The sequence below is a fragment of the Ammospiza caudacuta genome, chromosome 8 (assembly GCF_027887145.1).
Source record: "Ammospiza caudacuta isolate bAmmCau1 chromosome 8, bAmmCau1.pri, whole genome shotgun sequence".
Classification (NCBI taxonomy): domain Eukaryota; kingdom Metazoa; phylum Chordata; class Aves; order Passeriformes; family Passerellidae; genus Ammospiza; species Ammospiza caudacuta.
In genome coordinates, this window is record NC_080600.1 from 8726693 (window position 1) to 9880125 (window position 1153433).

The window sequence follows — 1153433 nt, forward strand, 5'->3', positions numbered from 1 at the left end:
CCTTTCACCTGCCTGCTACCTGCCGCTGTCCCCTCCCTCGAGCTGCCAGCCAGGAGGAGCAGCGAGACAGGAAAAACACCTCTGTATCTACAGCTCTGTGACTCTGTGCACTGCTCCTCATCCTCACCCCAGCCCTCCAGGCAGGTCCCAGGGGATTGGGAAAGAGGCAGGAGCTGTGCCAGGACAGGATTTAATTCCAGGCAGCAAAGCCTTGGAGCAGTGTCACAGTTGGGTGCCCCATCCCCAGCCATTCGTGGTTGAGGGATGTTTTGACATCTTAAAGGAAGGTGGAGTTTAGGAAGGTGCCAATTCAGAGCTGCTGAGAATTTGGCTCCTGGAACATTGGTTGCCCAGCATCTCAACCTATTTTGAAAAGTTTTGGTCTCAATTGCCTAAAAAAACCCCAGCACAAAGCTGCATGTACTGGCAATCTAAAAATCCTCATTACCAGCAGGGATGGTATAATGAACATCCTTTTTATCTTGGGGTTTTGTCTGATAATGAGCAATAATTTTTAAAACACTGGATTTGATAATTTAAAAACAAGTGGAATTTCTTCACTGTTGAACACACATGCTGCTAATTGGCCAGTTGAAAATGCTGGTTACACAGGGCCTCCCAAAGTAGCAAACCAGAGCTTTTATTTGTTTATACCTTCAGCATTTGAAAAAAATATATTTGTGAGCTGTTTTTGTTTGTCAGTCTTCCTGGGAAACATTTTTGTCAACTTAAAACAGCAGTGAAAGCTGAGTTTAATAAAGAAAACATTACAAAACCAGCCTTTCTTACTCACTCTGTGAACCTATCCAGGTAACAATGTTTATGTTGACTGCTGATAGCAAAAGGGTTGGGATATTTGTAGAGCCTCTGCAGCTTGTTCTCCACACACTTTAAATTGCCTGTTGACTTAGGAGAGTTACATTTGCCAGCCTAAGACAAAAGTCTTTGTAGGAGATGATGGGGATCAAATTTAATTTCAGTGGGATTTGGCATTAGGTACCCATTTCCTACTGAATTTATTTTTTTCTAGCAGGAGTTCAGCTGCCCTTTGCAAAACCTCCTGTGTTTTTATAGAAAATAAACTTTGGTGCATGACAAATCCGGGCTTTGATTTGAACAAATTGTTGTGGAACAGAGAGAGATCTGTGCCAAGGTGCCTGACACCATCCAAACCTCAGCCCTTGGCACGTTGTCCCTTACAGTGCCACCTGTTATTTAAAGCCACCTGATGAGTTTGGAAAGCTCAGAGGCAAGAAGAGAAATCCTTTTAGCTCTGCTGCTTTTTGTGAGCACGGAGGTCAGCGTTCAGCAGTGCCTGTGCAGAGCTGCCCCTCGCTGTCACGGCTGTCAAACCGGTTCTCATGTCACCAGAATGCATTTTGGTGGAACTTCATAGGGCAGGCTGCCCAAAAGGGAGAATAATCAGGATTTCTAAGCGAGTTTAGCTGCTGAAGTAAGATCCCATGTGGGGAAAACGCTGAGTTTCTGAGTGCAGCCACAAGGAGGAGCTGGAATTTGTTGGATGAGAGCAGAGCCCTCGCTCCTTCCAACACTCGGGGAGGAGTAACTGGCTCAGAATTTCTGTTTATGGACAAATCACAACAGCAATAGAGAAAAACCTGTCAGTCCCAACACTCAGCTAAAACTGGTCATGGGGTATCCTGAAAATATTGCAGCCTTTGGTGAAGTAGAAGGATGCAGAGCTTTGGAAAATCTGCAGCTTGAAAAATTATAGGAACCAGCAGAAATTATTTCCATATAGATGCAAGCTCAACTTGGTCATTCTGTCCACCTCCATAGGAAATGTCCTTTCATGCACTCGGGTCAGGAGACCAATAAACAATATTTCAATTAGCAAAATGCAGAGAGCAATTTGCCCTTTCTAAATTCCACAGAAAATACCAGGGAGATGCACAATGGTCCTGGAATTCCTGCCCTAACAGAGCAATTCCCTTCTTCACTAGAAGCCATCTGGGATTTGATGCACCACCACCACCCAGGCCTCCAGCTGCCATTCAGATGAGCTTGATATTTGGGGAGACGTTTTGAGCATCCTGTAGGTGCCAGGTGCCTCTGGGGAGCCAGACTCTTGGATTAAGTTCTTTTCTGACTTAGAAATGGGGTAACTGAGAAGGGCTTTAAAAACTTTTATTCTATTTTCAGTCTCATGAGAAGGGTGAGACAATACAGATGTTATAAATCACACCATCACAATCAGAAGCTATTTTTAAATTACACTACATTATAAGTGTTTCTTGGTCTATCAGCTTTAGCCACAGCATGCTTTAAATACCTTAAAGACAATTATCTAAAACTACCCCTCATGGGTCCCACTACAATGCATCTCTTTTTAGTTCTATTTCTCCAGGGTATCCAGCCTTATTTGTAAGGCCATCCTTTGAAACTTGTTTCTAGCTCCATTTCTCTCTCAGCAATGTCTGCCCTATTCCATGGCATTTCTAAGTCAGCATTTCTTATCCCAAAGTTTGCATACAGATATGTGAGCCTTCTGTCAGGCACTGAGAGTTCTCTCCAAATCCATTTCCCACAGGCATCCTGCATGTCCCAGGTGCCCCTGGGGAGCCAAACCCTGCCCAAGTCCAGGGAATGTTCCAGCAGCTGCCTGGGAAGCGGAGGCTGTAGGAGAGCCCAGCGAACAGCAGATGCCACTGTTCCCTCAGCATGGGAAAAATCCTGCTTACCATGCAGGGGGAAATATTCCCAACCTTTTCCCGCATGCTTCGAGTCTCTGGAGCCTGCAAGAACTGGATTTCTGTTAAAGGTTGGGGTTTAGACATTCAATAATGACTCTGGCTCTTTCCAGGAGATGGTGCCCAGCCCATCTCTCTTCCAGGGCTGGGGCCAGGGCCTGTGCTCCTGCTCGGAAGTGCCACTTGCCCTAAGGCTGTCTGCTGCAGGGATTAGCATCTTCACTAAGAACATTTATTTTTCTAAGTAGAGTGGTTTTGGTATCCCTTCCTTCACAGAATCACAGAATCACAGAATTTTCAAGACTGGAAGAGACCTATAAGATCATCTAGTCCAGCCGATGTTCTAACTGTTCAGCTAGATCATGGCAGCAAGTGCCACATCCAGTCTTTTTTTAAATTCTTCAAGGGATGATGCCTCTACCACCTCACTGGGTAAATGATTCCAGTTTCTGACCACTCTTTCTGTGAAGTATTTCCTTCTTACTTCTAACTTACATCTAGCTTGACGCAACTTGAGACTGTGTCCTCTTGTTCTATCTGTTGTCGCCCGGAGAAAGAGGCCGACCCCCAGCTCACTACAGCCACCCTTCAGGAAGTTGTAGAGAGTGATGAGGTCACCCCTTAGTCTCCTTTTCTCCAGGCTGAACAACCCCAGCTCCCTCAGTCGCTCTTCGTATGGCTTGTGTTCCAAGCCCCTTATTAGTTTCGTTGCTCTCCTCTGGACACGCTCAAGTAACTCAACGTCCCTCTTAAAGTGAGGGGCCCAGAACTGGATACAGTACTCCAAGTGAGGCCTCACCAGTGCCGAGTACAGGGGAAGAATGACCTCTCTGCTCCTGCTGGCCATACCATTTCTGATACTGGCCAGGATGGCATTGGCCCTCTTGGCTACCTGGGCACATTGCTGGCTCATATTCAATCGACTGTCAACCAGCACCCCCAGGTCCCTTTCCACCTGGGCACTATCCAGCCACTCCATCCCCAGCTTGTATCGGTACAGGGGATTATTATGGCCGAAGTGCAATACTCGGCACTTGGACTTATTGAAGTTCATCCCATTTGATTCTGTCCATTTGTCCAGCCGTTCCAAGTCTCTCTGGAGAGCCCTACACCCCTCTAGTTGATCTACACTCATACCCAATTTGGTATCATCAGCGAAACTACTAATAAAAGACTCTAAGCCCTCATCCATATCGTCAATAAAAATATTGAACAAAACTGGTCCCAACACAGAACCCTGAGGGACACCACTTGTGACTGGTCGCCAGCTGGATGTGACACCATTCACCAGCACTCTTTGGGCCCGGCCATCCAGCCAGTTTTGAACCCAGCAAAGGGTATTCCTATCCAGACCACGGCCAGCTAGCTTGTGTAGGAGTATGCTATGGGAAACAGTGTCGAAGGCCTTTCTGAAATCCAGAAAAACAACATCTACAGCCTTCCCTGCATCCACTAGTCAAGCACAAAAGGAAAAAGACCAAGAATTCTTTAAAAAGAGTGATGTGAGAGAGTTTAAAGTACATCTGGGTTTACTTGGTTTCAGATATTTTTTTCACCCTCACTTGACATTACATTTAGCTAATATTTTATCAGAAGAGAAAGAAAGAAAGAAAGAAAGAAAGAAAGAAAGAAAGAAAGAAAGAAAGAAAGAAAGAAAGAAAGAAAGAAAGAAAGAAAGAAAGAAAGAAAGAAAGCATTGATTTTTTTTGGTTTTTTTCATTGCTTCACTCGGATTTCTTCTCCTAGAATCACGGGATGGTTTGGTTTAGAAGAGACCTTAAAAATGTTCCACCCCCTGCCATGGGCAGGGACATCTCCACTATCCCAGGGTGCTCCAAGCCCTGTCCAACCTGGCCTGGAACACTTCCAGGGATGGGGCAACCACAGCTTCTCTGGGCATAATATTTTAACATTTTTGGGTCATGGGGAGCAGCACTGGAAAGTTCCCTTCCTCCAAATTAAAGCTAGGAAGTCAGGATAGTGTAATTAGTAGAGACCAGCTAGAAAAAAACCACAAAAACCCATTGTGCATATGCATGTGTGGTTTCTTCTTTGTATTTCAAGTTTTCCTAGGACATATATCCAGAATTCAGCAGGATGAGCAAAAGAAAAACTGAAGTGTGGTGGAAATTGAGCTGTGAGCTGTAAGCCAGGCAGAAGGTGGCAGTGCAGGTGTTTGGTAAAGGCTGGAGCAGGAGCAGCAGGCACAGGAGATGGAAGCAGTGGCCTGGAAGTGGTCTGGCTTATCCATTTTACTTGTTAGGGATGTAAATCACAGCCTAAGTTCTGATAAATAATGAGAATGGACACAGGAAAGAAAACTGTCATCTTTTAAATTTCAGCTGTAGGAAAAATTACCATTTCAAACTGCTCAGTTTCAATCATTTCCAACGTTAGAAATTCCAACACTTACACACTGTTCCTGGAGGGAAAGCTTGTACTTTTCTGGTCTAATGAGGATCACTAACGTTGAGTGACTGGCCACAAAGTAGCTCTCCAGAAAGCATTCCTTTGAAGACAAGCAACCATTTTTGTATGGGGAGTCCTTGTTAAGCAAGTTGTGGATTATCAAAATCATTTCTTTGCCTCACAAATCGCAGACCTTGAGGACACATCCATCAGGAAGCTGTCCTTGCACAGGGGAGACCATGGAGAAATCTCTTAATAAAACTCTAAGAAAAGGCTGGCAGAGCAAAAGCTTGGCTGCTTTGCCTGTCTTGTTTGGCCTGATAAAATGTGCTACACCTCTCTCTGTAAGTCTTGTCCTTACTTTTGGGGAGAACAGAGGTTTTTCAGAGTGATAATAAATTTAAATGAATATTTTGTTGGACTTGGATTAGGAAAGGGAGACACCATGGAGGCTGTGGGTGCCTTTCATAGGATCTCAGCAGCATTAGAATAAACAGCTTTAGGCAGCCAATGATAAAATAGATGAGACAGAGATAGAGATAGAGATAGAGATAGAGATAGAGATGATATAGAGATAGAGATAGATAGAGAGAGAGAGAGAGAGAGAGAGAGAGATAGAGATAGAGATAGAGGGATAGATAGATAGATAGATAGATAGATAGATAGATAGATAGATAGATAGATAGATATAGATAGATATGAGATAGAGATAGAGACAGAGACAGAGAGATAGAGTTAGAGATAGAGATGATTAGAGATAGAGATAGAGGGATAGATAGATAGATAGATAGATAGATAGATAGATAGATAGATATGAGATAGAGACAGAGAGAGATAGAGATATAGAGATGATTAGAGATAGAGATATTAGAGATATAGAGAGATAGAGATAAATATAGAGATGATACAGATAGAGATAGATATAGAGATAGAGATGATAGAGACAGAGATAGAGCCACATGTTTGGATGGGGCTTGGAGCAGCCTGGGCTAGTGGGAGGTGTCCCTGCCCATGGAAGGAGGTGGGCTTGGAGCCCCCTTCCACCCCAAACCGTGCTGTGATGTCAAAGCAAAGGCAAGAGGGCAGCAAATGGAGGCACAGAGGCCCAGGCATGGCCCAAGGGGAGGGCAGAGCATTTATTTGGGCTATACAGAGGGTACAGCACTGGTGCCAGGATCTGTTGTGATGGTGCAGCATCATCTGGGTAGCAGCAGCAGGAGGAAATGTGTTTGTGCATGCCCCAACAGCCAGCAGCAAAACTCCAGCCTGAAGAGAGCCACCAGCACGTCAGAAAGGAGTAAGATTTATGAAAGGATGTGTTACCAAAAGTTTCTCCTTCCCAGAGTGGCAGCTTTATATCTGCTAAACTGCTGGGATTCTTTCCACTGGCTTGAGCTGGGTTTGAGTCAGACTTTGGAGACACAAACACCAGAGCAAGTCCAGACACCACTGCAGTCATAAACAAACCTCCTGCCAGCTGCCCATCTACTCTTCTTCTGCATCAAAGTCACAAAAATAACAAATATGGTTCCTGAGAGGACTTTTTACAAGGGATGATAGGATCTACCTGTACTTCCCTAAGGAATAAAAATGAAGCCAAAACCATTTCTCCCAGCCAAGGTATCATAAGGAAAATTCAGGCTGGAGGAGACCTCAGAAGGTTCTCTCAGCCAACCTCCTCCTTGCTTGAAACCATCTTCTCTCCCCTTTTGAACATGGCATGGAAAGCATTGTTGGCATGCACAGTGCTTCATCTCTCCAAAGCAGTACTGGCTGGTACAAAGAGAATAAATTTCTTTTTTGTTTGAATTAGGAGAAATAGAAGATCTGTGAAACCCATCTGGAGGGCAGGTTTGGAATGGATTCATCCCTCCATGAAACTGCTTTGATACCTGTTACTCAAGTGACCATGGGCAGGTTTAAATGTGCATTTTCCCATTCCTCCCGAGGTGAAGGAGCTGGAGGGAGGAGTGTTGGGAGCCTGGAGCCACCCAGGGCAGTTCAGCCAGCCTGGGCCATGGCCAGAGGGGTGATGTGGTCAGCAGGGAGCCAGCAGCACCCACAGGGTCAGGGTGAGCCTGCTGGGGATGAAGGGGGAGGAAGGGAAGGGCTGGGTGTTATCTCAGTGATTGGGAGCTGGCCCAGGATTTGGAAACTCAGCTGCCATTCCCGGCCATGCCTCATCTGCCTCTGCCCCCCAGGTCACCCAAAAGCAGATTGGAGAGGTTGTGCCTCCTAGAACTGGTGGCAAAATGCTCTTCCTGTGCTGGAGGTATTGTCAAGGTCTTGATATTTCTGCATCTGTCTTCAAGTAAAGCTTTGTATCTCTAAAATGTTCACCATGCTATTATCCAAAAGACTCTGCTATAATACTTTCAAGATGTTTTGCTTCAATTTTGACTTTTCTTTTTTTTTTTTTTTTATATAATGCTCTCCAGCTTTTTAATATAAGCCAAATCAAGCATTGTTTCTATCCAGAAAATAGCATTTCAAATTTAGATCACAGCAGTGCTGAACCCATTGGGTTCTTTCTAAATTCAGGGGAATACCTATTCCCCCAAATAGTTTCAATTCTGATAAATCAGAATTGCCAGGCAGAATAGCAGTCAGTTTAGTTTTAAGTGCTAACCCTGCCCAATACTTAATTCTTTTTGTGATCTGCTTGGGGATGCACTAACACAGTGTGCTGCACAGCTGTCAGGAACATCCCAACCATTTTTCGAGGGAAAATTACATTTCAAAACAAAAGGGAAGGGCATCTTTTAATCATTTTGACTATGTTTAAATGAGATCACCAAGAGAGACTATAGCTCTGCATAGACATGTGCAGGCATGCCTAGGAATTTGGCTTGCCTGCAGTTTATCTGTCCCAATTAAAGGCAGATGCAGCCTTTTGCTTCCATGGACATTTATGAACTGGTAGATGTGCTAACAGGGAGAGAGCTCACACACAGCAACTGCTCCTGATCTAATCACACACATTCCTACAGGGCTGTTTGGCTCCAACTTGCCCAACTGCAGGAATATTTCAGTTTTCCTTCCTACCTCCTTGGACAGGAATCACCCATGTTTGGGTAATCAGGCAGCTTGCAGTTTGTGTCACTTCTCCCCAGTCTGTGGCTAAAGAGGGGAATTACAGCATGGGAAAGTGGCTTAGGCTCCAATTCTGCTTTGCAGATGAGAAGAAGCTTCCCTAGAGTACCTGCAAACCTACTGGGAATGCTGGTGAGTGGCTCAGAAAGCTGGGCAGGTACTGAAACGTGCCTTGTGCTCAGGAGTTCACTGGAGCTGAGCACCATTGTCACCCTGAAGGGCTGGGGATGCCCTGCTGAGGAGCACTTCAGGTACCTGCTGAAGCTGCCAGGCTGCAGCTCTGATGGAGGGGGGACAGCAGGAGACAGAGAGACCTGACCAGCTCCCCTGTTGGAACCCTGGTTACCGAGAATTTTAGATTTTCTGTGCTAGAACCCGACCAGCTCCCCTGTTGGAACCCTGGTTACTGAGAATTTTAGATTTTCTGTGCTGGAACCTGACCAGCTCCCCTGTTGGAACCCTGGTTACTGAGAATTTTAGATTTTCTGTGCTGCCAGGCACTGACCCCCTAAAAGAACACTGCATTTGACCTGAGGCCGTGGAGAAGGCTTCCAAAATTGAATGATATAACTGGGATTGTGGGTGTGGGGTTTGAACAGAATTGTGTAATACCACATGGTGGGAAACTTAGAGTTTAAGGTTTTGGAATATAGAAATAGATATAAAGCAAGATGGAGGTTTTAGGGTGGAGGCTGGTCCTTCTTCTTCTCCATGGGTTTGGGTGGTTTTGTGTAATTAGATTAAAAAGTCCCCATTGTGGGGCATGGGTGGTTGGTTATTGGGTTAAAAGTAAAAATAATTTAGGTGTCATTTCTTAATTGTACAGTTTATCCTTAAATTCTACAGTTTATCCTTATTTCTTAATTGTACAGTTTATCCTTGTAGAGAGAGAGATAGAGCTCCATTTTCACTTTGTTAGAGAGAAGTGCTGTAGGACTCAGGGTTTGTGAGACTGTAACATAGATAAGAACAAATAAACATCTGAGTCCCAACAAGAAATATCATCTCAAGCATTTAATCCCAACCCTGGCAAAAAAAGAAGTAAGACTCTGCACTCCCCTGCTGCCCTGGTGTCACCCATAAACCCAATCTGACCCAGACACTCAGAGGTCACTGTCAGCTCCTCTCAGCAGTTCTTGCTCTGAAGAAAAGGATTAGCCTCTGCTTTAAAACTTCTATCTTGCTCTCTGTATGTTACTTTATCATAAAACCCCAAACTCCAAGTGTTCTACCTTGTGTGATATTACACACTTCTAATCAAACAACACACTCATAATCTCAGTGCTATTGGTCAATGTTGGAAGTTTTCTCTATGGTTTCAGGTTAAATGTAGTGCTCTCCTGGGGGTCAGTCTGTGAGTACAGAAAGTCTAAAACTCCCAGCACACAGAACTCCACACCTGAACAGCGGCAGTGCTCAGCAAGCTCAGTTTCCAGAGGCAAACACCCAGCCCATGGATCCAGCCCCCTGGATGGGAGCCAGCACAAACCCCTCAGGCAGGCCTGGCAGACAAGCAGGATGTCTCAAGGTAAGCTCAGTGCAGTTTTTGTTCCTGTGCTCATACATACTCCTTGCTAATGCTGATTTCTCTCTGAGCTACATACTATCAAGAGTTTCAAGAAGTCTCACAGCAGTGCCCCTGCTTCACACCACTGCAGATCATATGCAGGACCAGAGGGCCCTTTCCCACCCTCCCCAGCCCTCATTTTTCTTACCAATGACAATTTACATCACTACCCACCACCTTTTTTCAGATTCTTTCCTTATCTTTATTATTCTTATTTCATGTTATGTTTATCTTTATGTGTTTTTTGCCTTTGAGCTTTCCCTTCCCCACCTCTCCATTTCCTAGTTTGCAATATTATAAATCTATATATTGTAAATCTGCAAGGTTTACAAGCTGATGAGGTGGTAGGGGCTGACTGGGAACAGGATCCACTGATGGCAGTGGTTACCAGGCTTTTCCTCTATTTAGGAAAAGATGTAACCATGGAACTATGTGAGGTGACAGTCAGCAAACCTACAGCTCTGCTGTGAATTATGTGCACAGACGTAAGCACCAGCCTGTGACTGAGTCTCCCACACATCACCCTGTGCAGGAGAACTTGCTGGAAATAGCAAAACTCTTCCCTTTTTTAATGATTCATGCAAATACAGCCACTGAATTGAGGGGAGAGAGCTCGAGGTTTGAATCTGGGGGGGCTGGTAGTCACTGAGCAGTTTCTAGATAAAAATAAACACATTTCCCAACACTGAAAAAGGATCATCCAGAAGAGATGAGTGGCCACTCCACCCAGCTTTTCATTCCTGTGTTTGCAGCTACTTTTGGAGATGCTATTCTCCATTCTTTTTCATTTATTTTAGATTAGAAACCAGTTGAACTTGATGAACTGGATAAAAAGGTAGGGGAAAAATGAAGATGAGCAAGGAGAGGGATGGCTGTGAAGTCCTGACATTGGGTTTTGACATTGGGCTTTCCCTTGCTAAGCTAAAACTTGGAGAACCAGCACTGCAGAGTAATCCCTCCAAAGACACAAAAGGCCGTAATGCACCCATTTATTCTTACAGCCTTGCACAAAAGGGGTTTTATGTGCAGGGAGGATAATTGTGGGTAAGGAAGAGGTCAGCATGGATCATGGGACTAAGCTGTAAACACACCTGACTGAGGCAGTTTATCTTCCTGCTTTAAGTGCACCAAACACTATTTTTCACTTGGATTCCTTTGTCCAACACCTCCCTGATTCAGCAGCATGTGAGCCCACATGCCCCAGCCAACAGAGCACCATCACTCATGGCAAGTGATGGCACCCTTGAGACATTTCTGCAGCTCCAAAGGTGGGTGAGCAGCAGCAGGTGGAAGGATGCCCAACCCTCCATGTGCCAGGGCTCCCAGGGTGACATCCCATCCAGCTCCTTCCTGTCCTGCAGTGAGGATGGATCAGGTCAGGACACAGCCCTCAGTGGCTTGGGGAAGCTTTCCTGGTGACATCAACTCTCTGACAGAGCAGAACAGAGGGTCTGTGCCCTGGAGCTCCTCACATAAATCACCACAGCTCTGCTGAGCCCAGGTGTCCTGGGGCCTGGCCCCAAACACTGGGCTTGTGCAACTCCTTCTGGCTGTCTTGGGATGATTTGTGCCTTTTGAAGGTGCAGAAGTGGCTCCATCCTGAGCCAGGGCCAGTGACCTGTAGCTGGGGTTGGTATGTGATAAATGACAGCGAGGAGTGAAGGGCAGCTGCTCTGACTCTCACATATGTCTGCAGTAAACAAGGGGTGGAGGCAAACACACTTTCAGCTATTTTAACCTGCTATTAACTTTCCAGTTTGAATTTCCAGCACTTGTTACAGCCTTTTGTTGGAATGATTTCCCACCCCAGGAAGAGGCAGATGTGATGTTTTCACAGGCTGCAAGTGCTTTGTGCTTGCTTTGCCCTGCATGGTTCCTTCAGCTTGTCTTGATTTGAACAGACAGGTGTCTGCTAAGGAGGGCAGGAACCTCTATTGAAATGGAAAATGTAAACCCCTCCCTCCAAATTGTTATAATTTTGAAATTAAGAGGATTTCAGGCAAAGATATGGGAGTGGGAATAATAGCTCTTTACTAGGAAAAATAAAATTAAAATGCAGTAATACAGAACAACACTGCCAGAGTCAGATCAGAGGCTGCCCCCCTGTGGGTCAGGGTGGTGGCACAGTCCCATCCCGTGGTGGCTCAGCCCTCCTGCAGTGCCAGCTGTGGTTCTGCTGGAGCAGGGATCCTGCACAAGGGGGGAGTTTTCCTCTGAAGGTCCAGGGCTGCTCGAGATGGGCCTGGGCTCCCTCTGGGAATGCAGGGGAGCAGAAAGCTGCTCCTCTGGGAATGCAGTGGGCAAAGGCTGCTGTGCTGTTCCAAACCTCAGATTGTATCCAGGTAGGAATGCTTGGCTCCTCCCCTGGGCAGAGCATCTCCCCATGGGATGATGGAATTTTATCAGCCATGCAGGGACACTCACTGGCCATGAACAGCAGAGATCTGGAGGGAGGATTGGTGTGGAAGAGATAAAGAAAACTGCCCAAAGAACAGAAGAGAACTGCCCCACCTCTGACAGATGGGAATAGAATACACAGCCCCATTTGTAACCTAAGACACAGCTGGAGACCATCAGTGGGTACAACCAGAGCAACCATTCCAGCGGAGGATTTTATTTAATTTTAGTCTTCTTTAGTATTTTATTTATTTAGTTTTAGGAGTGAAGGATGCCTTGCCAGGCAGAGGTGGGCATTGAGGCAACACAGTTTGATGGGGGAGCTGAAAAACAAGTGTGACCCAGCATTTGCCCACTGTGGAGCACAGAAACCTCTCCAAAAAGGACTCTGGAAGAGGAGGGGGTAGCAGGAAGCTGTCTCCTTCTACTCTTACCAGAGGCACTAACCCCTCCAGAGCTGATATTATTCTCTATGAATAGCCTATAAAAGATTAAATTCAAGCGATCTGTTTCTATTTGTATTCCTCCTGTGTAGTCCTTTGAAGCATATTTTAATTCTCCCTGTTCCCCAGCCTCATTTCAGCTGGTGGTGGTGGAAGGTATTTAAAGTTACAGCCGTAATCCCATGGGCCACCATGAAAGAAATTAGAAAAAAAAGAAGTAGGAAGAAACCCAGAAAGAAACCCCAGGTCTGTCTGATGCACAGCAATGCTTATATTTCAATTACAGAGAGGGAGGGGCCAGACTCAACAGAGTCTGAGACAGGGAAAGGAAGAATTATGTTGGAAAACCAGACAGGGAATCCATAAAAGAGCAAGTGGCTGTAAATGGCTAACCCAGGTAAGGCAGTGGGCAGGTGGTGACTGTGCTTCCCACCAGAACTGAGCACCCCAACCCAACTTGTGAGAAACAACTGCTCACTTTGAAAATTTAAAAAGGGTTTTAAACCTTAACAAAAATACAACAAAGGACTATATAAGGAAAAAGTTGCAGCGCTGGGAACCACCCTCGTGCACGCCACATGGCTCGTTCGTCTTCAAGATGGATGCTCAGTCTTTTATACCCCTGGGGTTGCATCAGCCAGCCCTGGCCCCTCCCAAAGTCTGTCAGGCAGCTCTCCTTTGCCATTTATCGGTGGAGGCCGCTTTCTTGTAACTGGATTGGAGGTCAGGTGTTGCCATGCCTCACCCCCTAAGCACCACCACCTGCCCCATGCAAGCGACACATGTGCAGCCTTCTTTGTACCTGTCCCAGACAGCCCAGGCTGTCTGATGGCAACAATACAGGGAACTGTGGGGAGAACAGAGGACATCTAAACTACAATAACATAACTACACATCACTAAAGTCTTTCTGAATATTCACACAATAGTTATCTTTTAATTGTGAGAACCAATCGTCTCATGATCCATCTCTAACAGCCTGACACTGCCTGAGGGTCTGACCTGCAGGGCCCTGGGTGATGGCATCCAAAGAGCAGCATCACTCTGGAAATGCAACTGCACAGAGCTGGTGTGGGGCAGACAGCTTCCCAACACCATTTCCTTGCTCCAGATGTGGGCAGCAGGGGATTTCTGTCCTAGCACCGCTGTTTGCCTCCTGCTGCTGCCAAGCCCCGCACCCGGGGGAGGCACAGGCTGCTCAGGAGAGGCTATTTTCCATTTTTAAAATTCAGGCAGGAAGGGATGAAGGAGGGATGAGGGAGGGATGAAGGAGCTCTCTGTGCTGCTCCCCCCGGGCACAGCCCCTCTGATAAGTGATCCCGCCCGAGTCCCAGGCTGACCTGGGCACGGCTCCCCGCACAAATGCACAAATCCAGGCTCCTGTGGGAGTTCTCAATGGGGCTGGGCAGGGATTTGTGCCATGGCCGAGGTGACATGGTCCAGCTGCCTTCCCCGGGGAGGCTGGGGGCAGATAAACAGCCCGACTGGCTCCTCGATTCTCTGATTAGCCAGTGTTTTCCTCCGGGCTCTGCTCTCCACGTCTCATAAATCCCCTCGCTGCTTGGCCCCTGGGCAGCCCTGGGGGCTGTGAACACCCATCCTGCGCAGCATCCTGTTCCCGGGCTAATAAGGGAGCGTTTCAAGAAGCTCCGAGCAGGGCGATGCCAAACCAGAAACCTCGCAGAGGATGTTGCAAGTCGGGCTTTGAAGGCAGGGTTTGTTTAGGGACGTCAGGTTTCAGCTGGATCCACTGATACCGGACGTGCCAAGGAGAAATCCCAAGTACCGGGCAAAACTGAGTAAGATTTTGAGGATTTGGGTACCTTTGGCTGAGCAGCACATAAACATCCTGGCCTCTCCTCAGCAGGGAGGGGAGGAGAAACCACTGTGCCCTGGGGGCTCTGTCCGGGTTAAATCAGAGCTCTCAGACTTCCCCAAGAAGCACAACCATCAGCACCTCTCCCTTCCCGTGTGCCCAGCAATCACAAACCAGCAGGGGCTCGGGATGGGCTGTGAGTGTTTGGAGAGTGCAGAGCAGAGCCGAGAGCTGAGCTGGGTCAGGTTCCACCGTGTTCACACAGAGATGTCAGTCAGGCTTACTGGAGTCACCAGGAGAGCTGTAAACACACAGTGCTGCTTCATCTGTATAAAGGAATTAAATAGAGGGAAATCCTGCTTGACAGCGAGGACAATGAGAGAACGGGATATAGCCTCCTGAATTTCCAAACTCTGCCTTGGATCTGATCCTGTTAACAAGAGGGTTTCAAAAGGGGTTTAATTCTCTCTGTCCCTGTCTGCCTCTGGCCACGCTTTTCCAACAGGAGATGGGACCAGAAGGCAGTCCAAGTGGGAGATGCTGTCTTTTTGGTGTGCTGCTCTCAGTCAGGTCACATCACAAGTCCTGGAAGCTGTATTGAACAGCTTGATGCTTTTAGGAGATGCAGCAGATGCAGGCAGGCTTTTATCTTCCAGAGCCTCCAAATGGCTGGATCTGTATTTTATTTCAATGATCTCTCAATTGCTGGTGATTACACAGAGCAGGAGAACAGACCCATTTGGACAACTCCTGCTTGGTCAAAGCCTATATTTAACCTCAATCCCTGTCTCCCTTTCCAGCACTCCATGATAAGGCTTATTTTCCAGCCAGCACCTGAACACTCAAAAGTCCTCAAGAAATGAACATTAGAGCTGGAAATGCTCCAAATCCCTGAGCCTGCCAGGAGCTGAGGGCAGCACCTGTAATTGCTGTGAGCTCCCTTTAGCCAGTGAATCCCCATCTCTAGGAGTGGGAGCAGAGCACCAGCTCTGCCTGTGAATTGTATCAGCTGCTAGTGGTCTCTGCAAACAGCTCCATTTAATCCCATCACCATCCATCTGCAGCTGTATTCCCCAAGTCACTCTTTGGGAGCTTGATGACCTTATAAAGCATGACTGGGTTTTGTTTAAAGAAACAAAACCAGCTGCCTGCAGGGTACTTTGATCCTAAACAGTATTTTTAAGTACTGGGGCTGGGTGAAGCTGTGAAATAATCTGCTGGTGGGTCAAATCTCTCTTTGCAGGGACTCTCTCTGTCAAATAGCACACCTGATTTTCCTGCTCAGTGTCAAATATTTGCTGTCTGTCTGAGTAGAAAGGCAATTTCCCAGCAAGCCCAAATATCTGTCTTTGCAGCGGTACATCCTTTCACTGCTGCCTATTCTTCCTCACACATGTGATGTGTACACACACACAGCTGTCCAGAGGAGCCAGACACAAAGCCAAGGTGAAAAAGCAGCAATCAAAGTTGCACACAAAGCACAAAATGCCCCCAAATGCCATTAACTTCCAGGAAACAGTAAACCTTGAGATTCCAAATCACCCTCGGTGAGAGCGAGCCCAGCTCCATTAGGTTCAACAGGCTCTGTTACACTTCACTGAAGTAGGTCTTTGGGGGTTTATTTGAGGTTAACTGCCCAAATCCCTGGCTTGCAGAGCTCTTTATGTCCAAGATAACAAATGCAAAGGCAAATAGGAGCTAAGAAAGGAGCTGTGCCAGTGCCTGGTTCCCTGCTCTGGCTGCCTGTGTTTGCTGACAGCACAACTATGCGAAGCATTTGGTTCCACACACAGCGTAGCCGTCCTGCTTTTATTCCAGCAGTCCCAAAAATGGCCCATTTCTCTTCTGTTTGCTCTTGGGGGCTTTGCAGAGCAGCCAGGTGGGGATACCCACAGAGCAAACATGTCTTATCAGCACTTTTCCTTGACAAGGAGAGTGAACTATAAACAGGACCTGGCCACCCTGGGCATAAAAGCTGAGCTTTGTCTGCACCTGGAGGATGCTGCAGTGGGAAAAGCCAGGCACTGGTCAAACTGGGACAAAGCATAATGGTGCAAGAGGCCAGAACTGCCCCATAGGATGGATGCTTATCACTGGCCAGGAGTCTCTGTACAAATCACAAATGAGACGGGGCTGCTGTGGAATGTGCCTTGAGCTGTTTTATTTTCCAGCATCAGTCTCATTACATGGTTATGGCAATGGGAAGATGCCAGCAGCTCACATCCCTGGCAGCAGACCAAGAATTTAATGTTATAATTTATTTTATAAGTTTTTTGACCAATCACACAAAGCACAAGCATATTGACAGTAGTTCAATCCAACCACCATAAGCACACGTACCTTTGGTTAAAACAATGCTTGCTTATTTCGAATACAATACCTACTTGTAAGCCTTAAAACACAATGCATAGAGCTCCATTATTAAGCTTCAAACTTCCTAATATCTTGCTAGATAAACTTTTCTGTAGCTTAGAGAGTTATTCTAGACAAGCGTTAATACACAGACCATTGTTCTATTTGTCCTTGCTTTTCTACTTTTTAAATAATTTTTCTGCTGACCTAACTCATGGCTGCTGCTTAGCTCTAATCACAGTTCTGCTGTCTCTGAGGCCTGCCTTTTGCAGCTTTCCCAAAACCTCTGATTCTGTGGATTCCCACAGATGCTCCCAGAGCAAGGACAGTGGCACAAGTGGCCATGTCACTGCTGCACCATGGTGTAGTTTTACACCACTGCCCAGCTCCAGGCACAGTAAATCCAGAAACAGATCAGCACCAGGCCAATGTCTCAGTGCCTGGCACCCCACACCACCTCTGTGTCCTGCTGGTTTCTCATGCATGAGCAAGTCTGGGCTCTATTTGCAAGTGCACCAATTAAGCCCATGTTCAAGTGTCTGTGTGATCAGGACCCAGAGCCATGAACCTCCCAGTGAAACACCAAACCAGTCTCTCTTTAACACATACTTATCTCATAGATAAAAATGGCCAGATGAAGTGGGGGAGGAAGAAGGAACTTGCCTTAAGGACTAGGAACTGGGAAGAAAGGATTTTATTAGTCATGTCCTCAGGGTCCAGCAGTGAAGCAGCCCTGATCTCAAAAGAATACACATGTTGGGGAAGCAGGAAGGGGGGGTTTGTTGGAGAGGAATGTCAGCACTCAGGGGATCTGATCAGTTTGTTCTGCTATGGTACAGCTTCTCCTGGGCTGGCAGTCAGGCATCCCCTCCCTCCTGGGAGCTCTGCTCCCCGTATCAGCCACCACTGAGCAGCTGCTCACACACCCTGTCCTTTACTTCCATTTTCCAAGAGGCAAATTTCCATCCCACCCTGGGTAACCCCAGCCCTTCACTTTCACCCAGCAGTTCCACACCACAGGCTGTCCTTTCACATCAAAGAGGAAGCTGGGAACGTGGTGACTGCTCCCAGGAAGCAGGATGGGAATTAACTGGAGAAAGTCCAACAGGGTTCAGTGAGAAGAGTAAAAAGACATTATTTATGTGGAAAGAGTGAAAGAATGAGGATTGTTTAGTCTAGAAGATGGATGATCATGACCTTCAGATTCACTCAGGACAGAGGAATGGATTCATCCTTTCCCAGAGGTTGTGGTGGATGGTAGAAGTAGTAAGAGAGAGGCTTAAACTGCATCAAGGAGGACTTTGGTTATATATTAAGGAATACTTTCATGCTTTCCTATGCTTGTTCTCCAGATTTACCTGTGGAGCCTTCCTCCCTGGATTTTTAAGAATGGGATTCATTGGTTATATATAAAAAAATCTATTAAAATATATAAATACTATATAACTATATATATAAATATATATTATAGATTATATAAATCATAATATATAATTTATATATAATATAATAGATAGAATAATATACACTATAATTTATTAAAATGATGTATTTTATATATTTTTATATATAATAGTTATATATAACATATATATACTTTAAAAATCTATAATATATAACCAATAAGTTAATTATAACCATTATTGGTTGTAAATATTGGTTTATTAAATTACTAATAACCAATACATTATTTATAATCAAATATATTTTCCCCCTAGTAGGGCCTAAGTCTCAGCCTCCTCCCACCTTTTTTTTTTTTTTTTTAATGAATAGCACCAGTGCAACCCTCGCTTACCAATCAGGTTCTTGTTATGGAAGGAGTCCCCATGTGGGAAGGGGTTTGGGGACCAGAGCCCATTATCATCTTGGGGCAAAACAGGGTCCTTTATGAGTGGAAAACACTCCCAATTCCCAGTTGTCTCAGGGAAATGCTGTGGTGCCTCTCCCAAAGAGAGAGCACAGAGCCACAGCTGGATAAGGGCTCAAGCACCTGACACTTCAGGAACATCAACATCTCCCTGCAGGGCTCCAGGGAGGATCTGAGCAGTGCTGCTGGTACCTGGCATTCCCAGCATTTTCCTTCTTTCTCTCTGTTTTGGGATCACCTCCCTTCACTGTCCCTGAGGCCTCTTACAGCTATTTACACTTCCAAGAGGAGCAGCTGCTCAGTGAGGACGAGGCAGGGAGCACTGTAGTGAGAGTCCCTACAAAATCTATGTATTGGATAAGTGGGTCCTAGTTATTCCAAATGAGCCACAGCTGTGAAGTCCTTAGTTGGGCAGCAGCTGTGTCTTGCAAAGATAACTGGGATAAAAGGGGTTGGGTCGAGAGCCCAGGAGGAGCCTCTGTGAAGCCATGAGGAACTGCACAGCAGAGAGGAGCTGCATGGTAGAAAACCAGCTAGAAGGTATGGACTTTAAGAATATCATAAGAAGAGTATGGGACTCTAGAAATATGAAATACAATAAGATAGCAACAATAATTGGTGACCCCGACGTGATGGAGGTATGCAGCCTGAAGAGCTGTGGAAAATAGGACAGCCTGAGAGCTGTAGAAGATCGTGTATATTGTACTTGTGTGAGGCCTTTGAGTCTTGGGATAAAACATGTATTGTAAAGGAAATGAATATCTTGTACTTGAATATCTATATTGTATTTGAATAGAAAAAAGGGGGGAAATGTAGTGAGAGTCCCTACAAAATCTATGTATTGGATAAGTGGGTCCTAGTTATTCCAAATGAGCCACAGCTGTGAAGTCCTTAGTTGGGCAGCAGCTGTGGCTTGCAAAGATAACTGGGATAAAAGGGGTTGGGTCGAGAGCCCAGGAGGAGCCCCTGTGAAGCCATGAGGAACTGCACAGCAGAGAGGAGCTGCATGGTAGAAAACCAGCTAGAAGGTATGGACTTTAAGATGGGACTCTAGAAATATGAAATATAATAAGATAGCAACAATAGAGCACCATCCCATTTACTCACTCCAAATAAACTCCATTTCTCCATAATCCCCAGAACCATGGGGGATGCAGAGCCACACCTGCTGGTCCTGCCCCTGCCAAAATTGCCTGAGTGATTACAGATAGCCAAGGGCCCTCCTGGATTTTTTGTCTGGTAAATACCAATTTATGATCACATCTACACCCCCTATGCCATGCTAGCATTCCTAGGACCCTGATGACCCTGCCACCTCTTCTTCTTCTCCTAGCAGGCAAGGTTCAGTGGTTTGGGATAGCTTTTTCTTTTGGCAAAGAGATTTCCCACCCCCTGCCACACCAGACACCCCCATTTCCTGCTCCTTGTGTTTTAAACACAGGTCACAACAGCTGAGGAACACAAATTCTGCCCAAGTCCCTGAGGCCTGGGAAGAGATCTGTTCTAGCAGGACTCTATAAAATTATCTTCTGATGGGAAATCCTGAAAAGATAAAGCTTTTGCAGGGTAAGCTCATGGGATCCTATTTAAGTGTAAAACAGAGGAGTTCACCATCCATTATTCCCCAGGGCACCCAGGTCTAACCCAGGTTACTGATGGGCTGCAGAGGCCCTGGAAGCCACAAACCAACATTTTTCTGATTTGGGGCTGGTTCCTGGAGCCATGGACACTGAGGGAAAGACATAATGAGTGCTGCCCTTGTGCCTCAGCAGGAGATGTGCTATCTGAGGGCTGCACAGGGACAGAGGAGGCTCTGTCCTCATGTGGGACAGAGCAGTTCCCAAGGGATGCTCTCATGGAGGGAAGGCAGCTGGGGAGGGATGGTGGGAAGGGAAGGAGGCAGGGGGGAGGGCAGAACAATAGTTATCTATCTCGATTTGAAAACCCAAAATTTCTAGTTTGTTTATCCTGCACTCTGCAGAGGGAGCACAGATTCCCAGAAAAAGTGTCTGGGAAAAAGAGGCTCCCATGTCTTTCAACCATTCAAAGAATAGGACTACAGTGTTTATTTGAATAAAAAAAAAAAAACCAAACCAAAACAAAAACTAAAAAAAAAAAACCAACAAAAAAAAAAACACAAAAAACCCCTCACCAACCAAAAAAAAGGCCCAACAAAAACCCCAAAGACAAAAAACAAAAACTGAAGCCAAGCAGCAGCCCCAGTCCTCATCCACACATGGATGATGGCACTGCTTGTCTGGATCACAGAATCACAGATGGGCTTAGGTTGGAAGGATCATGCCATTCTACCCCCTGCCATGGGTAGAATAAATATAAATATAAAATATTCATTTATTTCATCATCCCAGGGTGCTCCAAGCCCTGTCCAACCTGGCCTGGGACACTCCCAGCGATCCAGGGACAGCCACAGCTGCTCTGGGCCTCACCACCCTCACAATAAACTCTTCTTCAAATCTCCCCTGGTCCCAGAGCAGATCTGGGTCCCCCCCATCTTTTACTCACCACCACAAAATTTTGGAGGGAGGATGGAAACCAATGAACAAGTACCTTAAGTGACAATCTCAGTGGTTCAATTCACATAAATCCACAATTTCAGTGTTAAAGGGGGAATCTCTCCTCAGCCACTCAATCACATGCATGAATCCTCTCCCTTTTCAGAGCAGCTCACCTGGTCTCCAGCCTGTCTCAGGAGCTGCCCACACTCTGAAGGTGTGAGGCACACCAGGTAGTGAAAGATGATAAAGGTGGTGAAAGGGAGAAGTCTATTAACAAAAATCACACAAATGTTACAATAAGATGTACAAAAAGGCACTGCATGGGTTTGTACTCATTGCCAGTAATTCAGAACATAGAGCAGCCACCAGCCTGGATGAACAGCCCAACACCTCCTGCCATTAGACCCAGAAGTCCAGAGGCAGCAGAATTAAATTTATTGCATTTTTCCTGGATAGGTTTTAGCCAAAGCAACAGCTTAAGTCTTTGGTGTCCTAGAGCAGGCACTATGGAATATTGTACATTGTTCTGATGTGGGAGCTAAATGAAAAAGAGCCTTTTTTTGGCTTAGACCTCAGACTGGAGAGGTTTGATCTGGCACTGCTTTTCAGCAGGACAGAGCTCACAGCTGGCAGGAAAACACCTTTGAAATGAGACTTATTGCAAGTGGAGCAGGAACCTTGCCTGCCATTCTTCATGAGCAGTTGTCTGGTACACCCAGCTCTCCTGGGGACAGCAGCATTTGGTCAAATTTTGGTTCCCAGCAGGGGCTAAGGGAAGGTTGGGAAATCACACACCAAGAGTTACCAAAGGCTATTTTTACCCTGTCTGGGTTTACACCCACCCATGTGGGTTTGTTGGTTTGGTTCATGAGCCAGTTCTCAGCTGGTTTGCTGACAAAAGCAAGGAGCAACTCATTCTGAATGGGAACACCCTGATTTAAGGCCATGAGTGATCTGGTCTCTGAGATTTATTGTAAGAATAAAAGTGGGCATTTCTTGCTTTATGGAGAAAATACACTGACAATAAACTTATTTCAGTGTCATTAATGTCTTTATATATTCAGCCTCATAAATGAAAGCTATCGAAATAATTTCTGGAATGGAAAATGTTGTCATGAAGAAAAGGAACATACCAAAATTTATCCCAGAGGAGACTAAAGTGGCCCAAAGATGTAGACACAGCCTTTGGGGCTTTGGAGCCTCCCAGGCTGGGTTGGGGAATGTTGGTGGGTCAAGCCTTGGGTGCTTCCCCTCTGCACCCAACATGGGTCAGTTGAAGAGGAAGGATGATGGGCAAAATGAACCTTTGCTCTGGACCACTCAGAGAGTTGCCTACATTTGGTAAACAATGATGATTAGACTGAGCTTTTATTCCCTTCCTCAAAATTCTCCTGTTTCCCTTCTAATAAAGTAACCATTACAGAAATAGCCTTAGGAAATGAACCACAAGGAGCAGCCTTGTCTTGTTTTCCAGCAGCAAAACATGGAACAAAGCACAAGAAAATTCTCTTGCTTTGCAATCCTGTGCATCTTTCAAAATGTTTCTCCCACTGCAAGGAGTCCTGAGGATTGACCACCAGTGTTCCCAGCCCATGGAAGTGCTGCAACAAGCAGCATTTACTCCATGACGTTCCCTTTCTTCCTACCTACTCTCCCTGAGAGACCTACCACTGATTATCTACCTCCAGAAGATCTCTGAGGAAGTGGAAGATAAAAGCTTCTCCTTTGGGGAGTTTTGGGCTTGTTGGCCTTCTAAAGGCTGAATATCTCACCCTCCTCTATCAGAGGCAGTTCACATCCTGCTGACTCGACCCTGCACACAGCAGTTCAAGCCAGAGACAGCCCTGACCACATCTAACAATGACAGCACAAATTCAAGATTGTGTACATACCCCCCAAGTTTCCATGCAGTGTGATTGATCAAATATTTGCTTTTCTCAAAGCAGATAACATTTGTGAACTTACAATCTTCAGCCACAAAGCCTTATCCCCCTGTGCTATTTATCTCCAGAGTACAAAGGCCAATTGATTTCTTCCATGACAGCCAGACCCAGGCTCTCAGCTTTCACCCCTGCTGCAGTTCCTGGTTTGAGTCTTTGTTTTGAACTCATTTGGAGAACAAGGGAGGATAATGGGGAGAAGAGGGTCAGTAAAGAATGGAAGTGTTTGGAGTTAACCAGTCATCCGAGTACAAAGAAATCATTCAGCCCCTCTCTGCAGTGAGGGACTCATTTAGCCCATGGCTCTTTAAGGCTCTCACACCAATTTCTGCTGCTCTGAGTGGAGCTTGGCACCTGCAAAGGGCAACTCCAGCCTCTTAAATGAGTTAGAGAAACTACCCAGTGGCTAAAGTTACCCAGCCAAGGAGTGAGTGCCATCCTGCCAGGTGCTGCACAGACCCTGAGACACAAATACAGTCATGGTGTCTCAGGATTAACTTCTGAACCTTGAACCACGAGGTCGAATTTCCATTTTCAATTGAGAATCAGAAGTGACGTGCTGGTCTGTGAGCCCCAAAGCACAGGAGGGGATAGCTGCAGACACTGGCAATAATAAGAAAAGCACAGCTTGGCACAGGGACAAGCTATCACTGCTTCTTAGCTTCCATCCCAAATCTCAGATGCAGGCCCACTGGGCCAGGGAGGCTGCTGGAAGAGTGATACCACAAGGATCTGCAGCCTTAGGATGACCCCGAGGAATGGAATTGCTTCAGGAAATGGAGCTATGAGAAAGAGATCCATTAAAAATACAGTGGAAAAAATGCATCACTTGGCTTAGTTTTAGTTTTGAAAGTAGAGGAAAAGGTTTAAGTTTGAAAAGCCTCAAGTTTCTCACTCTTGCATTTTGTTCTCCTTAAGCCTTTGCTACAGAGGAAAGATCCTTTCTGCCCATGAACTTGTGGCTGTTGCCTGGACACATGGAAAGTTGATCCACTGCTGGTGGAGGTCTTCCTTGTTCCTCCAAAGGGCTTGAGCGCCAGGACTTTAACTCTGCGTTATGTCTGGCTTTAAAGTGCCAGGGAACTCCTGCACAGGTTTCCTTGCTGCCCTTGTAACCCTTTCCACTCTTCAGCTGAGCTGCCTAGAAGGGCAGTTGGACATCTGGATTGTGACAATCTCCTCTCCCTTTTAGCCTGTTTGAAATTGTCCCTTCTGGGGCACCACTGCTGGGAACAGAAGGAGGGCAATGAGGATTAATCCTTCCCAGGAGTGCCACCAGCAGGGGAGCTGTCAGAGGCAGGGCTGGACATGCAGAGGGCTGATTATAAAATCAGGTGGGCTGGAGAAGCTGGTAGAAGTTAGAGGGCAGAGAAACAGCCTCCAGATTCGTTGACAGATGGGGAAACTCCTCTGGGAAAAGCAGCTCTTTGTGACTTTAAATTTGGTACCTAAAGCTTTGGCTTCCCCCTTCAGGTTCAGCATACCCAGAACCTTCCTTTCCTCCTTTCCATCAAGCATTGGAAAAGATTCCTTTACATCACAGATCTAATCCAGGTTTCTCTTGCTTCAGAGAAAAGGGAGAGGATTCTTTTTTGTGTTTGGGACACGCTGCTGAGTCCTGTAGCCACAATGTGAACACAGGAGATGCTCCTGAGCAGGTTTTCAGCTGATTTTCTTTCCTCACTACATCCATCCCTAGAGTTACTCCCCACTGGAATAACAGCAAGAGTGCGTGTTGTTGGAAATTTCAGCCTTGGAGGACCATGGACTAACAAGATCCAAAAGCTCACTAAGACCTGCCTGGCACTGAGGGGCAGACACACCATTTCCTATTCAGCCCACTCAGTTTTTCCTTGTGTTCTCTCATTTAATCACAATAACGTCATCTGCACAGCACAGATACAGGAGAAAGCACCAAGCAAGGGCTACATGCTGGAAGGAGAATATGAGAACCAGCCAAGAACAATAGCTTATGATAAAACTCTTCACTTTTCAGATGTCTTACCCAATTGTTTGAAAAGTATGATGGAAAAGGAGACCTTTCATTGCTTCCCTCCCAAAAAATCCCTTCGTTTTGCAAAGGACACTGAAAATTCTGACTGTGGTTGCTTGCTTAAATCAACATATAGCCAGAGTCAGGAAAATTCCCATTAAATTTAGTTTGCATCAGTTCAGAATATGCCCCTCAAAGTTTTAGGGTCACTTAACCCTGCTTTAAGGAGCTCTGTACTTTGGGATCCCGTTCATGCTATCACCATGAAATAACAGATCTGGAATCTGGGTTGTTTGCACATGGGCTCAACAGCAAAGATAAATGAAGTGGGAACTGCCCACACCTCTTGCATATGGAAATCTGTGTTTAAAAACAAGAACACCCACACAGCTCATCATCAGGAGATGAGTTTCTTCTTGTTTTGTGGTTGCACTCACAATAGAAACACTGTTCTGTCATGAGCACTTTCAGCCTCAGGTCTTGTGATTCTCAGGGAACTTTTTATTTGCATGTCCAATCCCACTGAAGCCCAACAAGCCATGATCCAAGGGATACTCACAGCTTATTGATTCGCACTGAAGTTCTTGGTGACTCCCCTATCAGAACTATGCATTAAAGGTGGGGAAAGGAAGTACCTTGGCTTTAGAGGATGTAAGAACCACCCCGTGTCAGATCCACATTGAACCAGTGACAGCAATAAGTGATGGTTTTCAATCTAACCTCCCTCACCCAGTTTCTCCATTTCACCTCCTCATTTGAAGAGTTTTGTAGGAGCTGTCAGGCCCAGTCTTTGCATGAATTTTGTCAGCTGCACTCACACCAAGTCCAGAGGCCTCACACACAGGGCAGCCAGCCATGTCCTGCTGCCCAGGCTGGGGCCATTTCTGCTTCCACTTGGTCCAGGGTGGGACAAGCTGCTTTCTTTAGGGACCTGCCAGCACACAGATGTGGTTTCTATAGCATCCCACTGGTGTGGGCCCTTACAGTCTCTGTAGGAACAAAAAGCATTTATCCTTCCTCATATTTTATAGGGGAAGCAAAATTGAGCAGGTTTACCCAGGAAATTTGTGGTAAAGAAGAAAAACTTGGGGCAACATCCCCAGTTTCTGCTATTCCTAAATGCTGGGTGAAGCCTACAAATCCCACATTAAAACAAGATTTAAACAAGGATTTGATAAGTTATTTCTTCATTTGTGCTTGCAGTAGCACATGAGGAAGCAGAAGGTCCAAGAGCCTCTTGGAAGCAGATGCTCACGTGCTTTCAGCTGTGCTCAGGCCAAGGTGCTCCGTGGAGCCCCAGGGGAAGGATGCATTTCTCTGGAAGCTGGGCTGAAATTAATAATGTTTGACAACTGGGTTGGATAAAGGGAATGCAGCCACGTCTCCTCCCCAGCCACTCAGAGAACATGAGGAGAAGGCCCGTCCTCATTTCTGTGTCCAGACTCAGCCCTGCCCACAGCCACGTCCCTCCACAGGAGGAGGAAGTCAGTAAAATCACTGCTCACGCTTGTCAACAGCCCTTCACACTCAGCTCTCCCCAGAGAGCAGCAAAGTGTTGCTTTCAGGAAGAAAAGCACATATTTTTCACAGTGATAAACAGGAGAGGTTCTTCCCTGGCAGAGGCTGGAACATCCCCCAGCACACACACACAGCTTGGGGGGAGTCATGGCTGGCTGGGACAACAGAGCTGGGGTGGTGTCAGGCACTGACCATCACTGGGAGTCCTCATAAAGCTCCTCACATCCCACACAAGCTACTGGGAAGCTTTCATTAGACACAAGGGGATGGGGGTGATGCCTTGAGAGGCTGACCTGGAACAGAGGCTGGGCAGAGTTAAAGGATAAAATAGGGATTTATTAAAAGGCCCCAATGGTTACACCTTGGGCAGCACAAGAGCCCAGCCAGGGCTGCACCCAAGATGAACCCAAAAATGGTCACAAAATGGACAACTGGCCATGAGGTCTCTCACTTTTATAAATTCTGTTCCATTTGTATATTGGAGTTAATTGTCCAATTATAGCTTTAGGCTATGAAGTCTTCTTGTTTTTCTCTCTTAATTCTGCCACTGTTTATACTTTTGGGGCCTGAAATTTGTATCATTTGTCCTTGGTCTCCAGCTAGAGAAGGAATTATTTTGTCTCCCTGCTGTGTGAAGAGAGCCCACCATCCCTTACTACAAAGCTCAGAACTACACACTAAAGCAGAGCAGAACCTGAAAAATATAAAAGCTGAAACCTGAGGCATCAGGAGGGTGTGATTTTCACACTCTCCTGGTTGGGGAATAAGGATCTGCTGTCACCAGGCTGAACCACCCAGCAGCCAATACAGCCCTGAGCAGTGTTTTCCCTGAGCCAAAGCACTGCCACCAGGGCCTGGGGCACAGCAGGAACACACACCGTGCTGCTGGTGTTAATATTCACTGCTGGCTCATGGCCTCAGGCCATTCCTCCAGAGCAAAGAGGGTGTGAGAGGGGAGCAGGAAGAAGCAGCAGCTGAGAACAGGATTGGGATCTGCTGTGCAGCTCCCAGGACTTGTCCATTCAAGGGTCTCAGTCAGAGGCCAAGTCCACACTGACTCCTGGCAGCACAGACACCTCTGAGAGAGGACAGAGAGGTCACAACCTCTGCTTGAGTGGCTCAGTACATCTTCCGAGAGACAGCAGCAGGAAAACCAGCCCAAACAGACAGCTCAGCTACTCCAAATGCTCTTCATCCCACACTCAGAGGTGAGTCAGTGGCCTTTGGACCTCTGGGGCTGTGGAGGCTCTCCAGAATGCTTTCAACTGCCTTGACCCTTCTGGCTTCCCAGATCCCAAACTCAGGCAGCAAAGCCAGCATTAGCATTTCATAGGGTGGCTTTAAAGCCAGGGTGAAGATGAAGAGAGGCTGATATGCTTTGAGCTCCAAGTCAAACAAACTGTAAGAAACTAAACAGGGCAGAGGAATCTTTTTGTTTTGCAAATCATGGCAAGCACCAGCTCTCCCTTACCTGCTAAACCCATCTCAAGCTTATGGAAAAGTATTAGGGAATGAGCTGATGCTGGAGTAATCTCCTCACCTCTTGGGCCAAGCTGCAATCAGCTCACTTGGGAGCAGAGTGTGCTTGGGGCCAGGAGCAGGAAGGAGGACTCACTCCTGCAGGAAGCTGACCCGGGCAGGATGGGCTGATAGCCACCTATCAGCAAGCTTTCCATTGCTGGCAGCTGGCAGAGTCTCAAATTTGCTTGGATTGCTGCTCTGCTGCCTCTTCACTATCCCAGAGATCCTCTGGAGCACCCTCTCAGTGCTGCCTTGCCAGGCACTGTCCCAGGGACATCCCCTCCCCAATCCCATGGTGCTCTCCCATGGACAGCCCCCTCCCCATTCCCACCCAAGCCCCTCTGGAGGGCTGCACACCCTGGAGCAGGGCTGGATCTGGCATTGGGAGGGAGGACCTCGCTCCTTGAGCTCCCTGTGGTCCCACCAAGGCCCACACAAATCACACACGGTGACAGGCAGCCACGTTTCGCTCCTTCCACCCTGACAATTCTTAGAGTGGATATGAAAAAAAACCCCAAACTTCAGGAAAAAAGGCCCAGTGGACATCTGTGCAAGCTCTGTCCAGATGTTTGTCAGAGCTGGCTGCTGGGCTGGGGTGTATTTGACATTTGCATTTAACAAAATATCCAAAGAGCTGTGATCACAAAGGGCCTGTGGAGACACTAGGAATGGGAAGGAAGGAGTTTTTCCTGTTTGCAGTGGATGGATTTTTCTGACACTTGGGCATAACAAATCCTTCAGAGACTGGCAGCAAGGGAGAAGGGAGCTCTGGCTTAGCCCATCACTCACTCAGCATTACAACCAGATCACACTTGGCCACAGAGGAAAAAAAAACCAAACTAAAACACACCTCCCAAACATACATCACAAAACTAAACATTTTGTCATTTTGTAAAAATAGAAGCTAAGGCCAGGAAAGAAGTCCAAATAGTTCCACTTCAGAGACAGCAGGAGAAAGAAGGAGGAGAGGTTAATCCAGAGAATGTAAAGAGATATTTTAATATCTACTTTTCAGCCTGGACTTAAGGTGAATAGTTCCCCTTGTGTCGTATGAAGAAGTTGCCAAAGGCTGAAACAAAACCACAAACAAACCCCAAGGCATCAGCCTGGAATAGCAGAAATCCCTGTGCTGCAGACCATGAGCTGCAGTCAGGCACTCCTGAGACCCCAGCTGCACCCAGAGGAGGCAGAGAGATAGTGACAGACCTGATGGAAAACTGATAAAGTCACATTTTTAAAAAGAAACATCTGGACTGTCCTAGGCTGCCCAGCTCCCTGGTCAGACTGCACACAGGACAAATGCCCAACAACAGCCCAGCCCAGCCAAGGATCAGCCCTAAAATACCCAGAGCAAACTGCAATCACCAAGGCAGCTTTACCACTTCAGTACAGGAAACCAACAGATTCATTTTCCCATTTGGATTTATCAGATTTCTATTCAACTCAGGTGGGGGAAAGCACTTTTAATGTGCTCTGATAAAGGAATAAAGATGAGGCACTAAGAGATGCTGTGACATGTGGAATATCTTCTCTATTCACTCAGCACTGGTCTTCTCTATCCCAGGTTTGGTGAAGGGATGTGGCAGAGGGATTTATTCCTGCAAGTTTGCTTGTCTGTGCAGCACATCTCACTCACTGCTCCTCCCAGGTAACAGAAATTTAATTCCAAGGCCAAACCATGGCACCTGATTGGGGCCATATGCAGAGAGGACAGAGGCAAGAGCCCAGCATCCCAAGCATTAAATTGTCTTGCCAGAAGGAGGACAGGCACTTCCAGGCAGGCTTGGCTTTTGTTTCCTCCCTGCTTGTCTACCAGGAGAATCTCCATCAAAGATGATATTTTTTATCTGAGGACATTTGAAGTGTCCTCTTTTAGCAGTTTGAAACACGCACATAAACTTTTCACCGTGAACCTTGCACGGCCCATCAGCAAGATCCCAGTAATTAATTAGACAAACCATTGATTTAGCCACCAAATCTGACCAAGCAGTTGTCAAAAGTTCCAGGCAGTGCACTGCAATTCCCAGCCCATGATAACAGCGTGGCTCCTGGGGAGCAGGGCAGTCAGGGATCCAACCTTCCAGAGAAACAAGGCATCCTTTTGTGAACACAGCCCTCAGGGCTTCTCTTTGTCATCCAAGAGTAATTATTTTGCATATCTCAGCCTGGGTGAGCTCGAGGATTGCATTTCATAACATCCCAGGCACAGGTGTTATACCAGATTTTAAGGAGGATTTTTGATCCTGAAGGGGACAAGGAAAGCTGGATATTGAGAGGCTGTTAATAAAAATGCACCACTAGAAAGAACATTGTAGATAAAACAAATATCACCCCTTTAATTATTATATATAGGCAGTAGTTAATTCATGTTATTAACTAATTAATGACTCACTTCAAGGACAAGGGAAAATGGTCTGTTTATAGCTTAAAATGATGTTATTGCTGCTTAGAAAACAAAAACAAAACATCAGCTGAAGATCAAACAGCTCTGTCAAGTCCTGAATTTGGTTCCAGGAAATCCTGTGCTCTTCTCCCCAAGGAGCAGTGATTCACAGTTGTCTTGCTAAAGAGACTGAAGCTGGGTGCTCTCATTTGCTCCACTTTGACAAGTTTTTACATTTTTTTGGTCCAAATTTGCAGATTCTCAGAGCCAAAATAAGCTGCGGAGTGTGAGACAATAATAAAAAATTGAGATTTATTACAAGGTTAGTAATATTTTAGCACTTTGGAGACCTGGTAGAGAGCCAAGACAGCCTTTTCTTTGCTCTTTGCCAAGTATTGTAAGAAACAGAACAAAACAATATGGTGCCTGCCCCAGAACACTCAGAGCCCAGCAAGCAGAGAGATGAAAAGCACTCCAGGTCATGGAAAAATTGTGACTTTCCCAGGAGACTGGGACAGTTCACACAGTCCCACACATGGGCTTGGTGCAGCCAAGTTTGGGAGAAATGGAGGAAGATCTTGCAGACCTGCTGCACTTCTGTCTCCAGTAAAGACCTAGAAAGGTTTAGAAGTGTTTCAGCTGTCTCTCAGTGTGCCATAAATTGAAATGGTTGTGAGGAGCCATGTGTTTGTGTGCAGAGGGAGCCCAAGTTCAGGCTGGTCCTTGGATGGAGAAGCAACACCTTAAACAAAATGAGTGTGTCATTTCCCAGGGAGGTGTGGGGGCAGAATTCCCAGCTGCCCAAACCTGTATGAACTCTGCTGATCAGTTTGTGGGTGCTCAGGTTGTAAACTGCACTTCTGGCCAACTTTGTTTGTCTTCCCAATCTTCTCACAAGAAGCCTTTCTGAGACAAGGCAGGAGATTCAGCTTCAGTCAATCTTGTTCCCAATCCTCCTTGTTTCTGTCAGGATGTGAATTTTGTCACTAAACTAAGCACAACCAGATGGGGACAACAGCCAAATAGGTCTATATATAACATCACAAATCTCAACTACCACAGAAAAGAAAAAAAAAAATACAAAAACCCCTCCTGACAAGCCTTCCCCAAACCTCTCTAAACTCCCTCACTCTCATTACTTCATTTGCACTAAGAGACAAATTGGTCTATACTGAGCATCCTGCAAGAAATACAACCCCTACCTCAATAGCCTGTGATTTCCAGGTCCCAATTAAGGGAAAATTCCAGGAAATGGAATTATAGTCCCAAAGAGCACATGTGAACACTGGCAACAGGGGTGTCAGTAGATAAATTAGTACTGGACTCCCCAAAATGCTGTGTAGAGCATCACTTTCCACTTTCCAGCTGAATTCATGGACTCATCACAATTCTAAGAGAACAAACCCACAAGAACAAGCAACAGAATTAACAGTCTCCAGCCATTATTAGAAAAAAATACACAAGGGATTTTTATTGGCAACACCAGTCTTTAAAGATATTGATTATTCAGCCTTATCACACAACTGAGTATGACTAACTTGTATTTTTCATGACTTCCTCTGCATCATTTTGGACACAGCTTTTCTGTTAAGAGAAAAGCCCCTCAGCTGAGCAGGGTAGAGGGGCAGAATCCTCTCCCTTATCCTCCTGCCCACACTTCTTAAAATAGTAAGTGAAGTATTATTGTGTTTTTTCTCATGTTTTCTAGATGTTTAAAAAAAAAAACCCTTTAGCATTATTAATGTTTGGTGGGATTAAGAATCCTCTGTCCCCTCCCACCACTTATCCACCCTGCTTCTTCCCAGCAGAGGTGCCTGAGGCCACCAAGTCAGCCCAGGAATTCCTGACCACCAAGGGGTTTGTTGTTCTGGAAACAGCAGTCAATGACTAGAGCAGACATGGAAGACCAGCCTGAAAAGAGATGATGGATGTGAGGACACTGGAAACACAACTTGGTTCTGAAAGTCTCTTCTCCTCTGAGCAAACCACGTTCCAAAGATGCTCAGAGCACTTTCCACATTAGCTTGCACTGAGAACACAGAAAAAAAGGGGAAAATAATCTTCCAAAGGGAAAAAATATCAGAGGCCTTGATTTAGCAACTCTTAGAACAGATTAGCCTTCATCTTGCAAACAAATCCCAAGTAAAAACATCAGTTCAACAGGAAAAAAACCCACTCCAAAATAGTATTGTTTAGGAAAAATAGCAATTGAATGTTTAAAGTTGTATTGTTTTCCAGAAAGCTTTGAAATAGAAGTAGCTTTGAAACATTCACAATTCTCACCCAGACTCTTCTCAAGTCCTTCGCAAGGGTAATTAGGGAGAATAACATTCAGGTCTGCCTTGCACATGGTTAGATGTGTGTGCACTACAACACAACTAGAGTTATTGGAGGATTTTTTTTCCAGGCACGATTTTTCTCTAGTCTTCCATCTGTTCCCAATAGGATTAGAGGAGACCAAACACTGCCTTCCACAAGCTATACCCTTTTGGATGTAGTTTTATTTAAAAAAAGAAAAAAATAAAAATTGGGAAATGACTGTCAAGGGAAATAATGCCAGGGGTGGAGGGTGGAGGAAAAGGGAATTGCCAAGAAGGCTGCACTTTCCAGAGAGCAGAGCATGAGTCAGCAGAGTAATTTTTTTAAAATATATATATTGCAGAGCACAGTGATGCCCTGAAGACCACAACAGATGAAACCTCTTTACTGTGTGTGTTTTATCAATCAGGCAGCAAGATCTCATTACTTCCTGACAGAGGAACTCCCTGCAAAAACAGCTGGGATGCTTTTTAAAAATCCACAAAAAAAACCCCTCCACAACTTATTTATATTTTAAGAGGAGCTTGGGCAATCTTTGCCCTTGAAGGGCTTGCCAGTATGAGCAACTTCTTGCACCTCCCTATATCTGATTTATCACCACAATATAAAGAACTTGCTTTTCTCTCTCCCTGACCTTGCAGCTCTGTAGGAGTCCTCAAGGGCTCCTTTTATTTGCTCTTAAATCCTGCTGAAAACTTTCCCTTTTGGAAAACATTGCCATTTACCAGTGGCTGGCTTTGGTTCCCACCTCCCACAGCAGCCAGCCCCTTTTATTGGTGTTTACTCCACTTCCTTGGCACTCACACCCCACTCCATGCCTATGGAGGAGCTGGGAAAGCTGCATCATCCCCAGGAGGTTGAAAAAGGCACTCAGAGCCCCAAAAGTGGTGGAAACACCTCACTCTCACCACTCAAACCCTCTGGGGAGTCAGGTCCAGGTACTCCAAGACCCCTTAGCCCAGCAAACACCTCTGAGATCTCACAAAACCTACCAAAAAAGGTTTTTTTCCTTTTTTGAAAAAGGTTGCTTTTTTCCTCCTTAGACTAAAATTACAATTTCCAGTCCTTCATCCTTAGCAGCCTCATTGTACCACCCAAATGTCCAAGTAGGGCATTGGCCACTTGGTTACCAACAATTCAGTGTGAAACCAAAGACTGGCAGACCCCTGCAAGAAGGGTGGCAGGAAAAGCAAAACCTGCTTATCAACAGAAGGAAAACCAACACTGTAAAATGATGAGTACCTGCTATAAATGGAAGCTCCTAGAACATCTCAGCAATCCTCATGCTGTTTCTCCTAGCTGTGCCACTGGGGACAGGCAGGATCCAGGAATTAGAGGTGTCTAAGTGCTGGTGGAGCAATTCCAGTTGGGGAATGCTGGTCCCAACACAGCTGAATCAATTCCCCAGTTAGCAGCCAGGGCAGGTGTCCTCAAACACATTCCTGCTCCTCCAGACTTCCTCAGAAAGCATCAAAGGTGGGTTGTGTTTGGCCATTTACCTCCCCAGGACTGTCTCCAGCCCCTCCCTGCCTTCAGGGCTGGGTCAGGGCAATCACAGACACATGGTCCATGGAGATGGACAATTTTTGAGCAGTCAGGTCTGCTCCTTCACATCACAGGGATAGTTAGAGCTCTTCAGATGAAACCAGACTTCCATCAAAGTGACCCCCCAACTGTGACACTCTACAAAGGTGGCCATGTCTAGTCTGTAATTTCTGTAATTTCTCTGGAGCACCAAGAGAAGCTGCCACTCTACCCCTGCCAGGAGCCTTGGAGGAGCTGCTTTGTTCCAGGTGTCACTCCTCAGTGTTGCCAAGAAGAGTGTTATTGTTAGAAACAATAGAACTTTAAAATAATTTTAGTTAATAGCTTTAATGAACTTGTAAAGTATTTGTTTTAATTAATAATAATAATCAGTCAATATCAATTAAAAATAGTGTGTTAGTCTTAAATTACTCTTAGCCAGCATTTAGCAAAGTTGTCATAAGCTACTTTTGGAGCTTGGGGAAAACTACTGAAACTTTGAGTTTTGATAAACTAACTTTGATGAGCTTCAATGAACAAAGCCTGGGAGAAGAGAGGTGTATAAATTGAACAATCCAATTGTTGAAATTAGATACAAGGAATCTAGAATAATGGGCCACAAGGACATGTTGCAGAAACCAGAAGATAAAGAAAATATTAATAAAGACTTGCTATATGTGTGCTGGAAAGTCCCTGCTGGAGGAAAAAATACTAAAAATAAGGAGTAATTAGCATGAGCAGTGAAAAATCAATAACCAATAGAGGACAGAATACTAATTAATGAATGATGTAATTTTGAACCAATGAACATTAATTTCTTTGTTTGCCAAAAATGTATAAATAAGTGGAAAAGTTTTGTATCAGTGTTTGTGTGGAGGCCAGAATTTTGTTGGCCGCACACACAAACCTTGGCCAAGAATAAAGTAATGCCTGACTCACTAACACCACAAAGTCAGTGTTAGAAGGTTTTATTTATCCTGATTTCAGAGGATTGGGTGACATTATTGTGAGTGATAACCCAGGCAGGCTTTAGGATAAAGGGTTTGTTTTCCTGTCCCATCTGCATGAACACATGGAATTCTCAGGCAAGCATTTATTCTGGAGCAGCTCACCCAGCCTGGGCTGTGCTTTGCACGTCTCAGAGGATTCCTCCCCATGTCTGTGAAACATCAGAGCTCTCTGTTCAAGCACATGTGGGCTCCTGCCCAGCTCATCCTCTCTTCTCCCTCATCTCTGAGCAGGGCCAAAGAATTTTCTGCTCTATTTCTCCTGACTGAAATGGGGTTTGACCCCAGTGCTTTCAGACCTGGGGCCCTGAACGTGTGACTTCAGCACCCATTTGTGTGAAAGCAGGTTGTGGTGTCACAGTGAGGAGGTCCAGCCTTGACCCAAAACCTATAGGGGTCAGTGGGAAGGCATTTGGGGGATATTACTGGGCTGTGGGTGCCCAGTTCAGGGGTGAAATCACTGGGCTCAAAAGAAAGCAGTAGAGTGGTTCTGCTCTTGCCATTTGGCTGCTGGGTCCTTCTGCATTTCATCATTCTGCTTCCTTAAACATCTCTATCATAGTACAGGACCCTTTGAAACCTTTCAGTGGAGGGAATTAAGAGTCATTAAATAAACCAGCTCAGAAATGGAGCCTCCTCAAGTGAGCTGTGCCACCAAAATCAGTCACCAAAGTAGTTGTGAGCTCTGAAAGGATTGGGGAACGTCTGGGTCAATTTGCAAACAGAGGGAACATCTGTTCCTTTAAACGTCTCCATCGTGGTACAGGACCCTCTGAAACCTCTCAGTGGAGGGAGTTAAGAGTCATTAAACAAACCAGCTCAGAAATGGAGCCTTCTCAAATGAGCTGTGCCACCAAAATCAGTCACCAAGTAGCTGTGAGCTCTGAAAGGATTGGAGAAATTTGGGGTCAATTTGCAAACACAGGGAACATCTGTTCCCTTAAACATCTCCATCGTGGTATAGGACCCTTTGAAATCCTTGGGTGGAGGGAGTTAAGAGTCATTAAATAAACCAGCTCAGAAATGGAACCTTCTCAAGTGAGCTGTGCCACCAAAATCAGTCACCAAGTAGCTGTGAGCTCTGAAAGGATTGGGGAAAGTCGGGGTCGATTTGCAAACGGAGTGAACGGGAGGAAATCCGATGCATAAATAATCTGTCATGAACTCTTCACCCTCTGCTCTCCCTGCTGAAGCCTCCATGAGCTAATCAGCAGCTCTGCTCCTCAGTGAAGGCTGACAGTGTGTGTGTGCCTTCTGTGGTGTGATGTGATGGCCCCTAATTGATTTTGGCCACAGACTGGCTGTGCGTGCTGCATTGCTGGGAAGAGCAATAACTTGGACATGCAATCATCCTGGGCAGTGACCAAGACAAGTTGTTCTCCAACAATCTCTGGATACCTTCCTCCCTGCAGCCTCAGTGCTCCAGCTTAGCTCATCCTTTGGGAGACTTTCCTCTGCTGCCTAAAAGCACCTGCTGGCTGGAAATGAGGCTTCCTGGCTATTTAACCTTGGAGTTCAGGGCTTTGGATATTTGTGGTGAAATTTTGTGTGAATTTTTCTTTGGAAAAGGTAAACAGCTCTTTTAAAGGGACTAAAAAATCTCAGTAAAATAGGGTTCTATGTGGCAGATTTTGGAGGTCTGTAAGGACACAGCTGAGAACATTGTTCTGTGATGCTGTGATGCTGTGAACACTGATGTGGGTGACACACTACAAAAATAGCTGGAATCCTTGCAGAAAGACAGTTCTCTCCTCTGGTACTGTGTTTCATTAGTATTGCCACCCCATTACAGCCCCAAACATCTCCCTCATCATCAAATACTCTTCCATGTGGCCAGATCTTTCAAGATCTACTGCTTGCCTTGTTGGACTTTCACAGTGAGATTGGTCACAAAAGACATTTCACTCACTGCTCTACAAACAGCCATCCTCAGCTCATGGCATGTGTTCATCCACCACCAGATTTTTAGGATTTCTTAGGAAGAGTTCCCCACTAGGGTCTCTGATGGGAGTTTAAACTGCTGGCCTGAGAACAAGGATAGATAACCTTACCCAGCTTTTGTTTCGTAAATCAAAAGTACTGGCTGAGCCCAGATTGAAATGAAACCAAAATTCATTGACCAGAAAAGGTGATTCTAACAAAAATGTGGATTGATTTATAAACCAGTCCAGGTTCTATACCTGCTCTTGGGGAGTCTCTTTCATCCTGTAGCTGTGCCCTTAGCTTCTCACCACCTGCCTTTTAGCACAGGTTGATTCCCAAAGGCATTGCCATGCAAAATGCCCCTTTGGCTTAAAGTGACTTCACTAACACACAAAAGGCTTTGGCTAAGAAGGACCAAGGGCAATTTGTGCTGGAAAAAGGGAGGATCATGTTTAGGAGGTGCTGCTGTAGCAGGCCAAGCCAGTCAGGTCTTCAGCTAGAAAACAGATTTGAATGGACTCAGATGGCAGCTAAAAATATGGCAGAGGACAGGAAGTATCATGGGAACAGGTCCTTTGGAGGTCAAATGGAAGGCCCACCACCGGTGGGAAGAGAGAAGCCTGCAGGGATCCCTCCCTCCCTCCCTGTCCTACTCCTTGCTGCCACCTTGCTGCAGGTCAGGGACTGCCAGCAGCATGGATGAATGACTCTTCCCAAACCTGAATCCTCCTCCATTTTCAGTGTCTGAAAAGGGGTTTTGGTGTTATCTCCTCCATGCTGTGGGTAACTGAAAGCCCTCTCTCATATCCCCTCAGGGCAGTCATTCCTTTACTTGTTTTTCTCCTCCATAGCTTTCTATAGCCTTCCTGAGGAAGATGAATAGGACTGCTCACAGAATCTCAACCCCTGGGATTTATTTAATCGCACAGAGTGTTTTCTGTGCTGTTCACTATTTGCCTGTGATAAGTCCTACCTTTTGGTCTCTGGTGAGCACTAAGCTGATGTTTGTACAGGCTGATCCACAGTAAATTCTCTGCAGCAGTGATAACTGGGTGTGCTTGTGCCTGGGCTCCCTTTCTGCTGTGTGATTTACCTTGCACTTGACAAAATCCAATCCCATCTGCCATTTTCCCAAATACCCCCCAACACTAGGACATCCTTCTACATCTCTTTGCAGTCAGCTTTAGCTCTAGATAATCCTCCTGAATGTTTGGAAAACACTTCTCTGTAAAACCTAAATGTTTCCTTCTGTCCTTTGTTTGCTTATTATTATACATTTGTAATTGATGAAAAATCTTTCCCTCCTGGGGAGGGGGCTTGTCAAAGCCTACTGACTCTGTCAGCCTTAGCTCAGGGTTGTTTGACAATTCAAATAGCTGTTATAGATTCGTGAAGTGTGATTTCTCCCTACAAATGCCAGACTAGCTCCTCCCCAGTCTATCAGTTTCAACCAAATGCCTACTAATTCCAACATTCCTGCCAGCCTGTCTGACAGACAGATCAGGATTCCTGGTCTGTGGGTCCCAGGAGGTGTTTTAGGAACTGGTGACATATTTACCACACTCCAAACTTCCAGCACAGAGATTGGTTTAAGCAAGAGGCTTCACACCACAGATGTGGACCAGTAGTTTCCTATCTAAGCAACAGCAGAGCTTCTGGGAGAGCAGCAACTCTTTTAGCAAGTCATTGCTATTGGTTTCTTGGCTTGGTCTGGCCAAGGTTTCATGGGTTAATGAGCCATCACCCAGCAGGCAGACTGCAGTCACATCTCAAAATGGGGGTTTAAGCTAGTGAGTTTTACTTCACAACAGAATTGGAAGAAGAAGACACATTTATTCCAGCTTTCTGACAGGCAATAAACAATTTGGTTGGACGATTCTGTTGCTCCAGTTGTAAATCACTGCCCTTGGCTCACATGGTGCTCATATTAAGAGCAGCTGTAATTGCCCCAAAATATTATGGAGTCACAGATGGGTTTGGGTTGGAAGGAACCTTGAAGCCCATCTTGTTCCACCCCCTGCCATTGGCAGGGACACCTTCCACTATCCCAGGCTGCTCCAAGCCCCATCCAACCTGGCCTGGAACACTTCCAGGAATGCAGGGGCAGCCACAGCTTCTCTGGGCACCTTGTGCCAGGGCCTCAGCATCCTCACAGGGAACAATTCCTCCCCAGTATCCCATCTAACCCTGCCCTCTGGCAGTGGGAAGCTGTTACCCTTGTCCTGTTACTCCAGCCATTTGTCAAAAACCCCTCTACAGCTCCTTTAGGCACTGGAAGGGCTCAAAGGTGTCCCCAGAGCCTTCTCTTCTCCAGGTGAACACTCCCAGCTCTCCAGCCACCAAAGAACTTTCACCCAAGGACGGGATGGGCAGAGGCTATAGGTGTTTTGCAAGGATGGGGGAGTGTGCACAAATCCGTGTCTTTGATGTAGGGCCTGGATTTCAGACTTACAACCTCAGCCACTCAGAGAAAATTATGCTGTGGTAGGATAAGCTGGCTCTGCGGCTGCAGGAGTGAGAGGTTAAAAAACTCTTGAACTAGACACGAGCTGAAAGAACTGCTGCCAGGTTAACTCCTAGAAAATCAGCCTCAGTCCAGAGGGCAGAACATGAATTAGTGTATAAGCTAAACCAAGTGCTGATGCAGGCTTTGCCAGGCTGGCATTCCACCATCACTGGCACTGCCATCACATAATTTGTTACCAACCCCGCTTGTCCTCCCTTCCTCTGTTGTCACTTCAAGGGACAGGAGCTGCAGCAGCACAGCCTGCAGAGCCCTGCAGACAGGGGCTTCCATCTGTCTGTCTCCATTTGAGCATCCTCCTCCTGCTCCCAGACACAAAGCACCGCCTTTTGGGCTCTTGCAGGGGAAAAGCATGAGGGAATTATCTAGTGCAGACTTTTTGGCAGGCTTTCTAAACTCTGCATTACAGTGTATATTTCTAGACAATGGCTTTGCCCTTTTGTGGTCATTTCAGAACAAACTCAGCTGCCTCCTCAAATATTTTGGTACCTCTGCAAGCTTGCCTTAGACCAAACAGAGGTTTGGAGCGAATCAAACTTTGGTGGAATTATTTTAACATATGTGCAATAAACACTCCCCTTCTCTTTCTGCTTTGCTACTAACTCACATCACAGTTACTCCAGGATTTTGCTACAGGAAAACAGCATCAGACACAACAAATGGGAGGCACAAGTAGAGTCATGGCTGCTGCCTGTGTTTATGGGAGCTCTGCATCTATCCCACGCTTGGGTCTTTAAAACTTGAGCTGTACAAAAATGTCTGTAGTGAAACATGAAACCAAATGAGACTGACCCAGACTGGGATTTGGTTTTACATGGGAAAGTCAGGCAAAGTTCACCTAGAGAGCTGTGAAGGTTCATGAACCTTGGGAGTGAGCAAAGGTCCAGTTCTGAACAAGCCTAGACAAACCTTTTCCGGAAATTTTAAACAACTGGGCATTTGGGAACACAGATCCTTTAAAAGAAATACTTCTGATAGGAAATCCATTGGAGTGAAACCTGGTGGCTTCAACAGTGCTTAACATTAATATGTTGAATGAACTGCAAGTTCAAGCTCACACAGAGCCTGAGAAGTGGGAATGAACCCCTTGTTCCTGGGGCTCCAATTAAAAATTTGTCATTTGCAGCTCTAAAGAGAGGTGTATTTTGCTTGATTGGATACATGTACTACGTCTGAAATAGGGATCTCTCTGGGTGGGACCTTCACATACTCAAAGCATCTCTTCATTTTCTCCTGAAAAGCCTCTCAGAAATAATTTTTTTACTGTAAAATACCAGTCTGACCTTCCTGGGCCTTCTTTTGGCCATGCTTAGCAAAATACTTCAGAAACATCAATGCAATGTAACTAAGGGCTGCCTAATCACTACTGTTAACAGCTGAAAATCTGAAATATTCTGGGGAACACATCCTTAGAGACAGGTCCTCTGACTATCAGTGTTATGATACCATGAAATAAAACCCAGGAACTCACCAACATAACAGAGTTTCCCTGAGGTAAAGAAATATTCCAGCAACTTGACAGCAGTTAGGGATTTTGCTTTGGGTCACGACTCCAGCTTTTTTTTCCAGATTTGGCCAGGAGAAATGGAAAAAGATTTACAGTACAGCTAAAGGCCAGACACCAAACCTCTTGACTTATCGTCTGGTATCTAATCTTTAAATTAGAAAGGAACTGAAGGCACGGCTTCAGAAGTTACCACTACTGGGTTCCTAAAGCTGGGGGGGGAAACACAATAATGTCATTTTTAGAAGCCAGATGGGTAATCCATAGTGTTATTAACATGTGGAACACTAGCTGGTCTGCAAGGGGCTCTGCTGTTCCTTTCTCTGGGGTCGGGGCAGCAGTGGTGCTGCACAGATCTGAGCTCCAAACACGAGCACAATGGTGGTCCTGGCCTCATGACTGGCAGCAGCATGAGGGCCTTGGAGCTCTTTTGGTGATGAACCTACTCTTGATACCCCTGTTTCCTGCCCTGCCTGCCATAATCACTCCAGAGATGAATGGAGATGGGCAGGGCAGAGCAGGGAGCTCGTCTGGCAGCTTAAAAACAGAAAGGAGCAAAACTTCCCAGCCAGCTTTTTCTTTGTTCAGCAGTAAGGAATAACCCTCATTCTCCCTAATAAAACTCTCCAGCCATCCTGTGATGGGCAAAGGAATAAGGATTAAGAGATGGAATGGTGGTGCACATGCCATAAACATCACTTCCATGTGAACTCCACTGCCAGAGCACACATAATAAAGCTTCATTTCCTGGTGCTGTGCCCTGACTGGAGCACACTGCCCAGATCTTCCTCTTGCTCTCAGCTGAGAGCCAAGTCATTCTATAGGATTATTTTGTTAAGAGCAGAGCTATTTGATCTGAAGAGATTTAGCAGCAGATTATGGCCACAGCTTTTTCTGGATCAGCGGCAGCAGGGGAAGAGGGCAGGAGCTGTCTGGTGATTTGAGTTGGATCCTGGACCTTGGGACACCCAGGTTCAGTCCTTTCAGCAAGCTCCCCCCACATCTGGAGATAAGATACCTCTCCTTCTGTTTGCACACTGAACCTCACACATCTCCTCTGCCATTGGGGAAAGCAGCTTTGGATAGAGCTGCTGACTTGGGGAGAATTCCTGGTTTTGATAGAGCTGCTGACTTGGGGAGAATTCCTGGTTTTCATTTCTCACAGAATCACAGAATGGTTTGTGTTGGAAGGGACCTTAAAGCTCATCTCATTCCAAGCCTTGCCGTAGACAAGGACACCTTCCACTATCTCAGGTTCCTCCAAGCCCTGTCCAAATTAGCCTTGAACACTTCCAGGGATGGGACAAATTGCTGTCCTTTGTTTCATGAATTGTTTAATGAAAATTACTCTCCCCTGGACTCCTTAAATTTCATCTCTTTGCACATAAACATTCCCTTTATAAACAGACAGCTCTAACTCGCATAGGGAATGGGAATAGTCTTGCAAATTTCATAGTGCCAACTTCCCAAACCAGCCAGTTCCAGACAGGGTGGTTTATTACAACATCCTTTGGACTCTCACACTGTTGGAAAGTGTTACCTGAGTATTTCTAGTGAAACACATGAATGGACATGTGTCTAAAAGAAATTTTTAAAGATGGGTGCACACACAGGCAGGCTCTGCTCCTGAAAACATCTGTGACAACTCCTTCCTTGTCAAAAATGATTGTTGTTACCACACAACTGCTCTTGGGCCACACCTGCAGCTCTACAGGGACGAATGTTTATCTCAGGGTTCTCACTTGGGCTGGCACCAACAAAATCATCGCTGGTCCCACCATAAAGTCTTTTGGTAGAAAGTACAAGTCATGTTATAGAGAGAAAATCTTCCCAGAATTTTAGATAAGTTCTATGATGAGGAAAAGGAGAGGTATGACACATCCCTTCCAACCCATGGGCTGGAAATGCACCTGGAGTCCCCATCCCATCCCATCCCATCCCATCCCATCCCATCCCATCCCATCCCATCCCATCCCATCCCATCCCATCCCAATTTCCCCAGTCTGTCTCTATTTCACACACCAAAGCCACATTTGGAATGTTATGCACCTGGAGCAAGCTGCAACTCCAAAAACAGCAAGAGAAATCACAACTATAAGTTCCACAGCCCAAAGCAGCCATCATGAGATGCTCTGAGTCTCTTCCAGCTTCATAAAATGATGGCCAAACCTCCTTTGATTGCTCTGGGAGCAGGTTGTAGCTCTTTCTGAACCAATTAAATACTTCTTTCTCCAGGGCCATGCCTTAGTGTTAATTCTTTGGGAAACACTGACAAAGCTGTATCCCTCTGAGGACCAGAATGCACTGGGTAAGCTGTTGCCAAATCTGCTTCAGTTTTGGTGTGTGTGGAACTGTGAAGCAGCAACAGGGCCCATCACATGCTGGGGTACACATCTAACATGCCAAGCCCTGTGGCAGAGGGACAGAAAACATTTCAGCTCATGGGGGGCTCTTTGGATCTGCAGCCTGGTGCAAGCCATGGACCAGCTCTGGATCAGTCACCCTGCAGGGTTTTGTGGGCCTCAGTTTAGAAACCACGGGACTACATCAGAAAAGTAACATAGTAATTTCACTCAGACTGGAAAAGAAAAAGTTAATTTAAATAAAGCATAATGGAATATAAATATAATTATGACTTTACTGACTGAGTCTCCTCTTACACAGCCCTAGCAGTAACTGGAAATACTGATTAACTTGAAAATACAAAACAACTGCTCTTAGAATTGGATATTCTAGTGAATCTTCCTTCCCAGCTCCATGACGAATTCTTAGATGGTTAAACAAGAAATGAGTGCTGGGCACTGTTCACATTATGGGCAGAAACAAAGTCATGGTAACATGGAGTTGATTGTAAGCCTGGATTGCAGGCACTGTATCAATTCCATGGATTTGCTAAGAGCTTGGGCCAAATGATTACATTTGTACTGCTATTTATGGATCAGATGTTTATATTTCACTTACAGGTCAACTTCAGTGATGTAACGATGTCCCCAGGCCTCTGTTGAAGGGCTGGCCAGGGAGATGCTCACAGGGTTTGACAACTTGAGAAACCTGGCACAAACACGGGCTCCTGAGACGTGTGAGGAGGCAGAGGCTGGTGGTCCTGAGCCTCCACTGGCCCTTGGGAAAAGGTGGGGCTGAAAAGGGGGTGCAGAGGCCACCTTTTCAGCCCCACCTTTTCCCTGTCCCCTCTGCTGCACAAGTCATGACCTCTCAACTACAAGCAACACTGTGGAGATTGTGGGTATCATGTTGCTTAAAACTGGATGCTGAGGCAATTTATTGCTTTTCACAGAGGAAATGAGTACAAATTTGGCTGGGGACATAAATAAATATGAGATCATTTACTTGGTGCTGACTTACGTGATGAATGGTTTGCATTTAACCGTTTCCATCACACGTTGTCCAAATCCTGGAAGCAGCGTCCTTCTTCTGGGATCAACAGGAGCTCTAGGTGCTCTGCTCCTCAAAACACCCACATTTCTCAGTGCCAAAACAAGCAGCAGCCACTTCTCAACTCTCTCTTTCAGGATTTTGTGCTTGCACCATTTGTTACTATTTTTTTACCAAAAAATCAACCTGATCATTGCTAAAGCCCTGACTTGTCCTTTCCAAACTTCCATTTTTCACACTTAGACTGAAATGGTCACCAGGTCTACGTGTTTTGCACCAGATCTTTCTTTGTGCATCTATGTACTGAAAGAAACCTTTAAAAGTAACAGCTGGTAGAACAAATGGCAGTGTGATTTTCAATGTTTGAGATTCTGATTATTCAAAATTTCATCACAATGCCCAGATCAGAATATCCAGCATTATGTATGGGGTTCTGACTGAATGGATCTGATTTTGTGGGCACAATAATAAAATATAGAATAGAGCTATAAATCAGAGTTTGCAGCACTGCAAGCACCAAGTTTGGTTTCTACCATCAAACCACTCTGAGAACAATAGAAGTCTGCATTGAAGTAGTTTGTGCTGTCAGATGGAGGGAAGATGTGGATGGTCTGGGGGAAGGAGGGAAGCTTGGAGCTGCCACAGATTTGCTTTAACATAAATCTGAGCATAAATCTGTCCTTCATGCCCCTGAAGACACATAGCCAACAACCTTTTGAGCAAGAGACTACATCACAGGACACAAAGGGAAAATTTCCAGCCCAAAGGACCATGACTGCCCCAGGAGCAGCTGCAGCAATGATGTAAGTTGGAAGAAACGTGGTAGTTTAAAAGCTATGGGCTTTTGTGTTCTTAAGGTGAGATATATCATGGAATCAACCCCTGCAAGAGCATCTTGGCCTTATGAGTGCTTCACTTGAAGCTTCAGTTCATCAAGCCATGTATCAAAGACCTGTGAAAGGCAGACTGGGGCTCAGTGGAGTGTTTTGAAGCTCCTCTGCAGAACCAGAGAATGGTTTGTGTTGGAAGAGACCTTAAAGGTCATCTAGTTCCAATCCCCTGCTCCAGACAGTTCCTGTGGCCCTGGACAGGGATGCTTTCATGTGAATGCCACCTGCCTCAGGTCCTGTGCACCAGGAACTTAGAACACCTTCCACTCTTGATCCAGGTCTTGGAGAACCTGCTTCCCATTCTAGTCCTGAATTTCTAAGAATCATTTACACATTCTCTGACAGCAGCCAAGGGAATCACAGGTTATTCTTGCATTCCTCTGCAGGGTTTGTTCCACCAGCCTTTGAGAACTGATGTCCCTAGAGAAAGCTCAGGTAAACCAAGCAGAACCTTGTTATCCTGTGGGCTCTCCTGAGATCATCCTGTTCTGCATCGTGTTTCTTTAGCCTGACTGCAGCCAACTTGATTTAGCCACCATGAGCTATGAGCTGTCTCCCCTGGTGTTGTATCCATTGGGCTCTGGAGCACAATGTGTTCCTTGCAAGTGGATCTCCATGCAGACAGGCCTGGAAAGAAAAACAGACCAAGCCAGGGTTACTTCCCTCCCCCTAATGCCAGTCCATAGTTAGGTCTTTAAAAAAAATAAATGTTGTTACAAGCACCTTGCTGACAACAAATCCTTTCTCATCCATCCTTTTAGTGCCGGTGCCCTCCCTCCAGCAATGTCAAATGGAAAGAGTAAGGTTTCAGGCTCTGTACCAAGAAATTCCTGTTTTCAAAAGGCCAGACACAACAGCTGGGAAATTTTTGGTTGTTGCTGCCTTGTCTCAGTTCTTGCCCATTCCTGGAGTGGGGTGTAATTTCTGAAGCCTAGCAGCATTTGCAGCAGGCTGAGCAATCTTTGAATAATATCTTGGCTGACATTTCCCAGAGGCAGGAGTGTGTACTAACACAGAGCTATATGTGTGTTTTATGGCTGTCTATACACACACAGGCCTGGGGGGAGGAAAGGGGGGTAACTCAGCACGTCTGGCTTTCAAAATGCTGATTCAGGAGAGCGGAAGCTACCCCCAAGTTGCTGTTCTAGCCAACCCTGCCCTGTTTTCATCCAAGATGAGTCTAGGGGAGCTGAGATGTCTGTTTAGGGTGAAGGTCCAGCCCCCAAAAGCAGTGACTGCCAGCAGCACTGCCGGGCTGTAATTATGAACAGATTTGTTTTTGTGATATTCACATTCCCAATGCTCCCCCTGCCTTTCCCCCTCTCAGGGAGCTGTCTCCTCCTCCTCCTCACATACATGCTGAGCCCCTGTGGGGACACACATTTCCATGGGCAGCAGCAGTGGAAACCCATGTCAGCCCAGTCACTCCTGGAAGCAGCCTCCTACTCTCTCCAGCACCACATTTCCATTACAGCAGCAAAGCTTTTTGTCCTCTCACGGGTGACTTGCCCCTTGGACCCTGTCAGGAGTGACAAAAAGGTGTCATTTTGTCTGGCTCCTCCAGTGTGGCTGCCCACACACATTCCCACAATCGTTTCTTCCCCCAGACTCTTTGCAGACACACATGTGCACAGAGGAGGAGGAGGGAATCCCCTCGTTTCCAGGAAAGGCAAGGGAAGCTGGCTGAGCATTTAGCACCAGAAACTTCAGCACAGGAGGTGTGATCTGAACTGAGGACTTGAGACTAATCACACCAAGCTCTGTGTTTGATCAGTCCTTCTCTGCCCTCCAGTTTAGGTGAGGTCTTAGGGGGCTTTGTCCTGGGGTTTTCATCCCAAGCATGCTCTGCCCCAGGTAGGGATTATCCAGCCTCAAGATGTGGAGGAGAACACTTCAGAATCACCTCCTGATAAAATATCTGAGGCATTTGGAATCCACATCCATCTTTCCTGGCAAAGTCTTTGTATCTCAGATATTTTGCTTTCAGAAGTTCTTTGGGCCTGAGCCCAAGAAGGAACATCTCCTCCTCTTCCTCCCACCCACCTGAGCTGACAGATGCAGCTGGTGGGGGCATTCCTTGTTTGTGGGATCGGGAAGGAGATCTGCAGCAAGTCTCCAGTGCTGGATGTGCCTCTGTCCCTTGGGGATCAGGACTGTGCTGAGGAAAAGCAGATAGGGTTTCACACAATCCAAAGCACATGGACAGGAACTAAAGCTGCGTAAGCACTTTTCTTTCCCGGGGAAATTTTCCAAACGTATGTTTCAAAGGAATGTGAAAATATCCCCCCTCCTTTCTTGCTGGCTTCCTAGAAGCTCAGCCTAATGTGGACAATCCCCTCAGACTCTGCTCCAAGAGGGATTTAAGGGTTGGGAAGGGGTAGGGATGACAAGGCTGGGAATTCATGGCCTGAGCAGCCAGTGCAGAGCAGGCCCCTAGGAAAGGACTTATCAGTCATGGAAACCACTTAAGGTTAATCATACAGTGCTGCTGTGAGAAAACACACTCAGGCACTCAAATCCAGTGAAAATTGATGTGTTTGGGGTCATTTCCCTCTGATGTTTGTATCCTCCACAGACAATTTAGCTTTTTGGGCATCCCCTCCTCCTCTAGGAATGTCCATGCAAAAGGAAATTTCTCCATGGGAAGTAGTTTATTTAAAAGCCCATTTCCATGGGGGAGGGAAAAGCAAAGCCTTGACCAGACATTCTGAGCAGCTGCTTTGTGCACATATTGGCTGCAGTGCTGGGGGCTGCTAAAGACAGAGCTCCAAGGGGATGAAGGAAAGGTCTGGGGTCCCCAGCACAGGAGAGACATGGACATGTTGGACTAAGTCCAGAGAAGGGCCATGAAGATAATCAGAGGGATGGAGCTGCTTTGCTCTGAGGAAAGATTGGGAGAATTGGGATTGTTCATCCTGGAGAAGAGAAGGATTTGGGGTGACCCAATTGTGGTCTTCCAGTGCCTGAGGAGCTGACAAGAAATGTGAAGACAGACAAATTACAAGGGCCTGGGGTGACAGCATGAGGGGGAATGGCTTCCCACTGCCAGAGGGCAGGGTTAGATGGGATATTGGGAAGGAATTTTTCCCTGTGAGGGTGGTGATGCCCTGGCAAAGGTGCCCAGAAAGCTGTGGCTGCCCCTGGATGCCTGGAACTGTTCCAGGCCAGGTTGGATGGGGCTTGGAGCACCCTGGGATAGTGGAAGGTGTCCCTGCCCATGGCAGATGAGCTTTAATGTCCCTTCCAACCCAGAGCACTGTGGGACTCTGTGAGAATGTTTGATGAGCAATGCCCACCCTTCTGCAGGAGCTGAGCAGGGGAATCAGTCCAGAGAAGCTGTGGCTGCCCCTGGATGCCTGGAACTGTTCCAGACCAGGTTGGACAGTGTTTGGAGCACCCTGGGATAGTGGAAGGTGTCCCTGCCCATGGCAGATGAGCTTTAATGTCTCTTCCAACCCAGAGCACTGTGGGACTCTGTGAGAATGTTTGATGAGCAATGCCCACCCTTCTGCAGGAGCTGAGCAGGGGAATCAGCTCTCCATGGGGATGGTGCCCATGAACATGGAGCCATCCTGCCCTGCTGATCCCATGATGGCTGATCCCACATCCCACACCCTTCCCTTGCTCTGTGAGACACAGACCTGCTGTGCTGAGGTGGGTATGTCCATGTGCACTGACACGTGAGTGTGTACATGGATTTACAGATTCCAGTGTCTCCCACTCGTCTCCAGGGGCTGAGCATGGCCCTTGTCCAGGGTGAGGGATACAAGAACCCCCAGGGCATGTGGGAAGCAGTCATCCCTTGGGAAATGGCTGAAAACCCCATCTATATCCCTGGCTTTGCACTACATATCCCCAGCACTGAGCTGAGTCATTCCAGACAGGCTTATCAAAGATGATTTCCCCTTTAACTCCAAAAGCATTTGCTGGTTATAATTACTCTTCTCTTAGAAAACCCCAAAAACCAAAACCAAAACCAAACAAAAACCCCAAGAAAAAATTCCAACCCACTGAGAAAAAGCATCCTCCTCCAAGCACTGTACACATAAATTCATGGAGAAGGAATGACAAACTCCCAGTGGGAGTTCCTGGTGGGTCACCACATTACTTTGTAGACTTTTGTATTCTTGTAAATTGTCATGTAAAATGACATTGAAGGTCTGCACAAAGTTCCCATTGTGGCCATTTTGTTTCATATCTAGATTTAACCAGTAAACCTACAGATCAGCTTCAACAGAAGAAGAAGAGCTATAGGTTTTTGCAGGAGGTTAAATTCCAAATCCTTCCCAATGTCCCAGTTTGTGTGTGACCGAAACAAGCACCAGAGGTGAAGAGAAGGAATTAAATGTTTGAGCCTTATTCCCAGGGAATGTCTCTCAGCAGAGCTGCTTTGTGTATTTGTGTCTATTTACACCCACTGAGGATCTAAAATTACAGTTTAAGCAGGAAGCTAAACCTGGAGTTTTTAACAAGCCTAAGCAGTTGAGTTTCATGCTCAGGAGCAGGGGGGACTGTTCTGGTGCTAACTGGGAGGAGAACTAGACTTGAGAAATTACAATAAGAGACAATTTTCACCTTATTATCCACCTCAGGAAAACCAAGCCTTTTAAATATGCCTCAGGATAGAAGCCACAAAATGTTATTTAACATTGGAAAAGCCTTTCTGGGACTTAGAGCAGCTTTCAGTCATGGAAAGGCAAAAATACATCCAGATCCTCCTTTTTTTTTTCTTTTTTTTCTGCAGACAACTCCAGATTAGAAACTCCTGACACCAAACCTGCCAAAATTGTCCAGACTTGCTCAAAATCACAAACAGCAATGAACAGCAGTCCCAGAAATGGGAAAGGCCAGAAGCCACTAAGCAGGAATCTAATTTTGTAACCAGGAGCTTTCTTTGATCTCTTTTACAGGTAACGGGCAGACCTCAGGCTCAGCATCCCTTTGGGAGGGGTGAGAGAGGCAGGAGCTGAGTGATCCTGCAGAATTCCTGGCGTGGGGGAACTGAGGTGAGCAGCTGTGGAATGACTTACTGAGGTGCTGAGGGCCAGCAGAGCTCTGCAAAGGAAATCTGCCTCTCCCAAGGGCACAGGAGCTGAGCCCCACATGGCCTGCAGGAAGGAACCTGAGCAGGAGCCAGGTGAAAGGGCTGACCTGTCATCAGCTCCCCCTGCCAGGGCAGAACAAAAGGAGATGGCAGGAGAGCTCCCAGCCCTTCCCATCTCTGTGCCCCCTCCCAGTTCTGGAACCCTTGGCCCTGCTGTGCTGGCCACTGTTCCAAAGCTCAGGTGGATTCTTACAATTCCAGGCAAGGAATCAAGGGAAAGCAGCATGGAGAGAGCTTCAAGGTCCCATCCTCAGCAACAGAGCTGGTATTCCCACTCTGGCATCCAGGTTTTTAGCTGGAAACAGCCTTCCCTCTGCTACAGCTGTGCCCCTCCAAGCTTGTTCCAGAGGGATCTGGTAAGGATTTGTCTGTGTCTGAGCTCAACACACAACCCTCTGGCACAGAGGGAAAAAGCTTCCTTCAGTAGCTCACAATCAGATTTCAGTGTCAGTTTAGTTATTATTCACAACAGCTCTGCCTGGAAATCTCTACAAACACAAGCAAAAAGTACCAGACTGTGAGGATGACCATGCAAAGTTCCAGGATGAAGTTTCTGTCTGTCCCACCCTTTCTGGGAGAGGCTGAAACACTCCAGGACCCCCTTTCTCCCTGTGCTCCAACAGTGTGATCCTAAACCAGCCAGGACCTGGTGCAATTCCCAGGAATGAGATTTCCTTTAATTCACAGGCTCTTGTCTTTGCCCTCTCAGCAGTGTCTGCAGCAGCTGAGTGCACTTCACAGCACAGCCTGATTCCTGAGGGATGCACAGAGTTCATAAATGCTCAACAGAGCTCCTTGAGCACGTTACAGACAGGAAAATTATACTGCTGCTGGGTGCTACCCATTGATTACTCATTTATTAAAACATTCCCCCCCTTCCAACCACTTGTAAATAAAAGCCTTGCTATTAAAACTCAGCTCTCTTGAAAGCACAGAAGCGCACGGAGATGAAATTCCTTCCCAGACGTGGAGGTGACCTCTATTTACTATAAACATTATCCCACATTTAAATTTGGAAATGAAACAAGGGTGAGGCAAGGAGTCCTGATTCTGGTCAGAGCTTCCCTGCAGTCAGAGGTGAGCTCTGGTGCCAGGGCTTGCTCCAGCCCTCCTGCCTGCCTGATTCCACAGGATCTTTGGATCACTCTGTCCATGTTTCAGACTGGGTGGGGGAAAGGTTCCTTTGCACAGACATCTGATGAGGCTTACTCACAAGTGTTACTCACCAGCCACTTGCTTGTGGGCAAGGAGAAGTTCAAGCCCCATTCTTTGCTCAGACCCAAGAAACAGCCACAAATCACCTTAAAGCAAAAGGGTTGGGCTCGACTCAGGATCGTGTACCCTGTGGTTTGTATGAAAAAGCAACATCAGTTGGAAGGAATTTCTCTCAGCTGAAAGTCAGGAAAAACATTTATGCCACACAACCTCTCTGCAGCAGCACAAGGGTAAGCCAGGCCTCAGTGAAGATCCTACATCCCAATCCCTTCATGGGTGTGCCTGCAATTCCCAGTCAGGCTCTTGCATCCCACACTGACAAAAGTGAACAAAAGCTGATGCTGCCAGCTTGAAGCCTGAAGCTTCAAATCCTCCCATTCCACGAGGGGCTCAAGAGGAAGCTCAGCTTGCTGCAGCCTGGAGGTCCTTTCATGTGAAGGAATTCCATGTGCAGGTCCTGCTGGCTTTGGAGAGCCCCTGGATCTAGACTCAGCTCAAAGCCCTGTCTATAAACACCCTCTGCAAACCCAAAGCTGAAGCCTGGTGGCTCTGGTGTGGCATCAGCCTGTTCTCCTGAGCTGAGAGAACTGAGCTGGAGTGAGGATCCAGGCAGCCTGCAGAGTACAGGTTGTCCTTGTGACTGCCATGCCTCACCTTGCACAGCTTTTCCTTGAATCAAGCAGTATAAAGGCTTCAAAACCCTTTAGCAAATAAAAAATTAGCTAAAATCACTAGTAATTAAAAAAAAATTAAAAGAAAGGGGGATATTATTTCACATATTCTTCCACCACTGCATAGACTCTGTTTCCTATTAAAGGCAACTGTGTGTAGTGTTTCCATTAAGATTCTGCTTCCTGTTGTGTAATATGGAATGTTAAAAATCTCAATATCGCTTCAGAAGTTGTTACAAACTCCAGAGAGTTTTCTATTCCCAAGAAATCTCTCCCAGTGGGAAGCTGGAATAGTTCCTGCAGAATTTACAGCGAATGCCTCAGACCCTATGTAATATTTATGGAGTCCCTCTCATCTTATCCATGCTGGTTTGCTGCTCTGCTGCTGTGAAAGAAAAGCCTGTTTCAATGGTTCAGGGCTGTGACATTCACTTTGAAGGATATTGAAGTGGATATGACAGCCACAGGAAATGTTCCAGTCTCACTGAGGTACCTCATAGAGGTATTCAGTCAAATGAGAATTCACTAATCTGATTCCCAGGGAAAAAAAATAAAATTAAAAATCACTGTAACTTAATGAAGAAAGAGAAAGAAACATGATAGATCTGCATTCATGGTTTCCCAGAGCTGGATTTCATGAAAGCCAGGAGAAAAATTCCCATTCACTTCCATGGGAATAGGATTTTGACCCCAAAGGTCTTCCATTCAAACAGAATTATGATGCATTTTGAAACCTTGTGAGAATTAGGTGAGAATTGCATTAGAAAGAAACCTCTCTGTGCTAGGATATATTTGCATGGCCACAGCTCACAGATCCCACAGCCCTTCTTATGCAAACATAAATTGGGGCAGCAGAACAAGCCAGGTGGGGTCATCACTACTTCAGTGACTGACAAAAGGGCAGAGGTGCCGCCTCCAAACTGCTGCTCCACATATCAGAGTGCCTGGGCTCTGTGCACTGCAGAATAAATGTCTGCTCCAGAGCTGTTCCCAGTTTGCTGTCTGTGGGAGAAATGAATGTACAGTAGCAATGAGCTGTGTGTTCTAACCTGCCAGAAGAAGTGGAGATAAAGAAAGATGCTCCTTTGGGTTGAGCTTGGTACAAAATATAAATGACAAACAGATGATCAAACTGACAGAGAGGAGGTTTAGATGAGAGATTAGCAAGAAATTGCTCCCTGTGAGGATGGGGAGGCCCTGGCACACAGAAGCTGTGTGGAAGTGTTCCAGACCAGGCTGGACAGGGCTTGGAGCACCCTGGGATAGTGGAAGATGTCCCTGCCCATGGCAGGGGGTGAGACTGGACAAGATTTAAGGTCCTTTCCAACCCAAACCATTCTGTGATTCTCTGATTCCATGTGTGCATATTGACAACTCCTTTAGTGAATCTTTTTGCAGCCCTGCATCCCAACCTAAACTTTCAGAATTGGAGGCCAGAGCTCAAAGTCCATATTGGAGTCCCTAGACCAGACCATGATTCCCCTGTGCCAGGCACTCAGCAGCTTTCATTCATCCAGAGGGAAGATGATGGGTACACAGTACTTGTTAAATACAGGTATTTTCTGAGGAGTTGTGAAGCTGTCACTGCAGACAGCTCGTCCCAGAGGTGCTGGAGGCATCAGTCAAGTTGAAAGTTAGGGAAATGGGATGTGACACCTGGATGAAAGGGATGAAATGAGCAAAGAAGGAGCCAGGGGCCAGAGCTGAGTCCTGGCTGTGCAATGTGCTGGATGGGACATTGCTCTCCAAGGAGCCTGAGTCACTGCAAGGTGGTCTGAGCAAAGTCCTGGGAAACACTGCCAAGATCAACCTGCCCTGCTCTCTGTGCATGAGAGACACAACCCAAGAGGGCAGCCCATGTCTCTTGCTGTCTCCACAAACAGAGAGGAGATTATGTGGGAAGGAGGAACCTGCATTAGCTGTATGCTTGAGGGCAGATTATAGTTCAGGAGACAAACAGTCCTAGGAGCAGGGAACAGCAGGAGTGCTAAGCCTGCATGGTCATTTTTAGCCTCCTTTGCATATTCACACGTACACAGGAAGAGAATTCATTGCACCAAATAAACCACAGCCCTGGCTTGGACATGGACAAACAGTTCTGGATGATTGGAGGGTGATGTTGCAGTGAAAGGAATCAAAATTTTAGCACGATGTCTCAAGAGACATTTAGAGTGGGGAAGATGGGAAACCCTTCACCCAGAGAGCACACTGATGGAAGATCCATGGGACAAGAAGGAATAGTAGCTGCTCCATATTGAAAAGCAGAGATGCTGAGGGGAGCAGTAAAAAGATTAAAGTCGGTGTCTGGTTTTATTTAACAACATCATTAATTCCTTGAGAATCAAGAGAAGTGAGTACATTCACATCTGAAATGACTTTGAGACGCAGCCAACATCTCTGTTGCACTGAGCACTCAGAAATATGAGGAGGAAACAGTGAAACAAGATTCAGCTCAGGATAGGGAATGCCAGTCAGGGAGAGTGATCCAAACTGCAGATATTCTGTGGAAGAAATACAATTTGAGAGTGGGGATTGGGGTGAAAGTTGTCCTCTGAGACATGGATTTATAAAACAGTAAGGCAAGACAGCTATAATAAATTGGATGTAGTTGCTGTGTGCATCAGAGAAGGAGCATCTCTGGCAAAGGGATCACTAGTGAGATTACAAGTATATTACTGATGAATCCAAATTTAAATGAAAAAGAAGAAGAAAAGGCAGGCAAGAATAATAGGAATGATTAAGGGATGTGTGCATATAACTTTAAGGCTCATTGAAATAAATTTAGAAAACTCTTAAGAGAAGACAAAATCACCTTTTACTTTAAAAACATTGATAAGCCCTCACTAGAAACTAAATATTGAGAAAAATGTGTTCAAAAGCTCAGGATTTCATAAACCTAGTACAAGATGTAGATGAGGGAGAAGTCAACTAATCTTTCTGTGAAATGGCAACAACCACAGTGCAGAGATACACCCACTGAGGCACTGAAGACAAGTATCAAATCCTGGTATCCAAAATGAGTCCCTAGCCAGGATAAATGCCTGTTTTCCTATCTCCTGGGTTTTAAGAGGGAATATGTGAATTTACTGTTTGGGAGATATGGGGAAAAAGCTGAATTTAAGGAGAAATGGCCTCTCTCTCTACTCCTGGCTTGTTTATATTTTCCTTTCCTGGGATGATTTGAAATGAGTTTGCTGCTCATGGCTGTCGGCTGCAGTCGGAGCGTGCAGTGAGAAGGAATTGATAAAAATGCCACTTGGGATTTCCATGCTAAATATCAGAGCACTCCCCTCGTGTTCAGCAGCCTGATTAGAGCAGACAAAGCACTTGAAGAACAGAAGTCTAATGCAGGAAACAAGTCTGTGTGGAAGGAGGCAAAGACAGGCCTGGTTCACATCACCAGCAAATCCTGCACCCCCAGGAATCCTGGATTTCTCCATGGAAGTGATACCTTAAGTTTCAAGTTTTTCTGTTCTGTTTTGGTGTTCAGCTTTTAGCTTTATATTAAGTGTTACTAGGATCTTTCCACAGGGTGGTGATGACAAAACAATCCTGTTCCAGCTGGAGACTCAAGGACAATCTCTCCAAAAGTGAGAAGAGGAGGGCGGGCAAGCAAGCAAGGAGGATGCTACTTCATAATCTGAAGCTATGAATTGGACAGTTAACTCCTGGCATGCAAATGGACTAAAACTTATAAAAATGGGAGATTTTGTGACCAAGCCCTCTTTTGCTTCCATCCTGGAGCCATCCAGGCAGAGCTGGGCTGGGGTTAGACAACTCGTGGTTGAGGTTGCTTGGACAATGTGGTGTATCCTATCTTTCCTGCACGACGTTAGGGGATTTCTTGTGGGACTAATGGCCTGATTGTTCGCCAGAGAGGGGCTGAACTGAGCACGCATTCCTCTCACACCTCATTACCGCCTCTGTTTGTTTAAGTGCAGCTCCTCAAGTCGGAGGATGCTCGTTAGGAGCCGGCTCTGAAAACACAGCACTTGTGCACTTGCCTAATTTGGTACCTCTGATGAGCCAGAACTTAATAAATGCAAACTGCATCCCAAATTACTTAGATTTGTTCAGTCATTTTCTGTCTTCCTCAGCATATTCTCTGCGCTGATCTCATGACATTCTCCTTCATGCCAGGTTTTTTTTTGTCTATCTGAACTTTCTTTTTCCACTAGAAGCCTCCAAGCTGGGCTCCTCTCAGGCACTTTGCATATATTATTTCACTGCTCCAGTGGAATGGTTCAAATTATAATTTTCCAGCTGAGATACAAAGACTAATTCATTCAAGACCACCTTTTTTTGTTTGTGTGTGTGACAGTGTGGATTTCTCTGTGGTCCTTGAGGAGATAAAATGCATCCAAAGTGCTCTGGGAAAACTGGGAGAAAGGCAGGGAAAGCAAATTGTGGAGCAAAGTCATGCTCTATCAAGTGTATCCCATGCACTCTTTGGGGATGAGCTGATGGTGGGAGAGAGGACAAGAAACCAGACACAGAAAATGCTGATTGACATATGAATCTGGGCTGAAACCCTCTGCTGATACTGATCAAATCAAACCCACAGCAGGAATCCATACCAAGAAATTGGCTGCTAATTTTTGTGGCTAAGCATCCAGCAGTGAGCACCAGTGTTATACTGGGGAGCCCAGGAAGGGATGTGCATCCTTCTCCTTGCTCCTGCTCTGAGGAAGGCAGGAGATCCACCAGGAGCTCCCCAGCAGAGTCCAGAGGAGGTCACAGAAATGATCACAGGTATGGAGCATCCCTGCTATGAGGAAAGGCTGAGACAATTGGGAATATTCAGCCTGGAAAAGGAAAAGGAGACCTCAATGTGACCTGGAAAAGGAGACTTCAATGTGGCCTTTCAGCTCCTAAAGGGGGCCTGTAGGAGAAATGGAGATGGACTTTTTAGCAGGGCCTCTTGCTCTGGGACAAAGGGGGTGCTTCTAAACTGAAGGAGGGTCAGTTTAGATTAGATGTAAAGAAGAAGTTTGTAACAATGACGGTGCTGAGGCCCTGGCACAGCTTGCCCAGAGAGGCTGTGGCTGCTCCATCCCTGCACGTGCCCAAGGTCAGGCTGGCAGAGCTCTCAGCAACCTGATCCAGTGTAAGATGTGACTGAAGGGGTGGGACTGAATGACCTTTGGAGGTCCCTTCCTACCCAAACTACTCTGGGATTTTGTGATCTCTGCTCTGGTGCTTGTGCCAGGGGCGATCTCACCCCCAGCTCTTGGGAAACCAGGCTTAGATGCCTCTGATCCTTCCTGGGATGGACACACTGGGCAGGGAGGGCTGGTGACATGCCATGAGGTCTCTGGATGCAGCGGAGTGCGTCACCATCTGAGTGTCAGCACGCAGGGTTTGTGGCTCCAGGGACTACTCCATGGCTGAAATCCCAGAAAAGTCATTCAGGGCAACAGAGAAACGTGCCAGGTAGATGCCTAACATGAAGATGGAAGTGTCTCTCATTGCCTTGGCCCCTCATTGCTGCCCAGCCTGGGAGGACACCAGGGAGATCATCCATGAGAGCAGGATTGGCAAGCAGAGGAGCAGTGTGGGCAGTGGGATGTCACAGGACAAAGGGAGACACGTGGAAAAGGCTGAATCCAGCTTTATTTCTACCATTTCATGGCCATAATCCTGATATTTGACAAGTAGCTCAAATTCACTTAGAGTAATCTTATAAAGTAAATAGCTTTGATCCAATGTGTTTAATTTAAAGCACTTATGTTTTATTTATTCTTTTGCTGTGAAGAACAGACTGCACTTTCTTTAATAATGTCTAAGAAACAAAGGTTTCCAATCCCCACACAGAGCAAAATTCATACCAGCAATACAACTGTGAAAAGTGATTTCCTTGAGCCTCTTTTCATGCAGAAAAAACAATTCCTGTACCTCAGGAATCAGTGTGACCATGTATTGAAATGTTGTGCTTCAAATAACTGGATATTTGGGAAATTAACTCATGAATGATTTGTGAAGTTGAGAAATTGATAAGTGCTCAGTCACAGCAACAGTAATGAGTTGATATGATGATAAAAATCGTGGAGAATATATTAAGGGCCTCAGGGGAAAAAAAAAGAAAAAAGGAGAAAAAGAAGGAATTAGTTTGCAAAATATGATTGTTTTTGAAATGTTTGCCTAGCAACAGCCCAACAAATGCTCCAAGTATGGCTGTATTTCATATTCTCACAGCAATACCACATCATGTTTCAACACCAGCCGGCCCTGAAATCCACCCTGGTGACCTCAGCTGCCCTGCTCTGGTGCTGGGGCATCTGGCAGCTCCCACCCTTCCCGAGCCGTGGCTGATTGCAGCCCTGCTGGCCATGGCAGGGCACACAGCACATCTGTTTCCTCCATCCTACATTGCAACAACCCATTCCCCCCTTTCTGTCACCTGGCACCACAGAAGAAAACAACTTGATGTGTCAATTTCCCTGTCTGTGCCCACCTCTGCCCACTCAGCTCTGCCTGACCTCACGTTCCCCATGTGTCTGAGCTGGAGGAGTCAAAGTCGGGTCAAATCCTTGTGTTCCAAGCCCAGGTAAAATCTCTTCCTCACAGAGTTCTGTTCACTTTTCCCATCATCTCACTCATGGCTTTGGGATCATGGCTTTGCTTTTCAGAGCAGACTTGAAAATTTGAGTCTAACAGCAGAAATTAATCAGGGGATTTCAACAAAGTCCAGCAAACTGCTAGAAAAAGGGAAAGGGGAAAGGGGAAAGGGGAAAGGGGAAAGGGGAAAGGGGAAAGGGGAAAGGGGAAAGGGGAAAGGGGAAAGGGGAAAGGGGAAAGGGGAAAGGAAAGGAAAGGAAAGGAAAGGAAAGGAAAGGAAAGGAAAGGAAAGGAAAGGAAAGGAAAGGAAAGGAAAGGAAAGGAAAGGAAAGGGAAAGGTGCCAATCTGTCAGAAATTTAGCCTGTGGAAAATAAGGTTCAGATCCATTTGTGTCCCTGCTACCCCACAGAACTCAGATGTAAATGAGAACAGTTTTCAGCACAAATAGTGGCTATGATGTGAGGAGAAGAAGTTGTGTACATGGAGAAAGGCTTGAGCTGGCACACAGCTCACCTGAGCTCTGAGCCTGCTGCTTGCCAGAGTTACACCACTATTTTCAAAAAGAGGGTGGATTTAGGTGCTCCTGTCTCTCAGCAATGGTATTTGTCCCTGAAGATGAGCTCAGGCTCCTGGATTGCCTGCTAAGCCCTGTCCTCAGAGGCAGCTGGGAGACCCTGGTGCTGTGGAGGCATTATCTCAGGAGAACAGAGCTCCTGCTGTACTCTGAGCTCCAAGTGTGATCCAGAAGCCTCCATCCAAACACACCTCTCCTGTCTACTCTCTTGTCTCCTTGGGCAGCAGAGCAGAGCTCTCATGGCAGGCAGAAGGGACAGCACAGCCTCACCACCCCAGAAAGGGACACGAGCACATTCTGTCTCCTGCCAGTGTGGCTCTGGAGAGGACACCTCTGCCAGAGGGATGAGGCAAACAGCCAGGCAGGTACAGCTTTAATCAGGTCCCCTTTTGAGGCAAAAGGCATTTATTTCATCACCTGTGTCACTCTGCAGTTTGGGCAGGCTTTGAGCACAGGGTGGGCAGCAAACACAAGGCAGCTGCAGGTACCTGCTGAGCCTGGCAGCTCTCTGTGCTCAGTGCTGCACCTGAGTGGGAGCTCCAGCTGCAGATCCTGGGCCAGTGTAAATTTTGTCCCCATCAGGAGGGCCAGGCAGTGCAATCAGATCAGCTGACCCTTAAAACACAGACAAAGCCCAGCCCAAGGCCACCCAGGAGCAATTCTGAAGTGAGAGCAGTTCAGCAGCTGTCCTTGGGTGGCTGCAATATGCTTTTATGAGCCCACTTGTGGGAAGCAGGGACTGCACATCATCACCTCTGTTCTCCAGGTCCAGGTCCTGCAGGCCTGGGTTTCATGGTGACTGGAACCAGATCTTTGTTGTTGCATTTGTGTTGATTTAACACAATCACTTTTCTGTTAAAATTACCACACTATATGAGTTAGAATTTTTCCTGACATCCTTCTTTTACATCTGTCAGACCCCAGACAATTCCTATCACACCATAACATTTACCAACATCGAGTTTACCCAGCAGCATTTTTAGAACATTTCTGAGATAGAAAAATGACTTTGCATGGGATCAACTTGTTCTGCATCACACTGCCATCAGATTTTACCTAGTGCTGGGAACCTGAGAGCTGGAATCACAGTCTTCACATCCCTGTCACAAAGTGGATGCAGAGGGATCAGTGCATCAATGGCTCATCAGCTGCTGCCTGCAAGGCACACTGAGGCCCACAGAGGAAAGCATGGCAGTGACAAGTGTTGTTTATTAATATCTGAGTTAATAACCCCTTATTTTGCAGCACATCTCTGACTTTGGTCATCACACCCTTCCCACCTCCCCATTCCAAACCACAGAGAGTTGCAATACAGAATACATCTGTTTCCTGTTTCAGAAATTGCAATTACACATTTACAACCAGCACCCTCAGCTGAGATTCAGAGGCAAGCAGTTGTATTTACAAGTAATGTGTGCTCCTGAACTATCAGGCTCCTTTGCATTGCGCTGCCTGCTGAAAATGCAGAATAGACAAATAGAGGAGAAAGAACATTCCTGTTATTTGGAGAGCTTTGCACCATCCTCTTTTTCTCTTACTGCTATTAAAATTAAATAGGTGTTGAGGATAATTTGCTATATTTAACAGAAATAAGTAATTGTAATGACACACAGGGAGAAAAGACAATAATTAAATTGGTAATAAATGCTCCTTACTATCGAATCAGGATGACCCCTGTGGCAGGGAAGAATGGTGAGGAGGACTCCATCTTATCAGAAGGCTAATTAATTACTTTATTATACGATATTATTCTATTTAATATTACACTATATTGCATTACATCTAAACTGAATCTGTCAAGCACTCAACTCAACTGCTCAGAATCTCGTGACTGTCACCCCACAGTCCTGACACACACATAGACTTGGTCCTGACAGGCCAAGGAAACAAAACACCATCACTCTGGGTAAACAGTCTCCATGTTGCATTCTACTTTTGCACAAACACAGGCACAGCAAATGAGATAAGAATTGTGTTTTCTTTCTCTGAGGTTCAGAGGATGTGAAACCCAGAAATATTCTTGGGAAGAATTGTGTCTTGCTTTTGTCCGTGAAAAGAAATGTGGTGACACCTTACTAAGTTATTATTATTACTATTATTATTATTATTAGTAGTAGTAGTAGTAGTAGTGGTAATGAGAACCTGCAGGCCAAGTAAGGGTATGTGCTGCCTTCACTACTTCACTGAAGCAAGGCCAAAGCCTGACCAGCCCACAATTTATGTTTCCCATCACCTGCTGACATGTTGGATGCAGATTGGAAGCTCGGCCTCCTGCCATTGTGGTAGGCAGTGAGGCTGAGGGAATTGCATCCCTTTGACCACTCCTCTCCCTCTGCCTCCTCAAGTTAAACAGCTTGAGACTGATGGGCCCAGCCCTGTGCTCAGGGATAAACACTGGTGAAAGTATTTGCAGACACAGGACCATAATCTAGAGGCCAGCGTTGATCCCAGATATCATTTTGTTTATGAGTGTCAGTCCTGGGGAATGACTGAAATCCCGAGGGAAAAGCCTGTGTTTCAAGATGCTTGCAACATCTTATCCCCCAGCCTGACTCAAGCCTGACTTGCCAGAGCAATCAGCATCTACAACAGAGCTAAAATCACATGCTGGTGTAGGATGGATATGTTTTGCAAGCAGAGTTGGGAGTTGGAAACATGCAGACCTGCAAAAATGCTGGCACTTTGCAGGATGAGAATTTGCAAATGCTTTGGCCAGCTCTAGGTTCTTCCACACTGAAAGCTTGTGTGGACTGGCTGTGTAAGGAAAGAGAAAACAGAAAACAGAAAGACTCCTGCACAGGCCTGCTGCTGCTTGAGCAAGGGAATCACCTGTGTCCTTGGCTCATTACTTGTCATATTCCCTTCTCCTTGCTGGTGAACCAAATGCAAATATCTTGATTGCTCATGAGCTCCATGGTGTGTCTGTCAATCAGCTCTCTGCTACCAGCTCTTCCTCTCCAATTCTTTCCTTGAGCTCCTGAGTGCAAAATAACTTCCAAAATTCTCTTCCAAAAGAGTTGCTGCTGCCCAAATGTGGAATAGGAGCCAAACCTCTGAACCTCAGGTGCACACAGTATATACACCCTGCTTTTCATGCAGTGATGCTATTTATAAATAATATAAGCTATGACAATTTAGCTTTTCGCTTGGAAAACAGTGGTCTGGATTTTCAGGTTGGCTTAAACCTCAGCACACCCATCAACACAAATGGCCAGCACACACAGCTTCCTGCCAGGGTCTGATCTCTTTAATTAGAGGGAATTTTAGCAGGCTCTTCCCAACCTCAGAGTCACAGTGCTGCAACACTGACAAACCCATCAAGAGAATGGGCAACTGGAGGGATTCCTGAATTGCAGGAGCTCACTTGTTTTTCCTGGGCCAGCAGCAGAGTTTGGGAGCTCCAAAGCTGGCTTGGTGTGTTTACAGGGAGATCTGCTGCTCTCACAATTTGCTGATGTTTCCCAGGCAGCTTTGCAGATGTGACAGGGCTAAGGAGAGGCCCCTGGAGACCCAACTCGCCTACAAACAATGCTGCTATCTGCATTGGCTCTTCCCCTTTGGGAAAGCTCAAGGCTTGGATGGGTGCACTGTTCTCTGAGGAAAAACCTCTGGATGACTGAGCCCAGGGAGTTACACCTAGCTGGTGACTGCTCTGCAGGGCTCAGTATTGGGGCAGTTCTGTTTAATACCTTTACTGACAACCCAGATGAGAGGATCAAGGGCACCCTTGGTTAGTCTGAACCAAGCTGGGCAGGAGTGTTGATCTGCTGGAGGGCAGGAGCTTGGACTACTCTGATTTTAAGTTTATTTCACGAAGCCATAGCAGATTAAGGGGAAGAAAAGAGAAAGCATTGTGTCAGATCAGCATTAATTCCAAGAGAAGGAAGGGGGCAATCCTGATGTGCATTTTGTCTGCCCCAATCAGGAAATGCTGCAGACATCTACTCAGCATCATCTGCTGTCCTTATTTCTTCTCTGGGGTTGAGGCACACTGGAGACAGAAGATTTTGCAGCCCCAGCAGAAATGTTTGTGGAATGTTTATCTGATCAGCTAAAGCCTTTGAAGGCATGCTTTGGTAAAGAGTTGTAACACTTCATCATTCAGATGCAACTGAAACACTTGGTGTCTCCTTTTTGCAAGAGAGGCTTTTTTTAGGACAGCAAATTGGTGTTTTGTTCCAACAGCAAGAGCTGGGATGAAGTCAGGGAACCAGAGTTCATGGAATTATTTATTTTTCTGGACAAAGCTAGAGATGGGGCGACATGCTGTTTCATGTTTGTCAGACACGCTGCACTGTCCACCAAACAAAAGGAAAAAGTGTCCCCACACCCCAGTTTTGCCGCTAATTGTGCAGTGAGATGTAAGCTCCCTCCCTCTGCTCTGCAGGGAAAGAAAACCTGATGCCTGTTACTCCTGTCTGCATCCCAAAGGAGACTGCACAAAAGGGAAAAAGCATCTCTGCTAAGAGTAAGACTGCTGGATTTCTGCATGGAAAAAATTATGTCAGACCCACAGAAGCAGTTTGGGAAGAGGCAGATTATTGGCCTGCTCCAGTTTGGGAGTAACCCCTGGGCAGCCAGGCTCTGCTTCCTGCCCCATCCCATGTGATAGGGTGAAATTAAAGCAAACCTCATTATCATCTTTTAACACCACTTAGCACATCCCAATTTTGGGGCTACCAGAGAGAAATATGGAAAGGTTTTGGTGTCTCCAGGCTGGAGAATTACAGCTCACATGGGGCAGGGCAGGGCTGTGTGGGTCTGCACAGTCACGTTCTGTGGTCAGGGTGACATTTGCATCTGTGTTTCCTGGTGCTTTCTCTGCCTGGATTCCAGGTGTTTGTACAAGCTTGGCTGCTTGATGCATTGCAAGGGACAAACAGTGCTGCTTTTCCATATGATGCCCAGCAGGAACACTCCTAAATGGCAGCTGCACTGAGCTCACCTTTCTGACCACTGCTCCAGCTGCTTTCAGCTCTCTCCCCAAGCTAAATCATTGATCGCAACATTTCTGTGTGCCTGCAGGTGCTACATATTCATTCATGTCAGCTCAAAGACCACGAGCTCAGACGGATGTCAGGCTGAATTTCCAGCTTCAAGGGGAAAAACAAACCTCAGGGAGACTATAATGTGCCTGCTCCTACTTCTAACCACTTGGAAAATACCATTTTGTCACAGGACATCAGCTCACCATGCTGAGCTACAGAAAATTTGCTTTTAAAGCCCTCCAGTCCATTTTCGTCCAGGACATGTGCCCTGTTCTGAGCTCAGCCTGGCAGTGGTGGGGCCATAGTAATACTTCAGCTTGAATCCAGCCCCTTTTAAAGCCCAGTTCTGCAGGAGAGGCTTCATCTAGGCTGGGTCCGGCCTAGTAGTTCCTGAACTGTCAGCAGAAAAATGCACACCATGCACATACAAGACTGATGGCGGGAAAGTCTCCCAAAAACCACTGGTGATCCCTGTAAGTGCCACTAGCAATAACTTGCTTCAGTGCAATTAATTCCTGTAAATCTCCTGATGGTACCAGCTATCTCCTACACTGCTGTAGTCTCCTCTAATCTTCAACTGCAGAAAGAATGTTCCTTATAACTTCCGTGTCTCTATGGGGAACATTGTCATTTCTGCTTTCTGACTTTCAGTGTCACAGAGCTGCTCTGGACCTTCTCCCAAGTCTCTATCCCCTCACCTTGCTCTTTTTTTTTGCCTTCTTTTTAAAACATTTTAGGCTTTTAGTTGCATTGTTCCTGGTATTGCTTCATCTGTGCAACTTTTGTTGCTGAAGCAAATGGGGCTGGAGCTTGAGCAACGCAGGCTCAGAGCAAGAAATGAGATAACCGAGGCAGGAATTAGACAAGGCAATGCCCTGCTCTTGCGAAAGAGAAATAGAAAATATAAATTTCTGAGGTTGCAAACAAGCCATTTCTGCTGGATCAAACCACAGCATTACAAGCTGCAGCAAAGGATGGTTTCAACATTTTCAGGGCTGTGGTGTTTAGGATTAAGTTAGGGTATTTTGCTTTTGCCATGATTTGAAATCTTTCATACCCTCACAAGGCAAAGAGCAACAACTGTGTACTTTAATCTTTGCAGTTCCTCAAAGACATTGAAATGTTTGAAATCCAGTGCACTCCACGGGATGCTTGAAAATATTCCTTTAAAAGGAAATTATGGTTGAGATATCAATGTCAATATAGTGCTAGCTTCACTAAAGTTCCACTAGCTACAAAGAAAATGTTTATTTATGTACCCTTCCATGATTCCTTGCATGTACTGAGCATTATAAACGTTTCCAGGAAAAATTACTGCTTATTTACAAGTTTTATTAGCACAGCACCAAGTGACCTGATGTTAATGGGCTGGGGGGACTATAAAGAGGCAAAACCATTTTGCTTGGAGGAGAATAAAGTATAAAGAGACAAAATATGATTGAAATGATGAGCTGCAGCCCAGAGAAATGGAGGAATCTGCCCAAAGTCCCACAGACCCATATGATCCTACATTTGCACATTCTTGCTCTGACTTCTGTCCAGGGTGAGCACCATGGATATTTCCCAGGAAGAACTTTGGCCCCATTAGCTTAGATTTTAGAAAATCTCAGGCTATGCTAATTAATTAATTAATTAATTAATTGCCTCTGTGCTATATACAGGATGAGGAGCCATTAAAATGAGCACAGTTCTGCTCTAGGGTTATGTGTCTGCAGGGCCCATCAGACATGCTGCATTGTTTTTCCTTGCAGCCATCATGCAGGAATTAATATTGGACTATGAACTTCCCAAATTCACTCACAGTCTGATCTCTGCTAAGCAGATTCCTACAGACATTTCTTTCTTCTTAAAAGCTACATTCCAAGCTCCCTAATAAAAAATGTATCAAGGTAAACCACAACCAATGATATTTTTTTCTAACTTCTACCCAGTTTTATTTTGAATTTCTATATTGAATTTTAGACATCAGTTAATGTCACGAGTATGATGACATCTATCAGTATGATTTGCCATTTGACTTGAACTTTGGATAAAAATTTTTTCTGTCCCATATCCTTGCATTTTGATTACTACAACATGGAGGAAAATAAAAATAAAATAATTTTCCATTGGTGTATAGGTGAGCACCCTGAATTGTAACACAACTATGGAGAACCACATGTGGGAAGGAAGTGGGAACAAGCAGTACTTGTGAGTGGGTGATTTTAACTTGAGTGAAACATCCTTTTCTTATCTGTACCCCCTGCTGAATTCACTTTGGCTCTAACCACCCCCACGAGGCTTTGCTGTGTGGGGAGGCTGAAGTCAGAGTTCAATCTCAGGCTAAAAGTGCAGTGGAAACTCATTCTGTGTCAGGGAACAGTTCAGAAACCTTTAGATTTTTGGCACCCACATTTCTAAGATGTCATGAGCTATCCCAGTCATGCTGGGGGAAAAAAAAAAAAAGAAAGAAAAAAGAAGAAAGGAAAAAGTGTTTCTGATATTGCCAGTACTGCAGACCAAGCAGAAATGTTTTTTTTTTTTTTCTGGTGGTAGAAAAACACTTGGATGCATTTTTTTGAGAGAAAATGTTGTTCTCTGTTGTTGGAAGCAGCAGAGAGAGTATTTTTTCCCTATTGTAGCACTACCCTGCTTTCCACAAAGCTTCCTGACACAGCTACAGGTAGGATGAACCTCATCTTCCTCTGCAGGCATCTCTGCCCTGGGAACATCCCCCACAGGATTAATGAACTGCTCCCAGCTTCCCTTGAGCACAAAAGATATTAATTTCCAGCAGTTAATGCCCGTTTCTGGGGGAAACTGCCCATTTTCCCCTGCAGGGCCCAGCCAGCCCCTGCCACAGAGGAACATGAGCCTGACAGCTTAGCAGGGATGAAAGGAAATTATGGATGACAATTATATCCAGAGTTATCTAAATCAAGCAGAGGCACTCAGGAAAGTTATAATGCATAATTCAGGTTGAAGCTGACCTTTAACTACTGCAGGCTGAAATCTTTTCCTGAAGCAGAATATCTTGAGAACTGGTTCATAAAGGGCTTTCTACACATTTCTCTGATGCCCTGAGCAACAACACACTCTGGTAAACAAGAAACCAGCTCCAGGAACTGTTGGCCTAATCTGGACTTGCAAGCCCTGACTGTTAAAAGTTTCAGGTGAATATTTGTGTGTAGTTTAGGAGAGAAAATGAAGGACAGATGCTGCTAAAGACTCACAGGCAATCAGGATATCATTACCAGAGTTGTAGTCAAGTTAAGCTGTTACTATTCTCAGTTTTATTTGGATTTTACTTTAATCCCACAGAATCCAATAAAATATACCTTCTTGGAAAATATAATATGAAAGGATCCTATTGAAGCACCTGCTGTCCTTGCCAATAAGCTGTAAAAGAGGGAAAGACATTTGGAAACTAGTGTTCAAAGACTGGGCAGGAGGACTGGAAACTTTGCAGAGATGCTGTTGTGTTGTCCTGTTTATCTTCTTTCCCTCTTCTTGCTCATCTGGCCAGCAGTTAAGGAGAAGTATTTTGCCTCTTGTGAGTCACACTTACCAGAAACATTTCGCTTTGGGCATCTCCTTGTTGCCACAATCCTGGTCCCCCTTCTTTCTGTATTTCCCATTTAAATGGAAAGACACAAATTACTCTTTGGAAATATTACATGCTCTTGTGTGAAGAGCACTGCATTGGGCATGTCCAAATCTTTCCATTACAGCAATCCAGGAACAACTGCAAATAACATTTGTAATCAGAGTAGGACCCATAAGATGAGTCACTGATGTCTGAGAAGTTCCTGACTATGGCAATTCATGGGGAGGGGGTGGTTAAAGAGAGGGAGAAAAGGAAGAAAGGAAGTTTGGCTCTGATCCAGACTCATATCTGTACTGGAAGAGCTGGAGAAATAATAAAACCTTTCCAAAAACACCACATGGGAAAACACCCATTGTTTCCTCCAATCTTTACTATCCTGTGGGGCAGAGCAGTAGACTCAGCAGAGGAACTCTCAACACGTACAATCAGCTGTTCAAGAGGCTTCTAAGAGGGTTAAAGATTATGCTTCCAGTGCAATGTGGTGGAAAAGGAAATGAGTGGCCACCATTGCCCTGTCTCTGCCCTGTCTCTGCCCTGTCTCTGCCCTGCAGGACCTCCTTGGGCAGGGTGTGCCCTGCCTCCTGCCTTGGGTGCTGAAATCAGTGGAAAGTCCCTCAGCACTTCAAGATCCAGTGAATCACGTTCCCTTTTCAATTTGCAATCAGGGGAAAGGAGTTCCACAGGCTTGGCCAGCACAGGAGCTGTGAGAGCCCCATTCCCACCTGATGGAAGCCATAGGCCTTCACCAACCACCAGAGAAGAGGCACCAGCTTAGAGCTGGTGACAGTCACTGCCAAAACGGCCTTGGAGGCTTCCATGCCTACCTCTGGCCTCTCCTGGATGCAGGATGGACCATGACATTCCTGTAGGCTGGCAAGTCTTTCATTTCCAGCTTTTGGTTCCAAATAAGCGAAGTTCTCCTGTTTCTGGCATTCCATGTCAAGAATTGTGTTACAGTGGATGGGCACCCACCAAACAGCCACGTTGAGAGCAGCCCCAAGTGACTTCTGATCCACCAGAACTGAGAGTTGTGAGGTATCCTGACTCTCTGAGAAGTTCTGAAATTCAGAGTGATTTGCTAGCTCAGGCATGGGTGAACCCTCAGCAGATACCCCCAAAGTTTCTACAATGTTCCTCACCATCCTTTCCAGTACTGCAAACTTAACTGAGGGCAAGCACATCCTCCTTGTTGTCTGCTCGTTGCCAGTGCTACTGCTGAGTGGATCCCAAACTTTCCTGAGGAAGGAGCCCTTCCCTGTACTCAGCATGGCTCATTTTTTAACATGTGCAGGTGAAGGATGGTGTCCTGAAGGTGACCCACTCTACATGGCCTAGCAGACAGATCTTCAAAGCATTTCTGGAACCACTGTGCACAAGGAAAGTATTAATAAGGAAAGTATTAATAAAGAAAGTATTAATAAGGAAAGTTTTAATAAGTCATCCACATGACTCCACCCAACAACTCAGTGGGGTTATCCTTCCTTTCTCCAACTGCTGCCTCTGAGCTATGGGAACTGTTGGAAAGAGCTGGAGGTTTGGATCATAACCATTGCTTTTTGCAGCAGGGCATGTTAGAAATGACAATAACATGGTACAAAACCAACCTTTTCCAGGGCTTCTTATTCCAGTAGTAACTTGTCCCTCACCCTGACATGGGTTTTGCTGTTGTGCTGCCACTGCTCAGATTGCTCAGCTGCTCCAGTCAGTTCCCAGAGCTTTCTGCCCCCTCAGAGTCTTATCATAGTCCAGAGTTCAGCAAAGGATCCCTGCACCAGAAGCTTTTCCTTTTTTTCTCCCCATCTCATGCTGAATATCTATCCTCTGCCCCCTGAAATTACTGAAGAAGGCATTCCTGTGTTATTCCTTTCCTGATCAATCGAAACCATGCAGATCTGTTCTCACACTCATTTTAGTTTGTCTGCACCAGGACCTGAAGTTCAGACTTCTATTTAGACCTGACTCTGCTATGCTTAACTTCACATTATATTTAACCCTCTGAGTTTCCTGAAGGAGCACAGATGAGAATTTTCAATTATGTACCTTTCCCAGCTGAGGTGAGGGGACCAATTCCTGCCCCTTTAAACACTGAGATAACCTTTCCAAGACAAACTCAGCACCCTGTACTTTGACACCCATCTGAGGCCAGCCTTGGTTGGAGGGACAATAATTCTCACCCAGGCAGCATGGACACGTTTCTCTGCTAGAATAGGAAAAGTTTCTGTAACTCTTGTGGCCTGACACCTGGTTTGAGTGTAGGAGTCTGGTTTAAGTCCTGGAGTCAGGCCCTGGCCATCTTTGGTACAAATTTAAACCCAGCTTCTGGCTGCTGTAATTTATGCTAAGAGTCAGGATGAATGCCAAGCCAACTCACAATGCAGGGATTCAAAAAGTGACTGAGAGTCACATTCTGTCCATTATTCTTCTAATGATGAGCCCATTGCTCAGATCTGAGCTGGGGAATGAATACCACCGGAAGGCAGCAGAAAGTGAAATCATCCTGACGTGCCTCATTGCTTACCTGTGGTTTCTGCAGCAGGCCCAATGAGCTTTCAGACCTTGGGGCAGAAATCTGTAAACTTGGCTGCTTCAGCTCCAAATGAAATCACTGCATGCAGGGAAATGTCTGCATCCTACCCCAAGAAAAGACATGATGGGAAGGCATCCAGGGAATGTGCTTGGTGCTAGAAGGCAAATGTGTTAGAGTTCCCATGAATTAGCACAGCATTGTTTCCAGATAAAAAAACTGAAGTGGTATGGATTGCAAACCAGAAGCACTTCTAGATTTCTTCACTGCTCATCTTAAAGGTAAAAGTTTTCCATGGATATTTGTCCATAGTTCACAATCTTTTGGTTAAACAAGCCAACATTTACTTATTTTAGAAGTCTGGTTCTTTGGCCGAAGAGCCGGTAGGGCCAGAGCACTTCTGATCAACTGCACATGGTGCAAAGTTATCTGAGGTATCACTGAAGGATCCTTAGCACAGGATGAAAATCAATATTCCATCTTAGGTCAGCAGATGATGATTATTGTAAGGAGGGCGAGGAATATTGTAAGGCAAAGGGAAATGGAGGGCATGAATTGCTGGGCTGTGGGCTGTTTATCAGCTCTTGTCTCACTTTTCTCATGCAGCTCTGTGGGAGGCATTTCTGTGGGACATGATAATAAAAGCTGGGATGTTTTTCCACCCTATTTTTTTAATGCTTTCTTTGATTTTGCTGTAGATCCCAGAGACCAGATGTCTCATATTAAAGGAAGAGTCACTCTGCTTCTCTTTGGGGACATATTTGGGGAAGGAAGGGAGGAAGAGTTTTTTTCTTTTTGAAATGAGAGTTAAATTGACACGCAGTGGATAAATGGCAGGCAGAGGCTAAGCATGCTGTTGATAGAAAAGATAACCCTGAACAGTAAAGTTGATCTGAAGGATCTGAAGATATTTTATTAAAATAACTTACAGAAGCTTCTTGGGCCATCTATAACTAAGGGTGACCTGACATTGTGATTACCTTTGTCTCCCAGGGGATCCTTCCCATGTCCCCAGTGGGATAAGGATGTGAGGGATGACGTAACTCCCTCCTCTGTGCAGCTGCCTCAGCTCTGACAGGAACAAATGATGGCAGCCTGCTGATGGCAGACACGTTAGTCATGCTCCCACTGTTAATTGGGCTTCTGCATCTGGCTGGCTTCATCTGCTACCCCTTGGAACACACTGACAGCATAAGCCATCTCCTTGCCTGAGGAATTCCTGTGCTTCACAAACTGAGACCCCAATCCTGCATTTGAGCTTCTCGCTGATACTTTGTGTAAATGTCATCATTCTTCAAGGAGGCTGCACTCAATAAATCACTCCCTTGATGCTGCTCTGAGAATGGGATGTGGATGTCATTTATCTCCCCTGGACTGGAGAGCAGCTGGGCCACTGACATCACTCCCCACAAATCCCAGAGAAGCCCAGCAGAGGTGCTTAGCCCAGTTAAAATCTGCAGCACGTCCTTTCCACACTCACCACAACCTTTAGGCAGACTCACAAAACAAGGCAGTGACATGAAATGCCAAAACCCTCACAAACTAGAACGTGTTACTGGAAGGGAGTGAGGCAGCACAGGCATTTTGGTGTCCTGACGTCCTGTGGTCCTTCAGAAGGAGACTCCAGCTCATTCCTGCCAACGCAAACTCAAGGGAACGGCGGCAGCGGCGCGGGGAAAGCGAGCAGAGAGCACTGCAGTGCTGCCAGCTCCAGATGTGCCCAACAGCTGGAGCACCACCAGGGTCCCTCAGCTCTGCCCAGCTCCCTGCAGTGTCGTCCATCCCCCAGGAGTCCCAAGGGAGCTCATTTCCTCCATCTTTCCTAGAGGCATTCAGTGGCAGCTCCTCTGCTAGGATTTATGGCGCTTCCACTGGGAACACGGATTCACATGAGTCACTAAGCAGGATGACCATGAAAATGGATATTTTAGAAGGGTTTTTGTTGGCACTGCTTACCCAGTTAAATGCTTATAAAATAATTACTAAGGGGAAAAAAAAAGGATGTTTTCAGGAAAGAAAAAGTACAACCCAAACAAAAAATACTTCACAGAACCCAAACAAACGACACACATTTCTGTAAATTATTTATGGTGGAATTGGCTGTTGGGCTCAAGCAAGTTACAAGGATAAGGTTGTCTATGTTCACAAAAGCAAGATCCTGCACAGAAGTTTAATTTTTAACTTAAGGGAAAGCAACAGAAAGAGCTGCTGCAGAGGGCATTAAAATAGAAATGAAAACAGACTTGGTCAGGTATTATTCTCACAATATCTTTGTCATTAAAGGACAAACTCAAAAGAATGCTTGATTCTTGCAGGTCTGATTTTTGCAAGTCTGATTTTTGCTTTCAGTCAATGCTAGAAAATCTGAACCATTTAGCCAAAAATTGTTCATTCATCCCATGCAAATATTTGAATTTTTTCTTTTTTTCCGATGTTTTGACTAGATTGAATGAAAATATATCATAATTATAAGTAATTATTACCAAAAGTCACCACCAGCAAGTTAAAACTCTCATCCTCTCTCTTCCACTGAATTTTTCCCTCCTGCAGTTTCAGTATGACCAGAATAAGTAGCCCAGCTTCCCAAAAGACTCGGATTATCCAGCTGCCTCTGCACTGACTCACAGGGAAGCTGTGGACAGCAGCTTGCAGACAATGCTTTCCATCTGTCCATAAAATCCCCCTCAGTGAGCATGGCAGAGCTGTGCTGGTGCAGCACAGACACCTCACGTGCTGTACCTGCAACGTGAGCTGCTGTCCCTGCATTTGGGAGTGCTCCTCCAGCAGGGATCCTTCTCTCTCTCCTGCATTTCTCAGTCCCTTCCCTAGAGTGTCGGAAGGAGCCAAGAAAGATGGAGAGAGACCATTTGCAAGGCCCTGAAGTCACAGGAAAAGTGGGAATGACTTCCCACTGCCAGAGGGCAAGGTTAGGAGGGATATTGAGAAGAAATTCCTCTCTGTGAAGTGGCAAGGCCCTGGCACAGGTTGCCCAGAGAAGCTGTGGCTGCCCCTGGATCCCTGGAAGCATCCAAGGCCAGGTTGGACAGGGCTTGGAGCAGCCTGGGACAGTGGAAGGTGTCCCTGTCTATGTCAGGGGGTGGCACTGGATGATCTTTAAGGTCCCTTCCAATTCAAACCATTCTGTGATTCTCTGATTCTGACACAGTGATGGGTACTAAGGAAGGAGTTTGAGCCCCTGATCCCACTGCTACTGTCCAGCTGGGAACCATCACTGCTTCATAACACAGAGAGAAATGCAGGTTCCTTGGATTCTGGCTCAGCCAGAGCCATTGGCTCCTGCTGACCACCTAAGTGATCCCACCAGAGCAACAGAAGGAATTGATTGGATTGAGAAAACAGCTATAATTAGAAATGGGTTAAAACAGATGAACAGACCTCATACTTGTTTTTTGTTTGCTTTAGCAAAACCAATACCAAGAATGGTTTGGCCGCAGGCCTCATTTCTGAGCTCATAATATTCACGGGTGGATCTGGGAATAAGAGAAATGGTTTCTGTCAAAAGCTGTCAGCAGAGAAAGAGCAAACTATTCTCCATTTCAGCATGCTCCCACTTGTGTATAGCTGAACCCGCTCTGACCATCACCACATCTGTCACTGTGGCTTTGCAAATTCAGTGGCTGGATGAGCCTGTGAAGCTGCTTCTCTTCACTTCAGCGGCGGAGAATTCACTCTGAATTCAACCTGGGACTCTACAGAAGGGGTCTCTGCTCCTCAGCCAAGGATCATCAGCTCTGGGAAGTGTTTACAGAGTGGCCCAGTGCAAACTAGCACTGCAGGCTCTGCTCAGGTGTCACCAAGGGGCTTTGGTTGTGCAGGAGGAAGTAAATTATAATCCAAAGGCAGTATTAATTCCCCCTCTGCTTCTCTCTCCTTCCTTCCCCTCATTTCTATGCAAATCCACACGTACATGAGTATCTGACTGAAGTCAAGTGCCACCCAAAGGTAATGCTACCAAGTTCAAGGGTTTTATTTAAGCTGCAGCTAGGCAAGCCAACATTTGCATAAGCCCCTTCATTGTAGGAGCTCTGGCTGACATGCAATAAGACAGGTTTAAGTGCTATTACAGCTCCAGAATTTCTTATGGGTTCTACAATCTGAAACTAATCCAGGAAAACACTTAACCAAAATTTATCTTCCACACCACAGACATCCATTGAGCTACATCTCCATCAACCCGCTGCTTTATAAAGCATTAATTAGCAGAACCAGCCCTGATATTTTTAGTGTATTCACTTTTATGGAAAAAACATCCTCAGCTGTTTGCCATTTTACCATTTATCAAGGAAGGATGGAATGTTATTATTAAATGTGTTTCCTTAGGCGCTATCACTCTCACACATTCCCACATCAGCTGCTTTTTAAAGTTCTTCATCTGTAAGGAAGCATTAAAGCATTGCTGCAGGAACCAACCCTCATTTGTTGGTCCTGGAAGTCCCAGGGTGTCGGAATTCAGGACATCCCTCTGTCTGTCCTGGATGGCTCAAACCCCTGCCAGGGGGCTCAGAGACCTTGGCACAGAGCCCAAGACGCCTGTGACTTTGATTATGGCCCATGGAGCAAATTACCAACCTTATTTGAGGATCTGCAAGCCATCAAAGTCTAAGTAGAATAATAATTAGTTTGTCACAGGGTGAAAAATAGATTTTTTGGGGTTTTTAGGATGGGGGCTCAGGAGGCAAAATGGAGGAATCTGGGTGTGTCCAGTCTTTCTCCTTCTTCTTCTTGGCCTCCATCTTCTGCTGTGATGTTGGCACGTTTGGGTTGGTTTAAGGTAGAAGCTCACTGTCTAACATAGGTGATAGCTATTGGGAAGTTATGATAAATAATGCAAATGTAGTTTTTAGTATAAAAAGATAACATCACCCTGGGGGTGGCCAGAGTGCCTCTGTCTGACCTGCTGAATGGATCTTGGTGGGTCAGAGAAAGAATTTTATAGATAAGAAACAATAAACAACCTTGTGAACAAGACCAGAAGAGTTCTGACTCCTTCTTCGACAGCCAGGTTTGGAAAAGAGACTTTCTAACCCACCTTGGGGTCACTCTGAGCAGCAGAAGTCCCGAGACCAGGGACCTTTTTTGCAGCTATTGGAAGTACCAGCTCTGCTCCTCTGTCCCATTCCCTCGGCAGAGCTGGGCCATTGATGTTTGCAGCTGCAATCCAGCCAGAGCCACGCTGAGTTTTACTAACAGAGCATCTGATCTAATACGTCTGAACTCCTCTGCTTGCTCAAGCAAAGCTACAAAGCCTTTGCTGTGATTGTGCCAGCTTTCATCAGCTACCTTGGTCAGGGCTGAACTCTTCCTGGATGGGAGTTTTCCAAGAAAAATGCAGGCAGCAGCCAGCCCTGCAGCACAGCGCTGGCGGATTTCAGATGTGGTCATCGGCAGGCGTGGGCTCAGCCCTGACTCAAAGGGAAGGATACCACCCCCTGAATCACCAGCACAGCTTCCTCCAAGCCTGCAGCTCTCCTGGCCCTACATCACAAGAGGTTTCTGTCCCTTCTGACATTTTTTGTTTACTCTCTGTAATTTTCCACTGTGCTAGACATCCATGGATTTTTCTCACTGGAGCAAGACAGTGGCCCAGTCAGTTCACCTGGATGCTGATATGCCCAAGCCCTGGCATCCCACCACCAACCTCTCATGCCAGAAGCTGAGGCTTAGCAGCCTGTTAAGGTGCAAATATTATTATTGAATATATTCAATATTCACTGAAAGTCTCGTAAGGGAGATTGGTCCCACTGCCTCAACTTCTCTAGACCTTCCCCAAGGTTAATGAGAGAAAAAAAAGAAAGAAAACAGGGAAAATACAGAGGGAAAAGAACAAATCCACCATTCTTGCTACACCTCTCCTTCAGAGGCTGTGTCTGTCCAAGCAGCACTCACTACAGGCCCTAGTGCAGCAGGAGTTGTGCATCCAACACTACACAAGACCAAAAGCAAGACCCCCTCCACCTGCACAAATCTGTGCTTTCTCTGGGTTTACTCCAAGCTCAGTGCCAGGCTTTGCATCTCTGCATTTGTGGGTGGCATGAAATGGCATCCATAGTTCACAATAATGGATAATGGATCTCCTGCTGTTCCCTGAGCTACTGAAACAACTTTCCAACAAAGAAATTTTTCCTCATCTCCAACCTCAACCTCCCCTGGCACAAGTTGAGGCCATTCCTTCTTCTGCTGTCCCAGTTCCCTGGGAGCAGAACTTGATCCCCACAGCTGTCCCCTCCTACCAGGACTTGTGCAGCGCCAGAATGGCCCCCTTGAGCCTCTTTTTCTCCAGGCTGGGCCCCTCCAGCTCCCTCAGCTGCTCCTGGTGCTCCATTCCCTTCCCTGGTTCCATTCCCTTCCCTGGACACACTCCAGCCCGTAAATGTCTTTCTTGTCATGAGAGGCCCAAAACTGGACACAGGGTTTGAGTGCCCTGCACAGGGGACAGGCACTACCCTGGGCCTGTGGCCACCCTGTGCTGCTTCAAGCCATTGATCTTATTCCCCATGAACCAACTGACCCTCAATGGCCAAGAGAAAGAGGAATATGAGACCTCTCTCATCATATTTCATCCTGAAAATGAAGGTACATGGGTAAAGGCTGCTTTTCCCTGTCCTGGGAAGAGAGCTGCTATTTCTTTTGAGGTTGTGAGCTTTTTGTGGGCTGATGCCAGGGGACCTGGGAGATGGGGAGGTCCTTATAATAAGGGAAACATGTGCAAGATTCTGTAAATTCAGAGTGAATCTGCATTCATTCATTGCACTCCCTGTGCTCTTTTCCATTCAACGCATGGATGCAATGGCCCAAGGGCCCCAGAAGCTGAGCAGCATTCACAGAAGGTCCTGAAGGGGCATAAAATTCCTGCAGAATTTTATGAAGCTGGGATCAAAAAGCCCACACATCTTTCTGTGCATGCCCTGAACCTCATCATGATGTTCAAAGGAACAAACCAAGCTCTTTTATGAATCTTATTTATCTGAGACAGATGCTTTCCCTGCCCTTACATTTAGAATACAGGATCCAGTCTTTATTCCAGGACATGGTTTTCAGCTCAGAGTTGGTGGGCTTCTGGTGTCTGGGTATGTACTCAAGGCTGCACAAATCCCTCCCACTCAGAGACCTCTTTAGCCAGACTGGTGCTACTGTTCATGACTCGAGGCTGACTCACTTAACCTCTTGCTCTGCTGACGCTGCAAGACCATTTATGTGTGCCTTGATTCCCTCTTTGCTGCAAGAGAGGGGATGGAGAGGCACCAGGAAATGGGCAGTGTGGCATTCTCACTTGTGAATAAAGAGGAGTAAATCAGGGAAGCATTTACAAGGGGGAAAGGAGAAATTAAATATGAAGGCACCCTAATAGAAAAGTTCCCAGCCTTGATAAGGACTCAAAAGAAAAGCAAACACAATGATTTTGAATCTGTTGGTCTACCCTGGGTTATTACTGTTGGAAAACACTCTATCAGTAAAGGAAAAAACAACAGTGCCAGCAGAGGCCAAGGAATGACAAAAAAACAGTCTAGAGGTAGGAAAAGGAGGAGAATTTCTTGTTGCGGAAATATAGACTTCCCAAGAGAATTCCTCTGCTGAATTTAGTAGATCCTGTCACTAAATACCTTGTAAAGGAAGGCATGCCTTTGCATATGCCTTTAGTTAGCTTAAAAGAACCCATGCTAGCAAACCTATTGTTTCTCAAGCTGACTCAAAATACTTTCTGGGAGGGAGTAGAAGCTTGCTGATATGGTTTTAAGTAAAGGATCACCTGGTAAGTGAGGCAGCTGAACTATTCCCCTGCTGAAGTGCTCTCTACACCTAGGTCATATTTGATCAGCAAACATTTCCCTTTCATGCTGTTCTTACTAAATCTACTTACTGCAAGATGTGCTGCAGCCAACTTCTGTGTGCTGCAGCTCTTCCTCAGTTCAGCAAGAGCTTTGCTCAGGCCAGGGGAAATTTGTTGATTCAAATATTTTCCAAAGGTCAGAAAGGACCCATTTGCTTGTACACCTTCACCTCTTCCATCATCAAGACAATGAACCTCTGTTATAACTTCTCTGTGGGTAGAAATAACTTTCTTTTCTACCTAAACCACCACTGCTGGGCACAATATTTGTGACTGACTTGGGACATGATTTTCAAGAACAAATACTTGAACTTAGGGATGAATGTGATTTTGCCAGAATGGGTAATTTTGGAAGGGAGGTAATCTAGCCCAAACTCCCTGCTCAGGCAGGGCATGTTACTCAAGATTGAGTCCAGACAGCTTTTGAGTATCTCCTAAGAAGGAGACTACAATGTCTCCTTCAAACACATATTTAATCTCATGAGTGCAGGAAGAATGTGATAACACAATTCCTCTTCCCTGTTGCCACTCTGCAAAACCCACAGGTCATTCAGACTCAGATTCCTGCTTAAATGGGTAAGAAACTCCACTGATTTCACCTGGATTTTTTGAAGGGGAGACTTCTGTATACAAATACCAGCTTTATGGTCTTGTCCTTATACTCCATGCCTGCTTAGGTAGCATCAACCTGACAGAAAGGAAAATATCCTCCTTTTTCTCCACTAATGCCCTTTATTTGCTCCATCCAGTGAAAAGTGATCCAAGACATTTATTAGGCTAAGGCACTTGTTTGGTTTTCCTTGCTCATAAACTCGTGGGAATGGTCAGAAGCATTTCCTGTTATTTCACCAGGCTCCACACAGGTCTCCACAGGAATCCTGGAGAGAGGGAAGAAGAGAAGAGTCCAGCTCCTGCAGTTCTTGGTGAGCACTGGGGTGGACACACACACACAAGCTCAGCCCCATGGAGATGGGAAGAAGAGCTCTGTGCTGGAGGAAGGAGCCTTGGCAGCTCCAGATTCTTCTGTGGCTCACCTGAGCTAAACCCTCTCAGAGAAATGGTGGGATAGGGAGCAATCTGAGAATATTGGCCTCCATAGCAAAGGAGCTCTCCCCTCCCTTTGTTCCTTGTGTAAAACACAAAGAGGTAGAAGCCAAGCAGGTATGAAGTTACTCATGGAAACACCAAATCACTGCTGGAAATGAGTAACACAGGTGAGGGGAACACTCAGACAATCACAGCTGCACCCACAGATGCTCACAGTGCAAGAGAAATGTGTCCAAATAACAGAGGCAGCTGCCCATAATCCCAGTGTTTCTTGCCTCCCTGAGGGCAGTACCATCCCTGTGCCAGGCATGGCAGAATCTCATCCCATGGAAGGACTCCTGTGCTGGCAGCAGTTCCAAAAATACTTCCCCGGTGCTGATGGCATCTGGGCATCTCTCAGACAGTGTTGATTTATTCCCCTTGCAAGCCTTTGAGGTGAGAAAATGCTGGTTCCTGCACTTTGCACAGGAAAATTCAGGCATTAAAAGGTCACCAAGTAGCTTTGTACATCACAGACAAGCCAGTGATGCAGGAGAGCTTCCTTCCCCTTTCACTGGGAACATTCTGCTCCAGCTGACCCAGGGGAAAAGGCTCCAGCCCTCTGCCACCCATCCAAGGGTTACTCCAGCATTAGAACAGTTATTTCCCAACAGCTCCAGAAAAATGACCCTGGCTTGGCTTTAGTGAATTCTTCTCTTCTCCACCCTGCCCCAGGTCATTCTGAGAATGGACTTCATGAGAAAAAGGAACTGAAACACCAAGATGTGGCTCTGGCTTTTGAACATGGTTTGGGGAATTTCTTTAAAATGCCTAAAGAATTAAAGGCATGCTGAAGCCAAGAGAGCTGCTCCAGTCAGCTTTGGGAAGCACCAGGTCAGGCAGCCAAGCCCTGCTTCCACACCATTTGTGCTCACAGATTTTGCATCAAAAAAATCTCAAAGACAACGACATAAATGCACTTTCCCCCCCACTTTCTCTGCTTCCCCTAGCAGGGCCTCCTGTTTCTTTTGCAGTTCTGATGGGACTTTGACTGGAGGCTCTGGTGCACACATTAGTAACCCTAGAGCCTCTGTATCCTACAGCAGGCAGGAGCAGGCAGGTAGGGAGAAGTTGTAAGGAAACTTTGCTAAAAGCCAGAGCCCTGTTGTTGTGCAGAGCCCCAGCTTTTCAGCCCTCCCCTCCTCTCCCTGCTGACACTGTCTGTGCACAGCCATCTGTGTCAGGACAGCTGGGAGAACAGGCATTCATGTACACACAGGGAGACACTGCCAAAAAACTTCTGCAGAGTCACCAGATCAGCCATGTGGCCAGATAGTCCATGAAGGAATAAATTCAGCATGCATTTCCCACAAGAGCATGACGCTAAATTCACCCCTTCCTATTTTTTTTTTTTTTTGTGTGTGTGTTTCAGCACCTTCTGCATCTGTCAAACAAAATATCTTATAAGGATACAGAAGTAAAAAGACTCATCAGTGTCCCTTTAGCATAACTAGTTGCTGCTTGTAGAATTATATAATAACATGCAGGAAAAGAAACCCTCACTTAAAATGAAATTTTTTTGTAAAGCCCCTTTACTTTTGTTCAGTGGAAACTCATTTAAACTTGATTTATTGCACTTTGGAATGCAAAGCTCCAGATGAGATTAATGGGCTGTTTTTTGGTTACATCATCTTCATGGATTGTCAAGACAAGCCTACAGTGAATTCACAAAGGAAAGTTTGGTTACAGTACCCTGTTAAAACACTGGAGCAATTGCTGTTTCTAAGTAACTCAATTGGATAACATAACAGATAGGCTTCATGAGAATAAATATGGAATTTCCACTGTATTAGAACAGTGAGCTGTGGCCATGTTTTACATTACAGGAATAGGTCATATATTTTTAAATACATCAGACGTGACTCATTCTTCAGCCCACACTCTGATTGGCTGACAGAACATATTTTTCCCCTTTTGGACTGTGTTTTTGGGAGATTTTGAGCTCTGTACTTACACTTTTTAGTGTGGTTAGGTAGGAAGTTGACAGTGATGGCAGAGAGGCTGGAAAAGGAGGATTTTCAAAGGCAGGGAAGTCCATCCTGTACCCCGCTGCCATGATCTAAACCAAGGCTGTAGGGACAAGCAGCACTCATAGAGCAAAGGGTTTGTCTATAATAGAGTAGCACCCTCAGACTCCTTGGAATTTGGATCCCATGGGCTCAAAGCCAGCAGCAAACCCATCCTCCCACCCTGCAAGTGAAACAGCATTTTTCATTGCTGCTGGAAAAAAAGAAGGTTCATCCACAACCATGTCCAGCAACTCCAACTTTGACACATTTTCTGAGGTTTCCTTAGGGAGAGAGTGTGATTTCCATCAGATAGAGTGATTTCCATCAGAGGATTTTCAAAGGCAGGAAAGGCCATCCTGTACCCTGCTGCCATGATCTAAACCAAGGCTGTAGGGACAAGCAGTGCTCATAGAGCAATAGAGTAGCACCCTCAGACTCCTTGGAATTTGGGTCCCATGGGCTCAAAGCCAGCAGCAAACCCATCCTCCCACCCTGCAAGTGAAACCTGCATCCAAACCCTCCTGCAAGTGAAACAGCATTTTTCATTGCTGCTGGAAAATAAAGAAGGTTCATCCACAACCATGTCCAGCAACTCCAACTTTGACACGTTTTCTGAGGTTTCCTTAGGGAGAGAGTGTGATTTCCATCAGATATCCACATAAAGAAGAATGAAAACAACTCCAAATCCCAGCTTCAGCCAGCAAAGCCTTAGGAGCAGATCACAAGTGGCACATGGGGGCTCAAGCCCCCACCCAGAAGGGTTGGACAGAATTCCCCTTGCAAAGAGAAATTCCCAAGGGGCTACAGGACACATTTAAGGTGGGAGCCTCCCCACAGCTCTCCAGCAGGCTCCACGTGTTCTAACAGCTTGACAGGCTTCCAGGAATGCAGCCTGGAGCCAGTAAATAAAGGGCTTAGTCAATAGGAGATGCAAAGAGTGATACTGTTTGCTAACTTACATCCAACCCATAGAGATAGCCAAGCAATTGGATTTGGCTTCGTTTCCACACAATCTCCATCCCTGGGGGTATCTAGTTTAGAAAGCAAATTTCTTTACAATGAAATGGATTTGGCAGCCCTGCTGCAAATGAAGTTCATCTTGAGGGCAAAGAAAAAAACCTACCACCACCCTCCCAACACAGCTAAGCAGTTACTGTGTAATTTATGTCAAATTATTGGTTGCTAGGAGGAATAGATCCAGATTTGCCTACATTTGCTATAGGAAAGGACTATAGATCTTTCATTCAGCCCATCAGAAGCATTATCAGAGCTGCTACTTAGTCTGCCAAATGTCTGATAAATGACCTTTTGGGGATTTTGTCCTTAGAGGTTTCGTTTCTTTAACAGCCTTGTTTAAACCATGGTGAAGGACATGAGCAGGCTGTAAGGCTGAGCCATACATGGAGCCTTTGCAGGACCAATAAAATCAGAGTATTTGAGCTTATAAATATCTCAGATTCTCAAATCTCCAGAGGGGAAGCTGTGAGAAAGTGCAATAAAACCAGAAAAGTTGGTATTTCTCAAAGATACAAACTAAAGAGGGGGAAAAAAAAGAAAAAAGGAAATTAAACCAGACTTCAAAATACACAGTTTCATAGGAAAAAAGAAGTTTTAGATTTCTTTTGGGATTAATGGTGAACCAGCTTTACTTCCTACCCTGCTATAAAGATCTTGTATTCAAGGAGGAGTCGGGTTTAATCAAAAATTAGCAGCACTGCAATTTTGTTTATGGTTTCACATCTACAGAAGTGCTCACACTTTGCTTGGTGTCAGGTTTGATCTGAAAGAATTATAGGATCCTACCAAGTAAATGAAAGCCAGCTATCAACACAGGCCAGACTGTTCAAAATTATAAAATATATATCCTTTCCCAAAAGGATGAATCTCTGCAGCACATGAGCAGCTGTTATATCCAGCTCTGATGAATTTTCTTTGCACACTGGAAGCACCCAGCAAAGCAGCACATGGTAATTAAAAAATTAAGCCTGAGACTAAAATCCAGCATATTTATGGGCCTTAGTAGATGTTTCTCAGGAGTTCACAGGGCTCACCATAAATTTACATGCTTGTTTAACTTAACTGGGCCTATATGCTGGAGGAGCTTTTTCTTCTGCCTTTATAGATAATTTTTCTAATATAAAAAATAATAAGTCATGCAAAAGCAGCCTGGTGCAGCACAGGATTCTGTGCTCTGGCACAAGTGCTGGGACAGACAGAGATCAAACTGAGCTCCCCAGTGCTATTGGCCAAAGACATTTAGACTGTGGCCCATGCCTTGACCTGTGGTTTGCACAGCAGGAGCCCATGAGCAGGCACAGGGGAGCCACAAGAGGGTCCTTTTCCATGTCCTTGGGGGCCACCTGCTCCCTGCCACTGACCTGGGGCCAAGCTGTGCTCAGCCCAGAGGGGTTTATTGGTCAGACTGAAGGTTGTGGCTCCAGCTGCTGAACAGAGGCCATCAAATCACCAGTGGGAGGGGAGCTGGTCTTGACCCTGTGAGTTTACCTTAGGGCCACATATGACTGAGGATGAGAACTGTTGTAAAGCCAGGATAGAACAGTTAGAAGATAGAACAGTTTGAAAAGTTGGTATTAGTTTGAAAAGTTGATATTCTGTAACTTCAGCTCCCACAATCACCTGGATCACCCTGCACTGTCCAACTCAGCCCCTCTTTAGAGCAGGTTACCCTCACAACTCCATGGTGCAAAGAGCAGTGGCATTGCTTTTGAATTAAAGCAAGTGCCTCCATCCACATACTCCATAAGAGTGGAAAATCAGTTTTATGGAATGGAAATTCCCTTAGTCTTAGGGCCTCCTCAATGATCCCATCAACAGAGTAGGGGCTGAGAAATTCCAAAAGGGTTTGTATGTGCATTTTCTGTCCAGCAGCTGAGGCAACTCCACCAGCCAGGCATTAAAGGTCACCTGCCCTCCCCTACAGGTGGGCTAGGGGACAATGTCCCATTGAGCAGCTCTAAGTTTGCTTTCAGGTAACCATTAACAGGAGCTCAATGCACAGACAATCAGCTCCTCCTGCCACCCACCCCTCCAGGTGCCACAGGGATAAACCCCAGCAGTGTCTGTAATTACAGACCAGTGTGGGGCTGGGGGGTCCTTTATAATCCTTCCTTTGACCCTCCTTTTGCCCTGGTCCAGCCTTGCTCAGGAATTACTTAATACCCCCTAACCCCAGCCCTGTTTTCTTGTGGGGAGACAAATCTGCATAATTCCTGAGCAGATTTTCCTTTGAGCTGGAAAAGCACATGGATTTGACTAAAAGACAATGGAGGCTGTAGAAATGAATGATGTACTTGGGACCAACAAATCTGGTGAACACGTTGAATCAAGACTTTGAATGCCCTATTCTGGATGCTGATAATTTCTTTATGTGACTTTGGATGTGTTTTTTAACAACAAACCCTGAAGCTGTTTGTAAGTGCTTTGGTTTTCTGGAGCCTTCTGCCACATAGTCAACTGATAGGTGAGGGTGTGCAAATAGAGTTGGGTAAAACTGGAGAATTTTTGACCAATTAGTTTGGTCAAGAAAAATGCAGCTAAGGCTGCATTTAAACCAAAATAGTGTTGGTTTAAACCAAAATACCAACCAAGTGATGGTTTAAACCAAAATCAGTGTCAAAATGAACAGGATGACACTGATTTGTCAGGATTTCTAGTCTTTGTGTTAAAATATGTCGTGTTAGCAGCAGTATTTGTGAGGAGACCAGGTGCTTTCATTGTACCTGTTCACAGCACCTGAGTGAAAGGCGTTTCAAAAGTCCCTCAGAAAAAGAATCTCTTTTCTATTCTATATGTTCTTCATGCTTCCCTGCTCATTTCATTGCAGGGAGGTTGGACTGGATGACCTTTGAATGTCCCTTTGAACCCAAACCATTCTATCATTCTTCAATGGCACCATGAATCACTGCCCAAAACACAATTTCTGCAGCTTGCAAATGTTTATCCTCTAAATTACTGCAAACTAACTAATGGGAATGAAAACACAGTTAAGAAACTTTCACGGTAGCCCATGACCAAGTCCTTGATAGCCTTCTCAGTGCACACACACGTGATTTGGTTATGTCATGTGTCCTGCTGTTTGCAAATATTCCATAGAAACCCAGAGAACTGTGGGCATGAATCACCTCAATACAAATTCTGTTACAGGTTGGAAAAGGAAGGGGAGGGAATAGCCAACCTAAACAGCACAGGTAATTGATCTCACATTCTTCTGTTTATACACCCACTGCCCCAAGGCACATTGTGAGTCCCTCCAGATTGCTTGAAACGTCATTTCTTTCCCGTGTTTCCTTAGAGACAGAGGTGAATCAGCCTGGAGAAAAGCAGCTGGAGTCAATAAAAATTCCAGAGGGATAACCTGGCCCTCCACCTCAGACTTTCAGAGCAGGACTCTGCTTTCTCCTGTTACTTCTGTTTTGAGGGAGGAATGCAACACCCTCTCATTAAACGGGAAGGATCTCTGGGGGTTCCTCTACCCTTTCAGCTGTTTCCCTGTTTTCCCATGCTGTGTTTGCCCTCTGCTATCTGTTGGTAAGTGAATGGCTCAGGCACTCCTGTGTGCCTGTCAATGCACAGTCTGAACACCAGCTAATTCCTCTGTCCCTCTGACACAGAGTTACCAACCTCTTGGTGAGGCACTCAGGGACCAACGATTCCAGGTGACAGCTGCAGCCCACTGGATTGGAGGGAATCTCTCCCTGGGCTGGATCAGGACCAGGTGCAGCAGAGCTGAAGCTTTATTCCACCTCCCAGCCTCCTCACCTTCAGCCCATGTCCCCTCCAGCTGTACCTTGGAGGTTACTCAGGTGATAAAATACAGTCCTGTTCAAATCCTCTCCCTTCCAGAGATGCTGTGCTTGGTGGAAAATGCCCCAAATCAGCAATGAAGGACGTGAGATGTGGCCACCCTTGAAAGGCTTAATAAAACATTCATCTGGAAGCTGCACAGCTCCTGAACCTGTGGGGCTTTGTGTAAATGCCACTCAAATTGCTTAACTGCTTCATTTCATTCAAAAAGATGAGGGATAATCACAGAGGGGTCAGGACATGTAAATACAGTTAAAACAAAAAGAAACAGATGCCTCTAAAAGAAATGGTGTGTTTGTTATCATTTACTTCTGGGGTTAGAGTTAATAGAGAAATACTTTCAAATTGTCTCAGACAATTCTTTTAAATTGATTTCTTCCAGGCTTAAATTTGCATTTTACCTTTATCTCTTTTATGAACTTAAACACCATCTATAGCTCCACTTTTTTTGTCCTAAATTCTAAGCTTTGAAGCTGCTACCACACAGCTCCAGCCGTTGTGGGTGTATATTTAGCGTGTTAATGTGTAACAGGTTTCATTCATAAGGTTCAATATATTCTGCAGCATAACACTGCCAGAGTCATATCTGCTGTGATCAGCAGAGGCTCCATTCAGGAAGAAGGAAACTCAGCCTCCTTGCCTCTCTCTTTCTGGGGAAAGCCTTTGAAATTCACAGCAGAGCAGAAAAAATGAGAAGTTCCCTCCTACTCCTTCCAATTTCAACAAGTTGCCCTTTTATATTTTTTTTCATTCATGAACATAGAAGCTATTAATAAAATCCTTGAATGAGAGTGGTTACCCCCCAAAAGTGACACATACCTTAGGCTTTGCAAGCCAACATGACAACAGTCAAAACAGAAATCAGCCTCTCAATATCTCAACACATAACTCTGTCTGCACTTTAAAAAAACCCATCAGACTGCATCGTATCAGCTGCAGACAGATGAGTCACTAGAAAGCCTGAGACAAGCAGACCCAGAGTCACCTCCAGCCTGGAAAACACTTCCCGTCTTTAATGAAGAAGTGGAGGGTTCTGTCAGTGAAGCAGAACTCCTGGCAGGCAGATGCCCTGTGCTCCCCATCCCCTCCTGGGGAAGGGGGAGCTGAGGGCAAAGAGGAGCAGTGGGGAAAGGAGGAATGGAGCTCTCTGCAGCTGGGACAGCAGCAAGGTTTGCCCATGAGCAAAGGAACAGGAGAACAGCCCTCCAAGGGAAAATATGGCATGAGGCACAGACGTTTTGGGTCGCAGGGCAGCAAAAGTTTTGGCTGGTTGGATTTCTTATTCCTGTCTCATCCAGCTCAGCTGACATTATGCTTTTCCTCTCCTGAAAGCACCTCTCTGTGGCAAGGTTTAGTGCCAGCAAGGAGTAGCTTCTATCCAAGTGACCATGTGTGCCCCAGCAGGCAGCGCTGGAGGGATTGCAGCAGGACAGGACATCTGTGTGGAGCTCTCTGCCCTTAGCAGGTCCATCTGTGACTGCAACGCCTTCTCTCTCCCCCAGGCACTCTGATAACAAACCAGCAAAAGCCCCAATTACCAGGTCATTCCCCTTTCCTGGTGCTGGAGACCTCCCAGGTGGGATTCACATCCCAGCTTTCCTAAGGCAGTGTGGGGCTGCCCTCAGCACAAATGGCTTGGGTTAAAACCTGCTTCTCTCTTGACTCATCAGCATTATTTACATGGTTCCTCTGTTGACAGACAAAATCTCCACCAGTCCTACTCTTCCAGATTTTTCAGGAGAAATGCAAACAAAATTTCTTCAGTCAAACTGCCCTTAGTTCTTATTAAAAGAAATCAGAAAAACAGCTCCTGTCACTACCTCTGCTTGCACTTCTCAGACCCCCTTGCAAGTTTTAAAGAGAAAAGGGGCTGCACAAGCTCAGAGCTGTCCTTTGAGACTGTCAGACCCAAGAGCCAGCCCAGTTACCCCCTTTTCCCTTGGCAGCTGTGCCCTGCAGCACCGAGCCTGCCATGAGCAGCTTTCAGGGTGGAGCAGGTAGGGCACAGCTCCCAGCCCCTGGAAAAACGTCCCTGAAAGTTTGGCTTGCTCCATCTCCAATAAATCCACACCCAGCAGGGAGCAGCAATCCAGGGAAGTGAGTGCTCAGCCCAGGAGGGAGCAGGAGAGGGGTGGCAGGGCTGAGCCAGGGCATTTTGCTGGGCATGGAGGGAATCAAGCACCTTTCTGCAGCCTGGTGGACATAGGGACAGGAACTGTTTTGACAGGAGAAGAGAAATACTTGGAAATACTTCCTACTTCCAAATTCCTGCTCAGCAAAGTTCCTCCTACAAAGTTACTACTACAAAGAGTAGTACAGCATCCATTCCTCTCAATGGGATAAATCAAACACCTGAGTAACCATAATGCATGAAACCCAAATATTTATGAGCTCTAGCTTGCTCTTCCTTGCCCCTTTTATTTTCTTCTCATTAATGCCTTACCAAGAGTCAGCTGTGCTGGGCACAGTACAGGTCTACATCAGGATAAAGTTCCTGAACATTGCAGAGCTCAAAACAAGCCAAGAGGAGAGGAACATGCACCAATAAACTACAGAACATCTACAAGTTTTCCAGCCCTATAAATCTGGAAAGCATTTGTCTGGGAAAATACCTGCTCAGGTACTTTATGGTCAATGTGGCCTTTTCTCAAACCCCATTGTCTGGACCACAAACTATCCCCTAACAAAACAATTTCTAATAGGAAAAACCACAGCTTCCTCACCCTGTTTAGCTCCATGGGATAAAGCAGCCCAGATCAGTTTCCTTCATGGACATCTGTGAAGTGTTTCACTTTTGAGGACAGTGTAAGTGGCCTGTTGCCATCATTTGAGTGGAGCTGGGGAGGCTCCTCATTCCCAGGGAGGCTTCCCAACTGCTGGCTAACTATTTCCCTGCCATATTCCAGCTGCTTGGGCTCTCAGCAGAGCTAGAAACAACATTTCATGTTGCATTCAAAGCACTCCACAGATAGCAGTTGAATGGAAGAGAGAGTTATTAGTGTTTTGCTCTTGGCTGGAGGGATTTCCCCACAAAACCCTGAATGAGGAAGGAGGGGGTATCCAGTGCTGTTCCCTTGGGGACACCTGGCCATGCAGCAGCACAAGAGCTCTGGGTTACACTCTGCAAAAGATGGGGAAAAAAATTAATGCACATTATCTCCTATATGCACTGCTGATCCCAAATATCTCACTCTCCAACTGCTGAGTTCCAAAGAAAACAACATCCTTTTAATCCTGTGAAAAACATTACCTCAAAAAATTGTGTTTAGCCATAATCTCCAAGTTTCTGGCAAAGAAGAAGAAGCAGGTGCTGATTTTTTTAATCCCTAGGTGAAAAGGAGAAAAGATTACCTGCCATAACTCCATCCTTTGCTGCCCTTTGGAATTAAGACAAGGAATTATTTTTGCACAGCAAAGGACCAGCCCATCCAAAACAAAAACAGATACACACACCACCCAACACCTCATTTTACTAACACAAGTGCCTTGAGTGCTGTAATGGTAATTTCTCTGTAACTCCAACAGCCTCTGAAGAAAAACAATAGGCAGGAAGAGAGACAGGGAACACAAATGGTGTAAAGTTTTAAGTGTGGATACAAGTGCTTTATTAAATATTGTCTGCCAAATGCTCTAATGCTGGAGGAACTTTGCCAAGCAGGAATTTGGCTCTGTGTGCTTCTTTGTCTTCTTCTTATTTGGTTTCTTTAAGCTTTATCCCAGCTCTCAATTTAAGGTATTCTGGATGCACAAGTAGGTCTAAGACAGTGATGCCCCTCTTAAATATTTATCAAGAAACTCACAAACTGGTCCTTTTCCAGGGAAACCCTTGAGCAGAATTTAACTTTTTTAGTAAAGGTGCCACTGCTCCATGTGATGGTTGCACCTATACCTGTGCTGAAGATTTTACAGATACTCTGCAAGCCCCAGTTTTGCTTTCTGACAATCATGAATATAAAGAACATTCCTTCATCAATTCACTGGTATTTACAGCAGCTGATTCTTTCCTTTCTTCAACTCAAACCACAACATCTCTTTGTTTGACTAGATAATAAGCTAGCAGCAAGTGCTGTTTGCTTAAAGCATCTTCAAAGAGTCTCAGAGCACACAGGCCCCAAACAAAGCTACTCAGCACAATCCACTTGCCCTGTTTACAAAACTGCAAAGCAAACCAGTGTTTTCTTGTTTTATCTGAGATAAAACTCATTTTGGGTACTTTGAACAGTGCACACAACAATACCTGATACCTTGGTTAAAACAAAACCACGGGTCAGAGTTGTCAGTGTGAGTAAAAGGAAGCTTTCATTCTTTCTGCTCATCAGCTGCTCCTGTTTGCACTGGAGCTAAGGACTGATGCTGAATGTATGAAGTCCTTAGAATCTTTTTATCCCTTCCATGCCAAAGCCTTTGGAATCCCCTCTAATTTTTCCTCCCAAGCCATAAGAAGCAAGGCCACCCCTCTGCTACAAGCTAGGCATGATGATCCTCATAAAGTGGTTTTCAACAGCAAAATTCAAGAAGCTGAAAAAATGCTCCAGGGTCACAAAGACCTTTCTGGAGCAGGAGGATCAATCACACAGAGGTCAACAATACCGAGCATTGCTGGAGGCTGGTATTTCCTATAATTAATAGCAAGTATTTAAGAATATAATTACCCCTCACCAACCAAGGGTGCAGAGTTACACTTTTACATACTAAAGTTCAAGCAGCCAAGTCAGATGGACTGTTCCAGCCCACCACCAAAATTTTAGCTACTAGCTTGTGAAACAAAAAGCAAAAACCATCAGGAGGTGAATGGGGATGATGTGCTGGGTTTGATTCACCCTGAGAAGACCTGACCAGCTCAGCCATCCTTTGAGTGTGCTACAACCATAAATTCTTGGCTAGGGGCAGTGCCAGTGGTGCCCTGTGAGGTGTGGGAAGGTGCCCTAGTTTGAGCCCTGTGCTTGAGGCAAACCAGAGCTAATTTATGGATGAGGGATGAAGCAAATGCTGCAATGCCTGGCTGCCCAGCCCACAGGCATGCCTCACTGCCAGCAGGATTTTGGGTCCAGCAGCTACACCAGCTTCAACAGCTCCACCTTTGCCTGTGCGCCATCGATCATTCCCTCTGCTCTGACAGCCCACTTGACCTCAGGGCTTGCCAGGACACAGCGCTAGGGAACAGATCAGCTTAGAGTCACTTCTAGGATTATTTTATAGCCTGGAGCAGTTCACTGATCAAATTTACCTGCTGCCTTACCAAATGCATGCCAGGCACTGGGTCACGGGGGATGCTTTAGGCTGCTATTGCTCCTGGGGAAGGAACAGTGGATCTACCCCTGGGATTGGGGAGCAGCTGCTGAGGATGTGGGAATCCTTTCTGGATTCAGGTGCCTTCAGCCTCTTCTGGGCAATCTTCTTTGAACCAAGAAGAATCATAATTTGAACTAAGAAGAATCATACTTTGAACTAAGGAGTCACTAGCAGACTCTTTAGTTCTTTCGTGCTGCTCAGTGAAGTTATTCATAATTAAAACTTCAACCTTCCCTGTGATAATACCACTGTGCCAGCCTTCTAGATACTCTTTTCCCTAAAATCCCACTAATTTGCCAGTATCATGCTGTTGATGAGTTGCTCAAAACAGAACACATGTTGCTAAGAGCCATAAACACAGGGCTGTTAGCTCCTTGTCTCAGAAGCCAGTGCTTGAGGGCACTGAGCCTACCATTTAATTAACAGCCAGAGGAGCTGGGAATTGCACGGGGCACAGGAGCAGCCAGTGTAGAAACACCATCTGTGCAGAGGAGTCAGAAAAGGAGATCTCTCATCCCTGCAGCCCCGGGAGCACAGAGGTGTCTGGGTTGGATCTCCACGGCTGCCTTAGCACCACACTTGTAAATGCAAGGCTGGTGCCAGCACACAAACTGTGTGTGGTTTAAGGCTCTGAGGCAGCTCCAGGTAAGCCACAAATGTTTGTGTCCCAGAGCAGGCATTTCCAGGGTGCCCAGACAATCCAGAAGAATGCCTGTGATTGAGCTGTCAGGCAGATGCACAGACTCCTGTCTAGACACACAGAGCACACGCCAGGGCAGGTGGATGGACACAGGATGGAATGTGGGTGGCAGCAGGAGGCTGAAGGGAGCAGTGTTCCACAGCACAGCAGATGTCCCAGCTTTCCATCTGCCTAACCAGGGCAGATGCCCTTGCAGGGATTATCTGGCACGTGTCCTTCCTCCTTGGTCTTCCTTCAGGCCACATCCTGTCACAAGCCCATGTGAGATTTGGTGTTTGCTGTTGCGTTCAAGAGTGCAGCATCATGACCATGGGAGTCAAATTCATATTTTCTGAAAAATCTCTTTGCCCAGGATTTTTCTCCTGGGAAGCTGAGAAGCCTCAGAGAAAAAGGGAAACAATTATTATCTGATTTGCTTCTCCTGTGTTTTGCTGCTTTGGAATGTGTTTGGAGATGGTTCCATTGGATTCTGCTGTGAATTATTTTGACTCAATGGCCAATCAGGGCCAAGCTGTGTCAGACTCTGGAAAGAGTCACGAGTTTTCATTAGTATCTTTTTAGCCTTCTGTAAGTATCCTTTCTGTATTCTTTAGTACAGTTTAGTATAGTATTCTTTCATATAATATAGCATCATAAAATAATAGATCTCTCTTCTGAGAACATGAAGTCAGATTCATCATTCCTTCCTGCCACGGGGCACCCCACAAATACAATACATGAGCACAATACATCAGGACAAAAGGATTTGAGCAGAAAAAATAATTTGAAGGTAAATTCAGCTTTTGAACCTTTGCTCCCAAGTGATAACTCGTTTCCTTGAAGGGAAACCTATGTACACAATTCTCAAAAACTGGAGCCTCAGCCCTGTGTTGGAGATTCACCTCTTTGGGATCTAAAGTGGAAATAGCAATTGGATTGCAATGCACCTTTCCCTCCTGCCCCAGATTTAAGTGGGACAGATGATCCCAACCAATGCTAAAAGCTCAGGCTGGGCAGATTTCAAACCACTGCTGAGCAGGATTCACCAGTCAAGATATAACTCAGCAACAAAGTACCCATACATCCAGCTGGATATCTGCCCAGACCACAGAGCTGTTCAAACAGCCTTGCTGGAGAATTCAGTGCCCCAGCAGTCAGTCTCCAAGCCAGAGTCTCCCAATAACTTGAACAATAAAATCTCTGCACCCAGTCATTAAAAGGAGGCAATGCTGTCAGTGACTGAAGGAAATGGCAGGTCCCTTGCTAGTTCAACAAGTAATTACATACCCTGTTTGTGAAAATGTTCCCTGCCAATGGAAACATCATTTTTAATAATTTTTAAGAGGCTGTTTTTTTAATAGCCACTCTATAAAGCAAGCTGGGAATAAATAGTCATTAAAATCAGATCTAGAACTCAGTACTAAAGCAAAAAGCAAATGCAGAGGGTTTCACTTGGTAAACTTTCTCTCCCATGGTCCCAGGCCCCACAGAGCTGCCTCACTGTGCTGTGCTCTCTGCAATCCTTCCAGCAACTTCCCCATCTCCACTGAAACCCAAGCTCTCCAGTGACATCAAATCACATGGCTTTGTACAAATTATCTGGATGCTTAGCCTAGTTTTTTCCCAGCCCCTTTTAGTCTCATTTCCCTCTGCAAGGAACACAAACCAGTCCTGAGACACAAAGTGGATCAAACAGGTGCCACCCATTACAGCACTCTGGACACAACAGGCTGTGACAGAACCACAAAGAAGAAAAATGTCTTTTTTTTAAAAAAAAGCAGGTTTTTGCACTCATATCAAACAAATCCCTAAGCATGAGCATTAAAATACAGCCTGCCCATGGGAATTCTGTTTTAAATAAGGCTGATCAGGTCCAGACAGAGCAGAAACTTCTACCTTGCCCCATGAGCTCTCCTGAGGTTGCTGCTGCCCACTTCCCTTGGGACACTGGCTCAGACTGGAAGCCAAAGGGACAAGCTAGTTAGATTATATAAACTTATTTTGCTAGTATAAAAATAAACAGAACTTGATTTTTTTTTTTCTGAAAGCACTTAAAGCAGACGTTGTTTTTTCAAGCCTTCCCAAAGTTTTTAAGGATGTTCCTCAAATTTTTAATGTAAATACCAAGAGTACATTTTGACTACCAGAAATGAAAAATGTTTTGAAAAACAATTTTGCTGGAAGTTTTATAACTTAAAAAAAAAAAAGCTGTCATAAAAAAATACTTCACAGAGAAACCCTTCTGTGGAAAATTTTGTTTCTAAAAAGCCCATTGATTTTTCTCATAATTCTTTGGACTGCTGCTAAGAGGAGAAAAGCTGCTCCCATTCATAAAGAGGAATTTGGAGGCAGAGGTTTTGGGGTCTGTGCAGGTAAGTCCATCTTCACCTTGGCTTTCAGCTCCACACAGGCTCACCTGGCTGCATTTCCTGACAAAAGAGTGAGGCCATAGCTGGAGTTTCCTCCTGTAAGGTACAACCTGTTGGTCAGGATTCTCCAGCCATCAGCAGGGCAGGGGCCAGTCCTGCATTTCCAGGGGTGCAGAGCTCCTGAGGGCTGGAATGTCCTCTCCACGCACCTGGGACCCCAGGAAGAGTCATGGGCTCTTTTGAAGTGTGATTACAGCTGTGCAAATAATTACATTTAGGTTCCCTGGCTAGACTTGAAAACATACTATTCTGTTTCAGATTTCAAAATTTTGAGTGCACCAAGAGATAGAAATCATCCAGCTCCCACCTGGGTCAAATGAAACATTGCATTTCCAGAAGGAAAGAGAGAAAATATAATTTTAAATGTGAATTGTTGGTCAGCAATGCTTCCCTCTGCACACAGCAGCAACGATACAGCTTTGAGGGGCTTGCAAATCAACATTGCAAACATAGAGTCCTTCCAGAAGGCACAAAGATTGTCATAGGATGGGTGAGATGGGCAGGAGGCACAACAGAATTGCTGCAGGGCTCGTGCCACCCTGGCACCTTGCCTTACCCTTTTGTCCCATCCACACACTGGCTCCTCACAGCAGGCCCAAGCTGCAACGTTGGTTCTTGACTGGATTTGCATTTGGGTCCTCTTCTCCTTTGCAGGAAGGATTTGCAGAGGGGATTTCTATCAATTCCTTGAAGTTTGTGGCAAGGGAAAGGCCATGCAAATGCTAAACAGCAAAATATTAGATGCTAGAAGTCCAACATCAGCAAGTCCAATGGTATTATGCCAAGGTGAGTGCTGATCCCAGCCACAAAGTATTCCCAAAGAAAATTCAGAACACAAAATTTGCTATTTATGTTTTTCCTGCCAGTATCATCTTAAAATAATCTGGAAACTGATTCTGACTTATTAAAATTAGCTTTTTATTAGCTCTTATCTGCTTCCTAAAGGCTGAAGAGGCCACCAAGAGCGCTGCCATCACTCACTGTGTGACCCCACACGAGACACCAGCTGGGACACACATGGAGCACAGCAGCCAGTGCCCTGTGAGGCCTCAGGGCATGGATCTCCTTTTGGAGGAGCCCCTCGTGCCAGAAGAGCCCCAGAGGAATCCATAGGACTGAGATTTTGTGGCCTGATCTGGGCTTACATAGGTGGGGTGGATGAAAGATGACAAGTGCCATTTCCTGCCCCAGCAAATGCCGTTCTCATCCCCTGGGATTGTCACCTGAGCCTGGCTGGAGCAGCCCAGCTCCTGCTGTTATCCTGAATATAAATCTGCACTGAGCTCTCCTTCAAGTAGTTTGCATATAAAGTGAAGCTGGCATGCTTTGGCACATGACAATGGATTTAATGAAGGCCTGGTTTAAAACTGCTTGGTGCTTGCCAAGAATATTTCACCAAATCTGAGCAGGCTCTGGGCCAGGCTCTGGCTGTTCCAGATGCATCAGGCTCCTATTCTGAGAGCAGGGATGAGTCAGCCAGACAAACTCCAGTGTGCAGGGTGGAGGAAACAGCCCAGTCCAGCACAAAGACACCGAGGCAGGGGGAGCCTGGGCACTGCTTCAGCAGCCTTGCATCTGCACCTGGGAGTGTTTGTATTCCCAGCATGCATTCCCCTAAAAATATCCCAGGTCTGGGACACCTTCTCCACTTCTCCCTCTGCCATCTCCTCTGCTTTTAGTTTGATGATCACAAGTCAAACTTCTCCTGTATTTTTCCATGTTCATTCTCTGTTTCATAGCAGAGAATAACCCCAAAATCCCCTCCAATGTGCTTCAGTCCCTGCAGACTCAAGTCCAACAGTGAGAATGAGATAGTTCAATTTGTCTTTATTAAAATTAAAGCTGCTGTATTATATTGAGAAGAACTTTCCCTCTGTTAATTGTTAAATCAGATTCCTAACATAACATCAATTATGATTAATTGAGAGTTACCTACCTTGCATATACAACAGAAGGAAAAAGTGACAACATAAAATCCCGTAATAAAAATCTCCAGGCACCACTGTTTGGAGATTTGTGATTTAAGATTTAAATTTGCCTTTTAACTCCTGGCTGCAGCAGAGGATTGAACAGAAATGGTCTTGTATTCAACAGCTTTAACAAGGTGTGAGGAAAGGGCCTGAGGTGAGGATGCTGGACTGGAGAAGACACAGATGGAGGATCAGTCACAGCAGAAAGGGGACCTGAGTTTGAGGCTTGCTCACACCCAGCCTAGCTCAGTCTGGAACTGAGGATAGAGAACCATGAAGACAACATGCATGGAATGGGTCAGCTCCTCAGTTAATGCACGATGGTGCAGCAGTAAATTCTTTCAGAACACAACTCAGTTCTCCTTTGGGCAGGACTTGCCCTGATTTCCAAGGACAGCAGCCCCCCAAGCCCCCGGCCTGCAGTGCAAGGCTCCTTTGCACTCTGGATTCCCAGCCTTACAAACTGAATGTGCCATAATCACAGCTTGCTGCTGCAGTCTCTCCTTCACTCCTTGTGCTGCTGCTCCAGGCAAAGTTTCACTGCAATGCACATACCCCCAAAAATGTGCCCGTGGTTCTTGGAAGCCTAAATTTGAACTTCTAAATAGCATAACAAAAACAACTGAGAAGTAACTCAGTGCATCATCCATGGCATTTATTAATCTTAGATCACCCATGCTCACTGGCTGCTTTTCTGAGTTGCCATCAGCAGAGATTTATTTCCTTCCAAATGATTTCTCCCTTCTTGAGTCAGAAGGGACCTATGTGAAAAAGTCATCCTTTGGAAAAATACAGTAAAAGAAAAATCCTGTCCTAAATTGCTCCTTTTCAACACAGTCTGCATTACAGTAGCTTGTAGCAGAATAGCTCCAGAGACAAAGCTGCCTTTCTGCCACAGAGGAGGCTGAGAGAGACAGTTAACACTTAATGTTTACATCCTCCTCTAGGCAGATGGTTGTTTTTCTTGCCCAACCAAATATGTATATCTGGCCCGGCTCCAGTGCCCCGGTGGTGCTGCTGTCATACTGCCTTTTGAAAAAATAAAAGAGAAATGCCTGATGCTTTTCCTAACAACCCAAGCCAGACACTATTTCCCGAGCTCACCACTTGAGCAGTCACTGCTTGCTCTCTGAAAATCCTGGAAATGCAATGACAGCAGCTGAGTACTCATTACCAGCACTGTTGCTTCTTCTCACGGCTCAGAAGCCTTCAGCAGCAAAACTGCTGCAGATTAATTTTCTGCAGCTCCCTCTGCTAAACAGGGTAAAGTGTCAAGTGCCCATTTACAGCTTTCTCCATAAATCTGGCTTTTTCTCAGGGCTGAGAACTTTGCTGATGAAGAACTCCAGCAAGAGTTGGATCAGGCCTAGAGCAGCTATAAACAGGAGACTTCCCTGCCTCTAACAAAACTTGTGAGCTCCTGGGCTTGGAATTTTACACTTTTCAATCCAAGCTCGTCAGAATCTATTTCTGGAAGCTTTCAGAAACATCCCAGGGAGCCTTTCTTGGACTTGCAGTTGTACAATGTATCTTTACATCCAGCCACTGAGGAAGTGAAGGCAATAAATAAATAAATCCATGAATTCTCCTTTTCTTCAGCCTGTCATTCATTTTTAAGTGCCTCAGACAGCAGAAGGTTATAACCACCATTAAGCTGGATTTCCCTGAACCTAGAGGTTGCAGCTCTGATTTTTATTATGGGTTGATTGAGCCATTTGTAAGATTTTACCTTAAAGCAGAAAACCTGCCAGAACCAGAGCATGGCTGGGCTCATGTTCAGTCAAAGCATCAGGTCCATGAGTTTCCTTGGGCCCTGGGAGCACATCCTGAGCCCAGCCCTTTCCAAACTCTTCATGGACTGAGTTAGGCAGAAATACTGCCATTAAGGTTGCTCTTGCAACATCTCTTTTCCTTCACATTACTCACAGAGTTACTTGGCCTAAGCCATGTGTGCTTCTCCAGCTGAGGTTCATCACTGCCTTCCCAGCAGCTTCCTTCCAAACTAGCACTGATGACATGAACATAATTAAGACACTATAATCCTCTTAAGTTTAATTAACACCTCTTAAAGTAATGGTTCCCCACCACAGATCCCAAATCAAGGGGAACTTCATTCAAGTACCCAAATTGGTTTGGGCTGGTCTCCAAAAAGCTGATCCATGCACAATATTATGTATTTGCACAGGAGAAAAATAAACTAAAGCTATGGCTAATGCAGGATTTTCCTAGGGAATCCCCCATGTCCTTTCTCCACCAGCACAAAGGATGAATCATTTGTAAAATGAGACCATATAGTACAGACACAGGAAGATTTTTTGAAGATGAATGGAGGGATGATATAAAAACTGCACAGATTAAATGAGTGTGTATTAGTCAGATATATTTACTTTTCACAGGCAGCCAATTTCACCTTACTGTCACATAAAAGCCTGGCAAACTTTATGTGAAGAGTGGGGTTGTGTATCAAAGGAAAAATTCGCAGAATGTGCTCCTAAATTTAGTATTTACATTAAGTGGAGCTATTTCAAAGAGTGATTTTTTTCCCATTTTAAATTATTAATAAACTCCACCATAAGATCAAAAATCAGAACTTCAAATACTCTGAAATCATTCATACTCCCACCTTCATTGAAAGAATGATCATGCAAGTGTTAGCAAGCAGAGGGATAAAAGGGGAGGTATATAATTGGGCCCATTGGTTATATATAGAAAAAAATGGCACATCAGTTCAGCCCTAAGAGCTGGACACTGAATTCCTAAAGAAATAAAAACCAGCTTATATTTTTAGTGAAGAACAGAGAAGATACCAAGGAGCAGTCTCAGCTCCCTGCTAACAAAAGAACTAAAAGGAAACCTAAAATCTTTGAGTTTGGCTGCCTGGCTGTGCTTCTAGACCTAAAGAACAGACACTGAACATTCACAAGGCAGCATCTGTCTGGAACTCACACTGAACATCAGCAACAGGAATGCAGAGTGGAAACAAAGATAAAGAAAGACATTCATTTGTACTGCCAGCAGAACACCAGAGTGTAGCATATAACCTAGCAGGAGTGCACACCACAGCCAACAAGTGCTGTGTTGGCTAAGTCCCTTTCTAGAGCCCTCATCCCTCCTTTTCTTGACAGTCCATGGAAAGATGAGAATGCAGCAAAACTGGGATGAATTCTGCAAGGATTAAGTCAAACCACCTCTGCATTCACCGACAGGTTGACTACTGGTTTTTATGTTAACCACTCTGAGGGTGCTATAAAGGAAGGAGACAATTTCAGGTGCCTCCAGCAAATGTTAGAGTGTGCAAGCTCTGGAGAGTGAGGGGATGAGATCCTTCAGGCTCTGCCATGGGAAGGATGCAGCACAGAGTGGACCAACCCTAGATAATGAAGCTGCATTTTGATGTGGTGCCTCTTGGAACAGTCCCCTAGTTTCGCATTTTGCATCAGCACATCCACTCCTTTCAGGTGTTCACACAACTATACCTATGTTGCTTGGCAGTTCCATGAAGATATCTTCAGACTGTTGGTAAAACAGCAGAAAATTCCAGTCTTTCTGGATCTGAGCCATGGTTTCCTGCTGTCCCAGGAACCTCTGTGGACTTTTACCATTAAGCTTTAAACAGAAAGTGATAGGAAGTGGATGTAAATCCTTGGAGGTGAAGCTGAACCATTCCCATCAACCAGATATTGTCTCTTCCCCTCATCAAGACCTCCGGGGCCAACTCTTCCCCAGTTTTCATAACAGCAGGAGTTTGGATTCATAGTTCATAATTCCCATTTATCCCTGAAACAGATTACAGAACTCAGGATTTAGGATCCTTGTGCACATAGTAAGCTAAAGACTGTTAACTTACAAGCACCAGCTGAGTTAAATAAATTTAGGCAGCTACTAGATGGGGACAAAGTGTGCACTGATGTACACACACCCTCTGTTAATCAGGATATCCCAGATGAGCTGCTGCTGCTGCCTTGGTGACTGAGAGGGAGGGACTCAAGACCTCTTTTTCATCCCTGGATTCACAGACCTGCAGAATGACTGCATCCCTGCTTCCATAGGAGGCATATCTCAGAAGTGTTGCACATCAGGATATCCTGATAGGCAGGAGGGAATATTTTTGGGCAAGAATCATAATTCTTTCCTGACTGCTAACATCTGTTTGCTAAAGCCTACAGAACTTCCCTGGAGTTTTGAGGTTTAAAAACATTGCTTGAAGATGACATACTAAATATTATTAAAATGTGCCTCATAATCCACACCCAAAACCCCCCAAAGAACATTTCATATTTTCAGTCTTCGGTCAACAAAATTTTTTGGACTGTTTTTAGCTCCTTAAATGATGGTTATTTAATTAAAAACTAGTCCATGTACCAGTATGGAGAGGGAGCTAGACAGCCATAAACCCACAAGACCAACTTGGAACTAGGCTAGGATTGGAAAATAGTGGTTACATCCAACATCATCACCTTCCTGGGAACTGGGATAACTTGCAAACAGGCTCACTGAGCCACTGTGCATAGGTAAACAAATGGCAGATGGATATTTCTCTTCTCAGGCATCCTTGGAAGGTCTGCAATGGTGCAGCATTACTCCAGGAAACTGAAGTCACCATTCAGGAGCCTCATTCCTCTCTGGGCAGGGCACAGCTGGGACTTGGAGCACTCTGCTGACCTTCTGCAGCCACCACTCCTCCTCCTCCTCCATGATATGCATTAACACTCATCTCTCACAGTCTTGGGCTGCCCATTTCTGGGCTTTTTCTCACTCTTCCCTTTCCCCTAAAATCAATTCCATTCACATTTGTGATTTATGAAGCTTCTCCTTCACCATCCCTCATTTGCTTTGTGTCACTGAGTGACTGGCTCAGGTGGATGGATGAGACATTTTGAAGATCCCAGGTAGAAACTGCCATGTCTGTAAACCCAGGAATTGGCAGAATGAGATGAAGAGAGACAGACCTTCACCAAGCAGCCAGAGAAAGGCACTCCTTTCTGCTGATAACACAGAGCATAAAAGAAATAGATGTACACCACTATTTAAACATAGGTGACTCGTTTTTGGAAATTTTTGGAGGTTCTAACTAGAAATGTAGCCTTTGATTTTTAAGTCATGAGTGATTACACCTGTCCTGCTGATCTCCTCCCTGAAGGTCATGCAGATAAAGAGAGTTCTCTCTTGTACCTCTCTTCAAGCTAAAATCATTAACACTTTCAGTCACCTCTTACACAAAAGCCATTCTGCACCCTTGATCTAGTTTTGTCCTTCTCTCTACATTTATTCTCTTTTTGGGTATCAAACAGCACACAAAGTCCTTAAGGAAATGATGTGCTGAGGATCTATGCATTGCCACAAGTTTAGTTTATTGTGTTTTCTGTTTTGGTAATTCTTAAAATCATTTGATCTGCTTCTGGCCTCAGCTGAATGGCTACTTTCATACAATCACCTATTGCAGCTTTTCCTGAAAAAGCTGGGTTTCAAAACATTCCTACTCACTAGGAGTTGGAGTTGCACATGGATGATGAAATCCCAGGACACCATCTCCACCAGCAAAAGACAGGGCAGGACTTCACCCTTTGGGCAGGCAACAGGCAAACATCAGCCTGGCCATAATGTGTTTGTGCATGTATAAATACACGTCTTTATATAGGTACACATATAGGGAGATTTTAATAAAGTCACTTTGAACTTTATTTTTAGCCCAGCTGAAAGCCACAAATGAAGAGGCCTGCTTTTTGGCAGGCATCCAGCTGTGCACATTTTCAGCATCTGGAATGCTAATGAGGCCAGCTCTATTTAAATGAGCTCCTTAGCACTGCTTGTGCCAGCTTCCCAAAACAGCAGCCAAAGAGCACTTAGCGTAACGTGCTTCATAAAAGATGAAAGGGTGGCTCAAATATCTGGTTAAGCCTGGAGTGAAACCCCTTTCTCCAACAAAATCCAGGTTTTTTGACAAGGTCAGAGCTATTTCTCATGTTTGTTTCCCTTGGACCTATTGGAGTCTATCAAAACTCATTGGACTGGCTCAAATCAGCTCTGATGCTCCATGTGCTTCCTGTAAAGGCTGCCCAGCACACAGCCACCTCTGGGGTTCCTGTCCCCACTTTTCCACATCAGCAAGGAGAAATCACCTCCAACCAGAGCAGCAGAAGGAATTTGCCTTGCCTGGGCATGCACTGAGTGTTTGGAAGCTTCATCAGTGTAAAGCCTGGGGCCCAGCTTGCACAGGTCACCTTCTGCCTTTAGGGTTCTGAACAAGCCATGCTATCCCCAAGATATAAAAATCTTCCAGGTCCAAATTCATCTACTTCTCTCCTCCATATATCTGATACCTTTGACAACTTTGCTTTGGTTCAGGTTTATGCCAAGACCTGGCACAGTGCAATATTTCTTATTTATAGACAAAATGGGGTAAGATTTTCCCAAATATGGCAGCCTACAATAGGCCAAGTACATTTGCTGTAATTGAACTCCAAAAAAGAGGCAGGAAAAGGTTCTCTCTTTTCTACCCAAAGTCAAGGCCATTTTTCTAATTCCTTCCCACTCTCCATTTCCAGTCAAGCTGACAGTAATCCATGGAGCTTCATGCAGCACCAAGACAGCCATCAAACATGATAAGTATTAACTTTTTATATGAAATCTACAAACTAGCTCTGTCTAGACAGGAAAGGATGAGTAATCAAGCTTGCCAATCAATCCAGCTGCATAGGTTTGTGAAGATATTTGTTTTAGTCAGCATTTCACTTCTCCCTGGCAAGTTCCACCTTCTGCTGATACTCCTAATATGCTCCAGTTTAATTTTCTCACCCCAGGCTCATGAGGCCTCCAATGAGAGGTGTCCCTTTACTTCCAACTGGCCATGCCTGCCAGCTTTGCACAGCTCCTGTTTCTCCTGGCCTAGAGAACAGAGAAAACCTTTTCATATATGGTTAAAATCCAACCTGGTGAGTTACCCTAATATAGGAGTCATCTCAGTCAAGTCAGCAGGAATCCCATGGGAGCATATTCTGCACATATGAGATCAGCCACTCCACCCAGTGCCATTAGTTGCTGTTCTTTTTGGTGTCACCTGATTTTTCAAAGCTCAGCAGAAAGTATTAATATTCTCTGGAGGAGAGGGGAGCCTCAGCCTTCAAAATCTTTATGGGAATATTCTGAGTGTAATAATGAGATTTTGATCTTTCCTTTGCTTTCCAATAGCAAAGAAAAGGCAAAGGTTTTCAGAGGCTGTTCAAGCCTTGATTGGTAACTTTAGGAATTTTAGGAGAGCTTAGGACTAACCACTGCTCTCAAGACACAGTGCAGAAGAGGTTTCAACCCATGGGGCCCTGTTTGTCATCAGCTGTTGTCATCTTATTGCAAAGCTCCCATACCTTCTCAGTGATTTCTCATGGGCATTTCCTCTCGGCACTGACTCCTCCTTCTTCTTCACAGCTCAGCCAACAAACTCCATCTCCCTCGTCACCCAGCTAACCCACCCTTCTATAGCACTCATCATTATTGGACACACCTGTGGCCTGTTTCTGATCTCTGGTAATTAGTACACCTGCAAGTCCTCAGGTGTGAGATTGCCTTCTACACCATCTTTATTTTCTTACATTCTATCCCCCCACAATCAGCTCCTTACAGATTCACTCATCTATGACCCTGAACCTGGGAGGTGACCCCATTTGTGGCCATTCCTGTTGGCTCCCTGCAGACACTTCCAGAGACACTGCTCTGAAAGGAGGAGGTCTGTTTCCAAGACTGCTATAAGAGTTCCCCAGATGAAAACACAACTTCCAACAGTTTTGGTTCCCCTAAGGGCACTGGCTTGGAGTGAGTGGCCAGTTGAAAGAATTGCTCAAAAAGGCCATTGCAATTTTTTTTCCCATGTGTGTATAATGTAGAAGAGTACCTATGTAATGTGGTAATATGGGCAATGTGGTAAATTTTGAAGTGCTTCAGAATTTTTCTTCTATTATTTGTGGAACATGAGTATTCAGTATTGTCAGATACTGGATAACAGCCTAAATTCCCAAAGTTTCACTACAAATCTTTGTCTGAGATGTCATCCTAAAGTTTATTATTAAGTGCTTGGTGCTGTCACTCAGAGGTGTCAGTCACTCAGCCAGGGCACAGACACAGCTCCTGATGGCAGAGGGAACTGTGTACAGCTCCTTCCCCTCTCACCTCCAGCCTGCCTCAGCAGAACCAAGAACAGCCACAAGCAAATTCTCACTTGCCAACCCACCTGTGGGTGGGCTTCAGCACAACACGTGATATTTCATTTCCCCATGTCAGTGGTGGAAAACTACATGTTTGTGTAGAAAGCAAGCAGCCAATAATCCATATTCACATTTCAGTTACTTTTGGATGAGTTCAACTTGTTAGAAGAGGGCTTTTTGGCTCTGATAAGCAGAGGAAATGGAAAAGCCCAGCTTGGCCTTTACCTGAGATTTGCCTGTCTCAGCTGCAGTAGGTTTGAAACTCGTGAGTTTTTTGGATAGCACAGGGGTTGGCTCCTGCTGCCATGGCAGGTTTAGGCTCAGCTTGAGTGGGATTCAAAAGAAGAGCTGGTAGAAATGAATGGCCAGATAAAATGCTTTCTCTGGAGAGTTTCCAATACTGCCACCTATACATACTGAACTCTGGCACAAAATCTGGAAAAATAGTTGGCTTGGATTAGTCGTGTTTCCCTTGTACTGTGGGAAGCCTGTAACCATAGGTGGTATTATTATCACCTCTGCCTTAAATATAATACCTAGCTCAGCTTAGTTTTGTCTACAGTGATAAATGCCAGCTCAAAATGTACATTTATACACCAAATTTCATCATAGGATCACAGAATGGTTTGGGTTGGAAGGGACCTTAAAGCCCATCCAGTTCTACCCCCTGCCATGGGCAGGAACACATTCCACTATCCTAGGTGGCTCCAAACCCTGTCCAAGCTGGCCTTGGACACTCCCAGGGATCCAGGAACAGCCACAGCTTCTCTGGGCACCCTGTGCCAGTGCAAGGAGAAAGTTGGATGTGAAGGATCCTATGCCATTTGTTACTTTAGGACACGAGCTGTACTAATACAAAGTGAAATTTTCAAGGTAACTTAGAAGGGCTTAAAGGGCTCATTTTGGGAATGGGACATGTGGCTCTCCAGGCTGTTGAACACACCAAGCACCTTCTTTTCCCATGGAAACAGCAACAGAACAGGCACTCATATGAAAAAGTACATGAATGACTGCTGTCTGCATGACAGCATGGATGAACATGAAATTAAAAAAAACACCAAAGTGTTCAAACACAGCACTGGAGAGCCAAGTCACTGCTGGCTCACCACTGTGGGCTGAAAATGGGCCAGGGAGAGAGGAGCACAATGCCATCCTTTCCTCAACACTGCATATAAATACAATCACTATTGTATTGTATACAATCACTATAAATACAATCAGCATTGTTATGACAATAGCATGAGAACTGTGGAAAATGAAAGATGCCTTGAAGAGAGGCACAATTTCCAGCCCTTAAACAGCACATTTCAAAAGTGTATTTAATATAGGCATTTCCTCTTTCCACACAAATCTGGCTCTGGAGTTTGATGAGTTTGGGACATGGGAAGTTGGAGGCTTTCAGTTCAGGCACATATTTAAGTGTGTTTTGAGGCTGTTGAAGAAGTCTATATTTCAGGTATTAATATAATATACTATTTATATAAAGAGGTTTGGATCAAACACCCCCTCCCCAAGTTTAAATGTGAAGAACTGATCACCAGCTTAGCCTACCAGCTCTTTGCATGGCACAGGCAGCATAAAAAGGATCTTTTCTGCAATCTTCCCCAAAATCATGCAGAAAGATCATTACGCCTCAAAAGGTTCTTAGTTTCAACACGTGCATGACAGTAATATACTGACAGATTTTTACTAGGAATCTCAATGCCCCACAAAAAGACACCATAGACATCATAAAAGATCATGAAATACTCTCATCACTTTTCCAACAGCACAGTCATAGCCAACATTTCCATCCACACTGGGTTTGCATGTGCAGAGCAAGAGTCACTAAGTAGGTTCTGGTGACTTGTGCAGATTTGTTAACATAGCACCCCTTGGTAAGTGGAGAAAGCAGCCAAAGCACACCAGTAAATTATTTGCTAAGATTATATTAAAAAATACCAAGCCTTACTGAATAATAAAAGAATGCTAATGATTAATAGAAAAAGCAACCACAAATTTATGATTAGACAGGCAATCAAATCAACCACAAAATGGATCTGGTTCTAGATAAATCAAGTTATTTATCCATGATGGAAAAGACCCAATAGGATAAGTTTCTGGAGGTCAGCAGTTGGACCACCATGAATTCTTTTACACCATCTAGCTAAAACGTTATCTATGAGAAAGTACCATTGGATTTCAGAGTCTAGGTCTCATTTTCTTTTAGATTGAATCAGGTCAGTGGCAGATATCTAAACACCCTAAAGGCTCTTGGGCACGGGACCAAGTTAGGAGCTGCTCTAGGCACACTAAGATGCAGACTGACACTGATTAAAAACTTTTGGGTTTTTTAAACTCTTACTGAAAGTATGGTCAAAATTTTCAAAGCATCTCAGAGTCTTGGAGGATTAAGTGATTTGTATTACCTTCAATATATTTTAGTCTCTCTCAGAAGATACATAAAGAACAGAACACTTAGTTTAGCTCACTCATTTTCACTTTTCTTCCAAACACGATTATTTTTGGATTGCCCATCTGAGCTAGCTTAAGCTTCAGGGAATATTAGGCATAAGTGTAGCTAAAAACACTAAGACTTTGAAAAAGCATGGCTGGCGTTGCATCCTTCTCTAGATCAGGACAAACAAAGGATTAAAAAAATAGCAATTCCTGGCTAATGAGATATGGTCACAACTCATCCCTCACAGCATTCCTAGTACATTGTAGCAGATACAATAACTGAAAATAATATTTACAAAAACAAAAGGACACCAAGACTATTTCCATTCCCTGGCTCCTGTTTCACTCTCCAGTAGGAGCTGGTTATTTATCTGAGTTGCTGGTCATCAGGATTCAAAGACATTTTACAGCTCCTTAGTGTGCAAAAAAACTTAACGAGATGTGAAACAGGTCAAGGATTTATCAACTGCTTATTGGGTAACCTTTCATCAACCTCTCAACTTCACACCTTTTTTATATATATTATATATATTTATATTTGGCTTGTAGCAAAATAGGTCCTGTTTAGTAAAGAGCATATTCTAAGTTTTGCCAAGTCAGTCATTGCACAGAATTCCACCCAAGCTGTTTCACTTGGAACAGGAACTCAGTGAGGGGACCCCTGTATGTCACATTAGTATTTTCTGAAAAATTCCTTTGCCCAAGATTTTTCTCCTGGGAAGCTGAGAAGCCTCAGAGAAAAAGGAAAACAATTATTATCTGATTTGCTTCTCCTGTGTTTTGCTCCTTTGGAATGTGTTTGGAGATTGTTTCATTGGTTTCATGTAACTTGTTTTGACTCATTGGCCAGTCAGTACGAAGCTGTGTCCAGACTCTGGAAGGAGTCACGAGTTTTCATTATTATCTTTTTAGCCTTTTGTAAGTATCCTTTCTGTATTCTTTAGCATAGTTTAGTATCCTATCATATCATAAAATATTTAATTAGCCTTCTGAGAACATGGAGTCAGATTCATCATTCCTTCCTACATCTGGGGCCAACACAAATACACCACCTGTATTCACTCCCTGAGGTTTCAGGATGTTCAGCTGGATGGGGGAAGAGAAGCAGCCTCACACTGCTGGCACTTTCCAGGCAGAGACATCAGAGGTACAAAACCCACAGTGAAACTTCTTCAGCTCTGTTACAGTCATTGTTGGACGGTATTGAAGGACAAGACTGACTCCAGCCCTATGCACCACCAGAAAAATAATGTGTTCAAACCTCCCAAGGTGTTTTGACATCCTCTGCAGGTTTCAGTGTCCCTTGTCTTTCAAGGCTGAGACTCTGGCTGTGCCCTACAGCATCACTCAGGCAGGGAGTGGTGGCAGAGGTTGTCCCCTTGGGCCCACACAAACAGAGCCACATCACTGCAGCACAGGGAGGAAATGCCTGGAGCCTCCAGGCTGAGATGGGGCATTTCTGCCTCTGCAGACAAGGCGTTCACAGCAGTCAGCTACCAAGCCTGTGTATTTAAGGACTCAGTAAATAACTACTCAGGGCTTGGTTTTTTCAAACATACCAATCGTATTTTCATCAAAAGACCCTTTCTACAGAAATAGACGAAAGAGGAAAAAAATATTTATTCAGAGTGTGTTTCAGGGAAGCATCACTGGCTGGTGTTTTATGGTAAATGATTACGGTGTTCTGGGACAAACAGACCTGGCCAGCCAGACTTACTGCTGGGACAGGTGCAGGGGGAATAGCCTGGGCCTTGTCTGCTCAGGCCCTGCTGAAGGAGAAGGGATTTTTCCATCCAGTCTGCTTGAGAATAGCATTTGAATGTCCAGAGTCACTAGAACACAACATGGTCCCCATCATTGTGACTCTCCCTCCACCATCTCTTACTGAACCTTCCCAAAGAGGTATTGGAAGTGATGGGTTCACCCTCCAGAGCTTCTGAGCTGCTGGGTCACACAAATATCCAGCTGCTCTTTTGAAGAGAAGCTGCAGACACATCTGTGCCTGGTATTCAGTTACACGTTCTAGGCCCCAACAGAATGAACTCTTAACAATATAGCCCAGAAAAGTTTCTGAAAAATGAGAATAAAGTTGTTCTGAGGAGTAGGCCATAATCTTCTCATCTACAGAAGGTTCTTCCCTAGTCTTCCCAAGACTATTCCTGTCTTCAGGCAGGAATTTAGGTGGCCTCTCTTTTAGGAACTTAGGAAATATCCCTCTAGTTCTGCAGTCAGCAGCTCTTAAGTCTGCCTGCAACATCAGATGCTGGGAAATGGCAGGAAAGGATGGATCCAGTTGGAGTAACACTCTGAAAGCTGTTCCTACCAGGACCTTTGTCACAATTGCTCACACAGCCTGGAACAGTGTTACTCTGAAGTGACTCATAGTCAGTAAGGCTGGGGCCTCTTGTACAGGGACACAAGGCCATGCTGTGCCTCTCCTGAAAGCAGGGAGACACGCCACAACTGCTCCACACCCATGAGCAGGCAGACTCCCTGCCAATTGTGCCAAAAGGGGCACTTCAACCAGCCAGCAACTCACTCTGCTCTCAGGAAGGCACACAACCAGCCGGGCACTTGCAGCAAGCTCTGGAGGCTGCAGTAACGCAAGGAATTCTCCACATACATATTTTTGGTCAATCATGACAGCTAAATTTTGAGTTGTGTGTTAGGATCGGAGACCAGACTCCTGCATTGTAACCACCTGTATAAAACAGGGGCTCCAAGGAGGTCAGATACCTGTAGAAATGTGTATGCTCTGGAGCTCAGCATGCTGCTTGTGACCCATCCATTTTGGAGGTCTAACCCTTGCAGCTGCCTCTGGCACTCCAAGGACAGAGGCACTTTCTGTGTGGCTCAGCCCAAGCAGATCACCTCATTCAGTGACAAGCACCTCGTCCTGGTGATGCCTCAGGTTTTAACTTTTATGTTTTTCAGATTCTATTCTGCTTTAGTGTGTAAGTCTAGGCTTCATATCAGGTCATAGTAAGCTCTCTTCACATAGCAGGGAGACAAAACAATTCCTTCTCTAGCTGGAGACCAAGGACAACTGATCCAGATCTCAAGCCCAAGAGCACAAACAACATGGACTGAAGAGAGAAACAAGAAGGATGGGACTTCATGTGCTGGAGCTGTAATTGGAGAATTAACTCCAATATCAAATGAACCAGAACTTATAAAAGTGTGAGACCCTGTGACCAGTTGTCCATTTTGTGACCATTTTGGGTTGTGCTGCCCAAGGTAGATTTATTGAGGCCTCTTAATAAATCCCTAATTTATTTTTTCGCTCTGTCCAATCTCTGTTCTAGGTCAGCCTTCACAAGGCATCACTAGTCAAGGCACACAAGTTTCACAGGGGACTAATGAAAAATACCAATCCAAGGAAAATGCAGTAGGATGGGCCTGGCATCCCAGTTTGGCTCATCTCACTTGACAGAGTGCCTGGTGAGTTACACAACTTCACTATGAAGGATCACAAATGTTTATATCCAACAGATTTCCCAGCATTGGCAGTTAAAGCATGGCAAGACTCCTTTGCTCTGTAAGTGTCCAACAAATAATCATGCAAGCCCCTCCCAGGTGACCTTTTAAGGCAGATGTGGACAAAGATCCCTCCAAACTGTCCATAACAGATTGTTATTTTACCAAGAAGCATCCTGAAATCACTTAGACCGGTAAGAAAAAACCCTACAAGGCAGTGGGCATCATATTTCAGCCCACTCATTCCATGATGGGATATTTATAATATATGCACCAGTCTCTCATAGCTGAGCTGAAGTCAGCTACTGCACAGTGAGCACCTGCCCACAAGCCAGGTTTAAATCTAAACTAAATCTAAGTGGGAAACCAACTACTTGATTTGGTCCTGGGATAGGTAAGAAGCTGTATGCACTCAAGAGTAGCAGGGGGAAAAGAGATGTCCAGGTGGCAAACAAGACCAACAGATCCTTACACCAGATTATCTGAGGCTAGAAGGTCACCACTGACTGTTTCATGTGCTGCACAACACAAAACTTTCACTCCCATGTTACACTTTGCCATGTGCTTCTTGCATTTACAAACTGCCCTGAATGAACACACAAAATGGAGTTAGGGTTTCCCTGGGAAACAGCAAATCTGCTCAGAAGAGCATTTCTGGGAAATGTGGACAAACACTGGGCCAAAGCCTCTGCTGGCCCAACTCCACTGAAATCAGAGCAGCAGCAGATAATTCAGCCATACATTCTTAGAGCGTCACTGCTCAAAAATCTCTCCCACATGGGAACAAAGAAACAAACAAGAGATATTCTCATTAAGAAGAAATTAGAGAAATTTATTTAATCAGAGACAGAAACATTCAACTCCTACCTCCCACTATATTAAGAGTTTCCCAAATGACCATCCATTGACACTACAGAGCCTCTGAACTTCAGAGGAACCATGAAAGAGAAACAAACAGAAATGAAAGGGAGGTGCTGTTAAGGGGAAAACAATAAATTGTTTTTCTCAAAGCCAATATTCCTTTTTAGGAGACCAAATTGACCATTGTTTCACTCAACAAACACCAGACGTATAAAAAAGGCTTTTAAAAGCAAGTAGAAAGTCCTTAATATACCCTAAGCAGCATAACTGCAATAAACAAATAAAATGAGTGCTGCCAATTAGAATGCCACAATCCTTCAGTCAAATAGGCAATAAATAACTACATCAGTCCTGCTAATCTTTGTGATACTATCAAAAAGAGGGACTTCAATTCATCTTCTCCCCCCCTTCCAGACAAGGTGGTGTCATTCACAGGAGGGGAAGCAGGACATTCCTGCCACCACTATAAGTGTTTGCAAGAGTTGGCTCATGCCTCAAATGAGTGGCACCACAACTTTGTGGCTGATTTACACTTCTGTATTATATCACAATTCACCTCAAGGAGAAAGTGTGTAATATTCAACCCAGGTAAAATTTCCCCAAGACCTGGAAACTCTTCACATACCTGCCAAGTCCTGGAGTAAATGCTCACAGCATCTAGGAGAAACCAACTTGTCCCTTACCTCATGAAAATGAAGGATGAAAACAGAAAATACTCCAGCACCCTATGCCTTCTCTGTCCACAAACCAGTGGATAGACAAGTTTGTCTTCCCAAACCAGTGTCCACAAATCCTCCATCACTCTGACAACATCCTCATTAAAGGAAGCTAATTCCCTGCCACTGGTACATGCTAAGGCAGGCCAGTAGCAACAAGAATTAGGATGCTTTAGCAGGTTTGAAATGGCCAAAATATATACTGAAGTGTTAATTTTTATGTTTGTTATATCACCAAGATCCAGAATACTCTCTCCTGCAGAGCAATGCACCAGATGTGCTCAAACTGTGCATTGCTCCCATTAAAGAGCATCATCCCTGCACTTTGAGAGACATTGAACAGGTCTGAGTGTATCCAAGACCTGAGGTGTTCTGAGGTATCTCAGATTGCAGGCTGCACAATGGCTTCTGGCTGCAGCCATCTGCAGGGCTGCAGCCTCCAGGTTTTGCTGGAAGACCCATGGATTATGACACCTCATCCTTCAAGTGAGGGTGATCTTTCAAAGCAAAGGGCTCCAGACACAGATGCAACTGGAAACAGAATGTCGTCACATGGAAGAGATGGAGCCTGAGAATATCCAGCCAAAAGATTTGAGCTCATTTCAACCTAAGTTCTGAGTCCTTTGATGCCTTTCAAAGCTTTTACAATAACAACATTTTTGGTACTGATTTGGGTTTGGTTTTGTTTTTTCAGTGCCTGAATTCAGTTCCAGTTAGAGTATTACAGTTCTAAAAACTCCCCTTCAAGATACCACGAAGTGATGTCTCAAAAAAAAGCTGACATCTCAAAAAAAAAAAAAAAAAAATAGAGGTTTCATTAGCTATGTGGTACCTTAGCACTGCAACAGAGGGGACATTTGCCTTTCTGTAGTTCCAAGCAACACTTCCTTCACCCTCTGTACTTGGTGGGACAGATTTCCCTTTCCTGCCTTCTGGGCACAGAATTGCTGCCATAGAAATTAATCACCGGAGTCTCACAGTGGTTATCAAGTTTATATATAAAGTGATGATGGTACATGATTAGTTTCAAGCACCTGTTATTCATTGTGCATTATTCTCCACCTTCTGATTTAATGAGCATTTGTGACAGCTCAATCAGTTCCTGCTGAGACATTTGCACTGTCCCTGACTTTATCCAACAGCTCCTGTGAGGCAGCAAAGCAGCTGGGCACAGAAAAATATCCACTTGTCAGTCCTTACATTTCTCAAGAGTTATGTGAGGCTTCATTATAAACCTTGGAGGTAATTAGAATTAGAGATTTGATTAATCTGTCAAATATGAGCTACCTAAGCAGTTCACACACTCTCTCAGGAAAATTAACCTTTAGTTCTTATTTTTCTATCAAGAAATATTTGGGAAGGAAAAGTGGGGCAATCTGTTCTGCTGGAATTATGAGATAAAAAAAGTTTTATTTGTCCCTAAGGTAGAAGAAAGAGGTATTAAAAGAACCAAATATTATTAAGTGCTAAGATTTTTACCGCTAAGTACATTTGTTCTCATCCCAGTTGTGGAAAACAACTTGCCTCTTCTAGCAAGCAGTGAAATTCCAGCAAGAGAAGCCAAAAGAAGTGAATGAATTCAGCTAAGCCTGGCTCCCCAAAGCTAGCTTTGTTCCACCTCTGTCTGGATTTCTCAAGGACACCTCAGACCCCACAGTACATCCAATACCATGCAATAGCATCTTTGCCATTTGAAATTGGGAGCACTCATATTTGGACATAGGCTAAGCAAGGTGAGATTAAATTCCTCAGTTCTGAGTTAAGCTGTGTGATGGCACTATTATGTAGTTTTTTCGGTTTCAAAATACTGCCTGCATGTTCTACCGCATGAGAAAAATCACTTTCCCCTGTAACAGCAGTTTTTAGCCATGAGAAGCTGCCTTCTATCTAAAATACAGATAGAACTGAGCACTAAATAAATTTATTCTCCTAGTGTTCTCTTGGATAACTGGGCTTTTTTAGAATTTTGTTGGTTTGTTTTGTTGCTACATGAAGTACACCTGCTCTAGAGAGATGTCAGGAAGTTTCACCCTGCTCAGGTCCTTTATTCTGACATTTGAACTGGAGATATCAAGATCTCCCAAGTAAGTTTTATTCCAAATCCATCTTACCTAGCAATCAAAGTCTGGAGGTTTTAGCTGTTTGTCTGCTTTTTCTGAAAGAGTAGAATTCAGCTCAAAAGCTGGAAAATAAAGAGAGCTGAAATCCCAAGCTCATCTTTAGGCTGGTACTGCAGTCTGAGACATCTGACAATACTAAGAACAGTCAAGCTGAACTCCAACCTCTCAGCCACATCTTACCATAACTGAAATCAAAAATATTGAGAGGTGATGCCACTCTGGAAACTTCTCCCAAAAAAATGCTCTGGTTTTAGAGACTCTAGTTCTGTATTTTATTCATTTTTTTCCTGTTGATTGCTTTGACTTATATGATGCCAATTCACATCTTGGGCACTCTGCAGTTGGGTTTTTGGGGGGTTTTTTGATAATTCTTAACCCAAGGGCTTTGCAAGCAGATGGGTAGAAAGAAACATGTTCCTAACAGCCAGATGAGATCATCCTGTGTCATGTGTGATCTCTCACCCTCCCAGATTCAGACAATACCCTATAGACTTTGAATGTATCCATGTGATGCAAGTGTGTATCACAACAGTTCTCAGAAATGGGGGAATCTGGAACATCTCTTTTCCTGCACTCAAACTGTTGATATCTTACTGAAAAAGGACATTGTGAGGAGACACATGCTGCTCTGCAAGACAAGGGGGTAGGCAACAGCTGCATGGTATCCCTGCAAATCCAAGCATTTAGGAACAGCTTAACCCAAAGAAAGTCATGGCTGTCAGTGCATTTTGAGATGCCAGACTGGGGCAAAGTCTCTGCCATCCTTCCTCAGTCTGTTTTATCAACACCTGGAACAATTTGCTGTCAAAGATGAAGCTGCCAGTGCCAGCATGGTGTGGGAGGGTACAACCCAGCACTGCCCCTTTTCCATACCCCAGGGCTGCTCAGCCCACCCTGCCACAGCTTTCTCTGCATGAAGCACAGCTCAGCAGCCACTCTGAAAAGTAATGCTAATTTCCTCCTTAATTCAGAGCTAAGCATCACACAGGGATTTATTGGTACAGAACTGCTGTAAATAAAGACTACATGCTCCAAATACGGCATAATTTTTCTACCATGAGTGCTACAGAAAAAGGAGTCTTGCCTGAAATATATTGGTTAAATACAGATAAACACCACAAATATTAATACAAGAAGTGTAGAGCAGAAGAGGACTCAGAGCCAGCTCAGGAGCACAGGGAGAGAATCCAGCAGTGTAGAGCCACCAAGCCATCCCTCTGGAAGTTTGATTGTTTAGTTATTAGTTAGGTGGATGCTGCTTTGGACATGACCCCAGGATGGAACTGACTTTGAGATTTAAGAGAAGCCAAGTGTTTTTAAGAGCATTCAACAAATAATAAAGGCAGATGAGCAGTCAGCATTAAACATTTCACCTGTCCCCAGGTATGTACAGAAGCATCTCCATGTCTGATTAGCCTGGAAATCTAAAAATCTCATCTCCAGCTTCAACTGCAGCTTTTCCTCAGCTTGGAGCATTTACAAAAGCTCTCCCTAGTGGGGAACTCCCAGGTATCCTTTGAGCTGGAGGTTACAATTCACAGCCAAGCTGCTCCACATATGTTGAGTAATATTCAAAACTCGCATTTAAAAAGTGATCAGGTATCAGCAGTTTGGTTATTTGATAATTATACAGAGTTTTAGAACAGAGCTTGCTTTTGGGATTTAAGCACCTGCTAAAAGAGACAGAGTATGACATCTAAAGAGAAACACTTGGAGATTGGGGGAGAAAAACAACAAGCTTAGGAATTGGACAAGGATGGCTTTCTGCAGAAAATCCAAGTGTTCAAGAGAAACACTGGCAGGCAGAAAGCAAGGAGAAATGTGTGGAACAGATGAAACTATGTGTGGATTTACCAGTCTCTAAGATCATCCCTACTGGAAATTCACTGCTCATCTGCAAGAACAAGGGATTATTTGACCATAGCTGGACAGAAATCAAAACCCTCAGGAACACGGTCTAAAAAGCAGGACAACATCACTCTTGATATTTTTCTATTTTGCTCCTTACACAACAACAGTAGGAAGACTGGACCCACTGTGTCTTTGGACTTCTTATGGAACACAGATTATTGTGCAAGTGTTTGGAGCTGGAGAAAAGCCTGTAACAGCTGGAATGCTATTGAATGACAAGCCATGGCAGGAACAGCCTGATCTATGAAATAAAGATGAGAAACAGCACAAGGTCTCAGAGAAAGGCACTTGAAGGCTTGTGAGACACCACAGAAGGGACCTCAGGAGAGGTGCCCAGGTGAAGGTGGAGCCCTGGAAGCAGCAGGGTGGCAGGAGCTGGCTGGGATTGAACAGGCAGCTCTAGGAGAGGCTGCCAGGGGTGTGGGGTTTGCCTTCCACCAGCAACCTTCTCACAGCTGCACAGGAAAACAGGAAAAACCCCAAATTGCACTTAAGATGTCTCTAGCTCTTTGTGAGGATCATGCTTTTTTTCTGACAAAGACAGGCAGAATTTATGTACTTTTCTTCATACCAAAGCAATAGTACAAGGCTTTACATAAGTGTTTAGATAAATGTTTGTTAGTCTTACAGTCATAAGTGATGACTAAGCCCAGATGAGAAGTCTTGGCAGAGAGCAGCAGCCAGGATTGAAGGACTGTTTTACCAAAAAGACAATAATAAGCATTTTTGTTTGCTTTGGTTCAGTGGATAAGGCATTCGGGGATATTTGAAATCTTAGTTCAGATCCCTGCTCTACTTTGCTGTGCCCAACACACTGGGCTCCTCTGCAGGATTGCCAATTCTGATATTGATCTTGTTATAAGCTTCTGAAGTAGACCCTTAACTGAGGTGGTTTGGGATAAGCTTTTCATCAAAATATAGATGTTTGTGGTGAAGTTTTGGGCTGGGGAGCCTTTCCTCCAAAAATATAGTTTATTCCTCAGAAAAGAAAAAGAACCTCCACATTGATCACCCAGGGGCTAGAAAATAAATCTGAGCAAAGTGTAAATTATTCAAGAAATCAGATTATCTTCTAAATCATACAAATAGATACACCCTTTTCTATTTAAATCATTGGATAAAAGTAGAAAATTATGGGTATTTGACACACACAGAAGTAACAAGAATGGCTGAGACCTGCATGGTTATGGTTGCTGTGCCATAGTGCAGCAAGCCAGGACAGTTATTTTGATTTCTACTTTTTCAAAGTGTTTTTTTCTGGCAGAAAATCAATCATTTTCTGAAAAAAAAAAAAAGTTCTTCAAATGCTTCATTTTAGTTACAAAACTGCATCCTACCTGATCTGAAGAAAAACCAGGTGAATCCAGATTCCTGATTTGGAATGAATATTGTCATAAATCCATAGTGTCCATCACAGCATGTTTGGGGGAAGAATTTACTGGTGTTTTACATAATTTTGACAATGATTTTACAGCATTTTCTTGAAGATGCCCTTTCAGACCAAGTTTTCTGTGTTTCATGTTTTTAAGGCTTTTGTTTTTAACATTATAGGAATTTCAAAGCACCAGGTATTTCCACATGAAAAACCCTCAGTGTTGACTTCCAAAATCAAACACTAAATCCCACAAACTCCAGATAAAACCATGGATACCACAACATTCCCCCCAAGCCTTTCCCACTGTCTAGTTGAAAAACCACAGCTTGAAGAGAAATGAACTCAGTGGGGTGGGTGTCTTATTTTAAGCCTGAAATGCATAGTAAAAAAAACCCCTTTTACTTGTGTTTATTTATAATGACATTGATCAGACCAGCATTGGGGGATATGCATAAATTCCACACTGTCATAGGTAAAATAGCATCCAAGATCAAATAATAAAACCTGGTTCTGAACATAGAGAGTTGATTTAAAGCTGCACAACTCCACAGCCATGCCATTTTCTGAGGCACAAACTAAATTCTACAAACTCAATTTGTCATTGTCTTAAAGTGCACGCTCTTAATTATGCTCCTGTTCAAAAAGTCTTATTAGTGCTTTGTGAAATGTGTGTATTGCAAATGGAAAAAATTAGGGGAAAGAGACATTAAATGTAGACCAAATAAAAGATTTTCTCATGAATAGTTAAACTGACTGTATTTAGTTTGCTTTTCTGTTTGTGTGTTTTTCTCTTAGCAACAAGGGGAAAAACAGCCTTTTAACCATAAGAAACCATAACTGTAAGAGCATAAAAATTGACATAGAAAATAGGATATCTGAAAATACCTACAACAAATCACTTACACTGTTTAGGTTATAATTGAAGATATTCCTCTAACTTTGAAAGAACTCAGATTTGTGTAACTACAAACAAACATTTAGAATTGTATTTTAAAGACATTCTCCCCAGAAAGCTTTACATGTGGAACCCATTCAAATCCTAGGAAAACCCTGAGGACTTTTATTCAGTCTATTTCCAACTCAGTGAGATTATTCATTTATTTAAAATTAGTCACCAGTTTATGTATTTGCAGAAGTGAGTGGGCCTGAAAGATTTCTTACATCCCACTGAAATGCAGACATCTCTGCAGCAAGACAAAGCTGTTCACAAGCTCTACACCACAGAAGAAATAAAGCCATCAGGTTCAAGGAAGGCAGAACACAACAGCCTAAATTAAAACTTCACCAGGACTAGACTTTACATCATTTCCCCAGGCAAAAAGCACAACACAAGCTATTCAGCAATATGTTCACAAGTCAAAACTTTGCCTCTGTATCTCAGATGTGGTTTATCTTAATTTAGCAAACCCCAGAGGAGAGTGCCACTGATTTGAGTGCTATTAGCATCACCTGTATGGGATGAGATACTGCACAGCAAAGCTGGGAGGGGAACATGCTCAAACATTTCCCAACCCGGGGGCTGCAGAATTTCTGAGTAGCTACAGGAGGTAAGTTTTACTAAAGTATTAGCATGCAGGTGACAGAAAAAAATAACCCTCTGAACCTGTTATCATGCTGGGAATGACTGCCATGGCCTGTTAGGCAGGTCTCACACAGCCCTAAAGTCTCCCAACACCTCACCACAGAGTGGTGTGATGAGAAGCTCCAAGGCAGTCCTGGGCTCTGCTTTTCACCAACATATTCCAAACAAATATTCGTTGGCAGTAATCCACCAAGGAAAACATGCACACCTTTGCACCTTCCAGCATGGGCTGGAAATTAATGACCCACAGCTGGCAGCACACCTTCTCCTTCCTTGAGGTTTGAATAACTCAAGTAAACCACAATAGCAAAGTGCAAAACAGGGTTTTAACAAGAGACTTCCCAGAGCATGGAGATTTCCAGCAAATCCCTTTTTCTTAATCTCCATTACTGTATAACCAGCTGCTGTTTGGCAGCTTTCTGAGGAGGCTCTTATCAGGTGAGGGAAATCAAGGGTCAGAAAAAGAGCTGGGCACTGCTTAAGCCTCTCCCAGGTTTTCTTGCCTCCATCACCGTGCTAATCTCAGGCTGAACAGTGCCCACAGGTACGAGCCAAGCCCCCTGCAGCTAGGAGAACAAAAAGGCGAAGAAGATTATCATCTTGAAGGAAGGTGGGAAAAGCAGGTGGAATTTGCTGCAGTGGCTTGAGGGGTCAGTATGGCCTTACAGGACCAGCCATATGATTTAGCTGACAGCAGGGATGGGGTTATTTCTGCCCTTTTTGCTGTACAAACTTCAGCAGGCTCTGGGAACCTTGCAGCATCGCCAGGACTTGGACAGCTCTTAAAAACCTTGACTGAGCAACACTTAAGGCTGCAAGCAAGTTGTGTACACCCAGCATTAAGCAGGTTCTGCAGCATTTAATACCTGCAGGAGCTCTTTGTAGGGCCCAGAAGAGACCAGCAGGTGCACCTGTACTGTCCCTGCTCCTGGGCAGCATCTTATCAACAAAACACCTTTTTTGCAGGATTTGTGGAACAATAACTTCCTCCCACAGCCTGCGGCAGCTTTGTCTAAACAGTTCTGCACACTGAGCCACACTATCAGTCTTGGAGGAGATAGATTGTCACAGAAATGTGTTTCCTTTTAGCAAACTCACTGTCTCTTGTCCAATTTCAGAGTGGAAATAGCTGCTTGAGGTGAACCTTGCAGCACCACCAGGACTTGGGCCTGAACATTGCCCACAGGCTCTTGCCAAGCCCCCCTGCATTTAGGAGAACAAAAAGGCAAAGAAGATGATCATCTTGAAACCAGACCATTCTGGATTTTCATTTTGACTCCAGCCCACAATTAAACTGTGTGTAGATTTGAGCTGTACATCCTTATTGGAAGTGGCAGGCTCTGGAGGACTGGTGTGCCTCCAAGTTTGGGAAATAACCACACCCACTGCATCCTGCCACATCCAGGGGACTTGGAACAAAGTGTCACCAGCCCCTCTGACCTAAAGCAGCCTCACAGTGTGTTTGGGCAAGCCCACAACCATCAGTGGTACCTGTGAAGATCAAGGGGACGTCACAGACAGGATCAGCTGATCCAGAACGTTGAAGTTCACATTTCCTGGAGGGTTTTTGCTCAACAAGCTGACTGCATCTCTGGCTTAGATAAAACAACAGCCTGATCCCTGATGTTCTGCTGCCTGTGGTACACACACAGAGCACTGCTTTTAGTCCTTTTGGAAACCAGATCCACCTCATTCCCTCTAATGCACCCTGGAAACAATCCCATCAAGGAGGAGTTCAGGACAGGGAGGCAAAGAGGTAACAGCATGAGCACAGGGTCTGCAGGACTCAGCCATAATCTCTTTGGGGTTCATTTGTGACCTAGAGAATAGAAGGAATGGGATGTGTCGCAGACATCTTTTATGAAAAATTCTTCCTTGAGGACTTGTCCTCTTGAGAAGCTGGGAGGCCTCAGGAACAAAATGTAAACATTGATTATCTGCTGCTGTGGAATGCAACAGGTGGATGTGTGATTGGCCCATCCTGGATGTTTCTAATTAATGGCCAATCACAGCCCAGCTGGGTCAGAGAGAGCCGAGCCACAAACCTTTGTTATAATCCTATTTTTAGCTAGCTTTCTGATGAAACCTTTGCTTCTATTATTTTAGTATAGTTTTAATGTAATATATATAATAAAATAATCAAGCCTTCTGAAACATGGAGTCAGATCCTCATCTCTTCCCTCATGCTAAGACCCCTGTGAACTCAGTCACAGGGATGGAAATCTTGGATGCCCTATGAAGGCATCAGCACTTGATACAATGGAAAATGATACAAGGCTGTTTCATGAGGGCTGGGGCTTCCAGCACTCAGAAAAGGGGGGAGGTAGAGGCAACACCTCAGATGCATTTAAATAAAGCCTTTCATGTTCTAAATTTTAGAACAGATAAGTTGAGAATGTTTAGTTCATAAACATTCTAAATCCTGTGTTTAATTTTAAGCTTTGGTTTACAGGCCCAAAGTTCTGAGAATTCCTTGCATTTTGGATTTCAACATCTCCCCCTTCTTTTTGCCCCAAGAACACTCCTTTGATGGCTTTATCACCTTTTTATGCACTGGAGCAGGCAAGGCACAGCTGTAAGTACAACTATGATGACAAAAGCTTTGCCTGCATTAGGACTGAACAGACATTTATTTCAATGGGAATATAACTGAATTCATCCTTAAATTAGCTATAGTCTGAGGTTCTCACATAGCAAAGCCAAAAGCAGTTTAAGAAAAAGTCCTGGGCAGAAAGTATTTTGTTTGGACACACAGAGAGAGCACCAATATGACCCTACTGCTGCTGACTAAACCTTTTCATTACGAAACACAAGCTCAAGTACGTGCAGGAGCAGGTTTTTAGCATGAAACATGGAACTCAAAAATCAACTGTGCACACATATAGGAGATATTGGAGAGAGAACTGGCAGGATTACTCAGAGGTGGTATGAAAAACACTTCCAGGACTTGCTTTTAACAAGGCTGACAACCTTCTGGTTTCTTAAATTATTGCATAGAGGGCTTTGAAGAAACAAAGAACACTGTAAAAACACATCACAGAGCTAAGTAAACACTCCACCCTAATAGGAAGTCTCTCCCCCTGCTCTGATCAGACATTTTTGTGTGTTTTCAAGGCTGAATTTCAGATCCAACCTCAGAAGTTCCATTCTAATGGCTATTGGACAAATCCCCAGTACCATGCAGTGAGGAACCTTATTCCAAGCATTGTCGTCACAACAAAAATAAATTCAGTTCTCTGGCTTTATGTTGCGTTTCCTGAGTGACATATCTTGGTTGCAAGGTACACAGGAAAATTCAGACTCAAGCTAGTTGCAAACAACAACTTAAAAGCCATTAAAAACTCCAAAGTGAAAACAAAGCTTCAAAAGTCAGCATCAGACTTACACTGATTTTAATCCTGAGGGGTTTGTGACAAACTCACACCAATACTATACATGAGCAGCTGCTTCTAAAGTCTGGTGCAAAATACATCAGTTTTAGAACAACAAAACCATCCAACCCCCTCTTTATTTTGTATTAAAACAAACCTATGCATGATGTGCCTTATTTTTCTTCCCTGACATCCTCCTGGAATGCCAGTGAAGATTTTTGCCTTCATACCATTGAACATTTCTTAGTGCTGCTTAAGCCCTTCTGCACATTTCTGCCTGGGATTGTGCCTACCACTCAATTCCACTGCCAGGCTTGCACCAGGTCTTGTGGCTCAATTCATGTCCAAGTCCAGAGTTACCTGCTCTAAAGTGAAAGGGGAGGATGCACTTACAGCTACAATAGCCAGAGATATTTTTTCCCCCAAAAATGATTAAGAGAAGACACTTTAGTACAATTACTACAGGGACAAGGAGCCTCACTCTTGTAGCAGTCCTCAGATAACTTCTTCACCTCGAATATTAGTCATGTCCAGAGCAGAATATGAACCAAAACATTTGGACATCACAAGAATGTTTTCTCCATTTGTGCATTTGGAATAAGCAAGATTACTTTTGGCTTGTAGAGTGTGAGAAAGTTCCTTTTCAAAGCTTTTCCAAGAGAGAATAGGAGAAAAAACACCTTCATGCAAGAAATATTTGCTTCCAGAACATTATGGCAATTGTTTGTAGAGGCTGTGAAAACTGGGACGAGCATTAGTTCTCCTAAAAGCAAGATCCAACTTCAAATTTTCTGAAAAGGTCCAGCCACAATAATTAGTGCAATTGTTTTTTGTTCAATTGTTTTTCAGTTATTGTATGATCTCAGTACACATGCTTGAAAGCACAACCCCGAATTCTTCAAAGATTGAAAAATTAGGAAGTGACTTTCCACTGTTTTAGCCAGTGGACCAGTATGAGCTGTCTGAACATTACCATAACAAACCACCATTACACCACTTTAAAATAATATTTGTCTACTGAAGCTGTCTGTTACAAAGTCATCAACTTTGAGCAGTTTAAAAAAAGGCACCAAATTATAGGGTGGAAGTGCTGAAACACAGTTTTATTTGCAGGGAATTTGCAGGACAGCTTTGCTCTTTTATCAGGAGCTGGCAGTCAAGGATTTCACATGTTTTTAAGATCCTGGCATGATTCAAGCACTACCAAACTTTGCCATTTACTGACATTCAGTGCACTCAGACATTTACCTCTAATCTTGCAGGAGTAGTCCCAACAGCCCTGGTCCCAGAGGGACTGGCTTGTTTTGGTGACCTAAACACCCAGAGCCAGCCAAGTGCCATTAGTCTGGATGTGGGGAAACATTGCAGGACAGGCATCAGCACCTACTCCACCCTCCTCACAGCACCCAGAGCCAGGGCAAAATGAGGTAGGAAATGCTGTTTCTAGGCAAGTTTCACTAGGAATGAAACCCAATCTTATTTTCTCAGCCCAAACCCAAAGTTTTATGGCTGATTGGATGGACACTGACTTATAAAGCAAGATTTCTCAAGTCTGTTCCTGGTCCATCAATACCTTGTGATCTAGGACAAATTATCTTTGCTCCCTCTGCCTCAGAAGATTTCTTATCTACTTCAAGTTCCTTTGGAGAAGCCAAGGACAAGGAAGAAAGGATAAAGCTCCTGGTTTATTCATAATGACCCAGAGGTACAGGATTCCTCCCACATTGTGACTAACATCAGTAAGATGTATCAGTATTCCCCCCCATTAAATCTGCAAAGCCCAACATCATCAAGAAAGCTTTAAGTGAAAAATGTAAAGTAAATTTCACTCCTCTCAGCATGTGCCATTCCCTGTGCATCACAGAGCTCTCACATTAACTTGCCCAAAGAGGAAGAAACCTTGCAGTGAAGAGAAGCAGAGACCAGAGCTGGCCAAGGAGACAGACACACAGTACATAATATTTTAAGTCAGGGAATTAACTCCTCATTGCTGACTGCAGTATTTTGAGGGCAGCAGGAGGCTGGTTTGCAAGGCCAGGCTCTCACCTCTCCTGCCATGCTCCAGTGATGTGTCAGCAGGCTGATTTTTAGTCAGCACAGCTGATATGTTTCTCTTTTGCTGTCCCCACTCACTATGCTCTGGAGCAGAGTCACGGTCAGCTGCTGTGGGATGAGGCAACAGCCTCCAGCCCATCCTACAGCTGGAGAAGGGAGCACTCACAGCTTCCCCTGGGGCATTCCCAACAGCTTGGAGAGCACAGCTGCTGGGACACAAATGGCACACGAGGAGAGGGAGCTGTGCTCAGCAATCATGGATAGCAACAGCTGCTCAGCCTGGAGGTTTCTCTTCAAGTGCCTTCCCTTTCTGCTCACCTTTGTGGCTTCCCTCACAGGCAGACTTGGCTAAAAAAGCCCCCGTGGGACCTCCTCCCTCCATAACCCACTGGAGCAGCAACTTAAATCAATTCCTTCTATTGATGTTTTCTTCACAGTCATCACTCAACGTTTAAATTCACCCCCCCCAGCTTCAGACACACAGGAGCTCGGCTGATTCCTGACCCTAGCATTGACACTTGGAATTGGCACACAGGAATTAATTCCTGGCAATCACATTCTTGGAAGCACATGTTTAACACAGGCTTTGGCATTTCCCCTGCCCTGCCATTCAAAGTTCCCTTCCGTGTGTTGAGCATGGTCAAAACTCCCAACTGGAGATTTCAATTTTACTGGAAACCTCCAAGTTAGTTCTCATTCCAAATTAGAGAAGTTTTCTGTTTCAACAATTCAATTACCATCTCAGGAAAATATCTGCTGGAGTAAAAAACCAAAAAAAAAAATCATTCTATTTCAATAAAATTGAGGAGGTTTGTTCAAACAATGGTGTTTTGAAGCTTGATAATACAGTAACTCAACATATTCCCAGTGAAAGCATTATTATGAAAGGAAATCCTTCATCTTTGTTTGCTTACATGAGAAAGCAACACTAATGCCAGCATTTTACCATCAAAGTTTTGGATTTGTTAAAATAAATGTGTTTTGTGTGGAAGCTTTCTGTCAGAAGGCTTCCTACCACATGTGCTCTCCAGAGCTGTCAGCACGAGGCTCTGTGGGGCAATGGGCTCTGGGAAGGGGAGTCAGGAGGTTGCAGACAGCACCTCTCCATTGCTGAGGGACCATTGTTTGTGTGTCAATAAATGTTCAGCAGCACAAGCTTTATATTCCTCACACTGACCCCAGCTTCCCACTTAGTGCTTCAGCTCCGTTTTTGCATGGTTTCCCCACCTCAGTGATTTTTGATCAATAAACCGAGCAGAAAAAATAACTCACAGTTTATAAATACATCATTTATAAAGCTTCTCATCTCAGTTTCTCCCAGCCATGCCTCAGGGTGGCAATTACCCAGGCAACATCTCTATTGAAGACACCAATTTGCTGCCCTGCAGGCTTCAGCCAGGTAAGAAGAATGCTCTGTGTATCCATAAATCATATTTCTATCCAGGCTTTTGAGAGAGATACATAACATTTAATAAATGGTTGCCTTTTTGTAACTTAGGACTAGAATCTTAAAATATTTGTTAAAAGAACTGATGGCAGATACTGTTTTCCTACTCATGTAATTATCATTAAATGCTTCAAAGAGGTAGATCTCAGATGTATGCAAAGGAATTAACTGCACTGATAACTTTCCAACGAGTGGAAATTGTGCTTCTTCAAAAGTAGCCTTGATATTTCAGCTGTAGAATCAGCAAATAAGCCAGAAAAAAAGTCAAAGCAAAAAAAAAAAAAATAAAGGGATGGCCAAGAAAGAAGAAATGAACAGATACAGGAGCAGTAAAATTAAGATTGGGAGGATTCAAATAGTGGAAGGAAAATGAGGAGTATTGGGTCACACTCTGCAGCCTTTCTGCCTCTGCCATGGGTGTGGTGCAAGGACAATGCATTTCAGCCACAGCTTGGAAAATGAGAAATCTTCTGTCTGGGTGTGAAGCCAGAGGCAGCTGCAGGGAGCAGGGATAATGTGTGGATGACCATGGCTCAATCTCCCAATGATCTCCTCACAGGGAGATTTTTGTTTGCCATCACTGCAGAAATAGCACAAGCTCCAATTCTCTTGTTCCAGCTACTGCCTGCACCAATACTCCAAACTGACTCTCAACACAGACTGGGCTCCCAGCTAGTTAAAAAAAGGAATAATACTGAATTCTATCAAGCTTGTAACCACCCCAAGGCTCTGAATATCCCAAGGTGAGCTGAACACTGCTTTCAAAAGCTTGACACTGATAACCCACCCCACCAGCTGGCAGCAGCTCCAGGAATTCATTTCACCATGGGTGAAGCCCAAAGACTCTGATGGCTGCAGCTGAGTGCAGCACAAGCATCTGGAATTGCCTGGGCTTGAATAAAAGTACCAATATGGCATTTCAGCTTAAATGGGTGAAACTCAACATGACAGTGGTTCACACTTCACTTCCTGTTGAGCCCTTAACAACCAGCCCTGCCAGAGCTGTAGAAGTCAGGAATAGCCAGGGTGAGGCCATAAATCTCCAGGAGGGATCCTAGAACTTCACAATATATAGGAGGTATTAGAATTGATGATTTCGTTTATGTCTTGCCCAAAATCCATCAGTCCTGGGATAAATTTCCCGCCAGTTTGTATGACCACAACCACCAGCAAACAGTCATGAACTTGGACAAGACTGCAGCACAGCTCCTTGCTCACAGATAACCCAGATGAGATTTACCCAGCTCATCTCTAAAAAAAAATATTTACAAATACTGCCCATCATCTATTTAATTTTACCAGATACAGTTCCTCAAACAGGCAGTGAACAACAGGAATGAGAAGAAAGAGTGGTTTGCATTGGGACTTCTCTCTGCCCGTCCCCCAGGCACCAAAAGCATACAAGATAGGTGAGTCTGTGAGTGGAAGACAGAAGAAACAGAGGATTCCTCAAACCCTTAACTGCTCCAGCTGCTCTATGTGCCACCCTCCACAAACAAGCCAGTCTTTGTCCCAGCCTGGACTTCTGTGCTTTGCTCAAAAAGGGAAGTAGCACTCTGTCTAGACTCATTACAAAAGCACTTCCACTGGTTTCTGCTGAAATATTAACACTTCTCCATATAGGAAAACAAGACTTTCACCATTTGCTTACGAGAACAAAGGACTGAGTTTAATTTTTTTTTAACCACTAGAATTGGGATAGTTGGGATAGATAAACTCCTATTTATACTCAACACTTGTTCTTCAGAGAAATTCAGTTCATTGTCATGAAGACCACAAACTGAAAAATTTTTTTCATGACAAAGAAATAAACTTCATTTTTCTTTTGTTTAATAACAGCAAGTTTTCAAGTGCCGTGAGAAAGCAACTCCATTACCCTGGCCAGGGAAACGACAAGGAAAAAAACCCCAATATTTGTAAAGCTCTTTCTCAAGAACATCATGGGCAATGCTTCTAGTGAATCAGTATCTCCATGGTCAATCACTGACCATCCATTTGCTCATTTCCCACACACAAGGACATGCTGTCTTCAGCCTTCTGTACCATGAGTGGGCTCAGCTTCTCCACATAAGAACATGGAGAGATGATTCTGAATATCTGTATTTATACAGCTTATTTTGCTCTTTTGCACATCAGCAGCAAGAATAGCTGCCTTACCTGCAGAACTCATGGAACTACAGTGAAAAATCCCACAAGGACTATCCAAAACTTGATGAAAGGCATTACCTGCTAAAAGCTTTGAGGCTGCTCTCTCTGCTCAGTTACAGAGCTGTGGCTGAGGACTTGCTGATATCAAATGCAAGTTTATGCACAGGAAGGCACTAAAAGAGAGCACAGGAAAAAACCACCATTAAAGCGCTTTCATAATTGATCTTCACAGGGGTTTTTAGCCAGTCTCACACTTCAGAGGTACTCAAAGCAAGCAGGGCAAAAGGAGTCCAAGGGTTTATCCCAGTCATCCCTGGTTAGCACCAGTAGAAAACACAGGCAAGAGATTCAATATTCTCTATTTAAAACATCCTCCTAGACATAAAGGAGATTTAAACAGTCAGCTCAGCTCTCTGCAATACTTTTGAGTTTTTAAGGAAAGTGGTGCATAATCAGAACAAAGTAAATTAGTCAGCATCTAAAATTCCCCGTTCACACACAGACACAGCAGATTCTGCAACACAAGGTTTTCCCAGAAAAAACTCACTGTAGGAAGTTTTTACACTTTCGAGCCTGGAGGAAACTTCATGGGAGTTGGATGAAGCAACTGAAAGCCAGGCGAAAGGGACACCATAGCCTATTCCAGGAATAGCTTTTCCAAACGAGGATTTACAAAGAATTGTACACCAACAAGGCCAGCACCTAGAAAAGACTCTCCTTTACAAACTAGCGGCCGCAGAGCTTCTCCTCCACTTAAAGGCTGTGAACAGGAGGAGCTCGGTGGTGCTTACCATGGAATCCACCTGGCGGCCTCCCCTCATCCCGTCCGGTTCCCATCCCAGTAATGAGCTTGCTAATGAGCTCGCTAATGAGCTCGCTAATGAGCTAACCAGCGTCAGCTTTCTGCTATAGCTGGGCACGAACGCCGGGCTGCAGACTGACAGGAGCTGAGGTTGATTAATTTCTCCCTTCCTTTTCAAACAACTCAAATGGCCCAGTAAATTCAAAGCTTAATTTGGTTCAAATTTGGCTCAGTACACGCTAAAATTTTGTATTTCAGAGGCCTCTTGCACTGCCCTCCCTTGTGGGTCTGCTGTCTCAGCCCCCTGTCATGCACAAGAGTTTGTCCACCTAAGCCATGCCATGAGGGCTTGAGAAAGATCAACATTTTCCACCAAAACTCTGCTTTGACCACATATTTCCAACCAGTTTTCCTTAACCCCAAACATATTGAAGGCAGCAGGAAGGGGGTCTCTGTTTCAAATCACACTCCTCGTCCAATTTATTTTTCATCCTATTTATCCATTTATTTCTAATTACACCCTTTAGAACTATCAGTATTAATATTACAACCCATTTGATTTTAATTATCACTTATTTACAGGAAGGGCGTGGGCAAATTAAATTGTAATTTGTGAACTGACAACTCTTATTTGCAAAAGGAAACAGCTGTGAAGGCCAGATTTTTTTTCCTCCACTAAGAAAAGCTGGGAAAGAGAAATCCAGCAAGGAAAATGTATGACAAAGAGCTTTATTAGTTCTCCTGAACACTACTATCACATTTTAAGCAGCATATCCAGCTCCCAGAGGGATGAAGAGCAAAACTCTCCCTGTTTCGGTGGCACGAAGGCTGACTGGAAGGGAGCCACAGATTATATTTCCAGGTCAGTGCTCCAGGAGCATCCCACATCATCTGCTACACAGATGTGTCCAGATGTGGGGATGGCAGCCTCCTGGAATGAGGCAGACACCTTTCAGAGGAAGGCAGCTCCCAGGCAGGGCAGGGTATGGCAGCAGACCCTCTGAGCTTGGGAATTCCAAGGAGAACCCTCACCTTCATCAGCAGCTTTATCATGAACCTTTTACATCTAGATCATATGTAAATTTTCTAGAATGTAAATTTTCTAGGGTCAGTAGATCATGGAAGATGTAGAAAGGGATTTTTGTTAATTTGCAGACAAAAATACCAAAATGTGCCAAAGGATGGCTGCACAGGGGCCCATCCCATGGCTGCACAGACAAAAGGGCTTTGAGAGGAAAATGTATCCACAGAGCTGCAGGAATGATTGCTTCCAGAAGAACGTAGGAAATCCTCACCAGAGGGAGGTCTGAGGCCACTGACTCATCTGGTGCAAGGCAAAATTGCTACTTCACAGTCATAAACCATTTGGGTTGGAAAAGACCTTGAAGATCATCAAGTTCAACCACTAACTCAGCAGCACTTCACATCAGTGAAATTATGCTGGTTTGCAGAAGCAGATACTCTGTGTCTACTGCAGTTGCACAGACAAGTTTTCTCAGCCAGCATTTCCCCCCGCACTCTCCAAGAACTTGTGTGTCCCCCTCAGACTGGCTGGTGGGTTTATTATTTTACCACCACCCCATGGAGGAGAGTTGAAAGTTATCTTGGAAATATGCATTTACTCTCAGTTAGAATCAAAACATCAGAGGCTCTGCCTCAGACAAACAGACACTCTGGAACCAAATTTGTCACATTTCTCACAGACAGTCCTTGCTAGTAGTGCTATCAAAAAATATTACCATTTCTTGATATTTTAATGATTCTTTCAACATCTGGTTATTTTCCTAAACACCCCAATTTCTGCATAACATGGTAAAAGACTGGTGCTGTTGTTAAATTCCTGTTTCTTTTTAAAAGATACATAATAAAGCTGGGATCTAATCTAACATCTTTGAAGATATCACTCAGTAGGGAGGAGGAACAGGATTTTCTGAGCCAGCAATGTCCCAAGAGCAGGAGCACCAGGCTCAGACGAGCATCAGGCTCAGGCTGATATGGATCAGAGGGGATTTCTGGAAGTCACCTGGTGCAACCTGCCTCCCCTTCCATGGAGGGACAGCCTTGCTCAGGTTCTTAGAGGCCTCTTCTAGGCAGGGTTTAACATCTCTAAAGCCACTTCAGCTATTGCAGGAAGCACAGAGACACCTCAGAGTAAATCCAGGGAGGCAGGAGAATGTCCATTGATGGGAAAGTATACAGAAATTGATGGAATTGTATCTAAAAAGCTTTATTTTTTTTCTATCAATCCTACCTGAAATAATGACCATTAAATTGTATTCTGAGAGTTCATAGATTCATGGAGCTCCTGTGGCACATCACCTCTGGATCTCCATACCATTATAACTCAGGATTCTCCAAAGACCTCTTCTGTGCCGTCAACACCTTTAATTTTACCATTCATCTCAATTTATTTGGCATTTTCCTTAACAGCTCAGCTTCTAAAGACACGGAGCACTAGAACAATGTCAACTTTCATGGTGAAAACCCCTGCTAGATTGTGGAGGAAAGCAGAACAGAGAACCTTACAGATTCCAAGGCCACAAGTCAAAAGCAGCCCCAATTAATTTTATTAGTTCAACAGCAGTGAAAGCTGGTTTGCTACCGAGCCCCGTCGGATACGGGGATTCTCAATCATTTCCACATTAGTGGAGTTTTCATAACTTCTCTCTTGGGCACATTCAGGCTTACTCACACCTGAGCTCACACTTCAATCTTTCCTTTCAGTCACAAGATCTCTCTCTTTCCTACTCAACAATTTATTGCTGACTCTTACACTGACAGAATTATCCTTGACATTTGTACCCTTCTGGTGCAATGGGTTGGCTTTAGTCAGCGGGTTCAGAAGTTGAGGGAGAGGAGGATGATGATCACCTAAGGAAACAAAGTGTGGGCGACGCAGCTAAAAAGATCTCACAATCTGTAATCCAGCCTCATCTTTTCTAGGGATGTGACTCCCTCTGGAAATGACTGCTTGCAAGTAGCAAGACTCAAAGCAAGGCTGAGGCTGAGAGCAGAATTTGTCACAAGGAGGCTCAAGTGGGAAATTTGAGTGTTATTTTTTAGCATTATTGTATGGGTGCATAGACAGATAATATAATGTTTTATCTTAGGGAGTGGGAGGCATGGCAAACATCTGCTGAGAGCATGACCACTTCTTTAATATATTAAATACAGGCATGCTATAAAGGCAGATCCCCCCATGTACTATTGAATTAAAAAATAAATATTGCAAAGCTTTATGTCCTGGTTTCCTGTTGCTCAAGAGACATTTGTGACGAGGATTCCAAGAAGCAGTTTCACAAGCAGTTATCTAATTCTAGCTGCTGTGTCATGTTATAGAACAAGACTTTCTTCAGTGTTGGGTTCACCACCCATTTGTCTCAACGAAATTTCCTACAAATCTTTTTCCTTTTTTTTATTCTCTCTGCTACCAATTCTGCACTTCATGTCTGGGTGATGTTTCTCTACAAAGAATGAGAAACCCTGTCTTTTCTATGATTGCTTCACTCCTTTTCTAATAAACACCAACTGCTATTAATCACTAGCTACCTAATTAAGCACTCTGCTTAATGTCCTATGGTTGGAAAGCAAAATGTTATTGCCTGGGTTTCTTTCCCTTCCACTGTAGAAAGGGTTTAGCTTTTGTCCTATCCTGACCCTGCTTTTTGCAATTATTTTTGCCCTATAAAAGGCAAATTCCCAAATCCTTGTTCTCAGAAACTTCTAAGGGTCCCAAAGCCAGGAACAGAACAAGGTCTTGCTGCAGGAATTGGGGTAAATCTCCCCATTTGCAGACATATTGACTGGTTTTACACTTCTATCAATTCACCCATCATTTAATCCAATTAAGAGTCACTCCCTGGAGTTTTACGATCTCCACTGTACTCATCTCATCCTACCTCTCTGATCTTATGTTATCTTGGTCCACCAGAGACTTTCACTCATAATTCTGCTCTGCCTAGTTCACCCCAGTGGAGGATTGTTATTTCATTTGTGTGGGTCCATCTCCTTAGGATCCTTCCTCCTGAATCACTTCCTCTACAACAAACTCTTTTTTTTTAAATTAGAGAGCTGATGGTAAACTGATGTAAGAGCTGATGGTAAAGCATTTTCCAACATGGGGAAAACAGTTGTATGACAGTATTTCTGAGTGCAAGTTGCTTGTCAACAAGGACTCCACTTAAAAATTATGTTAATGGACCCACCCAACTTCATAAAGCCAGCTTTGGAGGCATTAAGGAGACCTTTGGTGGTCAAGACCAGCTGAATGTATTCCAGCCCCAGAATACTGAGTAGGCTGTGTAAATGGCCTCTGAACTGCTAAATTACATGGCATTGTTTTTACTGAATGATTAAAACACTCCAACACCCACAAAGAACTTCCAAAACAGCTGAGCAAATGCTTTCAGAGGGTGTCACACTTTTTCCTTTCCATTTTTCAGACATGCTCCTTTCCAGTTTTATAACTGTTGTAAATAAAAGCAGCCGGACAGATGTTTGGAGAAAGCAAAGAAAAGGGGTCACAAAGCAAATTAAAGCAAAACCAGCCTGTTCAGAGCTGGAGATATGGCTTCCAGTTTCTCTTCAAAAATAAATACAGATTCATGTGTCTTTATTTCAGTGAGCACAACCCAAGCTCATTTTACAATGTCTGCTGAGCAGAATGAAGAACAACAAGGCATCGCTCAGAGAAGGAAGAGCACAGAGGAAAGAATAATAGTGGAGTAAAAAGGCCAGAAATCCTTCTAAAAACAAAGCACATCATTAAAGGAGAAAAAAGCTCCATTAAACATAATATCTGAGACAGCAGTGTTTTTTTACATCTTACGCTAGTGCCATGAGGCCTAAAATGATGATTGAGAATTCTAAAGCATGATGTTTTGTAAAACAAACTACAAGACAGTCCTTGCCTTGAAGTATTTACTGCTTCAGCATGGAAGGAAAGAGGCAGAGGAGAAGAAAATCCAAAGAGTTGTAGGAGAGGGAATGGGAACAGCACACTTATTCCCCTGACACCAGTTAAATGTTCAGTGCAACAACTCCCTAGTCTGTTATTTTCCTTCAGGAAGAATAGATCTCAGCCACTTAAGAAGTGTTTTTAATTTAAAACTATTTTTACTTCAAAGCCTGAAGTGCTGCTTTGTAAACCCACCAGGCTGGTCTCTCACCAGTGACATTTTCCTATCAATAAGGAAAATAAGAAAGGCAGCAGGAAGGAATTGATGAGAGGCTATCCCAGGACACAGGGGTGGCCCAAGAAAGCTGCACTCCTGTGGTCACAGAGACCAAGGTTTTCCAAAATCAGGAGGTGCACAGACAGGATTGCCAGCTGGGCTGTCCTGAGGTGGGAATCAGTGTCATGGTGACAAGACCTTGGTCATGCCACACCACAGTCACAGTTCTCAGCTGTTCATCACCATTTACCAGCAGCCATCAGGGCAGGGTTTTCCATACTGGCGTGTTCCTGGAAACACTTGGCATTCCCACAGCACAGAAAACAGGGCTATGGAGGACACAGAGCACATTTTGGGGAAAAACCTTCTGGTCTTCATCAACTCCAGCTGGTGCCCACCAGGACAGTGCTGAAAGTGAACGGGCACCAGCTGAACCTCTTGAAAATGAATAGCAGACTTTGAAGAAATAGAAGTGAAGGGAATTTTGGTATCCACATGGCAAGCATGAAAATAACCCCTCTTTGTACCTAAATGCAGCAACAATACCCCACTCCAACAACTGGGACCAACACTGAGTTGTGTCAACACATGACTCAGAAGAGGAGGAGGAGGAGGAGGAGAAGATGGAAAAAAGGCCAAAGGAAGGCAAGGCTGCTGGAAGAAAAGCAAACAAAAAGCAGCAAAGGAAGCAGCTGTGTTCTGAAGGGAGCGTGTGCGACTGGGAAATCGGTTAAATTTCGGGGAAATTCGCCTTCCATACTCCCAACAAGCCTGCCTCACATTCTCAGAGGGGGCAGGGGAATGAAAAACATACTTGGGGGTAATTAAGCAAACACGGGATGATTAAGAAGGTAAAGCTGCTCTCCCTTCGATCCAAACCACCGTTCCCAGCACCCCAGCTCAGAGCACATTCCATCCTTATTTTTCAAATCTGCCCATTCCTGTACTGCCAGCTGCTTCCCTAAGCAGGGAATACAGCAGGTTGTGCAAGCAAGAAGGACAGAAGCCCAACCATGCAGGAAATCCATCAGGAACTGATAAACCCCATACAGGTATGGGATTTCAAGGGAAATGCAACCCCATCCCTTCATGTTACAACTCCTATTTAATAGAGCAGGACAACCAATGCCAAAGATCTCACCACCATTTGAAAGATCATGAAAAAATAGAGACAATTGCTTTTTATGGTGGCCTCTCCAGAAGCAGCATTTAACAGATTCAGGGACATACCTGTGCAGAAAGTCAGCCCCAAGTCATTGGAATTTCTTACGTGTCACCAAGGCTCAGTACAGACCTGTGTTTGAGGTAATAAACCAGCAATCTGACTTTTCAATCACAGCAGACTCACATCCAAGGCATTTCAAAAGCCCTGCAATTTCAGCATTTATTTTCATTCCAAATCAAATGGGAATATTGCTTTTCAAGATTCTAATCAAAACAGAAGCAATCTGACTTTCATGCCACGTTTTAAAAGAAAATTTTCTTTAAAATTTTTAAATTAACATAAATTTAAAAATCAGATTTTCTGCATTTTCAGGGGTATTTGAGATTATTAAAATGCTAGATCTGATTGTCTGGGAAATTTGTGGACATTTTGCTTACATTTCCAAAGTTCTGACTTTGAGGATACAGTACCTTCCAACAGCAAAATATTTCATAATAGCATTTGAGTCCCACAGATTCTCACCCAGGAGTGCACTCAACACCTTGGGTCATGAAAGAATTGGAAGTAATAGCTATTAAGTTAAGCAAAAAGAAATAATGCCGATTCCTAAGAGACACACAGGGCATTGCCCAGCACTTTTAATGTCAATGACATTAAAATGACAAAGACATAGGATAAAATCCACTAAGGAGGCAGGAAAAGTCAATTGAAGGGGATCTCCCAGGAGGCACCACTCTGCATCAACAGTATCTCATCATTAAAAACCCCATCCCATTTGCCACAATCGTAGGAGTGAAAGCCCGCAGCCCTGGCTTAGTTTCAAATGGGATTTCACCTGCTTGTAATTTCACTTGTGGTTTCAACCAGAAAAAGTTGCTGTTCCCCTCTTGTTCCTGTAAATGCTGCTCTGCAGGGATGGATATGGTGGATATGCTGCTTCATTCCTCCTGATTCTAATTTCTCCCAAGTAATTATTTCCCTTGAATAAGTGTTTCTACTAAGTAATTATTCTAATGAATAATCATCCTCATGAATAAATAAAGCACTTCAGGACCTTACAGGGTAGGGCTGTGGAGCACTTCTCCCATCCCAACTGTGGAGCAGCTGGAAGAGCTGTACCCTTGGCCTCTCTGCTGACCCCTTCATTTCCATCCTCTTTCAGAGTTGCTTATGATAAGAACAAAGCTCTGTAAGAGACATCTCATGCACAGCGAGGTCCTTGGTGCAACCTTTCTGAGGATTTCCACCCACTCTGTTTCAGGGAGAGTGGCTCCTCTGGAATCAATTAAATGACTCCCAACTGCACCAGCTAAAGATCTGCTCAGGTTATTCTCATTCCTGCCTCTTGCCCCAGCTCTGCAGCAGAGGAGCTCATGCCTCCACAAACACCCTTGGTCATTGTCTCTGTGAAATCTGTCTCTGGCTGGTTTGCCCTGCTTTGTCTACACAACATGCTGGCTGCTGTAACATCAAGGTATTTGCATTACCAGAAAAATCTTGGGTGTGAAAGGAAATTTTAATTTCCTCCTTAGCTGAGCACTTTACAATATGTGTTTTAATAAAACAGAGAGAGTCAAATTATTGCTTGTAAATGCCAATGTGCAGGAGAATTAATTAGGGCAGCAGCAGTCTGGCTGTGGAGCCTCTCTTGAGGGGTTCACGTGCTCAGGACAGCCAGAGCATGGATTCCCTGAATAAATATCTCCTAAAATTGCAAGCTTATGCATTTAATCTTGATGCAAAAAATCACTGCTTTTGAAATCAGATTCATGATACACCAAGGGCCAAGTTTATCTCTGTTCCCGCAGTATCATCCATCAGCCCTGAAGGAAATGGTGATCCTGATATGAGGGAGGTGTGTCTGCCAGTGTGTCTGTAACCTGGAGGAGATTACAAAATATTTTTATAGCTCCTAGTCAGAATAAATCTTGAGAGGTATTAGGCAAGATGGCATAATAGTCCTGCTAATCTTCTCCTCCAGAGATTGGGTTTAGGCCAGTACACAATGGTTTAGTCAAAATAACCCCCAAAAATGTAGAGGACAATCATCTGCTATGAGCTTAGATCCAATAAATACCCAGGGTGTTTAATTGTGCATCGTTTTACACGCTGTAATCCCTCCACCAACACCTCAGTGCGGCTCAAAATGCTGTCAGTCATCTTAAGCTTTTGCAAATCCTTCAGCTGACTGTAGGAGTGAGACACACTTTTTCTGTCTCTCAGAGGTCTGTAGAAATTCTGGCCCACCTGCCAGAAAAATTGGGATACAAAATTAGGAGGAAGTGATGGTGAGATAGGCAGGATGAGTGTGGCTCCCGAGAAGGGAACAGGAGTAAGCAGGATCTCATGCCCAAAGGTGGCTGGGCTGGGTCAGAGGATGGAGGATGCCCCCCTGGAGGCACTTGGGTGCATGAGAAGAGTGCCCAGCAGGAGAAGCATCACCATATGGGACTCTAAAGTGAAGGCAAACCCCCTCCTGATTCCTGCAAGTGATTGCTGTCCCTACCTGCCTGCAGGCAAGGGGTTTTGCTGTGAGTCTGCTGTTCCAGGGACACAGCCTGTGAAGCTGTTCCAACGTGATTCAGCCCAGTTTGTTTTGAAAAGCCCCACAAATACACAAACACATGTACAGGAGGCACATAAACTGCAGCTTGTGTTGAGAGCACAGTTGCTGGGTTTATACACTTGAGCCAGGAAGAAAGGAATTCTTGTTGAAACTTGTTCTGTCTGTTGCTCTGCATGTAAACTTCACATATTTTGTGGGATGCTACATCCACAGAGAGAAATCAAAATGCATGGGGGGAAAAAAGGAAACATTTGCACATAGTCCAGTCTCCATTTCTGCTTTGCTGCTGCACATTATTAGCACACTGAACAGAACTGCTGGTGCTCACTTACAAAGACTATGAATAATTCACTCCTTTGATCTCTTTCAAAAATCAAGAGAAAGAAGAGATAGGGTAGGATAAGGATTGCATTAAGTATGGTAGTGTTTAGAACTTCTTGAGTCTTGAATGCTCTTTTTTCAGGGACCAACATATTAAAAATTAAAATTATTCCCATTAAAACATTGTTCCCTGGTACAGCTGTCAAGAATAAATAGAACATAACTAGGGCATTTGTGTCTGGCCAAAAGTCACCAAAATTTCCAAGAATTCTCAAGGAGAGTGTCAGAATCCCAAATGACCTTGACATCACCTCTGAACCAATAACTTGACATCTGATAGAGACAAGTGGAGAATGCTCAGTGATAAAGGGAGCTTATGTGCTTCAGCAGCAGAACTCAGGCAAAGAAAGAAGGGATAAGGAAAACTTCAGACTGTAGAAATCAGTGAGATGCTGTTGCCAAAATTTAAAATTCTCACTTTGGGCTGTAGGAAAGGAGAAAAGCAGTGGAATAGTGTAGGCAAGACTCAGAGGCTGATTCCCATCCTCTGTCTGTGATGTTATTCTGTTATTCTGAAGCCATTCAACAAGATGTCTAGGGACAAATTGTAAAGAGTCTAGAAGGGAGCAGTAGGAAAGGAATAAAATACGATCAGATATGAAAGTGAGTTTTATCTGGGGAAAGAAGGAAGAAGGAAAGGGAAAGGGAAAGGGAAAGGGAAAGGGAAAGGGAAAGGGAAAGGGAAAGGGAAAGGGAAAGGGAAAGGGAAAGGGAAAGGGAAAGGGAAAGGGAAAGGGAAAGGGAAAGGGAAAGGGAAAGGGAAAGGGAAAGGGAAAGGGAAAGGGAAAGGGAAAGGGAAAGGGAAAGGGAAAGGGAAAGGGAAAGGGAAAGGGAAAGGGAAAGGGAAAGGGAAAGGGAAAGGGAAAGGGAAAGGGAAAGGGAAAGGGAAAGGGAAAGGGAAAGGGAAAGGGAAAGGGAAAGGGAAAGGGAAAGGGAAAGGGAAAGGGAAAGGGAAAGGGAAAGGGAAAGGGAAAGGGAAAGGGAAAGGGAAAGGGAAAGGGAAAGGGAAAGGGAAAGGGAGGAAGGAAGGAAGGAAGGAAGGAAGGAAGGAAGGAAGGAAGGAAGGAAGGAAGGAAGGAAGGAAGGAAGGAAGGAAGGAAGGAAGGAAGGAAGGAAGGAAGGAAGGAAGGAAGGAAGGAAGGAAGGAAGGAAGGAAGGAAGGAAGGAAGGAAGGAAGGAAGGAAGGAAGGAAGGAAGGAAGGAAGGAAGGAAGGAAGGAAGGAAGGAAGGAAGGAAGGAAGGAAGGAAGGAAGGAAATCAAGATCTGTCACTGAGGCTGTGGGGGAACAGCCACAAGGAGGATAATTGAGCAGAGTTTTTATCTTTAGTGGTTTAGGAAGAAATTTTTGCAGTTCCAAAGTGCAGCCCTGATTACAGAAGCAATCTCCTCCTCAGGAGGTGCTCGAGTCAAGCTTAAACCAACATCTTCTGGACCACCTTACACCTCTGCTGTGTTCAAACCCCAGGCTGGAGCATGGGATTTTTTGGATCCTCTAACCTTACTTTCCAAGGAGTACAAGCACCTGCAGTAACCAGGTGTACATGCAATTCCTCTCTGCAGTCCAGATTAATAGTTGAAGTCTTGAACTTTTAAGAAGTAAAGGAGTTCTGCACCAGGCTTGAAAGTAGTCCAGATCTCGAACTTTGAATCCCAACATGTTTGCTGTGAAAGTGAAGGTCAAAACCCAGTGAAATTCATGGGTTCAAGTTCTGTCTGTTGCAAAGGGCTCACATCCATCCTTTCACCAGTGAAGCTGAACAGACATAAAACTGGAGACAGAAATGATAGTTCTTGGAAAATAGTATGTTGTTTTCTGAAATGCAGAAGTGTTATTTTGAAGACTTATTTTTTCTACTGTATTTGTTCCCAAGGGTGAATTTTTTATAAATCTAAATACACCTGAGATGCTGAATGTTCTTTCTACCTTGAAAACAAACCAGGGTGAATTTTCATATACACAGATCCATTAGCAGAGCAGAGATCTCCATCTTTTCTTCCATTTGTTGTACATTATGTCACTTTCACTTACAACATCCAAAATAGCTGTGTTTATAGCCCTTTGCAAAAAACAATCCTTGCATTGACACCTTTCCTCCCTGAGTCCCCTCAGTATTGTTTTCCAAGTGAGCATCAGGATACCTAGAAATTGTAATAGATATCAAACTGTTTTAATTTTTTTCATTTATTGCTAAAACTTGCTATGACATTGAAGTTGAAGCATTTATCTTTTTTCTTTACATAAATTATACATTTAGTTTGTTCAACAGTAAGATTTTTTCCCTATAAAGATGGATCTGTAAACTGATTTTCTCCCTGTTAACTTTCAGTTTTTCAAAGGGGACAGCTGCCAGATTTTGCTGACTTGAAATGGACTTAAAATTGAATTTGAAAAGAATTTCAAAACTTGAAAAGAGCATAGTTAGCATCATGTTATTCCATGTAGCACCTGACCCTAGAGGAAAGTGACCTGTGATTTTCAGAGATGCATTTACTTCAGAAAGGGCAGTGGGCTTTCAGAAGTATCTGGCCACAAGTGAATTCCTGTGGAACACAGGAGGAACAGTTCTTGAAATCCAAGTACTTCAGTTCTTTTTAAAAAAGGAACCATATTTCTTAATGCTGCAAGCTGGATAAGGGAAAATCTGCACAATAATGGAGGTGTGGTCAAGGGAGGATTCCTGCAAGAATGGGATAGGGATGGCTGAAAATACAAAACACACAAGGAGTCAAGGTATTTCACCATGGTGGTAGGAGAGATGATTAAGACAGAGGTGTGTAAGCCAAGGTTTGCCCATAAAAGTCTTTGGTCTTTTAAACAAAGTGAAAACAGGCTCTCACACCAGCAGAAAAGATGGTTATTACTGTAGACATAATAGACCCATTATAAATTCACTTTTTGTCTGGCTTGGCCCTCTGCCACAAACGTGTTGCAAACCATTACAAGGATGCCTCATAGCCTTCCTTGACACAGCATCCTAAATTTCTTCCTTAGAAAGTGTGCCTCCAAACTTCCACATGCATGCTGCTTTAATTCTTCTGGCCATTGAGACAGAAAACAATATTTTTCAGATGTCATGTAGGTGCAGAGAGGTGCAGAGAGGTAAGTATACACTAGATTAGGAGAAATCCCACTTGTTCTCAGCAAAGTTTCTCCAAGGTCTTGGATATTGGATCCAGGCCATATTAGAACCTGTCCACCAAAGCACTACAGAGCAATAACACCACAGTTAGCAGATAAAATTCACACCTTCTGCCTGTGTACTGCCTCCTGCTCTGAGCCCACTGCAGCAAAAGGGAACATTTGCTAAAAACGTCACAACCTTAATTTTAAAAGAAGTTTTGTGGTCCAGTGTAGCAACAGTTTTATTTCAAGAAGCATCTGGATTTTATTAGATGCAAACACAGTTGGTAGACGTTGAGGAGGGGGAGAGATAAAAAATGTTCTCCCTGGAATATTTGAAACCAGAAGCATTCATCATGCACAGCATACCCTTATAATCTAACACAGGGCTTTAGGGTGACGGTGCAGTTCACTGCAAAGCTCTTGCTACTGCAGTGAGTTATTGTATTTATCCTTCCATTGCCTCTGGCAACTTGCAAATGGTGGCAGGTGTAAAGTTTCCTTTCTTCTTTGCAGGATTTAGCAGTTGCTTGCAGCCTCATTCAGATTCCTTTGCAGCAGAAAAGACTGAAGAATGATTTCTGGTCCTTTCCAGACAGTTATGGACATTTGCTGAGCCTTTTCCCTACAAAAAACCCCTTTATATTTGGAAAGGCATCACTCACAGATGATGTTTGTGGTGCTCTCCCTGATCTTGGCTCTTCTGGCACCAGTTTAACAAGGCCATGTCTTCTAGTTCCCACTCAATAAACATTATGTAGTTTGTTCATTTAGACTGAATTTATATTTAGTAGACACATCAATAAAAATTTGAATGTGAATCTAAATTTAAAATTCCCAGGTCACAACACCCCGAAGTTATGCTTGGACTTAAAATCAATATCAAAAATCAGTTTTGTAAAGGAAGTTTCTTCTTTCAATAAGGCAAAACAAATCAGTGACTGATACCTAGTGTGGCATTTGGGCACCAGAAAGTGTAACCTTCCAAGGAGGTGAATGTGGTTCAGTTTATTTATATTCTACCATTTAGGAGAGAATTTCACCTGAAAGGAGTTAAAGATGTGAGCAGTCACCCTTAGCTGAGGCATGTCTGCAGTGTTCCTGTGCACTCATAGAAACAAATGGTGTGCACAGCACTGAACACACTGTGGGGTGTACTTTTAAAATGAATTTTATCTCTGTGTGACCCCTGATTTAAAGTGCTGTGACTTGCAAAATTTTTCCAAGTGTGCATCCCACCAGCAAGGCATTAATTGTGCCTGGGATGCTGTGGCATTTTCTGCCATCCCTAAAAAAAAGGCAGTAATGTATGCAGCACCAATAAATAAACAGATTTCTGGAACAACTCAGTAGCACTGAAACCTGCTGTGTGGCACTCGAGGACAGGCACAAATTAATCACTTTAAGATTGTCCTGAGGATGGATTAAGCTCAGGCCATTTCCTCTTTCCTCCTGCAGCTTGGCTGGAACCAGCAGTGTTGGAAGGCACATTTTGTGTATCTGAGAACTGGATCTAAAAAGCCATTTAGTACCACTCAGAGAAGCTAACTAAGAGCATGAGCACACAAATATTAACTCATGAGGTCTCACTGATTCATGGGATGAACCTACACAGCTCTCCAGGGAGGAGCTTTGGCCAATATGCTTAAATCATGGGAGGGATTTTTCAGGATGCCAAAAGGATTAGGATGCTCCATTTCCATTAATAACCAGGCACTGTGCAAGGACCCACAATGTCTTTGAAAATTCTTCTCCACGTGTTTGTTCAGTATGAAATCATCTGGTGGGCTGCATCCTCCAGTGGGTGCATATCTGTTTGTTTCTTTTAAAAAGCTTGACTGCTTCCAAGAGCAGGAATAAACTCTTAGAAATACCTAATCAGTGTGTTCAGATCATAACCAATACAGCATTATGGGCTTTTATTTCCTGTTCTGTGTTGATTTTTAATTAACGTTGACATTTATATATAAAATACTTGGTTTTCAAAAGGCCAACGGGAAACTCTCTTGTGGATTACCTCATCCAAGCACAGATTTTTTTGGTGTGCATATTTGTAATTGTTTGAAGGTTTTCCAAGTGTATCTTAAAGTCACACCACAGTTTTCCAATACACTTACGAGAATGTTGTGAGTGTATGAATCTTCAAAGAAAAAAAATTAATTTTACACAGTAATGGTGCTTAGAGTTTGTGATGGACACTGGATGTGGAAGGAATATTTAGGCCCACATCCTGTGAAGGCTGACACACAAATTTAGGGATATAGCTGCAGTCCATGGATTTGGAGATGGGCATGGACAGTGGGTATTGAGAGCAATTTTGTGAGATTACTCTGGCCTGCTTCAAAATCAGTGCCACTTTATGGTTTTCACTTTGGCTTTTCTATAAAAAAGGAAGAATTTCTAATGGTCTTAAAGCATCAATCCTTCCCTGAGAGCTGAGACAAAAAGAAAAACATTAAACAGAAATTAGGAGACTGAGCCTGCTCCCAAAGAAACCAAGGTCAGAAATGGTCTCATTTCAATGGAACAAAGTCTAGTAGTAAAATTTCTGCCTTCCTCTTAAATATTAGTCTTCCTTTGCTTCTCTCCTCATGTGTCTGCCACAGCTCTCATCTCTCCAGTAGCTGTGATCTGCTGCCAAGATTTGCTCTACTCTCCCTGTAATTTATGACCCTGTCATGCAGTTTATTCCTCCACACTTTCCCAGTGGCAAGGCTGAGGATACCAAGGTACCTAAATGCTGCTCACAGAGAGCAGGGAGCAGAGAGACAAAGCAAATGCCTGCCTTTATTTAGGTGTGGTAAATCAAATTGTGGAAAAACTGCAGGTTTTACTGTGGAGCAGGTAAAGCTCCACACTTTAATAGGTCTTTGCAGGGTCACAATGTGAGCCTTTCAGCTGCAAAACCGCACAGATCTGAAAGCTGAGAGCCAGCAACAGCAAGGAATTCAGTGCCTTGAGCTGCCTCTGGCCTTACAGTGCTCCCCACAGCTGATCTGCCTCCCACTGGCAAAGTTTCCATCAGACACTGTTTCTGCAGGAGCCAGGGGCATAAAGGGTAGGGCTGTATGAACTCAGGCACTGGGACACCTGAATTTACTGCCTTTCAATGAGATTCAGGCTCACCAGTCTCTGGGAGCTGGCCTGTCAGACAATCTTAGGTCATAAATAGGATATTTATGACCTCCAACACATGGGAGGTAGATGTCCTTAGGCTGGCCTGAGCCCCCTGCATTTCAGAGGGGCTTAAACAGCAGCACCCAGAGCCCAAAGCTCTGCCACATCTTACAGCAATGCTGGTAAAACACTACTGCTTTTTCTGTGATCTGTAGGATTCTGTTGGCTTAAAGATCTCTTTCCCATACACAGGTGCTCCATCTTCTGTAAAAATTCCTATCAAAGCTATGTGTCTCTCTTCCCACTTTGACTTCCCTATAAGAAATGCCTCAGGCTGTTTTATTTATGAGACTTATACAGGCCCTTTGCAGCCTGCCATTTCTGTGTCCCCGTGCACCACTGAAAAAAAATTTTAAAAAAGGGAGAAGGAAGAGTCCATCAAGAGATAAATTCTTTGTGTAGCACTAATTTTCAATACTACACATGACATTTTTGACTGAAAATTAATTGAAGAGACCTTCTGTCAAAACTTTCCCTTCATTTTATGAGCACCTAATCTTCACTTTACAGTAATGCACTCTGTGGAAAATGTGAATGTTGTTCCTGGAAAGTGAGCTACGACCTCTTTCCACATTGTATATAAATCTGGAGACTATAATCAGATGCAGAAGCAATGTATATCTCCAGACTCTAAAGCTTCTACCTTCCCCAATAAATCTTTCAGACATAGAATAGACAGCAAGTGGGTTTATACTAATCCTGCCAGATTAATACCCCAATCTGATGATATGTATTTAGGTAATGTTTACTTCAATTTCTGCATGACCTGGCTAAGCAAAAATGTGCCTCCAATAAATATAGCTGGCTTGGGACATATTCAATCAGTACAAACACCAGATGCATCATCAAGAGCTTTGGGATATTTGTTTTTAGCATATGACCAAGATATGATGCATCTTTGAAACACTTCCTACTTCACTTAATAATAATGTTCAGCTTTTTTGGTCTTGCCAGAAGCTATCCTGGACAACATAAAGAGAAACTTTCCTCTTCAGACAGTGTCAAACTATTCAGGCTTTTTTTTCCCCTTTAGAACAGCTTTTTTCCCCCCTCTGTTTTCATACCTATGGAAATGGTAATCATTACTCTAGAACATTCTGCTAACAGGCTGAAATTCTGCACCTTTTAAGAAAAATGTGAATTTTTTTTCTCAGTTCAAGGGGCTGGACTGCAACTACCTTATTGCAAGATAAGAGATTTAGTTTTCCGTCCTTTACATGGCTAAGTACCTGCCTGGCCACTGCTCCCATGCCATTACAGGAAAAGTGTAGCCAAGAAAGTCTAGGCCAAACTATGAAGCACTCAGAGGTGCTGGCTGGGCTTGAGAGGAGAATTCTGCAAGAGAAGAGATGTGTCTGAATCACCAGCTTTCCTGCAAAACACTGTGAAGCTTTAAATCAGTGTGTAAGTGTTTGGAAGTAGTGAAACAGATTCCTGGAATATGGGCATGGCTCCGTGTTCCAGGCAAACTGACTTGTTTTCACTTGTGATGTCCCAGTGGAAAACCTCTTGCAGCATCTCTAGCTGAGCCAGTCCTTCACAGGGCAAGGCTGAATCCTATCAGTGATAAAGTTTCCATTTCCACACAAACTCCTTTGCTGGGGCTGTATCAGGGTAGATAGCAAAAAGAATGATATAAAATGGCTCATGAAAACCATGTATATTTATTGTTACTACACTCATTCATCATCTCAAGAGTGAGCACACTGCAAACTCTATAAATGCTGTCAGAAAGGCAAATGAAGTGAGTGACAGCTGTTGGAAAGCTCCAAATCTGTATGATTTCATGGATAGGTGGCTCACTACAGACTGAAAATACGAGCTCCAAACCAGTCCAAGATGTAAAGAATCCCCAAAACCAGAACAAGAATCAGAATCGAAAAACATATGCAGACTAATATCAGTTTTCAGTGCCAGGGGAAAAAAAATCTAACTCACTATAATCAACAGCTGAAAGTAAAGAAGGAAGTCAAAGGATTAATGACAGAGCAGAAATTTTCTGAGTCAGTATAGGAAGTCCTTTGCCATGAGGCCCAAATTTCAACCAAAATGAATCCAAGCACAGCTAGAAGATAATAGGAAGCCACCCCAGAAACAGTTAGGCAATGAGACATTAAGACTAAAGTAGCTCCATTTGCCAGCTTGAGTCCCATTTAGAGGTTTCCAATGGAAGTGATGGGAGGAAAACATAATTTCAATACTGATGTCTATAAAGAATCAAAACTGTCCCTTGGCAAAGCTCCTCAGAGAAGAATCATACCTGTAAGAAGCCCTGGCTTCAGACTAATTGTGAGTTGACATTGACACAGAATGAAACTCCAGCCTGCTTTATTACAATTTCTTGCTAGAAGCTCAGCCTCCACAGAGGGTTTGAATAAGTCAGAAGCAGCCCTTCTGCCTTATTCTGGGCCTCTCTCTGGGCTGGATTCCCATCCACAGAAGAGAAAGAGTTGTGAAAGTCCCACAGGAGAAGTGACACTATTGCTGGGCCATAGAAACGGCCAAGTTAAAATAAATACATCAGAAACCAAGGAACATCTTGCTGGCCTGGACCACCGGAAGGCAGAGGGTGGAAAAGCAAGAAGAAGAAAGTGAGAATGAAGACAGGGAGAAGACTCAAGTTCTATCCCAGAAGCTGGGAAGTATAGAGTAGGAGGCCAATGAGAACTTCTGGGCAGGGCTGAAAAACAAGTGAAAGTGAGAGCTTCTCTCATCTCTGAGAATGCAGCCAAAAAATCAGATTATTTACAGTAAAAGAAGAAGAAGGAAACGAAGAAAAAAAATTTAAAGAAAAACTCCTCAAAACTGACAGCAAAGAACTATCCACACTCTTGGCTCCATATAATGTTGGGTGGAAGGGTAAGAAAGAAACAGGGGACAAACTGCAGCTTGGAGCCAAAACATTTCCCTTCTGCATGCTCCTGGCTCAGTTCAGCCCTTTGTGACTCTCAATTTCAACCCCTTATGCACTCCCCTATAATCATCATAATATGTGGCTGTTTGCTTGCTCAGTGTATTCAACTTCCTCACAGCAAGCCAAGCTCAACCCAGCACTAACATTTATTTCTGGATTGTAACCAGGCCTGCCTAAAACCAAACAAGACTCAGTGTGGTTTGCCATATTCACTGGGAGAGAATAAAAGGAATTGCACTCAAACACCAGGGTTTGTGGCCAAGTTCACCTCATGCTGCTGGTGGTGATATCACCGCTATTTCACTTTGCTTTAGTATTTTTAAAAGTGCTGTGGAAAAAGGGAGGGTTTCAGGTCTGTTTCTGGGCTTTGAGGGAGATGCAAGTGATCCTAACAAAATGGACATAAGTGACTGTTGCCCTTTCATTAAAAGAAAAAAACCCTTTATTAGTCAAAAGTCAAATTATTGTTAGAGACCCGTAATGACTAAATAAAAACAGCCAACAGAATGTGAGCAGGGCAGAAATCAACTGGGAGATGGAACAGCCCTTGAGACAAAGTAGTTCCAATTCTGCCTAAAATAACATTTTTTAAGAGCTGGCCCCACTGTGCTCGGTGTGGGACACTAAGCCAGGTCCCAGAGTCCCAATCAGCAGTGCTCTTGACGCATCCTGAAACAGAAACTCAGAGTTCCAGAGCTCTCCTGAGAGTTCCCAGAGCTGCTGCAGAACTCCTGAAACAGCAACTCAGAGCTCCAGAGCTGTCCTGAGAGCCCCCTGAGCTGTTGCAGAACTCCTGAAACAGCAACTCAGAGTTCCAGAGCTGTCCTGAGAGCCCCCAGAGCTGCTGCAGAACTCCCTGTATGAGCATCAGGATGGGGTATCCAAAGTATTTAGGGCAGCACAGGTAGGATTCAGGCATCTGTGCAAGTCTCTGCCAAACATCTCAAATGTGATGAAGAACAGGTTTTGAGCTCTTTGAAGCTGGTGCTGCCCATCTGGAAGCTTCACCAGGGAATGAGTGTCCCATGCCACTTGCCTGCCAATTCCCATTGTTGTGGGTCTAATGAGAGTTCTCATTTTTGTTGATGTTTTGGCAACAGGAAGCACGTCAGGATCTCAGGTTCTGTTCTTAATTCACTAGTATGTGATGTAAACACCTCATTGAAAGTTGGGAAAACAAACAAACAACCTGAAAGCCCAGGAGAACTCTTCTACCCGGGAAAGAATGGAAATCTCTTCCCCCTTGCCCTCCAAAGTTGCTCCCCTGATTTTGCAGGGAGTGGCTCACAAGGGTTAAAAGCCTGGGGCTGACAGTACTGCAGACTCTAATGCAAAACAAGAGCTGTGGCTGCAAACTTCTCAGCACTGGCAAACTACAACGATTTGGGTAGACCAAACTAAATCTCCTAATCCACGGACAGCTAGAGAAAGGAAATGCATTTTTCTGTGTTGATGACACTGAACAGTTCATTGGGAAGCACTAGGGAGGAGGGAGAAGAGAAGGAATTTCCATTGATAGTGCCAGAGATGCAGTTAATGTCCTGTCAGAGAGCATTTATACCCCATGAAATTCATTCCTGTGCTGAGTCCCTGAAGCTGCAGCTAAGAGGCAGAAGGAATGGATTTCATTTCAAGAGCCCTGTTCCGGATTCCTGGATGAGACACTCAGCAGTGAATGAAGCACTGTGCAGCACAGCCTCAGCAGCCTTGAAGTGAATTTTGCTGTGACCTAACAAAAACCACAGACTTGAAATTGTGATGATTCAGAAATTTTCAGCTCGCAACAGGGGTTCTTGCAAAATATTTGGGAACTGCAGGAAGCGTTTAATGGTCTCCCTGTGTCAAGGAGAGGAATCCTGACCTTTTCTCTTCATGGTTCCTGTTCCTTATAAGCAATAATTTTAGAAGGATATAATTAAGCCCAAGTGGGCTTTTTTTCTAAGGTTGCTTATAGAATAACAAGTGACTTGGATTGGTCCTTTGTGTACTGATTGACCCTCTCTTTGCTGTTGGAATGTGCTGAAGAATGGCTACAGGGACAGACCTTGCTCCCAGTCACACGTGTGGCTCCCTACAAGTGTGTGCAGTAAAGGAAATCAAGTGGAGAGGTTTATCTGCAGAGCAATACAATGGAGCAAGAAAAGTCAGGAGAGCCTTATAAGGGTATGTGCCTTTCCTAGCCAAGAGTCAAAAAGGTAGGATTTCAGTAGGGAAAAAAATTTGAATAGACCAAGAACATGAATCAGAATACCAATGTCTAAAGCAGAGGTTTGGGACATTCCTAACCCTTATTTGGATGCAGAACCCATGAACGGGTGGTTTATAAATTCAAACTGATGTCATCTGAAGGAAGATTTCAGGTGAATCTTCCTTTCATTTCCTGTTAGCTTGAGGGACAAACTGACAGAGGGACGGACAAAGAGCTACATCCCTTTCCTGAAATAAGAGACATCTCACAAAGTTTAACAGCATGCAGTATAATAATTACTACATGCTTGTATTGTAATTACTGTCAGAGATTCCTTTAAAAAAGAAACCAGGCTGTTCCAAATAATTTTGAAATACTACTTGTAAGACTATTTCTGCCAGCTTGTAAATGATGGCTATGCAAGAAACTAATTTGAGCATCAGTGGAAATTATAATTTTGTTTTATGTTCTTCCAGTAATGTTTTCTCAAACAAGGATCTTACATTTGTCCCTGTATTTGTGTAACTAATTCTGTGGAAAGCATTAGCACAGTCACACGCTTGCTGACACCGTCTTTTCTCATTCAAATTTCAGACAAACAGTTTTCAGTTTGTGTAAGTACTTATACTGCCCTTGAAGACCTAAGTGCAGTGCAAAATTATGTGAACTGGACTTAAAGTAGACAGAAATGAAGTTAATGTCAATAATTTAACTTTCACGGGAACTATACCTGATACATGAACCTTTTATTGCCACTTGCAAATAATTGCTAAAAGCAGATATTTCTTCCTCATGTTTGCTTATTCCACTGCATCCTGCTCCTTAGGTAGTCAGCTCTTACATTTAGCAGATTTCCCTGAGCAAAGTTTACATATCATAACCCTGCTGTCCTTGAAGGCTTCTCATAACCCTTTCCTTTTCCATGCCAACTGAGCTCAATTAGCAGCTTGGTCTGGTCACACATTCATTGGCTCTATACTCAGTAACTGGAAAAATGATCTCAAATTGCCTCCTCATTGCATGTATGGATGGAAACTCCTCTTTTCCCTCTTTTCCACTCATTTCCACTCAGTAGTTCTTCCTTTGGAGCAAGCTAGGTAAAGTACATCCAAAAAGTAGGTAAAGTACATCTCAACCAGCAGCATTTTCTGACTATGTGCTTTTCACCTGGCTTTTATCAGAGAATTCCAGACATAAGGTGGAATGTGAGATGGAATTTGAGGATGACACATCATATCTTAGGTCTCAGAAAAGAAGGAACACTTTCTGAAAGCAGGTTCTCATTTCAAGAAACTGGATATTTGCTGGTTTGTGATGCTGTGTCCTGCTTCAAAAGCTAATACTTACCCTTGCTATGGCCACCTAAGTTCTGTGAATATTATGTGGGATAATGTGTGTCTGGTGACTCAAAAATTAGATAAATTTTAAAAAAGGCTGTGCAGTGGATCTAAAAATAAAAATTAGGAAAGGTGGGAATTAGCTCACCACAGCTCACCTCAATTGCCAGGTCAGGTTTCAATTTCCAGTAAGTTTTCAGCAGAGTAGCTTGTGTAAATGTATCTGTGGGCAATCCTCATACAGGGGAAAGGAAATTTCCTTGAAAAGAGATACCTGACATCACAAGTAGGTGTTTTCCTGGAATGGAGCACGTTCTGGATCAGTACTCTGCCTGCTGCCATAGCCTTCATCCCAGCAGTGATGTTACTGCTGGCATGTCAGTAAAGAGAACACAGAGGGTTTGCAGGAAGTGGAACCAGAGCGTGGGGCTCAACATGCTGAAGAACTCTTATGGAAAACTGTGGATGTGCACCTTAAAGATGTCTGGAAACACTGTAGGCTTCTTCACACTCAGGTTTGTCTGAAGAGTTGCTTTTATACATTGGGAACCGCAGCAGACTTTTTAGATTAACAATCCCTTTGCCAAGACAAAATAAGTGTGAGAAGCATGAAGCCACCTTCCTGTATGGTCTGAGCTTGGGTGCTGGTCCAGGCAGCGTACCAGAATGGGGCATGCACTGTGTTTTGCTCACTGGCAGCCTGAGAGCAACACTTGCTGTTCACACTCTCTGCTTTGCAGTATTCCTTCAAACCAGGGAAAAGAACCCCTCCCCACAGCACCAGAGATGCCCATGGGAAGAAGACAGATGGAAGAGGTTGACAAAATTCATGTACAGCAAGGTTACATTGGGGCATCACATTGAAGAACCCTTCTACTTAACAAAGGTTCAACACCTAGTACTTCTTTCACTTTTTTTTTTTTTTTTTTTTTTTTTTTTGTTCTCAGAGTTGATTTTGGACAGCAAGAAATAAAGTCAGACAAAGAGGGTGTTAAATTTATTTTGAATGGAATGCAACGACACCGATTTTTCCAAGCGATGTGTGAAAGCTTTTAACCTTGAGTTGCCAGCAGTAGATAAAACATCACTCAGAGTTGCTATTCCCAACCCGTATGTCACACCTCACCTTCTCCCCCGTGCAGAACATTACTCCTCCTGAACGGAGCAGTATCCGCTTACAGGCAGCGCTGCTCCACGGGAAAAAAAAAAAGAAAAGTTTGCCTCTCCCTTCAAAAAAAGCCATTTTGTTCAGCCAGATGTTCTACAAAATGGCACGGCCGCTGTGCTTGACGGGGGCCGGGCCTCCCACCCCGGCGGGGCTCGGCGGGGCGGTGGCGGCCCCCGCCCGGCCCCCGGCGGCCCCGAGGCCAATGGGCGCTGGGGCGGCGGCGGCCGCCTCCTCCCGCCCAGCCCGCCCTATATAGCGCCCGGCAGCGGCGCCGAGCCGTCCGTCGGGCTGTCCGTGCCGTGCTGAGCCGTACCGAGCCCAGCCGTGCCAGGATGCCGGGCCGCACCGTGTGGCGGCTGGCGCTGCTCGCCCTCTGCCTGGGCGCCGCGGCGGCGACGGGGGGACAGCGCCGCGGGGCCGGCGGCAAGAGCCGGCGGCAGGCGCAGACCCAAACCACCTCGCTGCCGCAGAACACCGCCGCGCAGGGAAAGCGTGAGTACCGCCCGCGGGCACGGCAGGGGCAGGGCACGGCGCGGGGATTGGCACGGTGGCCCCGGGGCGCTTTGTCTGACCCCCGAGCTCGCCCCTCGGCTCGGCGGAGCCGCACACGTGTGCGCCCCGCGCCCCTTCCCTCCCGGCTGCCGCCCTCGGTAACGCCGAACTTTGCTTTCTCTTCCCCCTGTGCGTCCCCGTTCCTCGTCCTCTCCCCCCAGAGACCTGCTATGACAATGGACGGTACTATCAGATAAACCAGCAGTGGGAGCGCACTTACCTGGGGAACACTCTGGTCTGTACCTGCTACGGTGGGAGCCGAGGGTTCAACTGCGAGAGCAAGCCCGAACGTAAGTTTGGTGGCCCCTTTTGTCTGCGCCGAGACCCCAGCGCGGCTTTTGGTGCCGAGTAAGCCAAGCCTTGTACGAGTTAGGGCTGGCAGCCCAGGCTTTCCACTGAAGTTTGGTACTTAGGGTCAGTAATGGGATCTACACTCAATTACACTGAAGATCTGGCTTGGGATTTTAAGAAATGCTTTTCATTAGCGATGGGCCTGCCACCAGAGCCCTGAGCCAAACATCACTCATCTCTCTGGAGGATTGGATCTAAACATTAATTTTGGAGCCAACCTCTTCTTTATAATGAACTGAACTGACTCCTGGACTCGCACGGGGAAGTTCAAATCTGGAGTCACTTTGCAGCTCTGGCTCTGCTCTGCTTGATTGCTTCACCCCAACTTTTCATAGCTGTGCAGTGTCGTCAGCTTGTTTAAAAATATTTCAACTTACAACTTTCCACAGCCTCCCGGCCGTGCTGTGAGCTTTCTATAATTGAGTGTAAAATGAGATTGTTTAGTCTGTACAGAAAAAGTTTAGGGAACGGAAAGAAGTTTAAATGCAAAGTCTGCTGGAGGATGCGTCTCTCCAGGATTCGGTGTAGTTCAGTTTATCAGATGCAATCTATCTGTATTTATTGGGCTGAAGCCACTGGTTTGCCATAATTCCTTTATGTTGCTCTGGAGATAGAAGAGATGAAAAGCTGGTTCCTGGCTGATAGCGTTCATGTAAGACAGATGTGAGCATCTCAGCCATCTGTTCTGCATGGTTTGTGTGCTGCCTTTCTCATGACTGGAGTATTTTAAGGAGTACTCAGTCCCTTTACTCCATAAAAGAGGGTTCAATCTACTTTTCCTTCCCCTGCAGAGATTCCCAAGTTTTACAGTGTTGAAGTCCAGTAGGAAGTTTTCCTTATGATACAATGAACTTTATCTGTCCAGAAGTGCAGAAAGTTGTTCTGCTTCACATCTCGAGTCTGGTGGCAGCACTGATGTTCTGTAATCACTCACCTGTGCATCAGTAGTGAACTTTGCTGTTGACTTTGGTGGGACTGCTGCAGAATTTGGGATTAATCTACACAGTTTTTGCTAATTCAGAGTGAGGAGGATTAGCATGACAAAGCACACAGTTTCCAGGGGTTGTTTGCTCCCTCCTGTCTTCTCTCCTGTTGGCTTCAGACAGCTGGGATTGATGCTTTCAGGCATGCCTGCCATGTGCAACTTTTGGTTCCCTGAGGGAGGGAAAAAGAGGTTATTGAGGTTGTTGAGCATCATGGGGGCCTTGAGGGGCCAAATTTCACCCAACTTCCTCTCTGCTGTTTCATCCCATGAGGAAAGAGGAGACTGATAGACATTTTTCCCCAGGATAAAAGGAGTATCTGTGTGAGGAGGCAAGGAATGTGTTTCTGTTGACTGTGCATGTTACTGGTGTGGTTACATGAAGCTGATTATTTGATTTTTATTTTTTTCTCCCTCATAGCTGAGGAGACTTGCTTTGACAAATACACTGGATCCACCTACCGGGTTGGGGAGACCTATGAGCGCCCCAAGGACTCCATGATCTGGGACTGTACTTGCATTGGAGCTGGACGTGGGAGAATCAGCTGCACCATTGCCAGTATGTAACTAAGAGCCTCTTCCTAGACCTATTGTTCCTTAGAGTCATATTTTCCAGAGCAATTTACACACTATTCCCAGTGCCTGTTAGCCACAGTTGCATTGGGGTTTAATCCAAAGCCCACTAAAGCTTTAAAATTAAAAGTCCTTGTGCGGTGTACATTTACACAACGAAACTCGTCTTTTATTTAAGAGATCAAGTGCTATGTCCTATGAGGAAGCATAGGTCAAAAATTACTGTTAGTGTCCAGCCATACAGTCTAGTAACTTATGTACAAGAGTGCGTTACATCTTCACAGGTGCAAGTATAAAAGTAGTTTTTTGACTGGAGAAAAAGTCTGCTCTGCAGCTGATGGGTCAAAACAACACAGACAGCATTAATGGGACTACTCAGAATAAATGATAATAAATGAATGTCACCTGATAACCAGTCCTTCATCCTCCAAAAATGTCATTGACCACTGGTCTCTAAGGGAACTGGGATTTGATATCCAGACAGCAGCTTAACATGTTTCTGCAACTCCTTTTTCACTAGCCTGACCCATACTTTCCTCTTGCTCTTCCCTCTCTTCCCTTGGTCCTTTCTCCCCAGCTCCTGTTTCACATCTCTGTCTGGAAATCCTTTCCTTATTGAGTCACTGAATTGTTCACAATTTCCCCTTAGTTCATAATTGGACTTTCTGTGAGCCCAGAGGAAGATTGCTGTATGTCAGGATTTTTAGACTGAGGTTTCAAAGTCTCTGAGGTACCTTTTGAGAAAAGTCTTGCTGTTAAAAGTATCCAGTTTCTTGTTTAAGACACACATGCAGACTTTAGTAGTGTTCCACAGAGGACTCGGAAACCAGCCATCATTGTAGCATGGGAAAAAAATAATGCATTAAATCTAACAAGTGAAGCTGGAGCCCTTCTGAATTTAATGGCACTTTATTGGGCAGGGATGATAAGTGTTGTAAGAGAAAGAGTCAGTAAGGAAATTGCGAGTGTAAGAGCAGCCTTGTTTCCTCATCATCAGCCTGGTTTAGAGCTCACTGGAGAGTCTCACTGACTGCAACTGGCTTTGAATCAATCTTCAGAGCGCTGAGATTCCCTGCTTTCACAAATGAGCCCACAAAACATTTTACTGGTTCTTACTAAATGATGGGATGTGGCTGTTTTTTTCTTTTTTTTTTTTCTTTTTTGTCTCGGATTCTTCCAAAGAAACAAACCCTGTGTTTGCAAACTGCCCTGCACCCTGCTGCCCTCCCTCAGCCTGGGCTGCCTCAGAGCTGTGGGGCACTGAGGGGTGGGAATCTGCCTTCCCAGGGCAGGCTTTCCAAACCCCAAAAGAGGCCTGATTTCTCACTAGGCTGTCACAAAAGAGGCACCTCCTTATCCTCCACGTGCTGTCCTGGCCACCATGTCCCTTATGAATGGCCACAGAGAAGCCCAAGTGGCACTGCCTCAAACAAGATGGAGGCAAACCCTCTCTTGCCAGCCCTCAGCCTGAGGGCAGGATCTGAGGGAGAAGCAGGGCCTCATCAGTCCCTGGCACTCCCTTTTCACCAGCCGGGCTTTGGCTGGGGTTTGGAACATGGAGAAGTTAGCTGAGGGGAGAGGACAGGGCTTGGGAAGTGCAGAAAATAGTGGGCTCCCACAGAAAATGGCGGGAAATGTTGAGTGCCATTTTACAGGCTGATGTCCCCCCTCATTCTCCTCAATGTCCCTCCTCCTTCTTGCTGCCCCTTACCCCAGCTGACCCCATTTGCTCCTGGCCAGATAGCCCTTACCTTGTCGCCACCATGCTGTCCCTGGTGTGTCCCTCACCTCGGCTCCCCTGTGTGCCACCACAGATCGCTGCCATGAGGGCGGCCAGTCCTACAAGATCGGCGATACATGGCGCCGGCCCCATGAAACGGGCGGCTACATGCTGGAGTGTGTGTGCCTGGGCAACGGCAAGGGCGAGTGGACCTGCAAACCTGTGGGTGAGTGGCTGCTGCTTCCTTCTCCCTGAGGGCATGTGGGCCCTTTCTCCTCGTCCTCCCTGTGGGAATGCCCTGGGCGGGCTCTGATGCGCTTTCCCCTCACAGCCGAGCGATGCTACGACAACACGGCCGGGACATCCTATGTGGTGGGAGAGACCTGGGAGAAACCCTACCAGGGCTGGATGATGGTGGACTGCACCTGCCTCGGTGAGGGCAGCGGCCGCATCACCTGCACCTCCAGAAGTAAGTGCCAGCCTCCACTTATTTTGGCTTACTTCTTTTTCTTTTTTTACTTATTTTTCATCCTGCATGGGCAAGGAAAGTTATTCCTTCGTCTGCCCTGTGTAAGTAACAGTAGTTTGAGAGGGACAGGCATCCCCTGAGGAATGACGGGAAGCAGATGAAGGGACAGAGGCCTGTGGTGGTGCCCCGGTCACCATTTGCAGTCTGGGAACACTCCTCAGAGCTGGTCATCGGTGCTGGGACAAGGGTGCCTGGATTATTTGGGGATTTAATCTCATGGAGAGAGAAGGGTGTAAGAGATGTGTATTTCAGCTGAGCCACAGCCAGGCATCTCCCAGGAAATCAGGGAAATGGCTTGGCCCACAAAATGGCAGAGCATTTAGCCCAGGACATCCATTTCTGTGCTTTTGAGGAGCCTTCTGAGGGACAGTCAAGTGGTTTTTAAGTTAAATACCCTTTCCAACAGCAGGATCTGCAAGATTAAAATATTTTCTTACTTCTTTCTGTCTTACTGTTTAATTTGTGTTAGGGCTTGTTTTGCCTGCTCTATCATCTCACCTATCACTTTTCCCATCCCATTTCCCACTCCAGCAGCACAGGTGAATTTTTTAAAAAAGTTTTTGCATCATTGAGGGAGATTACCTCATTAAATACTCCATTTTATTTGCATTTGTAGAGCAAACAAGACTTTTAAAACACAAAATCTTGCTTGTTTATTGACCTTCTGTTCCAGTCCTGTTAGCTCTACTACAGACCTTACTTCTGTCTCGGGTTTACACCAGTTGCCTCAAGAAAATTTAACTTTGTACCTTATACCTTGGTTATGCAAGGTTTGAGAAACTCTTCTGTAGCTTTTCAGTTGCCTTGGGGCACACAAATAATGGATTTTTGCTGATATAAACAGCAGAGCTGATGATATAAGCAGCAGTAAAGAATAAGACACTAAGGAAGACCGAGATTAAAATGTAAGATCTGGACAGACTTGGTCAAGAAGTGAGCTATAAAAATCAACCCAGCCTTGACAATATTAAGTCTGTTAAAGACATGTGGGGAAAAATCATTAGCTATCAAATGGGAATGAATAAAACAGAATGTGTTGTTTGTGAATTTTGGAGGAGTTATTACTACTAATAAAATGCATTTGGCAGTAGCTTTCTTTCCATCACTCAGGTCTGTGCTGTTGTATCATGGGGGAAATTGCAGTATAAGGAGCTGTTCATTTTTCATTTTGTTTTCCAATTACATTTGAATAGAGAAATTCAAATTTATGTCTATAAAATGATACCTCTAGCCCACAAAATGACTCTTCAAGTGTGTGCTGCTGTTGTATGTCTTTTATGGCCAGCATTTTCCAGAATCACAGCTGGTTGCTTCCGTGACATTTCAGCTTTTTGTTGAGAATTGTGTCCATTAGACACATTTTTTTCACATTTGCAAAATTGCATGATGAATACCTCACCAATTTACCATACTTCTGGCAAATGCCCAATTCCTGGTCATTCTAGCAGTGTGAATCAGTAACATGTTTTCTACATTCACATTCTGTCCCATGTGCTCTCTCAGTGGCAATCTGGCTTAATGCATCTGTCCTTCCACAGTTCTTCATAAATCCATGTTCATTGATCTGTGATTATATTTGAGCCACTGTATCAAGTTTCCCTTGAATAAGAAGGTAAAATGTTGTAATGGAAGAAGAACTAGTTAATCCATGTGGATCTGGCATCCAGACAAAAGTAGTTTGTTGTGCTGTCCTTTGAACCCATTTGCTCAATTCGTCGGGGGCTGTGGGTTATTAAAGAGATTTAGGAAGTCTGGTACTCCTGGTATTACTTGAGCAGCTTGTATTAACTTCTCTGCAGCTTCATGCAGGCTTCTTTTGAAAGAAATGGGATTTTACATGTTACCCTCAAACAGGTTTTAGTCCCTACCATATAAGAGAGAGAATTTGAACTGAGCCCTGTGTATGAAATGACCAAGCTGCAAAGACTCTTGTTTTTTTTTTCTTAAAAGACAAAAAAGGGTCATTTAAACAAGTTTAGCTTTAAAGTTGTGTGCTGGACAGAATGGGTTTAGAATGACTTTAAAAAGTAGCTCATGTTGACAATGGCTGCCAAGTGGAAAGCACAGTTCTGGAAGTGAATGGAAATCTTGCAGGATTTTGGGATGCTCTCAGCCTGTGCAGTTTAGTTCATGTAGGAATTGCAAAAGTGGGCTCTAGAGAATGAGGTGTGCTTTTAATTCAGGTTTTAAAGGATGAGCTTGTTTGGTAGAGTTGGTGGTGGAGTGCTGGAAGCTGCCCAGTGCAGGCCCAGCTGAGTCCTGTTCCTCACACAGATCGCTGCAATGACCACGACACCAAGACTTCCTACAGGATTGGAGACACCTGGAGCAAGAAGGACAACCGTGGCAACTTGCTGCAGTGTGTCTGCACTGGGAATGGCAGGGGAGAGTGGAAGTGTGAGAGGCACACGGCCCTGCACACCACCAGCACTGGTAAGTGGCACATCATGGCCTGGAACAAGAGCAATGGCATGTTTGGACATGTCAGGGCTTGGAGTTGAGTTGTTCCATCCAGTTGAGTTTTTTGGAGTCTTGTCTGGGAAGGATCAGCAGCAAAGAGGGTCAGAGTTCAGAAGATGCTCCTTGTTTTTGCATGTGGAGATAAGATTAATTGGTACCTTGTTTCCATGCACAAATGGGGCTGGCACATACAGGTGGGATTGCCTGCACAATCACAGGGCAGTAAATCACATCCAGGGCCCTGCATCCACAGGAGCATGGCACTCCAAGTTAATGTTTGAACTTTATGTATTCCCCTCAGGGTAACGTTCTTGAAATGGCCTTTATTTAAACCCCACTGAGACCATCTGGTTTCTTTGACATGATAAATACACCTACTAATGGCTGAGCTTTAAAAACCCAGAAATGTCAAGGAATGTATACAATGCTGTTTTGTATCTGTACATGAGATAGCTTGTAATTTTGGTATGAAATATTGCCTTGTTTATGTGTAGCATATTTTTTCTGCCCAAGGTTTACATCTTCAGCTCCTAAGTTCTTTTTTTTTTGTCATTTTAAGGATCTAGGTTTCTTATCAGTGAGTGCAATGTAGGGCTTCTGTTTTCGTGCAGTGCCTGCACTAAATTTTTCTTGGTAAATGACCTTTAACTGTTTGGTACCAGCAGGTTAACTTAAAACTTAGAAGGTCTAAATTTCAAAATGAGTAGCACTTCAAGGATGCCAGTATTTTCAAGGGTTTCCATTATTACTTCCCCTATTTCAGCAGAGCTGAATTTGTGGAGGTTCCTGTGGGAATCATTAGCAGAAGTTCATATGATGTAGACAACAACAAGCCTGTTGTCTCTCAGTATTATTTCAAATGGTAATGTGCTAAAAACTTAGATTCAAAATTTAAAAATTGCTGAGTAAAAGAATACATTTTAAATTTATTCTCCTTGTTTCTCAATGAAAAATTCAAAATTAATACTTTTTGCCTTAGCTCCCTACTCCCTTGATAATTTTTATTCTCTTGTCACTGATCTTGATTTTTCTATTCTACATTTCCCTCAACTAACTTTTTTCCCCAAAAAATTGTTTTCTAAACAATTGTACGAAAAAGACTTTCTAAACTGTATGAAATGCTTTCTAAAGCCACTCTACAGGGTTGGCAGCCAGAGGCTGTCATTAGCAGAGTGGGGGCGTCGTTCTTCTAATTTCAAAATTTGTAAAGTGGAATAATTAAGCCGCGTCTCGGGAAGCTTGAGAGCGTCGTGCCTTCCGTCTGCTGGAGTGCCTGAGGTTTTATTATCTCAGCACTTAATGGCAGCCTTCTGTTGCTGAGCTTTGAGTGCCACATGTCCCTCCTGTGCCACGTTGTGCTGCAGGCTCTGGCTCCCCCAGCATCACCAACGTGCAGACAGCGCTGTACCAGCCCCAGCCGCAGCAGCCGCAGCCCCAGCCCTACGGGCAGTGCATCACCGACAACGGCGTCGTCTACTCCGTGGGCATGCAGTGGCTCAAGACACAGGGCAGCCAGCAGATGCTGTGCACCTGCCTGGGCAACGGAGTCAGCTGCCAGGAGATAGGTATGAGCTGCTCTGAGGTCTCTGGGACTGTCCTGTGGCTCAATTTCCAAGTAGAACCCTTTGTGTGTGTGTCAGAAGTATCCTCTCAAGAAAACATGCTGGAGAAAGGTGCAAGAGGCAAAGAAATGGTTTGGTTATTTGAAGCCTTGTTGTTTAGGGCAGGAATGTTTCTCAGTGAGCTGTATATAACCTTCTGAGAGGGAAACAGAGCCCTTGGGGAGCAGCACCCTTTGTGTGTGTGTGCGTGTGAGAAATACCCTCTCAAGAAAACATACTGGAGAAAGGTGCAAGAGGGAAAGAAATGGTTTGGTTATTTGAAGCCTGGTTGTTTAAGGCAGGAATGTTTCCTAGTGAGGTCTGTATAACCTGCTGAGGGGAAACAGAGCCCTTGGGGAGCAGCATTAATAACTTCATTCAAATGGATCTGCAATAATATATGTTTGGAAAAGAATGTGGAGGAATGCCACAGCTATGGAGCTGTCTCTTGGTGTGTATTGGCTCGGCTCCTTGGCAGTCAGTGTGGGTTCCCAGCAGCCAGCAACTTGGCCTGGAGGGACTGTTGCTGTTTTAGAGCCCTGAAATTTGTGAATTGCTTTAAACTGCAGTCTAATGCTGTGATTGTCTTTCTGAAGCCGTGACCCAAACGTACGGCGGCAATTCTGATGGGGAGCCCTGTGTGCTGCCTTTCACCTACGATGGAAGGACCTTCTATTCCTGCACCACCGAAGGGCGCACGGACGGGCACTTCTGGTGCAGCACCACTTCCAACTTCGAGCAGGACAGGAGATACTCCTTCTGTACTGAGCAGAATGGTGAGCTCCAGTCACAGGATCTGCACATGCACATGACCCTGGTGGAGGGATGGAGGAGGGAGCAGAGGACTCAGGAACAGGCTGCCTACCAGTTCCAGCTGTCTGGAAGGACTCAAGGATAGGAATGGAGGGCTGTCTGGTGACAGAGCACTTGTATGGTCTTGGTGATTTTGGAGGGTGCAACAGAAGGACCCTTGAGTGTGACCGTGTTCACAGGGGTCCGAGGATGAGGGAAGAGACGAGGATCTGACTCAATGTTTCAGAAGGCTTGATTTATTACTTTATGATATATATTATATTAAAACTATACTAAAAGAATAGAAGAAGGATTTAATCAGAAGGCTAGCTAAGAATAGCAAAAGAAAGAATGATCACAAAGGCTTGTGGCTTGGACAAAGAGTCTGAGCCTACTGACTGTGATTGGCCATTAATTAGAAACAACCACATGAAACCAATCACAGACCCACCTGTTGCATTCCACAGCAGCAGATAACCATTGGTTACATTTTGTTCTTGCGGCTTCTCAGGAGAAAAAATCCTAAGGAAAGGATTTTTCATAAAAAGATGTCTGTGACACTTGAGTCCTGTTTTCTGAACTGACTTTAGAATGGGAGTACCTGATCATGGTGGAGCTTTGGCCCAAGGGATGCTTATCTTTGGCTTTGCTTGGGTGAATTGCTTCAAGCAATGTCCATATTAGGCTGCAGAGGAGGATGCCCATGGAGTACAGTCTGTGCAGCCCTGTCACTCCCTCCATCCTGGCTGCCTAGCCAGGCTGCCATATATAGCAGTGCTCTTCATGTGATTTGTGGTCACTGATCAAGAGCTGGGGCATGACTAAGGCAGCAGCATTGCCTCTTGTCTGGGGATGGTGAGTGTTCACAGCACAGATCTGTCTACCTGTGTGGTTGCACTTCCTGGAGTGCCTGTCAGACATCCATGGAGCAGTGTCCAGGCAGCTTCTTGAGATCTTGGAAAGAATATTTCATGTTCCCACATGAAAATACTGCTTCTTACACTGCATAGACACTGTCTTTAAAATTCTATTCTACTCTGGTTGCTTTTCCCTGATAAAAGTCAAGCCTTTTTCTGCAGCACTTATAATACTTCATCAAAAAAAAAAGACACCCAAAAAAACCACCCAAACACTGTCCCTGTCCATGTACATGTTCATGTTTTAGAGAGGCTTCTTGTGATACACTGTGGAAAAGAGAAATGTAGAAATGTGATATAGAAAAATCTCAGTAATTGTCTTGTTGTTCTACAATATTTGTAAAGCAGAGTTGCTCAAGAGGTGATTAGTTCAGGTAGATTACAGCCCTCTTTCCACTGCTGCTTGCAAAACATGAGGCTTCCAGCCTGCAGAGAGGCTGTGGTTTGTCCTGTTGTACATGACTGAGCTGTAACCCTTTCCTGAGGGTGAAGGCTTCCCTTAGAGCTGAGGGGCACCACTGGGAAATGGCTTCAGAGACAATACAGGTGTGCTGAGAGCTGTGAGTTTATTTCATTCCCTAGGCCTTGGGAGAAGGCATCTGCAAAGCTACTTCCCAAGCACAGTAAGCTTTGGTTTTCCCTGTTTCCTGGGAATTCCCATGGCTGGCTCTGCAGCTCATTCCAGAGCAAAGCTTGAACTGAACTGACCTCGTGCAAAGCTTGTTTTTCCACATTTGAATTAATTAAAGCCAAGAAAGGAGGCCTGTGGATTATATACAGGGCACACATGGGAAAAAGTAGTGCTAGTGCTTTGTTTTCCAAGCTCTTCTGTGCATGCTAAGAGAAGAGTGCAGGCTGAATTTGCATCTGTTCCTTTCACTTTTTGTGCAGTTCTGGTCCAGACGCGGGGTGGCAATTCCAACGGTGCTCTGTGCCACTTCCCCTTCCTGTACAACAACCGCAACTACACCGACTGCACCTCGGAGGGACGGAGGGACAACATGAAGTGGTGTGGAACCACGGAGAACTACGATGCTGACCAGAAGTTTGGCTTCTGCCCCATGGCTGGTAAGGCTGAGAGCCATAAAGGGCTTGTGGAGCACGTGGTTCTTTGAGCTGGAAAGTGAAGATCTCTCTGTCAGATATTGATGACTTCTAATGAGCTGAGTCTCAGCCCAAAGCCCTTTAAGGCATTTCTGAAGTTTTCTTTTGTCCTTTTTCCCCCATTGACCACCTCTAGCAGATTTAGCAGTCAATTTTCCCCATTGACCACCATTTTTCCCCATTGACCACCTCTAGCAGGAGAAGTCAATTTTCATTACTTCTTTGCTACAAGCCAGTGGTAGGCATGCTCCTCAGCTGGTGTGAGTCCCTGATACTCCATGATACTAGTTAGTTTATTTTTCTTTTTTTAAATTAAACTATTTCTTTACCCCTCCCTACTCTGTCACAAATAATAGTTGTCAGTAGAGGTTATTTTTATCAAATCTTTTGGTGAATTTAACTTTTTTGTTGTGAGACTTGCTGGAATTTGCTGTTAATTTTTTTCTTGTCTTTCATCTACTTCTTCAGATAATGTTGGGTGCTTGGAGTTTTTCCTTTAAGTTTCTCTGATACTCCCTGTAATTCTGATTTTGAGTCCTTCTACAAAGTTAAGAATAGAATCATTTTGTAAATTAATTTTACAAAGGACTTTGCAACAGTAGGTACTTCTACAGCTGAAAACTTCAGAAGTTTATACCATCAGATCTGCTGGTGTAGATCTGCTGGAGAACCTAAATTTGAGTGTGTGCCTAAAATTTCCTTGTTAAGATGCAGAAACCATTACCTGGTATGAAGGGGCATTGCAAATGGTCTCAGTCCTCAAAATCTTGTAAATTATGGCCTCATAAATATTCTCTTGCTTTCTTCTCACCCAGCCCATGAAGAAATCTGCACAACCAACGACGGTGTCATGTACCGTGTTGGGGACCAGTGGGATAAGCAGCATGACATGGGCCACATGATGAGATGTACTTGTGTAGGAAATGGCCGTGGAGAGTGGACCTGCATTGCCTATTCACAGCTCAGAGGTACTGAATTTCATGTTGATATCACCACTTCACTCTAAGAAGTTGGTATCCTTTTCTATCATTGTGGGTTTGAGCCCATACTCAAGAACTGTTGTTTACTTTTTGGAGTAGTAAGGGGATTAGAGGAGCTGTGAAGTTCTTGTCTTGTTTATGTGCTGGAAAAGTATATTCCAGCCTTAACAGGCTCTGAAGCAGAAGCAAACCTTGCTTGTCTGGATTGTGGTATCCCTCTCAACTTTTGTCTACGTTTAGGAATTGGCAGCACTGTGATTTTACATGGAGCTCAGTATAGGCACCTCCCCGCCTCAAGAACAGACAAAACTCCAGACTAGTCTGAAGTTTGAAAGCAGAGCTGTTGTGTTTTATTGTTCTGCAGTGAAATTTTCAATTCCTTTGTGCTGGATTAGCCTTTTGCTGGTTAATCTATATGGAAGGCTGGCAGGAAAGCATGGAGATTACTCTTATTTATTTACTCATTTGTGTGAGTGGTCCAAGTGGAGAAGCACTTAAGCAGTACCAAAAAAAGAAGACTTAAAAGCACAGACATTTGATCATCCTACAGCTAACTCACATCATTGGCTTCATGTCTGGAAAAAGCAGGGGGGTTGCTGTCAAGAGGCCAAGAAAGGACTCTTTTAACACCACTGCTGAAGTGGGATATAATTTATAGGAGAAGGCTCACTCAGGGGCTTTGGAAGGGGTTTTTTAAATGTGTTCCTTCAGCATGAAAAGGACTGCTCAAAGTTCTGGGCTGTGCAAGTCCTGTTTCTGCTTACACAGCTCTGCAGTTCCTTTCTGGAGTTGAAGTGGTCTTTCTTGCTGAGGAGAGGGTAGAGATACTTTGCTTTTTCAAAAGGCAAAGGTTATCTGAGTAGAGCTGTTTAAACACAGCAGCCAGACCTTGGCACCTGCAGGAGGGTCTGAGCACTCCTTGGTTTATCCAGATGCTGTGCCCATGGTGTGGGAAAATATCATGGGGAATAAAATCATGGGAATCATGGACTCACTTCCCCAAGGACAGCTGGTCCAGGATTGACTCCAGATCTGAACTTGGGTCTCTTGGGTCCCACTTAACAAAACAACTTGCTTCTGGGCTTGTTTTCATGTTTGTTTTGTCTTTCTGCTCCTTGCTGTGATTAGACTGGCTTTAGGAATTCTAGGCCAGATCCCAGATGGACATTGAACCTAATAGAGTGATACCATTGTACTACGGCATGGAGTCTGGTTACTGTGTTATGAGGGAAGGGTAGGCACCAACAGCATCTTGTGTGTGGGAATGATGAGCCTCTGCCTTCAGATTACTACAGAGGGTAGCAGAGATACCTAGCAGAATAACATCATGAAGATGGCTGTACTTCCTCATTGTATTTTTATAAATTGGGAGCAGCCCTTTTCTCCTTGTGTAGTTGCAGTGGTTTGAGGCTGAGGAGTTTGAGCTGAGGTGTTCCTTAGAGGAGATGATCAGAGAGTCAGTGTGGTGGTTTAGAGTTTTGTTCACACATGGAATCTGTCTAAAGGAACAAAAAGGCGGTTCTGTAGCTGGATTGTGTCCTACAGACCTCTTTTCTGCAAGTGTTTCTTATTTGTACACTGCTGGTAGATGAATTTGAGAGCTGGGCTGTGTGTGCAGCCCTGTGAGGGTCACAGAGTACAGAAAGGAGGGCTCCTCTCTGCCTTGGATGGAGCTGCTTACAATCAGTCTGTGTGCTGATCTAGCAAGGGAGTGATGTTCCAGGCAGAAAGGTTCTGTCTCAATGCTTACACCTATTGCTGATGAGCTCTCTCTCTCCCCCAGACCAGTGCATTGTGGATGGCATCACCTACGACGTGAACCAGACCTTCCACAAGCGCCATGACGAGGGGCACATGCTGAACTGCACCTGCTTTGGCCAGGGCCGGGGCAGGTGGAAGTGTGATCCTGTAGGTGAGTCACTGGCTGTCCCCCCTTGCCAGACACACTTTGTGCCTCTGTACAAACTGGCTGTGGTATGGACAAACTGGCGTGGGAGTTTGGGCCCAGTCTTTGTCCACTTTCTGTCTTGAATTGTACAAAAGCGAAAATAGAAGCAACACTGCATTTGCTGGAGGGTAAGTGAGAGGACATTTGTTAATTTAAGGATATATGCTTGGGTTATCACACCTGCCACAGAAAAACCACGACTGTGGCAAGCATATGGTGTAAAATATGGTTATGGTAGCAGGGCAGTTAGCCTGTGGTGATCTGGCTGGATTCTGGTACCTCAGCTGTCAGCAGGGCTCTCAGCCTGAACACTGATAAAACATTCAGCTGGGCCCTGATGCTAGGATCAGTTTTCTTGCCTTTCTCTATCCTAAAATCTTTCAGAGTTTGCTCCCTGAACTGAGGAAGGAACACCAGCATATATTAACTTACCTTGGACTGAATTGATTTTTTGGCTGCCCTTTGTTCTAGCAAAGAGAGAGCTCAGGATGAGAACATGTGTTAATAGTGCTCTGGAGGTTAGCTAAAACCATCATGATTCTCTGCAGGAAGGAGATTTCATGTCTTCTTCCTCCCCCCCTTCCCTAGAAAACCTTGATTGTAGGATAAGACCTGACTGTTTGGTTTGCAGTTACTAAGTCCAAGAGAGCTTCAAACTATTGCCAAGAAAACCTATTAGAAATTGCTGGTTGTGAAGCTCTGCTTTATTAAGAGTAGTATCTCTGTGTGTTTACTCAAGGAACACAGATTGTAAAGCTCCAGAGAATTACTAGTTTGAAGGAAGGGGTGGGGGCATGATTTCAGCTATCTGTATATGTGCAGTTAAAGTTTTAATTTTGTTGGCTGTCTCTAAACAAAGCTTTTCTTTATCCAAGCAAATGTAATGCTGGTTCTCACTGAAGATTTCTGTGGAGCCAGGCACACATGCAGTTGTCAGGGCAGAAAGTGTGCTGAAGTGCTGAACTGTTTTGTATTTACACTAGCTTAGCTGATTTCAAGATCTGATCTATCCCCCTTTGGTTTATACAATGGTAAATCTGGAAAGATTCTGCTGAAAATAAAAACATTCTGGGGACTATTAAAACATAAATGAATTCTGAAGGCAGGAGGAATTTTTGCCTTTTATCTCCTTGAGAGCAGCATGGTTTAGCTTTGGATGAGAGATGAACTCAGTTGGCCAAGGGCAGGATTAACCTCCAGAGTGGATGACATTCTTTCTAGAAGGAACACCCCACGGAAATGCATCACAGCTGAATTAGCCCCTAATATCCAACCTAATACATGCAGTGCTGTATTAAGAACCTTGATTTGAGACTCCAATTCTGTTGCCACTTTATTTTTATGTACCTCTATTTACAAATAAACATTGGTGCTGCATTTCTTTGTGCAAAAAGGGGGGATATTTTTGCTTTTTTGATATTTTTTGTAGCTATTCCAGTGTGGTTTCAGTAACACTCAGTGTGAACTGTCCCTCTTGTGCCTCCAGACCAGTGCCAGGACTCAGAAACCCGGACCTTTTACCAGATTGGAGACTCCTGGGAGAAGTACGTGCATGGGGTCAGGTACCAGTGCTACTGCTATGGTCGTGGGATTGGAGAGTGGCACTGCCAACCTCTGCAGACCTACCCAGGTAAGAAACCAACAGAAAATGAACTCACCTGCTGAGTGAGACCTGAGGAAGGCCAGCTTTCCACTCCTCACCTGTTGAGGTTTCTGTACCTAATGTCTTTTGATTTCTTCTTAAAACAGAACAGATTCTCCTGTCCCTTGGCAGACACAAGCAGTGGTCAGGGACTGATAAAGAGAGGCTCAGGCTGTTTGCAGCTATTCCTGAGGCCAGGGTTAGTTCAGAGAATGACCCTCAGTGCACACAACAGCTTGGGCTTACATTGCCTCTTGGTATTTAGTGGTATCACATGTGTAATCTTCAGTTTATATTTCCTGAAACTCACATGTGTGGTTCTTCCTTTTCCACCCATTACAGAAGCAAAATCCATCATGGAACAAAATGTTTTTCCTGATCAGTGCCCCAAAGACATTAAATATTTGAACTCTTGTTTGTCCAGGCAATTCCAGGAACTCTATAGGAATGGGCAATGCCTGTTTGTTGGTTGTTCAGCTTCAGTTCCTTGAACAGAACATGAGGAGAACTTCTCTACTTTCCTGTTCAAGGTTGCAGCTGCCACTGTCTTAATCTGAATAAGATGAAGTATTAAGGCTTGCTGAGCTTCATTTACTCCTGTTGGACTGCTTAAACAAACATCTCCCTGAGCTATGTGAAATATGCATGCCTCCAGCCTGGAGACCAGGCTTGGGGCTGCTTTAGACACAAGAGTGACTGAAAATGTGTAAATAAACCAGATCTAATGTTTCTGAATGTAGGTTTGGGGTTAGGTGAGCTTTGAAATTTTCTGCCTGCGGGCAGAAGTTTGTTTTTCTAGAAATCCTGTTAAATGGGGAACAGGTATATATGTTACATGGTTGTCCAAATAAATTATTATTAGAAATGTTGGGAATGGGGTGAGGGTGCAGCTATTTAATGGCTTAAACACTTTTCTGCAGATTCCAGGGATCTCTTTGCTGGGATTTTCTGAGAACTAACATGAGGACAGTGCTGCTGAGTGTTCAGTGACACCTCCCCAGTGAGCCCAGGTTCTCTGTAAAGAGAACCATAGGGTCATAAAACCTGTCCTTCTCTATTGGAGAGCTTGTTGGAGGAAATAGGCCTGAGCCTGACCTAGCTGAATGCAATCAGTAGTCTTAAGCATTAGAGCACTGCAGAACTTGTATTTTCATCAGTTCATGGCCCTCTTTTGTCTCAGGACTTCCACCTACCCTTCTGGTGGGGTGAGTGTGCAAAAGAAAAGTCTCGCTATCTGTGGAGTCCTCCGCAGAGTCAAGAAAATTTAGTGTTTCAAATGAACTAATGAAGAAATTTAGTAAAATAGTAGAAGATTAGTGTCTATTTTCAGGTTGTATTCAGTGTCAGATCAGAAATTTTCCCTCACCATGCTGCATGATTAGACCTGGATTTGGCAGATGGTTTCTATCAGCTTCCCTGCTCCATTTCAGAAGATATTAATGAAGAAAACAGTTATTTGCTGAGAAGTTCCCCCCATTTCTTTGAAAAGCAAGGCTTTGCATTGCAGAGTTTTTCTGTACTAGACCTCTTGCATTTTCCATTTCATTGGTAGCTTACAGGAAATGGACCCAAGCAGTGCTCATTAACTTCCCCACAGAATTTATTCTTACTCACTGGTTTTCTAGGTGGCAATGAAGGATAGAAAGACAATAGAACTGATTTCCCATGTATATACTATGTGAGCCATGTGATTTTCTTGCTTTTTGATGACTCCACAACATCCCCAGCAGGTTAAAACAGCAACTCTTGTTTTTTTTCAGGCTCAACAGGACCTGTTCAGGTGATCATCACAGAGAGCACCAATCAGCCAAACTCCCACCCCATCCAGTGGAATGCTCCTGAACGGTCTCACATCACCCAGTACATCCTGCGCTGGAGACCCGTGAGTGCCACATGTGTCATCATTTGTTCCTCAAGAGTCCTTTATTTGGCTTTTCCTGGTGTCTGAAAGAAGTGGCTGACACAACTTCTGCAAACTTGAGTTGCTTATTCAGTGTCTTTGGCCTCTTGAGGTCAACAGCTACTCTTGAGCATCAAGGGGAGAGCCAGTGCTGTATAAACACTTCATGTTTTCTTGCCCAAACTTCACTGGTTGCTGTGTTCATAAAATATTCTATTAAACAAAGCACTAGTACAGCAAGCAGGCAAGTTTATATCCTTAGGAATGCAAATCCTTGTGGAAGCTTCTTCATCCAAAGAAATGCTGCCTTAGTAACATGTACATGTGCAGAAACTACTGGGATCCATTTTTATTCTGTTAATGTGGAGGTAAAAATGATTAGGATATGAAGTCATAAACAGCTTGTGTAGGATTAAATAAACAGTCACGCCCATCTTCTCCAAAGTCTAAACCAAAACTGGTTAACCACAGCTTGTTGGCTGGCTCCTCTGTGAGGAATGATTTGGTTTAACCAGCACAGATGAGCTGAGTTCCAGCTCCCCTGAGTACAGCTTCACAAAAGACCACTTAATGATTAAGAACATTAGTACCTCAATGCTGCCTGTTATTAAGAGAACAATAAAGGCCCAGATCCAAATCCATTGAAGGCACTCAAATATTTTACTGATTTCAGTGTATCTTGGATGAAGGCCTGAATGAAATGGACTTTAAAGCACTGGAGTACAAACCTCAGAGGATGGAGCATTATTTTAAAGCTTCCCATGGAGTTCAAACACAGGGTAGAAGGGAAGAACCTCTCTGTATATTGTTTTCAGATGATGGCTTTAGAGTGTTATTATGAACAGGCTTCAAAAGTATCTTTTCCAGCCAGTACTTCATGCCTTACTGTGCTTTTGGTGAAGGAATGAGTTGAATTTATAACAAATAATGCTCCTTTTAAAGGGTAAAGTTCACAGCTAGGTTGTTTTTAGTTTAACCCTGTAAAACCTAATAACTCAATGCCATTGGTCCTGCTTCTTGGCATATTTTTCTCATCTCCTTTGACTTGCTTCTGTCTGTGCACTAAAGCCATTCAAGTCACACTTGTGTTTGAATATTACAGGGAGCAGTGGCCACATAGCAGGTTAGGTCACTAGATTGCCCTGCTTGCAGCCTAGGGAATCTCTCACTGTCTGAGTGTCCTTTTTCTTGCAGAAAAACTCAGGCAGGCAGTGGAAGGAAGCCACCATCCCTGGCCACAGGAACTCCTACACCATCTCAGGCCTGAAGCCTGGTGTGATTTATGAGGGACAGCTCATCAGTGTGCAGCAGTATGGCCACAAGGAAGTCACCCGCTTTGATTTCACCACAACCAGCACCACAGCAGTGACAAGTGAGCCGAGCAGGGGGACATCCAGGGAAACCTCATCTCCTTCTCCCACGTCCTTGCTTTGTGCATCCCACTCAACACAAAATTGTAGTGATGCTTCATGCAACCTCTCTCTCCTCTCTCTGACAGGCAACACTGTTTCAGGAGAGACAACTCTTCTTCCTCCCGTGGTTGCTACTTCAGAATCAGTCACTGAAATCACATCCAACAGCTTTGTTGTCTCCTGGGTTTCTGCTTCTGACACCGTTTCTGGATTCCGTGTTGAGTACGAGCTGAGCGAGGAGGGTGATGAGCCCCAGTACCTTGGTGAGACAGTGCTGTGTGTGCCAGGGCAAAGCAGGGTGATGAGCCCCAGTATTTGGTGAGGCAATGCTGTGTGTGCCAGGGCAAAGCAGGGTGATGAGCCCCAGTACCTTGGTGAGGCAATGCTGTGTGTGCCAGGGCAAAGCAGGGTGATGAGCCCCAGTGCCTTGGTGAGACAATGCTGTGTGTGCCAGGGCAAAGCCCTGCTCACAACCAGGGCATCAGTGCTCTGTGGCACTCAGTAGAGCTGGTGTGAGCATCACAGTGAGCACCTTCCTGTCTTTCAGTAGGATTCAGTGAGGATGTGAGAGTGGCAGGAGCAGCTCGGATTAAAAGCTCAGTTCCTTGTCTTTTCTCCATTAATAGCTGTAAGAGAGCAAGGCAAGTAAATAGCAATATCCCCTCAGAATGTTGTCCCAGAATTCTGCAGAGGAAAACTGCCTGAGCCAGGAGTGGTGGATGGGTAATAACTCTGAGTAGATATAATTATTCTTTTCATCTCCATGAATCTTTGCTCCATTTTCTTTGCTCAGTTTTTTTTTTTTTTCATTTTACAATCATGTAAAGTTACTGGCTTCCACAGCATCCTGAAATGAGCAGCAGTGCAGATGAGACAAGAACCAAATCTGTTTTTCTGAACCTGCCTCTCAGCTGGTTTCCTTTGGCATACCTTTGTCATTCCATCGGAATGGACAGAGAGAACTCTTTCCCAAATGCCTTCTCTAGGCTGCTTATCTCATGGATATCTCATCATATCTTGACTGCTCTGTCAGTTGTTTTGTTTGGATCAAATCTTCCTCATCTTTGATAATATGGCAGTTCAGCTGAGCTGAGAAGCTGGTTAAAGGCACTGGACTCAGACACAGGAATTGAAACTGGTTTTCTAAAATTTTCTGTAGAGCCCATGGCACCACTACATGTAATTTCATTTTAACATTTTTCCTAGTTTCCTGTCCTAACAGGTAATAGCAATATCTCACCTCAAGCATTTGAAGTTATAATAGTTACTGGGACATAAGTGTGGTAGAACATGACAAAAAGAACAGCAATCTCCTGACCTAATAATTCTCCCTGGACTGTTGCTCCCCTGAACTCACAGGCTTGGGCACTGAGCATTGGTGGCACTTGTGGGGACTGCCAGCACTGTCACCACCTTTCTTTCTGCCCAGACGGCTGAGCTGTGAAGCAGCTCCTGAGCTCATCTGTCTACAGACAGGGGTTTACAGGCAGACTGAAAGGCAATTCCTAGTTTTCCCCCAAGATGCATGGCTTCAGTCTGGTCAGCAAGGAGCTGCTTCTTGGGGAGTTTTCTACATCTGGCACGTAGGTGAACATCTGGGAGAAGGGAAAGAAGTTCACTAGCCCTCATAATGTCATTCTTCTCACTCATGAGTCAGTGTTTCCACATAACCTACTCATGTGAAAGTTTTTCCATATATTTCTGTACTGAAAGTTCAACAGTGAGGGTATGAAATGAGTGTTCAGCTGAAATGGCTACAGTGTGCAGGGGGCTGCTGCTCAAGCTGCCTTGCAATACCTTTGGTTGCTGCTCCAAACTCTCCACACAACTCTTCTGAGGTGAACCAACCGCAGTGCAGAGAAACTGTTGTTTTATTGCAGGAAGACTCTGCTTCAACCTAGATTAGAACAGGCTTCTCAATTATTTAATTTGGAGAGAAAGCAAGAAGATGGAATTGCTAAACCAGATTTTTCTCTCCTGCCTTCCTCAGATCTTCCAAGCACAGCCACTTCTGTCAACATCCCTGACTTGCTTCCTGGTCGCAAGTATATTGTTAATGTCTACCAGATTTCTGAGGAGGGAGAGCAGAATCTCATCCTGTCTACTTCACAGACTACAGGTATGTGTTGGTGGCTGTTGCTGCACTTTGAGAGCTGTTGTTACTGTTTGCTGAAGATGTTTTTGTTACCTCTCATCTCACACTTGCTGTCCTCCTGTGTTTATTGTCTTAAACAGCTCCTGATGCACCACCTGAGCACACAGTGGAAAGTGTGGATGACACATCCATTGTCATCAGCTGGAGCAGACCACAGGCTCCAATCACAGGTTTGTCCTGTTGGAGTGCACTTATTCTGCATTATTGATAGAACCTAAAATGTAGGTGAAAAGGAAAATATAACTCTGGGACAAAGGTATTGAAAAAGTCCGCCTGGTCAGAGAGACCAGCTGGAAAGCACATGGGCAGTTCAGCATTTCCTTGGCTTCAGTGGCTGAACCAAGCAAGGCTGGATGTAAAACAATTCCTTCTGGATTTGTGTTAAATAAAAACAAGCCCTTATATTTGTATCTGTCATCCAGACCATCCCATAGTGAGCATGAGAACAGTGCAGGCCTAAAGCCACATGTCAGACCTCAGAGAGATCCTAACCCAGGTCAGGCTGTGCTTTGGAAGGTGGTGTGGGTGTGTGGTCTGTAAGTGGGACGTGAGCACAGGCAGGCCACAGGTCCTGCTGCAGTTCAGGACTATTTTTATCAAAGCTCAGGAGGGAGATCAGTTCAGCCCTCATTTCTAGCATTCTTTGTGCTTGCTGCTTGTGCTGAGGGTTACATATTTCTCTTGCTTCAGGCTACAGGATTGTCTACGTTCCCTCTGTGGAAGGCAGCAGCACAGAGCTCAACCTGCCTGACACTGCCACCTCTGTGACACTCAGTGACCTGATGCCAGGGGTTCAGTACAACATCAGCATCTATGCTGTGGAAGAAAACCAGGAGAGCACTCCTGTCTTCATCCAGCAGGAAACCACTGGGGTCCCACGCACAGGTAATGCTCATCTTCTGGGGTTCAGTCACTGAGGTTTCTGTTGCTAGCTAAGGGAGCGCTTAAATGAACTCAGTGATGGTTTTGTGGGCTTGAATTTAAGTTTCACTGGTATTGAAGTTCTCTAGTAAAATCATACTTATTGACACAATTAAAACACCACTCTGCATTAAGAGGGTGTAATTCCCAGGGACTGGACTGCAGGCAGGTCTTGCACTGTCTTCAGAACAGAGATCAATTTCCCAAGTCATCTTAGGGGGATTCTGCTAAGAAATCCTCTGAAGTGCCTGGTGTATTATTTTGACCCAGCACTTGGCTCACAGATGTTCAAGGTTATGTATCACACACCACAACACAATGTTCAAACTGCTCACCTGACTTTTACCTCTCCCTTCCAGTCCTACCCATTATTTTCCTTTGCAATCAGTGGGAATGGGAGATTGCTCAGCATTGACTGATGTGCCAAAACAACACCATAGGATCTAAACTTGAGGCACTCAGTATTTAAAAAACTTCTGGTTTCAGGGTTAAGTTTCCAGTTGGACTGAATAACCAAACCAAAAGAAGGGATAGTGAAAGAATTGGGATTTGATGTGGTAAGCAGTGGAATTTCATGGTCCTGCAAGTTGCAAGCATGTGTTCGCAAATGGGAATTTACCAGGAATGAACTCAGCTCAATGATTTTATGCTTTGGCCTCTGCATCTTCCAAAAATGTGCACTGGTTAACCTTAGGACAGTATCAGTCCTAGTCTCAAGAAACTTGATTTAAACACAGGAATTCAAGGGTGCAGTACTGTGGCCCAGCACTGAGGGAACTGCATTTTGCATTTGATTGCAGTAAGGCCAGATCAGCCCCTGTACTTGTTTAATTATAAAAGGTGGATTTCAAGTTAATCACAGACATTCAGAACATGCTGTGGGTTTTGAAAACCCTCTCTTTTAATTTTAGAAGGAGGTTACTGTTTCCAGCCCCTGGAGTACTTTTGCTTCCCCTCAGGCTTTGGTTCTGCATGTACTTGAAGTTCTGTAGCATATCACATCTGGTCTTTCAGTTCTTTCTGTCACAGCAAGATACCTTCTGAAGACATAGTATACTTTAAAGTAGAAATTGATGTTTAGAATTGCAGTCTGCTTAAATATTGTCTGGGAATGTGTGTAGGCATGTTTACAGTGAGGTTACCCTGATTTTTTTTAATTTGGTAAGTAGTCTTGGGCTAGCCATCGTTCAAGGAAAATTCACTTTTTTTACCTTCCATGGAAACCAATAACTCCTCCTCCTGCTAAGGACTGCTTCTGGCAACTGTTGTACCCCTGTGCTTTCAGATGAAGTGCCTTCCCCCAGAGACCTGCAGTTTGTGGAGGTTTCTGACATCAAGATCACCATCATGTGGACCCCTCCCCAGAGCCAAGTGTCCGGCTACCGGGTGGAGGTGATCCCTGTGAACCGCCCCGGCCAGCACGGCCAGAGGCTGCCCATCACCAGGAGTGCCTTTGCTGAAGTCATTGACCTGATCCCAGGAACAACCTACCTCTTCAAGATCTTTGCTGTAAACCAGGGCAGGGAGAGCAAACCTTTGACTGGAGAGCAAACCACCAGTAAGTGTCTTTGTCTTTCCTCTGTGCTTTTTTTCAGCCTTTTGAAGCGTGGATTTTTCTGTCACTTGGAGAAATGTATAAACAGAGCACTTGAAGTGCAGCAGTTCTAGCCCAGGAGGTATCCCATCAGTAGGATGACAGGGCTGGGAATTCATTCATTCTAACAATGATCTTTTCAGCAGATTTATCCTCCTCCAGGGCTTTCCAATGGGAGTTCAAGTCTCATGGCACTTTAAAACAATTTCGTATGGCTGGAATTCAACTTTTTTATTACTGGCTGAGAATTGATGGACCCTGCAGTTCTTTTACAGCACAGATCACAGCCTGTGACTTTTATAATTTTTTCTTTCTTTTGCTGGTACCTTAGGGCAGATTTCAGTATGACTTAAAAGCCTTGCTGAGGTTCCTCTGAAAATCCCCCTCTCCCTTCTGACAGCTCCATACCTATCTGGCTCCCCTGGCAGCAGTAGCTGTTGTGCCTGCACATGCAAGGAAGGCTCATGCAGGATCCCTCAGAATCTGATTGCTAATGATCTAGAGGCAGTGCAGCTCCTCACTAGTGTGAGGTGAAATGCATTTTGTCAGGCACTGTTTTTTGCTTTGCAGCAGTGCAGAGAAGAGAGAGGAGCAGTGGCTGGGCAAGGTGTAGGTTTCAGATGGAAGAGTAGGAATTTTATCTGGGTGGTTATCTTTGTTTTTGGCCCAAGAGGAGCAGATCAGACAGAACATGGGAGATAGTTTGTTTGATCAGGTCCTGTTTATTGGGCAATTGAAGGGTGAGTGGGTATTTGTGATGGGTCACTATCCAAAGGGACAAAATTCAGCCATGTGCATCTGCTGCTCTTCTGCTACTTTTCAGTAAATAAGAGTAACTTCTGAGAACCCGGCCTGGCTCTTTGTAATATGAGAGGGAAGGAAAGGAAATGGGATAATCTGTGAATATAGCCATGCTGTTTGAGGAATATCCTTACTTCCATCCATAAAGTTATGAGCAGTGAATAGTGCCTGTCCCTTGGCTGTGCAGGGAGAATGGGATCCTTATGTCCATCCTTTGCCACAGGTGTTTAATTTGAGCCCAGCACAGATGGTGTGAGCACCCTCCCTGCTCTTTCAAGCGAGGCTTTCAAAAGCAAGGATGCGACTTAGGAATCTGAGCCCTCTTGGAAGCATTTAGAACAAGAGGGGCTCAGTTCCCAGCCAGATCTGTAATTTTCTGTGGTTGTTTTGAGGAGCCTGGACTAGGTGTAGGGTTCCTCTGACACTGCACAGAGAGGTGTACATTGGAGTATAGACATTTAATTCAGACAGCACAGTCACAAATGTCTGGAATCGTTCTCCATAGGCTGTGATCATCTGCTTAACTGCTTGGCCTAAACCACATTGCAGAAACTATTCACATAAATTGCATCCTGTAATCGAAAGTCCTGGGAAACAGAAATCATTCAGGGTTCCCAAGGAAAACCCTGCAGCAAAAGTCTCTTCCCACGGTGTAAATGTGATTCTCTTTTTGGCCTTCCGTTTAAAAGCAGTCTACAAATAAACTCTGAGTGTGCGTGTGGCTTTTCAATCTTCCCCTTTTCCCTCTGCCATGGGGAGAGGAAGTGATAGAAGCCTAATAGAGCTGGCAAATTAAATGGTGCAGAAAGGAACTGACTTTAGGCTACACATTTTAGGAAGATACAATCTTTGTCAAATGAGACTTCGCCCAGATCTAAGTACCAGCAAGGGATAAAGTTGACTTTCAGCCTGTGGGTTGGAGATGGGCTTAAGCCAGGTTACACTCATCCTTTTCAAGTTCTCCCCAGTTTTTTCTAGTGGTGGAAGAAGGAAGACTTCACTTCCTTTTTCCTCCCTCCTCAAAAATGGAAAAAACAAAAAGGACAAAAGCATCTTCCTGCTGAATCACTGGGAGAGTGATGAAAGCATTAAATTCTTTTGTCAAAATATTACTTCTCCAGGAGGAGAAAAAAGAGCATTGATGCAACTTCACTGCTCTTAAGTTCAATATATGGTTAGAATATAGAAATGGTGGGGAGACTGTGAACTCCTTGCTGCAGCCAGTGCTGCCCTCTCTGCTGTGGGGGCAAATTCCTCTGCAGAGCCTCACCTTGCCTCAGCCCAAGGCAGTGGCATCTCCACCAGTCCCTGTGGCTCCAGTGAAGGAGCTGTGCTGCCTCGGCCTCTTGTTTATGGAGCTATCTGGGTTATCAGCTTCAGCAGATTCCCAGGGGCACTGATAAAAAGGGGAGGAAGCCTGGTAAGAGCTGTTCCCTGAGTCCCAGGGCAGAGATGAGCATGCTTGGAATTGTTGGATGGTTGGTTCCATGGTGTGAATATTTTTAAGTAGATCTAGGAACTGGTTTTCTGCAGAAAGTCGCTGACTACTACTTATTTTGACATTCAAATGACAAAGTAGGGCTGGTTTATTTTGGGAAGGGATTTTGAGAGGACTGGGCAAGGATTTAAAAGAATAAATCTTTTTCATGGAAAAGGGCTAAAATTGGGTTTCCATGCTTACACTGACAAGTCTAAACCAAGCTGGTTTTTAAAAAATGCTCTGCACTCATGAGAAACTGTTGAAATTCCTGAGTGTGTTGGGGTCAACCTTTAGACTGCCTTCCCCATGGGATGCAGAGATGGCAGAGACCCAAATCAGTGCAGCCTGGAGCACTCAGGTCTGCCTGTCTCAGTGTATTAATGGATGGCACTGAGGCGTGGATGCAGAAGTGAAATAACTTCCCAGCTCTCTCACAAGTCCCACCTTCTCTCCTCCCACAACCCATCAGAAATCCAGGCCATGGTTTGGAAGTGGGGGTGAGGTGGAGGTTCAGCTGTGAAGCTGATGGGTGTTCTGCTTTGCCTCCCCAGAGCTCGACGCCCCCACCAACCTGCGGTTCCTCAACACCACGGAGCACTCGGTGCTGGTGCTCTGGACGCGGCCCCGCGCCGTCATCACGGGCTACAGGCTGACAGCAGGGCCCACCAGGGGAGGGCAGCCCCGCACTTACAACGTGGGGCCCTCTGCCACCAAGTACCTCCTGAGGAACCTGCAGCCTGGCACCGAGTACACCGTGTACCTGGTGGCCGTGAAGGGTGACCAGCAGAGCAACAGAGAGACCGGCGTCTTCACCACTTGTGAGTGAGGCACACACACGTCACATCCCCCTTTTATACCCTGGCCTTCTTCAGAACTTGTGCTGAAAGTGCCTATTGTGAGTTGATTTACAGGGGCAGCCTTTTGAAGTAGCATTCCAGCAGCAGAACAGCTTGGGAAATGCTCCTTGTTGTTCTTTCTGAACTCGTTGGCAGGAAAAAGGAGCTATTTGCATAAAAAAGCTTTTAGTAAAATACATTTCAGCTTTTCCTGATGATTAAAAACAAGAGGGAGAACTTTACTACTGGTACCTCACTTTTTGCTTAGCTGGATGTCAGAGAAATTTAATTTTACTTGATCTTCCTAATTGCTTGGTTTTGGCATGACAAATGAAGGAAAGAATACAAATCCCTTTAAAATGGGCAAGGAATGATTAGTCTGGTACTTACATAAAGCTGAAAGCAGTCATTTCTCAAGCTCAGCCATACCATCTAAGGCAGCTCAACTGCAGTTACCCAAACTGACACAAACATTGTATTCTGTGGGGTTTTTTTGGGGTTTTTTTTTTGCATTTCAGTCATCTCTCTTTGTGATGCTGGTTTGGAAGAAATATTAAGCAGATTTTGGAAGGAAAGGGAGTTCTGTAACAACCCGCACACACTTCTAAAAAGAGCAAATAGATCTAGTATTTAAATAATGATGATGCCATCACATAAACTAGCAAAAGTCAAAGCCACCCAAGCCCAGAACCACATCCTCTTTTCAAAAGAGAATGTGGTTTCTTTTAGAACAATGTGAAACTAAAATAAGGGCTCAAACTTTCAATCAGAGTACCATTGTTGACATTGGCAAGGTGCTTTTTGCTGACAGTCCTATCTATAAATATTCCTCAAGTAGAATGTGATTTGATATCTTAGATTTAATATTTTCTGGCTTGTCTGAATGAAACCAGTCCAGTTTGAGACTATAGATCTGATTAACCAGGCCTCTTCATTAATGGCATTAATGAAGGCCATTTTGGATTAAACTCAGTGTTGTTATTTAGGCTGATTTTGGCATGCACAGAGGCTTTGGCTTCTGTGTGATGCTTCTGACAGATGTCAGTGAGACCACAGATGCCTCAGACTGACGTTGGCTCCTTTCTGCTGACTTCACAAGATGTTGGTGAGGGATGAGATGGTCCTTGCTGGGACAGCTGGATGACAGACAGGAGTGTGCTGTTCTGCTGATTGGAAGGCATATGGTGGGTGAATCAAAAAAAAAAAAGTGGGTTTTGAGGAACACTTTAGATATCATGCCAAAAAACAGGATTCCCAAGATTCTTGGAGCTGGATGCATAAAGGATCATGCATCCACTTGAGTATTTTTGTTTGCCTCAGGAATAAAAGCTCTGGCTGTGATTAGACCACTTGCATACTGTGTCTATCAAGCCCAGCAGCAGACAAAAATCATCTGTCAGATCTCTCCCAAATCACTGGATTTGGGATCTAGTGATCTAGTTCAGCACTCATTTCATACCTCTGGCTATTTGTGCTGCTGTAGGTCAGGTTTTCAAACTGTTTGGAGCCCTCCCAGCAGGTAGACTTGAACTCTGGCCAATTCACTCCACAGATCAGCCTGCTGGCTCTGTTCCTCCTTTTAACACAGAAGTGACTGAGACCTCTATTGTCATCACCTGGACACCTGCCCCAAGGATTGGTTTCAAGGTAGGAGGAGATAAGTCTTGTGTTGGCTTTTCCTCTTACTTCACTGTGGTGGGGAGGGCAGATTGAAGCCATTTCCTATGGACTGTGGTGAAGATGGCAGCACAAAGGGGAGAGGTGCAGAGGGCCTGTTGCTCACAGGGAGCCGGTTTAGGTGACAGAGGTCAGTGCAGACATGGGGTTTCAGCTCAAGTGGGACATCTAGAGCACGAGTTACAGGGCTAACAGCTGGAGTTCAGCCCTAGTGGTGCTGCTGGGTGGTCAGTCAGGTGCTGACAGCTTGTGACTGAAAAGCACAAACCCCTGTGCCCTGCAGCTGGGAGTGCGGCCGAGCCAGGGCGGGGAGGCTCCGCGCGAGGTGATCTCCGACTCCGGCAGCATCGTCATCTCCGGGCTCACCCCCGGCGTGGAGTACACCTATAGCCTGACAGTGCTGATGGATGGCCAGGAGAGAGAGACCCCCATCATCAGGAGAGTCACTACACGTATGGCACCTGCTCTTCCTCCATCATTCCCTTTTCCACTCCTTACTGCCTTCTGGGAGGCAGTTCTGGCCTTTCCACCCTGTCGTGGGCTGGTTTTTCAGTGGCAGCAGCACTGGCTCATGCAATGCAGGGTCACAGCTTCAGGGGTGTATTTCTGGCTAATTCCAAAGGTTGAGGATATTGTGGGGAGTGGGGTGCTGAGGCAGCCAGGATGGCTCTCAGTGCCGTCAGTGACCCATTTGTCTGAACACTTGCAGCACTGGCTCCACCGACCAGACTGCGCCTGAGGTCCAATCCTGACACTGGCATCCTGATTGTGTCTTGGGAGAGAAGCACATCTCCAGGTAACCTTGTGAACTCACTCTCTGCTCAAACCTCCTCTTGGAGCAGAATGCTAGCTAACACTTCTGTGGTGCCTTGCAGTTTGGTGGGAAGTCACCTGCTGATTTAATTTAAAGAAAAATGTACCTGTTTCTAGATATATTTAAGGATATAATTTGCAGCTAACTATAACTTGCTGTAGGACTCTTAATGGTTTACATTCTGTATAAAATGCTGATTTGGAGCATGAATGTGTTAGAATATTTCAGCTGTTTTAAGAATTTGAAGGGTTTTTTCAAGTATCTCCAGTGGTTGAAAAACAATCTGAGGGAAGGAAAGCAGAATGGACCACAAAGATTTGTGGAAGTGACAAATGGAAAGTGAAAGTTCTGACAATGTTCAGAATGAACTCTTCTCCCACAATATCTGATGAGAGCTGCACAATTGACTCCCATAAAAAGTGGATTGAAAGTTTTTAAAAACCTCTGTTGGTAGCTGAATCTTTTCCTGACAGAGTCCTCAGAGAAGTTCCTCTTAAAACTCCTGAGATTTTCAGTTTGATGAGGTCCCAAAAGGAACAGAAATGCCATGAGGATGGCACGACTAGCTCCTGGGAAGCTCAATTAGGGGTGCTTGACAAAGCAGCCTCTTTCCTGCTGGGCCTAGGGTAGCAAAATGACTTGTAAAATGTCACATGTTTGTTTCAGCTGTTGCACTGAGGACTGAGGTAAGTGGATCCAATAGGAAACTCCTGACTCTGGCCTCTGTATTTCAGGCATCACTGGGTACCGTGTGACCACTGCTCCCACGGATGGGCAGCAGGGCTCTACCCTGGAGGAGGTGGTGGGTGCAGATCAGACCACCTGCACCTTTGAGAACCTCAACCCTGGCGTGGAGTACAATGTCAGTGTCTACTCTGTCAAGGATGACCAGGAGAGTGTGCCCATCTCAGAAACCATCACACCAGGTAACCAAAGCTTGAGCAGCAATTTCAGCTGCCCAAGCTCAAATGGCTGAGCCTGAGAGCTCTATAGTGCAGAGCTTGTATTAGTCTGCTGGTAGAGAGCTTAGACTTCACATTTAGTCTCAAGAAGCAGAATAGCCACGTTGCAGTCTGTGACAGAACTTCTTACACCCATGGATGGGCAGCCTGTGTGGTGCTCCACAGGCTGGTCATCAGCACATGGATCTGCTGTGTCAGTACACTGAGCTGGGCAGCAGCAGCAGGGATTTAACTTAGCCTTGAAGTGCCCCAGCATCTGGAGCACAGCTGGTGGGAGCAGGAAGTAGGTGAGCAGAGGTATGAGTGGGAAAGAGCACAGGAGAAATTCTGGCAGCACTGGTGGCAGATGATCACTTGAGCACAATGGAGAGGAAAGCCAAGATGGAAAGGTCCATCACTGTGGCACTTGAGGCACAGGGTGGAGTGTGCCACCTCACATGACATCTGTGGGGACTGCAGAAACTGCCTTTGTAGCCACAGTAGCAAAATTAATATGCATTTCCCCAAATGGTTGCATTTAGTTTTCCCTTGTGAAGGCTTTGTTTGTTTTTGTTTCTGCTCTGAGATGATGCCAGCTACTGTGTTTGCTTGCTCTTGTAACACTGCTTTAAAATTTCTGTGCTTCACTGAAGTGCTGTGTGCTCCCTGGGGTGAACTAATACTGTGATGCTGCATAGTTATGCAGGAGTAGCTTTAGCCCTTCACCACCTTCTGGTGAGGGAAAGCTAAGAATGTATGTGTCTGGCTTTTACAACTCTTAAAGGTGATATGGTACATGCATTCCATGTGGATAAACAACTATTTTACAGAAAACTGGCTTTTTTTTGCACCTATTCTGTAAAATAAGTGTTTTCCAAGAAAGACATCAAAATAGAGCAAAACCACTATTATTAAAGCAATATTTCTGTCCCTTAATTTCTTTTCAAACTAACTTGTAATGAACAGAATGGACACAGAGACAGAGTCCTGCATCTTTGACTCACTGATGTCTGATCCTGAGTGAGGGAGAGCATCCATTAGTTCCCACTGGTTTCAGGATCACCCTGATAAAATTACACAGCCAAATCTTGTGGCTTCAGTCAATACCAATTTATTGACTTGAGCAACTGAAGGTTTGGCCATTGTCAATTAAAGATGCATCTAAAGTTCCCCATTCCCTGCCCAATTCTGCTGGTCCTAACATGCAGGAAATGAGCACCTTTGCTAATGGAATAATCAGTAGGGAAAACAGTCACAGCTGGGCTTATTTTCCCTACAGAAATTTAGCCAGCATCTTAAAGGTCATTAAAGGGCATTCTTATTCAGGGGGTAAAACTTGGGATTTTGAACAATTTTAGCCACATATGTGAGGCTCTTGGGCACATCATATGCTGGGTGTAACCTCTGAATTCGGGGATGTTGTCACTCAGACAAAATAATACCATCTAAAGGTCATTTTTAACCATTTCCATGTTTCCAAGGGAGTGTTCTGTTGCTTATTGTTTCACATCATCTGTTTTTAGCACATATATTGCAGCAGTTAGTTGGTAAGTAGACCTTGAGGAATTCTGGGCCAGATCCTCAAGCCATTGCAGGGATTTGAGGCTTTTTTTTAAGTGCAGTGGAAATAGTTCAGACAGTGGATGATCTGCCCTGGAACTTTGTGAAGGTTCTCAGCAGCCAAGGGTCTGATTTGGCCTTTTCCAGTGAGTTGATGTTTTTATCATCCCAGTGATAAAAGATTGACCATTTGAACAAAACAAGAGTTGCAGAGGGTCAATCAGAGCTGTTGTTTTATTTGCACTTTAGCAAACTTTGCTCTCTTGTAATTTACCTGTAGAAAGAAAAAAGGGCTGTGTTTTTTCTGCTTCTGTTTTTGTCAGAAAACGATGGGTCTTTGTAGCTCATCATTGCTCAAAGTTAATTTGTTGGAAGTTAAGTGCCTCTTGTTGGGCTCTTTGAAAATTTTATGTCGAAAGAGAACTGGGGTTTCAGCTTCTGAGGGGGATCGGTGTTTTAGCTTCTGTCTGCCCAGGGAAGCAGCTGGAGACTGGTAAATCTAAGAAAACAAGCTGAAAACAACAAAAGCAAAAACACAACAAAAACCACCCCACCAAAATCCTTCCTTTTCCCCCAAACCCCAACAGAAATTGTGCATATCACCGCAATTGCTTCGAGTTCTGTCGATGTTAATAGTGATGAACACTGCTTTTTTCTCCTTGTCTTTCTTTTGCCTCTGTGTGTCTCTGCCTCTCCCATTTGCTCTTTGCCTCATTAGAGGTGCCCCAGCTCACTGACCTAAGCTTTGTTGACATAACTGACTCGAGCATCGGCCTGAGGTGGACCCCGTTAAACGCCTCCGCCATTATTGGGTACCGCATCACAGTAGTGGCAGCAGGAGAAAGTGTCCCTATTTTTGAAGATTTTGTGGACTCCTCAGTAGGATACTACACAGTGACAGGCTTGGAGCCGGGCATTGATTACGACATCAGTGTAATCACACTCATTAATGGCGGAGAGAGCGCCCCTACCACTCTGACACAGCAAACGGGTGAATTTTGAAAACTTCTGTGTTTTGTGACGTGGATGGTGTCACTGGCTGTCACTGGCTGTCGGGGTGCTGGGGCTTTGTCCAAAGAGGAAATGAGCCCCTTGCTGCAGGGAAGCCAGGCAGACCCAGCTGGCTCCTTTCCCCAGATGGCAGCTGGGGATGGATGTGGCGCTGCTCATTTTTGAATTGGAAGCATTTTAATACCATGAATGACTGCAGACTTGCCAGGCTCATTCACCTTCTGCTGTCCAGATTTCCAGGATCCAGTTGGAATCAAGAGCCTGAAACATGAGCTGTGTGATTGCCAGATTTTAAAACTGTGGTTCCTCAAAATAGGAGTGCTGGAGGGCAGAGCAGATCAGTGGACACCCTCCAGCCTTGACAGCTGTTAGAGCTTCCAGCAGCCCATTTCCATGGTGGCTCCACTCTTTCCACAATGCCCCAAAGGATGCAGATGGGCACCACTCCCTGAGTATGTGCCAGTGACAGCCATGCCACACCATCAAGGGTTTCTTATAGTGCATGAGCTGAAGGAGAGCTGGAAACTGGTTCTTGCATGAAATCCTGTTGGGTTTGAAAGTCCTGAGGCTGTAAATCCTCCAACATGAGTAGAAGTAGAGTCATAGGAAATTAGTGATATACCCTCTCCTCTCCTGTGTGTGCATGTATGGATTCTAGATGAGATTACTTTTCCATCTGTAGCTGCTGTATGGCAACTTTAAACCTCTCTTGGCACCACATCTGTAATACAAAATCCAGCTGCTAGAAGCACATCCTTGAAACTTGCTACCTTGTTTTTAAATTAGCCCCACGGGGTACATTTAACATATCAGGAATTGCCAGGAGGTTAAAGCAGCCTGACAGCAGTGCAGACACATTTTTCTCTTAACTGCAGTAGAACCAAATGTAGTTTAGAAGTCTGCATGAGTCTGATGCCGTAGTCAGTTGTGCATGAGATACCTTCTCTGGTGGTTGATTCCCTGAGCAGACCCCTTGCTCAATATGAGTCTGAGAGCTGAGGTGGGTTTGTTCTTTGCTGTGCAGCTGTGCCTCCTCCCACTGACCTGCGCTTCACTAACGTGGGGCCTGACACCATGAGGGTGACTTGGACTGCCCCGACCTCCATCGTGCTGAGCGGATTCCTGGTGCGCTACTCGCCCGCCAAGAAGGAGGAAGATGTTGCAGAGGTCACAGTCTCACCCTCAGACAACATGGTCATCCTAACAAGTGAGTGGGTTACCTGCAGAAATCAAACAAACATGAGAAGCCCCTCATCATAAAATCATAAGATTAATAAGAGAAAAGACCTCCAAGGTCTTTGAGTCATCAACTTTGCGCCACCATGTGCAAATCCACACACACCACCTGAACACTTCCACTCCTGGCCAACATTTCAGTGAAGAAATTTTTCCTGATATCCATTCTCAATCTCCTCTAGTGCAGGTTGAGGTCTTGTCTTTTTTTGTTACCTTGGAGAAAAGACTGGCCCCCACCTTGCTACAGGTTGTAGAGGGTGAGAAGGTCCACATAGCACAAGATGAGGCAAAAAAAATTGTTTGAGTGTGGCTGGCCAAATTCTCAGCTGATGTAAAGTGATGTTGCAAGCAGCCTCATAGAAACTCACACCAAATGGGATTTGGCCTCTAGCTTTACCCAAGTTAAAGCCAAACCATGGGCAAGTTTTTTCCTATCAATCCAAGGACAGCGATGAATCAGGCTGTGAGGCAATTGCATTGATTTGCGGCCTGGTTAGGTATTAACAGTAAATACGTGTTGTTCGCCTGGTTTGCCAGTAATGTCAAGGACTTGCAGTGCAGAGGTTCAGAAGAGGATAAGAATATGCAAAAGGCCATTGCTCCTTTGACTTTGTATGCTCAGACCAGAAAGCACATCCTGTTTTGGAACCTTACAGGACATGGCAGCAAAAATTGGGCATTTTCCAAAAGCCGACATTAATTTTTGGGGCAAAAGCTGTGTTGTATTTATAGTTGTTTTTTGTTTTTTTTTCTCTATCTGAGAACCTGGTTGGTTACGTAAGAGACAAGACCTGTTTTCAGAATAAAAAACTAAATCTAGTTTGTCTGAGTTAGAACAGCTTTGTTGGAAATCTTTGGCCCTTATATCAGCTAAAGCTTTGGCCTGGTGCATAGATAAACTGGTAGATAACCAGAATGGACCTTGTAAAAAGGTAATTGCTTCTAGTCAGTCTCCACAAACTGATGAAGCGATGATATAGGATCTCATGCTCGTCGAGGCTAAAGCATTGCAAGGAGCCACGGTGCCACAAAAATAACTGATTTAAACATTTGATTGTCCTGGAAGTTCAGATCTTCCATCAAGCAAAACCTGATTGTCTCCTAAGAAGCACAGTTGAAATTGTGTAGGTCGATTAACTTCTTGATGTTAGCAAAGAAACATTAGCCCACATTCCTGTTCTTCAACTCCACAGACCTGCTCCCTGGCACTGAATATCTGGTGAGGGTCTACAGTGTTTCTGAGCAGCACGAGAGCGCACCTTTGTACGGAGTCCAGAAAACAGGTACTTGGATGCATCCTTTAAAAATTCATTAGTGGGACTGAATTACTTTTTTTCTCCTGTGAAGATGCCAGGCAGCCTGGTTGAGCTCACCCTTGTGTCTCTTGAACCACCCAGGCCTGGATTCCCCCACTGGCCTGGACTTCTCGGATATAACGGCGAACTCGTTCACGGTGCACTGGATCGCTCCCCGTGCCACCATCACGGGCTACAGGATCCGCTACCAGCCCGAGCAGGGCGGGGGCCGGCCCAAGGAGGAGAGGGTGCCCCCCTCCAGGAACTCCATCACCCTCACCAACCTGCTGCCAGGCACCGAGTACGTGGTCAGCATCATCGCTGTCAACGGCAGGGAGGAGAGCCTGCCCTTGGTTGGCCAGCAGACAACAGGTGAGGCTGCAGGGACTGCTGGGTTTGGGGTGTCCTCTAGCAAAGTCATTCCTCTTAAACTGCATCTTCCCTGCCAGCTTCACTCATGAGGAAATGCCTATATGCTGAGGTAGGGCCTGATTTAGGAGAAGATGGGAGAACTCATGCTGCTTTCAGATGTTTCTAGGGCCAGCAGAACTGTTTTCATTAAATCCAGTCCAGTGCCATATGGTTTTTAACCAGATACATCTCTTTGGCTCAGAGCACGTTCCTCTTCCAAGGACAGACAGATGAGTAGCAGAGGAGCACGGTATAAGTGGAGTATGTAGCTGATGTACAACTGTGTTTAAATTCCTTCTCTTCAAATTCCTTCTCAATTCTGTTTTTCTAGTGTCTGATGTTCCAAGGGACCTGGAAGTCACCCCTACCAGCCCAACCAGCCTCAAGATTTCCTGGGATGCTCCTGCAGTGACAGTCAGATACTACAGGATCACTTATGGTGAAACAGGTGAGGGCAGGCTGCTACAGCTGGGCACAGATTAGAAACTCTGTTCTGAGGCCATTAGAAAGCAAACAGCAAAGGCACCTTGGGCTGTAGCAGACATATAGGTGCCTTTTTTTTAAAAAGAGCAAATCATATTTTGTCTACCTAAAAGAAAGAGTATCTAGAGTATTCCAGTAATTTTAGAAGTGGTTCTATGTGCACGTTTCATTCTGTTCCTCTAAACAATTTTGACCCAACAATCACTGAAATCAACAGGGTCCTGCTTTCAGCTTGATGCATGTAGGACTGTCCTGTTTTTTGTAGAGATGTTAGTTGTATGCTTTACAGGTCCATCACATTTCTTTCTTAACCTACTCTTGCTAGGTGGAAGCAGCCCAGTACAGGAGTTCACAGTGCCTGGCACAGTGTCCACTGCCACCATCACTGGCATCAAGCCTGGTGTTGAGTACACCATCACTGTGTATGCTGTGACTGGCCGTGGAGACAGCCCTGCCAGCAGCAAGCCAGTCACTGTCACCTACAGGACAGGTGAGATCTGATTAAACCAAACAAGGCAAAAACCCCACAGCTTTGTGTTGGCTTTTCCCCATAAATGTGTATTGCTGACCCCTGGTTTCTTTTAGAAGCCATGGGCTGTAGGGCCATCAGTTTGGGGAGCTGTGTAGCTTGGTGGCACAGAAGGGGTCTGTGGACCTGGAGAAGGAAAACCTATGGAGTCCAGATGGAGATAAAAGCAGTGCTCAGCTGCTCACTGCAGAATAGAAATCCTGTTGGGCTCTCAATGTGGGGTCACTGCTGGCTTAACTCCAGTGCTTCACTGTCAGATTGTGATCCTGAGGAGTCTTGCCATTTTTTCTAATGCCAAGACTGTTGTCTCACTCCTGATTTGGATATAGCCAAATCCTACTCCTTCTGTAGCTGCAGATAAAGGCATTAAGTAGCCTTTAAAACAACAAAAATCCTCAGCTAACATTGATATGAAATAACTCATCCACACATCATGGTTGAGGCTAGCGTGACAGAAAAATAAATAGCAACATGTGTTTTCTCTTCCAAGCAGTGCAGAATAAAATTCAGCCAGGACACAAAAGTGGAGGGAGGGTTTCCTGTACCAACATACTGAGAAAAATTATTTTTGTTGCCCAGAAATAGACACACCATCCCAGATGCAAGTCACTGATGTCCAGGACAACAGTATCAGCATCAGATGGCTCCCTTCAACATCCCCAGTCACAGGCTACCGGGTGACTGCTAATCCCAAGAATGGACATGGACCCTCAAAAACAAAAAATGTCCCTGCAGGTAAGAGTTATGTCATCTGTAAAGAGTGCAACATGTGACCACTGAAATCCTGCTGCTGGTTGTACCTTTTTTTTTTTTTTTTTTTTTTTTGCATCTTGCTGATTTTCAGTTATGTCTCATCCAGGACAGATGAGCTCAGGCAGATTTTTGTCCCAAAACCTTCATATTTCTTTGACACCACTGTACTGCAGAAGTTTGTTCTTGGCAGTGTGCATAAAAAGTACCTGCATTTCAAAGAAATAACATTGGATTTTCTAGCATCCAGCAAAACTTGCTCTGAAATCCTTTTGGAAGTCACATAACGTGACCCTTGGTCACAGCATGTGTTCAGTCACGTACACTACAGGTTTGTAGTGTAGTACCTGTGGAACCTGCCATGTCAGCTCTCAGGAAAACTGCATGTTGTGGGATCAGCACAGCACTTGGGGAATGTTTGTGATGCAGCTGAACTGGTGGTCATTCTTATCCTAAAAAGTGGTGAAAGCTGGTCTCCCTGTACCTAGTTCTACCCACTGTGCTAACCTGTCCTTTCAGCTGTGGAGCCTTGGAGCAGGTACAAATGGCAATTGTGCACTGCCAGAGAAGCATGGTGCAATTTAAGGGCAAATTTAATTTGTCAGTCCCACCTTGTTTTAATAACATTTATTCACTGTATGGCTTAGACAGGCCATTCATTCAAGGCTACTTTGAGGCCAGCTTTGTGCTGTTCTTTCTGACTGATGGTGTTCTCTCCTGCCAGATCAAACTCAAGTCACTATTGAAGGTCTGCAGCCCACAGTGGAGTACGTGGTCAGTGTCTATGCTCAGAATCAGAATGGGGAGAGCCAGCCCTTGGTTCAGACAGCTGTCACCAGTATGTATTTCACTTCATGGCAACAAGCACGTGTTTTCTATTGATCTCTGAACCTACCACCACATTCCCAGGGAAAGCAAAAGCCAGGGGCCTGGTCTCCAGGAGAGAGTGATGTGGTCTGCCCTGTGAGAAGTACCATGCACCCAAGCTGCAGATGCTGGCAAAAATGCAGTCCCTCTGCCTCAAACACTGCCAAAATGCAATTTCCTGCCCCCTCAAAGTGCTGCGCTTCTTATTTTCTTTCACTAAAGCTGCAAAAGCCTTTTGGGGTTTCCAACAACCAATTGGGTTTGCCATCAGCCAATCAGTGGATAAAATGTGCCGAGATCTCCTTTGTGTGGAGCTAGGTGGCAAAGGTGATTGCTGTTAAGGGACTGGACTGGGCTTGGGAGCACTTGCCCTGTGTGAGAGAGTAAGGGAAACCATGTGGGTTATACTTGAGATGAAGCACTGCAAAAAAATGAAATTCCAGGACTGAGGTGCTGTGTAGAAAACAGCAGTCTTGCTCAGGTCACAGGAGAGACAGAAGACCTTGTAACTCAGGGATATGTTTGAGCTAAAGTGCTTTTGAGGGATACCTCTGGGGTAGGGATTTGATTCTTACTTCCCTGCTCAAGCTTGTATTCAAAACCATGACTCATCCTCAAACACTGCAGACAGCAGGGGCTTCTCCAGAGCTTTGCAGAGATGAGTGAAGAGTCCACATTCAAACCAGCAAATTCCTGGACAAAAATCACCTTTGCCAACTAGAAAATGCAGAAAAATGAGGACTAATACAACATGGCAAATGAAAAAGATGAAGCTTTCTAGAAAAGCATGGTTCTGATTGAATATAAAAATCACATGCTAGATCCTCCCATTTTGTGTATTTCTGTGATAGCCACTCCAGACTTCTGAGGAACAAGGCTCACTTCCCCTGCTCTGAGCTCCTACCTTGCCAGGAAATCCTGTGAATTGGTTTAATTAATGGAGGTGTGCATATCACCCAGTTGCACCTGTGGACATTCCCTGTGCACTGAATACAAAGCTGAAAAGTTTGTTTCTAACTGATTCTACAATATAATATGCTGAGTAATTTTGCTTTCTTGATGAGTATGTTAATTGGATCTTAATTTATGAAAGAAAATAGTGGGATGGATTCTCCTTGGACTGGCACTTAGCACAGCAGCTCCCAGTAGTGAACAGCAAGTGCAGCATGAACCCAAACTTACAGAGCCAGGTGGGTTCTCTGGCTGCCTTTGGCACCAGCAACCATTTACATGGCAGAAATGGGTCTTAGCACTCCCATTCCTTTTTTTCTCTTGTCCCCTTTTAAGGTAGCTTAATGCTACTGGAGTTGTGTGAAGGGGTTTTGGTGCCAGGGGGACTCAAAAATAGTTGAGAATTGGTGTCCTGGCTGCTTTGAAGGTGGCAATGCAGGTGCTTCTGGTTTCAGCAAAGCCAAGATTGCCTTCCTGCTGCCTGGCACTGCAAACTCAGGCTTAGGGATGCAAGCATGCGTGCAAGGTGCAGCACAGAGGAGAATCCAGTGCCCCCCTTGCCACACCAGACTGAAAACCGCTTTGCATGTAATGGAAATGCTTTTTATTTTCCTCACCCACAACCTGCTTTTTATCACTTAACCTCTTACCGTTAATTTGCCTAACAGACATTGACCGCCCTAAAGGACTAACATTCACTGAGGTGGATGTTGATTCCATCAAAATTGCTTGGGAAAGCCCTCAGGGGCAAGTCACCAGGTACAGGGTGACCTACTCAAGCCCTGAGGATGGAATCCATGAGCTATTGCCGGCCCCAGGGGGCGAAGAAGACACTGCTGAGCTGCATGGCCTCAGGCCAGGTTCTGAGTACACTATCAATATCGTTGCCATTTACGATGACATGGAGAGCCTGCCCCTCACTGGGACCCAGTCCACAGGTACAGCTCCCACCACCCCCAGCAGGCCATGGCAGCAGCGGGTTCTGCCCCCAGGGGTCGAGTGTGCTTCCGTGTGCAACTGGTGCTCCAAGTGGGGCAGCCCAGGGGATGGGATTGCTCCTGAGGGATGGCTTAGCTGGGGCCAGAGAGCTGCCTGGAGCAGTCAGCCTGCATACATGTCAGGGAAGGCAGGCAAGAGAGCAGGATTGCAGATCTCCTCCTGAGAGAAAGGAGGCAGGGTGTCCAGTGGTTTCATGTCCCTGGTCACGGAGCCTGAGCCATAGTGAGCACTCTCGCAATGCTCTTGTCTCGCCTTCAAGGTATGGGACGCTCAAAGCACAGGTAGGGACCAACAAGAGAGATGAGGGCAGCTTTCATGGCCCAGGGACCTTGCTGTTGGAGCCAAAGATCAGCAGGAAGGGCTGGCAGATTGCTGAACCCTCAGGTCTCACAGAGATCCCTTACTGGCACTGCCCTAGGGACCACAGCCCACTGCATGCCCACACCCTGCACCTCATCACCTCCACAGGAGACTCCCTTCTGTGCCAGGCTGATCCAGCTGCAATTCCATGCATTGAAAATTCCTTGATGAGAAAGGAAAATTACTGCAAGGAATTAGCTTAACTTTGCTTCCAGCAGTATGGAATCCATTGCAATCTTCCAGCATTACCAGATGTGACTTTATTACAAAGACAGGTAGCACCTGTGTAATAAAGGTCTCCCATTCATTTGTGGCTGAAAAGTTGGCACTTTAATTCCAGGGGTGGAATGAATTCAGTGGGTCCTTGTGTATGGATCTGCTGTGCTAAACTGAGGCAAAGTGATGTAATGATGGAACAGCTGGCTGACTACCTGCCAGAAATGCAAATATAATGCTTTTTCAAACACACCCTCTGTGGTTTACCTTTTGAGGGCTGTTCCAAAGTGGATTTGAAATAATTCAAGACTTTCCATTGACTCTCATGGGCTTTAGATTAAACTCTGAGCTAAGCCAGTCGGAAGAATTATCCTGTATTTCCACTTTGTAAAACTGGAAAGCGTGGATAGCCATGTGCCATAGTGGGCACTATGCTAAGGTGTATCTTTGCTCTGTTTACAGCCCCAGGCTTACCAACAGTAAGGCAAGAGACTATTTCAATGGACACTCCTTTTTTTAGGCATGAATTTGTTTCTAAGGGTAGTGGATGTGTTAGCTACTGAACAGGCTCTTGTGTGCTGAGCCTTATGGCCACCACAGCTCTGCTTTTCCATTGCCTTGCTCGCTGTGTAAGTGGCTGTAAAATGCTTCCCCTCTCCATCTGCAGTATTTTTATATCTTCTCTGCAATTCCTGAGCCTGCTTCCTACTCACTTTTGTAAATCATCCATGGTATTTTGGAAATGAACAGACCGGGGCGAGTGGAGCAGGACTAAACCGTGAGCTGTGTGATGAAAAGCAGAGACTGGTAGAATAATTAAAACAGCCTGGCCTGCTAGAGATTTAATCACCTTCCCAAGCCTTTACCTTACATCACAGCAAATGTCATTGCTCACTTAAATTCAGGATTGAAGCATTGATATCTCCTAATTTCTGCTGAAAAGTGTTTCTGTAGATTTGAACAACACATCCATTCCCACAGTGTTTTATGCCTATGTTTGTACAAGGCACTCCACTTTCCTGGCCTAAACCTGTCTCATGTTCAGGAGACAATACTGTCTTACCCAACTGTCTTTTTTTAAAGTAACCCCGTGCCTGTCTGGATTTTTGCAGCAATTCCACCTCCAACAAACCTGAGGTTTACTCAGGTAACTCCCACCAGTCTCACCATCAACTGGAATGCGCCCAACGTTCGCCTCACTGGCTACAGAGTCAGAGTGAACCCCAAAGAAAAGACTGGTCCTATGAAAGAAATCAACCTTTCTCCAGACAGCACATCTGCAGTCGTGTCTGGCTTGATGGTAACTTTTTTCTTTGTGTTGTGGAAATGAGATTTTTGGAAAAAATGTCAGATTCCTGGGTCAGGAGCTTCATTGGAGTAGATAATTTCAGCTCCTGAGGGTCTGGCTCTGAAGCTCATGGCAAGTCAGCCTGCAGCTACTCAGCACTGTAGTTTTTTTAAAAGGCAAGTAATTGGCCTGCTGAAGCTGCATTCTACCCCCTTCCTCATCTAGCACAGGGAGACTGGATGCCTAATCAAATGCAAATTACCAGGTTCGCAATCAAAAGTAACCCAGCAAAATGCTTTTACTCATCTCTCACAAAAGAGGTCAGATAAAGTGATCTGATGCAGAGATTTCAAGCTGTGATATGGGAGCTCTGGCAGTCTATTGCCTATTTTTAAGACATCTGCAAAATATGCATTAAAAATACAAGTCTTTTGTGACTTAGGCTTAAATTTGCTATATAGCTATCTTCTCCACTGGAAGCATTTCATGAGTTCCTGAACTGGAGAAGGCTGAAGATAACTGCTTTTATGGTTTCTGCGATCTTAAAAAGCTACTGATCTGTTTTTAAGGAGTTTTATGAACCATTTTCAAAAATGAGCCTTAAAAACATTCTAATCTAAGTGGACCCATGGTCTGATGCAGCCAAGGACAAAACCCCCCATGCTGATACATTCACAGTTATCTTTTATTCACATTATTTTATTCTTTATCATAGCAAATGGCATCCATTAACCCTGGGAAAAATAGGAGGGAAATTAGAGTTTCTCTGAAGAATCAGCTTTAAAGCACAGATTTCTAAAATGAGGGGTGATAAATAAGCTTCTTCCAGGATTTCTTTTCCTCCTGAGTGTGCATATGTGCACAGTGTCTCAGGGTCTGTGCCTACTCTTTTATTCCAGCTGGAAATAATTAAAATTATCCCACCAGTCCTTCCCTAATTTAAAGGCTTCATATTTCAGTAAGTGATGACTTAAAAACATGGCTCCACCAAACACTGACTAAGGGCAGGAATATTTCCCTCTGTGCTGGGTCCTTCTCTTGACATGACACAACTCTGTCCATTCTAGGTAGCAACCAAGTATGAAGTGAGTGTGTATGCCCTGAAGGACTCCCTGACCAGCAGACCAGCCCAGGGGGTGGTGACAACCCTTGAAAGTAAGTGGTGGCCCTCCCCAAGTGACCACTGAGTGCTGTGTGGGTGCAGAGGAGCTGTGCCCAAAGTTGGGGCTCTGTCCAAAGCTCCATCCCAGGCTGCACCAACCCTTGGCTGGTACGATTGCCATCCCCCCTGTACTGACAGGACCCTTCCCTTGTGTGCAGATGTGAGTCCCCCTCGCAGGCCCCGGGTGACAGATGTCACTGAGACCACCATCACCATCACCTGGAGGACCAAGACTGAGACCATCACTGGCTTCCTGGTGGAAGCTGTCCCTGCAGGTGGCCAGAACCCCATTCAGAGGACCATCAGCCCTGAGTTCAGGAGTTACACCATCACTGGTAAGTGAGGGCTGCTCCAGGGTCACATCAGAAGCTACACTGGGTTCTTGTTTTGGATTTGAATATCCTTGATGAGAAATACTACAGGAGCAAAAGGTGGGAAAAAATATCTGAGGCATCAAGAGTTTATTGAAAGACCTTCTGATGGCCATCCTAGTTGGCTTCCTCTCCTTAGCTAACATTTGTGTTTCAACTTCATTTTAGGCTTGCAGCCTGGCACTGACTACAAGATCTACCTGTACACTCTGAATGAGAATGCACGCAGCTCCCCGGTGGTTCTGGATGCCTCCACTGGTAATGACCTTGTCTGACCTTTTTGCAATCACATATGGCCAGTTAGGAGTTGTCTATATCTGATCACATTTAATATTCCCTGGCAATAGGTTTGAGAAGGGTGTCAAGCAGCTCTGGTGAAGAATATGCTGGTGTTTTCTGTATTTGATGTTTTAAACCCTTTTGTTTCCACCCAGCTATCGATGCTCCTTCTAACCTGCGCTTCCTCACGACCACGAGCAACTCCCTGCTGGCCACGTGGCAGCCTCCCCGAGCCAAGATCACGGGCTACATCATCAGATATGAGAAACCTGGCTCACCTGTCAAGGAGGTGCTGCCTCGGCCCCGGCCCGGCACCACCGAGGCCACCATTACTGGTACCTCTGTTCTGTCTGGGAGCTCTTCACCTGAAACCCTTGAATTTTGAGAGAGATGGAGGGGGAAGGCCTAATTATAAAATGTGATTATAATTCATGATTAGCTAATAGGGAGAAAATTGTGTTCCTTTATTGTGGTTTCCAGTACTAGAGAGTGGTCCTGTAAGCACACCTGTCCTACAAACACATTGCACCTCACTGATCAGAACAACCTCCACATTTGAACAGTCTGGTGCTTGTTTCCACTATCACCACAGTTGTTATCCTTTCAAGAAAGAAATGCCCCTGATTCTGGCACCCACCAGTCACATGTGCTAAAGATCCCTTATGTTTGGGTTTATCATCACAGCTGACATGGTCAGACTACAAACTTGCTCTGAGGAACAGGAGACTGAACTGAAAACCTCGGGTGTGAAATGCAATACCCAATACTGCAGCCATACCCACTTCTCATTCTGCCTTAGTTCTCACAGATAATCATAAAGAAAAGCAACTCAGAAATCTAAAATTGTTCTTCCTCCCTCCCTAGGTTTGGAACCTGGCACTGAATACATCATCTACATCATTGCTGTCAAGAACAATCAGAAGAGTGAACCACTGGTTGGCAGAAAAAGGACAGGTAAAACAAAGCTCTGGATTGTTGTGTGCCAACAGGAGAGAGCTTTAACAGTGTGAAATACATTGAAGGACATTTGTGGGGGACTCAAATAATGTTTTTAAACATACCCTGTTCACACACTCCTTTTCTTTGAAGGCTTTGTAAGGAAGTTTTCCTTTCTAAGGATGCAGGAGGTATACTTCTGAATTTATATTAGTAACACTTACCTGTTTGAACACTAGCAACAGAACAGTGTGCTTGATGCTGAATTCTTGCTTGGGTACCTAATGGATAATTTAATCAGGGTTAACATGACTGTCTAACACTTGATAGTGTCAAATGCAGAACCCATTCAGTTTGTTACTTGTTGCATTCCTCTCACTTTGCAACTTTCACAGTACAAGATTGACCTATCACAAATTACCAGCTGGTCATCCAAATATGATCAAGTAACAAGTTTCTTCCTGCTTACCAGTGATTCCTCTTAAAATGAGAACCTGCAACTATCTCTTGCAACCATTCCTTCTCAGTTTGAGCAGTGATGGTGGGTTGCAGTGTTCAAAAGTGTTGCTCAGCTGTATGAAAATTTCACACCAGCATACTTAGGTGTGAAAGATGCAGAGAGGGAAATTACCTTTACAATCAGTGCAAGGTCATGAAAAGTGTAATATTTCATGCTTGGAGTGGTGTAATGCAGCTTTTTTGTTGCTTTACTTGATGGCCTCCAACCTTTGTTTGCCAGATGAGCTCCCCACGTTGATCAGCAGGCCACACCCCAACCAGCCCGACATCCTGGACGTGCCTTCCATTGACGAGGGGACCCCTTACCTCACCAACAACAGGTACGACAACGGCAATGGGATCCAGCTTCCAGGCTCCTCTGGGCACCCTCAGACCGTGGGACACCAGGGCCAGCAGATCTTCTTTGAGGAGCACGGCTACCGGCGGCCCGGGCCCACCACAGCCACTCCCCTCAGGCCAGGCTCCAGGCTGCCCAGCGTGGACGAGGCCATCGAGGTGCCCGGCTACCAGGTGCCCATCGTGGTGGAGCCCTTGTACCCGCACGGGCCGCGGCGCAACAACAGCCAGGAGGCCCTGTCCCACACCACCATCTCCTGGAGGCCCCTGCTGGAGAGCTCTGAGTACATCATCTCCTGCCAGCCCGTCAGCCAGGACGAGGACACGCTGCAGGTAACGGGCTGCCTCAGCACAGGGGTGGTGAAACTTCACCTGGGGCTCTCGGGGTGCCTTTGCTGTGCCAAGGGGTGTCAGAACCCAAAAAATTCCTCAGACTGCCCTGGAGGACTCAAGACCCTGCCAGGCACCTCAGAGACCTTGTGCCTTTGGCACCCCTGTGCCTTTGATCTTGACCCATGGAAAAAATTACCAACCTTATATGAGGATTTACAAGCCACGAAAGTTTGAGTAGAAGGATAGTGAATTTATCACAGAGTGAAAAATAGATTTTTTTGGGGGGTTTTTAGAATAGAGGTTCAGGAGGCAAGATAGACTGGATTCTGCCCAGATTCCTCCTTCTTCTTGGCCTCTTTCTTCTGCTGTGATGGTGGCACTTTTGGATTGGTTGAAGCTAGAAGCTCACTGTCTTAACACAGGTGATAGGTGCTGGGAAGTTATGGTAAATAGTGTACATGTAGTTTTTAGTATAAAAAGATAACACCAGTGCGCCTCAACCTGACCTGCCAGACAGACCTGGAGAAAGAATTTTATTGATAAGAAACAATAAACAACCTTGAGAAGGAGAACAGAAGAATTCTGACTCCTTCGACTGCTGGGCTGGGAAGAGGCATGTACGTGTTTGAGTCACTCTGAGCAGCAGAGATTCTGAGAAAGGGAGTGGCAGGAATTAGCCTAAAGAGTCTGATTAACACGTAGCTGAGACCAGGGTGGATGAAAGCCTCCTCATCTCCTTTATGGAAAAGGCTGCAGGATAAAACTGCAAAACCAGAAAACTTAGAAATGCTGTCAGCAGTGATGTTTCACCAGGGAAGGGGGCAGCAAGCTGAGTGGGAGTTTCAGAGATTGAGGTGCTGCTTCTCTAAGCTGCAGCTACCTACTCTTCCAATGAAGTCTCCTTGAAATAGCAAAACTCACCCCTCATGATCCATAGTCCAGGGTAGCTAAGTCTAACTTGGTGTTATCTGAAGTTCTTAGAGTGTCTAAGGGGAGTGGTCTGGCTCCATCATGGTACAGAGCATAGGGGTCATCCTAAACCTTTCCTATGAGACAGGTAACACCTCCAGGGTGTTATCACCTCTCTGGTGACCTGGCATTGTCTCTTGTTGCAGTTCAGGGTTCCTGGCACTTCCTCTAGTGCCACGCTCAAGGGTCTCACCAGAGGGGCCACCTACAACATCATAGTGGAAGCTCTGAAGGACCACCGGAGACAGAAGGTGCTGGAGGAGGTGGTCACAGTTGGCAATACTGGTAAGGAACAGCCTGAGGGAGCCTGGCTGGACCTGTGCAGCCCCTGCCTCATTCCCCTTACTCAAGGTCACCTACCTGGTGCCCAAGCTTGACAACAGATCAGAAAGGAAACTTCTGACAAGGACAGTTCATAGCAGGAGACTGGACAAGTGATTTGTGAGGTTCTGGACCATCAGCTGATGATCACCCCCTGAACTGGTGGCTGTAAAGCACCCACCAGCCAAGGCATGCTCCTAAGGTGACAAATCTGACAAATCACTCTGCCTCACCACAGGGTCTGCTCTCCTTCTCCCATCCCCTGACGTGCCACAGAACCCACAGCAGCCCAAAAAGGTGCACATGCAGCTACCACCCCCCGCTGTTCCTCAGCATCTTACAGCACATTTTCTCCTAAAAACAGGCAAGAGTCAGGTTGTTGCTCACCAGCAGCAAATGCAGAAACTCACACTTGCTTCAAACTTGGCAAATCAAAATGAAAATAGCCTTCATGTCAGTTTTTTTATCATTCAACTGTTCTGACACATGCAAATGGAAAATAAATCACAGGGAGCTGGGCTGCTGACAACCATCAAGGATATGCCCATGGGGTGACTCCATTACTGCCAGGATATTACAAGAAGAAAAACGTGTGTGTTCACTGAAAATCTGTCAGCAGCTGCCATTGCTGTGTGTGATGCCTGTTTCTCCTCTTTCTGTTGCAGTGTCTGAAGGATTAAACCAGCCAGCTGAGGACACCTGCTTTGATACTTACACCGGCTCCTTCTATTCCGTTGGCGAGGAATGGGAGCGCTTATCTGAAACTGGCTTTAAGCTCTGGTGCCAGTGTTTGGGCTTTGGCAGTGGCCATTTCAGATGTGACTCTTCTAGTGAGTAGCTTGCTGTTAACCATCCCCATCCCCACTCTCCTCCAGCAGCAGTGCCATGTTTGACAGACTCAGCCTGGTCCAAACATGGAGCAAATGAAGGCAGGATCTTAAACCAAAGCGATGTTTTGCATCGTGAGAAGTGATGGAAAACTTTGGTTACCTCTGAGCTTTGCAGCTAATCTAGAATTGCCATCAGCAGCAATCAGTATTATATTGATAAGAGACATTTTACCTTGCCAGACCTATCTAGGTAATATGGGAAAGTGTGGATTTCAGTGGGTATTACAGCCAGTGCTGGTATTACAATAAATCTGGTTTGCATTGCAGGCAGCTTTTGCAAAGCAGCTTGCAAAACCAGTTTTTAACTAATTTTTCTAACACTTCTGCCTAGGGCATTAAGTTTTATTCTTTGCAGAACTGTGTGGTTTACATGGAAAAAAAACCAACTTGACATAAGGGAATGGAACAAAAGTCTGTGATTGAGCAGTTTAACACAACACATACCCAGCTAATGGAAATTAGGCTTTTAAATTGTGGAATAAGCTCAGCAGAGAGAGTATTTCTGCAATTTGCATAGATTCAGAGGAGTCTATGTAGAGACACCTAATTTTACAGGAAAAGATGCTTATTTTACAGGATTAATATTTATATTTCATTATTTGATACACATGGCTTACCCATGGTGTCTTGTGAGATTGTGGTAAATTTTATGCTGGGTATTTGCACAAAAAAGAGCATTTAAATATTTTTCTCTCCTATCCTGCCCCACATCTATTAAATTCCTTTTCATTTCTTTTCATCTCCTGTGAACCAAACCTCCTTTCCCCACTCTTTGTCACATCCTGCTTTTTTCCCATTTCCAGAGCTGGAACAGCCTTCAGCAGTTAAAAACTGCAGGAGCTGAACCCATTTCCTCCTTGAGACTTAGATGAGCTGAGAAGATTCTTTCTCCTGCCTTTCCTGAGACAATGCCAAGCTCTTTTCCTCCTGCTGCCTGTGGGATAACTCCTGATTCTTGTTCCCCTGCCTTCTCCAGAGTGGTGCCATGACAATGGAGTTAACTACAAGATTGGGGAGAAGTGGGACAGGCAAGGGGAGAATGGCCAGATGATGAGCTGCACCTGCCTTGGGAATGGAAAAGGAGAATTCAAGTGTGAACCTCGTAAGTGTCTTTGTGCTGTCAGTCTGAGCTCTCCTTCAGCAGGTCTCAGCTCTGTCCTGCCAGGAGGACAAGCAGACTATCAGTGTGTCTGGTTCAGGCTGAACTGGTGACAGCTTCAGGCTGTTCTCACAGGAGATGAAGGCATAAATCTCACATTCCTGAGCTTGAAAAGAAGAAAACCTTTTGTTAGCTCAGGTCACAGCACACTGAGCACCTGTGTGCCTCTGGCCCTGGAGCTGCACACCAGGGACGTGTCACTGTCTCAGAGGGGTGGATTGCCCCAGCTGGACTTTCCTGCAGGGCCTGCTGCCTCAAGCTCCTCTGGCCTTCACACTGTCACTCAAACTGCATTGCTTGTGTCAGGAGAACACCCCCCTGCTGGAGGTTAAATTGTCTGGGGAGCTGTGAACATGTCTGATGTTCCCCTGCCAGTCAGGGAGCCTCTGCTCAGACAAGGGGAGCACACTCCCCCAGGGGCTCCCTGCTGATCACCAGGCTGCTTTGGGAATGCTTTGGGAGTGCTTAAAGCCCAGCCCAGGCCCTGCAGCTGAGCTCTGCCTGTGCCTCCACAGATGAGACCACGTGCTATGACGATGGGAAGATGTACCACGTTGGGGAGCAGTGGCAGAAGGAATACTTTGGGGCCATCTGCTCCTGCACTTGTTATGGAGGACAGCAGGTAAGCAGCAGGGAGGTGGGACCCAGGGGAGGCTGTGCTGGGCTGCGCTTATCAGACACTTATCAGGGAAGGGGCCAAAACAAGCCCACATAAGGAGAAAAGTAATTAGGAGAGCTGCAGTACTTGCATTGGTGCTAGTCTGGTGTAACACAGGAGCAGCCTCACTGGTGCTGGTGGCTCTAGCCTCATGTATGAATGATCATGAATTAATGGCTTTAAGCTGAAGGAGAGTAGATTCAGATTGGATGTCAGGAAGAAATTCTTCCCTGTGGGGGTGGTGGGGTCCTGGCACAGACTGCCCAGAGAAGCTGTGGCTGCCCCTGGATCCCTGGAAGTGTCCAAGGCCGGGCTGGATGGGGCTTAGAGCAGCCTGGGATAGTGGTAGGTGTGGAAGGTGTCCCTGCTCACAGCAGGGGGGTGGAATGGGATGAGCTTTAGGGGCTGGATTCTGTGAGCCCTGGCAGCTCCTTGGCCATGGCACTGATGGCCCCGTTGTGTCCCCGCAGGGCTGGCGCTGTGACAACTGCCGCAGGCCCAGCGTGGAGGTGGCCCCCGAGGGCTCTGCTGGCCACACCTACACCCAGTTCACACAGAGGTACCACCAGGCCACCAACACTGTGAGTACAGCTTTCCTTCTCTGCCCCATGCTGCTGTGAGGCTGGCACAGGGGCGGGGTGGCTGTGGGTTGGTGCTCCCCTGGTAGTGCATGGCAGCCCCCAGGACACACACACCTGCTTGAGCTCACCCCCCACACACATGGGCAGTGCCACAGTCCCACAGGGCAGTGCCACAGTGCCAGCAGTCCCACAGGGCCTCATGCATGCTCGGAGGCAGTAGTGCATGGAGTGGTTTCCACTGTGTGCTTTGTGCTGGGAAATGTCCCCAGCAGCTCCCAGCACAAAGCACAGCCAGGACAGAGCTCTAACTGATTTCCTTCCCTCCTGACAGAACGTCAACTGCCCCATTGAGTGTTTCATGCCCCTAGATGTACAGGCAGACACACAACAGCCACGGGGAAAGTAACATCCAGCGAGACTGCTTGCGGCCATGGCAACAGACAAACCAAAGTGTAAACCCCAATGTGCCACGAGTACCATCCAAACTGGAGTGATGCTAGCAAAAAAGTGCATCTAGTGACAATGGCCCCCTGCTCTGGAGCCATTTGCCCAGCTTAAGCTCAACTCACAGCTTCTCCAAGCGCCACTCTTGGAGTGTTTCAGACTTTTCTCATGATTGATAGCGATTGTCTTGGTTTTGCTCAAAGGGTTGAATTCCAGTTGATATTTTCAAATTTCAAGAGGGCAAGGGAAAAAAAAAAAAGGAGGGGAGGAGGGGGAGAGGTTGTAAATCACAAATTTGGTGGGGGATCAAAATACTGATGGGAGGGTGGGTGTAGAAATTCAAGGTTCCCGTGCTATGCAAGAACATTTGAGTACAGCAATACTGAGGTTTAGGGATAGGAAAGTCCACCAAACACTTCTGCTTTCACATAAGCGTGCAGCCAGCAATAAGATAGGAACAGCAAATCCAATCACTGTGATATTTAAAATATGCACAGTCCTAATTCTTTCTTGATGATCCTAGTATTTTTCTAGCTGTATCTTTATATCTCATACTGTTATTTATCAGTTTTGTTCCCCTGACCTTCCAAGTGTTTTTATATGGGAATAAAATGTATGGAAGACACTTAGTATGCAGTTGACAAAAGAGGAATTTGGTGTAATTATGATCAGTGATTATTTTTATACTGTAAGTGCCAAAGCTTTACTACTGTGGAAGAGGAAAAAAAAAAACCAACTCTTTTAATAAAAAGATTTACAAACCAGACAAATAGTTTAAGTGATTCTCTTTGCTGCCGTGGAATTTAGGATGAAGATGATTATTCTCAGCTGGATTATTCTGAGGTGGATAATTCTGAGCGAGATGATTCAGAGCTGGAGTAACACAAGATGGAGCAAACATCCCCAAGAAGAGTGGAGTAAACCTGGAGAGAATATTGCTAGAGCAGTTTGTTAAAGAAAGGCTTCCAGCTGCACCCCTGCCCCCGTAGAGCACAGACAGTGGTAGGTATGGCACGGGCAGGAGGCACAGGCTTGCTTTGGGGCAACAGGGGAAGGGAGGGGAAGGCAAACAGCCCCTGCTTTGCACATGAACTGAGCTAGAGCTCGTTCCAATAGCTAGAATTCAATAAGCTTCCAGTGGCTGAGGTGCCAGAATTAGTGAGACAGTCCAAACCTGTGAATTTCAATCTGTCCAAAGCTACAAAACCCAGCAGGAGACAGGCACCAGCTGTGGGTCTAAGCCTGGCTGTTACAGGCACAGACCCTTTTCTTGTCTCCTGTGCCTCTACCTCATGGTGGGGAGGGAGGTAACAAAATGCTCCTCACAACCCTTTAGCTGAGAGTGAGCCAAGCCAGCAGTGAGTCCCTTTGCTTGCTCTGCCAGGACCTGTCCAGCCTTTGCAAAGGCCAGGCCAGGTCCTGTCAGGGTTGCTGAGCCCCCTCCCCTGGGCTGCACACGCACTGTACCATGGGCTGTACCAGGCACTGGCATTCTCTGCACCCAATAAAGCATCACATGAAAACTCCATTTGGCTTCTTGGCATGTGGCAGCTGCCAGCAGGGACTGATACCTACAGAGCACCCCAGAACTCTGCAGAGCAGGATGATTGCAGCAGCGGTCAGCTCTACCCCACCAGTGCTCCAAAGCCAAACGTGTCCCTAAAAAATACCTGAGAACTGAAACTGGCCTAGACAGACACACAGAGGAGTCATTTCCCATTAAACCAGATTGGTTTTCCCAAGTAAGGGCTACAGATTTGGGACCAGAGAACAACTCTGCAGTGATCCTTTCACTTTGTCACTAATTCACTTCACTTCACTGTTGTCATTACATTGCAGAGGTTCCATTACATTGCAGAGTTTTGTACCTCCCTGATGTTTCTGGCAGGCAGCTCCTCCAGGCACTGACTCTTCCTTGTCCTCACAGCAGCCAGCTGACTCCAGTTCCCCTCAAACAACCAATCCACTCTTCTATAACACTCTTCTTACTGGCTACAGGTGTGGCCTGTTAACATCAGGCCTGCTCCCAATCTTTAGTAATTGGTCCAGCTGCAACTCTTTAGGGGATAAGATTACATCCTATGCCACCTTCATTTACCCAAACTGTATCCCCCTACACTTCATCAACAAACTGAAGGGAGTCAGAGCCCACCTCCTCTCCTCTGCCACATCTCTTGTACCAGCAGCAAACACCTCCCCTGCCTGCTGGGAGCATTTCAAGATAAAATCATTTGAACAGCACTTTTCCCCAAGCTCCCTGTTGAGGTTTGTCTGTGCCTTAAAGCACACAGTGCTCACAGCTATGCCAAGCCCTGCAGAATTTAAGCCCTTGGCAGTTCATTTCCAGAGCAGGAGGCACATCTCCACAGGGCTTGTGTGCTCAGCTTTGGGTAGAGCCCAGGAACAACCAGAGCCAGGGCTCTGTACTCCAGGGAAAAGTGCCTTGGTGGCTGAAGAAGAAAATAAAACCCCTCTGTTACTGCTTGCCAAGGCCCAGAATGGTTCCTCCCTGCTCTCTGCTCACATCCACATTTGAGAGCTGTTGTCTCCAAAGTGCCACAGGTGACAGATCCCAGCCTGGCAGCAGCTGCTCCTTAGGACACAGCAGCTGAAGGGACATTCCCTACATTCCCTTCCCTCTGGGCAATGACACCAAGCAGAGCTCACAGTGTGCTGGTAATCCCTGCAAACATCCAAGGCAGAAGCAGATCAGCACACCTCAGGAGGGACACCTTGACACCACCACAGCCCTTTCCTACAACCACTCCCACAGCTTCAGGGGAAGCTTCCTTTGGGGGAAGGTGCCAGGCTGGTTGGAATTGTCACTACAGGGGACAAGGCATCCCCAGAGACATTCCTGTGAAGTCACCTCACACCTGGAACCAGATTTTTATCAACCTTTATCCACTCAAGTGAGGCAAGCATGTCAAGAGCTCTCGTTTGGGACATTAAACAATCCAATTTCCCCCCTCTGACAACTCCTGCCTGTCCTTTAACCTTACCACAGGCACAACAGGAGGGAAAGCAGGTGCTGAGATGTTGTGTACCAGCCATGCAGCACAAGTAAAGCAGCAGGCAGGTCCTACAGAGCTATCAGCTGAGGCAGACATTCCCTGTCTCCTGCAGATCTCACCTGAAGATCAGTACCCATTAACTGCCCTCAGTAAAACAAACAATGCCCCAAGGACAGCAAGCAAGGATCAGGGGAATCCACAGAGGAGCTGCCAGGGTTTTACTGCCAGCCTCTGTTTTAGCCAATGCTGCAGAAGATGCAGGTGAAGAATGCACAGAGGGATTCCCTGGAGAACCTCACAGCCACAACAGCAGGACACAGAAGACATGTAAGGAACATTGTGGACTCCCTTCTGTGGAAAAGTCCCCAACCCCAACTTTTAAATTCCAAGCAATGACACTTTAGTGGAAGCAACAGCACAGAAAACAGTCAGAGGCCAGGGTTGGGGTTAGCACAGCAAAGGGGCCAGCCAGGAAGAAATGGACAATTTTTATTTTGGATTGCAGTCAAAAAAGTAGAATGCTCTCTATGCTGTCCTGTCTCATCCAGTCACTTGGAAATGATCCATTGTAGAGATCAGAAATGACAAAATGATCCACTGTAGAGATCAGAAAAGAGAGGACTCTGCTCCCTTTCAGGCTGGAGCAAGGGCAGATGGAGTAACAGTGTTAAAGGAAAACCAGTGTGTGGATTGTGGTACCTTAAATAACTCAGCTGGGAAGTGTCTCTGCTGTGCTCCATTTGAACCAGTCTGGATCAGACACTCAGGTAAAACAAAAGCCATGGATGGCCACAGTCACAGCAAGTCAGCAGCATCCCCAGATTTCCTCTCTCCCAGGTCCATCTCCCACCTGGGCAGCCCTGCTTGAGCCAAGGGCACACATGCCCACTCCCTGCTCTGCACCAGCTGAGAGCTGAGCCCAAAGTGTTCCTTGAAAAACTCTGGGCTGCTCCTGGGCAAAACTGAACAGATTTTATAAAATGGAACCAAAAAGAGAAAATCCCTTTGGAACAGGCACAGTGACTGCCAGCAAAACTGTGTCTGGGCTCCTCCTGCACTTCTCTCACTGTGCTCCACATTCTCACTCTGCTTTTTCCCAGACTTATGTTCAAATGTGCTTAATGCAAACTGCAGACAGCAGAGAAGAGAAGTGGCTCCAGACACTTTCCCCTTCCAGCCTGTGAACTCTGCTCTGCTCCCAGTAAGGGGACAGGCCTGTCAGTGGCTCTTCTACCTTGGAGAAAGCAAAGTAGCACTGCCAAAGCAGAGTCTAGGGCAGGGTTCAGAGCACCAAACCCCACAGTGCCTCATGCAAAGGAGCTGCTCCCCTCTCCTCCCAGGGAAGAGGACAATGGTTTAGAAGTACCTGCCGACCCAAAAAACCCCACCAACTCCACTTAGTTCAGGACAATGCTGATCTTTATCACTTCCATGAGAAGCTGAGCAGAAGCCAGGCTTTCACACCATTCCACAGGCCCTCTACTGAATTTGTGGACCATAAAACCTACCTCAAAACTAACCCTTTTTTCTGAGGACACAGAATTTGGGAGACAGAGACCACACAGCCAGCAGGTAGCTAACAACTGTACGTTTATTTGCAAAAGACACTGATTTTCTACACTGGAAGCCAAGCTGTACCTCTTCCTTCTCCCTGACCAAGGGGAAAGGCCCCTTCCCAGGCTGCAGGAGCCTCCCAGTACAGCAGTGCCACGTGGCTGCTGGTGAGGCCGTGCCCAGAGGGCTCAGTGGTGGAACAGACGGAGGTTGGTGTGGATGAGGGTGATCCCCAGCTCGTTGCAGGCCTCAATCACGACGTCGTCGGCAGCCGAGCCTGAGGGGGCAGCGATGAACTGCACTCCACTCTGCACACACAGGGGATGGAAACACAAAATCCCCCTCAGAATGAGCTGGCAGTCCCAGTTTTTTATCCACATCCTACTAAACAAAGGCTTCCAGTCCCAAAGATGCTCCTTAAGGGAGCAGGAAGTTCTCTGCTGCTCAGAGAACATAAAATGGTTCCTCTGGAAGCAACAGGCCTTGGCTTGATATTCCTAAATGGTTTAATAAACTTTAATCCTCTATTCATCCCAAATCAACAAAATGAGCAGTGACTGGATAATTACTGTCCATGTGAGAGCTGTAACCACCAAGAACATCCTTCCCAGGATCTGCTCTCCTAGTGCAGGCATTTTGCTCAGCAGTGCACACACAATGAAAAGGACAAGCTCGGGCTGCACAACCATTCCTCTGGAGCCACCCTCAGCCTCCTGGAGCCAACCCCATTCCCCTGGAGCCACCCCCAGCCTCCTGGTGCCAACCCCATTCCCCTGGAGCCACCCCCAGCCCCCTGGAGCCCACCCCAGCCTTACCCGCTTGGCTCTGTCGACGTTATCCCTAAAAGGGAAGAAGGCATCAGAGCTGAGGGACACAGCAGAGAGCTTGGCAATCCACTGCTTCTTCTCTGCTTCTGTCAGCTGCTTGGGCACCTCTTCAAACAGGGCCTGCCACTTCACCAGGTCCTCATCCTGCAGGCACGAGAAACCAGCTCAGCCCCAGAGCACACAGCTCCCCCTGTTCCCTGCCAGGGGGATGAGTGATGGCCTCCCTCTAATCCCAGGATTTGTGCTCCATGATTCTGCTGCTGCTGGGAACTTCATACCACAGGGTTTAAACACATCACCACCATCAGTTATTTCTGCACCCTTTTAACTCCTTCCCTCTCTCACCACAGGACCTGAGGGATTCCTCTTTTCCCTCCTGAATTTCCTCTGCCTGCAGTGTGCTGCTCCATAAATGCCAGCAGGCATCTGGTAGATAACTTAACAGCAGCTCAGTTCATGATTAACCTTCTAAAACAGCAACTGATCCAGTTCTTACCCCTTTAAACAAGCAACTGCTCACTAGGTGATTCACAAGGTCCCTAATCCAACTCTTGGCTTACTTAAAAAGGACATACTATGTTGTTGTCTCACTATGGCCCGTAACAGGAAGGTCAGAATCTGGATTCTGAGAATCCAAAGTGCCACACAAACCAACAGCTCTGTGTGAGGAGGAGCCAGTGACAGGGCAGGGAGAACTGGAACATCAGCTGGAGCTTTAGCCCATCCTCACTGCTGGGAAGAGCCAGGAGGTGAAGCCAAGGTGCTCAGTGGGGCACCAGGGCTGTGGGTGCAATATGGGAGAGGCAAATGAGGACACTTTGCCATGGGGCCAGTAAATGACCTTGGGGGATGGAGCACTGTCCTGTGCCTGGGATGCAGTGAATGACCTTGGGGGATGGATCACCACCCTGTGCCTGGGATGCAGTGAATGACCTTGGGGGATGGATCACCACCCTGTGCCTGGGATGCAGTGAATGACCTTGGGGGATGGATCACCACCCTGTGCCTGGGATGCAGTGAATGACCTTGGGGGATGGATCACCACCCTGTGCCTGGGATGCAGTGAATGACCTTGGGGGATGGATCACCACCCTGTGCCTGGGATGCAGTGAATGACCTTGGGGGATGGATCACCACCCTGTGCCTGGGATGCAGTGAATGACCTTGGGGGATGGATCACCACCCTGTGCCTGGGATGCAGTGAATGACCTTGGGGGATGGATCACCACCCTGTGCCTGGGATGCAGTAAATGACCTTGGGGGATTGATCACCACCCTGTGCTGTAGGTGCAGTAAATGACTTTGGGGGATGGATCACTACTCTGTGCTGTAGGTGCAGTGAATGACCCTGGGAGATTGATCACCACCCTGTGCCCAGGATGCAGTGAATGACCTTGAGGGATGGATCACCACCCTGTGCTGTAGGTGCAGTGAATGACCTTGGGGGATTGATCACCATCCTGTGCCTGGGATGCAGTAAATCACCTTGGGGGATGGATCACCATCCTGTGCCCGGGATGCAGTAAATGACCTTGGGGGATGGATCACTACTCTGTGCTGTAGGTGCAGTGAATGACCCTGGGGGATGGATCACCATCCTGTGCCCAGGATACCCCAGCCCTGGAGTCACCCATTCCAACCCACAACGGGCACAAGGGGCCGGCGTGGCAGGAGCTGTGGTGCCCTCACCTCTCCGATGGTGTCGGTGACGTACTGGTCGATGGCGTTGGAGATCTCGGCCCTCTTGACGCCGGCCTTGAACCTCATGGCCAGCACGCGCGGGTGGTGCCGCAGCCACCAGTTGTTGGCCTTGTCCCCCGCCAGGCGCGTGCAGTGGATGCGGGACTGCTGCCCCGCGCCGATCCCGATCACCTGGAGCACAACGCCGGCGTCAGAGCTCCCCCAGTTCAGCTGCTCCTCACCCAGGCAGGGAAAGGGTAGGTGGGGAGCGGGGGAATGCCTGCGTTCCTGATCCTGTAAACTGGTTACAGGGCCAGCTGTCGGCACTGCTGACTTGTACAGCTCTTTGGAGCTGACAGTCACCCTCAAACACTGATGTGCTTTCACCCTTCTAAATAACACTGCCCCAGCATCAGAGTCAAAGCTTTAACCTCAGGAGAGGGACACAACCATGGTTTCTTTTCCAGCCTCTTCTGGTCAGTGTTAATGCCTGAGACCAGGTCACACAAACACCATCATCTTTCTGCTTAGACACAAGCTTAACCACATCAGCTGAGAGGTGCAGTTTGTCTGGCAAGGCTGCTAAAGAAGTAAACCCACTGCTCACTCAGGAATGCTGGTCAGTGGCACTGTTACATCCATGGATTCTCTACCACACATCTCCTGTGCTGCCATGTGCCAGAATCCAGGCTTTCTGCTGCTAACCCTATTTAACAACACTTGTGCTTGATCTCTAACAGATAAGCAAAATCCACACAGTGGTTTTATCTCAAGGAAGCTGCTATGAAAATACAGCACTGGCTCAGCTCCTGCAGCCAGGCCCAGCCATCAGGGATGTCAGACTTGGGTTAGAAACTTCTGTCCATCCTGTGGGTCCTATGGAGAACTGCTGCCATTCCAGTCTGGAGATGTGACAGGAAACAAGTATCTCCCATCATTTCCTGCTCAGCCACAGCTGAGCTGCTCCCCAGAGACATGATGCTGAGGCTTGAGGTGTTGGCCAGTGCCTCAGAGTTCCCAGCTCAGCCAGGGACAGATGGTAAAGCCATAAGCTGCAGGCTGCCCTCAAAGGAATGACTCATTTGTCTTCCCATTCATCAAGACATGGTGACTTCACCTCTTACCAGAACCGTAAAACATTCTGCTGGATCCTGTTCCCCCAAGGAGCAAATGAAAGGCTTGGGCTGCTATCAGATATAGTCTGCTCAGCCATAACTGAAGTCACCAGTGTGTAATAAACCCACAGGGATATTGCTGGTACCACAAACACTGGACAGACACAAAGTTTCTTACAGTTTAGTGGCACCTTGCCCCTGACAAACACTGCTGATGTCCAGCCTCTGCTCTCAACCCACCCACTTCCACTTCCAAGGGAGCCTGGACCCAGAGGAGCTGGGGCCAAAATCCCATGGAACATCCCCAGGTTCTAATGCTTGGGATGTCCTGTGTCCTTTCCCAGCCAGAATGGTGTCTCAGTCTCCATCAGGTCTTTGTGAGCTGTGCCTGGCACTCCTGTGATGGAATGAGGTGGATGTGCAGCAATAACTCCTGCTACCTGTCAGAATCCCAGAACCTTTCTAAAAAAGCCTTTTCCTTTCCTCTGTGAGCCACTCAAAGTATTTCACTTTTTCTGTGACCTAAATTTTATCAAGAGATCAGTAACTACATTTTGGCTTGTATTCAACAACTCCAAAATGGCAGGAACTTTGTACTTCAGCTGATCAAAGTGATGCAGCCTGTGAATTCCTCACAAGCATCCCCACATCTGCAGAGCTTTATCTGTAACACTGGTTCAAGCCATTGTTTTGCCTTTTTTAAAAGCACAGGTTTTGATGGAACATTTCTGGGGAAGATTTTCTCAATCCAGCCTGGAATTTCTGGTCTAGAGAAGGGAAATCAGGAGGTTTTAGCTTTTCTGCTTGATAACACAACCTTGAGACTTGTACCTGCATCTCCCCTCACACTGGCCTGTACCAATTCCCTGCCCTTTTCACTTTATAAAATCCTTCTTCCTACACCTCATCGCTCCCTGCCCCACATGGTGCCCTTCCCCCACAAAAACACAGCCAAAACCTCAAAATCCTCCACTAAGGAGCCATTCCCCCCCTTTCCTACACAAAAATTAATTATGTTTCTTTCAGAGCCTAATCTCCTGGGGATCCAAAAGTGCTTAAGCAGAGCCCATGAAGTGTGAGCAGTGAAAGGAGACAGCAGCACAGGGTGAGTAGAAAAAAAAATAAATCTATCACTTAATAGAAAAAAGATTGGGTGAAAATTAAGAATTACTTGACTAGAAACACTTTGGTTCACAGGAGAGTCAAACACACTCCATAGCTGGAATGCTGTGCAATAGCACAGAGTGGATGAGATGGATAATGCCCAAAGGATTCTTGCAAAATGATCCAGACTGCTCTGGGTTTACTCAGATTTACCCAGGCTAATGAATGAAAACAAAAACCCTAAAGACACCTGGAAATATAAAAATCTAATAAAGGACTTGACCATTGGGAAGACAAAACAGGGAAGTCACTGGGAAAGCATAAGGTAAATTAACAGGTTTGTTTTATGCTAGTGTACAGAGAATAAAGGAAGAATAATTTTAAATTGCTAATTTAAAACATGATGGTGTCATTAAGTGTAAATCAACATGCTACAAGCTGAAAGGCAGCCAGAACAAGTGCAAGTGTTTATTGCAATTAGTGGCAGCTGGCTTCCTGCAAATGAAGTGACACTCAGCTCCAGGAACGCTTCCCACCCCACACTGCTGGAATGTACTAACACAGCCACCTTGCTGGAGGGGCTGATGTCTCACACACCAGAGCTTTCCAAGGTATCCCCATTTCTTAGGGATGCTGTGAGGCTGAAATACCAAAAAAAAAACAAACCATTGCATGATTGCTAGATCCTGGAAAACCAAAAACAATGAGACTGAAAGCAAGCTGGACTTCCCAGGTGTAGCCCAAACCAGATCAGATCCTGGAGGAGCAGATGAAGAGCAGCAATGTGGAAGGTGAAATGTGGGGATTTTCCACATGAAAATCTGCAAGCCCCCTGTGCAGCCCAGCCAGCTGAATCCCTGCCTGCCCAGGGATTCCCTGTCCCTGCTCCCCTCCATATGGCACATCCATTACCACACACCCTCTGCAAAGAGCTGCAGCACCAGACTTGCAAAAGCTCCAGGGAAGTTGGAAATTGTTGCTGTGATGAGGGGAACGGAGCAAAGACAGGGACACCTTTGTTCTGGGGCTATGGGATCTAACACTGCTGAGTGCAGACAATCATTTGAAAGTGAAGAAAAAAGAAACCCAACATAAAGCAGAATAAAAGACAAATGCTGGATCCCCAGAGACATCTTGTGAGGAACCACAGAGCACAGGACCAGCACTGCAGCCTTTTCAGGCTGTACCAACAGCCTGACAAACACACATCAGTGCCAGTGCAGGAGAGCACTGCAGCTCAGTCTCTACCTGTGGGCTTCACTCTTTGATCCATTTTGCTGATATATAATGTACCAAAGCTCAAAAGCATTCTGTATATTTTTCTTCTGTACTAATCCAGGCCTACTGAAAACCTTCCATGGAGAGCAAAGAGCCAGCTAAACAGCACCATTACAAGAATGATCTGCTGGGTAACAATACAACTTTCAATACCTTTACACCAATTTTTAGATAAATTATTTAGGCTGAGCACCTGGTGATGACTAGGAAAGAACCGACTTTTTTTTTAAATTCAAGATTCAAACTGAAAGAAGGGAAGTTTAGGTTAGATATTAGAAAGAAATCCTTCCCTCTGAGGGTGGTGAGGCCCTGGCACAGGCTGCCCAGAGAAGCTGTGGCTGCCTCATCCCTGGAATTATTCCAGGTTAGGCTGGACAGGGCTTGGAGCACCCTGGGATAGTGGAAGGTGTCCCTGCCTGTGGCAAGGAGTGGAATGGGATGAGCTTTAAGGTCCTTTCTAGCCCAAAACCACTGTGTGACCATATGATTCATAATCTCAATTACACATTTGATAATGCCCCTATGAATTCCAACATCCATCATCAGCTTTTTAAAAAAATACAACCAGGGAAAACAGAAGATTTTTGTTATCCCAGAGGGATGAGAAGAAGAAAGCATACCCCATCTTCCTAAGGAAAAAGTGAAAACCAAGAAGCATTTGGGCAGTCAGAATCCAGCTGAGAAACCTACTGTCATTTCCTAAGGGCTCTACATAGACTACAACACTCTCTGAGAAAAATGATGTGAAAGAACAGAGTAGTTAGACAGAAATGACTCAAGGCCACAGTGCAGAAGCATGTAAGAGCTTTTCCAACGCCACCAACGAAAGAGCCAGCCCTGCCACGACCATGAAAAAACAGCAGCAAGGTTTTGAAGCAGCTGCTCTGCACAGGGCAGCTCCTCTGGCCCTGCCCAGCAGCTGCCCAGGTGCAGGAGGGTTTTCCTGTGGGCAGGGGGTGGGGCAGCCCTGCTGCAGCTCCTACCTGGCCATCCTTGGCGTAGCAGACCGAGTTGGACTGGGTGTACTTGACAGCGATGCTGGCCACGATCAGGTCCCGCACAGCGGCCTCGGGCAGCTGGAACAGAGCACCCCTGTCAGCACCCCCTGACAGCCCTGCTGCACCCACACACAGGGAAAACAAGGAGCTACGAACACCCTGATGTGGTCAATTACCAGCTAGTTTTGTTTGGATTGAAATCCATAAATGATTGGTCTTCCAACTCTCAGGGTAAGACTCAATCTCAGTAGGTTCCATCACTGTCACTGACATATTTTATGAAAAATCTTTGCATTAAGATCTTTTCTCTTGAGAAGCTGAAAGCTTCAGCTTCTCCATGTTTTGCTGCTTTGGAATATGATTTAGAGAATTGTTTACCTATCATGTGAAATTGTTTTTACTTGATGACCAATGACAGCCACCTGTGTCAAGGCTGTGAGCAGTCACAAGATTTTATCATTCTATTCTTTCTATTCTTTTCAAGCCTTCTGATGAAGTTCTTTCTTCTATTTCTTTAATATAGTTTTAATATATCATTTTCTTTTAATATAATATATATCATAAAAAAAAATCAGCCTTCTGAAACATGGAGTCAAGATTCCCATCTCTTCCCTTGTCCTGAGACACCACCACATATCACTGGCCTTCAGCCTGAGAACTCCTCTGCATTCACTGTCATCAGCTGTGCTCACAGGCAAAAACCAGGACCACAACAATTAGAGCAGCTCCCAAAAATCTGTATTATTTTTAAGTTTTCCATTCCTAATTTAGAAAAGCGATTTTTATTACCTCAATATCTGAACTCGCTTCTGAGCCCATGACTAATTGTGTGCTCATTAATGTCTGATCTCATTCTCATTAAAAAAACAGAGACAAAGAAATCACTGAGAACTTTCTGGTGATGTGGGCTCTAATTGCTGAGCAATAGCAGCCAGGCCAAAGTTTATACAACACCATGCACACAAAAGGGTGAGCTAAACAATGAGTCAGGAGCTGTGACGGATCCTTAGCACATGGCTGTCTCACCATAAAAAAATTGCACATGGTAGCTTCTTGTTTACAAAGAGCATTTACAAATATTGTGGTAGCCTGAGATAATGGGAAAGCTCCAGCTCCTCTTATTTATCCAAGGAATCAAAACAAAGGAAAGCTATCTTGATTTACTCAAGTATATGAGGTGCAGAAAGTCTGCTGCATTGTTTACTAAGAGCCAGTTAAACCTCACTACAACAATTTAGGAGCTCTTGTGGTAAATTCCCTGATGAAGGCACAGCAGCTCATTCACTGCATGTGTGTTTAAGCTCATTCATCCCCCTCACGTTTTTGTTCTTGGTGACAATGTTCTTGAACAGCGAGCGGTCGATGACGGCGTTGTTCCTCTTCTGCATCAGGTTCAGCCCGTAGAGGGTGCGCACCTCCAGGTCCTCGGGCTCGTAGTGGGGATCCATCTGAAAGCCACAGAGAGCCCAATGAACACTTCTACACCAAAACCTGCACTCTCCCAGTCCTCACACAGAGGGGAAAACATGCACACACACACAGAGCCTTCCAGAGGAAGGCAGGAATATCTGGAGCTGCTTCCTACCTGCCTCAAGCTACAGCTCCCAGCCCTCTGTGGCATCCAAGGACAGTGAATTTGGAGCTGCTTCCTACATGCCTCAAGCCACAACTCCCAGCCCTCTGTGGCATCCAGAACAATGAATGGGATTTTTTCCAGAGCTGCACTCCTGGGGCACATCTCCACCCCAGCTGGAAGCACAATTATTAATTTATACTAGCCCAGGGATCAGGTTAACTGGAACTGTGATGCTGCACTCAGGTCCACCCGTGCATGGCCTTACTCAGAATTTTGGGGGCCCTAGCTGAGGTTTCAGACAGGAAACAACCCAGACTAAGGTGACCAGCTCTAAATAGGAGGGTGCACATGCTTTATGTGGTTTGCCTAATTCACTGAAATGCTTCAGACCAACTTTCCTTAGCTTTGCTCTGCATTCAGCCCTGAAGATACAGGCTTCACAATATGACCTCATCCTTGAGAAGTTAATTGAATTCCAGGAGGTAATCAGCTGCCAAGACTGTCTGCAATTCCATTCCTTCTTGCCTGAAGCTCCTGAGCCATCTCCTCCAGCTCCCCTGGCAGCTACACTACAATTGCAACCTCAGCTAAGCCTTGGATTTTCTTTTTGTGATGCTACAGTGAAGTTCTCTGCTCATTTGTCTCTCAGAGGCAGCAGAAATAGGCCCTGACAACAATCTGTGATCCATGAGTCATGTTCAACAAAACTGAATTTGGAATCCCAACAATGACTGCAGGAACCAGGAAGGGAACGTGACACTGACTTGAGCACAGCATGTAAAGGTCCAAAGTGTGTGTGTTTTCAGCTTCATCCCTGACTGGAGCAGGGGTACAAACCTGGAGCACACAGTAAGCACCATTCTTCTTTTTGGAAAGGATTTTGAGAGCTTCTTCCTCATAGCCAGGAGCCACCACACCATCAGACACCTGCAACACACAGAGATTTCAGCTTCCACAGGAGAAAAATGAAACATGGGCTAAGCTAAAGCTGCACCAGCCATTTCCTACACTGAACACACCTCTCTTGGGGTCTGTCTGTATCCTACAACAGTAAAAACACTGTTACAGTCTGTGTGTATCCTACAACAGTAAAAACACTGTTACAGTGTGGGCCTCAGTGCTGGAAACAAAAACCAGCAGAGCATTGTGAGCTCTTGGCAGAAGTTAGTAAAAAGCACCCTACATCCCTCTAATCAGAATGGAGCTAATAACTAATATCCTCCTCCTAATATCTTCCTCCAGGGGGAAACAGCTTGACCATGACATCCCCACTTCTCAGCCCTAATGGTAAACGTGGCTTAAAATCCAATCAATCCTTATTTCAACAGTGATACTCCTGGGGAGGCAAACACCCTGGAAAAAGAGCTGTTAAGAGCATGGAAACTGAGAGTTTACATTTATCAGTGCCATGAAGCCATACACAACTTCCACATTTGTGCCTTACAGTGTGGGTGAGAGTTTTTTTAATTTTCAGCAGCACTGTACCAAAAGTTACCCTCACAAACCAGCTGAATATGTTCTCTCATTTGTTTGGCATCACGAAATCACAGAATAGTTTGGTTTGGAAAAGGCCACCTCACTCCATCCTCCTGTTGTGGACAAGGACTAGAGCAGGCTGCTCCAAACCTAGAAGATTCTGTGATTCTAAGGAAAAAGCACAGCCTGGGAAGTGGCTGAGCCTACATTTAAGTGGCAGGTAGCAACCTATTTCCAAATTCCTGCCTCGGGCAAGGGGCTGGCCATCAGCATTCCAGCCCATCTTTTCTCCCCTGACAGCTGCTCAGCCAAATATTTGCGACAGCCTAAGCAGGGCTCCTTTCCAGAGGTTTGCAATCATCTCCTGGAAAGCAGCATTGCCAGCTCTGCTGTTTCACAGGCTCCAGCACACAGCCAGGTGATAATTGGTAGGGAAAAAAAATTTAATCAAAAGACTGGTGTAAATTCTGCATTCCAGATCAGAGGATGATGACAGAAATGGCCCAGTAAAAGTCCTCCTGGTAAAATGGGTCAATTTCCAACAAAAAGGCTGTCACAGAGCCATGGCTGCATCTGAAATGATTCTCCTGGATAGCCTGGAATGATGTGCTGCTGTCACTGACCTCTCTGGAGATGATCTTGGCAGTAGCCACGTCACAGACATCAGACAGAGCAATGAAGTCACCAAAGGAGGACATCCGATCAGCACCTGAAAAATCCTCATTTCACTCATCTGTCACATTTCAGCACCTGACAAAGAAAACTCTCCACTCCTACAGTCCAGTCAATTGCTGTGACAGCTAGGAATTTAATCCCACAGCAAAAATAACCAAAAAGAGGCCATAAAAACAACAAGGATGAAAAATCCTACCTCAAACACATGGACCTTTATATATCCCATAGTTCAGATATTCTTCCTTCTTCACTGCCTCTGTCAAAGCTCTAACTCTGTAATGACTACCTCCAGCTGAACCCTTGGTGGCAGGAGGACAAGGAGAGGCAAGGATCACACAGAAAGATTTTAGATGGGAGACAGTTGGAAAAAGAGGAAAGCTTTTAGATGGCTATGCTCCCACCTGGTTTTTCCTGCAAGAAAGCAGATCCAGAAATGTGGCAAATTTTTTCTTCTTCTGTTTTAAAATAAGTATTTTCTATTTAATGGCATAGCTAAGGTGACATCAATTCCTATCAGAAATGCTCCACTACTCAGCAAGGTCAATTCTTCTGTCCCTGCCATTCTAGGGGTTTATTTTTCTGGCAATCATGCAATGGTTTTGTGAAAGCAACATTCAAAGGTGGTCTGTGAAAAATGAACCCAAGCCAATGTGCTCCTTATCAAGTCTGCCTTGTTTTTTGTAATCTCTGCAGATTTTCTAGGAATGCCATGGAAAATGAGAGATGTAGCAAAGTATCTCAGCTAAGCAGAGGAAGGTGGTTTTGTTTACTTTTTTTGGTGAGCTCTGCAGTACAAAAGCATTTTTAAAAACCCCATCAAATAGCAGACAGAAACATCTCTACTCAAGTTAAACATTCCTGAGCAGCCCAATGCTGAGTGTGCTACCAGCAGTGCTGTTTATCCAGGTCCTTTAGTCAAAGCCTCATATATATACATATATATATATATGTGTGTGCGTGTGTGTGTGTGTACAAATTTAAATGGTCTTCTATATTCATCGAGGAACAGAATCCAAAGTGGTTTTATCTCTTTGAAACCGTATACAAGGGCTGCTCTCTTGGAAAGCAACTTCTGATAGGCAGTCAGGAAGACCCTTCTGGAGAAACCCCCTCTGGAGGAGGAGTGTGGTGCCCAGGGAGGAGCAGGGCAAGAGCCGAGGATGCTGCTCAGGTTTGCTGCGGTTCTTTGGAGCCCTCACCTCTGCTGCGGGCGTAGGCAGAGGCCAGGGGCGTCAGGCTCTTGTGCAAGTCGTGCACCATGCACACGTGGGCCTCCTCCTCGCTGAGCGGAACTCCAACAGCAGCACCTAGTGGGAAACACGAGCCAGGGCACTCGGGCTGCCGAGCCTGCCCCAGGGCCTGCCCACACGCCGGGGGCGGGGAGCAGAGCCCAGCCTACCTGCGGGGCTGACGTGCTTGAAGGAGGCTGCGGCCGGGATGCCCAGCGCCTGCTTGAGCTCCTTCACCAGCTGCCAGGCGTTGAGGGCATCGCAGAGGTTGATGAAGCCCGGGGAGCCATTCACCACTGCAAACACAGCACATGGACGTGTTAGAGCAGGCAAAGCCTCTCCCCAGAGCCTGGAGAGCCAGCACAAAGGGTTTCCCCAGAGAGCACTCAAATCACTGCAAACTGTTCTTGTTCAATGACCCTGGCTCCTCAGCAGCTGGTGGAGTGCCCAGAAATCCACACCAAGAGTAAAGGCCGTTTAAAAGGCAGCTCTCAAAACGTTTTGCTCTGGTCCTGAGAAAAGAACTGCTTGTACTGACATGGCAGCACTGTGAGCATTTCAGAAGACTGGAGGACAAAAGATCATTTCAACAATAATCCAGATTCAGGAGGAGTGAGCATAGCACTGCTCTGCTGCCATTCTGGGAGGCAGACTTGCAAGCAAATCAACCTCCAGTGCAGGAATGGAAAAGCTTCCTAAGAGGTCCCAGAGCTGAAATGGGGAAAATGCTGCAACACAAAGCTTCACTGCTTATTCAGCAGGACAATCCTGCACACATTGAAAGGAGTCTCAAGAACAAGAGTAGCCAGACTTTCCCTCACTACAACAATGCTCTGGCAAGTGGCACACCCTTGTAAAATGGCACAGAGACACACCAGAACCATCCCAAATTTTCAAGTGGAACTAGTATTCTACAAACCCAAGGTAATAACCCCCCCTGCTCAAATCCACCAAAGAAAGAAAGACCAAAAGAAGAACAAAACCAGTTCAAACCTAGGGAAAAACAGCTTGGTTTCTTGGTTTCTAGGCAGAGTAAATAGTGACACAAAAAAATAGGGAAGATACTAAACAAAGAAAATTGCAAGCAGAAAAGCATCTTAAAAGGATAACAAGGTTTTCCTTTGCAAAATCAGGATCTAATGTCATATAGAAAGTACACTACATAAATCTGTTCACAGCATCTTGGACACACAATCCTACAGGAGCAGAGAACAAGGAGCTCCAATTGGTCTTGTGGGGCTCAACAAAGCAGCTTTCCTGTCCCATACAGCTCAACTTTGAACTGCAAAGTTAGTGCCCCTCAGTAATAAAGCAGCTGTGAAGACACTGCTGGCCATCCCCCGCACTAAGGTACAAGATGGTGTTCCAGTTTCCAAGGCCTGTCCAAGCACCTCCATTCCCAGCTCTCCCAGAGCCCCCTCCAGGCCAGCAGAGCTGAGGGCTCACCTGTCAGGGGCAGTTTGGGGCTCGTGGTGTAGAGCTGAGCAGGACTCTGGTGAGGATTCATGCCGTACCTCAGGGGCAGCTGCGACACCCCCTTGCTGTACTCCTTCCTGAAGTAGTCAGAGATGGCTGCATCGTACTGAGCAGTGTGGGTGAAGGCCTGGGGACACAACAGGGGACATTTGTCTACTCAGAAACATCACCTCACAGAGGATTTGGTGTTTAAAGGGGTACAGAACCTCTTTCTACACAAGTTTAGCCTGGTTCTTCACGGCAGGAAAGCGTGACCTACCTTGAGTGCCAGCAGGCGCCGTGTTTCCATGGCAGTGTCCCTGTCCCTGGAGGCTGCCATCTCTTTAGCCACTGCAGCATAGTCTGCAGGGTCACACAGCACTGTCACACGGGCGTGGTTCTTGGCAGCTGCCCGCAGCAGGGCCACTCCCCCTGCAAGAGAGGGGCACGGCATGGAGCACTTCCCTCCTGGACACAGCACCGGCAGCAGGTGAGGCCAGGCAGGGACAGGAAGGGACTGCACCATGGCTCCTTTGTGCCAGATGTGTCCCTCCCTTCAGCACAGAGAGGGGAGAGAGTGCTCTTCAAAATGCTCAAAGCTGGTGGGTTTGACTCAATACTGACTGGGCTTGGCAGACACCAGAACAGAATGTGGGCTGTGATGAGCAACTGGGGCAAGAAAAAGAAGATGGCTGTCCCCACACATGGCCTAACCATCATCCTCTGCACACAGAAAGATTTGCTTCCACGCTGCCACACAACAGAGGTTCCCAAATGTCTCTGCAAATAATAATGAATCTTGCCCAGGTCCTCTGCGGGAGATAAAACACCATGCTTCTCCCTTTGGTCTGACTGCACTGCTATTGCAACTCTTTAAATCATACAAGATACCAGGCTGCTGCAAAGGAAAAGCAGAGGCTGGCATTGCTTCATGCAGAGCAAGTATTACTCCATAAAACATTTAATAGAGAGCTCTGCTGGGCATCATTTGGACTAAAGTACTGCAAGAAAATCCAATCCCCATCCCAGCACAAGGCACAGAACTGTGCCTGTGCTGTTCACAGGCTGCCAAGCAGAGATGCTGCAGTGAAGGCACAGCAAGCCTTTGGGGTTAATAACCAGCAGCAGGAGAAAACATGCTGATGTCCAAAGCAGGGGTCCATGCTTCCCAGCTCAGGTCCTGAGCACTCTCCCACATGTTCAGACAAACCCCTTCCCTTCTAATGCCTTCCTGCAGTGAAGTTCTCACTCATCCTCAGAGCACTTCCAGTGGCTCAGCTCTGCTCTCCAAAGCTCGTTTTTTTAAATATCTATTACATTGTCAAGCTGTAAAAGAGGTTTAGTCTGTTCTTTGTGTTTCAGCAGGAAGCATGGACCACCTGGCCTTTCCTAGCACAGCCCTCAGGCTCCTTTTTTAGGGCAGTGCATGCCTTGCCAGCCTGTTATGGACACTTTAATTGCTTAAAAGCAACGAGGCTTACCCAGCTATGCCTTCAGCCTGCTCCTTGCAGCTCCTGAGCAGACTTCCTTTACAGGTGTGCAAAGAACACCAAACAAAAAAAGAACAGCTGAGACCACTCAGAGTTCAGAAGCAAAGAGTCTGTCTGGAAAGCAGATTTTCCCTTCTTTACTTTCCCTTCAACTTACCAATATCAATCTTTTCCACTGCATCCTGGACAGTCACACCAGGAGAAGACACGGTCTTCACAAAGGGGTACAGGTTGCACACTACAACTCTGAGAATTGAGGAAAACTGGGTTACTCAGCAAGAAATCAAAGTGCCAAACTGGGCTTGGCAAGCACAAGATATCACCAGTAATTTCATGGTCTTGTCTCTCAGATAAAATCCTGTGGCCAAGAGTGGTGCTCAGCCCAAGGGCAAGTGATGGTACAGTGCATTAAAACATTCAGCTGAATTCTGTGTATCAAACAGTGTCAGAGCCACAGTTTGCAGCAACCAGATTGAAGGAAAAGCTTCTTTAAATACATATGCCTGAATATAAATGTTTAGTGATTTTGGTGCCCAACCCGAGCCATTCCAAAGGACTTCAAAATGGGCTCTCAGCAATACTGAAAGTGGGCATCCACCAATTCTCCAAAGACTGTAAGCACCCAAGAAAGATCCATTGCAAACAAAGTACAATCTAATTTTCCACAACTTTTCCAAGAGCAGAAAATGACCTACGTGTCACCTTGTGGACTTTTAAAATACCAACAATATATGAAACCTGAGTGTGCAGCCCAAATGCCATAAAGCTTCTGTAGCACATGAAAGTGGAGGAGAAAATCGACTTTTCCCTCTCAAGCTAAGACTGGACCTTATTGGAATTAGTTTTTCCATCTGATCTAGAAGCAGGTCTGTATTCCAGCAAGCATGATGGAATAATAACTTGCCTGTCCTATCCTACCAGAGCCACAGGAACTGCAGTGAGAGGAGGGATTTGTTCTGACCTTCACAAGCAGGGTTTTTAATCCAAGAGAATTAATTTACTCTCTTGATCTGTGCACATGAAGGTACAGAACTCCAAGGCGTGCTCAGCATGGCACAGAACTGCTGTGATGAGTACCCTTGTGTCCAACTCACAACATTCCTTTGTTCCCATTCCCTGTGAACTCCAGCAGAAGGGATGAGAAGCTTCCAGTATGGATTTCAGAAACCCCCCCATGTCTCTAAATTTCCTACAATGTCTTTTATTGTCTCTTGTGTTTCTGATGCCCCCTTGCCCCCGATCCATTCGTGCTCCTGACCTGTTGCAAACCATCAGGAACCTGTTGGCTTTAACACTGCTAAGGCTTTTATTTGTGCAAATCAATATCAGGCTTTCCTTCACTGACTTGGATATGCAAATTTTATGCAACTATGCAAAGGCAGTCCTGCTGAGGATCAGCTACTTCTGCTTTTTGCAAGAGAACCTGAATCCAAATTACCAGTCTGGATGCAAGTGCACCATAAGTCACTGATGTAAGGGCACGTTATTCCCCCTGCAATTCAGCAGAGCCTGATTTAATATGCAGCAGGCTCTGAAGAGCCACCACTGCTGAGCCATCTAAGAGGATTCCTGTGGTTTTAAATTTCAGGTTTTCCAATTCAGCCCAGAAATCCATCCATCAGTTTCTAACAGTAATTTTAAAAACTCCAGATGCATTCTGGCCCACAGTTGTACTGTACCTCCCACCCTGGCTACACCTGCAATTTGCTATGTCCAGCTCAGCCATTTGCTTCTGAACCAGGAGCTACTCCCTGATGTACAACTGGTTATTCACAAGCAGTAGCTGGATGTTAACACCAGTTAGTTACACACAGCCCCCAGCTGCTCTGTGTGACTGAACTAAGTAAACACATTCTAACAAAAACTGAAAAAAGCACCCTAAACTTTGCTACATTAGTGCAAAGTAGCAAACTCTGTCACTTCAGCTTCTGGATGCAGCTCACTTGCTCCCAAGGTGGCTCTCAAAGTTGAAGTTTTCTGTCTCTTATCTGTGTGTTTTCTGTCTGAACAAACACAGTGTTCCTGACCCATTTTCCGTGTCTATTCTTTATTTATGTGTTGAAACTCAGTAAACATTATGCAAATATCAAAGGGTATATTTACTAAGCAAGCATTTCAAAATCAGGAATTGCCATCTGATCAGACACGTGGAACCAACCTGAGGGAAGATGAGGCAGCTTCAAAAGCACTGAAATCAACTCTGCAGCACGTGTAACGTGGCCCTACACTGACTGAGTGTAACGTGTCAGATTTCCCAGGGAACCAGCAGGAATTCAGACCTCTGAGTTCCCTGTGGAGATCACAATATAACTTTCTTGTTTCAGCTTTCTCTTACTACAAGTGGAGAAGATGATCCTGTAGAAAATTATGTTTTTAAATACAAAGCATGTCATGCCAGGGCAAAGAAAGGAGACTGCTGATCTGCTGGTGTGCAGAGGTCACAATTCCTACTGCTCCCCTTCCCTGGTGTTGACTGGACTCTGCTGCTGGTTTTTGATTACTGATGGATTGCATCACATCCCCCCACATTTACCTTACAAGGCTGAAATCCTGTTTCTTCATATCAGCATTATCCTCTGGAATATTGCGAGCCAAGATGCCTAGTTAAAGAAAACAGTGCATCTTCATTAAAAAAAGAACTAAATAATAACCACCAGGTTTTTAATGCAACATCTCCCTTCACACTGTGCTTTTTTCCTCAGCCTTTCTAGCTTAACTTTTTCATTTTAGTTCAGACAGCACCCTCAGCCCTGCTCCTTTATTCCACTTTACAGTCTTTGGCTGTTTAAATTCCATGCTAACAGGTGGAATGCTAAATCCTAAAGTACTCCAAATACTGAGCAGCAACCTCAACAACTTTCTAAGCACTCAGTTGCTACCCTTCAAACACTGAAACCATCATCAGGGACTTCAGGGGAGAGGAAAAGGGCACCTGCCCTGTGAGACAAGGGAAGCAAGAGAGGACGGGCAGTGCAGGTGGCTGGTGGGGTCTAGAACTCAGAGAAACATGAGGGTGACAGGCTGGCACAGTGTGAGGAGCAGCACAGTCCTGTGTTCAGGAGATTGTCTCCAGCCCTCATGGGCTGGAGGTTCCACTTGAGGTACCCCAAGCACAGCAACAGGAGAGGGAAGAGCAGATGGATTAATGTGCAGGCAGAGCAGATATCAGAGATCCTCCCTCTGAGAACATCAGAGCATGCAGGAATCACCCCTAAAGCCTACACTGCTGTATTCCTTGTGCTGCACACCAGACCCACCCACAGTTAAACTCTGTGCAGCTGACTCTGCAGAGGCATTCACAGAGAAGCTCTGTTACTTATAGCCCCAGGGAGAGAGCTCTGCTAACTGCAGACATGCCAGCAATTGCAACAAGGAGCCAATTCAGCCACCCTGCACTTCACCCCGTGGCTTTTCACCTCTCCTTCTGCTCCTGGTACTTGGTTCTTCCACACAACCCTTAGAAAAGGCATCTGTCACCTCCTCTTCCCACCCTTCCTGCCCTCTTTTAGAGTGAAAGATGCATTAGCAGAAACTTACCAGCATGGACTGCAGGATGAAGGGTTTTCACACGCCCACCCAGCATCTCAGGGAAGCCTGTCAGGTCTGAGACATCCCTGCCCAAGAGGAAAACAGCACATGTGCCATTCTGACTTTATCTAGAGGCTGAATGACCCAAACCAAAGAAAACGTATGGATTTCACTACAAAACCCCCCTATGGTAAAGGGGCAACAACTGCTTTTCCCATGGATGGAAATGGAGTTCATGGGTCACACCCAACTAAGCAGTACAGCTTGAACACACTGTAATCACCAAGATAAGCAAACCCCAAATCAGAATGGTTTACATAGAAAATGGAAGGCCATGTGGAGGTGCTCTTCCTCCCAGCTTAGTTTCACCACTCCTTGTGACTATTTAGGGTGGTAATAACAATAATGAGGGAAGCATCATTTGCTTCAGGCTTCACTGACAGCACAGCCAAAGAAATAAGTTGGAGACACAACCAAGGGCTGGGTAGCAGTGAGCTCTGGAGGTGATGTAGATTTGTGCTGATGTGTCCCAGGGGCCAACCACTGTGCTCACAGGGAGCAAAAACAGAGTCACAGCCACCTGCCCTACCAAATAATTGACTTTTTTTCATCACTGCACTAAAACCCATTTTTATTTGGCCAGAGCTGTTTTGGGTTTTTTTGTAATAACAGCATGGAAGAAACCAGAACAAATTTCCCCAGAATCATGGGCTAAACCAGCCAGTGACTGTACATGACCTTTTTCCAACAGTGGATGTGCAACTTAGAGCCTTTAGGCTCTGTCTGCATTAAATGAATTGCGCTGGGAAAATTATTTGTGACCAGTGAACTCCAGTGAGCTTCAACATGTTCTTAACACATCAGTGCTGTCCCAGGAGCAAGCAAAGATCAGCTTCACCTGGCTGTGAGGAGCAGCACTCAGGGCAGATTATGAAAATCAAGGTAACTGATTGTCCCATGGAAATAAAGTTGGTTCAAGGCAGACAAGGAATGCCAACAAAAACCTCCTCATAGTAATCCACCTCAGCCAACAGATATGTAGACAAAAAGGTTCTGAAGTTTGCTTTGGGGGAGGGTTTTCTTTTTTTGTCGTTGTTTTTGAAGGGAAGACTCCTTTCAGACCAGTTTTCACTCATTTTTGTTCACAGAGAAAACAATTTAAGCAGCCTCAGGGCCCAGAAGAGCATTTTTGGCGATGTACAGGGGTGTGTGTGTACCTGACCGGCAAGCCAGCATCCCTGAGGGACTTGGCCGTTCCTCCGGAGGCAATCAAACCCAGGCCGAGCGCGTTCAGGCTCTTCGCAAACTCCACCAGGTTGGTCTTGTCAGAGACGCTGAGTAAAGCTGGCAGACGGGAAGAGCACGAGTGGTTGAGTTTTAACGGAGAAAACAGCAGGATTAAGCGAGTAAATTCGGCGTAGTTCAGGAGCTGCGTAGTTTAGGAGTTTACGCGGGGCCAGATGCCTGGGGAGGGGACGGGGAGCAGCACCAGAGCCTCGCGGTTCCCCTCAGGGGAAGAAGCCGCCCCTCAGGGAGGCCACGGCCGCAGGGCGCGGGCCCGATCGCCTCAGCGCCTTCCCGCGGCAATCGGTGCACCGGGAAGAAGGGACACCCGGCCCGGGGGACACGATCAGTGCCCGCCCGCCCTCGGCACCCTGCGCGGGAACCAGCGCTGAGGCGCCTTCCGGGGCCGCGCTGCCGAGCCCAGCCGAGCCGAGCCAAGCCGGCGGCCATTGCGGCGGCAGGGCACCCCCCACACCCCTCAGGGCTACCCTCCCGCCGCCATCGCCCGCCCTGCGTTACCGAGCTGCTGCCGCGCGGCCATGGCGCCGTCGGTGGGTGCAGGAGGGCGCGGAGGAAGGGAAAGGAAAGGACGAGCAGCGGCGGCCCGGCGGGATTTGGGCGCACGGGGGCGGGAGGCGGAGGGGGCGGCCCGGGCGGGGCGGGGAATGGAGGGAGGCGGCGGTGGCGGGCATGTGTGTTTTGGGACACACGCGTGGCCTCGGGGTGAGGTGCCATGGAGGGTGAGGATGTTCCGTGGGCCATGTGTGGGCGAGCGGGTGTTCCCGCTGCACATGTGCTCAGGGCGTGTGTGTGCACGGCATCAGACACACAGACATACGCACACACACTCGTATATCTGTGTGCTTTGCCATGGATGTACCGCACCCACACAGAGGTACTTGTATGTGCACACACACACACATACAGAATGTTCCCTGCTGGGACACCCAGCTTGGTGCACAGGTGAAAAGTGGGGGGCAGGTGAGGCAATAACCTGCCCCTTCACAGTGGAAGGTGGTGCAATAAGGATCATTCATTTTTCCAGGAGCACTGACAGGAGTTTCATCTCTGGAAAGTCCTCCCGCAGAGCTTCCACACGGGCAGAGGCAAAACCCTCGTTTGCCAAGTCTGAGGTAAAAAAATAATTTGCAAATAGCAAAGTGATGCTTTTCTTTATTTATTTTCTATTTGTCTCCCTAAGGGGAGCTTTTCCCCCCAAATTTCCAGATACTCCTTGCAGAAGAGCTTTGTTTGTTTTCCCTGTGGGTCACAGGTGATGCTGACTGAACTTGTTGGCTTTAAGTGGTTAAAATCTCTGTTTTGCCCCTGTACACCCAGCAGGGTTTAGCTGCAGCACTGGGACAGCAGTGCTCTGTACATAGAGAGCTCTGCAGTTCATTTGCAGCACAAGCCCTGGCCCCACCTGGTAATATTGAATGGGGAATTCTGTCAGCACGGGCAGGCCCCCGAGGCATCCCTGCCTACTTCTGTCACATTGTCATCGGCCACACAGGGGTTCACTGCACACCTGCAGCTCCCAGAGCACTCAAGCTGCATTAAGCTCTCCACTGGCATTACAAAAGAAGGAATAAACGGGAATTTTTAGCTCTTGCAGGCAAAAAGGTGGGAAGTACAAAGTGCAGCTGGAAGGCCCAGGCACTTGGCTGTTGTGATTTGTGAGTCTCTGGGCTTGGGCAGTATTGTCTGTGTGAGGAAGAGTCAAGCCAGAAATACCAAATATACTGAATAAACCCAGTGTGTGTGTTACTCTCAGTAGCAGCTAGTGACAAGCAGCAATAAATTACTGCTCAGAGGGTGGCTGGGGCCAAATGAAAATATACTGTTAAGTAAAATACACTGTTAAGAGCACTATCATTATGAAAATACACACCTTGGAGAGAATAAAAGTAGTGCACAGAGTACAGCTGAGGCAGGCTTTGGTGATGATGAATGTGTGAGCAAATGAACAATTTGACAGAGCCCTGCATTTTTATCCAACATTGGAGAGCGACTGTGAATTCCAGCAGGGTGCCTGGTGGCCCTGTCAGCCTGTGCACGAGGATAGGGACACTGCTGCCTTCAGACAAACAGTGGGAGGGACATTGTCAGGGTCAATAATGGTGTTGGCTCCGTTGCCTGTCCAGCAGTTCGTTGTCCCTTGGCACCTGAGGTGAGGCTTCTGTTTGTGCAGGAGTGGCAGGGGGTGGTTTGGGCTTAATCCCTGTCCCAGCACAGGAAGGACATGGAGCTGTTGGAGCCAGTTCAGAGCAGGTCACCAACATGATTGAGGGATGGAGCACCTCTGCTGTGAGGAAAGGCTGGGAGAATTGGGATTGTTCATCCTGGAGAAGGATTTGGGATGACCTAATTTTGGCCTTCCAGTGCTGAGGAGCTGGAAAGGTGGAGACTCTACAAGGACCAGGAGTGACAGGACAATGGGAGATGGGGTCAAGCTGAAAGAGAGCAGAGTTAGATTGGCATTGGGAAAAAATTCTTCCCTATGAGGGCAGTGATGCCCTGGCACAGGGTGCCCAGAGAAGCTGTGGCTGCCCCTGGATCCCTGGAAGTGCCCAAGGCCAGGTTGGATATTAGGGCTTGGAACAACCTGGAATAGTGGAAGATGTCCCTGCCCATGGCAGGGGAGTGGAACTGGATGAGCTTTAAGGTCCCCTCCAACCCAAACCACTCTGTGTCTGAGAAGGGTCATTCTGGCTGTGTGCTAAGGGGTGTCTGGATTTGGATGTGATTGATATCTCCTGGTTTGGAGATGGCTTTGCAGGGAAATCAGACAGTCTGCCTCCCCAGAGGTTAAGTTTTGCTTTATAGAGCTTAATTTTAATTGCTTTTGGTGATGTTTAAAGGATATTCAAATATCCTGTGCTCTGCTCATGTCCCATCATTTATTCAATAGGAATGAGGTCTCATTGGAGCCTTTTCCTGGTGTTTTAAAGCACTACAGAAGCTCTTCCTGAGCCAAGAATGCAGTAACATCATATTGGAAATAATGGCAAGAGGTAAATGCTAGAATTACAAATACCACATTAAGGTTATTTCTAAATCATACCAGGGCCTACATCCAAGAAAGAAAAATCAGCCTTAATAAGCACTGTGCTCTGCTGTGTTAATAAGGAGAAGTAAAAAGAGGTTGAGGCTGAATAGAGGCATACAAAAGGGATGGTGTTAGGACAATACCTTAGATTCTCTTCTCTTTAGGCTGTAGGGAGCAATGGTGCTTTTTAGCTTGGCTCTGAGTCTCTGTTGTGAGTCTGTTTTCTATTGTTGGGGGTTTTTTCGTGTAGCAGACCTAGAAGGGTGTAGATAAGCAGGTCAGTTTGGCTGTTGGTTAATTTGTTAGGGCAGGAAGCAAACAAGGCAGGGTTCTGCAGCTCCCTGCAGCTGCCTGTGGGCTAGCAGAGGGTGGAAGACAAGGAAGACTCAGCCAAAAAGTAGGATTCCATTCAGAGTGGATTTCTGTGGCTGGCCTGGTTTGGGGCTTCAGAGGTGAAGTGTCATGAGTGGTGAGCATTCCACTGATCTGGATCTGTCCTAGCCCAGGAAAGGTCTCTCATCTTCACAAGGCTGCTTTGGAAAAACATGTTATTGTGGGCATCTCTGCCTGTATGAGCACAGTCCTCAGCTTTGAAATTCCCCATCCTGCCCAGCTTATCTGCCTTAACCAGGCCCTGCTTTCATTTACATCCCTCCCCACGCCTTTCCTCAAAAGCCCATGCCTGTGCTGTGCTCTGTGGTGCCCTCAAGCAAAGGCTGTGGTGCTCAGCATGATGAGAGACAAATTCACCTCTGTCCTGCTCAAACTCCTGTTTTCCTCCCTGGCAGCAAGGGGAAGCAAGGAATTGTTCTGATATCTGCTATCTCCCTTGAGGATGCTGTTTGCCAGGCACTGAGCCTCAGTTTCTCCAGTCTCCCAGAGACTACAGCCTTGCAAGCACTTATCTGTGCCCCTTAGTGAGTATTATGGGATTGCTTACTGCTCAAGTCTCCTGGAGGCTTCAAGTGCCCTGTCTCAGATGCTGCACAACAGTGGAGGTGAGAGTGGAATTGAATCCTCTCAAGGCTGCCTCTCAAGGGTTACTGCTGTATGCAGGCTTTTGGTTTGTTTGCCTTTTGCTCTCAGGTTCATGAGAACTTCAGGGTAAAATCTTTTTGCAGTATTCCAGGAGAAGAGCTGCTAAGTATTGCTCTGTTGAGCCTTGTTCAAGAGCTGCATCACACAGCCTGTGCCACTCACTGTGGGTAAACTCTGGGGTAGCTTCAGCACTGAGCTGATGAACAGGCTGGCCAGGAGTGTTCCACAGTAACAGAGAGGCTCAAGAGCCCTGATGCATTCTGAGTTTCTTTTTCAGCCCTTATCAGCTCGGAGCAGCTTTTGTTTCACTGTGCTCCTCAGAGGTCCCAGTTAAATCACATCCATGCTGTGCTGGCTGTCCTTGTAAATCCCTGCTCAGGGTCCCACGGAGCTGCTGAGGTGACAGTGAGCCTTCAGCTGAAGTTCAGACACCCCACTGAGCTCTTCAATCTGACCTGGGGTGTGAAGGTTACATCCCCTCTTCACTCACCAACACCAGTGGTTGCTTTTCCCAAACCTGTGGTATCAATGTCTGATGCTTTTCCTGCAAAAGAACCAATTTCCTTGTAATAGAATAAATCTTGCAGATTTCAGCCTGAGTTGTTCTCCTAATGCTCTGGGTTATGAATGAGACCCAAAGGTGCATAAACTGAAGGACGATTTATTTTCTGAACACTTCCATTCCTTTCCTCCCAGAGGCTGGTTCCTATCCAAGCATATAAGGAAAAATAATAAAAAAAAAAAAAAAAAAAAAAAAAAAAAAAAAAGTTTCTCTTGTTGGCAACTCAGTGCCTACTCTATGATCTGTACCCCACATACAGGCTGTGGGTGAACAGGTCTGTTTGCAATTGCAAATATGGGGTTTCCAATATAAAAAAAATCCCATCCATTTTGAGGTTCCTTGCCTTGTCAGGCTGTTTGTGTGAAAGGAAGAATTCCCAGAGGAAAGGAAAGAGGAGGAAATATTTGATTTGGGTGTTTTTGCTGTAGGTACAAAGAAATAACTTTATCCGTAAATAACAGGCTGCTTTGCCTTTTCACAGCACCATGGAATCCCAGAATGTTTTGGGTTGGAAGGGACCTCAAACTCATCTCATTCCAACCTCTGCACTCAGCAGGGACACCTTCCACTATCCCAGGTTGCTCCAAACCCTGTCCAACCTGGGCTTGGACACTTCCAGGGATGCGGCCACAGCTTCTGTGGGAAATTGAAATCACTGATTCATCGGTGTCTCCCGTGCCCCCAGCTCTTTGGACACGAGTGTTTGTGTCCCTGGGTGAGAGGGCTGCTGCCGGGAGAGCTGTCCTGCCGGGAGATCTGTCCTGCTTGATCCCGCCGGGATCCTGCCGGGACGCTGCCAAACGTGCAGGGAGCCGGCTCCCACTAGGGCGCGCTAGGACAGTTAAAATGGAGCCGGTTTTCCGCTGGCATCGGGGTGGAACCATCAGAGATCCTATGTAAGGAACGGCACTTCTGGCTTTCAGCAGGGATTCTGGCTGAGTTCCCCATCTTTTGAGTACATTTCCCTGGATGAGTGTGCAGCAAAGCCAGCTGTAGCTGCCTCAGAGCACTAAGGTTTGGGCTGGGACAAGTGCTGGCAAAAACCTGTTGGAAAGCCCTGGCCTGGACAGAGGGCAGGGAGAAGCTTTGTCCTCAAGGCTGTCTCATCCCACAGTCCCTTTGTTTGCTGCTCTGTAAGGCAGAGGGAGTGGAAATCTGTGCAGTACCTGAACATGGACAGGAGTCCACCTCAAAATCCCATTGTTGGTCTGCTGTTGTCATTTGTGCATTTTGAAACAACCCCTAACAAGTTGCCCATCTTCACAGGAGAATTTCCTGCCTCCACCCAGGCCCTGGGACCCCTGTCTGCTACCCTGGTTTGCTTCATGTTTACTTAATTAGCCAGCTGGAGCATAATTCCTTTCATGATCCACGGTCTAATACATAAAGATGACAGTGACACGAATCTTGGCTCAGGTTTCAATTTGCATGTTAATTCATTGTGGTTCCCCAGATGGCTGGAATTTGCTCCAGCAGGATCTGGGAGATGATGAAATGGGTGGGTGTGCTCTCCTGTGTCCCTGTGAGAGCCTGGAGCGATAGGTGACACAGTTTTACTGTCCACCAGGCATCATCTCTGCTAGATCTCCAGCAAAAAGCAAAGCAGAGGTGAAAAGCAAAGCAAAAATGCTAAATGAGGAGCTTTTCTTAGTACAGAATGCAAACAGAGTCATGGCTCTGGTAGCTGAGAAGCATCTGGAAATGGGCGAAGCTTGATTAGGAAGGAACAGAGTGCATTTTACACAGCAACCCAGCCCCAGTCATCACTTGTGTAGAGAAGAGGGAGACTCCAGGCAGGGAGAAAACAGTGATTTCCCTGAGTGCCAGACAAGCCCATGTTGGCTGTGAAGGGTTTAGGCACAGGCCCCACCACTCCATGGGACTCCTGTTTCTGTGTGACATCCAGGAGAGGAAATGCTGCGAGCCTGTGTTCAGTTCCAGCGCTCTGGGGCACCACAGGACACTGACAGCAAACACAGGCAGAGCTGCCATTTCCCTGAAATGCCTGAAAGAGCAGCACCTTGCCAGAAGTGGCACGAGCTCTCTGGGGAGGACAGCCATAGGTGGTTATTTTTCTGTTCCATTAGAGCTGAGTGAGATCCAGGCCCTGGAGAGCCGGGATCCAGGATGAAAACAGGGCTTGCCGCAAGACCCTGTGAGCTGAATAGAAATCATGGCTAAACAGGAGGATGGGAAGGGAGACAGAGTTGTGGGAAGAGGCATGGGCAGCATCACACAGCAGGCAGTGCCACAGCCAGCGAGGCTTGGAGCATTCTCTAGCTGGCAGATGGATTTAGTTGCAGCAAATCATCCATTTTCAGATTTTGCTGATTTTACACAGTCTAATTTTAATAACAGAAGAAAAGAGTGAGACATTTTTTCATAAATCACTTTTTCCTTTGTTTTTCCTTCCAAGTAACTGCACTAGGTATTTGTATTTTAGTCTTAGAAGCATGGATAACATTTTAATGAAGAATTTGTGGGGACAAAAAATTGAAAATAAATGTTGTCTCTTCTCTGTGTTCAAAACCCAGTGGCTTTGGATTCTCCAGGAGTTTCTTGTGCTTTCTGAAAACGCTGTTATCTTGTATGCCCTGCATTCATAATCTGTTGTGCTTCCTTCTTTGTGTTCTGACCTTCCTTGCTCAGAGTCTCAAGTCACAACAGGACAAATTCTGGCTTTTCAAAATCATCTTCCTGATGCTTTATGGCTAGAAAAAGAAGGGTGTTTTTTTTCCCCAGAAAACATTGTTAAATCAAGCCTTTTCATTTTTCACCTCAATCAAAGCCAAGTTTCTCAGCTTTTCATTAAAAAACAAGTATTTGAAGTTGTTCAGGAGGCCTTAAAGTGAACATTTCCAGGTTCTAGAATTAACACTGTCATTTTTCAGATACTACTTTTCAAGGAAGCAGGATTTAATCATGTAGCTTCTGTTCCATTAACTAGGTTCCATTAATATTTTGAGCTAGCTTAGTACAGCTGCTTGGGAATTGGAAAATGCAAGGTTATGCAAATTCAGTGAGGGGTGTTGGTGTTTCCCTGCATGAAACAGTGTCTGGGGGAAAAGCCTGTTCACAGCTGAAATCTCTTGTTGCAAAGCCCTGGGCAGGACTGGGTTCCATCAGTCCTGGGCACAGAGCACCCGTGTTCATGAGGCAAATCCACCTGGAAGCAGCAGGGAGCCTTCAGGATGGGGAGGACAAACAGCACCCCTCATTAGGCAGAGCTGAGGCAGGTACTAATTATACTAATTAACCTGGAGCTGCAGTGGGGCTGCTCCTGCCTCGTGCCCTGATGGTTCCCGGCTCTCCTGGGGCGAGGGCAGGATCAGTGTTGGCTCTGCTTGTGGTGCAGCTTCCCTCCTCCTTTTCCTCCACCTGTCTCCGTGCATTTCAGGCATGGAAGCTGTGTCCCTGTGCCCATCTGTGCTCAGTGGCTCTGGAGCCACTGGAGCTTTAATTGTGTAGAGCTGTTTTCCTGAACTAAATTAGCAGACACATGGGGGTGACAATTTGGGCCCTGTATCAGTTTGGTGGTACAAACTGAGCCTGGGACTCAGGCCAAGGCAGCAGGGCCGGAGGGAATTTAATGGGTCTTCCTGCAAAACACAGCTACAGACTTTCAATTGACTTTCTTCAATTTGTCTAACTAATGTCTTCTCCAGCCCTGCTTTTTAATTCATGATACTATCATCAATCACATAATTATGACCTCATCTCATTCTCTGTGAAGACCTGGGTGACAAATAAGGACAGGGTCACACTTCAGTTTGTGTTGCTGTGTTTTATTGCCTAGATGAAAAGAAGCAAACATGCTGGGGACAGAATTCCCCAAACATAAAATCCTGCTGACAATATGCAACATTTGGCTATTTCTGGAGAGCTGGAAAGCAGGACTTTTTGGTTGGTTGGTTTTATTGACACCGTTTTCCACATAAATACACACCTTGGAACAGACTCCTTTTAACTCATCTCAGGAGCACACATCAGCATCATAACAAACACATGGGGAGAAGAACTATTTCTGCAGGCAAGTGGCAGCTTATCCAGGGTCAGATAAAAATCCTTCAGAGAGAATATGGGAAGTTCTTTTCTAGATTAACCACTGCAAGGGACTGAAATCCCAGTGTTAGGCAGCCTCAAATTCCACTGATGCCATAAGCCATGGCAAGGAGCACGCTGACATTAGGAATTAAGAACATGATTGAATCATGTGAAAGGGTTTTTACTCCTGAATTAATGTTAGAAATTTGGTTCTAAAGTTATAGTTAATTCTTCACATCCTGCATTTTTGTTCAGCTTTGACATTTCCCTGCCAAAACCTCCCTTTGCTGAACCACTTCATAATTTTGCTGGGTCATCAGCATCATCCCATCTGGAAAGAGGGTGGTTCTGTTCTTCACAGACATTTTAGGCCAAAGAGATCTTCTAAGCATCTTGGGAAGACCCTGGATGCTGAATTCCATGGGGTTCCTTGGATTCCCAAGGAGGGATAAACCACAAGGGAAGTCTGGTGTTTGAAGTCTGATCTGTGGCTCTGTTGCAGACACTTGGAGCAGACTCCACCCTTGCACAACAGGAGAAAACCATGAAGGTTGGAAACTAGAGTAGAAACATTTAGAATGTATGGAGTGTTTTTATAAACCCATCCATTTTCAAGCCACTTTCACAATTTTCTGAGCCTAACTTGTAAGTTCTGAGTGTTTGGGGTAGGCAGTAGCACACAAACAATATCCACTTCCAGCACATGTGCATTCACAAGCTTCTCACTCTTCCTCCTACAGATAATGCCATGCAATCCTCTTCCTAATGGTTTGGTGGCACAATGCTCAGCCAGTTTGAGCTGTGCCATGCCATGCCATGCCATGCCATGCCATGCAGCAGTTTTGCTGCTCATCTCTTGTATTCACATTTGGTAGCTGAAATACTGCAGCCCTCTGAACCTGCTTTCCTGTTTCCCCCTGATTTTCACTCATGCTCACATTAGCACTTAGTCATCTTTACAATCCTTGCCTTTCCCTGTGTTCTCTTCTCTACAGCATGACCAAAATTTGTTAGCACAGGGTTTTTATGAGCTCCTGCCCTCACTAAAAAAGGCCCAACTTGTCTTGGGAAGTTTCCCCCATCAGTTTTGACATCTCCTGCAGCTTGCCATTCCTTAGCATTAATTTCTATCGCTTTCCCCCATTTCCCTGGCAGAAATTCTGATTAGGCAATAAGTGCTGGGCCATCCATCATCTCCTGCCAGTCACAAGTCACAGGGTTCTTCTCAGATCGTTCTTAATCAAGCCGAGAGTGCCACGGGTAGCAGAGCTAAAGACCCGATTTCCGTGCCCATCCCCTGGATCCCGTGTGAGCACGGCTGTAAGGCAGAGCCATTGTGAGAGCCCTGTCACACAGCCCCGCAGCATGGCTGATTAAACCCCTGCAGAGCTCCGAGGGCTTCACAAAAGTCCTGTCAGTCAGCTTGCATTTGATTTCAGGTCTGATTTTCATTTGTTTACAGTGTCGCCCATTATGTGTAGAGTGTTTGCTAAACACTGAAGAATAATGGTCCTGTCCCAGGTAGCCGACAGCAGAAGGGCTAACAAAGGGAAGGAAGGCAGTAAAAGAGGTAATTTATGTATGAGTCATGCTTCCCAGCCAGCTGTGCTGATAAAAAATGGCCACTTTTATGGGAAGGCTGGAAAAGAGCAACGAAATTACCTTTCTGAAAGAAAACCAACCCAAACCAAACAAAATATTTGGACTGGCAGTTTGATTAAAGGTGACTTATTGCAAACAGCGCAGGGAAGGGAGTCCTGGGGAGGCATTTGGGTTTATCAGGGAAAGATGTTTCTGGCACAGACACCTGCACCTAAAACAATACTGAGACAGCAGCAGGAGGTCCTACCTAGGGCACAGAAAAACCTGATATGGAGACAGGAAAACAGAGGATACCAAGTGTGAGATATGAGAATTGATAAGCAGGAGTGGAGTTAGGATCTGGGAGCAGTCGCTGAGGCAGGGGAGGAAATCATTGGATGTGGTGTTGTGGGAGATGAGAATTTGACTCCATGTTCTCAGAAGGCTGATTTATTATTTTATGCTATTATATTTAAAGAAATGCTATACTAAAACTGTACTAAAGAAAGAGAAAGGAGACATCAGAAGGCCAAACAAGAATGATAATGAAAGCTCGTGACTGACTCTTCAGAGTCTGATACAGCTGATGGTGATTGGTCATTTATTGATAACAATTCATATATAACCAATCAAACATTCACCTGTTGGTAAAGAATCTTCAGACCACATTCCCAAGTAATCAGATAATTATTGTTTTCATTCTTTCCTGAGGCTTCCCAGGAGAAAAAATCCTGGCAAAGGGGTTTTCCAGAAAATATCATGGCGACACTTGGAGGTACTTTTTCAGCAAATTGCCAAGCAGTCCTGTATCCACCTGATGCACAGAGCTCTGCAGGAAGATTTATGTTGTCATCCAGCCACGTGACTTGGGGCCTGGCTTTGCTCCACTTAGAGGCAATGACAGACTCCTATTGATTCATGGGAACCATAGAAATCAAAGAAAACTTGCTGTGGCAACTGGCTAATTCAATAAAAGCATTGATTTTTCCAGCTGGACAATTAGAGAGCATGAATGCAGTGTAGCTGATTTCTGTCCCTGAATTAATGTAACAAATGACCATTGATTCAAGGGAGAGGAAACTGTACCCCAAAGGAAAGGAGCTTCCACAGTAAAAATCCCCCAGCCTATGTGTGCTGGTCCTTAATGTGCCAGAGACAGAGCTGGTTATGATTGTGTGTCTCTCTTGGTTAGCACACTCTAGGAGTGAGTTACTGTCACCTCACAGAGCAGCCAAGCTAAAGGCAGACACACAGAGCCAGGGAGAGCCCTGGAAAAGTGATGCAGGAGACCATGGAGTTCAAAACAGGTACTGGGAGCACCTCATAGCATCCCTTCAGATGAATGGCTCTGATTTTGCCCTGGGTTTGAGATGGAATCATGGAATGGTTTGAGTTGGAAGGTACCTAAAGATCTTCCTGCTGCACCCCCTGCCATGGGCAGGGACATCTTCTACTATCCCTGGTTGCTCCAAGCCCTGTCCAACCTGGCCTTGGACAGGGATGGGGCAGCCACAGCTTCTCTGGGCAGCCTGTGCCAGGGCATCACCACCCTCACAGGGAACAATTTCTTCCTAACATCTGATCTAAACCTACCCTCTGTCAGTGAGAAGCCATTCCTCCTTGTCCAGTCACTCCAGGCCCTTGTAAATGTCTCTTCATTTTTGTTGTCAGCTCCTTCAGGTGCTGGAAGGTTCCAATTAGGTCACCCCAAAGCCTTCTCCTCTCCAGGCTGAGCAATCCCAATTCTCCCAGCCTTTTCCCACAGCAGAGGTTCTCCATCCCTCAATCATGTTGGTGCTTCCTCTGGACTGGCTCCAACAGCTCCATGTCCTTCCTGTGCTGGGTCCCCAGGGCTGGAGGCAGCTCTAGAGGTGAGGTCTCACCAGATTGGATCACACAGCTCTCTCTTCCTCCACAGTGAGGAAGATACTTTAAAAGAGGAACTTTACTTACTCCACATGCAGTAGCTGTGAACTGGCCCCGAGATTTTTGGGGCTGTTGGGTATTTGCAGACTTAAATTATGGCTCATAAGGTATGGTTACTTGAGGTTATGGCTTAGGGTATTACTGCCCTGGCTGAGGAGTCAGAGTTCCAGGCAGTGTGAGGATTTCTTTCACAGGAAACTGGTGTGCCACTTGTCCATTGTCGGAAGCCAGGACATTCCTCTGGCTGCCCTGGAGGGCTCGAGACCCTGGCAGAGGGCTCAGAGACCTTGGCACAGAGTCAAAGCCACCTGTGCCTTCAATTTCAACCCATAGAAACATCTACCAACTTTGTGTGAGATTTACAAGCCACGAGAGTTTGAGTAAAATGTTAGTGAATGTATCACAGGGTGAAAATGTAGAATTTTGAAGATTTAGAATGAAAGTTCAAAAGGCAAAATAGAAAAATCTAAGCGTGTTCTGTCTTTCTTCTTCTTCTTCTTGTCTTCCATCTTCTGCTGTGATGGTGACACTTCTAAATTGGTTTAAGGTGGAGATAAACTGTCTAACATAAGTGATTGGTATTGGAAAATTATTGTAAATAAAGTACAGATAGTTTTTAGTATAAAAAGCTAACACCACCCCAAGGGCAGTCAGTGTCCAACCTGCTGGACAGACCTCCGCAGGTCTGAAAAAGAATATATTAAATAAAATAATCAACCTTGAGAACCAAAGCCAAAGAATCCCAACTTCTTCTTCGAGCACATGGCTGGGAAAAAAAGACTTTTTAATATCTCAAAAGCCATTTCAGCAACAACAAACCCAAGAGTCCATTTGCAAACCTCCTTTGCTGTTGGGATTCGTTCTAATGGTGTTGAAGCATCTGAACTCGTTGCACCATGGAAACCCCCCAGCCTGGGCTGAGGAGTTCCAGATGCTGCCCAAGCCTCCCCCAGGGCTGACCCTCCTTGCAGCAGGGTGTGCCCAGCCCCTGATTCAGGCTGGCTGCTGGCTGTGTGGGAGGTGCCATGTGCCTGCTGCAGTGCTGGCACAGGGGCTGCTCCCTGCCGGGTGTCACCGGGGCAGGACAGGCAGTGACATTTTAACAGCTGCCCTGTTTGCGTCAGTGCCTGCGAGTCAGGGCCCTGACCTGGGGGGTGTTTCACCTTGCTCCCTGGCTTTGACGTGGATGGGCATCCCAGCACCCCTGGCCTGCCAGAGACAACACCCACACCCCTGTGGTGGTGTTTGTAGGGGGTTTAGGATGAGGGAAGAGATGAGGATCTGACTCCATGTTTCAGAAGGCTGATTTATTATTTTATGATGTATATTATATTGAAACTATACTAAAATAATAGAACAAAGGATTTCATCAGAAGGCTGGCTAAGAATAGAAAAGAATGATAACAAAATCTTGTGACTGACTGAGACAGTCCAGACAGCTGGGCTGTGATTGGCCATTAATTAGAAACAACCACATGAGACCAATCACAGATGCACCTGTTGCATTCCACAGCAGCAGATAACCACTGTTTACATTTTGTTCCTGAGGCCTCTCAGCTTCTCAGGAGAAAGAATCCTAAGGAAAGGATTTTCCATAAAACATGTCTGTGACACTGACCTGCCAGAGACATCACCTCCTCTCCTCTCCTCTCTCCACTGCTTCTGCTCTGGGTGCTTTTTTTGTTCCATTTCTAATGGCCTGTACCTGCAATAGAGATGTTCTGAGAGGGCCCAGCAGACACAGTGCACCTCCTGCCCTTCATCACAGCAGCAGCAGTGAGGAGGTGTGATAAGAGTCGTGCAGCATTAATGGAGCAGGATGCTCAGGCCTGGAGGGGAGGAGGGATATTTCCATCAAAGCTAAGCTGCTTTACAGCACAGCCTGCTAGAAAGTGCTGGTTGGAAACACCTGTCTATTAAAAGGTCAGGTGTGGTCCTGAGTTCTGGGCTGACACTTGCTCAAGCTGGTAAATGATACATAATGATCACTTATTAGATTATTTTTGTCTATTTGGGGTCGCTGTGAACAGCCCATTAGAAAATAGTAGGTTTCTCTGAGGCTGCCAAATGCTGGTTGTTATTATTTCTGCAGATAATACTGAATCTGTAACTTGTTTGAGAGCAGCTTATGCAATATTTGGTGATCAGATTTGGAGCATTAACTGGATAGCTCAACTACTTCGTGTGCTTCTCTTCAGTGACCATGGGAGTGTAACTCTTAGAATCAGATTTCAACAATCAGGGGGACAGCCACAATTAAAGTTCCACTTCCCTAAACCACTCAAAAATTGTATTGGCCTCTCTGATTACCATGTCTTTGTAGAGTCTCTGGTTTTCAGCTTTTCTTTTCAGTCATGAGAGCTGAAAATTAATCTTTTGCTTCAAGTGAAGGAGTACTCTCACTTATATCCCAGATGCCAGCACCAGAAACACCAGGGAGAAAAATGAAATACCTGAGAGCATAAAACTGCAAATGTACTTTCAGAATACAGCGCAGGATTTGCTCCCAGTAAACTGTCAGAGCTCCTGCTGCTAGTGGAGAGTGCTTGCTGAAAAACAACGTGAAAGGTGCCAGACTTATTTAAAAATTCACAGCCACATTTTCATACTCAGAATTCTCTCCCAGTGTAGTAAGAGAGCTCCTGGAATGGTTGGTAGCTGTCATGGAAGCTTTTTGTTTCCTAGCAAAAGGCACAGAGGCAACAGTAGCACAGGCAAGAGAGCTTTGATGCACAATGTTCAAAAGCCTGATTTCTATTTCCTCTCCAAAGACAGGCCCTCCAGAAACCTTCCTTAACCTCTTCCAGGTATGAAATAGTCTGGGATGGGCTTTGGTGCTCTTCTTCACAAGATTCTTCCATGTCCTCCCTACAGGCATCTTGCCAAACAGCCAAGGAAAGTGTTGCTAGCACTGCTTTCTTCTGTGGATGGATTTTGATTATTAATAACTTGGTCAGGATGAGTGGAACTAGTTCACATCTTGTCAAAGCAGCATGCTGCTTTTATGAGACTTGCCACTGCCCCTTCCTCCTCCAGACCATGCCTTTCATGTGCCTGAGCAGCACTGAGGTGACTGCCTGCTTCATTAAGAGCTGCTGCAGCACAGGAACCAGCTCAGGAAGTGGTTTACAAACAGCAAAGAGAAACTCAGAGACAGAGTGAAAAACAGGGGAAGAAAGAGATGATTGCAGTTTTAAGTTGAATTTCCGCGACCTTCCAAGCAGGCATGTCAGTATGAGCACATTAAATTCATGTATTTCTCAACAGCAAGGGCTGTTTAGCAATAAAGACCTTTAGCACTGAAAGAGGCTCAAAACAAATCTTTGCAGCCAGCAATAAAACACAAGGAGTGCCATGCTGAACATCACTGGGTGGCATAGCTTGTTAAGGCAAGAGGCTGGAGGCTTATTTGTGCAATCCCTGCAAGAAATGCTGTCCTGTGATACACTCACTGTCAGAGATAACTGCCTTGGAGATTAAAAAAGAAAAAATTTAATGTGGCCCTTCCAGTGCAGTGCTGTAGCCACACTAAGGGAAAATGTGCACACCCACAGATAGACAGTGTGAGAGCTTTTTGAAACTTGAACCAAACTGCATTTGGAATTGGGTTTAGAGCTGTTGATTGTTGCCTGTGAAAAAAAAATAACTGTTAGAGATGCTTGCTGTGCATCCTCTGAACAACCTGATTCAGGGGAAGTGGAAAAGTGGTCCCCACCTTTGGCAGGGACTTAGACTGAAGGATCTTTAAGATCCTTTCCAACCCAGGCCATTCTATGACTCTGTGATTCTAGAAATTAAGATTTAAAAAAGTCTCAAAACCAATGCATAATACAGGGGTTTGTCTGGAAGTTCCCAACATCCAGTCCAGGAAAAAGGCAGGGTGGGATTTTCACATTTTCTCCTGTAAAAAAGGAGACTTTTGACTCCGCAGCTTTCCTGAGATCTGAATAATGAAATAGTTCTAGTCAGTGTTTATAGGAAGGTTTGACTTTGGTGGTGCTTTGCTTTGCACCCACAGAATGCCAAGAGCCTTCCTGCCATCCAGGAGAGGCCTCTGGCTCCCACAGGCTGCTGTCCCAGTCCTGCAGGGATTTTTTCCACAGGCTTTTCTTCCTCTTTGTGGGGAGCTGTTCCACTTCTCAGTTGTCTGTGGAGATAAGCATGTGTATAAATGATTGTAGAAGTGGGTTATTGAAACTTTGGGTTATGTAAGTGCTGTACATTTTAGGATGGTTTCTACCAGGGATTTTGCAGGCAGATTTGAGTTTGCCCTGCTCATGCTCCAAGGAAAAGTGAGGAAATGTGGAAATGTGTCTGTGGTTAGCTGACACACCATTCCAGCTCAGCTCACAGTGAACTCCAAGCATTGCAGCCACAGCTCTGTATGCCTTTAAGAATCAAAGCAAATATAGAAATTCTTCAAGACTCAAGGCAAGGTGATGCTGAAACTCCCTGTGCTCTCACACCACAATGTGTAGCTATGTGTATGGGAGTTACTCCATGTTCTTACATGCAGGAGAGGTTTTTACCAAAATCTCTCTCCCTTCCCAAACCCACTGTTTAACCAATGCTTGATAAGGATGTTTTAAATTATTGTTTGCATCAAGTTTCCTGTAGAATTTAAGATAATTTCACTGTCACAAAATATCCAGTTGTATCCAAGTGGCACTAACATATGGGACTGGGGGAGATCCCATAAATCCCAGTGGTGTAGGAACACAGTGTTTTACATTGGTGGGGCTCCTGCCTGTCTCCAAGTGATGAGCTCCTGGCAGCCTTTGTGCCCCAAGCAATCTGAAAATAGTCCTGCAGCACAGAATTGCTTTTTGCAGTGTTTTGTCTCATTGCTAGCCCACTCTTGTTCCAAATTATTGTGTCTAATTTTCCTCATGTAAATGCAGGAGATAGATTGTTGATTCTACAACAGCTGGATTAGTCAAATGAAGACCATGTCTAGGTATCATGGAATCCCCAATTTTCTGTTCATGGGCTGAGAGGAAAAATGTTTCCAAAAGGAGACAATCACCTGTTTGCTGATTTCTGCTATTACTTGTTATGTTATTTGTGCACCTCAGGTCTCTTCACCCAAGCCAAACAGCCTGAACTGGTGAGGAGGTTCATGCCTTGCTGTGTCACCTGTCTGATGTGGATATTACATCCACATTTATCCTCTGGTTTAGCTTCTAGGAAGAGCTTATATCCCAGATAAATACACAATCCCATTTGCCAATTGTCAGGATGGCAGAACTGAGCCTTGCTCACCCATTTCTAGTGAGATACAGGCATACATCTCTCACAGTCTGTCCTGGAATTAGTTTTGGAAAAACAGGAATCAGTTATCTCCTTCCCAGGGGTTTACATGGGTTAGTGTCTACAGAGGGCACCCTCTTCCATGGCATTGTTTCCTCAAGCACACATCTGATGCTGCTTCTGAGTTCTTGGATGCAATGAATGTTGCTTCCAGTGCATCATCAAGTGTCTCATTATTAAATAATTAGAAAAGGTTTTTTAGAAGCATTTGGCTGTAAAGAGCCCCAATTACTGCTGTTACCACAACCTTCTGGCAATGCAGAGGAAGACACTGGTGAATCTTCCTTTGATCTTTGTTGAAACAAGGTGGAGAAAATGGGCAGACCTTTGGACTCTAAATAATAAAGCTCTTAAAATAAATAATAAAGCTCTATGAGGCCCTTTGAAAACAGACAGTAACTTCCTGCCCAAAGGTGCTCATCTTCACCCACAGGCACAGTGTCTGTCCTGTGCTGTCTTATCACTGGTCCTGCTGCTTACATTTCTGATTGTGGTATTGTAATGGCATCCAAAAGGACACCCATCCTTTGGCATGGGTTTGAGGGGTATTTTATGAGGGGTTTTTATAAAGTAAAAGTTTTTCTGGACAGAAATTTTGGGGGGCAAGGAAAGGAAACCAAAAGGTTACAAACAATGTCACTTTTTGGAGATTTTCAACATCAGGTTGGCAGTGAGGGGAATTCTGGCCAGAAGCATGTTTGGGATATTTTGGACTGCAGACCAAGGAGCCCAGAATACAGTGACCAAAGAGCCTTGCTAATAATCAGAGGGATCTTCCAGGCCTGCCAGACAGACAGAGGTCCTGGAGTTGTGGCTGTGGACAAGTTGCCTTTCAGCTTTCCAGTGCCCATGGAGTGGGACCAGCACAACAGGACCTGTCTGACCTGCTGAGGAGGTCCTGCAGGGTGCATCACTCTGTGCCCACCAAGCATGGCTTGGTTTGGGTGTGATTGACCATCTGTGGCTATCCAGAAGCTGCTGGACTGGCTGTGCAAATCCATCCAGCACTGCTGGAGCTTGATTCTCCTCTTTCTCTGTTCCATGCCCAGGATAACTTCCATGTGACAGCAAAGTCCCAAGATCAACTCAAGATTTCATTTCTGTTTGAAAAGTGAAACTGCAGCATGAGCCAACTCTCTGAGGTGCAAATCTAGAGTGGGGTCTGCCTGCTTGGGCATCTCCCAGGACACCTCCCAAGGTAAGGACACATCATGGAAGCCCCAGTGAGCAGGGAGAGGGGAATGCAAACTCAGGGTGTGCAGGTGAGGCCCAGCTGGGTGGCAGCACATCCTCCAGTCCCTCCCAAGGTGCTGCCTCTCCCAGCACGTGTCCCACACCTCTCCCCAGCTCTCCAGGGATCAGCCTGGGTGCCCTGTGCTCAGGCACACACGGGCTTGGACATGCAGGGCATGCCTTATAATGAGCCCTTCTCTGTGCCCTGCACTTCCTGAAGGACCAGGCTGATTCTTCCCAGGAAGGTGCCTGCTGCTACAGTCATTAGGGAAAGGAGGGGTGAGCACTCTCTCCCAGGCTGATTGCAGAGCCACCTTCCTTTCTTGCCCATGTCCACCCTGGGAGTGAGAGAATCAAACCCTTTTTTGGGACAGCTGCCTTTTATCAATGATCTTTAACCTTTCCTTTGCTAGGAGTGAAGGAGCTCTCAGAAACATTCTGTAGGTAAGCAAACCCATCACTGTGGTGCTGGTGAGGGATTATTACAACACCTATTTTTCTCCACAGCAAGCAAGTTCCCAGCTCCAGGAGGCTGACAGGCCTTGTGTAACTTGTTATTACTCATCAGCACTCCCTATGCTCGTTTAGATCCCAGGGTGGGGTTTTAATTAGCTGATTTTGTAACAACACCCAGGTGACTTGGTGATGGACAGTCACCCTAGAAACCTATTAAGCAGGAGTGTGGTGGCTGCATGTCCTTAGAGTTTGCTCTCAGATTGCTGTTTGCTTCTAGATATTGAGCTTTTTGGGGTTGCCTGTCAGCCCTTCCCCATAGCTTCCAAGGCTGTTGGTGGATAAATACCACAGAAATGAGCTGTAGGTTCTCCACTGAAATGTGGAACCTTCACTGAAATGTGCAGCCAGGTAGTAGAGGAAGAACATGGTAAGTGCCTGGGCTGGAAATCCTGTGCTTCTTTTAGAGAGTCCACATGGGAAGGAGCATGTGTGAGTGCACTCCAGCTATGGGGGGAATAAATACTGCTCACAACTCAGTTGCTAAATCTGAGCAAACCTTTAAGTAGCTATTTTATTATCCTGTAATATAATAAAAATTATGGTTTTTCCTGTGTTTTGTATAATTATGTATATATTGGTCAAACAACTGCATTATGGAATGTAGAAAAAAAGCCTTTACTAAAGCCACATGACTGAGGGTTTAACTTCCTTTGATGTGCAAATATAGTTAATTTTTAATTTGTTACTATTTTAATCTTTCATGAAATATGGTTCCATTGCATACAGAACAGCCCACCCATGATACAGCTGTTGTCCCAGACACATCCTGCCTCTATTTCCTTATCTTTACAGTCTGTTCCTAGGCCTCTTAACTTGGAAACTGTTTTGTTGGAGTTTTTTTGGGCAGCTTTGCTGACACTTTGGCTTAGAAAGCACAACTTGTGCCCAGCCTTGGAAATACCAATTGTTCTTTACAAAGTCAAATCTATTTTTCCAAGTGACCTTGCTTTGACCTTGTTATCAGCCTTGCCATGAATAGTGTGGTCCCTAGTTAGTCCATCTGTCAGCTGTCCATGCCCACATGATGGGACAGGAGCATTGCTGGCAGATTGGAAACCAGCTGAAAGCACCAAGAATGATAAATGAGAAATGTCAGGATTTGGGCACTGGCATCAGATCTGGGTTTAACATTGGTGAAGATCTGAAGGAAGGGTTAAAGGACATCCTAATGAAACTCCCATTTCACCCACTTGCTCCAGCCTTGGGATTCAGTGGGTTTGTGTAGACTGGGAGTGGGGCCCCCAAAAATAAGACTTTTGAGAAGGGGTTTGTTGTGCTCACACAGTTATGGGTGGGGCCTGATTCATTAAAACCCTAAGTTAGTGGCTTCACTGCATACTCTGAAGAACTGTGCATTGCTGAGCAGGAATAGAGTGGGGGATGGCTCTATTGCTGTACCAGGGAGAGACTAAGCTGGGGTTCTTGGTGCCTGCCAGGAGCTCCCAGCAGCTGCTGCCTTTCACTGCTCATTTTGTGCCCACAAGTCTTTGCTGACTAACTTCTGATCCTGATCCAGGCTTGTGTGTTGGTGGGATCACAGGAGTTTGTAACCACTGGAAAAGGGGCAGTGTGGAGCCTGCAAGCAGCCCTGTGGTAAGGTAGGTGTGTGTGTGTGTGTGGGAGCCTCACAAATCCAGCCCTCAGTGCTGGGTGTGGTGGGAAATGATTCATGCACCTGTAGGTTTGCTAGGACCACATGTGGCTGAAGGTGACCTTGGGAGGAAAGGAGTAGGGTGAAAGACTGGCTGGGAACAGGGCACCATGGCTTTAAACCCAAAAGCTGCATTTCTCTGCCTTTTCCTAAATCTACTCTGGCAGAGCATTGTTGACATAAGAGGAAAAAACCCAATGGTGAGCTCTTCTGCAAATCCTCTCCCTAATGTTTCAGCTTGTCATGCCTCTAATTCATTTGCAGGAAGCTTGGACTTAGGCTAAAATAAAATTTTTTTTTGTGCTTATCTGCTCTGTTATCAGAGTATCTCCAAGCTCTGCTTGGTCTGGGGGCTTGTTCCTGGAAGCAAGGCTGCCTTGCAGGAAAAAGGAGTTAATATCCAAGAACTCTGAGCCAAAAATCAGCTGCACAGTTCTCCTTGACCTCTTTGGAGCAGGCCCTGTGTGAGATAATCCTTGTTTTGATGACAGTGAGAAACCATTTGAGGGAAAAGTGCTTCCAGGAGAGGCTGCTTTGCAAATACATTTTAATAGGGGGGAAGAAATCACCAATAAATAGTGGGAATGTGTTTGGTGGCAGAGTGGTACCATGGTGGTGCCATATCACCTGCAGTTTCATGGGGACTATAAATAGTGCTGCCCGTTTTAGTTTTTGGAGTGTTCTGAATGTTTTTAAAAATGCTGAGTGAGCATATCTCACAAAACCATGTCTTGTGCCTGAATTTGGGCACCCAGGAAATGTGTTGGAATTTGCATTTCCAGGCTCCTGCCATGCCATTGGAAGGAACTAGGAGCAATTCCCAGGGAGTGTGTGCAGCCTGTCCTGGGGGATGCCATGGGCTGCTCAACCAAAGCCTTTTTTTACCATTTCTCAAGTGGTGTTTCAGTTTGTCTTACACCACTGCAGCATCATCCACTGCTGTGCACTGTGTTGCCTAATCCTGGCAAATCCTTACGCAACTGCTGCTCCACCTGTGAGGGAGTCAGGGCTTTAAATTGGTTATAGACTTTTAAATGTTACCTTCCTTGGTGTGCTGCAAGGGCGTGTGATGTTAGAATCATGGAACTGGTGAGGTTGGAAAAGACTTCAAAATCCAAGCATCTATGCAGCCACCACTGTGTGCACCTCAGAACCACATCCCAGGGATAGAGACTGGCACTGACTTCAGGGGGGTAAATCAAAGGAGATCAAGCCTGCACTGTCAGGTTTGATCCCCTTGTATTTCACAGCCAAGCCATGCTGCTGCTGCTGTGTGGAGCTGTCATTTTGGCCAAGAAACCAGTGAAATATGAACGATAAGTGTGGCCATTTTTGTCATTCCCCTGCTGTGTTAGGGCTGGAGAGAGCCCCCAGCAGCCCCTGAGTGACCCTGTGCAGCAGCTCCTCCACAGCACTTGGCTCTGTCGATGGATCCCTGCCTTGCTGCTGCCTGTGGCACTCTCAGCAGCCAGCCCTGGCACGTTGGATAGGTAAGGACATGTCCTGCAAGAATGTTTCCAGCATCTGGCACATCATTCCCTCACGGGCTTTATTCTGTCTTGCATCGCTTGCCTCACTTTTCATTTCTCATAGAGGTAACTGGGCACTCTTGGGAAGCACAAATGCTGCTGAAATAAAAACTCCTCTATTTGAAAGAGCATCCCAAGGAAAGGTCTGCTGGTGAGTTCTGCCTCTGTGGGGTGATTCTTCCTGCCCTGGAAGCTGCAGCCCCTGCAGGGTGATGAGAGCTGCAGTACAGGGGATGAATCATGGCTCTAATCATTTGCATTGGATAAAAATCAGATTTCAGAGCTCCCCTGAGAGCTTTCTCAGCTCTGTGGGCACAGAAACAGATGCTGCTTTTCTTCTCAGTGATCTGAACCACCCCTCAGTGGTTTGCCCTTCAGCTCAGAAGAGCCCTGGTTGTTCAACCAGAGGAATAAACCAACTGAGGATGTATTAGGAGAGGGAAGAATCTGGCCTTTCCCTCCTTTCCCCCTCTGGCTATTTGCACACTGGCACACTGGGACGTGTTCCTGCTCCAGTCACTTTGTCCCCAGCCTCCTGTGCCATCTGCAGGAATTATTAAGTACAGGAATTAAAAAGCAGAAGATTATAAGGGTTTAATAAAGTCCTCATCCTGTCTTCTGGAATGGGAATGCTGTGGTGTTTGGGGAGATGAATGCAGGTGCTCTGAGAGCCAACTGACACTGAGTTATTCTGATTTTACAGTGATGATCTTGAACAAATGATCCTTTGGGTACTTCCCAAGGGGAATGTTTGTTGACTCAGTTCACAAAGGAAGTAAGGATGTGCATTTGCTTGGGAAAATTATTATCCAAATCATAGTGCTCTTTTGAAACAGTTGTTTGACTGAATACCAAAAAGAAGCAATCAGACACTTGCCTTAGAAGACCTTGGCAAGGCAGTGAATGGTGAAATTATAAATTTCTTCTCTCTTACCCCCTCAGAGCAGAATTATCTATATTTGGATTTCTTTTTTCAGCCCCAGAGAGGAAGTGAATGAAGTTTGCAAATCCTGTTTGGACCAAATGCAGTGAATCCAGCTGTGCTTCCTATGTGGAGCTGAACTAAAAGAGTGTCCCAAGGAGCAGTGCTTGTTCTCAACTCCCAGCCCCAAATGGGATCCCTCTCCCTCCTAAGGATATTTGGTAGAGAAATAAAAAGGGAATGTAGAGCTGGAAGGTTAAACATTTAGGTTTCTTCCCATTGCTATTAAAACTATACCAGGGAAGCCTTTTAGGTTAATTTTAGCTCCAGCTTCACTCCCATTGCTGGAATGTCCAATCTATTTAGGCTGGAGGTATGTGGGGCAGGGACTGTTCTGGGTCTGTTGCCATTCCAACCTTTGCAGTGTCTCCTTACCAATCCAGAGAAGCTGTTTCCCTTCACCAAGTACCACATGTCTCTCTCCCTCTCAGTGCTTTCAGCAGCCCTTGGAGTCAAAACTCCTCTGCTGCCACCTCCACTCTGGTCCCTGGGTGGAGTTTGGCTAGGACTCCTTCAAGATGGTTTTCATTTTTGAGGCCTGAAGTTAGTTTGTGGCTGAAAGAAATGCCATGCACAGGAATGCTTTTGGATGTCTTGTGGAATATGCTGAGAACAGTGATGTCTTCCACAGCTTGCCAAGTGCTTCAAGGATGTCTTGGTATTAGCAGACACCCAAGGGGGACCAGAGCTCTTCCAGCTGAGCAGAGCCCATGAGACAAATCCATATTTCAGATTTATGCTGCTCCTGTTGTGCAATGAGCAGTTCCCTGTGCTGTCATTGCTTTCCACTGTCCCTGTCTCTTCTCATTCCTCTCATCTTTGTTCTTTTTAGGTACCACTAGCTTGGAAAATTCAGTGATTAGTTGAATAATGAGTATTTAAGCCACACTAATGCTCTGAAATCTTGTCAAATCTGGCCCATTCTCAGGGGACTTGGTGTGTTTCATGGAAACCAGCCAGTGAGAGCCCCAGCATTCGGTTTCCTGGAGGAAAGGGAAGATGCAGGGAGCCAAGCAGTTGGATCAGTCCCTGAGATACAGGCTGTGGATGCTTTCTCCCCAGGCATTCCCTGTGAACTCAGGGAAGTCAGACTGGCCTGGCAAGTGGCCTAACTCTGCTGCTGCTGATGACACCTCTCCAGCAGAAGCGGTGTGTGGGCAGACAGGGAGTTTCATCATGGGGAGGAGGAGGAGGAGGAGGCATGCATCACCTTTTGTTTAAGCAGCAGCATCTTTTTGGAATGCTATCCATTTTATCTGGGAGGGCTTGGACAGGGAGCATCCAGGAGAGGCTGGATATTGTAATTAACACAAGTGGAGGCAGGCTGCTGCATCTGCCCGCCCGCCCAGAGAGGAAGAACCTGTTGAATTTGCTAGGAGCTATTGCTGTGAGGACAAGAGCCACAGTTCCTGGGAGTACAGCAGCCACAAGTGGATGGAGTAGCTGCTTCAGAGCTATGCTGTGGGGAAGAGGCAGAGGCCTGGATTTTGGACACTGGGTGCCCTTTTGGGTTAGAGCCTCCACTTTTGCCTCCTAAGCGTGGGGAGGAGGAACCCGCAGCCCCCTCGCTCTCGGTCGGGTGAGCCAAGCATGGCTGCACTCTCCCAGCACCTCAGGATCCTGCTCTGGAAGAACTGGCTCAGTGTCAAGAGGCAGCTGGTGAGTGTGGGAACAGAGGAGTGCAGGAGGGAGAGCCTGGAAACATCAGGAGCTGAGGAGCAGGGGGGGCACTGCAGAGAGGGAGCTTGGGCTGTTGGAATGGGAGAGTGGTGGTCGAAGCAGAAGGAAGGAAGGGAATGGCACAGAAGTGAAGATGGATTTTGTGTGAAGTCAGGAAGAGAAGATGGGTCTTGTGTGAAGCTCAGGAAGTGCAGATGGGTCTTGTATAAAGCTCAGGAGTCCAGACTGAGTACCATGGATGCCTCTCTTGTTTCCTCAGGACAATGTCTGTGCAAACAAAACCGTGCACAGACTCGTGGGCAGAACCTGCAGTTCTGTACCTGCTGCCATGTGAGTGACCCTGTGCCTGCTGCACAGCCTCTGAGGAGCCCCTGGGATCTGGGGGTGGTGGAGCTGCCCTTACACAGAGCCATTTGTAAAGGATGGATAAAGAAAAAGTAGCTCAGGTGATACTTTTGTTATCCAAGAGGGATGCAGGTAGGACAGGTTTCCAGTGGAGTCCAGCGTGCTGCGAATCAAACAGCCCAATCATCTTTGTGTCTGAGAGATAAACCATTGGCAGAAATGTCCAGAGAGGGATCTGAGCTGCAGCAGCATCAGGGAGCAAACATTCCTGTAGGAGGTATAGCATGGCCAGGCAGAGTAGTGTTGTCCCAGTCCAGTTTTGGTGTGTGGTATTTTCAGCAGAAGCCTGGGTAGTTCAGGGAGCTGCACCATAACCTGTGCTCCAGAAACCCAAACGTGGTGGGGTTTGAACTTGCCCTGGTGGAATGGAAACCTTGGCAGGCACAGGAAGTGCTGGCCAAAGAGAAATGTCCAAGGAGGGTGTGATGTGAGGGTGAAGTGAAAGGCCTTGTATGACTATATGCAAAGTCTGTTCCAGCTCACCCTGCCCAATCTCCTGGTTGTGGAGCCTGATTCAGAGAGGTGCTGGGTGCCTCTGACTCCTGTGGAAATGCTGTGTGCCTCAGAGCCTTCTTCACTGCTGCACAATACACTTTTCCTGAGATGCAGAAGAATCCCCATAAATTATCTCTAATTTCTCAAGAGAAATTGTAACAGCCTTGTTAAAAGCAGAAGGCTCGGGTCCCTTTTAGCTCCTGTGTACCCTGAGTAAATGCCACCTAAGCCCTGCCTGTGCTTCTGACCACAGTCTGACTTGCTGTAATTCTGGTTTCCTGGGAAGTTGAAATATCAACTCTGTAGAACTGAAATGTCAATTAAAATAAAATCTGGCCACTGCTGACTGTTTTATGGCAGGCATGCCTTGCAACCCTCCTTAATTTCCCTCTCTTGCTCCAAATTAGGGAGCTTTCTCAGGCTGAGGAGGGTGTGAGGAGGTAAACTCAGATCTTTTTGGGAGCAGAGTTGGGCCTGAGTGCCAAAGCGAACTGGAGATATTGGTGCCTCTTGTGTCTTGCACTTCATTATTTCAACAGAGGCAGGAAGGGGAGAGAAAATGTGCACTCAACCAGAGATCCTAAGTAAGCTCTGAGAGATTAAATCAACTTTTAGCAGTGAAATAATCCAGCAATTGAGAAATTATGCAATCTACATCACAGTTGTTAATGTCCCAAGAGCCAGATTGAGGTTGGTTGTGGTTCCATTGGAGTCAACATGTTCTACCTGCGGTGTGGCTGGGGTGGTTCTCTTGTTTTTGTTTATTAGAAATGCCTGGGACAGTGGGAATGCTGTGATGTTGCAAGTGATGTGCCCAGCTACTATTAAATCCAATTAAGTCACAGGACAGAGATACTGAGAGAAGACATGTCTGGAAAGTGAGGAGTGTAAGCTCAAAATGGGGAGGGACAATGATTTTCCTGAGTAGGAGCAGCCAGTATCCATTTAGTGTCCCAGGAATGTGACAGATGTCCAGCCCTCCCTTTAGGCAGTTTCTGACTAATATCAGTTTCTGTGCTGTTACCCCATAATTTTACTTTAGCCTGTGTGGTGCTAAACTAGGAGGACACATTAATAATACCATTTGCATGAGAATTAATCACAGTTCAACTGCATGTTTGGGGACTGATTATAGGGAAAGCATCTGATATAAAAAAAATTACTAAAATATGTCAGTGCCAAATTTGCTGCTACTTCTAAGCCTGAGTCACCTCATCAGGGACCATAGGGATGGAGTTGCAGTGGAACAACCATCTTTGGGCTGAATTGCTCTCCAGGATTTGTCTGTCTGTCTGTTTGGCTTTATGTTCCAGTGAGTGTTACAGGAAATGAAAATTCGGTTATGGGCTTGGAATTACTTTGGAAAAACAGCTTTGGATAAGATGTACTGATCTTAAAAAAAAATAGCAACACAACGATGAAAAATGGGATTATTTTGAAGAAAGACATCTTTGCAGTTCCTAAAATGGGCATGAAGATAGAACAGCAATTTTGTAGCACAGAGGAGTTTCAGTTTAACTACTGATAAATGGAAAACTCTTAATCTAGTAAGCATGGGAGCCAGCTTTCCCCTAGTGCAAAACCAAGGGATTATTTGAATAATTACAATTTCCTAGATCACAAAACGCCAAGGCTTGTATTTTAAAATTTTGGGCATCCTCCCTAGATTGGTTTACTATACTTAATCATTAATTGTAGTGTTTTCTTAATTCTTGTCCATTGAAAGGGGCAACCCTCATGTCAGAGGCAAGAGTGCTATACATGTTCATGTACATTAGGGCAATATTACATTATTTCTCTTCCACCTTAAGTTAGATATATGGAAGAAAGTCTTCCCTGTGAGGGAGATGAGGCCCTGGCACAGAGAAGCTGTGGCTGCCCCTGGATCCCTGGCAGTGTCCAGTGCCAGGTTGGATGGGTTTGGGGCACCCTGGGGTAGTGGAAGGTGTCCCTGCCCATGGCAAAGGGTGGGACTGTATCAACTTTAAGGTTCCTTTAACCAAAACCATTCTGAGAATCATCTCAGCTCATGTGTATGGACTGGTACAGTCTGTAGAGGGAAAGGTGGCAGAGATTTGGGCTGCTGGGGTCAGAAGTTCTTATAAGGGTTTTGTTCTTGAAGATGTGTGTTCTGTAGGCAGGTTGCACAACTCCATAAACCCCTTCCTCTGCCATGCTTGAGCTCCACATCTTGTGGATGACCACTGTGCAAATCCTTCCTTCCAGCTCTACCATGAGGATCCACTGCTTGTGAAAAACAGCTAAATTTTTTTGGGGGGGAAAACTGCTGTAGGCTTGTCAAACACTTCAATTTTGGGGTGTAGGTCAATTGAAGTTCTATTTATCCATCATTTCACTGAAAGTGAAACCAAGCTTTCACTCTGCAGCTGCTTTATCTTCTGGCTGATGCTTCCCAGCATGCCTTTACTGTGACATAGCAGTGTCTCAAAGCTGGGTAAACACAGTCCCCCATAATTACCAGCCAAACTGAAACCCTGTGCTGCTCTCAGCCTTGTTATTTGCTCTTAAAATCTTCAGTAGTTTTTCTTCCTGAATAGATAATGCTTGGATTTTAATTGTATGCATGCCAGGACAGGTGTGATTTACAATGCGCCTCATAACTCACTTAGGGCCCTGCTTGTGCATTCCAGACAGGCTCTGGGTGACATCAATGCCACAAACGTAACCGATTTATTTTCATTGCTCTTTTATAGGTATGGTCGTTTGTTTTAATTTCCTGGCCCGTGGTTGTTTTCATCATCTTGGCCATTATCCGTCTCAAATTCCCTCCAGAGCCACAGCAGAACTGTAAGTAACTGGTTTGTTTTTATGTCTGTGGGGTTTAGCTCTCATTTCAGTGGCTGATGTGTTCATTTGATGTGTTTTGTTACTTTTACAAATTTGGCTCCGTGTAGTTTCCAGTGGAGATTTCCTGGGATGCATCATGCTGTAAATAAAATGTGTGTGCTCCTCTGAGGTTGTTTTTGCTCATGGTTGTTTTTTTTTTCCAAATTAGCTTTATAATTAGAAAACAACCTTAAAGAACTGTCTCATCAAGATTTATTTGGATACTGCAATATAAATTTCCAGGATAAACTGAGGGAGAAGAGGGCAGCTGGGGGGAGAGCTTACTCAGTAAAATGAGTGAGGGCAGAGGCTGCAAGTGTGATTATGCAGGTGAGGTGGCAAACATGAAAGGTTTTACCTTGTGCATGCCACATGCAAAATGTGCACATTAAAGTATCTCACTGCTAAGGCTCAGCTGAAGAGTGATAGCTTGCTTGGCTCCTGGGACCTGATGGTGCATGTGAGCCCCTTGTAAAAAAACCAGCAGCTCCTAGGGTGGCTCAGGAGTTGTTGGGGGTCAAATGGGTTTGCACAAGCTGGTTCTGCTTGCAGGCCTCTCTCCTTGGGTCAGGAAGTGTCCATTTCAGAGCAGGGATGCACTTGGGTCTGCTCTAAAGCACTTCTGCTGAGCAGTGAGTCCTTACCACCATCAGAGGCATGTCCCAGCCCTGGGCACTTTTGTTCATGAAGTAAAGCAGAGCAAGGAGTTCATCCAGTTGGGAGCCTGTTTTCCTTTCACAGTGTTGGTTTTGAGTTGAATCAAATGATAAAGCCATAGAATGGTTTGGCTTGGAAGGGAACTTAAAGATTTTCAGCACCTGGTTATGGCAGAGACACCATCATGGGTGACCCATATGGGGCGGCAAGAGCAAAGCCCTGGCATGGGCAAGGTTGGAGGTTTGTATTTGGGGCAGGGAGACTGATGCAGGAGGACAGGAGACAGTGCCTGGCAGCAGAGGAGACAAGCATTTGTCTCCCAGTGTTTGTAGCTGTCCCATGTGTGGGATGTGGCTGGGAGGGATCTGCCTCTGAACACTGGGATGTTCACCCTGGTGTGATTCTCTGGTTAGAAACTCCTCTTCCTCTGTGAGGTGTGAGGCAGGAGCACATTGTGACAAGTATCAGACATGCAATTAAGATTGTCCTTGTAGCAGAGAGTCCTTGTTACAGCCTAATCCCTCTGAAGCATTGTGTACCTCCTTCCATAGGCAGGGATGTAGGCAAGTTCTTCCTGAAAGTATTCTTTAATGGGAAAGAACATTCTTGAAATGTTGGGATAATTTTTGAACCCCAAGCCCATCTGCTGTCAGCAAAAGACCTCTTTAGGCATGTTATATATTCCAAGTTCTCCCAAATTCCCTGGAACAAGTTGGAGCAGGCAAGACAGGACATGTTGTGCTTTGTGAAAACCCTGGATTTTGTCAAGTGTGGAAATGGCAGACCTCCCACACTGCCCCACCAGTTGTACTGCCTGTCCCAATAAATCAGATAAGTTGGATGTCAAGGGAGCCATCTGGATGGGGAAATATTTATTCTTTTATTTGACATGGTTATTAGTTTGAAGCTATATTTATTTGCAGCATTTTTACTCTGCATGATCACATCTCTGCCTTAATGAATTAACAGCAATAATCTCATGACCTGCAAGTAGCACCAGCAGTTGTGCTTTGCAGGAAAGGGGAAAGTTGGGCAGTGTCTTTGGATGAGTTCCCTTTCCTTGTGCAGATTAATTTTATTTCCGTGCAACTCTCAATAAGTGTGTGAGTAGGAGTCTGTCTCTCTTAGAAGTGGATGATAGGAACTCTCAATTGCAAGAGAGGTTTTTTGCTGGAAAATAATGGTTTTGGTGTGTTCTTGTGATCCAGATGTTCAGAGACCATCTAAGAATCCTGAGGGAATAACAAGGATGCTAACCAGAGCATCAAACAGCCAGTTTCTGCTCCTACTATAGTTAAATAAGAACAGTTCCTTGACAATTGAAAAGCAAAAGATAAATCACTTGGGAACTTTCCTTTTTGATAGAAAAGCAGGCGGGGGTGGACACATCTAAGAAAACTATTACAGGAGGGGATTTTATTCATTTTATTCATAAAATTCACCTTATGCTGAGTTCCAGTGCCTGGCTTAAGACAGAATTGTTAAGTAGTGACAAGAAATTGTTTCCAGTTCTGCTGTCAAGAGATTATTGCAGGTAGACAAAAGTCAGGAAGCCCAGAATCAGTGGCACAGAGATGGAATAAGCTACTCAGATGCTGATGTTTGGAGCCTTAGAGATAATCCCACTCTGTAACCTTATCTTGTGTATTCAGGGCCACAGAAATATCATGAAATCTATTAATTTTTTTTCAATTAAAGCAGCTCAAATTGAAGACAGTAATTTCTTCTGAAGGGCAGCTAATACACATTGAATAGGTGGAGGATTATGTAGAGAAATTACCTGGCAAATATCAGTCAAGGTGAACAAATGGCAAGGGTTTCCTGCAGGAGCAAGTTGCTTGTGCTGAATTATATTGTGTAGCACTTAATGCAAAGGGAGCTTGTGCCAGGCTGAGCTTCAGAGGGAAATGACATGCCAAATAAATGTCACCACTCCAGAGCTGCTCATAGGAGAGCTAAGAACTGAGGGAAACAAGGAGCTGAGGTCTGATAAATAATTTTCTTCACAACTAAAGCATCCTGTATCTAGGAGGTAAAAAACCTATCTCTCTTCTTTATTCAGGGATTCTGTTTGATGATGTGTTTCCAGGTCAGCAGAGATTGTTGTCAGGAGAAATGAAAAAGAGATTTCAGTGTCTGCATACCCAGTTTCTGTGATGATCCCAGAGTCTTACAAACGAAATCCCCATCCAACTTACTATTCACATTGCAGTTGTGACTTCTGACCCTTTTATTCCAGCTTTTGTCTTTGCTAGGACACATTGGGATGTGTATGTGTGGAATAGGAAACTCTGGACTGGATCCTGCAGGTGAAAGCCACCGGGTTTGATGGTATCTCCCAGACTTTTGTGCCTGTGTCACCTGTTTTCTAGAGCAGGGACACAAATCCCTTTCCATCCTGCAGGTTTTAGCAAGGTATGGGAATTGTGTGCGAGATACAATCTGTCCCTCAGGGCTCAGCCCACTCAGTCTGCAGAGGAGCTCAATTACGCTGCTTGCTTTAACGAGCTGTGACACCCTGTCACACCCTCCCCGCCCGATTCCTTCCTTTCCTGCTGGCCTCCTCTCCCTGCTGTAAGTTGAACCTCGTCAGAATTCCCGGTAGGAGCTCTCCTGGGTGTGGTTACAGAACCCTGAGCTGTGGGGAGGATGTGGGGCAAACCTCACCCCGGGTCTGCTCCTGTGGTGCTGTCAAACCCACGCCTCATTCACAGACAGTTCTTCATGAAAAGCAGCCGTGCTCTTGGGTCTGCTCTTAAACCCACCAAATTCTGCCAGGGAATTCCTTGGCAGAGCTTTCCCAGTGAAGCACTTTCTACCCTTCACCTCTGCCCAGAATTTCCCCCCAAGATTTCCCCAGTGTTGTGGAGATGCCTGCAAGGGTGCATTGCATTCACTCAGAGATGTTTGTCAGAGTCTCAGCAGCAGAGTCCTCCACGAGGCTGCTCTTTGCAGCCAATATTCTGGGGGAATATCATCACAATTGGTTATCTGGTCAGTACCAGCACAACTCTTTGGGTCTAGCTTAGAGCCAGAGCTATGTAGGAGTAGACTCTGCTCTCATTCTTGGCTCCAGTGCTCCTGGGAGAAGGAAGGCCCAGGATAGGCTCTGCCTCTGAGCTGCATCCCATTCCCATTGGACCTTTGAACAGGTCCAAAACTGGCAGGAAAAATCAGAACTCTCTGATGCCTTAGAAGGTATCTCACCTGGAGGTGAGAAAACTCAGAAAATATGCTGTACTTTATAGGAATTTGCCTCTTAGTTGGAGGCACCTGTGTTCATCTCTTTTCCCAGTAATGTGGAAAAATTAATAGGTTCCCATGCTAATTACAGGGAGTTGGGATGATGGCTCAGCTGCACAGGCCACTCCATTCATTTGGATAAGTCATGGATATTTATGCAAGTCATAATCCACCCCCAGGGTTCAGCCTATTCTACACACAGCAGACTGCAGGCTCTCCTTCACCACTTGCCTGTGGTGGAGCAGCCCCACTCCTTGTGTTCCTTTACATTGCTTCATTTTCCTCCCTTTCTTTTCTGTCAGTCTTTCCTCCCCTTTCTGGACATCAGATTTTTGTATCTGATGGAGTCTGCCGTGATGAGGGAAATACCTCAGCGAGTCTCTTGCTTTGGTGTGAATGTTTTGTTTCATTCTGTTCTGCTAGGGAGCAGACTGCCATGTAACCCTCTGTTTCATTAAACCAGACCTGAAGAGGGTATGGATTATATTAATTAACCCCATATTTGCTGGAATAGACATCTACACTGCTCTCCTTGCATGCAGAAGCAGTGCCCAGCCATGTAGTACCTTGTTTTCCCCTTGGCTTGGAGATCAGCTGCTAAAGAGAGCACTGGGATGTTTGTAATGCCTCCCTTGTCTTAAATCTCCACACTTCCCTTTCTTCCCACAGACTCTTCTGCCTTCTGGGGTGTGACTGAAGGATGTTCAGGGCTGGAGCTGGGAACTCCTGACTTCTCACTGTGATTTTTCCTTCCTCATTGAGCAGGGCCTTGGGGTGATCATTTCATTCTAACTGACTTCCTGAAACATCTCGGTCCAGGCTCTGGGATCTAAAAGGGCACAGGTATTTTTCCAGAGGTGCTGAGCAGCTTGGCTTAGACTGGAATTAGCAGTTGTTGGTGCCTGTGTTTCTGGGAAGGAGGTCACTTTTGCTTAAAGAATCTAAACCTGGGCTCTGGAGGCACTCAGCATTGAAAGATGTTGGTTGGTTAAACACACTTTCTGTGCAGGTGTTTTTCCAAGAGTCTAGATATGGATTTAAGTTTTTAGGTTCCAGTTTCTTGCTGGGAAATGTCCTGACTCTCATCTTAGGTCCTGTTTGGGTAGGGCTCATACAGACAAGATCATCTTAGCTGTGTTACAAGACCAGGTTAGCCTTGTCTGCATTAAATATTGCTTTCAAAGAGCCCTCTAGGAAAAGGGCTTGTGTGCAGGTACTGCTTTCTCCTGGTGTGTTTGTGCTTCAGGCAGTGGAGCATCCCTTGCTAGCACTGTGAGCCTCCTCAGCTCTGCCCTCATCTCTGTCATTTCCCCACCTTGCCCTGAGTTTGCAATACCTCTCTGAAGGGTTCCAGGTTCCTCCTCCTCTCCTTTGTTCCTGCCTTTGGTTTGGAAGTCCTTTCTCCTCCCTTTGCACCTGCTGCTCTTTGACTCCTTTGTGATTTTTACGCTCTCTGCTCTTTATGATCATGAACCCGATGTGATCAGATTGCAGCGCTGATTTTTAATTTATTAAATAAGGAGGTGGAAGTGGAAGGTCTGTGGCTGAGCAAAACCAGCTTGCCCAGTCTTAATAAGCATGGAAGTGGATTGTGTGTGCTCTGGTTGGTCTCATTGCAGAGCCTGAAGTGCTTGGGGGAAGAATTGGGCAACAAAATGAAATGTTTCTTGCATGGAGGCCTCAGAGGGAGGGAGGAGTGTGGCTGTGAGTTGTCTGCTGCTTTGATTGCAGTGTCCTGGGCAGGACATCATGAGAAAACAAGGGTCCTGTGGCTGTAAAGATTAAAAAAAATGCAAGGCTTTAAATCTCACCCAGCCACACTGGGTGTCCAGGGGGCTTGGATGGATTTATCTGGGGTCCTGCTGTGCTTCCATTTCAAAAATCAGGAGATGCAAAAGGAGGCTGTATGAGGTGGGGATCAGTCTGTTCTGCCATGTCTCAAGTGAAAAGATGAGAGGTAATGGCCTTCAATTGTGCCAGGGGAGGGTCAGATTAGATATTAGAAAAAAAATGCATGGAAATGTCACAGTAATAGAAGTGCCAGGGCAATTAAAGATTCTGTTTTAATAGGTAAGGCATGAACCAACTGAGTATTCATGTATAAAGAGTGCCCTGCTTAAAAATTAATCCCATCCCATAGATTTGATGATTTAGTTTAGTTTTTGGAGAGCGATTCAAAGTCCTAGCATTAGCATAAAGCTTTGTACAATAAAAAAAATAAAAATAGGCAGCTTCGGTTGTTACAGATAAATAGATGTGAACAAAGCTGGAAATGGACAGTTGCATGTGGTTGGAGGGAAGCAGGGTCTTTGTCATGTCATGAAACAGGCACTTTTGTCGTTTTGGCTGTTGAAAAAAGCAGAAATTAAAATTTAAAGTGATGCTGTGTGACAATGAGAAAGACTAGAGGGGAAGCCAGGAGGTTGTGTGTGCACAAACACAGCCAAACATTTGGCACAGAAAGTTGGGAGGAGGTGACCAGAGCAGGACATATTCTCACTAGGAGCTTTTGTGACTCTTGAGATAAATATGGATCACAGCTGATAAACAGTTTGGGGTCTTTTGCTGCTCTGGGTTAGACCCCACTGCTCAGGGGTGTGTAGGAACACAGCACAGAGTGTTTCCTCCACTACAAAAATCCTGAAAGGTTTAAGCTTTCTTCAGCCAGCAGCTGAAGGGGTTTGATCCATGTGATCATTTTAGTAGCTGCTGACAAATCTATTTTTGTGAATTTGTCTAATTCTTTTGAAATCAATGTGTGCTTTATCCCATGGCAGTAAGTTCTACAATGTTTTGATATTTGTTACAAAAATCTGTTTTCAGTCCTGTTTGCTGGTTATGCCCTGATCTCACTGTATTTTGCTGTCCCTGTGTTATGAGGAGTGACCATTTTTTCACCCTTTTATTCACTGATTCCCAACTTTATTCATTTCTTTATCAAACCACTTTTTGGCTACTTTTTCCCTAGCTGAAAAGTCCCAGTTATGTTGTTGCCTTGTATGATTTGGCAGTGATTGAATGCATTTCCAATTAAACACAAATACTTCCTAATGAAACCATTAGCTCATTAGTGCCTCCATTTCACCAGAGTTTAGATTTATATGGATTTTTTATGAACTATGGGAGGAATCTGGAAGGACTTAGAGCATAGGTAGTGTCAAAATGTGTGCATTTTGAAGGCAATTGAATTTTTTTTCATGCCCAAGTAGTGGTGATAAAACCCTAAACTAGAGGTGGGTAGAAACCAGAAAAACTCAGCTGGGGGCTGCTGTGGTCATGGTGCTGATCTGCTGAATTCCTGGCTGGATCAGCAAATGGCTGGACTCAGCTGTAATGCAAATACCACAAACCTCAGAGCAGTGGAAGCAGCAAAATCAATGTGGCAACGTGAAACACGGTCCATTTAGGTTTAAACACTTGGGTCAGTTTCAATTAATCTTCTAGACCACAGTGAAATAGTCATTGTCATCCCTTTTGTATGACATTTAGAACCACCCTGACATTTCTCATTGGTATTATACCAAGCACCTTTACCTGAAGAAAACAAAATGTTTTGCTCATGTTGAAGGGAAGTGTGCTGGAATTTACAACATTCAGAAAAATAGGAGAAATTAATTTTCTTTTTTTATTCTGCATGAGAGCAAATGGGGAAAAGCTAGAATTACCAGTGGCATGCATGCATTAATTGGTATCTTATGTTTGTTGTTACTGTTCTGCATGCCTTGTTTCTTTCCAGCTCTTGGAGATGTGGTTAGATGCTACTGAACAGGGAGAACCAGCCCATGCAGCTCTGAGCCCTTGGCCTCCTCTGCCCTTTGGGATGCCTCTGTCCTTCAGTTCCTGAGCCCTTCTCTCAGTGGGGACAGGAAACCAAAACTCTCTGTCTGAACACACAGTGAAAACATCTGCACTTGGGATTCTGCTGCTGGCAGACCCAGAGTCAGGCTTTGCTAACAGGATACAGATCTGGGCTTGGATTTTGGTTGTAGATGTGTCAGTTTGGCCAGAAATGTGAGAGGGTGATCTCTCAGCTCAGACATGTGGCAGCAGGGGGTGCAGTGATCTCTCCCCCTTAACTCATGGGCACTGATAATGGAACCCTTCAAGGGAAATTGGAGTTTTAGCAAATTAGGAGGTTTAAAGCTAAAGGCAGTAGGAGGATTGAAAAAAAAAATTTTTGTTATGTGTTGTGGATCTGCTCTAGTGTGTGATGAGGGATCATAAAGTTGGGGCTTGGATAGGGCATTGCCATAGGTTTGAGTGGGAGAAGGAGGTGCCTGTGGAAAACAAAGGGATTTCCAACAGTAAAAATACAGCAAAAGTTTCTAGTGGGGGTGTTACCCTTCAGGAAAACTATCACCATGGAAAGACTGTCCTTTAAATTTTACAGAGCAGGCACAACTCTCCTTCTGTCACATTTGCTAGCTGGTGCTTAGGTTGTGCGCTGGTGTCACTGGTGTGCTGGATAAACTCAGTATGGAGATCTCCTGGAGCAGCTTCCTCCCTGGCCATCCATGCAGGGGTTACAGGGCCAGCAGGGAACTCATCTGGCCCTGGGAATTTGGCTCTGCAGTAACACCAGCCCAGAGCACACACAATCCACTTCCATGTCTATTAAGACTGGGCAAGCTGGTTTTGCTCAGCCACAGACCTTCCACTTCCACCTCCTTATTTAATAAATTAAAAATCAGCACTGTGATCTGATCACATCAGGTTCATGGACTGATCATAAAGAGCAGAGAGCATAAAAATCACAAAGGAGCCAAAGAGCAGCAGGTGTAAAGGGAGGAGAAAGAACCTCCACCCCAAAGGCAGGAACAAAGGAGAGGAGGAGGAACCTGGAACCCTTCAGAGAGGTATTGCAAACTCAGGGCAAGGTGGGGAAGTTCATCTGGGTGGGCAGGACAGCCCCTATGGCTCTGTGGGGTCACATCTCCTCATCCTCAAGGGGATGGAGGGCAGGAGGAAGGAGCAGGGAGATAGCGTAAATCTCATGGCTCACCTTGGCATCAGTAAAGTCCTTTGCAGGAAGCAGGGCTGGAAACCAGCTTGGGTCTAACTCACACCACATGGGAATCTGGCCCAGACATTTTGGGTTTTTCTGCGTCATGGTCTTTCTCAAAAAACTTCATTAATTCTCTAACTGCTGTCAGAGCCCAGGCCTCTTCCAGAAGAGTCCTCCCTGGCACTGCCACTGCTCCTGTGCCAGGAGCATCGTGGGGTAACGCTGGTTTGTGACTCAGGAATGGATCAGGAGACCCATGGCTGCATCCAACTGCCAGCAAACTGCTCAGCATCTGCTGAGAGCTGGCAGAGCCTCACCGAGTGCCTCAGCCTCATGGGCCAGCAGTGCCTTCACAGGCGTTGTGCCACCACCACCGGTGGCAGCACTTCCAAACTTCAGGTCACAAATTCCTGGCTCTTTGTATCTGGGGCTGCTGTTTCAAAAGAAAAAGAAGAACCTTTTGTACAATACCATTGCTGTGTTCTGATGCTAAACACTGTGATAGAGCAGCTGATTGTTTCATTGCCCACTTAGTTCAAAGTGTGTCACCTTTGAGTCCAATTCTTTGAGTCCATTTAGGGTTGTTTCACCACTGCTTGGGCATGAAAAAATTCTCTTGCCTTCAAAACCCACACACTGACACTACCTATGCTCTAAATCCTTCCAAATTCCTCCCATAGTTCATAATTCTAGAATTTGTTATTGCTGTAATTGTACCTCAAGGAAGGGTCTTCCTCTGATCTGGATGCATCAGGATCTCTTGCTTTATCACCTCTGTAAACATCTGGCATGTCTCTGGAGAAGACCAGTGCTCTCCAGACCCATCCTTGTGTTCCCCTTTCAGCTTTACCCTGGGGAGTTACACAGCTTTGGCTGCTCCTGGTCTGCTAAGAGACATGAGCTGTGTGGATGTGGGTAGGTGTGGAGGGCAGTGAAGGGTGGAGCTCCTACACATCCTGGTGGCTGTGCCCTCCATCCCAGGCCCCATGGCTTCCCACATCTTTGAAGCTTCATTTTGGGAGGGACACTGATCCAGTGAGGTCTGTGGTGTGCATTTTTGGATGGGTGTGCAAGTCAATGCCCTGCATGGCAATGAGGGTGTGGGAGATGAGAAGGAAGATGAGAGGAAGGTGCCCATGTGTGCAGAACGCTGGGCAGGGCTGTAATTGGTGATCCCAAAGGGCAAACACTGCAGACATGACAGGGATATTCACACAAGGATGCTTCCAGATTAAAGTGCCCTGCTCTAAAGTTTCCCTCATGGACAGCAGATTAATTACCCTGCAACACCTTTAGAGTGGTGGATGCTTGGTCCTGTGGCCCCAACAGCAGAAGTTCTGCCTGGAGGGATAAGGGAGCTCTTTTGCTGCCCTTGGTGCTCTGAGATTACTGAGAGCTGGTTCAGCCAGCTGTGTAACTCCTGAGGGAGAGAGGGAGGGAGGGGTATAATTCCTGAGGTGGCTTGAGGGATGCAGGGATTGTTGGGGGAAGCTCCCCACAGCAGGGAGCCTTCTTCATGTTCTTTAATTTTCTCTTGTACTCCTAACTCTCCACTGAGAATCACACCACCATCAAAGTGGGTGCCTGTACCTCTGCAGGTCTCAGGGGCCTCTGTGCTGGTTGCTATTTTGACCAAAGCAATGGGAACTCCTTGCTAAACCATGAGCTCTTGTGTTCTGACAGAAAAATGCAGCAACCAAATGTGCTGAGGAAAGCTCAGGAAAATCCACTCTCCATCAAGGAGACCAACAGCCCTGGAATCCACCTACCCCTGCTAAGCCCTCTGGGAGCATCTGGGGTTTGACCACTGCTATAATGAGTAAATGTTGTGCAAATGTAGTTCTGTGTCCTTGCTGGAGGGGTGAGAGATAAAGCTGTGCCTGAGAGAGAGTCTCAGGTCATCTTTGAAGACTAAAGAGCAAGGTAATCAATTACCACAAGCCTGCCTGCAGGCCTTCAGCAAATCTGGCTCCTTTCCATAGCAGAAATAATAGCAATGTCCTTTGCCAGGTAATTTTCCAAATGATTATTTTAAATAATATGTTGCTGTGATCCAGCAAAAGAGTTTGGAGATTTATGAGAGTGTTTGTCTGCAAGAGGAAGAGCAGCCATGAACTCTGCGGGCTGGCAGCGAGCAGCACGGGGCAAGAGGCACATCCAACACTCCCAGAGTGTCTCATTGCTCAGGACCCCTCTGTGGCTGGAGAAATGGACACAGGGACACACATCCCATCCCTCAGCACTGCCTGCCAGCATCCCAGGTCACCAGGCAGATGGTGCTGGAGCTGCTCTGAGCTGGGAGGACGCACGGGGGGTGGTGGTGATGGATGGCTCCTCTGCCTTCCTGGGGCAGCTCTGCTCAAAAGGCAAAGGATGTTTGTTGGTCCTGGATCCATTGCCCCTGCCTGTAGTAAAAGCAGAGATGAAGCCCTGTTTTAACAGCAGCAGTGGGTGCAGTATTTGGCAATGCATTTTATTTCCTGGCTTGGAAATGAAGATCGTGGCTTTGTGTAGAAAACAATCCCACAAGTCTTGGAGAACATGTTCTCATGGGTACTTCAGGTTACTCTGGCCATGTGCCTGCTTTCACTTTGTTGTATTTTTTAAAAGACACAATTAGAATACCTTAATCTAAGTGGATTTTTGTAATTTTTTTCCTGTTGTTGGATTTGGGAGAGAAGGGAGGGAATGTGCAGTTGTTTCAGGATCAGCAGGTATCCTATGAACAAATATCTTGGCTCTTCTTCCTACTAACTGGGACCCTGAGCAACTGGGTCTGGTGGGACGTGTCCCTGCCCATGAAAGGCATGTTGGAACTGGGCTACCTTCAAGGTTTCTTCCAAGCCAAACCATTCTGTGATTAAATAGCCTGTGATGGCTTTGTCAGTGTTGAGGAGGTGCTTGTAGTGGGATTTGGCAGATGATACTGCCAGGGTGGAGTCAGTGAAAGGAGCCTCAGTGGAACTGAGAATCTCTCCTGCTGTTTAAGAAGGGAAAATAGCACATCCTGACAGAAACATATGGCCAAAAAGTGCACGTCCTCATCATCATAATGGCATTTTGTCTCTCTTTCTTCCTCCAGGTTACCTTGCACCCCGAAACCTTCCCAGTGCAGGCTTCTTCCCGTTCCTGCAGACGGTGCTGTGTGATTCCGATGCCAGGTGTAAGGGCACACCATACACACCAGAAGATCTGCTGCCAAGACTTAATGACATCTCACCCCTCAGACTGTAAGGGAATCTGAATATTTCCTGGTGTTAGGAGGTGTAAAACAGAGTCTGTTTTGAGGGGGAGGGAGCATCCATGCATGTCTGTGTGTATGTACAAATTTGTCCACAACAGATATACCTCAACTACCTGTTCTAAGAGATGTCTGACACTTAGAATATCAGCTGCAACTGGACACTTCAGAAATAATCACATTAGGGACAGCTCTCAGTAATGTGTCCACTGATTCAGGCTTGAATCTTCTACTGAAGGGAATTTTGCTCCCTGAGAAAAACTCTTCAGCTCACCCAGATCAAAGCAAAGGAACATGGTTTTGCATGGCTGTGGGTCAGATCAGTGATAAGACTTGCACCCAGAGCAGCCCAGAATGTTGATCTGCCACTGAGAGGGATCAGTTCAGGATACTTTGGCTGGAAGTTTGGATGTTAGTTCTGGAGCAGCTGCTGTTTGAGCGCATCCTCCAGAATGGGTGTCCTCTCTGCAGGCCATCAAACATGTTGGGAAACACATGAAAATGCAGAAACATTTTTTGCCCATGAAAGCCAGAGATTTGCAGCATGGAGCTGGCTGGGCATGTTTTATTGGAATGTCCATTTGCTGAAATGGAAATGTTCAGTGGGACCATTTCAACTTCTTGATGTTCCAGTTGAAGTCAAACAGGATTTGCCTTGAGACTTGCCAACCAGGGTGGTTTCTACACCTTGGCTGCCCAGTTCTGACAGACCCCTGGGGAACGTGCCCATGCTGAGGCCTGGCTGGTTAATGGAGAGCTAAAAATCTGAGCATCTCACAATGGCCCTGGTTACTCATCTTTGCTTTTAGGTGAGAGGCTGCTCCATAGTCAGAGTCTCAAATCCCCCCTGGCGAGAGGTTGAGATTCTGAAGAGCTAAAATGGGCCCACCATCAGGCAGTCCTGAGGTTGGTGGCTCCTTAAAGATCCTCCCTAATGCAGAGGGAGTCATTTCTTAGGCCAATTCAGTGGTCAGAATCTCTCCATGGGTGGGAAGGATGATTAAGGATGTGGGCAACTGAAGTTGCACAAGGTGAATCCTAATTGAATGCAAGGTCATGCAGCAGAAGAGAGGAGGGAAGGCAAAGCCACATGGAGACTGGATGCCTGGATTCACAGCTCTGTTCCTCAGTGTCATTGTTTTTTCCTGGGCATGTTAAACAATGGTTCATTTGGGGTATTGAAATGAAGAAATGGGAGCTTCTAGTGCCAAGGCTGGAGGTCTTCCATGGGTTTGAATAGCTGCAAATCCTCCTTGCTTTCTGCTTTTGGTTTCTGAAAAGCTGTTTAGGAAGTAAGTGACTTTTCCTGCCAAATGAAAACCAAAGGATTTGGCCAGATTTTATATCAAGAACATGAGTTATTAACAAGCATCTTGACAGCTTTTGATGCTTGAGATTGTGTGTGGGAAGTATCATTATAGATATGTGGCCATTCCTCCCCTTGCATGGTCAGTGTCAGCCTTGGTGTGTCCTACAAGGAAAAACACCAACTATTAAGTAGCCACACCAAAACTAGCAGGATGCAGCAGAGTCTAAAACCTCAGGAAAAGATTCCTTGGGAAGGGGAAAGCTCCAGATGAATAGGTGCAGCTCTGCCTCAGGGGTGCAGGATCCTCACTGGTGAGTTTGTCACAAAGTGTTTGAGCCGTGGCCCTTCACTACCTGGATCTGTTGTTTTGTAATATTCAGCTAATCCAGGCTGGTTTTCTCCTCTCCCTCCCATTGTGCAACTCACTGAAGCTCTTGTTAAGCTGTTTTATAACTTGCCCTAAAACTATGTATAACCAGAGGTCAGCAGGGAAGATGGGCAAGGTTCTCCCCTTTGATTCTGTTCCTTAGAGGCATTTACCAAGGTGTGCATGGTAAGGTTGCTTGAAATTTCCCTTAATAAAAGGGAACCAAGTCCAAAAACCAAGCTCAGCAGCCTTTTCTCCTGTAGTGGAATGTTTGGGAAGGATGAGTAAGGTCCTGTTGTCTGGAAGGATTTCTTGGTAAGGCCACACACTTTATAGCCATGGAGTTCTGGACTTTTGCTTCCCCAAGAGACGTGCCAGGCCTCCAGAAGGAACCAGGCTTTTGCATAACCCAGATTTCAACACACCTGCCATGAAATCCAGCCACAGACACATTCTGAGTTAAAGCAGTAAGTTAATTATAAGAAATTCTTGCAGTTGTTACAGTTGTCTCTTCTTTTTTTTTCCTTTTTTTTTCTTTTCTTTTTCCTCCCAGCAAGCGCAGGAGCTCATCCAGTGTAGCCAAGGACAGGCAGCCATCGCCACGGAGTGCAGAGGTTCCTGAAAGCAGGAGTGCTTCACTGGGTAGGTTCTCACTGCTCTTTTGAAGATCTCTGGACAGAGCTGCAGTTCTTAGAGCACTGCTGAAATGATTTATGTGTTTCATAGAGGCACGTGACAATGGCCACGACATTAGTGTAAATTCTTGGGGACAAGTACAAGTAGCTGTAGAGAGGACTTTGGAATTTGGCCAAGTAACCAGGATTAAATGGTTGTATTTCACAGGAGCAATGCAAGATCACAGATTGATTGGACATTAATTAGAGACCTGGCTGTTTATGGAATATTGCCCTTTCACTACCCACAAATTCTCCATAAACAGCTTATGATTGTTTTTTCAAACGGGTTTTTATCCACAGTTATCCAGCAAATAAGTTGTCTTCTGTGCCAGAGTGGATATTTATTGTTGGTGATGCTCTCCTCTGATGTGATTCTCTTTCCTGAAGGAACTTTCAGCCTGAAAGTTTCCATAAAATCATTACAATTATTATTTATTGGTGGTAATGGCTGGTACAATCTGCAAGCCATCGTGATGGATAGTCCTTTCTGCAGGGAGTTCACGATGAAATGAATGATTACAGATTTGCATTTGCCTGTTCTGCTCCAGCCATTCACTGTTCCAATTAGCATTCCTGCCAGCACCCTCTGTGGTGCACAGACAGAAAAAGGCAGAATGCAAAAGGGACCAAGTGCAGAGGCGTGGGGAGGGGAAAAACAAATCAATGAACAGTTATGGGAACTATTGACTCATGCTGATGGTCAGGGAGGAACTCAGTTCTACATTTTATTTAAAAGTAAAATTTAAAATGATAGGTTGTGGCCCCATATAACAAGTTACAGTGTCATCCAGAATTTCATTATATCAGGAAAAACCCTAAAGTACTTACAGGTAGCCATTGGTTGTACCTTTGGAAACAGTTTGCTAATCCACCCAAAGCTGTAGGTAGCTGTCCTGTGTCCTGCTTTTATGGAGCAAAGAGGTTTGAAAAGCTGTAAGTGAAATACAGTGTTTCAAACTGTTGTTGCAGCATTTGGGGATTTGGTATCTCATGGAGAGAAAAACCTTCAGAATGTTTCATCACCATCCAACTTGACTTCCAGCACCCAGACGTTCAACAAGATCTTCAGTTTTGGGAAGGTAAGTCTGTATTTGCATAATAGCTGAGTATGAACATTGTGTATTCTCATATTTAAAGAATTAGAAGCTCAAAGAACCAAGACACAGCTTTTATTGCTTTAGGATCTCCCTTATTATGTGAATGAGCTTTATTTGGGAAACACAGTGATTGTGGGTGGATTTTTAAGCTTTGTGGTGAGTTTTTTATCCTCTAGGCAGAAACCAGGCAAACCTTGAGACATAATATCATGAAATACTAAATATATATAAATACTCTGAGATACTTTGTTCAGAACTTGTGTGAGTTAAGGTATTTGCAGTATATTTTCTTTCTTATGAAATTAAAAATATGATGTCAGAGGCTTTGACATTCAAATATTTATTTGCCCATGCTAGTCCTGCAGTGGCACCAGAGGCACTGTGTGTTTATTGTATAGGTATTTCATATTTATAGAATCTATTGCTTTGTAATAGAAATTTGTTACAATTTAGTGGACACTGCTTTTGTGGTTTGGTGTCAAGGCCTACAAACACTTAAGCACACAATTTCTCTTTGTAATAGATGAGGAACTTGAGGGGTTTTAGTGACACTGTTCAGCTGTTAGAATTCTGTCTATGCTGTAACCACAGTTTTTTTCATTTACTGCTATCCCTTAAATAAGTTTCATCACTGCATTTAGCACCATCCCAAACACAATATTGCTTCACAGCCCCCCTGAATGTTTTTTGTTCTTCCAGAGGCAGGCCCAACACTCCACTGCAGGGAGCCTCAGGGCCCTGCTGTGCCAGCTCTTGTCGCGGTACCTGGCACATCCTGGTGCCATGGGAGGGAGCATGGCAGCCAACATCCACCACACATTCTGCTTCACCAACTCCTCGCTTCTGGAGGCCTTTGCCCAGGAGTTCAGGAGCCAGCTGTCCCAGGTGAGTGCCTGGGACCTTCCCTGGGGGCTGCAGCTGGGAGCTGTGGCAGTTCAGACACGTCAGGCAGGGTTTGGAGCTACAACACGGCCTCTCGTGGGCAGGAGTTGCTCATCTCTGTGCCCAAGTGCAAGTGGGGCACAGTGAGGATGAGTGAATTCTTGTGCATGGGGTTAACCCAGACACCTCCAAGCTGAGAACATGGCTTGGAAAGCCAAGGGTCATCCAGCCATCAGCTCATGGCTACCAAGGGTTCTCACCACGCCTGGGCCTTGCTTCTCCTCTTTCTTTGCAGGTCAGTAGAACAGCATGAGGATGTGGTGTAAATAAGAGTGTTTAAACCTTAGGAAGGCAATAAATTTAATTGTGTATTACCTCAGCAGTATCACTTCATCCAGTGACTCCTGCATCTGATCCAGCAATTCATGATTGAAGCAGTACTTGTCTCTGGGAAAGCAATATAATTAAAGCAAATTAATCCTTTAAAGATAAAGCCTTCTTTTTTTTTTTTTTTCTTAGCCAAGGTTAGAATTGATACTAATTTTCTTATATTCCTAGTCTTTGGACTCTTTAGGACATTGTGAATTGTAGGGCTTGTCTGAGCAGAGAATTTATTGTACAGCCTGGGGTGTGAAGGTAAAACACAGTCACACTCTCAGTTATTACCTGTCCTTTGAATGTATTGTTTGCAAGCTTGCATGCACATGCAGTTCCAGCTAAAAAACATAGAAGTACTCCCCTGCAGCAAGACTTCTGGTTAATAAATAATTTCTTCTGGTTCTTAAATAATTCCTTACATTTTTGTTTGTTAAGGTGCAGCACAACCCAGAGTACCAGGAGACTTTTGTCAATGAAATGGTCTCATTTCTGACACTCATCTCCCAAGTGCAGAATGACACCTCCCTGTGGCACCTGCTTTTGCTGGCCCCAGATGTGTTTCAGGACAACATGCAGCTGCGAGACATCATTGATTTCCTTCAGAATCCAAGCAGGTAAAACAGAGAAAATGGCAGGAGAAGCACTGAAAGCTGCTGGGCTTGTGTACTGACCTCTAAGGGCATCATCTTTCTTGAAAGAAAGGTGTTACCTTAAAAGCATGATTTGTTTGGGGAATGATGCAGCTCCATGCTAATGCATCTCTAAAGGTGTCTGTGGACTGTGAGCAGTGTGTTGTTTTTCAGTGACTCTTGTGTCATTCTTTTAATGGGAATTTGATATAAACTCTTGAGTTTTCTCCCAGCCTGCTCAGAGGCACTGTCATGCCCTTGTGCACATAGAAAAGCTGGTGAGTCACAGGCACTGCCTTTGGTGGAAGAAAAACCCTCCTGGCTGGATGAAGAAAGCAGCCAGCTGCTTCTTTCCAGAAAAGCACAGAGCCAAGTTCAGCTTGCTTTGGAACACCTCAAGCACTTGTAGGGGAGCCATAATGTTGGTTTTTAAAACTGATTTCCTAATCTACTGCTGGGTTAATCCTTCAAGACTGGTCCCAAGAAAGCAGAGAAGAGAGGGAGCCTGGTTTTCTACCATATGGGCTTTAACACATCTGACTTGAAGAAGAGAGTGCCAGTTATGCACTTGCTCAATGGTTATATTAAAACAGAGATGGCTTAACTGCATTATTTAACTGCACTGAAATATTTGATGCAGTTTGCACCTAGGGCAATACAAATTTCTAAAATGGGCTTAGCCTTGAAATCCCTTTCCTGGGCTGTAGTTTGGCTTAACTCTCCCTGATCTCCAGAAGACACAAGTTACTCAAGATTAAGGGACTGTGTTCCAAATCATCTTCTGGATGTGTGACTGATCCTGCTTGTTACAGTACATGGAGGACACCAAGAAATTGAGAGTCTTCAGAATGCTTTTTGTTTTTATCTTGCATACATGAGCAGTTGGGTTAAGATGCCAAAAGAAGTTGTAGAAGCTTTGATTGCACCCAGGCTTAGAGGGACTCACTTTTGATCACTGGAGTGTTGCTGAGGCACTTAGAAACCTGTACATTTAATATCAAGGTAATTTTCCATGCTGCATTGTGAGACCCATGTGTAAGCTGTAATGCCCTTATCCTTAAAGGAGTCAGCAGTAGTGTGGCAAGAATTGTAATTTTATTCAGAAGCATTTTGTTCATGCTGCTGTTTCAGTCACAGGAGTATTACATTTGGTTGCATTTACTGGCTTGCAGAACCCAGCCTGAGAACCAGCCCTGTTGGAGTGCCCAGGGAGAATTAATATTTACTGTGCTGCCCTGCTTTGCTCTCCAGCTGCAGAGCTGGGGGAAGTTATCATAGGCACAACAAAGAGGCACATAGAATTTCATCACCAGAGCTGTGCAGTGCTTTTATGCCTGGCATCTGGCACTGTAAATGCATGAGTAAAGAGTTATTGCAAAGAGATTGCACAAATAGTACTTTTAATGATGCTTACAAAAGCACATCTTAGCCAGCCTGCCCACGTCTCTTACTCAGGCAGGACTGAACTCCTAAAAAAGTGCTGTACAGGGATTTTTTTTTTTTTTTTGTGGTTGAAATATGAAGGTATAGAAGAACTTTTTGCTCATTGTTGCATCTGTATGAACCGAGTGATAAACACCACCAGTGTGAAACAGTAACTTCCAAGTCATGAATCCTACAGAAAGTTTAGCAGCAAATTTTATTGCCCACAAAAACCTGGTTTGCAGACTGATTTCACAAATGTTCCTGTTTGTTGCTGAAAGATAGTTTTTCAGCTAAGCATATAAGCTGAGCTTTTTCTCCACAGCCAAAGTCTGCAGAAACCCTGCAAGACTGAAATTAAAGGGCAGCAACAACACTTGTTTCCATGTTTGCTGCCTTCTGATCTGTGTGATGTGCATCCATTTCTGGCAAGTCTGTGCCTGCCTCCTCCTTGGCTCTGCCATTGCTCAGCTAAATATGTCATTTGTAACTGGGTTTCTTCCCCTCTAAGACTCTTCCAAGCACATCTGCAGAATGAAAATGATGAGCACCAAGCCCAGGAAGCCTGCATGGAGACATTATGTTAAATTAGGAGAGAAGAGATCCCCAGTGCTCTGCTTTCAGTAGCAGCCTGTTCCCACAGATCAGTATGTATTTATTCATGCCACTGAGATCTTTGTGTGTCACCTGCGCAACCTGAGGCAGGTGAGAGAGAGATGGTGCATTTCAGTGACCCCACAGCTACTGTGAAAGCTGCTCTTTATACAGGAGAAGAAGAAGGGACTAAAAATCACAGTGATGTTTTCAGTAACCTGCACACCTGAGCAGGCAGTCCTTTAAATTAGTTCCTCTGTGATACAATATGCCTGATTATCAGCTTGTTCCTTCCTAAGCCTGGAAAACATTCCTTGCTTCCCTGACAGCCTGGATATTACAGCATGAAAAATGAAAGAAGGAGAATTGGAAATGGTACCAGTTATTTGTGATCACTTCTTCCTTCCACAGATGTTTTCCCCCCTGGGATCCCTGCTCTCTCTGGAGCCTTGTCTCCTTGGTTCTTGGGAATTTTTAGGAGGGAATTCCCCTGCAGCAGTGAATCACATGGCTGCTGTGTCACCTGTGTGTTTTCTGGATTTTAGTGGCCTGTAGATTTTACATAACTCTGAAAAAGTGCACCTAATGGGTGCCACACGAGTGTTTGTGCCGATATACCACCATGGCTTTCCCTGGTGTTTGTATCTTGTGCATCATCAAACAAATCACTAAAAATAGAGGTGATGTCTTGTCTGTCAGACATTTTAAGAATGATAGGCTGTATTCCAGCTGTTTCCTGTTAAAGCATGTAAACCTGTAACCACAATTTATTTTCCTTTTTTCCCCCCTCCTTCAGTGTTGTGCTGGGAGCTCAGAATGTCTCTGCATCTCCGGTGAGTGATGATAGATTCAAAACTGTTCAGAATGAGGTTACAGATTCTCCACTTCCCCTGAACTGCTTGGAGCAAGGTAAGACTCCTCCATTGACTCATATCTCTGCTGAAAACCTGTGGTGCTGAGGAGAAGCAAACTGCAGGCTAATGAGTAACCATACAGATTGCACACTGTTCAGGGCTCAGCATAATGGCTTCTTCCTTCAGCTTTTTACAAACGCAAATAAAATGCCTCATTTCAAATGGAAAAGTAAAAAAGGCTTGATTTTGTCAGTAGACAATGAATTAACATGAGTTTGTAGCCTCAGTGTAAATGGGGAGCAGTAATGGTTCACTTTGATTTGCTTTTTTGGGGGGGTGATGTCAAAATCTGCCTCTAGTTGTGGGCTCTGTCTAACTCAGCTTGGTGCAGCAAGTCAGGGGCTGCACAATGAGCTGTTTACATCCTGATGAGCCATTCCTTCAAATCCCTGTCCCTTCAGCAGAGAGATCCCCCTCTCACTGGGGATCTGGGAACAGGCAAGGGAGAGGAACTAAATGCTACAAGGGACAGATGGGGATTGCTGTCCCTTCTCTACTTGTTTCATGCAGATTGTGGGAGTTGAGGTGGGTAAGAAGAAAGATGAGGTGTGCAAGAAGGGAAAACATGGAAAGTGGCTGGTGAGAGGATTGGGCACATGGGGATATCAAGATGAGTGTAAATGGCTGTGGGGGACATGAATGATGCTGCAGACAGAGCTTATATGTGAGCAGTAAAAAAGCAACCCTAAATGAAGGGAAAGAAACCATAATAAATCCTTGGCCACCTTACTCTGCATTACTGACAGCAAAGTGCCCCTAAAGCAGGAGGAGACCTCTGTCAGCATCCAGATCACAGGAGCATTGAATTGTTCCTGAATTATTTCAGCACAGAAAGGCACTTCTAGGATGCCATCCTCACTTCCCTTGAAAGGCCAAGAAGAGTTACACCCCAAAAGAAAACTCAGATTTGTAACCAGGTTATTGTGGCTTCTGGTAGGAGCCTGACTTCATATGTGCATATTGTCCTGAATAGATTTGCAATTATAGCACCTTTCATGTTCCAGAATTACGTGATCTTTACTAATATTCTTTTCACATTTTTGTTGTAGATAAAGAAAGAAGTTGGGTGACCAGATCTATTTGTAATTCCTTTGTTCACTGGAGAGACAATCACACTTTAGTATCTGAATTGGAGGAAGTTCTAAGGTGAGACATTAGGTAAAGGGATATTACTAACAGTGTAATTCAAATCTATGATCTTTGCTCTAAATCACCTTACATTTCCACTTGCATTGATTTCATATTCACTAAAACACTTTTTTGTTCCCCTCCAGAAAAATAAAGTCACCAGAGATTGGTGGAAAGCTCTCCAAGAGGTCCGTTAATTCAGATGATTTAGAAGCCATACAAAAGCATCTACAACATTTAAAAGGCTTTGAGGAAAAAATGAATAGAAGTGAATTAAAAAGCTTAAATCTATTCAGAAATTTGAACAATGAAACATTACAGAAATTGTATGCATTTCTTGAACTGGGAATGAATCCACACCATGATTATAAATTAAAGGAACCATATAATAAGGAAATAATTGATGAAATCTATAACTTCACATCACTGCAATTACAGAGTGACTTTAATGGGACTTCCATTTTCAATACAATGACCCACTGGAAAGAAATTCAGAGGGCTTTAAAATTAGCTACAAAGCTTTGGAATCCAGCTCTCCTAAGTAATTCCAATTTTAGTGCATTGAAAACTAAGGATGCTCTCAAAATGTTGCTCTCCACAAGCATGCCATCGCTTCTGGAAGGTCTCAGAGACGGTTTGAGTGGATTGGAAGAGATGCCATCTGTGTTTTCTGATGATCTGCTTGAGCCTGACTCCTACAGAAACTTCCCAGAGCAGCTCCTAGCTCTCGAGGAGATGTTTTTTAGAATGATGGGCACAAATGTAGGCTATCAGTACCTCCTGCTGCCTGTGTTTGAGCTGATGAGGGCCGTAGAGAAGTCCATGGGGGAGGCCTGGTGGGATGAGCTGAACGTCTACTGGCGCATAGGGGAGAAGCTGAGATCCATGAAGTGGAATAACACAGCCATTGTCGCCTATGGGCAGTTCTTGGAGGTGCTAAACAGCCATTTGCAAAAGCTGAGTAATAAATCAAGTGGTGTCTTCAGTGAGGAGCTGGATCAGCTGTCAGAGCTCATAACAGCTGTGTTTAAAGAGTTTGGGGAAAGCTCTGGAGTAGCCAATATCTCACAAGTCACTCAAGCCATCCAGAAGACGTTGAACATCTTAAAAGACTTACAGCTGAAATATAATGTCAGTGCATTAAAATCTATAGATCTTTTCTTTAATTTTAACAATAAAACCTTGGAGAGCTTGTCTGAACTTCTGAGAACAGGAATGAAAATCCTTCATTATACAAGTGCCACTGAAGACTCCAGTGAAGACATAATTAAACCCATCTATAATTTAACACATCTTCTACTGCAGGAGTTCAGCCAGTCTCTCTCACAGCACAATTCCTCACTACAGGCAAAAGTTTGGGAGTTCTTGAGATCAGCCTTGGATCCTTTCCTTGAGCCCAGCAGCAATGGCTACAGGACACTCCAGAACTGCTCCTTTGAGCATCTGCTTGACATGGGCCTTGAGGTGCTGTTTGAAAATGCCACTCTAAGGGAGTCCTCAGGCAGGAGCCCCTGCAAGCCCCTCTTGCATTCCTTGGGCATGGAGGGTGGGACAGGGAGCAATGAGACCTTTATCAGGCTGTTCCAGCTGGCCATAAACAACCTGCAGCTGTCCCCAGAGTTTGCTGCTGCCTACAACAACAGCAGGGAGAGCTTTGCCAAGGAGCTGTCGTGCCTCACCCGAGCTCTGCGTTTGTCCCTGAGTTTCCTCTCCAAGTTAGACCTTGTCTCTGGGCTGGGAAACTCGTGGCTGCAGGAGAAGGTGAGAGCTCTGAGTGCAGCCACGGAGGGGCTGGTGCAGGGTGATGCCTCGTGCCCCATCCCAGCCCAGGATGTGGGTGATGTGTCCCCATCCCAGCTTCTGAACGTGCTCCTCCCTGCCCTGCTGAATGAAACAGCGCTGAGCTCCCTGAATTCCTCTGGCAGTGCCACAGGCTGGGATAACCTGACCATGCTCTCCAGTGTGGCACAGGATGAGCTCCACAGCCTGCTGCAGAGGCTCCAGCAGAGCCTCACCATAGGCAGCTACTACACCAGTGTCTGGGATGTGTTTGACAGCTTCCTCAGCACCAAAAGGAACCCAGCTGAAGGAGCTTCCCTTGCAAGGCTCTTGGAAGCCATGGCAAGTGACTCTGCCAGTGATCTGTCAGCTCTAGAAATCACAGAAGCCACCTTCTACATTCTCAAGGCGCTGAACATCCCTGGCCTGCTAAATGAATTCAATATGAGTTCCAGTTCACCTCCTCTCTCCAACCAAACCAGTTTTGACACTGTGATTGATGTCGTTGCTCATCACTTCACTGTTGTGGCAGAAACCCTTTACAACAAGACCCTGCCTTGGACTCTGAGTGACCACACTCTGTCCCCAGCCAGCTTGATCACACAGTGAGTTTGGGATTTGGGAATTGTAATTCCATGCGTGGGTTGTGACCACCATTCTCATTCCAGCATGAGAAGTGTGGAATTTTCTTCCAGTGGAACAACCTAAGCCTGCAATCGCTGTAATTTAGGACACAATGTGTAATGTGGGTTAAATTGAAGAAGAGGAAACTTCTCCTTGAGCTGAAAGTACAGCTGAAAGTCAGACTAACAAAAAATTTTGTGTGTTGGCACACGTATCAATGCAGTGGAACAGAGTCCTGAAGGAGTCTCACCACCAGTGGTAGGCTCATGGGAAAACCTTCCTTTGTGGGATGACTCTCTAATTTTTGATCCTCAGTCTCCCTTAGGTGTGCCTTTCCATCTGTGTAATGCATCCATCACATAGACGTGAACTTTTCAAGTGTGTTTTCTTATTTTGAGAGTGAATGACAGCTTTGGGAAATAACAGCAGAAAGAACTGATGGAATAAAACTGGGGGGGTACCCACTTAGGAGAGATGGCTTTCATCTGGAATTCTTATTTACTCTGCTGAGGAGTAGCATCCACAGCTGACAGGTCCCTCACTAATACATACCTTGTTTTTGAAAGTGAAGCTGATTTAAATTCCTATCTTATTTTTCAGATTTCTGTTTTTAGAATTTCAAAACACCATCTTGCAGGTGACAGCGAACAACAGCTATAACCCTTACCTGATGTGTTTAATAAATTCTGCAGAAGCTGAGGATGGGGAATTGACAGGTGATCATGATTTCATTAATGCTCAGGGGCCTCAGCTGCAATGTGTTTTGTCTAATGGTGGGAAGGAATGGTGCTGCATGGTTTTATCTGCTGGCAATTAACTGGAGCTGTGAGACATGGGCAAGCCAGACTGGGGTTTTGTTTGAGTTATGTCGCTTTGGGATTATGAGTTTCCATCCCAGTCTCTCCAGAAGGTACATCTCTTCTTCTCAGTGTGATGACAGGATGCTGACACTCAGACAAAGCAATCTTACAAATAGAAACTTCTTTCCCTTCCCAGCTTTTTGTAGCTGTAATATGACAGCAGTTATTTCTGAGAGCTAACATGGTGTTTCGCATAGATACTCATCTTGTGTGCTTGATGTAACACCCAAGAGGTTTTACCTGTGCACCAGCATGGGCTGGATTTCACTAGGAACAGAGCACCTACTTGAACTCAGTCCCTTATAACCCAGATTACAATTTGGGCCTTGCTGTGTGATTTCAGAGGTCCTCAGCCGTGTGGGTTTGGTGGAAAATAGCAATGCTCAGTTGGCCACAGAATAAAAGTGCTGATATTCCCTCTGTGAAGTTTCTGGCATTTTTGTCTGGAGTAACTATTGTTTTTTTTCCCCTGCACAGAAAACATCACACTGCTTTTGAAGCAAACTCATCTGAAAAAGAATTCTTTTATGCAAAATAATACTTCTGAGAAACATTCATCCATACCAGAGCTCCTGAAGCTAAAAGTGAGTCTGCTTTAAATGCTGACTTGAAGGACATCCCGCAGTGATACATGAATGTGCAATGGTGGTTTTGAAAAACAGAGTATGGAAAAGAGTTTTTTTAAGAGAACAGCTGATAAAAACTAGGGCTGAAACTCTGTGTTCTGGGGGCTGCCTAGATTTGAAGGTCACCTGTAAACTGGGTTGAGGAACTTGTTCTTTTATCTGTCCCTACTGAGTGTACATCCATTTTTCAGAGAAGGTAGAGGTGTTCCTGTCCTCCCATGGATAGGATGGCTCTGTTTGCCACCAGCTGTCCCAGGAGGATGAGCACTGCAGAGATGGCCAGTGACAGCATATTCCTCAGTGCACCACTAGTTTTAAAATTCAATATATTGAGACTTCCTGAAGCACCTTGCAGAGCTGCAATCATTCTAGGATGCCTCAGCTTCAGTTGAGGAGGAGGCAGGGAGGAGTTCTGAAAGGCACAGATAGGGATTAGATACCTCTGCCCTGCTGAAAATCCATGGAATTGTGCACTCCTAAGTGGCAGTTAGCAGCATGACTAACTGGGTAACTGCTGTGCCTAAGGAGCTGTACCAGCCCCAGTGTGGCTGGAGTCGAGTCCCCACATGCTCCTCTGGCCCCAGATGTCACACAACACCAGAATGGCTTCTGAGGTGAAGCACCAGGATTGATTCATGGAGTTCCCTCACCAGCTTTGGGTTTGGCAGTGCCTCATTTGAACAAAATGCTTCTTCATGACTGCACTAATAGCATGCATGCACTTCAGTCTATTGCTCCATATGAGAAATAGCATTTAAAAGTCCCTTTAAAAAAATACAGCAGTGTGCAATGTTGTTGCTGTGTAATATATCTGTAACAATAATATGATGAGCCTCAGTGTGACAGGTACTTAAGGGCATAAAGCTGAAAATAATACTTCCCCTAAGAGCCTGATAATGTAAATAATGATGTCAGACAAGAGGGAAGCCCATAATAGCAAAGGACTATAATTTGACACAGTTTGGCAGATGAGGAAGCTCTGACTTGTGGCCAAGTCCCTTTCCTGTGCTGCAGTAGATGACCAGGTGGTATCTGAAAGGCTAAACCTGTTGTGCAAGGTAGATTTATTTGGTCTCTGAGAAGATTAATTAATAAACAGGTAAGTGCAATGGAGTACTGCTGTCTTAAGTGTGTTGGGCAGGGGAAATGACATGTTAAGGTTTGCAAGGTTTATTAGATTCAGCCAGGCTTGCCAGAAGCTCACACAATGATTGTCACAAGCTGTTCCATTGGAGACCTTTTGAATGAACTAAATATATATATATATTTCAAAATCCTAGTCCTAAGGAGACAGAGAAAGGGACAGCTAGACTCTTTAAAGCTTGCCTGTTATAATTCTGTCATCTAACTGGTGTTTGTGCATTTTTCTCCCTTTTTTTCCCAAATGTCCTTTGAAGATCTCTCGCCTCCGGGATCTGACAGCACTTCTGTGTGACCATGAGAGCTTTCAGTCCATCCAGCAGCTCTGCCACCTCCCTGAGGCTCCCTTTGGGGAGCTGTGTGAGCAGGGCCAGGCTCAGGAGCAGCTCCTCCGTGCTGCTGAGCTGAGCAGCCAGCTGGTGGCCAACGTGCTGAGTCACAGGAGGATCTCCCAGGAGCTCCAGAATGTCCTCATTGGGGATGCCACAGACATCCAGGCACAGCTCAAGTGGTGAGGCTCTCTCTCTGAGCTAGACTGTTTTAGTATTCTGTTTATGAGATGACTTCTTGCCTTCTCTTTGTATTCTCACTTTTGTTTGTTGTTTTGTTTTTCCAATTCAGGCTTCAAGAAAATGTGCCAGAAATTGGTTTCTTTCAAGAGATTCCTCAGTATGTGGCTACTTTGAATTCCATGTTGAATGTCACTGAGGGTTTAACAGACTCCAGCAAGCAAGGTACTCTTCTGTATTTTCTTTACAATGTTGGTAAACATCACCACTGGTACCACACTTGCTGCTGGAAGTCCCAGAACTGCCCAGCTGCCAGGAAGAGCTGATATGAATGAAATAACCATACAAAATGACCTTGGGATCCTTTATCTGGGGTACTTCCAGAGCCTGTTCAAGACCACACTTTGTTTTCTTTACAAAAAAAAGCACCAAGTATTTCCATCTGAGCAAATTTTGCTGTCCTGAGATGTGATAACTTCAGCCCAAAAACCAGACTGTAAAATGTAGGGAGTAATGACTGCATGTTCCAAGTTTTTTTGACTTTTTTCTTATGAGCAGTGAGGTACCACACTCCCATACTTCACATAAGTGCTTGAGATTTGCTGTGTGTCTGGAGAAAGCTGTAACATCAATTGTTCTTTGACTGTTTATTCCAGAAAAGTTAAGAGATGTATTTAAAAATGTGGAGCAGCTCAAAGAGGACCTCAGAAACACAACAGGAATGTCCACAGCCAGCATTGATGCTCTTCTGGAAGCATCTTTCCCAGAAAATAGCAGTCAGGTGAGTTTGCTGTTATCCTTTAGGGAGGTCTTGTTGCTTTCTACTGCTCAGACCATTAAAACTATAATTTGAGCAGGTCATTGGGTGTGTGACAGCACAGATGACCCCACAGGGGCAGACAGAGGATAGCAGGGCATGTTATGGGTTGGGAAAGCCCCCAGGAGCATCACTGTTGTCAGCCCAGCCATTGGAGACTGGGAGCCATATGGTCCCTTGGGCTGTCACCAGGAGCTGGGCAGCAGCCAGGCACTGCCTGGAGAGGGGTGGCTCTGATTTGGAGCAGGGCACAACTCTCTGGGACACACTCAAGGGGGCTGAGCAGGGTTTTCAGTTGTCCTGGTCACTGGGGAATTGTCCCAGTCCAGGTGGAAAAGCACATTTATAACCACAACGTGTGAGAGCGCTCAGGGTCCAAAAATACCCTCCCAGAATGAGAGAAGAGCTTCCCTTCCTCAGCCTCCTGCTCCTGCAAGCAGAGCTCCAGATGCTTTCCCCCTTCCCAGCCATCTTGTCTGGACTGGGCCCCAAAGAGTGTGCTCTTTTCCAAACTTCACATGCATCAGTCAGTGAGAAATTGAAGCCACAAAAGTTTTTACTACTGTGCAAGCTGGGTAGTAAAACACAGTCCTTAGGATTTGTCCCTGGGAGCAGGAGTAATGAGCAGGCATTTTCTAGTTCTTGGGTGGTTGAAATATGGCACTGTGGAAAGAACAACAGCCAGGCAAGATAAACCCAGGCATGGTGGAGTGTGCAGTACACCCTTAATAATTCTCTTTTCCCTTTGTGCACACCCAGCTCCTCTCTCAGGTGCTGCAGCTGGAGTCCTGCAGTGCCCATCCCACTGACCCACAGCTGCAGGTGGTGCTGCAGGAGCTGTGCAGCCTCCCTGTGCCAGAGAGGACTCGCAGGACCTACCTCCTTGGGGTCACCCTGCTGAGACACTTGGACATTTACAATTTCTTGTACAAGGTTAGTGCTGGATTTTTGGAGTGCTTTCTGCACGCCCTGGCTGAAAGGTTATAAAATATCATTGCAGTGGCCAGAAGCTACACTGATTTACACAAGCCAAAGATCAGGCTTTGCTCATGCAGCAAGTTTTATTGCATATCCATGCTGTGACAGCGTGGATATAAATGAGAATCCCAGCTGGTGTAAAGCAGCAAACCTCATTTAAAGGCACTGGACCTACTCTAAATGCCTCCCTGTCTGCTAGTATCCTTTATGTGCTGTCACAACCTTTTGAACACTCCCAGCTGACCCAAAAATGAGCTAAATTTTTTGATGCCTTGAAAAGGGAAGCCCTGGAAAAAGTCCTGTAACATATCTTTTCCCTATCTATTTGGAACTACAAAGTTATTAAATGATTGAAATTCCCCCCACCCCCCAACTATAGCAACAGCATCTAAGAAAACATTCATGAAGAAGTGAATAGTGAACATGTATTTAAAAATACAGGAGTGATCCTGGGCAAAAAAAAAGTTGTTAAATGACAATGCCAATGAATTTGGGCTCAGGTCAAAAGTCACTTGTGGTGTTTGACACCTGTGCTCTGTGAAATGGGAGATTTGGTCGTATCCCAGCCAGTACATGACACATATTTCCCAACTGCAGATGTTTGGAAATACACTGTTAGATTATGTAATGTTCAGGTGAATGGTTTGCAAAAGTGCTTGGGGATTTAGGAATACTAATCCCATTCATTTCCCATGGGACACCCACTCTGTAAAGCCTCCTTGCAATTTTGAAAATCCCACAGTGCTCATGTTTGACTTAACACAATATGGGCGTGTGCATGCCTGTGCATGCAGATTCCTGCTCATCATAATTGATTTCCTTCCTGCCTCTTGCAGATGTTTTTCCCTAAGGAACTCCAGAAACCTATGGACAAGATGTTAGGCCTTCTGACAAAAATGAAATATTTCAGACACCAGGTTGAATCTGGCATTGATCCATTGCTACAAGCTATTCATTCCCTGAAAAAGCTCCGACAGTCCAGGAAAATGCCACTGACTAAGGTATGTGTAGCCTGCATGTGCTTTTAAGGCAAAATACCACTGAAATGGTTTCCACAGTAATTTCTTATCCTAGAAACCACAGGTGCATTAAACATAGATTCTGTTTCAAAGCAACAGTGTTCTGAGGAAAAGCTCTATCAAACTTATCTGTGGAAGTGTTCAAGGCCAGGCTGGATGGGGCTTCTGGTAGGTGTCCCTGCCCATGGCAGGAGGTTGGAATGAGATGAGCTTTGTGGTCTCTTCCAACCCAATCCATTCTGTGAGTCTGTGTTGCCTTCCTGGGGGAGTTTTGATTTGGAGCACTGGGACCATCATGTGCTCATGAGTGGAGGGGGACACTTGGAGCAAGAATGTCTTAAAGGAGAGAGGATTTGCAGCAAAATACTGGAAGGATCAGCTGGAGAACTGCCCACTAAAGGCAAACCCTCCAAAGTCAGCAGCAAAAAACTGCCTTAGCTTTAGTGTGCATTAGATCACACCCAAAGCCTCAGAGTGCCCAAAACATTCAGTACAAACCCATTACTGCTCTGACAGCTGCAGTAACTCCAGGGTGCTCTGCCTTCATCCAGCACAGTGCCCAATCCATCTCTGATCCATGGTCCAGGAGAGCACAAGTGACAGGAATTGTTCCTGGTCATCATTCTGCCTGCACATTGCAGAGCCACGTGCAGCCATGGGCTGGATGGGGACAGTGATGTGCACATCCATGTGACAAATGTGTGTTGTAACCCAGGTGTGTGAATGTCACCAGGCACACATTATAGGGAATTTCTCTGCACACATTGTAGGCACTTCCCACATTGGTTGTCATACCTGGAAATAAATGTGCCACCTCTGTCATAACAAAAAAATACATGATTTCCATAGAAAGTTCCTATTTTGGTAAATGCAAACCTGTCATAAGAAAGCAGTATAAAAAAGTTCAGTGCTTTCCTTCTCATTCTTTTATTTCTCTCCAAGGGGGATGCTTTCAGTGTGCAGGATTTATTTGTGTTTTGTCTTTTCTGCAGGCATTATTTAAACCAAACAACTCTGGGATAACACATGGCACTTTTAAATCCATGTCAAAAATCCTCTGTAACCAGGAGATCACACCCTTGTTTTTTGAGTCTTTGCTTCCAGACTTTGGAGACCCTGTAAGCAACAGTTCTCATGCAGGGGATGTCTATGTCCAAAAGCTGATGAGGAAATATGGGATTCCTCAGGATTCCAGTAAGTCTGGCTTTTCCCTAGGGCACAAACGTTTCAGAGCTGAACTCTGCTATTTCCAGACAGATCTAGTGCTGAGCTATTCTCCACATGTCTCTGAGGGCTGTAAGTGCTCATTATTTATGGTAGCTGAAGATCTGCACTGCCCTAATTATTGGTGGTTTATTTCCATAAATGTTCAAAGGGAAAACTGCCTGTGCAGCAGAGCAGTGCTTGACACTGCACTGTCTCCCATTTGTTGATGATCTGGTCCTAGGGCTCGACAGGTCACTGCTTTTTCTTGATGTGTAGTTTTCCTGACTGTACTGACATTATTAGCTCCTCTGAGTTCACAAAACTCCATTTAACCTTCAAGCAGATAATGTTGGCTCCAACAGAGAGACTCTTGTTGTCTTGAGTTCAGCAACAGGAGATCTTGGGGGTGGATTGCTTTTGTCAAGATGCATTAGATCAGTCAGTGAAGAGGGCCCTGAAGGTATTCACTGGCCACAGCAACAAACTGGGCAGATGGGAGAAAAAACACACTGGCAGCTTTCTTGTGTCTGGTCTGTTTGTTCTCAGTGTAATTTTTTGCTTTTCTCCCCTTGCAGCCCCATTTTGCTTATCCTTTTACCTGGACCTGGTCAAGACCCCCACTGGAGCTTTGATTTGGTCTTTCTTAAAACCAATGGTGCTTGGGAAGATCCTTTTCACACCAGACACCCCAGAAACTCGAGCAATCATGGGAAAGGTATGGCTCTGCTCCAGGACATCAGCATACACCCACTGCACAGGGCTGTAATTTATCTAGCACAGGCTTGTTTCCCTGGGAAGCAGAGGGCTGCTTTCTCACTGTTTGGAGTATTCATCACATTATCTTTTCCTACTTGCCTTGCTGGCCATATGAGTCATCTTTTGTCTTTGGTTGAATCTTCTCTCCAGAAGCTGCTGTTGGTCTAATATTTATAGGACAATTGTTGAAGGCCTCCAGCTTATAAAGTTTCACCCCCATATTTTCAGCCAGTAGGAGAGATGTGTCTCCCAGGACAAATGCTGTAACCAGTGCTTGTTCACAGGCAGACCAGAGGCAGAAGGAAAGCAGATATTCAAGACATGCCCTAAATATAATATTTTTAAGTACTTGCATAAATCCAGTGTGTTAAGACATTTTGCCAAACAATGAGAGTATGCTAAGAAAAATCCTAAGGAAAACAAATTTGATCTCAGCAGTCTTATTGATTTATTTATTTATTAGTTAAAATCTGTAAGGTAATGAATAAAGTAATCCTTTTATGTTGTGGGCTTCTTTTGTAGTCAAATGCAACCCTGGAGCAGATGGCTGAGTTAGCCCTGAAGTCCCAGGAGTGGCTGGACCAGTCTCCTGTCATCCTGAATTCACTGACTAAGTTAAACCAGACAGTTCCAATGATCAAGGTATGACTTCCAACCTCCCCTCTGCCTCTTGCCAGGAGGGAATCTGTTCACTGAAGCAAACTGGGGTTCCAGGGACATCTTAGGTCAGCTGGGGAGGCCCCTCTCAGGGTGTCCTGGACTTCACAGTTTCTGCCTGTTCCTTAACAGAGATGCTCCTGCCTCACCTTTCCCTGCAAATTCTCTTTCTCAAATGAACTGTTTGTAATATGTTCCCTGACCCTGGCTGTACTGGGGCCTGCTGGAGGGAACACTCTTCAGTTTGCAAATTAACTTTCTGCTTGATGGACTGATCCAGCCAGCCAAGACCAGGCAAGAAATGAATTTTTCAGAGAATGAAACAGTATCTATAATAAGCATGTAGTTCTGGGTACACACATAAGAGCTGGAAGATGTTTTGTACCTCAGTGAATGTAAATAAAATTTCTTTTTCCCTCTCCTAAGAAGCCTAGCCTTGCCTGGATACAGAAGGCAGTAGACTGTAATGTTACACACACTTGTTTACCATTCTCTGTAGTAAAAATTGTCTCCTTTTCTTACAAAAATGAGATCTCTGGAAGCCAAAAGCATTAGCAGTTAATTTTAGGGGCTGGAATTCATTCTAATTTCCATGGCACCAGGAGAAAATCCAGAGTGGAATATGCAAAAGTGAAATGAAATGCTCTCTGCTGATTGCAGTCATTGGTGGAATAATGAAATATTCAGCCAAACAAAAACCTGTGCTGATCTCCAAGTTAAGTTTTGGTTGCCTTTGCATTGTGCACTGGCTGTGTTCACAGGACTTAAAACAGACACAAGGGAAATTTACTTCTAGAATAACTAAAATCATCCATGATTTTTTTGATGGGACTCCAGTGCCTGGTGGAGACTCAGTGGGCATCCTTTCTTGACTCAGAGAAGCACTGACTTGGATTTAGGGAGCTTTCTATGGTGTTTCCATTGCTGACATTTCCCCATCCTGATGCAGAGTGAAGGGAGTAGGGAGGGGGCAGTGCAAATACCCAGAGCAGTGAAGGCAGCTGCTCTGTGGTGGTTTGGAATTGCACAGTGGGTGAGCTCAAGGAGCTTCTGGTCAAACTGATGCTTTGTCTTTCTCTGCTTGCTGGTAGAATGCCCTGCAGAACCCCTTTGTGCAGGTTTTTATCAAGCTGATGGTGGATCTGGACGCAGCTGAGCTCCTGAGTCAGATAAATGAGCTGGGTGAGTGTGTCCATGATGTGCTGCCCTCTTCCTTACTTGTACTTCAGGCCTGGGAGCTCCAGGTTCAGCCAGCTGCAGCCATCCCATAGTCTGCTCTTCTCTGGCCCATGTTGGAGGCTCCAGGGCAAGGCAATCGCAGTGATGCAGAAATCTTGCAGGGAAAAGGCTCTTAGAGAGCAGAGCCCTGGTGTGGAGAGGTGTTTCCCCTGGGTGTTCGGGCTGCAGGGACGGGAGCTTTGCCGCGGTGTGTGGCCACTGGAGGACACTGTTCAGCCGTAATTATGGCTTCAAATGAGCTACCCGGGACTCGGCTGGAAAATGTCGTGGAGAGCTCCCTTGCATCGAAGCGAGGTTCAGATCAGAACTTCTCCAGAGCAGAAGAGCCAGGGATCACATAAATGTAGCCAGGCTGATGGAGCCAGGGGCAGCAATGCAGGAGATGCTCTGCTGCAGTTTGGTAGGTCTGCAAGGCCCTCCAAGGTGACATTTGGAGCTGTGCACTGTGAGAATCACCAGTAACAGTGGTGGTAGTACATCCCTGTGAGTGCATGGGGGATCCCAGTCCCTTCCTGCCAGCCTTGCTGTCCCTACCTGCTTTGGCAGTGAGTGGCCAGGCATATCACCATAGATCTGGACTGTGCCAGCAAGGCCCAGCAGCAGCCAAGAGTGATTATGGTCTGTTGCAGCCATTTACATGCAGTTGGTGCTGACCCCTGTGTTATTCATGAGCAACAGCTCCTGCCTAAACTCCCCATAAAGCCACGGAGCCTGCAGCAGCTGTTCCATATTAGTTACCTTGCATTATGCAGCCACCTTTGAAACCTGCCAGCAAACAGCAGCATCTTTATTAACTGCAGCATCAGGTTGAGTCCACACATCAGCACAGCATTCACAGCTCTGCCTTGATGTGCCTGGATAAAGCATGTCCTCCCCTGAGACACAGCAGCTCAAAAGGAGAGTTGATTACCTACTAAACCAGAGGGTGTGGAAGGAATGGGGAAAGGATGCACCACGTGCATGTCTAAAGCCTCAGCAGGTTAGTGGGGACTTCTGATTTGGGATGGCTGTCACATCCCATTGCTGGCATCCTCCCAAAGGCAAGCTCACGAGCATATTACAAATGATTAACATAAAAACTGGGTCAACAGCATGCCTCCATTGCATTGCTGAGTGCAGAAATGTATTTCACACTGCATATTTCGCAGGATGCCTTTTGGTTTGTTTTCTTTCCTCCTTTCTGGTGTCATCAGCAGCGTGAAGGAGTGGAAAGATGGAGTGGGATTTCTGCTGGGTGTAGTGATGTTGGAGGGGTTGTTTGTGGGGTTTTTCCCTAGATGATATCCGGCTGGAGCTGCAGAACAATGCTGATGTTGTTGAGCAGCTGAACACTTTGGCTGCCCTGGCTGTGAACGTCTCCTCCTGCGTCTCCTTCAACCGCATCCGGCCAGTGCAGGACTTGGACGAGATGGAAGCGGTGGCTAAGGAGCTCTTCCTGAAGAACGAGCTGTTTGCAAGTATGCGACAGTCCCAAGTCCCCCTGACAGCTAAATTCTGCCTGATAGAGTGTGGGAATGCAGCATAAAATATTTGGCTTTTCTCCAGCAACTGTTGTGGTCACAGCTCCCACCACACTGCAGTTGATTTGGAGCAGGTGTGTGTGGGACCTGCACATTGAGACCTCCTTTTCATACCTCCTCTTCCCTTGCACCTCCCCTGTCTGTGGTCAGCTGGTGATTCTCTTGGTTAATTCTCAGTTTGAATAAAATCCCACTGGCCCAAGGTGATCTTTGTGCAGCCATTTCCTTTCAAGCTGCTCTGGGAAAAGGTGCTTTAATCAAGAAAGGTATCACAGAATCATTCAGGTTGGAAAAGAACTTTTAAGATCCTCAAGTCCAAATATGAGACAATTCAATTTATTAGAAGGTCATAAATCACTTGAGGTATTCCAGCCAAGCACCATAATGGTGTACTGGGTCTTCTAAGTCACACTTTTCACATTTGTGGTATTGGATTGTGGGATCAAACTGCAGAGAGGGGTAGAGGGAGCAGAAAATAGGAACTTATATTTGTATCATTAACATATCTTAATGTTTAAAGATTAGATCCACTCATAAATCCTGTGACCTGTTTGCTTTTATACTTCATAATTGAGGGGTAGATAGAAACTTCTACCTCTCTTGGAACTTCAAACCTTGGTAGTATTTGTCCTTTCCCATAGCAGCAGTTTTCTTCTCTGTTCATCCTCCATTCTATCACATGTTTTATATATGGAAAAATCAGGAAAAATGTTCTGGATAGAAAAATTTCTGTGAAGAGGCCTTGTAAAAAGGAGGAGTTTCTACATATCTGTGTGTGCTGTCGACTCCAAAGGAAATCCTTTTCCCTTTCTTTTCCCAGGTATCATTTTCAAGCTGCCTCCAAGGCCTGGCCAGTCAGTTCCTGGTGGCCTGTCCCTCCCTCCTGTGCTCAACTACACCATCAGGATGAGCAGCAGGATCACCCAAACCACCAACAGGATCCGCGAGCGCATCTGGACCGTGGGCCCGCACAACTCCACCTCCCAGAGCCAGATTTACAGCAGGGCCTTCATCTACATCCAGGACAGCATTGAAAGGGCCATCATTGAGCTACAGACTGGCAAGAAACCAGAGGAAATAGCTGTTCAGGTCCAGGCCATGCCCTACCCCTGCTACAACAAGGATATGTAAGTTTGGGTGGCTTTTGCCTTCGTGTTTTGTGGCAACTCATCTTGTCCCTGACTGTTCGAGTTCACCATTCCTTAATACCATACTCACATGGCATAAAAATAATTTCATTCTGTTCAGTTGGGTTTTTTCTCAAGAAAATTCCCAAAAGAGAGAATTTTTGACTCTAAGATGGTCTGTTTAGTTTGCCTAATCTTAGTTTTCAGTGTTTTTTTAATACCTGGTTTGTGGTGGTAACTGTAGGTTTTCCAGCAGGTAAAACTCTCTGTCCCTGTTTTGCTACACATAGTGGGGTTGAGATTTGCCAAAACTTGATTAAATATGAGTCTTGGCTTGTTCTGCAGGTGTTCACATGCAGACAATGCAGCAGAACTTAAAAAACTGATTTTTTTGGGGAAGAAAGGGTGCCTAGGTTTATGAGCTTTACAGTGGCCAAACTGAGTGGAAAACACACAGGGAAGGGATTTCAGGGTCCGTCAGGGAGCATTGCAGGATGTTCAGCAGAAGTATTGATGTGAGGATCACTGTGCCCTGACTGAGGGTCTCCCTTGGAGCAAAGGGATAGGCTGGACCTAGGAGTTTTTCCTACTGAAAAACCTCCATGCCAACTGCATGAGCCAAAAGATTGTTTGGGAGCTGTAAAATATCATTTTTGAGCCACAGCAGAGCTGTTCATCTCCTGTGTCAGCTGGCACTGAAGAGAGCTGGGCACCTAAAACCTGTAACCCCTTCTCAGGACAAGTGAGGTGCCCAGGAAGCAGGAAGGAAGCATCCAAACCCAATTCTGAAGCAAATTCCTGGGTTATTGCTGAGAGAGAGTTTTGTGCAGTAATTAACTCCTGGGAAAACCACTTGCCTTTGGGTTTCCCTCTCCCCAGCCCAGGTTCAGAGGGAGGTGTTTGCTCAATTATTGAAATACCTCAAGGCTTTGGATTGTCATCCAGCAGAAGTCATCACAAAATGTCTGCTTATTGATTATTGCACAGTTATTGCACAGTTATCATACTGGAGAGAAGAGGGGGGGGAATATATATATATATATATATATATATTTATATATATATATATTTATATATATATTTATATTTATATTTATATTTATATATATTTATTCATAAATTTATACATTTATATATAAATATATATTTTATGTATATTTATATGCATTTATATATAATATCATTATATATTTTTATATTATCTATTATAGATTATATATAATAATATATAATATATGGTATATAATATATGTTATTTATGTATTATGTATTATATAGTATATAGTACATAGTATATCATATATAGTATATTATATAGTATATATAAATATATATTATATAATATTATATATATATATATATAATTTATATATGTTGTTATTTTTATATATATAAGCGCCAGTACACAAGAGGTGTTGTGCTATGCTGAATTTTTAGGAGAGCCTTTCCTGGTTCTTTATAAATAAGGCTTCATTTGCATGGAAGTATTTCCTAAAATGCTGGTTTATAGGAAATTTTCAGCTTTACATGGAAAAAAAAAGTTTGAAAACAAATGTAATGTTCATTTCTCACTGTTATTGTACATTATTCCAGGAATACACTGGTTGTGGGTTTTAAGTCAAGTTTCTAAATTAAGGAGGAAAATGTAAACCCTGCAGATGGAATGAAGGGGATCCCCTGCTATAAAAACTTGGTTTCCATGTCAAAAACAGAAATTTATTTTTGACCATTGCATTTGGGATTTTTTTTCCTCACACATTTGGCACTGGAAGGTTTTAGCTAAAATGAGGAGCTAAGAAATATGCCCTGGGTCTGCCTGTCCTGTGGGGTGGTGGGACAGACAACCTTTGGGAAAACACCCACATCCAGACTCCAACACAGGAAATATAGCCTGATCATGAAATTTGGCCATTAGATCTGGGTATTATGTGGTGTTCCCAAATGGAATGCAGTGCATCAGAGAGCCAGGAGATGCTACTGCCCATGGTGCTTCTTGCCTCTGCCAGTGGTGCTGCTGAGCAAGGAAATCCCTCTGCAACATTAAAAAAAATATAAATATTCTGAGCAGTCAGGAGTTTGATGAATAGAAAGTCCAATGCAATGGCAAAGGAGTCTTTTTTAATAATTATTAATTTTACTCCACACTTTGAAATATAAGCATGTCTTTTCCTGTGCCATAGTATTGTTCTGAAAAATATATTCTTGTACAAAGCCTTAATCCTCAGAACATTTTGTATTCAGCTAAAGCTTGCTTTTGCCTTTTACAGGTTCTTAACCAGCGTGACCTACTCTCTTCCATTTGCTCTGATGGCTGCCTGGGTGCTGTTTATAGCTGATTTTGTTAAAACACTCGTTCAGGAGAAAGATCTCAGGCTTTATGAGGTATGGGGAAACTTTCTGGGGCGTGCAGAATTATAAACAGATTTTCCTTATTCGTGGTTGGCGTGTCTGATGTGCAATATTAAATGGAGCAAAACAAGCATTAAGGCAAATATTCCAGATACCTATTGTTTGACCTGCAGTGTGTGAATTCTGACATTATAACCAAGCTCAAAGCCATGGAAATGCAGGGTGTTTGCCCTTCAAGTGGAGGGAATATTGCTTTGCAGTGCTGAACACAGGAAACATGGGCACCTCACAAAGTTACAGAGTCTCTGAAGATTTAAAGCTCTCTAAAAATTGACTTTGAGTCATACCTACTGGGGACAAAGATATGAAAAGTGACTTATTTCCTATCCTTGAAGTTATTATACTTAATATTTCAGAAGGTGCTACATATTACATCAGCTCCTCTGAAATGAAGTTCTTCATTCAGGCTGCCTGTTGGAAAAGAAATGACATTGAGACATTGGGAATTTATGAAATTAACTCAGGTTTTCAGTGTGATCACTGTCAACAGAGATGAACAGCGAAGAACTTTTGTCAAACTAAGCCTCAGCAAGCAACAAAAGCTTTGGGCAGATTTGTTTTTTATCCAACACCATGGAAACAAATACTGATTCACCAAAAACACTTCCAAGAAAGGACACTCTGACCTGTGAGGAGATGAAAAATGAATGAACCCCAGGGTGTGCTCTCTGGCAGCCCCCTACTCTAATTTAGACAACCATTTTCGCTGTCTCCAAGGACCAGGGCATCACTAATCTTTTTAGCTGTGTTATAATCCACAAGAAAACACCAGCACATGTAGTTTCTTCTGGGTTTATCAATACAAATTTGCAGTTTTATGCAAGTTGCAAATTTGCAAGTTTCTTCTGGATTTATCAATACAAATTTGCAGTTTTATGCAAGGGGGATTAATTATCAGCTAATATAAATTAATATTTTTTCCTTCTGACCATAGTAATTTAGCTGTTATTTTTTTTTGTCTTGGGGTTGTGTGAGAAAGGTCTGGTTTCAAAGAAATTTGAGAGCTTTTAGGCTTAAGCCACTGGATCTATTATCATTATTTTAAAAAACAACCAAAAGGCTTTAGAAAACTTACAAATCTAAGGCCAGAATGTGCTTTGGAGCTTGTGGGCTGTGACATTTGATCCTTGCAGGTCCTCTCTGGGTTGTTCTTTTCCAACAGACTGCTCTGCAAACTGTGGGCATTCCTGAAATGGGAGTGCAGGGTTTGTCCCTGGATAGAATGAGCGTGGTCTGGTTGCAGGTCCTGTCCAGAAGCTGGAAAAAGAAATAATTCTTCATTTCTCTGAAATGCCACTTGTGATTGTTATTTTTACCTTCCTCTGTGCAGTACATGAAGATGATGGGGGTCAATGCCAGTAGCCATTTCATCGCCTGGTTCATCGAGTGCGCCATCTTCCTCCTGATTACCGTCACCTTCCTCATTGTTGTTCTGAAAGTGGGTGACATCCTTCCCAAAACAGACACAGCCCTCCTGTTCCTGTACCTGATGGACTACAGCCTGTCCATCATAGCCATGAGCTACTTCATCAGTGTTTTCTTCAACAACACCAACATCGCTGCCTTGGTAGGCAGCCTGGTCTACATCCTCACCTTCTTCCCCTTCATCGTGCTGCTCGTCATTGAGAACCACCTGAGCTTCTCTGTCAAGAGCCTCCTGGTGAGTTCTGCTTCTCCATATTCCCAGGCAGTGTGTGGAGGCAGGGACCTCAGTACATTCCAGCTTTTATTGTACCTCGTGCCTTTCTGAATTCCATCAGTGGGTGGTGACAAGCACGCTAGGAGAGTTGGCCATGGACCTTTTGAGGGACACCTGGAGTTAGCTGTGTCCCCTGACTGAAGGCACTCCTTGTGGAATTTTAGTGAGTTCCCACCTGCCAGCTGAATCACAGTAGTTTGAGCTATGTGTTTTCATTGCAAAACAAAATGAGCTGCTTTCACCCACTCTGAAAAGCCAGGCTGTCTCAGTGAGAGGTTTGGGTTTGCTCATTGCTGCCTCAGATCATCCCTGGCTTCCTGTGTCTCAAATCCCTACACATGGGAGTAGATGTAAAGCCTTGTTTCTTACCAAGGGGCAGAGTAGGTAAGTGTTAGGTTCCAGAAGCCAGACTCATCACCAAATTCAGGAAATGAATTAATGCAAGTGGTAAAAGAATTAACCACATGGCTCCATGAGGTAATTCTCAAGCACTGCTGTATTTCAAAAGCCTAAAATAAAGCCCTGTATGAGGGAGGAAGCTGTGTCCAGAGTGTGGATGCAAAAGAAAGTCAAGCCCTAAGGAGACATTTCAGCCTGTCACCAGGTAGCACTTCCCATCACAGGCCTGGTCCAGTGCTCCCTGTGACTGCTGGGGAAAAAACAAACCCAGCACTCATTTTTCTGGCTATTGGAATAACCCAGTGAGGTACCTGATTGCTTGACTGACCTGACTTCTCTTAGAGACTAATTCAAATGTTTCTTGTTTTCAATTTTGTTTATCCCCCAGAGTCTGTTGTCTCCAACTGCCTTCAGTTATGCAAGTCAATACATTGCTCGCTATGAGGCACAGGGCATAGGTGAGTTTGTGGCTGACAGAGCCAGGCTTTGAGCTCTCCCAGGGGTGGTATTTCACTGGCTGAGAGGGGTTCTGATTGTATTTCTCAATTCCTCTCTGCAGGACTGCAGTGGGACAACATGTACAAGTCCCCAATGATTGGAGACAACACTTCCTTTGGCTGGATGTGCTGGCTCATTCTGATAGACTCCTTCATTTACTTCATCCTGGGCTGGTACATAAGGAATGTTTTCCCAGGTAAGGGTGCAGAGCATTGAGGGTGGTGCTGTAGCACCTGTTTTGGAGAACAGTGAACACAGAGCTGGCTGAGGCAGTGAGACAGGGCACACACTCTGTCCCAGACCAAAGGGAGCACAACATTGTGGATGTCTGAGCCTGTTAATGGCACTGAGAGCGAGCAGAGCAAGGGAGAATTAGGGTTTCTCAGCCTGTCACTTGGCTAGGTAGGTCTCCTGAAGAAGCTGAAGCCAAGGACACAGGAGGGTGTCACTGCAGTCTGGTGGGTGAGAGTGGAGCATGTTAGACTGCATTTGTCAGCTGAGTGATTTTGAGCTGTGTTACTTACATCATTTGGTTTCAAAAAGTAATTCCTGCCTTGGGCAAGAGCCAGTACATTTGTCTTTTGCTTTTCTTCCCCACCTAATGAAGCAATCCACTGGCATACGGAAATCTACCCAGTGGAAAATGTAAAGTTCTCCTGCCCTCCAGCTATGGAGTTACTCAGAATAACAAATTAGTGACTGCTTCCTATTGTGCCAATCAGAAAAGTCTCTACAAAGTCTTGGTGGTGCATGAACATATCAAGAAATCTCTGTGAAGTTAATTTTTGCTGTTTTGAGTGCACCCCACCAGTGGCACTTCCCGAGGAACAGATAGCTGAATGAGACTCCTGTTCCTGCAGGTAGATATGGCATGGCTGCTCCCTGGTACTTCCCACTGCTTCCATCTTACTGGATTGAGTACAACAGCTACCTGCCCTTCTGGAATGAGAAACAGAGATGCCTGCTCTTCTCCAAGCTGATGTTGAGGAAAGAAGTCACCCTCCCCAACAAGATATGTATGTGGATGCTAGAAGGGGTAGCAATAATAATTTATATTTTGGGTAAACAAAGCCAAATTTGTGAAGGGGCACCATAGTCAGAAAACACCATTGATTGTTATTTTGAAGCACAGGAAATATTGAAAGCTGGTACTCACATGAATGGAGATCTGGCCCTTAAATTATATTTGCTCTTTCTATTTGTTGTGCGGAGTCAGTACTGATTTTCACACTCATATTTGTGTGTGTTGTAGTTGGCCAGTTACCTTCCATGCCTGTCTGTCTGTGTAGAAATACACTTTTGTCTGGGCAAGCAAATACAGGTTTCCACTTGGCAAAGGACACGTGTTCTTCTTTGCTTATCTCTTTAAATATTTAGCCTGTAAAATATTAGGATCACACATAAAACCTTGCTGTTTCCACCTAACTGAAAATAACTCTGTAGCTTTACTTCATGTCCTCTAACTTTCTGTGCTTGTTTAGTATAAATGAAGTTTGGTGCTCTGAAAAACCTAAATATGAGACCTTTCCAGAAGCGATTAATGCCTGTTGTCAGGAGTTGTTAGAAGCTTCAGAAGTAAAAAGGAAAAATCCCAGAGAGTTCAAAATGATACACATCTGGTGGCATGTTCTCAGTGTTCCTGGCAGAAAGACACCTGCTTTTCTGTATTTTGGTTTGCTCTGAGATGAAGAAAGTAGCACAAGCACTGCAGTAGCTGTCCCTGACCCTTCTCTTTGGTGTCCAAGGTGCCCCCCACCCTCATGTGGAACCAGAGCCCACCGACCTCCCCTTGGGAGTCTCCCTCCACGGCATAACAAAGGTTTATGGATCCAAAGCTGCAGTGGACAACCTCAGCCTCAACTTCTATGAAGGGAATATCACTTCCCTGCTGGGACACAATGGAGCTGGGAAAACTACAACCATGTGTGTATCCTTTAAAGCAGCTCTTTTTTATCCTGTGGGGTGTGGCTGGGTGAGCAAGAGGGCAAGTGCAGCAGTGGGAGACTGAGGAAGGTGCTTCACTAGGCCAAATCCCTCCTGTAGTTTCACCTTGCTCATGGATGACCTCAGGAGTTCCTTCATCTGTTAGAATTCTTTAGGTTCTAACAGGTCCTTTCCTGCTTAGGAACATGCTTTTTAATCTGCTGAGATAGCTGGGATACACAGCACAGCAGCTGTTCAGGGGTTTTGTTCCATGGCCTGGGGTTAGGTTGTTCTGGAACCTGTGGGGAGCTCATGCACACACCAAAGCTGAAGTGATGCCAGCAAGAAAACTTAATAAAGATACACTTCAGCTGTACAGAGGCATGTGTTGGCTGGGCTGGAATGGCAGGGGATTAATGCATTGGCCTTTCAGCCTTGCTGTTTATAAATTATTATTTGACTTGTTAGATAACAGCACTAAAACAGACCTGTAGAACTTGATTTCTCTACTGATATATATGTGCATATCTCTGAAAGGAACATTAAGCTGATAAATAGAAGACTCAGAAGAGCCAAAATCAGTAAGACAGATGTGTGCTTCACCTCAGCTTATTATCAATTCACCTCATATTCTGTTTGCAAAGTGTAGCAAAGGTGATATGCAGAAAAGTATAAAACCTTCCTGAAACTTAGCAGAGGCTTCAAATCCTGAATAAGGTCACAAATTACTGCTTTTAAATGATGGTTTAAAGTCTCAGGAGAGAAGAAAAACTCTGTGAAGGTGAAGGGTGGTCTGAGATGCATCTTCTCCCTTTAGTCCCTGCAGGACAGCACCAAAAATGAGCTGTAATGTGCAAGTAGTTATTCTGAGCAGAGGGAGTTTGACTCAGCTCCTGCTTGGTGGGTGATTATTTGCTTGAAGTAGATGAAAGTGCTGCCCACTGTGAGGTGTCTCATGGAGAAGTCCTCTCCCATTTCTCATGAATAATGGCAGTGAAATCAGGTCTGCATGCTCTGCTGGGATTAGGCAGATGAAGAGGAGGTTTTCAGTCCCAGCTGTGGTTACAATATGAGGCCCTGTGGGCACTCCAGGCAATCCTCAGAGAACAAGGAGTCACTGCATTCTGGGAATTCCCAGTAACTAAACTGGAAGTCAAGGGCATTCCTGGGTGTGGGGGATATGGGTCTGAGCTAGGGAGAGGGAGGCTGCAGCAGGTAAAAGCAGAGGGGAGGAGTAGCCAGGGTGAGCTTGGAGCTTGGCCCTGCAATCCCACAGAGGGGAACAAGGATGTCCATGGATGTTAATTTGCCTCTGCTCTGCCAGAACCTGGCACACAGTGGGCAGTGGTGTCTGGCTGGAAGGAATGGGAAGGGACACAAAAAAACCTTGGAAGTGGTGACAGCTCCAAGGCCACGTGAAAAAAATTACCCATGGCTTCCTCCTTTTTCTAACTTCCCCTTTCTATTTCATTTTCCTTCAGATCTATTTTGACTGGGTTGTTCCCTACATCATCAGGCACAATCTTTGTGTATGGCAAAGACATCAGGACTGACCAGGAGGTGATCAGGAAGAACATGGGGGTGTGCATGCAGCACAACGTGCTCTTCAACTACCTCACCACCAAAGAGCACCTGCTGCTCTATGGCTACATCAAAGTCCCTCACTGCAGCAAGCAAGAGCTCTACCAAGAAGTGAAGAGGTAGAAAAGTAGCAGGAATGGGGGGGAGGAGGGAGAGAGGGCTGTCAAAATAGTTGTGTGGTGGTGCCAGTGCCCCTGCAAAGCTCAAAATGGTGGATTGGAGGTCTTGTTGCAGCTCCAGCTTAGGGTTCAAATGGTGCCTTGCTCTGACTAGAGGAATATATTGATACCTGTGCTGTAAGAAAACAGTATCTCTTCTCCAGGGGGTTTACAGGCTGCTGTGGCAATTATTTGGAGATGAATTTATAGGCCTAAGGGGCTACTCCTTGCTGCTTTACAGTTTGCCCTGGGAAGAGATTTAATCAACCAGTCAGAAAGATGATGTTGGCTTTATTGGTTCTGCAGAGAAATGAAGCAGCCAGAACATCCCAGGGACTTTGGATCTTGGTGTCTCAGTTGATGGGGTTGAGCCTTTAACCTTGACTTGTCAGATGAAAACTTTGAAAACATCCTCAAAAATGTTTTAAATGAAAATCCCAATGACTGAGCTGCAGGGTGACTCTACACTGTGACCACTCAGCAGAGCACGATTTCATTTCCAGTTACAGTTTTTTCAGGTATTTTCAGATTCCCTGCTTGAAGGACAACTTTTGGGAGTTTTCCCTCTGTTTTGCAGGACTTTGAAGGAGACTGGGCTGTACAGCCATCGACACAAGCTGGCTGGCACCCTGTCAGGAGGGATGAAGAGGAAGTTATCCATAGCCATTGCTCTGCTGGGGGGATCCAGGGTGGTGATCCTGGATGAGCCAACCACGGGCGTGGATCCGTGCTCCCGGAGGAGTATTTGGGAAATAATCTCCAAGAATAAGAAAGGTACTGTGAGGAGAGATGATGTTGCCCTCCAAAGAGGGACAAAGGTGATTTGTGTCATTTTACAAAGATGGTACCAGTGGATTTGAATTGTGGGTTTTGGAGGCCAGAGAGAAAAAAATTTGGGAGACTGGGATTTTGCAATTCTGGAGGGTCCATCCTGGTTGGTTTCTGAAATTCAGGGTCATTTAAAAAATAACTTCACCATAGAACACAGCTTACAATAGTGTAAAATTTGTCTCTCTTGTTGCCTTTCATTCAATTTCAATAATAACTACCAAAAAATGCAGTTGATTTTCACCTGATACTCTGTGTTCCCTCATCCAGTGAGGCTTTCGGCTGTCTCACTGTTGAGATAAGGGCAGATCTGACCAGAATGTGATAAAATAAAATTGCTATTAACTTTCATTGTGTTGGTTTAATAATGTGGATTTACTTGCCATGGGCTGATCCAGAGCAAGGGGAAGCTCTGGAACCCCTGCAATTATAATGATAATATCATTGTGTAGGGAAATACAGAAATTTTTGAGGAAGAAAAGAAAATAACCCAAACCCTTCTAAAATCCAGTTTTGCCATAAAACCAGGTGTCCATTCTGTGGTGACTTTGTTTTCCAGGCAGAACCATCATTCTCTCCACACATCACCTGGATGAAGCAGAAGTGCTGAGTGACCGGATTGCCTTCCTAGAGCATGGAGGGCTCAAATGCTGTGGCTCACCTTTCTACCTGAAGGAAACCTTTGGGGATGGCTACCACCTGACCCTCACCAAAAAGAAGGTTTGTGTCTGAGCTGATCCCAGAGCTCCTGGCAGCTCTGTCTCCAAGGGAGTCATCAGGGCTGGTGGAGGGATGTATGGGCAGGAGCTGAGTGATCTCCATGCCTTGTGAAAACAGCAATGGCAGGGCTCTGCTTTGGTGAAAAAGAACAGGGTCTCCTTGAAGGTTGAAGGCAAGGCTGCAGAATGTGAGGAATAAAGCAGATGGAAAGAGCCCATCCATAGTGTCTGGCTTGGGCAAAGAGTTCTACTTGCAAGGAGTGGGGAACTCTACTCTTGCTAGCATTTATTACAGTGCTGTTGGTAGCCCCAGCACCATGAGATACCAGCCCCTCTTCCAGACTGCTGGCACTGGAGACAGAGAAAGTAAAAATAGTCCCATAAGCAAGCCCTGTTTCCCATGGGAAAAAGAGTGAGTTTGTGCTGGCAGCCACGTTAAGGTCTCTGCTGGCCAGGCTTTTTCTCTTTTGTACTACAAACCTTTAGCACTGCAAAGTAGTTGATTCAGCCCAACCTGCTGAGGTTATGGATGGACCAAGATGGGAGACTGTCACACATCCCTTTTTCAAGGGCCAGAAATTACCCACTTTCATCTTCTTTTGATATTTATCCTGTTGGATAGCTGGACTGAGATCACTTACCCATTATGCTCTGGGACAGGATTTGGGCTACATCCTGCAGGAGAAAGGTTGACCTTGCAACCTTCTCAGTGACCAGAGTGTTTTCCTCTTTTTTCAGAACATGATAGAGGAATGTGACACGACAGCAGTGACCTCCTTGATCCAGTCCTATCTCCCAGAGGCTTATCTCAAGGAGGATATTGGTGGAGAGCTGGTCTATGTGCTTCCCCCCTTCAAGTCCACGGTGTCAGGAGCCTACCAGGCCCTCCTCAGAGCCCTGGACACCAGCTTGAATGATCTCCACCTGGGTTGCTACGGGATTTCCAACACAACTGTGGAAGAGGTATGAGCTCAGGAGCTGCTGGATTTGCTGGAATGTCATGGAGATTCATTTCACAGCACTGTGTGGCTCTGCTCTCTGGGCATGTTAGGAATTCCATGAGGGTTTCAGGCAGGGAGGAAGGGGTTACACTGAGGTACACGAGTGTGTGGATGCATCTATAAATCTATATATATACTAATGCACTGTCTCACCTGGCTGTGACAGCCTTTTGATGTTTTACCCAGAAAATGAGGCTCTGGAGTTTGACTGAGGAGAAATAAACACAGGCACCTTTCTGCCCGTGGGAAATCTCTGGTCAAATAAACACATTTAATTGCATCAGAAATAAAAAGTAAATGATGAGCAGTGATGAGCAGTGATGACCCATGTCTTGCAGAGGGGAAGGAGGGAGATTGTTACCTTCCTGCTCAGAATTTCTTAGTTTCTTTTGAGATGTTTTCCTAAAGCAGCAAGAATCAGGTGTACATCATGTCCCATGTGCCATGACTGCACACTCCCAGCATGGAGGTAGTGGGATTGTCAGGAGCTAGAGGGTGAATATCCCAGGGAAACAGGTTTGACTTTCCACTGCTGCAGGAGAACAGAGACAGGAGTATATGGGAAAAAAAAAAAAGTTAATTTCTCTCACTGAGCACAAAGGGAAGAGAAAGAGGATTCTTGTACATAACTGCTGCACCAACTACAGCTACAACGCAGGAGAGTGGGTTCTGGTAATTGTTTTGGTAAATGGAGTCATTTGGGCAAATTTCCCTTCATATTTTCTTGCTCCATAGGTGTTCCTGAATCTGACAAAAGAGCTGGTGAAGGACCAGCAAGAAGATGCTGTGCTGCCCCATCAGCTGCCTGGAGTCAGTGGTCACACTGGTGGTGACGAAATGTCTGTGAGCACAGACACCTTCACAGAAAGAGATGGTACTCAGTCTCCTACAGGGTTTATTCCAGATTTACTGCAGATGCAAACACTGACAGATGGACTGATTTGAGCTCCCTGTCTTCTTTCTTTGTTGAAAGCCACATTTCACCCAGCCAGGAATCACAAAACTTATAAATCACTGGAAGTACAGCACTCATCAGTCCTTTAGATCCCCGGCTTTGGAATAGTCTGAATCACAGGATAAATTACTAAAGGGGTTTTGTTTGCACCTGCCTTCCTTTACATTGATCCAGGTTTTAATCTAATCAATATAGCATGTGGGTGAAAGAGTAAATGTGTACCTCTGAAAGTAATTGCTGTAATAGATGTAGAGGATTATTTCCCCATAACTAGTAGAATTGGAAAGAAACTTCATGGAAATTCTTTAGTCTGTTGGAAAAGCAGCACAGCTCTGAGCTGGGTCCTCCTTGATGCTTTTTGCTGTGCCCCAGACATTGCAGTTTAGTAAAGGGGCCTAAGGGAGCAGACAGTGGGGTAAATTCAGAAGAGAACCAAGCTACACCACTATCCCTGGGGGTCTGAGACCTCCTAAAGGTGGCACAACCCAAAAATGAGACATACCTTGGGTTAGAAGCACTGTTTTGTACTTATAAATATACCATTTATAGTCAGGAAGGCATCCAAGGGACAACACAGAGGTATTTTTGTCCTTCTCAAAGCTGACCTGCACTATAAATGTTACTGTAAACAGTCACTCAAGTAGAAAAGTGTTTTGTTTCACCCTTAAAGAAGGCTGAGAAGGATTTGCTTCATGGTGTATTATACAGGTTAATATTTCATAGAGAAGAATAGCTGGTACAGGATTTGGCTCTGTTTTTAGTATACCACAAAACCTGTCCATGCAAGAGGCCTAGTGGCTTGTGCTTATTTTCTTATTTCAGAATTAATTCTGTTATTTTTCTGAGGACCTGCTTTTTAAATTATGAAAAATTTCAGCTTGCAAATCTAAAAGAAAAATATGTTTGGCCTGAAAGTTGGAGTGAGTAGGTTGGATGTAGATAACCTTTTTCATCTGGAAGCCTGTGTTCCTCTTGCAAGGTCTCACACTGAAGGTCACTACATGTACACATCTGAAATTTAACAAAATACTGGTGTTACATGAGCTTATGACTGGAGCCCTGTCCCACACCTGATCCTGTGTTTGGTCCACCTTAGTAGTTTGGATTTGCTATCTGTAAAAGTGTACAGGAAGTGAAACACCCTCCCAGAGTGCTCTACCCACCACCTCCCTGCCTTGCACAAACACTGAGCCATGACCCAGTGCCATCCTTTGTGCCCAGACCAGCTCCTGATCAGGTCCCATCTCCCCATCACCTCCCTGCACTGCACAAATGCAGAGCCATGACCCAGTGCCATCCTTTGTGCCCAGACCAGCTGCTGATCAGGTCCAAGAGCCTGCGGGGTTTGCCGCTGCTGCTGAAGAGAACCTCAGCGCTGTTCATCAAGCGGTTCCACCACACCCGGCGGGACGTGCGCGGCTTCATCGCCCAGGTCATCCTCCCCGTGCTCTTTGTGATGGCTGCCATGGGCCTGGGGACACTGAGGACCAAGGAGACCGAGTACCCTGAGCTGCCTCTGTCCCCCTCCCTGTATGGCACAGCTGACCAGGTGGACTTCTTTGGGTGAGTGCTGCTCCTCGGGACCTTGTGAGGCCTTGTGAAGGCTGACCTAGAACAGAGACCAAAGAATTAAAGAGTTGAAGGATAAAGTAGAAATTTATTAAAAGGGCTCAATGGATCCACCTTGGGCAGCACAAGGGCCCAGCCAGGGCTACACCCAAGATGGACCCAAAATGGTCACAAAATAGACAACCGATCACAGGGTCTCTCACTTTTATAAGTTCTGCTCCATTTGCAGATTGGAGTTAATTGTCCAATTACAGCTTTAGGTTATGAAGTCCCATCCTGCTTTTTTTTCTCTTTCAGTACACTGTTGTTTGTGCTCTTGGGCCTGAGATTTGGATCATTTGTCCTTGGTCCCCAGCTAGAGAAGGAATTGTTTTATCTCCCTACTCTGTGAAGAGAGCTCATCATCCCTTTATATAAAGCTCAGACCTACACACTTAAAAGCACACTTAAGCACACTTAAACATAATCTGAAAAATATAAAAGCAAAAACCAGAGACATCAGTTCAGAATGAGCTCTTCAGGGTTATTTCTGAGCACAGCCAGTGTCCTACACATAGGACACGTGGTTATGCTGTGCAGACAACACAGAGAAACCCTGTTCCCAAGGGATCTCTGAGGACATGGCTTGGCTCAAACCAGAAAGCTTCAGAAAAAACAACCTCTGATTTGGATTTAACTATGAAATATCTGAGAATAGGCTGTAGATGTTGTTTTTCTGGATTTCAGCAAGGCCTTCGACACTGTTTCCCATAGCATACTCCTGGACAAACTCGCTGGCCGTGGTCTGGATAGGAATACCCTTTGCTGGGTTCAGAACTGGCTGGATGGCCGGGCCCAGAGAGTGGTGGTGAATGGTGTCACATCCAGCTGGCGACCAGTCACCAGTGGTGTCCCTCAGGGGTCTGTGTTGGGGCCAGTTTTGTTCAACATTTTTATTGATGATATGGATGAGGGCTTAGAGTCTTTTATTAGTAAATTCGCTGATGACACTAAATTGGGAAAGAGTGTAGATCTGCTTGAGGGGTGTAGGGCTCTCCAGAGAGATTTGGAAAGGTCAGATGCATGGGCAGAATCAAACGGGATGAACTTCAATAAGTCCAAGTGCCGAGTATTGCACTTCGGCCACAATAACCCCCTGTACCGATATAAGCTGGGGACGGAATGGCTGGATAGTGCCCAGGTGGAAAGGGACCTGGGGGTGCTGGTTGACAGTCGATTAAATATGAGCCAGCAGTGTGCCCAGGTAGCCAAGAGGGCCAATGCCATCCTGGCCAGTATCAGAAATGGAGTGGCCAGCAGGAGCAGAGAGGTCATTCTTCCCCTGTACTCGGCACTGGTGAGGCCTCACTTGGAGTACTGTATCCAGTTCTGGGCCCCTCACTTTAGGAGGGACGTTGAGTTACTTGAGCGTGTCCAGAGGAGGGCAACGAGGCTAGTAAGGGGCTTGGAACACAAGCCATACGAAGAGCGACTGAGGGAGCTGGGGTTGTTCAGCCTGGAGAAAAGGAGACTAAGGGGTGACCTCATCGCTCTCTACAACTTCCTGAAGGGTGGCTGTGGTGAGCTGGGGGTCGGTCTCTTTCTCCGGGCGATAACAGATAGAACAAGAGGACACAGTCTCAAGTTGCGTCAAGCGAGATGTAAGTTAGAATTAAGAAGCAAATATTTCACAGTAAGAGTGGTCAGATACTGGAATAATTTACCCAGTGAGGTGGTGGAGTCATCATCCCTTGAAGAATTCAAAAAAAGACTGGATGTGGCACTTGCTGCCATGATCTAGTGAACAGTTAGAACATCGACTGGACTTGATGATCTTATAGGTCTCTTCCAGTCTTGAACTTCTGTGATTCTGTGATTCTGAGAAATGTTCTTGGTGTTTCCCATTGGAGTCTTTCAGCCTTATAGCAGCCACAGAGTTTTTCTTAATGTATACATACATGCTCCTCTCCCAGTGTGAAATGAAGTACCCAGATCAGTTGCCTCCAACATTACAATTTTGAGATCAAATTCTATCCATCTTGTGAGCATTTCCTTCCTCTCTGTTAGCAGAGGATGTTCTTTCCTGGTCAGGCCCTGCTGGTCCATGGCACTCAGGCAATTGGAAGAGCATGTGCTTTTCCAGGGTTGTTAGGATGCCACCACTGAATTATGTCATTCTCCTTAAAAATCCTGTTACCAAAACAACTATGATTGGAATCATTTGGCTTTCATGCTGTGCACCTCTTTCCTTCTCCAGTAGTTCTCAGCTCTAAGTCAGAAATACAAAATTCAGCTCTAAAGCCATCTGCTCTAGGTGTTCTTCCCAGGATTCCTCACACCTTTCCACTTCAGTCCTGCTAGATGGGGGAATGAGCCAGAGTTGCATGCCTGAGTCCTCTGTTCCTAATGTTCCCTGCTTCTCCTTTTGGATCATTGCTAGAGAGCAGGGACAGAACCAAGGACAATCTTCTTGAATGGTGTGAACCAAGTGGATGTCATGGATGAGAGACCTGATTGATCAGGGCTGCAAGCAGTGCCTGGAAATTGCAGGAGATTTTTTTTTTCCCCATAAAGAGAAATTTGATTGTCCAAAAGTATCTTGCTTGGATCTAGAGGCAGCAAATCCCTGGAGTGGCTGAGGTGATGAGGGCTCCTTTTAAAGCTGTGTGACTGTCCTCACGTACTGCGTGTCCTTCAGAGCTGCTTCCACAAATACTCAATTATTCAACATCTTAAATCTGTTTCATTCAAGCACAGTTTTCCTCTACACAGTGGCAGTGGAAATTCTTTGAACCTTCTCCTGTTTTCTATTTTTCTTTGTTAATTCTTAGGAATTTTAATGAAACCACAGCTGCTTTAGTTTCTTCGATGCTGGCTTTCCCTGGGACGGATAACACGTGCATGAACGAAAGCAATTCGTAAGTATTGGGGTTTTTTCCACTTAAACTCCAAACCTGCAAGAGAATTGGCATGACACTATTAGCCATTAGACCTTAATAACCATCTTTGATCATGGGCAGAATCCTCATGCATTGGACTCCTGCATTATGAGGAGTGATAAGGAAGCAGCTTTGGTGGTGGCAGGATGCCAGGAGGAAAATGAGCAATTCTCCTCTCTGAGAAGTGGTCCTTGCCGCCCCAATAATTCCAATTATAACATGAGCCCATGCAGCAAGTCCTCAGCACAGGGTTTGTTACCTCTATCTAGAAGCTGTGCCATGAGGGCTGGTTTGTTTTGGGCTTTGCAGATAAATTCTCAGGATGGTAAAGTCCTGGGCAGACTTGAATGGTCATGCAGGCAAATATTTACCCTGTTTGCAGTGACTGCCCAGGCAATACAACCCATCACAGAATTGCCCAGGGATTGCCACAACAATAGCCCTTATTTCTGGACAGGTTTCAGATGCTTTTGGCCTCTGAGTGCCCATTCCTTGCAGTGCCTACTGTAGGAATGAAGTGATGCCTGGATTCCATCTGATAGCTGAGCGAATCCAGGCACAGGGAGGGCTCTCTGCCAAGGGGCACAGGAGGCAGCAGCAGGCTGGGGATTCCCTGGACCACCCAGAGCTGACAGGAAGCTCTGCATTTCTGCTGGAGCTGCCCAACTGCCAGCCTTGCTGTCATTAAACATGACAGCAATTAGCTTCGTTTGCACACCTGAGCCCAGAGAGCCTCAGAGGAAAATGTGTTCCTTTTCAGGCAGTGCTTAACAGAGGACAAGCTTGGCCAGTGGATTACCAGTGGAAACCAGAGAACTAAATATTCTGCCTGCAACTGCACAGATGGCATCCAGGTAACTTGGATAAACCCAGAAGTGAAGGGGCTTGGGGGATAATTGGGGGCCTTGTTTGTTGGGAGGGGTTTTATGGCTGGGGCTCAGCATTCCAATCCCTCCTGTCTCTCTTTGGCCTTGTTGAATTTACACACTGGATAACCACTGTCTGCACCAGTTTGGGGACAGGAAAGGAGACAGCATCCTCAGAATATTCACACCCTAACATCCCTGGGAAAAGGTTTAATGGTGTTTTTGAGTGTTGTATGATTGTCCCTTTTGACAGAGGGGAGCATGTGTTCAAGAGGAAGATTTCATCTTATACCAGCACTGTCACTATATAAAATCACAGCTACTTTTGCTGCTTGCTCCTCAGAATTTAACTTTATGCAAAGTCTAGATCTGCTCCTTGTTCTAAAAATTAATATTAATATTAATAATAATAATTTGCATTACAGTGGTACCTAGAGAGCCAGATATGGGCACTGCTGGGATTTGCATGCACATGGGGAAAAAGCAGATCCTGCCCCAAGGATGTTACAATTTTAGTTTAGTTTGGGGTTGAGCTCTCCTCCCTCTAGTGCTGCTCACCAGTCCTCAGCTTTTTGCCATAGCAGATAAACTCATGGCACCATGTGATGCCTTTTAACATAAAGGATGTACTTAGCTGAACGTTTCTAGTCATTCTTTAAAATGCAGCAGCTATTTTGTGCAGTTTTCTGGACATACACCTAATTTCACATCATTAAAAGTATTGGCATAATTTCTCCAGCAAGTTGGGATAATGTTCAAAGCTGATTCTCACCTCTAGCAGGCACAGGCAGGTGTTCCTCAGCATGGAGGAAGCTATTTTGTGTATTCAGATGAACAGATGCACAATGGGGGAGTCCAGGGCTTTTGTTATGTATGAGCTGAAGGAAGAAGCCAACATGCTGTCTGGGAGGACACTTCAACCTCATGAAACACTGATGTGACTTTGGCCCTCAGCATGTGAAATTATATATTCAGGACTAATTCAAGGTTTCTCTGAAGCCCAGGAAAACATTTGCAGTGACTGACAGTAAAGCAGAAATGTAGAGTGTAGCTTCTGAGAAATGGAAGTTGAGAGTTTGAGGCCACCACAGAGTTTTCTGCTCTGTGAGTTGTTTTGCCTTCTGCAGTTGTCTGTGCAGTCACTCTGCTAAGTGGGATCAGCTTTAATTCAGCCAAAATCTTCCTCCAAAGCATGAAGCACGTTTCAAGGTCCCACTGATGCCAGGAGAGCTGAAGGGTAGATTTAAGCAGAGGTTGTTTTTAAGCAGCTCCCTGAATGTTGGGGACAGTGTGCAGGGATGTGTGCTGTGTGTCCCTGCACCCTGGCTTGGGAAGGAGCAGAAATGCTGCCATGGCAGGCTCTCAGTCTTGTCCTATTGTGGTGGTTTTTAGTTAAAACACAAACACTGAAGTTTTTTCTTTGTTTGTCTCCCCTCAGACTTGTCCACAGACAAACTACACTCCCCCTCACAGAAGGACCTTCTCCACACGGACCCTTTACAATGTGACAGGGCACAATGTGGAGAGCTACATCCTGGCAACCACCAAAGATTTCCTGCAGAAAAGGTACAAACCCCTCTCTCTGTGCTGAAAGGCACTGGGAGCAAGGCAGGACATCCCACATCCCCTCTGCATGAAGAGGTGGCAGGGCAGTGGGGGTTTGGAGTCTGCTGAAAGAAGCTGAAGTGCCCTGCAATCATGGATAAAATAAAAAAATTAGAAAAAAAAAAAAAAAGAAAAAAAAAAGATAAAAAAGAAATAAAATAAAATAAAAAATAAAAATAAAATTAAAAAGGTAAAAAATAAAATAAAAAAGGTAAAGGCTCATGCAAGTGTTCGGCTTGACACAGCAGATCATAGCCTGGGGATAACGTGTCAATCAGTTGGCATGTTGGGGCTGCATCTGCAGACAAGCCTTTTTTGTCTGACTCAAATCTTTAAAAAGAGGAAAATCTGATACAGCCTGTCATGAAGTAAACCCTGGGGAGAGATTTTCCTCCAGATTTGACTCTCTGAAGAGTCTCAGTGAGAGCTTCACTTGGAGGAGTGCATCCATTGCAGTGAGAGCAGAGCCTGAGCATTTCCTTGTGCTGTGGGGTGGCTCTTGGGGCAGAGGTCACCTGCCACTGAGGCTGGCAGGAAATGTGTCCATCTGCCACTGACAAACTGAGCTGCTCATCTCCTGGGTCAGAAGCAGTATCTCACTCCAGAGTGGCAGGCACACAGCTCAGGAGTCCACTGGGCTCCAGGATCTGCCTCAAAGGGAGGCTTTCAGCACCTTTGTGACAAGTTTGCCAAGCTTCTGGGGGCTTTTACCCCCCAAAGAAAGGCTCCCAGGGGAGAGGTGGCTTGGCTCCTCACTGGGATAAGCTCTCTGAAGTCAGGGGGCAGTGACATGTAGGCATGGCCCATCCAAGGCAATCAGAGCTTTGGGATGAGGGCAGTGATGCATTTCCCTCTGGTTTTCACTCAGGTATGGTGGCTGGAGCTTTGGGCTGCCTTTGACACCAGATCTGCGGTTTGACATCAAGCCAGTGCCCCCCAACAGAACACTGACTAAGGTAACCAACCCCCACCTGCTCATCCTGGCATGGGAAGGGTGGGACTCGGGAGAAGGAATGCCAAGTTCATGGATATTCCAGAAAAAAAGGCAAAACCCTCTGAAATCTGCAGCTTGGCATGACAAAGATGACTTGCAGTTCATTTTCTTTTCTCTCCCCATTCTTCTTTATTGGTTTCACTTCTCTTGCTAGCAGGAGGCAATTTTTCTGCTGTCATAATTTTATTATACAGAGGTGAAAAGATCAATTAGTAACACTTTTATCTCATGAGGGGATGTATGTACCATAACAAGGGCTGGCTGGTGCATTCTGATATGCCCATTTCTCTGGTTCAGCTCAGTGAAAATGTTGTAAAACACCAGGGCTAAAATTTGAGGTAGTTTGCACAAGTGAAGCAGGACAAACCAACATGTTGTCAGTAATAACTCCCAAATTGTTTCAATTTCTCAATTGTGTGCAGGTGTGGTACAATCCTGAGGGTTATCACAGCCTCCCAGCCTATCTCAACAGCTTGAACAACTTCATTCTTCGAGCCAACTTGCCAAAAAATGAGACTTCCAGATATGGTAAGTGTCCCTTTACAGGAGCAGATAACTTCTCCCCTTTGGAGGGATATCCTGCTTCTGCTGAAACCAATGCCAACACTTACCTTGGCTTCAGTGAGACCTTTTCTTTATTCACTGTTCTGCAATTCCTTTCAAAACAGAATTCAAGAGGATAAATAAATCACAAAGCTCATTTGTGTTAGAGGCTCAGGGGAGCTGGACAGGGAGCCCCAGCTCCTACGTAAAACCCTTCATCTGAGACATGGCAGCAGTTCCTGATTGATTTATTGCCTCTCATGTGCCACTGCCAGGTCTGTCTTTGATAGGTGCCCATCAGTTGTGCACAGAAAAGTTCCACTAGGTCATCTCCAGGGGTGGATTAGGAAATTTTAGAAAATTAGATTAGGAAATTTGAATATGTCACCCTTCTGCTGAGAGCAGCCCAGGGTGAGTGGGCATCTGTGTTTGGGTTTGAGTGAGAGTGGGGAGGGAGAGATTAAAGAAGAAACAGAATTTCCAGCTGTGTTTTTCCTCTGACACCTGACTTACACCAATCCAAGGAGAGCTGATGGCCCATTTGGGGTCCTCATAGTTTCTCCTCCACAACACACTGCAGCAAACCAAATTCCTGCTGGTAAACCAGGACACTTTGCCTTTCCCTTTGCAGTTTAGCACCTTTCAATGTGCAGTGTGGGCACAAACCTGTCTGTGGGTGTGTCTGCCGCCAGAGAGTGCCAGGGTGCAGAGACAAGAGAGAGATTTGTCTTGCACAGAGATGTCTGGGCTCTGCTCAGCAATTGTGTGCAGAACACCCTCCTGATTGACTTTCTTGGAGCAGCAGTGCCCTTCCAGCCACGTCCTGGCCAGGCCCAGCCCTGCTCACCTCAGAGGGCTGCTGTCCCTGGTGACACAGGCACAGGTGGCAGTGTCTCTTGGCTCACAGGACATGTCTGAATTGAGCTGTAATGGATCCAGCACCTGGCCTGGAGCTTTGAGTGTGACACCCTGAATTCCAGCAGCAGATGCTGATCACAAGTGGCCCCCAGTGCTTCCCAGTGAGACTGAGACTCCCTCCCAGCCAGCTCAGCTCACAGGGAATGACACAGAGCCTTGTCCTGGCTGTCCCCCCTGGGCTTTGCAGTGTGCCCTCAGCTCACACATCACAGAGCTGCCAGAGGGGAGACCCCAGCCAGGCACTTCCAGCAGCAGCAGCAACATCCCAGAGCAGCTGAATTATTAAGCAGTGAAGCTCCTTGCTCTGTCTCTCTATTCCCAACACATGCTGTGTTGGGAAAGAGCAAAGGCAGGAAGCTCTTGTGAACAGCCAGAAAGTTCTCACAGGGAAAGTTTTCTACCAGCAAAACAGCAATTTTCAGGGGGAAAGAATAGCAGCAGGTTTTGTTCCATCTGTCCTGCTGCTTAGGTGTTTTTGGAAAGAAATACTTAGTAGTAAATGACCAGACAGACAATTCTGTGCTTCCCACTAATCATCCAAGCCAGAGAAAGGGAGAAATAAAATGAGTGGATGAGGCTGGTTCCCCTGAGGTGGAGTAAACCCAGTCTGAAACACAACTGAAGGCACGTTCTGTGGGGTGTGCTCCTGGCAGCTCAATGGAGTTGTTGTTGTGACAAATAAATGATGGTTTAAGAGCCATTGAAATGGCCAGATAAAAGTGTGTTGTCACTTCAGCAGTCAGAAAAAGGTGCCAGTCCTCCTTTAGAGGTTTGACTTAGACTGGGTATATTTAAAAAAAAAATACATAAAAAGCTTTTTACCCTGTCACTAAGCAAGTCATAATAGCTTTTGACTTCTGTATATTGTGCTTTCTCTTCTCTCAATCCCAGCTAACAAAAAAGGAGGAAGCATTGAAATGGAAATGTTGACTTCTAGCCTAAGCTGCAGTAAAGGAAAATGGCTTTATAGTGAAGTATTAATAGATTAGACAGACAGTATCTTTCTTTCTCTCTCTCCTTTTGGAGAAGGGAAACATTTCCTGGCTATTTGTATGGCTTTATCAGCAGTCCAGGATTTTAATCCCATTTCTCTCACTGATGACAAGACTGAGGTTTGGTCAGGTTTGTTTTTTTTTTTTTCCACCAAAATTAATTTCTGATTAAATCCTCCCTTTCAAATTCATTTGCTCAGTATGGCATTTGGTCAGCTAAACCCTCAGGCTCCTTCCTTCTGGTCCCCCCTGTCAGAGTGCCCATTCTTAGGGAAAATTACCCAGAAAAATTCTTCATCACATCATTCCTAAGGTCTGCCACCTGGCTGTGAGGAGCTTAAATTCCCCAAGTGGCATGGTATAGAAAATCTCTGAATTTTAGAGCAGCTGGAGGTCCCCCAGCACTCCCTGAGGCATTTTTTTAGATGTCAAAATACGAATTGAGAGCCTCATTTTTAGGCACATAAACCTGGGAACCCTTTCTCAGGCTCTGGAGCCTTAGAGACTGGGCTGCCCTGCTGGTGGGGCCAAGGCAGAGACCTGAACTGGAGGATGGGACTGGCCCACCAGAGCCCCTCCATGCTCTGCCTTTTGCTTTTGTGGGCACAAAATGCCTCCAGACGAGGCAGAAGCACTGTGGTGAGCAATACTAGTGAGTTTTGGGCTAGGAGAAGGAGTGCTTAAACCTCATCTGAAGATACCTGCACATAAGCAGAGAATTTCTCATTTGCAGTTTGAATTTCTCATTTGCAGTTTGACTTTCTCAGAGAATTTCTCAGTTGCAGTTTGGGCCTGATACAAACCCATTTTTAATGGATTAGTTTTTTGGAAAACATCACAGGGACTTATCAGTGTGATAATTAAATTTTTGCTAGTAACTTTTTGATCAAAATACTCTTTATTTTATTTTTTCTGTTTTTTTTTAAGACAGAACAGTTCAGAATTAACTCACTGCCACGCTAGGGGCAAAAGTAGCTTGCCTGGGTTTCTGCTCTCACCTTCAGAGATCCCATATGGAGAAAGGCATCTATGACAGGCAGGTAGCAGTTGTGGAGGTGGGCAGCAGGGAAGGGATTGTTCCTGGTGATAAAAGAACAAATGGGACAAGGTGGGATCAGCAGACAGCAGCTCTGAAGCAGAACACATCCATGAGTTTGGAAGGTGGCAATGCTGAAGGATCTGAGCTGGAATGCACAATCAGCCCCACAGTGCCTGATTGGAGTGTGGGGAGGGAATGGGGCTGGCAGCCACACAGCTGGAGGAACAGGGCCCAGGTTTGAATTTCAGATCTGCTTGCAGCCAAGTAAAATCCAGGGAAAAGGGGGAGGCTCAAAATCCTGCCCAAGATCACACAGAGATGACAGAGCAGAAACACTCTTTTGATCTGCTTTTCGTCTCTTTTCTCTCAGTTTTCTATATTGTTGTCAATATCAGGAGCTGCTGAAGGAAGCTTTAATTTGGACACATTTTCAATTTCTGTTTTCCCTCCCATAGGTATTTTCCTATCAGCTCACCCATATCCTGGAGGACAGAGTCAAGAACAAGTAATGTAAGAAGATTCATTTGGTTGATGCCTGAATTTTTTTAGCTTTAAAAGGAGCAAACCACTTATTGCAAACCATAAACCAGCCTAAATTATTGGATATCTTTCTCTAAGTGATGAAACTGTTCTCACTTGTGTTCATTCCCCCTATACATGAATAGTGTCCTACTTGCCACCAGAGCTGGGGATTCCTGTGGGGGTTTTTTGGCAGGATCTCATGGAGGTCTGGAGGTCACAGTTACAGCCTCACACATTTGGGTGTTTGGCCATATAAACAAACAAACAAAATAATAATGATGATCATGATGATGGTGACATAATTTTCCTTTTGGCCCTTCCACTCCATGCTGGGGTCCAGCACTCCAGCTCAGTCCTGTGAGTCCCTTTTGCTGGAAATCATTGCCATCAGCACAGGGAGCAAAGAAAGGAGGAAATTCTCTCTGAGGGTGGTGAGGCCATGCTTGGAAGTGTCCAAGGCCAGGTTGGACAGGGCTTGGAGCAGCCTGGGATAGTGGAAGATGTCCCTGCCCTTGTCAGGGGGTGGAATGGGATGAGCTTTGAGGACCCTTCCAACCCAAACCATTCCAGGATTACAAAAGATCTGTCCCAGAATCAGGACCTTATTCCTTCTGAGCCTCAACAGTGAGGGAAATCTGCCACTTTCACTCACCAAATTCATGTTTCTCCCCCTTTTTTCCCAGGCTGAACAGCTTATTGGACATCATAGTGTCCATGTCTGTTTTAGTGGGCTACTCCATCACCACAGCAAGCTTTGTGCTCTACATGGTCAAGGAGCACCAAACCAAAGCCAAGCAGCTGCAGCACATTTCAGGCATTGGGATGACAACCTACTGGGTGACCAACTTGGTTTATGATCTGGTAAATAATTCACATTCCTAAATGCACCAGGGGGAGCATTACACACCATGAGGGGAAAAAAGTTCTTTATTTAAAGTTCTTCTTATTGCTACCAAGAGTGTTGTATAGTAATTGTTCTCCAAGGCACTGGGGAGGATTAAATGTGAACTGCAGCACTGGATTGTGCCAAGCAAAGGCATTCCTGCTCTCTGGAGTGTGTGTAAAACACCCAGCACATTTATACAGGAGCAGCAGGGAGCAGGCTGCAGCCTGGTTTCCATCCCAGCACCCAGTGCTGCTCTGACAGCTTACAGGGCTGGATCTGCTGTCAGCCAGGCTCCACAGGTCTGGGGTGAGGCTGTGGGGCTCAGGGCTACAGCCACTCTGGGATCCCACAGCAACAGCTGACACAGCCCTGCTGGGCAAAACCCCACCTCTGGCTGGAATGCTGTCTGTGTTATGAAGTTTTTAAGCCAGGAAAAGCTACAAATGCAGCCTTGCAGGACCTGAGCAGTTCTTTTTCACAGTGCTGCAAGGATGTGCCTTGCTGAGCTCCCAGCACTATTCCCTGCTAGAGATGTGCCCTTGTTTCCCCTGAAGTTGTTTCCTCCTGGTGCAGAGGGCTCATGGCACTGCTGGAAAGCATTGCTGGGCCAAGGGGAAAAATGTTTGCAGTGTGTGTAGGCTGAAGGGCTTTGTGTGTTCTGCATTCCCTGTGGTGCAGGTGTCAGACCCTCACACAGGGAATGGACAGTACAGCCAAGCTCAGCTCCTGAGCCTGGCACTGCCAGCTGGGCTGCAGTGGTGACCAGCTCCACTTATCCCACACATTTCTGCTGCTGAGGCACATCTGCAAGTGCCTAAAATCCCAGTGTTCCATTGCTTCCCAAAAGCAGGAAATCCTCAAGGACATTTGGGTGACTGACCCTCTTTGGTGCAGGGAGAGCCAAGGGCTGGAATCCCATGGGGAATGTGAGCCAGAAGGGCCTGCCTGGAGGGGCTGATGAGTGCAGGCAGCAGCACAAGGATCCCCTGCCCTGCAGGAGGAATTGAGAGGATCCCAAGGCAGCAGCACAGGATGCCCTGGCCTCCAGGAAGAATGAAAGGGAGCCCAGGACAGCAGCACAAGGATGCCCTGCCCTGCAGGAGGAATGGAAGGGATTCCAGGGCAGCAGTACAGGATGCCCTGGCATTAGGAGGAATAAAGTGGGTCCCAAAGCAGCAGGACAAGGATGCCCTGCCCTGCAGGAAGAATTGAGGGGGTCCCATGGCAGCAGCACAAGGATCCCCTGCCCTGCAGGAGGCTGGAAGGGATCCTAGAGCAGCAGCACAGGATGCCCTGGTCTCCAGGAGGAATGGAAGGGATCCCAGAGCAGCAGCACAGGATGCCCTGGTCTCCAGGAGGAATGGAAGGGATCCCAGAGCAGCAGCACAGGATGCCCTGGTCTCCAGGAGGCTGGAAGGGATCCCAGAGCAGCAGCACAGGATGCCCTGCCCTGCAGGAGGAATGGAAGGAATCCCAGAGCAGCAGCACAAGGATGCCCTGCCCTGCAGGAGGAGTGGAGGGGATCCCAGGGCAGCAGCACAAGGATGCCCTGCCCTGCAGGAGGAATTGAGGGGGTCCCAGTGCAGCGTGGCCCCAGGCTGGCTCGGCAGTGCACTGCAGGGAGGGTGGAGCCGGTCTGTGCCTGCCTGCCCGCTCCGGGCCCTCCCTCCAGCCCTGCGTATTTGTAAATCAGCCTGTGGCCAAATCCCCGGAGCCCTTGCACAGTCGGTATTCAGCGGGCTGAAACTAATGCAGCGCTCTCGGCAACTTGGTATTTCTCAGTGAATCCCTGCCAGTAAATTCTGCAAATCCCGGAGCTGGGGAGGAGAGGGAGCTCTCCAGGCAGACTTTTGGTAGCTCTCTGGCTTGACTCAACACTATAAAGACTAGATTTACAGGGCACAGTGAAGTGGTGTGACTGCAAGGCTAACAGAAAACCCAGAGGGGTATTTTTCATTCACAATCTTTTTTAAGGTACTTTCTGCCCACTCTCCTCAGTGCTGAGTCTTTGCCTATTCAAAAAGGCTTTGTGGGAATTCATCTGGGGGGAATTGAGAGCCCACCTGTGTTTGGCTTCCCTAGAAAAACCATTCCCTTAGAAAAACCAAACCAAGCTGCATTTGTGGGACCAGATTCAGTCCTGGCATTGTTTCTTCTGTTTGGTTGCAGGAAGGTGTTTCAGAACTGTTGTCCTAGTAACATCTTTTTAATATCATTTTGCAGGTACTTTTTATGGTCCCTATTGGACTCTCAGTAGGAGTTATTTCAGCCTTCCAGATCCCAGCTTTCTGCAACAACAGTAACTTAGTGGCAGTATTTCTTCTGCTGTTGCTCTTTGGGTAAGTGTGGAGCTTAGTTATTTAAATATCACTGCACAGGGTAAGGAACTGGCTCTTGCAGACTGCTGCAGTCTGAGATCCAGGGGGGAATATGTGGGCTTTTCTCTTCAATATGCCCTTCACAAACAGTCACTGAGTTGCTCCTTTCAGGAGCAGGGAGGTGAAGCATTGTTGTCATGCCTGCTTTATTCAAAGCAATCCCTACATGAGGATATAGAAATCTCCAAGGTCCCAGAAACAGCCCAAGCTATAAGCAAATGCTTGCTGACCTCTTGCAAAGTTCAAGAGCATTTTAATACCACAGAGCAAAATAAACAGCAGTAGCACAATTCTGGAAAACTTAGACTTGAATCCTCCAGGCCCAGTATCTCTGTTTTCAGGTGGGGTTCCATGTTCAAAGTATGTCTCATAAACCTTTTCTCCAAATCCTAACAGACACAAAGGCATTTTTCCTTTCTTTAAGCTCTGTCATGTGGAAATGTAATTACATGCCAAAACAGAACTGTTGTGTTCCAACTCTGGGAGTGTTCAAAGCCGGGTTGGACAGGGCTTGGAGCAACCTGATCTGGTGGCAGGGGGTGGAACTGGATGGGCTTTAAGCTCTCTTCCAACTCAAACCATCCAATGATTTTGTTGTCTGATGTCTTCAGTGGTTTGTTTTCAAAGTAGCCTTTGAGTTACCATGGTTTTCTCTGCACTGTTGATATTTGTAGATATGCATCATTTTCCTGGATGTACCTGCTGGCTGGGCTGTTCAAGGAAACAGGGATGGCCTTCATTGTTTATGTTTGTGTCAACCTGTTCTTTGGCATCAACACCATTATCACTCACTCTGTTGTGTTCCTGCTCTCCCAGGAGAAGGCCACGGACCAGGTAGGAGCCCCACAGGTCCTGACCCTGTGGTGAGCCAGCAGGAGGGTCCCTGTGGGCTTGGTGGCTTTGATCAGGTCTGTAGCAGCTGGACACAGCCACAGGATTTCATGGGCTTCCCTACAGACAGGACATGAGTCACATATGGATCTTGCTTGGCTGTAAATCTGCACCCCCAGCAAAGAAAGAAATGATGGTGACAGAGGGGAGAGCATGAAAAGAGAGGGAGAAAACTGAGGACTCTCTTTATAACCACCCTGGTGATGGAAGAAGGAGGGCAGGAGGTGGTGGAGATGCTCGATAAGAAGTTGTTGATGGACACTTCAAACCATTGCTGAGTTCTTGAGCGTGAGCTGTGGGGAGTGACAGCTGAATGTCCCTGCCCTGAGTCTGACATGTGCTGCAGCTAACCCAGCACCAGCTGTCTGTCATTCCAGTCTGTAATGCAGTCATCTTCTCCCTGCAAGGATGAAAAACAACCCAGAGACAGTGATGATTCCCTAAAGTAAAGCCCTCTCTTAACCTGAGATCTGCCTGGGTATGGCTGGGATAAAATGCACATCTTACACTTAGATTTCTTTCTTTATGAAGAGCAATTACAATAGCTGGGTTGGATTTTTCTCTCTGTCTGGACAGAGTTTATTCAGCAACCCCTTGGATTTTAGGGATATGCAATTATGATCACCATTCATCCCCCTGTGCCCCAGTGGCAGGGAGTCAGTTCCCTTCCATGCTAATTTAGTGCCTCTCCAGTTTGCTTTGTGCCCTAATCCTTTCTTCTGCTAGAAATGTACCAGAGTTCTTTACTGTGAGACTGCACTGGGCTGTTCTGCTGTGAATTAGCTGGAAAAGCCAAACCTTTTGTTTTATGGAGATGTTTGTCCAAGGAAAACAGCCAGGGCAATGCTCCAGGGCAGCAGGCTGTGCTGGACAGATTAGGGGGGCACAGTGGCAGGGCTCAGCTTTGGCTCATGGTGGGTTCAGGGTGCTGGAGCAGCAGCAGGGACCATGCTGGGAACTGGCTGCTGTTTACTATGGGTGATCACAACCTCAGAGCTGCCTGTTGACTTTTATGACCTTGTGTCTGTGAAACGAGCTGTCTGCAGAGCTCTTTGCTCTCAATTTATCTCTGCTGAGACACAGGCAAATCCCAGTGTAATTGTTACACTTCAGTCCCACAGTAAAACCTATGAATTTATTCCATGAATAAAAGCAGTGACTGACTGTGCTGCTCTTTGTTTTTCTTTTCCAGGGCTTGCATGATCTTGCTGAAAATTTAAGGCATGTGTTCCTCCTGTTCCCACAATTTTGCTTTGGCTATGGCTTGATTGAACTCTCTCAGGATCAGGCACTGCTGGGCTTCTTAAGAGCCTATGGAGTGGACTACCCTGACAAAACCTTTGAGCTGGACAAGACCACATCCAAGCTGCTGGCCATGTTCATCCAGGGCACTGTGTTCTTTGCCATTCGACTCACAGTGCACGACAGGATGGTCCAGAGAGTCTGGAACAAGGTCCTGGAGTAAGTAACATCTGCAGCCTCAGTCCTAAGTAACATCTGGAGCCCAAGTCCTAACTTGTGACCGTGTTCACAGGGGTCGGAGGATGAGGGAAGAGATGAGGATCTGACTCCATGTTTCAGAAGGCTGATTTATTATTTTATGATATATATTATATTTAAACTATACTAAAAGAATAGAAGAAAGGATTTCATCAGAAGGCTAGCTAAGAATAGAAGAAGAAAGAATGATAACAAAGACTTGTGGCTCAGACTCTCTGTCCAAGCCAGCTCACTGTGATTGGCCATTAATTAGAAACAACCACATGAGACCAATCACAGACCCACCTGTTGCAATCCACAGCAGCAGATAATCAATGTTTACATTTTGTTCCTGAGGCCTCTCAGCTTCTCAGGAGATAAAATCCTAAGGAAAGGATTTTCCATAAAAGAAACACTAAGTAATATCTGGAGCCTCACTGGGAACAGCCACAGCTCTGTGGTCTCATTCTGGGTTCCTGCACCATCACTGGAAATTATGCAGGACATAATTTCCAGGACAATTTGTGAATGTGGAGTGAGTTTTCTCTCAGTTAATATTAGAATATTAACTAGGGTTAATATTCTAATATTAACTGAGGTTAATGTTAGAATATTAACCTGGGTTTGGTGGGTGGATACTCAGCTGTTGGTGAGGGCTGTCATTCCACTGACAGCCTCCTCTGTTTGGCTCTCCCCATCTCCTCTGCCCTGGGTGCACACAGAGAGGAGTGAGAACATCCCTGTCTCCTGCATTGGGAGCTGCCAGCAAGGCAGGACCTGCTCCAGCCCAGAATATTTGCTGAAAAATAGGAGGAAAAAACAGGCAGTAAGAGAACTGGGTGGAGCAAATACCAGGAGAGAATAGAAACTGTATATCTGAGTATTGTGTGCATGTCCTGGGGTTTCACAGGGAGGCTCCCTGGGATCCACCCCGGCTGGTGCCTGAGGCTGAGTCCCTCTCTGCCCTCCCCAGGTTCCTGTTTGACAGAGTCCATGGCAAAGCCTCCCTTCTGCCCCCTGCGGCCGTGGAGGATGGCGATGTCCAGGCTGAGAGGAGCCGGGTGGAGTCTGGCAAAGCGGACTTCGACGTGGTGCAGCTCCAGAACCTCACCAAGATCTACCACCTCCCTCACAAACGCATCACAGCAGTGAAGAACATCAGCCTGGGCATCCCTGCTGGGGAGGTGAGTGAGGGGAAAGGCTGCAGGCACCTTCCCCTGTCACTGCCATCTTCTGTAATGGTTTGTGTTGTTCCGGTCTCTTCCTTTCTTTGCCTCATTTATTGATTCTTGGGGTCACAGAAGGCTCCTGGTAGATTTGGGATATCAAGTGACAGTTTAGAGGCCCTAGAAGGAGGGAAAGTGGATGGAATTGATGGAGCTCTATATTCAGAGCAAAATGTCTGCATGCTCTGCTTGTACAGTGCAGTCTTGGGGGGGGTCACTGGGGATCACCAGGTGGTAAATAATGACAGCAGAACGTGTCCAGCTGAAATTAGACACCTGAACTGCATGGGAGATGGTGAGTCAGGCTTATCTGCTTGTGTTTTCCCATCAAGGGAAGACAAATCACTCCAGCTGAACACACATTTTCATGAATCAGGACCTAAAATTAGCTCCAAAGAAAGCAACATTCTTTGGTCATGTCAGTGCAGTGAGAAGTGAAAAGACAGGAGTACACAGAGCACCTCTGAGATCCAGAGGAAACTGGAGACCAGACTGTACCTCAGGCCGTGCACCTGACTTGTGGGGAAGGTTGGAATTAATCCTTGGCACCTGGTTTATTTTAATGGCCTGGGTCCCACTGAGATGAAAGGACAGTATCCTCACATGGACACTGTGCATGTCTTTATGGCTGAGGATTTTTTTACAAGCCAGGACTACCACTGAGGTCTCTGACTTCTAGCAAAATTCACCCTGATGCTGGTGGGACTCAGGGCACCATTCCCCAGCTGTAAGCAGGAGCTGTGGCCCTGCAGTGCAGACTGTGCACAGCTCCTGTTCCTGTATGGACCAAGGTGGGGAAGGGCCATGGGTTGCTGTGCATCCCCAGCACAGGAGGGCTTCCACATCAGCTGCTCTGTGCTAATGATGGCAAAATAACAGTAATTATCAGCACAATGGAAATGGCTGATGCAACACACAAGTGCCTAAATCCAAGTTTAGCTATAAAATGTGGATTTTACCATGATATGCTGGAACTACACTACAGGGAGATAATTCTTCATCTTTTTAAGGTAGTTCTTTGGTGATGCTATGTGACAAAAACCTTGTGTTGATGAAGGTTTTAACCAGTGCCAAACCTGACTCACCCCATTCCCAGGAGCAGCTCTGTCCCTGTCAAGGGGAGGCTTGGCACAGATGAGCTAATGGGGATTTGGGCCTGAGCTCCTGCAGAAATGCAGCTCACAGTAAAAGGATTGACTCTGCTGGAGACATATCCTTGGTTCTTCACCACATTAAACAAATGGTGCTAATATAAGCTGGAGTATATTGCACCATAAACAACCTCCATTATAACACTGGCATGCTCTGAGCTCCTCTGGCAATTCATCTTGCTCAAGGGCTGGAAAAAGAAGGGCCAAGGTGCACTGAGCACCCATCTCAGAGCAATATTTCTGCATGTTTACATTTTGACTTTCCTTTCCCAGTGCTTTGGCTTGCTTGGTGTGAATGGAGCTGGAAAGACAACAATCTTTAAGATGCTGACAGGGGATATTGGAGCATCCAGTGGAAGGCTGCGGGTCCAGGATCACTCTGGGTATGGAGGATATGATTTCTGGGGAAGCAAATCAACCTGAGAGCAGTTTTTAAGGCTGGGTGGCAAAGGAAAAGAAATGTAAAAATTTGAAATAAAACACTCAAGCCAGAGCAAAAGTAAATAAACCAGGGAATTCATCCTTTGAAGGTAGCATGGTTGCTTCCTGGGGGGGGGGTTGCATTTTGCTGCTCAGAGGTGTTTGTTCCACTTCAACCCATTGCAGATGGGATCGGGCTCAGATCCTCAGCAGTGGGATCCCACTTCTAAGCCAGACCTGGAGCCCAGCAGGACTCACCTCAAAGCTTTCCTTACCAGGTGTAGGCTTGGTGGCAGCTGTGCTGGCAGTAACTGGGGAGCTACATGCAGCCTCTGCAGAACTGGGGGCCTGAAAGCTGGAGCTCTGCAGATCCATCTTGCATTTTCCTTCAAGGGTTGGGGAGGTGGCTAGGGAGTAGGAGAAAGGGATGTTCTCCCTCCTATTTAATTCCAGAGCACACTGGCAATTCAGTGAGGTTACAGTGATGTGCCATCTCCTTCCACAGGTCCTTGAATGACATCAGTGAGGCCCACTGGTCACTCTTTGGCTACTGTCCTCAGGAGGATGCCCTGGATGACCTGCTGACCGTGGAGGAGCACATGTACTACTACGCTCGGCTGCATGGCATTCCAGAGGGGGACATCAAGGGAGTGAGTAACAAGGGCTTTGACTGGCAGCATTTCTGCCATTTGGAGCCTTTAAATCAGTCCTTCAGTAGATCCATGTGTGGTAATCCATGGGCTGGGCATGTTGTGGAAGCAGAACTCTTGTCCCCTAGGTTGTACTGCAGCTCCTGCACCGGCTGAACCTGATGGCCTACAAGGACAGAGTCACCTCTATGTGCAGCTATGGCACCAACAGGAAACTGTCAACTGCTCTGGCTCTCATTGGCAACCCATCCATTCTGCTGCTGGTGAGAAATGGGGTCTTGTTGAGAGGGAAGAGGAGCAGGCCCTTGGGCTGGCAGGAGAACTTGGACAGTCTCACAAAACCTCCTCAGGCACAGCTTAAGGGACACTCCCCACGTGCCCATAGTTGGCCTGACAACAGAAACCATCACAGGGAAGTTCAGATTCCAGCAAACAGCCATCTTTTCTTTGAGGGCATAAGTGAGTGGCAAGTCTTTCAGTTTCTCTGGCAGCACCTTCCAGAAGTCAAAATTAGACCATATATTTGCCAATTAAACTCTGCTCTCTCTTGTCTTTTATTTCTATCAATTTACCTGCACAGCTTTGCAAGAAAAGCAGCAGCCAGGGCTCCAGAACTGTAGGAGAGCAGAGGGGCCACTTTGCTCAGGATTAGAACGTGACTGCATTTTTAGGTTTGGCTTCCTGACATGCCTTTCACTCTGAATTTCTAGTTCTTCCATGGGCTTACCCCATTGGTAAAAGCTACCTTTTTGTGCAGTTTTCCCACTTGCTGTGCACTCAATGTGTGCAGACCTCTGTGAGCAGGATTTCCAATATTAAGTTTGATACCTAGTGGACATAATTATCCCTTATCCTGACTTCTATTGAGCCCAGCAGTGCTGCCTTTACTTCTGACCACCTGCCTGTGCTCCTGCTGCTTTGTGAGATAAAATATCTCTATAAAAATAGGAGGGGGGAATTCTCTCTATACTAAACTCCTGCCTGAGCCCAGGCTTATTTATTTTTTGAGTGCAAATTTCCATCCAGTCCTGTCTTTCCCAACAGGATGAGCCAAGCTCTGGAATGGACCCGAACGCGAAACGTCACCTTTGGAAAATCATCAGTGAGGAAGTGCAGAACAAATGCTCAGTGATACTCACATCCCACAGGTAGGGCTGGCCTGCTCTGCCTCTCTTTTTGGGGTCAGCACAAGTGTGGAGAGACCCATCCCTCCCTGGTCCTTGCACAGTTTCAGGGCACCAAGCTGTGACAAGTTTGGGGGTTTGTTGTGGCTGAATGTGGTGTCCAGAGAGACCCACAACACTTTAGGGAAGATCAGTGGTGTTCCCCAGGTATTAACCATATTTTTACACTTTCTCAATGACTAACTAGAGTTTCTTGGTTGGTTTTGCAGCATGGAGGAGTGTGAAGCCCTGTGTACCAGGCTGGCCATCATGGTGAATGGGAGTTTCCAGTGCATTGGCTCTTTGCAGCACATCAAGAGCAGGTCAGTAAAGTGAACCTATTTCACTTTTACTGAACAGCCTCTGGAGTGCTCAGAACATGAGACCTGTGTTATCAAAACAATGACATTTCCTGGTTCATGTCCCTTAAACAGTGCTGAAATTCTGTGTTAACTAATGCACTTTCTACTCCCTCACAACCTGTCTTCCCAGAATGTGTCCCCCAAAGTATTCTGTTCACTGCTACAAATGAGAAATGTGTATTAGGGCTGAGCTTTGCTTTTATTAGTTATAACAATAGCTCAGCTTCTTACTAAGTTTCACTCCAGGTTAACAATCCTGACCCCATTCAAGCTGCACCATGCCTGGATTAGATTTCCCCAAAGAGGTTGTGCAGCACTCTCAAAGGAGTTTCTTCATCTGTTTTTCTCTTTCCTACAGTGTTAATTGTGAGTTTCTTTCTCCCCCAGATTTGGAAGAGGATTCACTGTGAAGATGCACTTAAACAGCAGCACAGTTTGCACTGAGAAGCTGACAGAGTTCATGAAGTCACACTTCCCAAATACATGCCTGAAGGTAAGCCAGGCAAATGCTTTCAGGAGAGACTTTCAAAATCCCTTCAAAGTGACCAAGGAGATCCTTGCAAGGTGGACATCTTGTGACAAACTGTGCACATTGACCTGAGCTCTCAGAGCCACACTTGTCACTGCTTTCAGCTGCATTTTCTGAGGGCTGGAGCACTCCAGTTCCTGGTGGCTGAAGTAACACCAGCCAAAGAGCTGCAGTGATCCTCTAAGGCAGCTGTTAGGTGCCCCTCTGCCCTGGGAATGCCCTTCCCTCTGAAGCCTGGAATGGATAGAAACCCCCTTTAGGTTCAGTGGGTAGAGATGCTTCCAGTACTTCCAGTAACTGAGTAATTGTAAAACCAGAGTAACTGAGTCACAAATCCCATCCATTGGCTGTAGCCCAATCTCTGTGTGAATCAAAACTGCACACCTGGAGCTGGAAAATGCCATGGGCACTGTTGGATCCAGCTGTTGGATTTGTTGGCTCTTGGCTTTCCTCCACCACTCCTGTCCCCACAGGATCAGCATTTCAAGATGGTGGAGTACCACGTCCCGGTCTCTGCAGGAGGGGTAGCAAATATATTTGATCTCCTGGAAGGCAACAAAGCAGCCTTCAACATCAGGCACTTCTCTGTGAGTCAGACAACGCTGGAGGAGGTAAGGAATTAAAATGTGAGGCCATCCATTTAAAACTGCTAACAGGGGAGCAGAATGATGGTTACACATAATGGACTGCTGCACACAATAGACTACAGTTTGAAAGGGATTTCCGTCTATATTCCTCCTGGGGCTACTTTGTCAGCACTGCTGCCTCCAGGTACCTCGGCTGGTGCTAGGGAAACACACACAGAAAGCTGCATGGAGCATAAAGGATCTATTCTTCCCTCTGCCACTGCTGATTTCAGGAGCCGTGTGGGTGAAGGGCAGGACTATGAATCACCCCCAAGTCCAGGGCTAGGCTTTCCACCAGTCCTGAAAACATGCTTAATTTCACTTTTCAGGTGGTAAGTTCACTTAGCATTACTCCAAACTTAGCTTTGGGGTTCATTCCATTTTCCCTGGGAAGAGCATTCCCAATGGCAACAAAATCTCGTAGGGAGCACATCAGCTGAAGGGATTGCCACAAGGACTATCCAGCAGAAATCACCCTGTTGAGCATCAGCACCTGGAATGTTAGGTTTGTCCCAGACAGAGGAGCAGAGCTGCAGCCCTGCAGTGCCATGGACTGTGACACAGCAGTCTGGGAGGGATTCCCTCAGTGCTGCTCCAGTAAGGGGCAGTGGCTGTGAGAGAAACAGGCAGGCAAAGCACAGGAAGCCCCAGCTCAAATTTTGTGGGAGGACAGCTTGGCTCTGTGAATATGCAAATGTGATTGCAGGGAGTGTTCTGGTGAGAGTCCTTTCTGTATTCATTAGCTGCTGTTGAAAGGAAGGCTGTTATGTGTGGTTTCATACACCTCTCTGTACACTCTGCAGTTGTGCGTGAACAGATGTCAATTACACAGGGACAGATGGGTTTATGAAGTAATCATGGGACTGTATTACAGTGTGATTGAAGGGAGCACTGCATGGGCAGTGCCTGGCTGGCTCCTGAGGAGCCTGAGCTGCAGGACAATGAGGTTCTGTTCAGGAATGTCTGCACATCCATTTATTTACATGAGCCCACAGAAGCCCAACCATTTGCAATTCTCAAATTCAGCGTGAATCCATCCCCGAGCGAGCTCTCCAGGCTCACAGTCAAATGAACAGCCATGCCTTTTTTATATTCATTCATGTCATAAATTATTTATGCTGTCACACACTGACTGTTTTCCTTTAAACTTGCAGGTTTTCATCAACTTTGCTAAAGATCAAGCAGATCCTGATGGCGTGGACGCGGGTCCTGATGTGACATTGGACAGCTCTGACACAAGTAGCCAGGCTAGCACCATAAGCTCCATCTATTGAAGGGATCATAGAAGCTGGGGAAAAGCCCTGACAGCCCCTCCAACCCTGTTTTAAGTGATTTTAGGGTGATGGGGATAAGCAGTCCCACTTTCTTAAAGTACTTTGTTTTTTTGATAAGCGCTTAATTAACGTCACTAGGAACATGGTAGGTGTTTGAGACTGGCACTTGGTTACAAATCAGATTGGGCTTTCCACAGGTTCTTTCCCCTCCACCCCCAATTCTTGTTTTATGATCACTGTAATGGCTGTGAGGATTTAAACACCACAGCTTGTGGCTGTGATGGAGCAGAGGAGCTGTGGGCAGTGCAGGTGTCTGACCACAGAGCAGCCCCACAGCCACAGAGGAAAGCCACACTCCTCTCCCTGCTCAGCAGCAGACTTGCTGGGTGAAAGTGGCTCAGTTCTGACAGGCTCTCCCTGGGGAAATGGGGCTCATGGCCTTGCCCCTCCTCACAGGGGGGTTGTGAGGATGCAGGTGTTAAATACTGACAGTGGCAAAGGCCACTGCTGGGGGCCATCTTTGGCAATGACACAGAGCTTCTCTGGTTATGTCAGCACAAATATAATTATTTTACAAGTTAGTGCTTCCAGTGGTTTTGGTTTGTTCCTGTAGCTTATTCCAGCTCTGTATAACTCCTCGAGTGAGTCCTCTGGTCCCAGGCAGTTCCTGGCTCTTGGTACCCAGTGGAAGATGATTCCCCCAGGAGCCCTTTTCTCCTTCTGGCTGGAGTTCAGGGCTGCTCTGGAACAGTTGAAGAGTGGAACAGGGCAGGTCTGTTGGCTGAATGCTCTGACTGGAAGAAGCTCTTTCCTTCATAAGATTGTATTTCCCTGAGCACAGCAGAAGCAAGGAGCATCCCCCTTGCTCATACAGCCTCCATCTCCAGCAGCTCTGCCTCTCTGTGTCCTCTCCAGTGACCTTCCACCTCAGCCCTATGTGCTGGCTGCCCCCTGACCCTGGAGCTGTGTTTTCCCACATAACAAGGCATCATTAGCTCCTGCTTCAAAGACTCTGCCTGCTGGCTTGGAGGGAGTGCTCTGCCCATTCTGAGAGCAGCTCCCAGCAGCTGAGTTCAGCACACCACCACACACACCCTGCTCTCTTCCCCCAGAATGATTAATACATAGGATAGTTTAATATGATTCTTTATTAGATGTATCAGCATAAGGCCCCAGAGACTCGGGTTTGGGTCAGGGCATTGATGTACCTTCAAGCACAAAATGAACTTCAACTCTGAGCTCAATAAACTTGCTGTTGCTGGTAAAACAGATTGCAGATAAAGCCTTACCTTGTGAGACCTGGGGTGGCCCACACAACTTACCTGGGTTCACCCACACAATTCCAGCCAGGTGGTTTCTTCTTCCTTTTCTTCTCCTTCCCTCAAACTAATTTAAATCAAAGGAACCTTTGATGAAAGCTGCAATGACACATCTTTGTTACCCTGACCATGAGTTTGACTAGTTCAGCTTCTCTGTGATGCCAGGATTTGCTGTGAGAATTGTGCAAGGAGTAGGCACTTTGTAAAACCCCAAACACCCTTGGTATTCAGTGGCATGCTGAAATTCAAGGTTTAGCTGCTGCAAGGAGGTCATGTCCTCTCCTTGGTCTTGGTGGAAACTTCTTACTGATAGTAGGAGGAGTTTTATTATGGATTGAAAGTATTATAGAGCTTTGAATTATGCCTTAACCTGCTGACTGTAATTAAAACTGGGATTCAGCTTCTTTGCAGAATGCATTTGACACCTGCAGTTTATAAGTGACTGAAAAAGCTGCCCAGACATCCATTGTAGCTTCTATTATTATGTCTCCAGCTCTGCAAAAGCTCTTTTTTCTCATTTTCATTGCACATCTTACACAGATCATAGTATAAAATTAAGCTTTTCGCTAATGGAGGGCTTGTGCTCCCTGCAAAGGACTGAGAGCATGAATGCCAATGATTTAAATGCAGCCTTGTAATACCAATCAGAGTATTATTTTATTATGTCGATGGCTTTGCAACTGCCAGTGAAAGATGGATCTTCAGACTCTGTCCAGATGTATTTTACATGTAATTGAGGGAGACTGATACAAAACTATTCTTTTGTCCCTTTAGAGCCTACTAATCAAACAGGGGGGGGAAAAAAAAGGAAGTGATTCATTGATTCATTGGAATACTTCAGCAAGTTGCAATTTAATTGTGTAAAATAGAGTTTTGAGGAGAAAAAAAAAAGCCAAAAGCATCCTTTGAATTCCCACCCAATTCTGGCATTAATAGAAACATCTGCTCCGTGTGAAATGTGTCACGGCCATGATCTACAATCCCCGCTCTCACTCGCAGGTAAAAATAAACCATCTGCTCTTGCAATCAAACTCTGGGTATTGGTCCAAGCGAGGCACAGTTTATTTACTGGGGGAATTGAACTGAGGCCCGTGGAGAAGCAGCTACATCCGTTTGGGGGCTGGAAGCATCTGGCAGGGAGCTTGTACCTAACGTCACCAGGGGCTGAATTAGCATTCCTGCCACTTTCCAAACATCCCATTGCCTGCAGAGCCTCAGATCCGTCCCGGCCCTTTTGGAAGAAGGACATGTTCTAAGCTCAATTCGAGGCAAAACCCTTGGAAGCCAGCACTCTCCTGCCTCTGAACATCAGCTCCATGCCTCCCATCCCCTCCTTGTCTCCCTGAGAAGGTCCCAGGGGTGGCCAGGAATGCAGAGCACTGACTGAGAAACCACTGGTGAGAATCTGAAAGGTTTTGAGGGTCTGCAGGAGAGGGGTGTCATACTGGGTGCCTCCCACTGCCAGCCCTCTCTGAATCCCCTCAGAAGCCAAAATTTCTGCTTCCAGAATGAGCCACCAAGTTGCCTCCTTCCTCTGGCCTGAGCAGGGAGCTGGGATTGCTGCGTACCACGGCACACACCTCTCCAGGAGGCAGAGACGAGCGTGTGTTCCAGGGGAAACAAGCTTTTCATCTTCCTCCTTTAAAGCAGCGTCACCTCAGTCACCTCCAATATCCCCCGAGGGGGCAGCAGTGCCAGGGCGAGCCCGCCCAGCACGGTCACACAGCCCCGGGGCGTTAATTGGCACCGGCTTCATTTAAAATGCATTTACAGCAGGGACAGGCAGGGCAGTCGCTAAGCAGGGCCAGGGAGTCAAGGAGGAATTGCAGAATTGGTTGTGTGCATTGGCAGGCTGATTGAAGTCAGGTTTGTAATTGGAGTTGTGGACTTGGAGACAGCGATTCAAATCTCCATCCTGCCTTTATCACTTTGTGCTGCTCCCTTAGCTCTGCTCTCGGTGCAAACGGCACTGAGGGCTGGTTTGGCAGGGTCAGAAAGGGTCTGGCAGGGCTGGGGAAAACTCTTCAGACGAGTCGGTGTTAAGTAAAATATTGTAAATATAAATTCAAGGTCTCTAATGGGATTTTTTGGTCCTTTCACGAGAGCTGCAGGAGTGGTTTTGTTACTGGGTCAGTTCAGTACACATGTTTACAGCTCAGATGAACACATCCAGGTAAACAAAATTCAGTGACTGCTGGAGCTTAGGGGCTGGTGGTGCCCAAGGACCTGCAGCCTGTAAAGAGTCACTCCTGGGTCCAGAATTTGAGGGATCCATCCTCATAACAGGCTCACAATGGGGTTTAGCCTTTTGGAGGAGCTTCAGCTTCCTTCCATTGCTGCAGCTTCACTGAAGTTGCTGGGAGGCTTTTTGCAAGCCAAGAAAAATATCTGTCTCTTCAGTTAATAGTGGAAGGGTTATTTTGTGAGCTGGTGGAGAAAGAAAAATGGGTTTTGGATGGCAACAGCACATAGCATGATTTTACTCTTTTTTTTTTTTTTGTGGACAACAGCTGTGATCTTGCATAGCTCTAACAAAGTATCAACAGCATATTAAAAGTGAGCACAACACAGAAAAGCAGCAGTGGGGAATGACAAAAAAAATTGAATTCACCAGAATTATCATTCCATGGCAGTATTTAAAGAAAAAAAAATCACTGTAATTAATTTAGTTGTTCGGGGAGAGGATGGAAAGAAGGAAGATGGCACTGAAATAATAAGAAGACCATTAGTAAGGGACACAGCCAGCTCTTGCTGTTGGCTCTGCTCCTCATGCTGCTCACATACACAGCACTGGGAAGGAGGGAGTACAATGGTGAGTGCAGCCCATTTTGGGCCAGACCTGACTCCTCAAAATATCTGTAGAATGCACAAAATCACCACAGGGAGTGTGAGAGTTTTGGGGCTGGAGGCTGCCCCAGGATGGTGGCACATGCCCAGAATGGAAGAGTCCCACTGGGATGAAGAACACAGATCCTTGTGCCTGCAACCCATGGAGCAACACTTGGAACCAGTTCTCCTTCCCAGGTGCTCATCCTGGGGGGTGCAGCCCCCACTTCACTGCTCATTGCTGCTGGAAGATACTTCTGGAAACAAGGAATCCACCAGGGAGAGCAACCCTGAGGGCCCCATGCTGGGGGTGAGACAAGGACATGGCAGTGCTCCCATGAGCTGTAAGGCTCAAAGCAGCAACCCCACCATCTCCCCAGCCTTGGGTGTCATGGAGGTGCTTTGCTTTAAGCAGTGAGGCTTTCACTAGACCTGCAGGTTGGGTAGAAATTAAGCTTCTCTTGGAAAGAGTTCAGGTCTTCACTGACAAAGAAAAAAACAAAGCACGGGCATGGCAATTTATGGTAACGCACATGAGATGGAATCCAGGTGAAGACAGGGGAATATTTGAGGCTCTTACCTCCATGAGCAGGTCAAGGTGAGCTCTCAGCCCTCTACTCTCCATGTCCTGGTTGCCAGGGGAAGGGTTTTTTCCCAGCCCTCTGCCTCTTTCCCAGCCAGACACAAACCAACTGAAGCACATCCAGTGTGTGACAGGGAAGAGGAAGCAGGATGATCTCCATTACCAGACCCAGCTGAGTTATTCCTGCACAAGACAGCAATGAATCTAAGTTAAAATGATACCAACCAGATTGAAATGCAATTAAAGGAGTCCCCTTAGGGTTGTGCATCCAATTAGTGGCATACCTTTAATTACACCAGTGCAGTTCCAGGCAGACGTGTGCTGAGAGGGCCAGCAGCCCAGAGCTGAAGCCTGCCTGGTGACCCATGTCCCTGAGGTCCCAGAGGAGGGACATGAGGGTTTGCATCACCAGCAGTGGCCTGCTCCTCCCCTGGGAAAGAGCTCCCAGAGGAGAAACACAGGAAGGAACCTTTTTCAGCTTTGTAAGAGCAATTTTCTCCAACAGACAGTTGCTGGAAAACAATTAAGATCCAGGTGCTTCTAAAAGGTAAGAGCTTTTCACACGTTTTTGTACATGACATTTCCCTCTTGCAGTGGCAGAATGTACCCTGCCTCCAGGAACCGTGAAAGTTAAAGCAACAGAGTTGACTTTGATAAGAAAACTCATTAAAAAATTAGCAATGCAAACATTAGGAATTGCTAGAAACACCAGAGCACTTCTAGGTGTCCCTTGGCCATCTCTGTGGAGTTACATGAGGTAAAAGAAGTTTAGCCTTGAGCATAATTCCATCCCCAAAGCAGCCAGTCTGGAGTATGGCTCTTGCTCTGGAGCCTCAGCTGAAGTCCCTGTCAAAGCCCGCAGTCAGGCTGCTCTGGACAGCAGCAGGCTGTGCAACCACACCTTGCTCCCCCAGATTCTTATTTAAAATCCTGTGAAAGAGAGAAAATAAAGCTGAAGGAGACTCTCCTTTGCCCATTGTACCACAAAGCCTGAGGGCTGGCATGTGTTGATAATCCAGGTACCCCGTTTTAATGCAAACTCACATCACCACATGGAGCCCTGGGATCAATTCTGAGAGCTGCATGGAAGCAGGTGCTCCATCCATCTTCATATGCTCCTCCTCAGGTGTTTCTTTAGGTACCTTCAATGCCAGTAAAACAAGCAAAAGCTGAGAGCATAGGCTTAATCAGATTAACAATTATAACCATTCCCATCCATCACTGCAAAGCAGCTGCAGTGCTGCCAAATCCATTCTGCTGCAGGAACCTGGGGAATCACAGCCATGCCTGATCAGCCAGGCAAGGGCAGCTCTGGGTTTGCCATAAAGAGGAAGAGAGCTGTCAGGCCTCTAGCTGGTCAGAGTGACCCCAAGAAATGTTAAAAGTCTCTTTTCCCAGCCCACCACTTGAAGAAGGAGTCAGGGCTCTTCATTTCTCAGTCTCAAGGTTGTTTATTGTATCTTATCTATAAAATTCTTTCTCCTGCCCTGCCGAGGTCCACTCAGCACGACAGTCAGAGGCATTCTGCCTGCCCCCAGGGCTGTGTTATGTCTTTATACTAAAAACTACAATGTATACAATGTTTACAATTACTTTCCAATGCCTATCACCTATGTCAGACAGCGAGCTTCTACTCTAAACCAATCTGTAAGTGCCACCATCACAGCAGCAGATGGAGGCCAAGAAGAAGGAGAAAGGCTGGACATGCCCAGATCCCTCCATCTTGCCTCCTGAACCCCCATACCAAAAACCCCAAAATCTACTTTTTCACTTTGTGATAAATTCACTATCATTCCACTTAGATTGTCGTGGTTTGCAGATCTTCATCTAAGGTTGGTAACTTGCTCCATGGGTCATAATGAAAACCACAGGCATTTTGGGCTCTGTGCCAGGGTCTCTGAGACCCTGGCAGGGGTCTTGGCTGCTCAGGACAGCCAGAGGGATATCCTGGCTCCTGACAGAGAGCCATTGCTCAGCCTGACTCCTTTTCTCATTTTTTATGAGCCTCCAGAGCTCCCCAGAATTCCCAAAGCCTCTCTGAGGAGCCACAAAGGGCGTGATCCCTCCTGGGCTGCTGCTCATGCTGCAATAACACCCTGTGAGAACATTCCAGAGCACGGGCAGTGAGGCTTCTCCTCCCCCCTGCCTTTGCCATTCAGCATTTGACCATCCTCATCAAACACTCAGCAAGGACCTTTCTCCCCCACAATCAGCTCTTTGCCACATATGGGTGGATGGCAGCAAAGGCAAAGCTGGGGTGTTTGTTATAAACCACCCTGGCTGCTTGTTTGAGGGACCCTCCTGCTCCTCAGGGCTGGATGGGTGAAATCAGGCAGGATTAGGGAATACCATGCCATTGCAGCCAAGGGGACCTTCACTGGGAGGATTTGGGCTGCAGACCAGGCAGTGTAAAAGCATGTGCAAGCTTTAAAGGTCCTACACCTATGGCTGGACCCCCAGATGCCTGCAGGGGATGGAGATGCTCCAGGAGGAATGGGATGGTTTGCTCCATGCCTGCTGCCCTGCCTTTCCTGACAGTGGAGGCAGCACAGCAAGGGGATGCAGCTTCAGACTGAGTTCATATTTCAACCACTCTGGGAATCCCATGTGCCTGAACCACATAACTCTGTCAGCCTGCAGGAAAATGTCATTCCTGGGTGAATGTAAGTGACCTGTGAGAGCAAGAAACCTTCACAGCTCCCTTGGAGAGTCTTGATGTTGTAAGGGGTCATTTTTCCACTGTGAATATCCCACATGAGGTGACTTCAGGGCTTGAAATCAGCTCATATATGATGCTAATATAGTGCCCCTGTGAATAATAGAGCACCACTTCTCCCAGCAAGTGAAATGGGAGAGATGAGTGTCCCCCCTGGACTGCTGAGTTCCTGTATTATCTCAGCAGCCTCATCCTGATCAATCAAAGCTGCTGTGTTGTACTTCCCTCCCAGCCCCTTTGGCATTCCTGGCTTGGGTTGTGTGAGGGAGCACTCCAGCCTGTGAGGTTATAAAGTCCTTGAAATCACCTTGGGATGTGGGAAGCTGTTTTCCCACCTAGGCTGTGAAATGCAGAGGTGCTCAGCACCCACCTGGTGCAAACAGGAGGGTCTGTGCCAGAGCTGTCCCATCCCCACGGGCCTGCTTGCAGAGTGGGGCAGGAAAAATGAGCCTGTGCAAAGGGTTTGGATGGCTCAGGGCTGGAGAATCCCAGCATGGGGCAGTGCAGGTGCAAGGCTGGGGATGGGCACTGGCTCTGGGAGGGCAGAGGAGCTCGCAAACCATCCTGCTTCCCTCAGGTGGATCAAGAGGAGGGATTGCAGCAAAACCAGGGCACAAAAATAGGAATTGTGCTTGCAGCATGGTGCGTTGGAGTGACAGACCCTGACAACCTGGAGGGGAGGGCGTGATGGTGTCATCCACTGTCACAGCTTGGCTCTCTTCCCTGCAGAGGCTGGAGAAGCCAGACCTGCTCTCAGAGGTTCCCAGAGGGAAACAGCCCCCCTGGCTCACAGGTCAGACCACTGTTTTCTCCTGGAAGTTTATGGCAATCCTATTTGTGGATTAAAATGCAGCTGCCGAGGCTGCTGGCACAGGATTTACAACGTGGCCTCAAAATACAGGAGGGAAGGAAAGCTGAACTCTCCTTTGATGTTTGCAAGTGTAAACTGCAGACCTGGGCTGAGCACACTGTAAATAAGGATCATTAATCATCAGCTAAGTGCCGTGCAGTTGCTGTTATTTACTATAACAACATAAATCACCAGGAGCCACTATCATGTTAATTTGGATTTAGTATGGATTAGGATGGAAAAAATAATATCCTCACCTATTTGCAGAATCCATAACTTTACTTGTAAACACGTACAGATGTGGCTTTTGTTCCTTGGTTTCCTCCAGGCAGGATGAAGTCAGGAAAATGTTCTGGGAGCTCTCCATGTGAGGGACTGCCAACAGTTCAGGCCAAGCTGCAGCCCCACAGAATCTCTCTTGTGCTGACACGGTAAATCAGCACCGAGGGGCAAAGCAAGACCAGGAGGTCTTGGACCTGTTCTGCCACCCCCAGCCCCAGTGCAGGGCACAGTGCTGGCACTTGGCAGCTGCTGCATTGCACCCATGGATCTCTGCAGTAACTCCACAGATTTCCTTATTTTTTTTATCTGCAGCTCAACCCTGGCTTTCACATTTAAAAAGCACCAGGCATGGGTTTTGTGGGATGCTGGAGCCTGCTGCTCCTCCCTTTGGAAGGAAGGCTTAGCAGGGAAGGAGCATTTCATTTTAAATCAAGGGAGCATTACCCACATAGTTCATATTCCCCAGAAATGCCAGCTGCAATCCTTGCTGATGTATTATTTTTTCCCCTGATTTGACTTTATTCAAGCTAAAGGTGGGGCTGAGACACTCGTGCACCAGAGCAAGGCTGGCAGGGCACCAACATGACAGTGCTTGGTGTTTTGGGTGTGGAGCTCATGCCAGATTGGCTCCATCCCTCTCCACAGATCATTTCTAAATTTGGTGGTGGCACAGCTTCACTGCCCAGGGATCCTTATCTCAGTGCTTGGGCACAGCATCTGTCTCTGCCCTCAAGCACTCAGACAAGGTCCCCACTTCTTCTCTAGCCTCCAAAATAACTTGAATTTTTTAAAGTGAGGCAAGTTTGTTGCTAAGAAATCATAGCATATTTCTTCCCAAAGTCAGTCCTGGTTATCTGCTTTATCCTGGTGGAACTGGAGGTGCTGAGCCCTGACTGAAGGTGTGGAGATCCCTGACTGACCTCATGGAGGTCACCAGTGCTGCTTTAGCTGCAGGTTAGTCCTGATCAAGAATTAGGCCTTGATATCTGGGAAACAATTATGGTTTGCATTTTTAAAATGTAACTGGAAGGGAAATAAAAAGAATTTGATTTTTTTGCGGTGTCCCAAAGATTTCTCTTAGGCTTGAAGCTGCAATGATACTTTTAAAAACAGTCAATGATACGTTTAAAAACAGTCACAGGTGAAAAGAACAAAAGCAATGTTGCACCTGCACTTTGACTCCACTGGGTCTAAAAATGCAAGTAATTGCCTTTAATGGTCTCTGTCATTTTGAACCTGTGTTCTGTGTGTGCCAGATGAACAGACATCAAACCAGGGTGAATCTCTCCAAGCGTTGAGCCAGCGCTGAGGTTTGCATGAATTAAAACTGGGTTAATTATAATAATTCTACTGCAATAGGGATAGTATAGTAAGATTAATTAGAGGGGGGCTAATAAGAGGATTCAAGCTACACTAGTACAAAGCCTGCACCCAGGTTCTTCAGTGGTTTTCTTGGACTTTTCTCCCACTCAGCTCAAGGGCAATCCAACATCTAAAAGCTGCTGCAGAGCCTTGCCTGTGCTTTCCTGAGCAGCCAGGCTTGCCTCACACCCACCATATGTCTGTCTCTGTCTGCTAGCAGCTTGCACCAAATATTTTCCTTTTTCATGGTGCCTGAGCAAACAAACACCATCTGTGTGGCTTGCTGAGGGAAATCCTGGCCCCCTGGTGCCAAAGAGAAGGCAGCCACACGCGTCCATGGGGCTGACATTTCTGACATCCACAGCCTGAGACAAGAACTTCCCTCTGCTCCTCAGCTCTGCCAATCCAACCAGCAGAGTCAGGACCTGGCATCTCCCAGATTTAAATTCGGGTTTTATTGAAGAAAGGCTGGGTCCCATCAAAGCAGACTGCCTAGCCTGACCCAGGTTAGTTGGGACTGCCTTGGGGTTATGGTAGGTGGAAGAGGACCAGAAAACTGTTTTTTGGGTAACTCTGTCTTGGATGTACCCACCCTGTTGGGGGCTTTGGGCATTTTCCAGCTGTGCTGAAATCCCTCAAATCCCAGCACTGATGGGGATTTTTGGTCTTGGAGGGCAGCTGATGTGGGATGCAAATTATTCCCTGTTCAGACTTTTTTCCTTCAGAAGTTAAAACTCTGGGGGGCACCACCTAGTAGAGAGGTCTGTGCCATCTCTCCATGCACCCCAGCACTGGAGCAGGGGAGCATCAGCAGTTACTGCAGCAAAGGTGTGAACTCAGCTGGGCACAGGGTTTTCTCGTGCTTTGCTGTTCTCTGTTACTTGCCTTTCTGCAGGAAATCCCTTTTCTGGTCAAATCAGAAGGGTAATTTCAATTTTGTAAAATCCCCCACAGCTTTTGACCCATGTGAGCATTGACAGAGATCTCCTGCCAGGCGATGGGCAGGTGGAAATTACCTGTCACCTCTGGTGCTTTTCTGCAGTGCTGGGCCCAGAGCTTGTGCTCTGACCAAATCTTTTGTACAAGTGCCCTTTGGATTTAGCAATTCACACGGTGAAAGCAGAACCAATGAACCACAGGCTTCTCTGCTGCTGCCTTTAATTAAAAATGCCATGTCTAACACCAGCAGATGTTCCTGCTATCGAGACTCAAGGAATAATTTAATGCCGTGCAATGCAATGCTGGCTGTGCTGCTTAGTCTGAAAGTGTAATAGACTTTTTATTATTATTATTATTATTATTATTATTATTATTATTATTATTATTATTATTTCCTTTGAAGGATGAAATCCTTCAGTATTTGAAATCTTAAAATTTGGTAGTCTAACAGCCCTAATCAATTCCTGCACTGAAGGATCTCAGCAGCCCCATGTCTGTCAAATGAGCACTGCAGTCCATGATGCCTCTGCGACCACGGTGAGCTCACAGGGCTTTGGGTGTGGGGCAAAATTGGCCCCAGAGGGGTGGCTGAGGAGCAAACTAAGCCTGTTAAAGCCTGTGATTCAGATATTTGGGAAGAGAGGGAATTCAAGGATGAGGCTGTGCCTCCTCCAGTTTTTTCTGCAGTCTTCTGATGAAGAGGATCCATCCTATCACTTGCTGTGGGTGTGCAGCACGTCAAGCTGAGCATCCTTTCCTGGCAGGGTGCAGAGGTTTCAGGATGTGCTCTGTATTCAGGTGGATGAGAGCAGAGTGATCCCCTCTTCAGGGAGCTTTGGCTCTTTTAACCCCTAAGAAAACAGATTTACAAAACTCAGTGGAACTGCTTCCCTCTGCACACTACACAGTGCATCACATAATAATTGTATATTTGTTGAGAAACAGCTGGGGAGCTCCATTAAATGAATAAAATATCAGGTAGCAGTGCATTTCCATAAAAAGGTCCTCACCAGATGGGCAATGCTTTGAAATTAAGCACGAGGCAGGCGAGGATTTTTTCCCTCCCTCATCAGCCAGGGAGCTGAGCCATCCTTCAGCATGGCTTTGGTTCTGGAGCTCAGCATTGTTTGGAAATCCCATTTCCAGCCCAGCACAGTGAGGATGAGCCCTGCCTCAGCAGGGTGCAGAGCTGCTGATTCATGCACGCACCAACGCTGCTGCCTCACTATATCACACCACTGCTGAAACCCCTTCACTGGCTTTCTGTCATGCAACAAATTTATTTTAAAGTCTGTGGGCCTTATACTGCCTGGAATGGCTTGACTTGTGCTTTAAATACTGCATAAACCAAATTTAGAGTTATATTTCTTCCTTTCCTCTGTTCCCCCCCATCTTTTTTTTTTTTTGCTTCTGACTGTCCAATTGGTTGCAGTAATTCACTGCTGAAGAAGACATTTTTTAGATTTCCAAGACTGCCAGCTCCTTAACCTTTATAAAATTAAGGAGAATGAATCATTTCTGACTTCTACATCTTTCTGGAACGCAAGCATTTGTTAGATGCAGGCTGCCCAGGGCAGTGCTTTGCCTCAGTTTAACTTAGTTGTAAATGTTTGTAAATTCCCACATAATGTCTCAGCACAATGGAAACTATTGCATCTGTGGATTTATTGAGAGAGGCACTAAACATATTTCAGCTGGAGGAAAGGAAGAGGAGGCACTTATCTGCTTTACTGTGCTATACACTATATATCGGCATCTCATATTTTGTGAACATAAATGCCAGGTTGACTCAAGAGATCTATGGATCAAGTGTGGTTTGTAACCTGCTCCAAATGCTTCAAACTGCATTGAAGTTTCATCTCAGCTGTGAGGCCTTTTGCCATCTTTCAGGATCCCTGGTGCACGGGGAGCTGCTGGGAGCTGGGTTTTTGGAGCACAGGATGAGCCAAGTAACAGGGAGTAGGTTAAGGTAGGTTAAGGTTAAGGTGGTTAAGGCTGCACTTGGCAGTTCTTCATTCTTAAGGGAAAAATGACAGGCTTGGCTTATTTTCTTAACCTTATTCTTATTTTCTTAAGCCTTATTCTTATTTTCTTAGCTTATTTTCTCAGCTTATTTTCTTAGCGTATTTTCTTAAGGAACCTAAGTCCCCTGGCTTGCAGGGCTTGGGGACAAACTCCTCTGTGGGCAGCACACCCAGGGCACCTCTGCCTGCCCCTTTGCCTCTGCCAAGACAGGAGAGGAGGATGCTGTGCCCTGCAGCAGCTCACTGCCCTCAGATGACAGCAGGAAACCTTCTCCAAAGTGCTGAGAGATTTCACAATTCCACATCCTGTGTGGAGCCCATTTCCCTGTGTGCACCTCTGCTTCATATTAGTAAAAAAGATAAATATTTAGCCTTCCCTAAAGAAAGAAACAAAAAAATAGAAAATTCACAATTTCAAGCTGGAAAGCAAAGGAGTGTGACCCTTGGAAACTGTAGAACCTCCCTCTTGGAAGACATTAATAACTTATTAAGAAATACTTTCAGCTCTGATTTAGCACCCATTTAAGTAGAACTCCTTCTGTCTAGATGGCTGGGACACCCCTCTGATGGCTGTTTTCTATGATTGTCACAAACCAAATTTTGCAGCCATGTCCTTTTATGATGAAGTTCCCTCAAAGAATAACTTGCTCGCTTTAATCACGTTTTCTCTGAGATTTATGGCTTGATGCTTATTCACTGGCGGAGCTTCTCCATGTGAAATGTCAGTAAGCCCGTTATAAATTGCTCCTGGCATTCCTGCTCTATCTTTTACTTGGCCAGGAGTATTTCTACCTGAAAGTGATAAATTCCTGCTATAACTACTTTATGTGCTCCAGTAATTACGCTGCAGAGGGATGGTGGGGGCTGCATCTCTGTGCAGGTACCACCTAAAAAACATCAAGCTGCAAAAGTGGGAGACTGGGCTGGGGCTGGGGTGCTGCAAGACACACAGGCTGAGGGAAAACCACCCTGGAAAGCTGAAATAACTGTGACTGGTAAGGTATCTCTGCCTGATATTTATGTTTATGCTGTGTTAGACATGTGAAAAATGCCAAACACTTGTTTTTAAAATTTTAAAAGTTTAATAGTAATAAAATGCTTATAAAATAGTAATACAATTAGAGTAATAATAATTTGGACAGTTTGAATAAGGATAATATGAGACAGTAGAGACAAAGAGTTATGGACAGTGTGGGTACCTTTTTCTGGGCAAAATAAGCTCGAAAAAGGACCCACGTTAACAGAGGACTAACCCTTAAAAACAAGAACCTGTTGCATATTCATACACCTCATACATGATGCATAAATTCCATTCAAACACAGCATTCTGTCTGGTCAGTGTCAGCTTCTTCCTCTGAATCCTAACAGAGTCTTCATGGCTGAGCGAGGTGGGAAGAAGTTCATTTGTTCTGATAATGGAGCAATAAATTCTTTTTCTCTGAAAGATTTAGGTGTCCTGTGGCTGCTACCTCGATGCGAATCCTTTCTTTAGAAAAAAAAGTATCCTATATAGCATAGTTTCTATTTTAACATTTTGTTATAATCTAAAACTAAATTTAACACACTACTTAAGAGAATTAATACAGCATAACTTTCTAACATAACACATCTAATATTAATTTTAATATTTGCAAAAAGCCAATCATAAAATACACATTTTTCAGAGACATTTTTGTTATAGATATAGAGACACTGGGAAGACGTACACAGGAGCATCAGGTTTGGGTAGGAGATCAATTCAGATGGTGTTGTGGTATCTAGACGGGCAGAGACCAACAGCAGGAGGTTCGAGAAGGCCAAGTGTGTCCTGCACTTTGGCCAGGATAACCCCCTGCAGCTCCAGGCTGGGAAGCTGGGAAAGGTGCCAGAGGCAGTGGCTGCACAGGAGCCCAGGTAGGCAAGAAGGCCAATGGCACCTGGTCTATATCAGGAATAGCGCAGCCGCAGGAGCAGGGAGGTGATTTTTCCCCAGTGCTGGGCACTGCTGAGGCCACACCTCGGGTGCTGTGTCCAGCTCCGGGCACTTCAGGACACCATGGATGTCGAGGGGCTGGAGCAGGTCAGAAGGGCAGCAGAGCTGGGGAAGGGGCTGGAGCACCAGGAGCAGCTGATGGAGCTCGAAAGGGGCTCAGCCTGGAGCAAAGGAGGCTCAGGGGGGACCTTGTGGCTCTGCACAGCTCCTGACAGTAGGGGACAGCCAGGGGGAGTCGGGCTGTGCCCCCAGGTGTGAAAAATGCGTATTTTATGATTGGCTTTTCACAAATATTGAAATGAATATTATATGTGTTGTGTTAGAAAGTTATGCTGTATTTATTCTCTTCAGTAGTGTGTTAAATATAGTTTTAGGTTATAACAAAATGTTAAAATAGAAACTATGCTATACTTTTTTTCTAAAGAAAGGACTCGGATCAAGATGGCAGCCACAGGACACCTGAATCTTTCAGAGAAAGGGAATTTATTGCTCCATTATCAGAAGAAACAAACTTCTTCCCATCTTGCTCAGCCACGATGACGCTGTTAGGATTCAGAGGAAGAAGTTGACACTGACCAGACAGAATGCTGTGTTTGAATGGAATTTATGCATCATGTATGAGGTGTATGAATATGCAACAGGTTATTGTTTTTAAGGGTTAATCCTCTGTTAATGTGGGTCCTTTTTCGGGCTTATTTTGCCCAGAAAAAGGTACCCGGACGTCCGTAGCGCTTTATTTTTATTGTCTCATATTGTCCTAATCCAGATAGTCCAAATTATTATTACTCTAATTGCATTACTATTTTTATAACCATTTTATTACTATTAAACTTTTAAAATTTTAAAAACAAGTGATTGGCGTTTTTCACACAGGGAACAGGGATGGGATGTGATATGAGGAAATGGCTTCGAGCTGTTTGAACTTGTATCGTTATTTGCCACTAGAGTTGGGAAGTTCAGACACTCTGAAGTAGAGTTAGAGACTCGTGCGGAGGCATTTCTGCCATTACCCTGAAGTTCAGAAGTTTAAACTACAACAAGCTCCCGCAGTTTGATGTTCGTAGAGACAAAAACACTGTCAAGACTGTCGAGCTATTCTTTCAGACCTAGTCGATCCTGAGGACATTAACAACCTATTTTCCCTGTAATTACTGCAGACTCCCACCCATGGAGTCGCACGTGAAGACATTAACACCCAATTTTTCTGCCACAGCCCGTGCTCCTGGCTCTCCACCCCGAGTTTCTCCGGGCCCGCCATTTCCCCGGCCCTCCCTCACGGCCGGCCCCGCCCCGCTCCCGGCGCGCGGGAAACGCTGAGGGCCGGCAGCGCGCGCGCGGCTTCCACGCCTGCGCAGAATGGGCGGGCGGGGGATTCGGAGCGGCGGCGGGAAGCGCTGAGGGAAGGAAGGGCTCGGGTCGGAGCTGATGAGGGAACCGCTGTGAGGGGAGCGATGAGGGAGCCGCTGCGCGGACGCTCGGGCAACCAGCCGGCCCCAAGCAGCCCCCTCCGCCCCGCTGCCCCCTCCATGGCGCCGCCCGGGCACACCTGGTCCCACACCCGCGCCGCGCTGGGGCGGCTGGAGAAGGCACTGAGCTGCTCCCGCTGGTAATGGACGTCCTCCTTCCACCTTCCCCCCACCCTGTCTTCCCCCACAGCCCCTGCCGTGTGTGTTAAAAGTGCCGCGTTTCTCCTTGCTCTGCCCACAGCGCCGGTGTCCTGCGGGAGCCCGTGTCCCTGGGGCAGTGCGAGCACGTCTTCTGCCTGTAAGTACCGGGGCCGCCGCCGTGCTGTGGGAAAAGACCGGGAATGGGCACGGCTGGGGCCTGCTGCTCCTCCCGGGGAGCTGAGGGGGACAGGAGAGCGGGAGCCGCTGTTCCCCTGCGGGTCTCATGTAGAAATTCTGGTTTAGGCTTCAGGATGCTGCTGGCCAGGTGTGAAGGGGGCTTTCAATGTGGTGGAGGGAATTGTCCGCTTGTAGTGAGGTAAAAATCCAAAACAACCTGCAGTTCGCATCACCCTCAACTCCTTTCTTCTCACATAAATAAAAAAGAGCGGCTTGGAAAGGTGTTTCCTGTTTTCCGAGGGGGGTTTTCCTCTGCTCCTGAGGGCTGGGTGGTGCTTGTTGTTGGTTTGGCCTTCTACCAAGGCTTTGCTCCTTCAGTTCTGCTGTGCCTGTTGCTGTTCTCACACACATCCAAACTTTGGCATAGGCAGGCTTACCTCTGCTTAGAGCTGGTCAAATAATCCGAGTGCTTCAAAAAACTGAACTTAATTTAACTTCAACTTTTAACTTAAACTAACTTTAATTAGAAACGTTCTACCAGCAAAGCGCTTCTGAGGTGGCGGTGGTCAGGTTACCTGTTGTGGGACAGCTCACTGCATTGTCAATACAGGCTAGGGCTGAAATATTTGTGCCCCAGAGCCGCCTTTGAGTGAGGCGGGGGAATATTTTGGCCACCGTGTGTGTCACTGCTCTTCAGGGCATGCACATGCAAACACGGGGAGTTAAGAGGTCTGCTGTGTATCTTAATGAGTCTGTAAGCAGTCTGATAAAATCCTGCCTTTGTCAGGGTGAAGAAGAAAGATACTGTCTAACCTCTACTTGTAAACTGGCATAGATGCTCAGCTTTATGTCCTGTTATAGTCAGTATGTCCGTAAAAGCTGAAGAAACCCTCATGGATGTGTATCCACTCCCTCTCTTCAGCTGCACTTTTCTAATAGGAGTTTACAGTGTTGAAGGCCTGAAAGGCAAAATACAAGTAAAATATATTTACTGGCTTTTTAAGGAGTACCTGATTGTGGGACAGGTGCCCTCAGCATCTCTTCCCCTTTAGTATGCATGCACTAAAAGATGCACAGGTGATTTATTTCTCTCCAGACACGTCTTTTTTCCCAGCTGTGGCCACTAATGGCTGTAGAAGGCTCTCGAAGAGGGACCTTTTACAATTAAGGGGAATGGCTTCACGCTGAAAGAGAGCAGGTTTACTTTGGATATTGGGAAGAAATTCTTCCCTGTGAGGGTGGAGAGGCACAGGGTGCCCAGAGAAGCTGTGGCTGCCCCTGGAAGTGTCCAAGGCCAGGCTGGACATGGCTTGGAGCAACCTGGGACAGTGGGAAGTCCCTGCCATGACAGGAGGTGGAATGAGATGGGCCTTAAGGTCCCTCCCAGCTGGAACCATTCTATGATTCTGCTGTTTGAAGGAATTATTTAAATTATTTATTTCATTTATACAGCATACCTACGGATCATTTTGGAAGTTAACCCGCAGAAACTTGTAAAGATTATTTATAAGCATGAACATGTGATTTAATAAATGTAATTGTTCAGCTGTTGGGCATCTAAGGCCTTGTGGTTTTATTTTGGATAACCTCTGTGTATTCTATGTGATAGATTTCAATCACCCACTGTTCGTTAGAGTTTTGTGGGGTTTTTCAAGAAAAATTTTCCAAATATCCAGAGAACAATGCAGTTTGTATTGATGAGGCTGGAAAGAACAGCTAACAGGACTTTTAAGCACTCATTAGCAGCTATTTCTTGCTCCAGAAAAAGGAGTTTATTTGCTGTTATCTGAGTTATTGTTGTGCCTGATCTTTTCTCTCCTTTATCCCTGACCTTTTAGCAGCAATTCCATCTGTCCTTTGATGATTGAGTCTTGGGCAGTGGCTATTTTTTAAACTTAACCTAAGGACATTCAGATTAATTTCTTTAGAAGCAAATTTGATATTTTCAATAATATTTGCAGCCACTATGAACTATTCTCAAAACTAAATTACATAAAACCACAACGTATTTGCCACACCTTTATAATCTCTCCAGTAAGTCCAAGTTGCTGCTATTTCAGTTACAACTCAATTGTCTGCCTGCATGTTGTCCATTGATGTTTAACTGTTGAAATATAAATTTCCAGTACCTTTGATGTAACCCTGGAGTAAAAATGAGTTAAATTCTGTTGGATCTGGAACTTTTAAAGAAGCACTCTCAACTCTGACTTTAGTTTTGTTACATTTACGTGACGTTAGGTTTATGTTCTGTGAAGTTGAAGTTCTGTTACTTTGAAGTAACCTGGTTTAGCTTCTGTTAAGATTTAATTTCTGTCAAGTGTGAGTGTTTAGAGCTGATTCTGGTTCACTGCTGAGGACAGACATTTTTTAACACACATGAGGAGGACTGGCGTGAGGCTCCTGAAATACGGAGTGAAATTTCTGAAACGAATGAGCTGCAGTACTCAGGTCACACCTAAAACAGCTGGTTCTCCCTCACCATGGGTTTGTCATGGACAGGGGTATTTATCAAGATCAGTTTCTGCAGTTTTGGTGGGGTAGCTGTGCTAGGTTACCTGCACTCATTACCATTACCTGCTAGCTGTGCAGTTATTACCAGCTGACTACAAAACCCCAACAAAACAGGTAATTAAGAGATGTTGTGGTATGAAGGTCATGCTGCATTTCCTTTGCAGTGCCATTTACAGGGGTGGGAAGCCTGAGGCCAGCTTCCCTAGAGAAGATCTGGTTGGCCCTTCCCTTTGCTCCAAGGGATTTGTCAGATATCACCTAGGATATGTTGGGGCCAAGAGCTGTGCTTCAGTCTGCCAAGCACAGCAGTGCCTCAGGCACAAGGACCTTTCCTTGTTTAAAGCACAAAACACACCTAACAGCAATTTTTCCATGAGTAGTGGTCAGGTCACTGAGACTGTACAGACTGATTCAGTTTTGGCTGTGTGGAATTGTAACCTCTATTTAATAGGATAGATGGGAGATGGGATATAAATAACCCTTGAATGTTGCAGTTCAGATGACAAATCATAAGGTCTTCTCACTGCCTGATCAAAGAATAACAGATTTTAGGCTGCTTTGGGGAGAGTAGTATTAGTGAGTAAATCTGTTTCCCCACCTATCCCACCATGATCATCTGGCATAAATGCTGGGAAAGAGCAGTAATAAAATACTCTGAGCACCTGGAGATCCTCGTGGGACTTCATACAGAAATGTTCACACAGGTGAAAGTTCTTCACAGCACCAAGCAAATTTTAACTAGGAGAAAGTGGAAATTGTAGTTTACTATGGGTTGGCTTTCTGGCACTTATTTAAAAGTGCAGGAATGCTGCAGAATAGATGTAAAAGAATTTGTGGTTTTAACAGTGAAGCCTGATTGTTACCTGGAGTCAAACAGCAGTGGAGCATTTGAAAATTTGGGTCAGCTTGTGAGGCGCTGTGTTTTCCATGGCTGTCCTGACAAGGCTTGGGAAGTGGGTTGCTTGATTTTATGTTCAGCCATGGCAAACGTGTCCTGTGTTTGTGACTAACTCGTGTGGGCTTTCTGACATTGCCCCAGTAGGAGATCCTGGCTGGGCTGTGGAATGGCTGATGGTGGGTGCAGTGGGTAACTCCCCTGGATGATGGCTTCTCCCTGTGCCTTGCAGGTCCTGCGTGGGTGACAGCGTTGGCAGCGGGTGCCCCGTGTGCCACGTGCCAGCCTGGGTGCAGGACGCGCAGATCAACCGGCAGCTGGATAACATGATCCAGCTGTGCAGCAAGCTGCGGCAGCTGCTGAGCACCCACAGCTCAGGTGAGGCTCGCCCCTGGGGGCTGCACACTCCAGGCCACCCCCTTTCATTGTCCCGCAAATGAGCAGTGCAGCCCTGCTTAAAATTCCCTGGGGCTGCTCCAAATCGTGTTTGGAAAATGTGATTTGAAGAGAGCTGTCTGTGTGGATTGCTCGTTCTTTGAATCTGTTTTAGTAAGAAATCCGTGTGAGCAGGTTAGTCCATCATCCCTTGAAGAATTCAAAAAAAGACTGGATGTGGCACTTGCTGCCATGATCTAGTGAACAGTTAGAACATCGGCTGGACTTGATGATCTTATAGGTCTCTTCCAGTCTTGAACTTCTGTGATTCTGTGATTCTGTGATAATTCATTAGAATCAGTTTTCCAAAATGAGATGAAGGTGGGAGAGATGGCTGAGTCATGGGGCACAGCTTGCCATGTCTTATGGGAGCCCCTGTGTGTAAAGTTCTACATTAAAGAATTAATGCGTGTCTTCTCCTGCCTCTGGGTTGCTGTGCACTGACTGAGCCGTGCCTGCTGTCCCAGTAATTTTCAGTTCAGGTTTTTTGCACGTGGGAAAAATGATCTGTGTTCTTTGCCTAAAAACAGGAAAGAAGCAAGTCTTAACTCATTTGTTTTCTGGTCCCTGACAATCAGCTAATCTGCTGCAGTGAAGTTTTGTCATTGCTGACTGTGCTAGGAGATTGCAGGGAATGTACTCTGGGAATGAATCTCCATCAAATTTTAGGTTGTTTGTCAAAGTGGGAAAAAGTGTGGTGAAATCCACATAGGTGATTGTGTGTTTCTTCTGCAAGCTCAGAGAGGTTTATGTAATACCAAGTTTTAGAAAACATTCATTTAGTTGTCAAATACAGAATAGGTAATTCTTCCTTTATTGTTGCTTTCTAATATGTTTGTCTAAGTTAAAGATTACTTTTCTGTGTGCAATCTCATCAGCACCTTCACTCATTTATGGAATATCTCTTTATTGACACCAAAATGGATTTTAAGTGACGAGGCTGGAAGCCTGTGTCCAAGTGTAAAGGAATACATTTTATATAGGTATAAAATCCTATGGTGATTAAATCTTCTGGAGCATAGAAAACAGATGATGGCTTGAACAGGATTTCAGGGAAACATTTTAAGTGATGAAGGCTTTTAAAAGCGCACTTGGAAGAGAATAATTCTGAGAGGAACTGTTTGTGATGCTATAAATAAACCATTTAAATTACAACATGGTAGCATTATTGATACTGTTTAGATGTTTTGGAGAGCTCTTAGAGATGGATTAACTCTTAAAAATGGGTCTGATGTTTAACTGTACTAAAAATTGAATAGTACATTTAATCCCATAGTTCTTCTAGAATGAAGTGTGTGTGATGTGGCTGGGCCACAGAACTAAATGAGGTTCTTTTTATCCCTTGTTCTGACTTAAAAGCAGACACAAAATAGAAGTTTACAAGAGTGTTTTATAGAAATTATTTGGGAGATGCCTTCCTGTCACTTGGAATCTTTGCAGCATGCTAAGGATTAGCACAGTGGCCTTTGGGATGTTTGATACTGAGGGCAGGAGAAAATCCTCCCCAGCTGTAATAGTTCAGGAATGGCCTGAATTGATAAATAAATGAGCACACCTCTAAGAACAGCCAGTTATATACTGGGAAAAAAATATGGGTGAAAATCACAGGATATTGCAGCTTTAGAGATTTTGAGAGCAAATTCTTCAGGATGTTTTGGCCCTCACCTCCCATAGATGTCTGGAGCCATGAAGTTCTGCCTTGAACTTAATGTATCCAAAGAGAAATACGTTTGAGTTTGGAGAATCATTGGTTCTCTTCTCTTGTTAAGGACTTGCTTCATGTTCTTACAGCACTTCTGTCAACAATGTTTTCTTTTGTGTTAGAAGGTAAGAAATTGTACATTCATGTTCCACTAAAGGAAGTAGACCGAAAAATCAATCTTACAGTGCAGGAAATGAAGAGAAGCAGTTGAAAATAATAATATTTCCATATATTTATGTTTTATGTCCCTTTTGCACATTTGCTTGTTTTGAGACAGTGTGGCTTCTCTTGAATCTTGTTGGAGATCCTTGTTGACACTGAAATTTCTAAGTGCATCCTGCTAGTAATTTTTTTTTTTCTCTCTGACAGAGCTAGTGCATGCCTTGAGTTGTGTTTTTTTCTTTTAAAAAACCCCATGGAAGTGCTGTGACTGAAAAGGATAGGGTTAAGCTCACACTGAATATTTCAAATACAAAAATCCCTGTACCCTGAGGTTCCACAGTAGACATGAGAGGGATCTCACTTTGTATTCCATTGGGATAAAAATAGCTCCTGCCAAACAGCATGTGCATTGTAAGGAGCAGCAGCAGCAAATAATTCAAGAAAGACTGCACAAAACAGCTAATACTTCCCTTTTAAATTAGAGGGAAACACAGCCAGTGACACTCCTGGAGTGACTGAAGATGAATTGACAAACAAACCTGAAACTGGCTGTGGAAAATGCAAATTCTAGGTGGAAAATTCAAGCTATAGGTAGGAAATGCTGAGCCTCCAAATGAATTCACTTGTTGGAGGTTTTTTGTGCCTAGTCCCTGGCAAGATGAGGAGAGGTGCCTGAATTTTTGGCTGCCCTGTGCTGTACCTTCCTAAGGGTGAAGGGAAAAGCTGCCTGCAGGCACCACAGGTAGGATGTCTGCACTCAAACCCTTCAGCTCTGATGTTGAAGTGTCCAAGGCATGTTGGGAGCTGACACTGCTGGGATGATGGGCTTCATGGGTGGAACCATGGGCATAGTGCACATAAAACACTAAATTTGTTGATTTACAGTGATCTTTTTGACAGAGAAGTTGTAAATACTTTTCTGTGTAATGTTCTTTAAAAAGAAGGGATTGTGTTAAATTCTCAGAACCATCACCAAGCATTTATAGTTGATTTTACCTTATTCTTTGTAGCAATCTGCTTCAGTTTTACACATCAAACAGAAAGCCTTCCTCCCTCTGCTCCTGCAGAGCTGCACCTTGCAGGAGTTGGTCAGAGCTTCCCAAGCTGATGCTGGTGGACAGTCAGTGAGATGACTCTGTTTCACATTTACTGGGTGTGGAACTCCTGTTGTAACAGATTACATTGCATTTCATGGCTGCTGGGACATTTTTCATGGCATCTAAAGATTAAGTTTTGAATAGCTGGAATTTCTCCCTTTCCCCTTCAGTGTTGAATACTTAACTTGCAAAATGATCACTCTTCAGTGAAGGCACTAATGTTGCACAGATGGTACCAAAGCTCTTCCCTTTGATTTTTAATAAGGGACTAGTTTGTCAAAGAGATTTCTCAACTTCTGTTCTGAAACCCATAATAGAAAATAATTGGAAAGGCATACAATGTGCATCATTATTTTCCTTTGATGCAGATTAATGATAGCTAAACCACATTTTCTAATTGCTCCTTTTTTTCCCCCCTGCACTAGCCTGCTATTGCACTGCAGCAGAACTTGGAGCTCTGGTTGCAAGGCCCTGACCATGTCCTGGTATTTTTGTGTACTCTCAACCCTTTTAACACTTAAGAAATCCAACTCTGTTAAATGCCAGCATTGAGAAACTTGTGCTTATTAACTCTAAATTAGAAACAATTCAGTTGCTGCATTGTGTATCTGAATGTTACATTTAATAGGTAATGGAGACTAAATTTACTGCATTTATTGTAGGCTGATTCTAATGCTGTTATTGTGGATGCTCTTTATGCTATTGCACATGCTTAAAATCCAGAATTAGTAAGGAATGCACTATTGATTTACCTTGTCTAAATTCCTCTCTGAAAATTTTTGTGAGGACACTTATGTATTAAAAAGACAAATCAAAATCATAAAAGTAATTTTTTTCAATCCTGTTAAAATCCAAGCTCTGGCTTCAAACACAGAGACAGCAGAGAATTCATTGGGATTGATTTTATTGTGAGCAATTTTCTCTGAAGGTACTTTAACTGAATGAACTTAGCTACCAGATAATACCCTCTTTATATAAATTAACATTTACTTATTAAATCATAAGAACTTCCTTTCAGGTTCTTGGCTCTGCATCTCCCCTCTTTATTTCTCCCTCTCACAGCTCTGGGTCCATCAAAAGGTTTGATTTTCAGGGAAGTAGATTGGCCATTTGTCCAAGTTGCTTGGGCAACTTGGACCTTGCTTGTACCTTGCACACTTTGGAAATGGAGGAAGGGGTAGCAGAAAATGCAATTTCCTGCCCTGGTTGTGCAGGGCTGGCCTCTGGATGTGTGGATCTCTTTGACATCTTTTAATCATGTCCCCTGAGTGCCTCCCTGTTCTAGAACATGAAAAACACTCCTTGGCAAGTATTTATTTAGCATGTTATGTTTCCAGCAGGTTTTTAATAACCTGACTGGTAAATCCCTGCTGCGCAATGAGCAATGAGCAGATGAGTGCAGGAAGCCTGGTGGTGGATTTTTCACAGGCTTTCCTGCTGCCACAAGTGGTACAGCCAGTGTAAATGCTTCATTGTGTTCTGCTGCTGATCATACTTCTGAAGGACTCTGCCTTTGATTGAATTTGTCACTTGGACTTTAAAGTCTTGCTGTGCTACACACATCAAAAAGAATTCTGGCCATCATAAAATTGTTGCACAAATGACTTCTGCAAGCTGATTTTATTATTTCTCTCTACTTGGGGATGACTGATTCTTTTAGCAAGGTAAATATTTGACAAGGAGATCTGCTAGTTTGTGTAAACACTGGCAAGATGAGAAAATAGTCACTTGTGTTTTATATTTTGATCTGCAATCAAGCTCTTCCTTTTTTTAGATGTTATTGGCAGAATGAGAGTGGATGTGTTCTCAAGGCTAGCTAGTTCTGAGATTTCAGTCTAATTTCAGTGCTTTTTCTCTTGTTTGCACCAAGCCCAGCCTTAGAGGAAAACCAAATAGCTGCAGTTCTGTACTTGATGATTATTCTTTAGATGGCTAAATGATTGATTAACTAGCCTCCAGCTGTATTCTTAATGACACTTTTGGTCTGATGCCTTACATATTCCTCTAGCTGAATCTAATATGTAACAGGATTTAATTCCAGGGGTAAGTAGGATAATTGAAATCAAGATTAAGGAAACATTTAACTTTGCAATATTGCTTTAAAAGACAACTGTGAATGTCTGTTTTAGTGTTGAATTACTAGCTGCACAGTTCTCTTTTAAGTGGAGTTTCAAAAGCACTTTTTGTGACTAAGGGATTGGAACCAATGTGTTGGTTGCTATGAGTTTATCCCAGCTTGCTGTGAAAAACTGGCTGTAGTTACTAACACCAAAAATAGAAGGTGTGGAGATAATAAATTAGCCATAGAAACTTCATGCACTGAAGTGCAAAGTGATAGATTGTTGCAGTGAGTGTCTGTCACTTTTAATAATTGAGACTTTATTGCTTGTTTTAAGAATACTTAAAACCCTCCCCTCCCTTCTAATCTTGGTCTTAGTGCTGCTTCAAAACAAAATTCATATTGGTTTTATGTTTGGTTGTTATTAATCACCAAGACTTTTGTGAGTGGTAGTCCCTGAAGTTTGAGGCAACAGGAGGAGTGAGTTGTGCATTTACTTTGTCCAAATAACCTAAAATAACACCAGTTCAGAATGAAGGAATTGGTGAAAAATCTGCTGTGGTTCTTTTGTGTCAAAAAATGGTGAAATTAAATTAGTGTCTGACTTTGAGGTCACTTAATACTCCTTAATTTATTCTTAGGCCATTGAAGACAATATTTATGTGCTCAGTCCTTGTTCTCACTGTTATTTCATGTGCTGGGGGTACAGGATATTCCTGCATCATCCTGCTCATTGATTTGTAATGTGCTGTATGATGTGATTTATAAAATTGCTCCACTGCATATTTTTAAAGAAATGTTTGAGATCATCAAAACGCTTAACTTCCTTGAAGTTATTTACTACCCAGGGGTAGAGGATCAAATGACAGGACACAATTGCTTACAGATTTTCTATATATATTCCTTTGCTTCATCTGCTGTATCTGTGGAATCAGTCAAAATTTCTCAGGAATGTTTGACATTTTTATAAGGACATTGTTTTTGCTTGCTTACACCTATTTTTCCTTTCCATCTTTGGATGAATTCTTATACCTCTTTAGAAAATTGTTTCTGTGCTCTTTTATGTATGCACATGCCTCTTTGTCAACCCTATTTCCAAGGAAAACTCAGTGAGAAAACCAACTTGTGTCCTTTCCTGACCTGCTCAGAACTCTGCTGTGCTGTGAACCCTGACTGCTGAAGGAATTTTATTTGCCAGGATGCTCATTGGCCTATTGGATCTCTGAGCTCCACAGTGGCTTGTGGCCTGGCCAGGGCTTTTAAAGTCACTGTGTGTGCCTTCTCAGGAGTGTCACCTTGCCAGGGCTTTTAAAGTCACTGTGCCTTCTCAGGAGTATCACCTTGCCAGGGCTTTTAAAGTCACTGTGTGTGCCTTCTCAGGAGTGTCACCTTGCCAGGGCTTTTAAAGTCACTGTGTGTGCCTTCTCAGGAGTGTCACCTGGCCAGGGCTTTTAAAGTCACTGTGCCTTCTCAGGAGTGTCACCTTGCCAGGGCTTTTAAAGTCACCACGTGTGCCTTCTCAGGAGTGTCACCTTGCCAGGGCTTTTAAAGTCACTGTGCCTTCTCAGGAGTGTCACCTTGCTAGGGCTTTTAAAGTCACCACATGTGCCTTCTGAGAAGAAATGAAGGCACTCATAGATTGTATTTGGTAACACTTCATCAATCCTTGCAGTTATGTTTTTTTTTGCTTTGTGAGGTTCTGAAGAGTACTCTATAATTATTTTTCCCCTTTGCTCATGCACTTAGGTTCAGCAGAGGATCCATCCACACCCCCTGAGTCAGAGTTGGAGAAGAAGAGCAAGAAGGAGCAGATAAAAATGTGGTTCAGCCCCAGGAGCAGGAAGATTCGATGTGTTGTGAACAGGAGTCAGGCTGGCACTAAAAGCAGTAACCTTGCTCAAGACACATCTTCAGTTTATGATTTTTTTCCTTCCCCTCCTCATGAAAAGCCCTCTAAGCCAACAAAAAAACCAACTCAGAGACAGATGAAGAAGATGAAGAAGAAACATCTAGCAGACATTAACAAAGTGTGGAGCTTAGAGAAACCTGAGCACAAAAAAGCTGAGAAGGCTCCCAAGGAAAAGTGTGTGACCATCTGCAGTCAGCCAGTAGTGCTGTGCACTCAGCAACCAGAGAGTCCTGAGCACAGACCTCAGCAGGAGCCTGTGAAGGAAGCTGACTCCAGCAGTAATGCAGAAGATAAGGAAGTTCTACCACAGGTGGAATCCCCAGAGAAGAAAGATAACAGTGAGGTTGTGTGCCCTGCAGCAGAGAGCAAGGAAACACATGGTGCTGCAGAGACATTGCTGTCAGCAGCAAATGAAGTTACACCCTTGAAGCGTGGCAGGGAGCAGTCCAGACTGCAGGGTGCTCCTCAGTCCAAGAGAGCAAGGAGAAGTGAGAGGGGCATTCCTGGGAACAGGCAGGCTGATGGCTCAGAGGAGTCTCTTCAGGGCTCCCCCATCTCCCCAGCCACTGAGCTGACACCAGTCCAGATTTCCTCCTCTGCATCCAAACTCACTGACACTGGAATGAAGACAAGAAGATCTGCAGCCCTTCAGGCCACAAACAGTCCTTCACTTTCAGAGTCTCCCTCTACCCCATCCACTTCCAAGAGTTGCAGTCAAGGAGCAACCCCACTCAGTCCTTCTGTGGTGAAATCCCCTGGTGTCAACTCCATTGCCAGAAGGAATTACAAGGGAGAGACTTTGCTCCATGTTGCTTCCATCAAGGTAGGATCTTCATCTTCTAGTTCAGCTTTAAGCAGAAGTTTAAAAAGACAATGTTGTTTTAAAAATATTCTGAAAACCTGTTACTTCAGAACATCCTATTTCAGGGAGGGAAATCTCACTCTAGGTTTACTGAGAAGTTTCCAACCTGGTTCTCTGATTTCATCAAGAAATGACTGAATGATCAAAGATGATTGTAGTTGAAAAATGTCAGAGCATTACAGTGTCAGTTATACCTGTGATAGTTCTGCTTTAAGCAGAGGTTTAAAAAGACAAGGTTGTTTTAAAAATATCCTGGAAACCAGTTACTTCAGAGTATCCTATTTCAGGGAGGGAAATCTCATTTTATGATCTTTTTCTTCTGGGTTTACTGGGAAGTTTCCAACCTGGTTCTCTGATTTCATCAAGAAATGACTGAATGATCAAAGATGATTGTAGTTGGAAACTCAAAGCATTACAGTGCCAGTTATACCTGTGAGTTTTAGGAAGTGATAAGCATTTAAATGTTTTGGCCTCGTGTGCCAGGAAGCTGTCTCTGATTTGTCACAAGGAGTTTAGGAAGTATTTCAGATCTCACTGAGTGACCTTGATCAGTTCACTGGTAACTCAGGCGGGACAAGCTCTGAGTTATGTACATGAGAATAACTGTGAAACATTGGTCAACATTATAAAAGTGTTGAGATCCACCACCTGATGCAAATATGATTCCCATGCTGAGCCCTATGCTCTGAAGGGAAGGACAAGAATTGGGGTTTTCTCAGTTTTATGTAAGCCAAATATTATTCTTGGAATGACAGCTATCACTCATTATGCTGTTATATCTTAACCAGTTCCTGGAGTGGTAGAACTTCATGGCTTTGCTCTTTTCAGGGGTTGTCCTTGCCCATTTCTTTGTAAAACATGTCCCACTCATCAGGTGGACTCATGGCAGCTCCCTTCTGAGAGGTCATTTCAAAGAGTTTGTGCTCTGGCAATTTAAATGTACTTTGTGTTAAATCATATAACACAAATGCTGGGTGGTTAATAAGCTGCATATACTGAAGAATTGATTCCTCTGTAAGCACCTGACATTTATACAGCACTTCTGGCTGCTGAGACAGAGGCTGTTCTTGATAAATAACTCTGTCCTCCTCCAAAGGCATTCTAATAAGCCACTCCTGCTGCAGGAGACCTTTCTAAATGGAAGTGTCAGCTGAGCTGAGTTCAAATCTCATATTTGATGTCATTAATATGGAATTAGGGGGGAGAAAATGAAATGCTGTCCTCACAGGACTCAAAAGCTTTGAGGGAGAGATCTCTTGTTACCTCTTGTCAGAAGTCCTGCATATTCCTCTTTATTAAAACACTGTTTACAAATTACCCTTCCATGATTTCCTGAGAATTTGTAATGAATGCAGTCATGACTGACTGGTTCTGAAAAAATGGGTCTGCCCTGACAAGTTTTCACACAGGTGTGGCTTGCAGCAATGTGCCTGGTGCTCCTTTGGAGCACAGGTATTTCATCTAAGGAAACAGCATCCCTGCAGCTTGTGGAGACTTGGAATATTGGCATGTTGGTGATATGCCAATAAGGTTTCATTGCAAAGCATTTTGGTGATAAATGAAAAATTAGGCAGTTCATGCTGTAGACAGAAAGGATGATAATCATGTTTTGATTATTGAAGTTCAGTGGTGTTGCTGGCATTCCTCACTGGCATTGGTGCAGCCAAAAAAAAAGCTGATTTCCAACTGGAGTGTGGGCAGTGGGATGGGCTTTTCCAGTCCTGTGTGTGAGTTCCTTTCTCTGTTGTCTTTTGATGTTTATAATTATCGAGCTAAAGTGGGAAATGGCTTCTGTTCCTCATTAGCTCTGCTGAGGTTTTTATCCAGCTGCTCCATCCTCATTGAGGTGCTCATTAGCAAAGCCTTGTGTAGCTAGGTAGGGCTGCAGGGTGATCCCAAAGTTTCCTTTGAAAAGGAACTAAAATAACACAAGGAAAGTGATCCCTTGGTTATGATCTTTTAACTTGCAGGAGCTCTCTATGAACTGATAAAACTATTGTGTCAAACTAGTCTTGAAAATACCAGGCTTTATCCTCTTTGTGTATTTTCAGTGTGGGGTTTAGATTTGTTGGTTTGGGTTTGGTTGCTGGTGTGGTTTTTTTTTTTTTTTCCCTCAAATTAGTTGAGAATTTTTTTTTTTTCCTGAAAGAAGCATTTCTCTTCCAGTTTGATTTTATGGGCAATTTTTTTTTCTTGTTGTTTTCACAGCCAGTAATGTTTTTCCATGTGTGTAAAGGGAAACAGACTTGTAGCTGCCACCCTACCCCAAAGTAAAATGAAGTCTAATTCTCTGGGGCTTCATTAGTTATAAAAACAAATCTGTATCATTTTCATTAGCTGTTAGGGTCTAATACCCAGAATATAATTAAAGCTAATTGAATTATCCCTTTTTTTCTTATTTAAAAGAGATAAACAAGGTTAGCAGGCATGAAAACTAAGAGTGTTGTGTTGTTTATAATGATTCTGAAGGATTGTCCCCATTTACTACTACTACTAGTTATTATTTTCACTGAAATCAAAATGGTTCTCAAGAAGGGTTCTGGTGGGGATGAACTTAAAGTTGAGTTAAACTAATAAATGAAAATAAAAATGAAAATAAATGTGACTCTTCCTGTAGCAACCAGCAGTCACGTTTATCTTCATAGTCATTAAAGAGGAAAATCCAATTAGTTAAAATACAAAATGTGACCTGTTCAACTCTGAATATTCTGAACTAATGGGAAATTGCCCCATCACACAGCCCTTCCACATGGGACTATTTTTTACAGTAAGAACAAATTGTTCTAGGACCAGCTCTTCCATGGCAATTAGAGATTTAGGACTGAAGGAGTCAGTGCAGAGTCCCAAATCTGCTGTGGAGAGAGGAACCCCCTGTAGGGGGATAGAATATCAGAAAATAAAGATAGTATAGAGAGTAACCTTACCCCTAAGGAGATTATCAAAGATGAGGAGCAGGCCTGAATTTACCAGGCCACAGCTGTGACCAATGAGAAGAAGATGCTATAAAAGAGTGGGGTGGCTGGGTGAGAAGGGAACTGGGGTCAGTGGCTGCTTTGTGAAGAAGAAAGAGTCAGTGCTCTGAGAGATGCTCATGAGAAACACCAAGAAGGTGTGACACTTTAGTGATAAGGAGACAGCAGCGTGGAACCCCTGTGATAAGGTGACAACAACCCCCAGTGCCTGGGCACTCCCTTTCAGGTCTGGGTGCTGCCTGTGCTTCTGCTGTGCTGAGGGAAGGGATGGGGCAAATTGTGCCACTCAGGGAGAGGGACAGTGAGCTGCAACACCAGAGGGTGACAGGAGACCTTAGCACAGCCAGGCTGTTACAAGGAGTGGATGGGAAATAGCTGGGAGAAAGCTCCTGGTGCTTCAAGGTAGGAGGAAATAAGGAGTTCTCCTCCCTCTGAGGAAGGAAGAATTTGCCTCTGTGCAGAGCATCTGCTGAGTTTGGAGAGAGAGGTGCTGTATCTGGACCAGTTTTGGTGATCTGCTGTTCCAGGAGCCCTTTAGTTTTCTCAGCTCATGACAGCTTTTCCCTCCTTGCACTCTCAGGACACTCACAGAAGGGTTTCACCCATGGCTAGCCTGCTGTGCTGGACTCTGCATGGTCATTATAATTAACCCAGTAAAATAACTAAGATAATTCCTTCTGAGCCTGTGAGAGTGCTCCTTTATTGCTTTGGTACCAGTTAATGACACATCAGGAAGGAGAGCAGAGAAGGTGGTGTGCTTGTGTGAGCATGTGATGGCAAACAGCAGGATGGCTTTTAAATCTTGTTTTCAGGTGTCTGAGCTATCAGCTGTGCTCTTCCTTGCCTTTGGGACTGGATCTGTGTGTGTCATGGTTGAGAGATGGGTCACAGATTAACATCTGCCTTCCTTGAGGGGGGAGGTCAAGGCAAATGTAACATAATGCAATGGTTTCAAATGCAGCACTTGAGAATATGGAAACTGGCAGTGAGTCAAAGCAATCCATCTTCCCAAGTGCTGATTTGGAAACCTGGAAACAAATGACCATTTCTTTTGCAATAATGCTTGCTTGTCACTTGTCTTGTTTCTGAGGCTGGGTAACTTCTTGCATGTTTTCCCTTTATTAAAGGTTGAGCACAGCTTCTTGTATGTTTGTTATTAGGGAACACTCTGCTGTGTAGGAAATTTACTTGGAGGATTTTGAGGTGAGAAACTTGCAGGATCCTGGAAAGAATTCACAATTCATAGAAGCTCTTTAATGCATATTTGTCCTCCTTGACCATTTATGAGTTGTAGATACTCTAGTTCCAGTTATGATAATCCACAGTTCCATTTATGATAACCATTCAACTATTTTATGATAACCATGATAATCTAGTTCCATTCATGATAACCATGATAATCCATAGTTCCATTTATGATGATCATTTAACCATTTTATGATAACCATGATAATCCACAGTTCCATTTATGATAATCCACAGTTCCATTTATGATAACCATTTAACCATTTTATGATAACATGATAATCTAGTTCCAGTTATGATAATCCATCGTTCCATTTATGTTAACCATTTAACCATTTTATGATAACCATGATAATCTAGTTCCATTCATGATAACCATGATAATCCATAGTTCCATTTATGATAATCCATAGTTCCATTCATGATAACCATGGTAATCTAGTTCCATTTATGATAATCTAGTTCCATTTATGATAACCATTTAACCATTTTATGATAACCATGATAATATAGTTCCATTTATGGTAACCATTTAACCATTTTATGATAACCATGATAATCTAGTTCCATTCATGATAATCCACAGTTCCATTTATGATAACCATTTAACCATTTTATGATAACCATGATAATCTAGTTCCAGTTATGATAATCTATTCCTCCACAGTTTAAACAAGCAAATGGCATTGTCTTTGAAAGAGGGATTTTTTGGTTCATTTGTTTGACCTAAAGATTGAAGTTGCTTGATTAAATTTGTAAATAAAAGAAGAAATATTGGTTGAAGGAGTACAGCTTTTTAGCTTCACCTTCATGTACTCTCCTAATTTGTTGGATCTCTCTCATTAACTGGTAGAATGTGTGTGTGTGTTTTCTGGTAGAACATGTTTCCATTTATTTAGCAATTTGACTTTTTGGGTGGAAAATACCTTGCTTAATGGAAGTTGTAAAGGGCAAAATGGGAAAAAAACCCTGTAAAATAGGACTAAAAGGACACTTGCAGTTCTTAACCATATGTATTAAATTCAGGACTTGAGGGAAAAGGGAAAAAAAAGCCTCCAACAAGCTTGTGTAAGCCAAGTAGAGATGATTTGTGGTCTTACGGCAGCCGTGGCTGCAGGAACTAAATTCTCCTTGGGAGGAGGAAGTGCTAAAGGCCTGTAAATGCTCCTCTCTGTCCCATCTACTGCCAACAGATGGCCCCAGCGCCTTTCCTGCTTCTCCGGGAGCTGCGGTGCCGAGGAGCAGCAAACCCGAGCCGGCTTCACGGCCTTGTCACTACAGCTGAGCTTTGTTGTGAGCGTGAAATGTCCTGAGCTTTGTTTGTTCCGAATGGATAATTCTGCATTCTGCACTAGCTCCTGCCTTTTCAAGAGCTGGATGTAATCCTTCATTGATAATTAGATTCCAAAATAAATACATGCCTGGGAATTCTTAATGGTAGGAGCATTTCTCTACCTGCTGTTTGCCTTGTTCTCCTTTTCTGAACAAGTGTCTCCACTTAACGTGTCCCCTCTGCTAAGAGGGTCTCTCCTTGTGTCCCCTGGTTCTGGCTTCTTGGTGCAGCCTGGTGATTTTCCTGCTGCCTCCAGTATACTCAAGGAACTCAATGTGCAAAATTAATTTCAGCATTAGTCAAAGCACATCTTTATGCAGCATGTTGGAATTAGTCATTCCATACTGCTAGGTGTAGTTTCTTCTGCTCTCTTGTGGAGGGAAGAGCTGGCATTGACATATTTGTGTCTGGATTTGCACCTCTGTGCTCCTTACTCTTGTTTAAGGTTTAGCAAAGCATTTTTTAGCTTATAAATGTTAGTAATTCCATCAACTTGGGTAGAAGTGGCCAGTGTAAAAAATAACCAAGCCACTTTTTTTTTTTAGTATTGGATCACAGTTATTTGGCTGGACTTGTCATCAGCCTCTGGAAGATGCAGGCAAATGTCAGAGGCACTATGGTTGGATTTGATAATCTTACAGGTCTTTTCTAACCATAATGATGATCTTATAGGTCTTTTCCAACCATAATGATGATCTTATAGGTCTTTTCCAGCCATAATAATTCCATACTAATAGGTGTAAATTTCTTCTGCTCTCTTGTGGAGGGAAGAGCTGGCATTGACATATTTGTGTCTGGATTTGCACCTCTGTGCTCCTTACTCTTGTTTAAGGTTTAGCAAAGCATTTTTTAGCTTATAAATGTTAGTAATTCCATCAACTTGGGTAGAAGTGGCCAGTGTAAAAAATAACCAAGCCACTCTTTTTTTACTCTTGGATCACAGTTATTTGGCTGGACTTGTCATCTAAACCTGATATCAGCCTCTGGAAGATGCAGGCAAATGTCGGAGGCACTATGGTTGGATTTGATGCTCTTAGAGGTCTTTTCCAACCAAAATGATTCTGTGATTGTGGTCCTGCTTGATAACATGTCTATGAATGATCTGCCACTTGAAATTTAGTCTTCTGCTTTTTGAAGCTAAATGTTCACCTGGTGGCTGAGGGAAGAGCCTCTGAGGACACAAAGGCCCGTTCTCCTGGCTCTGGTTTGTTAACACCTCTCTTGTAATCCTGACTGGCAGCCCCCATCCAGTCACTGCACAGCCCATGACAGCTTTTCCTCCTTGCTGTCACTCTCAGTGCTCTGTGCTGCTTGTAGGGAGCGGGTTCCATTTACAGATGACATGATGACAATATTTATCTTCTGTTAAGCAGCAAAACAGCAATTTTCTAATTTTGACATGGGCCTGGATTTAAGTCTGGGGATGTTGTCAGTCCTGGTGTCCACACCAGCAACGTTTCCTTTGATGTTTTACAAATCAATGCTCACATAACTGATGTGAAAAGCTGTGCTAGTATCTGATGCCCACACAAATTATTAGCTGTGCTTCCTGCTTTAAAGCAGTACTCCTGAAATGTCAAACCCTTTGCAGTGCATGTTTGCAAACTGAACTTTAAATGATAAGCTCAGCTCTCGCTCATTATAGATAATTGTGTTCTCTGTGTCTTAATGCTGAGCTGCCTCTGAAGAACTCCTCAGGTTGATCTATGTCTGTTACCTTGCAACCATAAAGAATATGCTGCTGCTCGAAGCCTTTAATTGCTTTGAAAGGTAACATTTTGCTGGGACATGCAGCAAAATGTGAATATAGACATGAAATTCATCTCTGATGTGTTAATTTGCTTGATGGTTGTAAAGCCAGCGAATCTCAGAATTTATTTCGGTGAGTTTTGAGTTTACAGTTGTTGCTTGCTGGATTTATTTTTGCAGAGCAGTCTGTCTTAATATTTTTTCTAATTTAAAGAGTAAAGATTAAAGCTGTTTTGTTTTTTCAAAGAGTTTCTTGGTAACAAAATCGGATTAAGTTTGTTTTTATTGTATTTAAAGCTTAATATGATATTCTCTCACCTTTTCCAAGGCTTGCTTGAAATTCCTTGACTTCCCATTACTTAAAGGCATTAAACTTGGTGCATATCATGGATTAAATTTCTCTCTTTCAGATCTTTTTTTATATTGTATATTTAGCCCTGGCAAGAGCTACATACCACTTTAATAGTCTCTTCATTTGGGATCTCAATACCCTGGTCTAGGCAAAGTGTCTGCAGTTGTATTGAAATACTTCATTTTGCCTAAAATTATAAGAATTGAGGCCTGCACTGCAGAGATCTCCTTGCCTCAGCTTCCACAGGCGCCTTCTCCTTACCTATTTATAGCTGCATCTGGATATGCTCCAATCTTATTACCAGCTTTTGTTTTCCAGGGTGTCAAAACCTCTGATTCACAAATTCTGCCCTTTTGCTTCCTTTGCCTCATCTCTATGCAGCCTCTTTTCCTTAGGCTCTGCATCAGTTTCCACCCTTTCCACACCTCCTTGCTTACAGTGAAAGCTGAGTGTAGTATTTTTCCAAAAAGCAAATTAAAACTATTTTGGTAGATCACTGTCAGAGAAAGTGTCAATGAGATTCAACATAAAGTAGTAATTGCAGTGTTAAATAAAACTCTTTTCCTTTCGTGGAAAACCAATTTCTAGAAGCTTGTCAGGCTTATTAATTTATTTCACCTGTGTTTTCAGACCGTTACTTTGATTAACTTGAAAAAAAATCCAGTCTGAAGGACGAGGAAATTCTCAATAAATGTTCCTGACTTTAATCCTTGCAGTTTGACTGTAGTGGACAGATTGCAATTTGTTCAAACTTTTCCATTTATTTTGAATTAACTCTGTTACACACGTAGTTTTTATCTAGAAATATGTCTTTGTGTAAAGTGTGTGGGTGGTTCTAAATGAACAGCAATGATTAACTGTGATCTCCAGGTCAGTTGAGCTTTTGTTATCCTGACAATATCTACATGGAAGGCTTACATTATAACATTTTTATTGCAGCTAAATTTATAATTGTGTTGTATCTATGTATTTTCTTCATTACTTTTTCACAACTCTGTTTTTTTTTATCCTGTGTAGGGTGACTTAGCAGCTGTGGAGGAGCTGCTGAAAAATGGGGCAGATCCCAATGTCAAAGATAATGCTGGCTGGACACCACTGGTGAGTGTTGAAGGCTTCTTTCTGTCATCTGTCTTCTAATCACATTTCACTTCATCCCTCCTTTCCTCTCTGATATTTTACTTCCCTTCACACACGTTTAGGTGACAGAGAATTATGCAAAGTGAAGGAGTGATGATAAACAAGGTTGAAATAATTCATCAGCAGCCACTGACCTGCCCAGGTGTCATTGTCCTTTGCTGGGGTGTAGGGCAGGCCACAAAATTGATCAGCTGGTAACTCTGCAAATGCAGACAATACAGCTGGGATAACTCAAAAATTATCAATTCAAAACAATGCTTGTATTTAATGGGTTCCTAATGTCCTCAGTGGTTTGGAAATATATCAAGTAGTGGTGTGAAAAAATTGCTCGATTGAATTACAGAAAATAAACAAAAGGTTCTTGTCAACCATGACTTCTTCCTCTCCTGCAGAATACTCCTGGTAGCCTGTAATCTGGAGGGGTTTGTTCCCTGTGGTCTAACTCACACACAGTTGGCCTTTGTTCAGTTCTTCTTGGGGCTTTCTGTCAGTGTTGGGCTGGCACAGACATATTTTATGAAAAATCTTTTTGCTAAGATCTTTTCTCTTAAGAAGCTGAGAGGCCTCGGAAACGAAATGTAAACAATGGTTATCTGGTGCTGTGGAATGCAACAGGTGCATCTGTGACTGGTCTCATGTGGTTTTTAATTAATGGTCAATCACAGTCAGCTGTCTTGGACTCTCTGGTGAGTCACAAGATCCACTCTCTTTTTCCTCTCCTCTCTCCTCTCTCCTCTCCCTTTTTCCTCTCTCCTTTTCTTTTAATATAATAAAATAATACATCAGCCTTCTGAAACATGAAATCAAGATACTGATCTCTTCCCTCCTCCTGAGACCCCTGCAGACACCACCACATTCGGTGACCCCGAGTGAAGAACATTTCCACATGGGGTTCCCAGGTAAATTCCTGTCAGGAATGTGACAGAGCACTCTTGCATCATCTTCCCTGCCATCTGTGGCGTGCTGCCATGGGTTCTGGAGTCCCCCTGTGGGTTCTGTTTCACCTGAGTCCCTGTCACCATCTGTCCTTAACGGAAGGGTTTCGTGATGGTTCGTGGATTGATCTCAGGGTGCAAAAAAACCAACACAGCACAGGGAGATTGCAGTAATAATCAAAACAGATTCACCTTTATTGAGTGACCACAGCAAAATGTGATAGAGGGATTAAGGGAGAGAAAAAGATAAAGAGGGGGATATAGCTACCAAATGTAGAGATAGTCCTTTGGTCCACTCCAGTTGAGGATCCGCCTGTTACGTCGGGGAGATCTCGAAATCTCTAGCTAACTCAGAGGTTTTTATTATGATAACTCTTTTGGAAATTGTGAAGGGGAGGAAAGAGATGCCATAAAGAATAGTTGTAACAGGTAGTCCATGCTCTCAGCAGTAAGCAAGAGCCATTGTCTCCTTGGTCCAGTGGTCGCACCTGTAGGCTAAGATATAGGTTTGGTCAGCTTGCCTCCCCCACGCACCTCCCCTGGGTTGGGGGTTTCAGTCCCAGTCCTTGGAAGGAGGAGAGGGGCCTTTTCACAGAGGGATTTCATGTCTTGATCTTTGATGGAGAGGCTCCTTACATCTGTCTGTCTGTCACAGTGCTGTAAAACAGGTGAGAGTCTTCTGCCAGGCCGAGAGGTGGGACAGCTTCCAAGGCTATTGTTACAAAAAGCACACAGTGCCCCCTTCTTCTCATTGGGCTCAGTGTAACATACAGCAAACACACCTGTGAACAACAGCTTAGCACTGTGCTCAGATCTCAAGCCCCGTGGCGTGTGTAACTTTCTCCCACAGAGAAGACAGGAGGGGGCTTCTCTTCAGTGATCCTCAGATGAGGGATAGACTCTCACAGCGCCCCTGTGTGTTTCCCCGCAGCACGAGGCGTGTAACCACGGGCACAGGGAGGTGGTGGAGCTGCTGCTGCGGCACCGGGCGCTGGTGAACACCACGGGCTACCAGAACGACTCTCCGCTGCACGACGCCGCCAGGAACGGCCACCTGGCCGTGGTGGAGCTGCTGCTGCTGCACGGCGCCTCCCGCCACGCCGTGTGAGTACTGACTGCACCCGGGCTGTTCCTGCCCTTAACCACGGCTGCAGCACCCACTGGGGGTGTTAGAGAATGTGAAGCACTGCTGGTGATAAATGTGCTTTGTGGGTGTTCAGTGTGTGCTGTTAAATGTGTGCTCTGCTGTGCATACCAGGTGGGTGTTGCCTTTCCTTTTGGTTTTGTCCTAAGCTTTTCTGAGGATTGTCTGAGTCATAGATAGCTGGAGTACTGGAGAGGAATGTAACAACATATGCTCACCCTAATCTTACACTTTCCTGTTGGCATCTTGTTATAGCTGCTGTCAGCTCTAAGATGCTGAGCTAGATGAGTTTTGAACTGCTACAGCTGGTTTTTGTCTCTTTACTTTTACTACACTACTTGCTAGCAGAAGGCATTTTGCTCCAGTCTCTTCTGTTTTCACAAATGACATAGAGGCTGAGATTTGGGAATTTTCACTTTTGCCTTTCTGGATCAAAGCACTAATCCTTGGTACACCTTTTAATTAAAAAAAAAAAAAAAGGCAGCTAAGTAATATTTTCAGTTGACTCTTCTATACATTTAAGTCTCCTGAAGATTTTGGCATTTGTGTATAGGAGGTGGTAAAGAATGTTTCAGTGTATGAATAACCCCTGTTAGCATTCCAGGCACTAATATAATTTTAGGGGTTGTATTGTTGTTGTGCCAGGGCCTGTGTGTATAAATTTGAGTCCAGTGCAAATTGTCTATAGGTGTGTGCGTATAGAAACACAACAGGATGAAGTTTCTGTGGCAGCCATATGAAGAAGCATAAACAAGTTCAGCTTAATCACTTCAGCTCTCAACATTCACACTCTTGAAGCTTACAGAATTAAAGTACTTGGTGAGAAAGCACAGGGTTCTCATAAAGTCCTAATCTTGAATATACTAGAGTTTAGAAAGCAAGACAAAGGCAAAGCAACAAGACTTTAGACTCAAGACTTGAGCATGAAAAAGTAAAACAAAGATCAGTTGTTCATCTTCACTTTGTTCTTGAGCAGCAAGGAGTGGTGCACCTGGAAAAGCTGACAGCTTCAGAGATTTTCAAGCCCCTTGAATACGAGGAGCTGGTTGTGTCACACTTAGCACGTGTGTGTCTGCTGTTGGAAAGCACAGCCAGCAGCTTTGCTGTGAGGTTGTGGCAGGGTTTCAGCTCTGCTGGCTTTGCTCAGCCCAGGTTCCAAGTGCCAGCCATGGACTCAGCAGGGCTCCTGTTAGCTCTGCTGCATGTGCTCCCACAAACAGAGGTCAAGCTGAACCTCTTTCAGCTCATTATATGTGAGCAAACATGACTCTGTTGAAACAGAAGCTTTTTAATCAGGGAAGGGGAGATTTATGTAAACCTTAAGCCCTGCTTTAACTTTTCACTGAATGTAGATAACATTCAGTTAAAATCTCTGAGAACAAATGTAGCTGCCATTAATCTTTGTGTGATTTGTCTGGGTGCTGTGGCACAAATTCAGTCCTGTCCATCCTTCCTGGAATAACTGAGGCTTCCAGATCTTCTGTAGGCTCTCTGGCTGAAATGCCACTGTGTGTGTTGCATGGAAAAGGGGTTGGGGTTTCCTCTCCCCCATTTTTACAAATCGCATTCGAGCCACAGAGAAACAGATGTACAAGCCAAGTTTTCAGGCTTGCTCTGCTCACCTCTTCCAAACACTGTGAAGAAACAGCAGAAACAAGAACAGTGTGTCTGAGGCTCCTGAGAATGCCTTGTGCCTCCCTTCCCTCCTGTGCCCCAGTAGCTTCCAGCAGGGAATGGTGCTGTGATCTTCCCCTGGATCATGACTTTGCAAATATCACAGGATATTTTTGCAGCCTCTGCCAGTTGTAGTCCTGATGAGGCAGTGGTTGGATTTGGCTAGGTAAGGGGTTTGAACATTCTTGCATCTAGAAGGTTTAGTTAATTCTTTTTTCCTAGTGGATGCAGGTATCCTTGTAATGGAGTCACATCTGACAAGAGGCTTGTTTTTCTTCAGTGACTTTTTTCCTAGATCTCTGAAACCAGCTGGCCACAGTTCTGAAAACAGGAGATGAGAACAGGCTGATCACTTCAAATGGTGCAATTACAGTTCATTTCATTATGGCTAGTTATAATTGATCTCTTTCTACTTAATGCTCACCTTCACATTATTTTAGGGTCTTTACAGTAGAAGTTGAAGCAGTGATGAGTAGAGTTTGCATCTCCAAGGTGTATTTTCTTGAGGAGTGCCTTAACTTGAGAGGTGTGCAGCATGTGAGCTAAGACTACACCAAACCAGTTTTGTCAAATGGATAAATTGGTCTAATTTTAGTTCACTTTTTTTTTTCTCTTTGGTGTATAAACCCCATTCTAGTCCTTTTGTAGGCTCTCCAGGCTCACAATGAATTAACTTTCAGCCAAGGAGAGGTCTCTTCTTAATGTGGTGGGATAAAGTGATTCTTCTTTATCTCACAGGAGCGGGGAGGAAAGTTTGATTAGTTCACTGTGCTTACTTAAGTGTTTTACTTTAACTAAACTAAGTAAAATGTGAACATGACAAATGCATTCAAATCTTACTTGGGACACCATGAAATATATAGCATGAAACCTCCCAGGAGTGACTGATGTCTTGCTGCTGTCTTAACAGTAGAATTAACTCAGTTTGGTGTCTTAATGCCCCTTGTGTGTTGAAGAGTTAATCTACTGGAACAAAAACAGAGCTTGCATCCAACAGCCTGCTTAGAGCACTAGTTTGGAAATTGAGCATGATACTCGGTTGTGCCAGGTGAAATTGATTTTAAAGGTGTGCAGGAATGACTGACAGCAGGTCCAAAGGCAGGTGAGACACACTGGTCTGTGGAGGGGTGTAGGATTTATCTGGGAAACCTCAGTGGGTGAGGTACAGCCCTGTCCAGAGAGCTGAGACTGCCATTTCAGATTTTGATGTCAGACACTCACAAACTCTTCCAGTGGGCACATTCCAAGGGCTTTTCAGGCTGTGTTTTTCTCCTTTCATGTTAACTTGTAGTGCATTAAGAAATGGCTCTATATAACAGGAAGCAGCCTTGTATCTTTTGGACCAAACAGGAACAGATGAGGGCTTCCTCTTTTGCCAGAAATTAATCCTGGTATTTCCTTATTCCTTGGCAAAAGTTCTTTTTGGAAATCTGTGAGATTGAATAGTTGTGGCACTGCAGTTGTCCACAACTTCATTGAAGTTTTCACTGTCTGGGAGAGACACAAACTACAAATGAAAAATATTACATGGACCAGTGGACCTATTTAAAGGTGTGCAGTAATGACTGACAGCAGGTCCAAAGGCAGGTAAGACTTGCTGGTCTGTGAAGGGATGTAGGATTTATCTGGAAGCAGCTACAGCTGGTCCCTGAGAAACCTCAGTGAGTGAGGTACAGCCCTATCCAGAGAGCTGGGACTTTGCCATTTCAGATTTTGATGTCAGATATTCACAAACCCATCCAGTGGGCATGTTCCAAGGGCCTTTCAGGCTGTGTTTTTCTCCTTTGATATTAACTTGTAGTGCATTAAGAAATGGCTCTATATAACAGGAAGCAGCCTTGTATCTTTTGGACCAAGCAGGAACAGATTAAATTAATCCTGAGATTTCTTATTCCTTGGCAAAATTTCTTTCTTGAAGTCTATGAAATTTAATAGTCATGGCACTGCAGTTGTCCACAACTTCATTGAAGTTTTCACTGACTGGGAGAGACACAAACTACAAATGAAAAATATTATATGGACCAGTGGACCTATTAATTGTCCTACTGGTCCTGTTAGTTTTTTTACATTAATCTCCTACACATAACTAATTTTTATTTTTATGGCTTTTTTCAACATGCTTGAATTCTTCTTTCTTTGCTTCACAGCAAGCCAAGTGATTTGAAAAATTAGATCTGTGCATTTGCAATTTCACAGTACTTCCTAAATGCTTTCACTCAAATGGGCTGTCTTTCCAGTTCTTCATGCACACTAAGTTTAGCATTAGCAGAAACTGTCATCTTGCTCTGGGTTTTTAGGTATAGTGGTTGTGAGTCTGACTCTGAACAAACCTGTAGGAGTGCTAAGGGGAAGACCATGGTCCTCAATTATAAATGGCACAGGGACAAAAATGATTATAACCTGCAGTCATTCCAGGAGGCATTAGACTCATGGCACTGATACCATTTTGTCTCCTTATTCTGAGTCAGGATAGTGCAGGTCTTTGCTGCCCAAGTGCAAGACAGTGTGCTGAGCTTCCTGCTGGCAGTAGGTTAATTAAATTCCTGGCTCTGTTTGGATATCTCAGATGGTCTTTCTGGCTACACAGATGAGGTTTTCTTCCCTGTGTCAGGTTCAGAAAAGGTTTCTACTTAGCACTGATTTTTAAAATCCAGGTGCTCTCTGGGGAGCCCTGAGCCAATCAGATTTGCATGTCTGGAGTTAGTGGGTAGTGCACTGAGACCTGGCTCCTTCACTGCTGAACTCTTCTGTGGGACCGGGGCAAAACTTGGTTTGTGGAGCAGCTTAAAAGCCCTGATTATAAAGAATTGCAAAGTATTATGTCATTTCATGGAAAGTCACACTCAGATTTGGTTGTGTTGCTCCTCACTGGGCTCCTCTTTGTTCTCAGCACAGCCATCCTGCTGTGGGATTGGATTTGTTCCAGCTGTAGAAGCCCCCTACTGATTATTCAGTACCTTGACACTGGCTGACAGGAGGCTGCTTGCACCCAAATGTACACTTGACTCTGGAACGTTTGAAAAAACTTCTAGAAAGGCCACTTGCCTTCTGGTAGAAAGAAGGGTGCCTTGGGGACCTTGTGTTCCAGCTTAGGCACCTCAGTAATTTCTCTCCAGCAGAAACACTTGTGTGTTCCTGCTGAGTGTGGAACTCATCATGTGCACTGGAGCCATTCCCAACAACCTCAGATTTGTAGGAGGAGCACACAGCGTTATTGGTATTTCTGAAAACACTGTTTGTGTGTTAGGGTGGATGTAATGTGCATGTCTGATTTGGTTTTGAAAATTGGGTAACAATTAGTCTTAGAACAAGGTGGATGATTTCCCTTGTTCAGATGGATGAGATAAAGATGGATGTGAGCACCATTTCCCTAAAGCTTCTGCTCCCCATTCCCCTGCCTTACTAAAAAAGTACAAATGTAGTTTTCATCCTTTCTCTTTGAAAAGTAAATTACAACACTATCCTCCTTGAAAATCTGTTGTTAGGATGTGTTCCTTGTATTGGTTTTGATTATGTAAACCCTCTTTTCTCCTGTTTCATCTACACTTTCACACTCTCTTTAAGCTCAACAATCTGTTTAGTTGCAAATATTCTAAAGTCCTAAACCATTTCTTGTGCTGGTGTTCCTTTTTCAGACCTCAGCTCTAAAACTTGTCACAATTTAACTATGCCACCTTAACATGCAGTAAATAACCCTTAATTTTTCAATGCTGAATAATGATGGGACAGCATGTCACAACACTCTAGTGTAAGAAGCAACTAAAGCAAGCATAAAACTGTAGCAGAAAATTGTAAGTGAATACAGAAGGAGGAGCTGGAGCTTGTGTTTGTACAGTTCAATTGGCAAAAAATGTTCTATATTTAACTGGGGTGGTCTATGTCTTTTTAATGGTAAACATTGATGAGGGTTTTCTTTCTAGGGTAAACATTGATGAGGTTTTTTTCCTATGGTAAACATTGATGAGTTTTTTCCAACAGTCAAGAACCTTACTGTGCTTTTGGAGGGAAAAGCACTCCCAAATCTGTGCTACTGACATGCAGGGATTCCTCCCTCTGCTTAGCTCACAGTGGAAGGTCAGCCAGCTAGTCTAAAGGTGATTTGGGGGTGTTTGATGATATTTATATGCATTTCTCCCCCTGTCTGGATGCATTGTTCAAAGGAGCTTTATCTTGCAGCAGTTTGAGTTGAATATTGGCCTTATTTAAGGAAAGGGCAAGAGCTACCCTGATGATGCATGACAAAGCAGGAACAGCATGACAATATTTAATGGGCTGCAACTCCCAGCCTGGGCAGAGATTTAACCAATTATCTTTCAGTCTGCACAGTTTCTATTATGCCTGCACTGTGCTCATTAGTAGCACAGAAGAGCTTGGGGTTGGTAATAGTGTAAAACACCATCCTGGACTCTTCTGGGGGGGATTTTTGTGGACTGGTGTTTTCCCCAGGGGCTGTGTTAGTGAGCAGGGCTACAGAAGGGTGCTAAGGTCAGACTTATCTTTCAGCTCAGCACTGGCCAAAGCCTCCTAGTTAAGTCAGAGTGGAGACTTAATAATTTGAGCTGCTCTTTGGGCTGGATTGGGTTATGGCCTTCTGTGGAATTCCCTGTAAAGCTTCCTGGATTCCTACTGCACAGAAATGTGTGGCCAAGAGAGAGCTCTTCAAAGCTGCAGTGGTCCTGTGACCTCTTTAAATGTTTCATTGTTTGATGACTAAGCTTGCCAGGTTTCAGACACTGAGTCAGGGCTTTGTTCTCATGACGAGCTTCCCCTCCATAATGAGCTCTCATTGTGCCTTTGGAGAGCCAGAGCTGTGTGAGGTGGGCAGCAGAGGATCAGCTGCAGCAGCCATGATTCTCACAAAGGGTGAAGCAAGCAGAATATTTCCCCAGAGTGCTGGCAGAGGCTCCTGTTTGCTAATGGCAGTGATACCTGTTCTGCAATTTCAGGCTTTCCTCCCCTCACTGCTGTCCTGCAGCAGCAAAGTTGTGTGGAGAAGAAATTGAAGCCATGGCTGAGTTTGATGTGTTTATAGCAATCACCTCTGTCTGAGGAGTGCTAAAAGAGGAAATCAGTCTGGAAGCACAGCTAATAACTAACTATGAGGTGCCACCTGCAATCAATAGCTTTGAACAAAATTGGCAAACCAACTAAAATCTGACTGAATTGGCTCTAATGTGTTCTGTGGAACAGTACACTGAGGGAAAATGAGATGCACACACAGAGTTGGAAGGGCAAGGGAGCTGTGGTTCCCAAGTAGGAAGCAGATAGCTTTTCCCATAAAAGCACTACCACATCAAGCTCCCATGTTTAATACACTATGGAGAGTCTTCTGACATGTCTTTTATGGCAAATGGATAAGCCAAAAATACATTGCTTGGTTCTATGACTGCAATGAAAGATTAAAGCTGAAATTTCTGGGTCTTGCAAATGATCTCAAAGTGCATCTTGAGACAGTTTAACAGAGGCTGTGGTTTATTTAACTGAACATTCTGCTCTGAGCATCCCTTACTCCTCAGCCGAATGCAACAGCTTGTAATTCAGTATCCATCTGTCTTGGATGCAATTCTTACTTGAAGCTTTGTGCTTTTAGCTGAAATTACATATTAATAAGAAAGTGGGAGGGAAAGCTACCCAGCTAATATGCCTGGTTAGTTAAGAATCAAGTCACATTTTATTTACTTAAACCCATCTGTGCTTGTTTTGCCAGTAATATATTTGGTCTGCGGCCTGTGGACTACGCAGAAAGCAAAAAGATGAAATCTCTGCTCATGTTACCAGTGGAGAATGAATCATTTTCACTCACCCAGCCCTCTGAGGTAAATGTCTGTGTGGGTTTGTTTTTGTGTTTTGCTTTTTAACAGAACAACAAGCTGTGAGTTCTTCCTTTAAATATTGAAGGCTCAGATGTAAGTACAGTACATCACCTCCTTTACAGGGAGGCTTAAAATAGGTTGGGAGCTGTCTTGGACAGTGTTTCCAGGATGTGTGTGGAACACTGACAAACTATGAAGTTCTGTGTTACAGCTTTATATGGGAAGACAAAAGATGTTTCTTGTCATGTGGTTTTATTACAGGAGAACGAGCCTGTGTTATTCCTCAAGTATCAGTGCTTGAACTTTGCTGTTGATGTTGTTTTTCTGCATACCTAAATTTGTTCTGCTTTCCAAACTGTCTGCAAACAGCAGCAGCCTTTGTTCCAGGTGCTTTTTGTGTGCCTTTAAAAGGCTGTTCCACTGTCATCCTTTGTCCAGCAATGGAAATATCAGGTCAGCACTAGAAAATAGCTTTTGGGAGGTTGTGCTGGGATTTTTGTTTTTCTCCTCCTTTGGACAAAGACTTCCCAGGACTTGTAACCAGAATCAGGTGCTCAGACCTAACAAATGGCTGCATTATGAAATGCTTTGTGCTTCCCAGTGGAGGAGGATTAAGCTGACCTGGCTGATAGAAACAGCCCATATCTACTCCAGCCCATACAGCCTGCAAAGATCCCTCCTCATTGAGGTCACAGGTACCCAGTGGCCAAAAGTAAACTTGCTGCTAAACCAGGACTGATGTGGCTGTTCCTTCCACCTGCAGCAGGTGTAAGATGTAGCTCTTCTGTGCCAAACAAACCATTTTGGTATTTGCATTTGCTTTGGGGTGAGTGTGTGCTCACATGGATGACTTGATCCAGAGCCTGAGGCTGTGGGGTAACTGGAGCTCAAAGGTCTGTCTGGGCTATGGAATCTGGAGTATTTAGGAAAATCCAGGAGCTGCAGTATCCTAAAGCTCCTCTTACTTTGCATTAACACTACCCACATCTGAAATCCCACTTCAGCACTGGTTGCTTACAGGGTAAATATTAGGGCCTTTTACTAAAAGGAAATGCAGATATTAATTATATAGGTTACTCAATAATGTTCTGTTAATACTTTGCTAGAAGTAGGAGGTTTTACTACTTAATTGGGATTTTTATTCTCCTTCAACACTGCAGTCTGCCAGGCTGTTTACACAGTGTTCAACCAGCTCTGTGTGTGCCCCCCAGTGTCTTTAAAAAGCACCAAAGAGGGCAAGGGAGGAAAAACTGATCCATGGTTTGGTACCTTGCATAAGCTTCATGAAGTATCTCTAATGTGGAGCTGATTTGTTACATGGACATTTATTCATGGACCCTGTCCACTAAGCTTGCCGTGAATTGTTTCAAAATGCTTATTCTTGAAAAAGAAAGCTGCCCAGTAAGTAAGTTGCTTTCTTTATGTTCCCAAATATTGAGCTGATTGCAGAATTTTGTGTTCATGCAGGTGCTGAGCTCCAGCCAGCCAAGAAATGGACCCCTTGGTATACTGGGGAGCAATCTTAGTGTGGAGCAGCAGAAATTGCTGAACAAATTAGCAGCAGTCCTGAAGGCCCAGAGGTGCACTGAATTTAACAGCAGAGGTAAGGAGTCCTGTTGAAATGTCTCTGTCCAAATATAAGTAACTGCAGTCCTGCACTTTATGGTTTAAGGTACTACCTGCAAGAGGCTTTTTATCACTGCTGGGAAGGGCAGTTTCTGAAACCCCTGAGCTGTAGCTGCAGTGGGGTGAAGGTGTGTTTTGCATGTAAACACATAATAAAGCTTGTCTGGCTATCCGGGCAGGAGGTTTCAGGGGGAGCCACAGTTTGGCAGTTTATTGTCTGTTATTTAAAATCCCAGAGTCTCCTCAGAGGCCTCTTCTCTTTACACCCCTTTTACCAACTTTAAGGTATCTGCTTGTGAGACATCCTGTAAAGTTTTTACTCTCCAGAAGTGAGCCTTGGGGAGAAATGAGCCTTGAGAGAAGGGCATGGCATTGACTGAAGGTTTACATATCTTCTCACATGCTGCCTTCCTTCAGATTTTGTACTTCATTAAGATCGGTGAACCCAAATTATGGGGTTTGGTGGAGTTCTTTTCCCCTCAATGAGGACAGCAATATTGTCTTTAATCCCTCCTGTTTTTCTTTGGAGTGCTTGTGAACAAAATGTTAAGATCATTTCCCCCTACCATCTTTCACTTCTGAATTACTATTCCAGAATGTTGAGTGGAGTTCTGTTAGCTTTGTATTAAAGGCAGTGAGATCCCTCAATAAGATTCCTGTCAGAGTTATATTTTACTCTAAAAGGATTGAAAAAAAATGCTGTCCTATAAACTGGAGCCTCATCTGAAGATTTAATTTAAGTGTTAGTGTAGAACTATAAAACCATGAGTTCCCTTTTTCACAGCAAGTGTATGTTGAAGCCCACAAAATTTCTAATAGCTCTCCTACTAACTCAGATCATAGTCTCAAAAATCACCTCCTTGTGCTGGAAAGAGTACTGATAAATTATTATAGTCTGCTTATTCTTTAAATAATGATTACTTGCTTTTCAGCCAGGCATGGTTCTGATTTTTCTGTGCTTTTAGTTTTACTGATGTAATCTCTCTCCTAGTAACTCACCTTGTTATCCCTGATGTTCCAATGCCAACCACTGTCAAGTGCATGATGGCTGTTCTGGCTGGATGTTGGGTCCTCAAGTTTGAATGTAAGTATTAAAGATGTGGCACTCCTTGGGGTTTTTAAGGAGAAATTGTAGATGGAATTCCAAAGAAACTTTCTTTTTCAACAATATCAATAGCAGTGCTATCTTGACACGAAGTGCAAGGCATTGTTTTCAATTCTCAGGAATGACTAGAAATTTACTTGAATATATTTGATTAAATGTAATTACTACTTCCTTGGTAAGAGTGCATTTCATCATTAGGTGTGTTGAAGAGATCATAGCCTAAGTATCAGTGGGGAGTGAATTTTTTCATTGCCACATTAAGACTGATTTGGAACATTATGCAAGACACCCTGGGAGAGAAGGAAGGGTTTTATTGAATTCTAGGATTTGTTATGAGCAGTTTGCATTGAAATTGAGAGGAGACTTTGGCTTGCTTGGGATATGTGCTCAAGGCCTGTGGGAAGTGAGCTTATGTTCACATACAAGCTCAGATCTATTGGAAGTTGGAACTTTTAACCTCCTTCTAACTTCTAATTTAGCATGCAAGTCACGTTTCATGCAGTCTGTAATTTGTGTTTATACAGTGCATGCTTTTTATACAGCTGTTCTGTGGACTTAAACCCTAAATTTTGAGTTTGTTTATTTATTCTGATGTATTTCTTACTATCTGCCTTCACAGTAGATGCAAAACACATCTTCTTCCCCTTGACCTTTATGGCTAAGTCCCTTTAGCTAATAAGGACACTACAAATGAGTTAATTACCCATGGAAAACTTACAGACAGATTTCATTCCAGTTTTCTACTGTGTGACTAAATGTCAGAACATAAGGATTCTTTAATGGCCTGGACACTAATGTTTATGAAAACACTGTGCAAAGCCTCAGAAGCTGCAAACTAAAGCACAGCATCAGGTTGGACACTGGACTCAGGGTGTTCATTTGGCTTCCAGAGAGTTTGTTCCATGCTTTTTTTCCCAAGACTGAAAACCCTGTTTTTGTGGTGAATTCCTTGGCAGGTCCTTGCCTTCACTCAACCCAGAAGGTTTGCATACATTCTATCCTGTGTGCTTCCTTTATTTCATTTCATCTTCCTGCTATTCAGATGCTTAGAAAACTTCTGAGTGATAGAGAGATTTCATTAGTGAGACCTGAATTTAAATCTTCATGAAGAACTTTCATATTTAGAGGCAATTGGAAAAACTAAAAAAAAAAATATTATATAGTCCAGGGGTTATTCAGGGAGTATTTTTGTGGTTTTTTTTCACAGTTGAGTTTTATTTTATGCTGTTGGTACTGATTAATACAATCCTGGCTGCTAATGCTCCCAGCTTAGTAAGCAACATACTACTTAAAAGCAAGTGATTCTCCTCCCTAGTGGGAAATGTTAGCAATAACTCATGGGGTCTGATGCAGCTAAGTGCCTATAATTAACAGCACCACTCCATCTGTTCCCACCAGTCTGTTATCAGTCTTCTTCAGAGTCATTACAAGTTAAAGATTGTTATAACAAATAATGGGACTCCTGCTGATGGAACATTTGTCTAGGAAAAAGAGGTCCTTGCTTTTCCTTTTCATTTCCATTTATCGTGCCTTTTTGACTTCTATTTGGATAAGTTTCCTTAAATGTGATGCAAATAAACTTCCAAAAGTATGTGCATTTCCTGGTTATATAATAAATATAAGTTGTTGTTTATGGTTCACTGTTCTAAGCTATTCACTTAAAGTGAATTCATGTTGAAAAAATTCACTAAAATATTTGAAAAAACAAAGCTCAGTGAGGCACTTAATGAAATGCTGACTATGCATAAGGGAGTGTTTGAATTTTTTTTTTTACTACCAGGTAAGCTGCGTTTGACTGCTATCTTTAAAGTTATATTTATAGCCTACACATTATACCTCTTCTTAAAAAACATCAGAAGCTTGCAAAACAGTATTTTATTTGAGAGTCTCTTATGTTAACTCTTGTGTTACAGCAAGCTGTGAATATTATACAAAGCAGTTTCCTTCTCTTGGGGTGATTCTGTGATACTCCTGTTTCCATGTGTCCATGCACACAGATCCAGCATCCATTCATATTGGTAGAGAGGTAATGTGGAATATTCCAGCAGGGTTTGAGCTGTTGGGGAGCCAAGATTTAAGTATGTATCCCCAGTTTTTGTCTTCAGGGAGGAGATTAGGATGAAAGGATGTCACCACTGAGCAATATTAGATCTTCACAGAAGAACAATTGGATGTTACCAGTTGCTTTGCCACCTTTTCTGTACTGTCAGCAGTGCATCCACTTGCAAGGCAGCACAGAATTGAATTGAGGCAGTGTTGCCACAGTGCTCCTTGCCCTTGGCCATATCTTTCACTGGTTTCATTATTTTATGGCCTTTATTATTTCAGGGATGGTAATAGGGCACGAAGTGGCCAGTCATTATCCTTCTGCAAGTGGGCTGAGACAAAGATTCAAGCAGCACTGTATTTCCTCTCAGCTTTATGTGCAGCATAGAACAGTGTAATTAAAACCAGCAGAAGTCTTTAATAGCTTTTCAGCTTGTTTTTTTTCTTAAAGTTATTGTCATCTTTTAAAGCAGGGAATGAAAAATGATCTCAGTAATGATATGCATTGAAACAAGCTTGTGTCAGTCCTGGCAGAGAAGTGTCTGGCAGAATTCTAAGCATCTGATTGCTCATTCCTTCCCCTGCTTTGCTTACCTGAAAGCAGCAGCAGTGATTTAGTTCTGATCATTATAAGGAGGCAGAAAAAACTGCTTTTCCTGTAAGGACTCACAACAGCAGGGAGTTGACTGGAAGAGCTAGGGGACTGCATGACTGACATTTCAAGGTGAAAACATCTTTCTGAATTTTCTATGCCCATCCTTGTTTAGGCTGTTAGAGCAGAGGAGTGCAAAGCTGCTTGAGCTGACTGCTCCTCAGGCTGGACTGTCTCTCTTTCATGCAAAATCATCTTTTAGGTGACTGGCTGGTTCTCAGCAAAGCCCTCCCTCCTTGAAACACCCAAAACTTTTGATCACTGGAGTTTCATTCTCTTTCTGTACTTGGAAACTTCCTTCAGCAGCCTCCTACAAAAGGACTTTACCTCTGAGAGCCTTTAGAACTCTCCCAAGTGCAGGTTCTGGTTGTATGGGGTGTGCAGCTGAGGGCAGTTCTTCAAACCAGCAGGGGCTGAACTTCTGCACTCCCTCAGTGCCTGCACCTGCTGGGAAGGAACTCACAGCTTTACACAGTGAAGCTGCTGGGGTTTGCAGAGGAGAAAATGGGAGTGAGAATATCTTCAGTGTGGTGTCTGCAGAGATTGGAGGTGGGTTGGTTTGAAATAAGGTCTAGAAGAAAAGGAAACCTTGGTGTTTCCAAAGCTCCCTCTGTTCTGTGCCATCCAAGTACTCAGTTTTCCATATTTGTGGAGTTCTTTGTTCTAGCTGGCTTCTGGTTTGAAGAAAACATGGCATCAAGGAAGATGATAGGAAATACAACCTCACTCATTAAAAAGCCTGTGATGGAATCCAGAGGATGAGCACTCCTGGGGGAATTTAAATTTAACCTGACCTTAGGAAAGGCTACCTCCAGTCACTTTGATCACTAGAAAACAGCTGTGGCCAGCAGTGTTTCTTTCCAAAGCACATAGAACTCCTGGGGCTCCAAGTGAAGGAATAATTTTAAAATCACATGCTCCCAGCTGCTGGGAATGTTTCAGGACTTCCTAAGCACCTGTTCCACGCTGTTCAATAAATACCACCTGGATTCACTTGCAAGCTACCATTCTTAAGCAGATGCACTTCAGTCTCTGCAGATCTTGTGTCATTTGCATGTGATGAGCAAACAGACTGCTCTTGTTTCACCAGTGAGATCTCTACCTCACTCCATGGAAATCTCTGTGTCTGAAGTCAGTTTATGAGCATATGAGAGACTGTGTGAAAATTCTTTGCTGTAGCAGAGGCCTGTAATGCTGTTTATGAAAACAAATTGAAGGCAGCTATGCCAGATTCCCCTAAAGCTTTCTCAGTCCAGATTTCTAGGTTAAAAAAATCCCATCAGTCTTTACTCAATCTGCATGTAAGTTGTAAAACCTATTGCAGACTGAGCTAAGGAAGTATCAGGTGCACTCTCTACCAGATCTTGGAGGTGTAGTATTTAATCTTCTTTGTTGCTATCATGTATTCCTAAATTACCTTTAGCCATTCTGAGAGATTTTTGGGACTAACCCCTGCTCTTTGCCTTATTAATGCAAATCCAACACAACTCCACTAAGGCTAATTGAGTTACTGAGAGATACCCTTGGGTATCTGTGGGTGATTACAACTTGTTCTTGGCAACCAGGTTTTTTTTGTACTTCATTCTCATCAATGTTTTTGCTGATGCAGTTAGTTTCATTACAAACCAATAAGACTTACATGAATAAGGATTAGAGGGCTCTGATGTTAAATTTTGCAAATAATGAGTTCTTTTATTTCCAGTGCTAGCAGCTGCACTTGTATCAAAGGTCAATTAGAGTGGGCACCCTGTTAACCTGCTTGCTCCTTAGATCTCAAAGGTGAGAAGGCAGGGGCAGCTGCTCAGTGAGGTAATCAGGATCAGTGTAGGTAGTGATGCTTTACTGATCTTGTCAGTCAGGGGAGAAAATGAGCAGTGCTCTGTGTGCCAAATGTGGATGCATTAAGCTAAAACTTCTTCCTGCCAAGTTTTCTAGGGACTTCAGTGCAGGCTTGGATTTTGCTAAATTTTGGTGCAAATTACCTAAAACTTGCAGGTGTGAAATCAGCTCTTTAGGAGGCTCTGGAGCTTGTGATGCTCTGTATTTCCAGGGCAGAACTCTGCACAGCTCCCCTGTGCCCATGGGAGCTGACCCCACAGTGGTGTTGTGTCAGGCCAGCTTTCTCCATCAGGGCTTGCACACTGACCTTGGCACTGCAGGGCAGCTCTGCTCTGCTCCATGAGCATTAAAATCCCACTTGCACTCACACAAGTCTTGCCCTTCATGGGTGATTGATGCAGCTACTGAGGTTAAACTAAAGGGCCATTAACACCTAGCTGTAATCATCACCCTCTTCTCTCCAAGAGCAAGGATAAACCTGAACAGCCTCAAACTTAGATGGTCCACAGCTCTTACTGGCTGTAGTGTTAAGGAATAAATCAAGAATGGCTGAGACCCTGTGCAAGTTGGATAATCTTATGTTAGAACAGAACAGATTAGATTTTTAGTCAGGCCTGCTGGTCAAGAGTGCACAGACTCTGAATGTGTAGAGGAAAACAACACAAGCCTGATCTCTGCTTCCTCCTAAAATTACAGGTGTCTTTTCAAAAGTAAGTTTAGGTTCCCTTCCATTTTCAGAAACCTTCTTCAGGGCTGTCCTTGTCCTTCTGAGATTCAGTCCTATTTTGAACATTTTTTGCATAAGTACCTAAGGTGTCCATCTCAGTTTCAGAAGGGAGATGGTATCCTGGTTATTTTTAAATTAGGGTAATAGCAATTTTTTCAGTCCATTCATGTGACCAGTGCCTTGGCATCAGGTTCTCACTGGTGGATTTTCAGTGAGAGTGCTAAAGAAATGAGAGTCTGATGTCAGGAGTTTGGGGAGTCAGTTAAACATGGCTCCTGTTGGAAATCAAAGGGGCATTTTGACTTAAATGATGTAAGGTCAAAAGAGCTTCTGGAAAAGTTCCTGTAAAAGTAGCAGACTGATATATCTGTGAGTAAAGTATGGAGTTTTATCTCCTTTTATATGTCCTAATCAGGATGATACTGAGTTGGATGAAGAGACCATTAAAATGGAACTGTCTTGTTATCTAGCCATTTATACATGTTAGCAGTTTTAAAATTAATGCCTACTGAAGGAAAAGACCTGGCCTATACTGAATGGACTCAACACTCATTTTCAAAGAAGATAAAATCTGTAGCAGTAAGAAAAAAAAAAAACCAAAAAAAAAAAACCCAGGCTGGAAGGGTCTGCAGTGTGCTGCAACCTTCTGTTTGTACCCCTACTCTCAAGTGTGAAATTGGATATCATTGTTTTTAGCACAACATCATCTTGTGGTTGGTCATACAGTCTCCTGGAAGAAAGGTAAAACTTGCACATTCCTGCTGCTTCCAAGTGACACCATAACACAGCCAGAGCTGGTTGTTCTGTCTCTGAGAACCTCACCTGGGCTATTGCATCCAACAGGATTCACTGCTCCTGAAAATGATAATGGAGATTTAGAGATCTAGAAGCAAATTTTGTGTGGAGAGGGGGTAAAAAAGAACAGGAGAATAACCTTTTGTTTAGACAAATTAATATGGAATTAGGTATAAAAACAGTTTGAGCCTTCTGTCATTTTATCTCATATATGAGAACGAGGGCATGTTTCCCTTTTATTTCTTTTTTTGTTCTGATATTTGACTTCCTTAGTTCTTTAATACAAACTCTGTAGCATGCAGGAGTCATTGAGGAGAAAGGAGCCACTTGGCAACAAATCAGTCTGAACAAAATCTGCAGTTAAAGGCCATACTGGTCTCCATCACTTAGATTATTTGCTTTCCTTCTTCTAGTCAGGAATTCTTCCTCCATGGATAAATAATCCTTGACCGTTCCCCTCAGTGTTGTAAGCACCTTTCTCAAAACCTGTAACACTCTATGTCAGAGCAAATTCTTCTTCTAGATCTTGTATGGAAAATATGTTCACTAATTGAAAATGTACTGATTTTCCATCACCAAAAAAAACCCCAGAGGTTTTTTTTGCTCCATGAAGGTGTGTGTATGTAGACCTAGCTGTTGCCTCCTGAAATATTTATAGTGAAGGAAGATACCTGGGCACTGAATTTGTGCTCTTGGCTCTTTAAGCTATTTGGAAATCACATCCTTTGTGTCACAACCCTGTTAAGACACAGATCTGGCCTGTTTCTAGCTGGGAAAGAAAAGTTGCAGTTAATGAGAATGCTGCTCATGCAGACACTCGGCAGTTTGCATGTCTCCAGTTTCTGCAGGAAACAGATGTGTGCCTGGTGGTTCTTGTGGGCACGGGGAGAGCAGGATACAGGTGGATGGGTCTCTCTTGTGGCCCTCTTGGAGGGTTGTAATCAGGTGTGACAAGGAACTCTGAGGCTTTCAGCTCCTCACAGGAGCTGGCACTGTGAAATGGACTGATGTGTGTAGGCAAGGCAGACCTCACTGATTCTGCTTTCTGTGACATCAGCTCTCCGCTGACATTAGTCATTTCCCTGACTTCATCCGTTTTTTTTTCCAGGCAAGCAGCAGTTCAAAAAGACATTGTAGTCTTTTGTATTCATTCAATCTTTTATTACTTTTGTATCCCATTTGCTTCATTTACTGATGCTGGCTCTGGATGCTCAATTTGTGATGCACTTATTGTATAAAAACCTCATCTCTGTAGTGAAAGTCCTTGAAATCGAGCTTTTGATGGTGGATTGAAATAAAACATGCTCTTAATGAATGGACAGTTCCATTCTTAAGATGAGATGAGAGTTCTCCCTTTATGGTAAGTGGCACCCATTAATATCTGTATTTCCTTGGAGGGAAGGAACAGCAGTGTAAGTTACAGGCACATTGACACAGGAAGTCTTGTTGAATTGTGGTGATTTAAAATAAATAAATAAAATGTGAGATAGCTTTTAAATTTATTTCTGAGTTATGAGTACTGAAATTAAGTTATCAGTATTCATTGCTGTTATCAATAATGAATATGTAAGTTGCCTTTCTGGAAAATCCATGACTAGGTTTGCCCTTCTAGCTCACGTTAATTTTCCTTGAAGGAATGAACAAGTGCAAATAATCAATCTGATACTTGCACAGGGAGGCAGATATTTGCTGCAGTGTTCAGCCAGTTGCAATTTTCTGTAGGGGTTTATCTTTTTTGATGTAAGCACATTGAAGTACTTCTACCTAAAATGTGAATTCCTGTTGCATTTTGTGAATTTGTATGAACTGACAGCAAATTACTGCGAGTTTCTTTCAAGATCTCTCCAGATTAGATATTCCTGTCCATTGTCTTCTTACTGCCATGGCATCCAAGTGCCTTTGTCAGTGATATTTCTCTTCATAGCCTTGGGCTTTTTTCCTTTTTAGGGCCAACCCTCCACAGTTCTCTTTTGATTTGGTTCAGTTTATAGTTTTTATATACTGTGGGTTTCCTATTTTCCTGGTGCAAAGAAGTTGCCTGAATTAGAAACACGATGGAAGGAGTGAGGTGCTATAAAAGTTACAGCCTTGGCCACATTGTAAATCCTCGTGGAACCCTTTGCAAAATCAGCTTTGCAAACTTTTTCCTGGGTAATTCTTATTAATGGCTTCAATGTACATGCAGGCAAAATGTTACATCCTTGAATGGGTGACCACAGCAATTCCTCTCCCCGGAGTGAGGTCAGGCAGTACATTTTATGGATGTTAGCAATGCATTACCATCAGTGCTTTCTCCATTGGAAAAAATAACTGCCCTTAAAACAAGGTAAAAACATGTTGACTCTAAAGACAAATCTCATTATGCAGCAGTGCTAACAGAAACGAATGCCACTGTTAAACCCCAGCATAAATCTACAGTTTGTGCTGATCCTGGAGACCTTGAAATCCCATCTGATTTGTAATTTGAGGCTGTGGCTGCTCAGGAGCAGCTTTGTGCTTGCCTTGTAATTGCTCTTTATCAGGCAGTTGTGTCCATTCCATAAGTGCCGTGCTGGCTCCACGCACTGCCTTTGAGCTCCCAGTGATCAGCAGTTTGACATTTGACATTAAGTGCTTGACCTTTGGAGGATAAGAAGAAGAACTAATAATTCCTGGTGTTTATAGCACTGATTTTAGTGTGATACTACTTCTCACCATCTCACTTGCATCTTCAAGCATTGTTGTAAATTTTTTCAGGTTTTAAAAGCAAATTGCTAAAGCACACCAAATGTAATGTCTTGCATTGTAATAATTTTCTCTTAGACACATTTTAGTCCCTAAAATGACATGCAAGCCTCTCTTAAAGCTTGGGGTGTCTAATTTCTGCCTCCCTTATATGGTTTTTGCAGGGGTACAAGCCTGCCTGCAGAGCTCAGCTCGAGAACAGGAGGAGAAGTACGAAGTGCAAGGTGGCCCCCGGCGCGGGCGGCTCAACCGGGAGCAGCTGGTGGGTTAAATTTAGTGTTCCACACAGCCTGGATTAATGACCTGGGGCTGGGCAGCTCTGCCCTTTGCCACACAGAGGTGCAGGGGATGTAAAACTTTAATGTGCTCTTGGACAGGAAATTTGATTATGTGCAAGGTGATCCAGAGAGCCGTGAACACCCATAAAGCTGTCATTTTTCTCCATTAGTGGAGATGTTGCTGTAACCTTGTCAGGGGAACACTGTGTTGCGCTCTGTAGTATCACACCTGATGGGACAAGAGGTGATGTGCTTTGGTCTTCTCTGCTCAGCTTTAGAGCATAGTTCTGAAAGAAAAATGGTTTTATTACTATTTATTTCCATTTAGGACCTTTTTTACATTTAACTGGGTTCACTGCTGGTTGTTTGCTGGATTACACTGTAAGATTTACTAACTGCATTGTAACAGTAGCTGTAAATACTCCTAACTCATAGTTCAAACCCTGTTGTGCTGGAAAGTATTTAAACATAAGCAAGAATTTACCACATAAACAAGCTTTTCTTGGCTGCATTCTTACCCTGAGAACCTTGCATGTTAAGTTACTGTTCTACTAAATTGTAGGGGTTTAGTATGCTCTGTGTTTTCCTTTCCACTTTTTTGTTGTGAAGTCCTGTATTCATGCTTGTTTCTCTTTTCTTCCACACAGCTGCCTAAGTTATTTGATGGATGCTACTTCTACTTTATGGGACCTTTCAAACAGCACCAGAAGAGTGACCTGCTGGAGCTGGTGAAAGCAGCAGGTGGCCAGGTGCTGGTTAGGCAGCCCAAACCAGACAGTGACGTGACCCAGACCATCAACACAGTGTCCTACCACGCAGAGCCCACCTCTGACCAGAGGCTCTGCACTCACTATGTCATCTATGACGGGGCTTCCAAGTTCCAGCCGCAGAAAATCCGGCAGGGCAAGGTGTGGATGGCCCCCTCCAGCTGGCTCATAGACTGTGTGATGTCATTTCAGCTCCTGCCTGTGAAGGGAATATCAAACAGCAGCAAGGCTTTAAAATAGGCTCAGTCTGGGGCAGCTGGGATGCTCTGACAGGCTGCTCTGGAGCTGGGATTTCTGGTTTGGATTCAGCAGAGCTTTGAGCATTTCAGTGAGTTACTAAGGTGACTGCTATGCTGGAGCATACAATGGAGGAAAGGATTGAAAAATTGCCTTGGCTTATTTGATATGCTTTATTTTTACATTGAACTTAATAAATGCTTAATAAATAATCACTGACATTTCCTAACTGGGATTTTGCAAAATGAAACCTTTTGCTTTCTTGATTTGAACCAGCCCTTTGTAGGCAATTGAGCTTCACTCCATTTATGTTGTGTTTAGCATCCATTGATAAGGATCTGCTGCAATTATCAGGATTTCCCAGGCCAGAAATTGTATTTAAAAAAAAAAAGGACTCAATGCATTTGAACCTGTGCAGACATGTCAGGTGACATTTATTATAACTTCTTACAATTGAATTTTGCTGTAAATTCTTAGCATGGGATAAGTCTTGTGAAAATCAGAGTTAAATAAATGACACGAATTCTTCTGGAAGCAGACACTTTTGAGAACACTGTATTTAAATATCTTGGTCTAAAATTTACTTAATTGTAACAAGATTCATGCTTTACTCACTTCTGCCCTCATTCGTGCTTGTAAACATGTAACTAGAATTCAGTTCTATTTTCTGAAGGCTTTTAAGCATTGAGGCACTTATTTAATTATTATAGTAAATATTTTTGTAAATTTGGATGGCTGCTCTCATAAGAAAGAAAAAGAGCAAAACAGTGATCACAAAAGAATTGCTTCACTTTGCACCCTTGTACCTGAACAGCTGGCTACACTGGATGAATGTTTGATTATTTCCTATTTGTTACAATATTTCCCATAATGGCTCTTAAGTTATTGTCAGAAACTTGTGCCCTCACTCTCTGTAATGTTTTGTATCTTAGCTTGTGAAACTGTAATTGAGGAATGGTTTCCTGGAATTATACACAATAAGAATGATGGTTGTGGGCTAGTACATGAGTTTTGTGTGTTTGTTTTTGTATTGTTTGTAATAATGAAACTTTTTTATGTGCAATAAGTTTGGAGCATCTGTTGCATGAGCTTGGCTGCAGAATAAGTGCATATCCCATGCATATCTTAACAGGTAGATGAAAACAGTTTTCTGTGAGCTCAGTACAGCTGTGAAGATGCTGTGTCACACCAAGAGCTGTTTTTGCAGAGGAGGAGAGCTGTTTTCTGTTTCCATTGCTGCTGGAGGTCCTGTGCCCTGTAGAACCATTAGAAGTGTTCACAGCAGGTAGAGCAGGTACAGTTTTCAATAGCATCTGCTAGATTTGAGTAGCTGGAGTATCTTAATCTTATAATTTATGTTAGAGTGAGTCATTGCTGTTCACTAAAAGCAGGGCTCATTAATAAGTGGAGCAGCCCATGGGATTAATGGAGTTTGGGGTTTTGTGCAGATGAACACTGGCAGAGAATGAGGCACCCAGTCAATACTGTGTGGGCTTGGGCATTTGTCTTAACAGTTATAGCACATTTTAACTTGGCATTTCATAGCACATCAGTACACCTAATGCAGTGTTCTTTGCAAAAGTAGCAGTGAATCTCTGCAAAATTCTTAGGAATGGAGCTTTTCTGCCCTGTATCAGGAAGAAATTCGACCCATCAGTAATCCTGCTCTGTGTTCTAAAGTGGAGGCAGCACTTTTACAGATTTTAAGAGCTGTTGTTCTATGGCAGATGCAGAGAAACTCAGAAAATTGCCATGAACTTTTTGGGTTTTTCCAAACCATGCTCTGAACCTCAGCCTTGTTCCCTTGAATACAGGTGTGTTAGCAAGCAGTGCTTCTCTCCAGTCACATTAAGAATCACCCCATGTCACACTGAGGAGAGCCCCTTACCCCAGATTAACTCTGGCCCATCTGCTTCAGGTCTCTGCAGGAATTCAGAGTGATCAGCTCATGTACAGGTAGCCCTGAGGAGCCTCACAGGAGACTGATGCCAGAGCTACAGCAGGTGCCAAACACTACTGAATGAAGCACTGCAAGTACACAACCTTTAAGGTCAGTGACACAGTAATTACACAGCAATTTGCTCTTTCTCATTGTTGGAAACAAACGTATAGCACTTGATAGAAGAGCCCTGTGGTAAGCATAGATCAAATCCCTTCATCCATTGGATGGAGATTGGCTCCTGAAAGCAAAGCTCTAAACTCCTGAAGTGAGCTAAGGAGTGTGTAGGGATCGTTTCTCACTGTATCTTCTCGTCTAAAACCCAGGGTGCACTAAAGGAAGGCAAGCTGAAAATGGAAAAGGGATTTTAGGAAGTGTGAGAGACTTGTGGTCCTGATGGCCATGGGGGCTTGGCTTAGAAGCAGTGAGTAAATGAGTTTATCAAAGAAAATCTATATTAGAGGTTAATGAAGAACTTAAGCTGTAGCATCAATTTATATTAGTTAATGTTCTCCTGCTAACCTGCATATATTTAATGTGCACTCATGATTGGGGCATTTCACAGGAACAGAGAATGGGTTGGAAGGGACCTTAAAGATCATCTAGTGATCATTACCTCATGTGAAGAGGTAGAAGTTCAAGGCTTGCATTCAGGATTGTAGATATTTTTATTGATCTTGATCAAAACCACTGCATCACAGGATGGTTTGGGCTGGAAGGGACCCCAGAGCTGATCTCATCCCACCCCCTGCCATGGGCAGGGACTTCCACTGTCCCAGGCTGCTCCAAGCTGGCCTTGGACACTTCCAGGGATCCAGGGGCAGCCACAGCCTCTCTGGGCACCCTGTACCAGGGCATCACCACCCTCACAGGCAAGTTCTTCCTCAGTTAATGATTTTTAAGCATCTTTTCTTGAAAATTATCTGTTTCTCTAAATTAATTAGTTGATCTGGGACACCTGATAACACCTTCAATAGCAGTGTCTGGGGTTCAGTGACAACATCAGTTTAACACCCCTAATAGTTAACAGAAGATAACATTTTAAGTAAATGCTGTGAAATCTTTTTGAGAGGTGTTTCAATATTTCTGCAAATGGTTCAGGGAAACAACAGGCAACCAAGCAGAACCAAACAGCAGTAGCTGCTTTTGCTCTCAAATCAGAAATGGCTTTACCTGGGAGGTTCTGTGACTGTTTCTCACAGCCCTCCTGTAATGATAACAAGCATGGGAGTGTCCAAAGATCTCTGGTAAAAAAGATGTCAGCAAGTGCTTCACCCAGCTGGCACCTGCACAGCCTTTAGGGGGATAAAGCCCCTTTCTTCTGCTCTGTGCTAAGCTGTGAGCTGAGGCTGAACCTGACCCAGCATGGCTATCCCTGATCAGCCTGGGCAAGGCTCACTGGAGGGAATTAATTCAAGGAAGGGAGTAATTCTAGGTAGGGGATTGAAGCTGGTTCTGTTTCCTCCATAGTTCCAGTGTCTCAAGACCAGACTAACTCTGGAGCAGTTATTTTGTGTGGCAGTGTTCCAGGAGAACTGCATCTTGGCTGATGCAATCTCTGCATTCTGCTCAGGACACGGAAGCTGTGGCCTGGTGTAAAGCTGCACGTTGGTGTGGGTTATTTAGGGGAAGTGAATAAACACAGGGATGCTCTGGTGCCCCTGTCTGTGCTTGCTGTGCTGCCTGCAGCTCCTGAAGGCTGCCTTGGCTGCCAGGGTGGCACAGGGCAGGCAAGCAGCAGCTCCTCAGTGCCAGCCCTGCAGTGCTGACAGAGCTGCTGGGCAGGAGCACTTCTGGCCTGGCCTGGCCTGTCCTTTGGCTGAGCTGCCAGCAAAGTCTGGGTAGCAGCATCTTGGTGTCTTGTTGAGGATAAGTCTGTGAAACACAGCAGAACAAAGCTTTCCCCTTTTCCTCTTTAGGCTATTCTGTCCTTCAGTGCTGGAAGATCACCAGCAAATGGGGCAGATGTGATGTCACATTAATTGGTATTTATCAGTTTGGCCCCATGTTCTATTTCTGCCTTTACTTTGATAGAAAGGTTTGAATCTTTGATGTCTAAGGGGACTGCTTTGTGTTTAAAGAGCCAACAAAGCAGGCTTTAATACCAGCTTAAAAACAACAGCAAGGGGTCTTTGGACAGCTGAATAGTACTGGCTTGGGAATGGGCAGCAGTGTCTCAGTGGAACATGAAGATTCAGTTGTTTTTAATAGCAGTGCAGCATGTTCTATCTTTTCAGACTTGTTTGATTTAAATTAATGGTAGTTTAACTAGTGTTAAATTGCCCTTAAAAGCAGAAGAACATTTTGTGTGCAATCAGATGGAAGAAGGGGAGGAAGCCTCCCCACCTTTATTTGTTTTTTTTCCTACGGAGAAGATGCACTTTGTGTGCTTCAATTGAATTGCCAGCAGGAGGGCTGGGCTGATGAAGGAGCAGAGAGCCGTCAGCTCCCGCTGCCTGTGTGCGACCCCGCTGCCATTCCCTGCTCCGAGATGCCGAGGGCCACGGGGAGGCGGCGTCCCAGGGCTCGTGGTGCGGCAGGGGTCGGGATTTCTGCCTCCAGCGGGGTGGGGACAGCTCTGCTGAACGCCTGGGAGGAGCTACGGGGCAGCTCCGCCCTCGGCTGCCTTCCAGAGCCTGCCCTGCGTGTCCCGGGGTGTTCCCGAGGCAGGGATGCTCCTTCCCAGAGAGGTGTGGGCTGCCCTCGCGGCTGTGCCTGCCCGGGGACACTCACTGCAGCAGGGCAGGGCTCCCTTCTCGAGCCCTGCAGCAGAGCAGGTGCACAGTGACAGCAGGGTTAAATAGGGATTAAAAAACAGAATGTGAAGCAGCAGCTAAGCTGGCTGTCTTGCTCAGCTCGCTGGACTGATAAAAATGTACTTATTTCTACAGCTAGTGTGGGGCTGGGTTAATTTCCTGATAGTTTAGGGAACTGCCTCTTCTGGGGGCTCAGTTGCCATAGGAAGGCCTCTGAGCTGAGGTTTTTACATTGCCATCCACAGCTGTGTGCTTCCCAATCCCCTGAGGGGGTCCCAGTCTCTCTGCAGGGTTTGTGCTGGGTGCTGCTGGCAGCCTGGCCAGGGAAATGGTTCTTCCTGCTCAGCTGGAAGTGTCAGCTTTGAACAGCTGGTGCCAGGAGAAACCCAGAGCAGCTATAGTTTGGGTCTAGCTGGAATTCGTGGTCTAGCAAAATTTAATTCTGCAGCACAAAGGATCTCAAGGAACATTTAAAAAAATGGTGAGCCTTTTAATTGAATTAAATATTAATATGGATAATGCAATCAATGCTTTATTGATTGCAATAGCCACAATAATGTTTAATTCAATAAGTCTGCAGTGCTGGATCTTTTTCTTCCCTTGTGCAGCAAGGGAATGCCATATGCTTTGCCTGGCTGTGTCCCCCAGGCTTGTTCAGGAGAGCAGGAGGTGATGGGATTGGGAGAGGGCAAAGGAGCCAGGCTGTGCTGGGGGTTGAACTCCTTCATGTGCCCTCAGGTTGGCTGTGTAATGCCAGGGTCACTGGCATGGCTGGATTCAAACCAGCTGCTCTTAGCAGCATGCATCTTTCCTAAAGCCCTCTTACAAACAATATTGTTATTAATGCCATATTGCCCCTGACCCTGTGTGCTCCTGGAGCCCCTGCCCAGTGCAGTGCCTCATTCCTGCCCTCAGCAGCTGAGCTCCAGCAGCTGTGTCTGTCAGAATGGGAAGATTTTCCACCCTCAGCTCACTAACGTGCTTCTGAAGAGGTGCCAGGTTCTGGTTTTAAACCCAGCCGAGCTTGAACAATTTTATCTGTGGTTGTAGGCAGAAGGCTTTTATTAAATTAAAGTCACAGTTTTGTTTCACTGCAAAATCAGAGGCAGATGTTCTCCTCAGCTCAGTCACTCACACTACAATATTTCTGGCCTCTGCTTCTTTGCTTGCTGTGTACTTGTTGCACAAGGTGTGGTAAAAACATCTGGGAAGAGCCTGGAATAAACATTTGGGGTTTTTTCCAGTGATGTCTTTTAGAGAGTTTGATGAAAGCACCCTTGACTCAGTAAGGAGAGATGTAGGAACTGCCCATAGAGAATTGGCAGCTGCTGCAGTGCTTGGGGCTCAGAGTAGCCTGTCCCTACCCAGGCTTGGATCCTGGAAGCTGCAGATGTGGTGTCCCTGCCATCAGCAGCACACCAGGCTTGCCCAGGGAGCTGGCTGGGTGTCTGTGCCTACCCTGCACCCTGGGCCAGCCTGGGACACTCAGGCTTTCACCAGTCTCTGGGGCCCCTGAGGAGATTCTCACCAACAGGCAGAGGTCAGGATTTGATTTGGTCTTGTTGCATTCCATCTACACTTGTCAAATCCTAGGAAAAGCCCCTAACCTTGCTTTGATTTCCTCCTTACAGGGCCCATGTGTTTCACCACAAAGCCTTATTGGTGTGCAGGGAATCTGGGTGCACAAAGGATGGGCTCAGCTGCAGTCCATCCACCAGGACCAGGTTTGGACACAGGTTCATGTTTTCTCTTGGTTTTGGGAGCATGCAGTCAGGTACTTTGGGCAGGATTTGGACTGAAGGACAGGCTGTGAATGCAAAATGCAGTAGAAGCTCCCAAATTCACACATCAATGAGTGAGTGATCAGGTGCAGCAGCTCCTGCTGTGGTTGTTGCACACTGTGATCCACAAGCTGGAAGGAGCCACAGTTCTGAAGGCCAGGCAAGGCTCTGGATCAGTCTCTGGATGGCACCACAGGGAGCTGTTAAATTGGGGGTGGCACTTGCACTGCAGGCATGAGCAGTAATGTTTGACCATGGCAGGTAACCACACCTGAATGCAGCAGGGAGAGAGGCTCCAAGCTGGCCTGGGGATGTGCTGCATAGTCCCACACTTAATTAGGGCACATTAATGTAAGTATTGCAGCTTTCTTTGTGTATTATATATTCACTTCTGGTCTCATTCTTTCCCCTTTCTCTTCACATCACTGAAAGAAAAGCACTTTAGTCTTACAATTTCAAAGCAGATGACACAGCAAGTGAAAAACCCCTCAAATAAAGGCATTAGAGGCTGGTCTGTCTCTTCATTGCCACGGTCACTTTCACCTCTTCTGTTCCTTCTTCACTCTGTGTCCAGGCTGCTCCTGGTATTTCTTTCATCTTCAAAGAGATGATATTAAGGATAATTTTGTACCTGCTGGAGGAGGGAAATCATTGTTTTGGTGCTGCCCAGCCCAGCACAAGAACTTGGGAAGGAGCTCATGTTGCACTGCCCATCAGCATTTGTGTGGCAATGGAAGGGGTTTTATGGAAGGCTCTGCTCTTGGCATGAGCAACAAAATTCACCTGCTAAAGGGGCACTGCAAAGCTCACTTTGTGAATCCTCACCTCCCCAGAGCCTGTTCTGCAGGGTTTCTCTGCCCAAAGCAGATGGGAGAGCTCTCTTTGATCATCTTGCACCTGTAACCACCTTTGCATGGGTTCCTGCTGTGCCCACTCCAGAATTTTGGCCTCATTCCCTGCATCAGAGCAGTTCCACACTCTGCTTCCCAGGTGTTTCCCTCTAATGCATTCTGCATTAGCAGCTAGTATCAGGAAATCTGGTACCAAAAGGTTAATGTTCATCCATTAGTCCTCTTCCCCCCTTCTTCTTTGTGTGCAAGTAGAAGACAACCAGTTTCATTAAATACATTAAGTCTGGAAGCACTTGAAATTCTGTATGTGCAGAGCTCTGGGGCTGTTAATATTGTCCTAAGCACACAGGTAAAATGGGATTTGTGGATGTTGAATGATTCCTTTCAGGTGTTTCCAGCCTTCACAACCTTTTCTTCCTCTTAAAAGGAGTTGGGGGTTTTGGAGACCTGCTCAGGATTACTTGCTTGGCATCTCCTCCTTCTGTGTGGTCTCTCAGCTATGGCAGGGTAAAGGAGGAGGGATTTTAGGGAAGTTGGGATGGTTGTGTGGGCAGCTGAGCTGGCTTTGACAGGCAGACTGTTCCTCCAGCTGCAGCAAGTGGTTTTCTCCTTCCTCTCCCTGAAGCCAACATGACAATTTCTGTCCCACTAATTAGAGAGAAGCTGAACCCTGTGAGTATCTCACTGCATTCTCTGACCTGCATTTTAGACAAGGAACTCTGTGAGTATCTCACTGCATTCTCTGACCTGCATTTTAGACAAGGTCAAGCTGTTTCAGTGAAAAAAAAATCTATTACTCTAACAATCCCAAGTGGCAAGTGGGAGGACTGGAGGGGGCTTGATGTTTGTTTTGCCTCCTGATGTGTTTATGATTTGAGGAGTGTGCCACATGCTCTAACTGAACCCTTGTGTTTGGAAAGGCAGTAATGTGGGTGGTGGTGCTGTAAGGCCTCCTGTCTCTGTGTGTGTTGGGATTGCACAGCAAGGTTTGGGCAGCAGCTGGAAGCTCCCACAGGAAGGAGTGGCAGAGACAGCCTGTGATGCTCTGATGCAGCCCCCACTCCCTGTCTCCCTTTGCCTCTGGGGGAGAGAAGGTAGACCAAAAAACATCTGTATTTTTAGGTGAAATGGGGACAGGCAAAGCAGGGTGCATGAGCAGCAAGTTCAAATGCAGCAGAATCGTGGCCAAAAGAAAAGAAGAAAGTTCCCACGGGCTTTAATTTCACTTAATGAGGAACCATTCACAGTGTTCCATTTCTGATCCATATCTTTCCATTCCTATTCTAATGGTAATTACTGTAGCAGTTTATTAACAAAGAAATCATTTGATAGCTTTCACATGATCCCATACTTCAAGTATCTAACAACCTATTGATTCGATAGCTTGGCAGCCTTCCTGATTGAGGGGCTGGAGTTTGATTTTTTAAATCACTTTGATCGTCTCACATGCAAAGGATAATTATTTTTCTGGTTGAAACATGGGCTGGATTGCAGAATGATGGAATTTAAGCATGTCCTTGTGTGGGATCCCTGTTGCACCCACAGTCAGAGTGAGCGGTGTCTGTGCTCTTACAGAGGGCTGAGTTACTGCAGTCAGGTGTGCAACACACCTGCACAGAGGGGATTGCAATATTTGTCACTACTGAGTGTAATTATGCTGCCCAGAGAGCTGTGGATTCCCCTTCCATGGAAGTGTCCAAGGCCAGGTTGCATGAGGCTTGGAGCAACCTGAGACAGGGGAAGGCGTCCCCAAGACAGTCTGTAAGGTCCCTTTCAACCCAAACAATTCTGTGGTGATTCTTTGATCTCTTTATGGAGGGTTTTGTGTTTGCACCTGTGTGCCCTGCTCTGCTGAGCCCCAGGTGTGCAGGGAGCAGGTTTTGCAGTGGCATTTTGGCAGCCCTCCCTTGTGCTGCAGACTCATGGCACTGCTGGGTGATTCTCCTGCCCTGCTCTCTCTTGCTCAAGGTGTTTGGGGAAGTTTCCCTGGACAGCAGCTCCCACTGGGACAGAAGACCAGGAGCTCCTGGAGGGCTGTGAAATTTGTCAGGGGGGACTCTGCCAGAGCACACGAGCCCAGAATTGTGGTCCAGCCCCTCAGAGACAAGCAGCAGCCAGTCTGCAGTGTCCAGGGATGGCTGGTTTGTGTTTCACTGGGAGCAGTGTGTGGCATAGGCTACTTGTGCACGATGCTTTCATACTTTTTGAGAACTTCTAGGAGATTGTTCCCAATTTTATTGGAGGCCAGTGTGGGAATTGTGTTTCTACTGTTCAGTTGGGAAGCTTGGCTAGAATTGAGCAGTTAGACTTGGACCAAACAGCTTTTGTCACATCATGAGCCCTTCTGAAAGGAATGAGGGGAACAAAATGGATGGAAGCAATTTGCTGGAAGTTTTCTCATGCAGGTTTGGAAAGAACAGAAACATCTGGACCTCCATGAGGAGAACCTGCCACCTGTGCTCTCTCAGGGCATTCTGTGCACATGCCCCAGATGGGTCCCTGAACTGGTTGGTTAATAATTTATACACTTCTGGAACAGCCTGGATTGATCATGCAATGCCCAGGTGACCCTACACCCTGTTGGGAATAAGGTGCTGGGAGAACTTGAATTACAGGTTGGTCATTTTCTCATCTCATATATCACAGACTGAAAGCTTTATGACTTCAGAGCTTACTGTATTAATTTTATGCATGAGTGCTTTATTTTTTGCCATATGAGATATATCACTGGCTTACTAGAGCAAAATATCATTAGACCTGGAGAAGGATTTGGTCACTTAAACTTTGTCACCAAGGATCATTGCACACAGATTATGGAGGGCTGTACTGTGCCATTTCTCATGTGTTTATTAAGTGATTATAAATATCGAGCTGTGTGCCTTCAGGGGACACTTGAGATCTGAGGCTGCAGCAACATTTCTTTGAAAAGGTGGCACACACACACACACACACACACACACACACACACACACACACACACAGAGTGATTTGTGCCTCAGCAGGGTTTGCCTGGTGGGAAGGCAGAGGTCTGTTCCACCTGAAGGAGCTCTCCACTGGTTTTAGGCATCAGTCACAGGTTGGACTCGATGCTCTCAGAGGTCCTTTCCAACCAGAATGGTTCTGTGGTTCTGTTATTGTGCATTTTCTGACATCCTGCTGGCTGCCATTGAGGTCAGGATCCTGTGGCACCCAGGCTCCAGCCCATGCCTGAGCCCTCAAGTGAATCAAAGCACCCTTCAGCTGCTTTGGTTTCCTCCATCTCAGCTCAGGATGTCAGTCTTGGAAACACCACAAACCTTTCAGAAGTGCTGAGCCTACGGTGTTTATTGTTTCAATAATAACAAATGGAATTTTTATATGAACCCATAAAATGCAGCTGTTCACCCTGAACATTCCAACTCCTCCTGCACAAGCCATTTCCTAGCATCAGGTGATAGGACAAGGGGTGATGGCTTCAGACTGGCAAAGGGCAGGTTTAGATTAGAGTCAGGAAGAAATTCTTCTCTGGTGAGGCCCTGGCACCTCCAGGGTGCCCAGAGAAGCTGTGGCTGCCCCTGGATCCCTGGGGGTTTCCTGGCCAGATTGGACAGGCTTGGAGCAGCCTGGGATAGTGGGAGGTGTCCCTGCCCAGGTGGAATGAGATGGGCTTTAAGTTCCAAGCCAGGCCATTCCATTGCCCAGTCTGAAGCAGTGCAGGACCATGGCTGACCACACCAGAGCTCTTCCACTCCTCAGTCACCAAGACCAAAGAGCAGCCCCCATCTCCAGATTTTCCTTTCCATTTGCTGCCAAGATCCTGCTGCCCAACCTGATCCCTTCAGTCAGGTTTTCCAAAGCACTGTGTTCCTCTTCAGTCACTGCAGTAGGTTTTATTTTCCACAGAAAATTAGCTTGTAAAGCATCTGCAGGAGAGCTGGTAAAGGCTGAGCCTATTCTGGAAATGGATGCTTCTTTAGGTCCCTTCTTTTCAAGTAAAATTTTATATTAAAATCTTTCCTGCTGGATAAAGCACAAGCTGGAATTGTAGCTGTTCTCCATTTCTGGATTTCCACCTATAGCTGAACAACTCAGGCCCACCTTTGACTCAGTGATCCACAGAAGAAAACACAAACCTGCTGTCTGCCTCTTAAAAGTTAATTGATGCTTCTGTGATTCACTAATGAAAAAGACCAAGATGAGAAATAGGTGAGCAGTAAAGAGCTGCATAAATTCACCAACAAAGCTGACAGAAGCCTGCAATTGTGTTCTGAGCCTGAGAATACGAAGAAATGGGGTTAAAATGATTTGTGCCCAGGAGAAGGAAGAATTTCCTTCTGTTACATGACTGCATGTAACTTTTATTAGTTTGATGATGTACACAGGGACTATTTCTCTTGGAAATGGCTTTTTGGTTAACATTTCATTTTCCTCCCCAAAGTTAGCTCTCTTGCAGTGATAGGAAACACAGCTCCCTGCAATTTCCTAGCCCCCAACTTTATTAATGGCACTTGTTGTCATTGCAAATGATCTATTTCAGGCCAGGCCACAAAGCTCTTGTTTTGCAGGTGAGTGAGCCCTCTGCCCTTTATTGCATAGCATCTCCACAGCAGGGCAAGGATGAAAAATTGCTTAATAAAAAATAGCAAGAATAAAGCTCATGATAGGTTGCATTGATAGTTTTATATCAGCTGCTGCTCTTTAGGAATTGGAGTCTGTGCACTAATTTGATGTCATTAAATTATCCTGGGTTTTGGTGTGACCTCTCTCAATATTGCATTTCCAGCCTTTGGTATTGCCCAGTGCATCCAAACAACACCTGCAAAAGTACCAAGGTCACTCCTGCCTGCAAAAGGCACCAGTTTCCAGGGCTTGAGAGGTGATGCAGATGACCTGGCAGTGGATTAGGATACATTTATCACCAAATAGACATGAGAAAATCAGATGGAGTGGCCTCTTGCCATGGGAATAGTTTCCTGTGGGGAATGGAGCTTTTAAGACCATGTCTTGGGAATGGGGAGAGATTCCTGCTCCTGTTGGTGCTGGATCTTCTCATGAGGCCAGTTTTTACCCCTGCATCTTCTCCAGGAGCAGGTTCTGGTCTAAATTTCTGTTTGCTTGAAGGGAATGTGACTCGGTTGTTTTCATGTTTCTTTTTTTTCCCATTTTCTAACCTGCTTGGTTTCTCTTTTCTCTTCATAGGTAACAGAAAGGCTTTAGCTTCAAGGCTTCCCTCCAGCACTGGTGGCCCCTGCACATGGAGGTAGCAGAATCTTTGCTATGTGTTGTGCTCTACAGGTGTTTCTATTCTCAAAAGAGTGGTTTTAGTCTCAAATTTAAGGTCAAATGCCATGGTTGGGTAACAGTACTTGAAGAGTGTGCCTGACAAAATGACAGAACAAGTCTGTGGTGGATGTGGGTGGATTTCTCAAAGCCACTCTGTGCCCTGCTCATGGTTAGAGGTGCAACAGGCCGAGCCTGGGTGGTGACACTTCCCCTGCTGGGGTAATTCCTCCAGAGGATGCTTTAGTGGTCAGGAATTCAGGTGTGTGTCCACCTAAACTTCTATTTCTACACTGACCTAACCTGCAGCATCTTGTCTCCTATCTGGGAATTTCTTATTTCTGCCCTTAACATGATTTCACAGAAGCAAATTCCTGTATTTCTGCCAGAAGGCATCACACTCGTGGGTAGCATACAAACACTGGGGGAATTTTGGCCTAGGAAATGATGGCTTTGGTTTGGGATCCACTTTCTCAAATCCAGAAGTGTAGGGGGATAGAATATAAGAAAATAAAGATGGTGTAGAGAGTAATCTTACCCCTAAGGAGTTGTAGCTGGGCCAATTATCAAAGATTAGGAGCAGGCCTGACTTTAACAGGCCACAGATGAGAAGAAAATGCTATAAAAGAGTGGGGTGGCTGGGTGAGAAGGGAACTGGGGTCAGTTGGCTGCTTTGGGAAGAAGAAACAGTCAGTGCTCTGAGGAGCTGTCCATGAGAAAACGCCAAGGTATGAAACCTTTGTGATAAGGAAACAACAATATGGAACCCTGCAATAGGATGACAACACAGAAGGATGCAGAGAGGTGGGACTGCAAATGATGATTTGGTCCCCATGCTCCAGCTGGATGGAAATCAGCCTTGGATCTTCTCAGAAGCACCCAAGAGGAGCAGGCAGGGAACCCCCATGGTCTCATGGCAATGTGGTATGATTTTAGGGCTTGTCTTTCCCATCCCCCTGCTGTCTTGCCTGAGGCACCTGCACCTCCTTCTATTTATTGTTTTTCATGCTGCTGACAAAAGCCAGTGGGATTTAGGATGCCTTTTAGGAGGGCTTAAATATCCCAGGAGCTTCCCAGCAGGATAACAACCACACTTTATTATCCAGGCACGTCTCCCTTTGCTTTCCCTTCAGCTGGGGGGCAGGGAGGGGCAGTGCTGTTTGTTTGGGAATGCAATTAGCCCAAGTGCTCGGGCCCATGGCCAGCCAGGAGGATAACCTTGAATCCAGGGAAGTTAGGGGAAATGTAAAGCCATCTGCAGCTGCAATGGGTCCCCACACACCCCTTTGGCTCTCAGCTTCTATTCCTGACAATAAAGTGCCAGAAGATTCGCACTGCAATGGGAAATTGCTTCTTTGGATATCACAGTATCTTGACTTAGCAGTGCTTTAACCTTGGCCTCATGCTTCCTGTGGGGCCTGTTTGCTGGGCTGCACAAGTGCCCACAGCAGCCAGCAATGTATAGGATTTTCCATCTGAGGAAAATTAAACCCCAGAACCTTTACCATCCTCTCGTTGCCAGACATGCTCTACCTGCATTAACTTGAGCTTAATGGACTGCAAAACGAGCCTTTCAGCCTGTATGGGAGTGGGTTATTTGCAGCAGAGCAAGTGCCTCACATTTTTATCTCTTCCCTTTCCCAAAGCTTTTGTCCTTTGGAAAAAAAAAAAAAAAAAAAAAAAAAAAGAGAGAGAAAAGGCAAACACAGCCAAGTTGTAGGAAGAGAGTTGGGCCCTAGGAAGTCCAGAGAACTGTGTGGGCAAGGCAGAGGGTGCAGCCACAAGTCAGGTAAGTAATGAAAAGAGCAGTGACCATTGCTCCCTGTCTCTTAAAACCAAACTGATGTTTATTAGCCAAGATCTTGGTGGCAGTGTTGGGGATGGTACAAACACTCCAGACCAGACTTTTCAGCACACCAGCTGAACTCCTCACCGTGGGCCTTATTTCAGCCATCCCCAAAGTCCTCCAGGTAGGACCTGAGGCTGCAAAAGACAGAGCCTGGTGCTGGTGGGCTGCTCCTGTCTGCAGGGTGCACTCATCAGCTCCCCTGTTGCACAAGGGGTGATGGTTTTACACTTTAGACTGGCTGTAAGGAAGATGGTTTCTGCAGTGAGGGTGTTAGGCCCTGGCACAGGCTGCCCAGAGGTGGTGGCTGCTCCATCCCTGGAAACATTCAAGGCCACGTTGGATGGAGCTGTGAGCAGCTTGGGCTGATGGGAGGTGTCCCTGCTCATTGCAGGGGGTTGGATTAGATGGACTTTAAAGGTCCCTTCCAACCCAAACTATTCTGTGAGTCTGTGATCATCACACATTGTTTGGAAAGGCAGTTTAAAGCCTGGTGAGCCCCCTTTTTCACCTGCTTCCTTGGAGTTTTGCCTTCCAGATTTCCAAATCACAAGATTTTTTCCCAAACTCCCTAGGCTTGGATTTGGCTGTTTCTCCAGACACAGAGCCAAGGCACCACTGAATCCCTGCAGAGACAATCCATATGTGTAACAGGATAATCCCTGTGCAGCCTGGGAGGGACAATGGGCTGCTGGTTGCTCTTCAAGCTCTCATGGGTTATCATTGTCAAGACAAGCAGCATGGAACATTGTGTGTGTTTAATGACCAAAAGTACCTTCAGTGTGTCCTTCCAGTGCCAGATGCCTTACAGTCTAAATGAGGATCTTTAATAGAGGCATTAATTATTACTGAGACCCTGCTTTGTCCCACTGAAACAAGTCTGATAGCTCACACTTGCTCTGCCTCTCTCCTCCTTTCCCCAGATCCCCATCTCCTGTGTCTGATGCCAACACCAGAAAGGCTCCTGTCACCTGGCTGCTTGGGCCACCAGCATGGGGTGCTGTGCAGAAAAGGTCAGGCACAGCTCCAGGGCTGCTCCATGAGCTGAGGATTGGGAAGATAGCCCTGAAACTGTCAGAGGGCATCACTTGGGGCTGCCATACCCACACCATCGCCTTCTTTTGTGGGAAGCCCAGTGCCAAGAAAATATCAGCTCCCAGCTCACAGGGATGCAGGTAACTAATTGAAATAATTATTAAATGCAGATATCTCTTCTCTGTGAGGGTGGTGAGGCCCTGGCACAGGGTGTCCATGGAAGCTGTGGCTGCCCCTGGGTCCCTGGAAGTGCCCAAGGCCAGGTTGGTCAGGTCTTGGAGCAGCTTGGGATAGTGGAAGGTGTCCCTGCCCATGGCAGGGGGTGGAATGGGATGATTTCTGAGGTCCCTTCCAACCCACACCATTCCTGATTCTGTGAAATAGTGGCTCCAGGGGAGCCAGCACAGTCAGAGGATGTGAACTGCTGAGAAAGGAGAGGCTTTGTGTGGAGCAGCCACGGATAAGACCCAGCTGTCTGTCTGTCCAAAAGATGAGGCCATCTCTGCAGATGGGTGCAACCATCACCTGCCCTCAGGGACAGGACCAGTCAGTGCTGGCAGGGGTGGGGGGAAAGGATGTAAGAGAACAGTGCAGAAGGTAATCCCCCCCTGAGGAGCTGCAGCTGTACTGATCACCAGAGATCAGGAACAGGCCACAGCTGTGCCCAATAATGATGAGTGCTATAGAAGGGTGGGTGAGCTGGGTGAGGAGGGCATGGAGTTTGTTGGCTGAGCTGTGGAGAAGGAATCAGTGCTGTGAGGAACTGTCCATGAGAAATCACCAAGAAGGTATGGGAGTTTTGCAATAAGATGACAACAGGCAGGGGCACCATCTTGTTCTGTGCCATCCCAAAGGAGCCTGACTTAGCTTTTGTGTTGGGTTCTGTCTTTCCTTCCAATTTCCTAGTGTGTAATTATCCCTTCGTCTGTGTGGGGCTGAGCAAGCTGGCATCTTCTGAGAGCAGAGCTTTTTTAGGTACTGGACTTAGTCATGTAAAAAGATAATTTCTCTTAAAAAAATAAAAAAGGTAATCTATCTGCAAGTACAAATGGTATGTTATTGTATATAATTTACCATATGGTCTATATACCATTTAATAGTCCATGTGGTATGTTAGATGGCTCTTGAAAGGTTCCAACCCAACTCATTCTATGATCCTAAATATATAAATACAGGCAATTCCTTTCCATGCCTTCCATCTCCTGTGTTTTAAAAGCTGAGCTTCCCAACACAAGGAAGCTGGATTCTTGATAAATTTTTCATTTTCTCTATTGACCTGCTGTTGCAAACCCATGTCCTTTTGCTGTGTAAAGGGCATTCATTTGCCCTGTATCCACATGGGCCCTCTTTCCCCTTTACCAAGCACCAAAGAGAAACACTTTATTGCTCTTGCTGTGCTGGAATGTGGGATTTGCTTTTACCTCCAGCAGAGCTGTGGCTGCACAGGGGTTGCTGCAGTGGGTCTGTTCTCCAGGGATGGTCACCAGGGCACTCAGCTCAGTGTGTGCCACTGGAGCCATGGTGTGCTGCTGCCTCAGGAGCCCTGGTAGGGTGGAGAGTACCCAAAGGTGGGGATTTTCCCAGGCTCAGCCTGGTTTGGAGTGTGCTTTGCAGCTTCCTGGGGGAGAAGGACATTGCCCTGCTCTGCTCCAGAGCTGAGTCACTCCCCCTGGGGTGTGCAGGAAATAATTCTGTAATTATAAAACAATCTTGACTAATGGCATATTAATGAGGACAGGGAAAGGTGATGCTCCTGGGATGGGCTTCCCCACTGCTAGGAGAAGGAGGAGGGAACTGTACACAGCTGCTGCATTTGGGGGGCAAAAATGGCATCACATCAGCAAGATGTGTGAGAACCCTAAGGTAGGACTTTTCCTGACTCTGGGTCTGTTTCTTCTGCAAAATTCTTCTGCAAAATTCACTGTTGTTAAAATTCACACAGCTCCTGCTGCAGGTGTTGCCTCTGAGCTGTCCACTCTCTGACCTGCTCTCTTGCTCCAGTTTGAGTCCTTTTGGCTCCCTGTTCCAGCCACATCTGCTAGGCTGTACCATTGCTATCTCCCCTCATTTTTCCAACCCATCACCTCTACCTTCCCCTACTTTCTGCCCTACCAAGCCCTCCTGCTCTTCTTCACCCCTCAGTATCTTCCCTCACCTTTATCCACCTTCTCTCCTCCATCTCCCACAAACACCTGATGTATTTTCAGGAGTGTCAGCCTGGGGGCATGGGCAGGATGGTGCCTACAGAGGGGGTTGTGCTCTCCCATCTGATAACACATGTACCAGGCACCTTTCCCTTCAGCTGGCAGCCTCTGGAAGCCCAAGATGAACCTTTCAACAAGATTAAAGAGATGGTATTAATTGCTATCGATCACGGGTCAACAAATTAAATTGCATCTGCAACTGCATCTCTGAAAGGTTTAAATGAGAAGAGTAGTTAATGGCTCTGGCTGGCCCAGAGCTGTGATTAATTAAAGAAAGAAATGAACTACAACACTAAAAAAAAAAAAAAAAAAAAAAAAAAGGAGGAGATTGGGATGAGAATGACATTCTGTGGTGTATCTGGAGAGTGCCTGATGGGCATTCAGTTCTGGTTCCACCCTGGCAATGGTTTTTGGGGCTACTGGCACCCCAGTGCTGTGGGGACACTGCCCACCTGTGACTGGCAACTCTTCCACATAAACAGTGGAAGGTTTCCTAGAAAATGATCAGTGCTTTTCCCTTCTCCCTGTGGGATCCCTCAGTGGGACTGTCTGACACTGCTGGATTTGGAAAATCAGTTTCCCTTCTACAGCCTGAGCCACAGAGCCCTTGCAGACACTCTCATGATGGATCTGCAGGGCTTTCCCTCCTGTGACCCAGAGCATGCTCCTGCTCCCTGTGAGGGGTCCTTGGGGCAAGGGGTCCCCCTCCATCTGCTGCCTCTTCCCATGTTTTTCCACAGAGTGAAGGGCAAAATCCTGAGCATTCCCCTGTTCCTTAGCAATGTCCCTGCTCTTCCCATGCCAACCCAGCAGTGCAGCATCCCCCTGGCAGCTGGGACCAAAGTACTCCTGGGTGGGAACAAGGGTGCTACTGTGACTCCTTGGGAAATAATGAAGTAGCACAGCATGGAATGGAGATGGTGCTTAATTAATAATGAAGAAAATAATAATATGTGGCACGTATAGTGCTGTACTTGTTCCAAGCACTGTACAAACATTAACTACAGTAATTAAGCTGTAATTAATTAGAGTAACTACTAATCAGTGTAAATAATGATGCATCTGGAGGTACCAAAAGGAGTTTGTGAACTGAAAGCAAATTTCCATGTTCAGGAAATGGTATCAAATATAAAATGGCACCAGTAAAAGTAATAAAAAAGCAGATGGAGGTTGAAGTGAGAAGCCTGGGAGCCGTGTTGGTCCATGGCAGCTCCACAAATGGGAATCCTGGTTTGGCAAAGCAAAACTTTTAGTGAGTTACTGCTGAGACACCCCCTGAGCAACCCATCCCATCCATGGCATTCTCATGGCTACTTCCAGGCTTCTCATGTGCTCTTCCCACCCCAGCTGCACTCACCAACACTGTGAAGAGGCAGGGACTGGAGCAAGGGGTGAGATGGGGAATTGGGAGCTTGAGGAGCTGATGATCAGCTGAGTAAAATACACCACAAATATGTAATTTTGGGGTTGTTTTGCTGGTTCACACACTTTATATTTAACAAAATAATTTTTTAATAATATAGTATTTTACACATCAAATATTGTTTCTAGGACCCCTCCCTCCCATTTGTACAGATTTTTTTTTCTCACTAGTTTCAGGCACACTATTGTTTGTAAGTTTTGAAACTGGATAGTCATTGACAGGCAACAGCTTACAGAGAGATGTGGTGATGATGTCTGGAATGGTACCAGCTGGGCCTGCAGGGAGCCAGTGCTCAGCCACAGGACAGCACTGCTGTGCTGAGAGCTCCTCTCACCCCTGCCCTCCAGGGAAACACCAAAATGGGGGAGAAATGGAAGTATAAAGGCATTAATTAGTGTGTATGAAGTGAGCCTGATGTGCTGATCTGCTTGGGTGAGGATGCTGTGGGGAGGATTTGCTGCCATCACTGGGAGCAGTTGCTGTACTGGAGCCTGAACTGAACAAAATGAGCACCACCCCCATGGATGGCACTGACCAAAAAGCAGGGAACCGAGCGTGGACAGAGATGGGAAAGGCCCCTGTGCTCGCCTGGCCAGGCAGGCAGGGAGGTGACATTGGTGGCCTTTCTTTCACAGTATTGCCTGGGAGCTGCAGCCTGAGAAAGGAGGAGGTACCAGTGCTGGAATCCCTTGGCTGCTGGGGAGCTGTGCTCCTGGCAGGCAGGCACAGAAAGCAGCTGCTTTGGAGGGACAGCCCTCCCAGGAGCCCAGGCCTGCCCTGCTGCTCCATGGCTGGCTCTGTCCCCAGCTGTGTGGGTGCTCCCAGGGAGTGCCAGGGCAGCTCCCTCCCTCTGCAGCAAAGGGTCTCACCTGCCAGTGAGCCAGTTTAGTGCTGCCACAGCCATGGGACATTCCTGGGCACCTCCAGAGTGGGGTGATCCCATATTTTAATTGTCACCTGCTCTCACTGAAGGCAATGGAACTCTGCCCTTGCCTCCAGTGAGAGCAGCCTGGGGATGGGACAAGGCAGGTGAGCACGTGCTCAGCTCAGGAACCAGGGACAGACTGGGCCCTCTTCCCTCTGCTCCACCACTGATGCCCGAGCCAAGAATCACACATACAAGCCACGTAAGATTTTGCTTTCATGGAGCACTTGGATGGCTGCCCCAGCCTGCCCATGCAGCTGCTGTGGGCCCTGCTCCCATCAAGGTCACATTGACTGTGTAGGTGTCTTCAACTTTATTGTCCCCACTCAGTGGAGAAAGTGTTACACAGATACAGCTTTGTGTCATGGCTGTCCAGTCTATACCTGTGCATCTACCTCAGTCCTGCTGCAGGTTACATTCCAGTTGGGATTTTTTTAAACCCCCCATCCTTTGTAATTTCTACCTCCCTGCTGTCCTTAGTGCCCCCTGCACTTACAGACACAATCCAAATGCTCCACCTCTTGCTCCACTCGTAGCTGTATTGTCCCGATGATCCCAGCTTAGGAAGAGACTTAAAAAAAAAATCACAATAGCAAAAAAACCTTCAAATAAATAACTGTGAAAAACCCCAGGATCCACACTGCAGGAAGTGAGAGCAGTGACTCCATCGGTGCCTTGCCAGGCCAGGAACATGTGTGGGCTGTTTTCCTGCTGTCCTCCCCTGCCAGCTCCAGTGACTCCCACAGCAGAGCAGACACCTGGGAACAGAGTGTGTACAGAGGGACAGGAGCTGCAGGGGACACGGGGACACTCTGCCCCACAGGGACCCAGCTCTGTTCATGTGGCACCCGCACAGGGCTTGCAGCTGGCAGGAGGTCGGACACGTGGGCAGCATCGAGGCCATTCCTTCATCATCACCATCATCACCATCACTGTGAGCAGGCTGTTGGCCAGGGGCTGCTACAGAGCCTGCTTGCCCTGGCACTCGCGCTTGGAGCACTGTGCTGGCTTCCACCAGTCCCCGTTGTGGCAGTGGCAGATGTTGCAGTCGTCCACCTTCACCTCGATGCCCGCGGGAATGATGGTGGTGCCCGCAAAGCAGTTGGGACCTGTGGAAACAAACGGGGGACAGGATAAATACTCTGTGTTTGCATGGGAGCAGGACTGCCCTAAGCCTGGCACAGGCAGGGATCCACAGGGGAACAGGATAAATACTCTGTGTTTGCATGGGGCAGTGCTCTGCCCTGAGCCTGGCACAGGCAGGGACCCAGTGCCAGCCCCTTGCTGTGCTCTGGCCATGCCACCAGCACTGCTGATGTCTGCAGCAATGCTCTCACCTTGCTCAGTGCCCAGCCCTGGACCCACAGCAATTCCTTCTCAGTTTTTGGTTGCACTCAGGCACTAAAGGGGAAAATGAAGGCCTCAAAACTTTCCTCTCTGTTTCTAGAGCAAATGGCATTGGCAATCAGCTTTTTCTACTTGGCTGACCACTAATTTAGTACCTCTTTCTCAGATTTTGGCTGCAGGATGGACAAGACCATGAGGACACAGCCCAGCCTTCCCTGCTCCAGTCTGGTAAAGCTGCAAGGAGCTGCAGGGACCAGAGCCAATCCATCCCCTAAGGCCATTGGCAGCCATGCTCCAACACCAGGTAACCCCAAGGACCTCCACCAGCTTGGAGCTATTAACCAAAAATTATGTCTTACATCACCTCTCCAATTAGCTTTCTGATAAAATCTTGGTTATTCTCCTCAAGAGTAATTCCTTTAATCTGCTTATTATTGCTTTGGGATTTTTTAATTTATTTTTTATTCTTTATAACACAATATCAAAGCTGAGCAGCAAGTCAGCAAGGATCTTATTTCCCAGTCATAGAATGGTTGGGTAGGAAGGAATCTTAAAGCCCTTTCCAGGAGGGCTTTCATAAAAGCCCACAAATATCCTTTCATAAAAGCCCCACAAATATCCCCTGCCCATTGTCCCCCTGCAAGCTCTCTCCTCTTCACTGCTTAGTGCCAGGAATTAATGTCAGAGCCACACAGAAAATTCAAGGCAGTCACACTGGTGGCATGGAGGAAGCATAAAGACATTTGAAAAGTGTTTTGTGGCTCGAGTGCTGCTCTGAAATGTCACCCTTTGACTGGCCACCAGTTTTAATCCATGTCTCCAGTGCATGAGGTGCATTCCAAAGGTGAGAGCATGTACAGACATGGAGTTATGGGCAAGTTGTTCCTTAAGGCTTAGGCTTAAGGCTGGGAAAGGGCACTGGGGTCCCTTACAAGGCTGGAAACAGGCTGAGCTGCAGCCAGCCCAGTGCCAGGGTGCCAGAGAGCTGTTCATGAGTGCCCTGGGTCAGTGAGGTGCTCCTCAGGGCCCTTTGTTGAACAGGCCACGAGTCTGGCAGGGCTGGGCTTAGCCAGACAGTTCAGGGTGCCTGAGTGTCTTTCAACACCCTCCTGCCTTCATTAAAGGCCCCTTCAAACATGGCCTGCTCTCACTTTCACAGCAAAAAACCCCTCCTTTTCATTGTAATATAAACAAAAAAGCTCCTGGAGATTCAGGTGGCAAGGAAAGGGGAAGATCATCTTCCCTCTTGTTGCCCTGTCTGCTAAGCAACTCATTTGAGAGGCCAGTGCTGCCTCCATACCCACACATGCCTCCAGACACAGCTTTGTCTGGGTTTACAGCCCTGCCAGCCCATTCTGGGGAAGCTGGCACTGAGGGAGCCAGCAGGGTTTGCTCACTCAGGTGAGCCAGCTTTGCCTCCCAGACAGGCTTTGGGGACCCAACACCTCCCTCAAGGGACTTTGGCACCTCAGTGGTGCAGGGACCATGGTCAGCCAAGGGTGATGGGGTTGGGACTGGCTGATGGGTGCTGCCAACTGGGAAAAGGTTATTTTTCCTTCATCCTGCTTATCTGTCCATTCCTTGGCTGCCCTTTCTCCTCCCAGCAGCCCCAGGTCTCTTCTCCCTGCTGAGCTTCCCCAGCAGGTCATATGGAAATAAAATAATTAATAAATACCATTCATTAATGCCCCAGGACAGGGAGGAGCAGAAAGCAGACACTGAAGCAAAGAGGAGATGGATGAGGGGGATGTGCTAAAACATCACCTGCACCTCTGAGGTCCCCACTGGAGAGGGGATCCCTTACTCTGGGGACATGGGGCAACTCTGCAAATCTGTAATTGAACACTAATGATCTGCTCCTCAGTAATTAAACACTAATGATCTGCCCCTCTGTAATTGAACACTAATGATCTGCCCTTCTGATCCCTGTTGTGCCTGGAAGGACCTGCCAAACATCTCTCTGTCTCACAGAAGATCCTTGGGATACTGCCCCCATCCCAAAGGGGGAGAATGACAGCTGTGGTGGGTAAATCCCAGGCACTGCCAAACCAGCCCCACTGCAGCAGCACTGAGCACCCCTGGGCTGCCCAGGGAGCTGCAGCCAGAGGCTGAACTGAGGGGAAAATCACAGCAATTGGGTTTGTTTTCTTCTTGGCTTTTGGCAAAATGGAGGAAAACATGACCCAGGGCTCTGCTGACATCTGTCCTCCTGTGGGAAGTTCTGCCTCTCCCCAGACAGACTTTAGTACTTTTAATTTGGGCCAGCACTGCCACTGCTCTGGGCCTTTTCTTTCCCAGCACTCCCAAAATAGCCCCTTCTGCATTGCCTGAGTGAAATGGTTTCTTTTGCTCACCCAGTGAGCTGGACAGAGCTTTATTGCATCCTCCCTCTGCCACTGCTATCCCCCATCCCTACAGAAACATGGATTTCTAACAGAAGGCAAAATTTCCACACTGCATGTGTGATAACTGAACTTCAATTCCCACTGCCTGAAATCCAGTTTTCCAGCACAATCACTACCAACCAGCCTCTCCCCCTCTGCTTGTTTTTTCTCCCCCATTTAACTTCTCCCACCTTCCCATGGAAAACTGGGTCCTGTTTGTCCAAACTGGGATGCAGTGAGCATTGCACCTGCAGTGAAGGTGTGAGGAAGAGGCACTCAGAGAGGGAGCACTGCTGGAATTCAGGTGCAAATGTGCCATGGCACAGCAAATGCTGCTTGGCAGGAGCATAAGTCACCAGGGAGTTTTCCAGAAACGTTGGGATTTATAGAGCTGGCAGCTACTGGTGGAGATAACCTCCAGCACCTGGGGATCTGCATGGCTGTGCCATAGTTGTTTTTTTTTTTTTTTTTCTTTTTTGTGCAGTAGAGCTCAACAGACTGTTTTAAATTCTCTAATATTCTTTTTCCCTCCCAACATTTCCAAAGCTCAGGGCCCCAACCCAGCACTGCTGAGGACTGGCCTGAGCTTTTCCCACCGTGGCTGCTTGGAGGAGCTGGATGAGAGCAGGGTCCGCCAAACCCCCAAGGAATGACACAGAACAGCAGCATGGGTTTTTTAATTATCATTCAGAGGAGGACACTGCTCAGAAATATTTGATGACATGTCAAGAACATCAGGTTACTTAGGATAATAGCAGCAGGAACAAGAAGCTGCTTGGGGCAAGGGCTCTTGTCCTGCTCTCAGCAAAAGCATCTTAAACCACGACTGTGATGATAACAGGACACTAATCACCCTTTTCCTTGCTCAGGGAGACTGATGGGAGAGGTTTGCTGCTCCCACAGACAGTGTAATAGTGAGATTTGCTTTGCTTAACATGGTTAATACTCATAAAAGCCAGCAGCACTCCAGGCTGTTTGCTAGAACAGCTGTGAAGATTTTTATGGAGATGTATTAGGGACATTCAGATGCTGGTTTGATGGGAGAGATGTAAAAAAAATCGTATTTGGTTTGTGGTTTGGGGAGAATGATGGAAAATTCTGCAACCATCTGCTGAAGACCAGTACTTGGGTGATGACCCTGCTCCACTGCAGCCCTGTTCCAGAGGGAATTCAGGGGCCAGGCTCTCTCCAACACCACGAGCTGATGCCTTGGAGCCACTCTGTGAGATCAGCAGGGTCCCCCCAGCTCCCTGGGACTCCTCAGATGGGTTTTACTGAACTCAGCAGCTCTGCCTGTGGCTCTCAGCAGCTCTGAGTTAGCTCTGTGTGTGCAGAGAAGCAATAAAAGGAAATCAAATGTTAATCAAACAGCAAGCACGGATCACTTCAGGCCAACTGTGATATTCAGATGTGCCCTGAATAGCATCTTGCCCCAGACACAGCTCACAGTCTCCACCAGAACATCTCATTGTGCAGCCTCTGATTCCAGCAAGAGCAGAGGCTTCCCCTCAATAAAACATGTCTCCTGCCACTCTGAGAGCCTCCCCATGCCTTTAGGAAATATTAAAGCTGACTCCAGGAGAATTTAGCTCATTCAGTCAATGGATTCCATCAAGGAGGGAGAGAGGTGCTGATGGCTATGCTTATCTGCCCAGTTAAGACAGCTGCTAAACAGCAGCTCAATTCAGCAGCCATCCCTCAGGCTCCCAAGTGGTGTGCCCCACTATTGAAGCTGCAAGGGATAAGTGCAAAGCTGTGCTGTTTCCTGACAGTGTTCAGGAATGGAGACATCCTGGAACATCCCCCTGGACGCTCACTCAGCTGAATGAGGCTCAGTGATTTTGCTTTTGGAGCTCCACCATGAACACAACTGGGAATGGGGCTTTGCTGCTGGCAGTGAGTTCTGCCTGGGGAGATGTTTCTGCTGAGCATAGCCAAGTGTCTTCCCAGTGGGAAGGCAGATTTTCCTCTGCATGTTTCCATAAAAACAGGCCTCTCCCAGGCTTCACCATGACCATCCCACACCACAAACCATGCAGTCTCCAGCACTGGTGTCTGGGACTGAAACAGGGACCAAATGAGGATGCCACTTGGAATCCACACAAGGATGCTCGTGGATCCCCAACAGAAAAAGAGGAAAAACACAACAGAATCCCCAGGCTCTGTCACAGAGACAAGAAATTGCCTGTGCCTGCATCCTGGGACTTTTCCATGTCTGGGCTGAACTCTGTGCTCAGAAGGAAAAGAAAACCATCATCTTGTTTTTAATGATGGCTGCCATTTCTGGAGGATAACACCACTCCTCTCTGCTGATCCTGCAGGATCTTTTCAAATGTTCATGTAGCTCTGGCAATGCTATTTATGCGATCACTTCAGATTGCAAGAAAAGAGCTCAATTTGTGGCTTTAATTAAGGAGCTGGGGAGGGAAGAAGTCCTGTTTTCACTCTGCTATGCAGAGTGCCAGGCCCATCTCCCTGGGGAAAGGAGGCAGCAGGAGAAGCAGGAGGTGAGACATAAAGAAATCAGCTGGTGATGCTGAGCTCTGCCCTGCTGAAAATTAAATTTGGTGACACTCTGCAGGGGCAGCTGAGAGCCCCACCCATAGAAAACAACCCTTGAGCTTTCTTGTGTTAGAAGGAGGCCAGAGCTGGAGATCTGGCTGGGAGCATGGCTGAAGCCTGAGGCTGCCATGATCCCAGGATGTGGGGCAGTGAGTTCCCACCCCAGGAACCCCTGGCTCTGACCCACGTCTGCCACTCCTCAGTGGTGGCAGGAGGGACAGCACCGTGCTGTGGCAGGTGTGTCCATGTTCCCCAGGCTGCAAAGGACACAGCTCCTCCCAGTACAAACACCAGGAGAAAAGAACCCCCTGGACTCAAAGTCCATCATCACCCAACCACCCAACCACCACAGAGACTCCTGCAGGGCTGCCAACGGGACTGCTTCAGGTGAGTGTCCCCATCAAGTCTGGAAGCTGCTTCTCAGGCAGCAGTGAGCTCTCCTGTGGTGCACAGACTGCATCACTGCATCAGCTGCCCCCTCAATAAAATCTGTATGCTGCTCCATTTGCAGGAGGCACTAAGAACTGAATCTGCCAATCCATGCCAGCCTGAGTGCCACAAATTAAACCTCCTTCCCTCCAGTGGCCAGTGGTGGCTCCAGCACCCTTCCAAAAGCTCAGGAATTGCTCTGTTCCCCTTTTTTTGGCTTGCTGTTGATATTTTCAAGTACCAAAACAAAGCCTTGGCCTCTGTCAGTTTAACCCCATTCCCCCTTGTCCTGTGTGGCTCCCATCTGTAGCAACAAGTGTCTCTTCCTTGAGGTGACCCCAGCATGGGAGGTTCACTCTTCCCCTGCCACCCTGCCCAGCCACCCAGGGAGAGCTGGCTCTGGCTGACAGCTCCTGGAGTCATCTGCTGGTGCCTTCTAGATGTCCAGGAGCTTTCAGTCATGTGCACCACTGCCCCAAAGAATTCCACTCCTCTGAAGCTCATCTGCAGCTCTTCTCCATCCTGCCTGCATTTTTCACTGCTCAGAAGTCAACGTTAACAGCCCTTCTCAAGTACTGCATATTTACAGGAGAGATTTTTCCAGCCATAATTCACATTACTGGATGCCTGAAGATGCCTAAAAGTTATTTAATCTCTGCATTAATATATATATATATATCTCTGCAGCATCCTTGTCCAAATGAAATCCAAGTTGCTCAGTCCAAGCAACCCTCCATCTTTAGAAGGAATGCATTAAGAAGGCGAGGGGGAGGTGAAAAGCTCAGTTCAGGTCAATGGGAGCTGTTCCACTGACTTTTGCCAGCCATGCAGCCACACAATAAGGAAAATACAACACAGCAGCAGCTCCCAGCCAGCCCAGTGGGACAGGGACCTCATTCCCTCCTGGCTCTCTGCACACTGAGAGGGTCACATCATCCAGGCTGTGCTCAGACAATCCCAGGTCTCTGCTGCCTTGCAGTCTAATGGATGCAGGGCCTTACTCGAGTTCCCTAAATTGTGAGCTGGCACCAGTGACAGAGACTGATTTAGGCCTTTGCACTGCAGTTAGAGAAATACTGATGGCTCCTTATCCGTCTTAATCAGCAGCAGCAAACATGAGGGACAGGGAGACATCCAGAAGGGAACACACGGCATTACTCCTCCTTATTGATAGCACAGTTACTTAATTTGATGTGGAGACATAACTTCAGGCATCACTAAGTAGTGCAGCAGGGCTGGTTTGGTGCAGGGAAGATCTATGGGTGCAATTTAAAATCCCTCTGTCTGGCAGCGGTGACGTCCATGGGCGCCCACACGGATGCCAGCTCTGCGGACAGCTGGACACCATCCCTCACCAAGACAGATGGGACAGTGTCCCTTCCACAGACAAACACAGCAGCTGAAAATGGTGGAGCCTCACCCCACTCTTCACTTTCTGTGCTTGTGGGGTGGGCTGGACAACAGGGGACCAAGCCAAGACTGAGCACAGAATCCCAGAATGGTTTGGGTAGAAAAGGACCTTAAAGCTCGTCCACCTCCACCCTCTGCCCTGGGCAGGGAGACCTTCTGCTGGACCAGGCTGCTCCAAGCCCCATCCAACCTGTCCTTGACACTTCCAGGGATGGAGCAGCCACACTTCCAGTGTCTGATGGCTTCTGGTCATGTCCAAGCCTCCCTTCCCTGGGCAGCAGAGCTCTGGGTCAGACCTTTGGAACAGCTCACTCGGGGAAGGCAGCATGGAGATGGTGGAGCAAAGCTCATATCTGGGCACACCAAAGAAAATAATGCATGCTGTACATTTCCCACGGCTTTAGGTAATGGTATCTGCCTCCCCATATGGACATTTCCCCCAGCCCTGTGCACCCAGCCCCTCTGTTTCTGATCCCAAGGGCACCAAAATCAGAGCTGGGAGCATATATCCAAGTGCACTTTGAGCTCCCTGCAGCCCCAGGCTGCCCATTTGCCTGGGTTTCTAACCCAGCTGTGGGTTAGGGACTGCTGGCCAGCAGGGTTAGGCATTGCTGCAGTGGGAATTAACAGGTATCAAACTCATAACCCTTTATTCACTCTGCTCACTCATACAACCTTGAAGTGACCTGGCTGGAGGAGCCAGCACGTGGATCAGCTCCCAGACAGCACAAGAGCAACTCCCAGTGTTTCAGACCCATCTGTAAATCCAGGGCTTTCCCCCCTCCTTTTAGTGTAAAAATGCAGGTTGGTATTTTCAAAGCCACCTATGGGATTTACATACCAAATTCCTCTTCATTTTAAAAGGATCTGTGTGTGCAAATACCTTGATCAGCACTGAAAAATTGTAAAAAAACTGCAAAGGCAAAGGGCCCAGCATTGCATAGGGACAAACTGTGCATCCAAAGCAGATTTTCTGCACCAGGTTTTACTGTGCCCACTCTGGGCTGGAGGAGGAAAACTGTAACACCTCAAAGGCAGCAGTAGCCACCTATTAAAGGAGAAATCTGTGTTTCAGCATTTACCTGAGCAAACAAACAGCATTAGCTCTTAAAAATCTTTTTGCAGACAGCATAAAGTTTTGGGAAAATAGCATAGATTTCTTTTTAAAATACAGGTAGATTGCAGCTGTAAAAGCTACTCTGAGGTAATTTTAACCTTTCAGGTAAGTAGCAGGCTTTCAAAAATTTGTCTAAATGAGTACTTCCCAAAATGAATTCCAGCAGCACTGAAGGTACATTCATTCTTTTAATGCTTCAAATGTTAAAAGGTGAGGTGAGTTTTTTGAGCTGGTATCAAATAGATTAATTGAAAAGAAATTAATTAATAGAACTACCATTAAACTATTGCATCAGGTGAAGAAAAAAATATATAAAAGCATGCATAATGTGCTGTAGTGTTTGTGCTTCCTTCACCTCCCTGGCTCAGGTGCCAGGAGCAGCCACAGAACAATGTGTGCCATGGAACAGGCTCAGGCCCAGGACTGTGCCCTTGCAGCCAGTATTGCCCAAGGAAGGAACTGGGATGCAGAGAAGCAAACTCATCCAAGGATGCATGCTCACCCTGCAGTGCTCTGGGACACTGGGACACTGTCAGCTCCCACAGGCAGCTGCAGCTCTTGGTCCCTGCAGGCATGGGAGGACACCCTGGTGTAGGGAAATAAGGGCCCAGATAGCCCCTGGATGGCAAAGCACCAGGCCTGTGGAACCCTGCCCAGACATGTCCACTCAAAGGCAAAGGTTAACAACAAAAGAATAACAAGCAGGACTTTTTCCCTGGGTCTTGTGAGATTTTAGCCAACTTATTCGCCTCTTGGTTGCGCTTTGTGTGAAAATATAATGATTTTTATGGGCCACTTTAACATTTTTATGTCTTTTTTTCTTCAGAAAAAAAATATCCCACATTTGGTGTAAGAATTAAAACAGTATTTCATGCTTAACTGCAATCACAGATGATGTATGGAAGAGAGCTGGCTTCATGTCAACTCAATATAAAGCCAGAATTGAATCTAACTTGGTCACTACAGCTGTGCGATGTTTTATGGGGTGAGGGGATTTTTTCAGATTAGTCATAAATGAAATGGAAACTTTGACTGTGCTCATTTTGTATCAAATGGGAGCAAAAAAAATGTAGGGCAGAACCAAGACTGCTACACATTCACCTGAGTTGTTCCTTTAGAGGTGGAGCGTGCTGCAAAGCCAGCCCAGCACCAGGCCCTGCTGCAGTGGCCATCGGTGCCTGTGGGCACAAGGGCCCTGCCAGGGCAATGGGGCTTTCCTGAGCTCTGGGGAACCACATGTAGGGATCAGCCTCCAGCTCCTGTCTGGAAACAGCAGCACTGCAGCCCAGATCCCTGTGGGATGGGCTCAACTGATGGAAGAATGCCCTCAGGCCTTTCTGCCACCATGGCGTGGGTGTGATGCCTTGAGGGCACCAGCACGGTCCCACCTGCATTCCCTACCTGGTTTTTTGGATGGTTTTAAATGTGGGGTTGTGTTAGAAATGGGAGTTCAGAGCAAAGATAAAACTTTCCATGTAAGGGAGGAGCTCCTGTGGAAACCATTTCTTCCTGCTCTTGGCTCATGTTTGAGTTGTTGAGTTTTCTGCTGCTGACTTTGAGCAGAACCCATCTCCTGCTGCCTTCACCACCACGCCCATCTCCCTGGCCTCCACTATTCCCAGCCTCCTGGCCTCTGTGATGATGGACACAGAAATGATGGCCACAGCCAGGTAAGACCCACATGAAAGGGGAATTTAACGGTAAAAGTTAAAGTCAGTCAGCAAAGGTTCCCCTTCCAGTCAAAGGATGGATCTCCTGGGGGGTGTTTAACAGCATCAGCCTTTGGATCTGCCTGTTTTCATCCCTATAAATTTAGGATGGGCTGCAGTGGCAAAGCTCCATTTCTATGCAAATCCATACAAATGATTGATTACTTGTAGAAACAGAATAACCACAATGGCAGAAACAGTATTTCTTCGTTTATGTGGGGAAGTTAATTACTTGCCTGTGGCACAGGAAAAGAAAATCAGGAGAACATCTTCCCTGACCCCACCCCAGCCATTAAGGCTGGTGGTAGAGAGACAGGAATTGGCACTGCTGTGCCAAAATCTGCATCTCCTGAGGAAACAGGAGGAGCAGGGAATGGAAGGGGCAGGGCAGGATTGGTGGATGGATCTTGAGGACTCACATGGGGAGACCAAAGCACTGCAAGGACGGGCACACCTTGGTCTGATGGACAGAAGACACAAACAGAGGTTGGTGCTTCTGGAATAAACAGACCCCTAAACACTTCTGCTGGCACCTGCCCTGCTTTCTCCAGCAGCTGCAGAAGAGCTGTAATCCATGTTTTGTCCCAGGTTTTGCCCTTCCCATGCTGTTCCATGCCCTGAATTGAATGGTGTCCATGGCATTTCCAGGGTGCTTTCTGGTGGTTCAGAAAGAGTCTGGCTGGTGACAGAAATTAAATGAGCAGTGCTGGTTTTGCATGGGAACAGCTGCATTTAATGACATCACCCAGTGAAAGAAGGAAGGTCCTTTGCTCATAACCCTGGGTATCCCCACAGAACACCACAGTGCACGAGGGCCTTTGTACCCTGCAGGGTGAGGCTGTGCTGATGTGCTGGGACAGGACAGTTCTGTGAGGTACCAGCTGACAATGATGAAAGGCTGTGGGAAAATGATGCTGCCTACACGTGGTTCTGCATCCCTCCTGCCCAAACCTCCCAAATGCTTTGTTGCCCTTCTCTGTAGTCTGTTTTTATTCATTCCCAGAAGAAATTCTTGCTCACCCTCTGGTCTCAGTGGCACCACAGGATCTGAATGGCTCACAACCTCTCTCCTCCCACCTTCCCCTGGCACAGGGAAGTGCACTGGGCAAACTGAGGCACAGAGGCAGTGGGGGCTCATGAGGGGATGCAGGTTATTCAAACTACATCCAGCAGGAAAATGGATTTGACTTGCAGCAACAGGAAGGCTTGAGGCTGCAAACTGCCTTCTCAAGTGTGAAGGGAACTGGTTCACCTTATTGGCAGAGGGAAGGAACTGTGGGACAGGCTGGCAAAGTGAGGGACAATGACACCCAAAAATTCCCCAAATGGGGAGTATTCCCACACTCTTCAGCTAGTATTCCCTGCCTTGTTTTTCCTGCGTTCATTCTGTGCCTTAGAAATTTTTTTTAAAGCCAGAAGAGGGATTTAGACATTAGAACAGCTCCTGACCTGATATGAGTTAATGATTTTATAAAACCCCTGAAAAATGCTTTACTTTAAAAGATTGATGTTTCCTATTGTATTTTTTCAATGCCAATTAATTACTTAATTCATTAGCAATGTAACACAGGAATAGTCTTTGAAAATTGCTGCTTTGTGTAGATGCCTTTAATTATGGATAATTAAATACTGTGGAAGGACCTGATTATACCTCTGAGCATTTTCTAATCTGGAAAATGAAACACACTCCTGTACTCCTGAACACATAAAACAAAAGCTGAGCTCAACAGCCACAAGAAGTAAAAAAAGATGGGAAAACAAACACCCCAAAAGCCAGAACCACTCCAAACCCTGCAACTACAAGAGGGTGGGAGTTCCTGGGGAGGCTGGAAGGCTTTGTGATGCCCTGACACAGGGTAGGACCCAGATCCTGCCTTCTTGGGGTACAAGGGGGAGCCCAAGTGTGCTCAAGGTGGAGCTGCTGCAGGCAGCTAACAAACATGGGCCCAGTGAACACAACTGGAATCATACAAACTGGTCCCTGTTAGCACTTGCTAAAGCTGGGAGCAGATTTCCAGATGTTCCCTGTACATATGGCAGCAGTAGCCAAAACTGCCCCAAAGAGCAAAGCAAAGCACTCTGCAAACATAGCCATTGGAAGAGAAGAACCTGCCAATGGCAGAAGTTATGCTGTGGTTTCTTTCTGTCTCAGTTTTAGCCCCAGAAGAAAGCCAGGAAAATGCTTGTCTTGAAGACAGCATTGCCCCAGGGCCACTGAGACAGATCCCCTCCCTGACTCTTCCTTTGCATCCTTCCTCCCTGGCCCATGAAGTGCCAAACTCAGAGAACAAACTCTCTTGTCTTTATTTATTTTTCAGCTGGCAAATTTTTGGAGAAAACTTAGGACAGGTCTTGTGAAACATTAGGGGCAGGATGACATGAGGGGCACAAATACATGTCTGGCACAGATGGAGACACTAAAAGAAGGAAAATGTCATCCCTAACACAGGGACTGCCTGCCTGCTGTAATTCAAAGCAGCAGTGTGGATGGAACTGGATGATCTTCAAGGCCCTTTCTTACCCAAACTCTTCTGTGATGATTTCTGGGTGCTGATGTCCAAGTGTGCGATGTTCCTCTGCCCCAGAGATCCCCTCCTGGGTGCGCTGCCAAACTCCTCAATGCAGCAGCTGATTTCAGCTGAGAGATGCAGAAACTCAGCCACCATGGGGTGAACTGCACAAGGAGACACTGCAGCACATGGGACACACTGCTGGGGGGCAGTGCCCATGGCATTTGTCAGGATTCCTACTGTGTGCTGCCAGGTGCCAGGCCTGCCAGCAGTGCCAGCCCCACTGCTGCTCCCACCTCACCCCCTGGTGAAGTTTGAGACATGATGCGCTTATGTGGGGGATTGTATTTAATTATTTTTGCCCAACAGATTAGTGGAAAAGAGAAAGTCAATGCTGTCTTGCTGACCCCCACAGCTGTGCCCTATGAATGCACACAGTGATGAGAACCTTTGGGTTGGCCCCACCTTGGAGCCAACATTGAATGAGCCCATGACTTCCCTGTGCCAACACTTCCTGTGCCAGGGCACATTGTGTCTAGAAAGCCCAGACCTCAGTCAGGCACACATCTTCGTGATGCACCTTGAGCCTCACCATCACATCTGGCAAGCCCTGTTCCAGCAAGGAGAAGCTTTCACACCACCTCCCTCTTCAACTGAGCCTTAGCAACAGGATAATTTAATGTGCACATTTGGCCTGTGGCATGCACAAGGTAAAACCTTTCATGTTGACCAGGCTCATGTTTGCTTTGGAAGGCTGGTGCATCCATGGGTGGAAGAGCACGGCTTGTTGGGCACAGCTTGTCCTGGCAGTCATGGTGCCTGTCAGCATCCCACAGGAACCTGTCAAGCACTGCTCTTAATTAGCTGATGCTCTCCTCTCATCTTCTCTCATCTGTGGCTACTTTAACCCTTGGTTACAAGAGGAGCTTGGGCACATGAAGAGGGAGAGAACAGGCAGCACTCCCTTGAGAGGGAGAAAACAAGCACAGGAGAAGGGGCAGTGCAAGCTACAAAACCACTGTGCACACAATAGGGGAGCAAGGAAAGTCCTGGGTGTTCCTTGCTGGGGGCTTGTAATGCCTTCTGTGGAGGCCACTCCTGTCTCAGCAGCTCCCCTCTAGCCTTTGGATCCATAGATAGGAGTTAGGCTAAATCTGTAAAGAAAAGCAGGCACCTTTATTTCAGGGGTTGACCCAACTAGGAAACCCAGATAACCATTTGGGCAGGGGTGTCTCTCAAGTGTGGGTGAAGCTGTCCAAGGAGGGGCCTATGCAGACCCAGGAACTGGCCCTGATTATTTTTCTGCATGTGAAACCTTCACTATCCAGCTGCTAGTATGAATGAGAGTGGGGGCAGATCCCCAGCACACAAAACCTGGATGTTTCCCTTGGAGCAAGGCAGCCAGGCTGGTTTACAGCAGCCTCAGGGACTGGATCACAGCATATTTACTCTCTGGGGGGGCTTGATGTGGCCAAGACAAAAAGTGGCTTCTGTACAAAACCAGCAAATGTATCTGATCGTTACAGTTGTGGGCAGGTTTTCATTCTTTAACACAGTTCCCCATTTAATTTCCAATTTAATAATTACAGTTTGAGGTTGCCTGTAATAAAACATTTCTTTTTTGTTTGGCACAGCTTGAAAAGTAACCAGAAATTCCCTCTTGCTGCTTTCCTTGTAGCACAGGCAGTTGTTAAGGGGGAGCAGTGACTGCCTGGGTGTTGTAGCCCTTTCTGTACCTGGTGAGAGCTTCCAGGAATGCAGGGGCAGCCACAGCTTCTCTGGGCACTCTGTGCCAGGGCCTCACCACCCTCAGGGAAGAATTCCTCCCAGTTGTCTAAACTCTGTCAGTGGGAAGCCATTCCCCCTTGTCCTGTCACTCCAGCCCTTTGTAAATTGTCCCTTTCCATTTTCCTTGTCAGTTCCCATCGATCCTGGACCTGGTTACTTACCCAGATGAGAGGGAGAGCCAAGCAGGAAGGACATTTCCCATCAGACAGAGTTTTTCTCCTATTCCTCTCCCACTCACCTGGGGAGGGAAAGTCAAAGGTGCAAACACTTTCTGCTTTCAGTAAAAACCAGAGCAGGCTGTCTGAAATAATAGGACAAAACGTCCCTTTGTCTTTTCCATTGAAATATTCCAAAGTATAAAACAAAGATCTACATCTGAAACCATATCACCCCTTTTATCCTCCCAGGTTTGAGGGAGTTTGTTCTGAAAGCATTAAATGAGGCATCTCATCACTTCCAGTTTTTTTCCCAAACCTTTCTGAGGTACAAACAGCGAGTTTGCTGTAATTGGCCCTTTTCCCAGGGAGGTTTCAGTGAGTCAGCATTTTCTGACCAACATATTCCCATCTTCTTCAAATACTCTCAGGCAGCTGCAGTGAAAATGTCAGAACTTTGACAGCCTGGGGAGAACTCTGTGTGCTCTTCTTCATGCAAATCCACTGCTCCCAACAGATCCTTGGGCAGGACACCAGCACTCCTCTCTTTGGAGCATCAGCTCCTGCTCCATTTATTCTAACAAACTGCTTCCCTACCAGCACTACCTGGCACAAAACATTTGTAACTGGGACAGATTGTGCTTAGTTGGTGTAAAATGAGTTACACCAGTCTGCATCAATGGTGGTACTGGTCTGTAATGACTCCTTTGAACTCCTCAGTGAGTTCCTTGAGGGGATTCTGATTCCAGAAGTGGGCACAAGTGGAATATGGACATCCTGGAGTTCACCTCCCATTACAAATGCTCATAGGGTCCCATGGGTGACTCCTCCGTCCTTGAGCTGCATCAACACGGCCAGAGCTGCAAAGAACTGACCCAGGCCAACCCCACCAGCCACAGCAAAGAAAGCAACATCCTCTCCTCATTCCCACCAGGATTTTATTTGCTCATGACCAAGCCTAAGCTCTTCAGTCTTGGGCAGCAATTCAGACCAACACTGCAGAAAACACGAACAAGGAGAGCAAGAAAGGAAGCCCTGCGCCAGCCAAGCTCTTTTGCAGCCATTGCTGCAGTTGCAGTGCCCTGGTGCTGGGCTTGCATTGACACTGAAGGCACCTGTGCAAAGGCAAGCAAGGCAGCTGGGAGCGAGGGCGGGGCCAAGGGGGGGAAGTGATGGATGCTGATGTTTGTGGGCAGCAGAGCACCCTGTGCAACAGGAGTTATGTGATGGCTGGCACTGTCCCAGCCCCTCCCTGTCCTACAGGAACCTCCCTCAGGCAGCACAGCGCCACCCCTGTCACACAGCAGCGCCACTGCCACCCACACACGGTGTCCTTGCACCCTCACCTGGCTGTGCTGCAAATTGAGGGTCCCTCTGGCAAAATGCTCTCCTTTTTGTTCTGTTCAGGTGAGGCACTTCACCAGCAAATCAGGGAGAGAGATGAAGAGAAACACACCTTCAACCCCCTTTTAGTCTCTCCAGCCAAAGGGATGGGTGAGTTGGCAAGGGACAGGCTGGGGTCGTGTATGGCCACACAGTAACAGCCAGGTTGAAATTACTGCCCTGCTGTCCTTCACCCAGCTGTGCCCTGTGGGAGGGACAGAAGGCTGCCCTGGAATGCAGCACCCTGCCAAAGGAGAGGGGATGGAGATGTAGGAAAGGTGGAGGGAAGAAAAGGAAGCAGGAGGAGAAAACTTGTAAGCGCCTTTCTTAATTCCAAGTGTTCTCAGACTTGCTTAGCTCTAATCTTTAATTCATATTTTCATTTCAGTCTCTTTGCTCTGTAAAGTCTGCATTTCATCTAAAAGGAGCAGCTCAGACATAAATTATTTGAAATAAGTCAACCCCTTCTTAAAGACCTCTACTCTACATATGTGTAGGCTCCAATAAAGAAGCATTAAACATTCATCAAATGAGAAATACATGAAGACAGTGTCTGCCACTCTTCTCACACAGACATGCCTCACAACCCCAACCTTCTGGAGCAGCCAAAGCAAAGCCTCTCTAATCCTTTCAGAACCCTGACCATGCTAAACACCCCAGCCTCCTGCAGTGTGCCTCTGAGCCACCCAGAGGTACCAGCAGGTCAGATCCTCAGCTGGAGTAAATCAGAGTAAAAAATGCTGTTTTACACCAAGTGACACCGACACAGGATTTGGCTTTCAGCTTCTCTTGCAGCAAAGTGGTTTACAGCAGTGTCATTGGATCATAAAGTCACTTCTGGTATTTTAAAGTCACACCAAGAACCAGGTGAGGAACAGCAATACAGTGCCTGCTTGAATTTCAGCACTGCCCAGGCTCCTTGTGTTCTGCAAAGGAACCTGGCTTCCCAGCTGGAATGTAGGAACTCCTCCCTCCCCTCCAACACCCCCTAACCCAGCCCTTCTCTACAAGACACAATCATGATGATAGTGAACCTTGAACTAGCACTCTCACAGGCCAGTGCACACAAACTTCAGCACATCTCCCCAAGGGAGAACAACCATGATGAGCAAAAGCTTCTTCATAAATATTTCTGAGTTTGAGGAGTAATGCAGAGCAGGTAACGTGTTTCCCACATCTCTGAGAGCTGAAAGAGGGCTTTGGAGCTGCTCCTGTCCCACAAATGGCTCCTCATGATCCTCCCTGACCCTTCCATGATCCTCCCTTCAGGGTGCCTGTTACATTCATCTGCACTCTGCTGTGGTGGAAGCACAGGAGCATGGTTAGGACCTGGGGTACCAATTCAGGCCAGCAGGTACCAATTTCAGCTCCTGCCTGGCCTGCAGCAGTCAGGCAGAGCCTTTTCCTCCTGTTTAACTGGTGAATGATCCCTTTCTTGCTTGCAGGGCAGAGAGCACAGAGGCTTGGGAAGCAGCAGGTGACCCGTGCGGGTGAACACACCAGGTTCAGGGGCCGCTGTCCTGCTGGCTCCAGGCTGCAGCTCCCTGGGAATGGAGCTCTGCAGCAGCATCCCTGCCACTGCACAGCCCAGCAGCCTGGCTTTGTGTGAGCACTGAGCTGTGGGATGGGTTTCATCACATTAAGTGCAGCTCAGTTCAGGGCTTTTTTGTTCTCTAAAGGCTTTTCCTCTCCCTCGTCGCTCTCAGTCTCACTTCCTCTGAAACTTCACAAGGTGGCAGATCAGCTCAGCCCTCCCTGATGCTGTCTAACATCAGCATGGCTAATTTTGGAGGTTTCAACTTTTCCAAAGCTTTTCACTGTTATTGAGGCCTCTTCCAAAAGCTGTGACCCATCTTGAGTCAGCAGGGCATTTGAGCAGCTGGAGAATCCAAGTGCTGGAGATTTCCAAAGCAGTGGAGGATCTAGGTCTTGACAGATGCTTTTGTGTCAAGTTCAGCACCTACATGCTTTTAACCCCTTGGCCTGAAGTGATCAGATGGACGAGCTCCACTGGAAATCAGTTTCAGGGAAATGACTTCTTAAGGAACAGTAAAGCAAGCACTGGAGTATTTTGTCAGGTTGGTGTCTGCCTGGCTCAAATACACCTCTTCATTTTCAGTCTTGATCTTCTACCAGCTTTCAAATCAATCCTTTTCTTTTCTTCTGTTGGTAAGGAAATCACTGCTTCAGTTGAGCTCAGAGGGCTACACAGTTCACACTCCTGGTGGCCATCCCAGAGAGCATCATCCAGTCCTTCCTGTGGCCCCTCAGGATGACACCTGAAGGGGGTGGTGGCCGTGGGGGTGACCAAGTGCCCCAAAGGTTGGCTGCCATCAGTAATTCCCAACCATGCAGGGTGATGGGGCTATGCTATGCTACTGCCTTCAGCTGCCAGGACCTGGGGAGAGGATGGTGGATTCCAGCAAAATCCGGTGTGGGGAGCACTTCTTCTCCTTGGCTGGGCACATTCCCTGGCATCTGCACAACCAACCAGCACATTGCATAGACTGGGACTGAAGGGGGTTTAAGTGCAATCTTAAAATCTGGCCATTTCAGGAATTTCTGAAATAAATTAGAAGAGGAATTTTATTTAGTTGTTGTTGTTTTTATTTTTCTTTAAAGGGATCTCCCCATGGCTCCAAATCACTGTTTTCCACAAAGCAAATGAACATGAAGTCTTCTCTCATCCTCTTGCCACAATTTCTGTGTCGCCTTTATCCTCCAACAGTTGTATTTAATCAAATGGCAGACAAAACATCCTGTCCCCAAATCCTTCCCTCTTTTTTCCTCAAATTTTAGTAATTTTTTTCCATGCTTCCTTGATTGTTTTTTTTTGTCACTGATCAAGTTGGAAGCAGAAGCTTTCCAAAACAATGACCTGGAGCTTCAGCGATCCACATCTTGCAGATAAGTAACAAGCTACATTTATGCACTGGATTATTCCATATTAAAACCTTGGCACTTTTCAAGCAGTGATAATTTGGAACAACAGAGACCATGTGGGGAAGGGTTTTTGTCAGTACTGCTTACCAATATGCACTGTTAATCCATCACCTACAAGAACTGAGATGGGGCCTTTTGTCCTGCCAAATCCCAAAGGGTTTTGCAAAGAGGACAGCTCCCATTGCCCTGCCAGGGCAATCCCTGAGCAGGGGTTTGGCTGTCCTGGTTGGGAAGGAAGAGCCCTGCTCCCTGCCTGCACTGCCAGTGCCTCTTCCTGTGGCATTCCTGCCCTGCTTACTTTGGGAATGGAAATGAAGCTCATGAACCACCTCTGAACTGGCCGGGCAGGACAGGAACAGCCTGGCCCATGCCCATTCACCAAGTGCCCCAGTGCCCACAGCCCAGCTTTTCCAAAGGGACACCCCCTGGGCACTCCCAAACATCTCCCACTCAGAAAAAATGCATTTCTGCATAGCTCTTGCTAAGAAAAGGCGGCATCAAAGGTCTGCCCCCAGGTGTTATTGCACACAGAGACATGCCAAGCTCACTCAGGGACACATGGAACACGGATTTGTTTGCCAAAGGAGAGGCTTCAACAGGCTGGGAAAATCCCTGGGGGGTTCCTGAGCAAGACACACTGTGTTACAGCAGGATCAGGCTGGGGTGCAGAATGCTTATTTCAAATTAACTCCAACAGAGAAATAATGAGCACTGAGTTTATATTTCAATAAATTAAGACAGAAGCTTAGGTGAAATGTGGGTTTATATGCACAGAAATAAATTATTATTTACTCACATTTGTGCTCATGCCCTCAAATATGAAGATATTTGTAGGGATTAATTAATATTTATACCATATTATAATAAATACCCACAAGAGCTTTGCATGAAGACATGCTATTTTACCAATGTAAAATCTGTTGAAGGTCAAAGGGATCTTTTACTTGTGTGTGGATGGCAGGATCAGCCTCTTTACTTGGAAATCTGTATCAAGTGTGATAATTTAAAACTTTAATTAAAGACTCAGTGACACATTATCTACAAAATGTCTTCCTGCTGCCCAGTATTCCATCACAAATGTCTTCAGAAGCCCAGGCTGAGTAAGCACACTTGCCAGGAAATATTCCACTGTGGACATGTTAGCTTTTATCTGGCTCCTTGGGCAACAAATTCTTTTGTTGAGGATTGGTGACAATAAACTTAAATTGGAGGCAAAACCAGACCCAACCCAAAAATGTATAATATTTGTTTTGTTCATCCCTCAAGAAAATGAAGCACAGGGAATTTCTCCCTTTGTGCAGCGCAGCAGGTGAGAGTTGCTTGAAGCTGGCAAAGCAGAGGAACCCATTTAATCTGGAGCACAGATTAAACCAAATGAAAGGATGTGAGGGATGATACAGTGGGGATGCCCCCATCCCCTGCTCCCAGACCTCATCCAAAGGGTTGAAGGAAATGGGAAGAGCAACCTCCAAGTGATGCACAGAAAGGGAGCTAAAACACACACAGCCCAATAGCAGGGCTCACCCCACAGCAGTGGATGGGTTTATGTGGAGGGACAAGCAGAGCTCTGGGAATGAAGGGCACAGGGTGAGCAGAGAAGGGCCCAGAACACCTCACAGGCACCTCTGCAGCCCTGGCCATGCAGACCTGGCTGGGAATTTTGGCTCTGGCAGAGTGGGGGGATGTTCTCACAGAACTGCAGCAGGACCTGGGGCAGGAGGGACAGAGGTGGGGGCACCACGAGCTGCACTCTCACAGTGCCAGGCACTTGGAGGCTCCACACAGCAGAGAGTTAACAGCGGTGACACACTTTTGTCTGGAGGAGTCACAGGGACTGGAAAGAACAACTCGAGGCCATAATTCTGCGGTCTGTCACTACCAGGAAACGTGAAATCCAGTGACCTTTCATCTCTGTGACAGAAATGCTGCACAGCACCTGGAGCCATCGCCCTCAAAATCCACTCTGACAAATTGGATGATAGGACATGAAGGAGAAAACGTCCTCTGCCTCCTTCACCCCCAGATTGGAGCCTCCCAGTGAAGTCTGCATGCTCAATGTGGAATGTGGGATCCCTTGCCAGGAACAGCCAGCCTTGAAGGAGCTGCTGTGGTTAGTGAGGCACGAGATAACAATTTCATTTCTTTGGCCAAGAAGGAGCAAATCTCCCAAGCCGTTTGTTCAGACTGCTCTTAAATGATGGGAGAGAAATCAGTATTGGCTTTCTATGAAAGGCCAGGAATGTTAGAATCAACAGATTTTTCCATTATCACAGAATCACAGAATTCCAGACTGGTTTGGGTCAGAAGGGATTTCAAAGATCATCCCTTCCATCCCCTGCCATGGGCAGGACACCTTCACTATCCCTGGCTGCTCCAAGCCCTGTCCAAGCTGGCCTTGGACACTGCCTGGGATGGGGCAGTCACAGCTTCTGTGGGCAGCCTGTGCCAGTGCTCACTGAATCACAGCACTTCTGCCCTTGGCAGAACATAATTAATAAGGTTATGAAAATCTACCTGACTGCACGGAAAGAGAATTATTCTCTCATTAATAGCAGCAACAGCTAAACAAGCAGGCAAGTCATGCTCCTAGCATAGTGCAGCAAATGATGCAGGGCTGTGCTTAACCTAAAATAAGGATTTTCCCTACCAAAACTTTAAGGGGTAGCTTTTGAATTGAGGATTTGCACCACAGAGAATACTCCCTGCCCCAACAACTGTATCCCTTGTGCTCTTCTGTTTGTCAGCCTGACATTACAACCACAGGGACTAAAATCTTTTCATCACACCAGAACATGGCACTGTGTCTTCACCACCTTGGCAGAAGACAAAAGCTACCCAATGGAAGGAAAAAAATAAATTTACAAAGGGTGTTTCAGTCATTAAGTGGGTCTGTCAGTTTGTGTTATCTTCATGCATTTGTGAAACTGAGCTTTAATTGGGTGGCTGAAGCAGAGAGCTGCAAGACAAGATGTTGGTCTCAAGATGAGCACAGACACTGTGCTCCTCATTCATTAGGATGTGTCAGAGGGATTCAGATGGGAAGGGACACAGGAATGGCTGCTACACTTCCATTTTAATCTCTCAGACTGTAAGAGAAAGGTGAACACTGTGTGCCACACTCAGCCACATCCAGGAGCAGTGACAAACTCTGGTATCAGATTTCCCACGACATAGGAACTGCCTTGGTGCCTACCAATTTCTGTCATGTGGGAATCACTGCATTACATTGTGAAGGACACAGCCAAAACTGCCAGCTTGGGCCAGCTATAAGCCAGCCAGCCCCAGCAGCAGCAGCAGGAGCAGACAGCCCTTCCAGCTGAGGGGTGTCCCTCCCTACAGCCAGGCTGGAACACCAGCAGGGGTGCAGCTCCCCCACAGCACCCCATGCAGACATGCTCCTCCATCCCAAGGAACTGCCAGGACCTCCACTGGCTGAGCTGTGCTGCAGCCCCAGAGACCAGCATTCCCAAGGCATCCAGGATGCTCTGAAGGGGGTGGTGGGAAATACATCCCTGCCTAAAACAGGTCTCAGATGTAGAGCTTTATGTGTATCCCCAAGAGATGAGCAAAGAGAGCAGTGGAGAGATTGGCTAAAACCATGGATGAAGCCTCCTGGTTTCCCTGTGAGGGTTCCAATCACTTCACTGTGTCCCACAGTCCCTTCAGCACGCAGCTGATTTTCCTCCTGCCCTCCTGTCCTTGTGCCACCAGCAGGAGCTGCTCTTTCCCTTTCCCCGTGGCTGTTGTGGGAAGAAAGATGCTTCTCAGCCCTGGTCACCGTCACAGAAAGCCACCAACCCCCAAAGGGGTCCTGGGGGGAATGGCCATGGTGGGAAACGCAGCAGGGGGCTGTGAGAGCCCCTGTGAGCCTGCACTCCTGGGAAGCCCAGGGATGCTCACAGGTGGCATTGATGTGACACAGGCTGGGTGGGATGTGCTGCCACTGGAAATGAGGGGATTTGGGATGGTGCCCTACCTGAGACAGGAACAGAGGCCACACAAGCTGCAGAGGTGTTTGTTGGGGTGTCAGTGGGTCTGAGCTCAGTGACAGGCCTGGGGACAGCCTGAGTCACCAACCCAGGACACCAATCTTGGTGAGTGTGATGAGAAACCTCACAGCCAAACACAGCTGTACACAAAGGTGGCGCACAGAGCCGGGTAACAAACCTCTCCTCTGCACTTCAGCAATAAAAGCAAACCAATGAGATTTCCTACAAACATTTTCTGCTTTCCAACAGAAACACAAAACTCAATGAAAATCTGACAAAATATTTTGGAACAAAAATACAGATACAAACCTCAGGATTTCAAGTAATATTTATGGTGTAATTTTCCAAACATTTTAAATTTTTCAAGTTCCTTCAGTAAAAGTATTTTATGTTTCAACTCTTTGCCTTTACTCTGTCTGACAGAGCAGAAAATGTGTTGAAAATGTTATTTCTTCACCAACATTTTCATTTAGGTACAAAAGCAGCCATTACTCTTATCCAGCAGCAGTGATGTATGTAAGAGCAAATATATACGGATAGTGAATTCTAAACACAAGGAGATGAATCCAAGGAGCCATTTCTTACATGTTTAGAAAGCTGTGAAAAAGTTTATGTGCAGCTGCCTTACCTTTTCATCTGTCTTCACATCTACATTAGGAGAAAGGTGCTGTTTCAGAGATGTATGTGAGTACAGGCTGTGGTACAAGACCCGGGAGACCTTTTTGGAAACAGGTTTATTTTCCAAAGAGGTACTTCCAGTCATTCCAGAACATTTCTTGAAAGTATTGATGAATCTAATTCATGGAATCACTTCAGCAGGACAATGGGGGCCAGTGCTACACAGAGACTCCAGCACACAGCCAACAATGGGTTCTTCTGGGGTTGGGGGGTGTCTTACTGGCCACAGGAAAAGTTCTGCCACTGATTTTGGTGAGTTTTCCCTTGGCCTTAAGCAATAACCAGTGGTTTGTTAATGCAGGGACAAAGGCCCTCTCTTTTCTCATGTACTTGATTCTCCATTAGACTAATTTTGAGAAAATAACAAAGAAATGAAACAACAATCACTGACATCAGGACTCAATCCCATAAAACCTTTGTCAAGCCAGCCATTCCATCTGCTCCAAGGAGAAGCCACAGGCCAGGAAGGGCAGCTTAAATGTTCACCCCATAAGCAAAACATTAGGAGAAGGACCAGCCCGTGCCAATGGAAGCAAACCCAGTAACAGCACTTCAATCAAAAGTTCCCTTTGTGTCTCTGTTAAAGCCAACACGGTTCTTTCTTACCATTTTTGCAGACAGGACAGCACTGCTCTGGCTCATAGACCGGGTTGACACACTCGGGGACTGCGCAGTCTGCTACAACACAGTGAACTTCATTGCTGGGCTCGCAGCGACACCATTCGCATGGCGAGGGCTAGGAACAAATGTCAGATTAGCCCGTGGCCTCCCGCAGCTCACAAGTTTGCAACATTCCCATCTTGCCACAAGATAAACACATCAGCGCTCAATGCCCCTTGACTGAGTCATTCATCATGGCTGATACAAGTTAACCTCTGGCACAACAGAGCAACAGCTGAAAGAGGAAACCACAACATCAGAAAAACCAGCGGGCCCTGTTTTCCCATGCAGTGTGCCAGGTCTTTTAGGATTTTAGGTCCCTTTGCCAAAAAACCTGAGCTGCAGCCTCTAGGTTGTACCTTGCTGTACCCATCTGTTATCCTACATGTGTGGCCAGAAGAAGAGCAGGATTTGTGGAAGGTTCATTCCAGGAAGGGAGGACAGGCTGATTTTCCAGGCCATACCCATCTCTCACACAGACCACCATTGCCAGCCCCCCCAAGCTGTTGGAAGGGTGCTGCTGGCATGGCCTGTCCATCCCCCAGCCTCCTGGGCTGTTTTCATTCCCACTTTTCAGAGCAGAGGCGAACAGTGTTGCTCTTGGAGGGACAAACCCATTTTATTCTGTGTTTGTGCAGCACCTGCCTCAGGGGTCTGTGAGCACTCCTGTAGCACAACCATGAGATCTCAGCCTGGCCCCTCTCCTGCTTGCTTCAACAAGGGTTGTGAGCAACAGTCCCACATAAAATACATAAATAATTAAGAGACTGAGTAATTCTGCTGAGTCAGGGAATTCAGGATTAAAGCACCCAGCGAAATGGTTTTGTTTCAGCACCACCAATTTGGCCTGGAAGCTCTACCCACCTCCAAATTGTTACTGTCTCGACCTTTAAAAAGCTGTGAAAATCTGCTGCAAACATAGAAAGGTCAGTGTTTTAAGGTTTCCAGTGCCTTATGTGTGTGCTGGTGTCATGAAAGCATGGCAGCAGAGCTAAGGAAGGAGAATAAAAGGAGAATTGAAAGGAAAATAACTTCCTTTCAGTTCCAGTAGGTTTGATATGTAACTCCCAGTTTCTCAGCATCCATCACTAACATTTCAGTGAGTAAATGTGGGTATTGGGAAAAATTCTGCTTTATGTCCATTTGCAGCTGTGGGAATTCCTCAGTATTAAAAAATATTACTCAATATTAGAAAATAAAGTGGGATGCAAAGAAAGAAGGATTCATCCTGATGTATTTCAGACCTCAGTGCTGGGTCACTAATTTCTACAAGATAGATATAACCTGTGAGCCCTGTTTGTGGCTTGTAAGAAGCTCTTCAGTTCACCTCTAAGAAGCTTCATGTGTCTTGAGTCGAATAATTTATTCCCAGAAAATTTATTTCTACCTTCAAATGCACTAATTAAAGCTTCCCTTGCTTTGTCTCAGCATCTGCAGTCTATAATTCCCATCACCTCTCATTTGCTCATGGCTTTGGCAATTTAGATAAAATCAGCACTCCTTGAGCAAGGGAAGAAGTGTGTGGAGGTGGAATTCCTCTCTCTAATTATCGCTCCTCTTTCAATCCTGCTTTGATTTCTGTCTGAAGCACCAGGAATCTAAATTCATTTGACTGACATTTCTTATTCAAGGCTATTTAATAGGAAGAAACAATACAGAAGCAAACAGACAGAGCTATTTGCTGAGGGATCAATAAGAAAATTGCTGCTTTGTTTTTACTCATTTTAATCACTAATTATATGGAGCAGTAGAACTAGATCTTGTGATTTGTGGAAGCTTTCACCGACATCTCCTCCAGGGCTTGTACCCATCCTCACAACTCCAGTGGCTGCAATGCTGAGGAATAAGTGATGCTTTTCCAGGGCTGCAGCCCAATGCAGGGCTCAAAGGGGATCAGCACAAGCAGAAGCTGCCCCTGGACGACTCTGCAGCTGAGCAGATGAGACATGACACACACATCTTCTGCTCAGCCTTGGTGGTGCAGCCTGAAAATGACACTGTGACAAAGCAGGATGTTGCCTGATGCTCAGAGCAGCTTTCCAAGCAGGAAGAGCTGCACACAATTAGAGAAGGAAAGCACACCCTGGCAGAACACAGTGAACTGATGCTTTGAGAAGGCTGACCTAGAACAGAGTTACAGAGTAAAGCAGGGATTTATTAAAAGGCCTCAATGGTTACACCTTGGGCAGCACAAGAGCCCAGCCAGGGCTGCACCCAAGATGAACCAAAATGGTCACAAAATGGATGATCAGTCACAAGGTCTCACACTTTTATAAGTTCTGCTCCATTTGCATATTGGAGTTAATGGTCCAATTACAGCTTTAGGCTATGAAGTCCCATCCCCCTTGTTTTTCTCTCTTCAGTCCACTGTTTATACTTTTTGGGCCTGGAGTTGTAACAGTTGTCCTTGGACAAGCTGGAAAAGGACTGTTGTTCACCTACCCTGTGAAGAGAGCTTGCTAACACTTAGTATGAAGCTCAGAGTTACACAATAAAGCAGCACAGAATCTGAGAAATATAAAAGCCAAAACTTAAGGCATCATTCTCCCCTTTAGAGGCTCGACCTAAGCCACCAGATGAAAAGGCAGCTTTGGCATGAGCCAGACCCTTCCCTGCCACCTCCTCCTCCTCACTGTGTTAAGGTCAAGCCACTTGGTCTTGTCACCAGGATCTTCCTCTATCTGAGCACTTAGGTCACTTGTCAGTGCCACTCACCATGGGGGACTCCTGCCCTCCTGTCCTCTTGGTTTATGAGAGCCTGGGCACTTTCTTCCATGGGACGTGCTTTGGGATGTGATCTGCAAATCCCTGCCCGTTCAGAAAGGACTTTGCCCCAGGCACACTGGCTGAGCATTTGAAACTGTTGTCTGCAGGCTCTGTATCCAAGCTATTACTTTCCCTGGTGCTACCCTTCTTGTGGAACAATTCTGGGACACTGGCCAAAAAGTCCTCTGTCTGTTGGTACAGGCAGCAGGAAGCCCAAGCAGCAAAAGGACAAACTGGGAACCAGTGAAGAACAGGGAACCAGCAGAAGATGTCCTTAATTTTGGTTTCCTATTTCCCAATTTAAAGATTTATCCCTCATGACAGAGGGGTGGTTTACACTTTTGCAGCCACCAAAGTTCAAAGAACAGTTCCAGAAAAGGAGCTCTCATCCCTGCTGAAGGATACTGAAAAAACACAGGGGGTTTTCTGGAGTATGAGGGAGAGAGGACACTGTCCCACATGAACAGTGCAAATGCGTTATCTGTGTCCCTTTAACTGGTCTTCTGGAAAGAGTGTTAAGATTAAAGGATCACAAAAGGTGGTAATTTACTCACTCCTGTGTCCAAGGCAGGATAATCTCTTAGAGACCTCTCTAGGGAAGGATTTATTAGGCAGGATTTCAAGAGCTGTTGGTGAAGAAACATTCTGACCACTGCCCAAAAGGAAAGGGTGCTCCTGATGCCCAGCCACAACATGGACACATATCCACACCATTCCATGGTCCTGCCCTGCTCAATATGATTCCAGAAATGGCTCTATCAGGAGCAAGCTGAGCCCTTCTGTAGAAGGTATCAGTCAGTAGAGCAGCCTGACTTGGCCAAACCAGTGCAGCACTGAAATTCTTTTTACCCCCTCTCCACTCCTCATGGGGGTGAGAGCAGTGACCCTCAGAGCCAGTGGGGTAACACATTCTTGGATGCTGTTGTCAGGGCAGGGGCCAAGTCAAGCCAAGCTGGTGGGAAGCAGACGTGGCCAACATCTATCCACCATCCATGGGCTTTTAACAGCAGCTGAAATGGGGCACAGAGCACAAGGGGCCTTCTCAGCCTCTGCACTGACCCTAATCTCTCCTACAGCCAGTCGCTTCAAAAAGACTGGAGCTGCACAACCCATTCATAACCACCCCTGAGATCACAGCCCCATTTCTATTTCTCTTCTGTTCTACTGATCTCAAAGAGGACTGTGAGCCCAGGTTTGGCTGGGAGGGCAGGTTCAGTCCCTGGGCAATCCTCTGTGGGACAGCCCCATCACACCTCAGGATGGCCGGAGGAAGGAGCCAGCACTCCCTCTATTGTGTGCCTGGAAAACCTGAGTCTCAGGTGCTGTCAAATGGGAAACATCTGCAATCAGCAGAGTTTGTTAACAATGCAAGAAGGAAGGGAAATTAGAACAGAGAATAGAAAATACACACGGCTAATAAAGATTTTATGTGCACGGGCACATAATGATAAACTTGATAGACGACATAAACAAACACATGGAAAAGGCAGCAAAGGCAACAGAATGAAAAACAAGATACACCCTGAGCAGGGGAAATGGGGAAACCAACCAGGATATGGGTGCTCCACCTCCTGATCTTCACTCCTGCACCCACACACACCAGCTCCCCACTGATTTCACCCTCTTTTTGGAAGCAAATGCCAGCAGATGGAGGAATTATGACTGCTAACATCATCCAGCTACTCCTCTCTTACAATGCTGGGCACCACCTGGGTCCTTCTTTAGTCTGCTACAAGGTTTCAAAAATTTTTTTACCTCTGAGGAGTCTATTTTGTGAGCAGGCCCTCTAAAAGTCCTCTAAAAGGTGGGCACCCATAGAGATCACACAATCAAACAATTCTTTAAGCAATACTCTACAAAACTGATTATTTCCAAATATAAGGGAGAGGTAGAGAGAAGAACATGGAAATCTGGATTCAGAACTCAGAATGGTTAAATCTACTCCTTTATGTTTTTCTACAGCTGAAGAGATCTGAATTAAACTGGTACAATCACACCAATAACTGACACACAAAACTTCAAGATTTTAGGCAAGACCTTGCAAGAAGCACCTCAGTCATCTCATTTAGTCATAGGAATTCTCCTGTTGCAAGTACTTACTGAACCTCATCTCTGTATTTCTCCCTTAGCTCATGTCTTGGCCATAGCTACAGCACCTGAGCCACCCCTCTGCTGTCCCAAACATGGGAAAGGCTTTTCTATGTCCTCACCACGTAGGGAATATTCTCCTTGAGTGAAAGGAGGAAGCACATCTGTATCTGTGAAATATCATTTTGCAGCCCTCTTCTTGCCTGCCTGCAATCAGGATTTCTCTGTCTTTCTGTCTGCTTGTCCATCACTCTTAGCTGCTTCTACAACAGCTCTGGAGAGGTGGAGAGGGAGTGATTTACCTAAGACAAACTAAAACCCCTGCAGATGACATCTGACTGATACTTTTTGTTCACCTGCTTGTTCTGTCAGTCAATGAGAAACCATTTCCCTCACTTTCTGCTCTGCTGCCACATTCACCAGGCTAACTGGTTTCCAAGCCAGGAGATGTCTCAGACCAAGTTTGCAGTTCTCTGTGATCAGTTGGGATTCTTCCAGCTGGCTTTGCTCAGACTTGGGGTTTGAGGCTCACACCCCTCCAGGAGCTGGGAAAATGCTGCTTATTTTCCAAGCAGCCTTCCAAGACTAAAGTGCTGTTTGGTACCTGAGGATTTCAAGAGCCAGTAGATCTTGTATCATTAAAACTCTTACTCCTGGAGACCTTCCACTCCATGAATTTAGACACCAGCTCCTCCAGGCATGTTTAGCTCAGCCATTTCCCAACACTTAGGACCTCTCCTCACTTTTCCAAGAAAAGGCCTTGAATTGTGTGGCATTTTCTTTGTACTTGGGTTTTCTGCCTCATGGAAGAAGATTTACATCTTTGCTGAAGTCAGGCTGCTCAAAGCCTGAGATACAGTAATCAGGATTCGTTGTGCTGCTCTCTTCCCCTCCTTCCTACAGCTCAGCCTGAAGAGTTTTTGTACAAGGATGTGCCCTAATCCCATCCTGGAAGCTTCACCTCATTGCCAAGGTCCCATGAAGTGGTGCAGAAGGACCAGGTTCTGTCGCAGACATTTCTTCACAGAAATCCTTTCTTTCAGATTTCTGCGTCTTCGGGAGGCCAGAGGCCCCCGAAGAGAAGGTAAACAATTATTATCAGCTGCTGGGGAATGCAACAGGAACACCTTGATTGGCTCATTTTCTATGTTTATAATTAAGAGCCAATCACCAGTGCAAGCCAGGGGACTGAGTCCTTGGCCACAGCTTTGTTGTGGATTCTTTTCTATGTCTTCTTAGCTTAGCTAGCAGCTCTGCAAACCTCTCTCTATATTCTATTTAGTATAGTCATAATGTATTACATATCATATCTTAATAAATCAAGCCTTCTGATCAAGAAACAAGATTCACCGTCTCTCTCTCACCAGCAGCGACCCACTCAGGTCGCTGTAATAAGGTTCTTGTGCTGCCTGACACACAACAGCCCTTCACCAAGCAGACACAGCTCCTACCAGACTGTGCAGAGCAACACAGACTTCACAGCTATTGTATCAGGAATACTTCACTTTTCTTTTGGGGAACAAAATAAGTGCTCACAACCACCTAATCATGTTACAATGCACCCACTGATCATCATGCAGGGGCTGCATTGGAAGACAATCCAAGTATTTTCACTGAATACTGTTATTGAGGGCTGTGGTGTTCTTCAGTCAAAAAGGTGAATTTATAACATGGCCTGAATGACTGGAGCAATCTGCTTGGTTGACTGGAACACAAAGAGGGGTATAAGCACAAAACTAAGCCAGTGGGCTTGACTCTGAGCTCTGGGGAAACCCAAGGAGTCATCACCTCAGAGCAAAGGCAGGGGAGATACCAGGACTCTCAGTACCACTGCAAACCAAAATCAGGCATTTCAGCTCCCAGCTCCTTCAAACACCAAAAAGGACGTGGTGTCTAAGGATGTTCCTCTTCTGGGTGATACTGCAAAGGGAAAAAATGCTTTTCTTGGCAGTTTTACTGATTATGGAGTTGAAATACTTTCTCCCCCTTCAAGAACACTTTAGAAGAAGAAGTGCCAACCCCTTAAAAAGGAAGTGCCATCCTCTGCATTTCTGCTGATGCCAAGGTGGTTTGGGATGCAATGGATGTCAGCTGGCAGCTCTGCACACTTAAGGCATCACTGCCATAGATTCAGATCCACGAACTGTATCCACACTCACCTCCTGCCCACACTCTGGATGTGTCCCACCCCTTGCAAGTGCTGGGCTCCAAGAAAAGGAAGACTGAAAGCCATGGCTGCTGTCAATCCCTCTCTCTTTTAGTTTTCAAGAGACTCCCAGAGAGAATCCCTCAGACAGGCTGGACTGAAGGCATCCTGCTCGATGCAGACAAAACAGCAGGAACAGCAGAGTGATGCAGAGTGACGTCTGTCAAATTGGGCGCTTCATCTTAAGAGGAGCTGTAACTTTTAATGACACTATGGACAATGGCAATTCTGATGGAAATTATCCCTGTAGCTATAGTTTCAGGTGGGGAATTTATTGGCAGGAAGCAAGAAAGGGAAGAAAGTTTGAAAGGACCAGATGAGTAAATTTGGAGGCAAAAATGGCTTCCATATTATGGCTGAGGTGGGAAGTCATAAACCAGGGGAGAGGAATAAAAGAGGAACTGGGATAGCATTCATCAGAGATACTCCTGGAGGAGAAATTAGAATCATTTTCATTGTTATTGAAATTGCCTGTGATCTCAGACAGATTAGGAGAAGATTGCAGGAAAATTCAGAGAGCTTTCAGCTGAGAAATTTTGCAGGTGCCAAACTTGTGGACAAGGAGCTGGTGAACAAGTTCCACCTGAAGGTGGGACTGAAACCTGCCTACTTCTCTTCTGAGCTGCTCACTTGGCTTCACTATAAGCAGTGTATAAATAACAATCTAATTTGTGTTAAATATTTAGTAAATGGCTCTTTTGTATGTGCCAATACAAAACCCCTCAAAGTGCAAAAATTTCTCTCATTTTTGCCACTTAATTAATAAAATAAAAAGCATCCAGCCAGCTAGTGGATACAATATAAATTATACTAAAAAACCTGTAACCACCTGGATTTTCCATAGGTGGAAAGTTGCTCAAATCAACAATATGTTGAGTAATTATAGACAAGCACACTCACTGAAAACACCATCAGGTTGCAAATGACTTTGCAACAGGAAAAAACTATTAAGTCATTAGATAATTTATCTGCAGTGAAAAAATTGGAGCTCTATCCTACTTATGTGGAGCCCTAGCAATACAAATCAACTTTGCCATCCAAAAACTGAAAAATGCTTGCACCACACTGCAGATTGGCTAAACCAAGCACCTGGCATCCAAGAAGCAGCAGAAGCAGATGCTGAGATCCTGTTTTTAAGGGAGCCCTCAACACACACACAGACATTGCTAACACAAGAGTCTTTCCAGGGTGCTGGTGACCAGGCTTGGACTCTGGAGCTGGAAAAGCACAAGGATGCTCTAATCCCTCCAGCTGTGTATTCCTCTCATTCCTCATTGCCATGCCTGTCCATGATCACAAACATTTTCCTTGCCATTCTTTGTACACATTCCTGGGGAGCCCTATAGATCAGCAAAGGCAGATGAGGGGCACAGAAGATGCACCTCATCCTGGCTATCCTGGGCCCACATCTGATGAGTCAGGGCTCTGATGGCTTTAGGAGCTTTGCACTCAGAGATTAGCTCTGTGCTACACAATCTGATGAGTTTAAAAGGCTCCTGGAACCCTGTCTGGATCTGAAGAGTGACTCCTCCATTAGCTGATGAGAGAGACAGCCTTGAGCTCAGTCCTGGCCCCTTTTCCACCAGAGCTGTGTGTCTGCAGTCTCGTGGTCGCTTTTCCCTCCCGAGAGCAGCAGCAAAGCTTTCTGTAAAAACATGACTTTGCATTTCCTCCGTGAGAACACTCTCTTTGCTTTGATCTATGTCTCCTTTTATTCCTTACAATAGTTGCACCTCACCTACCCTGGGGCTCTGGCACTTTGCTGATAATTTTTATGACTCGATGACAATGGTGTTTTAGTTCAGACATGGCCAGTGCCCAGGAAGGGGACTCCTGAAAGGTTACAGACATGACAGATGGCTCCAACGTGTGATGTGCAGCCCTGTTCGGACACACACAAAATGTCTGCGTGTGCTTCACCTTTGTTAAGCTGCTTTTAATGTCAGCAAGGGAAGTGAGCCCAGCTGGCAGCTTTCTGCTCTCCATTCCCTCCTGGCTGGCTTTTGCAATGAAGGAGCCAGATGCAGGAGAAAGCCTCCTGGAGCAGGGAGAAAGGAATGGAGGCCCTGGTCAGAAAGGTGATCCCTTTTACACATGTTTTCCTTATACCTGTGCCTGCTGTTTCCTCCTTTGTGCACACTGAGATGGGAGAAGGTGGCGAGATCAGCTCCATGTACTGATAAAACACTGAGTTTCCATTATAAAGGAAGGTATAATACAACCAGACATCACTGGGGAGGAGATGTGGACCTTGGTCCTGTTCCTTCTGCAGCTGCCAGGGAGGTTCCTGTCCCTCAGGGGATGTCATCCTTTGGTTATGAGCACAGGCTGGGAAGGATGTGAGCTGAAATCAGGTTTCAATGGGTTACCTGTGATGAGAGAACACACTGGGCTCTGCTTACACAGGAGCACACTGGGCTAACCCTCAGTCACAAAGTTTTGCTGACTGGGATGACCACAGCTAACATACTGAGAGATTCCCTGCTTTCAGGAGCTGTTTCAAACCCTACTGCTTCTCCAAGCATACTGATTTCACTGCAATTCCCAAAGAATTACCTCTGATATTACCACAGAACAGAGTAAGGAAGCCTCACACATCCTTATTTTGCAACTAGACTGAGCATTGTCACTACACAACTTATCTAATTACAGCTTTTAAAACAGTAACTAGAATAATTGGCTGATTGAGCACTTTTTTAATGAATGCAATTCTGCATAGAGCACATTCCAGTGGCAACAAACACATACCTGCACTTCCCCTCCCTCTGGCAGGAAATAGTTTCCTAAAAAACCTTCTCACCAATGAGCTCTGGATGTTTGTAAGGATGACATCCTTCTTCCTAAGCTGATGACCTGAGGACCTCCTCCTGCTCAGCAGCCCCACAGAAACACCCTGGGTGACAGAGACAAACAGCTTGGGAGAGCCAAGGATGAGCAGGTCTCTCCTTGGCACAACAATAAAGCCTCAGACTTGATTTTACCACTCTTGGTAACACCTGCAGGTACTACATATTCCATTTTCTTAACAGCAAGGCTCCAGCAGCCATGGAGGGAGGGCAGGAAGGTGCCAGAGCTTCTCCACTGGCTGTGCAGAGATATCCCCTCTCCTTCAGCAGCTCCCTGGACAGCCCCTTTCTGGAAGCCAGCAGAGCTGAAGGGCTTTTTCCTGCAGTGAATCACTGAAAGCCCAGCCCCAGCTCTGGCAGTACCAATGCTGGGCACACATTAATTCCTGTGTCATATTTACTGGGGAAATACCAATCCCTTGGGATTGCATGTACAGGCTGAGCTCTGCACTGTGACTAAAACCAGGGGCCTGTGCTCAATTCCTGCTGATTCTGAATAGTGGGGATTCAGGTTTTGGGTCTCATCCATTTCAGTGGAGAGCTCTGAGACAGTTTGTGTGTGGCACAGCCAGCATCACTGAGCTCTGAGCTTTTTAGGCCTCCCATGTATTACTGTGCTCTATTTTCTTTCATGGATTTTTTTAGCCAAATTCTGAATAAAGCCCACCTTCTTCCACCTATTGGAACAATATATTTGTGCATAATGTGATATATATGTTACAGAATCAGTAGCTAAATTCATAGCATAATTTTAAAAATAGGTTTCACTATAGATCAATATGACAGGCCTATCTATTTTAGTATGTTTTCTTGGTACAAATTATGACAGAAATACAGTAAGTCAGTAATTTTAGATTCCTTTGCATAGACATTGTCACTGTAATTTTGCCAGGAGGGAGATAATAAATCATACTTTTCCATCTGACTGATGTTCTGTTTCCCCTGTCTGATTTCAATGGCTGTGTGCTATCTTCAGAGCTGGCATTGTTCACGGCTCCTTTTATTAAAGCACAGGCACGTTATTGAAATTTCTTTTGTATTATGATTTTCTAGCCATATGTGAAACTGCAGAACACACAAGAAGGGAAAAAAAAAAGCCCCACTTGTTTGAGTCATAGTAGAAAAAAAAAAGCCTGCTGCACACATCTTGGAGAGAAAAATGCCAATATTACAATGGGGGACCCATGCTGGCCCTCTCCACCCAGGGCTGGCACACTCTGGTTTCTCAGAGAAATGTTCTCTAAGAGCACCACCCCAAGTGCTCCATTCATATTTGATGAGCTTGCACTCCAAGGCTGGGTACCTGGTGGTCAGAGCCAGGCTGTTGTTTACACCACTTAAATTCTATTTCTGTTCAGAAATTTCTATTTCTGGCACACTTCTGGGGGGTGGGGAATCCCTTTTTGGTTTCACTGCCTCCTTTTCTCCAGCATCAGGATGGACACACTGTGTTTCAGGGGCTGAGAGCTGCATACCTGCCTGCACGTGCCTTTTGATGAGAGGCCTTGCTTTGCTCAGTTAAATTCAGGTAATTGCATTAATAAAACATTTTAAAGAGAATTACCAAAGGAGAAGGAGGTGCCACTATTCTGAAGTAAAGGTTTCCATAATGATCTGAGAAGCAGTGGATGATAATGCTATGCTTACACAGTCCCTCATGTATTTTGGGTTCTGATTACACCCTGAAGAACCCTGCTAGAGCTGTGTCCCTACTGTGCAAAGCACTGTTCAAGAAGACATAAAATCAGCAAGATACAAAAACCTTCACTGAAGGGTTACAGGTGATTTGTGGACAAAACAAAGCAATGAACTTAAGATATAGTGGCAGGGAACAGGGGAGAGAAAAATAAAGTAGAATTTTTGCAATGAAATCCTGCCTCTTTTCAAGTCAGCAAAAACTTTGCCCTGGAAGGAAAAATGTCACCTTTGCTGCTTTTTTTAATTTTTTTTTTTTTTAACAGTGTGGAGGAAAAAGGCATGAGCAGGGTTTGTTTTCTCACCTCTCCCCACTTGTGCTGATGCAAGGGACTAACACTTGGGCATTACATTTTTCAGTGAGGATAGGTCTGGGAGGAGGCAAGGTGGAAGGGGAGAGGACAAGGAAGTGGAGAACTCATTGGGAAGGGCAGGCAAATAAAGGCAGCAGCAGAGGATAAGCACTGGCAGAGCCAATGGCTAGAAGAAATTCCAGCTCTGTGCTTGGCAGAAAGGAGGACAGCCACTGAAGAGCATCCAAAAAATGTCCAGAGTGTTTTCCAAACTCAAGTTCACAACTGCAGGTTGAAGCTGCCCTTCTCACTTGAACATCATCAGGAAGGCCAAAACCTCTGGTGTTGCCACCCAAAGGGTAACTCACCCAAGGTTCTGCCAGGCTAACACAGATATTTCAATGTCTGTGCTTAGGAAATTCCTGCCACTGCCCTGGAGGAGGATGGCACCGTGCCCACCCTCCTGCAGGGACAGGGAGCAGTCCCTGCCTGTCACTCTAAAACGGAGAGAATATTTCAAGATGTCAGCTTGACAATCTCTTGTGAACTGACCATTTATCTCCCAGCACTGGCATTTTGCTACACATCCAGAGGTCTGCAAGAGGTTATTGTGGATGTGCCTCTGCTGGGTGATGAGAGAGCCAGGAAGTTCAGAGCTGATAGTGGACTTTCCAACCTGACAACCCAACCCTCTTCCAGTGGCTCCTCACTGTGGCTACAAATACACTGCATCCATGCCATAACTGCATTTCTCAGAGGTGTTTGCTTTTCTGCCAGTAAGTCATGCAAGAGAGCAAACACTAATCAGCACTTGGGGACACTGCTGCCTCAGTCACATTTGCAGAGCTCTCCATCAGCTGCCAATGAACATCCATCACACTGCAGAACACTGTCTGCTCAGCTTCCCATCAGTGCTGGCTGGGGACATTCATCCCAAACACAGCCATGGGGACCTGCAATAACCAACACCAATCCCCATTTGCTTCTTTCCTGGCTCTGAAAGATGTCTGCTCCTACAGGTGAGCACAGAGCACCTGGGCTCAGAGCTTAACCTCCAGGACTGAAATCAAGGCAAGGATGATGTGGGAGAGAAAATGCAGCTGCCAAGTGACCCTGAGAGCCCCTGCCAGATCCCTCTGGAGAAAAGAGCCTGGGACTTCCAGCATCCTTCACCCCTTCCCTGTAGCCACCACAGCTGCCTTCAGCCCTGCTCTGAGAGGGGGCATTGGGGACCTGAGATACCACATTGCAGTCCAGCAAAGAGAAAAGCAGAGAACAAGATGGGAAATAGAGAGAGGGATCCCAGAACAACCCACCAGACCTGCCCTCTCTCCTGCCTCACAGGTATCAGAATCATGACCTCCAGGCATCAATCTGCATTTTAATCTGCACATTTGAATCAGATCATGGCTAACACTACAGAGATTGTGCTGGCCTTTTCTGCAGGTGGAACCCTAGCCTCAGCCAAAGCTGGGAGTAAATCCCACTGAAACTAGGGAATGAGGCAGGCCCCAAACCCACCAACATCTCCCAGGACCCATAAGAGATAAAGATGCTACAAAGATGCTGCCTGGGGTTACTAAGCCATCTGTCAAAGACACAACATTTTACAAAAGGATACAAGAAAAATTCTCAATGGGTTTGGATTTATAATTGAACTTCAGCATTTCAGTTGTACATGTTAATGATTGAGGGGCACAAGCATAAATATTTGGACAGCTGTCTAAGCTACATGGCTTGTTGGCATGTTTGTATTTTGTGCTTATGGGTGTTGTGACTCAAAAAATCAGATGTACAAGATCTGTTCACTAGAAGAAAGCTAAATATTCAAGAAATGGGTCTTTGTAACTACTCCTTTACCCTGACAGCATTGCAGTTACTGCCAGTGGTAAGAAAAAAAGATTGAATCACATTTGGATTTCTCACCCCAAAGCTGAGAAAAAAAAAATAAATCTAGAAACAATTCACCCAACTGGAAACCTCTCATAGATATTGATATCCTAGGAAAAAAAAATCCAAGAGAAAAAAATTAATCCCAATTTGTGAAAGATCAGGCAGCTGAAATTTCTACAAGATGAGTCAGTCCTGGCACACATACACAGACACACACTTGCAAAAGATTTTTAAATAGAGGCTAATTTCAGCTGAAACTCAGCAGTGACAAGCACTTCTATAGATGACTATTTGAAATCTACATACCAGCAAGAGTAAATCAAGTGGGTGAAAGGGTTCTGAGACCACATAAAACAGTGCCTCTGTGTCCACTGAAAGCAGCCTGGGCCTGAGTCAGAACAGCCTCTCGTCTTTGACTTCAGTGTGTGTGCAATGGATGGGAGAAAGTTTGCAGACATTATAAATTCAACAGGATGAGGGAAGAGCAGAGCTCAGAGCCTGTAAAACCTATGAACTGCTCCAGATTTCATCTGCAGAGATAGCAGGTATAATCTTTCTTCTGCTGAAATAAACAACAAAATGCTTGGATGCCTCATAAAGTCAAGACTTCAGAGCAGCAGCTTCCTGAATCTCAAAGTTCTGCCTTTCCTATAGAATTTATAAAGTCATAGTTCACAGGTGCTTCTTTATTCCCCACAAAACAGTGATCTTCCATTGTCTGACTCTCCTACAGAACTTTGAGGGGAAAAAAGCAACCCACTGTTTATTCTAGGTAAACACAGAAGTTTCCAAAACATTGGTTTCTGCCCTATCCCACAACATATTGGGCTTTCAGCAAAACACAGGTCCAGGTCAAAAGTTTGACTGCCAGCTAAATAAAGTGTGAAGGATCTGCCATTAGCTCTGGACAGAAGGTTACTGTGTGTCACAGTGGTGTGACACTGTCTACTTGGTGCTTCCCAGAGGGTGCTGCAACTTTGCTTTCCACACAGCACCCCAAGTGCTTGAATACAGGGAACCAGATGGCTCCTAACTCTCTCCAACAGCTTTTCTCTCCTCTATTCTGTTTTCCTAGAGTTTAAGCTGTTATCAGGATGAAATTATTTCTTTCAGGAAAAGAGATCACTACTTTTCCACTTAATTCACACACAAGAGATATTTTTATGACAAGATCTATCTCTCCCACTGAAATCTCCTCAGAGTCCTTACAAATTTCTGCTTCCTAAAAATGAGACCTTATAGCTCTCACATGTAAACCTGATCACCTAGGTGGGATATCTCACCACTTGACAACAGAGCTGTCAAAATAGGACCACTGAAGTGTGATCATGGGATGAACTTGGGCCTTCCCAGGGCAAGAAGGATCTGAGCAGTTATATCAAGATCAGCATCTTCACATCCCTCAGCAAAGCAAAGCAGGTTGATCAGGGTGGCCCTCAAGGAGATGCCCCTCATACATCTGCTTTATCCTGTGTTTGTGACATTAAACTGTCTTGGGCAGACTCAGTGACTGCAGTTCCAGATGGACAGAGAAAGATAAACACAGCACACATGATAGAAAAAAGGAATTACTGACTGCTACCTTCCCTGAAAATGCCCATTTCTGTGAAAAACAGAACTGCCATCTATGTTACTGAGAATTGTGAAGTACTCAGACCTGTATGAAATTATTTTCCTTGCAGGAAAGACAACAAACTGGCCAAGTGTATAATAAAATCTGGCACTCAGCCAGGAGGAGTTACAGGCTGTTGTTAATTATGGAGGTTCAACTCTCAAAGCCACATGACCTGAACAACAAACTTGTGTACCTGCAGCTTTTACAGCCCCTGTTCTTCACTGGGAAATGCTGTTTTCAGAATTGAATAGCACAATTGAAAGCTCGTGATCAAACTCATTAGAATGAGAACTGCAGGTTGTGTAGTGGTTTTGGAAAACACTGACTTGTTTTTAAGATCTATTTCAGGATTTCTTTATGACATTCCTTACAATAACTCAACCATTACAATGAATCCCCATGCTTCTCATTGCTTGAGATGCTCATCTACCCAGGATTTCATCTTCTCCATTCTAGACAGCTTCATCACAGTTGAAATGAAAAAAATAAATAGAGTTTACCATCTACTTATTTGCATGCTCATACAGTTATGAGTAACAGCTCTCAGTACCATGCCATCAATTTTTTGCTATCCAAATTGCAAAAGGGGTTCTTAAAAAGCACTCAGTAGTGGGTTACACAGCCTTGGCAGTCCAGCATGAGCCATGCTATGAGCAAAGCAGGCAGATGCAGAGGGCTGGCAATTCCCTCAGAGGCTTTGACTGACCACTGGCCCTCAGGGATGCACATAAAGGGGAGGTGACAGCTTTTACTTGAGCCAGATCTGCATCACAGCTAAAAATGACTTCAACTTCAGCATTCATCAGTGGCAGTAAGCAAATACTGAGTGCCTTTGAGAGCTCCCACCAAACATACAATTCCTAAAGCATACTAGTAGGAAATACTGAAGAAAGTGTTCCATACCTTAAATTCCTCCAAGATTTTGTAATTTTTCCCATGATATTCACAAAAGTTTTTCACTTCTTTGCATTCTGGACAGCATCCATTGTGTTCCACTTTTGTGCACTTTGGGTGGATTTTAGGGCATTCTGGTTGATCACAAACAGGTCCATCCTCAGTACAGATACAGGGACAGTTGGAATGTCCTGGGAAAAAACGTTCTCCCAGTTTGTACACAAAGCCACTGTCATCCACACAGCCCTTCCCCCGGTAATCATCAAAGATCAGATTGTCATTACTGGAGGTCTGGTCCCCTTCATCAGCGGGGTAATCTTCATGATTGATGGCAGCTGGAGTGACCAAACCAGGGAGCACAAACAGAAGTATCCAGGCTTCATGGATGTGAAGAGCCATCCCCCTCCTCAGCTTCTCCATGGGACCTCAAAGCCAGATACAAACAGCTGCTTCCATAGGGAGACCAGTGTTGTGGTCTGAAAACAAACAGTTTCAAGTGAGAAAAAACTCAAAATTCAAGGAATACTGACTTACAGAAGTCATTGTTTCAACCAGTACCAAAGAATAAATCAAAGTTTTTAACTATCACTGTTTCATTTGAATTAAACCTCTTCTTAACTATTGGCAAAGAGAACAAAGCACGTGAAATACCTAAAATTAGACACACATGCCTGGAAGCATATGACCATAAAATATCTCTGAAGGAATGGTGGTTCACAGAATCATCTAATTTTTACTTTCCTCATTTTTGCAGTTGAGTTTTTGGATGCACCAGAAATTAAACCAGCTGCCTGAAATCTCATGGTGATGGGCAGCTCGGAGGGTTTTGAAGCCAAGTTTAAGGATGGTCTAAACCTCCTGTGAGGGCCACTGTCCCTTGGTGCTACGGATGGAGCACAGCCCACTTCATTAAACCGAGGTGGGAAAACCGAGCTGAAAAAGGAGTTAAACATAATCTGCTGTCAGATCTGTGCCTGATCTGAAAGATGGTGCTGGGTTAACTTGGGCTGTGAGAGATGGAATAGTACAGAATCTTATTTACAGCATTTCTGAAGAGGGACTTTTGAGCTACCAACACAGCCCAGCCTGCAGCAGGTACGTTTAACCCTGCCAGAGGCAAAGATGCAATTCACCATCCCCATTATTCAGCATTTCAGTGATTCCCAGCAAAACCGCCGAGTGCAGGACGTTAAATGCCTGCATAATGCATGGAGCCGCTGAAACGTGTCGGCCTGATTAAGCTGGAGCCTTTCTAAAACTTCGGGAGCGACCTGCGGTGAGCTGTGCTGGAGCGGAGGAGTGAGCACGGAGCCCGGCAGGGAGAGAGAGGGGCTCTCAGTGACCCCCGGAAAGGCTCCGTGCCGGTGCCTCGGGAACACCTCTGGCTGCCCACAGTGCCACATCACCGCCACCAACCTGCCCACACACCGGTGCAACCCCGGCAGCAAACTGGTTTCTGACCCCTCTTAAAAAAGTATTACAGGAAACTTTTAAATGAGATGAAATATCAGCATTACACGGACTGCAGAACTACGGAGGCAGATGCTGGCACAAACCAAAACAAGAAGGGTTGTTGGGGTGTGTGTGTGTCATCATCCCTTCTCTTCCTCCATTCCCAGAGCATGCACACCCAGGCTCACGGAGTCTACACAAACATGCATTATCCCCCACACACGTACTGCCCCCACCCCTCAGGGTGACATTTTTATATACTGGCTTTTTTGGTGGACTGCAGATGTTCAGCAGTTAATTCTCCCCTAATTGAAGCAAAAAAAGGAGCAGCAGGAGGAGAAAGCTTTAATCCCAGAGAAGCAGCTAAAGGATCCTGTTGACCAAGCAGTTTTTCCGAAGCCACAACAGAGGGAGACACCGGATATTACACAAGATTTATCAAATTCGAAAAGATATCTTCTTAATTGAAGTACTAGCTGTGTTTCCATCACAAGGACTGTGCACCCTCTTGTTATTCCTATCAGCAATATCTCGTGTAACATGCTGTTTGGAAATCCAGCGATTCATGCAGATACGGCTGCTTTACATATCTACAGAGGAGAGCATCTCCCCACCTAACGCTACAGGTAGGTTGCAACACTGCAGATTTGTGGGCATTTAGGGGAAAAAAAAGAGCAGCAAACAGAGTCATTAATATCTGAGGAAATGTGAAACACTTGTGAGAATTTGCTGGAGTTTCATGAGGAAGCTCTCAAAACAAATGCGTGTGTATACATATATGTATATAAAAGTTCTCCCCAGATATTTTGCTACAGCAGCTGAGATGTCCCACAGCAACTCACAGGCACTCGGCTCGATCCTGGAAACCAGACAGACTGCAGACGTCTTGCACGGACACATTTCAACAAGTAAACAAATGCTGCTTGGCTCAGAATTAGTTTACAGCTTGAACTTTCTCACCATTTCTCATCCTGAGAGGGGCCAGGATCATAGGTAAGTCTCTGAAACGTTTTCATCCGCCTTCCCTCACCCCAAGTAAATAATTCACACCTACCTGATCGGGCTGGATGTGAAAGCTGAGAGGGGTCACAGGCCAACATGGACTGAAAGGTTAGAAACAGATTAGTGAAAGCAGTTCTTCCTAATCACGTTTTCGGTGTTGACTCATGGACAATCCCTTTTCCTCCACCTCCCATCGCAAAACGGGAGCGCGGCAGCCCAGCAACCACAACATGAGAACTGAGCTTTAACCCGGCGCCGACGATTCAGAGGGAGCAGGATTCAGGCGGTCCGGAGGCTGCGATGCCGCGGAGAAGCCCCGGTGCCAGCAGCAGAGTCATCGCGGCGAACTTGGGCTGCATCTCCTCAGGTCTCGGGGCGGGCGGGGGAGAGAAAACAACCCATCCCTGTCCCCTCCCTGTGCCCGGCGGATCTCCTGCGGCTCCAGCTTCGCCTCGGCGGGGGAAGGGGGGGAGCGATCGCGGGTTAGGCGGGAGGCAGGCGGGGGAGGGCGGGCGCAGGAGCCCCGCGCCCGGCGGGCGGGCGGCCCCCGCGCCCCTCCGGGGACTCCCCGGCCCGGGCGCCGGCCATGCCCGCGCCGCGCAGCTCCGCGCTCCCTGCCTGCCCCTATCACGATTAATTTTGCTTTTAGCGGGGTGGTGGTAAAAAAAAAAAAAAAAAAAAAAAAAAAAAGAAGAGAGAAGAGCCGGGGGGGTAAAACCCAAAAAATAATGCAGGGGCGGGGCGCCTCCGCCCCGGCCGCTGCTCCGCCTGCCGCCGGCTGGGGCGACAGCTCTGCCCAGACCTGCCGGTCCCCCTCAGATCCACCGGCTCCCGTCAGATCCGCCGGCTGGAGCTCCTGTCAGCCCGGCTCTCTTCAGCCCAGTTCCCCTCAGATGCACCGGCTGGAGCTCCCCTCAGCCCGGCTCCCCTCAGATGCACCGGCTGGAGCTCCCCTCAGCCCGGCTCCCCTCAGATGCACCGGCTGGAGCTCCCCTCAGCCCGGCTCCCCTCAGATGCACCGGCTGGGGCTCCCCTTCAGCCCGGCTCCCCTCAGATGCACCGGCTGGAGCTCCCCTCAGCCCGGTTCCCCTCAGATGCACCGGCTGGAGCTCCCCTCAGCCCGGTTCCCCTCAGATGCACCGGCTAGAGCTCCCCTCAGCCCGCTTCCCCTCAGCCCAGCTCCTCTCGGCCCCGCAGCCCCCTCAGATCCACCGGCTGGGGCTCCCCTCAGCCCGGCTGCCCTCGGATCCGTGGGCTGGGGGTTCTCTCAGCCCCTCCGCTCTCTCCAGCTCCGGCTCATCGCCGCTGCCCCGGCGCTGTCCGGGAAAACATCCCCCATGGCCGCATTGTGGAAACTTCGCCTCATCTTCCCACAGGCGGCTGCGCCGGGGAAGGGGCGCCCCGGCTCCTGTGGCTCGCGCTGCGCTACATTAAAAATCAATCTCCTTGCAATTCGGCTGCGCCGGCATTAGGCGTCATTGTAAAGCTGTTTCTCCAGAAACCGCCAAAAGAGAGATTCTTGGCGTTGGGGAAAACGCGGTGACAGCAGGAAGAGGGAGAACTAGAGGGGTTTATTTGGATAAAACGCTAAATAATGCTCCGTTTGGGCGAACATTCCCCGAATAGCGCAAAGACGAGCTAGGAAGCTATAAGCGCGCAGTGCTGCTGTCAGACCGCTCTCGTGGAAGGCGATGTCACTGTGTGTCACTGTGCCCAGCTCCAGAGGCAAACCCTGCCATCGGCACCCGCGGACAGCAGCGAATCCTGGCTGTGGAAGCGCACGCAGCGCACCTCGACCCCGGGGCCGCGCAGGATGGAGAGCTGGCCCACGGCCAGAGACAGCACCTTCACGGAGCCCTCGCTGCTGGCCAGAGCCACCAGGTCACCTGAAACACACGGCAAAGGCATCATCGAGGTTGGCAAAGGCTGCACAAGAGAGCGGCACGGGAAGTTTTGAGATGTTGGCTTTAAAGAGACTCGCGTGTACTCCTGTTTTCTGAGATAAATTAACAGAAAGTTGGACGGATCAATAACAATGAGATTGGATTTTGGAGTAATTAGGCCAGTCTGGAGACCTCATGTTCTCCTCACAAGGAGCCTGGCTACTTAGACAGAATGACAGAATCTGCTCAGTTGGAAGGGTCCCACACGGATCATGGAGTCCAACTCCTGGCCCGGCACAGGACACCACGAGGGTCACACCATGTGCCCAAGAGCGTTGTCCGAACCTTTTTTGAACTGTCAGGTTTGGAGCCGTGACCATCCCTGGGGAGCCTGTGCCAGTGCCCAACCACCCTGTGGAAGAAGAACCTTTCCCTAATATCCAACTAAACCTCTCCTGACACAGCTTCAGGCCATTCCATGGGGTCCTGTCACTGGTCCCCACAGAGCACAGATTAGTGTCTGCCCCTCCACTCCCCCTCACAAAGGATTGGCAAACCCTGGAGAGTCTCCCCTCAGTCTCCTCCAGCTGAACAGACCAAGTGCCCTCCGTCATTCCTCACACAGCTTCCCCTCAAGGCCCTTCACCATCTTTGCTGCCCTTTGGATGCTGTCTAATAGCTTAATCATTTTTTTATGTTACAGTGATGAGAAGTGCACACAATACTCAAGGTGGAGCAGACCAGAGCAGGACAATCACTTATATTTAAATACAGTTGTTCAGGGACAGATTCTGAAACACAGACGGAGCACCAGAGGAGTAGATGCTCTCCTAATACCTGTAGGTATCAATATCAGACCATGCTTTTGACACTCCTTTTCTTGTACCACTCTAAGACATGAGGATATGAGTTTTCAGCTGAATTTCCAGAAAGTCAGGCATCTAACTGTACTGAGTGCTTGCTCCCTTATATCCTTATGGAAAAAATGATAATTAAATCCTTAGTATAGAACAGGGATTAACAGCAGAAAAAATAAAAGAAAATGTAAAAAAGGTTCTAAGGAGTTCTCAGTTTCCATGTGCTTTTTTGCAAATCAAATGGACTCACTTTTGAACACTTTTAAGGAAGCAGAATGTGTTTATTATCTCCCTGCTTAAATAAAAGCAGAGGTAATAGTTGGTAAGTGATATGTTTGAAGTGCCTCTTATCCAGCCTCCAGATAAAGATTCTCCTTTAGAAATTAACTATAATGATCATGAGTTTCACGTACAAAAAATAAAGATCAATACATTCATTTCAAATCTGATGTGGCCCTAACAACAATGGGATCACTGTAGTGTCAGTCATGATCTTGGTCAAACGCTTTTTGCTATTTAGAGCAAGTTCAATACACCCTGTGAGTGATTACAGCTCTTCTTATGTATTGAGATTTTCTCTCTGAAAGCAAAGACATCACCAGCAGAAGAATAATTGAAATTAACACAGACCAAGTCCGCTTGGCACCAAGGTCATAACTTTTGGGAAGATTATGAAAAACAGGAGATTTTTCTATTTTTAGTAACTCAGGTTATTTACCAAATAGCCAATGGGAACATACTATCCAACAGACATGAGCATGGAGGAATTTATCCCAGTTTTAACACTTCAGGGCCCTGGGTGTGCCTATATGATGTACAGTTTATGCAGGGAATATAGTGTCCCTCTGTTCAAACTAGTCATAACAATGATGCTGTCTGTTCTGCTCATGAAGATCTGATGGCTTCATTTCACCATTTATCAAAAGAGACATGTAGCCTCAAACAGCTTACAAATGCACTGAGAATATCTAACCACAACTTATGCTCAGTGTGGTCATGGATATTTGTGCAAGAAAGGGAACTAGCAAGTAGAGCTAACCATGATAAATATGCCCTATTTGCAAACCTTTACAACTACCCGGCTTCTTCATCTAGAACAAAGCCTGACACAGCAAAGATCTGTAGGATGGATTAGAGTGTCCAAAGCAGCAGATGTGAATATTTATTATAAACTCTCCTCCAGCAAGTCTTTGCTGACAGAAGCATTGCATATGGATTGCACTTGCAGCGAGACTCTCCAGGCAATCGCTGGATGACTTCTCCAGGAGCCAAACAAATGCCATTCTGCCTGCAGCCCTGACACCACAACAGCTGGGCAGGGGGTTAATGTCACTTCCAGCTTCTCAAAACCACTAATGAACCCAGTTGTTACAGACAGGGACAGGCAGGAGAAAAGATCTGAACAGCTGCTGTCCACTCCAGAAAGCAAGGGCAGCACAGAATGACAACTGAGACAAAGCTTCAGCTCATTCACTCCTTGGGCTGAGCAGGGCAGGGGCAGGCCCCAACCCTGCATTTTTCTGCATGCTTTGCTAGGTAAGCCACATGCCTGAAGCAAAACCATAGCACTCATCCTGTCAGTCCATGCCAGAATTCTGACCGTCCTGGGAAACGACAAAGCCAAGAGGAAAACAGAGAGGGTCAGTAAGAAGCAGCCAGCTCGGAGGTGCAGTAGTACCTGCACTGCCTCCATCACTGGCACTCACTGGGGGAAGGATGGAGCTCACCTGGCAGCCCTGGTGAAGGATGATCCATCCATTCCACAGGAGTTTTCCCTGAGTTAGGGTGTGTTAGTATCACTGCCCACGACACAGCCACCTGCTGGCTCAGCAGCAGCAGGATGCACAGGCAGATGTGTGCGAGGGGGAATGCACAAAATGACAACATCTCATTTCCCTCACCCTTTATATCAACACTGATCTACAGGCTCATAACCATTTACTCATTATAATGTAATTTACTCCCTCCTTCCTTCCGAAAGGAGATGTTTCAATTTGGGAAGAGGGAACAAATTGTGTTTTATTGCTCTTTCAAAATTTTTCCAATTAGGAAAGCAAACAAAAACTACTACATAATTGTGATGCAAAGCTGTATTTTAATGAAGGATACTTACTCGTCACTAACAAAGGCACTTTGATAGAACACCGGAGGAAGATAAAAGCCTGAAGAGAGGTAGTTCTTCTTACCTCTGACCCAACTGTCAGGTGGGGCTGGTCTATGCAAACTCACTGAGCTGAGCAGTTAGGCTGATTTGCATTGAAATGAATAGAGTCTGCTTAGAAGATGCAAAGTCTCCAAGACTCTGACCTCTAGATCTCACAGCCTCTAGATCTCCAGCTCACAAGGCTTCCAGAACCTGCTCTGGATCTCTTGGTGCACTTGGCAACATGGGGAGATAAAGTGAAGCTTTGCTCTGGCTGGCCCCATGCCAATCCTGAGCTCAGCCTTATTCCTCAACCTGGCACACAAGGAGTGATGACAAAGCACATTGCCACCACAAAGAGACCCACAAAGAGCAGCAGCCTTTGTGCTAGTCACAGCTGATTTGTTCTTGCCCAGTGCTAAACACAAGTACTAGTTTTTCTGATGTACCCCTATTATGTCCTTAGAATAACATAAGCTCTGACCATCTGGACACTTGCTTCAAGAGGGATGCAGTGAGTTGGAAAAGGTAAAGAAAGGTAGCAAAGCCAATTAAAGGTACAAACAACTTCTGTGCAAGGGATCCTTGAGGGGATGACAGCTTAGCCAAGAACCAGACCCAGATCAGCCCCCAGGGAAGGTGAAACACAGGGTTTCCATGAAAAATGTCTGTATCTCACCTCACCTAGGAGCTGCAGGGCAGCCAGAATCTGGAATCTCTGGACAGTCACCTTTCTGCTTGGACCAGACTGAGTTTTCTCTGGGGAATCACTGCAATTTCAGCTCTCTTTTTTGCCCAGTACTGCTGTAGGTTTCCGGTCCCAGTGTCCTACAGAGAACTGCTCTGTTCTTGTCTCTGGACTGGCAATGCTCTTCGGTTTAGGCATTGATTAATTACAATGCAGTGCTGTTGTCTGGGCTGGAAATACATTTGTACTTAAAACAATAAAAATCATCCATGCCCTTCTAGAAGAACTATTCCTGCTACTAAAACTGTATATCTACATTGTTTTGAGACAAGAGCTGAACCCTAAAATCATTTAGTACCTCAGAGAAAGTAGTATTTTAGTAATTTTTTTTTTTTTTACTTATAGGATACATACCCCACTCTGAAAAAGGGGGTAGTTAAGATTAATTATGTTGCATGCAAATCTGTTCTTGTACATTTTCCAAATGTACAGAAAGTTATGGGTTTGATAAAGACCATAGCCATAAAGTGCCAAAAGCAGGAATCTGGCAAAACTCCCACCAAATTTACTGGAGTGTCCATACTGACCTAAACATGTAAACTTAAAAGCAAAGTTACTGCATTCAGCGAGGCTCAGTTGTGTTAGATATAAGTAAGCAACCTGCTTTTCCTCATCTGCAAGGAACTGTGCATACCTAAGGAAAGGAATCCTAAGGAACCAAAGCCCCTCCTGTGAAATCAGTATGAAATCCATCTCCTAATTTGAACGGGTGGATAAATTTAAAATAGGGCAGGCGTGTTGAAGCAACCTAATTTGTTACTGCATTTCTTCAGAAGACAGAACTAGACAAGATTAATTTGCTGGGTTGATGGTTCCAAATTACTTGGTTTGGTAAAAGGAACAAAACCTGTACTTGTCAAAAGACAGTTTGACAATTTATATTTCAGGAGAGCCTAACAGAAATCACAGCCACGATAACTGTGTTCTTTGTACAGTGAATTTTGAGTGAAACCTCGCCAGGACCACACTACACACTGCTTTACATGTCCAAAAAGCTGCAAACTGTGACAGGTTTGGAGCAAACCATCACCACTGCTCACTGGTGAGCCTTTTTATATGCCCATTAAACATTTAACTTTTCTTTGGGCAAATTAATTTACTCATTCTGTAACATCCCATTATCAAATAGTCTGAAAGGTTCTGTTTTAGCCCACCAAGTACTTCATGTTTCTGGAGCAGTCTCACAGCTTCAATGCTAATAAAATAGTGTTGCAACGAAAGTCACAAAGTCTACAGGTCCCCAGGCACATTCCTCGTGATGACTGGCGCTATTTGCTCGCTCCCAGTCTATTTTCCATAGACTCAGCAGCTCAGGTGAAGTCCTCTGCTCAAAAATGGGACACAGCAAGGACAGTGACAGATCAAACCCTCTCCTCCTCTCAGAGACAACAGAGCATTCGAGGAGCAGGAATTGGGCAGTTGTTTCTAGTAAAAGTACAGCAGTTACTTTAGATTTCCTAGCAAATAATTCTGATGCGATAACTTCCCCAATTGAAAAATTACTTGCACTGCCTAACTATAAGCAAAACATCCACCTTCAAAGACAAACCCAGCTATTTCTGGGTTTAAATTAAAAATAAAAAATCTTGCATGGATTGAAGAAATCCTGTTTATCATAACTGCATACAGAAGCCTGAGACCATTCCTGATGGCAGAGATGAAATAACATATCAAAGAAAGAAAGCAAGAAAAGCTTTGATCAATAGGGAAATGGTTTTTATACACATCAGAACCAATTTAAAGAATTCTCTAGGATCAATTTAGATAGACAGAAATGCTTCTCAGCATTTATTACCTGTGGAGGGAATATTGATCCCATCCATTGATTTCTCCTGTGCATGTAGAGCAGCATCTGGTTTTGTTGTGTGGGTTTTTTCCCAAAGAAAGATGACCCAAAGTGGAAGGTATCAAGAAACTACTTATATTTTAAGGATTTACATTAATGGTTCAACCAATGTCATCACTCAGAACTTTTAAACTCTGTTCAAGAATAGTCAGAATGGAATTTTGCTTAGTTTTGGCACGTGATTGTTAGTCAATGGAATATATTTTAAGATAAGTGGAGTTTTTTGAACCTTACTTACCAAAGGCTACCACTTCCTTACATTACACATTGCATCAAACATATTTTCTTTCCTGTTCCCTTTTTAAAAGGAATGTCTCTTCACAATAATGGTACAAATTGCACAGCCCTAATGGATTATATTCCCTCTGAATTTAGGTCTTTTATCATTATTGGAGCTGCAAGTATTTGCATCTTCAGCAGGATCCCTCAGCCTGGAGTCTCCTAGGAATTGGGCACCTCTCAAGTGAGGTGTGAAAGGTAAAAATACCCAGTCCCTCCCTTTAGCAATCTGCCTAACAGTTAATGTGCTTGCCTACATAAAAGTAAATGGAATATTTACAAGGGCTGCAAACTATGATTGCAGTGGCTGTAGATAAAATTCTTCATTACTGTCACACTAAGCAGAATGTTATTTACCAGGCAACTGATTTCAACATATGATAGATGGTGGACAATTTTTTTTGTTCTATAAACAGCTTTCAACAAATATAACAACTATTTCTTGTATGCTATGTTTTGCTTAGGAATGCACTTTTTAGACATTATTATAAGTCCTCCATTCTCAAATGTGAGTAAAACCTCATAAATATTCTTGTGGAAATAATCATGACTTCCTTCCTCCCTTTGTATTTACACTCTATTTAGATCTTTCAAGGGTCAGGGCATAGAAGAATAATCTTGAGCAGTTTGTAATTCACTTGCAGCAATTAACTAAATATTCTCAGTAATGAAGACCAAAAGGCAAGCTGGGAAAGAGAGAAGACATCCAAGAATCTGCTGATACAGGTGTTTAATACACTGGTACCAAAATAAAATCCTTTTGTCATTCTCTCCAGAGACCTTTTTTCCCCCTTTCTCAGAAGTATTTAAATAGCCATAGATTTGGCAAAGCATATTAGGGAAAATTAGCTCATCTCAGAGTGCACTTAGGCTTGTGACTCACAGTGTGCATGTGAAGTCACTCACATCAGTGCAATCACGTTCCCAAACGAGGCAGGATCAGCACACCACAAACACAGCCAGTACTGCAACAAGGACTCACAGCACTCTAAGGTCTCAGAGTGAGCAAACTCATTGCTTGTCTGGCTTTCAGCAGGACAGCAACAGTCAGGCCTCCCAAACAGAAAGGCAGCTTTTTATGCTGAGTAAGGCCATATGGTGCAGGTGTCCTAGACCAAGGATCATAGAAAGGTAATAACAGGAAAGTCAGCACAGAGAAGTTTCTCAGACAAATTATTCAGTAGAAATTTACAAAGGTAGAAAGGGATTCCCCTGGAACACAGAAAGACTTCAAATTACCCAAGCAGTGTGTTAGCAGAAATTCAATTCACATCTTTAAAAATCTGCATGTGGAGATTTGGCCTGGCTGATAAACGAGTGTGGAGTGGGATGATGTGGCCTGATGCATTTCCCTCCAAAGAGCAAAGGCCTGGAGTGATGTTTGGCTGATGGAAAAAGGGGACTTCTCTTAACTTCTTACTCTGTGGAACTGTGACCTAGATGAAGGGGCATTATTCCTGGAGCTTAAACAGATCTCAGAACTTGACAAATCTTTTTCAAGCAAGAAATCACTAGAAAGTTACTCAGAGCAAAGAAAGCATTTATCTGATAGAAGAAAATCCTTTACATAAAAGAACTTAAAGCCTTTTTATAAGGATTTCTAGACCCAGGCCATTACTGTAAAGCTCCCTTTCAGCTGGACTTGAGCTTGTTTATATTACATTTTAGTTGGCCTTTTTGATAGCATTTTGTATTTTTAAAGTAGCTTCAAAACACAGCAAAAAGTATTAAAGCAGAAACTTTTGAAGCAGAGTCTTCAAGATGTCAAAACCTTTTTGGATGTGTTAACGAGGCATGTTGAATATATTAAAAAGAAAATTTTGGGAATAAAAGGAAAATACCTTCTTGTCTAGGATTGGGTTTTTTTAAATGAAAATGTCTGTCAGAACAGAATATTTTTATGCATATAATAGAAAGGCACTTGTCTAGCTTTCAGTGTTACCTAGAATACCTGTATGTGGGCACATGTGTAGGTCTGTGTTTCCAGGGGAATCTACCTTGAGGGAAAAAACCAATGAGGGAGGACCAAGCCATCCTGGCAAAAATCCTTGGATTGCTACCAAGTGCGGGACCTCAGGCCCACCAAGCTGCTCTGAAATCAAAAATCCCCAAAGGCAGCATCTGGTTTTTTAGTCACCACTAAAGGGGAGGTGTTGAGTGACACTGCATCCATGGGGAGCTGCAGTAACAGGCTGGCTGAGAAACTCCTGAGAAGGTGACATCAGTCCTGGTGCTGCTGCAGTTGTGCTTGTGCTGCTCAGGGCAACAACATGACAAAAATGTCACATTTTAAGAAAGCAACAGAGGAAAAGAGGATAGATCAGTATCATCTGATGCTCTTCAAAAAGGAATAAATCACCATAAAATTATCTGCAGGAGTTGCCAAGCTGAACCTCTGCTTGCAAAGAAACTTTTTATGTGATAGCAAATGCTCCAGAGCATGGTTACAGTTCACATTCAGATCTTGTTCTGAAGAATAAGCTTTTCTCTTCTGTTAAACTTATGTATTGGAAGCAGCATGCCAAGTACTGTACTGCAAGTAACACTATCTCCAGAACACATTAGCTGTTTTCTTGGTGTTTCAAGAGTTGCACTTATATTAACTAAAAACTTTCATTAAGAAAAATAATACTTACTGATGAGCTAACTGAGAAAAATTAAGTCACAGCAAAATTTCTGTTACCACAAATTGAAAATTATTCTAGTTTCTGCTACAAGTGAGGTCCCTGAATATAGATTTGGATGCACAAAACCAAACTTCTTACTTGGCTGCAGCTGTATGTGTTTTAGGCACTGGTCTGTCTCACTTTTAAGAATTCAGTGAAGTTGAGTGGTGTATAAAGAGATGAAAAATTCCAGGTGTGTAGGAACATAGCTCTGCCTAATGGAAACACTGCTTTACAAGCACTCAGAGAATAGAAGATAACCTTTGTATTAATCCTCTGCTCCTTCTCCTTCCCCTGCTTTGAGATGCCTGCAGTCATTCAGGGAAAGCCTCCCTGATCCTCCTTCCCTTCTCAAGTGATAAGATGGATATGCTTGTGTTACAGGAGATGAGACTGGGATATGAACACTGATTTATTTTTCCCTTGGACAGCATATGCATCATCCTTTCCATTAACTGCAAGGGAATGATCAGATGTGTAATCTCTTTCTGGATTCATCTCATCTAACCTTGCCATCCCACAGTGGGCTCAGTTCACCCAGGCTCCCTCTGCAGCTACCAGAGAGGAAAATTCCCTTTTCCCAGGAGCTCCCTGCCTCTCTGGGACAGCAGGTGGCTGCCTCTGTGTGCTGACTACAGAAGGACCTCCACAGCTCCTCCTCAGATGCCTCAGGCAGGGTGACACTAAATCCCATGCAGGAGTTCCAAACAGGCAACTCAAAGGAATTTTAAAAGAATTCCCTAACTTGCACTGCTGGCAGATGTGTAACCCAGAGCAAATGTACCTAGACACATGTATCTATCCAGGGGTTTAAATACCATTGAAAGCCAGATTTCCATAGGCAATGACCTCAATTAAACACAAGTCTTAATCATTTGGTGCAACTCTCATGCTGTGGCAACAATCCATAATTTCAGTAGCACTTGAGAGCAAAGCAGATCATGTGCATTGTAACATTTTGTAACCCTATTAACTCTGAGATAATGGACTTGTCTCTGCTATATTTCTAAGCTTATTGGATGGACTGTAATTAGCACTTCCTTTTTTTTATACAAATCTCTTGACCCCCAGAGCCAGTTCCTACACCACAGCTAATAACCACTGCAGGTGAGCAAAGCCTGAGATGGAGGTGGGACACAGACCTAGAAGTCAAACTTCAGTTTACTTCCAGAGTTTAAGCAAGTCATGAAAACTACTACTTCAGAGAAAAAGTGCTCTTAAGGGATGGTAATATTTATTTTGATTTGCCTCCAAATTATCTGCTTAAGTGTTTTACCTCTGAATATGCTCCTTAAAGAGAGGTTCAGTGTCTTTATGAGCCCAGACCTGAGCAGCTCTGGATAAACATTGTGGATTCCTAAAGCTTTTTGCACTCATCAGTATTTCCTAGCAAATAAACAGGAAACACTTCTGTTTTGTCCTTAAACTAGTTATCATTATTATTTCAAGCTTAGAGGATGATCTAATGTATGTGGATTCTGATTTCTGTCAAGCCAAGTCCTTTGTTACACGATGCTCCTGGGACATGGAGGCTCATGTGGGGAAGGTTAAAGCCCTGCTGAGGTGGCTGGGAGAGCCAGGCTTGGTTTGTGCCTCCAGCTTAGCCTGAGGTTCCCCTCCTGACTGTGCAGTGTCCCATCTGTTGGAGCTCTCTGGGCATCTTCTCTGGTGACTGGAGAGAGATGAGTGGCATAAAATGTGCTCTGCACACCTGCACTCTCCATTCACCCATGGCTAGCTCGAGCAAATGATCTCATTTTCAGGTGGTCAGATAGATGGGGCTCAATGCCACTCTTCATCTCAAACTTCAGCTCTCCCAAATCAAGTTGGGTTTTTTGTTCATTTGTAAAACTTGCCAGAGGAAAAAAAATTGGAGATTTTAAATCTTAATCAGTGCAGCCTTCAGATGTTGCCTACGCTATGACAATGATACAGGTGAAGCAGCGCTGCAGAGTGGCTTTTATCTTTCTTCCACAGTACAACCAAATAGTATTTCACTATGGTAGTAAAACCAGACAGACAAACACACAGGAAGACTGAAAACAAAACAAAAACCCCGAAGTAGAAAACTGGGCTTAATAATAACTTCTCCAATACAAGCTCCAAGAGTCTCCCTTTAACTTAAATGTTATTGTCAACAGTGGCATCTTTGCTCAGCTGTTCCCTTAAAAACATTCCTATTACTGTCATTCCTCAGGTTGTCATATTCACTGCCTTGACAGCACAAACACTGTGCTGTAAAATCTGTCAGAGAGGCCACTTGATTTCCTACATCTTCTGACACTTGCAGGTCTTTAATATCAGGCTGTCAGAACACCTGTGAGAGAGGTGGGTGCTCCCCTGTTCAGGCTGTTCCTGTGATTACCTTCACACACACTTTCATCATTAGCCTCACACTACTGGGAGATCCTGAGATTTTATGGCCTCAGAGTTCCATGCCAGAAAATGCTGCTGGCATAAATCTATGGCAGAGGTTAGCTGCCTCACTAACCATGGAGTTCTACACCAAGTAAAATGAAGCCTTTATGTCTTTATATTTTACAAAGCTTATATAGTGTTTTCTTAAACTTTCTTCTGTGACTTTTTTTCTTTTTTTTTTTTTCTTTTTCCCAGAGGGGAGCTGTAGTAGGTGTAACAATTACTCAGTGACAGGCGTAGGTGAAAGTCATCCGCTTAAAATAAACCCCTCTGTGCCAGGACCCTTTTGTCTTTGGGTATACTCATGGAGCAGATGAGCTTGGTGGGCAGTGAGTTTTCTGTAATGCAAAACTCCTTAGATTCAATATTAAAATGAAACTGAGAGAAGCAGAATAAGAGTAAATCAGACCAGAACAGTCCCTGGTCTTTAACTGTTTACGGCACTCCCTTTACAGAGATGAGAGCATCTGTAATCCTGCTCCTGCTTGGCTGTTGTCCCATAAGTGACAGTGAAGTGTTCCTGGGGCAAATAATTACCCTGGGATACTTGGATACAGAGAAAAATAAATGAAGAGCTGTTAAAAAAGGTTTTATAGCCCCCAGATCTGGGTGCTGCTACTACCAACAGCCCAACAGTTGATCTCATGGTGTGACACAGTGCCACATGGGTGATGGATTTAGGAAATCCCATTCCAAAAACAAAGTGTGATAAGCAAAGTATGTACTTCCGTGAGTCAGATAAGGCACCAGGAATGATGGATGAATGTTGTGTAGCTTTAAGTGACTGTATTGATGCTCCAAGAGTTTCTGCTCACAGAGAGGAGAACAAAAATTTAGGTCTTTAGTGCTTTAATTGCTAAAGAACATGTGCTGCAGGAACCTAATAACTTTTTTTTGTGTGAATCCACGAACACCCCACAAGGACATTACTGGAGAATCAACAGAGCTGTGGCTGAGGCAGAGGTAGGACAAGTTTGGAGATCAGTTCCAATAAGAGCCTTGCAGCCCAACAGCACAGTTTGTTTAATTTCCCTAGGCCTCAGCTCTCCATGTGCATCAGAAACCTGAATCACCACTTTGTTCAGCCATCTCTTTAGGCTGACTGGAGTGGGAACTCCTACAGCTTGTCCAGTGGAGCCTCTGGGCATTCTTGAAAAACATCATAAATAATCACAGAATGGGTTGGAAGGGACTTTAGAAGTGGTGTAAGGCAGCAGCAGATCCCCTGGCTCTGTGTGCACACAAGGGATTGAATGAACCTTGGGGGATAACACACAGTGTCCCCCCTTGGGCTGCCAAACGCCCCTGACCTGTCCTCAGGGCACGGCCAAGGCTGGGCAGGGAGCGTGGGCTGGCTGCTCCTGCCTGCAATGGTGCTGCTGTGGGGGTAACAAATGCTGTCACCACGGCATTTATGGCACTGATGCTGAACTGCTGGACAGCATCCACAAAAACCTGTGCTGAGGAAATGGGACACAGCTAGAGAGTGCTGAAAAGGAATCCTCAGCTAACACAGCTCTGATGGTTTTGAGTGTACACAGAATATCTTGTAATACTACAGCTAAGTGATAGTTAAATAAACAACAAAGGTACTTGCAGGGTACTTCAGTCCCTTTGCAGATTTATGGTGCTTTGAAGGCAGCTCCTTGCCAAGGTTTTCAGCAGGGTTAACGCTTTTGACTCCTATGTTTTAGTGTCTGAAAGATATGAATTGTGTTTCACTCGCTGGCCTAGACTGACTGGAACATTTCTACTTTTATTCACAGCCAAAAAATATTTCTAATTCTTTATGGATTATTCATCCCTTGCCTGAGAAGGCAGCATAGGTCAAGTATGAATGAGTTTGTCTCAGACCCTGCAGACCAGCTGCTCTTTCAAGCCTAAGTCCATGACGTGCACTAGTTTCCAAAATTAAAATGTCCTGCTAGACCCAAGTAGTTTCTGATATATTAGATTAAGATATAAAACCTAACTGTGAACCCCTTGAACTGTATTCCTTTTCCTTGAACTTGCCATTTGCAATCCTACTGATTGCTTGGAGATGTTAGTTGCTCTTTCCTGTGCTCACAGAGCCAGTTGCACACAAAAATTGTGGTGCTAGGGATTTTTAACTGCAATCCATCCCCTTCCTAGGACTGCATAGGCATGAGTAGTTTAAATTATTTTCTTTGAAATCCAGGTTACCAAAGCAATCCTGTCAGATAGAGGCATTCACCCTTCTCATCTGCTGGATGACTCTGGCTAATACTTAGGCTGTCATGGTCTCCAAAAGAAGGAAGACTGCAATTCTGCTCCACCACCATATTATCTTTTCTCATTGCTTTTATATTTTGGCAAACCTGCAATGATAGGAGGTAATTCTAGCTTGTAAGGTCTGAGAAGAATTGAATGCAAATCCCAATGCATAGCTTTCATATCTAAATATGCAATTTTCTGCAACCTCCCTGTCTCCTCCTGATTTACCCAAAAAGCTGGTGAATGCTTTGCTATTTTCCCTTTCTTTTGAAACACAGGCTTTGTTCTAATAGCTCTTTTCCCTTTCCAGCAATAATTTTCCTTCCTCTTGTACTGAAGCTCAGCACCTACCTGCAGATGTTCTCAGTCTAGCCTGGTTCTTCTATGTTCTCTTCTACACCCATCCAGCTCTTTACTCCACACTCCTTATTCTTCCACACTTGTGCCTCAGGTGGTCCCATGGCCATCCATCCATCCATCCATCCATCCATCCATCCATCCATCCATCCATCCATCCATCCCATCCTTTCCCCACTAAACCTGCTCTTCTCCTGACACATTTCCAACTTGAAGCACTGGTTTGAACTTTTTTTTTTGTGATTTACATGTTCTTTTGACCATTTCCAAATAAAATCTTTGTAATTTAGCTTTCTAACCAGCATACCAACACAGCCAGGCTCCTGGAACTCCTGGATTACTAAATCATCTACATGACTATCCTGATGAGTCAAAAAATGATGTTATGGAAAATCACTTAGAAATTCCATCCTCCACAAAATTTTAAATGCCTTCTGTATTATTCTTAATTAGTAAGTTGCTTAATAATACTGTCCTGACATAGTCCTGTGAGGAATTATAGGAATTAACCTGAGCTGTTACTAGGCACAATTTTCCTTGTCAGAACATGAGTCTTACTCTCACAGTGCCACGTGTTTTGGGCCAGCACAGACCCAGGCCCTGGCCAAGAAAAGCTTTGGCCCCATGGTAGGACAGAGTAGTTGTCTCACCAAAGAAACATCAGCTTTGTCTTTCTTCTTCATTTATACACAAAGAATTCAAACAATGATGTTAGGGCAGAATCCCAGATCTTATTTTGTGTACAGGGAAAGCTGGAGTTAGGTTGTGTTGCTCCACATTGGGAGAGCTTTTTCTCGAAGTATTACCTTGTACTCCTGTGATTCTATCCCTATGGATACAGATCTCTTTCATCTGTACACTCCTAACATTGTTAGGTGTGTTCCCTAACATTGTTAATGTTTTTAACTTCTAATAACCCCCACAATTAAATTAATTTGAAATTTCCATTAGACAATTGTGTCTGTTCTTTCTTTCCACTGTGAGTGAGTCAGATATTTGAGTTAAAGCTGCAAATGGATGCAGCTTCAATAAATGGTATTTGTTTTAAAATGGGGCTCCTGTCTGGTCCTAGAGTTTCTCAAAAGCTGGAAATGCTGCACTGAATTTCTGATTGCAGCAACTACAGAAGGGAAAAGCCAGGCTCCACTTTCATTTCCAGCCTCTCTCTGAGTCTCATTATCCATCTATCTGTCTGTCTGTCCATGTAAATGGATCTCCACAAGTTGATTCAGACTCAGTCCCTGATTTCTTTATGTAATACATTTGCCAGGGAGTTGGTCTGGTTTCACAACAGCTTTAGCCACATAACGAAAAACCATGCCAGGCTGCATAAATGGAGTTTCAGCAAGTACTTCTGAACAGAACCTCTTCACCAAATTGTTTTTCTGTAATTGAAAAATGTCTTTCAAATGGAACCCCTTAGCATAGCTCTGAACTCCATCCAGGATGGTCATAAACTGCTGCTCACTGGCTAAAGCCCAAGGTTTTAACATCAGATACAAATGCAGTAGCAGATGCCCATTCTGCCAACACCGAAATCTGGCCTGATGAGCTCCATTTTAAAGGGTTTGTTTCTTTGTTCTCATTTCTGCTTGTAAAATCAAGGAATGCATGAAAGCAGAGCTCAAATGAAATATTCTCTGGGAAAACCAGCATGAAAACTCTCTCCAAGCCAGGCTTCTGGTCTGCCTCAGTCTTATCCCAAATAACCCAAATAGCTTGTGATGGAGCCTTCTCCAGAACTCCATATTCATATATGAGCAATAAAAGAAATATATACTGAGGTCAAGATACTGAGGTGAAAAACCTCAGTATCAGCTTCAATTATTTTCTTATCAAAGCATCCCAGATAAACATAATTTCAGCACTTCTTCCCTGTTGTCTGTAGTGAATCACTTTTAGCTTCTCACTGCACCCCTTTCAAAGGTCTCCGTTCTCCAGTCACACCAATTCAAAATTCTTTCTCCCAATACATCTTATTCCTTTAGGTATTTCATCCTCTCCATTCCACCTGTTTGGCTTTCAACGTCTCATTTCCTGATTCACCCAGCAGCTTTTACACCCAAAAGCTCAACAACCCAAATATTGATGCTTTCTGCAGAACACAAAGACTTGAATGGGATCAATTGAAACCACTGATGTCAAATATAATGTTAAATGTTCTTCATGCTCTTGGTAATGGCTGTTGAGAGAACAGCCTTTCATGGGACTTGCTGCAAATTCAGACATTTGAACAGCACAGACACTGCAGTGGAGTCACAGGTAGAGATGTGTCAGCAATGAGTCAGAAGGCAAGAGAGAGGGGGAAAACGCCTCTTGTATCAAACTGATTGTTCTTGTTTTAGCCCAACACCTCTGTAGGCAGCTGCTGTGCCACCACCTTTACCTTCACTCCAAGCTCATTCCTGGAGTACAACTCAGGCTTTCAGAATTACTTGGGGAACCAAGGTTCTGCTGAAAGCTCTTTGCATTTGGCATCCAGCCCTCAATTATATTTCTAGTTAATACCCATAGGGAACTAAAATTGCCCCAGTCCCATCCCATGAGCAATGCTGCCTTGGAAAGATGAACCACTGGCCTGTCCTAGACCACAAACAAACAAACAAAGGACTTTGCTGCCTTGAAGCTGGAAATCAAGTAGGAAAGAAACAGAAGTTCCAAGAAGGGATCCAGCCTAAGGAAAATCCTAGTTCCTGTATTTACTGCAGCTATTCCTGAGCTAGTATGTCTGGGATAACAAGGATGAGAATTCCAACAGACAGATGATAATGACTAGAAATAATTTGATATTATCTGTTTCTCTATCCCTACTGTTGGAGTAGTTTGTTTCTTACAATTTTGGTTTTGCATCACAATAGATCATGGGAAAATAATGATTAAATCTGAGGTCTTACAGATGAACTATTTGTAATAGCTAGTATGAGAAAATAATTTAACTCTTAGAATCTACTGATTAACATATAATTCATGTGATTCCTTTTACTGTTAGAAATACAGTTTAATTTAAAGATAATCTTCTAATCCACTGTATTAAAAAGCAATTATGGCAAGAGTGCATTAACTAACAATCAGTTGCCAGAGACAAAACAGCTCCAGGACTTTATTAAAACACACTCATGTGGAGGTGACTGAACAACTGGGGAGGGCATCCCTTAATCCACTTAATTATTTAATGCAACAGGATTTAATTTGCTAATGAAATTAATGAAATTGTCGGATACTGAACACAGGCTGGTTTAAGCACGCCCACCATGGCATCACAGATACTCCTCCCTCTGTTTGCAGGCACTGGGGCTGAGGGGGCTGTGAGCAGCATCAATACTGGGAAAAGCTTCCCAGAAACCTTTGAAATGGAATTTAGAAACTGAGATACAGGAGGAAGAAGCATTTGTAATCAAGCCATCCTGTGCACAACACCACAGAACTTCTGCACATGCCTCTGGCCTGTATGGGATGCACTGATACATTTAAGGGAAGATGGAATCCTTAAGTGTAAAGTTTTAGACAGAAGGGTAGAATCTCTCCTCAATTAAGGAAACCAGGGGGAAAAAAACCAAAAGAGAAGCCCACACAGACTGAACTCCATTGTTTAGGATGCTAAAGAGAGATTCTACTTAAAAATTAAAATCACATTTTCCCTTAGTACCAAATATCAATAATTCAAATACTTAAGTCAGCAAAAACGATAGAGTATTGGATCTGCATGAACAGAAGAAGTCAATGGCACATTCAGGATTAGAACTTGAATCTGTTTCTCAGAACATCTCCTTTTGAAATTCTCTTTGTGCTACATGGATCAGTTCCCATCACTCCAGCTGCCTCAACAGGATGTGTAGAGTAAGACTTTAATTCCCCTGAAAGACCCAGGCATATTACAAATTATTAGCATCCTCCACTGCCTGTATATGAAACTCATATACCTATTTGTCTTCTGCACAATTGGATTTCAATCTTGATTTCATTGGTAACTTGCTCTGTGTTTGGATTAATTATTTAGTGAAAATGAACATCACTATGTGTGGCAAAGATGAAAAGCTTACCAATGGAGAAGTAGAATTCCCTTTTAGAGGTAATTGTACTCACTGCCTCTCTGAGTGTATCATGAATGCACACATGATTAACTGAAGTTTTTCACTTCTCTCTGAAGGAAACCAATGTCCCCTTTTTGCTGTCCTCAAGTTGCAAGCTTTAGGTGCTCTGAAAACAGATTATGGCCCCTGCAGCTTTATATTATTTATTGATATTAGCTGCATCTTGCTAATCTGCCCCACACAAAGAGAGAAGATTCCTTGTTTCAAAGTCAGATTTATCTGAGAACTGATTCCAGACTGTTTAAAAGTCTTGCTAAGTTTGAAATTTGAATATTTCTATAATTAACAGAAATGCAGCCTGAGTAGAGATTTGTTCATCTACAGCAATGATTGTTTCTTAAACTTCAGCTCACTGTGGTTTTATAGCAAAGGCAAGCATACAAACCTGAAACCATCTCATATGAATCTGGGTGTAATTGGGCTTGCTCTCTCACTAGTGAAAAAAACCAAAATACAGGCAATATTAAAAAAATAAACCATGATTAAGTGAGTTGAGGCTACCTGGGGCTGAGCAGTACACAGCAAGAAGAGAGGCAGGACTGCAAAGGGAGAAATCCCTTACTGGATGGAACCAGCTATTTTTTTCTTGGTGGATGCCCCACAACATTGTGGCTGTGAACACCTAACACCTAAGGATGTAAAAAAATTTTAAGCAATTAAACAGAAAAAAAGAGAAAGAGTAGTTGATAAGTGTTTGTAGGAGGAAGAACTGACTGGTTCAAAACAACCAGGTGGAAAGTGGAGGGGGAACAGGGCAAGCTCTGTGGAGGTGGACCCAAAATGGACCCCAAATTCTTGGTGTAATTTCTTTTGCTGCCTGTGGGACTCACTGGGTAGGGAGCAGTGAAAATAGGAATGTCATTGCTCACTGCTTTTGTATTTTGAATGGTGTAGCTGCTGTCCATGGTGTGATCACCTACCCCATCTCTTCCCTCTTTTCTCCCTCTATCTGCTGTGTGAAAATCACCAGCATGGAAGAAGATTTGGAGTGAGCAGCAGCAGCAGAGGAATTATGGAATCTGTGAGCTATGGGTGGTATCAGACTGAGATGTTACAGGTTCAGGGCTCACACCATCAGCCACTTGCAGAAGCAGAGAGTGCTCTGCTGACCCTGTGCCTGGGAACAGCCCAGGGAATGTGCCACAGGGAAAGGGAGAAGAAAGAGCCAAATGACAGTCCCTGGAATCACCCATGGATGACAGAGCACTGGGAATCCTCCAGAGACAATGGGTAATTCCCACTGCCTTGCATTTCTGGGGTGGAATGAGAAATTGCATTTCTGCTGACAGGTACTAAGCATTAGAAAAGCAGCTAAGCAGAATTTCCAGAACTGGGAAAAGCAGCTTTCTAAGTAAGCACAATGATACCCTGAGATGAACTGTGCATGGATTTGCCATATGCTCTTGCCATCACTTCACGTGCCAGCATTCCATTTCCCTCCCATCTCTTCTGTGACTTCAAGACAAAACAAAGCCAAGGCAATGCTGTGAACACATCCAACTAGTTTAAAGAATAGTGAATAGTGACTTTCTCATCCTGTCTGTGTGTGACTGAATTTGAGCTGCATTTCTGTTGCCTGGTTTGCAGAGTCTGCAGCCTGGGAAGTCAGCAATACTTCCAAGGAGGAGTTACTCATTTAGCAGAACAGAGCACCGCCAAGCTAACTGCTCAGGCAAATTCCCTGCACTAGGCAAGCTTTTGCTTCTTATATGCTTATGCAGCTTATCTGTTACTCTCTGAAATCCACACATGAATCTTTCCCTGCATTCTCACCTAGGGCTGCATTCCAAAATTTTGACATCAGAGGCAAATACCAAAATCAAGTCCTCCAAGTCAGCTCTCTCTGTTCCCACTACTGTTGAGCTCCAGATTTCTGATCTTAGAACCTGAAGGAGAATAAATATAGGGCTCCTATTTGATTTATTTCTATGTTATTAAATCTTGCTTGAGCTTCACCCAGGTACAAGCAACAGTGTGAACTTATTTCATGCCACAATGGATCATGTCATCAAAAGTCATCATTCCCACTGGAAATACTGCAGTTGCTTGCAGCCTTGGGAGCATATGATACTCCTGACTCCAGATTCTGTGATGGGAATGAAATTCATTGTAAGCTGGTAATTACATCTGGTCCTATCTGTGAAGATACAGGTGCTTAGAGACAAGCATGCCAATACTCTGTGTTTATATTTCTGCAAGATAGGAGAAATTCAATTTTATTCAGCTGCTTCCCAGTTTCTGCAACTATGTATCAGCAGAACTTTTTCCACTTTTTATTTTAAAGATAAATTGCTTGGTGTACTATCAAGGATACTTATAATTTAAGAATAGAACCTATTAGGCTGTCACTCTTCCAGAGACACAGACCTTCAAGAGTCTGAAGGAGCAGTCTTCATGTGACAGTATAATAAGGATGTCAGGCCCCCTCCCTCCTCCCCCAGTCTTCCTGAATGACACTTTCCCCAGCAGGGAAAATTAATACACTTCAAAAGTTACAACAGGCCAGGAAACACACATCAGCCATCAGCATGATTTTCTAAAATGAAGCAGTGGAGAAACCACATTCTTAATCAACTTTCATAAACCAGCTCTCTTCCTTCTGCTAAAAAAAAGTAAAATAAAAAAAAAAATTGCTTCATAATGCTTTCAGTGTGTAGCATTAGATTTGCTAGTAAAGTGTGGAATATTTTTCTTCTTATGTTATTAAATTTCAAAGCCACACTCCTCAGGGCTTGTCTTAAGTCTGTCATCTGTGCTGCAAGTTAAGACTCTTAACAGCTGGACAGCCCCATCCTCCCCTTGGATCCCAGCAGCAAATCCATCCAAATGGCAGCTCCTGTCCTGCATGCAGGCTTTCAGCAGCCTGCCAGGACTGCTCCCATTCCATCTCACTCAGCTGGCCCCTGTCACCCCTGGGAGGTGTCACTGTCACACAAGGGTCCCTCCGTGGGGCTGGGTCACAGCCAGGAGTGGCTGGTGCCTCACAAAGGGAGGAAAACAGAAGAAAAGCCAGGGAATTGAACTATGGCAAAATAATCAGAGGAAGGGAAAGAGAACAAATACAGAGAAAAGGGAGATGAATATAAATAAGAGGAAGATGACAAAGGATTAAGGAATATGAATCAAGAAAATATTAGTCAACTGGAAAAGCAAACATGCTATAAAAATAAATTCAGATAAGAGGAAACAATATGAAACAAACCCAGCAGATTCAACTACAAAATAAGAAGTGAGGTATCATCATTGACGTTCTCCTCCCTGCCAGAACCTTTTGTACCTTTTGCCTAAGGCTGTGCAGAGAGTTTTACAGGCAGTGCTGCCTATCAGGGGGGAACAAGACAAACATGAGTTCAGGGACAAAAGAGTATCACTGTGAAGGTGGGCAGCTTCCCTTGCTGGTACTTCCTACAACCTCAATAGTTCAAGGTACAGGGCAAGCTGAAAACATTGGCAAGTCCTTGCCAATGATTCATGGAAACAAAAAGGGAACATATGCAAAGCCCCTTGATGGTCTCACTGACCTGCCTGTGATCAGGGAAATATTAAAGCTTTACCTGGCAAACCATTTCCCCCATTAGCATCAGGCATGTGACAGAGAATAAAAAATGAGTCAGGAAATCCATGAACAATCCAAGAGTCCAGAACTATATCCAGGACATGCCATGTGTTCCAGGTTGCAAGGCAAGATGTTTTCCATTCCCATCTGTATGGCAGTTGTCTTTTGTCAAGTGGGCAGTTTGCCTTATCTCTCTCTTTGAGTGACCACATTCACACCTGGGAGGGGACATTGCTGATAACAGACTATTGAATGTCACTGCATGGCTGATAAGAACTAGAACATCCCACTGGGAGATGTGAGCCCAGAGGGAGGAGCCAAGCATTGCTACCCGGATATAGTCTGGAGATTCTGGAATAACTGCATGGCTTCTGCACTGGATTCCCCAGAGGAACACCTGCTTCTTCTTCTTCCCCTGGATCTTCAGAGGAACACTTCACCTTTCTACAGGATCCCTGCTCCAGCAGAACCACCCCTGACACTGCAGGAGGGCTGCAGCCACAATTCCAGTGAGATTGCTCCCAACACCCTGACCCACAGGGTGTCAGGCTGGGTTCTGACTCTGTCAGTGTTGCTCTAGTGTATTGCACTGTTTATTTTATCCTTTTATTTTTCTTCCCTATTAAAGAACTGTTATTTCCTACTCCCATATTTTTTGCCTGAGAGCCCCTTAATTTAAAATTTATAGCAATTGGGAGGGGTGGGGAGGGTTCACATTCTCCATTTCAGGGGAGGCTCCTGCCTTCCTTAGCAGACTCCTGTCTTTTGAAACCAAGACACCACGCAAGAGCTGAAGCCACACTGTGAGTCTGGCAAGTGAAATGGGAAGGTCTATGTCACATTCATATTTTCTGAAAAATCCCTTTGCCAGGATTTCTCTCCTGGGAAGCTGAGAAGCCTCAGAGAGAAATGAAAACAATATTATCTCATTTGCTTCTCCTGTGTTTTGCTGCTTTGGAATGTGGTTGGAGATTGTTTATCCAACATGTGAATTGTTTTTACTCAATGACCAATCACAGCCAGCTGTGTCAGGACTCTGGAAGAGGTCATGAATTTTTCATTAGTATCTTGTTAAGCCTTCTGTATCTTTTCTCTATTCTTTAGTATAGTTTTAGTATAGTATTCTTTAATATAATATCATAAAATAATAAATTAACCTTTTAAGAACATGGAGTCAGATTCATCATTTCCTTCCTGCCACGGGAGACCCCAAAAATACCACAGGTCTAGAATGGTGTTCAAATAAATAAACCTGAGTTACAACATCCCAGAGCCATCCCTGTGGAACAGGACAACTGCAGCATCCTCTAAGGGCTTGAAAATCCCTCTGACTGAAGCAGGGCTGTCACTTGCAGGCGTTTCAGAGGAACTGATCAGTCACAGGGAAAACAAATACTGGCTCTGCACCGTGTTTGCCTCTGAGGAGGCAACTGGTGGTAAGTGGCAGTTTACAGCACTGCCAGTTTCCTGATTAGCTCCCTTAGAAACAAAACAAGCAGAGATGACAGATGATGATGTCCCTATCACTGAGCAATAGTTTTTGCTACACAAATCATGTTATTTTCTGTTTAGAGGAGGCAGTGTGGTTATATCATTAAAGGAATTGCTGACAGCTTCTGCTATTAATGGTCCCAAATGTGCCTCCTGCCATCTGTGATGGGCAAACCACAGAAGCAGGCAATGATTGGCTTCCTGAACTACACTTAATGAAAAAGCAGATTTTTTTGGAAGCACAGATCTGTTTCTTAGTGGCCCTTAAGAAAGCTCTTAATCTGAGTCATCTGCTTTGTAAAATGAGGTAATTTCACAGGGAAGTGCCACAAATTTGAGGAGTACCTAAGTTTGCACTTATGAATGGATTTTCATTATAAACAAGGTGGGAATTACCTTTGCTGTCAAGACAGTAAACCAGAACCAGGGGGGTTTGGCAACCTGACTCTGAGGCAAGACTCTGTCAATTTGTGATGGGGTACAGGCTCTGTTCATTTTGCTTTAACTGCAGCTATGGGTGTTAAACACTGCTGGGGTTAAATATTTTCCTGCACTGCTGGGGTTAAACATTTTGATTAATTTTCTTATCTTTTGCAATTTCAGTGTGCTATTCTTTTTTCCTAGAAGGGTATGTTAGTCAACCAAGTTGGGGCCACAATGGCAGTCCCATATTTCTCGCATCAGATGTTCAAAAACTTCAAAGAATCATCTTGAAAAACAGAGCAAACTGAAAAATGGCTTGGTTGGTTTGTGCCTTTTTTAAATAAATCAACAGAAACCAACTGACTTAGTGCTTGATGATTGCTCTGAGTGTTTCTGCAAGCACAATGGAAGGGAAAAAGCCATACAGGACTGAATTTCACCAACTGGTCAAGTGCCAGCAAAGGTGGCTTTGCTGGCAGGCAAGTTAGATCTCCAATTTATCCAACATAATGAACACATATTCCCTTTTATTTTAAACTGAAATTATAATCATTTCTGAATAGAAATGTTTCTCAGCCCTCTAATATACAGTCCACTAAATGCACACACCTTATAAAGCTGTAAAAAGGCTGTAATGAGGTTCTAGTCATGCTAAAAATTGTGTCTTTATTGAAATTTTCAGGTGCAGCAATGCAGGATGGATTTGCATCTGCTTTGACTGTCCTCAGAGCAAGCATTAAAGAAACTTGCTCTAGAATAGAAACAGATGAATGCCAAACTTTTCTTAAAGAAGAAGAAAGGGAGTCTTTGAAAGCAAAAATGAAGAAAGTTGTCCATTTTTCCCCCTCTCAAGCAAACAATGGAAATAGAAATATTTTTCTCTGCTTATGATGGAAAGATAAAAACATCCCTTTAGGGTCAAGTACAGGACACAAAAGTGCAGTGCTGATGTTGCAGGAAGTCCTGCCATCAGTTGGAGCAGCCAGCACACAAAAGACAGACCTTTTCTTGAATTACATTATGCTATTCATTTTTCAAAGAAAAGTTATGGGGGCAAGATTTGCTATGAAAAAAACCCATAAACTGTAAACAGTTTTGTACTGATACACTCTGACCCAGGAAAGAGCAGCAAACAAGGTGGGTGAGGGGCAGGAAAGGCAGCAAAGCTGTAAATGTTGTCTGAAAGAAGCTCAAGCTACACTTCTACCACAGCACTTGCATACCATGTTATTTTCATCGTGAGTAATTAGTGAGAAACAAAAGCTACTCATGGCAGGATAAGAACTGTCATAAAGAAATCAGTAAAACCATCAGGTGATGTCTATTAAGACCAGATTTAAGAGGGTCATTATTTTAATTTTAATATTGCCAGCATAAAACATAATTTAATGCAACAGAACCCAGCTTTTATTTAGGCAGTTACCCCACTGGATTAATATCATAGTAAAAAGAAAAAAAAAAGGTCAATATCTGTATTAAACATTTCTAGTGCTGTATTAATTTAAGAGCACTCATGCTCAGCCCATCCTGGACGGGGAGAGGAATCTTTGGGGTGGATCTTTGATTTGAGGATTGAGTCATAGGGTCCGAGAAGGGGTTGGAAAAGACTTTAAAGAACATTTCATCCTGCCTGCTGCCATTGCCAAGGACACTTCACCCTGTACCAGGCTGCTCCAAACCCTGTCCAAGCTGGCAGCAGATAAAATGTCCTGCGCTGTCCCAGAAGGATCCCTGGGCTTGGAACTTCATCCCAGGGACTCAGTGATGAGCAGATGTGATCCCACCCCATGTCCATGTGCAGGGACTCAGTTATCCATCAGCACACTGGTCTTCAGCAGGGTCACACAGGGGAATGAAGAGGAGAATCCATCCCTGATCCCTCTCTCATGGGTCTCAGCTCTCATCTGGAGCCTCACAGACATGGATGAGAAAGCCAAGGCTTTCCTCAGCCAGTGCTTTGCCATGAGACCCTCCTTACAAGCACCACAAGTGGCAGAGCACCACTATATGCTGGATTTTGGCTGCTTTTTAAACTTCTGTTAAGATTAGGATTGAAGGTACTTGAGATGGTATTTCACATTTAGGTTTAGATGTTTATTTTTTCTTAGCTATGTTACAGTCTTACAGTAGTGAGTTCTGCAGTATTTCACTAATAAGATACAAAATGGTTAACTATCTTTTTTACAAGGTTTTTAAGGTTAAACTATCTAATTAAGAAATGGCACTTAAATTATTTTTATTTTTAACTCAATAACTAATCACTCAAAGTCCACAATGTGGACTTGTCTGCCTAATTACAAAATACCACCCAAACCCATGAAGAAGGAGGAAGAAGGTGAAGAAGAAGGACGAAGGTGAAGAAGAAGGACTAGCTTCTGTCTTAAAACTTCCATCTTGTTTTATATATATTACTATATTTTAAAACTTTAAGTTTTCTATCTTGTGATATACATTTCTAATCAACTAGTAATCTTAGTTCTATCAATCAATTTTGGAAGCCTATTCTATGGCTTCAGGTCAAATGTGGTGTTTTTTTGGGGTCAGAGTCTGTCAGCACAGAAAGTCTAGAATTTTTAGCACCTAGAACTCTAACTGCAGAGGAGATAAGGGAGAGATCAAGTTTGTGCATATTCTCCTTCATTTTCATAAAGTAACTTTGTATCTGAGGAGAAAGCTGGCTGCAGAATACTTGGGGGAAAAAAAACCACTGAAAGGCAGATTTGCTCACGGTTGTCATCTTGGTGTCCTTTTGCAAACAAAATTCCCACTAATTTGTGTATTTGAAACAGGATTCTACACAAATTTGCCCAGCATCCTTAATTATATTTATTTAGATACCAGAATAAAAAGCAGTGAGTCACTGCATACTGCTCTGTGAAGACACCTCAAAAACAGAACCCAAATTGTCTTTTGATATTTGAAATTTTGTGTCCACACTGGGAGAGTGGGAGGTTTCACAGGGAATTGTAAACTATTACTACTTCCAGGTAGATAGGGGGTGGGTCTATGTGAAAAATGTGTATTTTATGATTGGCTTTTCGCAAATATTGAAATGAATATTATATACGTGTTGTGTTAGAAAGTGATGCTGTATTAATTCTCTAAAGTACTGTGTTAAATATAGTTTTAGATTATAAAAATGTTAAAATAGAAACTATGCTATGTTAGGATACTTTTTTTAAAGAAAGGACTCGCATCGAGGTAGCAGCCACAGGACACCTGAATCTTTCAGAGAAAGAGAATTTATTGCCTTCTTATCAGAAGAAACAAACTTCTTCCCACCTCAAAGGTGCTGTTAGGATTCAGAGGAAGAAGTTGACACTGACCAGACAGAATCCTGTGTTTGAATGGAATTTATGCATCATGTATGAGGTGTATGAATATGCAACAGGCTGTGGCTGTTAAGGGTTAATCCTCTGTTAACGTGGGTCCTTTTTCGGGCTCTTGCTGCCCACAAAAAGGTACCTGGCACTGTCCATAACTCCTTGTATTTGTTGTCTCATATTGTCCTAATTCAAATTGTCCAAATTATTATTACTCTAATTTTATTACTATTTTTATAACCATTTTATTACTATTAAATTTTAAACATTTTAAGAACAAGTGATCGGTGTTTTTCACAGTCTAGATGATGGTTAAGGTCCCTTCCAACTCAAACCATTCTGTGATCCAGCTATCTACTCAAATATTACAGGGAAAAGCTGGGTCTGGGATAGCTGCAGATCACAGAGGCTGTGCAAGAGCTGTCATTTCCAAGGGATTTATGTCCTGTAGTGTCCTGGCAGCAGCTGCTGTGGTTGCTGACAGGAGCTACTGCGGAGGGATGTGAGTGCCTTTCCCTTCTGGGCACTGCAGAGCCTTGTCAGGTGCTCCAAAGCCTCTGCAGGAAGCTGCCAGACAGGAGATTCTTATTCAAATGGGCATGAACCCCACGTGGAGACAGAGAGAAAAACAAAGCCAGGGAAGACATGTACGGGGTAAATAACAAAGAAAGCACAATGCTGAGAAAATGAGGGATCAGAGAAAGCAGCAGAAATCTGTGTGCTCATTGGAATGAGAAGTGTGACATTTAAATGACCCAGCAAGTTTGTAGGAGCAGTCAATCAGGCGTGCTGTTACAGCATTTAAGGGATTTCAGGCCATAAGGCAGTGGCACCTGCCTGAGGTTGGCCAGAACCACGCTCCCCCCCACCACATTATTGCTGAATTGTCCATTATAGGGGTTTTAAACCATTTTCTGAAGCATCTGCTCTTGGCTCCTGTCAGAGGCAAGGCACCTTTGCAGCTCCAGATGAACCATTGCTCTGATGTGTTATGACAATTCCTCTGTTCCTACAAATGTCTAGATTAAACTCCATTTTCATTTCAGCTAAATGGTCCACTTTACAAAAATAGCTCCTGGAAATACTTGCTGGGGAAAAAAGAGAGGACAGTAACCTGAATATCTTGCCACTACAATAATTAAAATATCATATCAGGGGCTTTCCCTAGAAATTATTTTAATTGGAATTGTATTATCCTGCACAGTGTAATGGCAGGCCACAGGTATTCCCAGTCAATTGACAACCCACACACCAGATGCAGGAGATTAGTTTGATGCCTGTTTAGTTACTCTGGTGGCTGCTGTGACAAACCCTCTGAAAGGTGAACCCGGATTGCAGCAGTCCTTGAAAGTAAAGAAAACATTAACTCAGAAGCTGGGACAAATTTAGCAAGGCTGACAGTGCCAAAAGAGCTCCTTGCAAGAACAATGAAAAATTATCCCAGGGGTTTAAGCTAAAGAATGGCACTGAATGATTTCAGAAAAAGTGGAAACTCTTTTGATTTTAAATCCTTGTAAAGCAAAGTCAAGTTGAAGCTGTCACTGTAATCTGAATGGAAGTTTCATTTCAAATCCCTCACAACCTATAATGTTCTGATTTTAAAGGTTAAACAAGCAGCAGAAACACAAGTTTATTAACCCTTATCTTCTCCTCTCCCAAACCCCAAACCATCTAAACATAAACCAGCTAAATTAGCTGGAGGCCAAATTTAACTTTGTAGCTGACAGCTGGTTGAAACAGTGATGGAGGAGAAGGAAGAGCAAGAAAACAGGAGCTCTACCAAAGTGAAAAATGATGTCTTAGAAGATTTTGTTAATCTTAAACTCCTGGCTTCATAAAGGAGAGAGAAGGAGAAGGAAAAGTTCTCCTTGGAGCACTTTAACAGACACAAACATAAGGAAAATGTCTTGCTCCTCTTTGCCAGTCTGATCTGTCAGAATGAACAATTCTCAGTTCAAATCAATCCCCTCCTCCTACTTTATCAAAATTCTTTGTTTTGCAACATGCTGCCCAAGATCATTTACAGCTCTCCTGAGTCCTTTTTTCCCCCCTGCAAAACCTGGGAGATACATCTCTCTTCCCCCCCAGAAGAGGGAGGACTTATGCTAATTAAATTGATTTCCCTTTAGGAAGGGGGAATGTTCTTCTCTACTGGTGTTTCCATTACAGTATTACAAGCTCTCCTCTTCTACAGAAAGCAAGAAACACAAATGACCTTTTCCACCAACGAGAGAATTGCCAGGCAGCAGGAATAAAGATCCACAGGGCTGGAAAGACACACACAACATACAGAGAGGGAGGAGGAAATATTTCACTATAAATAAGAGTATAAAAATTCTCAGAGCATGGATGTTTTTATGGACTCCCAGTGAAGGAATGGCTTCCAAGAAGCTATCCATAAGTGAAAAATCAAGCATCACCACGTTGAGATAGATCTGTTATCGCTGTGGGTTTATTATTTACTTCCCTGACAGCTGCCACTCTCTCTTTTGTCAAGGCAGCCACTCACTGGCATGCAGCCTGTGTCTTGATTTGCATCTCTAACTCTGTCACAAGAAGCTGAATGACTGCATGGCAAAGTCCTGGAGATCTGATGGCTTCACATCTCTTATCAACCTGACCCATTTCCCTCTTCTGCAGAGGAACACCACAAACCCACTGCTCTTCAGCCCTGAGAAAGGAAAGAAGCTTTTCTCAGAGAGCTGAGGGTCAACAGGCCATCCATCTCAAATCTCCTGCTCAGGGAGACTCATGGGTTTGCCATCAATAAAGAAAGACAAATTGACTTGCTCTGGTCACAATCTTTCCCCCAGGTGCTCTCCCTCAGGAATGCACCAGGAATCACTGCATAAAGAGGAATGGCCTCTGCAAGGTACCTCAGTTTTGGGTAAGAAAATGCTGGGTGCTTCTGCATGACCCAGTTTGCTCAAGTTCTTATCTAAAGCTCTGAGCACCTTCAGCATCCCAGTCTAAATAACCAGAAACCACAGCCACAACAGAAGGGCCAACAGCACAGAAATACTTCCCAGAAGACTTCAACACCCTTCATTCCAGCTGAGAACTCTGAGAAATATGCTGGTTTAAGCTGGCTAACATCAGCAAATCAAATCCTAAGGAATAAAATGTTGATATATGATGTCTCAGGAAGGTTTCAGGTTCAAAACTAAACTTTTGAGTGGATTTGTGCCGGGACAGGAAACAGGGTGATCCATGGGAGTGTCTGCACTCTTGTTAAGATGTGTAGCAAGAGGCAGAAGACAGAATTATCAACACCACCTTGCAAAGGGGATCCCCAGTGCTTTAAGCTCCACTAAGAATATGTTGAAATCTGATCTCAGCAAGCCTTTAAGAGCCTCTAATATACCCATAGTTAAACTCCATGTTTGCCACTGGGAAAGCACAGCTCCAGCACTGAGGGTTCCTGTGTCTGTAACCATTTGTAATTAGGCAGTTTTTGTACAGAACAGAGGTTTTCTGGATTTTGTAACCAAGCTGACCAGAACAGCAGTGAGGGTAAGAGAAGGGAGTACAACTTTCATGAAGTGATGAAAAGTGAAGCCAACAGTCATAACTTGACCTAAAGGAGCAATCACAGGGCTCTGGAAGCAAGAGAGAAGCCTCAGGATGTGTCAGGGGGCTGGAGCCAACTGCTCTGGGAGCAGGTGCCCTGGCATCTCTCCAATGCACTCCCCTCCTGTGAATCTGCCCCAAAATGTCCTCCAGATGCAGTAACTTATCTGTCACTGAGGATACCCCTTCACTCTCACTGCTGAAAAAAACACTTCTATTAGAAATGCAAAGCCAACAATCCAATGTCAGAAAAGGATTATTTACATCACAAGAAGCAATTCCATATAATTTGAAATTTTTTGTCTGCCTTTTGTCTTATGTCCTGGAATTGGAGCTGTTAAATTAGGTCAGAATCCTGTCCATTGACTGCAGAACTACTCATAATTTAATCTCCCTAATAACATTAAGAGTGCAGTAGCATCATTCCAAACTAAGGGTAGGATGATCTATTAGCATTTCAAGTGTATTTTCATGCAGGATGACTGATACTAATATAAACAAATTCTGTAAAATATGAGTAGTTTCAATACATTATTTACTGAAACCTGAAAATAGAACCCCTGCTTCACCAAAGGTACAGTTTAGGCTTTTTAGGAGACTCCTACACGATTTATTAGAGATTAAATTAAAAATATTATATGAGGAAATAGAAACTCTTGGGAACACACTCTTCTGAAATAGAAGGATACAATTCTTCCAAAGGATGTCTGAAGTGCCTTTTTTGGTGCACTGTTTGTAAGGCTCTTGCATAAGTAATAAAAACAGAAGAACTTTTTCTGCCTTTTAAGATGTTTCTATGCCAGACTAACCCCACAGGTGAAGCCATGTGCCTTTAAAATGCAGCTGTGTGTTGGAATCAATGTGCACTAGTAAATATTAAAGAACAGTGAAAATGAGTCAGGAGTTAACATGAGATATAGGTAGAAGGTTTTAAATTAGTTGGTTCCAGGAGATGGCCCATCAAGAAAAAAATAAGGAGAATAATTAGATTAGTAAGAAATAATTAGATTTAGGATGAGGACTAAAGCACAGGTTTTACTTTACATGTGGTTTCAAACAGTGATATCTAAAGTACAAGAAAAAAAATCTGCCCAGAACACAAAATCCACAGCTCTGCTTCACAATGGAAATTACCTATGTGAAAATGTATTTTTCCATAAATGAGTCCTGAAATGTTTTCAACTATAAATCATCTCCTTTTTTCAGCCATTTCCACCTCCTTTTAATGCCTTAGCTGGTTATCTCAGCAATAGCTGGGTTTCTCTAGCCCAGGCTAGGAGAGAGGCCAGGATTGATGAATTTCTGAAGTGTTTGTGGCTCTGCTGGCAGCCCTCAGCCCCACTCAGGGCAGAAGGGGATGAGCAGGCAGTCAGGAGTGATAGCCCTTCTCCTATGACCTCCAGTTCTCCTGACAGGCAAAACACCTCACAGAGCTGTAAGATGAAGGTCTGGGATGATTTTTGAGGCCACAAAGACTCTGAAAGTCATTTTTATATTCTTTATAATGGTATAAAAAAGGGACAGTAGCAATACTAGTGCTATAAAATGACTTTGTGAAGAATCTCCCCTGATCTTCACACTCCAGACTCTCTGTCACAAGCCCAAGTCTAATGTTTTCATTCATCATCTCAGCCTAGATAAAAATGATCCATTTTTTGAGGAGCTTATTGTCTTTGGATTACTTCTTCTAAACACAGAGCCTTATCTATTCAAGGTGGATGCCTGGTTCAACCATGACCTTGTCAATCTCATTAAGTCTTGAATGAATTTTCTCAAATTTTCTTATCAATCAAGGTAATTGCTTCTTGCAGGAAATCCAATCTTCTGTTAACCACATCATTACCTGGTGATCGAAGTCCTCAAACTCGGGGTAAACTGGAATTACTCAAATTACCCAAGAGAACAGAGAAGCCTAAATTCATAAAAATCCCCACAGGTCATTTCCATTTCAGCAACTATTCCAAAGTTTGTCAAGTACCTTGAAATATTTCTCAAAATTAAAAATACTTCCACATCACAGTTTTACATGAGGCTTTGCAGTCATAAAAGATGACAGCATCCTTGCAAAGGCTGTGTAAGATGAGAAAGGAAAAGAAGGAATTACAAAAACCTCTAGAAGAAAGGGGATTTTTAGCAGGGATCTGAAGACTACAGTAGATAAGAGCTTAAGAATATAAGAGAAGTCACAGAGATGGGGCAAAAGGTCCTTTCAAGCTAAAGCCTCCCCAGCTGGGAGTGTGAAACAGGAGTGCAGTCATCCCTGCTCAGGGCAGCTCCCTGACCAGCAGCAGCTTTCCTGGGCCAGGGCAGCCCTGCTGTATTTCATAGCCCACACTGGATTTCCCTGCTGTGATCCCACCCAGCTGATCTGAACCTACAGAAGCTTTTAGCGCATGCATTATCTCCCTATTTTGGCCACGAGTGGCGTGGATGCCATGCTAATTCAGGCCACAGATAGCTTAACTTTGAAATTATTTAATTAATTACAAGAATGTAATTAAGAAGGGTTTGGGGAGGGCTGGAAACAAGTAAGGAAACTTGCTCTTCTGTTGATACAGACCAAGACAGATTTACCAAGAGGTGCCCTACTTTCAGAGAGACTGCATGAGTTTTTCTCCCACCAATACAACAGCAAGTGCTGGGGAGAATGGTGCTATGTGCTAATAGTTCTAAGCTATTATAAATCAAAAATATTTATTTCACAGGCAAAAATGAATTAGTCCTTCAGTACTAATTATTTTTTTTCATTTACAGCTCTGATCTTTATATTAATATATTTTCTTTTCAAATACTGAAAATAGACATTTGTCTTGTCCTCTCTCCTCAGGCTCTAGGCAGGCATCCTTGACCTGTTAAGTTGCTGGGAATGCCATCATTGCCTTCAGCCAATGTAGGCAAGGTATCTGCTCATGGTGTGTGAATCTGTTTCAGGTCCCTGAACAAAATCAGTAAATTCCTCCTCATTTACCAATCTCATGTGATTAAGCACACAAATAAACATATGCTATAAGTAAATTCCATAACTGAGGAGCTTTATGTATATACAGACTTTCTACAAGCTTTAATGGAAGAAAGTATGGAATCCAGACAGGCTTCTGAATGCCTCCCAGTTCACCCAGTAAACACTGACACAAATGCTGGGGGCACTGATGTTCTCTGTGATGCCTTGTGCAGGCTGACTTAGAACAGAGGCCAGACAGTTAAATAATAAAGTAGGGGTTTATTAGAAGGCCTCAATGGATCCACCTTGGGCAGCACAAGAGCTCAGCCAGGGCTGCACCCAAGATGAACCAAGATGGTCACAAAATGGACACTGGTCACGGGGTCTCTCACTTTTATGTGTTCTGGTCCATTTGCATCTTGGAGTTAATTGTCCAGTTGTGGAGAGAGTCCCTGTAAGATCTATGTGTTAGATAAGTGGGTCCCAGCTATTCTAAATGAGCTACAGCTGCAAAGTCCTTAGTTGGGCAGCAGCTGTAGCTTGTGAAGGCAACTGGGATAAAAGGGGTGGGCTGAGAGCCCAGGATGAGCTCCTGTGGAAGCCATGAGGAACTGTGCTGCAGAGAGGAGCTGCATAATAGGACCAGCAAGAAGGTATGGACTTTAAGATGGGACTCCAGAAATATGAAATACAATAAGATGACAACAATAATTGGTGACCCCGACGTGATGGAGGTATGCAGCCTGAAGAGCTGTGGAGAATAGGACAGCCTGAGAGCTGTAGCAGCCTGAAGAGCTGTGGAAGATAGGTGTAGCAGCCTGAAGAGCTGTGGACTGTGAGAAGGGCAGCCTAGAACTGCAGAAAGAACATAGCTATTGGATCAAGGAGCTGTGGCAGCCAGGAGCTGTGAGAAATATGGCCTTTGAGTCAAGAAGCTGTGTGTTGTACATGACCTTTGAGTCATGGGGGAATGTGTGTATTGTATTTGTGTGGTGTGTGAGGCCATTGAGTCTCGGGATAAAACATGCATTGTAAGGAAATGCATATATTGTACTTGAATATCTATACTGTATTTGACTATATTTGTTAGTAATAGAAAAAGGGGGAAATGTGGAGAGAGTCCCTGTAAGATCTATGTGTTAGATAAGTGGGTCCCAGCTATTCTAAATGAGCTACAGCTGCAAAGTCCTTAGTTGGGCAGCAGCTGTAGCTTGTGAAGGCAACTGGGATAAAAGGGGTGGGCTGAGAGCCCAGGATGAGCCCCTGTGGAAGCCATGAGGAACTGTGCTGCAGAGAGGAGCTGCATAATAGGACCAGCAAGAAGGTATGGACTTTAAGATGGGACTCCAGAAATATGAAATACAATAAGATGACAACAATATCCAGTTACAGCTTTAGATTATGAAGTCTTGTCCTTCTTGGTTTTCTCTCCTCATTCCACCATTGTTTATGCTCTTGGGCCTGAGATTTGGATAATTTGTCTTTGGTCCCCATCTAGAAAAGGAATCGTTTTGTCTCCCTACTCTGTGAAGAGAGCTCACCATCCCCTAATATGAAACCCAGACCCACACACTAAAGCAGCACAGAATCTGAGATATATAAAAGCTGAAACCTGAGGCATCAGTGTGGAGGAACAATTCACACTCATCCATAAAACTGGCTGGGCAGTACTGAGTTACAACCCAGAGCTGCCACACTACCAGAGGACATGTGTGAATCCACTCCTGGAGCCATCTGGGCGTCCAGGAGGACCAGGCATTCATATGCTGAGCAGAAGTGCCCACAGCCTGGACACAATGTGGGATTTCCCTGCTTTGGGACAATTACAGCTTTAAGCTTCTGGAAAAAGGCTCAGAACAGACCTGAGGCAGACCTGGGAGCTGGAGCAGACCCTGCTTGGCGTGAAGGGGGAAGGTATTTTCCCCCTTGCGTTGCCCATCTGGACCTGCACTTGTCCAGGGCCACTCCACACCACCTGGGGGATCCTGGCACATCCAAATGCAGAGCCCAGCTCCACTCTGGCAAGCTGTGCACTGGGATTACAGTCTGAGTTGTGGTATTTCCTCCCCCTACCCCCAGCAGTAACCCCAGGCTGTGGCTGAAACAGAATGATGACTTTGAGGGAGGCTTGTGCAGACAGAACACTGAGGAGAGCAGGAGCTCTGCTTCACCAGAGAATTGCAGCTCTGTGTTTGAGGAGGCAGCAACAAGAAAATGACTGTGATTGTACCTTACAGTTCACCTCAGATAAACACCAGGAACACAAGGGACCCAAGGACACAGCAGGAGACACAGGAGTGAGTGACACAAAGTCACCAGCCACTTTATTTTCCCTTTCACCTGACCTAAATCCTTCCCTTTTATATCTCTTGCTCTGGTCTCATAAGGAAAATAAATGCTGGATTTCCAGATTGCCTGCACTTGCACAATGACTATATTTAAGCCTGAAAAAGATTTTGGTCTGACTGAAAAATTTCAAGACATGTTTTGCATTAAAAATAAGACAAAGGCAACCACAAGATTTTCAGCTTTTCAGAGGCAGAATTCAGTGCCTGTCTCAGGAAGGGAAGCCTTTCCACTTGCAAACTCCAGGGCAGCTCTGCAGAACCTGAGGAGTCCTTACAGGATTCATTTCAAGACAATTAACTATGAGGAACCAATCACTGGCAATAAACTAAACGTGAGATAAACAGCAGATGGAAAAATCCCAATAAAGATCCCAAAATGCAACAAAGCAGCAGCTTCTCTTGTAAGTGAAAGGAAAAGATGCTGTGGGTGCATGAGTGCCCTGAAGAAGGCTGCAGAAATAAGCATGGCCAGACTTCAAGCTGTGTGTTCAGAGAAAGATTCCCAAATTACAGTTACAAAGAAGATACTCACAGAAGGAGCTTCATCCTTCCCTGTCCCCTCTGGCTGGGGCTGGGCCTCTCCTGAGCACACAGCTCTGAGCTTGAGGCTTGGGATGGCATCCAGCAAAATCCATCTCCCTCCACCAGCCTGAGAGGGACTGAAGAGAGCCTGGCCTCCCAAACCCAGCCTAGCTCATGGAGTGGAAGCCTATAAAAGCTCCTTCTGGGGATGCCTAATCCAGTCTGACAGGCATCTCACACGCCTGCAATAATGACAGGATCTCAAGAAATTACATTATTATACAGTGAGAGCTTTATTTTATCAGGTTTTATTAGCCCAGACTAATGGCTGGTATCCTCCCCAGGGACCTCAATCAATGATCAGGTTTTGTTCAGCACCAAAGTGTATTTTTACATAGCTGAGAGTAGGATCCTGATAACCTGTCACACCATTTCTATGTGCTAAGAATATACTGCTGACATTTAAGATTGGTTTAGTAATATCTTAATTTTTAAAATTCCTATAGCAATGTGTTTGCAGGTGCAGAAGTCGACCTTTGCTTTAATTATTTATGAACACAGTTGCTACTTTTGTGTCCCATATTTTTGGATGATAGACAGAAGTCAAGCATTAAAAACATTCACTTGAAATTTCATTTTTCTAATAATTAATGTTCTTTGTTGGTAGGTATGGAATTACCTGTAAAGCTAATTCCAAAGTAAAACTAATTATAAAATTATTGCTAAATAAATGATTGCTTCTTTGTTGCTCGTGCGTCATATAATTAATACCATGATGTGATCTAACATATCAAGGAAATAAGAATTTGCCATCAGCAGGCTGAAAGAAATTTGTTTATTAGTTTACTGTGATTCAATTTATGAGAATGTGCTTCAGTGATCTTTGCAAAAGAACTTTAATTGGAAATGAATATCACAATCTATTTACCACACCACTAAACCCAGTCTGCTACAGTTCATTTAAACTACACCTGCTACTTAATTTTCCAGTAAGAGAAAAACTTTGAATTAATACAATAAGGAGCAGTTAGAAAGCAGGCCCAGCACACTGCTGCTGCAATCAGGCTGTTCCTTGCATGTCCTTATGGAATTCTGTGAGGAGCTGTGTGCAGAATTTATCTCAGCCTGCACTCAGCACTTTGCTGCTTTCAACACACACAGTCTTGGCCTGCAAGATCTAAAATCCACACCCAGCATGCACATTCAGGGAAAACGTTTCCATACTTGGGACCAGAGATGCTCCTAAAGCAAGGGCAAAAAACCCAAACCAGACTTTTCCATCTCTGTGCTCTCTGGAGAGTTAAACTGGGGAGAAGCCCCATGTGCTCCTGGAGAGGAGAATCAATGAAGGAGACAGAGTGTAACACCCTCATGGCCTAATCCCTGCTTTTGAGCAAGAGTCACAACAGTCCTGAAGGTCTTGGAGCCACTGGAAACTGTTAGTTGGAATCTTTTCCCAAGGACAGAAAGCATATGTGCCACCTTTGGTGGGCAAGGGGTCCCTTATAGGAGTCTGCCAGGGATGAAGAATGACCTGGGTCTGTGTATTGTGATAACACTGCCAGGGAACTCAGGACAGCAGCTCCTCCTGCCAACAGATGGGGGGGAAATACCCTGCCAGGTTCACCTGAATTTACAGAATCACAAAATGACCAGGTTGGAAGTGACCTTAGAGATCATCCAGTCCAACCCAGCCCCAACACCTCAAACAAACCCTGGCACTCAGTGTCACATCCAGAGATGGTGACTCCACCACCTCCCCAGGCAGCCATTCCAGAATTTTATCACCCTTTCTGTAAAAAACCTTTTCCTAATATCCAACCTCTATTTCCCTTGGTGCAGCTTGAGACTGTGTCCTCTGGCTCAAGGCAGGTGTGAGCCAAAGCACAAACCCCCCACCTGGGCTAGGACTGGGAGATTTTCCCCCCAAATAATCATCACCAAGCAGCCCCCCAACTCCATTTCCCCACCTGTCAGTTATTTCTGTGCAGCACTCTTATTTACTCTTCATTTAGTGAAGTTCCTCAACAGTGAGCATGCAAAAAATACATCTATATCCTGATGTAATATGTTTATCTTAATTAAAGAATAGGACTGCAGTGCAACACTCATCTCCTTCATAAAGCCTTTTCCAGTTTAACACAACAACTAATTAATAGGGTTCTTTTAACATGATTACTCTTTGTGTAATACTTTAAGAGATTCTGAAAAATTAATTCTTTCACAGGTTACACTCATATAATTATAATTTTTTATTAAAGATGTTTTGTAGGGTCAGCTTCTGACCCTGCATTTTGGAAAAATGGAAAGCATTAACTACTGCAGAGTTATTACAGATTTATCACATCTAAAAAAGCTGGTATTGCACAGCCTCAGTGGGAGCTTTGCCCTCTGGCTAGTCACACTGCCTCTGACACAATTATTTTTTCCCCTCTAGAAACACTGATTTGTCAAAATTGAAACTGCTCTCCCAAAGGAAGAGATTTCAGGTGATTTTCCAGACCCAGAAAAATAGTAGAAAAAAAATAGGAATGACGAGAACATTCCCTCTGATTTCTTTGGGATGAGAAATCTTAAAGGGAGGGCTGCATAAAACCACTTTCCATTTTAAAATTTAATTCAGGTCTCTTTCCCAAAAGGTGAACTATAAAATGAAAAAGAGTAAAGATTGTAAGGAGATGTTACAGTTGAGATTTGCCACAATGCACAGAGCATCACCACACAATTTCAGAAGGCTTTAAGCATTTGCCCACACACAGTAACACCTCACCTCTTCAGAAGGCTGCAAGCATCTGCCCTCCTTGTCCTTCAGCCCAGCCTTTTATCCCCTGCTGTTGCTGCCCTGCACCTGTGTGCCCTCTGTTCCCTTTGGGGGTTGGTCAGTGCCCCTGGGCACTCCATGGCTCGTTCCCTTCAACAGCATTCACCTGTCCTGCACAGCTGTGCCCACTGGGGATGAGGCTGGGCCAGTCCCAATCACCACAAACTCTGTGCCTACAAGGAGATATTCTGAAAATATCAAAAAGGAAATACTTACACTGGCCACGTGATTTTTTCTCCTACTCTCTGAGAATGTATGAAGACTGTCACTTTTTATCTCAAGTGGGGATGCCCTGGAAGGGTCCAAGGCCAGGCTGGATCGGACTTGGAGCAGCCTGGGATAGTGGAAGGTGTCCCTGCCCACAGCAGGGGTGGCACTGGATGGGCTTTAAGGTCCCCCCCAACCCCAGCCATCCTGTGACTGTGCTATTCTCACAGGAAGGGGTGGATGGTTTGCTCTGAGTCTCACCTCTACCCTGGGGCTTTTCAGGGAGTGCAGGAAAGGCAGGAGTGCTGCCAGCAGAGCCAGGCCCTCGGGAGGGCTGGGATGTGCTCCGTGATGAGTGGTGCTGATGCTCCCCCGCATCAGAGATGAAGGAGAGCCCTTTGCCAAGGCCCATTTCTCCCTGACTTTCTGCATGGGCCTAGGAGCTGGACCATTACATTACTTTTCCTGCTCCCAAATTGTTCCCTGCTGCCTTGTGAAAGTATGATTAATATTCTTCAGGACTCTGTTATTAATTCTTCATTACAGCGTAGTCGCACAAAAGGCAAGGGGAATATTATGTCTGGCTTGTTGCACCTCACCAACCGTTTCAATAAATATCTTAAAGAACAGAGGGTGTGCAGAGAATGAAGAGTACCAGGGACTGCTTACATTTTGCACTGCAGAATAGATCACTAATCTGTCTGATTTAATAAAAAAATTGTACAGAGCGGAGTTAAATCATAGAGCTGCATGTTAGAAGTAGAGTACTGTGAATGTGCCTTAATATATTCAGCACTGAGATGGATATGTATTATATATGTTATTTATTTTAGCTGCACAAAGGCAAAAAGGTGGCTTTTACATGCTATACTGTTCTAATAAATATGGTGGTTCCAAAACTAAATTATGAACGGCATTAAAAATGAAGTGCTTCCCAAACATGCAACCTGTACATAAAGAATATCCTATGGGGAGAAAAAGAGCTAAAAGAATTCACCAGTGAATAAATACAGCACAGCATAATTACAGGCTCCTGTGTTTTTCAGCCAGGGTACAATCATACAGTTTACTCAAAAGTCTTCTAATAGCCTCTGGGTACGTACTGCATTTAGGAGAAAGCTTTCTATAGTGAGCTCTCTCCCCTCCCTGCCTGGCCCTCCACACTCTTTAAATGTACTTTTGGGAAAAAGTCTGCACTTGAAAGGGGATGGAGCAGATTCTGGCAGAAATAATTGGCTTTTCTGAAGTTCTAATTCTGACCATTCTCCCTTTCTCAGATCCTTCCCAAGTCCAAATTCTGCTGATGCTCATAGCTACTTTTCACTTGACTCTGGCTGACCTTGGACCGCATATGTTTTTGCTAGGTCCAAAATTTATTTATTCATTATCCTTCCCTGGCTATTAAAAAGAGGAATATATTAATAATTAATTTATTCTAAGCTGTCACCCTACCATGTTTAGTTAAGGCAATTTAGCAAATCAGTCACTTTATAGAGATTGCACTACCATGGTAATCCAGCATGTGTGATCACACATATTTAGTGCCACGTGTGCCCCCTTTCCCCCATTTTCCATCTCCTGGCAACATGGGAAGAGCAAGAATATAAAGGACCAATTCTGCAAAGTTCTAATTGTTGTTCCAAACTTTTAGGGAGGAGTAATTCTGAAGTAATGTGACATTATGAGTGCAGCTCCATCTGTTAGTGCCAATTAATTAGGGTTTCAGCTATTCCACCACCAAGCCCAATGAGAGCTGGTTCTGCTAATATTTCCCCTGCAGGTCACAGATACTCACAAAAACACTGTCAGTTTTGGGAGATTTATAAACATTTATATACAGTACTTTGACTCTTTATTTTGAGACTTCCACACCACAGGAAAAATCTTATTGGAAATCCAGTCAGAAAGATCTTTTATAGAGATTACTGACTTTAAAAGGACCCAAATAGAGTATCTTAAATCCATTTGTCATTGATACAAATGGATTTACCTTTTTCTTGCTTTGATCAATGGGAATTTGGTAGTTTGTGAGGGAGTTAAGCTTTCCAAAGCTCTCCAAAGGAAAAAAAAAAATAAAATGCTGCTACAGGTTGTGTTTGTGGAAGCACCAACTGGCAAGAATGATAAAATGTGACTGATTTCCTAAAGCATGAAATCAAAGCTTGCTTTGTTCAGAGCATTAGTACATTTTCTTTTGACTGTGTATTTATTATAGAAGGTGCACTTTAAAAAAGGAGAGCTAGAATAAAGCTATTGGGATTGATATCATGGGGATATTGAATCAAACCCAGGTTCACCCAGTTAACCACTAACAGAGGTTTGTATTAAAATACATTTTAGAGCAGTCCCGGGATCCAAAAATAAACTGCCTAGATAAGAATCTGAATGGGCTCAAGAATCCTGTTCTTTTTTATGAATGCAGGCAGAGAGGCTAATTCCAAGTGCAGGACAGGCCATGGATAAAGGCAGTTTGCTCCCCCAACACAAGTGGCTTACAGAGGACACACATTCTAATGAGAAGTGCTGCAGATGAACACTCCTGAGGTGACAATGAGACAAGAGCTTCCTCTCCAAACCCCACTCTTCCTACCAACCCCTCTCCCTCCCTGTGCCTTGGCACTCCTAAGAGCTCTCAATCACTCCTTTCTGTGAAGTACTTGCTGTCTCATTTCCCTCCTGCTCATCCTTCCCCTGCCTCAGCTCCTCTTTGTTCCTCTAGCAGCAGATTAGACATTATTCCCTCTCCCTCAACAACCAACCTCATCTCCAGACATGAGCAGCCTCTGCCATCCCTGCTTTATCTCCAGACATGAGCAGCCTCTGCCATCCCTGCCTCATCTCCAAACATCCCTGCAGCCTCTGCAATCCCTGCTTCATCTCCCTGCAGCCTCTGCCATCCCTGTCTCATCTCCAAACACCATGAGCAGCCTCTGCCATCCCTGTCTCATCTCCAAACACCATGAGCAGCCTCTGCCATCCCTGCCTCATCTCCAGACATCCCTGCAGCCTCTGCCATCCCTGCTGTGGCATCCTGGCAGCTCTGAGTGCTGCCTCTGGAGGAGGAGCATTACTGCCATGTTTATGGATGCACAATTCCCAGTGCCCAGGGAAGCAGCATGGCCAGGCTGAACCAGGACAAGGTGAAAGAGTCCTTCCAGAAGGAACAAAACCTCCTGACTTCTCCTTCCAGGCTCTTGCCATCATATCCATTTGCCATGGAAGGTAACAGTTCAGGATTTAACTCTGCAAACATGAACAATGACCATGGACCTCTCCAGAACAGACAAATATCTGCATATTTCATCTTAAATAAACCTTTAATCTTTATGAGAACATGTGATAACTCCAGTCCCACATCTCAAAGGTGAGGTACATCTCACCCCACATGACCTACAGGGTATACTTGTTTTTTATTTAAAACAATTTTGGGATGAGATGAATCATTATTCAGAAAATAGCTCTTGATCTCTCCAGAGACCACATGGGGAGGAACTTCCAGATGATTAGAGTCAGCTGAGATGGAATCTTTCACAGAGAGATGAACAAAGTGTACAAAGCAGAAAGATTTAATGGAATATTTTGCCTGATTCTCAACTGAAATGTTAATTGGCTACTATTTGCAAACCACAGAATTGTTTAAATGTAGTTAAACAATAGAATGTAGTTAGAGAAGCAACTTCTATTTTACTTTGTAGCACTGATGCTCATTTGATAAATTTTGGAAAAGTCAGACATAAGTTGGAATTGCCTCTTAACATAAAGATACATCTTTAATACTATTCTTTCTTGCAAGATGCATGATTCACAGGAAAAATTTCTTTTGTAAGCAATAACCAGTTCAGTCTTAAATGACTGATCTTCATACCACAAAATAATCTCTTCATATTCAATGTAACAGCCAAACTTGGCAGAGAAAAATACTGAGGAAATGTACTTACAGCTGACATGAAAATATAAAAGAGATCCAACAATATAAAATAAGCAATAGAGCTTTGATAAAGGAGTGTGGGGAATGCAATTCAGAAATATTCATTCATCAGATAGGTCTGAAGAAGTCTGCAGTGACAATCTGAATTTGGATTAACTGCACAGGTTTTGATCTGTCTCATGCTACTTCACCCAGGATATGTAGCAGAGAAGGTTTTCATAGAACCCAAATGAGCATACAGGATAGAGAAAGAGTAAGGAAATGCTGTTCCAAAAAATCAAATGTGAGCAGATACACAGACTATGAAGGTTTGGATTCATATTGCATATCCTGAAAAGATGTAACTTAGAGAATCAAAGCAACTCCACTTACAGCTCATCTGCAGGAATGTGCTAAACCTGCTACTTCTACTGAGTTAGCAATCTCAGAAAGGTTCCTCTTAAATCAACGAGTCTGCTCTTGAGGTGACAGCATCACACCCAGGGCTCCTCCTGAGGGACACTAACACAGCACAGATGGCTGGGACAGATAATCCCAAACATCTGCAGTGCACAGTGGGGAGCACTGGTCATCCTAATGTTGACTCTTGGTTAGATGACAGATGCATGACAGTGACAGATTCATGACAATGACAGATTCCCAGAACATGCCAAAGTGGAATTAGCATTCTCATGAAATCAAAGTAGCTAAAAGAGAAAACATTTTTTGCTTGGATTAAACCTTAATATGCCTTGACATCTTAAAGATTTACTGCACATTTTTTGCAATCAAACTCCCCATACAAACAGAGGTAAGGTCTGGATGAGGGAACAACCTCTCCTCCAGCAGGCCAGCCAGAAACACTTCACCTTCAGGAGTATGAGAACACTACTGCAGAGTGTTTCCTGAACTCTGAACTCATTCATTCTGAATTGACCATTAGAATTCCCCACTCACGAACATGTTGGGAAGATCAGCTCTTGTCCCCGTTTTGTGAGGGAAAACCTTAAACACTGAAGAAATTCTCTGTAGAATGGCTCATCAGGGATTTCAGAGCAACCCACTGCACTGATCACAGACAGGCTGCCCTGATCATGATCTTCCTCTCCTGCTTCCAACATGTCAGGCTGTAGTAGGAGTCCTTGTAAAATCTATGTATTGTGTAAGGGGCTGTGCCCCAATCCTAGTTGTTCTAAATGAGCTACAGCTGTGAAGTCCTTAATTGGGCAGCAGCTGTGGCTTGTGAAGGCAACTGGGATAAAAGGGGGTGGGCTTTCTGGTCAGGAAGGGCCTTGATGAAGCAGCATGAACAACACTGCTGAGAAGAACTGCTCATGAGAAAACCAGCCAGAAGGTATGGGACTCTAGAAATAGTATAACAGCAATATGAATACAATAAGTGGTGACCCCGATGCGATGGTTGGCAGAGATAAAACAGCCAAGAGCTGTGGATGGCCTTTGAGTCAGGAACTGTGGATAAGGCAGCCAAGAGCTGTAGAAGAACATGGCCTTTGAGTCAAGGTACTGTGTGTGTTGTATGAGGCCTTTGAGTCTTGGGGTAAAACATGTCTTGTGGGGAAATGTACATATTGTATTTAAATATCTATATTGTGTTTGAATATCTGTCAGTAAAAGAAAAGGGGGAAATGTAGTAGGAGTCCTTGTAAAATCTATGTATTGTATAAGTGGCTGTGCCCTGATCCTAGTTGTTCTAAATGGGCTACAGCTTAATTGGACAGCAGCTGTGGCTAATGAGGATAACTAGGATAAAAGAGGGAGGGTTGGCCAGAGAGCCTTGGAGGAGCCCTGATGAAGCAGCAGGAACAACACTGCTGAGAGCTGCTCATAAGGTACGGGACTAGAAATAATATAACAGCAATATGAATGCAATATATAATAGCAATATGAATAAAACATTAGGCCTGAGAGAAATTCCTTTGATCACAAAACAGTTTGGGTAGGAAGGGACTCTAAAGCCCACCTTGTTCCACCCCTTGCCATGATTCCCACTATCCTGGGTTGCTCCAAGCCCTGCCCAACCTAGCTTTGAACACTTCCAGGGATGGACAATCCACAGCTTTTTTGGGCAGGCTGTGCCAGGGCCTCACCAACCTCTACTTCACACCCACAAGTGAAGAAGTATCAGTGCTCCTTTCAAAGTTCCTTTGCAACTTCATCTGGAATACTGTAAACTCTAGTTTAACAGCTCAGTCTAAGTGGAAAAGCAGGCAAATCCAAGAGGAAGACCTAGGAAATGAGGAGCCTGGAAGATGTAATGTAGCAGATCAAAACTAGTGTCTGAGTGAGGATGAGTCTGATATTACAATAAAAGCTGCATGAAAAAAGTTGATGTTTTAAGAGAAAGAATTTAAGTGAAAGTATGAATTGACTAATTATGAATAAATGTAACCTAGAAATGAAAAGCATTAGACTCATGAAGGCTTCAAACAGCCTTCCAGTAGAAATAGTGGGAAGCAAAAAGAAGAAAAAAAAAAGCAGCTATCTTTTTTTAAACAGAGCTTGAAACTTTACTCTTGAGGAATAAAATCCTCTGTGATTGCTACCTTGAGAATGACACTACAATATCTGGTTTAGGACATCAATTGATTTTCAGTGGGAGTCAAGGTAAAACCACTGCACTAAACAAACCTCTGAAGAGCAGAGAATGATGGAGCACAGGAAAGGTCAGTCTGTTCCAAGAGGGTGGGAAGCTTTCCAGCCTCTGTCACAGCCCATCTGAACCCAGTGGTTTTGCAGTCCTTTCAGTGGAATATGAAACTCTCAATATGGCATTCAGCTTTTCACTCACACACATGTGTTCAGGCAGCTTTCAGTGCCTGAGAATTGCCAGGCACACCAACAGTCACTTGCCACCCAACCTTTCTAAAGGTCACTAAGTTAATGGATCTAACATTTAGAGACGTGTTTTACCCTTTGTACATTCCTGTTAACTTCCACAGGGTAGCAAGGGGCAAGATTGCTGCAAACTTCTCTCCTTTGGTTAATTTATCTGTAGAAAGACTTAGAAAAACTTGCAATACAAAAAGCATTTCATTTGAGAGGGAGAGCAATGGACACAGACATTATATGCAGAGAAGATGGAAAGGCAAATAGGAAGGGAAAGACATGAAAGAGAAATGTTTTGGTAATAAATGCCAGCCTACCTGAATTTGAAGGCAATGAAAAGAAAAAGCAGATTAAAAAAAGATGCAAATAACAATATTTTGAATTGCTAAAGATATTGTTTTCTCTTTGGAATAACTGTTTTATCATACACGTTAAAATGTGTGATTTGCTTCGTTAATCACACTCATTTCCCACCCAGAGGTAGGCATATGATCACAACCTGTTTCACAGGACTGAGATAAAAAGGTTGAGCTTTTATTTTCTTTCATTTGAATGTTCAGTCTGATTACTGTGAAAAACATTTCCACCCCAAAAAGTTGAAATGCTTTGTATCTGAATGCACAGGCTGCAATAGCCAGCAGCATCTTTTGCCTATCTGTAGTTGCAATTCCAAATTCCCTTTCTGACTTGGGAAAGAGATCAGTGATTTATTACTCTACAGGTTACCAAGAATAAAGGCTTTGATTCTAGATTTTTCAGCTTGGGGACAGCAAACCCAGCTGCAGCATGAGTTCAAAGGGGAAGAAGAAGAGCTAAACCTAAGCCACAGAAATGCTTTGACTTAAAACAACATTTAATAACGGAGGGAATAATGAGGACTTAAAAAACCCCATTCTGGACAAACTGAATGGAGCCCAATATTAAGGGTAGAAATCACAGGGAAATTACTTACTGAATGATCAAAAGAAAGGAATGGCAGGTCATTCTAACAAAGCAACTGAGAAAGGTAAAGTTCAGCAATTCTACAGCCTAAATGCTTCTCCCTAAGATGCATTAAGTGAAATTCATTTAATATGAAGAAAGCTTCTGAATTTACAGGCAGAATTTGTCTTTGTGCAGGTCCCAAGGAGAACAGGCAGGTGAGATTGCATTGAATAACAATCACGAGGAGAAGGGGAACATTTTCAAAGACAAAAGAAGCCAGTGCAGGACTGCCTGGAAAAGGGCATTATTCTCTCTGCAAAAAAGAACTCTGGATGAACAACAGGCAGAGCTTCAAAATATTTTTTAGTCAATATGTTGGTCAATCCAGCCAGAGCTGCTTTTACAAAGGCAAATGAGTTCCCTGGTATTTATCACCAAAAGTAATGCATGGGTATGAAATTACAGAGGATTCATTAAAACTGTGCTCTTGGGCAGGTGGTTTTCCTGGAACTAAAAGCAGAAAAGATCAATCTTTAATAAAAAAAAAAAAAAGAAGAAAAAGAAATTATACTAAAGTAGGAAACAGAAGTCAGATTGGAAACTGGTATAACCTGGAAGGGATTCTTTGCCTTCCCATTGAGGACACACTTGTGTGAAGCAGCTGCCCAATGAAAGCAGTGTCCTTCTTTTTCTCACCTATTCATCATTTTTTACTTTCCTCCAGTCCTTGTTTCATTCCACTGCAGCAGTTAGCAGAAGAGAAAGGGAGAAAAAGGTACTTGTTTCTCTTGAATTTTCCCACTGCTCCCTGCCCATCATCCGCAAAGCGAATGCTACTGGATTTTTCTTGGGTTTTACTTTTTTTCCACAGATGATATCCCAGTAGCAAATCCCTGCTTTCCACATGAAGAATGGTTGTGACAAGCCCCTGGCAGAGCTGCAGCTGGGCCATGGCTCCTGGCTCAGCACCTTTCCACAGCAGCCATGGGTCATGGCTCAGCTCTGCACTGAGCAGGACCTGCCTGCTGAGGCAAGGGCTCTGTCTTGGTGTGCTCAAAAAATCCTGGCCTGCATCTCCAGCCCTTGTACAACAGTGGATGTGCTGTGGAGTTACACAAATGTCAACTCTCCAGGGAGGAAAATGGCACAGAAAAACAGGACACAGCTTTTCAGCATGAGAAAACTGAAATTCACATCTCCAAGTTACGTGACCTCAGCTGATGTTCTTGTTTATTGCTTTAAATGTTTTTCTTGGAAAGGTCAAGCCTGCATCTACCTGATTTCTTCAGTGTCTTTGGTACTGCAAAGCAGAGGTGACACCTTCTTTGCCACTTGTTTCCAGAAGTTAGATGAGCTCCAAGCTCAGAGGGTGAGCTCTAGAGCTCCTAAACCAAGAGGAAATGTTATCAACACTGGGTCTAATGAACCTGCATTTCAGTAAATTCCAGCTAAGCCTAATTGTCATTTTACCTTACTAAATTTGTTCTCTTCTCTCTGATAATTTGTGTGTGTGCCTGCTTCCCTAAAAGCTCCAGGTATAACAATTTTATTTATATTAAATTGTTGCTTAAAGGAACAGGATAGGATTGGCATGTTCACAAATGGGAACAGATTTCTCAAATCTTCTCAATCTCCAACCCTTGTGTGCCAGAAGGGATTGTGTGCACTTAGAGCATTTTCCTCATTAAACACCAAGTGTTGGGGCAATATAAAATTGCTGACATTTTTCTAATGTACCATTGCTTTGGAATACAGCTCTTTATTCCATTGGAGTTCAAGTGGCTGGGTTGCATGTGAATAATTAAAAAATGTACCAGCAAAACAAATTTACCTATGGTTGCTGGGGGAATAAAGAATCCTGCAATTTAGCTGGCCAAGAGTGAAGACAAACATGGCCACCCCAACTCAAGGAAACTCCAAGGCAGTAACTGGATCACAACAACAACAACAGATCATATTTGATTACATATGACCTGGTTTGGGAGAGCTCCATCTGCATTTATAAACATGTAATGGTACTGATCTTCACCAGCATCCCTTCATTCCCTTTGCTGAGTTTTCATCCCTTCTGCACACATGGGAGCCCCTCAGTTCCAAGGAGTGTCATGGACATATCTTATGAAAAATCTTTTAATTGGATTTTTCCCCAGAGAAGTTGAGAGGCCTCAGAAATGAAATGTAACCAATGATTATCTGCTGCTGTGGAATGCAACAGGTGGATCTGTGATTGGTCTCATGTGGTTGTTTTTACTTGATGCCCAATGACAGCCACCTGTGTTGAGGCTGAGCAGTCACAAGATTTTATCATTCCTTTCTATTCCTTGCTGGCCTTCTGATGAAATCCTTTCTTCTGTTCTTTTAGTATAGTTTTAATGTAATATATATCATAAAATAATAAATCAGCCTTCTGAAACATGGAGTCAAGATTCTCATCTCTTCCCTCATCCTGGGACCCCTTTGAACACCACCACATTTGGTGACCTCGAGTGAGGAACAGCCACAAAGGAGAGCTGCTCCCTTTTCCACAGAGAGTGTTTCTCTGCCCAGTAGCTGTTACATGATATATCAAGATGAAAGACAGAAAACCCGCCTCGGTCCTTCACCTCCCTCTCAAAAGCTGCCATGTTCTCTCTACCTTTCTCTGGAACTAAATTTAAGTTCTTAAAATAGCTCAGGAATGTCTCCTGTGTAACAACAGAAAACTTTTAAGTCCCTATGTAACACGAACAATACCCAGTAATCCAGGGGTAGAGCAAATAATCCAAGACTTTTAATGTAATAATCTGAAGAGCTTTCCAGAATTCATTTTGGTGAAAAAAATGCTGTTTGTTATCGAGGAATGGCCTTATTTTTCTAGTTCTAATGATCAGCAGATATGAAAAGCAGTGCAAAGTGCACAGGATCCAGCCATTCAGGGGCATTCCTGCCAGAAACAGCTGCTTGTGTTGATCCAGCTGTATTCCCTGAGCACTGGGATCAGTCACACTCAGTTCAAACCCACCCCTTCCCAGGTTTCTCTTTCCTGAGGCACACATGTGACAGGGGAGCAATGAAGCTCTGAGCCCAGAAGGAGAGTGTGGAAGATAATAGATATTCTCAGAGCAGCAGCCTCACTAAATGCAGATGATATGCACTATATGATCCCATTTATGGGCTGTGCCTGCTCGGTGGCACGCTGCATTTGCTCCTCTCGATGGTTGGACACGGATTATCCTCATTGCCGCTTCTTTTAGGGCCCACAAATGGTGAGCTAAGCCCTTCAGAGGAGTGCAAAGATACAGGCCCCTTATCCCAGGAGCTGTGTTAATTCATGCAATAAAACCTGGGGCTTAGGAACTCGCCTTACTCTCCTGCACACTGACCGAGTTCAGCTCTTGCTGTTTCGAAACTGGAGAACTGAAGGGGAATATGAGAGAATAATTCAGATTGTTACAGCGTGAAGGCCTAAGGCAATTAATGCTTCAATCGACAAAGTACTGCGTGCATTTCCCTAACAACCAGAGATATGCTAATTCAGGGAAGGGAAAAAAAACCCCACAAACACAATGACTTCTAAAATTTGAACCTGAGAAGTTCAGACACAAAAAATATTAAAACTTTTAAATGGCACATTTATATGCAGGCATGCCGAGGTGTTTGTCTCCTTCATTTGCATGCACACGTCTGGCAGAGACAGGCACAGCCTCCCCACTGAGCCTGGCTCGAGGACACAGCTCACCCTCCCGGAATCTGGTTCCTCCCCACAGAAACAGAGGTGCACAATAATTTCCTACTGCCCCTCAGAGGCCAAATCCTCACTCTGACAAGAGTGGCTCTTGATTCCAACAGGAATAGTAGAATGTAGTGTGTTTATCCCTTTCCACAAAGGATTTAACATCATGATCAGCAGATCTTCCTGGAGAATTGCAGAAGGCATCTGGGATAACTTATGTTCACCTGCCCCTGTTACTGGCTTTAAGTACCAACCTACCCATCTCCTAGTATGTCTGAGTAAACATAGTTTGGTTTTTTGCCCGGAAATAAATTTAGTTATCGTGTGTCTAGTTATTCAGGAAGGACTTCCCACACCTGCAACTGCTTGGCAGCCCAAGTGTAGCTACACATTTAAAATTCCCTCTAGGAAAGAATACATGGGGAGAGCACTAAGTTAACTGGTGTCTGTAGTTACCTGGGATCTCTCAATCCCAGTTCCTGCTCCCAGCAGCTCTGAAGCTGCACACAGCAGCAGGCTCCTGTGCACAGTGGCCCCAAGCACAGGCTGTCAGTGCTGGCAGAACAACAGCCAGTGCAGATATTCATATTTCCAGATTGATTGTGCATCACACACATACCTGCAAGGCTGCAACATGGGAGCAGTACTCAGACAGCACAAGGCTGACAGTATTACCTTGACAGAAAGTCCTTTTTCATTTGTTCAGCAGACACAGCCTTTGTACTGCCAAGGGGGAGCATCTGAGGGACTTTACAATGCTACCCCACAAATGTGCTCCAAACCCTGTCCCTTCACTGGTCAGTGTCACCGATGGGGCAACTGTCCAGGGAAACAGCAATGAGCAGAGCACCACACGGATATTCAGCGCACGTCAGGGAATGCAGACAAAGTGACAGGGCTGAGGGGGGTTTGCTGCTGCAGACAGCTTGTACTATTACATTATTATTCTCTTTAGCTGTCACAGAGCAGACAGAGGGCTGCCTTGACTGGCCTGAATTTCCCAGTGTCCTCTGTAACATCATGGGAGCTCATCAGCTCCCCACACAAACATCTTTGATCCTCCTCCCTTGCAGTCTGCACACGTGGCACAGCCATCCTCAATTACTTTGTGAAACACTACATTGGCTTTTTTCATCCTTCTCCTAGACCTACCTCTTCCAAAATTACTGCAAGAAAATTATTAATAATAACATTTGCAATATCAGACAAAAAACTTGATATATTTGCATGATTTTTTTTATATAGACAGACATTTAACAGCTGCTTTTCTGAAGAAACAGCAGGAACACAACAGGATTTAATTCACTTGCAGTGTAAAGCTGCCTGCAATAATCACAAAATAAAGACCTGCCAATGGAGAAATCATTTAAGGCATCTTGAAGAAACATAAAATATAAGACACTAACAACAATATCCTGCACATATGGTTTTCTTGAGTTTTATTCCTGTGCACAGGTTATAGATGGCTTTTCAAAATTAAAAGCAATAACAGAGCTTCTCAATAAATCACAATCCCGAAGTTACTGGTGAACACATTATGGCAAAATCTGCCTTGATTCCAGCAAATAACTTCTCCTAGGAGTTCTTGCACTGAGCCTCTCTCTTCTAGATATATAAAAATATACTTTCTATACTATATCCCAGTGGTATATATTAGATTGTACTTCTTCCACTCCCATACTCACAATCTCCTGTTTATGCTTATATAAATCCTGGGGCTTACATAAGTTCTTGTGAAGAAAGAAGAGGCCTGTGTGGATCTCAGCAGCACAATGCCAGTTCCAACTGCAGCCTGTGACACAGACACCACCTGGCTGTTCCTGGGGCAGGGATGCAGCTGCTCTTCAGAAGATGCTTCCAGCTCTTACACTGGACTTTGTTTTGCATTAACCTGCAGGATATTAAAATTTCAGCTCTTTCTTGTCAGATCCCCTTTGAGTCAATACAAATTCAAGGTTCGACTTTCTCAAACTGCGTCATTCTTCCTGAAAAACTGCTTGACAGTGACCCTAGGAAGAAAAATGTATTTTCCACCATGAAGTGCCACATTTCTCTTTTTACTAATCACTTCTTGATCTTAATAATACAAGAAGTAGCGTCAGAATAGCTGACAACTTCCACAGCTTTGGCACTGATGCTACTCAGATGATGAAAGGCCTGTCCACTGGCAACACCTGAGAGATTCAATATATTGTATTTCCACAAATCCTGCAGACTTTCTGAAAAACCCACTGTCCACAGTGTAACCAGAACTCCTGCTAACCCTCACAGATTCTTCTGATTCCTCTCTTTCAGGAACTGTAATTTTCAGAAGTTGTCATATGTGTTTCAAAGTTTGACAGAGAATATACTGGCCCGAATGCTTGTTTTGCTATTTTAATTAAAGCCAAGCTTCAAATGCTTACATTTAAAAGTGCATAAAACTATGAACTAAAGATATGCATTATTACTCATCAAATTGTTTATTCCTGTACTGATTTTATATATATACACACAGGTTAAATATTCATGTGTTCCTTCTCCCTTTCAGACTATCATAACTCTCAGTTCCCTATTCTCCTGCACTGGTGTTTCAATGTGCACTGTAGAAGTTGAAGATGATTTAGGTAAAAGCATCCTTAGGGACCTCTCTCTAAAAATTCCAAATTAAGTGGGTTTTTTTCCTATATTAGTAGTGGAGAGCTGTCCATATGCTTATTTTAAGCCTGACAGATCTTTGATTACCCCTTAGCTTGTAGTTATGCAGCTCTAATGCAGTTTAGATACATTCCATAGTTGTTAATGGCTCAACATACTGAGACCTTGAAGAATAACAAGCAAGGTTATTTAGTAATGTAACACAGTAAAATAAAATAGACTTCACCATGTGTGCAAAAGTAGTAAATGCTTTGCTGATTTTAAGGCATATGTTTCTTTAAAGTTCTCAGAACATAAATGATTTAACTGCTACAAACACAAAATCACAAGCCAAATTCACTGCAAACCTCACAAGCTGCAACAAATAGGTGAAGGCATAAATTGCTGGCAATTAGGAGTTTGCTGAAGAGGGCATTTAGGGGAATTGCGCTGATTCAGAGAGATGAAATGCAAATCTCAGGCGCTGCATGCCCAGGGCACTGCACCTGAGCCTGAGCTGAAGCACAGCATCAGCAAGTCCTGCCCAGCACAGGGACCCGAGGGTGCTGGAGCACAGCAGGGAGCCTGGAAGTGAGCAGGAGCTGGGCCCCTGTGCCACCTCTGAGGTCCTCCTACACTGCAGTCAGAAAGCAAAACTGTGCAAGCCAGCACCGATTGCACCAGTCCTGCTTCACGTGCAGACCTGAGGCACTGGCAAACTGTAGTGAGAGTCCTATGTATTGGATAAGTGGGTCTTAGCTATTCTAAATGAGCTACAACTGCGAAGTCCTTAGCTGGGCAGCAGCTGTGGCTCGTAAAGATAGCTGGAATAAAAAGGGGTGGGTCAAGAGCATAGGAGGAGCATCTGTGGAAGTCATGAGGAACTGCGCTGCAGAGAGGAACTGCATGGTAGAAAACTAGCCAAGAAGGTGTGGACTTTAAGAATATAATAACAACAGTATGGGACTTGAGAAATATGAAATACAACAAGATATCATTAATTGGTGACCCCGATGTGATGGAGGTATGCAGCCTGAGAGCGTTATCAGCCTGAAGAGCTGTGGAAGATAGGTGTAGCAGCCTGAGAGCTGTAGGACTCTGGGAAAGGCAGCCTAGAGCTGCAGAAGAACATAAAAAGGGGGAAATATAGTGAGAGCCCCTGTAAAATCTATGTATTGGATAAGTGGGTCCTAGCTATTCCAAATGAGCTACAGCTGTGAAGTCCTTAGTTGGGCAGCAGCTGTAGCTCGTAAAGATAACTGGGATAAAAGGGGTGGGCTGAGAGCCCTGGCGGAGCCCCTGTGAAGTCATGAGGAACTGTATGGCAGAAAGCCAGCTAGGAGGTATGGACTTTAAGAATATAATAACAACAGTATAGGACTCTAGAAATATGGAATACAACAAGATAACAACAGCAAACTGGGGATGGCAGCTTCACCCAAAGAGTGTCCCACTGCCCCCATGTGTCCTGTGTCTTTGTGGCACTGCAGGATGGCAGTGGTTACCCTAAGGAAAGCCCAGACCACAGCTGAATGAGCACTGGCAGGAGCATCATTTCACCTCCTGGAGATGAACACGGCCCAGTGAGGATGTTCAGGGATGGGCATGGACCAAAAGGTCCTGTGAGTTAGGAAACCTCCATCTGCTGAGTTCCTTCTCTGCCAATGTATTCAGGCTGTAGCAAATCCTTGTGGAGTAGTCTAAGCTGTGGGCTGGGGGCTTTGGTGAGGTACCTCTGCCAGGACACAGTGCCACTTCTGTAGGGGCAGGCTGGAACTGGAGGGTGATGAATTACAAGCCAAAGGGAATCCCAGAATTCAAGAATTGTTAGAGTTGGAAGGGACCCCTGGAAATCATCTAGTCCTATCCAAAGTACAATATAAGAGGGAAGGAGCACAGTTGAAGGTCTACAATGCACCACACACAGGAATCCTACACAGACTCAGTGGAGCCAAGACACAAATGGTACACAATAGCTGTCCCAGCCTTGGCAGGCAGGAATGCCAACTCCTTACCCTGCCAGCCCTGTTAGCAATCCTGGTCTCAGGACAGGCACACATCAAATCCCAAACTGCTGTGCAAGTGGCAGAAACTTCCTTACAGAGTCACACAACCTCCTGGGTTGGGAGGGACACACAAGGATGTGTGTGTCCTGGCCCTGCTCAGACACTCCAGGAGTCTGTGCCTGACACGATTGTCCAAATGCTCCTGGAGCTCTGACACCCTTGGGGCTCTGACCATTCCCTATTCAGTGCCCAACCACCCTGGGGGGGAAGAACCTTTCCCTAGTATCCAACCTAAACATTCCCTGACACAGCTTCAGGACATTCCCACAGGTCCTGTCACTGGTCCCCACAGTGAAGAGATCAGGTCTGTCCTCCTCTATACCTCATTAGGAAGCCGTAACTGTGATGAGTTTCCCCTCAGTCTCCTCCAGCTGAACAGACCAGGTGCCCTCAGCTATTCCTCTCATGGCTTCCCCTCAAAGCCCTTCCCCATCCTCATGGCCTCCTTTGGATGCTCTCTGATAACTTAATAATCTTTCTTATGTAGCAGTGACCAGAACTGCACACAATACTCAAGGTGAGCCAGCCCAGGGCAGAGCAGGACATTGCCCTCCCTCACCTGGCCATGCTGATACATCCTAGAAGTTGCCTTTAGCAAGACCTAATCCATGAGAAGTCTGTCTTTCCACTGCAGAATAAGCCAGGACTGCACTTAGCATTCAGTTGTTGGTGTTCATGACTGCTTGAGCCTCTGTGCTGTGCGTGCAACGTCCCCTGCCCTCAGATCAAGAGGGGTTCACTGGCAGGAGGAATAATTTTGTTGAGATTCAGTCTACAGCTAAAATAAGCTGTAACACAAGCCAGGCTCAAGGGAAATCCATTCAATGAGCAGCTTGAACAAATCTGTGTTCAATTAATGTAGCTTTTCAAACAGTGTGACAGTGTTTGTGCTCTGAGAAGATGGTTAAGACATTGCTGCCACCAATCATTACGGCTGCTCTCCTTCCTCTCGGGAAGCAGTGTCAGTCCAGGAAGGGAGCACAATTAGCACAAGAGAGTATGTGGGGGAGTGCAGGATGAAAGGCAAAACTGAAATTGCTGTTGAGGCATTCCTTTGGAGAAAAGGAACTTATGAAGAGAGGATGAGGACACAGAGGTGAAAGATGGAAAAAGGGGGAAAAGATAAAACCTTCTGAAAGGAGAGAAGGTAGAGAAGGGAAACATATGGAGGGAATTCAAACAGAACCTGGAGCTTGAAGAAGGAAAAACATTATTCTGCAATGCATTGTATTCAGGTTGCCTCGTTTTAGGTAAATTGTGTCTCCTGTTGCCTTGCCCTGCCCTCCTTGCCACAACTTCCCACTTGTCCCATTCAGTTGGCAAAGATGAGAAATAGCACCAAGGCACAGAATGGATATTAGTGAACAGCTTTTTTCTGCCAGATATAATGTCCAGGGCTGAACTCTGCCCCATTTTCCTCAATTCACTACTCACGCTCTCTGTCCTGTCCCCAGACACTTGTTTTCACAAAACCTTAGGGAGTTTGCCCTCTCAAACTGTGCTGCCCCTCCCTCTGCTTTAGCTGCAATTAGCAAACAGGTTCCAGGTTATTAAAGAAGGATTGACAAACACACAGAGGGCCTGACAGATGGACTAATTATATAAACCTTATTTCCTCAGGCATCCAGGCTGAAAAGAGGACGAGCCATGAGCAACACGAATCATGCTGGGAGTAAAGAGAAAGTGTGTGGGTAGGTGGCTGAAGGGATATGGGAGCAAGGGAATACAAGAGGAAAGAAATTGCTGTAAGGGAGTTGAAAGGGACAGGAATGAGCAATAGAAAGTGGTGATGTTACTGGAAGGGGTCTGGAGTTACGTGTCAGGAAAGGCAGCTGGTTTTGAAAGGAGAGTGTGTTACCTGGAACTGTAAAGATGCTCTGTAACAGGAGAGCCCTGGGAGAAAGAGTTTGCTGGGAACGTGATCCAGGAAGTAATAAAGGGAGCACAAGAAGTTGGAGGATGAGGTTAAGGACAGAGAAGCTGTAAATAACTGCTGAAGTCTTCAAGGGATGAAGAAAAAATGAAGAATAGAATAGATTTCTCCGTAGTGCAAAGTGAGATTCACCAAATTTGATGTTGCTATGGTGATTTAGACCACCTGAGGACCCAGGTTCAACTGTTTAAGGCAATGCATACAATTATTCTTTTTATTTTCACAAATAGTTATTTCAGCCTCTTGCTTATATATAATATGTTTTATTATTCAGAACTCTGCCACAGTTCAACAGCTGGCTGAGGTATTTGCAATAGCAAAAGCAGTAGCAGCCTTGACTGGAAAGGTGCAAATAACAAATGTGTTATGAAACAAAGGCCCTTTACAACTTAAATGGCATCTGAAAAAAATGTGGTAATTTAACAGGTAAGTATAAAAGAGGGGAGAAGTAAAATCCAGTCTTTAGAAGATTGGTTTCATTTGAAAATTAAAGAAAGGACAATAACAAAGGATAGATAGTTTTGTTATCCAGCATAGACAGCAGGGATCCAAGAATCCAGCATTACTAGAAACTTCTACAACTTCTGATAAGTTATTTAAACCCCTGTGCTTCTGTTTCACAACTTGCATAATTGCTGGAACTAAACTTACCCGAAGGATGCATTTTGAGACTTCAGTAATAATTTCTAAGTGCTTTCAAAAGCACTACATCATGTAAGTGAAGAATGTCATTATTAAAATTGTGCTTCAGAAATCATCACTAACAAGGGTTTGTTCTACAGCTAGAACTGCACCAAAGACATTATTAGCTTGCAAATCACAAAGCTCCCATTGACTCAGGAGAGCAGCAGTGACAGAGCAGTGCTGCAAGGGGAGGGCAGGGACACCCAGCATGAGAGCAGAGGAGCCATTGCTGGGCTGGGCAGGGGCAGTGTGGCCATGCTGAGGTGCCATGAGCTTGTTGCCACAACTGAGACCCCACAGTCACAGTTATTCTGTTCTCAGGTGGTATTTTTAGAAGAGGAATTTGTATGAGTTTAGAGTTCTGGGACGCCTTCCTATGCATGGATGTTGGTTTGGTACAGTCAGTGGCTTCATGTGATTGAAAAAATATGATGTGATGTTCACATGATTGAGAAAACCTGTCAAGATGCATTTCAGAAGACAGCCAGAGACAATATAGAGAGGGAGCTTTATTTAGGAGCAACGAGGAGTGTATGTAAAATTTAGCAGAAACATTATGTGAAAAGCAAGCCTGCCTCCATCCCACTTTGCAGAGAAAGGAATTAAGCTAAGGCTATTAGAAAAGGACTATTCTCTAAGAGAACACAGTTTTCCTGTAAACTCTAATACTCTGAAATCCTAGGAAAGCTGCTTGTGAGTTGGAACAGCTCTACACAAGTTGTTACCTCCCTCTAACATGCTTGTCCCACATGCAGGACAAATGTTCCTGTAACCTGCTGCCAGCTTTATGTAAACACTGAGGTGAGTGATTGTGTAATTCGAGGTCACTGGATGCCACAAGTGCCTCCTAATGTGAAAAGCTTGTTAGCTGTCTAGTTGTCTGGCATTGTTTAACCAGCTTTGTCTATCAACTCAGACAGAAAAATCATCACCTTCCTAAAGACAATCTGAGAAGAGGCATTGTCTTCTGCAATAGATATGTAATGTTTGTCTTCCAAGATTTTATTAAAAATCCCAGTATTGCAAAGCATCCAAAGTATGTTATGCAAAGATTAAGCTTTGTACTTAGTTCAGTCTTTTTTAAACTTCTCTCATAGCCAAGTAGGGCAAAAAGAGTATTTTGGAAAATAATATTGAAAAGATTTAAAATCCTTCCTCTGGTCTGCAAGTTTCATCAACAAAGACATAAGCAACTAAGCCTGAGTTGTATTTGTAGGGCATATATTACATATGCATGAACTGAAAATCTCACCAAGACACATAACAGTGCTGAGCCAGCTGAAGGGTAAAAGTTGATTTTGAATCTAGGCACAGTTAAAAATCTAAGTATTCCCACCTTCTATGTTAGGTGTTAGGAGCATTCTTCAACTCAAAAGCTGAAGTTGTTGGTTCAGCACTCTGTCTGCAGTGCAGGTACGTGCCAAACCTTCACAGCCAGCATGGCTCCTGAGAGAGATGCATCACTCTGCCTAAGAACCACATATTCCTGCAGATAGCATGGTTATATCCTTGATTTACCTCTTCCAGGACAGCTTTCTGGAGCAAATGACAAATGCTTGCCCTGTGCTCATAAATCTTATCTAATTTTACTCCAGTTGGTCACAATGGAAGTACATAAACTGCTTCCTTTAACCCTGATGCATTGAACACAGCCAGGATCCAAAGCCAGTTTGGTGTTCTTTTACAAACTATTTATTTACTTGTGGTAGAGATAAAAATAGGACACTACAGGGACTCACTGCTGCTGTTGGGGCCCTTCATCCCCTTCAAGAAAAAGCCTACTTGTGAAGGTGAAACAAACTACAGAGGAGATACCAAAGGGACTGTAAACAGAATGACTGCAATTAGGCTGAAGTTTTACTTTCATACAATCATAGAGCATCTTGAGTTGCAAGAAACCTACAAGGATCATGGACTCCAACCCCTGGTCCTGCACAGGCAACCCAACAATCCCACCCTATGCCTAAGGGCATTGTCCAAACACTCCTGGAGCTCTGACAGCTTTGAGGCCATGACCATTTGCTGTAAATCAAGACCTGGAATGCTTCCTGTCTCAAACAAGCCAGCATCCACTCCTCATCACTGCTTCTTTTTGGCAGTCATGTCCCTTACAAAACCATAAAGATTCATAGAGAATCCTCTATTTGTCCATGCAGAGAAAAGTCTTGAGGGTTAGTCAGAAGAAACAAAAGCTGTTTTCAGGGTGTATTTCAGATAAAATATATCACTGTTTAACTTAGAACAGCTCCTCTTGCCTCAGCCTGGGCCACAGAGTCACTGATGAGGCTGCGCCCTGGTCTAATGGGCTCTGTGCCTCCCTTTAGACCTCCTCCCACCTCCCTGTCCCTTCCCTCCTGCCCCAGCTGCTGCCCCTCAGCCCTGCCAGGCACTGCACAGCACACCAGGGCATCAGAGCATTGCTGCTCTAATATTTAATAATGCCAGAACACTTCTAAGGAAGGTGCATAAATACTGGGTGGGTTTGGCCAAAGGCTCTCCCCCAGTGCCCCTTCACAGAATCTTTCAGGGTTTGGTGAGACACCTTTAAAGCTAGAAAGTTAAGCTTGAAATAAAAAGTGTTCATTGTGTTCTGGAGAAAACAAGGCATAGGAAAGTCACTGCAATCAATCCAAACTTCTTCCTGTTAAAATCTAACCCTGTCTCACAGCTTTGTTTTGTTATTTTTCTCAGATCTCCAGATTCATCTTGCAATAATGTGCTCTCTCCCCAGAGAGCGAGCCAGTGCCTTTCATCAGCAACAGCCCTCCAGAAGTTCCACTTAGCTCACAAAGCAAACACAATGTTTGGCATAATATTTCAGAAAGGTCATACTGTGCTTCCTAACTTAATGGCCATTTATATTGCTTTAAAACATTCAGATTCACACTCTGCTATCAAGTGGAGCCATGCCATCTAAAAATAAATGCTTAAAAGCTAAATAAAAAAAAAAATGCCCTAGATACCTGGGTTTGGAAATGTTTTCTGCTTATCTGAATGCAAGTTTTGACGCCCTTCTGGAGTCCTTTAACTCCAGGGCAGGTCGACTGAAAACAGCAGGGCTGATGCTGGGGCTGTTACTCACAGATAGTGCCACAGGTTCCAAAATACCCATAGTCACCCTCACATGATCCCCAGCAGAGCATCTACGTACACATCTTGAATTGAGTTTTTACTTTCCCAGCTCCCCATTGGAAGTTGCAAGGGTATCAATGGCACAGGACAGTGAGGCACAGAGAAATCCATAGCACACCTGTGTCATATCCCAGACAGGAACTGGTGCCAATCCATGGATCTGGAGACCACACCACTTCCATACAGGCTCTAAAGCTAGCACAGGTACCTGGGCACAAACAGCTAAAACTCTGACATATCCCACCTGAGTGTTACCTTACCTGTAGTATTTGCAGTGACTCCCTGTCCTTAGGGAGGGAATCTCTCCAAATGCCACTGATCCAATGCTGGCTTCCTAATTTGCATTGCTTTTACATATTTCACTTTATGCCTTTCAACCACTGCCAAATCTTTGAAAATTGCAGTGTGCCAAAACTGTAGGCAATCCACACTGACAATTTCATAGGTCTGGGAATCCTCCCTTCCTCATTTGTTCCACTTATTCAAACTACAGGTTTTCACTCACTTGCATATGAAGAGAAAGCAAACCAATTATTTTCAAATATGCACATTCACCATTAGGCTTTCCAGGGGATGTTAAAAACCCCCTCTGCTTTATGAAGAAGTATGATATAAAGCTGGGAATTGGCACATCAATACCACAGTAGATCAGAAAAGGGTACCCAAAATGAAAAAGCATAATTTTTCTCTTTTTACATTACTTTTACATAGCTATGCTATGTAATTATCTGTTATTTTAAAAATCTCCATTTCCTACCAAAAGATGATAAAGGTTAGATTAAATGCAAAAGTGCTATTGTAAGTCCATATTTTAATTAGCAAGGCCCAAATTTACTCTGCCATGCAGTTACTTCTGTATTTCTTATCCTATGAAACCTGAATTTTGGTTTTGCTGATATCACAGTGGATTCTGTATGAAATGTCTTAAATTTTACACTAATTTCAAGTCTCCATTTTTCCCTTACCATAATTATGGAATGGTGATTAAGGAATGCATAAAAAAGCTATGAGAACATTTATCCCAAATCCAGAAGCAGCAAGGGCCATGTGGAATTTTTCTGCTGGAGTTGCACTCATGATCATGAGACACATCTTGGGCAGCTCCACTCAGCATTTTTCCCTCTGCACCGCTGTTCAGACTTCGAAATTTCTGACTCTTTGATCTTGCCTAAAATAGTGACAGCCAAATATGCCAAGGGCTTTTTCAGGTGGTGGCTCCTTCCAAGGGCTTTTTCACTGACTTCCAAGGGCTTTTTCAGGTGGTGGCTCCTTCCTCACACTACATCAAGAGCCATTCCATTAACTTGGTCTGCACAGCACTGGGGGTGGAAGATAAAACTGGAACTGTTTCTCCTCTTTGCACTAGACAGCACAAATTTCTCCAAGGGTTGTCCTTCCAGAGAGAAAAGTGACAGCAGCTGCCCCACCACTGGCTGTGCAGTGACTGGGTGATGCTCTACTTAAAGCAGAGTCTGCCCTGACACAGAATAAATAAATATTTTCAAATAAAAGAACCTTTTCGCTGCTATGAATAAGAGACAAACACTGCAACATTCCCAAGTTAGCTGCACAAATCAGGGAAGTAACAGTTGTGTTAAATTATTTCATCCCATAAATTCTCTTCCTTTGGGCACAAACTACTTTCAGTATTTACTGTTTAAATAACTACATCATATTCTTCCATGAACAGTGAGAATAAACCAGAAATCAGATGCATGGCCATTCCCTGTCACATTTTTGTGGATCCATAATGAAACATTTGAGAAACTGTATTTGCTGCCTCTGATCACAGTTGTTATGTTCATTAGTAGATACATTCCCAAGTAAACTTTCAGCCACACTGCCAGTTAAATCGACTTATTTGTGTTTGGGAGCTAATTAATAGTAAATTAACATTCTGAATTCCATGCATATTTCTTATCCATACATTAAATTTATCTCATGGCTGGCATTTCAGAGGAATTTTTTGTGAAATTATTTTCATCTAACAAAAGAAGCTACTAAAATGGCCTTTGTGCTTTGTTTTGTGGTGGCACTGAAAGGCATCTTTCAGGATAATTTACCAAATATTTTCAAAGAACACTTTTCCCCTCCTCTTGTTTGTAGTAGCTGTCAACACTGCATTAACATCAATAGAAGTGTTGTAAAAAACTGGAAAAATAACCCCTTCAAGCTCCTAACTAATTTCACCCTTGCCTGTTGCCACTCCTGGGCTGGTATTTATTCTTTCTACCTCCCAGGCCATCAGATGTGATAAAAGGAAGCCAAATGAAATCATACATCTATCAGAGAAATAGCTGCACCTAAGACAGATTTTTCCTTTGCCCTATTAAAACATTTACATGGTAAAAATGAATTAAAACACTTACTCCTGACATGCAAGAGTAAAAAAGAAGTTGAAGAACAGCTCCAAAAAACCAGAAAAGAGTCATGATTGTGTCAGGCATTCATGCTAATTCATGGATAGACCTCTGTTCCCTAAGCTTTCTGCTGACCAGTATTTTTCCATATTTTTCACAGATTTAGCCAGTTCCTTCATCAGCTTGGTTCTACATTTGCTGAGGACCATTTCCAGGTCCAGACTGAGTCCAGGTCCCAGGTGGCTGCGGGTCCCTGAGACATCTCATGAAGGAGCACGTGGCAAATCACTTTTGTGAGAAGAAATTCTGCAGTGGGGCCAAGTTAAATGTGCTGCTTTCTTTGCTCAAGAAAAGCAAGGAACCAGCAGGAATCAGCTGGAAACAGGGAGAATCCAAATTTGGGGCCTGATAAAAATACAGTGGTGAAAGGTACTTTCTTGACTTGTGCTGAATTGCACATGGGTGCAGTGATTGGGCTACAGACTGTCCTAGGCTGGAAAGATGTGCCTGGGGCTGTGTATTCTATTCTGTATCTGTCAGAGGTGGGGCAGTTCTCTCCTGTTCTTTGGGCAGTTTTCTTTATCTCTTCCACACCCATCCTCCCTCCAGGAGATCTCTGCTGTCCATGGCCAGTGAGTGTCCCTGCATGGCTGATAAAATTCCATCATCCCATTGGGAGATGCTCTGCCCAGGGGAGGAGCCAAGCATTCCTACCTGGATACAAGCTGAGGTTTGGAACAGCACAGCAGCCTTTGCCCACTGCATTCCCAGAGGAGCAGCTTTCTGCTCCCCTGCATTCCCAGAGGGAGCCCAGGCCCATCTCCAGCACCCCTGGAGCTTCAGAGGAAACCTCCCCCCTTGTGCAGGATCCCTGCTCCAGCAGAACCACAGCTGGCACTGCAGGAGGGCTGAGCCACCATGGAATGGGACTGTGCCACCACCCTGACCCACAGGGGGGCAGCTCCTGCTCTGACTCTGGCAGTGTTGGGTTTTTTTGTTTCTATTTATTGCATTAATATTTTTAATTTTCCTAGTAAAGAACTGTTATTACTACTCCCCTATCTTTGCCAGAGAGCCTCTTAATTTCAAAACCATAATAATTCATGAGAAATAATTAATTTTCCTTTTAAGGGGAAGCTCCCGCCTTCCTTAACAGACACCTGTCTTTGCAAACCAAGACACAGACCCAAACCATAACGATGGCAGAGCAGCCTAATTAGGTTGATTAGTGCTGGGACTTCCTCAGGGACAGAGCCAAAGTTCACAGAGTTATTTCTGTGGCAGCAGCACACAAGGAAGGAGGACTGCCATCCTCCAGATCAAACCAGTGCCCCTGCAGGGCTCTGGGTGCATTTCCCTCCTTGTACATCTTGAGCAGATCAGGAGTCAACAGCCCAGAGCTGCCTCACTGAACCTCCAGGGCCATGGACTTCAGATCAGCTGGAGGAGATATGAGACCTCCAGTGACCACAATATCAGATTCAAGATTGCAAATTGCTTGTTCAGGAGCCCATCATGATTTCAGAAGTCAGCCACTAGAAATGGAACATAATCAATTATTTTTGATAACAGCTATTTTAAAGAATGGTTGAGGTCAGCTGTAAAATATAACTGCAATTGTACAGCTGAGCCTGTAAAATTACCCTTTGCTAATACAGCTATGGCAACTTACACTGAGCAGTCTGTGCCACAGAGCTTATGGAAACATTAGATTTGCTTAAAATTCCACTCTGTTTCCAGAGGATGACACTCAGAAGGATGTCTGGAGGGAGTGTCTATATGTACTGCATGGTTCTGAGTCACCAGGCAGCTCTGTGATATAATTGTCCATGGAACTCTAATGGTGACCTGCTGAATAGAGGCTAAAATCAGACAGGAACCACTGAATTACTAGCAGTTCTGAAATAAAGCCTGTTTGAAGTGGGTTTGTGGTGACCAGATCCTTTAGGAATGCTCCCCTGCATGTAAGCATGTCAGAAGACACGACAAATAAAGAGATCACAAATCTGTGAAAAAAAAATCTCTGTAGTTTCCTCCACTATCACTTTAAAATAATGCTTCATCTGATCTTCCAACTATATTTAAATTAATTAAAACCCATTTATCACCACAAGTTCTCTGAAGTACTTGTGGATTGGAAGTCAGTTTTTCTTGCTCTATCAAATATCCTAGTTTTCTAAGTGGGTAGGATGTGACCTATAAATTACCATGATTAATAACTTCATGAACAAGAACGTGGGTCACTTTTTCATTAAAATTAAAAGGTCCTCATTCTCTGTTGTCAGATTCTCAAGTGCTGCAGCAAAGGGAAACAAAGAGCTGTCAAACAGAGTGATTATATTTTACACACAGTTTGCCCTGCTGTAAGGAACACGTCATGTTACAGGACACTGCGTAGGCACAACCATTACACTCTGATTTCAAGGACAGCAAGTAAATTCTGATTTATTCATAGAGAAGAAATTTCTTGCTGGTTGAAACTTGCTTCCACGAACACACAGGGTCAATGTACCACTTAATTCCTATATAAATCTTCTGAAGATGAACAAATTTCAAGCAGTACAATATTGTATCATTTCTGCCAGTCTGAAGGAAAACCAGCATTACTGGAAAATCCTTCTCCTCATCCAAGGGTTTTGAAAGTCAGAGGAATGTGAGCAGGTTGTCAAGTTATGGAGACTGCAGGTGAAAGACAGATTTTAGGGTATTCTTTAAAATGCAGCAATGAAGCCTCCTGGCATTACTGTGCATTTTACACAGACAAAAACTACCAAGAGTAAAAGATGCAGCTGAGAGTCATTAAAAAAATTTGAAGGTACCCTGAAAAGAAGCCCAAAAGCAGCTTGAATACTCTCAGCTCACAAGTTCACAACTTCAAATTGTTACTTTTCAGCATGGGGACAGCTGTTCCCAAAAGAAGTACTGGTGGATGCCATGTAAGAAGAGAGAAAGTGCTTACAAAGCAAAAATCAAGTGCCCCAAGGAACTTGCATGGGAACAGAAATACATTTCTCTAAAATATGGACATGGGCATTTGTAAGAACCATGAAGGAGTGAAGCTCAACTGGAGATGTGCTATTTTCCCATTTGTAGTGACACCTCTCTGGTTTGCACATGCCCTGACTCCTGGAGAGCAGGACGCACTGGAGGGAACTCTGTCCTGCCAAGGGGCTGCTTTAACACTCAGAGACTGAAAGGTGCTGCCAGGGACAGCAGGGCTCTTCTCTTCTGTCCTTGTCACAGACAGGAGGCACCTCTGCATCTCCAGCCAAGCTGCCTCTTCTCCAAAGCAGTCAGCTCCTGAAGGAATGAGGGAATGGATCTGACAGGGCTGACATTTTCCATCCAAGCCAGTTTTCTGATGAGAAAGGAAGGGGGGGATCAACAGAGGAACAGCAAACTCTTGTCCTAGAAAGAGAGATGTCACACAGTGGCTCCCAAACTCTGTGAGGCCAGGAGGGAACCACAGGTGAGGCTCTGCAGTTGGCTCTGTCAGCAGATACTTTTTGAATTTGGTGGTTTATTTACTGATTTGTAGCAGTGCTCTTCACAGAGATTTGCAGGATTGTATAAAGCAGAACAAAGAAATGCTCCAAGTGTCTCATGTCGAATAGATAGAAGGAATATTTAATGTTTGACCTTAAACATATTGAAAGCATAATATGGTTTCATCTGTTTTCTTAAATGCGCAAAACATCTATACCAAGAAACTGCAGAGAACATAAACAGAACATGAAGTGAATTACCTGACGTGAAAAATAAGGCTTTGGGCAAAGAAATGAACATTAATCAGCACACAAAGATAAGGAATGAGCCAACAAATGAGGGGTTTTCACTAGAAATAATGACAATTTGCCTTCTAATCCTGCTTTTGTGTTAAAAGGGAGCTAAGGAAGTTTCTTGAATAAAGATGTGAGAAAGGTGGATGGCAGAGAATTATAATAGATATGTTACTGAACTCTGAACAGGTCAATATAGGTAATGAACAACACAAACATAATACAGACAAACTGTAAGTAATAAAGAAATTCACACCTACAATAATATAGAATGATTAATGAGAAGTTAATATATAACTACAAAAAGCACACTGGGACAAAAATCATAATCAGATATGTGAAGACAAAAAAAGTGAACCAGTTTATTGCGAGTTGAACTCACACAGCTTTGAAGAGTAAATCACTTAGAAGCACCTTATAATGATTTTATGTTCTCCCTGAAAGCACAGGTTAGTTCAGCCCCACACCAGCCAGAAGAGTGAAGCAGAATATTCAGTATCAGAATCCAGGAAATTCCTCTGGATGTCCTGGATTGCCTGAGCCCCTGCCAGGGGGCTCAGAGACCCTGGCACAGAGCCCAAGACCCCTGTGCCTTTGATTATGACCCATGGAAAAAATTACCAACCTTATATGAGGATCTGCAAACCACGAAAGTTTAAGTAGAAGGATAGTGAATTTATCACAGGGTGAAAATGCAGAATTTCGGGGTTTCTAGAATGGGGGTTCAGGAGGCAAGATGGAGGAATCTGAGTGTGCCCAGTCTTTCTCCTTCTTCTTCCTGGCCTCCATTTTCTGCTGTGATGGTGGCACTTTTGGGTTGGTTTAAGGTGGAAGCTCACTGTCTAACATAGGTGATGGTAAATAATGGTCACGTAGTTTTTAGTATAAAAGGTTAACACTGCCTCTGAGGGTGTTAGAGTGCCTCCATCCGACCTTCTAAACGGACCTTGGCAGGAATTTTATAGATAGGAAACAATAAACAACCTTGAGAAGGAGAACTGCAGAGTTCTGACTCCTTCTCTGACAGCTGGGCTGGAAAAAGTGACTTTCTAACGCATCTTGGGGTCACTCTGAGCAGAAGTCCTGAGAGTTCAGAACAGCTTTGACACCCTACAGGATTTACACATTTACACAAGTGTATTCCCTGTGCAAAGGTGAGATCCAATTGCCCCAGCCATACCCACTTGTCTCTGCAAACCCACACAAGGTCCATGGTACAGCATCCCTGTCCCCCTTGGGAGAGGAACTCGAGTGTACCTGGTGGGAGCTTTGGAGAGGCTGTAGAGAAGGGGAGCTGAACACAGACTCTGATTTAGTCAAGATGGCTGAGGTGTTCCTGCAGATGGGGGTTGAAGGTGTTTCCCCAGGGTAGCCCAGGACCCATCCTGATCTGTCGGAAGTCAGAGCTGGGCAGTGCCAGGAGGTTGGCAAACAAACACAAGTGAACAAGGTGCTGTCTCTTTTATCCTTTAAAGAAAAAAGGGAACAGCCTCCCTCCTCAAGGGCAAGCACCATCCCCCCAAGCACATGAATTTCAGCTCTGTGGATTTCAGTCACCTGAAATACAAGTTCTCAGAGACACAATGTGACTCTTTTGAACCTACATGCTCCATCTTACTACAAAGATATGTTTTTAAAGAGAAGATTTTATAGTGAGCAGCAAAGCATAATAATGATTAATCCCCTGATTGCCAGCAAGTGCCCTGAACAACTCTTACTCCGCAGACAGTGACATTCTCTTGCTCAAGTGAAAACACAGTGGCATTTCAAGTTAAAAAAAAAAAAAATGTTCATTGAAATAGAAAAAGCATTAGCTGGCACTGAGAGTAACAAATGAGAAGGTCAGCTGAACAGACACAAACAGCACAGAACATAGATGCAACATACCCTGTGCAGGATTCCTTCCAGCAGCATTGATAAAGCTTACATTAGTTCAACAAAAAGAAAAATGTATTACACTGCATTTGTTACCCTTTTTGATTAAATGCAAATAACTCCTAATCAGCACCTTCTAGCAGGGTTGCTAATGGAAATGCATTAATTAATGCTGGACACCTATTATTTTATTCTGGTTTGAAGAGTAACTGTTATTTGCAGCTCTGTTATCCAGAAGAACACCTGTAATTTTCAGAAAACCCAATCAAAGCTTCACAATAGAGTTTTAAACTGTGATTCAGCAAAGGCTCATATGCTTAAAGTCCTATCAGAATAATATCCTAAGTAAGCACCTATCAAATCTTTTTGTGAGGATGAAACAAAGTACTCCTCCTTTTCCTTTACCTGATGGATCCACCTGAAATCAAGGAGAGCCAGTGCTCCCTCTGTGCACTTCCAGAGGCTTTATGGCACTCCTGACAGGTAGGTCAAGTTCAGGCTGGATTTAAGGCAGCTCTCAAGCTTTGCTCAGCCTGCATGTATTGCTTTGTGCCAGGAGGTTTGGAGATAAGGCAATACTGGCCCTAAAGGCCAAATTCAGGTCAAAATGGATAACCAACATCTGGAGCAAAAAGGCTGTGGAGGAGCAAAAACTACACCCATGCAAAATCTGTGTACACAGAGTGTGCTGGAGTCTAAAGTGATCAAAACGAGAGAAAGAATCCACAAATTAAAGATTTTCTGTAGTCTGAGTTAACAACCCACAGCTACAATTGTTTTCTGATAATAAACAGATACCAGTTCAATTTGTATCAAAACAGTAGCTACCTGAAGGGAACTGGAATGTATCTGGATTAAAGAGGTGAAATAAGCTGGTTAAACACCTTTGAAATTGTATTTGGAACAGAAAGTTTGTTATAAGGTCAGTATTATCACACAATGAGGGGCTCTGCCATTCTGCTGCAGGAACCACAACAAACAAAATATTTTCCATTAGGGATTTGTGTTTTGTTTTTAAAAGCACAGACCTTATAAATAACATTTTCACTCATACACTTGACATTACCTGAAATAAAAATGGAACAGGAGTGAATCAGCCCCTATCACACACTGATGGGTTAAAAAAAGCACTGAAAACCTGGGGTGCAGGGAAAACTGAACACAACAAGAGAGACTTTTTAAAATTTTTTTGGACCAAAAAAAAATCTTTGACTGAAGATAAACTTTATTTGTATTCCTGTAGGACACCAAATTAACTGCTACAGGGGAAATTATTAAGCTCAAAAGTATTGGAATTAGCACCAAAACATACTTAAAAAAAAAAAAAAAACAACCAAACAAAAACCCAAACAAACTGGCTGATGGGGATGAAATAAGATGTGGTAAAAGAGAAATGATCATATGGGGAGAAGCTTATTAATGCAAAACCTCCAGTACTGGTCCCAAGACTCATTTTATTTAGCATTTTCATCAGTTATCTTGGCACAAAATACAAGAACCAAACTAATTAAACATTAATGGCACAAAGTTAGAAGGCAGTGACCATCCTAATGAGGATCCCAATCAAATACAAGAGGAGCTGGATGGCATTAAAGACTGGGGAAACAAAAATTACATAAATCACAACAGTAAGAAGTGCAAGGTCTTGTCCTGGAGATTAATACAAATTACTCTATAATCTGAGGACAGGAGAGGTGTGCTGGACATGGCAATGTGATGGAAGCCAAGGAGATATTGCAGGAAAATGGGTTCTTTAGCATGGGGAGCATCAGAGAACTGGAGAGAAGATCTTATGAGTGGGATTTCAACACCGTCATTATCCATGCCCACAGAGCAAAGCTGGCACAGGGTACCACTGCTCAGTGAAATTCTGCTGAACATTCAACACCAATGAGGAGAGAAAGGCCATACACACAGGAGAAGAAGAGGTGCTTCAGGGTTGGAACTCAGAATAAAGTTTTCAGCTTCTCAGAGAATAAAGTTCCAAACCAGTCTTTTAAAAGTTAACAATTTTTAGGGCCAGTTTTATAAAAAAAGGATTAGCTGCCACATTTGCCTGCAGTTAGAGAGCAGTAAACATGGTCACCCAGGAGAGCTGCCTTTTGCTTCTACATTCCCTGTTCCTAATGGCCAAAAGCAGCTCAGTGACACAGATGGAGCTTCAGTTCTCCTGCCAAGCCTTGGTCTGAACTTCCAGATCTCAGTCAGGGACAAAGGCAATGCAGCCCAGACCCTGCCTCACTGTGCCCTGTTTGGTCTCCAGTAGCACTGTGGGTTGGAACTCCCTCAGGAGATCCCTGTGACCCCTCAAACTGGTTAAAATAAGGCAAGCATTTCCTAGTTTCCTATTTTCTGAGTATTTTGGCAGTTGCTTTCATGTGATTTCCCACAATATTTGAGTGAAGGTTTTTTGAAGCCTTCATAAAATCCAAGCATGCATTACAAGAAATGACTTAAGTTTACGACCTGACATTATGTCATGTAATTACATATTAATGTCATTTTTAAAAAGACAATTTTTCTTCTGATTGCAGCAGAAATGCTGCCACACATATAAATCCAGCAAAGCTGTGTCCTGCCCTGGAATATATTACTGTTCAAAAGTGGATTTTTTTGGTGTGACTTTGAGAAGTGAGCCCTTGCTGTTCTCACAGAGGCTGCTCTGCATTCTGGGCAGGGGAGAGGGTTAGCCATGTCACCAGAAAATGTTCCACAGCAGCCTCTGAGACATTCCCAGCTCCACAGGTTCACTGATGCTTTAGTGACTGGAATCCAACTGCACTTTTGTTGTATGACATGGAAACAAACTCACCCGTGTGTGGAGCTTTTCAAAAAAGATTTCAGATGCAGAGTTTCAAATAAACATTTTGGTGGTGTAACCATGAATCTTAAGTGGTCTAGTTTTAGCTTCTCTCTACTAAAACTCTTAAGGACAACTTAGCTTTCATCATTCATTCTTGTCAATTGCTGGTGCTCATAATCAAAATGAAAGACATTAATAGTGTTTCATAATAATTAAACATTGTCAATTTAGCTTCTCCACTGATTTATCAAGGATTTTTGCCTTATTTGCCACTAAGCACCAAATGTTCACTGATCTGTTACAGAGACAGAGTTATTAAAATTATTAAAAAAATATTAAAACCTTATTTTCCTAGTTCTGAATGGAAATTCCTTAAAATAACACTAAAATACTCCAAACTTGGCTTTCATCTATCAGAAGCCTTAGAGAGCAAGGAAAATCTTCAAAATGCTGAGTAATGCCTTTACTCCACCAGTCTTTTACTCTGTCAAAATATTAACTTTTTACTGCACCCCATTTCCATGCCATGCACAGTAATTATGAGGTGACAGAGAGGGAGCCTGGCAGGTTGGGATCCTGCGCAGGCTCCAGATTTTAATGGGGCTGATGAACCTCAAGGACTCTTTTGCTGCAATGGGGGTGTTGTTCTGCAAGTATTTCCATATATTGCTTAACAAAAGGAAAGCAGCAGCAAGGGGAAAAGGCAGAAAGCTGTAGAGAGGTTAAAAGCAAGGTATAAATCTCACTGGATATTCGCCAGTGTTTCTTTATTTGAACTGGCACATGCAGAATTGTCTAGTCCTTTCTTATCTATGCAAGGAAACAAAATCTGAACTCTCTGGCCACTGCAGGTACAGAAGGGGCTGGCAGTGGTACAGGCCCAGCATGGTCAGTGACACTTTGAGCCCTGTCTCACTGCAGGATGCCCCAGTTCACCTCTCACTGGAGTTCCTGCCATGACTCTGTTATCTGACCAAGGAAAATGGACTGCAAAAGGCTCAGACAAAAGCACTGTTACAGCTACTCATTGATAGGGATGTGGCAGGCAAACCTCTGCTTCTGTTAGCTCCTCATTTGGAATCTTTCCATTCCCCTTCTTCTCCTCAAGTGCTGCAGCTCCCAGAGAGACCTGGGAGTATCCAGTGGTGACTGGTGGTACAGCTCAGAGAGCAGCAGCTCTGAACACATCTGCAGCACCTCCTTCAGTGCTCAGCTTTCAGAAAGTGCTGGCCTGGGAGTGCTGTGCTCCCAATCCTCTCCTGAGTAAATAGCATCACCCTGCAGTGCAGTCACGACTCACCCTGAGCATTTTGCTTTTCTGTACTTTCAGGGAAGACGATGTGACCACAAACCCCTCATCTCATTGGGCTCCTTTATCATCTCTTTTTGCAGACAGAGAACTAACACAGCATGTTCCATCTGCTGCCATGAATCATGAGCTTCCACTGGCTGCAGATCCATCTGGGGCCAGGCAGAATTAACACAAGGCAGCAGCCCTCCAGCCACAGCTCTGGGAGCTGAAGTGATCTGGCCACTCAAGATGTCTTTTCAGCAGCTCCTGGAAAGCTAGCAGGCATGGCAGATCCCCAGAATGCTGGAGGAATGATTGAGAGGTCATGTCTCTTTCTGCCATCTCAAGGCAAGATCAACTTTACTGCAACTCTTCATGACAGATCTTTGTTCTTGGAGCTGTAAAAGGCTGGAGCTCCATCCCACAGCTCTCCTCAGCATTGTTTTTCAGCAATAGTTAAGAAATTCTCAGAAATTCACCAACATGAAGAACCTTGCACCTCTGAAGACTGAAGAAGTAGGAAAAGACACAAATGCTTAATTCACAACACAAATGCTGCAGACAAAGCTGATGAGGGGAAGTTGAGCTTGAGATGTCTGAGGGCCATTACTATCCTAACCCTCACAGCTCTAATTCTACTCTTTCTGATGGTAAAAAGCCCCAAGTGAATTTTTCTTTCATGGCCTCCCTTCTTAAACTGTTAAAAAGAGAGATCTTTTATCACAGACATTTTATGAAAAATCCTTTTGTTAAGATCTTTTCTCCTGAGAAGCTTCAGCTTCTCCATGTTTGCTGCTTTGGAATGTGATTTGAAGACTTGTTTACCCAGCATGTGAAATTGGTTTTACTTGATGACCAATGACAGCCACCTGTGTTGAGGCTGTGAGCAGTCACAAGATTTTATCATTCTTTCCTTTCATTGCTAACCTTTTGACTAAATACTTTCTTCTATCTTCTGTAGTTCTAAAATATCATTTTCTTTCAATATAATATATATCATAAAATAATAAATCAGCCTTCTGAAACATGGAGTCAAGCTTCTCATCTCTTTGCTCATCCTGGGACCCCAGTGAACACCACCACAATCTTTCTCTGATAAAGTCAAATCAATACCTAACAGAAGAATGGCTGGAAACATATTGTTTTTGGCAAGGAGGGTTAGAATGCAGACTGGAATAATTTCCATGACAATTACCTGCCCTGTTGCTGTAGAGAAGAGCTGCAGAAAGCACTCTTAGAAAATAAAGAAAGTACTCAATAGAAAAGAGTGCAGGGAAACATCAGTCCCATGGCTGAGTGGGAGCAATCAGTAAGGAGTTATCCAGGAATGGACAGGAGTGCCCAGCTGCTGCAGCTTTGGAATGGGGGAAGCAGCAACACAGCAACCAAAATTCACACCCACATTTGCCCTTTTTCTGTCTTACCCAAAAAGGTAACCTGCACAAACAAACAAGAAGATGTGATCTCATGCCCTCGGGCCCTGCCAACCTGGGAGGGACACCCAGCTGGTGTTGCTGCATAGCCTTGGCCAAGTCACCTCTATCTGTTTCTCTGACCACGGTTCCTTTGTATTCCTTACTTAGATGGTACAGTTTAGGTTCCTAAAGGCACTTGGGCACCTCATGCCTCTGTAGACACATTGTGAAGCCCACCAAGTCAGGTACTGTCTCTCACACCCTGCACAGCCCAGCCTTGATCTTACCTGCCACACCTCACTACTGATCCCAAAATTATCATCACAGCTCAGCTCTGAGCTCTGCTGTTCTACACATGAATATCAACCACAGGGACTGCAGGAGGCAACAAGGGAATTCACTTTTATACAGTCACAAACATCAGGATGAGGATTCACACAGAAGGAAGAGCAGATTCAGGATCCATGTCACGAAACCACTATATGAAATCCTCTTCACAACAATGACAGCTTGTCTTTAACTGTAAATTTCATACAGAAGAAAATGTAGGGAAACATCACTTTATTCTGAGACCAGAAACCTCCCCCAGTGTTTGCTGCTCAGCAGAGTGGGCTCAGGACACCTTAACTTTCCTGAGCTTTAGCAGCCTCATGTGGCCACTTCCAGAGCAAGGGGACCACAGAAAATTCTGGACAGTGGAAAGGATGCTCCAACTTGGACCAGGAGCTGGGCAGCTGCAAACACACTCAGAGTCACAAATTGTAATTCTTCCTTAAAAAAAACAAAGGCTGAAATGTGACCTTAGTGCCCATGTGAGCTTACAGCAGCCAAGGGAGCTGCTCAGCCTTATTAGATAAAGGTATCATCAACCCCATGCTCTGGTAGCTGGAGAAACTCAGTTCTGTAAAAGCTGCACTCTCATGGTGGTGTGTCCTTAAATGCTGCTGGTGCACCACCTGAATTTTTTAGATGTTTTGCAGAACTACTGGGAAGAACCCTTGAATCTGTAATACACAGATCTGGTCACAGGCTGGCTACAGGATCATCTATGATCTATCTCCTGATACCTCAAGACCTCTTAAAAATGTTAATACTTTTTGTTATTTCTATGTTTCTACAGGGGCTCTTCTGGCCTCAGAAGATGGAATCTGCCCTAGCTAAGCGCTGCTGCTGTGTCCTTATCCCATCCCTGAATAGAGGCCAATAAATAGCATGCCCCATTTGGCAGGTGCTTTCTCAAGTGTAAACAAGTGCGTTTTTAAAATGCCCCTCCCTACTCCTTCTTACAAAAATAAACCAAACTCACCATATTAACTGTTAAACTGTGTACTAAAGTACTGACAAAACCCAGCAATAAATAATAAAAGCACAGCTCTGCATTTCAAAAGAAGCCTTGGAACAGAAGGAGAGGTTATCTCCTTAGCTCCCAGGAAGAACAAGGATAAAACAGCAGAAACATTGTGCACTATGGTTTAAAACCTTGCTGAGATCAGGAGAGGCACTGTAAGATTTCAAATTATTACATTGCATAGTATAAATTCTATAGGGATTGAAATGCTCATGTCTTTTTAAGCACTTATATCCTTCAGGTAATTTTTCTATTACATGTAGTAAAGAAAAAGCTACCCAGACACATTTTCATTGCTCACCTGAAGGAATTTCAGGAAAAAATTCAAAACCTGCGTACTTGGTTTTTTTTATACATGTTTTACATTTAGGAAAAGAGACCAAATAAAATGAACGGTAAATGCAGCAATTAAAAGCAGATATTTGAAATAAAATATATTGATAATCTGCAGTGAGTTCAGTGGAAGGTCACCATGTTGGTCCAGGGGTTTGGGTTGCTCTGGGAGGTGCTGGATGATGGATGGGAGACAGAAGAACAACAGACATAAATTGAAGCTAAAGAGCTTTACACTGGATAACAGGAAATTTTTGCACAATGAGGAGAGCTGAGCAGTGGAAGTGGCTGTCCAGAGAGGCTGGAGGTTTCCAGGAGCGAGCTGGATAAAGCCCCCAGTGGTCTGATGTCACATCTGGCCTGCTTTGGGCAGGAGGGTGACTAGAGACATCCTGCAGTTCCTCCCAGCCTGATTTGCTTTACTTTCCCCACAATGCTCAAGACAAGGGAATTCTGAGGAAAATGGGAAAGCAACCAGATATATGAGATAATAGAGAAGAAAGTGATGAGAATTCTTTCCCTGTCATTCTTCAAGATGACTCTTACACAGTTATATATGTAAGATTCTGGACACTGTCTACTATGAAAGCAGAACAATTTACAGTGTAATCAGGGGCAAAAAGGATGTGTTAAAAATGTTTTCCCAAAGCAAACACCTCATTCACATAGAACCAGGTGCTATAGTTGAAAGGGACATAGCAAGAGGTGGATATGAAACTTTAGATCTCTAAGCATCAGGTAAAACAGCAAACATTCTCTGGTGTTGGTCTTGGAGTGTTGAGTTCTTTAAACAAGAAGTTCCAAAACCTCAGGCACTGCATCCCAAGAGCTGTTCCAGTGGGTCTCTAATCCCTTCCTGAACAGAATTAAATGAAAAAACAAAACTTCAAGCATTTTAAAGTGTGTTTATAGTCAATCACTGCTCAGTCAGATGTGTGCCTTTCCAATGGTGAAGGTACAGTTCCAAAAACTTATTTGAGACTATCCTCAAGGAGCTCAATTTTAGGAGGAGTTAATTCATGTTTAATTCAGAGAACTAAGAGGCACAGAGAAACTTGGCCAATACATAGAGGTTTTTAAAAAATTCTCTGTATTCCCTGATGTAGAGACAATTTATGATTCTGTTAGGGCTGTCTTTGAGAGCAGGAAAAACATTGCATTGAAATAAGACTTCAGATTCAGGGAAAAAAACCAAACCAAACATTTGGAGAGATCACTTTAAATGAAGGCATCTCCAGTGTTAAAGCAGCTTCACATCTTGTACAAACCCACACCAATAACACAAACCATCAGAGACCCTGACATCAAACAGGCCCAGCAACATATTCAATTGATGGAACTACTCCTGCAGCCTTGAAATGATGCTGTGGCTGGATGCTCTAATCACTGCAAGCTGATTGTTGCAATCCTCATAGCAAAACTTCAGTTTCTCTCTCACTTCAGAAGTTTCCAGAATCCACAGGAGCTTATGCAGTGTCCTACTATAGAAAGGGCCTTCACTAGGAGGCAATCTCAGTTTCACAGGCACAGAGATTTCAAAGTAAATGGAAGTTTAAAGGAACTGTGTGCCCATCCCTGCAGGCCCACAGGCTGTTTGGAGAAATAGTTTTTTGGGGGATACATCAAGCTGCAGGAAGGCTACTTCATTCTGGGAAGATAGAGAGCAAAGGCCTGTGATTAAGTCAGGTTTTCAGAGAAGAAAAAAGTTTAAAACAGTGGAAAGACAGAAACTTCAGTGTCACAACTGGAGAGTTTCCATCCCTGATGTGTCCCATAATCTGTGTCTGCACAATGTCTCTAAGAAAACCTAACCTAGAAAAGTGCTAGCATAGAGGAAAAACCTCTTAACATATAAACCCCTCTGTCCTCTGCACTCAGTACAGAGATATTTAATACTAGTGAGTGTGGAAAGGGGAAGTCAGCTGGCAGAACAAAATCTATCTGTATTAATAAATACCTGAATAGAAATCTGCCTTCAGGCTTGTTATACAGATTTGAGGATGAAAAGGCTTATTCACAGTTCTTGAGATAATTTACCACTTTTCTTTCTATTAAGGTACACATTTACTGTGTATAAAATTATGGTTATGAAAGAATATTAGGGGAACTCAAAATAAATTCTAGTTTAAATATGGAAAAATTGTTAATGGAGCATTTAAGAACAAGGCTTGCATCATATTGCACAGATTAGGATTCACCAATATCTCCTGACAAATTACAGAAAGAACCATCATTTCTGCCAGAAAGAAGTTCCAGAAACTATTTGCCTTTGGAGACTGATTCTGGTGTTTTTCTTATCTTAAAGTCAGGTTCCTATTAAGTCCTTGGATTTACTGTGAATATATTTTAAATCTTGGAAAATGCCAATATTTCCTCCCTTTCTTTCCCATTTATTGCAGCATACTTCTGCTTTCTGTCAACCTCCATAATTGGCAGAAAATAAGAGAAAAGCCTGGCACAGTGCTGAATCAATCTAACAGCAAGTTACAACTACTGGAGGATCCAAACTCAGCAAGGAATGGGCTGGATTTTCCCAAAAGGGAGGAACCTCTTATTTTGCCTTCAGGGGCTTGGGAGGAACCTGTGGGCCAAGGGAAGGGGTGACACCAAGCACAGCTCAGCGCAGGACACCAGGTGTCTGTAGCATACAAAGTAGGCAGGTGGTTTTGAGGGATTTCCACCACTTCTTCCTTTTCTTTATACACCAGACCTTTTAATTCCATGCTTTCAGCCAGCTAACTTCCATCTTTCCTGACTAAGGAATTAGAGGGAGGTAACCTGCCCAGGATAAGCTTCTACTGTGTACTATTAATAGAGCAGAGGAACCACTTAGAGCTGCAAGTTCAGAGCCCAAATCCACTCTGACCCCACAACTGCTTAGAGAATATGTAAAATTTGCAGGGCACAGCCATGCATTAACACCAGGGCTAACAAAAAAGAAGCCACCTGAAAGGTCTCCATTTGAAGTTACTGTTCACTTATCAGTAAGTGCAAGTTCCTTTCTTGGGGCTCTTTTTCACACTTTTTAAATAGCATTTCTCTGGTTTGCTACCTTTTGTCATCCATTCCTATTGCAGAAAAAAAACTAAGCAAATCAGAGTGAAGCAAAAAAAACCCCCAACAAACTATAAAAGCTTGGGATTTCTAGCAAGGAAGGATGTAATTCCATCTAGTAAGATGCACTTAAAATTTAAAAGCAAGCCAAACAAATGTATAGCTGTACAGATACACATCATCTAAATAAAAAATAGCGGTTCAGTTATTCTTGCTGAAATTCAATCACACTAAGACTCCACTCATTTTAAAAACAGCATGAAACAATGCTTATTAAGCCATCTGAAACGTATCTTTGGATGACTATTTAAACTTCTGAAGCAATTTATATAAAATTCAGATTTTGGCTCCTTTAGGAAAACACATTAATGAATTTTATGCTCATTTAAGACAGAGATTCTTCCTGATAGATTCAAGTGCTAAACAGAAAACTGTTTAAATTATTTCAAGCATTATTGCTCTCTAATATTTATGCAGCAGCAAATGAATAAAAGGAAGTAAATTCTTCCTAGGAATTTACTTATAGAGCAATATTCTGAAGTTATCCTGAATTCTACTTAAAAAGCAAGGTGGAGTTTTAAATTTCTTTTAGAAGAAAAGCAAAAGCTACTTACCAAATCAATCAGGAAGCTCTGCCTGCGTCTCTATTTATTTTATGAGCTGTTGCATGAACATAAGGAATCACAGAATCCTTTAGGTTGTAAAAGCCCTCTCGAGATCATTGAATCCAGCTCTTAAACCTAACACTGCCCAGCCCACCACTAAGCCACTTCCTTAAGCACCTGCCTTGGGTTGAAAGATGTGCCTGGGGCTGTATATTCTATTCTGTATCTGTCAGAGGTGGGGAAGTTATCTTCTGTTCATTGGGCAGTTTTCTTTATCTCTTCCACACCAATCCTCCCTCCAGATCTCTTCTGTTCATGGCCAGTGTGTTCTTCTTCTGTTCTGAGTGTCCCTGCATGGCTGATAAAATTCCATCATCCCACTGGGAGATGCTCTGCCCAGGGGAGGAGCCAAGCATTCCTACCTGGATACAATCTGAGGTTTGGAACAGCACAGCAGCCTTTGCCCACTGCATTCCCAGAGGAGCAGCTTTCTGCTCCCCTGCATTCCCAGAGGGATCCCAGGCCCATGTACACATTTTTCCTGGGCAGCCTGTCCAGCTGTTTGACCACCCTTTCAGTGAAGGAATTTTTCCTGATATCCAATCTGTATCACAGCAGAGTTGCTCCTCATGCTGACAGGCCAGCCTTTGTTTGGATTCCACACCATCTCAGTGTTTGTCAAAGCAAAGGGAGGATGGAGCCCCAGTCCACCAGGGAACGCACAGAATGCCCTGCCACAGAAGCTAGGGAGCAAGCAGCTCCCCATGAACCCTATTCATTGAGCCTCCAGTGATCCAACTTGGCCACTCCTGCCTAAATAACACCAGGCTTTCCTTTTTCTAAGCATAACTGTCTATTTTGCTCTAGTCACTTCTACTCCCCAGACTTGGGCAACCCAAGGAAAGTGTATTCCATCTGAAGCCCCTTTGTCAGCTCATCTATAATTCTCCCTTTCAGCAGAGAACTATGAATATAAACAGCCATTAATGCAAAAGTCTCCCATTCGACCCAACACACAAACCCATACAAGCTCATTACTTTTAGCATAAAATAAATCTATTCCCTCCACCTGGAATTGGAGAGCCTCCCGCGCACGCTTTGAGAACAAAATATGACAGGGAGGGAAGTAAAGAGCTGATGTATTGCACTTTGCTCAGTCCAAACTGAAAGCCTACACGCCCTAGTGGCATTTTGGTTTCCCAATGAGTTCATGGAATAATATTCCCTTCCCCTCTTTCTGTTAGAATATCCAGAAATTAATAATTTAGTCTAGTTATACTGTAGGCCACATGAGTGGTAACTTCTGAATAAAACAATAACCATTCATACCCACACTTAAATTGCTGGAAGGCTTTTGAGACTCAGTGCCAAATAACTCACCCATCTTGAGCATTTGGAGTATCTGGGACTTAGGAAAAGCAGCTGAAGCCCAGTCAGCATTAAGTTCAGTTTAGGAGTTTGGGTTTAATTTGTTATGTTGACTTGTGGGAGACTGTATATGCACAAGAAAAGGGATGTCCAGAGAAAGAACACAGCCATGGCTTGTAGAGCTTAGTGGAGCTGCCCTGGGACTTTTCCTACTGCTAGGTCACACAAAGTCTCTGGGCTCTGCCCCTCTGTCAGCCTGTTAGGAAGATCTATGATCATCATGCTCCTGTCAGCAACACAGTATCCAGGCAGGATCACCATGTCTGGGACTTCTGCATTGAAGAGATTCATCCAAGTCTGTACCAGGACCCAACATTTACAGGGGTCACCACTATGTCTTGTAAGTGCAATCAGAATATACAGTAGATGAAAGAAAAAAAAAAAAAGAAAGACAAAATGTTTCTGTAGGGCACATCAGTGTAGAAAACACAAGCTCTATATTGGTGATCCATATATTGCCAGGTCAATTTCCTACGAATTGCAGCTCAAAGGTTGCAGACTGCTGTGTTTTATTACACAGGGGCACAAGGACAATTGTGGAGGCTCAACCTGTGCACCTCAGAGGTTTAACCCTCTGTGGTGAAGGTTTCACACCTCAGTGGTGAAGGTTTCACACCTCAGTGGTGAAGGTTTCACACCTCAGGAGCCAGGGAAATCTGCTTAGCCCTGACGGCCTCACCCCTGCCAGCAGCTTCCCTCTGCTGTCGCCTCTGGCTTGATGTTAATTAAATTCTCCACTTTAGCACGCTGGTTGGAATAGAGGCAGGGTTTAGTGACTGTAATTCCAGACTCCAGCTGTGACATTAGCACTGAGACATGCACAGAGCACATCCAGAATTAATAAAAGCAGGTTCCCCCTCGTTTACATGATGAGATGAGAAGGATTCAGCCGCCTCAGACATGAGTGTACCAGAAGCAGCGGCTTTTGGCACTGAGGAGGAGGAGGATGTTACATGCCTGTTTTCTGCTTCCAGCTTCTCAAAAGCATTACTTCAGTTTGCCACTTATTCCATTATTCTCTTCCTACTTATTCCCAAAGCCAATTAAAATGCAAACAGGAGATTTTAAAGGCTTCAGTTTGATAACAGGCAGCAAGACAAGCGAGGCATGGGACAGCACTGAAATATGGCTTTTTAATGCAAGCATATTAATAGAAATAATTGGATACCTAAAGGCTCACAATTGAAAGCCTTACCTCTTGTTGTCCATTAAACCAATTGACATCCTGCATTTGTTATTGCAAAAGTGTGATTCTGATTTCATGAAGAGTGCTAAACACTCAGTTTGCTCTACTGAAAGCTGTGGAGTTTTCTTCTGAAATACATCTGAGCCTCATAGCATGCAAGAGATCCAAAGGATTCCCCAAAGCCAGCATGGTAAATGCCACCCTTGGAGAAATTAAACTCTCAGTTTTGCCTTTAGGATGCCCAGAGTTTCATGCCAAAAACATAATGTGTTATTAAGCTTTTAGCAGTTATAATAAAGGAGTTAACTTAATTTCAACTTTTCAAAAGAGCCTATGGGAAGAAGATGCCAGAGCTCATCAGAAGCTTCACTGATGAGAAATTAGAATTACACACCAGTCATGTATGGTTATAGATCCAATTCCAAATTTTAAAACATAAATTAATATTAAAAAATAGAAACCAAATAAGTATAAAAATGTGTATTAATAATATAATAATGTATATTTTATAATTGTTATACTTACTAAGTTTCTATTTCTTACTCCAACATGAACATTTCCATATCTATAGCCTGATAAATATTCATCTTTTTAAGTCTTCCTACAAGCAAGACATCAGTTTTCTATTCAGCTGCTTCAGATAGTGCCTTCTAGTGCCATGTTTTTACTACCACTAAATGCAGAATAAGTAATTCTTCCAGTTGACATAATGATAACTATATCACAAACAGAAGTAAGAGCAAACATGTTTATGTTACTTCTTTAATGGTTAAAAAAAGGAAAAAAAATACCACTTTTCTTGCATTTCCTGGAAGGAAGAGTTAAAGAGCACTTAACATACACCTCATAGTCTTGAGCACTAATAACTTCAAAAAAGGGCTGATAGTGAAATAGCTTTTTGTGTTTTTACTCTAAGGTGAAAAGCAATGTAGGGGATTGAGGATTTACCCAACAGAAAACTAAGTATCTCAATTGAAAATTAGAATTACTTTTTGAAGGAGAAAATGAAAGGAGAAAATAGCGACAGAGTTCAATTCTAGTTCTATCTTTAGTTCTGGAGCTCTTAATTCATATACTTAAATCTATTGCATTGAGTATTTTGGGCTCAAACATGGACAAAGTAATGAAATGTAAAGGTTAAGAGATGGAAATCAGCATTATAAATGATCAGCACTCAAATGGTGAGCAAAGAAAACTTGCAGAGACCCAATTCAGCATTGTAATCCCTCTGCTCTGGACCATTCCTGTCAAGTCCTGAATGCAGCCTGAGCACCTCACTTCCTTCACTGAAGTAGCATCACATAGAGGAAAAAAATACTCTTTAAAAATTCCACTAATTCGAGGCTACAAACAGGAAAATGTCTTAATTGTTATTTTACAGCAGAATTTTATGCCAGTACATATTTTTTTAGATGCCTTAAACTGCTAATTTCCACAACTTAACGTGCCTGGGTCTCTTTTAATAGTAAACATAACTTTGCATTTCCTGCTTGCAATGCCAGGCTTTAGCATAATTATAGCATGTTCCTTGTTTTCAGCCCCATAAGGATCCCTCTCACTGCTCTCTCCCCAGCCACACTCTGCTCACCAGAGTTTTGTATCAGTAGAGGCACAAAATGAACCTGCAAGATTTACTCAGATTTGCTGCATGCAGAACACTTACATGTGTATATGCAAACTCACATTTGCATACTCTAAATGCCTGCTGTTGCCTGCAAATGAGAGTTATTTTGGCATGCAAAATTCCCTTCTTCCAGCACCAATTACCTACTCCCCCACAACCAATACACCCCCTTTCAGACCCTATGTCACTTTGCTTTCCTATAAGTCAATAAATACTGCCATGTCCCCCTACAGAAATGTCTTTGCCCAATTGTTTTTATGGATTTTGTTGATTCTCTGCTGGTACCTGTTTTCTTTCCTAAATCTCCAGCTCCCTCTCCCTTTGCCCAGACCCTGCTTTTGCTCTCACCATGAAGAGAAAGAGCAGCAGCTCTGCTTGTTCTGCTCCCTCTGACACAGAGGCACCTACTGCTCCCTTTGCTAAAGAAACAGCATCCCCAAAAGGTTTCAAAATGATTCAGTAGGATCCAGGTAAGGGACTGTGACTAGGGCTTGACAGACTAAATTTACTTTTAATTTTCCCCACTGTATAAAGCCTATTTGCTTAATTTAATGTTTTACAGCTATCTTTAATGTGCAAATACTTTCCATAGTGAATATGCAATACATAAAAACAATCAGAAACTCTCACTCTGAAGTTGGGCTATTTATTTCCTTCCCAAAATCTCAGCTGAGTGAAGTCAGGTTAATTGCCTTTAAGTCACTATGAATAATGCTGCAGAGCCTTGCACTGACAGTCACACCATTCTTCTGCTGCTTGTGTATCCCAGAGCTATTTCAATGGATAACTGTAATTCATTTTGGCTGCTAGATCTGCATGTAAAGATAAAAGCTGAGAGCAAAATTCTTGAGTCTACCTCAACTTTCTACCCAATAGGGGTAATTCCGGACATCTTACATGCTCCAGAACAAAGGAAGTCTTTGCTGCCCTTACAGTATTCCCTGCATGTGTCCATCACTTATGGCAGCAGCAGCTGTCCCATAGCTCATCAGGTTGAGCTGATCTTGCTACCTGATATTCTTTTCACCAATCAATCTGTTGATTACAGCCTGTTTAAATTGTAGCCATAAACATGATTCTGAGATTTTTCAAAAGACAATGGAATCTGAATTAATTAGCATGCAGCAGAGGAAAACCAAAATCCTCCTACAAATAGAACTGAGAAACCTCAGAGCCCACAAGGACACTGTTTATGGAGCAGTGGATGAGTTCTCACACACTTGTAGAGCAGGAGAGCGTGGCATCCTCAGCTCCCAGACACCTCTCAGGCTATGGAGCAGCTAATTCCCACACAGGAATTTATTAATTACACCTTGAAACTTCACCAAGTTAGCTTGCATTGACGCCAGCACTCCGACTGTGCTCATGCATAACTCATCTTTACAACCTGTAAGCATGAAGATTTGAAGCTTCTGTCAGAAGTAATTCCAGGTTACACTTCCTAGGCTATCACACATACCTCACAGAGCCAAAAGCTCTCCCAGCCTGACATGTACATGGATAACTGTCACAGCACATGTCACAGCTGAGGCAGCCACACTGCACAGAGCATCCCCACACAATTTCAGAAGGCTTTAAGCATTTGCCCACACACAGTAACACCTCACCTCTTCAGAAGGCCTCAGGCACTGCCCACACACAGTAACACCAGGGCACCTCAGCAGGCTGCAAGCATCTGCCCTTCTTGTTCTTCAGCCCAGCCTTTTATCCCCTGCTGTTGCTGCCCTGCACCTGTGTGCCCTCTGTTCCCTTTGGGGGTTGGTCAGTGCCCCTGGGCACTCCATGGCTCGTTCCCTTCAACAGCATTCACCTGTCCTGCACAGCTGTGCCCACTGGGGATGAGGCTGGGCCAGCCCCACTCCCAACCACCACAAACTCTGTGCCTACAGAAAATCAGGGGAGGAAAAAAATACCTGTTTTTTTCAAACTCTCTTTACAATATGTTCCATAGTTGACAACATAGCAGGAGAGGAGGTGTAGATTGGATGTTGGGAAGGAATCCTTCCCTGTGGTGGCACAGGCTACCCAGAGAAGCTGTGGCTGCCCCATCCCTGGAAGTGTCCATGCCAGGTTGGACAGGGCGTGGAGCAATCTTGGATAGTGGAAGGTGGCCCTGCCCATGGCAGAGTGTGGAGCTGGGTGATCTTCAAGGTCACTTCCAATCCCAACCATTCTGTGATACTATGATTAACCAGTTCTCACAAAGGACATTTGCTTTTCAAAGGACATTAATATACATTGCCTTTGAAAAAGAGTTAAAAACCTAAAAGACATTATTTACGTGGCTGGCATTTATAGAAATAACAATAATAATTCTCACTTTTATGGACAACAGTAACATTTGCAATCCAAGAAACCATAAATGTCCTGTAACAGATGATGATCACCTTGCTGACATGATAAATAAGAGGCATTTAGTTTTTAATGGCTTTCGTAATTTCTTTTTTCCTTGTGAGAGCACCACTCGGTGTAAATGTAAGGCTAAAATGTATTTTAGTCTTCAGTAGTTGGAAGCAAATTCACACATTATTATTCTACATTTGCTTCATTTGTCAATTTGATGACTAAAGACCTACTGGCCAGATGCAAATGCTGTTTCCTAATCTGGATCCATCACACACAGCAGCCGTGGGATGCCATTCCCCACAGAGGAGGATGAATCAGGAGAGCTGTTCCATAAGGGAAGGTGCAGAGATAAACCAGATGCATTCATTACCTGGAGGAAGTTCTGGTTTCCTCCTGAGAACATTTAGTTCCAGTGAAAAACCCCAATCAAAGTGGCCCAGGTGTAAGATAAGCCCTGTGAGAAGTGCAGGTTTCCCAGTCAGGAGGTGCTGGCACTGGCCTTGGCTCTGTGTGCTGAGGAGCTCTTTGCCCTTCACCAGCCACATGTGAATAGTCTGGAGAAGTCAACATGAATTTTGATGTTTTACTGGATCCAGGCCAGGAAATCTAATATACCTTATTTCTCATTTCCATCATGTGTGCATAAGGTGATATCCTCGAATTCAGGCACACATAAAATAATTAACTTATTTTTCTTCAAGTAAGCATCAGGAAAAAATAGTAAGATGTGTTAAGGGTTTGCTAATTGATGATATATTGCCCTAAATTAATTTTCTACTATTAATGTTACTTAATGGAATTTCATATTTCTTATTTGAAAAATGAGGGTCAAAGGAAGCAATGATGAGAGACAATTACAATTACCACTTAGGACCATTAATATGTAAATATATGTGTAAGTTAAGATTATTAATTAAAGTTGCATAATTGCTGGGTATTTTTGAAGTTAGAGCCTAATGGGTTCTGCTGTTATTCGTGCCTGCTTTATGCATACAATGTCAATGATTCTTACTCTTAACATACCATGAATAACAGCATGGCATTTATTTTATTAACTGATACGGCCATTAATGTCTCATTATGCCATTAAAACATTTTATTCCTTTCTAAAAATACAACTGGTTAAAAAATTATATCCCTTATACACCTGCATGCATCAGCTCATTAGTCAACCCCAAAAATATCCAGTGGGAAGATCTCTCCATAACCACCCAGTGAGCTTTTTCCTACCTTCCCTTGCAGCACTGATGTTACCAACTTTAAAGCACAGATATTTTGAAAAGGTCAAGGTAGAGAATGGACTTGATCCAAGGATACCCAACTACAGCAACCCAAAAGTCAAGAGAACTCTACCAAATGTCAAGAGAAGCTGGAAAAGACTTTGAGAAATCATTTCTGCAATACTTCTCATTTCTGCCATGTGTGCACAAGAGAAATACTTTAATCAGTTCTAATTCAATAATATTTCACAAATTTCATCTTATTTCAAACAAGTAAAGTATAAAGAATGAGAATTTCCTCAGTTGTGGTATTATTTTTTCATTAATTTTACACTGTACCGAAAACTTTTAAAGAAAAACTGTCCTTCAAAAAATATAATGCTAAGTTACAGCCTGTATTACACAGATCATGAAAATAAAACAGAAATAATACACTGCAGGACAGTTATAATCCCAGTGCATTATTCACTTTAATTTAAAATAAAATATGTGTTCTCAGAAGAATGCTATGCATCCTTCTCACAGAAGTGTGAAAAAAAATGATGGCTGTAGGAATTTTTGTTATATATGAGTTCAAGAAAACTTTGAAAATATGGAGGTTTTTTTCCTTAAGGTATATATCTAGTGCAAATATTCAGTGTCTCACAGTAAAATAAAAGTTTTCAATTTCCAAAAGTACAAGGAATTTTCTAAGCATATTTGCTAAGATATAACCAAGCTAAAATCATTACGATCTTCCTTCTCCTTGCCTTGCATGATTTAAATTAATGCTTGGTTTAAATTAATGCTTGATAGTTCTAGGAAGGCATCAAATAAAATCAAACACTATTATCAGATGAAACAATTTTCTTTGGCATGTCCAAAGACATTTATGTAAACTCTCTTCAAGCACACCAAAGCATAAATAACTGTGTTGATAAGTTGTTGCAACAACTTAAAGAGAATCTCTTTTTATTTCTGAATCTCTGTTCTGCTGCAAATGAAAGAAATGTTTTGGACCCATGAAGAAGCAACTCCCTCTCCAATATGCCCTTTAGTCTGTAATAAGTATGATGTGGCCTTTCTGTAGACAATTCACTCATGTCACTGCAGAAGATATAAAAAATAAATCAAGCCTAATATCTAAGCCATCTGTAATAAAGTTTTAACTACTGATCCCAGAGATATTTTCCCTATAAATTGACTCACTGTACAATTGGGATTGCTCCAAGCCTTTAAGGCTTTATCTACTAACTGTTTGGAAATAGAGATGATAACTCCCCACAGCTGATAGAGCCAAGCAGTTAAAAAGTGTTTTAGACAGTATCTTCAAAGGTCTTGACAGAGAATCCCATAATACTCTGAATTTCTTTAGCTGTGATCTATTCTTAAATATAAACCTCTCCTTTAATCCATGCTTTGGACTGCTGGAATCACTGGATGGGGTGGGAAAGGTATTTTGTTACAACTGAACAGCTGAAGACTACTATGCCTACAGAGATATGGAGAAATCTGTGTAAAATCCCAGAATCCAAGAATCATTAAGATTGGAAAAGGCCTCCAAGGTCATTGAGTCCAACCTGTGACTGATCCCCACCTTGTCACCCAGCCCAGAGCACTGAGTGCTACATCCAGGAGATCCTTGAGCACCACCAGGGATGGGGACTCCAACACTTCTTTGGCAGCCCCTTCCAATGCCTGGCAACCCAGTCTGGGAAGAAATTCTTACCTAAAACACAGCCAGTCACTGTTTGCAACAAAGAGAGTAAAAATTAGGTAAAACATTCATCCTTTGGAGTGACAGAAAAATTCTAATTTTACCTTGGCAATGAAGGCTGGAACTTCATGGAAAGTCTCCACTAGGAAATGCTGTGGTGGGAAGCTCAAAGAGTAAGGAAGGTTTTGGTGGTCAGAATGGAATTACCTGCCTGGGAAGAGAGCAGCAGTCTTCCAAACACCTGAACCACTAAAGCTGGGTGGGAGGTCACTGCTGAAAGTGAGATGAAGTCACAAATTTTGGTTCCAAAGAAACTGACAAGGAGAAAACCCATCCTCATTCTAAATCTGTAATTCAAAACTTGCAATCAAGTCCATATTTCTTTGAAGGGGCTAATTTAATTTGCGCCTTTTTTGACTTGGCCTCATTTTATTTTTTATTTGCCATGTCACTATAGTTTATGTAAAGAATTTACACTTTGATAATTAAATCAGAAGTTAGAACTCTTTAGAGGTTTTTATTTGTTCTAAGAATTCTAAAGCAATTTTACCAAAGTTCAATAGAGTAGGAAGAAGATTAGGCCACCAAATGAAAGAAATGCAAATGATCTTCAAAGGCTGGCATCCTTCCATCTTATCTTTGAGAGTGGATAAATCCACTTTGATACCAGGATTTAATAAAAAGATCAAACAAGTCCACATCCTTGTATCTGATATTATTCAGGCAATATTGTTGTTGAAGTAGTTCTAAGGATGGAACCTCAGGCAGGGAATGTACAGCATTAGCTCTACATTTGTAGAAGTCCTGGGACTGGGGCACACAGGGAAACACAAAGTTTGGAGCTCCCCAATTCCTCTTTCTCTTTTAAAAAGAAGTTTTACAATAAAAGAAGTTGACACCCCACAAGAAGACTTTCCACATGACCAATTAGATACAAAATAATCTATACCTTAGGTTTGACAAGAGATGGTCTGAAGGCCTCCAGTTGAAAATAAAAAAGTGGAAGGGGAAAGAAAAACAGGAGACCAGACTTTGAGCCACTGTAGGTATGTGCACATGGTTTGCAACTGTTTGTATTCATTATGAAACCAGAAGAGAATAAACTCTTTTAATTTTAACGCTAAGTCCATAATTTGTCTTGCAAATGTTCTATGAGACCACACTAAAACCATTAATTGTATAGTTTCTTATGAAGAGAGAGAGAGAACAAACAGGAAGAGCATTCTTGTATGATGAAATGTCTGAGGGATCTGGTGGGAATTCTTCACATAAGATGTATTCTTCTTTAGGGAACAGCTGTAGATCTAAACAGATGGGCTTATATAAGTAGAATTGGCAGCTCCACAGATAGCTGCTTTCTCTTCTATATGATTTTTCAGACTTGCCAGGGTATTCAGGACCACTCTGCTTAATTATTCTTAACATTTTGCCCATTTCATATGTTCACAATATAATGGGCAAATATAAAAATAATTTAAGCAAACTGCAGTTTAAATCTCAATAAAAACAATCCATTTTATTCCAACAAAACCCTTAAAGAGGGAACTGCCTATTTTATTAATGTTAGTCCATCTGTTTGCAATAGCTCCTTTGGAAGTATTTGTTTTGCTTAGAAATACCCAAACTGATTATGTATGTGGCAGTAGATGGGCTGAGCTATGTTCAGTGATTTTAAATCACTGAGCATATGAAGGTGCTTTTACTTTAGTTGGGCCAGGACTACAGAAGACACTAAATGATTGAATCCCAGACTAGAGCATGTCCTCTGTGAAATCAGGCTGAGAAATTTGGGATTATTCAGAAGAGAAGGTTGTGTGGAGACCTCAGAGCCCCTTTCAGTATCTAAAGGGGCACAGGGAAGCTGGAGAAGGACTCTGTCAGGAAATCACAGTACAAGGAGGGAAGGGTTCAAACTGACAGAGGGTAGGTTTAGATGTGATATTAGCAAGAAATTCTTCCCTGTGAGGGTGGTGAGGCCCTGGCACAGGGTGCCCAGAGAAGCTGTGGCTGCCCCATCCTTGGAAGTGTCCAAGGCCAGGCTGGATGGGCTTGGAGCAACCTGGGATGGTGGAAGGTCCCATGGCAGGCAATGGAATGAGATGACCCTTAAGGTCCTTACCCAAACCAGTCTGTGACTTGGTGATTCTGTGCTCCTCTTCTGGGGAGGCTGCACCCACCAGCATGTTTCCATGGTGATGGCCACGCTGTACTGGGGTTCAGCTCTCTCCTCCACCAATGGCAGGAGAAGAACAAATCAGATCACACAAGAGAGGAGTCCAGTGCAGGACACTGAATTCATGCCCACATGGTACAACAGTGCCCCACAGCACAGCTGACAGAATCACACAGCTAATTCAATTGGGAGCATGGGATCTACCATTTCCTAATGACCACTCTGCCAAATCTTTACCAAGACAAGCCCCACACACCTATGAACTAATTTCTGGAAGTAAAATTTCTGGAAATAAAACCTCCTCATCCAGCCTTTAGTACATCATTCCAAAGAGCCCAAACAGACTGTGAAGATGGATGTTAAGAGCAAAACTGTGCAGAGCCATAGGACCATAATCCACATGTACTTGTACACAAGGTGGATGTCAGCTCTGTGTTATGGGTGTGATTGTGCTCACAGCTATGGAGCAACCCAGTCTGTGTCATTTTGGATCTGCTGAATTATTAATTCACCTCAGTACTACTCAAACTTATAATCGCAGAGAACATCAGGACAAATCACAGAAGTGAACATCAAATGTAAGAACAGAAGAGCTTTTGTAGCAGCAAAAGAGAAGTAACAACAGAAAACAAATGAGCAAAGAATTAAAAGGAATTATCATAAAACATGTACCAGAGACCTGGTTAGTGTAAGAGTTTGAAACAGGCAGCCCCAGGAGCCCTCAGGCCAGCAGCAGGCACATGCAGAGATTTAAATTCCCATGGCTCTCAGTGAAGCTGTGTTTGGAAAACTTCTCAGAGCTGGGATGAGTGAGCTAACCAACCACTAGAGACAGGCAGAGGAGCCTGCTGCAGGTTCAGCCTGCACCATCCCAGCTGGGTGCCCTGCAGTGTGGGGGATGCCCTACACACAGCATGGTGGCACTGGCAGGGGCTGGCTTGGCTGATTACAGAACAGCCACCCAGAGCATGCTGCAGTTTCACAGAAGCCAAGAAGGGGAGGTCACAGGCTCAGACTTCTCTTCCCTTTAAAGAAGCAACACTGAGACTCAAGGCAGCCTCCACCTTGGCCCAAGAAGCCCAAGGCTGCCACAGAGAACCTGCTGCACAAGGTACACAACGCCATGAGGATGCTCAGCACTTCCCAGCAAACATCATTGGCCTCTCCAAACACTGTGTGTATCTACCAGATTAGGCTCTGGGTAATATTTCAGGAGAGCACCTTTTTTCATTAGCTGAGGGGTTCTGAAGGAGGTGATCCTTAATAATTTCTATGGGCTTGGTTCTTCTTATTGATTTCCTTTCCCGTTTCCTTTCCCTATGACTTGCTCTGATGCCAGAGAAGTGGTGTTCATTATACTCAATAACCTTGTGTTTACTATGCCTGCAATATCCCATCAAGCATCAGAACTGCCTACTAATTTACTTAAATAAATGTGTTAATTAATGAAAAAAAATCAGCAGCACATTACATCACTCACAATACCTGCACCATAAGGCTCAGCAGTCCCAGATTCAAGCACTCCACATCAGATGCAGGAGCTGGAACAGGAGGGCTGTGAGTTTCTCAAGCCAGGTTGTTCACTCATTCCTGGCACTTGGAGGAAGGTGGAGGAGCCCCCTCAGCCCCAGTGCTGAGCAAGGCCAGCACTGGCACAGATCTGCCCTGCTTGGGGTCTGACTCAGAGGCTTCATCTGCTTAAATGAAGCCCATTATTTTGCTGGTCCATCAGCCAATGACTCCTAATCGTGCCAGTGCCTAAAGTCAGCTTGCAAGCACAGCTAAAATACTAATCATTAATTTCAGTCACTTATAAATGCCTGTTATGCTATCAGGTACGTTCCAAGTGCCACTCAGGATGACTGGCTGGGGCATGGAAATTGAAGGAAAAAGAATACACAATAGAAAATAAACCCCCTCAATACTGGGCACAAAATGGAGATGTTAATAATGCCACTGATGCAAGGAAAGACCTGTTTGGCCAAATGCACATAACTGTGTACCAGAGTTTTAAGGAGACAGCTGGGACTGCAGTCTGGAACACAAAAAGGGATGATCCTCAATAAAAGGTTGTTATCAACTACTACTACAGCTCTACCAGGCAGTAGAAGGCAATGGATTTAACAGACTGTGTTTTAAGTTACTCTTTTTTTTTCATGGACTGCAGAGTAAAATGCTCAAATTCAGTGAACCTTGCACTCCCAGGACAGTGTTAACAATTTAACTCCTAATTTTAACACCCAACTTCAGATGCACATCAGCTGAGCAACCAAAACACTTTCTATTATATAGATAGATGTCTTTGTTTGAAGGAATTGCTGACTCATTCCTTTAGTGGGAATAGTCATCCATTCCTTTGAAGATGAGGTCATGCAAAGGAAGCCAGGTGACCCACATAGCAATAGCTTAAATCCCTCTCCTCTGTGAGGGATTCCAAAGGCACCTGTGCATTATTCCAGCCATCCTCAAGCAGCTGCAATCCCACCAGGCAGAGCCGTGCAGAGAGCTGACTGCTTTTGTAACTCCTCAGACAGACTGGTTTGGCTACTTAACAGGAAACACAAGTCCAAAATCTTAGAATGAGGTGATTAAATACTTGCCAGAAGCAGAAAGTATTCAAACAGGAACATTAAATGTGAAATTAACTGAAATTGCTCCTGAAGCAACTGCTTAGCCTGGCCCAAGGAGCAGAGGAATGGAAGGTGGTAAATGTGACAGCAACTTCTGAAAAGAGCCTGAGAAAGTCCCAGCTGGTACCTGGGATTTATTTACAGGTCCAATGAACTCAGTTGAATAATAAGGAGCAGATTGAGCTGATGCATGAGGAAATACAATACCACAATGAGGAGTTATCATATCTTTTACAGCACAAAAATTGGTCAGAAATTGGCCAAGAAGCACAGGAATAAGGGTGAACAGGCTGACATTAGATACTTAATTTCCCAACAGTTTTGATGACCAAAATTGGGAGGGAAAAAATGGACTCTTTCCAATAGGACAGACAAGTGAGAAAAATACAGATTACCAGAAGAATGTGACATTTATTTTGGGACCTGTGCTAGTCAGCACATCAAAAATTTCTTCTTCTTAAAGGATGTGAAGATTAACACTGAAAAAATAAAATTATTCATATTTTTCAAGACAACAGCACATTTCACAGAGTGATTGAAGAATCCCAAGATGCTGGATTAAAGAATAGAAAGGCAGATGGAATTGAAATAAAAGATGGAACTGAATTCTGAGAAACATTAAATGATTCAAATAAACAAAAGTATTCTTAATTATACAAATCCAGTGACAGACAGTAAACTGTCCTTTGTCATTCAGGACAGAGATCTCCCAGCCACCATGGATACTTCTTTGAAAACATCACCTTGTTATAATGTCAAGAATTAAGACTGGGGGGAAAAACCCAAAAGCTAGAGAAGAAACTAAAAAACCCTTATTAGGCCTCTATTTAAAACCCTGATTTAAGCACATCTTGAAAACATCATATCAGACTCACCCCTCTTCTCCCTTTTTATAGGAAGTACCCAAAATAAGATTTACAGAAGGGCAACAAATGAACAAAGAGGAGGAATAGCTTATGTATTTAGGAGATTAAATAGACACAGAGTCTTCAGCTCCACAAAGAGAGCAGGGAAGATGTGCCAGCAGGAAGAGGTTGAACAAGGAACAATTATCCAATAATTCCCACAGTATGAGAATCAGAATGTATCATTAAGAGATTTAGAGCACAGGCAGGGAGGTACTTCCACATGGCTAAGGGCTCTGCTGGAAATACAAAGTGCCAAACCAAAAGTTTCACAGACCCAGGAACACTGAAGTGCATGAGGAGCCAGTTCTGGGAGCCCTGACCCACAGGAGAGATCCATGAACACGGAAGTGCATGAGGAGCCAGTTCTGGGAGCCCTGACCCACAGGAGAGATCCATGAACATGGAAGTGCATGAGGAGCCAGTTCTGGGAGCCCTGACCCACAGGAGAGGGCCAGGGAAACCACAGCATTTCCTGAGTTTATCTGTTGCCCTCAGCATTTCCTCCTGCCCAGCTGGACACTGCCACCACAGACCAGAAACGCTCTGCTTTTCTTTCTTTTCTGTGTTTTCAGGCAGGTCACTGAGGTATTGCACACATATTCACTTGCAATATAAAATGTCAAAGGAGGAAATGATATTTGACATAAACCCAACATTAAAGAATTCACTGTCATCACGACCTCTTTGTTGTTCTAGAAGGGGGGAAAAAGGATTAAGATATTTCCTTTTTACACTCAATTTAGTTTAGGAAGACTGAAAGGAAGTAGATTTTACCCTACTCCCCAAGAGCATGTGATACTCAGAGAGATAACAGCTCTTCATAAATGAGTTGAAAAACAGGAAAAGAAATAAAGGAAGTCATTCCAGAGGAAAAAACCCCAAACAAACAGCTCAAATATTCAAGTCAGGAGTTGGAGGCTGTTTATAGAGCTTCTTTCCTTGCTTATTTTCCCATTCATCATTATGTATAATATTTTGCCACAGCAAAAGAAAGGGAAATAAAATACTTTATTTAGTTGCCCAACAGTTTCAATGCAAAACCTCTTTTCTGCCCAGGAAATGACCATGGGCTTGCTGGTGGGAGCCTTTACAAAAGGACAGGCAATATTTATGAGCAGTTTGAAGGTTTCCTAGTGAATATCCATCTGGACAAAGTGGATATGCAAGCTTTGCACTCTCTCTCCCTCTCTTTCTCATTCCTCGGTCAGTTACCTAATCCTAAAATTACATCCAATTTTCTCTGAGGAATAGCTCTGCATAAGTCTAAGTTAAATGCCTCAAAGGCATCTAAATCAGGATTTTCTTAGTAGTGGAACAGCCTTAAAAACAAATTAAAATCATGCTTTCATGACAAAGAGGATTTTGTCTCAGGCTTTGAATTCCTTTCATGGAAATGGGTTTACTTTTTACCCATGCAAGCTTGACAAAAGGAGGCTGCACATTCTGTGGTGGGAGCAACTGGTGGCATTTTTCCCCTTTCACCAAAGATGCTGCCAGGCAACTGCAGAGATGCCCTGAACTTTGTCTCACTCACCTTCCTGTAGCTGCCCCTTGAAGTGCAAGCAGGACTCCCAGATTAGCCCATAAAAAATAACAAGCACTCCTAGGACATCTGTATGGAGATTACATTGTTAATCAATAGATTTTGCATAGCCCCATGGATCACTTGTTATTGATGATTACACACTTTAGCTCCTGTGACAATTTGTCAATAAAATAAAAATAAAAAAAGGCTAAAGACAGCATACTTTTAATTCAAAGATGATCTCTTTCTTGAAAAGAAGTGCCACTTTCCAAGCTCTGAAAAGATCTAGTTCATTAATATATTCCATTTACCAAGTGGAGGAGCTGTTCAAGGATTCAAAACTTTCTTGGTAATCACAATACAGGTATTTCTTTTGGACTTTGGTTACTTTAAAAATGAATATTGAAAAAAGAGGACATTTGAGTTTTGAGTTACTGAACGTGTGTTATTCAAACTCAGCATAGACTGGCATAGTTTTTACCCCCACAAAGGAGAAAGAAAAATGCTGGTTATGGACAGTTTATCTTTTTTTTTTATGGAACTGACATTTCATCTCTAAGTTTTAATCTACAATATTAAATACTTTGCTTTCTAAGAGGGAAAAGAATAGTGGGTGAACAGACCAAATTCCCTAAATTATCCTTACGTTTGAAACAGCATACTTGAGTTACTTAGGCAGTCACAAGGATTACTTTTCTATCCACAGCATCCCAGCCCCTCTAGACTCTTTCTCCTCTCTCAGGGTTTGCTTCCCTTAAACAAAACTACCAGGTTCTCTGTTTTCCTAAATGTGTTTTCTCCACTCCCAGCACAAGCCTGGGTCAGCCCACAAAGCTCCCAGCTAACTAATGACTCTCGATTACTGATGACTTTATGTTTAATTTTGGCAGTGACAAAGATGCAAACGGCTGTCCCCTTGCAGATTGCCTGACCTATCCAGTCCTTGGCAGAGATTGCCATGGTCATTCCACCTTCCATATTTAACACACAGAAAGGACCCACAAATACTAACCCAATATTTCAGAAATCCCTTTCCTTTATTACAGGATATGAATGATGAATGCACTATTGATCCTCTCTTTACATACAGATGCTGTACTCAAAACACAGGACCTGGGGAGCTGTCGATATTTAAGAGGAGCTTTCATGGAAGAAAGGCTGTGCTGACTTTCAGAGGTCCTTCATCCCTGACTGTCTGCAGGAGTAAGTTAATCAGGAGATGAAGCTCTTGTATCTAAGCCAGGCTTGGGATAGAGCTGTGCAGTCTGAGTGAAAGTAAGGAGTTCTCTTTTATCACTGTAAATACATTCAAAGTGGGAATGGGCTAATTGCAGCACTCTGTGAGCTGGAATTAATATAAACAATACATATAAAATGGAATCCATGAACCTGGTAAAGTTACAAAAGCAGTAAATGTTAGAGATGAGAGGTTGAATACATTATTATTTTAAGACTTGTGCCTAGTTAAAATAAGATTAGAAAAAAAACCAACTTCTTGCAAGCCATTTTAATTCAGTTTGTGGATAGCTGCTGGAGAATCAAAATTTTGATCAGTTATGCCCCACTTGGGATGAATAAAGCTCCAATTTTCAGCTTCTGTTAGTTTAATACAAGGATGGCAAAATTCATGTGGACATTCCCTTCATTTACTCTTGGAACAAACAATTTGCTCATCCCCATGTTTTGGCTGTCTGCCTGAACTGCTGGAACTGTTGCTTCTCCTTGAAGAATAACATTTAACCAGACAGATGATAACCCAGTCACCCTGAGGTCCTCCAAACCCCCCCTATCAGGTCAATATATTGCTCTAATGAGGAACAACCCTGGCTTCCAGAACATTGTTTTTCTGTGGGAAATCTGCAGGTAGGGGAGATGGGGATATTCAGGAGTACAGCCTGTACTTGAAAAAGGCTGGCTCTATTAAATAGCTGTCCATCTCCTGGCACTCCAGGGAAGGAAGCATGCCCCTCTAACAAAGATGAAGGGAATATCAATGGGGCTAATCTGTTCAAAGTGCTCAGTGCTCAAAGCAATCGCCTGCAGTAGCACAGTCCCCACCCTCATTAGCTCAGCAAACACAGCCAGACACAAAACACTATCTGCAATCAGGGCAAAAAATGTAAAATACAGGAGTTCCAAGCCACCTCCCTCTCCTTTCCAAAGGACAAATATTTCATACATTTTAAATTATGTCTGCACTGAAAATAAAGCCGTATATTTTAAGAATCCCTTTTCTTTCCCTTGCACCATATTTAAATATTGTGGCGTTTGCTTGTATTGAAAAATGGCCATGACACAACAGAAATACTGCACAGCACAACTCTCCCCCTGATCAACAAAGGGGGAAAATTCATTGCCAGCCTTTTCCCTTTGGCAAACTGCAACAGTCAGAAATAAGGAGAGTGATAGTTTCCTACCCCATGAAACAAGGAGACAAAATGATCTGTCAATCAGCTCTTATTTGTGTAAGTCCAATCTACCCATTGCCTCCCAATTAAAGCATTTTTACGGTCAGGAAAACAGATGTTGTGAATGAGAAAAGATGGCATAGAGCAGCAGAGAGGGAAGGAGTGAGAATTATGAGACAAGGGATTATTGTTGAATAATTCAGTCTTGCATACATCCTTTTATTCCCATGCTGACCATAGGAGTAATTAAGGATGGCCAACAGATGCTGTAAGCACTCCTCAGGGAAAGGGGCTGACAGGGACATCTTGTTGATCTCACTTCCCAGGCAAAGCAGCATGATCAGGGCTGGAAAATAGGCCATGGCTTGTATAAACCCACTCCCACCACGCTGGAATCTCCCCAGGGAGCCCACTAATGGATTCACCAGTGCAAACACGTGGGCTGGGAGGGCTACCTAGGGACAAAACATCAATACTGGGGCAGTGACAAACAGCACACAGCTGGGGCAATGGCATCTGCTCTGCCAAAGCAGGGATTTCACCTGGAGGCACAAAGGACTAAACATTTTTCCCAGTGTGGCTGAGGTGAACCACCCCACCAGTACTCCTTCTATCCAAGGAATCACTTTTGAAAATCTTTGGCTTGTATACAAACAGCTTGGTCAATGAATGGACCTGAAAGTTTATCTCCCACCCATCAGTTTAAAGTAGGGCTCCATATTCAAACACGGACCAAACACATATCACATGCTTTAAAGGGGAGTTTTATAAAGGTATATTCAAGTTTAGACTGAAGAATCAGAGAGGGACGGACAAGACAAAGGAGAAATGGAGAGCCATCACTGCTTGAAACTTGCCAGCATAAAGCAAAAGGCCTGACTTTGGTGTTCAGCCCTATCCCCTCCTGGAAGGAAAGAAAAGGAGTTTTCCCTGACTACTGCTTGGCCAGAGGAGGCAGACACAGATCAGACACACAGCCCTGACACAGCACTTGCACATGAGCTGAAGCCAAGAGGAAAGTGAAGATGACCTAAAAGTGCTGATTATCAAATAATAAATGGCAAACTAAGATATGCAGGTGGCTGCATTTGTGCTCATTAAGCAAGATCTGTGAGAATGTGGATCAATTATATACAAAAGAAACAGACCATGTGAATGCTTAGTTAGTACAGAAATGGGTGTACAGGGATGCAGGGAAAACCCACAGATCTTGTAATGCTGACCACAGAAAAACAAATGGTTCTGAAGGGACAGACATGAAGCAATTCCTGATGGGAACAAGGAGAGGAAAAAATGATGTAAAATTACAAATGGACTTGGAAAAGGCCTGAATGAAAATCAAAGCAGGCAGCAAAATAAGACTCAATTCTCTATGTAAAGAGCAAATCTTTCAAAGATTTAAAAGATGTGCTCCAAAACCACAGCTTGGTCCCTTTGCTGTCCTGTCAGGAGGAGTTACAGCACTGGGGCAAGTCTGAACTGAGTAGTAACCAGAACTGGGAGTTGTCTGAGTGAAAGGGCAAGTGCCAGCACAAATCCAAAGAATTACACTCCTCCTGCATCCCCTGTTGCTGCACCAAAGGAATTGGGATGATGGAGCACAGCCCACAGCAAAAACAAGGCAAGAAGAAAGCAGGAAGAGGGAAGGAGAGATGTTTGGCTCATGGTGAGACTGGGGAAGGGGGAGAAAAAACACTTAACTTTAACAATTGTTTAATCCTTCATGGTTTGTTTTTTCTCAATACCCAGAATCAGTGATCAGAAGGTCGTGTTAATTGTCAAGAACTTCAATCAAGTAAAGATTACCCAAGCTGAGGCTGTATTGCCTGTGACAGCTTATACATAGTCAGAATTGAGGCAGGAATTCAGGCATTGAACCACAAGGGGAAAAGCACCCTAAGGAGTCAATTGATGTTATCAAGTAATCTGCCTTGGAGATTAAAGAACACAGAGCAATAAAGTGTTGCAATGAAAAAAGCTTTTGAGTCAGAAATGGGAGGCATAGGAAAAAACACACATTAATGTCAGCACATAATTGCTCTATGTGGACAAAATCAGATGCCTCTAAAGAGATTACTGCTAAATTCTGTGCTAGAGGATTCTTCTCCCATCAAGTGTGACTTTTACTGTAATCAAAAGGAGACAAATACAGAAAGTAAGTTCCAGAAACTGCAAAACAAGCAAAGGGTGAAGATCTTGTCCTGCTCCAGTTCTGTTTATATGTGCACACAGTGAGTCACCTCCTGAGATCTGCAAGTTGCAGGTGCATCCACTGCTGATTCAGCCTCTGACTCCAAAATCCACTGTTGGCTTCCCAGCAAAGGAGAGCTTCTTCCAGCCTAGAAAACTCTCCACTCTCCACTCTCCACCCTACCAAGATGAAGCTTTATCTCCTCAGTGCCACTTAAAGAGTATCAATTTATTAAAAATGTGAAGGAAAGGAGGAAAGAAGGAGCAAAGACAGACACCTGGCTCTGTCACCTTAACACCAACTTGTCTTTGCAGTCAATACACCAACCAAAATTGAGGAAATCAAAGAGAAAATTGAGAGGGCACCTCACTGCAAGATTGATTTGCAAGGACTACATCTTGCAAATCTGAGCACACAGATTGTTACCAGATTAGGGATACAGTGAAAACTGTAATTTTGGAACTTTACCTGATGTCTCAGTATCAGTGGAAACCATCTGAGCTCTAACCTCCATGCCCCCCTCCATGAGGGGATTGCTTGTGGCTTTAGCATTATCAGTAATAGCCCAAATAATATCAAATGCAAATATTGAAAATGCTCCAGCAATAACATCCCAGAAATCTTGTCAATAATTCTGTGTTGTGTAAAAGGGTGGGTAAAACAGAGATGAAAATTTGTCTCTGCGATTTGACACCAAGAACAACTGCAGAGGAACAGCAAACAATTGCCAGCCATTGGAGCAATGTTTGCCTTGTGGTTATGGTGCTGGGTGATGTCATGTGATGTGTAATTAAATAAATGAAGCTTGCTTTCAGAGAGCAACTCTGAGCAGTTACCCTGACCCCACCATGGCTGACAGTGGTACCATCTGTTCACTGTCAATGTGTCTCCTGCATCCCTAGAAATGTTGTCTCCTAAAATAAAAGGTTTGTATCACAAGAGAATCTTGATCCTGCCATTTCTCAACTTTCACATTCATTTACAGCTTTTACATTCTTTTAATCTACTTTTCCTCAGGATAAGACATGCACCTATGGCCCTTGGGAATAGTGAGAAGCATGGAGAGGTTATTTGCTCATGCTGAGAGCAGCACAGCCCAGCCTGGATGGAGGCAGGTTAAATGTTAACACCTCACTGTATCTCCAGAGCTCAAAATAAAGCAGTGCATTTTTCCAAATATTATTTGCTTGCCCTCAGCCTTACTGTAACTGCTCTTGATTTTGGATTGTTGCTGTGAAGTGGGGCTTGTTTGGTTTGTTTGTTTTAATGTGCTGTGATAATTAATAAATACCTCATAGCACACAAGCTAGAACCTTCTGCACCTTCTCTTACATATGCAATGCTGAGCTGTGATTAATCTCATTTACATTTTCTAAACAGCAAATGGAAAAAATAAAGGTGGTGACAAGAGGGTGCTCCAGGAATGCATGAATGCTACACAAGAATATGTGCATGTGGAGATGCTGCTGACTTGCACATAAAAAAGTAAAAGTGAATTTAGTTTAAAAATCAGTTATGCTGGGGGTCCATCTTGCACAGTAACTCTGGTCAGCCATTCACAGCATGCAGAATTCAAAGGATATGTTAATTGTGTATGACATCAGAAAAATTTCTGATACTAGACACAGTATTGAAGAGCAATACCACCAGCAGGCTGAGTTCCAGGCAGCTCCATCACCACTTCTCACTGAAAGACCATGAGTTTGTTGCAGAAAGTGCAGGACAAAGCAGAAAATCCCCATGAAGTGCAGTGGTAATGAATAATATAATTATTTTCTGTTAATTCACAAGTATGGAAAAGTCCACTTTAAGCTGGGCTAAAGAAAAGCTGAGGCAGAGTGCAGCTGAAGCAGAAAGATTTATACACAGCTGTTGTCATTAATTTATCTAAGATCTGAGTGTGGCTCTGGTCAAGCAGGAAGTGGCTTTAGGCTGCTGTTTAACTAACAGTGCTGCTCAGGCATTTAGGCCTGGACCAGCATTGGATCACTGGAGCCAGCAAGGCTCATCCCCAAAAATGCCATTGGGAGAACCCCAGTAACTCACAAACTCCTCCCACCTGGAGCATGTCATACCCACAAAGGTAACACCACTTAAAAACAAAAGGCAAGATGTGCTTGTCTACACTGCATTTGCAAAGATAATTACTTGAAAACAATACAAAGGAAAGCAGAACAAATTCTTCCATTAGCTGGGGCCTTCCTATCTCCACCCTCAATCTTGTTTGCTGATACTGCCAAACTTTTCATAAACCTCTTCTATCATTAACTTTCATTTAAATAATTATTGGGCAGAAGAAAAAAAACCTGCTCAACCATGGCTCTCTAATCTGGTAATTAAATCCACCTGTAAGAGCTGAACAATGTGTGCCTCTGACTATTAATGCAGTCAGGCATTTTACACTGGGTGGTGTAACATCAGCTGGAGAGACTGAGGGACACAGCTGGAAACTGAGCCATGTTTTGATAAGGAAAATCAACACAAGCTGCTCCACAGGCAGAGGTCCTGACTGAGGCAGATGTCCCATTCCCAACAGGCTGTTAAACACAGGATATATTTTATCTACTCTGCCCCTCTTGCAGCAGGTACAGCGTGTCTCAGCCAGGTATTTGCCTATCTTCAGCCAGCTGGAATTCCATCCTTTTGCATTCTGCCTCTCTGTGATCATCCACCCCAATTTGATATCTCTGTTGTGTGGTTACCTCTGCAGAGATAATTTTGGATTTTGTCCAAATGATGGAAAAACATGCCCATTTAGATTACCTGAAGCTGATGACATTTCTAAAAGAAAAGTTCCCATCTGGCAGAACTATTACAACTGCATTTTTCAGGGGTGTGGTTCTGCTGCAAATGACCCAATATTATATACCATAAACAAAGATGCAAAACTTCTTCAAATCCTCCTGAACAAAAAATGATGTCTTATTCCAAATCACACACATAAATACCATAGTGGTTAAACGTGTCTTTGGGAAGCTGCCCAAAACTGGACACTGCCAATGAATTTTTTATCCCCTGGAAAATGCAAGCACCTTATTCAATGATACAGCAGAGAGATCCATGAAATTACTACACATATAATATGGAATTTGATGTCAAAGTTTCCTGCCAAGAGACTCAATATATTGATAATATGCATTCCATAGTATGTGGGTCATTATGACAAAACATCATCCTATTATTTTTCTTTAATGATTCCTTATCATGCCTCAAATTCTATCAAAGCTTTATGTTTTATGAACACATAATACAAATGTATACTTATTTTTCATGTGCCTATATATATTATGTTATATATTGTTGTATTATATCATGTTGCACTAGCTTTGAGTAAAACCATTTCCTAAGCCAGGATCTAATTCTGTGTTGCAACAGGAATGCTTGTCTGTGCTTTGGAACTGAAGATTGTTTTAAAACAAAAATGTTTTAGAATGGCTCCTCTTCAAATGAAAATGCAATGTGCACTCACAGTACTGCTGACATGGTAATACATGGTTGATGAGGAAAAAATAACTGCTTAATTCAATTCCTGTGCCTAGTAAGCAGCCCTGTCAGCACGATGAAGTTCTGAGGCACTTCTAAGAGGACTTTGTAAGAGCATTATGAAATGCAACTCCAGAATTAGCAAATAAAAGAACAAACAGTAATGGGGAATAAACACCACTGGAACATAGGTAATCTCACAATGATTTTTACCTCCATTGATCAATTCTGTATTTTATATAATACTGTTGCAATTAATTGTACTCTTTGTTATCGTGCATTTTTCATTTTATATAAATGGAGCAGCAATCCAATTTGGCAGTTCAGCCCATAGAAAACAAACATATTGATCATTGCCACAATCAGGCATTTCTTCTTCAAAATTACCACATCTGTGCTGCCTCACACATGTTATCTGCCTCCAGAACTAGAGAGAGATTAGAGAGACTGGAAAACAAACCATGTTTTATGGAGGAAAGCTGTTTTAGAAGCCTACCAGAGCGATGAAAGGCCACCTGGTTGGCAGGGTGGGGACCTGCGTCGATGGAGAGAACGGGGAGCAGCATCCGCATGTCCCAGAGCTTCAGCACGCCCGAGGAGTCACAGGAAGCAATGCTGTCCCCCTGCCAGGGATGGAAACAGAGTCAAGGCATTGCTGCTGTCCCCTGTCAGCAGCAAGGCCTCTGGCACAGGGCTGCCACACACAGCAACTGTAGCTAAACAAAAGAAATAAATAAACTATTTTAGATGTGAGGTTATCACAGCCTCTTATCAGCTCTGTTGGCTTGAATAGCAATGGAGACAATGAGACTAGTTCTAAAGAGACCAGTTCAGGAGAAACTGGAAGTACAAAGGAGAAAAAGTTCATCCTGTATTCTGACACCAGTGTCCACTAAGAACAGGTCTTGTGGTTCTTTTCTTCCCACACAGACACAGGGTTGGCCTTTTAGCCCTGATTTTCACGTTTTCCATGTGAAGAGTAAGATGAGAGCAGAACAGACACTCCGTCCCTGCTGTGTGTTCCACACTAAGGGACAACTCCCCATCCACTTCAGGGCTGCACTGGATGATCCTTCTGGGTCCCTTGCAGCTCAGAATATTCTGTGATTCTGTGAGAAACTCCCTTCTTTCAATGAGCCAGAAGCATGCAGGGACTATGCAAGGAAAGAGAGCAGGACCATGTGTCCCATGCCTCTGTTCAATATTAACTAAAACCAAACCAACCAAACAAACAAACAAGACCCCCACAAACAAATAAAAAACTCAAACAAAAAACACCCAAACAAACAAAACCACCCTATCCTGCCCTCAAAAAAACCAAAACAACCCACCCTCCCCACAAGAAACAAAAAAACCCAAACCTCTACCCTACAAAGAGTTTTTTGACTATGTAGCATATAAATAAATGCAAAAATCTAAGAAGGCAGAGTAAAGGATGCCAAACTATAACTTTGTTTAGCTAATTGCTCCCTCTAGAAGAGAAAGAGCTGCCCAGCTATCCATGCAGAAACATTTACTTTTCATTTGAACCTTCTAAATATGGATTCAAATCCCTAAGGCAGCTCAGCTGGTGTGCACTCACACTTATCAATGTCTCTTATAATTCATGTAAATATAAGAATATATTAAAGAATATTGTTTAGAAGGGGAATCATTATGGTATGGAGGTAAAAATCAGCTGAAACAGGGGTCAGATACTGCAGCCATGATTTTAAAAAACAAAATATTTTTTACATCTTCCACATAAATAGTACCTGCAATAAGATTTGTGGTGTTTTATAGCAAATAGAGGATTTAAGATCTTAAAATATCCATCAGCCACTCAACTAGAAACTAATGGCTTGCAAAACACTACCCTGGTGTAAGTAAAATGAAATCTTTAGGTTCATTTGGAGGAGATCTAAATGTCAAAACTCCATTCTGGCTTGTTACAGGGACTAATGCAGACGTAACACCAAGCAACAAAGTAATCATCGCTTGGAGAATTCAGCAGCCAGGCTCTCAGCACCTGCTGTTTTGCAAAAAATATATCAGTAACCACAACTATACCCCACCCAACACAGTGCCATGGGCATCATGGCTCTTTGAACTGTCTCACCATCTGTGCCCACTGAATTCTCCTTCATTTCATCTGGATCCTTCCAGCAAATTCAGCCTGTACAAAGGATGAGGGCAAGCAGGCTGGCTGGGAAACAAAAAACAAAAATCTCCAAAATGCAACAACTACACTCCAAACTGTTGTATGGCTTGAACTGGAACTCAGGAAAGCAAATTCTTAATGTGGGGGAGAAAAACCCCATCATTGTGGATATGAGACTTGAAGAGTCATCAAACTCAGTCCCTTCCTCTTACAAGCAGTGTTTTCATACATTTGCTGTGTTAGAAGTGTTAAATTCCACATCAGCTGTAATTCCCCATCCACCTCATGCTGCTGATCCAAAGCAGCCCATGAGTATAACAGGAGTGTAAAAGTGCTTGTTCACATGCAAACTGTGTCTTTTAGGTTAAATAAAAGTGGGGTTTTGCAGCAAAACTCCCTTCTTGCTCCCTGATGCATTTCAGTTACTGTGTTATCCACATCCTACTTGGACACTATTTTCTTAGACTATAAATAATTAGCCCTTCCTTCTCTCCTTCCCACCCTTCCCAATAGCATTGAGCCTGGATTAATTATGCATACACCCACTGCTGATGTTTATAAAGCAACTCCTGCCAAACTGATCACCAATTTTGAAATGCTCTCACATTCAGAGGGGCTAGAGATGCACATCTCAGCTGATCAGAGGTGTTACACAGGAATAACTACAGAGTGGGATGTCTCCTTCCCTTAGGTCATCACCCATCAGTCCAGTAAAGGGAAGAGGAAATGATTATGTGTGTACAAAGATCCCTCCATTTCCCAGCATAAATTCTTGACCTCTGGACCAGCTCTTCACACTTCACCAGCCCCTCATTTCCACCTTCTTCTGCAAAGATTATATCCATCTCTATCAATGGCCCACTTTGGAAATCACCAGTATCCTTTACACCTGCTATTTCATATCCTTTAATACGACTGTGACATAAATTGCATTTTACTCTGTTTTTTTTTTAACCAGAGAGACATTTTAACAAAAAATTACTTTGGGAGTGTGTGTGTGAGTAGCAGTTTTGGTTTGGTTTAGAAATGCGTGCCTTCCCACTTGTTTTGCATGTGTGCAATAAATGAGTTCAATAAATGCTGCTTAATTACAGCTTTGGTAGCTCAGCAGCTCTGACCCAGATCAATGGGCAGCCCACCTGGGTGAGACTGCACATAATCCACTCGGGGTAGTTACAGGAGACACTCCAGTGGCTGCTCTGTGACTCCTCCTCGTGTCAGCCACAGTTGCACCCATGGATTTTCAATATGACATTTCTCCTGTAGGTAACAGCACTGCCCAGCTGATGGATCATAGCAGCACTGACAATGTGGCCCTGGAACAGATATTATGCAAACATTGATCAGAGACAGTCCCTGCTGCAAAGTGACTGAGAATGGAGAGCTGACTTTGACCTTCTCACTGGTCCTGATGTCAGCATCGTTACTAGTGGCATAATTATGAGGAAAACACTCTAATTTACTTGTATTGCATGTTTTCCCTTTTAGTCATTAATTTTGCTACAGTAGCTGGCTTATCACAAGAGAAGAGCCATTCCCCCCTTTCTCACAATGCTGCCATCCCATTCTCTGCCATGTTTACTTTGCTCCATTGCTACTACAGACCCCTTGGGGAAACAAAGCTCCTCTCTGGCAGGGATTTACACAGTCCAGCTGTCTGTAGGTGCCAGATGCACTGCACTGCCCTCACTCATTCTGGACTCACTTGCTCAGGGCCTGCTGTTAATAGGACTCAGTCCCTGCAGAGGCTACTCACTGAAAAGCTGGACTTGATGATCCTTGGGGGTCCCTTCCAACTCATATTATTCTGTGATTCTGGGATGTGTGGCCACACCAGAAAGGATGAACCCCCTGATCCCTGAATAGCAGCAGTGCTGGAGAAACCTACCCTGGGATCATCCCACTGTGCTGTGCGCTGGGTGACCTAGACAAGATGGTCCTGCTCCAAAGGGTTCACACACTGCCTCAGTGGCAAAGATAACTAGCTCTTGCTGTCACAAGGCTGCAGACATTTTAGCAATTTCCTCCCAGAGGCCTGCTATAAACAAAGTGTGTGTAAAATGTAACAGCCAGCAGTGTATTTGGCCTGATTTCTGTGATTAGACAGCACACCTCATCAGGAAACAGAAGCAAGAAAACAGACTTCTGGTGGCAACATATCAATGTACACAAACAGGTGTTTGATCAGCCTTGACACACTCTGCCCACAGACTTATTACTAAATGCATTAATTATCCCTGATCCCGAGGCAGCTGTTCACTGAGAACATCACATAATGATTTTGTTAGTGAGCTGGCTATTACACTTCAGCACTCCTTCTCTCTATTCCACACCTTATCCAAATCAACTGAGCTGGAGATGGGGGATAACAACTTTTCAATAGGAAGAAATAAACCAGGACTGTAACCAAGCTGAAAAATTATTTGGAGTTATACACCATTCAAAGAAAAAGAAAAGGATAAGTCATATGTTAAATGAACTCATTTCCATCTGGCCATGGGCCATTTTCAGAAGCTTTTAAGGCAGAATCACTTTAAATTCTCCTGCGAGCTTCTGGCTTTTTCATCCCTGCTACAGTTATTATTTTAGTCATTCATGGAAGAACCCCCTGCCTTGCTCATGGTTTTCTTCTTGTTGTTTCTTGCCACACTGAAGTCTTTTTTATGACGTATTTTGGATGCTGTATTTTACTGAACAGCATGGTAGACTATCAGGGCTTGACTGATTTTCTACATGTAAAAGGAGAAGACAATGAGTTCCAAGGAGAAGAGGTGCAAGAGCAGATTCCCCTTGTTCTGATTTCCATTCACACTACATTTGCTGCTGCTCAGCCCAGCTGCATCAGCTCCTTTAATCAGAGAGCATGTAGAATGATGATTCTATAAAACTGGTCAGACTTGCTGCCTAGTCTATAGAATCAAGCTGGTACTGTTTCGTGTGTGCACGCTGGAGTAATTAAAGAATTTATACAAGGATTCAATTAGTTTGCATTCACACACTGGCTCTGTTCCAGGCTCTACTTAAAGGACTTTGCAAGTCCTTTAATTGCCTTCACAGTTACATGCTCCACTCTTTACCTTCCTGCCAACTCAATGAACATCTTTATATTCCAGAATACCTCCCATTAAAATGGACATGCTCAACTCCATATACATCACAATCCCAATCTCAACTGACACTTGCAACAAACCAAATAATTGTTACATAGGGAATGAAAAGATTTATTTAGTTTCCATGAAGTTTTTAAAAAAGCAACTTCCTTCTTCCCTTTTCTTAAAAAATGCATTTTTCCCTTCTGAATATTAATGGTTAGCAATGGGAATAATCACCAGGTACACTTTAGGTAAATATTCCCTGAAAACTGCTGTTTCACACCCCTGAGAAGAATAAAAATCTGCATAATTATGTCTCTTGCTTATAAACACACCTCTGGATTTATTGCTGAAAGATCAATAATACATGAAGCACATCAGGCTGCTTTATCTCATTTAGACTGCCGTGGCATCCTCCCAGGAGCATCCTCTTTAAATTGAAGGCAGGTCAGTAGTTGTTCCATCACCTTTTGCCCATATTTTTAAAAAGGCAAAACAGCGGCTGAACAGCAACTCATTTCACTATGACAAGTCCACTGCTTTGCAGCCCTTTGTTTCCAGGACAGATGCAGCTGGATGAGCTGTGTTTTAAGGGACTCCTGCAATGACTTTGACATTTTCATCAACCCCAGTGGCAACAGATCTATGGTAGGCCCCTTCCCTGCCAGAGAGAAGCTTGATAATTACTGCCCCTTTCCATTACTCCTGGGAATCTCTTGAGCTCGGCCATGACAAAGGGCTGTTGAGTTTCTTACTGCTCCTGCCAGCCTTGTTCTCAGTCTCTGAACCCAGCAAAAGGAGTTTTGCTCTCTGTGCACAGTCTGGTGGGAGCTCTTGGCCATGAAGCACCAGTAGGCAAGGTGGCCACATGAGGAACAGCTGTCTCAAAAGGAGAGGCTCCAATAATCTGCATTTCTAAGGCTCCCTGTGGGACACATCCTAAATCACTTAACTGTACCCCCATTTCATACACCTTCAAGGGAATGTTTTTAAGAGAAGGAGTCATTACCTCCTACATTTACAGCATGAGCACATCAGAACCTGAGGAGAGTTATTACCTTGTGGCAATGCATAAACTAAATACTCTCCATAAAAATAATGAGAAACACAGGCAGTGCATCCAAAGCCCTGTCCCTGTGCCGCCCCATCCCACTGTGGAGCAAGGGCACAGTGATCCCAAGAGAATCCAGGCAGAGGTGGGTGAATCTGCTGTAGTGGTTACAAGGAAAAAGATTTTCATGTCCAATTAATCCAAATGAATTATGTAAAATATGATAAAGATGGAGGAAAAAATGTAGATGCAGTCCATTATTAGACTAATGAGTAATCAATCACCACCCATTTTTGAAATATCATGCTTAAAACATCACAGTTTCAAATGAAAATAGCATCTTTTTAGAAAGCCATGGAATTACCTAGCCTGGCAAAAGTACAGAGCCACACTGATTACACTTTCAAAGTGTGGTGGTGCATTTTTAACAATTATGAGCATCCAGAGTGGGGGAAAACAGTGATCAAGGGTTTTTAACAGGCACTTTTAACAGGCCAGGATTTTCCCATCTGCTTTTTTCCTATCTTTGTCCTTTCATAGTTTTGAGTTCTGCATTGTGATCAAAGTTGCAGAGCATCAATTATACTTCAAATCAACTGAAAACCCAGAGCTCATGAAACTGGGGTTTTCACTCCCAGTGGATTTTTTTTACAGCTTTGAATAGCCAGGAACTGGTGAGACACCAGCTCTTGTGGGGGTGAGGAGAATCCAAGATATTGATGCAAAACCAATAATCTCAAAGCTTCACTGTTGGTTCCTACAGAAGATTCCTCCAACTTAGCAGCTGTCAATGAACAACTCCTGATTTTGCACTAAGTAGAACCAGGAGAAGCTGACCCAAGAAAGTAGCCATTGTTGCTTCCAGAGCATATGTGATGCCTCAGGTTTTAGCTTTGATATTTTTCAGATTCTGTGCTGCTTTAGTGTGTACTTCTGAGTTTCATATTAGGGGATGGTGAGCTCTCTTCACAGAGTAGGGAGACAAAACAATTCCTTCTCTAGCTGGGGACCAAGGACAAATGATTCAAATTTCAGAGCATAAACAATGGTGCAGTGAAGAGAGAAAAACAAGCAGGATGGGACTTCACCATCTAAAGCTGTAATTGCACAATTAACTCCAAGATGCAAATGGACCAGAACTTATAAAAGTGAGAGACCCTGTGACCAGTGTCCATTTTGTGACCATTTTGGTTCATCTTGGGTGCAGCCCTGGCTGAGCTCTTGTGCTGCCCAAGGTGGATCCACTGAGGCCTTTTAATGAAGGGATTATTAAATGGATCCCTGCTTTATTCTTTAACTCTGGCCTCTGTTCTAGGTCATCCTTGACAAGGCATCATATGGAGACTCAGAACACTCCTTGTGTCCTCCAAAGGAGGAGCTACACTAAAAGTAATCCATGGCAATGGCAGAACTTTGCTGCAGCAGAATTTCCAATTCTACTGACTTTCAAAAATAACCATGGATCACGGGTCTCTAGTTTGTGTACATGCACTCTGCAGGCTTTTCCCTTGCTGTGTGAAACCTGGGGAGTCTCTCCTCCCTTTGTCACATCAAGTAGCAGGAAGTGCCTGGTGGTGTGTTTGAGGAGCACAACACATGCTAGGATTGCAGAAACCCTTTGCATAAATTTACATAAGAAACCACTGCACTCCCTGCAGAGTTGCTGCTCACAGTAGTTGACATTGCACTTGAAACAGTGCTGCAAAGGGAGCAACAGCTTTTGCAGGGAGGTTTAAAATAATCAGTTTTGTTTTTCCTTTTCTAACCATCAAAGAAGGGTCTGAATGCTGGGAGCTGTGCAGTGAGAGGAGATGAATGATAATTGCCATTACTGGCTTTTCTCTGCATTTTTGAGGGATACCATGACTAAAGTAAAGTTAGGTGCCATCATTACCTGATTAGCCACTGCTGAGAGCAACAAGCATAAAAATTCCTGAGCTACATCATGTTTGTGCGCAAGGATTTTTTTGGCATTCAGTTCCAAATGTGAAAAACTGGGTACTATTCACTGTAGCAATGTTAAAACACAGATATAATACATATTTTATAAAGTTCATAAATTAGAGGCAAGAGATCTATTGCTGAAATGCAAAATTGTTCATTTTAAAACGCAGAAGATCTAAGTCACTGAAAAAAATGAATGTCAGTAAAGTACATGTGATTTTTTTAAAAAGAAACCACCAAAGAACACATAAAATCATGGAATCCTTTAGGTTGAAATAAACCTCTAAGATCATTGAGTCCAACATAATATTTGGCTCCTTAATGTGTCGTTGGGTATTTAGTAAGGGGAACTAAAAGCATAAAGAAAATTAGAAATGTATTCACACAAGCTTACCCAATTCTGAACTCAAATAAATGTATGAATCTCTCTCACAGTTTAAATGTATTTCAGGTGAAAGAATGATCAGTTCAACAAATCTCATCCCATTACTTTGAGAACAACTTAACAAAAAAACCAGCTAAATATCTATGGTGGGATGACACTGCTGTGTCCCAGCTGTCCCTCAAACCTACTCTATGATTCCCTGCCTCAGCTAGACAGGATGGAGAGAAACAGAACAAAAGTTTTGTGGGTTGGATTAAAGACAGGGTGATATCACTCACCAAGCACTATTATGGACAAAACAGACTTGACTGGGGAAAGGAATAATTTAATTTGTGTAGGAGACTGGAGGAATGGTTAACAGGCTCAAAACAACCAGGTAGGAAGTGGGGTGGAAACAGGATGACCTCTGTCTCTTTTTTTTCCTTCTTAAGATATACTGTAAACCTGACTGAAAAATTCCAGTCAATGCCTTCTTACCTGCCTTGTTGTGTCTGGTAAATTGAAGTTCCTGAAGTGCCTTATTCAGTCTGGATGTTGTTTTACATTTTGCCAAGTACCTTATTTTAACTTAATATTCTAAAGTTTGCAAGTCAAAGTTTGTTATTCAACTACCTGAGAATTTAGTTGTTTCTCCCATTCACTGCCCAGATTAAACCAAACCACCCTCTCCTGAGCCCACTGAGTGGGACAGGACATTCCATCCTCATGGACCTCACTGTCCCCATGGCCCTCAAAGCCCTCATGGTCGCCATTTCTCTAACAGCTCCCAAGCCCCCAAAGCCCTCATGGTCTCCATTGCTCTAACAGCTCCCAAGCCCCCAAAGCCCTCATGGTCCTCATTGCTCTAACAGATCCCCCACAGCCCCCAAAGCCCTCATGGTCCCCATTGCTCTAACAGCTCCCACAGCCCCCAAAGCCCTCATGGTCCCCATTGCTCTAACAGCTCCCACAGCCCCCAAAGCCCTCATGGTCCCCATTGCTCTAACAGCCCCCCATAGCCTTCACTGCCCCCACAGACCCCACAGCCTCCAAAGCCCTCACGGTCACCATTGCTCTAACAGCTCCCACAGCCCCCAAAGCCCTCACGGCCCTCACAGCCCTCACGGTCCTCATTGCTCTAACAGCCCCCCACAGCCTTCACTGCCCCCCCAGCCCTCACAGCCCCCATAGCCCTCATGGTCCCCATTGCTCTAACAGCACCCACAGCTCTCACTGCCCCACAGCCCCCATGGCCTTCAGAGTCCCCATTGCTCTCACTGCCTTCACTGCCCCCACAGCCCCCAAAGCACCATTGCTCTCACTGCCCCCACAGACCCCACAGCGCCCAAAGCCCCCACAGTCTCCATTGCTCTCACTGCCCCCAGTGACCCCACAGCCCCCACATGCCTTCACTCCCGCCCTACTTGGTCCCCATTGCTCTAACAGCCCCGACAGCCTCCATTGCCCCCACAGACCCCACAGCCTCCACAGCCCTCAAAGCCCTCACAGTCCTCAAAACCCTAACAGCCCCCTCAGCTTTCATGGCCCCCAAAGACCCCACATGTCTCACAGCCCTCACAGCTCCCACACCCACGACAACCCTCAGAGCCCTCACAGAGCCCACAGCCCTCACAGCCCCCATGGCCCTCACTAACCTGAGAGTTCCACACACCCCACAGACCTCTGCAGGAGACCAGAGAAATGGCTGACTGGCTCAAAACCACCAGGATGGCCACTGCTCCTTCCCCCTGTCTTCTTGAGTCTTAGTCAACCTCTGGGTCACACTGAAATAGTGGTGGCTAACCTATGGCCTGTCCCAAATGGCAGCGACTGAGCCATGGCCTGCCCCGAAATGGCGGCAGGTGATCCAGAGCCTGCTGAGGGCTCTGACACAGCCATGACTGAGCCATGGCCTGCCCTGAAATGGCGGCAGGTGATCCAGAACCTGCTGAGGGCCCTGACATGGCCATGACTGAGCCATGGCCTGCCCTGAAATGGCGGCCGCTGATTCAGAACCTGCTGAGGGCCCTGACATGGCCATGACTGAGCCATGGCCTGCCCTGAAATGGCGGCAGCTGGTCCAGAACCTGCTGAGGGCCCTGACATGGCCATGACTGAGCCATGGCCTGCCCTGAAATGGCGGCAGCTGGTCCAGAACCTGCTGAGGGCTCTGACACAGCCATGACTGAGCCATGGCCTGCCCTGAAATGGTGCTGTCTGCATGGCAAACCTTGCCCTGCAAACCCAACACAGCACCAAAACAATATGTATTCCTAGCCCTGATGGACTTCAACTGTGCCTTCTCAATTATTTTCAGATTAAATCAATCTGATATTCAAGTACTTTCTAACAACGATATTTATTCAACCACAGATTAATTGCATTATCATAACAGAGAAGCTTTTCCAAAGTAGGTCCTACTTTCATGCTTGCGTAAATTCCTTTTAAATCCATCTTGATATTCTGCAAAGCCACATCCTTTGCACCACAGATCCAGCACTGTTCTAGGCACCCTGCTTCCCTTCAGGCATGATTTGAGAAGTGCTAAATGTATTCTTACCAAATACAAACCTCTGGTTTAAACTAATCCCATTTTTCTACCTTACCTTTAGCTTAAGCCCTTTTGAAGACAGCTTTGCACAAACATTGCTGGAAGAGCTGTTCCTTGTCCATAACCAAAGAAAATCCAATAGCACCTATATCAAGAGGTGGCTCTGCCTCACAACTCCCAGTCCAGGCAGTGACAGCAACAGCAGAGCAGGTAGAACTTCCATAATTTGCCAAAAATGTGACTGTCACATGAAAGAGAAACAGGGTAGAAGGTGGGGATGCTGTGCTGCCTTCTCATGTGTTTTAGAACATAATCTCCCATGAAATGCCACAAGGAGAGGCAGGTTGGACCATACTGCATATGGGAAGTTGAATTTTGAAGAATCCAGGTGGATCTTTGCATTCTGGTTTTGTTTGTTTTGCAAAAGGAGGGGTTTAAGAAACAGCTGGTAAAAAATGAATTATGCAGGGGTCTGGACCCATGGTGTACATCTGCCACAGGAAAGGTTGGCGTGCTGGGCCAGGAGATGCAATTTAGAAAAAATCCTTATTCCTTAGGATACACAAATTAATTCTTCTCCTCTAAGAAAGAAGGGCAAAGTTTTACACAGTGCTTGTGGTTCTGCATGCTAAACAGTACTTGCTTCATGTACTGTATACACAGAGGGTCACATTCACTGCAGAACACAGAAACAAGCAAACAAAATCACATTAAAGGAGATAATCTCTGTTTCATTTAGTTAGCAGCAAACAGACATAACAGTATGTTTATATTTGTAAATATAAAGTCCGAAAACATAAAAGAAAATACTCTATAGTCAATTATTATCAGTTTCTGCTGAGGGTCTTTCAAGGGCCAATCTGACCTAGAATATACAATTCTTTGAAGTTTTTTTTAAAGTCTTTAAAGTTACTCAAACCCAAGTTATGTCAAAGCCATCTAAACATGATGCCACATTTTTTCTTCCCTGTACAGGGCTGTACAGAGCTGTCTGAACCCAAATGTCAGTGCATTACTCCAAATTTTTATCATGAAGTGTTGAGGCAAAACTTAATCATGTGCAAATATTTACACGAGAGCAAAATCTGATTACAAGCTTCAATTAGAAAAGCTCAATATTTAAGTATTTCATTTACTGCTGGTTCAAAACAAATTAATGAGACAGCGTGATGGCAGACACCTGCCTTGCTTCCTATCCCACATTCCTCATCTACACCATCATCATGTGGATTTCTTCCCAATATCCAGTCTAACCCTACTCTCTGTCAGTTTGAAGCCCTTCCCCCTTGTCCTGTCACTCCAAGCCTTTGTCTCCATCTTTCCTGTAGGCTCCCTTCAGGCACTGAATTTCTTGATGGGTACTGAATTAATTCCTTGATTGGTTTGAAGTACTCTCCTAGAGCCAGCCATGAAGAAGAGCAAAAGAAGGTCTTCTAAAATCTAACCTTCCCCAGTTTGTTTGGGTGAATTTTACAAGATAGTTTGGGCTTTACTGTGAGTCCCTGCATGGTGACATCAAAGAGCACCAGAAGGGGTTGTAAAAACAGAACTAAAAAACCAACTCTGTGCTAAATCATAGAATCACAGAATATCCTGGCTTGGAAGGGACCCACAAGGCAAATCAAAGTCCAACCCCTGGCCTGCACAGGACAGCCCCAAATCCCACCCTGTGCCTGAGAGGATTGTCCAAACAAAAGGGGGATGCAAACCCTGAGCATGGAGGAGAGAGGTCCTGAGGCAGAATGAGCTCATCTCACATCTCATAATGCAAAAGCTTGAAACAAAAGAAGGCAGATTTCCTTGAGCTGTGGTTATTTTTAGAGTTAGTAAACTTGACAGGACTGAGTTTAGAATCTTCAAACAGGTATATGTTTATTTATATATAATGTATTTATATATGTTAGAGAGAATAGAAAAAACAGGTAGTGCCATGTTTTCAAAGGCAACTTGTGCCTTGATGAAGCAAGCTGCAAGGCTAAGAGATTTTTAATGACTTTTTCCCCAGAAAAAATTATAACTGGGATTTTGATCCAAAAACAACCCAGTGAGACAAAACAAGCAGAGTGGAGGAACTGCATTTTGTGTGATTTTGGAGTGCAGAAACAAACTCCAGCAGCAGCCAGTGAATTTACTGACACTGAAGGTTTGTTTCTCAGTGCCCATCAGCTGCTGCATGTGGCTTTTCTCTGCCCTTGGCATATCGAGGTGTGTGACACCTATTACTGAGTTTTTCTTTGCAAATCATCTCTGATGAGAAACCTGAAATGGTGATGGGAAACTGAATGACACAAACAAGATGTGACATTTCAAAATCAATCCTGGATTTGTGGGTTTTTTAATCCCACTGAAGGGCCTTGGCTTTGAGACTGTCTCTTTTCTCAAGGACACAGGGATAGAGCAACTCAGGAGAGCCACTCCCTTCCAACCAATGCATCATGAATTTCCTTGGTCTTTAACACTTAAATAAATCTCTACAGTTTTCTCACAGTAAGATCCAGAAGAATATGTTTACTTCTAGGCTATCTGCTAGACATATTTATCAATACTTCTACATCGAGTATCAGAGCTGGAGAGCAAAAATATTCAAACTGATCAAAAGAAAGATGAACCTATTCTATTCTATTCTATTCTATTCTATTCTATTCTATTCTATTCTATTCCATTCCATTCCATTCCATTCCAAATTTTTCTACCCCGTTCTACTCAAGTGGCCTCAGAACATGTTATCAGGTCTGCACATAATGTGTAAAGCAGGCCCAGTGCTAACTGCAGGCTCTGTGGGTAAAACAGAGAGGATGGCCAAGGGAAAGGAGCACTCCAGCAAACTTACTTCCAAAATTAGGGAATAACATGAATATGTCAGATAATGGATGTAGAAGTGAATTCCAGAACAATTTTCAGAGTGATACCCTAATATCAGAAAGAGCTGCTTGCCACCAAATGAAATGGGGGTGTTTTGACACAGATTTTGTTCCTTGCCATGACAGAGAAATGGAATAGATTTGTTTTCACTTCTAGGAGTGTTTGATAGCCTGAAAATGGTTAACTAATGATAATAAAAATCTGTACTTAAAATGTAATTCAGTTCTGTAATTATATTTCTTATGCATGGAGACAGAAATAAACTAGAGGAAGAACCTATTAGCCCTTTTGCATGTATAATTGAACATGTTTGATATTACTGGGTAACCTTTGTAAGCAACTGGCTTTGAGTTTATGCAAAGAGGTGAACACTTTGAATACATAAATAACAATAGGACCAGAGAGGTTTTTGGTTTTGTATTCTGTTCTTTTCTTGTTTGTGTCTGTTAGATGCAGTCAGACATCCCTGGCTTTATCTGGCTATCCATAGAAACATCTGAGAGATCTGACTTTTGCATCATTTGGGTGCAGTAATGAATAAGAACTGACATCAAATATCAATATTATTGGCCCAGCTAAATGGTAGCTGACATCTAACTGGACTGCTGAGGAGGTAAACAAAATTGAAATTTTTTTTTTGTTTAAAAACTGTCTGACATTATTTGCCCTACAGTAAATCAATGGAGGAATGACCTAGATGCTGTTTGCATTTTGGCCTGGGGAGGTAAAATTGGACAGTTGTTCTCAAGCATATTTTTTATAGTTTTTTAGGTTTTCCTAATATTACCTGTAATTCTAAAAATACTCTTTTTTTTTTTTTAGGGAAACTTGGTAACCACTGTAATGATTCCTAAACCTGCAGATACAACACAAACACAGCATGGCATACTTCTATTTGGACACAAACACATATATACACACACATGAGGGAGCAAACCTTGTTCTACTTTAAATTCATGACTCAACCAAGCATCTATAGTCTTTATACTTCATTAGCAGAGGTGATTTACCATTGTAAAGAAGGAACAGAGCTTACCCGAAATGCTGCTTGGGTCATATCCTAGTGCAAAATAAATATCTGAAACATTTTTCTCTACAAAGTTACTGTGTTCTGGAAACATGGTACTAAAAGGGATAGTAACAGTAACTTTTAGGAGGAAAGGTGCATTTTTCTATGTCCTCAATTCAAAAGCAGCTGTGTGAAGTTTGCTCAAAAGTTCCACAGACAGAGAATCAACTTGGACAAGTGCAGGATTTAAATGCTGCTGGAAGTGTTAAGTGCTGACATAACCACAAGAGCAGAGGTTTGTGCAGGGCATGGTGACTCCTGTGTCCCAGCAAGGCAGGACCCAACAAATGGGCACATTCCAGGTGCCAAGCTGGCAGTTCTGTTCCATAGAGAACAGGCCAATTAGGGAATCTCACCACTAATAAGAGTACTGGCTGCAAACCTTGCCCACTTAACCAAAAAACTATTAACTGCAGTTTCAGAAGCATGGTGTAGTAAATAACTCTGATTTAATCAGTTTCACAAAGCTTAATGAGGATTTATTTAATTTGTATAAATGCATTATTCTCTTTTATCCTCTTCTTCACACAATACTCTTCCCTTTAATATTTGGACATACTGCCTGAATGCCATCCTGATCTAACTAGAAAATTATTCCTTGTTCTTGTGCAATTAGAATTTCATAATTTTTTAAACTTCTTTTGGCATCAAGCAGCCTGAGACAGGATTACCACAAGCCCACTGGAGTGATGTAGGAGCCCACTCAAGCTGACCTATGTCCAAGCAGAAAAAGGAGTGAATCCCTTGGGATCTCTCGCCATTACAGCTCTGCACCCACAGAGTGTGACCATGCAGGCAACACTTCTGGCAAAGCATGGGATGTGCAGACCCATGACATTGGGGTACAAGAAAATATAACAACAACAACAACAACAATCTAAGCAGGGTTTTTTCAGCAATCAGCCTTCAGTTTTGTCATTTTAGACTTCCTGGGCCAGGTACGAACATTAGGTTGGACATTCTGAAAGTAATGTTGCACTTTGTCCAAATAGTCAATGATCAATGTCCAAAATCTTTTCTATGAAAGTATTGTTGAAAATATGACTATTTCTACAAAAACATTTTTCCTCATAAAATATGCATTTTAAAACAAAAATATTGACACCCAAAACACCTTAATCAGCTTGCTTAGGATGGGGTATTTTAATTTTTTGATGAGCAAGCACTAGAGGGTAAGAAAATAGTTGTCAAGTGCTGTATTTGGCTGAAATATAGCACTTGCTTTGCTAGCCAGCTGTGAGACAACTCTTATTTGTTCAACTCAGGGCCACTACCTAATTTTTCAGTGGCAGAATTTATGCTTACAATTGCAATCACAGCTTCTGGAATTATATTCCTCACTCTGACCAGTGCTGCACCAAGTATTTCCATTTTTACTAATTCAATCACTGAGAATGTCAACCATTGATTTCAGTCTAGAGGTAATGCCAACTGTAATATTCCTTACCATAACTCCATGCTTATCTGAAAGGTTATCAACATGTGGTCTTTCAGCTTCCTGTTAATCATTGTAGGTCTCATGAGGCCCTTTGTGAATTAACACCCACATTAAGGACAGTGCTGTGGTATCTCTACAGGATTTCCCTCATCATGCTTGCTCCTGTGTTTTAAGATGTGTCTATTCTATTTGCCATCTGTTAGAGGTGGGGCAGTTCTCTTAATTGGGCAGTTTTCTTTATCTCTTTCTTTATCTCTCAGCCAACCCTCCCTCCAGGAGATCTCTGCTGTTCATGGCCAGTGAGTGTCCCTGCATGGCTGATAAAATTCCATCATCCCATGGGGAGATGCTCTGCCCAGGGGAGGAGCCAAGCATTCCTACCTTGATAAAATCTGAGATTTGGGATATCAGAGCAGCCTTTGCCCACTGCATTCCCAGAGGGAGCCCAGGCCCATCTCCAGCACCCCTGGACCCTCAGAGGAAAACTCCCCCCTTGTGCAGGATCCCTGCTCCAGCAGAACCACAGCTGGCACTGCAGGAGGGCTGAGCCACCATGGGATGGGACTGTGCCACCACCCTGACCCACAGGGGGGCAGCTCCTGATCTGACTCTGGCAGTGCTGTTTTGTGTTATTGCATTGTTTATTTTATTTTTATTTTCTTCCCTAATAAAGAACTGTTATTCCTACTCCCTTATCTTTGCCTGAGAGCCTCTTAATTTCAAAACCATAATAATTTGGAGGGAAGGGGTTTACATTCTCTAATTCAGGGGAGGCTCCTTCCTTCCTTAGCAGACACCTGGCTTTTCAAACTGAGACATCCTGTTAAACACTCTCTGTTCCCCACCTCTCAGTGTCTCAGGGCACTGAGAGGCAGGTTGTGCCTGTCAAATACAGATAGATGCACACAGCCAAGAAAGAATTAAGATGCCTTGGGAATTCCTATTCCCCTCCCTGAAATTAGTTTGTCCCACACCTTCTGCTGTGCCAGCCCCTGGGGTTTGCCCTACAAACACACAGGGCTGGCAGAGCAGTTGGCAAAGCAGCAGCTGATACTGAGCAAGAGGAGAATATTCAGGATCTCCAGCAGGAAAAATTAGTACCTTGCCCTGCCTGTAATGAAGGTGCCAGTGGGAGCACAGGAAGCAGGAACACCACAAAGTTATTTTTCAGGAAAGACGGTCTCTGAGAAAAAGGCTGCAGATACCAACACATGCCTCAGCACTTCCACACCAGCTTTAAAGAGCAGCGTGGCCAGGAGAGCTGCAGGAATCATACATCACAAATGTTTGGGTCAGAGTATTTCATACGGCCTCTTAGAGCCATTCAGAAGAAATTCCTCCCCTTCCAAAGTTATCAGTCTTTCAAACAGCAGTCTGTCACCAATCCCAGTCAAAAAGGTTCTTCTCAGACAACAATTATAAATTAACCAGCCAGGGGAAAAAGCCCAACAAAAAATTCATTTAAATAAAGTAATCAATGATCCCAAGAGAGGGGAATGGCTTAGACATCATGCACTGATCTAAGGAGGAAGGAGGGAGCAGCAAGGAGTGGGCAGCTCTATTCTAACAGGCACTGGGGGTCTGCTCTGGCTGGCAGCTGGGGCCACTCTGAGCCACCACTGATTCTGAATCCAGCCCCAGAGGTCTCTGTGTCACCAAGGAGCAGGACAGTGTGGGCCAAAACAAGGAACATGATGGTTAAAGGGGAAAAAATAAAAGGAAATTTGCATGCAGAACTTACCTTCCTGTTGAATGTAGCGTGATTACAGGAATGCACGTGACCCTGGAATGTGTAAACACGGAGACCCTAGGAAAGAAACAAACATTTAAATCAGTTACTGCAATGTAAGTTATTCTACAGCCCTGATGTAAACAGAAAGACCTTGTTTTTATGGCTGTGTGAACATCAGGACACACTGTGTGATACAGAGCCAGCTCCTGGTTGCTGGAACAGGAACACGTTTTGCACCATTGCTAAGGATGTATCTCCTCACTTCCCATGGCAGCCAGCAGCAAAGGTGCATTCAAATATCCCCAGGTAAAGCCATGCCCTGGCTGCAGGGCTGCAGTTAGAAGGTGGAATTGCTCCTGTCAAAACACTCAGGCACTGAGTCACTACATGCTTCTTGGTATTCCACACACACCAACTAAAGCTTCCTTAAGGAATCACAGGCATGAAATCAAAATTAATTATCTTTTGTCATCTCCCACATTAGGCCATAGGTGACCTACATAGTGCAGTAACATATGTCAGATGTCATCTTTGATATTGTTCTCCCAGTACAGGAGCCATCCAACCACAGTATCTCCTGCTAAAAACCCTGAAATCTTCACGATGGCAAGACACAGGCATTGAAAAGAGATATCCTTCTCTGTTTTCATAGAAACCACTGGCTTCATGGGTTAAAAAATACTTCCTGTTAAAAGTGAAGCCCAGGTCGGAGCAATGCAATCATATGCTGAAGAACAGATTTTCCTCTAAGAAAAGCATTTTATTAACCTGCAATTGAAAGACAGTTTGCTGCATTTTTCTGGAGAGTTCAAAAAACCCAAACACAAGATCTGAAACTCCACTACTCATCCTGGTCTTGAATAAATCTCACAGGAGCAGGGGTAACATAGGTTAATCATATGTCTGTCATGCTTTTGGAGTTTATATCATCAGCTTAATCCCATTTTATTTCCCTGATTAAAAAAAATAAATCAATCCTACTCTGACATAAGAAATTTGAATTCTCTTTTTCACTGATAAAACCTCCTACATTTTATCACCAGCATATCTAGCAGCATATTCTCACTGTTTGCAACAAGCCCTTTCAGAAAGCAGTTAATGAGCTTTGACCACAAAGTAATTCTAGAGGGACACTCCCCAATAATGCTCTGTGGTTCATATTATATCTCTGAACCACTTAGGAGAACTCAGCCCAACCAAGCAGCAGTTGAAGAGGATTACATTGTTGTTGTAAATATCTCAGGGGTTAAGAGCAAAGAGGGGAAGGAGCTATTGAGGCTGAAGAGCACTGTTGATGCAGGAACATATGGGGATTCATTATCTGCAGAAAAATTCCAGTGGAAAATTAGAAGACAGTTCTTGAACAGAGAGATACAAAAACTTACTCCACTCCAAGTAGTGGGGATAAAAAAAAATCTCATTACTATAAGAAGCTGCTTGAAAAGCCTGGAAATAAATGACCTTCTCCTGTATGTGATCTTTTGCCTGGACTTGGAGACCAAGGAGGCTCTTTCCAGTCTCGCTCATATGGCATTAGAATACAAATCTCTGATAAAGCCCAGCATTTAATGCTGCACAGATCTCCTTTTGTTTAAAAAAATGTCACCCAAAGGAGGGAGCATGCTACTTTGGCAAGTGCCATTTTGTATCTCATTGTATTTTTCATTTACCTCTCTGTGTTCAAGTAGTTTCTGTCCAAGGCCACATGGCTATTGTGATCATACTAGGAAATTGGTATTCCCATAAAAGGATTGCAAGGCAACAAGAGAAAAAGGCTCTGAACTATTAAAATCTCTGTATTTAAAGAGCACACCATCCACCTTGAGCATAAAAAGGTTATCTGAGCACAGTTCTTGAGTCCTCCATGGTTTTCAACAGAGTTACAAGAGGAAATAGTGCTAAAAAAACTCATTCCAAAACCCCTGCATATTTATAAGTTAGATATTAGATATAGGCTGGATATCAGGAAGAGATTCTTCCCCCAGAGGGTGTGTGGCACTGAACAGACTCCCCTGAGAATATGGGCACGGCCCCACGGTTGCCAGACAGGGTGGGATTGTTGGGGTGTCTGTGCACGACCAGGAGCTGGATTGATGATCCCAGTGGATCCCTTCCAGCCCAGCAGATTCTGTGATTTCTAAGTAATAAAACATGAACCAATAAATGCTGATACAAGGAAAATTTTAATAATTACAAATTCACTGCTGGAATAGAAATGCGATTATACAAAATTCCCTAAGACTGACAGGCAACTTAATTTGATAAAGTTAAAAGGATAGGAGACAAAGATAACCAAACATAAGCAGTCTAGTGAGAAAAAATGTCAAGGACATGAGCTGTACCTTGTGGCCCAGCAGCAATATCGATTGCACCCAGCCCATGGTAACAAACCAAGTGTTGGTGCATGTTTTGCATGTAAAAAGTAGCCCTTGTAAAGTAACTGCTGCTGCTCAGCAGGCTGTAGTATTTACCCTCAGACACTCTCAAATACCAATACACACACAGCAACCTTTCCACAAACACAGAAAAAGCATGCTGTCACAAACCAGTGGGAAAAAAGAAAACCACACAGATGCTGCACAAAATGGATGTGAACTTTCAGCTTTCCCTCCTTAAGTCAATTCAGTACAAGCCCTCTGAAAAGGATTTTAATAAAAGTAATAATAATGATAATAAAAGTGAGACAAAGGCAATGGTTCTGCAAAGTGTTTCTCAATACTATCAAAACTTAATTTCCAAATTGCCACTTTGTTTTTATTCAGTGCACAGCTCAGGTTTTCTTTACCCACACTGGGAAATCTGAGTTTTGCAAACATAAAAACAAATCTGGAAAGCTACTACTTGGCTGTAATACCAAATAGTAATAGATATTCTGTGGACCAGAATTCAAGTTAGCACTGAGCTTTCAGCAGCAAGAGCTCAGCAGCAGGTTAATGAAATCCCTTTTGCACATGCATTCTGCTTTTCATGCTTTAATTATAAAATAAGCCACTATAGCATCACCAGTGCTTCATGCAGTGTGGAACTGAACAGGGTTCAGTTGCAACCCGGGTGCATCTGCCATTTCAATGAGTTTCTTTAAGGCTCAAGTTGAGCAAGAACAAACATTTGGGACTTCACAAGGAAAAGAGCAGGGAAAAAGAAGGAGATTGACATTAGGACAGTTCTTAGTTAGGGGAAAATTATGGTCCTTTGCTGTAGCCTGAAGGTCTCACTGACCATCACCCCCTACAGAAGGAACAATCACAAACAGAGCAGGAGCGGCAACAAAACAGCAGAGCAGAACTCTGAAACTGGAAAAAGGCCCATTTCCCCCACCTTGGTCTGGACCAAGGGTCTATCCAGTTCATTGAATTGGACATGCCAGCAGTATAAACCATGGAAAATACATTATTATTGTCAACTGAGTCTTGACTGAAACATGAACGGAGGAAGTGTGAGTTCTATTCCCTCCTTGAGCTATTGTCAATTACATTAATAACCATCCAGTCTTCCTCTGCAGAAAATACATCGACAACAGCATCATTCAAAGAAAACAAAATATGAAGTGCTCTCCATTGTTGAGATTTTGGAGGTTTTTACTTATTATTCCCACATGCACACACACATATAATTTTCGAGTCTGAAATCCAGAAATTAACATTAGAATCAGTGGTTAGAAACACTCTGGCATTATGCTGTGGAGCCTATCAACCCTTCAGCTTCCACTGAACACAGGCATTAATTGCCTGCCTTGGACTGGAGCTACCTAAAAGACTCCTGAGAGAGAAAACATTCCTTTGTTAGAATGAAATCTGGTATTGTGGAAAAGCAACCTGATCTTTGGAGCCAGGCATCTGTGAGTAGTAATCCTGCTGAAAAGTAGTTAAACAAGGTTTCGAAATTCAAATTATTTTTTTGTTCCTACTTTCAAAGGATAAAAGCCCAAGATTTGGGAATCAATAGTAAAAGTCTGCTGTAAATCCTCCCTATTGTGTATCCACACAGATATAAGAATACCACGGTAAGACAAGACAGGCTAGAGACAATCATAATTAATTTGCTTCTTTGCATTGCAATAATTAAGTTCCACCTTTAACTATGTAACACAGCAGCTGAATCTTCCTGTACTTGTTTTAATTACCATTTCAACAGCAACAAACTAAAATTCCCAAACTTAACAAGCCATACTGCATGCACCTCTGGAGTAAACAGCTAAAACTAGTAGGGTGTCATTTGAAAGCTATTAATGTTTCTCAAAGTCTGCTCTTTTGGTTTTCTTTCTGGATTTTGAATGATTTGCTGTACATGAACATCTGACACAAACAAACTCACTTTGCAGGTCCAGAATCAAGATAACAAATGCATTAGATCAAGCTGGGTGTGATATTGTAGTCACAATAGGTAATTATCTTTATGAGTTTGATATGAGCTTTTAGATAACATTTGAGATTTATCTAAACAGTGTTCAGATAGGAGATTTATTTGTAATTTCTTGGTTCATTTAGAAATTAACTCAAAGAAATAATGTTCATTCAGAAGGACTAAACTGAGAAAAGTGTTCAAACCATGAAGCACTCAGCTGTGGAAATGTTCACCACATTCTCTTTATTAAAAACAAACAAAACCTCCCATAAGTTCTTCATGAAAAGGTTTAATTGTGTTTGGGGGAAAATGAAAGTTCTGAGCTTACACAGGTAGAATTCTTCCAGTAAATCAAATATTGTAATGCTTTGGAAGCTCCCTCGGCTGGACCTGAACTTTTCCTAAAGCAGGAATATTCAGTGTCCTGTGATTTCTGGCTAACGACTCATTTGGAAGTTCTAACTCTCCTCCTTCCTTGTTGGATTATATATCATTATATATCATAGCAAAATGCAAAATTAAAACAGTGCATCCTCCTCATTCCCATGCCTTACTCACAACATGGCCTGGCTGCCTCAGGCAGCACTGGGGAGCTCCGCAGGGAATGGGGCAGATCCAGCAGAACTGTGGTTCCACCATCCCCCTTGCCATGAAGTGGGAGACATCAAAAGGGACTTGGATCTCTTCACGAGGGCAAAAGATCATTTTTAGGAGAGAGAAAATTCATTTCCATGGGAATAATGGGTAAGCACAAAAACTGGAAGAAAGAGCCCAAGTCCTTTCGAGCTCTGCAAGACAGCTCCTTTCTTTCCCAGCCCATCCCAACCATATGGGGTTCAACAAGGGAAAGTGCACTTGGGATGAGGCAACCCTGGGTGTATGGACACACTGCGACATGAGATGCTGGAAAGAGGCACCGCAGAAAGGGATCTGGAGATCCTGGCCAGTTGGATCTGAGCCAGCAGTGCCCTGGAACCAGGAGGGACATCCCTGTCCTGGGGGATCACCCCAGCAGTGCCAGCCAGGCCAGGGAGGGCATTGTCCCGTCTGCCCTGGGCTGGGTTCCTCAATGTAAGAAAGATATTATGATACCAGAAAGCCTCCAAAGGGCAACAAAGATGGTGATGAAGGGCCTTGAGGGGAAGCTGAATGAGGAATAGCTGAGGGCACTTGGTCTGTTCAGCTCAAGGAGACTGAGGGGAGACTCACTGGGGCCTGAAACTTCCTTCTGAGGAGAAGAGCAGGGGCAGACACTGATCTCTGCTCTGTGGGGAACAGTGACAGGACCCAATGGAATGGCCTGAAGTTGTGTCAGGGGAGATTATGGTTGGATATTTGGGGAAGGTGCTTTCCCCAGAGGGTGCTGGGCACTGCCCAGGCTCCCCAGGGAATGGGCACGGCCCTGAGGCTGCCAGAGCTCCAGGAGTGTCTGGACAATGCTCCCAAGAATGCACAGGGTGGGAGTTTTAGGGTGTCTGTGCAGGGTCAGGGGCTGGATTGATGATCCTTGTGAGTCCCTTCCAGCTCAGGCTATTGTGTGTCAGTAACTCATTCCAGCAGCCCCCTGCACACTCCAGGCTCTGTGTGTGTCCCCCCAGGCCAGTCCTGCTGGCAGCCAGACCACTGTCCATCTGTCCCATCCTGTCCCACTCCCAGCAGGCAGAACTCCATCCATCTCCCAGTTACACCAGAGGCCTCACAGGCACATCAGTGTAGTGCCTGAGCAATGAGCACTGAGCAAATCTGGAGAACAGTTCTGCCATCTGTCACCACAGAATTTACTGCATGAACAGGAGCACAGAACCTTCAGTGCAAAGTTTGCTTCTGTTCTCATCACTTGGAATAGACCCTGGGTGAAAAAGAATCACACAAGAAGGTTTCTGGATGTTAGAGCAGGGGTAAGGCCAGGGCATTACTCTGATGTTTTGTAATCCCTTCTTTGGGAGTAAAATTAACTTGCCACTATTTGTGTGCTCTGTTACATGAGGATTCACAGAGAATCAAAACCAAAAACGTTTTGTGAACCAAAAATGAAGTGCATCAGCTGATGGAGGCTTTTTTTTTTTAAAAAAAAAAAAAAAGTTATTCACTTCATCTTCCTAAAGAAATGGAAAACAATTCTGAATCTCTTTAAAATGTATGAACTTCTATAACAACTTTCCTACAGTGAAACATTAAAAACTTGAGAAGCAGCATTTTTCTAAATCTGGTAGGTAATAGAAACTAGAAAGAGAGCTCTGCCTGCCAGCTAAGCCCAACATCATGCTCTTCATCACAGAGCAGCCTTCCTTTCACTTCACAGTTAGTAACACCTGCTATTAAATAAATCAAAAAACTTAATTAACCTTGCTCTGGAATACCCCTGAATTACCTCATTTGTGTAGGTCTGAACTTTCACCTGAATGTAGTATTAATATATCTTTTACACTGATGATGCAGACATATTAATCTTTCATAATTGGGATGAGAAGTATGTTTCTAGGCCAAGACCTTGTATGCTAAATCTGTTCAAAGTGAACCTCTAAGGCTCTCCTAAAAAACCTTAAAACCAGAAGTTTATAGTAGAAATGCTGACAGATTATATTCTTGCCAGCATAATACAACCTGACTCAAAGATAAATGTTTCATGAATTAAAAAAGTTGAAAAAAGCTCCTCTGTTTAGCTTTGTTCTCAAGATGAAAGTGAATTATCTTTTTGTCTTCTACTGACACTTGGATTTTTGTACTGCAGTCTGCAGAAAACTGTAACCACAGGCAATATTTAAACAGACATGACCGTGTGGGATTCTCTGCACACTCAACTCCTGTAAGAGATATCAAACTTCCACCTGCATAAGGAGGAACAAAGGTTTGATGGGAAGCAGATCCTTTCTTGTCCCTGCTTCTGTGAAGAGAGAGAAATGTCACCTCCAGTTGAAGAGATCACACAGGAGCACAGTCCCACCTGCAGGGCCCCGACAGGACAGGCAGGGAGGGCACACAGAAATGCCTTTGCTGGACCCATCATTCCTCTGCAGAAAATAAACAGCATAAAGGAATCCCTCCAAGTATGGGAATCCTTTCAGTGAGAGCAGAGCTGTATTACTGCCCTGGCTGGGGCTGGGTTCATTAGCAGAAGCTGCTGCATCTTCCTAAGGATCCATAAAGCAGCTGAACAGAAATCACCATGCCAGCAGCAGGAAAGCCAAATTCCAGAAATGCATTCCTCCTGCCCAGCGTGACTTGGAGTTTCAAAGTTCCAGGGAGGGAAGGATCAGCAGTGCAGGGGTAAGGATGCCAGGGAAATTCTGCTGTGGTAACGTGAGTTGCAGATTAACCCAGAAACTTTGCAGCACTTTCAATTAACTTGGCATTCCATTGCTTTGCAAAACAGAGCAGCCATTTCCAGGAGGGCAATGCCTGAATGACAGGAACCCGCTAGGGCTGCCTGAAATTAAACACCATGAGCTCTATTACTTTAATGTAAAAAAATCAAAAAGATGAATTATAAATGAGCAGAAGCTTCTGGTGGAATAGAACTGGAAAAGTTACAAGTGCAGTGCAAGCATAGAAAAAATACAAAATCATTTCTGTTGGCCTTGAAAATTAAATTATATGAAGGCAGAATAAAACAATGAATATATAATTTAATTATATGTAAGAAAAAGTGAGAGCACTACATGTGGGAAATAATTTTCTCCTTACATGACTATGAGAAGTTGCATATGAGTCTGAAGGGCTTTAGTGTTTTTAAAAACTGAAGCTAAATTTTGGCCAAAATGCCAAATTGTTGCCTTCTGTGAATTCCTATCAGAACAATGATTTTTTTGTAGCAGGAGAAAGGAAAAGCTAAGTGGCTTTAACCACAAAAGTCAGTACAGAGATAAAAGCAGGTAGATGCACAACCATGTTTATTAAGTAAGACAAGGGAGGTGGCCCAAACATTTAAAAAAAAAGAAAGGAAAAAAAAAAAAAAGCTAAAGAACTTCTTCCCTTCAAAGAGTCTGCATAAATCAAGAGTAAGCCAGTAAGATCAAAGTTCTTATTTGTCTGACAGCCACGGGGAGAGGGTTTACTTCTATTGGAATAAAGAAATTTGTAAGCCTGCTGCATTCACAGTGTGAATTTTGTTCTGGCAGTCACCATGCATCGAATGCATCTCAGTCAGGTTTCAAATGGCAGATGCACAGCAAAAAATACCAATAAAAGCACAACAACAAAGGGCAAACCTCACAGAATATGGCTGCAGTTCTCCTCCACCAACCAGCACAGCTGAACAGTTTTGCAAAGGTAAACTCTTCTTTGATCCCTATTTCTCCATTAACCAAGAGGAAGGGAAGTGACTTCCCAAAGAGGGCTTGGCAAAGAATCCAGGACCTGAATGGAAGGGGAAAGCACACCTCTTGCTCACCATGATCTGCTTTCCCAACTACTGCTGCTGCTTTGGGAATAACAGCATTGCTGACCTGAGTGACCAGGATCAGAGAATAATCCAGATTATTTTGCTACAAACACTGAAGAAGTTATTAATTGAAAAAGAAGTCCCTGCAAGAAAAAATCAAAATAAGAAAAAAAGTGACTGTGTAGTTAAAAAAAAGTCTTTAGATATCAAAATTAAAATGAAAAAAACAGCTCTAGAAGAGGAGAAAACATTGCAGTTTGCTCTTACAAACACACTGTCCACAGATTGTCTATAGCAGATCCTGCTTACATCATCCACAGATTCTAAGTGAAAGGAAAAAAAATGTTTGTAAAAGCCCATCAAAACTATTCCTAACCTCAAATTTCAAATTCTGAATTCTATAAGCATTTGAAATCAAATTCACACCAACATTTTCAGCAGTCAAATTTTCTAGAGAAAAAAGAAAGTATTACAAGAAGGTCTGGGTAGTGATGGGAGTAGCTCTGTTTTTCTAAGCCTGCTGGATATTTAAGCTTTATTTTTTGTCATAGCACTGCTACTGCAAATAAAAATCTGATACAAATGGAATTAGGCAAAACACCAATTTTGAAATTCCTACCTGCTTTTAAGAGTTTATTGATCACTCCACAGCATAATTATTTTAATAATTAAAATTATACTCTAGTGGCTTAGCTTTGTTAAGTTTATTAATGTTCCCCAAAAACTTAATGATGAAAAGACATAGGAAGAAATATAGTTTTCAATCCATCAGAACTGGTGACTGAACTTTTGGGATCAGAGCATGCTGCTATTTATGTCACCTTCAAAGAAGCAAGAGTAGAGAGGTAAACTAAAAAATCTTTACCCCACAACAAACCAGATGTCATTAAAAAGTCATACATATGTACATAAATACATAAATCCTTCCTGTGCAAGAAGCTGTCAAATAATAAAAAAGCACTGAACAACATAATTCCAAAGCAGCATGGGATTTTCCTAGAATGTTTTTGTCAGGGGTGATAACAACATTTAGCAGCTGGGAGCAACAGCTCTTCACCTGTTTTAGCACCATTTTTCCAAGATATTCACATCCTGGCAAAATATTGCAGCGACACTGAAGAGAAACAAAACTCCTAGCAGCCTTTTCAGAGGCCTCTAGTAAAATTACAGCATGATTGCATTACCTCTTAAATTAAAAAAAGTTTCTCACACAGTTCAGCCTGTCAGAGTTGCCAGGATTAGATCTGGGACCAAATGTATTATGACTGAGCTCAGTGCTGTATAAATATTAGATCCATTATTCAAACAGCTCACAGGGCACCACCAGCTTGATTTTACAGTCACAAAATCTCCTTGTGAAATCTCTGCCCTGGGATTTTTCCCCAGGAAAGGAAGGGCTGTGGCATGGGCCCTTGTCTGAGCAGCAAGGAGTTGTAAACAGCAGGGTCCCACTAAAGGAGCCTCAGACAAAAGAATTGCAGCCTTGGGCTTGGTGAGTTATTAGCAGCAGCCGGCTCTGTAATTGTCAGTGAAATAATCTCATTGACACATACAAGTTAGGAAATGGAGGGCTCATTAACAAAGCCTCCAGCCTTTATTAGATCATATAAATAACCAAGAGCGCCTGCAAAAGATCGATTACGGCCTTTAAACGTTTACTGAATCAGTGTTTAATTAAGACAATTTTAATATGCAAATCAAGCCTAATTATCATCATTTGTTAATGTTAGTCTGCCTGAGCTCTAAACAACTACAGCTGCAAATAGGGTAACAGCATCATATTTCTCCTGCTTTTCCCTCCCTACAAAGACCTGCAGAGCACAGATCGAGGTGCACTCTCCATGTGTATGAATGCTTTCAACACCACATTTCCATCCACTGTTTGAAGGTCAAAAAAGTGCTCAGTCTAGCATAAAATGGAGTGGAAATGTTATGCATTTTTTCACCCACTATTTTGCAGAGTGCTTTAATTAATGTATTTCCTCTGGGAAAACTCCAACCCCTCTGGGAGCTTCTTTTCATGAATATCTGCCCTTGTTCCTTGCAGTGATTAAACAGGTGGGTTTCTAACACAGACTTTTGTCATTCAGAAGCTGATATTTGGACTTTTTTCTCTTCCTATTTCCTCTGGCCTGGGAATGGTAACCTTCCCATGCTGAGAAACCACAGCACTATGGCAAAGCCCCTGGAAATGAAAGTGTGAAGCAACCAAGAGAACAATGCAGCCTTCAGCATTGTGATGGGAGGAGCAGCTGGGGAAAAAACAAATGTCTGTGTTCTGATTCTAGAAGTAAAATTAAAGCCTCAAACCTCCAGGAATTTGTTTTGGGAAAGAGGGTGGGGCAGCTGCAATACAATCCTGGTAGAAATCATTCCCTTTTCCTGGCACTGCTGCTCTCCTGATGCCACGATGAGCTGCACAGATTAAAATGAAGGAAGGGAAGCACTGCCTGCTGATCACTACTGATTTGTTGTTGATGCTTACACTGACAGTGAGGGAAATATGAAATGTTCCTGTTGGCAACGTTTCACAATATATAAAGTCACTTCTTTGTTTTTCTTTGCCATTAAGTTTTCTTTTCTCACATTCCCACCAATTTGGAGCCTGTAGCTGCCAAGCCCTCAGCTGGCTGAGGGCAAAACAAGAGCTTTCTACTTTTACTTTCTATAATACATTTGGTATTTCTAAGGAAAACAAATCCTCATGGAAGGAATAAAAGGACATGCAGTTACAAAAGGCCAGGAGTCTCTTAAGACAGAATGAATAAAAAATGTAACAATCAGAGGAGAAAAGAAACACAAGAGACAACTTGAAAAGCCCCCAGCTCAAATGGGAGCAGAGTGGCTTTCACTGGCATCTGGACAGGCTGGTGGATGAAAGGGCTCCCTACAGGAACCACATTTGGATTCATCTGGGTAGAGATCTGTCAGGATCTCCCAACTTCTTTTTGAAAGGTCTTCTCTGCAGACAGCCTTGGAGAACAGGGCAAATCCAATAAAACCTGGCCATGTAATTGCCCACACAGCAAGTTCACACTGAAGCTGGGCCAGGCTAGAGCACAGATTTGGGCTGGGGGACAAACCCTTGGGTAGGAGGAGCCCCTGGCCCGTGTGAACTGCAGGCAGTGAAGAGCCAAGGCTGGAGATGGGGCTCAGCACAGGCAGGTACCAATTTCCTGCAGTCCCCATATGTTCTTGGGGACCTGTGCAGGGACACAGGACTCCCACAGGGACTGATAACAGCTTTGGGAGCTGTGGGTGCTTCTGGTGAATACCTGAACCTGAGGAAAGTACAGGAGTTTGAACTGAATCATGTGAGGGAGAGCCTGCAAAGTTCAGTCTTCTAAAGTTCTCCAGTAGCTGTGATGAAAGATGTTGACACTCTCTTACTTATCCTTCATTAGAGAAAATGGCCAGGATTTTCAGAGCTGGAATTGCAGTGGAACTGTGTATAATGAGTGAAACAAGTACACTTTCAGGAAATACCTGTGTCACTGTGATATTTTATGAAAAATCTCTTTGCCAGGATTTCTTTTCCTGGGAAGCTTCAGCTTCTCTCTGTGTTGCTCTTCTGGAATGTGATTTGGAGAACTGTTTACCCAGCATGTGAATTGTTTTTAATTAATGACCAATCACAGCCAGCTGTGGTGGACTCTCTGAGTCTGTCACAGGTTTTTATTATCATTCTTGTCTAACCTTCTGATGTCTTTTTTCTCTTTTTTAAGTATAGTTTTAGTATATAATTTTCTTTTAATATAATAGAATATAATATAGTAAAATAATAAATCAGCCTTCTGAGAACTTAGAGAGTCAATTCTCATCTCTCACCTCATCCTGGGGACCCTCACAGCAAAGCAACATACCTGCAAATCCAAAAGGCAGGGAAGAGAGACTGGAAATCAAATGCAAGTAGACTTAGTGGAGAAGTTCCATGCTCAGACATGGGAAAAAAACACTTGAACCTTGGAACTATTCCACCAGGACTAGGGCAGGGAAAACCAGAGGAGCACTTCCCAAGTACAGTTCATCCAGACCTTCCTTCAGCACTGCCTTGGCTGGTTTTGCCCAGGGGAAGTTTCCCTAAGAGTCAGCTTGTGACTTCAAACACACAGGAACTGATGGGAGAATTCATGGCTGGGAGTTCTCATTTTCCTGGTCACCTTCAGGCTACTCAAATAACACTGGAAAAGAGACCTTCTTTTCTGTTCCAGTTGCAACTTCCCACCATGCAAAGGGCTGTTTCAGTTAACTACAAAACCTGCACTGAACAGTGACTCTGCTGTCCCCACCATTATTTCATGTTCTCCAGTTTAAACTTGTTATTCATATCACAAATACACAAAATGCATTTTAACATCTTCTATGGTCCCATTATATGAGTCAGATGCCCATTCACTTTGTATCCTGCTAAAGGTGATGGAAAGTTACCAACATTCCCAAACCCCCTCCTGTCTCAGCAAGATTCCTGAGTCAGACATGGATCTGACAACTCCCTAAGATACACAGACATATCTCGAAGCAGATATTACTGTCAAAACCCACAGGGTTTTAAAAATTAATTCAGAAGAAAAATGATCTGCATAAGACATGCATATCAACAACTCTGCTCCATAGCAATGTTCAGGCATCCTCCAAATTCAGAGGTACTTCTCATGCAGAGATCTTCTCTGGGCTCAGCCATCTGAACACCAACGTTCAAGAACATTGTTAAAAGAATTTTGCACATGAACATTTTCAACACATGATTTTGATTAGCAAAGAATGAAGTACAAGCTAAGCTTTGTCTTTTCAGAAGGCAAAGGCAAAAAATTATATATAATTTTAAAATGAGAGGTGCCTTCTTTGATAAAATGCTTTCATTTGGGTTTGATTAGTACCCCCCAACATACTATTTTCCTTTTTGCTCATTCTCCTTTCCTGTCTCCCTCATCACTAGGGTCAGCATACTCAGACATCTCTTGATCTAAGAAGTAAAGCTCTTTCATTAGTTTTATTGGTTTTGTACTTTTCAATTTAAGCCAGAGCTTTACTGATTACTCAAAGACAGACAAGCATTTTTTCTTAAATTAGAAAAAATTTAACATAACAAAAATATTTCAACAACAACAAAAAAAAAAGCTCAAAAGGAAATCACATAAAGCCCTTTCAAATGCACATGCATTTTAACTTGCATTCCAGTTCTGCAAACTTTCAAATAAAATTCTAAAATCTCACGAACAAGACAAGATGGCACAAGAAGCTTTCCACTACAAGACACCACATTCTGTTCATTTTCTCTCCAGTGAACTGAACTGCAGATAAATGACCCAGAAACCAGCAGGAAATGAGGACATATCACCAACAGGGTTTTATGAATATTATTTGTTAGCAGACGTAGCTCTCTTAACAATACCTGACCCGTGACTAATTTCAGGGGGTCAGGGTGATCTTTGCCCTCCCCTGTGTAGGGCATTATTCTTCTCTAGAGAAGTTCAGAGGTTAATGAATAAAGTGCCAGCAAAGAAGAAATGAGACTGAGCAAGAAAATGCTCCTTCTTGGTCTCTGCTATAAATAATGCTCTCATTAAAATTCTGCCTTGGAAGAAAGGCAAGTCCATTAGTCTAGGAGCTAATTTTTACTGGCTCCTTAGATGTATGCATATTAAAAATTCAGCGTTTATAATTGCCAGCCATCAACCACCTAGTCAGTGCTGTTCTTGGAGTTTTTAATTATTTACTTCATTTGCATAGACACTCCAATTTATGATCAACCATTTGGTTATCAAGGGACAGTTTTAGCAATTCCTCTTTTGTGTTTTTATTTATTCCTTCTATATCCCCAGCAGGAAGGCTGAGAGGACCTTTGCCAAGGTAAGCAGCAGTGGGATGGGTTCATCCCCAGCCTCCCACTCTACCTCATGGCCAGGTTCCATGGACACCTGCTGAACACCACCTTGGAGCATCACAATGGGGTACAAAACCAGCCCGCCTACCCAATGCTCTTGCTGAAGGCCCTAGCCTGGTTCCGTGGCCCTGAAGAGGAGGGAGGAGCTCACACCTGGCAATGTGCTCCCTCTTTTGCTGAAGGTAGTTCCAAAGCTGTTCTCCTTTGGGATTTCAGTCTGGGGCTGTGCTCTCCCCCTCCCACAACCTCACTCTGCTCCCTGAGGATACAAATGCTGCGAAACCGCCTCCAGTCCCGTCCTCCCTGGAGAACAGCAGCCTCTGCTCTTCCTGCTCCTAGGCAGACACTCCATTTTCTCCTCACAATGCTGTCTGCCCAGTGCTTGGGCACATGAGAAAGAGAGAAAACTTTGGGAGCTCTGCAGTGGCACAGGAGCCTGCCCCAAGATGTGCCCTGGGCAGCCTGAGTGCATCTCCTGCTACCAACACACCCTCCAGCTGGACATCATCCCCCAGGGAGCACCAGCCCAGGGGGACACTGACTCCTGAAAAGCCACTCAATCTTTGGCTCATCCTGAAAAACAACCAAATTACCAAAGTCAAGGCATGCTGTCTGTCCTCAGTGCTCCTGGTGAGCTCAGCAGCCATGGCAGTGATTGATTTGCCATCCTGGTACCCTTGTGTCCTCCCTGGACACACAGCCAGTGACTTTTTGCAGCAAAGGGGATGGGAGGGAGCAGCCCTGGCTGGCAGGAAGGGAGTTGATTACCAATCCCTCTTTTTGCCAGGAACCATTTCTTTGCTGCAATTCATACTTTTCAACAGCCAGCCTCCAGAAGGCTTTGGGGTAAATGAGGGCAATGACACCAGAGATTACAAATCAATCACTACTAAAGAGCCTTTTTATCTGGTAGAAGCTTCTGAGCAGAAAACAGATACCAAAAATATATAATATATCCTGATTTTCTGTTAGCTGTTTCCTTTCCTTAAGCTCTTTTATATCCTGTTTTTCTCTTGACACCACTGCTTACTCTGCTTTCAAATCGATCTCTCTTACTACTTATTTTTCATTTATCCTTGATTTTATCTTTCTGTCATCTTTCTCTCTCTTAACCTACACCATGCACAGTTATCTGGGAGGGAAGTATAACATGGTCTATCTACTCTACACTGTCATCTTCCCCTTATTCCATCCTCAAAAATGAGACAGTAACACTGACAGGATGGAGCAAGGTCTACCTGATTTATATTGTCCTGAAGTCATCACTTAGATCATTCTGCCTGCTTTTGGTCATGGCATTTTGTGGGGTTTGGCACAGTAGGATCCATGCAGTAAGGAAAAATTTCAGGCATGGAATGGGACATTCCTCATTTATGGGACACGTCTCATAAGGGCAGGATTGTTGAAGGGCCACCATGGGTGCAGCCAGAAGAAATCAGAGCTGGGAACAGTGCTGAGCAGCCAGCCCTGATGGTACTCACATTTATGCTTTCTCTCATCATCTAATTTGCATCCTGTTATTAACAGAAATGCCGTCAGCAGGAATTGACAAAGTGGGAAATAGCCCTCTTCTAACAATAGACCTGGTCAAGGAACTGGTCAGTTTAAATAACACAGCTGACATGAATTTGGTAAAATAATATCAGCAGTGCTGGAAAACACCTTTTATAAAGTTTAGGCTAACTGAATCAAAGCAACTTCCTGTTCTAAAATATTACTAAGTTAAGGTTTAAGTATATTGTTAGAAACTGAAAAATAGATCAAAAATGTCAAAGGGGAATATCCAAAATTATGTACACACTACAGTCTGGTTCTGCAGAACAGAGGTTTCCTCCATGAATTGATACACAGAAAGTTTTCAACCTCTTGACTTTTCCTGCTAATCCCAATGACCCCATTCTGCAGACAGCAGGACACAGCTCATGGGGAGTACGGGAGCTGTGACCCATTCCACACATCCTGATACAAGATATGGGATCCAAGTGCTATTTCTCCATCTATTCCAGGATGAAACTGTTGACAGAAGCAGCTCCATCAGACATCCCTGGGCTGCCCAGGCCCTTGGCAGCAGAGCAGCTCCTTTGCCAGGCACTGCACACCCCGAGCTCTGAGCTCTGCCCACCTCAGGAATCTGCACTGAGCTCTCCCTGCTCCCCCTGGGGATGGAGAAAATTCCCACTGGGATGTTACCCAGCACGTGAGAGAAGCCTGCAAAATAAAGATGTTTCCACAGAAATAATTGGATCAATCAGTTCTTATGATTAAATTCTCCTTCATCAGATAATATTCTAACCATGCTAAGAGTGATTTTGTGTTTAGGTCTCTAACATATCCTTAGCCTCTGTAATTATCTGGAAAACTATACTGTGTTTACTGTATTGATTCAGCTATTGGAAATCTTAAGATTGCCACAAAATATTTCTTTTTATTATGCCATTTCTGAAGTTGAATATTGCTGAAAATAAATAGCAGGCAATTATTTTAATACCCTCTTACTGCACATTACTTATGAAGATTGTTCTAAATTGCTAAAGACAGAACCAATTTATCTAAACAGAGTTATTTAACACCGGTATGGATTAACTTTATTTAGTCAGGTAGGCAGAAACTATGGAACTCTTTTCTAGTCTTAAATTAAGGAAAAGAGTGTTGCTCCAGAACAAGTCCAAGCATTGACTTTTATACCAGAAAGATAAGATGTCCTCTATCAAAATCTCTGCTACTTTGGTAATGCTTATAGAGCAATTTGGTGTTACTGAGGAAGTTTGTATTTTATATATATATATTTGTGCATATATATATATATGTACATATATATATATATGTGCATATATATATATATGTATATATATATAGATATAGACAGATATAGATAGATAGATAGATAGATAGATAGATAGATAGATAGATAAAAGCTCCATTTGCAATCCATGTTACCTGTACCTAATGAATTGATAAATTCCTCTAAGCTCATATACACAAGGCACAAGGGAAGAAGATTTACAGAAATGGAAAACAATTTTTGGTGGCTTTTTTTTGGCTGTGAATGCTGGCAGAAAGCCACTGCTTTTCTGAATCTGTAATTTTATGCCCCGGTGTTCAGCAGATGTTTATCTAAATCATTTAAATCTGTCTTTTCTGTTTCAGACACATTTAGTATTAAGGAATGATCCTCGAGTAACAGCATACATTAAAAGTTGATTAAGAGGAAGTTAAAGAAGAAAGAATTACTTTTTTCATACCCCCAGCAGACATTTATTTCATTTTGGCAGGTTAAAAAATGAGAAAATTTGGAGTAAGGTGTGAGAACTGGCAATGCATATTTTTTGGGAAAAGCTTTATTATCCATTTCCTTACATGCTAATTAGGGAATGCAATCCACTTGCTAATGCTGAGTGAGTAAGAAATGTAAATTGCTCCATTAATTTGTTTAATAACCAAACTCTCAAAAGTGGTAAGTCAGACAGCAGATGGGGGCTGTCACCACAAACCCAGCCCAATTTTGAACATTACACCAGTACACACAATTTACTGCCTTCTCAGTTGTCATCGGTGCCAAGTAATGTCTTCATTGTTTTAGATTTAATACAAAAATTTGCTCTTGACTACTCATAAGTGTTTCTGGGGTAGAAAAATGGATCCAGAAAAGGTGTGCAGCCCCATCCTCATAAACACACACTTTTACAGGTGTGTGGCAGCTGTCTAACTCTCCTTTACAGCAAGTCATACTCCACTGGAAACACCAGGGTCTAAATTAAAAGCAATATGTGCATTGTCCTCCAAACTTTTTGGATTTAAATAAAGAAAAAAAAGAATATTCTGCAAGTTCATAGCAGTTCTTGCAAACTCAATTTTCTACATTAGGAAAAGAAAGGTTATAGAGGGACCCAATTTCACCAAAAAATTAGCCCCTAAACCAAAATTATTCAAATATGTTACACATTTTCTCCCAGAATAAAACTGCTTAACTTTTTCCCCCTTGCAGCATCTTGCACTGCCAATCCCATTTCCTATGAACCTTTTTATAAACTCCAATTACACCATAAAAATACAACTGACACTTATTTGCACTTTAACTGGGTCAAATAAATTCTACCTGCATTTCCTAATGCAGTGAGTTTCAAACTCAGCTTTCCATCTCAACAAAACCAGTTGCATGGCACCACTGGATGGAGCTGGGGAGTGGGACAGCCTTGGCACAGGTCCTGACCATTCCACTTCCATAACTTTTTGCTCAAGCAACTCTTTGTTGCTTTTGCATGAATGTCATACAAACCAGGTAAGATTTAAATCAAAAGTAGGCCTTGGCACAGTTGTATCAATTTCCAGCACTGAGTAAGCTCCTTTCCTGTGTTTGTTCACAGTGCAGAATTGGCCCATTGATGCTGGACTATTGTCACCAGCACAGGGAGATCACAGACAAAGGTTTGAATTGCTGAATTCTGCTTCTTGCCTACCAGCTTTGTCCCAGTGCCTCCAATCTGAGTGTGATGTCTCATTTCTGAAAGATTATTGCTTCTCTATAAAACATTTTCTGAGGGGAAAGAAACAATCAGCTGAGTAAGGGACTGGCATGTAAAATACTATCATTTGCAAAACACTGGCCTGAAACCCCCTTGGAGGCACAGAAGCTGGGCTTGAGCCACAGAAGAGGGAAAACAGGAAAGCCATAATCACATATTTATTTTTAGAGAAAATGAGAAGCTAAATAAACTGTAAACCCAGTCTTTACTGGTAAATCCATTCTGTCCTGACAACCACACTGAGCAGAGTGGGAACTGCCAGTTCCCAGGGGATCAATTGGTGGTACCTTTTTGGCAGTGCCTCATTCCTCCTGTGTTGGTGCCAGGACACTTTGAGTCCTGAAATAATTAATTTCAGCGGTGCCACAGAGAACCACTGCCAGAAATCTGAACTTGAGAGACAATGGTGCTGCTGCTGAAGATGGTTTTTCTGCTCCAGGTCTGAAATCACCTCGCAATCAAGAGGGGCTTTGGGACTGCTCTCCTGGAAAGAAGCTCCCAGACCTCAGCCTGCCAAGAAAGCAGGACACAAAACATCCAAACATAACATTTATGAGGGGATTAATGCACTCACAGTTGGATTTGTCATGGGATGGTGTGGGACACTGGGATTTATGGCAGGGATGAGCAATTGCATGCTGACTGCCTTGATAAATGTGTGCCTTTGAGGTATGTCTAATTATTCCAAGAAAATAAAGGAGATGCCAGTATACAGAGGAGGAAAAAACAGGCAGAGGAAATTCTGTGAGCAATCCCAGGGCACTCAGAGGACAAGCCTGTCATCAGCTGAAGAGCCTGGCAAATGTCACAGTGCAAGAAAACCTGGCTGTCAACTGCAATGACACAGCAAGTCACACCTCTGACTGGAACACTGTCTCCTTGATGGGAAATTCCAGATGGGCCCAGTGATGGAGACAGATGTCTTTCCACTGCCTCACATTAATTTCACATGCAATTAGCAGTGGATTCTCTGCTGCTGAATGAGGGACACTCAGGGTGCTCAGGTTACCAGAAAGGACAATTCTCCACAGAGTCACTTGTGGTTCTGACAATCTCACAATTCCAGTGCCATGACACCACCTCATCTGCAAGGCACCAAATGGACACGTGCTCCCATTTCTATGGCAGATGTGAAATCCCACCAAGATTATCTCCTGGAGCACTTTTAAATACAACTGTACACACAAATGCTCCTTGTTGGGTCTTCTCCCCCAGCAGCCCATGCCAATGTCTCCCAACCCACACTGACACTGTTCAACACCTGAAGCTCCTTCTCAGGAGCTTCTGTCATAGTCTTCATCCCACCTCCACCATTTTAGCAATCAGCTCTGTCTCTCATCTGCATCAAATCAATCCTTTCTACAGAACAACCTAAAAACACAAGTGGAGAAAAAGATCCCTGCAAGAGAGAACTGAATATGTTGTATTTTAGAATATCAGTTGAAACACCTCGATGCTTCTTGGAGGTCCCTTCCAGCTCAGCATATTCCGGGATCTGTAGGTCGTTAGTACAGGGTAGTGGGATAGAATATAAGATAGTGTAGAAAATAATCTTACCCCTAAGGAGTTGCAGCTGGGCCAATTATCAAAGATTAGGAGCAGGCCTGACTTTACCAGGCCACAGCTGCAACCAGTGAGAAGAAGATGCTATAAAAGAGTGGGGTGGCTGGGTGAGAAGGGAACTGGAGTCGGTTACTTTGTGAAGAAGAAAGAGTCAGTGGTCTGAGAACTGCCCATAAGAAACACCAAGAAGATGTGAAACTTTTGACATAAGGAAACAAGAGTATGGAACCCCTACAATAGGATGACAACAGTACAGCACACTGACAGGGCAAGACTCTCACTTTTTGATGTGCTTTTCTCATGCCTTATTGTAAACTGCAGGGCAACCCTGATGTCTGGGAGGAATGATGCATCTGACTCCATGATATCAGAAGGCTAATTAATATCTTTATTTATATTACACAACATCTAAACTGAAACTGCACAAGCACTCAACCCAACTCAGCTGCCCAGAATCTCGTGGCTGTCAGCTGGCAGTCCCAACACACACATGGATTCAATTGGCCAGTGAATCAAAACACTCACACCAGAATCCAATCCCCAATTGCATTCAGGTAAACAGCCTTCCACAATGCATTCCACTTGCTCCAAAACACAGGCACAGCAAATGAGATAAGAATTGTTTTTTCTTTCTCTGAGGTTCAGAGAATGCAAACCCCAGAAAATCCTTGGGAAGTTGTGCCTTGCTTTTCTATGTGAAATGTGGCCACAGTGCCCAACCCTGCAGCCCAAGGGTGCAAGGGGAGATGGAAGAGAGGTGAAGGGATATGGTGAAGTGATGTGCCTACCACTCACATGCAAATCGCTGGGGCTGTGAAGAAGCCAAGAACCACCTCCTAAGTTCCACATCTATTGCAACAGACCAACCCCACTGCCTCTTAGCACAAAAAAAAATCCTCACTGCTAATCATGCTTCTAAATGTGGCAGAGGAATTCAGCTGTAGGCAGAGGGCTGCATTTTGGCCTTGGACTACAGCATGTGAACAGCACCTCCCTGTCTGCTGCCTTCAGGGTGTCAGAGCACAGAACTGTTTCACACCCCCGAGTGCCTGGCAGCTCCCATACATTAAATGCGCACCACCACAATTCCATCCTTTGGGCAACATTTGAAGTGTGAATTCCCAATGCACACCTTCACCATCCATCAGTGCTCCATGGAGTGCTCTACCCAAAACCAAGTTGACAGCCTACAGCTTTTCCTGCAAAACCAGGGCCCTCAGCTATTCTGCACAGGATCAAACTGACCACTTAAGCTTTCTTGAAGCAACAAGAAAATATTTTTATGCAAATACCTTACAAGGTCTGAAATTCCATTTGTCTGAACACAACATAGCTGAAGTCACTGCTTCTCAGTTTAAGCCATTTCCCAGGCAATATCTGGTTGCTCCCATGAAAAGGACTTGAAGTCCAAAGCAGCCATTCCCTGAGGCTGTGGGGAGCCAGAATGGGAATAAATGTATCCACTAGCACTTAAAAGGGAGTAATCTACATAAACACATCAAGTCATCACCAATATTTTGATCCAGTTTTTTACCAAGCTGAAAACCTAATAATTGAAAATGTATTACTTCATGTTATTGTTAGAAGAAAAGAAAATGATTTGTGAGGTTTGGAGTTTGTTTGGGTTTTAATAGATCTTTTTGAGAATGTGTAGCCACAGTCACCATAGCATTCACCTTCACTGACTAACAGATTTATCTAGTTCTCTCACCACCTGAGCTGCACAGGAATTCCCTCCCTCTCCCCCTCCACCACTGCCTCATCCAGAAGAAGATTTGGTTTGGAGCAAGTCCATTGAAGCAGAATCCATCTGCAGCCAGCACAGCAATCACTATCCAACAGTGTTAAGTGGTCTTCTGGAATTTTTTCTGGAAACATCTTTATGCTCCCCTCCCTGCCACCTTTCCCACCTGTAAAAATCCATGGACCAATCTGACTGGCATCTATAAACCCTTACTTCTCACACCTATAAAAAAATAATAATTAAAAAAATAAATGCTCTGTGTAGTACAAAGCATTGTTTATGACATTAAACAATAACATAATAGTTCCAGCGAAATTCTGTGCTCTTTGGCTGAAGTTTCTGGCTTCTGCCTGGGGCTCTCAGCTGTCCAGAGCAGAAACATGCTACAGTTCCCTATCTCCTACTGCACTTCACACACCAGAGGCCTGGTCTGGAAGAGATGTGTTAATATAACATCAACTAAGTAAATTTAGCCATTATTTTAAATTAATTTAGGTATTGTGTGGTCAGTGGTCATCTGGTAGACACATTATTACACACATGCACACACCAAATTGCTTTTTTGCTAATGACTCATTTGTTTTATTCCTGCCTGTTTCAAAAAAGCAATTAAGTTGAAAATGACCTTTTGAAGATTGTACTTGTGGACCAATCTTTTCATTTTTAATTACTTACTTTGGTTTAATTGTTACATTAGGAACTATTAAGAAAGCAGCCAGCTTCATAATCAATAATTTAATTAGAGTTTTAGGACCAAGAAGTCAATGCAAATGTTATTCTGCAGCCAGGCCTTTCCCAAAGCCTTTGAAAGAACTTTACTCCCATTTTGTTTCAAAGTGACATTGGCCACATGGAAATCAAACTCATTCTTACCGTAATATATCCTGCCCACACATTATGGATGGACACAGGCAGCTGGTAAGAAGTTCACATTCAGGTCAATCTTCTCTCTGCCCAGGCAGGAGCACAACCTGCTTCCCTCACTCCATTTCCCTCATTCTCATTTCACCCACCCCATGCTCCCCAGACCCCTTGCCAGGAGCCACACACTGGAACCCATGGCCAGACTTCCAATATGTTACATTTATCTATTTATAGCTCTCTAATTACTACTAATATTCAAAGATAAGCAGCAACAGATGAAATCTGCCTCAATGGGTGGTGAATTAACGCCCCCTTTCCCTCCAGCGCCTCTCTCTGCCTGCCCTTGCATGTTTGCAACCCAGCAGTGCAGGGAGCTGCCAGTGCAGTGGGAATTGCAGGGCCTGAGGTGTCCCTTTGTGATGGCAGAGCTGTGGATCACAGGGCTCCATCACTGCACACTGCCTCGCCCAGCAGCAGCTCCCACCAGCCATCAACCACCACCCATCACCCATTGTCACAGACATATATTATGAAAAATCCTTTTGCTGGGATTTTTCTCCTGAGAAGCTGAGAGGCCTCAGGAACAAAATGTAAACAATGATTATCTGCTGCTGTGGAATGCAACAGGTGGATCTGTGATTGGTCTCATGTGGTTGTTTTTAATTAATGGCCAATCACAATCAGCTGGCTCAGACTGTCTGGTCAGTCACAAGCCTTTGCTATCATTCTTTTCTATTCTTAGCCAGCCTTCTGATGAAATCCTTTCTTCTTTTCTTTTAGTATAGCTTTAATATAATATATATCATAAAATAATAAATCAGCCTTCTGAAACATGCCGTCAAGATTCTCGTCTCTTCTCTCGTCCTGAGACCCCTGTGAACACCACTACAACCCATCACCCACCATCCACCATCACCCACCACCCATCCTGGGCAGAGGAAAGCAGCACAGGAATGAGAGGGAGCCTTGAGCCACAGCAGAAGCTTTGCTAGAATGCCCTGAGCCCTGCAGGCTGCAGCAATGGAGGCAATCCGTGTGCTGGGAGCTTTGGGACTGGGGCAGCAAACAGGGATTGCAGGACAGGCACTGCTATACCTTGCTAGGGATGGATCACAGGGCTGCTCACATCCTGGGAAAGGCAGGCATGTGAGAAGGAGCTCCAAGACCTCAAGTCTTTGACACTAAGTCAGAGCCAGGCTGGGCTGCACTGCAAGAAGCTCTGGAGGGTGCAGACTTTGGAGGAAACTCCTGCAGAGCTCCTGGGGAAACCATGACTGCACAGGAAGGAAAGCATCTGGCTGCAGAGGATCCTGGGGCTCTTGGAACTGGCTCACCACAGAATGGTCACAGCCTCAGGGCTGCCAGAGCTCAAGGAGCATTTGGATAATGCTTCAGGGACAGGGGGGATTGCTGGGGATGGTGCTGTGCAGGGCCAGGAGCTGGACTGGATGCTCCTTGTGGGTCCCTTCCAGCTCAGCAGATCCTGTGATTCTCCAGCAGCAGCTTAAATGACTGTGAATGTCATGATGGAAAGTGTTACTTTAATCTAACCTCACTGCCATTTATACATTTCACATGAATTGCAAGCCAACCTGGAGATTTAAGCTTTAACACACAGAACTGTCTTGTCCCCTCAAAGACTTCCCTTTGAAATTAAATATGCAGCTTTTCTGTGTTTTGGCAAAAAGGCAGAGGAAGGCAACTCATTAATGGCCTGAATTCCCACTGGCAACAGGACTCAGACATCCACTGGACAGAACTGGGCATATCAGTGAAAAGGAAAAGCTTAATAAAACAATTATAACCTTTTAAGGGCCACTAATTCACCTGGAGCTTTAGAATCATGGAATCACTTTGCTTGGAAAAGACCTTTAAGATCATCAAGTCCAGCTGTTGAGCTCTGCAGAAAAACCTGATTGATTCTAAAAGGTTTAGCCTGGTTTAAACATAGTCTAACAGGGAAAAAGCCTATGGGATGAGCTGATTATACAGTTTGTTAAACTGTTGATTAAATGGTATGATGTGGAAGAAAAGGTAAGGAAGGAAGGAAGAGGTAAGAAAGACATAGTTCCAGTGTGAGGGTGATCCTGGGGACAGCAGCCACACACAGTTTGAAGTGGTTTTCCTGCCTCCCAAAAAGAAAAAAAAACCTCACAGCAAATCCAGAATATTGGATATTTTCTTGCTTACATCTGGGTCAACTGATCAGAATTGCACTTATATGTTCATTATTGGAAATATTTTATTGCAATCTGCCTTTTTCAATGAAGCTGTTTTGAGATAAAGTCAAAATGAAGCATTTTAAAAACTACATTGACCAAATCAAACTTTTTTTCCCCAATTGTTTTTCATTATTGGAAAGAAATTTTGATTTTTTTTCCTCAGCCATACTTCTGGTTTTTAAAAAACTGGCACTAAGTCTCTAGGAAAGCATCCCAAACAGATTTAACATAAACCTTTTCAAGTTTTACTTTTGTCTTTTGGGATACTACTTCTGGGAGCAAACATAATCCGTATTCATAACTATTTGTTCTTGATTTCATATTTCACTGTGACTCAAATTCCTTTTCATGTGAAGACAGGGAGTTTTAAAATATGAACCCATTATTTACAAATGCACAGAATGAAGAACACAGAATTTTTTACACTTCATGCCGGGAACTGGACTTATCCTTGCACGTCCCTTATTTACAGCAGCATAATTCAATTGCACTGGGAGATTTGGAGTTTGCATGGAAGAGCTCTTTGTCTCCAACACTGACAACTTCAATCTTTGACCTACTTTTGAAGAGGATTGATTTGGACCTTAAACTGCCTGTCAAAGGTTTTTTAAATGACCCATCCTGTCTATCCACTCAGCTCATGAATTCATTCCTCAGGAGTTCAAAAGGGTTCAAATAAAACTGACAAATCCAATACTCTGAGGAGATTCTGACTGATAATTTTGTGTCTAAGGTGTTTACTTGGGGATAAATCAACTGAAATAGGCTAAAAATTATAAAGACAACCAGATTGCTTTTCAAAATCACTCCCTTTTGCCTGCTTAATGCTTCTCTCGTACACTTGATCCTTAAATTCACTTTTCCTGGGGTTGCCTTGTGAATGACCATTTCAAAGGGACACAGCCAAAGAACCCCCCACCACAGATGGGCACAATCCCTGAAAAGATCTGGGTGTTCCTATATGTTTTAAGTCTACTGACAAAAATGTTCTGACAAAATCCATATGGAAAAGCAAAACATCTACAAACTAATTTATATTGCACTGGAAGAGAAAAAACTAAAATAGGATATGTAGGGGAATTACTAATTTGGAAATTACTAAATAGTGATAAATAAACACTGGAAAGTAAGTGGTCTAAAAGATCATTTAATTAGAATAAAATAAATTTTAAAGATTATCTAAGGAAATTAGAAGTTTGGAACAATTTCCCAGTTTAACCAAAAGTTAACCAGCTTTGAGCTGCCACAGGAACCCCAGCAAGGATGTCCCAGGCCAAAGACATCCCAGGATGGGAGAGGATGGGCAGTATTGGGAAGGAGAAGATTGCAAGGCTGCAGCTTAGATCAGCATCCTGTAATTATTCTACATCCACATGAAACACACAGGCAGCCAAGTGCTCACCATTAAAATGCTGCAGCACAGCTGGAAACCTCAGCCAACAGCTCAGAAACTGCCCTGTGCATGGATTTATTTATTCTCTGGTAGGACACAGAGTGAAAAGCCCTTAGAAATGGCCACTGTCCTCAAATGACCCACGTGCCTTCACCCAGAGCCCTTTTACCAAGGAAAAAATGCAAATGACCACTCCCAGATTCTTGGGGTTCATTCTACACAGATTTTGAGATCTCTGTGGGGCAAAATGCAAAGCCAGGGATGAACAGAACAGGACCTGGACTGTGACACTCCTCAGAACGTGCTGCTGGGGTTGCTGAGTGCTGCTGCTTGCCCTCCCAGGTGGGACATTCATTTGGGTTTCCCTGCTTTTTCCCACAGAGCTAATTATGTGGGAACTCAATCAAACTCAGCCAATGCTCAAGAGCCATTAGCACACCATGATAAGCAGACACTGGAGCACAGAAGCTGCAATTTATTAACTACTGCTCTAAAAAGGGCTGTGCCTAAGAAGTTCTTTTATTTTAGAGTATTACCCTAGAGAAGCCCCCAGCAGCCTCTTGCTCTTTGCCCTGACTATTCCTTCCCAATGAACTCCTGTGGGTGTGGTGCAGCCCCAGAGCCCCAGCCTGCCCTGCTGGATGAAGTGTGGTGCACCAACTCAGGAACTATTCCCAGGGGCTCAGAGATCCAATTTCTCCACAGCCATGCACAGATATCCCTGCAGGAGCCCAAAGGAGGTTCTGCCTGCATTCCCAGGAGGGGAAACTGCAGGAGCCTCTGAGGAGGAGAATAGCCTGAGCTGCGTTTTTACTGGGAAATTCTTGCTGCTGTTCAGGCATGATTTTTGGGCAATTTCATTCTGTTTTTGTTTTTTTTTCTTTTTCCTATGAGATTGGTGCCTGCATTATTCATCAAGGACCACACTACCTTGCAACTTCTAACTTTTGGTTCTGCTGTTCAGCCCACAAATTACTGACAAGGACACAATTTGATGTGCAGAGCCAGAACTGGCATCTGGTCACTGTGCTGCCTTAGTCATCTTTGACACAAATAGAAAAAAGTTGACATCCTTGATGTCTTCCTCCCTGAGTATCAGAGGTATTAGCTTGATAGTGGGGTAGGAATGGGATCCTTTTATTTGTGTTATGCAGCAATTTTCTGCAAACAGAATGCAGATAAACCACTGAGCTGCACCGCATAAAGGAATATATCCTGGGTAACTAAAATATTAAACTTGAGTACCAGTGAGCAGTAGAGACCAAAATGGACACGAATTATCAAACAATATCTCAAATGCTTGTTATTTCATAGAATGGAATAGAAATAGAGCATTGTATGAGTGTGACTTTTTACAGAGCTCTGTGTGTGCTGAACTTTGTTCCCAAGAACAGTGTCACTGATGTAAATGGGCCTCTGTCCTGCTAAGGACACACAGAATTCTTCCCAAATCCTCATTGGACACATTCCTCAGGGCATTACTACTGAAAGCTGCCTTTTAAATGACAGTCTCTCCACAATGTTTTCAAAATTGAAATATCCAGTTATAAAACCTGACATTTCAAAAATCAGAAAGCACATGAGATAGTTACTAAATCAATAAGTTTGAAACATGTAGAATGAAAAATGAGTATGTTTTTTCTTCCCTTCTATTTAATTATTTAAGTGTATAAATATTTGGTATCTCATCTGTCTGAGAAAAGGCTCAAATGGTGTTGGGACAAATGTGAGTGGTCCCACGAAATGGCTCCTGAGGCTGTGGGAGATGCAGAGGAGTGGCAGGAATTAACCCAGGCAGGGGACCTTGGACTCAGGGGAGGTCAGGGGCTCTTCTGCACCTCTCCCATTCATCACTGGACACACTTAGCAATTCATGAGTGGAGATGCCTTCCCTGATGTGTCAGCGAGGAATTGTTCTGGTGAAAAGCCAGACCACGCTTGTCTTTCTATGAAACTGGCACCAAGAGGAATAAATTCTGCAGCTTATCTTGGCATCAGAGCCATCAGCTTCTCTGGCAAGAAATTCCCACCAGAGAGCTGCAGCCTGGGTCTCCACATCTGATCTACTGCCTGTCTGGCACAGCACAAGCGTGGTTGCTGCCCAAATCCAACACCAAAGCTGTAATTCTCCCTCAGTGTCTGGAAAGAGCCACAAGTGCAATTCATCTTCCTCTGTTCTCACTTTCCTATAGGCAACATAGCCCTTAGGTTTAAAATTAGAGTCAATGTGATGAAGATTTTTTTAAACCACTGGATGGATCTTACTTTGTTATCCAGAAAAAGAAAAAAAAAGAGGAAAAGTAACACCCTGCATTTCCAAAGTCTGCAGGCTTTAGTATCTTAGTAATTACAAAGATTTATGTTCCACCCTGCCCCAAATCCAGAGCTCATTGTCCATTCAACTTACACTGCTCTGACTTACAGCTCTCTGTATCCATTATCTTTAATAATAAAGAGCTGACTGCACTTAATGATGGGAGAGCAAGATGTGATTAGCAATAGGAATCTGATTTATGAGCAAACAAACCCGAGCGTGGTTTTCATGTTTCATTAAAAGTATCTTAAATGTACTCCTTACTGCTAATTGAGCTCACAGAGATGAGAAAATACTCTATTCCCAATTAATGGGACAAAATAATTCATCTTCTTTCTGGAGGGAACATTTAATGTCATTCAGCATTTAGAGGGAGGTGGCATCTTGACAGGGATTTTACCACCTCAAGTGAGGTTTCACTGTGAGCATTTATCCTAAACTTGCAAGATTTCCCACTGGACATGAAAAAAATTAAACAGCATAAATACACCACAAAATGCCATATACAGCATTTTCTTTTCACAAAAGTCTTTCCTATCTTAGCTAAATTACCCGAAGCTGAAAAACAATATTGGTGAGCAAATAGAGAGCCTTTTTCCTTATGTTTGTCAAAGGAAAACTCCTTGATGACTCTGTTAATTTGCTACAAGCAGGAGATTACTGAGATATTTGCAAGATAAAGTTCCTTGCAGGATTTATTGAAAACAAAACAAAGCAGAAATCTATTTTTCCATTAAGCATTTCACTTTTGTTTGTATTGCAGTAATTTTTTCCTCTTTTTGAATTATTCATATTTGGATATCAAATATTCCTACAAACCAATGCATTTAGGAATAATGAGTCCTGACTAGTTTCATTTTAACTCATTGTGCTTTCTGACCAGGATTATTATTATTATTATTATTATTATTAAATGACCTTCTATTCAGTCTGTTTCTATAATCCATAAATAGAAATTGCCTAATGAGCATCTCAAGTATTCCAGTGTCATTTCCACGGTAGTTTTTCCTACCCTGTGTTTGTATAGCTCTGATGACAACACCATTTAATCCACAGCAACAGCTCTGCCTGCTTCCTCTCAAATCCCTTCCATGAATATAACCTTCTGCATTTGAGGCTGGAATCTTGTACCTTTACACTGAGTGGCTGTAACATCGACTGAAGAATTAATTTGAGAACTTCAAAAGTTACTCCATACCACAGAAACAGCAATAATTATTAGATTTTTCTGATGAAAGAGGAAAAAAATTTCTTTTGCCTTGTTCTCATGCTCTACTTGAACAGGATTTGCATATTTGGTTTGCAAAGCAGCAGGGACAAATACACTCTCTAGTGTATTCAACCCATTTTTACCACCCTTTCCAAAGAAAGAAGATAGAGAAGAACAAAGGAGGACATGCAGAGTTTCCCTCACCACCTGCAGTGATATAATATGGAGAAAACAGTGTATGTTCCATAAGGAATCAGCAGAGTTCTGGAGGAGGAGAGGCAGATTCCTTCTAGAGGAAGTGTTACATGGGGACATTTTTGGTCAGAAGATAACAAGTGTATTAGTGAATATTTTACTGGCACATTGCCCTCACTTTCTATTTTGATTTCACACTGGGTATTATTTTTCTCATGTCACACACATCATGACATCCTGAATTCAGGGAAGACCAAGGCAAAGCCTGCCTACCTTTCTGACATCCCAGAGAGACAAGGTCTTGTCAGCAGAGCTGGTGACAACGGTGCTGGAGAAGGGCAGGAACTCGATGCTGTTGACTGAGTCCTTGTGGCCACGCAGGGTGTACCTGCACCTCTCACTGCAAGAGAAGAAAACAGGAATGCAGCACCCTCCCCTCATGGTAATATCATCAACAGACAGCTTTAGGTGAATGAAGAATACATTTTGTGCATCTCTGGAAAAATGAGCACGGACAATGATTCCTCACCCAAACACTGCACCACAGAGACAGCTACAAACCCCAACCCACTGGTGTTTGTTTCCCAGTAAGGAAGGCTGGAGCAGGAAGGCATAAAGAAATGAGAAGTGGGTTTGAAAAGATTGAATCCTAAGGAGGAACAATGAAAGCATGACTTTGTGTTCCCTGGGTGGATCCTCAAAAAACCTTGTTGATGCAGAATTGAAAGGGAATGTGGATGAAAAGGCAGGGTGGAGACAGCAGAGTTTCCTTTATACAGACATGAAATTCCTTGTTTTCAAAAGGTCTGAGAGATCTATTGGACTGTGCCCACATGCCCTCTGAAGAAAGCCAGTGAGTACTGGCAACCTGGTTTTCCTCTCAAGGTCTGCACAAAGGCTTAGAAAAAGCAGGTGGTGCCTGGGAGCTCTTTACTGAGGGTAAAGTCTTGTCCCTGTGGACACCCCAAACCCCTTTTCCCTGAAGGAGAAGTCTCTGGCTATGGATGAACCACTCCAGTGGCCACTGTAAGCTCCAAGTTCTTAAGGCAAAGGTGAGGGAACAGATGTGCACCCCAAGAATTGAGGTGTCCATCATGAACTGACAGCTCAGATGGAATTAGCTGTGAAGTGGTTCTGAAAGTTCTTTCAAGGCTGAAGACACCCAGTCACTGCACCTTCTCCCAGCTGAGCAGTAACACCCTAGAGCTTTTGGGCTGCCTTTCTTACCTCCTTGCTTGGTTTTCTTTGAATGAATTGATTTCTGGGACAACACTGCTGGTCCTTCTCAACTGAGGGGATGGACCTGATACAGATGGAACCCCAGACAGGAAGCTTTTCCCATTGTAGGAAACATTGTGGACACAACCACAATGACACTGCTGTGGAGAATCAGTTCTCTCACCAAACAGCCTGACCTTGGGTGCACAGCTGTAATCCCATGAAAGCTTTTTGGGTTTTGCTTTGCCTTCTGTATGTACACCAGAGCAGAACATTCCTTAAACTGGAGGTGTGGAGAGCCTGGTTCAAACATGGCTTAAGGAAAGAGGCCATGAAGGTATACAGCTGATGGAAAAGTAAAAGGCAGCTGTAAAGCAGCAGTTCCCAGGCCTGATTTTGTAAATAACTAGGTTCTCAGGCACCTTTTCTATAAACAGCAGGATTCTCAGACAGTCTTCTCATAACAGTCCTTGGCTGCTCTGGGAACAGATATGAAGGTTTTGAGAACTTTTCATATCACAGTGAGAACACTAATTTTGGTTTCAATAAACAACCACGGGTATTGTAAACAAAAGGAGGGGTTAGAGTTTTCTCTGTAACCTATCGTGAGCTCGGATTTTGCAATATGCATGAAGTTAATTAACACTATTATAAAGGGTGACTGATTTGATCAATAAATCGGAGTCGATGCTGATCAACAACAAGATGGGTCGTCTCCCTTCGCTTTCAACATGGAGGTGAAGACAAGAGAAGGAAGAGCCCAAGGGTGCCCCATCCAGACAACACAGAAGGTGACAGACAAATCTGGGATTACTTAAACTCAGCAGACTGGCAAAGGTTTAACTCCTTCAGGAGAGTGTCAAGAGGGGGCATGATTGAAATAATCCAGGATCCATCACTCATTATTAAACAAGGGCATCACTCTGTGATTTCTTCAGATATATGTAAAACTTAAATGTGCAGTATTTGTATTGTTATATCCTGTGAAAACACACAGGTAGGGGAGCATAGTGTAGAAAAAACTAATCAATGTAAACTCAGTAGCAGCTCTATCCTCTTTGTTCAGCTGAGTAAAAAATAGTATGAAAAAATAAAAGCCAACAACTCATCATAAATTACTGCAGCTTTCAGCAAGAGCTCAGAATTTTATTCCCTGCTCATGTGATTCTGACAGTAGAAACACACCTCCCTGGAACTGGCTGCTGAATATATCACTGAGGCTTGCAAATTAGATTACTGGGTGGCTCCTAACAGAGAAATTTCTTACAATATTTATTAAGGAAGCTGTCAGCAGGGGGGAATTAAAGATGTGATTTTTCTGCCTTTATTTTTCCCTGCCTGTGTGTCCCCAGAAGGCTTTCAGAGCTCTTGCCAGTTCTGTACCACCAGCACAGGAGATCAGTGTCTGCAGTGAGAGCCAGGAGAGTTGCAAGGTTGGGACGGACACTGCCCTGAGCACTGATCTAACCCAGGGACTCCTCTGATCTGTTTAGTGCTTTTCCATGTGCCACTCTGGAATGATATCCTGTGCTGAACACCAAGCCTGTCCCCACAAAGGCAGAGCAGAAGGGAAATAAGTAGCTTCTGAGGAGAAATATTATCCAGGAAATAGATTTCAAAGAAATATTAGATTCCACTGGTATCATTTTACAGAATCTATGTTTTTCTATTATTGATAATACATTATATCACCCAGTGTTATCTGTTATATAGACTACATGTATTATTTTGTCACAAGGACTCATTTTAAACTAGACATAAAGTGCTTGGCTGTTAGAACTCAGTGCACAAGGTATCTGATATTCATGATCACTTGATATACGACAGTAAAATAACTTCAGTAAAATAATTCTTTTGTTTCACAGTCTCGTGGCAATGTTTTACACCACAGATATGCCTTTTCCTTCTCAGATCTTACACTTTATTTGTGCCTAAGAATGCCATTTTTTAAAGGTGTCCAATCATTTCCAACTAGCACGTTCCAATGTAAAGGCTCTGAGCTGCTGAACAGTTTCTGACAAGGAAAATCCTGCTGCATTTTTTTTGTGGGCACTTTGCATTTTTGAAAACACAGACAGCTTTCCATACCACAGTGTGAGAGTGGTTCCATTAGAAGAAAGGGAACTACTTCCAATTTTCCTGTAATAACAAGGTGTGTCTATGCTCTCCTCAAAGGCTGGAGAAGAATAACTCCAACCTGCTTGACTGGGCTTGGGATGAAAGAATACAGGAAAGGGAGGCATTTAAAGGAAAAATAAGATATTTTTTCAGGCACTGATGTAAGATCTGGACTGTCCCAGGCAGACAGGCTGCAAGAACAGGCTTGTGAGCGATTAATTAGGTGCCAAAGCAGGAAGGCCCATTCAGAATCCCTTAGCAAGGTGAAAATGGACTGGTGATGTGATGGACCATGACAGCAGCAGAAGGGAAGGAAATGATTTGCACTTTTCCATCAGGAACACAAACACCCAGCCCTGATGCAGCCTCTCACCTTCCCACTTCCCTATCACTGCACTCTGATGAGCTCTGGCTCTTGAGATCTCATTTACCACTCTGATAACTGACTTACTGAATATTTTTGAGAACCTTTCCCCAATGCTATATAAAATAAATTCATCTTTCATATGTCCAGCTGAGACATAATTTCAGCAAGATTGTCTTGTACCAGCTATCTTCTGGTCAGAAAGGGCAACAATTTATCTAGATGTTCTTTTTCCACAAAAAAAAAGAGAAGTTGATATGAAGGTTAGAGCACCACCCCATTTTTTCCTGGAAGCTCATGTTTCTATTCAATGGAACAAGTTTATCTACATTACAATAAATCTGCAGTGTTTTTTCATGGAAGCTCATGTTTCTATCCAAAGGAACAAGTTTATCCACATTAGAATAAACCTGTAGTGTTTTTTCATGGAAGCTCACGTTTCTATCCAATAGTTTATTCACATTAGAATAAATCTGTAGTGTTTTTTCATGGAAGCTCATGTTTCTATCCAATAGTTTATCCACATTAGAATAAATCTGTAGTGTTTTTTCATGGAAGCTCATGTTTCTATCCAATAGTTTATCCACATTAGAATAAATCTGTAGTGTTTTTTCATGGAAGCTCATGTTTCTATCCAATGGCACAAATTTATCTACTTTAAAATAAACCTGTAGCTACTTGCACTGGGTATTTTTCTCATTGTGAACACAGAGCCTCATGGATATAAGCCTCACAACCTCTGAACATCCTTGTTCAGAAGGCAGAGGGGATCATGTATGAACAGAAGGTTAAACACTTGCACAAATCTTGATGCCTCAAGAGGTTCCCAATAAATGATGTCACAAGATAAATGCTGCTCAGTAGTTTAGTATTTTGCAGATTGCATGCTAAAACATCACTCAGATACCACTCCAACCTTCATCCTTCCCCTGCGTTAGTACAGGACTAATTATGTTCAATGTTTTCTTTTTATCTGCAGCCAATTCCTCTCCCTTAAATCCAGGTGAGATAATAATGTCCATCAATAAATCAGCCCTCATTCTACCTCACCAGGTTTGGATATTTTTTAAGAGTTTCAAAAAAACATGGACAGATACTAATCCAGAAGCACATCTATGCCAGGAATGTTGGCTTCAATTAACCATACCAATATTGATATAATTAACTCAACACATTGGAAAGATTTCATTTCTAGAGACTTCTCTTCTGAAAATCACATTCCAGAATGGTTCATTCAAATTCCAAAGGGCTTTCAGTACAAACTGCATTGAAAACAGAAGATATGAAAGATTTTCACTTACATAAGACTTCAGTGAATATTCCCAGGCTCTGCACAAATGTAAAACAGCCAAAAAATGCACCAGTCAGATATTCCAGAGACTGTGCAGTAATTGAAAGGGAAGACAGGCAGTGGGTAGATTCCTCTTGCCCTGCATAGTTTCCCAGTAAAATTCAGGAAGAACAAAGCAGTGCCCAGCCTGCCCTGACTGCCAGCCATGCAGCAAACCCCAGCCATGAGGCACACAACGTGTGGCCAACTCTTCTGCTACTTTAGTGTTTAAAAAACACCCCATGCATGCTGTCATTCCTACAGAATTAGGATTTTTTCCCTGTTTCTTGGCTTTTTTTCTTTTTTTTTTAAGGTTTCTATGCTCAGCTCTATTTGGAAAAATTGGGGGAGTGGAAGGTGATACCATTTCAGTGAGTACTTAGGAAGTCATCATTACTTATTTTATTTCTGTGCCATATTGAGCCTCAGTTCAAGCATGGTAATTAAAACTACCTATACAGCCAATGAAAATTAATGAGATTTTGAGCTTGTTCTTTGGAGTCAGTGCCTCTCCCACACACCTTTTTCCATGCCTTCAGAAGAATTCATTAAATAACGAATTCCCAAACGGGAACTCCCAAACTGTACTATCTTTCCCTAAAACTGCTGTCCCAAATGGAGCAAACACTAACCTAAACTCTCTCTCATGTCTATTGAGAAACATTTTTCTGTGTGAGCTGCAATCACAATTTTCAGGGCAAGTTACACCAGAAAGTCTCCTGCTGTGAAGGTGGACACAGCATTTCTGTGGTGGGTAAAAACACACCACAACCAGCCTCCAGTGCTCCTACTGGGCTGTAATTGGAACAGTCAAAAGGAGAATCTTTCTAACAAAACCTAACCCTATCACTTTCTCATAGTATGGCTCTATCTCCAAAATTTGTTTACATTTGGCATAGAACTTTCCCAGCCAAGATCAATGGCCAAGGATAGCAAATGGGCTGGCTTAAGACATTAAAATGCCAGTTTGGTTTATGCTGTTATAAATGCATCCTATCATGTCTTTACATTTTATGACCTCTATTTTATTTCTAGGTAGCTTCACATATGACACATCCAATTATTCATGTCAAGAATGTAAAACTACCAGTATTTCAGTAAAAAGTGCCTGCCATCATTTATGACAGTGATTTTTTTTTTTTTTTACCCATTATTTCACTAAATGTAACACATTTTCTGAGACATTGACATGTGAGGACACTTACTCTAGAAAGTACATTTGTCTCTGAAAAAATACATAAAAGTAGGATGCTGTCAATATGAAACACTTTGTTTGATTATTACTTCTATTGAAGAAAATGGAACTCTCTTCCAATTGTGAACATTCATTTGTGCTCTCTCTCAAACCAGCGTTTGACACTTGGAAAATGCAGTGCTAAAGGAGACATTACTGCAGCTTCTGTGACAATGCAAACATTTCTCCTCCAGTATTTAGAAACATTTAGAAAGAAAATACAAATTTAAATCTTCTCTGTGTAATTTATTTTAATATTTAGCACCTGTGGAACGTTTTAATCTCTGAGTGCTTTGCAAAACAAGGAGCAATCCCCTGATTTAAACAAAGCTCCGAGTCAGGCTTTCCCTGGTAAGGATCAGTTTGAAGCGCTACTCCTGAGTTTCTCAATCTGGTGAAATCTGGTGTCAGATAATTTTAATTTTTGCACTTTTTAGGTTCACATTGAGCAGAAGCAGGATTCAGCATTAAACCCATCAGGGGCTGAACCACACAGGCACTGTGAGCTGTCCCAGTCCCGCTGGAAGCAGCACAAGCTCTGCCACTGATGGCAGGAGGAGCAGGATGAGATCCAGCTCTGTCACCACAGGAGCCTGACAGCTCACACTTTGCTCTGGTGCACAGGAAATTGAGCATGTAAAAGGAAACTGATCTCTGAAGGGGGATGGACTTCACTGGTTAGTGCAAGGGTGTGATTCTCCCCCTTCCTCTGTCCTTATCTTCCTCCTTCTACCAAAAGCAAAGAAAAGTTCCCCAGCTGGGAAGGCTTAGCCAAGGAAGAAAGAACCCCAGACATGACACATATGTTTCATTAGTGTCTTCTAGGCATATAAACAAACATTCCTCATCTGACTCAGCACCTTTCTAAGTCCGCTGTAAAATCCTGTAACATCCTTTTCTCAGACCTCCTTGTGAACAGTTGTACTGTTAAAACACAGAGCCTCTGAACTGGATCAAATTGTGTCCTTCCACTGACAGGACATAAGTCAATGTCAACAGTTACATTTTTCACTTGTTTGGTAAGTTTTGAAAACCTGCAGCAGTTTATTTTTGAGAGTGCAGATTTCCTCTCTGAGATCAAGCAAGACTCTTTTCCCCTCCCTTTTCAGGAGCTGAACCGAGCACGGCAGCTTTCCTTAAACACCAGTTAGCAAAGACTCAACTCTAACCAGCTCTGCTGCAGCTCCTGCTGAAAACTGCAATAAAAGCACCAGGATTTAGTAGCTGAAGAGATTCCACCTGCTGCAAGAGGGAACTGCAGTCCCAACCTTCCTCTGGCCCTGCTGGGGGAAGGAACACGCTGGGCTTTGTGCTCACACAGGATGCACCTACACCTCCAGGTACCCTCCAGTCTGCTTCAAAATTGTCTCACACTTATTGGGAGCCCCCACTTTTAGCAAAACTCCAAGAGAAGGCTGAAGGGAAGTGCCTGAACATGATGGTCCTTAAATGTGGGTATCATTGAGCACACCTTGTGCTCCCAGCCCAGCCCCACGCACTTTGGGGCTCACTCTTGTGAGCACCTCCAGAGGGTTAAAGCCTTCCCACAGCAGGGAGGTGACCAAAATCTTGTCTAATCCCTCCCTTCCCACTCCACACCCTCCCATTCCTTGGTGCTCCCTCATTTGTGTGCTGTTAACAAGATACTCTGTCAACAGCAACACCCAAACAGGACAGGAAAGCTATTTTATTGTGTTGGAAATTCATTTCGTCTCCAGGGACCTTGCCTCCTTACATATTTTGCTGTTCTAAAAATGACTTTGTCCCATTTCTATAACTTGAAAGAGCCTCTTTGGCAAATAATACACAGAAAGGGAAAATTGAATGTACCTGAGAACAAAAAAATAACAAAAAGCCACATGCAGAACAGAAAAAGAGGGCAATGCATTACGTTAAATGAAGTCTGATAGCTTGAACTTCAGATTCAGTGAGGTCTAATAGGGAGGGACATTTGGCAAAATTCCCCTAATAAATTTATAATTAACCAGCAGAAAGCAAGGCTCCAGTCAGATTTCTATTCTGCAGTGAAATTAGATAACAGCCAAATAATCACAGTCCTTGAAAGAGAGTGCTGTGAATGCAGGAGAAAAAGGCTGCAAAACTTCATGCCTTACCTTTGGGATTGAAGTGCTTATTTGCCTCAATTCCTGGTAATTTATGTAACACACTATGTATTACTGGAAAAGTAGCCAATTATAACACTGTATTTATTTTTCTGGCAGAGCTCTACTGTGTGTATTTAAGTAGAAGCTGTGTGTTTATTGAGCGTGTGGAAACTTCCTTTACCAGGCAGACACCAAGATGCAGCACTGAGTTTAAAAACACTCTCAGACAAAAAAAGCACAAAGTTTTGAGGCCACCACTGCTTGCTGTGGTGTTGGACATGGGCCTGGCTGCATGATGCCAGCCTGGGAAATATTAAAAACCTTATTTTTTACCATGTTTCTGTATGAAGTGCACATAGATGGTGGTAGGGTGAGCTTTACAGAATGAAGACTCTCCCTGTGCCATGGTGGGTTAGAACTCTCTGGCACAAATAGGCAAAAAAGAAATATAATCAATTACCTTTTGGTGCTTGATTGAGTCCAATACTACCCAAACTCAGGATCTCTTTTGATAAAAATTGAGAATACTAAATATGATTGACAAGAGCTTTATATGTTTTTGTGAGTGGAAAGCCCAAGTTATTGAATTAATAATATTCTGCTTAGGCTTTCATTAGAAGGTGTGAAAACTTTGCCAATAATCTATCTCCTTTTTTATTGGCTTGAAACATGAATAATGAATCTGTTCATTATTACACTGAAGATTTAGTCTCTTAATGTCTTGCATTTCTTTGAACAAATGAAGTGTTCCATGAGAAGTATTATTATTTGTATTTTCTGATTCTAGATGAAGGGGTTTTGCTGTGAAGCTCTATTTTTTTTTAAAGGAAAGAAAATAATAAGACTGAAGGACTTAAAATCTCTACTTAAATGGTCTATGGTCTTTCTGTAAGATTGTAATATATTCTTCAGACCCTTTTTCTATCTAGGCTTGGCTGTAGCTCATAAAGGTATCTTTAAAATCTCACTGCTCAACACTTGATTGTTGGCAGCACAGGGCACGTTTCAGCTCATGGCAACAGCTGTTGCACAAGCTCACTTTACTGAAATTGGGCTCCAAATAAATTTTGGTAACTTATTTCTGCAATTTTAGTTTGAACAGAAGCCTGTTACTTACAATCCAAATTTTTCAGAAGTGAGATGAATTTTTATAAGTTTCAAATTTGGATTATGTTTCCTTTGAGAAGGACTGTACTTCCCCAAGGTTAGAGTTAGGTCAACAAAAATGACTTTGGAAGTCATGGGACAGAAGATGATTTAGGCTTTTATATCCAAAATGTAGATTTTAAGTGCCCTTTTCATCAGCTTGGTCAAAACAGACCAAGTCAATTACAAGGTCTTGCTTGAAAATGTGCCTAACAGAGTGATACCAGGGAATGATCTAAAGTAATCCTGGTTGAATTAGCAATTCTCACCCCAGCTGCCAGTCAGAAATGACACATTTGTTAATACTACTCTAATGGGAATGTTCTGTGCATTCCGAGAACATCTGTAACACAGCAGTGGGATCTGGTCCCACATTGGTACCCACTCTGAGCACCATGCAGGAGCACACACTTCTATATTTCAAAATCCAGGTTTAGCTCTTTCCTCTGCCTCTGGAAAATCAACACCCACGCACCAAACCATCCATTTGTGGCTATGGCTTCTAACTTTTCCATCAAGTCTGTCTGCATGCAGAAAATAAATTCCATCAGCCAAAGGGAAAGCTTTGTGCAGCTCGGTGCTCCCAGCACCGACACGATCTGCAGCGGTTCCCCTGCAGGGTCAGCTCTTGTATTTCACAGTGATGGAATAAAATGCTGTTTCAATCCTTCAGTCAGGAACCAGAACACAAACTCCTCCTTGGAAATGCCTGTGCCTCCCTTGCAACATACAAAAAAACAAGCCACCAGAATCCCAAACCTCAGTCCAGGAGCAAGGGACACTCAGGTTCAAAAAGGTACATGGTAATTCTTAGATTATTTTTTGACTCTGACCCTTGCTCAGCACTTTCTGCAAATCAAGTTTCCTCAGGGGATTATTTTGTTGGACAGGTGAAGACAGGAGCATCAGAAATCACTTATTGAAACGCAGAGCCTTGTTTCATGAAACAATTATCTCCTCCCCCCTCCAGGCTCAGGGGTCTGAGCTAATCAGATCAGCCCAGGCCCAGTAATAATGAAATAGCTGTAACCCATTTAAGCAGGGCAGGACAAGCAGCGTGTTTGCTGCTCAGCAATTCTGCCACTGAACAAGCAAAGCCTCTCCCCTGTGACAGTGGGCTCTCCTCAATTACCACATCAGCTGACATCAGTGCTGAGCTCATGGCCTGCTCCACACTCCATATGAAGCTGTCATCATCTTATTATTTGTGTCTTCTTTTTTCCTTTTACTACAACGACTTTACCTCTAAAACTACTGTCTTTTCAGCTAATCCTGAACAAGTAAATGCAGATGTCTGAACAAGTAAATGCAGATGTCTCAATCCCTCCTTGCTTTTCAAAGACAACAGCACACATGTTTTGATGGATCACTGTCAAGTGATTTCATTTTTTGTGTCCTTACATTAAGGCTTATGTGAGAGCTATTTGAACAGGTTATTTTGCAGTTTTAGGTTTTTGCTGTTCAAATAAAATATTGTGGAGAAGATGAGCCATCTGCACTCCACATTAAGATCCCCTTTATGGTGCATTCCAACCATCCTGAACAATTTGTTATTTTTTTCCTTCTCTTCCTTGTCATCATTTATTTTATTCTTCTACACGATCATGTTAATAAATAAAGAATATGGCATTATATGCACAACTTTTGACTGGTGAGACATAACACAGAAAATAACAAATATGACAAGGAAAAACATAATTTGAAATATATTTTCACCAGAAGACCAGATAAACTTACTACATTATGCTGGAACACACATTTTCTTTGTGAGGCTAATCTGATCTATTGCTTCTGAAAACTCCCAGGCAATGTAGGAAAGAATTGTTTTCAACAAGAGTTTAAGTCTGTAACAGTGGATAACTGCACACTTTTAAAAAATGTCACTCCTGTAGCACTAAAGCCTAAAATACCTCACCAAAGCCTACTATGTTCATCCCATTAAGCTCTACCATGTCATGTTCCCTATAAATTTACATATTTAGGATGAGATTTCCAAGTTGCCTGGACAGTGCAGAGTCTGAGATGCTTGCAGCTGTTGGGTGCCCAAATAATGGGATTTTCCCACGAGACAATGTGGCTGCACCAACATATTTTCAATTAACCCCTTGGGCTCTTTGAAAACTCCAACTCTGGGTGAATTAAATGAAGGGTTGGGGTGAGGCAGCTGCTGAGGGAGAACTTGTTTAGAACTTGTTCTGTGCTGTCACCAGAATCAGGGAGCAGCTGATGAGGAGAACAAGTGGCTCTCTTCTGTTTGCTGCATTAAATTGCACGATGGGTGACCCAGGTCTGCACTAGCACAAAATTCTTGCCTTTCTTCAAAAAAGCCACCACTTTTGGAAAACTACCAACAAAAGGGAAAAACTGAAACAGGAACTGTACAGGAGGCCAGCAGAATAAATCTAGAGAACTCAACTAGGTCCACACAGTTGCCATAAAACTGACTCAAACCAGCTTTTAGCTCTCAAAAAAACAACCAAACCCAAGTCCAGCCATAATTTCATTTCACTACTTTTTAATATTTTTTTGTGTATTTAGTATTTTTAATTTATTTTTAATATATTTCTTTTATGTCTTTAATACCAACCCATGTACATAAAAAGCACTGTGACTCTTGTCGGATGTTAGTTTATTTTCCTCCACATTTTAAATTTACTGAAACTTCTTTAGACGTATTAAACAAGCAAATTCTTTTTGAAAACAGTACAACAAGGCTGAGATGCAATAAATATAAGCACTTCAATACTTAAGTGAGGAAAATGAATTTCAGTGTGCTTTCAAATTGGTTTTTTTCAGTGTAGAGTTTCTTTATTTGTCCAAATAAAATGGATTTGAGTGGGTGGCAGCTTTAAGGAGTTATGCAGCACTATTCAATAGATTTGTGAACTTGGGAAGGGATTATGAATAATGGATTTGCTGTGCTCTTAGACATGGAGCCACAACAAAACCAGTGCCATTGGAAGCTCTCTAATGGGCATCTGCTGGAGTAAAGAATAAAGAGCCTGGTCCACCCACTGAAGCTACAGGTGCAGGAATGTTTGTTTAGATCAGTGCCTGAACACAGAATGGGAAGAGCGGAATTCCCAGGGATACCTCCTACCACTCCCCAAAAAGGGAAAGAAGGGCTAGATTTCCCTTTGCCAACAGCTGGAGGAAGGAAAAGATTGACTTGGAACACAAGCACAAAATACAAGAGTGATTTCATCTCCTCCTCACCTAGATGTGAACAGTTTGGTTTACTTTCCTTTTTGTTCCAACTTTCCCTGTTAACAGCATGATTTTCCATCAATATATTTATATTATAACATATATATTACACCTGTCTGATCCCAGTGTGCACACAAAATAAGTGCCACTGGATGAGAAGAGTCTCCACTGTTCTCCAGGGAAAGAGAGGCCTTTCCAAGTCCCTACTGAAATCTTCAGCTGCACACAGCAAAGCTCAGTTTACAACTGAATATGTAATCAAAGTACTGTCAAACCATGAGTGATAACCAGATATGGATCACTTAGAAGGCTGACACACTTAGAATTAGGTTTTCATCAGCCCACAGTGCCAGCTGCTAACTTCACACCTTGCATCTCAGTGTTCCCAAACCCTCATTTCAATCTTAACCTTCCAAAGTCAGCGAAGATCTGTATAACTATGAAACAAACCCTGATATTAAAAAAAAAAATCTACAAGGGGCTTTTAAAGGAGCAGAAGATCACACACAGTATTTTTACCTTTTCCTTTGAATTTCAGAGCAGGGATATGAGTGTGACTACAGCTGTGTTCCCAGTGTGCAGCAAACTCCTGTGCCCTTTATGCCACAGAAACACTCTGTGACCGTCTGCTCTGCATTAAATAATTCACAAATTTTGTTGACATTTTACTGCAGTCTCCATATTAAGATTCCATTATCTAGATTGTTTGTGTTGGTGACAGAAATATGCTTGAAAAAGACACTAAAATATAAAGAAATTCATTGGGTTTGCATCAAGTGGATAATTCCAATACATATTTAATAGGTTTCCCACAGACACATGCCTTTGCAGGCTCTGAGTTCAGTAAATAGATGCATAAAAATTGTCTTGCAGATGGTGAATTGATTCCTAGCTGGGAATGATATTGGTCAACCTAAAACAAGATTCTTCTGTGATGATGTGTCTCAATTCACATCAGAAAACCTACAAATATTGAAGTGCAGAAGGGAAATTGCCAACATTTTAATTTGCTTCATCCTGATCTTCACCTCCACCAAGGCAAAATCCCTCTTATTTTCCTGGGAAGTGTCAGAGGGGTCATGTCTGCTGAATTCACAGGCTTAACCACTTGGATCATGTGGGAACAGACCTTACAGCTCTCAGCCTGCTTGAGGATTTGGAGATATGTCTCAAAGAATAACCCACACCAGAGAAGCTGTGTTACTTGTATGAGGTCCAACAACTTAGGCAAGTGTAAGGAGTGAGGACAGAAATGAGCCCCAAGCTTTTGAAAACTGCCCCAGAGAAATGAAATCACTATTGGGCTGGGAACAGTATTTATTCATATTTTAAGGAAGTACAAACACAATTCAGTGTCTTCCAACATCAATTAAAAACCCAGGACACTTTTTTTGTATGCAAGAATTAATTGTTAAAGGACTAAGATGCGACTTGTGTTCATTTTCCAGCTGAGGCTAATCAAAGATGAATAGAGTTTGCTCTAACAGGATGCACAACCAGAGTTCCACCACTTTGGAGAGAAAATAATCTTGTGTAATATCTGAACACTTAAAAGGAAACAATAAAAAGGAAGAAAAATAAAACCCAAAAGCATCACACACAGATATGTCTGAAGACTGCCTGGAGCCAGAGGACAAGAACTCAGAAAATTACAAGAGGAATTTACATGCATTAAGGCACCCACTACAGCAGACTTTTACTTTGAAATCAAATGACCAACGCATCTGATTTCAAACCAGGAGACATGAGCAGCTCAAAATAGCTCACATTCAGGTGGATATGTGGGTATTTCTGTCAGAGTATTGTTGCTTATGAATAGTAAGATGTATTCCTGCTCTTTTTTAGTTCACTGGGAGACAAGAAGAGAAATAACCTACAATTACCTGTGCTGCAGACACGGAGATTTTGGGTACAGTGCTCCACTTGATTGTGGAGCACAGACTGTGTGTGTATTATTTGCACTAACTGGTACTGACAGGACGTGGGAGTGATGATGGAGACACATAATTTTAATGAGCTGTTGTCTTCCCTGAGTTCTGTAATAATATCTGACACTTTTCACTGCTCTGTGAATGACTCTGTTGGTACAATTAATTTCTGGTTTGGTGGAGATACTGTAAGTCAGTATTTCTAGGAAAACAGCTTAGGTAAAGAAAAGCCTGCCAGTAATGAGTGACTGTAACGTGAGGGAGAAAGAAAACATCTGGATAATGAGCCTGGATGTGGAGTGGAAAACTATAATCTGACTTCAGTTGTGCTGAGTGCCTGCAGTGCTGATCCTCTGCATTTCAGTTCTGAATTTAGGACAGTGGAAACACCCTGTCAAGATCTGACTAACATTATGCAGGCTATAATATCTGCACACTTGCAAATAGGACAAAGAGAGAAAAAAGCAGTGCCTGAGCTTCCTCCAGTGCACACAGTCCCAGCAGACTCAGCTTTTTGGACCTGCCAGCTGCTCTGGTTAGGATTTGGTGGAAGGAAGCCTCAGTTTCACCTCCCTCATTCCTCCTGCTCCTGAAGTAGCTTGCAGGGAATTGAGGAGGTGTTTGGACAAATGAGGGACACCAAGCAAAAGGTGTTCAACTTCCAGAGAAGCACATTTCCTCACCAGCTCAAATAAAGCTCCTGCTGTCCAACAGGAGCCTCTCAGCCAACTACACATAATTTAGGAAATCTGGCCTGAAGGAGGACAACTAGAACATAAAAAAAACCCTAACAGCTGCACCTAGTATGTTTTTACCAAGCCATACTGAATGCTGAAACAACAGAAGCAAGGAAACTTCTGAGATCAGAAAATTACACATCCTTTAATGTAAATCAAGAGCAACTTTCTCATCTATCTCTTCATAAAAGAAATACTATGTAGCTAACTATGGTAGAGTTCAGGTAGGCCTACTCAGAAATCTCTGCAGCACTCAGACATTTTAGAACCAGCTCTATTTTCAGCTTAAGAAAAAAAAAAAAAAGTAGTAACTTGATTTTTTCCCCCCTCCATTAATCAAAAACTCCCCTGTGCATCTCAAGACCAGTAGCAGAAATCAGAAAGCAAAGCACTTACATTTCTGTGTATTTAATGCTTTATGAAAAAAAGTCAAGATATTCTTAACTAAAAAGAAAAATTATCACTTTAACTACTAAGATCTTCAAATATGCTTCTTGTGCACAGGCTAAATTGCCACAGATGGTTCCAGTAAAAGCCAGAGAGAAAATGGATTTATCTAGACCAGTAGCCAGCAGTCACTACTACAAATATTTCAGAAGTTACACTCCTGTCATTTTTTACAGAGTAATTAATAATCACATAAACATCTATCTCTCATGGATCTATATTATTACTGAAAATCCAATACTGATTTTCTTTCTTCCCACCCAGTAGGAAGATTTGAAGACAACTAATCTTGACATATTTTCATCATCCCCAAGGAATGGAAAGGCAGGGTTTTAATGATGACTTCAGTTATTGACCTTGAGTAAAGCCCTTCACCTCTTTGTTTATTCACCAGATGTAAATAATGGCGTGGCTTGCCCAGCTCAGGCATTCCATGGGCATCAGCTAAGATTTTTCTGGCCTTTGGGACCTGCAAATATGTGACCATAATAAACATTTCTCATTGTTGATGCATGTTGCCTTATACTAAATTCCCTATGTGATTTAAGTTTACAACATTGAGTTCAAGCTACACTTCCTGTAAAGTTTTGTACTTCAAGCTTCATCTTATCCAGTATTATGAAGATTTAGCAATATCTTCCCCTTAACTGAATAGCTCTGCTTTGAATATAATCTTTTCCTTGATAATTCGCATTTGCAAATTGATTTTTTACAATTGGCTCTCTGGGAATTATATCAATGAAATTTTAGACATTCCTGATCCTGAAAAATGTGTTATGGAATTGTAGCATAATTATAAATTTGGAGGCTTGGGCATAGGCTTGGATTTGATTTGAAGGATTAATAGCAGCTTGTCTCTCCAGTGCTCCTTGGGGGATTCCAAAGGGAATTCTCCTTTATCAAAATGGCAAGCACTTCCTGCTCTGCTGTCAGGAGAGACATTACAAACTACCCAAAAATGGTCCTTCCACATTTCCTCTGAGTTCTTCTACCTGCCTTCTAATTTCCTGGAGGACATTTGTCTTCCTTGAAAATAGATTAGCTCCACTCTTACTGGAATCAATTAAATGTGGGATCTGGCCAGAGGAGCCTGTGGCTTGTGTCCCACTGAGCAGCCATTCAGATACCTCAAATGGGGTATCTGGACAAGGACTGGCTACACACACTCACCCTGATTCAAAAAGTGAAAATACAGCTCCATTTTGAAACTGGGAAATCTTTGGTTTCCTTCTGAGGTGATTTTTCGGGATCCTGATACGGATGCATTTGGTGTGGTGAAAAAACCCTACAAATCTGTGAATAAATAATGCAATTCAAAGCTGTCCATTGCCTAAGGGAAAAGGAAGAAAAAGAAACAGAATATGAATGTCAAGGATGGCAGGAGAAGCCAGGCCAAACCCTGGGCTCTGATAGCACAAAGCAAAGAGTGTGACCAGTCCACTTGGCTACTCCAGCTACATTAAATCATTACTTTAGTGAAACTAGAGAAAAAACCCACCCCAAAGTGTAGCAGCAGTTTAAAAGTGTAGTTTAAAATCAACTTAACCATGTCTTGCACAGCACACTCAAGATGTGTATTAATAAAACACAGGCAGTGCCATCATTGCATGATATCATATAATGGTATCATTCCAAGAAAACTGTAGCTGACAAGGGGCTTCTAATTAAACAAATTCCATCCCTGCTTCATTTCTTTAAATACTAACCCTAAATTTTCCAAAATTAAATGCTTCTCATGAAAAGAAACAAAACTATAAACAGCAGTTACCAAGGGGAGAGAAATCACAACAGGAGATAATTTTAATAGGGGCACTGGAGCAAAAGAAGGAATTATTTATATAAACTAGTAATTAATGTCAGATACATCTGACACTTGGGCAAAGAAGTGAGAATGTCCAGTCTTGTTGCAGAGAAGCAAAAAGTGTCAACAACGTTTTTTTGTATATCTGGAAATAAGTAAAAGAAATATTAACACCTCAGTAACAGGATGCTATCCTGGAGGTTTTACAGGAGAATCAACAATAATCACTATTAGTCACTTCTAACATTTGCACCTGAACAAATGCACCAAAGGATAGAAATGACTGAAGACTCAGGTAAACACGCATTTTAAAATTATAAAATGAAATTTGATTATGGGAGAAATTTCCATGAGTAGACAAAAATTGCCAGGTTAATGGAAAAGGAAAACAAATGAGTGATGGATTAAGGAAGCAGAAGTAGCTCCAATTCACAAACACTTCCTCACCCTGGGCTCTGCTGCAGGACAGCACAATTGCATTTCTTCCTGGCCTAATTCCACATAGTTTGAAAGGAAGTAGAGAAAAATGGAGAACTGGTCTAATGAGTGCAGAATGGATCAACTGGAGAAAACCAATTCTGGCTGTTCTGACTGCTGCAAACCATTTCTCAAGCTCAAAGCATAAATAACAATGTTCACATTTAACATTCGGTGTGGAGCATATGTCTGCAAAGCGAAACAACCGCCTGTGTTTACATGAGATATATGATGCTCAGCTTGATTTGCATATCACAGATCAGGCTGTAAATCTCTGATGTTATTTACCACTGGATAATTGAAATTAATCCTGCCAAAATGACTTTGACAGTGTTGAATTTATGGTCTGAGAAAACACCCCTGGAGCTGGCTGCTGTGCTAGAACATAACTGGCTGCATATTTTCAACCTGAGCTATGCTGCTGCATAAAATCCTGGCCACAAATGAGAAACCTCTCCCTTTCTTCTCCAACTTCCTATTTCCATAATCATTAAGAAGTGGGGATAATTTTGAAGGTAGCAGATATGTCCCTGTTTTGCTGTTTTGTTTTGGTTGCATTTTTTTCTAGCCATGGCAGGCACACAAGTTACCTTTCTTCCCTGCACTCCCCATCCCAATGTTACAACATTTTCTTTTTAATTCTCTTTAAAAGCAACCAATTATCCCAGCAGAAAGCATCAGGAAGTTCCAGCAGCAGAACTCAGACTCCCTTGAGTCCTTCAGTAACTCAGATCATGGCTGTGTCTCAGCCTGTGTCTGTATTTCCAGAGAAAAAGGAAGGGGCTTGGATTTTTGTTTCTTTGCTTTCTGTTTTATTTCTTAAACTCAGCTTGTATCTTTACATAGAAGGCACATAAGTTGTCTAGAACACAGTTTTATACAAAGCTACCTCACATTATCCTCCTGGTAGGAATGTCATTTGTGGCTTGATATATGATTGAAACTTTCATTATACAGACAAGAAAAACATTTGTGAATAATAAAAACCCCCAAAAAACCAAAAACCCCAGCAGTAATTTTACATTCTAAGAAAATAAAATTCAAATATTTAGTAGGCAGAGCTTTCTCATCATTGGCAAAGAATTATAATTTATTAAATTGTAATTTATTAAAACTACTGGCAACCTTTTCCTATTCAAGAGATGTTGCAACTTGAATTCTTTAAACTCCAATAAGGGCTTTGATGATTGTGCAAGTTGCACCTTGGATTTCAGTGCTAAAAGATAGCAAATAGCCTCCCCAGTTTCTTACACCAAGTGTGCAACTACAGAGAATGCTGTATATTTTCCAAAAGCAACACTTACAGAAAAGTATGTACCTAATGTATAAAAGTGGCTTTTTTGAAACTCAGGAAATGAAAAACAACTGTCACCCACTACAGAAATGGATGTATTTTTATTTGTAGCATTTTTTAAAAATATACCTCTTTCAGAGAGGCGCCAGTGATAACTCTGACATCCTTCTTGCTTTTCTTCCCCTACAATCTGCTGCTTTCCAGGCCCATTCAATTTGAAAGCAGGCATCCATCCAAATATGTAATATTAAGGAAGAAAGACAGCTCTCATTTATAACATCTTAATTCCTTGTTAGTGGAAAGAATAAAACCACCAGATTAACTGTGATCACTGATTATTATCATCCCACAAGAATGTTATCTTGGGCTCTGTCCCCTGCTCAGAGCTTGTGGCACCTGTGATGCCTTGTCAAGGCTGGCACAGAACAGAGGCTAGATGGAGTTAAAGAAGGGATTTATTAAAAAATTATGAAGTAGGGATTTATTAAAAGGCCTCAATGGATGCACCCTGGGCAGCACAAGAGCCCAGCCAGGGCTGCACCCAAGATGGACCAAAATGGTCACAAAATGGTCAACTGGTCACGGGGTCTGTCACTTTTATAAGTTCTGATCCATTTGCATATTGGAGTTAATTGTCCAGTTACAGCTTTAGATTATGAAGTCTTGTCCTTCTTGGTTTTCTCTCTTCCTTCCACCATTGTTTATGCTCTTAGGCTGAGACTTGGATCATTTGTCCTTGGTCCCCAGCTAGAGAAGGAATTGTTTTGTCTCCCTGCTCTGTGAAGAGAGCTCACCATCCCTTAATATAAAGGTCAGAATTACACACTAAAGCAGTACAGAATGTGAAAAATATAAAAGCTAAACCTGAGGCATCACTTGGACAGAGAGAATGCTGATGATGGCACCTGGATGAGCACCTGTTGTGTGGGGATGGGGAGACAAGTAACATTCCAAGCATCATAAACCATGGAAGGCCTGCTCCTTGTCCCTCCCAAGGCTGCCAGGGAGGCTGAAGGAGGGCACACATTGCTGTGGTGGCCAGCCCAGCTGGCTGTGCTCACACCAGAGAGCTCCAGGCTCGTGGCACATTCCAGAGGACACCCTGGGACAGCTGGGATTAGTGCTGCACACTTGGCCAGATAGCTCAGCAAGCAGCACTGCCAAGCCCAAACTCACTGCAGGCTCTTCTGTAGAGCAGCTCCAAATCCAACAGCAGCAATTTAACAAGCCAATGGAAACCATCAGCTCATTAATCTGTCCATAGCCTTCCCTAATTTCCAAATCTTGCTATACATCCTGCACAGGCTGATTTGTCACTTGAATGAGCCAACATGGGCATAAGGCCCAGCTGCAGCTGAGTGTTCTGCAGAACCAGGATGGCTTAAGCCTGAAACAGCCACATTGTCATCAAACCCCTTGTAGAGAAGCTCTTCCAAAGTGTGTCATTTCTGCACAGCCCTCATTTCATATTAAGTGCCTACACCACCTACAGCTCTACAAACTCACTTGAACCGACCAGCAGAACTCACCTGTTTTGCACTGAGGCAATGCAACAGCACCCAGCACATGGCTTTTACTGGGAACACACCAAAACCCCAAAACCCCAGCAGTGAGGACTCCCACAGCATAGGGGCTTTGTTTTTTTTCATACTCTGAATACACCTTATTTTAATCAGACTATGTCACATCTTTATACCACTTCCTGCTGCCTGTAGCCACTGAGATTTTGCATCATTTTTGGTGTTTCAGTGACTCTGCACAGATAGTGAGCCTTTCACATCATGGCTGGGATGTTACTCTCTTATTTTCACAAGCAAAGCACAGCTCAGATAGACTGGAGGCAGAAATGGGAGGTGGTGATGAGTGTGAGTGGGAGGCACCATGGGCTGGTGGTGAAGGTTTGCTTTGATTCCTCTGACTACAAAAGCTTCCTCAGTAGAGAAAGCATTTTCAACTGTCTAAACAAAACCTTTGTCTATGCAAATTCAAACCCATTCTGACATAAAATTAAAGCTATTGTTAGTATTATTTTTAAAGGTCATGAATATGCCATAAAGGATGATCAAACCATTAGAAATATACAACAGGTTAAGAAAAGAGGTTACAATACATTAGATTTTTGCTCTTTCCATTTCTAAGGAAAACACTGACCATTAATGCTTATTACAGATAGCAGTGGTGGAACATCATCTGTTCTCAGGACTTGCTGACCATTCATGTTATAAAAGCCACCTCTCAGCTGGCTTGAACTTTGCCAAACCTTAACTAGTTGGGTTTTTTTTTCCAAAATAATTTGGAATAATTCATGAAAGGATGGGTAGTTATCTCATTTTGAAAACAATATTTTTAATATCATTTAATGCTTCTTCAATTCATGGTTTGAAAGCAAGACTGGAAATCTGATACTGACAGAGTTTTAATTAACTCTCAATGGAATCTGGATGAATTGCAACAGTTTGAAAAATCTCCAATAGGAGCTCACTGCAGCTGCAGAAGACTGGGAGGGATTTAGGAAAAAGGAACAGAAAAAGAAATTTTCTCTTGCTTTTTCCGTGAAGCTTCTTCCCCTGCATTGGCCAACAATCATGAAGGGGTATTTTACCTCATTCAAATGCAAAGGAAGTAAAAGACCAATAGGAAATGGAAAAATCCATTAGGACAGGATAACAAAGAACCAGGGAAAAGGCCTATAGGATTGGAAACTTCTCTGTGGACTGATGGCATTCAGCTGTTAATGATCAGACGTAGCACAGTACAGTACAGGAGTCTAGTTTATAGAGAGATAGTTTGGAAAGAGATAAATCCATCCCATGTCTTTAAGGGGTAAGTAAATCAAAACTGAAGACAACTGGGGAGAGTTAAGGAACTAATAATTAATTGGTAAGCACAAATACACTGATATTTTAAAAGCACCTTCATAAAAATGCATTTGCCTGGATAACAAAGAAGGTATATGTTGATTTATTAATCAAGAGTCACCTTGCTGAAACATAGATAATGACTAAAATAAATTTCCACTTGACTAACCTTAGAGTGTGTTGTGTACTTATGAGGTTGAAACAGCATATACAAAACTTACTGAGAGTTTTATGCAGTTACTTATTCAAATTACACATTGAAGTTCCACTAAGCTCTTCCCTTAAAAAACCCGCAGCAGTGAAGGATAATGGATACCAAGTGAAAGCCTGTAAAAGCAAACACTTTCTTTTTGACACTATTTTAATTTAAGTCCTTCCCAGCTCCCTTTATCTAGTAAATCCCACCAGAGGCTGATTTTTCCAGCGCTGCCTTTGATTCCCTCTGCTCTCCGAGTGAACTCCACCCATCGATGGGGAGCTAAACCCCACCCCTGGTTAATGAAGGTATCAATTAGCGAGCACAGAGCCCCGTACCTGTTCACATCCCAGATCTTGCTGGTGCAGTCGGCGGAGGCAGAGGCCACGAAGTCCCCGCAGGAGTGCCAGGTGCAGCCGCGCACGGCGCGGGAATGGCCCCGCAGGGTCAGGATGCAGCCGCTCCGCGACAGGTCCCAGAGCCGCACCGTGGTGTCACCGCTCGATGTCACCAGCTGGGTGCCACTGCCAGGGGAAAAAAACACGTCTGAGCCAGGAGGCAGATGAGAAATGGTCAAGCAAAATAATTTAGCTCTGTTTGGAAAGACAGGTTAAGTTACAATTGTTGATTTTACCTTAAATATAAACATAAACGAACAATATGAACATATGAACAAAAATGATCTTTGGAAATGTTCGTATTTTACTGTGCACGGTTTTCTGACATGCTATGGATGAAGTGGCCACATGTGGGAACCCAGGACAGCCAGGACCCCTACCAGGGGGCTCAGAAGCCCTGGCACAGAGCCCAAAACACCTGTGGGTTTGATTATGACCCGTGGAGCAAATTACCAACCTGATATGGAGATCAGCAAGCCACGACAGTTTAGGTAGAATAATAGTGAAGTTATCATGAAGTGAAAAAGTAGATTTTGGGGTTTTTGGTATGGGGGTTCAGGAGGCAAGATGGAGGGATCTGGGCGTGTCCAGCCTTTCTTCTTCTTCTTCTTCTCTACCTCCATCTTCTGCTGTTGGCACTTTTAGATTGGTTTAGAGTAGAAGCTCACTGTCTAACATAGGTGATAGGTATTGGAAAGTGATTGTAAACATGTTATACATAGTTTGTAGTATAAAGAGATAACAGCGCCCCGGGGCAGGCAGAGTGCCTCTGGCTGTACTGCTGAGTGGACCTTGGCTGGACAGGAGAAAAATTTTTATAGATAAGATACAATAAACAACTCTGAGACTGAAAACTGAAGAGCTCCGACTCATTCTTTGGACGTGCGGGCCGAAAGAGAGACTTTTCACGTATCTCGGGGCTGCAATTAACAATTAAACTCTGAGAATACAGAGCCCAAAACACCTGTGGGTTTGATTATGACCTGTGGAGCAAATTACCAACCTTAGATGGAGATCAGCAAGCCACAACAGTTTAAGTGCAATACTACTGAAGTTATCACAGGGTAGAAAAGTAGATTTTGGGGTTTTTGGTATGGGGGTTCAGGAGGCAAGACGGAGGGAAGTGGGCATGTCCAGCCTTCCTCCTTCTTCTTCTTGGCCTCCATCTGCTGCTGTGATGGTGGCACTTACAGATTGGTTTAGAGTAGAAGCTCACTGTCTAACAAAGGTGATAGGTATTGGGAAGTAACTGTAAACATTGTACAGGTAGTTTTTTGTATAAAGACATAACACCACCCCAGGGACAGTCACTGTGCCTTGGACTGTCTTGCTGAGCGGACCTCAGTAGGGCAGGAGAAAATTTTTTACATATAAGATACAATAAACAACCTTGAGACTGAGAAATGAAGAGCTCCGACTCATTCTTCAAGTGCTCAGGCTGAGAAAAGAGACTTTGAACATTCTTGGGGTCACAGCAACCCAGAAAGACCCCGAGAGCCACATATTAATAAATACACTATCAAAAGAAAGGGAGATAGGAAGTGGCTATCCCTACAGGAAAGTAAGTATGGCTTTCAAATAAATTCCTACTTTTTGCAGTTCATTTATGAGTTAACCAGACCTTTCAAAATACAATAAGATAGATTCAAGGAAGAATATTTTGTTATTTTCCAAATTCATACAATTTTCAAGATCTATTTGTTTGTTAAAAGCATTTTAATTTTGTTTTTTCTAAGTTTGTATAAACACTTCAACACATTCACCATCTCTTGGGGTCATAGATAGGTTACATAAATGAAAAATACAGGGTTCATCTCAGATTTTTTTTTTGGCCAAATCTCAGATATAAACTAGTATAATTCTATTTCCTTAAAGCACGGACATATGGCTTCAGACTAAGAGTCCATCTGTAACATTTTATATAACTAGTAGGAGATTCTTAATAAAATAATTAGAAAAAGTATGTAGAGTGTTTCTCTTATTAAACCCTCCCAGACCTACCCTGTGGCTCAGGATTTCTTTGTGCTTAAGAAGAATCCATGGATTTTTTTTTTTCCCCTATGAGTAATTGATTTTTGAACATATGCAAACCTTTGGCAACTGCAATCTCTTATGTCAATGAATTCCAAAATTTAATTATGCCTTGTGTGAAAAGCTCTTCTGGGGTCTTAAACACCTTACTTCATTTTGTTTCATGCTTCTAATTCTACTGCTGTGATGAAAAGCAAACACTGAGTGCACCTTCACCATGTCTGAGTGTGCCACCAGCTGTGGTGGGACAGGGCCTGTCCTGTTCCCCTGCCAGGATGGAGCCTCTGACTCATTCCTTGCGCCCTTGGAGCACATTTCTCATCCCTCTCAGCACCCTGCCAGCTGAAAGGGAAGGAACAGGTACCCAAGGAAGGTACACAAGGGCACTGTTTCCTGCTTTATTCTGTCTTCTTTCCATTTAGTTACTATTTTTGGCACTACTGAAGAGAAATTTTCAGCAAACTGACCACAGTGGCTCTGAGATCTCCGTCCTGAGTGCTGATAATTAGACACACTCTTACCTATTATCTATTCTTATCTTAGGACTGTTTCTTCCTGTGTGTATTCCTTTGTCATCACCTGCACTGATTTTCAGCTGCTGCTTCACCATCAAATCAACTGTAGAGACAGGAATTTTTCCTGTAATTCTTCACATGCTCCTTTTCATTTCCCTGGCTAATAAGCAAGCTCATCCTCATTCCCTTCCCGAGTTTCCAAGATCATCTTAACAACTTAGGTCCCAGCACACATCCCTGTGGGACTCAGAAATTAATTTCTCTGTTCTGAAAGTGACATTTGATTCCTATCCTTTCACCAGTTTTTAAACTTGTGAAATAAATTTCCTTTTTATTCAGGACAGTTCTGCTTCCATGAGAGTTTCTGTCAAATGACCTCAAGAAGAATTTGCTGAAAATCCAAGTACAGGAAATTCATGAACCTCCCTTGATCAAGTGCTCAATAAACCCTTCAGAGAATTCCCAACTGATTTCTGAGGCTTAATTTCCAAAGCCATGCTCACAGCTCCCAGGGCTTCACTGTCATAAATGTATCCATGGATCCTGTAATTTGCCTCTTTAATATAATTCCTATCAAGATATGAAAATTAGATCAATCCATCTAGAATGCCTTCATCTCAAAATCTTTTAAAATATTGAAAAAAGTTAACACAGCCCTCCCAGGAATAACAGAGGTTTTTACTTTCTAAGCAAAAATCTATTTCTATTGTTTTCATACTAAACAAAAACAAAAATGTTTGGGGATAATACACAAAAGTACAGGTCAGAAATAGTTAAGCTGTAGGTTTTCAGACCAATTTCTGCCGTTATCTGAACAACATCAATAAGATGACCTTGCCCTTAGGATCCAATAAACTCTTTTATTTGAATAATGGCAAAGGTCCTATCTCAGGCAGTAGAAATCCTTCTTCCACATCTCTGAATATAAAATTGTGGGAACTGAAAACAGCTCAAGGGTTGATCCTAAGCACTATTGTAAAACTCTGAGTAAGAATACACTCAGAGATATGTAATTCAGTGCTGCAGTTAATTTAAAAATAAAGGTCTGGGACCTGTGGTGTCAACCCTTTTATGTTATATTCTCCCTCTCCTCCTTTTCCAATAGATGTCCACTGAATCACTTGGTAAAAGTAGCCAAGTGACAGCTTGAAATATGTGCATCATTTACCTGATAGATCTTAAGGGAGAACTTGCCACTATGAAAGATCACCCAGCCAAGATTTTGCCTATTTTTAACACTTGCAGTTTAGGTTGCTATTTTTTGTGAAAATATCATTATAATATTCATTAATGCAGTTACACCCCCATGCCTCAGACAAAGCCTGGAGAGATTAATCTCTCAACATTTTTTTATAACGTTGCACAAGAATAGTCCTGAAGCTTTTGTCACATATATCAGAGCATAAAGGCTTGAAGTCTGAGTAAGGGTTCTGAGGAGACCCTAATTTTGTCAAGCTGTCAGGAATAAATGTGCTTTTGTTAACGAAACACTTTCAGTTTTAATAAGCCAGATCTCAGTTCTGGAGATAGATAAAATTAGAGAAATGACAAATTATCATAGCCCTTAGACATTTATAAAATAGGAGCTTAAAACAAATTCAGAGTCAGGTATAAAGTGGGACTGATGAAATCTGCAATTGATTCAGAGGGAAACATGCACTGCCACTGTTGTGAATCACAAAAAGAGATATATGGTTTATGCATTTTTTAATACATAATCCCCAAAATGCTACACAAAGAACAGGTTCCTTGGGCTGAATTTCAAAAATACACCATCCAGGCAGTGATGAAAATCTTTCAGAAAACAGATGTGAGCAGGAAGGTAGTTCAAATGGATTCAATTTCGCAATCTGCAGCAGGGGAAGGAGTTACAAGTGAGGTTTAGCACTCCTTACAGATCAAAGGAGAAAAAATAGTGGAGATTGGAAACAAAAGTGCAGCAGGAAGCAGTTTTGAGGGACAGACTGACAGTGGAAGTAAGGGCAAAAATACTCAGGAATACAGGAACCCAGTGCCCCAGCCCCTTGCAAGATAAGTTCCCAAATATTCCCTGTGCACAAAAAAAGCATCAGGTAATTAAAGGATGGGGACCTGTGATTATCCATGTAGGAACTTAACACCAGCATTTTTGGGAAGCACAAAGGGAATGGTGGCTGTCAGGGCTGCTTCACACAAGGGCTGCACCCCCTGCTCAGGAAACCCTCCTGGTCAGGATTCACACCAGACACACACATAAAGAACAGCAAAGTGCTGTGTCAAGCCAAGTCAGACACCTAAATCAAGATGCTGCTATTAGGAAAAAGCCCTATCTACTTAAAAGCTGATCAATAATGACACACTTTCTCTGATTTGCAGCATTTTTCAGTCCTGGGAGATAAAAAGAAATGCTCCAAAATCTGAGGGAATGTTTTGTTACCCATGGCTGCAAGGTTTTTTGTACAGTGCTATTTTTCCTTATAAGAGCATGTGGGGGGAAGAAACAAATGTATCAGGGAAAGCAGCTGTTTTTAATGTTTAGCCTGTCAGTTTTACCCAGGTATGGTAGTCACACAGTCCTTTATCATATGACTGATTTTAAAAAAAATAAAGCTTATTTTGATATTAAAACATATGAAAATATGACCTCAGCCTTAATTCTCAGCAGCAATACATAAACTCCATTTGAATTTCAGACTGCTCACTAACAGGGAAAGCTCCAAAAAATCCTGTGCACTGTGCATATATCTAACTCAGAGGAGAATAAAACACTTTGTTTTTTAACAAATACATCAAAGAACTAGGCAAGATATTAGGAGACAAGAAAAAGGTAAATCCTATCTTGTTCTGTCACTTCAAACACATTCACATTTATGCAAATTACTTTGCCAGCTGTCAGAAATGTGGTGTTTTTGTAAAGAAGCAGCACCTTTGTGCATGGTGCTCTGTGGATCCCAAACAGTTGGGTTTGTAGGGTCTTGTGTGGCTTGGTTTTGGGGGTTTTCTGTTTGTACTTTCTAGCAGACCAAAGGACTATATGGATGAAACATGCTTGTATTGAATAAAATATTTGTCTAGAAGAATCTTTCCAAAACTCTAGGCAATGGAGAGCCCATGGCACCCATAACCCCTGTCTTGCCTCCATGGATAGACCATTTTTAAAACCACGAAATGCACATAAAGTTCTACCTTTCTGGTATTTCTGGTATTCCTAACTGATACTGTAAACCTGCTCTTCCAGAAACAATTAGAGTGGAAACAACTTTGGAAACATTAATTCCACCTTCCACAAAAAGGGGTGGAACATTAACTTCTCAAGCCTTAAATCTTTCCTCCCCATATATTCTAAACACACATTTCTTTTCATTACACATTCCTGCTCCTTCCAGCTTCACTGTTCTCACTACAAAGACACCTCTCCATTAACACTTCCCAAGTTGTAGACACATTAATAATTAAAACTCATATTCAGCAACAACATGAGCCTTTGGCACAGAGTCACTTTACAGCATTTCAGGAGGGTGAGTGCCTCTGTGGAGTGCCAGTCAGATGAAGGCAACAGCTACACCAACAGTGCTCCCCTGTAAATGTGTCACTCCTAACACCAACAGCCAAAGTGCAAATATTGCTCCTGCTTCAAATATTTCTGGACAAGGGACTGAGGTCTGGATCTCAGGCTGCTCCAGGGATAGTTCATGTTCCCTCTGAAGACCCTGTGGCCAACAACAGTTCTCAAAGCAAAACTAAGTCAAACACAACCTGGGTTCAAGATTTTTGTCCTAAAAAAGCTGCAGCGAGAGGCAGCATCTGACTGGAGCTTAAACAATGCAAGTGATGCCTCAGGTTTAGCTTTTATATTTTTCACATTCTGTGCTGCTTTAGTATGTGGGTCTGTCTGTCAACCCACGACAGGGTCTCAGCTTCATATAAGGAGATGGTGAGCTCTCTTCCCAGAGCAGGGAGACAAAACAATTCCTTCTCTAGCTGGGGACCAAGGACAAATGATCCAAATCTCAGGCCCAAGAGCATAAACAACGTGGGATGAAGAGAGAAAAGCAAGAAGGATGGAACTTCATAACCTAAAGCTGTAATTAGACAATTAAACTCCAGTATGCAAATGGACCAGAAATTATAAAAGTGTGAGACTCTGTGACCAGTTGTCCATTTTGTGACCATTTTGGGTTCAGCCCAGCTCAGCCCTGGCTGGGCTGTTGTGCTGCCCAAGGTGGATCCATTGAGGCCTTTTAATAAATCCCTGCTTTATTCTTTAGCTCTGTCCAGCCTGTGTTCTAGGCCAGCCTTCACAAGGCATCAGAAGCCTCAGCAACACAACAGCAAATCTTAAACATACAGTCCAAAACATCACAGGGGTAAGGGTCTTTCACCATGACATTGAAAAACACTTCAAAATCAATATTCCAATCAGTTAATTGGAAAAATGATGTCTCTTATTTACCTCTGTTCATGCAATTATTCTAAAGCAAAATTCTAAAAGCCTCTATGTTATTTGCAATATCAGCACAGGTTGACAGTAGGCACGGTAAAGTACAAGGGAAGAACTGCAAATGCTGCTAAAGTTTACTTGAATTTTGGTGACATTTTCTGCCAGGTCGGAGAGGGAAGATAAAGAAAGAAAATGCCTAGGAAAAAAAGTTATTCCATGAAGCACAGAACTAATCAACACTGAGTGCCTATGGAAGCATCTTTTGCCTACTTCCTTCATCATCTTAGCTATTGATGAAATAAATATATCAAGAATTGATTGATTCTTTAGAGTTCTGTCATTGAATTTTGGCCAGAATTACCCTGTGAGTTAAAAGTTACCAGAGAGAGTGCAAGAGACCATAAGGAACATGTGCAAGGGGGTTGGGGGAAATACATCCTTGTAAACCTAATTTACTTGGAAACAGGGTAAAATCAGGAATCCAGACAAGTACACGTAGGAAAGCAGACATCTACTAATGGAGTCCCACCTTGGGATACAACAGCTGTATTTAAAAATTCCATTTTCCAGTTGGTGCTGAAAACAATGTAAGGGATGGAAATGCCAAACATCAGTTTAGCTCTGCAGCTGTTGCAACTCTTCTTTATTCTCCTGCTTTGTCACTGCCCTGCATTTTCCTCTCACCAGAGAAGGTGGAAATTGGGCTGAATTTAAAAAATGTTGGAGTCAATTTACAACTTAAGAAGTTCCCATTAAAATGATTGGAAAGACAATGGGTGATTTTGTGCCTCACCAGACAGGATGCTTGCGCACTTCCTCTATAAAGGGTGATGTGGATTCAACTCTCTGTGGGTCCAAAGAAAGATGGGACAAAGACATGGAAGAGGAATTCACCAGGGATTACATGGAAACAGCATCTGGCTCAAAGTACTTTGAAACAAGAAGGAGAGTCCAGGGGAGTACTAAGACCAAACCTCACCAATGCCTTTCCTATTCTTAGCTATTCTGAGGCATGCCCTGATACTTACTGCTGGGAACTGGATGATGGTCCAGAAAATTCTGGCATGGAGAGCCATCCTTATGGTCTTCGTCTGTGTTTGAACAAAACACTCAGCAACAAAGATTTTGTTTCTAAGATTTTCTGACCTTGAAACAGACTTCAGATATAGTTCACTTTTCTGTTGCTGGAGTTCTAAGACTCATTAATTATTTACAGTGACACTTCTTATTAAGAACCCCTAGGTTTTTTTTGGATCCGTGGTTCGTTTTGGGTGTTGCTTTAATTATCCTGGTGGTCTATGTGTCTAAGACACATTTTATGTAGTAATTGTAATATGTTTCATCCTTCAGAATATTCTTAAGCCAAATTTTCCTCACTTTATTAATAGATATGAAATGTCATTTTTACAGAAGGTGAATGCTAGAATACTCAGCAGCAGAAATACAAAAATACCTTTTCTTTTCTCATTTATCATCGAAGGTGAGGAGGAAAAAAATTAAATTTCAAAAACACAAAATCAATTATAAACTGCCATTCTACAAGCCAAGGAAAGCCTTCCAAAGGCAGGAAGCAGAGCAGTACCCAGCAGATGGTGGATGGCACATGGACACATGGCTTTTTGTAAGGGAAGGAAAACACAACCATCCTGCAAAATCTTTTGCCATGAGGCTATTGGCTGGAAATCCCCAGAATCCTGTCAAAGTGTACCATGCCAAGTGCAAAACTTGAGGCAATTTTTCACTCCACTTTACCTAATTGGGAGATCTTTCTGTGCCATTTCCTGCTCATACGCTGACCTGTGCCAGGAGAAGCGTTTCCCCTCGTGCTGCCTGGCTGGCAGCTGGCTGTGACAGCAAGGGCAAACAGCAAAGCAAGGTATTGGCACCAAACTGCTTCTGGACAGACTGACACCGGGACTAGGCATCACACGAGCAGCAAACTTCTGTTTGAATGAAGTTCATCTTCTCCATGTAAACTTCCTCAAGGCTACTTCCACTTGAAGAGTGACAGGTTCACCTCTGCAAACTTTTAAATACAATGTGCTCCTAACTACCAGGAAGAGTCCTGGTATGGGATGGGTGAACTCCAAGGTAACAAATTCATGCCATTTATCAACAAATTTCAATTTAGCAAGTCCTCCATACTTAAAACCATCTTTCCTTTCTGACCTGAGTACTGGTACCAAAGCTGCTGTGTGAGCAATCCCGTTTCACCTGAGGCCTTTCCCACTGCTCTTACCTGCACATCTTCCTGTGCCCAAGTATCCCTTTTTCCCCAAGTGCTAGCCCACTCTAAACACAGCCTATAGTTCTACATTCATAGGATCATTATAGATTTTTAATAATTTTTTTTAACATGACTTTTTGTTACAATAATTTGGTGTAAGTTAAAGTCTTTCTGTACACTGTTAAATTTTTAAAATAATGTATTTAGCCCACATAAAATCATGCATAGTACCAATCAATATCCATGACATACATTAAACAGTGAGCCATTACAGTGTGATACTTCATCTCAACACCCATCCCATCCAGTCTGGTCATTTTTCCTCCACTGGAATGACTCCAAATCCTCAAATTGTAATGAAGGGCTGATGAAGTAGGGAAAAATGTAGTTTGGAAGGAGTTCAGATCCATGAATTCCATGTACAGAACAGATTTATGACCTATATTAACAGTGATAATCCTGTGTCTCAGTTCCTCTGAAATGCAAAGTTGTGACTCAGTCGTTTTAAATCCATTATCATCCCCCTGTGGTGGTCCAGGGATGTCTAATCACAATCAATAGCCACTAATGAACCACAGTCATTAATCCCATTTGCATGTTTGTATAAAGCATCATTTTTAAGCTGCATATTCATATGCAGAGAGAGTTCAGTGAGTGCACAGAGATTTTGCAGCCAGTGGAAAGTTCTGCACTGGGATTTGAACATTCCCAGCCCCCTGGAAGGATATTTAACTCACTCTGTGTAACGATCCTGGCAGTGAAGGCCAAGAAAACACACAGGACAGTGCATGAGCCCAGTGTTTGTACTTGGGGCAGGTGATGAGCTCACTGAGTCATGCCCTGGGGATACAGGGACACAGCTTGAGGATGGGGAGTGAGTTAATGGAGACAGTGATCAATAAAAATCTAACTGCAAGAGTGGAGGAGGAATGGAAATGCTGAACATGAGCAGAATCCTAGGCTGATACAAGAGAAAGCAGAATAGCAAAGTGAATATAAATTTCTACCCTTTCTCTGAAAGGCTTTGTATGAAAACTGAGCTTTCATCCACGAGGCCTTGCAGCCTAAACACTGACTGCTCAAGAGAGGGGACACCAGAAATCCCTTCAAACACAACAACTCGCACAGGTAATCTAAACCACAGACACAAACACCGTGGCCTTCTCCCTCTGATCCCCACTTGTTTTATATACACTACCCAGACACAAAGACAGTAATTACCACAAAATACGAACTTGGTTCCACATCCACATTTCTCAACAGTCAAACAAGTCCTGATGCTCATTCCCAGCTGGGCAACTCCTCCTGCTTCCTGTGCTACTGCAACTGTTTTTGAATCTGGAATTTCCCAAATTACTGCAGCCACACAGCTTGAGGGGAAGCACAGAAACACAATAAATGACTGTGCAATTCATACCTGGAGTTTGTGCTCCAGACAAAATCTTGTAAACACTCTAAATATTTGGGGGTTATTTCCAATTCAAATATCTTAGATATTGCCTCAATTGAATTGCCATTCTCTAGTCAACTCTAACACTAATGTTTGTTATTTTAACAGCTGCACTTTAGGAAAGGCTCATTTTAACAATATAACAAACACAGATATCTCCTTAGCCACTCCACTAGAACCCTTGCAGCAGACCTGAGGGAAAATACAATTGCCTTTATTGCACAGAAGAAAGCAATAATGAACCGAGGATGTTAAAGGCATCAAGATTCTAATTGCACTCAGAGAAACATAACGCAAGAGATTCTATTAAGAGAGATGTTTTGATGTGTATAACAACCCTGAACAGAGTCAGAGCAACATGGCCAGGGTCAGAGCAGTGAACTGAGACTCCCCAGCCCCAGAGAGATGGCAGCTCCCTCTGCATCTCCAGCTCTCCAGCACAAAATGCTGATGAGGCCAGAAGAAAAGCTAAACTACTCAAAATCTGAACCACCAAATTGAACAACAGGTTTCTTTCTCACAGCCTTAATAAATGATCAGCAAAACTCAACTGCTTCTGGTGACTCACAGGCAGCAAGAGCTGCAGGAACTGAAAATCAGACAGATGTACAGAAAAAGAAACCAAGAGCTCCTTGAAGAGCAGGCAAATTTCTGCAAAACTTTCAGAGAACACACTCGTGGCTTCAATGAAGCTGAACTAATAGGTTTAGAAATATCCCATTTTACTGATACTCTATAAAGAGATTTCAACTGCCTATTCCTCCACTCTTTCTCTATCAAAGTGGTTATCATATAGAAATTACTTTTTTTCTTTCAAGTAAACACCAAATCTAATTACCTCACAGTTGATCAGAAAGTTTCCTTGCAATTTCTAAGTCAAAACAATTACATCCAAATGGTGATTCTTAATAACTAAATGATGTTTTTTCAGAAAGAGAAATTTTAAAGAGAATGATTAAACTTCACACCTCTTTTGTGAAATTGATAATCACAGTATCTTTTCAACCTAATATCAGATTGCTTTAAAGCCCTCCAAATTAAATATGTCTGTTTTCAGGTGTAAAATTCAGATAATGGCAGAATGTAGCACATGAGGTCATCACTTAAGCAAAATAATACCATTTCTGTGTAAGGTAAGCATTCAGAACAATTGAAAACTATTACCTTATGGGCAAGCATAGATGATGAAGATAAGGTAATTAAATAAGAAATTAAATAATACTACACAAAGACCAGCTAACTTTCTATCCCCATTAGGATTTCTAATGCACCCAAGGTCACACATTGTGGGTATGAAGATTGAGGTTTTGTAAAGAGCCTTTACAGAGATATTCTGCATCTGTGATGGAGGGGCTGCAAATTCATCAGTAGAAATGGCTTTAGTTTATCAAGAGGATGCAATCACTGGTGTTGAAGTTCAGTGTGTTTAAAGCCACCTGTGAAAGCAACTGCAGAGTTCTTTCAGCAAAGGGCAGCATTTATGACAAAGGGTTTTCTTCCTGTAGTTATTTCAAATATACATCTGAATTGCTCAGTGGGAGGACTGCTGCTTCTGCCAAACCTTTCCTCCTTCTCCTGTCTCCAGCTGTCCTCAGCACTTCTCTCTCCTGCCACTCACTGAATTATTGTAATGGAGATATTATTAGTGAATCACTACCTTGGAGTGGTCACTGTTTTCATTCCTTGTATAAGAAACACAAGCCAAAGGTAGTTTTTCATGGATGAAAAGTGAATCCTATTCAGTAACCACACTATGGAATTGCACACTGTTTGCTTTCTAAAATCAATATAATGAAAGACTCTCCAGGTTCCATGCAATAGGAACATTCTTTGGTCCTTTTATTGATGGGGAAAACTACTTCTGTAGAGCAGAGGTAAGAGGTAACAGCCTTGGAGAACATGAATGGCCTAATTATGAATGTATCTGGAGGCAAACCTTCCAGATGGCATGTGGGCTGCCACTACAACCACCTCAGAGACAGAAGATGAGAAGCACTGGGGTAAAGCAGGCAACTGAGGATTTGGCAACAAAGAAAATCTCCAGAAGTTTGGACATCTGCTGGGAGCCCTAGCCTGTGTGAGGAAATTCTCCTCAGAAAAAAGCCAAATACTGAACAACAAATCAGGATCTAAATCTGTAGCAAAGTTCCAATTGTCATCAGCCCATGTTTTCATGCTTTTCAGCACTGCAGAACTGAGCTCTCCAAAGAAACTAAAAATGAGATACAAATGAGATTCAGTTTTTTCTTGAAATAGATACTCACCAATAGTTAACAGAGCTCTTTGAAATGAAAACATACTTTATGTATATATTTACATCTCAAAACTCCACAGAGAATAACCAACAGTGCCACATGCCAGAAGAGATTAGAATGGGTAGAAACATTTGGCTTTTGGGAGTGGGTGGAAGGGGAAAAATTTTAATCAAATCCATTACCTGGTTATTGATTTCTCTTTGCCAGACTGATCCTGTAGAATACTTATAAAGCCTTTGACATTGAGACGTTTGGCCAAAAATATTGGATTAGACTAAGCAAAAGCTGAGCTTCTCATGTAATCTCTCATATTTCATTTATATGTGATTTATTCCTTTGTCCAGCAGAGGCTTTTTATTGATAAAAATAATGAGATTGAGAATCCCAAAGGAAATCTAATGCCCACCCACACATGTTTGTGAGGTAAAAATAGCAGGCTTTGTAAGCTTGAGAGAGAATGATGTTATGTTGAAATTGTTTCCTTGTATAAAAAGTATGAAGCTTATAAAAGATTTTGAAATAAATAAAGCTACTTTTGAAATTAAAATTTTGCTATACTTGAAAACACCAAGCACACAGTGAATACTGTACTCTGGGGAACTGAATGAAAGATTTCTGAAATAGTTTTTTTTCCTTGCAGAATAAATGAATACAACTTTTTTTTCTTTTGGCTCCTGTATTAGCTCAGTTTGATAAAACACTTTAACAGATGTCTTGACTGCTAAATATGATGTGTTACATAAAGCCAGTTAGATGACTGAAAATTAATCGTACCACTCAAAAGAAGTTTCTTACCACTGGCAAATTTAGTATGTAATCTGGTAACTAAAGGCTTTATTGAACTATACAGGAATTCAACGTCCTCTAAAAAATTAAATCATTATGCCTTTTCATGAAATAAGTGTTCAAAAGTCCTAAGTAGAACATACAGACTATCTCACGTTTCTTTCATAGCTATCAATAGTAGTAAAAGGATAAACAAAACCCATCTGTTTCTGCAGTGAGACCTGAATGAGGTTTTAAAGACTATTTCAAAGCACAAATCAAAATAATTCTATTCCACAGATAGCCAACAGAGACCTTTGTGATTAACCTGAGCCTTACAACTCTTTTTTAACTTAATGCTTAGAGGGGAGTTGGTGGCTTTCAAGTCTCAGCCTTGTTTAATGTATAGTGTGAAACTCAGCATTCACAACCCCAAAGCCAGCAGAGGAAGTGTTCTGTAGCTCACTGTCCATGGACCTTTTATTATCAGTAATCTCCAAATCTCTTCCCTGGGAGGACTGTTGCTCTGGCTGGCTCAGTGGCCAGGCAGGAGGGTGAAGCTGACATTCCCTTCCTCCTCCTCCTCCTCCTCGTCCTCCCTGGCTCCCAGGTGTGCACAGCAGCTCCTGAGCAGCCTCTCCCACCAGGGCCAGTCCTGCCTTGCTTCAGTTCCTCACTCTCCAGCTAAAAGGTGCAATTAATGGAACCCTGTAATGTAAACTCTGCTCATGAAACCACTTCCAAGATTTCTGTGCTGTCCATCATGAATCCAGCAGCTCCCTGAGAGTGCAGACAGAACCTATCCCTGGGATGTGCTGCACGTCTCCTGCCCACTCGGGCAGCTCATGCTCAGAACTCAACCCCTCCAAAGGGCATTGCAGAGCCACACAGTGCCTGCCCAGGGAATTACCTGTGAGGTCCAGGGGTTGTGGAAATGGTGTGGGATTGGGCAGTAATCCCATAAAGGTGCACAAACTCTTAACACCACTGGAAAAGCAATGTGGAGCACAACAAACAGGATGGTCCCTGAGCACATCACTGCAGAAACTATTTCATAACAGGGTTTGAAATGGTCCCTGAATTTCCAGCCTGCTCATCTCCAGGAGCTTCTTTTGGTTCTGCTGGCTTACATGTACAGTGTCACCTTGGTGTGACTGCTGACCCAGCCTGGGCAGTGCCTCTGAAGGAAGGGTGATAAAAACCAACACTTGAAAATCACTGGCTCCAAACCTCTCTTAATTTCTTCCTGGGGACAGATTTTTTGCAGACCCCAAAAGAATATGTGAAGGTCTCTTCTAAGAGAAAGCCTGCAGTAGCATAGTCAAATCCCACTGCTTAATGCTAAATTACAGTTTCCATGCAGACAAATGCTGCTGCATTTCACTAAAACAAACAAACATTAGATTGTAGCAACATCCTGTAGATCCTGGAATCATAACTTCAGCAGTGACTGTTTGTTCTCTAAGTCCCCCTAGTTCCACCAAACAACTACAGCATCAAATCTTGGAAGCCAGAACATTAAACAAAATGGCATCATAGATAATTCCTGCTTCTTTTCATAGAAATAAAAATGAATCGAAGAATGGCATTAGGAATTTTTCAAGTACAAGGAGAAATACATTTGATGTTAGTGGAATGTTTTAAATTATCTTGCTACTGTGACTAAAGAACCTACTCTTCTCTGTATGTCATCAAGTGCTTTTCATTTGCTGAGGCTTTGTGGGTCCTGTACCATCTTAGCTATTTAAATGATATTATTTGTAATTTGTAACTAAGAAAGCAGTCATTTATCTTTAGTACCAGATTTTGTGTGATTCTCTTCATACCCTGCAGATGTTTCTCACCACACACTGCTAGCAGAGGACATTATGACTGTCAAGAAGATTGGTGTGGATTGATGCTTCAGCAGCTCCCAGGACTGGGACACTCCTGAGCAGCACAGCCTGTGGGGAGCCAAGAGCAGCAGGGGTGGGGGATGAATAAAGCAGCACACCTTGTAATTCACCTTGATAATCAAAGCACTTGGGGCTCCCAAACTACAAAGGCACGTCCACTGAGAAATTCACAAGTGGTGCCTGGACCTGCCAAGCTGTCAAGCCTGATTTTTGCTCCTCAGTGTTTCCCTCCAAGCACAGAGTCCTGTGAGATGCAGTGAGCAAGGAGCAGTGTCAGCCTGTGCCTGCTGCCTCAGAACATCTGAGCCTGCCTGGATCAAACCCAGCTGCCTCTCCTTTCTGGGACTGCCCTCCCTCCCATCACTCCTCAGAGGTTTCTCCATTCCTGTTCTGCTGGGCTTTTCAGTCCCTTCCTCCATTCCTGTTCTGCTGGGCTTTTCAGCCTCTCCTTTTTCCACACAAAGTCATCTCTGGAGAGCTTCTTCACAAATGATACAATCAAAAAAGAAATTAAAATAATGTAAAAAAAATTAAAATTAGGGGCTTACCCGAGTAAGAATTAATTTCACTTTCAAAGTTTATTCTGACTTCAATTCTGCTCAGGAATTTACTTTTAAGGAGGATTTTATAAAAAAAAAAATTCTGAGAATTTTTGTATGATGAGAAAATAACTTCCACTATGATAGAGTCTTACATATACAATTTTGTATTTATCAGACACTGCTCTTGAAAACTTTGAGCAAATATCATTATTCTGGTTCTTTTTCCCCACTCTGGATTGTCAGCAACATTTTGGACTTGGTCTTGAGCACTTGAACAGAGCTCAGTTACCCAGAGCCTGCTACAGAAATGCCCTAAAATCTTGAGTGAATTCAAGCCCACCTGGAGCTGCATTCCCTCCACAGCTCATTCAATCTCTCTCCAATTCCTCACATCCTTCTTCCACAGATTCTGCTAATTCTCTCTCTACAGGGTTGTCTTTCTCCTATATCCATGTACAGGTTTCATCTGAGTAACATAAGCTCCTCCAGCTTTGAGAAATACCACCCAGACATATATAAATACTTATGCTCTGGAGAACATGGATTTTTATTTCATCTTTCCCTTGCTTCCCCTCATTGGCAACTTCTTCAAGGGTATCAAACATTACATGCCTTTATCTGCATGTTTGGTGCATGAACATACTTATTCTACCTTTCCTTTTGTTTTTTCTACTAATTACTAACTGCCTACATGTTTCCCAACAGCAACAGGACTTACTTTTACCTGTGTGGATTCTCTCTAAGTGCTGTGGCAATTTTTATATAATAATAATAAATCGATAACAGTTTTGATTTCTTTCCTCAGGAACTTAGGAACACCAGAAACTCTTCTTCTTTTTTAGGAGAACAGGACATTACAAAGGAGTTGACAATCTGACAACTTTCAATGCAAGTTTTAAATAGCTTCAAGAACCTACAGTTTGTACTTCAATTCAGAAATTCATTTTATTCCACAGAACCAGACAATATTTGCATTAAAAGGGCTACAAACATTTTAGAAGAGTTGACTTGATTAATATTTATGAATATATTAAGGACATTACATATTATACTAGCCCACATGCAGGGCAAGAATATAATATTTTACTGTTCACTGGGATTTATCAGACATTAACACACACTTCTGCTATGCTGCAGAGCTTAATTCTTTAGCCACCCAGGAAGGTTAGCAACAAAGATAAATAAATCTAGTACCTGCCATGAAATACCTTTGTGTAATTAGAGTATGGTCCTTAGAGGTACAGCATTAACATCCTCAACTTATCCTGGAAATTGGCAGAAGATGGAGATTTTTGTTTGCTATTTCAAATATCTGAGTCACCTGGCACACACAGGTGCATGACACAGCTCTTCCCCAGCTCTCCAGATTCCAACCACAAAACCTCTGTGTGTCTGTGACAGCAGTCATTCTCATTCCCTCATTCCTTCACATCTAGGAAAGCCACACTGAAAAACAATAAATTTTTCAACAGTGACAGGAGCTTGAAACAGCTAATTCATCTGCAAAGCAGTGTTCAGCCAGACCAGAGTAAAAACACTGGTTTTTTTTGAAGTTTGACCAGGTGTCACCTGAGTTTCAAAGAAGGAAGCACTGTTCTCCTCCCTCCTCCCAGCTGCAGATGACAGGAGCTGTTTGAAGTTTTACTTTTATTTTAAAAGCTCAAGGCAATGCTTTACTGTCAGATCAGCAGGGAGCTGCTCTGCTCTCCTCACATGCACAAAGCCAGGCTGCTGCCCTTCATCCCCTGTCCTGGGAGCCACTGCAGGGAGAACACACGGGGCACCCAAAGCCTTTGTGCTGCCCCAGGAGCGACACAGCAGCAGCCTTGGAGCCTCAGCACAGTGTCACCTCACCCTGATTTGATCACAAAGGTGAAAAAGAGGTAGTTTTCAGCATAAAATCACTGTGGAATGAAGCACACTGTCAGTGGGGGCATGAGGGGAGAGACTCCTCCACCCAACAACTCTTTGCCCCTAAGGCTCTGTGATGATGCTTAAGCACACAGTCCTGGCAAAGCTCCTAAGGACAATCCTCATTTCTCTAATCCAGAGCCTAAACCACACCTTTACCTTGGTATTGCTACTTCCTGGAGACACTGAGGATATATAAACCCAACTTTGAAGCACTTTAGCTTCAAGTCTCTAGATCTTGCCAGCCACCTGGCAGCTTTACCCCTGTTTACACAGTGGTGGCACAGAGACAACCATGAGAAAGCCCCTTGCTCAAGTAATACTCTGTGAGCACATAAACCCCCAGATTTCTGGGATTTTAAGTCATTTGTATGTTCAGAAGCATCAGTGAAATGCCCATCACAGCTCCCCTCAAATCATTAGATTTTGGGTTATTATTGCAGGATGCTGTAGCAGGTGATCTGAGAGCAGACTCGTGTGCCTGCACACAGAACACTTCCCACACCAGAGGTGGAGGTTGTTCTAAACCTGATTTTACAGAGAGAGAAGAAACTCAGAGAAGTGATCTCACAGAGAACAAACAGGAAAGACTATACAACTATGGAAGTTCTACACAGGTCACCATTTAATAGCCCAGTGGCACAAAAATATTTTTCTTTTTCACTTCTGGGGTGAACATCACTGCAAATCTTTAAACAAGATTTGCAATGGAACAAAACTAGAAGTTATCTACATTTGATTCCAGAAAAAGAAAAAAAAAATCTATTAGAACTGTTCATTTTTACTTAATTGGTTTTCCTTCCGAGAAAAACAGATATATAAAAGTTTCTTATCTAAAAAAAAATTTAAAAAATTAAAGTATGATTAAATGTATTCTGCCACATTATGTATTTTATGCAGTAACAGAAGACAATATTTTAACAGCACTGCTTTTGAATCACTCCAGAGCATTCAGCAGGAGTCAATTTATACTGCAAGAGAATAATGATGTACCTCAACTCATTTTAATTTCAATAATTGAATGAGAAATAGGAAAGCCTATTGAAAGGACTGTATTCTGGTCAAAGACTAAAGAGAAAATAGTTCTGAGTCTCTGAGTCAGCGGGTGTCATGGTAACAATGCATTATCGAAATCTGATTAGTATGGCCAGCAGCTTTATAAATGATAACATGCTCTTCTAATTGTATTTCCCTTTCTTCCCCTGTGCTAAGTTTTACATTCACAACAGGTAAGAGGAAAAGGCAGCATTTTGTTTATCTGCAAGTTTAAACCATGTCCAGCACTAACAAACTCTGAAATCTGTCATGCAGCAATAGATAAATTTTCCTACCACCTTAAAACAAGCTTCCATTTCTCTCCTCCTGTATTATATGTAATTATTTAAGTTAAATATTGTCCTCTTCTTTTAAATGTAATTATTTCTAAGGATATACAAATGAAAAAGAGAACACAGTGAAAATACAAGCATCTTAAGAAAAAGTCTATTTTTCTTAGGAGAAAGTGATGCAAGAGAAGAGTAAATGCATGTTTAATTCATCCCAGAAAGCGTGACTCCTGCTCCTTGAGGTTTTGAAAAGAAGGAGGGGATTTTCTTGTGTTTAGAGGACTATGTCTGCCTTTGGTAGCTCATTACAAACTCAGAAATCAGGAGGAACCATGAAATTAAATAGGATACATTTCCTCCTCGTGAAGAAGAGAGCTAATATTGCTCAATAAAATAAACACAATGAAAATACAAGGTTGAAGGCTTAATAATGCTCCTTTTATAACCAAGCCTCAGGTGAATAGCCTGGCAGACCTTTATTATACTAACAGTAAAGAACTCTATTTAAAATGCTGCCTCACAAATCTGATGCAAAGTAATTTCAACATATAGAAGCTCAGCCTTATCAAATGCATTTTAGTTTTGAGAGTAAAATGGTGTCCTATTTTTCAACAGAAAGGTGAAAAAATCTACTTTGTGTTTGCCCTATTTCCATGACCCTTGTAACTTAAATATTTAATTTGTATTTTCCATGTTCACCTTCATTTATTAATTCAGCTTCAAATCCATAAGATGAAAGGGCAGGAAAGCTCATATTCTCTAGGTAAACCCAAATATTCTTAGTCATATGACAAATAATGCATAATACAAGAAATCAACTTTTCAGTATTATTAATAATGGGGCTGTGTTTGCCATAGTGCATAAACAGTTAAAAAATGAATACAGCAAGGCCTGCTGTATTACTCCTTGTTACATGCACTGCTATAGGGACAGAGTTTAAGATGTACAAAATACTAAAAGCCATCAGTCTTAAGTCAACATTGTGAGAGGCAGAGGAACATTTTATCTACATGTTTGGGAATTCAGCAGAGTGCAGGGGGAGAACACAGAGGCAGCAAAGCAGGGCAGTGGATGGAGGAGCTCCAGGAGGGAACAGGGCCTGTAAAAGGACTTGTGGGAACCCAGAACATCCCTCTGGCTGTCCAGAACAGCCAAGACCCCTGCCAGGGGGCACAGAAGCCCTGGCACAGAGCCCAAAATGCCCCTGTGGTTTTGATTATGACCTGTGGAGCAAATTACCAACCTTAGATGAAGATGAGCAAGCCACAACAGTTTAAGCCGAATACTACTGAAGTTATCACAGGGTGAAAAAGTAGATTTTGGGCTTTTTGGTATGGGGGTTCAGGAGGCAAGATGGAGGAATCTGGGCATGTCCAGCCTTTCTCCTTCTCCTTCTTGGCCTCCATCTTCTGCTGTGATATTGGCACTTTTAGACTGGTTTAGAGTAGAAGCTCACTGTCTAACATAGGTGATATGTATTGGAAAGTAATTGTAAACATTGTACACATAGTTTTTAGTATAAAGACATAACACAGCCCTGGGGGCAGGCAGAGTGCCTGGAACTGTCTTGCTGAGCTGACCTTGGCAGGGCAGGAGAAAATTTTTTACATATAAGATACAATAAACAACCTTGAGACCTAGAAATGAAGAGCTCTGACTCATTCTTCAGGCACTCGGGCTGGGAAAAGAGACTTTGAACATTTCTGGGGTTCACTCTGAGCAGCAAAAGATGCTGAGAGGCACTGACCTGGGCCTGAAGCAGCAGCCTGAGAGCCAGTCCGTGTGTCCCTCCCCTGTCAGGAGGATGTTCCCATCGGGGAAGCCCCACGTCTTCCAGAGGTGGTCATCGCCGCCCGTCAGCACGATGTTCTTCCGGGGGTGTAAAGCCAAACTGCAGGAGAAGAGAAAGGCAGGTCATGTTCTGTACCAGCTCCATTTCATAGGAAACACATGAGATCCATTTAACTCAGGGCAATAGCCCCAGGAGTCTGATTCTGGATGGACTGAGCAAATGGCAATGCTTTCTAAGCTCATGAGAATTCAAAATACACGGTGTGGAGATGAGCTGCTGCTGCTGGTGCTGAAGACAAAAGAACAGAACTGATTTCTATGAAACCAAAATTGTTTTCACACTCTCTTCAAGTTCCACTTAACACTCAAACAATGCTTTGAAATACTTTGGTTATGTTCTGACAAACATGCAGAGGGTAACAAGCTGCACCAACATCATTAACATTCCCACTTATCCAAAATAATTCCAAAAAGCACCGATGTCAGCCCATCCCCACTCGTGCCCACAGGTGTAAAGTCTGCTACCACTGTGAAACAACTGAAATGATAATTACAGTCCAGGAGCTACAGGCATTGCCAGCACTTTAGAGCCCATTCACTGGGACTAGGTCAGAAAATTCATTTCAATTCTGTACTCAAAATGTGTTCCATGTTTTCATTTTTAATATATGGCACGCTGCGATGTAATGGAAATCATACACTTAACACGCCCGTAGACTGAAAACTCAGTTTATTTTTGATTTAGCAACTGCAGTGCAGCTCAGAATGGATCCAGGGAAAAAAATCAATCTGTTGGAAAGATAACAAGAAGAGTATTTCATATGGATTTGGTTATTTGATTTAAATCATTGTAATGCCTTACTATTTTGTTGAACATCAAAAAGTTCTAGTAGTTGATTTTAGTCCCAGGAGTGGCTTATTTAGGCAGATTAAATCTGGAGTTCAGACTCAAACTGCAGTAATGGGGAGAAGAATCACAACCTGTGTGTGCACCTATTTCAGCTGTGCATCGGGGCTGACAGGTCGGAGAGAAAAAAGCTTATTAAAGCAGAATGAGAGGAGAGAGACAGACAATGCTAAGCACCCAGATGGGGAGAAAAGGGAGGACTTAGAAGGCACAATGTCATAAAAACTTCTTTTTTATTAGCACCTTTCTCCTGCACTCAATTTTGTTTCATAAAATTCCTAAACCAGAACCACAGCATCTACTATAGTGGGAAAAATAATTCCCTCTATCAAACCCATGCTAAAAATACATTTATGTCAACTAGAATTTCATCAGAAAACATCTTTTCTTGCAGTTTAATGCCCAGCCTAGGAAGATTCCTACAGACTCATCAGTTGAATCCATCTGCTCGAGCGAGGAGCCTGGGATTTACTCATTCTCCAGTTTCTTAGAAAAAAATGCTTTCTATCTTCTCCTAAAGAGGATAAACTTCCTCTGCATTTATAGGAAAAAAGAGAAGGAGGCAATGATGCTATTTAAATTCTCCAGAGATGCACAGAGAGCAGTTGTATCACTCAGATTGGCCACAGCAGATATCTAGAAGAGCAAGGGGGGAATAGAGATAAAAGGAGAGAATTAAAGGCTGAGGGAAGGCACCAGTGGCCTGCAAATTACAGGATGAGAAGAGCTGTCCCAGAATCCCTCTGCTACAGAGACCTCTGAAGCACCAACAACCCCACTGCTGCCATCTGCATGTGCACACAGCTGACATTTTTCTCTTAACCTGCTTCAGACACTTCAGATCCCCTCCAGTTTTCCCCTCCAGATATTTCTGCTCTCAGTGGGGGCTGTTGTGAAGCCTTTCCATCAGCTCTCTTACATTCCTCCTAAAGATCTTCCTTCTCAGTTTCCAAGCTGCGTTATACAGCCTTAGATCACCTTCAGGTCACCTTCCATGCAGAGAAAATTTTACCTGGTGTGTTCCTCTAGACCCTGACTCCTCCTGAACAATCCTTACGTCCTGGCCAGGCTGCAGCTGTGCTCTCATCCATCCTCAGCTGCCAGGAACATTCTGCCTACCCTCAACCCTCCCAGTCCAGCTTCTGCAATGCCCAAACTTCTGCAGTGACCAGACATCCCTGTGGAGCTTTGGGAAAACCTATAAAGTGAATTTCATACAGAAGAAAATATCTTGCTGTCTGTATGAAGGCTGCAAATTTGTTTTTCACAGTCTTCCCTTTAAATTGCAGAGCTTTTGCAAAATGCTGCTGCTGTCCAATGTTTTTCTTCCTCCATGCCATTTTTACAGGCACACAGTGAACACCATTTAATTAACAGCAAATTTGTGACACAACTGCTGTTGAGCTGCTTCTGAGAAAGGGAAGCCCATTCATCCAAAAGGCATTCTATATGCAGCATTAATTAGGCACCCTTGTCTTCGTTTCTGGCAATCCAGCCTTGTATAGATTTTTGCTTCATCTCTGTTCACAGGGTCTAATTATTTCCAGCACAGAAGACTTTGGGTGGATTGGAATGGAAATCAATAATGGAACATGTGTGATAGGAACATTAGTTTTCTCCTCCTCCTCCTTGGGGATAAAGTGGGATCAGTGGAGACTCAGCCAAGAAAAAAAAACAAACCCAACAAAAAAAACCCTCTGGGAGATTTGCTGCTGTTGAGTATATAAATACCCTTGTTTACACAACTCACTCTGGCATTATAAGACATTCTCATCTCTTCAGCACTTGCCATGGTAGATATATAGTACTCCCAGTAATTTGCTTTCAAAACAATCATCAATTATTTTAATTTATTATGACCGAGCCATAAATAAAAATACAGTTTCTTCAGATGCAAAATACTTTCAGTCTCAGGGCTTTCCACACTTGACCACATCACACAAAATCAACCTTCAGGTCAGAAAGTGGTGCCCCCAGAGGGGCCTGGGGAACATCAGCTGGGGGTTTAATACAGCCTCTCACTTGAGGGAGGGCAGAGCTCAGATCCATGTGGAGGAGAATTTCCTGGCACCAGGGTTACTGAAACACTGGAACCAATGTGCCATGAGAAGCCTGCTCTCCCAGCACACCCTCAGGTATTAGACAGGGAGATGGGTTCCATCATGGTTAGGAGAGGGACTGGGCATTCCACACACAAAACTGACACTGCTTGGATGTGAAATAAAAACATAAATTGTCTCAAAATTAGGCACTGAGAGAATGAAAACCACAAAATTAATGACCAGTTTAGTACTCCTAAGTGACTTATCCAGCCTCACCCAGTTTCTCTGTGGCAGAAACAAGGACAAAATCCAGTTTTGTATAGTTTCACACCCAGGATTTATACAGAAAATATGTTCTCAATATAGACAGCATTCAGCTGCCAAATTCTGATACAGCATTGTACTGGATGCTGCTTGTGATACGTAATTTTTAGAACTTCATGACTTGATCAAATTTATTTGCATTCCTGGGTACTGGCAAAGAGGTTTCTTGTTAATGCCAGTAGCTGCTTTCAGACCAGAAAGCTCTTCTGCTGCATTTCTTACTCCAAAATATGAGAGCAGGAAAGTTCCTGCAAGATTAAAAAAAAGCTCTCAAATGCATTTTTCCTAGTGACAAAAAGATTGCAGCCACCATTTTCTTACATAAAAAAATCAGCCTTGCTCGCCATACCTAGCACAGGAAATTTTGGGCTGAGCAGTTATAGTTGGGTGAAGTTACATCTGGCTGAAAACCTTGGTTTTATAGTGGAAACTGTTGGGAAATTGCTGATATTTCTTTCTCTGTCATCAAGGTGGGTTTTGGAGGTGAGGATTAGACATGCACTGAATTCCAGAGGATGGATACTGGTTACAGCCTCAGAGGAGAACAAATATATAAATAAATTATATATATATATATAAGAGGGCATTAACAGTCCTACTGAAATCAGTGATATTGTTCACATGCACATAGTGTTGTATTGCTGGGCTGTGACCTAAAAATCTACAGAGTTTGTAAAATCTGAAATGTTATTCTGGCCTGATTTTGCTGGACATGAACCAGTTGTGCTGAGACAAAGGACACATTAATCAGAGCATTAGGAACAGTTCCTGTGGCAATGCATGTGTAAAATGCACAACCTAACCATGTTTTCCCACCCATGAGCTGCCACTAAGGTGCTCCCACTCACTTTTGAGGTGCCACCCAGCCAATGCCACCCAGCTTGGGCCCAGGAACAGCTGCTGTGGGGTTGATGCTTTAAGTTCTAGCTTTCATATTTTTCAGATTTTGTACTGCATTAGTGTATAACTCTGAACTTCATATGAAGTGTTAGCAAGTTCCCCTCACAGTTTAGTCACACAAAACAATCCAGCCTGAGAACCAAGGACACCATTGCAGCTTCAGGCCCAAAAAGTAAAAATTAAAAAAAACCAACATATTGAGGAGAGCAAACTGAGAGGCTGGGACTTAGCCTAGAGCTGTAACTGGACCATTAACCCCAATATAGAAATGGACCAAAACTTATAAAAGTGTGAAAACTCGTGACTTGGGGTCCATCTTGCATGGCCAGGCTCTTGTACTGCCCAAGGTGCATCTATTGAAGGCCTTTTAATAAATACCTGTTTTTTTCTTTAACTCTGCCTAGCCTCTGTTCCAGACAGCCTCTTTAGGCATGAGTGAGGTCACTATTCCCTCACACTCATGCTCCAAGGATCTCACTACAAACAAATTTAGCCCACATAGACCAGATCCAGGCAAGGCCCATTTTCCCCTCATGGCCGGCTGAGGGGTGCCAGCGGCGCCATGGAAATTCCCTCCCTGCCAAAGGGGAAAGGGAGTGCCAGAAAACACAGAGACCACCCTTTTGCTGCAGCACATGCCTTATTTCCCTCCTTACCTACCTGATGGTGGCTGGGGATGAGGAAAAGCAAAGTAAAAACCAAGGTGAGCAGCAGCACTGTGAGGGCAGCGGGAGCAGCTCCGGCCTCAGACAGAGCCCCTCAGCCACACCGGCCAAGGAAAGGGGACAAACTGCCAGAGAAATGCTCTCAGCTGAGATTAACCTGCCAAAAAATTCAAACTAAACACTGCACAACAACCTAATCAATCATTTTGCCTGTTGCAACTCATCCTCTCTCTAATATAGTAATTTCTGCCACCTTTTTTATCTTGGCTTGAGTCATCTGATCTCACCTGACAGCGTTCTTCAGTAATAATTGCAACACTGACATTTAATTCAGGGTTTTATTATGCAACCGTAGCATAACTGAATAGCTTGCATTGCTGTTTGAGGTCTTAGAATTTATCTAAGAAAAATGCTTTCAATAGAGAAAATAAGAGCTAAAAACAGACAAAAAATGGATAAAGAAAAAAACCCCTACCAAACCATTAAAGAACATAAGAAGGGGGAAATAGAGCACAAAACTCCTATCTTTTGTTTCATTTATATAAATGCCCATCTGGAAGTCAGTGATAGATCTCAGTCACAGCAATGCTTAAGAAACCCTATCCTGTCTGGTGAAATTCCTGGATGCTTCCCAAGCTCCTATGACTCAGGTTTGGGAGGCAGAAAACTTGCTAAAATCCTGATACACCTGACGTTAACCTTCTAAACTGGCCAGCAGACCTTGGTACACCCTAGAAAATAATGAGAAAACAGTCTTCCAGAGACTTGAACTTGTATCTCTAGAGGCCAAGCAACCTCCTAACTCACAGTCCAGTCGAGTTTATGTGCTTGTTCTAGTCTCCATGCACAGAGAATCTTCACTCCCAGCTGTAGAGCAGCAGCAAACATATTTATTCCTGTGAAGTGGAATAAACGCACACACTTTCTAACTTGGTAAACCCAGTTCTCCTCTCAAAAAGAAACAATTTCAGGAACTGGACTCTCCCTACAATATAAAGTGCCTCCAAAAAGAATTGTATTAAACACATCACTCTAAGTCCCTGATAGAGACACAGTTGTGATAAATTCAGAACATCCATTTTGTGGTGTTCTCTGATCACTTTCTGTTTATCCACTCCATGTGCAATTATGAAAATGCATCAATTTAACTGAGTGTTGTAACCTACCCAGGTTTTACTGCATTAGATCTGACCATGTGCCAATATAAAATCATCTCCTTCTTAAGAACAAAGTTTGGCCCTGGATCAAATCTGAGAAAAAGTCAAAACTATGCTGTTGATCCACGTGTGTTTTCAGAGGTCTCATCCTTTAAAGACACATGCATATTCTTGAGTTATGCACTACCAGGAATAGTGCCAATTTCACAGCATAGCAACTTAAAAACATCCATAATCTGGTTTAAGATTGTCTCCTTAATCACATCAGGGCAAAAGGATTTTTCTAGAAGCTTTGTAATAACATACAAAGTGTTTATGTCATTATAGTCTTGTGTATTGCAAACCTCTGCACCCTAACATGAAGCTTTTTATCTAAAATGTCTGTAAAATAACAACAGGCATGAATCTAAATTACTTCTTAAGAGAATCTTTAGTTATTAATTCCTTTGATTGTGCTTACAAGGTTGTTGATAATTACTGCAGGCCACAGGAGGAAAAAAAGAATAAAAATCACTTAGTCTGCAGCATCAGCTGTTACCCATTTCAGAAACAACTCCCTCCTAACCTGCTTTAAACCAGAGCAGCAGGCAAGGAACAAATCACTTTTCTCCACACAGAAAACCACTGTTTATTTTCAGTGCAAAATCTAGGGGTGGGGCTTGACTCGATTTTTAGATTTATTCAAATTGTCATAACGTTTAGATGCTGACAAAGCTGTGAACAGAAAAAGAGATCAAGTGGTTGGGGTATTTTTGGTAAGACTGAGGGTGCTATTAAAGAAACCAACTAACTCAGGAGCTGCTTGCTGTAAAGCAGCTCACAAGCTCTTATTTAATATCTATTTGAATCAATTTTTCAAGCTTAGTCAACTTATTAGGTAAGCAGCATACTTTAGGGAGAAATAATTAAGCCAAAAGCAAAAAGAATGAGAGTAGCAACAAACAAGTAAATGCAATTAAAAAGTTAAAACATTGACATCCTTTCCTAATAGCTTTCCTCTGGAGTGAAAGCTGCACGTCCATGCCTGAAATGATTTATGCCATGATTCACACTGCCCATCACTCACCTTTTACTATCCCTTCATGAAAAATGCTACATCACTCTTTTAGGGAAAGGCAGCCCCCTAGGAGTGTTAAATCTCAACATCCAAAAGAGCACTGGAAGGAGAGGAGCTGGGATCTGCAGCCTCTGGAAGGGATCACAGCTCTCAGGGCAACTCCAGAGCAGAGGGGAGAGACAGGAAACAGGGACAAAGCTTGGCAAAGGAAGTGCCTCTGTGGGTTTTCACACTGCACCTCTGCTTCTGAACCACTTCATGGGCAGAGAAGCAAAGGGAAAGGCAATGTTGGCAAACTTGGCAAAAACTTTCCCTCCTCAATACATCCCTGTTGCCTCTTTTTTTGCCATTCTTGTTGGGTAGAGAGATAATGGCTGGGCTCCCTTTGGAATGAAAGAGACTGCTTTTCTAAAAGGCTGTTCTAGCTTGACCAGCTTGAAAAGATGCAGATTGCTTTCCCAAAAGCTTCTACCTGTGGCCTGGTTTGAATTAGTTTCCATCATTACTGTTAGCAATTCCCAGCCTTCTGTTGCATGGCAGCTTTCTCACAGATGATTAGGAGCAGTGCTGTGGTATAAAAGAGTTTGGAAGAAAAAGTACTTGAGACTTGCCAGTTGGTAAATTCTGTTAAATTATCAAGGTTGATAAAGGAAAATATATAAAAATATAATTTGCAATTAGAGCATCAAATTAACTCAGATTTCTAAATTACTAAGAAACCAAAGCATTACCTTTTCAAGGTCAGTTTCCTGCCTGTGTTTCTTTCTCACTTTTGGAGGCAGAGAAGAATTTAATGCTCTGTGCTTTAGTTCACTATTGTAATGCTGAAAAATGCTTCCATCAACAGAATTAATGGAAACTCTTGTGGGAAGAAAGTTACATAAATAAATAGTTTCTTCACAGTTAGGACTAAGAGGCAAAGTCAGCAGCTGTGAATTGTGTTTTTCCTCTGGTGATCTCCATAACCAGGTGTATGTGTATGAGAGAGAAATGGATTTTGGCTTCAGAAATTCCCTAGTCCCATGATCCCAAGCAGCTGCAGCCCCACAAGGCTGTGCTGAGCCTGCCCCACAGGGTAGGAAGCTTTCCCCACTAAAAGCAGCCATTCCACTTTTCCAGGACATTTCAAGAGAAGAACTTTTCAAGCTGTTCATTCTATTTTCATCTCCTGCACAGAGTTACAGACACATGCTGAAAGGCATCACCTCATCCACCTTGGGCTCAGGAAGGTACACCCAGCACAGATTTTATAATTTCTCCTTGAATAGCTTCTACAACAGCTCTAGGTGGCTTTTTCTGGGGCTCAGGCTTCAAAAAGTGTTTTATAGAACACAACCTTCATCACTGTGAGTGCAAATAGCAAAAAATTTCCCTTAATTTTTCCCTCAGGAATATGGAGAAAGTTTCTCTCTTCCTTTTGTCTTAAAATCTTTAGATATCAGATGGTTGTTACCAACATTGTCTTAAATTAGGCAGTTTTCCAGAGGCTTTTTAGAAGTCATAACCAAACATGGATACAGCATGCCAACTCAGACCTCACCAGCCCTAATTTGGAGTAATTACCCAGCATTAGAGACACAGCATCCCCCTTCACACATTCCAGAATTAATTTCCTTACTTTGCAACAGCAGTGTACTGTTCACTTTGTTACTTGTTTTTCCTCTTAACTGAGGAAAACCTTTTCCTACCTTGAATTTGTGTATCTAAATTCTTTTCCCTAAATATATCATGTGGCACTTCACTTAATTCCAGTTCTTCTTGCTGATTTCAGACCATCTCTGCAATTTGCCAAGTTTATTTTGAATTCTGATCTGATACAGAAAAGCATTTTCAGATCCTCACAGCTTGGTGTCATCTGCATACTTTATAAGCTACTCTGTATTCCATCCTCCTCTCTGCTAATGAAAACACTGAACAGAACTGATTTCCTAAGCAAATTCCCAAACTGAAATGCAGCCTGTGGAGTTCAACCAAGAAGTTCCTGGCCCAAGCCACTACATTGGTTTGTATTAAACCCCACCCTTTAGAAAGGAATACAATACATTTTAAAACCCTAAATATAGGAAAAGCCTTTTCCTCTGCTAAATTGTTGTGATAGTTAATTATCCTGGTTTATTTTTGTAGAATTTTACTTTAACATCAGGCCAGCTGCATATTAAACTCTAATTACTACACCAGAGAAAAAAATCCATAGAAAACACTGACTTAAGAGAATTACAGCCTGACTCTTCCATATTCTGCCATGTCATTCCTCAGAATTCCTGGAAGAAATCCTGTGAAGATTAATCCATGGATTAATCTTCACAGGCAGTATGAGTTAAGGATTTCTGAATATTTGGTGAGAGAATCAAGTCATATTCCTGTTTGTTCCTGGCTCTGCTATGGAATTGTGTACAATCACTCACAGAAAATTATTACACTCTTGGGCAAAGCCATGCCCTTGGAAACTATGGAACTTCTAGAATGTTTGCTACACAATATTTGGTGTATTTGGCAAATTTTCTTCCCATCTTTCCTCCCCATTTCTTTCACTGTCCATAGGGAAGAAAGTAGAAAGCAAAGCTCTTCAAAACTGGAAAACAACCTTAGAGAGGCCCAGATGCACATAACTTTTTGAAAACTACAAACAGGTCTCAGAATTTCCTTCAACTTCCAGCATGCACAGAGAAAAAGAAGAAATAAGATACTAATTTTGGGGGGCACTTCCAGAGGGAGGAAAAAAACCTGAAGATATATTCCAAGTGTTGTTACTTAGAGATTTACATTTTGACAAAGCCCTGAAAATATTCCTTGTAATGTACATTAGCCACAAAAAACAATCTTCAAGGTTGACTCTGCCAGTTGCTACATATTTTTTTACCTATTCCTAGACCCAAAAATTATAACATGGAAATGCTTAAGTAAGGGAGTTCTAGCATTTATAAAGATGCATTCAAGAACCCTGACAGAAGAGTTTGGAATAATAAAAACACATATAAAAATGACTGCTGGTACTCATGAGTTTCTCTGACACCTATGGGAGCCTTACAGGCAAGCTGCAGGACTTTTCTGAAAGGAGTTATCTGAAAGGTGTCTACATTCTGTTTAAATTGTAATGTTTTTCATGACTTACTGATATCTACAAAACAAACACCTGAAGACTCAAAGTCATGCAAGCTACAAATTTTCAATTCAAAGCGTATTTGGAATAAAACACCTTTCCCAGAGTCACATCCAAATTAAAATCATGGGATTCCAGATTTCAGTTTTTAGTCTTTGTTAGCACTTTCACCCTCTGCTGCCACTGGCACCACCTCCTTCCATTTACAGACCTCAGATTCATGTTCCAAAGTGGTTCTAAATCTTAGGATGGTCCCAACAACCTAACTGCCCTGCTGTGTCATGGATTCAGCCTATTAAGCAGTTGGCTGGTTTTAAAAAAGTCACAAATAATAATGTCCACTTGACAGAAACATTGAGTTTTAGGGAGCCACTCTGTAAAGCTGTAGTCATCTAAAGGAGCCTTGTCTACTCCCCTGCCATGTGGAGTTAGGTAAGAATCAGAGAGTATCCAGATCTGGAACCCACCAGAACCACAGAATGAACCCCTGGCCCTGCCCAGGACGCCCCAACAATCCCACCTGAACCTGACAGCATTTTCCAGATGTTCCTGGAGCTCTGGCAGCTGTGGGGCTATGATCATTCCCTGGGGAACCCTTCCAGTGCCTGACCACCTGTCCCTTCCCAACATCCAGCCTAAACCTCCCCTGGCAAAGCTTCTAAACCTCCTGGAACACATTATCACATGTACCAAGACTTTCCAACCCTCCATGACCATTTTTTGGGTGGTGTTGTCTCTGCTGAACATCAGAACTTCTGAAATGATGTATATGAAAACCACAGAACCATGCCCACAACTGAGAAGCTACAGTAGCATTAACCTCAAGGGCTGCCATTTATCCTGCTTCCAAAAATTAGTGTTCATTCCCTTCACAGTAGGCTATAGTGAGGGATGAAGAGGAGTTTCAACAAATACAGACTTTTAGGGCAAAGTACAGTCTGGCTTCCAGAGCAGGAAAAAGAGGGACAAAATTGCTGAGAGACTTCAAGTCATCATTCCCATGGAAAGAAACGCAGAGTCTATTTATAAATAGATTTGTGGTCTTCTCATATTCTGTGTGAGACTCAAAAAAGCTGTGAACACCTCAGTTTCATTTTGCCATGACCACTTTGTGTCCCACTGTGTGTGCATCACATGCCTGTTCATGAAAAATAAAAAGCCCATATTTCTACACTGTGGCCTGGAGACAAATACTAGTCCACAGAAAATGAAGGACCTTTGAGAATTTGACCAAATACTACCAAAACCAAGCCCTTGGAGACCATGGAATTTCTAGAATGTTTGCTACACAATATTTGGTGTATTTGGCAAATTCTCTTCCCATCTTTCCTCCCCATTCACTGTCCATAGGCATTGCAGGGAAGAAAGTAGAAAGCAAAGCTCTTCAAAACTGGAAAACAACCTTAGAGAAGCCCAGATCCACATAACTTTATGAAAACTAGAAATAGGTCTCAGAATTTCCTTCAACTTCCAGCATGCACAGAGAAAAAGAAGTTGGAATAGAAGAAATAGAGACTACCAAAACCCCAGAGATTAACATGTCTAAAATAATTTTTTTACACATTTAAACATCAGTGCTTCATTTTAGAAGCCAGAGAGCTATGAATGAGAAGGGTGCCTGCTTACTTTTGACATGAGAGAGACTCACAGGAAATGTTGTTACCATGCCATCTATTTTGTAAAAAGCTAATGGTGTCTTAGAGGAAGTGGTGAATGAACTGGGGCACCACAGCTTGCACCAATCACCCAGCAAAGCCTCACAGACAGACCTGCAAGATTTGCTTCTGATGAGGCACAGGCATGAAGCACAACTCAAATTAGTTTCCCTTGGAGAGTAAGCACATCTGCATTGCTGCATGTCTCTGCCAAGGCAGTGGCCATGTAGTGACCAGGATCTGGCATGCTGGGGATGGAAGGGCACCAACAGCTGCTGCAGAGATGAAATCTCTGGATGAAATGTTGGGATACTCACTGAGTACCTGCACAGGTGATGTCTAAGCTGTGAACTCTCCACCAGTACCTCTGTGTGTGACACCAGCTTAATAGCACCAAAAAGACCATACAAGTTGTTTGTGGGTTTTTTTTTTTTCTCTTTAAGTAAAAGCTCAAGTTCCTCTAAACTCAAAACACTGGAATATTTTGTACCACTAAAAATAACCCCTTTGTACTCACTAAAACCCAGCAACCTGAAAGCCAAGACTTAATCAGCTTTACCAAAACAGCTGATCAAGTGTAGCTGCACATGGCTCTCTCACACATTCTAATTTTAACATCTGTAGAATACCATTTACATTTGACACATATACACTGCACGCCAACCCCCCTCACATGCCTCACAGAGCTCACTATTGCTGCAAATTTAAGAACCACTAGGAAGTCAAGAGTGCAACAGAACTCCATAGTCTATTTGTCATAGGAAACACAATCATCAATATGGTAATTGCAGAAGTGCAAAATGCACTTTAAAGACCAATGCTGGTAATTTTTTATTCCATGGAGTAGGAAAACTAATGAGGCACATCTTAAATTAGTTTAGGGTAATCCTAAAAGCAGTAAATAATGCTTACTATATAAGTAGTTTAAAGTAGATTGCTTAAAGTGAAAAACAGACAAGATTCCACTCTAATGTTACAGATGCAGAAACAGAGGAATTTAAATCACCATTAAATGGACTATTTTTATTACCATCAATTACTCAAATTCTGCAAAATACTTCACATCACATTAACTCCAATTTTAATATGATCCATTTTCAAATTGAAAAAAAAATATACATGGCTTTGGGTTTCTTTAAAAAAGGTACAAATAATAATGTCCACTTGACAAATACAGAGTTTTGGGGAGCCACTCTATAAAGCTGTAGTCATCTAAAAGGAGCCTTGTCTGTTCCCCTGCCATGTGGAGTTGAAAAGGCAGCAATCTCAGCATGAACAGCTTAAGCTCTGTATCCTGAAGTGGCCACAGCACAGATAAAAATCCCCAGAGAGCTGAAGCAGAGTCTGGGCCAGTCCTTGGAGTAGCAGCGTTCTCCTGCTCAGCTTCCAAAGTGCAGGGAGAGGCATCTGAGCTCTCCCTGCAATTCATTACACCACAAAGGACACACTGAAATCCTTCTTCCACAGGGCATACGTCACAGACATATTTTATGAAAAATCCTTTTCTAGGATTTTTTCTCCTGATAAGCTGAGAGGCCTCAGAAACGAAATGTAAACAATAATTATCTGTTGTGGAATGCAACAGGTGGATCTGTGATTGCTCTCATGTGGTTGTTTTTAATTAATGGCCAATCACAGTCCAGCTGTCTCAGACTCTCTGGTCAGTCACAAGATTTTATTATCATTCCATTCCTTTCAAGCCTTCTGATGAAACCATTTCTTCTATTCTTTTAGTATAGTTTTAGTATATAATTTTCTTTTAATATAATATATATGATAAAATAATAAATCAGCCTTCTGAAACATGGAGTCAAGATTCTCATCTCTTCCCTCATCCTGGGACCCCTGTGAACACCATCACAGCCACACCAAAACCATACAAAGGAACATCCAGAGCAACTCCAGGGTTCAGTTCTGCAAAATTACATGGCTTGGCCAAAGAACCAGTTCCTGTGGTGCTGTGCTGTCACATAGGCACACCTTTAACGTGCAGCACCTGCTCCAGAACTGGCTCCAACACTCATTTTTACCCACCACAATCATTTACTAATGATCTTCAAGGTCCCCTCCAACCCTAACCTTTCTCTGACTCTCTGATTCCAGCTCCAAAGTGGCACGCTTTCAAAGGGCTGTTTGGGATTTCTCCACATCCCAACATATTATTTTCCTTTGCATGTAACAGGGACAGAGTTTAGCAGTGTTCACACTTGAATCCTCCCAGCCAGGTGTTAAAGTAAACGTAATCAATAGAAATTCTTTCTTCATTTAATGAGGCTTGTACAGAGAATTGCTTAGAAGAAAAAAAAATACCATTAAAGTTCATGGCAATTTGGACTGACTTAGTATTTCAGCATACAGCTCTGTGCAAACAGTTGCTTAATGTGCTTGGTTCTCCCTCTGTAAATGCCACTGATCAGCTCTGTGTGTCCTCCAGCAGGGAGAAAGGAAACAATACCCCATGTCCTATGCCATGAAATAGCTGCACTTCCAGTAATAAAATAGGGATTTATAGAAACATCTACTTTAAACTGTTTGTAAAGCTTCTGAAATATATTTGGTCTGGTTTATTTCACTTCTGCAAACCTGTACAAATAAATGCACTCTGGCTGTTAAGGCTTTACAAGTAAGAAAATGCAGAAAGCAGCTGTACCAAAATATGTCAGTCTGTTAAACCACACCAAAAATTTCTCTTAAAAATCATAAATAAAGCAGATATTATGTTTGTACATGTGTATAAAACAGCAGAGCTTTATAATGCTCTATGTAATACTTAATCCTGCACATATAACAAGCAGAATAGAAGTATTTGGGCTCTTTCTGCAAATGCCAGTGTTCCAAATAAGAGCAAATATAGAAGAACATGGATAATTGAGGGGGACACAGAAATGGAGCACCCCTATGCTGCTTTAAAACATGCTCCTGAATTGTGCTTTAAGTTCGGGCTGTAAAGAAGTCAAAAGCTTCAGTTACATGCAGAACTTCATGCACACAATTAGCCCCACAAAGCAGAGCTGGACATCAAACTGCACCAATTTATTTTGGTGTCAGCAGGATTAATTGATTAATTACATCCTTCAGCTTCACTACTGCCTTTTGTGCAGAGAGCAGCTGATACCAACCCCAGCAGCCAAGAGCCCCCATTCCCAGCTCCCTCCTATCCCGTGAGGATATTCCAGGTGTTGTCCACGTTGTACGTGGTGAAGAAAAAAAAAAAGAGACATTTTATGAACCTGGAAAATCATTCATCTTGCCCTTGTTATTGTGTGTGTTTATATATTAGCAGAGCTTGCTACTGCAGCTGGCCTTCATATTTCTATATAATAAAGTAGAATATTGAGAACAAGTATCTGTGTAATTAGCACATCAATCATGTCACTCTTTAATATAAACCAAGTATTAATTCACATCTCCACAGATCCCCTCACCATAACTAACACAAATTATTAATTAGCTAACCACAATCCAAAAAAAAAAAAAAAGGAAACCACTAGAGGTACAGAAATTCCAGCAGTTAGAGCTCAGGGAGCACCCACAGGAGTGCCCCATTTGCCTAGCATTTCTCAGACTTAAAAATTTAAATCTCTTTGTTGACATCCACACTGCACACAAACTGTATAAATGTATTTCTCATAATACTTATAGCCAGAGACAGCAAGAGAAGACCATCCTTCCAGTTTTCCCACACTATGCAGTGACCTTGTTTAGAGGCCACAAGGACCTCAGGAGATTATTACAGAACTGAAAAGTGGATCCCATGCTGAGACATATCCCTCTGAACAATACAGCACAGATATCTCTCCCCTAAGGGATATTACAATTTTAAATGTCATTTTCTCACTTTTGTTTCTGAAAAGAACCATCTTCCTCTTTCTGTATCCATTTCAGCAAATCAAAATTTGAATTTCAAGGAAACTGAGGAGCCAGCTCATGAGAAACTATGCAACTTTTCCCCCTGGATCAGAGTAATATCAACTCAGCCAATGTCGCTGTCACATGGTGGTGACATAGCTCATCCTACAGGATACCAGTAAGTTTATTGACCCATTCCCCTCTGTATTTTTGAAGGAGATTTCTATTCCATTCAACTTTTAACTCTAAATAAAACCCTTTCTAAAATTTTCCCCAGGTTTTTAGCTCTTGGAAAATTTTATGCCTATATCTAACTCAAAGGACACACTGGACATGTCTTTATTTTCTTTCTATACCTGCTACCATCCCCTGGTCACTAAGCAATGGAAATATATTTTTTTTTTCACAAAATATGTTGTAAACCAGACCAAAAATCCAGAGCCATGCAGTCAGCTATACAGACAAATAAATGGAAAAATTCTAAGAAAAGCAACAGCATAAACACATCTTTGAGGGAAGGAAGGTGAAATAATTTCTATTGATTTAGCCAGCATGATTTAGCCTAATATTCTTCCAAAACCTATTTATACTAGGAAGATGACAAGTGGTAAAACTCTTCCCTTTGAAGCATTTATCTTCAATGGCCATTAAAGCTCAGTGGCTGAGTCCACAGGCACAGAATCCTTCCCCCCTTCCATGTGCTATGGCAAAGCCCAGGAGCTGGCTGTGGCCCTGGCATGTGCAGGTGAATTTGGGACTCCAGGACTTCTCCAAGGTTTGGTTCACTCCACAGGGGAAAGCCAGGATCATTTTTACCTTTTTGTTCCATCACCCTTGATGTTTAATTAAGCAGTCACTTCTCTGCCTGAGAGATGCTGAAACCATCCTGGGGTTCAAGGAAAGTGATTTCAGCTTGCCTGGGCTTCCTGCTTCTTGTGCCATTTCCCAAAACCAAACAGAACAAATGAGTGCAGCTGAGCACACTGAGCACTTCCAGGGGCTCTGGAGACATCAGCCATCCCTGTTGGCTCTCTGGGCTTAACTCAGCCTTCCAGAGCCCTACCTAGCACACACAGGGAGGAGCAGGAATACAGGTGCAGAAGCAGTGGGAAAAGGGTTGGCTTAAGGGTTCCTTATCTACCATTGTACAGGGAAAAAATAGTATTGATTTGCATTCATCAGGAATCCTCCCTGGATCAAACATTCCTTACAGTCAGGAGCAGCTGACTGACATCAGCCATCCCTGCTGCCTCTCTGGGCTTAAAGCAACCTCCCACAGCCCTACCTGGCACACAGAAGGACAGGGAGACAGACAAGGAGAAGCAGGAATACAGGTGCAGAAACAGTAGAAAAAGGGCTGGCTTAAAGGATCCTTATCTACCATTGTACAGGGAAAAAATAGTATTGATTTGCATTCACCAGGAATCCTCCCTGGATCAAACATCCCTGCCAGTCAGGAGCAGCTGCAGTGCAGCTCCCATGCCAGTGAAATCTAAAGGAGCTGCCTGAGGACAAGGAGAGGTGCCCACAGCAGGAGGGGCACCAGGAGGACACCAGCAGTGGCATTTGTGTGGGCACAGGAGAGAGAAACTGTGATTGTGTGGACAGAGAAAAAGGAACCAGGGAGGGGAATGATGAGGTGGGGCAGCAAGTTGTCACTGTAATGAGACCCCAAGGCTGTGAGTCCAGGGGCTCCAGCTCACAGACACCACAAACACTCACTGGGAGCAAAGGATGGGCTGTAAGGACCTGGCAGGGCTCATCCCTGTCTTTGCAGGGGTTGAGGTTGCCAGAGGCATGAGGTGCCTTCACCAGCCTCCTCAAGGAAGTGTCTAAAAGCAAATCAGTAATGCAGGATAATGTACAAAGAAGGCCCTTGCACAGAGAAAAGGAGCAGTAGGAAATTCCCTTCCAAAGGGCCAAATTCCACCCAAGCAACAAAACCCAGGTGCATGAACAATCACCAGAGGGCAGGAATTGCCTACTAAACTCAGAACCAGTCCCACACCTCCCAAAAGCAGCAGGGGAGAGGGTAACACCCAGCTTGCTCACAGTTAATAGGCAGGGACAGAGGGGAGGCCAGAAAGGAAGGAACCAGAGATGAGCCTGTGCTCCCATGGCTGCTAACACACCTCCAGCTCAGTAACTTCTGACTATTGCTCTTCATTTCTCTCCTCCCTGAGGGCTTCCAGATCAGGCTTCCACAGAGAGTGAAACAGAAATATATATAACACAAATCAATTTCCAAAATATTTGTAATTTTTATCCTTTTCAGATGTGCAAAGAAATCAGTAGTGGAATATTTTATATTTTTACCTCAGATTGGTTGTTAGGGATTCTAAAAAGCCTCCTAATGCAGTTTTGCAAGCCAAGTATTTTCTGCTGTTTGCCTTCAAATTATTGAATGATAAATGATCAAATGATGAAGGGGTTGGTTGGTTTACAATTCCCTTTGAAGTGAAAAAGCCCAGCATAAAGAATCCTATGAATAACAAATGTTGCTGTTTCCCTCTGCCATTTTAGGGTGTGGATAGCACATTTTTCACATTTTCCCACATCCCAATGGCTAAGCCTGGAAGAAACATTGGAGAGTGAAAGTTTTCTACACCATAGCCCAAAGGGTGAGAGAATAAGAGTGGTAAAACATTCTTTTTCCAATGATTCCATGATGCAGAAGTGGCAGCTACAACACACAGACCAGGGCAGAGAAGACAAAGCACATTTCAAATCCAGAAGGAAATCTGCGTGCAATCAATGCAGAAAGAACACACTGACAGATGCCCAAGCACAGAGTCTCTGTAAGATAAGGAATGTGAAAAGGGAATTTTTTCAAATAAACAAAACAAGGACAGCTTTTTTTTTCTCTTTTTTTTTTTTTTTTTTTTTTTTTTTTGCCTTACAAGAAAGAATTGAGGAAAAGGCAGAGAAAAACATTGGAAAGATGGAATCATGTTTCACAGCAATTGACATGGGTGATAAATGAGCCCAGGAGGGAAAGACCTCAGAATGAGAGATGCAACAGGGCTCTGTCTGCTGTGCTTTAGCACCTCTTAACTCTGATTAAACACTCTGGTAGGTATATGCATATATACACACCATACACAAGGAACAATCTGTTTTCCAGCAAGCCTTGCCTGAATTGAGGCAAAACACAGCACCACTGCTCAGCTCAGCCATCAACACTAGCCTCAGCAATCCCAGAGAGCTGCCCTCCTCTTGTCTCAGCTCTACACTTGTTCTGATATGTCCTTCAGGGAAAAGAAGTAAAAAATGTTCGTTGTGCACACAGTGCAGGTTGTTAGAATCTCATCATTCTAAACACATGGATGCTCTTAAAATTGACATGTATTTGCCACAGACAGAGATAGAAATGTGAAGTTTTGGGTTCTGCAAGGAATTTATTTTTTGGCTAGGTGCATACACACATCTGGGTCATTTCTAGCCCCTGAAAGGTCTCTTGGGCATTTTCTCCTCATTATTTATTGATTCCTGACACCTGATCACTGACAAACTTAGGGCAGAGCTTGACAAAAGTGCCACAAAAATCCTGACACACAAACTCCCTCAATACTACTTAGAGGAAACAGTTTGACTGCCCATGACATGCTGGGAGAGTATTCCCTGCAGGCTGGGGATGAGGAAGAGGAGGCAGAAGGTTTTGTAACCACACACAACAGTGGCACAGAACTCTGCAGGGCAAGAAACCTGCTGTGTAAAGAAGAAAAAAATGTTAGTTGTGCACACAGTGCAGGTAGTTAGAATCTCATCATTCTAAACACATGGATATCTTTAAAATTGAAATGTTTCTGCCAAAGAGATAGAAATGTGAAGTTTGGGATTCTGCAAGGAATTTTGTTTTAGCTAGGTGCATACACACATCTGGGTTATTTCCAGCCCCTGAACGGCCTCTTGGGCATTTTCTCCTCATTATTTATTGATTCCTGACATCTGATCACTGACACACTTAAGGCAGAGCTTGACAATGGTGTCACAGAGATCCTGACACACAAACTCCCTCAATACTGCTTAGAGGAAACAATTTGACTCCACATGACATGCTGAGGAGGCAGAAGGTTTTATAACCACAGAACAGTGGCACAGAACTGCAGGGCAAGAAACCTGCTGTGTCTCTAAATCTGCTCCCCTGGAGAGGGCTGACTGGAGAACATCCTTGTATCTCACACCAGTTAGACCCAGTTCCTTCTTCCCAGTGCTTGGAGATTTCCAGTGACAGGCTTCCTGCAACTGGCTATAGCAGAAGACAACAAACACTCCCAACAGCACTTCCAATTTCTTGTCCATCTGTAAACTTTCAAAAAAAATTCAATGGCAAGTTGGACAGCAAATGTTTAACATAGAGAAATTTGTGTTTTCACGCTATTCCCCAGTGCCTACAGCTATGGGTTGGTGTCCTAAATATTCAATAAATATATTAAAAAAACCCTCAAATGCTTAATTTCCAGAAAACTTATTTCTCAGCTTAACACAGTAAATTTTCATTAATTTCTTCCCCTAGGTTAATAGGAAACAAATTACATATCTGAAAATGTTAATGGAATTTCTCTGCAGTTTCTCTCTTAAGTACTTATACCTGCAAATGTTTAAATATTATAAAAATATAGAAGTAGGGCAAGACAATGGACAATTTATTCTATTGTAAGCACAGTACTGCATTGGATGAATTGAAAACATGAGAGGGAAAAAAATCTCTATCTAAAAGGTCTGGCTGCAACAGTCTGTTCTGTCCTTAAAAGAATCCTGAGAGTAATAAAAGCATCAGATGATGATGTCCTGTAGCCCCAGGGAACAAATGGGTGGGGATGCAAGGTTCAGTGGAGAGGAACAAGTGGTATCAGGCAGAGAGATCAGGTCAGGAAGACAAGAGAAATGAAGTTTGGGGTGATTCATCTGTAGCAGGGCTGGCAGAGAATGTCACTGACAGCAAATCAAGAAGCCCAGCTGACATCCAGTGCCATAGAGGGGTAACAGTAAAGGATTTCCCATGACACAGGATCTGCTGCTGTTCTCCCAAACATCAGGATAAACACCACTGAGTCATGGCAGCACCCTGCCAAATCAGCTCTGTGTGTTGGGAGCGTGCTGTGATGCATTTGGAAATGTTTCTGTTTTGACATATCCACCCACAAGGCCCATTTCTAATAGACAGTTTAAATGAAATAGTAACACAACTATTCCCAAATGCACGTTGTATTCCTTCCTGACACTGCTCCCAACAGGTAAAAGCTTCCATGGTGATTCCCACAGGGCTGCCAGCAGCAGAACTGCCTCAGCCATTCCCCCAATCCACCTCTCCAGCGCAAAGTTGAAAATCAAATTCTCACTGCTGTCAGGCTTCCAGGAGCATTCTGCTGCCCTGCATGCATCAATGGCAGAGCATCCAGCAGCACTGCACATGGCCAGGGTGTGGAGTCCCCTGCATGTGAAATTCCCAAGGGAACATCTGGAATTCTGCTGTAAATGGCACCTGCTCTCCCAGGTGTTCCAAGAGGCAGAATTTCCTGTAAGGATCCCTAAGGGGCAGCACAGCTCCATGAAAGTGCAACCCAGGTTTTACAGGGATCACACACCTTTCACTCTGAACCTTCAAGTGCCAGGCAATTCCTAGAAAGCTGCTGCTGTGGTTCCCATAGATAAAGGAAGTTTTGAGAACCTCCACATGTTTCCACACTCAGAGAGGGAGGAGTTTGTAAATTCAGGGTCAGCCTAGGCTTTTACAAGTAAGTGACAATCATTTTATCCATCTGAGCCTCTGTAGGTCAGAGCAAACCTCCTGTATTTGTACAGGCAGAAGTGAGAGCTATGGTCAATAAAGCAGGATGAGAAATTACATGGTCCAAGGGTTCTCCTGAGTTCCAGGGGTGGGATCAGCAGGACCAATCCAGCTGGCACTGAGTTAAAGGGCTCTCCCAGGCTCAGTCCTAGGGCTGAGGCTGTTTACCATCTTTTAGGAAAGGAAATCATATGATTAATATCTAACCTGGAAAAAACAGTACTAAGACTAAACTAGAACATTCCTGTAAGTTTTCTCCTAACTAAAATGAGAGTTCTGAAAATCCAGTTCTCACTTTAATGCAGAGCAGAAGCCACTGCACTGGTTTTACAAGTGTTCTGATGCCAGTACTCATAAAAGGAAAGCTCCATCAACTTAATAATTGTCACCTTCCAGAAACACAGAGCTTCTAAGAACTTTCTCAGGGTGTACAGTGTGAGGATGACTCCAGTGCTTCCCTGATGGCCAAACTGCAGTCTCTCTTAGGAAACATTTGAGACCATTTCCTCAAGCTCACTTAGAGCAACATTTAGGGCAGGACATGGTTTTCCCAGCTCCCCACTTTCCCTGGCACCCCATATCCCCTCCTGCTGGTGTACTGTTAATAACTCGGGCAAAGGAATGACTGCAGCCATTCCCTGAGTAAAAAGAGCATTTCTAGCTCACTTAGAAACCACCCTATTGCTCTAAAACATGGGTTTCATTTGGCTAAGGGTTGCTTGATAGGTGGTTTGTCTTAACTAAAACCTAAGTCCTTCCTGCTCCCAGTTTTACTCAGAGTAGGAAGTTTTTGGTCCCCCAGACCTCACTGAGGGTGGGTTTCTCACTGCAAAGTGATGCACAAAGTGCAGAACTGCCCAGGGCTGTTGGTGGATCAGTTCCTGATGTTTGCACACACAGCCACATTCACTGCTTTCAAAACCAGGACTGGTCCTGTCCAACAACAAAACCAAACCAGACTCAGAATGCAGAATTCTCCCTGGAGCTTTATTTTCAGTTCTGATATTCTGGTTCCCCCTACAAGCACCCGCATTTCAATAGTCAATGAAATGCAGGCAGAACACATTTCACACTTCAAAGAGATGGGCCTGGAACCTGTTTCCATTTCAAAGAAAAAAGGCACAAGTCAATTGATTGTCACTCAAAATCATTTTTGCTGCTGTAGAAAACAATACTTTAAATTGTATTTCCTTTTTGTATGATCTGTAAAGAGAATCCATAGAAGAGGAAGGTATTTTAAGAGAGAATGAATTAGCATAGTTTACAAAAGCCAATTAAACTATTGAAAAACACTCAGCATGCCACATTTTAAAGAAAGTGTATTGATTAATTAAGAGAAAACTACTGGCTTATTTACAGTTAAATTCCCTTCCTTTTATACGGAAGTATTTTCTCTCTTTCTTAATAGTGACACATAAATGACATGAGGGTTTTTTCAGATCTAAAATAATATAACTCAAGTACAACGCTGCACTTTTGTGTGGCAGAAAACAAAAGCATGTATATTCAGAAATTTCACTCATGCAAATGTTAACACTTACTCCAACTTCTTCAAACAAAATTATCGATTACAAATGCTACAGTCTGTTCCATTAATATTAAAGCTCAGCTAAATTCATCAGACTTTCTGAGCTATCTCAAAATTGTAAATAAAAACTATATTCCATCCTAATGGAAATAACTTGCAAGGTATATTTATACAGGACAAATTGCAGGAACAGAAGGGATGGAGTATGGAAACACACCATGCCATTGGCAGGGATGCCACTCAGTGATGAGGATTAGGATGACTTTGTGCTGCTTTCAACCACCACCCTTACAAGGTGGCTAAATCTAAATAAAAAGTATCTGGACATAATTTTGTGAGTCTTCTCAAATGACTGTAAAGAAACACAGAGTGTGAAATTGTGCCCCAGCTCCCACTGACTCCACTGCAATCAGAATTTCCCTCCAATGCATCTGGTTAGGGACTGGGTAGTTCTGATTTTTTAAAACTTTGAATTAAAGCCTAATCCTTTAAGAACCTGATCCATACAGGTGATGATTTTGTTCTTTCAAATATTTATTAGCAGAAATCTTCCTGCTCACACAGATAATCCTCTCAGGTTCAACACCAGAAACAAATATGCAGCACTAAGGGAAAAAGAGGAGGAAAGTCTGCAAAAAGGAGGAACAGAGGATGGTCAAAAATACTGACAGAGGGAATGGAACAGAGCAGAGTCTGGAGACAACAAAACAGTAGAGCACTGAAGTGCTGGGGGAGGAGATGAAGGCCTGGAATCCCTGAGGGACAGGTGACAGAGGCTCAGGAGTGGGACAGAAGGACACCTCTGACAGCAGTGATGTCCTGAGACAAACTGTGAGGGGGTGAATGAGATGAAGGGAAAGTAGGAAAGGGAATGGTTTAAATCTGGGCAAGTCTGAGCACTGGAGATCCCTAAACATTGAAAACCATCAGCAGCCCTTTGTCAATAAAGAACAAAGAGGACAGAGGGAAACAAACAGAATATGAAATACAAGATACCAAGTTCAGAAGTAAAAGTAGAAAAGTAATGTAAGATTAACTAAAATAAAGACAAAACCAAGCTTATATTTAATATCATGAAAGAACCTGAACAGTTTCTGGTGTTTCCTACAGGCTCTTTATCTGTGTCTGTGAAAGCTGAAACAATTCACATCAGAATTCAAGTACCACAAGGAGCAATCTTAAACTGGGATGAGCAAAGCCATACACTGTCATTTCCACCTCTAATTACTCTGTTTTCCAACACAGTTATACATTGGAAACTTATATAACTTTTTTATACCCCTGAAACACTACTTAGGTTCTGGCCATATGCATGACAAAGCACAAAATAGATGTGAATCCTGTTCTGAGGTCCTGCATTTCCACCAGGCAGGTATCAAACAGACATACATGGAAGAATGTAGATGTTTTAAGTTAATTATGTCTTATGGATGGTATTTCAGAAGAAATCTCAGTAACAAAAATACATAATAAATAAATAAATAAATAAATAAAAAGGGATGGGCTTGGTAAGACTTGGAATACTTGGTTATCAAGAGAAATTCAAGATTATGAGTTACAGTTCACACACACTTCAAGGAAAACATGAATATTACCAAAAGACAACCAAATTCTACAGAATAGGGTATCTATATTTCAATCCTTGTCTGATATAGATTGAAGACAACAAGAAAATTAAGACTTCCCAGTCATGTTTAAGTGTTTCAGTCAATCAGGTTAAAATTGGAGTCTTGTTTTTCTCCCCTGTGACTCCTAAGCATCTTGTTAGATGCCATTACCAGCTAGTTAATAGCAGCAGCTTAAGTGGACAACAGAATTAATCCTTGGTAGAATGAATCATGGCAGCTATTTCATTATAAAATGCACAAGCAGTGCCACAGCCAAGTATGAGCTCTCTGGATGATCAGGATGTTCAGATCCTGACCCACCTCTGGGTGGCTGGATCAGTTAATAATGATAATTATTATATCAGATAATGATCCCTGCCCTGCCAGCAGCACAACACACAGGGCACAAATCAGTGCCTGGGGGTAACAAGGTTTGCAGCCACTAAACCAAATATTCTGTAACTAAACAGGGTGGTCACTGTGCAGTGTTCAGCACATCCAGCTGTGTGTTCAGCACATCCAGCTGTGTCCTACCCTGTTCCAACCATTCCTGCTATTCCCAGTCAAGCATCTCCCAGGGAGTGTCCTATGAACATGCATAAACCATCTAAATATGTTTTTATTTTGAAGAGAATGCCAGAAATTTAAACATTTCTGTTCAAATCTGTCTTCTAGAAGTGCCAGGGCAAAGAGAGATGCAGATCTATCACAGACATTGTGGAGGGCACCTTGCTGTGGTGGGCATGGAGCTCATAAGTAGAAAAGGGTGATAATGAGGGATGGGGAGCAGAAATGGGAACTGGTTCCTTAAAAAGCACAAAGTATGAGCTGCCCATGCTCCTGTGACACCCAATTAAATTCCTGTTAATTAAAACAGGGGCACAGAGTTAGTACTGGGACATGCAGCTTCTCCAGTGGAGCTCCAGCTCAACTGTGAGCTCCAGCTTGATTGCACAGATTTTGATTTCACAGCTTAGTCTGAGCTGGAAGGGACCCACAGGGACCATCAAATTCCCATCAGGGATAAACCCATGGCCCATCCAGGGACTGCAGCCACAACCCTGGTGTTATCAGCACCAGGAGCCAACCTCAGTTTCTCCACCTGGAAAATAGTCATCAGAACTGTCTCTAGTTTTTCAAGTCCCATGAACTCCATGCTGGGGGCTAAGAAAGTTCAGTGAGATGTAGGTCTCAAACAAGTTATTCTGAAAAATATATATACATATATTAAATCTTACAGTGGTTGTATCTCCTCCTTCAGAGTGCAAAGTTATTGTTGAAATCTTGTTATTCCAAATTGACTTTGCAAGTACAAAATTTGACAATTCTTCCTTGTATATCCACGGGGCACAAGAGATAATCTCAAAGCAAAACCTTTGAAGAAGTTTTATCAAGATTGTACTTATTCCAATTGCTAATGAGCTAATGAGGAAAAAAAAATCAAAAATATTTTTTATGTAGCAGAAATTAGTGATAAAAATGCCTGAAGGAACATCATCACATTCATCACCATGCAACAACAGCCACACACTGAGATGAACAAGGCTTGGAGGCTGCAGTGTTTCTAGGGCTCGACTGAGGAAGGGCTCCTGAATGCAATCTCCTTCCCACAACACAGGCAGAGTTATAGCTTTGCTTAGAGCCAAACTGTCATAAAATAGCTCATCCTAACTCACAACCATTTGGCAACAGAATTACAGCTTGTTCCAGACCACAGCATAACAAAAGAACTTCAGCTTCTCACCGGGACACTGCTGAATCAATCTCACATTTTACACCTGAGCTGTCTGGGTTTAATTCGAGCCTTGCAGTATCTCAACATTGCTCCTAATAGCAGGCTCACTAGCAAATAGATATTGATATTACAGGGCCTGCAGAAACCCCACTATTTACTCATCCTAACTCATCCTGATGCAGGACATACACACGTGGTTTAATCAGCGTAGAAGAGACAATTTTCACTGAGAAGCAGCAATCAGTTACTGCTCACTCAGACACACAATGTCACAAGCCTGAGGTTGTTCCCAACTTTTTATTCTTCCCTGGAAGAGGTCTGTGCTTTTCAAAGCAATGTTCATCATTTCCTTATAAAATAATTACAAACAACTCCTTATAGGTTAATTACCATCTCAGTTATCTCCTCAGTGCTTTCAGCAATACTTATTTTCTGAAATACTCATTCTAAAGGTGACTGGAGTTGAAGGGTGACATTTCTGAGGGGCCCATCCTCAAATACCTTCGACGGTTTAATTTGCAAAATCATGGCTTTGAAATCCTCTCCCAGCTGTCACTACCTCAAACCTGATATTAATCACCAGCTTTAAAAGGAAAACATGCCATTCATCTAAATAAAGCAGCATTTTGTACATAATTAATAAGGAAATTAATAGCAGAGTGCTAACAGTAGCAGAGAACTTCCTGACTTATTTTCCTTCCAACCCATCCACCTTTCAAGCAACACCTAAGTAACAATGCCATGCTATTAGCTTAAGAATACTTGGGTTAATATTTGCACTAAGCCTCAGAATCTGCCACTGTAAACATGGCTGTGCCAAAGCTGCAACAAATTCATAAACTCCTCTTGATAAACCTGACTCCTATATACTATATATATATAGTATATTTACTGTACCCAAAGTATAATATAGTATATTTACTATAAATAAAGTACATTTATTTTTAGTATATAAAAATATATATACTATATATAAAAATATATACTATAAATATATACTATATATAATATTAAAAAGTATGTTTATTTATAGTAGATATAAATACTGTAACTTATAACTAATAATATCTTTCATATTATTAGAGTTATTATATGTTAATATATATTACATATATTAATATAAATTATTACTATATATACGCTATATAACACTATATATATTATTATATAACACTATAATGTAACAAATCTATAATATATTTGATTACTTTGCCTACTCAAAAAAATCCAGCTCCAATCTCCCCTTTCTCCAAGTATTTTTTGTGTAAATAGTTAATGCAAAGGAACCAGCATCATTTACTGATAATTCTGAACAGGGCCTGATTAACTTTACCACAGCTGACACCCTTCATCTGTCAATAACAGAATATTAACAAGGTTGGAAGCCATGTAATTAAAAGGAAAAGAAGCACACCTGCTGTAACACCCAAATATTGCTGGCTACACATTAGAATTTCAATGTACTCATACTCCAAGTCTGTAAGGTCAATTTTATATAAGATGGGCTTCAAGTTCCTTTGCCACTCATGACAAGCAAAATTAAATATTCACACCAAACACTCCTTAAGTTTCTCTAGGTTTATGGTCAAAGCAGGTCAATCACATCCATGTTTTGTAGAAAAGTTCTTCTCCTGAATAACCATTAATTTTTGAATATTAAAAATGAAGTTTTCTTCTTTTTGTGTTTTTCTGCCATAAGAGAACCAAAACCAGAAGTCTCAATCACACACATTTTTTACACAAAAATGCTGCTGTAAAGGTGGTCCCACTGGTGCTGGCTTTGGGCTGAGCCACAGCAAAGCCCTTCTTGTAAGGAAAAGCTGCTTTTTGTCTCCTTCCACGAAGAGGAACAGCACAAGGAATTCTTGTCTCAAGCAGGAATGATGACAGAACAGAAAGAAAAATCTTTTTCTTTTTTTAAGGTTTTTCAGGAAAAACCTGGGAACATGGTGGAGGAAAGTTCCTTGGACTTGTACACAGGTGTAAAAAAAAATACTTTTTTTTGTGGAAACTGAACACAGTCTATTCATCTTGACAGCTCATTCCAGCCCACATCTACAACAGCATCAGGCTGCAGGTAGCAAGCACTCAGGGAAATGAAAATTTAAATGAGTGGGATCCAGGAAAGGGCTAAAGACAAACTAGGGAAATAATGTTGTTGTTCTTGAGCATAAAACTCACACTTTTTTTGCCAGACTCAAAACATGCACTCCTGCAGGAAAGAGATACATAAACAGTGAGACAATGTGGAAATATTCTGAATTAATGTTTCACTTGGCTCTCACTCTTACTTGCCAGATTTTTAAAGGATGTCAAATAAAAAAAGTCACAGGTAAAAATCATTCCACTCATATTTCAATATACCAGGAGAAATTCAGACTTTTTGTTGTTTAGAGAACATTCTGGATTTCTCAGGGATAATGGCTGACTAATTTTAGTTAGGCAACATGCAGTAAACTTTCAGGAAGAACTACAATTTGCTCAGCAAAAACAAAAAAAAAAACCCACCAAACCCAAACCAACAATCTAAATTTTGCTCCTTTAGGTTTTAAGCAATAATAATTATAATGATTTATTGCTGAATATGAAACCTTTGTACCTCTTGTGCTGCAACATATACTTAAATTATTATGAAACCTACCTGTACCTTTCCCTACTTCTGCCCTTCCCATTTAAAAAGCAAAGATAGTGTTGGGAATCCATCCTAATAAAGACATGTTAATTACCATATCAAGAATCCTATTTTGGCCCCAGTATCACTGATTTTGTGCAGATCACAAACTAACACTCCCAGATTGCAATTTCTCACCTACCAGCCTGTTCCTGTGTATTTATAATTTTAAATCAAGACAAAATTCCACTGTGTAACTTTTGCCACAAAGGAATATGGGAACAGAAGGAGATGGAAACAACTCACTGCCACTTAGCAGCCAACAATTCGCCAGCTGAATAGTCTGGTTTGCAAATGAGCAAAAAACAGCACATAAAAACCAGAGGAAGCTTTTGGGTTGAGAGACAGTTGCCTTCATCCTTTCTGATACAAATGAAGGGAATCCTGGAATGGTTTTGGCTGGAAGGGAACTTAAAGCCCATCCAGTGCCACCCCCTACCATGGCAGGGGCACCTTCCACTGTCCCAGATTGCTCCAAGCCCTGTCCAACCTGGCCTGAAACACTTCCAGGGATGGGGCAGCCACAGCTGCTCTGGGAAACTTGAGCCAGGGCATCACTGCCCTCACAGGGAAGAATTCCATCTTTATATCCCACCTATCCCTGCCCTCTGGCAGTGGGAGCCATTCCCTGTGTCCTGTCCCTCCATCCCTTGTCCCCAGTCCCTCTCCAGCTCTCCTGGAGCCCCTTAAAGCACAGGAAAGGGCTCTGAGGTGTCCCTGGAGCTTTCTCTCCTCCAGGTGAGCACCCCCAGCTCTCCAGCCTGGCTCCAGAGCAGAGAGGCTCCGGCCCACTGATAAATTCTGCATCCCAATGCTGGGAGCCCCAGGGCTGAGGCAGCTCTGCAGGTGGGCTCTCACCTGAGGGGACAGAGGAACAGAATCCCCCCTCCCCTGCTGCTGGGGGATGAGCCCAGGACAGGTTTGGTGTCTGGGCAGTGAGTGCACATGGCCAGCTCATGCCCAGCCTCTCACCCTGCACACCCCAAAGGCCTTTTCAGATACAAACACCATTGATGGGACAGGCCAAAGTCAGTCCTCAATCAAATCAACTAATAATTTGCTTATATTCTACAAGTTATATTTACAATTTTTAATACTATATGGTAGTCATACTATTATACTAATATATATACTTATATATATAACTAATATATAATATATATATAACTAATACATATACACTAAGTAATACTATTAATTCTACTAATATTCTCACATGTGAGAAAATATTTGGAACATAATACTACTAATATAATAACAATAGTATTATTACAGTAATAAGTAATATAATATTATAAATAATAAAATAAATAATATAATAATAAAATATATTAAATAATATAATACAATAATATAACAATGTATTATTATAAAATAAAATAGTAATAATTTTGTTATTACTGGCAGCTAGCAATTCTGAATTGCTAGTTGCCAGTAATAACAAAATTATTCCAGGAGGAGCAAATCCATTTTTGGAATAAGTCCTTGGATTGTGTACAGCCCAAAGCTAGATCTCCTTGATTGAATTATAAAAACACCAGCAGCACTTCTCAGGTACAAACACTATTTATGGGACAGGGCAAAGTCAGTCCTCAATCAAATCAACTAATAGTTTGCTTATATTCTATCAGTAATATTTACAATTGTTAGTAGAATATGGTAGCAATACTATTATTATACTAACACTATTATTATACTAATACTAATATATATATACACTAACTAATATATATAACTAATATAAATATATATATATATCTAATATATATATACTAACTAATACTATTATTACACTAATATTCTCACACATGAGAAAATATTTGGAATATAATACTACTAATATAATAATAATATTATTATTATACTAATATTCTGAATTGCTAGTTGCAAGTAATAAAATTATTCCAGGAGGAGCAACTCTATTCTTGTCAAGTCCTTGGCTTGGGTACAGCCCAAAGCTGGATCTCATTGACTGAATTCTAAAAACACCAGCAGCACTTCACAGATACCAACACTATGGGACAGGCCAACGTCAGTCCTCAAACAAATCAACTAATAATTTGCTCATATTCTACAAGTTATATTTACAACTAATAATAGAATATGATAGCAATATTATTATTATTATACTAATACTAATATATATAATAACTAATATATATATATACAATATATATACTAATACTATTATTATACTAATATTCTCACATGTGAGAAAATGTTTGGAATATAATACTACTAATAGAATAATACTATTATTATACTAATATTCGGAATTGCTAGTTGCAAGTAATAACAATATTATTTCAGGAGGAACAACTCTTATTGTTGAAGTCCTTGGTTATGTACAGCCCAAAGCTGGCTCTCCTTGACTGAATTATAAGAACAGCAGCAGCCCTGTGCAGCCCTCAGAGGTGCTCTCCTGCTGCTGAGGGAATGCTCCATCAGAGGCTCCGAGGCATACAAACTGCTACAGGCTGCAGCAAATGGACCTTGCTCAAAACCTGCCCCTGAAAGAGTCACTCCAGAGCAGAATGGGAAAATTTAGCTTTGATCAAAGCCTTTAGCAGACATCATCTGTAATGTGGTCACTCAGGTGAGCAGAGCTTGCCCTGCTGCTCATCCCATGATGTATTTGTGCACACCCTGCACACACCTGTGACCCCTGGGGATTTGACACTTCTCTTTCTCCCCTTGCCATTTCAGTCGTAACTTCCTGATCTCCCTCTTTTTTAAAGAGCACACAAACTGCTTCCTATTATGTTTTTCCCTTTATTAGAGGGGTATGATTCTTTCATTATTTTTAGAGGTATTATTATTATTCTCTCCAGAAAGGATCACAGACATTATCTAGTGTGGATCTCTCCCCAGTGTACAGCCTACAACAGTACTAAGAGTGTAAATAGAAATATTTGACTTCTCACACTGAGAGGAGCCAGCAATCTTCTGGTTTGTCCTGTTTTATTTGAAAAAGAAAACATTATTGCTTAGAAGTCCAGCTCCTTGCTTACTGTAATGGCTCTCAGTTCCTACCTGTGCTGGATCCCATCAAACAAGCAACACTCCTGGGCATCCTTTTACACATCTTTATTTCTTCTTCTTTTCTAACTCTGTATTGCACTGTGCCTTTTTCATTAAGTTTCAGAAAACACATAATTTCTATTCTGACATTTTTAGGGGAACAAAACAAATGTAAACACATATTTTTAATGACACCAAAAGTAATCTAAAATCCTCAGTGAAAAATCTTTCTAGCCAGGACTAGAAGAAGCCTGTTATGTGCTGACCTTCACTGATATCCTTTTGAAATCTCCAAATGGTTGCAGCTGCCAAGGTTTCTTTTATGAGACAACAACCTTGTCTGATTAAGTGTTAAAAGAACCCTTCTCATTACTGTTGGAAAGCAGGATTTCTCCAAGAGTTGTTAATTTAAATGAACATTCAAGTCTCTGTCTTTTAAAGGCTGTTATTTGCTACATCCATTTTCTGAACTCAGAACAGAAGATCCCTTTAACTCCTTTAATCTCCTTGTTAGCCATACCCATCTGTCCTTGCAAGAATCTCACAGGGCATCAAGGCACACAGTTGGCAATTGGAAACCAACGTGTCATCATTAGTTTCAAAGTCACATTTTAGCATCCTCAGCTTGAGAGAAAACACAGCTTTTCACTGGGGACTTCTGAAACTTTAAGTCTGACAACACTGGAAACTGTGATTATACTAAAAAGTGTCTAAAACCTTGAAATTAATTTTCAGGCATGTTTTAACAGGGGTGAGAATCCCCGATTGGAAGTGAGTTTTGAAATTAATTTGCAGGTATGTATTAACAGGAGTGCTAGCCCAAAGAGAATCCCCAAATAGAAGGGAGTTTCTGAAGGGAACACAGCCTTGGGTGGACAAAATGAGGCAGGAGCCTCACCTTACACAGGCAAACTCAAAACAGCAGCAGTTTTCCTGGTATTCATCTTACTGCAAAGAAGGAAAAAAGAAAGTGATACAACACCCACTACCTAATTTAGCAACATCAGCACCTTCAGATTCATTACCATTGACCCACAAAACTTGCTAATATAGACGCAGGCACCAAAACTGAGCTGACTTTGCTTGCTTGCAGTTCAGAGTATCCTCACCTGCACTAGAGCTTTTCTTTTTAAAACAGAAAATGGTTTGTCTCATCAGGCCACAGCAGTCACGAGCAGTGAGCAAGCTCCATGCTGGAACAGCACAGAATCCTCTGCATTTGTGACACTCAGGGCTCTGACAGTGCTCAGCCACCGAGGGGTAGGGATTGAATAACATGTGAGAAAATGGGACTAACATGTGAGAAAACAGGAATGCACATGTAAGAAAAACAGGAATACACATGTGAGGAAACAGGAATGCTCATGTGATAAAAACACGAAGAGCGCGCAGGCAGGTACAGCGCAAGTTCCTGCACCACACACTTGAGTTTGTATTTGTGGCAGGTTTGGGTCTAAGAATCTGCACCTTAAGGATTTTTATACGAAAACAAGGAACTTGTGATGTTTTGTCTTGATGTTTTCTTAATAAACTCATAACTAGGTGAAGCACTCCACTGTTCCAACACAGCAGCAACTTCACTGTAAACTGATGAATCCCCAATAATGGAGGAAGTTTGCCTCCATTGCCTCACAAGAATCAAGCTGTCAAACAAATCTCCTCAAGATGTGAAGTTTCCAAGTCAGTCAGGCAGCTAGTTGTATTTTGGCTTAGGACAAGCCAGCACAAACTCTGGGATGGTTTACAAAAACACACAATATATGAACATGTGGGGAAAACTATTTAACATCATGCTTATCTAGCAATTACTTCTTTTCCAACCTTGAAATGAAAGGGATAGTAAAACTAAAGTATCTTCAGTGCTCCTTTTCCTTCCCCAGGATTACTCAAAAAGCTGTTGAGTACATTTTATGAACTCTACAGAATTTAATTTGACTAAACAATGAAATAAAACAAGATGTGAAGTAAAAAACAGGCACAGAGACACAAAAGAAGTAGTAATGTACACAGGTGAAGAAATTACACCAGAAAGTGCTATGGGCTCGCTAGTGGGACACTTGGCTTGCACTAGAACATCCCAAATGTGATGGTGCAGACACTGACAGATCTAAGTTATGATAGTGAAAGATCTGAATGATGATGGTGCTACTTCAAACCCACCTACAGACAAACAATTCTAAAAAGAGAAATACTGATAACAGTTGTACTTGGAGAAACCCACTGAAGCCAAACAGCTGTTCTCCTTGACAAAGATTCTCCCTTCACTGAGATACACAGAAATATTCAGAACTGAACAAATTAAATTACAAAATTAATTGAAGTACAAATGCAAATGAAGGAATCATATGCTGATACAGTTACCAGCAATTTGCAAAGCCTCAGCTGTGAGCTGTGTATGTAGAGATGTTCTTTGCCTTGTTTTTCTGCTGATGCTCTTAATGAGATTTGTCCTTATATACACATTGTTAAATTTGATCAGTTGCTAAGTAATAAAATAAATTTCTCCTTTTTTTTTTTTTTTTTTTTCTTCTTAGCATCACAGATAGGTTTTAGAAACACAACTTGTAACAGCACCATTGTGGCCAGCAGGAGCAGGGCAGTGCCCATGCTCCCATGGTGTGCCCAGCTCAGGGGGAGGACATTGAGGGACTGGAGTGTGTCCAGGGAAGGAGCTGTGGAAGGGGCTGGAGCACCAGGAGTAGCTGGGAGGGCTCAGAAAAGGAGGCTCAGAGGGGCCCTTCTCACTCTCTCCAACTCCCTGACAGGAGGGTGCAGCCAGCTGGGGTCTGCTCCCAAATAACAATTTGGGGTCCGCTCCCCAATAACAAGCAACAGGATGAGAAGAAATGACCTCTTTGCTACAGTAGGGAAAAATTCTTTACTGAAAGGTGCCAGGCAAGGGGTGGATTTGCCATTCCTGGAAGTCCTTAAAAGATAAGCAGATGTGTCTTGGGTTTCTGCAGTTGACATGACCCCCAGAGTATTAGAAAACCTTTTTTTTTCCCAGCCCTGCAACTGAAGAAGTCAAGATTTGTCAGTTCTGCTTTTCACGGTTGTTTATTTTCTCTTATCTATTCCATTCCTTCTCTGACCTGCTGAGGTCTGTCCTGCAGGTCGGGTTGTGGCACAGTCCCTGCCCTTGGGCTGGTGTTAACTTTTCATACTAAAAACTATATGTACATTATTTACAATAATTTTCCAATACCTATCACCTATGTTAGACAGTCTGTCTCTACCCTAAACCAATCCAGAAGTGTCACCATCAAAGCACAAGATGGAGGCCAAGAAGAAGGAGGACAGGACACGCCCAGATTCCTCCATCTTACTTCTTGAACCCCCATTCCAAAACCCCAAAATCCTACTTTTTCATCCTCTGAAAAATTCAGTATCATTCTACTCAAACCCTAGTGGCTTGTAAACCTTCACACAAAGTTGGTAATTGTTTCTATGGGTTAAAATCAAAGGCACGGGTGTTTTTGAGTCTGTGCCAAAATCTTGAGTCCTCCAGGGCAGTCAGAGGAATGTCCTGGGTCCTGATGTACAGCTCCCCTGTCCCATGCCATTCCATCACAAGTTATTTTCAACAGCCTCCACCAGAAATTCACAGCTGAGCAACTCTGTACACCCAGAAAGATGCTGGAAATGCATCAAGCCAGGAGAGGAATTCATTTGTGGCTTCAAGTGTCTCTGAACACTGGAATTCCTGACTCCATGAAAGGGAGAGTTGGTGTGCATTCATCATACAAGTTACCTGGAAACTGTCACTGATCATTTCAGGAGCTTGTTCCACCTGCCCAAGCCAGCACTGAAACACTGACTGATGGGCCAGTGAATGCTTTTTATTGACGACTGCTATTGTACATTCTTCCCCCGACCCTGAGCTCCATAGTAACTCTATGGAATATAAAACAGTGCATTTTGTCACTATTTCAATTTATTAAAAGCATGTCTTCATGAAAAATAAAAAATAAAAAAGCCCCAAAAATCCAAACCAGATAGCTAGAAGAATATTTAGGATAACAAGGCAGAAATCTAAAAATAGGATATTTTAAAAAAAGGAAAAAATAATTCTATATTTCTTACTCCACCAGTTTTTGGACTTTTCATTTCAGGATCCAAAATCAATAGTCCAATAAACAGCACAAAATCTATGAGACCAAAGTCATCATTCTATGGCCTGAGCATAGATTTTGTTTTGTAATTTCATAGATGCTTTGCAACTTGATAAGAAGTTGATGTTCTTATCATGGAAGAAATAAATTCATCCGGCTAGCTGAATTTCCATCCCAGTATCTGGATGAAGTGCTGTTAAATCTGAGCTCAAGAGAAAGGTAATGATTATTTGTAAAACACTAGGGCAGTGATCACCTTCACTAAGCAAAGCAGATATGTCCTGAAATAAGGGGGGGCAAGGCAGATGATGTATCTAAGCTGCAATTTACCCTCAGCACAGACTCATCACTCTGAGATAAGGCACTGGACCTCTGTGATGCCGAGCAGGTTCCAGTACCCAGGTGCCTTTACTGATGGCCTTCATGGCTGTCCATCACTGGAGCTGTCTGACACTGATGCTGCACATGGAATGGCCTCCACTGATGAGCTTTTGCAAGAATAATTATACCTCACTGGTATTTCCATGTTGGAACTTTTGTTGATTTCATTTCCCCAGTTTCTTTCGATGTCTTGTGAAGGCTGACCTAGAGCAGAGGCCAGACAGAGTTAAACAATAAAGTAGGGATTTATTAAAAAGCCTCAATGGATCCACCTTGGGCAGCACAAGAACCCAGCCAGGGCTACACCCTAGATGAACCCAAAATGGTCACAAAATGGACACCTGGTCATGGGGTCTCTCACTTTTATAAGTTCTGGTCCATTTGCATATTGGAGTTAATTGTCCATGAAGTCCCACCGTTGTTTTTCTGTCTTCAGTCCATGTTGTTTGTGCTCTTGGGCCTGAGATTTGGATCATTTGTCCTTGGTCTCCAGCTAGAGAAGGAATTGTTTTGTCTCCCTACTCTGTGCAGAGAGCTCACCATGCCCTAATATGAAGCCCAGACCCACACACGAAAGCAGCACAGAATCTGAAAGATATAAAAACTAAAACCTGAGGCATCACTTTAGTGCTTCTGCTTCCTGCAGTGTTAGGAAATGTATCCTCCTTTCTCTCCCAGACTACAGAGACAACACTTCTCACAGAATCATGGAATGGGTCAGGCTGGAAGGGACCACAGGGGCTCCTCTGGTCCAGCCTCCCAGGGCCATCCCTGGGCACAGGATTGTGTCTGGACAGGTCTGGAATATGCCCAGTGAGGGACTCCACAGCCTCTCTGTTCCCTGCTCAGTCCCTGCACACAAAGAAGCTGTGTCTCATGTTCAGCTGGAACTCCTTGGCATCAATTCTCACATGGCAGAGCTGAGAAAGTGCTGCCCTCCCCAGAGGAAAGGGTTCTGAAGGAAAGGCATCAAAGATTCCTATAATGCCTTTTGCATGTGAAGACTCCCTGGGATAAATGATGCTGCTTTATAGCACAGAGTAGAAGTCTGGAGAAAGCACAACTAACCAAAATGCCCAGAGAGTCTAGAAATCTCATTTAACTAAGATACCTCAATTTATTGTACAACTATTTTAAGCATCACTGGGACAATTTAATAACATCTTACAGTAAACCAACAGAAACCCAGACATTTTGAACATTAAACTGTCTGCAACATTCACTTGATGATTTTGACATTACAATTAAGAAGGAAAATACTCCAGTTTTTGTTTAGCACTTTGGAGGGTGAGAACACAAACACCACAAAAGGAAGATCCAGTGAGAATTCAATTTCCATACACAATTTGCTGCAGTGAGATCACCAAAGTCCAACAATTCCATTAAAAACTGAAAGCTATTCCTGCATAACCAGAGACAGAACTTTCACCATGGGAATCACCTGGAACATCTGCAAGGGTTTGAAGCAGGACACCACGCAGACAAGAGCCACAATTTGCATTTACAAGAAGAAAAGGCTCTTTCCCTTACTTTGAAGTGCTAAGTGAGAAGTTAACAAGGCAGTCACTTCAAAGATACCTGATTTCTCTGAAGGACCTTCAATTATCCTCTCCACTGGCCAAGGATTCCTCATCCCAGCATCCTCAAGTTCTTGGGTGGCACAACTTGAAAGCCATCTGTGCTCAGAAAAAGCACAGAGAACAAAAAAAAAACCCCAACCCAACTATGGAAAGCATTTTGCCCATGGAATATATCCTGTAATACATGTTCTTCCTCCTCTATTTAATGAATTCTTCTGGATGTGGAGGCTTCTGTAGAGAATAGGGCACTTCTTTTCCTACTGCTGTTGCAGTTTATTTCATGGTTATTTAAAAGTGGTGGATGTGGCACATGGGGATAAGGTTTGGTGGAAGCCTTGGCAGTGCTGTGGTAAGGGTTGGAGTGATGATCCTTAAGACCTTTTGGAACCTAAAATATTAGATAATTCTATTTAAAACTTCTAAGATACAGTTAATTTTATCCCTGCAGACTGAGTAGAGCATAGAAACTATATGCTACATGTTTCACACCATTTCTTCTCTCCTCTGGTCAGGGAAGCCAAGGGAACCCATGGTCCAGTTCTAAGGAGTCACAAGAAAAGTCTGAAAATGACAGTTTTGGGAAAGGGAAAGTGAAAGAACTGCACCCTATGGCATAAACACTAAGAAGTGACATAAATCTCATTTCTTAATTTGTAAAGAACACAAAATGTAAAAAGTAGCCTCTGAAAGGTCTTAAAAAAAAAAACAAAAAAACAAAAAACCTGCCCAAATGTCATGTTTGCTGTGGTGAATTCTGTTACACACTACACCCATAATTCACATATCTCACAAGTAAACATCTTGGCTCTTTACCTAAAACAGCCTCTTTTTTTCACCCAAATAGAAGTTCTGCAATCATTCATTCAGACTGAAATGTAGGTTTTCAGAGGGAATTTTTTTGAAGAAGAAGTAAGACTCTAAGTTAGAATCACAAAATCATTAAGGTTGGAGATATATCAAAATATCGGATATCATATATTATATTTAATATTATCAAGCCTAACCACCAAGCCAGCATCACCACTAAATGGTTCATCACTAAACCACATCCCCAGATGCCACATTCACTTGTTTTTGACCCCTTCTAGGTATGGTGACTCCACCACAGCCCTGGCAGCCTCTTCCAACACTTTACAAACCTTTCCATGAAAATTCTTTTCCCTAATATCAAAAATAAACGAGCTTACAGCTCACCTAATAATTATTCACAAAGTTAACAGAAGAAAAAAAATATTTAAGCAAATGTTAAAATAAAATGACTGAATTTTGATTGAAAAAGGCTGTATTATTAATTGCTGCTTTGGCTTTTACTCACACAAGTAAGTAAATGCAAGAACAGGAGATAATTTGTTCTTCTGAAACAAAAGGGGATTTGTTATCATCTTCTCAGGATTCTTTTACATCCCAGACTTCCTTAAAAACAAAATCCAAGAGACTAAGCCTGATCTTTACAGTAACACATTTTTCCTGGAAGCAATTTCTGTATTCTTAGATACTATAATGAGAAAGGTAAGAATGTTCTCTGTGTCTTTTTTAAAAACCTCCCATTTTTCATTCAGCATGTATTTCTTTTACTCCAAAAAGGGAGGGAAACTTGTAACAAAGTTGGTAAGAAAACCAGTTGTAAAAATAAAACAAATCTCACCTGCTCTGCAATGAGCTATTTTTCATTTTCAGCACTATGTACTAATATAAGTCTACATGCTGTAATTTAACTAGCAACAAGTTTTACATCAATCTGACAGCCTTATTGGCCTCTGTGGAAAAGGGAAACAAAGAGGAGGTAGCTAATATGATGATGGATTCAAGCTTTCTGCATCTCTCCCCTGTCTTTTCAAACTTCATATTTAAAGGCCCTTGGGACTTGTAAAGAAAACTAGTTAACTCTTTATAGCTCATTAATTGTGTCCATTCAAAAGCCATTTTTAAAATTAGTCAAGCTCTTAATCAAATGCTCTGGTTTTTAAAAACTAATAGAATAATCAGGTTAACAAGTTCTGCTCCTCATGTAATCTCATTTTGCTTTGTTCTGTTAGTAATAAAGCAAGTATAAACTTGATAAAAGCAAAAGGACAAGGGAACTTGCTGATCATTCGTGGAATGAACTTTCTTTGTTCATTTGTATAAAACAGACAACAGCTGCTTCATTGGCTTTTACAGGCCAGCTTAGATTTAATGCTGCAGGTTGTTTTCTGCTGTGGTTACTAACTAAGAAAAGGCTTTTCAATTGCCAAGAAAAAGAACCTCAGCACTGGGTCACTGTAAAGTGCAAGCCTCACAGTGAAAACCCGTATGAATTCAGAGTCTTGGGATGAGCTACCAGGAAAAAAGGTAAATTCATTTACCACCTCCACCCAATAGTCTTTAAACAGCAACAGTTTACTGAGAGTTGCTAAAGCAAGGAGTTTTAAATATGAAAAATTACAAATATAGCAATTTTCAATATTCTCAGCAGATTGTTTCCCTAGTTTTGTCTCTCAGTTCAGTCAGCCTGCCAAGTCTCTGGGATGTATTACGACTTTCAGGGATATTATGTCAGACACTGGGATAGCACAGAGCAGCCAAGGCCAGATTAAATTCCCAGCCCACCTCTGGAATGATGAGGATCTCCACAGCTGTTCATCACCAGATAGATTTTCATGGCCTCAGCTCATTCAGGAGTTATAACATTTATTTTTATTTTACTTCCAAAGAAACAGACCCCATTACTTACACATTCAAGAGGAGGAAAATTATGTCTAAAATATGACAATCCCAGAAATGAAAACAAAGAGCTATTTTCAGGCTAATAGTAATAGATGCTCTGAAATCACGTTCACAAAAGCTAAAGATGAGAGACAAAATACAACCTTAATTCCTTTAACTGAGAGCTGCAGGAAAACAAACTATAAACACAAATATAAGAGTTGTTGTGAATTGTCATAGCTCCATTAATTTTCACTTTCCACCTGTTCTTATCCTGATGCTTAGATATGAATATCTGCTTTGTCTCTCTTCTACTGAATTTCAAGTAGCTTTGCTGCTAGTTCAGGCATTAATGTAAATTTACTTATTCTCATTTGATATGTGAAAAATGAGTGTAAGCTTCTATACTACAATGCCAATCTATTTGGGGCTTGTTTGCTTTTTAAAAAATGTAACTATAATGCAACACTGCAAATTCCTGAGCTCTCCTTTCCTCTCACAAATACAAGAGGCATCACCACTTAAATACTCCACTGGAAAACCCTGATGTCTGTTAAAACATAGGGAATATATAGCTTTCAATTGGTGGGTTATGGAGATAATTAAGCAAAAATGGTGAACCTTCAAGTTCATCATTAAGAAAGCCTCAGATTATTTACTAAAGCAGATTATGTCAGACAAACAAGTAAGATGATCAACATTAATTTTATTATTAGGATCTTGTTATTTAGAAAAAAATGTGAAACAGACACAAAGCCTGTAACAGATTGATGAAAAACACAAAAAGCTGAGTGTTACTGCTTTAAAGAAAACCTGTTTGAGTGAAAAATGGTCCCATCACTCTACTCTTGCAGAGGAAAATAAAATACATGTTCCCCTTCTTCACCACAGTGCAAATGAAAACGTGCCACCTATGCAGTGTCCAAACAATAAAAAAGAGATTTTTAAAAATTAAAACTCATTGCTGATCATAACCAAGTGTCCAAGTTACCAAAGCCATGGGCACAGTCTGCCTACAAAAGCAAGGTTTGCACTTGCTTCCCATTCACAGATCTCTGTGCAATTTAAATTGCAGCAGGTGTATTTTATTTCTAGTATATTATCATCTTCATTTTAACAATTACGCCTAAAACCCATTAAACTGTATTTGAGAAGAGAAAAGAAAACCTATGAGGTATTACTGATAATGGTTTAAATATCTACAGTGCCTTAATAGCATTAAAAATCCCAATAAAAGAGGACAGTAAAAAGTAAGTTCTTGGCCTTATCTTATTAAAAAGATTAGACAAATGCTGCAAAGATGGAAAACTAAAGAGATATTTATGCAAGGATATGTGAAAAAGTCTCACAGCCACAAGATTAAGAAATTAAATTTGAAGGGAGAGAGTAGGGGGGGGGGTTGAGAAAGCATGAAAGTGTAAAGAAAGAAATACTGGGAACAGAACAGTTAGGGAAACTTTGTAGAGAACTAGAGGAAATTAAGGTTGTAAGAGTGGTCTCAACAGCTTTATAGATGAAAAGAGCATGAACCCAGGCACTGATAACTTGAAGCAAACAGAAATTCTACTCCAGAGAGCCCAGTGGAGCCAGATAAAGATGATGCCAGCAGCAGTAGAGCAGCTCCTTCCAGGTGATTGCAAAGAAGGCAATGAAATAATCCAAGTGCAACTTGGAAAGTGCAGGGTGCCTTTCTGTGCACTGCTGAAAGCAGTGAGAGCGAGGAAGAACTCAGATTTCACTTCTGAGTGGAAGGGAGGGGAAAAATGACACAGGGGACAAGCATTGTAGATGATGGGGGAGATAATGGTGACACTAGAGCTGGAGAATTCATAACTGAACACATCCTGATAACAAACATCACTGACTGGGGATGCAATATGCTGCAGGTGGGATAAGAAGTGAGGGACACCAGAGAGTTTTCCAGGGCAGATACAGAACTCTGCTTTGCCTCTGTTATCACAAGCTGTCAGGCCATGAGTGCTGGAGATGGGAGATGAAATACACGCCTGAACAGAGGCAAACAAACCCCGGGCTGACAAACTGATTTGCAAGTCATCTGCATAAAAATAGCACCTGAGCATGTCTGAGGAGAGGAGGTCACCCAGTGATCTGATTCACAGAGAGAAGGCAGTCAAAAACAACCCAGCATTCTTACAAACAACAGGAAGGAGCAAGGAAAATATCCACAAAAAAATGATGATGCAAGGAGCTGGGATGGGAACTGCAGAGACAGGGAACTGCAGTAACAAGGGAATACAAAATATGATAGAAGGGTGAAAGACTGATCAGTGTTAACTATGAGAAAGCACGTGGCAAAGGCTGCAATATTTGATCAAAAAATCATATTTTAGGCTTACTGAGGCAGTTTTCTCTTGTTAAATAAAGAAGGAAACCAGACTATGGTGCACTTTTGAGGAACACAATATATTTTTAGACCATATTAATATGGAGGGGAAGTCAACAAAAAAGGATAAATGTGGACTAAGAGTAAGTCACAGTGAGAAAAGAAAGTAGCTGGACAGGATGAGGAGATGGATCTGGGCAGTGAGTGGCTAAACCCTAAAGAAAACAAGCAGCAGTGGCTGTTCCTGAGAAGAGACAGGAGAAAGAAATCTCCTCCAGTGAGCTGTAAAAGAAAATAGATGCAGAGGGAGACCCTGGCACTCAGCTGGGTTTGGCAGGCTGATGGAAAGACATAAAGCATAAATGAAGTACTTGACTGTGAAGGAAGAATAACAAAAACTGAAATGAAGGCATTAGGGAGTCTGGATGGCAGGAATACAAACTCACCTGTACAAGGAAAACAGTGGTGCTGGAATAACAGTGCCAGTCTGGGGGGAAAGCAGGAGGAAAAATAGAATCACAAAAGGCACCAGGCAAGGTGAGGCAGAAGGAACTATGGGACATCCTGAAAATCAAAAAGATTGGTGAGTCACTAGAAGATACTCTATACATTATAAATTAGGCAGAGGAATAATTCTGAAAAATGTGAATCATGAAGAGAAATAAAAGTCTCTCAGTGCAAGCAGGTGAAACCACCAAAGAATCTGCTGCATGTAAAAAATCCAAATTGTAATGTGAAACAAAGAAGGTTGGAGCAAAGGGCTCAGTAGTCAAGGAACCAAGATGAGGGACTAAAGACTCAGACTGAATCCAAAAACTGGGTGGGTCCTCAGATGATGTCTGAGGTGCCCTCTGGAGATGTAAATCAAGATCTGTACATCAGATAGTGGGGAGAGCCCAAGAACAGCCCCAAGTCAGAGTGGCTCTCACTTCATCAGTCTAGAAGAGGCAAGATCACCAAAGAGTCTTTCTTGTCTTTAAGAATATGCAAGAACTAGTGTGTTACTCATGGTGTGTTACACTGGTGTGTTACTCATGGCATGGGTGATGAAATTAGGGAAGCTGTGCAGTTTACATGAGGCAATGTCCAGTTCTTTGTCCCCAAACTCACCACTCCATTGTTCAGTCATTTACCTCCTGCTCAAATCCCATGTCCTGGACCACAAAATGAGCTTTCTTCCTTCTCCAGAGTGAAATGGACTGTTGGTCTCAAACTGTAGTGGATATTTTTGCCCCTGACAAGGGGAGAGAATGATGCATCTGACTCCATGATATCAGAAGGCTAATTAATTACTTTATTATACCATATTATTCTATATTATATTACATCACATCTAAACTCAATCTGCCAAGCACTCAACTCCACAGAATCTCGTGACTGTCAGCTGACAGTCCCCACACACACTTGGCCCTGACAGGCCAAGGAAACAAAACACCATCACTCTGGGTAAACAATCTCCATATTGCATTCTACTTTTGCACAAACACAGGCACAGCAACTGGGATACGAATTGTTTTTTTCTTTCTCTGAGGTTCAGAGAATGTGAAACCCAGAAATATTCTTGGGAAGAATTGTGCCTTGCTTTTCTCTGCAAAGAGAAATGTGGCTACATCAAACTCATTCTGCTAGGAATAATGAACCTGAAACTTTACAGGTATTTTCCAATCCCAGAATGGTTTGGGTTGGAAGGGATCTTAAAGTCCACCCCACTTCACACCCTGAGACAGGCAGGGACACATTCCACTGTCCCAGGTTGGTCCAAGCCCCATCCAGCCTGGCCTTGGACACTTCCAGGGATGCAGTCACAGCTTCTCTGGGCACCGTGTGCCAGGGCCTCAGCACCCTCAGAGTCAGGAATTCCATCCCAATATCCCACCTAACCCTGCCCTCTCCCAGTTGGAAGCTGTTACCCCTTGTTCTGACACTACAGTCCCTGCAGTGAATGTATTTCCTCATTACCAAAGCAAGGTTTATTACAACAGCAACTTCAAGTCTTAGAAAAGAAATGCACCATTGCAGAGCAGAAAGCCCTAAGCTCAAGATCCTTCAGCATTCCCTTGAATGTCTTTTGTGATTTACTAGTCCAAATTCCCAAACTACACCAGGCCACACCACATCCTTACTGAGGTACCTACAAATTTTCTTGAGGAATAGCCCCATAAGAATCAATAATCCCTAGGAAGTAAGATCCTAGTCAGCCTGAAAAGGAGCCAAATAATATTGCAATACCTGAATTAGTGTCCCACTGCATTCCCTTCACACCAATGGGATATCAAATAAAGTTGAAGAACAAGCATGGTTTTAAACACCTGCCTGCTTGTAATTCCAACCTGAAACCCATCAGGTTAGTGACAGCTCTTGTGGAGCAATTCAGGGAAAAGTTTCTATTACTGGTTCTAAAATGAATCCAAATTCACACTGGTATTGAAAGAGAACTTCTCTATCACACTTTGCTTACTTAATAACAGACAATCTCTCTTACCATTATCTTTTTAAGTTTTTTTAATTAGCCTCTTGGAACATTTGCTGTAAGCTGATACACTATTTTTATTTGCTCCAAGAATAAAATCTAATAAAATTTCTTGGCTTTTTCTCCCATTTCACTAAATGGATAAAGATAATCCCTGAGTTCCTCAAACAGCAGCATTTAAAAGAAGTGATGAATAGCTTGATACACAAAAATTTAATCAGAAAACAGAAGCTGCAGATTTCCACTGGTGTAAATGAACCTCATCAGTTGCTCCCAGAATTATTGTTTAAATCACTTAGCTTTAAAGCAAGACCACACTAATCTACATGAACAAGTAGGAGAATAATTGAGGTCTTGGTGGCTGTTTAAACTGTATTTACAGATGTTCTGCATGACTAGAGGAGTACAAAACAACTGGTGCATGCCAGCTAATCTGCCTTGTTCATTCCTTCTGTATTTTGACCAGTGTAATTTGTTTCCCAACATTTGTGCTTTAACATAATTCTGTAGTGAATGGGATATAGAATGTGATATGGAATGTGATACAGACTGTGATACAGAATGCTCCACTGAGTCAATGAAGTCATCAGGAATCTGAGCCCCTGTTAGAACAACCTGCTGGGGAGCAGTGGGAGGGCATGTTTCCTCTATGGAATTTTGTGTCATTACAGCACACAAGGATTAGTGAGGGACAGACACTCAAAGATCAGCAGCTCATTGAGGTTTCTTCCAACTTCTAAAGGTTTCACTCCTTCAAGTCAAGCTGCTTTCCCTCCAGCATCCTGCTTTTCTACACTGCTTGTGGTCTGCTCACTTAGAATAAAAACTGCTGGGAATCTACCAGACATTCTGGTTTTCTCCCCTTTTTTCCCCTCTGTTTAAAATCAGTTAAGTGCTGCCTGCCTTCTGTTCACCAGCAGGGTTTCTCCTCTGAGACTACAATTAAACTCACTCAGAAAAGTGGTTGGTTCCAGGAACATATGGGGCAGCTGGGGGGGTCCAGCCTGGAAAAGAGAAGGTTATGGGAAGACCTCAGAGCCCTTCCAGTGCCTAAAGAGGCTCCAGGAGAGCTGGAGAGGGACTTTGGACAAGGGATGGACAGATAGGACACAGGGAATGGCTCCCACTGCCAGAGGGCAGGGATGGATGGGATATTGGGAAGGAATTCTCCCTTGTGGGGGTGCTGAGCCCTGGCACAGGTTTCCCAGAGAAGCTGTGGCTGTCCCTGGATCCCTGGAAGTGTTCCAGGCCAGGCTGGATGGGGCTTGGAGCAGCCTGGGACAGTGCAAGGTGTCCCTGCCCAGGGCAGGTCCCTCTAAGGTCCCTTCCATGACCTCACCATTGTTTTCTGCTCAGTATCCACTGCCCTGCAAGGGCCTTCTCATTGCAGCACCAGAGCAAGGAAGGACATGATTGTTACACCTAACCAAGCCAAGGCTTCTTTCTTATTCCTGTAACAGCAAAAGTCATAAGACTTACCTGGATATTGTTTTCTTGCAGACTCAGATCCCCTTTTATAGGTGGCAAAGCAATTCCCATCACATTTAAACTCTTGGAGGTGAAAAATGGAAATGTATCACTATGAAAAAAGAATCCTTCCATAATGCTTTGGGTATTAAGTGATCAAGCACATTCAGATCAAATTACTTCCATCTCTTACAAAAATTTGTATAGACAACTGATGCTTTCCCTGCCCAAATACACACTACAGCTCTGTAAGGAAACACAGGGAAATCAGAGGGAAGCTGCAAAATTAAATAAGCAAAATGACAAACAAAATGACATATTACAATTAACCTTGTTGAAAGTTATCACACACCTTGTCAAAAAATCCGTCTGGTTTTAATTTCAAAGATTTGCAAATTGTTTTGTTGAAATACCAATGCTCCATTTAACAATAAATTACTGACTTATTTGAGAAGCAGCTAGAGATTTTTTCAAAGCAGGCTTTATTATTGATTAATGGAAAGTTCTGCTCACAATAATACAGTCCTGAGACTCAGCCACTGGCAAACTGCTGTGCGAGGACAAACACTGCATCCTAATGGCTTCAAAAAGGAGTGCTCTCATAGATGTGATTACTGAATTAGGGCCCACAACATCACCAGTTGCTTTCAGTGAAATTGTACAGCACTCTCATGGCTGCATGATGTATCATGGCATTCTATATTTATATTGCAATAAAGTTATATGTTAATTAATCATTAATTTTTTCCTTCCTTTTCCTCCTCTACCTCTCTTTAAAAATATAAAATTATGCCTTTATTCTTCACATATTCTACGCAGCTCTGCAGTCAAAGTTTCATAATTATTACCAAGCAGTTATGAGGGATATCTTCTCATTTAAGTACAGCATAAAGCCAGGCAATTTCAGATACTATCTTATGGCAAACTGAATAAAAAAAACCCAAAAAACAAAACAAAAGCAAAAAAAAAAAAAAAAAACCAAAACCCAACAATAACAACAAAAAATCAAAAAAAAAAAAAAACCACCAAAAAAACCCCCCAAAAAGCCAAAAAAGACTTTTAAATACACAGTGGTATATATAAATGGAAATTCTGGGGAGTTCAAAGCTCCTGGGTCAGTGTCCTGCATGAGAAGCACACTCTGTATCAGAGATGCACATCCTGTGCCACAGCTGTGCTACTCTGGGAGTTTTCAAGAGCAACTCCATAGCAGAAATTAAACCCCAAAGGTCTTTAGAGGCATCTATGGACACAACCTGGCAGACTGGCAGTGGCAGTACCCACATGGATCCCCATGGATCTGGCAGGATCAGCTTCTCCCACACTAACATCACCCATCCCCAGCTCTGCACCAAACAAGGATTACAAAATCCCTGCATGGGGAACGTGACTTACACTCATCCAGAAATCTCTGGGGTTTTTCACACTCCCCTCTTGTGCCAAGCAGTGGAGGGAGCACAGTGAGCCCAGCTTAGCCCTGACCACTTGAAACACCAAGTGTAATTTGTTTTGGTGCCTGCTGGAAAAGAAGTGATTTCTCATCTTCTTTTGTTCCAGAGACCTTTACAGCAGGCCAGTAATTTCTTCCAACTTTAGTTTAATTGTAACTGGAGCTAAAGGTAATTGAGAACCTAATCCACAGGCTTTAATAAAACTGGGGTCTTGGAGGTTGTGCTGCTGGTAAAGCACTACCTAACCAATTTAAAAACACGTCCCACATGGAGGTGATAAATCGGAATTTTGTGGGCTATACTATCACTTGACAGCTGCAAAGATTTCACTTTCAAAATATAATCATTTAGGTGTGACACCATGTAACATATGTTTCCTGGTAACTAAGCAAGAATTATGAGGAGATGAGTCAAAAATGCTGCACAATTAAATAACTCACCTCTCCAACAGAAGAGACAGGGAGGTGGAAAGAAAAAAAAACATTTTTAATAGTTGTTGTAGGTACATTGGAATAGCAAGCAGAAATTGCTGATACATTTTAAGTCTGCAAATGAAAAGAAACTAAATTAAAAAAATCAATGATAACTCTCAGGTTATCATTTTGCCAACTCTCCTGTAGGTTGCTGAAGACCAGCAAGAAGCCACTGCCAAAGCATTTCAGTAAAGTTTAAAGTCTAAACTGTAACAGCCATGCTGAACATCCACATGGACATATTTAACTAAGGATGCCTTTTGCCCCACCTTCACTTTCGGTCCATTGAGATGTCCAAGTCCTGGCAGACACTTCAGATATATCCCATTAACTGTTCAGACAATGACATATTGCAATAATAATAATTCTCTGTCTTCCCCCCAACATCCCTGCTGCCATTTCAGTGAGTTCTTCTGAAAAATGCACTAATCTTTTCTTCTCTCTTTTCTAATTGCTTTCAAAAATGTGAAGTGGTTTAATTTTAAGCACACACACAATAGAAAATATTATCTAGATGTCAAGGTGAAACCACAGCTTCCAGAGAGGAATAATGGAGAAATATTTTCCAAGACTGGAACAGATGAGTCCATTCTCCCTGGTACCCTGAGCTCCATTTCACCTGTTGCTTCCAATGGCAGATGATCAACTTTCCAGCAAAGAAATTGCACAGTTTCTTAGCACTTTTGACATTTCTTGCCTATTTTCTCCAGCCTGGAGTTGCTGACCACTGTGCCCATGGAATGCATCCATGGTGACTCTGCTGTGTTGGCAAGATCAGCATGGAGTCACAGACAGGGCTTTTACTGCCTCAAACAAACAAAAAAGGAAAAATAGCCCACAGAGTTATAGTGCCTTTGACCTGTAACTTGTTCCATCTTTACTCTAACCACTCAAGACTTAACCCAGATGAGTGTTGAAAACTTTGAAGGACAGGGACTGACAGGTTCTCCAGACATTCTGTCCAAGTGCTTGGCTGCCCTAGAGGGTAGAAAATGTCTCTCCTTGTAACCAGCCCTTGATTTCATGACTTGCATTATGGAATCCTTTCACACAAAACCATGATTTTTTCCCCTCAGTTCACTAGTCAAAATATACTCTGTTGGCTGGGACCTCAAGACCCAGGTTCCAGTTATGTCTATACATGTTTCAAAGAGAAAAAAGTCATGCTCAAGAGCAGAATATGCCAGGAAATTGCTAACTCTATTTGACATTAACATCACAATTACAGTTCATGCACTGGAGCTAGTCAATTCTCTCAGCTAAATTACTTCATCTTATTTACTAATCATCTGGAGTAGGATTCAGGATTTTATGATGATGGCAAAATGGAGCTACAAGTGCGTCATTAACTCTGCCTCCATTTACACATGCTTTTGATGAAGCATGCTCAGACATGGAGGAAAAAAATGAACTTGGCAACAGACTTGATTAAAAAAAAAACCTAGGCATTAAATTACTAAGTGACTACAAAAAAAAAAAAAGGTGGATTTTAGACTAAACACTTTCATGGTTCATGATGTTATGATGTTACACTTTTGTGGATGCGTTATTTTCTGTACTTCACAGAAAAGTTTGAATATTTTACATTAAACACACATAGTGCAGACAACAGCTAAGAAAGAAGCCCAAAAGAGGAAAAGGTGGTACTAGCTGAATTGGAAAAGTCAAGGCTGTGCTGACATGCATTTCTCTAAGATGGCCCCTCCCAGAATGTCTCACTGCTCCACGTAAGCAGCACCCATTGTCTGGCACTCCCTACTGAGCACAAGCTCTGCCCTTTTAATTTCCCTGTGACACATCACCACCACCCTGCCTTTGTATTGCTCACAATTGTAACTATGACAGGCTTTCACCCACTTGGAAAAAATACGAAGAAAATGAGTTAAGAACATCAATACAAATTTATGGAGGTGGCACTGCAGTGTCAAATCAAGAATATGGTATCAAGATGAAATACGACAGAGTCAGGATAAATGTACCAAGCTGACAGCACAAAGTCACAATGGAGCAGTGTCACTGCAGATCTACTGAAACAACGTTCAGCTGTCAAAACAAAATCATGTCATTAAACATTAAAGAATAGCTTAAATATACTGAAATGCCTAACTACTTGTTCAGATTAGCAAATTCCACCCACACTATCTTCCCAGCAGGGAAAAAAATACAAGTGTTTGGCAGATATGGGCAAGTAAATACTGTAAAAATGGGATGTAATACTACAAACCCAGTTAGACAAGGAGCAGAAAAGCCTGAGAGTGCAAGGAAACTTCCAGGTGAATGTGGTGGTGTTCTCAGGGGTCCCAGGATGAGGGAATCTCATCCCAGGATGAGAATCTTGACTCCATGTTTCAGAAGGCTGATTTATTATTTTATGATATATATTACATTAAAACTATACTAAAAGAACAGAAGAAAGGATTTCATCAGAAGGCCAGCAAGCAATAGAAAAAAAATGGAATGAATAATAAAATCTGGTGATTGACCAGAGCATCCAAGACAGCTGGACTGTGATTGGCCATTAATTAAAAACAGCCACATGAGACCAATCACAGATCCACCTGTTGCATTCCACAGCAGCAGGTAATCAATGTTTACATTTCATTTCTGAGGCCTCTCAGCTTCTCAGGCGAAAAGATCCTGGCAAAGGGACTTTTCATAAAACATGTCTGTGACAAGTGAGGAGCAACAACCAGAGGTCAAAGACTTAAAGTGACCATCAAGGAATGACCCCAGCAGGAACAGGGACTACTCATACAGGAGCAAGTTCAGCCACCAACTCATTTTCAGCTCTTCACTTTCATACAACTGAGGCAGAGGAAAGGCTGGGAGAATTGGGATTGTTCAGCCTGGAAAAGAGGAGCTTTGGGGTGACCTAACTGTGGCCTTCCAGCACCTCAAGGGAGCCTGCAAGAAAGGGGAGGAGAGACTTTGGAAAGGGCCTGGAGTCACAGGACAAGGGAAAATGGTTTCAAACTAACAGAGGACGGAGATATATGGGATGTTAGGAAGAAATTCTTCCCTGTGAAGGTGGTGATGCCCTGGCACAGGGTGCCCAGAGAAGCTGTGGCTGCCCCATCCCTGGCAGTGCCCAAAGCCAGGTTGGATGGGGCTTGGGGCACCCTGGGCTAGTGGAAGGTGTCCCTGCTCCTGACAAGGGGTGAAACACAATGAGTTTTAAGGTCTTTTCCAACCCAGGCCATTCCCTATATACTTCCTGACCTGCTACAGTCCAGTCCCAAACATTCCATACCTTTCCTTCTTTTCCTGAACAGCATTACCCCTCATGCTCACTCACTATGAAGTGAGCACCATGTAGCCCTCAATAAAATGCTTTAAGAAAGCACTCATAGCTGCAGACTTGCACTAATCCTACTGCTGGCAATAAGATCATCATTACACAAAATGTCAATCACTATTTTAAAGTTGTCTCTTGAACTCAGAGACTGCTAATTTTAAACTGCACACAGCTAAATACACAGCAGTTTCTGGGAATTAATAGATTATTTGATGCAACAAGAACAGATACAAAAAACCACTTCTGAAGTAGTTTTCCCAATGCTAACAGCTGTATCCATCAACCCATCTTCAAAAGTGGAGATGAAATTATTGACATTAGGAGCATATGTGCAGAAACAAATGCATTAATCAAATTCTTTGAAAGGGATGATTTTGTGTCTGGGTGTGTCTGTTCCTAGTAAATTAGAAAAGAAAATAATGGAAATGTGAAAAATGCATTTTCTCTGCACTTCCATAGCTTTAGTATAGAAGGGAACTATGGATCAGTGAAAAACTGTAAATAAAATAATCACACTTAAGGAAAAGATTTCTTATCACTAAGAGGAGAAAAATAGATAAAGAAAATATCACATATCATTAAAGAATGCCTAACATTCGTGCTTATGCCAGTATTCAGGAAACCAGTGCAAACATCCATGCATGTTTCTAACCAGGAAAAGCTTGTACTGCAAAACATTCTCTCCACAGCACTAGAGATTAGCACTCATTCTACTTCCTTTCCTCAAAATTTCAGAGATTTGAAGTGGAATCCAAGTCTGATTTGGATTCTCTCTTTGGAGGGGTTGCTTTCTCAAGCAGCATTGATATGAATCACCCTACATTTCTTTAATAATTATTCTTTCCTCCCTCCATTCAAAAGGATTAAGTTAATAGAAAATTCATTAACATATTCTAACAGAGAATAGTTAAAACTACCTGCTGAGGGAAGAAAAGGTGTACAAATGGAATATTTTGCAAGCAAAAATCCATACATCCTCTGTCAACTGAACCATGAACACAAAGGCAAACAAGAAGGTTCTTTTGAAGCTGACTTTTCCTTTGATTATTTTGATGATGAAACATCACAGGGGATAATTTATTATGTGAATTCCTTCAGACAAAAATTGACCAACTGCTACACATAACCAAAGGCAAGGTAACTTATTTTATAAAACATGGGGGGTTTTTCTTCTTCCTTTATAACCCTTTCTTTTCAAATAACAATATTCACCTCTCACCCTACTTGTTACCTGATGCTGAGACCAACAGGAACCAGCAGGAGAGCTTGTTAAATAGAGACAAAGTTTTCACCACAAAAGCACAGAAAACACCTCCCTGATACAGAAATAGGAAAAATTCAGATACACAACCAGAAATCCTGTTTCCACATGCCCTTTCTGACAGAGAGAAGAGCAAAGCCACAAGCTTGGCTCCAAATACATTCCTTTGTTTTGGCTGGAGTCAGGGTTATTATCCAGCCTGTCCCTCCTACAAATCCCAACTTAGCTCCTAGGGCATGTCATGTCCTAGGCCTGCTCACTGGGCTGGATCTCCAGATCCCAGGGAAATCTTCATTACAATCACCCCTTGGAGCAGAGCATGACTAGACTTCAGTGACTCTGTAAGACACCGGGCCAGAAGCTTCTCCCAGCTGGTACCAATCCTCAAACCCCAAAATCTTTCCTGAGAGCAAAGTGCAGTTCCTCCTACCATGGTCTGCATCTTCTAGGGCTGGATTTTGGTGCATAGCATTCCTGGTAGCTCTTATGAAGAATGGTAATAATAAGTTTCCAGAATTGTTGGCTCTCAAAGCTAAAACTGCCCATAAATTTTAGTGCTGCACCAGATGCTAACACATACATTCACTTTATCTAAACCACTACTTATTAAATTCTCTGGCTGGAAAGATTTCTCTGTTTGCCAGTTCAAGGATGCAGGATGTCAGACTAATCAAGCAGCTCTGATTCATGCACAGCCTTTGCAGTCTGCCTTGATATGACACTGTGAAACAGCTATTTAATATCTAAAGTTACATATTAGTTAAATATTTCCCATGTGGAGCAAGCCCAAAAGGAAAGAGGCGGCTACTAAGACTCAGGAAGATATTTGTAATTAGGTTCTAATTAAGATGAATTAAAACTCAAGGAGCCATGTCTGCTTTTTTATTTCTGTGGATGGCCCAGTTATAACAGGCAGCCCAGTTTACAAGGGGCTGTGGAAACAAGTAAGAAAGAGCCCCCATCTTCAGGTTTTGAAAAGACACAAAAGAGTTTGTGCAGAGAGAAGGAAGAGACAGCAGCAAGACGAACATTGTGTGCATAATAAGCAATTCCCCCAGTGCTACCAACACAGCCACTGAGAAGAATGATGATGAGCTCTTCCACACATGCCAAGAGCTAAGCACTGAAAGAAAATGCTTCTTCTTCAAAAGGGAATGCTCACATTGGCTGAGAACAAATTGTATTTTTTTCATTTTATCCCAGCATCTCCAAGTCCTAACACACCATGGAAGCAATATCAGTTCAGCAAAGTGCTGATGAAAGAGAGGAAAAGCCCTTCAGGGATTTTCAGCTGTTTCTCTCTACCTTGCCCTACAGGGTTCCTCAGCACCCTGCTCACCTGCTGAATCACCCTGGAGTCAGCCTGCCTTCCCACAGCCACTCAGCCAGCTTTTACTTCACACTGAATTCCATGAACTTGGATTCCTTCTAGAAAGAGTTTGTCTAAAATCCTGAAATACGGACATCCTTCACAGATCATAATTTCACTTTATTTCTTCACTCCAAACTGCATGTTAATGGTGTCACCACACAAATCATAACTACCACAACTCCACTTGAGAAACAGGGAAGAGCACTGAATTTCAATTCCTGTATTGCAAATCATTCCAACAGTTTAACTCCAGATCCATCAGTGGTAGGCTCTCCTTTCCAGTGTTAAAGGGAAAGGTATGATTTTGAAATTTAAAGAGATTTTTTTCTGAGATAATGGCCACTCTAAGATTTATAATGGTTTGTACAATAAATATATGTTCATATGAACATCTCCACTGACCCAAGTCAAACTGTCACTTCCCAAATTCATTTACCAATGTGCCCAACCCAAATTCACAACATCCAGCTGACTTTGAATGTAGATGTTTGTACATAACCTCCCTCTTCAGGCAGATGTGCTGTTGAAACAAGTCTGAGCTTCTGGATTACCCCATGGGTTGGCAAGGAAGGAGGAGAGGACGCTGCAGGGAGGGCCTCAGCCATGCCTGGACCTGCCCCAGGGATGCCAAGTGCTGGAAGGACTCCCAGGCCATGGAGATGGCCAGTGGGGTGGCACCAAGAGGCTTGCATGCTGTTGCCAGTTGATAAACCAACTGCAAATTCAGTATTTCCAAAGAAGGCAGACAGCTAACTGAATAGATCACTACACCAAAACTGCACTGCAAGAACTTTATATTCATATTGGATACTGAAAAATGCTGCTTCATCTGCCTCACTGCAATGCCTTGGGTTGGAAGGGACCTTAGAGACCATCCCACCCCCTGCCATGGGCAGGGACACCTTCCTCTAGTCCAGGTTGCTCCAAGCCCTGTCCAACTTGGCCTTGGATATCAAGCATTATTTATTTAAATCCTGGGATTCTGCCTGAACAATTAATACAGGGGCAATAGAGGACTGGTCAGCCACAAGGTCTCCTGGATAGCTCACAAACAAGTCAAAAATATCTTTAGGGAGGTTTATATCACAATAAGCCACCTGCTAAATAGCCCATAAAACAAAATAACTGACTTCAGCTATTGATACCATGGTATTAAAAAGGCTTAAACTACAGCAGGTTTTTTCACTTGTACTTGATTCAAGAAAAACAATTAAATTACTCTGCTCTTAATAAAGAACATCTGCGCATTTTGTTATCATGACTGATAGGAGCCTTTCATTTTAAGTGTTACTGCTTCTCCTCTCATTAAGATCAAGTTCAGACTCTGCAGAACTGCCAGCTCTGTAAAATGCTTTACACAAGGGAGGAAACAAAACAGGAGAGGCCAACTGTTCATAAGATAATGTCTTCACATTGTGCTTTAGCTGTCTACAATAATTAGAAGAGCTTTCATAGGTATCTCACATTTGGGTGACTTGCTTTCAGTTCTGCAGTGCTGTGAAAGACTACATAAGATATGAAAAGAGCAAGTCAGTTGTGATCATTCAAAAATGTGTTAACTGCTGTGGTTTATTTCTGACATGAAGTGTTGGGGTGTTGATGTTTAAAATTACAGCCTGAAGTTATCAAAGTCCAGCTGAAACCATTTTCTTGACTGGGAGATTTATCCTGGACTATATAAAAATTATTCTGGACTAAGTTTAGTGACCCTAGGCTAACACACAGTTTAAAAACTGCAATGCAATACAGGAGTTACCATCACTTCAATCACATCATCTGTATTGAAATGCCTTCTTCAGCAAACCATAGAAAGGTTCCTGAGAAATGCCTCAAGTCCCTGCAAACAGGTCAGGGTTATTCTCTCCTGGGTGTGCAGGAAGAATGGAAGTTGGAATCAGTACTGGTTGGGTTCCAGTCTGACCTGAGCCCAAGCACCACTTAAGAGATGTCAGATATCCAGGAGCACTGGTAGGAATCCATGTACTCCATTATCTGCCACGTGTGGTTATCACAGAGCAACTCTGGCCAAAATCTGACACAGCAACACAAAACACACAGTCTGACATCAGCTGTACCCCATTTATATTTATTCTCCATGTTTCAACTGTACACTCAACCCAGAAGAGCACACTAAGACTGTCCATGCTCAGAGGGGTTAACAGGCACTCAGCAATTCAGCTGAAATGCCAATATTTGAGAGGAAGAATTGAAACAATGGAAATATAAGATGGTTGGGTGGGACTTGGAGCAAACTGGTGTAATGGAAGTCCCTGCCCTTGTTGAAACAAGGTAATCTTTGAGGTCCCTTCCAACCCAAACCAGTCTGTCACGGACATGTTTTATGAAAAATCCTTTCATTAGGATCCTCTCCTGAGAAGCTGAGAGGCCTCAGGAACAAAATGTAAACATTGATTATCTGCTGCTGTGGAATGCAACAGGTGGATCTGTGATTGGTTTCATGTGGTTGTTTTTAATTAACGGCCAGTCACAGTCCAGCTGTCTCTGACTCTCTGGTCAGCCACAAGATTTTATTATCATTCCTTTCAAGCCTTCTGATGAAATCCTGTCTTCTATTCTTTAGTATAGTTTTTATATATAATTTTCTTTTAATAAAATATAAATAATAAAATAATAAATCAGCCTTCTGAAACATGGAGTCAAGATTCTCATCTCTCCCCTCATCCTGGGACCCCTGTGAACACCACCACACCAGTCTGTGATAGCACATACTGGAAGTAGGTTCAGTTTTGAAAGAAATGAAATGCCAAATACATTTTAAAGCCAACATCCTAGTGTTTAAGGAGACTTTCTTATTTTATTACTTGCACTGAAGAAATGGGACCCAAGTGAGTAAAGCACAGTGGGTCTGGGAGATGCTGCTCCAAAGAGCTCAGGGTTTTAGGCACTGAAATCTCTGTGCCTGCTAGAAACCCTGGCACGCATTAAATGATGTTTACATATTCCACTGGAAGATAATGCCAATGCAGAACTGAGACACCTTTCAAAGATCAAGCAAATAATCATGAAACTCATTAATAATCTCCTAAAGTCTATTCAAAGTCTCTATATTTTAAGTGATTAAAAAATGAGCAAGAACTTGGTTTTGCAACACCTCAGAAATCAATTAGCTTGCAAGGAGATTATGTCAATGATGAATATTGTTAAAATATTAAATTCAGCCTACATATTATCTCTGTGTATCCATATGTAAAAATGACCACAAAAAGGAACCCAAACACTGTGAGAAACGTACCCACATGTACCAGACATTATTCTGGACATTGAAACCTGCAAACCTGGACCTGAAAAAGTACAGTGGCAGAGGCACAGTTATGTCAGAGTAAATTATGCCCTCAGAGTGAAGGCACTGGGAGGTCACAGGACTGACAGACAGCATGTTGGCAGCAGGGTCAGGAACAGCGAGCAGAAACATGAATCCTTGCTGTAGACATCAACCCCTGCAACACCATCACTGCACAAGAGCCTTTTAAGGAACAATTTTACACTGAATTAGCAGAGTAATTAGAAGCAAAAATGTATCAAAATTTAACATTTTGATTTTATGTTTTTAAGTTGTCCTTCATGCCTGCACTGCCTGTTGCCACTCTCTGCTCTCCTTAGCTGTACTTTGCCAGCTCTTTGTGGTTTAAGCAATAAGTTAAAAAGGGAGAGACTGAACAACTAAGACAGCAATATCCTAAGAACAGCCAGGAGAGCTTACAAAAAAAGAGGCAGAGCTAGAAATAAACCATTGAAGGAAAGTCTACATCCCTTGTGCCGGCAGCAGAACAATGCCCAGACAGCTTCTACAAACATTTCTGGTCTCAGCATCACAGTTGGTTTGAAATACTCAGATTATTACTTCTCTTGTAAGCTAAGTCTTTGTGTGCACACAGAGACAACCACATGGGCTTAATGAGCTCAACAAACCTGGTTTACAGGAAAGCTCCAGGCCAGCACAGGCTTAGGGCTCTCCCTGTCAGGATTGCAAAGGGAACTTGTCTTCTTGCTTTACTACCTGCTTTAATGGGGCAATAGTACCACCAGGGTCTTGTCAGGCCTCATAACACAAAGATTATTCCCTTACTAAATCATGCTGTCATGGCATTAGAGTCCCGGTTACACCACTGAAGAGCACCTTCATCCTTTCAACTCAGAGAAACAACCCATCAACACACCCATTAGGTGTTAGATACTGCACACAGGCTACATACCAACAGACACACTTTCATGAGCTGTTAAATAGGAAATAAAATGAAAATAAAAGAGTAACAGTGCCCGAGACAGAGTGTGGCACATAACAAAAGATCCCTCCTGTTATTTTACAACTTTAACCCACTGAACCCACATTCTTGCTCTTGCAAACCTGCTCCTCTCCTGTCCTGCTCTCTGCCCAAGCGCAACCACCAAGCTCAGCCTTGAGAGGCTCCCTTTTCCTCAGCAGGGGCTTGGAACAACCTGGTTGAGTGGACTCAGACTGTTCTGAGTATTCCAAGCCCCACAATGTACCACAAAAGCAGCTGGTGAAAATACTGAATAAAGAGGCATTCTCTTTGACATATTAAAACAGGTGGGAAAACAGCAAAGCCCTCAGAGGTAATACAGATACACAGCTGATGGATCCATGGTTTCAGCATAACTTTGGGTTTTCAGCATAATTCAGGGCTTTCCAGCATGTTCTCCCACATGTTTCTACATACACCTCATGCCAGAATCAGCCACTGCTTTGTGGGAACACTGCAGCCTCATTTCTGCTTTTCCACCCCAACTCCTCCTTGTGTATAAACTGTGTTTGGTGTAAGACCTGTACAGGAAACCAGGGTCAGAGAACTCTCCTGTGTTAAAACAAATGAACTGCATTGGACTGAGATAATGTTCAGCTCACAGCACAGCCATATGAAACAAGTGTGAGGGCAGTGAACAGGCTGGAAAAAGGGACTGAGAAAGGAGGAAAAGGTTTGTTCCTTTTGGCAGAAACACCAGTTAAGATGCCCCCATGCACTGGGATCCTTGTATTTTGCCCAAGGTTTTTGCTTGTTTGTATTTTTTTGTTTTTAACTGCCTTGGATTTTTGAAAGATCACTGGCTTAATTTTTTTCCCCCCAAAGCTTTTCCTTTTGTCACTCTGCCTTTGAACAATGAAATAGGCAGAGAAGAAAGAAGAAGAAGAGAAGAAAGAAGAAGAAGAGAAGAAAGAAGAAGAAGAGAAGAAAGAAGAAGAAGAGAAGAAAGAAGAAGAAGAGAAGAAAGAAGAAGAAGAGAAGAAAGAAGAAGAAGAGAAGAAAGAAGAAGAAGAGAAGAAAGAAGAAGAAGAGAAAAAAGAAGAAGAAGAGAAAAAAGAAGAAGAAGAGAAAAAAGAAGAAGAAGAGAAAAAAGAAGAAGAAGAGAAAAAAGAAGAAGAAGAGAAAAAAGAAGAAGAAGAGAAAAAAGAAGAAGAAGAGAAAAAAGAAGAAGAAGAGAAAAAAGAAGAAGAAGAGAAAAAAGAAGAAGAAGAGAAAAAAGAAGAAGAAGAGAAAAAAGAAGAAGAAGAGAAAAAAGAAGAAGAAGAGAAAAAAGAAGAAGAAGAGAAAAAAGAAGAAGAAGAGAAAAAAGAAGAAGAAGAGAAAAAAGAAGAAGAAGAGAAAAAAGAAGAAGAAGAGAAAAAAGAAGAAGAAGAGAAAAAAGAAGAAGAAGAGAAAAAAGAAGAAGAAGAGAAAAAAGAAGAAGAAGAGAAAAAAGAAGAAGAAGAGAAAAAAGAAGAAGAAGAGAAAAAAGAAGAAGAAGAGAAACTCTTCAAAAATGGAAATATTTGCAGTCCATCATTACAACAATGAACTTGAGGCCATTTAATTCACCCCACCTGCTTTGAGATGTTCATTTCTGTAAGGAGGAGAATTTGGACAGATAACAGGCTTTCAGAAGATTTCTTTCTACAGTAATAATTCTAAAATTTCTTCAAAGAGAAAATTTGATGCTCATGTTTCATGGAACATAGAGATGCTCTTCAGATGCTGTCTTCCAGAAATAAAAATGAATAAAAGCACTGAGAAAATAGCTGAGAGACCTGAGAGTGAGGGACAAAAAACACCCAGACACTGAACACTCAATCCAACATCAAACCACTGTATCTGATGTTGTCCTATCACAACAACACAGAAGAGTAAATAGATTATTGCTGTTCTATCTGTTTTCTGAAAATTACTTGCCTCCACAGATGTTGTACTATCTTTTAGCAGCACAGTTTTTAGGGGTCTGCTGTCACAAGAAAACTGTGTCTTCTAAAGTTTCTTGGATTTTTGCAGCAGAGCATTTCAGAAACAGAAAGCTGGAAGGGGCACCTGGATCTGCAGATGTCCTGGCCTCACCCACCACCACCAAAGAATCATCTGTGGGACAGAAATCACTCACTTCACATGAGAGGTGGACATGACTTTGTCCTGCTAAAAAGCAGATTCCATACAGCCAGCACGATGCTGCCAAATTACTACGAGTAAATCAACTGCAAGTAAATGTCTTTGCAGTCCTTCCAGTTGAAGTGTGCACCAAACCACGTTACAGTATTAAAATGTAAGATAAATTCACCAGTACAGAGAAAGAAATAAAACACTTTCTATTCTCAAGTGTGATCCTGCAGAAAGCTGATGCTTGGAAAGCGGCTTTTCAGTAAATCAACCTGTCAAAATTCAGAACTGAAGTGAATTTATTTCTTTCAGAGAACAGTTCTGCACCAAGACACCCATATTTCCCTTCCAGTATAAAGATACTTTCTGAAATATTCCATGCATGCAAGATACCAGGAATTATGGAGCAGTAAAGGAATTATCAGCAGTAAAGCTGATTGATAAACTCTTACCATAGGTGTGGTTTGGACTTGGATGGCTCTGGGCAAAGCCATTCTACCAAAAACAAAAACAAACCCATGATTTCTAAAACAGGATGCTTTTAGCAGATAGAGATTGAGCTCAGCAAAGTGCCCACATGTGGACAGCAAAAATACCAAGTTACCTAGAGCACCTTAGCCTGCTAGGAGCATTCCAGGCTCCTCTCCCCACATGTAAAGGCCCAGAGCAGGGAGCTGAGGAACAAGCACCCATCCAGTGCAGCAGGCTGGGCTCTGATTTGGCTTTTGCTCATTTTCCTACTCTGCAGGAGGACAGCAGCTAATTGCTGTCTGCATAATAATTAACAAAGCCACTCTTTCCTGTTCTTCATCAGTACAGAGAAGGAGCCAGTGGCAGCCCCAAGGACATACAACTCCTGGGACAGCCACAGCAGGTGACACTTTAGTTATTGGTGGCACCAAGGAGGATGAAATCCCTGACAGGCTGGATTATTCCTCTCCTTCCCACACCTTTCTCAGCCCAGCCTAACCCAGTGGGTTCTTTGGATGGATCTGTTTGGAGATACTTCCCTCTCTCCCAGCCCTAGCAGCAATGGGAATTGCACAAAACTCACTTATTGAGCTTTATTCCTGCAGCCCTGCCTCATTTCTCCAGAATTCTCCTCCTAGCAACCAACACCACCACAAGGATTTTACCTGCACCCCTTTTGGAGCGCTCATGAATTTCTATTTCATATTTCAGTTGAACAATTGCCCTCTCACACCCTTCCTGCCAGTCCCAGATATAGAGACTGCATATCTCACATATGTAACTGGGGAAAGTGGGGTTTGGGGCATTACATACAAATAAACACTTTGCATCAAAGTCCTTCCTGTAACTGTAGAGCTGCTTTATGGATATAAAAGATAACATGTCAGATTCCAAAAATTCTGGCTGTGCGATGTCTCATCATCATGTAGCTACAGCTCCTGATAAAAATATTTTTTTGCCTAGGAGATTTTAAGTTATAATAATATTTGTACTTATATACTACTTTAGATCTTGAAAGCACTATCCAAACATGTACCTAGTTAGTCTTCCCAATTTCTCCATGAAAAAAAATCTAGAAGGAATTAAGATATCAATAATTATCACCCTATTGATTTGATAAATCCTGATGGCCTACTTGGCTCCAAGCATGAAGAAAAATATTTCTGCCTTAAGGACTTCACACTCTGATCTGTGAAGAACTTGCTGAAGAACTGCCAAAAGCACACATTATGCTGAGAGCAGAATTCAGTCCTCCCTGTTTCAAAATTCAAATGAAATCAAAGTCAATTTTCTGATGGAAAAATCAAGTGATTTCCACACTAAACCAAAAAAAAAAAAAAAAAGTAACTCGGAAACCTGAAAGTTTGTAGTGGAAACAAGAAAAGCAGCACCACTGGGTGCTTTATTTCACATACACATGTGACATACAGCCATTCAGGGAACAGAGTAAAAGCATAAATTCAATTAAAAAAAAAAACCTAACAAAGAAGAAAAGCCCTATCCAAGGTCCTGGTCCAGGTCCCAAAGCCTGAACAATCAGGCTTTTAAATAACCAAGGCTCTCTGACAGTTTTATTTACAAATTCGGTGATTGTTTTTATTTTTCTAACAAACGCTGATGCAACCTGGAGGGTGTTTTATTAGTACTATCACAGGACCTTCTCCTGGGGTTGGATGAGAAACAAATACTGCACCTCTCAGCAACCTTTAATGCAGCTGCTGCATGCTCACTAAATTACACACCACAGTCTCAGGAATCCATTCAAAACCAGGTAAATAAATCTCAGGCTTGCAGGCATCATGTGAGACATTTATGTGTCAGTTAAAATTCATACTCTATGTTTTGTTTGCTAAACCTTATAAATTAAACAGATTTTTGCTGTTCACATAAGCAGCATGACGTGTCAGACCTCCCCTCTGTAGGAGGATTGTAACACCAGAGGAAAAAGAATGGGATATCCTTCCTGGAAAAGTCAATATTCCAGCCTCAGGTGGGAACAGGAGGAGAAATATCATTTCCAGGCAGATGAGATGCAGAGCTGCACTTCAGGGTGGGATTGTCCCACTCCATGGAGTCAGTGAATGATCTCTTTGGGGCACATCCCTGCAGCTGTTCAGCTGAACATTTCAGAACAGATTCTCAGAGCTCAGATAAACAAAATTTCCAGGAGCTAACTCCTAACAAAAACACAAATCCAGATTTATTACTGTTTGTTATCTTCTCCCTTCTGCTGATATTTGAATCTTAGTGATTCCAAGCGAAAGCAAATCTGAAGACACAAAGTCATCTGAATGGCACACAGCTGAGTATCCCACACCCTTCCTGGGATGATTTGCCAACAAAATGGGATATTAATTTATGAATTGCAGCCTGTGCTGCTCCAACACCTATCCCTATCAGTGGGACAAATGCATCCCAACATATCACTTTAATATCTAGTGTGAACACAGCCTTGGGAGAGTAAGAAAATTGAGAGAGGATTATGTGGACCAAGGAGGTCAGCCAGGACCACAGTAAACACCAGAAGTGGGTATTCTGAATCACCTATTTTTAGGTGACTATCCTAGGGATGGACATCTCCTATCCCTGGGAGGGATTTTAAAGATTTGCAGACCTCAGAGATTTGGTTTAGTGCTAGGCTTGGCAGCACTGGGTTAGCAGTTGGACTTGATCTTAAGGGTCTTTTCCAAGCCAAATGATCCTATGTTTCTTGAAAGTAAAAAACTCCAAGTCATCAGAAAAAACTGCAAAATAATGGAAACTTCCAAAGGAGATATAGTAGCCTCCTAGGGCACAGAGTCCTCACAGGCACACAGGTTTTATCTAAAGGCAAATTTCCCAACAACTATCACCATTCACCATCTCTTGCAAACACCTTTGTATATTTTTCTCCTATGTTAAAAATCTTGAGAGATGTAACAGATTGAAATAGCTTCAGCTAATATGTAAAAAATTATTATTAAATATTTCTTAATGAAATCACTAAGCTTTTAAATTTGTTCTGCTCTGCCTCTTCCAAAGCACATTGAAAACAAAACAGCACCATCTAAAACACCCAGCTAGCTTAAAACAGCAATTGACACTTTCCTTCATATGACAGATTCACTTAGGCAAAAACAACTTATGTGTTCTCAAAGTAAAACAGCACTTAAGAAAATAGCAGGATTACCCTTGTACACAGAAAGTAATTTGAGCTAAGCACAGGCAACTCTTGAGAAGAAAATGGTAACTATTTAATAAATATTCTTTTCAGATTAATGGTTTCCTATTTCTTTTCATTTTGTAGCTTGAATATGGTGATTCACTACTAAAAAAATGTAATTTAAACATTACTACTGGATTCATTCAAAAGAACCAACCCTAGAATTACTTGTGAAGAGAGTTAATACAAAAGTTCAAGGGATACCAGTTCTTTTGTTGTGTGTGAATCATCACACAAGCTGAGCTAAATTGAAAATACTACTTCAAGTAGTTTGACTTTGATCTCAGTTAAACCAGCTTGGGCTCAGACATGGAATTTCATTGAGAAAAAACTTCCACTTGCAATACCAAGTTCAATGGACCTCTGGGATGTAGGGGGTTGATCCCATTATGTCCTTATGTGATCTGCAGAGAGGGTTTTGCAGGCACTATTTTAATTACTGAAACTTGGAAGCCATAGAGAATTTCCTGTGGAAGCCAACAAAGAGGAAAAATTTGCTTTTCTCACAGTCTAGGAAAGGGATTGTAGGAGACAAAGAGGCCACCCCTCCACAGGAGAGATTTAGGAAGAAAATAACCAGAGAATTGGCCTAGCTTCAGGTTTATCACCTGATCAGTGACCTTCCAAAGGACACAGCAGGGAGGGTGGGTTGGCAGCTCTTTCCTGCTCCTGCCATTCCCTTTCCCACACTGCTTGGCTGCAGTTCTACAATGCCAGTGCAACATCTTGACAGCCATAAGGAACTTCAGTAAATAGGAGCTTTCATCTGGAGACACACATCCTTTCTCTCTTAATCCACAGCGGTGGTTAAACTGGATCCCAAGGTGATGCCATGGACATAACTCCATAGAAAGGGTAAAATAAAATAATTTTGTCTTCAGAAAAGGGTACTAAGTCTGTGGTGGTGTTCACAGGGGTCCCAAGATGAGGGAAGAGATGAGAATCTTGACTCTGTGTTTCAGAAGGCTGATTTATTATTTTATGATACATATAATATTAAAAGAAAATTATATATTAAAACAATACTAAAAGAATAGAAGAAAAGTTTTCATCAGAAGGCTAGCAAGGAATGGAATGATAATAAAATCTTGTGACTGCTCACAGCCTCAACACAGGTGGCTGTCATTGGTCATCAAGTAAAAACAATTTCACATGCTGGGTAAACAATTGTCTAAATCACATTCCAAAGCAGCAAAACATGGAGAAGCTGAAGCTTCTCAGGAGAAAAGATCCTAATGAAATGATTTTTCATAAAATATGTCTGTGACACTAAGTCCACCCCTCTCTCCTCCACTGGTGAAAAGCCAGTATTTCCAACCCCATGGAGCATATCAAGCTTCCAGTTTGGGGTGCAAGGCAGCAGCAGAGGATTCTCATCCTCCTTATCATCCCAACTCCTTCTGCTCACTACAACTTAACACAGCACTGCATGGCAGGTGTCTGGAATTCTTTATTGTGTTTTTAATCCAGGCCACCACAACAGACCTTGATTTAGAAGCCTTCCTAAGTCTCATCATAGCCTGTCTGATAACTGAACAGGAAATCTCAGGCACCACAGACTAAGCCAGCACTGAAAACCAGTGTTTGGTACTGCAGAGTGCCAGAGACCCCTCTCTTCCACTTCGTAACTATCCTCTCCAACTCCACATTGTAGAGCAGTAACTGGTATTTCAAACTTGGTTATTTTCTGCACTGTAGCTTTTAACATCACTAATGCCACATGGTGCAGGGAATGACAGAAGAATGGAAGGATTTGAGAAGGAAAAAAAAAAAAAGTGGTGGTGGCATCACAAAGTCCTTGGGGTGTTTGTGGCCCTTGTAAGGTCAGGTCCCCACTGACACCCAGCTCCATAGGAAAACTCCGTGTCAGCTGGACAACCACTCCTCTTCAAAAGGATCCATTTCCCTTGAGAGTTCCTCAAGACATGGCTCAGGCAGGTCCACACAGGTGTGGAAACCAGACCTTCTGCTGGAAGGGTTAACTCTGCCTTCAGCAGAAAGAAGTGTGCTGATTTACATCAGCTTTGAACCTGCAGTCTCAGTTAAGGGCTGTTTTTCCTCTTTGTTACAAAAAAATAAAAAACAGAGAGAGAAAGAAAATCAGATCCTGCTTCTTAAAATTCAGTATGCAATACATCTGCTTGGACACAGACTCAAGCTTTTATTTCCCCAAACAATAATAGTTTAAAATATCCCAGCTATACCAAGCAGATACATTGGCACATACTGTTCTTAACTTGCAGTTCTTCCTCAGTATGTTCTTTTGCTATTGCTTGTTTCTCCTAACTCATTATCTGAAATAATGTTGGAAACCCTTCTGAACATAGAAAGCACCCTTTGGTGTATCTATACAGCAGAAGATACTTTAAATAATAATAACACACACTTTTGTTAGACACAAATAAATCCTCAGTTCAGAAGAAGAGATGAATCAATTGATTGAGGAAGCAGAGGAGTTAGCAAAGCCAGCTGGGTCTAAAAGGAATTTAATTGGATTTCTTTAGTTCTACCATTTCCTGCATATAGACTATGCAGACTACACAGAAACATTTAGACTTAAGGCTAAATGTGTGAACATATGGCTGGGGGAATCTAAAATTCAGGCTGGCACCTCAGCTTCATCCCAGGGAGGCACTTCCATGCACAAACTGGTTTTTCAAGGCAGTCTGAGAAGGGAAGCAAAGGATATTTCTGGTGCTGCTATACTTGGAACCACTACCACATTCAGAGAAATAGCAAAGGACATGGCATTCCCATTTCCTGGGCAGCAGCCTACCTCTCCTAGACATTTTCCAAGCATTAACACATGCCCTTGGGAGTGTGGGGACAGGCACATAAAAATATAACTCCTATGACATTAAGAAATAAACTGAAAAATGGTCCCAGCTTTTATTTAGTGCATAACACACATTACTTGAGGGTATATCTGAATGAGCTAAGAAAATAGCTCATTCATTATTTAAATTGAGGAATGGACTCAGAAAGGTTTTATTAATGTTCAAAGAAGTGAAAAAGCCAGAATCTTCTTATGCAGACTATATCTGTCTAAATCCTGTTTACAGCATAGACATTTGACAACACTTTTGAAGTTCTAAATTATTTCCATAGTGTAGCAGTACTTTGGGTAATTTTTTTTACCCTTATGTATTAAAAACAATCATGAAAATATCCTTCCAAGGTCACTTTACCCAATTCCTCATATAAGATAAAATGACAAGTCCATTAATCATTGTAACAGTGAAGTATTGTAAAGTATATCTTGAGTTCAGTACCACAACTTGCAGTAAATCATCTTCAATCAATTAACAGATTACCTTAATTCAACAAAATCCAATACCTGCATTTTCCTGATTAATGTCTTTTATGCATCTAGAGTTCTGGTAATTATATACAGAAATTAAAGATGGATTGTACATTTGTGGATACAGAATGGGAAGGCCCGTGAGACTGGCAGAAATCTCCCTTAAAGTGAGAGTTTTCACGGCCTGAGCTGTGAATATTATTAAAATTAGGGTTCCTGATTTACCTGTATTCATTGTGGCCTAAATGCTGTCAGAATAAAAGGTTTGGCATCAAGATTTCTAAAATGCACACATGTTGAGGCATTTATTAGCATGTCCTCACAGGTTTCTGTCTGGGGTTGAGCATTCCAGTGCTAACATCCCTGCATCTCTGCTGATCTTCCCAGTGGGATTCATTCGGGGGCACCAATTTTAGCAGGAACCTCTAAAATTTAACCCAGTGGGCAGCTCAGGACAGATGATGGGTTCTGCCAAAAAAACTGAACACTCACAAACATCTTGGGGTGAGAAAGAGCTGCAGTGAGGGCTGCCCTATCCAAAGCAAGTGCTGAGGATGAGCCTGACTGCTGCCCAGGAAAGGAAACAAGGGCTGTGCATTCCCCAAGGAAATGCTGATTAGCCCAGTCTGGAGATGGCATGATGAAAGCTGAAAGCATTCAGGGCAGGAGAGCCAGAAGCAAGATGAACACATGGAAATGGAAACTCCAGGCAGCAGGAGGGGAGCACTCAGAGCTGCCCATGCCAGAGGATGGAGACATGCACAGATGAGCCTGCAGCAACAGAGCCCTGACTCCAAATGAGAGGATTTCCTTCTGTGGATTGTGATTAAATTCCAGTGAAATTCAGGGGAATTCAGCACTCAGAGAATGACCCAGCAGACTGGAAATGATAGTTCTGCCTGACCTGACTCTTTCAGTTCTGGGCAGCAGCAGGAGCTGGGACACTGCACAGCTATGATGGCAGTGCTCAGTGTCAAGGCTGGGGCCAGTTTTAAACTTGATTGTACAATCAGGGACTGTGCTTTGGGAGTTCAGAGCCCAGAACAGCTGCAGTGTAAAGGGTTCACAGCAGGCTGCCCAACAAAATGGGCACAAATCAAACACTTATCCTGCTTTAAAGTTCACACTGCTGGTATCCAAACCACCCTCTCCCACCCAGGCTTCCTTCAGTGTGCCCAATGCAGCAATCCCTGCAGACACATTTCTAGGTCTCTCTGACTTTTAGCCAGACATTTAACTGGTGAAAGCATGGCTGTTTGAAACTACACCCCAAAATACACAATAATTGCTACAGAGTGAACACAAGCAGGGCTAAACAGAAGTGGGGAAACTCCAGCCTGTGCACCTCAGGTATTTCACTGTAAAATACCTTCAGTGTTACTAAGATTCAGAACAGAAGCCAGCCTTAAGATAATGTTAACATGGACAGCAGTTTGAATTTACCAGAAAAAAAATGAAGTAGAGATTCAGACAACAAACTTCAGTGAAACTCTGAGGTTAACAAGAAGGACAAAATCAAGGTTGTACTTGATGTACAGTGTATTACAGAAACTATTTTCTTCACTCTCATGCATGCAAATGTTTTTCTTGGGCAAGTAACTGACTTCCAAGTAAACACAGTCTACCAAAATAAACAGAATTTTTCTAATTGATTAGACTTTCGGATTTTCCACATTTTCCTACCCCAACAAAACTCACATTAACAAGGCAATGTACAATCAAAAGAGCCATATCAATATTAATAACATAGAAATGAAAAGGAAATTTAACATTCTAAACTCTTAGAATTATCTAATCAGTAAGTAAAATTCTATTATCCTGCTTTAATGAAGATATTATACACTCATTTTCCTTGGATGCACACAATCCTAATTACTGCATGCGTGGGTGAGCCCTGGAATTATTTTTAATAGACATTAGTATATGTATTGGTTCTCCACAGGCAATAGCATATTAATAAAAAACCCATCTCCCATCAGCAAAAAAAGAAAAAAGTAGAGATAGAAGTTATTGCAACAAAACAAAGCAACTCTGAATACAGAATTTAACAGAACTTAAATCTAATTATTTTTTCTAAGCCCCTTGGGACTATTGCGTCACAGACCCTTTCTAATTTAGCTACCAAAGTGTCTAAACTCCACTCTTGGAAAATTCTACTCATATGACAGTCTCAAGTCTTTTGAGCCACTCCTCATGCTTGGAAATACATAATTTTTTCAGTTTCTGAGTAGCTTTAGATACTTACAAACCCAGACAACTGCAAGGCAGTTGGTAAAACCTGACATCAGTTTCTTTAACACCTGCAAAGCGACTCTGACAGGATCTTACAGGAACACTTCATGCCTTTAAGTCTTCTGCTGAAACAGTTGCCAAGAGGAGTAGGTGATTAAAGAGCCATTATTCACATTATTACTATTTAAAGGAAAGCCAGCAGGAATTACAGCAGTGCCCCCTGAGCAGTGTATATTTAATAGACTGCTATCACTGCATACATGGGATGTGGCAGTAAGTCAATTGCATATTGAGCAGGATACAGAATATACATTCACACACATATGGAAGCACAGAGGTGCAAACAGGGCCAGCACAAGTCTCCCAGCTCTGCCCCAGGTGAGGAATTCTGCTGCCTTTAAAGGTACAGGAGCAGCAGGCAAGATCAACCTCATACCAGAGCTGAAAGGGGATGTAAGAACAAAAAAAAACCACCAAAGCAAGTGCCAGGCTGTCTTTCCTTCCCATGTTCCCTCTGGTTTCCAAAGGAACTCCCCACACAGATCTGAGAGGGGATGTTTTTTCAAAGGCAGCCAGCAATGTGGAGTGTCAGCTGTGCAGGCAGGCTCACAGATCAAAGCCATCAAAGGTTTCAGTCCCAGTGACATCTGCACAGCTCTTCCACCTCTTCTGCCCTGAGTTGTGCCAGCTCACACTGTGTGTGCTGAGCTGGGTATTCCAGTGCCTTGCTGGTCTCTAAAACCAGCTTGAATACTTATCCATCACACTTTTAACATCCTCTAGAACTTCTTTAAGGAGCTCAGATATTTCACTCTCTGCATCCCAATTTTCAAGTCATGAAGTACAGCTTAGACCTAGTTTATTCTCACATTAAAGCAAAACCAATCAGTATTAAAGAAGCTTAATAGTTCCAACATAGAAAAACTTAAAGAATAAACAACATTGACTTTAAATACTGCACTTGTACAACATCTGACATGGGACACAGGAGCTCTGGAACACATTCAGTGTCTCCAGTCCACAGGAGGCCACCATCTGATCAAGGGGATGGAGCTCCTCTCCTGGTGAGAGAATTGGGACTGTCCTGACTGGGGCAGAAAAGGCATTGGGATGAACTGATTGGGACCTCCCAGGGCTTGAAAGGAACCCACGGGAAAAATGAAGAGATTATTTACAAAGGCCTGAAGTGACAGGACAAGGGGGAATAGTGGGAAGAAATTCTTCCCTGTGAGTATGGGCAGGCCCTGGCACAGGGTGCCCAGAGAAGCTGTGGCTGTCCCTGGATCCCTGGAAGTGTCCAAGGCCAGGTTAGACAGAGCTTGGAGAAACCTGAGATAGTGGAGAGTGTCCTTGTGAGATTCAACCCAAACCATTCCAGGATTCTATATCCTTGTAATTATATAACAGCTGGATAATAAGATGAAAATTTTTTTACAAGCCAGTAAGTCAAGCATAATTTTTGATATGAATAGCAAATCTGGCTGAGAAATACACAGAGCAGAATCAAATCTCAAAATCTCCCTGCTCCTCACTTTCCAAGTAAACTACCCCACATTTTGGACTATGCTTGTGAGTTAGAATTCTTTTAACATCAGCCCCCGCTTAACTTGTCTGGTACCACATTACAAAAGCCTTGCAATATTAGGGACTGTTTTGTTAGATGCAGATTAGTTTACATGTGGGTAGTTTATCATTTAATTACTCAGTAATAATTGGAAAAAGATCAAATGATTTCTCCCTTTATAGATCAGATAATTAATGGTTATTTCTATGGTAATTTGTCAAGGCACAGCTGGAAGAAGACAACTATTCAGCTAAAGTGCACATAATCATTTTAGCATTAACATAATCTGAGTGATACGAGTATTTCTGCAATTATACACAGCTCCAGGAGCTCTCACCCCTCATCTACAAGGACCTGAGTGAGTACACAGTTTTTAAGCTGTCCCAGTGGGCACCTGCAGGGAGGGGAGGGATTAGCAGTTTAACAACATAGAAAATAAGTACAACTAATCCTGTAACAGTGATATATGAATGCATTTGAAAATTGAAACTGCAGTTCTGCAGAAAGGGAAGAAGGTCAGACTGCAGAACTGGGGAGCTGTGGGGGCTCAAGGGCACCTCAGGCTCCAACATGGGATCAGTAGATCCTGCCCAGTGGGAGGGTTTTTCTTCTACCACACCTAATTCTTGACAGGAAAGCTTTCTGACTATTCATATTTGTGACAAATGGATTTGGCAGAAAGATACATTCTACAAGCTCCTCCCTTGGTTCATTTTATCTTCAAATTTTTCTTTGTTTTTAACTGCACTGTCTACTTAGCAGAATAGATTTTTAAAAAGCTTTTGTTTTCTCTGCTGTGGCAAAACCAAGTATTTTCAGACAACAAGAAGTTACCTTCAGATAACTTAAAAAAATAAGACAGACAACATCCAAATCATGAAAACTATAAATACAAACTGCATGCAAGATTCCAACCTAGTCACATAAACCCAGTAAAGTCAGCTCAGTTCTGCCCAGGCCACAAACACACAGGTCAAAAACCATGAAAACCATATTGTCAAATCTACTATCACATTTCTCCATACATTCACCCATAATAAATGGCTTTTATAGTCACAGGTTCAATTCATTTTGAAACTACTTTCTAGGAAGCTGGAGATTATTATTCATGTTTCTTATGCAACAAGACTCACAGTATTCCATTAAGAACAGAGGAGCTGCATATTCAAATTCAGTTTTACAGGAGTGAACTTACAGCACCAACCCTGGGACTTTGCACTTGCAGAGGATTCAGTAAAATCCTGCAAAAGTCAGACTTTGGACTCATAACTCTGTCCTGGACTGCAGATGCATTCAAACTCCACCTAAATATGTTATTTACAGCTTTTTACTACTGTAAGCAGTGAGATGCAGAATTCACCAGGAATATCATCATCTGTGAACTGCACTTCAGTAATGAACCTCTACGTTTCTTGCTTTATTATCAGTTCTCTTTATTGAAAATCTTGCATTAGATATAATTAACAGTTTGTGTGTAAACCAGACAATGCACCAGAAAAAGCTGAGTAAAACAATGTTGCCTTTTTACTTCTACAGAGACACACATAAATGGCTGTAATTTGATCTTCAAAATGAGCAACATGTTTTTAAAAAGGGAAGAGTTATAATAACCTAATTTGTTCTGCATGGACAGCAATTCATACTGGCACCATATTAGTACAAACTGGGCATCAATATTTTAAATCTAGACATGCTCCTATAATGGTTTTATAAGCATTTAGAATAATAATTCTAAATAATAACAGTAATAATAATTCTAATAATTTAGAACACACTTGCACTTTTGAGGTATACAACAAAAAACCTGTCAAGAAAAAATACCAAGTTAAAAAACAAAGCCACTAACATTATGCCATTCCTTAGGCCCTTGACAAGTAAAGGCATTTTATGTAAGAAAAAACCACTATACTGCTCTTCCACACACATTTGCAGCACAACTACACAGGAAAGCCCTCCTGAGTGCTGAATGCCAGCTGCTGGATTTGAGGCAATCCAAGGGCCACTTGGATACCAGAGCTGTCCTGAGGTCCCCATCCCATTTTCATTTCACTGGGATTAGAGGCATTGAGTGAATACAATTAAATAGACATGGAAAGATTTTATGAAAGAACTGCTGAATGTTCTTGAATGCCACACTACACAAAAAACTTAAACCAGCACCTGCTAGTCAGAGAAATTTGAAAGGAACTGGATGAGGGAAGACAGACACTGGGTTGTACATGTAATTCATCTCATAAATAGAAAATACCACCCTAAGAATAATTTTTCCTTCTTTCCTGTAGCCCCAACTCTATAAATTCTCATTCAGAGTAGAGTGTGGCTGATAAAGAAAAACAAGACTGAGGAGATGTGCCACAGAATCACAGACCCCTGGAGGCTGGACAGGAACTACTGGAGGTCACCAACCCCATCCTGCTCAAGCAGGGCCAGCTGCCCAGGACCATCTCCAGACAGCTTTGGAAAAATCCCTAAGGATGGCAACTACACAATCTCTGTGGGCAACCAAGCACTGGTCACACTCACAATGAAAAAATATTGTCTTAGGTGTTTATCCCTTGTGCTGGGTTAGCCCACTGAACAACCCCAAAAAACAGGATCAATGAGGGGGTAAACAGAAGACAAGTAAGATCTTCCTCTGTCACCAGCAGAGCTGCTAAATTGCTTCTTATCCTCTGTGAAAATAAAGCCTGAAAATGGATCAGATGAGAGAGGAAAGCATTGCTTATGTAGCACTAAAATCTCTAAAAATGGATATAAAATACCAGCTAAAGAAATCTGAGGAGGAACCCAAATTCAACAGGGTAGAAAGGAAAAAATGGTAAAATGCACTGCACAATGGGTAGCTAAAGTCACAAAAGAAGACTGACTTATTTAGCTAGATAAACCAAATGAAGAAGATATGAATGCTTGCAATGCCATGTGGATTAAATTATAAAAGCAAGACAACAACGCTGCAAAAACAACCATGGCTATCTCTCATGATTAAACCTGAAATCTGACGACTAACAAATAATGGGCATGAAAGGTTTTACAAATTAGACTTAAAATTGAAGAGACAAACCTCTGTGTTTGGAAGGAAATTAACTGCTCAGGTGCAACAGAAGAGTACCAAACTCTGTGGGTGCCTGAGCTTATACAGAGACCAACAGAAACACCTTTTCTTCATTCCTAAGCCTGGCAGCATCACTCTGCTAGAAAACAAATATAATGTTCAATAAAATTACCAACAGAACACGAGCTAACTCACACATCTTTGCAAAAGACACTTTCCAGGGACTGCTATAAACTTGCAGGATTTATTGTAAGAGCTCCTGCTATCTACTGAAGCAGCTGTTTGCTCTCTATAGACAAAGATCTGGGTTGTCTGTTCACGACCTCAGCAGTTTGGGGAGGTTTTCCCCCCGCTCTGCTTTTGCTGCTTTCTCTCCCTCTACTGTTCCCCACCATAAAACAGCATTTTGAATGTGATTGCCATTCCACAGCAGGGCTGCTCACTCAATGTTTCACTTTGGGGTTTCAGGTATTCAGGAATGAATTCCTGAAACCTGTAAGTGAAACATAGAGCAGTGGATCTCACTCATTCTCTCCTTGATGAATAATGTGCTCTCTGTGTGCTGTGAGCAGGTGAGATCAGACACTCCTTCAGCACCCAATTACCAAAAAGAACAAAGACTGGAGCCCAGGCTTCTCTCCAACATATTAATCTCTAGAGATAAGAGCAGCTGTAGGAAATACAACAGGGGAAAACGTGGGGCTCTGAGCAGCTTCTGTTCACACAGGAGAGAGCTGGAATTTCTTTGAGGTTGTGAACCTCAAGGCTCAGTGTATCTTTCCTAAATGGGTGTATTCTGCAGTGGAACTGCAGACCCGATGCACTGTAAAGCATGCTAAGGTCTTTGGGGAACAGAACTGTACAAATACAAAACTTTTCCACTAGCAAGGCTGGCCTGGGTATTGTTGGCATGTTTGGCTGAAGCCATCAGATTGCTGAAGGGGTACTGGGGATAGTTAAAGGTGATACAGAGACTTTACTATCAGAAGGCAGGAAAAGACACTTCATTATTAGAAATCTACAGTTCTTATAGAAACAATGGTGGACCTAAGACTTGATTGGCCTTTAGAAATCTTCTCTCACACTATAGGTGAACTATGGCTAACACACTCTGGAGAACCATGTCTATAAACAAGGATTACAGAAAGAGAGATAATAATTGTTCAATTCTTTCCTCTAAGATTCCCACAGCTTCCCAGGATTTTCTGGGAAAACCATGTCTCCCTCTGTTCAGAAGATATGTAGTCATCGCCATCAGATTTAGGAGATGGGAATATGAACATAGAATCATGAAGGTTCACCAACATCATCTCCTAAAAAAGCTCAACTAGCAGACACAGAAATAACTCCATAGCATTCCTGCACTTTTCCTAAATAAACAAACGCACAACTGACATCAAATCCAAGTTCATTTTATCTATTATCACTGAACATAAAAGAAATTTATTCCTTTTGTAAGCCAAGCCTCCAGCAATTGCTGAGCAATTCTAGAGAGCTCAGTCTTACGAGTGTGTACCTAAGTAATTATTTAGACAATATTTAAGCATTATATGACACACAGTTAATGAGATTATTTTTCCACTGAAAACTCATCAAATTTTATTTAGCTTGCAAATCCTTCTTTTTTAAAGAAAAAGAGTCAACAAATCAAGAAATTGAGCACTCACTTGCAAACTTTTTGTGGTTCCTTTTATTGTAAAAGGAGAGTAAATTCCTAGAGTTTAGATACCAGTATCACATTAATTTTGTGGGGTCAGAGATTTGTACCAAACTTCCACAAATCTTCAAGACACTTGATCAACACAAGGCAGGCACCCAGAAGAACTCTCTCATCAACAAACTGGTGAGATAAAGGACCTGGTCAAGCAGAACTGATGCATCTTGAGAGCCTTATTTAATCCCAGCTCTACCAGAGTTGGACATTCAACAGCTCAAACAGCTCCTGGCTGAGGCTACAGTTTTGCACAGCTGGCTTCCACCTCCTTGCCTCATCCTTCAGATGAAATATGAAGTCCTGACACATGAGAATGGTGAGAAAACCTGACTCCAGCCTGGCTGAGAGAAGTCAGGTTCAACACATCAGTATGTGGATCTGCCTGCTGAAACAGAACTGGAACACTTTTGGAAGGTAAAAGTGGAACTATCACAGAATTTATGGCTGATGTGATAAACCAATCAGCACAAAAATTCTGATCTCAGTCACCTCATCCTCCCAAAGTTAAAAAATAATAATGATTACATATAATGCAAGTGAAATGCTTCTCAAACTGTGGTAACTTGACAGGAAATGAGCATTTCCCATTCCACAAGAAAAGGCTGGATGCCTCAGTCCCAGTTAGAGAAAACATGCCCTCATAGAAACATTAAGCAGTTCTTTGGACCCATTTAAGCCCCTAATTGATTTTCCTTGCTTGGTGAGAGCTGTAAAAGAGATCTGTTCATCCACGCCTGAACTTGCTGAGAGTGTCACACACAGAATAGCTCTTGCCTTGCAGGGAGACCTCCAGAGTTCAGCAATCCTTCTCAAAGCCTGCCTTAGCCAGGAGGGACTGATTCTGTGGGTCTTAACCTGAACTCAGCCCAGCCCTGAACAGCAGAATACCTAATTTTTCTGTATCTGAAGCAAAACCATCCCCTGGGAGCTCCACTTCTGTAGCCAGTTAACTGACAAATGTCTTTTTCATTATAATAACCCATCATTAAATGTGAGATGGGATATTTCACACAGTATTTTGTATCCAAAATGCAGAGCTAACCAGATGCCCCCTCACCCTAAGTTAAATATCCATTTTTCTCCACACTAAATCATAGCAACAAACTCAAAGACTGACAAAGGTTTGCCTTTTTCATGCTAAACAAGGCAAAAGAATCAGAAATTGAATCCTAATAAAAGATTTGTTCACTAAATTCCACTTGCAGGATAACTTGTATTTAACTTCAAATAAAGCTGTTACTGCAGATAGCTTAATGACTTCATCTGCACAGCACTTCCAATGCAAAAAAAATAAAATTTCCTCCTTCATTTGCAGCTCTTGCAATTTGGGTATTTTAGGGTGAATGCTTCCCCTTGAAGAAGTATTTTGTGAATCCTATTTCCTGACATGGAAAGATTTCTTAGCTTTATTTACAGGCTAACTGTGAGGACTCAGGAAGATTACCAAGTTCGTTAAGCTCGCACACTTTCTGGCTGTTAATTAGCTTTTCCGCTTGGTTTGAGGATTTCAAACACGAGCATGTTCCACAGCAAAAACACAGTGTCAAATTAGTGTGTTTAAGACTTGCAGTCACTTTCAATTATAGGATATGAGAATTAACAACATCTTTATTAATATATTAATACACTCTGATGCATTAATGTATTTTGATGGAAAACTATCAAAGGCCTGAACTGACTCATGTAGCTTTCAAATACAGCCTCGAGCTCACTTTCAAATTTGAATAAAGACCTTGTAGCAGGCTTCCTGGACTGATGAATGGTAATTTTTTTATTTTTATGGTCAAGTTCAGGGGGACCTGTTGTTCCCAGAATAACTGACAATAATAAGTGAGGTTGGAAGGGGACTCTGGAGAAGATCCAGCCCAAGCCTCTGCTCACAGCAGGGTCACCCAGTACAGGATGCTCAGGACACTTCCAGTCATACTGAGTACCCCTTAAACCCATGGGGGCTCTGCAGCCTCTCTGAGCCACCACCTCAACATGAAAAGGTTTTTTCTGATGTTTCAACTGATTGCCCTGTACTTCCATTTGCAGCCAGGTTCCCAAGTAATTCAATCCAGCTGCCTTTTTTAGCAGTTTCTGCCACAACTCCTTTCACATCTTATTGCTGATTTTCAGTGCAATAAGGTAAATCTGGTCAAAATTTCTTCTGCAGTGTTTGTGAAACTAGAGTATTTTGGGCTTCTATTGATAACTCCTAGATATGTGTTCAGCCTCAGAACCATGGGATTTATCATCAGTCACAGCCTAGAAACTTCCACAACTTGGAAACAGCAGTTAATTAGCAAAAGACTCCACACAGTAACCCTGAGCATTTCAATATAGCTATGAACCAAAGTGAAAGGTTTTAAAGGCCTGCTGACCCTCAGGGCTGCCATTTTCCCCTTCTCCATGTTAACACCCTAATGATAGAAATCTCTTTCTTTTGCACCTTCACAATTAAGCAATAAAACAGGAACTTACACAAATAAAAGCAGTATGCATTCCTATTAATGCCATCTCTAAGCCCCAGTCAGTTAAAATGGTTCTTCAAAGGAATTTAAGATTTTCTGCCCTTCCTCCAGATCTGCAGGTTGAAAACCAAGCCAAAAGTTTAAAAATCCCAATTTTTCAATCATCTTTAATAATTAAAGCATCTGGAGATTTTTCTGTACCTATTACCAGCATCTGGACCCTACTGAAGTCCTCCTTCAGCTTCTGAACTGCAAAGCATTCAATGAAATCTCTTGGTTCACTATTAAATGCTCTTACAAGTTTCCCTTGGGAACATCAAGTTCTCCAGTTCACACAGAATATTTTGATAGTCTCTATGAAGCATAAGGAATTGGACAAGTAGCTCTAATTTTCATAAAAATCTAGATAACTTGGTCAAAACAGTTCCAAGGCAGTAACTAATAAAGAAGCTGAAAGCCTAATTTGTAATATGCTTTCAGTGCACATTAAAAAAGTCAGTCTGTCAAACAAAACACTTTTTCTTATAAATCATACTTTCAAACATTCAGAATGTTTTATATAGCAGTGCAAACATCCCATGGTAATATTGCATTCCTGTAGAAAGCTAAGTATTTCATCAATAAAAATCACAGAACTTTATCTCAAATTTCATTACACTTAAACATCTCAACATATTGAATTTGTCTACAGAAATATTCCTCCAATCTCCACTCCTTGCATTTAGCTAGAAGCACTGTCCTTCAAGTGCTGACTTTCCTGCAATAAAAAGAGATTTTATTTCTCCTCTACTTAGTTTCCTTGCAGTACATCAGGGAAGGAGACAATAGGTATGCTGCTATAATTTGATTTTTGTTTGATTCACAGCATACTTTGGTCAGATGTTGAAAGCTGCAAAGTAAGGACACATTACAAAGTTGACAATCCTATTTTTAAACATCTCCTGTGAGCCATGGATTTCTCCCTAGACATACTGCAGCCTGCATTAAAAATAAATGTATTTGGACTACAAAGACAACAAACCCAGCTTGGCAGAAAACTCCTTGGTATGAGTCTTTCCTTCCTGACAGGTAAATGCCTTCAAACTTTCATTAGCAAATGAAGCAAGAGTGCTGCAAAGCCTCCCATTTGTGCAGAGAACAGTTCAGCCTCTTCATTCTGTTTGCTCACATGTTTTGTAAAGACATCTCTATTATATCTCTATAATAAACAAAATTTGTAACTCTGTCTGGAGAGAGCTGCTTTTATTACACAGCCACATGCTAGGGAAAACAAAAGGCATTGTATTCCAGTTGCAAATAAAAATGCTGGGAAAGGGGAAAGGGATCTGAGTACCACAAAAACCCCAAAACAAAACACCTAAACCTCAACCACCATCTACCACCCCCAGATAAAAAGATGACAGCCAGACAGAACGATGATTAGTTTTATCTGCAAGCAGCTAAATTAAAAAGCTAAAAATTAAAATTATTTTTATGCAACTGTTTTGCAAAGCTTTATATGGTCACACACCAACACACACCAGCTACTCTGTGGCACAGATCACTCAATACTGGACACTGAGCAGTATTTGATCATAACACACAGTTTAATTACACAGAACCCTGTAGAACTCAATCACACCAGCCACAGGTGTACAAACCACACTTGGACTTCAAGAAAAAGACAAAACAATGTTTCTCATGAGACACAAGCCATTATTTTGCTCTTTTTTTAAAAAAGTAGTGATTTGGAATTAAACACAGACTTAAGCATGAACCTTCCCACCTCAAGACAGTGATGACAATATTTAGATTGAAATGATATTTTTGAACACTTTGCCTCAATTAATGAAGCAGAAACCTTAGACCTTTATGCAGAACAGAAAAAATCCTAACCACCTTTTTCAGGGATCCCCATGAACCTGTGTTCTGTGTCTCTCAGATTCTCCAAATTCCAAAAGGAAAAGCAGTCACATTTCAGAGATCCTGATTTAAGTTGTAGCAAATACTTTGCATTACAGCAAAGCATTCCAAGCACTTTCTGAACTCTTAGCTCCTAATTCTCAACAAAAGTGCTGCTGTAAAACTACAAACGAAGAAAAGTAAAATATTAAGACAAGAGGGAATGGAAGAAGCTTCCTGTTCTGCATTCTTTCCTATCCAGCAGACTTTAGGAATTACATGAAGGAGAAGAGCAAATGAAGCAAGTAATGCAATAAAAAGTGCAAAGTCCTGTGGCAATTCACAGAAAATTCTTCTGGTTCTGCCATTTAAAAGTTATTTTATCGACTCCTTCAGCATTCTGTGTTAAATGTAAAGGAAATCTCAAATCAGACCATTCAGGCTCTAAAAAAGCACAACAAAACCACAACAAAACGACTGAGGAGTGATCAGGGCAGCTGCCTGCAACCTTGTACACACAATAGATGAACACAGGCAACAATGACAATCTCTCCTTGCCTGGAGGATTTCCAGGCACACACCTCACTTATTTGCTAAGTTGTACTGGGAAATGAGACCCCTCTGAGACAACTATTCCCTGCAGAGAGTTATTGAAACAGAACAGAGTTTGAGAAGCTCAGTTATAAAGCAACAGCAGTTATATTTATATTGCACACATTGATTACTTTGCAAACCAATGAACTTGGACTGCTGATAAGCACCACCACTGAAGCCATACAAAATAATACAACAAAGCCCAAAATACTGTATATTCCTCATTCTGACTACACAGAAGCACAAAGAACAGTTATAAAATTAAAAGCAGGAAGTGATCCTGTTTTTAAATCACTGATACAACACTAACATCAGACATACACAGCAACTGTATCCCAATTAGCCAAGATACTCAGACACAGGTGAGGGAATAATACCCAATTACTTAAAAAAACCCCCAAACTCGAAGGGGTGAGAGGATTTAATCAGGTGAAGCACAAAGCAGCACTACAAACCATGGATAAAAATAAGCCTCAATGGTCAGAGGTACTTAATGAAAACACCTTTTCCCTGGCATGCCCTAAGTGGATCACAGGAAAGAGGACAGTGCCTGTCTGAACACAGCCTGGAAAAAGGCCAGAGGATCAAACAGCTCCCAGTGATCCTGAGAAATTCAGCTCACTTCTGAAGGCACAGCTATGCAACTGAACTTGAAAGAATATTGTTCTCATCACTGAGCCTTTTGGGCTGGGTTTGTTTCCCCCTTTGCTTCCATAGCCAAAGGAAGAGCTGGGTTTTGTAGCAGGTGAAAGTGGCACTGAAGTTTATGATCTCAAATAGACAGAACAAGGCTGAAAAAGAAAAAGGGTGAAAGATTTTCTTTATGCTACCATTTTAAAGAGATCCTACTCCTGCTGTAAGCACTCTGGCATTTTCTTTCTAATTTAAAGAAATAACCATTGCTAATTTAGTACTTCTTCATTTCAGAACCAGCCAATTAAAATAACACAAGTCCTAAAGTTTACATTACAGTGAGCAGCTGTGTGCACTTAGAGGTCTTAAAAACACTCCACACAGGTATTAATAGCAGAAGTTTCCATTAGGTTAATCTCAGACCCCCCCAGTCACACAGAGAATTACTAAATGCACCAGGAAATTCCTAACCACTTGTATTTTTGCAGACATTAATAGCATAACAAGTGACATTTTATCTTGAACCACCTTAGCACTCTCAGAACTCTCAGCAGAAAGTTCATTTCAATCAAAAGCCCTGAGATATAAATTCTGAAACACTAAGTACAGGAATTTTGTATTTGAAATCCCATTCCAGCCATGTAGAATGACTGAAATATTTACTGCAGAACAGTTCCAGCACTATGGCTACTCCACTTTGTCCAATGTGTTCCAAAAACAAAGGGACCCCAGCCCTTCAATACTGATATTGTTTAAGTGCTCAATTCTAAACATGCACCAGTATGAATATCTGCAAATAAAAGGTGACTAAGGAATAACTACAGTGACCAGTTTTGGACAAGGGGTTGGCAAAAATATTGGATGAACAGAGTCTATTATTAATTATGAAAAAAACCTAAAAAACCCCACCACATTAATTAAGGTTGTTAAGAATAAGTGACTAAACACTATACATAATATAAAAAGTAATGCATCTAAATAAAGATATTCAAAGTTTGAAAAGAAAAAGCCTTTTGGCAATGTTCTGGGGTCTAGGACACCAGAGGTACTTTCCTGGGGAGGGTGGGTGGACACAGTAAAACAAAATCAGTTTTATTCCCAATGTATACACAAACTTTAAAATTGAACTTATTAATTGGGAATTTTTTCTCTCTAAAAGTGGAAACTCATTCTGAAGATCTATGAAAGAAATCATGACAAAGTTACCAGATGGTTGCAAAAATATACATGTATACATTATGATAGATTTCTATATCTGGGTCCAAACTAAGCAATCATTTTGTAGCCTGAAAATGAAACACTGGCACCTTAGCTTGTTAAATGCAAAAAAGCTGTTGTATTCACTATATTTCTTCTAGCAAAGCCTGTCACATTTCATTAAACAATATCATACTGTGATAAGCTTAGTAATAAAAAAGCAATAAAACTTCATAGCTTAATTTCTTCTGGGGAAGACACTCCTGATTTATGTAGCCTTCCCTATAAAAAGTGCCACCTAATGGAGCACACAATTGACGTACATCAAGATGGCCAAATTGTTTGGTTTTAAGAGCTTATTTGTGTTAGGCTGTATCTTAAAATCAGTAGTTTGCTTAAGACCAAGAGTTCCAGAAGGCTAAAAAGCAATATTTATTTTTTTTGTGTAGATAAACTCTATCATGCATCTTAAATATTAATCTTGTGGTGGGATTTTGTTAGTAGTTCAAGCTTTTTTTTTAAATAACAGTCCATTGAACAGCTTAATAGACATGTGAAAAGTTGAATCCACAAATATGTTCTGAATCTTTTTATATATAGCCAAAATAGAAATGCACAAGGTCCACAACAAACCCTACTGATCAGCAACACCTGAATTATTTCTTTCATACTTCTCTGCATAACAATTAGCATTTTATTACCATTTTTAAAATACTGGATTTCTCAACTATAATCCCAAATATGGAGCTCAGTCTGAAAAAAACTTCCATAGAAAATCCTTTCTAAAGGTCAAAGTGGACTTAAAATCCACCTAATTAAATACAACTGAGTAATTTCAGAATGAAAATCTGCTACTGGTTTTCCTTTTCTTTTGTAAGAACAAGCATTTCTTTTTCTGTTGAAAAATCCCAGTGAAATGGGAAAATCCAACACAAAGGAAAACAGGCAAATTCATCCCTTTTTTCCTTGACAAAGAATCATGAAGTGTCTTGGGCTGGAAGGAACCTTAAAACTCATCTCATTCCACTCCCTGCCATGGGCAGGGACACCTTCCACTATCCCAGGGTGCTCCAAGCCCCGTCCAACCTGGCCTTGGACACTTCCAGGGATCCAGGGACAGCCACAGCTTCTCTGGGCACCCTGTGCCAGGGCCTCAGCACCCTCAAAGAGGAGGATCTCTTCCCAATATCCAATATTCCACTAATATCTAATCTTTTAGTGTCTAATCTTGTCCCCTTATCATGTCCAGTCCCATCAGGATTTGTGGGACACAGCAGAGAAGCAGACCATGGATTTCTGGAACCTGACAGCCTGTGAGCTCAGGAGAGGAACTTTTTGGTGTGTTGTTCTTGGGGTCAATCACATTTCTGAGCAAAACTTCAGTGTGCCTTTCAAATCCAGCTGGAAACTGCCAAATCCAGTGGTTGTGGGAAGAGGGGGAGAACAGACAATATGGATGAGGGACAGCATCCACTAAGCCTTGTTCCCAAAGGCTGCAGATCTGTCATCTCATATGTGATTTTTCTTAATGATCTGGAAAAGAAGCAAACTGGGATTTCATGTTTACACTGAAGGTCTGATTCTGCTTTAAGTGGAAAACAATACTGTGCAACTTTAGAAGAGGAAGATCTGCTGCAATTCCATAAGTGAAAGCCTAATGTGAAAGCCTAATGCAGCACTTAGTGTTCTCTCCTGAGGTATTTCAAAAAGCCTACACCCCAACTAAGGCTTTTTGCTTTAAAATGTGATGAAAATATTATTGAGGATTTCACCAAAAAATGGAAAATATCAAAAGCATGAAAAAGTTGCCATTAAGTAACTTGCATATATTTTAGACTGTATTGCTGTTATGGTCTCACCATATCAGCTTTCTGGATAGTTTTGAGCACATTGAGCACCTGATTACAGGAGATAGAGATGTTCTCTATTTCAAAGGCCTTTCAGGGAAGTTAACAACAACATTTACAACTCTTTCAGAAAGACAGATGTATTTTTTTCCAATGTCCCCCCTCAATTTGAAAAGAGCAAAATGTTAACAAAGACATTAGAGAAAGAAAGAACTGCACTTGCGATAAACTTGCTTTATTCTTAACACAGATCTGGTATTTCAGTCTGTATTGATTTTAATTAAATTCTCAGTTTTTAAGGTGTCAGAAACAATAATGTGAAACACTGATGAGTTCAGATTATAGATGATCTATACAAGGGAATGTTCATCTTCCCTGAATGTTTCTTAATCTGTGTAGGAAAATTCTAGCAGTATTTCACTTATTACCACAGGGGCTGTATAGAGAGATAGTTAAAATGTACATAACTACAAAGTACATTGCAAAAATAAAGAGTTTAATCAAAAGTGAAACACTGAAGTTCCTTCTACTTTTGCTGTAGAAATTCTTTTTTCCAAGTTCTCCCACAAAAAAAAAAAAAAGCCAATCATGTTTAGTGAAAAGCTCTCAGTTCAGATTGGGTGATGCATCACCCAGAGTCATTGATACAAGATAATCTGAAAATACATCAATAAATGGCATAGATCAAAAGCTACAATTACAAAAACTACTTTAAGCAGCTCACTGCACCTCTGGACCAGTGACTATAGTCTTTAAATAATTTGTAAACGTGTCTAGAACATTTAGAACTAAATCAGTTTGGCCATGCATGCAATATGTGGGTATTTTTGCTTAGAAGGGTGTTCTGGTATCACTACAAGCTCAGATTGATACCCACCACACTTGTCCTGCAGCTGTAAGATCCTGCTGTCTGGATACTGCACTTCACAAGGGAATTTTGGAAATAGATACCTCAGGCACAGTGAGTGCCAGAGAATGAAAGCATGGCTGCAGCAATACTTCTAAACTTCATTTTCTAACATCTTGTCATTGTGTGGTGAATGGAGTAGAATGAGTTTCATATTCCACAGCGCAAATAAAAGAAAAACTGAACTCAAAACAACCCTGAACTGAAATTACTGAAGTGACAAAATTGAGCATCAAAACCTAAATGTGCCCACAACTGCCTTTCAAGTTTCAGGCATATAACAACAGTTTTCAAGAACAGAACCACTTGGTTCTTCCAGGTGGACTCTGCTGAATCATCAAGTGTTTAATGAGTATTTAATCTGCATACTGAAAGGAATGCAAGTTACTCCTATTATTATTATTATTAGTTATGTTAATAAACTCCAGCAGCATCCCACAGTGAAGACAAAATTAATGCCCTCAGTTATGGGTCTTTTGGGGTGTTCTCACAGCACTTTTACTGACAGCATTTAAATCTTTCAAAACCAGTAAGTAATTCTCTCAGCCCCAATATCTTCTGAACAAAACTGCCAACATTTTAAAGCAGTCATAAGAAGAGTCAAAAGTACGAAAGTGAGGAGCTGCAGGAGCCAACCTGGCCAAACCCTCCCTGTCACAGATATTCACACCCAGCTCCAGGGACACCCACTCCCACCAAGGGCTCACCCTGAACTGGGCATCTCCTAAACCCAAAGTGTGCAGTTTGGAGCAAGGGAAATAGTCAACACTGCACCACAGTAAGCAAATTCCTGCAGAAGTGACATGCATGGTCCATCTTTGCTGCTGTTTCCAATACTCCTAACAGATGAATCACAAATATTTTAATTTCTGTGCATTCATGTGTGGTATTTGCTGGGGTCCCCAGGACGAAGGAGGAATTGAGAATCTGATTCTAAGAATTCCATGTTCTTAGAAGGCTAATTGATTATTATATTAACTTAAAGAATGCCATACTAAACTATACTAAAGAATAGAGAAAGGATACAGACAGAAGGCTTAACAAGACACTAATTAAAAACTCGTGACTGATTCCTCAGAGTCCTGACACAGCTGAACAGTGATTGGTCATTAAGCAAAAACAATTCACCTGTTGGACAAACAATCTCCAACCACATTCCAAAGCAGCAACACAGGAGGAGCAATCAGATAATTATTGTTTTCCTTTTTCTCTGAAGCTTCCCAGCCTCCCAGGAGAAGAAATCCTGGCAAAGGGATTTTTCCAGAAAATATGACAGTGACATTCATGCAATGCTTTTGTAAGCAAGTATCAAAGGAAAACTTTGATGACTGAGGTGTTCTTAATAATTTTAAGAACATTATTATCATGGTGACTTTTAAAAAAAATATTACTTTCACTGTTTTTCTCAGAAGCAGTACTAGTTAACAAGGATAAATGTCCATACTGCCAAGTGTAATCTTTACTTGTTATTTGCCTATTCAGATTAAAGAGAGGGATTTTCCAAGATTCTGGATACTACAGAACTGTCAGAACTCACAATATATTCCTTACCTTTAGCAAAACACAGAGTATAGGTATTTTGTTTCACAAAACTTGGTCACATCATGTTACTTTTAAAAGCAAATTTCTGCTTACCCTAGGCAAGATACCATATGAAAAACCCAAACTGATGCCAAGCCAAAGGCACATCTACCCTTGTGTTCTCCTGCAGTTGAGGCATCCTTCCCTTAGTGCAACTCTGAAGATATATAATGTTTAGAAAAATAAAAACCCGTATCAAGAGGGACATCAGCTTCAGCAGTTCTTGCAGATTTTCTCTCTGCTGCACACCTGGGCTGGGTCAAACACAGCCACTTGTTTCAAGTTCCTCCCACTGCAAATGAATCCAAGACAGGCAGCAGCTCATACTCCAGTGAAGTCAACATCTCACAGTCCCTACTGCTTCCCATCCTAGTCAGTGCCATTTCCCCTGACAAGCTATTAAACATTAATTTCATTACTAAAAAGCATCTGAATACTATTGAGTGAACAAGAAAAAAAATGTTGTCAGCCTTACTGTGCCCTTTTGCAAAGTGCTATTTGATGGCGATTATTTGCATATTTTGAACTGAGAATTTCCTCTCCTTGGGGATAACAGAGTGACAGTTCCCACAGCTCCATACAGACAAGGATCTGTGGGGGTTTTTACTCTACACACACTCAAACCAAGTAAATTATGGGGCAAAGAAAAGCTCCTGAGGACAAAACTTATATCAGTAGGAGCATAATGGCACGAAGGAAGGAGTAGCCACAATTCAGGCTGATGCCTAAGAATGAAAGCAACAAGGCAGGCAGGAATTCTGCCCAGGCACTGCAGAACTATCAAATGATGAAAAGGAAACTTGGTCAGTTCTTAACTGCACAGAACATCTGCCCATGAGGCAAGTGACAACCAAGCTGCATGATTCCTGGCTGCTCTGTATCCTGCACACTCAGGAACAACTTGAGATCATCCCAGGTCGGATGGGGTTTGGAGCAATCTGGGATAATGGGAGGTGTCCCTGTCCATGGCAGGGGCTGGAACTGGATGGGCTTTAAGGTCCCTTCCAACCCAAAACATTCTGTGGTTCTGTGATTTCAGTTCATGGTTCCCTTTGTGGTGTTTATGAGGGTCCCCAGGACAAGGTGAGAGATGAGAATCTGACTCCAAGGTCTCAGAAGGCTGATTTATCATTTTATGATATTATATTAAAGAATGCTACACTGAAACTACACTAAACAAAGAAAAAGGATACATCAGAAGGCTTAGCAAGAATGATAAAGAAAAACCCATGACTCCTCAGAGCCTCAACACAGTTGGACAATGATTTGTCATTAAATTAAAACAATTCACATGCTGGATAAACAATCTCCAAGTCACATTCACATTCCAAAGCAGCAAAACAGGGAGAAGCTGAAGCTTCCCAGCTTTCCAGGAGAAGAAATCCTGGTGAAGAGATTTTTCAGAAAATATCATGGTGACAACCCTTGATACTCATTCGACTGCTTTACCACAAAATAATTGGGTTCCGTCAGTGTGTGGATCTCCATCACTGTTGAAAACATGAGCATTAATTCTCACCATACACCATTATGATTACTCAGATCACTGGGATTTACCTCCCCTTTGTGCCCATGACTGCTGCTGAGAAACTGCACCAAACAAGCTCACACTTCGTAGGTTAAACCCTCTTTTAAAAGGCTTCTTCCAAGAACCTTCTGTCCCTTTGAAGAGCTAAAATTGCCCAGCACCACCACCCAAGATGTGTTACCTGTCCCACACACAAAATGCCGAATATCAGGGAACAGAACTGCAGCCACCACAAGTGCCATTCACATTCTCTGAAAAAAAAATCCCTTCACCCAGGATTTTTCTCCTGGGAAGCTGAAGAGCCTCAGGGAAAAGGAAAACCATTCTTATCTCATTTGCTTCTCCTGTGTTGTGCTCATGAGTTTGGAAATTGTTTACCCACAGGTGATCGTTCCATTGGATTCTGCTGTGAATTGTTTTCACTCTTTGGCCGCCAATCAGGGCCAAGCTGTGTCAGGGCTCTGGAAAAAGTCACAAGTTTTCATTATTATATTTTTAGCATTCTCTAAGCATCCTTTCTGTATTCTTTAGTACAGTATAGTATTCTTTAATATAATATAGTATAATAAAGTCATAAATTAGCCTTCTGAGAACATGGAGTCAGATGCATCATCCCTGCAAATACAAGAACCACAGTGGAGCAAAAGCAATCCCTCCCTTGCTCCATTCCAGGCTGTAACCAAACACTGCTATTAAAGAGCTGTCATTTCACTTAATCAGAACACTGTAAGCCAAAAGAATGAGGAAACAATGAAAATAATTTCCAATCACTTCCTAATCTGGCAGTGAAGAGCAAACTGATGCATCTTTGTGGGGACTGACACCTGATGATCATTTGCTTCCAGGCAATTACTATTTAATGAAGCACAAAACCACAATGATGGAACACACCCGGGTGATTGCAAAGTACCTTCTCAATATCATTACTGAATAATTAACGCTAAGATGACTTACAGAACAATTTCAGCCTGGGGAAACAAAGGGAACCAAGACTTCCAATAACACAATGCCTGCTTATGGCATAATAATGATGGATTGGCTTTGCTCCAGTGATCAGCATTTAACCAACACTCCTCATCCCCCAGTAACTCTCCAAAACACTTCCCTGGGAAGCTCTGCTTACCAAGGGATGCACTGACATGCATGCTGACATTATTTATCACCTCACAGTTAGGAAATTAAAATTATACTAACACCCAATTAACAGCATGGCATTAAAGTCCTGTTGTAGATATAAATTTTACAGAACCATTAATCCACGAAAAGAATACAATGCTTGCTTAAACTTTTTTTGCCAAATATTAAATGTGATCTCAATTTCCCGTTCCAATCTCTCTCTTTTAGGTTGCCAAGATATTTATCTTTAGAGCAAGATAAAACCCCAAACCAGTAGCTCCCATTAAGTGACATCTGTGGTCCTCCAGAACTACCTTTTCATTCCATTAGCCAAACTTCTGACAGCATGCACATAGAGTTTGAAAAGCGAACCCAAAAAGTGAATAAAATGTCAGGTTTGATATATTTTAAAAAGCAAACCTGCATTTCTTTTAAAAGTCAATTGACAGTACACAGACTTGCCTGTCTATCTGTCTTTGTCTAAGTTTTTCCAGCTGGATAAACCCAGTTGCTATTAAAGTTGACAAAAGACAATGATATTATTAATGAAAACAGCTACATGATGTTAGACTTTTCATTACAGGCTCCTAGTGAACTCCAATTAATTGCATGGCTGCTATGCCTGAAAAGGCTGCTGAGGGAAAGGAGGCTTGGGGGGAAGGAGAAAGGAGGTATTTTTAACTTCTCGCTCTGAGGTGCTCAATCCATCATTTTGCTCCTCAATTCTAAATAAAATATTGCTTCAGAAAAGCCCTCTTTAGATTAGCTCTATGGGTTTTTTTCTCTAAGCACAGCCTAGATTAAACTACACATCTGTGTTTACCTTTGTAGACAGCTCCTGATAGAACACAGCTTTATATGGTGTCTCCAGCAGCGTGGTGTTTGGCTAACAGGTTTCATTTTAGCTGAACAGAACACAGAAACAGCACTGCCAGCACAGCCCTGGCCTGGCACCCTTTGTCCTGCCCTGCTGTCCCCACCCTCCCTCCATCCAAATGCAGCTGAGGGAAATGTCTCCAAGGTCTCCCAAGGATTCCACTCCCTCCCTGCCCACATTGGCTTGATCTGAAACTACAAATACCTTGTTAGCAAGAGAGATGCAAATGAGAGCTGTGCTTGACTGAGCTGTTCATAAACTATTAACAATTCACACTATGTCCTCTCTCTCACCCAGGGAGGCAGCAGGGATACCTCCCTGTGAATGCTTTCCAAACTCTGAGCTCCTTTGAACCCCCTACATGCAGGCATGTAAATGTAATTAACTGCTACTTCATCAGAGATTCTTCATTACTGCCACACCCAAACCCAGCTATCACTGTCATATTTTCTGGAAAAATCCCTTTGCCAGGATTTTCTCCTGGGAAGCTGAGAAGCCTCAGCTTCTCCTGTGTTTGCTGCTCTCAAATGTGGTCTAGAAATTGTTTATCTAACATGTGACTTGTTTTAATTTAATGGCCAATCCCAGCCAGCTGTGTCAAAGCTTTGAGGAGTCACAAATTTCAATTATTCATTCTTGTTAAACCTTCTGTCTGTATCCTGTTTTCTTTAGTATAGTTTTAGTATAGTATTCCTCAATATAATGTCATAAAATAATGAATCAGCCTTCTAAGAACACAGAGTCACTCATCTCCCACTTTGTCCTGGGGACCCCTCACAAACTCAACACCCCTTCTGTCCCAGCTTTGAGACCCAGCAGCAGACCCCAGGACAAATCCAGCTTTGCCCAGCACTATGCCTTTATCAGCAGTTCATCTCCTGACACACACAAGCCTTCTCTCCATCAGCACAAATTTAAGTAAAGGCTGAAGAAAGTTCAGGGTTTTTTTTGGTCATCCTTTCTAAAAAGTGCTTCAATTATTCTACCCTACTCCTAATAGGTTTAACTCCAATTTTCTCTTAATTACAAAAAAGCAGGGAAGCTTCAGTCACTTCCAAAAGCATAATTTCCTCCTTCATCTCATGAGTAGGTTTTGCTGATTCAGAAAACGTTGGGTGAATTTTGCCTTTTCTGCCACTATGTTATCATTCCTCATGATCCTGTCATCTCCATCCCTTCTCTTCCATCCCTCTACACCATCTTCTTTGTTGTACTATTTGATTGAGTGTTTCAGGCCCTGACAAATTTATTGATAGAAATACAAGTTCTGTCCCAAAGCAAGAAAAAGAAAGCCAGAGTTAATTACTATCTCTTTTAATATTCATTCATATTCAATCACTTTTCTCCCTCACAGTATTTTCATGATGGTCCTGCTGAAAGGAGTATGGAAAGATATTACAACTACCTTCAAATACAAAATTCTGCTGTCTCTTGGGCTCCCTGCTTAACTTGTTGGTACTCTGTCCTCTGTACCTTTCATTTGAATTGATTTCTCTATTTTTAGGAGCAGGTAAGAAGCAGCAGTCCAGAGTTCTGTATAAGTCTTTGCCATCATATACATTTATGCAGCTGTATTATTTTCTGTGCCTGGGCTATACATCTCTAATTAGCTTTAGTTATTCTTGCAAAAAAGTCCCAAAACATCAACTAAACATTGCAGTGTATAATCCTCAAACAGGCAACTCAAACTGCAAGTCAGCAGCAGGTTGGTCCTGCATTGGGGTCAAGACATTTCAGACTGCAGCTTCCAAGAGTTCATAAGAAAACATTTTAAAAAATGCCTTAGAAATGCATTGAAATATTTAAACTGTGGGTGAAGTCTAGAAAAAGAAAGGTCTCTGTACATTTGACAGCCAACAGCTTTCAAATTTTCATTTATCTCTGCTTTCAGGAGCACTCACAGCACACACTGACATAAGCAGCTAATTTTTTTTTTTTTTTCAAATACAGTGTTTTCCTCATTTCCTCTTGACTCTCCCATTTAAGCCAGAAACGCTGTTCCAGTCAGACAGAAAACACAAAACCCAAGGCACCTAACAAGGACAGCTCTCCTGTCTTATTGATTTTATTATTCACTGCAAACCCTGCTGGAAATAGCAAAGTTATTGACATGTTCCAGGAGGAGCTTCTGCACACACACCCTCAACATCACAATTCCCAGAATTTCCATTTTTTCTTATATTTTTCAGTTAAAAATCACTAGTAAATTGCAATGTTGTCATGCAAGCAGGGAATATTTAGCAAAAATGCCAAGATAAAAACATTTGTTTTCATGTTTTTAACTGGTATTTTGAACTTCTGGTTCCATGAAGGTTTGCTCACTTAATTTTGCAATCCTAGGACTTCACAGAGAATGACAGATCTAATTTTCAGACAGTTTGAGCCAACACATTTCACCCTGAGCATCTTTAAGTTTAAGAAGTCAGTACTGGAAATGGAACAAGCAGTTGATTTAACTGGCTTTCAATACTGACTAACATTAAATACTCCCATATTTACACTTCCTATCACAAACTTATTTCCAGCCCATCCTACAGGACACCCAACAAGGTGCCTCACCATAGCTAGAACAGGCATGAGAAATTCAATCTGGATTCCACAAGCCATGGAATATAAAACTTCCAATAATCTATAGTCAGGACAGGTTGCAGCCTATCCACTGGATGTGACTTTGATATTTCAGAGCCAATTTTTAAGGGCATTTTTTTACTTTTTTTGAAGAAGGAGCCTGAGCAACATGATTTAACTTCAAAACTGCATCTTCTAGAACAGCTTGGACTGAACAACCTCTTTGGTCATTTCTACACTAATTTATTCTGTCATTCAATAACACCACCATGGCCACAACACAGGGCCTTTGGATAGCAATAACCACATCTGTTACATAAACTGGATGAAACAGAACATTATAAACATGGTTATCTTCCTACACAGGTAACCTTTATTAATTTTATTGCATGCACAGCTGCTCTTTATTATTTCTCTGTGCTTTCTTAAAACAGACTATCTACTTAATGGACTAAAAACAACATTAAAAGCACCTGAAATAAAATACTTCATTCTACTAATTGAGAAAAACAAAATCTTTCCAAGCCACAATTTGCAGTCATTACACCTTAAAATTCACACACACATTACATGATGAATTTCACCCTCTTCTTTACAAAGCTGCAATACCAAGAACACTTAAATAGGGTATCACATTTGGTCCTCCAATTCATTAGCTGCAGGAAATGTGAATTTCACAAACTATATATCACATATATCACTACCAGCATCCCTTGCACAGTAAAAGTAGCTTTGTGATGAGTGATTCTGTAGGCTGAGCTGTCCCAATGGAATGCAAGGAGAACAGAAAGCATCACCACAAAGTATCTTTGTGAACTTCTACATTTGATTATATAAAGTCTGCATGACTGTTGGATGAAGACAGCACAACACTGCAAAAATATCATTAAAAGTTTTGAAATTGTTCAAATTGCAGAGTTAATAAATGTTAGCAAAGGTCTACATTTGGGTGGGCTACATTCAATTTCTTGTTAGACAAGCATTAAATTACTGTGAGGAAGGCATCCCCTTGATAATAAGTAGTGGAAGACACATCAACTGTCTATTAAAGGATAAAAAGAGGAAATGAATAACTGAAGGTCTTTTAAATCACTTGTGTGCCATTTTGATGCATTCAGTGTGGTACTTACTTTAAATTCTTCATTTCATAAAGTATATGAAGTTCATGATTTAAAACAAATTTCCTAAGAGACTGCTTTACCCCTTTCCCTCTGACCCATTTCATGATTAAAAGCAGCAAAGCTGTAGGATCATAAAAGGATGTGTTATTTGAAACGTGGTACCTTTGCATGTCCTTTACATTAAATGAATTCATTAGTGAAATTTCTATTCACAATCACAAATATACTTTGCTTAACAGTTGTAATGATTGCAGGACTGAATGAATGGATTTTAAAAATTGGCACTTAATAAAAATTCCAAGTGATCCCTAAGGTCCACAACATTACTGAACACAGACTGACTCAGTAAAAACTTATTAGGAAATATTATATATTCTATAGGCAATTTGGTAACCCACTAACAATTGCACACATATGTAGGTATCAGTTTCCCAAAAATCCCTCTTTCCACCTTGCTTTGTGGAGTTTCATTTTCAGAAAAGACAGAAATAGGCATTTCTTTCCTGCCAGTATAGCACTTGAACTAACGATTAGTGGAAATCAAACTTATGCAAGAATACTTTAAAAACTAATTTATTGAGCTGTAAAAGAATTTTACCTATCTCAGACTGCAATTTCATTATTTCAGATTTCATAAAATTACAATCAGAACACCATCCTTCTCAAAGGTGGCCACAGTGATGTCTAACAATAAACTCCTGCATTAACCCTCCATAAAACTTTGAAATATACTTTTAATGAAAGGGCAGATACTTTTTTATTTGATTCAGTTATTGAAGCAGTTACTAACACAGACTGAAAATGTGCTAAGCTCCAACAGCCTATTCAGAGGTAATTCCAAGGGGAAACCTAGAGAAGCTGCCTTACTTCTCCCTTTTTAGCCACACACCTTGAAATGAGCTGGAATTTAAAATATAACATAGCTTCATACTGGTATTGCATCAGTCAGCTTTCATGTTCCATTCATCAGAAAACCCCCACAAAATTAAAAAAAAAAAAATTAAAAGATTAAAAAAAATACAATATCCATCAGGATCCATGGGGAGAAACAAATGAAAAAACAATCTCCAGGAGGTACAGTAAGGGAAAACCTCAACCTTTGACCCAGCAAAGAATTTTGATTGTTCATCTCCTCAATAGTATTTTCTGCTTTTTTATTACCCTCAAATTCATATAAGCAGTATGAATTATTACTGCCATTCCTCTGTTTCCATTATGTTTTCCTTAATTGCTTTTTTTGGACAGATATACAAAAACACTTGAAAAAAAGAAGAAACCTATTTTTACCATGTATATATTTATTCTCTCAAAATTTACTGTACATCCTAATTTATTATACTTTCTATAGAAAATCTGGGGGGTTTCAAAGAAATACTGGAGTTGGCCACTGCAAAACAGGAGAAAATACTGAATCCTGGAGTGTAAATTAAATTTAGAGCCTCCAACAGATTGAAGTCTAGTAGCAAAGCAGCTCCAATGTTCAAAGGAGAATTCCAACTCCAGCTTGTGCTCCAAAGGCCAAACCATTGCAGAGGAATGTTTGCTGGTTTGTCTACAACTCACTACTGGAAAGTTCATAATATCATCATAAAATTATTACCAAATAACCAATGCTAACTTGGTGCTAATAACTACAGCTTGCTGACAGCTACACATTATTTACAGAAAGGTAAAATATCTCATTTTTATTATTTTCTTTTTACATATTAAACTCTTGAAAGTTTTCCTATAATTTAAACTAAATATCTCCTCACACAGGAAAAGAATTAATAACTATGATTAATAAAAGTCAGATACACAACCCTAGCACTCATTTTAATGTAAAAATTATTTAAAGAGGGTGAAGTTAACTATGCATTCTTACATGAAAAATATATCAAATCCTATGCTCCTGCATAAACCAAACTGCTTCTATTTACCTGAAAACATGACAGATTTGGATTTAAACAAAATGAAAACAAAAATATGCACATGAAAGCAAAGACTGATTAACTTTTCAGCATTAACTGAAGTGACATTTCCCAGCTCATTTATCCATAGCCTGCCAAATTAAACCCATAAGTTGTGGTCACTGCAAACACCTGTTATTCAACTACAGCATTTCCCAGCCTTTTTAGCTTTTTCTGTTCTCAACTCAGACACTTGTGCAGAGGCAAATAGGAAATAATTTTATTTTACAGTTTCAGTAACTCCACTCTAATGATACCAAAGTGCAGGTGCATTGAAAACTACCAAGCTTCTGAACTGAGAGAACTGATCCTGACAATTGGAGAACAGTTAGAGCTTCACAAAAAGACGTGCTTGGGACACCACAGAAAACCCACAAGTTCCCTTTAAATATGGTAAAAAATGCATCTTGTAAAACCAAATTAAGTCTACCTTGCCTATCTCCTCAGCGTTACATCTCCTGCTATCTTTAGAGCTGAACTCCTGACTTGGAAGGTGAAAACCGGAAAAACCTGAAGCCTCACTGTGACCATGAAAATTTTGCCAGCATGGATAAAAACATATTTAAAAAAAAATAAAGGTAGACAGATATTGCTAGAAGTGAAACCAGAGGTGCAAAACATAAGCTGTTTTCTTAGCATGTAAGTATAATAAATTCACCTGCCACTGGGTCAGGATGCAGAGCTGGTCAATAAACAATTCAGATTTTGCAAGCCAGTTGTGAGCATGCCCTGCTTTTCCACAGGTGCAAGCTTTGCTGGTTACAGCACTCTACTTGGGAATCAAGGACTACACCTGCTGTAACTTGCTTATCAGATAGAAGAGCAATGAAAATTAAAAAGGAACTGGCCTGATGGCATAAAGCACAAGAAAACTGAAAATACAATACCACTGGTTGCAGAATTTAAGAGAATTCCACTCACATGGGGTCATTCCACCCTGAAAAGAGGAGCTACAGAATAGAGGACAGAGTAGATATAGATAGCAATTAAAGCAGGACAAAGATGCCATTTTTAGGTCTGTGGGGCACTATCACCAATGACACCACAAACATTTGAAATGAGCTCTGCCATTTTCAAAAATTATCCCCCTGGGCCCAATTCTGAGGTAAGACAAATACCAGACAAATTCTGAGGTAAGAAAAGGTGCAGCTATACTACTATAAAGAAAGAAAACCTATTCTTGAAAGTCTAGTTCCCAAGGAGAAACACTGCTTTATACCCCAATTCTTCTCTCATGAGAAAGCAATGAAGTCCCATAGAGAATAATAAGCAAAAAAAAAAAAAAAATTAACATTAAAGTCTTACCATATTTCCATAAACAAGCTGTGGAAATTACAGGAACAGATTAGTGTAGTGCTACTAGTTTGTTGTTCCAGAACAGATAAAGCCAGGACATGAGTTTGTCCAACTCTTTTACCATTGCCACGAAGGTATCATTCTACTACACACCCACATCATCACATTTATTCACACATCGTCATTCAAAAGCTGCACAAAAATAATTAAAGACTCTAATTGATTTTCTGTCAATAGAGAACAGCCTAAATGTTCCGTACTGAGTTAAGGTCATCATTCTTTTGTCAAAAATTACTCTGAAGAACAGTGATTTGCTCATAATCATTACACACATGGAGTTATGGAACTGAATTTAGAGTACTGGCATGTTCAACACACAGTTCAACTCTCATCATGCCTTTTTTTTTTCCTTAAAACAAGTGCTCTCTAGTCAAATACGCCTTTAAAGCACACTCCAAGTGAACTAAACAAGGCTAATTTAGGACTCCAGGAATGACTACACAGTTCTACACATAAAACTTCCAGACAACATTTTAAGGTACACACATCAGCATGAAAAACAGGAAATACTTTCAGCCTGGGACAGAAAGTTACATTTCTCAAGTCATGTTCCTCAAGATCAAGGTTTAGGCTGGCATTTTACACCTTGTGGTAATTTTGCAGCACCCAGGCTTTTTTAACTAAAACCAAGCCAGCTCAGCAAAAATACTCCTCACTTCCACTACAAACAGAAACTCTCTGACTGGGGCTCAGAACTTGGGCTCTGGGTCACCAGCAACTCCCAAGTTCCCTCAGTTAGGCTGCACTGAAGGCGTGCCCACATGTCACATCCCTGGTTCTCATTTCTAAAGGAGCAACAGAAAAAACAACTTGGAGTTGAAATGAAATTGTTGACACCTTGTGCAAAAGGATTTCTGTTGCAGCATATGTCATAGTAAAGACAACCACAATGCACAGAGCATCCCCACACAATTTCAGAAGGCTTTAAGCATTTGCCCACACACAGTAACACCTCACCTCTTCAGAAGGCTTCAGGCACTGCCCACACACAGTAACACCAGGGCACCTCAGCAGGCTGCAAGCATCTGCCCTTCTTGTCCTTCAGCCCAGCCTTTTATCCCCTGCTGTTGCTGCCCTGCACCTGTGTGCCCTCTGTTCCCTTTGGGGGTTGGTCAGTGCCCCTGGGCACTCCATGGCTCGTTCCCTTCAACAGCATTCACCTGTCCTGCACAGCTGTGCCCACTGGGGATGAGGCTGGGCCAGCCCCACTCCCAACCACCACAAACTGTGTGCCTACAAAAAGTAGCACAAGAATATCTGTTTGTCTTCAGTTTCAGAAGCTCCACACCCTGCACTGTCCTACAAGGTGCTATTAACCCAAGCCAAACTTATGAAATCACTAAGCTAATGACTTAATGATCAGTCTGAGCGCATCTACTCCAGCCCCAAGACCTGGAAGATATTTTTCAGTGAACTGTGGCTTCAATCACAGGCACAGCCTAACAAAGCCACTCCAAAATCCATGGAGCAGTAGGGACTTTCAATCCTTGGGGATCAGGCTCAACTGCAGCCCCACTCCCAATTATCACAAACTGTGTGCCTACACATTTCCACTGTAATCCTGATGAGCGGAACAACTTCAAAAGTGGTACCTGGAAATCTTCTTCAAGACAAACATTAAAGCATAAATGCATCTTTTGCTACATTTAGTAAGGATCACTTTTCCAAAAGTTGGCCTTTAGTCTGGAAGGAACATTTGTACACGATGCCAGGTTCACAATTGTCCTTGTGTCTGATCTACAGAGCTGTAGCACAGCCTAACATTTGGATCTAATTCAGCTAGATCTCACAGATACAAGAGGAGCAACACTAAGATTTTCATATCTGAAAGATTAGACAGCCTAGACATATTATTATAAGCAAGAAAGAAAGGCTGCCTTAAAAATACATAGAAAGCAACCTGAAATATAGCAGGAAATACAGCCAAGCATCCCACCCCTCTGAACCTCAGCAGCCATACAAAAAGTGAAAAGAGGGAGGATAGAAACTTGTTCCCCCAACTCCTTGGAAAACTAAGTTTGAGTCTGAGAACAAAATCGGCTTAAAGGTGCTTTTTTAAACCAGCCTTCACCAAGTTTTTTATTATTCAACATCACACACCAGATTTTGCCACCTTTATTCCTCAGAGACACTGAAATGCCTCAGACACAGAACTGGGGCTGGAGTAAGATCAGTGACTTTTGCTGAGTTATTAGTGATTAATATGCCTGCTTCTAAGGAATGTTCATATTCCCTTCCCTCTTTAATTGGTGTCTTTTTGGTCAGAACATTTAATCTCTGGCCCTTCAGAGTGGTTGTACATGGCTTTATCATTCACTGTTAAGTAATTCCATTCCATGCACCTTCCACTGTCTGGATTGTTCAAAACCAGAAATTTCATCTTTTATGTCACATTAGCAGATGTTCTTTGGTCATTATTCCCTTAAGCCTTTGAATGCAAAGCACACTCAGGCTCATTTTCATCACTCATCTTTGCAGCAGCTGAAGTGACGGGCTGCTCTTTTAATCCCACAAAAGGCCTTTTTTCATGTTTTTTATAGACAAAGTCCATGGCACTGAACAAGAAACAAGACTGAGGAAGAAACAGGGTTGTAGATGCCCCTGATGGGGTTTCTGTGTTCTGCTCTGATGGCTGGGGCTCCTAGCAGGAAATCCCTGCAGTTCTGAATGATATTTCATTGATATTACATGCCACAGGCCTCCTGCACCATCAGTTTTAGTGTACAACTTTTTTTTCCTCTGACTCACTGCTGCCAAAAGATTGTTAAAGGCTAACAGCTTGAGGCATGACTCAGCTTAACTTTTTTATTTTTAATTTAAAACAAAATCAAGTAGTTTAAGCCACCTCAAGGCAGGTGAAAATAATTACATTTAGCAGCTGATAAAACCCACATGGTAATTGAATCCAATTTTCAAGAAAATATTAGTGCCACAGATGCTGTATTTATGTTGTAACACCAAAACCTTCAAATAAATCTTTAAAAGTTTCACTTTATAGAGTTCCTGCGGTTTTTACTTACTGCATAAAATTTAAAGAATGTTACATGATGAGAAGGCATGGAAAGGAAACAACATCACTTCTGCAAGTGAATGCCCATAATTTCAAAATACCCATTTCAACAGTTAGGATATATCAAATGCAAACTTTGAAAATTCCAGCTCCAGTCCCTGAAGGAACTGGAATTTAGATGCACTGGTACTGAAATGCAGAGTTTCTCAGATTTTTTCCTTGTTTGCACATTTTTTTAAAAGCCATCATTTCATTTTTTGAAAAACCATCATTTCATTTTTGAAAAACCATCATCATGTCTTCATGTAAGCTCTGAAGACATCCAAGATACAGCCACATACCCTGCAGATTTTGAGCCTGCAACTCTGATTACTTCTCAATCCTAGACACAAGACAGCAGAGGGAATCATAAGGAAATTATTTTCAAAACTAAACTTCCACAAGGTATCACCTGACTTCACTAGAACAGCAACACAATTTTTACTACAGCACAAGAAACAGAAATACCTGATTTTTTTAAAGAAATAACCCAGAGTGGGTCAACATGGCATGTTCTGCCAAAAATCTAAAAAGCCAACATGACCTGCTTTTCATCAAAATGCATCAATAGAAGCATTCACAGGCACAGGGCAGACACTGCTAAAGTTCTTGAAGGGAGGTCACCTTTACTTGCTGTATTTTAGTAAATTGTTTCCTTTCTTTCACTTTACAGTTCTGCCTTAGAAAGAAATCTTATAAAAATTCCAGTATTTGAAAAATAGAGATACCATTACTGATATACTTCAGTAAGAATATGGAACATGAGAAAACAGAAGCACTTCCAGGAGCAGAGGAATATACAAAGCCTCATTCTCTATACAGACCCATCTTGTCACTGACTGAACGCTGACTCCAGTTCCTTCCCATGTTTCTGACAGCAATAAAAATAACTTCATCCCATGGATCCTCCAGCATCAATAAATGTGGGATTCACAGACCAGCTGCTCCCTATTTGTGCACTTGATATCATCTCTCTTTTCTCACTATTCTCATTTTTATGTGGCCATTGATTTATCAAGTGAGTGCAGTAAATGCATAAATACCGCACACATCAAATAATTTCCTAAGTCTCTGTTTCTCCAGGATATAAAAGTAGCAAACATGAATACTGCCAACAGAATCCTATTACTCATCATGAACAAGTTTCTTGCACATTCCCTCCCAATTTCCTTCCTTCCCTGTTTGCCTGAGGGGGGTAGAAGCTCCTCCTAAGGTAAGGCCACACTGCAGAGCAGTGGAAGATCTATTCAAGATTTCCATTCCCCAAGAGCAAGAGAAACACAGAAGGCCCCACTTCAGCTGTAAGAAATGTATTGTGGATTAAGACAGGACTGTGACTTTAATTTAATGCAATTACTTGTTAATTTAATATCCCTCAATCATTATTGCTCTGGGGCCTTTGCCTATGACTCCATTAATTCTTCTCATCCCACTCCACTTGCAGCAAAGTGAGCAAGGCCATGCTAATGGAGAAGCTGCAATTATTTATTTTGTGCTTTTCCTGCTGACTGAGGTTATTGCACCATGCAAGAAATGTCAGTGGGTTTGAATAAAATACTAATAATGGCACGATATAAAGCAAGAGGTGACTGCAGTGCCATCATCTGTCATTGAGTTTTTGCCTTTGGGGTGAGCAGAAAGGCATTGAGTTGTTAAGTGAAAGCTTGGCATAACTGAAACGTGTATTTTTACAAATTTTCAATAAGAACTGCATGATTTTTCCATTAGTGAAGTATTCCAAATCCCATTTAATTTACTTAACTATGAAATGTTTACAGTCAAATTCCTACTGTTAAATCCAGCAACAGCTGTTGAAAAAGGTTATTATACACATGTTTAAAAACTCAAATGCATAGAGGTTTACATAAGAAATGAAAAATTAGGTGATTTCTCTATAAAAAACCTAAATTAGATTGTATTATTTTTGTATGACTGCATTATTTAAACATCAGCCCTACAAAGAATAATTAAGGAAGGAAAGGGTCACACTGCCAAGCTCTACAGGACCTTTATCCATGTTCTATATAACACTATGAAGAATTAAAATTAAAAGATTAAAAACAGGAGTTAAAGGGTAAATAGATTTTCACATATCCACTTCCTAGCATATGAAATTCATCACCTGCAGCCTCAGGTACTGTTATGAACAAAAACTCGGTTAATATTTTTTTATGAGAAAAAGTTTCAAAAAGGCAGCCAGACCACTGGCCCTGCCCAAGTTCTGTGTGTTTTGTTATTGTAATCACGGGTCGTTGTCGTTAATGGTTGTCTTTGTATTAGTAAAAAGCCCTGGCTGGGGCGAGGTAATGGCCCTTCTCCTGGGTGGGGACCTTGCCCAAGGCTAAGTTTTACCTTTCTCAGAATAGGGAAGATACCTGAGAAGGTGGGGGGGGGTTATGCAAAGTGACTCGCAAGACCAGAATGCTTTGTGGGACCCCCATCTCCAAACTCGTGGAGAAACCCCAAAAACAACGAGCCACCTAAGAGTTAAGAGACTGGAGTGATGTCTGGACGTGAGGAACCAAGTGCTGAGCCTGCAGAGATGCGGGAAACCTTCATCGTTCCTCACCCTGTCCTCGAAATCCCCCGAGCCAGGACTGGGGGGGTCTGGAGACCCGGACCGAGCACCATCTTATGGGATCAGGAGGCCCTAAAGGCTCCCAAGAGGATCTGATCCCCAGCTCTGCCCCTGGTGGACAGAGCTGTGCATATCCTCCTCCTCCGAGTCGCCCTGGGAGAGACGACGGGAGACTGCAGCCCCGCCGAGCTACCCAATCCTGAGCTGATCACTTTTAATAAAGGCATTAAACAGGAGAAGAAGTCTCCTGGCCCTTGTTTATTTCAGCTGGGGGCTCGTCCGGGATAGCCACGCCGCAAGAGGACTCAGGACTGGCCATCTTGGATCTTCAGAGGACAGCTGGCTACCAGGACCAGAGGGACCGGCTCAGGACAGCGACGCAGAGGAGCACCGGAGCACTGGACTGGTGAGAAATCCGGTGGCGGGAGTGGGAGACGTGCGCATGTGTGTGTGAGTGAGACGAGGGCCGGCAGCCGGACCTTCGAAGCGAGAGTGGACCCCTCAGTACTGCGGTTCCGGCTTTTCGCGAGAAAAGCGGCCAGGAACAGGGGGACGCGAGTGGAATTAGCGCAAGTGAGTCGTCTCCCAAGGGGGAATAAAGGGACCCCCCACTCCGGGCGTGCGGAGTGAATTACTGTGTATGAGTGGCACGCACCCCAAAGTCCTGACAAAGGGAGGTCAGGCACTTTTGTAAGGCTCGAGAAGGATTCGAGTAAGATTTGTCAGTCCCGAGAAGGATTCGGGTGTTTCACAAGCCCTGCAGGCAAAGTAAGTCCTGACAGAGGGAGTCAGGCACAAACCCCAGCGAAGGAGGCTGCGGTTTGCTTTTAAGTCCTGATACGGTGAAGCCTAAAAATTGGCGGGTTAGGCGAACTAAAAATCAGGCAGTTGTTTTTCCTGACTGAGGGTGTCAGGCACGACCCGGATTCTTGGCCGGGGCTTCGTGTGCTTAAGTCCCGATAGATGTAAGACCTGACACTGGGAAGTTGGGCAATCAAGAGATTGGGCAGTTGTTTCATTATAAAGTCCTGAGCGTCAGGCAGAAATTTGAAGTTCAGTGGAGGAGGCTGGGGCTCCTCAAAGAAGGGTTTCTCGGTCAGTAGAGGCACCTTTGGGATTTTTTTATTGAGACCTGAAAAATGGGATGTTGTAGTAGTAAAAAGACTGGCAAGAGACTGAGAGATATACCTCCTAGTAGTCCCTTAGGGGAACTGTTAGTGAAATGGGATTTTATAGAGGCCACGGAGGGATTAGATAAAGTGAAAATGATCCATTATTGTATGGAAGTGTGGCCAGAATTAGAGGTGCAAGGAGGATGGCCTTGGTGTGGGACAAAGGATAAGTGGATGTGCCAACAATTAAATAATTATCTGACAGCTCGAGGCGATACTGATCCTGAGCAATTACTGTATGTGGCTTGCTGGTTAAAGAGTGCTGTTGAGGATGAAGGGGTGCGAATTTGTAAGGTACAGAGGAAGAAAGAGGGGAATGAAGGAGGGGATGATAGAACTAGTAAAAAATGGGACCCCCTGGATTATTTGCCTCCTTCTGCCCCTCCACCTTATAATCCTCTTCTTCAAGCACCTCAAATGGCAGGTCCGGTTCCTCCCCCGGCTGCCATCTCATTACCACCTGCTCAAATTCCTTCTTCTACCTCTTCAGCTTCAGCTATGACAAACTCAGTATCTCCTCCAGTTCCTTCTGCACCACCACGAGTGCATACTCCACCTGCTGCATTCTCCACCCCTTCTCCAGCTCCGCTTAATATCTACTCAGGCTCTTCTCCCCCTCCTATTGCTGTCCCTTTACCTCCTCCTAGTTGGGACACAAATGTCTCCTCACCCGATAAACAGCTATCAGCAAATACACCTGCTGATGGGCAGAACATTCAGGGTAACCCAGAGAACCCTCAAAGTAGCTTGGCATCTGAAGATGGGCCTTACTGTAGCACCAGATCCAAGACCTCCAAGGCAGAGAAACTCTTTCCCCTCAGAGAGGTTCCTATGGGAGGAATAGCGGGAGGTGTTGGCTTTGTGAATGCTCCCCTAACTGCTTCTGAGGTGAGAGGATTCAAGAAAGAGTTGGGGCATTTAGTTGAGGACCCAGTGGGCATAGCCAAGCAAGTGGATCAATTTCTAGGTCCGAATATCTACACTTGGAGGGAGATGAATTCCATCCTGAGTATATTATTTTCCCCAGAAGAGGTCCAGATGATTAGGGCGGCTGGCATAAAAATTTGGGAGAAAGATAACAGTCCAGGACCCCAGGTGCCAACAGGTGAACAGAAGTTGCCACTAACAGAGCCCAACTGGAACCCTAATCAGGAGGAGGGGAGGAAGGCCATGAGGGAATATAGGTCTTTGATAATACGGGGGATCAAAGAGTCAGTTCCCAAAGGAACCAATACCCAATTGGCATTTGAGGGTACACAGGAGAAAGATGAAGCTCCTGCTGCCTGGCTTAATCGCCTAAGGCGGAATTTCCAGTTGTACTCTAGAATAGACCCAGACACCCCAGAAGGTCAAATGCTACTAAAAGTCCAATTTGTTACCAAATCTTGGCCTGATATACGGAGAAAACTGGAAAAGATGGAAGATTGGCAAGAGAAGGACATTAATGAGTTATTAAAAGAGGCATTGAAGGTGTATTTAAGAAGGGAGGAAGATAAAGCAAAGGCCAAGGCTAAGATCATGGTTGCTGTAGCTAGAGAAAGTGCAGGGTGGGCAGGTCCACCACCAGGAGGAGGCAAGGATAGGCCAGTACTGACCGGTGCACGAAGGGTGGTGAGACCTCAGGAAGTCCCTTTGAGAGTACGACAGTGTTATTACTGTGGGGAGGCAGGACACATCAGGAGGTTTTGTAAAAAGCTCAGTCTTGATGAGGCAATAGCCAAGGAACAGGACAATTTAGGAAGAATTCTTAAGGGGGAGGACTAGGGGTGTCAAGGGCTTTTTACTATAGGGGACCCGATGAAACATCTAGAAGAGCCCTTGGTAAATTTTGAAGTGGGACCCCTAAATGAAGAATTTGAATTTTTGGTTGATACAGGGGCAGATAAGTCCTGTCTCAACAAAATACCACAAGGTATGGAAATTGGGAGACAATTTTGTGAAGTATTGGGTGCAGAAGGGAGACCATTTAGAGCATCTGTGATTGAAGAAGTGAAAATAATTGGAAACTCAAGGCAATGTAAAGCTAATTTTCTTTATCTGCCTAACTTAGAAAAAAGTTTGTTAGGAAGGGATCTGCAAGTCCATTTGGGGGTTGGGATTGTTCCAAGGGAAGGGAGAATGGTAGTACAAGTGATGAAGCTGTCTCAAGGAGATGTTGCAGAAATAAATCCTGAGGTATGGGCTGAGGGGGGAAAGAGAGGCTTATTAGACATTCCACCGATAACAATAAAAATGCAGGATGATACCTCACCCATACGGGTTAAACAGTATCCGATTTCCCTAGAAGGAAAGAAGGGGCTTGCTGTAGTCATCGAGCAACTGTTGCAGGAGGGAATTTTAGAACCCTGCATGTCACCACATAATACCCCTATACTGGCAGTTAAAAAGGCTGAAGGGAAATATAGGCTGGTACAAGATTTGAGGGAAGTCAACAAAAGAACCATTGCCAGACATCCAGTTGTGCCCAACCCATATAGTCTCCTAAGCAGAATTCCAAGAGAACATGCTTGGTTCACTGTCATAGATTTGAAGGATGCTTTCTGGGCGTGTCCTCTGGCAACAGAATGTAGGGATTGGTTTGCCTTTGAATGGGAGGACCCGAGTACGAAAAGGAGGCAACAGCTAAGGTGGACCCGATTACCACAGGGGTTCACTGAATCCCCCAATCTCTTTGGACAAGCTTTAGAGAGTTTGTTGGAACAATTTGTCCCTGAACAAGAAGTGCAGATCTTGCAGTATGTTGATGACCTGATGGTATCAGGAAAGGAAAAAGATCAGGTCAGACAAACTAGTATTAAACTTTTGAATTTTCTGGGGGAGAAAGGACTAAAAGTTTCCCAAGGGAAACTACAATTTGTGCAATCAGAAGTAACATACTTGGGGCACATAATAGGGGGAGGGTATAAGAAACTAAGCCCTGACAGGATTTCAGGTATTTTAGCTCTCCCGGCCCCAAAAACGAAAAGAGATGTGAGAAAACTCCTGGGCTTGTTTGGATATTGTAAGTTATGGTTGGATCAATACACACAGAGTGTGAAATTTCTGTATAATAAACTAGTAGATCCAGAACCCCTAATTTGGACAGTTGAAGATGATCAACAATTGGAAAACTTAAAAGACAAATTGTCTTCTGCCCCGGTCCTAAGCTTACCAGATCTCAGAAAGGGCTTTGACCTGTTTGTGAGTGCAGAAGGAGGGATAGCCTATGGAGTATTAACTCAGGAGTGGGGAGGGTGCAGGAAACCTGTGGCATACATCTCCAAATTGTTAGATCCAGTGGCTAGAGGCTGGCCAGTTTGTATACAGGCAGTAGCAGCAACTGCAATCCTGATAGAGGAGACTCAAAAATTGACCTTACAAGGAAAAATTAAAGTGCATACTCCTCATGATCTTAAGGCAGTACTGAGACAGAGAGCTCCGCAGTGGTTAACCGATGCTAGAATATTAAAATATGAGATAATACTAATGAATACAGAAGACTTAGAATTTATCACATCAAATGCCCTCAATCCAGCACAATTCCTAATGGGAGAGCCTATAGAGAATTTAGAACATGACTGTCTAGAATTGGTTTATCTCCAAACAAAAGTAAGAGAAGATTTGGAAGATCAGCCTCTAGCAACTGGAAGAAGCTTATTCATAGATGGCTCTTCGAGGGTAGTAAATGGAAAAAGAGCTTCAGGTTATGCCATTATAGATGGAGAAACATTACAAATTGCAGAAAAAGGGAAACTATCCCCAAGCTGGTCAGCCCAAAGTTGTGAAATATATGCCCTGAAAAGGGGACTGGACTTACTGGAGGGGGACCGGGGAACCATTTATACGGACTCCCAATATGCATATGGGACAGTTCATACATTTGGGAAAATATGGGAGGAACGTGGGTATTTAAGTTCAAAGGGAAAGAGCTTAGCCCATGAGAACCTAGTGCGATCAGTACTAGAGGCCCTACAAAAACCTATAGAAATAGCAGTGGTCCATATAAAGGGGCACCAAAGAAGAGACAGTTTAGAAGTTAAAGGAAACCGACTGGCTGATCAGATAGCCAAAGAAGCAGCTCTAGAACCAGGAGATCCAGTAAAAATTTTGAAGACAAAAATGACACCTGAAAAAGGGGAGGAACCTATATTTAGTGAAGAAGAATTAGAAGCAATAAAAGATTTAAAGTTACATCAAGGACAACAGGGAGAGTGGTTAACCTCAGATGGACGGGTGTTTTTGAATAAAGCACTGGCTCGGACAGTGCTAACAGAACTACATAAATTAACTCACTGGGGAGTCCAAGGACTATGTGATCATTTCCTAAGAAATAACCTATGCATCGGGGTATATAGCCTGGCTAAAGCTGTTACCAGAGGGTGTATCATTTGTCAAAAAGTGAACCAAAAAGTTATGAGAAAAGTAGCACCTGGAGGAAGGGAATTAGCCTTGAGACCCTTCCAAAGCATACAGATAGATTTCACTGAAATGCCCCCAGTGCAAGGATACAGATATTTACTGGTTATAGTTGATCATCTCACGCACTGGGTAGAAGCCTTCCCGACCAGGAGGGAAACAGCTCAAGTCGTGGCAAAAGCAATCCTAGAGAATATTATCCCCAGATATGGTATTGTGAACACCATAGACTCAGACCGAGGTCCACATTTTGTGTCCCAAACATTACAAAATATAATTGAGGCTTTAGGAATGAAATGGAGGTTGCATACTCCGTGGCACCCCCAGAGTTCTGGGAGGGTGGAGCGAATGAACAAAACTCTCAAAAATGTATTAACTAAATTGATTGAAGAAACAAAGATGAATTGGCTGAAGTGTTTGCCCCTAGCGCTGTTGCGCATCAGAACAAGACCTCGGGCTGACATAAGAATTTCACCTTATGAAATGATGTTTGGGTTGCCATTCTTGTTAACACCTTATAGCACAGGAGACTATCTGGAAGGGGAAGAAGCTACCAGAAAGTATTTAGAAATAATTGGAAGAACTCTGGAGGGACTTAGAAAGAAAGGATACCTTCCTCAAACTTCCCCTCTCGACACAAAAGTTCACAACATTAGTCCAGGAGATTGGGTTTTGATAAAATCATGGACTACAGGAACATTAATGCCTAAATTTGAAGGCCCCTTCCAGGTGCTCCTGATCACAAATTCAGCTGTGCGGACCAAAGAAAAAGGTTGGACTCATATCACAAGAATAAAAGGGCCAGTCTCACCCCCAGGTACAGGACTGGATCCAACATCAGCTTCCCCCTCTGGCATTGGACCAGAGTCCACACCACTCTCACCCCCCGGCGCTGGACGAGATTCATCTGCTTCACAAGCTAAATCATCTGAGTACACTGTGGTAAAAGGACCAAAGGATTTAAAGTTGACTCTCAGAAGGAAGAGTCAAAAAGACTGAACTGTGTGGGAAAAAAAATTGTTAAGAGTTCTAATATTGCTTAAAATGTTTTAAGACTGTTCTGTGTAAACTATGTTGGTAAAAAGTTTAAGACTGTAAATAAGTAATTCTAGTTAAGTTCCCCAATTTATTTCTAAAGACTCCAGGTTAATCCTCTACAGAACACTCCCCTGGGAGGGGAAACCAAAATTGGTAGGGAACAGACCAAGAGAGGTTTAACCAGAGAAACGGGTAGAAGGGACTCTAAAGAGCTTGGAAGCTTTTCTTCAGTAAAGTTCCCCAAGAGGCAAGGCCGGGTGGGCAGGCTGTGCAAGATGACCCATACCGGACTCTTGGGAAGGGTAGTGCTGATGGCTCTGATTGCTGGTGGTGCTCAGGGGAGCCCAGCTGAGCCGTGCAATGAATGCTACCAACCCCTCTGTGAGGAGAAAGTGAGCTCCTTGTCGAGAGTCCACATCAGTTCTAACCCTCATTGTGTTAGCCTCTCCCAATTGGTCTTTTATCAAAAAAATAAGAGAGTGTATTGGATAGTATACAATACTGCCACTTTTAGGCAGCCACTCCTAGGAGAGTGCCCTATAGAGGAAGCCTGGTTGTGTTTTGAATGGGATACTGCTGAAACAAGCTCAGCAGATCTAGTAAAAAGCAAAGAAATGGTGAAAATGGTAAGAAAAATTGTTTGTTACAAGTATTTATATGAGTGTACTGGAAAAGAGATAAACCCCTTTAAGAACACATTTCAGGGGAGCCTTAAACCCCTAGATTTGATCTTGTCTGGCAGCTGCACCGCTGGAGTGATAAAACCAATTTTCTTATTACCCAAAGAAACTGGATCAAGTTTGGGAGTTCCTATATATAATGATTTGGGAGAAATTAAACAGAACAGGCACAGTGAAATAGAAATTGAGAAAATCCAAAATTGTAAAAGCCAAATTCGTATCCCAATATCTATGTTAAACAAAGTTATTCGGCTCCAGGCAGTATTAAAAATAAAGAATTCAATTATTAGGAACATTTCAAACGAAATAAAAAGGTTAGCATGTGTAAATAATGAAGATCAAACTCCTACACTTGATCCCAGTGGGTGGGAGAACCTGGAGATTTTCAAAAAGGATGTGTGGGAAAAGGTAGTTTTTCTCGCTGTGTGTGTACTTGGAGGATTGCTATTTTTACTATGCTTATTTATTTGTTTCAGTAAAATAGTGTTTGCCATGAAGACAAACCTGAAGAAACCAAGGGGAGTAACAAGGTTAAGTAACCATGATTACCAAAGTGCACAAGAGATTTATAGTAGATTCAAAACAAAAATCGGGAGTTGATGCGAGCTTAGAGTTTAAGCTCGATCAAAGAAAAAGAGGGGGGACTGTTATGAACAAAAACTCGGTTAATATTTTTTTATGAGAAAAAGTTTCAAAAAGGCAGCCAGACCACTGGCCCTGCCCAAGTTCTGTGTGTTTTGTTATTGTAATCACGGGTCGTTGTCGTTAATGGTTGTCTTTGTATTAGTAAAAAGCCCTGGCTGGGGCGAGGTAATGGCCCTTCTCCTGGGTGGGGACCTTGCCCAAGGCTAAGTTTTACCTTTCTCAGAATAGGGAAGATACCTGAGAAGGTGGGGGGGGGTTATGCAAAGTGACTCGCAAGACCAGAATGCTTTGTGGGACCCCCATCTCCAAACTCGTGGAGAAACCCCAAAAACAACGAGCCACCTAAGAGTTAAGAGACTGGAGTGATGTCTGGACGTGAGGAACCAAGTGCTGAGCCTGCAGAGATGCGGGAAACCTTCATCGTTCCTCACCCTGTCCTCGAAATCCCCCGAGCCAGGACTGGGGGGGTCTGGAGACCCGGACCGAGCACCATCTTATGGGATCAGGAGGCCCTAAAGGCTCCCAAGAGGATCTGATCCCCAGCTCTGCCCCTGGTGGACAGAGCTGTGCATATCCTCCTCCTCCGAGTCGCCCTGGGAGAGACGACGGGAGACTGCAGCCCCGCCGAGCTACCCAATCCTGAGCTGATCACTTTTAATAAAGGCATTAAACAGGAGAAGAAGTCTCCTGGCCCTTTTGTTTATTTCAGGTACCAGTGCTGCAATGGAGTCATGGGACTGGGTCACTGTCTGGGAAGTCACGGGGTTTACAGCACACCAATGTCCTGGCACTCTGCTCCAAACTGCAATTACACTGATTTCTGAGTGCCAGGGAACACTGCTGGGCTTTATTCAGCTGCCTTTATGAAACACATCAATACACCAACACAGCCTTCTAAAACTGACCCAGAAAAGGTATAAAAACCACCCCAACACCTCCACAGATTAAAATACAACCTGAATTCATAAGAAACTAAAGAATGTTTACACACATGGAGGGAAAAGAAGAAAAAAAAATACATCAAGTGCTTAAAGGAATCAATAGAACAAAAAAGCAAAAGCCAGAGGAGATGTCATCTGAACATAAAAGACTGCTAAAGTGACAAATGCAGGTCTGAATATCAAACACTGTGAAGAGTCCTTAGCTAAAGTGAATTGCTGGCAGAAGTGCTGTCTGGTTCTACAAACATAAAGTCATATTAAAATAATAGATTTTAAAAGCAAACAGGGGAAATAAAAAATCCTGAACATTCTCCTGGTTTTGAATGGCTCTCCACACAGCTTTCTTTCATTAGTTGCTTTTGTTGTTGATTTTTTACCAAAGAAGAGGATTCTCCTGTGTTTGGTCACATATTCAGTCACACAAAGTAAGACTTAAACCAACAAAAAGGGGAAGAACCCAAGCTAACCCCTGAAGCTTGTCACAGCATTACAAGAATCACCAACAGTGGAAGTGGCTTACTGCAAATAATCTCTGATATTTAAAGAGTTTATAGGTCATAAGTGGGAGAGCAATTCCTAGGGGATTGCATCTTCTCTGCTCCTGCTGATTGACAGAACAAACTCTCCTGCTTCCTAAAGCTGCTGTCACCATCTCAAAAGGCACCTGCAAGAGGTCTCCAGGTGCAAAACTTGGAGTTACTTACCTTTTAATGTACTTACATAACAGTAAGTATTATAATGCATTTAACATTATTTTTCTCCTCCAAACAAACACTCCCATTATACAGCCATGAGATTCCTTGTAGAAAGTCTGTATAAATCTTCAGAAAGCAAAAACTAATGTCTGTACAGCCTAAGCCATCTTGTTAACAGGCATTTTATCACCTGAACTTTGTAAGCTTTTCCATTTTCTCAGGACAAGAAGCTGAGATTTCTCATGTACCTTTGGTGCCATTTAATTCACAGAAGCTCCTAAATGCCTTGAACACCCAATTTTTACAATGAAAGAGCTTTCATTTACCATCCAATCACATCCACTAACACTATTCTATTACTTTCAAATGCAATAAGACGACACTCGGTGGGGCTTGTAACAGCATAGAATGAGAACTGTATTAAAGCTGCTGCCTTCTGACCCAGAAAAAAGTATCCCTTGATTGTCCCTTTCACTCGGGGTAAGAACTGTCAGTCAGCCACTCAGCAAAAGAACACATCACTCGGGAAGCAGGAGGTATTTAAGACTTGTAAAAGGGTTGGAAACATGTGAATTTCACAGCAAATTAACATCCTAAATCAAGCTTAAGATTGGGGTCATCATTTTGAAATCCTTCACTCGGCTGAGAGGTTCTGCTGATGGTATGAGTGGGTCACAAAATCAAAGTTAACACACAAATTAAATTCTAAATTTGGTGATAAAAGCTAGACCACAGTTCTAAATTAAAGGAGTAATGAGTGTTACTGACAGCACCCGAGAGGAGCCTCATGTGACTTCATTCCCACAAATGCAGCCTTGGCTGAGCTGGGCTATCTTTTATCTAGAAAGAATAACTTTCAAACTGAAAAGCATCCATCAATGTGTGCTCTAAAGCATAGCAAAAAACTCAATTTCAAAGGCAGAAAGGGTACAGCAAAGAGCAGCTCCTAGTGTAAAATTAATGCTGAGGTCCTGAAAATCCCCTCAAACCTCCCTCTGATTTTAATAAGGTGCTTACACTTGTTACAGGCACCTACAGCCCTGCTCCTTGTCCTTCTCTGAGGAACAGCACCATGCTGTCTCAGAGCTGGTCTGACCTCAGCAACTGAAAGAGAAGCACTTGATCACAAATAAAGGATGAGTAAATTAAACTGTTCAAGTCCCTTTATCTGTTCAACGTGGCTTCCCCCAAATAGGACAGACCAACAAAAAGAAAACAAACCAACCGACCAATCCCACAAAACCCCTAAGCAAACAAAAAACACCATGGAAAAATGTTTTACCCAACAGAAAAGTTATCAGCAGGTAGAAAGGCAAAAAGAAGAGGGGGTGAGTATCTTCAAACTTCATTCTGAGTTAGACTGGAATGAACTGGAGTGTGTGACACAAATCCCATACAAACACTGGCGTCATCAAGAATGAAAACAAAACCACCTCTGTGGAGTACAAACAGCAAGACTCAGCCAAAAAACTTCCAAATGATACACAAAGTAGAAGACCAGGAGAATTAATATATCAAATTGACAATACACAGCAGAAGTAATGAATATAAGCTTGGAAAGATGTAAGATGTGTAAGATCTGTTGTAAGATGTGCCTCACAGCATTGCTCAGATATTATCTGTGTGTCAACAAATCCCAGCTTACACTCCACAACAGATTGCTCCAAAGACAACAGAGAGGAACAGCTGCAAGTGATGAGAGCACAGATCAAGGCACAGTTACTGTAATGGGAATCATCATAAAGATCAGATCAACAATTCACCATCTATTTAATCACACAACCCCAGGATGGCTCAGGCTGGAAGGGACCACAGCGGCTCATCTGGTCCCACCTCTTGCTCCAGCAGGATTATCCCAGAGCACAGGGCACAGGATTGTGTCCAGATGGGTCTGGAATATCCCCAGTGAGGGAGACTCCACACCTCTCTGGTCTCTGTTTGAAAAGATCACAGAATCACAGAATCACAGAAATTCTAGGTTGGAAGAGACCTTTAAGGTCATCGAGTCCAACCCATGTTCTAACACCTCAACTAGATCATGGCACCAAGTGCCACATCCAGTCTTTTTTTAAACTCTTCGAGGGATGGTGACTCTACCACCTCCCTGGGTAGATGATTCCAGTATTTGATCTTCCCCTCCTGTCCAGGTGGAGCTTCCTGAGCATCAGTCCCTGCCCATTCCTGGTGTGCCATTGCTGGGCCCAGCTCTGAGCCCTCCCTGCACGCAGGGACACCCAGGGCTGAGGTTCCTCTCTGCTGGGGCTCCTCTCCAGGATAAACAGCCCCAGCTCCCTCAGCCTCTCCTCACCTGGAGGATGCTCCAGGCCCTTCCTCATCTCTGCAGCCTTCGCTGGCCCTGTTCCAGAAGCTCCATGTCCCTCCTGTCCTGATGATGCCACAGCTGGGCACAGCAGTGCAGAGGTGCCTCCCAGGGCTGAGCAGAGGGGCAGCATCACTCCCTGACCTGCTGGCACTGCTCCTCCTCACACACTGCTCAGTTGATGGCTGGTAAAGAAAGCTAATTCAAGCCATGGTTCAAAACAGGCACCTTCCTGCAAAGATACTGGTGCCACAGAGAGGTCAAAGAAGCCTAGACCATTACATTTCCTAAACATGAGGGGGAGAACCCCACTTCTCCCAAGCTAACACAGGCTCAGGTTCTTGGTCAAAACACCTCCAGTGTCAGTCTGCTCAAAACCAGTGCAGATCCAACTCCTGTGTCTAAGGCATGAAGACTGCCAGATGTATAGGGAGGGGGAAAACAACCCCTAAAGGGATTCATGGAGTGCTTCACTTCTTGGGAATATTGTTCCTCTTTTATTTTTAAATGTTACCCTCACACTTATTTATTTCTTAATCTTCATATTATCAAAAAATTCTATAATTAATATATTTTGCATAGATAAGGAAGGGGAAAAAAGTGGTTTATATTTAGCATGCCTCTTGTGAATTTCTGTCCTTCTCACATCAACAGATAATGTTTAATCTAGTAAACTCTGGCATAATTTAAAATAGCACTCGTCTCCAAAGTCTTGTAGATCTCCAGCATTTGGAATGTTATTCTGCAGGGAACCCATTAATTTTCACAAAAAGGTCTCAAAGGGCTGTATTAATTAACAGATCCAAGTAATCTACAAAAACTGAAATACTGCCAAAACACTCTGCACGTACTCCCAGCTCATTAAAAATGCCAAAATCCTCAGTTTAACATTAAATAATTCCCACAGGACTTACAAAAAAGCTTTACACAAGTATGGTATTTAAAAATCATTTTAAATGCTAGGGAAATTTACAATGATTTATTATCACAATTACACATAATAAACCTTTCAGAGCTAGAGCTCTAACCTAAGTTATAACTGTTACTGTGTGATAAACTGCTCCATCAATATGTCCTTTCCATATGGACTTTGTGCTCCCATTCTCTCACTCCTGCTTTTTAGAGAGCATTTTGTTCAATCTGTCTAAACTGCTACAGAAACAGAGTTAATCTTACACCACCATTGATCTAAAGAGGATGAAGAGCTCAAGAAGTGATACTGAAGGATGGTAATATCCAACTCTAAAGAGATGAGGAAGCAAACAAGGGCAAGTAGTGCATTGTTTAAACATAAAACCAGGCTGAGAATGCTCATGGATTAGAAATTGTTTGTAAAGACTTGGCACCTACTGTTTAACTCATCAAAAATCACCCTCAGAAAGTTTCAATGACTATCCAAGTTATGCCATCTTTGTTCTACTCAAACTGTACCAACTGACATATTTTATTGTCTTCTCCTCCTTTGTCCTTCTCCCACACCCCTCCAAGCATGACTGTGCACAACCCAGTTCCATTTGTGTCCAAAGTTCCCAACTGCAAGGTCACACAATTCTAAACTCAATGCAAAAATCAGGCCCAAAACCAAGAATTTTTATTTCCCTATGTGTCAAAGATAAAACATGTCTTCTTTTCAAGAAAAAAACAGCCAACCTAACAAAAACAAACCTGAAGACTTTAAAATCCTTGAATACTCCCACAAAATTACATTCCATTTTCTACTCTTTGAACTCTCTTGTGACTTCACTGTTCTATGAATTATTTTCAGTACTTCTTTATCTACATTTGAATAAAAACTCTTTGTGTTGGTCCTTTCCCCAAAGATACACTTCATCTTGCATAATGGAACTATGACTGCAGTATTGCAGACCTTGGCACACATACTCACATGAAAAGCATGTTGAAGCACTTCATTGTCCAGGAAGCTTAAAGTCCACAGAGCATCACATCTGTTAGAGTGCTCCATTATGACAGGAATGGCACACATTGGGATATCTTTAATGCCTGAACTGCCTGAACCATCCACCAGAGTGGTTTTTGCTCTATAACCACATGCAACACAAAATGGGGTTGAAGGACATTTCAGTATCAAAGGCACCAATTTTCATATAAGCCATGCTAGCCTATATGTCATTATTAGCTAGTGAATTAAATTCAGACCCCAAAAACTATTAAACCACACTTTACTGCTTCATTTTTTAAGGCACACTGAGTTTCGTGGATGTTTCCTTGCCACTAGATCAGGTTACAGCATTCAAACAACATCTTTTGTTTCTATTTTTGCCCTGAATGCTCAGAAGTGCAAGGAAGTCAGTTTTAGACAGAAAACTCTCCAAGTGGCCATCAATCTTCCTTCATTTGCTGTTGTCTCATTTGTCCTTCCCCTGCCACTGTCTCACTCCTGAGAGGTAGCTGATCCATTTAAACACTGTTCACAGCACAAAAAGAATTTTCTGGCCTCCCTGCCTCCCCCAAACATCAGCCAGGAAAAATGCAGTTAGTACTGTGAACTGTCAAAAGGATGTACCATCCACAAGATCTAAAATTACCATCTAATCCTAATCCCTGGAAGTGTCTAAAACCAGGTTGGGTGGGGCTTGGAACAATCTGGGACAGTGAAAAGCTCCCTGCCCATGGCAGGAGTTGGAACAACATGAGCTTTAAGGTCCCTTCCAACCCAAACCATCCTGGGATTCTGTGATATGAATCTAGCTTGAAAAACTACAAAACTGCACTAGAGAAATTCCCCATCATGTGAGCAAGTAGTGCTGCTCGTTTCTGGCTGCTGGTACTTTTGCTTTTGAAAGCAGTGATATAAATATGCACATATTTTACTAAACCAGACATTTGTATAAGAAGGCTATGTTAGAATAGCAGTGCTTGGAGAAGCACTAGAGCATTTGGCAGCATCAATTCCTGTGAAGTTTTACTGAACATCCTAAAGTTGTCTTAGAGTTTGATTTATAGTTGGTTAGCAGAATTATGAGGCTTGATTTCCCAGCAGTTTCAATCCATAACTCAAACATATGAAAAAGCAAACAAATACCAAACAGAAGCATGGGGACTTCATTGATTTTAAGTTTAAAACCCCAAACATATTTCAATTGAAAGAAGCTCAAAAAGAAACTGTAACTACTCTACAAAAGAGATCAATAAATAAATCAGAATGGGTTCATTGCTGTGGTTCCATGAGGGATAGCACACACCATTTAATAGCAATTTCATTTTATCAAAATGCAGCAATGCCACAATGAGCAGGAAAACAAGAGGAGCAACACACTGACCCTAACCCACGTTACCCAAACATCAAGAAGGAAGGACAAAATTTCAATTACTGATGAGAAGAAGAAGTTAAAAAATAATCAGCATTCATACACCCAAAAAATTATTTGAATTATGGAATCATTAAGTTTGGAAATGACCTCTCAGATCAAGTCCAACACCAAGGCAGCAATGCCAAGGCCATCATGTGTCCAAGTGCCACATCCACACATCTTTTAAAGGGAGGTAGTGATGGTGTGGGATGCTTACTCCACCAGTTCTCTGTCCAGTGCATGACAACATTTCAATTAAGGAACCTCCCTTTCTAGCAAAGTTCAATCTTGCTCATTTTAACACAAGAAATTATTGGAGAATATTCAAAATAACCTCTATTTATGAATGAATTTTAAAATCAAAGTACAAAAACAAAGCAAGATAAAAAAACACTGTCTGCAGCTATATGGAAAACTATAATCCATAAATTTTAATAAAACAAACTTGTTTTGTTTTGGACACTGTGCCTAAAACATGCCATTTTACACACAGATGGCTTTAGTTTTAAGGGAAAAAACAAACCCAAACAAATAAATATCAACAGAAGTTCAGTCTGGAAATAGCCCTGATAAATGTAAAAACAGTTTCCAGTGTTGCAGTCCATTAACTTCCATGATTATGAGCTCTCAAAAGGAAACAAGGATGATCACAGTCTTAGACAAACATTCACCTGGGTGACATTGTTATTTCAAATGCCAACATTTACATCCCAGGGCCCAGAAACTGAAATCTCCATCAGTTCTGTTTTGGTTATAAGTTAAGAGTTATAAATCTAATTGGTTTGAAACAAGGAAAGAAAGAGATCCAAGAAAAGCTGGCAAGGACCATTCTACCATTTAGTATCAATTAGTGAAAAATCAAAATCAAGACAGTCTTTTGTCTCATTTGACAGAAGCAGTTTGTTACTCACCTCATCTGTCCTACTTTGGTGATAGAAAAATGTTAATAGGAATTTAATGATTTAGCTTAAGACTGAACTAAAAACTCCATAGATTTTCAAGTCTTAGCAACATCTACGATTGGAATGAAGTTTTCAGAATGTGCTGAGCATCCCCAGGGAAATGTAATCATTTTGTCTGAGTCTCCATAGGAGAATTGGTCTCTTCTGCAGTATGGATGTTTGTTTATACACCTGCAGAGTAGCTGCTGAAAGCTGGATCTGAATTAGAATTTGGGCACTTACATGATACAGAAAGTTTGTCCCTGAAGTCACAGCCCCTGAAAATCTGAGCATTAGTGAAAATATTCAAGCAAGATTATTGCTGCCATACATCTGCTCCCTTTCACAGCTCCCAAATCCCTAGCTAGGGATCTCTTACTCCTTACCTGATATGCACAGAACAAAAAACCACAAACCAGTGTGATCTAATGATGCTGCTCACCATTCCTAACTAATCATAACAGCAGCAATTAAAGTCTATCCAGTAAATAAACCCATAACCACAACTCACCACTGGCATGCATCTTCCATCAGCTCCTAAGGACTTGTTCCAGCACAAGGACACATCCTCCTCCTGGCATCCAGGGGGAATAGAACAGAAGCACCACTGCAGACAATGCCCAGCCCCTCGATTTTATGGCATCTCCATCAAAACCAAGAGTTAAGAGTCTATCACTGAATTCCTGGTACTGGTAGGCCATCCAAGGTCTGCTGACTGTGGCAAGAAATAGGCATCCTGGCCTAAAATACTTCTAGAAAAATGGGCATCAGCTACAGAAGTGAAGCTGCTGAAAAGTGTTTTTAAAGAAAAGCAGACATTGGCCAAGCACTCAGAATATACAGGATTCTCTACTGCTTGATTTCTTGCCCAATTCTGTTTGGAAGGTTTTTTGTGCTGGAAATTCTCCAGGGAGATCCTTCTGAAAGATTAGGAACTGAAATCACAAGTAGAGAAACATGGAGGGAATTGTGGTGTGCACAGGCCAACAAACCTCTAAAATTCAGCTTCAACATTTCAGGGGAAACCCACAGGAATTCACTCTCTTCCCATGAGGCTTGAACATGCTTTTAAGCATTTTGAAAACTTCACCTTTCAGACTGAGTTCAAGTTTTACTTTTTCTGTCAGTCTTACCAGGTGCATAGCTCCAAGTGTGTCAACAGTGATGTTTTCAGAATTTACCATGAGGGAAATTTTGAAATCAGAATGGAATAAACAGGAAATCATCACTAGGAGAGTTGGTATTATTCTTGTATCTTTCACAGTTATTTCTCCTTATTGCTCTTTTGTACTTAGGAACTTTTATTCAACAACGCAGCAAGTCTGCCCAAAATCTAATAATTCTTTTCCTTCTGGCCAGCTGTGTAGTTACTCACTCAAACAAGAGTAAATACACCTACTTTCTTCTTGAAATTTCTTATATTTTTCTTGCTTTCCTTCAGAGACACTGCAGCTACTATAGTTCAAGTACTATGCTCATTTTAATTATTGAAAATCTCACTTAAAAATATTTATATAGAAAAAAATCTACAGAAGATTTTTAAAAAAAACTACAGCTATTAACATCCTGTAAGATAAAGCACTGATATGAGATTTCCCAAGCCACAGGGATTAGGAAATAGAGGTACACAAATGGAAACTGCCACCTTTATGCATCTCTGTGTTAGTGCTGTATCTCTAAATCTCTGCAACCATAAATACCCTAAACCCTCAGTGATTTTACATTTGGCTTATGGAACTGGTCTACAAATGAGTGGCAGTGATGTCAGGTTCTATTACTCCAGCCAGTACAGAATCATTAGAACAGCAGGTTTGTAATACATGCATAACTTTTCATAGGTCAGACTGAGAATAAGGGAAGACCACAAGCATTAGTAAATCAGTTTACTATTTCTACAGGATAGCATCAAAGAATGAAAAGTGCTTAATGGTATTAATTGCAATGTATTAAATGCTTTGGCAAGTAAAATTCCTCATTAAAGCAAAGCAAGAGCAATCCTACATACTCCCTCTAATGACTTTTGAACATTATGCATTATTCTTGTATTTATGTAAGTTACTTCTATTTAGAATAAATTTTTATTTGGCCTTATATTTTTATTATATTTCCTCTTCCTTTATTTCTACCACAATATATTACTCCTGAACACTCTGATTCTCAGGAAAATCAGTCTACAATGGACTTTCCCAGAAAACAAACCACTCATCCATGGGCTAATTGTACACATATCTTTTTATGACTACAAACTCAAACACTACAAACTCAACTTTTTTTAAAAAATCACTTTTCCCAAAGATATATATTTCTTTACATGAAAAATTCATTACCAAGTACTAGAAAATGTAAAAATTGGTGTATATGAAATCAAAACAAAACTTCTAACCATCCTAAACAAAGTATTTGTTTCTTGACAAATAGTAGTTCTGAATGGGTTTAAAATATGTAATGAAAATGTAAATGGATTTTAAGTTCACAAGAAAAATTCAGTATTGCAACTTCAATGAGGATCTTGTGGATAATTATTTAGAATTGTATCAAAGTGAAAGAAGTGTCATGACACATATTATTCACCTTCTAGAAATCCTAAAGTTTAGCATGTCTCTTTTCTAAAGAAAAAAAATCCCATTATATGAATTCCCCCCTGCTAATTAGTATCCTTTTAAAGTTCACAAGTATACTCCATTTCAAGAAAATCTCAACACCTTGTTCACACTTCATGAGATATATTTAAAAGGTGACTTACTTTTAAACTGTCTTTGGTTAGTGTATCAGCCCATGTGACAAGTGTCAAAACGATTTCTTTTATTATTAATATATTACATCTGTTCAATATAGAATTACTGAATTATAGAATATCCTGAGTTGGAAGAGACCCACCAGGAATCCCCAGTCTAGGTCCTGGCCCTGCCCAGGACACCCCAACAGCCTCATCCTGTACCTGAGAGCATTTCTCATGTCCATTAAATATTGAGGTTTTAGTGCATTTGTAGCCCAGAATAGTCAGATCACCACAAGATGATTGCTTTCAGTTAAATACTTATCAGAAAATTACTAACCCAGTCTAATCAGCCCTTTTCTGTCCACAAACTATTGGGAAGAACCAGCAAAAGCCAAACAATTTAGCAGAGTGACAGTTGCCAGGCATCACACCTTTGGCTCTATGGAGAATACACAAGAGCCTCAATAAAGTTATAACCATATCTTTTTACAATCTTTTCTTTTGCAAACAAGCACTTCTTCTGCAAAATCTGCTCAATAACTATGAAGATAGCTAATAAAAAGAAAATATATTATATTCTTTCCCTCTGTTGACCCTGCATAAAAATAGTCCTTTTTTTCTGGTAAAGATGCTTGTTCACTAATAAAATTACAGAGGTACCCAGCTCTTCTCATGTGTGCACCCTAACTACACAACATGCCTTGAGATTGTCCTTCAGATTATTGCTGCTATGGTTTCCAAGTGCCTGTTCCTGCCAAGGCCTTCCCTCAGGAGCCATCCCTGGTGGCCAGAGCTGCAGTCAGACCTAATGAAAAACAAAAAGGCTTCTAAAGACTCTGATAGCCCAAAGCTATAGAGATGAACAGGAAGGAATGTCACAGACATGTTTCATGAAAAGTCCTTTGCTTAGGAATTTTTCTCCTGAGAAGCTGAGAGGCCTCAGGAACAAAATGTAAACAATGATTATCTGCTGCTGTGGAATGCAACAGGTGCGTCTGTGATTGGTCTCATGTGGTTGTTTCTAATTAATGGCCAATCACAGCCCAGCTGTCCAGACCATCTCGGTCAGTCACAAACCTTTGCTATCATTCTTTTCTATTCTTAGCTGGCCTTCTGATGAAATCCTTTCTTCTATTCTTTTAGTATAGCTTTAATATATCATGAAATAACATATCAGCTTTCTGAAACATGGAGTCAACATTCTCATCTCTTCCCTGGTCTTGGGACCCCTGTGAACACCACCACAAAGGAACATTTAGGAAAGCTGGAGCCAAGGGAACCATTCACTTCCCCTCTGATTGCTGTATTAGATGGGAAAAGCTCCAAAGGAGGGTGAGAGGGTTGGAGCCAGGAGCTCTGCATTCCTCCTGCCAGGCCAGCAAGGCCTCCCAGAGCTTATCCAAGTGTGAGCCACACAGTTCTCACTGATTATTCACGGAGAACTCACTTTTCCTCCCTATTAAACTGCATTACAGGGAGCTAAACTGCTTCTGACATTTTCCTCTTGAGTGCTCCCTCCACATAAACTGTGTCCAAGCTGTTGCAGAGCTGCACAATAAGTCTGTGGAACAATCCCTCCATTACAACATGGGCCTTAATGCAGACAGAAATTAACTTAATTTGTATAGAAAACAGTGCTACTCTGCCATGGAGAGTTAAAGCACTCAAGTGTGACTTGGAAGACATGAATTTAATTTCTGGATCTTCCACTTGGGCAATCTAGCAGGAATGATTCCACAAGAGGATAATGCTGTCTCACAGGACTGCTGGGCACATAAGGACATGCATGAGGCTGGCAGGGCACACACAAATTGTCACCATGATATTTTAGGAAAAATCCCTTTGCCAGGATTTCTTCTCCTGGGAAGCTGAGAAGCCTCAGAAAAGAATGAAAACAATAATTTATCTGATTCCTTGGGAATGTGGTCTGAAGATTCTTTACCAACAGGTGAATGTTTAATTGAATCTATGTGAATTGTTATTAATTAATGACCAATCACCATCAGCTGTGTTGGACTCTGAGGAATCAGTCATGAGCTTTCATTATCATTCTTGTTTAGCCTTCTGATGTATCCTTTCTCTAGAGTTTATACAACTGTAATATAATTGTTATGTAATTGTAATGTAATATAGTATGATGTGATATGATATGATCAATGCAATATAATATAATATGATATATAATATTATCTATAAATATAATATTATATACATAATATGATATAGATATGATATGATATGATATCATATCAGCCTTCTGAGAACTTGGATTCAGATTCTCATCTCTCACCTCATCCTGGCGACCTCACAAACACCACACACAAATATTCTTCCCAACCTCTGTAAGTGATGTGGAGTGTACCCACACTTGCAGGCTTTAGGGTTATTTATCACTTTTTCTTTGCAGAAGGGTGAGAACTTCATGTGCAGTTTAAACACACATTCATGCTACTCATAAAGGCCAGTCATGGGGGGAAAAAAAGGCATTAATTGCAAGAATTTTTCAAAGGAAAGTACTTGAATTTGCTATATGGCAAAGAGAGAGAGATATAAAATTTATTAATAACATTAATTTGATGGTAAAAGACTTGACAGGTTTATCTGGGAAAGTTAAATGTTTAAAACATCATGAAAAACCCTTACTGCAAGTATACAGACTGATCTGTCAAAGTGATCCAAGCTGAGCTGCTGGGTTTTGTCCCTTGTGCCATGGAAAATGCACTAAGTGACTTGTTAATTTTACATTTAACCAGCTCTAACACTACTGTCTTAACTACATTCAAAGGCTGATCAAATGGAGAGATGAAAATAAAACATGAGAATCAGAGATTTCTTGTCATATATAGAAGGAGATAAAGATTAACCCAGGCTTCCACTCATATTGCTTTTGTTTTTGAAAAGACACACAATTTGAATAGTTCAAAAGAGGCTAAATTGAGTCTTTGAATATTTCAGCACACATAAAAATCCAATTCTGCAACTCTACCCTTCTTCAGCAGATGTGAAAATTAACAGCATAAATACACTTGTGAGTATTATTAGACTTAATTGAATTTATACATACTAATGTGTGTGTTTATGGGCACCTTTTAGCACCCTCCCTTCAATATCTGTGCACACTGATGGATGAGATCTGCCCCTGAGCCCTCTCTTCTCCTGGCTGAGCAGCCCCAGCTCTCTCTGATTTTCCTCATATGAGAGATGCCTGTATGTAATATTCCTTTAAAAGCAGGTATAATTTCTGTAGGAAAATTAGGCAGCAGCTCATGTTGCTAATGCAAATCTCCAATTCACTCTGGCTACTCATGCAAGAAATCAGCATATGATGGCACAATTAAAAAGTTTTACTGTTAATGGAAAAATGTAATTTAATTTTTAAAAAAATCTTTCCTAATGCCCTAGGAGGCAAGAAGAGGGTTTAAATAATTAGTAAGGATTTTTTTTACCTCAGTAAACTCTTCAACAGGAAATTTCCTCATGGATTTTGGACTTTGAACCCTCTTTCCTCCCTTGTGTTACACAAGGACACAAAGATCCATATGACTGATCACCTCTTGGTAGACAGACCCTATTTGGCTTGCCATTGTTCAGAGAGAGAAGAAAATGACATTACTTCCCCAGCTCTAAGGCAACAGAGAGATGGAAACAAATGGGCAGAACACAGGAAAAAAGGAGCCAACATTTGTCAGCCTGACAGGCAGCAGTCTCAGCAAACCATCAGGGTGGCTGTTGTCAGAACTCTGCAGGCATCACAGGGAAGGAAATCAAGGGTAGTGACAAGACAGACCATGGCAAAGCTGCTCTGAGATGTTCATGCAGAGCTCTTGGCAAAGATGGGCGGCAACAAAAAGAACCACCAAGATGTTTGCTTAAAAATCAGCTGTGCTACTTCTGCTACTTTGTTTACACACAACACAATTTCAATGTCCTGCTCTTCCCACAAGTAGATCTTACTTAACTCTAGAACTCTAAGAAAGATAAAGTCTGAGAATGAAAAAGAAAACAGGCAGTTATGTCTAGAAAGGACCAAAACATAGTCCAGAGCAAGTGTCAAATCTCACCAACAGAACAAAACACCTTCTTCTTCACACACTGTGTGCGAAAAAAACCCACTTAAAACATATTTAAATTAACACACACACTGTGTGTGAAACTCCCTGTGCCTCCCCACCTTACCAAGTAAATGGAAAACTTCACTTTTATCTAATGCAAGTGGAACTCTCAAAGTCAGTGCACACCAACACCACCCATTCTGCAGCAGAACTTCAGGCTATAATCTAATTCCAACAAATTTCCTCATGCCAACACTCAAAGGATTCTCTGCCCTGCAGAGCTGGCTCCTCTGTGGGATGTGGATGTGCATCTGTGTGCATATATGTGCTCAGCTGTTAAGGAGAAAAAGTGGGAAATATGAACTCTGCTCCTCTGAAAAGGTTCCAGGGTTCTGCAGTGCTTTCCTACCTTCATCTCTTGGCACAAGGCTCTACAAGACTGTACCTTTAATTTCAGTCACACAATTTTATGCCACAAGTCAATTTGCATGGTTCCCAAGGAGATAAGTTTTTTAAATCTTCTCTGGAATCTACTGATAAAAATAGGGGAAACCAGTCTAGTAAGATATAATGATGAATTAGACCCAATTGAAAAGTTATCTTTATTTCCTGGGCCAATCAGGAAATGTGAGATAATCACTAAACATTTTGTATTTGCTTTTCTTTACTGTTATCTCCACCTTCCTATTTTTACTGTGCCTAGGCAGAGCATTAGAGCATTGCTCTAGGAAGCACTGTGCTTACTAGAACAATTTTCTATCTTTTTATTTTACAAAATGTCAAAAAAGGATAAAGGATTTGAGAACATCAGGTTACATGTAAATAAGAACAATATACATTTCCTATTTATGCCTGTACACTAGTAGGTAAAACATCCATTTAAAATATAGAATCACAGAATCTCTAAGGGAAAGGGGAATGGGAAAAGGGGGAAAAAGAAAGGGGAAAAGGAGTAAATGGGAAAAGAAGACCATGACATCTTAAAAAATTACCAAAACAGCCTAGATGATTACTGCTTATTTTTCAGCTTCCTCTTGGGTAATCATCTCTCCACCTTAATTCCTGGCATTTTCCTGGTTTCCAACTGTGCTAAACATTAAAAAATGCCCTGAATACTGTTATTGTGGGCACCTTTCTTTTCCCAAGTGAAGACAAGATAAGCCATGACAGATGTAGCACTGCATGTGGTGACTGCAGAGGTAATTTTTGTGGGAAGCAATAAAAAAGCTTCAAGCAAAGATGCAGAAAGCCAGTGAGAAGAAAGTGGACAAGTAAGATTAAGGAAGATCCTTTAGTCACTGTAGATCTTAGTACAGTCCTTGTAGGCACAGTAAGATTCAGCAGGATATTTAAAAGGACACTGGAGCAATGTGGATTTAATGCAGAAAAGGAATGCCTGTGAGATGATTTGAGAAGTGGGAATCATTCAGCTTAGCAGCAAATAAACATGGTTTCCCAAGGGATTTCTCCTCCCCCTTCACTAAGATGCATTTCAATGAATACTGATGAAGGTCTGAAGAATTAATGTATGTGAGCTTGTGCAAAATGTGAATTTGGATTTGCAGGTGCTCCAGTTTCTATGGAAATGTAGAAGAACCCAGTAACACCCATACACAAACCAGATTCTGTTCTGCCCTTTTGATATACTGGTTCTGGTGAGAAAAATCTGGTCTTATAAGTCAAAGACCACCCTTGAGGAGCTCGAGAGTCCTGGAATGTTGCCAGAAGTGTCTGGCAGCTAGACTTTGATCCTGCACAAGAGACGACACCTGTATGAAGATAGGAAGATTTCACTAGGTGAATGGTGAAGAGATAAGTTAATTAAAGTGTAAGACACAGAGTTTAAGATTTCTGTACAAGAGAGTCTAAAGAAGTAAGATAGAAAAATTAAAGCGTATCCTGTTCTTCTTCTTCTTCTTCTTGGCCTCCATCTTCTGTAGTGATGTTAGCACTTTGAAATTAGTTATTACTAGAAGTGCACCAGTTAGTAAGAGTAAAAAGTATTAGAGAAAAATAATAAATATTGTGTACGTAACTTCAAGTATAAAGATAAGTGACCACCCCAAAAACTCTCAGTGTGCCCATAGCTAACATGCTGTGCAGACCTCTGTTGAGCCGAAAAAAAATCTTTTAGATAAACAATTAATAAACACCAAAACCGAAAAAAGATCTGAAGTCTCTTCTCGTCCTTTGAAGCGCGAGCTCTTCAAAGCCATCCCTGAGCCTTTCCAAGCCACCTAAACAGCCGAAAAACTGTCATCCATCTATCCTATAAACTACAAGAAAAACTTAATTTTCATCTAGTGCATATGAATTTCCCCTTGTGTCTGTAAAATCAGATATACAATTATAATTACTAGAAAAACATTTAGTGAATGTTTGGAATTTCTTTAGATAGGCTATTTTTATTTAATTCCCTACACAAATAATTTAATCTAAGTCATTCTTCTCTGAAAAATATTGATTTATGCATTTAATAACCTCTTGGAAAACTAGATTCAGAACTGAATAACGGCTGTGCCAAACTAAAAACCCAAGCTCTGTGTGCATTACCTGTGTGCCATGGGATTGGATCCTACAGCATCTAATAAGGTATGAGCTCAATTTGCAGCTCTTACCCCATAAATTTGCAATTTCTCTTTTCTCTGAGTTCTCAGTCACCTGCAGCCAACAGGATCCTAAAAGTGACCCTTTCTTCAACAGAGATCTGTTCTCTTGGAACAGTCCTGGAAGCTCAGGACTTGTTGAGTCTGTTATTCCTCTGTCAAATTTGCTTGAAATTGAGGAGGGTGTTCAAAAAATTACTGTAGGAAATGTTGTCAAGAAAAGGCAAAGCAGGCTGCTATAGAGCCTTTAGCAGTACCAAGAAAAAAAAGAGTGTCTCTTTTCCAGCATTTGCAAAGGCTGATTTTAAGTAGCAGTATACATATAGGAAATAATTTTTGTTCATTTAAATGTTTTAAGGGCTTTTTTAAGATATAGATACACATGTAGTAACTACACCCCCTTCAATGTATGCAGAGACTTTTTTAAGCAAATGGAGAAGGTTCAGTTGCTTTGTTTATATTTTTTCAAGCACATCCTACAATTCTTTTGTTCGTTCCCTTATTATAAATGATCACATTTTTTAAAAGAAGAATTTCAGTGAATTTCAGAGCATTATCCCAGACTCTCACTTTCTTTAAAGGAACATTATTTACATGAAAGTCAACATCATATTTGCAGTATATAAAACTAAACACACATCCTCTCTGGCAGGTTTCTTTCAGTATAGTTGTTGTTTCTCCAAGCAAGTTCTAAAGTGTTTCCAAATAAGTTTAAGGACATCCAATTTATTTTTACTTTAGAAAATTACTTGCTGAAGTGACACTGTATCCTTAAGGTGTGATATCCAGTTATGAATTGCAAAGAATACTTACAATTTCTCAGCACATTAAGTATCTCTAGCAATAACAAGAAACACTGCATAGAAAGATCTACAGAAATGATATAAAAATATAATTCAAGAAAGAGAAAGAAAACAAGGAATAGTCTTACATGACCATATTTACCTGCTGCTGTTCAGCTACAAAATAATGGAAAAAATTTGTTTTTTTCCATTAGAAGTCTTCCATTAATTAAGTCTTAGAAGCTCCAGAGCTTCTAAGACTTAATTACATATAAAATACTTCTAGATTCACAAGTAGTTTGTAACAACATTCAGAAGTACTTTGCAACTGAAACCTGGCTTTCTCTACAGATAAAGGCAGACTTTTAACAAGGAAATGATGACTTGAGCCTGTGATACACCAACAGCTTGTGCTGCTGCAGCCGTGAAGAGTCACAGCTGGATGCTTACCCACCTGATCCACTGAAAATCTTGCCCAGTGTGGAAGTGTCTTCCTTCTCCAGACTGCTTTTCTTTCTGGTTTGTATTTTTTAAACACACACTATTCTTGAACCTGTGTCCTTCAGATAAGCCAAAGAACCCACTGATATTTGGGTGGATTTGCTACAGGCTCCTCTGAGCAGCAGCACAGAGAGACCAGCTGCAAGCTCTCCTTCATGCTTACACCAATATGACAATGTCATTTGGGAGAAACTTATGCAAACCAGACAGAAACCCAAAACTGAGCATCTGGGAGCCCAAGCAGAATGCTGTTGATGGAGGCCAAAGCCCAGAGCAGTGTGGTGGTTATTTACTGCAAAATGTGGGCAGTTACCAAAGCAACTGTAAGTGACCTTTGCATTATAAGTATTAAATGTATAAAGATTTTTTTAATTAATTTAAAAACATATTCACACCTAGTCAATGTAACAGAATTGTCAGAACTTTACTATGAACTTTTACTTTTTTTTTTTAATATTTTAGGTTCATTCTTCCTCAGCTGCAGCTAGCAAGCCCTGAAATGTCATTGCTTACAAACCAATCTAAATTTAAACTCTTCTGATTTTTGACCCAGAGGTATAAACTACAATCAAATACAAATTGCAAAAATATTCAGCACTATAATTCAGTTTTGCGAAACCAGCCATTTCTGGTTTCTGTTTTTTTACCTTCTAACCAAATCCCACTCTTCCTACATAAAAGATAAATCTCAGTCTGTAAAGTTCTGCCCAGGTGTTTTACTGTACTTATACTCCCACTGCATTTCATGATCAGTTTTCCCACTCTATTATCCTTCAGAGAGGAAGTCCCCTGAGTGCTGCCAGTAATTTTTCAGATATTTACTTACACTAAACGTTTCTCAATGACCTGTTGAAAAATAAAACTCCACATGTACATAATAAAATTAATGTACTGCTCAGGGTTCCTACCAGCTCACTGCGAGGTCGTGCACTTTCAAAATGCTGCTCAGCTGATACTGTCCAGATTTCTGGGGCTGAGTCTGTTCTTTAGCATGCTCAAAGGACAGGGTTCCTTCAGCATCAACAGGGAACTCTGAATCCTGCAGAAAAACAAAATTATCAATTCCCAGAAATGCTCCATAACTTCACACAATGTATTATTTACATTACTATTTTGAAAAAACAAATGTATCTTATTTTTCCACTCTTTTTTCTCTTCTATCCAATTTTCATAATTTTTTTTTACATCATTGTTGTCCTGACTTTATTAATTTTGATACATACTGTTAAAGCTGACTGCAAGCAGAATAACTGAACACTAATAATTAGTTCTTTTCAAATTATATTCCTACTACTTAAGATAACTGGCCTGACATAAAGTATAGGACAAGAACTTGGAAGGAAGATTTTTATCAAACCCCTCAATAAGATTACAAGCATGGGTTATTTTCCATTTTTCCATGGCCTATTTGTTTTCCATGGGAGGTTAGCTCCATGAGCTGCATCCAGAGGCAAGGCTGCTGTATTCTTCAAAAGACCTTTCTTATAAATATAATGTCAATAAAAAGTCAAAATATGTGTAGCTAATTTACAGCCTCATTTTCCATTGCTGTGGTTTAAGGTATTTCCTAAGATTAATCAGCAGACTAGGAGATTTACTACTAGCTCTAATTAACCAAGCTAAATAGCTTTATTAAAAATAGATTGTCATTAAAGAATGTAACGAGGGTAACTGTGCACAATATATTTTAAGGACTGCACCAGCCATTACAAAACCACTTTCCAAGACACCACAGTTTGCTGAAGACCTGCAACATTTTAAAACATCCTGCTGTGAGCAGCTTTAAAGGAGACTGAAATCACTGTACTCTTTAAAATGCCCATCAAACACTAAGATTAAGGAGGGAATAAAATCACTGTGTTTTAATCTGAAAGCACACACACACAGCAGGGATAACCACTAAGTCTTTTTAGTATTTGTTTGCACTAAGCTCGATAGCAGCCATCCTGTTTGCTGATAATTTGCAGCAGTGAGCATAAAGCAAATTTCACAACTACAAAGCAGCACAAGAATATCTGTTTGTCTTCAGTTCCAGAAGCTCCACACCCTGTCCTACAAGGGTGTATTAACCCAAGCCAAACTTATAAAAATCACTAAGCTAATGACTTAATGATCAGTCTGAGCACATCTATTCCAGATCCAAGACCTGGAAGATATTTTTCAGTGGACTGTGGCTTCAATCACAGACACAGCCTAACAAAAGCACTCCAAAATCCATGGAGCAGTAGGGATTTTCAATATGGACTAATATCAGACAAGTGTTAATTCTCTGACTGGGGAGAAAGACAGAATCTGGAAATCATGGTGATGCCTTGTGAAGGCTGACCTAGAGCAGAGGCCAGACAGAGTTAAAGAATAAAGCAGGGATTTATAAAAGGCCTCAATGGATCCACCTTGGGCAGCACAAGAGCCCAGCTAGGGCTGCACCCAAGATGAACCAAATTGGTCACAAAATGGACACCTGGTCACGAGGTCTCTCACTTTTATAAGTTCTGGGCCATTTGCATATTGGAGTTAATTGTTCAATTACAGTTCCAGCCCATGCAGTCCCATCCTTCTTGTTTTCCTCTCTTCAGTCCATGTTTTTATGCTCTTGGGCCTGAGATTTGGATCATTTGGCCTTGGTCCCCAGCTAGAGAAGGAATTGTTTTGTCTCCCTGCTCTGTGAGGAGAGCTCACCATCCCCTAATATGAAGCCCAGACCCAAACACTGAAGCAGCACAGAATCTGAAAAATATAAAAGCTAAAACCTGAGGCATCAATGGAGAGCAAATGAGCAGTCATCCTTTGCTTAACACAGATACTAGCAAGATACCTACTTTTGCAAAAAAACCAAAAGTAATAAATCTGCAATGTTCAGAATTAGGAAATAAATGTGTCAAGTACAAGTACATAAAGAATAAAGCAATCTGGCATTGTTAATGCAGCAAGGAATGTGGTTTTGGCTAAAGTTCCACATTTTTATACAACTGCATATCATGTTCTGACTGTGTCTCAGCCATAATATTCTTTAAAATCTCTGAATCTAAGTCAAGAAAAATCTACAGTTTTTTCCAAATTTAGGAATAATTACACTAAGTCTGCTGTATTTATTCTACACACACACTTAACTGAGTTAAGATATTATCTAAAGGTAAGTATAGTCCCATGTGTCAGTGCAACTCTTGGAAGCTTTCTGTAATCCTTGTCTTACAAAGTTCTACCTTTCAAGGTTTACAAATTTGAACAACTCTGATTATAACATAACAAAGGCATAAAATCAGCATGCTTTTTGCAAATTGTTCTCATTCACTTTATGGAACACAAACAATTAGTAAATGCTACCAGACTTCCTCATTTCAGAGTGAAACAAGCCTAGGAAAGGCAAGGCTCTCTGAATAGAAGTGACAGAAAGTCTTGCATTTTTCAGTACAAGAAAATCCCCAGATACTGCTTCAGGAGATAGTGCTGAAAATGATTGCTGTAACATTTAAAAGTACAGTAAAAAGAGAATAATATAAAAATATTAGGGTTTTTGTAACTCCATTGTAAGTATCTGAAATATTTCTGAAACTGGAGCCTTTGCACCCTTTGCAGTGCTAATCCTGTATTCTACTAGAGCAGGAGATTTGCCCTCTGCTGAGATAATTCATACCTATGGTTCCACTGGCATGAACAGTGGGATCACTTGTTATGGCCAGATGAAATGTTGATTTCAGTAGCTCCCCAGCAGGTAAAAGTCAGAGTGTGACTTTTTTCCCCCAGATACAAATATTTCTCACTGTGGAATAAATGGGGTATTTTTATCCTAAAAACTTGCTACAATAGTACTAACTGTTCAATAATGCTTGCATGAAGAGATCTCCTCTAGCCTGATAAATTTTGCCAATCAAGTTTCATTATTTAATCCTTATTCTATTATTTCCAATTGCTAAATTGTAAGGGTAAAAGAGACTCCATTACACAAGTTGAGACTTTGCGTAACAAGGCTTGTGAAACTTTTACAGGCATTAACTGCAAACTCTGATGTTCCTTCAGCATGGGCAAGGGTCATGTGCAAGCCAAAATTCAGGAGAACATCCTGAGTGCTAAGGAGCCAAAGCAACATACTGTGGTTTTGTTCACTCCTTTATCTGCTAGCTACAAGACATTTGTACTGTGACAAAAATAAAAACCTAGCAAGCTTCTCTCTCACATCCATATAAAATAGGAATTAATGCACGTCCTGCCTTGACATTAAACACCCTTTTACAGTCACCAAAGGCAAGGGACAGAACATTTAAAAGAGTGTTCTAGAAAGAATATGAACCAAAACCGTCCTGAATGCCTGTCCTCAGTCACTGACAAGGGTCAATGGTACCTGTCCCTTCCACAGCACACTCTCTCTCTTACTTAAAATCACAGGTGCAACAATCAGCCCCTCACTAAAAGTTGCCATAGCTCTTGGGACATTTACACACAGTATTTCCACAGCTGATTAAATATCAGAAGACAGAAGGCTACAAAAGTCAGGATTGTGTGAAGTCATAAAGGCATTTCATACCTTAGGATCTCACAGGTTCACATAAAAAAACAAACTAGAAGAGAAGAGCTTGCCTTTCTTTTGTCTGTTTGGGATTTTTTTAGTTGCTTGTTTTTTTCCCCTTTTAGTTTAAGAGCCTGAACCATAAAAGGATTCAGTGATTTACCCCAGATCAAGCTGAAATTCTCTAGGACAGCTAATAAACTGAACTCTCTTCTGAGTCTCAAACCATTCCTTAATTTCCTCTTATAAGACAAAAACCTTGTTTTGATGCAAACTGTCATGAATTACGAAAATTTACCCTTAAAGCTATTAGGAATATCTCTTTTCTGTCCTGAATTTTTCCAGTAAGACTGCCTTTACTCTTCCAACAGCAGGGCTCTTCAGAGCAAGACTACAGTTTCCTTTTTCCTCCAGAAAGACACAAGAGACTCATTTGTCAAAACATACAGAAGGCAATGAATAGATAAGTGGAACTGATCTAAATCATCTCAGAGCTGAGAAAAATGTAGTAGACTTTAATAGAAAACATCCAAATCAGTTTGTCTAAATCACAGCTTGGCCTTGTCTATATCATTATTACAGGTACTGTTGAGTTTCTCCTTACTCAGATGTTAAAAATTGAAGTCAATTGAGGAAGCACCTTCACTCTGTAACCAGGAACAAGCTCAAACCTTGCTACTTTAATTCTGACAGAAAATAGAGTGATCTTAAGTGAGGCAAAGCCCGTCAGACAGCAAATTAGTGATCACTGCCTTTCAGTGAGGGAGGAGTAGGTGCAACCTTTTCTTCTTGCAAAAATTAATGACCATTATCATCAGCAGTTCCAATCTGAAAGCTGTCAAGGTCATTCTAAGACTGCAGTTCAGACATGCACAAGGAGCACAGTCACAGGTGCTGCTGGATCCATGCATTCAATTTAAAAAGCAAATAGTATATATCCTTTCAGAAATGTGAAGTAATGAAAATGAAATTCTTCTTAGGGCACAGCTACTGTCTATGTCCAAGACTCAGAAAGACAAGTCTAACTTTAGTTAACACTAAATATTTTCAAGGAAATATTCTATTCTCAATTCTCACCCAAGAATCAGCATTGTCTCTGTTTTTCTGTACTTATAAATGAGTCCTGAACTAACCATTGATAGCTATACTGACATACAACTGAAATTCTCTTTTTATTCAAAGTTACAGAGAATTTTAATAATTGTTCACTTATTTTTCCTGATAAATCTGATAGACATACATTATGGAGAACGTATTTTGTCTATTTTCATTTTAAAACTGAAATTAATTTAAAATTGAAATTTCCATATTTTAGTTTTTTAATACCAAAGCAGTCTCATGGAAACCAGGTGTACTCAGAAGCTACTTATTACATGTATAGTTTTGACAACAAGGCTTGAGTTTTACAGTCACTTTTGGTCCCAACTTTCAAAGCAATTTAAGGATTGCTAAGAATCCATAAATTCAAAATGTGCACATAAACAAAACATTCTTAAAAAAGAAACATATAAATAAGAATGAAAATACTCTTGGCTGCAATTGCTGACAATGAATGAAACTTGCTTCTCTGACCATCAAAAATAAAATATATCAAATAAGCAAAAACACCTTAAGAGCAAACGGGAGTTTGAGATTTTCAAACCCCATTTTACTTTTTGTTGGCTATACTCAAAATTGTTTAAAGTTTCAAAGTAAATGAAAAAAGATTCATTTCTGAATCAATGTTCCTGTTTCTCTCTTTACTATGAAGAAAACCCTGACAGTCTGTTCTCTGAGGAGCTCAGTTTTGCAGCACTACAGGTAGGCAGATTCAGAAGGAACCAAATGTTAAGCAGGAAAGTGTTAAACTAACATTAAAAAGCTTTGCTGCAAGAGTGACAAAAATTTGACATCTAATATAGTAGCTGCGCATGATTATACTTTGTTTTCATATTTTTGTAATTGAAGGGACAGGGTATCCTTTTCTAGCAAAGTACAAAGAAATGAAAGTATTTAGTGCACCCACTGAGCATAATGCAGCAGTGAAATAGTCAGTAGGCACTGTTAAATACTCAAACAACTCAATTTCAAAATGCTCCAGTGTCTATAGCAACCACAATACAACACATTTGCACATTATTTTACTATGCTAATCATGACCACAATTATTTTATAAACATCTGAAATGTAAGGAAAGGAACTTGAAAGCAATAGCAGGAGAGTGTAGTAAAACTTTTACTGCCTGCTCCATCTTGCTTGGCTTGCTAATAAAAACCATAAAACTCAGCTACAAAGGTTGTGGCCACATAATTCCTCCTTATTCAGTTTATAATGCTGACATTTTTTCCTTTTTTAATAAAATAAACATGAAGATACTCTGTAATAGGCAGTAAAAGCCAGATTAATTAAAAAAGCAATGGTGAAACTGGTTCAGTCTTCAAATGCAGGGCTAGCGTAGCTCTTCAGACAGTTTGTGAACTGGTGCTAACAGTAAATTTGCACTTGAAATTGCTCCTGACAATGTCAGTTTTAAGGCTCTGCCATGTCAAGTCAAGGCATTGCCTCTGCAATAAAAAACTAGAAAGCTCCACTACTCAATGTCTAACCATGCCACAGACACTCAATCACTTTTGGACTAGAGCTCTCATTAGCACTCATTGATAAATATACTGCAATTATTTTCTACTATCAAAAGGATAAACTTCAAGCTCCTGCACTTGACTGGTTTTGTTTCTTTTACTGCAGCTATTAAAACCAGATTTGATTAGCCAGATATGATTAATAATCAGAGAGGTTTGAAAAAGTAAGAAGAGAGCAATTATAGAAAGATCCATCACTGAAACACAATAGCTTTCTTCCAGTCTTCAGCACCAGGGCTTGTTTAACTTTATCACCACTATTTCAGAAAGTAACAGTATAAAATGCAATATTACTCTGTGCCAAGCATACTGCCCAACACTACAGAAATATAACTACTATTTTAGCTTCTGCTAAACTTCCTCTCCAATGCCCAAGTAAATCACATTTCTCAGTTGAAAGCCACACAGCTGTGGCTGATGCTGTTAAGGATGAGCAGGACACCCCAGTGTGGAGACTGGAACATGGTCTGTGCACTGGAGGCATCTGCCCAGGGAGCTGGGAGCCACAGGACAAGGCTGGAAGTGTCCAAGGCCAGCCTGGATGGGACTTGGAGCATCCTGGTCTAGGAGAAGGTGTTCCTGACCATGGCAGGGCATGGGATGAGATGAGTTTTAAGGTCCCTTCCAACTCAAACCATTCTGGGACTGACCAGAGAAACACAAAACAGCTCCTTGAGCCTTGCTCAAGACTGACCACAGAACAAGGACTAGGCTTAAGACGCTCTGCACCCACACTGAATGGAAGACTTAAGCTGTATAAAGATGAGATTTCTGGATAATTTCTCCAGAGAAGGAAAAATCCTTAAAAAACCTCCAACATTCCTTGAGTATTGTATTTGCGGGTCACCTCAATAAAGACAGGAATGATGGATCTGACTCCATGTTCTCAGAAGGCTAATTAATTACTTCATTATACTATATTATATTAAAGAATACTATACTATGCTATACTAAAGAATACAGAAAGGATACTTACTAAATGCTAAAAAGATAATAATGAAAACTTGTGACTCTTTCCAGAGTCCTGACATAGCTTGGCCCTGACTGGCCATTGAGTGAGAACAATTCACACCAGAATCCAATGAAACAATCTCCAAACACATTCCACATGAGCACAACACAGGAGAAGCACATGAGATAAGAATTGTTTTCCTTTTCCCTGAGGCTTCTCAGCTTCCCAGGAGAAAAATCCTGGGCGAAGGGATTTTTCAGAGAATGTGAATGCCACATTTGAGGACGTGTTCTGTGTTCAAAAGGAAACCTGTGCTGGACAGAAATACCCCATGCAGCCTTCTTCCAACACCTCTACCATCCCAGCTACATCATCAAATGTATTTTAACCCCTTCTTTTGATTATTCTTCTCTGTCACAGCAAATTGCATGACCAACAGTCTCTGCAGAGTCAACAAGGTGAGTGAAGAGTCACAGTAAATTATTCCAGAACAGCAATGTACAGTAATTCTAAGTGCTAAGTTGAGTTACAGTCTCAAGAAAGTGATATAATGATCATCCAGCTTTTCACTTACTACTCCCTCATGATGGGATTGAGTTTAATACATGTAATTGAAATTACTTTCGTAGTTTAAAATTATTACAACTCTAAGATACAAAGTCTATACCAGCACTGATATGCCCAGATTTTAAATATCTCCTTCTGCTTACCATTAACAGCAGTTATGAATACAAGTTCATCACATGTGAAAGAATAAATCCAGTTCTATTTTACTGGTAGTAATTTCCAGTTTGTCACTCTGATTCTCATCATCATCTCATCACCACAATGCAACAACAGAACGTGCTCCTGTTTGTTTTTCAGAGCACCATTACATGTCTCACAGCTAATTAACCAATATGTTCATACAATAGAGATTCACACACAGCTATGTATATAACTTAATCTAGCATAAACAACTGCAAACACTGCTACAGAACTCAGCTTGATCATTTTGCAAGAAGTAAAAGAACATCTATGAGAATGCTGCAATAAATTATCATGATATAAGGCATGCAATCCATTTTCATGGCAGTTTTCTAAGTCACAAATAATGACGTGCTATTCCCAAAGATGTTCCACATCCCTTCCTTTTAAGGCCTATGTTTGAAAATCAACTACATTTATGATAAATGTTAAAATAAACAACAGTGCAATAAAATATAGACCTCTTACAATTATAATTTTATTTTGTAGATTTAAATTTTGATTATGGTGCAATTAAACGTCAGCAATATTTTAAGCCACACAGCATACAATATTTTAAGCCAGGCTGCACACAATTCATCATGTTAAAGAGGCAATGCTGAGTAAATGATAGACATCAAGTTACTTCAGCTTTCTGACATACTCCAGAATATGTTGCAATATTGTATTTTTTAAAATATATACATATATATTTAATTTTCTTAGAGATTAATGTGAATTTTCTCTACCACAGAAGTATCCTACCATAGAATCAACTAGAAAATCTAGATGCTATCTTGATTTTTTCCAAGAAAACCTCAGTACAAACAATACAAGACTATCCATTAATTTAGAGATGTTCCAGAGGACAGCTCATCTGAATTCATTTTGATTTTATTCCTTATTACAGCGACCTGAGTGGGTCGCTGCTGGTGAGAGAGAGACGGTGAATCTTGTATCTTGATCAGAAGGCTGAATTTATTAATATATGATATAATACATTATAGTTATACTAAAAGAATATAGAGAGAGGTTTGCAGAGCTGCTAGCTAAGCTAAGAAGAGATAGAAAAGAACCCACAACAAAGTTGTGGCCAAGGATTCAGTCCCCTGGCTTGAACTGATGATTGGCCCTTAATTATAAACATAGAAAATGAGCCAATCAAGGTGAATCCTATTGCATTCCACAGCAGCTGATAATAATTGTTTACCTTCTCTTCGGGGGCCTCTGGCTCCCGAAGAGACAGAAATGTGAAATAAAGGATTTCTGTGGAGAAATGTCTGCGACAATTCCTGAAAAAGTACTGTGAAAGCCTGTGGAAAACCTCTTTTATTTAATGATTTCTTTTGACATGATCTCACCTGCACATTTAACAAGAAAAAAATACCTGTTCCCAAAGGTTCTCCTACCACTAGTAATATCCAAACATGAATGCTAGAGGTGCAAATAAGTTCTAAATGTTGCCATTCTTTTATTAATTTTCCAAATATTAACAAACAAATTTTATTTTACCTCAAATTACTATTCTGCTTCTCAGGCAGTGTTGGGAAGCTCAGAAACTGTGTTTATATTCTCAGGAGCCTGGATACACTAATTTCTGCCAGGGCCCAAGTACCCACTGTAATCATCTCAATAACTGTTATAAGGCACCCAGGGTTTGCAGAGGTCCATACATCACTACAATGAACTGGTAAACACATTCAGGGGCCATTAGTTATTGATTTATTTGCAATTATGCCTTTCAGATGCCGTCCATGTTCCCCCCCTTGGCACTTCATCATCCTGACTCCATTTCAGGACAGCCAGTAACCATTATCCCAAGCTCCACATAATGAGAAATAATGAAAACAAAGCTGTAAGAGTACTGTGACATGCAGGTACAAAGCCATCAGCTTGTCAATACTGCAGAGAAATGGATTCTTTATAATAAAGAGCTAATTAATTGATTACTGTACTTGTAAGCAATAAGTACTTTATCAAACAGTGATAAAGCTGGTTATCTATCACTGTTAACCACCAGAAATATTTGCAGCACTGCAGGAAGTGGATACAGCAGAATAGGAAAGAGCTTCTGCCAGGCTGACTGCACAAACATGCCAGTAGTGAAACTGAAACTGCTAAAAGTGCCTGAAGATGGGATGAAGTCACATTCAGCAAGGCAGAATATGAAACCAGACCCAAAATGTCTGTAGTCTGTCAATGATTTTGGACCACATAAAACCCAGGCCTCTGCACTCCCCTGAACGAAATTTCTACTTGAGCTAGACACAGCTTTAAAAACCCCTATTATTTAGAAATTGTCCATTTTTTTAAGGATGAAGGATTGGCTGTAACTGCCAGTACATTTGTGAAATGCCTAACTACATTCTCTATTAAAAAGCAACTCTATTTCTAACCCAGAATGTCCTCATGTTCAATTTTCATCTACTAAATTCTATTCTACTTCTGTCTTCTAAGTAAACACTGCTATTAAGAGTACATTTTGTCCCCTTTGTCACAGTCAATGATGAAGAACACCCTAATTAAGCCTCTTCTAGTTGAAGATTACCCTGCTCATTGTAGGGGGAGTTGGACTAAATAGCCTTTAAAGGTCCCTTCAAAGCCAAACTCTTCTATGATTCTGTGAACTTTAAAAACATAGTCAAAAAAGCGTATTTTTATTTCTCTTTATCAAGTGATCCAGACTTCCCCTCTTCATGGAAAAAGACCTCACCAGTGTGTCATTTCATAAATTTATCAGTAACTCAAACACAAATCAGATTTCTGAGATTCTTTTTTTTCCCCCCAAGTCACATACAAAAATGCTAAATAGTTTATAAGAAAGAAAAAGATCTCTGAATACATTTGATTATTCTCCATTTATGGTTTCATGTCAGACTTGAACATACAAGCAACATTATTTACGTTGATTTTGTACAATTCCACAACTGTATCTTCTACAATCATGGGATAATTTGCATTGATTGTAGCTGATTATTTGTAGTTTTCAGTTCTATTATTTTGTTTCTCCATTTCTTGAAGCACTTTTTCACATTTTAAATGTAGTTTTGAAAGTAACCAAAGATTGCTGGTACAATCTCCCTGCGACAATTTCTTACAACAGAAGGAGACGAAAAACCAGAATAAGTTTATCACCACCTGACTCCCAAGCTACAAAATTGAAACACTGAGCTTTCAAGTGGGATGGCAGGAACTACAAGATTTTATTCAATTCTTGAAACCTAGCCCATGTACTCTCAATAGAAAGGCAATTTTGTTCATATGGGTTAGGACAGATGGCATGGGGACCTAAAATGAATTTTACTCTGACAAACAACAATTGTTTACCCAATGGATCTGTTCTTTTTCTGTATTCAGAATCATCTATCCTTGGAAAAAAATGTAAGTAACAGTTTTTATTGCTTTTTATTACCATTAGCCCCTCAAACCCACACAAGTTTGAGATGGAACTAGGGGCTATTTTGTCTTTTTTTTTGGTGTCTCTCCAAACCTGTTTATATAAAGTTCTCTGTTCCATCCTGTCTGGCCAAGTCAGAGGGAATATCTGAAACCAATTCTCCCCAACTGTTCATCCATGGTGAGATTCAAGACAACTTGCAATTTCATTCTAAATTTAGGCACTTGGGCACTGCCATATCTGCAAAGCTTTTATTGGAGATGTCAAATTTCACTCACCAGCAGCTACAGCACAAGATGAGTGTGAAGAATGTGCTTCACCAATTTTTAAGACTGCTATTAATATTTCTGTGTGGACTCAGAGAGTGATGGTACAGCCAGGATTGAGACACAGGTGGGTAAAACCCCACAGAATTCACTGACCACAGCTTTCAGCCTGATGTTTGCAGAAACACCACCAGAAATCTACAACAGAAAGGGATACAGCCCAACAATACCCAGAAAAATGGACAATTTGTCTGATCACAGGCTGCACCCCCCATTCTAATTCATGGGCCATTCCTAGAGATAAATCTGAATTAAAATAAACCAAAGACAATCTGGAGATAAGAGGAGTGAGATTCTAGTGGGGAAAAAGCAGCCTTCAAACCAAACACTCCAAGGAATTCTGCAGTAGAGCACACAGGGCCCAGTACCATGCAAAATTAGTCTGAAGAAAAATCAAATAAGTAAATGGTGCAAACAGGGAATATGTCCCAGCTTTTTAGGAAAGTACCCTTTCAATTTATTTTAACTATCTTTATATATTAAATTATTACTTTTGTTTTCTCCATCCACTCCTCTAGCAAAGGCTTTTTATTCTAACTTTCCCAATTCTTGAGGATGTACAGGGGTTCAAACCCTCCCTTGAATTAGAATTATGCCTAACTGCTCTTTGAATGTGCCTGAGCAGGGAGGACTCTCCCTTATCCCCTGCAAGAACACAGAAATGTAATTAATTCTAAATCTGAATTTCACTCTGACTTGTACTGTATGAAATAACCTTTTTTAGTAAATGTCCAGTTCCTACCTCATCTTCTTGGCAACCTTCTCTGTGACTTCAGTAAAAGTCTTGGGATAACAATTCACCTTAACACATTCCTCTTTAGAGAAAACCCAAGTGGAAAGGAGCAGGCAAACTACATTTCCCTTGCCAATGCTCTCCCTGCATCAGAAATCCTATCATTCTTTCCTGATTTTACAACACACAAATTCCACTACCCTTTTCCACTCACAAATTCATTTGCTTTTTTTCCCCCCTCTACTTTCTGTCCCCTAAAACTCTAAACCATAATCTTCTGTCCCCTTATTTATGATCTAAAAATCTGTCTCATTGCCTCATTCTTTCTTGACTTGCAGTTTACAGTCATCTGAATTAATTTTGAATGAATTCACATCCCCATGTGCTTTGTGCATTGCTCTTCTTGAACTTTCACTCTTATTTCCTCTCCAGCTTTCATGAATTCCTGGGTTCTTCCATGCTACATGGAAAATTCTGTGGAACATAATTATTCCAGTTATGCACAAAGAGAGAACCTGCACTGCCACCTTTCCCAAGTGTTCTGCCTCATCTGTCAGCTCCTTTTATCTTTCATTTCTACCCTCAGCTGTCACATCAACATCTCATTTCTGGTTCTTGTGCTTCTGCCTCCCCTCTGCAGGTATTGAAGGTAATATCTGCCAAGAGTAAATCTGGAAAACCACCATCACATTTTCTACTCCGAGGAACTGCAGTTACTAAAAGCATTAAAATTGTTTTTAAACAACTTTCCTATGTGATCACAGCTATTACTGCACATCAGATACAAGGCCTGTAATGTTTAAGCCATAAACTGCACCATGGACTGCCTTAGTACATGCCCTGAAGGAAATCCCAATAAAGTCTCCAGCTTCCAGCTCCTAACTGATGAAAAATTCAGTAATACTCTGCCTCCAGACCAGATGGAGAATTTGACTGGAATCACACTGGCAATTTCTTAGATATTAAAGATCTTCTTTTTTTGGTTGTGCTATGGAAGAAAATAAAGGGCCCATTCAGCACTGCAATTCAACTATATAAACTAATGCTCACAAACACATCAGACACCATTTCTCTCCATTTATACCATTCCTAGAATTAAAGGCACACATCCTTATTCTGGAGTGGAAAAAAACCTTACACTTAATATATACTGGTAATGAAAAAAGGGATTATGGCATCTCTGATCATTCTCTCAGGATTGTACTCTGACCAGTAGTTTCTTAAAACTATTGTATTTATTCAGAACAAAAACCTTTAAAAGAAAATCCATTTTCAAATTAAGAAGTCTCTCATAAAAACACCTATTCTACATTCAATTACTTACAAACTATCCAAAAAAAGTATCAAGACTAAAAAACTTCTCGTTCTTTCCCTCATGCCAAGTCTTGTACTGAAAGTCAGACATGTTACTGCATTGAGGGGACCCTATAGTGAAATTCAAGTGGTTTGATGCCTCTTGTGAGTCAGAAATCATTAAAAAAATATAATGTTGTGTGGTGGGTTGACAGCCTTTATCCAATATCGTGTGTTGTGTCTGGCAGCTGTGCCTTTTCTCTCTTCCCCCCCCCCCCGGCCGTCTTGCTGCGGCGGGGCGGGGAAGAGAGGGGGGAGTGTTTGACCAGGCCTTTTTTGCTTTTGGGCTTTTTGGCTGTTTGGCTTGGCTAGCTGCTTTGCTTGCTTGCTTTCTGCTTTTTGTGCTGTTTTTTTTTCCTTTTCTTTTGCTCCCTCTTTCTTACCCTTCCCTGAAGATACTGGAGCGGCTCCGGACCAGACCTGAGACGTCCAGGACACCTGGAGCTTGCAACAGAATCCTTGACGCCCTCACAAGACAGTCGGTTTTCTTTTCTTTTCTTGTGTTGGGGAGTGTTCTTTTGTTACTTGTAAATAAATAGGTTTTGTTTTCCACTTTGCTCCTCCGAGAAATTCCTTCCCGAACCCGGTATTGGGGGAGGGGTGGTTGGAGGTTTGTTTTGTTTTGTGGGGCTCCCTTTTGGAGATTTCCCCTAATTTGTCCTAAACCAGGACAATATATTTTTTGGTGCGTTGGCCAGGAAACGAGGCCAAAAAAAAAAAACAGTGGAAAAAAAATCCTATAACAATAATATTTTGGTTTTGCTTATTTTGTGGGCATATTGGTGATTCATAATGTCATTTGGAGTGGAAGTTTGCCGGTATTTCTGGTCTCTAGGGGTTTTTGAAGTTTTGCTACCCTTATGGTCCCTGGGGTTATTCCCTTACTCAAAAATAGCTCTGGTGTTGTCCCTAATAAGTAGCTTTTGTAAGCGGGGGACACTAACCAGAATGGTCATTGTACTGGTCTTATGTGTGATGATGTGTCGGTCAGGAATGTATGGACTGTTGTTATGGCTGTGTACTCAGTTTGTTTGGGGAGAAGAAGGGGAAGGGGTTTTTCAGCCTGTGTCTTCCTTCTTCTCCTCCAAACTGTTGACATCTCTATTAGAAAATACTGAATTTCCCCTGAGTTTGAAAGAAACCATCTTTCTGGCATTTAATTTATTAAGCCTTTTCTATACTGTCTGGAGTGTGTATAAAATGAAAGCTGAAATTTCTAGAGGGGTTAGAGACACTCCTGACTCAGGAGTAAAACAAAGCAGGAAAAATCTTGCCTGTAGTGGGAACAGGGAGGATATGGGCCAGACTTTAAAGGGATTTTCTGATCCTATAGACTGGGACTTTCCATCTGATCAAATTCAGAATCCAGTCGAGGTGGCAAAGTATTTGAGGGAGAAGTGCCATGGTAACACTAAGGAAGAAAGGATTACTGCAGTGAGCTGGGCCTTGGCATTTGTTTACCGTACTCTGCTAGATACTGTGGAGCAGCAGATAGCAGAAAGGGAACAGGGAGATAAGTTAGTTACTATCCCAGTGACCCAGGCTGCAGCTAACATCCCAGGCTCCAGGCTAGCAGCTGCATCAGACAGTAGGCCCCAAACCATGGCTGTTGCAGCTAATACAAGAGGTGGAAAGTGTAAAGGCAAGACCGATCGAAAGGTGGAGGATGATGAGGATGATGATGCAGGAGAAGGACCCTCACCAAAATCAGAGGCCACATCAAGGGGCACAGAATCTGGAGCTAATATTGACTCCTTTTCTCTGAAGGACCTCAGAGGCCTAAGAAAGGATTACAGACGACAACCTGACGAATCTATAATTAGTTGGTTAGTCCGCCTTTGGGATGCTGCAGGGGAGGTTACGATTTTGGATGGTACTGAAGCGAGGCATTTGGGATCCCTGTCACATGATCCTGTCATCGATCAAGGTATGATGAGGGGGGCTAACCCTCACAGCCTCTGGGAACGGGTCCTAAGAAGCGTAGCAGAACGATACCTGTGTACGGATGATCTCTATATGCAGCAGACACGGTGGAAGACCATAGAACAGGGGATCCAACGCCTGAGAGAGATGGCGGTGGCAGAGCTCATTTTCTCAGATGACACAACAACTAGGAATCCGGACCTGGTACCATGCACACCTGTAATGTGGAGGAAACTTGTGCGACTTGGGCCACCTGAATACGCTTCTGCCCTAGCAATAATGAAGCGGGATGATACATATGAGACTGTGCTCGATATGGCAAAGAAGCTTCGAGCGTATGCAGATGCTGTGCATGGCCCAACTCATGCCAGAATTGCAGCAGTGGAAACCCGACTGCAGAAACTAGAGGATAAAATTGAGGAGAATCATAAGAAACTCCGGGAAGAGATTAAGGAGGACCTTATTCAAATCTCAGCTGTACAAATTAGAGGTCCTGGTGTCCAACGCTGGCGCTCCTTTGATGGGGAGAGAAGGTACACCCCACGGACTGAGTTATGGGCTTTTCTGCGTGAGTCTGGAGAAGACATGAGGAGATGGGATGGAAAACCCACCGCTGCTTTGGCACAACGGGTGCGGGATTTGAAGAAAAGAGAAAGTATCACCAAAAGGATAGCAGCTCCGGTCGCTCGTAGCCGAGATGTTAAGTATGATGATGACGATGACATGTCCGATCCCCTTGAAGGAACTTCTAAGGCATATGCCCAAGGAAAGAAGGACAATCTGGCTTAGAGGGGCCCTGCCTCCAGCCAGGAAGAGGCACGGGAGAACCGGGTTTTTTGGAAGGTGTGGATCAGATGGCCTGGCACATCAGAGCCACGAGACTATGAAGCATTGGTTGACACTGGATCACAGCGTACCTTAATGCCATCGGAACACGTGGGGACAGAACCTGTTTCCATTGCTGGAGTGACAGGGGGATCACAACAGTTGACTTTGTTGGAAGCTGAGGTGAGCTTGACTGGGAAGGAATGGCAGGAACACCCGATTGTGACTGGTCCAGAGGCTCCGTGTATTTTGGGCATAGACTTCCTCCGGAATGGCTATTACAAAGATCCTAAGGGATTCAGGTGGGCTTTTGGAATAGCTGCAGTGGAGATAGAGGGTATTAAACAATTGAATACCTTGTCTGGACTATCAGAGAACCCATCTGCAGTAGGACTCTTGAAGGTAGAGGAGCAGCGAGTGCCAATTGCCACCTCAACAGTGCACCGCAGGCAGTACCGGACGAATCGAGATGCCGTGATCCCCATCCACAAAATGATCCGAGAACTGGAGAGCCAAGGGGTGGTCAGTAAAACCCACTCACCCTTTAACAGCCCTATCTGGCCTGTGCGAAAATCTGACGGAGAATGGAGACTGACTGTGGACTATCGTGCCTTGAATGAAGTGACTCCACCACTGAGTGCGGCTGTACCGGACATACTGGAACTGCAGTACGAGCTGGAGTCTAAGGCAGCAAAGTGGTACGCGACCATCGATATTGCTAACGCGTTTTTCTCCATCCCTCTGGCAGCAGAATGCAGGCCTCAGTTTGCTTTTACATGGAGGGGAGTGCAGTATACCTGGAACCGACTGCCCCAGGGGTGGAAACACAGTCCTACCATCTGTCATGGACTGATCCAGGCTGCACTAGAAGAGGGTGAGGCTCCAGAACATCTGCAATATATTGATGATATCATTGTTTGGGGGAGCACGGCAATAGAAGTGTTCGAGAAAGGAGAGAAGATAATTCATATTCTCTTGGAAGCTGGATTTGCCATTAAGAAGAGCAAAGTCAAGGGACCTGCCCGAGAAATTCAGTTCTTGGGGGTGAAGTGGCAAGATGGACGGCGTCAGATTCCTGTGGATGTTATTAACAAAATCACTGCCATGTCCCCACCAACTGATAAAAAGGAAACACAAGCTTTCTTAGGTGCTATAGGTTTCTGGAGGATGCACACCCCTGAGTATAGTCAGATTGTGAGACCCCTTTATCTGGTTACCCGCAAGAAGAACGACATCCATTGGGGCCCTGAGCAGCAGCAAGCTTTTGTCCAAATCAAGCAGGAGATCGGTCATGCTGTAGCCCTTGGTCCAGTCAGGACGGGACCAGATGTGAAGAACGTGCTCTACTCTGCAGCCGGGAGCCATGGTCTGTCCTGGAGCCTTTGGCAGAAGGTACCTGGCGAGACCCGAGGCCGACCACTGGGATTTTGGAGTCGGAGCTACAGGGGGTCTGAAGATAACTATACCCCAACAGAAAAAGAAATCTTGGCCGCCTATGAAGGAGTCCAAGCCGCCTCGGAGGTGATTGGTACAGAGGCACAACTCTTTCTGGCACCCCGACTACCGGTGTTGGGACAGATGTTCAGAGGAAAGGTTCCCTCTACCCACCATGCCACCAATGCTACTTGGAGTAAGTGGACTGCCCTCATTACGCAGCGCGCTCGAACTGGGAAATTAAATCGCCCTGGGATCCTGGAAATAATTACAAATTGGCCTGAAGGTGAAAGCTTTAGTGTCGCGGATGAGGAACAAGAGCCAGTGACCCGGGTTGAGGAAGCTCCGCCATACAATCAGTTACCAGTAGAAGAAACACGTTATGCTCTATTCACCGATGGTTCTTGTCGCGTCATAGGGATGAAACGGAGGTGGAAAGCAGCTGTGTGGAGTCCCACTCGACGGGTTGCAGAGGCTACTGAAGGAGAGGGTGAATCCAGTCAATTTGCTGAAATCAAAGCTATTCAACTGGCCCTAGGTATTGCAGAGAAAGAGAGGTGGCCAAGGCTCTATTTGTATACCGATTCCTGGATGGTAGCCAATGCTCTATGGGGATGGCTGAAGAGATGGAAAGAGGCGAACTGGCAGCGAAGAGGAAAACCAATTTGGGCTGCGGAAGAGTGGAAAGATATCGCTACTCGGGTAGAGAAGTTACCTGTGAAGATTCGCCATGTAGATGCCCATGTCCCCAGAAGTAGAGCTAATGAAGAGCAGCAAAACAACCAGCAAGTCCATCAGGCTGCAAAGATAGGGGAGTTGAAGATAGATCTCGACTGGGAGCATAAGGGAGAGTTATTCTTAGCACGATGGGCCCATGATGCCTCAGGCCACCAGGGTAGAGATGCCACCTATAAGTGGGCACGAGACCGAGGGGTGGATCTAACCATGGACAGTATCTCTCAGGTTATTTGTGACTGTGAGACGTGCGCTGCCATCAAGCAGGCCAAGCGGGTGAAGCCCCTCTGGTATGGACGGCGGTGGTCTAAGTACAAATACGGGGAGGCCTGGCAGATTGATTACATCACACTGCCTCAAACCCGCCAGGGCAAGCGCTATGTACTAACCATGGTAGAAGCCACCACGGGATGGTTGGAAACCTACCCTGTGTCTCATGCTACAGCCCGTAACACTATCTTGGGCCTTGAAAAGCAGGTCCTTTGGAGGCACGGTACTCCTGAGAGAATTGAGTCGGATAATGGGACTCATTTTAAAAACAATCTTATTAATACTTGGGCTAGGGAACATGGCATCGAGTGGATATACCATATCCCCTATCATGCACCAGCTGCAGGGAAAGTGGAAAGGTATAATGGATTGTTAAAAACCACCTTAAAAGCATTGGGTGGGGGGTCTTTAAAAAACTGGGAGCAGCATTTGGCAAAGGCTACCTGGTTAGTTAACACTCGAGGTTCCACCAACCGAGCAGGGTCCTGCTCAGTGTGAGCTCCTTAATATAGTAGATGGGGATAAAGCCCCAGTGGCCCACGTCAGAGGTTTGTTGGGAAAGACAGTATGGATCAACCCTGCCTCGAGTACAGACAAACCCATCCATGGGATTGTCTTTGCTCAAGGACCAGGTTATACATGGTGGATAATGCAGAAAGATGGAACAACACGGTGTGTGCCTCAGGGAGACCTGATTGTGGGATGAGACTCATATATGAATGTCATTGTTTGTTGAATGTGAGACAGAAGGAAACTGTAAGTGTCAAAGGTCTGAGCAAGTAAGATGAGAGGAATGCGTAAGTGTCAAAGGTGTGAGTAAGTGAAATGGAAGTTTTTATTGTATATTCACGATATGGGATAAGGGGTGGAGTGTCGTGGGTTGACAGCCTTTATCCCAATATCGTGTGTTGTGTCTGGCAGCTGTGCCTTTTCTCTCTTCCCCCCCCCCCCCCCCGCGGCCGTCTTGCTGCGGCGGGGCGGGGAAGAGAGGGGGGAGTGTTTGACCAGGCCTTTTTTGCTTTTGGGCTTTTTGGCTGTTTGGCTTGGCTAGCCGCTTTGCTTGCTTGCTTTCTGCTTTTTGTGCTGTTTTTTTTTCCTTTTCTTTTGCTCCCTCTTTCTTACCCTTCCCTGAAGATACTGGAGCGGCTCCGGACCAGACCTGAGACATCCAGGACACCTGGAGCTTGCAACAGAAGCTTGACGCCCTCACAACATAGTCGGTTTTCTTTTCTTTTCTTGTGTTGGGGAGTGTTCTTTTGTTACTTGTAAATAAATAGGTTTTGTTTTCCACTTTGCTCCTCCGAGAAATTCCTTCCCGAACCCGGTATTGGGGGAGGGGTGGTTGGAGGTTTGTTTTGTTTTGTGGGGCTCCCTTTTGGAGATTTCCCCTAATTTGTCCTAAACCAGGACATGTTGCAAGAGCATAATTAATTGAGAATAATTAATCATGTTTGAGAAGTGGGGTCCTAACTCCATATTTCTATGCTTAAATGAAGCTACATTGGATTTTTTCACCCAAACAATACAAACACACTATTTGTGTGTGCCTATAACCTCAATAGTGCTTAGACACATTTTTGGAGGCTTCTATCAAACTGATGGGTACAGTCTCTCCAAAAATTTCCTTTTCTAACTCAGAATCTAAAGAAAATATAAAGAACAAAGCAGAAGATGCATTGCTATAATTACAGAAAAATCAAAATCACTTGAAAATTTCAGGGGTTTTTCTTCTTAATTTCAGTCAGAGCACTGCACAAAGCACATGGGGATGAAAGAGCACAGATTTACCTGGTTATTTCCTCAGAGGGCTGGGGGGAAGAAACAATGACAAAGAGCAAACTTCAAGGTAATAGCTGAGAGCAGCACTTTGAATTTCTACAGAAAAACCACTGCATGGAAGGTGTAGATATATAACCACAATTTTTGCACTGACACCTAATACACACATATATATATATACACACACACACATATATATATATATATACACATATATTTATGTATTTGTACTTGCATGCACACTTGAGCAGAAAGGTAAAATGCAGTAATTCATAGAGCAATGTCTTTATCACAACAACAGAATTACAGCTTTCTCAAACCCAAATCCCCCAAACACTGCCTTACCTGAGCAGGACAGGAGAAATCCCTTCAGCACAATTTTTAGAGAATAACTGTAGAAGAAAGGCACACTATGAAAGTCCTCTGTAGAGGGAGACAAATTCTGACCATTGATCAATAAGCCTACACTTACTGAACTTTGTGAATTCCTCTACAATTCCAGCAGCATTCTGTCTCACATGTAGACAGGATTCTGTGAGAATTCTGTAAGAATCATCACAAACTTGAAATTCCCCCCAGAAATTGTCATCTACTCTGGAGTAAATGGGAAAAAGTGCCCTGGAACATCCTGATCTAAATCCAGCAGATCCTGTGTCTCACACATCCAGCTTCCCTGGCACTGAAGAGCATGGATCTGAACCCACAGCCATCCTGTCCACCTCATCATTCCAGGAGAAAACAAGTACCACCAGGAAAATGGATTCTTTTCTGCAAAGAATGGAAGAAGAAGGGAGAAAATAGTGGCAGGAAACTGGAGCCTTGTCATTGGCAACATTAGATCTGTTTAACTGATTATTATTATACTAATTACCAGAGAAAATTAATTTACAGTGCAACACTATTTAATGATAGCTGACTCCAAACAGAAGCTGGCTATTTAAGCTTAGAAAATTTATTAGACAGTATTATCTACCCAGTCTTAAGCCCTAAATTCTCAAAAGCATTTAGGCATCTGATGTACCTCCCAGCCCAATCCACTCAATCACTCCATGACCTATTCCTACTAATTTCCATGGCAGGGAACCTGGACACCTTTGCAGAGCTTTAAATACTAATAACTGCTAAATGTATGGACACTATTTTGAGAAAAAAAGTACCTGAAAGGTTAAAATCCCTTGGTAAATGGCATTCAATGATTGGGTGGGCAGCTGTAAGAAGACAATGCAGATGACATCAACCTCTCACAGACACATACTTGTGTAGCTAAAAATAACAGCCAAATTAGTGTTGGTACAGACTCACCAAAAAGAGAGGACAAATAAAGTTAAATCTCAGCTGGAACATGGCTGGAACAATCCAATGACATACTAAAGTGACACTCAGATACATGTGGCTGCAAAGAGGGGCAAAAGGTTACTCTTTCCTTGTTTCCTCTCATTACCTTCGTTACAGTAACTTACTTCTGACAGTAAATTCACAATTAATTAATTCAATTAGGAAGAAGACCTTTAAAAGCATTGAGAAGGATGAAAGTTTGCCAAGAAAGTCTCACAGATATGTATGCTTAGCAGAAAGATTTTTGAATGTAAAATCTGATGAAGGAATAGAGATGGAAGCAAGTTTTGATATAGAAGAATTGCTGAGCCAGTCTTACTGGATAACCTAGGAGGCAAAGGGTATGTTAGTTAGAAGGGGTTTTTATGGCTTAGAGCAAAGGATAAACCCACCTCAAACAAGATGATGTTTTGACCAAGCAGAAGGATAGCACAGGCAAGCAAGTCAGCAAATGTGGCAAGTAGAATAAAGGTCTCAGAATTTTCCACTGCAAGAAAACTGAAAAAACAACTTCTAGCTTAAACTGTAATGTACTGACTTACATTGATTGGAGAACAGTGACATGAATATGGTAATTACAGTAGTTATGATAGGCTGTAGATAAAAGTTAAGGTACAGACTGGTTCTACTGTATTAAGGTTCTCAGCAAAGAAAAGTAGCTGGAGCTGACAGCTGTAGGCACAGGCTCTGTCACCCACGACCCTGGACTGCTGTCATGATTTGGATGGAATAAACTGCATTTGGAAGAGCCACCTGGAGTCCCACATCCCTCATTTCAGCTCTTACATAAAAGTAATAAACTCAGGATTTGTAATGTCAAGAACAACACTGACACCTCCAAACCTCTAATTTAAAAGCTTCCCCAATGTTTACAAATTATTTAAAAACCCAAAGTTTTTAATACAAAGAAATAGAAGAGGACCACTTCAAAAGGTCTAAAATGTGAGCCAGTCTGGAGCCTTGCAGAGTAGCTGACACAGCTGATAAGAATAGTCCCCTGCACAGGTGTTGGCATGTTCTGACTAAGCTCCCAGCCACAGCCTTGGCACAGCCAGCCTCTTCTACTGTCACTGAGGCTCTCCACTCACACATGTCACCAGATGGTGGTGGAAGCTTACTCACTGTGTATCCTGACAAAAATGGAAGTAAACTGCAAGAACTGTAAAGAGCTCCTTGCTATGACTCCCAGACCAAAAATCAGTTAACTTACCACCAAGGCTAAGAAAATATGTGAGTGTATTAGCTTGTGTGGTTGTGTTCTTAAAAACAATACAGGAGTTATCAAATACAACACAAGACCTCTCCAGTTATCCTTAAACATGCTCCAAATATTGTCAGCCTTCCCCCTCTCATTCTTTTTATAAACTCTGCAATAAAACACTCAATTAGTGCATAATAGAATGTCTTCCATTAAAATAGAACAAAACTCTATAAATAAACAACTATTCCAACAAAGCCCTGTCAGCTTCTCTTCATTGTTATTTCCCAGATTATTTTAGCCTGGGTGGATTTTTGAGATCAAAGCAAGCCTGCACACTCTGCTCTTCACAGCTTTGGTGGCAGGCAGGAATTGGTCATGAACCATGAGTTTGGAGGGGCAGGATAAGAGCAAGGGGAGTTTAGCCAACAACAGAATAGGAGCAGCAGAATAAACAGCTGCCAAAGCCTTCTAGCCTGGAACTCAAGAGAACGACTCTTTCCAATTACCACTGTTTGGATAAAACCAATTGCTCAACAGCTGACTGTACATAAAAAAAAATCCAGGAAAAATATACTCAAAATGAGGATTCCTCTCTCAAAGGATAGCTTTACTTTTAAAAACTATCTCCCATTTCATCTCTATCTTCATTACTAGTTTTTTCTCATTTGCAATATTGAAAAACCAAGGACAGTATCTTCACACTAACCAACCCTGTGATCTATATCAAAATATATTTGGTGCATTCTTAAGTATTACATTACCATGACTCTTTGATTATTTTTCTGCTGAGTTCAAGCCAGGGCATGTACATTTTGTAGCACAGAACAACCAAGTGTGAAGGAGGCCTGTGAATTCCTCTGCTATTGCTAACATCCTTTCCCGACTGACATGTCACAATATGCATTGTTCCTAAATTATCTACAAGAGTTAAGTAATCTAAACATAATTTTAAAAAATTATAATTATTACACACCAGAAGTGTGGAAATATAGTGTAGACATTTTCACATTAACTAGTACCACTGGTAAACTAATATTTTTAATTGTTATGGATTTTAAAAAGACTATGAACTGTGATTTTACATAGTAATTTTTCTTGTTTATCTCTTTTTTTGTGGGAATAAACTCTTGAGAGATTCACATCACAGCAAATCTCAGTTTTTGTTGTACTGCTTCAAGAGAACAATTTCTTTGAAACATTGGGGAGGTTTGCTTTGTACAGTGAGTGAAGGATTCCTGCAAAAATAGACACAACTTCAGATATCTAGTGAATTATAAATGTCAGATTGGCTGATCTGCTTTGGGTAATTTGCAGTATACCGCACATTATCTGAACTATATATACACAAGGTAAAAACTTGGAAACAATAAATACAGAGCTATGGTGTAAAACGTACAAAAGAAATGCAAACTGAAACTGTGCACTGAGTATCTGGTGTTCTGCTGTCACATCTGCATGGTGTGGCCTTTGTTCTGTCCTGTAACCAGTCTTTCAAACTTGTGTGTTCAAAATTTGTCATTCAGCACCTTAACTGAAAGGATTTAGAGAATTTACAAAGAGCAGAGGTAGGAAAGAGAAGGGGAGCTGCTGCTAGGGAGGAGAGAGTGTTGTGGTGTTGTGAGGGTCCCCAGGACGAGGTGAGAGATGAGAATATGACTTCAAGTTCTCAGAAGGCTGATTTATTATTTTATGATATTATATTAAAAGAAATGATATACTAAAATTATACCAAAGAAAGAGAAAGGAGAGATCAGAAGGCTAGACAAGAATGATAACAAAAACTGGTGACTCCTCAGAGCCTTGAAACAGCTGGACCATGACTGGTCATTAAATTAAAACAATTCACATGTTGGATAAACAATTCTCCAAATCACATTCCAAAGCAGCAAAACAGGGAGAAGCTGAAGCTTCCCAGGAGAAGAAATCTTGGCAAAGGGATTTTTCATAAAATATCACAGTGACAGAGAGAGGATTTCAGAAAGGAAACAGGAGAAAAAGCATTCTTCTCAATGAGCTGTGAAACCACTTGACTCATTTTGCTTTTTAGCCCCCAAGCTCAGAGATCATGGCCAAACTCCACAGCGAGACATTAAACTGCACTTCTGAAAAAACAAATTTGAATATGAGAAGATCCCTAATGTGCTCACAAAATTGTTTAGCAGTTGTGCTTTACAAAGTGGTTCCATGTAGTGGAAACAAATCTGAATTGCCTTCATTGTCTGAGCATCACATGAATGATTTCTGCTCCTCTGGTGTAAAAGCCCACCTGTACAGACATCATTCCAGGCTGGGTTCCAGCACAAATCTGTCCAGCCTCAGCCTCCCTGCTGACAGAGGCTGCCCTTTGCTTACTGCATGTAAGATCAACTGATCCATGATTATACAACAACTAGTTTTAATCATGATCAAACCTGTCAAGCCGGAATTCAAACTGGAAATCCAATTACAAAGAGGCCTGTGACCCTTTAACATTATCCTCAGAGTATGTGACACTCCAATGAAACAGTGTCACATTTTCTGGAGGAAATGCTCTGATTATTAATTCATAAACTGTTTGGAGTAAAGACTTAGTATTTTATTTCATTTCATTGTATTCAAACAGAAACAATTAAGATTTTACTTTCCACTCCCAGAAGTGCTGTTTGAATATACAAGACAAACAACCCTGAACACTGTGAGCAATGCCAGAGCTCTTAGGGTATGTTAGAGATTTGTTACCATGAAAACTAAATGCTAATGTTGAATTTCATTTTCCTTAAAGTAATGTTGACATATGCAAAGGCTTTGTTTAAATATTGGAAAAAAAGATTGAAACACCAAAATCCATAACTTACTGCAGAATAGTTAATTTAAAATATAAATACCACACTCAGCACCTGAGCCTTTCCCTCCAGATTTTGGGGGTCTGAGCACTTACTTCATATTTCAATCACATTTCTCTAATTTGAAAGGGATCTAGTTTTATCCATTAATAACTTTAGTTGAATTACATTAAAATGGGAAAAAAAAACCCAAAACAAAAAAAACCTAATTAGTATTAAGTTTGGCCTCATTTAATCTACTTTTTTGTTAAGTATATGAAGCAGTAGTTCATATATTGCCTTTTTAGCTACATCCATGAACAAGCTACAGTTAACCACTGAACAACAGACTGCAAATACTTCTGAAAGAATACTTCTTTAAAAACAGTGGTGATTATTTGCCCAGTTCAAATACAATTACCATTCTGAACATTTTGACTTGCACTTGTGTATCAGTTACAACTAATACTTTTATGTGTCCTATCAGTACCCAAAAACACCAAGCAAATCATTGATTTGAAAACTAAAACTTAGTATAAAGAGTTTTCAAACTCTTCCCAACTAACACAAATTTCCCAACTCCTATATCACAAACTTTTCATAGAAACAGACCTTGGGGGAAAAAATAGAGGAATTATAATTGGAAAGAGACCTTTGTGGAATTTAGATTTTTTTTTTTTTTTTTTTTTTTTTTTTTTTTGGTGTGTCTCACACAAGAAAAAGCATTTCCTAAAAACCATGGACATTTTTCAAGTGAAATGAAATTTGCACCAACATTGTAACTGAGGTACCCAACACTATTTATCTTGGGTAGGGCATTCTACACATTCTGCTAGTTAGTGCCTCTGCATCCTTGAAAGAAATGGGGATCTTGGCAGCAGCTGAATATTCCAAAGAGCACTGGAATTGCACAGTTAGAGACACTGTACTGGCAGAATTCCCTTCAGGGCTGTAAGCACTGAACACCTGTCACTGAACAAACAAGCACAACTAAACCATTCTCCTCCTCTTGCCCCCACAACTCCCACCTGGTTTCCAAGAGAAATGTTAAGGTCTTGACACTTTAATTAAATGGAAAACAAAGTGTTGGTCCTGAGTTAATGAAATTGCTCAATTATGGTCTCAAAGGCCAATGGAGCAGACGTGAGCAGCAGCTGTGCAAGCACCATCCCACCTCCTTCTCTGGGGGTCTGAGGAGCTTCTGGTGCCTCTGCAAAGTTCCCTCTGAACTCAGGCAGAGTCAAATCCCACCTTACAGCTCAGCCTGAATGAAGGAAAGTGCTGCAGGAACTCAGAGATAAAGGAAAACCTCCTTACTCTTTCTGTTTGTCTGTCCTGAGGAAGACAGCAGCAGCTGTTTGTAAAAGCAAAGAAAACCAAACATTTTTAAATCTTTATGGCATTTTTTATATCTGCTCCATCTTCTCTGCAAAGAGAATTCAAAGGCTTTTTCTTCAATTAAATACAATTTCAGCACATCCCTCTTTCTGCATACAAAACCCAATAATTTTATTACTTACCAGCAGTTTTTGCAAGTGACTAGCAAGAGTGAGATTCACAGCCTGTTCTAAAATCTGTCATTATTGATGCTCAAAACCAGAAAGAAATACATGAATATGCAAAACCTATGTATAATTAGAATCAAATTCATCTTGCTTCCCAACAACTTTCTGTGCTGGTTCTCCATCTTGGGGCCTGTTACTTTATTACTCTGTGGCAGCATGCAGTGACTCAAAACAAGCCTTGTTCTTCAGCACAAAGAAAAGCCTTAGCATGCTCTGTGAGGTATTTTTATCAAGTACCAATGGCTTACAGAATCAATTTTACTACTAAAAATGCAAGGCATTGGATGTCTCCATTTAACAAAGCTGCAAAGGTGGATGGAAAATTCTATAATAAGTTGTCTTTATAATTTGGTCTTGCAACTGAATATTTACTCTATAGCTTTATTTGTAGCTAACATTCTGAAGCAGTTTCTCATTTTCTCCATGTAGGCCCAACATCTTTAGAGACATTTGAGCAAGCCTTAAAACTAAAGCCATCATTACATTATCTATTACATTACAGAATACAATAGACAAATTTTTTAAAAGCATGAATTTCACCTAAAAAGCAGCTTTCTTTTTACCATTTTCAAGTCCATAGCAAAAGTATTTTTTAAAAAAAACAGACTTGCCTAACAAAACACACAATTCTTTTAAATTAAATTCCATCAAAACCAACTAAAGGACACATTTTAGATTACACCCAGTTAATCTTGGATCATACTCTATACATTTGAGTCACAGAACATTAATTCTGTAAGTAGAAGGAATGAAGCATCATATTCTAAGGATATACATTTTCTTTGCTGCTTAACACCCACTGTACTCTGAATAACTCTTATTGAATTTCTACTTTTTTACTACTTGTTCTAACAAGTTGTTTTGTAATTTTGGATTTATTTTTGGCTTTATTTCTCATTTTTTTTTAACAGAATTCTGTTTTAAGGATGCATCTTGTCTCCCCTTAGGGTTCTTTTCTGTAGACTACCCAATTTCACTTTACACCCTTTCTTTGACAGTTTCACAGACTTCTAATCATTCTCATTGCTCTGGTATAGATGCTCTACTTGTCTCCTGAAGAGCTGCGATCAGATTACACAGAAAACTGCAGCCAAAGCCACATGCCATGTGAAATTAGTCGGAGGAATTTTCCACATGCTCCAGGCAATATTCCTGATTTACACTGCAGCACAGTGTTGAGCTATTCCACAATATTATGTGTTTTTCAACTCATGTTAAGCCTGTTTTACACATCATACCCTAGAGCCTATTCTAATGAAAAGCCAATGATCAACTCTTTCTAATCTTCTTGATCTCTGTTTGTACATTGGATCATTTTTTAAAAGCAGAGCTTTGTATCTCTTCTTACACTGTCTGTTATTTCTTTGGATCAGTTCTCCAAGAGGAATTCCACTGCTGTCCTCAGCTGCACTCACTGTTCCAGCCCCACCAAACCCAGGCCACTTGGTCTGCAAATTCTGTCAGCTTATTTCCTGTTCCATTTTCCAGATCATTAAGGACAATATATCCCTGCAAAAAAACCTCTTCAGTATATCTGCATGTTCCTAATCTATTTTCCATTAATTAAAAAAATTTGTAAAAATTGTCAGGCCAAATTTCCACAGTTGTTCACAGGAATTAATCTGTGAGACAGCATCCAAAGCCTTTTTAAAACCCTAAGTGGACTTGTATGTTATCCATGGTACCTCTTATCCTTCCATGGATGCAATATAGACTGGATTTAAACAATTTTTCCTTGCATACCCATTTTCCCAGTTAATTCTTTCCCAGCTTTCTTGCAGATACTGAGTAAAATTTCAGTTATACACTTCCAGCTTCCTTAGGAATGTAAGTAATAGTGTCTAGTCTATGATTTCTTAGCTTTTAATTTTTATCTCATTTGAAACACAGACATTGTATTTTCTTCTCCTCTCTCTAGGCTGCAGTCCTATATTTGGGTAACAGTGTCTAGTCTATGATTTCTTAGCTTTTAATTTTTATCTCATTTGAAACACAGACATTGTATTTCCTTTTCCTCTCTCTAGGCTGCAGTCCTATATTTGGGTAACTTGTATCAATTTTCTTAGCTCCATGTCTGCAGTTTTATTATCCCAGGGAAGGGCTGTAGAAATAAGGATTCCCTCAGAATGTGTATTGTCTGTCAGTCACCTCCTCTCTTCTGAATATCAAATCAGTGCTTTCTTAGCCACATTATTACAAACACAAAGTGATTGTCTGTTTCATTTATGACCCTTTCTAACTACTGTGGGACCATCTTTCCAATTCTGTCCTCAATACACCTGTGCTAATTTATATTCAGACTCAATAATCTGACTAAGTAATCACTTGGTTTCATCTCCCCTTCTACTTGAGAACACAGGAACAGCAGTTCTTGTAAATTTTGTACTTTTTTTTCCATAGAACTGAGGAGAAACTACAGTATAACACATGTACTCATTTGATATTTTAACCCAAAGTCCCATTAATTACAAAAGCCATATCTGTATGATCCCTGGATTTTACTTCTCTATTTTTAATATACATAATGGTCATAATTGCAAAATCTGTTCTACAGAAACAGATAATTCCTCAACTCCAGAAATGTCCAACACACCTTTAGATAAAGTTTTACAGCAAGTAAAACTTGAGAAAATTAAACTGGGCTGTAATACATGTAGAAATATAATTTAGTGAACATAAAGAAACTGCAATTGTCCTGCTAAGATTACTTTTTAAAGCAATCAAACATGGAATGTACTTTGAAAGGAACCTGAGAGAATAAAAATAGGAAAGTTTTCAAGAGCATAATGAAATTCACATTATCAGAGGTTCTCTACAATTTTAATGACCTATGAGTGCACTTTAATTAATTTAAATGTTTAAAGTAGTACTCTATGCACATTCTTAATCTACAACTACTTCTACTATTGATACTGGCTTATTAAGGGCCAGATATGTAAATAGTTTAGACTAATTGTCTGTTACTACAATTTAATTCAGTCTCATAACAAGGATTGTAAAATCAGGATAATGCATTCTCCTAGGAAAAAAAAATCCTGTTGCTTTTCCACTTACTGTTTCAGTGATAAACTTCCCATCAAAGGGACTGTGTGTTTTAAATGACATGCCAGCTTTTACAGGATGTTGCAGTAACACAATATATGTCTGTCCTTGAAGTAAATGTTCTAGCCCAGCTATGACTCATATTTGCATCTACTTAAAAGCACAGGCATTTGTTAGATCACTGTTTAGCTACCAGACACAGAAGAGATGTTAAATCATTTCCATCACCATAGTTCACTGCAATGTAACAGTACAGTTAATACAAACATTTATAATTTTGTCTCAAGGATGCAATCTCATGACAATATAGTGGCTTTTTACTGGATGGGGTATAATCCAAGTGCCTGAACTTATAAATTGGATAACATGTTCACTCTAAAGTTTTGTAAGCTTTAAAAGTTCACTTAGATTTACTGAAGCAGGCTTGACAATACTAGACAGTGAATTTTACCTAGATTTTCCACATCTTCTGTTCTCTTTTTCTTTATTTTGTTGTAAATATATATGCAGGATTTCAATTGCATTTATTTCTTTATTTATTCCTCACCCACCTCCATGGAAGTGACCAAATTCATGCTCTGACTCCTAGTTCCTTTGTGGTATAAACAGAATTTAAATAAATCATCATCCCAATAAGTATAAGTCAATTTCACTCTTTCAAATAAAACATTTAAATGACTTATGGAACACTTTTCATGTTCATTCACATTGAATCATTTTAAGAAAGAATCTAAGTTACATAACACACAGCAGAACTTAAAAGATTTTTTGATATAGGTCAGAGGAGATGAGACACCACAGAAGCTTGATTCCAAGTATCACAGAAATTCACCTAAGGAAGAGAAGGCTCTCCTTTATACATATTATATACATAATTTATATATTTGTTCCCATCTCTTCCTTTTGATGGGAACAAATATTTAAGACACCTAAACACTTGAATAAGGACACATTATTTTAATTCAATACATTGGATTAGAACTGTAGTTCAATAAATGTGCACTACAGGACAGAGTTCAGTCTCTTTGTTGTAAACACAATTTTAACTCACCTCTTTGCACTCTAGACATTCATCATTCCCTCTGTCATTTATTTCTTACATCCTAAGCAGTTATCCACATGCACTATCCAAGATGGAATCCTTTATTAGGGGAAAGGAAATATTTAGAAATAATAGATCCAGGAAATGTGAGGTGAAAAAGAACTACTGTTCCATTTGGAAGAGATGCTAATCTCACACATAAAGTTTTAGACTATTGCTTAGGCATGGAAAATTCAAACATGCCCATATTTTCTGATGCCTTAATTCTGGAAATAGCCCAGTTTTCTAATCTATTGATTAAATAAAGACATTAGGGCCTCTGGTGGGACTCCTTTGGGAAACATAAGATCTGTAAAAACACAGATGCTTGCCAGAACCAGTCAACTGACTGTGCTCATGAATTTCAAAGAACAGGAGTCAGACAGGCACACTACCTGTGCAGAGTTTTTCTTTTGGGGGAAGCATAACTCTGCTCAGGTTTTCCATAAAAATCCTGATGACTTCAGTAGAAACAGAAACACAAAAATAATTTCTTCTTGGATTATGCAATTGTATCTGTTTACATGACAGAATGAAGAGAGGAGAAGATTCTAAGAGTCTAGCACTGAAATTTTCCACTGCATGTAAAACAGGGAAAGTAGATATGGACTGAGTAGCACATGCCTCAGATACTAATAGGTGTGGGGACAGTATGGAGAAATATTTGTTATACATGGTGAAAAATGTTTCAGTAAGCAACAGAAGAGGTACAGAGAGATATAGATATTTTTATTTGAGGCTCAGGAGCAGAAAAATGAATGAAAACAGAACTAAAATGGTATGTTTGTCTGTGGAGAGGTGCACTGCCAAAGTGAAACAGATGAAATGCTCTTGCAAAGCCAGACAGAAACTGGCAAAAATTAATTACCATGGACATATTTGTGTGGAGACAGGGGAAGACTGAAGTTGCTTCTGACTACATCATCATCAACTAAAGCTCTTTTCCTCACAGTTTAAACTCTAACTGTAGTTCTCAAACAAAAATAGAGCAGTGTAACAGTTTTGAGAGCTTTTGAAATTTTAAATATTACAATGTTTACCCTAATTTGGAAAAATAAAAAGCAGTTATGTAGTCCCAAAATGCAACCTCAGTAAATAAAACAATAGGAATAAAGTAAACATTCTTTTCCATAATAAATAAAATATTCAATCAGGAATTAGTTTTGATTTTGCACAACTTCCAAACTGAAGCAGCAACTTACATCTGGCATACTCAGGTTTAGAAGCCCTAACTATTAGGAAATTACCAGTTTTTTGTCCTTAGTCTTGTAAATATCATCCCCTTTAGTCCCAGCTGGAACATTCTGAAATGCTGGAAAAGTTTGCAAGCATCATGGAACACATCAGGATTTCTCAAGTCACAAAAGAAACTCAACAGAGCAAGAAGCAATTACAGCCCGTGCTCCTCCTCTGCTGGGATTGGATTCTCAAAATGTAGACTGCTAGCTTCAATTAATCAGAGTTCCTGTAATTCCCTGAAAATCTAATTGTGACAGAAACTTGTATTAAAAAAAACCCCTAAACTTGTTACCTACCTGTCCTATTTACTTCAGCTAAGCAGGACTTCTTTTAATCACATTGGACAGGTGTCTTTCACCTGTATAAAGAGGACTGATACAGCTGGAAAGAACACAGTACCTTTAGATCTCTCCTGCTCATCTTCTTCTCTGCCTCTTCACCTGGATCACTAGAAGAGCTTGCAACAACCAGGAATTTTTTCTGCCTGGCTTCCCAAAGACCTTTCTGGGTGGGACCTTCAAACTCTTTCTTCTTTGTACATTCACAGCCTTCTATAAAATAAAACCAATAAAAATATCATCAGAATGCTTTTTATTTACTCTTTCAGACACATGAAATTCTCAAAGAAACGGCACTTGAAATAAGCAGATATTCAGGTTACTGTGCCATCCACATAAAGTATTCCAGGGCTGTGTGTATCTCTGCTCCACAAATAATTTCATCTTATCTAAAGGGTAGCCTAGACTTGGCCCCAAAAATGCAGTAATTTTGCAGTACACAGAGAAGCACAGTGAAATGGATGCATTCTTTCACATCCCTCAGAACCACAGGAAACATCAGCTCACTGCATCCTATCCACCACCAATGCAATATTCTGATTTACAACCCACAATTCTTTTTGTTTCCATGCACTTTCTTGCCAACCTTTCAAACAAGGAATTCCTGATGAATGGGTAACTCAGTAAAGAAATTCTGATGAATAGGTAACACACCTTTTAAATATTAAAGGTTGGAAGGGATAGGATGAAGAGCACAGTACAAGGCATCTGCCATGACCTGGCAGAAAGGACACTGCTGACAGCATTTGCATTGGCAGCTCCCACAAATCCAAACACAGCCCTTTGGGATGCCTGTACCTTGTTGCAGTGCTCTGTTGGATGTACATGTGTACATGGAAAAGGATGTTATACTGATTTCCAACAGGATTTGGGAACATCCCTCCAGTTCTTTGAAAAAAAAACTTTGATTGAAAGAACACATTATACAGCTGAAATCCAGACTGAAACATACTTCTAAATTATTGCTCTTGCAAAATGTTTTTATTAAGACCTTTATAACAAAAGGCAAATCTGATGGCTTAAAGCAGAGAAGAAAAAACCCAAGTACTCCCTCCACTCTTGAGGCAAAAAAAGGAGATCAAGCAACACAAAACCTTCCTGTATATCCAGCCTGAGTACAACTGGAACTGGTGGAAAGAAATACACCTGGATTAAAAAAAAACTTTAGTATTTATGTATTCTCAGTGTTTTAAGAGTTGAAGCTACTGTCACAGATACCCTGAATAATAACTTTTTCTGGGGAAAAGTAAAAGGCAAAATTGGTTTGTGTGTCTAACACCTTCTACTCACTTAGTAACTGCTATCCACTAGCATGCTGCTCACAGAGTATTTGGTTTGTGGGTCCTTTTGAGATACACATATCTATAAAGCAACAGTGCTCTGACAGTTCTGGAGCTTTAAAAGTCAATAACCATGAAAAAAAAAGAAAGAATGAGTTCCAAAGAACTGTTGCACTTAGATGTCAACAGCTTAGGTTCAAAGATTTTCTACTCTAATTGCATTGCACATGGAATGGGCACAACCAGGCTAATGTTAAATATCTTTTTGCATGACCTTCTAACTGCAATTGCATCAGATCAAGGAAAGGAAAAGCACAGTTAACAGTATTAGCAATGAGTTAATTCAACCATGAGCAAAGAAACTCATTGAGTTCAACTTCTGAATATAATTGGGTAATAAATAAGCAGCTGTTGTTTTTAGAAAATACAAGAAGAGTACTGAGCAAGGAGCAGTTTTAGAACATGTTTAGAACCAGCTGCCATAGAAGTGTTCACTTTGGTTTATAAGCAAGCCACAGTCAACACTGCTAAACTCCTGCAGGCAAATGAGTTTGGTTTTTTTTCAGAGCAACACTTAATGCTGTGTTTTGATCTGTAAGGAAGAGTGCAAGCACTATAAGTATACACCAATACCCTAAATAAAATACCAGCTTTCTCACTTTGATAATTAGGTTCCACTATGTATGATCTTGCTACCATATCAGGAAGGACCAGATTTAAAACACAACCAGTTTTTAGTGGAAATCCATTACTTTTTAAAAAGTAAACTGAACTCAAAGTACAATTTCTTTTCAGAGCTGATTTCTGAGAGGGCATCAGAGAGAGAAAACCAGCCCATGGGATGACAAAGTCCTAAAAATAATTGCTAACTAGTTCCTCTCCAACTACTACATGTCCTTTATACCCATTTGAAACAAGCAAGGCAGGAATTAGGTTTCTTTAGGTGTCTTAAAAATTATTAGATGTTCTTCTCTTCTCTGTACAAAGCTGAACAGCAGCCTGACAGTGAGACAGCAAAAACTGCTAGTAAATAAATTACATGCCCTGTATTGTGGATGCTATCTTCAATTGTTTGAAATGCAGCAGGATGAAAGCTCCCACATCAAATGCCTCAGTAATAAAGTCAAGAATAGTTGCCCTAAAATTAGGTACTGTTAATTTTTTCTACCTAGCTGCCAGATACAAATTTACAATGCAAACTCACTGTGAATACTAAGAGGTTCCCCTTTGTTCTTTATTCTGCACTACATGACTCAAAAAGAAAAAAACCAGCCCCAAATTAAAACCAAACCCACAATCACTGAATGGTTTGGGTTGCAAGGTGCCTTAAAGCTCATCCACTTACATCCCTCTGCCATGGGCTGGGACATTTTCCACCATCCCAGATTCCTCCTGTCCATCCCTTGGACACCTCCAGGGATGGGGCAGCCACAGCTTCTCTGGGCACCCTGTGCCTCACCACCCTCACAGGGAAGAATTTCTTCCTAACATCTCATTTAAACCTATTATCTCTCAGCATGAAGCCATTCCCCCTTGTCCTGCCACTACATGCCCTTATACAAAGTTCTTCTCCTGCTTTCTCGGAGCAGATGTGCAGAACTTCTCATTCAGCAAATCCAAAATAAATAAAAAGGAACTCTCAGTGCCCTCTAGCCAAGCCAGCATTCCAGGTGTTCCCCAGCCAAGTCAGGCTGTGGGACAAATGCAGCCTGAGGAGCAGTGAAGGGCAATCCCCTGCTGCTGGGCAGAGCTCTCCTCCTTCCCTCGGGCTCTGCACTGCAGTGAAAGCAGAAAGCACCTGCCAGGAGGGGCAGCTCAGCTTGGCCAAGGATCATCTGCCACTCTGAGTGTGCACTGTCCTCTAACTCAAGCATCCCAATGCACACAAGTCAGCCCAGAACACTGAAAAATGCAGCTGGAATTCTTTTTACATCTCAGATTTCCAACTCCAACAGCAATCTGAATTTTGAGAAAAAATTAAGTAAACATTTCTCCAGTATCCACAAGAAATCCACATTTCTCAGGGTTATACTCTCTCTCAAATAAGAATATGATCACCTTTCAAGAGGCAGCAGAAAGTATTTTAAAGAGGCAATATTACCCACTGAGACAAGAGTATGACCTACAGAGGGCAATAAAAATTATGTAGTATTAGAGGACAAGGCACTGAAACAAAATGAACTGAAATAGTGATTAATTTATGATACCCAAGGTATGAAGCAAATTAAGATTTGTAGAAGAATGTGGGTGGCTGATGAGCTTAATTTGTGTTGGAGACTGACAAGGGATATTTTATATAATTATTTATCAAATGGCTCCCTTGCTTGTTACTTCTTGGTATTACAAAGTGCTCTCAAGATTTCTGGAGAATAAACTGACTGAACAGCCAGAGTGTGGTTTTTAGAATCCAACAACAAATGGTTTGATATGAAAAGGAGACAGATCCATCCACACTGTAAAAAAAAAGCCCAGGGAAGATCCCACACTATGAATCCTCTATAAAGGATCTAGAAAGCCAGAGTATATCTTAATAGGAAATGAAGGCAATGCTTCCTAGCCTCTTCACTCAACTACAAACACACACAAAAAAACCCCAAAATAGATGTGTGTGCCTACTATTCTCTTTCTCACCCTTGTGTTTTCTAGAGGAACTTTACACAATGGCAGGAATTCCATGAACATGGGAACTAATGAAGCTTGATTGTCAAAGGCTGGGGTGACTCAATAGCTTTTCACCTGGGATGTATTGCAAGTGCCAAAGGAGGTTTAGGCTTTAATACACAGGGGAAAAAAAAAAACAACAAACAAACAAAAAAAAACCCCAAACCACTAAAAGAGATACAGAATTAGACATAATTGGAACATATTCTTCAGCTGGAAGTTGTATAGTATTTGTAGGGCTCTCTAATTTCAAGTAAACAGTTCTCTGTGATGGGAGTTCTGCCCATGACTAAGGCAGGTGCCACATCCCCTTCACATGTGAACACTCTGTTGTCAGAGGATAGAGCTCACCACTTCCCTTTGGCACCATCCCACTTATTTTAAGAAGAATTTCAGCAACCTGGTTTCTTTGAAACTTATCTTACTATCCAATGTGGCTGCAATTGAAAAATAGGTTCAAAATTATTAGTGGGATTAATGCTTTAAGAGAATGTGATAGCATGAGCTTCATTTACTTAGAAAAGCAGAGGTGATACAGTTTTCCTGATGGAGTTAGAAAACATAATGTAAAAATTACACAGTATTCCAGCAGGTATTATATCATTTTAGCAATCTTCTGTAAAAATGAGAATCTGGATTTCATAATACCAGGATTTTCAAAATGTTTGTGACCACAGTGTATGCTTTCTGAAGGGTGAGCTGGGAAAGAACACATACACAAAAAAGGCAATATCAGCAAATACAGTAACAAAATCAGTCACAAAATAGATTTCCACAACAAAGTCCTTCCAAGTTACTCATATATTCCATATTGCCTTCAGCAGTCTCATTCTCCTTAGTGAATACACCTCAGAATAAAATATTCAAATGATAAAAATACTGCTGCTCAAACACCAGGTCAGCTCATAAAACATAGTGCAAGTATTTTTGATTTACTGTTACACCATATTTTGAGATGCAACACATCAACAAAAAAAAAAACAAACAACCAAACATAGTCAGTCTGAGCCTGGTGATGGGAATATTTTACCTTTTGCTTCCGAGAGCTGCTTAGCATATCCAGACTCTAAACTGTTTAACGCAGCCTGCAAACCTGTAACCTAATTTTAAAAAGAGATAAGAACAAGAGGAAGAAATATGAAAATATTACTTTTGAAGTGTCTGTTCACAACACACAGAATTTATGCTGGTATACTTCATTAATTCCATCTATATTTTTATATAGTCCATCTATAATTTTTAAATCTTGGTTGTTGTCTCTAAGTTATGAACATAACTCCTAATTCAAGATTTGGAAAGATAATGCAATAGAACACAAGCCATCCAAAATCTCTCAAAACATTTTACAACTCTATTAAACAATGCAGACATACAGAATACCAGGGTTCTGACTACACCAGCAACTTTTAGAACTGCTGTCACTGCACTGAGCTCAAATTTAATGGCACAATAGGACTTACAGCTTCATCACAACAAAATGTCACAAAATATGGTGTTACGCATTACAAAAAACTCATTGCTCTGGAATGAATACAGTTCATAACTGCAGAGGTCCTAAACTATAAATATAAATATAAATATAAATATAAATATAAATATAAATATAAATATAAATATAAATATAAATATAAATATAAATATAAATATAAATACATATATAGATATAGATATAAATATAAATTATAATTGTAAATATAAATATAACTATAAATATAAATATAAATATAAATATAAATGTAAATGTAAATATAAATATAAATATGGGTGTGTGTGTGTATATATGTATATACACATATATGTGTGTGTGTGCATATACATATATGTATATATGTGCCCCCAAAATTACACAGCATTGGAAATGTTCCATGTTTTGTACTCCTGATTCAGCAGAACTCCACATGGGCTATGGGCATAAATTTCCTTTTTCTTTAGGGCATTTTCTTTCCTTATTGAAATTTTAAACCTCTCATCCTCACTGTTTTATACGTAGGCTCTGAGGTGGCTAGAGAAAAACTGGAGGCAGAGGAAAGGAGGGAATGAGAGATGAAGACTCTCAGAAGCAGCTGTGAGCATGGTAAATTTATTTCATTTTACACACATATAATTGATGCTACTGCTCAAACAATTGCAGGAATATAATTGTATAAAATATATTGATATAAAATGTAATTTGGGTATGGTTTTTTCTTCTTTTTTCCCTACTTCTTTCCTTAAACACATGCCCTGTAATTTTCTGTGATTCCCTCCTTCCTGTGCTCATACTGCTTCCTGTCAAAAGGGCAGAATATCTTGTATACATCAGGTAAGATTGGAGAAGAAAAAAATGTTGAAATATTCCACTCAAGACAGAAAAAATGTCTCTGATCTCTTAATGTATTTTTTTAATAAACTAGCAGGTCACTCCTGGGTATATTTAGGAAAATAATAAAATAATTGATAGTAATAAAAGAAGTTAAAATAAGCTTCTTCCAAAGGCATAGATGGAAGCAGGGGAAATGTGTGTGAATATCACACTGCTGCACACTGCTGGCTCACGTAGAGCTGCACTGAGCAAGCACACACAGACATCTATGACTCTGTGGCACCATGTTTCACACACTTTTACTGCTAATATTTCACCAAACCATGAAACTCACAAAATACTCTGCTTCAGAATACTGCATAAGCTTTACCAGAAATATCCTGTGTATTTTACCAAAGTAAAAACCAGAAGTTTCCCTACAGCTGTGCAAGTGGTATTCACTACATTTTTACCTGCCCCATTGCCTTGTCTCTCTCCAAACTGGTTAACATTTTCTGTGTCAGTGAATTCTGGTACTTTTCTGACATCTGCTTCAGCATTGGCTCATAGGATGCATAATGTGCCTTCAGCCTGTGAGCAAGACGAGGAAAAATTATTCCTCACAGATGAGTTAAATCAGAGATTTATATCTGCATAACTTTTCCCCTCCCCAAACAAATGAGCAAAATTACCAAAAGGTCAACACAGAGGAGACAGCAAAGCTGTTTAGTATGGAACTAACCAACTGCAATACCACAACAAAGGAGGAAAAAAAAAAGTTAGATGAATGAATAAGAGGATTCACAGCTTGTTTGGTCACATCTTAAAACAACCCATCCAATTTTGTCCTTTTGTTAATCCTTCATACGCATACTGCACATTAATTTTGGCTAATTTGTTTTCTTACAGATGGATTGTATTTCACTGGAAGAAAGAGAACTACAGCTGTTATCTGACTACCAAATAAAATCCTCATCTGGACAAACCAGTCATAATATAATTCTGATTCTTTCTTCACTGCACATTACACAGTGAATATTTATGTACTTTAATTCTCAGACAAACTAAGATTCAGACAAAAAAATACGTGACACCACCAGCTCCGGAACCACTGCATCCTGCAAAATGCTGAGTCACAGAGGAGAAATCAGTGCAGAGTGCTCCCCTGCATCAGCATGTATGCATTCCAAGGGTGGGGATGTAGAGCACAGAGCTGCTATTACATGCACTGATGGATACCAATACCAGCAAAACTCAGGGAACTGACTGGAGCTGCAGATGTAAGCCTCTCCCCAGTGTTATTTTCAAACATGTGCAAAGAAAAGATTCTAACTCAGCTCCTATTTAGAAATTAAATCACTATAACTCAGTAGCAATGGACTGGTTTGGGCATATCTGCAACCAAAGTAATATAGCAAGTTTCTTATTCAGAGTTCAAGATGACAGAAAAATGCCAGCTATGAGAATCAGGAATGCAAAGGTTCTGAACTTGGTGCGATACCAGTTACCCTTAAAACAGGCAAAAACAGAAATCACCATCTATTTATAGCAAAATATCTGGGCAAAAAAAGCCTTTTTTTTCCCCAACTATTAGAAATACTATATCTTTGTTTTGTTGCAATTAATGCACATTGCATCAGAGAAAATCCACCAAAAATAAATCATTGGAAATTTTTTGATCTGTGTGGCACGATGGTCACATGGAGCTGCTGTTCACCAGGACATACCAAAATGCAGCTAGACTCACCTCAGATTCCTTATTGTTACCTCATTAACAGGCTACAATTCAAAACATATTTAATGCTACATGTATAACAACTAATATTAATTTTGTACCTTTTCAAGTCACAAACCAGCCTGTTTTTCTCCTGGAGCACTCGCTTATGATGCATTCGATGGAAGTCTCGTTCTTTCTCCATTTTTAGGAGAGCCTCTTCTACTTTACTGTGTGCAAAAACATAAAATGCAGGGCAGCACTGTTAGTCTCTCCTCTTCTGAACTGCATCACGGTATGCTGACTACATATGGAATTAATTTTCAGATCTTGGTAGTACAATTTGTGCTGGAGAACATGTACTTTTGAGGTCTTTTTGCTGCCACCTGAGGCTCAAATTCATGGGTACTTTTCCATTTCTCCCAGATCCTTCACACAGAATCCCTTAGGATTCTTTCATTATAAATCTCAGAGTTGAGGTCAACATTATGTTAAGCACAAGGAGTCTCATGGAGATACAAAAAACAATCCTCTTGTTTAAAATCCTGTGTAAAAGCATATTGATAATACTGATAATAGACTGAAAACACTGATTTTTAAAAAATATTAACATCACATTTGTATTGTTGCCTTGCAGATTAATTTGGAGAGCCTTCTGGAAAAAATTGGGCCAAAAATGTTTTAGGCTCTCTTCAATCATGATTATAACCTGTCCCAAGGTGTTCCCTGGATGTGAGAGCAGGCAGCAAAAGGACTCTGTTTTAAAATTAATTGTAAATAAACTGATAACCTGTTATTCTCTGAGCATATTCTACACACAGCCATGGGACACCCTGAGATGCTCTGCTCCATAAACTTCAAAAGAAAATACTCTACATATATTCAGTACATCTTCTCCTTGTCTTTATTGATATGGATTTGGCAGGAAAGATTAGTAGATGAATTGTTTAATTGCAAAGGAAGCTTGAAATTAACTTGCACTGAAATTAGATATTTGCTTCTTGCAGAAATAAAGCTAATTTCCTCTGCAAACAGAGCTGAAGAATTAGGTAAAACCAAAATGAAAACTGAGTATGCCAAAATCAGAGGTCCAGGACGAAGATCCATAACTGCCAGTGCATTGTATTTAATAATTTAAAATATAAAACATTTACTAATATAAATAATTGATATTTGCTGCACATGCAAGCACTCTGTGTGTTACCTATACAAACTACCACAGTGACACAGGTATATTTCTGTGTGAATTGGTGCTTGTAGCACAGGCTGAAGGAGTGCCCATAGTTACCCTGAGTAACCATAAATTTACTGGATCTTTTTCCTGATATTTACAGAATTCCTCTTGGATATTTCCATATTGCCCCATTCTGCCTCTAGAGGACTGACTGCAAGGAGTAAATAAGCTTTGGGCCTTTGTCTCACCCAGCCAGCCCAGAACTCAAAGGCAGAACCACAGACATCCCAAACTGTAACCTCCAGGACATTTATAATCACCTGGATAGGGAAGTATTGCTATATTTTTAAAGAAAATAACAAGTTACAGCATAGCCAAATTTGACACATGAAAGTCTTTCAAACCTGGCTGTAAGGAAACTGAGATGCTCAGATGTTAGGTTTTAAGAGTACTTCTATTTCACACATCAATAAAACTGCGTGGTGAAATACAAAGTCTCTTCTTCCTCTTCTCCTTTGACATTCTTTCTGTTACATTCTCTGTGACATTCTTTCTGTGTACATTCTTTCTGTTTTCAACATATCTTCCCTTCAACTTGCCAAGTCAAGTGACCATATTTCCTATTTCCTTCCTTTCCAGTGAATTCATGGCAGCAGCTCTGGGTGAAAGCTGCCCTGGCACTGGAGGGCACACACATCCTGCTGTGTGCACACACACCTTGAGCTGTCAAACACAGCAACTCCAGCCCACATTAATGATTCTGCTCAGGCTTCTGCCAGCATTTGAGAGGTAAATGAATCAGTGGTCTCGGGATAGTTCTGGGAAACAACTCCTCATGACACCGGGCTCAAAATCTGACTTGCCTTAAAGTCAGAATGCAAACCCTGCCCCTTAGAGCTCAGCAGATGGTTTGTTCTGAGCACAAAAGGTGTTGCTACAGCCATAGAAAAGCCAATATCCATTTCTTTTAGGGAAGATATATGTCAAAGTCTGCAGGTCTGTCCATTTAAACTTCTCTCAAGCAAGTACTTGTGTTAAAATAGCAGCAGAGGGCAGGGTGCAACAAACCCAAGCAGGGATTTTCAGAGGCAAGTTACGAGCCCTGATCCCTCTGAATTTAAATTGGACTACATTCCCTGAGATGCTGCAAGTTGTAGCCCTAAAATTTTAATTGAAATAAAGACAGTCTTAGAAAGCATATACTTTCAGGCTTTTACTCTATCTAGTTTACATGGCACTTAGCAGCAAAGATGCACAATATTGCATATGTTATGCACCATATTTAAAAGCACCATGTAATTAAACAGCTGCACTTAAATGTCACAGACATGTTTTATGAAAAGTCCTTTCCTTAGGATTTTTTCCTCCTGAGAAGCTGAGAGGCCTCAGAAACAAAATGTAAACAGTGATTATCTGCTGGAATACAAGAGGTGGGTCTGTGATTGGTCTCATGTGGTTGTTTCTAATTAATGGCCAATCACAGCCCAGCTGTCCAGACTGTCTCGGTCAGTCACAAGCCTTTGTTATCACTCTTTTCTATTCTTAGCTAGCCTTCTGATTAAATCCTTTCTTCTATTCTTTTAGTATAGTTTTAATATAATATATATCATAAAATAATAAATCAGCCTTCTGAAACATGGAGTCAACAATCTCATCTCTTCCCTCATCCTAAGACCCCTGCGAACACCACCACATTTAAATATGGTGCATAACACAAAAAGTGTGCACTTTTATTTTTTCCATGGTGTAAGTGGAAAAATGTGCGCAGGAACAGTTAGATTTTGGTACAGAAACAGGAGCTGAACTGAGAATTTTGTTGCTAATGTCACTAACCAAAATAATAAATACGACTTCCAGGATTACTTTGTATATTGACCCTTACTTTGGCTGTAATCTGGGTGTGTATTTGTGAGCATGCTTACAAAAAGGAAAGAAAGGTACCTGAAAATATTTACGCTTCCTAACTGATGAACTCAACCACATACCTCAGGCAAAAGCTTGATACAACTTTGATTCCATCTACATAAGAAATTCCTAAACTTTTAAAGAACTTTTAAATATTAGAGTTCACAGTCCCCATGACCAATACAACCTTACCCTGACACATCTGTCTGACTGCACATGTTCAAATAAACAGGCAACAGACAGGGTCTGGCCAAAGGAAAACACAAAAATATCTGGTATTCAAAAGATTTTATGTCATCAGATAGGCAGAATTTAACATGGCTATGAAACTGCAATCTATTTTCAGTTCAGAAAAATGTTACCAGAATATTAAGTGACCAGACAGCACCTGATGAATTAGAATTAACTAGTCTCATTTTTAACAGTTAACAATTTTCAGTGTTATTTACAAATTTTTCCTGCATATTGGGAGGAAAGCCCATGCTTCCATTAGGGAAATACTCAGCAGATAACAACATCCCTTAGAAAATCAAGATAAAAAAAGGGAGCACATTTGAGGTAATGTCACATGGCAAACCAATGTAAATTCAGTTTTGCTTCCTGTCACCACAGAATGGTCATTTTTAGAAATAATTTTTCAGTAAAGATTAGAAGTGTATCTAAACCTTAAGGTAATAACTATACTAGTTTTGGAGTAAAAGGATTATGCTGATATTTAGTTCTTTTAATGTATGCAGAGAGATCAAGATGCCTTCAGACATTGCACAAGCTATAAAAAATACATGCTCACCATACAGAGGAAATGAAGCTAACTGTAATTTTCTCTTTAAATAATGAAACACCACAGTGAAATCTAACCAACAGCCTGCAATCTACTCAATTTGCCCCCCTGCTTGCAAGCAATCATGTAAATACTGTATTAAAATACCCAAAATACAATTACAGTTAGCTTCTAGACATTAAATGTCTTCCACCAATTGCTAAACAACATTAAAGCAGGAGGTAATTGGTTTAGAGTAATTTACCCTGGGCCCCCATACTGCCTAAGTCCCAAATAACATCTCTTTTCTGCAAGATGGCCGTCAGGACTACCAAGCTCAGAAATACCAGATGTAATTAAAAGCTTTCCTCAAAAACATTTCACAGCACTGCAGCTCTCAATCAGTGTTTTCTGAGTAATCCACAGAGTAAAATACAGGACTTTGCTTGATCACAAATCCTTGGTTTCTAACCAGTCAAATCAGCATTTTTCCTGTGCACTCAGGCACTCTGCTTTCTGAGTCATTCTCTCTGAAAACCTGAAAACCCACGTTGTCCTCCAGGTAATTTTGGCTCCAGCTGGAATATTTACTTCATTCTCTCTGAAAACCTGAAAACCCACGTTGTCCTCCAGGTAATTTTGGCTCCTGCTGGAATATTTACTTTACCACAGCAAAAGCAGTGATTCAAGTTACTGAATGTATGAACAAGAAAAAATGCTGTTAGTAGTCACTACACTAAATGGATTTAGTACAGAGTTTATGACCAGTGTTTATCCAAAAGGCATAAAAGAACACTCTAGCCCAGTACAGCAAAAATGCTCAATTTCACACATTGCAATTATTCCAGAAGCAGTATTGGTTAAATTAATTAATTATTCAGAACAAAGTATATGAAATGAATGTCACAAATACTAAACTTTTAACATTAGTATCAGTGAGATCTTTGAAAGTTATTTGAAATGAAAAGGCTGGAAAGTGCAGTAGTGACAGAGTACTGTTGGCACAAACCAAGTTTTACACCTGTGTCATTCCAGTAACAGCTGACAGACCATGGAAATAAAGCTCTCCCTGCAACTGGACAAAGGAGGGGTCTGGTTTCAGCAGTGTTTTCACAAAGCACATGCAGAATACCTGCAGGGTGTAACAGCAAACACCAGTGAACAGCTGTGCTCACACAGAATCTGTGTCTCAGAACTGCCCTGAATCTCAGAGCCCTCTGTGCAACACCAAACCAGTGATGTGACCCATTTGTTTGCCACCACAATGTTGCTGCTTTAGGTTCCAACAAACAACAGAATGGGAAAAAGTAGGGCCCAGTTTCAGTTTGTAGATTGAACTTGAGTGTTTGGATTTTATCTAACAGGGAGCCTGGAGCAACCCAATATACCAGCACTCCTTTCCCTCTCCTGCTTGCACATTATCATGTTATCTTTAAGCCTTTTAGCCAGACAGCTGCTGTAAAAACTTTTCTGGCACCCTATGGAGTAACAAGATATTCTTGTGGGAAAAAAATCCCAGTTCATTCAGACTGTGGTGAAATGAGTTTGAGCTTTATATTGTTAAATAATCATGCAGCAATACAACAAACCCAGGAAAACTCTTATCATGTCATAATCCACTCAGGTTATGTTGTTACAGCACATTCTGCTATATAGGAGGGGTGAAGAGGGGGAGGAAGAGAGAAAAAAGGTGGGGGAAAAAAAGGAAAATAAAGCTCTTTGAATTTAGTACTGTCAAGGATAAGTTTCATGAGGGCCACATTTTGTCCTTCCTTCTTTTACTCTGCATGACTGCTTCTTACTCTCCCCCACTCATATGAGATACAATCTTTGAGTACCCATTGTCCAAAGAAGCTGCAGATTAAAAAAGGAAATGTTTTCTCTATGGTCTGTCTCCTCATGTATTGTATTTAGACTACACAGATCTGACTTGATTGTTGCCACTGTTTATTAAACTACTTGACTGTGGCCAATTAATTCATTAATTTAAAATGTAATAAATCATTACAATCAGAAAATAATTTAATTACTATTATCAGCAGCAATGATTATTTAACATCTGAATAATTTTGGTTTTTTTCATAGAAAGGAACAACCTAAATGAAAATTAGCAACTTCAGCAATCCTGAGGAAAATCAGAGATGGAATTAAACTTTACAGTTCCATGTCTGGAAACCACACATTGGCAAACCTGAAGTGAGTGCATCATTAGCCCTCAGAGTGCATCCTCAATGAACACACACAAGTGCAAACACACCATTCCCCAGAAAAGGCCATGTGCCATGGGCTCATTACTACATCTCTCCATTTTATAGGCTAAGTGTTTTACTTCTCTTGACTGAAGTACTGCAGACTTGTAGAATAAACTACTACAATGTACCCACCAGTATAATCAATGATGGTAATTTACACTGACACACCATTACCACTAGGCCCAGAGTGATAGATTTTTTGTAATTAAAAAAATGAAGAATAAATATATAGTGATTTTTTCCCCCATGCTGAAGGTTTGTGGTAGCTGTAATTTATAGTACTGTAACACAAAATGCACATAATTTATTTTTTAGTTCTACCTATTAGGCTCTCATGATTCTCTGTAGTAATTTGTTATGATTACTGGATACTGAAAATTATTTTTGGCCTAGTAAATACAAATAAAAGAAATTAAGATTTACATTTCCAACAGAACTCAGAAAAACTTTAACTTTAATTATAAATGTCACCTAGAAGCAAAAGTCTGTGCAGCCAGCATAACAAACAGGAACTTACTATTTTTCACTAAGTACTTGGGTTTATTTTACCTGGCCATCTACTACCATATGTAAAAGTTTCAATGAAATCAAATAACATACTTGACAGTTTGTCTGTAGTTTTCCAGATCTTTCTTCAGACTCAGATTCTCAGTCTCGAGCTGCTCATTGCGAGTGTACACGTCTGGAACCAGCCCAGCCTCATCAGCTCTTAACTCACCTCTCTCTATCAGCTCATACCTGGCAGAAAAGAAACAGATTTAATTTCTTTTATTGCACGTTTCCATTTCCTCACTTCACTCATGTTTCCCTTCTCATGCTACCCTTCTCATTTACCTAAACTAGAATCACAGCAATATTTACCATCTTAAAGCACTTAGAAATGCTTTTTGTTTCAACAGCATGATTATTGATAAATGATATTGGTGATTATTCTCTTCAGATTTCAGATCTGCTGCTTATATCCAGGTGTAGGAGATAGTGTTCAGTATGATTTTTATTTCTATTTACTTCTGTTCTTTTCATACTTCCTTATTATGTGGAAACAAAAAAGTGCACAGATTCAAGATATTTTTCACCTGAAAAGGCAAATAATGTTCATGTTGCTCCTTCTAGTGATATCCCACCCAAAACATCTTCCCAGCAGAGGGTTATGGTGTTTGTCTGATTTAGGTTGGTTACAGCTCCAAGCAGCCTCTGGTGAGCTGATGGCATGGCTGAGGTCTCACTCTCCTGTCTGTACTGCATTCCTAGGTTTTACTGACATATCACCAAAAGATGGACAGTCCTAAAATAGGATCCTGAATGAGCAGATGGAGCTGTAGAAATTCTTGGGGTGCTACCCAGCATCCCAGGCTGCTTCAGATACTTTTAATTTTTAAATCCAAGTCAGTCTGTGCAAGTATTGAACTAAAGCAACCTTCAGCCTTCTGCATCATGGAATCAAGTGTTCTCAGGGGCTGGTAAAATAGGTAAATATTGGTAAATATAATTAATAAGGAGAGGGAAAATAAACAGGAAGGAAATAAGACATATCCCTAGGTGAGCTCTGTGTTCCATGTTGAAGATAGCTCAGAATAATTCATCCCTATTATCTGCATCTAGAGTCCTCAAGAAAAAACCCCAAAACAACAATGTATTTATTTCACATGTATTTGAGCATGTGAGATAAAAAGGACGGTGAGTATATACAAATGCTATTTGAACAAGAATATTTGTTCCTGCTTTTTATTTAAGCCATTTAGAAGAAAGGGAGAAAAGAATTGTTTAATGTGAAGTACTGTGTTGTGTGTCCTGACTCTTATGAACAATACACATTTTAGAATGAAAAGCAGCAGAATTTAACAGTGTGGTAGGGTAGTAAATTCACTGCTGTGAATTCTTAATGATGGAAGATGTTCTTGGTGGGACATCATTAAAAGGAGCAACATGAAAATTATTTGCCTTTTCAGGTGAAAAACATCTTGAATCTGTGCATTTTTTTGTTTCCAAGTAATAAGGAAGTATGAAAAGAACAGAAATAAATACAAATAAAAGCATACTGAACACTATCTCCTACACCTGGATATAAGCAGCAGATCTGAAATCTGAAGACAGTAATCCCCAGTATCATTCATCAATAATCATGCTGCTGAAACAAAAAGCATTTCTAAAAAAAAAGCAAACTTTACTTAACATCCTCCAAAAAAATTAAAGTGAATGTAACTATCTCTGTCCAAATGACTTCCTACAGTCAGCTACATATTGGCATTCTGAGGATGCTTCTTGGAATGCTCATCCCTCTGAATTAAGCTGTCACATTCACCACCAGTAGATGAAAAGTTTTTGAAAAATTAATCTGAATATGTCCACAGTAAAATTCATTCTACCATCACTTTATTTTCTTAAGTAAATTAATGTAGGAACAGGCTTTAACACTAAGAAAGAAGCTTGAGGTTTTTTTTCTTTCCATCACACAGTGACTGATGCACAGGTACAATTCCTATCAGAAATACTGCAGATAAGGGCAGCCTCATGGCAGAAATTCACAACTCTAGCTAGAGTTGTACTCCTTCTCTTGCTGGAAATATTTCTCCACTGAATGCCCTAACTACACTTCATGAAAATTACCAAGTCTCTGCACAGACTCATCAAACATGGATAATTGATGCACCTCAACTCCAGCAGAGCTCAAAATTCTGACAGACAATTTACATGAAACACAATTAATACCAATAAATTCACTGTAAGAACAGGACTGAAAGTGAATGTTTTTGTGCATGTAGCAGAAATGGGAAACCACCCACCAAATAGCACTGAGAAATCTCATTATCTTTCATCAGCCTGGTCCTGGAAATCTCACAGACCTCCTCCATACTGAGCTGACTGCCAAACAGCTGCTCTTCCACTTCTTTCATTGCACATGGAAATTAAATTAGTTCCATGCACACACAGGTATTTTACTAAGCTTTTCAGAGCTACTGAGTTATAATTCTTAAATCACTATTAAAAATTAACCAAGAATCTGGAAACCTGAGGAACAGATGGTTAACTGTGACTCTGCCATCAAAGCTCAGTGCAGACTGACTGAAAATAAAACATTATTACTGTATACTTTACATTATAATTCCTAGAACCTGGATTTCAAAGGAATCAAGGTGCACAGAGGCTCTGCAATGAACTGATAGCTCAGGATGACCTGGGCTCTCAGGATTAGGAGGGAGAGATTGGCAGATGCAGGAATTCACAGCTGATCTGCCTCTGCACTTCATACTTAAAAGCTGTCAATCCAGTATTTTCAATAAGCAACACAAGTCTTGTATAACAAATTAATGGAAAATGAGATAGTAAAAAAATAATTTAGCTGTAAAGTTCCTTAAAGTGTAATGGCAATAAAAAGTCTATGTGCAAAACAGCCTACATAATTTAAAAAAAAAAAAATCACACTGCAACTGTTATAAAATAATTTGTTACTTCATTGAAAATAAGAGTTTTGGCATAAAATAAACCATAATCAAATCATGCCATTTTATACAGCTGGGTAGAGTTATGCTGTTTTCCCAAACCCCAAAATAAACACAGACAATTTGGTCCAATTTAAGTGACCTTTAGATCTCAGACAGACAATCATTTCAAAGGCAGCCTTTTGATAAATTTTCTCTACGTTAATTAATTTCTCATTTTAAATTCCATTAGTACTTGATCACCACAGCATGAGAGCAAGAGTGTCATCCCAATACATAATGAGGAACCTGAGTACACTAATCTGCTCTCACTTTCATTAATATTGTAAATTATCCATTTCAAACCAACATGAAACATTTTGAAATAAGGTATTAATGCAGCAAGACTCTATACAGTAAGATTAGGTACTGACATGCTGAGCTCATTTGTAAAGCTACTGAAATTAAAAGTATTACTTATAGAGGAAAAATATATGTACAGCTAAGAATTTACAAGATAGGGGCCTGTTAAATCCTGCCCTTTCTGTTAAAAAGCTATTTGAATTTTGCCATTGATATAAATTCAGACTCTAAGTGCTTCAAAGAAAGCTGTAAGCTTCATAAAAAGGTCACTATTTATATCTGCCTAGTATTAATTATCTTTTAGCATAAAAACTATTAGAATTCAAACTTGATATCAGTACTCATATCAGTTCTTTTGTTGAGAAAGAAAACAGGAGTATCATGTTCCTTCTCCAAGGAATCATTTAAGTCCATCTTTATGCTATCAAAAAGCAAATCATTATTAATTCTAAAGGCAATGCTTGATTGATGAGTAAGACCAGAGCCTTGCAAATTCCAGAGCACAGATTCCGCACCTGAGAATATTTCTAAGAAAATTTACAAGCTTCAATGCTTTTGTATGAAAAAATAAGATGTTTCTAACTTTTTTCTAGTTTTCAAATTACATCATTTCAAGAGACTTTACTTAAAAAATAACCCTCTGAACTTCTCATGTTTGAAACTGAGAACAAGGTTAATCAGAGAGAGGTGTTTGCAGAATTTCTCCAACATAACCTGGTGGTTCAAAGCAAGTCTGTAACTTCATGTTACTCCAAAGTAATGCAGCTCTCCTCCAAAGCTTTGCAGCATTCCTGACATGTAATTTTTAATCAACAGTAAAAAAATTATACATCCTGCAGGATGTATGAAGAGAGTGGTGTATTTAAACAAAGTTGCACCTTTAAACTTGTGTATAAAGTATGGACAAAATCCCTGCAATCTACAAAAGCTCAAGAGTTTATTATTCTTATTATTATTGTATAAACTAAATCTTAAAAAATAAAAAAATCATATTTGTTAATTGCTGTACCAAAAATTACCAATTAATAAATATTATGACTATTCTACTTAAACCAGGGTTCTTCATTCTCACCAGGAATACATTTGTTTATTAAAATACTACATTTTTAAGAATGACTTGTACTCAGGAGAGTTTTCTGAAAAAATGTCCTGAAATACCAAAAATATTTGAATCCTGACCATCTAATTCCCAAAGCAACATGGACATTTAAATTATTTTACCATTCAGTCTGAAAGCAGTCAAGGGTTCTAGACATTCCCAATCTGACCAGGAAATTGCAGAAGAAGTCATCCATTGCTTGAGGTATGTCTGATATCAATTTCTCAGAATTCAGAACCGACAGAAATTCCTGAAATTAAATTTTGACAACTGTTAAAAGAGAAGTGTCATGATCATACTTTCTGGTTTTGAAGTTATCTGAAGTCACAGATTTACTGGAGTACAACTTGAATGTTCTCCTTGTCTTTACAGATCAGAACTGTAATCAGTGATCCTTCTAATGGCATGGTTTGTGAAAAGTTATAAAGAAATAATTCAAACACCCCTTATTTAAGCAGGTATTCCAAACCTGACATCATCTGGCAGAGCCTTGAAAGTATTAAAACTGATCTTTTGTCCCTGACCAGAGGAAAAGGCAGTCCTTATCTAATGAAGAATGTAGCTGTCCAAGGTGCCAGCAGAACAGCTTGTATGCTTTTTGTAATGGTGCATGCAGTGGAGGGACAGACAGAACTTCATTTCCATCCCCTGATCCCTTAGGAATAATCACAAAGATTAGGGGATGTTCCTCTCAGCATGCACTGCAGGAAGCTGCCAGACAGCACTGCTACAAGTGTTAGCAGAAGGTACACCAGGGCTTCATGTGCAGCTCCCCAGTGCCACCCAGACAGACAGACAGACAGCTCTGCAGACAGGGTCAGCTCGTGGGGCAAGCACATTGCCAAAAGCACAACCAACACAGAGCAGAGCGGTCCTGCTACAGAGAAAAATAGAAAAAAAACCCTTTCACAGCTTTCTGATGTGATGCAAATCTCCTCCCTTCACCCAACCCCACTCAGCACACAGCCTAGGAGAACTCAACATGCAAGGAGGTATGGGAAAAAAGGAAAATGTGACCCATTTGAGACTACTCTCCCACAAAAAGCATTTAAAGGCAATGAGATGAGACTGCCACAACTCAGCAGCCAAAGAGGTGGCCTTATTTCACTCAGATATCAAATGGATTGCAGTGATTTGACATTCCTAAATATGAGGGAATTGGCTTCTGGGAACTCCACGTGGGCACAGTGCCAAAATGGAGCTCAGCACACAGCTTAGTGTTTCTCTCCCATAGAGAATTCAACATGCAAGGAGGTATGCAAAATAAGGAATTACAACCCAGTCTGACACTACTTCTCCACAAAAAACATTTAAAGACAATATGAGAGAGACTGCCACAACTCAGCAGCTAAAGAGGTGGCCTTATTTCACTCAGATATCAAATGGATTGCAGTGACTTGACATTCCTAAATATGAGGGTCTTGGCTTTTGGGAACTCCACGTGGGCACAGTGCCAAAATGGAGCTGCTCCACAATGTATGACAAGCTACTGCACTGCACATGCTTCCTGGTGAGAGATTATAAAAAATATCACAAAACTGAGAAAACCCCACTGAGAGATTTATCAAGAGATGCTAAAGGCCATGACTGCAAATCATTTCCTCCACCATTTATAAAAGAATCTGTAAGGCCAGGCATTTCTGATAACTCCATTCATTTATGGCTTATTCATGCCCTTAGTGGCATCTCTCTCACCACGAGTGCATAAATTACCTGGAGATAAAGGCATTTCTCTTGATAAAATAAAAACACCGGAAAAATCTCTTGGCTATTTTGTATAACAGAGAAAATGTTGTCTTCAATCCAACCTACCTATTACAGCGGCCTGAGTGGGTCGCTGCTGGTGAGAGAGAGACGGTGAATCTTGTATCTTGATCAGAAGGCTGAATTTATTAATATATGATATATAATACATTATTACTATACTAATAGAATATAGAGAGAGGTTTGCAGAGCTGCTAGCTAAGCTAAGAATAGATAGAAAAGAATCCACAACAAAGTTGTGTCCAGGGACTCAGTCCCCTGGCTTGCACTGATGATTGGCCCTTAATTATAAACATAGAAAATGAGCCAATCAAGGTGAATCCTATTGCATTCCACAGCAGCTGATAATAATTGTTTACCTTCTCTTCGGGGGCCTCTGGCTCCCGAAGACACAGAAATATGAAAGAAAAGGATTTCTGTGGAGAAATGTCTGCGACACCTACCTACCTAACATAAGCCAAAAAGACTGTACATCTCTGATGGAGGCCTCATGACTAGTACAATATGCCAAGTGCAATGTAATATTTAGTATATTTTCATTACTAGAGCTCCAGTACATCAGGCAGGTCTAGTTTTTAATTGTGGCAATACAAGAAGCAAAGAGTACATGGGCAGACATGCAGCTGCATCCCTTGGCTTGCTTCTTTCTTCACTCCAAGTGAGGCAAATGTGCAATATTGTTGCTTGCAGTTTTCCAAACACATCTATAAAGGCAGGCTTTGGAAGAAGTGACACAGCTTGATTCTCTTAATAAATGGAAATTTGATAGGAATTCATTTCATCCATGCAGAAGAGAATTTATTAGTGAGATCCCAGCACTGAGCACCATGGATGCAAAGCTCAAGCAGGGAACAATACAGGGGGAAATTAATCCAGTCTAACAGGCACAGAATCACAACAGGACCTCAGGAAACCAGAACTGAATTTCCAGCACTTTGCCAGACTTTGGGAGTGATATCAAGCCAAACACTTCCTTCAGTTTCATTGTAATCTGTTGGCTGACTACCAACAGAAGAGCATAATGAGAATTTTACTGTATATATTTGCTTGTTTGGAAATGAGGAAAATACAATCAATTAACATCATGCAGACAGACATCCTATAGCAGTTGTATGAACAAAACCATCTTATTAAAAGAGCCTGACCATGGAGTCAAAATAAATTACATATTTGAGTTGTTAAGTATTTCTTTGTGTTAATTAAAATATTTTAAAAATTGTGGGTGTAAAGGTATTTACTATGACCAATGAAATAAATTAATTTCTAAGAGCTTAACTTTAGGAACTTCCATAGCACTTCTAAGAATTTCCATCCATTGAAGAAATACAACCACCAAATAAATTTATAAATTCTCTGGAAAACAAGGTAAGATGTTCTCAAAAATGTACTAAATTTAAGAAGAATATGAAAAGGGAATTCAAGGATTTTAACATGTTCAAACAAACTGAAAGTCAAGCATATATAAATTGCAACATTAATGAATGTCAATGCTACTTCACATTATCATTGTAGGCATTAGGACAAAAAACTTGGAAGGAAAGTCTAAAAGCTGTTACTACTGAAGAAAGTTTTTCAGCCAGCTTTCATTTCTGTGTGGCTTTCCAGAAGTTTGGCCTCCTTTTCCTACAGTCCTATCAGCTGGATATTTTCTTTTATATGCAGAATATTTTTTGCATGTGTTGAAAAATAATTTATATTACTTTAAAATGTCTCAAAAAAAAAAAAAAAGAAAATACAAAAAAAAGAAGTGCTTAAGGACAAATGATGTTACTCAGCTTAGAAACTCTGGATAGTTTTAGTGCCTGCAATTGGAAAATATCCAATTTTTAATATTTTTGGATGATCACTGATCTGTGCACCTAGCACTGAACTCTAATATGGGATTACATACACAAGTAAAAAACAAGTTAAGCAGTAAATACACACAAGCACTTAAAGCAAACATCCAGGTTATGGTTATTACAAAATTTATTTTAGCAAAAATTACAAATTATTAAAAATAGGCCAATTATTTATCATCTAAAGAAGACAGCCTTCTACTTTGCTTCCTAGCTCAGAGTTGGGATGTTGAGTCAATATTAATTCACAGCAAACAGTGCTTCTAACTTGGGCCACCAGAAGCACTTGGCTTTTCCAGGGAATTAATATCAAACCATCAAGTCAGTGAGCCTCACAAAATGTACAGTAAATCATTATGAAAGCTGTCAGGGAACTAGCCAGTGTATTAGAACATTTCTCTACTCATGTCTTTCTGTCCAAAGGCTGAAAACATTACTTCAGTTTCAAAATTATGAAAAAAATGAAGCCTACAAACAAAAAATCAAGCAGGAAGAAGGCAGACAACTCTTAGCATAAGCTTAAAATCAAAGCTAATTTAAGTTTAAGCACAAATTATCTGCTGGTTTTAAGGAAAAGTAAAAGTTTCTTCAGTTTGATTAACTGGGATAGACAGCATACTGTTCTTACCACTCTAAGTTCAACAAATCAATGAAGAGGTAAAAGATTATTTAAATACAGCAGTGTGAAAAGATCAATAGGTTAAAAGTGTTCTCTCTTTTTTCACTTCCTATTTTAACATAACTCACACAGTAAAACAATCATAACCTCAGCTGTCTCTAAGGGACAAGAAGAATTTCCAATACTTCCTTAGCATTAAGCAATTGCCATCTCAAACACTTCTGCAATCTTTCCCTTAATTTCCATATTCAGGCATATTCAGTTTTAATACTCATAAAACTCTGTTATTTTCAGTTTCCACTCAGAGTTTGAGCTAAAGTACAGAACTGATCTGTTGATTAGCACAAGTGCTAAAGAAAACACACATTTTCCCTCCATTTTGAGTTTAGGTATCATTCACTTAATTTCATCTTTTCACTATTAATTATTTACTTTTGCAAAACAAAGACTATGACTTTGTGAGGCTACAAAATAGGGGTGATATTGGAAACACAGCAGGGAAAACCACTTTTCCATTAGATTGTTAAAAACAAGTAAATTCAGGTAGATCTTATTTTGAAAAATGCAATACAACAATCCCATTGTGTAACTCTGAACTATTACATAACTGCTTTGAAATCAAACTGTAAATGTAAGGAATGTCAAAACTAATGGTGTGGAATGATTGATAATTTCATTAATATTTGGATTCAACATAATATAACAGCCCATTCTTTATTTTCAATATATGAATAATCTCTTCTAGCAAACAGTTCAAGTACAACCTTTTGTTTCTTTCCTGTGCCAGGGATCACATTCTCATTTAATCTGCTCAGAAAAATAACAAACTTTAAAATACTGATGTAGTACAATAATATTAATATATTTTAAATAGCTAAAGATTTGGCTACGTGTACTTGAAATATCAGGTTGTTTACAGAACAGAAAATGAACACAAGTTAAAGATTCCTGAAACCCAGGAAATGTAAGTTGTCTTTTCCGCTATGGCATATGTTTACTCCTGTAAGCTTGTAAGAAACTAAGAGACAATCTTTCCCACACAAATATTTCATGATTACTATGAACTGTGTGTAAATTTCATGATTACTACAAACATCTGTGTGTAAATTTCATGATTACTATGAACTGTCTGTGTGTAAATCTCATGATTACTATAAACATCTGTGTGTAAATTTCATGATTACTATGAACTGTCTGTGTGTAAATCTCATGATTACTATAAACATCTGTGTGTAAATTTCAGGATTACTATCAACTGTCTGTGTGTAAATTTCATGATTACTACAAACATCTGTGTGTAAATTTCATGATTACTATGAACTGCCTGTGTGTAAATTTCATGATTACTACAAACATCTGTGTGTAAATTTCATGATTACTATGAACTGTCTGTGTGTAAATCTCATGATTACTATAAACATCTGTGTGTAAATTTCAGGATTACTATGAACTGTGTGTAAATTTCATGATTACTATGAACTGTCTGTGTGTAAATTTCATGATTACTACAAACATCTGTGTGTAAATTTCATGATTACTATGAACTGTCTGTGTGTAAATTTCATGATTACTATGAACTACCTGTGTGTAAATTTCATGATTACTACAAACATCTGTGTGTAAATTTCATGATTACTATAAACATCTGTGTGTAAATTTCATGATTACTATGAACATCTGTGTGTAAATTTCATGATTACTATGAACTGTCTGTGTGTAAATTTCATGATTACTATGAACTGTCTGTGTGTAAATTTCATGATTACTATAAACATCTGTGTGTAAATTTCATTATTACTATGAACTGTCTGTGTGTAAATTTCAAGCCACTAATGTTAACTGAATTAGAGACTCTTAGATTGTTTAGGAAGCTCTTACCATAAGTTTGGCATCTTCAGCCTGCTCTTCAATAGTCTGCAAAGCTTTGGACAGATCCTCATCATCTTCAGGAAGACTGAAGTCATCATCTGCTGAGACCTAAATGAAATGATGTAGAGTTTGGTATCAACACATTTTACACAGCTTTTTTCACACTAAAACTGCTCCCACTCCCATTACAACTGCTGAAAATAATCCCCTCCTCATTAAAACACCATTTTTCTATATGTAAATAGAAATCCTATTACTGAAATATTTTTACAAATAAGCTAAATTATCTAAAGACATGTTTGATCTGAATAGAAATTCTTATATCTTTAAAAAAGTATTTATTGTTCAAATAAAGGTAATACACAACAATTCAACTAACACTGAATCTTCTCTTGAAAAACAGATATGCACTCTTTCATCACTTTATAAAAGGAGATTTGTGTAATTTCTCCCAGGATGTCTATATGACTGATGAAGTAAAAAGAATGAAATATGAACACTCTACCAAAATATATCAGAATATTATCAGTTTAGTAAGTTACCTCTTCATACTGATAATCATCTTTGGAGTCATCTGTTATGGTAATCTCTGCAGGTGTAGTTAAGTCTAGAACAGCCGGTGCATGTGAGGAGTTCCAATTTAAATTTTAAAATAAAATCATAAAATAACCATCTATAAATCTGCTATCACCAGCCCCACCCTTTTCTTCTCAACACAAGACTTTCAACTTCCAAGGTTTCCTCCAGCCTCAAGGTGAGCAAGCCCAGTTCTGTGCACAGAGACAGAATTTAGGTTTGAGTTTTCACAGCAGGTTTGAACACCATTAAACATTGACTCATCACATCTCAGAAGCCAAGCACTATTCCAAAATAAAACAGCAGCTCAATTGTGCTCTCAGCCCATCATCAGTTTTGAGAGGGGTCTTTTTGCACCACAATTTCCACAGCCTTCTAAGCAGAAATAGCTTCATGCTCTCAGAAAATACCATTTTTTAGCAAATTTAGATGTGTGAGTTCAAACAGCAACACCTGAGGTCAAACCCTGAACACCACAGGGCCACTTAAAAGAGCTGATGCAAATGCCTTAATAATCACAAGATTGTTACAATGAAAAGATGAGGAACTTTCAAAACTCAAAAATTCATTTGGAAATTATCTACAGTTCCTTGAAGGGCTTTAGAGTCAAACTTTTGATTAAACATAACTACAAATAGTCTAAAATAAAAGCCAAATAAACATCTTTTCATCCACTAGCCTCACAGCCCATGAAAGAACAATGAAATGTTTTTAGCAGATGCTGTTGACAGCTTCCCTAGAAAATGAGTTAGCCTACAAGTGACCCATGTAAATAAACCAGGAATTAACTTCCAAAGAAAAGAAAAGCTGGCAATTCAATCCTTCAAACACAGAAAACAAGAAAAAAAAAAAAAAACAACATGATTTTCCAGCTTTGCACTGTGGTGCCCAAATCTGAATTATTCCTCCTAAAAACAGGCTTTTTGCCAATTTTCACAGTATATATGTAAAAGCACAAGACATAGGTGAAAGTATCATCTGCATTCAAGACTGTAGCATCACAGCACCAGGAAAACTCAGATAAATTGTATCCATCTGGAAGGCTAACAGCTGAACACCATAACCCCCTGATAAGTAATAAACTTTCAAAAACTGGGGATCTTTTTTCCTCAGTTTTCTATTGACCTGACTGTCCTTGTGATCCACTATCGTCAAAACAAATGTATCATTGCAAACAATTTGTCCAGACTAAAATATTACTTGAAAATCCTGGTGTTTTCCTCCTTTTTTTTTTTTTTTCCCTTCCAAAAATCACAGCTAGGTGCACTATAAAACAGAGAAATTAATTTTTAAAAAAGAAATTAATTTTAAAAATTTCTCCACACTGTTAAATCTGCTGAGGCAGTGCTTTTTAAGCACACAATGGTGAAACAGCTGTGCAGATTCACTAAAGTAGAAATTGAGGCACAAGCTGCAAAAGGACACTCTTCCACTTTTTAGAATCGGCTTTATATTGGCTTACAACTTAATTCTAGCAAGGCAGGAAAAACTAAGGTATGGTGGGGGGTAAAGTATGATTATTTAGCCTGTAAAAGCATTAGACCTTCTTGATTTGCAGCTCACAGCTGCAAGAGAGCAGGTGCACCTCATCTGGCCTAGTGACAATAGCAGAATTTGGGTGATGTGACCAAAAAATTACACATTTAAAAGCCATAAGCTTCCAAAATAATTTGCTAAAATGTGGAAAGAATTGGGTAGGGTTTTTTTGCTCTAAAAGCCATGGCAAAGTTATGCCTAGGTTATGTATCACAACCTCAGTACTCATACTCAGTACGAACCACAAATCATGAATATCCCAGCAGTTCTTCTGCAGTGGGAAATTAAAGGAGCAACTTTTCCAGCAGCACATTGGGACTGGGAGTCTTAATAACAAATTTTGTGCTCCCTCCATAGGGATTTTGCATTTAGTGCTCACTAGCTAACACAGGAGAGGTGACAAGAGCTTTTCATGCCAGTGAGAGGAATAGTGGATTTGTCTTTACAAACAAGCTGTGGGTTCTGCTGGTAGATAAAACCAGCACTGGGAGATAAAAGAAACAATGAGAAGGATTCCACTGACTGATAAATGGAAAAAAGAGATTTGCTCTTATAAATAAACTTTAGGTTTGCTGATAAATGAAATTAGGTATTGAAAGATGAAAGAAACTATGGGGAAAAAAACCCTAAATTCTGTAAGAATTAAAAATTAGAAGGGAGGTTTATACATTAGAGAGAAATCTTTGAGAAATCTTCGATATCAGGTATATCAGGGAGTCTGTACCTCCCAAGTACCTCAGCCAATGGAGAAAGAGAGAAGGGAAACACATCTAAGAAATTAAGATAAATAGGAGGCTGCATCCTCCAAAAATTTGAGAGATCCTAGGGGAATGCCCCATGGCCTCTCCCTTTATTAAAAAAAAGCCAGAGAGGACTCCTCTGTCTCCTTTTTAGACATAAACCTCTGGTGTTTGTAGATTAATATTCCTAACACTGGGATTGTAACTCCTGCTCAAGCACTGGAGGATTCAATTCCCCCACTTTTCCAAGGGGCATTCAGGAACCCCAACCTTCAGCCAGGAGAGCAAACACCACCTTACAGTGAGAGCAAGCCCTCACTGCCTCTGCAGGGCCAAAACCCCACATATTCATAGAATTGCTTAAGATGAAAAAGACCTCTGAGACCAAACTGTTAGCACAGCACCGCGTTCACCGCTAAACCATGTCCCCAAGTGCCACATCCACACAGGGCTGTTTAACCCTTCCAGGGATGCTGTGGCCACTGCTTCCCTCGGCAGCTCGTTAAAGGAAGAAATTTTTCCTGGTACCTAAACATCCCCTGGCACGGATTGAGGCCGTTTTTCCCCTTGTCCCATCCCCGTTCCCTGGAGCACAGCCCGATCCCCCGGCTGTCCCCTCCTGTCAGGGCCCCCCTGAGCCCTTTTCCAGTTCCCTCAGCCGCTCCCGGCGCTCCAGCCCCTTCCCCAGCTCCGCCGCCCTTCTCTGGACAGCCTTCAGCCGCTTCTCAGCCTCCAGGAACAACAACCCACAAAAATAACCAACGAGCTGGGAGGATTTTTAACTTTCCCCCCATACTCTCAAACACTGCCCTCGCCCCACCAATGAATCCCCCCGCCCCCAGCAGGTGCAGGGGCCTGCCCGGCTGAGGCGGGAGGAGCGCTGAAGAGACGGAGCCCTGAGGCGGGGAACCGGCACCCGCAGGGGAGCAGGAGGATGAGGATGGAGGGGGAAAGGCTGGGGAGGAAGAAGGATACTCTGCAAGCTGTAGGCCGCCTCGGAGACCTTCGCCTCCTCCGCCATGGCTGCGGCGTTGCCGGGGGCGACCTCTCGCGAGGAGAGGCGCCCGCGCCGCGGCGGGAAGAGACCCGGGTTTAATTGAATTTAAATTAATTCCGTTTAATTCAATTCACTTTAATGTAATTCAGCGCTTTGTAACTCCAGGCGAAGCTCCTCGCCCGTGTGGGAGCGGCGCTGTGAGGAGCGGGGTGTGAGGGCGAGGAGTCTCCCGAGGCTTCCCCTCAGGGCGTCCCCTCAGGGCGGCCCCTCCGGCAGACACACACCGACCTTCCTCCAGTGGAAGGAAAAACAGCAGAAAATGAGGGGGAAAACTGCTTCAAACTCTTAAAAGAGGATTAATTTGTTCTGCAGATGAACATTTTTATAGCTGGAAGCTGAGCTAAGTCCCGTGGGACCGATTGCTTAAGTGCCTTAAGGACCCAATGAGGGCGTCCCCTCAGGGCGGCCCCTCCGGCAGACACACACAGACCTTCCTCAGGTGGAAGGAAAAACAGCAGAAAATGAGGGGGGAATCCGCTTCAAACTCCTAACAGAGAACTAATTTCTTCTGCAAATGGAACTTCTTATAGCTGCAAGCTGAGCTAAGTCCTGTGGGACCAATTGCTTAGGTGCCTTCAGGACCCAAACTCTCCTGTGATTCTATATTCACAATTAAAAGCGGGAGTTTTCCCAGGAAAAAGTTTGGGAGAGCAACATTTATTCGTGGAGAACACACGTCATGGCTCCTAGGAGTTTGAAATCAAGTTGAAAAAAAATTCTGTCGCTTTTTCTGATTTTAAGATAAGCTTAGAGGTACCAATACTAAATTCACATTGAGTTAAGGGGCTTTACATGCAACAGGAACTCAGAATCATGCTTGAATTAATGTAAAGTAACAGAAATAAGTGCCCAAATTATCTAGGAGGAAAAAAATAATTGCAAAAATCGTAAAAAAATTGCTGATGGCTGGGTTGAAAGGAGAGGCACCAGTTTTACTTGCAGGGTTAACAAAAAACAAAAAAAAACAAACCAAAACAAAAACCAAAAAACCTCAAAACAAAACAAAAAACCCCACCAAACCCCAAAAATATAAACAAAGCAAAAAAGGTAAGCATTGACACATTGACAAACAGCCTGAAGATCAGAGCAGATGCAAGTGGAGGAAACTGAATTATATAATTTAGTTTAAATTTTAGCCTGAAAAGATACAGTCCTGCAAGAGGACCTGCCGCCTGTGAAACTATTGTTTTGGCACTATGCAGTGATTGTCACACAGCAATGCCATTCCTCTCCCATGGCAGACACTTTCTTGAGAAATCACAAGTACTTTGGCACTGTCAGAGTCTCCAAATTGTAATAATTGTGTTTTGGCACAAGATTGTCACAACACTGCAAAGACGACAAGAACTCTTGTATTCCCTCAAACTCTCTCAAACACTGTTGTTGAGTTTAATACATGTCAGAACCTGAACTCAGCTGGTTTCAAAAGGTAGAGGGCAAATGGTGACGTATCTTTCTTGATCTTTCATGGTTGGGGGACATCACTGTCACACTAAACCATGGAAATGTGTGGTATCCACAACTGAAGAAGAGTGATGAAAGCTTTAAAAGGGCTCAGAAAGGTGCTTCAGGGAAGATTATGATTAGAAAACAATTAAGAGTGGCTGACAAAAGGCTCTCAGTCTTCTTGGTTTATTTAAGGAATCGTTAAAGATCAATGTCAATGGGTAATGGATTTGGTAAGGAAGATAGAACCATATCAAGAGAGTAGATCTAGGTTACATATTAGGAATAAATTCTTCCCTGTGAGGGAGTGAGGCCCTGGCACAGGGTGCCCAGAGAAGCTGTAGCTGCCCCTGGATCCCTGGAAGTGTCCAAGGCCAGGCTGGACTGGACTTGGAACAACCTGGGATAGTGAAAGGCATCCCTGCCCATGGAAGGGGTGGTATTGGATGAGCTTTAAGGTCTCTTCCAACCTAAACCATTTTGGGATTCTATACTACCCAGTAATACAGAGAATTTGCTAAAAACAAGTCATAACTAAAAACAAAGAGCAAATTTTTTAGCAAATCCAAGTGATTTTCAAGTATCCAGAAGGATTTTAAGAACCACATGGTTCTTTTTTAAAGTTGTATTCTCCCTTCAGACACCAGCTAGTTCAGGACATCCTATCCATTTTCAGAAGTCAGATATAGTCAGTGCACTTGCTATGAAAAAAACTTGAAGCAAAAAAATAACCAATTCCATCATACATGGACGTTTGCCAGTACTGTAAAGGACCCATAGAGTTTATTTGATTACTTTTAAATAAAAGTCAGTTGGTCAAAGATTGTTATTTCCCAAAGATTTAAAGCTTTGTTTAGAAACAGTATTTGGTTGGCAACTTCCAAACCCTTTATGTCACCCCACTGTGACTGTATAAATGGCCTCATCGTACTGACATTTTCCTTCCAAAGGCATAACAAGCCAACTAGTTTCTCTCTTACCTCGTTCAGAGCCACCTGCCATAAATACTTTGTATTTGATTATTGCTAAGCTGAATTCCAAGCACCCAATTCACCCCGGTTTATGGCCTCATAACAGTCTGGGTTATAAATGATTATCATCTCCCAAATGGCAGCAACCAGTGCTGTTACTGTATCCCATAACTTCTTGTGAGAAAGACATGGGAGCAGCATCTGAGCATTTCATTAGGCAGGCTGTTTGCTTTTCTCACAGAGTGAGGTGTGTATCTCCACCAGATCTGCCTGATCGATCAGCCAGACAAGGCAGAGGATTTAAAGGAGATCATTTATGACAACTGGACAAACTGGAATGCTCCAGAAGCATTGCCTGTGCTCCCAATCCCTAAGGGCCAGCTACTTTTACCTTTATACCACCACCTGAAAGACTGAGAGACTCTCCTTGCATTCAGAGCCAAATATCCCCTCCTGCTGAATTCAACAATCAAACCAGCTACAATTTTGACAAATTCAGTTTAAAAAACCAGAGCAAGCACGTGAGCTACTTTCAGTGACTTTCCCTCCTCTGCGGGAACACATCCAAAAGTTTCAGTATATGCACTTCATCACAGCAGACAAGCAGCCAACAAAGAATTATCTGCCCCACTGACTTCCACACACCCATTTCTAATTGTTCTTCGGGGAGGAAGGACGAGGCAATGTCAGCAATTCAGCTTTCTGAACAGCACAAAGAGTGGCTCTAACAGCACCATCACGGTGACAGTCAAGAGGCCATTGTCCACACGGTCATGGTGGAGCAGGGGACCAGAGCTGGGAGCCAGAATGAGTTGGCAAACATCTTGTTCCAGCTTCTGCTGTGCCATCTGGCTTCCAGAGAGGTGACTGACGTTAAATGTATTTTCTCTGTATTGCCATCTGGCAGCTGCTTGTACAACAACAGAGTAACATGCAGAATTTGGCTAAGGCTTATCCCAAGAATCACATCAAGGATACTTGTAACACACGCTCTGAAATGGAAGGAAAGTTTACAAGGGAAGTTTTGTCAGCTGCAGGCATTACAGGCACAGAGTATTGCAGGTAGGTAAGAGGCAGTGGGAAATTATGTATCCCTACGTTTTAGGGATATTATATATCCCTATGTTTTTGTGTGTTTATTTTACAGAGTTCCCATAAAAGTTTCTACAGGGAAGGAAGGGACACGCAGGTTTCCAAAGGACACAAATATTGTATCCAGTGAAATGTCTTGTTCTTGTCTTTGGCACATTGGCCATGCTGTGGAAGCACGATCACTTTCCCAACTTTAGAAAAGCAGGACTTTCTTTTCCTGCTGTAATGTTGTATGCCAAAGGTACTTCTGATAAAGGAAGGAGATTGAAGGAATTGATTAGTACAAACACAGTCTCAAAAAGAGAGAGACTGCTACTTTAACAGAAATTTCATCTAAAAATGTCAGAGTTGCCACAAGCAGTGTAACTATAGTGTAATATTACCTGTAATGCCAGGTCATTTTTATAAAGGTCACATTTGCAAAGCCACAGTAACCTTGCTGAGCTTTAAATGTAACAGAACAGGGTGCTTCCAAAAAACAGAGTAGGATTTCTAACAAATATGATCCCATAACAGCTTAAATCAATGAGCTTTCTACTCTACCTCCTGCTGGGGCACTCCTGCTTTTTTCCTTGTTCCTGTGTTGGTGCTCATATGATTCACAAATAATTTAAACCTTAAAAACCGAATCCAGATGATTTTTTTAAAAAAAAGGAGGTGGGGGAGTGTTAACCTTTTTTTGTTTGGTTACTATTTTACTATTTATTTTTTAATGAGGAAAAATAACAAATGCTAGAGGTTCAGAATTCAGAGTTAAGCTGAAGTGACTAAATATATATTTTATCTCTACTCTGTAAGAAGAACATCAAATATATAAGGGTCTGCTTAATTTCTGGGTATTTCTATAGATTAGATGTAGGATACACTAAATCTCTTTTAAAAAGGGTTTGAGTGGAGATCATATGAAAACAAAAATGTCTATTTTCCAACACATTAGCAGTTCTGCTGATGATCGTTCTCCTAAACATTTCATTGAAGCACAATAAGCATTAGGTGGAATACTAGTTACACTACTTAATCACCAAACACAAAACATTGCTTTGTTTAGTAAATTTCTAAAATCCAGTCTGATTTCTGGCTTCAATGTCACACAGCTCTTTCACAGGAAAGAAAGAGACAATAATCTGCTCCAAACCCAACCATATAAGTGAAAACAGAAGTATGAGGAGTTTTGACTGCACTTAGAGAAAAATGTGGGAGTCAACAGCCAAGGATTTTGTCAATAATACAGCAAAGACATCAGTACAACATGAGCCCAGGGCAGGGCTCTGAGGAGTGCAGGTGTCCCACTGCAGACCTGGAGAGGTAATGTACACAGTCCTGAAATTTCAGTCCAGTCTGTACACTGCAATGTATAACAGAAGAGTCATTCCATCCACACTGGTGCTGCTCTTGCCAAGAACTGCAGCCTCCACACCTCTGGCTCGTGCTGCCCTTGACAATTAGCAGGAGCATTACGTTCGCTCTGCCTGTTCTAAATTTGGGAGCATTTCTGCATCACAGGGAGAATAAATAGTGCTAAGAGATAAGAGAGGTGCCACATAGTAACTTTTTATTTTACAAGTGGGTGGAGTGAGCCGTGTTCTCTCTAAACTCCAGTTTTGTGAACACAAGTGTTTATGCAGCTTATAGGGACTAATGATCATTGGTTCCTGATAATTAGAGGCTTTTCACTTAATATGTTCTCCTCCCCTTTGAAATTAAGTTTAGTTAATGTGCTCTTCAAGGCAGCTGTGACCACAAAGCAGCTAATGCACTCCTACTACAAGCTAAGGAAAAAAATAACTCCATGTGGCTGTAGTAAAAGGAAAAACCACCAGCCTTAGCACAAAAGATGAGAGAAAACAAAGTGCTATATTTTTTCCTAGTCTGTACTTAGCAAGAATTGAGACACCACCACGTCAGAAAACATGAAATAAAGGACAAGCAATACAAAAGCTTACAAAAACTGTTCCTTTTTCTGATTTTACCATGCTTCCAAGGGCTTCACTGCTTGTTACCCAGGTGATGCATCTTCCCATTGTAAGTCTTAAGTCTCATGCTAATAATTAGTACATGCCAGAATCATTTTAGGTGGTTTTCTGCTCTTTTTTTTGTTGTTGTTGTTTTTGTTTTTGGAGGTCATGTATGTACATGTTTGCATTAAAACCAGACATGACAAAGTTTTCTTTGTCAAAATCAGATTTAAAATTGACATAAAGGAATTGTTATGAACAAAAATTCAGTTAATATTTTTTTTCTGTGAGAAAAAGTTACCACTACTGCTGGGCTGCTGCCTTTGTTATTGTAATCACGGGTCGTTGTCGTTAATGGTTGTTTTTGTATTAGTAAAAGCCCTGGCTGGGGCGAGTTAATGGCCCTTCTCCTGAGACTGTAACGGGTGGGGACCTTCCCAAGGCTAAGTTGTACCTTTCCCAGAATAGTGAAGACACCTGAGAGGGTGGGGGGGTTATGCAAAGTGACTCCCAAGACCAGAATGCTTTGTGGAACCCCCGACTCCAAACCCACGGAGAAACCCCAAAAACAACGAGCCACCTAAGAGTTGAGAGACTGGAGTGATGTCTGGATGTGAGGAGCCGAGTGCTGAGCCTGCAGAGACGCGGAACACCTTCGGACCCTCTCGCCCTGACCATGGGAATTGACCCCGGCGGTGAGACCAAGCTGACGGAATGGGAACGGTACCATCTTATGGGATCAAGCCCTAAAGGCTCCCAAGAGGATCTGATCCCCAGCTCTGCCCCTGGTGGACAGAGCTGTGCATATCCTCCTCCTCTGAGTCACCCTGGGAGAGACGACGGGAGACTGCAGCCCCGCCGAGCTACCCAATCCTGAGCTGATCACTTTTAATAAACGCGTTAAACAGGAGAAGAAGTCTCCTGGCCCTTGTTTATTTCAGGAATACATCTACCAAAACCATAAATTATTAAAAAGGATTGGGTGCTTCAACAACGTTTTCTCCCTGCACCCAATCCTGTCTTTTATCATTAGTAAGGTAGAGTGCAATCTCCTTCACTTTCTTCCTTCTTGTTGCCCCAAAACACTTGCCTGCTCTTTGGTGCTTTCCTTGCTTTGTCTCACTCCTCACTTTTTTTTTTTTGCTCTAGCTTTCCCTATTCTGACCAACCATTTACATTTCTGTTTTTTAGCAACTTTCACCATCCTGTGCTATTTCTTCAACCTGTTTACAGAGATAGACCTAGAATAAATGGTTTATTCTTATTCTAAAAAATTATAAATTAAAATTATATCCAAAAAATGGTTCAAGAGGTCACAGAATTTGATGCAAAATGGGCAAAGAGTAGCAGGAGATTTGTAGCCAAAAGCAACATTTGCTAGCAGAGCTTTTAGCCAAGCCTTTCCTCATCTGCTTAAAGCTTCTTGCCTTGATGGAGACCAAGCATGGAATTTTAAATTCCTCAATCATTTTCTTTGGTTTTGTTGCAGTGTCTTTTTTTTCACATACAGAATATGAAAATATAAGTAATTTCAAAGTGTCTACCTCTAATCCGTTTTAGCTGAGCTGAGGGTGGCAGTGCATACTGGTTTCTCTAGATTAATACACAATGAGGACTGCACTGGCTTTATGTCCATCTCTTTGCTTTGTTAGTATTAACAGAACTATAGAACTCTGGGCAACAATTCTATTAAAATGCACCATTTTGAATAGATTTTTTAGAAAAACCAGAACTCTTCTGTGTCCAAATACTGATTGTCATTTGTGATGTGAATGAAGCATTTCAAGGCTTTCATTTTCACATGCCTCTGATGAAAGCAGTAGTACAATATTGGCACCCTGTACCTAAATGTCAAAGCATTGCTTTGTGGGGCTTTTAATATTTTGTTTAAATATTGAAGTGCCACAAAAGTGAAACCTGGAAATGCTATGTTTAAGTTCTTTCCTTTTACCTTCATACTACTTATAGCACAGCCATAACTTTTGCTGTCAAGCCATTTGCTCATTTTTGTAAAGAACAGAATGAGCAAATGTTGGTAATTCAGCTTCTCAAACTAGACCTAAATCTTGGGCACCCTGTGTTGCATTTGAAGATGCCCAAAGGGGTTTGAAATGGACTAGCTCACACATTGGAAGTTTACCTTAATATAAATTCTTCTCATAATTATACTTCAGATATGTTCCCAGTAACTTAGAGCCAAATGTTTAACATAAGGTGAAAATCTAAAGAGGCCCTACAGGGACACAGGAACCCAAGAGGCTTTCACTGGCTCCAAACCTTACAATTGGCTCTGCCAGCTTGTTCCCTTTTTGGAAATGTGGAAATGGCAATTGCAGTGCCTGTGTCCAAGAGAGACTTGCTGCCTCTGGGCCCCCAGTGGTGTCCAGTCCTTCTCCTGGATCCCAGCCCCCAAGCAGGATGTCCTTTCAGATAAACCCTTTCCAGGGCTGCTTTGACCAGAGCAGGCATCTCCTTGCTCTGTGTTGATTTCTATCCTCCCCTCCCGAGGCTGTGAGCTGCCCAAAACAGGCATTTACAAGGCAGTCTGATGGCTGCTGGTTCCTCTCCACTGCTCAGGCACAGAAAGAAATGTAGCTTTACTTTTAACAGCAGCTTACTCCACTGGAAGTTGGATACGAAGATGAAGATGGAAGATGATATAGCTATTTAAGAAATGCAAAATTTATCTCTTTAAATTAACCCCACTTTAAAACAAACACGTCCCTGTAAAGGCATTTCTGACCTTTCAAAATATACAGCTGAGTTCAGAAGAGAAAATTCAGAATTTCCTCACATAAATTCACCTTTAAACTTCTGAACACATATTCAAACTTTACTGGGACATAATGTGAGTATCTTGACAGGCTGGCATGTCCATCAATGCTTCACACAAGAGCCTCACCTCACTTTGCTGGGCCTTGTAGGGCTCATGACTCTAGAAATGGTTCTGTTCAATGCCAGCTGGGTAAGGTGTGGTTCCCTAGGTATTGCCCTTCCCCAGTTCAAACCCCACATCAAAGTGTGGCTCCTTATAGTCCATTCTTTTGGCAGTGAGAAAGTCTAAAACAAAACATTCAAAAGAAAAACAAAGTATGTGGAGTAACCCATCCATATCCCTTTTGACGTTTCCATCAGAGATGTGCAATTTTCACCTCACATTTTTCACCAAGTTTTTTTAAAGCACAGCCAACATTAAGCCTTTACAAGCTAGGGACTACAAATCAGTTATGTCTGAACACATGACAAGTGGCTACAGTTGCAATTCCCACCCTTGCAGAAGGCAAGATCTCTTGCTTAAAAAAAAAAAAAAAAAAAAAAACAACCAAACAAACAAAAAACCCCCCAATAACAAAAAACCAAACCAACCTTGTGGACAAAAGCATCTTTACACATGGAGCTGGGGTTCTGAGTGAGCCAGAACAGAATTTTTGAAGGAGTACCTATGTGTCCAGACCCCCATTCCTTCTCCCTCTCTCCTGTTCAGGAGGGAGCATGCCTGTATGGCACAGTGCAAAGTACCTGTGTGTCTTCAGCTGTCCTGGGAGACTTCACACAATGTCAAACCCTTGGTGGCCATCAGCTGGAGCACTTGTGAGCCTGGACAGCCTTCCTTTTGCCACCTTGCCAAGTCTTCACCCTCCTTAGCCCATGCCGGGTGATTTCACAGTGAGCCAGCAATTAGTCTGACTGGCATGTTGTCAGGTCATGTGTCAGATACATTTATCTCATTTACAAGCAGAAGATTCTCCAATGAATAATTCAGAAAGAAATAATCACCTTCATGGTCCATTTTCCCAACCCCAGGCTAAGTCTCTAACAAGCACCCACTGAACCTGGCGAGACATGTTGCCTGCAGAAGGAGCAATTTAAAAATCAGTGTGTGCACACGCAGATGTCCCCCCATGATTTTACTTTCTGCTAAGAGCAAACAGCAATCTGTTGGCCCAACCCTCAGTGAAATCATGTGAGGTTTTCCTATCAACTTAAAATGGAGCTGGACTGAATGTTATAATCTGAACCCATAAAGTTCATCGTTCACAGGCTCTCATCATCACACGTAAAATGATCTGTCTTTTGGAAGCTACTTGTTATTTTCTACTCACTAGCCTCAGGGAACATGGGTTTCCACAAAGCATATAAAAATAGCAATAGCTACACTATGATACTGCCCAGCAAATCTAAGGCTAACAGAGATAAAGTTGCATCAGCAATGTTTCCTTGAGCCTTCTTTGTAGGGGGATACAATATAAGAAAGTGAAGGTAGTATAGAAAATAATTTTACCCCATTAAGGAGTTGCAGCTGAGATAATTATTAGAGATTAGGAGCAGGCCTGATTTTAACAGGCCACAGCTGTAGCCAATAAGAAGAAGAGTGTTATAAAAGAGTGGATTGGTTGGTTGAGGAGAGCTGGAGTCAGCTGGCTGCTGTGAGGATGAGTTAGTGGCTGGAGGAGCTGCCTCTGAGAAACATCAAGGAGGTAGGGAACTCTAGCAATTAGGAATTCTTGCAATGTAGTGACAACGCTTTCTTTTCTAAGTTATATTTGTGATACTTTGTAAATCCATAGCTACATCTGTTTTCTCCTCATTGGTGCATGAATCTCAGTTGTAAAGTTATTTAAGATGGTGCAGAGAACCTATTTTGTCATCTGTATGCTATCCCGTGGGTTACCTTACTTTGTTCAAGAAAAACAGTAGAAATTTTGGTAATTAGATTATATGGGATAATTTGTGCTAAGTAGCAACTCTGATGAAAGTGTTAAAATATAACCCATTCCCCCAGCCTGTATTTTCATGCTGAGAATGTCTGGCCAGATCTGTGTGGTTGGGACATCCAGCCCAAATCCCAATATCTGAAGGAAGATGTGGAGGAGCAACCACTAGTCCATTTTTTTTTCCTAACTATGCCAGCTACTCCAATTCAAAATTATTATGATTTCTCCCAAACTGTGCTTGAAGAACAACAATTTTAATCACAGGAGGAATGCAGGAATAACCTCTAAACTTTACACACTAAATTATGTCACAGGCATAATAGACCTGTAGATTTTGCCTTTATGGCAAGAGGCATAACAGAGGATTGGTTTTCTGTTTGACTCTAAGCTGTGTAACTGGACATTTTCAGACTTGACATCTCACTTGCTTCAATTTCCAGAGTCCACCATGAGACTTCCTGAAGGAAATTGGGCTCAGAGCAGGATGGCACCTGAACTGGACAAAATCTGCTGGCATGTCCAGCTGCATCCCTGTCCATACTGTCATTCACCTGTGAGATTAAGGTGAGTGCCCTCCAGCCAAGTGGAGCTATTCCCAATAAGCCCAAGTGAGGACTTCAGTCTGTATATGAAAAGTCTTGTGACCATTAAACACCTTGCCTATCCCATCATTACACAGAACACAATGCCTAATTAGCTTTTGATTATTACTCCCATTAGTGTAAATTAATATTAACAAGTAGCGATGATTCTTAGCATTGATGAAATGGGTCCCCTTTTCTGGATTTGATAACTGTACCCAGACACACAGATGAAAAGCCACACTGAAAATCCAGAGTGCACTGACACTGGGAGCTGGAAACCAGCTCTGGTTTCAGGTGCATGGATGAATTTTCTGGGTGCTTATTCTTGCACATGTATGTAAATGTAGATCTCAGTTCTGCAGTTTTAGTCCACCTTGGAGTTACTAAGCATGATGGCATTTCATTGCCAATATCATTTTATAGAGGCACTGGTTGTTAGGATGCAGCTTTGTTCACCACAGTTAACCATACTGTCTCAATTCATCATGCACCCACCAGACCATAAATCTGCTAATTAAAGAGAGACACAACTCCAGCTACAGTATTTGGACAGTGCCTTCCTCCCAGGCATGGATTCAGTGATGCTTCTCTCACAGCACTGTGTCAGCTTGATGCTTTCACTGGTCACAGCTAATTAGGACTGAGTGAGCTGTGCTATTGTAGCTCTAAAATGCTGATGTTATAAGCAGCTCATACCCATCACAGGAGGCTGAGAGGAGCCTCCTGAAGGCACAGCAGTCTCCATAGCAGCCTCCCTGCTTCCCTGACCATAGTCACTACTTTTTACGTTTTTTATTATGGTCAGGGAAGCTGTTATGGAGACTTCTGTGCCTTGGAGTTGTCCAGGAGCAAAGACAAAGCACAACTTGGACCAGGCTCAGTTGGTTTCAATTCCAAGACTCATACCCTTCTGCTGCAAATTGGAGTGGGTCAGGTATGAAAGTTTGGTAGGACAGGAGGTCTCTATCTGAACCTTACAGAAGGGACCATTTGACCTGGTCACTGTTAAGCCACGTGCTATTATCAGTGCTGAAAGCCTGTGTGAGCACTGCCAGCTTTGCCCATAAAAGTTCCCTGCTTTTCTGTAATTATATCACGGATAATAAGAGCCCTTAATGGGGGTAGTTATAATCTTTGTCTGATCCATCCTCTTTACTCCTTAGCCAGTACTACATAAAGATCCCTACTACTTCACAGGGAATTTATAGTCCAGCCATGTCAACTCCTCTAACAGTGCATTGTCTGATCCTTTCTTAGAGGGAAGATTCCAGATCTGTTTAAAATCAAGGAAAAGATCCTATGGGTGTCAATGGTCTTTGTGTTAGGACCCCATGAAAACTTTTTCCTCCTGACAAAGCAGAGTAAATTTCCACAGACCAAGTGTTGTTGAGGAAACCTGTTAATATTGAAAAATCAAACGTTACAATTCCTTTCCTTTGCATCTTCTCAGCTGTTGCCACATCTACTTGTCCTCTGTGGCAGTGATAAACCCTGGCACCAAGAGCATATGCATGTTGTCCACAGCCAAAGGAGAGACAGTGATCCTCTTAGAAAAGTCAGGTCATTTCAAAGCTTCTCCAGGAATCCCAGAAAGTCCTCTTAGTGAGCAATTAAAATTATTCATTTTTAATATGTGAAAACTTTTAAACTAGAAAGCCCTTTTAAATTATCAGGTATTTTGGCCATAAGTGTGAGCACACACCTTGCATTCATTGTGGTGTTTCTCCAAGGATGTGTTGTGCTACCCAGTTTCTCTCAGCCAGCAGGTTCACAAATTGACAAACCATAAGAAGGGCCTTTTTTATAGAATGAAGAATCAATAGCTGTCTACTTGGATAGCCTCAAAAAGTGCTTAACTTTTAATTGAATGCTGGAAAAGAAAATGCAAAGCACAAGAGCTCAAAACAGCATGAAGCCTGCATAATTATCTTTCTCCTTGCAGTTCCTCATGTGGGCTGGAGACTAATTAAACACATGTGCAGGCTACAAAATGATTTGCAAGGATATATCTTTTGTCAGTTTGCAAGGGGACCTAAGCAGAAGGAAAGTACCAGCAAGGAACAGGAGCCACAGCCAGCTGTCTGATACTGTCATTTTCACTGGTACCTTTGCTTTAACTTCAACCATCTAGAGCAAAGACAAATTAGATTTTGCATCTGCTTTGCAATGAGACAAAGTTCAAGGCAACGGTGAACTCGGGCTTCTAGAGTGGTATAAACACACACAGAGGAGTTTTGAAGCACTTTGGTGCTGACTTCATGCCCTATACAGATATATTTATCATTATAAAGCTACCTAGCCTAACATGAGCTATTACATAACACAGAAATAAATTAAAATTAGCATTTTTCTTCCTTCTGGTGCAGAAACACAAAACCAAGTAAAGCTTTTAATCTTAAAATCCCTTCTTTATCATTTATCATGTTAACAAACATGATAAAACAGCCATTAAAAAACATATCTGTTTTTAAATGTAATACTTTTGTGAAGTATTTCTCCAGCATACAAGCCCTACCCTCCCTCTTCTCCCTCCTTTCCAGAAGAAAAAAGATTTCAGCCTGCTCACCAGGGCCTTAAATCATGTCTCTTTTCACATCCAAAGTAAAAGCACCTGCCCAGTCTGGCAGGATTGAATTAGAGCCCAGCAACTGTTGCCCTAATAGGAGGAAATATTATTAACTTTAATTCATTCACATCAGCATTGATCAGAAGCAGTTACTGAGTACCAGGAAGATACTGGGATGTCAGTACCTGACACTCAAGGCCAGTGCAATTACCACAGAAATGAAGGATGCTGTGATCAGTCCAAACAATTGTGTGCAATTATAATGGAAAGTTCTGATCTGTGGATTTCACCCTGCATGCACTGTAGGAAGGCTCTCACATCCAAAGGCTTCTGTGAGTCTGCAGTCCCCAAAAAATTGTCAGCTACTTCATAAACTGTAGGGTTTTTTTTAAAAACTACATTTTAATGTGATGATGAAAATCTTCAAATGATATTTCCCACCAGTGAAGCACTGCTCATAAATGGTGCTGCTCCAGGGTGTGCAAATTAAATGAAACTTTCAGATGTGGCAGAGTGTGGCTCTGGCAGAATAGTTCAATGCCACTCCAGAATCCCAAGAGCTCTGGTGGAGCAAGACTGGAAGACTTTGGATGTGTTGTCAGTCTCTCAAAAAGCCATCAAACTTTTAGATACCCAAAATGCTGAAATCCCCCAAGCAGAGGGATGCCTTCCTGAAAACATTTGCTCTGAGAGGGGCTGTGGTAGAAGTTGGGATGGGTAAAATCTTCCAAGATAAATGATCCTTTCTCATCTTTACCAGCATTTGCACTCCATCATCACTATAAAACCTCCAATGTAAATAAATGCACCACTGAATCCTGTCTCTGATTCTCTTCCATTTCATCACTCTTCTTCTGCCCAGCATTCCCATTCTCTCTCCAGGCCTGGGGACGCACAGGAGGGGTTGTGGGGACACAGCATAGGTGGATGACTGCTTTCTTTTGCTCTCACTCAAATGCTCTCTGGAGGAAGCTCCTTTCATCAGCATCATTGCCCCACACTCCAGCAGGAACTTTCTGTCGCCAAATTTCCTCTCTCCCCTTTCCAAACCACTGGAAGCAGGAGGGGACAGCGGTGACAACAGGGCTGGCTGCTCACGTGTGTCCTCACCACGCTCAGGTTCAGCACAGTGAGTACCAGCTGAATATGTGTGAGCTGCCTGGGGCCACCTCAGGCCATCGCCTATCCCAGAGCTGTCCGGAAGTGGTTCTGATTTCAGGTGTCCCCAGGCTGCCCCCGAGCAGTCCCCTGCTTGCCCAGCCCGTGTAGCTCGGCTCCCATGGGATGCACAGCTCCTGGCCGCCGCCAGTCCCCATAGCGCGGCCAATGCTGCCACCCTAATGCGAAGCAAAGAATTATCTGCGCCCGGCAGGAGGAGAGAGCCTCTGTCCCTGCACTGAGTGACCTCAGGGAACCAGGCTGAGGGCGTGCCTGGAGGGGATTTTGTCCACTCGTTTGCAGAGATTTAAGAATAAGCATCAGCATCCTCCTGAAAGGCGCGGGAGTTTCTAGGAAAGGCATCCCAGGCTGGGAAAAGGGATGAGCAGTGCTAAAGAGATACGGCCCTGGCTGATGGGGAGCAAGGAGAAGAGAGGCAACTCACCCTTCACAGCCCCTGAGCAGTCAAACAAAGAATTAAGAATTTCTTATATGTTCCTTCTCACAGTCATGTGGTGTTGAGCTCTTTAGCTTGTCAGAGTGACCCCAAGAAATGTTAGAAAGTCTCTTTTCCCAGCCCGGTGCTTGAACAAGGAGTCAGGGCTCTTCATTTCTCAAAGTTGTTTATTGTATCTTATCTATAAAATTCTTTCTCTTGCCCTGGTGAGGTCCACTCAGCACGACAGTCAGAGGCATTCTGCCTGCCCCCAAGGCTGTGTTATGTCTTTATACTAAAAACTACAATGTATACAATGTTTACAATTACTTTCCAATGCCTATCACCTATGTCAGACAGCGAGCTTCTACTCTAAACCAATCTGTAAGTGCCACCATCACAGCAGCAGATGGAGGCCAAGAAGAAGAAAGGCTGGACATGCCCAGATCCCTCCATCTTGCCCCCCTGAACCCCCATTTTAAACCCTCAAAATCTACTTTTTCACTTTGTTATAAATTTATTATTATTCCACTTAATATTTTGTGGCTTGCAGGTCTTCATCTAAGGTTGGTAACTTGCTCCACGGGTCATAATGAAAACCACAGGCATTTTGGTCTCTGTGCCAGGGTCTCTGAGCCCCCTGGCAGGGGTTCTGGCTGCTCAGGACAGCCAGAGGGATGTCCTGGATCCTGACAATATGGTGTGAAAAATCCTTGAAGAGAAAACTTCAAAGCATATCTTGCAGAGCATTTAACTGATGGGAAAAGACCATTGTCACTTTTATCCATCCTAAAAAAAAAAAAAAAAAAAAAGGCGCCTAGGAATATGCAGAACAGCTGAAACAAATGAAACAAATGCTGTTGCCTATTAGCTGAATATTTTGTCTCCGTGAACACCTCGGTAGCTGTGCCGGAGCAGCGGGGAGGCGCAAGGCAATGCTGACATCTACTGTCGGCAGCGCCGAACCGCCCGCACCCCGCAGCGCCCGGGGATCCCGGCTGCGGCTGGGGCCGGGCACACGCACCGATAAACCGAGGAAATATAACCCGGCCGTGATGTTACAGCCCCAGAGAACGAGTGAGCCCAAGCGCAAATATTTATGGAAGGGTCTGTTGCACTGCTCTCAATTTTGTTGCTGGGCTAAGGCACCTTCAAAGTACATATTCTCAGAGCAGGTAAACATTTGCTTTCTTTAGGACACCCAGAGGATTTTGGTGCATTAATTTCTTCCCCCTTCTGGATTTATTTTCTCTATTAAATTTTACACCGTTCCTTTCATCCAATTAGTACTAAAATCTTCCCCTTTTTTTTTTTCAACAGATAGAAAACATGTTTTATTCCCTGCAGCAAGAAAGTATAAACTGCCAAAAAAAGCCCTGAAGATTACAAATGAAACTTATAAAGGTGTTTGTGCTTCTGCTGCAGTGCTTGAATGCTGTGTCTGTCATAAAAGCTAGTGACATCCAGGAATCCCTTGTATTTGCACCTTACAGGAGCCACCAATGGGGGGAGGAATAAACCTTGGAACTGCAAACCAACTGCAATACTGAGAGGCACTGGGAATTATTAGAAGCAGAGAAATTGTGTATGGCTGTGCATCTGTTAGGGAGAATAAGCAGCACCCACCCCTTCCATGCACAGCAAAGCAGGCAAAGTGGCTTTCAGGTGTGTGTGAGAAAAGGTTGTAAAAGTTCATTGCAAGATGAGCTATTCCTGCTTAGTGGAGGAGTCTAATTAGAAGCAATTAATTTGCTTATAAAGTGGTATTACAACCATTCCTGCTGGCATCTCCTCGGCTCACTGTGCACAACAAGCAGCTATTGTTGCAAAGTAGGACAGACATTGGAAAAGATCCTGCTATTTCTGACATATCTCATCAAAAGTCACTTGAAAATAAAAGAGGCTTTGGGCTTGTCTTTCCTCTCCCACCCTTATCTATATTCTGTGCTGGTATGCATGAGGCCCAGCTGGGGAGCACTGGCACAAAACTCTGTAAGATTAACACCCTACAAGCATTTTAACTCAAATCCAAGGTGTACTTGGATAGGGATGGTGGCTTTGCTGTGATTCTGGGGAGGACAGCAGTAGCTGGGCTGGTCAGAATTTTTCTGATGGAACAGTTCATCAAGAGAAACTCCTCAGACAGGCTGGTAATGGTGATGGGGCTCTCCAGTATGCTGGAAAACTTGAGCTAATGCCCTTCTGTTGCTCAATTTGGGCTCAAATCTCTTTCCTACTTCCTCTTGTGTTGGTTAATTTAGAGAAGAAGCAGAAAGCATTTTATCCCTGTTTCAACAATTTTGTGTTCCCTTGAATAAGAAAGAGGTGAACCTTGGGAAAAAGCTCCCCTTTTTCAAGCTAGAAAAGTGGTATCTAGCCAGAATCTTCTCTTTCCTCGTGTTTATATTCTAACACCATCTGCCTCTCGCAATGTGTTTACTGTACACATGTACCATAAAGAGTTGTTTGTTTGTTGCATGAGTGGGGTCATGGTGCTCTCAGCATCCCAGCTTTATCCTCCTGGTTGCTTCTGACTGTCTCCTTGCAGGAGCTCACAGGTTCCCTCTGCACAGGAGGTAAAATGGCTTCTGTGTTGATGCTTGTTTTTATTAAGAGAACGTTTGTAGAGCCTCAGTAGGGTGGAGAGCTTTGTTTTGTGGGTACTGAGCATAAATCATTTCCATGTGGGTGGGAAGGAGGAGGAGGAAGGAAGGATGAATGAGACAGCAAGGTGGGGGACAGGAGTGTGTGGGGTCCTGGTGGCCACAGACCACCCTCTGCCCCCCCTCAGCAATGGGGACCTGAGGTGACACCTTGTCACCTTGGCTAGAAGCACTTTGGGGGATAAAAGGGGTCTGGATGGTCCCCAGGAAGCTCCAGCCCTTTTCCTGCAGCACAGGAGGTCCCACCTGCAACCCCTGAGTTGGGAGAGGCTATAGCCTGTCTGGAAAAGCTATTTTGAGGGAGGTGCTATGCTTTCTAATACAGTAACAAAATAAAACATCTCTGTGTCCAAAGGCAAAGAGGAAAGCACTGTTCTTGTTCCCTGGCTCAGAGCATTCAGCCCTACCTGCGTGCCAGGGCACTAAAAGCAGCATAGCAGACCAGGGCTGGCTGCTCTGGGGCAAGGATTCCCTTGGGGTTTGGGGGGTGCCCACAGCTGGCACCTTCCAGCTTAAGGAGAGGTGAAGGGAGCTATTTTGAAGCAACAATATAATCCCACTCTATTTTTTTTCAGTGTATGAGGTAATGAACATCTTTAGTGCTTAAAGGTGCTGTGAGAAGCTGCAGGGCATGTGTGAACGCCAACATTTTATAGAAGGGGTGGTTTTACTGCCAGCAGACTTTAAAAAAATCCCTGCAGTTTATATTAATAAGAGTGGATGTTATTGCATGTCAGGAGTTATTGTGATTTATAAAGTATTTCTTAGGTGGTGTGTAATGAAAACCCTTGGCTTTCAGTCCCAGTCACTAACAGGAGATGATAGCAGCTTTATCTGCAATAGCCAACTTGACCTGGAACCTTCTGTCACTTTTAATGATGCTTCAGTGCTGCCTCCTGCTTTCACCTGAGTTTGGGGTAGAGTCAACTTTCATAAAGGGAAAAACTAGCAGAATCCTTTTAGGAAAAAAAAAAAAAAAAAAAAAAAAACCAAAAAACAAAAACCAACAAACCACAACCTGTTAAGGGGGAGAGCTGCACTGCTTGGTAATAATGTCCCAAACAGCTCTGCTCTCTAAGTGCAGTGCGCAGAGTTAGTCCTTTAATAACATGTTCTGTCTGCTCTTCCCAAGCCTCTCATTCAGGACTATTACTCTTCTCTTGAGAACTTCACACGTCTTAGAAATGACAAAAACATAACAGGGGGAGAAAAGGGTGGAGATGGATGTAAGTAGATGGGTGGGTCCACAGCTAGGACATTGTTTCCAAGTGTGCTTCTTGAAAAGAAATTTTTAAAACCAAGCTATATTAAGACCCCCACCAACCTATATTTAATACCCAAAGTGTTTTGCTGTGAGTGGAGAAGAGGCTTTCAGAAGGGGATTCCAAGCTGTATTGTTCTTTGTCCCAAAATCATTTTTATATATAAATTTAAAGAAGCAACAGGCACAGGGCTTCTTTGTCGCTTCTCTGTTGTTCTTTAAAGGATTAGGTAAGGTGTGGGTACAAGCTGATATAACTGTGCATCACCATCCTGCCAGAACACAGCCCAGCACAGAACTTCTGACCTGTTCATCACCTTTGCAACATGAGCTGTTTATTTATAGTCCTATGGCATCCCCAGTGCTGGAGCAAGTGGGAATTCCTGGAAAGGCAGAGCTTGGCAAACTCCCTGGGTCAGGAAAGGCATCAGAAATGGCTCCAGCCTGAACAAAGCCCAGGACACACTCACACTGTTCTGGCTCCACAGAGCAGCAGGAGGTGGTTTCATTAATAATTTAATTAATCCAAAGCAATTAATGTATCCTGCTGGGTTAAATGCAGCAGAGTTGCTGGCAATCTCCCTGCAGAGCTGCATTTTTTCTCTCTGCATGCTGCATGGGGCTGTAGGGCTGCAGGCACAGCACAATCCCCACCCTGGCCTCTCCCAAGTCCACTGGGGCAGCCTGGGAGCCAGCAGCTGGAAACAAGTGCAATAGCACTCTTTTCCAGAGGTAAGGGAAAGACCTTCCCTCCTAGGGGGCTGAAAAAAATCTCATAAATACCCAGAAATGGGGTCATTTTTGGCAGTGAAGGTGGGTGATGTCACTTGATCTGGTTTGGACCTTTTGTCACCAAGCAGGGCTGGCCCCATCCTGCCTCACTGGACACAGAGAAAGCTCCTCTCAGGTTCCTGCAGGACTTTCACACCTATAAAAGCCCATGAGCTATTTTACTGGCAGCTGGGACATGTGGGAAGGCTGGAAAAACCTGTCTGAATGGAATTGCTACTGGATAAATTGTAATTGTACTTGGCAATCCAGTTTTTTAGGTTGTGTTTTCTTTATAACTAAACACAATACTAGGTTCAAGGCAGAAATATGATGTAAAAGGAAAATAAACATAAAATGCACTTAACTTTGGGTGATGACTGCCATCCTCCTTTGAGAGGCAAAGGCACATCAGGCAAATGGTAAGGAATTCTATAGAATCAGCACAGCAGGCACCAGAGCCAAGTACAAGCGTGGGTACAATTGCCTTAGAGAATGGCAAATATTTCACAGAGAGCCTCCCTCTGAAATGCAGGTGGAGAATGACCACAGATGCTTCCAGGAGACTTAATTGTCCTTGCCAGCAAGGCTCATTATCCATACATAAACATATGTGCTGCCTCTCAACAGCAAAGTGCAGTTTTTTTCAAGAGAGTATTTTAAATCTGAGCTGCTTGAGTGTCAAATTGGTTCAGTCTGGCTTCATTTTAATTACAGCAGCCATTGGATCGTGCTGGTGGGTGAGGGAAGATGTGCTGCTGCTTCTGTAGGCAAAGGAAGGTGTGTTTGTGAAATTACTGCCTATAAAACACTGCTTTGTCTTCCAGCATCACCACAAGAGTGAGACTGGAGGTCAGCAATGAGCCTTAGTGCCTGTTCCCCTGGGGTTTTCTTCAGCCAGGGTTACCTTCTTAAGAGAATGCTGCCTTTTATTGATGGAAACTATGAAAAGTGAGAGCTGCACCTTGGGTTTGTTGCCCCACAGCACCTGCAGCCCCTTTTACCAGAGCAGGCACATGGAAAACACAGCCTGGTTAGACCAATAATGAGTTTAATCCTCACTCTGCATTTGTGTGAGGCACTGGGGAGCAGAGCCCTAGGGAAGCAGGCAATTTCCTGCAGGTATTTAACAAGGTGTGGCAGGAAAATGAGGAGAGGGCAGCACCTCTGCAGGCAGGATTAGCAAAGAAGGGGTTTTCTCCCCTCAGGCCCCATTTGTAACCACCTCACTGGTGATGAAGGTGAGGCCCAGGTACTTCAAAGTAAAGTGTAATGTTGGGAGTGGGCTCTGAAAGAGCTGCCTTTGAAGTGTGACTTGAGAATAGTGGGTTGGGCATGGGACAAGAGGGGTGTCTTGACAAGTGGAACAATTTGGGTGGAAGGAGGGAGAGGATTTTTTTCCCCTAAGTTGTTGTATCAATGCTAACCCAGAGACCAGTTCCCATCTCCTCAGCTTGGCCAGACTTCTTAAATAATAGTTAGCTGTAGTAGCAATCAAACTGCTGGATATTCTGGTTGGTGAAGTGGAATTGAAAGGTGCCAGGATGCAGGTGCTGTCAGGATTATAACAGGGTGGTGGTCACTCTCCTGGGAATGAGCCAAACCCATTCCAGCAAGCTGGGCTTGCCTGGGGCACAACACCCTCAGCTTTCAGAGCTCAGCAATCCTGCTCTTCACAGAAAATGAAATAAAACCACTGTCATTGCTTTATGTGTACCCCAGCCCTTGGTGAAGGACCCAGGGGGCCCCACCACTGCAGCTCAGCAACATGAAGGGACACTGCTGACACACAACCTCTGCTGTTTCCCCACAGCTTGAGCACAGTCTGTGAGGTTTATTTATTTTTATTTCCTAGGTCTGGAAAATCATGATACGCATACTTGCATGAGCTTCTCCCATGAGCAGGATTGCAGACTTTGCAAACATTATTGTTGGAGTGTCTTCCTTCTTCAAATAGCCAAGTCACTACACTTAAATGTGAGTTTTCAGAGATGCTGAAAGCCTTTTAGAAGTTCCTTTGTCCTTGTACTGTAAACTTAGCAACAAAACCTTTGAGAATGCAGGAATGGAAACTCGATGCCCGCAGCAATTTTCTCTAAGCTCATACCATTTGTGAATAAAGGTTAATAATGTTTGAAACTCTTAAAACTCAGTTCCATTTACCATCCCTAGGCAAAGCAAAACAAACCACTACCAAAAAAAAAACCAACCCACCCTGTAGGTATTAATTCAGGAAAACAAGTAGCAGGTTTTGTCCCATCCACTATAAAGAACAGCAAACCAAAGTGTACAAGCCAGCCCAGGCACTAAAATCAAAACCAACAAAGCCAAATGATAACTGACCAAGCAGTAATAAGTTAAAAACAAGAAGAGCTGACAGTCCATCATCATCTCCAACTCTGTTCTTGTCAGTGTTAAGGGTTCTGATTTTTGCTGTTTCCAGCTAAAGGTACTCAGCTTCACTTTTTTCTACCTCCTTACTACCATGAGGTTTTACTCACAAGAGAGAAGTTTTCCAACCCCAATAGCACATTCAGAAAACAAGGAATTTTTCCTAGATGGAGGCTGAAGTCCCTAACACAGGCAATGATAATACATTGAACTCATTGGGGACAAAACAATCACAAAAACACCCAACAGCTTTCTAGCTCACTCCTCATTAGTAAGACCTGGAAAACAGCACAAACCCACAACAAGTGTCCTCTATACAAGGCCAGGAATATTTGGGCCCTGCTGGCTAATTCCTGCTTCTATGGAGGAGTGGTGATTGCAGCCTCACAGCACAGCTGTAGCTGAAATGAATTTGAGGGGGACAAGAAGGGATGTGGAGCTAGAGGAGCACCTGAAGTTGAGAGGTGCTGCCAATGTCTTGCCCTTGTTTGGATTCCAAAACTCCTAGGACACAAGCTTCTCCCCTGTATTCAAAATTTATGCCTTGTATTGCCCTGTATTCAAGATTTGTAAGCCAAATCCTGCAGAAACAAAGACAGTGATTTTAAAGAAAAATCACCCTGAACTGGAACTTTTTATTGATCTGTTTGTTTTCCCTCTGGGTCTTTCAGCCTGCTGAGTGTTGCTGAACCAGGGTTTTCCATATCCATGAGATGCACACATTTTCTTCTAAAAAAAAACCTCTGAAAGCACTTGGGGTGCTGACAAAATGCCTGGTTTTGGAGAGGCTTTGGGATTTGGCTGCAGCTGAAGGTGGTTGCATTAACAGCTTTCATCAGCTGCAACCTGAGGTGTGGGGTTTGTTAAGAAGGCTTTGGTATAAAAGCCTGCTGCACCCACTTTGGTGTGTCCTGAGTGAAAAGTTGGAGTTCTTGGCTGTGGAGGTGTTTGGTGGGTTCTGTTGTATTTATCCTTTGGGGAATTTGGAGGTTGTTCTCCTGTGCTGGTGTTGCAAGCCTGGCACTGAGTGTAACTGGGGTCTGCTCTCCACAGCATGTGGGGTCTGTCTTTTACAATGTGACCTGAGTCCTAACTTCATCCTCTAGGAGTCAATAGTGTGCAAAGAAGGACAATAATATTCCTTTTCTGTGACAGTTTGGCTTTTCCTCCTGCCTTGCTTGTTTCTAAAGAGATAACACCACAGCTGTGATTCCACAAACTTGCCCTCTGTGCTCAGCTTTCTGCAGCAGAACTCTTGCAGAGCCCAATCTCAAAGCAGTCCCTGTCCTGCTAGGAAAGCCTGGCTTGTGTTAATGAGGTCATTAAAGATCCCAAACCTTCCCCAGCCTTCTGCTGGGGTGATTGACCTCCTGAGGAGCTCACTGGGAGCCTCTGAAATGACTCAGGTCTCCCACTGTGTCCATCAAAGGAAGCAGCTCTCTGTGATGAGGCAGGGCCTATCAGGATGTCAACAAATAAATTGGGCTGCTGGCCAAACTGTCAGAGCCTGTGTCAGAACTCAGGTGGGTGACAACCAGGCACTGTTATTATTATGGAAAACACCATATTGGAGATTATAACCCCTGGCCCTGTTCCCCCAGGTGCTGGATTTGCTTGGATACAGCTCAAGCAGGGCTCCATGGGCAGGAAGGGAATTGCTCCAGGTTATGTGAGAGCCAGGACAGAGCTGAGGCTGGACATGGGCTATTCCAGCTGTCCCAGCAGAGCTTGTGTGAGCTCCCACAACAGGAGCAGCTGTAAAAATCATCTACAGCTTCTTTTTCCACCTCTCCTTGGTCACTTTTTGATTTCCCAGGAGACTCTGGTTGCCTGGAGAAGATGTGGCTGCCCCATCCCTGGAAGTGTCCAAGGCCAGGCTGGACAGGGCTAACTGGGATAGTGGAAGGTGTCCCTGCCATGGGACAGAGTGGAGCTGGATGAGCTTTAGGGTCCCTTCCAACCCAAACCATTCTGGGATTCTCTGACATCCCCTGAAAACACTGATTCCCTAGTGGGGCAAGCTGGCTCCAACATTTGTTCCCACCCCTCCAAAGCCATCCTGAGTGCCAGCTGCTTCCCTGCTTCCCTCCCACACACCTTCCTGGGGAGCACAGCTTGCAGCCCCCTCCAAGTGTGCTGCCCAAAAGGCCTTTGCATACAAATTGCTGCCATTGAGGGGTCTTTTCCCCCCTTAGCTGAATTCCTGTGGGAATTTCAATTTAGCAAGGGAATAGCCTCTAAGGTGTTAGCTTCTGTGTCCAGGGGGATTGTTGCTTTTAAGGTTTTCCTGACAAGTGCAGTTGGCAGAAGGGAAGCCCATGCCCCCGAGGCCAGCAGCTGGCACAGCAGCCTCCTGCTTGGCTCCTCTCTCCATTTTTGGGATACTCAGGTGCTGTTTCAGGCCACACCAACAAATTTTGCACTGCCAGCAAGCCTGCAAGGAAAGGCTGCCCTGCGTGGGTGATTATTTTATTTTCTTGCCTTTTTATTTTCCTTTCCCAGGCCAGGCAGAGCCTTGGCACAACTTGTGGCTCTCCTACATTGCCATCTGACAGCAGCACACACCTTGTGTGGCACTTGGCACCTGCAGGGCACCTCAGGCACAGCTCTGGCTGAGGAACGGTGGAGCCTCTGCCCTGCCTCAGGGAGGTGAGAGCCCTGGATTCATCTGTGATATCCCACCTGGGGCTTCTTCCCCCTGGGAATCAGGAGCTCCTCACTGCACAGGAGGGAGCAGGAAAAGGAAAACCAAAATTCAGGTTTCTGCAAGATGCACCGTGCATGCAGCAGCTTGCTTTCAGTGGCTGCAGGGGGATACCTGCATTGTTTTGCCTCTTATTTTTGAGACCAGGCAGAGCTCACTCCTTCCTTGTCATTGCAAATGCCTAACATCCAGCTCTTCCCTCTTCTCTTCAAGAAATTGCTTTAAAAATAATCTATTTTTTTTTCCCCTTTTAACTGAAGGAGGTTCATTTGTCACTCAAACATACTTGTTGGTTAGCTGCATGCATGTGTACTTCTCCATTTGCTTAGAGGGCTGTGATAATCCTTAAATCTGCTTTTAAGCCAGCCTGGTCTCCCCATCCTGTCTGCTGTGGGCAGCTTGTGGCAGCCTGAAGTTTAAACGGCTGGGGGGCACTCAGGGATGGGCCATTACCACATTTAAATGTTCCTCCTAAATGCTAGGAAAGGCCTCAGCAGGGAGAAAAAAAAATATTTGCATGCTTAATTAACTGACCAAGCTAATTAATACATGCCCAGCTCCAGGCCTGCAGGGAAGGTAGCAGAGTCAATGGATCCAGCTGTTATTTAACAGAGCAAAAGCTTTACTGCTTCAGTGAGGTTTGCCATGTGGTGGGCTAATGCCTCTTATAGCTGAAATGTTTGGAAAAAGCCATTCCAGCTCTGCTAGAGCATCTGGAATCAGTGGATTATTTTCACTCCTGGCCAGAAGAGGCTGCCTGCACAGGGCAGGGCTTGTTCCTGCCTTTCCCCACATGCCTGGGGCAGTGGATGGGGATGCTGAGCTTCCCCAGGTGCCTTTAGGAAAGTGCTGCTGGCTCAGGATCTGCCAAGCCATGCCTGTGGGTAGACTGGAGGTGAAAAACAAGCAAGTTTGTTCCATGCTGAACGTGCCCACGTCTTGTCACACAAATGTGCAGCACGGATGAAAACAAAAAACAAGCTACAGATGGACACTGGCAACCTGTCGCTAAGCACACAGCCTCTAAATTCAAAATAAACATAATGCAGCAGCTCAGTGTGGTCTCAGTGGGATCCATGAATTTCCACATGGATATTGCCATGTCCTCATCCTTGTTTGCACCTGGGGCTTGACTTCAGTTCAGATTCCATCAGTGTGTAAAAATAAATTCCTGAATGGGTCATAAAGTCTTGGATTGGCTATTGGCTACGTAGGGGAGTGTCCAAGTGCCAGTGAGGTAGAAGGCTCTTGGGAATCCCTGGAAACTTGGCCAGAATTGGCTCCTGAAGGAGCCTGGATCTGTCCTGAGGCTTGCAGATTCTGCCTAGGTCACTTGAGGGAAGTTTCTTCAATCTCAATAGACACAACAAAGACATCACAACTTCAAGGGCCTTCAAAAGGATTATTCCCATGCCTGTGTCCCCCAGCTGTTCAGCAGTTTTTCCTTGATGCCTCTCCTTAGCCTCTATTGCTGCAGATGGCACCCCAGGCAAGCCCAGAGGGGAGGCAGCTCTGCCCAGGAGATCTGACAGGCTGCACACAACAGAAACAGCCAAAGAGAACCAAACAACCAAAATATTGTTTTCCTTATTTCTGGAGGGCAGGAGCTGCAGCAGCAAAGGCATTTCTCTAGAACTGCAGCTCCTCTGGGCTGCCTCCCATGCAAAACTTTTTTTCTGGAGGCACTTAAGATTTAATTCCTGCTGCCAAGGATTTCTTCTCCTACCCAAGGAGATAAGAGCAGCTGCACTTGGCCAGGCCCAAGCTCCCTCTTGCCTGGTGTTTCATCTTTGTCTGATGAGAGATCAGAGGTAGCTGAGGAGGCAGAAGCAGGCACTTTCCTCAGCTGACCTCCCCACCAGCCACACATCACCTTCTTGTGGCTGCCAGAGCCCCAAAAAACCCAATGCCTGCCCCCTGAAAGGACTCCCAGTTGGGCACAGGAAAATCAAGAACCAAATGGCTCTGGTGGAGGTCCTGTGAAGCTCACAGAGCTCAGAGTAATTAATTGTGTGGCACATGGATCTGTGTGAGTGCCAGAGTCATTAACTGAAGTGAAACACATGCTCTTCCAGTCTTACAGACTGTGGTTAAGACAGAAATGAAGATGACCATCACAATGAATTATTTCTCTATTAGCAAGGCTCAGGGACATCTCTCAGCTCTGTAATTAATTTTAATTGTGAGTGAGTGACTCCTGTCAGGGTTTCAAATGAGATACTGTATCCCTCTCCCACAGGGAAGACCATAACTATTCCTGTACATGAAGGTCTGTGGAGAGTGAAGATTTTTTCCTATTTGAAAATTTTCCAGCTGATGGAAATAGAGAGGCTCTTGCTGAGAATGTCCCTCTTCACTGAGGGGCTGAAGGGGTCTCTGCACATCAGCAAGGAGCACAATGCATTGTACTTGGGTTTGCACAGCCAGAGACAAAAAACAGGATTAGCACTCTGGTCCTACACACCTTTTTTTCCTCAAATGCCATGACTGACACCAGCCTGGTGAAACGAGAGGACCTTGTAGATGTTTGTACTTCTTCACATGCACCTCACATGGATCAGCTGGGTTTGTTACTCTGTCTCTGCTCCTTTGGGTGGTGTGCAGCCTCCAGCTGTGCCAGGGACTCCTGAGTACAGGAATTCATGCACTGAGAGCACGTTACAGCAGAGAGAGGAGCAGAGGCCACAGCAGGACTTCACTCTGCTCTTCTCACTGCCATGAAGTTGCTGAAATTCCTGGACAATGACAGCAGCAGATGGCCTTATCTGCCAGTAAAGGGTGCCTTATTTCTGGTCTCCCCAGCCTCACCAGGGATGCTCTAAAACAAGTTATCCATGGCTGAGCCTGGTGAAGGAGATGCTCATGAGGTTAGGGAATGCCTGGATGGGAAACTTTGAGCAAGGCAGGTCCTGCACTCTTTGTTGTCAAGCAGGTACAACTCCATGTGACACACACACAATTTTTAGCATAGTAATTTAACTTAAAATACATTTAAAAGGTCAAAGTGCTAAAGCACAAAGACTTATAAAGTATAACCTTTATAATTACCCTTATGGAGAAAATACTTACACTCTCTTAGCTGTCATTTGCAGCTGAAATACCTTCTAGTGGCATGGAAAAAAATAAACACCCAAAAACCAAACCCAAACTATGCTATGTTTTAATTGCAGCCTGGCTTTTGATCAGATGTGTATTTTGAAGGCAAAAAAGACCAAAAAAAAAAGAGCAGGAGAGAGAAAAATGTGGCTTTGTGTGTATTCTCTGTTACATTATTATTCAGTAAGGCTTAAACCATAAAAGCTCCTACGGGAAGATTCATTATCGCATTAAGTACGAGATAGGGAGGGGATGCCTTGCTGGCAGCCACAGACAATATGTTGCTGTTTTACTTTGTTTGGGTTGATTCCCCCCCATCCCCTCCCCTCTGGGGGCTGTTTAAGACACATTTGGATGGGGGGGGGGGGGGGGATAAAGAAAAAAGAATAAAAAATAAGAAGGAAGGCAGGAAGGCAGACGGAGGCGAGTGTCCGCAGTGCAAAGCGCTGGAGGTTTCTAACGGCTCCCTCCGACTTCAAACACCTCCCCAGGCTGCAGAGAGCCCCAAACTGTGGCTTCCAGCTTGACAAGCACTGCCTGGCATCCCCCTTGGTGCTTGGCATCCCCCTTGGTGCCTGGCATCCCCCCATGGGGCCTGGCACCCCCCCGCGGGCATCCCCCGTTCCAGCCCCGCAGGGGCCATCCCCACCCTCTCCACTCCTTTGCAATGTTATTTTCTCCACCCCTGGCCTTTTCTCCTCCTGCCCTCTGAAGGGTTCTCTTTCTATCCCCGGGGTGATGGGATAGGCAGTGGTCCAGCTCTGCCAGGGAAAGGGATTTCTAGAAACACCCAAAAATATTTGCAGAGCACCCAGATGTCCTAGCTGCAAGAAATGGGGAAATGAGTATTTTCCTCCCTTAATCACTGATTTACAGTGGCTCAGCTTGTGGGTGACTGATCTGAGCCAGCAGTGGGGGAAAGAAAAGAGTGGAGATTTTCGAAAAGGCTCAACACCTGTCTCCTGACAGGAGGCAGGTTTCAGGCATCTCTTTTGGGATGCTCACTAATGAATAGCCTGGCAAGCAGGGTTTCTTTTTAAATAACAGTGTAGGCCATCTTCTCATACTGATGATACACTTAAAAAAGAAGATATTAAAGCCCATTTATTCTGCTTTGAAAACTAAAATCCTTGCGACAGAGGCCTGGCTTGGATTGTTCTTTTGGTTAGAAACCTCATTCTTCCTGCAAGGGAATTCTGCAGTTTCACGACTGACTAGTTCCCTAATTTGTGTCTTTAAAAAAAAAAAACAAAACCAAAGATACATCACTTGTGCATTATATTTTATTGATGTTACTGTAAAATACATATTTGCTTGCATTCCTAATTGGGGAAGCACAGATGGCAGTGGCTTCTGCTGGAGTGATACGCTCTTTAAAATATCTGGTAACATTACAACAAAGTGTAGTCATTAAAATAAGTGTCTGTGTGTGCTGCAGGATTTTTGTTCTTAGGAGCAAAGCTCTCCCCTGCTTTAAGGAGGGAAGGCTTGGTTTAACCCATGCCTGGGCTGGTACCTGGCATGGAGGAATAAATCCAGCACAGTGGGATAAATCCAGCATGGTTCACCTGACCGTGGTGCTGCCAAACTTGCTCATTTGAGGGCAAATTTATTCTTTCTGCATGAAGGTGTTCACAAGGGGGTGATGTGTCCACAGAAGTTGGTAGAAGTCATGGATAAATGTATTTTGGTGTTGTGTGTGTAACAGGAGGGTAGCTGAGGAGCAGCCACTGCCTCCTGGAAAATGCATTGGCACTTAGGGTGTCCTGGGGGCTTGGCCCTTGGAAGGATACTGCTGTTCTGGAAGGGGAAAAATAAGAAGAATTCAGAGAAAAGCAATAAAATGAGGTTGCATGGGATAAAGGCTGTTCATCTCCAGAAGACTATTTTATTTCCTTATCCAAATCAAACTGTCGTGAGCAACCGCAGAGCAAGTGAGCAGCACTTTACAGAACACTTGCCATGTGTTGGCAGCAAGCAGTGAGCACTTGGAGAAGGAGGGAGAAGCTCTTTCAGTAGTTTCATTTTAAAAGCAGCTTTGTGGTGAAGCCATCAGGTGCCCTCTGTGCTCTGACCTGCTCTTCTCCCCTGCTGCAGCTTTGCCAGGGACACCTCAGGCCCTGCAGTTTGGGTACAGCTCTGCAGCATCACTTGTGGGCCACACCAGTGCCCTGAAGCCTTGCCTTGTGTTAGGAGGATTAAAATGCCAGCAGCTCATGGACAACTGGAGTTCCCTTAGCTCTGTTTTCAAAGGCTGCACCCCAGCCATGCATTCCCAGGCGTTCCTGGTGTTCTGAGTTTTGCAGCCTGTGCAGCAGGATTCCCATTGCAGCAGCGTTCCTCATCCTGCTTGGCCACACACTCGGAGCCATCAGCTCCTTTGCTTTTAATTAGCACCCTTAACAACCCAGCTCACCCTGCGGTCCCTGTTGTGGTTTGCTATGGAAATGAAAATAAAATCTGTCGGCTGTAAAAATCCAGGCCTTTGGCACAAGAGGGAGTGAGCAACATGCTAGCAAGGTATGGAAACCATCTATCACTCACCTCCCCTGCCTGCTCTGCTCCTGCTGGAGGGGAAGATGCTGCCATGGCATGGTATAGGATGGCTGTAGGGTCATTGTGTGGTTTGTCATGGCAAGCTTGCCCTTTGCTCAGTTGCAGCAGGATTGAAAACCCACAGGGAAAGCCATGGATGTAAATATGGCTTGTTGTTTAACACAAGGTGTGATTTGCTGATGAGGCTTTTTGGGTTTTTCCCTCTACTATTTGTGAGTTGAAATTACCAGGTGTGTGAGGATTTGGGGGAGAGGGAGAAGGGCAGGCAGGTGAAGGCCTGGGGAAGGGTTTCCCTCATGGCAGCACAGCTTCCTGATGGATGGATCAAGAGCAGCTTGGGGGTGTGGAGGGTGAGAGGCTGGACATGAGCTGGCCATGTGCACTCACTGCCCAGACACCAAACCTGTCCCGGGCTCATCCCCCAGCCTGGGCAGCAGGAGAGGGGGAATTCTGTCCCTCTGTCCCCTCAGGTGAGAGCCCACCTGTGACGGTGGTCACAGGGGTCTTATGTTGAAGGAAGGAGGAGGATTTGATTCCATATTTCAGAAGGCTTGATTTATTATTTTATGATATATATTACATTAAAACTATACTAAACGAATAGAAGAAAAGGTTTCATCTCAGAAGGCCAGCTAAGCTAAGAATAGAATGGAATGAATAACAAAGGTTTGTGGCTGGGACAGAGAGTCTGAACCAGCTGGGCTGTGATTGGCCATTAATTCCAAACATCCACATGAGACCAATCACAGACCCACCTGTTGCATTCCACAGCAGCAGATAACCACTATTTACATTTTGTTCCTGAGGCCTCACAGCTTCTCAGGAGGAAAAATCCTAAGGAAAGGATTTTTAATGAAAATATGTCTGCGACACCTACCTGCAGAGCTGCTTCCAGCCCAGCACAGGAAGAACATGGCCCTGCTGAAACCAGTCCAGAGGAGGCCACTGAGATGTTCAGAGAAATGGAGGAGCTCTTCTGGGAGGCTGGAAGAACTGGGATTGTTCAGCCTGGGAAAGAGAAACTTCCAGATGATCTAATTTCAGCCTTCCAGTGCCTGAAGGGAGCCTGCAAGAAAGACTGAGAGAGATTATTTACACAGGCCTGGAGGGCCTGACAGGACAAGGGGGGATGGCTTCAAACTAACAGAGAGTAGGTTTACATTGGATGTTAGGAAAAATTCTTCCCTGTGAGGGTGGTGAGGCCCTGGTACAACTTCTCCAGAGAAGCTGTGGCTGGATGTGTTTGAGGCCAAGTTAGACAGGGCTTGGAGCAGCCTGGGATAGTGGAAGATCTCTCTGCCCATGGGAGGGCGTGCAACTGGATGGGCCTTAAGGTCTCTTCCAGCCCAGGCCATTCTATAATTCTGTGTTCACATTTTGGAGCAGGAGGAGTTTCCAGAGCCTGGGCATGGGAAAGGTGGGAGAGCTGACTCGCTCTAAGCTTGGAGCAAGCTGTCAATGCACTGCTAAGGAAGAGTCAGCCAGGGAAGAAGGCTCCCCTGGCTCTCCATTCCCCCAGGCAGCATTCCCCAGGGGCACCAGGGAAGGATAGGGTGTTTTTGGGGAGTGCTCCAAATGGAGCAGGTCAGCGGTGCTGCCTCTAAGGTATCAGTGTGCCTCCAGCCAGAGCAGGTGCTGGGGGAAGAGGCTGGGAGGGAGGGGGTGAGGTACCAGCTGCGTTATTAAGCCTGATCCCAAACCCTTTGAAGTCAATAGAAAAATTATCCTCGACTTTGATACACTTTGGATTGCGCCTTTTAAGTCATGAGAAAGACATCCTCGTTATTAAACCTGCAGCAGAACGCTCCTGTTGGCTACATATGCTTTTATTTTTTAATGGCAGTGGTAGGCTTAGCCTTGGGCACTATCTGAGACTCATAAATAACCCATGTCAAGTGTAACACACCTACTGAAGAGCCAGAGAAGACAGAGGACTTGGCTGTTTATCTCCCTGCATTTTTCAGTAACGAGCCACTTGTAGTTAGGAGGGGTGGATGTCCTCTAGCATTCATTAATAAAGCATCCCTAAACAGCCAGCCTTCTCCTTGATCATGCAGGGCTAATGTGATAAATATCTTCTTTCCACACTCTCCTGACAACTGAAAGGCAGGAATGCAGTCTGACTCCCCATGGCAGTCGGGCAGGAATAGGACAGGGCTGATTTCTCCCTCCTGTCTGTCACGTTGAGGTCCAGCACCCGTTCGGTGCCGGGACAGCGAAAGCAGAGCAGGGAAACCTTCTGGGAAAACATTCCCAGCACTGGGGTCACCTCCTGTGGCTGTGGGACAGCTGAAACCCCATGGGAAAAACTATCAAAATCACAGTGAATGGGCTTGGAACAACCTGGTCTGCTGGACACTGTTCCTTCCCATGGCAGGGGGTGAAACGAGATGAGCTGTAAGGTCCCTTCCAAACCAGTTCTAAGATTCTTTGATAAATTCAGAATAATTTCAAATATTATTTAATAGGCACCCACAGGGATGTGTGTGCAAGCCCCAGCCTGTTAGGTCAGTGAGGGGAAATTGTTGAAGGTCAGATGCCACCATCAAAATAGCTTGGGGACCACCAATTGCTCTCAGGAGCCAAAACAGGCCCAGAAAGCATCTGAGTTTGTTCATCACTGCTTTTATGCAGTGTTTTGGTATTTTCCCCCAGTGGCTCATTTCAGCTGGAAGGCTTTATGTGAATTTACATCACTGAGATACATAGATATAGATATTGATATAGATGTAGATGTAGATATATAGATGTAGATATAGATATAGATATACACATATATATAGATACATATATATACATATATACATATATATATTTATACATATATATATGTATGTGTGCAAATTGAAATTACAGATATATCTATTTATGTATAATGTAAATATACATTACATATATATGTAAATATGTGCTGATAAGTTGTAGATATCAGCCATGCAGCCATTAACCTGTGACACCAGTGTGCAGCCATTAACCTGTCCCACAGCAGCCACAGAGAAACACTGGTTTAATTCAGCCAGCAGAGAATTGCACCAGGGACTTAAGTAAGACCCTTGCATCACTTGCAGCACAGCAATCCTTGAAAGCCCCTGTCTGTGAGCTTGTATTTGGGTTTTTTGCTCAACTAATGCATCCCACCCCTTTCTCAGACTGCAGATATCTCACCTGAGCCCTCCTGTTTTTGGAGGGGGCAGGACAGACTCCCCTGCTGGGACTGCTGTGTACAGGTATTTTTTCCTCTCCCCCAGCCCCCTGTTGTTGCTCTCTCTTCCCACCTTTTCCCTCCCTTCCCTGCTAATGCCCAAGGCAGGCTGGATTCCTGACTGCCCTGGCAGCTCCGAGGCTGACACAGATGTGTTAGCTCAGCTCTCTGCCCCCATTTCATTGTGCTGATTGAACTGCACAGCAAAGCCAGGGCTTCCTGCTCAGGAGGGTGAGATGGCTGGTGGGGAGCAGCTCTGTGAATCTGGGCAGGGTTTGCTCAGCAGGATTACTGGGGATGCCTGCTCTAGAGCAGCCTCAAACACTGAGCCAAAGCCGGTTTGCTTCTAAGCCATTTAACCCTTTCAAAGGAGAAAAAAGAAATAAAGGAGGTCAACCATGAAAGAGAATTTAATAATTGCAGCTCATACATAAATATTTGCTGCTTCTCCCAAGTGCACGGTTCCTCTAGTTTCTCTTGTTAAAGAGGACTACCCGTGGGACTCTTGGTTTAAAAATATTTCTGTTTCCAAAGCCTTTTAAGGACCTTATCTAGTCCATATTGCTGTGGGGGAGGGACAGGGAGAGGGGCCAGAAGGGGCCTGGATGTGCAGAAGCAGCTCTTTGTCATGTCCTCTATTCCCTGGGTCAGGGTGCAGAGGAGATCCCCCTCCTCCAAAAAGTTGTTCCCTGTTTCCTTCCCCTCCCTGCCCCTGGCCTGGCACCAACCAGAGCAACAAGCCAAGGTCTGTAGATTTTTTTTCCCCTTCCCAAGCAGCTTTGTCCTGTCACAGCAGCCCTGTGCCATCCTCAGGGCAGCAGAATCCACAGAGGAGCTCGGTGAAACAGCATCCTGGTAACTGGGAGTGTATTTCCAGGCAGCAGCAAGGGCAGGCTGAAGGACAGAGCTCAGTTCCTGCCTCGTGTCTGAGCCGGGCTGTGGGAGCCAAAACAGGAGGGAGCAGACAGGCCTTCAGGCAGGAAGCTGCTTTAGGGGAATGTGGATTAATCCCCCTCCTTAGCCCCTCTTTAAATGATCACAGGCTGGAGGGTATTTTAAAAGAAGCTAAAAGGAAGACACTTCACTGCTTTATCCCCATGGCTTTGGATTTTCAAAGGAATTTGAGTATCCAGAAAGAATTTTTTACTCTGCATAGGCCATGCATTCTCAGCAGTCTCCTTTTCTTGTGCCATCTTTTCATCTCCCTGATCCCTTCCTCCCCATCGCTGAGCCACATCTGGCTTTCCTGAAAGTAAAGCCTCAAAAAAAAAAAAAAACAAACCCCCAAAAAAACCAACCCATACATGGTGTTCCAGCCCTCATTTTCCCTCTGAGAGGCTGGGACGTGCAGGGACAGCCCTCTGCAGCAGAATCCTTGGAGTAGAAGTGTTACTTGCTGAAGGTTTGGGGTTTGGTTTTGCTAACCACAAGTGCAAGTGGAAACAGCCTCATAGGATACAGTTGCTCTGAGAGCTGGCAGGTGTTAAATAGCACACCCAGGGCTTCAGCATCCTCCTGCTGCTGGCCTTTGTGGTGGTTTCTGACTAATAGGCGCCAGCTTCGCTTCTACCTTTGAGGAGCCTTGGCAGATGCTCACTGAGCCACCCCCAGGGCTCCAGGCAGGCTCAGTTAAAACCTTGTTCCAGCCCCGGGAGGCACAGTCCATCCCACAAACTGATGTATCAAATGGGGCTTCTCCCAGGGCTTAAAAGCTGCTTTCCACTCTCTTGCATGTGGGCAGAAACCCCAAATCCTTCTGACATCTATGTGAAACTGCCTCTTTCATGTCGAGCAGTTTCCATCCAAGACACTGAACTGAAATTTTAGTTTGATGTACCAAGTGGGCCTGAGGTTAGTTTCTTACCGGGCAGGACACGGTTATACAAAGAAGCAAAAAGTGACTTTTGGGGGTTGTTTCCTCTTTCAGAAAACAGGTCTTTCCCAAGGACTCTTTAAACATCTCCCTTCTCCCCTCAGCCTCCTCTTTCCACCTCCTGATCTTTTTCAGGGGTAGGAACAGAAGTCTTTGTGAAATGCAGCCTTGCTGGTTTTCCAGCACCAGGAGCCCCAGTGGGACAATTTCATGTGGTTGGGACAGCCAAAGCCTGGCCCTGCTCTGGTTTTATGTCCATGATCTGTGTGTGCAACAGGGCTTTTTTAATACAAGAAGCTCAAGATCAGGAACATTCCAAGTTTCTCTTTTAACTTCTAAAAAAAATAAATTATATGGCATGTCTGGGAAGCTCCTGGTTTTCCCAAATATCAAGCATTTTGCTTATATGAACAGGGTTTGGAATGAGAGTTTTTTTCTAAAGCCCTTGTTGTTTGTGGTGTGTGCCAAGAGCCCAAACTGGAAGAGTAGCCAGTTAAAGATGGATTTTCAGGTGGGTTCAGAGAGAACCAGCTCTGGAGCTGGCAGCACTACTCCAAACACAATCAAACCAGCATTCCATCCAGGACAGCTCTGTCAGCAGGGATTTTTCATTTCCCTGGCAGAGGAGATGAGGCTGAGGCTCTCCCTGTGAGGCACACAGCCCATGGTGCCATCAGCAAGGAAGTGGCTCTGTGCTCCTCCTGCCTGCCTTGGATACAAACCCAATTCCTTCACTGCATCTTTTCCATCTTTTCCCACCCATCCCTCCTGCTGCCCCGAGCATCTCCTCTCCTGCACAGCTGCCTCTCTCTGTTGTGCCTTGGCTTCCTTGCTCTGCTCACAGGAAGGGCCCAGGGGACACCCCAGCTGTGTGGCATCTCCCTTTCCCTCTCTCCCCCAGCTCTCACCTGCCTGGGTGCCCTGGCAGCCTTTTGGCCATGTTTGACAGAGGAGAGACTGTCACTGTGATATTTCATGAAAAATCCCTTCACCAGGATTTCTTCTCCTGGGAAGCTGGGAAGCTTCAACTTCTCCCTGTTTTGCTGCTTTGGATGTGATTTGGAGAATTGTTTATCCAGCATGTGAATTGTTTTAATTTAATGACCAATCCCAGTCTAGCTGTGTCGAGACTTTGGTCAGTCACAGGTTTTTATTATTCATTCTTTTCTAGCCTTCTGTCTGTATATTTTCTCTATAGCTTAGTATAATTTTAGTATGTAATTTTCTTTTAATATAATATAATATAATAATAAATCAGCCTTCTGAGAACTTGGAGTTAAATTTTCATCTCTCACCTCGTCCTGGGGACCCCACAAACACCACAGAGTAACCACGGTCAGAACAAGCAGCACCCTCGGTTTTCACCCCTGGGAGCAGGGGAAGCACCTGCAGGTGGGGTCTGCTCCCCACCAGCACATCTGGAGCCACAGCTGCCAAGTGGACTTGGCTCAAATACAGGGAGGAGGCTCTTCCTTGCAGAGAAAGATTTTTTGGAAGGAGAGAGTGAGAAATGAAGGTAGTGCAAGAAATGCACAGAGGCTCGCAGAGGGTGATGGGGAGTTGATGCAGCTGAAGCAGGGCATTTTTGCATTGGTTTCTTTTATTATTTTTTACATAAAACTATAATCTGAGCACTGAGTTTTATCAGAATGTCCTTTATTTCACACCTGGCAAAAGGGAGGAAAAGAGATTTATTTATTTTTTTAACCTGTGGAACATAAAGGAACTTAAACATCCCTGCAGATCTTAAAATCCTCGATACTTCTGCATTCCCTCAGAAGCTGAAAATGAGCAGAGTTTAATTTTAAAGCCCTCATTCTGTGCCTTTGAAACAAACGTTCTCTTCCTTCTGATAAATGATTAAAGTACCAGCGATTTATTTTTTAAGGGAAAAGACCACAGGATTTTCTGAGCTCCACACCCCAGCTCAGGTATAAATGCTGAGATGTTCCTGTACTTTACTCCCCATACACTTCCTACCCTAATAACGCAGGGAACAAAAAGGGATTGCCTCAAAATAATAAATGCAATGACAAAAAATGGTGGCTTTAATAAAGTTATGCTTGATATGGCACTTTTCAGTGGTGATGTTCTGATGCTGAATTCAGTAACAGAGAATTTGGTTTTTCAGAGGTTTTTTGGTGTGTGTGTGTGCACACTTTGGCTTTTAACAAGGTTATTACAACCAATGTTATGGACAAACTTGAAGGTGCAAGATTTTATTCTTTCTCTGCCACCACGGATAATGAAGTTTTATCAACTCCCTTTTATTATAGTAATCTAAAACTGTATCCTGTAATAGGGTCATAAACACTTACTGAAACAGAATGCTGTGTGAATTTAAAAAAGAGAGAGAAAAACAGGCTTTAGGGTGGACAAATGAAGAACAAAAGGGAACTCTGAACCTAGTCCAGAGCCTCAGTGAGCAGTGCTTCTCCACCCTCATCACAGGGCCAATGTGTAGCCTGGCCATCTCTTGCTTCATTCCCATCAGTGGGATTTCCCCCTGGGTTTAAACTTTACCATGCCCAATGCGAGGTGCTGAAATGCTGCCCTGATACCTCTATTTTATCTCTACTTTTTAATGATATCTCTATTTTTTTTTCCCCTACAATTTACACCCTTTCTGGTGTGTTCTGTGGTGACTTCTGAAGTATTGTTTCACTGTGTCAGTGAAGCAGGGGGCTGTTCATTCCTGAGCCCCCACGAGCAGCACAAATGGTGCCCAACTGCCACCCCCGGTGCTTTCAAAGAGCAGCTGTGCCATGGCAGTTGCAATCACTCTGCAATGACAAGAGGAAAAACTGATCATCAACATCAAACTCCTCTGCTGCCTTTTACCACAGAGAAAGTTCAAGTGTGGTGGAAAGTTTTGGGGGTTGCTGTGTGAATTACCCCTCGCTTGCAGGCTCTGTAACCTTTAGTGGGGAAAGTTTGCAGCCTGGGGAGGAGGGCAGGCATCCCACGCCTCCCCAGATGTGGGAGAGGAGCTTGGGACCCTGCTCGGGAATTTTGAGGATGCTGAAGAGCTTGGGAAGGATGGATGCCATACACAGGGGGATCTGGAGGGCACTGGGAGCTCAGGTAGTGGGAAAATGTGGAGTGTTATGCTCTAGGAGGATTCCAGGACATCCCCTACAAACACATGCAACTGCACAGGCAACTTTGTCATTTGCTCTTGGTTCCTCAAAAAAGCACAACTAAAAAATATCCATCATTAATTTTGGGAAAATGTGGAGTGTGTTTTGCCCTAGGAGGGTTCCAAGAGATCCCCTGCAAACACATGCAACTGCACAGGCAACTTCGTCATCTGCTCTTGGTCCTTCAAAAAAGCACAACTGAAAATATGCAGCATTAATTTTGGGTAGGTAGCCTCCCCAAGATGTATGTGTATCCCCTAGCTGAGAAATAGCTGGTATCACACAAAATAATAACCTGGCCTGTTATCAAAACATGATAAGGTGGCCTTTGCCATGCCAAAATTGGCTTACAGCACCCTAAAACAAATAGGCATGGGTAGGCAAACAAAAAAATGGCCACAAATGTGATAATTCCTTGTGTACAAGGGCCACTTGATGGGAAATGCTCATGCTCAGCCATGTGGACTTGAGTTAGTGTGGGGGAGTAAAATCCACAGAGAAAAAATTATCTGGAACACCCTGGTGTTTGTGTGTAGTCTTGATTTCACTGGGTAAATACTGTAGTTAAAAAATCACTGATTGTTGGAAACTTGATCAGAGTAAGCAAATAATATTATTCCTTACTTATCTCCACGTGTTCTCCTTTCACAGAGCTTGAGCTGGGTACTGCTTGTTTCTGTCCTCTCTTCCCTCTGTTGCTATGCCTGCAGCTATGGAATAACAGCAAGAATAAAGATTATAACTAGCTGAAAATTTTTAGCGATTTCATAAATGAAATTCGAATTTAAAAAAGAAATTGCCAGTTCATTTATTGCCATTCACCAAACTGCTTTTTTTTTTTCTTGAGAACACTGAGGATCATGAATCATGAAATATGTTTCCAAAAGTAGAAATTTTATTTCAGGTGGACATTTTTCAAGTTTGACTGGCAGAAATATAAATGGAGGGAAAAACTCCCCAACAATTCAGAGTTTTGATGGAAAAGATTCTACCAAATTGCACATTTTTCCTATGTGTCAAGGGATATTGGAAAGGACATGCCTTCACTACAGTAAACTTGCAAAGCTGCTTGGTTTTCTTCTGTTTCTCCTACTCTGGACTAATGATTGTGACAAATTTATAGTAGTTTGTACTGAATCCTAACTTTTCCCTTTTTTTGATCTTAGTGGAATAAGTTGTGGCCCAAAAGGGTTAATGTGATGTAGGGAGTGATGTGGTTGAAATTTTATTCTACAGCTACACAGGTTTTCCTTTAGGTCTGTTGCAGGTGGGCTTTTTGTTCCCCCTGCTTTGTTTTAGTTTAGAAAATGGGGAACATGGTTGTGGAAAGAGAAGCTTTAAAAATAACCCAGGATCTGGAAGCTGCCTAACACAAAGTACATAAATTATCAGAGGCAGCTTTCAAAATGTGCCTGTGCAAGTGTTACACTCAGACACGTTTCCAAAAGTAAACTGGAGTGGTTGTAAGATGAATGGTGCCCCAGAGAAAAGCAATAAATAGCCCGGCCACGTGCTCACTGTGCCTCGGCTCTGTGCTCCCATTATTTATGAAAAGATGGAACTGCAGCTCCAGAGAACTCTTTGATCAGTGTATTTATTTTTCTAATAACCTTTAAAGGCAATATTAAACCATCCAAAACGCAAGAGTCACTGCAAGGCTGGAAATTGGCAATGGATTTTAAATATGCATTAAGGGCAAAAAAATTGGGATGAGTGCAGTTTCCCTTGAAGTCTCCAGCTGATAGCTGTGATACTACAAAAAATTTCTCAGTCCATGGAAACCAGCTCTTTTCTGCACTTTATATTGCTCTTTCTGCTCTGTCCTTGCTTCTTGCATGTGTGGATTATAAGACCTATCAGCCCTTCTGTTCTGTGATGGTCAAGGGAGACTCTTGCATAAACATAAGTACTGCAGCTGTTAATGTGCATGGGAAGGTTAATTTAAACTGGAAGAGGCACTTATGGAGCTCACTCAACTTCTGGATGGAAAAAAAAGGACTAAATTAAAATGAAGATATTGGTTGAAGTACTCTGTTGAATTGAGAACTAAACATGAAAATTGAAAGGAGAAAGTCTATGTATTTAATGCCAGTGAAAGGAACACTGAAAGAACAAGACAAAAAAACCCATCCACATCTGCAGCACTTTGTTATCAAACTAAAAGTCAAACCTTTGTCTCACAACAGAGAAAAAACTGGTAAAATTATAGAAATTCTGCTTGTGAGTCTATAAACAAGGTTGCATTAAAAACACTGTTAAAACTGGCTCCTGGGATTTTCCCTCTGAATTCAGTATCACTTATAGAAAGTATCTGGATTGTACTGGATGGCTGGATCTCTGTGTAGATATTGAGTTATCCCAGCAAAGGTATGAGAAAACAGCAGGGCTGAACACTCAGCCAGCAGGTGAGTGCATGTAAACACAAAGTAACCCATGGGATATGGGATATGGGATATGGGATATGGGATATGGGATATGGGATATGGGATATGGGATATGGGATATGGGATATGTCTTCATCCAGCAGCACTGACTGTTTCCATGCAGGTGTGATCCCTGTGAAATGCATGGATAGGTGACTTTGGATGGTCTCCATGCTGTCCCTCTCTGAGGGACTTCTCAGCATCCAAACTTCCACATGTGTTGATGTCAGTTTGCTGAGGGATCTCAAATTTGGTGTGCAGTTCCCAAATTATCCCTCTTTGTGGACTTTGAATAATCAAATACTCTTAGGTGATGGGCTGGGTTCCTTTTCAGAAATTGCTTTGAGAAGTGAAATTTGAAAGCTAAACAGCACAAGGTTCATCAATATAAACAATTCTCTCCCTTAGAGTCCCACTATATAGAGACAAATCTAGTCTGAATAAGGAAAAGACTTCACAAACAGAAATTAGCAGAGAAAGTGCATTGCTTGTGTGGGTATGAATCAGAATGGGGACTTACCTGCAGTCTCACAACCCCATGATTACCTTAAGGCATGGCCTGAAAATCTCAGGACTCTATTGAACAACTTTTCCCCCTTCCCTGTATAACACAAAGAACAAATTGTTCTGATGTTATGCATTTTTGCATGCCTGAAATCATGGCTAAGCTTTAAGCAGGGAAAATCAATAAATGATGTGTTGCCATCAGCCATTTCTACAGCAGCTTGGTGTTATTTTAATGTGTTACTGCTGCAGGAAGAAGGCAGGGGTACCTGTGTCTGTATCAGCATTGTATCTGCTGCTGTAATTTGGTGTTAAATTTACCCCCACTCTGGGTGGGGCACAGGGAGCCCAGTTCCTCCCAGTGAGGCTACAGGGTGTCCCCTCTGTCCCACCAGTGGCTGCCACCCCTGGGCAATGGTCACACTGGGGGATGAACGGGCTCCTTGCTCTCCAAGGAACCACCTCAACCTCTGGCCACAAGGCTGCATGTTGTAGTTTGGGAGAAATGGTAATTCAGGCAAGACCAGAACCTGGAGTGAGATGCAATAAAGAATATTTGTACTGTGAGGGACAGGTTGTAATAATTCAGCTGGAACCTGCAACACTTCCTGCTGTGCCTGTGCTTGGATGGGACTGTCCTTCCCACTCCTTCCTTGCTGTTCCCAAATGCTGGGGCAGACAGGACACCTCTGCATGCTCACAAGGAGCACCACACAGCCCTGGGCCGAGGAGTTTTGTCTTCCTTGTCCCTCAGGGACCTCTGTGAAAGGTTAATGCTTCGGACCCAGGACTTGGGAAGTCAGGATCTTCATCCCTTTTTATAGTGGTGCTGGATACGTGGCAATGATTGTCCCTGAAGTCTTTGGGCAGCTCCCCCTGATGGCACTGTCCGGGGATGTTTGTCCTCTCCCTAAGGACTCCCAGCCTCTGTGCAGCCTGTCCTGAACCAGGAATTTGTTGAAGCTAAAGTGGATAAATATAGCATCAGGGAAATACAGAGCAACACTGTACCCCTTCCTTAGAAAGGTAGCTGTCGCTTGTTGCCTTCATTAACCCACTATGAAACATCATCAATAATGTGACATCAAATAAACTTGTAATTTCACTTGTAGCTCCTCTAGGACAATGGATGGGGTTGTTTTGCTTGCCTGGAGAAGTTAAAAGCTAAAAGGAGAATTGTAAAATTAAGTCAGAGTATTAATTTCTGTGAGGGATTAAAAAAAATAAATTAGAGTAGCTTGGGATGATCTGAAAGTGTTCAGAAAGAGAGAGAACAGTCTACCCCAGTTTCCTTTTCCCCCTGAGGTTGATCCAGCTCCAGCCCTGGCAGGAAGATTGTGCATGGATGAAGCTGCTCAGTGTTAGAAAAACCTCTTCCCTGTCTAATGGTATAAGTTACCCTACACTGTCTGCAAGCTGTGATAAGAAACAGGACAGTGCAGTAGAGATACCATGCTTTAAATTTTGGATAATGTACTAGTGGGGTGTTTAAAATAGCCAAAGTGTGAACTAATCATGCAGCCATAAAAGCTGCACTGGTTACATAAAATATAATAATGTATCCTTCAGCTCAGTGACATGTTCCATGTAGGATATTATGTACTATATGAAATCAGGAACATATTAGAGAGCAGAGAAGAGTTTCAAAGCCCAGACAGGAGCAAGGAGTAATAGCAGAGAGTAGAACATGATGATATATGACATGAGGAGGAAATAAGAATTTGATTGAATCTCAGGGAAAATTGAAGTTCTCCGTGAGAAGATAAATATAATCTAAAACAAAGATATTTGGTAGGAAGGAGCTACTTAAAAGGCAATCCCATTGGAAGTGCCTAAGTGGAAAAAATCAGATATGAACGTGGGATGTGACTGAAAAATAGATGTGTAAATGGCAGTGCAATTCTGGCCTGTGCTGTGACAGGAAGGCAGGAGGAGACATTTCTCACACAACACATTTGGAAGGAAACATTTCCTTTGGGAGCCTTGATAATAACACCCAGTGACTGGAGGGGAGAGGATCCTGCAGAGAAGTTTGGGATGCATCAGAGACAGAGCTGTGCCAGAGCACAGCTGAGCAAGTCTGGCTGAGTGGCCACCAGCACATGGATGGGTGCTTGCAAAGAGCTGATGCAGGGAAGTGTGGTGGACCGTGGCACAGCAAGTCTGGGACTGATCAAATGAAACATCTGCTCCTATTTCTGGGGAAAAATGGTCAGTGAGGCTGATCCAGCTTCGAACAGAAAGGGATGGGAGCCCTGACATTTGTCATGTAAAAGGAGTTTTCACCACTGAGTTTTTACCCTTGCTCAGGAGCCAAAGGGAGTGTAACACCATGTGTCTCCCCACTTTGTGGCAGAGGGGTTTTGGGGCTACCACTGACAAAGACACTGTAAGGAAGAAGGGCTGGGATGAGCTGGGAGGTTCTTCCACCTCTCATTTGTCCTGCTCTGCCCTGAAGCCAGGACTGCTCAAAGTGTTTCAAGTACTGGGGGTGGCCAGTGGGTGTCAGTTTTGCTCTATGAAGCAGCTGATGGAGCTTCCCTTATCTCAAGTGAGAAACCACCTTTTAAAGGAGGCAGTGGAAAAAACCATTCCCATGGAGAAATCTGAGGTCAGCCCCACAGCTCGGTAATCTGGTTTTTCATAGCTCTGTCTACTTTAGGAGCACTCACAGACAGTAATTCTTAGACAAGTCAGTTTTCCTCTTTAGGCATCTCTGATTTTAGGGTAATGACAACTAAATGAGGGTTTTCAACAGAGCTCTTTTGTCTTACAAAAGAGGAAGCCACCACCTACAGCCAGATAAATGCTTTATTTTAAAGGGTCATATGTGTAAATGTGCAAAAGTCTCGCATGAGCCTTCCTGGATAACCTCACTGAGGGTTGTGATTATGTTGCCAGCCAATTAAGCTAACTCAGTATAGTGCAGAAATCACTTAAAGATCAAGTCAACACCAAGGACCTATAGTTAGTTTGGGTAAAATTTCCATAGAAAACATTGTCTGATTTTAAGGATCTTTTTCAACAGCTATTTTTAATGAAACTTCAGAGCTGAATGTAAAATTATACCTCTGTTGAATTAAAAACCAGCCCAACAAACCAGCAGCAAGCCACTAGGAAAAGCATTTGCCTTTGTAATGCAAGGATTAAGCTGAGACCTCGGGCTTCCATAGGACTTCTTAACCCACTCTGTGAGTGTTTGGCATGAAGAAATCTTGTTCTGAGAATAAGACTCCTTACTAGTGTATGGATGCAATAAATGAGCAAAAGCAATGAGGAGAGTAATTTTGAAAACAAAGATAATGATAATATCTGAAAAAGTTTTTCTATTCACGTCCTCATTCATAATGCTGTTAAATTTGAATCTTTCATTTTTCACTTTTGTCGATTTTAGATGGAGTCTTTTCAGCTGAGGTCAGTAGGAGGAATCTGTTCATGTTAGTGGTATAAGCTCAGGCCTGTTTATTAAAGAAAAGATATCTGATAAAATACTGTCTTCTTTAGCCACCATTCCACCACCCAGAATTTTATTTGGAAGAATCCCTTGAAGTTACTCATAAATAGAAAGAAACTCACATCTCAGAAGAAAATGACCACATATGTAGCCAGGAGCAAAATATTGCCTCTTTAATATAGAGACCAAATGATGTGTTCATTGATTTATATCCCCAAAGGAGAACTAAAAAATAGAAACACCTCCCTCTTAAAAACAACAACAAAAAACAGGAAAAAGGAGACATTTTCAAGCCACAAGAATGAAGTTATGTTTTCTTTGCTTGCACAGTTATGTGTGGGTAATGTCTGGATGTAGAGAAATGTTATTCCTTTCCTCAAGTCAAATAAGAATAATAAATAAAACTTTGGAAAATGAAGAAGTCTTATACCCACTAAAAGAATCAGTCTCCCAAAAAGGGCTGTGGAGCATTCTGTCAGCTCTGCTGCTGGAGCGAGGCAGAGCAAAGCTTTGCAATAAAAGTTAACATGCAGCTTTAAAAGGCTGTGGTCACATGTTGTTTCATGCAGTGCTAAGGGGAGCATAAAAAGATGCTAATGTTTTATTTTTATGATCTAAATTGTTATTTGCGGTTAATCAAAGTTAACCTAGCTCTGCTTAAAGCTGATTATGTGGCCAGTTAATTTCAGGTGTCTCTTTTCACAATCAAGCCCCAGGACACTTCTAGGATGACACTTTGCTTACAGGCACAAAGGAGGCATAAAAAGCCCTTTTTAAAATTTACATTTAAAATTTAAAATGTCCCTTTGCCCACTGGCTCCATCCCAGCTGTGCCCAAGTCCCTGCCCCAGGGGTGTTGCTGATTCTAACACAGTAGACAGAGGAGAAGCAGAACCATCAGCTTTATTTCCTCAGCAAAGAACACAAATATGGACAGGGATATTCACCCACTCCAAGGAACTGATTTAGCCAGCTGGTATATGCAGCCTGCCTCTGTAGTCACCAGAGAAAGAAATGCTCCTCTGGAGAGTGACTACAATCAGGAATCTAATTTTGGTGCTTGGAGCTGCAAAATGGACACATCAGTCATTTCCATGGACTCTAGAAGAAGATGAGGAATAGGAGGCGAAGCAAGATGCTTATGGCAGAATGGCCCTTGTAAATGGAGGGGAAATTAATGAACTCCTCCAAAGCAAAGCACTGTAAGCTAGTCACCCACAGTCCAGACTTGGGCCTGGGCCCGGGCTGTCCTTCCTCTCTGAGATGAGTGTCAGCCCTTGGCTCAGCTGTGCCTCTTCTGGAGGTGAAAGGCTGGGTGTTTTTGGTTTCTGGGACGATTTCATGTTCTGACTTCATGACCCATGAGACCCACAACATGCCATTTCTGCAAGGACCTAAGGACTGGTTGGTGTGACAGCTTTTCAGTGCTCAGTGCAGTTGTGATCTCTCACACTGCTCTGTTCCCTCTGAGTCCTGTGATCCCTCACACTGCTCTGTTCCCTCTGAGTCCATGCCTGGTGCTGAACAGCTCGGAGGGGCCTGACTAATCCCTGACCTGGCACTGCTGCACCCACCCCTGAATCAGGCCAGCCTGCAGAGCCACACACCTGCAGGAGCTGTTGTCAGGCTGAAAGACCTGCTCAGTCCCTGACATCCACAGGAACCACTTTTAGCAACCCAGCCTTTTCCTGGCTCTCTACAAGCACTGGCTTGATGCTGGAAAAGCAGAGAAGGAAGAGGAACAAGAGCTAATGAGGGTAAAGTACGTTCCTGTAGATTCTTGCTGACTTTTCTGTAGCTATGCACGCTGAAGAGGGGTGGTGTTGTTTTTGGAAATGTGGTGAGTGAGGACTGAAACGATTAAACAGGACATCCTTCAGATGCTTTGAAGAAAGGCCCTGCAACCACCCAAGTAGAGTCAGGGAAAACAGCCTGTTTAACTTGCAGGGAGATCTGCAAGCTCCTGCAAAGAGCTGTGATGTGAGCTCAACACACCAGTTACACCCCTCATGCACAGCACTGCTCTGCCAGCAGAGGAGGAGGGGGACACATAACTAATGGGATGTGGCGCTTGGGGACATGGGTTGGTGATGGGACTGGCAGTGCTGGAGCAATGGCTGGACTCAGTCTTAGAGGTCTCTTGCAACCTAAATTACTCCATGATTTTGTACCAGCTCTTGCAAAGTGAGAGTGTGCACAGTCAGTGGGACAACCTCACTCCATGAGGTCATGACCTCACTCAGGTCAACTCTTACTTTCCTCCTTGTTCTGTATTTATCCGAGTTCAAGCTGGGTTGGCACTAACAGACCTAAATGACTTGGATCAGCCTCAGTATGGCCTTCACCCATGCTCCTAGCACAGGCCAGGAGCTCATTTAAGCTCAGCCCCGGAGTTTGGCTTTGTTTGAGGAGGGCTGGTCTCCTGCAAGCCATGGACCCTGCTGTTCCTGACCTGCAGGCTGACTCCTTGGCTTTCCCCTGAGCTGCCTCATTGCTACAGCTTTCCCTGAAGATCAGGGTTCCTGGTTAGACTGGCCATCATCTCTGGCCTGGGTGCTGTGGGATGGACCCTGGGCTGCTGAGGCTCCTGCCACGCTGGCCTGGGGCACCCTGTGGCTCCTGGGCCTGGGAAGCCACTGGCCAATGCTGTGCTGGATTCAATGAGAAAATGTCCTTATTCCTCCAGTCTTTGCCAAGCTTTAAAAGCTAAAAACTCTTTTCAAGTACAGAAATGTATGCATTGGGTGGCTGTATCTAGTCTGTATTTCACCCAGCATGAACAGAGCAGGCTGAACCCAGCAGGTCAGTGTTGGAAGCCCTACAAGAGCTGCTCCCACAATGTTCATAGCTGAATTTGGTAGAAGTCTTCTGTGTTGTAGAAGCCCTTTCCAACCCAAATGGCAACTCTGACCTTTTGACATTCAACATTCATGGTAATGCTGTCACAGGGAAGTGGAAGAACTCCATTCCCACCAAATCTTCAGCTGTTGCAAAGCTGTGAGCCTGGTGGTTTGTCACTGAATGTTCCCTGGTACTTTGCAATACTCAGCATAATTGATACCTGTCATTTTGCCAAATTTTGAGTAACAACTGTCTCTCTGCCTAAATGCCTCCAGCAGCTCCAGTAATTTAAATAGATCCAGCACACTTCTGTATTGGCTGCTTCACAAGCTTCATAATTCTGTGGTGTTCTCTGCGCAGTGTGGGATGTATATAATTCTGTTGGTACTGTGTTTTCCAGCCATAAGCAGAGCAAGAGTTAATTCTTATTTTTGTTGAAGTACTAAGTGGGAAGCTAGGTCATGCATAAATCCTCATTGTGCTAGGTGCTGTACAAGCAACGAATAAAAATGATCCCAGGCTCAAGGATTCTCTGTTAGTAGCTTGTGTCATAATTAAATTTTGTTAGGACACTTTAGAATTTCCCTTCCTCATAAATGAAATATCCATATACATTTATATCTCTATAATAAAAGACAAAATCTGTACACTTTTATTGTGGATGATAAAAAAGAAAATATAATACTATTTTCCAAGTAACTTGGATATAGCAATTGGAATGTGTGAGGGTGAGGGAAAAGATCTGTTTCTTGTATACTTCTAGGTTCTATACACCTAAAGTTGTCCACTTTATAGAGAAAGGAAGAAATATTTGTTGTAAAAATAGTTCTCACATGGAGCACACTGAATTCAGGTGGAGAGCACAGAGCAGGAGCTGGTGCCCTTTTAAGAATCAAATATTGTGTCTTCATGAATAAAGCTCTGACAGTAAAGATAAGAGAAGAAAATACAGGAACCATGTGATATATTAGCAGAATGTTTTACAAAGTCCCCCACAAAGCATCCGCTGCGCTTGAAAAGCCTAACCAGCCCAAGTGAGAAACTGTTCACAAATTTAGTATTCAGATTACATACTCTGCCTTTTCAACTGCTCTCTGTACAATGAATGCCTGTACAACTACACTAACAGACACAGATCTACAGTTTCTGTGGCCTTTGAGCTAATATGAGTATTATGCCTCTCCATAAATTACATCTGCATGTCCTGAAAATACCAACTGTTTTAATAGGAATTAATCTATAGGCTTTTATCTTGGTGAAATACAAGGGGTGCAGTATGTTGCATCCCTTTTAAAATTAATAGAGTATGCTCTGAAGGTATTCAAGGATGTTCATTATTTTCTTTATAGGTCCATTTATTGATACATATAAGTACAAAACAGTGCTTCATTGTAGGGAAGAGGAGGAGATGGAATAACAAATAGGTTGGTGCTTATATGGTTTTTAGATTACCCAACGCACAGTTAAGTAAAGAAAGGTCTGTGTTTGTCCTCTTCAAAGTATATTGGGACTGGATCCAGTTTGCTTCAAAGTGCCCCTTCTGTGGGAAGGGAAGGGAGCTCAGCCCAACAGCAGAGAGCTGATGCAGGGGTCTGCTGCTCAGTGTGCCACATCAGCCTCCTTTAATTTGCTAAGTGTACCTAAGTCTGGACTTACACTGTGCTGAGCTACTATTTACATATAGAAGGTTTTGGGAGTAAATTCCTAGAGCACCTTGCCCTTATACAGGCATATAAAAAAGGGAAATTAGAAACTTTAAACCAGAATTTACATTAAAAGCATGATGGAGGTTTTGAATAATAATTCTCACACCTGCATGTGCATACACACACACATATATGGGTGAAATGTTTAAATATTTAGCTGGAAACAGGCTGAGCCCTTCAAACCTATCAAAGCACATTGCTGTCACATGATGAGAAATTAAACCCTCCTGTGAAACCAGGGAGCTCTGTTATCTGCAGCACACAGGAGGGGAACCAAGACTCAGGGAGACTGAGCAAGTGCCAAGGAGGACATCACAGCTCTTGAGCAGGTGGTTGTTGGCACAGCCTGTGATCCTGGGGATAGCTGGACTTGTGTGGCAGGACACCATCCCAGGGCAGGCAGGAGTCCTGTGGATGGCAATGGAAAGAGGCTCCCAGGAGCTCCAGGAAGGTGTGCCAGAGGGACCTCTGTAATGTGGCAAAGCTGAGAACTGCTCTTGGGACACTGCTTGGCAGAAGAAAAGCTCTCATTCCTTTAATTGCTCTGTTTCAGAAATGCAGAACTGAAATGCAGGGCAATAATGTCTTGGCCAAAATCATGCAGAGGCCCTCTGGTCATTGATGGATGTGAATCTGGCTCTCTTGGTCCCCAAGCCAACACTTGGCCCTCAAGATCACCAGAGCAGCTCTGCTGAGCTGGGCAATGCAAATCACTGTGGAGCTCTTGCTACAGCCCAAGTTCTGCCAAATTCTGCCTTGAAACAGTGATTCAGCCCAGAGTTGCTGTAGTGAGGATGTGCCCATCTCTGCAGCCCTTGGAGTTGGCAAGCTGATTTACAAAGCCAAGTCCTGCCACTTTATTCCCTGTACTTTTCCCTTGGTCACTCCTCCTTGTTTTCACAGCTTCATTTGGTTTCAAAAGCTTGCAGAGCAGCTTGATTTAAAAAATCAGAAAATATTTACTGTAGAGGATGAGTCTGGCTTTTCACATCAGCTTCCATGGCTCAAGCAGGTTCCAGCAGCTTTGGGAGAAAAGCTGTTAGCTATTAAGTTATTACCTGTATGGAGAGCCAGCTGGAAGCTTTCAGTTTTCAACATTTTGATGAAAAGCACCATAAAAATCTTGACAACAAGACTTGTAGCATTTCAATGACATGTTTTGCATTTGTCCCCACTTTTAATGGTCTGTAAAAGTGATCGAAGGCTTCCAATTGCTGCCGAGACCCACATCTCAGGAATTCTTACCCCCCAAAATGAAGAGGGGAAGGAGGGGTGGGGGGAAAGACAAAACACCAAGTGTGTGCTGTTGAGTGAATTCATTTGGACAGCTTTTGGGAAGTCACTTTCCATCTGGAGGAGAGTGTCCACAAGGAGAGTTATTCCGGCATAAACTGTTACGGTATAATTACCCAGCTCCAGCTATGCCAGTCTATTTTCTGGTGTAGGCAAGCCAAGTCTAGTTGTTGATACGTAGGCGTGGGAAACACGAATTCTGCTTTCTAGGCTCAGCTCTGGGTGCTCTCTGTGGCCAGTCCCCTGACCTTTCTGCCTTCTTCCTAGGCAAAATGAGAAGAGTTAAGTTAAACCCGCTTCACAGATGTGGCGTAGTGACTAATTGGCTCAAATTTGTGGTGTTGGGGAGAAGCTGTCAATTAACTTTAGTCTTGGGCTGGCTGAATCATTTAGTGACTTTTCCAAAGTGGGGTTTGTCTCCCTCTCTCAGGGTTGGGTGGCTCTGCTGCTATTCTACAAAGCAGAACCTCATTTATGTGAAGTGGCAGTGCTAATAAAACCTGGGGTTCACCTTGTCTCTAACAACAGTATTGTGCTTGTGTGTAGTGAGAGCAAGAGTTAAGGCTTTTGCTTCAAGATTTTGTAGTTAAGATTTTGCCTCAAAGCAAATTTTTCCAGTACCTAGAGCCTTTGATATACAAAGAATGTGGGTATGCAGTTGATGGTGGTAGTTCCATCAGCGTTTGTCTGAAACTCAGTGGCAAAATGCAGGTGTTACTCTCCTTTGGTACCAGTGAAAATCAAGGATAACTCTTCCATTATTCCCATCAGTTGCTCTGTTGGATCAAAAGGCTCAAGGGTGTATGGGCAGCCTGAATGCCAATGCTTTCTAGTGCATATTTGCTTAATTTTGCAAATTGAAATGTCATCATTTCAACCTCAGCTTCTCAATGGGCCATGAACTCTGGTGCCTCATGATGGCATTACCAGGGTCACCAGCGCCCAGCAGCTCAAAGAGAAGAGAGCAGGACAATGCTGTTGGCATCTGGTCCAGGACCTGTGGAAAGCAGGGAAAACTTCTGTGAGGAAGCATAGCAAAAATTCACCCTCATACACGAGGGTTGGGCTGGGGCAAGCCCCTGAGGGGATTTGAGGGGGTGTCCCCTCGGTGTGGGGATGTCCCCTCGCTGTGGGAAATACTCGGGCTCATTCCTTCAGCCTTGGCTGTAGGGCAGCGAGAGGATTTCCCTCAGGACATTAATGCTGGTTTTTACACTTTTCCCACACACCGACTTCCCGGGACCGGGCTGGAATGCCACATAGAGGCTTCACTCGCACCCGAGCCGTCTCCACGCGGAAACTCGGCTCGTATCAGCCGCGAATGTTTAATTAAGTAACACACCGGGCCGCCCCCCGGGCGGTTATAAATAGAAGTGCTGAATCACGACTCCGCCGGTCCCTCTGGCCGGCCGGCCGGCGGGAGCCCCTGGGCGGCGGCTGCCGGCGGGGTGCGGGGGGTGCCCGCCCTGAGGGGCCGCGGCCGTGCCCTGAGGGCGCGCGCTCCCGCCCGCCCGCCCGCGTGAGGCGCGGGGCGCGCACTGTGGCGGCGGCGGCGGCGGCCGCACTTGTCCTGTAATCGATTGCCGAGCGCGCTGAGCGGCCTCGCGCCGGCTGCGGGCACCCGCCCCCCGCCGCGCCGGCCCCGCGGGGGCTGAGGCGCCGCGGGGCGGGAAGGGGTCTGAAGGTGGAGGGGGAGCGAGCGTGGGAGTGTGTGTGAGGGACTGAGAGTGAGTGTGTGCGAGGGATGAGTGTCCGTGGGATTGTGTGTGTGAGGGACTGAGTGCGAGTGAGGCAGCGAGTGTGTCCGTGTGAAGGACTTTGAGGGGAGACCTGAGTGTGAGGGAGTTGAGTGTGTGTGTGCAGGGCTGAGTGTGAGTGAGGGAGTGACAATGTGTGAGGGGCTGGCTGTGCGTGAGGGAGAGAGTGTGAGCCCGTGGGGGGGTACTGAGTGTGATGGAGGGAGTGAATGAGTGTGTGTGGGTTTGAGCCTGAGGGAGGGACAGTGTGTGTCTGGGGGAGTGTGTGTGAAGGAGGAGGTGTGTATGGCTGTGAGGGAGTGCGCATATCTCTGAGAGAGTGTGTGTGTCTGTGTCAGGCAGGGTGTGCGCGTATCTGTGTGTGAGGGAGGGAAGGGAGTGTGTGAAGGAGGGAGCGAATGAGTGTGTGTGTCTCTGTGTGTGTGTCTGTGGGAGGGAGAGAGGGAGGGAGAGCAGCGGCCGCCGCCGCCGCCGCCGGATCGGTTTCTCGGGGTTTGACCAGCTGTCCCAGGCTAACCCTCTGCTCTCTGAAGATGGAGGAAGTAAAAACAGGATTACCCTTAGCTACGGCTCCTCCGCCGCCTTAGTCCCCCACAGCCAACTGCCGTGCACAAACACACCTCCACTGGGCAGAGGGAGCCGACACTAATAAACACACAAACAAAAGGGGGATGGAACTGACTCACTGCCTGCGCGGCTGAGGTAAATCTGCGCCTGGCTTCTTATTATTTCTTTCTTTTTCTTTCTCCCCTCCCTTCCTCCCCTCCTCTCCTCTCCCTCCCCGGTCCCCCCTTCCCCGGCGGGAGGAGGGACAGCTCCGTTCCGGGGCCGGCGGGACGCGGGGCTCGGTCCGTCCGTGCGGGTCTGTGTGTGCGGAGGGTCCCCGAGCCGAGCGCGGCTGTGCAGCATCCCCGCGGGCGCCGATGACTTGTTGCTGTTAGCTCAAAATATTAAAAAAAAAAAAAATTAAAAAAAAAAGCCCCAACAAGCCAAGCAAACGAAAAAACCCCCCACGAAGCCCAGAAGGCAGCAGGGGCAGAAGCCGCGGCGGGTCTCGCCGGTCCGTTACCCAGCCCGGCCCCGCTGCCATTTCCCTCAGCGCCCGCCGCCACCTGCGCGCCCCCGGGGGGCTGCGGCCTGCGGCGGGGACAAGGGGGGAAAGGGAATAAAATGACAAGCAAGGCAGGACTTCCATGACTTTGACAGGTTGTGGCAGGGGCGGGGAGAGGCAGGATGAGGCGCGGAGCCCGGCGTCGCCCAGGGCCGGAGCGGCGCTCCGGGGAAGTTGGCCCGGCTTTGCTGCGCGGGGTGTGAGTGCGCCCGCCGGGCCCCCCTCTTCCCATCCCGCCCCTCATCCCCTCTTCCCATCCCGCCCCGCAATTCCTCCGCTCCCCCCCGATCCCGTGGAATCCGTAAGGAACCGGTGGATCAAGTTTTCCTCTCTCTCTCTCTCTCTCTCTCCGCGCTAGTTAATCGCATTGCTGTAGCACCGGCTGACCTCCCTCCCTCTCCCTCCTTTTTTTTTTTTTTTTTTTTTTTTTTTTTTTTTTTTTTTTTTTTTTTTCTTCATCTTCCTTCAAAGTATGTGCCATTCCTGAGCGAGTTTCCCCGCCGGCTCATCCCGGGGCTTCCCGGCTCCCCGGCTCCGCATGCCCCACCTGTAAGTGGCGGGGGCGAGTTTCTCTCCCTTATCCCTCTCCCCTTCCCCGTCTCTCTTTCCCCCTCCTCTTCTCCCCCCGCCTTTAAAAAACCATTTTTTAAAACTTTCTCCATCTTTCTGTGTCTTCAGCTCGAGCAAAACTCTCTCCCTCCATTCCTTGTGGAGAGGCTCAGCAGCTGGGATTTGCCATCACCAGCCTAAAAATGGTGACCAAACTTTTTCTTTTCCCTCTCCTCTTCCTCCTCCTCTCCCCACTGAAGAAATAAAAAAATAAAATTCAAGCCGTGTTTTAATTTAGGTTATGGATGTTTCTGTGTTTCTTTTTGTCTTCCTTTCTCTTCCTCCTCCCTTCCTCCCCTTTCTTTCCTTCCACTTCATTGGCTGGGATGATCTTTCCCTGTTGCTTCTGATGTTTCTTTCTTTTTCTCAGTGTGTGCCTGCCTACCTGGACTAGGGGGAAGATAAGGTAATTTTGAAGGGCTTGAGGAAGTGGCTTACCTATTCTGAAAACTTTTTTTGCCTTTTTGTTTTTTTTGAGATTTCTTTTTTAAGAGTTGTGAAAATCAGTAATTGAAGAGAGTTTGGTAGCAGCTAGGCAGGTTGAAATGTAAGTGTTATGTGCTGAATGCCTTGGGAATTTGATCTGCTTTATACCAAAGAAGAGCACAGAGAAAAGTATTTATTTATTGGGGGAAAGGCAGGGAGTGGGGAGGGAGGGAAGGAAAGAGGGTTAAGGGAGGGGGAGGGAAGTGGTTTTGGAGACAAGAAGTGAAGCTGCCTGTTTTCCAGTAAGTAATGGAGAAATTCCAGGAGCCAGGGCTAAATATACTTGGCGATCAATACAGAAATGGCTCATTGTGAATAATTTAGCTGCCTGGTGCACTGAGAGTTTTGAAACTAAAGGCAAAAAAAGAGGCCATGGAGGGAGAGAGGAAATAAAATTTTCCTCTGGTCATGTCAGATTCTTAACTTTTCTACTTAAAAGAACATAGTTATGATTATTGATCTCTCCTTTTTTTTCTTCTCCCCCCACAATATATATCAAATGATAGCTAGGGGGTGTCATTCTATACAGTTACTTGGGTTTCGGGAAAGTAATAGCTTGTTCTGTGTCAGCAAAGTGCTTCCAGAAACTTTAAGATTGCTTCACACCACAAAATGCGTGATCTGGGAGTATGAAATGTGATGGTTGGCCCTGTGCTGTGGCAAATAAATAGGGTTAGAGTGAACAGGTGTGTGTACAGGTGTGTGTGCACACAGAGGTGTGGGACAGCTGGAACAGCTGTGTCCAAGGGGAATGGACACAGGAGGGTTTATTTTGTTTAGACCAGGAGGCAGTGTCTTGTAGTGTGTGTGAAAAGAACAATTGTTGGTAATATCCATATCCTCAAAGTCTCTTCTGGCTGCAGATAATTGATAAAGCCTTACCATCCCAGCTTGAAGAAACAAGAAGAAAGTCAGGAAAAAAACTCTCAGATCAGGCAAAAATGTGAGTGGAGCACAGAGAGAGAGAGGTCTGGTCAGACCAGGATGATCCAGGTGCCACCTGGGCAGGGGCAGCTGCATGTCTGCTCACATAATTTACAGGAAGAGTTCAGTGATTTGCAAACGAGCACATGCAGTGCACTTGTGTGTTTCTCTAGGCAGTGGTTGCAACAGCAATAAAATGGGCAACTACTTAGGGCTTTAAGTAAGTTTAATCATTTAATGGTTGATACTGACAGGCGTCTCTGAGGGTGTACTTTTCTGCCTTGCAGCACTGCACTTTGACTATGGAAGCAGAGGCTGTTGATGGATATATTACATGTAAGTAGTCATTTTGATTATTCTGAATTACTTTTCTTTTCCTACTCTCCCTTGTATAATGCAGAAACCTGAAAGTTTAGCTTGCTTGTGTACAGTGTCTGCATTGACACTGAATTAGTAGCATTTAAATATAAATTCTCTGTATGACTGAGACATGCATGGGGATGGGGTGCATGGGTGATTATCTCTAGGTTTAAATATTTGCTGGGGGTGAATGAACTTTGCATATTAGAGAGAGTTGTTCTCCAGAAATTCAAACTGCAGCCAAAAACTTTTTATGCCTTTCTCTATGTTTTCTGGGGGGGGGGGGGGGGGGGTTGTGCTTTTTTTTAACAGTCAGTTAACCCAGAGCTTTTGAGGGAAGGTCTGTATGAATTACTACTCATACAGACCCTATGAAGGTCTGGTGAATTACTATTACTAAGACTAATTACTACAAGTCTTCCCTTGCCCAGCCTGGATTGTCCCTGTCTGCTAATGGAAAAGTAATCCTAACTTACTTAAAACCAACAGCTGGGACAAAGTTTGCCACAGGAGTCTGAGTAATAAATAGGGTGCTGTTCAGACAGTAGCTTTGAGGGGGGCTCTTAAAATCAGCCAAATGTTATTTGGGCAACTGAGAGGTGTGAGAGGCTCTGGAGGACCCCGCTGGGGAAGGAGGGAAGGGCAGGGGTGAGGAGAGCGAGCGGGCTGTGGTTCTCGATGTTTGTGTATCTCTCCCGAGGAAGGGATACAAACTGACGGGACGTGTGTTGTGCTCGCAGGTGACAATGACTATTCGCCTGAGAGGGAGCACTGCGGCATGGCCATCGACCTCACCTCTAGCACTCCCAATGGGCAGCACACCTCCCCCTGTCACATGGCAGGCAGTAAGTCTCCTCTTAAGCCTGGTTCTCTCTAGATCAGGGTTGGCTTGGCTTGGTCTGGTCCTCCTGGTCCTCACTTTAGGTCCTAGCCACTGCTGTTGGCATTGCTAATAACAGAGGAGGACAGGGAAGAGTTTCTTTTTTTTTGGTTCTTGTTCGTGCTGGTGTCTCATCTAAACATGAATGGGATTGCTAGTCTGAACTATCCCAAGGTGGCATTTGAGAGCTGGTCCGTACCTGCTCCAGGTAGGAAAACACCAGGGTTGACTTGTGCTAGTTTTGTTTCCTCAGTTTCTGAAACCCAAATAGAAATTGTTATTATTATTACTGCTGTTACTTTCTTTGCTTCCTGAAACAGCTTGAAGTAGCTTTATTTGAAAACAAACAAATTTTATTTACAAAACTAAAGTTGATTTTAACAAACTGAAAGGAGTTTGGTTTAGAATGTCGGGTAGAAACTGAGAGTTTAGTGAGTCTGCACAGAGTGTCAAGAGCTGATAATATTTATAGAATTATTCTCCTGTTCTATATGGGAGGTGGATAAATGTAGTTTTCGCAATTTCATAAATTCAACAATCTTCATTTTCTGTGTGTGAGTGCCCTACCTTGTTTAAGTGTTGGCTACAGTGTTACAAGATATTTACCTTAATGTAACCTCTGCACTTATAGTCCTGAAAAAATGTAGCGTGCTTTGCTTTCAGCATACTTTGTGTTCCTTTCTGTGACACTAATTTTCTTTCTGGTTGTGTATACTACAGATACATATTTATCTATTTAAACCCAGGGTTAGTATAATGCCCTACAAGAACCTCTGAAACAGGGAGAGCTTCTAGGGTTGCTTGCTTAAAAATGCACAGCCTTCAGAGTCTTTCTGAGAAAAAGATGTTACTTTCCTTTAAGAATCCTTTCCTCTTGCAAATTACGGGTAAAGCGCAGTTTTATGAGCCTTTAAACTGAGGGTTATTATGAAGATCTCTCAATTATATACATGTTGCTGGAGAATATGATTTCTAATACCATGGACTGAACTTTATATGACAACCACCCATAATTCAGCATCTTTAGACAATTCCAATTGTGCTGCACTGGGATTCTGATATACTTTATTATGTTGTAAAAGTTTTACTACTCACTTTCTTCATTTTCTTTGTTTCCTTTTTATTAATGGGAAGGCTTCATTGGAAGGGAAAAAAGTATCTGTGTTTTAAATCTTCTTTATAATCTAGACTGAAAACCAAAGTCAAATTAGGAATAAAAAGATCTAGAATGAAGTAATGCAAAAAGCTTTAACACACTCAGTATTTTCATGTTCATTGTGTTAACATTTTCAGTGGTTTTTAAACTTCATTAGTTCTTTGCAACACATACGTATCTGCAGCTTTGGTGGATATCTTTTTTTTTTTTTAAGAGGAGCTTTTTGGCCTATCATAGGTGTCTCAAATGCTTTGAAATTAGGATGTGCTGCTGTTGAAAAATTAAGGGTTCTGCCATGATTTCCCAAGCTTCTGAAATTTATTGTAATTTATTTATTCTTTGCAGGCTTAGGATTGTTTTGCAGAGAGGCGGCTTGTGCTGCCTTAAACATGGAAGGTATTGATCAGAGGTTGTGGGATTTTGTGCCAGCTGTTACATTGGTTCATTTAAGGTTTTTGGCCAAATCTTGAATCTGGCATGTGTAGGCTAAATCGCCAGGCTGGGCTTTAGAGCTTTCCACCTGTTTTGTGGGGCACAGGAAATCCTTTTAAAGGTGTGGTAGCTCAGGGGCCTGCACCTTTTTAAAATACTCTTTTGGGGGTTTTTTGATGTTGTAAAAGGAAAGATAGAGGTGGAATAGCTGTTTGAAATATTTTATATGAATTTAGTAGCTCCCAGTTGATTGACCCATCACCCATTGTTTTAGGTAGAGGCAGTGGCCGTGTTCTGTTTCAGACTGGTTTGATTTCCACTGGGTTTCTGGAGATTAAGTGATGTTGGCTGATGTTACAGCGAAGCCCAGGGTGGGTCATCCTGGCTGGGTAGGACTTGGGAATGGAGGAGGTGATACAGGGAGCAGACCCCAAATATTTCACTCCTGGATTGGTTGCCAGTCACTGCCAGAAGTGCATGGCCCTCTTTGGCTGTGTGCTCTGGATGTGCACCTGCAAGGTAGAGATCTAAGCTTTCACCTTTGTTCTTCTTACCTTCCACTGAATTGTTTAGAACCACAGCTCTTAATTTAGTCAGAATTTGTGTCTGGCTCAGAAGGAGAAACACCAAAAGAAGGAAATTTCTTGGATCTGTGCTGAAATGACTGAGTAGTGCTCTCCCAGCAACAGCAAAATTATGTGCTGGGTAAAGAGTTTTCTATGTTCATTAGCCCCTGGCAATCTGTGTTAGTAGTTCTGTCTGGATTACTGATGTTTTCAGGTTCTATTCCAAAAGGGTTTGGGTTGAATATTTTGGCTGCTGCATCCTTTAACCTATTGTCATTTTCAAGTATCTAGATGGTATTTGTAGGTTATGGACGAGGGTGACACTCAATTTTCCTTGTGAATGAGATGATCCTGAAAGATGAATCACACTAAATCACCTGTCATAGCTAACTGATGATCTTACATATACCTGCCTTTAGCAGAGCACTGCATGTGTGTTGGCAGATGCTCTGTTCTAAAATATTTCACTGTAGTTTTATGTAAGCAAAGATTTAAAATACATGTAAATAGTCAAACTGAAGAGGTTGATAGATCATCTCACTTTTCTCTACAGCAAAAGATGAATTAGTGTTACACCTGCTGAGTACAGATGATATATTTACATAGCCCCAAATCTGGAAGTCCAGGTTTTCTTTTGATCTTCTGTAGGAAAACTCTTACAAAGGCTGACAGGCAGAGCTGGGTGTCACAGGCTTGCTCAATTAACTTTGTGTTGGTACTACAGAGTTCCCTGCATGGCCCTAAGCCCCCCCACAGACCCCACAGAGTTCAAGGGAGTCTGTTCTGTTCCTGTCTGTGAGCACTGAACTGGGCTGTGAGTGATCAGAAACCTCCGAATAGGAGCTGGCATGCTAATTAAAGGCTAATGGGGAATCCTTATAAAAGAGGCTTTAAAAAGAAATAATTCCCAGTCACCTCCCCACAATGCCACTCTGAGTTCTTACTCCAGTTATTAGAGATATTTTTTTCCTGTAGGTTAAAATGGACTTAAAGGAATGTCTGCTTTAGAAACTGCAGGGGCACAGTTGTTCAATTAGTTGACTCAATCCTTGCTTTGTATAGGATGAAGGACACTTCTCTAAGATCACTGGCCTGCTATCATAGGGAAAATAGTAGCAGCAGCTATTAGCATCTGACAGTCAGCGACAAAGGCAATTTCCCCTTAAATTAGAGCCTTGACAGTGGGTGTCCCAGTTAACTTTCTTATCTTTGCTTTCATAGACAAAAGGAGCCCTTAAATGAAACAGAGTCAGAACAATCATAAATATCAAACCCAACATCTGATGTTTGAAACCGATTAAAATTGTGGTGTGCTTTCAGGAGGTGTTTATAGTAGCTGGAAGCGTTAGTAAGTTATGAGAATTAATTCATTAAGAGAATAAGCCATGTCGGCTGACTCTGCTGCTGGAAATAATGAGGTGATGGCGTTTTCTCCGTGGTGGGGAACGATTGTGCTGTCTGACGAGATCACTAATTGGGACAGCAGCACTAAGTGGGGATGATTTCAGCAGTGCTGTTTAAAGAGAACTTGGGCAAGGTTTCATTATAATGTAGCCAATGCTATTTTACAAGTGATCAGGGTGGACTGTCGGTTGTGCTTTTTTTTGTGGCATCAAAGCCCCAGACCTTTCCTGATCACTTTCATTTTTGAAGCCTGAGTTGTCATACAACTCCTGTTTTGTCCTGAGCAGAGAGTTACAGGTACCACAGCTGTATCGGCACATCTGAAGGGATAAAGAAATGTGATTTTGGAGCCTGAATTTGGAATTTTCATTCCTGTTGGAATGAAACCACATAAAGTTAAAAGTTGCTCCATGCCTCAGCTCCGAGGCAAACAAGCCTTGTCACCACCAGAATTTACTTCCAGGCATGTGAGGCTGAACCTTGCTTTGGGATTCTTTCCTGGCTCAGGATGTGTTGTGGGCTTTTCAGTAGGATGAGGTGATGGAGGCTTTCCTTTAGGGAGGGTGGTTGAAGCTGGTGGGGCTGGGCTGCAGAGAGGGACTGAATCAGTGCTTTGAGGCAGTCACTCCCCTGATGTGTGCACTGGGGCATGAAGAATTCTGGCAGCCAAACTACTGTGCTCTGAGCTGGGGATTCAGGTCTCCTTTTCTTACAAATATCTTGGAAAGTGCTGAAAACTTGGACCTGATCACCTCGAGATGCTGAGGAATGTTCTTTCCTCAGCAGCCTTTAAGGAGTATGGTAGGCAGCATTTATTGGTCTGGGTATCTCCTGCCTCAGTGCAGGCAGGTGGACTTTTGGCAGTCACTTCAGATGCCCTCTAGTCCTTTGTGTCTGACTTTGCAGTGTTGACACTTTGATTTTTTTAGCACTCAGCTGTGGAATTGCACAGTGATGCCCAATACAGATGTACCTGTGGTTTGGCAGGTTGAAGGACAGTGAAGATGGACTTTGCCAAGATGAGCTCAGACATGAGGGATGAGCTCAATAAAGTGTGGCAGGGAACTGTAAGATGTGAGCTCCTTGGGCACTTACAAGAGCATGGTCTTTGCTTCAGTCTTTTATCCTCAGACTTCCTGGGAATTGCCAGGGCAGTAGTGCTAATCAAAGTTTTACCCATTTAGCTTTCTTGGAGTTTGAGAAGAAAAAATATTAAATGGAAAGGCAATCATCAGGATTTTAACAGAAATAGAAGGGTTTTCCACACCTAAGAAACCAAAGCTCTGCAAAGTAGTGTTACACTCTGTTTCTTGAAAAAAACTACAACCCAAACAGAGGAAAGAGTTAACTGGAAATTAAGCATTTCCTGGGATGTACCTTGAATTGTTATAGCTTGATCCACATCAGCTCAGATTTTTCACACTGGTATGGTTAAAACCATGAAATAGTTCCTCTGATATGAACTCTTTATGTAAACCAACCCAGAGTATGAAGTGAGTTGGTGTTTGGGTATCTGTAGCCCACACTGCAATGGTGAAGGGCTCCCCTTTGTGTTTTTCCTGTCTTCTGTCACAGTCCTGGCATTCCCTATGGAGCTGCACACTCAGCTGCAAAAACATTCCTCCCTCTCAGTGAGTGTTATAACGAGGGTGGAGTGAAATGATTGGTTAATCTCATTAAATAGGTTTTTATTCATTCTGATGGAAGTCCCTTGAAAGGTCATCTGCCAGGGCTTTGTTGCAGCACACACCTTCCTTGGGAAGCTTCTGTTATTCTCTTGGACTGTCAGGTTCAGTTAACTTTCCCTGGTACACACCCTGTTACAACACTGTGCTCTTGCTAGCTTTGTAGTCAGCAAATTTTCAGTGTTTGCTTCTGGAATTTCAGTTCCTTTTCAGACATGCCAATGAAAAGAGCAATCCTCATCTTCCATGAAATATGACACTTTGATGGCAGCTGGATGACAAGATACCTGTTGGAGGAGAGTGTTCTGTGTTTCCCATCCCTGAATCTGGGGGAAGGTGCTGCTCCTGTTGAAATCAATGGATATCTTCTCTCAGGAAATTGGTTCAAAGGCTTGTTTCTAGTTCCTGTGGGCCACAGGCTCTGTCTAGTCCTTCAGCTAAGTGATGGTTTACAGGACTAAGTTTTAGAGGTGGAAATGCAGCTTTTTGTGCTACCTTTGTGCAGAACTGAGGGTGAGCAGTGCTCAACCTTCCAGTACCAAGAGGGCACCTTGAAGGAGTGATGCTGTTCTTTCTGCGAGGAAAAGGCAGAGCCTCCATTTCTGCCTTTTGCTTCAGTAATCCCAGTGAATGAAAATCCTTCAAGAACCCACCTTGAAACAGGTTTAAAGTTGACCTGTTCTGAAATTCTGTAGAAAATTGAAGAGAAGGCTGAGCCACTGCTCTGTGTAGCATCAGACCTGTTCCCAGCCCAGGTGAGGAGCCTGTGCCACAGTGTGCTGTCCCTTCCCTAGGGCAGTGGGTGCTTGTTTGGGGTCCAGGCAGCTGACTGCTGCATCCCAGTGGAAGGAAGCGGAGCTGGATTATCTCTGAGAAGCAATGAACATGACAGAGATGGCTCTGGGCTAGGTCACCAGAGGCCCAGTTTTTATCCAAATTCTGGTCATTGTAGGGAGTCCCTTCATGTTTCTGTGGGTTTTTTTGTTTGTTTGTTTGTTTGTTTTTTTCCCTCTTGCCCTTTATTTTCTGAATCACAGAAGCTGTAGATCACTTAGGATGGAGACTTGGACGGTACATGTTAGCCTTTGTCAAAAGAAGGATGTTTTTTACAAAATTTTTTTGCTTAGGGGTTATTTCGCATTTAATTTTTGCAGCCCCACAATGAGATGCATTCAAAAGTACCTTAATACCAGTGCAGCTTATTTCCTGTCCTGCACAGGAATAATTGTGGTGGTCCTAAAGTACCCTGTTGTGGTGTATGTGTGGAATTTTAACTCTTCCCACACCACTGAGCACTGCCAGGTCTGTGTGTGGACGAGCCCCTATTCACACTGCCCAGCAAAATGTGCCCTTGATCTGGAGCCAGGTCCACATTACCGGCTTCTGCTGGCACTGCTGTGTCAGCCTGTGGCTTTGAAGAACTGTAATCCCTCACAGGCAGAGAGATGCTGGCAGAAGCTCCAGCTCTGAGCACAGCCCTGGCTGGCAGGGTCACCTGCAAGTGCTGTTACAGGTGTTACATTGGTAAGTACCGTAAAACAGCAGGCACTGTTCCTGGAAAAGCATGGGCTTGATTGATCCCCCCTCATTTCTATACTGATAGGTCATGTCAACTTCTGTGAATTAGAATGTCTTTTTTGGGTTTTTTAACTGACTTTTGCTCTCTCTATCTGCCTCTTATTTTTAAAAAATCTTTCCAGTTTGGGGGTTTATTCCTGTAACACTGTGTGGCCATGGCATAGCACCACAGAGGTAGTGGGTTCTGCGTGCATTGTATGAGCTCCTTTAGCTCATGGTTTCTCTGTGTTTGTCCTGTCCAGAGAGGTCACAGGGCTCTTGATCTTCCCTTTGGGGAAGCTCAAGTTGGTGGTCAGATCCCTGTGTCCTCTCAGGTATGGGTGTAGGCACAGAGTTTGTGGTGGTTGGGAGTGGGGCTGGCCCAGCCTCATCCCCAGTGGGCACAGCTGTGCAGGACAGGTGAATGCTGTTGAAGGGAACGAGCCATGGAGTGCCCAGGGGCACTGACCAACCCCCAAAGGGAACAGAGGGCACACAGGTGCAGGGCAGCAACAGCAGGGGATAAAAGGCTGGGCTGAAGAACAAGAAGGGCAGATGCTTGCAGCCTGCTGAGGTGCCCTGGTGTTACTGTGTGTGGGCAGTGCCTGAGGCCTTCTGAAGAGGTGAGGTGTTACTGTGTGTGGGCAAATGCTTAAAGCCTTCTGAAATTGTTGTGTGGTGATGCTCTGTGCATTGTGGCCACCTCAACTGTGGCATATGCTGACATATGGGGGGAGGTCAGTCCTAGGGCCAAACCATGCTCCCATCCCCAGTGTGGATAGTGTGAATATCTGTGTCTACCAGCTGGTAGTAAAATAAAAAGAGGAGTTGAAGTGTATCATTCTCCTACACAGGTAGGGAGCCCTTCTTAGCAGACTGTGGGCTTTACACAAGGCATGAGCCAGGGAATCTGATTCACTGCAGACCTGTCTGCTCTCCCCACCATGGTTTCATGTTACTTGGAGAAGCTGCACAGACTGGTTTTTTCTAGCCTCTTTTCCTGCTGTGGTGTTGGTACCTACCTCCTGTGAGGTTGCTCTGGGCACAGGTGTAGTCACTGCAGTAGGGGAGAGAGAAGGGGAATATCAGTGTGAATATTCAGGTCCCTGTCCTGTCTGTGGCTTGGAGAGCCCTTTGGAGGACCTGGTGCTACTGTCCACCCTGAACTTCATGAGTGGGGTAGAAGATGCAGCCACACCTTGGTGCTGCTGTTGTCAGGCCCTTTGTCCTGGAGGTTGGATGTCTCAAATGTTTTTCAAAGGAGGTAGGAAATCCTGCAGTACATGAACCTTGTTTATCCATTCACCTTGTTGCCTGTCCTACCACCATCTATTTTTGCTAGGAACCTTCTTGTGTGAGGAAGGGAGGTGGGCTGGGTTTCCTCTGCAGCAAATGGAAGATCTGGGCAGGGCTTACGGCAGCGATGCTCCGTTGGCCGTTAAACCGCACTCGTGACACAGCCTTACATTCCCATGGGGGGTTTTCTTGTTTATCCCCTCTGGTCCTCCACTTGAACAAAACTAAAGGTGTCTGTGTTGTGAACTTCAGCATCAGGCTGGAGTTTTCTCAGTTTTCTTCTTTTTAGTGGTGTTTTTATTACATTCCCTCCCTACCTTTAAAACCTCCCAGTTCCATCAGAAGAAAGTGATGTTGTCCTGGTATTTCTCTAGGGGCATGTGTTCCCTCAGTCTGTGAAAATTAATGTTGGTGAGTGGCACAGAATGCTGGCTGCAGAGCCCTGTGATATGCTCAAGTCTGTGGGAATTTTTCTCAAAATTACTCTTTGATTTGGGAATGCCTGTGTGCAGCTCTATGAAAATTCATACCTAATCTTTCCTGGACATCAACTCAGCTTTTGGACATTTTAGGATTCCCTTCACAAAAAAAGTTGCTTTTTTAGGTAATGATCTAGCCATAAAACACAAACTGAGTGACTTTTTGGTAACTCCGTGTGCATCATTTAAACTTCAGCAGCGTGAATTAAATATCTGCTTTAGTCCAAGGAGCACCAAACAGGATGGTGTGAGTTCCCTTCTTTGGAAAATGAAAGAAATTGCTTCTTTTTGTATGAAAACAGCAAGTCTCTTTACCCAGAAGAGACATGGGGTTTATTCATTTGAGGAAGAGTAGCTGTTCTCTTAAAGTTGTGGATGGTTTAAAAGCTTCCAGGAAAGAGTGGCAGTAGACTGAAGACCTTGTTCTGGTTAGCAGCCAGGTCTGTGATAGAGGGAGACGGCTCAAGCAAGAGAATAAAATGGCGTTAGGTTTTTAATCTTATTTCTTGAGAAATTGATATCCTGCAGGGTTTGCCTTGTCAAGATAACGGCCCCTGAAGGAGAATAAATCTTATTAATTAGCAGTTTTGCATACTGCTTTTAATTGTTCCTTCCTAGGTACAGGCTTTGTATTGCATGTGCATTGCTGCTTGTGGTGAGGGGCCTCTCTCCTGCAGCCCTGGAGAGTCTGCCTGAGTACAGAAATATTTCAGAATACACCATTGGGCCTTAAATTTACTCAGTGCCTTAATCCTCATCACCTCTCAGATTTAGGCATGTCCTAAATGCAGTTGTAAGTAATAGTTTTACAGTTTAATCTCCCAAAATTGGGTCAACCTTACCAGTTGTTTTTGACCTTGTTACCAGCACAGGTAGTTCCTGGGTGAGTCTGACACATCTCCGTGCAGCTGTGTGGAACAATCTGGGGTACCAGTTTTACTTGAAACTCCCTCTTTGAAATTTTCTCCCTACTTTAAATACACAGGCCTTTATCACTGTAGGATATTATCCTTTGGATAATCTAAGTAATATCACAATTTTTCCTTGTTATATCACGCTTTTTCAGTTTTAAGAGCTTTACAAAGGATACTAGTTGAAGAGATACAAATGAGTGGACAGAATTTTAGGCTGAAGAGGTGGAGAAAAAGTAGGGAAAATAATCTTAGAAGAATTCAGCTCTTGTAGGTGGGAGGCAGTCAGCTTCATAATTTGTGTATGTGACTGCAAATTGTCAGAGTATAGGTAGCTCTCGAGAGTTCAGAAGAATGTTGTGCCAGTTGTGTATTTAAGGGTCAAGCAGTACATAATGTTAGCAGACTGAGAGCTCTGAGTTTATTCTTGGCCTTCTTTTAAATTTGTGTTCTACAAATTGCACAATTTATTTTTCTAAAATCCCGTGTACCTACATGTGAATCCCAGAGTGTTCTCACAGTCTAAATGATATGACCCATCAGCTGCCCCCAAATTACCTAATATCAAGTACAGAAGATTGGCAGCCAAAGAAAAATATAGGAAAATGTGTCCAGCCCTGCTTGCTGACAAGCCTATACATGTGCAGTGCAGTAATACAAATGGAAGGCACTTAGAGAGGGTTTCAGCCACATACAACAGAGAAGTACAGGCTTGAAAAATACTGGGAAAGTGCAATTCTTATGAAACGAGGAAGCCAGGAAGAGGAGAAAGAGGTATGTGACTTGTGCCTTGGCTGAAGGAAAAACTGTTTAGCACCTCCCTTTTTAAATGTCAAATGCATGGGAAAAAGTTGTTGGAAGCCAGTCTCTGCTAAGTTTGCTGCTTGCAAAACCTACTTTTTTGTGAGATGTTTGTGCAAAATCACCTCTGTGCTCTGCCTGTGAGACCAGACGTGAGTCAGGCTATCAGCATCTAACATGGTTTCAGGTTGCTGTCTTACTGCTCTTGGTCTAAAATGCTGGAAAGAAGTGTTTGCTTTTTTCTCACTTTTAAAGTGCTTCATTCATTTAATGTCATTAGTGCTATTGTTACGTAAATTTACCTCCTGACTGGTAGCCATTAAATATTGATAGAGAAATCAATAGTAGTGAGATTTTTTGCTCAAGTAAATATATATCACATATGTACTCAAAACCAAAGCAAACTGCAGTGCATTCCAGGAAATAATCTATAGTGCTGCTCTGTAATGTTCTTGCTCATCTTCATGTCAGGATGTTTTATCTGTGTCCCAGCTCACCCATCCCTGCCCCAGAACTCTGGCTGTTCTTTTCAACAGCCTAGAACAACAGAGCCTTAGGAAAAGAGTAGAAGTGTTTTCAGAGTAGAAATGTGAGTGATAATTGCCATATAATTATCCAGGGTTCCTTAATGACTGGATGCAGGGAGATCCTTAGGTTTGATGCTATGTCTGGTGGACAGCGCCCCAGCCAGAGACTGCTGTGCTGTCTCTGAAGAAAATGGAACTGGCTGGGGGCAAACCCAGCCCTTCCCAGCGTTTGGAAAGGGAAAAGTATTTTTGAGAGAAGATGTGATGTGGCAACAGAAGATTATTGCCTAAAACCATTTAAAACCAATGCCTAATAAAAAAAAAATAGGACTGGCTTAAAATGGCTTTGGAATCAGGCTTAAGTTCATTGGAGGGAGCAGACAAAGGTGTGATATAGACCACACAACCAATGTGCACAGGGCAGTTTATTCTCCATATTGGGTCTCTGCAGCATTTTCTTGTGCAACTACAGATGGAATAAATCTTTGTAGACATCCAAGAGATGACCTTAATCAATTGTTCTGGCCAGGTGTTTTGGAAGGGGGAAAGCTTCCTTATGAGTCAGTGGTGAAATCTCAATTTATAATTATGACTGTAGTTTATAATAATAATTCTAATTATATATATAAACAGTTTAACCTAGTACAATGTAAAATGGTAACATTTGCTGAGCTTTGGCTGCTTTCAGATGGTGAAAATGTGCTGGTGGTTGTTGGCTGGAATTCAGAAATATTTGTCAAAATTTTGTGCGCTATGTGAACAACAAAATTTTGTGTGGATTAAGCAATTATTAATTCTCTCCCATTATCCATCAGATAAAATTACAACTAGCTCATTAACCAAAATTAATTGTAAATAAAGCCGATCTGTTGTTGAGGAAACTAGTTAGAATGGTAATTGGGTAATGATGATGCATTTAATTTCCAACTGCAGATTTAAAAGCTACTCCTTTTGGCAGTGACAGAGCAAGGTGTTCTGAAATGAAGCCTGGTGCTTGTCACTGTCATTGTCCTCTTAATTAATGCCGCCAGGACTGCCTGTGTTTTGAATCTAATTAATTAGTGTCCCCTGCAGAGCACTTGGAAGTGTCCTGATTGTGCTCACTCTGAAGGCAGTGGTTAAACTATTCAGTGACCTCTGTGGGCAGGAGGTAGCACAGGAGGCAGTGGTGGTGTAGGACATGGAGCACTGCTGGCTTTGCTCCTGCAGCAGCACATCCTCGTGCCTGAGCTCTGGGAATGCTGGCTGTGCTTTGGGATTTGCTACTCACTTGCCATGGAGATGGATCTGGAGTTTCAGGCCAACAAAACTCAATTGTGACTCAACGTTTTAAAAATGATTGAGTGAGTAATTTGCTATGCAGTTTCATTTCAGTATCTTTTGCCCCAAGGATTATTTACTGTGGAGTGACTTCCAGCATGGTTTTGCTGCTATTTGTAATGTTGAATTTTAATAAGAAAGGACTTGTTTAAATAGGATAATGTTTTTATCCTAAATTGCCCTGTTCTAATGGTAAAATTGGCTTCACAAATAAAATCAGCAGTTGTACCTGCTAGCTTACATGCACAATTTCTTTATTATTTTTTACTCTGTTTTCAAAATGTATTAAATGCTATTATGAGATGAGCACAGAGTGTTTGATTTTAGCCAACCACCACTCCAATCATTAACAAATGGGCATTGGGTACAGAATACATCATTCAGGAGGGCCACCAAGTTGATCAGAGGGATGGAACATCTCTTCTCTGAGGAGAGGCTGAGAGAATTGGGATTGTTCAGCCAGGAGAAGAGAAGGCTTTGGGATGACTTAATTGTGAAGAAGAATGGAGAGAGACTATTTACAAGGGTCTGGAGTGGCAGGACAAGGGGAAATGGCTTCCCAGGTTCAGACTGAACATCAGGAACACATTCCTGACTGTGAGGGTGGTGAGGCCCTGGCACAGGGTGCCCTGGCAGTGCCCAAGGCCAGACTGGATGGGGCTTGGAGCAACCTGGGATAGTGGAAGGTGTCCCTGCCCATGGCAGGGGGTGGGATGAGATGCATTTTAAGGTCTCTTCCAACTCAAATCTTTCTCTTATTCTCCTTGTCTTATCATTTGTAATCACTCTACTGATTTATTTTTTCCCCCCCTCTGACTTACTTTAGAGGGAGTTACAGAGCTAAAGCATCAACTTAATCTTTAATATTCCTTCTTACCAGACTTGAAGAGAATATAGAATAAGTACATTTTACCTGTTTTATTTTTAACTATTTCTCTGTGAGGGATTTTTTTTTCCTTTGTGCTTCCTGGTCCATGGGGAGAAAAACCCTTGAAGCATGTTTTAGTTACATCACTAATATTAGAACTGAGTAATCGGGTGGCTTTGGCAGCAGTCTCGTTTATAAATTGTTGGTGAGCAGATGGCTCACCAAGTTGGCATGCCAGCTCCAAACTTTCACAATCATGAGTCAAGTTTTAAATCCCAAGATTGCCTTACATACCATGGTTTTTTTTTTTTTATTTTTAATGTGTGTTTGTTTAATAAATGTAACTCTCGATGGGTCTTCTCATTCCTGAGCTGTGTTTTGCACTGAAGCATGGCTTTTCAGCAGTCTCTGGCTTTGGGAATGCCTTTTTTTCTTAATTTAATGAAAGCAGAGCCTTTTTTTAGTCACATATCTGAAAATCTTGCTGCTAAGAAAAACTAATAAATGTCAGTGTAAGGGACATAAACGTGAGACTTGTCAGTTCTGGCTAATGTCAAACAGCTCAAATGATTGAGATCATTCACAAATGAATTTATAACAACTTTTGGGTTGTATGCACACATATTTTTTAGGAGTAATGTGCTGGTATTGGTTATCCTGGGTAGGCAGTTCTATGCCAATTTGTTTGTTTTCTGAGTGCAGGGCTTAAGCCATTAGGCAGCATCGAGTACAAATGTTGCATTTTGAAATGGAAGAGTGAATATTTTCTGTAAGCAAAATGTAGCAATAAGGAAACTGGGCCAAGCAAGAGTGCTCAGACATTCTCCCTGTGAACACAGTGAAGTTCCAAAAGGGTCAGATCTTGATCCGCTTGAGAATTTGGACTAATATTATTGGAAGGATTTCTGCTTTTTTCTTTTAGTTTTTCCTTTTCAAGCTATTCCTTTAAGTAAAATTAATATGCTATATGTGGGTTATAATGCATTGTGGGACCTGTTATGGAATGATAATTAGACCTTATTTCTAAATGATTCCACACAAAGTGTGCTGTTGTAAATGCTAAACAACTGTGTTTCATCCATAATCATGTAATTGGTGTGTGCAGTTAATTAGTGTGTGTTCAGTTCAGGCCCAGATTTTTTGGAAATGTCTCCTGTTCTGGTCCTGATTTAGCAAAGCTCTTAAACAGATGATTAACTTCCATTGGCTTTAATAGGACTTAAGCACATTCTTAATCAGGGCCATTGTGTCAAATCATGTCTCTTGGTGACAATCAGAACAACCTGCCAGAGCTGTAGTAAAAATATCTGTAGGTCCTTCTTAAATTTAGATTAATAATTTCTTTAATTGATGAAGCATTTTGTTTCAGAATCTGAAACTGTGTGGGTACCTTGCTCTCTCTCTCTCTCTTTTTAAGCAAATGGTTATTGTCACAATCTAATTGTATGTGTAAAGTTTAAAGATTTTAACTAGCTTGGCAGGCTGTTTACATCAAATCTGTTCAATACACCTTTGAGATGGAGAAGAAGAAAATAGGCATCTGAGAGTGCCTCACTGGAATATAAATGTCAGTGCTGATAGATATCTATGATAGAAAATTTGTGTGGGAGTAATAATTTAGTAATAAAATAGGTCAAATTAATTTTTATGCTGAAGGGGATACCTTACAATAACCATTTTGTAATTTTATGTTTGACAGTTTGCTGTGCATTATGTGGATAGGTGGAGCTGAGATAATGTAATCCATTTCCAGTTGTAAACAAGATTGCTTTAAGAGCTGCAGTAGTAAGATGCATGTTGGCTGACTTTAAGCTGAAAGGTAATTGCCTCTGAATATTAATGTGCATGTGGGGATTTTGTGTTTAATTCTGGGATTTCGTATTTGCCCTATAGCAGCTCTGAAGAGGCCCTTGTTTTCCCAAACCCCACTTTGCTGCTAATTGAAGCTGATGGCAAATGTTGAGTTTTGGGTCCTTTGCTTCAATTTTATGAGGCCTGTGTTCCTTGGAGAATGCTGCTTGCTTTGGCTTTTTTTTTTTTTTTTTTTTTGGTTAACCACCTTTCAAGTTGAGGATTTTTGGAGATGCTCTTGTGTCCTACAGCAGCTGAGTAGCTCCTGGGCTGCAGGAGGAAAGATGGAATTGTAGGTTATAGAAAAGGGGAGAAGTTGCTGCCCTAAGTAAATTGGAGCCTCTTAGAGAAATGAGAGTTAAGGTGCTGATCCATGTGCTCTGTAGCTGGCAAGCTTCCTCATGAGTCATTCAAGACCAGTCCAAAGCCCACTGCACTCTGTGGGAGATTCTCTAATTCCACACACTTGTGGAGCAGACCCCTATCATGGGGGCAAGCTGCAGGTAGTGACAAGCATTGTCTGGGGGGACATCAGCTGGCTGCATCTGTTTTTCAAATTGTTTTAGGCATGGAAGGCCACAGCCAGATTACAACCAAGCAATACCTCAGCTTTCCATTCCAATTCCAGCCCTTGGCTTGTACAAGCTGTTCCATTAGCACTGCTTCCAGCAAGGCCCAGCACTGGGAACAGCAGCACTGGTGCTGAGCAGGGTGGAAGTGCAGCTCTGCTCTGGAGCAATCTGCAGCTGAGCAGTGCTGCAGCAGCTTGGCAGTCTGTTGTGTGCAGGGCTTTAGCCTGCACACGTTTGAATTGCAGCGGGTGTGTGGGCTGTCATTAGTTAGGACTCTTTAAAGGTGTTATAACTGGCAGGTGCCCCAGATGCCCTTCTGGCTGAGATGACTGTTCCTGAGACAAGCGCTCAAAGCAGAGTCCAGCATTGCTTGTTCTCTGTGGCAATGCCAGCATTTTCTTCTGAAAAAGAAAAGTCAAATAACAAAAAGGGGTATTTTTAGCTTGGATCGATTTGCTGATCCAGTTTAGTGCACGGTCTCACACAGTGAGAGGGTGGTGTCTGAGCAGGGATGGGAGCTCCTGGCTCTTTTTCTGCTTCTGCAGAGACAAAGGCACTCTGAGCTGTGCTGATAGCTCACACAGGTCATCAACTGTGTGGTCAGCAAGGCAGGCAGCTGGCTTTTCTGCTGCCTCTGACCCGGTGCAAAGGGTGGCTGTCTCTTGCAGAGGGATGGAGCCAGCAGCTCAGAGGTGCTGGGTTCACAGCCACCCCTTTCACAGGTTGCCTTTATCTCACAGCTCACATTTGGACTGTAACCTCATATAACACCTTTAGTTAAACAGTGCTGGTGGTATGAGTGGAAGCCACTGAGACAGACTTGAATCTTCCACTCTCCTGCACCTTGCACAAACTTTGGGGTATTGGGCTTTTTGGTTTGGAATGATTTTTAAATTTCCGTAGTGCCCCATCTCCAGTGATTTGGTCTGACACTTACAGAAGTTAAGGGGAGTCTTGGTGGTATTTCAGTCATTTTTGCAACATGATGCTGCTTGTAGCAAAGCTGTTCTATGGATGCCTTTGCTAAAAAATTACTTAGCTACAGAAACATTTGACTGTAGGCTGATAAGCAGAAAAAGTGAGGGTGTGTGGGTTTGTGAATGTATGTTGCCCATTAAGGAGTCTCACTCAATGCTGGGTGCTTCATTACAATGAGAAAAATAACATAAAAGGATTTTAATAGCTAATTAACTTGTTCACTAATGGATCAGGCACTGTCTTAAGGGCAGTAGTTTAAAAGAGTCAGTTTAATGAAAGTTGACTGGAGGTGTGTCCTGTGGCTATTACAAACTTTGTTTTCTAATAGCATGTATTTTTCAGTAACTCCTTGCCATGCTGTAATGTGGTTGGAGTGGGAGAAATTAGAAAACTGACCATTTCCCGGCAGATAGCGATAAGTTTCTACTCAGGCACAATGCTCTATACTCTGTGATAGGTTTATAATTATTATCCTAAGATTGATGCTTTTGGGGGGAGTGTAAATTTGTGCAGCAGTAATCCATTAAGAAATCAATAATCATTCCATCCTGAAATGCAGTTTCTCTACAACATTATAAATACACACCAAAGATTTGAAACTCTGCCGGTTTCCCCTTCTCCACCCCCCTCCTCCTGCTTCCCTGAACTCCAAGTTCAATGCCCTTTGTTGTGCTGGAGAAGCAGTTCCATGGTGGGACTCTACTGTCAGGAAAAACAAGGCTGCTGGTGATAGCAGCATCCTGAGAGCCAGTAGCACTTTTGAGTGCAAACTTTGCTTTCCCACCAAAAGTACCCCTTTTATCTTGGGGAAATTCTCCCTCTCCTCTGCCAGGGTCTCATCCCTGCTAGATGGGGATGATGAAGATTCATGCCTTGTTCCTCTGTAGAGAACAGTGGAGAGGAGGAAGTGTTATAGAAGTGCAAAGTCGTTGTATGTGCACATTTCCTTTTCCTCATTCAGACTTGGTTCTTCATGTAACACTTCAGAGGTTTGGCTATCAGAGAGCAGCACATCCTGCAGGACTTCCCTTTTTGCTCTGAATTCTCCCTTGCTGGGCAAACACATTTTTGAGCTGCTGCTATAAGTTATCCCCTGATGTAGAGAGCTGGAAACATACTTTATCTAGGAGTGAGGGTGATTATAACTGATAAATAGTAGCTGAGCGAGGAAGAGTGGGAGTATTATTTATGTTTCTTTGTGGAGGAATAAATTATATGGGGTGAGGTGCTTGGGTCAGCCTGGTTTTGATCTTGCAAGGAAAATTGTGGATGGAGCAGGGAGATGCTATTGCTGTAGCAAGAGCCATAACGCACAGAGTACATCTAATATTACATTTCCATGTCTTTTACTTCTATTATTCCTCTACTTTCTTTTGCTAGACCTGGTTGAAAAATCATTTCTAATAAAAAAAAAAATCTAATTTTTCCGTTTCAGTTTAAATTATTTTTAGCCAGCTCTGCTGTTGGTTGAAAAAAGGGGCATTTGTTAATGACAGAGTTGTTTTTTTACAGCCATCATAGTTGTTTAGGCCTAAATTCCCTCTTCCTCATCTGCCCTGAAAAAACCATGCTTGGTTTAGTATGGGTAACTCAGATATGCCTTTTCTTCTTCTGAGAACAGTGCCATCCAATTTAGGATTGGTCACCACCTCTTCAGCTTTGAGAGGGAGAAGAAACAGTATTTACGATACCTTTGCTTTTGAGATTGGAGAATCTCAAAATGTCCAGAGTCTAACAAGTGTAAAGTGTGAGTTTTGGCTGTGATTTGGTACATGTGTGCCTTGGCTTGTTTGGGAATAACCATGGGTAGAATCATACATGTATTTTAGTGTTTGCAGACAGGGATTGTGGGTGAGCTGGTGATGAACAAAACTGGACACTGAGCAGCCAAACACTGATTCTAACCTCTGTAAGTTGTTCTAGAATAATCCAAGGTTATTGTCATGGTAAATTATCTCACTGTGATCCAGTATGGAAGGAGTGGCTGGACTGTGGGGACACTTGCCATTCACTGGCTCTCACTGGAAAGTGCAAGGTTGGACGCTAATAGGAAAAGACCCAGATGCCAGCAAAAGAAAGATCTTGTCAATTGTGTTCAGCCGATTTTCATTCAGCATTGACTTCTTGTCTGGTAAATTTGAGGGTTTTTTCTGTAAGGCCATGACCCCTATACTGGGTACTTTCAATAAAGAATAGTTCTTCATTTACCTAAAATGAAGAAATTTACCTCCCTCTTGCTCAGATGCTGGTAGCATATGAGTTTAGCAAGGACCAACACTTCATGGGTTTTGACTCTTCTTATTTCAATACCTTGTAACTGGCTTCACTTCTTTGGTCTTCGTACTGATTAATGCTTTTATACGTCACTAACGCTTCATTTTGAAAATATCTTTTATTTTCCTCTTTTCCATCAACTTGTGATACAGAAGCAGCAGCTGATTGACAGCTGACCTTTTTCTGCAATGGTTTGCTGAAGAGTTCATGCCAATGACATGTGGCTTTTCAGCGAAATAGGAAGACTTTATCACATCTTTTTGTTTTACCCATTACCTTTTTTTTCCAGTGGTTTGCAGAACAATGAGTGCTAAAAGCCCAGTATCAGCTCACAGGATGCCGAGTTTAACAGATAGGGCTTTATTAGCTCTCGGTTGCATTTGTCTTTACTTCACAAGTCCCTATTTAGAATTACCTGTAAGTGGTTATTTTCCAGTGTGGCTTGCAAAGACAAACCACTTTTTTTCTTGTTGTTGTTGCTGCTGGTTTCTTTAACTGCTAAAAGCTCATCACCATGTATATAACTCTTATGTGTCCACTGATAGCTTGAGTGCCAAGTTACAGAAAGTGGTGTAAGAGGCTTTTTGGAAAGAAAATTCTTCAAAGGGAAATATTTAACAAACTGAACAATGAAGAGATGCCATCTCAATCAATAAACTAAAGTTAATTGGCTGTGTACAAAGCATTTTTAAACAACTTCCCTGAAGAGTCTGTGTATTGAGCTTAGAGTGCCTTTCCAGTGAGGCTATTTTCAAAGGCTGGTTTCTTCTAAAAAAGTGCTCGTTTTCAATTTTTTTTTTCTGTTTTCCAGACTGAATGCCATCTTGCATATGGGTCTCATTGAGTGACTATAAGAGTATTTAATAAGAGCTTTTAATTTCTTCCTTTATGTGTGTGTGCCTCCCTAGGAGTATCCCATGTTGTAGTGACTGCAAACTGCTGGTCTAGAAAACAGTCAGCAGCTGCTCTCAGCCTTTGGGCAATAACAGCACTTCAAATGTGCTGCATTCAGGCATCTCTGTTACCTCATTTTTCTATTTCTGTTAACTTTATCAAAGTCTGCCACGTGCAAGATGTTGACCACAAGCCCTGTCTTGGGACCAACGGTCCTAAACTGATAGTTCAACTTCATGCTTGTAGAGGTGTCATAAACCCTATTGGAATTAAAAGGAAAAAAAGAATTCCAAACCCCCTTACTATTACCCTCAGGTAAGGGATACATTTCCAAAAGGGTATTTTATGCCAAGCTTTCAAAACCCTCTTCAATGATGGACAGGCATCATTCTCTGAGCCTTCAGAGACTGGAGGTGGAAGAGCTTCCTCTCTCTTAGCAGGAGCCACCTGTCTCTTTGGAATGCCTCCCTCAGGATGTTGTAGGCCTGACTTTTAGAGATGGCAGAGATTGCTAGGAATTTCATCAGGAATTTGATCAGGAATTTGTGCAGTTGGACATCGGAAGAGTCGGTCCAAGTGGCTCGGTCAGTGAGACAGCAACCAAGCCTCACACCCGCTGCAACACCTGTCTCCTATCTACGAGTTCATTTCACCAGACCAGTGTTTCTTGCTTTGTGGGTTGTGTAGAGCTGTTAAATGTGTTTAATGAAGCTGCCTCCCTATTTTTCTTTTTCCTTGACCCCAATGTCACCTATATAAGTCAAGGTAAATGGTAAGAAAGGAAGAAATTGCTAGCATGAAATTTGGAGAAATTAGTATTTCAAAGCAAAATACTTCCTTAATGCTTTTCCTGGAAATTGTTCTTCCCTTTTGACCCACAAAAGGTCCTCACTGTGACTTGTAAGCTAAAGGACTGTGATTCTGGGTAATAGTTCTCAAATAATTTGAGCAGTGCTGCTTTCAGATGAAGAAATGTTAACAGGTCTTGTTCAGGCTGGCTCTCCCTTGTGCGGTTGGGTAAAGGAGCGGGGAGTAAATCATTGAGTAGGTATATCTTCCATTCAGCAGGAGCTGCACATGATGGGATTATTAGTATTTCTAAACTAAAGCCCCTGACAGATCCTTGGATGCTTAAAGCTGTTGTGATGCTTTACCAGATGGTTCAGAAACTCAGACTGGAATATCTCATTGGCTGGTGCTAAACAATGACATTTCAAACCCACACGTTTGTTTGGATTTTAATTTTCAGGAGGATCAAAGCTTTTTGGGATATGGGCTGTCTCTTTCCATTTATATGCTCAGCACCTTATGTAGTTTAGATGCTTTTTCAGTGTCTTTATAATTCATGATATTACAGAATATTTGGAACTGTTGCACATTTTTAGCCATGTGGTCCAGCAAAGTGCAGACAGGGATAAGTGTGCAAGTTGTTTAATGCAATGAGTGTGATGGCTGCGACTGCTTTGTCTTGTGTCTGGTAATTGTGAGCAGGTGATTATGCTGAAATGTGCCACTTTGGAGTCTGTATCCCTCTGTTCTTTTCACTTCTCAAATCTTGTCTTTGAAGGCTCAGTTCTGTAAATACTAATGTGTTTGCATAACTTGTATTCAGTGCAGTGTTGATGCTTATTCCTCTTAGAGGTTGAACTGTTCAGTCCTGACTCTACCAAATACATTGAATGAGACCCCGCTGCTCTTGGGGAGAAGATCAAAGGAAACTAGTTGGGTTTTATTCTCTTTCAGTCCCATGACATTTTGAAAACTGGATGGAGTGTCCCTCTGGCAAAATCAAAAAAATTTTTATGGCCTTCCAAATGAGGCAGTCCTCCCTGGCTGCCAACATGTCTGTCCTGGTTAAAACTACGATCTTCCTGCTACTTCTGAGCTGTCTTGGAGCGGGAATGGAAGTATTGCTATGAAATTTCCTTCTTAATTCCTTATGGCAAAGATTGCTGTTTTGTGGTGTGCAGATAATACTGGGTAGAGGTAGGCTATGTGAAAATGTGCACAGATCATTTTGGGATTGGGGAAGGATTTGAGATAAGTGTTTGAGGAACGGAGAACTCGTTTATAATGCTTGTTTAAACAACAGTGTTGATGTACATTCTAGAGAGCAGTGAACCAGGATGCTTTGTTGACAAGTCTGGGAGGTTTGGCCTTTTTTTGTCCCTCTCTTACCCCTGACAACTCAATTAAGAGAATAGCATGAGTGGAAAAGAGTTCAGTTACATTGAGAAGATAAAGGACGTTTGACATAATTATTTTGGTGTTAGACTGGTACGTTCTATCCCGCTGTTCTCCATATGATTCATTCTATTTGTGCATGATTGTTGCACAGTATTAAATAATGTGCCTTTTTTTTTTTTTCCCTGTTTAACAAGTATTCCCCTAGCTTGTCTCAAAAAGCTGACACATGTTCATTCTTCACTCAGGGAGTTCTGCATCTGTCGACACTTCAGACATAATCAGTTTAGATTTCAGCAGCTGATTAGTGCTCACCTCTAACCAAACTCAGAAGCTGTTGCTCCAAATGGTAACAAATAATAACCTAATTAGTCCTCTGCATAATGATAGCAGGGGCCGTAGCTGAAAGCTCCTGCTCTTGGAGCCCTTTCTGTTCTAGTCCACTGGCCTCACAGCCTGTTGGATCAGCATTTACACTGAGCTTTTCTTCCCCCACCTTAAAATGCCTTGCAGAGCAATTAATTACGCACCTGAAGACAGGCATTAGGCACGCAACAGTATTCCACACAGAGCCATGAGTGTTTCATTAGAGGCAGGTAATTTGTGTGTGATTATGAAAGCAGGAATGCTGGGCTGCACTTCAGGATTATCCTATAGCGCCTGGAGCCGGTGCGTGTCCCTGCCAAGCTGTTTGACCCGGCCGGCTGATGCGGCTCACGCTGCCTCCAGTTCTGCCTCAAATTCAAGCGCACCTCCTCTCTACTCCAGTGCCTGGCTGGTTGTGACAGCACCAAGTTTTACCAGGAAGTTTTATATGGCTTTATGCTTTTCTGAGTCTGATTAGCTAGTTAGCAAAACATGCCTGTCCCTGTCCATTAAAGTCTGTGTACTTCCTCTTAGCTAACACTGATTTTGCACAAGCCTGGGGATTTCTTTTTTTCTTTTTAAATAAATCTATGTCTACAGAGGCGTAGTTTAATAAGTACCACTCACCAGGATGGTACAGTAGCCACTGGCATCTCTCAGAACAAAAGTCATGTGAGCAACTCTAGCTGGATTAGTGTGACCTCAATAGTACAGAGAATTGAGGGAAGAAAAGAGAGAGGATGAGGGGGAAAATGCCTTAAGATGCCTTCAGGAAGCTGTGCAACTAAAGTTGTCCGAAGGCAGGCTGAGCCAGCTGAATACCAGAGTACATAAATATCCGTTAGTTGAAAAAGGAAGTTTTAAAATGTCAATTGGATTTTCAGGTTTGATTCAATAACTTTTTCAAACCCTGCTTAACTTTGAAATTGAGAGGGTCTATTTTAAAACATAAATCAACAGTAACAGAAAAATCACTTAAATAACAGCAAAAGTGCTGCTTAAATATTTGCTGCTGAAATGTTAGTGTCTAGCTACTAAAATTGGGAATGTCACAAAATCAGCACCTAAAAGCAGAGCTTGTTGCTGAAAGTGCTTTATTGCTGTAGCTGTTGCTTTTTCTGTTGGTAAGGGGATATTTTCTACAGTTTATTCAGAGTTCAGTCAAAGTGGGTAAGGCGGCTAGTAGGTGGAAGAGCAGGAAGATTTGTTCTCCTCTGCAAGCTGGTGAATAAAAACTGGTTTGAGAGGTTGAGGCCAATTCCGTTTTGCATTCAGGATAAGGCTGACATGAGTGATGAATTTAAAAATCACTTAGAAAATGAAGCTGTTAATTATCTTTAATGTATTAACATGTAAAACAAATGTGTGAATAAATGAATGTTAAGCTTTTTAAATAAGTGCACAGTCTATCCCCTGAGGTAATAAAAAGTGCCTAATCCACTATAAAGCTTTCATTTATTTGCAAAATCACTGGTCTCTGTGGCTAATAGTTTTTGTTTAGAAAACAGCTGAGAAGTCCAAATACAAGATTTAGCTGCAGTATTTAAACTGAAATTTCCCGGTTGCTTTATTAAACTGCAACTTTTTTAAAAGACTATTACATTTCTTTGAGTATGATTTGATGCACCATGTCTTTCTCTTTTATAAAATATATTTATCTTGGAGACAAGGACTAGAGTATACCCAATCTATCTGCATTTTGGTTCTGTATTTCTGAGAAAGTTGTTAGCTTAACTAAGATAGAAATTATACAGCTTTTTCAAAGTGTATGTCTAAATGAGAAAATGTCTAAATGAAAGATTGTGGAAGGCTATAAAAGATGGGACTCGTCAGGCTACAAGGAGGTGGGAAGCTCCTTCAGTCCCAAATCAGATTTTCTTCAAATATTCATTAAGGAATTGCCATTAAAAATGGGGAGGTACTTAAGACTTTCCTAATTCACATCAAATGACAATATCAACGTGAAAAAATCAGAAAATTGTACAGGAAGAGTTGTCACATTTGGGCTGGAACACTGAAAATGAGATGAAATGTGGGAGTGCGTGGTGCCGGGTCGGAGGCCAGGGACTGAATTTCCACTGTAAGCTGCCTGCCTGGAAATGACAGAGGAGGAATAGGCTGGGTTTAGGTGATGTGAGATATCTCTCAGGCAGCAGTGTGATAAAGTTAGGAAAATGGCACGTGCTCTGACGTGATCTTGCAGGTAGAGTGTTTCCAGTGGAGAAGGGAAATACTGATGCTGTTTCACCAGAGCAGCAGGGTAGTTTGGCCCACGCTGAGGTCTGTGCTTCAGCCACGAGACATCTTCTGTTTCAGGGGCTCCCTTTTCAGTCTAGCCTGGGAATCTCTCCTTTCTGTCAGGAAATGAAGGTCTGTTCTGCCATGTCCACTCCACCTGGTAAAGTAAACCTAAAGCAAGGCCATGGGATCAGGCCCATTGAGCAGTACAGGAAGGGGTAAATCCCAGGGTGGCAAGTTATTTAAACTTACACAACTGTCACGAGAAGCAGCAGAGTAGGAATGAGGCAGAGTTACCCTTTTGCTTGTGCCAGAATGTGGGCAGCAGTCTGACACATTTCTGAATGGGATCATATGGCACGATGGCCTGACGGCAGAGGGCTCAGAGTCACGTAGGGCAACAAGGCACCTTTTACCTCTGCAGGGGTCACCAATTGTGGGCCTGTCTGAGCCCTGGGCAATGCCTTCCTCATCTCAAATTCTCACTCCAAGGCTCGGGGCAGCCCCTCTCCACTCTGAAGTCCAAGCCAAGGCCTGCAAAGGCTGTACGCGTACGCCAGCACTGCCTTTGCGTGGATCACAGCGTGGTTGTGCAGCAGCAGAAATGTCTTTTCCATGTTCTTTCCATGATTTTGTGCAGCTTGAGTTTGCTACCCTGTTGATTGGCATGAGCTTCAGTAGGAAAACCAAGATTTTCCTTGGCAAGGCCTATGCTAGGTCTATAGCAAGGAAGCAGTTTGCCTACAGGAAGTACTGGGATAGATGAAGGCATGGTTATGAACTCCATTTAGCTGGATAAACCCTTTTGTATTATACTACAGAGCAGGGGCAGCTTGGAGTCAGTGAGGACTAAAAGTTTGTTCCTCTTTGCATTTGCTGTGCTGCAAGGTAGCGCAAAAATTAAAGTCTTCAGACCATCTGCCTTTCAGATGAATGAGTAGCAGCAGCAGTCAATGCTCAGACTTATGTCTGAACCACTGGAGATTTAACTCTCCCTTGACTAACTGAAATTCTCATGGCTATGAGAATTTTGGCTGAGCCACACACTATTTTTCATGAAACATCCTGCAAGTTTTGTGTAAGTAGGCTGACAAGTTTGGTTTGATTTTTATGGAGGATGCTTGTACAGATCAAAACCCCTCAGCTGGTACCAAATTTTCACTTGGTGTAAAGTGCCATAAGTATGGATCTAATGAGGGCTTCTGATTTAGAGCATCTGATATTCTAGTTCGCTAACTACTGGTTTTGGGTTTTTTTTAAATGTGCAATCATTTTTATTTAATGTACAGCTCCATAACAAAACTTGGTTTTGTTTCCTTTCCCGTGTGCTTATCCTAAGAAGAAAACAAATGCCATTCTTCTGTAATATGGTTGAAATAATGAATTCACTCCAATGATCAAAATTCAGTTTGGTCATTCCTTCACTGTGACTTCTGTCAGACAAACAAGCTATGCTGCCCAGATAGAAGATGAGATAAACTGGAGATGGCTGCCTGGAATTTTCAGGCAGTACTTAGCAGAAGGAATAAGTTTTAATGGTTTTGAGATCTGTAAATGTGCCATGTTAATGCCAAAACAGTCTGGGGTATATTTTCAAAGTACAGTTCACTAATCCTGCTATCGAATAATGGGATTTATGCATGTACCTCCCATGAGCTGCTTTGAAAACATAACTTTAAGTGTCAACAGTTTTCTGGATGCACATTTAAAACTTAGTGAATTCTTTAATTGCTAGGAGTAGGAATTGGCCAGTGCTCTCAGCTTTGATCACATCTGAGGTACATACTGAAAGGAGCTACTACAAGAGAATTTTTGGTATCTATGGCCTAGAAAAGCTGGGTTTTTCTAGGAGATGTATTTCTGTAGGAGCATCTATCTATAGTGCTGTTCAGGAGAGGCCATTCCAACCACCCTTACCTCAAGATATCTTGTCTGTCAGACCTGAACAATACAAACTTGTTCATGGATATATGCACTGAGTATAATTTGGTGGTTTGGTGGGTTTTTGAGGGCATAAGATTGACCACAGATTAGTTTTTGCTCACCTTGAGATGGGTTCTTGGGATGTGATCATTCATTATCTCATGGATAGTGTGACAAATGGGAATCAGCCCTTGCAAATTCATTTCCATGTCTACACCTATTTTGGCTGCTGGGTTACTATCACTGCAAGGGCTGCTTGGCAAGAGGAAAGAAAAGTCTGGTTGGGAAATATTGCTGACTTTTTACCTGCTTCCTTGGAATGGAAGTCTGAACAGCACATATCTTTTTTTTCTTCTTATCAAGGAATTTTTTTCCTGGAGACAGTCTGAAAAATGGCACCTGGTATCCCTGTGTGCAAACAGACCTCACTGAAAGGAAGCAGCCTGTAAATACTGCACTGGAAAGACCTGGTGGCTTCAGCATTTTTCTGCAATAAAGCTGGGGGAAAATACAACAGTTGAGTTGAGAAAGAGGTATTTAAAAGCCAGGAAGAAGAAGTTGTTTCTTCCTTGGTTCTCTTGGTAGTTCTGTGGAATAATCAGCTGTGACACATTAGTGGAGCTCATGCTTGCCATTTAGATATGTTTTGAGAGACCAGTATTTCCTAATATTTTGCTTCATATGGGGCATGCTATAAGATAAGAATGGTAAATTTCCTGTTTTTCTTAAACCCTCTCAGTGATCTGTAGCATTTGAGGTTCTTCGCTCAGTGCAAATGAGCAAAGTTGGTGCTTTTGTCTGCTTGATGGTGGTGTAACTAGCAAAATTGAGGACATTTTAGGGAAAGGAGGCATTCTTTGGAATAATGTTGTTTTTCACTTTTCTGAAAGGAGTATCAGGTGGCCTATGCTCACTTACTTTTATTCCTTCTGATTTCCTGGATGTGGAATTTTTGCCGTTGGCTGGCTTTTCAGCAGTGACTGGTCCAACACAAACCACTAGATCCAGGAGCTTCAGCAGATTCATCCAGGACTGCCATTTAGTAAGTCTGCTCTAAGCTCAGTTAAAAACTTCAGATTTCTTCTCCAAGTTACATTTGTTTGAGTTAACCAGGCATTGAAACAAATCTGTGTACTTCTGTTCTTCTTTTTACACTGCTGCTTCATTTCTGGACCTTTTAGCCCTGTGAAACAGTTGGCGTGTGAACGATGTCTGTCCCTCCTGTACTGATAAAAAAGCTTAAAAAGGTCTCCTCAAAATTGTCTCTTCTGCTGGGAATCAACCTGCCTCCTTCAGTTGTTCTTCATAATGTATAGGGTTTTGTATTTGGCATTTCTGTGATTGTTTTTCATTGGACTGTTTCTGGAATAGCAATAATATGTTCTTGAGAAAGTGAATTGGGATTTATACAAGTTCTTCAGTATTAGCAAATGTCTTGGATCTGATTTTGGAAATGCACTAAAAGCAGCATGGGTAGAAGGGGGTGGAGGAGAATCTGGAGAATCTGTCCCTCTGCCCCCCTCAGGAGAGACCCCACCTGCAGAGCTGCCTCCAGCCCAGCCCAGGAAGAACATGGCCCTGTTGAAACCAGTCCAGAGGAAGCACCAAGATGGTCAGAGAGATGGAGCAGCTCTGCTGTGAAGAAAGGCTGGGAGAATTGGGATTGTTCAGCCTGGCAAAGGAAAGCTTTAGGAGACCTTTTTGCAGACATCCAGTTCTAGAAGTGAGCTGACAAGGAAGATGGAAACTATTTATAGGGCCTGGAGTGACATGGCAAGGGGGAATGGCTTCAAACTTGACAGGGAGCAGGGTTAGATGGGATAATGGGAAGACATTTTTTCCTGTGAGGGTGGTGATGTCCTGGCACAGGTTGCCCAGAGAAGCTGTGGCTGCCCCATCCCTGTAAGTGTTCCAGACCTGGCTGGATGGAGCTTGGAGCACTCTGGGATAGTGGAAAGTGTCCCTGCCATGGCAGGGGGTAGGAGCCACATGGTCTTTAAGGTCCCTTACAACACAAGCTGTTCTTTGTACCTGTTATATGAACATTTATGTGCTTGTTTACCTTGGAGTAATGCTCTCCTCATTCCCCAGGGGTCTGAAGACACTAGCAAGCCCCCTGGGCTGGTACCAGACTCGAGTGTGCACCCAAGAGCCTTGTGGAATGAAGCTTTCTAGATAGATCAGCCCCATACTTTGCTTCTTTACTGGTTCCCATGTGTGGTACTGGCATTTCTCAGCCACATTTCTGCCATGATGTGTGGTTACAAATGAAGGACCCTCACTGAATCTAGTCCTGGAGGGGGCAACTCTGTCTCAGTTTCCTTAAGCCCCATCTTAAACTTGGCTAGACTTTTGTCCTCCTCTCCTCTGCAGCTTTTCTATAGCTGTTTTAGTTTCCAGAGCAAACATCTTTACATACAAACATCTTTGTGACCCTCAGCTGGGTTTTTTGCTCAGTCTGGTGTGCTGAGCTGTGGTTTTGAGCACTTGTGCACACTAACCCCCAAGCATGAGCAGTGTAGGCACATATGGCTGTAAACTGATGAAACTATTTCAAGCTCACTTCTATCAAACATCACTTGACATATGATGGCTCTGTTCCTTCACTGATCTAGTCCTCTTTCCATTTAATTCCATTACTTTGCTTTTTAGCAACTGTAAAATGATGTGCAAGTGCTATACACTGAAGCACATCAGTAAGCACATGGTAAGGGGAGAGTGGACCACAACCACTTTTTGGTTTTCTAGACTTAGACAAGAAGAGCTTTGATAAGTAAATAACTACCTATATCTTTTTAACTGGAGGTTTAAACTGTCTTGTGGAGTCATCGTATTTCATTCCAACCTGAAATATTTCACTTTTGGCACTATTTGGCTCCAGCTCTTATCTCTATTTACTGTACAGGCTCCTCCTTAGATCTTCTTCCAACATGTTTCACCTTAGCTGTTGCTGTCTGGTGCAGAATCTTCTGCTTTTTAGCATTCTGAGTATATAACATCCCATGAAATTCCTTCCTGTCACTGCAGTACCATCCCTGGGAATTCCAGAGGCTTTGCTAAGCATGACCTCTTCTGCCTCGCTCCAGCTGCTGCAATCTTAAGCACATTGCTGTCCACATTATGCTAGCATTTCATTCCTGTGGCATGCAGTTTCCAAAACTTTCCCACCACAGCTCATTTTCTGCATTAGGGCTAATAATTATCCCTCTTATCTCTTTACCAGATAGAAAGTGATATTAAACTGAAGGCCTTTCTAATGTAATTCACTGGAAATTGAGTCTGTGTTGTAGAAATTTTGGTAGGGGGTCCTTTTTGTGACAGCATAATTCTTGTGATAGATGAGAGTTAAGCTCCTTTCTATACAATAGGTTATATTCCTTGTAAAAGTTTGATGTGAATAGAAAGGTTTGGGGTTTGTTATTCATGGGGATGCAAGTTTGTGGCATTCCTTCTCTTTTCTTTTTTTGATGGTATTATCTGAAAACAACGTAATAGGCTTATTTCTGGTTTGCAGAGAAGGCATTTTTAGTGCTAGCTGATAGTGAGCCAAAGTCTCTGAAACCTTAAAGTTGTGGTTAGCAGACAGCCAGTCTAGGAAATTAGGTCACCATTACCTCACTATTCTGTTTTCTATTTTTTTTTTTTTTTTTAAATTCTGTAGTATATCCTGTAGTTGCTGTCTTACCAGTGACACCCAATATGGATTTGGATCCCCAGCTGGCAGTGAGCAGGGCCTGGAGGCAGGAAGGGGTGAATTCAGAGTGTGAAATTAGTGCCAGGTGTGAAGAGCAGTGGGGGATGGCTGGCTTATTCCAGCAAGGTCTGGGCACAGACTAGGAGGAGTGGCAGTGTTGGATGTGGGGGATTACAGAGCTCAGGGCTGCAGTTGCCTCCCTGAGGACTGTGGCTGGGTGTGATGCTGGTCCCTGGGGAGGCAGCTGTAGGTGCTCCTCCTGCCTGAGTGGGTATTTGCCCCTGCACTCTCAGCTGTTGCAGCCTCCACTGCAGCAGAATCATCCCTGTGTGGGTTGCTGGGATGAGGTGGGAGCCAAACTAACTTGAAAACCCATACCTATTTATATAAATATAAAAAAAAATTATTTTCCTTCTCTTAGAAATGCTATTAGCGGAGTCTGGGAGTAGCTGAAAGCTTTATCCCCATCTGTTACACTATGCATGGCTCTTCTAAGGTGTGACCTTATCAAAGCTGGAATCAAAACACTCAGTAAAACTCAAGGCAGGCTTGATCTAGTTGAGATTCCCTTCAGTAGACCATGGCAGTGGGGAACAATGGATGTTCATTCTTTCCTTAAGTGTGGTTTATCAGCAATTAGTGTGTAAAAATGGTTCTTCCTGGCTTCAGGATCCTTCCCCCTGCTTTCAAATTTGTATTTGCTCACTTCACATAAAATAAGGAAGGTTCTACTCCAGCTTCAGTAGTGACTGAGCCAGTGGAGTCACAGCAGCCACGTTAGAAGAACAGGTATTTGCTCCTTGCCAGTGAGGTTATTTGCTAAGTTCCAGCTGCAGATCTTTTTCTGTTGAGTTTTCTTCACAGGCCAGCAGGAGAACAATTTATTGTTGGATTAGTCTTCCAGGCCCAGGGCAAAAAACCTCTCAGAGAAACCTGACATATCATTATACAGGACTGGATTTTTTTTTATTGATTGCTTTTCAGGTGTGTTTCCCCTGCTTTGGGAGGGCTTTCATGAGTCAGTGGGAATATGTGACTAACTCAGGATAAGTTATAGGGAGAGAAGAGACTGGAAAAGAGAAAGAGAGATCCAGTGGTCACACTTTGCACTTGTCTGTGAGCCCCAGGCTCCAGCAGAGGAGCAGATGACTTAGGCAGATCAAGGCAAAACTGGCATCTCCCCCCTTAGCCTGAGTGTCTTAGCCTGACTTGTGCCTGGGGAGAATGTTCAGCCATGCAGGTTTGGGTTTTTGGGAGGGGTGGTTGTTTTGGGGGAGGCACTTCCTGACACAAGTTGAAGGGTAGGAACTGTAATTTGTATATTGTTGAATTAGCTTGCAGGAATTTAACAAATACAATAAATACTACAGCATCAGCTTTTTTTTTTCTTTTTTTTTTTTTTATTCTCCTCCTTCACCTGTGACAGCTTCAGTTTACAGACTCCATTCTTCTTGTGGAAATTTTATTGTGTGACCGTTTCCTTGTTTAGTAATACAGTGGCTTGGGAGGAAGCAACTTTATACTTTTGATCTAATTTTAAAGCCTCAGAATAGGTCATTCACTCCTCCAAACAATTTCTGAAGATTTTCAAATAAGGCATAACTTGATTTAGAAGGTGAGGAGTAAAGTGTCAGGGCCAAAACTTTGAAGGAGCTTTTATGTGTAACCTTATTGGGATTTTTAATGGGCTAAATACAGCACTGTAGGCAGAAGCTGTAAGCTGAGAAGCCCTCCATCTCAGCAGATCCTTGGGGATATGCCCTTGGGAGGGTTTCAGACTGCAAGAAAATGTGGAAAAACAAGAAGATTGCTCTGCAGGGATGGACATAATGTAGGGAGAGGTTGGGAAAGATAAATCCTTCTGGCCCCCTTCATTATGAGAGTAAAACGACACTTTTGGCTAGAAGCCAGTGAAACCTGGGAGATCTAGGATGGTGCAGACAGGACTAGCAACAAGTTTTGTCAGGGAATGGATTGGATGAGTGCAGATCTGCCTGAGCTCTGTGGTTTTTGTTCTGAATACAGAGCATTAACCCCTCTGTTCCTGCTGCTTTCCAGAAGCAGAAACACGGCCGAGCCACTCAACCCCTCAGAGCAGATGGGAAAAAAACTGCAGTGGATTTTAATTAAACTTGGGCAAACAAGCGGAGGTAGAGGAATGCTGAGACAGGAGGTGTAGGATTGCTGGAGGAGCATGTTGTTGTGATGCTGACCTGATGATACAGAGGTTAACAGCCATCCCATCTTCCCCACGCAGTCAAAATTCAGCAGCAGCGTGGAGAGGGAGAGGGCTGCCAGCCAGATTGGCTCCCTCATAAGAAACATTCAAACAAACAAAAAATTGTATTTTTTTATCAATATAAACTGGAAATTATTTGTAGCAAGAAATGCTGCATTCCATCATCCCAATAGGTGATTTTGATTTAACAATTTGACATTTTGGTTTCACCTGTGTGTATGGCTGAGATGGTGTTTTCAAGGAGACAGGAAAAATGCCAGTCATCTTGCAAGCCTTAACTTTAACTGAAATGCAGCACCTTTCTTATTTCTATAGAAACTAATTTTTCTGTAACTGCTAATTTATCAGTGCCTGTGATAGGCACAAAGTTTGACTTGGAAATTAGACTTCAAGGGCTGGTTTCTCAAAAGCTTTTGGGGTGGTTCTTCTCCTCTCAGAGCACATCTACAGCGTGGTCTGAGACATGAATGCAGCTTGTGGGCCAGCTCTAAACGAGCTGGTGTGTGCAGGCAGGGAGGGCCAGCAGTGCACAGGATTTGGCTATCAACCCTCCCAGCCCAGGGCAGCCCTGGCACTGCAGCTGGGCCCCAGCACCCAGAGAGAAAGGGAGCAGCAGACAGAGGAAGCTCCAGGCTGAACATGCTCAGCAGCCTGTGGGCACTTGCACAATCCCATGATCTTCAGGGGATGGTAGTTAATTTTTATTTTTTTTTATGGAAGTTGCATGTAAACAAGCCAGGCTAGAATTTTGACCTGTAAATAGGATCTATTTGGGAATAAGCCTTTTCCAGAGCTGTGTAATGATAGTTTTCATTTCTTCAGTTAGAAGCAAATGAGGGCCACAATCCTAAAAAGGCTTGCAGGAAGGCTTTATTTAAGATTCACCAAGTACTGAAATTAGCCTGTAACTTCAGGACTCTGAATTTCAGTGTGCTCTTTTTGAGAATTTTTGACCATGGAGTGTTTTACCTGGGAATGTTTGTGCTAACTGCTGTTAAGTCTAGCCATGATATCTTTTTTGTTTCTAGAGCCTACAATTTAGTGTCAAGTCCGACTTTTTACTGCCAGGAGTTAGCAAGGAGCATTATTTTATAATGATATGAGGTAGAGCTGTCAGGTTTATTAAAATGTCCTTTTTCTAACGTGGAGGAATTAGCAGTTGTATTTTAGAATAGGAGGTCAGAATGATGAAAACACCCACGAAGGGTAACTCTGAACAGCCTGATGTCACTGAAGCTTTCAGCAACCAAAACCCTTAAAAAATATTTTACAAGATTTAAGGACAGCAGGCATTTAATTTTACACCCCTTGGGGTTTTGCACTGGCAGTGACCTAAGGAATGATACCACTGATGAAATTGGGATTTTTTTCATGAAACTTATAACTAATCTGTTGCTGCATAGGAGGCAAAATATGGGGAAAGGGTGCTGAGATTTTAACTGTTGTAGTACCAAGGAATCATGAATGAAATCCAAATTGCCTTGTGTCTGAAGGCTTCTCAGGGCACTGGAGAAGTGTGAAAGGAGTTGCTGTTTGCAGTCAGGTCATCACACTCAGAACAGCATCTCAGCTCCAGTTCTAATTTTATGCTCTATATTGCTTGCTTTCAAATAATATCAGTATGTACCATTCCCAGGGTGCTGGTTATAAACCACACCAAACCTTTGAATACTTGAGTCCCTTTTCTCTGTGAATTTTCTTTCTCTGGAGTATGAAGTAGACTAGTGTTATTTGCCCACCTGGAGCAGATCTGAGAGGTGCTGTGGTCTGCAGGAATGAGAACTGGCTTGGAAGGCAGGAGGTGGTGAAATCTACTTCTGGATCCCAGAGCAGACTTCAGCTTCCTCACCTTTCTGTTTTATTTTCTCCCCAAGGAAGTAAAGGGGTAAGGATATTTCCCTGCCAGCCTGCAGGATTGGTGGTGGGCAGACAGTTGATGAAATCCCACCTGAATCCAGGCCAGGAATGTCCTTTAGAGGCTGTTCCCAGTGGCCTGGCAGAACCACAGTGGTCTTTCCATGTGGTTGCCCTGTGTGGTGTGTGTGTGATCTGTGCTTTCTAAATTCCTGACCGTGTTTACTTGTGGCTCTGGAGAAGGAGATGTCACAAAGGTCAGCCAGCTCTGTGCATTTTCACACAGACATCTCCAACCCCCAGGTTTCTTGTGGGTGCCCTGGTGCTCTGAGGACACTTCCATGGTTAAATGTGGAAAAAGGCTGTGTGTCCACTGAACACCAAAAAGTCCCTTACGGGAATCCTGCCTCTGGCTTTTGGCTTTTCTTCTGCAGTTTTACTTTATGAGCACCTTTCCTCCAGTTGGGGGAAAGGCTGGCAAACAAACACCCTCTCACCTGCCAGCAAGGACCACACCTTGGCCTTCCTGAGAATCATAGCAGTCAATAATTTATAGCAGGGAATACAAATCTGTTTTCCAGTTCTGCTCAGGCAGCAACCAAAGAACTCAAACCAATTGGTGATAATGCCTGTTAGAGTAACCTCTAACCTGACAGCAGCTGCTCTTAATAAAAGCCAACTAGTCTTTGCTTTTTTATATTTTTTAAATTCCTGAAATAGTACAGAAAACCTGTTGATCCTTCACAGTTTTGCTGTAGGAAGGAGTGATTGTTTTTCCATCCCTCAGGTAAGGACCCAGACTCCCGTGGTATGTCCCATTCCTGGCAGCAGGGAAAGGATAGGACCCTCGTCCCTTGCCTGCTTGTTCTCATGTCCTTGCTACCACAGGCTGTGTGTTCCTCTTCTTCTGGTTGAGTTGTGTGACCAGGCTGGGCTTCAAAAATCAAATTAAAACCTGGAGCTGTGAAAAACCAGAGTTCAAAAGCTAAAACAGTGTTTTCTGCAAGAGGATTTCCTTATTTTCCAGTTTTTATGTAGCTGTTCTGGTTTAGAACGGAACCAATACATCTCTCTTGAGCAGCTACAGCTTTTATAAAAATTAGTTAGTGAGAATCTTTGAAATTTAAGAAGAGTAATGGAGAAAAATCACTTTCTTTAAAAAAATCCTAGAAAATTCCCAAGCATGTGTTTCTTTAGGATTTTTTTGTCTTTTTTTTTTTTTTTGTTCTCTTTCAGCAAACCTGTAGGTTTTCTTTTCTCTTTCAGTTCATAGGTCTTTAAGAAGATTGCTTCTTTCAGGGTGGGTGGGGAACTGTGTGAGTCAGCCTGCAGGACTTCAGCCCTAGCAATACTTGTGGAGTAAGAAGGAACCCCAGCTCCTGTTAATCCACTCTTTTCCAGCAGCATGCTCCCATGCACACTCATAACCTGGGATTAAAGCTGGCCTTGCTCAGTGTCCTGGCTGGAAGCTTGATGGGAAGGCTGGCTCATGATGGATGACCGAGTGCAGCCCTGTGTCCTGGCATTTTCAGGGCAGATCACAACATGCCTGTAACAAGTCCTGAGTTAATTACTGTGGTCACACCATTGGAGCTCAGGCCTGTCCCCAGAAGAGCAGGGTATGTGAGGGCTTGTTGTTTACTAGGCAGTGAAACCAGCTGATGAGAAACCTTTGAGCTCCCTGCCCTGCCTTCAGTGGAGAGAGCGTCAGTGCTTTAGGGAAAGGCAACAGCCAAGAAGCTGTGACTTCTGTGCAGGCATGGACAGCAGTCCATGGGGGTGTGCAGGTCAGCTCCTAACAATCTCCTTATCCTAATGTGTCTGAATCCTGCCATTCTCTGCACTCCTTAAACCATCCTACCTCCTTCTTTAATGGTGCTTTTCCTTCTGCTCTTTCACAGGGCATTAACAGCAGGCTCTGTCTTGACGTGGGATGCTCTGTGTGAATGCACGTAACCTTGTTGTAAAGTTGTGGTATATGAAAGCTTTCTGTCTCTCCCTGTCCTTCCCCTCCTGCTGTTTCTCTCATGGGAATGGGGGAAAGGAAAAGGGTCAGTTTTTACTTTTTAGAGTGGATTTTAGGCATTATAAACCAGGATCAATGGAAAGATTTTGACTCTATGTGAAAGACAAGTGCACGTTATCTTTCCCTCTTCCTAGCTTGAGTTTGTATTTCTTTTTCCAAGAATCAATAAAGTAATTAAGATAAGTACAGGATTTTCTTCTCTCATAAATTAATCTGTAAAAGGGAATTTTGTATAAGCAATTCCAGTAACATAAAACACTCTTGACTGAAACTTTCTCAATGCCAGACAAGGCCTATAATACGGCAAGAAAATGACTTGAACATCACATGTAAAACATGGAAATGAAGGCACAAGTAAGCCATGGAATTTTAGAGTTTTTGAAGGACCAAAATAAGCAAGAAAGTAGAACAGGGAGGTGGTGAGCCATCTGAGTGTCCTCCCCCAAAGCTGGAGAGGCACAGCAATGTGGTCCAGCTTTACTTGTTATCTGCCAAGAATGACTTGCTCTAAAGATCATTAAGGACCATTGTCTTAGTAATAAATGGTTTCAGCTGGAATGGCTGATAAAAGATTGTCCAGCTTCTGTGTGGAAGGATCTCTGAAGTTCTGCACTGAATAGTGCCATCCACGTGGAGTTCATTTTGAGGAACTTCAGCCTTGCAGAGATGAGGTATGTAGTCCAAACTAGTAATTTCATCTTAACTGTAGGCTTCTCCAGAAACCAGCATCTCACAGAACAAGTGGGATGAAGTTATTTGCCCTCTGGAGATGCTTATTTCTTTGGATTGACTTCACAGGGAACCTAGGCAGTGCTAGCAGGGACTTGGATAGCTAGCTGTTAGATCTGTGCAACTAGGTGCCATAAACTTGCCCTTGCAGCAGTAAATGGTGAAGTGATGGTTTAACTCTCCATGGGGAAGGACCAAGAGAGATGGGAATGTGTGCCCAAAACCTTTCTGGAATTTGAGTATGGTGAGGCCACCTCTCATGTTGGTTACTTCAAATGCAGTGGTTGTTTTGATATACATGCTCATAACAGTCAGGATCTTTGTAGCAGCATCCAGGGTGCTGTGTGCTGGTGGAACTCTTGTGCTCTAGAGTGAGGAATTTAGTTAAACATACACACCACCAGATGATTCTGTCTGAGATTAAACGGGGGATAAAAATGACAGACTTGTGTATGTTTGCTCAAATAACAGAGATATAGTGACTGCTGTGCAAGCTTGATAGTACTTTTTATTCCTTCTGGTATTACTGTGGTACCTGGAATCCTTACCAAGGAGCAAAGTCCTGAGAATATTTATGGAACCACATAAATATGAAATACTTTCACTTTCTTCTGCTTATTTTGCTGATATGACAAACTGAACTAATCAACCCCACTGAAACATTAACACTGCTTATGCAACATATCACTCAGGCTTATTGCTCTCTGTCTCCCATGGCCCATCTCCATTCTGATTACTTAGTCTGTGGACTGTATGGAGTTCTGTGTGACTTTTACATGGAATGGGGAAAAGGATCTCAGTCTGGAAAGCACTTTGACTTACATCATGGTCAGAATTATGTCAAGGATCTTCCTTGTTCTTAGGTGGAAGAACACCTCCCTGAGTAGGAGTTGTGCCAGCTTTCCTCTCCTTGCGGAAGTGACTGGACCAGCATCACACCCTTGGTTAGAGCAGATACTCATCTGCAGCTCAGCTGAGTCACAGTGGCTTTTTGAGCCTTCAGTGGCTGCCCCTGGCCCCATCCTTGGGCAGCACAGCTGCTTCACACAGGGCTGGCTTCACTCGAGGAGCCTTTGTGGGTTAAGAGCCAATTTAGCATTTGTGAGGTTGTCACAGCGATAGTGCAGCCTGACAAGCAGCAGAGTGGATAAAAGGATGCAGTCCCTCTAGTGCAGTTCTCTGCCCTAGATGAGGTGCAGAGTCCAATTTTGAAGTTACTAGGTCTGAAGCTTCTCTTGATCACATCTTGATCACCTGATCATTCTTTTGAACAGCTCTTGCAAAAGAGCTCTTCAAAAAATTTAGAACGTGTAAAGCTTTATTTAAATGTGTCTGAGGCGTTGCCTCTATCTTCCCCCTTTTCTGTTTATCCAAGAGGGATTTCAGTGTGATGTGTTCTCTCAATGATTGCTTGACTTGTGAGAGAGTATGGAATTCCAAAGGTGTGACAAACACCCCAACCCATTAAAAATGTGGCTGCTTTTTTCCCTGTCAATACAGAAAACTGAAGGTAGCAGGATGTAGGGGATGTGTAAGACCTGCCAGTGCCAAATCTGGGCTCATGAGTGCTGGTCCTGAATGTGAATGGTAGAGAGCTCACTTTATTTTAGCTCATAGTAATGTCTTGCTTTCTGCTGCCCATAGCTATTGGATTTTTATTTTTTTCAACATGGAATTTCACCTGAAAACATGAAAAGTTTGAATAAACACTGAAATATGAGGCTGGTCTGTTATCTTCAGTGTGTTCCCCATGTATCCATGTTGTATCTCCAGATACATAATATTGAAGGCTGACTAGATCTTTCCTGCCCCATGCCCCCTAATCCATCAAACCACATCCAGACTGCTACATTCTGAAGTTTTCTGTTATTGTTTGGTTTGTTGGTTTGGGATTTGATTTTTTTTTTTGAAATATGAACAAGTCCATATTCTCAGTAACAAATGCTCTGACACTCAGCCAACACTAAGTATAGATTCCTGGCTACTGGTTATTTACCATTTCTTGTAAACTATTTTTTTGCTAAGTTCCCTCACTAGATCCACAGTTAAGAGAGCAACTGGGTTTTAATCCAGTAAGCAGAAAGGGTGCAGGGGAGGTGCTGCAGCCTTTGACCAGCAAGGAGCAGTCCTGATAGCATCTGTTGTGCGAGGATAAGGACTGGAAATGACAAGGCCGGTTTTGGAGCAACGGTATCCGTGTTTCTCTACCCTTGAGGACGAGGGGGACAAGTGCCTACATGTGTTGGATTTTGTTAGCTGGATCCAGTTGCTGTGTTGAGTTAATGAAGGTCATGCTATTCTGTGGAATGTTGGGAAAGCAGGAGAAGCCGAAACCGAGCTGGCCCATCCCCAGGCAAACTGGTTTTAACCAGGAAAAAGTCAGAGAATGCTAAGAAACTTCTTGTACATCACCTCAGGCGGTTATGTATTCTGTTTCCTAGTTACATTTTTTTTTTCCTGGTATCAATTCCAAAACAAACAAATGGAGAGAGAGAGAGAAGGGAGAAAGAGAAAAGCATTCCTTAAAATAACCCTTTAACATCTTGGGCCAAATTCTCTTCTCCTCAGGCCTGAAGATGCAGCCTGTCTGTGCTGATACTGATAGGGAGCACCCCAGATCTGTGCTGCAATGGTTGTAAAATGAAACACTGATCCCTTTTTCTTTATCCAGAAGCAGTGTCATAGGACTGTGGCCCATCTTAGGCACTGCAGATAACAGCATGGGTGGGTAGGCAGTGCAGGTACAGACTTCCTGACAGACCTTTCTTCTGTCTCTTGGGTAAAACAGCACTGGGCAGGAAGGAACCCTGGCACTTTTTAGGATCTGCAGGCACAAGCTTTCATATTCTAGCAGTAGCTTGGGTATTCAGAAGTAGTTGTTCAGCTCTAGTGTTTCCTGTTGGGCTTACTGGGAGAAATGGCACAACCAAAGGCCGCTCCCAGGGTGCTGCAGTTTACTGCCCTGCCTTGGGAATGCTGAAACCTCAGGCTCCAGGGCTGACTGCACATTTTCACTTCACTGGGGCATTTGCATTGCATGATTGTCATACTGCAATGCTTGAATAAACCTTCTTTTTTTGTCTGTGGGTGAGCACATCCACTTCCACTCCTACTCTGTGTTATTCTAGTCTTTCAGCTAACTTTTGCCTCCAAAAAGTTACGGAGTTGATCGTGCCCCACTTTGGAACTGGCCATTTGATCTGCTTGAGAGCAAAAGTAGAAGACATTTCTCAACTTCCCTGCACCGCTGCCCTCTGTGTCATCCTGTTTTGAGCTCCTCTATACAGCTCTTAAAGTGCTATATAAGGTTCTGAAAAGTATCACGTTGCTTGGCTGGGTGCTGGAGGCAGGAGGGCACACAGCCTCTCTGGCGTGCTCCAGCAGCCAGTGGAAACAAGGGTAAGCCAGCTCGTGTACGTCTTAGCTTTGGCAGGGATGATCAGAGCTGGAGCTCAGCAAGAAATCAGCATTCCCTCTGCAAGGGAAAGGTCAGGAATGCAGAAAGCTTACTGCCTTTTTAAGAAGGTTGAAAGTTTTGAAAGTTTGCCCTCTGTGTTTTTTTTCTGAAAAGAGAACAAATCGGAGGATAACAGTCCCATTTTCTGGTGTATGTTTGGCTGAGAATGTGTCATCTAATCTGCTTAAGAAATGGTCACATGTAATATTTTGAAAAATTGGTAACCTCTGGGTCAAATCCATTCCATTCAGCCCTGCTGTTTGCTTGATGATTGACCAGTAGCCAATGATGTTTGGTATCCAGCTGACATCTGAGTCTTTTCCTGAATTCTCCTGCCAGCAGTTAAAGGTACAGTAGAAACAAAAGCTATCAGCAGATATTTCCTCATTAAAACCTGTGCTGCTGGGCTCAGGGCACACAGATGAGTTCAGGCTGCTGCAATGTTTTTCAATCAAGGACATCCAAACCCAAGCTAAGAAAAGAGGAGAGCCTCACCAGCAGCAGCACATGTCTGCATTTGTATATATGTGTGTGTGTACCTCTTCTATCAAAAGCACTGGCACAAATGCACTGTTATCAGTCTTGCTGTGAGAGTGGGTGGGAAACTATTCAGAGCAGCTTTTTCCCACTGGAAGCCTTTGGTGTCTAGAAATCAAAGCTCTCTGCAGATGTGTGTGAGTTTTGATGAGATCTAAATTGAGAATTCTAAAATCCAGATGGAATTTGTGATGAAAACAGATGCGTGATCAACACCCTTGCCAGCTTAGAAGGCAGAGGCTGCAGCAGCACCACAAAGAGCTTGGGCTCCACCAGCCTAAGTGCTCAAAGTGTCTGGCAGATGCCAAAGGGAGGCAGAGGTTCTTCCTTCCACCTGAATCAAGGTCTGCTTCCTCTTCATGACTTTCACAATGTCAACCTTGATGTTTTCTGTTCATGCAACCCCTTCTTTAAAGCTGATGCTTGTCATGTTGTTTAGAGAGGATAAAATGGATTGAATATTAGATTCTGTTCCTTATCTCTTCAAAGAGATGCTACTTTAGTGGACATTGTTTCTTCTTCTTTCCAAATTACTGTTTATTACCTATTTTGCCTTAAATTAACGTCCAAGTTCTGTGTGCTTTAATCAATGTATTCTGTTTGCAATATAAGAAAAAATTACTGTAGTGACTCAAAATAATTTCCCTTCTTAGTATGGTATCCAGCCATACTTTGAACATTGGAAATAATGAGTCATGGAATCAACAGCACATGATGTGGTCTTTGTGAAAGACATCTCAACTGGCATGGGGTCACATTATAAGGCATCGGCCTTATAAATTTCTTCCCATTCGCTCAATTTCTCTATTGTACAAACATACGCTAAGTCCTGCCTTTCTCTTCCTTGCAGCCTGTGTTAAACTTCAGTTGTCACTTGGCTTTATGTTCCAAGCTTCTCTTCATCAAATTCATTGACCCCAACAGTAGATAATTTAAAGGCTGTATGGAGATATCATTTTCTGAAGGACTCATAAAAGAGGCAGACTGCTACTTCTAGCTTGAGCCAAAATATATGGAGGGAATAGTGCAAGTTTCTTTGCAACAGATGTAACTTGTCCATGACAGAGAAGGCACTGGCTTTACAAATGCTGGGAGTCCTGTAAGTGCTCTCTGTCACCCTGAATTAGGATTTGTTTCTGCTTCCATTGACTTGAGCACATGAACATTAATCTCCAACGTTAATCAATTTATTGTCTCTGAACCCCCATAAGATAAAGAATTGCAATCTCTATTTTGCAGATGAACTGAGTTGCAAAGAGATTTAGATTCCTGTTTAAACATGTGTTTAGGCACCTAAGGATGCAACTAGATGCCAAGTAAGATTTATGAAAGTGTCTTAAACTGATCTTGAGTGGAAGTTTAGAACCCTGAGAAGTGAAGGGATTTATAAATTCAGTAAGGCACTGGGGTATCTATAGGAGCCTTGTGCTGACTTCCTGGTCTCACCTGTGTCTGGGAGCAGAGCTGGATCAATCCCAGGGTTGTAGCAGGAAGGGCAGTAGGGTTCTGGAAGAGCCTGAGCGCTGTGCTTGGGGACAGCACTGCTCACACACACACAGCCTGTTTGTTCCCTGCCTTGTCATTCCATCACTGCCCCCTTCCCACCCCAGGGTGATTTTCAGATGCTTTGTTTGCAGGCACAGCAGAGGGTGCAGCTCCAGGACCATGGAGGTTTAGTGGCTGCAGAGCTGCTCTGTCCTGTTGTGCCTGAGCAGCCAGTGAAGGCCTCTGAATTAACCAGCTGTGCTGGAGAGCAGCATAGGAGGCTTAGCTGTATCACTCTCCAAACTATTATGTAATGGTCATATATAGTACAGGTAAGGACATACAGAGGTTTCAAATGTTTGCTTTTTTATTTTTTTAATTAAAAAAAAAAAAATTTAAACAATGCCAATTTCAGAAAGCCTTCCATAGCTCTTGATGCAAAAGACTGACTTGAGACTTGTTTGCATCCTTGCTGCCTGCTGGGAATGAGCTTGTTGTGGAAACCACTAGGTGGAAATGACAAATAATAAATTTGTTGGAAAAGGCAACTTGTAAGCAGGAACCAGAATGAAATTTGAGTCAACTTAGATGAAAATGTTGGAGGAGAAAATGTTTCAGCGACACTAAAATGGCTTTTGATGTTTGAAAGTAGAAGCTGTTTCTGTGTTTGTTTCAAAAATATGTATTTCAGCTCAAAAGGGCCAGCACATGTAAGAGGGAGGTGACACAACTTCAGGAAGGTTTTATTGTCTTTTTGCCCAAACAAATATCTTGAGTCGATTCAAATGATTTTCATAGCAAAGGAAACATTTCTGTTTGTCTGACCCATATGATTATTTCTTTGTGTTAGGTAGTCATTGTGAAAACTCTCTTTTCCCTGTGTCTCCTACCAGAACTGCAAGTTGGAGACTGGAATATTCCACCTCCATGTGTGCGGGGTGCAGCTGCCTGAAATAAATCTCCAAGTTTTAAACATCTCAGGCTCTGCCTCATGGTAGATGCTTTATTCTAACCCTGGAGTGAGAATTCCCTGTTGATGGTATCTTTAAGGAAGCTGCTGATCCCAAAGGCCCAGGCCAGAAACCTGGCAACAGAGCAGGAACAAGGCATTGTTATATGAGCAAGTCACTTTGTGCAAAGAGTCTTTAGCATATATGCACTAAAAAAGATGGTTGTGAATGTTCCAGAATTTTAAAAGAAGTCAGTAAACTCACTTGTGCACATGCAAGCAGATAAATGAAGCGTGGCATGTGATATATAAAATTATATGTCCCTCCTGGGAGTGCTCACACTGCCTTCCTGAGCCCCTCAGATCAGATTTGGCATAGGGGTAGTTGAATCTAACATGGCTGTGACTGTAGCCTTCACAACGAGGATTGTGCAGGTACATGGGCATGAGGGGAATGTGACAAGGGAAAATTGAATGTGAAGTCTGCTAGACAGCCAATAAATTTGCTTTATATCTTTATCTTTTCCTTGCTTGGCAATTATTTCAGCAGGTGCTGAACTACTTTCTGCCTGCTGTAAATGAGGGGAACTCAAACGACCTACTGTAAATTCTTGATATTTCCTGTACTTATGAGAAGACATAATCATCTGAAGAACTTGTATATTTAGTGTGGATTAAGGTGATTTTTAAATAATGCCTTTTTTTTTTTTAAAGCCCAAGATTGGTGATAACTAGTGTTAGGTTGCTTAGTACTATATAAATGAGATGTGTTTATATTGTCACCAAATAGGTAACCATCTATTTTTAAAATGGTAGGGTGGAGTTGCTGCTCAGGTCATTCCACATTATTTGTTATAATTCAGTAGCCAGTTAATGACAGCATCTCACTATTAGGTTATAGCCCTCCTAGGTTATGGTTTTTAGAACCGTAAAGCGAGAGTTACAGGGTTTCAGGGGTTGATTACAGAGAGCTTTATTGTTATTTCTTACACTTAAATCTGCTAGGTAGGTTAAAACAGCCAAGGAGGAGATCTGGAATAGCAATGATGTGCAGTTAAACACTGAAAAATGCCTACCTCTTGTACAGAGTAGAGCTGTTAAAGTATTGCTTATTGTACATTAGTATTCCGTATTCGTTACCTGCAGAGCTCCTACAGGCAGTGGAGTGAGCAGGCTGTACCATTTGTGACTTCATGCTACAGCATTCTCGCTTGCCTGCACAGTTGACCCGATCCTGTATGTCATCAGGGAGGAGATGTTTAACTTGTGACACTGCTAATCCTTTCCTGAAGGCTTTTCGTTCTTCCTGCACGTTGTCCTTTCGTTGCTTTTGTGAGCTGGAACATGCTTGCTCAGCCCACTGATGAATTCATGTAATTACCTATGGATGTACCCAGGTCCTGTTGACTTTACCATTAAAGATCAGGGATTGCCTAAGTATTGCTCTGAATCAGGACCCCCAGGCATTTTCACATGCACAGGCTAACTTGGGAATTGGTGCACCTCATTTTAGTCCTCCACCCCTGGGAATGGAGAGCAGGCTGGGGACAGCCAGGAGCACAGCAGCCAGCAGGGTGCTTGTGTTCCCCAGGAAATCCTGCAGTTCACCCAAGTGGGATACATGGAAACAAATCGTGATATTAGACTAAGTTCAGAGTGTTTGGTTAATCCAGTTTTAGAAAGTTGATCTGTGTGCAGGTGGGAGTTCACAAAGGCACAGATGCCTGCAAGGAATCTGCAGGGTACTGCTGTGTACCTCTGCAGGAACCTCCTTTGCAGGAGCTCTGGGGGACAGAGCCCTTCCTGGCTCAGCCAGGTTCTCATGCAAGGGTAGGGTGATTTGTAGGTGCTCTTGGTAAATGTGCTTGTCTCCACGTTTTTATTATGCTGATACAAATTCACTAATGAATGCACTGTGATAGTGCTGTGTTTTACAGGGAATGTTTCTGTACTGTCAAGCCCGGAGAGTCTGGGCTGAGCTTGCTATGTGGAGACATCAAGCCTTCAGAGAAGATGATTGTCCTCAGCTGGAATGACTGACATTCCTGGGAATCACAGTTACAAAAAACCTTGGGTCTCCAGTTCATATATTGTTCCAAGCCAGTAGACACATTATATATTCCCTGTGGGGGCTCATTTGTGATCCTTGCTGGTACAGTTTGCACTCACAGGAGTGCTCACCCCTTAACAAGAGGGGAGATGTTGCAGCCTGGGCTTCTGCTGAAGCTCTGTGGCATTGTTTTCCCAGGCTGCTGATGGAGGAGTGGACCTTTCCTTTCTCCATCCCTTCAGAAGGCATCCGTGCTGCTTCCTCAGTGCTTTGATATTCTGCCAGCTGAGGGAGGGAAGAGCCATTTATAAATATTTCTGGTAATACAGTAAGTACACTCACATGTTTTGCTCACTCACTTTCCGTATCCAGAAATCTATCCGACCAGAATCAGTTCACTCTCTTTTATTAGCAGAAATAGATCCACAACAATTAAAATTGATTTAAAAAAAAAAAAAAGGGGAAAGAAAAAAGAGAAGCAGCAGCAAGCACATCATATTGACTGTGTGTATATTCACACTGGCTTCCAATCCATGGATAATTACCCCTCAGAGATCGTGTGCTATGTACAGTATGATGATGGAATTATGCACTTTAAAGAGCTTTAGTGAGCCTCTTAGGATGCCAATTTCTTTCCCCTTTTCTTCTTTTTTTTTCCCTTATTTTCATTGCAGTGAGTAATGATTTTTAAATGCACATGACCTGTCCTCAAAACACAAGTCGTGTCAGTGATGTTTTGTCTTTGGGTCTGACTTTCCTTGAACTGATGCAGTAGAAGTGTACCCATGAGGTGCAGTTGGATGGTCAGGGGATCTCTTGGGATTGCTGATCCTCGTTAGAGAGGGGAAAGGCAAGTGGAACTTAAAAGTACTCATTGTCTTTGGCAGCAGGTATCCAAATTGCACTTCCTGGAAGGAAGGAGGGCTTGAACAAGGCTGTGGGTACAAATTCATAGTAAAGCAGGCTTTGTTGTTTTGGCTGATTGTGGATCACCTGATCTGAACACTAAAAACCAGGGGTAGTGGTTTCTCTGACCTCTTTGTCAGAGCCAGTTGAACTGTTTTGATTTGCAGTTTCGCACACACTCACAAAATTAAAATATTGTCTATACATTTCAGCCTAACTTGTTTTTGGCAAAGTGATAAGCAAGTAAAAAACAGGGCCTCATCGTAGGAAGTGTCAAGCCATCTTAATTTTAGGCAGAAATACCAGCTCCTCCTAGAGGAAAAGAGCCAGTCCGTAAATAGCTCCCAACAGATCCTTTACCCAAGCAGACAAAAGGGTGTGACGTGCAGGAGTTGCTGCTAATGCCAGATTTCATCTTTCCACTGGTAATGTGTCACCTGGGTTTGAGTTTGTCTAAGTTGTGACTTGGTGTTCAGGCAGGAGTGTTCATTGATACTCAGTGAGCAGCTCCCCAGATCCTTTGCAGCTCTTGGGAGAACATCTCCAAAGGAGTTGCAAGGGGAGGCACCTATGGAACCACAGCCACGGGGACTGAGGTTGCAGGGCTGCTGCTCTCTGTGTTCTGTGACTGCAGCTCTATTTACAGATTTTTATCTTTTGTTGACGTCTTTAATAAATGTTTGGTAACAGCAAGTGGTGCTGCATCCTGTTCCACCAGCCTGGACCAGCGGGCTCTTGTGTTAAAGGGAGAGCTCCCAAACACGACTTATTGCCCAAAAAGAGTCTTTTTAACTGGGATGTCCTCACAGCTGCCTGGCTTCTGTTCAAGGATGAATGAAGGCAAGCCTGGGAGTGCTCCCAGGAGTAGGCTGGTGTGTACAGGCCAGCCCTCTTCTGCCATCCCTCCTTCCTCAGGGCTCTGTGTCCCAGGAGGTGCAGTGTCCTTGCTGTCCCCCTGTAATCTGGGCTGCAGAAGCAGGAACTGCATCCACCATCCACCAGAGCCTGTATGCGTGGCTGTATGGGGTGGTTGGACATGTGGGTCCCATGGAGCAGCTGAGTTTATGGGGCATGTTTGGGAAAGGCCTGAGGAAGTATCAAATGTTTCAGTGTATGCAGCTCTTATGTCTCTGGCTTCCTGATTCCCCTGGATAATGGTAAGTGGTGCTCAGAGGCACTGGCAGCACCTTTCTGTGTGCTGGGTGATGGCCTGAGCTCCTACAGCTCAGCCTTCAGCCCTGCAGTGCCTGCTCTGTCTGGGCACTGCAGTCCATGGGGGCTCCTGGCTGCTCTGGTGAAAATGTGGTGAGGGCTTGTTGTGCTTCAGTGGGCAACAGGAGAAAGTGTCCCTGTTTGTGTCCCTGTTGTTTTAATCCAACTTGGGGAGTCATTCCTTACTCGTTAAAGATGTACATTTTAGGTGCCTAATTGTGTGTTTTACTTGCCAACTCTCTCCATCCCCTTTCTTCCATGATCCCACCACTCTCTTCCCTTCTCATTCCTTTAAATGTGTGTAGATGGTGATAGCAAATCTTCTCACAGAATTTTTCAGGAATATTTAGTGTAGGGTTTTGCTTTTGTTTGCTTTTCTGGTGACTTGGAGATGGCATGGTGAGAAAAGAAACATGTGAGCTAAACCTGTTGGTTTGAACATTGTGTCAGAAAATATCCATAAATTGCAAGTTACTACACAGATGTATAGATTTAATGAGACTGTGTAATGCCATTTATTTATGCTAAAGAATCTGACACATACGGTACTGAAAAAAGTTAATACTCTAAGAGTTATTTTATATTTTTCCATTGCCATCTGTCACTGCCTACATAATAATGATACAGGTGAAAGCCTAGCACTGCTTAAAAAAAATCAGAATGAATAGTCATTTAAATGTCTTGCTGCTTTAATAGCTAGTGTGTTTTAAGTTGTGGGAAGGAGGCAGCAGAGATACCCTCCCCCTGTTTTTAGTATATTAAAATTTGAGTTTAAACAGATTCGGATTCTTGAAGTGACTTAAGAAAATGGAAAATGACTATAAACTCTACTGTCCTTTACATTTGGAAAAGTTAAGGGACTAAACCAGATGCTGCCATCCTTGTAACATACCATAAGTGGCTCTTGGAGCAGCCCTTTCATGTGCATCTTGAGATATGGATAAATTTTTGTGCTCTAAGTTCTGCCTTAATGGGCTGAACTCAGTACTGCTGGGGTCTCTGAACTGTGAGCAGGTATTTCCAGATCCCTAAATCCTCATCCTCGTCTTCCATCTCAAATAATTTTAAAAAAATAAATAAACCATGTACAGACATACATTTTTTTTTTCTTTAGCTGCCTCAGGTAAAAATACATGTTTCAAAGCAGCACCACACTGACAGAAGTCAGCATTTACAAAGACACTGGCTTTTAACAGGTCTCCTTCAACATTGTGTAGTCACACTGAGGTTAGGCAGAGCTGATTTCCGATTTATTTCCTTTACTCCTGCAGGACTCCAGCCCGGCAGTGGCTGTGGGTGCATGGGGAGAAGTCCCTGTGCTCAGGCATTTGCAGAGCTCCAGGGCTGCACATGGACCTGGGGAGCTGCCCATGGCTTTGCAGCAGCCACCTGCCTCCCAGGGTGCAGACAAGGCTTTGGCTCAAACAAAAACAGGTTTTGTTGTTTGTCTGCTTTTTACAATATAATGACAAAGACAGAAAATATTTTTGTGGCAGGTGCTTATCCTATAATTTTCCATGGGTTGATGAGTTGGGGAGGTGCCTTATTTAGAGGAGGAGGACATGGCTAGGTCAGGTTGCATTAAGATGATTTAGAGTTTATATAATGAGAAATAAATAAAACTTTTCCTGAAAGCTGTGAATGATGATGTATAACTTGGTAATGAAAGCTTTTCACTGATTTAAGATAATGTCTTTAGTGGTAAAAATGCCAGAAAATGAAGCAAAGTTCTGACCCAGAGAAGTGATTCCACTGGCTTCAAATAATTTCTTCCAAAGTATTTTCAAATATAGTGTAGATTTCCTAATGGTAAGTTCCTAATAAATAAAATATTCCTTACTGTTATAATTACTACCCTTTGTGTATGCTGGAAAGCATTTTAGGAAGTCCTGCACTTTTTAAGAAGCAGAGACAGCAATGAGTGAGCCAATAAGGTTTTGGTCTCTTCAAATGGATGTTATCAATCACTTTATTTTTGTTTATAAGGGATGATCCATATATAGCTGGAGTTTGTCAACATTTTTCATTACAAACTTCTAGTTTTTGTACCATATAGAGCTCTTAGCAGCCTCTTAGGGGTGAATGTTGTGTCGCTCCTCAATGAGTGTTTCTTCTGCTCCTTCATTAGAATCTGAACTGGTCTTAAAAAAGTGTTGATGGTTTCATGTTTTGAGAAAAGCGTGGTTCACTACAGGACTGAGCCTTTATTTTTCCTCCTCTCTCTGCTTTTCTGTGTGCATCAGAAATAGCTCTACTGAAGGAAAGAGGAGCTGTGGTAGGAGAGGAGGCTGACAGTATTTAATGTACACATTGCAGACAGTAGGAGACTTGCTTTAGGTCAGCAAGGGAAAGGGAGACCACCCACAGCACCAAACCTGCCTCCTGCACTGCTCAGCCACTGAGACATGGAACTGCACAATGGAAGGGCCCTGGAGAGCACCTGCTGGGCACCACTGCCCCCAGCATCACCTGCCCCTCAAAAACAAGTGGGAAATCATTCACACAAAGGCACAGAGTCCCAATGGCTGCAGCCTGCAGGAGGAGAGAGCAGGGGAGCACAAGGGCTGGGCACATCTTGTGTAAAGGCAGAATTTGCCAGATGACATTTCTCAAAAAAACCATGTCTTGTACAACAGCAAAAGGAGAGGAAAAACAAACATCCTGCTGCCTCTTGCCCCATCAAAACAGGGGGGAAAAAACAACAGAACAATATGTTGGCTATAAAGACACATCCAACAATTCATCCTTAGGGAAAAATCCATGAGTCCAAGGCTATCATCTGAGTTAGCTTGTAGAGGAGGCAGCAGCTAGGAGCAGAGTCCTGCTGTGTTCACTCATCTTGCACAGGGATCAGGTTCTGGCCCTGCAAAAGGGTAGGGGGAATGGGAAAGGGAATCTCCTCCTTGCACCCCTAGGGAATTGGCAGAAACCTTGTGTTAAGTTAAGCACAGTATTTGTTGCACTATATTGCCTTGGAAGAACAGGCACTCAGGGAGGGGAGGCTGGGTCAGCAGGAGTACTTTTCCTACCCTGGGATATGAATACACGACTGCCTTGTGTAAGTGCCGCTTGCGTAGATGCATCTGTGGGTGAAATTTGGCCTCAGGTCTTTCTGGAGAGGAATCTTGCGACACTGAGCAATCATATAGATTCAATTAGGATTTCATCCTCTTGCCAGATGGAGGTATGCAGCATGGGTGACTTGTGGTGAGCAAACAGTCAGGCCTGAAGGCTGGGCATCTGGGGCAGATTCTGGGCTAGGTGCTGCCGTGCTTGCCTACACCAGGGAACTCCTCACTCAGTGTCCCAGCCTTTGGACATCAGCAGGAATTTCACTGAATGTGGCCTTGTGGGAGACTGGAAGGATTGCTGGCTCAAAACATTTCTGGCATGTGTGTCACTGAAACCATAAAAATGGGCCCTGTGATAGATAAGAGATCTCAGCTCTTAATGCTGCTCTTGCTGGGATGCTCTTTGCTTAAATCAGAGCCCTTCCAACTTTAACTGTGGTCTTTTCAGCTTCATATTTGCCATTTGTATGGCCATTTGAGCTTAGAAGTTGTTTCACACATTTTAGTGCTGCAGTCTTCGTTCCTTGTGTCTGGCCCTAGAGAGCTGAGCTGGGAGAAGCCACCGGGTGATTTAGAACCATTGCTGCTGACAGTGTGTGGTGACATCTGGGGTGCCAAAGCTGGTTGTTGTGGTGGCACAGTACACCTGGTCAGGAGCCTGATCTGGCTGAAAAGGGTTGATTTTTCTCAGGAAGATTGGTTTTCAACCAGATTGGTGTAGCACCCAGTTTCATGCTCACTGGTGCCAGTATAAAAGAGGGAAGGAGTGGGGATTGAGGGAGGATGGCAACCAGTTTGTGTCAGCTAAAACCTGACTGAAGCTTGGCTTAGCTATGCAGCAGCATCCTAATTTAAACTAAACTTGGGTGTAACAGACCTGTTAGTCTACACTTACTGCACATACCACCTCCAGAAGATATGAAATAAGTCTTCTGTTGCATTTAGTGAGAGTTTAAATTGACTTCAGAGGTAGCAGGCTTAAACTGAGATTCTTCAATGTGAAAACTAAAAATTTCTAAGGATGCCTAAATAAGCCGATCAGTTCTCGCTGAATTTCTGGCGCATTAAGCACCTCCTTGTGGGCTTGAAGAATCCCGTTTGTGGCATGCAGAAAAGGACTCTGCACAAAGTTTCTAAAGCATTCCTTCCTCTTTTTCATCAGTTGTGAACTATTTGGTTTGATTGAACTGTTGTGAATGAGCAGAACCCTGCAGAGGTCACCCATGACAAGATGGTATCACCATCTACCATCTCCCTGGCTCGATGGCCAAAAGCGAAATCTTTAGAGCTCTCAGCAAAAAAATTTGACATCCAGCATTGGGAACGTCCATGATCGCACATTTTGGTACTTGAGTCAAGGAAAGAGTTGGGTAATTTCCTCTTTTGCAGGTGACATTCACCCTCATTTGTTCCATCCAGATTCAGCGGCTTTTCTCTCTAAGCCTCCAGAAAGCTTCAGTCTACCATGAGAGCAAAACTGGCTCCTTTGAAATACACCTTTCTAACCCTTGGCTGAAACATCTTCCATTTCAGTGTTGGAAGGACAGCACTGCCCACAGCTGCCATTGAGGAGACATCTTCCTTTCTCCTGAGCAGCAGATGTGGTGCACGCTGATCTCACTGTGCTTATTCCTCAGCATCACAGCTTTGGAGGGATGCCTGCTCCCCAGGAGAATGGGAGACCTGCTCATTTCTCAGGAACTAAATAGTATTTGCTAAAGCTATTTGCTTTTTAATGTCAACCTGTTGGCTAAGTACTTTGTGGCTATGAGGTGACAACAGAGCCGATTCTGTGCCTTTCTGCCACTGCTTGGCTGGCATTCTCACCCCTTGTGTGTGTGCCCTTTTAAAAAAGGGGAGACTTGCTGGTGCTCCCTTGTTTACACATTTAATAGCTCACAATTAAGCTGAAATGAACTTGAAAAGAGTCGTTAACTAAGGCCGAAATTCTATCAGCAACAAGAAACTCAAAGATTAAGTTTTCTTTCACCCAAGACTATTTTGTACTATTTCAGGAGGGAAGTATGTTTGAACATGCATTAAAGTCTCACTACACTTCTGGAGTGATGTAAACACCGTCTTTAAGGACCCTTTTTGCTACCAGAGTGCTCTTAGACTGAACAAGAGCCAGGGATCATTGTTTCCAGCTTCTAGCATTCCCTACCTTGAACTTTCAAAGGTTTCTCCTTTGAAGGGTTCTCCCCCTTTGTCCTTTAATTTTCATCTTACAAAACACTCATGGGTTTGCCATTCTGGTTCTTAAAATTAACTGTATTACACTCACCCTTTCAGAGTGCTTTTGATAGTGTAGAAACAGGGAGTTTAATAGTATGGGGACACATCAACTCCAGGGCTTGTGATGTGTAAGAATTGGGTTCAAAACCTGTTAGAAACTGGGTCATTTTCTATTTGTCCATAGCTGCCAATTAGCAATGTCATTAATCCACTGCCTAGGAGAAGTGCTTGATTAAAATAGACAGTGTCACTGACCACTGACAGGACAATATGCACAAGGCTGTGCTGTAGCTGCCTGTCATTGTGCTGCTGTTTTCCAGAGGGAAGTAACAATTTTATAATTTCTCTGCATCTGGGTGTAAAGACAGGCACATCATCCAGGCTTTGAATGCTGCTTTTTGTTGTGCTCTGGACAGGGAGCCTGGAGAGGACACTGTGCTTGCTGGTGCCCACCTGGCAGCCACTCTCCCACTCTCTGGCCCCTGTGCTGAGGGAACACGTTGTGTCTGTGAATGTCCTTCCCTGTGCTCGCCCACGGAGCCATCCAAGGCTCCTCGGGGGCGGCAGGTTTGGATTTTGCCTCCTCAAGGATGAATGTCTGAGGCTGGGCCAAAGCTTGGTTTGCTGCTGGTGGGGGAAGAGGTGTGGGAGGCCTTGAGGGGTCTGGCTTGACTTGCTGCTGCTCTGGGGGCAGCAGGAAGGGGCTGGTGGTGCATGGCTGCTGCCAGGAAAGGCCAGCCTCCAGCTGGAGACCACAAAGCCCAGTGACAGTGGCCAGCCTGGCTTTCCAAGGCCACAGATAAAATAAGCATTGACCTAGGACAGCAAACAGTGGAGGAGACAGAGGGGTACAGTCCTGCCTTCTCCCTGGTGTGTGACAGGAGGAATTCTGTTTCTTACTGGGAATTGCTCTCTTCTTCCTTGCTTAAGATGTCCAGGGCTTTATTTTACTACCTGAGTATCAAATCTCTCAGCAAGACAGGAAGTTTCTTTTTCCCCCATCTCACTTTTGAGGGGAAAAATTTCCATGACAGAGGATGAAATACCAGGAATGTTTTTTTTAGGTGGACCTTCCAGCTTCTGGTTTGTAGCCACACTAATTTGTGGGTGAAGGAAATATTTTTGTACTAAAAAGTTCCCAGGAAACTGTTTAACAGGGAATTGAAGTTTAATTGGCACTTATGAGACATTAACAATAATTGTATTCAATTTGGCCACTCAGGATAAAGTGTGATTCAGGATCAGCTGATTTATGTGCTGCACAAAAAGAAAGAAAAATACCCTAACCCACCAAACAAAAAAAAAAAAAATAAAGAAAAATGAAAAAGAAAGCAACATGAATGTGTGGACTGGCAAATATGTGCCATTAGCTTCATATTCCCAAGTAGAAGCTTTTGTGGTGCTTGTCATCTGTTTTCCCCCACAAGGTGTTTTGCCAGACTGGAAAAAGTAGAAGGAACGTACATTAGCTGGAGGGAAATGGTTTGACTTCAAGTTCATGCTTTTGCAGTGAGCTGGATTACAGTTTTATCCCTGCTATCTCTTTTGCTGTCATTCTTTTTTTTTTTTAGGAATGTCCCAAAAACTTTAAAAAACCCTAACAAAATCCATTTACTTATTTATGCTTTTATCAAGCTTGTGAACAAGAAAGGCAAGGGAACACGGGGTGAAATTTGATGTGGTGCCTTGTGTGTGATGCAGGATAGCCATCAACATCCCTCGAACGTTTATTTTTCCTTTGCAGCAGAGTTCATTGTGAAAACAAAGACAGTGCCACTAGTAAATGATTGCAGCTTCCGAGGCTGGCTGAGAAGAGAGAAAACAAACTATATGCAATCGAAGTGCCTGTTTGTTTGCAAGCTGCCTAATATATACAGCCAAATGATGTAAGGCAGAGGAGATGACCTGATTAGCAAAGCCCTCGCAATGAGCCGAGGAGATCCCTGCTCCCCTCCTTGGAGACCTGGTCCTAGCTGGAGGAAACCTTTCCTCAGCTACCAGAGGGTTTCTGAAAATGGCAATGGCAGTGTTCTGTGTGCATGAAGGTGAGGGAAGGAGGAGGAACAAGCAGCCTGCACAGCTCATGGAATAGCTGGGATGTTTTGAAGGATGCAGCTTGAATTCCTTGGGCTTTGTGGGGAGGCTGTGCTTCAGCAAACAGCTCGTGCAACTTGGTTTTGCTCCTCATCCTATTGCATGAAAGCGTCATTCAGCAGAAAGGAGTGCTCGGGGAAGCAAGGTAAAGTGCTCCTCCCATTTGTACGCTCCCCCAGCCTTGTTTTCATGTGTGCTGAGCAGGCAGAGCTCCACAGCTGTGAATGAGAAGTTGTGGCGCTCAGCACTAAGTGCACTCAAGTGTTTATTACTCCGAATCAGAGAAACAGACAAAAATTTACGTATGTAAGAAAACATGCAAGATCCAAGTACATGTGAGTACATGTAAATATGAACAGTTGGGATGTGGCTTTTGGATATTTTGTGCCAGGACAGCGTGCACGCTTGTGGCAGCAACCTGGGCTTTTAGATGAGGAGCCCAGGGCACTATTTCTGGCTCTGCTGTAGCTACTTGTGTGGCCGAGTGTATGAAACACTGCTCCTAAAGCCAGCGAACCGTTTCTTTGGGCTTCATTCTCAGGCTTGCTGAATGCCCCAAAAGGCTGCTATTATTAGAGGGAACTGCCATTCCTTCCCTCTGAAAGTGGGCTGTCCATAAATCACCAGTGTGTGCTTTCCATGGGGAGGTGGGTCTGGGACCTCAGCTCTCTCCCTGACAGCTCACAGAGCTGCCAGAGCTCCTGCTCTTCCTCCTTTCTGCTCAAAAAGGGTAGATCCTCCCAGGCAGAGGGCACTTGGGCTTGGCACCAGGGCAGGATGGCTTCCCATGGATTTTCCTACTCCCCCATGCAAACTGCCTCTTCTTATCTTGTTTCTACCCCAGGGCACTGCCTACTGCCATGTCCTAGCTGACCTCTCAATTTGGGCTGTTTTTTGCTCTTTTAAGAACAATAAATACATCTCTGTGGCAACAAAAAAAATAAAATTAATTCCCTTCTCTAAGTGATGCACTCAAATATTTTGTAGTTACAAAAGACCATTTGGATGGCAGTGCCTGTGCTGATACTGGTCTTCTGTGATCTGATGCAGCAGTGTCCTTGCTCTGGACGGGCTTTGTCATAACAGTACTTTCTTTTTATTTCTTAGCTCCCATTAGTGCCTTGATGAGTGGTGGAAGATGTTTCAACAGTTTTATGATTAGAAAGAAACATCTTGCCATTGCTTGGTCTCTGGTTCCTTTACTCTCTTCATTATGCTTTCCCTGGCAGGAACAGCAGTGTCAACATCAGTCTCTGAGCCCTGTGTTTTCTGGGAAGGGGAAGAAGGGAAGATGAAGGAGGAACTCTAAATAGTAGGGTTTTTTCTTCTGACATTTCCAGGCCAGCTGTTTGAGACTGTGATGCCTCAAAGTGTTTACTTATAATTCTGTCATTGGTTCATGTATGGGACATGTGGCCAGAGTTTGGTGACGCTGGGCAGTGCCAGGGCACAGATTTGTGCTCCTGCTCTGCTGCTGTCACCAGTGCTTGTGCCAATGGCCTTAGTACAGAGGTCAAAGACTGCTTAGATATGAAGGCTGAATCACCTCCTTGTTAAACCCCTCAGCAGGATCAAGGCTTAGGGAAGCAGACACGTGGGCTTGCCTTCTGGCTGACACTGTGGATGGAGGCTCTGACTCTGGGACAGGCCTTTTGGCACCTTTGACCAACTCTTGAGGCAGTGAAATGGGGGCATTTGGTGATTGAAACACCCCTGCACTGACACCCCTTTGTGAAAAACCCCGGTACATTTGTTTCCTTTAAAGGCTTGCTGATCCCACAAGCTCTCAGCGGTTAGAGGAGGTTTATCCTGTCACCTGAGGATCACAGAAATCAGCAGTGAGCCTGCCAGTCTCACCAGGCAGATGTGAAAGTTCTTCAACTGCACGTATTTCGCTTGCAAATATAAATAATCCAGCAGTGTAGGCTTTGCTGCAGCCCTGTTTGCCTTGGCAGTGTCCCATTGACATGAATCAGAAGGTGGGAGCAAAAAAGCACTGGAGGCTCATCCTGAGACTGGTCTCCCCTCCATCAGGGAACCTGTCCGTGCAGGCAGGGTGATTGGGAGATTACTGGCACAGCCCACAAGCCTGGCTTTACTAGATCTTTGCATTTGGAACAGTCCTGCTTTGTTTCCTTGTGCTGTGCCTTTGGGAACCTTGCCTCTCAGGGCACTGGGCAGGAGAGGCCTGCAAGGAGCAGCTCTGGGTTTGTCTCCTTGAGAAGAAGGCAACTCTCGTGGCTCAAGTTGAGAAGCAGGAGGTCAGTTCTTAATCCTGCTGCATCCCTGCAATTTTTAGCAGGTGTCTGGGTCACACTGTACCCGAGATCTTAAGATTTAAAATAGGGATAGAAATTAGGAATTGAAAAAAACCAAACCAAAGGCTTAAAGAAATAAGTGGTTTTAACTTGTGATGCCATCACCACCATGAGACTCGTGATGGTTTGAACTTCAAGGTTGTGATTTAATATTAATAACAGTAAAAAGTTTATTATGATATTGGGAAGTGGAAAACACATGGGTTTAACTTTATTTTTTTTTTCTTTATTTCAGCAAATTCAGTAAAGCTAGAAATGCAAAGTGATGAGGAATTTGACAGGAAGCCCCTGATTCATGAAGACATTATCAGAGCTCACGATGGAGGAAGCAGCCTGGAAGATCCCTTCATTGGGAGTAACGAGATGGTGGATAACAGAAAGATGCAGGAGCTATCAAGCGAGGGAGGAATCCGGCTTCCCAATGGTAAACTGAAATGTGACGTCTGTGGCATGGTTTGCATTGGGCCCAATGTGCTAATGGTACATAAAAGGAGCCACACTGGTAAGCAGCTGAAAGAAAATCTGTGGCGGTGTTGATGTTATCTGACAACTCTTATCTTTTCCCTTTTCATTCTTGGGGCAGCAGGAGGCTGGGGAGGGGGAAAATGGGCTCCATTGGGTTTGTTTCTCTTCCTGCTTTCCAAACTGTGGTGCTGCTCTCTTGCTGGTGAGCATGGTGCTTCCTTTACTTTGATTTCCAGCCTTTTGTTCATAAAAACAGCGCAAAAGTCTGGAAATTGCTTTTCTTGCTGTTCTTGACTGGAGCACCATGGTGGGGGTCATTCTCTGGCACGGTGGCTCGTGTTGTTCCTGTGTGTGCAGTGCAAAGCTTCTGAGCCTTTAAGAGGAGTCTTAGATGTTCTGCCATTGGAGGTGCTCACAGGTGGACAAGACCAGCAGCTTCCTGGGGATCTCACACTTCTTTTGGAAGTGGCTGGGCCTGGGATGAGCAGACCCTGGAGGGGGACACTCATTACCCAGTGATCCTGATGCCAGTGTGGGCTTGCTGCTTGTGTGACAGCTCCCTCAGAGAGACCTCAGCTGAGCCACCCCCCTGGCCCCTCTACACCACCTCAATGCCGTTCTAGAGGTAAATTTCAGTGCTTGGTCCCTCCCAGCACTTGTTTTTTTATTTTATTACCATTTGGAGCCCCAAACAGCTTATCAGGCTTTTGGGTTTGGGAATTTAAGAGACACTAGGAACCTCTGCAATATGCTGACTGGGTGGGTCTTTGTGGTTTGAAAAATGAGGCCTTGAGCTTAAACTGGGGTATTTTGGGGGATTTATGGCTAAAATGGTAAAATGGTGTGCCCAGGAAGCTGGTACTCACTCCCCTGTGCTGCCCACTCCTCAGGTGGGAGCAATAGTCACCTCCAACAGAAGTGTGCAGGTGGTGCCAGAAGATGATGCTCTCTGGTCTTGCAGCAGTCTACCTTTGATTCAAAAAAGCACTTAAGCTTGTGCTTAACTTTTATGAGATTTAAGCACATGTAAGTCACCTGAAGGGCTTCAAGATACGCTTAACTTTGGATACATGCTTAAATCTTATTAAGGTTAAGCACAGGTTTTTGTGGTGGAGCCTCAGCGGGTGTTTGTTGTTTGCATTTTTTGGATATTTTGCTTTTTATCTTTGCTATTATTTAATGGGGTGAGAGACTCACGCAGTGAAGATATAAAAAGAAAGTTGAAGATCTAGAGTAAGAAAGACTGTGTAATCCCTTTGTAAACCTGGTAGTTTGTAGTCCAGTAGTGTGCCCTTGATGGGCAAGAAATCAATAGAATTTCTGTTCAGAGGAATAATAAATATATATTACATAGTTAATCTCCTGTATATGAGTTGTATTGATAAAAACTTGACCTAAGTGTGTAATGCAAAGCGTGGCAGTATCGTTTATGATGCACTCATGATTTTAGACAGGAATTATGAGAGGGGAAAAGCATTAGCTGGACAATCAAAACCTTGATTAACAATTTGATGTGCTCTTACTAGAAGAGAGAAAAAGAAACCAGAATGTACCAGACTGAGTCTCCAGCTTTCAACCTCCTGAAAAGTTTTCACTGGCGCTTGCACGTATCTGAGCATATGTACTGTAGGTGCACCAGGGTCCGTGTATTTGAACTCGAGCAGCTAAACTAGCTGTGCTAAATTTAGATTTAGGTACTTAATTAAATGGTCTGAATTTCTGAGATACTGAATAGCTGGTGCATCTTTTAAAAAACAGGCAAGCTGCCTTTTTCATGTGAAAAAAAAGATATGTAAATTCAAAGCGAAAGAAACAAAATCTCCTCTGCGTGCGGGCGAGACGGCCGTCTGCGGGTGCATGGGCAGCAATTGCATAACTGGTAGCTTTTTCCTTGGGGCTACTGCTGGTTCCTCAGAGAGCTCTGACTCTTTTCCCATCAGAGCAGAGGAGCTAGGATGTGCTGTTCTATACAGATGATTTCAAGCATATAGAAATGGAATTTCTTTTAATGCGCAGCTCGGTGCTCTGTTCTCAGTTAACCAGTTGGCAAATTTCACAGAGGATGTTTTTTTTCCCTCCACTTTGTTTGTTTGTTTTTTAATACATGCTGCTACTTTGCTGTCCACAACAGAAGGAGAAGTTTGTTTGGATTTCCACATCCTGGATTTTGAGGCATATTTTTAACATACTGCTGGTATCTATCTTGTAAAGTGCAGTATTTTAAAATATATTGCCACTTCCTCAGCAGTGGGGTGTGATGGGCTGGCCCCAGCTCTGGAATGAGCCCTGACCTGTGGGTAGTCTGGTTTTGCAGCCCAAGGGAGAATGGTGGAGAGAAGGGAGGTTGTCCCTAGTGAGTGGAAACAGATGACATTCTTTATCAGCTAATCCAAGTGGCATGTACATCCCTACCTCTCAAAGCCAATTTAAGCATGTTTTGGGAGCTGAATCCTGCTTTCCTCTCCTCTTTAACTGCACACAACCAGAGCATGATCTGGCCAGTTGTTTGCATTGGCAGAAACTGAAGTGCTTTTCCCTTCCCTGAAAACCTGTCAGCATTTTATGTAAGTCACCCAAAATGCTGTGGTTCCATAGCAGAGGCTGTAATTTGTGTGTGTATGCTGGGATGAGTGCAGCTTTCCCTGCACAGGGGATCGAGGCTTGGCAAGAAGCTGTGCTGTGGGCTCTGGCTGTGCTATGCACAGAGAGGGGCATTTCTCCAGCCATGATTCCTTTGTTCCTGAAGAGCAGTTGTCTTCCCTGGCAGATTATGGTAGTTTAGTCAAATAGATATACAGGCATGGGGAAAATAATCTGTGTTATGGGTGAGGCCAGAGTAGGTGAGCTCAGTGTCCCATCTCAGATCCTGGTGTGCAGTCACCCCTTCCTGTGATAGATCAAGCTGGGAATTGCTCATTCATCCCTCAGATCGTGGTCTGGGTGGTTCTCTGGGCTGCAGCCCCTCCATCACGGGGCCCATGGCACTGCTGATTGTGCCAAACACAGCATTTCTCTGAAAAACTGCTAATTGAGGTGAAGTGTTTTTGTACTCTGCCTGGGCACCAGGAGAAGGTCTTTCTATTTATTTGTCATTGCTGACAGAAAATAAATCAAATGCTTGGTGTGGGAGTTGAGTGTGGTGCAATCCCTGCATTAGTGAGCAGGGTAACCCTCTCCCTCATGTGCCACGTCCTTGTGTCAGAAAAATATCTTGAGCTGCATTTATTTCCTTCTTTTCCCATCCTGTGTTCTTTTGGTCCAAATTTCATACTCCACAGCACATTCCTCAAGTTGCAGGGTCTCTCTCAGGTTTTTGTTACTGCAGGAGATGACTTGGTCATAGAATATTGCCATTGGATGCTCCAGAGATTTGTTCTCTGGGATGGAAAGGGAAGGGGGGAAGGACAAGAGGCAAATAATCCAGGTTTTCTGAGATCATGAGAAAGAACCCCAGTGATTTCTCACCTCTTCATGCTTTCTGCTGTGGGCCTGAATTCAAATTTCCTTGCTCTTTGTTTCTGGTAAAGCAGAAACTGTATTCTGCTATAGCTGTGCTGATACCTGTGTGCTCTGCAAGGCCCACATGTTGCTCTCCCTTTTGCTGCCAATTGTGACCCTTTTTAAATTTTTTTTTCCTCTGCTGTAGCATCCAGTCCCTTATCCAGTTCACTGCTAGATTTTAAAATGCTTTTTATTTCTAAGGGAAGTCTGGCATCTTAAAATCATGGAATGGTTTGGGAAGGGACCTTAAAGCTCATCCCACTCTACCCCTGCCATGGGCAGGGACACCTTCCATGAGCCCAGAGTGCTTCAAACGTCATCCACCCTGGCTTTGGGCACCTGTGGGGATCTTCTCATCCTCATTTTATGAAGCACAGAGGTTAAATGCTTTCTCTGTGTGGCTGCAGGAGCAGCACAGTGGCAAAGCCCAGCCTGGGCAGAGGCAGTGGGGACATCAGCCTTGCCCCACTCTTACTTTGGGCTGCTGGTCTGTTGCTTTTAGGCTTTTTTTGGGGTGTTGACTTCAGGATAGTCTCAGATCTTTGCTTGGACCCCACAAGAATTTTCATACCATAAGCCAGTGAAATGAGTTGTGTGCCCATGAGGGGGATATTCAACCTCTGCTTTAGCATCCTTAGTGTTACAACTGAATTTATGAACCCTGGAACTCTGAATGCAATTTAACTTTTCTAACATGCAGAGTTCAAGTTTTTAGGACAGAAGTAATAAATGAGGAAAAAGCCCAGTTGTATTGTTCCATATAAAAGGCTTGTATGCCTAAGCAGCTAACCAGGAGGAAATTTAAACAAATGGTCATATAAACACATTTTGATGAACTCCACTGGACTGCCTCTCTCATTTTGCTGGCAGAAAGGGTTTTTTGGTTTAATTTCTAATTTGTAATCTAGTGCAGCCTTCCTGTCTCTTGCAATGTTAAAAGATTTGACACTGAATCAAAAATTTTAGGGCTAAATTTCTGAAAGTCCAGTTTTCTACTTAGGTTCTGAAGTCTAACTTTCTGAAAAGTTATCTCTTTTCCTACTTAAGCATAACAAAGGGAAGCTGAGATTTTTGAAATTGCTCTGGGCAGAAGGATGAGTTTTACTTGCAGTTCTCAATAACTAAATTCTTCTGATAGTTTTGCCAAGTTCACTTAAAAGATTTTTCTGTCTTAAGAATGCAGTCATAAATTTGTGCAGAGGTCAATTGGAAATCACCCAGGATTTCCCAGGAATTTTTCACGAGAGATTTGTCACTACTGTTTTATAATAAAGTGCCCTGTCTGGAAACAGGTTTTTTCCTAAGAAAACCCCTACTAAAATCACTGATTTCATGTGATGTGCAGGCTGTTGAGTGAATCAGATAGAACAGTAAGGAGGTAATTGTGGTCCCTGGAATAACAAACAGAGAAATGGAGCAAAGTCTGCTGCTCTGTGTCTCGTTTGGGTAAATGCAGGTTGGAGCTGCTGTCACTGCTTTGGGAGCACTGCTGATAATTCCCCTGTGTTCCTGGGACAGAGCAGAATCACAGCAGTTGCAGCATCTGATGGATTAGGGGAAATGTTTCATTTTAACAAAATGAATATTAACAAAAAGCTTATTGTGGAAGGGTGAGGATTGGTATTGTTAGCAAGAGCAAATACTTTCTGACGGCAGCATGGGCGCAGTAATTTTGTATTAAGAGGCTGGAAAGGAAAAATCCCGTTTGAGAAGTACTTAAGCTGTACTTTGCATATCAAAAGTATCTGCCACACAAAAAAGGTTGAGTTCCCAGATACACGTTTAACCAGGAGAGATGTTGAAGCCCCTCTGGACCTGGATTTTATGTAGCAAGACTGCTGCTGCAGGAATTCCCTGCCTGTGCTATTGAGAACCAGTGCATTAATTTGTGAGTTGCTCCCCGTTTGATTTCAAAGGGACAAATGCAGGAAAATCTAAATCTCCTTGTTTGCCAGGTCTGTGCAAACACTCTCAGACAAATTTCTGTTTTAATACAGAAAATCTCTCAGCTTTGCAGCGAAAATATCAGTGTTTTGCACTGGTCTGAGATTCAAAGAAGGTTAACTCATAGTGAAACTTGTGCACAGCACTTCCGTGCCAAGGTGGGAAAGGAGTGCTGTTGTGCAGGGAAGCTTCCAATTAAGCAGAAAAAGGAGTTGGTTTGCTTTGTGAAACAACATTTGACATCTGTGAAATCTATTAGTAGGACGTTCATCGGTTCATTCGCCTGGTTTCAGGTTGTATCAGCCAGGCAGCTCTCGTAGCTCGTGCAGTGAAGTCTCCATCCTGCTGTCAGGTATGAAAGATGCTGTGAAAGAAAGGCCCATGTCTTGCCTGTCCTCTCTTCAGGGGGCCACTCACCATTTGTGTCAGGATTTGTTTACAGAGAGCAAGTTAACCTGTGCACTTCAGATACCTGTGTAACTCAAGAGCAGTAATATTTCATTACTGTTACTCATTATTAGTTTTCCTGGAGGAGACACAGCAGTAATGGACTGTGAGGTTTCAGCAGTATATTACTATAACTTAGAGGCAAATATTGAAATAATACCTTTTAATTAATATTTTATTTAAGTGTAAAATAATAAAACTCTATGGATGTATTTATTTATTAATTTAATTATTCCCTGGCACAAGCCCCTCTTACGAAGCCTTTAGGAAAGATAATACTTGGCAACTCTGGCTTATCTTGCCTCGTCCAATCCTGAAGTAACTTAGGTAATTAAATTCCCTCTGCTGGAGAGCAAGGGTTTTTAGGCATTCCTGGTTTTGTCTGGCTTTAGACTCTAAATCTGGAGTTGAAAAGAAACATCTTTTTTGTTTGGTTGGCTCTCCCTCCCCCCTTTGCCAATCTGAAAGTCACTGAGTTGGAGGTATTTCTAAACTGGTTTAGCTCAATAATAGAGAAGAGGTTTAACACTTAAAGTAGATGAAAAGTTTTTTGTAGTTACGTTGCAGTCACACAGTTTGCAGTGCTGAAAAGCACAAAGCTTGCTTAGCTGCCTTTCAGCAGAGTTCTTATTTTATTAAATCAGTGTAAGTACATAGAGTCAAGCAGGAAATACATAGCTGTAAGTGATGGGGAAGCACACCATGCTTATAATTCTCATTATTCTCTTGGAGTCGTGTGTGCTGCCTTTAATAGATCCATAGTTCTGGGTATGTCTGTGTTGCCATCACCCCCCAAAAACACTTAAAGCACAGTCAGGGATCATCATGTAGAGAAAAGCTGTGTTTAAAGACTTTTTGTGAGTGGATGTTTAGTTTGAAGTATGATTGATTTCAGCTTATGGATAAAACCTCTGAGTTTTCACAGGAAAGTGAGGGAGGTGAATAAGGATGTCAAGGTTGTTATGTTGTTACTGGTAAGTAATAATTCTAGAGAACAGTTCACAAAACTACCAGGAAAAGGCAGCAGGAGAAATAATTGGAACATAGTCTTCTCAAGGCATTGAAGTGATAAAAAAGGGCTTGTTTGCTAGTATCTGGGGTGGGCATCAGACAGCACAATTCTTGGAAAACCAACAGAATCTTCTGGCTATGCAGTCCTTACTGCTCTGTGCACCCTTCTATTGGCTAATGGCCTCTCAGATTAGCTGTGCTAAATGTAAAAGCTGCTAATCAATAGCACGAAGGTGTGACCAAAATTGCATCCCTCAAGCCTGCGGCTTAAACAAGGAGCTGGAATCGAGTGATTGGACAAAAGTGTAACAAACACATCAAAGCAGCTATTTACCCGGAATGGAGCCAGTAGGAGAAATGAATTCAGGCTGCCTTTAAATAGATACAAAGGTTATTTAAGGTAAAGTGTGCTATTGGAGCGGATCTGGCTGTTGCAAGAGAGGAGCAGACTCCGGGTGATTTTGTGGTGAGTGTTTTCATGTCGTCTTTGCCATCAAACTGTGGTGCAGTGGCTGTTTGAATTCCTGACCGAAAGCTTTCAGCATCTTTAGAGCAGCCAGTTTTTGGGGAAGTAATACCTGCTCATATGTGGCCTCCAAAATGTCAGAGATAAGTGGGTGATGTACTGGGTAAAACGCAGTAGCTGCATAATTTTAAATACAGCAGGAGTAAAAGGAAAGACTTTAGACTTGGTAAGAAACGTGCTACCTTCTTTCATGTTGTCATCCTGAAACTGAAGCTATCATTCCAGAATACTCAGAAATGTGTCAAAGGAAAGGGTTTTGCCTGTTTTCTCAGACAGCGAAAGCAAAACAGAAAAGAAAAAAAAAGAAAAACCCCATGTATTTTTCTACTGCAGTCTCTTTACAGATCTCTGTTATGGACATTTTGAAATGATGTAAAAGAAGATAATGGCTAATCAGATCATTTAAGTATAGTGTGGGAGTTTGAAAGGGAAACCACAAACTCTTTATCAATTCTAATGAGCTCGTGTTCAGAGTATTGGAAGAAGAGCTTTATGCTGTGATTTTTTTTTTATTATTATTACTCCATAATGTTCTCAGTGAGACTGTAGGAACCTTAGTATCTCCTTGAGTACCTCTGTGGCGGTCTCAGATGTGACTTCCATCTCCCACATGTGAAATAAAGTTGCAGAGTCTGACATATACGTGGCACACCTTGTGCTGCCCTCCTGGCAGCATCATAGTCCTGGCAGTGATTTGATCCACTGACACAAGAATTGCTTGTGGACATCTGTAAGAGCTCTCTCCCTCCCTCTCCTTCCATTTGAATCTCCAGATGTGTTTTGGACTTCACCCTAGACAGACACATGAACTACTTTGATACACAGGTAGCATTCATTTTGTCCAGCTAGGGAGTAATTGTTTTAAAGCAATTGTAAAAGAGAGATCACAGAATGTGTTTGTTTTTACAAGGTCTGTGCTTCAGGCCACTGAATTCAAACTCAGAAGGTCCCAGGCCAAGATTCTGTAATAGGTGATAAGCTGAAAAATGTGGTTGAGGTCGCTTACATCTGAAATCTGATGATCAAAACTTTGTTGAGCTGGGGCCCTGCTTGGTGTAGACATTGGGAAATGCTTTAAATTGGAAGAGGGTAGATTTAAATCAGGTATATATGGAATAAGTTCTTCCCTATGAGGGGTTGAGGCCCCGGCACAGGTTGCTTAGAGGAGCTGTGGCTGTCCCATCCTGAAAGTGTTCAAGGCCAGGCTGGAAGGGATTTGGAGTGATCTGGGATGGTGGAAGGTGTCCCTGGCCATGGCAGGGGGTGGAATGGGATGAACTTTAAGGTCCCTTCCAACCCAAACCCTTCTGGAATTCTGTGCTGTAAAGTCCAGCTGCTGTAAGGCACTTAGATAAGTGACTAGCACAACTGTATGCTTGTGTTCAATTGATCTGCTCAGCAGGACATAAGCAGGAGATGAGAGCTGACTGCCTGTGCAAGATTGCTGGAGCAGTCTCACTGTCCTCAACAAGTGTTGATGCAGAGTATGGTTTTGATAATGTTCCAGAAAGCCTGTGTGAATTCATCAGGGGTTTTCCCCTAAATAATATTTTTTTTAAAAACGGTGGATTTTTTTAATGGACCCAATCCCCACTGTCTAAGGAAAATATGAAGGCTTAACATAAAAATAAGCTTTGGATGTGTGTGAGAGTGTGTGTGAACACATGGGATGAAGTGATAGAGTAAGGTCTGGGATTTCTGTTAGTTTTTCATCAAATCAGTCTTGTTAATTTGTTTTGTGTAGAGTGCAAATTTGCTTGCTTTACAGTTTAATGGTATAAGATTTTTCTACACTTGCAGTACTGCCCAGAGCTTGCAACCCTGATCCTCACTTGCATCCATGCCCTCCATGTCACTCTAGCAATGCAAAGCAGCCTTTAGAAAGGGCTATCAGTTAAAGTATAAGGCAAGCAGAAGGTTTGGTTTGAACCAAAGACCTTAACACCTTTGCTGAGGTCCAGTTGTTATGATCAGTTCTGAATACTCATATGGATTGGACCTATTCTAAATATAAGTGCAAAACCACAGCTATGGATCTAAATTTTCAGCAGAGCTCATCTTTTATGAAGGATAGAAGCTCTGAGGTGAAGAACTTTCAAGAAAACCAGGAAGCATTGATGACCTCAAGGAAAGAGCCTCAAATCACTATTGGAGGCTTTGCCCATTGTGCAAAAGAAACGGCCTCTGACTTTAGCAGTGCCGTGCGATGGTGGTGGTGGGGACTGTACCCATGTGCAGTGGCACTGGTACAGAGTGGGAAAGTGGCCTCTGTGCATCCTCCGATGTGTGTTGACAGCTCTCTCCCTTCCCCTTCCCTTCCAGGTGAACGCCCCTTCCACTGTAACCAATGTGGAGCTTCTTTTACCCAGAAGGGGAACCTGCTGAGGCACATCAAGTTGCACTCTGGGGAGAAACCGTTCAAATGTCCCTTCTGTAGCTACGCCTGCCGGCGGAGGGACGCCCTCACAGGACACCTCAGGACACACTCTGGTGAGCCCACCTCGGCTTCTCCTCACACCTCTTCCTTCCTTTATCACTACCGTCCCAGTGCAGCAGGTAGTGAGAATAAAGCGTAGCTCTGGGTCTGTACCGTCCTCTTCAGAGAGTGCAGCTCTCAGCTTTGGGAAAGCCTTGATGTGAATCAGAAAAGTTGTGGTTCAGCCACACCTCTCCTTTTGTGTAACTGAGCTCCTCTGCTGATGCTATCGCATTTCCCTCTCAGTGTCTCCTTGGGTGTATCCCAGCTTCGCTGGCAGATTGTTTTGACATTCTGGGGCCCAAAGTGGCTGTGAAATTCCAGAGATCACAAAGAATAACTGTGGGCTCTTGGAAGCCAGCTTTGCAGTTCATACCCATTTCTTCATCTAATAAATGCCATATGCTGGTTGAGTTCAAACTTGTTCATCTTTCAAAGCCCTCTAAATTGCATTTTTGATTCAGTTAGATCTTGCTGTAAAGTCTCCTAGCTCATGGCAGCCACAGCACTCACCCTAGAGCTGAAGGTGGTCAAGAGAGACTGGGTTTCTCTTTTCTTAAATGAGAGGATCATGTCTGAATCAATTCTACTTGATAAGTTGTTGAGAAATACCTGTCTCATAGCTGTGTGGTGTTGGAGCCCAGCAGTCAGGATCAGCTGTGGTTTTAGTCCCTGTCCCTGCACCAGGGGGCTGCATTCTGCTCACTCATCTGTGCAGGACTCCTGAGTAAGATCTTAACTTATCTCCTGAATGTTCAATCTGTGTGTTTGGGCCATCTGTAAGAGGCTGTGTGTTTAATTGTTGAATGAGCAGAGATAATTGGACTGGTTGCAAGTGGCAGCATTAGGAATAAACTTCTTTGAGGTGTTAGCAAATGTGTGACCACTGAAGTACAGTGGTGGAAGTGCAACTGCAGGCAGAAATCCTGCATGAGTTTCCTGACCCTTTATATGTATTTCTTCTCCAGAGTCATCCTCACTTCTGTAGGTGTTTCTGTTTCAGAGCATTGAACTGGTTTTAGGATACAGAGTTGCTTTGGCATTTCCAAGAATAGGAAAGGGTAAGCTAGTAAGCTTCTTCAAGCAGATTTGGGAGCATGCAGGATGCTGTATTGATGGCAAATGCTGAAAGAAAGCTTTGAACTTCCAAGGGAGTACAAGAGTTGGGACTAGGCTGTGAGAGAAATGCTTGAGCTGGATTTGATCTGAAGGTCAGTAGGGGAAAATGTCTGTGGAACTGTGAGCTGCAGTTTTCACACATCTGACTATAACTGTAGTTTCAACTGGAAATTTAAAAAGAAAACAGAACACAATGCAAATGTTCACAATTAAAACAAAAAGGGAGTTGTGACAAAAACATATCCCATATTACCAAACACAAATTGCATTTGAAGACCTTCTCACAACATGAATATAGATTTTGTTACCTAGATACTGCCATTGACAGAGATTGTTCTCCCTGTGTGAAGAACACGTGGCTGACGGTTCTGTGTTTTGCGTGAGGATGGAATGTCAAGGTGTGGGATTTTCAGAAGGCACCTAAGCTGCTTAGCACGAGTTCCCCTGGAGCTCCTTCCCTAAGTGACTTAGCAGTGCTCAGCTCTGCTCAGTTTGTGATTTTAGGCTTTGTTTTCAGTGGAGAAAGTGTCACCCCTCTAAGCACTCACATACAGCAGCTTTCAGCACAGGGCCAGCAGGAACAGACAAATGCTCCCACAATACTCTCCAAGACAGTTCTTAGCATTCTTAGCATCCACAGGTGAAGAGTTAAAACCTGGATTATTGCCCTAAAACGTGCTATCCCCCTGCACAAAGGTGAAATGCCACTCTGGCCATGGAAGTTAAGGTGCCTGTCCCTGCCATATAAGCCAGCTGGGTTGGTTTATGCACACCTGGATCATGGAGAAGATGGGTGGATGTCCCCAAGGGACTTTAAACAGTTTCATATCAGTGTGCTGTACAAGCATGCTGTGCTTTCATAAAGTACACATCAAAGTCTCTAAGTAGGCCTGGAAGGTGGAGCAGATCCAGCAGCTGTAGGAAAGGTCTTTTCCAACACAAATAATTCTATGATTCTGTCAATGTTTGCATCTTCTGCTATTTCTGACCAGAAAAGAGAATATTGGATAAAATACAGAAAAAGAGGTTGAAAACTGTTTTGAAATAGGAGACTTCAAGCCAGTTTCAATCTGGTACAGTACACCTAGTGTCTAAATTGAGGTGAGTCTGAATATATTTTTGTAAGAGGAAAGCTCTTTAGATCAGATCCTCAGCTGATGGAAATTGGAATTACATCCTCTAAGTAAGGCAAGTACTCCTGTTTTACACCAGCTGAGAATCTGGTGCACAATTTCATGAATGCAACACCAATTCCCTTTTTTTTGAATATTCTTTAAATATTCTCTGAATGTTTTTGTATATTCTTTGCCTACTTAAATAAGAGTTCTATTAATAAAAAAATAAAATAACCAAGCAAAACCCCTAATCTTTTCTCCTTCCCAAGAAGGTTTAAACTACTATGGAAGGCAAAGTATGCTACAAAAGGAATTGGAGAATTTTGTCTTATCTCTTTTTTTTTTTTCTCAGTTAGTTTGACTTGTGGATTTCAGAGCACTTTAATTGTGTCACCACTTAGTCAGTGACATCTTCTCACTGTTGCTTTTTAGTCAGTTCTTCCTGTACTCAGTGAAGTTTTCATACAGGACAACAGGAAAGGTAAATAAATAAGGAAATGTAAATGCAAACAGAAATTAGCAGAAGCATCTTTGATTTATCTGAAAGAGCTGATACTTACCAGTAACTTTAAAATAATTAATTTTTGTTCCTTTGGATTGATGTTTGTTCATGTTTTTTACTGTTATTTCCTGTTAGTTTGAAAATGTTTCTAAGCATCACAATCCACATTTTGCCTCCTCTTCTTGTGCAGAATCTTATCTTACTGTGTAAGTCTTCCCAGGCCGAGTGGTTAACAAAATATTGCTTCTCATCTGTAATGCTGCTACTGCTGTTTAGCCCTAAATAATTAAGGACTTATCTTGCAGTGATTTACTCCTGCAGTTATTTACCTTTTAGGGACATAGACAGTTCTGATGAACTTTATGTCTGTATTTTCCTCCCACATGCAGCTGCTTTGGTTTCAGGAATATAATGATGCCTTCAGGACATCAGTAGGATAATGCCTGGGGAGAGATTCATGCTCAGAATTACACTAAGAGTGGGCATGTACCTCAAGGTACTTACAGGACTTTCAGGTGTTGTTTTCAGAATTAACTCCACAGTTCCACAACCCAGATAATACAAGAGAGGTGCCAGAGAGGGCTTCCAGAATGGCAATGTAAGGCTGTGGAGTGCTGGAGCAGAAGTTGGTAGCCCATTCCTGCAGGATGCACTGGACAAATCAGCAGGGATTGGCTTCACCTTGCCTGACTTTTGCTGTTTTAAGGGGAAAAAAATCCAGACAAAGCCAATCTGCTGATGGCATTCACAAAGCACCTTTTGTCTCACCCTGGGACATGCCTGTCTTCTCCATCCCCTCTGGAATTGCACAACAAAACAATGGCAAAGACAAAAATGAGCAAACTCCAGAAGTTTTAAGGAAGGCAGCAGAATCTGACAGGTCAATCTGATGGTTAAAGCCATCCAGATGTTGACCTCCATACTTTGAAAGGTAGGACAGTTTTTCCCCAAAATGTTGATGCTGTTTTACCCCAAAATGCCAGGCATCCTCAGGTGGGCACACAAACTTAGCAGTTAGGTTTTGGCATGGATTTCTCTTGTGTTTAAAATGGAGCTGAGTCAGCCCTCCCCTCATAATGCTATTGTAAACATAAATGCTCTGACAGTGCTTGGAAAAGTCAAGGCTGCAGTGCTGAGCAATGTGGAAGAGCCCATAGCAAACACAGGCACCTCAGTTTGCAGAGCAGGACTTGGGCAGTAAGTCAGAAATGAGGGATGGGATCACTTGCTAAGGAGAAAACAAAACTCAGAATAGGTTTTGACTAAGTGAACATCATCCATCCATTGCACTTAGTAAGGATGGTCCTGTTTGCCAATTGTTTAGTGCTTAAAAGGCTGTCTCATCGTGTGTCCACACAAACTGTCCACATGGACATTCATTCTGGAATTTCCTGATTTTTCTTTTTACTGGGCAGCTTCAGTCATGTTCATTGCTGTGGGAGTATGTAAGTGTTATTCATATATGAAAGCAGTTTTACTGTCTGTTTCTTCCTTAAAAATGGGTACTGAGATTATTATTTTTTCATAGAAGATTGTCCTCACAATACATTTTAAAATTTGCTTTGAAGGTTCTGCTTTCCTGCCTAGAAAGTGTCCCCTCCAAACAATTTTTTTGCTTTTAAGAAATATTTTTCTTCCCACTCTTCCTCCTGCATTGCTGCTACATGTTGTTTATTTCTGCCCAGCTCTCCAATAGCACTGCACTAATGGTACCCCTTTATTTGCAAAAGAAAAGCAGAAATCCTTTGTTTTGAAAAGAAAGGCTTAGGCAAAAACTCTCAAAAGCACAATCTTAGCAAACCATGTACAGTGTGCAGGATGAAAGGCACCTGTAATTAAAAAGGAAAATGCCCTGTTCATGGAAACTTTTTCCATATTTATTGGTTAGCAAATCCATCTTTCTCATGTCTTCTTGTCCATGAGGATTTTCCTTTCAGTCCTCCCAGGTGTGCCCACACCCCTGGAGCTGGATGGCAGACCTGAGGTAGAAGGATCCTGTTCCCCAATCCGGATGACACACCTCTCTCAATACATGTTTGGGAGAGCCCCACTTCTGAGCAGCTCATTTTGGCTGAAAAATGGGATGAACAAATGCTGGAATACACAGTGCTGTCCATGAGTTCCCAGCTGTGAAAAGCCACTGAGAATTACTGAAGCAGTGGCAAGGATGGTTATTAAGAATAATGAAGTCAGTGTTTTAAACTGCTCTTTTTCATCTTGAGGGAACTTTTGCCACTATTAACATCTTCACTCTAAAAAGGCCCAGTATCTGCTCTGTAACCATGTTTTTGAGGATGGGAATGTCATAATTAGATGAATCTTGTGATCTGAAGTTCTCATTACACTCTGAACTGGACTAGCTCAAACACTTTGTGAATGGGGAAAAAAATTCAAAGCAGACACATGGGGTACAATCTGAAAAACCAAATGTGTATGTGAAGAGGCAAGGGGATATGCTGCCTACAAATGCCATTTCTCCAAATAGGTTAGCAAACAGCATCTTCCCTCAGTTGTGATGAGCTGGTGGGTATTTATGCTGTTGATCTGATACTTAGAGCTCTATTTAATCAGGCAGAGCTGCTCTTCCTCTCAGGTTTTCTTAGGCTGTTTCAGTTAAACTCAGTGGAATTACCCTCGTCACAAAATCATTTGGGGTTTTTCTTATCAGCCTGCGGGTTCCAGACTGCTGTGAGCATGTGCACAATCCTGCAGCAGCTCTGCTTCTCATTGCTGCTTCCAGCACCTAGAGGCCTTCACTCCATGCTGGAGAGAGCCTAAAATCTCTGATATTCTGCTTTCCAATTATTTCTGTGTGAGTTTTTAGAGGTAAGGTCAGAATGTGTATGGGCTAGGAGTTTGCTGTGCCAGGGCTTTATGCCCTGGGGATCCTTGTTTAAAATTGAATCCTCTGTTGAGCCCTCTTGTATCCCATGCTTTGCTAGAGCCCCACCTGGACCTGACCCTTGGAGTGGAGGGATCTTCATTTCCAGAGCAACTACTGTGATAAATACTGGTATTTATAGCAAATACCAATTAAGGTATTGGCTATATGGAAAGATTATCTTTTATGCTCAGGATTCTCTCAGTATAGAAGCTTAGTCTTTTCTACAGAACATAATTACCATTGAGAAATCATGAATCAAAGAAATCTTTGATTTAAAGATGCTGTAGGATCTTGATCATTCCAGGAGAAGCACGTTTGGTCTTTGTTTTCAGGGCAACTTGTGAAAAGATATGGTTCCACCCAAAGCAAGGAATGTTCACTTTTATGTTTTTGCCTTGAAATTCCATAAAGATTACCTCTTACCTGCTGTAATTTAGGAATCAGTCTTTAACTGTTCAGTGCAGGAAATCTGCTTCTGACAGATGAAACAGAGAAACAGGAGGAGTGGTCCTGGCAAACAAAGGTAGATGGGCTGTGTACCAACCTCATGAATCCTTCTCTCTCTTGGGACGAGGTATCAATTTTCTTTTCCCCCACTCCTGTCTGAGTGTGTGACTGAGACAGCAGGAGCAGATGTCCTGCAGCTCCCTGTGTCTTGTGGTGTCCCAATGCAAGCAGAGGAGGTGGTGGCACTTTCAGTGCCTGGGTGCTCCCTGTAAATTGGCTGCATAGGAAATTCCCCCTCTCCTAGGGATCACAGGCACCAACACCATGGGAGCATTCTCATTCTTAGTGTCAGTTCACAGCAAGATCAGCTGCTAAGTTTGTCCTGGTGTTTGTAAGACAGGTTCCTCCTGCTGCTTCTCCCAGTGAACCATGGCTTTGCCAGGTCTAGCAGCAAGTCCTCTGCAGTGCTTGGAGGTAACAAGGCTCTTGTTCAGGCAGGAACATCACATGGGGTTATCTCTCATTAACTGTGACTGGTTCATTACTGATGAAATACCCAGGCAAGGATGGAAGCCTGCGTTTGGGATGGAACTGCTGCCATCAGTTTTCTGTGTGTCTCCTGTCTCCCCTCCATGTTAGCAATGCACATCCTGGCATCTTTACCTGGATTCTGTCCCTCTCTGTGTTGCCTCAGGCCACGTGGAATGGACCAAAGCATCTGGTCCTGCCCTTCTGGGCTACAATTTGGAGAGCACACAGGCCCCTCTCTGCTGCTGGCTGCTGCCAATTCCTAGGCCAGCCTTGCTGCTCTGGCACAGCAAACAAGACAGTGCTTTCTGTTTCCTCTGGGCTTTTACTCTGCCACAGTGCTAAATGTGGGATTTCACTGGCATCAGAAAAGCATGAGTGGGGTAAGACTTGTGCATGTAGAGCAGCAGTGCTTATAAACACCTGTTTTTTAAACATCCAGAGAGACTGTTTCTGTTGCCTCCCTAGGGAGACAATTCCACTTCCCATCTGCTTTTTATAGCTGTGACTCTCATCCTGATATTTAACCTTAACTATTCTTTCTTTTGGTGTAGATTATTGCTCTTTCTAACACTATCTTTTGTGACTGTGAGTAATTCCTGTGCTCAGTGATAGTGCACTATGATAGGCTGTAGTTGTATATCTAGCATTGATTCTGTTCTAGTCTGTTTTTATCTTCCAATCCTCTATTTTCTTTTTTATTACTAATTTTGAATGCTTTTGCTACCCTTATTCACTCATTTATGAGGGAACTAAATTACAAAGTCATTTGATGCTTTAGAAACAGGGGCCAGTATAGATGCAGACCCCCTTAACCTTATCTCTGCCTCAGCTGCCTGCCAGTAAAATGGAAATAAAGAGCATTTCTCCACTTAGAGACGGTGAGAGGGCAACACGTGGGAATCATGGCAAGGCACAAACATATTGCTGTGATGAAGGTCATGTAAGTACATCACAGAGTACTCAGTGGTGCCCCAGCTGCACAGTGCTGTACATGATCTCCTTAGGTTTACTTAGCCTTTGTGCAGTAGTGAAACGAGATAATTACAAAGTGGAAGGAATAATAACTTTGTATTGTTACCATAACCACTGAGGTATTAGACCCCGAGAGCAGCGTGATTATCTCAGACACAATAGTAAGGTGATTATTAATAATACTAAAGGACTTACTACTTAGCCTGTAATTTCTGCATCATTTCTTTAAAAACCCCTATCTAGTCCATCAGCCCCAAGCCTGTGTGAAGTTGCAATGAGTTGTTTGCCTCCTTGTTATCTGTTTTTCAGTGATGAGAAAATGAAACAGGAAAACCCCCATGAGACCCAATTTGCAAATTCAGGGACCTAAGCACCAAGGTAGCTTTGTGTGCATCACTTGTCTTTCTGCACCACAACTGCTGGGAACGGGCTGGCAGGTGAGGCTCTAGTAGCTCAGGTATTTAAAGATCTGTAGTCCTTTGCTCCTTTCAGTTCCAGCTAGAAGCAGTTCCCTTGTTTTTCTTGTCACCAGGGATTGTTTCAGAAATGTGGTATTTTTATGCTCAAGTTAGCACATGTACATACAAACCCTGGATTTAAGGTGCAGGTGTTGCATCTGCAGGGATTTGGGTGTCTCATTGTGTTAGGATAAGCTGGAGGGACATGATGCAGCACACCAGGAGCCCTCCTGCTCCAGAGCCAGCCACTGAGATATCTGCAGTGGGTTTTGAAGACAGAGATTCAAGAGGTGACAGAACTTTTTCATGCAGTTGAGATGCAGACCTGGTTTTGATGTGACCAAGCCAAGGCCGCTTCTGAGCAGCAAATATCATAGCATCTCCAAGGAGCAAACAAGTGTTGGGCTCCTTTTTCCCCCTGAGAAAATTATTGTCAAGGGCAAAAATCTTCTGCATATCATCTCTGGGGAAAGGAGACCCAGCATTTGGAGCTGGCTTTTGTCTGTTTTTGAAGGAGTTTGTGAAACATTTCAGCTTGGGAACGTTTGAGCTTGGAACCCAAGAGTGGTGTGAGGCCTTCTTTCATTGATATCTCAGAGCTGTGCTACAGGGCAGTGTGACAGGGAGAGCCACCCCTGACATTTTTGACAGCATATGTTTTAAGGTGTAAAGAGGTATTTTTGCCATCTGGAAAGGAAGCCAAGAGAAACTAAAGGGGGACAAAAATAACCCATAACCCACACCACAGCAGAGTTTAGGAAAGCTGCTACTGATATATTCTCTTGAGCTCTCAGCAGCCTGTAATTATGAATTGGCTTACAGCTAAGATATTGATGGATATCACTCAAGAAGGAAAATGAGAATGTCTAGATTTTTTTTACAGTGAACCTGCACTGAACTCTGTGTGACTCTCCTCCTATTTATAACCCTGCGTGAAGTTCAAGGAAACTTGTCCTGGAGGTTTCCCATGAGAGGGAACTGTGTTTTTACCTGACTAAAGCTCTCTGGATATTTTCCCATTTTTTATTTGATCTAAGTGCGAACTTTCTCCACCCTCTGCCCCTCCTTCCCTTCTGGAGTGGTTAGAGAGGTTGATTGCAGCCAGGATTACACAAGAGATGCCAGTTGCACACATGTTTTGCATAACTGTGCTGTGTTGATTTCAGACAGGGTGCCCCAAGTTCCCTCCCCGCCTTGCAACAGCCAGTCGAGATCTCTATCTTCATTCCTGAGCTGGAGAAATGCTGCTGAGGCCCTGACTATTGAACCTTTGACAAAGAGCACCTGGATGGGACAGAGCTATCCTTGTGGAAAAGGGATATTCTACCTAGAATTTATTTGGGCTCTTTGTATCAAAGGTGCCAGAGTTGTTCTGCCACTGGGAAGGGCTGCAAGTGATCTGTGCCAGCTGCTCTGTGTTAAGGGAATGTGCTCCCCAAGCACATGTCCTTTCCTTCTATTCCAGCAAGAGGCATAAATGTTCTCATGTGCTCTGAGACAGCCAAGGACCTCTCTTGGGGAGAATCCTGACTGGAAAATTGAGACAGGATCATCCCAGTGCTCATTTTGGGACTAGTTCCATGTGGCTTTTATCTTTAGGAGCAGTGAGGTCTGCTTGATTTCAATGAGAATTAGGGGCTTTGACAGCCTAAGCCCTAGCCTGTGTTCCAGTTCTTTTTGCCAGGAAATAGGTGGATACTTTCTTCCTCCTGCCTCATTTATTTGGAGTGCAAGTCAAGACCAAACTGGATGGGGTTTGAGCAGCCTGGTCTAGTGAAAGGTGTGGGGATGGGGGGTTGGAATGGGTTGATTTCCATCCCAAAAGATTCTGTGATTTTGTGACAACAGCACAGGGTCCCCCCAGCCAAACAGAGCTGGGGCTGTTCCCAGCAGGTGTTGCCTCGTGGGACAGAGCTGGCCTCACAGGTAGCCAGAGCCCAGGTGATTTAAGGGCTTCAAGGTCTTTCTAAATAATAAATCACATGCAAAAAATACTGCAGAGAATCTGATGTTGAGATTTTTATATAGTGACATGGGCCATAGACTCTCTCTCACTTGGATACCCTTCATGTGCCTGCTTTTTGCTCGTTTCCTTGGAGACAGTGTCTTGTCTGAGAGCAGTTAGCCTTGGCTAGGAAAGGCCTGACATTTCTGGTTTGTGGGATAAAGCTGTGCTGATGAATTTTCCCACAACCACAGAGGCAGGATTTGGTACAGACACAAGCAGCTCTGAGCAGGGTTATCATGTGGGCATCTCTAATACCTCTCTGGGGACACCCCTGAAGTCCCTGGTGTGAGAGCAGGGTTCAAAGATCCTCGAGGAGAGCCCAGCAATCCCTGTCCCTCAGGTATCAGAAACGTTTGACAAATTTCTCCCTTCCCTTTCCTTCTTCCAAAGAGCTGAGTCAGCTGGACTGGCATGTCTGGAACTCTGTGGCACCAGAGCAGGCAGTCTGCCAGCAGCATTACACACTGCATCCAAGGGAACACGTCACTCCTCTCTCTCTCCCTTTTTTTTTCCCTTTGCAATCCCCACCCTCTCCCTTTTATTTTTCCTTGTTGATCCGTGTAGGTGAGTCAGAGAAACCTGCTCATCCACAGCCTGTTCCTTCTTGCCAAATCCTGGAGCAGCACTCCCAGTTCTTGTTGGGTGTCAGGAATAGGTTATGAAAACAAAAATTGATACAGTTGGTGTACTGGGTATGGAGCCCATAGGGTAAATGCACACTGAATGTGCCACTTAGAATGGCTTCCTAACAGAGTGATGCCTTTTGTAGGAGACAGCTTATTCTGTGATTCATATATAATATTAGTTTTAGTCCTATAAAACACCAGGGTGGAGCAGGGAGATTATTTAAGGTGCAAATTGGAGAACATTTGGGGAGAAAATCCATCTTAATTCTGAATTTTGAAGCAGCGGAAGAATGGAAAATTTCAAGCAAGAAAAGAGGTCATTCGTGGAAGTAGTTTTGACTGATGTTGTGGTATCATTTGTAATTTTACTTATCTGAATAAATTCCATGGATATTGCCACATTTCCTCAGAGTCTACACTGTTGGTGAGTTTCTGACCCCAGGAATTAAAACATCACAAATCTGGGTTCCCATACTAACAAATAATAGCGCAAGGTGATAAACTGGCCTTTTTATTTACCTTACAATATTTATTTCATGAGTGGGAAGGGAGTGAGTGAGCAAACATGCAGGGTAACTTTTCCTCTTTGCTCAGCTGACTCCAGGAACAGGGTGTCTAACTTGGGGTGAAACTGCAGGTGTTGGTAACGCTGTAGGGCCAGGTGTGTCTGCTATCCATAGCTACATTTCCATCAGGCAGCATCAAACCTTGATTTTTGGCATCTTGTGTTGGGGTGAAGCTGTTCAGCTGCAAAGGATAGATCATTCAGCAGGAAAAGTGCTTTGTTGGACTTGTAGGTGCCATAGTAAAACATCCGTGTTAGCTATATTGTGGGAAATGTATCCATTATGTTCATATGGTCTTCTACAAGCAGAGAGTTTGTTCCAGGAGCTAAAAATGAGCCAACTTTGAGAGGCTGCAAAGATCTGGCTGAGAAGCACGAGATTTCTGCCTTGATCAGCATGAAGTGCTGGAGTGCAGGCCCTGGGACAGGATCACACCGTGGTGAAGAGAAGGGAAAGGCCATTTTGTGCCAGGTGATCAAGAGGACTTTGTGTCAGATCACCAAGATGACTCTCGGTGAGACACAGTCATTTCTCTGAGTTCCAGCACAAGAAATGAGAAGAGGAAGGTTTACTGCCTGGCCATGTTCTGCAGGGGAGGAACCCAGAGGGCCAGCAAAAAGGGACTTGACACAGGCAAGACATCAGTGTCATAGTGGGAATGAACCCAGATGTTCCCATCTGCTGACTCAGTTACAAGACTTTCCACACAAATTAAAAGAATAGATATTAAAAAAAAAAGATTTTTTTTTTCTTGGTAATGAGGAACAAGAAAATTTACATCTTTAAACTCTTGATCCAGACTTCTGGGTGAAATCACCTATTTCAAAGAGCCTTCAGTGTGATTTTATTTTTTTTTTCCATCAGGAAATGTAGTTAAGTATATTCAGAGTTTCCTAAATTCCCTGTTTTTATAGGAAACCTTTTGAAAGTATTTCTGGATGCTTACAGAGCTATTTTCTGTTGTCCAGCTTTTCTGTCTTTACTTTCAGCCTAAGCAGATGCTTTTTCTTCCTTTCTTTTTCTTCCTTTTGGTTTAATTTCACACCCATGTTTAATTCCCTTACATTTTGTCAACCTCTCTTTCACTCACAATTAGTTTCTGAATCTATCCAGGACTTGTAGTGCAAAGCTAATTGCACCAAAAAGGAAACATCCTAAACCCCCAAATCTTTCCTTCCATCCTTTCTACTCATTCTCTCTAGTGAACAAACCTAAAAAATCCTGGGTATTAAGAAATACTCTGATATTGTTGGGTTTTATTTTTTGTATTGAAACAAACAACTAACAACCCCCTCAAAAAAAAACCCCCAACAAACAAACAACAACAAAAAAATAGGAAAAATAGTGAGATTAACAGGAATTGCAGAATTTTATTGCCTAGAAAAGATTAGTCTAGCTTCTATATCTAGGTACTTGATGTAGAGGTTTGTGCTAGAACAGAAGCTACCCAGTATCTCAGATTCCTCCCTTAAAGGACCCCATCATCCTTTAAAGGATACCTTTACTGTTAATATTGCTGTGCTGAGATCTGTTTTTACAAAATGCTCATGATTTCCTCTACCAAATACTGTGGTTAATTTTGACTGTGGAGCAGTAAAGACCACTGGTGCAGGTGAGAAAAGTCCCACCTTTATTTCAAGCTGCTCTGCATTGTTGGTGCTAAACACAGCAGAGTTTATCAGAGTTGTGAGGCAGAGAAAGAGCAGGGGATAGGAAGGCTGCACAGGTGGAAGGAGACAATCACTCTCCTCTGTTTGACCTCATTTGACCCTGGTGCAAGACATGGCAGAACTGCATGCCTGAGCAGCAGATCTTGATGAGGGTGACATGAAGGCATGGGCCACGCTGATTCCTGGGCAGTTAGAACAGTGTGAATAACAATTTTCATGTCCCAAAGGAGCCCATTAGTTTCACAGCCTGACCTGCTTTTGGAAACAAGATTTCCTTCAATGTTGGCCTTGATCAAAATAAGTGCAAACTCCCAACATCAGTGGTTAGGAAAAGAAGAGGAGCTGTCAGTATTACTCTTCCCAAGTTGCTGTTATCTTCATGACAGCTTGGTCTTAATTGTCTGTTTCTAAAACTTTGTTTCTGACAGTGAGAAGAAAAGGGAAAACTTACAGGAAAGGAATGTGTTCTTCCTACCTGTTAATACAAGACACAAAACTGAAAGGTGCCAGGTGCTAAAAGATGGTTTTTCTCACACAGGAGCTTGTAGGTGGAACAGGGGAAATCATTGCCACAGGATGAGAAGAAGTGAGTTAAAGGGCTTGCTCAGTGATTTTATGCAGGAAGAAACTTACCTAGTGTTGTAGTGAAAGCTAAACATGGTGTCTCTCTAGTTCCTGTTGTTTGTATAGTATAGGATACCTGGTAGCACTCTGGCACTGCCTGCTCCTAACAATTCTTAGATTCTGTTTGCTTTGTAATGCTCAGGGGCTTCTGCAGGATATGCAAAGGGGCTGCACTTGAAATAAATGCAAACTGCACAGAGCTGATGTGAATTGGCTTCCTAGAGAAATCTGGCCCAACATCTCCATTTGTTTTACCCAAAGAGGAAACAAAAACCCCCAAACAAAAGCTCTTGTGAAGGGAGTGTTTGTCCAGCAGCATTCCTGATCTGCACTGAGGTGCCCACACCCTGTGCTGCCCCTGGGAGCTGTTCCTCCCCACCTGCACTGGAAGCTGGGCTCGTGATGGATGACGTGTGGATCTCCAGGCACCTCCTGACATTCCTGCTGAGCTGTGCCACTGGCAGGGAAGCACACAGGACAGGCCAGAGAGGAACAACCTAAACTGGTTTTTATTTAATGAAGAGAAGCCAACAAGCACATTTTGGAGGGTTTGCCTCGTGAACCAATTAACACTCCACTTATCAAGTCAACTTTGTATAATGTTAAAGGTCTGAAGTGGAGTGGAAAGTCACAGAGTTAAGGTTTAACCTCTTTCTTCAGCCTGTTCCCACCCACATGCAGATAGCATGGAGGCATTGCAGGTTGGACTTTCCAAAGTCACCTCTTGTATTCCCTGGAAGGCCTCTACCCCTTTTAAAAGTTAATGATGATAAACCTGGCTGCTTGGAAGTCACTTTGAAGCCAGCCAGGTGATAAAACACCAGTTATTTCGTGGACTTCCTGGTTTGTGTTAGTCATCACCAGAGTGCAATGGAAACAGAGTCCTTTTCTAGTATTATTTAATCATGTCAGAATCCATGTAGAATTCCTAGGAACCCCATCAGTGCTGGGGTTCTGGACCTTCTGGGACATGTTGGTGTGGGACTTGGACAGTGCATCCAGCTCAGTGGCCTCACAGCATTAAGTGCAGAACATTTGCACTTGAAACTTCCAAATATAAGCGGAGAGGGAAATCAGAATGCTTCATTGGCATTAATGTAAACTAAAAATTGAGTGTCAGGTTCCTTTTGCCAGATGTGAATTAAGGAAACAGTTAAACCACGAGAAATACATGAGGAGAGCTTCTATGTAGTGTCATATGTGTTTCTTGAGACATAGAATTGAAGCACATACCTGTGAATTTCATTTCTATCAAAACTAAATGCAGTATTATTGTCCCTATCTGTGTTTTCCTTGATTTGATGCTTAATTTATTTACATGTTTTCACATAGACAGGTACATTTTCCTTTGTTTTTTGCACATACACAGATACAACATACAAACCTGCAAAGTGAACAGGTGCTGCAGGAAAAAAAATGTGCTGCATAGGAAAAAAAAAAAAAGGGGTGTAAGATTCTTGCTTTTTCTTGGTTTGAATGGGTGCTGAATGGAGTCATGTGAATATTTAAACAATTTGGAAGACTTCAGTAATTCTGTGATTGTGCCAATGAAACAGGAGTTTGTTTGTTTGTTTGTTTATTTGTTAAACTTCTGGCACAAAAAGGGCACCTATTTATTTATAACCCTAGTGGCAGATTGAAACATTGTTTTATCTGTAAAATTCTGCAGATTAGTTAATAGATAAATACAATCTAATGAATCATATAACACAGCCACTAATAGCTGCAAAATAAATTGAAACATCAAAAAAGTAATAACAGGCTGCAGGCAGAACCTTCTGAAGATACAGATAAGGACCCAACCCCTTAAATGCTGTACCTGAGCAGATATTTACAGATTTTCTGTAGGTTCTGGCTGTGGTTCCTATAGACAGGGTATGGATAGGACAAGTTTCTCTTGACTAGTGCATTTACTTCTTGGATAAAGTCCTCAGGGCTTATGTAGACTCTGGTGTTGAGCACTGCTTGTTGTGGTATATTGTGGGAGAACTGAACACTTGTACAGTACTCACTGCTTGCAGCTTGTTTGACAGTGCTGTAAACAACTGGCAGGTGGATGCAGGTGTCAAGCTGCTGATTTGTGCCCTGGAGGTGTTTTTAGGAGAGGCAGGTATGTTTAGAGAACCCCAGAGCTGGAGGTGTGATGTTTTGCTGTTTTTTTCACTGGGTGCTGATGTCCCATGAGAATCCAGCTGGGTTTCACAGCCAGCTGTAATAGGACGTGGTAGCTGTCAACAAAAATCACTTATCATTGACTGCCACTGTGCAAAAAGTCAGGACAAGGTGCTTTTCACTTGCTGAGAACCTCACAAAATATTGTGGCTGTTGAACAGCCATGTATATATCAGTTGCACTTGATAATAATGTTGACTGAGAGGCATTGGGCCACGAGGTCACAAAGTCAATCAAGTACTCTGTTGTGAGCTCCAAGTCAAGACCTTTATGTAGGCTTCTGTTGTACTGTTGCATTTTGAGTTTTGAATCTTTAATTTAACCTTATTAAATACAAATCTATTTGTGTGACTTCTGTACTACATGATCTGGTGACCCAGCCTTTTACCACATGGGTCATTATTAGGGTTCATGGACCCTATTATTATTATTAGGGCTTTCATGGCCTCATGAAACCCTAATACTTGGCCCAAAATATGTTAATTTAAAATGTCCTTGTGAAATGGAGACATCAGAATTCTGTGATGAATTCAGAAATCTATCCACATCCCTTGAAGCATACCCCAGGTACTGCTGCCTGTTCTTGGACTGGGAAGATTGAAAAGTTAATGTGAAGTTTTCATAATGTGACTAGAGATTTTGTTCTTTCTGAAAATTAGATTGCTTTAAGATGTCACAGTTTGGGCCCTCAGGAGAGGATGCACTTGACACTGTGTGTCTCCAGTCCGTGTGTTTGTGTGCTCTCGCCATTATTTCAGATGTTTACACGTTGTGACTTCTGCATGCAGGTTGTCTTGGACAATCTTGGGCTGGCTGTGGGACTTGACCTTATTTTTGAAGTCCAGTATATATGAGTATTGTGTGTGTAATCTCCCAGGCAAAAAAAAAAAAAAAAAAAGAAAAAAAGGCAAGACATCAAAGAGCCCCCATGAATTTCAATTAACACATTTACAGTCATTAAGCACAGCAGTGAGATAGAGCTTCAGAGTGGGAGGCAGTTCCCTTTGCAAAGCTACGTGCTGCTCAGAGCCAGCATGGGCTTAGGTCTCACTCTAATTTTTTTGTGATTAGTTCGTTCAGGGGTCTGTTATTCATGTAAATATTTTTGTGTGTGTGAGCCTCTGAGCCAGGCAGCTCCAGACAAGCCGAGGTGCAGTGTTTAATTACAGTAGCAAGGCACAGCCGCCGTGTTGCATCTCCTGAGCCTCAGCCCTCCTGCTGCAGCCTCAGCTCTGCCTCGGCCCTCCGTGCCTCTCAGAGCTGCATCAAGGACAACAGTAGATGTTATTGCCACCTTCCTGCAGCTATTGCACCCTCTCTTTTTGTCCCATGTGGGGTAAATGTCATCAAGCTCGGGGCATTTGACATCCCCCTGTGCTCAGTTTCCCAGTCTGAAGGGCTCCATGCAGCACATGGCCTCACAATGCCACATGTTGTTTTATTTCTGATTTGATTTTCTTATTGTTCCTCTGTTCTGTGCCATCCTAAGTATCTCCTCTCGCTCTTTAATGTTCACTCTCATATCTAATATAACCACAGTGTATTATTAAGTCCTTAATTTCTCAGTAGAGGTACCAGTGCTATTTTTCTGTGTCTCCCTACTTGTGAGTGCTCCACAAAATTAGCCTCTGTGCATCTGGCAAAGTGCACGAGTTCATTTACATGCTGTGAAGAAGGGAATTATTACCTTAATCATACGTATGAATAATTGAAGCCCAGGAAATCAGGATAACTTGCCTGCAGTCACAAATTTGTAGTGTAACAAAGAGTTGAACCATACACTCCCTAGTCCTGACCCAGCACCTTAAATCACATTTCCTATCTCTGTGTTAAAGCTAATTGTGCTCTGATAAGTCCCATTTGAGGCAAAGGGTGCTTTGTAGACACTGTGTGACTGCAGAACAGTTCCCTTCACTTCGGCACCTTCCAGTTTGAGGGAAGAAAACAATTAGTGAATGAATAAAGGTTGTGATAATGATGGGGGACTCACTGATATGTTGAGATGCTCAAATGCATCCAGGAAAGGGCAACAAGGCTGGTGAAGGATCTGGAACACAAGACCTGTGAGTAGTGGGTGAAGAAGCTGGGGTTGTTTAGCCTGGAGAAAAGGAGGCTCAGGGGAGACCTAATTGCTATCTAGAACTCTAGAAAGGTGGTTGTGGTCAGGTGGGGATCAGTCTCTTCTCTCAGGCAATAGGACAAGAGGATACAGCCTTAAGCTGTGCCAGGGAAAGTTCAGGCTGGACATTAGGAAAAAATTCTTCACAGAAAGAGTGATTAGGGATTGGAATGGGCTGCCCGGGGAGGTGGTGGAGTCACTGTCCCTGAAGGTGTTTAAAAAAAGACTGGATGTGGCACCCAGTACCATGGTTTAGTTGATAAGGTGGTGTTAGGTCATAGGTTGGACTTGATGATCTCAAAGGTCTTTTCCACCCTAGCTCAGGCTGTGATTCTGTGCAGCATCAGCTCAAAAGAACATTCCGACTTTAACACTGCTCCAGAAAGCTTCTGTTGGAGAATACTGATGTTTGCTCCTGCTCTGGGGTGCTGGGGGCTGAGCAGGAGTTCAGATTTTACAGAAATAAGTCCCCCTGAGTGCCCTGCTGTCAGGGGGTCTCCTGGTCTGAGCCAAAAGTCGCTGTGTTTGATGGCCATGCAGTGCAAAAATCCTGGCTGGCTCCACTTCCACAGGCAACAGAGCAAAAGCATTGGAAATCTGGGGCAAGCTGTGCTCCTTGGACTGGGCCAGCCCACGTCACACGGGCAGCCATGCCCAGCCCTGCCTCAGCAGAACTTGGGAGTGCTCAAGCTGTGGCCAGGGACATGAGCAATGGACAGGGAGCAATTCTGCTCTGATTTGCTGCACAGCACAATGTGCTGCCCAAAACAGGCACTGTGGTGTCAGGGCTCTTAAGGGAGGCAGGATTTTAGCTCACCAAAGTGCACTGCAGCTCTGAACCCATTCCATAAGCCTTCCTTGCTTTATGTGCTTATGGCAAGGTGGTACCTGGGATGCCTTATTGTTTCCCTTTGACTTACTTTATATTCTGCTATTCACTCCCATCTCTTTTGAGAGCAAAATGCTCTGTGAATGCCTTGAGGGCTCTTTCTCTTTCACTGACCTTTTTTATGACTGTAAAGAAGTTTCCTTAGGCCCAAGTCTGCTTTCTGTCTTAAATATTGACCTTAGAGTTACAGCATCTCGTCGTCGCTGCACGCAGACTTCCCAGCTATCAAAGTTCACCCACAGGACTCAAAGTATTCCTAACTCAGAAACACCTTGCTTTTATGTCCTCCTCCTCTTTCCCCTCCTCCCTCCACATGAGCATTTTAATTTCACAAGCAAAATCCATTTTGCTGCGAATTTCGATGAGTGGTTCACCTGTTTCCAGGGCAAAAATTGTACTTCAAATTTAAATGTCTTTTTCACTGTGACTGTCATAATATTTTCCATTTGAGGCTGAGATTCCACTGTGGGTTTTCTGTGCCATGTTGTCATCTGTCCAAATCTAAGCTTAAATGTGTGGAAATTCTGACATTTCAGTAAGAAATATAAAGTGGGTTTTTTATGTTCTTCAAGTTGGCTGTTTCATAGGTGTGGCCGCTGGGTTTTGCCCAGCACTCTGGTCTTTCCCAGTTCAACAACAGATCAAAGATTTCTCAAGTTTTTTGGGCTTGCTTGCATTGACTGTGTCATTTTTGTGAGAGTAAGTGACGGTGATTTTTTTATCTGATTGTTGATCCTGAAAAGCTGATAACAGAATAATTACCCCAAACCAGGCATTTCCAGCCTGACTTTGCTTGGCAAGAGATGGTTGTGTGTGATGCTGAACGTGGTGTCCGTGTACGTGTGGACCTTGGAGAAGGCAGGTTCAAATCAGGCAAACCTGGAGTGGTTTCACAGTGCAAATGGCTCTGAGGCAGAAAGAGCCATTCTGCTCGGTGGTAGAAACTCTCTCTACATTTGAGAGGAGTTTTTTGGGGTTTTGAGAGGGGTTTGGTAGATATAGTGCTGTTGGATTCCTTCCCCTCAATGCCCTTTAGTCAGACACTGCTTATGCCCAGCAGTCTGAGCTATATGTTTTGGGGGCAAATTTTGAATATTGCTGTTTACCTACACTCAAGTATTTGACAAAGGCTGAAATATTTTTCGTCAGTCATGTGGTTTCATGTCAGGTTGTTATGTGGAACAAAGTATGCTGTTGAGATTATCACTGAAATTGAATGCTCTAAAAGGCTTTTGCAGCTTTCTATCAGGTAATATGAAATACATAGAAATGTACACCCACTGGCAACATTCACTTCCATTTCTATTTTTTTTCGTCATTAACTTCTTTGAGAATACAAGGGGATATTTGCAGCTCTTTCAGTGGCTTGACATTTGTCACAATGATACTATTTCTAAAATGTTGACTGTAATTGCTGCCTCAGCTCACTGAACCTCTTAGCAAAAGGGCTGTGAGAATTGCTGGTGACACAAACTCCTGCTATCAGAACTGATTCCATTGTGGTCTGACCTGATCAATTGCTCTTCAACACAAGTCCCAGTCACTCTGTGTAATTTTATAGTGTAAATCTCTGTGCCATTATAGTGTAATATTTTACACCTCTGGGGCTAGGATGTGATTGCAGCTCTAGAGCCAGGAGGGACAGAGTTGGAAAATGAACCCAAGGGAGTTGTGCTTGATACTACTCAACTGATGCTCACAAACTTCATTCTTTGCAGCTGTGTATTAAGCAACATGACCAACATTTGCCACATGTTGTTTATTCTCTTATCTTTTCCCCAGAGAAGAGAAAGTGTGTACAGGCCCTTTTCCTTTCCTTGAGGAATTATGTTCCTCAAATCCCATATTGCCTGTAGAAATAATGTCTTTATCATTAACTTTTATCCTCTCTATTAACCTTCAAATTTAATGGAATTTGGGTAGTTGACCATCCGAGATATCACTGGAAAAACTCTGCCATGTTATATGTGAATAGTTACTGAAATGGTTGCAATGCAGGGAGCAACCATTTGAAGAGGTGTAATAAAACCTGTTTTTTGACTGTTAATTATTAATTTTTTATAATATGAGGTTGTAGCAGAATATTTCTCTCTGTGTTAAATGATAATAATGCAATTAATAGTAGCTGCCTAAAATAGCTGCAAGCAATCACCCCTTTTCCTTGTGCCTTACAGTTTATCTAAGTTGCTTGATAGCTTAATGTAGCCAAACTGGGTGGGCTAATTCAGCCCTGCTTCAGCTCAGTTAACATAATTCCTTCCATTGCACTGGAGTTTTTATTAGACACCTATGTGGTGTCTAATGAAGGTGTCAGACTGACAGACATTGATGCCATCTAGATGCACAATGAAGCATTGTAATGGTGATTATAGAAGCCTCTCCATCCTGGGGAACCTCTGGTGTGTTTTCCTAAAGGTGCCTCCAGAATGAACTGGCTGGTTTATGTTTAAGAGCTGGGGCTCGATCCACATCGTTCACATCAAGGGCAATTATTCTGGGAATGATAATGAGCCTCATGCTGGGCCTCCACTGAGAATTCCATTACCAGCATCAGTTATGGCAACATTGTAAGCAAGTGAGCAAACTAAAATGAGGGCCACAACAACTCTCTATCTTTACTTTTTTGAGGATAAGCCTTGTCTTGAAACAAAGAAATCCACAGTCTGGATACTTATTAAAAGCAAGTTTTTTTTCCCCCTTGATTGTACCACTAAAATATGCATGCAAACTTTTTGGGAAAACCTGAACCTTTCTGCAAGCATGTTCTTTTCATCAAATTCCTTTTTCATGTTTGAGCCCTCTGCCCAGCTCATTCTTGGCTTTGCCTGTCCCCCCATAGGCTTTGCTGCATTCCCCTATCCCAGTGGTGACGATGCAGTTTGGCTGCAATTAGTACAGCTCAGATTTCATTAAGTAAATTACTCTGAAAAGCTTTCAATATTGGGACAAACCCAATAGAAACATGTAGATTACCCAACAGAGGATGTTCTCAATTCCTTTGGCCAGAAACTAAAATTCTTACCTAAGATTTTCAAAACTCTGGGAGAAGTTTGACCTTCCCTTTCCCTCAGCCAGCTCTGAAGTTTGCAGCCAATGGTGTTTTACTAGACTTGCAGCACTGACTTAATAGCTCTTTAGTTATTAGAGGATAAATGTTCATGTTCTACAAGTTTAAATTATATTAAAAGCCTTTATTAGCACCACTTGGCAAAATACCTTCTGGCTAGCTTTCTGGCCTTGGGCTAGGCCATTCTTGTGGTTTCTTAATGACATACTATGAAATGGATATAATTTATGAGAATTTGGTGCCAGGTTTTGCGTGTATTAAGAAGCATTTGCCGTTTGTGCTTAATGCTGCTGAGCAAAATGAAAAAGATTAAAAACTTGAGTTATGTCTTGCATTCATCTGGCTTGATTTTCATTGTACATGGCTTTTTGTATTTTTATGTACATATATTTATACTATATATATTTTTTATATTATCTGGTCTCTGAATTACTGGTGGTTGTTCAGTTCTGGCACGTAGCAGTGCTGTTACCAAAGTTACTTTCAATTTATTTTCCAACCCTCCCTGAGTAATTTTGGCAAAGTGTTCTCAATGAAAGAACTCTGAGCCACGTAATAGGTTTCCCCACAGTTGGGAGAAGAATTAGGCCACTGGGGCAGCTCAGTTTTGTGACAGCAGCTGTGCCAAGGGCCAAAGGCCTCAGAAGTTTCTTTCCCACGAGACTTGGTGCTGGGGTGTGATTCAGCTGCTTGGTATTTTCCCCCCTCTCAGCATCTGTTCATTTGCTTTGCCACCGAGGCCGCCTCCTTTTCCTTCTGCTGCTACAGCGTCAGTGTGAAAAGCGGATGGGGCAAAGCACCTGGCGGGTGGGAGGAGGCGTGTGCAGTGGGAACACGGGCCTGGGAGAGACACCTGGGGCACGAGCAACCTTTCTCAGGTGTGTTTCCATCACAAGAGTTGTTTGTGGCGGAGGTGTGAGCTCTGGTGATGGATCTGACCCCGTGCTCTCATTCTTTCCGCAGTGGGGAAGCCTCACAAGTGCAACTACTGCGGCCGGAGCTACAAGCAGCGCAGTTCTCTGGAGGAGCACAAGGAACGCTGCCACAACTACCTGCAGAATGTCAGTCTGGAGGCTGCTGGGCAGGTCATGAGTCACCATGGTGGGTGCCTCCAGAGCTCCCTCGGACGCGGAGCGGCTCGTGCGGCTTTCTTTCCATCTCTTCTTCCTTTCTTTCCATCAACTCCATCTCAGAGATTGCTTACACTCAGAGAGGCAGGAGGAGAAAAAAAAGATGGGCTGAAATCCTCACTCTGTCCAGTTTAACAGCCCTATTTTTGCTTATTTTGTTTAAGTCAGTATTTCACTTTTTAGTATGTGCACATATGCAGACACGAAAATAAAGCCAAGTCACCTGTTCAAAATTACCCAAAAAGTCATGTCATAGAATCATAGAATGGTTTGGGTTGGAAGGCTTCTTAAAGACCTTCTAGTTCCAACCCCCTGCCATGAACAGGGACACCTTACAATACAGCAGGTTGCTCCAAGCCCTGTCCAGTCTGGCCTTGGACACTCCCAGGAATGGGGCAGCCACAGCTTCTCTGGGCAACCTGTGCCAGGGCCTCACCACCCTCACAGGGAGGAATTTCTTCTCAATGTCCCATCTATCCCTGCTCTCTGGCAGTGGGAAGCCACTGTCCTTTGTCCTGTCCCTCCATCCCTTGTCCCAAGTCCTTCTCCAGCTCTCCTGGATCCACTTTAGGCACTGGAAGGGCTCTGAGGTGTCCCTGGAGCCTTCTCTTCTCCAGCTCTCCCAGCCCGGCTCCACAGCAGAGGAGCTCCAGCCCTTGGAGCATCTCCAAGGCTTCCTCTGGACTCTCTCCAGCAGCTCCATGTCCTTCTAATGCTGGGAGTGGCAGCCATGTATAAAATGTATGATTCTCTCCTCCTTCCTTTCTGATAGTGAGTGATAATTAGAAAAGATAAGGATGGCAGAGTTATTCAGAAGTCATTATTTTTACCCTCTATAACGCTGTCTTATGCATCCAAAAAAGGGAGGGATGGATGTAAAAATCTCTAGAGCAGAATGGAATTCAGTAGTGTTGTAAGAAGTAATTGTAACAAAAAAAAAAAAATGTTTGTATGCATTTACATTTGCTGGTATTAATATGTTAACTAACACTGCATGTGTTAATATACATAAGGACTGAAGATTGCCAAAAAGATTGTTGAAAGCAAGAAATGTCAAACTCTGTGAATTTGTTTTCAGAAATTTCAGGAGTTATTAGTATGGATAATAAGCATAATGTCTCAGACTGCAGGGTTGAAGGCTTATCTGTAGCACTAAAAGCTAAATGGTAGCTGTCCAAAAACACTTATAATTTTATTCAAAATTAGTGTCTCACAAACTCTTCTAAAACTGAACTTCTTTTAACTTTTGAAAGTTGTCTTTAGATATTTGATACTTGAAGACTTAAAAATCTTTTAGTATTCAGAAAATATAAAAACATTTTCCATTTTGATTAAAAATTGCCATATACCTACAAAACAAAAAACAGTTTGTGCATAAATGAAAAGGCAAAAGAACACTTCAATTTCTTTTTTTTCCATTTTGCTTATCATGTCTGAGTGGAGACATTGGGCTTAATCTGGAAATAATTGCTTTTAAATAATTTTTAAAACCCTGAAAATGCAAGCTGAAATGAAATCTATTCAGCATTGCTACTATAGGCTATATTTTGGTGACAGAAGTCTCCAAAAATTTTAAAATAGTACTTTCCCATGATCAATTTAAGCCTATAAAGGCACATTAGACAGTTTTAGTACATGTTGCCAAAATATTCATACAGCTCTATTAAGTAATTGCTCTCTTTCTAGACACCCTGGAGACTAAAGTCAACATTTAAAATGTCATGGATGTTTTAAAGATATTGACACGAGTGATTATGTGCCTGAGGTGCCTTTTTTTGGTAAAAGTCAGTGAAAAGGCAGATTTCAGGGCTTTGCTCTGGAGGTACCTGTTGTGGGCTTGGTCAATTAGGTAGGAGTTGAAGCACTGAATTGATTCCCAACAAAATACCCACTCCTTGTGCCTGTTAACCAGGGAGGGATGCCTTCAGTCAGCCTTTCCTTAGGGAATAACAGGAGCCTGCCCACAGCTCTGACAGCCAGGATGTTTGAGATCCTCTTGTGGAGGAGCTCCCCAAATGCTGCTCAATGTCTGGTTTCATTAGTTCCATTAGTTATTTATTAAAATGATAAATTAAATTAATTAAAATTTCTGAGGAAATCTAAAGCTTTTTTCTAAGCTAACACCATGACAAGAAGGGTAAGTCCTTAACCTTGTCTGCCCAAAGAAGCTGCAGTGATTGACCTTGCATTGATTTTTCTACCACCTGAAGTTAAACCAGTGCAAATCCCATGTGGACAGTTCTTTTATTTACAGCTTGACTGACTTTGCTTGGGCTCAAAATAGAAGTGTTCACACAACCACTTCACTTTTCTCAACAAAATTAGCTTAAAGCAGCACTTTGAATTCAACCAGTGCCTCTTTCTCCTCTGGGCAAATATGTCTGTGCCTCCCCTGGTGAATGTTGAAGGGGATGTTTGATCCAGTGTCTTCCTTTTAGTTGTTTAGAGAGGGCACAGTGAGGATAGTCAGTGACAGGGAGCTCCAGATTCAGCTGGGACCAGTCAGAAATCCCAGCTCCCATCCCAACACCACTCACACAGTGAGCTCAGCATGAGGGTCATGAGCACCAGCCTGTAGAGATCTGCAGCAAATCCTTTTTCCCAGGACTGTAAAGACACCAGGGAAGAGAATAAAAATGGTTACTCAGCTTCATGTTGAGCCTTATACTAACCCTGAAAAATCTGTATTCATTTCCTTGTCTCCCATGTCACACATGGAAATGATATCCCTGAGGGATCACTAAGAGTATGTTTTGGAGACTTTTATTTTGCATCCCACTGGGGTGAGCTTTCCTAACTCTGTTTCCAAATACTTGGTGTTTTGTTTTTGCTGGGCATTTTGAAACATTGGAGTGTGTTTTGGTGTGACTCCTGCTCTCAACTTTACCACTGCACACAGAACAGGGAGATGTGGGGATTTTCTGATCCCTACCAGCATCCTGCTCCTCCTGATTTAACAATACCAGCATTGGCCAACACTAAGCATTGATCCAAATTATTTCTGTAGAGACTAATTGTTCCAGAAAGCTGGAAGCAGCCCCTAGAGGGTTTGGATTTTTTTCAAGCATTGTGCTCAAGCCCATCAGTTTACAGGCATGCTACAGACATCTACTTTGGTGCTTTCGATTATCTCTGTCTCGCAGATGGCTAGATCACCTGACTGAAGCCACAAGGGGAAACAAGAGAGGGGGAAGGAGGGCTGGTTTTGGGGGCTGGGTAGGAATATAGAAATCTCTGGGTCTTGCTCCATCCTCTTGCAGGATGCCAGTTGCCTGTCGAGCTGCCCCTCCTTGTGTTCCTGTTCCCAGCTCAGCAGGACAGATGCTGCAAGAGAGATCCCATGATTTTGTTGAAATTTTTCAGCTAAGCACTGCTGGCTCTGGAAGGAGAAATCAGTCTGCAGTGTGGGGGGGGTGACAAAAGGGACAGTCCCTGCATGCCAAGAACGTGCCCTTTGCAGGAAAGAACAGGGAGAAATGTTGAAGGCTAGCTAAGGTTTGCACCCAGCTCTATCTTCTTCTCCACTGCCACAAAGCCAAAAGTCCAGAGAAATTCTTCCAGGAATGGAGAAGGGTACTCTTTTCAGGAGAAGGAGAAAGCAGCCTAGCCCTAGGCTGTGAGGCTCAAAGGCCAGCTCCACATAAAACACACAATGGCCTTGTGTCTTTCCCTCTTACATAGTTGCTTAAAACATCGTTAAAATGCTGGTCCCACAGGACACTTCCCACCAGGGTCCATGGGAATATTTCCTGTCATTTCTCTGCACACACACACTTCTTTTAAATAGCAATATTGTGAGCCTCAGAAAGGAAATTGAGGTTGATGGAGTAATACTAATTTATACCAACTGAGACTTAGCTCAGTGTCTGGTGTCTGCACACAAAATATTTATCAGCAAAACACACACTGGGTAATTTTTTTGCTTCTCTTTTTTTTTCCCCTATTCTTTCCTCACTGGTACAGCATAAAATATTTTAATAGTTCATGTAGTTTCTTAAAAATTAAGAAGCTAAAAATTAAAGATATTCACTATGATTGAAACAACGTCTTCAGGAAAAAAGACTGTTCTGAAGACTATCCAAGTTTATGAATTCAGAGTTTAGCTCGGAAACAATACTTTTATTAATTACAATTGAGTGTTGACAGTGTCAGAGGCAGTGAACTCTTCCATGGGCAGTCCAGCAGCACACCCTGATAGCTGATGAACAACATCCCTGAACAGAAACACACTCAAGCATGGGCTTTTCCTGCGCTGGAAGTTGGATTTTTAGAATAAAAAAGTCTTCCTGAGCTGAAACTGTAAATGCTCAGCATAAAATGAGTTGCTGTATCTGAGCTAGTTATATCTTGTCAGCTGTTCAAGGTAATGAAGTAGGATGTACTACAACAAAAAAGGAATTGCATTTACTGCTGAGTAAATGTCTACACGAGCTTCTACTACAGAGCAGCTGATTGTTGAGAGCTGGTGGTTGTGTGTGATCAGTTTGGTTTCCCTCTTTCTTGTTTTGTTTTTCCTTAAAAAAAATGCAGGCTGGGCTATGTGTCCTTTATTTGTGTGTTTTTAAAATTGAAATGAAAATTAATATATCTAGAATTGTTAATGTGATATTTAACTTTTAGTGTTTCTGAAATGTGGTATCTCATCTGTTTGGTCCAGTTTTGCCTGCTGTTTAAATGGTTTCAGAAACTAAATTATTTCCTTCTTTCCCTTCTCCCAGGAAATCTGCATAACAAAACACACTCTGGTAACTTATTTCCATCATAACACAAATATTAGTGTGATTCAGTGATTCTGTTGCAAAAGAGAAGTGCCCTGGATTATAGACTTGTGTTCTGATGTGGGAAAAAGTACCTTCAGCATGAAAGATGGAAAACAAAATGCTTTTATTGTTGATGATTTTTGTTTCAAAATGAGTCCAAGCAGGATTTTTGCCTGACTTAGAGAAGAGCAGATGTCTTTTTTAGCACTATTCATTTTTCATGGAAGAAAATTTCATTTAGGAAATTTTACACACATATGCCCTGCAGCAGAATTATTTAATTATTACTTAATTGTTATAAGACCATACAAATGTCACTATATTTGGGGCTTATTCAGATGGCTTTTAAAATAATCAGGAGCTTTGAACTAGTTCAGGATGCTTTGCAGAGGTGTTCCTAGGTGGGATTGAGCACCTTCCTAGTACCACACCACCAGCCTTGTGTGTCCTGTGCACCAAGGGCTGGAAATCCTTGAAGTGGCACCAGGGTGGACATGGCCCTTGGTTGTCACATCCCAGGATTCACACCCTGTGTGCTTGCATCCCCTGAGCCTGGGGAAGCCAAACAGGACAGTCAGAGGCCAGTTCCCAGTGAAAATCAGCAGACATCATCTTTTCTTTCTGCCCAAATCTCCTTGGTAAATACTTGACTAGTGCACATAGCTCCTGACCAAGCAGGGTATTTAATTAACCTTAAAACTTTACCCTTAGCTATTAAAGTATTCCAGGCCTCCCAGTCTGCACTGGGCATTGATTAGGTCGCTTGAACACTGCATCCCATTTTGTTGCAACATTAGATTCATTTCATATTTATGCTTTTTTCCCCTCCCTTTCTGTGATGCCAGCAGGACTGCCTTGTAAATGAGAAACCATTGTGTTTCTCAGGGGGAGCATCCTGTACAAATAAAAAAGCAGCAGAGTAAATCATTTTACAGCATATGGTAGATTCTAAGCCTCAAAGTGCTCAGCTTTCCATAGCAGCAGAGGCACAAATGGAATCAAATGAATAAATTGCCATGTTTTTTTATTATGGATGTCTGAATTGAGAAGTTCACCTGAGCAGATACTCTGTTTTGTAATTGCCTGGTATTTGCTCTTCTTTACTAGAAAGAAGGCAGAGAGAAGGCTTTTATCACCCATTTTTGGTGTATTATGTGCTAGCAAACAGCTGTGTTTAGGAACAGGGGGGTGATCATTCCATGCCAGGATCCTGAAGGTAGTGCAGTTCCCACGGAAGGAAAGTGGGCTGGTGGTGTTCATTTATGGCACTGTCTGGGAGAAGGTGTCTGTGACACAAAAGGCTGCCATGGTGAGAGACAGGAGGAGGGCTGGCAGAACAGGAGGGTTCCAGGCCTTCTCTGCCACCTCTGCAATACCCAGCACCTTGCTGGGAGCCTGAGCTAAGACAGAAAATGCAGTGGATTCCTCTCAGTTTACATACTGTAGGAACTCTGTGCCACATCACCCCAGTTCCTGTGTTTCTGCCATCCATTTTTTGTACCCCAACCATCCCTTAGCACATGCCCTAGTGGCTGATCCCTCTCAGGTTTTTCTTGTTACCTTCTGAGGATGAATGCAGGATAATTAGGCCTAGTGTTAAACTCATAACAGCAGAGCAGAGCTACACACTTGATAGATATTGCAAATGACTGGGATTCTCCAGGCCTGATCCACAGTCTGCTACCACTGATTAGAACAGGATGCTCAACAAAACCAAAGTACTTTGTAGGTGCTTAAGAATGGCTGTATCAGCAAAAGGCATAAACCCCTGTGCAAGTGGCTCACTCCTCTGGTTAGGAGCCTGTGCAATTCCTACATTTTTCCTTTAGCACCTTATTCCCTAAACTGACAAATGTCAGGAATGAAATGAGTAAAGACAGAAGAAGTTATTGATTTTTTTGGCTTCTCTCAAATACAGTGTATGAGCATTCCCCCTGATGTAGTTAGCACAGGAATGCTCCCTGCTGATCCCTGCTCCCTGATGATGTGAAGTGGGATGCAGAAAACCTCTGTTTGCAGACAGAGCTGTGCTTGAGGGGATAAAATATTAATCAAAAAATGGGTAGTTTCTGTGTCTGATTCTGAAGGGAATTTCCATGTGATGTTAATCTTGCAATTCCAGTACAGTGTGTGTTGATTTTACAGTCTCATTGCAGTGTGAAGAGAGGAAATATGCATTAGCAAACTGATCCTTCATTTGAGAACCCTTTGTCTTAGGGAACACACAGCCAGGCCCAGCAAACAGAGCTCATCAATGCCGTGTGTGATTTTTAATCATTGAGATTAGTGCAAAAAGATAATACTGAGAGTGATTATGCTGTATGTATGAAGGGAATACACAAAGAATGATAACTAAAGATTTACATTGTTGACAGGTGACCATATTGAAGAGAGAGTAATACAAAATGTCACTTGCAGAGTGAGTTTTCAAAAGTGTCCTCTCCTCATGGTGATAATGAGTGTCCAGAACAAAACAAGCCCTTTTATAAATGCTTAAATTTGGATTTCTGCTAAATAAAATGTTCCCAAGGACAGATGTTTTGTGAATGTGGCTCTGCTTACAGGTGACTGCTGTCTTGATGCCCACACCTTGCTCTCACATTTGATTCTCACACCTTGCTTTATGTTGTGCTGCGCTTGTTGCACAATCAGCAGGGCTCAATTATTTGTGTTCTGTGAAGCGTAGACCAGACCTGTCTGATATACCAATTTTTTTTGGTTTTTTGTAGTACCTGCTCTGGAAGATTGTAAGGAACAAGAGCCTGTGATGGACAACAATATTTCTGTGGTGCCTTTTGAGAGACCTGCTGTTATAGAGAAGCTGTCTAGCAACATGGGAAAGCGTAAAAGCTCCACCCCACAGAAGTTTGTGGGTAAGCTGGAAATGAGCCTTTTATTCTTTTTAGTGCATGGCTATGGGTTATGTGCTGTTTGTAATAGCCAGAAGAACAAGGGGGAAAGCACTCACAACTTGGTTCTGATACAGCAATGGAGGTGGTTAAATCACAGCAAGAAATCATGGTAATTATTGAATTCATTTTACCAGTCCAGAGAATTCAAAATCAAAGTCCACTATCATGAGAATGCCTGAGAAAACCTTGAGCTTTCTACTTCACATGTTTTGTTTGTGGGTTTTTTTTAAACTTCTCTCTAGCCCTTTTGAGATTTGGACTTGTCATCTTCCCTCTCCTTGCTCCAGAAAAACAAAAACAAGCTAAGACTGTCATATAATTATCTGTCTCCATATGTGTTAAAAAAACAAACAACAAGTATCTCAAGACTTCTAATTTGTATTAAATTCCTGACACTTGGTCTGATAATACTGGAATGAGGAAGTAAATCACATCCCTTGTGTTGGAAGAAGTTCTTGCTCTGAGTGCAGCACTCTGCACACAATAAACTTATTAATGCATGAATAAGAAACACCATTGGGTGGCTTTTGGTTACCAGATTTAGAATCCTAGGTCAAGAATTCATATTTTGCTTTGTGTCTTGACATCTTAAAATTACTCAGCTTGTAACAGGTGACAGTATGGAGATTTTTACTTGGTTTTAGCTGTAACTTAAAGCTTCTTTTTACTGCTACTGAAGCAATGCAAAACTTCTTAGCAGGGAAGCTGGAACAGAGAATTGTTTGGGGTAAGTGTCAGACTCTGCAGTCACGTAATAGGAGTTCTCCACACTCACTCCCTGAAGGGCAGTCACACACAACTTCAGGGTGTCTCATTCTGCCTACTCTGAGGACACTTACAGAGAGCATCACAGGACTGTAAGTAATTAGCACAGCCATTTAGAAAAATTGTTGCCCCTCAGCTAAATGGAGATTCAGATGGATTAGTTAAATCACCCCTGAAGGTGGCTGTAAGTAAGCTGCATGGTTTGGAATAGCAGGGGGCGAGCAGTGTGCAGCAGCTCACCTGCAGGGACTGACACACTGACCTGGCTGCTCTCAGTCAGCTGGCCATTCCCAAATATCAGTGCTGAGCCCAGGTTAGGCCAGCAATGATCCATCCCACATGGGGAACACTGGGAGACATCAGTATTTCCTATGTTGGTATGTGTTTAAACCAGAAAGGTGATTTTACTTGTCCACTCGTGCACCATTGACCATATGTTGTTCTTGTGTTCAGAGGTAAATTTACTGATTGGAAATCTTTGCCTGAGAGATGCTATACCACATTATTATTCTTTTCAGCAGGTTATATACTTTGTTGTTGGATAAATCCTTTTTTTATCTAATATCTAGTAACATATCACTAGCCATATGTAGGATAAAAAGTACCCCCTTTCATTTTTACCATATCTTATTTTTCTGATCTTTAGTGGCATCACAGTGTTTAGATTAAATAACAGCAGTCTTCACTTGGCTGCCTTTCTTTTTATTTTTCTTCCCCTCCACCATGACCTCACTTTTCTTCCCCTTTTCTCCCCAATTAAATATTGTTCAGCTCTATCAGGAAGAATGTGTAATGGTTCTGTTGCTTGCAGGAAATTTTCCTGTGCATACTGCAAGCATGGCACCTGTCCAAAACAACTTAATGGTGTTTATGAGAAGGTCATGTAAGCATAAGCTAAAATCTTTGCATGCTACATCTATCAGTGCTTTACTGCTCTTTCTGATCAGCAATCTCCAAGGGACTGTGGTTATGGACCACAGTCTCTCCTATGGCTGACTTTTCAGGAGGAAAGGAAGCAGGGTACAGCAAATAGAATGAATTCATTTCTGCATGAGAGACTTGGTTATATATCTGCTCTTGAGGTACTAGTCATACCAAACCAGCTGAAATAGTGGAGGCACACTCCAGAGAAAGAAAAATTTGTGATGTGCAGGAGTGTGAGTACTTCATTTTGCTTCTTGTTCAATGAGGGAGAGGCAGACACCGGTTAAATTAAAAGCTGCCGTCTTCAGGCTGATCATGTGAAGCAGATTCATGTATTTTCAGTTGGAATTTGGAGCTTCCTCTCAGAATGTCACCGAGGTTAAGAACTGGCAGGATGCAAAAGGAGACATTTATGTGGCTTACGATAAGACCATGGTTGTTAGAGTAAGAATTAAAAATACACGGGCGTCTCAGAACAGATGAAGATCAGCCGGCTGCCAAATTACACTCAGCTTCTGGTTAATGGGGGTCAGGGAGAAACTTCCCCAGGGGGAAATGCTGGAACAGCCTCCTTCAAGGTTTCTTGTAGCTTTCTCCCAAGTGTCCAGCACTGCAGCTGCTTTAGAGACTTGATGAGATGAACTCCAGGTATCACAGGACAGCTGTGCCTGTGTGCTTTGATCTAGCTTCAAATACCTGTTTGGGGGTTTATTTGAATGTCATATGGCCAGAGGGGAGAAAGTTTCTTCTTCTGCTTCACTAATGTAGGGCAAGGATAAATAGAGTTTGAGCATAGTTTAAATGAAAATTCAGAATGATTGGGCTGTATTTAAAGTACAGAATTGGCTAAAGAGGAATTTAATTTGGAAACCACATTGTACTGGTCTATTGGACCATTTATTGGTTACTTCTGAGCTCTGCGTTTTACGCCTTCTCCTTCCCATGTTATCATTTATTTTGCTTTTTTATGTCACACTCCATTTCTCAGACTCTGACATCTTTGGAACTGGTTCATAATTAAAGGAATAAATAATTCAGGTCACTGGCAATTTGCAGCTTTCTTTGCTGTCTGCACTGGAGTAACTAAACATGGATGATGAAAGGAATCAAAATAAGGTTTGCATCATTTATGCAAGTAGCCCATAAAGGATGGGTAATATTTCTTCATCTGTAAAGCCTACAAAGGACTGACAGTGTGTTTGGGAGCTGGATCAGACCCTCACCAGATCTACTTCTTTATCCAAACACAAGAATGACACAGGAGGCCAGAGCAGGTGACAGGCACCAGTGGGCACCAGACAGAGTGTCCAGTTGCAGAGCTGTCCATCCTGTCTGTGGCAGTACAGCCATCACAGGCTGCCAGACCACAGCAAAACACTGAAAGGAGGATGTTTGATGGCAAGAATCATCCACAAGTTGTGTCAGATTACCCGATGTGGGATCTCAGTACCTCAGGACTGATGTGCAGAGTGACCGAGACCACCCTTGGGGGGCTCGGGAGTCCTGGAACGTTGCCAGAAGTGTCTGGTGGCTGGACTTTGATCCTACACGGGAGACGACCCCTGTATGAGGATGGGAGGATTTCACTGGGTGAATGGTGAAGGGATAAGTTAATTAGAGTGTAAGACACAGGGTTTAAGATTTCTGTACAGGGGGGTCTAAAGAAGTAAGATGGAGGAATTGGGGCGTGTCCTGTCCTTCTTCTTCTTCTTCTTAGCCTCCATCTTCTGTGGTGATGTTGGCACTTTGGGATTGGTTATTACTAAAAGTGCACTGGTCAATAAGGGTAAAAGGTATTGGGGAAAAATGATAAATATTGTATACGTAATTTTGAGTATAAAGATAGGTGACTGCCCCGGGGGCTCTCAGTGTGCTCCTGGCTGACTTGCTGTGCAGACCTCTGTCAGGCCGAGAGAAAATCTTTTAGATAAACAACTAATAAACACCAAGACCGAGAAAAAACCTGAAGCCTTTTCTCGTCCTTTGAAGCGCGGGCTGCCCAAGGCCATCCCCGGGCCTTTCCAGGTCATTAAAACAGCCGAGAAACTGACACCCAGGACCATCACTGAGTACACATCATAGGTACACAAGTGTGGTATGGTGTCCAGCCATGTGAGCAGTTTTGCTGAACAGAGGAGGAATATTCATGTGCTTCACTTCAGACTTACATTTAATTACCTTGATAATCAGGGCTAAATTCCCCAGCAGAAGTGATGCATCATCATCTCTAAGGACATCATGGTTCTTCTCTATGCATCACTTTAGAATAAGTCACTCTGAGTGGAATGAATTATTATAGTCAAAAATAAAATGCTGAGTGATAGCTGTGTTGAAATGTACTAATGCAATTTGGAAGAGATTTGGGATTACAGTTCTGTTTCTTATAGTGGTTTATACACACTGTGTTCCAAGCAATTTTGGCAAAAGGTGATAGAAGAAGCTTCTTGAGTAATTTAATTCTTGAGTAGCCAAACCACTTGTAAGTAGTGACTTCTTGAATATATTAACTTACGCTACTGGGAAAAAAGTCTGGTTTTATGTACCAAGGAAGTGAAGTAACAAAGACAATGAAAACCAACCAAAATTATTTATCAGACTTCATAAAATCAGCTTTAAAAATTAGCTGTCAACAACCAGCTAACTGCATGTGTGAACACAGAGGAGCATGTGCATCTTGTATCATGTACATATAACCTTTCCTGTTTAAAAAGAAGTTATTCCATGAGCTTTGACTCTCCAAAGCCATCACTGGAAAAGCAGTGCTACTGAGCTGAGCCCTGGTGGAAGCAGTGGTCAGTCTGTTCTCCTCCAAGGAGATCTGTGATGTGTAACATGGTGCCCTGTGACTGCCATAATGCACCAGCATGTGGTTCTGGTTTTGCACATCTGTCATGCCATTGAGGTTTAAAGCTTACAAGGATGTGAGTGAGGATTCACAGTGATGAACCAGCCAACTTCAGCATCATTAGGTGTAAATTTATCCTGTATCAGTGAAAAGTGCTTTTGTCTTTTACCAAGTGAAACAAAGCTATACACCTGGTTTCTCTATTTGTTTTCTTACCTAATTAGACAGTGGGAATGGAGCAGTGTGTGTGTGTGGTTTTTTTCTCAGTCCAAAAAGGATGGAATTTTTTTTTTTTTTAAGGGAGGAAAACTGCAAAGATGAGGCTCCACTGCTCCTGTAAATGGCTTCATTCTTGGCCACATGCTGTCATTTAATGTTTGGGGTTTTTTCCTGCTGGTTAAAGGATTTACATCCTGTGGCTCTAAAGGTGCCACTATAACAAGCCCCCTGTACCGGTTGTTTAGGTTTCTCACTGCTCAGCCCTGTTGTTAGGTAGATGTGAGGCACCTCAGATTGTGGGCCATGTGTGAAATGGTCTCTTGAATTTTGGGGAGAGGATGTCTAGTGGCATACTCTGTCAGAAATTCAGTGGTATAGTCTGGTAACTAGAGCTAATAGTATACTCTGGAATAGAACTTCAGTGGCCTCAATATTTCAATCCAGTTGTATTTCCTAACTTGAAGTGAGGGCACAGTCAGGCTCAGTTGAAGATTTGGAATTTCTCTGGAAGTTGCTGCAGTCACATGTATCACCTGGAATAAATTTAAAAAAGAAAAGAAGAAAGCTCTTGGTGAGGTTACTGTTTATCCATCTCAGGACAGGAACTTGATAGGAGGTCAGTAATAAATTGAAGGAGGTTGACTTCAGACTCTGGAATAATTTCACCCCAAGTCAGGAGGTTTCTGTCTCTTTTGCACTGAAACATTGCCGTGATTGTGTTGATTTTGCTCATCATTGGATTTGCTTTTATCTCTTAGGTGAAAAGTTCATGAGATTTGGCTATCCAGATATCCCCTTTGATATGAACCTAAGCTATGACAAGGAGGCTGAGCTGATGCAGTCTCACATGATGGACCAAGCCATCACCAATGCAATCACCTACCTTGGAGCTGAGGCACTTCACCCCCTGATGCAGCACACACCGAGCACAATCGCAGAGGTGGCCCCGGTCATCAGCTCAGCTTACGCTCAGGTCTATCATCCCAGCAGGATAGAGAGGCCCATCAGCAGGGAAACAGCTGACAGCCACGAGAACAACATGGATGGCCCCATCTCCCTCATCAGACCAAAGAGTCGAATCCAGGATAGAGAGGGCTCCCCCAGCAATAGCTGCCTGGATTCTACTGACTCAGACAGCAGCCACGACGACCGCCAGTCCTACCCAGGAAACGCTGCCTTAACCCCCAAGATCAAGCCAAACCCGGCTTACGTGAAGGAGGAGGCCAAGCCTTTGGATGTCACAAAAGCTTCTAAGGGCTCTTTAAAGGATATGTACAAGGTGATCAACGGAGAAGGGGAGCAGATTAGGGCTTTCAAGTGCGAGCACTGTCGCGTCCTCTTCCTGGACCATGTCATGTACACCATCCACATGGGCTGCCACGGCTACCGGGACCCGCTGGAGTGCAACATCTGTGGCTACCGGAGCCAGGACCGCTATGAGTTCTCGTCGCACATAGTCCGGGGGGAGCACACATTCCGCTAGGCCTTCTCATCCAAAGGGGACTCCTATGAAGTACAAGAACTGCACATGAAGAAATACTGCACTTACAATCCCACTTTTCCTCAGACATTGAGACGCCTATTTTGTTGTTGTTGCTGTTGTCGTTGTTGCCGTTGTTTAATTATTATTATTATTAACCTTATTTTTTGTGGACCCAACCTCATTTGCTCTGCCCAGCTTAAGAATGGAGAGAAGGAAGGGAATGGATAAAAGAGGGGTTTGTTGTGGCAATCAGTTCTTGGGGAGTGACCTGCCTTGCTTGCTGTGGGAGTTGGAATGCAGTCTGTGTCTGTCTCAGTCAGTTGTACACCATGTCCTCTCTTGGGATGTCGCTCAACCATGCCAGGTGCTTTCAAGTCCCAACAAGATGCCACTCATTTGGAATTTCAGAGGAATAGGTAGGAACATTTCAGAGGAGAGCCTTTTTCTAATGTGAAGATTCAGTGCGAGCTTTTGGTGGCTGGAGGAAAGGGGGGGAATTTTGTTCTGCAGAATGAACAATTATTTTTAAAGCAAAACTGGTAAGGAGTTAGGAGCATGAATCAAAGTCAATATTCCTCTCAAAATTACTTTCAAGGGTGAGCTGTTTTCCTGGGTTCAGCGTGTATTGCCCCTCTAGAATGTAAATAAATTAAAAAAAAAAAAAGAAAAAGAAATGTATGTCTTAACACTGTACCACATTATAGCAGTTTAGTTTCATAAGTCTGAGGGCCTTCTGTGGTAAGTTTGAGGCTTTGTATTTTTATTTTTCCTTAACTTATGAAGCACCTTTTTTTAGATTTGTTGATATTCTGTTACTCCATGCCTATGTGTTGTCTCACTGGCTTCTTAGAGACCCTTGGGAGCCTTATCTCTTTAGTTGCACCCTAAATTTTAAGAAAGAACATTTAGAAATAACATTTAAACTTGCTTCTAGGACAGTAAGTGGCCTAGGAGTGGGTGAGAGAGCCTGTAGTTTACTCAAGAGGTTCTGCTGCTCTTCAGAAATACTTTTGGGTTAAAATTATGGATTTTAAAATGACAAAAGTGCTAGTAGCAAAGTGTTCTTTAAATATAGATATATATAGATACATAATTATGTAAATACTTTCTCATTCTACTATTACAGTGTTAACCTCTTGGCAACAGCCTAAACTGAGACTTGCAGCTGGGAAAGCGTTAGGAGCCAGATCCTTGGCCAGCATTAATCCTCTTGGCTCCATTGAATTTAATGGAACTGCCCCAACTGTTTCAGCTACATCAGGATCCCAACCTTGACTGTTTTTTCTCTTGTTGACTTCTTACTTCCTAATATGCTGAACCACTGACTTCCTTTTGTTTGTACATCATCAGTTCTGCTGAATTTAGGGGTGAAAGTATTAGCAGGTTTTGCTGGATAGCCTTGGGTCCTGGAGAGCACAGAAGGCCAGCAAACCAACAGGTCACATATGATCTTCCCTGCTTCTTCAGAAAGGGATAAGTGGAGATGTAGGTGCTGGGTATTGATTTGGGCTTAAAGATTTCTTTTTTGTTCCTAATTTAATAATTTCCCTGTAGGGAAAGCAAATGGAGAAGCACACTCCAGGGAGAGTCCTTGACACACAGAGTGGACAAGAAAACAAGTCCACTGATCTGTTTTGTTTCCTTTCTTTCTCTCTCAGTAAATAACAAAGGCAGCAAGCACCCAGCAAGTTGCATCAGTAAAAACTGGGCTTAAACCTACAGGACAGATTGCCATTGAAACCCAACTGTTTGTACCAATCACAATTGAAATGTTGTTGTTTGGCAACAAGAGCACAGCTTGAGAATGGAAAGATCTGGATGGGTTTAACCCCCTCCGCACACACGGTCTCCATGCGCCTGGGGAGACCTTTTCCAAAGGATAAAGTTACTAAAGTATAAAAGAGAGAGCAAGATCAGGCCATAATGAATTCCCATCTGCTCCCTCCAATCTGTGCACTTGATGCATATGCCAGTTTGCTGTTCGTTTTGAGGGTACTGGGTTTTTTTCTCCTTCTCTTCCTAGACCTGGAGCATTTGAAAGTAGGAGCTGAAAGGTATTGATTGAAATCTTTTTATGGTGACATTCTTGGCAGCTAGAACCTGTGTTTAGAAAGAATACAGTAGATCATGGCCAGATTACCTGATGACTGCTTCCCAGCACTGCAATGCTATTAAGTAGGAGCTGGTAAAGTCTTGCAGTAGCCTATTAATTATAATACAATATGGAGAGAAATGTCATCTTGTGTAATGTGAGACCTATCAAGGCTGGGAATATGCAAGCTTTGGAGAGACAGATTTAAAGATCTATTCCCAACATTGTTCTTAATGTCGTTGGGTTCCTCCCCCTCCTTCTTTCTTCACCCTAATGGAGAGGGAACTGGGACAAATGTACCAGTGCCATCCTCTGGACCATTCTCATTGTCTTGTGCCTGGTGCAGCCAAATTTTGTTTGTGCAGGAGAAAAGCAGGGAGATGCTGGAGGGCACCACTTGGATTCTGTGTGGCTGATTCTCTGCAGTGAGGGAGGTGGGCTTAGGAGGCAGCCGGCCGTGCTTCGTGTCAGGATGTGCCTGGAAATTCAGAAAAGAAAACAGTGGGGGTGATTAGCTGAGGCAGGACAGGTCATTTAAGAACAAGGTGGAAACTAAAAGGTTCTTGGGCCTGAGGCTTGCTGGGCTTTCCTGGGCCTCCAGAAAAACACATGGCCAAGCTAGAGAGAGAGGTTGCCGGCAAATCCTTTCAGCCTCTGGGGGAAACACTCCGTTCTCCCCTCTGTGGTCAGCAAAAGAACATTGGGCTGTGGTTTCTTGGAATAGCTAGCACTAGGGAAAAGTGTTTAAAATTTCTGCCTTTGTTTGGGAAAGCACCAGAATACGGGAAAGGTAGAGAATCTCTTGTGTATGCACAGATCAGTTGGCTGCAATTACATCTGCCGCTCATCTGCGCTTGGGGTCACTGATGACTCACTGCTACCTCCAGTAAGGTGTATTCTGTGGGAGTTTAAAGGATCACATGGGGAGGCCCACTGATTTTGGACCTGGCTTCAGTTAAGTCTATCTTCTTGATCTATTAGTAGCAGGTGAGGTCTGTATGTCCTGATGTCACAGGCACAGGGAACTGGAGAAGTACTGACGAATTATCTTAGTGAAACCACATTTTTGGAGAGCAAGAAACTTGAGGGGTCACATTGATTTTTTCTTATCAATGCCCTTTTCTAAACATTCACAGGAGACTTTTATCCTAGAGTCAGGAAAAGAAGAAAGATTAAATTCTTGTTCAAATTTTGAACAAAATTTTGAATTAACATGTACTTTAGAATTCAATTCCTACTGAAAATTATTAGAGAGCTTTACGTAATGCAGTTTGTTCCTTCACAAAAGTGAGCAAAATGGGGCAGCAGAGATTTCTTTGGGTGTTTTTTCTTGCTTGCTCTCTGCAAGAATTGGATTTCTAAGAAAAGCTCTTGAGTTTCATCAAGTTCATTAGTCATTCATAGTGTACTAGGAATTTCAGTAGCTAATCCCTGGCCTCTAAATCCGTTTGTTCTGAGTATTTGGTGCTGGAAATCAAATCTGGCTGATTTTTATTGGACTCTTTTGAAATTCTTGGAATTGGGTTTCCGGTTAGAAACATACATTTGCAAATGTAGACTTGGCTTCCTGTGAGCATTCCCCGTTTTCATTAAAAAAAAAAAAAAAAAAAAAAAAAAAAAAAAAAAAAATCTGGGCACTTCTTTGCCAGTAAACCCTTTTGCTTCTTTTACATCAAAAATGGCAATACTCTGACTTAGTTTAGAGAATTACAAGCCTATTAATTTAAAGAGTAGTGTGATCCATATCCTTGGAGCAAAGGGCATTATCTATATATCTGCAGTTATGACTGATTAATTTTACAGACACCTCTCTTTGTAATCAGTTAGGAGTGCACATCAAAATATATTGCATTTTTCAGTAAAGCCTGCTCTTTACTCAGTAACTTAGGGCATGAAAATAATTTTATTCTCCTTAAAAAGTGCTTTCATCTATGATGTGATGTGAAAGGTGTCTAGACATTAACCTGTAGTGGTTTGTAGCAGAGAGGAAGATTTAAAATGGGTTAATGGGCTTGATTTTTAGTGGTTCAGGTTTCTACAATGTTAGGACCCAGCTCACAAAGTAGCCACGAGGACCTAAATTATGTTTACTGCAAGGTGAAGAAATTCTCAATTATCAGAGTTTGCAGATTTCTTTCTGTTTACAAGGGCCTCCCTAAATTTGTGCTGTCGGGCAGGAGGTCAGTAATGAAACCCAACCCTTCAAAACTGGGCTTTCATGGGGCATTATTACTGTTGCCCAGGCCCTGGGCTAGCTTGTTCTGGTTTGAAAGAAACCAGACAACAGACACTCCTTCCTCCAGAGAGAAACTTTGGAGATAACTGCAGCAAAGGTGCTTATTTCAGCCAAGGGCAGCAGCTACAGTAATGCAGTTCCTTCACTGAATAAATTCCTTTCCTTAACTCTTGCTGTGCTTTTTAATGTCATGAGCTAGGCTGCCAGGGTCACCTAAAGTCAGTGTGGGATTTTAGGAAAAGGGTGATGAAATTGGCTTTTCTGCTAGTAATTCACATCTTAGCTTGGCTTAATAGCATTTAAAAACAAAAGTGGATGGCCTGTGGTGTGGGGCAGCTGGAGAGCTTGAGAAAGTACATTTATATATATATATATATATATATATATATATATATATATGGTATTGTGCAGTTAGAGGTATGCTTTATTGTATATGTGCCTTTTCCAAATGCATTTTGGGAGATCCTGATGTCGTTCCTGATATCCCACCAGACCCTTTCAGAATGCACAACAAAAACCAACCCAAAGGAAAGATCTCTTCTCCTGCTCTGCACCCTCCTTGGCAGCTTGGCCCAGAGAGAGCACCCTGGTCAGTACTGTGCTGTGAGATTTCCTGGAGTCAGACAGCTGTAAGGAGTGGGAAGGGCTGAAAATGAGCCCAGCAAAGTACATTCCAGCTATCCAGCCAGAGCTGGTCTGCAGCTGGTCCCAGGGAGCACAGCATTCCCAGCACAATGCCAGGACTTGCTGTGGGAGCCCCCAGCTGCACTGTGCCCTACAGAGAGCCAGGGAAGCTTCTCCTGTTTCCTCTTTAAGTAAAGCACCCTTTAGTGGACTTTGCTTTAGAGTTCCCACTTAGGTCTGGGAGCAGGCTTTAAAGCTCTTGCTTCTTGCTTCAGCCTGGAGAAACAAATGTGGTGAGTCCTTTGGAAGTGGTTTGCAAGTTTGCCTGTCAGGCTGCGGCCAGCGCAGGAATTGGCACAGAGAGCAGAGGAGCTCATCAGCAGGAGGCATTCAGGGGCTTCACAAGCTGGAGCACTGCTGTGATGAGCACAGTGCTGCTTCTGAGACTTTCCCAGGGGTAGGTGACCTGCTTTCAGGTGCACTTGTTCCCCATGCAGGGCTGCAGAGCTGAGTGTGCCAGGAGGGCCACCGTGGGCAAGGTGGCTGGGCCAGCAGGCTTTGGGCAGGGCCTGAGCCCAACAGCAGCCCAGAGCCACCCCCTTGGCAATGCTCTCCCAAAGAGGGGTGCTGGGGGGAGCAGTTAGAGCTAGAATTTGCTTCATGGTGAATAATAGATTCCCTTTTATCCCATTGATGTGTTCTGAGATATAAGCAAAGCACGACATCACTGCTTTCCAGTTTGGTTTCTAATTTGACCTCCTTGTGTCCTTCTCCTACCCAGCTCTGAAATGTGCAGAGGACAGTCAGGAGGAGGGCTGGGCTGAGGCTTTGCCATGCTGCATGCTTAACAGGCCAAGGAAACAGTAAAACCAGGCTCTGTTTAATTCACCTACCTTCCCAGTTATCGTGCAGATTCCTGGTTCCTGTTCACTCCCAGCCTTTGGAAAGGTGGTTATCAGCATGCACACTTGGGTCCTCATCTTTGAAGATAACTTCCCATGCTATCTCCTTCTGTATAAACTTCTCCTTTTCATCTTGGGGCCTAATTAATCAGTGGACAGAAACGACCATTTCAACAGAAACCTGCATAGTTGTAGTAAAACTAATATTTTTTTACTGTTGGCAAAAAACCCACAAAAAAACTGTGATATTTTGACTAGCAGTACTAGGTGAAGTATTTCAACAGAGTGAATGACAGTGAAGTTAATCAGATCATGTCTTGAGAGGGGCTGGTTTCTCCTGTTGGGGGAAAGGGAGCAGCCTGGCCCAAAGCTGGGGCCAGCACTTCCTTTCCATAGCAGGTGTTGGTTTAGGCAGCAGCACTGCAGCCCAGGAAAACATTTGAGCACCATCAGCTTCGTGCCATCCCTTTGGCTGGATGTGGAGTCACAGGAGCTCTGCAGCTGGCTGTGTTTATCCTGATCCCATTATCTGTGGGATGGGTGCAGCACAGCAGCTCTGGGCAGGCTGGGTGCTGGTGCTGGAGGCATTCCCTTATTCCTTGTAGCAGCCTTAATCCCTGGCCCTCGGTGGTACCTGGGTACCCACAGCCTCTGTGTGTGTCACCAGGCTGGATAAAGGATGGGAGCCTCCCATCCCTCCTCTCCTTACAGGCACAACAGGGCCAGTTTGCAGTAAATTGGGCCATTTAGTTTTACCTCAAGTGACATCGAGTGAGAAAAGCTTCTTGCAGGGGTGGAGGTCACTGAGTCCCTACTATGCACTTACTGGGATTTGACTTTGCTTACTGGAAATGAACACACTGTAACAAGGGAAGGACTTTTTGTTGGTTGTTTTTGTAGTCATTCAGATTCTGAAACTGTGATCAATTATTTGACAAATTGTCAAGTGTCCTCAGAGCTTGAACACGTTCACTTCCTTACCATGTAGCAGTCTCCTCTGGCTTTCTGTGCTTTTCTCTTTCCCCCTTTTCCTTCTTGGAGCTTTAAGTCTGGGCCTGCTCTTATCTCCTGTAGCTTTGGGCTGTCTAGGGGTTTGGGGGGTGGTTTTTGGGTTTTTTTGTTCATTGGCTGTACAGTCTGTTTACATATTTTTGTACTCAAGTGTAGTTTTTTATTAAAAACAGAAAAAAAAAGAAAAAAAAAAGTCGATTTGAGAAAAAAAATAAGGTACGTACTCTTTGTAACACTTTAAAGATCTAGGGTACCTTTGAGATGACTCTACAGTGATGTAATTATAATACTGTATATTTGCCTTCCTTTTTAGTTGGTTTTATTTTCTGTTTTGCTTTGGTTTTTTTTTTTTTTTCCTAAAATATATATCTTTTTATGAGAAACTGGAAACTTTTAATGCAAATGTTTAGAAAGATTTAAAATTGTAAAGTTAAAAAAAAAAGTCATATAATTTTTTTTTTCCTGTTGGAAGAAAATGCTTTAAAAAAAGTTTTACTACTGTTATATTCCAGGGTGGGGGTTACCAACCCCAAATTTGCTTCTTATGCTTCATTCTTGGATCCTGCTTTCTAAACATGATCATTGCAGACATGGATGATTTGCTTGTATTCTAAAAACAAAAATCGCCAACATTTGGGTTATTTTTCTGTTCAAGTGCAATACTTACCCTGACATCTTATTATTGTACAGTGGTTTCTGTGTTCCTTCCTCAGTCCACACAAATCAGTGAAACAAAATGCTCTGCCCTAAATGCATTTAAACATATGGTTCAAGTAAACTGATTGTGACTGACAAAAGATGAGAAACTGTAAATTAAGGCTAAAGCCCATAATTTACCTCCTGCTTGTCGCTGGCATTGAAACACATCCACATCCAGAATTAAGGACATACCTGTTCTTGACTCTTCCTCCCTCTTCTTTTCTAATTGCAGCTTTTTTAAGAAAAGCACTTAATATTGATGTTTATTAAAAATGACAAAAAAATAAAAAGATCTTTTGGTCTGATCCAAAACCCACTCAGTGGAGACTCCTGTTGACTTTGAGGATGGATTTTGGATTAGGTCCAATCTCTTAGCTAGGGCAAAACTGCCCTTTACTCTAGGGAAGTGATTTGCCTGCATAAGAATTACAGGACTCGTGTCTTTTATCTACCTGAGAGACCAGAAAAGCTTCTTTAGAGTTGTCCTTGTCTTATATAAGTTTAGATGGGACTTGTTTTACATATCATACGTATTTATATATAGTGTATTTTTAATGCCTTCCCTCCCACCCCCCAGTAGACTGAAGCCGCTGTTGTGTAAATATGTATTTAGGTACGTAATAAAAAAAAAAAAGGAATAAAATCCCATGGAGACTTCTTGGAAAGGCAGTTACTGCGCATGCACAGTAGCCACTTTTGTCTTTTAAATTTGTATTTAAGAGATTTCTTTTTAATCATAACAAAGGCGAGGAGACTGTATGTATCCCCTTCTGACTGATTGCCAAACTCGTTGCCCAGCCCCTGGTGTCTGAGCTGAAGAAGAACAAGGTTTGGTCCCCTCTGGTCTCACTCCTTGAGCCAAATTGTGGGAATCTCGGCTCCTGCTGCTCTCGGGGCTGTGCTGAGAGCGGGACCCGGGCACGGCCGGGGAGAGGAGCTCGGGGCTGAGGATGCGGCCGCTTGTCACGGCATCCCTCCCGGCATCCCTCCCGGCATCTGCCCCGGCATCTGCCGAGCTGAGCTCTGCCCCCCGCGCTGCTCTTTTCCGCACCACAGCCGGGCGGCTAATCCGGGAAATGACCCCTTTTTTCTCCCAGGTGTAAGAATTTTTAGTTCTGTGATAGATCTGCTGAGCTCAAATTGAGGAATCTTTCAAATAAAAAAAAAAATTAAAATACATCAGAGTTTACTCCAAAAGCCAGTGAAGATGCTGGGAGTTGTCCCACTTGATGTGTTCATTGGAAGGTGCTCTTATAAAAGGAGTTCAGAAACAATCCCTTTGACAGTGGTGCATGTGAGCAACCCTAATGTAAACCTGTATCCTCCTGCTAAAAGAGTTTTGCCGCTATAGACTGAACTATGGGACTTGTTGTTATTTTTATTTTCTTCTTAGCATACATGCATACATATGGTTGCACATCTGTATGTGTGTGCTCTGTACCTGTGTGAGTGTTGTACAGCCATGTGAGAGTGGGAGTCCGTGTGTGTGTGCGTGTATAAATAAAAGAAGCTGCAGAAACTTTGTAATACTTTGTGAAAAGGATTATATTATAAAGGTTTGTACTGTCTTGAGTGCACAGCTACTGGAATAAATGTAGGGAATCTCAGGAACAAGCATATAATTTGTCCAAGAATTATTTCTTCTCAGAAGTGTAAGTGCAGTTTTTAATTCTGTATATTATTTAATATTTTACCAATAAAAATAAACTTCTGACATGAAAGGGTTTTCCATTCAAGCTTTCTGGACACCTTGGTGTATGCATGCACATTTCTTTCTTGCAGCAGGAAGCACACATGGTGGTTTGGCAGGAATTGCATTTCTACCTGCTCACAAATCCTGTTAATTAGCTAGAGAGACTGTGTTGTGGGTTGGGGTTTGAGCATGGCTTCTGAGAGGGGGGAGTTGGGCACAGATCTGCTTTTAATATTCATTGGAGCTAAAGAAATGCCCTCCATCAGCTTCAGCATCCCTGAGAGAAGTGTCCACGAGGGTCCTGCTGTGTCAAATGGTGGCATCAGCCACCTGCCAATGGCTCTGTCATGTTTTTGAAATGAATTAGTGCCCTTAGATTTTTCTGGAAACACTTGGACTGCACACACATTTCCTTTGAACCCTTCCCTCAAGCCTGGGTTTTTGGCTGAGTTTCCTCATCCCTTCCAGAGGTGATGTAGGGATTTTTTGGGCATTTCTCATTGCCCTACCTGTCCTTCCTTCCTTTCCTAACCCAGCTATTGACCTGGTAGCATTCACAGTACAAACTCTTCTGACTAAAAGGAAGATCTCATGGAGCTTCATAAATTGTTGTTTGTTTTACAAATCTCTTGTAAATTCTTGGTTAAAGATTAACCAGCCTCTCCCCATAATAAAAGTGTTCATCATTCACATGAGAATGGAAATTCCTTAAGATATTACCTGAATAAAAGTTAATCTTCCTTTAAGTCATGTTTGATGTATGTTGTCTCCAAGGAATGCTTCTGTTCAGTGAGCAGAATTTCCTGATTCCTGTTACACAGGATTGCTGGATTACTGATTTTACTTAAAAAACCTCAGAATTCAGCTGATGGGGCAGTCTGAATCTTTAGTGCGTGGAGCAGAAATCCCATTTTTTGTAGGACATTGTAGGACAGAAATGACTGGCTTGATGGACCCAGGGTCCTGTCCCAAAACTTATTTGAGATATTGATGCTCTTTTCATTGACTTCAGCTAAGGGTCTGAGATGATCAGGGGAGAGCTCATAGGCAGAAATTAAATGACTTTCTAATCCTTAGGACTGCTGAGTCATTTTCAGGGGTGAGACTGTGTGTGGCCTGACATTATTAAGGAAGAGGCTCTTAGAAACCTCCTGGCCTTGATTCAGGGCCAGCGTGGTGGTGTGCCTGTCTCTGGGCAGGAGTCACACCATGGGGTGCCATTGCCTTTCCCTTTAGGTCACCCTGTCAGCAGCTGCAAGCAAAGGGCAGGCTGATGTCACCAGTTAAATTCTTATCTAGGCAACAGGGGATCATGTCTGATCCCTCCTCTGCGTGGCTTTTGCTGGGAAACTCTTACTGCATCAAAGACAGCCTTTTCTTCTTTAAAGCAACAGATGCTTAAAAATTACTCTAGTGATCAGTGTCGGCAATGCTGCCATCACCCAGTTCCCTTTGGTCTGTGGGAGGCTAGAGGTTCAAAAATCCTGAATTATTTTCTTTGTTGCAGCATCAAATGATGCACCTGCAGTGCTCTTGGAACTGCAGCATCACCCCTCACATTGATAACTGGATCAGTCTTGTAGCCAGGTAAGCTTTTTCTGTTTTCTGTACTTCTGATCTGCCAGTCCAGCCCTGCATTCTGCCACTGGCCTTCTCCAGCTTTACAAAAACCAATATCATTTTCCCACTTAAGTAAAGTTGAGCCTTAGTTTTTGGCTTTGGCTTCTATAGCGCTAATATTTCTATTTTTGTGCCGTACTTTCAAGAACTTACTGAAGTTTCTTCTGAGGATGAGTTTGTTTTTAAAAGGTGGTGAATCAAAGCAGGTTTCCCTCCATCCCTCTGCTCAAATGTCAAATCCCAGCCCTGCCATGAACCATTTCCCACCATGACACTGTGGAATATATAACAGGGCCCTTGTTAATAGGACACAACAGCAGGGCCTCAAAATCCCATTATGAAACTCACAATAATCAAGGGACTAAAAATAAATTTTGCTTGGATTGCAGTTTGAACATGCTTGGGTTGTTTTTTTCTTTCTTTTTAGTCGATCCTAATGTAGTTAGTCCTCAATAAACCCAGCTTTACCCTTGTGCCCTTCAGTGCTTATTTTTGTCTCTTCTTGGTGCATCATATAAACATTGTCATAACTTCCAGCATGCAATTATAAATGTTTGTTTTGGGTTTTTTTCACAGCAGAGTACCTCAGGAGCCACAATGACTTCTGGATTCAATGAAATATGAGTTGAAAGGATTACTGGGTAAATGCAGAGTCGCCTAAAATTTTAGCCTAAGAACGAAAGCTCTTTTCAAAGGAATATACTTGTGAAATGGCCTTTGTGTTTCCTGTTAATTCCTGGTACAAAGATTAGGGCTGGATTCCCAGAGTATGGTATTTTCCAGGGATTTCTGTCAGTGGAGAAACTGAGCCCTTGTAATGAGACTACAGAAGTGCTCAATATTATCTCATTATTTTTCATTAATCCGCGCACACCAGCCCGCCTCCACACGCTGTAATTCCATGTTACCACCCATGTTCACATTAAAATAGGAACAGATTATTCAAGACTCCCACACAAATCGTGAACCTCTATCCCTTCTGATCTGTCACTGGCCATCCCTGAGACAGAGGAACCTCTTGCCTAGGCAAGGAGTCATTTTTAAAGGCTGGCAGCCCAGCCCTTCAGAGCTAAATGCCTATTTTTATTCCTGGCAAATGCTCCTGTGGTATCCAGCATCCAAGCCTGGATGAAACTACCCTGTCAGAACTGATTTTTAACAGAAAATTGCTTTTCAATGAACCCATTCTCTATGGAAAGTGTATGCTTTTCATAGATTTGGGGGATTTGGGGATTTTTTCCCTCAATAAGAAAGCCTGAAACTCTAAACCCTCAGAAGGTTTCTGTGCTTCTGTGCTTTTTTTTTTTTTTTTTTTTTTTTTTTTGGTTTCAAGAGGAAATACTTCCCTGCCCTCAACTCCTGTTTTCATATCAATTCAAATAATGTCAAGACACTCTTTGCTGCTCTTTCCCATTATTTTTGTTACTTTTCCTGTTTCAGGCTGCCTGCGTGTAGTTGATAGGGTGTGGTGAGGAATGTAAATTATTATTTTCATGTAGGTGTGGTAGCTATTCAGTTGTAAATCCTGTTTTCAATCCTTCTGACTATTTTATTTGTGATCTGTAATATTGATTTGTCTTCTGAGCAGAGAACACTGCAATCTATCAGGAGCAGGGACATTTTATTCCTTGCTAAAATAATTCAAAGCACTCCCAGAAATCTGCAAGATGGGGAAAAAAAAGAGATCTTCCTTGAAGCCTTTTTTTTTTCCCCCTTCTTTGAAATGAGTTGAGGAATTTGTTTCTGCGGTTGATTTGTTTTTATCAGTTAGTTGCAAAATCTGACCAGCCTTGCCTTTCAAACCCATCTCCCATGATAACCTGCCACTGGCTGCCTCTTGATAACTGACTTTAAAGAAATACAAGTTAAAGGTTTGTGTCTGAGCACGGCTCAGGGTGGTGGAGGAGCAGGGCTGAGCTACCACAGGCAGCTCTGCAGTTGCTGTTGGAGTGGAGGGAAGATGCTAAGCTGTTCCCAGCTCCACACAGGCTGTGCCTGGAACACAGCTGTATTTTCCCACAAGCTGTGAGCGCCTTTTGGCAGCCTCAGATGCTCCAGCTCTCCAAAGCCTTTCCAGCTGCTCCTGCCTTGGGAAGGAGGAGCTGCTGGGTCAGGCACCAGGGGTACCTCACCCATGGACCTGACCCTCTGCTGCTGCAGATCTGAGTGGCCTGAGCTGCCTGGTGGGGGCTGAGCTGATCTGCCCTGGGTCTCTGAGAGATGCCAGTGATGCCTCAGGTTTTAGCTCTTATATTTTTCAGATTCTGTGCTGCTTCAGTGTGTAACTCTGAGCTTTATATTAAGGGATGATAAGCTCTCTTCACAGAGTAGGTAGACAAAACAATTCCTTCTGTAGCTGGGGACCAAGGACAACCAATCCAAATCTCAGGCCCAAGAGCATAAACAATATAAATTGAAGAGAGAAAAACAAGAAGAATGGGACTTCATAACCTAAAGCTATAATTAGACAATTAACTCCAATACACAAATGGACTAAAACTTACAAAAGTGAGAGACCCTTTGACCGGTCTTCCAGTTTGTGACCATTTTGGTTCATCTTGGGTGCAGCCCTGGCTGGGCTCTTGTGCTGCCCAAGGTGGATCCATTGAGGCCTTTTAATAAATCTCTGCTTTATTCTTTAACTCTGTCTGGCCTCTGTTCCAGGTCAGCCTTCTCAAGGCATCACCAGTGCTGCTCTCAGCCCCCAGGGCTGCTGTGTGAGCTCCTCTGGCTGTGCCTCCTCTGTGCCCAGCCCCTCCTGAGTACCTGTCCTGGTAACAGCAGTTATAGCCAAAACCATTGTCACAGCTTCTGCCTGTGTTAGTGCAACTTGGCTTCTAGCTGCCAGTTCAGTCTACCTCATTTTGGGGTAAATCTGGAACTTGGGAGTAAAATCACTGCTGATTTTTTAAATTATTATTATTATTATTTATATTTTTATGGCTAGCTTTAGGCCTGTAGCATCCTCGTGCCTGAGGCTGACTAGCAAGAGTTGATGGTGTCTGTGAAAACTGAAGTTTAGATGTCACATGCTGCACACTCAAATCTGATGGACATTCTGGCCAGTGTACTATGAAAAGCCTGGATTACAATTGTCCTTGGATACCTCTGCATATTGTTCTCTGTCAAAAAGATCTTTTGAAGGCTGACCTGAGAACAACCTATGTCCTTGCAGCTTGAAAGGCTTCTCCTTTCCCTGAAGTGGCAGAAGTGTGCTGTGTTTGGGCACAGGTTGCATTTCCCAAGCAGTGAGTGCATGGTTGGGATGTCTGCAGCACATACCGAGTGCTATGCTGCTGCTGTGTGGCCATCAGGAGGCATTTAAAGTGCTTTTTCTTAGGAGTTCTTTTCAAAAATGTATTTCTTTGGTCAAGTGTTCTCTTTATTTGCCTTCAGCTTTCCTCTCCATTTCTTCCAGTAAGAAAACAGAAGTTGTCACTAGACATGAGAACACAGTAAGGTTTAAGTCAAGGCAGGTTAATACTGATTATTTGCATGATGTTTGTTTCTAGAAGCCCTTCTGAGCTTGGTGGTGTTCTAGCACTGAGCAAAAATAATCCTGGCTCACATTAATGTATTTAGCATCTAATTGTAAAAAAAACCCCAACCTTCTTTTCATTTTAGAAGTCCAAAGACCTTTCTGTAATGCTCCTTTCTTTTATTTGTCCAAGCCTGGTTATCAGATTTGGAGACCGTGTTCCAGTAACTGTCCCTCTGGCTGCTCCTTGAGACTATTCCCTGTGTAGTTCCATGTGGCTGTACACAGAGATGGATCTCCTTGTGTCCCCAGAGCAGCTCACCAGGATTTGTGGAGCAGTGAGCTGAGATGTGCTCTGAGTAGCTGAACTCTGAGCCTTGGCTCCATCCCTGCCCTCAGGACACAGCTCCCAGCCCAGCATCACTGGGCCGGGGGTGCTGGATGTGAGGCTGGGATGTGCTCAAACACGTGCTGCCAAATGAGTCCAGCTGCCCAGCAGATCCGGATGGCTTTGGATGACTGACATCCTGATCTTTATCAGCTCTGCCTCCTCTGTGAACGTTACCGGCTCCGTTTCTCTGGGGTTTTTTGTTAGATCTTTTGATAAGATGTTAAATTATCTGGGTCTAAACCAGATCTGCATTGCTCAAAACACTGCAGCTGGATGATGTCCTAGTCATAGGTCCTAGGTGAAACTCACTGGTAGAAGGATGGGCTTTGATCCTTTTAATATGTAAGCACTGATTTTTTGTTTTCTCCAAAAGTAAGAGAGATGGAAAACAGTAACAGTGTCGAACAGATACCAGTTTTACCCTGGTCATATATGCTGGAAAGGAAATCTCTAAGCTGAAGCTGGTGTGATACACCCTGTACAAGACACTTGAGCTGCTCTTAGGAGACAATTTTATGTAGGAGGACATGTAAAGGACTTTCAGTGTTTGATACAGACACAGTTCTAGAAGAAACCCTGAGCTCATAAGGAAGAGGAGGTTTTGAAGATAACATCCCTAGCCAGTTGGTTCAGCCTCACGTGAAATTGCTAATATTTTAGTGATCTCTGGCTCACCTGTTCTGCCGAATTGAGATGGCTGTGTGGCTGCTCACACACTTCATTTCATTGCATAAATTACTGCCTTGCCAAGATTTCTTTGAGACCCAGGCTGTCAATAGAGAAGCCTTTGCTGTTATTTCAGGCTGATCTGTGCATGTCTAGGCAAGGCTGAATAAACCACAGATGATCTCTGATGTAATTTCACCTTTAGTCATTTGCCCCATTCCACTCCCAAGCTTGCACACACAGTCTCCTAACCTGGAGATTCTTTTTAGGGCAAAATAATGGTGGAATGAGCCAAATGGGGATTTTCACAGCACGGTAATTCTCACACCGCTGCCCTGACAGGGTACCCTCTAATTCATCATTCCCAGAGCCTTTGCACCACTTGGCTTATCCCTGAGCAGAGGGTTCAGTGCAGGTACTGCCCTATGTGTGTTGGGAGGTATTTGGGCAGGAGTATTCCACAACAGCTATTTTGGGCTATTTCCCCACATCGAGAAGCTCTAGTGCTTATCTCAATGGAACGAAAGTCAAGCCTGTTCTTCTAGATAAAATGCTTTCCCCTCCAACTGCCTGATGCCTTATCTCTGGTCTTGCAGCATCACCCATAACCCCTCTCCTGACCCATTTTGCTTTCTGCTTTCAGCAGAGCTGGGCTGGGGGCAGGGAGACTTGATTAATGAATAATATTCACTTTCTTCTAATGTGAAAACTCTTCAAGTGGTCCATGCTCATGTAATTAGGAGAGAAATCTCTATTCTTAATCAGCTGATAAATTATCTATGGGCAGACCTTTAAGAATGTATTTCAGGTAGCTTTGGTTCACATAAGTTATTGGGTTTTAAGCATTTTTCAGAATCTCCTGACAAAAAAAAAGAATTTTAATGATATCATTTGACACTTGTCACCTTGTTTTTCTTTGCCTGTTTAAGAAACAAACCAAGACTGTGTTATCTCTTTTCCATATCCGAAATAATTTCTACAAAATCAATATTTTTGCAGGCATAGCAATAAGCTAATGCTTGCCTCTTGAGCTTCAAAAATTAGATAGGGACTGAATATAGGCAGTCAAAGCAGTGAATGTGTTGCCTCTTACATTCCAATTTCAGCAGCAGGTACAGCCAAGGCAAGCTCATTTGTTAATTTATTTGGAATTAAGCTGATACTTTTAAGCCGTTTTCTAGTGAATGATTATCTATCAAAATGTTTTTATCAGCTGGAACTGACTGATGTTCATTCAGATAGTTTCTTGGAGAACCAGCATGTGTGTAGTTAAACAGAATTCAGTCTAGTTTCCTGTTTGAATATTATTTTTTCTTAGTGCCTCCATTCTTTACAGTGTGGCATGGACTGCTCAGAAAATGCTCTTCTCCCTGAATCTGTGTGCAAAGAAGTCCACTGGTGTGAACAACACATTGGTGTGAACAGTCCTGTTCATTTGTTGCCACTGGATGGTCTGGTGAAACACGGAAGGATAAAAATTCCGGCTGTTGTGAGGAAGATTGCTAAATGTGGGGACTCTGGACCTTCCAGGATGGAGTTCTGGAGAGGACACCATGGACACTGCAGTTGCAAACATGATCAGGAAGTGGGGCTGACATAAGGGCCTTCTCCCTCCTCTCCACACCAGTTTAGGGCACTGGTGAGTGCCTTAGAGAGGCTGAGCCCTGCCAAGGTACAGGTGGCCAAACTCTTGCTTGACTTTATCATTTCTGCTCCAAGAAAGGGGTGTGATCCCTTTCCCACATCCAAGAGTTGTCACTCTTGGGTTTGCTATGGGGAAATGGCAAAAGCAGCGAACAAATCAGTTAGTGGAAGTATTCACAGGGCACACAGCCTCTCATGCTCTTGCCTTTGCCTTCATTGCTGCCACTGTGTGAGGTGCCACTGTGTGAGGTGCCACTGTCACACCTGCTGCTTCCCAAGGACAGTTTCACCAGCTCACCTCTGGTTTTTGAGTTTTTTCCATGCCTCCATTCACAGGTGGGGAGGAAGAGTGAAGCCTGCCATGCTTGGCCAGCGTGGAGCTATGATTTCACTGTGCTGGCATATTGCGTTGCAGCCATGTGTCACAGATCTCTTGCTTGTCATCTCCCATGTTCTCGCTATTCCCTGTCACTTTCAAATTAATTCATTGTTAATCACTTACCCCACCCAGATGATACCCATATTCTTCTACTTGCAAGGCACCACCTGATGCTTCATTTGGGGAGAAAGGAGGGAGGGACGAACAAAGGCTGACAACTGCACTGTGAACCAGTAGAATTAATTTGTCCCATATGCAAAATTTAATTTGAACAGTATGAAAAATGAAGCTCTTTGGTCAGGGCACTGCTTCTCGGATACCACAGTGCAGTTTTTCTATACAAGGGAACAGAAAGACAAAAGGAATGAGGTCTTCCTTTCCAAGTTCGTGTGGGATACTGCACTCCCAGCTCTTGGTGGATGACTGGGGGAAATTGGCATTAATCGTGGTTATATTCAAGGGTAGCCATCTTCTCAGTGCCATTGCCTGAGTCACTTTGGTAGAATCACAGAATCATGGCATGGTTTGGGTTGGAGGGGACCTTAAAACCCATCCAGTTCCACCCCCCACCATGGGCAGGGACATCTTCCACCACACCAGGCTGCTCCAAGCCCTGTCCAACCTGGCACTGGACACTTCCAGGGACGGGCAGCCAGAGCTTCTCTGAGCACCCTGTGCCAGGGCCTCACGCCCTGAGTAAAGAATTCCTTTCTACCATCTAATCTAAATCTCTTTCAGTTTGAAACCATTCCCCCTTGTCCTACCACTATCTGCCTGTGTAAAAAGCCACTCTCCCTCTTGTTTACAGCTGTGCTCTGAGTCAGGCAGGAGTTTCCTGAGTCACAGAATGCTCTAGGTTGGCAGAACCTCAAAAGATCACCCGGGACAACTCTATCCTCAAGCAGGGCCACCTAGGGCAGGTTGCCCAGGGGTTTTGAATGCCTCCAAACATGGAGGCACTGCCACCTCCCTGAGCAGCCCATGCTGGTGTGTGAGCACCCCCAGAGTTGCAAACACGTTTGGTCTGGTGCAAAGCTCCTGTTGGGAAACAGGATGTCCGTGTGGAGCAGGGTGGATAAGATCAGGGCAGAGTTCCCCCCTGTCTTGGCCGGCCTCTGGGCTCGGAGGAGCCACCTCATGTGCCAGCCCCCAGCAAGGAAGCCTCAAACCACAGCTGGGAACATTTTGAAACAGATTTTTGTCACCCCAGAGGAAACATTGTGGGGGGAGAATTGGCCCTTGTAGCTGTGAGCCAGTGATGACAAGATAAAGGCACCCAGCTCATCCTCTGGACCTGTCCAAGGAATTTCAATCCCTTCCTTTCAGGATGTGGTGGAACAGGGACATTTCTCTTTCACAGCTCTCCTTGCTCTTTTGTTTCCTAATGTAATGTATATACACACCTATTTTTAAATGTATGCATATGTAGATGGTCTGGCAAAGTGGGATGTGCTAAAATTGTGATTTTTGGTGCACGCTTTGAGAAAACACAGCAGGAAAGTCTACAGAAGGATTCCTATTGCCTTGTGCTTCATCTCAGGTACCATTTGGAGCCCAGAGCTTTACTGGGCTTGGTTGATGTTTGATCTCAAGCCAAATCCCTTTGTACCAGAGCACCTTCCTCAGTTCACAGGAGGCCTTCTGCCTGCAGAGGAGTTGCAGAAGAACACAAGAGTCACAAGGTGCCCAGAGAACACAAAGTGTGGTGCAGGAGGGGCTCTTCAGGTGGCAGCTTGGTGATGTGGTGAGTGATCAGGTAATTGACAGCTGGTCTTTGCCATCCTCCTTGAAAGGAGAGACTCAATGCTGAATCTCTCTGGAGAACAGAAGCCAGAGAATCCCTCACAGGTGGAATGAGATCATATGAAAAGCTGCAGAATTCCAAATAAAATTGATTCACTTTGCTCCCAAACGAGCACCCGAATCGGTATGAATCAATACAAATGGCATCAATAAATGTATCTTGTTTTCTTCCAGTTTAACATCTGTTTTCAGAGGGTTCTCAGAAAGCATTTTGATACACCAGTGCATGAAATACTGCTTTCAGATAAATTCAGATTATCCTGGACCACTACAGGGTATTATATCACAGAATGAAAACAGGCAGCAGAGATATAAAAGCAAAGAAACTGTTAGTGCTGATTTCTTGAGAAATGTCAAAAAGGCTGATTTGAGAAGTGGTGGTGGTTGAATCCCAGCACACACTAACATTAGTTTTGCTGCTGTTTTGCCCTGAACTTCTGCAGCACTAGCAGAGAGAGCTCGGTCTCCAGCAACACCAAATAATACTGTTTTATTCAATTTTGTGAATTTTACCAATAAATAAGAAGTATGACTTGGGTTTTTTTTCAGAACTTAGTCATCTCTGGCATATTTGGCACTACTTCTGTTTTGAAAAAGGCAGTATCGTTACCCAAATTGTAATGACTCCTGAATTCTTTGAAACCCAATTGCAGAATATGTAATCTGGCTTATAAGCTGTTTTCTAACATGAATTGGTTTTGGTGCATTTTTCTACCCAATACGTGATGTGTGCCACCCAAAAAACATGAAGTTAACATGAAAACCAACCAAAAGCTGGAGTATTGAAAAGGTCAAATACATTATTAAGCATTAAAATTCTGAGAAGTCCCTGTTGTGCAGGAGATCGTAACAAGAAGAGGAAACAGCACAACACGAGCGATCTCTTGTGATAAAGATCTGGTGGGCAGAGAAGAGCAGAGGAAGTGGAGCATGTGTGATGATTCCTGTTACAAGACGTGGCCCTCCTCTTCCTCCTCCTCCCGATCAGGTGGTGTGCTCAGGGCTTTGGCTGAAATATCCTGGAATTTGATTCAACTCTAGAAATAATTATATATTTTTGTTTATTTCGTCAAGCAAATGGGAACCTTTGTTTTAATAATTCTAGAAAGGCATCTGAGGCTGAAGTTGTCCCATCCCAGAAAAGCACCTTCTTCTCCTCTGCCTCTCAGGTCTGAGCTGGAGGGAGATGGTGGCACATGTGCAGGGTCATTGTATTATGGTCCTGAGACCTGGCATGGGTCTCACTGTCCCATTTTGACACCAAGCAGGTTCCCCATTGCTAGTGACAAGTAGGACTACAAAAAAGACTCCTATTAAAAAAAAACTGTAAAGGTTTTGAAGTTTCTGTTGCCATTTTAAAGCTTCTGTAAAGCTTGAGCAAGTGAGATGCACCATCTAAGGGATGAGACAAAGTTGGTTAAATTTCCTCAAATATAAAGAAGTAAATTATTGTTCCTGTCACTCAGTATAATCTGCTGTGTGCCTCCACCACGAAGGCTTGGTTTCTGTGTCAATTAATCATTCTCCTCTGCCTTCACCTGCAGGTAAAGCCGGTGAGGAGGAGGAGGGTGCCAGATGCTCCACACATTCCCCTGTGCCTCAGCTGCCGACTATCCTGTGGAATCTGGATGTCCCAGAGGACAAGAGTGAGAACATCCCTGGGGATACCCCGCCCCAGACTGGCCCTGGGCACGGCTCTGCCCCACAGTGAGTCACTGGATGTGGACACTGAGGGGAAGGAGCAGGAATGGTTTTCCCAGTGCCTGCCGGCCCTGGGATGGCTGCTGGGGTCTTGAAGCACTGCTGAGCATCAGAGGGGACATCAGTGTTTCTTGGTTTTCTCTCTAGTGTAGGCACACGAAGACAAAAAAAGAGAGTTGAGGAGAGGAGTAAAGCCGTCCGATTTCCCAGAGCTCTCCGAAGAGCCGTGGGTGATTAACAGCTGGGAGCGCTCAGGCAGGTTGGGTGGGGTTTGCTAACTCAGCCAGGCGTGCAGTCACACCGGGGAAGGGGTGAGGAGAGGTGATGGCATGGGAATGCGTCATGACAGTCACCGATGGGAGCGAGGAGCCAGGGGAAAATCCTGCTCTGAGCCCAGAGAGGACAGGCATCACGTCAGCCACTGCGTTTGGGAAGTGCTGCTACATGCACAGAGATGCAGCCAGGAGCCCACGTTGGCTCAGGGGAGTTTTGGACTTGAGTAAAGTCATTCTATAACTTGATTGACCCAAAATTAAAAGGTAAAAAAAATTACTCCACCACCTTCACTCCCCACACAAGTTTTATCTAGCTGCACTAAGAAGTACAGAAGGACAGACCTGAAATGGGCTGTGGGAGACCAAGCAGTCTGAGAACACCACAAAGGGACAACAGATTTAATGGTAAAAAAGTAGCTTAAATCAGGGTAAGATTTATTCAAATCTTCATGCAGATCATATTCACATATTCGTGTGCAAGGCAGGTGAGCCCCATCTCACCCTGTGGAGACAGTAAATCCTGGCAGAGTGTGGTTCATGTCCCCAGCACGCTGAAGAACCCCTGGTCCCCTGCTTTGTGTGTCCCCATCCTGCCCCAGCAAATGTCACTGCTGCAGGGCGGGAGGGTGGCTCACCCACCTGGCCCCGGGCCTTGTGAAGAGCTGGGATAACACAAACGGGTATTTTCGGCTGCTGTCATGCTAATTAGTCAGCACTCATCAAGATAAGTAGAAAAATAATTTTGCAGATCGTATCAGACTAGTTTGTGGTTGGCTTGAACTGGTGCTGTGTTCTGCAGATACAGAAATGTGCAGCGTTTTTAAAAGGCTGGACTTCTAAAAAATGTTGACTTATGAGTTTTCTTTTTTCCCATCACCCCAAAAGGAAAAAAAAATAATAAAAAAAAAAGCCTAATCAGTGCCTGTTGATTTGCTTCCTTCCATGGCTTTATTTTTCCTTTTTGCTTGCTACCCGGTGTTTTCCCTGTCTTTTGAGATCCCTGTGAAGCAAAAAGGGCAACAAAACTGGCAGTGCAATATTTTCTAGCTACCTCTCTGCTTTGCTGGGCTGATATGAAAAGGTAAAATATAAATCCAACCCTGAGATGTTCCAGTTTCAGGCCTCCAGATAATGTTCCAACCCTCAACTGCCTTGTGTGTAGGTAGCAAAGAAATGATCCTTTGCTGGCTGTACTATGGGAACCCCTCAGCTGATGCTGTTGCACCCCTCATGCAGCTGGTTTGAAGATCCCTGGGATTTAGCCTTGGAGAAAAAAAGTAAGAGGAAAAAAAGTAATCATTCAAAAAGCAAAGAGCTTTCTTTTACCTCCTGACTCCTTTCTAACAAGGGATGATTTTTTGGTCAAGAACCTGCCTCTGTTTCAAGCAAAAGCTTCTCAGGCAAGATTTTCTTTTTTTTTTTTAATTTTATTTTTTTTTTTGTCCCCCATCCCCATACATTAACGAATGGCCTAATTGAGGAACACTAAAATTTTGCTCTTTTTTCTGAGCAGCAGAAGCACAGAAAATTTCTGTGTAATTTCTGACGGAATTTCTTGCGGCAGCAGCAGAACCCGGTCCCCTCCCAGAACGCATCCTTATGTAAGGAGCAGCTCAAGCTCGCGTCGATTGCTCCATCAGACTGGCGGCTGTATGGAAACGCCTGGCGTGTTTGTTTGTGTGCCGGTGGTTAATGCTCATTAGCAGCGAGACTAATTGCACTGCCTGGAGCCAGGCAAAGTGCGGGGCGCTCTCCGCGAGGTTCCCCAGCCGGCTTTGGCAAGCGCGGCCGGCGCTGAACCTGCGGCACCGCTGCTGCTCCTCCGGCCCGTGGGAGCTTTGCTCCAGGCTCTAGGACAGCATCTCCCTGCTGGAAAACCTCCACAGAGTCAGTGGGCTGAGTGCTGACCAAGGGACAGTGATGGAGCCATCCCAGCAGTCCCACTCCTCCCGTGTTTCCTCTGTTTCTCTGTGATCCCCTCTGCTGTTGGCTGCTCCCCCCAGGCATCCCCTGCTCTGCTTTCTTCAGGTTTTGCTGGCCCATTTCTCCCCTAACCTCTGTTATTTTTATTTTCACTCAGGGGTTTATCTGTGTGTGACACCAAATGGGAAACTGAGGCATCTGGCTGCAGAGTGTGTCATGTGAAATATGTCAGCAGTGCTGTAGTGCTAAATGGGGAGAAAACACCACCAGACTGACAGCTCAGAGGGAGATCAGAGTGCTGATAGCTCTGCTCTCTCTCCTGGGCCTTCCTGGCCAGGTTTTCAAGCAAGGACATGCTGTTCTGGGCTTTCCTGGCCCAGGAGAGATGGGCCAGGGCTAAAAATCTGACACAGCCCAAGGGACAGCTCTTTTGCACTTAGAGAAAAAGCTCAGTTAGGAAGAAAGATGAGAAGCAATGCTTGATTCTTGGGGATAACTAAGATTTAGGTGCCCAGAATCAGTTTTCCCCCGAGAAATGGTACCTGTGAGGTTGGGGTGTCTGTTGGGCTGGCCTGTATCTGTTGGTAAGGATGAGGATGGCTGCAGTCAGAGGTGTCTGCAGAGACCATGCCCAGGGGATGTTCCTGATCCAAGGCACTGGATCCCAGCTCTGACAGCTATGAACTCACCTTGCCAGCAGCGCTGGGTGGGGTAACACAGCACAGGCCTTGCAAGGAGATAATATTTTAGGTGCTTATCAAGGAAGGAGCTGGGCTCCAAACAGAGTCACTCATTTCTAATGTTGGCATTTTATTAGCATTGTCCTCTTTGGGCTCAGCAAGATTCAAAGTCTCTCTTGTGGCAGGAGTGATGGAGGGTGTGAATGGCCAAGGCTGGGGTCTGAAGGTAACTTGGAAGGTAAAATACAGTGTGGTGCTCCCTGCCATGGCTTGAGACTTCCCAAGGATGGGAAGGGGGACATGACTGCAGAAGGGCCTGGACAAGGGATGGCAGTGTAGTGTCTTAGTGGAGAGAGGACAGTGCATCACTTGGGACCAAGGGAGAGCTTTCCTCCAGGATCCCTTGGGAGGAGAAGAGCCAAGAGGGGTCTTCATTGAGGGTTTGGGGGCTGCAGTTTGGGCTGGGGACAGAGGAACGTGGATGTGGCAGGGAAGTTGCCATGGCTGTGCTGAAGAGGCCAAGCTTTGGTCCAGGTATGTGCAGAAAACCATGCCTGGGTAAATGTCAGGTAATGTCTGGTAATTAAAAGAAAATCCAGTTAAATATGAGGTAATAGATCTTGGTGGATGTGACTGGGGATTCTGCTGCTTGTGGAGCATCTGGCTTTAAGACTCTTGGGATAAAATCCATCCCACTTTTCCTTTGTAGAGAGAAGAAGATCTAGAGTCCATCAACACAGACTCTGCTGGATGGTCACACACAAATGAGGTCTGGAGTGTCCTCAAGGGTTTTAGCTTAGCAGGTGGTTAAAATGCAGAGTGTTCATAGGCTGGATCTATGGCATCCATAGGGTGTTTCCATTCTGGCATCCGTAGGTGCTCCTCTGAGACGAGTGTCCAAGGGATTTGGCCACCACAGTTTCACTCATTTTTTTCTGACAGCTTTGGGTTTCTCAGCCTTCTGCAAACATTGCCACTGTTTGTCTGGATGATGAGTGCTCGTGTTCCATGTTAGGGTCTCACTGAGGGATGGTGGCTCCACAGGAAAAGTAGCCTTTTCTCCTGGATGAGAGAGTCTCAAGTGACAATGTCACTCTGCAGAAAAGGTTCACCTCATCTTTAGAAAGAGGCTGAAATTAGGTCCCATGTTGGGTAAAAACGAGATAGTGAATAAGAGCTGTTAGTTTTACTTTCTCCTTCTCCTTTTTTTTTCTTTTTCAAAGCAAAAATTCTTCAGTAATCAAGTTCTTGATTTGAAAGATCAAAGTGCTGCACTGAGGAGTGAATGCAGACTTTTGAGGAGGTAAGATAAGACACCTCCATCCTCATAATTCAGTGATGGTTTCCTGGTCCTTTTGTTGAGTTGGGGCCACTGCTCCTCAAGTGTGGTGCTTAAAATTATCTTGTCTTGAGATGTGCAGCTCTTCCTCCCTGTTCACAGCCCAGGGAATACTCCATCCGCCCCACAGGTTTCTGCTGTGGGGATCAGCCTTTTGGGAGCTCCAGTAAGTGCCAAGGCTGCAGCCTTTCATGCTCTTTTCCAGAGCCTGACCTAGTAAAGTCACTTAAAGTGGCCTTTGAGAGCTTTTGGACTCTCACAGATATAAAACAGAACCATAAAAGCTGATGCACTGAATAAAATATAATAGCACTCATTCTGGAATAGAAGCTGATTTATTTTAACTTGACTTAATACATTTTCTTATTCTAGCTTAAGAGCATCCAGAAAAGTTCCTCTAGTCAATTTTCAAGTGTCAACAAGCTGTTTTTCTTGGTCTCACAAACTCATCTTTGAAATGGGAATAACTTAGTCTCCCATATGGTGTCGAAAGCTACTTCATAGCGGAAATCTCCTGTATATTCATACAAAATTTTAGAGGAGCAGGTGGAAATTATCTGGCAATTAAAGTTAGTGCTATGGAGCTAGGACTTGGAATGACATAGCCAATCTATTCAAAGACCTCATCTCCTCCTGTCAGCAGTTGGTTACGTGACTGTTCCTGGTGCTGCTCCTCAAGGGGGGGAAAAGCCCTTGAGGAGATGGCAGAAGATTTCAGCTGATTTCTGATAACTGCCTTTGAGCTGATGGTGACATTTATCTGAAAGGAAATGGTTAAAAGCAGGTCTTTAGCAGCTATGGCTCTCACATGGTTCTGCAGACTTACTGGGGTATTAATGAAGAAAAGAAGCGTTCTGTGAATGCAGGAAGTGGCCTCCAATAAAGTTCACAAATTTCACAGAAAAACAGACATAGAAAGGTCAAGACTCTCCTCATCCATTTTGTCTAATTTTATTTTGAGCAGTAGATTTCTCTACTCACTTAAATTACCCAGGTCTGAGCAATAGCACAGGATGGTTGCCCCCATCCCAAGGGGAAGTGTTCACCACCCTCTTGCAGTCCAAGGTTTATGCCTCACTATTTTTCAGAATTGTTCAACATTGTTTTGACTGTTCATAGCTGGTGTTGGATCACCATATTTTCCTCCATTAGAGAATTTACAAAATTCAAAATTCACAAACTTTCTTATGTTTGTCTGTCTTTTTTCAAATTATGCAGAACTCTCCTAATTCCCTCAAAGGGTTTGCTCAAACTTTCTAAACTTGACTGGAAGACCTGATGAGCTATTTTACCTCCAGAGTGCATGACTGGTAGGGAGGTATAGGCATGTGTACACAGCTGTTCTGGCTGAAAATGGATTTGAAATATTGTTTTAAATATCTATAAAAATGAAGCCCAGCACTTCATGGTGACATTGTCAAGAGAGAGGAAAATTTGCAACCTCTTTTAGACACTGCTCCTGTTTAAATTTCCCTGTGATGTTAAGGTGAGGAGCATTGTGGCATGGCTGTGAAGTCTCTGCTGTGCAGAGAGAACCCCAGGGGAGACCAGCTGGTCTCACAAACTCATCTTTGACCAGTTCCCTGTGCAGCAGATGCTCAGGTGACATTCCAGAGCCATTGAGGGCCTGCTGCTCAGGGAGCTTCCTCCATCCTGCTGAGGCCAGGAGGAGAGCAGGGAATTCACTGCTTGGCATGAGCAGTCTTGGAAGAGGGGAGAGCTCAGCTGCCTTAAAATTAAGCAATCAAAATTAAAAGGAAACACAACTGACCTCAGCTGGAAATTGGTGCATTTTAAATATGGGATGGTGCTTTTTTGCAACCTGCCTAAGAAGTTTGCTAATGCCCCTGATTTATTAGAGAGGCTGAGAGAAACAGCTTTGCACAGCAGGATAAGCATGCTTTTGACTTGGTTCCAGGTATGACAATAGCTGAGAGCCATCAGAAGTAGGAAGAAAATAGCTGCCAACACTTCTGTCTGACTTGGATGATCCTGATTTTCCTCCTGCTCTGTCAAACCCTGCTTGCTCAGTCCTTTCTGATGGAATTGAGGGCAGAACGTCCTTCTGAGAGCAGCTTTTGTTCCCATCAGCATTTAACTGTGCTTCCTTTGTAGGATATGATCTACAGAGCCCTCACCTCTGCCTTCCTGTGCTTCTCCAAGAGGGAATGCTGGGTGCTGAGCACAGACTGTGGGCTGGACCTCTAGGTTTCACAGAATGCCAGCAGCAATATTCAGAGAAAATATTCAGGAAAAAGGTTTGCCATTGGAAGTGAACTTCTGAAGAAATATTGTCTCCTGCTCCTGACTGTGGCCACTGGAATTAGCAGACCAGTCCTTTTCTTCCCTTCTCTCTGAAAAGAACAGTGGGAGGCCAGGTAAGCCTTCATCAAACCTCAGCAAGGAAATGCCTGAGCCGGGGAAATTAGCTAGAAAATCAAGCTAGAAAATGTGCAATATTAGACTACAGGATTTTGGTCCAAAATAAAGCCAGAACCAGAGTTTTGGAGGTTTTGTGGCACTGGAAAGGAATATTTTTGCCATGTTTCTGAGGGGGATGATGTGTGGGCTGTGCAGTTGTAGAGTTTTGTTCCACATGCTCATGTGCTGCTTCAGCTTCAGCTTTACAGAGCTTGTCCTCTTCTTCTGGCAGAGGCAAAGGACAAGTACCTGTTTAGATGACCAAATAGTTAAGGTGATATATAAAAAAAGATTAAAAAATATGACCTTCTCACTGGAAAAAAAATACAAACTTCAGGCATTTGGGCACTTTCTTAGTCCTTTTACAAAACTTGGAAGCAAATGGTTAAAAGCAGGCTAAGAATATTTACCCACAGATTAAACAAAATGTCAATTTTTTTGCCTGTTTTTCCCCATCATGCTGTTTGAACCTGCTAAGAAATTAGTTTTGCTATGAGTTTTCATGCATAATTTGGGTTGCACGCAAAAGGTTTTTTTTTCTTCTAATATGTAAAATAATTGGAATTTGAGCAATGTTGTATGTTTGAAGCTAGTACTACATGTAACTAGTGGGGATGAAATTTGAAGGAGGGTACAGATCATTCTTTGAAGGTAAAAATGCCACAGTTTGCATGAGTTTAGTTCATGTACTTTGTCAGCTGCAGCTTTTGCTCTGTCCTTTGAATTTCCAGGACATCACCTTTATCTGAAGGCTTATATTGAAACTCTGAACAAGCAGTCCATGATTTTGAAGGAGAGGATGAGGGCTTTTTCCCTTACCTGAGAAATCTGCTCTTGAACTGGAGACCACAGCCTTTAAAAGCCTGGAGTGGTGATGTCTGATGTCTGTCTTTCAGAAATCCATGCAGGTGTGCAACTCCTTACTTTTTTACCCAAAGGCATTTCTCCATGTGTTTCTTCACTAAGACTCAAAAATTCCACACTGGAATGCAATAACAATGCTCAAGGAAACTGGAGATTGCCTTGCCTTGAAATAAATCCTGTCCCTTCATTGCTGGAAGTGCCTGAAGGTGTGTGCACTACCTGTCCTTAGAGTCATAAGCTATTTAATCATGAACTATAGATAGTTATGAGTAGTCATAAACCACTTGGATACACCAAAAACTGCAGAGGGGGGAAGGATTAAAAGTTGCAGGAGGGCAGGAAGAGCAGTCCATGCTTAGGGCCACATACCCAGGGATGTGCTGGAAGGGAAGAGGGAGCTGGGAGAGAAGCACCAGCTCGGTGTGAGGCTGGAGCCTCAGGTGCTGCTGCCCAGCTCCAGCAGGCTCCAGCTCATTTGCTGCTCTGTGAGGGTTTGTGTCAGCTTTGGAGGGGATTTTTCAAGGCAGTGCAGAGTGTAAGGGTGGCTGGTTTTTGTTGTTAAGGAGAGCAGGGTGTTTGCTCACCAGCTGCTGACAGCTCTGTCTCAGGGCAAAGAGGGAGGGGGACAGGATGTGTGAGTTTGGGGATGAATCCCTTTCCAGACTACCCTGCCTTGGCCAGCACTTTCTGTAGCTTTATAGCACCTGCAGAATGTGTAAAGGGCAGGGAAGTGGGGATTTTTTTCCTCTCCATCAGTCCCCAGCTCCTTTCCCCTGAAAGATCCTTGTGCTGCACTCACCTGCCCTGCACTAGGCATGTGGGGGCTGGCACTTTGCAGCCCCTTGCTTTTTCTTCCTCCACACCTTTCCAAGGGGTCTCAAGTTTGGGATATAGGTCTCTTATTTTCCCTTCCCTCCTCTCCTGTGGTGGATTAATCCCAATTCAAACCTGGAGCTTTTCAGGTGCTGGTCATTGGTCCTGAAGGTGCAGATTGGCAGTAAGTGAGGAGATTTTGTTTTTCCTGAGGTTGGAAATGTTGTGTCAACTCTAAATTAAGACAGCTTTTGTCTGGGTGGTATCTGACACACAGCTTGCCACTTGCTAAATCTGAAATTAAGATGTTTGGACCAAAACAAAATCCCCTTCTATTAAGATATTTTAGCTCTGTTGTCTTCTGTGGGATACTGAACAGAAGCTGCTATTTAAAGGTATTTTAGTGGGAAGCATCCATGGATGCTGATGGCAGCTGTCTCTCCACTCTCTGCTTAAAGGATGCAGACATTCTTCTTCAGCTTCTAGACACTGCATCTGCTTGTTAAACTTAAAGACTGGGTTCTTCTCAAGCTTTTCCAGTCTGGCTCACATAGCTCAGGGATCATGGTGCAAATGCTGCTTCTTTTGTGCAAGATCAGTGCAGCCAGGCCAGGTCTGGCTGTGCCCTGAGCTGAGTGGTCACACTGCTCATCCCTGAGTGTCACTGATGGATCAGGCTCCTTTGGCTTTTGGTTCTGGCAGTCCATGTCACCCAATGGCCACAAGGCTTGTGCTGGAGTGTTTCTTTGATATCTAACCACTCTTCTAAGGAGAATCCCCAGGGCTTACAGTTCACACTTGATGTTTGCTTATTTTCAAATGCAACGCTTCGGCATTAAGAGGAGACCCTTAATATGGAAAAAGTCAAATTCCAGCAAATGCAACAGTGGATCTGGCCCAGATTTCTGGCCAGAAACTCTGATCAGGGTGAAGTAGCTACCCTGAAGTTCCTGCTCTCCAATTAGGAAGATGTCACAGCTAAGCAGCAGTCTGGTAAACTTGGGGATGTTTTTATTAAACAGCTTTGGGATGCAGAAGTATTTACACTGACCTTGCTTTTCAACTCTTCTGAGGGCCAAGGAGGAAGCTGGAGGTTCTGGGGGAAATAATCCTCCTTCATTATATTGCTTCCCATCTGTTGGGTTCGTTTTTAGGGTTTCGATTTATTCATCTCTCAGGGAGCACAGGGGATTCATCTCTCAGGGATTTCACAGGCAGGAAACTTTATCAGGGAATTATCTCAGAGCACTCCTGTGTGGCAGGCACAGGAGCTCAGTGCCAGCTGAGGGGGTTCAGTGCCAGGTGACACTGTTCAGGACAGGTGAGAGGGTTCCTGGGGGCTCAGCAAGCTCCCCCCAGTTCTGTGCTGTGCCTCAGAGCACAGATCTGTCCCTGCTGTATGTTCAGAGCACAGATGGATGGGGCAGGAGGGTGAAGTGGGACCTCAGCTCTACATGCAGGGAAGTCAAAGCCTTAGTGCTGCATGAGGAAGGAGGGGTGAGCTGAGTTCTCCCCTTGGTGTCTGTGGTGATAGCTTCCCAAAAACATCATCTAAACTTGTGATTCTGTGCAGTGGTGCAGAGGATGACAGGCAGTCAGCACTCTGGTGGGGTCACCAGTCCCAAGCCTGGATAGAGGGTACAATTTTCCCAAGCACTTGAGACACTCAGCATTTCCACTTCAATCCTATGATAACTCAGGGGGATGTTTCCCATTTTCCTTTTGGTGCCCAGTAAGATGGTCAGTGAGTTAAAGCAGGAGCAGCCACCACATCTGAAATGCAGAGTGCCACACAGGGCTGTGAGTCAGATCCTGACAGGATCAGGTGGGCAGAAGGCTGTGAGCAGCAACCTGGGCTCCCAAATCTGGTGTGGCACTGGGCAGGATGACCTGCAAGAGGTGAGGTGGCACCAGGCTGGACGGGCAAGCACCTGGTGGTTGGTGTGTGCTTTAATGGAACTATTTATAACCTTTTGGAAAATGTAATTAAAAGTGAAATCACCCATTTGACTTATGGTTTATTCAAGTGGGAGAAAATTTTCCTAGAGGAGAAAAGTGCTTTGGTGAGTGCAGGTGGGATCCCAGTGAAATGGGATAAATAATTCTGGCTGCAGGAAATGGAGGGAGTGGTTTCCTGTCACACCCAACATGCTGTAGGGGGATACAGTTTGGGTAAATGAAGGTGGCATAGGATGTAATCTTATCCCCTAAAGAGTTGCAGCTGAACCAATTACCAAAGATTAGGAGCAGGCCTGATGTTAACAGGCCACAGCTGTAGCCAATAAGAACAGTGTTATAAAAGAGTGGATTGGTGGGATGAGGAGTCAGATGGCTGCTGCAAGAACCAGGAAGAGTCAGTGCTTAGAGGAGCTGCCTACAAGAAATGTCAAGAAGGTATGAAACTCTGGTATCCTTGCACTATAATGATAATAGAACTCTTGATATATAAGACAGAAGCATGCCTCTCCTCATTCCCATCCCCAGTGAGTGGAGGCAGGCTTAGGGTAGTTCTGCGCTCATGATGTGATCCCTGAGCCATTCTTGGAGCTGGCAAATGTGTTTTTGCCACCCTTCTGCTCAAGGGACAGTGATCTGTGTGTGCTGCTCTTGTCCTCTTTTATTGAAGGGCCTTGAAATGAAGGCAATGCTGAGTCCTTTAGCAGTAGACCTGTGTGAATTAGGAAAATGTCTCATAAAAGCAAAAAATCGTAAGCATCCTATTCTGTAGCTTCCCTTGCTCAAACTGGAATGCATTATAGGCGTTTAAAGGAACAGGGAAGCACATTGTGTGGAGCCATGGAAATTATGTCTATCAGCTTTTTCCTCAACAGCCTTTGCCTATCTGGGCCCAAAGGCCATAGTGTTGCAACAGGGGAGCTGGGCATCACGTGAACAAGCTAATTTTCATTTCAGTGTTGCCCTCACAGGGTGTTTTCCTGCTCTGCCAGTGTCTGGTGTTTCACCTAGCACCTGGCTCCGGATAATTTATGGGGCATGGAAGATTTCTGCTCCCATTTGGAAAGCTTGGGTTTGTTCAGGTGGCAGCAGCATCACTTGGGAAGAGTGAAAACCTTCTTAAAGAAGGAGACAAGTAACCTTTCTTGCCTGGTTCATGAGTTTCAAGGCAGTGTTGGACTCCCTGAGGAACAAGGGGTTTGTTAGCTCTTAGAGACAAAAAGTTATTCCATTCTGTGCCCATCTTCTCAGAGGCAAAGCAGTTGTGGCACCTCATCCTCCAGTATCAAGCCATGTTTAGCCTTTCCCTTGGCTCTTCCCAGTTCTCCATGGCCAGGCTGCTCCAGACCAAAGCAAAGCTTGGAAGGAGCATGAAGGAGGGCTCTCCATAGCCTTTCCCATGGCTCTTCCCAGTTCTCCATGGCCAGGCTGCTCCAGACTAAGGCAAAGCTTGGAAGGAATGTGAGGGAAGCTCTGCAAAGCTGCCGTGGCAGAGCAGGGAGAACTTTCCTCGTACTTGCTGCAGAGCTGGGCTCCTGGCACCCCCCCTGCATGAACCCCTGCTCTCACACCTGTTCTCACTGCAGACACACTTCTTGCACCTCCCACAAGTGCACATGCTTGGGCTCCAAGAGCCTCCCTGGATTTCGGACCTTTGTGTGATGGGAATGAATTAGACTTGGCTGAGGGATGGGATTATTGCAGACCTGTCACTTCACAGTATGTTCCTGTTACAGCCCACACTCGTGTCTGCTAGTATTTTAAAGTAAACTTTAATTAGCATTTTCCCAAGAGTGTGAATAAATTGTTTTATTGTTGTTTTGCCGTTGGTTTTGTTTTAAGGAAAAGAGTGTTTACTCACCGAGGACATGTTTCCAAACTCTCCATCCGCACCAGCCCTGGTTTTTTTGGTGTCTCGTCACAGATCCCTGTAGAACTCTGTGTGGTGCTGGGAGCAGGGCTCCTCAGGGCTGGGGTAAGATGTGCAGTGGAAGCCTATACAAGTGCTGGAGTGTTTCTGAGTTGTGTTGGAGCAATGTCAGACTCTTGATGGCCATGTCTCACCCATTTACTAGCAAACTATTCCAGGGGAGTTTCTCCAGTCTAAGTAAAGCTGTGTCTGCCTTGGTTTGGTTACCTGTGGGCTCAGCTTGCGCTCATTGACCTCAAAAGTCCTGATTAACTCCTGTCTAACCAAATCCAGCAGCACTGGGCAGAGGTCCTCTTATTGTAAACACCATCTGAGCTGCTCTTTGCAGGGGATGTTGAGTGGGTTTTCCAGCCCTCAGTGCAGGGAGGGTGAAGCAGGTGCCTGATGTGGGGCAGAGATCTGCTCACAGAGAGCAAAGGAATGGAAAGGACATTTTGCACGTGGCTGAATTCCTGCAGAATTACTTTACTGCTGAAAATAAGCACACTAATAATGTGTGAAGGTTTCTACCCACCCAACCCACCTCTTAGGTGGAATTTGTGAAAGTGGTGGAGTTATGGATGAGCTGTGGTGGAAGAGGGGATGAGCTACAGACCTGTTTGTCTTCTTTGTGGGGAGAGTGTTAAGGGAGGGCTGGGAAATGGGGCTGGGCTGTTAACTGTGAGTGCTGGCACAGATCCCCATCCCATCCCACCAGTTTTAGAAGGTGCTGTGAGGAAGGTAAACCCACTGAAATTCAGAAGCCTGGGTGATGAGGAAAAATTTTTGGAGGGAAGAAGGTGCTGCCTTGGGTGAGCCACTAGGACTCCACTGGCTTTTGCAGTGCAGGGAAACACACTTGAGCAAATGTGCTGGTGAGAGGTGTTCAGGCACAGAGACTGCCTCCTTTTAGTTTCAGCCATGCATGGCTTTGGTTCCACCCATCTTGTTTAAACAAATAGACTCGGTGGGGATGAGGCAAGGAAAATCCTGTTCTCTGCTCGCCTGCCTCCTTCCCTCTGCTCCTCCAGCAGGGACACTCAAAACACAGATGGAGATCAAGGCGTTGGGTTTTAACAGATCCAAATCAATTTGATGTGTCCTTAAAAAATCCCACAGTCATTTCCAGTGGCATCAGCAGAGCTGCTAACAGCTGAGTGTGTGCCCAGTCACTTGTTGCTGCTTGTACTGGTTTTCTCATCATGAATCCATTCTTTCCCTGTCATGTGAAGGCTCCAAGTGTGGCTTTTTGGAGCATCTTGAGAAGTTACAAAGTGGGTTATCTGGAGTGTCACCATGGGAGCAGCAAAACTGGGTTGGCATCTTGTGCTTCTGAGCAGGGCTTGTTCCCAGTTGCCTGGTGAGACCTCTGTCAGTGAGTGCCACATGAAAGGGCTCCAGGCAGGTGATCAAGAAAAGGATAATGGATAATGAATCAAACCACCCAAATCTCTCACCTGTCAGTAGTGAAAATGGGCTACTGAGGCCCTTCCAGCAGTTCTCCAGAAGGCACAATCTTCTTATCAAAGGAGATCTCTCTGCCCACTGGGAAGGAGCTGCCCCCATTGCTTCCTAATATGACATGGGCAGCCCACGCTGCACTTACCCACTGGTGAGTGGCAGTGTCCTCGTTTGTGTGAAAATACATTTTTGGTGACTTGCAAAATCCCATGAGGCTTCAAAATAGGAAGGATTATTCTTTTTATGCAACTTTTTCTTTATTCCTTCCCCTAAGGAATACCTTAGACCTTTGCAATCCAACCTCCCACCTGGAGCAGGACTGTCTCCAACACCAGATGATGTCAGCTGTGGCTTTGGCTGGCCAAAGCCTGATCACTGCTGTGTATGTGGATGTCACCACTTTCTGAGTGACCTGTTCCAGCTCTGTCTACCCTCCTAGTCCAATTTTTTTTTCTGAATATCCAATCTGTACCTCATAAGCTACAGTTTGTGGTCGCTGCTCTTACCTGCCAATACCAAGAGGAGTGGCCCTCTCATCATTGCAACCCCCTGTCAAACCCAGTGGGCAGGAACCTCTAGAATTTGGCGCTAATTTCCCTTTTTTTTACTGGTCTGTCTTCAGGAATGACTCCCTTTACTCCTTGGCATTGCTGCTGAAGGAGAAAGGGGATTCCTGTGGCCATGACCTCTCCAACTGGGGAACAGCAGTGCCAGGCTGCTGAGGAGAGGTGGGAATGTCCAATCCATGCAAATCCATAGGGCAAAGTGTTTATTTGAAGAAGAGTTCATTTGCTTTTCCCCTGTGATTTATTCTACCAAAATTGGAGAGAATTCAGAAATTATTTGCATCGATTTTTAGTATAAAAGTTTGCAAGGGACTGAGTGCTGATGCACATTCCAGGTCTCTCCTATTATCTTACCCTTCTCCTGACTCACCTGCTCTGGTTGTTCTGTGTTGCTCCATCCTGGGGGAAGCAAAGCACTCAACACGTTGCTCACCTCTGCTGTGACCTCTCTGATGCCACACCTTTGTTGGATGACAGCAACAAAAACAGCACAGAGAATTCCCAAAAGGGTGAGGACTCCTTAATCCCTTCAGAAAACCAACCTGATACTCTGTGGGTGGGTCCCTGCTAGTCCCAGGGTGAATTAAAATCTCCTTCCTCATCCACAGCTCCCAGCCTTTCAGACCACACTGAATGAATGCAAGGGCCAATCCCCAGTGCCTCTGGCCCCTCTTCCTCCTTGTTTGCAGAGGTGGTGCCTCATGGGGACAGGGTCTCACCCTCTTAAAATCCCAGCTGTCCTCCCTTTTCCCAATTCCACGCATGCCTGTCATATCCATGTTGTTTGCCTGGAAGCCAGCAAGACAGTCCCCTCCTGACCAGTGCCTTAGCTCAGCTGACAGTTTTGCTGCTCCTCCAGTGACCTCCCTCAGTGTTTTCCAGAACTCTGTTTCTCCCTGGACTGAATTCTCTGTCTGTTTATTTAGCATCTTTCTTCCACCCTGTGTTTTGCTCAGACACGTCACCATGGTACCGAGGTTCCCTGTGGTCAGTATTAGATATTAATCATTGAGATGGTGCAGGATTTGTCTCCATTTGCACAGGAAAAGGATAAAAATGATTCAGTTGTCCATGGTATGGGATAGATTGTGGGTGAGACCAGACTCATGGACCCCATTCCTGTCTAGTCAGTCCAACCTTTCCATTTGGGGCTTAAAGAAAGACACATTCCATAGGACAGACCCCAATCCCTATGTTATAAAATCTTGACCTTTTCCTGCCTTCCCTGGATTTGTAAGATTGTGATTTATCAAGCAAGCACACAGGAAACCAACACCTTGTTCTACAGCCTCGCTGCAGGGATGATTCATGTGGGCTGCTGATGGCACCTGACACTGCATTTTGGCTGCTCTTCTGGAAACAGTGAGCCCTTTGTGGATATCTGGTCATTAGATGATGAATTTTTGTTTGCTCCCACCTCAGCTTACTTCAGGCTCAGATGCCACACATCTTCATTAATCCTCTTAGCCCTCCCTGATTTGGCTGCACCTTGTTACCTGGAAGAAAGGAATTTGATAATGCACCAGTGAAATGAGCTGCAGTGATCTGACACCCAAACCCAGAAACAAGCAACACTTTCTCCACAGAAAAGCCCCACCAATTACTCTGTCAGTTGTATTTGCCTGGCACAGTCCCAGACCACCCCAAGGCTGAGATGTGTGCTGGGCAGTGGCTGCTGGGATGGACTGGGGGCACACAGAGGGGTTTCTGTGGGCTGGATGGGGCTGTGGAAATGCTGAGGAACAAAATCTCCAACACAGAGCAGCCACAGAGTCTGTCTGAGTTCAGCAAAGCACGTTCTGTAAGCTTAGGCTTGTTTAATGGGGAAAAAAATTAAAAAAAAAAAAAAAAAAAAAAAAAAACGAGAGAAGGAAAAAAAAGAAAGGACCTGCAGGAAAAGAGGGGTTTCCATGGCTGTGGAAGGTGCAGACAGCCAAGATCCCATGGTGTCAAGGGATTGCCCCATGGAGCCTTTGTGCCCTCAGCTCACAGTCAGTGGTTGGGGCTGTGCTTTCACCTGCAGCCCCTCAGGGATTCCAGAGAGAGAGGCCTTTACCCCTCTGGGTCTGATGGCTCCATGGTTATGGCTTGCTTATGGTTTAATGACATATAATGATGTAATTCTTCTCACTTTTAGCAATTTTCCATGAAAGGCAGGGGTGACAATAAATACATTTTGCTCTCAGCTGCTGTGGCATGGCAGCTGTTTGTACCTGCATGACAGAGCCTGTCCCAGCCCTGTGTCCCAAGGCATGGCAGGGCCAACCTGTGAATCCCCAGTAGAGAATTACCTGCTCCTCCACAGGAATTGGGACTTTCTGGTGGATTTTATGTGCATGTGCACAAACAGCAATTCACAGAGGTTTTTCCCAGCAGTCTCCTTAAACCTTTCAGAATACGTGAAACTTTGGTGCAGCAATTGGAAAAATGCAACTTTTTTTTTAACTTTCTGTAAGAGTAGCCAAAATTTGTCCTTTTATAACAAACCAGCTGCTTCCTAAACTGTTGGAGAGCCTGAATCCTTCTGTTTATCCCTCTTCCCCACTGCCCAGAGGGCAATGCTGCTGCAGGGTCTGGGGGCCAAACCCTGCATCAGCCTGGCTTGGTGTCACACACACCAGACGTGCAATGGCTTTTCCTCACCATGACTCATGGGAATGGGTGTGCCCTCTGCTTCTTTTGGAGCACTTGACTGGAATAACTCAAATGGAGAGGGAACACCTTGTACCTTGCCTGCTGTGCTTGTGCTGGCCTTGGCACAGCCCTGGAGCAAGCCCAGGGTTCTCATCCTGCCTGAGAGACATCCTGGGCACAACATTTGTAAGTTTTCCAAGTGCCACATCCATGCATGCCCTTCTGGATCATGGAAACAGAATATTTTGTGTTGAAAGGGGCCTCAAGGACCATCAGAGAAGTCCTGACTCTGATGTGGTGAATGGCAAAGTCCCCATGACGCTGAGATTTCACAGAAACACAGCTCGTCAGATTTATGGTGTAGCTTCTTCTTTTCCTTTGGTGCAAAGTTCACTAAAAATCACCTTTTCCATGTGCACATCTGCCTTCCACTCCAGATCCTGGGATTTATGTATCAGGCTACTGACAACCAAGCTGTTCTGGCTGAAAACCAAAGTATTTTTGTGCAAAAAGCATTAGCATTTCCCATGGGAACTGTGGTTTTCCAGTACCTTCTGCTTCCATCCTCCTTTCAGGACCAACTTTTGTTGCAATCTGCAGCTCCCAGGGTCTGCTCCCAGCTTTCCCAGACAGAGAGTGGCTTTACCAAGCTAGAAAACTCTTTAGATTTTGAGCTCTTATAAATTTGGGTGGAAAAAACTCAGGTGGAAAACATAAAGGCTTTAAGGGACAAAAACTGAAGCCCAGTGGCACATTTTTGAGTCATGGTGTTTTGCTGAAATTTTTTTTTCTCCTGTGTGGAATTCTGATAAAACCAAAATGGTGTTTCAGCACTTTCTGAGGGAAGATGCCTTTTCCTCCTGATTTCAGTCTAGTTTACTTTACAAGAAGGAAATTTTCACAGTAGTTGGTTTATGTGGGATTTAACAAATGCAACATAACCAACTTTTTAAAATTTCATTTTTTTAAAAAAAGATAGTTTTTAAAATCCATTTGTTGCCACAGTAGTGGCTTTCTGGCATTAACAGAGTTTTGTAAATGATAGCACCTCTGCTGACGTACTGATAACTGGGTGTATTCTAGTCCGCCTAAGAAGAAAACGGGGCTTTTTCTTTTAAGCTGTAAAGTTCCTCCTGGAGTCAGAAGACAATGCGCCCAGCTATTTCCAATGCATGGAAATCACAGGTTGTGTTTATGCAGCAATTAAAGGGGGATTACAGCCGCTCCAGAGCCCGGCATCCCGTCCCTCCCCTGCGCGCACCGGGAGCCTCAAAGCCGCATTGTTGGGGCAGCGCCAGCCCCGGGACAAGGCGGGATGGGAGAGGGGAGAGGAGCTCCGGCCGGGATCGGCATCGCCGGGATCCGGCAACAGCGAAAGCGCAAAGGGAGAGGGCGGGGGGAGGAATCTGAGCTATGATCTCTGCTTCCAGAGGTGCTCTCCCTGCCCGTCCTGGGGCAGGGCAGCGGGAAGGGAAACGTCCCTGCCGAGCCCAGCCTGGCAATGCTCCTGTGTGCCGGGCAGGGCTGGGGACAAGCTCCCGGTGCTGGGAGCGCTGATTTAGCGGGATGGGCTCCCTTTGGAGGTGGCATCCCCAGGGACAGAGCTCCTGCTCTGCTCGGAGCTCCGGCTGGGGTAGAGCAGAGGCGAACGTGTGTCCCTGGGAGCAGGGTCCCCCCTGGGAGCAGGGTCCCCCCTGGGAGCAGGGTCCCTGTGGCTCCGAGTGGCCCTGTGAGCAGGATCCCTTTGGAGCAGAATGCCTGTGGGCAGGATCCCTGTGGCTCCGAGTGGCCCTGTGAGCAGGATCCCTGTGGGTGGGATCCCTTTTTCAGCAGGATCCCCGTGAGGGGGATCCCTGTCAGCAAGATCTCCATGGCTCTGAGTGGCCCTGTGGGCAGGAACCCATTTTTAGCAGGGTCCCTGTGAGCAGGATCCCCGTGGCTCCAAGTGGCTCTGTGAGCGGGATCCCTTTTTTAGCAGGATCCCTTTGAGCAGGGTCATTTTTAGCGGGATCCCTGTGAGCAGGATCCCTTTGGCTCCGAGTGGCTTTGTGAGGAGGATCCCTTTTTTGGCAGGATCCCTGTAAGCAGGATTTTCAGCAGGATCCCTGTCAGCAGGATCTCCATGGCTCCAAGTGGCTCCATGAGCAGGATCCCTTTTTTAGCAGGATCCCCGTGTCTCCAAGTGGCTCTTTGGGCAGGATCCCTTTTTTAACAGGATCCCTGTGAGCAGGATCTCTTTTTTAGCAGGATCCCCGTGGCTCCAAGTGGCTCTCTGAGTGGGATCCCTGTTTTAGCAGGATCCATTTTTTAGCAGGATCCCTGTGGACATGATGCCTTTTTTAGCAGGATCCCCGTGGCTCTGTGAGCAGGATCCCCAGGCTCCTTTGGCCCCCAGCAGAGCCGGATTCCTGCTCCCCATGGAAACAGGCTCCCGTAGCGCCCGTCCCTGCACAGACAGCCCTGATCCTCCCTCCGCAGCCACCCTCAGCAGCCTCGGGCTCTCTTATCCCCGAGGATCTCTTTTTCGGCTAATATTCACAGGCGGCTGCATTGCGGGGGGGGCAGTGAGCCAAGGAGGGCAGGGACAGGGTGGGGGGCACGGCGTGGCCTGGGGTCCCTGCAGCCTGTCCCCTGCCACCCTCCTGTGTGGGGAGACGTGGCCGGGCTCCCGCAGGTTGTGGATGGAAGCAGAGGATGGGGGACGAGGGCTGGGGACACGGACACAACAGTGCCACAGAGCGACTCCAAGCGTGGGACTGAGGGAAAAGCGACCGAGGAGAGATGGGTGATCCCACCAGGAGCGTCCTGGGCACACCAGGAGAGCCCAAGGGAGCCAGGAGGTGCTTCCTGCTCAGCCCTTCTGGCTCCTGGAGCTCCCTCCCTCCCTCCCTCCCTCCCTCACGCACGCAGAATCCCGTGCCTGCCCCACCCGCAGGGACCTACAGGCTTTGGACAATCTCTGCAAGAAACGGAGATCTGCAAAGGAACTGAAAAAGAAGCAGCACCGCAGAAAAAGTAAAACCCAAGCCCCCCTCCAAAACAGGCTTTGTGAAGGGAAATTGTTCTGACCCTGACTTTGGTCACGGCCACAGCGGCACCAAACCTGAGTGCCTCACTCCTAAAAATGGCAGCACCCAGGACCAGAAATACCTGTGCACACAGGTGGAGGCTTACTTTTTCTTTCTGTTCCCTCTATAGAGTGGAGCCAGCGATTCCTTACGAAGGGAAGATGAATGCAAAAGGTGAAGGGCCTTTGTTACCCGGCTAATGGTAGGTAAAATAAATGGGGGCCTGAGAAGCATTGAGCTGGGAGCAATCATCAGCCCATGTGGTGACATCCCCCTCCTTGGGCAGGCAGCATCAAGAGCATCTGTGGGAATGAGCTGATGCTACATAATGCAACAAAGGATACCTGAATTTTGCAGCATTTGTTGGCTTTTTGTGTTTCCTTGTGTGGCTCTTCTGCACTGTAAACTGGCCAGTGCAAAAGATGTGCGATGTCACAGGGGCAAGTCAAGGTTTTGGATTTGTTCTGAAGCCCTTTTGCACACCTATGGAAACATGGATTAGCCTGTGTTCGGACAGACCTCTAAACACCATCTAGTCCAACACCATCTCCAGCTAGACCAGGCTGCTCCCAGCCCAGCCTGACTGGGAATGATTTCAGGGATGAGGTGCTTGATGATGATGCTGATGATGGTTTCATCCATCATCACCGCTCTGGGCCGTCCCGAGTCCCTTGCAATGCTGGTTACAGAGGTGACACCTGCTGCCAAACCCCCTGGCAAAGAGCAGGCTCCATCTTTTCCCCGGGTTTTGCCTCAGCTTTGTCTCCCTGCCGGCCCTGCCTGGCAGACTGCGTGGCTTGCAGGGGCATCTAGTGGCCGGATGCTGCAGGAGGGATGCGGGCAGCCCGAGGTTCCCACACAGGGGCTGTCCCACGGCCAGCACCTGCAGAAATGCTGCCGGTAATCCCGTGTAGAAGATACCCATTTCCCCCCAGCCATTCCCAAAAATTTTTAGAGAAGCAGCACTTCTCCAAAACTGGAACTTTTCAGGTGGCATCGACCCTCCTTGTGCCGAGCCTGTGGCACTGATGTAGGTGACAGTGGCACCCTGCACACATCACTGTGGCTCCCTGGCCGCAAACAGCTCTTTGGAGGGGGCCTGTGTTGCTGCACGAGTTTTGGTGGTGTGATTTGTTGAGCTCGGGCATATCTCAGCTTAAAAAGAATCTCAGGATTGGGAGGGAGGAAGAAAAACCATCCCGTGCTGTTTTGCAGAGCCAGAATTTCTCTCTAGTGTGGTGCAGGTGAGCAAAACCAAATCTGCTGCACCCAGAGGAGCCAGGCACACTGCAGGGACACTCAGCTCTGCTTTCACTCTCTTTAAACGTTCAGAGGAACACACCTGTGTCCAAAACTCCCTGAAAGTAAAAGTGCAGTGTGGTAGATTGGAGGCTGATAAACAAAGCTCTTTTTAAGGCCCCGTGACTCATGTCTCCTGGATTTTATAGGAAAATGCACATAAAAGCAATTACTGGGGTGTGAATTATTTAGTTTCTTAATGGCCTGACAGCTTTGACAGCTCCTAGCTTGTTATCTAAGCTGTTATCACAAACCCTCTTGATCTCCCAACTTTAACATGACTTTTAATTATGCTTTCATAAGAGTAAAAGGACAGACAATCTGCAGTCTGGTTTCCATTCAGTCAAACTTATTTAAACCAGGGAAACTTTTCCTCCTAGCGAGTAAAAAGGGTGATTTGGATGTGTAGGGAGGTTTAAAGATATGTCTGAAGAGATGTCTAAAAACAATTGCACAGATAGCTTAGAGTCCGTTCTTTGTATGACTGCAGGATGGAAAAGGAAAAAAAAAGTAAATTTAAGAGAACTTGGAGAACTTGGCAGCAATGGTGATGGACATCACATACATGGAGAGATGTTAGCTGGAAATACAGTGTAAAAGTTAGAAAGATTACTAAAATTACAGTAAAATACACAATGAGCAATGTTACAAAGTAAGTTTTCTTTATTCTTCCAGATCAGTCATCAAACAGGTGGGAGGGACCAGGTTAGGGGTGTTTGTACAACCTGTTTTCTTTCTCCCTGTGCATGTGCATTGAAACACATCCTTAGTGCAATCATCAGATATTCATTTTTCTATATGACCTATTACAATCATCTCTATATGACCACAAGGGCTCTGGAGTTGCAGAGATATTAAATAGATCCCATACATCAGTTTTTTGTTGGTCTGTCCAGTAACAGGTGTTAGGGAAATGCCTCTCTCAACTGCATTTCTGTGGAAAATGTTTTTGTACAGGGAAAATGTAAGGAAAAGGTAAGATGAGAAAAAGGGGGAAAAAAAAAGAAAAAAAGTAACTTGAGAAATTCAGGGGCAATAAATCAGCACACCAGATGGTATTCATCTGTGAATGCTGTGCAGAGCTACCGATTTAAAAAAACTGCACGGGAGTGTGCCATTAGAATGCAGACATAATATCTGCCCAGTCTCTCTGTGCTGCCTGGCCAGGTGACTTGGCTCTACCTGCCCACACCTCCAGGTGTCTTCAGAGTCCACTTGGCATCCCCACTGCAGCCTTGGAAAATTTCGTGTGTCTTGGAAAATTCTGTTTGCTGCCTAAATCTCTTGATTGCGGCGAGGAAGTGCAGCTAAGTGTATTCTGAATAATCTCCTTGAGATCCAAGAGACTGATTTGCAATGGTCTTTCTGCCAAGTGACATTCCTGCAGAGGAAAATGCTTTGTGTTGAGCTCACAGGCCTTTCCTGCTGGGTTTTAGATGGATTTTTGGTGCCCTGGCCCAAAAGTTTGTGATCCGCCTGCGCATGGTTCTGAAGGTCAGCAGGGAAGTTTGGTGTTGCTGTCAGTGTGGGATCCAGCAGAGGCTGTTCCTGGGGTCAGTTCCACTCTACAGACCATCCTGGCCATGCTGAGTGGGGCTCTACAGGTAATTCCCCTGGCTGGGGTGCACTGGGTGGGAAATAAAATGGCAAAATCCAGTTTTGCACAGGGCAGCATCAGCAGAGAGCATTCCCAGCTGGCTGGAGGGAGCTGCTTGCACTCCCAGGGGAAAATGCCAAGTAAGGACCAAGCTGTAAAATACTGGGAGGGTGCACTCAGTGTGCCAGCTCTGAGGAAAACAACTTTTGTCCAGTTTGGGATTTTTATCAATTCCTTGAAAGCAAAATAATGGGGATAAGGGAATGCAAGACAATATGTAGAAAAAGGTAGCAAGTAGATTACAAAGCCCTTGTTGAGAGTTTGGGAAATTGCAGCCTGCACAAACTGGGAGGTCAGTGACATTAAGCAACTCCCCCTGAATCCTATTTTCACTCTTCCTTGCCTTGAGGATAAATTCTGCAAAAGTGTGAAGCTGTGGCAGGTACACAGGTGCATAAGACAGGGGACTCATTTGGTTTGGGGATGAGCCACACATATTTCCCCTCTTTTAGATTAAAGGGAGATGCTGGTAATGAGTCCTGTTTAGAATATATTCAGTGTTTCAATAAAGAAAAAAAAAGAAAGTGTTTCATTCTCCAGTCTGAAAATTATGATTTGTAAAGAAAAGAAAATTGATTTAAAGGCCACAGAAACAAATTGAGGGGTCAATTTTGATTTTAATTCCAACAATTAATTAAAGAACTCTTCTGGAGAGGTTTGTAAAATTAATATTGATCTCAGATACCAGGCACTCTGCAGTCATTCTCCATCCTGGTTTCAATCCTGCCGTTCTGATTAATGGATGGGGTTTAGCAGCAGCAGCAGAGCTCTGTGACAGGGCAGCTCAGCAGTGCTGGGACTCCTCCCAGGAGCACAGAGCTCCTCCTGACAGCAGAGCTGGCACCTTGCAGCCACATCTGGCCACACCAGTGTCACATTCAGTGGGTGCTTTGGTGGCCAGGTGTCAGTTCTGCCTTGTTGGGGAGGCAAGGACACGTTTGATGCTGGAAGGAGCAGAAAGAGCTGGAAGGCACTTGGAAGGGCCTGGAGCACAAGCCTGATGAGGAAGGGCAGAGACAGCTGGGAGTGTTCGCCATGGAGAAAAGGAGGCTCCAGGTGGGGCTACAATTCTCTCCAATTCTCTGGAAGGATTGCAGTGAGGTGGGGTCACTCTCTTCTCCAATGTGACAAGTAACAGGACGTGAGGAGACAGCCCAAGGTTGCACAGGGGGAGGTTTGGATCAGATATTAGAAAATATTTCTTCTCTCAAAGGGCTGTTGAGCACTGCCATGGGCTGTCCAGGGCAGTGCTGGAGTCACCATCCCTGGAGGGATCTGGAGGATGTGGCACTTGGGGACATGGGGTGGTGGCATCACAGCTGCTTGTGATGATCCTTTCCAAGTGGAACAATTCTATGATTTTAAAGGAAAATTGTCTGTAGAAAGATTGCCAGAATTGCTTCATGTTTTTGAGTTGTTTTGGGCAGTTGGGTTGGGATTCCCTCACGGGCTGGGGTCTTTCACCAGCAGGTATCTCTGATGGCCCAAGGAGAGATGCTCAGTGTAGGTGCAGGAGGCAGAAAGGCTCCTCCTGCTTAATGGGATTTGTTCCATCTGGGTGTCCTGTTCCACAGGACAGGCACTGCAATGGGCAGAAATGAGGAATGTACCTCTTCCTGCCAAGATCTCATCCTTCCCTGTGGTAATAAAAGGGAAAATCCTGAAATACTTACAGAAAGTTGAAAAAAAGATATCTCATAGGTGATATTTTCTCTGTCTTCTCTTTTCTTTATTCTTTCTCTTCTCCCTGCTCTGTATGAACACTTGTTTTAAGCCAGCAGATTTCAGAGGCAAGGAGATGGGTGAAGGGCATAGCTCTGTTTCTGACCTCTGCTGTCTCTGTTTCTGTGCCATGAACATAAGAATTTAGGAAGGGTTAACCTGAGCAGCTGTCCAGAGCACTCCCCAGTTCCCCTTCTCCTTGCAGGTGCTCTTTATACCACCTACAAACCACACATTTCCCAGCTGTGTGGGACGAGTTTGCCAGGAAAATCACCTCTGTCCAGGGAGTTTGGTGAGGCAAAAACCACCTCAGTATTTGCAATCCTACAGTGACAACAAATGGATTTCTAGTGGCACCTGGGCCTAAACCAAGTAGCATCAGCTTTAACAACATTACTGAATTGTATGTATAAGCCTGGGAAGTGAATTTCCAGCCTCAGAAATTGTTTCTACCTGCTCAACATTAATAATGTTCACTTTATGGGAGGGTAGTCAGATTAACAGGTGATAGGTATTTAGCATCACTTTAAGAGTTACGTGTAATTCTAGTCACAATGTAGCAGGAAAAACGAAAGTCAAAGTTTTCAACGTTGGGAATTGCTGCATGGCTGGAAAAGTATCCCTGACAATGAAATACAGCTGATATTTAGTGTCTTATTGTTTTATTTACTACTGCCTTTACAGCACACCCAGCTAGTTAGCCAGCTACTTATAAAACATATTTAATGTTTGGAGACACTCAGTACAGCTATAAAATTATTTTTAAGGGCATTTAAACATTGTGTTTTAATGACTACAGGCACATTCGAGTTCCCTTTGGAAAAAACCCCAAATAAACCCCCATTTTCTGAGCAGGCTCAATTGTGTCATCCTGAGTTTTGTAGATGAGCTACACAGCCCAAACTGGTTGACTTCCCGGCACTTGATGGGAACCATTTAAAAGGATAAACGTGGAGAGATCAATACCCCTTACATACTGTAAGTGATGCAGCACCAAGTGCTCAAGGGCTGTTAAAACCCTGGGAACCACTGCTCAGAAATCAAACGAGAGAGGGGGGAAAAAATAAATAAACAACGCTGTGCTGTGCCTTTAGGGACTTAGTCCCATTTTGATGCACGGGGGTTTTACCTGCAGAGCTGGGGGTGATTTTTCAGGCAGGTTTCCCTGGGTTTTATTCTCTGGTTTTATTCCTTGGTTGATGTGAGCTGGAAGGAAGGCAGTATCCCAGTGAGCAGGCAGGGATGGGAGGAGGCAGCCGTGTGTGTTTGTATCTGCTTGTGGAAATGGGGAATCCGGAGGCAAGCAGGCTCAGCAGCCCCTGGGTGCAGGTAATTGAAAGAGAGTGCTGCAAGCACCCGCTCGTGTTTCATGCTCCAAGGGTTAATGCTCTGCTGGGGCACTGAAACCGAGCTCCTGGGAGAGCCCACAGGATATCTCCTGCTATCCCTCAGCCATTATTTTGCTCCTCCTTTCAGTAAATCCTGATTATTCAGGACAGGGTAGGTTGGTTTTTACCCCGTGGCAGGCTCATGCTGGCTCACCCTTTGCACATTATATTCATCCAGAGGCTCTGGTGCATTCCCTAAGGATCTGTGCTTTTTCCTGGAAGTGTGAGGAGGGACTGGGAGTCTTGGGAGAAGCATTAGTTCATTTGGAAAGGATTGATATGGATCTGGCCTTCTTCCAGTGCCTCCACTGTAGAAATGATAATTTACCATTGAAAAGCACACATTATTTTTGTTAGCAGATCAGCTACTTCAGTCTCAACTTTTCTGGACGGGTGCCATGGAAACCCAAATGATTTATTATAATTTAGAGGTTGGGATTGAACAGACACCTCTTTATCTCTCTCTGTACATCTCCATTGACTCTGAGCTGTCCTGTGGCATGTAGGAACCCTCCATGTGCTACACCAGGGAATTTATAAACCTCAGTGATGCTGCAGGTGTGCTGCTGCCTCTCATCTGCAGGTACCTGTGGGCAGGTACTGTGAAGCTGCCCTGTGCTATCAGCAGGGTGGCCAAATAATACAGGACAGCAAACTTTCTCTCCTGTGATTATTTTGCTGCTGCAGACACCAAGACTGAGACATTTAAAGGAGATACGTATCCCTGAGGCTGAACATAAAATATTTATATGAAGAGGCCATGGACTAATAAATTTCAGTTATAAATGTTTACAGCTGAAGGTAGTAATAAATAACCTTCCAAAAGCAATATTTCAATTTGCACTTATTGTACTTTAGTGCACGTTATATTTTCAGGAAACAATAATAATTATAACAGGACATGGAATTAGCTCATGTTTAATGAATGATTACCCAGTTTAGCTGTGATCGTTATAACATCAGGGCACAATTAAAAGTGGGAAATGTTGTTTATTCTGGAGAGACAGGGGACTGTATCTCCATGTATACATCCAACTAATGCATAATCTGTTCATTAAGTTGGGACTGAGGTGGGTACACTTTAATAAATTTGTCAGGCGACTCCCCAGCTTCAACCGTGCAGGCTTCACATGGTCCTCAGCAACAGAGGGTTAAAGCCAGGATAAAATTTAATTTTCAATGACCTCAGTGTCCATCTCCTACTGATTTGCCAGTGTTCACTGCACCCTGCCTGGCTGCTCTCTCCTCATTACTTAAGGAAAGACTGTTGTCATCTTTAACCTGTGTGTGCCTTGTAGCTTTGCTTCAAGTTGTCACCTTGCAGTCAAATGTTTGGGATGGGTTTCAAAGAGAAATAAATGGTCCAGGTGATGTGGAAGGAAATGGTGCATTGGCATCTCTGTTGGGTTGATTCTGCCTTGAGTGGTGCAGGTGGAGTGTTTTGTACTGCCTAAAAATGAGTCACTGGGTGCAAAGCAGGCACCTGCTAATAAATCTGATTGTCTGTCTCATCTTATGGTGACAGCAGCTGTGTTGTGACAGGGACCAGTAAGCTCTGGCCAAAAGGGGAGAGCCTCTGGGTTTTCTGTCTGGCACATCCACCTGGGACAGGGAGGGAGGTAATAGTTATAAATAACTGGATATTGCCTTGGCAAGCAAGCTGGAGGACTCCTATCTAACCCAGAGCCCTGACAGATGGGCTTCACCTTCTCTTAGGAGGGGCAGCTGTACAAAATTGTTAAATAGAAATTGTTCAATCTTGTGGGCAGTGCAGAGACAGGGAGAGGCTCCTTCTAAGGTTAATTTCACAGAATGACAGAATATTTGGAGCTGGGAGGGGCCCATACAGAAATCAAACCCACAAGCTGCCATTCTTAGCACCACCTGTGGCTATTTACCTCACCCTGGTCACAGGGAGCTGTGGCTCTCCTAGGGGGGCTTCTTACTTGTTACTGACTGTGGCCAGCCCTCTCCATGCTCTCTGCTTGGCTTTCACTCAGCAGGCAGCTCTCATGTGGCTAAACATGATGAGATGACATCTCTCTTCTCTAATATTTGATATCCTTCAAATAAGTGTTGCTCTCTAGCTGCACACTGTGTTAATTTTTCTCTTCTGTTTCTTTTCTGCCTTTCCTCTGTGTCTTTCTGCTTTTCTGCAGCCCACATGTCTCTGTGGAAGAAACGCTGACCTTGGCAGGAAAGGTGTTCTTGGCCTTTCCCAGAGAGGACATGACGTGCTGCAAGGATACACTAGAGCTGCAGCCAGGCTGAACCACAGTGCAAGATGCCTCCAAAGCTCTCTACAGGTAAATCTCAGAAATGTTTTGGCTGGTCTGGTACTCAGGATACCCCTGGGAATATGGAGATGCCTTGGATGGGAAGCACCTCTCTAACATCAAGGCTTGAGTCTTGGTGGTGGTGCTGCCACTGTGCTGGTTGAAAGATCTGGGTGAGACAAGGAACAGGCAGTGAAATGAACAGGCGGCTTTCTTAAGTCCTCTGGGCAATGCAGAGACAGGGACAGGCTTCTACTGAGGTTAATTTCACAGAATGACAGAATATTTGGAGCTGGGAGGGGCTCATAAATATCATCAATTGCATGGCCCATACAGAAAGGGCAGGCAGTGACATGAGCAGGCTGCCACAGCCAGCAGGAGGAGACAGAGGAGCCTTGAGCCTTGCAAGCAGAGAGCAGGAACAGCTTGGCAATAAAAGCTGCACCTCTCAGTGCTAAGTGCAGGCTGAGTTCCCCCATATCTGGTTGGATGAGCTGAGAGAAAACAGGATGGGCACACTTGCAGGAGAGGGTTGATGGGCAGCATGGGAGAGGAGGCTGTCTCCTGAGGGAAAGGTGCCAGCCATTTATAGTCTTTGTACTGGACAACTTTGTACTGCTTTTTCCACTTCATAAATGAAAGGAGTGTTTTCCAGGAATGCCTAGCCCCATTTGGAGTGTCGGACTGCTGCACCTTCTCCTCCTTAAGTTTGACATCCACAGGAAAACTGTCCGGAGATGGGAAGGGGCAGCGCTGGGAAAACACTGAGACAGAGTTCACTTTTCTTAGATTCTCCCTGGCCTAATGTGCTTGGTGAGCTTCCTTATGGCTTCCTCTTCTTTTCTGGGGGGGTATGAGAAATTTGACAAATTTCCCCCTGATAGTTTGCAAATCCCTGAGATGAATTTAGCTGGGAAACCAAACCGGTCGGGTTGGCTTTGCAGGGAAAGCAGCTCATCTGGAGGCTTTGATCTCCACTGCAATGCTTGGAATGTGCAAGAGACAGGGAAAAAAAGTAAGAGAACTGGGCAAATACTTAAGGCCCTCTGTGACAGCTCCCTTTAGCGAGCACTTCACCCAGGAACCCTTTGGAGAGTTTCAGCTGCTTTGTCTCAGGAGTGGCCCTTCAATGGGCAGGGGAAGGCAGCAAAGGCAAGACTGAAAGTACGGACGTGGCTGTTGGGGATGCCCAGCGTTTGCACGCTCCCCTCCACACTTCTGCACAAGCTCTTGTGTGAGGTTGTGACCCTCACACCCCGAAATTGTATTTCAGACCAATTTTTCCCCTTGTGAAAACAGAAGGAACGTTCCCCAAGGCACCTGGGCAGCTCTGCTGCTCTGGAATCATGAGCACAGCTGAGCATTTCTGTGTGCTGGCACACAGGAGTAGATTGGAGATCCTGTGCTCTGCCCTCAGGAAATGCATCACTTCAGGCTCCTGCTCACCTGCTTTGCAGGAGCTTTGTGCAGGACAGCCAGACAGATGGAAAAATGGGCAGAAATGATGAAAAATATTCATACATATTAACGTTCCCAATAATTATTGAGTTACCAATTCACTTATTGAAGAATAATTATTAATATTTATAGCATCCAGATTGCTGATGATAGATTAACTGTGATGGCATAATTTAGCAAATAATTTAAAATAAAACATTTAACAAATAACATTTCCACCATTTTTCCATCTTAAAAAAAGTGTGAAGGCCTCATGAATATATGCAATCCTTTCTGATTTTAAAGCACGCTTTTGAATATTTTATTATTATTATGGATTGCTTTATTGCAGATTTTATCCTCAGGTTGTTTCCCAATGAACTTCTACACTCTAAGGCAGAAAGAAACCTGTGGCAAAATAAGCTTATGGTAACAGCACCATAAATCCACTGTGTAAGTACAGGAGTAAGTAAATGCATTATATGGCTCTATTTCATTCTACTGATTTCTCTTTCTGAAGTCTCTGTAGAACAATGATTGATGTATATGAAAACCATTTAGCACATATTAAAGCAGGGAGTCAAAATATTATTTTAAAATTTTCCAAGACCCATTGATCTAAATTTATGTCAGAATCTCCTGAAAGGTTACATTGCCCCATGTTTTGCAGCATTCATTTTTCATTGTAAGAGTTCCTACGTGATGTTGCAGCAAAATCTGAGATTAATATGGGTGCAAAAATGCAAAATGCCACAAATTTCAGAGACAAAACAAGGGAAATTTGCAGTTTCTTGTAAATGTCAGATTTGTTAAGGCTTGTTTGGGCTTCTTTGTTAAAAATTATTTGCTTGTATTTTTATCCCTGAAAGGTTAATTTTTATTGGAAAAATGGTTTTGGGGCAGATCTTTGCACCTGATCCTAGGACAAGCCTATGCCTGCCATATTCTTAAGGCAGGAACTCTTCCACCAGATGTTTGCCGTGAATGATACTGTAATGTTTTCTAAAAAATTACTTAACTGCAGTTCATCAGGAAAAATGATTCCTTGGCTTCCTTCACAAAAACATGGTGTCAAAAATAGATGTGAGATCTCGTTATTTATATTGCTGAAGTGCTGAATGGCCCTGCCTGAGAACAGACTGTTCCTGCACCAGGAGCTAGGCTGGGAGATGGCCTTCCACTGAAGAACCAGCTCTTGAAGAGGAAAAATGGAGCATCCTGAAACTGCTGCACAGAAGTGCTGGTGGAATACCAGTGGCAATCCTGAGCTGTTTCCTAAAGAATCCCCAGAAAATGAATTTTCTGTTCATCTCTCCTCCCCATCCTTCCTCTCTGGCAGCCGGGCTGGGCCTGAGACATGGGCCTGGTGAAAGGAGGTAGAAAATTCCTGCTTTGCTTCAGTGTTTGTAGTGAGAAATGAGCTTTTTAAGGAAGCAGATCTGGAAATGTCCCAGGCTGTACCTTGTGGCTCAGCTGAAGATGAACTGATAGGCAATGAGGATGACTAAATTTGTTCAGTCAGTGGGTGGACATCCCTGTCTTGCAAAAACCATGATGACTGATCCATCATAAAAAGTTGGGCTACCAAATTTGCTATTTAGCAAATACAAACTGAAAAATCCTCTTGTACATGTGAAAAGATGCCTCCCTGCAAGGTGTGAGGGTCCAGCTGCCCCACCTGCCCTTTAGATGGCTAGTCAGGTTGGTCCTTTAGGAGGTCATCCACCCTGAAGCTCAGAAAGGAAGCTGGCTTGCAGGTACATTTGGTTTAAATCTGTCTATTGCAATTTATTTATTCAGGAAAAAAAAATACAGTTTTTCCAAAGCATTGGAATATGTTGCTAATTTCTTTGTTAGTGCCCTTCTCAAGGTGCCTGTGCCACTCCATGAGACTCCACTGGACATCAATTTCTTCTGCCCAGGGTCATTTTGCAGCTGTAATCTCCCTGCCATTTTTCCCCCCTGGGGAATATATGGAGTTTACAAATAATATCTCCTCGCCTAAAAGACAAGATGGTACTTCTTTAGTAGCTGCTGCTCTTTGAAGTGTGTGCAAGGGCTTTTCCACCCTGCAAGCTGTCTTTGGGATCCTGCCTCCTCGGGTGGATCAGAGGCTATTTCTTGGCATGAGGTAATTGGAGGCACGGCAGTTGTGCAGCGGGAGGCAGGGGCTGATTTCTGCCTTCTCCCTGCTCTGTGCCGTGCCTGCTGACACAGCCCTGCTTGCTGCAGGCACTTGTGCTTGCTGGGGCAAATCAGGTCAGCAGGATGTGCAGCTGCCTGGTGGCTGAAGCAATCAGCTGGAGCTCCAGGAGATGGAGCAGGGCAGCGCTGACGGCGGGGAACGCGGGCACCCTGCGCGGGCGAGGTGGCCATTGCCTGCCCACCTGGCAGGGCACGGGCTGGGAGCTGCTCTGCCAGGCTGCTCATTTGCAAATGATGCTTGTGCTCATCCAGCTGTGAGGAGAGAATGGGAGTTGTCTTCTCTTGGCAGCAGAGTTTAAAGGCAGGTGAACTTTCACAGTGTCCTGAGCATCCGCACAGATTGGAAACAGAACCCCACTGGAGCTGTCACACATCCCACAGACAGCCCCAGCATTCCTCAAACCACTGAGCATTTTGGAGACACCTCTGAATGACCAGGCTGGTGATTTCAAGTCTTTTTACCCATGAGTGTAAATGCAAATTGAGACTTTCATTGTAGAGGATATAAGTGAAACTCGGATGTGACGCACCCAGTGCCTGAAAAGCCTGACCTATTTATCTACCAATTTGGGTCATGGTGATCTTCCAAAAGCAAAGCTCTTCTCATTCAGACATGCAGAGCTTGAAGGTGCTGCTTGTGTCAGGCACAGGAATAGGGTGGGCCATGCAAAGAGCTTGTTTGTGAGAAGCAGTTGTTGGGCAGATACGGCTTCTCCAAAGCAACAGCAGTTCCCTTCCTCATCTTTGTCACCACAGCCTGAAGCCAAAATGGATGGTTTCATTTTTTCCAAGTCTTAGGTTCCTGCAAAGTGGAGCTTCACTTGGTGGGACTTCTGTCTCATTGTAGGTTTTCCATGGAGCTGCTGGGCTTTTCCTGCTTCCCTACTCCCACCAAGGTTGTGGGTGCAGCACTAGGGCGTGGCTGAGAGATGGAGCTGTCGTTCAAGACCTGCAGTTCCTCAAAGGCTGCTGCTCAGGGGCAGATGCATGGCAAAGCACAAGTTTCCTTTGGAAATGGGGGAAGGGAGACAGGCAAAAATGGTGGCAGTGGCACAGCAGGCTTTCCTGCTTGCACCCGTTCTTATACTCAAAGTTAAAATCCACCATCCTTGCAGGAGGAGCAATGCAGGACTGAGCAGTGCCTCATCCTTTACTGGTGGAGTCACACCTGGTGAGGAGGGAAACCATCCACAAAATGGTGTTCTTGGAGAAAAGATGTCTTCCTGGCAGATGGCTTGGCCAGCCAGCAGGGATTACAAACCTCTCTGGGAACCTTTTCTTTATGGCTAGTGAGAAGGTGATATTGCTTGTGACAGCGCAGAAAGATTGGCTGAAATAAAATAAAGAGGTTTCCATGGTGATCCCTTCATATTGCAGTAAATTTTCATCTTGCAGTCAGCTGGGTTATACTTCTTCCCCCAGAGGAAGAGTCCTTGGCTCCCCCTGCATTATTAGTTCCTGCTGGTGCTGAGGGAAGGCTGGCAGGCCCTGAGTGGAGCCACTGCCATGGACAGCTCTGTGGTGGCCTTATTAATTATCCTAAAGAGGTCAGGCTGCCCAGACAGCCTGCAGGTGCTTCAGAAACAATCCTGCTTTCTGGCTTGAGCTGCAAATAGACAAGGAGTAGGTGTAAAGATGTAGCTGTGGCTAGAGGCAGCAGGAAGGAGGTAGGTTTCTTCCCATTTTACAGAACCACAGACAAATTGGGTGACTGTCCCAAAAGCAGAGCCCAGGTGCTGTCAGAGGAGGGAACTGAGTGTGTAACTTGCAGGGAATTGAATGTGTAATTCCCAGGCTGTGGCATAGAAGACACCTTTTCTCCTGAGGGTAATAGGAAAGGAAAGGAAAGGAAAGGAAAGGAAAGGAAAGGAAAGGAAAGGAAAGGAAAGGAAAGGAAAGGAAAGGAAAGGAAAGGAAAGGAAAGGAAAGGAAAGGAAAGGAAAGGAAAGGAAAGGAAAGGAAAGGAAAGGAAAGGAAAGGAAAGGAAAGGTCTTTGTGAGATCACCTGTGGGAGATGACAAAGGGAAGAGGCAAGGGATCCTGCCAGGCTGTGGCTGTCAGGCGTGGAATCTGCCCAGCAGAAGAGTGACCTGTCGTTTCAGGAGCCAGGGAAGCCCCCTGAGCTGTGGCAGGCAGTGACTCACGGGTTCCCCATCAGTGTGATCTCTGCTGCAGAAATGAGCAGCAGCACGACGTGTCTCACTGTGGGAAGGCTCAGCAGAGACTTTCCCGGCGTGTTCCCATCTGCATCTGAACTTGAGAGTCATGCACACAGTGCTAGTCGAGCTCTGCCACCCAAAACATGCTTCATGTGAAAAGCACTTGCCTGAGAAGGTGTGTCATTGAATGCAAATGAATGCTGCCTTGAGATCATGGTAATGTATGCTGCAGAGCAAAGCTCTTCTATCTGCTGCATGCACACAAAGCCAAAATAACCCTGACCCACCTGTGGCCCCACTCAAACCCCACTCAAACAGTCTTTGGGCTGTTGGTGTGCATTGTATACAATTCATAATGGGCTGGAGACTTGAGAAGCGCAGAGGGATGCTGTGATTGGGGCACCTGGAATGGTCCAGGGTGTGTGGGCACCCTTGGGAGAGCAGAATGTGGGAATAGGGGGATCCTTGGGAGAGCAAAATGTGTGTGAGGATGGGGGGACCCTTGGAAGAGCAGAATGTGGGAATAGGGGGACACTTGGAAGAGCAGAATGTGGGGATGAGGGACCCTTGGAAGAGCAGAATATGGGGATGAGGGAAATTCTTGGGAGAGCAGAATGTGGGGATGAAGGGACCCTTGGAAGAGCAGAATGTGTGTGGGGATGAGTTGCTCCTAAACATCAAAATTGCCAGGGTCAGCCACCCGCTCCTGTTCTGTTGGGAACTCATCACAGGGAATGATAAAATGAAGATATTCTCCTTATTTCCCTTGTTATTATTTCTTCCAGAACTTGGGAAAGCTGAGGGGTTTTTTTTTGTCTTTTTGGGAGGACACAGGACCGAAGGGAGCTTCGGTGGGGAAAGAAATGGGCATGAAGTAGACACTCTGAGCAAGAAAGTCATCCAATTTCCTGCCACTGCAAGCTGGGGCTCAGGCCTTTAGCTTGGTAACTGCAGTAGGGCAGCCATAAAAGCCTGTTTGGCAGCCAGCTTTTAATGCAAAATCAGTAAGGTTCTTATTATTAAGTTAACAAAAAGCTATGATTCTTTCTGTAAAGGAAGAAGCTATTAACAAGAAAACAACCAAAAAATTAAAAAGAAGGGGGGAAAACCACAGAAAGAGATCACAAGCTGACCAGCTCTGCAGGGAGAGGTTGAGAAAGTCTCATTTTAATAATAAATAAAAAGATATGTAAGGAAATAGAAGGCATAGGTTGGAGGCAGGAGCTGCAGTGCCTCAGGTCCCAGGTAATCTGCCTGGGGTGACTGCCCCCATGTCCCCAGGAGTGACATGTGGGGTTTGCCAGGGTAAATTTGCTTTGCAAATCTACCCTTGTGTCTATGGATTAGCTTTATTTACTCAAGAATTGTGGAGGTAATGTGGAGGAATATTCATGGTTCTATTAGTTAAAAGTCTTCTCTTCTTGTTAACAACATTTCAGCATGTCGTTCAAGGCAAGAACCAAAAGCAGATGTTTTAGGGATTAGAAATGCATTTTCCCCCCTTTGTTTTGAAATAGTTTATTTCAAAGTTAGGTATTTAGTTGCCTAGCTTTGCCAGAGAAGCCTTGTAATGCTCCCCCACCATCCAGTTTTATTCCAGCAGAAAGGTTTATAATATATTTCTTTCTTTAAAGCAAAGGGGAAACTCCTTTCTGTAGGAATTTTTTCCTCAGGAAAAAAGGCAGGACCAGCCCTGCCTCACATCGGCTGCGTGTCCAGATTACCCTGGACAGCCTAACCACCTCATCACTAAACAGGATTTTCCATCAAAGACCACAGGAATATTTAGGAATACTCAAAGGCTCCCCAGAGCACAGGAGGAGGGAAGGAGAACCATTTATAGCACAAACACACCGACATTGCATGGAATGGTGGCTTCAGATCTCAAAACTACCTTTGGCCATGTGGCCAAAAGGAAAATTCAGCTTTTTTACCAGCAAGGCTTGCTGAAGATGGGCTGGAGCTGTGTTTCACCTGCCCTGCAGGTCCCAGACACTCCAGGGCACTGCTCCCGGCGGGATCCATCCCCCTGGGACATGCTCAGAAATCCCATTGAGGGAGGCAGCCAGCAACTCCAGCCACATGGCAGCTGCAGGAATTTGTTACTCTTTATTAAAAAGAAATAGATGAAGTTTTTTTATACAATTCCCGTTTGTTAAGAAGCGTGCACGCACCTCATTAACTCCGATGGTGTGGTATTTTTGGCCGGTTGCATTGCTGAGCATGTGTTAAGCGCCCATGAAGTGCAAGAAATTACCTTTGTAACAGCAGTGGTGTCTTCTGAATGCAGTTATCACTTCCCCAGCGCTGATAAGGTGTGAAAAATGATCTTCCCATCTACAGTTGTGTCAACTGAATGCAATTAGCACCTCTACATGTGTTTAAAATCATGACCGCAGGTTATAAGTTTGCAATACATTAGCACTTAGTCCCATCTTTGTGAATTGAGGGGGAAAAAAATATCTCAGCAGAACTGGTGCAGTGAATACAATTAAGTACCATTAACATTCCATTAACTATTTTTAATGAAGTAAATCCAGCCCCAGATGAGTGAACGATGGGTTAGGGACTTAGCCTAGGACAGGAGTTGCCTGCTATACAGACATGTGTCAGTGGAAAATCTCTTTATTCCAGCTGGACCTTGGTTAAACAGCTCTGTGTAGCTGGACTGGACAAACCAGGCTTTTCCTTTTGCTCTTAGCCTACAGGCACACCAGAATGCTGCATAGAGTGCAGGATGTGCCTTCTTTGAAGGGAAAAAGAGAGAGGAAGAGGCAGAAAAACCCCAGTAAGTAGTTTTTCCTTTGCTGCAAGTAGCCAAGTCCCAGTGTATTGATCGTTTATTATATCCTTCTCAGGGTATTAATCTCCAACTGCACTAAAAGAGAGCCTGACTATGTCTCTGTATGGAAATCTCTCCTGGGAGAAATAATTGTTGCCAGCAATCTCCAAACTTCTTCTTTACTTGCTGTTTTCCTTCCAAGTTTGACTGAATATAACTTATTTTATGGAGGCTCAGTGTGACTTTCACAAGAGCTTCAGGAACTTTTTAATGCAAACATGGCATTCATACAGAGTGGTCATCTTCAGACATCAAACACTTGCACTTTCCATAGGAATAACTGAAAGGTGCAAATAAGGATCAGTGCAGACACATCCCTCAATGGGGCTGAAAGATATGAAGGAGTCCAGACCAGTCTCTGTGCTTGGACATGCCCAAAGCCACACTTGTCAAGAAGCTTTTCTGACATCACTGACACTGCTCCACAACAGTGACATTCCCCATGGAGGATGGATGCAACAGCATCAGGTTCTTTATCTCACCTCTATTTTAAAAAAAACTTTTGATTTTGCACTTTCCAGATGCATCTGGAACAGCTGGGACTTTTTATTTTTATTTCTATTCAAATTTTATTTTCCTTTTTTCACTAAATTTGTAATTGAAAGGGACAGCTCCTCATCTGGAACACCTAAGAGTAGATGTTCAGGGCTTCTCCCATTGCTGGCAGCAGTCCCGTGCTGGTACAGACCCTGGGTCTTGTCAGGGGTCATTTCTCCCCCTGCATCACACAGGACACAAAACTTTACTCAGTGATCCCTGCACAGAGCCAAGTAACTTGTGGCTGATCTAGGACATATCTGAGAAAAAAATAATCTACTACTGACCTTCCCTTGTTTTCTCTGATTTCCACACTGCAGGGCAATCTGCACAGCACTAACTGCTCTGAGAATGTTGAGCACCTGCAGAGGGCTTTCTGACAGGGATGTTGGCCTGGTTTTAACCAAAATCCAGTCCAAGGAAGCAAGGGAGCTTGGCTAAGTCAGTGCATCAGTGATGAGGTCTGGCTGGGGTTGGCTTTGCTCTTGGTTTCTTTGACTTTCTGGTTACATGAAATCTACAGATCCCAGCTTGAAAATTGTCTGTTGGGGATTCACACCTGTACTTTTTCTTTTATTAAATAATGTCTTTTTGTAGTTCCCTTACTGCATGGGGATAAATGTCTCTCTGCTATGCATTGTCCACACTTAGTGGTACCCTACTCAGCTCTGTTTACAGTGCCTGGCAATGATGAGAGCTACAACACGAATCTGCTCCTTTTCTCAGGGCAATTCCTGCTGGCTCCAGGCTCTGGGACTCACTCTGTTTGTCGCAGTGGGAGCTGCCAGCAGGAAACAGCATGGAGACAAGGTGAGGTTGCACCCTGGAGGCAGAGCAGAGCACAGATCCTGCTGGCTGCCGGGGAATCCGAGGCACAGAGGGGCTGTGCCAGGTGGTTGCCCCCTCTCTGAAAGGCACTGACACATGGTGGGCACAAAGTGGGCCAGGGAGGAATGAATCTGTTTGAAGGAAAAGGCTCAAAGCCAGAGGTGAGAAAAGACAAGCCAGCACTATTAGGAGTGAGAGAGTTTGGGGCTGGAGTCCTGCAGTGCTGCCGGGAGGACATGGTGCTGACAGCCATCCATCCATCCTGGAAATGAAATTAATTAAATTCCACTCCCTCAGCCGGCCTGGCCTGCGGCCCCACGCTCCCATGGAGGATTGCTGATGGTGCACATTGCTGCAGGCTGAGTCCCAAACTGTGAGATCAGCCTGAGAGGCTCCAGCAGCCCTGGGAAGGAGCTGGGGACTCCAGGAGTGGGGATCAGCTCATGGGGACGTGAGGGTGGTGTAGGCACACAGTTTGTGGTGGTTGGGAGTGGGGCTGGCTCAGCCTCATCCCCAGTGGGCACAGCTGTGCAGGACAGGTGAATGCTGTTGAAGGGAACGAGCCATGGAGTGCCCAGGGGCACTGACCAACCACCAAAGGGAACAGAGGGCACACAGGTGCAGGGCAGCAACAGCAGGGGATAAAAGGCTGGGCTGAAGGACAAGAAGGGCAGATGCTTGCAGCCTGCTGAGGTGCCCTGGTGTTACTGTGTGTGGGCAGTGCCTGAAGCCTTCTGAAGAGGTGAGGTGTTACTGTGTGTGGGCAAATGCTTAAAGCCTTCTGAAATTGTGTGGGGATGCTCTGTGCATTGTAGCCATCCCAACTGTGACAGGGTGGGATGAAACTGAGGCCCTTCCTTGGCTGCTGGAGGGCTGCAGGTCAGCCCATAAATCATGGGATGTTGTGGGAGGCAGGAGCTGATCCCAATGTCCTGCTGCTGTGAGCAGGACAAGTAGTATTTCCCTGGAGCCATCCTGGCTTCTGTTTTCTAATGGGCCATGGAGCCCAAAATGTCTTGTTGAAGCAATGGGAGGGGGCTGCAATAAATTTGAAGTGTTCTTTCCTGAACTGAGGTATCCCCACTACAATCTCCTAGCTCAGTGAGCTGAGCTCCAGGTATGTGAGGAGAGGAAAAGGTGGCCAGTAACTGAGGCTGGGAGAGGACTTCTCTGTCAGCAGGGACTGACAGGACCTCCTGCCCTCAGGAGCAGAAAATTCCAAAGTCAGAGAGCATGATGCTTGCTTGTGACTCCTGCTGGGTTTTCCAGTGGTACACTGGGGGAAAACAGTTCATTTAGGTTAATTGCACAATGCAGATATTTATAAAATGGTATCTGTTTAAACAGAGGAATGTGCCTTTTCCTGATGAGGTCTCTGCAAAAACAGCAGTGTGTCACTTGACCCAGGCCTTTAACTGGAACCGTCTTGGCAATTTAATGAAATTAAATGGCTGGACTGTGGGGAGTTCATTAGTAAGTAATCCAAAGGCTAAATCTTTGTGAGCTGGTTCAGCTCTCAAGTGCTTATTTGTGTTTGCCAGATCCAGTAAAGTGAAACCCCTTAATAGGTGCTGGCAGTACTTGTAACATACTCCCCTCTGGTCTGGAGACCCTCACACAGGCACTGGTGTGATTTCATATTTCTGCATGATTTTTTTTTTTATAAAAAGCACTTCCAGGACAGCCACAGGGTCCCCTCTGTGCTGGGTGCCTTTGCAGAGGCACTCTTGTTGTTGATGCCATGATTCTCTTGCTTCTGGCAAAGCAAGTAAGGGAATCTCATTTCTTTCCAAAAAAGCTTTCAGAGGTGGCTGCTGCTGCCAGCAGTGCAGTGCTGAACCTGAGAGGGGCTCTGGCTTCCTTGTCATGCTGGGCCATGCCTGGGACTCTGGGCAGTTCTATTCTGTGCCCTTTGCCCAAGGTGTGGGGAGTCAAGTTCCTCTGGGATTCTGGCAGGTTGTTTAAAAGGATGCTGAATTGCTGCTTGATTCTTGTGAGGGGGGATTTAGACCAATCAGGAGGGTATGGATCTTCCTCCTGCTGTGTAAAGGACTTCTGAGTTTCCAGAAGAGAATGTGCTGAAGTTTCACTCTTTAATTCACCAGATATAAGCAAGATTTACAAATAAGTGGACTGTGGCCTGACTTAAAGTTTGGCAGAGCACTGAAGATTCTCTAAATAGTCAAAGGCCTAACTCTAAGATACCTGAATTAATTTTTCTTTCAAACCATGTGCTGGCCCTTAAGGCTTATCCACTATGAAAGCCCTCAGGGAAGATTTTCTGCCCCACAGCCTAGAAGGAGCACTTAATTTTTTTAAAAACTGTTTAAAACCTCTTGGTGTCTCTAAGAGTCCAAACCTCTTGTGTAGTCCAATAACATTATGTGGTCAAGCTCTTGGGCTGGAGTTGAAGGATCCATGTAGGAAAATTTCCTTGACCTGAAATCCTACCAAAAAAATGGGGTTTTCATTAATGCATTCTACTTTGTGTGAAAATTCCTGCTGGGATTTACTGTGGCTGCTGCACAAGTTCTTTTAAAAGTAAATAGTACGATTGGACAGGTGCTCCTGCCAAGAGAATATTCAAGAATATTAATACCTTTCAATATTCAAGAAATTGATTATTGAAAAGTATTAATATTATAAAGGGGAAAACCATCAATCTGAGCAATAGATATCCCAAATATTGTCAGATCAGAAGCACAGTTTTTATCGTGGAGTGTGCAAAACTCCTCTGGAATCAAATAGATTTTGAAAGGATGGTCAGTGCCACACATGCAGGGGACCTGTGTCTGGTTACTTACAGCATGGCACTGCAATGCCAACAGAGCTTCTGCTAAATTAGACATTGCCAAAGGAACTTAAATTTACACCATGGAAAAAGGGATTGTATCCAGAGGTGGGGTGTGAAAGGTCCCATGGCAGCTACAAGAGATTTTAAGTTCAGCTTTAGACCTTGTAACAATCCTGTCTTGTCCTCTCTTTTGAAGGCCAGCTGCTGACCTTTGCAGGTCCCTCTTGTCCTCCTGGCTCAGTGAATTTCAGAGGCAGATAGAATTAGAGACAGAATTAGCCACAGCTCTAAAAATCTCCATTTCCAGTGTGGTGCTGGGAAGAGCCCTGCTGTGCCCCTCCCCAGTGATGCTGCACAGCTTCCAGCTCCAGCAGTGAGACAGGTGGGGTTTATTCCTGAATGCTGCTCTCCATATGGAGCAGCATTCCAGAGATCACATCCAAGCAGTCTTTCTGTGTCAGGAGTCCTGCTCTCAAGGTCCAGGCAGGACAAAATCCACACACAGCCCAGATCGAGTTTCAAATCCTGTGTGTGCAGGCTGTGTCCATGGCAGGGAGGACCCACGGACACTTGCTCACACACAGGGGCGAGTGTTGAGAGCAGAATATGGATACTTCCCTCCCAGGCTGGTGTTTCAGCAAGGAAGCCTGTGCAGAGCTGTCAGAGGAGGTGCTCTGAGGGGTGCTCCCCCAGCCTGGAGCGCTCCTGCTGGGCTTTGGCTGGCAAAGGAGGAGCTCTTCCCAGCGAGGGAAGCAGGGATGGGCAGGAGGGACAAAAGCAGCACAGCAACGACACCTTGTGCTGCACCGCGACGGCTGCATGTGCCTGCCAGCAGAGCTGTGATGCTCCTGTCCTTGTCCCTGTCCCCCTGCCCAGCTGTGCAAACCTCTTGTCCCCCTGGAGCTGACCCATGGGGGAGAGCCTTGTCCACAGGGCAAGGAGCCAAAGCAGGATTGTGGCAGCAGCAGGCACAGAGGGCGAGTAAAAAGGCTACAAAAGAAATTTCTGTGTATTGCTCTCTCTTCTTCCTTTATTCTTTTACCAAAGCACTGGAATATCCCCTGAGTGCTCTGTGGAAAGCTGTGCCTCACCTATCTGCAGATAACAGTACACCAGCAACATTTCATTTTCTTCTTGCAAGATGTTTGTTGGTGCAAATATTCTGTCGTGGCTGAGGACCCATTTTGAAGATGCAGACTGGCATTTTGTCCCAAACAAGGGCACTATACCCATCCCTCACCACTCTACACCAAAATTCCTCCAGACTTGCACCCTGGACTCAAAATTCAAGGTTTCTGAGAGCAGGTTGTGTTGGTGCCTCACCCCTGCCCAAGGGCAGCCTCTGTGAGGTGCCAACCCAGCCCACCACATGGACAGTTCTTTTTGAGACCTTTCAGCTGTAACCCTGGTTGAATTGTGACATTTATTCTGAATTCATGCCAAATCAGCCAGCTTTGGAGCAGTGGTGGGTGAATTTCTTTTTGAAGCTTTGTCTTTGCCCACACCGGTGCCTCTTGGCAGAGCTTGCCAGAGGGAGGCCATGCTCCAAGATGTGACAGAAATAAAGAAAAACCTTGGCGTGCAATCCTGTAGCATCCAAGTGCTGTGCTTTGGGAGCCATGAGCAGAAAGCAGCCCCTGCCTGGCCTGTGCTGCATTTTGTTTCTGGGTAGGATTTTGGAGATGCCTGCAGCACTTAGCAGCAGAATGGCTGCCCTAAGTCAATGAGACTTTGTTCAGAACAGCCTCGGGTGCCTTTCAAAGGCTTAGCCTCTTTAAAGACTTGTAAATTACAGTTAATTCCTGTGGCTTAGGTGTATTCGTTGATACAGCCCAGGATTGCATTCCTGGCCTCCTTAGGATCCCAGCCTGGATTGAAGGGTTGACAGGGAGCAGCTCCTGCCTTCACCTTCAGTGTCCCATTCCCCAGCCTGAAGGGACAGCTCTGCCTGCTGCAGCTGGGACAGTGCTCCTCCTGCACAAGAACTGAAATTCACCCAGCATAACTCATTGGGGAACAAAACAAAGCCCATTGAAATGTGTTCATCACCCTCCAGGTCACCTCCAGCTGGGAAATGGGGCTGCTGGCAGGGCACCTCGGCAGGAAAGAAAGGGCAGCTGTGGTTTTATGTGTTTGTGATGCCAGCTTCTCTCTTTCATGTGGAAATGGGGGTGCCTGTTGCACCCAGGCTGAAAGGAGAGGCAGGACTGTACCCAGGCCACATGCCTACAGAGCCACTGTGCCATTACATGGCTGTGAGGGTTTTCTCACTGACTTTGGTTTGGTTTTTTAGGGAATATCAGATATATCTGAAAGGATATCTAATATATCCTTCCCATGTTGTTCATAGATCATCAGGAAGAAGCACCCCCTCTAAATGAATTTATAAACCTGACAAGTTCCTATCTGACCTGTTTTCTAAATTGTTCTGATCAGAAGGAGCTTGTTGCCTGCCATAGTCAAGGCTGTTTGCTTCAGGGCCAGATTAAATAATCTTAGCCTGTAGTTCAGGCAGGTAAAACACAGTCCGCAGGAAATAATAGAGGACTGTAGAATATGGAAGGTGTGTGATAAAAGGATTTTCAGAGAAGTCACTGGTTTTGTCCAAAAAACAGTGTCACAGCTCAAAGAGCCATAGACAAGGGCTGGTGTTTCCCTCTGGATGCCTGTGGAGCCATCAGATTCTATGGTTTTTGTTGTGGTGTTGGGCTTTGGTACTGGAATCCATCAGAAAGGAGGCAGAGGTGTGCCTGTCCTCTGGGTCTGATGGGAATGGTCATTCCCCAGAGGCCATTTTCAGTGTTGTGACAGCATGTCTCAATTCTGCTGAGATTTCACAGAAAAGAAAAGAAAACTCAGAAAAACCTTGCCTGCCTCAATATCTTATGCAGGTTCAAAATGAAGACCAGGGTTGTCCTCTTTGTATGTAGTGCAATAAAAATTATATTCAGAAATATAGCCAGGTGGTTTGCTGCTCTCAATCTTCCTCTGCTGGACTGGAAAAAGACCTGTATAATTTAATTTGTAATATCTTGGGGAGCTCAGAGTAGAGGTTGCTGAGCAGAAGACAAGGGACTCCTATCTATGTCGTGGGTAGATGATCAACTCTTTGAGGTGAATATTTAGTTCTGTGAGCCTTTCTCAGCATGGTTGTCACAGCCCTGAAGGTGGCATTGTGTCATGGAGCTGTAAGTTGGATTGCTCTCAGTCATCTCCAGTGCCTGTGTGGATGGGGGCAAGGGTGGGTGACAGGTGTGATCCTTTCCATTTTTTCTTTTAAATTATTTTTCTTTTCCTGTTGCACCTGCAGATTGAAGTGCCTGCAGTGTTGTTGCTCACAGCAGCTGAAGGGTCACCTCAGAACAGTGCTGGGAGGTCCACAAGTGCTCAGGCTTGCTCTTGGGGCTGCAGGGAAATCAATGAAGGGAGGCAGGAGAGCAAGAAGTAAAGCTGTGAGTAAGTGCACTGAGTGTTGTGGAACAAAAGGGGGCTTGGCTGACCCTGGTGTGCTTGTTGAGAAGATGCCTACCTGGCTGCAGTGTCAAAAACTCCCCAAGTGAAGTACTTTAAGGTGAACCATTTTAAGGTGGGGATGGCATTGTTCATCTTACTAAGTCAAGTGTGAAACCCCTTGTGTGTTTTTAATCTCTTAAAATAGATCTTTAGGTGCTGGGTTTGCTGCTAATTGATGCACAAAATGGTGTTAACATATAATGCATCAGCTAATATCAGAGAGTACAGCATTTGTGCAACAGCTGCTGGTAGGGTTTTTGTGAGCAAGGAGAGGTCTTGTGTCTGTGTGAAACCTCCCTGTCATTCTCTGGGCAGGTGTGAACTCCTTGGCTGATCTCTGTCCCATCCCATGGTTCCTCCAGGCCTCATGAGAAGGTGTTGGCAGAAGGAACACTGCCCAGAGTAAATCTCCTGGGAGGGATCAGCTCCTGGTACAGGATCACCTTTGATTATTTCCCAACACTTCCAGCAGCACGTGAAAGCAGAGGAGAGGAGACTTGAGTCATTTTGCTGCTCATGGAACTGACTACTGAGCTGTTTGTACAACTGCACGGGAGGACAAACCCTCTCACAGCCTCTCTGTGCTGACTGCCATCTATAAAAAGATCTTGACAGCCTCTCCTGTGAAAAGCTCTCACACCTCCCCTCTGCAGCATGCCTTTGATGCTGGAGCAGGTGGGTAGTCCTCAGGCTACTGAAGTGCCTTTCCTTTGTCTTCCATGCTGCTCTGTTCCTGCCTGCCTGCCCACGTGAGGCTCTGTGAAGGTTGTAGGTGACCTCCCTGGAAGTGTTGGAGCCCTCACTCTCAGGGGGCAGGAGCAAGGAGGTGCTTGAGGGACCTTTTTCTGCTTGGATGCTACAGGTTTGTCAGTTGTGGTGACTGTAATCTGAAAATTCTCAGATTTCTGGGAGAAGGAAGAAGTTAGCACTGAGACAAAGCTTGGGTAAGATCATCCTTCCCCAGGCCGGAGTGCATGAGCACTCCCTTCTCTGCTCCCCAGCCCCTACTTCATCTTTGACTGATACAAAGGAAAAATCATCCATTGGTGTAATGGGATCACAGAAACCCAACGAGGCATGAAATTATTTTCCTTCTTTCCCAGATAAATCCCTTGTTGTAAATTAAACAGTTTACCCATTTAACTATACAGGTGGATCAATGTCTGTGTCAGTCTGCTGTTAATAAGGAGGGAGATTATCCAGGACAAACTTGCAGACCTCTTGGGTCTTTCTTGCTGATGAAGAAGTAATGTTCTTCACAAGTTGTGTTCCTGGGAAAGCTGGGAAAGGAGCTCAGCATCAGCAGCTCTCAGGCTGGGGGATCTGGATGGAGGGATATCCCCACACTTTGGGTTCTCCATGCACAAAAATAAGTTTCCATTCCAAAGAAAGTTGGGATTAGCACAGGATCAAGTTGTCCATGCTGGTAGACCTTGGAGCAGGTGGAGTTATCCTGAGGCAACAGGAGCAGCCTCTGGCTGGGCTGTGCCCTCTGGACAGGGTATCCTTTCAGGGGCTGTGCTGAGCAGCCTGGCACAGGGAGCTTTGTATTTGTGAACCTCCCCAGCAAAATCTGCAATTGCATCCACACTCTAGCAAATGCAATCAAGTATAACTAAGCCAACTGAAAGACAGGACTCATCTGGATTTTCACTGAATTGTCTTTCCAAAATGATTTTGAAATACTGTTTGTTTTACACTGTGGTTATAAATTATTTTTCAAAGCGCTTGAAGCATGGCAAGAGTTTTATCCCCATGCTTTATCCCCTGAGAAGGTTAGACTGTGTCATAGGAGGAGTAAGTGATGGGAAACTTAATAGTAAGAGAAGGAGTTGAGCTTCTCAGACTGCTGAGTGCAGGAGTCCCTGAAGGTTGGATGGGGTCTGGAGGAACCTGGCCTGGTGGAAGGTGTCCCTGCCCATGGCAGGAGCTTGGAACAAGATGATCTTTAAGGTCCCTTCCAGCCCAAATAATTCTGTGCCTCTATAAAAGCCAATTTGAGTCACAACAGGTCAGGAGAGGTCTGGGTGCAGGAATACAACATGAACCTGTTACTTCCACAACCCCTGCTGCTTGCATCTTCTTTGTTAGGACCCCAACCAGTCAAAATCTGACTGGTCAATCAATATCTGACCAGTCAGAATCACAGGAAAAAAAAGATTGGTTTGGCCTGAAGGAACATTGAATTATTCCACCCCTCTGCCATGGGCATGGACACCTTCCACAAGACCAAATTGCTCCAAGCCTTGACCAAACTTTCAGGGATTGCTGAAATTGCTCCAAGCCTTTGACAAACCTTCAGGGATGTGGCATCCACAGCTTCCCAGGCAGCCTGTGCCTCACTGCCCTCACAGTAAACAATTTTTCCCTCATATCTAATCTCAACCTACTCTTTTTCAGTTTGAACCCCTTGTTCTGGCACTACAGGATCTTGTAGGTAGTCTTGTCCCATTTTTCTTCTAAGCTCCCTTCAGGTACTGCAAGGGCACAGTTAGGTCACCCCTATGCTGCCCTGTCCTGCTTGGTAGGTTCAGGGGAAGGTGGTTGGATTTGCTCTGGGCAGGGTCAGGAGAAACAATGGAATTCTCAAAGTATCCAGGAGTATCATGCTCACAAGAAACAGGATGCTGCAATCACAGCCTTCTCAGGGGTCACCCACTCCCTCTCCGCTGAGGCAAAATCTGTCACATCAAACATCTGCCAGGGATGGGTCCAAAGAAGGCTCTGCACCCTCCCCAGACACTTGGTGTTTCTCACTCTCATCACCATCATCAACCTCCTTCTTGATCTAAGCTTAAACCTCTGGATATTTCCCCCACTCATGAGCATCTTGAAGAAATAACTTCCTTCCTGTCAATAGAAGTGATTTCTGTGTTGTGTCCTCTTCCTCTAGTCTGATCCTCCACTCTCTTCTCCTGGGTCCTGTTTTCTGGGCACGTGCTCTTGCCTGTGCTCCTCTGCAGTCCATACCTTTGCCTTAAAGCCAATGCAGCGCTTATCCAAGGGCTGCTTTGTTTCTTAACGATGACATTTAAGCTGCAGTAATCCTGCAAGGGCTTCTTCTACCTCATATTAAAGGCAAATTGTTCAAATTTTGATCCTCTTGTTAGAACCAGCCTCCTCTATCACAAAAGCTGCAGTCAGCATGAGAGATTTAAGTTAAGCAGCACTTTTCCTGTTACCTAACACATTTTAACTTTGGACTGGGAGTAGAATTAGTTCTGCAGTTATCACTAAAATAATGTAATCTTTCTGCCTAAGTTAGCAAAAAAAATACCTGATTAGTGCTCTAAAAACTGGCTGAGTGCTTATAACTCATGGTCATGGTTGGCAGGGCTCAGATGCAGCTCTGTGACAAACTGCAGGGAAAGCCCTGCCCCACTGCCTCTGACTGCTCCCACATCATTCCCCTCATCTCCAATTTCATGTGATCTAACTATAGCTCCCTGGCAAATGACAATTCATAGCTAGGTGGTGTTCAAAGTCTAATTGCTCCACAGTTTTCTCAGTACTTCAGAATTTCTTAATTGCATTAGCCAAGGTGAGAATAATTGCTGCTTTCATATCCTTGAAACTTCTCATACAAAAGAGGCTTATGCAAGAATCTGCTCATTCTCTCCAATAAATGATCTCTCTGTTATTACAGAGAATGTTTTGGGGGACTGCTGGGAAGCATTCCACCACACCATTATGCACCTGAACAAAACCTGAAACTTGCAGGCACAAGACTAAATTATAGTCTGGGGCAATCATCAGAACACACTTTGGGTTTGAGGTTTTTTTGGGCTTTTTTTTCTTTATTTCCTTTTTTTTTTTTTTCTTTCCTAGAAGTTGCTCTTTCAGAAGAACAAACCCCAAACCTAGATGTAACCCAGTATTTTGCATTTGGGGACCTTTTGGTTAGAGGAAATCTGCTATAGACAGGTCACTGGTGCTCTGACATTGCTCTTGGTCACATGTGGAACTCCTAGTCTGTGCCAGTCATTGTCCTTATTTTTCCTTTGTCCATGAAATCCTTGATCAAGGACCATTTCTCCCCCTGGTTTGTGCACTTTTAGGATCTTGAGCTGTATTCAAGGCTTCTAGATGTGTTGGTATTGTAGCTGTGTGCTTGTGCCTCAAGTGCAATAAAGCCACTCAGGCAGGGAATTAGACATAATGTTCTTCCTTAAGCTCCAGCAATTAAGTATAAACATATGCATGCACAATAAAATGTCATGCATCCCTTCTGAGGCTGTGACTGCCATTAGAAAAAGAAAAAAGAACCATGTGTTTCCTAACATGCCAATTGGATCCACTTAGTGTGAGAAGAAGATATTCAGTGAGTGAAGCACTTAATCCAAGAAGCAAGTTGTACAAAAATTTCTGATAAGGTAGACAAATTTCACACCCTGTTGTGGGGAAAATATTACATTTCATGGTGCTTTACAGATGATGACAAATCATATTAAAATCCTGAAAAAAAAATGTGTACAAGTTAAACATGGGTATTTAAAATGATCTGGGATTTTTGGATGCAGGAAAATAAATAAAATGGGCATTTTGTAGGAATAATAGTAAGTGCCATAGAGGTTTTACACAGGGTCCTTGGCAAGAAGTAATCTGATTATAGCTACAGGGCCAATTTCTCTTACAGCACATGAAATAATGCTCAGAAATAGTCCAAGTACTTCTTCCAGTTGCTAGACAAACTCAGAGGATAAATAGGATGGAGACTCTAATGGTGAGGTTTGAAGGACTGCAAGAACATCAAACCTCTCAGGTTTGTCCAGGGCTGTAAATCAAGGTGGGTTATGCCATCATTCTGAGGCAGCCAAGCTATAATTTAGGAACTTTTTCCACTTACTGTGAGTGGCTGAAGTACAATGGCAGGAGCTTTGCCGAGGTTTAAATGATTGCTTTTTAAGATGAGATGCCAGAGCTGTGGGTGCAGACCAGAATGGGCTGTAACTATCCCATGTCCATCCCATCTGGGCTGGGGCAGACCCACACCCCTGGGACACAGCAGCTGTGCCTTCTGTGTCACTTTTGCTACAGATGCTTCCAAATCCTCCATCTGCATTCTGCCTCTCCAGTGTGGTGTTTGTGAGGTCCCCAGGATGAGGTGAGAGATGAGAATCTGACTCCGTGTTCTCAGATGGCTGATTTATTATTTTATGATATTATATTATATTAAAGAATGCTATACTAAAACTATACTAAAGAAAGAGAAAGAATACCTCAGAAGGCTTAACAAGAATGAATAATAAAAACTCATGACTGACTCCTCAGAGTCTGAAACAGCTGATGGTGATTGGTCATTAAGTAAAAACAATTAATATGGAACCAATCAAATATTCACCTGTTGTTAAACAATGTCCAAGGCACATTCCAAAGCAGCAAACAAAGGAGCAGCAATCAGGTAGTTATTGTTTTCATTCCTCTCTGAGGCTTCTCAGCTTCCCAGGAGAAAATCCTGGGCAAAGAGGATTTTTCAGAAAATATCATGGTGACACTCCAGGACTAGATAGGTCTCAAGGTAGCTCTAAAGGTCTGCGGAGCAATGTGAAATCACGTTCCTAGGAGTTAGTGCCACTTAGAGAGAAGCTCTGATCCTAAGGGTCAGCAGTTTGTAGTGGCAACAGCAAACATTTTTGGGGACTTTTCTAGTGCTTTTTGATGACAAAGTGATGTAGAGCAAGAAATTCTGCTCTAAGAGTGGGGCATGCTTTGGTTGGGAGTACAAACATGGACCCAATCCAGATATTGCTATAAACCAGGTGATGCTGAATTCCTGAGTTTCTCTAAGCTGTTTTAGAGAAAACAGCACATTCCAAGACAAGATTCCTAGTGGTGTGACAAAGATCCTGGCAGATGGACTCAATGTCTCTATCTGCCATGGATCCAGGAGAACCTGGTTTCTCACAGGCTTGTCCTGCTCCTTGGCACCTCAGCATACTCCCAAGTCCAAGCAGGTGTCATTTCTTGCCTGTGACCTAATATGAAACCAATATTCTGGGACAATTTGTCTTGGAAACTTATTTCCAACTTATTTACTGAACTTCAATAAGGACCATGATGTCTTCATGAGAGTTAGTACTGGGAGGTGCTAAAATGGCCATAAGTGACCTTCTCTGGTCACTTAGGATGACAAATGATCACCTCGTGGGGACTGTGCTGGTTATCAAATGCACAGAAATATTTGAGGGGGAAAATTGCCTCCAAACACAGATGAGTTTACTAAAAATAGCATCAGGAATGACTTTTATGTCAGATGGTGTGAAATGAGGTAAGGAACAAAGGCTTTTTGAGAGGCTCTATTACAAGGGATGTATAGGATGATGCTACAATAGTAATTTATATGGTTTCCTGCTAGCAAGTCCATATATTTGTTACCTACAAAGACTGTCCATGCCCTTGGAGGGAAAATACTGAAATTTTGTCAAATTTTCTTTGGAAAAGACAAGAAAATTTGTTCTCAAATTCTGACAAAATAGGTTATTCATTTCAGAAGGAAGGAGGGGCTCTCAAAGGAGAATTTTATTCCCAGTTGCTCCTTCTGTGAGGTTTCATGGGCCACGTTGACTTTGGGAGTGGGAAGAGGACACAAGGTTTTCAATTTGACTGTCAAGGCTTGGACGCGAAATTCTGGTTGAACTGAAGGAGATGAGACAGGCAAGCTTGCACGTGCAGCTCCAGGAGGGTGGGAAAAACATCCTGGAAGAACTGGAAAATCAAAAATCACCCCTGGAAATGAAAAGGAGACTTGAAACAGCTTTCAGGTGTGAAAATACATGACTACAGTGAGGATGCACTTTTTGATTAATGTTTTCACTAAAAGCTAGCTGAATGATAAGTGGCAGGAGAAAGCACCATGATGTGGTTCCCAAGTCTGTGAACACAGACTTAGCATGCCCCTCTAACATGGGGTAAAAGAAGATCAAGGTTGGCATGACGTAGAAAAAAAAAAACCAAAACAGCATCTGCCTTTTGTCAGGGGAGCTGTTGTCATCATTATCAAACAGAAAATCCTAGGAATTGGTTTTGCTCTAAGGACATGCAGTGTTTGTTCTTATAGCAATATGTTCTTAGAAATATGTTTTAAGGTGTTCATATGAAGTGAGAGGGGCAGCTGTGGGAGAAACTGGAAACTCACTTCAGAAATCTTGTTTACTCCTGATTTCAAAGCAAGCTGAGTGCAAACAGGGACCAGAGGAGATTTGTGACTAATTTTGTGTCCAAATGTGTGCTCAGGACCAAAGGTTGTTAAGATTTCCTGGCATTCACTGGCTCAGTAGCAATGCACAAGGTTTCTGGAAAATGCCCTTCAATGTGCATTTTTCTGGCCAACAGAAGGGATGGGTTCATTTTCCTGGGAATGAGACCCTAAATTTTCTATGGCATTTCTCTATAAGTATTGAGAAGTTTCTCACCTGCTGGAGAGGCAGCCCTGGCTCCCTACTAAGGCGGCTAAAAGAGCTGTTTATGTGATTTACATGGATTACAGGTGTTTGGAAAAACCCATCCTCCTGCCAGGAGTGATCCTGAGCCCCTTGTGGAACTGCTGGAGAGTTTCTGAGGGCCCAAAGCAGGGCTGACAGCCTTCCCACTGAAAATTATCATACTGAAGGAGGTGGGTTTGCTGCTCATCAACTCTGCCATTTCAGCAAATGACATTCTCAAAGGTTTCTTCTTGTTGGCTTTCTCTTTTAATAGTACTTTTCCTGCACTACCAGAGGTGGTTTCTGTTCCCCATTAAATCTCCTGAAGTGTCACTCTCCCCAGGGTGAAACAAGGAACCCAGTGATGCTTCAGGAGGCTCCACATGGTCCTTGCTGATATGCCATGCAACAAGATGTGTGGATGTGGCACTTGAAGGCATGGCTTAGTGGTGGGCCTGGCAGAGCTGGACTCAATGATCTCAAGGGTCTCTCCCAAACTAAATGATCCTGTGATTCTAAGATGATGTGAGACCTCTGCTAGGAGAAGAGGGAAGGCCAGGACTCCTGACTGGGAGCTGGTTGTATGTGAAAGTGATTTGAAAATTACCTGATGGGAAATGTCATATGTGGCTAAAAGGAGCAGGTGGGGCTGTTTGTCCTTAGCTGTCTGTGTGAGTTTTAAGCTGGGGGACCTTTCTGTGGCTGTGACCTAAGGCTTTCTATCTTTTTTTCCTATACACAATCCTCTGAAATGTGTATCCTTCAGCTCTTGAATGTTTGCCCTCCTATTGTGTGCCTCCAGTAGAAGTGGATGAGCTGATGAGGATCTGGCTTTTCCTGGCAGCTGTGGAAGAGGAAACATCTCCTTATCTGGACCAAAGTCTGATGCTATGGGGATACAGACTTCTCTTCTGTGTCTTGTCAGCCTCAAAGGTGGGCAGAAATGGTGTTGGTGTGGCCGGATGCTGTTGAGGGAACAGACCCCAAACCAGATTTTACAGAGTGAGGTTTCCAGGAGCACTGGGAATTTGGGGATATGAACACCCTGAGTGTCTGTTTCCACTGCTGTGATTTGGAGTGTATTTGCAACACTTTCTGAAAGTATTTAGATAAGTTAATGGTCCCTTTGTGGCATCTGAGGAGACAGGATTTGACACACCTTAGTCAGTGCTTTGACAAGGAGAAGGTTTGTATTTAATTAACTCTGCCCTGCAGGACTGGGTGTGAGGCTCTGGAAGGCTGAGCAGGGATAGGAACAATGTTGTCCAAGTCCAGAAGTGCAGAAAGAAATTATGAGTTTAATGGGGCATGAAATTATCCATTCTGTTTTCTTCAGAGTTAATTGTAGTTCACTACATAGCCTGACAAAACCCTGTCAGAGCCCCAGAAACATCTGCCTTCAGTGTAGGATGCAAATTACTTGCCCCAGACACCAAAGGGCACCAAAGAATGCTCCCTGTTCCTCAGAAGAGTCACAGATGCAGATGGAGAACCTAGAACTTGCTGAATTTGCTCTCTGAATTTTTGAGTGCCTGTGATGTAGGAAGTGAGAAACTCCATGGCTCTCTCAGAGCTGACAAATGTTAGTTGTTAGGGAATTGATGGATGACAGTATAATGCTCTAAGGAGTTGGTTTAATCCTTCACAGGGAGAGGAGCCTTGGGGCTGGCTTCCTGGGCTGCTTTGGGTACATGGGTGTCAGCATGGGACAAGGATATTGCTCCAAATCCTGGACAGACTTCTGTGTCTGCATCCTCATTTTGTGCCACTCAAATGGTTGAAAATTTTGCTCAAACACAGAACTGCTTCAGCATAAAATTCTTTATGTTCAAGGAGTCTTAAAATTTAGATGGTCACATGAGTGTTTGAAGGTCTAATAGTAGAATGAGGGAAAAAGGAGTGAACAGAAATTCCCCCAGTCCAAACTAACAGAATTTCAGACTCTTGCAGTCAATTTGTGTTTGAATATAAAGCAAATGAAAAACAAATATTGACTTTTACCTCAGGCTTGTGCACTGTCCTATTCCCACCCCATTTGAAGCCCACACCAGCTATTCCTGGCTCAGCATCCTTTTCCTCTGCTGCCTTCTCTGTGTCATTGGTGGGAGATTATTCAGCAGACAAGTTTAATGACAGGAAGATTTATTTCTTTTGCTACTGTGCAGGTGAAAAATTGGCTGCTCATCCAGTGTTATTTAGGTGTGGCTCAGTGGCAAGTGACCCCTTTCTGAAGTTCTGCCACCAAGAAAGATGCTGTTGAATATGATGGAAAGGGGAAGAACTTTAAAGCTAAAATATAAACGTAAACCACTAGTAAATACATGTCAGTTTGCTGAAATTACACCTGTTAATGACTTTATATGGAGTAATTGAGAATCAGCCCTTTGAGTATCAGTAAATGTTCTGTCATTGGTTTCCTAGGACCAGGAAAGAAGGCAAATATTTTCTTTTTGTTGGAGACTGTAGTTGAATCATGAAAGACTTTAAAAAGGAGGGAGTAAAACCCTGGGGCTGATCTACCTGTGTTTTTACCTTGAATTGCACTGATTTCTGTCTGCCTCTGATACCAAGGCATTGCCAGCTCATATCTCTTCTATGCTTTTGTAGTCTCCAAACAAGGAGTCCATTTTATGAACCATGTCTTTAGAGAACAATCAGATGTCTGAGGACTCTCCATCAGTTGCATCCTGTCCAAACTGGGCTGCCTACAAGGAAAGGTTTGAGGGGTGAATAGCCTGCAGGGCACAGATCCATTCTGCTCTGCCTGGTAGCAGCAGCTGCAACCCAAAAGTTGATGGCTGATATCTCATTCACAAGGCTTGACAGGTTTGGGTGCTTCTGCTTTGGAGTGAAAGGCTGCTACAGTCACAGTTTACCTTCAGCACCACTTTGTTCTGATGGGGCATTTTTTGATGTCATCAGGAGCTGTGGCTGTGGCAAGCCACACACCAGGTGCTGACAAGTGCTCCTGACACAGTTTAAAAATAAACTTGCTGTGGATTGTTAAACTCTTGCAGTGTCTGTCTGCTGGCTCTCCTTTCTCTCCCTCTCACTGAGCTGACTTGGCTTTTCAACAGAGACTAGGTTTCACCACAACAAATTGATGTTCTGTCCTGTGCTTTAAAGTTGTTTTATGGTTGATTGTATGATTTATTGTTCCCATCCAATCAACAGCTGAAATGTCAGTTTGTGTTATCTTTCCTCCAAACCTGCATTAACAGTGACCCTCTGAGCCACTGTTAAAGCAGCAGAACAGAAGACATCTGGGAGAGATCTCCAGTCACCTGCTGGGACAGTGGGACACTCTGAAAGCTCTGATCCACTCTGCTTTCCACCTCTTTCTCTGCAGAAACCACTCCAGTGTGTGAAAAGGTTTTTAAATAAAAACCTGTGCTTCATGTTAAAAAGGGAGGAAATTCCTGTTTCCTTGCTGCTGCTCCATCCTGTTGCTCCTGGCTCTGCCTGACAGATGCATTCCTCCCTGCAAACCTCCCTGCTAATTGAGTAGCAGATGCCAGTCTTCCTCAGCACATGTTGGGGTGTAATGTAGCCCACAGCCATTAGATTTGCTTTGACTCTTTCAAACCACAATGATTCAACACAGATTCTTCAGGCTGAGGCAGCACTAATGACTTGTCAGCATATGGGATAAAGTGGATCATTAGATGGTCACTGATAGTTTCATTTTGGTTTTGTTGGGTTTTTTTCCTTATTCTTCAGGAAATAGACCAGAAAATTGTATTTTTTTTTTTTTCATTTTGCCGAGGCTTTGTCTAAAAATAAGCCATGAATGTAGCATTGTATTTGGCTGTGTTATTATTTGAAGTGCAAAGGTCTGTGATTTATTCTTCTAGAGGGCAGCTTAGCCTTAGGTTTTATTTAAATTAGGAATGTATCCCTTTCCTTTTAGTGAAGTTTTCTAGCTTTCCAGACTTGCTTGGAATCTGTGTGATCTTTGCAACACTTCATTTATGAACAGTGATGTGACATAACAAGATTAACACTGACCTTTCTGTGGGAAAGGCACCCCCTACCTTTCCCCCAAGATCCATAGGCTGCTCTTGGGTACAGCTGCCACCTCATACTTGGAATTCTTTATTGATTGTGATGCATAGGCAGGCTGGAGAAAAAAAAAATAAAAAAAAAAGAGGATTTACTTATTTTGTGGAGCACAATTTTTTGTTCAATTAACAAATGCAAAGTGAGATAAAGCATATATGTTAACTGATGGATAAAAGAGAAAAACTACCCTTAAAGTTGGCAGATGGGGTTCATCTTTCACTGTGTTGGTTGGTTGTTTTAGCTGCTTCACTTTTTCTGATGTATGAGTGCTCTGAAGGGCCAAGGAAAACATGCTGAGGTTCTCCAGCATGGAGCACCTGTGGGAGTCAGAGAGGGAGGTGAGAGGATGCTCTCCTTCATCCCTGTGTTGGGGGAGGAACAGGAGCAAAGGGGGTTTGGGGACAGGAGCAGAAATGTGATAGATCAGAGACAGAACCACCTGGAGGGCAAGGAGAAGTCCTAATTCCTGCAGTTATTGCTGTCTCAGGAGTTTCATGGGCTAATTAAAACTGTATTTGTGCTACTGTAAATGGTATTTTTTAGAAGTGATTTGTGCACACAGACTGCATGCACAAGGAGTAGGGGTGTGACTGTATTTTGAACTATGTGACATACTGTTAATCTGATATTGTGATGACAGTGGAATACAACAACCCTGGCTACAATTTTTCTTAATAGCTTGATTTGAGACATTTTTGATTTTTTTCTAATTCAAACCTGAAGGAGAGATGGCATGAACCAAATGTTGAAGAGACAATTTTTAGTTCATATTGTAAATATACTTGATCCCATTTTGTTACTGGACTTAATAGCAGTTTAAGAACTCCGTAAAATTGCTTCTGACAAAATTATGAAGCTTTTCTGTTTTCCTGGTTTCTTTTTCAGGATGAAATGTATGTTATACAGTGTAGAAAAAGAGGTTTCAAAGAAATGGGTGTGTTTCCTTCTGAATATTAAAACTTCTTGGCCAGGTCTGTTTGCAGCTCTAAGCAAACACAGGAATATTTTATATTATCTAAAATATATATATATATATATATATATATATATATATATATATATATATATATATATATATATATATATATATATAATATATATCTATCTCAAGGTACTTTTGGTATCATGTATGTGTTTGGCTCAGTTCTTCCTTAAATTGCTGTTTCTGGACATAAACAAACTGGGGAAAAGGGAAAGTCCACTTCCTTTTGGGCACCTGAGGGAAGGAGAGGTTTGGCTTTGGTACTGTAGATGCTTTACATTGTTTATTTATTTCTATATTTATTTATTTATTGTTACCTCTGCTTTCCCAGTGACTGGGGTTTTCTCTAAATGTAGGTAAAACACTGACATCTAGTGCCTGGAACAAAGCAGCCAAACATACTCTGAGACTGCAGCTTTGGGGTCCTCCTGGGCTGGGTTTAACTGCTCAATAACAATATGGACTGCAGTATATTATGGGTATTATATTCATGTTTCTAAGTTGAGACTGGACACATTTGGGGCCATCTAGACTGACATGCTCTTGTGCCCTTGTTAATCATGCCTTTCTCCAGGACAGAAGGAAAAGTTGAGCTAAACATAGCTGAGAGAAACAACTCCTTCAAGTGAGCTGTCTCACCACAACTTTCAGTACTTGCCTATCTCCTCTGAAAAAAAAGATCTCCTGCTCCCTTTTGGAGGTTTTTGTCCTTTTTTTGTAGCAGTCTCATGCTGGTGGTCCAGAGGCAGCCTAGAGATCCCTGATGAGCCATCAGAGGTTTCCCTTTCTCAGTTTCCAGCTGATGGACTCCTGCTGTCAGCAGAGCTGCAAAATAAGTTATTTAACTTTTATGCCTTTATTTTCATACAAGCCCTTAGAATTATTTACTTCCTTCTGCTTCTGATGATCTGTTTTAATGATGACTTCCAGCAAATGCTTTCAAAGAATCTCAAAGATCCACAGTTTTCAAAGACAAAAATTTAAAGGAATTGGCAATTCTGGCAATAGGACTCCTCTCTCTGGCTTCATTCTTTAGGCTGCCCTTCAACACAAAAAAACCCCCCCACCAACTAAACAAAAACCCCAAACCACAACAAAAAAAATAACCCTCTTAAACATGGTTATCCCTCTAGATTTGATAATTTTTGCCCCATTGCAAAAAAAGAAGTCAGCGCACAGTCTGCTTAAAAATTATTCTTGCTAAGTGGATTTTTAAAACTTCTTACTCTCCCATTTCTTATGCTTCTTTTTGTTATCTTCTTAAACCAGGATTACCTACTGAGTTTTAACTGGCATTTAAAATTATTATTATTATCTGTAGTAGTAGTTTCTAGGCCATTTTAAAAATGACAGAAGAAAGCTCTGGTTTGCTTTGCTACCACCGCCCCCTCATGCCCTTAGCCCCAATTCCTTTTTTTTCTAATGCTTAATCAGGTATTTTTTTTCCCAGTCATTCTGTAGGATGAGTAGTACAGGCATGCACAGCTAGGGCTGCCAAGCTGTGTATTTTTTCTCCAAGGGGGAGCAAAAATGCAGTGAGTGTTGCAAGGCTCATTTCTAAAGGTCAGGCTTTGCTGACTGGACCACTTCAAAACATATTTTCCTGCCCCAGATCATAAAGTGCTCGAAATTCACATTCAGACTGATAATGTACCAACTTAAATATCTTTAAACAAAGAAACAAGCAAACAAAATACTTGTCAGGGATTTCCATGTGCAGAAATCAGTGAGGCGAATATTTAATTATAAGTCGCGTTATTTCTACAGGTGACTCTGATGTTTTCAGGTACAAAAATGAATGAAACCAAGTTGGTTTTGGGGTAGATGCTTTCCTATGAGTGAGTGGGCTATTAAAACTTAAATGTCTTTAAACAAAGAAAAGCAAAAGCAAACAAAAATATTTGTTAGGAATTTCCATGTGCAGAAACCAGAGAGGCAAATATTAATATTATTTCTAGGGGTGATTCTTATATATTCAGGTACAAAAATGAAGCCAAGTTGGTAGATACCTTCCTAAAAAAATGGTTTAGCAGACTTCATAGATGCAAGACTACAAAGATCCTTCACTTTGCTCCTGCCACACCGTGCTGATGGGACAACAGAAGCAGAACTGCCAGCCCATAGCACAGGCTGGGAGCCACAGTCAGTGGGCTATTAAAACATGTATATATACCAAGAGCTGGCTCTTCTTATTTCTCCAGAGGAGGTAGTTAAGCCTTTAAATCAGCTAAGAAACCATCTCAACAGTGTGGAATAATTATAGGGCATTTCTTGCTCATTTTTATATAATCCATTAAGTATCTCCTAGATTTATCTTCCTATCTCTCCTGTTATATGTCATTTGCAGTTTCTACTCTAAATAACTATATTTATGGGATTAGCCAGCAGACAGGCTGATGAGATTTGGTATCTGGGATCTAAACTCAGTATTTCTTTCAATTTACCATGAATAAACCAATTTTTTTTTCATCTGTTGTCTAAAATGAAAGTGTAAGTATGTTCTAGATACTTTTGCTTTATTCTGGCTACAGAAATATAGGAATTACTGAATGAAGCTCTATGCCAACCTGTCTTTTAGGAAACCTGAAATCATATCTGAGCTATTAAAGTTTAATAGCTAGTGGGGGAGAGAAGTAATTACTTCCCATAACATCTTTCTCTATCAAGAATTTTGTTGTAACATTGATGCAAAATTATTCCACTGGCATTATAAACTGCCATGTAATGTCTGATAATGACATCTCTTACTACCACAGAGAAACCTTTGTTATGACTTAGATTACACATTCATATCCTGCACCAAATATGAGGATGAATAAAATGAAAGTAGATAGCTAATATATCAAGGTAGCATTTGAGCTGAGAGTTATAATTTTTTAAATACATATGTGAGAATGTGAAATAAATTAGCCAGATTTTTTTGTGTCACCAAAAAGGTGCAAAATTCAATTGTCTGCATAGGCATTTTACACATTTCCCATCAATAGGAACAGTGTTAGAAAAGCTCAGTTTTCCTTTTGCCTTCACTTTTGGCTCTCTGGTGAATTTTTTTACATGGCTGCTGGTGATTTTCCTTATGCCATTTTTTTAGACAGGACAGGAAAAGCCTAAATTTCGTTTTGCCCTTCCTTTTTCAAGCTGATAGTTCCTAATTTAAAGTCTCCCATCCTTTGCTTTTCCCCCTTTCCCACACCACAGTGTCATTCCATAAAGCCTAGCCAGGCATGAATAGGATGGCAGTGAAGAGGCTCCCAGAAATGATTTTGCTATTGGAAAATATGGGCTTTGTTCCCATTCCAAAGAAGGAATGTAGGTTCCTTCAGATGCAAGATTTTATTTGTTACCTGCTCACTCTTTGGTTGAAAAGCCTGGCTCAAACTTTCTGTAATTTAGGTTTGACTTTGTGCTTCGTTTTGTTTTAACCTTAAATATAGGATGTTGCAAAAATTTAATAACATAGGGAAATAGTATTTTATGAATAAAATTTTAGCTTTCTAATGAATGAAATTATTTGGTTTTTTTGAATAACACTATGTTGTGACCTTTTTTGTCCCTTTGGACCTTTGAAATATCTTTATAATGCTACATTTTTGGGATGGAGAGTTAATTTCTCGCTTTTTCTGGTCAACTTGTATGGGAGCTGAATTATTTTAAGGGAATTCAGACACATCACCTATAAATTCTCCAGGTTTTCAGACTCAAAGCAGCTTCTCAGTCTGTCTGCTACAGTCTGAATTGCTTTTTTTAAATTGCAAATTAAAATTTAAATTTTTTATTTAATTTTTCTGATTTTTCTCAATCATAATTACACCAAGGCTGTTTGCCTTGCCAAAAGTTTCACTGATGCCCATCAGCAGGGCCAGGTTCCTAACACACATGGTGCTTCTGCTGATGGCATTTCAAGTGACCCTTGTAATCACTGAGCATCCACTGGCAGTGAAGTTTCAGCATTAAACTTTCACTTCGCTCATTTGGGGTCTTAATTGTGCTTTGAAACGTTTGATGGCTTGGCTGACCTTTCTCTGGGTTAAGTGAAGACTTGATATTTGTCTGCCAGGAGGGAGCTGCTGAGGAAACCTTGGAGTGTAGCACTTGATTGGTGTCACTGAGGCAGCGTGCTCTGGTATCTCCGGGGTTAGAAATGCCTCTGAACTTTTTATGGGCTTTAACTGGAGCCATAGAAAAAGGAAAACCTTGGGAATGCCAAGAATTTTATAAAGAGTAGGTGATGAGTATAAATTGAAGAGCCACTTAACATTAAATGCAGGGATTGGAGGCTATAATCCCTTTTTGTACTTCTAAAGCATTTCTAACCCTTCCTTTCCCCATGGGAGATCTCCCAGGGGAGCAGTGGATTTCCCTGCCAGTGGGAAAGTTCAGCATTGCCATCTCCCCCAGGCTGCTTTCCTGCTGCCATGCAGCAAGGGCACCCCAGGAAGGACTGGGGCAGGACTGGAGCTGGCTGAAAACCCTCAGTTTGCAAATTCCCCCTCTCCTGACCCAAAGCTATTCTGGAGATCTGCAGAGACAAAAATGACTAAAACTAATTTTATCTTTTTTTCTTTAGGTCTGCATAGAGGGCCAGATGATGCCCAGAATGAGTGCAGATATTGCATCTGCAGACTTTCTGCTGCCCCTGTGAATGTTCCTTATTTTTGTGCTGGCCTTATGGCTCTGTGCTGACATTTGTTCTGGCAGTCCCTGTGGAACCTGGCACCGTGTCCTCCACCACCCACCTCTCATCTCTGTGTAATTAGCCTGAGAGCCACGGGGCAGGAACCTTTCCTGGCTGTGTTTGTGCAGGAGGCCAAGGGCAATGCCAAACTCAGAGGGTGAGCAGTGGGGCAGGCAGGGGAGTTCAGGCTGAGGGACATGATTTGGGGCAGTGTGACTGATGAAGGGGGGCTCATTTCAGGGGTCTGCAGTACCTATGTATCACACCCAAGAGACAAATCATCCTTTGGGGTGCTGCTCTTCAAACCTCCTTTCTTGATGGTGGTGAAAGGGAATTTGGTCAATTCCCCAGCAGTAAGGATGCACAGCTCATCCCAGGCTGCAGGTAAGTGTCCATATTCCCCCTGTGACTGCTCTCATTAGCAGGACCTGGGGGCTCTGAATCAGACTCTGGTGGGGAGGATACAGTGAGGAAGAAGATAAGGGCCAGTTTCTTTCCAGCCTGTGGGAAAGGGGAAAACCGTGTGGTGTTGGGAGTGACATTGACAGGCAGGGATGTGGCACATTTTGGCAGAGATTATGAAATCAACTACTTTAAACCTGGCACCTTATTTGGGGATGCCCAACAGTCCCACTCTCAGCACAGTATCCCCATGCATTTAAAGTCCTGTCCCCTTGGCTGATACCCTGCTAAATATCAGCCTCTTGCAATAATATTTTATCTCGTAATTGCAATCCCAGAGCATGCAAAAGACATACCAAGATGAATATAGTCGATTACCTTCCCTTCATCCTTCAGAGCATTGAGTTAACCCCAGCCACTGAATAATTGCACCTGCAAAATAGGTTTTATTGCAATAAACAAGAGCAGGAGGACTCTGTATCCAGCAGAGATCAGGACTGGTTGCCTCTGCAAAGCCATTTCAAGCCTCTTGGCTTGAGACTATGTAATTAGCTTGTGTCAGTGATTAATTTGAGAAGTATATATTCAGTAATGGACTATTTATTGTACAAAGTTTAGTCCATAACCTATTTACTTACCACTGCCAGCACATCACACAGTAGCATTGCAGCTAATATTGAACAGAACCCTGAGCAGTGCAGTATCACCTTTTGATTTCTTCACTTATTGTTTATTTTCCTTACCAGGGATAAGTCCTGCAGACCTTGATCTCTCAGTAGTTTTTCCTGATTTGCCAGGCCTTGGTCCTCAGCTCACTGGTGATGCTCAGTTAAGACATGGTTTAAGCACCATCCAGGGGGGACACTGAGGAGCAGGACAGTGATAGCACCCAAAGAGGAAAGGAACGGGGCTGGAGGCCACAAGTCTGCAACAGGAAGGTGAAAGTTGAGGGTTAAAATTGTTCAGTGAGATGCAGATCAGGAGAAAACCGAAGTGGGTAGACTGAAACTTTCTTGGTTACTGTTAGGCTGCCAGAATGTAAATGTAGCTCACACTTGTACCAGCCAGTTGTATTTCCAGCTCAGGAGCATGAGCTGTGCAAGAGAAGTGAATGCATTGTCCATTTTTAGTACATCTTGTGTTTTTGTAGGGGATGGGGTAAGGAGGGCAGATAAAAATGCTTTTGAGGTGCCCAGGGTGTATGAATCCAGGAACTGCTTCCATTAAACTGAAAATGCCTCTTTTGGTACAGGCACAGTTGATATGCCTGGGCCAGAGGGCATGTCAGCTTCTGGGGAAGAGGGAGGAGAAATGCTCTGGGGACCTGTCATCCCTTAGTGCCAGACTGAAAGGACAGGGAGAGCATTCTTCTTTATTTCCTTCCATCCCAGCTGTCTGCTGCCTACACACTCTGAGCCACCCTCAAGGGCTTTGGGGCAGCACCCAACTCAGCTTTTCCAAACTGCCTTGTCATCCACTGAGGACCCCTGTCTGGGCAGCTATCTGCTTTACCTGGGCTTAAAGCCAGCCTGATGCTACCAATGGCAATTTTTCCATGTTGAGAAGGAAAACCATCTCTTTCCAGTTTGTGTGCCAAAGTCAAAACAAGGAGAACATGAGGTGTCATCAGCAGTCGATGTGGTGATGTGCTCTTCTGGGATTTTCACCTGGGTGTAAACCTGCTGTGAAGGTGGCTTGGTGTGGATGCAGGGTGTAGCCAGGGCTGGGTGATCAGCTCCCTGTCTGATTCCGTGTCCCCCTGTGTCAGTGGTGAGAGACTCCGGGGTAGGAATCCACCCCACGTACCCCAGTTCCTGCGGGGTGCGGCTGGCCGGATCCCTGCAGCGCTCTGCCCCGCGGGGACACGGAGCGCACCCGCAGCGATGTCAGAGCTGTCGCACGGTGGAATTCCGGGATTTTTAGCAAGAGTTGCGTGTGCGGCCCCGCGAATGCCGGGTTTTGGCAGCAGCGGAGCCGTGAGAGGGCGGTGTTGGACCGCGGCTGCGGCGGCCGCACGGGGCAGAGCGGCAGCGCCCGGACCTGGCGGGACCGGAGCGTCCGCGCTGCTTTTGGGGTGTTCAGCCTTGGTGTTTGGCAGCAGGGATTCGTTGCAATAAAATCTCCTTTGCCTCTTTCTCCTTTTTTTTTTTTTTTTATTTTCCCTCTCGTCTCTTTTTTCGTCTCTTTCTCTTTCTTCGTCTCTTTCTTCGTCTCTTTCTTCGTCTCTTTCTTCGTCTCTTTCTTCGTCTCTTTCTTCGTCTCTTTCTTCGTCTCTTTCTTCGTCTCTTTCTTCGTCTCTTTCTTCGTCTCTTTCTTCCTCCTCCTCCTCTTCTTTCCTTTCTTCCTCTTCTTTCCTTTCTTCCTCTTCTTTCCTTTCTTCCTCTTCTTTCCTTTCTTCCTCTTCTTTCCTTTCTTCCTCTTCTTTCCTTTCTTCCTCTTCTTTCCTTTCTTCCTCTTCTTTCCTTTCTTCCTCTTCTTTCCTTTCTTCCTCTTCTTCCTTCTCCTTTCCTTTCTTCCTCTTCTTCCTCCTCCTCTTCTTCTTTCCTTTCTTCCTCCTCCTTCTCTTCTCTGTTTCTCCTTTTCTTTTGAGGTCTTTCCCAGACCTTCCAGCAGCTTATGAAGCACCCCAGCACCGGAGGGTGACTCTTGCCAGTGAACATCCCTGCAATCACAGATGGGCAGCTGGCACAGCCAAGAGCTCCCCGATGTCCCACCACACCCGACGTGTTCCTGAGAGGACTCCCAGCGTCACAGCCACCTCTGCCATGTGCTCCCTGAGGTGACCCTCTGGATATCAAGCCCTGGAGGAGAGGTTACACCTCAGGTTTTCCCTGGCTTGAAAAGGATAAAAAGCCTCATTGCTGAAAGCAACCTAAACAGGTAAAAATGTGCCTGGTTATTTTGCTTTGCACAGTGCAAAGCTGCCCCTTTCCTGACACTGCTTTTTTTAATCTCATTTTTCATGGTTGCAAATTATCTTCTTTTCTTTCCAGACCCCAAAACTTTCTCTAGATGCAAACGATTGCACCTGAGTGAGTGTGGTAGTGAGCTGCCTTCACCTTTATCTGCTGCTGTGGGACAGATGACTCCACACTACAGCAGAGCACTTGCAGATTGCTATCTTTCTTCTGTGAAAATTTGCTTATCAGTGTAAGTGGTACCTGGAGATGAGAAAGCAGAGCTTCAGGTACTCCACTTTTCTTTCACCAGGTCAACAAGGAGATTGATTTTTCTTCTGTTATGCTAGCAAAACCACAGGTTTGGTTTTGGTTCCTACTCTGTATGACAAAGATAGGAGTTGGGAGTGGGGGGGGGGGGAAAGGAAGACAATTTTGAGGGATTGCAGTTATTGAAGGGGTGCCTACCAAGGGGGCTGAAGGGAGAGGTCTTGCCAAGGCAGACAGTATGATCATCTCTCTGTCTCACACAGAATCAGTGGGTCATTAATGTTTAAGCCAGCCTCTTATTTCACTGCAGTTGTCGCGTTGTCAAGGCTTTTCTCAATACATCAAATACTTGAAGGACTAAACAGCCCCAGCAATGGCTGCAAGAGGAGTTATTCCTGATCTAAAGCAACCCTGCTGAGGGCCTCTCTTTCTGTGATATTTGTCATGGTGGGCAAAGGGAATGACCAATATGAGATGATTACTTTTCCCTTTGTGCTCCCTTAGGTTAAAGTTTTGTGAGGATAAGGATTACCTGCAGGACTGAATCCTGCTTTTGAGCTGATGGGTGCATTGCAGGCTCTGCTCCCTTTCCCCCCTCAGCTTCCCCCAAAAGAGGAGGAGATGTGTGGGAGCCAAAAAACCAACCATTGGCAGCCCTGTATTGTGTGAGATGTTTAATTTTCAAAGTTGGGGACATTTGTACCATCACCTTCCCCTGATGGCTCCCCAAGCCGTGCTCTGCCAATAGAGCTCAGCACAGAGAGGTCATTAGGAAGACTGACATGGATACCTTGTAAAGATCAGGAGGCTGTTCTGCAGAAAGTCCCTTCCAACACTGAATTTTATAGTGGTTCAGCTCTCTGGCAGGTGCAGTTTGTTTTACCTGGTTGCTTGGTTGCTTTGATCTTTAAAAAGTCTCGTAAATACCTAGAAAAAAAAAAAAAAAAAAGGTGGTTCGCTTGTTCTGCATAGAAAAAATAAACAAACCACCCCAAATTGCACAATGGAGGGAATATTTGTCAGGGATGCTAAACTGGAGTTTCAGTGGGAGAGGGCCTAGCCTTGGACAGGTTTTCCAGGTTAATTGAAAGGAATATGGTGATATCTGAAATGCTTCTTGCTCCACACGTTCATGGCTTTGTTAAGCATGGAGAAGTGCATAGGTAACATCTCTCTTTACACCTGAGCCTGTGAAGAGAAGATGAGCTACTTTAATGGCTCTATCTTTTTATTGAAATCCCTCTTTGTTGGGTATCCTGGGGTTTAAACTGACTAACACTTTTCCATAAGACATCTCTCAATCAACAGAGACAACTGTGGTTACTGGACAACATTTTCCCCCCTGCTGATCAGCATGTCAAGCAGTACCAAAGCACACAATCTCCTCCTGAATCCCACAGCAAATCATTCCTTTTTTTAAACATCACCTCCTGTCAGTAATGGTGTTGGAGATGGGTTAAGACAGCCACATTTCTGCTTCATATCTATAGAGAGAGGAGAGCTTAGAGCATCTACCTGAGCAGTGCCACTGTTTAGGAGGGAGACCCTTCTCAGCACTGTTTTGCTGTTTGGGTTTTTCCTTGCAGTTAACTGTAGATACACTTGAAAACAAAAAAAAAAAAAACAACAAAAAAAAACCAAACCCAAAGCAGTGGGCTATTAACAAGTGGGTTTAATGTTGACAATGGCACTGTGCAGTGGGAGTGTGATCTGGTTAATGTTCCAGAGCAGAACAGCCTGTCAGTTCACATCCCTTTCCTTGGCAGCAGTGGCAACGCTTCCCCCAGAAGTTAAAGCCATGTGTCTCGTTTCTGAGAGAGGCTTATTCATAAAAAGGGAGGAAAAATTGATTGTCCGATCCACAGAAGGGAAAAAAACCACACAAGGGGATAAATTATGAGAATTAAGATGGGCAGATAGATTTTTACAGCTCGTGTATGTAAAAATCTGTTCCTGGTAGACTTGAGCTGTGTCATTTTAGATGCATTTCTCCAACCCACATAAATATTCCTGTCAAAAAATCAAATCTGGAAAAGAAGGAAATTTCATTTTTCATCAAAGCTCTACAGTGATCTCGTTATTAAAAACAGAGGGAAAAGATATATCAGGAAGGCAAAGCAGTTGCAGCCACATAGTTGTTTTCAACAATCCAGTGAGTCACTACATAGAAGAGCCTTTTATTTCTCTCTGTGCTTCAGACAAAATTGTTTATTAAGATTTTGGTGCATTATTTAAAATTTTAAAAAAAGGAAATTGTACCTCTTTATTTTAAAGACTGTTGCAATAAAAATTCAGATTATTCAGATTTATCAAGTGCATTTTATAAGGCAGTAAGCACAGCAATTTTTTCCTCATACCACAAGATATTCCCTGGCTTTTCCATCTCATTCATAGTCATACATAAGGAAGCTGTTTACAAGGCATTGCTACAGGGAGAAAAAAATATTATAGAAATGAAAACTTGATCCAACCAATGGCTGGATTTGTAATGAAAGACCTAAGTGGAAGGTAAACAGTAGCCTAATGTAACACTTTAAAAGCAAATTATTATACATCACTTATTGAAAAGTGATGTATAATAGCTGCAAAGGGGATCTGTACTTCAGATTTTCACCCATGCAGAGGTGTGGAATAGAAGCTAATTGCATATGTAGCTACAATGCACACTGAGCAGCCAGAACAGACAAATACAAATATTTAAGATGTTTCACTTTTTTTAAATCACAAGGTCGTGAACTTGCATTTTGTTTTTGTTTCTTTTTCCCCAGGAAATTGGACAGGAGGCTGGCTGAAAGTGTACCAGTGCTCTACAGGGATTTCTTGTGCCTTTTCAAGGAAGGATTTGCTGTGTTCTAGAATGTGTAAATATTGTTAGGGGCTTGTTTTTGTTTTGTTTTTTATCTCAAATGCTTGCCAAGGAAATTGAACTGTACAAATATAATTAGCCAGGTGCTGAACATTTAATCTTAAATTCTGAGTCTTCATTCAGTCTTAATTTAAACACCTTAGGAGGGAAGCTTTCAACCACTCCTGTTCATAAGGATGGATGGAATTTGTGGCAGGTTTTTATGGCAGAAGAGGGAAACCACTCAAATGGGGAAAGCTCAGAAAACTGTGCTGAAGCCAGTTAGTGGTCGAGTGGTCGTGTCATGGATAATGGGACAAGATCTGGATTCAAGTCACCTCTGGTGTGGTCAAAGCAGGCCATGGTGGGTGGGGCTCTGGGTGTCCTGATCTGGTGGAAGGTGTTTGTGGGCTTGGGATCAGATGAACTTTCAGGTCCCTTCCAACCCAAAACATTCTGTGGCTGGGAATTTAAGAAGGTGCTATGGGAGAACTGGAAGGCTTGTGGGGTGAAAAAATGAGAGCTTTCCCATTGTGTGAGAGTTATTCCAAATCAGAATGGGTTGTTTGGGAATAGGTGTTTTTTTTCCATGGGTGATCTTCCAATGGCATTGTTATTTTTACCTGAAAAAGGGACAATTTCTGAATTTGAATTAGTTTTAGTCTATCAAGATAAAATAAACTGCTAGTACCTTTTAATTTTATCACAATTTACTGAGAAAAATTGATACACTAGGCATGATAGGGGAAAAAAATCTGGAGGGAGAAAAATTAGATAAAACAAATCCATTTATTCCCTTCTGCAAGTATTTTTATAAGCTGGGAAGCTGTAGAGAAACGTGAAAGTGCTGTGAATTCTCCTACACCTTCCTTTGCCCTTTTTCAGTGATAAAAGCTATCAAATGACATCTTTGTGAGGAACATGCCAGAACTTCTGCACATTGAAAAAAAGTCCAAAAAGCAGCAGCATTAATTCCTGTGAGTGTTCATGCCACATCTGTTCTTTTGTTTAGTGTTGTCAGGGGAGTGGGACCTTTGTCATAATTTGAAGTAGCCCTCTTTTTTTTTTCCTGGTCACCAAATATTCAGAAAAACAGTAACAGAGGTTAAAAATAAATATGAAAATCCATTTTAAACCTTAATAACAAGATTTATATAGTACTTAGTACTTGCTGAAAGTTTCTTTTTCTAGTGCTTGCTTCTAATGAAAGAAGAGAGCGCAAGAAGAGAGCATTCACCTTGCAAATGGCTGGATTCCAGCAAAGAAAAAAAAAAATAAACCAGGGAAAATTCGGGCAGAGATTTGCATGGCTGCCTGCAGACAAGGCCACCCACTGGCCTCCTGCCTGCTCCTGGACTGCCAGCGGAAGTTTTGCCCTTGGCAGCAGCACCCTGAAATGCCACTCGGCTTCCTGCGACTGTTCCTGGTGGGGAAGGCAAGGAGGGGATGTCCTGCATGGAAAAGCACCCCCAGGTGGGTGCACCACCCCATCCCTCCTGTTTTTGCCACTTGGATGAGGACAAGTGAGTCCAATCCCTGAGTTTGTAACAAGTTGGGTTGTAAATGCTCTTTGGTGCAGTCTGCTAAGTTATTGAGTGCTTCCGCTCACCTACAGCTTCACGACTCCTACAGCTACATGGAAAATTTAGAATAACAGAACTATTTCACATGGCAACAACGACCTGGAAGGATCTGACTGGTGCAGTTCCTACAAATCAATCCAGTGTGAGCTTCTAAGCCAATGGGCTGGTCCCCTGTGAGCCACCGAACATCTCGTCCTGGGCGTGTTAACAGCAAAGCTTGAAATAATGGTGACTTCTGGAAACCAATTTTGATAACCAGACTCTATTTGTAAGGTATTTAGAGCTAATAAAGCTGCTGTGGTCTTGGGAGTGCCCTTTTCCTTGAGCACAATGGGAAGCTCTTCTTGTCAGGATTGCTATAGAAACAATGAATTATCAGGCAAACGGGACCATCCAGCCAATTGTGCCAGACGGGGGATGTGTGCTGATAACGCGGCAGCGTTAATTTGCTCGGCTTTGTTGTAAGTAGAGCTTGCATTGCCTATAGAAATGTAAAGAGGCAGGTGAGCTGGAGTGTCTATTATTTATAGACACAGTTTGTGCTGTATAAATGAATTTTTCATAGGAAGACTTTTTCTAAAAAAAAAAAAAAAAAAGGCTTGAGAAACTGCTTGGTAAATAATTATGACTGGGAGCTTCAAATGTGCTTTGAAGAATGGGTGGGCATCCTTTAGTCCCCCTTGAAATTTTTCAGGTGCAGCCTTGAATCTGTTGTAAAGAGTGGGGTGCTTTGACCATGTGTGAAGTACCCCAGCCCCATTGCTGACAGCCTTTACAAGATAATACTGAACCATGGCTGGTACTGCTTTCTGTCATCTTGCAAAACTGAGTCATCCATAAGGAAATGCAGATATTATTAGAATGTTGATGTGCTTGTACTCTATGGCTTGAGAAGTCAGCACCAGACTGAAGTATGATCCAACAACAAGAAAAAGAAAGAAGCAGAAACTTCAAGGTATCAAGTGGATAACCTCTATATTTTCTTTATTGCATTTTCCTCAATGCCACTTGGGAGGACGTTCCTCTATTTTTAAAAAGAAAAAAGACATGAAATATGGCAGGAAATCACTGAGCTGAGAGGAGTTTGGCTTCAGATGTGAGACACACCACCAGGATCACAGAGAAGGCAGGAGAGAGGTAGGATGAGTGAGAGAGTACTAGGCAAGAGAATGCTGTATTTGGATATCGTATAGGAGTTGGGAAGAAAACAAAAACACCCATGTTTTTTGCATGTGGGTGATGGGAAAAATACAGCATCTTCTACTGAATGAGGGTGGTGAGGCATTGGCACAGGTTTCCCAGAGAGGTGGTGGATGCCCCAGCCCTGGAAACATTCACAGTCAGGTTGGATGAGCTTCTGAGAAACCTGATCTTGTTGAAAATGTCCCTGCTCATTGCAGGGGGTTTGAAAGTACCTTTAAATCCAACCTAAACTATGCTATGATTCTGTGAAATGTAAGGGAGGCCCTTGGGAAAGGAGGTTGCCAAGGAGTTTGATACATACAGGAGGAGGACCAAAACAAAAATTTAAAAAAAGAAACAATTTGATACTCTAATTCAGAGTGGACAACATAGGCCTGTTTTGAGACTCTTACAATATCTGAGAGTGGAGTGTACTTAAATCTTTTTGCTATGAATGAGATATAAACACCACTAAAACCCAAGTACGGTCTAAAATGTTTTCTTGAGACCAGTCTTTAGTTACAGAAAATACAATTAGAAACCCTGCATTGTACTGGCTGCTGCTGCAATTTTGTCTTTATATGACATTTTTTCTATTATCTAATCAGGTGGGTTCTTTCAGGTTCCCAGAGTACTCTTCTTTGTGCTTCAGGGCAGTTTTTGTTACTCCTCAAATAATAATTCTGAAAAAAAAAAAAACCCCACACACTGAAAAAAGACAAAGTAGCGCATTGCACCACCCCACAATGGGCCCAGTGTTGATGCTGGATTAACTGTCCCTGGTGAGTGGCTGAGCTCACATCTCTCTGCCTGCCTGGAGCTCCACTCTGCTCTGCCTCTGGGGTTGTGATATCATCTCTGAAGTCCTGCAAACACAGCTGAGCTCCACACTGCTCCCATTGTGGGCCCCACTTCTCAAAACTTGGAGCTGGGATCTCGGCCATGCAGCAGAGCATCAATGGAGGAGGTGGGGACACCTTCATGACACTCTTTCTCCCCAGAGATGTTCACCACAGCTATCTGGACTTCCAAAGAGCTGCTCACCTGGCTGTGCACATATGGAACCTGTATTTATTGTTCTGCTTCTCCAGGTGACAACTGAAAAGCCTGCATCTGTAAAGAAACCCCCATAATTTTGTTGACATCAGTTTGAGGTGGGCAAGTAAGTATTTCCAAGGATCTCAGCTGTCTGCAGGTCTTTTTCTTGCACAAGCTTTCTTCTTGAGTGGGCTTTTGGCTGCTTGTCACATGTGGGGCTGTGCAAGAGGATACTCAAGTGAATATTTCTGTCACACCAAGTGTTTGTATTTGTTTCCACTCTGTGCAGAGACGCCTGCTTCCAGCTTTGTGCACTCTGGCACGTGTTGCCTAATGGACCAGGGCTGACAAGGAGCATCTCTGTCACCACAGCAGACACACACTTGCTTTGTTCAATGACGTGAGATGCTGCAGTGCAAGGCACAAGTTCTCCCATGCTTTCAGCTAAACAATTTGCTACTGTGCTGCACACACTCAGTGAGTGGGAGGGCCTGGAGCTGGTTAGATGTGTCCCAGCCTGGCCAGCTCTGTCCCCCCAGATGTTGCAAGGAGCAGTGGAAACAAAGTGAGGTGTTGACCTAATGTAGGGCATTCCAACCTACCCTGCCTGACAGGTCCCAAACTGCCTGCTGAGGTTCAGCCCCATGTGGCATTTTCTGCTCTCCTGCAGCTTCTCCAACCCTCCTGTCTCTGCACCATCCTGGGTGCAAGCAAAGCCAGGGGTTTGGAATGTGTGTGTGTTTCTGGCTGCAAAGTGCAGTATTTTCTGCAGATGAAATGCTCATCAGCGCCTGGGAACACAACCAAGGAGGTTGGGGAGGAGAGGAGGAAGCCACACTTGATCCCACAGAAACCACAAACCTCATTTCACACCCAAGGCAATTAGCCAGCACACATTTGGTTAGGGTGGCTGTGCTACTTTGTAAAACGTGACCTTTTAATGAGCTGGGGAGGCGGATGTGAGTTTGTGCTGGTCTGCACTGGCAAAGGAAAACCACCAGTGGTTAATTATTGTCAGGAGAGGGGAGCAGGGGTGACGTGGCCCTCAAAAGCATCTCTGTGTGCTTCCAAGTCCTGCTTTGCATGGCAGGATGGTGTCCCTGACTCCGTGCCACCACAGCCTCCCTCCCAAAGGCACCAGGAGGCTGCAGCATCCTTGGCTGGGCAGTGCTGACTCAGGCCCAGGGTCCCGTGCCTGCTCCCTGGCACTGCTGTCCCCCAGATATTTCACAAGCAGATATAAAAATCCCTGAGTTAGGCTCTTGTGGCTGTGCTCCCTGCAAGGGGAAGCAGTAAAAGGCTGATTTATGCTGTGAACCACAAAAGCCTTTTATTGCTGCTTTCTTTTTTTTAATGTAACTGTCTTGCCCTTAAATGTCTAATCCCTTTCTAACAGTCTTGTGGAAGTGGCAGGGCTCTCCATGGGTTAAAGGCAGTGTTTTTCAGGAGGATCAAGTTGTCCACCAGGTCCCCAAAGCCCCTCTTGCCCTGGCACAGCAAGGGAAGAGGGCAGCAGCAAGCTCTGTGCTGCCAGCATGGTCCACCACAATCTCCCAGCCCTCAGCTTTCTGGGGCTGTTGGAGAGTTATTCCATCACTTGGAGTATTCCCTGACAGTCTTGGGCACTGCTGCTCCTTCAGGGGAGAATAAAAACCCCAAGTTGATCTAATAGAAGCAGGGATTTAGGAGTTTGACTCTAGGCATATACATTTAAAGACATTGCCCAATTATTTCTTCATTTTTATTAATTACTATTAGTCATTTATGGCCCCTTTTAAATTCAACTTCTCAAGAAAAATATTGCTTTAGAAAAAAAAAAAAAAAGGAAAGTCATTTCATGAACAATTAGCAAAAGCTACAGCTGCGCCATAAAAGAGAAATACGAGGGGGGGAGGAATATTTCAAATTGACTGGGGCATGCAAGTTGTTGAATGGATGGAAAGCCAGCCGAAATCCTAAGGAAGGGGTGATGCTGGAGAGGGGCAAAAGTACACAGTGTGGTATTGCTGGGTTCATTGTCAGGCCTGCTGTTAATTACTGGCTTTATTAATGATTTGGAAGCGATAAGAAGTGTTAATTGCATCAGAAAATGATGCTACGTTGGGAAGAGCTGAAAGCAGAGGTGAGAGCAGAAGAAAGAGCAGCGAGAGGCAGGGAGGGCTGAGGGGTGCAGGAAGGATTTGATTTCATTCAGGCTCTGGGGGCTTTTCTAAAGTTTTCCCCAGTAAAAGAGCACCAACAATGTTTGTGGACAAGAAGGGGTCCAAAGAGGTCAGACAGGAGGGTTGGGTTTGAAGCAAGAACCATGGAGACCCTGCCTGTCACCTTTAAGGGAGAAACAGAGACTTGCATGTGGTGTGAGGCAGGCACAACAAAACTAAGCAGCGTGGAGGGGCAGCTGACTTCAGAAGCCCCCAGACAGTATAGCAGAGTGTGTTTAAAAGAAAACACTAAAAAGGCAACACATTGCTCTGCCTGCTGTGCAGCCAAACTGAAGGTAGGGGGAAAACAGAGCCCAGATTAATGTAGAAATTGCATTTAATGGTCATCTTGAGAAGCTATAAGACAAAATCAAGGGAGTGAGCTGCCACAAGCTGTTAAGGAGGAAACCCTCTGCCCACCGGATGCCAGTGTTGCCCAACATTAAATCACATGGAGAAAACTCCTCTGGCAAGAGAATACTTGGTTCTTAAAGACACCCATCACTCCAGCTACCCAAACACCACCGCGTTCAAAACCGCACTCGCAACTTCCTTGGTGGCACAGTTACATCTATTTGCAGCTCATCATTCCGGAGGTAGGCAAAGGTGACAAAGCCAAGGACGAAGCACTGTGTAAAATTTTACTTGTACTGAGCGGGCCCTAAAGAAGCCCAAGCAGAGTTTTATTGCGCGGCTCCTCGGGCTGACAGTCTCCATTAACCATCGGTTAATACTGCAGCGTCAGAGCAAAGCCAGAGTCGCAGCCCTGTGCTGTTAGAAAGTGTCCTTCAATCCAGCAAGAGACCTCGGGGTGAGAATATTTTGCATGAAGAGCCACTGGTGTAAAGAGCTGAGCCTCTCAGCTCTGCATTGCAGTCAGCGTGTCGTGTGCCATCCCTCCACGCCACAAATAAATCTACAATTTCTCAGCTGGGTGCCTTTGGAAGCCTCATACTAATACGCTTATATGGGAAGAGAGACCAGGCAAGGTTCAAATAAAGAGCTCATGTTATAAATAAACATGAGGTCAGTATGGGAACAGCAATAATTGCTTTGTATGACAAGATTTGCATAGCAAACATTCGTGATTAATGTACAGCCGGCGTCAGGTAAGGAGCCTTCGCTATCGTTGCTCCATCTGCACCTCCCAATCTAGAAGGTACAGCAGCTCCAGCCAGAGCAATTAGTCACTGTTTACTGAGAGGCAGATCGAGCAAAATTCTTCTAGTTCAATATTTGAGCGAGTTTCGCCTCACAGCCTCCCGTTGGATCCATTTCTGCGGCAGGCAGGGATCGCGCTTCCTTCCTTCCCGGGGGTGGCAAGGAGGGACGATCAGCACCGCTGCTAATCTGCTCAGCAAGGGCACAGGCTGGCTCCCAGTCTCTCCTGCTGGCCTCACCCGGCTGCTGTTCTCTGGGAAAACCCTAAGGAGGAGGCTGACATGTCAGGGCTCTGCTTCCCGTGCTGCCTTTTCTTTCACCTGTCAGTTTCACTGCCCCTCTGCCACTGCTGATGCCACCGCAGTGGGATGCAGCACCGAGGGCAACGACACCTCCTTCTTTACAGCCTCCTTCCTGCAAAGCCTGGCTAATGCATTCCAGCTAAACTTCCAGCTCTTTGGCCAAAGAGCCATAATCCAACTCGAAATACTATCTTGATTTGGGGACTTTTTTTCTTTTTTTTTTTTTTTTTTTTTTTTTTTTTAAAGGCATGCAAGCCTCTAGCTTCCCTGGGAAAGGAGGCAGTTTGGCGGGAGGGACTGGGGTTATTCCTCTGAGGTTAATTCCTACGGCAAAACCATTCCAATTGCTGCTGCAGTCTTCCACTTAATCTGCTTGGGGGTACCAGGGAAAGCTGTTAGCATCACTGGGAAGTCACTCCAAGAAGTACTGCACAGACCAGCTGAAAAGGCATAAGGAGAGTTTGCTTCATGTTGGTGAGATCCAGAAGGGCTTGATCAGGGTGAGCACACTTCAAAACCTAGAGCACACATTTTGGGGACATGAAGCGAAGAATTGACGGTGTTCTCCTCGTGCACTTGCAGAGTTCAGTTGTGACTGAGGATGCCAATCAACTCATCAAGAGTGATAAATGGCAGCTGTTGTCTCCCACCTCTGATGAGATTTTGAGATTTTCAGCCTCTGCCTTGCCAAGACAAATCTTGATGAGACTCTAGTCCTCTGGACCTGTTAGGATGTCTGTGTTGGCATTTCACCCTTGTGCTGCAGTGGGTGGTAGTGAGGGGGATGCTGAGCTGATGCTTGAAGCACCCTGACACTGCAGCTGTCCCCACCTGAGAGCATCTAGGAGGTGCCACAGGCTGGCAGGGGACATCAAGGGGTGGCTGCATTGGTGGGAGATGCCATTACACCTCTGTGCCCCACAGAGTTGCAGGCAGGCTGCTTCACTGCCAAGTCCACCCACTACCACACTGAACAGTGATCTCCAAGGTGCTGCCAACCTGCCCTATTGCTCTTACAACCTCTCTCCCTCCTTTCCAGCCCTTCCACCCTAAAGCTTCCCAAACGCGTCGGCTGAGCGCTGGGAATCCCTACACTCACCTTGGCGCTGAGGGTGCAGGCGGGGCGCTCATCACTGCATGAGAGGCTGTGACAATTCACGGGAGCGGGTGTTTTGGGGCAGAACACAGAGAGGAGGGTGACACGCCATGTCCCTGTGCGGATCAGGCGTCCGGCGGTGTCCCACAGCGGAGAGGAGCCGGGCGCGCTTCAGCTGCCCAGGACGCTCCTCACACACACCTCAGCCGCGGCCGCCGCTGGGACGGGCTCATCCCGCGCTGGGGCTCTGCTGTTTCGGGGGGCCGTGTCGGGAGGTGTCCCTGTGCCCCGGAGCAGGGTCTCTCCCCGTGTCACCTCACGGCAGAGCCCCCTCGGTGTCCCGCTCCCGGCGGTGCAGCCGCGGCCGCCCCTCAGGCCGCAGGGCCCGGGCCGCGCACCTGCCCCTCAGGCCGGGCGGGGCGGGGCGGGGCGCAAGGGCGGGAGCGGCTCGCGCACAGGGGCGCGCGCGGCCCCGCACCTGCGGAGCCCCCGTGTGGGGAGGGGGGGGCGCGGGGCGGTCCCGCGCGGCGCCGGCCCCCGCCCGCCCCCTCGCTCCGTCCCGCCGCTCCTCCTCCCGCACCCCCCCTCGCTCCTTCCTCCTCCTCCTCCTCTTCCTCATCGTCGCGCTCCCGCCGCTCCGCTCCGCGCGTGCTGGCGGCGCAGCGCCCCACGGCCCGGCAGCGGCGCGGCCGCCCCGTCGGCGCCGCGGCGCGCCCGCGGAGGGGCGGCGCTGGGGGCGGCGGCTCGGCGGCGGCAACTTTTGGGAGCCGGCGGCGGCAGCGCGGAGGCTGCGCGGGGGATGGCGGCGGCCAGGCAGCGGCGGCGCTGAGGCAGCGGCGGCGGCGCGATGCCGGCGGCGGCCGGGGGGCTGCTGTGGTGGAGCTGCTGCGTGCTGGCGGCGGCGGCCGGGGCCCCGCGGGCCGCCGCGGCGGCGCAGGCAGGTGGGTGAGCGGCGCGGCACGGCCGGCGGAGCGGCGCCTTCCCCACAACTTCTCCGCGTCCCGGTGCCCGGCGCGGGGTGCGGGAGTTGGTGCGGATCCCGCGGAGCGGCGGCGGCCAGAGGGCGACAACCCCCCGCGGGAAACGGAGCGGAGCCGGCGGTCGCGGATCGCCCGCGCAGCAGCGCTCCGTGTCCCCGCTCCGTGTCCCCGCCCGGCCCCGGGGCCGCCCTTGCCGGGGGAGCTCGGGGCGGGTGCCGTGCGTATCCCCGCAGGTGCCGCTGCCGCCCCGACGGGGCTGCGCTGCCGAAGTTGGCGTGGCGGCGTTGGTGCCCGTACACCTGTGCTGTGCGTTCGTGTGTGTGCGCCGCGCGTCCCGGCGCCGCCGCCTCAGCACCGGGCCCAGGTGTGCGCGCACCGGGGAGGGCGAGCGGGCGGCTTGGAAGTTAACGCTGGAAAAGGCGCTTTTTCCTCCGGCGGGGTCTGCCCGGAATTTTTAACTTTCTGGAGGGAAACTTGCAGCGTTGGCGTGGATTTTGTTTTGTTCTTGGCATCCGAGCGGCGCTTTCTTGCCACTGTAGTACGAGCTATGCCGGCTCAGTCGCCCCGGGAGGGCACGGGGATCGGCCCCCCGCTGCATCGCCCCTTTGCTGTGAATAAAACATTAAAAGGAAATTTCTTCAGTCTTTGTAACTTCGCTTTCTTTTTTTATTTTTTTTCCCTTCCCTCCCCGGTGATGCAAAATTTATGCTGTTTGGGCGGTATTGGTGCAACAGCTCCTCGTTCTCACAATTTAGTTTATATTTTGGGGCTTTATGTAACAGAGAGAAGGAAGGATACGTTTGGTGAGAAGCGAAAGGAGCGTGTCCTGGCTTTGCCTGCCTGACTGGGCTTTGAAGGCGGTTTTTGATCTTGGGACGCAGTTTACTTTTTCGCTGTGCGATTGTTTCCTAACCCTCGAAACCGGGAGGGGTGAAACGCTGGGCTGCTGCTTTCTTTTGTATATTCTCTTCCTGCGGTTTGAATCGGTAAATCCCCGCTGAAGAAGAATGGCACTCCTCGTTTCACAGGCGCTGCTTCTCTGTACCTTTTCGCCTGCCTCCCTGTTTACACGCAGCCCGACTGTTCGCCTCACTTGATACTTTTCTGTCTCACACTTTTCCCGTAGCCTGCCCCGGTTTTGGGCAGCAGCCGTCCCCGCCGGGATGCTCCCGTGCTCTCCAGCAATCCTTCCCACCGCTCGGACCGGGCTCTTGGCGTGGACGATCACTAAAGACTCTCCATTGCTGGATTTATACCCCAGTGAAAATAAAAAGCATCGGTCCAGGGTTGCTCGCCTACCTTCCCGTCGCCTCTGGGGAAGCCTCCCGGATCTGTGCTGCTGAAAATCCTCTGTGCCCTGCGCTGTGCAAAACAGAAAATCCGTTTATTAAAATAGAAGGGTTGGAATGACATTTCCTATTTGGCCGGGTTTAGGCACTGCTGTGGGCACTGGCAGCTAGTAATGATTAAGCCTTGCTACTTGGTGTTTGCTGGAACAGCCAGGCAGGCTGGACAAGGAGCCATGATTTGCAAGTATTTAGGACCCCCCAGAATCTGGGCTCTCTTGGCTTTTGGGGGCAATAAGATGGGGCTCTGGCTGCCACCCTCATTTTCAGTGCATCGAGAAAGATGGTGATGGCGTTGCTCATGCAAGCAAGCTGTTGGCCAAACTTTTGATTTCATTATCCTGTGTGTAAATATGTAAACACGTTGGGGTTTTCTGATTTCTTCTGTCTCCGTGCTCGGGCATATAATGTTTGCAGTGCACAGCTCAGTCGGGGTCACGTGAGCCAAACAGCTTGGGCTGTTACCTGGAAGCTGGCGAGTCTTTGTTCTGTTCGAAAATAGCTGATAAATTAACTCCATTTTCTGATATGTGGGGTTGGTGAGTTGTTAAATAATTACAGCCAAATTAACTTAGTCCTGTTTGAAGTATTCAGCTGTTCTGAGAATAATTGTACTTCAAATATTTTTTGCAGTTCATTTTTCCTTTTTTGTTTTTTTTTTTTTTAATTTATCAGTGAGAAGCATGTTCAGGCTCATGTATGGGCAGTCTGTAATTTCATGCCTTTACTCCCCTCTGGGCCATGTCGGATGGGACATGCCACACGCCTTCAGAGAGATGCAGCTCCTCTCCTTTGCTACAGCCCTCCTTGGCACCTCTCCCGTTCATCCCGCCACGGTGTCTATTTGATGGTTAAAATTAGGCTGAGCCCTGAGTGCCTTTACAAAGGCACGATAAATATTGACTGGGAGTTTCAGAGGGCCTGGCCCCTGCGTGGGGATCGTTCTGTCTGGGCCTTTCACCAAAGGGTTGTTTGTTGTGGGCTCCCTCCTGGTGTCCCTTCTGTGCCACACAGCCCTTCAGGTGTCTGCAGGGACATCTCTGCTGCTGTCCCTGTGTGTCCCCTGCGAGCCAGCGCTGCTGCAGGGCAGAGGAGCCTGGTTCTGCTGCCACTCTTGGGGCATCCCCAGGGACCCTGGGGCAGCTCCAGCATGGAATTGCACCATGCAGACTCTGTGCCTGCACCTGCCGAGACAGGCACTGCTGCCTGCCCCAGTGACTGAGTTGTGACTTTGCTTTAAAAAAAAAAAAAAGAGATGGTAATTGATGTTTATGTGTATGGAATTTGGCACTAGGAGCTGTGCTTGTAATTAACATGAAAACAGTAATAATAAGGACCTGAAATACATGCCTTATGAGTAAAGCAAATGAGACTTGGCAGTAGCAGCTCATGAAGGGGGAAGCCTTTCTCCTGAGCCTGCATGGTAGTGAAGTGGGCTGGGAAGCAGAGAAAGGCACGTTTGGTCCGTGGCAGCAAAGGGCCCAGCACGCTGTGGGCGCTCCTGGCTGAGCCCTGAGTGCTGCATTGCACTCCTGGCCATAATGCTGGCTTCTTCTGAAACGTGCCCTCAGTTTTCTAGCCACACACCTTAATGGAATGAATGTTTTATTCTAGTTTTCAGGGGGTTTTAGTTTGGTTGGGTTTTTTCTGTTGTTTTGTATTTCAATTCAATTTCAGCAAAGCGCAGCACGTTGCTCGCGCTGCGTCGGGAGGCACAGCCTGTGATCCAGAGCGTGCACGTTTTCCAAAGGCTTTTGGAGAAACCCCTCTCTGTGGGTCACTGGTCAGAGCCGGGGAGCTGCTGGGGCGGGAGCTGAGCGTTTCCTGGGCGCTGATGGTGGGGATTGCAGAGTGGCCAGCCCGCAGCCTGCCTCTGTGAGCATCTCTAGATGGCAGCAGCCCCCAGGAGCTCCCGGCATGAGGACGAAGCGCCCGGAGCTGGGGCTGTGATTTCCCAGGCGCTGGTCCTGCTGCTCAGTTCTCCTCCACACCCCCTTCCCAGGCCGAGGAGCAGCTTTTCAGTGGCTCACGGGGAACCAGCCATCCCTGGAGTCCTGTCCCCACCTCTCGTCCCCCTGCATGTGTGACAGGGGAGGTGTAAGAGCATCCTGGGAGAGTCACCCATACACTGAAGTACTTAATATGAGCAACCAGAGGAGCTCAGGTGACTTGCTCTGGGTGACTCGTTTAGATAAACAGTGAGTCGGTACCAGATCAATGACTGGGTGCTGAAGGTGAATGAGTTCACACTGGGAATCAAGTGCTTGGTCCTAATAGTCTAGGAGCTGTTGTGATAATCTAGGACAGATAATAGAAGATACACGGTCACTCAGCAGCACAGGCTCAGATCAGATGGCCCTTCTTGCTCAAAAAGATGGTGTAGCCTGTAGGTTTTATATATTTGTTGTGTTTTTGCATGACAGCAACCCCCTCCTGATTTCCTTAGGACAGTAAGGGTGGTATACATGGTGGTTGATGTGGGGCAATAGGATGATTCCCTGGAAGCTTCTGAACTTTGTGTCCTGCCTGTGCAGATTGGGGTTTAGTGCTGTGCAGCCAGGCATTTATGCTGTTAAAACCATGAGCAAGTGATGGCAGCTCCGTGGAAACAGCTAAGCCAGGTCTGCCCTTGTGCGCTCCACACACTCTCAATGCACTGAGGCAATTTTGCTGCGAAAGGAGAGGGGGCTGGTTCCTGGGATTTGGGTTTTGCTGTGGCAGGAGCGAAGGCAGGATGAGGTGAGTGCAGCCCGGCTGTGTGCTGTGAATCACTTGTGTGCTGACAAGTCCTCGGCGTGTGCAACAGGCTCCGATTTTCACTGACTTAAAGGGTTTGCTTTTGCCAACAAGTGCAGGCTGCTGGTGGATTTTATGTGTGCCCACGTAGCCAAAGCTGAATTATCCCATGGGAGTATGCAATCTGCCAGAGAGATTCATCATTTCAGCAACTTTAGTTAATGTTTGTTTAGCGACTTCTTGTTTTGGAGGAGCGGTTTAAGCCGTGCTCGGCGGCAGTTCCCTTGTCATGAGCTGTGTGTCCACGTGATAAATGGTCTCATTTCTACTGTCCGCTACCTCTGCTGGGCATATGGGCACATGCCAAGCCTCCTGAAGTCTTTGAACAGCTGCTGCTATATATATCTCCTTATTTTCTTTTTTTTTTTTTTTTTTCCCCAGCCTGCCAGGGAAACTTGTCCTTCTTCCCACTTTGTGTAAAGGGTGTGCAAAGTCCAGGGCAGATGAATATTTGCTCGTGCATCAGTGATGCGTGAGGGTCTGATGTTGGCTGGTGTTTGGGCAGCAGAGTCAGTAATTCAAACTGCAGGAGCACATACTGGTCACACCATAGGCTTGTGGTGAATACCAAGAATATAAATATATATGAGGAATAGAAATTTATACTGAAAAGAGTATCAAAAATAATTTTCTTTTCTGGTGGTAACTGCTTTTTGTTTCCATGCCTGAAGTCTATAAACTCTAGCTTCTGACAAAGGAGGAGGTAGGAAAATCAAGTAAATAAAAGGCAAAGTAAGCCTCAGACTTTTAGCAGATACAGTTCTTTTTGAACTATAAAAAAAATGATCAGTCATTGTATAAGTGTTCCTGTAAAGTCCTTTTTAGTGACTTCTAAGATTATACTCGTGCTATGTTCAGCTCCTTTCTCTCCCAATGTCTGTGCAGCTACATGTACAATAACTGAATGGGCATTTATAGCTTGATCTTTCTTAATCTCCTAATAAGTCAGCAGTGCAACGTGGGCTCTTGTCACATGGTGACATGCTCCTGTGTCTCATCACCAGCTGCTGTTGAGCTCACAGAAATACAGAGCTTCCAAAAAATCTTGCAGAAATCTTCCAAAATCCCACTGGGGACCACCCCGAGCTCAGAGCAGTGCTGGCTGTGGTGCCAGGGTCTGAGCTGCCCCATGGTCTCCCTCCTAGGCTGTGTTCCCAGAGGAGCTGAGGAGGAAGCTGGGCTGTGGGACGTGCTGCTGATGGGTTTTAAATTCATGTGCAGAGGCTACTGTGACACTGCAAGGCATTATGTGACCCTTTGCCTGCAGCTGCTTGACTGAACTGCCTAATAAATGTCTATTAAATAGAGTTGTGATACCTGACCTCTCTCTTTTTCTCACCCCTCCCAGCTGTGATTCATGTAGGAGATGGATCGTGCCAGAGGGAGGTTGAATAAAAAAGCTTGCGTGCTGTAAGAAAAAGAAAAACCAAAAACCCCTTCTGAACAAAATTGGGTTGTGGAAAATTTGGAAAAGCCCGAAACTGAAACAGCGGCACAGCCTTGGCTGCAGCATTGCTGTGAGAGCAGGACATGCTCATGTCCCGGGCGGGTGATGATGTACTGGATAAAGCTCTGCAGCCTATGCCTGTCTTACTGACTTCAGCTGTGGCTTGGCTCTTCCTGCTCCACTGAGACGCTCCAAATGGTGCTTCCATCCCTTTGTCTCCTGTTTTCCCAGGAAAGCCTCTCCTAGGGGGCAAGCACCTCTCGGTTGCTGCCTCTTGCTGAGTTGCCCGAGCAGATATGGCAGATGTGCTTGCACGCTTTGCATTTCAGCATATGCTTAAATAACCTTGGTGTGCAGAGCTGAACGTTCAGGGAAGAGATTTGTAGAGGTGTTTGGCTCATTTGAAGCCCTGTGAGCTGCTGAGGACCTTCTCCTGTGGACATGGCTCTGTGGCGGGAGCTGGTACGGGCAGGTTGGAGCTGCTTTGGTGCGCGCACAGGAAGCAAAACCATTACACTTAACTTGATACATATCCCGATATTCAATTTCCATTAATTGAAATTACGTTGAAATATTGAACATTTTAAACATAAAAGTTTATGTACCGTGGTTAGTATGCTAATGGAATATTTTAGTAGTCTTTTAAGGTTAATGTCGCCGCCAGATGCAACGATAAGCATTTGTTCCTAAGAATTATTTAGCTTTAACCCCTTTTCCAAGATTGTCCGTGTTCTGGTGAGTGTTCATCAGCTGAGCTGTGCCTGCCAGCCAGCTGTCATTTTAAGGTGGTCTTTTTGTCATCCAATCCACTATGCAAAGTTGTAGTTATTTTTGCTCATTATCTTTGGCAGTAAAAATGTATTTATCCAAATTTAAATTGCTGTTTGCTGAGGATATGTGACAGTATTTAGAATTCAGTATTATTTTATTATCTCTTTGAAAGGATAAAAAAAGGCTCGTTTATTTCAAGAGATATTTCTGCAAGCATGTAAAAATACCAATGAAGTAGCTAACGTTTTCCAGTTGTTGTTGACTTCAAATTTAGCAACCATTGTCCCTGTTGATATATTTGATGCTCTAAAAATGTACTTGCCATTAAGTAGGAAGCTGAAGTGATTGGTAGGCAGATAATATTCTTCAGTAGCTATTAATAATGCTCAGAGGACATAGGCATTGGAGTGTATGGAAAAAGCCATGGAATTGTGTAGGACGGAGGCAGAAATAATGCATGTAGCTGTTTGATTTGAAAGCCATCCTTCTGCAGCGCAGCGGCTGCTGCCTGAATTAACACGTTGGGAGCGGGAGAAACCAATATGCAAACAGAGCCCTGTGCAGCTCATTTTGTTTAGGAAATTCAGGTTTGATCCCTGCTCTTTCTCTTCTCCCATGAGCTGACTCAGAGCCGGTGCAGCGTGTGGGGACCCCATTCCACAGGGGGCTTTGGTGGTGGAAGCTGGGAGTTGTTCCTCCCAGAGCCAGCTTAGCTCATGGGAACGAGGGAGTTAATAGCCCATTCAGGGAAAATGGAAATTTTCAAAACAAATATAAAGTCATTGCCACTCTTCTTTCTTCCTTTGTCTGTTTCTTCAGCCACAGGAGGACTTCTGTGCCAGCACTGCAAGTTTCTCCCTGGATTTCTCAGCATAGAGTGTTTCTTTGTCTCCTGGAGTTTTGAACCGCTCTTACAATCATGCATGCTTGGATCCTCTCGTGCAACACGTTTTAAACTGCTGCCAGCTCTCGCAGCTGCGTGGCCCTGGTGTCACCTGGGGCTGCACTGTGTATGGGGAAGATCATATTAGAAAAATGTGGCATTATTAGAGCCTATAAATAGTGGTGATAACTTTTACAGCATTTATGTCGCCCTCGTGCTGCATAACACGCTGAAATCCTGGGCTAGGTTTGTTTCTAGTGTTGCTTCACGTGCCACTGTGAAACTTCATTATATCACGATATAACAAGCAGCTGCTGTGTAAGTAATGTGGTGCCTGCAGCACAGGTGGGGGGTTCTTTCTTGAGCAGCCAGCAACTGTAGTGATGCTTCACATTTTCTCTGCCTTGGTCCAGCTTCTTAGAAAGGAAACAGAATCAGGTCTGTGCTGAATGTTTCTGCCTGTCCAAGGGTTTTGGTGCTCAGCTTGAACCTTTAATAAAAATGCTAATAAAAGATTATTTAAGAAGCTTTTACTTTCTTCTTGTAGCCAGAGATTGGGGACAGAAATAGATGGTTTTTTTTTTCCTTCTGTTTTTGTAAGATTAGCAAACAGATTCACACAGTGTTATTTGCTGCTAATTTCTTTGTGTTAATTTCAATCCAATATCTTGGATTGTGAGACTCTCAGTCTTCACAAAAAGAAGAAGAAAAAACCTTTAGCTCCTCTGTATGCAGAGAAAAGTCAAACCCCATGTAGCTTAAGAAATAGGGGAAAAATTCCAGTGATTGTTTTTATAAGCCATATTTTTAAAACCCTTTGTAGTATTTTATACAGGGGCTGATTGAATTGTGGTTTTGCACTGTCTTGGAAATATTGCTGGTGAAATTGGCAATGGAAACGTGGGTTCATTAAGACTTAATAGCTTTGGTCCAATTGCTGCCACGACATGTGGTTAAGGCATTAAAATATGTGGGCTATGCCTCATGCTACGGTACAGCAATTACTGGGTAGGTGTCCTTTGATACTGGAAAACAATCTTGCCAGACTGTTGCTGTCAATTTGAATAATCCCACTCTTGCTGAAGGCCCATGGAAATGAGACAAAACATGGCAAATAGTGGCTTTTTCCAAAAAAAGACTACAGAGTGTGTGTGATTTCTGTAGGTCCTCTCTGGCCCAGATGGATGCTGTCCTTGTGGGTGTAAACCTTCTGCTCCAACACTCTGTACGTTGGGCTTTTCCTGTGTTAGAAGTGTCCAAATTGTTCCAGGCTGTGTGAGAATTGCTGTGACACTAGTTCCATTTTGGGTTTTTTTTTTGGTCTAGTCTGACTGTTTTTTTCATTGCTGTGATGAAGTGACATCAGCTCCTGGTACATTCCTGACATTGGTGTTTGGCAGTCCATCTTTTTTGGCTTACCGGTGACTGGGTCCTCGTGTTGGGTAGCCCCTGTCAGGTTCACATTTGTTTGTGTTGCCTTTTGGGGCCAGTGTCAGGTTTTCATTGTTTGTCCTGAGCTTTAATGCTGGTGTTTCCCTTGGGCACAGATGGTGTTTCAGTGCTTTATGAGGCAGTGCTGCTGCAGGCTGGTGAGGCATGAGCACTGGAGCAATGCCAGCAAGGAGGAGGGATGCACTGCTACCTGCCTTGTTACTCCTCAGTTTGGCTAGTGCTGATGTCAGCCAAAGTGCCAGAGTTTCTTGGAGTTCCAGCTGACTCTTGCAGAAGATCACCAAAGCTCATCTTACGTGTGTCCCTTAAACCAGCAGTTGATTAAATTCCCTGAGAACTGGTATGAACTACAGCATGCCTGTTTTTCTAGGAATATCTGGAATAAGCCCCCTGTTTATTTGATGGCACAGCCTGAGGCTTATTCTGGCAGGTAAAATAAAGCTTTCCTTGGGATTCATCAGTATAAGGTGCTACAACAACATCATTTCTTGATTACACAAGCCTGGCTTAGTGATATTTAAGGAAGGTGTATCTGGGTGCCACACAACACAGGACTTTAGTGTCTTGTGGAGATGTAATAAAGAAAACTATCAGGGCAGGCTCCAAAGAATCGGGGAAGGGCAGAAAGGAGCAAAAGCCACCTCAGATACCCTGTGGTTTGGCTGTAGTTGTGGGGATGGAATGAATAATGAAAATGCCTGAGGGAATTGAAGTTGCTCTTCCCAGGGTCTCTGAGGGAACTGGAGTTGCTTTTCCCTGGGTCTGTGAGGGAAATGGAATTGCTTTTCCCAGGATCTCTGAGGAACCTGGATTTCTATTTCCCTGGGTCTCTGAGGGAATTGGAGTTGCTTTTCCTAGGGTCTCTGAGGGAATTGCAGTTGCTTTTCCCAGGATCTCTGCAGGTATCTATAGCTCAGGGACTGTGATATCAAGTCTTCCTGCTGATATGCTTCTTGAGTGAGGTGGCAGTGACTACTTCAGTGGTAGTCTTTGTTTTTAACACTCTAGTTAATTTCTTTCCCACCAAGTTTGGGTTTCCAGCACTATGATTACTTATGGATTTGTAAATCAGAAATAGCTTGGTAATTGCTATATTCCTTTGCCCCCAGTAGCAACAAGCATCCTAAATTTAACGCGTCATCCACACAGAAAATTGATATTTGGCCAAAACTTGCAGGCTCTGACAGCTAATCTTACAGAGCTTTTGCTTGACATGTAAAATAGAGACTTGGGGTTGACATGCACAGGAAAATTGACGGTATTTAGGATTATTCCATGAAAGAAAAATGTTCCTTATGATTGGCTGAAAATAGTTGAGGATGATTAAATTTAGATAAAAACCTCTCCCTAGAGGTCACAATGCGAAGGCTTGGGACATGAACTGCTTGGATCATGTGCAAAAAATCCTGCATCACCTCATAATTCAAAGCTGGATTTTGCTTTATCTTCAGGATTTGTATAAAGAAACTGTGCTCATGAGCTGCTGACCAGCTTGCTAAGAATAGTTTTCTTTTAATGTGTTTGTGCTTTGATTTTCCTCCCTAGAATACATCCTGAGTAGCAAGAAAGCCCCAGATGTCGTTCACTGAAGGAATTACAATAAGGAACATTACGGTGCTTCTGATGGAGTTACCTGGCATGTTTTTGTACAGATATTTGGCTCTCAGTTGCAATTTAAAGGACTAGAAGTTTCAGCAGAGAAACTTGTGGCACAGTTTGGTGGCCATGTACTGCATTACACCAGGGTTATGTGATGCTCTTTTTTAGGTAAATACACATTTCAGCATCTCCTTTCAATATTTGGTTTGGGGTCAGTAAGTCTGGATGACTGGGCTTCAAAACTACTCAATATCTATTTATTAAATGGAGCATTTGTGTTCAACAGAAAATGTAAGACCCAATTTGGAAATTAGGCCCACACAATTATGCAGTCAGCTAATAGCACATGTAATTGCTTGCACAAATGGTCAGTTAGATGTGTAACTGTCCATTTGCATGCAAGATTAGCCTGTTTTGCAGATTGGGCTTGGAATATTCATGGTAGAAAACATGGCTTTCTGGAGATGGCTGGGTTGTCACACCTTGCCCTTCCATTGGTGTATTCCTTTTATGGGACTGGTGTGGTTTAGTCTTCACCTGTGTTAGAAACCCGAGTAAGTTCAGCACCCTTGGGCTCTGATTTTGTGGTGCTCCAGATCTGTGACAACTGTTGAAAAGATAGTGAGGGGAATGTGTGTGTTACACCCATGCATGTGTTAAATTTAAGAATAAACACAAATGCACACAGAAAAATTGCTCTTGAATTTACTGTTTTGATGACATTTAATGTGATGCTTTCACAGTGACAAAAGAAGATAGTTTGATTTGTATGTTTTTATGTGTATATTTTCACATACCCTTCAGAGTTACTTTTATTTTCCTTTCTCATCTGGTGTGCTGTCAAAACATTTCAGTGAAAGAGTTCAAAGCAACAGCTGAGGAATGTGTAGAAATACAGTCATCACTTTGCAGTTAGTGCAAGCACTTGTTCCTCTGGCACAGTCCCTGGGTGCTCACATGGGCAAGGCTTTTTGTGTCTCTGTTGCCACTCCATGTGTTTGAACATTGATTCTCCTTTTCCTGAAAATCCACAATAATTGTGTAACTGGCTCAATGTGTGTAGGCTTTAACCTCCAGAGAGTGGTGGTGGTGATTTGTTATCAAAATTTGGTGCTGTTTCTGAGGAGGGAGTACTTGTTTGTGCCTTTAGAGAAAGGTGTGTGCTTGTGCTTCTCTCCAGACTGGGATGCAGGAAATACTGTTGTTCTCATAGAGCAGGGAACCTTGCTGCCACCCGTGGCATCATCTGACTGTGCGCATTTTAGGGCTCAGTGTCCCACTTCCTCATGCCTGAAAAATTAAATTTGGCAGAAACCTTCAGTTGTTGTTGTCTGGGACCTCAGAGTTTTGAAGCTCTGAACAGATGAAACCACAGGCTAGGCAAAGCCTTCAGGCCAGACCTGGGGCAGTGGGGAGTGCAAGAGGGCATTATAAATGAAATCTCTCTTATTTTAAATGCTTTGGACGGAGTTTTTCCTCACAGCCTCAATGGCAGCGGTGTCGTGGGGCGCTGCCTCTATGAGTGCTGCTGTGCAAAGCGCCCAATGCTGCTGTGGCAGCTGCTAGAGGTCCAAGTGTGGATGCAGCTCCTGCTGCTGTGCTGCTCCCTCCCAAGGAAGGATTTTCTGCAAGGAGGCCCTCAGTGTGCTCCAGCTCTGGCTGAAGGGCGAGGTGGCACCTTGGTTTGGTGCTGGCTTGTCCTCCCAAAGCGATGCTACGCTGAGCTGGGGAAGGATTAAGCAGGAGCATGTTAAGGTCACTTTTTATTCCTGAGCTGGAGGTTTATGTCCTCTGTGCATATTAATTTCACAGCTTGAGATATGGTAGAAAGGAGAGCAAATAAGAGTGCAAGTGTGTTGGGTAGCCTCAGCAATTGAGCTGCAAGAGAGAGCAAAAGCTAACAAGCTGCTTTTGCTTTCCACGCTGCATTAGCATGAATGATGGAAAAACAGTGGAAAGATTCAAGCCCAAAACTCCAAAATTACCAGCAATATATTTTAATTCTGTTTATGTCTGCCTGGCATTTAATTCATTTTGGCTGTTGTTTGTGGGGAGAAAGAGCAGAGAATTGCAGGTTGCTGTGTGCAAAACTAAAATCTTTTGTGTCTTATATGCTTATAAAACAGGGGTTGCAAAACTCTTCCTTGCACCTTCCCAGTAGCTTTGATGAGGGTTGTGCACCCACAGAGGGTGAGAGATATGGTGTCACAAAAGCACAGTTTGCAGCTGACCTGCAGCCAAGAACACAGGTGGAGGATTGCCCCTGTGGGGTGCTTGAGAGAGGCAGCCAGGAGTGGGAGTGGTGTCAGAGCACAGGAGGCTCTTTGAGCTCTGTCCTGGCAGCTTTGATAAATTGAAAACCCTTTGACTTTTTGTGGGATGCACAGGCAGTCTTTTCAAATTCCAGTGTGGGTGATTGCATTTTCTTTATTCTTCTGTGTAGGACCCGTCAGCCTTTGGGGAAGGTGGGAGCTGGACAGGGGGTTTGTGGGCAGGGGCTGCTGGCTCTGTGATGTTAAATGTGGGGTTGGCCTTGCTGGATGTCCCAGAGCATTTAGATGTTGCTGGATAAGTTTTTTGTGGCCATTAATGACCACCTGCTGTGGGAAACGTGGTCCTGAAGACTTGTGGGCTCTCCAAAGCCATGGATTTCTAGTCCATGGTGTCAGTTCAGCTTCATGATATGGACAACCTTCAGCTTCATGATATGGACATGATATTTCTACCTTCTGAGTAGAAATATAAACCCATAAAGCATTCCAGGGTAAGAAGGGATAACAAAATGCACTGTGGAAATTACAATACTGATTATATTACATTAGTACAGAGGAGCTAATAGCTCTCTTTGCTCCATAGCAACTGCTGTGCTTTGTCACAGGTACTGCTGTGGGAGAAGGCAGATGAAAGGGTTAAATCAGGTTATCCAGGAGCAGCCAGACCTGCTCTCTTCCCAGTCTTGTACTGGAGATGTGTGACTGAAAGCACTGTGGGGTTGGAGGGTTGGCAGGCTCGGCCCCACAGTGGGAGAGGGGGGTGAAAGCCAGTCCCACAAGGAACTTGCAAAGCCTTTTTACACTCATTTTTGTATCACTCTGCCTCCTCGGTCATCACTACAACTTCCACAGACTCCAGTACAGACTGGTTTATCTCTTAATCTGGCCATGTAATAAAATATCACAGGTGAATTAAAAGATGTTTTTATTAGGGCACTTTTGGCTTACTGTGAGCTATCTAAAAATAGACTGTGGATATTCTTGATCTTTAGAGGCATTAGCCTATCTTTAAAAAACAAGTAAGGAACGAGGTATTTTATACACAGCTCTCAGAGCTGTATGAAAAAAAGCAGACTACAAAGCACAGCACAGGAAAATTGATTCATCATCAATTTATTGCATGGAGCTCTAGGCAAGCTCATCTCAAGACAGAACAGAGATCTATAAAATCTTTTCATCTGAAACTATGAATTAAATTGGGAGGAACTGCTGATGATGAGAGGCCAGAACCAACTCTTAAACCAGGCGTTCTTTTGGGAATGGGTCTTCTGCTGCAGCAAGATTTTCACCAGCCAGGATGTGGAGCTTCATTCTTATTACCCTGCTTCTCACCTTACAGTGAATCTGGCTTATGCAGGAGCAAGCCTGCAATACTCCCCCTGTTCTCCCCACTCTTGATTTCAGTACAATTTTCCCTTTCTTCATCAGTGTATCTTGTTAATCTTGCAGTTTCTTTCCCTGACGTGTTCTTCTCTTCTTCTATTGTGTGTGTGGAGTCTTTAAACCTCCTACTGCCAAGGAAACTTGCCTTTTTCAGCTGGAAACAAGCAGATGCATCTCCATTGTAAGATCCCTATATAAATAAATAAAACTTCTTCATATATTCCCTTTGAAGAAGCAAGTGAGACAATGCTCAAGAACTCCTGCCTGCTTTTTAAATTTTTTTTTGGCACTGAGGGAAGCTGTATTATGTCAGCGACCTGTAATAAATAGCACTGCAATGAGAAGAGACAGCCTCATTCACTTTGCATCCATGCAGAAACAACTAAGCTCTCTTCCCATGTCATGGAAAAAAAGAAAAAAAAAAAAAAGAAAGTGAGAAAGAAGGGAATTAAAGAAAAGAATTGACCTTGGCTTGCAGTTGCTCTGGTAGTAGCAGGAAGCAGTGAGACACCCAAGTTTTACAGTGGCATTGCCTGTGTCACTGCAAACTGTGCAGCCTGTGCCTTCCTCCTGCTGCCTGCAAGTGTAGTCAGCCAAGCTCTTCACTGGCAAAAGACAGTGCTTTGGAAGGCTCCTCAAGTGTTTTGACAGAGGGCGGGGAGGGCAGGAAGAAGGGCTTACACAACAGCGAGGTGCGGTGTAGTCAGACCACTTCTCTGCAATTGGTTATTTTTTTCATCTCCTGGATTTGTCAGAATTTATGGTGATGTTAAGCTAATTTGGAGGCTTTCTTGCAAATAAGAGTATATGTTAAACAAAAGGGGGAAAATGTAAAGACCTTTAAGGTTACTGGTTGAAAGCAGGCTGTACTTTTGTAGATCTTTCTGTTTGTAACACTTGCTGGATGGTTTTCTTTATTGCTTTCTCATTGGGGTGTTTAATTTATGAAGTTTGTAAAACATCTACCAAAAAAATTGCTTTTATTATGTGCTGGGGTTTTATATCAGCAAGTGTCTGCCCTTTCCCTGTGTGGGTCTCCATCTGTTTGTGCTGGGATAGCGAGAAAGTTTCTAGGGATTGGGGACTGCAAGCTCCACTGGCGTTGGGGTGCTGTGGGTGTGGATCCAGCACTCCCCTTCCCTTCTTGTGGTAGCTTTTCATGGGAGCTGCTCACCCTGCTATAGAAACCTGGCTTTGCTGTGGGATCCAGCAGGTTGGGATGGCTAAACCCCTCCTTTGCTTTGCCTTGGAAGGGGGAATGGCAGCTGGCACTCTCTCTTAGCATCAGGCCACTGCTGAGCACAATGCTGGTGTTGCTGTTGGTGTGTCTGTGTGTCCATCTGCCTCTTGGCTGCTGCTGTCTCTGTGGGGCTGCACAGGCCTGCACTGGAGACATGAGAGAAGAGCTCTTGCCTGCACAGGTGTGGTTACCCATGGCAAGGTGAGGAAGGTGGAAGGATGCAGCAGGAAGAGGGCAACAGGGAAGAGAGAATGCATAAACCAGTTTTGTTTGGTTATGGGTTTTTAATGGTGTTTTTTGTTTGTTTTGTTTGGTGTTTTTTAGGAGCCCTTCCAAGCAAGCCTTGCTTGCCCAGCATCATCATCTGCTGGGGTCATCCTGCAGTAAATACAGTTATTGGCTCTGCCCCTTGCTGAGCAGGGAGGTGTTAGTCAAATTGCACTGTTATCTCCCCCAGCAGTGCGCCTGGTCAAGGCTCCTCGTGGTGAGAAAATGCGGGCCTTGTAGCAGGAAAACCTCACTTCCCAGTTTTGGGAAGGGTTCTGGTCCCTGTGAGCTTGTCAGAAGAAATACCTGTGCATTGCACTGGCAGCTGCATACCTCGATGAAGTACACCCTGTTCATGTAGTGGTGCCACGTCCCCAAAAACCACAGAAAACCTCCAGCTGGGATTTTGCATGTGCTGACCAGCCACATCCTTTCCTGCTGGCAAGGAGCAGAGATGCTCTCTGGGAAGGAGTTGGCACCATCCCAAACTTCAGTGGGGGTGGCAGCAACACAAGGGTGTCTGGTGAAAACTGGGGGAGCAGGGTAGAAGATCTGCTGGTGGCACTGCACCAAAGAGGCTTTGGGACAGAAATGCAGGGAGGAAAAAAGCTTGTTTTGTATTTAAGCCTCAATATGAAAAGAGTGGGACACTTAACCCTTTCCTTCTGTACTTTCCAAGGTTTGGGGAATGGGAAGATGTGCAGTAAAATCAGTTCTCATGCTGCTTCTATTTCTTTGTGGGACAAAGTTTTTTTTGCAGCTGTTTCTTTATTATAAATTCATTTGATAATCAGCATATAAGCAGTAAAAATAATTAAGCCATTTAGTATTCCTGCAGATGCCCTGTGTACTTCTGAAAATATTTAGTTACATTTCAGCATTAGTTAATGGATGCTTACAATAAATTATCACTTGGATTGCCTCTCATTTCTTTCTACTGAGTGTTTTTCTTCTTTAACCCAGAGTGCCACGCAGTTGTAGTTGATGTTTAACGTGGCACATGAAACACTGTGCAGTGGAATTTTCAGAGGGAAAAGGATAAATACACATGTGTACTGCTGGCATGATGATGAGGAGGTGGACATTGCTCTCTGTCTCACCTGGGAAGAAGTTGCTCATGTTGTGCTGAACTCTCCTGGATCTGTTCTTGACTTCATGGCCGGGCAGCGTCTCTGGGTAACTCCTCTTTTCTGCCCAGTTAGACCTGAGGTAACTTCAGCATCAGGCTGGGCAGTTGAACTTTGCCCAGAAGTGCCAGGATTTGGAGCACTTAGATGTAACCTGCTTTACAGCCATCCAAAATCTAATTTCTGAAGGAACTTGGTGAAAAATGAATAGGGTAAGTTGTCTGCCCATTTTTTTTTTTTTTATATAGTGTTTTTAGGAGGTCAAGCCACTTTGTTTTGTTATCTAACTATTCCTTCCAGTGTCTCATTGTAAAGCTTTTGTTAATTAACATTTAATTACTGGGTTATGATGGAACCATGGGAGTCTTATCTGAAAGCAAAGCAATTGGCATACGGATTCATTATGATCAAACAACCCTAATGAATGTCAAATTAATTCATAATAATGTGACACTAAAATGTTAGGCATATTGTTAATAATTACTGATGTGCTTTTACCTTATCCACTTTTAGTATTATTGCTTTTTACTATGTATACCAGAGAGCCAGCTTTCCACTACCTATCTTTTTACACTGGTAATGCCAGTCTGCTTTAGCTGCAAATAGCTTAATTATCTGTTCATCTCTTTCACGGTAATTAGATACAGCATGAAAGCCAGGAAGTTGATGTAAATAAATGTAATTTATTTTGGAGATTCTGTAACTGTGGGTTGTTACATAAAAGTGACAATGTAAATAATGAGGATGGTCTGTTGCTTGCTGTCTTTCATGGGAGAAAGGGGAGGGGAAATACGTCAAACATTGTCATACTTATGATTAATACAATGTCTGTGGCTCCTTATTGCTGTTATTTGACAACACATAGTGATTTATTTTAAATAAAATAATATATTTAATTCTTGGTTTTAACACAAAATACCTAAACGCAGTGTGTTAAATGCAGCTCTGAGTTTTCTAGCTTGTATTTTATGGCTTTGCAGCCATATTTATTTGGTTGGATTAGTTTTCTTGCACTTTCAGAATAGGAGTTCTTGTAATAAAAAAGAAAAAAAAATCACTGTCCTAATGTCTGTGAGATACAGTGGTGGGAGGATAGCAGGCATATCTTTGTAAGGCGAGACAGGAGGACAGTGTAGTCTGTCAGGCATCTTTATTGCTTAAAAACACCCATTGCAGAGTGGTTCAGGTTTCAAAGGTGTTTATTAATACTTGCTCACCTACCCAAAACATTTCAGTGTTCTCCTTCCCCTGGTCACAAAATATTTGCAGTGAGGCTGCAAGTATGTAAAAATTGGATGGAGATAGCATGTCTGTGTTTCCCACCACTGCTTGCCCTACCTGCCTTAGAACTTGGAGCCTGGGGGATGTTTCTGGAACAGCAAGAAAAATAAAATTAGAAATTTCTAAAAAGTGGAATTTCAGCCTGGCTAGAATGAGTGTAAAGTTACTTTGTGGGTGTCTGTGCAGGGTTTAGGCTTCACTGTGTCATCATGGATCTCATGCTTTGTTCGGCTCACAGGTCAGTGTGGATGTGCAGGTTGGGTTGAACTGGTGCTGGGGCATGCTGTGGTCCATTGCATCCTGCTGAAGGAGTAATGTCCCAGCATGGTTTTGTCTGGCTAAATAAAGTTGGTTTTAAGCAGAGGGCATTGCCCTTGGGTTGAGCTGCTGTGCCAAAGCTGCTGTCCTCCGCCGAGAGCGGCAGTGCTGGTTTCTGCTCAGCCCAGTTTCTGCTTTTAAATCCTACCAAGAGCCAAAGGGTTGTCCAGAAGGAAACAAACTGAATGCTTTTTCTGTTGGTGGGAAATAGTGATCAATAATAATTAACTTGCATCATCTTCTTTCTTTTCCCTCTGTGAGGAGTGCCTTACTATTGTTTTTGCAGAGCTGCTGGAGGTGCAGTGGTGCTGTTTCCTGCTCCAACACACTCTGAAAGCTTTGGCAACATAACCTCTGCCAGGAGGGTGGCTGTGGCTGTGAAATCCCTTGAGTTGCAGGTGCTGCCAGGCAGCCCCTCAGAGGGGTGTTTCTATTTTATCTTCTCTTTTCCCCACTGCAAACAGCGGCGTGGAAGCGAGAGGAAAGGCTTCCATGGGCTGTGCCTCCAAAGGTCATATAACACTTTATGTTTTCTCTGACATGACACAGCGTGACAGAACAAAGTATTTATCTTGTGTACTTGTCAGCTTCGTTCTGCCAGCTCCCAAATGATGAAATACTACCGAATATGCTGCTGCTTGTTTCCTTTAGGGACTTGCGCTGATTTGTTTAAAGTGTCGTCTGCACCCAGTAAACGCTTCGTTTATTACAGCTGACACCTGAAAAATATCTGAGGGAAATATATCAAGGCATCACACAGATATTATTTTTGTTATTTGCTGTTTTGAACTTATGTCTTAACGTGAATGAAGTTCCCTAATGGTTAGTTGTGTTTTTTGAGGGTGCCACCTGTGTGTGTGTGTTTTGAGCTGCTGGGATGGGGTTTCTGGAGATGCGCTCCAGTTCTGTGACAAAAATGCATTTTGACTCCTGATGGGGTCAGCTTAACTGTTAATTATTGCAGTGAGTCACTAATGAGCTCTCGCCTCAGGAACTTTGTACAGCCTCTCCTCAAACTTTTCCCCATTACTTGTTCTGATGCTTAAGCGAAAATAAAAATAGATCTCTTGCAAAAGGGGTGGGTGGGGAAGCGAATGTTTGAGATGGTTAAGTGACCCTTGTAATGGTAATATGTGATGCAAATGCTTTCAGATATAGCTCTCAGTATCATATTAGGCTTTGTGGGTGATTTTAAAATTTTTTTTTTTGTTTTACATTAAGTATTTCTCCATTGTCCCTGAAGAATAATGTGAAATCAAAATTCCTCTCTCAGCAAAACAATCAGTGTAAAAATAACAAACATCAAAGAGAGAGGGAAGCAGTTTGCTCACAGTACTAATTGCTAACATTATCATGTGTCAAAGTGAAGAATTAAAATGTGACTCTAAGTTCCTAAAAGTGCACTTGCTGTGCGTTCAAAGGCCATGTGAGGTTGAAGATGTGTGGGCTAGCAGGGCTGCAGCCAATATTGGACCTCCTGCAGTCCACTAATGAGTGCAAATAGGAGGTTTGGGCATGCAGAGGAGCCCCTCTGACTGCTGCTTCAGCTGCACAGCTTTGTTTGGGTTTAGAAAATGCACAGCACAATGTGTCTGCAATTTCCTGTGTCCTGCTCTGTATGCAGGACATCTCTACTGTAGTCACTGCACAGCATGTGTGTGCACCTATGCAACACCCAGTGCTGTGTATTGGCAGGGGAATGATGGGGTCTGGATTTTGGGTGTTTTATGCTATTGAGCCTGAGTCATCCACACAGGGCATGCCATAGAAGCTGTGGATGCACTGGGAAAATACAAATCTAGGAGAAATATACATGTATTTATAGGTTTTCCTACCCCTAGGTAAATAAGCAGTGCTGGGGAAAGAAGGCCTTTTCTGTACAATGAGAATTTGTAAGTTGCAAGTATATTGCGTGCTTTAATGTTGTTTTGTTTTACAGCCATTGTAACAATTTTAGTTAGCGAAATTAGATTCCTTGCTTGAGTAGCATCCTTGTTTTAATTTACTGTGATGTGCCTTCTACTCAGAGCATGCAGGTTGGAGAGGAAGAGGGGCCCCACTCCTCAGCTGTATTTTCTCACTGTGGCTCTGGACAGGGCAGCTGAAGAAGGCTTTGCAGTGATGCTCTAAGCTGGCTCTAGGGTTTACTGGCATACCCCTGTGCCAGCCACTTCTTCCCTGCCTTGCTTCCTACTCCTTTCTCTGTTTTCTTCTTATGGAAGGATTTTTTGGATGTTTTTGGATTTTTTTGGAAAAAAAAAAAGGACAGTTTTTTTTTTCCCCGTGTGGCTGTGCACAGTGGCACCTGGATTTTAATTTGAGGTGGGAGCATTAGGGAGACAGTTGCCATGATGGTTATAAGGGGGTAAGTCTCATGAAGATGGAGCTGAGCTGCTGTGTTATCTCTGTGTCGTGGTGAGCAGTGTTTGCTGCAGTTTTCTGCTGGGCTGTGATGTGCATGCCCAAGGTGGTCCTGACCACAAGGTGCTCCTTGTGTGTGTTTGCTTCCAGAGGTGTGAGAAGGTGGGGCTTGACAGGTGGCCAAGTTTCCACCCCAGATGGGGAGGATTTGGCTTGAGTGGGAATTGCCAAGGGAAGCAGGTGATGCAGCCTTCTGATCTGACATAAAGCAGGAGTGGTATTTCTGATCCCTGTTCTGGATGAGCCAGGCAGAGCTTTGGTGGAGTTCCTTACTCCACCAAAATTTGGTTAATCACGGTGAATCAAGAAGCTACCCTAGGTATGGGGCTGCCTTTGTCATATGTGAAGCTCAGCATTTTCCTGATGAGGAGAATCTGAGTGCCCCTGCAAGAAGGGCGAGTGCTTGCTTGAGGCAATGAGAGCTGAGGGTGCTGATTCCATTAAATTGAATATGCTGGGAAAAAACCATCACCGCTAAACTACTGGTTTTATGCTCAGGAAAGTTTGGCTGCATTTCTGTCTTATCCCTTTTGAACAGAAAGTGCCTCTCATCACAGAGAGAGCTTCAGTGAGGTGGTGAAGTGTTCTCTGTGTAAAGGCAAACTCCTTAAAAGCTAATTGGTGTCAGTCATTTCTATGCTGATATTTCACTGCTGCTAATTTAGCAAACAGATGGTGGTCCATATTATGGCATATGAGTTGGGCTTTTCCCAGGGCCAAATGATTACCTCCCTGGTTTTCAATTAGGAGAGCTTGCCAGTTACCTGGAGTGGTTTTCCTTTTAATTATACACCTATTAGGGCAGGTAGGTGGCCAGCCTAGGGGAAGGAGCGGAGAACTCAGTGGCATGGGCAAATCCTTGTTAGGAAAAACTTATAAAAATGAACACAAACTGAAAAGCCACATGATGGGAAAGAGGGGGAGGTGCACAACAGGGCAGCATGATGCACAAGTCTTTTTTCTGCTACTGTGAGCATTGATAAATAGCTTTGAAATGCCTTTTTGGCAGGTTGTGGCACATAGGTGGCTGCAGCACATGGGAGGAAAGGTGAGGTCTGGAAGATGCTGTCTGCAGGCTGTATGCTTATTTTTAGCTCAGGAGAGTTCACTGGTTGAAGGAGACAAGCCAGGAGGAGAGGCAGCCCCGAGCAGCCTGCAGGAGCCTGCTGTCTCCCTGTGCTGGTGCAGGTGAGGGCAGGTGTTTGCTTAATGCCAAGGAGCAGCAGCACGTGCTGCTGACAATTCATGAAGTCTGATTGTCATCTTTCTATCCCAGCTAATAAAAGTCCAGGCAATGAAAAGATACTTCTCTCATAATTATCAACATCTCATTTTCCCTTTGAGTCCCTGTTTAAATCATCAGGTCTCCTCTTAATCTGAATTGTTTCCTCAAGCTTATTTTCCTCTGTGGATCGGGCTTTTATTGTATTTTATTTTGATGAGACCATTCATCTTTCCTCTGCTCTGCTGCTACCCAAACCTGTTTCCTCATTGTCCTCAAGGACCAGGAAAGGAGATCAAAGAGGCTTTGGGCTTGAATTAGCCAGTGATGAAGTTTGGTGTCCTTTGGGATGGAGACATTAATGCAGCATCATGAAATATGAGCTCTGGCTTCACTTTGGGTGACTCTGATAATGTAGGAACACAGTTAATCATATTGGGCTCTGTAGAGGGTGTCTAATCTGGGAAAAACACCTGCCCTGAAGATGGCAGGAATATGTGAGAGGAGCAACAAAATGGAAGGAGGAGCTCTAGCAGGGCAGGCTACTTGTGTAGGAGGATGCAGCACTACTTGGGGCAGCCCTAATTGACAGGATGTTGTTCTAAGTGTCACAGATTCTCTGTTTGTTGCTGTGTGCAGCCCTTGAGTGTGCACCTTCTTTGAAGTCTTCCCCAGATGACCAAAACCTGTTACTTGGTGCAGTTTATGGCCTATTAAAAGGCAGCACTTTGTTTGGCTTTACATTGTAAATGGGGAGCCACTCTGAACTCTCAACTTACTCAAAAGCAGTTGCTTTGCTTACTTCAGTAAGCAAGGTTCAGGCCCAAAATAATTACCTTTTATTTATGAGCATGTTAAAATGCCTTTAATTGGGTTTAGTTGCAATATCTTTAGTCTTTTAACTTGAAAGTTTTTTCCTCAGTCATAACTCAGCAGTCAATCCTTTGGTGTGGTGTTACAGCTCTGCAGATTATGTGTGGAGGTAATTAAGTAATAACGATTGAGGTGCAGGGTATTTCCTTGGGATTAATGACTGTCTGGGAGGAGTTGATGGCCCAAGGTGTAGCCAAGGGCCATTAACACCAGCCAACTAATAATTGTAAGAAAATGCCATGTGCCAAGGTCATTGCTGCTATTAGAAGTTGAGGGCAATGAGGAGGTAGGTGTGGGGGGGAGATGAAGTAACACAGGAGGTATATGGATTTTGGAAAATGTAATATGGTCTTAATGGGTATCTGCATGATGTACTTGTTGATTAGCCAGTCTGCTCCTTCCCTCCATTCCTCACTGCTCTGTCCAAAGCTTAATGGCGAGGATCAGGGTGAGCAAGGATGATGCTTTTCTTGTCTGGTGCCCTTTTTCTTAATGGTGCCTTGTATTTGGTCCACTTTAGAAGACACTTTTTGCATATTATTAGTGCCATTTTTTTCCTCTAAGAGGAAGTGTTCAAAACCCAGCCTAGCAGCCACCAAAAGCATTGAGAACGCCATGGCTCAGTGGGATAAATGCTGATTTGTCTGTCTGAATAGGAGGGAGAAGATTGGTGCTTTTGAAAAACCTGCAGGTTGGCCAAGTGCAAGTGTTTTAGTGTGTCAAAGCACTTGGGGTGTGTAGCAAAGGGACTGTGTTTCAAAGCTGAAGTGCAGTGTGGCAGACAGCATTTTGGGGGTTTGGTGGACATCTCGACCCAACTGCCCCCCAAAGGCTGTAGGATATAAAGATAAATCTTCAGATAACATATTGTGTATATAGCAAGTTGGAGGCTTAGGGGGTTGGGTGCACACAACTTGAATTCTTGTTTTTCCTTGACTTCAGTTATAGGCTTAAAATTTGTGGCAGAGGAAGAGACCTGTTTTGCACAGATGTTTTGTTTAGTTTAATATTCCCAGCATCAGAGGAGTAGGACTTTTGTTCACATGAGGCTGTTGTATGTACATAGTTGAATTTTCTCTGTGGTCTTCCCCTGGAGGGTAAGCTCTGATAGGAGTACTCACCTTTTTCTCAGTCTCAATAGATCACTGATCTCCAGCAAATGGCACCTGGATTAATGCTTTTAAAGGTTCAGAGCTGTAGGACTCAAATATCCCAAACTGGCAATGCTGGAGGCAGTTTGGAGGAGCCTTTTCCTGAGTGGTGGATCTCTCATGGCTGGAAGCACTCAACCATCTTTATCTTGACACGGTGGTTTGTATGAGTGAGTAATTATAAAAAAAATAGTGGAAGTGGGGTGCTGTAGGAAAACTCATCAGTGGGATCCATCTCAGCTGTTGAAGGATGGAGCCAGATTTGTTGGTATCCATGGTGGCATCCATGTCCATATCAGATATGTTGGTATCCATGGTGTAAACAACTGATTGCTTCCCTGCCAAGCTCTGGTTTTGCTGGAGCAATGTGCTTGCCACTGTTTAAAAATGAGGTTCCAGTTGATTTTTCTGCTATTATTCACTTTGAAACCTGCCCATTCTCTCCTTTGCCTGGAGTTCAGGAGGAATGATTCTTTTAGATGTAGGACTTCAAGGTGTCCTTTTCAAAGGGGGCTTATTGAAAAAAAATTGTGGGGTCCAAGCAGTTTTGGAATAGTTGAGCATCCTTCCTGCCTTGGGAGAGGCTCCCAGCAGCTCAGGTGAGCAGCAATGCAAAAATCATCTTTGGGAAACCTCCCATTGCTGGCATCTTTCCACAGTCTCTGGTCATGTCCTAAAATAGGCGTGTCTGGCTGATTAAATGAGTGTATTTCTAGGTAGGTGTTTTTTTTTGTTTTTAAACTCTTTAGTTCAGATATTTAAGAAAAGTTTTGAACAGAGTAGGGGACAGAGGCAATTGAAAAATCATGTTTTTCTTAACTTTGTAATTTTCTTGCATATCATTGTAATCTTAATAATGATAAATAATCTGGTAAAAGCAATTATGGCCTGAATAATAATCCTAACTAATAAACAGAATGTACTGTGTAATTTTGGTTGTTCTCAGCCATCTGGCTCCAGTCTTACTAATTGACTTAAAGCATAGCAACAATGTCAGCAACATACAGTGTTCAGTTCAGCTGAAGTTCCTGAGCAGGCATTCCTTACAGAAATCTGTTTTTTTTTTTGAATAAAAAATAAATCAATACATCAAAATTATTGCTAGCTCTATTACAGCAGCACAGATCATGAATCCATCAGTACTGTCTTCCACTGAACTCAACAAAACTTTATTTATAATGATTTGATTGTGTATGGTTTCATTATATTCTAGTGCAACTGCAACTGAAAGACTTTTGAATGTATCCAGGGATCTAAATTCATGCTGGCAGTTACTTCTGAAGCTGCCAGAATTTAAATGTTTTCAGTGTTTGCTGGACTTAAGGTGTCTCTTAAAAGTCAAGCTCTCCCTTTGGTTGGTTGTTATTTGCAGTTTGGGGGTTTTTTTTATTAACGCACATCAGTGCTGAAATTTCCAAGGTTTTCATTCAAGACTTTTAGGCCTCTCAGTTTAATTGGCCAAAATGAAGCCGTGTGCTCATCTCTGTTTTTTCAGATATAATAGTTTGCCAACTTTGAGCTGGTTAATTTTTTTCTCACTTACTGCAGAGGTGATTTTCTATTTTTTCCAGCCAAAACCACAGTGTAGTGACTTTGTGGCTGGTTTGGCTCATTTTGGGTGCTTGAGGTCTGCTTTAATTACTGCGATGAAGTATTTATAACCATTCCAGCCCCCAGCTTCACCACTCAACACCTATCCCTGGGGATTAGGGTGCCTGCTCCTTTGCAGTGGGGCTTTTTTGGGGCAGGGAGTTAGTGAGGGGAGAGTTGAGTTGCCCTGATGGAGTTTTTGGGTTTGGCTTTTTCAAAGCAGTGATGGCAAAGCGGAGCTGGGTCCCTGTTGGTCACAATCCTGTCCTTCACATCACCCTGTCCTCCAGTTCATCTGAGCCATGGCTGCCCCATCAAGTGTCTGGTTTTGGGGTGGACATGCAGAATTGCCTGGATTTGCAAATATCCTGGTTTGCCATACCAGCTACTAGCATTTTCTGCATAGTTTGCTTAAATTTGCTCATGCCATTTGGACAAGTTCTTAGACTTACACACTCTTACAACAATTTAAGTGGTTTCAAGAAGTGGAAAGACGTGAGTTGTAGTTTCAGCCCTTAGTTTTGTGGAATAAGCTGTGGTTAAAGGAATTACATGGCATACTGACTAATTGTTTATTTATTTTCACCTACATTGCAGTGTATAATCATAGCTGCACTCAAATACTGTCCCCTGTCCCTTGACATGTATCACCAGATAACATTCACCTCTTTGAGGGGTTGGATTTGTTGTAAGCTTTCAGTAAATAATAATGTGAAGAGTTGGTAAGGAAGAAATGCAATTTCTGTGAGGTCTGGGAAGGATGCACTGATGAAGACTTGAAGTTCAGAGGGAGCTCTGCAGTCTGATCCATGTTTTTAGATGTCTGTGTATGGATCTGGATGAATTGGTGACTAATCCCAAACTTTTCAGCCCTCTGAATAGGAGCAAAGAGCTCCTTTGGTTTAAGCAAAGCCTTTGGGTCAAAGCCATGTGTGGGATGTGTGCCAAAAAGTGGGATGAAAGTTGTCTCATTTTGGGCTGAGGCAATAAGATGCTCCCTGGCAGTATTTTTAGATGGTTTGTGAGTGAACCTGCTGTGCAAAGAAGGTTGGACTCCATTCAACATCTATTCTGGGTTTTGTGGAGGTTTTTTTTTTGGTTGGGTTTTCTTTTTGTTGTTGTTTTTTGGTGGGTTTCTTTGTTTGTTTGTGGTTTTGGTTTTTTTTTTTTAGTACGATCTGCTAAATTATTCCCCATCTGAGGAGCAGACTTTATTGGTGTGTTTCTGATCAGTGCAAAACCAGAGATCTGCAGGGAATACTCTATTAAAGTGAATAATTTTTTTTTTTTTAAACAAGAAGCTGTATTTGCAGCACTCGGTCTGTGCCTGACAGGGACATGTGGAAGCCCTTGCTTAGGTTGATTGCCTTCATGATATGCTCGATCTGAGTTAACTTGTTTTCTGTACCCTCTACCATTTCATTTTGTAGTAGCAAATAACACTTGGATGTGGTAAATGTAATGTCTGCTGCTGCTTGATAATACAGGCCAGTGAATAAATGAACTTCCTCTGATATTCCATATCTTCTCCTAATAAACAGAAATGCTGCAGTGGGACTGCATGTGAGTGACTTGGAATTACTTATTTCTACCTTCTCTCCTTAAAGTTGTTTTTCTCATGCCCTTGCATGCTTTCAGTTTGCCAAGAAAATAACTTTTGACGTGAGATTTAGGATTGGTGATTTAAAGCAGAATCAGGGTACTCCCCACATGATTGTTGAGTTGGGGTCTGTGATTATGCAGTGTTTCAGAATTTGAGGACTTTGGAATGAAGTCAAATGGCTAATTGAATCTATTGAAACTAAAAATGAAGGAAAATATTTAGGAAATTTCTGTGTTGGAGAGCAAAGGGAGTAGCAGCAACAGATTTTTAGATGGTTCTTGGTGGTGTACTGCTTCTTACAGTTTTCAGTTGTTTTCCAAACATGTACTTTAAAAAAAATGTCATGTGGGAGGCAGTAGGGAGGCAGAGACTGTGAAGATTTTGGCACATTAAAACCCAGTCATCCTCCAGATGGGTTCCTTCCCATGTGCTGCAGCATGTGGAGGTCTGGGAGCAGGGCCTTTGCCCTGAAGCAGAGTGATGCCAGGCATGGAATGATGCATTGGCAGCATGCATTGGTGCCATGCAATGCTGCAGCTCTCCTGTGCTTTCCATGGGTCCCTGCTCACCCACCTTGGTGCTGTGAGCCCCTCAGAGAGCCCTTGGCACCTCCTGCCTTGGATTCATCCTGGGTGAATACCAACAACAGGATTTGAGGAGGAGCCTTTGGAATTAATGCTAAAAATATTCAGGTAACCATCTGAGCGCTTGAAGTAGGTTTGTTTTTTTTTTCCCAAGGCATGGTGAGGAAGGAGATGAAGACTCCTCATCTGTTTGCTGTCCTCATAGCACAGCCTGGCTGCTGAATAGCTGAGTGACAGGCAATCTGGCCTATCCATATGACCATATTGTTTTCCTCCCCTAATTAGCCTGGTCCTTACTGTGCTGATGAGGAAACAGATGCACTGAGCAGCAAATTACCTTCATCTTCCCTCCACACAGAAAAGACACAGCACTTAATTGACTCATTTGATCTCCGGCAATTCAAAGCAAGTAAAGTGGAAATATTTAAAAGTGGCACTTCATTTTTGAATAGGGGAAAAGTATTTTGGGATGCATGCACTTGTGTATAATGTAGCTTTACAGTGTCAAATGTGAGGGTGATGGTGAGGCTTGTGATGTCTTTAAAGAGAGGCACAGGCAAAACCAGTGAAAAAGTACCCTATTACTTCCTTTGTCAACAGCAAAATATTTGCATACTTAACTGCACCGATATTTCTCTACAGATCCTTGGCTGTGAATGTTCCTTTTCTGTGCAGTATGCCATATGGGCAGCTGAAATGCCTCATTCCTGCATCTCTGAGCTCTTGTCTGTGCTCCTGCCCGGGCACTGGTAATGGTGCAGGGGTCCCCTGTTTACCCCTATTGTCAGTTTTCCCTGCATTTAAACATATATATATGTATTTTTTCCCTATTGTGTTTTTTTTTTTCTTTTTTTTTCCCCTTTTTTTCTTGTTTTCCTTTGTTTCTAATATATATTATATATATGGGTACATTTTGAAGGTGCTGCTAAAGGGGTTGAGGAGAGTCTTTAGTGGCTGTGTGTAGCTGATGCCTGACATGTGCCCCAGGTGTGGGGCAGTACCTGGCCACTTCTTGTAGCCCTTGGGGTCACTGGGAAAGTCTTAGCAAAGATGCACACTGCGCATTCCAAAAATTCCCATGTGGACAAACAGGTTGTGTCTGGCACAATGCAGTCTGGCCTTAAAGATGAGGGAGAAACTTGGCTTCTATTTTATAGCCTGTGTGCATTTATGTCTTGGGTGGAATTCATTGGTCCAGATGAGCAGTCACTCCCTGAATTTACCAACTCAGTGGGCTAAGCTTTTTTCATGGTGTCTTAATCCTGCAGCTCTCTGCAGAAGGGAAATTGTTGCCATGCAGATATTGTGGTGGCCATCCCCTTTGTTGGGACACTGTACCTTAGCAGATCCTAAGGGAACTTTAAGGTGCAGATATTTCTTCTCCTTTGCCTCTGACTTAATGTGTCTGTCACCATGTATGATTTCATCACATGGATTTGCCCCTCTGCTGCACTTCAGAAAAAGCTGTCTCCAGGTCTGCTTCCATTTCCATTTAACTCCCAAGTTTTTAGGCAGTAATGTAAGTACAGTGAGAAATGATACTCACTTCTAAAAATTTTTAAAGGTTTATTAAAACCTTATCAAAAAACACAACAGAAGACTGAATAGAGAAAATAATACAGTGCTGGGAGTAAAGGATTTTTTCTCACTATGTGCTCATTTACACAATGGATGTTTCGCTTTTTAGCTTTTTAGTCTCTCTTAAGGTTTTGTCAATAGACTCCTTCACTATCTAGTGCTGGAGATCACTTTTTAAAAATCTTGATTGGAGGTCAGATGTTACTATAGTAATGAGCTGAACTTCTTAAATGCCCTGACTATCCAGGCTATCCTGTTATAACAATGCAAGAGAGGGTAAAACATAACTATAAATCTGTATAATTTTTCTTAGCATTTACATAATATTTGTTTTTTAATTGCAAGAGTCAACTATTGCATTACTCATCTGTCACAGTACCCTGCATGCTACCAGGCCATATATGAGTTTTAGTTGTATCATCTTGGGATTTTTTTTTAATTAGATTTAGAATACAATTTAGAATTATTAAACTTTCTCTTTAAATTACTAAAGCTCCATATATATACACTGGTAATGTGATCACTGAAATGTGTTCAGATAGTACCAGCTTCACTCAGTGAACTGCATATCATCAGCTTCTTCCCCTTTCCCTAAGCTTTCCACCTTCTGCATTTGTTACAGATGCCTGTTCAATAGATTGCTATTGTTGCTGGCTTTGAGATGGCTTTTAAAGACCTTTTGCTACTTGCTTTCCAGTTCTACTTAATGGTTTCATCCAGGTTATAAAGTGTCAGTGTGAAAGAAAACTTTTGTATTGAGTGGGCCCAGTTCCTTCAGGAAAGCTCCTGAGTGTGTGCCAGCCCAAAAGTGCAGTGCTATTTCAGTAAGCAAAGTGCTGTAAAGAAAGGCAGATGATATTAGAAGGGACATTTTGGATGCAGTGGGGGTTACAAATGCTGGATTTACCAAGGTAAGAATCCTGACATATCTGTTACCTTGGTGATTTTTTTTTTTTTTTTTGGTAGCAATGAGATAAGAGATATTTCTTGCAATGAAAATTGCATGTGCTTATTCCAATTTACAACCTTCCAGGGGAAAGAAGTGGGAGCAGGTAGTAGAGTCAAATATCTGTAAGCAGGTGTATTTTTTAAGCTTTTTTTCTCCCTGTCTGATTACATGATGCTGAATTTCTTACACTTGAACAAAAAAGTAGAAACAAACTGCCACAAAAGGCAGAAACTACAAAGGCAAACATGTCTGTAAAACAAGGGTACTGGAAACATAATTTTAATTAGTGATACAGTAAGTGGCACCTTTTTACCTAGTGTGGTATTACTCACATTTATGTAATTATCTGTTGCTTTTAACATTGCATGTGCTATAACAGAGCTGATAAGTGAAAAGTGTATCTGCTGTGTTTGTGATGAGCTGCTCACATTTTAAACAATTTGCTGGATTCCTGCAGTCCATACTGGTAGTTACATATTCTGGGTGAGAGACCATTTGAAATGCAGTTGGTGCATTGTTCATCTATGTGCTTACTGTGCATTCTTGTGAGAAAATTGAGAGTCAGTGAAAGGACAACTCTGCTAGTATTGGTTATTTCAGATTGTTTAATTTTAATTACTCTTTTCAAGTGTCTGTGATGTGCAGCATGTCCAAGGCTCTGGGCTCCTGCTCTGGGGTGATGTGCACAGCACAGAAAAAAACAGAAAGGGCTGTGCTGCCCTCACAGAAGGGGGATGTGTAGGGCAGCCCCTGGATGATGAAACAGCTTCCCCAGGGTGCCATCCCACACCTGTGGGCATTTATGGATAATCACAGTGTAAGTGGGAAACATTGAAGTGGATGGGCTTGGTTTGGTGAGGCTCTCAGTGGGTGGTGTGCGCTGCTGTTGCTCTCCAGGTGTAATTGCAAGGACATCTTGAAAAGCACAGGTTGCATGGTTGAGTCAGGAACAGAGCAAAGCTGCTGAAAGGTAAAAGAAGCTGCCTAGAGAAACCTATAAAATTCCTGTGGGTTTGAGCTGAGGAGGGATGCTCATCTGGGTGGGAATCAGAGCTGGGCTTGGAGTGTTGCTCTGGGACAGCAGCCGGGGCTCTTGTGCCTGAGGGATGTTTTGCAGTGGGTCTGAATGTGGCTGAAGGTCTGGACTCTGCTGCTGAAAAAAATGTGGAAGGTGCTGAGGGGATACAGTAGGAAACCTGTATCTGCAGGCACCAAGTGTTACCTGAGGGGCAGTCTGTGAAGCCTGGACTTGAAAATTTACTTTGTTACTGCCTTTTTCAAGATATAGTCAGGATTGAATGGGTTTAGGTTTGTTTTGAGCGGGTTTTATGTTTGTTTGTTTTGTCTTTGGTTTCTTTGTTGCTTTTCATTGTTTTCATTCTTGTTCTGCTTGGGCTGTCCTTGCTGATGGATAAATACATCTTACCACTTTTAGGCAAGAGGTCTTTGGAAGTCTGCAAATTGGGGCTGAGATTTCAGACCAAATGAGCCCTTAAAAATGTCTCTGATTCCTGAGTACTCTGAAATGTGTCCAATGCAGGAGTGTCAGAGACCCCGGGGCAGTGCTGGAGGCAGGTGCTGGTGCTCCAAGCCTGGCTGGGTCTGGAGCTGTGTGGGCAAGGGGTCAGCAAAAGTGTTGGAAGCATCACTCCTGAGTTTGTTTTCCACTTATATTTATCGTCCTTCTGCTTCTAAGCCCAAGATGAAGGAGTGCCCTGAGCATCCCAGGTGGCTGATTTGCTGGAAAGCACCCACAAGTGTATGCTTCCCTCCCATCAAGATAGATGTACAAAGGAAGAAAATTAAGAAGTTGTTTAACAATATAACAGAACAATGAAAAAAAGCCTCAAGAGCAGGAGGAAAAAGACATTAATCTGAAAAAAAAGAGTAGTGATTTTAAAATGTGGCAAAAAGGATCAGCTTTTGTGTGCAGTGGCTGCCACTCAGGGGCTTCCAGGCATTACTAACTGTGTATTACTTGTATTACTGAGGACCTGTTTTGGTGCTCCTGCCTGAGGTTTTGAGTGCTGATAGACAAGTATTTATGCATGTGCTGCATCACTGTGTCGGTCATCTCATCACGCAGTGGAGAATTAATTGTTCCACTGTGGAGAAGATCTGAATGCTAAGAGCCTTCCTCCTTCCCCCACCTCCCTGCTTTTCTTCTTTCAATATTTAGGCAAAGCAGCTGAGCTTTAATATAGATTTCCCCATGTCTTTGCATACATCATTGAGGGACTGTAATTCCACAAACTAGAATAGGTCTCAAGTAATCACCTTTTGAACTCAGTGGTGAAGCTAATTGAACAAAACTGGGAAAGATACAAAATAATTTGGTTTGTGTCTATTAGGTTGTCAGAGTCTGGTTATTGTAACAAAGCTTCTTCTCCCCATTCCCCCCCCTTTTTTATTCCCATGACTACAGTTTAGGTATGTTTAAAGTATAATTAACAGGAGAGCCAGAAAATATGTTTTCTTTCTTGGTGCTGAAAGTGACTAATTGTTGGTTGTCAAGATAACAGGATTTCAGATAAATACTGCATGTTTCATGGGGGACATACCAAAAGATAAATACTGTATGTTTCATGAGGAGCATACCAAAAGATAAATACTGCATGTTTCATAGGGGACATACCAAAATGCATTCCCAAAGTGATCCAAAGGTGGTCCTTAGGGAGTGTAAGGCTCCAGTGAGAGTGTGGCAAGATGGGGGAGACCTGGGTTAGAATTTTGTCTCATTTCTTCACCACTGGTGAGGGATTTCTCCTCTCCAAAATGAAATCTCTCCTTTGCACTTTCCCTCATGATATTTGCCAAACTGGGACGTGATAAAAATGAAGTTTCCCTGTGTTTGCAAAGTGTTTTGAGATTTATGTGTGAAACTCTTCATAGCCCAAGTAATACTCATTGCAAATGTGGTCTAAGCTATAAGGCTTGTGGTCCTTACTTGAGTGAAATGCCTTTGATTCCCTGGGAGCTGGACCCAGGACAAAACACGTGTGGCTCACTTTTCTCCAATATAAATAAGGAAATATTTTTATATCCAATATAAATATAAATAAGGAAATAATAAATAATAAAAATATAAATAAGGGGGAAAGTATACAACTAATTAAATGATTTTTTATTTAACTTATTGGGAGCATGTGGTACATGTAGATTCCATCCTGGTGCTCACTGCTGCAGGGAAACCACCCCAGAGCATGAGGTGTTTTCACCTGTGTTGGTGGGGCTCTAAATGTGAGTTCAAATTGAGGAGAGTGAGTTACTGGTGGTTGTTCCTCCTGGCAAGGGAGATAACCGGTAGCTACTGTGAGTTCCTGTGGTAAATTGCAGTGTTTAGAGCTGGCAATTTCACAGAATATGGCAAGGACAGGTTTCAGTCTGGAGCCAGCCGGACGGAAATCCTCTGACAGGGTGCTCAGCTGGAGCTGGCTGAGCCAGGGCTGCCCTGCCGACATTCCTTCCTGTCCAGCTGAAGCTCACAACTCAGTTTCTCTCCTCTTTTAGTACCAAAGTAGGTGTAATTTTGGTGACTGCCTGAACATTACAGTGTGCACAGAAAAACTGAATGCACGATCCATCTCACTGTGGTTGCAGTTTGCCTGAGCTGTGCAAGGTGCAAGTGTGCACCTGCAGGCTGTTAGCAGCAGAATATAGACCAAGTCTGTCAAGCAAGTAGCTATTTCATTAATTTGAAATAGCTGCCTCTCCCAGGATCTGGCTTGCTGATTGATTTCTGTGCTTGCAGGGGTCCCAGGCCTGTGTTTGCTTGTTTGCCTCCCAGCATTTTGGTCCCCTGCATCTTCTCTCAATAGCACTTTTCTTGGCAGTGAAAGCTTTGCATAGTAAGGACCTCACAACAAGAATGAGTGTTACTTCCTTTTCTTTCTTCCTTTTTTCCCCTTCTCCCCGTTCTGCTTTCTGCATCCACAGTTTTTGCTCTGTGCTGCTGGGCCAGGAGCTCCTTTGTTGTGTCAATAGGACTGGCTGAGCCCAGGGGCTGTAGCCCTCTTTTACCCATGACAGCTCACTAGGAATATGTGTGTGTTTGCCTGTATCCCTTTCTTCTTTCCTCCTGTTTTCCTGTCAGAGTAATTAGCGTGGCTTTGTGGCTGAAATCAGTGAAGAGAGGAACAGTGCAATCTCTCTGCACTGAAGTGCAGCAGAGGCTTTCATTAACCTTATAATGGAGGGAAAAAAATAAAAATAAAAAGTCATGCACAGTAAGGAATGTCACAATTTGCTGCCCCTTTAGTTTGTGCAGGACAGGAGGCTGCAGGGAAGCTGAGCTCTGTGTCTTGTGGTGCATTTCTAATCCTCAGCAATTTGGGGCTGCAAGGGAGGGGGCTGCACCTTGTGCTCCCATTTCCTTCTCTCCCACCAGAGATCTCTATTTCCTCTCCCAAAAATGAATTTAGAAAAGTTTTATTTCAAAGTGATGCACAGGAAATGGTTTACAAATACTGTCTGGAAAGCTTGGTGTTCTGATAAAATGCATGTTTGGGGAAAAAACTAAAGTTAGCATGATGAGAATGGACTTCTGGAAGATTTTGGCTCCCTCTCTTCCTCCATGTCTGAGCACTCATTCCTGTGTGAATGCCAGCTTTTCCCTTGTTGGTACCCCTGGATTTGAATACCAGTGTAATATCCAGCTGACTTTATGCTTAGGTAACTTTCTTGTAAAATACTCAATTTTCATTAGCTTTCTTATTACTCTACTTTTTTCCATGTGGAGTTTCATGTAATTTTAATTGGACATTAGCTGAACAAGTGTAAGTCAGCAGTTTTCAGCCTATGGGGTATTTTTTCTTTTTTAAAATTTTTTTGACAGATGAAATGCTTTTTGATGAGAGGTAGTGGGTTGGATGCTAAAGGTGGTGAGCATTCAGCTCCTGTATTTTTGTGGCTTTGAATAAATTAGTGTCAAAGATCTGGATTTAAATTCTGATTTCCCTGTTCATTCACTTAGGCCAGTTATACCTGTTATATCTAGAGCTGGTCAGACTTTTTCACATAAATAAATTTCCACCAAGAATATGTTTGGTTTTAGTCAAAATTCTCTAGGACAAAACTGCTCTTGTGTTTTTATTTTTTTCTCCTAACAGCTGAGTTTTCACACTGCCTTAAAGAAACTGTTAATTCCCTCTTCCCCACCCCTGCCTTCCTTCTCATCTCATTTCTTTGAATCTTTCTTTCTACACGAAAATGAAATGAAACATTTTAAGATGCTGAAATGGTCATCCCGAGGTTACCAGGGGTAACAGTTACATCCCATGAGGAGGGAGGACAGTCAGTGTTGCCTGTGGTCCAGATTATAAATCTCACATGTTCTTTGGAGCTTCATACTCTCTATTTTGAGCAAACAGCTGCTTTTCTAATTCAGAATGATCTAGTTTGAGGTGTGTATTTAATAAGATAATTTAAATGCCATGACAGTAAAACGCACTTTTTCTAAACAGGACTTGGAGTACTTGAGTGCTTAGATTTTGCTTTAAAAATCTCCTTGTTTGTTCATTATCCAGGGGCATGTCTGGCATTGGATATAATTTTCACTACTTCTAAGTGAGAACTTGTATAAAAGACCAGGAGTTATCGCAGCCCTAACTCTGTGTGTAGTTAAAGAAAAAAGTAAATAAAAAGTCTAACAACCATCATCAGTCTGTAGGAGCTGGAATGAGAAGAGCTAACGATCGCTATCCCTGTGATAAATGGGGGAACCATCTGAGAGGACTTTGGCAACAAGAGAAGACAGATGAAGGCAAAATGGCTCCTCTCTGCCTGCCTTTTGTTCTTTGAGGACTATTATGATTAAAGCTTATTTAGCAATCTAGCTCCTATCCTGGGCTTAAATGATGTTGTGAGTTAGCTGGCACACAGTAATAAATTAGGGTAATTAGTGACTACATATTGCTTTTTCTTATGGGGGTGGTGTGCCCACCTGGAAAGGGAGAACCTGATTTCAGGGCTGTGGGAAACATGAGTTTGGAGTGTCTTCACTCAGTGCCTCTCCTACCCTCTCCAGTGGATAGACTCCATCATTTTCCATGGGCTTGGGATGCAGCATGTTGGGGCCTAGCCTGTCTGGAGCACTCATGCTAAAAGGTGGTGAAAGAATCTCATTTTGATTTAGCGAGTTAATTTTGGAAACAATTTTGATCAGGTCTAAATGCATTTGATTTGCTGTGTTCAGATGATGTTGAATGGTTCAGCTAATGACAATCCTTCTGGAGAGAAGCATTGTTCTTTTAATGCCAGCCCAGTTCAGCAAGCTGGAAGGACCAGGCTCTCCAGAGGCACCTTAAGAAACTTCCATGGTACATAAGATGGTGCTTAAAGTTCATCATCAGTGCTTTAATGTGGAAAGATGAGCTTAAGTGTGTGTAAAAAGCTTTATGGGATTGGGCTGCAAGCAGGAGAGGGACGTGCTTTTTTCTCTGTGCTTCAGAAAAGGTCACTGACTTTGTGGGATCCTATCCTCACAGAAACCACGGCTGTTTCCTTTGTCAGCTGCACCTGGAGCAGCGTTTGGGGAAGCAGGAGGTCAGGTAAGACGTGGTGGCAGGCTGCCTGCTCCTGTCAGGACCAATGAGGGGCTGCAGCCATCCTGGGGGAGAGCTGTGCGCTGTCTGCCCCGCTTTGTCACCGGCTGGAAATGGCTCCTACAGGGCACCACGCTGCTCCTGCTGCCTCCAGGGTGAAGTGTCACTGCTGCCTGGCCTTTATGGGGCTCATTTCCCAGCTGCTCCACCCCTCAGGACATAAAGGCAAGTGCCTGTGGGCTGACTATCATCCTCTGGTTTGTAAACTGTGCTGACACTTTTCCCTTGCTCCCAGAGCCTGTAAAACTTTAATCCTGGAGAAGACACGTGAGTGGGAAGTTTTTAAACTGGTGAGAGTGAAACTGATTCAGTTACTCCCATATTTGCAGGAGGGTGTGCAGGGGAGCCCTGTGCGATTTGTGCATGTGTAGGAGCCAGGACTTGAGGCAGATTTCATCTGGCTGTTTTTACCCAGACATTGCAATTTCTAAGCTTATTTACTGTGCTGCCATGCTGAGCCATAAAACTGTGAGCTGTACAGGAAAAACCCTTGTGCTCCTCTTCTTGTATCATTGGGGCTGGAAATAGCAAAGCAAACTTGTCATATGGGAGCAGCCAGGTTTTGTTCCCACTTTTTGCTATGTGAGGAGAGCTCATGCTAAACAATTATAAACCTTTTTTGTGTTCATGCACAGCAGGAGCAGCAGGAAGGGAGGTTTGGGCCATGGTGATGTTAGAAAGAAGGATATGAAGAAAAAGTAAAAGCAAATGCATTCTAAGGATAGATCTTACTGGAGAGGCACCTCCTGCTTTCCAAGAAGATAAAAGGCTTATATAAATAAGGTAGGCAGTGAAGTTTGACTAAGAAATGGAATACTAAATTAAAAATGCGAGTGCCAACTCACTCAATACAGTGTCAGCCCTTCTGATAATGTGCTGGTCTCTTGAACTTAGAATTGATTAATCAGTCAACTATTCCTTTCTTAAACAAGCAGTTATATACTGGCAGGAGGAGGTATAGTGGGGTTTGATCCTGTGCATAAGATAATTAACTATACATTCATACAGTGATATCTAGGCTATAATTCTATAAAACCACTAATAATAAGATCATAAGTGTTAATTAGTTGACATCAATTTATTCTGTTAAATTCTGTAGCTGCTGCTTTAATTGAGTGACTCATTTCCTTAGGTAGGCCTTAGTGCTGTGCTACTCTCTTGTCACTGTTCCCAATTTAGAAGTAGCTCAGTCTCACAAGATTGGCAGTGATTTGCTGTTGTGCTCCAAGTAGGTATTTTGATGTCTTCCATAGAGAACAGAAGATAAAAAAATGGTGTAAAGGGACATTTTATAGTTACTAGTTAATACTGTATGGTTTGGTCTCCAGTGCAGTAACCAAAAGTGCTCAAGATGCTGTGGGGGAAATATTTTGATACTGACTATAGCCTTGGATGATCTTCCTCTGGTTTCCTTAGATTTTGTTTTGCATGTGCAGCAAGCTTCTCTCAAAGCTGTTTGTCAGCTGCTCATCACTTGTATGACCTGAGAGTATAAGAAATGTGCCACCCACCCAGCTGGCTTTGGCTGCCTCTGTGTTCACAAAGATTCAAAGAAGTGGAGAAATGGGTTTCTTCTGTTGTTGGGCCTAGTAAATTAGAAAAAGGACTTGTTTTGTACCTCCTTTCAGGTTTCACAGGTGCTTGGTGAAGCCTTGTGGTAGCCTTGGTGGTTTTCAAGTCTAGTTTATAAGAAGCAGTGGAATGTCTGTGCTGTTTACTGACTTGAGAGATAAAAGTGCTTGGCAGATGGGATCTCTGAACTGCTCACAAATTCATGTTGTGCATCAGGGGGCTCAGCCTGCTTAGTCTGGTGTCACATCCCTGAATTAGGTGCAGGATGCACTGCTCCATCTTTGTGATTTTAGGGGGATTCATGCTTAATGAAAATGCCTCATTTTGTTACCAGAATGAACTTGTGCAAACAGGCACTTGATTGTCCCATCAGATGGTGCATTGTCATGGTTTGACACTGGCCAAACACCAGGCACACACAAAAGCAGTTTGCTCACCCTGTCCTGCTACAGCTGGGCAGAGGAAAGGGAAAAAGAAATGAATGAAGGGCTCTCATGAGTTAAGAACTGTGAGAAAACACTCTAAGGGCAAAACACTCTAAGGTTCAAATTTAAGGTAAATATATTATTAACAGAATCAGAGGAGGATAATGATAAATAAAATAATCCTTTAAAACACCTTTCTCTCCAGCCCCTCCCTCTTTCCCACTGACAGCACAGGAACACAGGGTGTGGCGGTGTTGGTCACTTCATCACTTGAGATCCCCTTTTGGTTCAGGGAGAGGAGTCCTTCCTCTGCTGTTCTGTGGGGTCCCTGCCATGGGACACAGTTCCCTGTGAACTTCTCCAGCCTGGATCCACTCTGATGAGCAGCAGTCCTGCCCAAACTGCTGCAGTGTGAGTCCCTCCCATGGGCACACAGTCTTTCCAAAACTGCTGTGGAATGGGTCCCTTGTCCACAGGGTGCAGTCCTCCAAGGACAGGCTGCTCTAGTCTGGAAGCAGAGTCCCCTCTCTCTCTGTATCTCTGGAAGGAAGGGCCCTCTCTCTCCATTTGGGTCTCCACTGCATCACAGCTTTCTTTGGCATTCACATTCTCCAACATGAGCACTTCTCCCAAGGGCTGTGAGTGGATCTCTGCATCCCCATGGACATCATCCATTACAGGGCACAGCTGCTTCACCATGGTCCTCACCACAGCCTGCAGAGGAATCTTGGCTCTGATGCTTGAAGCACCTCCTCCCCTTCTTTTTCTGCTGACCTTGGTTGTTTCCCCCACGTCCTCACTGCCTCCTCCTTTCTGACTAGAAGAAAAACTGCTGCTTGTAGGTACCACTGTCAAAAAGTTCCACCAATTCAAAGACTCCTGTAGGATCCTGTAGCACTGAGAAGTTGATCTCATCTAGGTTCCACATCAGGGAATTGCCCATCCTGTTTCTGTGCTGGCCAGGCAAACACAACACCATCTCACGGGCAGCGGCAGCCGCAGCGGTGCTGGAGCTGTTTAACGCCTCTCCTCATGTGGGGTGCCAGGAAGGAGAAGCCCCAGGCCCTAGAAAAAAAAAAATATTTGTGCTCTGTTTTGATTTTCTTCTTAAATATGTCAACACAGAGGAGTTAGCCTCTCTAATTGGGCCAGCAGCAGGTCCATCTTCAGAGCCATCAGAGATTGGCTTGGTCAGACATGGTAGAAGCTTCCAGCAGCTTCTCACAGAAAAGACCCTGTGGCCCTCCCCTGCTACCATAAACCAGGCCATGCCAAATCAACACATGTATTTACTAACCAAGTTTGGAGATACAGTAAATTCCCTTCTTTCCTAGTTTTCTTCTGGAGAGGCCTGAATCTGGCCTAATCTTTTCCATTAATGTTATGTAATGAGTTGACTCCTGTTTTCTTTGAATTTCTTACCACCCTGTTTTGGAAACCCCTGCAGACTCTGAAGGTATTCTGTAGAAAAGGCATCAACCCTGCTGTCAGCGTATGTGACATTGCAGTGCCCTGGAAGGCAGTTAAGTTCTTCACCCTTCAATCAAGAGGATGAGTTCACAGATTCACGTCTCAGAAGGGTTGCAAGGAGGCACCAAGAAGGGCATAGTCAATTTGATCAACAAGATAAAGCTTTGGGGGAAAGCTCTGAGAGCTTGGTGACCCCCTTGAGGAGCAGGTGGGTAAGTGGCTGGTTGAATTAAGGAGTGAGGGCACGTGGGCACAGCTGAACACTGGTTACAGGACTGAGAGGACTTTGCACAAGGAAACACTTTGCTGCTTGAGTAGGTCTGGACAGCAAGAGGATAAAGTGCTGCTAGAAGGAAGGAGCTATAAGCCTGTGGGTTTTGAACCTGTATTCTTCACATTTATTAACTCAAAATGACTAAAAATCTGTGAATAATCAGGGTCAGAGATGACATTACGTGGGCATAACCTTTCTGGTCCAATAGGTTGTGTATGTACTGCTGAGTTGCAATGCCCTGTGGTGTCTTCCTTGGTTCTCCAGCCAGAGGTGGGCTGCTCCCACTTCCCTCCAGTGGGAGGAGGCATTTGGTGAGCAATGCTGAGTGTGGTTCTCTGCAGCCTTTTTGGGATCAAGGCCTCCAGTGTGAACAATTATCTCCTGAAGGGGGATGTTGTGAGACTCTTAAATTAGAGACATCTTATTAGCCACACTTCACGTACCAAGCGTTTGCTATAAAAAGATGCACCTTGCTGCTAAGACTGAGTGATTAATTTGCAAGCCAGCAAGTTGTTAGATTGTGCTAACAATTACCATATTTGATATATTAAAGCCCACATGAGGGTATCAGTTACCTTGGGAGTTTATTTACAGTTCCTGATCTGTGGCAGGCAAAGAATTCATGGTGTGACAATGACTATATCATATCTCAGTGATCCCATCACATTTAAAAATTATGTCCAAGCTGAAAGTTCTGAAAAATGTGCCCATCTGCTTGTTATGAATGGACTCAACCCTTTCCATTTTGAAGCTTGGCTTCTTTCTACAAGAAGCCACCAGCTGGATGTATGGTCTGTAGAGAACTTCTCTCCTGTGAAAATAAAACTAAGAATCCAGGAAACTTGTGTTTTGCCCTGAAATGAAAATGTTACCTTTTAGACTAGAACTGTATGTATATATATATCTGTATATATATATGTATATACTGTGACCATCAGTCTATTTTTGTGTGTGTGTAAGCTATATGTAATTTATAGTTTGCACAAGAAGCTAAAGTTTCTTTTCCTGGTGTCCCTTCAGTTTGGCACCAAAAGTGTTTAATTGTTTAGGCAGAGGAGGAACATGATTGACTTTATGGTCCAATGGTCTCAAAGTTTCACATTTTTCGAGGCACAGGTGAAAACAATTGGTGATGGTGGCAAAGACAAGGAGAAAGTCACTGCCTCAGCTCTTTTTCTGATCAGAAATGATGTCCTATAAAGTGACAATGAAATTCTCATGGCATTCTTTTTTTGCAAACTGATATCCACCCAACCAAGAGTTATTGCTTTCTGCAGGACTTGGTGTGAGCATGGGAGCTGATGTTAACAGCCCTCCTCTGCAGCAGTGGCACCTGGGAAGACAAAAATAGATGTGCCCCAAAACACCCATCCCTTCAGGAGATTTTTGACCTGCATCCTTGCTTATGTAAACTTTTTGTACCTTTTTTCTCTCTCTTTTCCAAGTGGTTTTATTCATTCTGACTTGTGATCAGGCCCTGTTTTAATAACTCCTGAGCTGCTGTTGTCCCCGCAGAGCAGAGAGGAGGGCTTTGCACATCAGAAACCTTCAGCGGTGGGCAGCACACCAAAGGTCATCCTCCAGCTGGTGAGATTCATGGGCAGCCAGGCTGCTTCCCTGCTCCTCATTCCCTGCATATCTCTGTGCCCATGTCATTGCTGGGCACTGTCCCTCTCTCCTCCCCTTGTATTTCCACTGCTATTTTTCTGAATGTCAAAATGAATGATGGAACTGCCCCCTGTAGAAAAGTTGTGGGGAAGAGCAGTGCTGGGAGCTCTGGCAGCCCAGGCAGTGCAGGGGGAACAATGCTGCCCTTGTTCTGTCACCCTTTTGGGCATCTGCAGCTCCTCCAGGCCCGGAAGGCAGGCTCTGTCCCAGGGACACGGGACAGGCATGGGGACCTGGCACGCTGTGCCAGCTTGGGGCTTGCAAGGGCTGGCACGGGCCCTGGCATCCTGGTGATGTGGCACTTGAGGCAGCACCACATCAGCTGCATCAGGTTTAGTAGCCATGGGGCTCAGATGAGTCACTTGGGGTTTTTTTCCCTCATTTCCTTGCTATCCTGCAGCCCAGTTAGATTTAACAATGTGATTCATAGTCATTTAGTCTCCGTCATCATCATGTTTATTCTGCAATCATCACTAAAAGATCTCTTTCTCTTGGCTTTTGGTAAATTTTCTGCATTCTGCCCCTGGTGAAGCCAGTAGCAGATGATAAAAATGCTTTGAAATTATGTTAAAAGAACCACAGCTGGTATAAATAGATTTTACTTTGATGTATCTGATTGGTGTTACCTGAGGATCAGGCCTTAACTGTTTAATTCTGTTACTTTAGTTAAAAAATAGTACTCAGCAGTGAATTCCTTGTCATTGTCAGAGCCATCTCCAGCTCAAGGCCTGAGGTGAGTGGTTGGCACTGTGCCATGAAGGTGGCTCAGGTGACAGTGGTTTGGGGCTGACCATGAGAATGGCACAAACATCTTAGCAAAAACAACAGAGTGCTTGGTAGCATCTAAAGCAAAACTGAATGAGTTATCAATGGAACTCAGCATTTCAGTTGCAAAGGTTGATTTCTTAGGGAATGTTCATAGTCAAAATATTTTGAACAGATTGGCCTCTGGTCTTTCTCCTTTCTGTTTAGACATGGGTTTTCTCCAAGGAGGACTGCCTTGTCTGTGAGAAAACCAGGTGCCTGACACAGCAGTCAGACCTGCCAGGAGTGATTTGTGCAGAAACCAAGAGGAGGATTGCCTAAAACAGGAAAGGAAATGGAAAATTGTGTGGGTGTGTTTTTGGTGACAAGATACAGAGTGGGGGTAAAAGAAGACAAGACTGCTGTTATTGCTAAGGTTTAGCACTAGCTAATTATTAGCAGTTAACAAACAGGGCAATGTTACTGATAGTAAATTGGTATCAGCTAACAAAAATTTGAGCACAAGCACAAATTTTTCCTCCTTGCATCTGAACCCTCTGGTGGTGATGCAGGCTTTGCACTTGTGTGTTGTGGCCATCCAGAGTAGTTAAGTGAAAAAAGGTGGAGATAACAATCAGAGTTCAGACAGGAGAGATGCCTGCAGAGGGAAGTGTCATATAGATTTTGGTATTAAAAAAAATTAAGGTAATCAGTGTAGACACAGAAGTGAAAGAGAGGCTATAACCTCAATGGCCATATGCTACAAAAAACAAGCAGGAGGAGGATCACTGTAGTGCAATATGAACTGCAAATCCTCTCCACTGGGCTTAAAATAAAGGAAGATATAGTGCAGCAAGTATGGCAAAAGAGAAAAACACTCCAGTGCTGCTGAAGAGACCAGCTAGTGTCTGCTTTAAAAGCTGTGGTGAGCAGTGCCTCATTTTCTGAAACCATGATCTGAGGTCCTTGCTTTGTGCCAGGATGCAGCACACACTGTGTGTATCAGCTGTAAAATCCCTCAGCAATGAGGGGCTGCTCGTATTTCCCACAAAAGGGAAACATTGAAAGAAAAAACAACTGTGGCTTGATGTCTGGGGGTTTACTGTTGCAAGCACGTGTGCCTCAGTTTCCCTATCTGCAAAATTATTATAAGGGCTTCTTCATGAAATGTGTTTGGAGATACTTTCTCTAAAAAGCTGCAGTAAGGCGTGGGGAGATACCTGACTGTGCCCAGGAAACACTTGGGAGTTAAGCAAATATCCTCTTGAAAATTAAGCCAAATTTACATGCCTGCAGGAAAGTGGTTCTGCCTTTCTTGAAAAGATTTCCTGATTTCCTGAAAAGGCATTTTTATTAATTCTGTGCAAGGGACGTGACAATGTTTGCAGCATTAATGGAATTTTCTGTCTCAGGAGGAGATGTAGGACTGTTAATCATGGGCCCTTTTTTTCATCTGTTGTTTGCTTTGGTCCTTGACTGTTCCATCAGTATTTAGCATTTGTCTTAAGTTCATTTTAGTTCAGTCTCATTATATGCACTTGTTACTTGTGATGCTGCTGATCTGAAAAGCACTCCCAAAATCCTGGGGATTTTTCTGGCTTTGTACCATTCTTTGAATTTTGTGTTCTACAAGTTTTTCATGCATCACAGACTGGTGGAGGTTTTTTTTTGGCTGTAAGTCAGAATAATGTTCCTGGGGATGATGAGAGTTCACTTTTTCACCCATTTGCTTGTCTCTAAAATGCAGCAAGATGCTTTTTTGTTGAGTGCTTGATTCCATCCTCCCACTCTCTTCCTGGCTTTAAAAAAGGGCAATTATCCGAAATTCACACTTAGCTTGTCACCTGTAGACAAGGCATCTCTGGTGCCTTGTGTGAGCTGCTCCATGCTGTCTGACAGGCTGGTGTGCACCAAGGCTGGGATGGGAAGGAGCCCAGGGATGGACCAGGCTCCAGGACACTCAGGCAGTGTCACAGGTGTGGGTGTGTACCTACAATTTAGGGGCTTGCAGGTTTATGGGATCCTCTGTGAGGCTCTGAAGCTTCCCACTGTCCTGATTGCCAGAGTGCTGCTTTGGGATTGAGCAAGGTGGGAAATTAAACAGCAAATAGTACACCCAGCGTGCCCAGAGGGCTCAGAAGTCTGTGGTCCCATGTTTGGGGAAGCCTTTCTCCTGAAGGCACTTGGTGTTTCATTTGCTGCAGCTTTGGTTCAGCTCTTCTGAGCCAGAGGTCAGTGCACACCCTGAAGCACAAGGGTTTGAGTTTCTTGCAAAGCTTTTAGTCATTGCAGTGGTAACCCTAGTTGGTCTCCTTTTAATTTGTGAATTATTCACACGTGGTAGAAAAGGCAAAATGTGTTGAATGAGTTTTGCATGATTAATGGTTTTGTCCAGAATTATTGCTGGTGAAGATGCGGTATTTTATATTTTGGCTGACATATAAAAGCAAGGGAGAGCCAATTTTTTTTTTTTTTTATTTGAGAGTTTAGAATGTCTGTCTCTTTATTGGCTTTATTTTTAGGGATATAGACAAAGCAGATTGTAAATTGTGAGTAATTTAATTTTAATTAGCTCTACTAAAAGCTTTATTACTCTTTCCTGTTTCCTTTCCATGAAAGTGATAGCAAGGCAAACGTTTGTGATCCTGAGTGCTGTAAGAAGGTGCTGTTTTTCAAACCTCCTGGCACAGCTTGTCAGCATCTCTAAAATTCTTTGTAATCCCAAAAGCCTGCACTTCTGAAGTGCTCAGCTCTGCCCAGAAAAGCTGTGACAAATGGTATCTGTGCCAGGGAGTGGGCTGAGATTATTAAAAAATTTGCTGTTGTGGTTATTTTAGTGAGTGAGTTGCTTGTTTGTAGGGGTTCCCCCCACCTCCCCCAAAAAACTTGTTAGATATACATTAGCAGTATCTGTTATCTGTAAGGCTTTGAAGTTGTTCTTACCCAAAAATGAAGGAACTAAAAAGAAACAGCCAAACAATCAAAAGCCTGAAAAAAAAAGAAAAGAAAAACGAAATGAAAAATCCCAGACCCAGTGAAACAGTGAGTGTTTCCTGTTCTGTGGCACCCTGAGGCAGGTTTTTGTTGCTCTCCCAGCTGGTCCAGGCTCTGCTGATGGAGGCTGGGGGAGATTGTAAACCTGGAGTGCACCTACTTGCTCTTCTCCTCCATCACTTTCATGAGCTTAAAACTTTGAAAGTCATCCTTCATGGGATATTCTGCCTAATCCTCCCATTGCTGTTGTTTATGCAGAAATTAACTTGCATTATACTAGAAAAACAGGGTGCAAATTAATTGAGAAAGGAAATGGTTTTTAAAATTGCAAGGTATGGTGATCCATGCTGGTCAGTGGGCTGGTCCAGCTCCTTTTCCTGGATCAGTGGGCTGGTTCAGCTCCTTCTCCTGGATCTTGCTGTATTTTTGC

The 1153433-nt window shown here is 43.5% G+C and overlaps 7 protein-coding genes and 3 long non-coding RNA genes across 19 annotated transcripts; 7 read left to right on the plus strand and 3 right to left on the minus strand.

Annotated features, from left to right (window-relative positions):
• The first annotated feature begins 152940 nt into the window (after positions 1-152940).
• On the plus strand, positions 152941-205783 carry FN1 (fibronectin 1). 6 transcript variants are annotated; one of them, XM_058809641.1, is made up of 47 exons: positions 152941-153151; positions 153373-153501; positions 154966-155103; positions 156932-157063; positions 157169-157306; positions 159641-159799; positions 161191-161391; positions 162024-162203; positions 164028-164204; positions 165056-165208; positions 167004-167132; positions 168655-168798; positions 170571-170692; positions 171905-172082; positions 172209-172385; positions 174113-174241; positions 174358-174447; positions 174968-175162; positions 176484-176756; positions 179625-179891; positions 181462-181556; positions 181870-182038; positions 182296-182382; positions 183135-183326; positions 185620-185892; positions 186937-187119; positions 188342-188431; positions 188546-188815; positions 189186-189302; positions 189663-189827; positions 190446-190601; positions 191341-191454; positions 193103-193372; positions 195122-195309; positions 196365-196452; positions 196618-196794; positions 196999-197088; positions 197265-197444; positions 197974-198063; positions 198785-198884; positions 199020-199233; positions 200349-200487; positions 201189-201353; positions 202390-202515; positions 203088-203194; positions 203701-203811; positions 204143-205044. In XM_058809641.1, exons 1-47 carry the CDS (start codon positions 152992-152994, stop codon positions 204215-204217), a joined length of 7302 nt encoding a protein of 2433 aa, XP_058665624.1. In that variant the 5' UTR covers positions 152941-152991; the 3' UTR covers positions 204218-205044. The 6 variants fall into 6 exon arrangements, with proteins under 6 accessions (XP_058665624.1, XP_058665623.1, XP_058665622.1 ...); XM_058809640.1 differs by lacking the exon at positions 204143-205044 and adding an exon at positions 205063-205783 and having other exon boundaries at positions 198785-199233; XM_058809639.1 differs by having other exon boundaries at positions 198785-199233.
• Positions 205784-208842: 3059 nt separating this feature from the next.
• On the minus strand, positions 208843-229151 carry ATIC (5-aminoimidazole-4-carboxamide ribonucleotide formyltransferase/IMP cyclohydrolase). The gene is made up of 16 exons (XM_058809402.1): positions 229058-229151; positions 228472-228598; positions 227264-227340; positions 226260-226326; positions 223884-223972; positions 222517-222668; positions 222228-222384; positions 220952-221077; positions 220752-220859; positions 219501-219586; positions 218239-218328; positions 217145-217273; positions 215811-215903; positions 211340-211522; positions 209639-209794; positions 208843-209131 (listed from the first exon to the last, which is right to left on the minus strand). Exons 1-16 carry the CDS (start codon positions 229077-229079, stop codon positions 209012-209014), a joined length of 1782 nt encoding a protein of 593 aa, XP_058665385.1. The 5' UTR covers positions 229080-229151; the 3' UTR covers positions 208843-209011.
• A 24238-nt stretch (positions 229152-253389) lies between these two features.
• ABCA12 (ATP binding cassette subfamily A member 12) lies at positions 253390-332599 on the plus strand. The gene is made up of 54 exons (XM_058809226.1): positions 253390-253618; positions 257254-257347; positions 269374-269521; positions 271762-271850; positions 272855-272964; positions 273682-273867; positions 274678-274856; positions 277684-277796; positions 278851-278947; positions 279076-281313; positions 281933-282048; positions 282670-282776; positions 284216-284469; positions 284580-284692; positions 285124-285248; positions 286044-286217; positions 287099-287263; positions 288274-288475; positions 289063-289202; positions 289766-289885; positions 290992-291082; positions 292417-292596; positions 293480-293786; positions 296054-296168; positions 297526-297855; positions 298682-298751; positions 298853-298987; positions 299652-299807; positions 300537-300714; positions 302196-302414; positions 303031-303227; positions 303841-304001; positions 304739-304963; positions 305737-305875; positions 307267-307519; positions 310336-310422; positions 311204-311297; positions 312748-312875; positions 313783-313870; positions 314331-314436; positions 317856-317910; positions 318606-318783; positions 321032-321147; positions 321861-322020; positions 323270-323538; positions 324530-324740; positions 326207-326316; positions 326859-327003; positions 327132-327266; positions 328048-328151; positions 328397-328489; positions 328916-329021; positions 329531-329668; positions 330838-332599. Exons 1-54 carry the CDS (start codon positions 253550-253552, stop codon positions 330955-330957), a joined length of 10038 nt encoding a protein of 3345 aa, XP_058665209.1. The 5' UTR covers positions 253390-253549; the 3' UTR covers positions 330958-332599.
• Positions 332600-347238: 14639 nt separating this feature from the next.
• On the plus strand, positions 347239-391335 carry BARD1 (BRCA1 associated RING domain 1). The gene is made up of 11 exons (XM_058809631.1): positions 347239-347436; positions 347538-347594; positions 351253-351398; positions 358222-359207; positions 367915-367995; positions 369901-370073; positions 377495-377603; positions 379068-379203; positions 380218-380310; positions 389279-389376; positions 390040-391335. Exons 1-11 carry the CDS (start codon positions 347282-347284, stop codon positions 390397-390399), a joined length of 2394 nt encoding a protein of 797 aa, XP_058665614.1. The 5' UTR covers positions 347239-347281; the 3' UTR covers positions 390400-391335.
• Positions 391336-410793: 19458 nt separating this feature from the next.
• VWC2L (von Willebrand factor C domain containing 2 like) lies at positions 410794-452195 on the minus strand. The gene is made up of 3 exons (XM_058809892.1): positions 451785-452195; positions 435426-435555; positions 410794-411524 (listed from the first exon to the last, which is right to left on the minus strand). Exons 1-3 carry the CDS (start codon positions 452193-452195, stop codon positions 411376-411378), a joined length of 690 nt encoding a protein of 229 aa, XP_058665875.1. The 3' UTR covers positions 410794-411375.
• Positions 452196-455933: 3738 nt separating this feature from the next.
• SPAG16 (sperm associated antigen 16) lies at positions 455934-847222 on the minus strand. Its single transcript, XM_058809453.1, has 16 exons — positions 847177-847222; positions 843892-843923; positions 843359-843457; positions 837382-837509; positions 832979-833116; positions 826410-826517; positions 825047-825164; positions 823323-823392; positions 818413-818564; positions 785083-785213; positions 653279-653422; positions 632135-632320; positions 609610-609736; positions 578709-578774; positions 560953-561079; positions 455934-456115 (listed from the first exon to the last, which is right to left on the minus strand). Exons 1-16 carry the CDS (start codon positions 847220-847222, stop codon positions 455934-455936), a joined length of 1854 nt encoding a protein of 617 aa, XP_058665436.1.
• Positions 500155-504569, plus strand: LOC131560609 (uncharacterized). The gene is made up of 3 exons (XR_009274992.1): positions 500155-500215; positions 503357-503407; positions 503504-504569. It is a non-coding gene; the product is annotated as an uncharacterized LOC131560609 (long non-coding RNA).
• Positions 847223-900342: 53120 nt separating the features above from the next.
• IKZF2 (IKAROS family zinc finger 2) lies at positions 900343-1009532 on the plus strand. Of its 3 annotated transcripts, XM_058809331.1 has the most exons (8): positions 900343-900515; positions 903231-903279; positions 904044-904148; positions 961557-961823; positions 971538-971705; positions 994424-994561; positions 1002080-1002223; positions 1007774-1009532. In XM_058809331.1, the coding sequence occupies exons 2-8, from the start codon at positions 903246-903248 to the stop codon at positions 1008496-1008498; spliced, it is 1581 nt and encodes a 526-aa protein (XP_058665314.1). In that variant the 5' UTR covers positions 900343-900515; positions 903231-903245; the 3' UTR covers positions 1008499-1009532. The 3 variants fall into 3 exon arrangements, with proteins under 3 accessions (XP_058665314.1, XP_058665315.1, XP_058665316.1); XM_058809332.1 differs by lacking the exon at positions 971538-971705; XM_058809333.1 differs by lacking the exon at positions 900343-900515 and having other exon boundaries at positions 904041-904148.
• Positions 1009533-1035792: 26260 nt separating this feature from the next.
• LOC131560959 (uncharacterized) lies at positions 1035793-1037126 on the plus strand. Its single transcript, XR_009275032.1, has 2 exons — positions 1035793-1036032; positions 1036807-1037126. It is a non-coding gene; the product is annotated as an uncharacterized LOC131560959 (long non-coding RNA).
• Positions 1037127-1068399: 31273 nt separating this feature from the next.
• On the plus strand, positions 1068400-1075132 carry LOC131560911 (uncharacterized). 3 transcript variants are annotated; one of them, XR_009275014.1, is made up of 4 exons: positions 1068400-1068438; positions 1073801-1073946; positions 1074366-1074678; positions 1074866-1075132. It is a non-coding gene; the product is annotated as an uncharacterized LOC131560911 (long non-coding RNA). The 3 variants fall into 3 exon arrangements; XR_009275013.1 differs by having other exon boundaries at positions 1068417-1068438; positions 1074319-1074678; XR_009275015.1 differs by lacking the exon at positions 1068400-1068438 and having other exon boundaries at positions 1073799-1073942; positions 1074319-1074678.
• The last annotated feature ends 78301 nt before the right edge of the window (positions 1075133-1153433 follow it).

What these genes read in the sequence shown, in the direction of transcription:
- FN1 (XM_058809640.1), top strand. Translation starts at nt 152,992, where the DNA reads ATGCCGGGCCGCACCGTGTGGCGGCTGGCGCTGCTCGCCCTCTGCCTG. An exon ending in GGTTGGCCAGCAGACAACAG is followed by an intron (nt 188,816 to 189,185) that starts GTGAGGCTGCAG and finishes CTGTTTTTCTAG; the next exon opens with TGTCTGATGTTCCAAGGGAC. An exon ending in ACCACCAGGCCACCAACACT is followed by an intron (nt 203,812 to 205,062) that starts GTGAGTACAGCT and finishes CGTGGAATTTAG; the next exon opens with GATGAAGATGATTATTCTCA.
- SPAG16 (XM_058809453.1), bottom strand. Translation starts at nt 847,222, where the DNA reads ATGGCGGAGGAGGCGAAGGTCTCCGAGGCGGCCTACAGCTTGCAGA. An exon ending in GACTGCTTTCAGACTGAATG is followed by an intron (nt 833,117 to 837,381) that starts GTAAAATAATTT and finishes CTTTTCTGCCAG; the next exon opens with GTATGAGCTGATAGAGAGAG. An exon ending in CACGACCTCGCAGTGAGCTG is followed by an intron (nt 653,423 to 785,082) that starts GTAGGAACCCTG and finishes CTTCTCCTGCAG; the next exon opens with TTTGGCTTTACACCCCCGGA.
- ABCA12 (XM_058809226.1), top strand. Translation starts at nt 253,550, where the DNA reads ATGGCTGCACTCTCCCAGCACCTCAGGATCCTGCTCTGGAAGAACTGG. An exon ending in GAAGAACGAGCTGTTTGCAA is followed by an intron (nt 292,597 to 293,479) that starts GTATGCGACAGT and finishes TTCTTTTCCCAG; the next exon opens with GTATCATTTTCAAGCTGCCT. An exon ending in GTGATACTCACATCCCACAG is followed by an intron (nt 328,152 to 328,396) that starts GTAGGGCTGGCC and finishes TTGGTTTTGCAG; the next exon opens with CATGGAGGAGTGTGAAGCCC.
- BARD1 (XM_058809631.1), top strand. Translation starts at nt 347,282, where the DNA reads ATGAGGGAGCCGCTGCGCGGACGCTCGGGCAACCAGCCGGCCCCAAGC. An exon ending in TGCGAGCACGTCTTCTGCCT is followed by an intron (nt 347,595 to 351,252) that starts GTAAGTACCGGG and finishes TGTGCCTTGCAG; the next exon opens with GTCCTGCGTGGGTGACAGCG. An exon ending in CACTCACCCAGCCCTCTGAG is followed by an intron (nt 377,604 to 379,067) that starts GTAAATGTCTGT and finishes GTGTTCATGCAG; the next exon opens with GTGCTGAGCTCCAGCCAGCC.
- VWC2L (XM_058809892.1), bottom strand. Translation starts at nt 452,195, where the DNA reads ATGGAGAAGCTGAGGAGGGGGATGGCTCTTCACATCCATGAAGCCTGG. An exon ending in AAATCTTGGAGGAATTTAAG is followed by an intron (nt 435,556 to 451,784) that starts GTATGGAACACT and finishes ATTTGTTCCTAG; the next exon opens with CCCTCGCCATGCGAATGGTG. An exon ending in CTGTCCTGTCTGCAAAAATG is followed by an intron (nt 411,525 to 435,425) that starts GTAAGAAAGAAC and finishes TTGTTTCCACAG; the next exon opens with GTCCCAACTGCTTTGCGGGC.
- IKZF2 (XM_058809333.1), top strand. Translation starts at nt 903,246, where the DNA reads ATGGAAGCAGAGGCTGTTGATGGATATATTACAT. An exon ending in ACACCTCAGGACACACTCTG is followed by an intron (nt 971,706 to 994,423) that starts GTGAGCCCACCT and finishes TTCTTTCCGCAG; the next exon opens with TGGGGAAGCCTCACAAGTGC. An exon ending in CACCCCACAGAAGTTTGTGG is followed by an intron (nt 1,002,224 to 1,007,773) that starts GTAAGCTGGAAA and finishes TTTATCTCTTAG; the next exon opens with GTGAAAAGTTCATGAGATTT.
- ATIC (XM_058809402.1), bottom strand. Translation starts at nt 229,079, where the DNA reads ATGGCCGCGCGGCAGCAGCTCG. An exon ending in CAAGCACGTCAGCCCCGCAG is followed by an intron (nt 220,860 to 220,951) that starts GTAGGCTGGGCT and finishes GTTTCCCACTAG; the next exon opens with GTGCTGCTGTTGGAGTTCCG. An exon ending in GCTACGCCAAGGATGGCCAG is followed by an intron (nt 211,523 to 215,810) that starts GTAGGAGCTGCA and finishes GTTGTGCTCCAG; the next exon opens with GTGATCGGGATCGGCGCGGG.